Source organism: Lissotriton helveticus, chromosome 9 (assembly GCF_964261635.1).
Source record: "Lissotriton helveticus chromosome 9, aLisHel1.1, whole genome shotgun sequence".
NCBI lineage: Eukaryota > Metazoa > Chordata > Amphibia > Caudata > Salamandridae > Lissotriton > Lissotriton helveticus.
In genome coordinates, this window is record NC_136070.1 from 8,004,678 (window position 1) to 9,006,174 (window position 1,001,497).

At 47.8% G+C, this 1,001,497-nt stretch overlaps 2 protein-coding genes across 5 annotated transcripts; both read right to left on the minus strand.

The window, feature by feature from the left end:
* Nucleotides 1–27,423: 27,423 nt before the first annotated feature.
* On the minus strand, nucleotides 27,424–28,893 carry SSTR1 (somatostatin receptor 1). The gene has a single exon (XM_078661961.1). It carries the CDS (start codon nucleotides 28,522–28,524, stop codon nucleotides 27,424–27,426), a length of 1,101 nt encoding a protein of 366 aa, XP_078518087.1. The 5' UTR covers nucleotides 28,525–28,893.
* A 201,439-nt stretch (nucleotides 28,894–230,332) lies between these two features.
* LOC144782593 (phospholipase A2 inhibitor and Ly6/PLAUR domain-containing protein-like) lies at nucleotides 230,333–750,331 on the minus strand. 4 transcript variants are annotated; one of them, XR_013601161.1, is made up of 6 exons: nucleotides 750,022–750,331; nucleotides 602,562–602,706; nucleotides 452,401–452,520; nucleotides 450,552–450,707; nucleotides 273,468–273,620; nucleotides 230,333–230,467 (listed from the first exon to the last, which is right to left on the minus strand). XR_013601161.1 is itself a non-coding variant. In XM_078661962.1 (5 exons), the coding sequence occupies exons 1-5, from the start codon at nucleotides 490,440–490,442 to the stop codon at nucleotides 230,352–230,354; spliced, it is 597 nt and encodes a 198-aa protein (XP_078518088.1). In that variant the 5' UTR covers nucleotides 490,443–490,569; the 3' UTR covers nucleotides 230,333–230,351. The 4 variants fall into 4 exon arrangements, 1 of the variants encoding a protein (XP_078518088.1); XR_013601162.1 differs by lacking the exon at nucleotides 602,562–602,706 and having other exon boundaries at nucleotides 750,022–750,318; XM_078661962.1 differs by lacking the exons at nucleotides 602,562–602,706; nucleotides 750,022–750,331 and adding an exon at nucleotides 490,391–490,569.
* Between the last annotated feature and the right edge of the window lie 251,166 nt (nucleotides 750,332–1,001,497).

Genomic DNA, 1,001,497 nt, shown 5'->3' on the forward strand with positions numbered 1-1,001,497 from the left:
CGGAATGTAAGACATGCTGTGTGACAATAGATAATAAAGATACCTGAAAGAAGCAAACTGCGTTGAGTAATCCGTGGGGCCCATCAGGATACTACAAGGGCTCTCTCTCTTCAGCAGCTCTGGGCTCTCCCCCCTCAGCAGCACACGCCTCCCTCCCCTCAGCAGGAGAGGGCTTCTTCCCCTCAGCAGCAGAGTGCTCCCTGCCCTCAGCAGCAGAGGGCTCCCTCCCCTCAGCAGGAGAGGGCTCTCCCCCCTCAGCAGCACAAGCCTCCCTCCCCTCAGCAGGAGAGGGCTCCCTCCCCTCAGCAGCAGAGGGCTCCCTCTCCTCAGCAGCACCGTGCTCTCCCTCCTCTCAGCAACTGAGGGCTCTCTCTCCTCAGCAGCACCGTGCTCTCCCCCCTCAGCAGCACATGACTCTCTCCCCTCAGCAGCATGGGGCTCTCCCCCCCTCAGCATCACAGGACCCTCTCCCCTCAGCAGCACCGTGCTCTCCCCCTCAGCAGCACAAGCCTCCCTCCCCTCAGCAGCAAAGGGCTCCCTCCCCTCAGCAGCACCGTGCTCTCCCCCCTCAGCAGCACCGTGCTCTCCCCCTCAGCAGCTCAGGGCTCTCCCCCCTCAGCAGCATGGGGCTCTCCCCCCTTCAGCAGCTCAGGGCTCCCTCCCCTCAGCAGCACGTGACTCTCCCCCCTCAGCAGCACTAGGCCCTCTCCCCTCAGCAGCACGGGGCTCTCCCCCTCAGCAGCACAGGACTCTCTCCCCTCAGCAGCACTAGGCCCGCTCCCCTCAGCAGCACCGTGCTCTCCCCCTCAGCAGCACGGGGCTCTCTCCCCTCAGCAGCACGTGACTCCCCCCTCAGCAGCACAGGGCTCTCTCCCCTCAGCAGCACGGGGCTCTCCCCCCTCAGCAGCACTAGGCCCTCTCCCCTCAGCAGCACCGTGCTCTCCCCCTCAGCAGCTCAGGGCTCTCTCCCCTCAGCAACACGTGACTCCCCCCTCAGCAGCACAGGGCTCTCTCCCCTCAGCAGCACGGGGCTCTCTCCCCTCAGCAGCACAGGACTCTCTCCCCTCAGCAGCACGTGACTCTCCCCCCTCAGCAGCACGTGACTCTCCCCCCTCAGCAGCACGTGACTCTCTCCCCTCAGCAGCACGGGCACTCCCCCCTCAGCAGCACAGGGCTCTCTCCCCTCAACAGCACGGGCCCTCTCCCCTCAGCAGCACGGGGCTCTCCCCCCTCAGCAGCGCAGGGCTCTCTCCCCTCAGCAGCACAAGCCTCCCTCCCCTCAGCAGCACGGGGCTCTCTCCCCTCAGCAGCACGTGACTCTCTCCCCTCAGCAGCACGGGCACTCCCCCCTCAGCAGCACTAGGCCCTCTCCCCTCAGCAGCACCGTGCTCTCCCCCCTCAGCAGCACAGGACTTTCTCCCCTCAGCAGCACCGTGCTCTCTCCCCCTCAGCAGCTCAGGGCTCTCTCCCCTCAGCAGCTCAGGGCTCCCTCCCCTCAGCAGCACGTGACTCTCCCCCCTCAGCAGCACTAGGCCCTCTCCCCTCAGCAGCACCGTGCTCTCCCCCCTCAGCAGCACAGGACTTTCTCCCCTCAGCAGCACCGTGCTCTCTCCCCCTCAGCAGCACAGGGCTCTCTCCCCTCAACAGCACGTGACTCCCCCCTCAGCAGCACCGTGCTCTCCCCCTCAGCAGCACGGGGCTCTCTCCCCTCAGCAGCACGTGACTCCCCCCTCAGCAGCACAGGGCTCTCTCCCCTCAGCAGCACGGGGCTCTCCCCCCTCAGCAGCACTAGGCCCTCTCCCCCTCAGCAGCACCGTGCTCTCCCCCTCAGCAGCTCAGGGCTCTCTCCCCTCAGCAACACGTGACTCCCCCCTCAGCAGCACAGGGCTCTCTCCCCTCAGCAGCACGGGGCTCTCTCCCCTCAGCAGCACAGGACTCTCTCCCCTCAGCAGCACGTGACTCTCCCCCCTCAGCAGCACGTGACTCTCCCCCCCTCAGCAGCACGTGACTCTCTCCCCTCAGCAGCACGGGCACTCCCCCCTCAGCAGCACAGGGCTCTCTCCCCTCAACAGCACGGGCCCTCTCCCCTCAGCAGCACGGGGCTCTCCCCCCTCAGCAACGCAGGGCTCTCTCCCCTCAGCAGCACAAGCCTCCCTCCCCTCAGCAGCACGGGGCTCTCTCCCCTCAGCAGCACGTGACTCTCTCCCCTCAGCAGCACGGGCACTCCCCCCTCAGCAGCACTAGGCCCTCTCCCCTCAGCAGCACCGTGCTCTCCCCCCTCAGCAGCACAGGACTTTCTCCCCTCAGCAGCACCGTGCTCTCTCCCCCTCAGCAGCTCAGGGCTCTCTCCCCTCAGCAGCTCAGGGCTCCCTCCCCTCAGCAGCACGTGACTCTCCCCCCTCAGCAGCACTAGGCCCTCTCCCCTCAGCAGCACCGTGCTCTCCCCCCTCAGCAGCACAGGACTTTCTCCCCTCAGCAGCACCGTGCTCTCTCCCCCTCAGCAGCTCAGGGCTCTCTCCCCTCAGCAGCTCAGGGCTCCCTCCCCTCAGCAGCACGTGACTCTCCCCCCTCAGCAGCACTAGGCCCTCTCCCCTCAGCAGCACCGTGCTCTCCCCCCTCAGCAGCACAGGACTTTCTCCCCTCAGCAGCACCGTGCTCTCTCCCCCTCAGCAGCTCAGGGCTCTCTCCCCTCAGCAGCTCAGGGCTCTCTCCCCTCAGCAGCACAGGGCTCCCTCCCCTCAGCAGCAAAGGGCTCCCTCCCCTCAGCAGCACAGGGCTCCTCCCCCTCAGCAGCACGGGGCTCCCTCCCCTCAGCAGCACAGGACTCTCTCCCCTCAGCAGCACTAGGCCCTCTCCCCTCAGCAGACAGTCCCGGCGCTCTCTGACGCGGACACTCCGGTGTTTCTGGCACAGACTTTTATTTCACTTTCGTTGCATTTGTTGGTTTATTTTACATCGAACTGCATGGGGGGGGGGGGGGCACCAGCCCAGCAGCCACGTGCAGCCGTGGGGCAGGGGGCGGTGGGACTCACCCTTACACAGGTGGGGGCGGGGGGGGGCGGAGGTAGTGGTAGATGGGAGGGTTAGGGAGGGGGAGAAGTGAGAGGGGCGGAAGAGGGTGGAGGGAACACAAGTGGATACGGTGGGGGCAGAACTGGGAAGAAACAGGAGGGAAGGGGGGGTGAGAGCGGAAGGATGGAATGAGAGAGGAAAAGGGGGAGTGGGAGAGAAAACGAGGAAGGTGTAATCGGAAATAAGGAAAGGGGTGAGGAAAGGGTTAAGGAGGAGATACAAATGTGGAAGTGAGAGAGGAAAGGATGGAAGTGGAAAAGAAAATTAGGAAAATGGGAGAAAAAGGATAGAAGTGAGAGAGGAAAGGGGGAGAAAACAAAAGAGGAAGCAGGTAAATAGGAGAGGAAACGAGAATACTGGGAAAGCAAATGGAGGAAAATGGAAAAGGAAAGTGGTAGTGCGAAAGTCAATGAGAGAAGTGAGAGAGGAAAGGGGGAGTGAAGGGGCTGCTCTCAGGATCTGGTTAAGTGGTAGATTCAGAAGTCCACTATAGACATGTACATGGTGGGGGGGTACAGGGACACCCTCAGCTTTGCACAGGGACACCCCTAGGTATGGACACCCTCAGCCCTGCACAGGGACACCCTAGGTATGAGACACCCTCAGCTTTGCTCAGGGACACCCTGGGTATGAGACACCCTCAGCCCTGCACAGGGACACCCTAGGTATGAGACACCCTCATCCTGCACAGGGACACCCTAGGTGTGAGACACCCTCAGCTTTGCACAGGGACACCCTAGGTATGGGACACCCTCAGCCCTGCACAGGACACCCTAGGTGTGGGACACCCCCAGCCCTGCACAGGGACACCCTCAGCTTTGCACAGGGACACCCTAGGTATGGGACACCCTCAGCCCTGCACAGGGACACCCTAGGTATGGGACACCCTCAGCCCTGCACAGGGACACCCTAGGTATGGGACACCCTCAGCCCTGCACAGGGACACCCTAGGTATGAGACACCCTCAGCCCTGCACAGGGACACCCTAGGTATGGGACACCCTCAGCCCTGCACAGGGACACCCTAGGTGTGAGACACCCTCAGCCCTGCACAGAGACACCCTAGGTATGGGACACCCTCAGCCCTGCACAGGGACACCCTAGGTATGAGACACCCTCGGCCCTGCACAGGGACACCCTAGGTATGGGACACCCTCAGCCCTGCACAGGGACACCCTAGGTAGGAGACACCTTCAGCCCTGCACAGGGACACCCTAGGTATGGGACACCCTCAGCCCTGCACAGGGACACCCTAGGTATGGGACACCCTCAGCTTTGCACAGTGACACCCTAGGTATGGGACACCCTCAGCCCTGCACAGGGACACCCTAGGTATGGGACACCCTCAGCCCAGAACAGGGACACCCTAGGTATGGGACACCCTCAGCCCTGCACAGGGACACCCTAGGTATGAGACACCCTCAGCCCTGCACAGTGACACCCTAGGTATGAGACACCCTCAGCCCTGCACAGTGACACCCTAGGTATGGGACACCCTCAGCCCTGCACAGGGACACCCTAGGTAGGAGACACCTTCAGCCCTGCACAGGGACACCCTAGGTATGGGACACCCTCAGCCCTGCACAGGGACACCCTAGGTATGGGACACCCTCAGCCCTGCACAGGGACACCCTAGGTATGGGACACCTTCAGCCCTGCACAGGGACACCCTAGGTATGAGACACCCTCAGCCCTGCACAGGGACACCCTAGGTATGAGACACCCTCAGCCCTGCACAGTGACACCCTGGGTATGAGACACCCTCAGCCCTGCACAGGGACACCCTAGGTAGGAGACACCTTCAGCCCTGCACAGGGACACCCTAGGTATGAGACACCCTCAGCCCTGCACAGGGACACCCTCAGCCCTGCACAGGGACACCCTAGGTATGAGACACCCTCAGCCCTGCACAGGGACACCCTAGGTATGGGACACCCTCAGCCCTGCACAGGGACACCCTAGGTATGAGACACCCTCAGCCCTGCACAGTGACACCCTAGGTGTGGGACACCCTCAGCCCTGCACAGGGACACCCTAGGTATGAGACACCCTCAGCCCTGCACAGGGACACCCTAGGTATGGGACACCCTCAGCCCTGCACAGGGACACCCTAGGTATGAGACACCCTCAGCCCTGCACAGGGACACCCTAGGTATGAGACACCCTCAGCCCTGCACAGGGACACCCTAGGTATGGGACACCCTAGGTATGGGACACCCTCAGCCCTGCACAGGGACACCCTAGGTATGAGACACCCTCAGCCCTGCACAGGGACACCCTAGGTATGAGACACCCTCAGCCCTGCACAGGGACACCCTAGGTATGGGACACCCTAGGTATGAGACACCTTCAGCCCTGCACAGGGACACCCTAGGTATGAGACACCCTCAGCCCTGCACAGGGACACCCTAGGTATGGGACACCCTCAGCCCTGCACAGGGACACCCTAGGTATGAGACACCCTCAGCCCTGCACAGTGACACCCTAGGTATGAGACACCCTCAGCCCTGCACAGTGACACCCTAGGTGTGGGACACCCCCAGCCCTGCACAGGGACACCCTAGGTATGAGACACCCTCAGCCCTGCACAGGGACACCCTAGGTATGGGACACCCTCAGCCCTGCACAGGGACACTCTAGGTATGAGACACCCTCAGCCCTGCACAGTGACACCCTAGGTATGAGACACCCTCAGCCCTGCACAGTGACACCCTAGGTATGAGACACCCTCAGCCCTGCACAGTGACACCCTAGGTATGAGACACCCTCAGCCCTGCACAGTGACACCCTAGGTATGGGACACCCTCAGCCCTGCACAGGGACACCCTAGGTATGAGACACCCTCAGCCCTGCACAGTGACACCCTAGGTGTGAGACACCCTCACCTTTGCACAGGGACACCCTAGGTATGGGACACCCTCAGCCCTGCACAGGGACACCCTAGGTAGGAGACACCTTCAGCCCTGCATAGGGACACCCTAGGTATGAGACACCCTCAGCCCTGCACAGGGACACCCTAGGTATGAGACACCCTCAGCCCTGCACAGTGACACCCTAGGTATGAGACACCCTCAGCCCTGCACAGTGACACCCTAGGTATGGGACACCCTCAGCCCTGCACAGGGACACCCTAGGTATGAGACACCCTCAGCCCTGCACAGTGACACCCTAGGTGTGAGACACCCTCAGCTTTGCACAGGGACACCCTAGGTATGGGACACCCTCAGCCCTGCACAGGGACACCCTAGGTAGGAGACACCTTCAGCCCTGCATAGGGACACCCTAGGTATGAGACACCCTCAGCCCTGCACTGGGACACCCGGGGTATGAGACACCCTCAGCCCTGCACGGGGACACCCTAGGTATGAGACACCCTCAGCCCTGCACAGTGACACCCTAGGTATGAGACACCCTCAGCCCTGCACAGGGACACCCTAGGTATGAGACACCCTCAGCCCTGCACAGGGACACCCTAAGTATGCGACACCCTCAGCTTTGCACAGTGACACCCTAGGTGTGAGACACCCTCAGCTTTGCACAGGGACACCCTAGGTATGAGACACCCTCAGCCCTGCACAGGGACACCCTAGGTATGCGACACCCTCAGCTTTGCACAGGGACACCCTAGGCACGAGACACCCTCAGCCCTGCACAGGGACACCCTAGGTATGAGACACCCTCAGCCCTGCATAGGGACACCCTAGGTATGAGACTCCCTCAGCCCTGCATAGGGACACCCTCGGTATGAGACACCCTCAGCCCTGCACAGGGACACCCTAGGTATGAGACTCCCTAGGTATGGGACACCCTCAGCCCAGAACAGGGACACCCTCAGCCCTGCACAGGGACACCCTAGGTATGGGACACCCTAGGTATGGGACACCCTCAGCCCTGCACAGGGACACCCTAGGTATGAGACCCCCTCAGCCCTGCACAGGGACACCCTAGGTGTGGGACACCCTCAGCCCTGCACAGGGACACCCTAGGCATGAGACACCCTCAGCCCTGCACAGGGACACCCTAGGTGTGGGACACCCTCGGCCCTGCACAGGGACACCCTAGGTATGGGACACCCTAGGTATGGGACACCCTCAGCCCTGCACAGGGACACCCTAGGTATGAGACACCCTCAGCCCTGCACAGTAACACCCTAGGTGTGGGACACCCTCAGCCCTGCACAGGGACACCCTAGGCATGAGACACCCTCAGCCCTGCACAGGGACACCCTAGGTGTGGGACACCCTCGGCCCTGCACAGGGACACCCTAGGTGTGGGACACCCTCGGCCCTGCACAGGGACACCCTAAGTATGAGACACTCTCAGCCCTGCACAGGGACACCCTAGGTATGAGACACCCTCAGCCCTGCACAGGGACACCCTAGGTATGAGACACCCTCAGCCCTGCACAGGGACACCCTAAGTATGCGACACCCTCAGCTTTGCACAGTGACACCCTAGGTGTGAGACACCCTCAGCTTTGCACAGGGACACCCTAGGTATGAGACACCCTCAGCCCAGAACAGGGACACCCTCAGCCCTGCACAGGGACACCCTAGGTATGAGACACCCTCAGCCCTGCACAGGGACACCCTAGGTATGGGACACCCTCAGCCCTGCACAGGGACACCCTTGGTATGAGACACCCTCAGCCCTGCACAGTGACACCCTAGGTGTGAGACACCCTCAGCTTTGCACAGGGACACCCTAGGTATGGGACACCCTCAGCCCTGCACAGGGACACCCTAGGTAGGAGACACCTTCAGCCCTGCATAGGGACACCCTAGGTATGAGACACCCTCAGCCCTGCACTGGGACACCCGGGGTATGAGACACCCTCAGCCCTGCACGGGGACACCCTAGGTATGAGACACCCTCAGCCCTGCACAGTGACACCCTAGGTATGAGACACCCTCAGCCCTGCACAGGGACACCCTAGGTATGAGACACCCTCAGCCCTGCACAGGGACACCCTAAGTATGCGACACCCTCAGCTTTGCACAGTGACACCCTAGGTGTGAGACACCCTCAGCTTTGCACAGGGACACCCTAGGTATGAAACACCCTCAGCCCTGCACAAGGACACCCTAGGTATGAGACACCCTCAGCCCTGCACAGGGACACCCTAGGTATGAGACACCATCAGCCCTGCACAGGGACACCCTAGGTATGCGACACCCTCAGCTTTGCACAGGGACACCCTGGGCACGAGACACCCTCAGCCCTGCACAGGGACACCCTAGGTATGAGACTCCCTCAGCCCTGCATAGGGACACCCTCGGTATGAGACACCCTCAGCCCTGCACAAGGACACCCTAGGTATGAGACTCCCTAGGTATGGGACACCCTCAGCCCAGAACAGGGACACCCTCAGCCCTGCACAGGGACACCCTAGGTATGGGACACCCTAGGTATGGGACACCCTCAGCCCTGCACAGGGACACCCTAGGTATGAGACACCCTCAGCCCTGCACAAGGACACCCTAGGTATGAGACTCCCTAGGTATGGGACACCCTCAGCCCAGAACAGGGACACCCTCAGCCCTGCACAGGGACACCCTAGGTATGGGACACCCTAGGTATGGGACACGCTCAGCCCTGCACAGGGACACCCTAGGTATGAGACCCCCTCAGCCCTGCACAGGGGCACCCTAGGTATGAGACACCCTCAGCCCTGCACAGTGACACCCTAGGTGTGGGACACCCTCAGCCCTGCACAGGGACACCCTAGGCATGAGACACCCTCAGCCCTGCACATGGACACCCTAGGTGTGGGACACCCTCGGCCCTGCACAGGGACACCCTAGGTATGAGACACCCTCAGCCCTGCACAGGGACACCCTAGGTGTGGGACACCCTCGGCCCTGCACAGGGACACCCTAAGTATGAGACACTCTCAGCCCTGCACAGGGACACCCTAGGTATGTGACACCCTCAGCCCTGCACAGGGACACCCTAGGTATGAGACACCCTCAGCCCTGCACAGGGACACCCTAAGTATGCGACACCCTCAGCTTTGCACAGGGACACCCTAGGTATGAGACACCCTCAGCCCAGAACAGGGACACCCTCAGCCCTGCACAGGGACACCCTAGGTATGAGACACCCTCAGCCCTGCACAGGGACACCCTAGGTGTGGGACACCCTCAGCCCTGCACAGGGACACCCGAGGTATGAGACACCCTCAGCCCTGCACAAGGACACCCTAGGTATGAGACACCCTCAGCCCTGCACAGGGACAACCTAGGTATGAGACACCCTCAGCCCTGCACAGGGACATCCTAGGTATGCGACACCCTCAGCTTTGCACAGGGACACCCTAGGCACGAGACACCCTCAGCCCTGCACAGGGACACCCTAGGTATGAGACACCCTCAGCCCAGAACAGGGACACCCTCAGCCCTGCACAGGGACACCCTAGGTATGGGACACCCTAGGTATGGGACACCCTCAGCCCTGCACAGGGACACCCTAGGTATGAGACCCCCTCAGCCCTGCACAGGGACACCCTAGGTATGAGACACCCTCAGCCCTGCACAGTGACACCCTAGGTGTGGGACACCCTCAGCCCTGCACAGGGACACCCTAGGTATGAGACACCCTCAGCCCTGCACAGGGACACCCTAGGCATGAGACACCCTCAGCCCTGCACAGGGACACCCTAGGTGTGGGACACCCTCGGCCCTGCACAGGGACACCCTAAGTATGAGACACTCTCAGCCCTGCACAGGGACACCCTAGGTATGAGACACCCTCAGCCCTGCACAGGGACACCCTAGGTATGAGACACCCTCAGCCCTGCACAAGGACACCCTAGGTATGAGACACCCTCAGCCCTGCACAGTGACACCCTAGGTATGAGACACCCTCAGCCCTGCACAGTGACACCCTAGGTGTGGGACACCCTCAGCCCTGCACAGGGACACCCTAGGTATGAGACACCCTCAGCCCTGCACAGGGACACCCTAGGTATGGGACACCCTCAGCCCTGCACAGGGACACTCTAGGTATGAGACACCCTCAGCCCTGCACAGTGACACCCTAGGTATGAGACACCCTCAGCCCTGCACAGTGACACCCTAGGTATGAGACACCCTCAGCCCTGCACAGTGACACCCTAGGTATGAGACACCCTCAGCCCTGCACAGTGACACCCTAGGTATGGGACACCCTCAGCCCTGCACAGGGACACCCTAGGTATGAGACACCCTCAGCCCTGCACAGTGACACCCTAGGTGTGAGACACCCTCAGCTTTGCACAGGGACACCCTAGGTATGGGACACCCTCAGCCCTGCACAGGGACACCCTAGGTAGGAGACACCTTCAGCCCTGCATAGGGACACCCTAGGTATGAGACACCCTCAGCCCTGCACAGGGACACCCTAGGTATGAGACACCCTCAGCCCTGCACAGTGACACCCTAGGTATGAGACACCCTCAGCCCTGCACAGTGACACCCTAGGTATGGGACACCCTCAGCCCTGCACAGGGACACCCTAGGTATGAGACACCCTCAGCCCTGCACAGTGACACCCTAGGTGTGAGACACCCTCAGCTTTGCACAGGGACACCCTAGGTATGGGACACCCTCAGCCCTGCACAGGGACACCCTAGGTAGGAGACACCTTCAGCCCTGCATAGGGACACCCTAGGTATGAGACACCCTCAGCCCTGCACGGGGACACCCGGGGTATGAGACACCCTCAGCCCTGCACGGGGACACCCTAGGTATGAGACACCCTCAGCCCTGCACAGTGACACCCTAGGTATGAGACACCCTCAGCCCTGCACAGGGACACCCTAGGTATGAGACACCCTCAGCCCTGCACAGGGACACCCTAAGTATGCGACACCCTCAGCTTTGCACAGTGACACCCTAGGTGTGAGACACCCTCAGCTTTGCACAGGGACACCCTAGGTATGAGACACCCTCAGCCCTGCACAGGGACACCCTAGGTATGCGACACCCTCAGCTTTGCACAGGGACACCCTAGGCACGAGACACCCTCAGCCCTGCACAGGGACACCCTAGGTATGAGACACCCTCAGCCCTGCATAGGGACACCCTAGGTATGAGACTCCCTCAGCCCTGCATAGGGACACCCTCGGTATGAGACACCCTCAGCCCTGCACAGGGACACCCTAGGTATGAGACTCCCTAGGTATGGGACACCCTCAGCCCAGAACAGGGACACCCTCAGCCCTGCACAGGGACACCCTAGGTATGGGACACCCTAGGTATGGGACACCCTCAGCCCTGCACAGGGACACCCTAGGTATGAGACCCCCTCAGCCCTGCACAGGGACACCCTAGGTGTGGGACACCCTCAGCCCTGCACAGGGACACCCTAGGCATGAGACACCCTCAGCCCTGCACAGGGACACCCTAGGTGTGGGACACCCTCGGCCCTGCACAGGGACACCCTAGGTATGGGACACCCTAGGTATGGGACACCCTCAGCCCTGCACAGGGACACCCTAGGTATGAGACACCCTCAGCCCTGCACAGTAACACCCTAGGTGTGGGACACCCTCAGCCCTGCACAGGGACACCCTAGGCATGAGACACCCTCAGCCCTGCACAGGGACACCCTAGGTGTGGGACACCCTCGGCCCTGCACAGGGACACCCTAGGTGTGGGACACCCTCGGCCCTGCACAGGGACACCCTAAGTATGAGACACTCTCAGCCCTGCACAGGGACACCCTAGGTATGAGACACCCTCAGCCCTGCACAGGGACACCCTAGGTATGAGACACCCTCAGCCCTGCACAGGGACACCCTAAGTATGCAACACCCTCAGCTTTGCACAGTGACACCCTAGGTGTGAGACACCCTCAGCTTTGCACAGGGACACCCTAGGTATGAGACACCCTCAGCCCAGAACAGGGACACCCTCAGCCCTGCACAGGGACACCCTAGGTATGAGACACCCTCAGCCCTGCACAGGGACACCCTAGGTATGGGACACCCTCAGCCCTGCACAGGGACACCCTTGGTATGAGACACCCTCAGCCCTGCACAGTGACACCCTAGGTGTGAGACACCCTCAGCTTTGCACAGGGACACCCTAGGTATGGGACACCCTCAGCCCTGCACAGGGACACCCTAGGTAGGAGACACCTTCAGCCCTGCATAGGGACACCCTAGGTATGAGACACCCTCAGCCCTGCACTGGGACACCCGGGGTATGAGACACCCTCAGCCCTGCACGGGGACACCCTAGGTATGAGACACCCTCAGCCCTGCACAGTGACACCCTAGGTATGAGACACCCTCAGCCCTGCACAGGGACACCCTAGGTATGAGACACCCTCAGCCCTGCACAGGGACACCCTAAGTATGCGACACCCTCAGCTTTGCACAGTGACACCCTAGGTGTGAGACACCCTCAGCTTTGCACAGGGACACCCTAGGTATGAAACACCCTCAGCCCTGCACAAGGACACCCTAGGTATGAGACACCCTCAGCCCTGCACAGGGACACCCTAGGTATGAGACACCATCAGCCCTGCACAGGGACACCCTAGGTATGCGACACCCTCAGCTTTGCACAGGGACACCCTGGGCACGAGACACCCTCAGCCCTGCACAGGGACACCCTAGGTATGAGACTCCCTCAGCCCTGCATAGGGACACCCTCGGTATGAGACACCCTCAGCCCTGCACAAGGACACCCTAGGTATGAGACTCCCTAGGTATGGGACACCCTCAGCCCAGAACAGGGACACCCTCAGCCCTGCACAGGGACACCCTAGGTATGGGACACCCTAGGTATGGGACACCCTCAGCCCTGCACAGGGACACCCTAGGTATGAGACACCCTCAGCCCTGCACAAGGACACCCTAGGTATGAGACTCCCTAGGTATGGGACACCCTCAGCCCAGAACAGGGACACCCTCAGCCCTGCACAGGGACACCCTAGGTATGGGACACCCTAGGTATGGGACACGCTCAGCCCTGCACAGGGACACCCTAGGTATGAGACCCCCTCAGCCCTGCACAGGGGCACCCTAGGTATAAGACACCCTCAGCCCTGCACAGTGACACCCTAGGTGTGGGACACCCTCAGCCCTGCACAGGGACACCCTAGGCATGAGACACCCTCAGCCCTGCACATGGACACCCTAGGTGTGGGACACCCTCGGCCCTGCACAGGGACACCCTAGGTATGAGACACCCTCAGCCCTGCACAGGGACACCCTAGGTGTGGGACACCCTCGGCCCTGCACAGGGACACCCTAAGTATGAGACACTCTCAGCCCTGCACAGGGACACCCTAGGTATGTGACACCCTCAGCCCTGCACAGGGACACCCTAGGTATGAGACACCCTCAGCCCTGCACAGGGACACCCTAAGTATGCGACACCCTCAGCTTTGCACAGGGACACCCTAGGTATGAGACACCCTCAGCCCAGAACAGGGACACCCTCAGCCCTGCACAGGGACACCCTAGGTATGAGACACCCTCAGCCCTGCACAGGGACACCCTAGGTGTGGGACACCCTCAGCCCTGCACAGGGACACCCGAGGTATGAGACACCCTCAGCCCTGCACAAGGACACCCTAGGTATGAGACACCCTCAGCCCTGCACAGGGACAACCTAGGTATGAGACACCCTCAGCCCTGCACAGGGACATCCTAGGTATGCGACACCCTCAGCTTTGCACAGGGACACCCTAGGCACGAGACACCCTCAGCTCTGCACAGGGACACCCTAGGTATGAGACACCCTCAGCCCAGAACAGGGACACCCTCAGCCCTGCACAGGGACACCCTAGGTATGGGACACCCTAGGTATGGGACACCCTCAGCCCTGCACAGGGACACCCTAGGTATGAGACCCCCTCAGCCCTGCACAGGGACACCCTAGGTATGAGACACCCTCAGCCCTGCACAGTGACACCCTAGGTGTGGGACACCCTCAGCCCTGCACAGGGACACCCTAGGTATGAGACACCCTCAGCCCTGCACAGGGACACCCTAGGCATGAGACACCCTCAGCCCTGCACAGGGACACCCTAGGTGTGGGACACCCTCGGCCCTGCACAGGGACACCCTAAGTATGAGACACTCTCAGCCCTGCACAGGGACACCCTAGGTATGAGACACCCTCAGCCCTGCACAGGGACACCCTAGGTATGAGACACCCTCAGCCCTGCACAAGGACACCCTAGGTATGAGACACCCTCAGCCCTGCACAGTGACACCCTAGGTATGAGACACCCTCAGCCCTGCACAGTGACACCCTAGGTGTGGGACACCCTCAGCCCTGCACAGGGACACCCTAGGTATGAGACACCCTCAGCCCTGCACAGGGACACCCTAAGTATGAGACACTCTCAGCCCTGCACAGGGACACCCTAGGTATGAGACACCCTCAGCCCTGCACAGGGACACCCTAGGTATGAGACACCCTCAGCCCTGCACAGTGACACCCTAGGTATGAGACACCCTCAGCCCTGCACAGTGACACCCTAGGTTTGAGACACCCTCAGCCCTGCACCGGGACACCCTAGGTATGGGACACCCTAGGCATGAGACACCCTCAGCCCTGCACAGGGACACCCTAAGTATGCGACACCCTCAGCTTTGCACAGTGACACCCTAGGTATGAGACACCCTCAGCTTTGCACAGGGACACCCTAGGTATGAGACACCCTCAGCCCAGAACAGGGACACCCTCAGCCCTGCACAGGGACACCCTAGGTATGAGACACCCTCAGCCCTGCACAGGGACACCCTAGGTATGAGACACCCTCAGCCCTGCACAGTGACACCCTAGGTATGAGACACCCTCAGCCCTGCACAGGGACACCCTAGGCATGAGACACCCTCAGCCCTGCACAGGGACACCCTAGGTATGGGACACCCTAGGCATGAGACACCCTCAGCCCTGCACAGGGACACCCTAAGTATGCGACACCCTCAGCTTTGCACAGTGACACCCTAGGTGTGAGACACCCTCAGCTTTGCACAGGGACACCCTAGGTATGAGGCACCCTCAGCCCAGAACAGGGACACCCTCAGCCCTGCACAGGGACACCCTAGGTATGAGACACCCTCAGTCCTGCACAGGGACACCCTAGGTATGAGACACCCTCAGCCCTGCACAGTGACACCCTAGGTATGAGACACCCTCAGCCCTGCACAGTGACACCCTAGGTAGGAGACACCCTCAGCCCTGCACAGGGACACCCTAGGCATGAGACACCCTCAGCTTTGCACAGGGACACCCTAGGCATGAGACACCCTCAGCCCTGCACAGGGACACCCTAGGCATGAGACACCCTCAGCCCTGCACAGGGACACCCTAGGTATGAGACACCCTCAGCCCTGCACAGGGACACCCTAGGCATGAGACACCCTCAGCCCTGCACAGGGACACCCTAGGTGTGGGACACCCTCGGCCCTGCACAGGGACACCCTAGGCATGAGACACCCTCAGCCCTGCACAGGGACACCCTAGGTGTGGGACACCCTCGGCCCTGCACAGGGACACCCTAGGTATGAGACACCCTCAGCCCTGCACAGGGACACCCTAGGCATGAGACACCCTCAGCCCTGCACAGGGACACCCTAGGTATGGGACACCCTCAGCCCTGCACAGGGACACCCTAGGTATGAGACACCCTCAGCCCTGCACAGGGACACCCTAGGTATGAGACACCCTCGGCCCTGCACAGGGACACCCTAGGTATGAGACACCCTCAGCCCTGCACAGGGACACCCTGGGTATGAGACACCCTCAGCCCTGCACAGGGACACCCTAGGTATGAGACACCCTCAGCCCTGCACAGGGACACCCTAGGTATGAGACACCCTCAGCCCTGCACAGGGACACCCTAGGTGTGGGACATCCTCAGCCCTGCACAGAGACACCCTAGGCATGAGACACCCTCAGCCCTGCACAGGGACACCCTAGGTGTGGGACACCCTCAGCCCTGCACAGGGACACCCTCGGTATGAGACACCCTCAGCCCAGAACAGGGACACCCTAGGTATGAGACACCCTCAGCCCTGCACAGTGACACCCTAGGTAGGAGACACCCTCAGCCCTGCACAGGGACACCCTAGGCATGAGACACCCTCAGCTTTGCACAGGGACACCCTAGGCACGAGACACCCTCAGCCCTGCACAGGGACACCCTAGGCATGAGACACCCTCAGCCCTGCACAGGGACACCCTAGGTGTGGGACACCCTCGGCCCTGCACAGGGACACCCTAGGCATGAGACACCCTCAGCCCTGCACAGGGACACCCTAGGTGTGGGACACCCTCGGCCCTGCACAGGGACACCCTAGGTATGAGACACCCTCAGCCCTGCACAGGGACACCCTAGGCATGAGACACCCTCAGCCCTGCACAGGGACACCCTAGGTATGGGACACCCTCAGCCCTGCACAGGGACACCCTAGGTATGAGACACCCTCAGCCCTGCACAGGGACACCCTAGGTATGAGACACCCTCAGCCCTGCACTGGGACACCCTAGGTATGAGACACCCTCAGCCCTGCACAGGGACACCCTGGGTATGAGACACCCTCAGCCCTGCACAGGGACACCCTAGGTATGAGACACCCTCAGCCCTGCACAGGGACACCCTAGGTATGAGACACCCTCAGCCCTGCACAGGGACACCCTAGGTGTGGGACATCCTCAGCCCTGCACAGAGACACCCTAGGCATGAGACACCCTCAGCCCTGCACAGGGACACCCTAGGTGTGGGACACCCTCAGCCCTGCACAGGGACACCCTCGGTATGAGACACCCTCAGCCCTGCACAGGGACACCCTAAGTATGCGACACCCTCAGCTTTGCACAGGGACACCCTAGGTATGGGACACCCTCAGCCCTGCACAGGGACACCCTAGGTATGAGACACCCTCAGCCCTGCACAGGGACACCCTAGGCATGAGACACCCTCAGCCCTGCACAGGGACACCCTAGGTATGGGACACCCTCAGCCCTGAACAGGGACACACTAGGTATGAGACACCCTCAGCCCTGCACAGGGACACCCTAGGTATGAGACACCCTCGGCCCTGCACAGGGACACCCTAAGTATGAGACACTCTCAGCCCTGCACAGGGACACCCTAGGTATGTGACACCCTCAGCCCTGCACAGGGACACCCTAGGTATGAGACACCCTCAGCCCTGCACAGGGACACCCTAAGTATGCGACACCCTCAGCTTTGCACAGGGACACCCTAGGTATGAGACACCCTCAGCCCAGAACAGGGACACCCTCAGCCCTGCACAGGGACACCCTAGGTATGAGACACCCTCAGCCCTGCACAGGGACACCCTAGGTGTGGGACACCCTCAGCCCTGCACAGGGACACCCTAGGTATGAGACACCCTCGGCCCTGCACAGGGACACCCTAGGTATGAGACACCCTCAGCCCTGCACAGGGACACCCTGGGTATGAGACACCCTCAGCCCTGCACAGGGACACCCTAGGTATGAGACACCCTCAGCCCTGCACAGGGACACCCTAGGTATGGGACACCCTCAGCCCTGCACAGGGACACCCTAGGTGTGAGACACCCTCAGCCCTGCACAGGGACACCCTAGGTATGAGACACCCTCGGCCCTGCACAGGGACACCCTAGGTATGAGACACCCTCAGCCCTGCACAGGGACACCCTAGGTATGAGACACCCTCAGCCCTGCACAGGGACACCCTAGGCATGAGACACCCTCAGCCCTGCACAGGGACACCCTAGGTATGGGACACCCTCAGCCCTGCACAGGGACACCCTAGGTATGAGACACCCTCAGCCCTGCACAGGGACACCCTAGGCATGAGACACCCTCAGCCCTGCACAGGGACACCCTAGGTATGGGACACCCTCAGCCCTGAACAGGGACACACTAGGTATGAGACACCCTCAGCCCTGCACAGGGACACCCTAGGTATGAGACACCCTCGGCCCTGCACAGGGACACCCTAGGTATGGGACACCCTCAGCCCTGCACAGGGACACCCTAGGTATGAGACACCCTCAGCCCTGCACAGGGACACCCTGGGTATGAGACACCCTCAGCCCTGCACAGGGACACCCTAGGTATGAGACACCCTCAGCCCTGCACAGGGACACCCTAGGTATGAGACACCCTCAGCCCTGCACAGGGACACCCTAGGTGTGGGACATCCTCAGCCCTGCACAGAGACACCCTAGGCATGAGACACCCTCAGCCCTGCACAGGGACACCCTAGGTGTGGGACACCCTCAGCCCTGCACAGGGACACCCTCGGTATGAGACACCCTCAGCCCTGCACAGGGACACCCTAGGTATGAGACACCCTCGGCCCTGCACAGGGACACCCTAGGTATGAGACACCCTCAGCCCTGCACAGGGACACCCTGGGTATGAGACACCCTCAGCCCTGCACAGGGACACCCTAGGTATGGGACACCCTCAGCCCTGCACAGGGACACCCTAGGTGTGAGACACCCTCAGCCCTGCACAGGGACACCCTAGGTATGAGACACCCTCGGCCCTGCACAGGGACACCCTAGGTATGAGACACCCTCAGCCCTGCACAGGGACACCCTAGGTATGGGACACGCTCCTCCGGACATGGAGCCAGCTTGGCACTGGGCCACCCTGGTGCATTCACGGGGGTGGTTCTTTGCCCTCCTGTTAAGCCCGGGGCAGGTGCAGTCGTGCACAAGGACAGTGAGGTACAGCAACAGCCTGTGGCAGGGGCAAATGAGGCACAGCTCCCCCAAAGGACTGCACCGTGGCAGCCTGGCACAGGGGCAGCCTGCTCTGGAATCCAATGCCCCCGCAGCATGGCACAGGGGCAGCTGAGAGTGACCTTCCCTCCTGCAGGCTGGCATAGAGCAGGATGAGGTGTGACCTCTGCTCAGGCAGTCTAGCACAGTGGCAGACGAGTGTGACCTGTCCTGTAGCCTGGCAAAGAGCGGGGGGGGGGGTGTACCCTCTGTGACTGCAGCCTGGCACACCTACAGCATGGCAAAGGGAGAGATTACAGTATAGACCCCCTGCAGCATGGCACATGAGTAGTTGGCGCGCGTCTGCTTGCTCTGCAGCATGGCAGACGGGCACGTTGGCACATAGGGGCATGGCACACACTCGCCTCTCTCTGTAGGCTCGACTGGAGACAGTCGGCGCGCGGCCCTGTGCCTCTGCAGCCTGGCACGAGACCAGCTGGGACACATCCTGGACAGGAGGAGGCAGGGTGGCAGGGCAGGGTGCAGGGGCCCCTCCCGCTGCTGGCACCATGCCAGCTGGGCTCGACTCACACGTGTATCCAGGCGGGATCTCTCTCTGGAGGGTAAAGGGACAGCTGAGACCCCGCCCCCCCCCCCCCCCCGCAGCTTGGCATGGGGGCAGGGAATGGAGTCCTTTCTAGGCGGGGCACCGGTGCAGCTGCCCCGGGCCCTCTCTGAAGTGGGCACTCACTGCTGGGCATGGAAGGAGGACTTCTTATGTAGCGGGCACGAACACAGCTGAGGGGCTCTGTCTGGACAAGGCACTCGGGGTGTTGGGGGCACTGAGAGAGTTTGAGGTCCTCTCTGGGGGGCACTTAGGACCAGCTGGGGGAGGAGCTGCCCAGGGAAGGGGAGGGGCACATGGAGAGGTGGGTGGGGACCTCTCTGGGGGCACACAGGGTTAACTAGGTAAAGACCTCTCTGGGGGCACACAGGGTTAACTAGGTAAAGACCTCACTGGGGGCACACGGGGTTAACTAGGTAAAGACCTCTCTGGGGGCACACAAGGTTAACTAGGTAAAGACCTCTCTGGGGGCACACAAGGTTAACTAGGTAAAGACCTCTCTGGGGGCACACAGGGTTAAGTAGGTAAAGACCTCTCTGGGGGCACACAGGGTTAACTAGGTAAATACCTCTCTGGGGGGCACACAGGGTTAACTAGGTAAAGACCTCTCTGGGGAGCACACAGGGTTAACTAGGTAAAGACCTCTCTGGGGGCACACAGGGTTAACTAGGTAAAAACCTCTCTGGGGGCACACAGGGTTAAGTAGGTATAGACCTCTCTGGGGGGCACACAGGGTTAAGTAGGTATAGACCTCTCTGGGGGCACACAGGGTTAAGTAGGTATAGACCTCTCTGGGGGCACACAGGGTTAAGTAGGTATAGACCTCTCTGGGGGGCACACAGGGTTAAGTAGGTAAAGACCTCTCTGGGGGCACACAAGGTTAACTAGGTAAAGACCTCTCTGGGGGCACACAGGGTTAAGTAGGTATAGACCTCTCTGGGGGGCACACAGGGTTAAGTAGGTATAGACCTCTCTGGGGGGCACACAGGGTTAACTGGGTAAAGACCTCTCTGGGGGGCACACGGGGTTAAGTAGGTATAGACCTCTCTGGGGGCACACAGGGTTAAGTAGGTATAGACCTCTCTGGGGGGCACACAGGGTTAACTGGGTAAAGACCTCTCTGGGGGGCACACGGGGTTAACTAGGTAAAGACCTCTCTGGGGGCACACAAGGTTAACTGGGTAAAGACCTCTCTGGGGGCACACAGGGTTAACTGGGTAAAGACCTCTCTGGGGGCACACAGGGTTAAGTAGGTATAGACCTCTCTGGGGGGCACACAGGGTTAACTGGGTAAAGACCTCTCTGGGGGGCACACGGGGTTAACTAGGTAAAGACCTCTCTGGGGGCACACAAGGTTAACTAGGTAAAGACCTCTCTGGGGGCACACAGGGTTAAGTAGGTATAGACCTCTCTGGGGGGCACACAGGGTTAACTGGGTAAAGACCTCTCTGGGGGGCAAACAGGGTTAACTAGGTAAAGACCTCTCTGGGGGCACATAGGGTTAACTGGAGAAAGTCCTCTCTGGGGGGCACACAGGGTTAACTGGGTAAAGACCTCTCTGGGGGCACACAGGGTTAACTAGGTAAAGACCTCTCGGGGGGGCACACAGGGTTAACTAGGTAAAGACCTCTATGGGGGCACACAGGATTAACTAGGTAAAGACCTCGCTGGGGGGCACACAGGGTTAACTGGGTAAAGACCTCTCTGGGGGCAAACAGGGTTAACTAGGTAAAGACCTCTCTGGGGGCACACAGGGTTAACTAGGTAAAGACCTCGCTGGGGGGCACACAGGGTTAACTAGGTAAAGACCTCTCTGGGGGCACACAGTGTTAACTAGGTAAAGACCTCTCTGGGGGGCACACAGGGTTAAGTAGGTATAGACCTCTCTGGGGGGCACACAGGGTTAACTGGGTAAAGACCTCTCTGGGGGCACACAGGGTTAAGTAGGTATAGACCTCTCTGGGGGGCACACAGGGTTAACTGGGTAAAGACCTCTCTGGGGGGCACACGGGGTTAACTAGGTAAAGACCTCTCTGGGGGCACACAAGGTTAACTAGGTAAAGACCTCTCTGGGGGCACACAGGGTTAAGTAGGTATAGACCTCTCTGGGGGGCACACAGGGTTAACTGGGTAAAGACCTCTCTGGGGGGCAAACAGGGTTAACTAGGTAAAGACCTCTCTGGGGGCACATAGGGTTAACTGGAGAAAGTCCTCTCTGGGGGGCACACAGGGTTAACTGGGTAAAGACCTCTCTGGGGGCACACAGGGTTAACTAGGTAAAGACCTCTCGGGGGGGCACACAGGGTTAACTAGGTAAAGACCTCTATGGGGGCACACAGGATTAACTAGGTAAAGACCTCGCTGGGGGGCACACAGGGTTAACTGGGTAAAGACCTCTCTGGGGGCAAACAGGGTTAACTAGGTAAAGACCTCTCTGGGGGCACACAGGGTTAACTAGGTAAAGACCTCGCTGGGGGCACACAGTGTTAACTAGGTAAAGACCTCTCTGGGGGGCACACAGGGTTAACTAGGTAAAGACCTCACTGGGGGCACACAGTGTTAACTAGGTAAAGACCTCTCTGGGGAGCACACAGGGTTACCTAGGTAAAGACCTCTCTGGGGGCACACAGGGTTAACTAGGTAAAGACCTCTCTGGGGGCACACAGGGTTAACTAGGTAAAGACCTCTCTGGGGGCACACAGGGTTAACTAGGTAAAGACCTCTCTGGGGGCACACAGGGTTAACTAGGTAAAAACCTCTCTGGGGGCACACAGGGTTAAGTAGGTATAGACCTCTCTGGGGGGCACACAGGGTTAAGTAGGTATAGACCTCTCTGGGGGGCACACGGGGTTAACTAGGTAAAGACCTCTCTGGGGGCACACAAGGTTAACTAGGTAAAGACCTCTCTGGGGGCACACAGGGTTAAGTAGGTATAGACCTCTCTGGGGGGCACACAGGGTTAAGTAGGTATAGACCTCTCTGGGGGGCACACGGGGTTAACTAGGTAAAGACCTCTCTGGGGGCACACAAGGTTAACTAGGTAAAGACCTCTCTGGGGGCACACAGGGTTAAGTAGGTATAGACCTCTCTGGGGGGCACACAGGGTTAACTGGGTAAAGACCTCTCTGGGGGGCAAACAGGGTTAACTAGGTAAAGACCTCTCTGGGGGCACATAGGGTTAACTGGAGAAAGTCCTCTCCGGGGGGCACACAGGGTTAACTGGGTAAAGACCTCTCTGGGGGCACACAGGGTTAACTAGGTAAAGACCTCTCTGGGGGGCACACAGGGTTAACTAGGTAAAGACCTCTATGGGGGCACACAGGATTAACTAGGTAAAGACCTCGCTGGGGGGCACACAGGGTTAACTGGGTAAAGACCTCTCTGGGGGCAAACAGGGTTAACTAGGTAAAGACCTCTCTGGGGGCACACAGGGTTAACTAGGTAAAGACCTCGCTGGGGGGCACACAGGGTTAACTAGGTAAAGACCTCTCTGGGGGCACATAGGGTTAACTGGAGAAAGTCCTCTCTGGGGGGCACACAGGGTTAACTGGGTAAAGACCTCTCTGGGGGCACACAGGGTTAACTAGGTAAAGACCTCTCGGGGGGGCACACAGGGTTAACTAGGTAAAGACCTCTATGGGGGCACACAGGATTAACTAGGTAAAGACCTCGCTGGGGGGCACACAGGGTTAACTGGGTAAAGACCTCTCTGGGGGCAAACAGGGTTAACTAGGTAAAGACCTCTCTGGGGGCACACAGGGTTAACTAGGTAAAGACCTCGCTGGGGGGCACACAGGGTTAACTAGGTAAAGACCTCTCTGGGGGCACACAGTGTTAACTAGGTAAAGACCTCTCTGGGGGGCACACAGGGTTAAGTAGGTATAGACCTCTCTGGGGGGCACACAGGGTTAACTGGGTAAAGACCTCTCTGGGGGCACACAGGGTTAAGTAGGTATAGACCTCTCTGGGGGGCACACAGGGTTAACTGGGTAAAGACCTCTCTGGGGGGCACACGGGGTTAACTAGGTAAAGACCTCTCTGGGGGCACACAAGGTTAACTAGGTAAAGACCTCTCTGGGGGCACACAGGGTTAAGTAGGTATAGACCTCTCTGGGGGGCACACAGGGTTAACTGGGTAAAGACCTCTCTGGGGGGCAAACAGGGTTAACTAGGTAAAGACCTCTCTGGGGGCACATAGGGTTAACTGGAGAAAGTCCTCTCTGGGGGGCACACAGGGTTAACTGGGTAAAGACCTCTCTGGGGGCACACAGGGTTAACTAGGTAAAGACCTCTCGGGGGGGCACACAGGGTTAACTAGGTAAAGACCTCTATGGGGGCACACAGGATTAACTAGGTAAAGACCTCGCTGGGGGGCACACAGGGTTAACTGGGTAAAGACCTCTCTGGGGGCAAACAGGGTTAACTAGGTAAAGACCTCTCTGGGGGCACACAGGGTTAACTAGGTAAAGACCTCGCTGGGGGGCACACAGGGTTAACTAGGTAAAGACCTCTCTGGGGGCACACAGTGTTAACTAGGTAAAGACCTCTCTGGGGGGCACACAGGGTTAACTAGGTAAAGACCTCACTGGGGGCACACAGTGTTAACTAGGTAAAGACCTCTCTGGGGGGCACACAGGGTTAACTAGGTAAAGACCTCTCTGGGGAGCACACAGGGTTACCTAGGTAAAGACCTCTCTGGGGGCACACAGGGTTAACTAGGTAAAGACCTCTCTGGGGGCACACAGGGTTAACTAGGTAAAGACCTCTCTGGGGGCACACAGGGTTAACTAGGTAAAGACCTCTCTGGGGGCACACAGGGTTAACTAGGTAAAAACCTCTCTGGGGGCACACAGGGTTAAGTAGGTATAGACCTCTCTGGGGGGCACACAGGGTTAAGTAGGTATAGACCTCTCTGGGGGGCACACGGGGTTAACTAGGTAAAGACCTCTCTGGGGGCACACAAGGTTAACTAGGTAAAGACCTCTCTGGGGGCACACAGGGTTAAGTAGGTATAGACCTCTCTGGGGGGCACACAGGGTTAACTGGGTAAAGACCTCTCTGGGGGGCAAACAGGGTTAACTAGGTAAAGACCTCTCTGGGGGCACATAGGGTTAACTGGAGAAAGTCCTCTCCGGGGGGCACACAGGGTTAACTGGGTAAAGACCTCTCTGGGGGCACACAGGGTTAACTAGGTAAAGACCTCTCTGGGGGGCACACAGGGTTAACTAGGTAAAGACCTCTATGGGGGCACACAGGATTAACTAGGTAAAGACCTCGCTGGGGGGCACACAGGGTTAACTGGGTAAAGACCTCTCTGGGGGCAAACAGGGTTAACTAGGTAAAGACCTCTCTGGGGGCACACAGGGTTAACTAGGTAAAGACCTCGCTGGGGGGCACACAGGGTTAACTAGGTAAAGACCTCTCTGGGGGCACACAGTGTTAACTAGGTAAAGACCTCTCTGGGGGGCACACAGGGTTAACTAGGTAAAGACCTCACTGGGGGCACACAGTGTTAACTAGGTAAAGACCTCTCTGGGGGGCACACAGGGTTAACTAGGTAAAGACCTCTCTGGGGAGCACACAGGGTTACCTAGGTAAAGACCTCTCTGGGGGCACACAGGGTTAACTAGGTAAAGACCTCGCTGGGGGGGCACACAGGGTTAACTAGGTAAAGACCTCTCTGGGGGCACACAGTGTTAACTAGGTAAAGACCTCTCTGGGGGGCACACAGGGTTAACTAGGTAAAGACCTCTCTGGGGGCACACAGGGTTAACTAGGTAAAGACCTCTCTGGGGAGCACACAGGGTTACCTAGGTAAAGACCTCTCTGGGGGCACACAGGGTTAACTAGGTAAAGACCTCTCTGGGGGCACACAGGGTTAACTAGGTAAAGACCTCTCTGGGAGCACACACGGTTAAGTAGGTATAGACCTCTCTGGGGGGCACACAGGGTTACCTAGGTAAAGACCTCTCTGGGGGCACACAGGGTTAACTAGGTAAAGACCTCTCTGGGGGCACACAGTGTTAACTAGGTAAAGACCTCTCTGGGGGGCACACAGGGTTAACTAGGTAAAGACCTCTCTGGGGAGCACACAGGGTTACCTAGGTAAAGACCTCTCTGGGGGCACACAGGGTTAACTAGGTAAAGACCTCTCTGGGGGGCACACAGGGTTAACTAGGTAAAGACCTCTCTGGGAGCACACACGGTTAACTAGGTAAAGACCTCTCTGGGAGCACCAGGATTAACTGGGGAAAGTCCTCTCTGGGGGGCACACAGGGTTAACTAGGTAAAGACCCCTCTGGGGGCACCAGGATTAACTGGGGAAAGTCCTCTCTGGGGGGCACACAGGGTTAACTGGGTAAAGACCTCTCTGGGGGCACACAGGGTTAACTAGGTAAAGACCTCTCTGGGGGGCACACAGGGTTAACTAGGTAACCCCTGGTAGGGTACGCCAGGTAGAGGACCTCTCTGGGGAAGGGGTGGGGGATAGCAGTGGGGAGCTCTCTGGAGTTGCAGAATTGTCATTAGCACGTCCACAGTACCTCTTTGGTGGACATCATAATACTGGCTTCTTGTGCCTCCAGGGTTCCCACCTCTGCACCTTGTGGGAGACAAGTACAGCTGAGGCAGGAGGAACAACAAGAAACAGAGAAGGAGAAGGTGCAGATACCTGACATCAAATGTCTGTGAAGGCCACGTGTACGGAAGGAGGCGTGTCCTCATCGAAGAGGCCTAACCTCATTGAGGCGGTCCAACTTCATGGAAGAGTCCCAGCCTCATAAAGGAGGTCCAACCTCCTCAAAGAGGTCCAGCCTCATTGAGGAGATGCAATTTTATGGAAGAGGTCCAGCCTCACTGAAGATGTCTAACCTCATTGACCTCACCGTGGAGGTCCATGCTCATCGAAGAGGTCCATGCCCATCGAAGAGGTCCATGCACATCGAAGAGGTCCATGCCCATCGAAGAGGTCCATGCCCATCGAAGAGGCCCAGCCTCACCGTGGAGGTCCATGCTCATCGAAGACGTCCATGCCCATCGAAGAGGTCCATGCCCATCGAAGAGGTCCATGCCTATCGAAGAGGCCCAGCCTCACCGTGGAGGTCCATGCACATCGAAAAGGTCCATAACCATCGAAGAGGTCCATGCCCATCGAAAGGGTCCATGCCCATCGAAGAGGCCCAGCCTCACCGTGGAGGTCCATGCTCATCGAAGAGGCCCAGCCTCACCGTGGAGGTCCATGCCCATCGAAGAGGCCCAGCCTCACCGTGGAGGTCCATGCCCATCGAAGAGGCCCAGCCTCACCATGGAGGTCCATGCCCATCGACAAGGTCCATGCCCATCGAAGAGGTCCATGCCCATCGAAGAGGCCCAGCCTCACCGTGGAGGTCCAGGCTCATCGAGGAGGCCCAGCCTCACCGTGGAGGTCCATGCCCATCGAAGAGGCCCAGCCTCACCATGGAGGTCCATGCCCATCGACAAGGTCCATGCCCATCGAAGAGGTCCATGCCCATCGAAGAGGCCCAGCCTCACCGTGGAGGTTCATGCTCATCGAAGACGTCCATGCTCATCGAAGAGGCCCAGCCTCATCTTTGAGACTTATCCTCATCAAAGACGATCCTACAAAGAGAGCCCAATCCTCATTGAGGACTTCAGTCTGCATCGTAGAGGCCCATCCTCCCTGAAGAAGCTTGTCCTCCGATAGGAGATCCTCCCTCTTCCACGTGGTCCGTTCTCATCAAAGTGCACAGTCCTTGTCGAAGTGGTCGACCCCATCGAACAGATCCGTATTACTCAAAGAGGACTGTTCTCCTTGAAGAGATCTGTCCTCATCGAAGAGGTTCTTCCTTATTGAGGAGGTCCATCTTCTCCCATAGGTCTCTTTTCAACGAGGAGTTGTAGGCTCATTGAAGGGACACTGTTCATCAAAAAAGCGAACCCTCATCAAAGAGCACAATCTTCTTTATCACATCCAAGACAGCGACTGAGGAAGGTGGTCCTTGCAGCTCCTCCGTTGCCCTCTCTCTGCCCTACCTGCATCAGAGGGTGGTGACTCTTGAGGTGCAGGTGCCGTTGCGGCACGCACTCCCAGACTCCAGCGTGTCAGGATGGAAGTCCTCCACGCTGTAGGCCCTGCTCTTCAGGGCAGTGGCGTAGTAGTCAATGGGTTCCTCCATGGCGTTCTCCATCCAACTGAGGCACAAGATCCGCTGGAAGGACCGCTTGAAGTTGTCCGAAAGGAAACCATAGAGGATGGGGTTAGCACAGCTGTTGGCGTAGCCCAGGATGACTGATAGTTGGCTTACGGTGGCATCCCCTGGCTCCACAAAGATGTTCACCAACTGGACCACGTAGAACGGCATCCAGCAGACCACGAAGACCATGACCACCGTCATGACCATGAGCGTGATCTTGCGCTCCGACCTCTTCCGCTGCTGCCACCCCGCCTTGAGCGCCACCACCCTGATCTTGAAGATGATGAGGACATAGCACATGCAGATGGCTACGACGGGGAAGAGGAAGCCCATCAGGAAGGTGTAGACCACAAAGACCACCAGCCACCGGTGCGATGGCTCTGGCATCAGCATGTTGCAGGCCACCGTGCCATCGCTGTTGACTGCGGTGCTGGAGAAGACAACAATGGGCATGATGATGACGAGGGACAGCAGCCAGACGCCGGTGTTGATGACCTTGGCTACAGTGGGCCGGCGGTATCGTGCGGCCTTGATGGGGTGCACCACAGCGATATAGCGGTCGACGCTGAGCACCGTCAGGCAGTAGACACTGGTGAACATGTTGATGGCGTCAACGCTGAGCACCAGGCGGCAGAGCAAGGCTCCGAAGGGCCAGTGGCGCAGGAGGGTGGAGGTGACCAGGAATGGCACGCTGAGCATGAGCAGCTCGTCGGCAATGGCCAGGTTGAGGATGTAGATGTTGGTGGCCGTCTTCATCTTGGCGTACCGCAGGATCACATAGATGACCATGGAGTTGCCGCAGAGGCCCACCAGACAGACCACAGAGTAGATGAAGGAGATGAGGATAGCGCCCCCTGGGGAGTCGCTCAGGGTACCATTCTGTGAGCCATTGCCCCATGGAGGGTCCATCGGGCGCGATGGAGCGGTGGTTTTGTTGGGGAGCATCGCTGGATGATGAGTTCTAGTTGTGAGAAGTTCAGGAAATCACTGGGAACACATCGCTACCATCAAATCCAAAGCGGCCACGACCCCGTGGAGGCCGGTCAAACCTTCGAGGGGCTGCTGAGGGGTGAGCACTCTGTGAGTGATCCACTCTCACCACGAGTCACAGGCAGGTGCTTACAGGCTGGTAGCTACAGCCAACAGCCACAGACAGGCATCTACAGGTGGTTACAGGCACGTGACTGCAGCAGGCAGCTTCATGTGGAAACCTCAGATGGTTGCAGGCTGGTGGCTGCAGGTGGACAAGGACTGTGTTCACAGGCAGGTAGCCGCAGGAAGACAGCGATGCACAGGTGTTAGCATTGGCACATATCTGGTTACAGACAGGTGGCTCCAGACCGACAGCAGCAGACAGGTGGGTTCAGCCTTGTGACTGCAGAAAGTCAGCTTCAAGGGGATAAAGGCAGGTGGCGGCTGGCATACAGTGGACGCCGCTTCTAGCCTCTACATCAAGGTGGTCACAGGTAGGTGGCGGCGGACGGACAGTTCAAGGCCTCTAGTGAGGTGGCTGCAGGCAGACAACTACAAGCGGTTACGAGTTGGTGACTGTGGCAGACAGCTTCACATAGAAACTGCAGGTGCTGCAGGCAGACAGCGCCAGGCGGTTACAGGCTGCAGGCAGACAGCGTCAGATGGTTACAGGCAGGTGGCTGCAGGCAGACAGCGTCAGGTGGTTACAGGCTGTAGGCAGACAGGTTCAGGTGGCTGCAGGCAGACAGCTTCAGGCGGTTACAGGCTGCAGGCAGACAGCTTCAGGCGGTTACAGGCTGCAGGCAGACAGCTTCAGGTGGTTACAGGCTGCAGGCAGACAGCCTCGGGTGGTTACAGGCTGCAGGCAGACAGCGTCAGGCAGTTACAGGCTGCAGGCAGACAGCGTCAGATGGTTACAGGCTGCAGGCAGACAGCTTCAGGTGGTTACAGGCTGCAGGCAGACACTTCAGGTGGTTACAGGCTGCAGGCAGACAGCTTCAGGTGGTTACAGGCAGGTACCTGCCGTCAGGCAGCTTTAGGCGGTTACAGGCTGCAGGCAGACAGGTTCAGGTGGCTGCAGGCAGACAGCTTCAGGCGGTTACAGGCTGCAGGCAGACAGCTTCAGGCGGTTACAGGCTGCAGGCAGACAGCTTTAGGTGGTTACAGGCTGCAGGCAGACAGCGGCAGGTGGTTACAGGCAGGTACCTGCCGTCAGGCAGCTTTAGGCGGTTACAGGCTGCAGGCAGACAGGTTCAGGTGGCTGCAGGCAGACAGCTTCAGGCGGTTACAGGCTGCAGGCAGACAGCTTCAGGCGGTTACAGGCTGCAGGCAGACAGCTTTAGGTGGTTACAGGCTGCAGGCAGACAGCTTCAGGTGGTTACAGGCTGCAGGCAGACAGCGGCAGGTGGTTACAGGCTGCAGGCAGACAGCTTCAGGTGGTTACAGGCTGCAGGCAGACACTTCAGGTGGTTACAGGCTGCAGGCAGACAGCTTCAGGTGGTTACAGGCTGCAGGCAGACAGCTTCAGGTGGTTACAGGCAGGTACCTGCCGTCAGGCAGCTTTAGGCGGTTACAGGCTGCAGGCAGACAGGTTCAGGTGGCTGCAGGCAGACAGCTTCAGGCGGTTACAGGCTGCAGGCAGACAGCTTCAGGCGGTTACAGGCTGCAGGCAGACAGCTTTAGGTGGTTACAGGCTGCAGGCAGACAGCTTCAGGTGGTTACAGGCTGCAGGCAGACAGCGGCAGGTGGTTACAGGCTGCAGGCAGACAGCTTCAGGTGGTTACAGGCTGCAGGCAGACACTTCAGGTGGTTACAGGCTGCAGGCAGACAGCTTCAGGTGGTTACAGGCAGGTACCTGCCGTCAGGCAGCTTTAGGCGGTTACAGGTTGCAGGCAGACAGCTTCAGGCGGTTACAGGTTGCAGGCAGACAGGTTCAGGCAGCTGCAGGCAGACACTTCAGGTGGTTACAGGCAGCTGGAGTCATGTAAAATGAAAAGCATCAGGACTCCCTCTGACTTCTCTCCGGGCTCTGGGGGTCGCTGAGGGACGCAGGAATCTCCCCCAGGGCAGCTGTCACTCAGCCTCCTCTCTCTGCTGCCTCTCCCTGGGCTCAGGGGGTGGGTGGTCGAGGGGTCTCGCTCTCTCCCCTTCCCCTCGCCGTCTCGCCTGGTGAGGAGGGGGTGGGGTAAGCAGGGGTCTCTCTTCCCTTCTTCTAGCCGCCTCTCCCTGGGCTCAGGGGGTCTCTCCTGCTCGCCTCTCTCCCGGCTCATCTGTGGTCCCAGGGAGGCTCCATCTCTGCGGACTCGGGAGGCTGGAGGGGCGGGGGCGGCGCCCCACCTCTGGAGGAGGAGGAGGGGGGGGGGAGGAGGAGGGAGGGCGAGGTGAGCTGGAGGGGGGGGGGCTGCAGGACGCATGGCCTCTCGGCTCTGTTTGCAGAATGATTCACAGCTGGCGACAGAGCCAGGGCTGGATCATCAGGGGGAGGGGGGGCTGGCATCACACCCTGCGTCACCCCCCGGTGGGCGCTGCATCACTCCAGCGCACACGTCATCACTCACTCCATCACCCACCCCAGTCCTCGCTGCATCACTCCAGCCTACACTGCATCACACACGTCATCACTTCCGTGGTCCTCACTGCACCACTTATTGGCACGGTGCCGCTCACTACATCCTTCACTGCACTGATTACCCCATCACTCGTTGCACCCCTCACTCTACCACTCATTCCTCAGAGTCAGTCAGTCAAAAACTCTTCATTTCGTCATGAGCCATAAAAGAAGCCAACAATAAAAAATACATCCACAAAATATTTAAAACCATTAAAATCCAGAAAGTTTCATTATTTACAAAAATAACAATAATAAATAATTTAAAACTCATTCCAGTTTAAAAAATTTCCTCAGGGTCATGCTATGTCGGCGAGAGCCGTAGCGCCTTGGCATCCCCCCCCCCCCCCCGCAGGCGCTTGCGTCATCAGCCCCCCTCGCACCCCCTTAAATATATCACTACCTGACCACAGCCCCGGGCTTCGCAGCGCTAGTTCAAGGAAGCTGCTGCTCTCAAGCAGGGACATGTCCAGATGTGTATCTGCCTCTGCAGGCTCTGCTCCGTAGAGCGCCTCGAGGGCGGGCCTTGAATGACAGGGCGCTACAAACTCTGCTTTTTTATAGTCATAGACTGTCCCGTTACCAGCTAAGCTCAGAGCCTCAGCATAGCCCCCCCCCCCCCTCCGCAGGCGCTTGCGTCATCACCCCCTTGAATATCTCACTAACAACATCTGTCCTCAAAATAGATGTGTTTGGCGCTCTTCGTCGAAGCGCCCTCTTCTGGGGGGTTCAGTTCAGTTTTGTTTTCGTTCTCTGCCCAACACTCCCAGACCATCACCTTATATTCAAACCTAAACGCGTGGCAAACGTCACAGGAGATAGCGGACGTTTTGGTCTCGCCTTCGCAGCGCGCATGCGCTGCAAGGCAGAAAGACCTTTTCCCGTCGCTTTGGCTTTTCAGCCAAGCACGTGCACGCGTTCCATTGCCATCAATGGCAACGCGTGCGCGAGCGCGCGCCACCATCTGGCAGCAATTATCGCTCCCGCAAGTGAATCGCGCCCACTCCCCTTCCTCTCCCTTCCCACTGCGCGAGGCGCGCGTGTTTGTGCTTGTTTCAAATAACGCTGGAAACATAGACTTACTCAGAGGTCTTGTTGATGACGTCTGGACAGAAAATCCTGTGCAACACACTGATTGATGGTTTCAAGATGGAACATGAACATTCGGGAAGTTAGAGCAAAATGAAAATTTGGGACCATTTACATACTACTGTATTTGTGTTGATTGGTTTATTTTCGACGTATTGAGATGTAGACATTACCTAGTAGGTCATTCTTATTTGTAGCAGCCCAGCCGTAGAATAAGTAACAATGGTCTACACAGGGCAAAGGCAGACAGTCGCCAACTTTCGTCAAAATTGATTTGATTGCACACACACGAGGTGCTGATCGACCCAGCCTAAGTGCTGTACCTGTTTAAAATGTTGAGGGCTGCCAGTGATCTGTAGCGTATACAATCGGGTTTGGCATGCGTGCTTTTTTAGTCATGGGAATACACCATGACAGTATTGCTTCTAGGAACAGTCAGCCAGCAGCACGTCACTGCACCCTCTTAGCCTCTTTTCAGCGGCTATAAAATTTACCTTTAGTAAGATGGCCGCTACTGCTGCTGGGAAGCCGCTGGCCCTCCCATTCTCCCGACTACCCCCGAGCTGAAACCTGCATCCCACATTAGCTAGAAGTCAACATGACCACTAACCAACCCCAGCACCAAGTATGTGCATTAAGCAGCACTAGTAGTTAACTAACAAAAGATGCCGGTGAGTAGTCCACATTATCAAAACATCATTGCAAGCAGAAGCATTGCCAGGCTCCCGTTGCTATCCCTTCCTAGCAACAGCCCACTGTTGACAGCACCAGCAACCTACCACATTTCCTCGTCAACAAACCATTAGCATTTGCGTGTTATGCATTTTTTGGGCATATTTGTTGTGCCAACCACCACTGTTGTGGTGTTACAGCACTTTCTCTCTGTGATGTTTCGTGCTGATGCGGGAAGGCTATTTTGGGATATAGATTGGAAGTGGTAGTACATATAGAAATGGAAGGGTGGCATAGGTGGAATGCAGAACATAGAACTATCAGATCATTGCTCTAGGGAGGTTGATAGGTGGAGACAGCACCAAGACCGCCCTCATCGCAGCCACCGACGACATCAGATCCCTGCTCGAGAATGGTGAAACAGCGGCCCTCATCCTCCTGGACCTATCTGCGGCGTTCAACACTGTCTGCCACCGCACTCTAGTACAGCGCCTCAGCAACATCGGTATCCAAGGGAAGGCTCTGGAGTGGATCATCTCGTTCCTCGCCGGAAGAACCCAGAGAGTCCGCCATCCCCCCGTTCAGATCCAAGGCAACCGAAGTCATCTGCGGCGTACCACAAGGATCCTCACTCAGCCCCACCCTCTTCAACGTCTACATGAGCCCCCTCGCAGCCATCGCACGCCAACACAACCTCAACATCATCTGCTATGCCGAAGACACCCAGCTGATCCTCTCCCTCACCAACGACCCCGCCACCGCCAGAGCCAGCCATCAGGAAGGGATGAAAGACGTCGCCGAGTGGATGAAGAACACCCGTCTGAAACTGAACTCAGAAAAGACGGAAGTCCTCATCCTGGGATCATCGCCCTCCACCTGGGACGACTCCTGGTGGCCGCCCGCCCTGGGCACCACCCCCAAGCCAATGGACCACGCACGTAACCTGGGCTTCATCCTGGACTCCTCCCTCTTGATGACCAGACAAGTCAACGCCGTATCATCATTATGCTTCAACACCCTGTGCATGCTCAGTAAGATCTTCCGATGGATCCCCACTGAAACCAGGAAGACAGTCACCCAGGCACTCGTCACCAGCCGACTGGACTACGGGAACAACCTCTACGCCGGAACCACTGCCAAACTACAGAAAAGACTCCAGCGCATACAGAACGCCTCCGCACGACTCATCCTGGACATCCCTCGCCACATCCACATCTCGACACACCTGAGAGACCTGCACTGGCTCCCCGTCAACAAGAGGATCACGTTCAGATTCCTCACCCACACACACAAGGCTCTCCACAACATGGGCCCGAAGTACCTCAACAGCCGCCTCACTTTAGAGGTGTGGCGCCGCGGCCAGGGCGACTGACGCTGGAATCTGGGGACCACGGTTCGATCCCCGGCTCCGGCGGCAGGTCAGCCCAGCACCATGTGACTCTGGGCAATAGCTTGCTTAATCTTCCCGACGGCCCCCCAGCGCCTAGAGACCCTTACGGGTGATTGTGCGCTTTACAAATGTGGACTTTACTTTACTTTACTTTACTTTCTACACACCCACCCGCCAGCTACGATCGGCCAGCCTCGCCCTCGTCGCCGTACCACGCATCCGCAGAGCCATCGCTGGAGGAAGATCCTTCTCCTACCTGGCGGCCAAGACATGGAACTCCCTCACCATCCACCTACGGCTGACCCAGGACCACCTCTCCTTCAGGAATCAATTCAAGACCTGGCTTTTCGAACAGTAACGCACCCCCCCAGCGCCTTGAGACCCTACTGGGTGTGTAGCGAGCTATACAAATTGCTGATTGATTGATTGATTGTTGAGGGGTAGCAGGCAATGTAATGCAGTGGCACAGCTAAGGGGCGCTGGGGTAGTCCGCCCTGGTCAGCTCTGGACAGCAAGACAGCAAGAACCTCTGAGTACCGCTGAAGGTAACGCCAGGGCCCCGGTACCCACGGCCTCCGTGCCGACTGAGCCTCTTGCAACACATGCCTTATCAGATAACACGCTAAACAGAACGGAAATAAAGGAGTCGGTGAGAATCCCACGACTCAGTAAAGATGAGCGAGCAGGAATCGATAGAATAGTCAAGACTCTAATCGACAGGAAAGAAACTGAAGAACACTTAACGGACATCTGTAACTCGTACACCGACAATTGCAAACGACATTTCGTCATGCGCTTTTGCCACCATATGCTCACAGCGTATGAAGAAAAATATAGCACAAAAGGGCCCAACCGGCTCGTAATTCTGTACAGAAAGGTAGACATAGGAGACGAGAGTGAATGTAATATAGCTGAACTATTCTCTCAAACGTTGGAAATCTTTTGTCACCTTATGGAACAAGGACAGACAGGCAAAGGAGCGGCATCAACCATAACAGAACCCCCGATATATAGAGTAGATAGCATGATGCCCATCAAGGATGTCCCCTATTGGGTCCCCCCTAGAGGACAAGGAACGCATGAAGATATAAATTGCCAAGACGCTAAAGGAAGGGTGGTCTATAATTGGGTAATTTAGCCCTGGGATAGACAGGACATTTTGACATTTCGAAAATCCCTGCCAGACTTACGAAAGAACCCTACTGCATTCTACACAGAGTTAGGCACAGCCCTAGGATCGACGATCATGACGCTAGCTGGCATCGACTTGTTCTTTGGGCTATGCCTGCCAGACGATGTTTGGAAACAAATTAGAAAGGTAGACCACTCAGATCTGTTCGGACATACCTAGGGACAACTAGACGGACTGGATAAGCAACGACACCCTGGACAGAAACCCTTAAAAGAGATATTAGAGGTCCCGGACAAAATAGTGCAGAAAGTGAAAACATTAGTCCCCGAGAAAAAGATAGACTGGTCTATTGTGACAGCTTACCGCCAAAAGCCGCAGGAAGATGTGTCAGAGTTCTTCTCTCGATTCGAGACAGTGTTCTCCGATTATAGTGGACAAGACATGTCCACTGCAACCGGACACCACTTGTTCATACAGAACTATGTCAAAGGTTTATTACCAGAAGTCTCACAGAAATTACAGACTAGTGAGAGTAGTTGGGCGGCTTCTAAACCAGCAGCCATCCACCAGATGGTCCAGTACTATGAACACCAGAAAAACGAGAACGAAAGGGCCAATGAAAAGAAAAATAAAGACTTAAAGGAAAGAGTCATGATCGCACAGCTACAAGGTGTAAATTCAGGAAGGGAACAGTACAAGGAATGATATCAACAAAGCACCCCTAGAACGCCACCACCTAGGAATAACGTGCCCGCCCCATACAACGGATGCCGAGACTTAGGGGAAGATCAGTGTGCATTTTGTAAAGGGTTTGGACACTGGAAATCCCAATGCCCGATCCTGGCAGAGATAAATAGAGACAAAGGCACGAGAGAAGTAGCGAATGGGCCTAGAGGTAGAGGACGAGGAAGAGGGCACACAAACGACATTAGCGAAGAAAGGCCAGGTAGGACGAATGCTTTTGGCCGTCCCCAACAGAACCAGTATCAGCAATCGGACTACGACAACACGTACGACTTTGCATAGGACAGCCAAGGGCAAGGGAGGAATCCAGTAGAGCTCTATGTTGATCAGCAAGGCCCTTATGTTACCGCAAAGGTCCTGGGCACAGAGTCGCCATTTTTGGTAGACACAGGAGCAACAAGTAGTGCACTATCCAAACAACTGATTCCAAGACCACCCTTGTCTGGCTCACATGTGACCTCAATAGGATTTGATGGTACGCCCTCCATTAACCCTTTGTCCAGACCCATCCCTTTTAATCTAGAAAACAACATCACTGACACAACATTCCTTCTCTCTTGCAACACCCCAGACTCTGTTATGGACCTCGACTTGCTGAAACACATCCGTGCAACTATCCGATGTTCGTCGGACACAGTGCGAGTCATTTTATATGACAATAACCCACAACAGACATAGTCCACCCCAACACATGTATCCCATTTCCGCAGCAGACGCATCCCTACTGGACACTCTGCCCCACACTTATGGGCTAGGGCTGACTCGGACGTAGGACAGATGATGATTGACCCAGTACATGTGACAATTCGACAGGATGCGATTTTGCCAAAGATACCGCAGTACAAAATATCGCCAGAGGGAGAGAGAGTGCTCACAGATATCATTCACTCACTTGTAGAGGCAGGGGTGGTGGAAGAGGTGGTGAGCAACATTTGTAACAGTCCTATTCTGCCGATCATAAAAAAGCAAGGAGAGGGAGACGGATAAGCCTACCGCTTTATCATTGATCTAAGGGAGGTGAACAAGATTGTAGTGCCCCAATACCCAGTCGTGTCTGACATCATCACCATTTTGACCCTTATCCCATCCAGTGCCTCCGTTTTTACTGTAATCGACCTCAAGAACGCATTCGTTTCCATACCCATTCATGAGGACAGCCGCTACCTTTTTGGATTTACACTCAGATCCCGCTCATTCAGATTTTGTAGAGCACCACAGGGGTACACAGAAAGTCCGAGCCTCTATAGCCAGGCACCAAAACGACAGCTGGACGACATACAATTGCCAGACGGGGTAGCACTGATACAATACGTAGACGACATCTTGCTAGCAGCAAACACCACTCCCATAGCTATTACCGCCACCCTTCAATTACTGCACTTTCTTGCTGAGAATGGTCACAAGGTCTCCCGCAAGAAACTACAATTCTGCCAACCCCAATTGACGTATTTAGGACACCTCTTGTCAAAGGAAGGAAGGACGCTCACACCAGATAGGATCCAGACCATTCTCAACACTCCTGTTCCCAAAATCCAGAAACAGGTCCACACACTGATTGGCCTCATCTCTTTCTGCCGACAATGGTTACCGAATTTTAGCCTCATTGTCAAACCCCTTCTCTCCCTCCTAGCCAAAGACACACCCTTTCCACTCCCATGGACACCTGAATGTCAGTATGCGTTCAAAGAATTACGAGATGCCCTTTGCTCAGCACCCGTTCTGGGAACACCGGACTACTCCAAACCACTTTCCCTCTACACGCACGAAAGGGAGGGATGCGCATTATCTGTTCAAACACAAGCAATTGGCCACAAGCAACGCCCCTGTGAATATTTCTCCGCCACCCTTGACCCGATAGCCAGAGCACTGCCCGCGTGCTTACGCGCCGTAGCAGCTGCAGCAGTTTCCATTCGACAGAGCAAGGGAATAGTGCTCTCCAACCCCATCACAGTGCTAGTACCACATGCAGTTGACACATTGCTCAATCAGACTAAGACACAACATTTGACGAGTGCCCGACTGACTGGATACGAACTGACCCTGTTAGCACCACACATTACGCTGAAATGATGTTCCACCCTCAATCCAGCCACATTGCTGCCTCTCCCTGAAAACAACCCCACTGTGACTTCACTGCACAACTGCATTACGCTCACTGATGAACAGACTAAGAGTAGAGTTGACCTCCGAGACACTGCCTTTCCAGAACCAGACGGAGAGCTATGGGTAGACGGCTCATGTCTCAAACTCCCTGATGGCACTACCTCTGCAGCATACGCCGTAACCACAGCCCAAACTGTTGTAGAAACTGCCCGCATCACCCAGCGATCTGCCCAAGCAGCCGAGCTCATTGCTCTCACTCGAGCATGCGTCCTAGCAGCTGGCACGACAGTCAACATATACGCCGATAGCCAATATGCCTTTGGGGTAGTTCATCATTTTGGACTCCTTTGGAGGGAAAGAGGGTTCCTGACGTCACACGGCACACCCATCCTACATGGAGATCTAGTCTCTGCATTGACGGAAGCAGTACTCCTCCCCAAGCAGCTAGCAGTGATAAAGTGCCAGGCTCATAAGAAGGTGACCGACCTTATTGGACAGGGAAACGCTCTAGCTGACATTACCGCTCGAACCACAGCACAAGACAGAACAACGACACGCATGTATGTGACCAGGTCACAAGTAGAACACTGAACTGACACTAGAACGACTATAAGAGACATACAAACGACAGGCACACAGAGTGAACTGACAGAATGGGCACGGGTGGGACTGAAAGATGAGTAAGGCTGCTGGAGAACAAAAGACGGTGACAAATGGGTGTTACCAAACACATATCTGATCCCCATACTGACCATGGCACACCTCTACCCGCACACATAGGATCTGCCCCCATGATCGAGCTAATCACGAGAGTATGGCACAACAGCAAGATTGCTGACTCCGCAAAACGTTTGGTACAACAATGCATGGTGTGCCTACATCGCAACCCAGGGAAGGGGACAGCAGTACCACGGGGAGGGTTTGGAGTCCCCGATCACCCCTTTGAAGTCCTCCAAATGGACTACATACAGTTAGAAAGGTGCCATGGTCTCATATACGTCCTAGCCATTGTGTGTGCATTTAGTAAATGGGTGGAAGCATACCCCACTCGAGACAATACCGCTGTGGCTACAGCTAAGGTGTTCTTGAAAGAATTCTTCCCTAGGTACGGCCTTTGTCGAATTTTATTGAGTGACAATGACCCCCATTTTGTAGCGGAAGTAATCCAAGGCATCCTAAAGGGCTTAGGGGTGAAGCAAAAATTCCACGCTGTCTTTCACCCCCAATCAGCAGGCCTAATAGAGCGGCACAATGCCACGTTAAAACTGAAACTTGCAAAAATAGTTGCCACCACTGGGTTAAAATGGCCCGATGCACTCCCACTGGCATTGCTATTTATGCGCTCCACCCCAACCAAGCCTAGATTGACACCCTACGAAGTGGTTTTTGGCCGGCCAATGAATGTTTGGGCAGCACCAAAACCATCCACCATTAATGATGTCCCTGACATACTAATGTCTGATTACCTGCATAAGCTTACCACTGAATTAACACTTATCCACCAACAGGTGCTGCATGCCATTCCGGATGTGTCCAGGGTCTAGGACATGGGTACTCACAAACTTTCTGTCGGGGGCCAAATTTACAGTGTGCTTTGTGGCCGAGGGCCGCACTGTTAGGGGTGGGGTTAGTGGGGGCGGGATCAGTGAGGGGCAGAGCTAAAGTAAAAAAAAACCTGTTTCAAAACATTAGACAATGCGACCATGCTGTATTTAAAAATCAGATGCAACTACAAAGAGCACATTTTGATAATACATTTTTATTTGAAGGCCTTTAGTGAAAGTAGAATAGCAAGTACAAAGGCAAATGGAAAGGGGAAAAGTATTTTGCAAGGCACAGAGTTTATGCACTAATTTTACACTTCATGTCTGCAATTAATTTCTTGTACTCTGGAACCTTCTCAGAGAGTGCAAGTCTCAGGAGGTGATCCAGATGTGCATCAGTCAGTTTGTTTCTCAGTTTATTTTTCAAAACACCCATTGTAGAAAAGGAACACTCGCATACATATGTGGACCCAAACATGGTAAGTATTCTTTGTGCCAATGTAAAAAGAAGAGGGAATTTTTCAGATGGCACACTTTTCCAGAAATCTTCTGGTTCCCTCCCCAAGAAAGAGGACTCAAGCACAGAGCTGTATTGCATGTCAATTAGTTCCATCTCAGCTTGTGCCCTTTTCAAACCAAGAAGTTCAACAGCTTCAAGATTCCTTGCACTAACCATCCATGGGTTTTCTATAAGCCTGAAAAGTGGGGTGAGAACTCTAAACTGAGAGAATCGCCTCTTAATGTCCCCAGACATTTCTTCCAGATACACACACAGATTAAGACTGAACAACATTTCCTGAGCTTTTTCAACCCTCTGCGTTAAAGCCTGCAACTTTGGAAAGTGTGTAAGATCACCATCGTTCAACTGCTCTCGGAACAGCTCGAGTTTACTTTCAAAGGAGTAGATGGCACTCATCGTTGAGGACACCAGTTTCTGTCTACCTTGAAGTGCCAGATTGAGAGAGTTTAAATGTGAGAAGATGTCACACAGAAAATGGAGCATGGTGAGCCACTGCAAGTCATATAATTCTGGGAAGGACTGCCCTCGACTAATTACAAATTGTTCAATTTCTGGAAGCAAAGTAATAAATCTTTCTAGCACTCTACCTTTGCTCAACCACCTAACTTCAGTATGCAACAACAGGTCTGCATGTTCACATTCGGCATCCCTCAGCAATAATTTAAAAAGTCTGTGGTTGAGTGCTTTTGCTCGAATAAAATTAACAATTCTCACAACTTGCTTCATAACATCATTTAGTTGTCCTTGTTTTATTTTCGTGCACAATGCTTCCTGATGTATTATGCAATGATAATCAATTAAAGTGGATGATTTAAGTTTTTTTCTTAACAGAGATACAAACCCCTTCTCATGTCCAATCATGGAGGGTGCCCCATCTGTAGTAATACTTACAAGATTGTTCAATGGCAGGTGATGAGATTCAAAGGAATTACACATGCTGGCCAACACTTTCCTCTCCTCTTGTGTGACCATGCAATGGCAAAAGGCAGAGAAGCTCTTCCTTTGGAATGATTTCTTGATCCAAATACCTCACCCAAATCATTAACTGAGCCACATCACCTACATCTGTGGACTCATCAACAGCAATGCTAAAGAAAGGGGACATCTTGACAGCATTGATGACCTGTGCGAGAACATTGTCACCCATTGACTCGATTCTACGCGCGCATGTGGAATCTGACAGTCGTAGTGCCCCTATTTCCTTCATGATGTTGGATTTATTAGGATAGTGTGCAAATAAAATGTCTGCTGCCGAGAGAAAACACTTCTTAACCAGCTCTGCGTCTGTAAATGGCTTTTTATGTTTTGCTAGCAAGTAGCAAATTTGGAAGGATGCCTCGGTTACAGCTTCAGATTCTTTCATCTGGCTCAGAAAGAGCTTTTGTTGGGAAAGAAGGGCTTGCTTTAGTGATGCCACCTTCGCAGAACGCGGTTTTGAGGACATTGGAAAGTTTTTTGTGAAGTCAGAATGTCGTGTTTTATAGTGCCGCTCCAGGTTATATCTTTTGAGCACATTAACCTTTTCTTTGCAAAGGAGACAAGTAGCTTTATCTTTTGGACATTCCACAAAAAGATATTCTTCTTCCAACGAAGTATGGAACACCCTGTGTTCACTCTGTATGGATCTGGGTCTTTTGCAAGACTTTGTTACCGGGCTGTATGCCATTTCTTTTGGATTTCTATGAACACTGCAGGGAAACAGGATTTGTGTTCACGACCGATGGCACGACCCCGTTTCACGACCGATGGCACGACCCCGTCTCACGACCGATGGCACAACCCCGTCTCACGACCGATGGCACGACCCCGTCTTAAATACAGAGCTCTTCACAAAGCAACGAGGTGACACTGGAGAGCTGCTATTTGGGGGGGGGAAAACATGTTTGAAAATAAAATTTGTGTTAAAAAATGTAAATGTCCACATTTAGTGTTTACTTCTCACTGCATATCTTGACAGTGCCCTATGTGCACATATTTAGATTCATTTGTGCATTCAAGTTTATAATTAGATATTGGCACTTCACAAATGAAACATCTTGATATCACATTTCTCATGTACAGCTATCCCCCTACTTGAGAGCATTAGTGAAATGAAGAAAGAAATAACATGAGACCACCCTTTCTTAATAAATTAAGTTTACATTTGTACAGTGCATCCACTACCTCAAATGCCTTTCCATATTACCCAGACAGGTGAAGTAGTAGCTAAGCAAAATATCCTGCCACTTGCAATAGTGAACAGAAGTCTAGAGGTCCTGACAGGTCACATATGGTAGAGAGGGCCCTGCGCTCTGGCAGTCGTTGGGGCAGAGAGTCCTGCACTCTGGCAGTCGCTAAGGAAGAGGCATTACTCCCTGCAAAATTCCTCTGCAGAAGTGAAACTGATAGAGCGCGCGAGGCCACCCGACCAATAGTTTTCGCCGTTTCCGGCTTCAGGGCCCATATACTTTCAAATCACCATATACATTAATCAGGTGACTTCACGAGCTCTACCAAGTTGATGTGTGTGTGTTCCCTGCTAATAATTTTCAGTGCACCCGACTTACCATCCACCGATGCGATATATGTATATATACATATATATATATGCGGGTACCTAATGACCACAATGAATCAGGGAGCTAGCTGTAAAAGAAAGGCAGCAAAATACAAACCCAACCAATAACATTCAAATACTGTTTAAATGACCACGGACAACTGGAAGTTTTAAAATGTTTATCTAAAGTTCATTATTTTCTTGCATGAGGTACAGTAAAATAAGGCAATCAATAACCAAGATAACGTAAATTATATAGGCATAAAGAAATAATGACAGGGTAATCATTCAAATGTAATATGGAATGCAGATGGAAAATACTATAAAATCTCAGAAATGTTTAAGCATGGACAGTTTATGCATGAATAACTATGGGAGGGCCTATAAAGAGTAACACGCTTCACTTAAGGTGAACGGGCCTTTGAACAATCTAGGCAATGAAGTTCTAGACCATATCAGAAAATTACAAACTGCAATGCAAAATATAATTTCTAACCAGTGAGAAGACATAGGAACAAACTTATGAAAATATGTAATTGACTTTCAATAGTTGCGGAAAGGCATGGAAAATATAACATATGCAATGATGAACTTTATTAAAGCAAAAGTTAGAAATTCAGAAGGTGCAAGATTTAAGAGTTTCAGAGCAATATTTACCTAGAAAGGTGTGGAAACCAAACCCTGGCCACGGGTCAGTTAAGGACAGGAAACCCTCAAGGAAGGATACCCCTCAAAGGACAGCAGGTGCAGAATGGACACCCAGGACAGAACAGGATACCCTCGGAATAGGAATCAGGACAGGACCCTCAGGACAGGACAGCAAACCCTCAGGACAGGACCCTCTTCAGGACAGGACCGGAACCCACAGTTCGGAAGCAACGCCTGCGCTCCACCCGCTCTGCAGCTATCGATCAAGACCCCGATTGGGTCAGCGAACTCCCAGCTAAGTGCTTTGCCAGCACTTTAAGGTTCAGTAGAACCTCAGTCTATGGTCAAATTCGGACAGAGTGCTTCGCAGCGCTCTGTATCTTCAGTCACCTATTGAGTGCGTTGGGTCAGTGACAGGTCAGCTAAACCAGACAAGTCGGACGGTTCACTAGGTGAACCCAGGGTAGATATACAGTTTGGGGACAGTGTACCACCCCCCAATGTTGCAAAGTGTCAGAATCCCTTAATTTCGATTGGTCCTAAGGTAGGATTTGGGTAACACACCAATCACGACATAGAGTTTCAAGCCTACATTTGCATAATAGGGTACCGCCTAACTAGATTGGGGTTCTCATGAGAACTGGTGCAGAAATACAATGGCAACTTTAACATTGTTGCTCTGTTGAGCACATATGATTGGTTCAGCCGAGTTTTCGGGTCGTTTCTCAGGAGCATCTTGCTCATCACTGCCAACTGGCTGTGTTCCATCAGTCAAGGTCTGCCATGCCTCGGCAAGTCGCGCAGGCGCAGAAGGACCTCCAAAATGGTTCTCGGTACAGACAAACCCCATTCCCCGCGGTACATAAAAAGTAAGCGAAAAACAAATTAATACATAGTAATGTCATTATGAAAACACATCACAGGATTTTGTACTTTTAACTCATCATCAAGAAATAAAACTATTGCGTTTAAATGTTAGCCACATTGATACAGTCACAAGAGCAGTGGCACGAGCAGTACCACATGATAAGCACAGCTATGAATTACGCATGCGCATAACTTTCCCTCCACTTCTGCAGACGCGTCAGGACACGTGAGTGTGGCTGACGCATGCGCAGTAACTAAATACAAGCGGCGGCCATTTTAGATGACTCGAGTAAATTATTTTAGTAAAACACATGTGCAAGCTTCACGATCCTTATCCAAACTAAACATAAATGTTAGTAGAACATACACTTGTTACCGTATTACACATAAACGAGGTTCTTGACTTCGGCAAGCCGCAAAATATGCGAAGCTTTGCTTCATCAATCCCCTCTTTGATGATATTTACTATCATCATAAAATATAATGGAACCAGATGCCAACTTTCTTTCACACTTTATAAAGTTCTATCTCTTCCAGCAACCGTTCTAACTTTTCTCTCTCAGTTTTAGTAGGGTGAGAAGTCTTCACCTTTTTGTATATCTGATCATTCACTTCCTCTAATTCAATCTCATCCACACTTCGTTTCACTCCTCTTGCATTTACCTCGTGCTTTTTGGTGCGCTTGCGGTATTTACAGCACAAGAAAATGGAAAGTATAATAAGACCTATAATACCAATTGGCATCAGAATTTTGAACAATAAGCTTTTACCTATGCTAGCAAGCCAATGACCTACATTTGAGAGACCATCTACCAGTCTCTTCCAGGCACTATCAACCTCGAGTGGTTTGAGTTCTTTTGCCAAATTAGTAATGTTTTTCACATATCTTTTGATCTGTACACTTTTATCCGGAATATAAGTGCAACAATGTTGCGCCTTCAACATCCGGCAGACTCCGCCCTCTTTCGCTAATAAGGTGTCAAGAGCAAGTCGATTCTGCAAAACCATTGATCTGATCGCAACCATTTCAGTATTGACCAGCAGAAATCCATGAGCTGTTTCAGTAGACAGCACATCCACTATAGTAGACAATTTGCAAATTCTGTGAGTGTTCAGAACCACTCCCACTCCAGGTATCAGTGCACTGAAAATACTACCCATAATTTCACCTATACTTTCTCTTTTACTACGCACTAAGCCATTAGTATCTTCATTGCTTCCAGCTTTCCCATTCACATGGTATATTTTCGGGAAGACAATACCAAAGTAGCAGCTTCCATACCAGTGATCCGGCAATTTGAAATAAGCCTTGTCCCCACAAATATAATAAATTCCAGGAAACACAGGCTCTGACCCATTTTTGAAACCCCAACCTCCAATTACCTTGTAATTATGTTCGCATTCACTGGAACCAATGAAAACATTATTATAATAGCTAGTCTTCTCGCGGTGAAGACATAGCTTGCCTTTCTTTTCAAAATCCAGCAACAGAGCAGGACCCGCTCCACCAGATGAGGTGCCCTCCATGTTCTCTGCCCACTTTGGCTTTTTCTGACTTTCGTCATTAGCCTTCTTTTGAATTTTAATTCTTCTTTTCTCTGCCATGTTCAGGAACATCTTTTCCTGCTCACGCAAAGAACAAGTCAAGTTATCTCTGTGTGCGTCTGCTATGTCAATGTTACCTATAGTCAGAAAGTAGTCTCCCATATATCTTATGGTGTCACTTTTGGTATGTACAGGATTCAAGTTCCCACGTATAGGAAGTTCAGAAAAGATCACGTCATTGTTAGAGTAATAGTACTGTAACGGTCCTCTTTTGTAAAATAAACTAGCTAAAATGCTACAGGAGATTCCATATGTCAATGGCAGGTGATGGTATGTCACGCCTTCAGCCACAGAAGTAGGTAGCTTCATGCAGACATAGCAATCTTCAATTTCCATAGTCTCTACATAGTGTATTAACAAGTTTGCGAAAACATTTAAGTGTGTCTTGTTCTTAACTCCATGATAATGTAGTCCTCCCTCATCTGATGCTTCTAAGTTCTGTTTTGTTTGTCTCAGTGCTCTTTCATGTCTTGCTACACTCTGTGTTGTTAGCTCCTCACTGTCAGTATTTACAACTTCAGTAGGGACAAGGTTAGTATCTTTACTTACAGCAAAGGGAATGAAAATTGTTAGTCCTATCCAGATGACTATCAGTACTACTACACTACATATACACACCTTGCAACACGTCTTAAAACGGCTGCAACTAGGTCTACCATTCACTGTTGAATCAGACATTTTGGCTCAGAAGGAGTTTCTCGACCCCTCTTTTTGGCTTTACACAACTAGCTTACTTTGTGCAAATTCACGGTGGTTCGTCTTCTTCTTCAGCTGAGTACTCAGGGACGGGCTCTCCGTCGCTCACGTCAGTTATATCAAGATCTTCAAGTTCTTCCAAAACCAGTGTCCATTCAGGAGACTTGCACTTTTTGTTTTGTCTTTTTATTCGTTCACTCCTTCTTTTGGAAGAGTCTTCTTCTTGCTCTGCTATCCGAGCACTTCTTCTTGCTTCTGCACGTTTTTCTTCCACTGTCTTTATCCTTAGTCTCAATCTTTTTACAAACCTAGGCTCAAGGTTGTTTCTTTTCTTTAGTCTCTTAGTCGGTACTTGGACTTCACTTTCTTCTCTTATTCTCTTGTTCTCTTTATCTTGTGGCAATTCTTCCCCACTTTCTTCTTCTACTTCCCCTATCTGGCTAGTTCCCGGGCTAGCATCAAAGTCTTCTGCCTGGTTGCTAATCTGGCCTTGTTCAGGAATAATTTGTTTTTGGCTTTCGATTGTCTCTGTTTCTGTTTCTGTTTCCTGAACCCGTTCTTCTAACCCTCTCTGATCCTGTTCAAGCACTTCGATCTCTTGATTTTCTTCTGCTCGAACTATCACTCTATTTCTAGTCTCTCCCTTATCTGCATCAGGTGTTAGCGGTGGTGTATCGAACACCTGTTCTGTCCCTGTCTGACCTTCTCCTTCCTCAGTTTTGATGTGAATCTCAAGCGGCTGAGGTTCTTCGCCTGTGCCTTGCTTTTCCTGACTAATCCACTCTCTACCTTCACAAAGTCGTTCTCTTGTTCTGATGGGATCTTCGGTCAGATCAATCATCGGTATCCATTCTTCTGGCCATATGCTTGGCAGCTCGTCTTCAGCTACTCCTGGCTCAGTTTCCTGGACCTCTTCAGCAGGCTGGATTCTTGGCAGTTCGTAGTCAACTACTCCTGGGCCAATGTCTGCTGTTCCTGCAACCTGACTGGTGCTGGGCTGCTCGTTGTCAGCTGCTTCTGGACTGGCTCCTGCAGGGTCCTCTGCTGGTTGCCCTTCTTCTGCAAATTCTTTGTCTGGTAATACCTTCTGGGTGTGTCCAGCGTGGATCCACTGGGGAACACCTGCGACCTTCACTGCAGTGGTTGTTACCAGGATTACTTGGCGTTTCTTTCCCCACCTTGGTGCCAGACAATTAGATCGAGTGTGCTTCTTTATTTTGACCCAGTCTCCTGGAACCAAGTTGTGGAGAGGAGTCGTTGGATTGAGGATGCCGTCGTCTCCAATCTGGCGAGAGATAGAACGCACTTGGTCACCCAATCTTCTGCAGTATTCAAGCACCAAATCATCAGTAATACTCAACAGTTTGCTTCCTGGCACCCATGCTTGTCTCATCACTCTTCCCATAATGATTTCATGGGGACTTAGGCCTGTCTTGCGGTCAGGAACACTTCTCAGTCCCATTAGGACCAGAGGCAGGGCCTTCACCCAGGTCATGCCAGTAGCATCTGTCAGCTTTGCTAGTCTGTTTTTGATAGTTCCATTTACTTGTTCCACTATTCCAGAAGCCTCTGGGTGGTATGCACAATGGAGTTTCTGCCTTATTCTAAAGGCCTTACAGAGTTCAGCCAGTATTTCATTCTGGAAATGTCCACCCTTATCTGATTCAATAATGTATGGTATTCCGAATCTAGGTATCAGTTCTTTTAGTAAACACTTCGCTACTGTCAGTGCGTCACTTTGGGGAGTAGGGTAAGCTTCTACCCATTTTGAAAATACGCAAACAATGACAAGGACATATCGCTTCCCTTCACAACGGGGCATGGTGATGAAATCAATCTGTATCCTTACAAAGGGACCCCCTGATCTCCCAATCTTGCTCAGTTCAACCATTGTCCTCTTGCCTGGGTTCATCTGTTGACATGACAGGCACCTCTGGCAGAGGGACTCTGCTACCTTCCTGAACTTCTTACTGTACCAAGTCTGTTGAAATACCAGAATCATGGCATCCCTACCAATGTGTGATCCTTCATGTATTAATCTTGCCATTGTGCCAAGCAAGTGTCGGGGTAACACAGGCATACCAGTTGGGCCCAAAATCACACCATCCACACGTCTCGGTCTACACCCATCCTCCTTCCATTTCTCTCTTTCTTGCCAAGGAGCCGATTCCTGCCACTCTCTCACTTCATCCCATGTAGGCACTTCTTCAAACACCTGAAGCTGGCAGCTGGTTCCTGGCCCCCCTCGTTTTGGATTTACAATATACCGATCTTTGGCACACCATTGGGCCACTCGATCAGCATAATCGTTTCCCAGTGATACTTTGTCCATGCTCTTTTTATGAGCAGCACATTTTACCACTGCCAGTTCTTTGGGCAACTGGATGGCCTCTAAAAGGTCATGAACAACCTTTGCATTCCGAATGGGAGTACCTGAGGAAGTCATGAATTCCCTCTGTAGCCACAATTGGCCAAAGTCATGCACAACTCCATAACAGTACTGACTGTCAGTATACACTGTTATGCGTAAGTCCTTCCCAATTTTGCAAGCTTTTATCATAGCAATCAATTCGGCTACTTGTGCAGACTTGATGTTATATAGGTAACCTGCTTCTTCAATTTTTGTAAAAGAGACTACTGCATAAGCAGCACTCAGGCCTCCTAGTTCATGTCTTAGACAGGAACCATCCACAAATAGTTCTTTATCATGTTCAGGCAACGGCGTTTCTTTTATGTCTGGGCGTGGTTTAGTACTGAACTCTGTCAGGTCAATGCAGTCATGTTCATCATCATCCCCACCTTCCATTTCCAAGGGGTCGGGGAGCAAAGTGGCAGGGTTCAGAATACCGCACCTAACAATGCTTACATTTGCTGCACCCACAAGAATCCTCTCGTATTTAGTCAGCCGACTAGGGGTGAGATACTGCGTTTTAGTTCTGGTCAATAGAATTACTACTCCATGCGAAACATACACAGTCACAGGATGTCCCATGACAATGGACTCACTTTGTTCTAAACTTGCACAGGTAGCAGCTACTGCTTTCAGACAGCCTGGTAACCCAGCAGCTACTGGGTCCAAAGTGGCAGAGAAATAGGCCACAGGCCTTCTGGTCGTGCCATGTTCTTGAGTCAGGACTGACAATGCGCAATTATCGCGAGTGTCACAGAATAAGGCAAATTCTTTGGAATAATCTGGCATTCCCAGCGCAGGGGCTGTACACAGACAGTTTTTCAGTCTTGTGAAAGCCATTAGGCTTTCATCGTCCCACTCTACAATATCTGGCATTCCTCTCGTGGTCATTTTTATCAAAGGCCTGGCTAAGGCTGCAAATCCCAGAATCCACTGCCTGCAGTACCCTAGTGCACCCAGGAACATTCTGACATCTTTTTGAGTACGGGGCAACTGCATCTTTTCAATTATTCTCACTCTTTCTGATGTAACTTTTCTGACACCCTTTTCTATCTGGTGTCCTAGATATTTCACTGATTTCGCACAGAACTGTAGTTTGTCAGGGGCCACTTTATGCCCTTTCTCACACAGATGATTTAGGAGGGCAATGGTGTCAATTACACAGTCCCTATGACTTTTAGACGCCAGTAGAAGGTCGTCTATGGACTGTACTAACACAGAGTTCCCAGGTAAGATCAAAGTCTCTAGACATTTTTTCAAGATCTGATTAAAGATAGAGGGGCTCTCTGTATACCCTTGAGGGACCCGGTTCCAACAATACACGTGACCCTCGAAGGCAAAAGAGAAAAGAAATTTGCTGTCTGGGTGCAGGGGTATCGAAAAGAATGCATGACATAAATCAATCACAGTGAACCATTCAGCATCCCAAGGAATCTGGTACAATATCACTGCAGGGTTCGGGACAATAGGGCAGCAAGGAACTACAATTTTGTTAACCTTTCTCAGGTCTTGCACTACCCTATACTTGCCACTAGGCTTTTTGATGCCCATAATCGGTGAGTTGCATGGGCTGCTCATCACTTCCTGTATGATGTCTCCTTCTAATAATTTTTGTATTTCCAGAGTGACACCTGCTTTCACTTCAGCATTCATTCGGTAGGGCCTAGTGTTAGGATATACTGCATTGTCCTTGATGGCTATCTGTATGGGGTCCACATCTTTCATCAACCCCACATCTTTTCCAGTGAAATCCCACACCTCTGGCTTTACTGCTTCCTGGAGTTCTTGGGGCAAGTCCTGCAGGGTCAATCTTTTAATTTCTGAGTCAGGTCTAAGTAACAATAGTTTATAAATGCCATCTTCATCTGGGGTCTGTATTTCAACACCCTTTGGTGTGCAAAAGATGGTACAGTTCATTTTGCACAGCAAATCACGACCCAGTAGATTCACTGGACTGGTGTCACAGACGACAAATCTATGCATCTGTTTAAAATTTCCAATTGAAATCTCCATTGGTTCGGTAACAGGAGTACTAATCAATTGATTAGATACACCCACTACTTGGATTTTTTCTCCCGAGAGGGGTAGGTTTGGAACGTCCACTGTTCTTACAGTAGAACGGGTAGCGCCAGTGTCCAACAGAAAGGTGACATCATTTCCGTCAACCTTTCCTTCAATATATGGTCCAGACTGGTCTACCGGCAAGGAAGCGCCAAGTACGCACTCCTCGTCCTCCCCTCTCAGGCCCCGTCAGTCCTGATCATTACAAAGGAAGGTATCATTTAGCAGATACTGCGAAGTTGCTGTATTTCTGTTCTCCCCGCTTTCCCAAACTTCTATCTCCTCACCCTCTGCCTGTCTTCCCCTGTATACCTGCTTGGGTGCTCGAGGCACCTGAACTGTTTTTACCTGGGGTTGAGTCTTTCTTGGTCTTTCTTTCTGCGTCTGTGGAGTTAAATCAGGAGTTTTTGCATTATCATCTAATAATTGGGGACACTCGTTCCGCCAGTGTCCAATTTCGCCGCACTGATGGCAGGGAAATTTCTTCATAGCCTCTTCCCTGCTAAATTTGGGCCGGGGCTTTCCTCCACCCCCTCCCCCAGGACTTTTGTTCTCAGCATTCTTAACCATGTTACTTAATTGTTTTTCCTGCTGTTCTGCGAGCTTCACCTGAGCCCACATCACCTTTTCCTTAAGGGCCTTTTTCTTCTCTGCCATCTCGTCCTCGCAGTACTTAGCGTACCGCAGGACCTCATCCATTTTCTTAGTATGCCAACAGATTTTATTATCTTTTATCCACTGACAAATTTCAGGTCTTAAACCATTTACAAACCTGTAAATAAAGTGCGTCATGTCCTTCAAATCGATGTTATCAATACCACTGTATGTTTTAAATACCTGCAATAACCTCTCATAGAAGGAGTGCACTGTCTCGTCCCTTTCCTGTGTTGTTCTATCTATTTTTGTCCAATCAGTTTCCTTTGCGGGCACCTTTTCTTTCAAATGCTGAATTACCTGCTCATATTTTCGCATGACATCCTTTGATGGCTCCCCTGTTTCCTTATTTCTTGGGTACTCCTCACTGGGCCAGTCTATGGCTATTTTACACTGGGTCCACAAATCTACCGGAACCACAATGTCGAAAAACCCATCCAGGTCTTTCCACAGACATTTCTGTACCTTCACGAACCTCTCCACCTGCCTGTACCAGTCAACTGGTTTCTCTCGTAATTTTGGAAAATCGTTCGTGAAGGACACAATATCCTGCCTAGACCAGGGGACATGCACATATTTCCCTCCTGGAACTTCGCGCATGGGGCATAACTGCTCAGGTTTTTCTACCTCCCTTAAAGCAAATTCAGGAGTCACTTGTCGGGAGCGAACCTCTTCCCTCTTTTTCGCCCACCTGCTTCTCCATCTTTCCACATCTCCCCATTTCTGCAGTACCCCCATTAATTCTTTAATCTGCAGCTTTTTTCCCGCCACATTCAGGTGCTCTATATCTTTGTCTGAGAAGTCTGCTCTGTACGGTTTCTGTAAGGGCTTGGATTTTGAGATATCTACCCCCATACTAACTGCTGTTTCGGTCAGTTTTTCGTGGAGCACTCTGGTGTTCCTTGTAAAGCTTTTACATATGAACGACAATTCTTCTTCAGAGTAAGTGTTCAATCGATCCAACCCCACATTCCCTGCCATTAATTCTTCTATTTCTACCCTCAGCTTGTAGAGGTCTAAAGGTTTCGTTTGCGGAGTCTGTTTCTCTAATTCACGACTCCAACTCTCAATTTCATCCGGAGTTACCAGAGAGACATTCCTAGTGCCTGTTGCTGTCTCTAATTTAATTTCTTTTGTATTAAAAGGGTTATATCTCTGCTGCATTCCCTTTCCGGTCGGTTTGTTTGGCAAGTCCAAGAACGCAACTTCAGACTCGCACTCACTGGACTGATCATCTATGATTATCGGTTCCTGTCTCGGGGGTGCCATGACTGGGGTCATAACTGGAGTAATCGGATTTCCCTGACCATTTCCGTATAACGGGACCACCGGTCCAATAGTTACTGGAATAGTCAATGCCTCAGGACTGGTATTTAACTGGGAGATTTTCTGAATTATTTCTGTCCTTTGTCTAGTTAGAGCCTCTTGCTCCTTTTCCACTAGTATCCTTCTTAAAGTTGTGTCATGTAATATCTGTGGGGTCAATGGAGGAGTAAAACTCGGGGCAGTAGGATGCGTTTCACTTGGTCCTCCACCATAATTTGGTTTCGGGAATAAAGTCCCAGTATTAAAGGACCTGCGCTCTTCCCCATATGGAGGTTGAACAAAAGGCAGTCCTGAATTCGATGGTTTCTCTTCGCTTTCATACAGGGGTCTGGGAAGGAACATTTTTGTACGTGAGTATTTTTCTTCCTGACTTACGGGCACTTTGGGATATATATCCCTTGTTTCCGTCGGTTCGGGTTTCTCAAAATAGGGTAACCCTTGACCACCCCCTCCCAGTCCTAGGGACCTGTCTTCTTCCTTGAGGAAGTGGCGTCGGGGAGCATCTCCTACACTGGAAGGACGGGTTCCCTCATTATAAGGTGGCGGACTTCTGGTACAAATGTCATCTATCAATTCATCATCTGATTCCCCCGGGGCCCCCCAATGCTTACACTTTTCAGTACTTTTCTCACTCGCTGCAGGGTTATGACATGCCGGCATCATGGGAAACAGACCCTCAACAATCATGCTCTGTCTCCACTGTTTCATCCTTTTGTCCCTGGACTCCTGTTTCTGCCTGGGGTACCACTTGGTCAAACCCTTGTCCATTCGGGGTCTTTCTCTTTCAAAAGCCTCAATCTCCCATTCCTCTAATGCCTCATACTGCGTTAGTCTCGGTCTGGGATGCAATTCGTTCATCCGAGTCCTTAAATTAAATAGGATCCTACCATTGAAAGTACCATCTAACGGAAAAGCCAATACTCCGTCATCTTTTGTGTACTTCACCCAATTCTCCAACCACACACAGGTATTGTACCCTCGGTCAAACATCATGAATGAGGCAGGAGTATTAGGTGGTGGGACAAGAACACCTTCTCTAGATTTAATCGGTTTGTCCGTTTTAAAATAATTTTTCACCTTACTTATAAGGGACAATTTTCTCTTTGTTCCGTACATAATATCGTATCTATTAGTCTTCCACTGATCCCTTTCAAACCCTAGGTGCCTTGGATCAGGTCGAGTTCCTGTAGTCTGCGAGTGCCACATACGACTTCTACGCTAAACTTTGTTTACAAACTACCTCCAATCAGAACGCGCTTCAGAAATTCGTGCAACCAATGGGTGCGCGACTCTAAATAATCTCGGCCAATGGGTGCGCGGCACTAAATAAGCTCCGCCAATGGGTGCGCGGCCCCTTCGTGAGACAGTTCCCACGCTCCGGTGCTCACCCCTCCTTTACAATTCCAGCTCCGCTACCCGCCCGCTGCTTCTACCAATCTCAGCGCGGCACAGAGTGACGTCAGAGACGCTTCGCGGCTGACCCCCTCCCTTCACAAGGTAACGGAAACTTTCTTTCTTTTAAAGTGCTCAGTGCTTGGTTATTTTACAACAAATACACATTCGCCACAGTGCTCAAGTGTCTAGACAGAGAAGGAATTGTTTTACTGCAAGTAAACTACTTCCATTTACTTTTCACTCGCTGCGGGCAGATCTCTTCCGCCTACCCTTCACTCTAGCATCGGTGAACCTGTTATTCCCCTAAACTCATCCACTTCTTTCCGGGATATATTCCGAGTTTAAGGTTTCTCAGCGGACCCCTCTGCTTTCACGCTAGCTCCGAAGAACCTGCTACTCTTCCGATGTGACCCTTACTAGGTTACGCCACTATGGGAATTTTGCCAATGAACCCCGTTACTGTCATTTATTCACACATGTATTCAGAAAACCCTAGTTAGTGCTTCCCGGTTCTCCTAACCTGCACCTAACTTTCCTCGAGCCTGTGACCTCAGGACAATGGATTCTATTCACCACTTGCCCTTTCAATTCCCCGGGGAGTTCGGACAACATGAAACGATACGGTTTACAAATGCATGTATTAGTACATATAACAATATAAGAACAAGAATAATAACAATGCAAAAATTCATGAGTTTCAACAGCGTATTCACAAGAGAATGATCAGGTCTCTTAGAACAGCCGCTCTTCTAGCAGCATCAATATACTAGCAGCTTCCGACTCAACTAGTCCAACTAATCCCTGCCTTACTCTCAACTAGTCCCTAACCATCCTCTAGCTACCAGAAAACTGATAGAGCGCGCGAGGCCACCCGACCAATAGTTTTCGCCGTTTCCGGCTTCAGGGCCCATATACTTTCAAATCACCATATACATTAATCAGGTGACTTCACGAGCTCTACCAAGTTGATGTGTGTGTGTTCCCTGCTAATAATTTTCAGTGCACCCGACTTACCATCCACCGATGCGATATATGTATATATACATATATATATATGCGGGTACCTAATGACCACAATGAATCAGGGAGCTAGCTGTAAAAGAAAGGCAGCAAAATACAAACCCAACCAATAACATTCAAATACTGTTTAAATGACCACGGACAACTGGAAGTTTTAAAATGTTTATCTAAAGTTCATTATTTTCTTGCATGAGGTACAGTAAAATAAGGCAATCAATAACCAAGATAACGTAAATTATATAGGCATAAAGAAATAATGACAGGGTAATCATTCAAATGTAATATGGAATGCCGATGGAAAATACTATAAAATCTCAGAAATGTTTAAGCATGGACAGTTTATGCATGAATAACTATGGGAGGGCCTATAAAGAGTAACACGCTTCACTTAAGGTGAATGGGCCTTTGAACAATCTAGGCAATGAAGTTCTAGACCATATCAGAAAATTACAAACTGCAATGCAAAATATAATTTCTAACCAGTGAGAAGACATAGGAACAAACTTATGAAAATATGTAATTGACTTTCAATAGTTGCGGAAAGGCATGGAAAATATAACATATGCAATGATGAACTTTATTAAAGCAAAAGTTAGAAATTCAGAAGGTGCAAGATTTAAGAGTTTCAGAGCAATATTTACCTAGAAAGGTGTGGAAACCAAACCCTGGCCACGGGTCAGTTAAGGACAGGAAACCCTCAAGGAAGGATACCCCTCAAAGGACAGCAGGTGCAGAATGGACACCCAGGACAGAACAGGATACCCTCGGAATAGGAATCAGGACAGGACCCTCAGGACAGGACAGCAAACCCTCAGGACAGGACCCTCTTCAGGACAGGACCGGAACCCACAGTTCGGAAGCAACGCCTGCGCTCCACCCGCTCTGCAGCTATCGATCAAGACCCCGATTGGGTCAGCGAACTCCCAGCTAAGTGCTTTGCCAGCACTTTAAGGTTCAGTAGAACCTTAGTCTATGGTCAAATTCGGACAGAGTGCTTCGCAGCGCTCTGTATCTTCAGTCACCTATTGAGTGCGTTGGGTCAGTGACAGGTCAGCTAAACCAGACAAGTCGGACGGTTCACTAGGTGAACCCAGGGTAGATATACAGTTTGGGGACAGTGTACCACCCCCCAATGTTGCAAAGTGTCAGAATCCCTTAATTTCGATTGGTCCTAAGGTAGGATTTGGGTAACACACCAATCACGACATAGAGTTTCAAGCCTACATTTGCATAATAGGGTACCGCCTAACTAGATTGGGGTTCTCATGAGAACTGGTGCAGAAATACAATGGCAACTTTAACATTGTTGCTCTGTTGAGCACATATGATTGGTTCAGCCGAGTTTTCGGGTCGTTTCTCAGGAGCATCTTGCTCATCACTGCCAACTGGCTGTGTTCCATCAGTCAAGGTCTGCCATGCCTCGGCAAGTCGCGCAGGCGCAGAAGGACCTCCAAAATGGTTCTCGGTACAGACAAACCCCATTCCCCGCGGTACATAAAAAGTAAGCGAAAAACAAATTAATACATAGTAATGTCATTATGAAAACACATCACAGGATTTTGTACTTTTAACTCATCATCAAGAAATAAAACTATTGCGTTTAAATGTTAGCCACATTGATACAGTCACAAGAGCAGTGGCACGAGCAGTACCACATGATAAGCACAGCTATGAATTACGCATGCGCATAACTTTCCCTCCACTTCTGCAGACGCGTCAGGACACGTGAGTGTGGCTGACGCATGCGCAGTAACTAAATACAAGCGGCGGCCATTTTAGATGACTCGAGTAAATTATTTTAGTAAAACACATGTGCAAGCTTCACGATCCTTATCCAAACTAAACATAAATGTTAGTAGAACATACACTTGTTACCGTATTACACATAAACGAGGTTCTTGACTTCGGCAAGCCGCAAAATATGCGAAGCTTTGCTTCATCAAAACTATGTGCCAGATTTACCACTTATTCATGCAGAGCAGTGCAGCAAAAGCGCTGCGTGAAAAGGAGAGGAGAAGAGTGCCATATTTAGAGAAATATGACACTCTTCTCCCTTTTCCCTAGCACTAGTGCTGAAATCACCAACTGTGCGCGAGAGACATATTTGCGCCATAGCACAGGGTGTCTCTGTGAGTCTACTGTAGGTTTTGTTCTTGGGTGAAACCCTTCCAGTACAAAAAACTATGCATAAGCTGAATTTAACTCTTTCCCCTCTTTGGTATTTAATTTGTCATTATATTCAGATATATCAGATACAACCAGTAACATTATACCTGCAACAAGTCAGGACTATTGGCTTTGCCAATGGTTGTTAGTTGCATAAGATAAATAACCAACAACTATGGCTTTGTTGTATATAAAAGTATTATATTGAAAATGCTTCAGTTCTGAAAAGATGACTGCGAAAGAACTAAACCCATTCTATTTGAAATTACATCAGAATCTTTGAGGAGTGATGCTGCTACTGAGATGGGTTTTTTTTTTACCCGGAGGGCGAAAATGGAGACCCCAATAGTTGTTAGTTGCATAAGATAAATAAGCAACAACTATGCCTTTGTTGTGTGTAATATATAAAATGGAAAATGCTTCAGTTCTGAAATGATGAAACTGTGAAAGAAGTTAAACAAGCCTGTTTGGAATTACGTCAAATACTTTGTGCTGCTGTTGAGTTGAAAAATGAATCGAGTGTATGGACATGTATGAAAGGCAGCATTTATTTGAATGACAGAAGCTATTGCCTAAATTTACTTAGCATCTAGCTTTCCAAATACCTGTGGAATGTGTGTATTCATAAATCTAGAAAGGAAAGAACCCAAGGCAAACAAAAAAAATGAATTTTGAATTGATTTATACCTTTATTGTTTGCAGTTACCCTGGTAATTATGATTTTAATTGGTGTTAGATTGCTCATGTTTTGTGTATGGCTTCACTATTTATCATCAACAGTATTGAAACACGGACCTTTAGAAAGGCATTGAAAAGCTTGCTTTTTAATCAGTAAACATCCCCTGCTGCCCTCAATTCCTCATGAGTGTTGTCTTTCATTTTTTCTTTCTTTTTGGCGAGTGCCTAGACAACTTTGGGTATTAGGAGCGCTTTAAAAATCCTTTATTCGTTTAACTTTCATTTCTGAGTGCAAGATATTATACAATATTCTATTTTTATTTATTTATAAAGTTTTATATAGCATGAACAAGATCCCGAAGAACATGCGATGCCAGAGTGCGGCTTTGTGACACAGATGATTGTCTCGTGGGCACGGGTGTAACACAGGCCCTTGTAGAGTGCATTTTAAAGCCCAATTTTCACATAAAGCCATGGGATCTAAAAGGGCTCTTGTTAAATATTTGATTCTTTTTATAGTGTGCCAAGAAAACGAAACCAGACACTTCTCAGGAGTTTAACCCATTTTTTCAATGTGCTATCATTGCCCACATATGCCAACAAGTATTGGCAAAGCCAATAGATTTTGCACTGTTGACATATTGGCTTTGTAAATACTTTTTTGTCAATTGGCAAAATCATAGCATTGGCAAAGAAAAAAGGCACGTTGATAAGGCCGCTGCTACTCACCCTACAATTCTGTATGTGTGTGCATGCATATTGACATATGCATGCATGTGTGTGTGTTTGTCACTATTCATCCCTGTGCCTATTGCTTTTCTTTTGTCTTTAAATATCCATCTAAGATGGCAGATGACGCTTAAACCGGCAAAAGTTCATTGTATATAATAAAATAATCTTAAATAAACGACTCTGGGGGGTGGAGGAGAAGGTGAGATGCAGGCGGAGTAAAGCAATGGGGGTTAGCCAAGAAGCAATGTAGCAAAGGAGGCGCACAAAAGGGATGTAGGCATTACAGAGCAGCCTGTCAGCAAAGGCAGCTTCCAGTCCTCACAAGTAAGCTCGGGGTAGGGGCGCCATGGAGGAGTTGGTTGAGGGAGGCGTGCGAAAAAGAAGCAAAAGGCAGGAGATGCTTTTGAGGCATTACAGTCAGTGTCGATGTCCCATGTCACCATACTCACCATGTCACAGTCAAGCATAGGACTGTGAAAACACGCACAAAAACAAAAGCTTCACGGAGGAATTTTCTCATCACTAGATCATGATAAAGGGCCCTCCCTTACAGAAGGATGGCTCCGTCTTTGCCCCAAGTTTAGTTTAGGACATTTATAAAGCGCCAGAGGGCGTGTCCCCGCGCTAAAGTGTGCACTGAAACTGGATTCTAAACCAGTGACCTGCTCGGCCACATGAATGGCACCACAGCTAAGCTCCGTTTATTGATGCTGGTCGGTTAAGTTTAGAAACACACGATTTTCAAACGTACTTTAAAAAAACTGCGCCATCTACAGTCGGTTGCACATAAATAAATATGCAAAACATGTATAAAACATTTTAGCCCCCTCGAAGATCCCGAAGAAGAACTTCACATTTATAACAAACCACGAAGGATATCTTTACATTTTGGGTTATTAATAAGGTCCAAAAATAGAACTAAAAAAAGGGGGGCCAGCAATAACATTGATGCCAATTGCATACACTTACTTGTTTCTGAGGCGAGGCGGCAATTATTTTCACGGGGCATTGAATCTCATCCCCTTCAGTTGGGCACACACTGCTGTTGTCGGCGCTGTGGTAAGTCCGACGTAGGTGGACGAGGACAAGGGCAGGTAGACAAAGGGAGCAAATTGAAAGTGCCATTCTTTTTAAACCCTCACCTGCCGCGATGCAATCCTATGACGTCACAGTGGCAGGTGAGGGCGGGGCCGTACTTTGAGTACCGTGTCCTCATCACCACCCGAACTGCTGGAAAGAAAAACTGGCTGCATGCCCACCACTGTCGATGGATTTCACCAACCCTGACAACCAGCGAGGAAGTGAACGTCCAAGAAGAGCTCCTGATCAAAGACCAACCAGCCTTGAACTGTTACCCACAAAAAGAGACACTCGAACTGGCAGAGTATCCCGACCCTACTGTACCATCCAAGAAAGGGTACAACCTGAGGTCGACAAGAGGAGGGTGTCTCGACATGCAGACCACTAACTAAGTCAAAAGTCTCAGATCGGTAGCCAACACTACAAAGGCTACCAGGAGATACGCTAGACAAAGTATGTGGGCCTGTGAGTCATCGAGCCACTTGAAGGTGATGGAAGATCCCGTACGACCGAAGAACCACCGCGACAATGCCAAGGCTGCCAAAGTTCACAGTATAAAGACAATTGCACTCATAGCAGTATCACACACAAGCTTCCTACTAATGGTAACAGTATGGATCATCGAAGAAAGTGCTCCCGCTCATCGAACATTTATGCCCACTGTGCAACCCACCACTGAAAAAGAACACTATCTGGTGTCGCTATGACCACGCCTCCGAGAACGACGCAGAGAGTTCTGGAATAACACTTTCGTCCAACTGCTGCACCAGCACAATCTTGTTGCAAATGCTACGAACTGTTGGGTCTGTGGATTGCTACCACATGCCACTGAACACTCCATTCCTTTCATTCCTTCACCTTTCTCTGTACATGGGTCGTGCCTTGCCTGGTTAATGCTGCTACAAGAAAGCTACAGAGACAATACCACTTCTGATGGAACCATAAAACAATTCTACAACGAGTTCTGGCTGAACAAAACTGGAAGAACAGCTGTTCCCTTTTGTTCCCTCACTTCAAATGCGACCTTCCAATGGACATTCCTGCAAAAGAACGAGTGGAAATGCAAGTGTTCAATAATCCAGCCAGACCCACCTTCTCCTTTCTAAAGAAAAGAATAGCTGCAACCACAACTGTGGCCCTATCTGTGGTGAACGTCTCAGGTCTTGTTTGCATTGAAGGCCATGGGACGAAAAATGTAGGCCACAGTACTTGTCGCATCACCAGGACTCTACATACCACGACCCCCCTTCATTTGTTGCATCACCAAACATGTACTTCATCTGTGGTACTAAAGCCTACACCTGGCTCCCAAAAGGCTGGGGGGGCACTTGCTACATTGCCTTTGTTCTGCCGCCAACCTACACTGCCCCTGCTGGGCATCACAGAGAAAAGCGATCCGGAGACCTCGACCAAGCAGACTCGGCTGCATCCCAGTTTCTGGATGCAGTTAAAGGCCTTGTTCCATTTTGGGGTCCGATGGCAAACAGCCGGGCCATTCGACATCTATCTCAGGCAGTCGAGATAGCTTTGAATGTGACAGCTGGCATCCTCACCAACAACACTGCCGAGCTTCAAGCGGTCCGGCTGATGACTATGCAAGATCGTCTTTGTTGGACTTGGCCCGCAGGGCAGGTTCACCCCTAAATTTTTTGCGTTATGTGTGACCCTGTGTCATTGATTTTTGGGTCTCTGCGCACTTTTCCCTGGGTCCCAGAGTGAAAGTGCGCGCGTGTAGTATGGCTGGCCTGCTCTCCCATAGGAATGCATGGGGAATGTGTGTGTCCATGTTAGTTCCTGATGCGTGGGGAGTGCAGGCTCGAGTTTAGTATGTGTGAACTCGTGAGAGTGAATGCTGCGAGATGGTGTATGCGGCATGCATGTGTCTAGAAGGGAAGTGCTACTTCTGGACATTGAGATATGTGTGCAGTGAGGGTGCTGAAGCGTGATTGGCTGGAGCTGGCTGGCATGCCAGGCTCCAGGAAATCTGGATGGGTCTGCCCGGTGGTGAGTGTGAGATTAGCATGAGTGATGTGTGGGAGGAGTGTACCTGTGTCCTGGATGGGCTGGGTTTTCCCCACACAATGCTGGCTCCACCCCCTGTGGTGTGTCTAACGACCCTAGCCTCCCCAGTGAAAGAAAGGGGTGGTTGGGCCATCAAGGGTACTCCCAAACCAGCTGCGACTGGTTTCTCCCCCACTCTGCACCTCCAAACAAAGGCTTTAGCTGTATAAAAATGGAGCTGTGTCCCCATGAAGTTGTTCTGCTTTTGGATCCTGCCAGAGGGGTCTGTTGCTGCTGCTGGGGCCAGAAGGACCGCCACTTGGGGTGTCTCCCTGCCTGGAGACCCAGTGTGCTGGCTCTGGCCCAGCCTTGCCCCCCTGCCTGCCTCCAGCCCCTGCTGGAGCTTGTGCTGTGCCTACAGCACTGAGAGCGCTGCTCTCTGCCCTTCAGCGCTGGGGAGCGCTGAAACCCCCTTGCCTAGCGCTTGAGAGCGCTTCAGTGGGCTCCTAGCGCTGTGAGCGCTGTAATTTATCCTGTGGCGCTTGGGAGCGCCTTCTCTTCATTGCTAGCGCTGCTAGCGCTTTGAGAGCCCAGCCGGTACCCACCCAGCATCTGCTGCTTTGGTGGTGCCCACCGTTTGATGTCCGAGTGCCCACCTCGGATTATTGCCCTTTTTGGAGTCCGGTGCCCACCCGGCATTGCCCCGTCCTGGGATATTAATTTATCACGAGGGAGCCCACTCCTCGGATAATGGGACCCCGCCTGCCTGTCTGAAGCGAGCCGCCGCGCTGCCCGCGGCGACCCGGAAGTGCTCGTGTGGCCGGCCAATCGCTGCGCGGCCCGAGGGAGGGTGACCCGGAAGTCCCGCCCCCGCAGCCGAGCAGCAAGAAGTGAAGCAGGCGGCCGTGTCCCCGAGGCTCTCCGAGTGGAGAGAGGAGCCCCGCGCTGCCAGCGAGGAGAGGAGCCGCCCCGCCAGCGAGACAGCCGGTGAGTGGGGCACACAGAAAGGGAGTGGCGCCGGGACACATTGTCGGTGTCCGCCCCCCCCCCTTCCCGGTAGCGCAAGCTCGTGCTAAGTTGCAGAGTGAAGCCACGAGGGCTTCAAGGGGGCCTGACCGACGTCTCGAGTCTCCCAGAGGGGGGGGACTCCAAACCAGGGCCCCACGTGTTCGAGGGTCCCCCGTGAGGGGCCCCACCGGCCCAGAAAGCCGCATCCTTGTTTGAGAGCCCCGAGGCTCTGAGGGTGACATTTGCTTCGCGAGCCCCGAGAGGCTCGAGGCCAGTTCTTCGTTCTGTGAGCCCAGAGAGGCTCGAGGCCAATCCTTTGTTTTGGAGCCCGGAGAGGCTCCGACCCGCCATCATTATTCTTTGAGCCCCGAGTGGCTCTCCAGTAGTTCTGGGGTCCCGCGAGAGGGGCCCCCCTGCCCACATTCGGGACGAGCCCAGTGAGGCTCAGGGCATTTCCTGTTCTTTCGAGCCCAGAGAGGCTCTTGCGCCCACAGTTGCTTTGCGAGCCCCGAGAGGCTCAGGGTGCCAGTTCGTTGTTCTAGAGCCCAGAGAGGCTCAGCAGTGCCACAGTGGTGGTTCTTGAGCCCACGAGGCTCCAACGTTGCCCTAACTTTCCCTGCACCAGTTGCCCAGCACTTTGTGGGCAACTGCCACGTTTAGGCCCCCTGACTTTGGGACACAGGGCGTCCTAGCCCTAGAGAGGCCAGTTGGCCTAGGGACAGTCACAGGTGGTGACTTCTGTGAGTTTGGCGCAATTGTACTTTTCCTGCGCCTCTGAATGTGTTTTTATGCGTCATGTGCCTTGTTCTTACACCTCTGAATGTATTGTTGACGCATCATGTGTTTTCCCTCCTTACACCTCTGAATGAATGTTATGCATTGCATCATGTGTTATGTTCTTACACCCCTACAGGTATGGTGATACTTAGGTGGTTGTTTTTCTCCTAGTGCAGGTGGTGCTAGCGAGGTCCTGTTACCAGTGATTACTGGTTGTGTGCTCTATTTTTATATTGTGTGCTACAGTGATTTTACTTTCTACAAGTGCTAACTTCTAAAAGTGCATACCCTTGACAGTGGTCCAGGTGGCCCTGTCCTGTACATAATCCCTTGTAAATCCTGCCCATGCATGTTGGCACAGTGTAACAATATGTGTGTCTTATCTAATGTATGTTTATTATAATACAAAGGCTATTTTTATATAACCTTGTGTGGAGTTTCCTTTGTGGTGGGCCCTGGGTGTTGTGGCTGGGGTGCCTGCGCAAATACTTAACTTACATCGCCTCCAAGTTTAGCCTTGCTGCTCGCGCCACGTTACCTAGAGGGTGAGCAGGGGTTATCTTGGCGTGTAACTCCCTTGCCCTGACTTGGGAGTGGTGGTCTCTCACTGACTTTGGCGAAAGCCCTGGCCAGCCAGGGATCCCATTTCCAACAGTCTTGTATTAGACGTAGTACTGGCGGACCGCGGAGGAGCATGCCGCATCATCAGTGCCAGCTGTTGCACCTTCGTTCCTGATAGTTCACCTTCCGTTTATAAGGCAATGGAACATTTGCACAGACTCTCATCAGAGATCCATCAAGAACAAGAGACTTGGACACTTGGAAGCTTGTTTTGGGGGATATTAAAAGAGTGGGGATGGAAAGTATTGATGATCCTCTTGATTCCAGTCTTTATAATATGTGCCTGCTGCCTGGGGATACACTGCATACCTCCTCTGTGTTCTCTATGTACGTACTCCTTATGCCCCAGAAATATAGACTCACACCCAGCCCGAATAAATGTAATACATGATAACGAGATACAGGACATTATGGGGATCGAAATAGACTAGCAAGATGTCTTGGGAATGTTCAAAGGGAGGACTGGTAAAAGTAGAATCGACAAACGTGAACACCACCGGCGCCATCTTGCTTAACAAGAGCCATCGGCCGCATGTAAATGGCATCCATTTTAGGTGCCATGGACATCTCACGCTTTGCGAGTCACCTACATGTCTCCCTGACTTCGCAATCATCCCCCGCGCGCTGGCAGCCCCCAAGCACACATGCTAGAGTCATAAAGCGTCTTCAGCGCGACCCTGCCCCGGAGCCACTTCCCGTGCCAAACCCACATGCCCTTTCATCCTCCCCGCAGCAGGCCCTTTTGATAACCCCCAACCGCACCTGGCCACTCGATCTGGTCCCAGGCTGTAAACCAAGCCTTGCGAACATACTTTATTGCCCCCACACTGCAGGACGTGTTGCACACACAGAGATGCATGATCTTGTCATCTACATAACTCTTAGATCTGACGGATCCCACGCATTTACAGTCCCCATTGGAATGTCCGGCTGTGTGCTACCGATCACCAATCAAGACTCGGGTGGGGGACTACCAACTGTTGGGACTCTGTGGGAACCTGCTGGGGGCGGGAATTCCAAGGATGTTTGACCACCATTAAACTTACTGTAAACTGTATATAATTTGGGACCGCGGAGGCGTTGTTAGAACACCTCCTGAAGACATTGACTTGTGTCAGGCCTGTTGTGTTCTCTACTGAAGCAATAAACCCGTTCTTGCTTTCCAGATTCCCAGCGCCTGTCTCTATTTGGTAAATATCGATATTGGGTTTAAAGGCATCATACGCCGAACAGTCTTGTTATTCGTTAAAAATTGGCTGTTTTCCCACAACCAGTCTAGTTGCAGCTGCTGTGTAACGACGTGCATGTTGGTTGTAATTTTTCATACTGTGAGGATCAGAGGATCTGGTAGTTACCAGTCTAGTTGTGCTGCTGCGTAAGGATGCACATGTTGGCGGCCATTTTCAAAACTGCAAGGATCGGAGGATCTGGATGTTGCTGGTCTAGTTGTTGCTGCTTCGTAACAACGCATAGGTCGGCAGCCAGTTTTCATACTGTGACTGCGCTGTGGGTTTAAGGCAAGAATTGTGGCATGGAGGTCTAGCTTGGACTGCTTTGTAACAGCGTGTACGTCGGCAGCCCTGTCTCATCCTGCGATGTGGCCTACAAGTGATTGAGGTTGCTTTGCCAGTAAATATAGTGTGGGGCATGTCAGCAGGTATATTGATAATCGCTCGGTGCAACAGTTGTTGGATGCTGTGACACCTGGTAAGTAGGTGTACATAGAGTTGTGAGTATGGCTTTTTATCAGCGATTGTCACACCACCTGCCAATTCAATTGCATAATGTTAGATTTGGGGGTCTCTAGTTGGCAGAGGTACCTTTGACCAAATAGGGTCCCTTGCGGCTAGTCAGGGGTAAGGGGCTACCCTCCTAAAATAACCCCTGCTCACCCCCTTGGTAGCTTGGCACGAGCAGGCAGGCTTATCTCAGAGGCAGCGCGTAAAGCATTTGTGAACACATACAGTAATACAGTGACAACACTATAGGTGGACACCACACAAGTTGTATTATAAAAATAGGTATTTTTATATAGACTTAACACAAGCCCAAATGGCAAAAATCCACAATTTTGTACTCAAGATATGCTTAAAAATAGGTTGTTTACTTAAAATCAGTCTCTAGCAACAGATAACTCCAATGTGAGATATCACGACGTCATGACAGGAGAACTCCCAAAATACGGTGCCGACCGCGAGGTGTGCGGCGTCGGGTCCAGAGTCAAACAGACCCCCAAAGAACAGTACCTTGGAAACGCGATGAAGACATTACAGACTAAAGCAAGCATTTGCAATGCAATAAGTCTCGCATTTATGCGAGTTTAAGCTATTGGCATTGTAAATGACAATGCCTTGTATTTATGTTTTAAAAAAGGAAAGAAAAAAAAGGCATTGTTATTTGCAATGTCAATAGCTCAAACTTGCGTAAATGCGAGACCTATTGCATTGCAAATGCTTGTTGTACAAAGTGGCTGCTGTGCTTTTGGCCCATTCTCTTTCTCTAAAATGTCTATTTTGTACCAGACGCAACATATTCAAAAGTGTGAATAAAAGCCACGGCTGGTGCGTTTTTTGCGTGGACTATTGAGGTTGAGTAAAATATGAGACACATGATTTTTACTCTAACATATCAAAAACACCGCATACACACACAGACTAAGCACATGCCTCCTGGGGGAAACAACCTTTACAACGCAACTTTTACAACGAACTACCATTACAACGAGATTTTTACAACGCAAAAACTATTACAACGCATGTTTTTACAACGCATGTTTTTACAACGCAGGTACCTTTACAACGCATACCATTACAACGTAAGTATTGGTAAGTATATAGTTTGTATAGTATTATAGTTTTTGGGTAAAGGGGTATTTTTAGGGTTCAGGGTCAGTTTTCAGTTTTTGGGTAAAGGGGTATTTTTAGGGTTCAGGGTCAGTTTTCAGTTTTTGGGTAAAGGGGTATTTTTAGGGTTCAGGGTCAGTTTTCAGTTTTTGGGTAAAGGGGTATTTTTAGGGTTCAGGGTCAGTTTTCAGTTTGTGGGTAGAGGGGTATTTTTAGGGTTCAGGGTCAGTTTTCAGTTTTTAGGTAAAGGGGTATTTTTAGGGTTCAGGGTCAGTTTTCAGTTTTTGGGTAAAGGGGTATTTTTAGGGTTCAGGGTCAGTTTTCAGTTTTTTGGTAAAGGGGTATTTTTAGGGTTCAGGGTCAGTTTTCAGTTTGTGGGTAAAGGGGTATTTTTAGGGTTCAGGGTCAGTTTTCAGTTTTTGGGTAAAGGGGTATTTTTAGGGTTCAGGGTCAGTTTTCAGTTTGTGGGTAAAGGGGTATTTTTAGGGTTCAGGGTCAGTTTTCAGTTTGTGGGTAAAGGGGTATTTTTAGGGTTCAGGGTCAGTTTTCAGTTTGTGGGTAAAGGGATATTTTTAGGGTTCAGGGTCAGTTTGGGGTTTTTGGGTAAAGGGGTACAGGATAAATTAAATTAATTAAATTAAATTAAATTAATTAAAATAAATTAAATTAATTATATTAAATTACATTAAATTACATTAAATTAATTAAATTAATTAAATTATTTATATTAAATTAAATTAAATTAATTAAATTAATTAAATTAATTATATTAAATTACATTAAATTACATTAAATTAATTAAATTAATTAAATTATTTATATTAAATTAAATTAAATTAATTAAAATAATTAAATTAAATTAATTAAATTAATTAAATTAAATTAAATTAATTAAATTAATTATAATAAATTACATTAAATTAATTAAATTAAATTAAAATTAATTAAAATTAATTAATTATATTAAATTACATTAAATTAAATTTAATTAATTAAATTAAATTATTTACATTAAATAAATTACATTAAATTAAATTACATAAATTAAAATAAATTAAATTAAATTAATTAAATTAATTAAATTAAATTAATTAAATTAATTAAATTAAATTAAATTAAATTAAATTTAATTAATTTACATTTAAAAAAATATTATATACTTACTAATATTTACGTTGTAATGGTATGCGTTGTAAAGGCACCTGCGTTGTAAATACCAGCGTTGTAATGGTACTTCGTTGTAATGGTTCCTGCGTTGTAAAAATTGCGTGGTAATGGTAGTCATTGTAAAAGTATGCGTTGTAACGTCATACATCCGCCTCCTGGGACTCTCCCTATAGGCCAGTCAGCCTCAGAACACAGCGCATGCGCAAGGCCCACATCTACCAATGATATAGGTTCAAATCTCATAGGGTAACAGAATAGTAAACACACTTTGCTCTACATCTTTTCCTGGTATGCTGTTTTTTGTAAACAGCAGGATGTTAAGTAGCACATCTACCTTTTTTTTTTTTTTTTTTTTTTTTACTTGTCTCTTGAATTTTTTCAGCTTAACATTCCCCTACCCCTCAGAAATCCTTCACAGAAGCCTGTTGTTCCCTAAAGCGGGGGTTCCCGGTTCACTGTAGGATTGCTTGGCTCTGCCCTGCTTCAAACACACACTGCTTATTGGCTCCAAACCCCATACGTGTGACCCATGCTGCTTTCCTTGTCAGCCCCTTGTGTGAGCTGAGAGAGATACGTGTGTTGTTTGCCGGAAAGGGCCTCATATCTCTAACAACGCAGAGGAAAGCGGGCTCCAAGTCTGAGCATCGTTTCTTGTTTCATTCTAACCCTCTCCCGGGCGATGCAAGGACACGTCTGCACGTGGGCTGCAAACACAGAGCCTGCTGCTCACTCTGTGGGGAGCTCTGGAGCGCGTGATATGTCTCCCTCACACACACGTCATGGGAACACGCCCACCTTGGAATTCAAAAGGTTGATCGGATACAATCCTCCCTTAGGTTGTGTTTGGTCGCCTTGGGTCCCTGGGCACACTTGTACCCCCGACACCAACAATACCGCACTACCTATACCCAGATGAAGCCTGCACCTTATACACGCACTACACACCACCTACACTCCATAACCCATAGATAAAAGACATTGTCATTTACAACGCCATTTACAACGCCAGTAGCTCTAACGTAAGCAAAAAGTAAGACCTATTGCATTTCCAATGCTTGCTTGAGTGGTGCTGTCAGTGATGCAGTGATTGATGGACTGAGTGATGCCCAAGCGGGACAGCAATGAATGTGGTGAGTGATAAAGTGAGAAGTGCAGTGTGTGGTGGGATGAGTGCGGAGAGACTCCGCTGCTCGGGCACAGTCTGCACAGGCTGTGGATCGGGGCCCGGGGACTCTTGATGCACTGAAGGATGGGCCCCATATTATGACCAGCCAAAGGGTTCAATGGAGGTTGGTAGCCTGGTTTTTGCTGTCCACAGCCACCTTTAGGCGGGTGCGATGGTGCTGGCTCCCAGTACCCCTGCTGCAGCCCGGGTCCTTGTCCATCGCCAGCGCTCTCCGTATAGTAGCTCAGAGTGCTGCTGCCTAAACAAACTCTCGCTCTTGCTGTCCCTGTCCTCGGCCTCCCGTCTCACACTAACCCTGGGCATAGTTTGCGTAGTAGCGCAAACGACACTCGCTCCACGAGTGTAGCATAGTCCTACACCCAGGGTTATCTCACACACACTCACCACCACCCTGTGAAGGGCCGCCAGAGGCTGCTGCCGCTTGCCGTACTCGGTGCAAGTCAAACTGCCCTTGCGAGTCCAGCTTCACAACCCACAACCGGGTTGTGGCCGACACAGCAGCTGCAGGAAGAGGGGCTTAAGCTCCGGTTGCTGCCCCATGGCCGAGTTGAGCGCAGCGGGCGCGATTTATCCGATGGAGCCCCTGGGGACCGTATGGGGGGCTGCGTGCAAAGCTCCGGGAACTGAGATTTCATCACGTTCACTCCGCCCAGGTCCCCAGGCTTCAGTGGTCAGGCCCTGGGTATTTTCACCCCTGGGCCTTTCCTCATCTGCTGCCCCGCCCACTCTGCCTACCCCTCCAGACCCTGAGGCCTGTCTGAGATCATCCAGCAGCAGTAACTTATGAGGCGTTTGGTGTTTGCTCTTTTGCCTGTCTTCAATCTCCTAGTAGTGCACAATGCCCTCAATTCTAAGAATGCGAGTCTGTCATACTGGGATACCAGTATCCTACTGACATCTGGCAGGGACCCACTGGTTCCTGGCCTTGAAGACATTACTAGTAAGGTGTGGGGTATGCACCTACCTACTCTAGTGTTGCCTACTAAACTCTCTTGAGCTGTGGTAAGGGTGTGCTAAGCCCTTGACACACAACTCTAAGTTCAGTAGAACTTACTGTAGTTTAAGCTTGTATTATATGTACCTTGAGTACTTTTAGTGGTTTTCAGTTAGTCAAACACTTGAGATTATCTGGTAAAACAAAGGCAAGCTGGAATCCCAACCACTGCACACCAATGTGAGAAGTTGGCCTGGCATATGCTGTCCACTATTCTAGTGGTACAAAAGGGGGTGGTGATGGACGGAGCATCTGAACCAATCAAACACTCACACCCAGTCAAAAGATCTGGGCTTGATCCATCACCGTTCTTTAGCCCACTCTACCACCCCAGTTCAGACATGGCCATATGCAAATCAGTCTGACCCTGTGCCTCATGGGATCAGTCCAGCCCGAACTGCCAAGCCATGCCTTCCCTGGACCGGAAACAAGCTTTCGAGGACCGGTTTCTGGCTTTACAGCCGTCTTCAGCCCGGCTTGCTTGAATCCAGTGGCAAAGTGAGCAAGGGACTCACGTCTGAGCATACCCTGCCACACTTATGGCGGCCAAAGCGGTACAAAATGGGTTGGTGATGGACGGAGCATCTGAACCAATCAAACACTCACACCCAGTCAAAAGATCTTGGCTTGGTCGATCACCGTTCTTTAGCCCACTCTGCCACCCTGTTGGACCCGGCCTCATGGCGTGGTCCTACCCCTCCCGCCTGGCGGGCCCAGTATGACATCATCCCGCCTCCGGACCTCCGGCAGCCCCTTCCGCCCGACTCTGCACGCCCCAACACCACAGACCCGGCTACCATCCCGGATCCCCATCATCGGCCTGGCCCCAGCGTAGGCCCATCATGACCTAAGCACGAGGCCGTGCCCGACTCCATCTTGGGCTCACCACGTCACGACCACGTGGCCTCGGCCCCAGCCTCGGCCCCAGCGAAGCCCAGACATCGAGGCACCAAAATCCACCCAGGTGGTCGAGTGGCCACTCGACAGATCCCGGAGGGAGAGGAGTTTCGATGGCCCTCCAGCCGTCCCCGGATGCCTGGTATCGATCGCCCTCCGGCCGCCCTGGGCGCTGGCTCCACCCCCCTGCTGGGTGTCTGGACACCTTCATCCCGGCCCCTCTGACCCCCAGGCGCGCGGGTCCGGACTTCAAAGACCGCCAGACCTATATCTGGGCCAGCCCTGGATCAGGTCTTCAGTTGTATCCTGGACTGGAAGCCCTGCTGACGCTGTCACGGCCGACACCAAGACGAACTCATCCTTCCTGTAACCTGACGACCATCTGAGAGCCTGCTGGCGCTGCCGCGGCCTACCTTGCGGAAACCATCTGAGAGCCTGCTGGCGCTGCCGCGGCCTACCCTGCTGAACCATCTGAGAGCCTGCTGGCGCTGCCGCGGCCTACCTTGCTGAACCATCTGAGAGCCTGCTGGCGCTGCCGCGGCCTACCTTGCTGAACCATCTAAGAGCCTGCTGGCGCTGCCGCGGCCTACCGTGCTGAACCACCTGAGAGCCTGCTGGCGCTGCCGCGGCCTACCGTGCTGAACCATCTGAGAGCCTGCTGGCGCTGCCGCGGCCTACCTTGCTGAACCATCTTGCTAGCCTGCTGGCGCCGCCGCGGCTCGAACCTCTCGGAACCCCCCAGCTCGAGGATTGAGAGCTGTGCGTAGGGTGTCCCTTCCTCCGCCCAGAGTAAGACTGTCCCGCTACCTTACCCACCTTATCCGAGACTTTACGGATCCCTCGATCCAGCTGTATATATTGCCAAGAACCTGCAACCGTTATTACTTATAAAAGCTTGAGAACTTCCCCCCCTTGTGTGGTGTCCGTCTGTAGTGTTGTGATTACTCTGCTGTACGATCCTAGGAGAGGACCCTCATTTAGGAGGCCTCTCGGTAACGCTCGGCTACTTCTCGACGGAGAGGTGGACCTAGGGGTGGTCAGTCAGACATCTTCTGCCTCCCCCGGGTCGCCTTTCTAACATTGGTGGCAAGCGCTGGGATCCGAGCCACGCAGATAGTACAGAGAGTGATTCACTCGCTACCCAGAAAAACCCACTGCGACCATGAGCACAGAATTCCAGAAGGAGAAAATGGAAGACTACAGTCACAAGGAGCTAAAGCAATTCTGCAAAGATTTAGGCATCGCTACCACTGGCTTAAGCACCAAAGAAGACTTCAAATCGGCCCTGCAGGCCTGGGTGGACGCCGGTGAGGCGCCACCTCCGAGGGAAGACAACCCGGGCCCGAACGGAGGCCCGGAGGCCCAGCCGAACCCAGCGGGAGAAAGGCCCGCAAACCCAAACACGGGCCTCTCCCATGAAGACGCCCGGGAACGGGAAAGAAACCGGCTCCACGAGTTGGAGCTTGCTCGACTCAGACAAGAAGGAGAGATCCAACTGGCAGAAAGGAAGCTAGCCCTCGAGCAGCTACGGCTAGAAGGAGACCTAGAAGAAAAGCAAAGACAAAGAGACCTCGAGGAGAAGAAACTCCTGCTCGAGCACGAGCACGTCCTCAAAGAAATGGAATTTAAAGCTAAGACAAACGAGACTGACCGCTCCGGGGGGAAGACCTCAACCCCCCCGGGGGACACCAAGGTGCACATACCCAAGGATGTCGTCAAAGAGTACTACAAGAACGACGACATCCAGCAGTGGTTCAAAGCTTACGAGGTCGCCATGGCCGCCCATCGAGTACCCCTCAAGGACTTGGGCGCCGGCCTATGGGGGAAGTTTATCAACGAAGGGAGAGACGCCCTGCTGGAGCTCCCTGACACCGAGAGGACCTCGTACGAGCACATGAAGGCCGCCCTCCTCACTCGCTATGGACTCACCCCCGAGATGTACCGGCAGCGATTCCGAGACTGTAAAAAAATCCCCGGTACCACGTGGGTGGAATACGTGAACTATTACAGTAGAGCCTTCGAGGGGTGAACTCGGGGCTGCCAGGTCACCATCTACCAGCAGTTGGTCGACCTCATTCTATGGGAGCATCTGTCCAATAACTGTTTCGTCGAACTCCGGCGACACATCCTCGACAGCAAATTGACAGGCCGGGGCCCCGCCCAAACGTTACGTGCCACAGATGCCAGCGACAGGGTCATTACGCGAATTACCCCCTCTGCCCGATGAACCAGCGACCCGGCACCACCAGGCCCCCAGCCCGCCAGATCGCGGCAGCTACCCTAGGCGAAGAAAGAAATGAGGAAGAAGATGACGACCACGAGCAGGCCGAGTGGGAGCCCGCCGCCATGACCTTAGCCTGCCTGGGTGCTCAAGACATGATCCCCCAAGGGCCGATCCCCGGCAACACCCAGAAGTACCGCCAGTGGGTCACCATCAATGGTCGCCGGACCGAAGCCCTCCGTGACACTGGGGCCAGCGTGACAGCGGTCCGCTGCCATCTGGTGACCCCGGAGCAGATCCTTCCCAGCGTCCTGTGCCCAGTCCGATCCGCAGATAACTCCGAAACTTTGTGTCGGATGGCCCGCATCCCCTTCGAGTGGGGGGGAGTGTCGGGCGTGCTGAAAGTAACTGTCCGCGACGATGCCCCCGTGGACTGCCTCCTTGGGAATGACCTGGAAAGTTCCCCATGGGCTGGCGTCGAGAGGAGAGAGCATCTGGGGATGCTAGGCCTTCCCGAGTGGGTCTGTGCGACCACCCGCTCCATGTCCGCCCGAGCCTCCGCCCCAGCGGGGGAAGCTCCAACGGAGGAGCCAGAATGGCCCGCACCTCCGCCATCCGTCGTCCCCGAGGACGCCGACACCGAGCCCGGCCCCCAAGGGCCCGACCAAGAAGATCTCACCGAACTCAACCACCTTCCAGAACTCGCTCAATGGCGCCAAGAAGGTGGCCCCACCCGCGAACAGTTCCGGCAGGAACAGAAAACCTGCCCCTCCCTCGAGGGGATGCGACAGCAAGCCGCTACGCAAGCCGCTGGAGACCCCGCGGGGTCCCACTGGGTCTACTGGGACAACGACCTCCTGTACAGTGAACAGAAGATTGCCGAGCTGGGGGCCGGCCGGGTGCTGGTTGTACCCCTCCGGTTCAGAGACTTCCTCCTGAACTTAGCACACGATGTGCCCCTCGCCGGGCACCTGGGGCAGGACAAAACTTACAGCCGCCTGGTGACCCATTTCTACTGGCCAAGAATGCGCACTGATATCCAGAACCACTGCAGGACCTGCCCGACCTGCCAAGCCAGCGGGAAGAGCGGGGGGAAATTCAAAGCCCCGCTCCAGCCGTTCCCTGTGGTAACCACCCCCTTCGAGCGAGTGGGAATAGACATCGTAGGGCCCCTGGAACCTCGCACCTCGCAGGGGCACCGCTTCATCCTCGTCCTGGTGGACCACGCCACCCGCTATCCTGAGGCCATCCCTCTCCGAACCATCACGGCCCCCGTGGTGGGCCGAGCCCTCATGAGCATCTTCTCCCGAGTCGGCTTCCCCCGAGAAGTCGTGAGTGATCGGGGGTCAACTTCATCTCGAAGCATATGCGGTCCCTGTGGCAACAGTGCGGGGTCGCATATAAGTTCACCACCCCGTACCATCCCCAAGGAAATGGACTAGTGGAACGATTTAACAGAACTCTGAAGGGGATGATCAAGGGCCTAGAAGAGCCGCTCCGGCGCAAATGGGATGTCCTGCTGCCCTGCCTCCTGTTCGCCTACCGCGAGGTACCCCAGAAATCCCTGGGGTTCAGCCCATTCGAACTCTTGTACGGACACCCGGTTCGAGGCCCTCTTAGCCTGGTCAAGGAAGGCTGGGAGACAGCAGCTCGAGATGCCCCACCGGATGTCTACCGGTACCTCCTGACACTCCGCAATCAGACCCGGAAGTTCAGGGAACTTGCCGAGGCCAACCTGGAGGCCAGCCAAGAGGACATGAAATGCTGGTATGACCAGAACGCCTCGTCCCTCGAGTTCGAGCCGGGCCAGCAAGTCTGGGTCATGTCCCCGGTTGAGCCGTGTGCCCTCCAGGACAAATGGACGGGGCCCTTCAAGGTGGTGGAGCGCAAGAGCCCCGTCACCTACCTGGTAGACATGGAAACCCCCAGGAACCCCCTCCGGGTTCTACACGCTAACCGGCTCAAGCGGCACTTTGCACGCACTGAACTAAGTCTGCTGCTGGCGACCGATGACGGAGCGGAAGACGACTCCGAGCCACTACCCGATCTCCTCAGCACCACCGAGAAAGACGGCTCCTTCGAAGGGGTCCGGCTCTCCTCTACCCTGACCCCAGAGCAGCAACAAGACTGCCGGAAGCTGCTGGGGCAGTTTGCGGATCTGTTCTCCCTCACGCCGGGTATCACCCGGTGGTGTGTCCACGATGTCGACACCGGAGACAGCCCCCCTGTGAAACAACGAGCTTTTCGAGTGCCCGACCGGGTTCGGGCCTGCATCCAGTCCGAGGTGGCCAAGATGTTGGCCCTGGGGGTAGTCGAGCCCTCCAACAGTCCCTGGGCCAGTCCCGTTGTCCTGGTCCCGAAAGCCGCCGCCCCCGGAACAGCGCCCGAACTCCGGTTCTGTGTTGATTACCGGGGACTGAATGCCGTCACCAAGACCGACGCACATCCCCTCCCCAGGGCGGATGAACTGATCGATCGCCTAGGGGCCGCCAGATACCTCAGCACCTTCGATCTCACGGCGGGGTATTGGCAGATCGGCCTCACCCCTGGTGCACAAGAGCGATCGGCCTTCTCGACGCCAGATGGCCACTACCACTTCAAAGTGATGCCCTTCGGCATGAAAAATGCGCCGGCCACCTTCCAGAGGCTAGTAAATCAGGTGCTGGCCGGACTAGAAGAATACAGCGCCACCTATCTCGATGACATTGCGGTCTTCAGCCGTCACTGGAAGGAGCACCTGTCCCACCTCTGGGAGGTCTTGACGGCCCTCCGGCGGGCCGGACTAACAATCAAAGCCAGCAAATGCCAGATAGGCCAAGGGTCCGTGACCTATCTAGGACACCAAGTAGGGAGCAGTCGAGTAGCTCCCCTCCAACCAAAGGTAGACGCCATTCGGGCCTGGGAGCCCCCGGTCACCCAGACCGCCGTCCGAGCCTTCCTGGGGCTCACCGGATACTATCGGCGGTTTATAAAAGACTACGGGAGCATTGTGGGGCCCCTCACCGAACTGACCTCAAAGAAATTACCCCCGAGGGTGCACTGGACCCCTGCATGCCAAACAGCCTTTGAGACTTTAAAGACTGCCATGTGCACCGCCCCTGTGCTCCAGACCCCCGACTACAGCAGAGAATTTGTAGTCCAAACAGACGCCTCGGAGCACGGCATCGGGGCGGTCCTGTCACAAGTTAACCCCGAAGGAATCGACCGGCCGGTGGCCTTCATCAGCCGCCGCCTCCTGGCAAGAGAACAACGGTGGAGCCCCATCGAGAGGGAGGCCTTTGCCGTGGTATGGGCCCTCAAGAAGCTCCGGCCCTACCTCTTCGGCACCCACTTCCGGGTCCAGACCGATCACCAGCCCCTGCGTTGGTTGATGCAGATGCGGGGAGAAAACCCGAAACTGCTGCGCTGGTCCATTTCTCTACAGGGGATGGATTTCACTGTGGAGCATCGCCCTGGCAACGACCACGCCAATGCCGACGGCCTGTCCAGATTCTTCCGCCTCGGCGAGGAGAATCCCCAAGAAAGTGGGTGACTCTCCCCTGCCTTCAGCTGGGGGGGACGCGTGTTGGACCCGGCCTCATGGCGTGGTCCTACCCCTCCCGCCTGGCGGGCCCAGGACGACATCAGCCCGCCTCCGGACCTCCGGCGGCCCCTTCCGCCCGACTCTGCACGCCCCAACACCACAGACCCGGCTACCATCCCGGATCCCCATCATCGGCCTGGCCCCAGCGTAGGCCCATCATGACCTAAGCACGAGGCCGTGCCCGACTCCATCTTGGGCTCACCACGTCACGACCACGTGGCCTCGGCCCCAGCCTCGGCCCCAGCGAAGCCCAGACATCGAGGCACCAAGATCCACCCAGGTGGTCGAGTGGCCACTCGACAGATCCCGGAGGGAGAGGAGTTTCGATGGCCCTCCAGCCGTCCCCAGACGCCTGGTATCGATCGCCCTCCGGCCGCCCTGGGCGCTGGCTCCACCCCCCTGCTGGGTGTCTGGACACCTTCATCCCGGCCCCTCTGACCCCCAGGCGCGCGGGTCCGGACTTCAAAGACCGCCAGACCTATATCTGGGCCAGCCCTGGATCAGGTCTTCAGTTGTATCCTGGACTGGAAGCCCTGCTGACGCTGTCACGGCCGACACCAAGACGAACTCATCCTTCCTGTAACCTGACGACCATCTGAGAGCCTGCTGGCGCTGCCGCGGCCTACCTTGCGGAAACCATCTGAGAGCCTGCTGGCGCTGCCGCGGCCTACCCTGCTGAACCATCTGAGAGCCTGCTGGCGCTGCCACGGCCTACCTTGCTGAACCATCTGAGAGCCTGCTGGCGCTGCCGCGGCCTACCTTGCTGAACCATCTAAGAGCCTGCTGGCGCTGCCGCGGCCTACCGTGCTGAACCACCTGAGAGCCTGCTGGCGCTGCCGCGGCCTACCGTGCTGAACCATCTGAGAGCCTGCTGGCGCTGCCGCGGCCTACCTTGCTGAACCATCTTGCTAGCCTGCTGGCGCCGCCGCGGCTCGAACCTCTCGGAACCCCCCAGCTCGAGGATTGAGAGCTGTGCGTAGGGTGTCCCTTCCTCCGCCCAGAGTAAGACTGTCCCGCTACCTTACCCCCCTTATCCAAGACTTTACGGATCCCTCGATCCAGCTGTATATATTGCCAAGAACCTGCAACCGTTATTACTTATAAAAGCTTGAGAACTTGACCTCCTGTGTGGTGTCCGTCTGTAGTGTTGTGATTACTCTGCTGTACGATCCTAGGAGAGGACCCTCATTTAGGAGGCCTCTCGGTAACGCTCGACTACTTCTCGACGGAGAGGTGGACCTAGGGGTGGTCAGTCAGACATCTTCTGCCTCCCCCGGGTCACCTTTCTAACACACCCCAGTTCAGACATGACCATATGCAAATCAGTCTGACCCTGTGCCTCATGGGAACAGTCCAGCCCGAACTGCCAAGCCATGCCTTCCCTGGACCGGAAACAAGCTTCCGAGGACCGGTTTCTGGCATTACAGCCGTCTTCAGCCTGGCTTGCTTGAATCCAGTGGCAAAGTGAGCAAGGGACTCACGTCTGAGCATATCCTGCCACACTTATGGCGGCCAAAGCGGTACAAAACGGGGTGGTGATGGACAGAGTATCTGAACCAATCAAACACTCACAACCAGTCAAAAGATCTGGGCTTGATCCATCACCGTTCTTTAGCCCACTCTGCCACCCCAGATCAGACACGACCATATGCAAATCAGTCTGACCCTGTGCCTCATGGGAACAGTCCAACCCGAACTGCCAAGCCATGCCTTTCCTGGACCAGAAACAAGCTTCCGAGGACCGGTTTCTGGCATTACAGCCGTCTTCAGCCCGGCTTGCTTGAATCCAGTGGCAAAGTAAGCAAGGGACTCACGTCTGAGCATACTCTGCCACACCTATGGCGACCAAAGCGGTACAAAAGGGGGTGGTGATGGACGGAGCATCTGAACCAACCAAACACTCACACCCAGTCAAAAGATCTGGGCTTGATCCATCACCGTTCTTTAGCCCACTCTGCCACCTCAGTTCAGACATGACCATATGCAAATCAGTCTGACCCTGTGCCTCATGGGAACAGTCCAGCCCGAACTGCCAAGCCATGCCTTCCCTGGAACGGAAACAAGCTTCCGAGGACCGGTTTCTGGCATTACAGCCATCTCCAGCCCGGCTTGCTTGAATCCAGTGGCAAAGTGAGCAAGGGACTCTCGTCTGAGCATACCCGGCCACACTTATGGTGGCCAAAGCGGTACAAAAGGGGGTGGTGATGGACAGAGCATCTGAACCAATCAAACACTCACACCCAGTCAAAAGATCTGGGCTTTATCCATCACTGTTCTTTAGCCCACTCCGCCACCCCAGTTCAGACATGACCATATGCAAATCAGTCTGGCCCTGTGCCTCATGGGGACAGTCCAGCCCGAACTGCCAAGCCATGCCTTCCCTGGACCGGAAACAAGCTTCCGAGGACCGGTTTCTGGCATTACAGCCGTCTTCAGCCCGGCTTGCTTGAATCCAGTGGCAAAGTGAGCAAGGGACTCACGTCTGAGCATACCCTGCCACACTTATGGCGGCCAAAGCGGTACAAAAGGGGGTGGTGATGGACGGAGCATCTGAACCAATCAAACACTCACACCCAGTCAAAAGATCTGGGCTTGATCCATCACCGTTCTTTAGCCCACTCTGCCACCCCAGTTCAGACATGACCATATGCAAATCAGTCTGACCCTGTGCCTCATGGGAACAGTCCAGCCAGAACTGCCAAGCCATGCCTTCCCTGGACCGGAAACAAGCTTCCGAGGACCGGTTTCTGGCATTACAGCCGTCTTCAGCCCGGCTTGCTTGAATCCAGTGGCAAAGTGAGCAAGGGACTCACGTCTGAGCATACCGTGCCACACTTATGGTGGTCAAAGCGGTACAAAAGGGGGTGGTGATGGACGGAGCATCTGAACCAATCAAACACTCACACCGAGTCAAAAGATCTGGGCTTGATCCATCACCGTTCTTTAGCCCACTCTGCCACCCCAGTTCAGACATGGCCATATGCAAATCAGTCTGACCCTGTGCCTCATGGGAACAGTCCAACCCGAACTGCCAAGCCATGCCTTCCCTGGACCGGAAACAAGCTTCCGAGGACCGGTTTCTGGCATTACAGCCGTCTTCAGCCCGGCTTGCTTGAATCCAGTGGCAAAGTGAGCCAGGGACTCACATCTGAGCATACCCTGCCACACTTATGGCGGCCAAAGCGGTACAAAAGGGGGTGGTGGGACGGAGCATCTGAACCAATCAAACACTCACACCCAGTCAAAAGATCTGGGCTTGATCCATCACCGTTCTTTAGCCCACTCTGCCACCCCAATTCAGACATGACCATATGCAAATTAGTCTGACCCTGTGCCTCATGGGAACAGTCCAGCCCGAACTGCCAAGCCATGCCTTCCCTGGACCGGAACCAAGCTTCCGAGGACCGGTTTCTGGCATTACAGCTGTCTTCAGCCCGGCTTGTTGAATCCAGTGGCAAAGTGAGCAAGGGACTCACGTCTGAGCATACCCTGCCACACTTATGGCGGCCAAAGTGGTACAAAAGGGGGTGGTGATGGACAGAGCATCTGAACCAATCAAACACTCACACCCAGTCAAAAGATCTGGGCTTGATCCATCACCGTTCTTTAGCCCACTGTTCCACCCCAGTTCAGACATGACCATATGCAAATCAGTCTGACCCTGTGCCTCATGGGAACAGTCCAGCCCGAACTGCCAAGCCATGTCTTCCCTGGACCGGACACAAGCTTCCGAGGACCGGTTTCTGGCATTACAGCCGTCTTCAGCCCGGCTTGCTTGAATCCAGTGGGAAAGTGAGCAAGGGACTCACGTCTGAGCATATCCTGCCACACTTATGGCGGCCAAAGCGGTACAAAAGGGGGTGGTGATGGACGGAGCATCTAAACCAATCAAACACTCACACCCAGTCAAAAGATCTGGGCTTGATCCATCACCGTTCTTTAGCCCACTCTGCCACCCCAGTTCAGACACGACCATATGCAAATCAGTCTGACCCTGTGCCTCATGGGAGCAGTCCAGCCCGAACTGCCAAGCCATGCCTTTCCTGGACTAGAATCAAGCGTCCGAGGACCGGTTTCTGGCATTACAGCCGTCTTCAGCCCGGCTTGCTTGAATCCAGTGGCAAAATAAGCAAGGGACTCACGTCTGAGCATACACTGCCACACTTATGGCGGCCAAAGCGGTACAAAAGGGGTGGTGATGGACAGAGCATCTGAACCAATCAAACACTCACACCCAGTCAAAAGATCTGGGCTTGATCCATCACCGTTCTTTAGTCCACTCCGCCACCCCAGTTCAGACATGACCATATGCAAATCAGTCTGGCCCTGTGCCTCATGGGGACAGTCCAGCCCGAACTGCCAAGCCATGCCTTCCCTGGACCGGAAACAAGCTTCCGAGGACCGGTTTCTGGCATTACAGCCGTCTTCAGCCCGGCTTGCTTGAATCCAGTGGCAAAGTGAGCAAGGGACTCACATCTGAGCATACCCTGCCACACTTATGGCGGCCAAAGCGGTACAAAAGGGGGTGGTGATGGACGGAGCATCTGAACCAATCAAACACTCACACCCAGTCAAAAGATCTGGGCTTGATCCATCACCGTTCTTTAGCCCACTCTGCCACCCCAGTTCAGACATGACCATATGCAAATCAGTCTGACCCTGTGCCTCATGGGAACAGTCCAGCCCGAACTGCCAAGCCATGCCTTCCCTGGACCGGAAACAAGCTTCCGAGGACCGGTTTCTGGCATTACAGCCGTCTTCAGCCCAGCTTGCTTGAATCCAGTGGCAAAGTGAGCAAGGGACTCACATCCGAGCATACTGTGCCACACTTATGGCGGTCAAAGCGGTACAAAAGGGGGTGGTGATGGACGGAGCATCTGAACCAATCAAACACTCACACCGAGTCAAAAGATCTGGGCTTGATCCATCACCGTTCTTTAGCCCACTCTGCCACCCCAGTTCAGACATGACCATATGCAAATCAGTCTGACCCTGTGCCTCATGGGAACAGTCCAGCCCGAACTGCCAAGCCATGCCTTCTCTGGACCGGACACAAGCTTCCGAGGACCGGTTTCTGGCATTACAGCCGTCTTCAGCCCGGCTTGCTTGAATCCAGTGGCAAAGTGAGCAAGGGACTCACGTCTGAGCATATCCTGCCACACTTATGGCGGCCAAAGCGGTACAAAAGGGGGTGGTGATGGACGGAGCATCTGAACCAATCAAACACTCACACCCAGTCAAAAGATCTGGGCTTGATCCATCACCGTTCTTTAGCCCACTCTGCCACACCAGTTCAGACACGACCATATGCAAATCAGTCTGACCCTGTGCCTCATGGGAGCAGTCCAGCCCGAACTGCCAAGCCATGCCTTTCCTGGACCAGAATCAAGCTTCCGAGGACCGGTTTCTGGCATTACAGCCGTCTTCAGCCCGGCTTGCTTGAATCCAGTGGCAAAGTAAGCAAGGGACTCACGTCTGAGCATACACTGCCACACTTATGGCGGCCAAAGCGGTACAAAAGGGGTGGTGATGGACAGAGCATCTGAACCAATCAAACACTCACACCCAGTCAAAAGATCTGGGCTTGATCCATCACCGTTCTTTAGCCCACTCCGCCACCCCAGTTCAGACATGACCATATGCAAATCAGTCTGGCCCTGTGCCTCATGGGGACAGTCCAGCCCGAACTGCCAAGCCATGCCTTCCCTGGACCGGAAACAAGCTTCCGAGGACCGGTTTCTGGCATTACAGCCGTCTTCAGCCCGGCTTGCTTGAATCCAGTGGCAAAGTGAGCAAGGGACTCACGTCTGAGCATACCCTGCCACACTTATGGCGGTCAAAGCGGTACAAAAGGGGGTGGTGATGGACGGAGCATCTGAACCAATCAAACACTCACACCGAGTCAAAAGATCTGGGCTTGATCCATCACCGTTCTTTAGCCCACTCTGCCACCCCAGTTCAGACATGACCATATGCAAATCAGTCTGACCCTGTGCCTCATGGGAACAGTCCAACCCGAACTGCCAAGCCATGCCTTCCCTGGACTGGAAACAAGCTTCCGAGGACCGGTTTCTGGCATTACAGCTGTCTTCAGCCCGGCTTGCTTGAATACAGTGGCAAAGTGAGCAAGGGACTCACGTCTGAGCATACCCTGCCACACTTATGGCGGCCAAAGTGGTACAAAAGGGGGTGGTGATGGACGGAGCATCTGAACCAATCAAACACCCACACCCAGTCAAAAGATCTGGGCTTGATCCATCACCGTTCTTTAGCCCACTCTGCCACCCCAGTTCAGACACGACCATATGCAAATCAGTCTGACCCTGTGCCTCATGGGAACAGTCCAGCCCGAACTGCCAAGCCATGCCTTTCCTGGAACGGAAACAAGCTTCCGAGGACCGGTTTCTGGCATTACAGCCATCTCCAGCCCGGCTTGCTTGAATCCAGTGGCAAAGTGAGCAAGGGACTCACGTCTGAGCCTACCCTGCCACACTTATGGCGGCCAAAGCGGTACAAAAGGGGGTGGTGATGGACGGAGCATCTGAACCAATCAAACACTCACACCCAGTCAAAAGATCTGGGCTTGATCCATCACCGTTCTTTAGCCCACTCCGCCACCCCAGTTCAGACATGACCATATGCAAATCAGTCTGACCCTGTGCCTCATGGGAACAGTCCAACCCGAACTGCCAAGCCATGCCTTCCCTGGACCGGAAACAAGCTTCCGAGGACCGGTTTCTGGCATTACAGCCGTCTTCAGCCCGGCTTGCTTGAATCCAGTGGCAAAGTGAGCAAGGGACTCACGTCTGAGCATACCCTGCCACACTTATGGCGGCCAAAGCGGTACAAAAGGGGGTGGTGATGGACGGAGCATCTGAACCAATCAAACACTCACACCCAGTCAAAAGATCTGGGCTTGATCCATCACCGTTCTTTAGCCCACTCTGCCACCCCAATTCAGACATGACCATATGCAAATCAGTCTGACCCTGTGCCTCATGGGAACAGTCCAGCCCGAACTGCCAAGCCATGCCTTCCCTGGACCGGAAACAAGCTTCCGAGGACCGGTTTCTGGCATTACAGCCGTCTTCAGCCCGGCTTGCTTGAATCCAGTGGCAAAGTGAGCAAGGGACTCACGTCTGAGCATACCCTGCCACACTTATGGCGGCCAAAGCGGTACAAAAGGGGGTGGTGATGGACGGAGCATCTGAACCAATCAAACACTCACACCCAGTCAAAAGATCTGGGCTTGATCCATCACCGTTCTTTAGCCCACTCTGCCACCCCAGTTCAGACACGACCATATGCAAATCAGTCTGACCCTGTGCCTCATGGGAACAGTCCAGCCCGAACTGCCAGGCCATGCCTTTCCTGGAACGGAAACAAGCTTCCGAGGACCGGTTTCTGGCATTACAGCCATCTCCAGCCCGGCTTGCTTGAATCCAGTGGCAAAGTGAGCAAGGGACTCACGTCTGAGCCTACCCTGCCACACTTATGGCGGCCAAAGCGGTACAAAAGGGGGTGGTGATGGACGGAGCATCTGAACCAATCAAACACTCACACCCAGTCAAAAGATCTGGGCTTGATCCATCACCGTTCTTTAGCCCACTCTGCACCCCATTCAGACATGACCATATGCAAATCAGTCTGACCCTGTGCCTCATGGGAACAGTCCAAACCGAACTGCCAAGCCATGCCTTCCCTGGACCGGAAACAAGCTTCCGAGGACCGGTTTCTGGCATTACAGCCGTCTTCAGCCCGGCTTGCTTGAATCCAGTGGCAAAGTGAGCAAGGGATTCATGTCTGAGCATACCCTGCCACACTTATGGCAGCCAAAGCGGTACAAAAGGGGGTGGTGATGGACGGAGCATCTGAACCAATCAAACACTCACACCCAGTCAAAAGATCTGGGCTTGATCCATCACCGTTCTTTAGCCCACTCTGCCACCCCAGTTCAGACATGACCATATGCAAATCAGTCTGACCCTGTGCCTCATGGGAACAGTCCAGCCCGAACTGCCAAGCCATGCCTTCCCTGGACCGGAAACAAGCTTCCGAGGACCGGTTCTGGCATTACAGCCGTCTTCAGCCCGGCTTGCTTGAATCCAGTGGCAAAGTGTGCAAGGGACTCACGTCTGAGCATACCCTGCCACACTTATGGCGGCCAAAGCGGTACAAAAGGGGGTGGTGATGGACGGAGCATCTGAACCAATCAAACACTCACACCCAGTCAAAAGATCTGGGCTTGATCCATCACCGTTCTTTAGCCCACTCTGCCACCCCAGTTCAGACATGACCATATGCAAATCAGTGTGACCCTGTGCCTCATGGGAACAGTCCAACCTGAACTGCCAAGCCATGCCTTCCCTGGACCGGAAACAAGCTTCCGAGGACCGGTTTCTGGCATTACAGCTGTCTTCAGCCCGGCTTGCTTGAATACAGTGGCAAAGTGAGCAAGGGACTCACGTCTGAGCATACCCTGCCACACTTATGGCGGCCAAAGTGGTAAAAAAGGGGGTGGTGATGGACGGAGCATCTGAACCAATCAAACACCCACACCCAGTCAAAAGATCTGGGCTTGATCCATCACCGTTCTTTAGCCCACTCTGCCACCCCAGTTCAGACACGACCATATGCAAATCAGTCTGACCCTGTGCCTCATGGGAACAGTCCAGCCCGAACTGCCAAGCCATGCCTTTCCTGGAACGGAAACAAGCTTCCGAGGACCGGTTTCTGGCATTACAGCCATCTCCAGCCCGGCTTGCTTGAATCCAGTGGCAAAGTGAGCAAGGGACTCACGTCTGAGCCTACCCTGCCACACTTATGGCGGCCAAAGCGGTACAAAAGGGGGTGGTGATGGACGGAGCATCTGAACCAATCAAACACTCACACCCAGTCAAAAGATCTGGGCTTGATCCATCACCGTTCTTTAGCCCACTCCGCCACCCCAGTTCAGACATGACCATATGCAAATCAGTCTGACCCTGTGCCTCATTGGAACAGTCCAACCCGAACTGCCAAGCCATGCCTTCCCTGGACCGGAAACAAGCTTCCGAGGACCGGTTTCTGGCATTACAGCCGTCTTCAGCCCGGCTTGCTTGAATCCAGTGGCAAAGTGAGCAAGGGACTCACGTCTGAGCATACCCTGCCACACTTATGGCGGCCAAAGCGGTACAAAAGGGGGTGGTGATGGACGGAGCATCTGAACCAATCAAACACTCACACCCAGTCAAAAGATCTGGGCTTGATCCATCACCGTTCTTTAGCCCACTCTGCCACCCCAATTCAGACATGACCATATGCAAATCAGTCTGACCCTGTGCCTCATGGGAACAGTCCAGCCCGAACTGCCAAGCCATGCCTTCCCTGGACCGGAAACAAGCTTCCGAGGACCGGTTTCTGGCATTACAGCCGTCTTCAGCCCGGCTTGCTTGAATCCAGTGGCAAAGTGAGCAAGGGACTCACGTCTGAGCATACCCTGCCACACTTATGGCGGCCAAAGCGGTACAAAAGGGGGTGGTGATGGACGGAGCATCTGAACCAATCAAACACTCACACCCAGTCAAAAGATCTGGGCTTGATCCATCACCGTTCTTTAGCCCACTCTGCCACCCCAGTTCAGACACGACCATATGCAAATCAGTCTGACCCTGTGCCTCATGGGAACAGTCCAGCCCGAACTGCCAGGCCATGCCTTTCCTGGAACGGAAACAAGCTTCCGAGGACCGGTTTCTGGCATTACAGCCATCTCCAGCCCGGCTTGCTTGAATCCAGTGGCAAAGTGAGCAAGGGACTCACGTCTGAGCCTACCCTGCCACACTTATGGCCGCCAAAGCGGTACAAAAGGGGGTGGTGATGGACGGAGCATCTGAACCAATCAAACACTCACACCCAGTCAAAAGATCTGGGCTTGATCCATCACCGTTCTTTAGCCCACTCTGCACCCCAATCAGACAAGACCATATGCAAATCAGTCTGACCCTGTGCCTCATGGGAACAGTCCAAACCGAACTGCCAAGCCATGCCTTCCCTGGACCGGAAACAAGCTTCCGAGGACCGGTTTCTGGCATTACAGCCGTCTTCAGCCCGGCTTGCTTGAATCCAGTGGCAAAGTGAGCAAGGGATTCATGTCTGAGCATACCCTGCCACACTTATGGCAGCCAAAGCGGTACAAAAGGGGGTGGTGATGGACGGAGCATCTGAACCAATCAAACACTCACACCCAGTCAAAAGATCTGGGCTTGATCCATCACCGTTCTTTAGCCCACTCTGCCACCCCAGTTCAGACATGACCATATGCAAATCAGTCTGACCCTGTGCCTCATGGGAACAGTCCAGCCCGAACTGCCAAGCCATGCCTTCCCTGGACCGGAAACAAGCTTCCGAGGACCGGTTCTGGCATTACAGCCGTCTTCAGCCCGGCTTGCTTGAATCCAGTGGCAAAGTGTGCAAGGGACTCACGTCTGAGCATACCCTGCCACACTTATGGCAGCCAAAGCGGTACAAAAGGGGGTGGTGATGGACGGAGCATCTGAACCAATCAAACACTCACACCCAGTCAAAAGATCTGGGCTTGATCCATCACCGTTCTTTAGCCCACTCTGCCACCCCAGTTCAGACATGACCATATGCAAATCAGCCTGACCCTGTGCCTCATGGGAACAGTCCAACCCGAACTGCCAAGCCATGCCTTCCCTGGACCGGAAACAAGCTTCCGAGGACCGGTTTCTGGCATTACAGCTGTCTTCAGCCCGGCTTGCTTGAATACAGTGGCAAAGTGAGCAAGGGACTCACGTCTGAGCATACCCTGCCACACTTATGGCGGCCAAAGTGGTAAAAAAGGGGGTGGTGATGGACGGAGCATCTGAACCAATCAAACACCCACACCCAGTCAAAAGATCTGGGCTTGATCCATCACCGTTCTTTAGCCCACTCTGCCACCCCAGTTCAGACACGACCATATGCAAATCAGTCTGACCCTGTGCCTCATGGGAACAGTCCAGCCCGAACTGCCAAGCCATGCCTTTCCTGGAACGGAAACAAGCTTCCGAGGACCGGTTTCTGGCATTACAGCCATCTCCAGCCCGGCTTGCTTGAATCCAGTGGCAAAGTGAGCAAGGGACTCACGTCTGAGCCTACCCTGCCACACTTATGGCGGCCAAAGCGGTACAAAAGGGGGTGGTGATGGACGGAGCATCTGAACCAATCAAACACTCACACCCAGTCAAAAGATCTGGGCTTGATCCATCACCGTTCTTTAGCCCACTCCGCCACCCCAGTTCAGACATGACCATATGCAAATCAGTCTGACCCTGTGCCTCATTGGAACAGTCCAACCCGAACTGCCAAGCCATGCCTTCCCTGGACCGGAAACAAGCTTCCGAGGACCGGTTTCTGGCATTACAGCCGTCTTCAGCCCGGCTTGCTTGAATCCAGTGGCAAAGTGAGCAAGGGACTCACGTCTGAGCATACCCTGCCACACTTATGGCGGCCAAAGCGGTACAAAAGGGGGTGGTGATGGACGGAGCATCTGAACCAATCAAACACTCACACCCAGTCAAAAGATCTGGGCTTGATCCATCACCGTTCTTTAGCCCACTCTGCCACCCCAATTCAGACATGACCATATGCAAATCAGTCTGACCCTGTGCCTCATGGGAACAGTCCAGCCCGAACTGCCAAGCCATGCCTTCCCTGGACCGGAAACAAGCTTCCGAGGACCGGTTTCTGGCATTACAGCCGTCTTCAGCCCGGCTTGCTTGAATCCAGTGGCAAAGTGAGCAAGGGACTCACGTCTGAGCATACCCTGCCACACTTATGGCGGCCAAAGCGGTACAAAAGGGGGTGGTGATGGACGGAGCATCTGAACCAATCAAACACTCACACCCAGTCAAAAGATCTGGGCTTGATCCATCACCGTTCTTTAGCCCACTCTGCCACCCCAGTTCAGACACGACCATATGCAAATCAGTCTGACCCTGTGCCTCATGGGAACAGTCCAGCCCGAACTGCCAGGCCATGCCTTTCCTGGAACGGAAACAAGCTTCCGAGGACCGGTTTCTGGCATTACAGCCATCTCCAGCCCGGCTTGCTTGAATCCAGTGGCAAAGTGAGCAAGGGACTCACGTCTGAGCCTACCCTGCCACACTTATGGCCGCCAAAGCGGTACAAAAGGGGGTGGTGATGGACGGAGCATCTGAACCAATCAAACACTCACACCCAGTCAAAAGATCTGGGCTTGATCCATCACCGTTCTTTAGCCCACTCTGCACCCCAATCAGACATGACCATATGCAAATCAGTCTGACCCTGTGCCTCATGGGAACAGTCCAAACCGAACTGCCAAGCCATGCCTTCCCTGGACCGGAAACAAGCTTCCGAGGACCGGTTTCTGGCATTACAGCCGTCTTCAGCCCGGCTTGCTTGAATCCAGTGGCAAAGTGAGCAAGGGATTCATGTCTGAGCATACCCTGCCACACTTATGGCAGCCAAAGCGGTACAAAAGGGGGTGGTGATGGACGGAGCATCTGAACCAATCAAACACTCACACCCAGTCAAAAGATCTGGGCTTGATCCATCACCGTTCTTTAGCCCACTCTGCCACCCCAGTTCAGACATGACCATATGCAAATCAGTCTGACCCTGTGCCTCATGGGAACAGTCCAGCCCGAACTGCCAAGCCATGCCTTCCCTGGACCGGAAACAAGCTTCCGAGGACCGGTTCTGGCATTACAGCCGTCTTCAGCCCGGCTTGCTTGAATCCAGTGGCAAAGTGTGCAAGGGACTCACGTCTGAGCATACCCTGCCACACTTATGGCGGCCAAAGCGGTACAAAAGGGGGTGGTGATGGACGGAGCATCTGAACCAATCAAACACTCACACCCAGTCAAAAGATCTGGGCTTGATCCATCACCGTTCTTTAGCCCACTCTGCCACCCCAGTTCAGACATGACCATATGCAAATCAGTATGACCCTGTTGTGGTATATAAATAAATAATACCGGATCTATTTTTGAATGAATAAATGAATAACAGATAGCTCAATAAATAAGAGTCAAGATTCGAGGTAGTAGGAGTTTTGCAGGTTTATTACAGCATAAAGGACAGGAACAGGACAACCTGCATAGGAATAGGATGGCAGGGCCCAGCAGCTGCTGGGGCTGGATCTGGGATGAGCGCGCTAGGAAGGAATAACTTTTTTAATAATAATACATGAGCATATATACATAACGCAAACACATAGCATTACATCGCAATAGGCGTAGCAGTGGGAGGAGCAATAGGCGTGACGCGTAGCAGTCGCGAAAGATAAGGGTGAAAAGAGGTGTAACAGGGCGTATACATAGACATGTGATGCAAACGTAACAGAATATGTCATGAATGGGGCGGAAACCATGGAGGGGGCTACCTGAGGAGCCGGGACCTCTAACCTGATGGTGCGCGCAAACTAGCAATGACGTGTTACTAGGAGAAGCTGGGGGCTTCGAACTCTGTGCTAGGAGCAGAGACTGAAGTCTGGAGAGTCAGGGCGACATGTACCTAAGCAGTATCTAGTATCTGGTGTTTAGAGAACATGTTGATATAAACTAGAAGTCAGGAGGGGAAAGGCTAACTTGATTCTAAGACTAGAGCATGCATTATTCTACATGTAGTGCGTGATGAAGAATATTAAATGACCATTAATACAGTATTTCTCTAACATGGAGACGTGAAGGCTAGACAATGACGGAAACTATTGATGCGATTCAGTAGCTTTAGGAATGCAGAGAAGGAGGGCTGGACTGATAACTGGAATCATAACATACTCTTGGCAGACTCAGAGGCAGAGCCAAGCTGAGCCGGGCACTGCGAGGCAGGAAGTAAGTGAAGGGTCGAGGATACAGGTGGGGGCTGTATCGCTCCTCAGCGAGGGCTCAGGAGACAGGAGCTGAAAACTGGTGTCCGGGCCCTTTTGAGGCCTAGAAACGGGGACTTTACAATGGAATAACGTGCACACTGAGAAACGTGGCAACGTGGCTTTACATAGGCCTGATATTCGTAGTATTCACGAGAACTGGAAACTGACATACTAAAGGTGGACACAACTATAATTGCGTCTTTAATCGAACATAGGGAATACACATGCATATTTAATCATGCACACATAACATATGATGGATGACTCGTAGGGACACAGAACATGGCAAAATTTACTTTTCCACATTCCCTCCTTGTCACTACGTTTCCATCAGGAAACATCAATATTCATGATACCATCTATCATTTCATACAGTATCATTTGCTCGTCACGAATTTTCTGGGAACGTGTTTTAGAACGGGGCTTGGGACTAGGAATACAAGAGGTAGCACAAATGCCGCAAATCGCAGGGCCACATTGTATACAGAGGCAGCAGCTAAATATGATCGCTACTGCAATACCTAGAAAGGACAAGACTTTCCATCCCCAAGCGGAAATTATATTCCAGAACCAACCGGACCATGTCCAGGTGCCTTTTATGGAGTCTGGTTATAGCTGAATAAACAGACGGCGCGTTATTTGGAATGAAAATGCAGCAACTAGATCCGATGACTCTACAGGCCCCGCCCCTATCGGCCAATATGACGTCAAGGACGAGACGATTCTGTAAAACGACAAATCTCATAGCAGATTGCTCTTCGGTTAAGTTACCTAGAGCAGAGGCAGTTTCATTGACTACTACTTCAAGGGTTCTTGTTAACCTACGGATTAGCTTACTATTCTGGATAGGTCCTATAAAGAAGAAGAAACCTCTATTGAAATCTGTGTACTGTTCTAGAGCAGTTTCAGTATAATCGACAATTGGGGACTCGATCTCCCTTCTATGTCTAATGTGTACTAGATGTGTGTTTCTATGATAGTCAGGTGGGGCTAGAAAAACTGGTGGCAGTAGGAAGGCAATGTAACAGGTTCCCTCCCAATCGAGGGGCAGACGAACATATGCAGTTTGACCACAAATAAAATAAGAATGACGTGAAGCTTTGAAAATAGATTTCCCACTGTCACTATACTTGACAATAGTAGTACAATCACTATGTCCTACATGTACGGAACCATTATTTCGGACACATAATTCGCCTTTAACTGGTAATACTGAAATAGCAGGTAAGTCTGGAGTGGAATCAGACTGAACATTCAGGACCATGAAATTCGAAGAATAGTTACCTAAATTATACACTTCATTTTCTAGATCTAACCCGGTTCTGTGGGGGAGACCTTGCTTGTCTGGAAAACATGTACTGTTAAGAAAAGACATATCTGTTGAGGATGACGTTAACGTGGACCATGCTCCACACGAACCATTATGTGAAAAAGGATAAGGAAAAAGTGGCAGAACTCCCTTCGGTGTCTGGAAAGGGGGGAGTCGACCACATACCCAACAATTAGTGGCATTGCTGGTCTGGTGTGAATAATGTAACATGCGGATGAAAGAATTATTTCGCATAGCGAGGCGGTAAGAGAGCTCATGAGGAGGTAGATCACTAAACGTATGCTCTACTGTAGCATTAGCAGACTTATTTACATGAAGAACTGGGAAATACAGGTAAAATGCGTAACTGGTGCAGGAAATCAAAATGCTGAGAAATAATATGAAACATAGAAAAACGATACATCGGATTGAGTTTTGACTAACTCTCTCACTATGGGGGTCTATTTTATACATGTCAGAAACAGTCTAACCGTTTCACCTAGGGGAGGACTTAGACAATCAAACTGGCTGACTTATTTTACTAGACCGGAGTTTCAACTTATACTCCTGTTGCGGAGTTTTCTCTAACAGGGGAGGGTTTGTAGCAATGTCTTTTGCGGGACAGTCCTTGAGAACAATATTTTGGCAATCCTTCAAATCCTGGGAAATGTTCTTTGAGACGGGTTTCAGTCCATAAAACTTCTTTATGTGCGAAAGGTGCACCCAGCCTTTGCGACCCTCCAACTTCACGGCTGTACGGGTGGCGAGGAGGACCTGTCGGGGCTCCTTCCAGCGAGGCTCCAGCGGACTTGAGCGGTCAAAATTGCAGACAAGAACCATGGATCCTGGAACGATTTCATGCGGTGCCACCTCGGTATTGTCTGGAAATGCGGCGGCAACCTGTGAACGACAAGAGTTGAGGGCAGACATCAAGGAAGCTAGGTAATCTGTCAGCATATTACTTGAAACATCGGTAATACTTCGGGGTCTAGGAGTACCCCACATGTTAGGGGGGCGGCCGAATACGACCTCATACGGGGACAGACCTGATCTGGAATGTGCGACCATGCGCATATAGAACAAAGCGACTGGCAGAGCTACTAGCCAGTCCACACCTTTCTCTTTACATACTTTGGCGATGCGGATTTTCAGAGTCTGGTTATGTCTCTCTACGAGACCGGCTGCTTCAGGATGGCGTACACAATGGAACTTCCACTGTTTGTTGAACCAAATGTTCTGGATACTGTCTAACATAGCTTTTTCTCCTAAATGTGCTGGACTATGTGCAGTATTAATAATGACTTGAACCATAGAGTCGGGGAGAAACCATGTGGCTCTACCCTTCGTTAACCATCCTTGATCTGTCTGGACCCCTCCTTGTTCGGACCATTTCTTGATTTCTTCAGGAGTAGCATGTAACTGGATATCTATGACATCTTGTGTAGGGTCCTTAACTGTCATGCATGTAGTCGGATCTGGAGTGTGTGTCTGTGTCGGATTAACTGGAATGTCTAGAGTCTGTGCTGTAAGCTTGGCTGTGCGATCTGCTAGATCGTTACCTTGAGAAATAATGTCAATAACTTTCGTATGTGCTTTGCATTTCATGATAGCGATAGATGTCGGTAAATGTATGGCATCTAACAGAGCTTGAATAAGGAGACCATGCTGAATCTTGGTTCTATGAGAAGTCATGAAACCTCTCTCTTGCCAGAGCACTCCGAAGTCGTGTACAACTCCAAATGCGTAGCGTGAATCTGTGTAAATATTAACTTTCAAGTTCTTGGCGTGTATACAGGCTTGTGTCAGAGCAACTAGCTCTGCTGCTTGAGCGGACAGGGTGTCAATACGGTGTGTCTCAATAACTTCAGTATCAGTAGTCACTGCATACGCGGCGACTAGTTCTCCTGTACTTGTCCTCATACATGAACCATCCACATAAAGTGTCAGGTCGGGGTCTGGTAACGGAATATCTGTCAGATCTTGTCTTGGCTTTGTCGTAATGTTAACTACTTCCACACAGTCGTGTGTGGCAGAATTCGAAGTAACTGATGGTAACAGTGTAGCAGGGTTCAGGATGTTGCAGCGTCTGATTTCTATGTGTGGCTGGAACAGTGTCAATTCATAACCTGTTAAACGTGCAATTGTCAAGTGCTGAGTTTGTGTTCGGTTTAAGAGAACTTCCACGGAATGTGGAACTTGTACTGTCAGGGAGTGTCCTAAGACTATGGAATCACTTTGTCTGATAGCTAGGGCTGTGGCTGCAACTGACTTGAGGCACGCAGGCAGAGCCTGGGCTACAGGATCTAATGTGCTCGAAAAATAAGCACATGGCTTGTATTGTCCTGCTTGATCTTGTGTTAGAACAGATAATGCTGTACCTTCGCGTTCAGTGACGAAAAGTGTAAAAGGCTTACTGTAGTTCGGTGTCGCTAGAACTGGAGCTTGACATAGGGCTTTCTTTAACTCATTGAAACTAAGTGTATGTTCAGATGTCCAAGGGAGTACAGTCGATACGGCTGCCTCCTGTGTCGTTAACTGTATCAGTGGCTTGGCTAGAAATGCATACTGAGGAATCCATTGTCGGCAGTAAGAAGTGAGGCCGATAAAGGCACGTACCTCCTTCTGGGTCTTGGGCTGAGGAAGACTCGCTATTAACTGGATACGGTCTGGTGTCAACTGCCTACCCCTCTTGGACAGTAAGTGTCCTAAGTAGACCACTTGCTGGACACAGAATTGAAGCTTAGAAGGGGACACCTTGTGCCCCATCTCGGCTAGGAAATACAAGACTGTAAGGGATGCTCGCTCGCAAGCACGTTCAGAACGGGCCGTGACCAGTAGATCATCGACATACTGGAGCAGGGCAGTGTCAGTTGGCATGTGAATGTTGTCTAGTTGTCTCTTAAGTGCTTGACTGTAAATGCTAGGACTTTCTGTGAAACCTTGAGGAGCTCGTGTGAACATATAGCTCCTTCCATTTAAACAAAATCCGAAAAGGAACTGGCTGTCTGGATGAATAGGGACACTGAAAAACGCGTTCTTGAGGTCGATTACAGTAAAGAACGTGGCTTCGGAATCAATGGCTGTCAATAGGGAAGAGATATCTGGAACGACTGGGTACTGAGGAATAATACATTTATTAAGTTCTCGTAGGTCAATCACTAACCAATATACTGGGGGTGCATTTGGATCAGTACGTTTCATGACTGGAATGATCGGAGAATTGCATACATTGGAGTCAGTTTCTACAACCACTCCTTGAGCCATGAGCTCGTCAATAATTTTGGATAAGGCTGCTACAGCCTCAGGTGGCAATCTGTACTGTCTGATTCGTGGTAACACCACACCTGGCTTGAGAGTCACACGATGGGGTGTGATTTGCATATAACCAACATCAGTTGGACCTTGCGCCCATAGATGCTGCGGAACATTGGACAATCTGGGATCAAAATCTCGTAATACATAGTGACCCTTAAAGTCACGTAGGAACAATCGTATTCCCTCTGGGGAACAGCATATAACTGCACCTAACTCTTTCAGTGTTTTAATGCCTAATAGGTTTTCTGGACATGACTTAGTAAGTAACAAATCAGTAGTACGGGACAACGGACCTACTTCTAGAGTAACTGGCTTTGATATTTCATTTACAATGGGTTTTCCTGAAAATCCAAGGGAAACATTTCTTGAGCCTGAGAGCGGAGCCCCTGGAACTTCGGCGTGACTTATAGTGGTCCTACTTGCCCCTGTATCAATCAAAAACTTTCTGTCTTTCCCTAATACTTGACTGTGAACATAGGGACCTTCTTGATCTACAGGTATCTCGATGAGAGGCAAGCCTACCTCCCTCTCTAGGCTGTTTCATGAATATGGGTGGTACTCTGGATACTCAGACTGTGCATACTGGTACATCTGCTGTGTAACGTGCTGTGTTGCAGCAATAGGCTGCGGAGCTGTAACTGTCTGTGGTGCATTCTGTGGCTGAGGAATCTGTGAAACTTGTTCTTGTCTAGGCGGACGTGGTCTTTCTTTAGTCTTACCAGTGGCTATGTTGTGTTTCAGAACTGCACACTCGTTTATAAAATGACCTGGCTGTTTACAATAATTGCAGTTCCCTTTAACGGGAGCTGCAGGATGACTGGCTTGATTTGGACCCCTCTTCTGACTGTCTTGAGGAACAGATTGTGCAACTAGTACTTTCATTTTCGTGTCTTTCATACGTTTTCTCTCGTGTTCTTGCTCTTCTCTAATTCTATTCTGGTGGTATTGGAGCATCTGTAACATCTGGGACGGGGTATTAGCTTGCCAGGTACTTTCGACTTTCAAAACTCGATTTTTAATTTGTGGACTTGAATTCTCGACTAATTTAGTAACAAAAAGGTGAGGGTATGACTCACTACTTGTCTTGAGGCCACTGTTGATGCTAAAACATTTCTCAAATCTGGAATAAAAATCACTAATGTCTTCGTCTTGTTTCTGTTTACAGGCTGAGATTGCATCCCAGTCTTCTTTTCTAGTTGTCAATAACCTAGGCAAAACTTGTATTAATAATTCTGGTAATTCTTTACATTTCGCTCCAAGACCGGTACCTGGTACTCGTGCCTTGTCTTCGGCTTCTAGAACTGCCCAATCGATCTTTTTCTCTCCCACCTCCCATTCTTTTTCCTTGAGCTTTTCATACACCCCTGCGGGCAACAGAACCTTTAACATTTTAATTATATCTGGATACGTGTATTCTCCCATACGGAGCATGTCTTTTAATTCTCTATGGAACCCTGCTGGATCTTTATCATGAATGGGAATTAATTTCTTCATCTCTAGGAGTTCCATCTTTGTAATCGGAGTGTAAACAAACACTCGTTCTAGTTCGCCACCCGTTCCTCTAACTGGGTGGACTTCTCGTAACGGATTCTGTCTCTCCATGTAAAATGGTTTACTTTCTGGGGGTGAGACATGAACAAAATGCGGGTTCAGAAACGTTCTATATTTGTGACGCTGTTCTAGAATGACACTAATTAAATCGGTACCTAAACCTTTCCATCTATACTGGAGTAACTCGTTCAGGACATCGTGTAACGGACCTGGATCAGAGTGCTGACCCTCATACAATGTAATGAGGTGCTGGATCATATACATACCCGCCAGTCGTTGCTCGGCTGGGGGCATTTTTAGAAACATTTGTGCCACTATTTCATCTGGAAAAGTGGTAGAATCAGTAGTCCATCGGACTGCTGATCGGGCTAGTTCTTGTTCATGCATAGTACTTAACTCGCTATAACCGATTCGTGATTTCAGAATGTGATCGGTAGCTTGAAACACTTGTTCTAGAGAACCTTGTTCTGGTGCTGGATGATGGAAAGTTGACTTGTGTTCTAGGCGTAAATGGCGATCTGGAAATCTAGATTTTCCTACATACGCTATTCTGTCGGGATTCTCGTCGTCTACCTCTTCAGTATCAGAGTTACCTTCTTTCTCGCTTACTTGTGCTGCTTTACGCTGTTCGTGTAACTTTATTATTTCTTTACGGATTTTCTTGTACATACTCTCCATAGCACCGACGGTCTTGTGCTTACCCTCGGCTATATTATCACTCCACCTTGTCAGGGTTTTCATTTCAGCCGGATCTTTAGACGGGTAATCTTGTTCTCTTATTAGACAATTGATCAGAAACTTTAATATCATGAGCTGGGTCTCAGCTTTCCTTTGAGACATGGCCTCGCCAATGCTTCCTGGATCATCCCCTGTACGGATGAAACGATATATTCTGTCTAGGTCTTCTTTCATATTCGGTAGGGTGACTAGATACTCGGCCACCTTTCTTACGCGGAATGAATATAAAACCATATTATCCTCGCCTGGGACTGGATCATAGCCGCATTCATTAAGGGCTTTTCTTATTTCTGCTACAGACTGATGTCTGGGCGTACGTTGTGACGCTTGTGTATGTAATTCGGCTGTCGTTAAACGCTTGTGTGGCGGCGGGGTTTGAGGAGTACCTCCTCCTGCGGCCCCTAAACTAGAATCATCGACTGATGCTCTTCGTCCTGGCAGAGTGGGAAATGGAAATGCAGGCTGGACTTGTATGGCGGGCTGGACCGGGGGTACCGTAACAGGTACTCCGGTGTCTGGAGGAGCGGGGAGTGCCTGATTTACAGGGACTGGCGGGGCGCGAACAGGATTTGCATATTCTGGGACTGTGTCGTCCAAATAGGACGAAATGAAAATATCAGCTGCGGTCTGTTTGTGACGTAGCTTGGTCGGAACTAATGGTGGCGGGAAATTACTGGATGCCTCTGGGGTCGCTTTTGGCAAGCCCTCGGCAAGAAGAGGATACATACCCTTAATAAGGGCATGCCTCTGTCTGTCTGACTGTTCGGTTTTAACTCGTTCACCAATCTCGATTAATTCCCTTTCTTGGGCTCGTTCCAAGGATTCTCTACTTAATTCTGACTTTCTGATTTCTTTTTCGGTTCTTTTATGAGCTTCTTTGCGCCATAACTCGATGGCATCTTTCTGTGACTGTCTGGCTTTCTTTTTCCATAATGCTTCTTCTACTCGCATGATGCACTCGGCATCCCATGTGCCTGATACAGGCCATCTATACTTTTCCTCTAACTGTTTGGTATACTCGACCCATAAGTCTAGATATAGTATGGCACTTATGCCATGTTTCTGATACATAAAATGACCTGGACTGTCCCTAGGCGGAACTGGAACTGCTGCTTCCAGCAGACCTTTTCTAGTTCTCAACTGACGCAGTTTTGAAAAGAGCGGCATGACTGAACTATAATCTGGACACAATACGATACACAATAAACACGATAACTACTTCACACTCATTCCACGACATCAAGATACATGAATAACATTCAGAATAACAGTTCGAACAGAATACTACCTGGAATACGGAAAACAGAATACATGACTTTTCTCGAGAACAGAACTGACTAGAACAGAAACTAGATGCACTGCTGAAACAGTACGAAACTTACCGGTCTCATACAGAGACACGTCAGGACCCGTATCCACCGGAGTGAACACTTCGTTTGTGGGACTGTGTACCACCAACCCACGGACCAGAGTCAATTAGATTGACCCTGTCTAGATACTACCCCAGTAACGGTACTCACCGGGCAGCAAGAACGGAAAGCCTCGGACTGGACTGGACTGCCTCGACGTCGGACGGACGAACTTCGGACTTCTGTTACAGGTGGGCCTCCGGATACCTCGAACCTTGGACTCTCGGCTTGGGCTCTGGTCGGGACTCGCCGCGTTCCTCCACCGTCTCGTCTGGATGCTGGACCGCCTCCTCCGTCTCCTCCGTGGGCCTGAGGGATACTTGAAGCAGAAATATCTGCACGTGCACGGTATGGTTCCGTCACGGCTGCAGAGGGTCAGGGGGTCGGCGTGGCTTCACCGACGCGTGGGGAAAGGGCAAGTTCCTGTTCGGGCGCCATTATGTGGTATATAAATAAATAATACCGGATCTATTTTTGAATGAATAAATGAATAACAGATAGCTCAATAAATAAGAGTCAAGATTCGAGGTAGTAGGAGTTTTGCAGGTTTATTACAGCATAAAGGACAGGAACAGGACAACCTGCATAGGAATAGGATGGCAGGGCCCAGCAGCTGCTGGGGCTGGATCTGGGATGAGCGCGCTAGGAAGGAATAACTTTTTTAATAATAATACATGAGCATATATACATAACGCAAACACATAGCATTACATCGCAATAGGCGTAGCAGTGGGAGGAGCAATAGGCGTGACGCGTAGCAGTCGCGAAAGATAAGGGTGAAAAGAGGTGTAACAGGGCGTATACATAGACATGTGATGCAAACGTAACAGAATATGTCATGAATGGGGCGGAAACCATGGAGGGGGCTACCTGAGGAGCCGGGACCTCTAACCTGATGGTGCGCGCAAACTAGCAATGACGTGTTACTAGGAGAAGCTGGGGGCTTCGAACTCTGTGCTAGGAGCAGAGACTGAAGTCTGGAGAGTCAGGGCGACATGTACCTAAGCAGTATCTAGTATCTGGTGTTTAGAGAACATGTTGATATAAACTAGAAGTCAGGAGGGGAAAGGCTAACTTGATTCTAAGACTAGAGCATGCATTATTCTACATGTAGTGCGTGATGAAGAATATTAAATGACCATTAATACAGTATTTCTCTAACATGGAGACGTGAAGGCTAGACAATGACGGAAACTATTGATGCGATTCAGTAGCTTTAGGAATGCAGAGAAGGAGGGCTGGACTGATAACTGGAATCATAACATACTCTTGGCAGACTCAGAGGCAGAGCCAAGCTGAGCCGGGCACTGCGAGGCAGGAAGTAAGTGAAGGGTCGAGGATACAGGTGGGGGCTGTATCGCTCCTCAGCGAGGGCTCAGGAGACAGGAGCTGAAAACTGGTGTCCGGGCCCTTTTGAGGCCTAGAAACGGGGACTTTACAATGGAATAACGTGCACACTGAGAAACGTGGCAACGTGGCTTTACATAGGCCTGATATTCGTAGTATTCACGAGAACTGGAAACTGACATACTAAAGGTGGACACAACTATAATTGCGTCTTTAATCGAACATAGGGAATACACATGCATATTTAATCATGCACACATAACATATGATGGATGACTCGTAGGGACACAGAACATGGCAAAATTTACTTTTCCACACTGTGCCTCATGGGAACAGTCCAACCCGAACTGCCAAGCCATGCCTTCCCTGGACCGGAAACAAGCTTCCGAGGACGGGTTTCTGGCATTACAGCCGTCTTCAGCCCGGCTTGCTTGAATCCAGTGGCAAAGTGAGAAAGGGACTCACGTCTGAGCATACCCTGCCACATTTATGGCGGCCAAAGCGGTACAAAAGGGGGTGGTGATGGACGGAGCATCTGAACCAATCAAACACTCACACCCAGTCAAAAGATCTGGGCTTGATCCATCACCGTTCTTTAGCCCACTCTGCCACCCCAGTTCAGATATGACCATATGCAAATCAGTCTGACCCTGTGCCTCATGCGAACAGTCCAGTCCGAACTGCCAAGCCATGCCTTCCCTGGACCGGAAAGAAGCTTCCAAGGACCAGTTTCTGGCATTACAGCCGTCTTCAGCCCGGCTCGCTTGAATCCAGTGGCAAAGTGACCAAGGGACTCACGTCTGAGCATACCCTGCCACACTTATGGCGGCCAAAGCGGTACAAAAGGGGGTGGTGATGGACGGAGCATCTGAACCAATGAAACACTCACACCCAGTCAAAAGATCTGGGCTTGATCCATCACCGTTCATTAGCCCACTCTGCCACCCCAGTTCAGACGTGACCATATGCAAATCAGTCTGACCCTGTGCCTCATGGGAACAGTCCAGCCCGAACTGCCAAGCCATGCCTTCCCTGGACCGGAAACAAGCTTCCGAGGACGGGTTTCTGGCATTACAGCCGTCTTTAGCCCGGCTTGCTTGAATCCAGTGGCAAAGTGAGCAAGGGACTCACGTCTGAGCATACCCTGCCACACTTATGGCGGCCAAAGCGGTACAAAAGGGGGTGGTGATGGACGGAGCATCTGAACCAATCAAACACTCACACCCAGTCAAAAGATCTGGGCTTGATCCATCACCGTTCTTTAGCCCACTCTGCCACCCCAGTTAAGATACGACCATATGCAAATCAGTCTGACCCTGTGCCTCATGGGAACAGTCCAGCCCGAACTGCCAAGCCATGCCTTTCCTGGACCGGAAACAAGCTTCCGATGACCAGTTTCTGGCATTACAGCCGTCTTCAGCCCGGCTTGCTTGAATCCAGTGGCAAAGTAAGCAAGGGACTCACGTCTGAGCATACCCTGCCACACTTATGGCGGCCAAAGCGGTACAAAAGGGGGTGGTTATGGACGGAGCATCTGAACCAATCAAACACTCACACCCAGTCAAAAGATATGGGCTTGATCCATCACCGTTCTTTAGCCCACTCTGCCACCCCAGTTCAGACACGACCATTTGCAAATCAGTCTGACCCTGTGCCTCATGGGAACAGTCCAGCCCGAACTGCCAAGCCATGCCTTTCCTGGACCGGAAACAAGCTTCCGATGACCAGTTTCTGGCATTACAGCCGTCTTCAGCCCGGCTTGCTTGAATCCAGTGGCAAAGTGAGCAAGGGACTCACATCTGAGCATACCCTGCCACACTTATGGCGGACAAAGCGGTACAAAAGGGGGTGGTGATGGACGAAGCATCTGAACCAATCAAACACTCACACCCAGTCTAAAGATCTGGGCTTTATCCATCACCGTTCTTTAGCCCACTCTGCCACCCCAGTTCAGACATGACGATATGCAAATCAGTCTGGCCCTGTGCCTCATGGGAACAGTCTATCCCGAACTGCCAAGCCAAGCCTTCCCTAGACCGGAAACAAGCTTCCGAGGACCGGTTTCTGGCATTACAGCCGTCTTTGGCCCGGCTTGCTTGAATCCAGTGGCAAAGTGAGCAAGGGACTCACGTCTGAGCATACCCTGCCACACTTATGGCGGCTGGAGGACCAAGTCGTCCTAGTCGCCTCCTGGCTGCTTGTATTCGGAGCGGGCAAGAATTCGACCAAAAGTAAATCTTTGGAGTTTATGCCCCCCAAGGTGGGGATGCATTTCATCAGTTTGAGAATGTTGCCTCTGTTTAGCACGTCCTGCTGCCCTTTCGATGTGTATTCCGGGTGGAAGGCAAGGATCTCAGTTAGATGCATTTTGCTACCGTTTGCCGTCCATTTTACGTTTGCAGCATGGGCGAGTGCTGCTACGCCCAGATCAGATGAGGTATTATACGCTACTGGATTTCTGCCGTCACCTGGCGGGTTGGAGCTGTGGATTGGTGCTTTGATTGGCGTTGGTTGCTTCAATGTTGTTTGCATCTTTTGTGGCCAGATTGTCTTTGACTGTTCAGATTGACTGTGGGCAGAGTGGATAGTTACAGTTGTCATAAGTGTAGTGCTAGTTTGATCGTCTTGTGATTGGCATGACATATGGCCTGTGGGTCTTTCCCTTACCCCCTCCTTGATGATCAGTGTGGTGGGTGTTTTTGTTGCCACTGAAGTTTGATGGACCTGGTTGGGGCACTCGGAGGGATTGACCGTTTGGTAAGAGGCTTCCCTGATAGGCGATGTTGAGGCTGCCAATTGGCGTTCGGTAACTAGCTCCTGCTTTGCGAAAGACACAATGGACTGTATGTGCTTGCTAGTACTGGTCGCAGTTGTTGTGTGTGTATCTAAGTGTCCAGGTAAGTTAGCAGCCGGTCGTGCTTGGGGCCCCTGATTTTCCTGATGCAAAGGGCTGCTAGTTGTGTTTTGCGGCTGGGTTAGGCTGATAGCTGCTGGGGTTTCCCCTTCAGAGGGGTTGCCCGTGTTTGAAGTCTCCATACGTTTCCTGGTATGGCCAGAGAATATAGGAAAGCGTTTTGTTGAGGTTGGCGACAGATTTTTCTTACAAACTTTTCTTTTTTGTTGTCGTCGTTGTTTGCACATTTCTTCCGGGCAAGATCCTCGTTTACGAGGGATTCGTGGCCGATTGAGTTTGTGTCATGTGGATTGCTGCTGATGTTACTTTCTGCAAAGTTATTGGAGCCCGTTTCTTTGAGGTATTTGCCTTTGTGCAGCGATTTTATGTCCGCTATTAGATCTGTTAGCATTGAATGCAGTGTTGCTAATTTGTCTACTGTCTGATTGCAGTTACAGCTTAAGTATGTTTTTGTTTGTGCTCTTTGTATCAGGGTGTTCAGGTTACCTAACTTTTCGTCAATCCCCGCAGTGAAGACTGCAAGTGTGTTGAGGAGATTAAGTTGGAGATCCATTTTGTCCGATTGATATTGCATAGCTTCCACAGCTAGCTGGATTGTATTTAGGAGGGAGGTCCAGGCTCCGGTGTTGTGGTCTTTTCCCTGCTCTCTGTCAGTTGCTCCGATGTTGTAATCTTTTTACTGCTCTCTCTCATTTGCCAATTCAAGATTCGCAATTGGGGCAGTGTTGGTGGTGTTGTCGTCAACCAAAGAGGAGTTGAGGGAAAGCAGGTTTTTATGGTCTCGTTTGTTGGTTGTTGACATGTCCTCTCGCCCCTGTGCGTTCGGGTAAGACGGTCTGACCCTGCTTTCAGCATCCCAGCTGGAGTTGTGTTGATTGGACTTGTGTTGGCTGGGTTCCGCGCTGAGTGCTGCGCTACACGAGAGACTTGTGCTGAGGCGTAATTGCCCGGTTCTGTGAGTGGTGAGGAGCCTATACCAGCCAGGTGGACTTTGGTGAAAATACTGTGGTTGGGGCTCCTGAAGTGTCCGCCCTGGTCTAGTTGAATATCCTTGGGAGTGGCCAGAGTCTGTTTCTTTTCCGTTGTTAGAGGCTGTGGTCCAGCCCCTACTTCGCCCGCACTCAAGCATCTGTCTAGGGGGTCCGGGTTTTTAGGTTTTTCTACTCCTAGCGCCTCTAAGGTGGATTTTGAGTTTGCAACGGTCTCCTCCGACGAGTGTTTTGGAGTACAGCTAGCCAAGTGGGCAGGTGTTAGCTGCTGTTTAGAGGTAGAGTCCGGGGACTTTCCTAACACAGGTGAGGACTCTAGAAGCTCAAATGGTGCGCTTGCACTTGTTGACCTATGGTTTGAAGTATCATTTTGATGAAAATCAGCCATGACCGTGAAAGTTCCCTGGGGCAGGATGCTTTTAGCGCATGTGGTAGTGTTGCGTGGTGGTGCACATTTGCCCGGCAGCGGTAAGGGTGACAACGGGGATTGCAATCCCTGGAGGTGCTTGTTGCTTGAAAAAATGGCTGAGCCTGCGTCCTTTAGGAACTCAAACTTAGTGTAAATTTTAGGCTGGTGAAGCTTTTTCCTATTGAGGGACTCGGTAGCAGGTGATGCTTGGAGCCAGTCCTTTGAATGCCCCTGTTTCGCTACGGTGCTGGCCAGGCCCAATGGTGGCTCAGTTAGGGAGAGAAGATTCTGCTCCATTCCGAGGGGTGTTGGGCCGTCGGTGGCTGTTTTCTTATTCTTATTCTCCTTTTTTGTCTTTGCTTTGTTGCTTGCTTTGCTACTTGAGGTTAGCTCCGGTGAGCCCCTGATCTTTCCAGACCTCATTTCGCTCTCTCAGTCTGCTCTCTGGGTCTCTCTGAGTCTCTCACCGCGACCCCTCCGCGCTTACTGAGCGATGGGGTGATGGGTGATGATGGGTGATAATAGCTGGAGCAGTTCATGAGTAGGGTAGAGTAGGGTGAGTCTGGTTGTAGGTTGTAGGTTGCGAAAAAGTCGCTGGAGGGGGGGCCTGGATCGCCTGCGAGCGGAGCGCGCCGGGGGGACCCCTGGTCAGTCGGACCTAGTCAGACTGCCCGTCAGCCGACCCCTGGGGCTCTTACTTCACAGCCGCCTCTATCGGCTGCCGCGCTCACAGCTTCCCCTCCCTCTGCAGGATCCTTCGATGCTGTATCAGAGTAGCGCTCAGTCAGTTGCTCAATCAGCTCAATCAGCTGCCTTTCCTTGCCTTAGTCCCGACCTTGCCTTGTCTTGCCTTGCCTTGCCTCTTTTCTGCCAGGCAATGGTTGAGTTTCTTAGCATCTGAGAGACTGAGGCAGATTTGGAAGGGGGGTGCCGGCCACTAAGCCCCACGACCCTGCTGCAACCCCCCACCCCACCGCAGCTTCAGCAGCCTCCGCTTTGGTACTCAACACTCGTGTCCCCCACGGCTCCGGTGCAGGTTTATTCCGGGTTGGGGTGTTTTGGAGAGAGTGGGTGAGGGTACAAGCGAGCAGGTACAGGCGCGGTACTGGCAGGCAGCTGGCGGGTCAGATCCTGTGTGTGGGGCCTCGATCCTTTCCCTGATCGAGGGTATAGGGGTATAGGGGTATAGGGGTATAAGGATATAGGGTGGGTGCAAACGCAAAAAAATGGGTAAGTACAGGTGGGCAAGTACAGGTGCAGGCAGGTGCAGGACCAGGTTACCTCTGCAGTGCCTCCATGCGAGACTGCTGGTGTAGGTGCGGGCACGAGACCTTGCCGCCTCTGATGTAGGTCCGGGAACAGGGAAGGTGCGCGACCTCCGCTGCGCTGCGCTGGTATGCCTCCGCCTCTGCGACCCTGCAGGCGCCTGTGTTGGTCCCGTACAGCGGCTGTGATAGCCCCGTGCGTCTTGCAGCTCCCGGCAGCCTTCTGGCGTCTGTACTGAATGGCGATCAGCCGTTACTGGCCGGCGTCTCAGTTAGCTCTCTGTCGCTCTCTGGTGGGAATAGGAATGCGTTGTGAAGGTAGTTTCTAAAAATGTGATGTACTGTCATGAGATGTAATGGAGTGCGTTGTAAAGGATGTTACGATGTAAAAACTGCGTTGTAAGGGCATGCATTGTAAATGTATGTGTTGTAACGTCATATATTCGGCTACAATAATACCCCTTCCACTACACTGCCTACGGCTGCGTCAGAAGGTAAGTATACGATTACCCTTCTCAGCTCCACCTACCTACACTCATCATGCGCGGCAGTGGTAGGTGGAAGTGGTGGTAGTCGCGATATCACGCACACAGAGGAGTGAGGGTTTGTTAAAGCCCCTGTGCATGGGGTAGCAGGTCTGGGGCATTCTTGCATTTTAACACAGATCCCCAAAGATGAAGGGCCCACTTGTGCACGAGCCTCCAGCCTTCCAAACCACAAGTGACGTAGAAAACCTGGAAGCGATCGGTAAGGCCTTGTGGTGTCTCCTCAAACCTAAGGTGGTGGAATGGTTTACTCGAAAGAACTCCGTGTCTCCTGGTAGTTGAGAGGCTTTCGAGGCTTTTCCCTTTGGCACCATTTATTGCATCCAAGTGTCCTGATGTCAGTTTACTTGGAATAAAGAGTGTGAGCATATAACACATCTGCCATTGCCTGTGCGACAATACGCCGCGGTTTTGTGGTTTTGGCTTCAACAGGTGAGCGCGTGGTGACTGTAAAGTAACAGCTCTCTTTCACATCACTACCATCAGATTGCATCAACGCGTCCCATGTAGGGACAGCATTACCCATAACAAGGTCTGTCGGGTAGAAAAGGCAGGAAAACCAAAATTCAATGTATCAAAATGACATCACAAGTTTTAGATGCTTTGCAACTCAGTGTCAGCATTATAATTCTTTGTGAGTGCAGGGAAAAGGGGTGGCACGAAGGTGACCCCCACATCCTTTGATTCAACAACAAATGTCCGATAGGACCGCAAGTACGTCCGCTGCTACAAAGCTCTGACCGGTGCCCACCGCACTGGTCACTCAGCAGTTGTCCACCACAGGCTCTCCACGCAGGACAGCGGCGGCCCTTCTGATCTCTCAAGGCAAATGCAACTGTAGAGAGAGGGTCTCTGGCCCTCGCAGGCCTCCGTCTCTGCCCTCACAGCTGCCCGTAACCATCTGCCAAAGGAGTCTTGACTCATGAATATTGATGAGGCGGGATGTCTGCAGATCCTTGTGATCAGCCAGGATCCAGCGCCTGATCGATGCATCCAGTGCAAAGAACGGGCAAAGATCCATCGCAGAGGCTGATCCCTGTGATGTGGCCTCACCACGTGCCACGGGACACAGTAAGAAACCATTCGAAGATGGCGACCGCAGACCTTAGTGCCAATATTGGCACACTCCCCAGTCCTCCCACAGTAATTAATGTAATAAATAGACACAACACATTTTAGGTGGAGAAAATTGCTGCAGGTTTATTTGCATAACAATATGCCAACATGGTGGGTTAACTTACGGGCGATCCCAGGGCAGGCCGCCCCTCGCCGCCTGCCCACCTGATGAGCCATAAAACACGGTGGCCCTTACGAACCGGTGTCCTCATTTTGGGGTAGGAGATAGCCCTCTCTCCGGTGGACCAAGGTCTAAGGTGGGGCGGAGCGTTGCAGGCAACCCCCGGTTGCTCAGGTCCACAACCGCCCGAAGGACTAAAGGGGCGCCGTCGCTCCTTGAGGATCCCACGCGAGGACCTCCCTGGGGATAATTGGCTCTCACACCCTTACTGTGCTCCTGTAGAGGGTACCCTTCTGTACCTTACAGCCTTTGGATCGCTCTGTAACTCCGCCTTCAACACAAAGCAAAAAGGTTTAGTTGAACCCCCCCTGCCCGTGCGCCGGGTATGCGGTGGGGCGGGAAAACAGCGTCAGGTCAGCCAGGCAGGAGGGGCATCGTCGTCCGGCAGCAGGAAAAGAGGGCGCTCAGAGGGCAGGAAAGGTATAAATACCTTTCCCCCTCCTCCTCTTCCTCCCGGATGTGACGCCACTGAGGGGGACCTGCCCGGGTGCCCCCAACACTACACTGCTGGTGAATGTGCCATCTTGTGGCACTATGGGTGGCCACCCTCTTAGGAGGGCCCCCTTCGGTGCCCGGGGCAGCCTGGCATAGTGCCAATATCGGCACACTCCCCAGCCCTCCCACAGCAATTCATGTAATAAATTGACACAACACATTTTAGGTGGAGAAAATTGCTGCAGGTTTATTTTCATAACAATATGCCAACATGGAAGGTTAACTTATGGGCGATCCCAGGGCAGGCATCCCCTCGCCGCCTGCCCACAAGATGAGCCATAAAACACGGTGTTGTCATTTTGGGGGAGGGGATAGCCCCTCCCTCCGGCAGACCATCAGTCCACCTCTTGCTCACGCCCCTCCCAGCTAAGGTGGGGCGGAGCATTGCAGGCAACCCCCGGTTACTCAGGTCCACAACTGCCCGAAGGACTAACGGGACGCCGTCGCTCCTCCAGGATCCCACTCGAGGACCTCTCTGGGGATAATTGGCTTTAGCACCCTTACTGTGCTCCTGTAGAGGGTACCCTTACGGTACCTTACAGCCTCTGGATCGCCCTTGGGTGTGGCCCCCGCCACCCCGAGGCCCCCCACCATATAGCCCTATTTACTTACACCCTGCTGTTGCCAAGGCCTCCACCAGATCCAGCAAAAATAAGTCCATAAGCACTTTGGACAGGTGTATCCCACCGGCATCGAAAGACCCTGTGCACTTAGCGTGTAGCAACCCATGCCGGATAAACCCAAAACCCCTTTGCTCAGTGAACATACGCATAGTGCTGTTCACCCTCCTGCGCGAGGTCTCCATGGCATCGCCAGACCGCCTAGGTGTAATTTCTGACCACCATAATTCACATGTCCCCAGCTTGTTGCTCAACTCACGCATGGTGTCCCTTATCTCATGAAGCAGGTCCCTTCTTCCCAGGGGATCAAGGTAATTTCCTCCTAAGTGTACTACTATAGCCTTATAGCCCGCCGTAGCGGGCTATACCGGCTATCAAAGGCCCGCTGAATCGTTAAAGGCCCAAGCCGAAGGCGAGGGGCTTTAACGAAACAGCGGGACTTTAATAGCCGTATAGCCTGCTACGAAGGGCTATAAGGCTATTAGAACATTCTGCCAACTAGAGGGCAGAATGTTCTAACAAATTAAACAAAGGGTTCTCGAAGCTCGAGGGGATTGAAATCCCCTCGAACTCCGAGAAGCCTTTGTAGAACATTGGAATGTTACTCTGCGGGCCTTTAACGGCCCGTGGAAGCAGGGAGCACTCCATTGTCTGCAATGGAGCTCCCAACATTCCAATGTTCTAATACTACATCGGGTGGAGAATCGCCCCCCAGTCTTTGTAGGACTTTCTTCTTCAAGCAATTCCAGCACATGTCTGGTGTCCCAAGCCAAATTATCCTCGTGGCTGTGAACCCGTGCCTCCATTTTCTGCTATCCGCCCACTGAGATACCCTCTGGACTCAAGAATGGCCCATCACCCAGTCCTTCTTTCCTGGCAAATGAAGATGTAGGAGTTTGAAACACGATTTATTAGACATCTCACAAAACCACATTTTTACAGTTCCACACAATAACACAAACAGATACACCGACATCCTATGTCGCGACCCTTGTTTACACAACTACATCTCTTCCCTGATCCGTGTTTGCTTGGAGTCCCTCATGATCGTATGTATTTTTTATAACAGTTGGACTCCCAACGCCCCACCTGTTTGATGCGTTCCTCCGGCAAGCCTGCCCGGAAAGTCGAGGTCGCTGCCCCTATTCTGAAAGAGCGGCTGCAGAAACGTTTGCCCTGGATCTTGTTGTCTGACAGCTCTAAACACACCTCCATTATGCGCTGCACCTGATACCTGGTCAAGGGTGTACTGTCTGCGGGCATTAGCAGGTAGCCTTCTGTCGCAGGCGCAGTGGCAGGTAAGACAAGACTAGGCGAACTGAACATTACTTGGCGATCTCTATTTTGTTCAGCACGATCACCCTCACTTCCCCGCCTGGTCCGTTCTAGATCCTCGTAGCCTTACGGTGAGGGCCTCACCTGCCAACACAGCATCCTGCATGTTCAACGCCACCCTAGATGTGTCCTGTTTTGACCTCGCTACCAGTTCCCCGGTTCTAAATGCCCCGAAAAAGGTCAGGCTAAAGGATGCCGAGAAGAGGGCCGCCTCAAAAGCAGAGTGGGGCGCCTTTTCTACCCAATCCAGCATCCCTAGTAGCATCTCGAAATCTATGGCTGACCTGTTGTCAGGTGTTTGTGGCTCACTCCTGGTCCAGCCTTTGAGCGCCACCCGAAAGACTTAGTGGGATCAACCTGCCCCCTTAATCTAGCATGGTGGCTGATCACTGACAAGTGTCTGACAATCCACGGTTGACTCTTCCCCTGGTCCTTGGCCCACAAAATGAAGTCCTGAGTCCTGCTCTCCAGGGATGGCCTCCCTTCTTCCCATGCGCCGGTTACTGTGCAGAACTTTTCCACACACGCCCTGTACCGCTTGATGGTCCTGGGTGCTAAGGCCAGTTTGCCCAGCCCCCTCAAGCGCCTTTCAGATTCAGTAGGGACCATAGGTGTGCTGGAAAAGGGGTCATCTCCTCCCTCGCTCTCGGCCACGTCTCCCGGAACCTGTGCCACTGAAAGCGAGAAAGAGCATCAGCAGCGGTGTTCTCCACCCCTTGGATATGTCGCGCCCTACACTCAATGTTGTTAACTAGGTCCACCCTCACCAGCTCCCTCAGAAGACACAAGACAAGCAGGCAGGACGCAGGAAAAGAGGGCGCTCAGAGGACAGGAAAGGTATAAGTGCCTTTCCCCCTCCTCCCGGATGTGACGCCACTGAGGGGGACCCGGCCGGGTCCCCCAACACTACACTGCTGGTGAATGTGCCATCTTGTGGCACTGAGGGTGGCCGCCCTCTTAGAAGGGCCCTCTTCGGTGCCCGGGGCAGCCTGGCATAGTGTCAATATCGGCACACTCCCCAGCCCTCCCACAGCCCGGGGCAGCCTGGCAGTCTCCTGAGCAGACCTGTCCTGACTCCACAGCTCTCTCCCTCCCTCCCCCACCCTCTCATGTCCAGCTGCGCTCCTGCGAGACCCCTCCTGGCTTCCAAGATGACTATTATGTCTTGGGCTCTAACCACACAACACACTCTAGTGGGGCACTGCACGTGACACGGCCCCTTTCATTAGCAGGGTCAACTGACCGGTAACCCCTGTGATTAGTGGGTGTTAGTGTGGGTGCACTGTCCATAGGTTCCAGGACCGGACTTGCACTGTCCATAGTTGCACTGTCCATAGGTTCCAGGACCGGACTTGCACTATCCATAGGTACCAGAACCGGACTAGCACTGTCCATAGGTTCCAGGACTGGACTTGCACTGTCCATAGGTTCTAGGACTGGACTTGCACTGTCCATAGGTTCCAGGACAGGACTTGCACTGTCCATAGGTTCCAGGACTGGACTTGCACTGTCCATAGATTTCAGGACTGGACTTGCACTGTCCATAGGTTCCAGGATAGGACTTGCACTGTCCATAGGTTCCAGGACTGGACTTGCACTGTCCATAGGTTCCAGGATAGGACTTGCACTGTCCATAGGTTCCAGGACAGGACTTGCACTATCCATAGGTTCCAGGACCGGACTTGCACTGTCCATAGGTTCCAGGACTGGACTTGCACTGTCCATAGGTTCCAGGACTGGACTTGCACTGTCCATAGGTTCCAGGACTGGACTTGCACTGTCCATAGGTTCCAGGACCGGACTTGCACTGTCCATAGGTTCCAGGACCGGACTTGCACTGTCCATAGGTTCCAGGACTGGACTTGCACTGTCCATAGGTTCCAGGACTGGACTTGCACTGTCCATAGGTTCCAGGACCGGACTTGCACTGTCCATAGGTTCCAGGACCGGACTTGCACTGTCCATAGGTTCCAGGACTGGACTTGCACTGTCCATAGGTTCCAGGACTGGACTTGCACTGTCCATAGGTTCCAGGACCGGACTTGCACTGTCCATAGGTTCCAGGACTGGACTTGCACTGTCCATAGGTTCCAGAACTGGACTTGCACTGTCCATAGGTTCCAGGACTGGACCTACACTGTCCATAGGTTCCAGGACTGGACTTACACTGCCCATAGGTTCCAGGACTGGCCTTGCACTATCCATAGGTTCCAGGACTGGCCTTGCACTGTCCATAGGTTCCAGGACTGGCCTTGCACTGTCCATAGGTTCCAGGACTGGCCTTGCACTGTCCATAGGTTCCAGGACTGGCCTTGCACTGTCCATAGGTTCCAGGACTGGACTTGCACTGTCCATAGGTTCCAGGACTGGACCTACACTGTCCATAGGTTCCAGGACTGGACTTACACTGCCCATAGGTTCCAGGACTGGCCTTGCACTATCCATAGGTTCAAGGACTGGCCTTGCACTGTCCATAGGTTCCAGGACTGGCCTTGCACTGTCCATAGGTTCCAGGACTGGCCTTGCACTGTCCATAGGTTCCAGGACAGGACTTGCACCAGCCGTCTGCTGCCACCGAGCCTTTGTATCCAGGTTAATCGTGGCAACAAGGGCAGTGCAAGTGAACCACCCACCCGTGGGTGAAGATGTCAGCCAGGGGAGACTTTCCTCAAAGCGTCGACGAGGACCCTTCACACAACTCCACCCAAGACCTGCACCAGACGGTACCCTCTGTGGTGCCCCGTGCCCTCTGTGGATGAACAGCAAGCCCACATTTATATTTGCATAAATGGATTCTTTCTGAGAAGGCAGAGTGGCTTCATGCTGCATCTTTGATGTCCCTTTACTGGGGGCAGTGACAGACTCTCGGCTGCCAGACACTTCTGCTTGTTACTGCTCGGGTCAGACAACCACCCCTCCGACCCCGCCACCTTCTGGTGTCTGTCACTTTTTCTGACCTTGTGGTGGCAAAAGGGGCTTCGCCTTGTTCTAAGCCCCCCTTTCACTCTACCCTTAGCGTGAAAGGGGAGGGCAATGGGTGCTGTGGTGGGTGGTCCACATAGAAATAGCAAAAGGCCATTGATTGTTTATGTGCAGGAAGGTGTCCCTTCCTGCACACAAACAATCAATAAATATTAACAAATTGCAACTTCTATGTGTGCTGCATTAGGCGGCACACACAGAAGTTTCAAAAGTTAATTTCAGATAGTTTATGTGCAGGAAGGCGCACCTTCCTGCACATAAACTATATTCCTCTACAGCACAGGCACCCTTGCACTATGGTACATGGGTGTCGGCATTGGCGCGAGGTAGCTTATATTAGTGGCAGTGCAGGGGGAAACGCAGGACGTGCACCATATCCTTGTGAATATGATGCAGCCTTGCATTTCAGAAGTGGCGGAGAACGGCGTTAAGACAAGGTGGCTAACGCCACGCTCTGCCACTTCCTAGTACATATGCCCCTCTGTTTGCATCGCGATATCAAGTGCACTATCTCCCTTTGGCGCCTCTGCCTCTGTTTGCTTTTCTCTTTATGACATTTTCTTTCTGTTTCTCCCTCGAGTTTCCTGGATTGATTTGCCTGTTGGTTCTTTAGACATCTCTTTATTTGCACTGTGTTTGTTTACTTCTGATAAAGTCTCACGTATCCTCGTTCAGTTCTTCGTGTTGCCCAGGCTTCAGCTGGTCTCCAGGCGCTGTACATATTTATAACTGTGTTTTGTCTCTCCAGTGACGCACCACTGGGTTTTCGCTGCCTTGTGGTTACCCCCACTGCCCCCTGTGGTAACCCTCACTACTCCCTGTGGTAACACCCACCGCCCTCTGTAGTAACCTTGGGTGGACTTTTCCTTCGTCTCTCCATCGTATTCTCCCCCTACCCTCTTACCCTTCTCCCTACCCTTCAATGCCTTATTTATCTCATCTTCTTATGCTTTTAAAATGTTTTCTTCTTTTAACCGAGACCTTGCTATTTGGCCGGTGGAGCTACTTGATAGCTAAAGAGGAGATGGGCCGTGCACTTCCCCCTAGGCCGTCACCTACCCAGCCGGACTTGGGGCAGACTTTCCTTTGTCTCGCTGTCTTATATCCCCCCACCCCCTCACCCTTCTACGCTCCATTTATCCAATCTCCTATGCTCTTCAAATGTTTTACTGATAACTTAAGTAACCTGTTAACTGATGTCATTTTGTAATTTTTGGAACCTCCTGTAAAGCGCTCTGATACCTTCGGGTCTAGCTAGCGCTATATAAAACTCATAAAATAAATCAATAACCCCCTCTGCCCCCTTTGGTTTATTGCCTCTAACGCACATTCTGACACCTTCCTTTTTATCACGGTCCAAGTGTGATAAAGGTTCAGAAACTAATACGGGGTGATTCACACGCTTTATTAATTATATTAACATAATTTTAACAATGTCTTTCAGCCATGATGTACGTCAGCGTCACAGCGCTTCTTTGCCTGACTTTCAGCCATGGTGAACAGCAGCCATACGGCTACATGACATGGCTAAAAGTCATTGACAAAGCCAAGTGCTCACGCATTGCACTTTCTAAAATCAGACTACTAATGCGGATTAGGCGATATGGGGTTTAAATTGGTCACCCTGCAGGGCAATTTTGCAAAATAATGTCTAATAGATATGCTCAACCCCCTACAGAGGTACCACCAACCTCCCCACAACCAAGTTAAATTAGAAAAAACAAGGAAGGAGCGTAATAATCACATGTGTGCAGAACCAATTTTTTTTTCCAGAGTTTTATATAGCGCGACCCGAACCGAATCAGGTATCAGAGCGCTTTACATAGCACCAGTTACGTTACATGAGGACAGACACACATTCATTTTTAGGCACGGGGAGATTAAGTGATTTGCCCAGAATCACAGGAGGTTTTGGCGTCGTTACCGAGACTCGAACCCAGATCCCCAGGTCCGAGGTCGAGCACCCTAGCCGTTAGGCCAACTCCTCTCATATATATGTAACAACAAATCACAATGATTGATATTCCATAGAGACGTCTTCTCAGTTTTTTCAATGATTTCTTTAATTCTTTTCTACAGATTTTCATAATTCACAGGGGTTCCGGGATTGGTAGGAATGATAGGTGACAGACCGATGGTCACTTACAGAAGAAGTCAGACTATCAGAGATCAAATATCTAGGAACTACATCCCAGCGGAGGCTATCGCCTATTAGCAAGGCAGGCGTAGCGATGGAAATATTTTCGCTAAGCGCGAATATCTCCAAAAGCTAACGCCTCCTCCGACCACTTCTTAGCCTGTATATCCAATGGAAGTTGGATATTCAGGTTAAGAACCTATTGGCGTAAATGCCTGTATATCGCTGGATTCCCAGCGATATTCACGCATTTCACCGCTATCGCCGGATATTTTATCGCTATAGGGATAAACGTTGCTAATAGCACGTTATCTCTGCGATAATATCCGGCGATGCTTGGCGATAAAAAAAAACTCGCAAAGGCCATTTAGCGATAAATATCGCTAGTTGTTGGTAATATGCCCCATAATTCCTTGCCACAGATCCATAAATATTGTTTTACTTACGAGAGTCCCACAGCGCGCGGAGTCCCGCCAGAGAAGCTTGCAGCAGCTTCGGTCATTGATGAAATGCCAGAGCACGTGCATCCTTCTTGAAACCTGAAGTTTGAAGAAACTTTACTCTGCTGTTCTTACTGAGCAGACAAATAATACAGTCAAAGTGCAACGATGAAGGAGTGAGGATAAAAACAGACTTGTAGGGAAGATTCCTCATGGCGGGGGGGGGGAGCTTGTGTGAAGAGGTTCATGGAGGTAACAAGTCCATTTATAGTTTCAGCTATTGGGGGCCAACACGCCCTCCTTTTACCTCCAGTAAGTCCCAAACAGTGGGATTGCTGAGAGGACTATTGAGGCCACGCCCCCTTTCTCCACCTCTCTGTAAACGCACCTCCTGGTGCACTGCTGGTTCTAAATGAAGTCCCCTTGGCTACTGATGGGCCTTGGGGGCCAACTACCCCTCCTGTTATCTCCAGTAAGTCACACAGAGTGGGATTGCAGAGAGGTTGTCGGAGGCCACACCCTCTTTCTCCACCACTCTGCAAACGCTCTACTGGTGGACTGCTGGTTGGGGGGCGAAGTCTCCTTGGATGTCGAGGGTCTTTGGGGGCCAGGAACCCTTTCTGTCACCTCCAGTAAATCCCACACAGCGGGATTGCTGAGAGCTGGGCAGTGGCCCCACCCCCTTCCTCCACTCTCCAAAATCAACTACAAGCTCAATAAGTCCCACTCTGAAAAACATAAGATCTCTGCAGCGAGACTGCGCAAGCGCTGCCAACGCAGGCTGAGACCTAACCATAGAAATTCACTGAACAAAAAAAAGGTTCCCGGGAGGTTATAGTTAGACTCACATTTCACTCAGACAAAACCAGTGAAATTCAGCAGTTACAATTAGTTGAGCTAACTATAACTCACGCCCCCACAATGACATCACAATGACCACTTATGACCTCACAAAATACATCACTCATGACATCTTCAGTGACATCACTGATGACATCACTGATGATATCATCCACGGAATCACTGGCGCACCCACTCACCCCAGCATAGAACCGTTCATACACCTACTCCCACACAACCATTCACAGACCGATGCCAGTACTTTCACACCCACTCACTGATTCATAGATTTACACACACAATCACTCACTGACCCGTACAGCTATTTATACACCCACTCACTCACTAATACAGCGACTGACATATCCATTCCTACACCCATACAGTCACTCACACACTGGGTCAGTTACCCATAGAAAAACTCACAATACCTAGTCACTCACCCATACAATCAATCACACAGCCACTTACTCATCCATACAGATACACAAGCACACCCACCCACTTACTCATACAGATACTAACACGTCCTCACTCACTTATACAGTACACACCCACCAACATAGCCATCTCACAATCACCCAGTCACCCATACAGTCTCTCAAATCCCCCATCATTCATCTATATTGCCTTTCACATATCCGATTACTCACCCATATACCACTGACACATTCACTCACTCACCCACACAGCTATATATACACTCACCCATACAGGCCCTCACACACACACTCACTAACCCATACAGCCCGCTGACTTACTCATCCATTCACGCAGTCACACATTCCTCGCCCACCCACACACACACTCAGCCAACCATACAGGTACTCAGACAATCAATCACTCACCCATGCAGCCATTCACATACCCACAGACACACCCATACAGCTACTAAGACACCAACGGACAGACTGATACAGAATCAATGGATCAATCAGGGTTCTTCTAGAGCACGGCTAATCACCCATTAGGATCTCAAGGTGCTGGGGGTCGGTCTGCAGTTCAGTCGAAGAGCCAGGCCTTGAGGTACTTCATGAATTGAGGCAGTGAAGGTGATTGCCTAAGATGCGTAGGAAGGGCGTTCCAGGTCTTGAGGTCCTTCCTGAATTGAGGCAGTGGCGGTGAGTGCCAGAGATGCAGAGGCAAGGCGTTCCAGGTCTTGAGGTCCTTCCTGAATTGAGGCAGTGGCGGTGAGTGCCTGAAGTGCAGAGGCAGGGCGTTCCAGGTCTTGAGGTCCTTCATTAATTGTGGTGGGTGTTTTGAAGGTGAGGCGTTAGTTAGGGTCTGCAGGTCTGGTGTTGTGGAGGGCTTTCTAGGAATGCATGAAGAGCTTGAAGGTGAATTTTCTGTTGATCAGGAGCCAGTGAAATTCCATCAGGTGACCTGAGAAGTGGCGGGGGATAGGGCATAAGTTTGTCTGCCCAACCTGATTGTCGCTGGAATGCCACTAAAAAGTGCAGAGTGCGTACACAAAGTCCAGTTAAAAGAAATTGTGTCTGTGCATTGGCGGTAAAGGTTAAATAAAATTGCTGTTGGGCAGGGAACAAGCGTAAGAGACTGAAGAGTTGGGTCTGAGGGTCAAATATTTATACTTGGTGCCAGCTTTGTATTTGGAGAAGGATCTGGAGGTTTCCACCCCAGCAGTGTTTTGACTTACCTGCCTCCCTGCCATGGCTCCAGATTGTCTGAGGGCACAAATGATTAGTGCCAAACCCTTTGACAGTGTGCTCGGGTAGAGTCTTTGTGATGTGCAAGTGTGGCAGGGGAGAACTCTGCACCTCTTTCAAGTCAGAGACGGCCCATCCTGCCAACACCTAGTCCTCCTTTGTCTCACTGTCTGGGAGTAATACACAAAGACCAAATGCCAGCCGCACCCAGTAATGTGACCCAGTGTAGGAAAGTTCCCCTTTTGGCATGGTTACCCCCTACTTTCTGCCTGGTAATATGCCTGGGTGGTGAACTCTGCTCTGTTCGCAGAGTTTGTGGCATTTTCCGCAATCCACAGAGCATGCCAAGTTGCAAAAAACTCAGCTCCTCAAAGCGGAAGGGAGTTTTTTCCTCGCTCGACCTCACCAACATTAAGTTGGCAAGCACAAGCGCTGAAAATCCAATGCTAGACCACCTTCAAGCAGGATTTGTCAACGCGGGCGGTCGCGGATGGTCAGGGCCGCTCGCGTTGAGAAACCGCCCGCTCGCGTTGAGGAAGCTGCTGCTTGAGTAGAAAATCTACTTGAGCGGCAGAAAGAAGCAGCGCCCTCTTGCCCTGCGTGTGGTGCCGTTTGCGCTGATTTTCCGGCACCGGACAAACACCAGCGCTAAAAATCAGCGTGAGCGGCATGACCTAACGCATTTTGCCGCTTTGCAGAACTCCACGCAGCTAAGTTATTTGGTCACTTCACAGAGTTCTGTATAACAGAACTCTGCAAACTCCATCCAGGCCCACCTGGTATCTGGTGCAACTTTGAAAGTGCGCTGGTTTCCAGCTTAGCAGGTCCCCAGTACCAGTGTTCTTTCCCTAAAACAGTACAATTGTTCCACAATTGGCCCCCCTCTAGGATTCCTGTAAGTTCTTGGTAAATGGTGACCCTAGTACCTAGGGCCTGGGAACTAAAGCGAGCCCCTAAGGGCTGCAGCATGAATTGTGCCACCCTATTGGACCCCTTACCTAAGTCATGTAAACTGCCATTGCAGGATGCCTGTCTTGGTGCAGAGAAAACTGAAGAGTCAAACATCCCTGTGTGCCGTGCCTGCCAGCACAACATGTGGCATAGGGAAGTCACCCCTACAGCAGGCCTTACAGCCCTAAAGCAGGGTGCGCTATAACCATCCTTGGGCATATATGCAAGAGTGAATGTGTCCCGGTGGTATCTAGGGTCACCCTTAGATATGGCGAGTGAACCGGGGGGCCATGATGGGTACATGGGCTGGACACTCATGATTACGAGTTCCCCAGCTACATGATGGATGCACTGTACTAAATACCTTGTCTTATTGAACCCAGAAGGATGCCAGAGGTGGATTTATTAATAAATGCACTCAGAGAGCACCGTAGAGAAGCCCCCTGAAAGCCTACTGACTACTAGTGTGTTCACTGACCGGTCTCGACCAGCCAACAACCATAGCCATGTTTCTGACCTCCTGAGGTGAGATCCTTCGCTCACGGAGGCCGGGAACAAAGCCTGGGCAGATGTGTTCACACCGCCTCCACGCAGGATGGGCATTCCAAGGCGGGAGGCTTCGAAGGCCCTGCCGCCTTTGTTATGTGAGCCAGGCCTCTCCAGATAGTGGAGGTGCCCACCCCCCTGGCCTGACCTTCCTTTTTGGCAGCAAGATAGGTGGGAAAAGTAGTAAGATTTGGAGGTGTGCCAAATTCAGCCAGCTCCGCCCCTAGGTTAGGCCAGTCGATGTGGACCCCACTTTCCAAATGCCTCCATCTTGTTTTGTTTGGAATGAGCATTCTAGGGTCAGGGTTATGCTCACTTCTCGGAGGAAGTGGTCATATAGAGGGTGTAGACACCCTACAGGTAGGCATCCCATTGGCTATTACCTGTCACTCCCCTTAATGCCCCTAAATTGAATATTTAGGGGGCAGCCCTGAACCCCAAGAAGTCAGACTCAGCAGATCAAGAGAAGCAGAAAGAAGGGTCACTTCCTGGCGAGAACTGCAGCAGACCCGTGGACCTTGGTGCGAAACCCTGTCCGTCCGCAGCCTTCTCTCGACAATCGAAACAGACCGACTTATGCAGCGAGCTGGAGAACTACCAAAGTCTACGGTAGCCTGCAAAGCACTACAACAATCACCAACAGTCTCCCTTCGAGGAGAGGAGCTGCTCCCCTGCAGTCCACAGGCACCAACAAGAAGAGTCTGGTCCACTGATGGGCTGCTCCCGGCTCGACTGATGCTGCAGACGACCAGGAGAAGGTACTCCTGCTCTGGAAGGTCAAATCTGTCTCCCCACCGACTGTGAAGACATCAGGACCTGCTGGAGCCATGCAGCATCAACCCCCGGGGGACCGGACGCCCTGCACCAGACACCAACAGTGAGAGTTCAGTCTGGATCCTCACTGCATCAGGACCGAGCAGCCATCGAGGGACATCAGCGTCAACCCCCGGGGGACCGGACTCCCTGCACCAAACACCAACAGTGAGAGTCCAGTCCGGATCCTCACTGCACCAGGACCGAGCAGCCATCGAGGGACATCAGCGTCACTCAGACCCACTTCAGGAGTGGCCGGGCTGCCTTCATTTCTCCTCTTCGAGCTGATTGTCCGTGGCCGCGAGGTGCATCTTTGTGCACCAGCCCCGCCGGCCTGACCATTCTGCAGCGGAGTGACCCGGCCTCGGTCCGGAAGCACTGACCGTGCCCCCTGCTCTGAGACTCCTTGAGACCCGAGCCCCCGCTTGGGGCATCTCAGACGTGTTGGCAGGTCCCCTGTGCCGCCTATGCGTGGGTGGCCCACCTTCATGGTAGCACGCCAGCCGCCAGCCTCGCCAGCCTCGCCAGCCTCACCAGCCTCACCAGCCTCACCAGCCTCTGCTCCCAGCAGAACCTGGTGGTTCCTGCAGAGCTGCTGGGGGCACTTTGGACCTCGGCCCGCTAGAACCCCGAACCCCGAAGGTGAACCCCTGAAACCAGCTGTACCCACCCTCATGCATCTTCGACTGTAGGACTGCCTGGGGCGTAAAGGTGCACAGGGTTGAACGTTTTACTTACCTGTGAATATTACTATCGAAAACGGTACTTACCCTGTGGCAAAATTCTTGGTTTTAAAACATCTTGAATAGAAGTTTAGAAACCTCTTTAGAAAGATGGGTCTTTATTGTAAAATACTTCAAATCCTTACAAAACAACATCAGCCTTACAGTGTTAAAAAGCAAATAAATAAATTCAAATATTACATTGTAAAACTGGACCTTTCAAACCCAGAGGGACACGGCCTGAGCACATACGGACGCGCTATGTGCCGGAGACCACAGTGCGCGACTGGGCCACGCTCTTTCGGGCCAAACTCGAAAAGTGTGTAATGTGCTACATTTTATGCAAGACTGTGAAACCCCACATCAGTTAACTTGGCATGCAGTGTGTGCCAAAAGTGGACTCAACTCAGCCGATACGCGAGATCGGGCCAGGCCTTATCGTGCTCACGTTCGGTGATTGCACAGAATGTCATAAAGCCGCCCTCCCAGGCGAGAGCTCTGCCGATATTGCAGTAACGTCAGCAGTACAGCATTAAAAATCAAATAAATAGATTCAAATCTTACATTGTAAAACTGGACGTTTAAACCCAGAGGGAATCAGCCTGAGCACATATGGTGTTGATGAGCGTGCACGGACGCATAGGGGCAGACTTACAGGGAACTGACGCATCTGCATAGATGCGTAACTGACGCATCTGCAAGGATGCGTAACTGACGCATCTGCATAGATGCGTAACTGACCCATCTGCATAGATGCGTAACTGACGCATCTGCAAGGATGCGTAACTGACGCATCTGCATAGATGCGTAACTGACCCATCTGCATAGATGCGTAACTGACCCATCTGCATAGATGCGTAACTGACGCATCTGCATAGATGCGTAACTGACGCATCTGCATAGATGCGTAACTCACGCATCTGCATAGATGCGTAACTGACCCATCTGCATAGATGCGTAACTGACCCATCTGCATAGATGCGTAACTGACGCATCTGCATAGATGCGTAACTGACGCATCTGCATAGATGCGTAACTGACGCATCTGCATAGATGCGTAACTGACCCATCTGCATAGATGCGTAACTGACGCATCTGCATAGATGCGTAACTGACCCATCTGCATAGATGCGTAACTGACGCATCTGCAAGGATGCGTAACTGACGCATCTGCATAGATGCGTAACTGACCCATCTGCATAGATGCGTAACTGACCCATCTGCATAGATGCGTAACTGACCCATCTGCATAGATGCGTAACTGACGCATCTGCATAGATGCGTAACTGACGCATCTGCATAGATGCGTAACTGACGCATCTGCATAGATGCGTAACTGACCCATCTGCATAGATGCGTAACTGACGCATCTGCATAGATGCGTAACTCACGCATCTGCATAGATGCGTAACTCACGCATCTGCAAGGATGCGTAACTGACGCATCTGCAAGGATGCGTAACTGACGCATCTGCATAGATGCGTAACTGACCCATCTGCATAGATGCGTAACTGACGCATCTGCATAGATGCGTAACTCACGCATCTGCATAGATGCGTAACTCACGCATCTGCAAGGATGCGTAACTGACCCATCTGCATAGATGCGTAACTGACGCATCTGCATAGATGCGTAACTGACCCATCTGCATAGATGCGTAACTGACGCATCTGCATAGATGCGTAACTGACCCATCTGCATAGATGCGTAACTGACGCATCTGCATAGATGCGTAACTCACGCATCTGCATAGATGCGTAACTGACGCATCTGCAAGGATGCGTAACTGACGCATCTGCAAGGATGCGTAACTGACGCATCTGCATAGATGCGTAACTGACGCATCTGCAAGGATGCGTAACTGACGCATCTGCAAGGATGCGTAACTGACGCATCTGCAAGGATGCGTAACTGACGCATCTGCATAGATGCGTAACTGACGCATCTGCAAGGATGCGTAACTGACGCATCTGCAAGGATGCGTAACTGACGCATCTGCAAGGATGCGTAACTGACGCATCTGCAAGGATGCGTAACTGACGCATCTGCATAGATGCGTAACTGACCCATCTGCATAGATGCGTAACTCACGCATCTGCAAGGATGCGTAACTGACGCATCTGCATAGATGCGTAACTGACCCATCTGCATAGATGCGTAACTGACCCATCTGCATAGATGCGTAACTGACCCATCTGCATAGATGCGTAACTGACGCATCTGCATAGATGCGTAACTGACGCATCTGCATAGATGCGTAACTGACGCATCTGCATAGATGCGTAACTGACCCATCTGCATAGATGCGTAACTGACGCATCTGCATAGATGCGTAACTGACCCATCTGCATAGATGCGTAACTGACGCATCTGCAAGGATGCGTAACTGACGCATCTGCATAGATGCGTAACTGACCCATCTGCATAGATGCGTAACTGACCCATCTGCATAGATGCGTAACTGACCCATCTGCATAGATGCGTAACTGACGCATCTGCATAGATGCGTAACTGACGCATCTGCATAGATGCGTAACTGACGCATCTGCATAGATGCGTAACTGACCCATCTGCATAGATGCGTAACTGACGCATCTGCATAGATGCGTAACTCACGCATCTGCATAGATGCGTAACTCACGCATCTGCAAGGATGCGTAACTGACGCATCTGCAAGGATGCGTAACTGACGCATCTGCATAGATGCGTAACTGACCCATCTGCATAGATGCGTAACTGACGCATCTGCATAGATGCGTAACTCACGCATCTGCATAGATGCGTAACTCACGCATCTGCAAGGATGCGTAACTGACCCATCTGCATAGATGCGTAACTGACGCATCTGCATAGATGCGTAACTGACCCATCTGCATAGATGCGTAACTGACGCATCTGCATAGATGCGTAACTGACCCATCTGCATAGATGCGTAACTGACGCATCTGCATAGATGCGTAACTCACGCATCTGCATAGATGCGTAACTCACGCATCTGCAAGGATGCGTAACTGACGCATCTGCATAGATGCGTAACTGACCCATCTGCATAGATGCGTAACTCACGCATCTGCAAGGATGCGTAACTGACCCATCTGCATAGATGCGTAACTGACCCATCTGCATAGATGCGTAACTGACCCATCTGCATAGATGCGTAACTGACGCATCTGCATAGATGCGTAACTCACGCATCTGCATAGATGCGTAACTCACGCATCTGCATAGATGCGTAACTGACGCATCTGCATAGATGCGTAACTGACGCATCTGCAAGGATGCGTAACTGACGCATCTGCAAGGATGCGTAACTGACGCATCTGCAAGGATGCGTAACTGACGCATCTGCAAGGATGCGTAACTGACGCATCTGCATAGATGCGTAACTGACCCATCTGCATAGATGCGTAACTCACGCATCTGCAAGGATGCGTAACTGACGCATCTGCATAGATGCGTAACTGACGCATCTGCAAGGATGCGTAACTGACGCATCTGCAAGGATGCGTAACTGACGCATCTGCAAGGATGCGTAACTGACGCATCTGCATAGATGCGTAACTGACGCATCTGCATAGATGCGTAACTGACGCATCTGCATAGATGCGTAACTCACGCATCTGCATAGATGCGTAACTGACGCATCTGCATAGATGCGTAACTCACGCATCTGCATAGATGCGTAACTGACGCATCTGCATAGATGCGTAACTGACGCATCTGCATAGATGCGTAACTGACGCATCTGCAAGGATGCGTAACTGACGCATCTGCAAGGATGCGTAACTGACGCATCTGCAAGGATGCGTAACTGACGCATCTGCATAGATGCGTAACTGACCCATCTGCATAGATGCGTAACTGACGCATCTGCATAGATGCGTAACTGACGCATCTGCATAGATGCGTAACTGACGCATCTGCATAGATGCGTAACTGACGCATCTGCAAGGATGCGTAACTGACGCATCTGCATAGATGCGTAACTGACGCATCTGCATAGATGCGTAACTGACCCATCTGCATAGATGCGTAACTGACCCATCTGCATAGATGCGTAACTGACGCATCTGCAAGGATGCGTAACTGACGCATCTGCATAGATGCGTAACTGACCCATCTGCATAGATGCGTAACTGACGCATCTGCATAGATGCGTAACTCACGCATCTGCATAGATGCGTAACTCACGCATCTGCATAGATGCGTAACTGACGCATCTGCAAGGATGCGTAACTGACGCATCTGCAAGGATGCGTAACTGACGCATCTGCATAGATGCGTAACTGACCCATCTGCATAGATGCGTAACTGACGCATCTGCATAGATGCGTAACTGACGCATCTGCATAGATGCGTAACTGACGCATCTGCATAGATGCGTAACTGACGCATCTGCAAGGATGCGTAACTGACGCATCTGCATAGATGCATCAGTTTCCTTTCGTCACATCCAAATGTCCTTGCGCCACCGTTGATGCTCTGTATTTACAATACAGTGCACCGTGGCGCAAGGAATTACAGATGCGTCAGAAATTCTGGCGCATCTGTTGGAGAAAAAGTGACGCATTGTTGGAGTTTGTCACAAAAGTGACGCAACTCCAGCAATGAGCCAGAAAACATAGATAGGTCCCATGTAAAATGCCCTGCCTCAATCCTTACGCCTGGTCTGAGCAGGCGTAGGGATTTTGACGCAGTGAAAACATAGAGAGACGCAGTGAAATCTTGTAAATTTCACTGCGCCAGTTCAATGTGGCTTTTTGCATGGTAACGCCTACCCAGCATAGATTATAACGAGGCAGGTATAATGTAGCGCAGGGCTTTACAAAGTGACCCATCTCCGTAGATGCGTCACGTTGTAAATGGGCCGCAACTTTTATGCCACTACTGCATCACGAAAGTGACGCAACGGCCGTGCAAAAGTGACGCTAGGGGCTTGTAAATCTGCCCCAAAGTGCGCAAGATTGGGCCATGCTCTATCGTGCCGATGCTCGAAGGGTGAGTAATGTGCTACATTTTGAGCATGGCTATAAACTGCACATAATTAACTGAGCGTGCATGAGGCCTCAGTGCACAAGATTGGGTTCAGCCGATACGTGAGATAGGGCCAGGCCTTATCATGCTCGTGTTCAGTGGGTGCACAGAATGTCATAAAGCAACCCTGTTGCATGCTGGCTCAGAAAGTGCCCAAACAACATAAGTGCCAATAAGATGAATCGTGTCCTCTGGTTAAAATTTTACAAGACAGAATTCAGATGCATGCAGTCATATCTGTAACCCGCCTTCACAGCAGGTTGCGGTGCGTTTGCGGGATGTTGAAGTGCTCAGTTCGCGAGAGTCACGCAGGAGCCTTCTAGCTTTACAATCTGTGCAAGTTCCATTGAGACAAAGGGGCATATTACCAACAACTAGCGATAATTCTTGTCTCTAACTTGTTTAGAGACAAAAATTATCGCCGCACATCGGCGATTTTTATCGCAGATAAACCTTGCTATTAGCAAGGTTTATCGCAAATGCGATAAAAAACGGCCGCAATGCATGAATATCGCTGAAAAGTCAGCGATATTCATGCATTATCGAGCAAATGCTCTTAGCCATGTTATCCACCTCCCATTGGATAACATGGTGAAGAACTGCTCAGGGCAGGTGTTAGCTTTTGGAGATATTCGCGCTTAGCGCGAATATCTCCAAAAGTTGGTAATAGGAGATAGCGATGTTAGCGACTGTTTCCAGTCGCTAACATCTTGGCACACCCACTTTGCATGTCATTAGTGATAAATATCACTGACATGCAAAGCGGGGCCCAAGATGGTCGCTATCTCCTATTAGCTGTCACTAACTGGTGTTAGCGACAGCTTGGTAATAGGGAGATAATTTTATCTCCGCTTTCTTGGCTTTTAAAGCCAAAAAAGCGGAGATAAACCCCTTGATAATATACCCCAAAGTTTTGTAGCTTTATATCAGGGCCTCTTTGCAAGTTCTTGTCCCATTTTGCAGAAAAATCATTCTGAGGTTCACTCGCCTCTGGTGTAGCAAGGCCGGACAGCAGCAGACTCTAGGCGCAGCGGGCTCAGTGTGATATCGGCCCAGGCTGCGCTCCTCTCTGCCTGCGGAGATGCTTTTCCAGTGACCCCTATACTCCTGTATTGGAAGGGTTAAACGCCTGGTCTGTAGTATGTTCTGTAGGGCTTGCCTTCCCAGTGCTGTTCTCAGGTATGGTTGGCACATGGTGTCTTCATGTGACTGAGCAAGACCCTCTGTGCCCGGGGTATTTCTAATTTGTTCCATGTCTTGCTCCATTGACGCACCCTTGCCTTGTACATTTATCAATCTTTTAAAACTCTTTGGGGTATATTAGTAAGGTCCTGCGATAATTATTGCTCAGCGCTTTTAGCGCGAGGATAACTATCGCAGGCTAACGCAGGATTCTATTGCAGATATAGCGTGCTATCATCAACGCTTATCTCCCAAGCGATAGAAATCCATTTGTTAGATGGAAAACAGTGTGATTACACTGCAACCAGCAAACCTTGCTGATAGGGCAGGGCGATCTTAGCCATGATATCCACCTCCCATTGGATTACATGGCTAAGCAGACATTAGAAAAGTAGCGTTAACTGTGGTTAGCACTACTTTTCTTAACGCTCTGCTTGTTTGCTTCCAGCTTGATAATTGGAGACATTTCGGTTAGCGGCATTTCTCCAGTTATTTTGGCACGGAACGCCCACTTTGCATCTCATTAGAGATGCAAAGCTGGGCGTTATTGTAAGGGGCGCTCAATCAGCAAAACACACCATAGCGGGTCTTTGCTGATAAGGCGATGAAATTATCTCTGCTTTTCAGACGAAAACGGCCGCTAAAGCTGCGATCATTTTATAGCGCCGCCTTGGTAATATGCCCCTTTATTGCTAGCGCTGGATCTAGTAATCTTTGTAAAGGCAGCTCAATGATTCCCTGCTGCTGCTCAGGTGCCTGCCCAGCTGCTCTTTGCGCCTCGTAGTATCACAGCACCGTCAGGGCGTCTCTCATTGATTCTGGTTCCGCGCTGGACACACAATACCAGTATTTGACCAGATCTTTCTACATTCAATGTCCGTGGATACCATATTGAATTCTGGCTGGATCAATGTGTGCCTAGTTGTGTCGGGCAGATTGAATATCTTTCTGGGAGCAGCTGTGTGATGACGCTCCAGAGCTTCAGGGAGCATGCCAGGAAAGCAGGGTGTCCATAACGTATCGTTGGTATCAATTCTGCCTTCAGTACTCGTCGGATTCCCTCTGCGGAGTGACTCTGAAGCTTGTGATGTGATTTACATAGTGCATATCTGGTCTTGGCCGCCATATCTGCAGTGCCTTAGCCTGCAGGCTTGGTTTGGCCGTGTCTGAGAATTGAAGTCCCACGGGATCATATTTGCTGGCAGTGCTTATCCTTAACCCCTTCACGGCTGATGACGAGCTTAGTTCGTCATGAACGTAACCTGCCGTGCGCTGATGACCAACTGAGCTCGTCATGTAACGCGGCTTTTTGCAAAACGCAGCGCGCAAACCGCTAGCGCGCATGCGGTTAAGGGGTCAAGTTGCCATTTCAACTGATGTTTCTACGGTTTGTGCCCAAATACCAGGACCTTCGTTTTCGTAGCGTTTGCCTGCTGAGAATTCTTTGCATTGTACAGATGTGATGTATCCAGAGCCCTCTTCACGCCGATTCTGGTTTGATCCAGTAGCACCAGGTCATCAGCATACTGCATAATCGGGAGTCTAAAGAGGCCTAATTTAGGCAGGAAGTTGTTTCCCTTCAGTTGTGCCTTGCTTCGTTCTGCAGTTTACAAATGGAACAGAGTGGGAGCAAGAACGCGTCCCTGTTTTAGCCCTTTGCTCGTGTAGATTTGTGCGGTTGCGTGGGTCTGCGTGAGCTTGGTTCACACCCATGTGCTGCGGCTAAGATGGTTTTCAGCCTTCCCAGATTGGCCTCAGTTTCTGCAACCCGGGAGAATCTACATTGGCTCCCCATACAATCCAGGATTGTCTTGTAGGGGCACATGCATCAATGGAAATTGCATTCGCAAATGGTGCGAATCGCAAAATTCGGCCATGTAAATGTAAATGTAGTTGAGCTTATATAGCGCACAGCTACCCGCAGTGGGTTTCCCGGCGCTTGCTTAGGGAACCCTTCCTGATATTCCCCTGTGAGATAGCAGGGTATCCACAAGGTGAAAGTCAGGCATCCCGCCGCGAGGGGCCGTTGTGGAGATTAAGCAAGCTGTTGCCCAGAGTCACAGAGTGTGAATCCGTGAGTCGAGGAGGCACCGGGGCGAGAATTATCGAGTCCGTGGAATTTTTAGCCCAAGACCCGCCAGGGCAGGGAATTGAACCCTGGTCCAGGACCGATCTCAGATTCCGGGTCTGCCGCCTCTAACCCCTGAGCCACACTTCTCCTCAATGCGATTCCCATTTTTGGGATGCATTAACATTTTTCTAATTTTCGCAATTTAAGAAATCGCAAAATTGTGATTTCTTAAATTGCGATTGTATTGAAGGAATCTCAAATTGAGATTCCCCTTGGGGCATGTGAGTGTGCAAAATGTACTTCTAAGCAGATTTCAGGGGTGCAACAGGGTGTCCTTTGGACACCCCCTGCACCCTTGAAATTGAATTCTTAATTTGCGAATTTCTAATGGTGAATTGTAAATTAAGAATTTCTTTCCATTCATTCCTATGGGCCTCTAGGCCCATAGGAATGGATGGGGAGGTATTCCTTAATTGCGTTTCTCAATTAGAGAATCGCAATTAAGGAATTTTAAGAAATCGCTATTTTTTTTAGCAATTTCTTGATGCATTGCAGTTTGCAATTCCTTAATTGCGATTCCTTATTTTTCGCAATTAAGGAATCGCAAAATGCAATATTGATGCATGTGCCCCTTAAAATCTGTGTCTATCTCATGGAGCTTTTCACGGTGCTGGCCCAAAGGGGATCAAGTCTCTTGTCCTCCGTTAGTCTCCTTGCAGATCTCTTCGTTCCTCCTATAAAAACTTTCTTGAGGTCCCCAGATTTGTAAAGGCGAAATGGGGAGGCAGAGCGTTTTCCTCTATAGCACCCAAATTGTGGAATTCGCTGCCTCCTGACCTTGCAAGGCAACCCTCACTCGCTCTGGTCCGTAGGGCCTTAAAGGCCTGGCTTTTCTCGGAAGCGTATATGTAAAGCCGACTGTGTCTGATGATGTGTTGGATGACCTGTTCTGGTGCCTTGATGCCCTTGGGCTAAGATGCGCGGTATGACTCCAGTCATTCATTCATTCATTCATTCATTCATTCATGTGCCAGTGTGCAGTGCTCTGATGGCTGTGAGGAGATTCCTCGGTATTCCCCACTTTGTAAGCTTAGACCAGAGAGTGTTGCAGTCAATGCCGTCAAAAGCCGCGCTGTACTCAACAACCGCCGTAAAGTGGGAGCGATGTCGCTTCTATGGTCTTTGCTGCCAAATAGGAAAGAACAATAACGCTGTCCTTAGTGGAAGAGTTTGGCCTGAACCCCGTCTGACATTGGGGTATCCCATCAATCCAAGCCTCCAGCTCATTCAGGAGCACGTTCACAAAAGCCTTGCCGTCAACATCCAGGCAGGCAACCAGCCTGTAGTTTTCGGGTCCGAAAACGTTTCCTTTTTATGTATGGGGTGCAAGATGGAACCTTTTCATGAGTCCGGAACAAGTGATGTAGTAATGCATCGGTTGAACAGGCTATGCACATAGGGAGCCCAGAATTCCCGAACTTCATTAAAGACACTGCCCGGAAGGCTTTGGGCCGGGGCGCCATCCTTCCGAATACCCTTCCGAATGGTTAGAGCTTCCCTTTCACTTGTGGTTGTTTGTGGCTCCTCCAGATCTTCAAGATGTTTCCCACTGCCTCCATATGGTAACCCCTGCTTTTGTCTGAGTCGACGTAGAGATTTGTTGCGTAAGCCACCCATTCATTTGACGGTGAGCATTCTCCTTAAGGGTTCTGCCTGTGAGACTGTTCACATAGTCCTGAAATGTCCTTGACTAGATGGGCGCTAGCTGGGAGTATATGTGTTTCCATTCCTCCTCTGTATGTTTTTGTGTCAGCAGCCAAGTGGTGTTCAGGTCTCGGCCTAGAGACGCGCGAAGCGCGTTCTCGGCAGGGAAGTATTGTAATCGTTTCAGTCTCCAAAGCCGACAAAAGGAGACAAGAGCTGGGCACGCGCCCAGCATTCTCAATGGGAGAGGTGCGACAAGTGCTGGCCACGCGCGGATTCAGTCACGCGCACGCTCACGGCGCCAGGGTCCCCGCCGCGCGCCGATCACTGCTCTCTTCCTGGCCGGCATCAAGAAATTTCGCAACGCAGTGAAGGCACTGAGAGGTAGGTGCTTGTTCAGAATGTTATGTCCTCTAATTGCATGGACTTGCTGGAGTGTTTGCAGTGTAAAGTACCGGAATGGCGGGAGCAAAGAATGATGTCAGATGTGCTTTGAAGGATTCTGCGAATGTACACAGAACATTCAGTACAGTCTGCTCTCTGAGCGTGCACGTTACTGATCGCCTATTCTTTATTGGACACCAGGGTGCGCCATGTGTTTTTTTAATTCAACCCACCAAGATAAACGTGTCTATTCTCTTCTAGAAAAGAGTGTTAACCGTGACCAGTGTAAAATTAATCAGTAGCCTTGCCTGCTTTCAGAGTAGTGAGTAGTGAGTGCAGAGTGGTGAGTAGTGAGTGGTGAGTAGTGAGTGGTGAGTGCAGAGTGGTGAGTGCAGAGTGGTGAGTGCAGAGTGGTGAGTGCAGAGTGGTGAGTGCAGAGTGGTGAGTAGTGAGTGCAGAGTAGTGAGTAGTGAGTGCAGAGTAGTGAGTGCAGAGTGGTGAGTGCAGAGTAGTGAGTAGTGAGTGCAGAGTAGTGAGTGCAGAGTAGTGAATGCAGAGTAGTGAGTAGTGAGTGCAGAGTAGTGAGTAGTGAGTGCAGAGTAGTGAGTGCAGAGTAGTGAGTGCAGAGTAGTGAGTAGTGAGTGCAGAGTAGTGAGTGCAGAGTAGTGAGTGCAGAGTAGTGAGTAGTGAGTGCAAAGTAGTGAGTGCAGAGTAGTTAGTGCAGAGTAGTGAGTGCAGAGTAGTGAGTGCAGAGTAGTGATTGCAGAGTAGTGAGTGCAGAGTAGTGAGAGCAGAGTAGTGAGTAGTGAGAGCAGAGTAGTGAGTGCAGAGTAGTGAGTGCAGAGTAGTGAGTAGTAGAGCAGAGTAGTGAGTGCAGAGTAGTGAGTGCAGAGTAGTGAGTGCAGAGTAGTGAGTGCAGAGTAGTAAGTGCAGAGTAGTGAGTAGTGAGTGCAGAGTAGTGAGTGCAGAGTAGTGAGTGCAGAGTAGTAAGTGCAGAGTAGTAAGTGCAGAGTAGTGAGTGCAGAGTAGTGAGTGCAGAGTAGTGAGTGCAGAGTAGTGAGTGCAGAGTAGTGAGTGCAGAGTAGTGAGTGCAGAGTAGTAAGTAGTGAGTGCAGAGTAGTGAGTGCAGAGTAGTGAGTGCAGAGTAGTGAGTAGTGAGTGCAGAGTAGTGAGTGCAGAGTAGTGAGTAGTGAGTGCAGAGTGTGAGTGCAGAGTGTGAGTGCAGAGTAGTGAGTGCAGAGTAGTGAGTAGTGAGTGCAAAGTAGTGAGTGCAGAGTAGTGAGTAGTGAGTGCAGAATAGTGAGTAGTGAGTGCAGAGTAGTGAGTAGTGAGTGCAGAGTAGTGAGTGCAGAGTAGTGAGTAGTGAGTGCAGAGTAGTGAGTAGTGAGTGTAGAGTAGTGAGTAGTGAGTGCAGAGTAGTGAGTGCAGAGTAGTGAGTAGTGAGTGCAGAGTAGTGAGTGCAGAGTAGTGAGTAGTGAGTGCAGAGTAGTGAGTGCAGAGTAGTGAGTAGTGAGTGCAGAGTAGTGAGTAGTGAGTGCAGAGTGTGAGTGCAGAGTGTGAGTGCAGAGTAGTGAGTGCAGAGTAGTGAGTAGTGAGTGCAAAGTAGTGAGTGCAGAGTAGTGAGTAGTGAGTGCAGAATAGTGAGTAGTGAGTGCAGAGTAGTGAGTAGTGAGTGCAGAGTAGTGAGTGCAGAGTAGTGAGTAGTGAGTGCAGAGTAGTGAGTAGTGAGTGTAGAGTAGTGAGTAGTGAGTGCAGAGTAGTGAGTGCAGAGTAGTGAGTAGTGAGTGCAGAGTAGTGAGTGCAGAGTAGTGAGTGCAGAGTAGTGAGTGCAGAGTAGTGAGTAGTGAGTGCAGAGTAGTGAGTAGTGAGTGCTGAGTAGTGAGTGCAAAGTAGTGAGTGCAGAGTAGTGAGTAGTGAGTGCAGAATAGTGAGTAGTGAGTGCAGAGTAGTGAGTAGTGAGTGCAGAGTAGTGAGTGCAGAGTAGTGAGTAGTGAGTGCAGAGTAGTGAGTAGTGAGTGTAGAGTAGTGAGTAGTGAGTGCAGAGTAGTGAGTGCAGAGTAGTGAGTAGTGAGTGCAGAGTAGTGAGTGCAGAGTAGTGAGTGCAGAGTAGTGAGTGCAGAGTAGTGAGTAGTGAGTGCAGAGTAGTGAGTAGTGAGTGCTGAGTAGTGAGTGCAGAGTAGTGAGTGCAGAGTAGTGAGTGCAGAGTAGTGAGTGCAGAGTAGTGAGTAGTGAGTGTAGAGTAGTGAGTAGTGAGTGCAGAGTAGTGAGTGCAGAGTAGTGAGTAGTGAGTGCAGAGTAGTGAGTGCAGAGTAGTGAGTGCAGAGTAGTGAGTAGTGAGTGCAGAGTAGTGAGTAGTGAGTGCTGAGTAGTGAGTAGTGAGTGCTGAGTAGTGAGTGCAGAGTGGTGAGTAGTGAGTGCAGAGTGGTGAGTAGTGAGTGCAGAGTGGTGAGTAGTGAGTGCAGAGTGGTGAGTAGTGAGTGCAGAGTGGTGAGTAGTGAGTGCAGAGTGGTGAGTGCAGAGTGGTGAGTGCAGAGTGGTGAGTGCAGAGTGGTGAGTGGTGAGTGTGTGAGCGTGCAGGGTGAACAATTCCAATCCAAACCACATAATTCCATTACACACCACATGCATACACTCCATAACACATGGCTAAAAGACATTGCCATTTACAATGCCATTAGCTCTAACTCAATTAAATCCGAGACCTATTGCATTTCCAATGCTTGTTGTGTGTGGTTTTCAGGCCTCTTTCAGGATGCTTTCCGATCGTGGGCTACTCTCTCTTCTGTGTAGGAGCTCAGCCCGGCTGCACCTCCTTTTGCTCTCTTTAAAAAAAAATTATCAAAATTCAAGGTGCGCCTTCTTCTTACTGGCATACTTTTGTGGCTGCGTTGCTTGTATGCAGACAAAGCTTCGAATAGATGTTCCATGGTTGCTGCCCATTTTTTTCTCAATTCCTGTAGCTTCTAAGGCTGGCTTCCACCGCGAGTATCTGGCCCGACATGCAGCGCCCCCTTTGAATCTTTTATGGATGGGCCAGCATTTGTGGGGAGTATTTGGCCAGCAGGAGTGGATTTCCCATGCGTCAAGGCGCTCACCTTAGCCAGAATTGGTATTAAGTGATGGTCACTTCCAGTGCTATGTTGGACTCTGTAGTTTACGCACCTCCGTAGGAGTTCCTTGCTTAGGAGATGCAGTCCAACGTGGAGATGTTTTTGAAAGTGGTCCTTCTTTTACCCTCTGCAGGCCCTGTTTGATCAACGGATCCCACTTAAAATTCGTTACTGCATGCTTCCAAGACCTTCCGTCCACGGTCCCCTTGGTTCGGCTCGAGGGGGGGGACACAGGTCTTGGCTGAGGACCCATCTGTTCTCCTCTTAATCTGACTTCCCACCCCTGTGCCCCCTGCTTTCAAAGTTTTCAGCGCCGGGACGCCCCGTTGGGGCAGCTGTGCGCTTTATAAAACACACAAAATAAAAAATAAAGTCTCCTCCCACGTGGCACTCATGCCCCGGATGCTCCTAGAGGAACTCTTTAATCAGGTTGGCGTCCATCAGGATGCTTGCTACTTCCACCTTCCTGTTCAGATTCACATTGAGGTTCACTACTATGTTTGTAGTTGGTGTTCCCTCTATTACTGCGCCATTTATGCTAAGGATCTGCACCTCACATGTGCAGCTGCACCATTCCTTGATGCGCACTTACAGATCTAGGGGCATATTATCAGGAAACAACGTTAAAATGATCGCCGCTTTAGCGACAGAAAACTGCAGCTAAAGCGGTGATAATGGGCTTGATAATATGTCCTTGTGAATTCCCATAGAAGCTCAGTTTCTATTGAAATTCTCAAGGGCATAATATCGAGCCCATTATCGCTGCTTTAGCAGCAGTTTTCTGCCGCTAAAGCGGCGATCATTTTAACGCAGTGCTTGAAAACATACCCCCTAGTTTTACAAACACGGACAGGCCACCCATTGCTCTTCCAAATAGATTGTTCTTACGGGCCAGTGTGTGGATTGCCTGACATCCAGCGATGGAGCTGGTGCTGTCAGCTGGCGCTTCCTGTAAGCAGAAGATGTCGCCGTTTGTAAGCAATCCATGGATTCGCGGTTGGCTCTCACAGGAATATATGATGATACAACGAATTCCGTTGCAAGGCATGCCTTTACCACGCATGCGTTACAACGGAATTCGTTTAGCACGCATAAACCTTTCACCGACTATTTGCGTGGTGACGTCATACGTCGTTAAGAGAAAACGGCATTTTTTTACCGATTTCTCTTAATCGACTCTGATGCCGACGTGACTTATGGTGAGTTGTTTTATTTGGGGGGGAGACCCCCCCAAGCCCTCCCCCCTTTTTTTTTTACTTTTACCACATATGCCTTTACTACAAACATCGTAGTAAAGGCATGCATGGTAAAGGCATTAGTTGTAACCACGCATGCGTTGTACTGCATGCGTGGTTAAAGATTTCGTGGAAACGGCTTCGTTGTAAAAGCCGTTTCCCCTCTCACAGAGCTGAGCCCCTCCACCTTCCAGCTTATTATCCTGACCCTGGACCGTCTTACCTTCTCCCTTGCCCCCCATGCGCTAGGAATCTGGCCTCCCCTGTGAGTGCAGGGCTGTGGGTACCCAGGACCCATCTGGTTGTTCCAGGCCAGTTTGAGTTACTCGTCCCTTCGTAAGTGTCTGTCTCTAAGGCCCTTTCTCGACTGGACTGTGCTCTTATTTTTCCAAGTCTGGGGAGTGACTGGTTTAGTGCCCTCCGTACGCGTTTCGGGGTTCGTCGTGGCCCGCTGTGTTGTAATCTCTGTGATAAGATACGGGGATAGGTTTCTGTTGCAGAGTGGTCTGTGTGTAGCCCCACTCCTGAAGCTGCTCTTTCCCTGCAATGCTGCCTTGAGCCTCTGCCCTGTTTGCCACTGCCTCAATGTAGACTCCCTTTGACCAATCCAAGGAAAGTTCCTGAACTGTTCTGATGTTAGGTGCGGCGATGAAGAGGCACGTCAGGGTACCCTCTTTAGAAGGAATAAGTTGTTCGACCAGATTAACATATCCCATGGCTCTCTCATTTCAAACTCAGGAGTAAACATCAAAGCAGATGATGCAGATGAGATGCCTCCGGGTTTTCTTCTTTTCCTCCATCGTCATTACGGCCTGGGTGGTCGACGTTCATAATTTTAACTTCAAGTCCATGTTTGATGCTTTCTGAGTGTAGTGTGACTTGTGTTATCCTGGCTGGCCTGGTAGTAATCTGTTCCATATCCCTGTCGTCAAGCGGTGCTCTCTCCCTTGCTGTGGTTGTTTCTTGAGTGTCTTTTGTACAAAAACAGAGTACCTTTTCCCGATTTTATACCTTATGTGTGGTGTGCCTATCCCCATTGGGGTGACCACCTATATGTAAAAAGATTGTGCAGTATTATTTAGGTTACCAAATTTACAACGTGAACTAGCAAACCCTTCGGTGTCATGGGGGACCATATATGAATCAAAGACTTCTTTAAAAATTGTCATACATTTATTGATAAAATTTTGTAAAAAGGATCATAGTACCACAAGACTGTTACATGAAAAAACAATTGCACGATATATATTCAATTAATACAAATAATATTGATAACACATTCACTAAAACAATTTCAAGTTTAAAAACTGCTTATAAAGCAATGTTTACCACAGACATATTTATACATAATAGTAGAACACAAATTATTAATAGGAACAAACTGTCGACGCGGCGTTTCGGTGCCTCTTTTATTCTTGCACCTTCTTCAGGACTCGTTCCCTGATTGGTCACATCTACAAAACATATATCATAATACATCTCATTAGGTCCCATCTTATAACATCGATTACACTTACTTTGTACATCATTAGTTGAACCCTAATATTTGGTAACCTATATATTGACTTGTGCACAACTTCACTCAAGACTTCCTTCAACTTTCTTCACTGTCTGTTATCATTTTTTATAGACAGATTAACTAATGGGCGGGATGATAGCACGGGAGTGTGTTTCCTTACATCAACACTAGTGTTTCTTGAGTGTCTACTGTTGGACTTTGGCCCTTAGGGCAGGTTCACCCCGAGACTTTTTGCTTGAAATGGTGACCTGGAGATGGTGATTTTTGGATTCTGCGCACTTTCACTGTGTCCCAGTGGAAAGTGCGTGCGCACTCTGAGTGCATGTGCTGAGCTAGGCCTGCCCGCCCATAGGAATGCATGGGGAATGTATGTGTCCCTGGTAGTTCCTGATGCGTGGGGTGTACATGCTTGAGTCTGGTATGGGTGAACTCGTGAGAGTGAATGCTGCGAGATGGTGTATGCAGCATGTATGTGTCTAGTAGCGAAGCGCCATTTCTAGACATGGCTGTACGTGTGCTGTGAGGGTGCTGGCGTGTGATTGGCTGGAGCTGGCTGGCATGCCAGACTCCAGGAAGTCTGGATGGGTCTGCCCGGTGGTGAGTGGGAGATTAGCATGAGTGATGTGTGGGAGGAGTGTACCTGTGTCCTGGATGGGCTGGGTTTTCCCCACACAATGCTGGCTCCGCCCCCCTGTGGTGTGTCTAATGACCCAAGCCCTGCCAGTGAATAGAGAGGGTGGTTGAGGTAAACAGAGTACTCAAGAACCAGCTGCGACTGGTTCCGCCCCCACTCTGCACCCTTGAACAAAGGAATGCACTGTATAAAAATGGGGCTGTGTCCCCACTGAATTTGTTCTCTTCCAGGATCCTGAGGGGGCTGTTGCTGCTGCTGGGCCAGAGGACCGCCACTTGGGGTGTCTCCCTGCCTGGAGACCCAGTGTGCTGGCTCTGGGCCCAGCCTTGCCCCCCCCTGCCTGCCCAAGGACTTTTGACTGGACTTGTGCTCTGTCCTTGCCCCTGGGAGCGCGTGATCCTGTACGTAGCGCCTGGAGCGCTGTGATTGCCCCTCCGGCGCTTGGGGGCGCTTGGCCTGCCAGATCGAGTGCCCACCTCGATTGGAGTATTTATTTGGGAAGGCCGGTGCCCCCCCTACCGGCATCAAATTGCCCCGTGTGGCGATTGGGCGGCGCGGGTGCCACCCCGCTCATTTCCGCTTCATTGTGCCCGTTGTTGTGGATTCACGAGGGAGCCCACTCCTCGGATCCTGGGAAGCCGCCTGCCTGCCTAGGAAGCGGGCCGCCGCGCTGCCCGCGGCGACCCGGAAGTAGTAAAGCGGCCCGGCCAATCGCAGCGCGGCCCAGGAAAGGCCGACCGGAAGTCCCGCCTCCTCCGACGAGCCGGGGAGAGAGAAGCTGCCGGCCGGGTCCCCGAGGCTCCCGTGTGAAGAGGAGAGCCCCGGGACCAGCGGGAGAGACCCGCCGTCGCTGGAGAGCCCAGCGCGAACCCGGTGAGTGCAGGTGCCTGCAGAGGAGGGGGGGAGCGTCGGGACACATTGCCGGTGTCCGCCCCGCCCCCTCTCTGTAGCGCGACCTCGCGCCTGTAGTCAGCAAGAGCCAGAGAGGCTCTGGGGGCATTTTCTATTGGCGAGCCTTGCGAGGCTCGATTGCCAGCCCCGCGTCCCGAGCCTAAGAGAGGCTCCAACGAAGGGGGCACATTGTTCTAGGCCCTGTGGGGGGCCCGGGCATTTATTTGTGTTGAGCCCGGAGAGGCTCAGAGGGGGCATCTTCTTCCCGAGCCAGGAGGCTCCTGGGGGCCATTTTGTTCCTTGAGCCCAGAGAGGCTCTGAGGGTGCCATTCCCTCGTGTTGGAGCCCAGAGAGGCCCCAGCCCTTTTGCGAGCCCCAGAGAGGCTCGAGTGCCCATTCTGTTGAAGAGCCTGAGAGAGGCTCAGGAGGGCCAGTTCGTGTTCTTGAGCCCAGAGAGGCTCCAACGTTGCCCTAACTTTCCCTACACCAGTTGCCCAGCACTTTGTGGGCAACTGCTACGTTTAGGCCCCCCCTGACATTGGACACAGGGCGTCCTAGCCCCAACAAGGCCAGAGGGCCTAGGGACAGTCACAGAGGGTGACTTACGTGAGTTTGGCGCAATTGTACTTTCTATGCACCTCTGAATGTATTGTTTATGCGTCATGTGCCTTTACACCTCTGAATGAATGTTATGCATTGCATCATGTGTTTTCCTCTTACACCCCTACAGGTATTGTAATACATAGGTGGTTGTTTTCTCCCTAGTACAGGTGGTGCTAGTGAGATCCTGGTTACCAGTAATTACTGGTTGTGCGCTCTATTGTTATATTGTGTGCTATTTTGTGCTAAAGTAATTTTACTTTCTGAAAGTGCGACTTCTGATTCCTGACAGTGGTCCAGGTGGCCCTGTCTTGTACATATCCCCTGTAAATTCTGCCCGTGCCCCTGGCACATTGTAAAGTGTGTGTTTTATCTAATATGTTTTGGTGTAATACAAAGGCTATTTTTATATAACCTTGTGTGGAGTTTCCTTTGTGGTGGGCCTTTGGTTGTTGTTGCTGGGGTGCGTGCGCAAATACTTAGCCTACATCGCCTCCAAGTTTAGCCTTGCTGCTCGCGCCACGTTACCTAGAGGGTGAGTAGGGGTTATCTTGGCGTGTAACTCCCTTGCCCTGACTTGGGTGTGGTGGTCTCTGACTGACTTTGGCGAAAGCCCTGGCCAGCCGGGGATCCCATTTCCAACATTGGCGGCAAGCGGCGGGATAAGGATTTGTGTTTGCGTTGTACCTTAGTAGTAACTGGCCATACCACAAAGCTCTGCATTTAGATGACCACATTTTTGGGGATTAGATTGTTTTTGAAATTCCATTGTTTCTTCTCCTGAAGAGTGTCATTTGATTGTGTTCAGTACATTTGTCCCCCGCCCTGCTTCCAGAGTTTGGTACCTGTGTCGCTTTTGGTCAGGTTGAGAAGTCAGGGGTGGTAGAAACTGCCTTACCGATCCGAGGGGAGGATGTGTGTGGATGAATGGTGTGTTTTCCTGGACGCATGAGTATGAGTTCTCTTTGATAAGGAGATTGTTGAAGTTTTGGAATTGTGTCCTCGTACTTCAGATTGTTCAGTCCCCTGTGTTGCACGTGTCTGTGATCATCTTGCCAAGATGGAGTCTGCTTTTAATGTCTGGGGTCTGTTTTTGCATGAACTGAGAGAGTTTTGCGAAGAGAGAGACATTGCAGTGAATGAGTCAGACACCCAGTCCCAACTTAGGGGTAACCTGATCCAATGGCAGAAGGATGACTGGGAGCGTGAGCACAGTGCGGAGAGGGCCCGGGTCTCACACCATGAGGGTGGTGGGTCAGAGGGGAGCCCTGAAGAGTCTGAGGAGGAAGAAGATGATAGCACAGGGACGCCAGCAGATAGTGAGGACCCCATAGATAGGGAGTCCCTTGCTGGGTCCAGTTTAGGAGGCAGCGCCTCATCCCTTTCCCTGTCCCCAGAGGAGCTGGAAGATAGGAGGAGAGAAAGGGAGCACCAGCTGGCTTTAGAGAAGCTCAGGTTGGAGCATGCCCAGGCTATGGCACAGCTGGGCATTAGAAGGCAACAGCTGGAGGTTAAGAAGCAACAGCTGGAGACCGAGAGGGTCTTAGCGCAGGACAGGATAGAGGAGGCTGAGAGGGCCGCCACCAGAGGCAAAGTAGCTCTGGAGGGTAGACTATCCCCTGCGCGCAGTGTTGAGTGTCTGGATCCCCCAGGGAGGGTTGGGTCCAGTGGTGGCAGCTATTTAAATCTCAGTCTAGAAAGTCCCAGTTCCCAGAGTATGGTTCCTGTTTCCCCAGAGGAGGAGAATAGGTTGAGGTTTAGGAACCTTAGGAAACCGTCTCATCAGTCTTGGGAAGACTTTGAGGATGACTGTTGTGAAGCCCTGTGTGATTGGGACCTATTGTTCGATATGTTTCTCAGAGAGCAGTTGCTCAGTTGTTGTTCACCAGGGTTGCACCAACACCTGTTAGGGTGTGGATTGTCTGAACCATGTGAGCTGGCAGAGGAAGCAGACCGCTGGGAAGGGACCAGAGGTTCTGTAGAGTCATTGGTGAGTGACTCCAAAAGTAGTGGGTCAGGGATCTTCCAGCCCAGCGTGGTGGAAGAGGCTCAGTGTAGCCCAGCTAGGTCCCTGGTTAGTGAGAAGGGTGTAGGGGCTGACTGCCTGGCTCAGTGGAGCAGGAGTCAGTGGGTGGCTGAGAGCCCCCAGAGGCCCGAAGCCCTGTCTCAGAACCTGGGTGGTTTCTTGAGGGAACACCAGGTTGGGGACCTAGGCTGTCCTGTTAGTCCACTTGAGGAGGATCTCCTAGTGAGTAGAGGACCTGGAGCGTCTGTAACCAGAGCTCCTGTGGTTCTAGAGTCTGGCAGTACCGCTCCGATAGGGAGGGTACAGGAGTCCAGAGTGAGGAGTGATTGGGGGAGTTCCCCAGTGGAAGGACCAGTGGGTCAGGGACTACCCAGTTGGGCTAGGTTCCCGTGTAGTGACCATGGTAACACCACTTCTGGTCTGGGGGATCGTCACGCACTGTCAGGTGGACAGAGGGCGGGAGATCTGCGCCAGACAGACAATCACGCAACAGATGTGACATTTGTTAGCCTCAGGGGGATGGAGTGTAAGTCCCCAGAAGTCCTGGAATGCCAGGCAATTGTTCCACCGAAGGTTCTAGACCAGAGGTTGGGAGGCCAGGTTCAGGATCAGCCTGACCTGAAGGGTAGGACGACTGTAACCAGTGTCCTGACCGGTTCTTCTTCCAGAGGAACTTCTCCAGGTGGGAGAGGGCAGACCTCTGGAAGGGGGTGCAGAGGGTGGGAGAGCCCACCTCTGACCCCGGTGCAACCTGAGTGGATAAGTCCTGGGTTGGAATGGCGTTCTAGGGGTACCCCTCGCAGAGGGAGGAGGAACCCTAGGAGAAGAGGTAGGGGGAGGAGAGCCTTCCCTGAGACTCCTGGTCCGCCTGAGGTTGTAGGCCCTAGGCTGGAGTACCAGTGGCAGTCTAGTCCTGTCTTGCGGACAGGAAGAGTGGAAAATGGCTCCTATGTGCCAGGGGTTACTACCCCCCGCTCTGCGAATTGGCATGGACCAGTGGCACCTGGGTGGCCCAGGGCCTGGTCCTGGCCGCGGACAACTTGGGAGTACCAGTGGGGTAGCCCAGTTGGTCCAGACAGTGTGTTTAGAGGGAATCCCATGGGTTCACCGTGGCGTAGAACAGGAGGGTGTCCCTGCAGTTGCGGGCCTGCGTCCGTGTTCTATCGCCCCAAGCAGGGAAGTCCATCACGGTGGTGATTGGTCTCCCCTGCGTTTTGGCTGGAAGGGGGTTATGTTGGACTTTGGCCCTTAGGGCAGGTTCACCCCGAGACTTTTTGCTTGAAATGGTGACCTGGAGATGGTGATTTTTGGATTCTGTGCACTTTCACTGTGTCCCAGTGGAAAGTGCGTGCGCACTCTGAGTGCATGTGCTGAGCTAGGCCTGCCCGCCCATAGGAATGCATGGGGAATGTATGTGTCCCTGGTAGTTCCTGATGCGTGGGGTGTACATGCTTGAGTCTGGTATGGGTGAACTCGTGAGAGTGAATGCTGCGAGATGGTGTATGCAGCATGTATGTGTCTAGTAGCGAAGCACCATTTCTAGACATGGCTGTACGTGTGCTGTGAGGGTGCTGGCGTGTGATTGGCTGGAGCTGGCTGGCATGCCAGGCTCCAGGAAGTCTGGATGGGTCTGCCCGGTGGTGAGTGGGAGATTAGCATGAGTGATGTGTGGGAGGAGTGTACCTGTGTCCTGGATGGGCTGGGTTTTCCCCACACAATGCTGGCTCCGCCCCCCTGTGGTGTGTCTAATGACCCAAGCCCTGCCAGTGAATAGAGAGGGTGGTTGAGGTAAACAGAGTACTCAAGAACCAGCTGCGACTGGTTCCGCCCCCACTCTGCACCCTTGAACAAAGGAATGCACTGTATAAAAATGGGGCTGTGTCCCCACTGAATTTGTTCTCTTCCAGGATCCTTAGGGGGCTGTTGCTGCTGCTGGGCCAGAGGACCGCCACTTGGGGTGTCTCCCTGCCTGGAGACCCAGTGTGCTGGCTCTGGGCCCAGCCTTGCCCCCCCTGCCTGCCCAAGGACTTTTGACTGGACTTGTGCTCTGTCCTTGCCCCTGGGAGCGCGTGATCCTGTTTGTAGCGCTAGGAGCGCGCTTTATGCCCTCTAGCGCTTGGAAGCGCTTTGTTTTCTGATTGTAGCGCCTGGAGCGCTGTGATTGCCCCTCCGGCGCTTGGGGGCGCTTGGCCTGCCAGATCGAGTGCCCACCTCGATTGGAGTATTTATTTGGGAAGGCCGGTGCCCACCCTACCGTCATCAAATTGCCCCGTGTGGCGATTGGGTGGCGCGGGTGCCACCCCGCTCATTTCCGCTTCATTGTGCCCGTTGTTGTGGATTCACGAGGGAGCCCACTCCTCGGATCCTGGGAAGCCGCCTGCCTGCCTAGGAAGCGGGCCGCCGCGCTGCCCGCGGCGACCCGGAAGTAGTAAAGCGGCCCGGCCAATCGCAGCGCGGCCCAGGAAAGGCCGACCGGAAGTCCCGCCTCCTCCGACGAGCCGGGGAGAGAGAAGCTGCCGGCCGGGTCCCCGAGGCTCCCGTGTGAAGAGGAGAGCCCCGGGACCAGCGGGAGAGACCCGCCGTCGCTGGAGAGCCCAGCGCGAACCCGGTGAGTGCAGGTGCCTGCAGAGGAGGGGGGGAGCGTCGGGACACATTGCCGGTGTCCGCCCCGCCCCCTCTCTGTAGCGCGACCTCGCGCCTGTAGTCAGCAAGAGCCAGAGAGGCTCTGGGGGCATTTTCTATTGGCGAGCCTTGCGAGGCTCGATTGCCAGCCCCGCGTCCCGAGCCTAAGAGAGGCTCCAACGAAGGGGGCACATTGTTCTAGGCCCTGTGGGGGGCCCGGGCATTTATTTGTGTTGAGCCCGGAGAGGCTCAGAGGGGGCATCTTCTTCCCGAGCCAGGAGGCTCCTGGGGGCCATTTTGTTCCTTGAGCCCAGAGAGGCTCTGAGGGTGCCATTCCCTCGTGTTGGAGCCCAGAGAGGCCCCAGCCCTTTTGCGAGCCCCAGAGAGGCTCGAGTGCCCATTCTGTTGAAGAGCCTGAGAGAGGCTCAGGAGGGCCAGTTCGTGTTCTTGAGCCCAGAGAGGCTCCAACGTTGCCCTAACTTTCCCTACACCAGTTGCCCAGCACTTTGTGGGCAACTGCTACGTTTAGGCCCCCCCTGACATTGGACACAGGGCGTCCTAGCCCCAACAAGGCCAGAGGGCCTAGGGACAGTCACAGAGGGTGACTTACGTGAGTTTGGCGCAATTGTACTTTCTATGCACCTCTGAATGTATTGTTTATGCGTCATGTGCCTTTACACCTCTGAATGAATGTTATGCATTGCATCATGTGTTTTCCTCTTACACCCCTACAGGTATTGTAATACATAGGTGGTTGTTTTCTCCCTAGTACAGGTGGTGCTAGTGAGATCCTGGTTACCAGTAATTACTGGTTGTGCGCTCTATTGTTATATTGTGTGCTATTTTGTGCTAAAGTAATTTTACTTTCTGAAAGTGCGACTTCTGATTCCTGACAGTGGTCCAGGTGGCCCTGTCTTGTACATATCCCCTGTAAATTCTGCCCGTGCCCCTGGCACATTGTAAAGTGTGTGTTTTATCTAATATGTTTTGGTGTAATACAAAGGCTATTTTTATATAACCTTGTGTGGAGTTTCCTTTGTGGTGGGCCTTTGGTTGTTGTTGCTGGGGTGCGTGCGCAAATACTTAGCCTACATCGCCTCCAAGTTTAGCCTTGCTGCTCGCGCCACGTTACCTAGAGGGTGAGTAGGGGTTATCTTGGCGTGTAACTCCCTTGCCCTGACTTGGGTGTGGTGGTCTCTGACTGACTTTGGCGAAAGCCCTGGCCAGCCGGGGATCCCATTTCCAACATCTACATTATATTTTCACAATGTACCTCCCTGGGTGCTGTTTGTTCCTTTGATGCTCCCTCGTGCAATTCTCTTGCCCAAGGCTGGTTGCCCAGCTGCTTATCTGGTTGCGTTCCCGCGGGCCTCTTTATTTCTGCGGGTGCTGCAGCTCCTCTGGCGGTCTCGTGTGGCACCTTCTTCTGTCCGGTTGGCTGTGATTTTTCTTGCCCATTGGGAGAGCTTTTGATGCTAGAATTCACCGCCTGTGAGTGAGATCTTTTCCAGGAGTTTGTGTGCAATGTGGGGCATTGTCTGAGCAAAGCTTTCCTTTTTAGGTCTCGCCTAGGCAGCGCGCATGCGCTGTCTCTCAGAGACATCAAGTAATCTGTATCCGGGGTGAAACTCCGCTTATTGCCGGGTAATTTCTCCTGCCACCTGCCATTAGTGAACTCTGGCATTGCTTTTCTTAGGGGGCTTATTATTGGCATACATAATCAGCACGGCACTCGTCATGAGCGCCGCACTGTTAGTGGTTGTTAATGGTTTTCAATGTTGCTCAGTTCACTCGCTGGCACTCTGCCGAAACAGTAAAGCTCTCGTGTGTCTGAAGTCACTGCTTTCCAGGAGTGTAGAGGCAGTCAAGGAGATGCTGTCCAGAAGGGGTGTCTTCAACTGTTGAACCAGGAAACTCAACTTCAAATCTCAGCTTACATATATTCCTGCAGTGTGTGATCCTGGGCTAATCACTTTATCTCGAGCGCCCTTCGGTTCCTCTTTTCTGCCAAAATTGCAAGACCTTGAAGTTCAGCAAACTGCCTGTGTCAAAGGATGTTTAAACAACTGGTTTCCTAGACAACTACTCAGCGTTTATTGTTCAGATTTTCTGTCTGCTTCTGCCATCTTCACAGTTCAGTCACTACTAAACCAGGGCCCCCTGGCATCCTCTGCATGCCAGCCAGCTCTGCCCTGTCCCTTCCACTAGATACAGGAAAGAGTTGGCAGTCGACCGCAAGCTGGCTCTATTGCACATACTGCCGCAGAGGTGCTAGGCTAGGAGCCATGGCGCTGGCGCTATGAAGCTACAGCAAAGAGATGTAATCCCCGTATGAGCTCCGCAACACGCTGCATTTTATAGCGAGAAGTCACCCCAAGAGAAGCCAAAAGCACATAAAGGTGCGCAGCATCCCTGCACCCCAAACAGGAGCATCCGAACACTGCCATTTTAATCACAACATTTTTTACGTTTCCACATGGTGGTGTAGAATGTCTATAGTGCTTCATGCTCTTGACGGGGCCTGCAGTTTCTAGCATCTCCCAGCAACCATTATTATTTCTGCTCTTTCAAACCTTCTGGGGAAACTGAGCAGCAGTTACGTTTGCTGTGTTAGCCCTTGGTAAGTGGAGTTTTTGTTGTTGTTTAATAAGGCTGTATTTGGAGGTAAACAATCCTTAGTGGCTCACAGATCGCACCTTACCGTGGGAACAATTCACTTAAAACTCTCAAGGCGGATCCGGGGTGCACAGACGTGTGATCTGGCGCACTAACTTTGACCATCCGCTGTGATTTGGTACAATAACCTTGACACAAACTGCCTGCAGAGTACTTTAGAGTCACACACAAATGTTTCCAAAGCTGCAACACCTTCAATACAAACTATTAAAAGCACCTTGAGATTCAAAGCGCCCTTGTGACATTTCTTTCAGCATTCTAGACTTATAACGAACTTCTTAATGAAAAGAAACTGCGAAGCATTTCTGAGACACTGCGCATTTCTCTCTTTATCATAGGCCAATTACAGAATTCTTTCCTTTCATAGAAACACCTCCCAAACAACCCACGGACGCAGTGTTTTTTATGCAAACTGTAGAAAGCACTTTAAAAGCAAAGTGTCTGCCGTGCAAAGTGCACATAAAGCACATTACAGGCAGAGGGAATACTGAATGAAACTGTATCTAAAGCTCTCTCAGGACTCGACGCCTTTCTCGCACGCATTCTCCGAGCCTTTTTCAGACAGCACCTTTCATATACATAGTATTTTAAGCACTTCAAAAGCTCAGCGCCTCACATATAGGTAGGATCTCTCTAAAGTACTTTGAAAACATAGCGGCTTTTGATGCAAACTGGGGGGCATATTTACAAGGACTTTATCTCCGCTTTTTAAGCTTAAAAGATAAAAATATCGCCCTATCACCAAGAGGCTGGTTACATGCATAATCGCATGTTAGCACCCTTTTGCACTACGCCTACCTTTGCATCTCTAATGAGATGCAAAGTGGGCGTTCCTGACATACACTACATGTCAGGACAGCAATAGCGCGGCTTCGCGGTATCAGCAAAGATGCCCCAGCATTTTAGCAGACGTTCGTTTTTTGAGAAAACTGCTGTTTTCTCCAAAAACTAACGTCTGCTAAATTCTTGACTTAGCCACCCCTAACATAGGGGGTGGATTATGCTGATATGACCCTGCGGGTCGTATCAGCAAGGTTATCGCCCTTTTGCAGTGAACATCGCAGGAAAACCAGCGATGTTCCCTGCAAAACGGCGATAACCGCGCTATCTCTGGAATTTTTATCGACCTGAAGTAACGCGTTGTTAATTACGCGCTACCAGGTCGATAAAAAACAGAGATAGCCTGCGATAATATAACTATCGCTAAGCACGGCCAGCGATAATTATCGCTGGCCGTTACTAATATGTTCCCACTTTACTAAAACAGTGAATAACACAAACTGCACAATGCACTTTATGGGGACTGTGCATGTAACACAATCTGGATCTAAAACACTTAACACACCGAACAGTTTTAAATAAAAAAACATTCTAAAACGCATTAAGGACACTGCGCCGTAGGTGCAAAATGGCTGCAGAGCCATTCACGGACACTACATAGTGCTTTGGAGAGAGTCTGTATATTAGGCACTATCAGCCAGGAACCTTTATAAAGCTGTCACCAAAGCACTTTACAGAGTCGGTGCTTTTCACACCAACTGTTCAGTGCACTTTAATAAAGCACCTTACATGCTGAAATATGTATCCATGGCCCTTTAAGGACACCTTGCATTTCATTTGTGCAGTGCCTGTTGTAAAGAGCACACTGATGCTGGAGGGTGTTGTATTTATTTATTTATTTATTTATGCATTTTTATACAGCGCAGACTTTACCCGAAGGCGTCAGAGGCTTCACAATAGGAACAGAACTGATACATGAGAACATTACAAGTGAGCAAAATACAAAAGCAAACGTTACATTAAATGAAGCAAAAATGACGGATGTATGACATTACAACGCATGCTTTTACCACGCATGCTTTTACATCGCAACTTTTACAACGCATGCCTTTACAACGCATAGTGTTAGGGGTGCTGGATAGTGAATAGTTTAATTTACTATTCCAACTCCAGTCCCCGTGGATAGTAGGGAAGGTGTTGGATGGTAAATTAAATCTATTCCCTATCCTAGAGCGCCCCCCAGCGCAATGCGTTGTAATGGTTTGCGTTGTAAAAGTTGCGATGTAAAAGCACTGTGTGGTAAAAGTTGCGTTGTAAAGGATGTTTCCCAAAAAGGACAATCGTGAGCCAACAAAATACAAGAGGTGGCAAACGGTGCATTGCAGGAGGAAAAAGTGACGTGTGCGGGTTACAAAAGCGTACAAAGTAAACATAGAGGTATAATACTGCAATATATGGAGGACACTCAAGCACAAGAACAAACGTTACGTAGGCACTGGTGGCACTTGTGCAGGTATCGAACAAACAAATGTAAGAGGTAGAAAACAGTGTGTTACAAGAGAAAGTGCCGGGTGCATGTTACACACGAGTCCCAAACACAGGTAGAAAGATAATACTGCACTAAATGGCCGACTCTCAAACCACAAGAACACACTGGGAAGGCACTTCCATAGTCATGTAAAGTAGATGTATCTATAATGGAAGGGCTTCCTTCCGATAGCAGAGAGGGCATGGATTACATTTGGAAGTGTCTTTGAAGGAGGAGAACTTTGAGGTCAGTTTTGAAGGTCTGGGAGGAGGCGGGGGTCCGGAGCTGAGGCGAGTTCCAGATTCTCACCGCGTTGCCTGAAAAGGATTGGGCCATTGTTCTCTCCTTCTTGAAAGTGGGAGGTTCAAGCAGTAGATTCTCTGCATTATGTGATGGTCTCGAGCCTCCAGAGAGTTTCAGTTTATTCGCCAGGTATCGAGGAGAGGAGGAGTGCAAGGCTTTGTGGGTGATGCAGGCAGTCTTGTAGATGGCTCTAGCCTCGATGGGAAGCCAGCGGAGGGTGGATAACATGGGACACGTTACACATGACACATGTACACCCGGTGCCTGCTGCAGAGAGCACACTGATGCTTGAGTGTGTTGCTCATTCGGGTCCCTGGTACTCCTAGGGTGTGGCGCAGTGGCCTTCTTGTTCTCCTCCTCCCAGGGCTCTGTCGGTGCTTTAAATAGATGAATAAACATGGTCCTTCCAGGCCTGTGCTCTTATCTGGTGCCCGGGGCAGCTGGGCAAACAGCGCCTAGATACGGCCGCCTCCGTAGCTGATGGGGGGGGGGGGGGTAGAGGGGGGGCCTCCTGCCCCAGGAATCATTAACCACCGCCTCCAGGCTCACAAAGGACCGGAAGGGGGCGCCTCAGCGCCTCCTGGGCTGCAGATAAGGGTTGTCCCAGGAGCTGGTTTATGGCCTCTCTGGGGGGGGGGGGAGAGCAGGAGGGGGGGTTCACGGTGTTTCCACCCCTCGCGCTGCTCTGCTAATCTGTGCTTCGGCAGCTCGGAAATGGAGATATTTTGGGCCATATTTATGATTTGCGTCACACTCTCGTGCGCAGCACACGCGCAGCACTCAAGCTTCACACAGATGTGCAGCACGGGCCACAGCAGCCAAGCTTCACACAGATGTGCAGCACACGCGCAGCACTCAAGCTTCACACAGATGTGCAGCACACGCAGCAGCACTCAAGCTTCACACGCACAGAGTAGGCTTCAGCCGGACTTTGTCAGAGGTTTAGGGGCAGATGTATCAACATTCCGTTTTGCGATTCCTAAAAAGCGATTTTTAAGGAATCGCTATTTAGAAATAGCAAAATGGAATGTATGAAAAAAATTGCTATTTTTTTGCGATTCCTTAATCTTCCTTATTTGCGAATTCGCAAATAAGGAATAATTTCCCATTCATTCCTATGGGCCAGGAGGCCCATAGGAATGATTGTGAAGTAATTCTCAAATTGTGAATTCGCAATTTGCTAAGCGCAATTTGAGAATTATTTCAAGGGTGCAGGGGTGTCTCAAAGACACCCTGCTGCACCCCTGAAATGTACATGTGTGTACATATGGCGCACATACATGCTCTATGGGCATGTGTGCGTCACATGCCACCATCAAAAATGCCAAATTGTGCATTTTTTAAAGACTTCGCAAATTACCATCAACTACAAGTTGGTGGTAATTTGCGAATTCTCAAACAAAAATCGCATTTCAAAAATGCTACATACATACAGGTAGATTCATCAAAGACCCGTTTTGCGAGTCTTTAATAGCGATTCATAAGGAATCGCTATTAAGGACTTGCAAAACGGGATTCATTTATGATTTGCTAAAAATATTGCGATTCCTACATGTTCCTTATTTGCGATTAGCAAATTGCTAATCGCAAATAATGAATGACTCCCCATTCATTCCTATGGGCCTAAGGCCCATAGGAATGCATGGGGAGTTATTCCTTATTTGCGATTAGCAATTTGCTAATCGCAAATAAGGATACGATTTCAAGGGTGCCAGGGGTGTCCAAGGGACACCCTGTAACACCCCTGAAATGCAACATTTCACAGGTGTTGCGCACACACGTGTCCAAAGGACATGTGTGTGTGTAACATGCAACAGAGAATAATGCACTAAAGTGCTTTTTTCTATTTTTTTCGCTATTTACCACGAAGTCTGACTTTGTGGTAAATAGCGGCCAAATATTGCGAATTCGCAATTTAAAATTGGTTAATGAATTGCATTTAAGGAATCTCAAATAGAGATTCCTTAAATGCAATCCCTCGCAAATGTGCGAATTCTTTATTATCGAATTTTGCATTTGGGGTGAAGAATCCCAAATGCAAAAATTGCACTCGCAAAAGGCAAGATTCTCAGAATCTGGCCCTTTGCGAGCGCAATTAAGCTTGATGAATCTGGCTGATTTCAGGGACTGCCCGTTATTTGGACCTCTTGTCCGTTGTCCGTGAGACATTCTTTCACGGACGCCTTTTGTCCGTATTTTTGGGGCTGGCAGCTGCACTCCTCTGAGGCTGCAGCCCCCCCCCCCCCCCCGACCTCGCCCAGTCTTTGTAGGGCCCATTGTCATTCTTATGTGACCCATTATCACCTAAAGAATGTCAATGGGCCAAAGGTGTAGGAAACACGGGGTGGGGGGGGGGAGTAGAGGGGGGGAAGAAGGGGGGCAGAGGGGGGGAGAGGGGGGGAGAGGGGGGGCAGATAGGTGTTCCATGGCCCTTCCTTTGATCTGTGACTCGCAGAATAATCACTGTGATGCTGCAGCTTGAGTGTGTGTGTGTGGGGGGGGTTGCAGAGGGGAAGAGGGTGCTGTAGTAGACAAAAGCGGCGACAGAAAGGGAAATTATGATAGTGGTAAATCAAACAAGCATTCGAAATGCAATAGGTCTTGCATTTACGCGATTTTGAGCTATTGGCATTGTAAATGCCGATGCGTTTTATTTATGCTTCAAAAACCAAAACATCAATAAGAGGCATTGTCATTTACAATGCAGATACTCAAACTCGCGTAAATGCGAGACCTGTAGCATTGCAAATGCTTGTATTTTTTTTTTATCCGAGCTCTGTGCAAAGTCTTGCAACATACCAGTGTATGCACAGAAAGTGTCACTGAGAGACATTTGTTACTGAAACCAATCGTGTTAGTGTCTCACGAGACTTTTCAGTTTCAATGCGGGGTGGGTGATTAGTTAGTAAGAAAACTGCAAAGTCCTGGCAAATTATTATTTATTACAAAATCCTACTTTTGCTGTAAAAAGTTTGCAATTTCACCCAGGTCTGGATCCAACCTGGATTGCGCATTAAGAACTTTGTGACTATCGCCCGTTTAGAAGTGGGGAAGGAACTGAAGGCTCGAGCCCGAGGCCTGGTTCTGGCTCGGCCCGAGGGTGTCTGGGGCCCTCGAGCCCAAAACAAGCTGAACTTTCATGTGGCGTCTGTCTTCCAGCCACCCTCTACCATCATGAGCTAAGGCTTCAAAACAAATGATAAACATATGGTTTTAACAAGGACTATTTAAAGAGAAGCCCAGGGCTGGTGCCCTGTGTTTGGAATTCAGGGAGCCACTCGGCAGATCTGTCTGTGCAGCACCCGCGACCTCTTCTGGAAGGGTGCATTCAATGAGCTCTGTCACTGGGGTGTCCAGCGTAGGTCCAGGAGTCCAGGACAAGCATACAGATCTGTCTGTGCAGCACCCGTGACCTCTTCTGGAAGGCTGCATTCAATGAGCTCTGCCACTGGGGTGTCCAGCGTAGGTCCAGGAGTCCAGGACAAGCATACAGATCTGTCTGTGCAGCACCCGTGACCTCTCCTGGAAGGCTGCATTCAATGAGCTCTGTCACTGGGGTGTCCAGCGTAGGTCCAGGAGTCCAGGACAAGCATACAGATCTGTCTGTGCAGCACCCGTGACCTCTTCTGGAAGGCTGCATTCAATGAGCTCTGTCACTGGGGTGTCCAGCGTAGGTCCAGGAGTCCAGGACAAGCATGCAGATCTGTCTGTGGAGCACCCGTGACCTCTTCTGGAAGGCTGCATTCAATGAGCTCTGCCACTGGGGTGTCCAGCGTAGGTCCAGGAGTCCAGGACAAGCATACAGATCTGTCTGTGCAGCACCCGTGACCTCTTCTGGAAGGCTGCATTCAATGAGCTCTGCCACTGGGGTGTCCAGCGTAGGTCCAGGAGTCCAGGACAAGCATACAGATCTGTCTGTGGAGCACCCGTGACCTCTTCTGGAAGGCTGCATTCAATGAGCTCTGTCACTGGGGTGTCCAGCGTAGGTCCAGGAGTCCAGGACAAGCATGCAGATCTGTCTGTGGAGCACCCGTGACCTCTTCTGGAAGGCTGCATTCAATGAGCTCTGTCACTGGGGTGTCCAGCGTAGGTCCAGGAGTGTCAGGCAGGGCTCAATTTGTAAACAAATAAGTGCCAGGGCCCTCGTTGGAAAGCAACTGCACCTTGCACCGCCCTTTCATCCTGCCAGTGCTGCCAATGACAAGAACAACACAATTTGTAACCATCACACCCCTAAAACTCACAGCTATTGAACATCCTGTGCTTTCTTAAATGTCAAGAAAAATGTTTTTTGTGTGTCTCCTTGAACCACTTTTGGTCACGTCCTCTGTCTAAAGTCAGGCGCCACCCATGGCACACAAGAGGAAACACTATCAGCAGTGACGCTCTTCAACCTTGAATGCTTATGCAAAGCACACTCTAGCGCCTAGAGGCGGCCCGGGTGTGTTCGTGCTCACGGAATGTCACTACCACTAGTGAGCACCAAGCTGAAAAGATACCCATGCCACATTCGACTTCATAAGCCAGTGTTTGCTTTTTTAGAAAACAGCAATTTCCACTTTGGATACCCAGATACACACACAGTGCAAATAAAGAAACTACAACTCCCACAAAACAAACAGTGTTGTTTGGTAGCGCCGAGTCCCCCGCGAAAAATATTCAATGTGTCTTTAGGGGAGCGGTCACATTCATCAGGACGGGTTTGACCTTAAAAAGGGGATGACCTCTGAAAAAATGCAATAATACAATTAATATCACAATTGATTCACTAGAGGATGTAAGCAGGAACCGTGACATGCTGGAAATCCTGGAAGAATTTTGCCGAAATGAGGTCCCTTCCTTGCACACGCCATCCTCGGGCGAGCCGAAGCATACTGGAGCGGCAAGGGTTAAATCGGCCGAATTGCAAGCAACGACGACTCCCTGACTGTTCTTTGGGTCGCTGGGTAGAGCAGTTGGGGCAGAGGGCCCCTTCAGTCTCTGCGACCCGGTGCCACTGCACCTGCTACACCATTGAAAGCCGCCCCCTGCTGGCGTGCAGTGCTGCGAGCCGGGACTATTTACCGCTGTCCTGAAGAGGGAGCTCGGATCCGCGCATGTGCGGCATGTTAACTAGACCGCTGTCCGTCATGGCCGCTGGGGATGGGGCGCTTAGAAGCAGGTGAGAAGCGGCTGCAGACGGAGCTGTCGCAGAGACGGGCGCGCCGCAGCAGCCGCTCAGGCTCCACCCGCGAGGTGCTCTCCTGCCGGTGCCAGGGCTGCCCACGCACAAAGTGGGTGCCCAGCGCTGTGCCACTGAGCACCATGGTGGGCTTGGCAGGGAAGCAGACATGAGCGGGGGGAGGGGGAAGAGAGCGAAGTGGAGCTTTCACACGTCTCATATTCAAGGGGTCGTGTCTGGTCACAACTCCCTCGCAAGGGAATCGCCGCACGTGCACGTGTTGCCATTGAAGGCAATGGAACGCGTGCACGTTTTTGCCAGGGCTGGGGAATTTCAGGAGACGGGCTGAGTCACCCAGTGGTGAATAGAGAGATCTGCATCTAGATGGGAGGGAGGAGTTGCACCTGAACCTTGAATAGGGCTGTGCCTGCCTTCCACAATGCTGGCTCCACCCCCTGGGGAGCGGCTGATGCCTCTGCCCTGCAAACTGAAAGAAGAGAAGGAGTCCTGTAAACAAAGTGCTCCAGGACGGTACTTGCCTTCACAATGCTGGCTCCACCTCCTGTGGGGGCGTCTGATGTACCTGCCCTACACTGTGAAAGGAAAGGAGAAGTCTGGTAAACAGAGTGCTTCAGAACTGGTTTGGATTGGGCAAAGGCCCCTCTCCCCTCAGAGAACAAAGGATTTTGGGGTATAAATATTGGGACCCTGATCCCAAGAAATTAGATCACATTTGGACTACAAGAAGAAACCTTTACTGAGGAGAGGAACCTGAAGAAACTGAGGAGAGACTATTCCCAAGCTGAAGTGCTGCTTGGGGGATTGGCCTGCAGTGGTAGCCTTACTGCCAAAGGAATGAGACAGGAACTTTGTAACTTTGCTTTCAACTTGTGAAGGATCTCCAAGGGCTTGGAAAAGAGCTTGCCCCCTCCTGAAGTCTCAGGGACAACAGACTTCAACCCCCAGCTCCCCAGAGTTCTTTTGGAAGCGCCTGCTGCTGTTTTTAGCCTCTGCGGAACTGCGTCTAGCAAGGAGCTGGAAGCGCCACTCAACGAGAAGAAGCGTGTCGCCGTCTCTGTGCCTGCCGTCGCAACTCCTGAGAAAGGAGGGTGTCGCCGCTGAAACTGTCGCACTGCACCGCATCGGAGAGAAGCCTGCTGCAACGAAGAGGAAGCGTGTCGCCGTCGCTGCTGCTGCCGTCGCAACTTTGAAGAAGGAGGGTGTCGCCACTGTGGTTACCGCACTGCACCGCATCAGGAGAAGAATCTCGCAACGAGGTCGGAGCGTGTCGCCGCGCTGTGCCTGCCGTCGCAACTCCGGAGAAGGAGGGTGTCGCCGCTGGAACTGTCGCATTGCACCGCATCGACCACGAGCACCCCGCATCCCCGAGAAGCGCGCCGCCGTCGGAGCTGCTGCTGTCGCATCTTGGATGTCGCCGCTGTAGTTGTCGCATCGAGCGGAAGCTTCACGCATCGTGGGAGAAGAGCGCATCCGCTGGAGCTGTTGCCATCGCATCATAAGGGTGTCGCCGCTGCAGTCCACGCATCGAACCGAGAGCTTCTCGCATCCCCGAGAAGCGTGCAGCATCTGGAAGATCTTCACGTCTTTATTTCTTTGTATCTGAACTTTGCCGCATTTCCCTCGCTGCGACATTGCTTGTCGTGGAAGCGCAACTCAACTTAAGGTACATTGACGCAGTGTCGCATCTGAGAACTGAACTGAACTAAGCTTAAATCTACCATCTTAAAGTAATCATAGTGTGTATTTTTGTCTTCTATTGTCTTGTGGTAACTCTATAAAGTCTACTTATTTTTGATATAAAACGTGTGTGGTGTCCATTTGTGGTGTTGTCACTGGGTTACTGTATGTGGTCACAACTGCTTAACTTACAACGTCTCTGAGATAAGCCTTGACTGCTCGCGCCACGCAACCTAGAGGGTGAGCAGGGGTTATTTTAGAAGTGTAATCCCCCTTATCCTGACCAGAGGAGAGGGTCCCTACTTGTCACAAGTACCTACCTGTGCCAACCAGAGATCCCCAAAGCTAACAGTTGGGTACGTCTGTGAAGGGTTTACGCCTGTGTTGGGTGCATCTGTGAAGGGTTTACACCTGTGTTGGGTGCATCTGTGAAGTTGGTCAGGGTAGGCTGTTCTAGAACCGTCCTGTTCTGCGTTGCATGGGGTTGTGGAGTGTTGGCACAGGCTGCTTTGATGCCACCGTCAGGACAGGCCTGGGAGTCCTATGCACCTATGCCACAGCTCCCCCCACCCCCGCCCCAATGGATGAGGGCTGTATAACAAGCATCTCTCTGCCTGTGCCCTGGGTGTGTAAAGAGAGGGGTCCCCTGACTGCTTCTCTTCATTGGATCAATACCTGAACCCAGTCCATTGACCGATCAATGGAACTCGAGAAGAAAAAAAATCAATCAGCCCTTTTCACTGCTCAATTAATCAGACCCAACACTGGTTAATAATGCAAACTAGAGTGGAAGAGAAATTAACGGTGAAGAGAAGCTGTGCAGCAGAGATGGAGGCGCTGGCTGGGGGGGGGGGGGCTGCAGCTGACACTGACAGGAGGGGGCTCACCTTTCCATCATTACTTCACAGGGCATGGTGTGTGTGGAGACACTGCACGTGGTGCTTATTGGGTACAGATTGAATGTATCCACCTGACCAGTATTCATACTATATATTACTCATAATTCATGCATCCACCTCTGAGTTAGGCCGTGACTGCTCCTGTCACATCCACTGAGAGGCCAGTTAGAGAATGATCAACTCTGCTCTCTGAAGGGAATGACAGCGAGCACCGCACGCTATGTGCCTAGCGCTCCGTTTCATGATATGTACCTAGCGCTCCGTTTCATGCTATATGCCGTGCGCTTCATTTCATGCTATGTGCCTAGCGCTCCGTTTCATGCTATGTACCTAGCGCTCCGTTTCATGCTATGTACTTAGCTCTCCCTTTCATGCTATGTGCCTAGCGCCCCCTTTCATGCTATGTGCCTATCTCACCGTTCCATGCTATGTGCCTAGCGCTCCATTTCATGGTAAGTACCTAGCGCTTCATTTCATGCTATGTAACTAGCACTCCGTTTCATGCTATGTTCTAGCGCTCCATTTTATGCTATGTACCTAGCGCTCCCTTTCATGCTATGTACCTAGCACTCCCTTTCATGCTATGAGCCTAGCGCTCCGTTCCATGCTATGTACCTAGCTCTCCGTTTCATGCTATGTACCTAGCGCTCCCTTTCATGCTATGTGCCTTGCGCTCCGTTTCATGCTATAAGCCTAGCGCTCCCTTTCATGCTATGTACCTAGCGCTCCATTTCATGCTATGTGCCTAGCTCTCCGTTTCAGGCTATGTGCCTAGCGCTCTGTTTAATGCTATATACCTAGCACTATCTTTCCTGCTATAAGCCTAGCGCTCCCTTTCATGCTATGTACCTAGCGCTCCATTTCATGCTATGTGCCTTGCGCTCTGTTTCATGCTATAAGCCTAGCGCTCCTTTTCATGCTATGTACCTAGCGCTCCATTTCATGCGATGTGCCTAGCGCTTCATTTCATGCTATGTGCCTAGCGCTCCATTTCAAGCTGTGTGCCTAGCTCTCCTTTTAATGCTATGTACCTAGTGATTCATGCTATGTATCTAGCGCTCTGTTTCATGCTATGTATCTAGCGCTTCGTTTCATGCTATGTCCCTAGCGCTCCGTTTCATGCTATGTACCTAGTGCTCCTTTTCATGCTATGTACCTAGCGCTCTGTTTCATGCTATGTACCTAGCGCTCCTTTCATGCTATGTACCTAGCACTCCATTTCATGCTATGTACCTAGTGCGCCATTTCATGCTATGTGCCTAGCGCTCTGTTTCATGCCATGTGCCTAGTGCTCCCTTTCATGCTATAAGCCTAGAGCTCCATTTCATGCCATGTGCCTAGCACTCCATATCATGCTATGTGCGTAGCAGTCCATTTCATGCCAATTGCCTAGCGCTCCATTTCATGCTATGTGCCTAGCACTCCGTTTCATGCTATGTGCCTAGCACTCTGTTTCATGCTATGTACCGAACGTTCCCTTTCATGCTGTATGCCTATCCATCCCTTTCATGCTATGTGCCTAGGTGTCCGCTTCATGCTATGTACCTAGCGCTCCGTTTCATGTTATGTGCCTAGCTCTCCTTTTCATGCTATGTGCCTAGCACTCCCTTTCATGCTATGTGCCTAGCACTCTGTTTCATGCTATGTACCAAATGCTCTGTTTCATGCTATGTGCCTAGGGCTCCCTTTCATGCTATGTGCCTAGCGCTCCCTTTCATGCTATGTGCCTAGCGATCCATTTTATGCTATGTACCTAGTGCTCCCTTTCATGCTATGTACATAGCACACCCTTTAATGCTGTGTGCTTAGCGCTCCCTTTCATGCTATGTACCTAGCACACCCTTTCATGCTATGTGCCTGGCGCTCCATTTCATGCTATGTGCCTAGCGCTCCGTTTCTTGCTATGTGCCTAGTGCTCTGTTTTATGCTATGTGCTTAGCGCTCCATTTCATGCTATGTGCCTAGCGCTCTGTTTCATGCTATGTGCCTAGCGCTCCATTTCTTGCTATGTGGTTAGCGCTCCCTTTCATGCTATGTACCTAGTACTCCGTATAATGCTATGTACCTAGCACACCCTTTCATGCTATGTGCCTAGCGCTCCCTTTCATGCTATGTACCTTGCGCTCCATTTCATACTATGTACCTAGCTCTCCCTTTCATGCTATGTACCTAGCACTCCCTTTCATGCTATGTGCCTAGCGCTCCCTTTTATGCTATGTACCTCACGCTCCCTTTCATGCTATGTACTTAGTGCTCCCTTTCATGCTATGTACCTAGCACTCCCTTTCATGCTATGTACCTAGCCCTCCCTTTCATGCTATGTACATAGCACACCCTTTAATGCTGCGTGCTTAGCGCTCCCTTTCATGCTATGTACCTAGCACACCCTTTCATGCTATGTGCCTGGCGCTCCATTTCATGCTATATGCCTAGCGCTCCGTTTCTTGCTATGTTTTATGCTATGTGCTTAGCGCTCCTTTCATGCTATGTGCCTAGCGCTCCCTTTCATGCTATGTGCCTAGCGCTCCCTTTCATGCTATGTGCCTAGCGATCCATTTTATGCTATGTACCTAGCGCTCCCATTCATGCTATGTACATAGCACACCCTTTAATGCTGTGTGCTTAGCGCTCCCTTTCATGCTATGTACCTAGCACACCCTTTCATGCTATGTGCCTGGCGCTCCATTTCATGCTATATGCCTAGCGCTCCGTTTCTTGCTATGTTTTATGCTATGTGCTTAGCGCTCCTTTCATGCTATGTGCCTAGCGCTCCCTTTCATGCTATGTGCCTAGCGCTCCCTTTCATGCTATGTGCCTAGCGATCCATTTTATGCTATGTACCTAGCGCTCCCATTCATGCTATGTACATAGCACACCCTTTAATGCTGTGTGCTTAGCGCTCCCTTTCATGCTATGTACCTAGCACACCCTTTCATGCTATGTGCCTGGCGCTCCATTTCATGCTATGTGCCTAGCGCTCCGTTTCTTGCTATGTGCCTAGTGCTCTGTTTTATGCTATGTGCTTAGCGCTCCATTTCATGCTATGTGCCTAGCGCTCTGTTTCATGCTATGTGCCTAGCGCTCCATTTCTTGCTATGTGCCTAGCGCTCCGTTTCATGCTATGTACCTAGCGCTCCATTTCATGCTATGTGCCTAGCTCTCCCTTTCATGCTATATGCCTATCTCACCGTTCCATGCTATGTGCCTAGCGCTCCATTTCATGGTAAGTACCTAGCGCTTCATTTCATGCTATGTAACTAGCACTCCGTTGCATGCTATGTTCTAGCGCTCCATTTTATGCTATGTACCTAGCGCTCCCTTTCATGCTATGTACCTAGCGCTCCCTTTCATGCTATGTGCCTAGCGCTCCGTTCCATGCTATGTACCTAGCTCTCCGTTTCATGCTATGTACCTAGTGCTCCCTTTCATGCTATGTGCCTTGCCCTCCGTTTCATGCTATAAGCCTAGCGCTCCCTTTCATGCTATGTACCTAGCGCTCCATTTCATGCTATGTGCCTAGCTCTCCGTTTCAGGCTATGTGCCTAGCGCTCCCTTTCTTGCTATGTGCCTAGCACTCTGTTTAATGCTATATACCTAGCACTATCTTTCCTGCTATAAGCCTAGCGCTCCCTTTCATGCTATGTACCTAGCGCTCCATTTCATGCTATGTGCCTTGCGCTGGGTTTCATGCTATAAGCCTAGCGCTCCCTTTCATGCTATGTACCTAGCGCTCCATTTCATGCGATGTGCCTAGCGCTTCATTTCATGCTATGTGCCTAGCGCTCCATTTCAAGCTGTGTGCCTAGCTCTCCTTTTAATGCTATGTACCTAGTGATTCATGCTATGTATCTAGCGCTCTATTTCATGCTATGTATCTAGCGCTACGTTTCATGCTATGTCCCTAGCGCTCCGTTTCATGCTATGTACCTGGTGCTCCTTTTCATGCTATGTACCTAGCGCTCTGTTTCATGCTATGTACCTAGCGCTCCTTTCATGCTATGTACCTAGCACTCCATTTCATGCTATGTACCTAGTGCGCCATTTCATGCTATGTGCCTAGCGCTCTGTTTCATGCCATGTGCCTAGTGCTCCCTTTCATGCTATAAGCCTAGAGCTCCATTTCATGCCATGTGCCTAGCACTCCATTTCATGCTATGTGCGTAGCAGTCCATTTCATGCCAATTGCCTAGCGCTCCATTTCATGGTATGTGCCCAGCACTCCGTTTCATGCTATGTGCCTAGCACTCTGTTTCATGCTATGTACCGAACGTTCCCTTTCATGCTGTATGCCTATCCATCCCTTTCATGCTATGTGCCTAGGGGTCCGCTTCATGCTATGTACCTAGCGCTCCGTTTCATGTTATGTGCCTAGCACTCCCTTTCATGCTATGTGCCTAGCACTCTGTTTCATGCTATGTACCAAATGCTCTGTTTCATGCTATGTGCCTAGCGCTCCCTTTCATGCTATGTGCCTAGCGCTCCCTTTCATGCTATGTGCCTAGCGATCCATTTTATGCTATGTACCTAGTGCTCCCTTTCATGCTATGTACATAGCACACCCTTTAATGCTGTGTGCTTAGCGCTCCCTTTCATGCTATGTACCTAGCACACCCTTTCATGCTATGTGCCTGGCGCTCCATTTCATGCTATGTGCCTAGCGCTCCATCTCTTGCTATGTGCCTAGTGCTCTGTTTTATGCTATGTGCTTAGCGCTCCATTTCATGCTATGTGCCTAGCGCTCTGTTTCATGCTATGTGCCTAGCGCTCCATTTCTTGCTATGTGCCTAGCGCTCTGTTTCATGCTATGTGGTTAGCGCTCCCTTTCATGCTATGTACCTAGTACTCCGTATAATGCTATGTACCTAGCACACCCTTTCATGCTATGTGCCTAGCGCTCCCTTTCATGCTATGTACCTTGCGCTCCATTTCATACTATGTACCTAGCTCTCCCTTTCATGCTATGTATCTAGCACTCCCTTTCATGCTATGTGCCTAGCACTCCCTTTCATGCTATGTGCCTAGCGCTCCCTTTTATGCTATGTACCTCACGCTCCCTTTCATGCTATGTACTTCATGCTCCCTTTCATGCTATGTACCTAGCACTCCCTTTCATGCTATGTACCTAGCCCTCCCTTTCATGCTATGTACATAGCACACCCTTTAATGCTGTGTGCTTAGCGCTCCCTTTCATGCTATGTACCTAGCACACCCTTTCATGCTATGTGCCTGGCGCTCCATTTCATGCTATATGCCTAGCGCTCCGTTTCTTGCTATGTGCCTAGTGCTCTGTTTTATGCTATGTGCTTAGCGCTCCATTTCATGCTATGTGCCTAGCGCTCCCTTTCATGCTATGTGCCTAGCGCTCCCTTTCATGCTATGTGCCTAGCAATCCATTTTATGCTATGTACCTAGCGCTCCCATTCATGCTATGTACATAGCACACCCTTTAATGCTGTGTGCTTAGCGCTCCCTTTCATGCTATGTACCTAGCACACCCTTTCATGCTATGTGCCTGGCGCTCCATTTCATGCTATGTGCCTAGCGCTCCGTTTTATGCTATGTGCTTAGCGCTCCATTTCATGCTATGTGCCTAGCGCTCTGTTTCATGCTATGTGCCTAGTGCTCCATTTCTTGCTATGTGCCTAGCGCTCTGTTTCATGCTATGTGCTTAGCGCTCCCTTTCATGCTATGTACCTAGTACTCCGTATAATGCTATGTACCCAGCACACCCTTTCATGCTATGTGCCTAGCGCTCCCTTTCATGCTATGTACCTTGCGCTCCATTTCATACTATGTACCTAGCTCTCCCTTTCATGCTATGTACCTAGCACTCCCTTTCATGCTATGTGCCTAGCGCTCCCTTTTATGCTATGTACCTCACGCTCCCTTTCATGCTATGTACTTAGTGCTCCCTTTCATGCCAAGTGCCTAGCTCTCCGTTTCATGCTATGTATCTAGCACTCCGTTTCATGCTATGTACCTACCGCTCCCTTTCATGCTAATTATCTAGCGCTCGGTTTCATGCTATGTGCCTAGCGCTCCCTCTCATGCTATGTGCCTAGCGCTCCATATCACGCTATGTGCCTACCGCTCCACTTCATGCTATGTGTCTAGCGCTCCTTTTCATGCCATGTGCCTAGCGCTCTGTTTCATGCTATGTGCCTAGTGCTCCCTTTCATGCTATGTGCCTAACGCTCGCTTTCTTGCTATGTGCCTAGCGCTCCGATTCTTGCTATGTACCTAGCGCTACGTTTCATGCTATGTGCCTAGCACTCCTTTTCATGCAATGTGCTTAGCACTCTGTTTCATGCTATGTACCTAGAACTCTCTTTCATGCTATGTACCTAGCACTCCGTTTCATGCTATGGACCTAGCGCTCTGTTTCATGCTATGTGCCTAGTGCCCATTTCATGCATTGTGCCTAGCGCTCTGTTTCATGGTACGTGCCTAGCGCTCCCTTTCATGCTATGTGCCTAGCGCTCCCTTTCATGCTATTTGCCTAGCGCTCCCTTTCATGCTAATTATCTAGCGCTCCGTTTCATGCTATGTGCCCAGCGCTCTGTTTCATGCTATGATCCCAGCACTCAGTTTCATGCTATGTGCCTAGCGCTCCGTTTCATGCTGTGTGCCTAACGCTCTGTTTCATGCTATGTGCCTAGCGTTCCGTTTCATGCTATGTGCCTAGTGCTCTGTTTCATGCAATGTGCCTAGCACTCCCTTTCATGCCAAGTGCCTAGCTCTCCGTTTCATGCTTTGTATCTAGCGCTCCGTTTCATGCTATGTACCTACCGCTCCCTTTCATGCTAATTATCTAGCGCTCCGTTTCATGCTATGTGCCTAGCGCTCCCTTTCATGCTGCGTGCCTAGCGCTCCATATCACGCTATGTGCCTACCGCTCCACTTCATGCTATGTGCCTAGCGCTCCTTTTCATGCCATGTGCCTAGCGCTCTGTTTCATGCTATGTGCCTAGCGCTCCATTTCATGCCATGTGGCTAGCGCTCCATTTCTTGCTCTGTACCTAGTGCTCCCTTTCATGCTATGTGCCTAACGCTCGCTTTCTTGCTATGTGCCTAGCGCTCCGATTCTTGCTATGTACCTAGCGCTACGTTTCATGCTATGTGCCTAGCACCCCGTTTCATGCAATGTGCCCAGCACTCTGTTTCATGCTATGTACCTAGAACTCTCTTTCATGCTATGTATCTAGCACTCCCTTTCATGCTATGTACCTAGCGCTCTGTTTCATGCTATGTGCCTAGTGCCCATTTCATGCATTGTGCCTAGCGCTCTGTTTCATGGTACGTGCCTAGCGCTCCATTTCATGCTATGTGCCTAGCGCTCACTTTCATGCTATGTGCCTAGCGCTCCCTTTTATGCTATGTGCCTAGCGCTCCCTTTCATGCTATGTACCTAACGCTCCATTTCATGTTATGTGCCTAGCGCTCTGTTCCATGCTATGTGTCTTGCGGTCCCTTTCATGCTATGTGCCTAGCGCTCAGTTTCATATTATGTGCCTAGCGCTCCCTTTCATGCTATATACCTAGCACACCCTTTCATGCTATGTGCCTAGCGCTCCCTTTCATGCTATGTACCTAGCACACCCTTTCATGCTATGTGCAGAGCGCTCAGTTTCATGCTATGTGCATAGCGCTCTGTTTCATGCTATGTGCACAGCGCTCCGTTTCATGCTATGTGCCCAGCGCTCCGTTTCATGCTATGAGCCCAGCACTCCGTTTCATGCTATGTGCCCAGCGCTCCGTTTCATGCTGTATGGCTAGCGCTCTGTTTCATGCTATGTGCCTAGCCCTCCGTTTCATGTAATGTGCCTAGCGCTCTGTTTCATGGTATGTGCCTAGCGCTCTGTTTCATGGTATGTGCCTAGCGCCCCCTTTCATGCTATGTGCCTGGCGCCCCCTTTCATGCTATGTGCCTAGCGCTCCCTTTTATGCTATGTACCTATCCTCCATTTCATGCTATGAGCCTAGCATTCTGTTCCATGCTATGTGCCTAGCACTCCCTTTCATGCCATATGCCTAGCGCTCCGTTTCATGCTATGTGCCTAGCGCTCAGTTTCATGCTATGTGCCTAGCGCTCCCTTTCATGCTATGTACCTAGTGCTCCCTTTCATGCTATGTACCTGGCACACCCTTTCATGCTATGTGCCTAGAACTCAGTTTCATGCTATGTGCCCAGCGGTCCGTTTCATGCTATGTGCCCAGCGCTCTGTTTCATGCTATGATCCCAGCACTCGGTTTCATGTTATGTGCCTAGCGCTCTGTTTCATGCTGTGTGCCTAGCGCTCTGTTTCATGCTGTGTGCCTAGCTTTCCGTTTCATGCTATGTGCCTAGTGCTCCGTTTCATGCCATTTGCCTAGCGCTCCATTTCATGCTGTGTGCCTAGCACTTCTTTTCATGCTATGTGCCTAGCACTCTGTTTCATGCCATGTGCTTAGCGCTCCTTTTCATGCTATATGCCTAGCGCTCCATTTCATGCTATGTGCCCAGCACTCCGTTTCATGCTATGTGCCTAGCGCTCCCTTTCATGCTATGTATCTAATGCTCTGTTTCATGCTATGTGCCTACAACTCTGTTTCATGCTATGTGCCTAGTGCTTCATGTCATGCTATGTGCCTAGGAATCCCTTTCATGCTATGTACCTACCGCTCCGTTTGATGCTGTCTGTCTAGCGCTCAGTTTCATGCTATGTACGTAGCACTCCGTTTCATGCTTTGTGCCTAGTTGTGGGCTAGAGGACAAGGGGCAAACTGTGAAGTCCTAACTTTAGGACTCCTAAATGCCTTCAGTGAATACAGAAAGTCTTAAAGTTAGGATTTCTCTCCGTTTAGGCGTAGTAAAGTTAGGAATCCTAACTTTAGGACTCCTAAATGATTCCTGTGAATACCGAAATGAGTAAGTGCCTTCTGTGAATACCAAAATGGTAGTAAGATTAGGATTTTGTCTTAAGTTAGTCCTGTGAATCTGGCCCTATAACGACCTAGTGGTGACTGTCAATGTGTAATATATATTGTTTATGATTTTTGGGAGGTGACCCACCAGCCACCCCTTTAAAAAAATAAAAATTAAACCTCACCTCCCTTTACCTCTACCTGCCCATCAACTTATCAACCCCTGTCTCCCCTTTACCTCTACCCACACAGTTACCCTAAGTTTGTTGTTAACCCTTGTGCCTCTACCCGTCCCTAAACCCTAAAATGAACATCAAACAATACATCCAGGTGACAGTTAAAGGTGCCTGTGACTAAACTTTGATCCTCACACAGATCACACAAAAACAGCAATGTGCTACAAACGTGAGGGTCTTACACTCAAGCCCACACAAACGTTTGAAATACTGTGTCAATATCTGGGAATGGCACGCACAGAAGCAAAGACTCACATTGAACTAGAACACAGAAGATGCATTTGGCAAAACAAGCACAGTTCCTTTAATTGAACAGTGCGGCCTGGAGCACAGTTACAGGTGCGGGGTCGAGAACTGTCTCAGTTTACAAGAGGTCTGCGGCCTCTTTTTATACAGTTCATCGTAGGTAATAAAGAATTTCCAATGATGCATGTGTGGTGAGGAATCTAAGCTGGTGCCTTTGGAGTTATAAATGTATTGTCTAGTAGAAAGTTAAGTACAGGTGGATCTCGACCTTGCGTGGACACACTTTGAGCCGTGGGTAACATGTCACATGTCGAGTGCTGAGGGGTCAGTGTCCGGATTGAACATCAACAAGCCTTGTCAAAGGCAACTCACGCGGGCAGAGGATACAAGTTACGGTGAGGACCTGCAAGGTCCAGGAGACTCTCCAAGCTAAGGGGAGTCAGAGCACATCTGGAGCAACCAGGGAAGCCCACAGGAAAATCAAAGTGACTCTCGCCAGGACCCAAAGGCCAACGGACCAAGGATCGCAAAGGGACCTTGAACGGAATCAGAAAGCACCAGCCCACAGAGCACTCATGGAGTGGAGGCCGGAGATCTTTGGTGGAAATGCTGCTTGGGGTCGGGACTACACGTAGCCCAAAGCACAGCTTCAAGGATTGCCAAAAGCATATGCTGCTTCAAAAGTACATCGTGCACAGGGGTTCCGGTTGCACGGTCCTAACAAGGGATACTGGTCTCAGTATTTCTGGGAGAGCAGATCGACCTCAGGGGCCCTTGGGAACCCACCTCCTGTGTTGCAGAAATCTTCGGAGTCCTCAGGAGCTCTGGAGATGCAAACCGGTCAGATGCGTTTAGGTGCGTGCTGCTGCAGGGGAGTAACTCCTTCACTCCAAGGGAGACTCTTATGTCATCCAGCGAAGTGTAGCCCGTCGAAGTACTTGGTTTCTGCTTGCAGAGTTTAGTCCAGGTAAAATCTAAAGTCCTGTAATCAGGTTTCCCACCTTATACCCAGGGAAGGCGTTGGACTAACTCTGAGGACCCTCCTAGGGTCCACTTCTGCAGACGTTCTTGGAAAAAGTTTAACGCGGCTCAGAGGAGAGCGGCGGGCTCGAGGCGGGGGCGGCCAGGCACAGGCTGCAAAAGGGGGGCGAGCGAGGCACACTTGAGGCGGGGCTCCAGCGGCACCTGGAGGTCAGACAAGTGTGGTATATAAATAAATAATACCGGATCTATTTTTGACTGGACATAGTAATAACAGACAGCTCAATAAAATAAGAGTCAAGATTCGAGGTAGTAGGAGTTTGCAGGTTTTAATACAGCATAAAGGACAGGAACAGGACAACCTGCACAGGAATGGGATGGCAGCGCTGCCGGGGGCAGGATCGGAATCGGGGATCGGCGTAAGGGAATAACATTTAATAACAGTGCACAAGCATATATACTAAAACAGTTGCATTACAATACATATGATAGGCGGAGCAGTGGGTGTGGTCAATAGCAGTCGCAAAAGATAAGGGTGAAAGTAGGTGTAACAGGAGGCGTATACATAGACATGTGATGTAAACGTAACAGAATATGTCATAAATGGGGCGGAAACATGGAGGGGGCTACCTAAGGAGCCGGGACCTCTAACCTAATGGTGCGCGCAAACTAACAATGACGTGTTACTAGGAGAAGCTGGGGGCTACGACTTCTGCACTAGGAGCAGAGACTGAAGTCTGGAGAGTCAGGGCGACATGTACCTAAACACTATCTAGTATCTAATGTTTAGAGGACATGTTGATAGAATCCAAAAGTTATCAGGGTAAAGGCTAACAGATTCTAAGACTGGTGCATGCATTATTCTACATGTAGTGCGTGTTGAATCATAATATTAAATGACCATTAATACAGTATTTCTCTTACATGGAGACGTAAAGGCTAGACAATGACGGAAACTATTGATGCGATTCAGTAGCTTAGGAATGCAGAGAAGGAGGGCTGGACTGATAACTAGAATCATAACATACTCTTGGCAGACTCATGGGCAGAGCCAGGCCGAGCCGGGCACTGCGAGGCAGGAAGTAAGTGAAGGGTCAGGAATACAGGTGGGGGCTGTATCGCTCCTCAGTGAGGGTTCAGGAGACAGGAGCTGAATCTGGTGTCCGGGCCCTTTTGAGGCCTAGAAACGGGGACTTTTCAATGAAATACCTTGCACACTGAGAAACGTGGCAACGTAACTTTACATAGGCCTAATACTCGTAGCTTTCACGAGAACTGGAAACTGGCATACTAGAGATGGACACAACTGTAATTGCGTCTTTAATCAAACATGGGGAATACATATGCATATTAATCATGCACACATAACATAAGATGGGGGACACGTAGGGACACAGAACATGGCAAAATTTACTTTTCCACATTCCCTCCTTGTCACTACGTTTCCATCAGGAAACATCAATATTCATGATACCATCTATCATTTCATACAGTATCATTTGCTCGTCTCGAATTTTCTTGGAAATGGATTTAGAACGAGACTTGGGACTAGGAATACAAGAGGTAGCACAAATGCCGCAAATCGCAGGGCCACATTGTATACAGAGGCAGCAACTGAATATGATCGCTGCTGCAATACCTAGAAATGACAATACTTTCCATCCCCAGGCAGAAATTATATTCCAGAACCAACCGGACCATGTCCAGGTGCCTGGATTTTGGTGTAACAGATGGGCAATTTTATGGAGTCTGGTTATAGCTGAATAAACAGACGGCGCGTTATTAGGAATGAAAATGCAGCAACTAGATCCGATGACTCTACATGCCCCGCCTCTATCGGCCAGTATGACGTCAAGGACGAGACGATTCTGGAGCACGACAATTCTCATAAAAGATTGCTCTTCAGTTAAGTTACCTAGAGCAGAGGTAGTCTCAATCACTACTGCTTCAAGGGTTCTGGTTAATCTACGTATCAGTTTACTATTCACGACAGTACCTAAGTAGGGAAAGACACCTTTATTGATATCTATGTATTGCTCTAGAGCAGTTTCAGTATAATCGACAATCGGGAGGTCTCTCTTGTGTCTAGTATGTACTAGGTGGGAGTTCCGATGATAGTCAGGTGGGGCTAGAAAAACTGGTGGCAGTAGGAAGGCAATGTAACAGGTTCCCTCCCAATCGAGGGGCAGACGAACATATGCGGTCTGACCACAAACAAAATAAGAATGACGTGAAGCTTTGAAAATAGATTTCCTACTGTCACTACACTTGATAATAGTAGTACAATCACTATGACCTACATGTACGGAACCATTCTTTCGGACACATAATTCACCTTTGACTGGTAATACTGATATAGAGGGTAAGTCTGGAGTAGAATCAGACTGAACATTCAGGACCATAAAATTCGAAGAATAATTACCCAAATTATAAACTTCATTTTCTAGATCTAACCCTGTTCTGTGGGGAAGACCTTGCTTGTCTGGAAAACATGTACTGTTTAGAAAGGACATATCTGTCAAGGATGACGTTAACGTGGACCATGCTCCACACGAACCATTATGTGAAAATGGATAAGGAAACAGTGGCAGAACTCCCTTCGGTGTCTGGAAAGGGGGGAGTCGACCACACACCCAACAATTAGTGGCATTGCTGGTCTGGTGTGAATAATGTAACATGCGGACAAAGGAATTATTACGCATAGCAAGACGATAAGAGAGTTCATGAGGAGGCAGATCACTAAACGTGTGCTCTACTGTAGCATCAGCAGACTTATTTACATGAGAAACTGGAAAACACAAATAACATGCATAACTTGTGCAGGTAATCATAAGGCTGAGATATAGCAGAAAACATAAAATAATAATGCAACTTTTAGAGTTCTCACTAACTCTCTCTCTGTGGGGGTCTATTTTATACATGTCAGAAACCGGTCTAACCGTTTCACCTAGGGGAGGACTTAGACAATCAAACTGGCTGACTTATTTTACTAGACCTTAATTTCTTCTTATACTCCTGCTGCGGAGTTTTCTCTAACAGGGAGGGTTTTAGATCAATGTCTTTTGCGGGACAGTCCTTGAGAATAGTACTTTGGCAGTCTTTAAAATCCTCGGAAATGTCCTTAGGAAGAATTTTAGGTCTGAGTCCGTGAAATCTCTTTACGTGCGACAGATGCACCCAGCCTTTTCTCCCTTCCAGCTTGACGGCAGTACGGGTGGTAAGAAGGACTAACTTCGGCTCCTTCCATCTAGGTTCCAGCGGACTTGAACGATCAAAGTTCCTTACAAGAACCAAACTTCCAGGAACGATTTCATGCGGTGCCACCTCGGTATTGTCTGGAAATGCGGCGGCAACCTGTGAACGACAAGAGTGTAGGGCAGACATCAAGGAAGCTAGGTAATCTGTCAGCATATTACTTGAAACATCTGTAATACTTCGAGGTCTAGGTGTACCCCACATATTAGGGGGGCGGCCGAAAACGACCTCGTACGGGGACAGACCTGATCTGGAATGTGCGACCATGCGCATATAGAATAGGGCGACTGGCAGAGCTACTAGCCAATCCACACCTTTCTCTTTACAGACTTTTGCAATTCGGATTTTCAGGGTCTGGTTATGTCTCTCTACTAGACCAGCTGCTTCAGGATGGCGTACACAATGGAACTTCCACTGGTACCCTAACAAAAGGGAAATGTGTTTCATGAGCTCAGATGAGAATGGTTGGCCGTTATCAGAATATACGACCCTAGGGAGTCCATAGCGGGGGAAGAATTCACGAACCAACTGCTTGGCAGTGGTCGCGGCTGTGTAATCTGGGACTGGATATGCTTCTGTCCATCTAGACAAAGCGCACACAACTACAAGGACATACTTGAAACCTCGACATCGCTCCATCTGAATATAATCCATCTGGAGGACTTCAAAAGGGTGGTCAGGAGGCTGGAATCCCCCTTGTTCCACCGGGACACTTTTACCTGGATTAAACTGGCAACATATCATACAGGTACGGACTTTCTGTTTGGCTGCAGCTCGTAAATGCTTGTTGAACCAAATGTTCTGGATACTGTCTAACATGGCTTTTTCTCCTAAATGTGCTGGACTATGTGCGGTATTGATAATGACTTGAACCATAGAGTCGGGGAGAAACCATGTGGCTTTTCCCTTCGTCACCCATCCCTGATCTGTCTGGACCCCTCCTTGTTCGGACCATTTCTTGATTTCATCGGGAGTAGCATGCAACTGGATATCTATGACATCTTGAGTGGGGTCCTTAACTGTCATACATGTAGTCGGATCTGGAGTATGTGCCTGTGTCGGATTAACTGAAATGTCTAGAGTCTGAGCTGTAAGCTTGGCTGTGCGATCTGCTAGATCATTACCTTGGGAAATAGTGTCGGTAACTTTCGTATGTGCTTTGCACTTCATGATAGCAATAGATGTCGGTAAATGTATGGCATCTAACAGAGCTTGAATAAGGAGACCATGCTGAATCTTGGTTCCATGAGAAGTCATGAAACCTCTCTCCTGCCAGAGCACTCCGAAGTCGTGTACAACTCCAAATGCGTAACGGGAATCTGTGTATATGTTAACTTTCTGGTTCTTGGCGTGTATGCAGGCTTGAGTCAGAGCAACTAGCTCTGCTGCTTGAGCGGACAGAGTGTCAATACGATGTGTTTCTATAACTTCAGTGTCAGTAGTCACTGCATACGCGGCTACTAGTTCTCCTGTACTTGTTCTCATACATGAACCATCCACATAAAGTGTCAGGTCGGGATCTGGTAATGGAATATCTGTCAGATCTTGTCTTGGCTTAGTCATAGTGTTAATTACTTCCACACAGTCGTGTGTGGCAGGATTCGAATTAACTGACGGTAACAGTGTAGCAGGATTTAGAACGTTGCAGCGTCTGATTTCTATGTGTGGCTGGAACAGTGTCAGTTCATAACCTGTTAAACGTGCAATTGTCAAGTGCTGAGTCTGTGTTCGGTTTAAAAGAACTTCCACGGAGTGTGGAACTTGTACTGTCAAGGAGTGACCTAATACTATGGAATCACTTTGTCTGATAGCTAGTGCTGTGGCTGCAACTGACTTGAGGCACGCAGGCAGAGCCTGGGCTACAGGATCTAATGTGCTAGAAAAATAAGCACAGGGCTTGTATTGTCCTGCTTGATCTTGTGTAAGAACAGATAATGCTGTACCTTCACGTTCAGTGATGAAAAGTGTAAAAGGCTTACTGTAATTCGGTGTTGCTAGAACAGGAGCTTGGCATAAGGCTTTCTTTAATTCATTAAAAGCAAGTGTATGTTCAGATGTCCAAGGGAGGACAGTCGATACGGCTGCCTCCTGTGTCGTTAACTGTATCAGTGGCTTAGCTAGAAATGCATACTGAGGAATCCATTGTCTGCAGTAAGAAGTAAGGCCGATAAAAGCACGTACCTCCTTCTGGGTCTTGGGCTGAGGAAGACTCGCTATTAGCTGTATACGGTCTGGTGTCAACTGCCTACCCCACTTGGACAGTAAGTGGCCTAAATAGATCACTTGCTGGACACAGAATTGAAGCTTTGAAGGGGACACCTTGTGCACCATCTCGGCTAGGAAATACAGAACTGTAAGTGATGCTCGCTCGCAGTCACGTTCAGAACGGGCTGTGATCAGTAGATCATCGACATACTGGAGTAGGGCAGTGTCAGCTGGCATGTGAATATTGTCTAGTTGTCTCTTAAGTGCTTGACTGTAAATACTTGGACTTTCTGTGAAACCTTGAGGAGCTCGTGTGAATTGGTAGCTCCTTCCATTTAAACAGAATCCGAAAAGAAACTGGCTGTCTGGATGAATGGGGACACTGAAAAATGCGTTCTTGAGGTCTATGACTGTGAAAAATGAGGCTTCAGAATCAATGGCTGTCAGTAGGGAAGAGATATCTGGGACAACTGGGTACTGGGGAATAATACATTTATTGAGTTCTCGAAGGTCAATCACTAATCGATATACTGGGGGTGCATTTGGATCAGTACGTTTCATGACTGGAATGATCGGAGAATTACATACATTGGAGTCAGTTTCTACAACCACTCCTTGAGCAATGAGCTCGTCAATAATTTTGGATAAGGCTGCTACAGCCTCAGGTGGCAATCTGTACTGTCTGATTCGTGGTAACACTACACCTGGCTTGAGAGTCACACGATGGGGTGTGATTTGCATATAACCTACATCAGTTGGACCTTGCGCCCATAGATGCTGCGGAACATTAGACAATCTCGGATCAAAATCTCGTAATACATAGTGACCCTTGAAGTCACGTAAAAACAAACGTATTCCCTCGGGGGAACAGCATATGACTGCACCTAATTCTTTCAGTGTCTTAATTCCTAACAAATTTTCTCGACATGACTTCGTAAGTAATAGATCAGTAGTGCGGGACAATGGACCTACTTCTAGAGCAACTGGCTTAGATATCTCGTTTACAATAGGCTTTCCTGAAAATCCAAGGGAAACATTTCTAGAGCCTGAGAGCGGAGCCCCTGGAACTTCGGCGTGACTTATGGTCGTCCTACTTGCCCCTGTATCAATCAGAAACTTTCTGTCTTTCCCTAGTACTTGACTATGAACATAGGGACCCTCTTGATCTACAGGAATCTCGATGAGAGGCAAGCCTACCTCCCTCTCTAGGCTGTTTCATGAATACTGTTGATACTCTGGATACTCTGCCTGAGCATACTGGTACATCTGCTGTGTAACATGCTGTGTTGCAGCAATAGGCTGCGGTGCTGGAACTGTCTGTTGTGCATTCTGTGGCTGAGAAGTCTGTGAAACTTGTTCTTGTCTAGGCGGACGTGGTCTTTCTTTAGTCTTACCGGTAGCTATATTGTGTTTCAGAACTGCACACTCGTTTATAAAATGACCTGGCTGTTTACAATAATTGCAGGTCCCTTTAACAGGAACTGCAGGATGACTGTCTTGATTCGTACCCCTCTTCTGACTGTCTTGAGGAACAGATTGTGCAACTAATACTTTCATTTTCGTGTCTTTCATACGTTTCCTTTTGTCAGGTCCGCTCCACAGGATCCGAGTGATGAATATAAAGCCCACCTCCAAACGTCACAAACACTCTGACTTTGTGTTAACAGAGGATTTGAGCCATTAGGTGAGGGGAAAAGTAAAATAACAAACAGGGAAGGGAAGGAAGGGGACAGCTGGGAAGGGAGGTACCTGAAACGACAGAACATACAAGGGTAAGGCCACCTGTCGTGCAACACCGTAACATCTAAGGTATTGATATGTAGTCTGAATACCTGTGAGGAAAAGGCAGGTCTTTCCTACTGGTTGTTTTGGCTGTTCTCTTTTTAGATATATAAACGTGAAACCTATAAGGAATACACATAGATTAGACACATTGCATTTCCCATACACTAACACGCTTATCACCCAAACAGAACCCTCTTCTATACCTTGAACACAGCCTATGCCTGTAGGATAAGGGATTCCGTGGAAGTTTCGCCACCATAAAAGAAAACCAAAGAAATGACAGAGCACTAGGCAGCTGTGTACACGTCTCAATCCAGGACACGGTAATGCGTGGGAAGCAAAAACCACTGCACTCCGCTCCCTCGAGAAAAGCACCCTCTGAACACCAGGCAGTTCCCAGATACCAATGAAGAAAGAGAGCAAAGTAAATAAGCAAGGGTGCTTGAGAAGAAAGCGGTAATGTTCCAATATGACACAACACAAAATCCTAGGAGAACTGCTCCTATGGCAACGCGCAGCTGCGACCGCTACAGCGCTCCTTGAGGACTGAGCATACTGATTGTCCCATAAACCAAAAGTAATCACACAAGCGCTTGCACTGGTTGCCTGAAGCTGCGACCGCCTCAGCGCACCGCCTCCTTCAGGAGTAGCACCCAGATCGAAAGTAAACACAAGATAGAAGACACGGCAACGTGTGGCTTCCTACCACTCCGCTCCGCTCCTCTGATTAGTCCAATAACAATTATACAACAAACGCAGCAGTTCCTTCACTGCGCGCTCCAAGAACAAACGGCAACGTGTGGATCCCCACAGCGCTCCGCTTAATGACGGAGAAGATACCGGCGAGGGGCCGCTCCTACCTGACACGCTGAATAAACACAGCAACCGTCCAGGACGAGCCCCTCCGCCAGCAGCAAGACGCGACCTCCTTCCTCCAAACCGGATGCCAGGAAACGGAATAACACGCAACAGGATGCGTGTCGCCCTGACTGATGTAGCCTCAGCTAGGGCTTCTGGGTAATGTAGTTCTTACCTCGTATTAAGTCTAATGAGGCATCCGTCTCGCGTTGCGCTACACTGCAGGCGCCCCGACGAGACCTGACAGTATGCCCTCCCTTCTAGCGCCTCCTAGGACCAGGGCGCAGAGGGAACCTCCTGTGGAAGGAACGGATAGCCACCGGAGCGTGGATGTTGGACTCAGGTTCCCAGGAATCGTCCTCCGCAGAATATCCCTTCCACGACACCAGGTACCAAAGCACCCCTCTCCTGTACTTGGAGTCCTTGATGCTCCGCACGACATACTCGAAACCCCCATCACACAAAACCGGAGGAGGCGCCCTGCGCCTTTCCGAGAACGCTGGCTTCAGCAGATTGCAGTGGAATACTGGGTGGATACGAAGCGAACCAGGCAGTTTCAGTCTGTACGCCACCGAGCTGAGCTTTTTTACCACCACATACGGCCCAATGTACTTAGGGTGAAATATGCTGCGGAGTTTGAACCTGATGTTCCTGGTCGACAGCCACACCCTGTCACCCACTGCGTACGTTGGGCCTTGTCTTCGGTGTTGGTCTTCGTATCTTTTGTATTCCTTCTTTGCCTTAATCAGATGGGATCTGATCTTCTTGTGCATTGTCTGGATCTTCTGCATCTGACTCAAAACCGAAGGTTGATCCGCTATACCACTAGGAAGGGTAAGTGGAAGGACCTTGGCATCGTACCCATACGTTGCACAGAACGGAGACACCCCCAAAGAACAATGCCAGGCGTTATTATAGGCTACCTCAGCCATCCATAATAACGAGACCCATGAGTCATGAGCGTCTGCAGCATAACACCGGAGATATTTTTTAAGGGTTTGGTTCAATCTCTCCGTTTGACCATCTGTTTGCGGATGGAAGCTGGTGGACAGAGAGGAACGAATACCCAGGGCCTGACACCAAAACCTCCAAAACCTGGCGATAAACTGCGGACCCCGGTCTGATACAATGACTTCGGGTATCCCATGTAGCCTGATGATGTTAGTCATCAGTAGCTGGGCTGTCTGTCCCGCTGTAGGCAAATTTACACAAGGGATGAAATGTCCTAGTTTGGAGAGGCTGTCTACCACCACTAGGATGGCGGTCATACCCTGATCCGGAGGTAGACCTGTTACAAAGTCTATGCTGATGTGTTGCCAAGGTCTGTTGGGGGTAGGAAGCGGACACAACAACCCTTTCTTTTTTCCAGTCTCTGTTTTTGCCATGGCGCAGACACTGCACGATCTTATCCAAGCAACGACATCTTTTTTGATCGTGTCCCACCAAAAGTACCTTTGTAATAACTGAACTGTCTTACACACCCCTTGGTGTCCCACCAAGTGGGAATCGTGACACCATCCAAAGGCAGTCTTTTTGAGCGCTTCGCTTGGGAGGAACAGCTTCGCGTTTTGGAAAGGGAGGCCTTTCTTAAGGGTGCGTCCGCTCCCCTGGGTAGCCCACACGACCCATTCCCCTGGGGTCTTTGCTCTCCCAACTTGATCCAAGAACGTATCAGCATGGATAACACACAACACCTTTCCAGGTTCTAGGTTGGGTTCCAGCCTTGCAGTCTCTGTTGACACCCCCCCTTGTTGTTGTCGTGATAGGGTATCGGCCTTTCTGTTGTCAGCCCCAGGACGAAAAGTGATCACAAAATCGTATTCCGAAAAATAGAGCATCCACCTCATTTGTCTCTGTGTGAGGTTGCGAGCAGTCTTCATATACTGCAGATTTCGGTGGTCGGAATACACAGTAACAGGAAACGCAGCCCCCCACAGGTGCTGACGCCATTCCTGAAACGCCTTTTTGATAGCTAGCAGTTCTTTCTCAGCAATAGTGTAATTCCTTTCTGCCATGCTAAGTTTTTTTGAAAGATATGCCACTGGATGTAATTGGCCCGTGAGGTGATTCCTTTGAGACAATATGGCCCCTACCGCTTCATCCGAAGCGTCGGCTTCAACGATGAAAGGATGTTCAGGTTTGGGGTGGGCCAAGATAGGAGCAGAAGTAAACGCGTCTTTCAGGGTCTGAAAGGCTCTGTCGGTGTCCTCTGACCATTGAAAAGGAACCCCTTTTCGTAACAACCTAGACAGCGGAGCAGCCACCTGAGAGAAATGTGCTATGAATCGGCGGTAGTAATTAGAGAACCCTAAGAAGCTCTGTACCTCCTTCATGCTCGTTGGTATTGGCCAATCCTGCACTGCCTTTACTTTCCTGTCGGACATCTGTAATCCAGCATGACTCAACACCACTCCCAAGAACTCCACTTCAATCACACTGAACTCGCACTTAGACAATTTACAGTATAACTTGTTCTCACCCAGTCTCTGCAAAACTTGGGACACATGGGCGTGATGTTGTATGGTGTTGTCCGAATAGATGAGGATATCGTCTATGTACACAACAGCACAGACATCCACGAATTCTTTCAAAACATCGTTTAGGAAATACTGAAATGCCGCCGGGGCGTTGCACAGCCCAAACGGCATTACAGTATACTCATAAAGGCCATAACTGGTTTTGAATGCGGTCTTCCACTCATCGCCTTCTCTTACTCGGACCAGGTGATAGGCACCTCTCAAATCAAGCCGTGTATATATCCGAGCATCCTTCACCTGATCCAGAAGTACGGTAATGAGGGGTAAGGGGTATCTGTTCCTGACGGTGTTTTTGTTTAATACCCTATAATCGACACACGCTCTTAACTCGCCATTCGCTTTTTTAATGAAAAACATGGGGGAGGCCGCCGGTGATCTAGAGGGACGGATAAACCCGATATCCACATAGTGGTCGAGATACGCTTTCAAGTGAGCGGTCTCAGGAACCGAGAGGGCATACACGCGACAAGAAGGCAGAGTAGCCCCATCCACTAAATCTATCCGGCAATCATAAGGCCGATGAGGAGGTAGTTGTTCTGCCATGCTTTCACTGAACACCTCCGCATAAGCCTTATACTGCGAAGGCAAAACCACCAGTTTCTCTGCAGCAGTGGCAACCACCAAAGGCAGATAGGACACTGCTGCGGTCGTAAAACATACGGGAACCAGATGCTCCCTGCATTCCTCGGATGCAAACCGGACCTCCTTGGACCTCCAATTGATAGTGGGATTGTGCAAGCTTAACCAGGGCATACCTAAAATGACCTCGTATTGGGGCGCCTCGATGATATTCAACGTTACCTCTTCCCTGTGAGCACCACCCGGGACATCGACTGACAACACCAAGGAGTCGGTTTGTTCGGTGATCTTTCCTGACTTCAGCGGCTTTCCGTCCACTGCCAATACATCCTCTGGGACGTCTCTTGGCACTCTCTCCAAGGCCAGTGCGGTTACCAACCCACTATCAATGAAGTTCCCCGTGGCTCCGGAATCTATCATGACCCTCACTTGGTGACTCTGACACTGACTCTCTAAGCACATGGGCAAGAGTATATGCGTTTCGGTTTCTAACAGTGACATGACCGTTAACGAAGGGATCTGATAGGGGGGAGTACTGACATCAAGGGAAGAGTCCGCCCTACCTCCTTTGTCCACTGCCCCCAATGCCGTGACTGCCAACCGTTTGCTGCGGATCCACACGCCACTAGTTTTGGGTTTGGTAGGGCAGTCCCTAACATAGTGGCCTTTTTTACCACAATAGAGGCAGAGGCCCAAGGCCCGCCTATGTTCCTTTTCTTCTTTGGATAACGGGGCCTTGACTGCCCCTATCTCCATGGGTTCCGTACCAGATTCTGGAGCCGTAATAGCTCTCCGGGGGCTAGCCTCAGACCCAAGAAACCCCCTATCCCATCTTCTCCGATCACTCCCTCTATCGCTCATTCTGCTGTCCAGACGTAGGGTCAAGTTTATCATGTCTGTGCAGGTGGTGGGCTGGGGATCTATTTGGGCAATAACATCCTTGAGGCCATCCCTCAACCCCTGATAGAATAGAGACATTCTTTTCTCTTCTGGCCAAGCGGTTTCTGCTATCAGCCGATTGAAGTCTGTCATATATGATATCAGGTCTCTCTTACCCTGTCTCAGTGTTAGCAACTCCCGATCTGCGCTGAAGGTTGTAGCCCGGCGATCGAACACTCGCTCGAATTCGGCCCTAAACGCCGACCAATTGTTCAACATAGGGTCATCGTTACGCACCAATGGTACAGCCCAATTAGCCGCATCCCCAATCAGATATGAAATGGCAAAAGCCACTCTGGAATGGTTGGTCGGAAAAGAGGCCGGTTTGCACGAAAAATGCATCATGATTTGAGTCAGGAATATTTGGGTCTTTGTCGGGTCCCCTGAATACCTCTCTGGGCTGGCAAGGGGTATTGGAGGAGGAACCGTAACCTGAATCTGTGAGGGAGAGGCATCAAAAGGGTTCCTACTCATTCTGTCCACCTTGTCCCTCAGGGCAGCGGCCTCAGTCTTGGAAGCAGCGAGTTCTTGCTGCACCAACACCAGCGCCTGAAGCACATCCTCTAAGGTAGCCATATAGTCCCCACTCGGATCGGGTGTAGCTATATTCGTGGGCGTGTTATTCTGTCAGGTCCGCTCCACAGGATCCGAGTGATGAATATAAAGCCCACCTCCAAACGTCACAAACACTCTGACTTTGTGTTAACAGAGGATTTGAGCCATTAGGTGAGGGGAAAAGTAAAATAACAAACAGGGAAGGGAAGGAAGGGGACAGCTGGGAAGGGAGGTACCTGAAACGACAGAACATACAAGGGTAAGGCCACCTGTCGTGCAACACCGTAACATCTAAGGTATTGATATGTAGTCTGAATACCTGTGAGGAAAAGGCAGGTCTTTCCTACTGGTTGTTTTGGCTGTTCTCTTTTTAGATATATAAACGTGAAACCTATAAGGAATACACATAGATTAGACACATTGCATTTCCCATACACTAACACGCTTATCACCCAAACAGAACCCTCTTCTATACCTTGAACACAGCCTATGCCTGTAGGATAAGGGATTCCGTGGAAGTTTCGCCACCATAAAAGAAAACCAAAGAAATGACAGAGCACTAGGCAGCTGTGTACACGTCTCAATCCAGGACACGGTAATGCGTGGGAAGCAAAAACCACTGCACTCCCCTCCCTCGAGAAAAGCACCCTCTGAACACCAGGCAGTTCCCAGATACCAATGAAGAAAGAGAGCAAAGTAAATAAGCAAGGGTGCTTGAGAAGAAAGCGGTAATGTTCCAATATGACACAACACAAAATCCTAGGAGAACTGCTCCTATGGCAACGCGCAGCTGCGACCGCTACAGCGCTCCTTGAGGACTGAGCATACTGATTGTCCCATAAACCAAAAGTAATCACACAAGCGCTTGCACTGGTTGCCTGAAGCTGCGACCGCCTCAGCGCACCGCCTCCTTCAGGAGTAGCACCCAGATCGAAAGTAAACACAAGATAGAAGACACGGCAACGTGTGGCTTCCTACCACTCCGCTCCGCTCCTCTGATTAGTCCAATAACAATTATACAACAAACGCAGCAGTTCCTTCACTGCGCGCTCCAAGAACAAACGGCAACGCGTGGATCCCCACAGCGCTCCGCTTAATGACGGAGACGATACCGGCGAGGGGCCGCTCCTACCTGACACGCTGAATAAACACAGCAACCGTCCAGGACGAGCCCCTCCGCCAGCAGCAAGACGCGACCTCCTTCCTCCAAACCGGATGCCAGGAAACGGAATAACACGCAACAGGATGCGTTTCGCCCTGACTGATGTAACCTCAGCTAGGGCTTCTGGGTAATGTAGTTCTTACCTCGTATTAAGTCTAATGAGGCATCCGTCTCGCGTTGCGCTACACTGCAGGCGCCCCGACGAGACCTGACACCTTTCATGATCTTGCTCTTCTCTGATTCTATTCTGGTGATACTGGAGCATCTGAAGCATTTGGGACGGAGTATTAGCTTGCCAAGTACTTTCGACTTTCAAAACTCGATTTTTAACTTGTGGACTTGAATTCTCGACTAATTTAGTAACAAAAAGATGAGGGTACGACTCACTACTTGTCTTGAGGCCACTGTTAATACTAAAGCATTTCTCAAATCTCGAATAAAAATCACTAGTATCTTCGTCTGGTTTCTGTTTACAGGCTGAGATTGCATCCCAGTCTTCCTTTTTAGTTGCTAATAATCTAGGCAAAACTTGTATTAATAATTCTGGTAATTCTTTACATTTCTCTCCAAGACCAGTACCTGGTACTCGTATCTTATCTTCAGCTTCTAGAACTGCCCAATCGATCTTTTTCTCTCCCACCTCCCATTCTTTTTCCTTGAGTTTTTCGTATATCCCTGCGGGCAACAGGACCTTTAACATTTTAATAATATCTGGATACGTGTATTCTCCCATACGGAGCATGTCCTTTAATTCTCGGTGGAACCCTGCTGGATCTTTGTCATGACAGGGAATTAATTTCTTCATCTCTAAGAGTTCCATCTTTGTAATCGGGGTGTAAACAAATACTCGTTGCATTTCACCATCTGCTGTCCTGACTGGGTGTACTTCTCGTAACGGATTCTGTCTATCTATGTAAAACGGTTTACTTTCTGGAGGTGAGACATGAACAAAATGCGGGTTCAGGAACGTTCTATATTTGTGACGCTGTTCTAGAATGACACTAATTAAATCGGTACCTAAACCTTTCCATCTATACTGGAGTAACTCATTCAATACATCGTGTAACGGACCTGGATCAGAATGTTGACCCTCATACAATGTAATGAGGTGCTGGATCATATACATACCCACCAGTCGTTGCTAGGCTGGGGGCAGTTTCAGAAACATTTGTGCCACTATTTCGTCTGGAAAAGTGGTAGAATCAGTAGTCCACCGGACTGCTGATCGGGCTAGTTCCTGTTCATGCATAGTACTTAACTCACTGTAACCAATTCGTGATTTCAGGATATGATCGGTAGCTTGAAACACTTGTTCTAGAGAACCTTGTTCCGGTGCTGGATGATGAAAGATTTTCTTGTGTTCCAGACGTGAATGTCGGTCTGGAAATCTAGATCTACCTACATACGCTATTCTGGCGGGATTCTCGTCCTCTACCTCTTCTGCAGGAGAGTCATTCTCTTTCTCGCTTACTAGTGCTGTTTTACGTTGTTCGTGTAACCTTATTATTTCTTTACGAATTTTCTTGTACATACTCTCTATACTACTGATGGTTCTGTGCTTACCCTCGGCTATATTATCACTCCACCTTGTCAGGATTCTCATTTCGGCCGGATCTTTGGACGGGTAATCTTGTTCCCTTATCAAACAATTAATCAGAAACTTTAATATCATGAGCTGGATCTCAGCTTTCCTTTGAGACATGGCTTCGCCAATACTTTCTGGATCATCCCCTGTACGGATGAAACGATATATTCTGTCTAGATCTTCTTTCATATCCGGTAGGGTGTCCAAATACCCGGTCACCCGTCTTACACGTATGGAATATATAACCGTACTATCATCACCTGTGACTGGATCATAGCGGCATTCAGTAAGAGCTCGTCGGATATCTGCAACGGACTTATATTTGGGCGTACGCTGTAACGCACGCTCATGTAACTCGACTAACGTTACACGTTGGTGTGGTGGCGGGGTACCAGGAGGACCTCCTCCTGCGGCCCCTAAACTAGAATCCTCGACTGATACTCTTCGTGCTGGCGCGGCGGGAAATTGTAATGTGGGCTGGACCGGGGGTACCGTAACAGGTACTCCGGTGACTGGAGGAGCAGGATTTACATTATTTACAGGAGCTGGCGGAACAGGATTTGCATATTCTGGGACTGTGTCGTCCAAATAGGACGAAATAAAAATATCAGCTGCGGTCGGTTTGTGACGTAGCTTGATCGGAACTAATGGTGGCGGGAAATTACTGGATGCCTCCGGGGTTGCTTTTGACAAGCCCTCGGCAAGAAGAGGATACATACCCTTAATGAGGGCATTCCTCTGTCTGTCTGACTGTTCGGTTTTAACTCGTTCACCTATCTCGATTAGTTCCCTTTCTTGGGCTCGTTCTAAGGATTCTCTACTTAATTCTGACTTTCTGATTTCTTTTTCGGTTCTTTTATGAGATTCTTTGCGCCATAACTCGATGGCATCTTTCTGTGACTGTCTGGCTTTCTTTTTCCATAATGCTTCTTCTACTCGCATGATGCACTCGGCATCCCACGTACCTGATACGGGCCATCTATACTTTTCTTCTAATTCCTTGGTGTACTCTACCCATAAATCTAGATACAATATGGCACTTATGCCATGCTTTTGATACATAAAGTGACCTGGACTGTCCCTAGGCGGGACAGGAACTGCTGCTTCTAACAGACCTTTTCTGGTTTTTAACTGACGTAATTTAGAAAACAAAGGCATGACTGAACTGTAATCTAGACACAATACAATACACAATGAACACGATAATTACACCACTTTCATACCACGACATTAAAATACATGAAGAACATTTAAAATAACAGTTCGAACAGAATACTACCTGGAATACTGAAAACAGAATACATGAATTTTCTCGAGAACAGAACGGACTAGAACAGAAATTAGATGCACTGCTGAAACAGTACGAAACTTACCGGTCTCATAAAGAGACACGTCAGGACCCGCATCCACCGGAGTGGACACTTCGTGTTGGGTCTGTGTACCACCAAAACCCACGGACCAGAGTCAATTAAATTGACCCTGTCTAGATACTACCCCAGCAACGGTACTCACCGGGCAGCAAGAACGGAAGGCCTCGGACTGGACTGGACTGCTACGACGCCGGACGGACGAACTTCGGACTTCAGTTACGGGTGGGCCTCCGGATACCTCGGACCTTGAACTCTCGGCTTGGGCTCTGGTCGGGACTCGCCGCGTTCCTCCACCGCCTCGTCTGGATGCTGGACCGCAACCTCCGTCTCCTCCGTGGGCCTGAGGGATACTTGAAGCAGAAATATCTGCACGTGCACGGTATGGTTCCGTCACGGCTGCAGAGGATCAGGGGGCATACGTGGCTTCACCGGCGCGTGGGGAAAGGGCAAGTCCCTGTTCGGGCGCCATTATGTGGTATATAAATAAATAATACCGGATCTATTTTTGACTGGACATAGTAATAACAGACAGCTCAATAAAATAAGAGTCAAGATTCGAGGTAGTAGGAGTTTGCAGGTTTTAATACAGCATAAAGGACAGGAACAGGACAACCTGCACAGGAATGGGATGGCAGCGCTGCCGGGGGCAGGATCGGAATCGGGGATCGGCGTAAGGGAATAACATTTAATAACAGTGCACAAGCATATATACTAAAACAGTTGCATTACAATACATATGATAGGCGGAGCAGTGGGTGTGGTCAATAGCAGTCGCGAAAGATAAGGGTGAAAGTAGGTGTAACAGGAGGCGTATACATAGACATGTGATGTAAACGTAACAGAATATGTCATAAATGGGGCGGAAACATGGAGGGGGCTACCTAAGGAGCCGGGACCTCTAACCTAATGGTGCGCGCAAACTAACAATGACGTGTTACTAGGAGAAGCTGGGGGCTACGACTTCTGCACTAGGAGCAGAGACTGAAGTCTGGAGAGTCAGGGCGACATGTAACTAAACACTATCTAGTATCTAATGTTTAGAGGACATGTTGATAGAATCCAAAAGTTATCAGGGTAAAGGCTAACAGATTCTAAGACTGGTGCATGCATTATTCTACATGTAGTGCGTGTTGAATCATAATATTAAATGACCATTAATACAGTATTTCTCTTACATGGAGACGTAAAGGCTAGACAATGACGGAAACTATTGATGCGATTCAGTAGCTTAGGAATGCAGAGAAGGAGGGCTGGACTGATAACTAGAATCATAACATACTCTTGGCAGACTCGTGGGCAGAGCCAGGCCGAGCCGGGCACTGCGAGGCAGGAAGTAAGTGAAGGGTCAGGAATACAGGTGGGGGCTGTATCGCTCCTCAGTGAGGGTTCAGGAGACAGGAGCTGAATCTGGTGTCCGGGCCCTTTTGAGGCCTAGAAACGGGGACTTTTCAATGAAATACCGTGCACACTGAGAAACGTGGCAACGTAACTTTACATAGGCCTAATACTCGTAGCTTTCACGAGAACTGGAAACTGGCATACTAGAGATGGACACAACTGTAATTGCGTCTTTAATCAAACATGGGGAATACATATGCATATTAATCATGCACACATAACATAAGATGGGGGACACGTAGGGACACAGAACATGGCAAAATTTACTTTTCCACACAAGTCCCGGCAACTTGGCAGGGAAGGCACAATAGAGATCACTGGTCCTGGGACTCTGTTCAGGGGGCGAGCTCAGTATCGAGCCCTTGGAGATAGTTTTAAGCACCAGATAGCAAATGTAGCACAGAACCAGTAACCACTGGTAAAAGGTAAGTACCACCTACGCAACCCTAACCACCTTAGGAAAATATCACACAGGGAACCATGAACTCACTAGCATAACTATACTAGGAAAAATAGCCACCTAAGCATAAAAATACATTTAGGGGTATAGGCCAGAAACTTTACACATGATGCATAAAAACACATTCAGAGGTGTCAGAACACAGGGTGCGCAAAACATACTACACACAGTACATTTCCTAACACCCAAAGCATTAGCGCATTAATCATAATTTCACATAAATCACATTGAGCGCAGAAATCACATGTAGCACATAACTCACATCCAAGTCCAGGTTGCGCCACTGCGCCCAAACCTAAACGTAGCAGCTGCCCACTACTTGCTGGGCAGCTGGGGACAATAGCAAGGGGCCTAAATGCTGCAGCTGGCACTAAGTGCTGCGCAGCTGGGGAAGGCCAAGTAGGGATGGAGGAGTGCGACTCACTCCTAAGTCCAAAGAACAAGTCCCTAGAAGGAAAACCTAAACGGAGCAGCTGCCCACTACTTCCTGGGCAGCTGGGGATCAAGAACTACGACTGGGGCTCTCACTAGCCCCTCAGGACAAAGACTGCGCCAAACTGAGCCCTCTGGCTCTGGAAATACATGTAGCGCACTTTTGGAGCCCTCTAGGCTCTGGAAGCACCTGTGCACCACGTTGGAGCCCTCTGCATCTGAAAACAAATATGCCCCTGGTTGGAGCCATCTAGGCTCAGGAAACACTACTGCCCAGCGTGGGAGCCCTCTGGCTCTGCAAGTAATGGTGGGGCCGGGGGAGCCATCTAGCTCCTTGAAACTACTGGGGCGTCGGAGCCATGGGCTCTAAACAAATGCCCCCGGGATCGTTGGAGTCCCCCCTCTGAGGACTCGGAAAACAAAGGTCCCCAAGTCAAGCTGGAGCCTCAGGGGCTCTGAAACAAAATGCCCCCAAACTGTAGCAGCACCACTATTTAGCCGCCCGGAGATCCCCCCAGCCCCTTCTCACTCACCAGGCTTCTTCCTCTGGTGGGGGCTCCTCCGGGCAGCGGCACTTCCCTGTGGGGCTTCCCGGGATCCCTGGGAGCCCTGCACTACCGTTGGCGGCCTCGCCCGCCACCTTCAATTCACCCGAGCCCCCTCTTGGGACCCGGGGCTTTGCGGTCCACCGGCAGGGCTCTCTCCAGCACACGGGAGCCCTGCTGGACCCGGCGACGCCATCTTGGCTGGTCCTCTCTCTCTCTCGGCGGCGGGCAGCCAATCGCGGTGCGGCGGTGGGGGGGACTTCCTGAAGCAAGCGGAAGTCCCTCCCCGCTCCAGGCGCCTGGCCGTCTGACTTCCTGTCTGCAGCCCGGCCGCGGCGGTAATCTTCTATCGGGGGCAAGAGGGGTAGGCTCCCTCGTAATAAAAAAGTAAATAGCAGGGTGAGTACCCACTTTGGGGCACTTCAAAACGGGGTGGGCACCCGTAATAATAATAAAATGCAAATAAAGATGCAGGGTGGGCACCTGCACACTCGGGGCACACAAAGGGCAGGAGCGCTTCCCTCTGAGGGAAAACAACAGCGCTCTGCCCAGGGATAAGAAGATAAAGCGCTCTCAAGACGCTGGGGCCACAGACAGCACCAGGCCCCTCAGGAATTACCCCCTTAAGCAACCAGGGCCCCAGCTACAAGGTCCTCCTAGGAGCAGATGGCAGGAGGGTCCAAAGGAAGTCCTCCAGCACCCAGGCAAGGCAGAGGGGTCCCAAAACAAAGTCCATCAGCAATCCAGGGGCTGGGCAGGGCCCAGGGAGGCAAGCCTTCCCCTGGGCCCCAGCAGCAGCACACCCCTGGTAGATTCAAGTAGGAAACAAGAACATTTTACAAGAGGTCACAGCCTCTTTTTATACACACAATTCCTTTGTCTAAAGGTGCAGGCAAGGGGCGAACCAGATATAACTGGTTCCTGAGCACTTTGTTTTGCTCAGCCCCTCTCTCTATTCACAGGATGGGTCAGGTACATCAGACACATCACAGGGGGTGGAGCCAGAATTGTGGGGGGAAAGCCCAGCCCTATTCAGGTCCCAGGTGCACTCCTCCCCAGCCATCAACATGCAGATCTCCCATTCACCACCGGGGCAGACCCATCCTGACTCCAGGAGCCTGGCACACCAGCCAGCCCCAGCCAATCACAAGCCAGCACATTCACTGCACAGACAGGCCAACTTCTAGAAGTGGCACTTCCACGCTAGACACAATAACGCTGCACACATCATCGCGCAGCATTTAATCACACGAGTCCGCACATACCAAACTCGCACCTGCACTCCCCACGCATCAGGAATTACCAGGTATACACACATTCCCCATGCATTCCTATGGGAGGGCAGGCCAATCTCACACATGCACTCAGAGAAAGCACGCACTTTACACTGCGCCACAGTGCTAAAGTGCGCAAAGACCAGAAATCTTTATAATTATGTAACACTAAAAGGCAAAAAGTTCAGGGGTGAACCTGCCAGAAGGGCCAAGTCCAACAAAAACCTATTGTCAGGCCTTCCTCTGCTCGAGCTTTGCTCAGCAGCAGGAGGGCAGACTCATGTCTGACGCTGACAGATGTTTTAAAAACTTGGAACGAAAATCCCTTTTTGAAGCAGTAGAATACGCCGTACTAAACAGCTGCACGAGTACCCAGCAAGTCCAGACAAACCATAGAAGACAAAAACAGATGATACGCCACTATACCCACAAGTAATACTAGTAGAAAATCTACAGCAATTGGATTCTGCAACAGAAGCTGATTCAACGATGTCCTACCCCAATTCTATCCCGCCCTGATGAAGACCTTTGTATAAAGTGAAGGTCCCACATCTATAAGGTCAAAACGTGTTGGCATCATTTAGAAGTCCAGAGCTAAAGAAGACACCAAGGGACGCTGTTTGATTTCGCTAGTAGAGCCGGATTGTTTGGACTCACATTGATAAGTTGTATATTAGTCTCTGACCCCTATTAGGACCTTAAATATAGAGAGTGCCTAGAACATGGTGGGACTCAGTTCTGGCACGAAAAAAGTAGGACACTAAGTCCTGCTCACCTTCAGGAGACTCCTCAAGACCTGGCTCTTTGAGCAGTGGCAGCACCCCGTACCCTCAGCGCCTTGAGACCCTCACGGGTGAGTAGTGCTCTTTACAAATTTTTGATTGATTGATTGATTGATCGATTGATTTGGGGAAAACATATAGACATAGGCGATTCCCATGATACAAGTGTAGTAACTCACAGTAATGTTTGAAGTAAATCAAAATACCATATGATGTATAGGAAAATCAAACTTAAAATTGTTTTTTCTGTGCATTAATGTTTCAATAATTTTTTTTTGTCCAGTAAATTCATGTATTATATATATGTGTTGTGTACAATTGTGATGCTCACTCCGAAATATTGATGCGATCTCTATGTACTTGGTGAAGGAACACCTAAATGTTAAAACTTTTTTTGATGAAAAAATAAGTATTTAGTATGAAGTCAATAAAAGGGACATCTGTTATTGAAAATTTAGTGTGATTTATGGTGTCAGAGGTAACGCACCTGTTGAAATATCAGGTCGAGAAAGCTGGTACCTGGGGTACCGGTGTTTCACATAAGTCCCACTAGGAGGGTGGTATCATGCCTCCCCCGCCAGTTACTGGCTCTGGGGAGACCTGGAGACCCCCCCGCTCTGAGGAGAGCTGGAGACCCCACCGCTCTGAGGAGACCCCCCCGCTCTGAGGAGAGCTGGAGACCCCCCCGCTCTGAGGAGAGCTGGAGACCCCATCGCTCTGAGGAGACCCCCCCCGCTCTGAGGAGAGCTGGAGACCCCCCCGCTCTGAGGAGAGCTGGAGACCCCCCCGCTCTGAGGAGAGCTGGAGACCCCACCGCTCTGAGGAGACCCCACCGCTCTGAGGAGACCCCCCCGCTCTGAGGAGACCCCCCCGCTCTGAGGAGAGCTGGCGACCCACCGCTCTGAGGAGACCCCCCCGCTCTGAGGAGACCCCACCGCTCTGAGGAGACCCCACCGCTCTGAGGAGACCCCCCCGCTCTGAGGAGACCCCCCCGCTCTGAGGAGACCCCACCGCTCTGAGGAGACCCCCCCGCTCCGAGGAGACCCCACCGCTCTGAGGAGACCCCCCCGCTCTGAGGAGAGCTGGCGACCCCACCGCTCTGAGGAGACCCCCCCGCTCTGAGGAGACCCCACCGCTCTGAGGAGACCCCCCCGCTCTGAGGAGACCCCCCCCGCTCTGAGGAGAGCTGGCGACCCACCGCTCTGAGGAGACCCCCCCGCTCTGAGGAGAGCTGGAGACCCCCCCGCTCTGAGGAGACCCCCCGCTCTGAGGAGAGCTGGAGACCCCCCCGCTCTGAGGAGACCCCCCCGCTCTGAGGAGACCTGGAGACCCCCCCGCTCTGAGGAGACCCCCGCGCTCTGAGGAGACCCCCCCCGCTCTGAGGAGACCCCCCCGCTCTGAGGAGACCCCCCCGCTCTGAGGAGACCCCACCGCTCTGAGGAGACCCCCCCGCTCTGAGGAGAGCTGGAGACCCCCCCGCTCTGAGGAGACCCCCCCGCTCTGAGGAGAGTTGGAGACCCCCCCGCTCTGAGGAGACCCCCCCGCTCTGAGGAGACCCCCGCTCTGAGGAGACCCCCCCGCTCTGAGGAGACCCCCCCGCTCTGAGGAGAGCTGGAGACCCCCCCGCTCTGAGGAGACCCCCCCGCTCTGAGGAGACCCCCCGCTCTGAGGAGACCCCCCCGCTCTGAGGAGACCCCCGCGCTCTGAGGAGACCCCCCCGCTCTGAGGAGACCCCCCGCTCTGAGGAGACCCCCCCGCTCTGAGGAGAGCTGGAGACCCCCCCGCTCTGAGGAGACCCCCCCGCTCTGAGGAGACCCCCCCGCTCTGAGGAGACCCCACCGCTCTGAGGAGACCTGGAGACCCCCCCGCTCTGAGGTGACCCCCCCGCTCTGAGGAGACCCCCCGCTCTGAGGGGACCCCCCCGCTCTGAGGAGACCCCCCGCTCTGAGGAGACCCCCCCGCTCTGTGGAGACCCCACCGCTCTGAGGAGACCTGGAGACCCCCCCGCTCTGAGGAGACCCCCCAGCTCTGAGGAGACCCCCCCGCTCTGAGGAGACCCCACCGCTCTGAGGAGACCCCCCCGCTCTGAGGAGAGCTGGAGACCCCCCGCTCTGAGGAGACTCCCCCGCTCTGAGGAGACTCCCCCGCTCTGAGGAGACCCCCCCGCTCTGAGGAGACCCCCCCCGCTCTGAGGAGAGCTGGAGACCCCCCGCTCTGAGGAGACCCCCCCGCTCTGAGGAGACCCCACCGCTCTGAGGAGACCCCACCGCTCTGAGGAGACCCCCCCCGCTCTGAGGAGACCCCCCCGCTCTGAGGAGACCCCCCCGCTCTGAGGAGACCCCACCGCTCTGAGGAGACCCCACCGCTCTGAGGAGAGCTGGAGACCCCCCCGCTCTGAGGAGACCCCCCCGCTCTGAGGAGACCCCACCGCTCTGAGGAGACCCCCCTGCTCTGAAGAGACCCCACCGCTCTGAGGAGAGCTGGAGACCCCCCTGCTCTGAGGAGACCCCCCCGCTCTGAGGAGACCCCCCCGCTCTGAGGAGACCCCCCCGTTCTGAGGAGACCCCACCGCTGCATTGTGGTTGCGTCACTTTTGTGGCAAGACACAACACGCTAGTCGATATTTACAAAGCCACACAAGGGGCGATTCATACCACCTTGCGTGACTTTGTAAAGAAATGTAATGCAACGTAGCGACTTGTGCTGGGTTGTGTTGCATTTCCTTTGTGAGGTGTCCCATGGGTGAAGCGTAGGCGCTCCTGTGCATCCACCCATTCATTTCACGCAATCCCCAATTTTTCAAAGTTTTGCAAACCTGGGATGGCCTGAAACCTCTTCGCCTCCCAAAGGACGGTGTGATTTCCTCTTTCCCTGAATGTTACATTCTGCAGCTCACATAGTAAGACGAGAGATAGTCTTTGTGAAGGACGGTATTCAATTCTCCTTGTGATGCGGGCACTCGTTCACCACAGTGGTGAGAGAGTGCCTGTGTTTGTGATAGACTGCCTGGAGTGCCCAGTGCAGGCCAGGAGCAGAAGTGCCTCCTATCTTGGTGAATATGCCCTCTGCCGTCCACGCAATGACCACAGCAAGTTGTCCAGTGTTGTGAGAAAGGTTAGTAAATGTGGCCCAGAGTGGTGAAGAATTCAGTTATAAAGTCTTCACTAGACTATGTTTGAGGACTAACAAGGCCTGCACTCATTGGCTACCAAACCTACAACTTAAGCAGTAACCTTTTGCCGAACCAGTGATCAGCAGCCTGTGTGGGATGTGAAGAGGGAAATGAAAGGCAGCCAGATGGCTCCTGATGGTCTGGTCTAGTTTAATTGTATAATCACCCTTCAGCCAAGAGCTAAGAATAGGGAGCAGATGTGGAATAAAGAGGTCTGGAGCAGACCCTCGGGACCAGCCTGGTCCAGCCGCATCCTCTTCTGTGTGTGCCCATGGCTGCATGCCAGCCTTGGGAAACGATGGTGCGTGATGCCCCGTGTGAGCGGAGGCGCATCGAAGCAGCTGGAGGGACATGGGGGAGCTTGGGTTCCACACCAGCACTTGGACCCAGCTGTGCCTGGCACTGGAGCGGGCACCTGGCAGCCCGTAAGAAGCCAGCACTGAGGAAGAACCAAGCAGGACTGAAGGTGGACAAAAAGTGTCTGCAGTCCCTTCTGCTCCATGAAGGACAGTATTCAATTCTCCTTGCGATGCGGGCACTCGTTCACCACAGCGGTGCAAGAGTGCCTGTGTTTGCGCGAGGCTGCCTGAAGTGCGCCAGTGCAGACAGAGAGCGGAAATACATCCTATCTATGTAAATATGGCTCATTCCTGCCCTCTGCCTTCGTACATCCTACGATTCGCCCCGTCCTGGAGGCCTCCTACCAGACATGCAGAGACTGGCTCATATACCCACCCCCTGACCTGTCCTGGAGGCCTCCAACCACACATGCAGAGACTGGCTCATATACCCGTCCCCTGACCTGTCCCGGAGGCCTCCTACCACACATGCAGAGACTGGCTCATATACCCGAGCCTCTGACCTGTCCCGGAGGCCTCCTACCACACATGCAGAGACTGGCTCATATACCCACCCCCTGACCTGTCCCAGAGGCGTCCTACCACACATGCAGAGACTGGCTCATATACCCTACCCCTCGCCCAATCCTGGAGGCTTCCTACCACACATGCAGAGACTGGCTCATATACCCGTCCCCTGACCTGTCCTGGAGGCCTCCTACCACACATGTAGAGACTGGCTCATATACCCACCCCTGACCTGTCCCGGAGGTCTCCTACCACACATGCAGAGACTGGCTCATATACCCACCCCCTGACCTGTCCCAGAGGCGTCCTACCACACATGCAGAGACTGGCTCATATACCCACCCCTTGACCTGTCCCAGAGGCGTCCTACCACACATGCAGAGACTGGCTCATATACCCTACCCCTCGCCCAATCCTGGAGGCTTCCTACCACACATGCAGAGACTGGCTCATATACCCACCCCCTGACCTGTCCCGGAGGCCTCCTACCACACATGCAGAGACTGGCTCATATACCCACCCCCTGACCTGTCCCGGAGGCCTCCTACCACACATGCAGAGACTGGCTCATATACCCGCCCCTGACCTGTCCCGGAGGTCTCCTACCACACATGTAGAGACTGGCTCATATACCCACCCCCTGACCTGTCCCAGAGGCGTCCTACCACACATGCAGAGACTGGCTCATATACCCACCCCTGACCTGTCCCAGAGGCGTCCTACCACACATGCAGAGACTGGCTCATATACCCACCCCCTGACCTGTCCCGGAGGCCTCCTACCACACATGCAGAGACTGGCTCATATACCCACCCCCTGACCTGTCCCGGAGGCCTCCTACCACACATGCAGAGACTGGCTCATATACCCACCCCCTGACCTGTCCCGGAGGCCTCCTACCACACATGCAGAGACTGGCTCATATACCCACCCCCTGACCTGTCCTGGAGGCCTCCTACCACACATGCAGAGACTGGCTCATATACCCACCCCTGACCTGTCCTGGAGGCCTCCTACCACACATGCAGAGACTGGCTCATATACCCAGCCCCTGACCTGTCCTGGAGGCCTCCAACCACACATGCAGAGACTGGCTCATATACCCACCCCCTGACCTGTCCCAGAGGCGTCCTACCACACATGCAGAGACTGGCTCATATACCCACCCCTGACCTGTCCCAGAGGCGTCCTACCACACATGCAGAGACTGGCTCATATACCCACCCCCTGACCTGTCCCAGAGGCGTCCTACCACACATGCAGAGACTGGCTCATATACCCACCCCTGACCTGTCCCAGAGGCGTCCTACCACACATACAGAGACTGGCTCATATACCCACCCCCTGACCTGTCCCGGAGGCCTCCTACCACACATGCAGAGACTGGCTCATATACCCACCCCCTGACCTGTCCTGGAGGCCTCCTACCACACATGCAGAGACTGGCTCATATACCCAGCCCCTGACCTGTCCTGGAGGCCTCCAACCACACATGCAGAGACTGGCTCATATACCCACCCCCTGACCTGTCCCAGAGGCGTCCTACCACACATGCAGAGACTGGCTCATATACCCACCCCTGACCTGTCCCAGAGGCGTCCTACCACACATGCAGAGACTGGCTCATATACCCACCCCTGACCATTCCCGGAGGCCTCCTACCACACATGCAGAGACTGGCTCATATACCCACCCCCTGACCTGTCCCTCAGGCCTCCTACCACACATGCAGAGACTGGCTCATATACCCACCCCTGACCTGTCTTGGAGGCCTCCAACCACACATGTAGAGACTGGCTCATATACCCACCCCTGACCTATCCTGGACGCCTCCAACCACACATGCAGAGACTGGCTCATATACCCACCCCATACCTGTCCCGGAGGCCTCCAACCACACATGCAGAGACTGGCTCATATACCCACCCCCGCCCCGTCCTGGAGGTCTCCTACCACACATGCAGAGACTGGCTCATGTACCCACCCCCGCCCCGTCCCGGAGGCCTCCTACCACACATGCAGAGACTGGCTCATATACCCACCCCTGACCTATCCTGGAGGCTTCCAACCACACATGCAGAGACTGGCTCATATACCCACCCCCGCCCCGTCCTGGAGGCCTCCTACCACACATGTAGAGACTGGCTCATATACCCGCCCCTGACCTGTCCCGGAGGCCTCCAACCACACATGCAGAGACTGGATCATATACCCGCCCCCTGACCTGTCCTGGAGGCCTCCTACCACACATGCAGAGACTGGATCATATACCCGCCCCCTGACCTGTCCCGGAGGCCTCCTACCACACATGTAGAGACTGGCTCATATACCCACCCCTGACCTGTCCTAGAGGCTTCCTACCACACATGCAGAGACTGGCTCATATACCCACCCCTGACCTGTCCCGGAGGCCTCCTACCACACATGCAGAGACTGGCTCATATACCCACCCCCTGCCCCGTCCTGGAGGCCTCCAACCACACGTGCAGAGACTGGCTCATATACCCACCCCTGACCTGTCCCGGAGGCCTCGTACCACACATGCAGAGACTGGCTCATATACCCACCCCCTGCCCCGTCCTGGAGGCCTCCAACCACACGTGCAGAGACTGGCTCATATACCCACCCCTGACCTGTGCTGGAGGCCTCCTACCACACATGCAGAGACTGGCTCATATACCCACCCCCTGACCTGTCCTGGAGGCCTCCTACCACACATGCAGAGACTGGCTCATATACCCACCCTGACCTGTCCTGGAGGCCTCCTACCACACATGCAGAGACTGGCTCATATACCCACCCCTGACCTGTCCGGGAGGCCTCCTATCACACATGCAGAGACTGGCTCATATACCCACCCCCCGCCCCGGAGGCCTCCAACCACACATGCAGAGACTAGCTCATATACCCGCCCCCTGACCTGTCCTGGAGGCTTCCTACCACACATGTAGAGACTGGCTCATATACCCACCCCCTGACCTGTCCTGGAGGCCTCCTACCACACATGCAGAGACTGGCTCATATACCCACCCCCCGCCCCGGAGGCCTCCAACCACACATGCAGAGACTAGCTCATATACCCGCCCCCTGACCTGTCCTGGAGGCTTCCTACCACACATGTAGAGACTGGCTCATATACCCTCCCCCGCCCCGGAGGCCTCCAACCACACATGCAGAGACTGGCTCATATACCCACCCCCCGCCCCGGAGGCCTCCAACCACACATGCAGAGACTGGCTCATATACCCGCCCCCTGACCTGTCCCGGAGGCTTCCTACCACACATGCAGAGACTGGCTCATATACCCACCCCTGACCTGTCCTGGAGGCCTCCTACCACACATGCAGAGACTGGCTCATATACCCACCCCCTGACCTGTCCTGGAGGCTTCCTACCACACATGCAGAGACTGGCTCATATACCCCCCCCTGACCTGTCCTGGAGGCTTCCTACCACACATGCAGAGACTGGCTCATATACCCACCCCTGACCTGTCCTGGAGGCCTCCTACCACACATGCAGAGACTGGCTCATATACCCACCCCCTGACCTGTCCCGGAGGCCTCCTACCACACATGCAGAGACTGGCTCATATACCCACCCCCTGACCTGTCCCGGAGGCCTCCTACCACACATGCAGAGACTGGCTCATATACCCGCCCCTGACCTGTCCCGGAGGTCTCCTACCACACATGTAGAGACTGGCTCATATACCCACCCCCTGACCTGTCCCAGAGGCGTCCTACCACACATGCAGAGACTGGCTCATATACCCACCCCTGACCTGTCCCAGAGGCGTCCTACCACACATGCAGAGACTGGCTCATATACCCACCCCCTGACCTGTCCCGGAGGCCTCCTACCACACATGCAGAGACTGGCTCATATACCCACCCCCTGACCTGTCCCGGAGGCCTCCTACCACACATGCAGAGACTGGCTCATATACCCACCCCCTGACCTGTCCCGGAGGCCTCCTACCACACATGCAGAGACTGGCTCATATACCCACCCCCTGACCTGTCCTGGAGGCCTCCTACCACACATGCAGAGACTGGCTCATATACCCACCCCTGACCTGTCCTGGAGGCCTCCTACCACACATGCAGAGACTGGCTCATATACCCAGCCCCTGACCTGTCCTGGAGGCCTCCAACCACACATGCAGAGACTGGCCCATATACCCACCCCCTGACCTGTCCCAGAGGCGTCCTACCACACATGCAGAGACTGGCTCATATACCCACCCCTGACCTGTCCCAGAGGCGTCCTACCACACATGCAGAGACTGGCTCATATACCCACCCCCTGACCTGTCCCAGAGGCGTCCTACCACACATGCAGAGACTGGCTCATATACCCACCCCTGACCTGTCCCAGAGGCGTCCTACCACACATACAGAGACTGGCTCATATACCCACCCCCTGACCTGTCCCGGAGGCCTCCTACCACACATGCAGAGACTGGCTCATATACCCACCCCCTGACCTGTCCTGGAGGCCTCCTACCACACATGCAGAGACTGGCTCATATACCCAGCCCCTGACCTGTCCTGGAGGCCTCCAACCACACATGCAGAGACTGGCTCATATACCCACCCCCTGACCTGTCCCAGAGGCGTCCTACCACACATGCAGAGACTGGCTCATTTATACCCACCCCTGACCTGTCCCAGAGGCGTCCTACCACACATGCAGAGACTGGCTCATATACCCACCCCTGACCATTCCCGGAGGCCTCCTACCACACATGCAGAGACTGGCTCATATACCCACCCCCTGACCTGTCCCTCAGGCCTCCTACCACACATGCAGAGACTGGCTCATATACCCACCCCTGACCTGTCTTGGAGGCCTCCAACCACACATGTAGAGACTGGCTCATATACCCACCCCTGACCTATCCTGGACGCCTCCAACCACACATGCAGAGACTGGCTCATATACCCACCCCATACCTGTCCCGGAGGCCTCCAACCACACATGCAGAGACTGGCTCATATACCCACCCCCGCCCCGTCCTGGAGGTCTCCTACCACACATGCAGAGACTGGCTCATGTACCCACCCCCGCCCCGTCCCGGAGGCCTCCTACCACACATGCAGAGACTGGCTCATATACCCACCCCTGACCTATCCTGGAGGCTTCCAACCACACATGCAGAGACTGGCTCATATACCCACCCCCGCCCCGTCCTGGAGGCCTCCTACCACACATGTAGAGACTGGCTCATATACCCGCCCCTGACCTGTCCCGGAGGCCTCCAACCACACATGCAGAGACTGGATCATATACCCGCCCCCTGACCTGTCCTGGAGGCCTCCTACCACACATGCAGAGACTGGATCATATACCCGCCCCCTGACCTGTCCCGGAGGCCTCCTACCACACATGTAGAGACTGGCTCATATACCCACCCCTGACCTGTCCTGGAGGCTTCCTACCACACATGCAGAGACTGGCTCATATACCCACCCCTGACCTGTCCCGGAGGCCTCCTACCACACATGCAGAGACTGGCTCATATACCCACCCCCTGCCCCGTCCTGGAGGCCTCCAACCACACGTGCAGAGACTGGCTCATATACCCACCCCTGACCTGTCCCGGAGGCCTCGTACCACACATGCAGAGACTGGCTCATATACCCACCCCCTGCCCCGTCCTGGAGGCCTCCAACCACACGTGCAGAGACTGGCTCATATACCCACCCCTGACCTGTGCTGGAGGCCTCCTACCACACATGCAGAGACTGGCTCATATACCCACCCCCTGACCTGTCCTGGAGGCCTCCTACCACACATGCAGAGACTGGCTCATATACCCACCCTGACCTGTCCTGGAGGCCTCCTACCACACATGCAGAGACTGGCTCATATACCCACCCCTGACCTGTCCGGGAGGCCTCCTATCACACATGCAGAGACTGGCTCATATACCCACCCCCCGCCCCGGAGGCCTCCAACCACACATGCAGAGACTAGCTCATATACCCGCCCCCTGACCTGTCCTGGAGGCTTCCTACCACACATGTAGAGACTGGCTCATATACCCACCCCCTGACCTGTCCTGGAGGCCTCCTACCACACATGCAGAGACTGGCTCATATACCCACCCCCCGCCCCGGAGGCCTCCAACCACACATGCAGAGACTAGCTCATATACCCGCCCCCTGACCTGTCCTGGAGGCTTCCTACCACACATGTAGAGACTGGCTCATATACCCTCCCCCGCCCCGGAGGCCTCCAACCACACATGCAGAGACTGGCTCATATACCCACCCCCCGCCCCGGAGGCCTCCAACCACACATGCAGAGACTGGCTCATATACCCGCCCCCTGACCTGTCCCGGAGGCTTCCTACCACACATGCAGAGACTGGCTCATATACCCACCCCTGACCTGTCCTGGAGGCCTCCTACCACACATGCAGAGACTGGCTCATATACCCACCCCCTGACCTGTCCTGGAGGCTTCCTACCACACATGCAGAGACTGGCTCATATACCCCCCCCTGACCTGTCCTGGAGGCTTCCTACCACACATGCAGAGACTGGCTCATATACCCACCCCTGATCTGTCCTGGAGGCCTCCTACCACACATGCAGAGACTGGCTCATATACCCTAACCCTCCCCCCCTCCTGGAGGCCTCCTACCACACATGCAGAGACTGGCTCATATACCCACCCCTGACCTGTCCTGGAGGCTTCCTACCACACATGTAGAGACTGGCTCATATACCCACCCCCTGACCTGTCCTGGAGGCCTCCTACCACACATGCAGAGACTGGCTCATATACCCCCCCCGTCCTGGACGCCTCCTACCACACATGCAGAGACTGGCTCATATACCCACCCCCTGACCTGTCCTGAGGCCTCCTACCACACATGCAGAGACTGGCTCATATACCCACCCTGACCTGTCCTGGAGGCCTCCTACCACACATGCAGAGACTGGCTCATATACCCACCCTGACCTGTCCTGGAGGCTTCCTACCACACATGCAGAGACTGGCTCATATACCCACCCCTGACCTGTCCTGGAGGCCTCCTACCACACATGCAGAGACTGGCTCATATACCCACCCCTGACCTCTCCCGGAGGCCTCCTACCACACATGCAGAGACTGGCTCATATACCCACCCCCTGACCTGTCCTGGAGGCCTCCTACCACACATGCAGAGACTGGCTCATATACCCACCCCCTGACCTGTCCTGGAGGCCTCCTACCACACATGCAGAGACTGGCTCATATACCCACCCCTGACCTGTCCTGGAGGCCTCCTACCACACATGCAGAGACTGGCTCATATACCCACCCCTGACCTGTCCCGGAGGCCTCCTACCACACATGCAGAGACTGACTCATATACCCCCCCGTCCTGGACGCCTCCTACCACACATGCAGAGACTGGCTCATATACCTACCCCCTGACCTGTCCCGGAGGCCTCCAACCACACATGCAGAGACTGGCTCATATACCCGCCCCTGACCTGTCCTGGAGGCCTCCTACCACACATGCAGAGACTGGCTCATATACCCACCCTGACCTGTCCTGGAGGCCTCCTACCACACATGCAGAGACTGGCTCATATACCCACCCTGACCTGTCCTGGAGGCCTCCTACCACACATGCAGAGACTGGCTCATATACCCACCCCCTGACCTGTCCTGGAGGCTTCCTACCACACATGTAGAGACTGGCTCATATACCCACCCCCCGCCCCGTCCCGGAGGCCTCCAACCACACATGCAGAGACTAGCTCATATACCCACCCCCGCCCCGTCCCGGAGGCCTCCTACCACACATGCAGAGACTGGCTCATATACCACCCCCCGCCCCGTCCCGGAGGCCTCCAACCACACATGCAGAGACTGGCTCATATACCCACCCCCGCCCCGTCCTGGAGGCCTCCAACCACACATGCAGAGACTGGCTCATATACCCACCCCTGACCTGTCCTGGAGGCTTCCTACCACACATGTAGAGACTGGCTCATATACCCACCCCCCGCCCCGTCCCGGAGGCCTCCAACCACACATGCAGAGACTGGCTCATATACCCACCCCTGACCTGTCCTGGAGGCCTCCTACCACACATGCAGAGACTGGCTCATATACCCGCCCCCTGACCTGTCATGGAGGCCTCCTACCACACATGTAGAGACTGGCTCATATACCCACCCCTGACCTGTCCTGGAGGCTTCCTACCACACATGTAGAGACTGGCTCATATACCCACCCCCTGACCTGTCCTGGAGGCCTCCTACCACACATGTAGAGACTGGCTCATATACCCACCCCCTGACCTGTCCTGGAGGCCTCCTACCACACATGCAGAGACTGGCTCATATACCCACCCCCTGACCTGTCCTGGAGGCCTCCTACCACACATGCAGAGACTGGCTCATATACCCCCCCCGTCCTGGACGCCTCCTACCACACATGTAGAGACTGGCTCATATACCCACCCCCTGACCTGTCCTGGAGGCTTCCTACCACACATGCAGAGACTGGCTCATATACCCACCCTGACCTGTCCTGGAGGCCTCCTACCACACATGCAGAGACTGGCTCATATACCCACCCTGACCTGTCCTGGAGGCCTCCTACCACACATGCAGAGACTGGCTCATATACCCACCCTGACCTGTCCTGGAGGCTTCCTACCACACATGCAGAGACTGGCTCATATACCCACCCCTGACCTGTCCTGGAGGCCTCCTACCACACATGCAGAGACTGGCTCATATACCCACCCCCGCCCCGTCCTGGAGGCCTCCAACCACACATGCAGAGACTGGCTCATATACCCGCCCCTGACCTGTCCTGGAGGCCTCCTACCACACATGCAGAGACTGGCTCATATACCCACCCCTGACCTGTCCTGGAGGCCTCCTACCACACATGCAGAGACTGGCTCATATACCCACCCCTGACCTGTCCCGGAGGCCTCCTACCACACATGCAGAGACTGACTCATATACCCCCCCGTCCTGGACGCCTCCTACCACACATGCAGAGACTGGCTCATATACCTACCCCCTGACCTGTCCCGGAGGCCTCCAACCACACATGCAGAGACTGGCTCATATACCCGCCCCTGACCTGTCCTGGAGGCCTCCTACCACACATGCAGAGACTGGCTCATATACCCACCCTGACCTGTCCTGGAGGCCTCCTACCACACATGCAGAGACTGGCTCATATACCCACCCTGACCTGTCCTGGAGGCCTCCTACCACACATGCAGAGACTGGCTCATATACCCACCCCCTGACCTGTCCCGGAGGCCTCCTACCACACATGCAGAGACTAGCTCATATACCCACCCCCGCCCCGTCCCGGAGGCTTCCTACCACACATGCAGAGACTGGCTCATATACCACCCCCCGCCCCGTCCCGGAGGCCTCCAACCACACATGCAGAGACTGGCTCATATACCCACCCCTGACCTGTCCTGGAGGCTTCCTACCACACATATAGAGACTGGCTCATATACCCACCCCCCGCCCCGTCCCGGAGGCCTCCAACTACACATGCAGAGACTAGCTCATATACCCGCCCCCTGACCTGTCCTGGAGGCTTCCTACCACACATGTAGAGACTGGCTCATATACCCACCCCGCCCCGTCCTGGAGGCCTCCAACCACACATGCAGAGACTGGCTCATATACCCGCCCCCTGACCTGTCATGGAGGCCTCCTACCACACATGCAGAGACTGGCTCATATACCCGAGCCTCTGACCTGTCCCGGAGGCCTCCTACCACACATGTAGAGACTGGCTCATATACCCACCCCCTGACCTGTCCTGGAGGCCTCCTACCACACATGTAGAGACTGGCTCATATACCCACCCCTGACCTGTCCTGGAGGCCTCCTACCACACATGCAGAGACTGGCTCATATACCCACCCCTGACCTGTCCTGGAGGCTTCCTACCACACATGCAGAGACAGGCTCATATACCCACCCCCTGACCTGTCCTGGAGGCTTCCTACCACACATGCAGAGACTGGCTCATATACCCACCCCCTGACCTATCCTGGAGGCCTCCTACCACACATGTAGAGACTGGCTCATATACCTACCCCTGACCTGTCCTGGAGGCCTCCTACCACACATGTAGAGACTGGCTCATATACCCACCCCCTGACCTGTCCTGGAGGCCTCCTACCACACATGTAGAGACTGGCTCATATACCTACCCCTGACCTGTCCTGGAGGCCTCCTACCACACATGTAGAGACTGGCTCATATACCCACCCCTGACCTGTCCTGGAGGCTTCCTACCACACATGCAGAGACTGGCTCGTATACCTACCCCTGACCTGTCCTGGAGGCCTCCTACCACACATGCAGAGACTGGCTCATATACCCCCCCTGTCCTGGACGCCTCCTACCACACATGCAGAGACTGGCTCATATACCCACCCCCTGACCTGTCCTGGAGGCCTCCTACCACACATGCAGAGACTGGCTCATATACCCACCCTGACCTGTCCTGGAGGCCTCCTACCACACATGCAGAGACTGGCTCATATACCCGCCCCCTGACCTGTCCTGGAGGCTTCCTACCACACATGTAGAGACTGGCTCATATACCCACCCCTGACCTGTCCCGGAGGCCTCCTACCACACATGCAGAGACTGGCTCATATACCCACCCTGACCTGTCCTGGAGGCCTCCTACCACACATGCAGAGACTGGCTCATATACCCACCCTGACCTGTCCTGGAGGCTTCCTACCACACATGCAGAGACTGGCTCATATACCCACCCCTGACCTGTCCTGGAGGCCTCCTACCACACATGCAGAGACTGGCTCATATACCCACCCCCGCCCCGTCCTGGAGGCCTCCAACCACACATGCAGAGACTGGCTCATATACCCGCCCCTGACCTGTCCTGGAGGCCCCCTACCATACATGCAGAGACTGGCTCATATACCCACCCCTGACCTGTCCTGGAGGCCTCCTACCACACATGCAGAGACTGGCTCATATACCCACCCCTGACCTGTCCCGGAGGCCTCCTACCACACATGCAGAGACTGACTCATATAACCCCCCCGTCCTGGACGCCTCCTACCATACATGCAGAGACTGGCTCATATACCTACCCCCTGACCTGTCCCGGAGGCCTCCAACCACACATGCAGAGACTGGCTCATATACCCGCCCCTGACCTGTCCTGGAGGCCTCCTACCACACATGCAGAGACTGGCTCATATACCCACCCCTGACCTGTCCTGAAGGTCTCCTACCACACATGCAGAGACTGGCTCATATACCCCCCCCCGTCCTGGACGCCTCCTACCACACATGCAGAGACTGGCTCATATACCCACCCCCTGACCTATCCTGGACGCCTCCAACCACACATGCAGAGACTGGCTCATATACCCACCCTGACCTGTCCTGGAGGCCTCCTACCACACATGCAGAGACTGGCTCATATACCCACCCTGACCTGTCCTGGAGGCCTCCTACCACACATGCAGAGACTGGCTCATATACCCACCCCCTGACCTGTCCTGGAGGCTTCCTACCACACATGTAGAGACTGGCTCATATACCCACCCCCCGCCCCGTCCCGGAGGCCTCCAACCACACATGCAGAGACTAGCTCATATACCCGCCCCCTGACCTGTCCTGGAGGCTTCCTACCACACATGTAGAGACTGGCTCATATACCCACCCCTGCCCCGTCCTGGAGGCCTCCAACCACACATGCAGAGACTGGCTCATATACCCACCCCTGACCTGTCCTGGAGGCCTCCTACCACACATGCAGAGACTGGCTCATATACCCGCCCCCTGACCTGTCATGGAGGCCTCCTACCACACATGTAGAGACTGGCTCATATACCCACCCCTGACCTGTCCTGGAGGCTTCCTACCACACATGTAGAGACTGGCTCATATACCCACCCCCTGACCTGTCCTGGAGGCTTCCTACCACTCATGCAGAGACAGGCTCATATACCCACCCCTGACCTGTCCCGGAGGCCTCCTACCACACATGCAGAGACTGGCTCATATACCCACCCTGACCTGTCCTGGAGGCCTCCTACCACACATGCAGAGACTGGCTCATATACCCACCCCTGACCTGTCCTGAGGCCTCCTACCACACATGCAGAGACTGGCTCATATACCCACCCCTGACCTGTCCTGGAGGCCTCCTACCACACATGCAGAGACTGGCTCATATACCCACCCCTGACCTGTCCTGGAGGCCTCCTACCACACATGCAGAGACTGGCTCATATACCCACCCTGACCTGTCCTGGAGGCTTCCTACCACACATGCAGAGACTGGCTCATATACCCACCCCTGACCTGTCCTGGAGGCCTCCTACCACACATGCAGAGACTGGCTCATATACCCACCCCCTGACCTGTCCTGGAGGCTTCCTACCACACATGTAGAGACTGGCTCATATACCCACCCCCCGCCCCGTCCCGGAGGCCTCCAACCACACATGCAGAGACTAGCTCATATACCCGCCCCCTGACCTGTCCTGGAGGCTTCCTACCACACATGTAGAGACTGGCTCATATACCCACCCCCGCCCCGTCCTGGAGGCCTCCAACCACACATGCAGAGACTGGCTCATATACCCACCCCTGACCTGTCCTGGAGGCCTCCTACCACACATGCAGAGACTGGCTCATATACCCGCCCCCTGACCTGTCATGGAGGCCTCCTACCACACATGTAGAGACTGGCTCATATACCCACCCCTGACCTGTCCTGGAGGCTTCCTACCACACATGTAGAGACTGGCTCATATACCCACCCCCTGACCTGTCCTGGAGGCTTCCTACCACTCATGCAGAGACAGGCTCATATACCCACCCCTGACCTGTCCCGGAGGCCTCCTACCACACATGCAGAGACTGGCTCATATACCCACCCTGACCTGTCCTGGAGGCCTCCTACCACACATGCAGAGACTGGCTCATATACCCACCCCTGACCTGTCCTGAGGCCTCCTACCACACATGCAGAGACTGGCTCATATACCCACCCCTGACCTGTCCTGGAGGCCTCCTACCACACATGCAGAGACTGGCTCATATACCCACCCCTGACCTGTCCTGGAGGCCTCCTACCACACATGCAGAGACTGGCTCATATACCCACCCTGACCTGTCCTGAGGCCTCCTACCACACATGCAGAGACTGGCTCATATACCCACCCCTGACCTGTCCTGGAGGCTTCCTACCACACATGCAGAGACTGGCTCATATACCCACCCCCTGACCTGTCCTGGAGGCCTCCTACCACACATGCAGAGACTGGCTCATATACCCACCCCTGACCTGTCCCGGAGGCCTCCTACCACACATGCAGAGACTGACTCATATACCCCCCCGTCCTGGACGCCTCCTACCACACCTGCAGAGACTGGCTCATATACCCACCCTGACCTGTCCTGGAGGCTTCCTACCACACATGCAGAGACTGGCTCATATACCCACCCCTGACCTGTCCTGGAGGCCTCCTACCACACATGCAGAGACTGGCTCATATACCCACCCCCTGACCTGTCCTGGAGGCCTCCTACCACACATGCAGAGACTGGCTCATATACCCACCCCTGACCTGTCCCGGAGGCCTCCTACCACACATGCAGAGACTGACTCATATACCCCCCCGTCCTGGACGCCTCCTACCACACCTGCAGAGACTGGCTCATATACCCACCCTGACCTGTCCTGGAGGCCTCCTACCACACATGCAGAGACTGGCTCATATACCCACCCCCTGACCTGTCCCGGAGGCCTCCTACCACACATGAAGAGACTGGCGCATATAATCACCCCCTGACCTGTCCCGGAGGCCTCCTACCACACATGCAGAGACTGGCTCATATACCCACCCCTGACCTGTCCCGGAGGCCTCCTACCACACATGCAGAGACTGGCTCATATACCCACCCCGCGCCACGTCCTGGAGGCCTCCTACCACACATGCAGAGACTGGCTCATATACCCACCCCCCGCCCCGTCCCGGAGGCCTCCAACCACACATGCAGAGACTAGCTCATATACCCGCCCCCTGCCCTGTCCCAGAGGCCTCCTACCACACATGCAGAGACTGGCTCATATACCCACCCCCTGACCTGTCCTGGAGGCTTCCTACCACACATGCAGAGACTGGCTCATATACCCACCCCTGACCTGTCCTGGAGGCTTCCTACCACACATGTAGAGACTGGCTCATATACCCACCCCTGACCTGTCATGGAGGCCTCCTACCACACATGCAGAGACTGGCTCATATACCCACCCCTGACCTGTCCTGGAGGCTTCCTACCACACATGCAGAGACTGGCTCATATACCCACCCCTGACCTGTCCTGGAGGCTTCCTACCACACATGCAGAGACTGGCTCATATACCCACCCTGACCTGTCCTGGAGGCCTCCTACCACACATGCAGAGACTAGCTCATATACCCGCCCCCTGACCTGTCCCAGAGGCCTCCTACCACACATGCAGAGACTGGCTCATATACCCACCCTGACCTGTCCTGGAGGCCTCCAACCACACATGCAGAGACTGGCTCATATACCCACCCCTGACCTGTCATGGAGGCCTCCTACCACACATGCAGAGACTGGCTCATATACCCACCCTGACCTGTCCTGGAGGCCTCCTACCACACATGCAGAGACTGGCTCATATACCCGCCCCTGACCTGTCCTGGAGGCCTCCTACCACACATGCAGAGACTGGCTCATATACCCACCCCTGACCTGTCCTGGACGCCTCCTACCACACATGCAGAGACTGGCTCATATACCCGCCCCTGACCTGTCCTGGAGGCCTCCTACCACACATGCAGAGACTGGCTCATATACCCACCCCTGACCTGTCTCAGAGGCGTCCTACCACACATGTAGAGACTGGCTCATATACCCACCCCTCGTCCAATCCTGGAGGCTTCCTACCACACATGCAGAGACTGGCTCATATACCCTAACCCTCCCCCCCTCCTGGAGGCTTCCTACCACACATGCAGAGACTGGCTCATATACCCACCCCCTGACCTGTCCTGGAGGCCTCCTACCACGCATGCAGAGACTGGCTCATATACCCACCCCTGACCTGTCCTGGAGGCCTCCTACCACACATGCAGAGACTGGCTCATATACCCACCCCCTGACCTGTCCTGGAGGCCTCCTACCACACATGCAGAGACAGGCTCATGTACCCACCCCTGACCTGTCCTGGAGGCCTCCTACCACACATGCAGAGACTGGCTCATATACCCACCCCTGACCTGTCCTGGAGGCCTCCTACCACACATGCAGAGACTGGCTCATATACCCACCCCCTGACCTGTCCTGGAGGCTTCCTACCACACATGCAGAGACTGGCTCATATACCCACCCCCTGACCTGTCCCGGAGGCCTCCTACCACACATGCAGAGACTGGCTCATATACCCACCCCCTGACCTGTCCCGGAGGCCTCCTACCACACATGCAGAGACTGGCTCATATACCCACCCCCTGACCTGTCCCGGAGGCCTCCAACCACACATGCAGAGACTGGCTCATATACCCACCCCCCGCCCCGTCCCGGAGGCCTCCAACCACACATGTAGAGACTGGCTCATATACCCGCCCCCTGACCTGTCCCGGAGGCCTCCAACCACACATGTAGAGACTGGCTCATATACCCACCCCCTGACCTGTCCTGGAGGCCTCCAACCACACATGCAGAGACTGGCTCATATACCTACCCCCTGACCTGTCCCGGAGGCCTCCTACCACACATGCAGAGACTGGCTCATATACCCACCCTGACCTGTCCTGGAGGCCTCCTACCACACATGCAGAGACTGGCTCATATACCCACCCCTGACCCGTCCCGGAGGCCTCCTACCACACATGCAGAGACTGGCTCATATACCCACCCCCCGCCCCGTCCCGGAGGCCTCCAACCACACATGTAGAGACTGGCTCATATACCCACCCCCTGACCTGTCCCGGAGGCCTCCAACCACACATGCAGAGACTGGCTCATATACCCACCCCTGACCTGTCCTGGAGGCTTCCGACCACACATGCAGAGACTGGCTCATATACCCACCCCTGACCTGTCCCGGAGGGTTCCTACCACACATGCAGAGACTGGCTCATATACCCAGCCCTGACCTGTCCTGGAGGCCTCCAACCACACATGCAGAGACTGGCTCATATACCCACCCCTGACCTGTCCTGGAGGCCTCCTACCACACATGCAGAGACTGGCTCATATACCCGCCCCCTGACCTGTCCCAGAGGCGTCCTACCACACATGTAGAGACTGGCTCATATACCCACCCCTCGTCCAATCCTGGAGGCTTCCTACCACACATGCAGAGACTGGCTCATATACCCTAACCCTCCCCCCCTCCTGGAGGCTTCCTACCGCACATGCAGAGACTGGCTCATATACCCACCCCTGACCTGTCCTGAGGCCTCCTACCACACATGCAGAGACTGGCTCATATACCCACCCCCTGACCTGTCCCGGAGGCCTCCTACCACACATGCAGAGACTGGCTCATATACCCACCCCCTGTCCGTCCCGGAGGCCTCCTACCACACATGCAGAGACTGGCTCATATACCCACCCCCTGACCTGTCCTGGAGGCCTCCTACCACACATGCAGAGACTGGCTCATATACCCACCCCCTGACCTGTCCCGGAGGCCTCCTACCACACATGCAGAGACTGGCTCATATACCCACCCCCTGACCTGTCCTGGAGGCCTCCTACCACACATGCAGAGACTGGCTCATATACCCACCCCTGACCCTTCCCGGAGGCCTCCAACCACACATGTAGAGACTGGCTCATATACCCACCCCTGACCTGTCCCGGAGGCCTCCTACCACACATGCAGAGACTGGCTCATATACCCACCCCCTGACCTGTCCCGGAGGCCTCCTACCACACATGCATAGACTGGCTCATATACCCACCCCCTGACCTGTCCTGGAGGCCTCCTACCACACATGCAGAGACTGGCTCATATACCGACCCCTGACCTGTCCCGGAGGCCTCCTACCACACATGCAGAGACTGGCTCATATACCCACCCCTGACCTGTCCTGGAGGCCTCCTACCACACATGCAGAGACTGGCTCATATACCCACCCCCTGACCTGTGCTGGAGGCCTCCTACCACACATGCAGAGACTGGCTCATATACCCACCCCATACCTGTCCTGGAGGCCTCCTACCACACATGCAGAGACTGGCTCATATACCCACCCCCTGACCTGTCCTGGAGGCTTCCTACCACACATGTAGAGACTGGCTCATATACCCACCCTGACCTGTCCTGGAGGCTTCCAACCACACATGCAGAGACTGGCTCATATACCCACCCTGACCTGTCCTGGAGGCTTCCTACCACACATGCAGAGACTGGCTCATATACCCACCCCTGACCTGTCCTGGAGGCCTCCTACCACACATGCAGAGACTGGCTCATATACCCACCCCGCCCCGTCCTGGAGGCCTCCAACCACACATGCAGAGACTGGCTCATGATTTTGGGATTACTCAATAGGTTGTTCTAACTGGAATTGGTATCTCCATTTTTTTGAAAATTTTAGCTTCTATTTTTGATCGTGTGTATCAAAGGTTATATTACAGTAAGAGGAGGTCTGCCACAAGGATGATGTCAACAGTGATGTCATCAGGGATGTCCTTTGATATGTCATCAGTGATGTCATGAATGATGTCACTGACCATGTCATGAGTGATGTAATATGTAACGTCATCAGCAGTGCATTGCGGGCGCGCAAGTTATAGTTAGCTGAGCTAACTATAACGGAGGAATTTCAAAGGTTTTGTATGAGAGAAATGTTCAGCTAACTATAACGTGTGTGAAACCTATGTTTTTTTCTATGAATTTGCATGGTTTTTTAAATGCTAATTCCTAACTATAACGTGTGTGAAACCTATGGTTTTTTCAGTGAATTTGAAAGGTTTTGAAAATGATAATTTATAAATGTATTTATTATTAGGTCTTTCTTTTTATACTAATTTCTTATATTTTTAATATTAATATTTATATTTATTTTATTTTTTAGACTTTATTCCATATTCTTATTATAAAATAATAACAAGACTAAATTACAAAGTAATGTTTGGATGAATTATTGCTTGACGTCGGTTGCAAGTATAGCACAGCTCCAGCAATTTTCTCACAATGCTGTATCAATCCTTACACCTGCTTCAAGCATGTGCAAGGTTTTGACGCAGCATAAGCTCAAAAGTCACTGAATAAAATGTTATACATTTCACTTAGTCACTTTTAGGAGGCCTTGCTGCATCCCCTTCTGCACAAGAAACCCTCTTCTGGTGCAGCGCTTTACAATGTAATACACCCTCCAGATGCGTCACATTGTTAATACCACACACCATGCCACATCTTTTGCACCCCCGCTGTGTCACAAAAGTGACGCAACGGCTGTGTAAAAGAGGCGCAAGGGGATTGTAAATCCACCCCTAACACATACAAATTCACCCAGGCACTTTCACCAGCAGCGCAAATTGAAACATAGACTTGTAACATATTTATGTACATATGATACATTCAAGTGCTTCGGACATACTACAGTATACTATAGATAAACACCTTATAGATTTATGCTGTAGCAGTTCCTTATAGTTCTGCACTTTCACATTCTCTATACACTAGTAACCAATCAATCAATCAATCATGCCATTTGTATAGCGCACTACTCACCCGGGAGGGTCTCAAGGATTTTGGGGGGAGGGGTATGCTACTGCTCGAACAGCCAGGTCTTGAGTTGTTTCCTGAAGGCGAGATGGTCCTGGGTCAGCCAAAGGTGGATGGGGAGGGAGTTCCAAGTCTTGGCAGCCAGGTAAGAGAAGGATCTTCCTCCGGCGGTGGCTCTTCGGATGCGTGGTACGGCTGCGAGGGCGAGGCTGGTGGACCGTAGCTGGCGGGTGGGCGTGTAGAAGGTCAGGCGGTCGTTGAGGCACTTGGGGCCCAGGTCGTGGAGAGACTTGTGTGCGTGGGTGAGGAGCCGGAACGTGATCCTCTTGTCGACGGGGAGCCAGTGCAGGTTCCTCAGGTGGCTGGAGATGTGGCTGCGTCGGGGGACATCCAGGATGAGTCGGGCGGAGGCGTTCTGGATGCGCTGGAGTCTTTTCTGTGAATTGGCTGTGGTTCCGGCGTAGAGGGCGTTTCCGTAGTCCAGTCGGCTGGTGACGAGTACCTGGGTGACAGTCTTCCTGGTCTCGGTCGGGATCCAGCGGAAGATCTTGCGAAGCATACGCAGGGTGTTGATGCACGATGAGGAGACGGCGTTGACTTGTCTGGTCATCGAGAGGGAGGGGTCCAGGATGAAGCCCAGGTTGCGTGCGTGGTCGGTTGGCTTGGGTGCGGTGCCCAGGGCTGGGGGCCACCAGGAGTCGTCCCAGGCGGAGGGCGAAGATCCCAGGATGAGGACTTCTGTCTTGTCCAATTTCAGTTTCAGTAACATATTCATTCATTCATTTATGAACTACACATTCATTCTGACAAACTTTTACACCCTAACATAGAAATATAGTTCCATCTTTGACCAGTGAAGGTAGTTCTAAAAAGAACTGTTTTTTTTGTTTTGTATTTTTTTTGTGTTTTCTCAACAAATTCCAAGCGGAACAAAAAAATGAAAAAAAGAACAACTAATGTCGAGGACAGCAATGATCCTGCATCCTGCGTTTCATCAAGTCTATAGACTGTTCACCATAACTCTAAAGTTTATCGCAATAAATGCATAGAATTTTAACTTTAGCAAAGTCAGAATCAATATGTGGGTGTGGACTGCTTGCTGAAAATCCTGCTGCCGCAGTTGATGTGCTTGGTGTAGCAGCAGGTGGGTTCTCGTGCAACCTCCGTCTTGCAGCTCGAGCAAAGGTCTTGGGGTGCAAGTTCTTCACGTGTCGCACCATATTTGCTGTGCCAAAGAAGTATTTTTTACATGGATCATCCCTTGAAAGAGTTGTTTCGCAAATTTTACCGGTTACTTTTGGAGCATTAACCTTTTTTTGACCTTCTGGAAAAGTGAAAAACTTCCAAATTAGAGCTTCTTTCCTCTTCTTTGGACGTTTTTCAGGAATGAAATCTCCCTCTGAAGAACTGCTGGAAGATGACTCCATTGCTCTTATTATTGTGATCTTCCTTCTATTTGAGAAGATTCTCAGAACAAATGCTTCTTCTTAGAAAGTCTAAGTCGAATAATTATAATGGGAAGGAACTTTCAACAGTCGCAATAGGAAAAGTTATGAACCAATCAAATCTCTACTTTTAAAGTCACATGGCTTTGCGTATGATGCACTTGCGCAGCTCTTTCAATACGAGTACGCATGATGTTCTACTGCGATTTGTGTAATTTGTTTTTAAAAGTAATATATGATTATTACAAGTATTAAAAAAATTCATAGTTATCCCAAATGTCTGACCTTAGTATGTATATTAAATACATACATGTTTTAAACCAAGTAGAAACATTGCCTCTTGCGCGTACAGAACGCCGTACATGACGTCACACCGAAGCTTTAATGCGACGCGTAACGTCAAAGCATATTCGTACCGTATGCGCGGGTACACGCTGAGTATGATAAGCAGTACAAACTATGGTGCGATCAAATTTCAGTGACAAATCAGAGCTCAGGGCGCGCTAAGGAGAATGATTAGAAGTGCTGACTCATTGCAGATCCGATTCTGGGCCAGCCTCTGCGTACATTATAACACCGCCCCATCTCTCTCTGTTAATTGTTAGTGCACACACTCATACTTGCACATGCGCGGTGCACCCACGCCCACACTACCCATATGCCACCACCAAGCATGCTTGCTATCATTTAGCCTGGAAACCAATACATTACCCAATGGCATGTCCCCCAGGGCCATCATTCTTGCAGACCGCGAAAACGCTACCACTGACGGCCCTGGGCTTGGTTTGGTCAGCCCCCACGGTTCCCATATGATGCGGGCAATGACGTGAGCACGCTCTCTTTTGCCTGCCTCTGCTGCGATGACAGACAGATTGTCGAAAACACCCCAGACTCAGCGAAACCACAGCCTTTCAAGACACAACAAAAGACGACAGAAACAAGGGTAAGAGAAGACGTCACAACATCAGCCTCCACTGTAAATTGTAAATGCATAATACTATTTTTTTATCCTTCATATGGCTTTCCTACCCCTCAATGGTTTTAAATTGTACTTACATAATTGAAATATAAGTCACGAGGACCTATACACCTCTAATCTTAATAATTGTGCATGCATAAATTTCTGTGTCATATTTCTGTACTACGCCACGTGCTTAGGCCTCTATTATTATTAATTGTGCGTCCATGATAGTATTTTTTTTCTGCGTCACAAGGCCGTCCCAGGCCTCTATTAACTTATTGATCTTCCTTTGTTTGCTGGAGCTGCAACAGTCTTAACTACGGAATATTAAGAACCCACATTAAAATTCACTTTTGATAGTAGTTACGCAACTCAGTTTACGATGACTAATCAAAATGTCCTTTTGTTTCCTTCACCAAACATCGTTCTGAAGCAACCACGTCCTATTGAGCAACAGCAATGGAATTCTCTGCAACTTATTGAATATACTTTGACGTATAGAAGCAGAGTTCAAGTCGAATGGTGAACTCCGGTGGCCGCACTCTTTATACAAGGTAAGCACAGCAGCCTAGATCTACAAAGCCTTCATAGTAATACATTAGAAATAAGTCGCCATAACGGGCGTCAGTAACGCAGTAGGCACTTCCATATAGACACGACTTGAACGCGGCACTATAACAACTGAAATATACCAGGTACACTGCACTCGTAAAACTGTAGTGTTAGCTTTATTTGTGAAACGAGAGAGGGCCATATTATCAAGCCTGGGCTACAAAATTATTGCCACTTTATCGGCAGGAAAGTGCCGCTAAAGTGGCGATAATGGGTTTGATAATATGCTCTATGGAATTCCAATCGAAGCTCATGTTAGATGTGAAGGACATCTAACATGAGCTTCTATTGGAATTCCATAGAGCATATTATCAAACCCATTATCGCCACTTTAGCGACACTTTCCTGCCGATAAAGTGGCGATAATTTTGTTGCCCAGGCTTGATACTATGGCCCAGAGTTTTAATGTTTTCTCTCTCTCTCACTCTCTGTGACATCATTTCTCTTTCTCTCTTAAACTTAGACACTGCTGTCTGCTTGGACGTGTAGAAGAATTGTTGAAATTAAGTTGTCAATCCAACTGGCTGAAGTGTTTGGCCGCAGGTTTTACGCAACGGTAAGCACAGAGGCCTAGATCTACAAATCCTTCATAGGAATGCATTAGAAATAATTTGGCATAACGGGCGTTAGCACTTCCATATAGACACCACTTGAATGTGGCACTATAACAAGTAGGATGAACAGGAACTTCCAGAAGGGGAAGATTCGGATCTAGAGATCGGCACCGTCGAGAACCACTCGGACTCCGATGACGAAGTCCCACCGGGGCAAACCGTGAGTACATTGCCCCCGACACCAATTACCCCGTTACAGAAGGCTCCGATCGAGGCCTTAGCCAAGATCCAAAACATTCAGCAGCCCCGCCGTCCGGCTCAGCTCCGAAAACAAAGATTAAGCCTTCAGACACCCCAGGTCTAAGTAACTTTATCCCAAAGAAGGTTCTAGAACCCAAAAAGGTCGTCGACCCGAAGGGCGTCGAACCGAAGAAGGCCGTACAGCCTAAGGGTGTCGACCCGAAGAAGGCCGTCGAGCCAAAAAGATCAGAACCAAAGAAGGCCGTCGACCCAAAGAAGGCCACCGAACCGAAGGGTGCCAACCCGAAGAAGGCCGTCGACCCAAAGAAGGCCGCTGCGCCGAAATTTGTCGAACCGAAGAAGGTCGCCGACACAGAGGGCGTCGTAACGAAGCCTGTGGCCCAGCCAAAGAAGGTTATGGAGCCAAACAAAGGCTCCGACCCAAGGACAAGTGCTCCTAAAAAAGCGGTCGATCCGAGAAAAATTGTCGACTCGACCAAAGACAGTCAACCTAAAAAACATGTCGAGCACAGAAAGCGCATCGCACCTAAAGATCCGGTCGATCCGCAATCATTTATCGACCCGGACAAAGAAGCCGAGCCGTGGAAGAGCAATAAGGCACCGAAAGTCGTCTAACCAAAAAAGGTTGTCGACCCGAAGGCAACGGTCGATCCAAAAAAGACTGAGCCAAAAAAGTCAAAGACACAGCCACGGACAGTGGAAGAAGAACTCTTCCATCCAGAGCCATCAGAGGATCAGGCAAAAATATATATAAACCCTGAGACTGGTAAAGTCACAATTCTACACAGGAAGAAGAGGCCATTGGACACAGACTCTCATTCCCCCATTCCTCTAAAGAAAAAGGACTTTGGGACTTCTCCCTCTACACCCTTCATTCCTTTCTATCCCACTATGTCTACTACGCCTTTTGCTCCTTACTCTCCTACCCACTCTGAGGACAATGAGGGCGACACAGTGGAAGATCCTCAATATGATTATAACTATCCAGAGGATCCTAACCCTCAAAATTAACCATCGGTAGAGCCCACTGATCCATATGACACGCATCCCATCCCTGACACCTCCTCATACCCAACAAAGCTGTCACCTACTGACGACACCATTGTCTTCAACCAGCTAATAGATAGGGCAGCGCTGTACCACAACGTAGACATGCACAATGAACCTATAGAAGAAGACTTTTTATTTGACACATTCCCTACTTCTGAGAAAAATGTCAACACACTTCCTATGTTGAAAGGGGTACTAAAACATGCGCCAGATATAGTAAAAGATACAGCCAGGGCACGTGTAATCAATCCCAGGATTGAAAAGAAATATAGAGCAGCCCCTATAGACCCTACTTATATCAGAGGTCAGTTGCCACTAGATTCACTAGTAGTGGCTAATGCACGCAAACGGGCCAACTCACAGACAACAGGAGAAGCACCACCTCCTGATAAGGAGTCCCAATACTAGAGGCCTCGGGTAAAAGGGTAGCATCACAGGCCTCCAATTCATGGAGAATTGCAAATACACAAGCTCTACTGGCTCGTTACGACAGAGCACACTATGACCAGCTTGAAAGTTTGATGCAACACCTGCCTGAGCCTTTCAAAGCCCAAGCTAACGACCTCATACAGTAGGGGAAATGTATTACAAACGCCTCCATTAAATGTGCGCTTGACGCCGCTGACACTGCAGCCAGGTCCATTAACACTAGCGTCTTATTATGAAGACATGCATGGCTACGCATTTCTGGCTTTAAGAACGAGGTGCAATTCACCATTCTTAACCAACCAGTCAATCAAGACTTCCTTTTCGGCCCTGCAGTCGACACCATTTTAGACAAAATGAAAAAGGATACAGAAACCGCAAAATCATTGGGTGCATTACAGTTTCAACAACACAGAGGTTCCTTTCGATGCTCCTCATACAGAGCAGCTACATGGGGCAATACCTCACAAACCTCATCTACATACAAAAGCAACACCCAAGGTTCCTTTAACAAGATCTCCAACAGAGGAAGTTATAGGGGCAACAATAATAAGGGAAGAGGACGTGGAGGCAATAACACCAGAGCCTCCAATGCCGCAAAACAGTGACTTCATCACACTACCTCCAGACCATCTAACATCGGTCGGAGGCAGGATCCAACAATTCCTACCTATCTGGAACGCAATTACCACAGACAGGTGGCTGAGACAAATTATCCGGTATGGTTATTGCCTAGAACTCACTTCTACTCCACCAAACATACCACCCAGACACCGCCCTATGTTCAAAGAACACATCACCCTGCCACAACAAGAGGTGAAATGCATGCTGGAAAAGGCCATAGAGCCAGTCCCTTTTCAACACCAAGGGACAGGAGTATACTCACTATACTTCCTCATTCCCAAGAAGGACAGTTCACTCAGACCAATATTGGACCCCAGACCCCTAAATCAATACATACTATCGGAGCACTTCCATATGATCACACTACTGCAGGTGCTCCCGTTGCTCCAGCAAGGAGACTTCCTAGCAACATTGGACCTCAAGGATGCATATTTTCACATACCCATCCATCCAGCTCACAGAAAATATCTCAGGTTCACAATAGAAGGTCAACACTAGCAATTCAAGGTTCTCCCCTTCGGGGTAACCATGGCTCCAAGAGTGTTTACAAAATGCTTAGCGACAGTAGCTGCACATCTCAGGAGGCAACACGTCCACGTGTTCCCATACCTAGACGATTGGCTAATACAAGCAAAATCGTACGACCAGTGTGCAAGAGACACATTTAAAACACTTCAGCTGCTACACAGCCTAGGTTTTTTGATAAACTACCCAAAATTACATCTACAACCATCCCACACACAACAATATCTGGGACAAGGGCATATCTAAACTCATCGAGGATAGCCAGCATGCAGATGCTCATTCGCAAATTTCTGCCACAACTCTCTTTGCCAGCTCGAGTCTTCATGCAGCTCATAGGCATGATGGCGTCCTGCATATTCATTGTACCCCATGCCCGACTTCAAATGCGTCCATTGCAAGAATGCCTAGCACGGCAGTGGAACCAAGCTCAAGGACAACTAAAAGACCTAGTGTTGGTAGACAGTCGCGCTTACAACTCTCTGCAGTGGTGGAACCCACAAAACCTTTCCAAGGGGCGACTGTTCCAAGACCAAGTTCCACAACTAGTACTAACAACGGACGCATCACTGACAGGTTGGGGAGCCCACCTACTTCAATACACAGTACAAGGGCTCTGGACAACCAAACAAAAGAAACTGCATATCAACCAACTAGAGTTGCTAGCAATATTCCTAGCTCTAAAAGCATTCCAAAAATACATGTACAGCAAGACTGTGTTGATCCGGATGGACAACATGACAGCCATGTACTATATCCAGAAACAGGGAGGAACACACTCCCCACAGCTGTCCCACTTGGCACAGAGCATATGGAAGTCGTCAATTCCAAAATACATCTTTCTCCTGGCAGAACACCTCCCAGGGAAAGACAATCAAATAGCGGATCTGCTCAGTAGACACAGCCAACAACTACACAAATGGGAGATTCACCCCCAAGTTCTCCAGCCATTCTTCGAACAGTGGGGTCACCCAGAGATAGACCTGTTTGCCACAAACAAAAAGTAAAAATGCCGATATTTTGCCACCAGGTTCCCACATCCGTTGTCACAGGGCAATGCGATATGGATGAACTGGTCAGGCAGATTTGCGTACGCTTTCCCCTCAGCACCACTGATTCCGCTGGTGGCACGCAAACTGCGGCAACAGTCACTCACACTGATTCTAGTTGCTCCCACATGGGCGAGACAGCCATGGTACACAACGATCCTGGAGCTTTCAGTAGTTCCTCGGCAAAGGCTGCACCTCGCACCCCATCTTCTAACTCAGAACCATGAAGAAATCAGACACCCAGATCCCAATCAGATGAACCTAGCCATCTGGCTCCTGAAATCTTAGAATTTGGATACCTTAACTTGCCTCCAGACTGCATGAACATCATTAAGGAGGCAAGACGACCAACTACTAGAGCATGCTATGCAGCTAAATGGAAGAGATTTATTATTTACTGCAATAATAACCAAATCAACCCATTAGATGCTTCCATTCAGAACATTATATGTTACCTACTGCATCTTCAAAGATGTAACCTAGCATACTCTTCCATACGACTACACCTTGCTGCTATAGCAGCATACCTTCAAAACAGGCAACACCTTTCACTGTTTAGAGTACCAGCAATCAAGGCTTTTATGGAAGGTCCTAAAAGGGTGATTCCTCCAAGGCACCCACCTTCCCCAGTCTGGAACCTAAATATAGTACTTACCAGACTTATGGGACCTCCTTTCGAACCTCTACACTCATGCGAATTGCAATTTCTAACATGGAAGGTGGCATTCTTGATTGCCATTACCTCACTCAGGCGAGTTAGTGAGCTACAAGGACTAACTATTCAATAACAATTCTTTAGGGAGAGGAGCTGGCCTAACGGCTAGGTCGCTCAACCTCGGACCTGGGGATCTGGGTTCGAGTCTCGGTAACGACGCCAAAAACCTCCTGTGATTCTGGGCAAATCACTTAATCTCCCCGTGCCTAAAATGAATGCTTGTCCTCATGTAACGTAACTGGTTCTATGTAAAGCGCTCTGATACCCGATTCAGTTCGGGTCTAGTTCGCGCTATATAAAACTCTGTAAAAAAAAACAAAAAAAAACCTTCATACAAATACATGCTAACAGGGTAGTTCTTAGAACAAACCCTAGGTTTATGCCAAAGGTCGTATCCACTTTCCATATTAATCAATCAATAGAACTGCCAGTGTTCTTCCAAAATCCACAGTCCGTAGCGGAAAGAGCCCTTCACACACTGGATGTAAAGAGAGCTCTACTTTATTATGTGGACAGAATAAAATCATTTAGAAAAACAAAGCAATTATTTGTTGCTTTTTCACCACAACATTAAGGGAATCCCATATCAAAGTCAGGAATAGCCAGATGGATAGTTAAATGCATTCAAATATGTTATCAAAAGGCTAAACACACTTTAAATGTACCCCCAAGAGCACACTCTACGCAAAAAATGGGGGCATCCATGGCTTTCCTAGGAAATATTCCTCTTGAAGACATATGTAGAGCAGCCACATGGACTACCATACACACTTTCACAAAACACTACTGTGTAGACGTGCAAGCAAAGCAGCAAGCTGCTGTAGGCTAGGCTGTCCTCAAAACTCTTTTCCAAACTGCTGCAGCTGGCACAGGTGACCAACGCTAGAGGAGATACTGCTATACAGTCTATGCACAAGATATGAATTCAGCAGCCCACATGCCTCGAACGGAAAATGCTACTTACCAGTATGCATCTGTTCTTGGCATGTAGGGCTGCTGACATTCATATCGCCCGCCCTCCTCCCCTGTGCCTGTTGCAGCTGCAGCATTATCTTTTGCATTGCCATCTCTTACTTTACTATCTCCATCTCTGCCACAATGGCGAAAAACAATCTGAAGACGGAGAAGATGCCCTTGCGCACTATGGTCCAGGGGAGGAGTCACCTATCTCGTGATACTTCGAAGACTCTTCCAGGACAACAAGGTGCAATAATCCGGACCCAACACTAGGCGGCGATCTATGCACAGATATGAATGTCAGCAGCCCTACATGCCAAGAACAGATGCATACTGGTAAGTAGCATATTCCTTATGAAAGGAGAGAGGGCCATATTATCAAACCTAGGCAACAAAATTATTGCCACTTTATCGGCAGCAAACTGCCGCTAAAGTGGCCATAATAGGTTTGATAATATGCTCTATTGAATTCCAATCGAAGCTCATGTTAGATGTGAAGGACATCTAACATGAGCTTCGATTGGAATTCCATAGAGCGTATTATCAAACCCATTATCGCCACTTTAGCGACACTTTCCTGCCGATAAAGTGGCGATAATGTTGTCGCCCAGGCTTGATATTATGGCCCAGAGTTTTAATGTTTTCTCTCTCTCTCACTCTTTGTGACATCATTTCTCTTTCTCTCTTAAACGTAGACACTGCTGTCTGCTGGGACGTGTAGAAGAATTGTTGAAGTGAAGTTGTGAAGTCTACTTCCTTATGTGTTTGGCCGCAAGGTTTATACATCGGTAAGCACAGAGGCCTAGATCTACAAATCCTTCATAGGAATGCATTAGAAATAATTTGACATAACGGGCGTCAGTAACGCAGTAGGCACTTCCATATAGACACCACTTGAACGCGGCACTATAACAAGTAAAATGTACCAGGTACACTGCACTCGTAAAACTGTAGTGTTAGCTTTATTTGTGAAACGAGAGAGGGCCATATTATCAAGCCTTGGTGACAAAATTATCGCCACTTTATCTGCAGCAAACAGCAGCTAAAGGGGCCATTATAGGTTTGATAATATACTCTATTGAATTCCAATCGGAGCTCATGTTAGATGTGAAGGACATCTGACATGAGCTTCGATTGGAATTCCATAGAGCATATTACAAAAACCCATTATCGCCACTTTAGCGACACTTTCCTGCCGATAAAGTGGCGATAATTTTGTCGCCCAGGCTTGATATTATGGCCCAGAGTGCGTAGTGTACAGCAGCTTCTCTGTAAAATCTATAACTACCTCCGAGCAGTGACAACAGATACATTGCAACAGTCTGACAAACAGATCCACAACCTTATTACGCCACTTTTGAGTCACTTTTAACATGAGTAAAGTGACGCAAGGAAAAAATCTCAACCACAGACCCTGCGACACAGTTTTAATGTTGTTTTCTCTCTCTTTCTCTCTCTCACTCTCTGTGACATCATTTCACTTTCTCTCTTAAACTTAGACACTGCTGTCTTGGACGTTTAGACGTGTAGAAGAATTGTTCAGAATAAGTTATGACACCAACTGCCTGAAATGTTTACCCGCAAGGTTTATACAACGGTAAGCACAGAGGCCTAGATCTACAAAGCCTTCATAGGAATGCATTAGAAATAAGTCGCCATAACGGGCGTCAGTAACGCAGTAGGCACTTCCATATAGACACCACTTGAACGCGGCACTATAACAGAACTGGAATGTACGAGTCACACTGCACATGTAAAACCGTAGAGTTACCAAAACTTGTAGGGGCATAGTATCAAGAACGGCGATAAAATTATCGCCGTTTCAGCGGCAAGAAACTGCCGCTTAAGCGGCGATAATGGGCTTGATAATATGCCCTTGTGAATTCCCATAGTAGCCAAGGTTAACACCAGAAACCTGGACTGCTTTAGGAATTCACAACAGCATATTATCAAGCCCATTATCGCCGCTTTAGCTGCAGTTTCCTGCCGCTGAAACGGCGATAATTTTATCGCCATTCTTGATAATATGCCCCGTAATGCTTCAGCTCATTTACTCTCATCTACATAATTCTAAAGTCTAATTTTCTTTTTTCTTTTGCAGATTACCAATCGGACACCTTTTGGAATCCATTTCACAATTTGTTTATAACATTGTTTAAGTTATTTTTCCAGTTCTAATATAGTTATAATTGAGTTTCGTTTATATTTGTTGTTTAATAAAAGTTAATTAAAAAAAACGACATACTTCTTTTATTTTGTGGGGGAGGGGTATGACGGCCCACAATAAAAATAATGTTGAAATACTATAGTAAGATATTCAAGACTAGGATTGAAAACTACTGAGTTCTAACTAACAGATATAATAAAAACAACAGTGAGAAACTACTAAAATGGCGGTGGACGGAGTACTTATTCAACGTTTGGCTCCTCGGCACTACCTTTCAAATAAATATATAAAAAATATGACTATTAATACTGTACAAAAGTACAGCAGCGGATGACACACAAACCGGGAAAAGAAAGCAACAGATTTACTAATTTATATAAAGAAAGGTTTGCTTGTTGAACTTGAAGAAAAAGAAAACGTGGGCTTCGAAGCGACGCTGAGCATGCGAAGAGAGTACAACTGCTACACCAAAAAAAAGGAAAGCTTTACAGACTATCATAGAAATGAAGGAGCATATTATCAACAAAAGGCGATACATTATCGCCACTTTTATCGACAGGAAACTGCAGATAAAGCAGCGATAATGTGCTTGATAATAGGTGGGTATATGAGCCAGTCTCTACATGTGTGGTAGGAGGCCTCCGGGACAGGTCAGGGGGTGGGTATATGAGCCAGTCTCTGCATGTGTGGTAGGAGGCCTCCAGGACAGGTCAGGGTGGGTATATGAGCCAGTCTCTGCATGTGTGGTAGGAAGCCTCCGGGACAGGTCAGGGGTGGGTATATGAGCCAGTCTCTGCATGTGTGGTAGGAGGCCTCCAGCACAGGTCAGGGGTGGGTATATGAGCCAGTCTCTGCATGTGTGGTAGGAGGCCTCCAGGACAGGTCAGGGGGTGGGTATATGAGCCAGTCTCTGCATGTGTGGTAGGAAGCCTCCGGGACAGGTCAGGGTGGGTATATGAGCCAGTCTCTGCATGTGTGGTAGGAGGCCTCCAGGACAGGTCAGGGTGGGTATATGAGCCAGTCTCTGCATGTGTGGTTGGAGGCCTCCGGGACAGGTCAGGGGGTGGGTATATGAGCCAGTCTCTGCATGTGTGGTAGGAAGCCTCCAGGACAGGTCAGGGGTGGGTATATGAGCCAGTCTCTGCATGTGTGGTAGGAGGCCTCCAGGACAGGTCAGGGTGGGTATATGAGCCAGTCTCTGCATGTGTGGTTGGAGGCCTCCAGGACAGGTCAGGGGGTGGGTATATGAGCCAGTCTCTGCATGTGTGGTTGGAGGCCTCCGGGACAGGTCAGGGGGTGGGTATATGAGCCAGTCTCTGCATGTGTGGTAGGAGGCCTCCGGGACAGGTCAGGGGGTGGGTATATGAGCCAGTCTCTGCATGTGAGGTAGGAAGCCTCCAGGAGGGGGGGAGGGTTAGGGTATATGAGCCAGTCTCTGCATGTGTGGTAGGAAGCCTCCAGGATTGGACGAGGGGTGGGTATATGAGCCAGTCTCTACATGTGTGGTAGGACGCCTCTGGGACAGGTCAGGGGCCGGGTATATGAGCCAGTCTCTGCATGTGTTGTTGGAGGCCTCCGGGACAGGTCAGGGGGTGGGTATATGAGCCAGTCTCTACATGTGTGGTTGGAGGCCTCCGGGACAGGTCAGGGGGCGGGTATATGAGCCAGTCTCTACATGTGTGGTTGGAGGCCTCCGGGACGGGTCAGGGGTGGGTATATGAGCCAGTCTCTGCATGTGTGGTAGGAGGCCTCCGGGACGGGTCAGGGGTGGGTATATGAGCCAGTCTCTGCATATGTGGTAGGAGGCCTCCGGTACGGGCAGGGGGTGGGTATATGAGCCAGTCTCTGCATGTGTGGTAGGAGGCCTCAGGACAGGTCAGGGGTGGGTATATGAGCCAGTCTCTGCATGTGTGGTAGGAGGCCTCCGGTACGGACAGGGGGTGGGTATATGAGCCAGTCTCTGCATGTGTGGTAGGAGGCCTCCGGGACAGGTCAGGGGGTGGGTATATGAGCCAGTCTCTGCATGTGTGGTAGGAGGCCTCAGGACAGGTCAGGGGTGGGTATATGAGCCAGTCTCTACATGTGTGGTAGGAAGCCTCCAGGATTGGACGAGGGGTGGGTATATGAGCCAGTCTCTACATGTGTGTTAGGACGCCTCTGGGACAGGTCAGGGGGCGGGTATATGAGCAAGTCTCTGCATGTGTGGTAGGAGGCCTCCAGGACAGGTCAGGGGTGGGTATATGAGCCAGTCTCTGCATGTGTGGTTGGAGGCCTCCAGGACAGGTCAGGGGTGGGTATATGAGCCAGTCTCTGCATGTGTGGTAGGAACCCTCCGGGACAGGTCAGGGGTGGGTATATGAGCCAGTCTCTGCATGTGTGGTAGGAACCCTCCGGGACAGGTCAGGGGTGGGTATATGAGCCAGTCTCTGCATGTGTGGTAGGAAGCCTCCAGGACAGGTCAGGGGGCGGGTATATGAGCCAGTCTCTGCATGTGTGGTTGGAGGCCTCCGGGACAGGTCAGGGGGTGGGTATATGAGCCAGTCTCTGCATGTGTGGTAGGAGGCCTCCGGGACAGGTCAGGGGTGGGTATATGAGCCAGTCTCTGCATGTGTGGTAGGAGGCCTCCGGGACAGGTCAGGGGTGGGTATATGAGCCAGTCTCTGCATGTGTGGTTGGAGGCCTCCGGGACAGGTCAGGGGGTGGGTATATGAGCCAGTCTCTACATGTGTGGTTGGAGGCCTCCGGGACAGGTCAGGGGGCGGGTATATGAGCCAGTCTCTACATGTGTGGTAGGAGGCCTCCGGGACAGGTCAGGGGTGGGTATATGAGCCAGTCTCTGCATGTGTGGTAGGAAGCCTCCAGGACAGGTCAGGGGGCGGGTATATGAGCCAGTCTCTGCATGTGTGGTTGGAGGCCTCCGGGACAGGTCAGGGGGTGGGTATATGAGCCAGTCTCTGCATGTGTGGTAGGAGGCCTCCGGGACAGGTCAGGGGTGGGTATATGAGCCAGTCTCTGCATGTGTGGTAGGAGGCCTCCGGGACAGGTCAGGGGTGGGTATATGAGCCAGTCTCTACATGTGTGGTTGGAGGCCTCCGGGACAGGTCAGGGGGCGGGTATATGAGCCAGTCTCTGCATGTGTGGTAGGAACCCTCCGGGACAGGTCAGGGGTGGGTATATGAGCCAGTCTCTGCATGTGTGGTAGGAAGCCTCCAGGACAGGTCAGGGGGCGGGTATATGAGCCAGTCTCTGCATGTGTGGTTGGAGGCCTCCGGGACAGGTCAGGGGGTGGGTATATGAGCCAGTCTCTGCATGTGTGGTAGGAGGCCTCCGGGACAGGTCAGGGGTGGGTATATGAGCCAGTCTCTGCATGTGTGGTAGGAGGCCTCCGGGACAGGTCAGGGGTGGGTATATGAGCCAGTCTCTGCATGTGTGGTTGGAGGCCTCCGGGACAGGTCAGGGGGTGGGTATATGAGCCAGTCTCTACATGTGTGGTTGGAGGCCTCCGGGACAGGTCAGGGGGCGGGTATATGAGCCAGTCTCTACATGTGTGGTAGGAGGCCTCCAGGACAGGTCAGGGGTGGGGTATATGAGCCAGTCTCTGCATGTGTGGTAGGAGGCCTCCAGGACAGGTCAGGGTGGGTATATGAGCCAGTCTCTGCATGTGTGGTAGGAGGCCTCCAGGACAGGTCAGGGGGCGGGTATATGAGCCAGTCTCTACATGTGTGGTTGGAGGCCTCCGAGACAGGTCAGGGGGCGGGTATATGAGCCAGTCTCTGCATGTGTGGTAGGAGGCCTCCGGGACAGGTCAGGGGGTGGGTATATGAGCCAGTCTCTACATGTGTGGTAGGAGGCCTCCGGGGCAGGTCAGGGGTGGGTATATGAGCCAGTCTCTACATGTGTGGTTGGAGGCCTCCGGGACGGGTCAGGGGTGGGTATATGAGCCAGTCTCTGCATGTGTGGTAGGAGGCCTCCGGGACGGGTCAGGGGTCGGTATATGAGCCAGTCTCTGCATGTGTGGTAGGAGGCGTCCAGGACGGGGGGGTATATGAGTCAGTCTCTGCATGTGTGGTAGGAGGCCTCAGGACAGGTCAGGGGTGGGTATATGAGCCAGTCTCTGCATGTGTGGTAGGAGGCCTCCGGGACGGACAGGGGGTGGGTATATGAGCCAGTCTCTGCATGTGTGGTAGGAGGCCTCAGGACAGGTCAGGGGTGGGTATATGAGGCAGTCTCTGCATGTGCGGTAGGAAGCCTCCAGGAGGGGGGGAGGGTTAGGGTATATGAGCCAGTCTCTGCATGTGTGGTAGGAAGCCTCCAGGATTGGACGAGGGGTGGGTATATGAGCCAGTCTCTACATGTGTGGTAGGACGCCTCTGGGACAGGTAAGGGGGCGGGTATATGAGCCAGTCTCTGCATGTGTGGTAGGAGGCCTCCAGGACAGGTCAGGGGTGGGTATATGAGCCAGTCTCTGCATGTGTGGTTGGAGGCCTCCAGGACAGGTCAGGGGTGGGTATATGAGCCAGTCTCTGCATGTGTGGTAGGAACCCTCCGGGACAGGTCAGGGGTGGGTATATGAGCCAGTCTCTGCATGTGTGGTAGGAAGCCTCCAGGAGGGGGGAGGGTTAGGGTATATGAGCCAGTCTCTGCATGTGTGGTAGGAAGCCTCCAGGAGGGGGGGAGGGTTAGGGTATATGAGTCAGTCTCTGCATGTGTGGTAGGAGGCCTCAGGACAGGTCAGGGGGTGGGTATATGAGCCAGTCTCTGCATGTGTGGTAGGAGGCCTCCAGGACAGGTCAGGGGTGGGTATATGAGCCAGTCTCTGCATGTGTGGTAGGAGGCCTCCGGGACAGGTCAGGGGGTGGGTATTTTTTTCAATGTGTACTTGTATCAGTGATTGTATAAGAGAGTAAGTATGTGTTAGTATATGTTTGAAAATGTAAGGTGCTCTATGTTTAACTGTATAGATTAGAAAATGGAGGTGTGATTGATTCTTTGCATGACTGACTAGGTGTGTGAGTAACTCCATGGATGAGCAACAGAGTGTAAATGTCTGTATAGGTGTATGAGTGCATATGATAGTGTTGTAAAGATGAGTGATTGTATGTATGAATGATTGTATGGATGAATGAGTGAATGTGTGTGTAGACGTAGGAATCAGTGAGTGCGTATGTAGTAACTAGTATTGGTGTGTCAATGGTTTCAAAAATTATACTCTGTATTTAACACTGGTTGTAACAGAGGTTATATTAAAATGTGAGGAGATGCATTGTATTGTCACATGAATGATATCATCAGTGATGTGGTCATTGATGTCAAATGAGATGTCATCAGTGATGTCATCAGTGATGTCATTTGAGATGTCATCAGTGATGTCATCAGTGATGTCACTGACCATGTCATGAATGATGTAATATGTGACATCATCAGCAGTGGATTGCGGATGCGCGATATATAGTTAGTGCAACTAACTATATATGGAATTTCAATGGTTTTGTGTGAGTAAAATAAGGTTTTGTAAACGCTAATTCCTAACTATATATGGTCTATAACCTATGGTTTTTTCAGTGAATTTTCAAGGTTTTGTAAATGCTAATTCCTAACTATATATGGTCTATAACCTATGGTTTTTTCAGTGAATATATATATATGTATGTATATATATATATATATATATATATATATATATATATATATATATATATATATAATAAATGCTCAAGGCTTCAATGTGCCTACAGGTGGAACCCAACATGCAGACAAAGCTGTCCCAATGGAAGTGGGATTGGCTCATAAACAGCATGGTGTCTGTACAACGTGCATCCATTTGGCGTCATTATTTGTAGCCAGGATGGTGATAAGGGATGTGGCTAGTTCAAATTGTGGTCCTGTTCATAAAACCTGACCCTCGGCATCAGATGGTTCCAGTGGCACAGTGAATTATCGATGATGCTGCCTCTGATTAACAAGGCTGAGAAAAGGATGGATTGTTGAATTCTAGGGCCATTTTAAAATTTATTGGCAGGAATACACTTTAAATCAAAACGATATCCTCTATATGTCGTCAGGCTGGCAACTCCGTAGTCGCAGGCAATCTTGGTAGCACACGCTTTCCAGCTGAATCCTGAAACACAAAGACAGCACACCTCAGTTTCCCATCCTCTAGTGTCCTTTGTACTTTTGTAAAACTGTAGAATTCTGCATAACAAGCATTGTTTGACTGGCTGAGATAGTATGTGAGTATGAAAAGCTGTATATCACATAAACCTGCATGTTTGATCATTGAACTGAGACTTTTTTTCTACACAAAGAAGGCCCCAAACAAGTCACTTATTTCTGTTAAGTTATGATACTCAGAACTTAATAAGAGAACATAGGGGTATATTATCAAGGGGTTTATCTCCGCTTTTTTGGCTTTAAAAGCCAAGAAAGCGGAGATAAAATTATCTCCCTATTACCAAGCTGTCGCTAACACCAGTTAGTGACAGCTAATAGGAGATAGCGACCATCTTGGGCCCTGCTTTGCATGTCAGTGATATTTATCACTAATGACATGCAAAGTGGGCGTGCCAAGATGTTAGCGACTGGAAACAGTCGCTAACATCGCTATCTCCTATTACCAACTTTTGGAGATATTCGCGCTAAGCGCGAATATCTCCAAAAGCTAACACCTGCCCTGAGCAGTTCTTCACCATGTTATCCAATGGGAGGTGGATAACATGGCTAAGAGCATTTGCTCGATAATGCATGAATATCGCTGACTTTTCAGCGATATTCATGCATTGCGGCCGTTTTTTATCGCATTTGCGATAAACCTTGGTAATACCAAGGTTTATCTGCGATAAAAATCGCCGATGTGCGGCGATAATTTTTGTCTCTAAACAAGTTAGAGACAAAAATTATCGCTAGTTGTTGGTAATATACCCCAAAATGTGCTATTGACTGCACTTGGTGGGAACCTCAGACCCAGATGGGTAGTTTTCTCAGGGCGAAAATAACACATTTCTAGAATGAACACTTTTGCAGCAATAAGTCACTTCAGTATTATATTATTTGTCCATTGTACTGCAGTCTACATTCTCAAAATCTTTAAGCTGACACATGTTTCGCTTGGTGTTTGGATTGATCAAATAAGCTTTCTGAGGGCTGAATTGGGCAATAAAACAAGAAACCAAAAGTTGAAACAAATAAAGAACCTCATTCCAAAGTTCATCTTATATGTTTTCAAAGTCCATCCTATATTTTTTCAGTTATGCAGTAAGTATATTAGTGGAATTAAGACATTATGTGCTTGACTAACAATACATTTTAAGAGCGTAAACTTCCACAGCAACAGCCAGCCAGGACACTGACAGGATTTCAGTGATATATATATTTTAGTGAAAGACTTCAGGTGCACGTAGAGGGGTAATAACTTGGTACATGTTTATCAAAGCATAATGTTTCATAGATGTGTTGTAATACCATTGCTGATGTGGCTGTTTAGGGTGGCAATTACTGAACCATTGTGCATTGTTTTGACTGTTACCCCCATTGTACATATGGGGGCTCAACACCTTTTTATATTTTTTACTTCACGGTAAGAAGAAGCAAATCTTGGGGAGACACACTTTGGCTTACCAGACAATCACAAATAATAGGAAGAGCGTCTCACACCAGTCTACAGATGACTACACGTTTGCCATCCCCCCATGCCACCGCTGTTCCTGCTGGCTACCCATAGCCATTGAAAATGGTGCGAGTGCAAGGCCTTGCTCTGATTGGGTGAATGCTTTGTCAATCTGATTCTTCAACAACATGATCTTTCAACGATTCTGATTGGGCATGCTTTCAACCAATTAGAAGATATTTCATACAGTTAAGCCCATTCTGATCTGGTTGCTAGTGGTTTTCTGTGTTTGGATGCAAAAGCATCTTCTGCCTTTCCCTAGCCTGCTCTTGGGCATATTTATTTGCAGTTTTATACATTGTGATCTTGGTTCACAAGGAGGGTTCTACAAGAGAACCAGACTATGTTACATACATATTTTGTTCTTGTAGGGAAGCATAATGTAGAGATCTGAAGTGGAGGTATCTAGTTGCGGAATAGGCTGAGGAAAGAGAAGCCAAGTAATTGTCAGTGGCGAGGCTGTAGATGGCCCAGAAACATAAGATCATCAATAAAACAACACTTGGGAGACAGTCAAGGAGAGGAAGATGGACAGAAATGCTAATTTTCCTGCTTAGCCCCAGAATAAGCACTCTGGTTACGTTGTAGTTATTAGAGGAGATAGCCGACAATCCTACAAAAGAGAATTGCAATAGTCTAACCTAGCAATGATAAGGGCCTGAAATAGATTTTTGTGGAGCAGCTCTGCAGGAATTGAGATATTTTTCCAATTAATTTACGCATGAAGAATCAGGTGGTAAGCTTCTCAATATGTGCCACAAAAGAGTTTGACATCAAAAATAATGCAGAGAATTATTAGACAACAACTTGCCTGAGGACAATAATTTGGAAGAACCTCAAAACAAATGAACATGCCCATAATCCCCCACCTATACTGTAGTGTAGTTCCTATATTCCCAATAGGCTCTGAGCTTTGGAATAACATAAACGATAGTTTAGACGTAGGACTGAGGTCATCTAGATCTCTACTGAATATGTTAGACTTAATTAGGTTTGCCAGCTAGCTCAGAGGTCACTAGAAACTTTCTCGAGTGAACAGGAAGCGGTTAACTTTCCTGAATAGACAAGAAGGGATTAGTTTCTGACAACCGCATAAACATGACAACTTTGCTCCCCCCAGAATAAGGAGTATATCTCCAGAGTCGCGGATAACAATAGACAGCTATTTCACTCGGTTACTCTATCCCCCACTCCAGGGATTTGAGCAAAAGGAACAGAGTTTACATCAATTAAGTATGTATTATTGAGTGGATAGTTGAGAGGTGATGCTGCATAGTCGCCTTTTAATGAGGCTTTTACTGCCAGCATGGTTTCTCCATCTATGTGTTTTTTAGAACGCTTTTTTGTAGCTATGGAAGCCGGTTGAACAGTTGCCGCTGTGGCTCTGTTAGCCAATGAATTCCCTGCAACGTGAACGCCATCACGTTGATGACTCAGTGTATGTATCACGTGAGTCTTTCGTAGTTCTTTCTGTAAAAGAACTACTTGTTCCCATAGCTTTTTATGCTTTATTGTGGCACCTGTCTCATCTTTATAACCGTTTTGAATCCAGGTCTGCATGGTGTTATTATAAGACCGGACGCAGTAATGTGAATCGCACACTATAAGTGTCGGGAATTCGCGATCAGCATTTTCAAGCGCCATCTTTAAAGATCTTATTTCAGCTCGCTGAGCTGTACAGTTTCTGAGTGATTCAGTTTTTGTTATTATCGGTCTGAATTTACCTAAGTGCCAGCGACCTTTAACAATCGCGCACACTGCATTGTAAGTTTGTCTTCCCACAACGTAGTGTTGTGCAAATCTGTCTGTGTAGATTACACAGATGTATTGTTCTAGAGGCAGAATTTCGATTGACTGAGGGTATTCATGTTCGTATTCCAGATCTTCTAGCTTTTTCATTTTTGGATCAAATGCGTGTTTCACGTCTGTTGCAGCAAGAGAATTTTCCCATTGTATCCATTTTGGATCTAAAGCTTTAGCATTCGGAATGCGTGATCTTGTTACTGCCTCAAGGGCTGATAATCTATCGCCCTCCGGGATCACAGAATAACTTCCTAGAAAATCTTGAGGAAGCACTCAGCAATCTCACTCTCAAGTTTGCCAATTTTACTATGCTGGGGGACTTAAATATCCATCTTGACGAGGCTGAGGACCCTAACGCACTATTGCTGAAGGACCTAGTCAGTGTCCTAGGACTCACAATACTGACAAATGAGCCCACACATAAAGCGGGTCATACCTTAGACTGTATCTGCACTAATACTAAATCCATGGAAGTGGACTCCCCTCGTATTCTGACCTGGACCGACCATTTGCTGGTCCCCTTTAACCTAATCATAAAAAGGAAAGGGATCAGAACGGACCATCAGAAAATTGAAATCCACACAAAGAAAGACTGGAATAAGATCCGGGACACCCCCAACCTGCACCAAATTGCCAAGGATAGTAAACCCCCCTTAACTGGAAATACGGAAATAGATTACACCAACTTCTGTGCATGGATCACTGGATTCTGCGGGACTGAGGATTCCAGTAAAGTGAGTAAAAAGCGGAATAAAAAGTCTGCCCCCTGGTTCTCCCTCCCTTTAAAGGAAATACAAAAAGAGGTCAGAACCCTGGAAAGAAAATGGCGTCGCACATATGGAAAAGAAGAACTAGCCATCTATAAAACATCTAGAAAACACTACCATGCAATGATTAAAAGTGCCAAAAAAACCTATTTTTTGAAGCCATAAACTCTTCAAATAACAAACAAAAAGAAATCTTCAAAACAGTAGATGACTTCATGAATCCTAGGATTCTTAGACAGGAGATCCCTCCTTCGCTTCCACTATGTAATTCAATCGCCAACTACTTCGAACAGAAAATATCTGACCTCACCAAGGATTTCCCAGACCCACCTTCACCCCCCCTCGCAGAAACCTTAACACCTCTCAATGGTAAGACCCAGTTTAACATATTCACCCATGTTGGTCTGGAAGAAACCCGTCAGGCTATTCTATCCAGCAAATCCGGTTCCCCATTTGATCCCTGCCCCCCTTTACTGTTACATGCTCTGGTGGACACAGTAAATCCGAGCATAAATGCTATCATGAATTCTTCCCTGGCTACCGCTGCCATTTCATCGGAATGGAAATTGGCCGCTGTTAAACCTCTGCAGAAGAAACCCCTAGCAGACCCCACCACACTTTCAAACCTCCGTCCTATTTCACTGCTCCCAATTCTCTTTAAACTCACGGAAGCAGCAGTGAACAAGCAGCTAACCAGATATTTGGAGGAAAATGATATCCTGCATCCTAACCATGCGGGTTTCAGGGCTAAACACTCCACGGAGTCAGCATTACTACATACGGTAGAAACCCTGAAGACAGCTATGGACCAAGGAAAAAAGGCTGTCCTGTCCTGGTACTGCTTGATCTATCGGCGGCCTTTGATACGGTCTCACACTCCGTATTAATTGGCCACCTAGCAGAATCAGGAATATCAGGAGTTCTTCTTGAATGGCTAAGAAACTTTCTTAGCCACAGGAAACAAGTTACGGTACTAGGGAAATACCACTCAGAGGAGAAAGCACTAAAAACAGGAGTACCTCAGGGCTCTAGCTTAAGCCCAGTACTATTTAACCTGTATATGACCCCCTGATAGAACTCATCACCTCGTTCCACATCAGCACTATATCTTACGCTGATGATACTCAGCTCATCCTTGTGTTAGATAGCAACACAACCAAGGCAGAGGAAAATCTGAGAGATTGTCTGGCTGCAACATTCCACAGGATGAGGAAACACCACCTTAAATGTAATTCGGGCAAGACCAAAATCCTACCATTCGGTCAACAAAACCTTTTTTTCCCCAAATCATGGTGGCCACAAGATGCAGAAGTCCCCCCTAACACCATTACTACGGCCCGCAACCTTGGGATTAGGTTTGACGAGGCCCTGTCATTTAGGCAACAAGCGGGTGCTGTGGCAGGGTCCTGCTTTAACATAATCAAAGGCCTCAGAAGATTCTTCGACCTTCTCCCGCTGACAGCGAGAAAGACCGTGGCGGTGGCTCTAATTACATCTCGCCTGGACTACTGTAATAGTCTTTATGCAGGCTCCAGCAAAGCAGTACTGAATAGACTGCAGATGGTCCAGAATGCCACCGCCCGGCTTGTGCTCAGATGGCCGAGGAAGTCGTCTGCATCAGCAGCTCTCAAGACCTTACACTGGCTGCCCATTCACAAAAGGATACTATTTAAAATCTTGGTAACCACCTTTAGAGCCTACTACCAGCTGGGCCCCACCTACCTGTCAAAAAGGTTTGGAAGATATGTGCCCTCGCGCTCACTCAGATCCTCCAACCTTAACTTGCTGGTCATTCCCAAATTTAGACTAGCTACGAAAGGAGGAAAAACCCTTGGAGTACTGGGCGCTAGGGCCTGGAATAAACTACCACTTCAACTACGCCAGATTCCGATAGAGAACCTTTTTAGAAAGGCCCTAAAAACATGGATTTTTAAACTTACTGACTCAGCATGTTTGGCCCTGATCTAAACCAATTCCCTAGAAACGCCATTCTGTCACACTGGCATACGACTAGTTCCCTGGCCATACACCTCCTAGGCACAAACGGTCAGTGCCAAGATGCTCCGTGGAGTGTAAGTTGCGCTTTACAAAAATAAAATTACATTACATTACATTACATACTGCTGTTAAAACAGATATGTTCTTCACTTTGGCTATGGCTCTTTCTTTTGCTACAACAGTTTGAACCGCAGTCAGAATTTTTTCAGTAGAACTGAATTTCATTTCAGCTTGGGTGTACAAGTGTGATTTATAAGCTATTGGTACCGTTTCTCCCTCATTAGAGGTCAGGTATGTGAATCCGCATCTTCCTGGGAAGACTCGGATTACAAGGTTGCGTTCGTTTGCGCTTGTTTGCAGTTTTGTTTTAGTTAACATGTCTGTTTGTAATAAACGTAAAATTTCTGTGTGTTTCTGAGTCCAATGAATTGGTTTGAAATCAGGTTTTATTAATTCATAGAGAGGTTTAACCCTCTCTGTATAATTTAGAATGTAAGTTCTTCCGAAATTCAGGAAACCTTGTATTGATTGTAAGTTCTTCAGCGTTTTTGGAGCTTGGAGTACTGTACATTTCTCTAAGAAGTTGTCTGCTAGGCTTTTGCCTTCACTTGATAATTCATATCCTAAAAACAGGACAGTTAGGTGGGCAATTCGTGACTTTTTAAAGTTGAATTTGTACCCTTCAGCTGTGAACCCAAGTATGATGGTGTTCACTCTTTTCAAGTGTGTCTCCAGGTCGTCGTCTGTAAGATAGATGTCATCGACATATGATAATGCCTCATCATCATACATTTGTAGTAACTCTGTTACCCTTGCTGAGAATAATCCTGGGCTATTCTTGAATCACTGTGGGAGACGACAAAATTGTTTTTGGGCCCCCATTGTTGAGAAAGTGGTCAAATACCTGCTTTCAGGTGCTATTTTTGATAAAAGAAACCATTTGAAATATCTAATGTCGTTTTATACTTTTTGTGCACGATGTTATTCATTAGTGCTGCACTGTGTGAGTTTTGTACTGCAAATGTTTTGCAACAAGAGTTTAGGTGTCTTTAGTCCAAAACTAGACAATATGAATTGTCTGGTTTTGAGACAAGAAACAAAGGATTTTTCATTTGTGAGGTGCATGTTTCAATCACCCCTGATATTCAAGTTGATCTAAGATCTCCCTGACATGTTTTTTTAGCTTCTTGCTTAATAGGATACTGCCTCTGTGCAGTAGGTTTATTTTTTAACTAAATTTTGTGGTGAGGAGAATCCTCATCCCATCCTACATGATTTTTATATAATGCAGGGGCTTGGGCCACTGCCCATTTTCTAGCAAAGGTGTATTTTTTATGATTTGGAATATGATTTGAGAAGGCAGGCATAATCATTTCTTCGCCATGTGGGCACTCCCTGACAAACTCTGGTGGCCAGTCTTTTTCTGCTAGAAGGATATCATAGCCTTTCGATAAGTTATCCCAAAAGAGACCTCTTATTTTCCTAGTTTTGTCCCCCTCTATACGCAATGTTATTTCGTATAATTTATGGGGCACGCTAACTCTGGTGTCTGCAGTTTCCACCTGAATGTATTCATTCGTGTCCACTGTCTCCAGAAGATTCATCAGGATCTTGCGAGCTATGGTCACTTCTGCTGCGCTGTCTATCATTGTCTGGACCCATTCTCCGTTTTTCAGTTGTGTCCTCAGAATCCTCGGCATGTTTTATTTTAATACTATTCATAAAGGGGGTGGTGATGGACAGAGTATCTGAATTAAGCAGAACACTCCTACCCAGTCAAAAGATCAGGGCTTGATCCATCACCGTTTTTTAGCTCACTGCACCATCCCAGCTCAGAACCTGGCTACATGCAAATTAGTCTGACCCTGGCCCAGTGCATCATGGGAACAGGGCAGACCAAACTACCAAGCCAATTCTTTACTGGAAAGGAAACAAGCTACCGGGGACCGGTTTCTGGCATTACAGCCGTCTTCGGCCCGGCTTGCTTGAATCCTGATGGTGCAGTGAGCAAGGGACTCACATCTGAGCATACCCTTCCACACTTGTGGTGGCCAAAACGATTCATAAAGGGGGTGGTGATGGACAGAGTATCTGAATTAAGCAGAACACTCCTACCCAGTCAAAAGATCAGGGCTTGATCCATCACCGTTTTTTAGCTCACTGCACCATCCCAGCTCAGAACCTGGCTACATGCAAATTAGTCTGACCCTGGCCCAGTGCATCATGGGAACAGGGCAGACCAAACTACCAAGCCAATTCTTTACTGGAAAGGAAACAAGCTACCGGGGACCGGTTTCTGGCATTACAGCCGTCTTCGGCCCGGCTTGCTTGAATCCTGATGGTGCAGTGAGCAAGGGACTCACATCTGAGCATACCCTTCCACACTTGTGGTGGCCAAAACGATTCATAAAGGGGGTGGTGATGGACAGAGTATCTGAATTAAGCAGAACACTCCTACCCAGTCAAAAGATCAGGGCTTGATCCATCACCGTTTTTTAGCTCACTGCACCATCCCAGCTCAGAACCTGGCTACATGCAAATTAGTCTGACCCTGGCCCAGTGCATCATGGGAACAGGGCAGACCAAACTACCAAGCCAATTCTTTACTGGAAAGGAAACAAGCTACCGGGGACCGGTTTCTGGCATTACAGCCGTCTTCGGCCCGGCTTGCTTGAATCCTGATGGTGCAGTGAGCAAGGGACTCACATCTGAGCATACCCTTCCACACTTGTGGTGGCCAAAACGATTCATAAAGGGGGTGGTGATGGACAGAGTATCTGAATTAAGCAGAACACTCCTACCCAGTCAAAAGATCAGGGCTTGATCCATCACCGTTTTTTAGCTCACTGCACCATCCCAGCTCAGAACCTGGCTACATGCAAATTAGTCTGACCCTGGCCCAGTGCATCATGGGAACAGGGCAGACCAAACTACCAAGCCAATTCTTTACTGGAAAGGAAACAAGCTACCGGGGACCGGTTTCTGGCATTACAGCCGTCTTCGGCCCGGCTTGCTTGAATCCTGATGGTGCAGTGAGCAAGGGACTCACATCTGAGCATACCCTTCCACACTTGCGGTGGCCAAAACGATTCATAAAGGGGGTGGTGATGGACAGAGTATCTGAATTAAGCAGAACACTCCTACCCAGTCAAAAGATCAGGGCTTGATCCATCACCGTTTTTTAGCTCACTGCACCATCCCAGCTCAGAACCTGGCTACATGCAAATTAGTCTGACCCTGGCCCAGTGCATCATGGGAACAGGGCAGACCAAACTACCAAGCCAATTCTTTACTGGAAAGGAAACAAGCTACCGGGGACCGGTTTCTGGCATTACAGCCGTCTTCGGCCCGGCTTGCTTGAATCCTGATGGTGCAGTGAGCAAGGGACTCACATCTGAGCATACCCTTCCACACTTGTGGTGGCCAAAACGATTCATAAAGGGGGTGGTGATGGACAGAGTATCTGAATTAAGCAGAACACTCCTACCCAGTCAAAAGATCAGGGCTTGATCCATCACCGTTTTTTAGCTCACTGCACCATCCCAGCTCAGAACCTGGCTACATGCAAATTAGTCTGACCCTGGCCCAGTGCATCATGGGAACAGGGCAGACCAAACTACCAAGCCAATTCTTTACTGGAAAGGAAACAAGCTACCGGGGACCAGTTTCTGGCATTACAGCCGTCTTCGGCCCGGCTTGCTTGAATCCTGATGGTGCAGTGAGCAAGGGACTCACATCTGAGCATACCCTTCCACACTTGTGGTGGCCAAAACGATTCATAAAGGGGGTGGGGGTGGTGATGGACAGAGTATCTGAATTAAGCAGAACACTCCTACCCAGTCAAAAGATCAGGGCTTGATCCATCACCGTTTTTTAGCTCACTGCACCATCCCAGCTCAGAACCTGGCTACATGCAAATTAGTCTGACCCTGGCCCAGTGCATCATGGGAACAGGGCAGACCAAACTACCAAGCCAATTCTTTACTGGAAAGGAAACAAGCTACCGGGGACCGGTTTCTGGCATTACAGCCGTCTTCGGCCCGGCTTGCTTGAATCCTGATGGTGCAGTGAGCAAGGGACTCACATCTGAGCATACCCTTCCACACTTGTGGTGGCCAAAACGATTCATAAAGGGGGTGGTGATGGACAGAGTATCTGAATTAAGCAGAACACTCCTACCCAGTCAAAAGATCAGGGCTTGATCCATCACCGTTTTTTAGCTCACTGCACCATCCCAGCTCAGAACCAGGCTACATGCAAATTAGTCTGACCCTGGCCCAGTGCATCATGGGAACAGGGCAGACCAAACTACCAAGCCAATTCTTTACTGGAAAGGAAACAAGCTACCGGGGACCGGTTTCTGGCATTACAGCCGTCTTCGGCCCGGCTTGCTTGAATCCTGATGGTGCAGTGAGCAAGGGACTCACATCTGAGCATACCCTTCCACACTTGTGGTGGCCAAAACGATTCATAAAGGGGGTGGTGATGGACAGAGTATCTGAATTAAGCAGAACACTCCTACCCAGTCAAAAGATCAGGGCTTGATCCATCACCGTTTTTTAGCTCACTGCACCATCCCAGCTCAGAACCTGGCTACATGCAAATTAGTCTGACCCTGGCCCAGTGCATCATGGGAACAGGGCAGACCAAACTACCAAGCCAATTCTTTACTGGAAAGGAAACAAGCTACCGGGGACCGGTTTCTGGCATTACAGCCGTCTTCGGCCCGGCTTGCTTGAATCCTGATGGTGCAGTGAGCAAGGGACTCACATCTGAGCATACCCTTCCACACTTGTGGTGGCCAAAACGATTCATAAAGGGGGTGGTGATGGACAGAGTATCTGAATTAAGCAGAACACTCCTACCCAGTCAAAAGATCAGGGCTTGATCCATCACCGTTTTTTAGCTCACTGCACCATCCCAGCTCAGAACCTGGCTACATGCAAATTAGTCTGACCCTGGCCCAGTGCATCATGGGAACAGGGCAGACCAAACTACCAAGCCAATTCTTTACTGGAAAGGAAACAAGCTACCGGGGACCGGTTTCTGGCATTACAGCCGTCTTCGGCCCGGCTTGCTTGAATCCTGATGGTGCAGTGAGCAAGGGACTCACATCTGAGCATACCCTTCCACACTTGTGGTGGCCAAAACGATTCATAAAGGGGGTGGTGATGGACAGAGTATCTGAATTAAGCAGAACACTCCTACCCAGTCAAAAGATCAGGGCTTGATCCATCACCGTTTTTTAGCTCACTGCACCATCCCAGCTCAGAACCTGGCTACATGCAAATTAGTCTGACCCTGGCCCAGTGCATCATGGGAACAGGGCAGACCAAACTACCAAGCCAATTCTTTACTGGAAAGGAAACAAGCTACCGGGGACCGGTTTCTGGCATTACAGCCGTCTTCGGCCCGGCTTGCTTGAATCCTGATGGTGCAGTGAGCAAGGGACTCACATCTGAGCATACCCTTCCACACTTGTGGTGGCCAAAACGATTCATAAAGGGGGTGGTGATGGACAGAGTATCTGAATTAAGCAGAACACTCCTACCCAGTCAAAAGATCAGGGCTTGATCCATCACCGTTTTTTAGCTCACTGCACCATCCCAGCTCAGAACCAGGCTACATGCAAATTAGTCTGACCCTGGCCCAGTGCATCATGGGAACAGGGCAGACCAAACTACCAAGCCAATTCTTTACTGGAAAGGAAACAAGCTACCGGGGACCGGTTTCTGGCATTACAGCCGTCTTCGGCCCGGCTTGCTTGAATCCTGATGGTGCAGTGAGCAAGGGACTCACATCTGAGCATACCCTTCCACACTTGTGGTGGCCAAAACGATTCATAAAGGGGGTGGTGATGGACAGAGTATCTGAATTAAGCAGAACACTCCTACCCAGTCAAAAGATCAGGGCTTGATCCATCACCGTTTTTTAGCTCACTGCACCATCCCAGCTCAGAACCTGGCTACATGCAAATTAGTCTGACCCTGGCCCAGTGCATCATGGGAACAGGGCAGACCAAACTACCAAGCCAATTCTTTACTGGAAAGGAAACAAGCTACCGGGGACCGGTTTCTGGCATTACAGCCGTCTTCGGCCCGGCTTGCTTGAATCCTGATGGTGCAGTGAGCAAGGGACTCACATCTGAGCATACCCTTCCACACTTGTGGTGGCCAAAACGATTCATAAAGGGGGTGGTGATGGACAGAGTATCTGAATTAAGCAGAACACTCCTACCCAGTCAAAAGATCAGGGCTTGATCCATCACCGTTTTTTAGCTCACTGCACCATCCCAGCTCAGAACCTGGCTACATGCAAATTAGTCTGACCCTGGCCCAGTGCATCATGGGAACAGAGCAGACCAAACTACCAAGCCAATTCTTTACTGGAAAGGAAACAAGCTACCGGGGACCGGTTTCTGGCATTACAGCCGTCTTCGGCCCGGCTTGCTTGAATCCTGATGGTGCAGTGAGCAAGGGACTCACATCTGAGCATACCCTTCCACACTTGTGGTGGCCAAAACGATTCATAAAGGGGGTGGTGATGGACAGAGTATCTGAATTAAGCAGAACACTCCTACCCAGTCAAAAGATCAGGGCTTGATCCATCACCGTTTTTTAGCTCACTGCACCATCCCAGCTCAGAACCTGGCTACATGCAAATTAGTCTGACCCTGGCCCAGTGCATCATGGGAACAGGGCAGACCAAACTACCAAGCCAATTCTTTACTGGAAAGGAAACAAGCTACCGGGCATCAGGATTCAAGCAAGCCGGGCCGAAGACGGCTGTAATGCCAGAAACCGGTCCCCGGAAGCTTGTTTCCTTCCCAGTGTAAGAATTGGCTTTTGTAGTTTGGTTTGCCCTGTTCCCATCATGCACTGGGACAGGAACAGACTAATTTGCATACAGCCAGGTTCTGAAACTGGGATGGTCCAATGAGCTAAAAAACGGTGTTGGATCTAGCCCTGATCTCTTGACTGGGTGAGAGTATTCTGCTTAATTCAGAGACTCTGTCCCTCACCACCCCTTGTTGTAAATAATTTTGTCCTCCCTAAGCGTGGAAGGGTATACTCAGACATGAGTCCCTTGCTCATTGCACCATCAGGATTCAAGCAAGCCGGGCCGAAGACGGCTGTAATGCCAGAAACCGGTCCCCGGAAGCTTGTTTCCTTCCCAGTGTAAGAATTGGCTTTTGTAGTTTGGTTTGCCCTGTTCCCATCATGCACTGGGACAGGAACAGACTAATTTGCATACAGCCAGTTCTGAAACTGGGATGGTGCAATGAGCTAAAAAACGGTGTTGGATCTAGCCCTGATCTCTTGACTGGGTGAGAGTATTCTGCTTAATTCAGAGACTCTGTCCCTCACCACCCCTTGTTGTAAATAATTTTGTCCACCCTAAGCGTGGAAGGGTATACTCAGACATGAGTCCCTTGCTCATTGCACCATCAGGATTCAAGCAAGCCGGGCCGAAGACGGCTGTAATGCCAGAAACCGGTCCCCGGAAGCTTGTTACCTTCCCAGTGTAAGAATTGGCTTTTGTAGTTTGGTTTGCCCTGTTCCCATCATGCACTGGGACAGGAACAGACTAATTTGCATACAGCCAGGTTCTGAAACTGGGATGGTGCAATGAGCTAAAAAACGGTGTTGGATCTAGCCCTGATCTCTTGACTGGGTGAGAGTATTCTGCTTAATTCAGAGACTCTGTCCCTCACCACCCCTTGTTGTAAATAATTTTGTCCACCCTAAGCGTGGAAGGGTATACTCAGACATGAGTTCCTTGCTCATTGCACCATCAGGATTCAAGCAAGCCGGGCCGAAGACGGCTGTAATGCCAGAAACCGGTCCCCGGAAGCTTGTTTCCTTCCCAGTGTAAGAATTGGCTTTTGTAGTTTGGTTTGCCCTGTTCCCATCATGCACTGGGACAGGAACAGACTAATTTGCATACAGCCAGGTTCTGAAACTGGGATGGTGCAATGAGCTAAAAAACGGTGTTGGATCTAGCCCTGATCTCTTGACTGGGTGAGAGTATTCTGCTTAATTCAGAGACTCTGTCCCTCACCACCCCTTGTTGTAAATAATTTTGTCCACCCTAAGCGTGGAAGGGTATACTCAGACATGAGTCCCTTGCTCATTGCACCATCAGGATTCAAGCAAGCCGGGCCGAAGACGGCTGTAATGCCAGAAACCGGTCCCCGGAAGCTTGTTTCCTTCCCAGTGTAAGAATTGGCTTTTGTAGTTTGGTTTGCCCTGTTCCCATCATGCACTGGGACAGGAACAGACTAATTTGCATACAGCCAGGTTCTGAAACTGGGATGGTGCAATGAGCTAAAAAACGGTGTTGGATCTAGCCCTGATCTCTTGACTGGGTGAGAGTATTCTGCTTAATTCAGAGACTCTGTCCCTCACCACCCCTTGTTGTAAATAATTTTGTCCACCCTAAGCGTGGAAGGGTATACTCAGACATGAGTCCCTTGCTCATTGCACCATCAGGATTCAAGCAAGCCGGGCCGAAGACGGCTGTAATGCCAGAAACCAGTCCCCGGAAGCTTGTTTCCTTCCCAGTGTAAGAATTGGCTTTTGTAGTTTGGTTTGCCCTGTTCCCATCATGCACTGGGACAGGAACAGACTAATTTGCATACAGCCAGGTTCTGAAACTGGGATGGTGCAATGAGCTAAAAAACAGTGTTGGATCTAGCCCTGATCTCTTGACTGGGTGAGAGTATTCTGCTTAATTAAGAGACTCTGTCCCTCACCACCCCTTGTTGTAAATAATTTTGTCCACCCTAAGCGTGGAAGGGTATACTCAGACATGAGTCCCTTGCTCATTGCACCATCAGGATTCAAGCAAGCCGGGCCGAAGACGGCTGTAATGCCAGAAACCGGTCCCTGGAAGCTTGTTTCCTTCCCAGTGTAAGAATTGGCTTTTGTAGTTTGGTTTGCCCTGTTCCCATCATGCACTGGGACAGGAACAGACTAATTTGCATACAGCCAGGTTCTGAAACTGGGATGGTGCAATGAGCTAAAAAACGGTGTTGGATCTAGCCCTGATCTCTTGACTGGGTGAGAGTATTCTGCTTAATTCAGAGACTCTGTCCCTCACCACCCCTTGTTGTAAATAATTTTGGCCACCCTAAGCGTGGAAGGGTATACTCAGACATGAGTCCCTTGCTCATTGCACCATCAGGATTCAAGCAAGCCGGGCCGAAGACGGCTGTAATGCCAGAAACCGGTCCCCGGAAGCTTGTTTCCTTCCCAGTGTAAGAATTGGCTTTTGTAGTTTGGTTTGCCCTGTTCCCATCATGCACTGGGACAGGAACAGACTAATTTGCATACAGCCAGGTTCTGAAACTGGGATGGTGCAATGAGCTAAAAAACGGTGTTGGATCTAGCCCTGATCTCTTGACTGGGTGAGAGTATTCTGCTTAATTCAGAGACTCTGTCCCTCACCACCCCTTGTTGTAAATTATTTTAATACTAGCTACCTTCTTTTTTGGGAATTGTAATTTTTTACTTTGATGAGCAGGTTCCTTGTCTTTGGACTTGACGTGCTCTTCTTTGTGTTCTGACCGTCCTCTTCTTTCCGATTTCTGTGAGGAAGTCTGAAAAGATCGAGAGGGACGCGTATCAATATCTTGATATCTGTCAGGTTTTCTCAGATTATCCCTATTTCTAAGGTTATATCTTTTTTCAGAGGGTTCCCTGTGGGGAGACTTTCCTCCTCGTTCTGGAGATCTATCTCTCCACTGAGGAGACCTTCCTCTGGACTGAAATTGTTTTTCTCTGGGAGTGGTTTGTTTATTACCCTCCCACCTCTTTTTTGGAGTATTGAGATTATTTTTATTAAAGGTTTTTTCAGGATTTTCAGTTATTTGGGGTTTTAGTGGTTTCCCACCCAAACTATCTCTACCTAGTTCTTCATAGGATTTTTCTATGATTCTGGCAAGTTCAAACGGTTGTTCTGCTATATCTGTCTCTTTCAATTTTTGGCGGCAGGTTGTACCATCAATTGTCAATTTAACTAATTCTCTATATGCTTTTGTTAATTCTTTTAGCTTAACTAAAAGTTCTTGGTCTGACATTTTTTCAATGTCGGAATGTGGTGTGTAGCTGGCTAGAACCAGCCATATGGCTCCTGGTCTACCTAGTGGACCTAGCCTGGTAATGTGATTTTGATGTTTTAGGGCGCCATTAAACCAGAGCATGTGCTCTTGGTATGTTAGTGGAATTTCAACGTCCTCGAAAGGGGCGTATTCCTCTGGAGATTCCTCTATTTTGTAATAGTGGAAATCGTGTGTTATTGGATTTGCTTCAGGAAAATGTATCCATGAATAGAATACCTATGTCTGCCGATATTCATGGGCCTCTACCACAAATATGACTGTACCACCTCTTGATGATACTCCATTTTCTATAAGTTTCCTAGTTATAGTTTTTCTTACATTTACCGGAATGATTATAGCATTCCGGTCTTCATTTTGGAGACTTGTGTCATCCGCTAGAAGTTGAGGTGCTATTCTAGCTCTCTCCCTTTCATCTTCACTTTCTCCCATTCTACTGATAGAAAGTTTTTCAGAGCAAGTTTCAAGGAAACAAAGATTAGGTGCACAATATTTTGGAACACTGTATCTTCAACGTTGACTAAAACCAAAAACTAATACATAGTATTCTCATCCTACTAAGTTCTGGCGGATATTAACCTTTCACCCACTCCAGACGTCTATTGGAATTTTTAACGGGAAAAAGGGGTCTGTGTGAAAAGCACGACTGAGTTACTCTAGTATCTAGCGTTAGATTATCGCCTTACCAAACGTTGGGTGCCATGTAGAGTAATTCCTATATTCCCAATAGGCTCTGCGCATTGGAATAACATAAACGATAGTTTAGACGTAGGAATGCGGTTATCTAGGTCTCTACTGAATATGTTAGACTTAATTAGGTTTGCTAGCTAGCTCAGAGGTCACTAGAAACTTTCTCGAGTGAACAGGAAGGGGTTAACTTTCCTGAATAGACAAGAATGGATTAGTTTCTGACAACCGCATAAACATGACAACTTTGCTCCCCCCAGAATAAGGAGTATATCTCCAGAGTCGCGGAAAACAATAGACAGCTATTTCACTCAGTCAATCGTGCATGCTTAGTTTCACCAGGAGTGCAGAGAAATAGAGAGACGGAAGTTTTCAATAAAAGTTGTTATTTATTGAGCAGTCCTCTTTCTCATGCAAGAGAAGTGAATTGCCACAATTGCAATACTTGTTATAAAGTAAAGTGCATACAGTAAAAGGAGTATTATAAAATAATACTGTAAAAGCATTGATATGGTTTCTGAGCCATATGATACTTAAATCGGATAAAATACATACAATGATAAAAGTTGACTAAACGTACTCAACTGGTGTTTCTAAAATACACCTACCCCGGTGTACCTGACCTAAGCCTAGTACGTGGGAAGGAGTAAGTGAGTTAAGATAGTTTTGCCAAGAATCTGTATCAAGAATTCTCTAAGGATCTAATCAGCTCCATACCTTGGTTATAGAACGAAGGAGGTCTTGTATCTCTTTCTCAGGCTCGATCTCCCAGCAACCCGCAAGGGTGACTGGAAACACTGGAGCTGGATTTCTCGGCAGGAGAAAAGAAAGCGTCTCTCTCAGTGCGTCAATGAGAGGGTCGACTTCCTTCGGCTCTCGCATCAGCTGGACGTCGGGCAAGTAGATAGCCGATCTTCTTTAAACCACCGTGTGTTTGCTTAAGGCAAGTGCTGGTATATTTATACCTGGAAGGTGCCGAGTTTGACGTAAGGTTGGACATAAGACGTCACTAAGAACTTACAGTTCTTTCAAGACTCCAGGAGTTCTCTGACAAATCAAAACAAAAGCAGGGGGAATTCCCGGGATGCTGGAGGCTTGGTTTGTTTAAAGAACGCGTTGTACTTTCTAGGAGTCTATGGGAGTAGCCTTGCCGTATTTGGACTGCATTGGCTATGACTAAATATGGATATGATTCTTATGCCTTTATAAAGATATTATTTGTTATAACCACATAAGGGCATAAATCGGGAAGATTTTATTAGGGTCCTAGATACGTTCACAACAATACAATATAGTCACATAGATCCTGGAGAGATACAAATACTGCACTGTTATTGAAGGCAGTGCATTCTTCACATTTTCAGATGATTTAGTGGAAACTTATTTATTTCAATTGGCTGCAAGTGCTGTAGTGTTAAACTAGACCAGGTATATTTTTTTATTCATTTATCACAAACGTTCACATCTTCATCATTCCCCTTCATTTAAATGTAAAACAGCATATTTGTTTGGACCCAAGTGACTTATTGTGAATGTGATACAGTGCTCCATCTATTAAGGTATCCCCAGTAATTGAGATAGACAAGTTTTTAAAAGACACACAATTGAGCGACGGAATGCAGAACAAATCAAAACATTCATCCCCAGTCAAGGGATTTGGGTTAAATAAATTATTCTTTTACCCACTACGCCACCCCAGTTTAGACCTGGTCATATGCAAACCAGTCTTGACCCTGTGCCTCATGGGAACAGTTCAGCCCAAACTGCCAAGCCAGGTCCTCTCTGGACCAGAAAAAAGTATCCAAGTACCGGTTTCGGGATTTCGCCCCTCATCAGCCAGGATAGCTTGAATCCATTGACACAGTGAGCCCTGAACCCACGTCTGAGCATACTTAGGGTGAGGAAGCAAAAGACACACAATTGATGGACCATCATTCATTTGCTCACCATGCCACCCCAGTTTAGACCTGGCCATGTGCAAATCTGTTTTTAAGCACAATTGACCTGAGTGCAATAGTAATTGTGGGGGGATACTTTAACCACAAATTTGAGCCAGTAGTGGGATTGACCTGCCCTTTGCAGAGATCCTCATAGTGCAGATCCATCACACATTGGTAAGCAAACTAAGATATACTTTGAGTGGGATCCCCAGGGAGATGGGGGGGGGTAATAGTTGTTAATAACTCAGCAAATCAGTGTCACAGTAATGACTGCCATAAAGCAAAGAGAGAGCTTATTATGGCAGATATCTCAAATGATGTCACAACACTAAGAGATAAAAGGTTCAAGTACAAAATATTATTAGTGCAAACCAAGAAAAAGTGGGACGACAGTGTCTGGACGGGATTCATTATTGCAGCCAAAACCAAAGATCACCCAGGCCTCTGGCGATGGATAGCCAAAGGTAACAAACTGGGATTCACAGACATCCATGACAGCTTCAACAGCACGACCACCCCGACAACCACTGAGACCTCCGCCCCCACAACCACCATCTGCACCAACCGCCTGCTCTCCTGGACCAACATCAACGACGACTACACCATCAAGATCATGAAAACCATCCACTCTGGCTCGCCGTCAGACCCATGAAACCCATGGTGGACCCCAAGGACCTCAAGAACTTCCGGCCCATCTCCCTGCTCCCATTCCCGGTGAAGGTCATTGAGCAGACCATCAACAAACAATTGACCTGCTACTTGGAGGAGAACAGCATCCTGGACCCTTCCCAGTCTGAGTTCCCCCGCAAACACAGCAACGAAACTGCCCTCATCGCCGCCATCGATGACATCAGGACCCTGCCAGACAATGGAGAAACAGCGGCCCTCATCCTCCTGGACCTGTCAGCCGCCTTCTACACGGTCTGCCACCGCACACTACGAATACGCCTCCACAACACCAGAATCCAAGAGAAGGCCCTGGACCACCTCCTTCCTCTCTGGCAGAAAACAGAGCGTCCGCCTCCCCCCTTTCTGCTCCGAAGCCACCGAGATCATCTGCAGCGTACCCCAGGGTTCATCCCTACCCTGTTTAACATCTACATGGCTCCTCTCGCTCACGTCGCCCGACTGCACGACCTCAACATCATCTCCTATGCCGATGACACCCAGCTAATCCTCTCCCTCACCAAAGACCCCACACTGCCAAACCCTACCTCCACGAAGAAATGAAGGCCGTCGCCGAATGGATGAGGAACAGCTGACTGAAGCTGAACTCAGACAAGACGTAGGTCCTCATCCTCGGTTCCACCCATTCGGCCTGGGATGACTCCTGGTGGCAGACGACACTGGGAACAGCTCCAACACCCACCAACCACGCACGCAACCTAAGGGTCATCCTGGACTCCACCCTCTCCATGACTAAGCAGGTCAACGCCATCTCGTCCTCCTGCTTCAACACCCTCTGCATGCTCCTCAGGATCAACAAGTGGATCCCCACCGAAACGAGAAGAACAATCACCCAGGCCCTCGTCAGCAGCAGGTTGGACTACGGAAACGCCCTCCACGCAGGAGCCTTTGCCAAACTCCTGAGACGGCTGCAACGCATCCAGAACGCGTCGGCACGCCTGATCCTTGACATCCTTCGCTGCAGCCACATCACACCCCACCTGAGAGACCTCCACTGGTTCCCCATCAACAAGAGGATAACATTCAAGCTCCTCACCCACGCACACAAAGCACTCCACAACACCGGATCAGCGTACCTCAAAAGGCAACTCAGCTTCTACACCCCCACCCGCCAGCTCCGCTCTGCCGGCCTCACCCTCGCCACAGTCCCCCGCATCCGAAGAGCGACCTCCGGCAGCAGATCTTTCTCCGACCTCACCGCCAAGACCTGGAACACCCTCCCCACCCACCTACGGCAGACCCAAGACCTACTGACTTTCAGAAGACTCCTCATGACCTGGCTTTTTGAGCAGTAGCAGCATTCCCCACCCCCAGCGCCTTGAGACCCTCACGGGTAAGTAGTGCGCGCTACAAATTATATGATTGATTGATTGATTGATTGATTGAAGACGCATGGGTCACCAGCCTTCATTAAGACCATTGCTGTTTTGGGTCCGATTGTGGACCACAATAGAACTAGCAAGTTACAAAGAAGGGCTTGAAGGGATTCTAAGGTCTGACAAAGGTACTAGCCTTCAGTGGGTCAAGCATACACACATGTGGTTTTGCAAATTTGGGTTGAAGCATTTCCGGGAAGCACCTACTTTATTGACAGCAGTCTCACAAAAAATATTGAAAATTGCTTTCTGGCAGTCATACAAAATAGTGTTTCCCATACCCCAGATATTGGTAGTTTAACGTCTCAGTCCCATCTTATAAAACCAACCCCGGATTTTGAGGAATATCTGGATGAAGTGCAGCCTCAGTTGGCAAAATCTTTGTACATGAAATTCCGCTATGGTGTTTTGCAAATCAATTCAAACACAGCGAAATGGGGTCGTAGAACTGGTGAGAATAATAATGAAGACTGCTGTGTACTATGCCAATCCAATGTACAAGAATATGATGTACACTTATTATTCTTCTACCCTGCCGGGTCTGGTGGCTCAGTGGACTCATGCGTCCATTACAGGGGCATGTGTTCGACCTCATGGTCACAGGTTCAAATCCCGGCGGGTCCACTCAGCCTTTCATCCATCTGAGGTTGATAAAATGAGTACCGTTGGGTAAAAATAAACATCGGTTATTCAGCGCCAAGACACCTAAGGGTAATCGTGTGCTTTACGAATACACCTGTTATGTCTGCCTATGCCAGGCCAAGGCAAAAATGGATTAAACCCATTTTCCGAAACTTGGGAACTAGATCTTGTTTTGAGGCGGAACGAGTGTTAAAAACTGACACTTCACTGAAAATAGTTTTAAGTGTCAGCAGATATCTGTTCGCTGTGGGTATACTAAGAGGAAAAAAGGGTTGAAATTTCAATGTTCTAAACTAAATGTGTAGTCCTACAATCTAATATGCACTTTTTTGCGCATTCACTTTAGAACTGTTCAGAGATTAGGCAGACCGTGTTGCTGTGTATGCTACGTCTTGCTCAAGTTCGTTCATAAGCACCTTTAAAGCATTCACACTTTTATTGCTGTTTAGTCTCTATGAGAGGAAGCTCTATTTATTTACATGCACCCTTCTAGTATTGTATTTTACCAACCCAACCTGGATTTTCGATTCTCTTCATGTTTTAATTACATTGGACTGTAAGCTTAGCATTTTTAATGTATTCTATTTGACATATCGATTGCCGGTATTTTATTTAAATGTAAATATTTTAGTATCCGCACTTGCTTATTTTAATTGTGTTTTATCAACAAATAACGTATGAACTGCCTATTATGTATCTTTTAGGTTTTTTAAAAAAAACGAAATAAAAATTATTGAATGATACAGTGCTCGTGACTTTTATACAGAATATGTCACATACATCAGCATTCGGGTCCAAAACTCTACTTACAAAACCTCAATACCTCACTTCCACCAAATCTATAAAAACTGCACAAAACTGCAGACACAATAGGCAACTTTCAAAAACTAAACACACAATAGGCAACCTTCAAAAACTGAACACACAATAGGCAACCTTCAAAAACTGTACACACTATAGGCAACCTTCAAAAACTGAACACACAATAGGCAACCTTCAAAAACTGCAGACACAATAGGCAACCTTCAAAAACTGTACACACAATAGGCAACCTTTAAAAACTGTACACACAATAGGCAACCTTCAAAAACTAAACACACAATAGGCAACCTTCAAAAACTGAACACACAATAGGCAACCTTCAAAAACTGAACACACAATAGGCAACCTTCAAAAACTGAACACACAGTAGGCAACCTTTAAAAACTGAACACACAAAAGGCAACCTTCAAAAACTGAACACACAATAGGCAACCTTCAAAAACTGAACACACAATAGGCAACCTTCAAAAACTGTACACACTATCGCAAATCTTCTTAGGTGAACTACTTCTATTACTTTCTGCAGTATATTTTCTGTTTTGCATCTCTATAAAACCACCACAATGAGACATAACTTATCTATACACCTATTAACCTTCCCGCCTACCCTCCGCCAGCCCGTACTACACTAGGAACTTGGCTGCTTCATCGGACACTATCCCAGTTCTCAATGTCTGCTCACCCTTCTTGAGCTCCATTGCACCCGTTAAGTCCACAACACACAGAGGGGCATATGCACAAGAAGATATCGCCACCAGAACAGCACTGTGAGCGATGTTGTGGTGGCGATATGACCTTCTCCATATTTACCAAGTGGCATGAAACCACTTTTTGTGGTTTAACGCCGCCTTGTAAATAAGGCCCCTTTACACGCATCGCTTAGCGTGAAAGGGGCGTGAAATGGGTGTATCTGTGGGCGTTCTACTGCAACATCCATTGCTTTTGAGGCTGCATTAGATTTACCAGGAGGTGTAAATCTGAGGCTGCGTCAAAAACTAACGCCATGAGGGACGGGCATTAAAATGGAGAAACGAGGAGAAATACTTTAAATTCCCCTCGTTTTTGCTTTTACTATGTGTGCTGCATTGTGCAGCACACATAGAAATAGCCTCCACATGTACATCAAAAATCATGAGCAAGAGAACACAATGCTTTGTCTGGCAACACTTCTTCGTATTCTCTGTGAGGTTGTAAAGTAAACACATATTATTGTTGAAGGTGTCACTTTATTTCAAGTTAGATACGACACCGGGTAGAGCGCTCCGGTCACCAGCTCAAAATCATGGACAGCTGCAACTGCCCTCATCAACTCAACTAACTGTCGGATGACCAAGTAAAAGCGCCATCTGACGTAATGTATGCAAATACAGAGTCGCGCGGCAGGGATGGGAACATGCAGGGGACATTTGCAAGAGGGAAGGGTACAAACGTCACACGCATGCAAATGCGGGGGTCGCGCGGCAGGGACGGGGACAAGAAAGGGACAAATGCAAAAGGGGAAAGTACCAACGTAACACATCTGCTTCCGTAGGAAAAGAAGGAAGAAAAAGAAAAACACATGTAACAGCTGTAACCCGCGATTCTTGTACTTCATGATTCTGTTCATAAAGCGACCATGTTGGCACTGGTAAATGGTTACTTTCCACGTTGTCATAATCTGCGTTTAGTCCAAAAACAGACGTCTAGTTCTCACCAATTCCAAATTCACCAGTGGTGTTGCTGTAAACGAGGTTCGTTTGTTCCGTGTAGGCCAATACTAAGTCCTGTCCATTCCCCAACGTGGATGAATGAACTTCACATGAGGATTGGTTGAGTCTGCTGATCCACTGAACTAGTGCTCACCCACAATTCCTATATGCATCTAGTCACTTCCTAAGTATACTTCATGATGTGGGCATTGTATGGGTTTGGGTGCCTTCTTATTCTCTTCCTCTAATTCCTCATAGTACCACCAGCCACAGCAATCCATTTCACTATTGTGCTCTAGTGTACAATTACTCGTACCCTTCTCCATCCAGGTGAGTGACAACAGCCTTAGGATCCTTTTTCTTGGGATATTTCCTGGACCATATTACGCAGAGTCTACGCCTACTCATACAACTGGTTTCCATCTCATCGTCATCATCAGCGTTAGGTCTAACGTCAGTTCTCTTGTGGTACTCTGTACCAGAGCCACTTGTAAATTTCTTTTCAACAGATACTACTCCTTCAGTACATGCCTCATCAAAGACCTGTCTTTCTTCCAATTTCGTAAAGTGAGTTCCGCTTGAGAATGTGGCTGAGTCTTCTGTGTCTCTGAACTCATATTCTCTCCAGCCTTCTATAAGCATCCTGTTCTTCCCTAATAGAACTTTGGGGTGTGGACATTGTACGTTTTTGTGTGCCTCCTTACTTTCCTTCTCTGACACTTCACTATATAACCAGTCAAAGTACTCTCCTTGCTTGTTACACTTTGACTCAACCAGACTCTGACCATCTATCCCTTCCAGGTCAATGTCATCAGCATATTTCTCTCTTGTCATAGGTTTGGACTCGACCAGTGCAGTAGAGCGCCTCGCGTTCCCATCTTTGAGGCGGGTAGACTTACAAAAGTCCTCCTCTACCCTCGTGGATTGTGTTACCACACATGTTCCCTTATAGACAAGTTCCCTTTTTTCCACAACATCTTCCTCACTGATCTTTTTTTTGAAACCTTTACTTATATTTTCCTCAACATCTTTTCCCAAGAATGTATTTTGATTTTTTTTTTTTTGTCAATTGCTGCTTCTTTTATCCATTCATTCCTCCAAGCAGCCCTTGTCCATCCAACATTGACCTTAGATGGTGGTGTTCTCCTACTTAACATCTCCAACCTGGTAATTTGTCTTCTGTTTTTAGTGCCAGCCTACTCATAGGTTCTGAACCGTTGGGATTTTGCGTTATTCTTAATTTTATTTGCTCTTCCCACCCCAGTACAGAGAACCCTTCTTCTGAAATATAAACTTTACTCCATGTACTTCTCTTCATGTAACTCAATTCCACCTCTCTACATCCAATTAAGTTAATGTTTTCACCAGTGTATGTTTCCAGGGACGTGTCTGCTTCTTCTACTTCATTCCCTAGTGTTACTGCTAATTTACTCTTCCATATACTTTTGCTTACCACTGTAAAAAGTGACCCTGAGTCAGCGATAATGTCAATTTCTACTCCACCTATATTGATGGTACACTCATGTTTAGTTTCGCTTTTGTTCACTTCCATTTTGTTATCTCCATCTCCTCTGTATATTTTGTTCCTTTGTGCATTGACATTCATTACTTGCTTATAATGTTCATCTAAAACATCCATGACATTCTCAAATACATTCCTGTCTGTTCCCTTATTGACTTTCTTTTCTATGATATAGTACACTTTTCGTCCACCGGCTCCTAAACTGTGTAACAATATTTCTACCTTTTCCTCTGGTTTTAATGGTTCTTTCTCCTCGTCAAATATGGATATATAATTGTAAAAATATTCCTTCCACTCTTCCCATTCTGCAATATTAGCACCATCTCCTTTCATAAATGGCTCCGGTGGCGGTAAATTATACATTATGTTTTTATCCATGTTAACTTTGCAATCAATTCCAACTTAGATATTAATTATTCAATAGTACAGTAACTTCTTTCTTTTATTGTTGTTTACTTAAAAGGATACAGTCTTAGTACTCTTCCAGTTGAATATGCTTATAAATTTTTTTTAGTGAGACACGCTATATGTGATGCAACATGTTCAGTTGTTCCTCCACACACAAATTCACTCAGCGCGAAGATGCAACGCGCATTGAAGTGCAGTTCGGATTATTAACTCGTAGTTCTAGTTCTGATAAATGACTTTTTTTTTCCAATAACACTACTGACGCCTAAGATTATATATTTCTTTCAATATTAACCATGTTTTAGATTCCTTCACAACATGGTGTCTTTCATACTCAAAATGGCCCCTTGGACGCTCTTACGTAATAACGTTTGCTCCTGAAAGAACGTTGAAGTTCTGAGGAGATAACGCATTACACGCTTAATGCGCTGCTTCAGGTCAGTTTCAAACGCGGTTTAAGGAAAATGATCTTGTTCCCTGCTCCGCTCACTACTCCTCATCCCGGCATCCAGAGCTTACTTCAAAACCTTGCGCAGATTCCCGTGTGCATAAACTCCGGGTCTTCTTATTAATTTCAAAATTTTTCTCTTAACACACGCGTTTAAATAGTTTCACTACGGGGTGACTTTTATACTCAAAATGGCCCATTGACGCCAGTATATAATCAAGTTCCTTGTTAAACTTAAGTTGAAGTTCTGAGGAGATAACGCATTACACGCTTAATGCGCTGCTTCAGATCAGTTTCAAACGCGGTGTCAGAGATTTAACTTCCTTCCCTGCTCCGCTCACATCTCCTCACCCAGCTTCAAAGGCTCACCTCATGAACTTGCGCAGATTCCAGTGTTCATCAACTTGGGTCTTACTTTTCTGTAATATTTCAATCTCACGAGAACGCCCAAAGTTCAATCAGAATTCACCGGTCCCATTTAATCCGTTCAAAGTCCAAGGTAAATTATATCAACTCACTCATATATCAGAATTGCCGGGATTCACGGAGGCTGCTCTTTTTCTTCAACTCAGTAATACTTAGTGTATATACACGCTTCACGATGCCGTCATACACTTTGTCTCGTCATTTAAAATATTCCTCACGTTGTGGGTTCTCCGGTGTGCCGTCCTCGTCGCCAAATTTGTAAAGTAAACACACATTATTGTTGAAGGTGTCACTTTATTTCAAGTTAGATACGCATACGACACACCGGTTAGAGCGCTCCGGTCACCAGCTCAAAATCATGGACAGCTGCAACTGCCCTCATCAACTCAACTAACTGTCAGGTGACCAAGTAAAAGCGCCATCTGACGTAATGTATGCAAATACAGGGTGGCGCGGCAGGGACGGAAACATGCAGGGGACATTTGCAAGAGGGAAGGGTACAAACGTCACACGCATGCAAATGCGGGGGTCGCGCGGCAGGGACGGGGACAAGAAAGGGACAAATGCAAAAGGGGAAAAGTACCAACGTAACAGAGGTCCTAAACCTAATCCCCAGGTTCCTGTAAATCCACTTCCTTCTGATGCTTTGATATGTTGAACAGAAAAATATGGCATGCTCAGCCGATTTGGCCGCCTGAGGGCAGAACAGGCAGAATTTGTCACAATGACTAGAGTGACAATTCCATTTGACTGGAAAAGAGCAAATAGGCAAGATCCCCTTGCAAATTTAACAAAGAAAGGCTTTACAAGGGGGTTCAATCTCATCTAAGAATGCTTCCAGATGGTAATCTACTTTGAACTCTAAAAAAGATTCAGTAGGAGACCCGGCCATAAGAGGGTATTGTGATGTACATAGATTCTGTCCATGTTGTTCTAACATGGAATCCTGGTTCTAAGTAATTCCTAGATTTGGCAGTTGATGTGGACCTAGTGATGGCTGAGGTTGTACAATAAAGACCTCTTGATTTACTATCTAATTTACTTCAGATGTTACCTTATTACACTGGCGACGATTGTGTTTCAAGCCTCGTCTTCGTTTGGTTGCAAGGGCGCTTGGGAAGAAACAAGCTCTATTAGGCAAAAAAAAGAGACTTGTGTTGCAAGTCTCGTTTTGAATTGGACGCAAAGGCGCTTGGGAAAAAAGAATCTCCATCGCCAACTGGGAAAAGTCAATTTGTTGTGCGGCGAACATTTTGGATAAAAAAAAAACGATTGTTTTGGTATCGATAACTGTAAGTAGTTGGAATTTGACTAAATTAACTCGGGCGCACTGGAGTAGACAACGGAGATGCTGAGGAAGAGACCATTTGAGAAGAAGATTAAATTCGTCGTGTCAATCTAAAGAGGTGTCACTTTGTAGAAAGAAATCTATTATACACTGTTGGTGCATGTGTGACAGGCACACCTTGTGCTTGTTCAGAAACTATATTTTAAAGAGGAGAAACTTCATCAAGGACAAGGAGTTGGTGCTTATGGTGATAAGCACACCTGAAGAGTTTTTCTTTATTTGTTTTATGAAATACGTTAATGTATAGTGTATTTCGGGTAATTTGAGAAATGTTTTCACAATATGTGCACTTTATTAGTGTATTATAGCCGTACTAGAAATATTTTTTTATCAAAAAAAGTGAGGTGCTGATAGAATTGTTTACTGTGGTGAAGTTTATTATATTGGTAAAGGTGTGTGAAAATGCAGAATGTAACTTCCCCACCGTTTTTTCTTAATGACCTAGGGGATCCACCTATTAGGTGGAAAAAATGGAAAAAAAGGTTTGAGAATTACGCAAGGGTCTGTGGCACAAATCTCAGTGCTGAAAGGAAACATGCACTCTTGATGCATTGTATTAGAGGAGAAGGGCAGGAAGTTTTGGAGAATTTTCCTACTTTAAGTCAGGCAGATCAGAGGGGACTTAATGAGTATGAAATATGTATAAAATAATTGGACTTACATTTTTTACCAAAAGTAAGCACAATTATGGAGAGATTATTTTTGACTGAGAGAGCAAGGAAAGGAAGAAACGGTTGTAACTGCCTTAAGGAAATTAGCTTCTAGCTGTAAGTTTGCGGAGTTAACCGAGGAGAGGATACATGATCAGTTTGTGCTTAGATGTATTAATGACAAAATAAGAGAAGAACTTTGGATGAAGGATGAGCCACCTTTGGATGAACCGATGATTATTGCTAAGTGGGTGGAACACATGGTTAAGTGTGTGGGTGAGTTCAGCAAAACAGGCAAAACTGGATGCAGTAATGAAAAGATAGAAGAAGTACAGGTTCAAGAAGTGAAGAATGTTGAAGAGAAAAAGAAGAAGGATTATGTTGATACAAAAAGTAGCATAAGTGATAGTTAAGCAAACAAAGCATTTGTGGGAAAAAATGGGAGTACTTTTCAAGGTAATTGCTACAGATGTGGGAGATTGGGACATGTGGCAAATGATAAAAACGTTCCTGTTTTGAAAGTGGTCTGCAATGTGTGTGGGAGGAAAGGTCATTTGGGAAAAAATTGTCGTCTAAGATTCAGAAGAGATTCTAGGGTTGAAACTAAAGAAGTTACATTTCAACTTAATGACGACAAAATAGAACATCCTTCAGACTGGGTTAGTGTAGGTGGAGTTAGAATTAAGATGAAGTTTGATTCGTGCTCACACTAGACATTTGTTTCAAAAAAGGATTATTTAAAATATTTCAAAGAGAAAGTTATACTTAAAAAATCAGATGTGAAACCAACTGGTTATGGGAAAAATCCAATCAAAATGTTAGTTTTTTTTTCGGAAAACATTGAATATAATGGGAGATATGTAGTTGGGAAAATTTATGTTGCAGAAAAAGGGAACAGCTTGATTAGCTGGTCGCATCAAGCAAATTTGGGTGTGGTGCTCAATCCGAATTCAAAACCATCTGTTCAGGTGCAATCTGTGGATGGTGATGGAGAGGAAGTGGTGAGAAACTTTAAAGAATTGTTTAGTGAAAAACTTGGATGTTTGAGAAGTTACAAACACAAAATCAAGTTGAAATCTGGTGCAACTCCAGTTGCAGCAAAAGTTAGGCGTGTGCCAATTTGCATGCAGGATGCGGTAAAGAAAGAAATTGATAGACTATTAAAAACTGGGGTGATTGAGGCTGTAGAGGCAACTGAATGGTTGGCCCCCATTGTCGTTGCGAGCAAACCCAATAACAAGATTAGTCTCTGTATGGACCTTCGGGCTTTGAATAAGGAGGTAATTGTTGATAAATTTCCTCTTCCAAACATTGAAGAGTTGGTTGCAACATTGGATGGAGCATGTTATTTTACAACGTTAGATATGGCTTTGGCCTATCATCAGGTTCCTTTGAGTTTAGAATCACAAGAGTTGACGGCTTTCATAACTCCCTTAGGTTCTTATAAATTCAAAAGGATGCCGTTTGGCCTAATTTCAGCGTCCTCGGTGTTTCAGCGGATTATGAATGACTTGTTTAAGGGTGTCAGTGGCGTGAAATGTTATCAAGACGATGTCTTAATTTGTGGCAGTACTAAGGAAGAACATGATGTTAGGTTGAAGTGTGTTGAAAGCAGGGTTATCTCTCAGACGTGATAAGTGTACGTTTGGAGTGACAGAATTGGATTATTTGGGTCATCATATTTCGGGTTTTGGTGTGAGACCTAAATATGATTTGGTTAGAACAATTGAGGAACTTAAGGAACCATGTTCAAAGGAGAAACTCTCGTCTTTTTTGGGCATGGCAGAATTTTACAATAAATGTATTAAGAACTTTACAGACAAGACTGAGAAATCAAGGAGTATGTTGTGTAGGAAAAGTGAGTTTGTTTGGACTGATGAATGCAATGCGGAATTTGTACAGATTAAAAAGGAACTCAAACATGCTCCGAATCTCCAGACATTTAGACCTGGTGATCCTAATTTCATTGTAACGGATGCAAGCTGTAAAGGGCTTGGAGCATTGTTGCTTCATGTTAGGAATGGTGGAGAAGATCTCATTGCTTGTGCCTCTAGGTGTTTGAAGGGTGCTGAATTAAACTATTCGGTGATAGAAAAGGAGGCGCTTGCCATTTTCTGGGCTGTAAATAAGTTTAGAAAATTTGTTTGGGTTTGTCCATTTGTTGTAAGGTCAGACCACAAACCTTTAAGAGAGATTTTGGGAAAAAAAAGGTCTTGATGCTGTTTCTGCAAGAATTAGGAGATGGGTAAATGCTCTTCAAGAATTTGATTTTAAGTTTGAATATATTCCTGGTAGTACTAATGTTTCTGCTGATTGTTTGTCACATTTGGTGAATTGTGTAGAAGATTTGGAAACAGATGAGAATGATGATGGTGGAATTGAGGAGAGTGAATACAGAGTTTGTGATATTACCTTGGCTGCCATAAAGGAAGATGAGTGGAAGGAGGAATTAGCTAAGGATAGTGAGCTGGTTGAAGTTATGAATTATGTATCTAAGAATTTAAATGGGAAGTTAGCTAAACCTTGGTCATTAATTTCTCATGAGTTGGCTGTGCTGAATGGGGTTCTAGCAAGAGGAACTAGATGAATTCCTCCAGTGAGTTTGAGAAATAACATTATCAATATGGCTCCTGTTGGTCATTTGATTTGATTTTGATTTGATTTGTGGTTTTATAAAGCGTGCATATGCCCTTCGGCGTCTTGGCACTGCAGAAGAAGACATGGTATCCTAAGGACCTAGTGAGAGCTGGTTTATCGGGGATTGAACAGCCATGTTTTTACTGATTTCCTAAATGACATCAGAGAGGTGCTATTCTTGATAGCGAGGGGGAGTCGATCCCAGTCTTTAGCAGCATGCAGTAGAAAGCTTCTGCCCCCCCCATCTAGTTTGTTTGAACCTAGGAACTTGTATCAGTTTTGCCTGGCTAGATCGTAGTTCTCTTGTGGGAACGTATGGCTTGAGGTGAGTTCTGAGGAACAAAGGTCCCGAACCCTGGAGCACCTTATATGTTAAGCGTAGTGATTTAAACCTAATTCGTTTTGCCAAGGGAAGCCAATGTAGAGTGTCAAGATGGTGCGATATGTGCTCTGTTCTCTGGATATTTAGGATTAGTCGTGCTGCTGCGTTCTGCAGGCGTTGTAATTTGGTCAGGTGTTGGGCCTGCATCCCGGCGTATAATGCATTCCCGTAATCGAGTCCTGACAAGGCTAAGGTGGTCACCACAGTTTTACGGGAATCCAAAGGGATGTATGGCACTAATTTCCTGATCATTTTTAGAATAAACCACATAGTGGATACTAATTTGCTGGTTTGGGCATCAAAAGTGAGTCTGTTATCTAACAAGATGCCTAGATTTTTAACTTTGGTTACCGGTGACGGACAGCCGCCCAGATCTGCAGGCCACAAGTCTGGTGACCAAATTCCTGCATTTGTTCCTAATAACATAACCTCGCTTTTGTCCCCGTTCAATTTTAAGCAATTTTGTTCCATCCACTGGCTGACCTGCTTCATGCAGTTTTTGAATTTGTCTGTGGTTTCTGAGCTATCATCTTTGATTGACACAGCAATTTGTGTGTCATCCGTGTATGACACGAGCAGGAATCCCAAAGCCCTGATGATTCCAGCTAGTGGTGATACATACAAGTTAAAAAGCGTTGGGCACAATGATGACCCCTGTGGAACCCCACAGGGTGAGTTGAAGGGTTTAGATTTGATCTCTCCCAGTTCCACTCTGAAGGTTCTATTGTCCAGAAATGATGCCAGCATTTGGGAATTTCAAAAACTAAGGAGCGCATCAGACAAGATTTTTGGTGGCCGGGTCTTGATTTGATGGTGGAGAGAGCAGTTCATGACTGTGTGGCTTGCCAATTGAGTGACAAGGTTCTCAAACCTAGGTGTCCACCTATGGTTTGCAGAAAATTACCGTTGTGTCCATGGGATGAAGTTGCAATAGATATTGTCAGTCCATTGATGGTGAGCAGAATACTCCTTATTTGTTTGTATTGATGGACTTATACTCTCGGTGGGTGGAAGTTAGTGCTGTGCGAGAAGTTACTTCTCGTTGTGTGATAACATTCCTAGATCTTATATTCAAAAGAGAAAGTTTCCCAAAGTCCTTGCTTTCGGATAATGGCCCACAATTTTGTTCAGTTGATTTGGAAAGTTACTTGTCTGCTTTTGGTGTTGTTCACAAAAAGATCTCGTTATATCACCCAGAATCTAATGGTTCTTTGGAAAGGTTTAACAAAACGGTGAACGAAGGAATCCAGTTAGCAAGAGGAAATTCCCTAGATTGGAAGGTAGAATTACAGAATAGAATTTCAGCTTATCGTTTCACTCCCCATTTCACAACTGGGAAAACGCCTTTTGAGCTGTTTAGGGGAAGGTCTTCCAACACTAGTTTGTGTCCTGGCTGGATGAATTTGGATAAAGGTTTAAAAGACAATAGCAATGGTCTATGGAGAAACAAAGAGTTGCAGTTACAGAGAAAAAGAAAAATTTACTATGATGTGAGGAAAAATGTCATGGTTCCCAATTTCAAAATTGGAGACATGGTAAAAATTAGAGTTCCTGTGGGTTGTAAGAAATGGTCTAAGTTCACAGATGTAAAGAAAATTGTAAAAATGTTCAAAAATGCTGTGAAAACAGATGATGGACGCATTTGGAACCTTAATCGGGTTGCACATTTACCTGTTTGTGATCCGTGCGATGTTCAGATGCCTTCTGTTTCTTCTGGGAAATGTGTTTCTAATTCTGATGCAAGGATTACTGTCTCCCGCAGGAGTAACAGAGTTACTAGAGCTCCCGTTTATCTTAACCTCTTCAGCACGGCGCAAATTCCTGCGCTGTGCTGAACGTTCTATTGGGCTTATGGACTCGTGACGGAACGGTTCCGTCATGAGCACAGGCCAACCGACGCTCATGATAGAACCGGTCCGTCATGAGCACTGAAGGGGTTAAGGATTTTGTATAACTATATGTTTCTAGTATTATTTACTGTTATAGGCATGTTCAAATGTATTATTCATATAGAAAGGGAGATGTGTGATGTACATAGATTCTGTCTATGTTGTTCTAACATGGAATCCTGGTTCTAAGTAATTCCTAGATTTGGCAGTTGATGTGGACCTAGTGATGGCTGAGGTTGTACAATAAAGACCTCTTGATTTACTATCTAATTTGCTTCAGATGTAACCTTATTACAGGTATAGAATTTGGTTGTCAGTATAACGCCAATACGTGACTTTTAGCTCAGATTTAAAATTAACCCAGCATCTGCAGGGGAAAACCAAAGATTATTGTTCCCAATCTGGCCCAGCCGATCTTTCGTTATCCAAAGCCAGGCACTCTTACAGGTCATCTATGGCCATATGAAATGTCACGAGCTCTGAGGTAACTCAAACTCTCAGCGAGCATAAAAGTCGTCTTAACCCAGCTGGGTCATTGATGCCTTCAAGGCCATAATCCAGATGTAGGCGACAAGCGGGTGCTAGCTAGTAAGCTACTTAGGTTCCTCATAAAAGCGATTTTCTATAATCTCTAAGGGCCTAGTGTCTTGGAAGCTCAAAAGCTCCCCACCGTACAGAGTGGCTCCTAGTGCCGGACTTTTGTAGATTTCAAGGGCTGTAGTCACCGGGTGAAATAAGGAGCCGCGGTGAGCCCTCAAAATACCCCCACAATGTATATTGAGCCCATACATCTGAATACGGGGTAACCAATCAAATCTATAGTGAGCGTAACCCCCAGATAACCTCTGAACTCTCTCGCCAGAGTACAGAGGTGTACAGCGATAGGCCGACTGGAGGTAAGACCTGCTTTTTTTAGTGCCTTAGAACTTGGTACTTTAGGTATTTTACATGGGCAAACATTTCATATATCTATTCTAGCTTTACAGTCTGATGTGACAACCATTGGTAGAACTTGACCGAAACGAAGATATAGATTATAAGAAGAGTGATGGAGCAAGGATTCACACGTAACGCAACTTGCTTGTATTCAGTCCTCTCGACGTAATGTTAATGTACTAATCAACATGTTTGTCCTATTAATATTGCATTACACGACATCAAAGTGAAGTTGCATATGTGCTTTTGCTAATGTTAATTCGCTTGCAATAATATGGCTGCTGCTACGTGGGATTTCTACTGCGCATGCATCTGTCACACTCACGTGACATGACGTATCTTTCGCTTGGAGGGAAACTTTTGCTTCTGTGCATTAGAACTAAGATGGCTGTTCTGTGTAGGCTTGGGAGGTGCTATTACTCCATCTTGAAAACCCACACTGCGCATGTCAAATTCCAGAAGGAGCTTAAGTCATTTGTCATTGAACCAATGACAAGCTACTGTCACTAGAAGATGCACCTGAGAACCTGACTTGCTGACCCCAAGCGGAAGACAAACTGTTAACATTGTATTTCTATAAGAACATCCATTGTCGGGTGGAATAAAAAATACGTGGGAAAATAAATTGATGGGCGGTAACGCAAACATTAATATTCATTCCAAAAAGTTTCATTTTGGTATGGTGTGATGACCTCTCCTCTCTTCTTGTCCAATCAAAATTGGGGATCCTTACACTTGCAACATTGGGGGATGGTACACTGACCTGAAAAATAATATAACTAGGGTAGGCTTAGTTAGTTATTTTTTCCGACTTGTCCGAATAGCTGACCTGTCACTGACTCAACGCACTCAATAGGGATCGAGTGCAGAGGTGATGGCGGACAGGGTCAGACTGGCTACCGGGCAGTTGTGTGTTCTGCCCTGCTGGGGGCTAATTTGGTTGATGGGGACCTGCGTGTGCAAAACGAAATTCGTTTTGCTTTTTTTATTTCACATCGCACGCAGGTCCCCATCAACGAAATAGGCCCCCACAACAGAGAAATTAGCCCCTAGCTCGGCAGCACACACAACTGCCCGGTAGCCAGTCCGGCCCTGCTGGCGGAGCACTCTGTCAGAAGGTTTGAAACCCAGATCGGTGTTTGAAAGCTGAAGTGCTGGCAAAGCACTTTGACGAACAAATCGATAACTCGTACCGGGTTCTGGCTGTTAGCTGCAGAGAGGGAGTAATGCAGGCGTTGCAACTTTAACTGCGGGTGCCGGTCTTAGCCTGTAGTGGTCCTGTCCTGATCCAATTTGGCTTTACCTGTCCTGATTCTGATCTGCACCTGCTTGCCTTTATGGTGCCTGCACTTTCGGGGTTCTGTCCTTTAAACTGACCCGTGGCCAGGGTTAGTTCTTCACACCATTCTAGGTAAATATTCAATGTGGGTATGTCATTGTTCTGATTCCATCTCTCTCCCCACCTTAATGCCAAATGCGTAAAGACTGCCTTATAAGATCTATACATATTTTTATTCTAATCGTTATCTTTCTAATTGAGAATTTTCTATTACTTAATGCTTGGATTAAGACATTTAAAGAATTTTAGATAAAGAGTTTAAACACTTCTCGTGTTTGTGTTTATTATATGAGTGCCAATGGTATTATTTTCCTATTATTCTAACACCCTTGATCCCTTAGGACTTTAGGTACCGACTACAAGGATTGGTAAGTCAATGGTATAGGTCCTAAATGAAATTCATAAATCACTGATTAGAGTACAAGTGCACAGATTACCTGGTTAGACTCACATACAAGTTTATGTTGTTTATGGGCCCAGGTGAGTATGGTAAGACGAGTCGGGTGACCTGCGCGTTCTATCAAGAGATTGAGTGAGTATCGGCCTTGTTGGGCTCGTATAACACTACTTAACCTGTCACCTGATTACAGAGAACACGTAGAGACACTACACACTGGTTTGTAATATCTAAGGCCTGACACAATGTGTCCCTATTCTAAGACACACTAAATACTAAGATAATACCCTTTGTATCCTGAGAACACACGATCCAGGTTGTGGGCCTTTCACAACTCCTTCACGTCTCTGCGATACTAAGTATATATTGGATATTAAACTTTGGATTATGATTTGTCATAGAATCTTGCCCTGAAGACGTCTGCTGCGACATCAACAGCTTGAGTCGAAACACATGTTGGCAAGGGGCTCGTATAACTAATCATGGAATAAAAAGAACTATTGAAAACACAATCTTAACTCATTACTGTGTGCCTGGAAAACAGTTCTGATGATTGCTGGTAGTCAGACCAGGGCGTCAGTCTAAACTATCCAGGTTAGAGAGAGGAAGAAATCTGTTGGAGGTCGAGACTAAAAACCCATCCCCAGCAGCAGCTCTGGAGGGCAAGGGCTTGGAACCCACCCTTTCCCTGGGTGACAAATGCTTATAAAACAAATGTGAGGGGGACAAGGTTAATGTTGTCTCTCACTAAACGGGCCCTAGCTCCACTTTTGGCCAACCACTGAGCCAGACCAGGGCTCCCACGATTGATAACACGATCTCCTCTAAATTCTTTAGGTGATGGGCCACCCAACCTTGGGTGATGGGCCCACCCTCCTTATCAATAGGATGTCATCCTATTCAGGGATTTTTGAAATCTGTATGATTGATCAACCAATGACATACCTTAGTTTTTTTGGTACTCATAAGATTCTTCACGGCATCCCTGGAGTGGGGGAACTCCAGTTAGAGTGTCCACATAGGGAGAGCAGGCAGGGGTCAGACAGGACTGAGGCTGAGGGGAGTCGCTTGAATCTGTGAGCTATGCCCTTCTCGATGTGCCCAATCCTAAAGTTTGAACCCATGAGCCATCTGCCTCTCTTGTTCCTGACTCTGGGGGGCACAAATCACTTGGAACTTGTGAGGACTGGTCAGAACCTACCCTATCCAGTAACCTTGAGGGGGACAGCTGAAGGAGTTATATTACCAACAGAGCTAGCCAACTGAGGCTACGCCGAAAACTGACAACCTGAGGCAACAATTAAAGAGGAAAGCAGCAGGCTAACAGTACGTTCATGGTAACAAATCTTATCCAAAGAGGGAGAAATACATGCATGCACAGAAGACAAACATCTGTCCAAGATAGATGCCACCCCAGTCGATAGGTGGGGGTACACCATCCTCAGCTGTAGGTCTAATTGAAGCCTGCCCAGACAGCAGCAAGGGGGGGGTCTACAGACTCCTTGTGATCACTACGACTGAAACTGCATTGTAATTTAGCAACTCCCCCATGCTTCGTTTTATGCTTCCTTTTGGAGCTAGGTTCACTGTCACTGATTTGCGTGACGTCCGGATTGCAGAAACATGGAGTGGGCAGGGCAGCAATCTGCTCTGTAGCCATATCCACCATTTATCCAGGGGGAATGATGGGACCTTTGGATGGACCTGCCGGGGAAGCTAGAGGACAACCAGAGGCAACTCCAAAATCCAGAGAGAGACACCTTTCGGTCAGTTCTATTTCCTTTAAAACAACATTGACAACACAAATCAAAAAAAAGACTCCAGAAGTAAGAACTCTCGGGCACATGCATCATTGGTTTTTGCATTCGCAAACGGTGCGAATCGGAAAAATCGGCCGTTTGCGAATGCAAAAACCATTTTTGGGATGCATCAAACTTTTGTGCACAATTCGCATTTTTTAGAATTTCCCAAAAATGCGAATGCAGTTACGGGCACATGCATCATTGGTTTTTGCATTCGCAAACGGTGCGAATCGGAAAAATCGGCCGTTTGCGAATGCAAAAACCATTTTTGGAATGCATCAAACTTTTTTGCACAATTCGCATTTTTTAGCATTTCTAAAAAATGCGAATGCATTTAAGGAATCGCATTTGTGCGATTCCTTAAATGCAATGCATCATTTTTAAAAAAATTGCGAATTTAGAAATTGGAAGTGCAAATTAACACGAGGTTGACCCTCGTGTTAATTTGCGAAAATTTGTAAAAAAGCAAAAAAATGCATTTTTTAAACTTGCATGTTACAGACACACATGTCCTTAGGACATGTGTGTGTGAAACATCCAATTAAAAATACATTTATGGGGTGCAGGGGGGGTCCTTTGGACCCCCCCCGGCACCCATGGTATGCATGAACATTATGCGAATCCTAACTTGCAAATTTGCAATTCCCATTAATTCCTATGGGCCTTTTGGCCCATAGGAATCAATGGGAAATGCGAATTAGCAAGTTAGAATTCGCATAATATTAGCGAATCGGTAAAAAATGCGAATTTTACCGAATCGCTAATATTATTAGAAAAAATTCATGCATCCCGTTTTGCGAATTCCAAATTGCGATTCGCTATTTTTCGCAATTTGGAATTCGCAAACGGCCGGGATGATGCATGTGGCCGTATGTCCCTTACAATTTTCTTTTTGCCCATTATTCTGTCCCCGCTATGCAAGGACCTCAAGAAAATGTGGCGTAGGAGTGAAATGAAAGTGCTAAGCGCACCGGAGCCGACAGCCACCTAGAGATGGCACAGCCAGGGCACTACACGACAACAACAGGAGGGTCAGCAAGCTACAAATGAAAGAAAATAGGCCTGGCCTCTACTTTCACTATGAGACTCCCCCCCACTCCCGGGGCCAACCTTGCACTGGAAATGTCTGGGGGAAGTAGTCCCACCTCAAACCAGTGCAGGGACAAAAAAGTTTACCAACCCCCACTAGCCCGTGTCTACATAGTCGTGGAAACTTTAAATGGAATTATAGCTAAGGATTTTCTGGTGGGGGATAGGTGGAACAGCGTAATCTGGAGGCCGCAGCAAACCCCCCTCCCCAGCGGCTTCCTTAAAACATATAGGGGCAGATTTACAAGCCCACTGCAACACATTTGCGCCGCCATTGTGTCAGTTTTGTGACGCTGAGGCAGCGTAAATCATGCACTACGTTGCGACTTATTTACAACGTGACGCATCTAGGCAGATGTGTCAGGTTGTAAAGCACTGCGCCACATGAAGCCTGCGTCAGGTTTGATGTGGGCGTTCTGTTGCAGGGTGGGCGTACCCTCGCAGGAAAGCCCCGTAAAACTGACGCAGTGAAATCTACAAGATTTCACTGAGTCAGTTTTACGGCGCCGCTGCATCAAACCCATACGCCTGCTTGAAGCCGGAGTAAGGAGTAGCGCACCACGTTAAGTATCGGTGGCCACTGTGGATTGCTTGAGTTGTGTCACGCTTGCTACGCGATTCCAGCAATGCGCCGTCCTTACGCCACAGATGCGTCTGTTCTGGCGCATTCCTACTGATTTGCAGAGATGCTCCAGACATTGTAAATATGCCCCATAATTCCCTGATAAGATAATGGGATTTGATAAATGGAAAAGCGTTCTTGCCCTCATGCGCACAAGAGCATGCAAACAAGGTTCCTTTCCCAAGGCCACTCGGGCAAGTAAACAATGAACGGGCCACAAAACACACAGGGCAGTGTACTCACAGTACCTGAATGAGTTCCAGATGGACCTGCGGACTCAGGCCGGTAGTGGGGCCAAGTTAAAAAAAAACAAGAGGGGGGTCCAGCCCAACATCCTACACGCTAGGTCGGGAGTGGATGGGCTCACCCTTGGCATGGGCTCTGCCCGGTCACAACCCATGCGTGTCCTGCGCCACAGGCTCAGGTGCAACACTTTGTAGGGCTGATGATCGGGCAGCCCAGCCCCTCTCTAATCATTGGCACTCTGACAGCGCAGGGATCTGTGGGAATGAAGGTCCCTTCCAGGAATGCAGAGATGCCCCCACACACAACAGCAGTAGTCCTCTTCTACTTTTACCTGTACTCCTAGGTATATATAGTTTCCTTCTGATACAACAGCATTTACCACCACCACAATGTTATCACTACCAAAGCCATGCACAGAAACCTAAATCTATGTAAAATGCATTCTCTTACCAGAGAGATTCGCTTTTGCACAGAGGTCCCCTTTTGCATAGACAAGGTTGCAATTAACTCATTTGGTATCAAGAGTCTGGGCAACTGCATTAGTAGGTTTGTGACCCTTCCATACCACTTACTCACCGCTAGAACACTATGCCCTCCGCCCTGAACACCCAAGGCTGGATCCAGAAAGATTGATGTATAATTATGTGGGACTTTCTATTGTAGTACCTCTAGCTTACTCATGAATTTCACAAGTGAAGCAGGATCACCCCCGGCATTCTCCTGGAATTAAGGAGCGCAGCAAGTGTAATCACATCGACATCTTTGCGAATCGGGCACCTCTACCTTCACACTATTTCCGAGCTGACTGGCTCTTCGTTAAGAAGAGTGCCCCCCCTCTACAAACTACTTGCAATAATCCTCAAAGCCTTTTATAGTAATCCCAAAATGTTCTTTCTGATGCAAATATATCTCTTCCTGCAACTTAATATTAGCTGATCATTGCTTGTTAACCGCGCATAGACTCCGCCCCTGCACCTCTAGGTAAAAGCACTGGAACACTCTTCCACTGGCCATTGGTCAGGAGTTTAAAGGTCATGTGCTTAACTGTTTATGCAGCCAGGCTTTAAATGTGCTGGGTCTCTCCAGCTCTCAGACCGGATAGTATTTTAGAACAGACTATGAAACGGGTCCCTATATTCATGCCCTTGACTTCCACGGGATTTCTGAACAATACATGTGATAAAGTTTTAGGGAGTCCATGTCAGTGATTCAGTTCTGGTTTATATTTCACATCTTGTCCTGAATATTGTACTCCATTAGTGTTAGCTATTTCCTAAGCCTTGCTCAGGTGTTTATGACAGCCGCCACTGAGAGCTCTGGACTTGACACTAAAAGCAGTGCGAGGGCCCGATTCACAGAACTAACTTAAGACAAATTCCTAAACTTACTACTTCTGGTATTCACAGACGGCATTTAGTGGTAGTAAAGTTAGGATTTTGTCTTAAGTTTGTCTTAAGTTTGTCTTAAGTCTGTCCTAAGTCTGTCTTAAGTCTGTCTTAAGTCTGTCTTAAGTTTGTCTTAAGTTTGCCTTCAGTCAAACTTAAGACAAAGTCCTAACTTTACTACTACTAAATGCCCTCTGTGAATACCAAAAGTAGTAAGTTTAGGATTTTGTCTTAAGTTAGTTCTGTGAATCGGCCCCTGAGTTTCTCACAATGCCTGGCAATGGGATGTTCGGAATACATGGTCAACCAATCCCTGGCTTTTCTCCACACAAACAACCCTTAAAAAAGCCAACAGTCGTGTCTAGTTTAGGTGGTCTTATGTTGTTGGGTTATTATATGGGATAAAATAACAGAAAGCTCAGAGAGAAACCAAAATACTGGTCGGGTGGCACACACACACAGAAATTGTTTGTGTTTAAGTCACGGCTATACCTGCAAAGGTCACGCCCCATTTAGAGATCCCCCACCTTTTAACTCATTCGAGCTCTGCATGCAGTTCTTCCTAAGAGTACAGCTATGCCAGTTGTGCCCATATACCTCAAGCAAGCAGTCATTTGCCCGTTACACTGACCTGTTAACATATTTCGGGTTTGCTGGAAGAGCTGCATTGGCTCCCGATACGGCAGCGTATCAATTTTAAGATATGCTGCACGGTCCACAAGTGCCTGTATGGGGCTAGCCCTAAATACTTATCACAATCTCTGGAGCTGTACCAACCTGGCCGGTCACTCCGCTCAAGTAACCAAGCCCTCTTAAAACCACCTGTAACAAAAAAATCCAGACAAGGAGACCGTGCATTTTCCTCGGTTGGTCCTGCCTTATGGAATAAACTCCCTATCGATGTCAGAATGACCACCAACCACCTGTACTTCAGAAAAGCACTAAAAACTCTCCTCTTCCAAGAAGCCTTCCGGCCCCTTTAACACCCTGTCTCGCATAACCTGTTGACTCTATGGCTGCCAAAGTGCGGAGATACCCTTACGGGATTGATTCCAGCGCGATATAAAAAATAAAATAAATAAATAAATACGGCACTCGCATATCTATGACCTTTTTGTTTTTTGTTCCACTCCACCTGTTTTCACTCCCATGTACTAAGTGTATTCTCTTTGTAATGTACAACACTGTTTTTCAAAATGTTAATTGCTGCTGCATATTTTATTTTATTTCATAAATAAATGCTTATTTTATCTCAGCATTCTTCTCTAGTGCTCTAAGGCACAGTGTATGAGCGCGCTGTACAATTATACAACATGATGCACAGCTTTTTACTGGGCCCTGTTAATAAGTAACAATATTAAATAATTGATAACGATGATGAACCATCCGTGAGGGTTACCTGGTTCAGGGCCGCCTGCTCTTCTAAAGGTGGCACACTGGTCCTCGTTGCCTTCACAGGGAATGTTCACAAAAGATTCGCATCCATTAGAGGACCTGTCGTTGAAGCAAATTGGACACTTGAATCCGTTTGCCGTCCCTCTTGCAGGATACTCTAAAGGAAAAAGGAAAATACATCTCAGGGGTTTTTCCGCTAGATTTGAGGAATAAAACAAATCACAAAGGTGATGATGTCCAATCCAACGTCAAAGAGATATGAGGACCTGTCCTTACAGAGCCACATCACTCCTGGTAAGACTGCCCCAGTTAGCCACCTCCACAAGGGAGCTACTCACTTCTCAAATCTCCAATATACAGGAGGCCCATTGTGTATTCCTGGACAAACATACAGTTTCCAGACAGGGGATAACCAGGTCCATCGGTACATCTCCTCTACTGGGGACATGCTGCACCAAAGGGCCTGCCAGTCTCACCTGCAATGCAAGCTGTCCCAGCATCTTTATATATGAATGTGTTAACATTTTCCTCAGAACCTCTGACCACGACACTGTGGCCCGTGGACTCCACAGAATAAACTTTGGAGCCAACCCCATTGACCTCATATAATGTAGGCCGTGAGGCCTTTTCAATCTCTACTGGGGTAGTGAAGCCAAGCCATCAAGGCTCATTCTTGGAGAAGTATTTATATAGCAAGATAAAGTAAATAACACTCACACTCGACAAACTCAAGATGGAAAAGGCTTTTATTTACAGGTGTGTTAAAGAGTAAATTAAACACAATACACAGAGAACCCTGGAAGGCCCCAACACCTTCTTGTGTTGAGGAACAACATAGAGCACTCATATAGTGTCCTGCACTTGGTTGCTATGATATTGGTGTTCCGAAGGGCAATGCTTGAGTTGAACCAGAGAACTTTGGGACTTGATACGAGTGACGCAATGTTACATTATTGCAACAATCTTATGATATTTCCGACTCTGTTCTAATGGCTCTGACCCGAGAGGACCAGTCTGCTGGTGAAGCTTCAGCTACTCAATTTTGAGTGAGAACACTCTTCAAAACCTATTAGGCTGTAACAGTTTTTTAGTTTGTAGCAACAGAGGGATGTGATAGTGGATCGATACTCACTGTGAAGTCCTCCATTGATTATGGATGGTGTTATCACACTCCCGGTCCCAACTGAAATCTTCTAGTTGTAAGGTACACCATCAGTCCCCATGAGAACAGGTCTTTAGGATGGAGACCCAGCACAAAGAAAAGTGGTATCATCTCTATAAGTTCGACCATCTAGACTTCGTCTTTGCGTCCTTGGATGTGGAGATTGATGGCTCTGGCTTGGGCTCGATTCATTGACATAAGACCAGCGTCCCAACGATGCAGAGGCTGTGCAGTGAGAGAGCCTGACCACTACAAAGGGGGGCATTGGAGGGGAAGGTTCTCCGCCCGAGAAAAGTTTGGGAAACAATAGTGCATCGTACAACACATTTTTCACTTTATATGTTCAATTGTTTTAGCTTTAAAGCATAGTAAACGATGAGCTTACTGTGCACCGGGATATGACCCCTGTGAAGATGCTTATTTATTGACACTGTACCTTTAATGTACCGAGAACCTTTACTGTTGTGGTTCTGGAATCTTACCTTAGTTGTATTCCCTTAGAGTCAGTGACTAGGCTGTCTCCTGTGGATGAGGTTTAATAAATACCTCTTGGCTTATTTTCCTGCTTTCTGTACATTATTTCATATAAAGGACACTACAATTTATGGCGACGATCGGGTGAACCCACATCATCTCTCACCTCAACACAGAGACTAAAAGAAGAGAATCTCCCCTTCTCCTCCAGCGGCAGTTTTAAAAAAAAAAAGGAAGCGAAGTCTTCCCAGCGGCGGGTACGATTAAGAAACGGTGAGGAGTAAGGTGGGAGGCTTCTTGAGGAGATTATTTTAATTAAAAGGAAAGACTGTCTTTGACTGGGAAGTCAAAACGAATGATTCTCGCGCTGAATAGGGCTCGTGCTTGAATTGCCTGCTCGCGCGTCCTGCTCGCGCTAATGAAACTGACATCACCACGAGCAATACACGCGCATGGATTGTTTGCTCGCGCTGTTCTGATAGTGCTAATGAAACTGACATCACACATCCTTTGTTTCTTTTGCTCGCGCCAATCACCCATCACGAGCAATACACGCGCATGAATTGTTTTACTCGCGCTGTTCTACTATTGTGATACAACAGCGCCCTCTGCTGCCCTATTTAAAGGAAACGCGAAACAATAGAATAAAAGACAGATCATTCCAATTTGACCATTATTGAAGGATTCTAATCTCCTTCAACTTAACAATTATTTAGCCTAGAGGGAAAAGAACACAATAAGAGAAAGAAAGATTCTGAAAATAAACTCTCTTTGTTGTGAACATTCTTCACAAGGGAAAAGGAGGAATTTAATATAATTAGAAATGCAAAATGTAACTCAACCCGCATTTTTTTTAAATACTCCAGGAGAACCGAATATAAAGTGGAAAAAATGGAAAAAGATTTTTGCCAACTACGCAAGGGTTTGTGGAACTAACCTAAGTGCTGAAAGGAAGATGGCCCTCCTTTTACATTGTTTAGGAGGAGAAGGACAAGATGTCCTAGAACATCTCCCTGATCTATCTGCTGGGGAACAACGCAATTTAAATGAATACGAAATTGCAATTGCACAATTGGATAAACACTATCTTCCAAGGATTAGTACCATCATGGAACGCTATCACTTCGGCTTGAGGGAACAGAAGAGAGATGAAACTGTAGAAGACTATGTTTCTTCATTAAGGAAATTAGCTTCCTCTTGCAATTTTGGCTTAACGCTCGATGAAAGGATTAGAGATCAATTTGTCCTCAGATGTTCCCATGATGAAATAAGAAAGGAACTTTGGTTAAAAGACGAACCGCCCCTTGAAGAAGTTTTAGCTATAGCTAAACAAGTGGAACACATGACAAAGTGTGTAGGTGAATTAAGAAAAGAAAAAGATAGAACAGATATGGTTGAAAAGAAAGAAGACACAAAAATTGAAGAAATAATTTGTCAAGTCAAGAAACAAGATAAGAATGAAACTCAGTCTACCTCAGGAAGGGATGATTTTTCTACAAATCCTGGTTTTCAAAACAATTTTCCAGGACAAAGTAATAGATTTACATGTTTTAGATGTGGCCAATTAGGACATTTGGCTAATTCTCAAATATGTCCTGCATTAAGAATTATATGTAATGTATGTGGCAAAAAGGGACACTATGGTAAATGTTGCAGATCAAAAATGTTTAGACATGACATGTCTAGGAAACGTTGGAATCAGTCCCAACCACAAGTCAGAACTGTTACTTTTGAGATAAAATGTGAAGAAGTAGATCATCCTGTTCATCCTGTAAAAGTAGGAAATGTAATGATAGAGTTTAAATTTGATTCATGTTCTCGCATCACCCTAATTGATGAGGGATTGTTTAATAAGCATTTTGCTGGAAAAGTAAGACTAATGAGATCAGATATTAGACCTCTTGGATACTCAGATAACCCAATTAAAATGGTTGGATGTTTCATGGCGGAAATTGAACTTGGGAGTAGGATTATTGTAGGAAAAATATATGTGGCAAAGAAGGGTGATATCTTGTTAGGTTGGGTACATCAAGGTCAACTTGGTATAACTTTAGATCCCAATGCAGATCCGCAAGTTCAAATTCATCAAGTAGAGATACAGGAAAGAAATGAGTCAGATAAGGAATTGGGAGAAGTTTTAGCTAGTAGATTTCCAAAAGTATTTAAGGAAAACTTAGGTTGTTTACAAGGTTATAAACATCACATTAGATTAAGAGAGAATGCTGTCCCTGTCATAGCGAAAGTTAGGAGAATACCATTAATGGAACAGGATAAGGTAAAAGAGGAAATAGACAAATTGTTAAAGAACGACGTCATTGAACAAGTTGAGGCTACTGAGTGGTTGGCTCCCGTTGTCATAGTTAAGAAACCTACAGGTGAGATTAGGCTCTGTGTAGATTTAAGAGCATTAAATAAGGAGGTAGTGGTGGACAAGTTTCCTCTCCCTAATATTGATGAAATGGTTAGCACTCTTGAAGGAGCCAGGTATTTCACCACACTTGATCTTGCCTCGGCCTATCATCAGGTGGTATTAGATGAACATTCCCAAGACCTAACTGCTTTTATCACCCCCATGGGTACTTTTAGGTATAAAAGAATGCCGTTTGGGCTGGTGTCGGCGGCTTCCGTCTTTCAAAGGATCATGGCAAGGATGTTAGAAGGAATGTCTGGTGTAAGATGTTACCAAGATGACTTACTTATTTATGGGAATAGTTCAAAAGAACATTTTGGTCGTGTCTGTGCAGTACTCAAACGTTTGGAAGATGCAGGTATGACACTTAAGAAAAGCAAATGTAAATTTGGTGTGAAGGAAGTAAATTACTTGGGTCATAGAATAACCGACATGGGCATCTTTCCAAAAAAAGAATTGGTTGACACTATTAACAAAATAAAAGATCCAGAGAATAAGGAAGAATTAATTTCCTTCCTTGGTATGGTAGAGTTCTATGGGAAGTTTATTCCTAATTTTGCGGACAAAACACAGTTTATGAGAAAGTTGACATCGAGGAATGTGGAATATGTGTGGTCAGAGGTATGCAAATCTGAATTTATAGGGATTAAATCTGAATTGAACAAGGCTCCCTCTCTACAGGCATTTATACCAGGTCTTCCCACAATTTTATTCACTGATGCAAGTGAAAAGGGACTTGGTGCTGTTTTAATACAAAAAAAGAAATGGGAGGGACAATTTGATTTGCTGTTCTTCAAGATGTCTAAGGGGCTCGGAACTAAATTATTCTGTTATAGAAAAAGAATCTCTTGCCATCTATTGGGCCCTGAGAAAGTTAAGAAACCTAATTTGGGGTACCAGGATTCTAGTTTATTCAGATCATAAACCTCTAAAAGAAATTTTTGATAAGAAGGGATTAGATTCAATCTCTTCAAGAATTAGAAAATGGATTGTTTCATTACAAGAGTTTAATTTCTCCGTTGAATATATCCCAGGTGTCGCGAACAAGTCTGCTGATTGTCTCTCGAGAATGGTTGGTCAAGGGAATTTTGATGAAGATGATGCTGTAGGTTGTTGTGATGAATCTATAAATGTATGTGAAATTACAGAAGGAGCGATTGAGAAAAAGGAGTGGAGAGATGAACTCGAAAAAGATGAAGATTTAAAAAGAGTTATGTTATCCTTGAGCAATAACTCTCGTTTAGAGAAACCCTGGACCTTGGTTTCCGATGAACTTTCTATTCACTCTGGTTTTTTAACTAGGGGAACAAAAATGGTTCCTCCACTGGGTATTAGAAAAAAACTTTTATCTCATGCTCACTCTGGACATCTTGGTATTGTGAAAACCAAAGAAATATTACGCATGCAATTTTGGTGGCCAGGGATGGACTTGGAGATAGAAAGATTAGTTAGGGATTGTCCAGAATGTTCTGCAAGTGATAAAATACTTAAAACTAGACAGATGCCAATGGTTAAGAGATCCCTCCCAAGACATCCTTGGGATGAGCTAGCCATAGATATAGTTGGTCCGTTGTCAGGTGTAAGCGATACACCTTACCTTTTAGTTCTTATGGATCTTTATTCCAGATGGATAGAGGTAAGCGCTGTAAGGGAAGTCACATCTGAAGAAGTAATAAAGTTTTTAGATGCCATTTTTAAAAAAGAAAGTTTCCCCAATAGTCTCCTGTCAGATAATGGTCCACAATTCTGTTCAAGGGTTTTTGAAGAGTTTATGGGAAAATCAGGTATTATACATAAGAGGTGTTCTTTATACCACCCAGAGACCAACGGTGCTGTTGAGAGAGTTAACAAGACCCTGAAAGAGGCTATACAGTTAGCAAGATCATCTGGCTTAAATTGGAAATCTGTCCTACAAGACAGAATAAATGCTTATCGCTATGCTCCCCACACAACCACTGGTAGATCCCCCTTTGTTTTGTTTAAAGGAAGGGCTCCCAACACCTATCTGTGTCCTGCTTGGATGGATCTTGATAAAGGCCTGGTTGATAATGGAATAGGTGAGTGGCGAAGGAGGGAGGAGAGGAAGCAAGATGAGAGAAAGATTTATTTTGATAAAAGAAAGTGTGTAAATGCTCAAAAAGTTCTAGTTGGTGACTTGGTTCGCATCAAAGCTCCTGTTGGTTGCAGAAATTGGTCCAAATTTTCAGATGTAAAAGCTGTTGTGAAAATATTTAGAAATGCCATTAAAACAGAGGATGGTAGAATTTGGAATAAAAGCAGAGTTGTTGTTGTCAAGTCAAGGATACCTATACCTGTTTCCTCTTATGATAGACAAGGTTCATATCATATGTTCTCCAATTCTGCCAATAACTCTAACCTACCCATGCTTCCCTCTAGAGGTCAAAGAATACGCAGACCACCCTCCTATTTGAGAGATTATGCATTATGACTTTTTTTATTTTCTTCTTTGCTTGAATTTTGTTTTATGTGTTTTACTCATTGTTCTTCTTTCTTCGTAGGGGGGAGATATGTGAAGATGCTTATTTATTGACACTGTACCTTTAATGTACCGAGAACCTTTACTGTTGTGGTTCTGGAATCTTACCTTAGTTGTATTCCCTTAGAGTCAGTTACTAGGCTGTCTCCTGTGGATGAGGTTTAATAAATACCTCTTGGCTTATTTTCCTGCTTTCTGTACATTATTTCATATAAAGGACACTACAACCCCAGTGCCTCTCATCTCTGCACAGCCTCTCCCTCACAAATATTTTGTTTTATAGCATCTCTCATACCAGTGTAGGGTGTTCGAGCACTTCACACACACACACACACACACACACACACACACACACACGCACACACATACAGAGACAATGTATCATACATGTCTAATCACAGTATACAAAATGTTACATAAGGCAAAGGGGACTATAAGATGTAGGATTCACATGCTACTGATACTTGTAGGCAGGTTTTACGAGTGCTTGGTCTGGAGAAGCACAAATCCAACATTCAGAACATAACACGGTGGTTAGGGTTGACTTTACTAATAAGAATTTATTTCTACCCATAAAAACTTTTTTAGCATCATCAGGATAAAGAAAGAATGGGAAAACATAACTTTCTAACCTATACCATGCAGCTTGCATGCAGCTCTTTGATGGCACAGCGTTGCTCATAGTGCTAGATTACCATTGCAACCTATGAACTGCACAGTCACAAAATAACCTCTGTGACAGTACCCAAATGAGCTATGCACAGAAAATATTGTTCTGTGAAAATGCATGGTACTTGTTCTTCCCAGCAGGCATATTAACCCTCTGCGCTACCAGCGATGAGTCAAAACTGGCACTAGACAAAACACTAAGTATGGGCGTAAAATCCGTTTCGCAGGCGAATTTGCGGATTTCTGACAATTTCGCGGTCTGCGAATCGCGCGAATTTGCCCAAAAATCCGCAAATTCGCAAGTTGCGAATTATTTTGCTTGGTCGCGCTTGAAAAATACAATATCGCGCGCGCGGCGTTGACTTACCGTGATTCGGAGTCCGCCGAGTTGTTGATCTTGCTGCGTGATCGCGCGTGAGTTTTTCGACCGCAATTACGTCATCGAGGTTTGCCATCTTGCACAGCGAGAGTTTGACAACGCGAGTACGTCATAAGGGCCCGCGACCACGCATCGCGGGAGTAAACAATGCCGAACACGTAGATGCGACGTGCAGCTGATATCCGGCGGGAGATTTGAACAGCTCGCTTTCCCGAAATTGCAAAAATTGCAATTCTGCACAAGAAATCCACCGCAGGCAGCATAAACCTTCTGAAAATTATGATTTTGATCAGAATACCTCCTCAGATTGAGATTTGGCTGGACTTTTTGGTGGAAGGAATCCATTTTTGGGGGGGTGGGAGGAAGGAAGTGCCCCAGAGTCTCCAACTTCCTGTTCCTGTCCAGCAGGCTCCTCCCAGTGCTTTTTCCATCTCCTGGTCACTTTTCATTTGGATCTGGAGCTGGGAGGATTACTTTTTGTGGCTGCTGCTGGATATTTGTATTTGAGGACTTTTTGGACTTCACTTTTGGATTTGAGATTTTACAAGTACGTTGGTGTTGTTTGTTTGGGGCATTGCAGTTGCTGCAACTACAATTTTTAAACTTTTTCACAACTTTAAAAAAATATATATTGTGGGTAGCCACAGTATCCAGTAGGCCCAGGGTTAGTCATGGATGCATGATACAACTGTTTCTGTGAGTTTTGTTGAACTTAAATCTCATTGTTGCCATTGAATTTTAGCTCACTATATGTGGATTTTTATTTTTTATTTTGGGGTGCCTGTAAAGCCACACTAGCCAGTAGGCCCAGTGGTAGTGAGTGGTGCATGGGCCAAGTCTTTCTGTGGGGTGTCTTGAATTTAAACATCATTGAGGGCATGGGTGGCATTGGATTGTGGTAATTTTTGTGTGTTTTACGACTTTTTGGGGTGGTGTTGGGGCCTGGCCATGTGGGTGGGGGCCATTTTGAGGCCTGGTCCAGGCAGGGCCTGGCCATGGAGCTGGGGGTCAAGGGCCCATTTTGAAGCCAGGCAGTGTGCTCAGGCCTGCGCCCAGGTTGCCTTGCTTTCATCCATTAGGCCCAGAGGTAGTGAGTGGTGCATGGGCCGAGTCTTTTTGTGGGGTGTCTTGAATTTAAACATCATTGAGGGCATGGATGGCATTGGATTGTGCTGATTTTTGTGTGTTTTTCGACTTTTTGGGGTGGTGTTGGGGCCTGGCCATGTGGGTGGGGACCATTTTGAGGCCTGGTCCAGGCAGAGCCGGCCATGTGGTGGGGGTCAAGGGGCCATTTTGAAGCCAGGCAGCGTGCTCAGGCCTGCACCCAGTTTGCTTTGCTTTCTTCCATTAGGCCCAGGGGTAGTGAGTGGTGCATGGACCAAGTCTTTCTGTGGGGTGTCTTGAATTTAAACATCATTGAGGGCATGGATGGCATTGGATTGTGGTGATTTTTGTGTGGTTTTCCACTTTTTGGGGTGGTGTTGGGGCCTGGCCATGTGGGTGGGGGCCATTTTGAGGCCTGGTCTAGGCAGAGCCTGGCCATGTGGTGGGGGTCAAGGGGCCATTTTGAAGCCAGGCAGTGTGCTCAGGCCTGCACCCAGTTTGCTTTGCTTTCTTCCATTAGGCCCAGGGGTAGTGAGTGGTGCATGGACCAAGTCTTTCTGTGGGGTGTCTTGAATTTAAACATCATTGAGGGCATGGATGATAGGTTACTTTTATTTGATTTGTACATAAAATCATAAAAGGGTGGAACTTACCACCATGCGATCAACATTTACATCTTTAAAACTGCACAAATAAACAACGAATCGATTAAGAAAAACAAAATAAAACTAGCAACATGAAATTACACAAACTTTACAAAGAATGTTCTAGGAGGAGACTAAAACTTAGGAAAGTGGTGTAAGTTAAGTCACGTTGCGCTTTTTTTTTAACTCAAATTTAAAAATATTTACCCTATACCAGGGAATAAGGAAGAAAGTGTCAATTGTGTAAAGTAAAAAAAAAAAAAAAAAAATAGGAGAGGGTCCATGACCGACTATGGCCAGGGCAATTACACTGAGTCCTCTTTAGTTGATGCCTTATTTTCCAGCTCTTGAGCGGCGTACTTCAGAAATGTTATAGTATTACAGGATAATTGGATCCAAGACCCGCTAAGGCATTTAATAACAGCCGCCCTGCAAGTTCTCACCTGAGCGTCTCTAAGGAGTGGTAACAAAAGAGTTTTCCTTAGTTCCTGGAGTGCCGGACATATACATATTAAATGCAGAAGTGACTCTACGCCATTGCCGCAAAGGCGACAGTCAGATGTTGGCCACGTCCGTAACCATTTAGGGGTGAGGTCTTTACTCGAAAAGCAGCCCAGCCTTAGCAAACTTAGTTTCCTTTTGTAATGGTCCCTGAAGCAGTCATGCAAATATGGGTGGGGTTTCAGGTAGATGTATAATGGCAGAACCATCCAGGTGTGACTTTTACCAACCACGGCCGCTTTGTCCAGTTGTAATGACACTTGTTTGATTGCTTTGTTAGTTATCTGTTTAAAAGCAGTATAAGTCATGGATAAAAGCCAGGATTCTTCCAGTCCTAACGCATGAAGTGCTTGCCTAAGGGACTTATATGTGGAATTAGGGCGGCCTGCCTGTTTTTCAACTTCTAACCAGCACAGGTGAATGGTCTTCTGCGTCCCTCATTCGCCAATAGTATTTGGCAAGGGCTCCTTGTCTTGCCGGAAACTGATTTGTAAGACCATATTCCAAACGTATCTGGGCTTGGGAAATGTGACGCGGAATTGAAAAAAGGTTTTTGAACAGACTGGATTGCGCAAGATTTAGGACTGTGGAGTCCCGAGTTGCCATTATCTCAGAGCCGTATGTAAGCGATGGTAGAAATTTAGCAGCTACAATCTTTAAAATATGGCCGGTGGAATTTCCGCATAGCTGTTTTTGGACGGTTTTAAAGGCAAATTGGAGTTGCTTGGCTTTCGATTTCCCCTGTTCCAAATGCTGTTTGTACCTTAACTTATGGTCCAGTAAAATGCCCAAGTATTTGTATTGGTCTACCTGAGTTAGTATGGTGGAATTTATCTTCTAAGCAAATTTATTTCTCTTCTTGCGTGGACCAGAGAAGCATAAGATGTTTGTTTTCTTAAGATTTATTGATAATTGTGCATTTGAGAGATATGTCGCAAGTTTGGAGATCATGCGTTGTAGACCAAGCGGAGTTTGTGACAAAAGCACAATATCGTCTGCATAGTGTAGACTCATGATGGGTGAATTACCCAATTTTAGTGGGTCTCCCTGGATGGAATGTAAATCACTTTCTAGGTCCGCGGTGTAGATGTTGAAGAGGCAGGGGGCCAATACACAGCCTTGCTTTAAGCCATTGAGCGTACAAAATTTCTTTGTCAGGCATCGTCCGTCTCCTTTTTTCACTTGGACCCATGTGTGTGAGTAAAGCTCTATGATTGCTCCCAGTAGCTTTGCCGGCGCGCCCCAGGCTTTCATTTTGATCCAAAGTTTGGCTCTGGGGACTTTGTCAAAGGCCGCTTTTAGGTCCAAAAAACAAGTGTACAGCGAGTTTGAATTGTCAATTGCCTTTTTAGCAAGGAGGGTTATCGCGGATAGGTTTGTGAGAGTACCCATTCCTGGGCGGAAGCCTGTTTGTGTCAGGGGGATTAGCCCTATACTGCTAACCCAAGCTTCCAATTCTACCAGTAGAATTGACGCGTAGATCTTAGCCTCCACATCTATTAAGGCTATTAGCCTATAGTTGTTAGGATCCGAACAAGACCCGGATTTGTGTATTGGGTGTAAAATGCTGCCCCTCCACGATTCGGGGATGTTCCCGGTCCTTAGACAGTGGGTGAATAAAGGGGATAGTTGGCTGGCCCAAAAAATAGGGTTTTTCCTGAATAACGCATTGGGAAGACCATTTGGTCCAGGTGCTCCGTCTGCTCTCGTTGCTTTTATGACGTTAGAAACCTGCGTAGATGTAATCAAATCGGTTTCTTCGGTATACTTTATAGTTAATGGTTCGCTGGTAGCTTTAGGATCAATGGGGTTTAGATCTGCTGTTGTTCTCAGACTTGATGGAGGAGTCTCTGGGGGAGACTCGGCTTTATTGTCTATGGCTATATTGTCCGTGGAGTTATATAGTAAATCTATGTGGCTATGCCAAAGCTGATCAGTCATGTCTGAGTTAAACTGCCTGTGTTTGCCATTAAGCAAGAAGTTTATTTTTGCCCAAAAGACTTTTGAATTCCGCAACTTACTTGCATGAAGTATGGTACACGCTAGTTTTTCCCTATATGCTCGCTTGGCTTGATTGGTCTCTCTTTTTTGCTCTTTTTTTAAGGCTTCCATTGTTTTCAAGGTTTGTTGTGAAAAATGAAGTTCCTTTTTACGTTCAGCCCTAAGAAATGCATTCATTTGCCTTTTTAATTGTCGTAATTTTGGGGTGAACCATTTCCCTCCACTGTTTCTTATGGTTTTGTGTCCTCTGTGGTTAGATTGAAATTTCTTGTTTATATTCACTACAAAGGACTCCCAGCTCTTTATTATATTGTTTGATGTATCAGATAGGGAAAGCAATGCGTAGCTTGACGCCATTAGGTTAGGGAGGATTTCTTCGTTCCAATTTAGCCGTTGTAGGTTAAAGATTTGGGTGTTCAAGGATAGGGGCAGTGCTTGATCGGACTTATTTAGATGGGTTGTCAAGGTGAAGTTCTGAGGGAAATGATCACTTTCTCCACGTTCCCGAATATGGAAGTCTCTGATATAAGGAAATAGGTCGGGTCAGCCAGGGTATAATCTATGGTTGATCCAGAATTCTTAGAGACCCTCGTTAGGGCGGCCGGTGTGTCTAGGTGGCCCCTTCCGTTTAAAGTGTACAAGTCATGGGTCCCTCTTGAGCAGTATTGCGGAATTAGCTCGATTTTGTTGCTTAACGTGTGCCGTTTTTTAGTTTTTGGTCGTTTGCTCTCTTCAATGATTGGAGGAGCCGTGCATGCCCGGTCGGCCTCTTGGTCTAGTGTATGCAGGCTGACTGGCTGTAGGCTGCTTGTAATTTCTTGTCCATTGAGGACTGGGGCTGATGGTGCTTGAATTTCTCCATCCTGCCTGTCTCGTGAGATTATTCCCTTGATCTTTATAGATTTATCTGTGTCGACTTGTCTTTTATTTCCTGATACTTGAATTGATAAGATGTTATCCTTTGATCTATCTCTTTGCTTAGATTTTGTATTAGTGGCTTGCTCTTGGGTTGGTGATTTGCAAGTTAGCTTTTCTCCGGGTGGATTAAAAATACTGAACACTATTTTTGTGTTCTGGGTTGAAGTTTTGCAATCTGTAAGTCCTTTTGAAATAGTGGTTTTCTTGTCAAGGGGGTAAGCTTTTGAAATAGGCCCTTGCTCTATAGTTGTTCTGATTTGAAGTGGAGCATCCTCTAACTGCTCCTTAGCTGCGATGTTATTCGGGTTGTTATTGATATTATTGGAAAGCGTTAGTGGTGCACGTCGGCTGAGTGATTTTGCTTTTCTAGCTTTCCTTAAGCGCTTCCTTTCTTTCTTAGTAAGCGTGTGTGCCTGTACAATGAGGTTGGAGCTGGGTGCAGCTTTTGATAATGGCACCTGACTTTGGTAGACTTCCTCTCCATGATCTGCTGGATTTTGTTCGTCTAAATTTACAGGCATCATGATGTCGTTAGAGATGTGGGAATCTAGTTGGGCTTGAGGTTCCGAGCTTGCTCTACCACTACTAACCTCAAGCGGGCTGCCTGAACCTTCTATAATAAGCTGTTGGCCTATTACTTGGCTTTTGGGTGTAATTGGTTCCGAAGGTGAATCCATTGAGGCTCCCTTGACGGCCCCCAATATCTACGTCATCAGGCTGGCTACTGTTGACAGTTTGTCTATTATATCAGAACAGTGACAAGTATAAAAGGTTGAGTCCTTATTTTGTTGCACCTTTGTAATCATATTGTTTAAGTCTTGTAAGTTTGATTAGATTCTCTGAACGTGGAAGGCCAGGAGATTAAGCAGGTCGACTTGCGTGTCCAATTTGTCCGCGTGATAGGACATGGCAGCACCTATGGTTTCCATTGTCTTTAATAATTGTGGCCAGATGGAGACCGTATGAGTGCTCTCTGATGTTTCCCCCTGAGTATAACTAAATATAGGTGGAGTGACAAGATGTTTACTGGGGTCTATTCGATAGTGATGCTCACGCGGTTGCAGACTTCTTGGCGATGGCCTTTTAACGATGCTTTCCTCCTTTCCAGGGCTTTGATCGTGTTGGGTTGTGAACTGGCGCGTGCTTCGTTCCAGTTCTGCAGTCTCACTTGTTGTTACATTTTCTACCTGTAACTTCGATGACTGAAGGGGGCACTCCTCAATTGTTATCAGAGTCATTTTCTCGATGGATTTTGGGCTTTGCCCTAGAAAAGCCAAATCATTACTTGTGTCTGGGGCCCAGTGGACTAAGGCACGTACCGGTGATGTGTGGATTATTTGTTGTGGCTTGGGAGATAGATTTCCACTAAACTGGTCCGAGCCTTTGACTAGTTGACAATTATTTGAGTCTTCTGATCCAAGAGGGCCAGATCCCCCGCTCCCAAGGTTCCTTCTTGTTCTTGTGTTTAGAGCATTGCGAGGTTCACTATGACACCTTGGGTGAGGCAACGTGACGCCTTTATTCGAGCCCTCCTTAAAGGCATTCAATTAAGTGCTATTGGATTTAGAGCTAAAGTCTTGTGATGGGGATTCCAGTCCGCTCCCAGTAGAAAGACTTTAAGAAAGTCTGTAATCAATGCCCGTTTGCTTGCTTTAGGGTGTGGAACTTGAGCTTTGTGGGCCGGTGATTGCGTTGCGTTGTGATCAGGTAGAACGTTGTTCTTTGCTGGGGGGTTACAAGCTGTGCTGACCTTTTGGAGCCCCTTAACTCCTTAGTCTGGGCTCCGCGAACCTAGTTCATTATGTAGATTTGTCGTGCCCAAAGGGGTTTTTGCCGGATCTGCCAAACTGATACCTTGCTCCGCCGAGGTTGAAATTTTGGGGCTTTTGCTGCTACCTACGGCGGACCCCTCCTCTGCCTTGTTGGTCGTGCACAGGGGGGTCCCCCTTGGCTTTTTTTGTCTTTCCCTGTGGTTTTTCCAATAGGGTTTCCTCGCCTCGTGGTTTCTCTGATCTCATGATCAGGGTGCTTCAAGTTCGGCAAAACAATTAAACCTTTAGTTGGCAAAAAAGCTTTCCGTCGATATACCGGAGCTAGCCTGTTTTTTACTTTGTGATACTTTGTGATGGGTAATGGGTAGATTACTAGTCAAATTGCTAATTGCAGTTCACAGGTTGAAAAGCTCCTGCTGACCCCTCACAGGGTAATTACTTTGAGGGCTTGAGTGCCTTGGTGGCTCTGGGCGGCTTATGTTGCAGAGCGGGGGGTGCAAGCGCCGATTGTCAGTTTAGACTCAGCTCTTCGGTTTTGGGAAGAGTGACAAGCGGAGCACACAGGGGGACTGCAGGCTGGGTAACCTAGTCACGCAGCCTCCCTCGGTCTGCTCCCTGGGTTCTTACTTTGCAGCCGCCCCTATCGGCTGCCGCGCTTGTGTCCACCCCTCCGGCCCCGTCTCTCACCTCACCTCGCCTCTCCGAGCGACGAACACCGGAACAACGGAGCGCATGGATGGCATTGGATTGGGGTGATTTGTGTGTGTTTTTCGACTTTTTGGGGTGTTGTTGGGGCCTGGCAATGTGGGTGGGGGCCATTTTGAGGCCTGGTCCAGGCAGGGCATGGCCATGTGGTGGGGGTCAAGGGGCCATTTTGAAGCCAGGCAGTGTGCTCAGGCCTGCACCCAGTTTGCTTTGCTTTCTTCCATTAGGCCCAGGGGTAGTGAGTGGTGCATGGACCACGTCTTTCTGTGGGGTGTCTTTAATTTAAACATCATTGAGGGCATGGGTGGCATTGGATTGTGGTGATGTTTGTGTGTTTTTTTACTTTTTGGGGTGTTGTTGGGGCCTGGCCATGTGGGTGGGGGCCATTTTGAGGCCTGGTCCAGGCAGGGACTGGCCATGTAGCTGGGGGTCAAGGGCCCATTTTGAAGCCAGGCAGCGCCCTCAGGCCTGCACCCAGGTTGCCTTGCTTTCATCCATTAGGCCCAGTGGTAGTGAGTGGTGCATGGGCCAAGTCTTTCTGTGGGGTGTCTTGAATTTAAACATCATTGAGGGCATGGATGGCATTGGATTGTGGTGTTTTTTGTGTGTTTTTCGATTTTTTGGGGTGTTTAACTGATGTTCCTCTGGCTTTCATTGCTTTTAGGTGCTCAAGAGAACCACCAGTGCCAGGAAGAAGTCCTGCAGGGGTGTGTGCAGCACAACATCACGTGACGTCACGTGTGGCCACAGACAAGACAACTCTGCAACTCGTGCAACTGCGGCCTGCTGTTCTGACATCTGAACAAGATGGCCCCAAAGAAAGGTGGCCGTAGCGCCTCAGCGAAAAAAGTTGCCAGTGCCACTGCCAGTAAGAAGGAGCAGAAGAAGCAAGTGGCACCACCTACCAAGGAGACTGGTGTGCCCACAGATGCCTTTTTTGGAGAGAAAAAAACTACGCCTGCAGCAGTAGCGGTGTCCGCCGGGGACCAAGCTGGAAGCAGCACCTCCGCTTCATTGGGCTCAGTGCCACCACGCCAAGTTAGGCCCAAGCCCATGAGTGCCGCAAAGGCAGCCACTTTGGTTTTTCAATCACCATCGACCAGTGATGTTGGCTCATCACAAGAAAGTACCATCCAATCAACGCCGGGTGTAACTCAGCTGACGAGTGTTCAACAACCACAGCGGCAACAACAACCACAGGTGCAACTAGTACACGCACAAGTTCATGGGCAAGGAGAGGCACAAGGAGAGGTGCAACTAGAGGTTCATGGAGCGGCACAACTGCCTACAACGCTTGTTCCTCCAGAAGTAGGGGCACATCAGGAAATTGAAATTGAAGCAGTGGTATAATGCGAGGAAGCCACTCCTCCTGATGCTGATCCATTGTCTTCCAGATCCCCATCAAGAAAAAGGTCAAGGAGGGCTACTACTACTACTACAAGTTCTTCTTCAAGCCCCCTTCATTCTGATGACCTTGATCCTGATTGGAACCCACAAATGAGGCACGCCATGAGCCGACACAGGTAGCTAAGCCTAAAAGGAAGGTTCCTGCAAGGCTTCCACTTATGGGTGATGGTGACGAACAAGAAGTGGTGTCTTCTGCTGCTGATGAACAGTCTGACGATGATGACCCAGTCATCACAGACATCACTCCAGCCCTAGCGGGCATGCAGCAGACAAACATTTTCACCCTAGCCCGAATGGCTGCTGAGCCGGATGTGAGCGGCGTGGCACTGGTACCAACACCAACTCAGTTAACTACAACACCAAAACGACCTACAGCTTCCATATTTTCTCGTCAGAAGGGCCGGCAGGGACCTCCATCCAGCTCGATCTCCATTACCTCAAGTAGTGGTGCTGTAAGTGAACAACAGAAACAAATTCAGCCACGCCCATCCTCCACTTCATCTGGCATTGAAAGTCAAAGTAACACCTCCAACACCAGCAGACATTACCAGTCCCCAGTTTGGGACTTCTTTACTGTTAGCCAAAAGGCGGAAAACATGGTCGTTTGTTCGATTTGTAAAGTATCAGTTAGTCGGGGTAAGCTTGGTACCAACTATGATACCGGAGGCCAGAGAGGTCATCTCAAAAAACACCACCCTATCCAGTGGTATGCGCACCTAAGTAAGATCCAGGAAGTCCAAAGTAGAACTGATCCAAATGTATCCATTGACATTGCATCTGATGCTGACGAGGGGCTGATTGTGCAGGGGGGGAGTCAAGAACTGACCTACATTTTTTCTGGTACACCCAGTACCCCTGTCAGCAGCACTGCAGTGGTAGCGCCCACACCCTCTACCCCTGCAACATGTATGAGGCACACTAAGAGTCTGGGACAGACACCAATGCAAAAAACTAAATCAATGAGCCTAACTGGTGTGAAGTCTGCATCATCATCATGATCACGTAAAAACGGTCCAGCCCACCATTAGCAGCATGTTTTGGTTGGATGCGCAATTTGAACGCAACCACCCAACGGTACATCTTTATAACGCAAAGCTGGCTAAAATGCTAGCGCTGGACCTTCTCCCTTTCTCTTTCGTGGAAGGGCTGGATTTTCTTGAATTTGTGGCAACAGTTTGCCCTAAATGGAAGGTTCCTAGCCGGTCCTATTTTGCCAGGGTTGCTGTTCCAGCTCTACATCAAGATGTGCTGGAGGTGATTGGCGCAGCTATTCTGAAGAGTTCTGTTCACACTATCCACATGACAACAGACATGTGGACCAGTTGCCAAGCCCTTAATTACATGTGCATCACTGCACACTGGGTCTCTTTTGCAGGGATTAATGAGAAGCTATCTAAAGGTGTTGACACGGACACAGTTTTTCAAGCTACTCGCAAACATGCAACAGTAGGCATGTTTGCCATGGAGAAATCTCACACTGCAAGTAACCTTTTGGAGGAGTTTCACAGGAAGGTCAATGATTGGCTGCATAGTTGGTTATGTTTCCACAGATAATGGCAGTAATATAGTTAGGGCCATGACTGATGGTGGATATTTCAGAGTGCCGTGCTTGGCGCACAGTATTAACATCGTGGTGCAAGAATTCTTGAAAAAAGAAGACACAGTCATCAAATTACTGACCATCTGCCAAAGAATCTGCACACATTTCAGCCATTATTTTAAGGCTCGGAAGCAGCTGAGGAGCATTCAACATGAACGTAAACTGCCAGTCAAAGGACTAATCCAGGAGGTGGCAACATGTTGGAACTCAACCTTTTACATGCTTGAGCGTCTGTCTGAGCAGTGGGGGGTAATCAATGAGTATGTCTATAAACTGGGTTCTACTCAAAAAGAAATGAGGCTAGAGTTGGAGGAATGGAAGCTAATTGCAAGCCTGACAGACATGCTTCGTCCTTTTGAGGTCTTCACGCGTGAAGTCAGCAGGGAGGACTGTTCTGTGGGCAAAGCTAACCCATTGTTGGTCATGCTAGAGCACCAACTGAAGGAGGTGTCTTCAACGTTCAGAGATCATGGTGAAAAGCGAGAAGCATATGATTTGGCGGAGAAGTTATTAAGGCGCCTACTTCACAATGAAAGGCTTCAAAACATACATACAGAACAACAATACATTTGTGCCACTATTCTGGATCCACGGTACAATAAGGCAGTGGCCAGCAAAGCATTCATTCCTTTTGATGAAGCAGATGTTTCAAAGTACAAACATTGGCTCGCTGTGTCAGCCACTCGGTTCGAAAAAGAGCGGCAGAAATTGCAAGGAGACAGCACAAGTACAACTGAATCAGCAGGCCATCCGGCGTCAAGTTCCACTTCTGAATCCGTGGCCGAAGTGAGTCACTTTCCTTCACAGCCGTTAACGACACCAGCAACCGTGTCATCATCATCCTCACCTGCACCAGGCCCAAAAAAAATATTGTTGGAAGCGGATTGGCTAACTCAGCATGGGTTTGCTCGGTCCACTGCTGCAAAGGCCACAGATTGTACGCAAAGTGGAGCAACCCTGGAGAACCTTGAGTCGGTGGTGCAGGCCTATCTGGATGACCCAACAGAGGTCTGTATTAATGAGAACCCATTGGTGTATTGGTATAGGAAAAGGTCTGGATGGCGACTGATCACCAACCTGGCTCTAAATTATTTGTCTTGCCCACTCGCAAGTGTGTCTTCTGAACGTGTTTTCAGTGCTGCTGGTGTCATTTTAACTTCAAAAAGGACCCGCCTCTTGCCCAAAAATGTGGAGAGGTTAACAATAATCAAGATGAATCAGCACTTCATACCACCCGATTACAAAATACTTGAATGCACGCAGGAAGAAGAGGACACCGACTTAGGTGACGCCGACGGAAGTTCTTCTCTGTCACCTGACCTACTCCCGTCTCAATTCAGACTTTGAGGACGAGCTCTACTTCCCTGACAACGAGGCCTGAAAATTACTTCCTTTTTTTTGTTCTTATTCACTTTTATTCCTGTGTGTCTTTGTTTGTTTTGCAACTTTTACCACAACAAAACTCTAATCACCTAATCACAACAAGTCCATCATCAGCACTGTCTTCATCTTATTTTCCTTATTGATTTGAAGGTGCTGTAGTCTGCATTCCTGATGTTCACAAGTTCACAACTCAATCATGCTCCTCTATCCTCCTCCTCCAGACTCCCCCTATCCATTTCCCTCAAGGCAGATGGATGGATTTTGGAGAATAAATAAACTTTGTCTTCGTAGACGAGTCCCCTCAAGTGGGACTGAAATTACTGACTGACTACATGCTTGCTGATTGTTGACAGACTTACTTCTGAAATTAACAGGAGAGGCTGCCCTGTGGGCCCTCACTTTCCAAAGAAGATACGGATAAAAAGTAGAACAGGTAATGAATAATGAGAAGATGGCATGCAGTGGACAGCAATGGCTGTCTGTCTCTGTTTAAACCAATTGCTGTTTGTTTTTTGTGTTTTTTGTGAACAGCGCAATTTGCCATGTTTTGAATATACCAGGTTTTTGGGGGTTTCTTTGGGGGTGTTCTAGATTTGCGGTGCTGGGTCTGGGGGTCCTGGAGCACTGCTGGGAAGGTCTAATTTTGATTGCAAGTGGTTTGAAGAAAATCCATGGTCATAGCTGCCAAGGTTTCAGATTGCCATGTGTGACATTTTTTAAATGTTAGTGAAATTATGAGTGACATTCCAACGACTATGAGTGACACTTTTCTGCGAGCACAAATCATGCAATGAAGACTAGGGAAACTTCTAAATATCAGAAATTACAGCCATTTGAGCAACAAGAAACTCCAAGAACAACTTGAAACTGCTCCGGAGCACCAGAAATGGAAGGACACTAACCCCAGTTGTAACCGACCACTCCCTCCTCTTACCCCCCTCCCCCAGTGCCAAGAAAGCGAAGATAAAAGTTAATTAGGGGCGCCCATGGTAAGGATGAGGAGACAGAGCAGCCCTGCGGCCGGGCCTACAGATTTACTGTGATTAACTCAGATCTGCACTTGCAGATAAACCAGGCTCACTTAGAAGGATGAATAAGACAGAGCTGCCCTGTCTGCAGATTTTAAACTATATTGATTGTATGTGACTGAAATATTTTATTCAGAGATGATCAGACTGCGCATGCCGCCGCGACGCCGATACAAGCACTAATGAGCTGTTTGAAGTAAATTCCGGACAGGGTGCCTCTGAGGAATGACGCTACCTAGCCCCCATACCCCGCCCGCCCTCCTCCCCCCCGCCGGGCCCCAGTGTGGACAGCAGAGAGAACCCTGCCCTGCCTGGTAAAACTGTCACATAGTGAGTCAGGAAGGATAACAGCGCGAACAGCACTGCCTGGAGATGCTAACTCTGAACATGAGAAGGGACAGGGAGGGGATCCCGGTACCCCCTCCCCCACCCTCCAGGTGTCCACGTGGTTCCTCTGATGAGCTCCATTTCCATCACCAGATCTTTTATTTAATTTCAGTTCCACAGATGCAAACCATCAACCATCAAATCATTTTTTTCAGATGACTCATCGTGTAGTATAAAACACTCACTAGACCAGTTCAGAGACTCGGGGACCGGCGGCACAGCGCTGCAGCACTGTGACTGCACTGCTGTATGATGCACTCTGCAGTCGCACTAGCAGTCTTCAACTTCTTCTCCCTCCAGACACTGCAGGCTGCTGACTCACTCGTCCCGCGCATGGCCGCAGTAATTTACGCCGCCCGTGATCACCGATGATGGCTCTTGCACAGCGGGCGGCCATGATGAGAGTCACTGTGTCGCCGGTGAGTGAAATTAATTCACTTTTTCACTGTGTCACTCACGAGTTGGGGTTTAATTAAAGGGCAGCGCTGCGCAGAAAGAAGAGTCAGCACTGTGCACTCGGCGAGGAGGATTCGACTGACTACGAATGAATCCCCCGGCGTTCTGCCTCACTTCCACTTCCTCTTCCTCAAACATGAGGGCACTGGGGGTCACATCCGGATTTAATAAACCCAGGCGCCCTGGCAGGCCACAGTGACTGACAGCCAGTAGCATCGTGGACAGAGAGGGCAGGACCTCTGTTACTTTGTAGCGCTCTCAGCCACTCCAGAGCTGAGCGCAGAAGAATCTTTAACTTTTTATTGAACTCAGCCCAGCAAGCAGCTGCTGGCAGCACGTCTCTCTGAGCACTAGAGCCGGTACACAGGTGCCGCTGGTAGCGCGGGCTGGCCAGTGGCAAAATGCGTGAAAATGCATTTCAGTGCAGTGATGTGGAACACCACACTAAAATGCGTGAGTGTGACACCTGTTTTGTGATACTTGGCAGTACTGCATGGTGGAAAAGGGGGTTTTTGGCCTAGCTGCAGAGCGCGTTTGGACAGAATTAAAGGAAGGCCGAAAATATTCTAAGTATGAGATTTTCCATTTTTGCTTTTTGCCTGTTTGGGGGGTGTTCTGCTTTTTTTGCTGGTGGGTTGGCGGGGCTTGGGGCATTGCTGGGAAGGTCTAATATCGGAATCAAGTGGTTTTGACAAAATCCATGGTGAAAAAGTTTTTCCGTTTTTGCTCACTTGCCTGTTTTTGGGGGGCTGTTTGGGGGGGTTCCTGGTGTTTGGGGGTGGGTTTTGGGGTCTGGGAGCACTGCTGGCACAGTTTAATTTTGATTACATTTGTTTTTAAGGAAATCCATGGTGGAAAAGCGGAGTTAGGGCCTAGCTGCAGAGCGCGCATGGAGTGTTTTTGGAATGAGGCCTAAATATTTCAAAGTGTGTGTATTTCCGGTTTTGCTTTTTGGCTGTTTGGGGGTGTTAAACTTGTTTTTGCCTGGGTTGACGGGTCTGGGGGCATTGCTGGGAAGGTCTTATACCGGATAAAAGTGTTTTGGAGAACATCCATGGTGAAAAGTTTTTCACTTTTCAGAGTTTTCGCTCACTGTTTTTGTATTTTTGCTTTTTGCCTGTTTGGGGGTCTTCGACTTTTTTGCGGGTGGGTTGGCGGGTCTTGGGGCATTGCTGGGAAGGTCTAATATCGGATTCAAGTGGTTTGAACTAAATCCATGGTGAAATTTGTTTCCGTTTTTGATCACTTGCCTGTTTTTGGGGGGCTGTTTGGGGGGGTTCCTGGTGTTTGGGGGTGGGTTTTGGAGTCTGGGAGCACTGCTGGCACAGTCTAATTTTGATTGCATTTGTTTTTCAGAAAATCCATGGTGGCAAAGGGGAGTTAGGGCCGAGCTGCAGAGCGCGCTTAGAGTGATTTTGGAATGAGGCCTAAATATTTCAAAGTGTGTGTATTTCCGGTTTTGCTTTTTGGCTGTTTGGGGGTGTTAAACTTGTTTTTGCCTGGGTTGACGGGTCTGGGGGCATTGCTGGGAAGGTCTTATACCGGATAAAAGTGTTTTGGAGAACATCCATGGTGAAAAGTTTTTCACTTTTCAGAGTTTTCGCTCACTTTCGTGTTTTCGGGGGCCTGCTTGGGGGGTGTTCCTGGTGTTTGGGGGGTGGGTTGGGGGGTCTTGGAGCAACGCGGGGTATGGATAGTTTTGATTGCAAGTGGTTTGAAGAAAATCCATGGTGGCAAAGGGGAGTTAGGGCCTAGCTGCAGAGCGTGCAAGGAGTGTTTTTGGAACTAGGCCTAAATATTTCTAAGTCCCCGTTTTTGTATTTTTGTTTTTTGCCTGTTTGGGTGTCTTCGCCTTTTTTGCGGGTGGGTTGGCGGGTCTTGGGGCATTGCTGGGAAGGTCTAATATCGGATTCAAGTGGTTTGGACTAAATCCATGGTGAATGTTTGTTTCCGTTTTTGCTCACTTGCCTTTTTTGGGGGGGCTGTTTGGGGGGGTTCCTGGTGTTTGGGGGTGGGTTTTGGGGTCTGGGAGCACTGCTGGCACAGTCTAATTTTGATTGCATTTGTTTTTCAGAAAATCCATGGTGGCAAAGGGGAGTTAGGGCCTAGCTGCAGAGCGCGCTTAGAGTGATTTTGGAATGAGGCCTAAATATTTCTAAGTCCCCGTTTTTGTATTTTTCCTTTTTGCCTGTTTGGGGGTCTTCGACTTTTTTGCGGGTGGGCTGGCGGGTCTTGGGGCATTGCTGGGAAGGTCTAATATCGGATTCAAGTGGTTTGGACTAAATCCATGGTGAAAAAGGGGGGTTAGGGCCTAGGGTTAGAGTTAGGGTTAGGGTTAGGGTTCTGAAATCGCTTTTTCCACTTTACACATAGCTTGAGGGGAAAGATCTGCAAATTTCGCCCACACTTATTTATCCTTGAAAAGGAGACTCAGAGTACGCACTTTCGAAATGATGCTTGTATGTTTTGTAATACTGTCGACTCTGAAACTAAAAGTGTTATTTTTGCACTACACAGCGTACCTTATATTTTTTTGTCCGTGGTGTTTGAATATCACTTCCTGTTTTCCCATCAACAATTACAGGCCGTCTTTTTCCCTGTGCAATGACAAAAAGGATGACCTCAGGCTTAGCGACCCGCAATTCAGCATCCGCCAGGCAGTCAGTGGACAAGGTGTCTTCTGGTCCCCAACATTGATCGGCGGAGCGTCAGATGGAATGGAGTAGTACCGCGAAAGAGGAATGGCTGGATGCATGCAACTTCCCAAATTCAACAGGACAACTACAACAACATACAGTTACAGTATCCATCTTCATTTTGACTTATCTTTTAAGTAATGTTATTGCTGTGAACTACTGTGAGTGTGACACTGTGCATTTGTTTGCTCTCTGCTTCAATTCATCCCTCCAGCCATTGTATACTTTTTTCTTTGCTATTTTTTAAACTAATTTAATGTACAAAGTGGTTCTTGTCTCTGAGAACAGATAGGCAAGTGAAATTACGTAATTACTGCAGCCCTGTACTGTCACATTGTTGTTTCTTCATAGTACATTGTAGAAAGTACTACTTACTTTACAAAAACCTATCCATTTAGAAACAACTTCATGCATGCAGTAGTGCATGCACTTCCTTTATGTCCCTTAAAAGATTTATGAATAGCTTCGTATCCAAAGATTTGTTTATCTTCATTTGTTGTTTGTCCATGCTGTGTTTTTTTTTCCTCTCTCCACAAAACTTTACCCACAAACCCCATTCCCATCCAAGTTTCAAAACCTAACCCTCTTCCCCCGGGCTGTGCGGTTTTCATTGAGGTGTGAGCAAATTACAACAATAATTCCACACACTTGCTGGGGAGGATAAGGTGCAAGCAACCTCCTCAACTCAATTTTAAGGCAGCTAGATGAATCCAAGGATATTGTAATTTTGGGTAAAAAAACCACAATGAGTATTTTAAAATAAATTCTGAATTTCATGCCCACCATCGATTGGATCCATCGTCAACATCATCCTCCTACATGTCAAGAAGACTTGTTGTGTTACGCTGCTGTGTCACTGTTCTTGTTATAGCCATAATCATCCATACAATTTGTTTTCCCCATACTTATCTTCAGCATTGCTTAGGCTACTGTTCCTTCTAATACTCCTCTCAGGCCACTCAATGTCTAATTTTTTTACTTTGTTTTTCATATGCTGCTACTGCTAGTGTGGTACCACTCCTACTACTAACACCACAACAACGGAATTTCGGTCCGGGATGGTGTGATCGCCATTTGCCATGCAGCCAGCGCTGTGCCTAGCTCTATTCTCAAACATGAATCACAGGTAAGATAAGCATTTTGGGGATGTAGAAAGATGGGCTAGGATGCAGAGGAGAGACTGATAGTAGTACAAGTAAAGTACTAGTAGGCCAATTGAATTCACTAACTCTGTTAGTGGCATTTTTTGACGTTTTAGATAATTCATGCTGGTAATTTTGAGGAAAACCAAACGTGCCGTAACTCTCGCCCACCACCCCACAAAAGAAGATCAAAGCGTACACTATGTTGAAGTATGTAAAATGAATAATGTATTTCCCCTAACAAAAATAAACTGGTCCCACCACTCCCTAACCCAAACAATTGTCCATTTGAAGTAGTCCAAAAATAAATAATCCCCAACTCCCGATTCCCACCCCCCCAACAGTCTTTAAAAAAGGGGCAAGGGACACAGTCACTTCCGGCGGTGTTTGGGCTGCCGGTCCTTGCGGAGGTCCCGGAGCTGCTTTTCAAGGTCGTCCACCTTGCGCTCTAGGTAGTCCACTATTAGGCTTAGGTGGCGCATGCGTGCCTTCCAGGCTCTGAGAGGCCATCTGCTGATGGTCTTGCAGCTGAGCGGCGGCGGGGGGCTGTCCGAGCCCGGCGGTGGGATGGAGGCTGCTGGCTGCTGGACACGGTGGCAGTGCTTTTGGAGGTTGGTGACGTTCCCTCCTCGTTCTCCCGAGCCCACAGCCGGCAATATTCCACTCGAATGGCCTCCATCTTCCGGGCCCTGGCCCTGACAGCCATCTCCCCTCTGGTGAGATTTTTGGGAGCATCTATATGAAGAAAGAAAGAAAAATAATGTAACCAATACTCTTTAACAATAACGCAAAATAATTCAACAGAAAGTTGTCTCACAGTAACACTAGCAATTTGCAAGCACAGTATAACATTTTGGCATGTATCTTTCCGCCGTCTTTGTAGGCATGTAACAGTGGGAGTTTCAGGAATTCCACTACTAGGCAGCACTATGGACTCAATACATAGTCAGAGAGTACAACAGTGTTCGTCTTTTTTTCTCTACTTTTGCGAAAGAAATTACTTGTACGTGAACTTGTGGTAGCCGGCATAATGCCAGCACAGTCAGCTTGCACCCAAGAAAAAGAGACACAAGCCATGATGACGCAGACTTGCATGCATTACTTTAAGCAGTATATGCAGGTGGGGATAGGGAAGCTCTTACTTTTGTGTAGGGGTGGCACTGGCCATACTCGGTTACATCAAGGGCTACTGCTCAATGTAATTTATATTTCGCACTGCCCCCCCCTGGGCCTTCAGTACTACAAAAGGAAAATGAAGATTATTATTTTCTGATCATGTCTCCAGCCGATCACATGATCTCTTTGCTTATGTGATGCATGACTTTAGGTGCTTTATTCTGATAGATTGAGTGAACAACAGCAATAGTCCACCCACGATTAACACAGCAGGAAGAAAATTATGAACATAGGGAGTGAGTGTGGTAACCATAATTGCCGGAGGAAGGAACTTGACTTGATATAATTGTCAACTATACAATACATACACAATATATACTGTGCTTGCAAAGTAAACTACTGTACTGTTACTGTAGGCAAGGGAGAGTTTCAGAACAATCACAACTTGTAGTATTTGGATTTCCTCTTCTTTGCTACTCTGGCATGGACATGCTGTTCGAACAAAGTAACACTCTTCATGCACTGAGCGTCTGCTCTACATACACCTCTACTATGTATGAGGAAGAAGATACAACCCAGGCTTCCAAAGTAAACATCTATCATTCTTGTTAATGTCTCAACTGTAACAACTTTACTTTTTCTCAACAACCAAATAACACCCTTTTCATTTTATTTGGTAAACCACCGTCTTCTTGACTTGCATTTGAGTTTCACCCAAATGATATATTGCAATGCACACCACACATGAATTTTCTGATTGACCAACACAGGCAGTCATTTTTTCTTTCTCCTCCAACCATCCTTGCTTCAAGCAGCCATGCATCTGATTCCTTCCTATCAGCCACCTCTCCCTGCATTCAAAAACACGTATCATTCTTTAGTCATAAATGTGACAACTCGCTAGTCCTTCCATTGACCCTAAGTTCTTTCCCTTTTCCTTCATCACATCCCTCAAGTTCATCTGATATGACTTGGCTTCACGATAAAAGTTTCCCAGCTGATTTGAAGTCAAATAGAGGGGGCCACTGCTTACTCGAGAACTACCACAGCTAATGCTATTGCTAAGTCAAGGGTGACTGTCTTCTCCGTGATTGGCTAAAAAAATGTTAATTCTAAATCAGTAACTGTTCTTAACAGTACAATGTACTTGTAGTAGTGTACTTTCTACTGTACAGTACTGTTGTGAATCTATCTAGGACCCTAATCAAGATATCCCCGATTCATGCCCTTATATGGTTATAACAAAACATATCCTTATAAAGGCACAGGAATCATGTCCATATCTAGTCATAGTCCGTGCAGTCCAAATACGCCAAGGCTACTCCCATAGACTCCTAGAAAGTACAACGCGTTCTTTAAACAAACCAAGCCTCCAGCAGCCCGGGAAATCCCCCTGCTTTTGTTTTGATTTGAACAAGAACTCCTGGAGTCCAGAAAGAACTGCTAGTTCTTAGTGACGTCTTATGTCCAAACTTACGTCAAACCCGGCACCTTCCAGGTATAAATATACCAACGTTGCCTTAAGCAAACACACGGTGGTTTGGAGCAGGGCGGCTATCTACTTGCCCGAAACCCAGCTGATGCGTGAACCGAAGGAAGCCGACCCTCCCATTTGACGCACTGAGAGAGACGCTGTCTTTTCTCCTGCCGAGAAAATCCAGCTCCGGTGTTTCCAGTCACCCTTGCGGGTTGCTAAGAGATCGAGTCCTGAGAGAGAGATACAAAACCTCCTACATTCTATTACCAAGGTACGGAGCTGACTAAATCCTTAAGAGAATTCTTGATTCAGATTCCTTGGCAAAAACCAACTTAACTAAAACTGCAACTTACTTACTCCTTCCCACGTATTAGGCTTAGGTCAGGTACACCGGGGTAGGCGTATCTTAGAAGCACCAGTTGAGTACGTTAGTCAATGTTTTTATGTATGTATATATTTTATCAGTTTTAAAGTATCATATGGCTAAGAAACCATATCAATGCTTTTACAGTATTATTTCATAATACTACTTTTACTGTACACACTTTACTTCATGATAAGTATTGCAATTGTGACAACTCATTTCTCTTGCATGAGAAAGAAGACTGCTCAATAAATTACACCTTTTATTGAAAACGCCCGTCTCTCTATTTCTCTGCACTCTGGTGAAACTAAGTACGCACGATTGACTGAGTGAAATAGCTGTCTATTGTTTTCACAGGACTCTAGGGATATACTCTTTATTCTGAGGGAGCAAAGTTGTCATGTTTATGCGGTTGTCAGAAACAAATCCCTTCTTGTCTAAATCAAGAGAGTTAACTCTTTCCTGAACATTCGAGAAAGTTTCTAGTGACCTCTGAACTAGCTGGCAAAACTAATTAAGTCTAATATAGTCAGTAGAAACCTAGATGACCTCAGTCCTACGTCTACACTGCGGTTTATATTATTCCAATGCGCAATATAGGAACTACACAACATGGCGCCCAACGTTTGGTAAGGCTATAATCTAACGCAAGACATTAGAGTAACTCATTCGTGCTTTTTCACACAGACCCCTTTTCCCGTAAAAACTCCAAAAGACGTCTGGAGTGGGTAAAAGGTTAATATCCGCCGGAAATTAGTAGGAAGAGATTCCTATGTATTAGTTTTTGGTTTAGTCAACGTTGAAGGATACAGTGTTCCAAAATATTGTGCACCTAATCTTTGTTTCCTTGAAACTTGCTCTGCAAAGCAACAAAACTTTCATTCAGTAAAATGACGGAAAGTGACGATGAAAGGGAGGAAGCTAGAATAACAGCTCAACTTCTAGTGGATGACACAACTCTCCAACAGAATGACCCAAATGTTACAATCATTCCGGTCAATGTAAGAAGAACTATAACTCTTAAACTTATAGCAAATGGACTATCACCAAGAGGTGGTACAGTCATATTCGTGGTAGAGGCCCATGAATATCGGCAGACAGAGGTATTCTATTCATGGATACACTTTCCAGCAGCAAACGCTGTAACACAAGACTTCCACTATTACAAAATAGAGGAACCTCCGGATGAATACACTCCTTTCGAGGAGGTTGAAATCCCACTAACTTACCAAGAGAACATGCTCTAGTTTAAAGGCGCCCTAAAACATCAAAATCACATCACCAGACTCGGTCCACTAGGTAGACCAGGAGCCACATGGCCGGTTCTAGCCAGCTACACACCAGAGCCAGACATTGAAAAAATGCCAAGCGAAGAACTTTTAGATAAACTAAAAGAATTAACAAAGGCATATAGAGAATTAGTTCAATTGGCAATGGACGATATAACATACCTGCAGAAATTGAAAGAAACAGATATAGCAGAACAACAATTTGAACTTGCCAGAATCATAGAAAAATCCTATGAAGAACTAGGTAGAGATAGTTTGGGAGGGAAACCAGTAAAACCCCAACTAACTGAAAATCCTGAAAAAACTATTATTATAAATAATCTGAATACTCCAAAAAAGAGTTGGGATGGTAATAAACAATCCACTCCCAGAGAAAAACGGTTCCAGTCCAGAGGAAGGTCTCCTCAACGGAGAGATAGATCCCCAGAACGAGGAAACAAGTCTCCCCAAAGGGAACCCTCTGAGAAAAGATACAACCTTAGAGATAGGGATAAATTAAGAAAACCTGATAGATATCAAGATATTGATACACGTCCCTTTTCAGACTTCCTCACAGAAATCAGAAAGAAGAGGACGGTCAGAACACAAGGAAGAGCACGTCAAGTCCAAAGACAAAGAACCTGCTCATCAAAGTAAAAAATTACAATTTCCAAAAAAGAAGATAGCCAGTATTAAAATAAAACATGCCGAGGATACTGAGGACACAACTGAAAAACGGAGAGTGGGCCCAGACAATGCTAGACAGCACAGCAGAAGTGACCATAGCTCGTAAGATCCTGATGAATCTTCTGGAGACAGTGGACACGAATGAATACATTCAGGTGGAAACTGCAGACACCAGAGTTAGCATACCCCATAAATTATACGAAATACCATTGCGTATAGAGAGGGGCAAAACTAGGAAAATAAAGGGTCTCTTTTGGGATAACCTTTCGAAAGGCTATGACATCCTGTTAGCAGAGAAAGACTGGCCACCAGAGTTTGTCAGGGAGTGCCATCATGGCGAAGAAATGATTATGCCTGCCTTCTCAAATCATATTCCAATTCATAAAAAATACAGATTTGCAAGAAAATGGGCAGTGGCCCAAGCACCTGCATTGTACAAAAATCATGTAGGATGAGATGAGAATTCTCCTCACCACAAAATCCAGTTAAAAAGTCAACCTACTGCACAAAGGCAGTATCCTGTTAAGCAAGAAGCTAAAAAACAAGTCAGGGAGATCTTAGATCAACTTGAATACCAGGGGGTGATTGAAACATGCATCTCACAAATGAACAATCCTTTGTTTCCTGCCTCCAAGTCAGATGATTCATATCGTCTAGTTTTGGACTACAGACACCTAAACTCCTACTGCAAGACATTTGCAGTACAAAACTTACACAGTGCAGGACTAATGAATAACATCGTGCGCAAAAAATATAAAACAACATTAGATATCTCTAATGGATTCTTTTGTCAAAACATTGCACCTGAAAGCAGGTATTTGACCGCTTTCTCAATAATGGGATTCATAAAGGGGGTGGTGATGGACAGAGTATCTGAATTAAGCAGAACACTCCTACCCAGTCACAAGATCAAGGCTTGATCCATCACCGTTTTTTAGCTCACTGCACCATCCCAGCTCAGAACCTGGCTACATGCAAATTAGTCCAGTGCATCATGGGAACAGGGCAGACCAAACTACCGAGCCAATTCTTTACCGGAAAGGAAACAAGCTTCCGGGGACCGGTTTCTGGCATTACAGCCGTCTTCGGCCCGGCTTGCTTCAATCCTGATGGTGCAGTGAGCAAGGGAATCACATCTGAGCATACCCTTCCACACTTGTGGTGGCCAAAACGATTCATAAAGGGGGTGGTGATGGACAGAGTATCTGAATTAAGCAGAACACTCCTACCCAGTCAAAAGATCAGGGCTTGATCCATCACCGTTTTTTTAGCTCACTGCACCATTCCAGCTCAGAACCTGGCTACATGCAAATTAGTCTGACCCTGGCCCAGTGCATCATGGGAACAGGGCAGACCAAACTACCAAGCCAATTCTTTACTGGAAAGGAAACAAGCTTCCGGGGACCGGTTTCTGGCATTACAGCCGTCTTCGGCCCGGCTTGGTTGAATCCTGATTGTGCAGTGAGCAAGGGACTCAAATCTGAGCATACCCTTCCACACTTGTGGTGGCCAAAACGATTCATAAAGGGGGTGGTGATGGACAGAGTATCTGAATTAAGCAGAACACTCCTACCCAGTCAAAAGATCAGGGCTTGATCCATCACCGTTTTTTAGCTCACTGCACCATCCCAGCTCAGAACCTGGCTACATGCAAATTAGTCTGACCCTGGCCCAGTGCATCATGGGAACAGGGCAGACCAAACTACGGAGCCAATTCTTTACCGGAAAGGAAACAAGCTTCCGGGGACCGGTTTCTGGCATTACAGCCGTCTTCGGCCCGGCTTGCTTGAATCCTGATGGTGCAGTGAGCAAGGGACTCACATCTGAGCATACCCTTCCACATTTGTGGTGGCCAAAACGATTCATAAAGGGGGTGGTGATGGACAGAGTATCTGAATTAAGCAGAACACTCCTACCCAGTCAAAAGATCAGGGCTTGATCCATCACCGTTTTTTTAGCTCACTGCACCATTCCAGCTCAGAACCTGGCTACATGCAAATTAGTCTGACCCTGGCCCAGTGCATCATGGGAACAGGGCAGACCAAACTACCAAGCCAATTCTTTACTGGAAAGGAAACAAGCTTCCGGGGACCGGTTTCTGGCATTACAGCCGTCTTCGGCCCGGCTTGGTTGAATCCTGATGGTGCAGTGAGCAAGGGACTCAAATCTGAGCATACCCTTCCACACTTGTGGTGGCCAAAACGATTCATAAAGGGGGTGGTGATGGACAGAGTATCTGAATTAAGCAGAACACTCCTACCCAGTCAAAAGATCAGGGCTTGATCCATCACCGTTTTTTAGCTCACTGCACCATCCCAGCTCAGAACCTGGCTACATGCAAATTAGTCTGACCCTGGCCCAGTGCATCATGGGAACAGGGCAGACCAAACTACCAAGCCAATTATTTACTGGAAAGGAAACAAGCTTCCGGGGACCGGTTTCTGGCATTACAGCCGTCTTCGGCCCGGCTTGCTTGAATCCTGATGGTGCAGTGAGCAAGGGAATCACATCTGAGCATACCCTTCCACACTTGTGGTGGCCAAAACGATTCATAAAGGGGTGGTGATGGACAGAGTATCTGAATTAAGCAGAACACTCCTACCCAGTCAAAAGATCAGGGCTTGATCCATCACCGTTTTTTCGCTCACTGCACCATCCCAGCTCAGAACCTGGCTACATGCAAATTAGTCTGACCCTGGCCCAGTGCATCATGGGAACAGGGCAGACCAAACTACCAAGCCAATTCTTTACTAGAAAGGAAACAAGCTTCCGGGGACCGGTTTCTGGCATTACAGCCGTCTTCGGCCCGGCTTGCTTGAATCCTGATGGTGCAGTGAGCAAGGGACTCACATCTGAGCATACCCTTCCACACTTGTGGTGGCCAAAACGATTCATAAAGGGGTTGGTGATGGACAGAGTATCTGAATTAAGCAGAACACTCCTACCCAGTCAAAAGATCAGGGCTTGATCCATCACCGTTTTTTAGCTCACTGCACCATCCCAGCTCAGAACCTGGCTACATGCAAATTAGTCTGACCCTGGCCCAGTGCATCATGGGAACAGGGCAGACCAAACTACCAAGCCAATTCTTTACTGGAAAGGAAACAAGCTTCCGGGGACCGGTTTCTGGCATTACAGCCGTCTTCGGCCCGGCTTGCTTGAATCCTGATGGTGCAGTGAGCAAGGGACTCACATCTGAGCATACCCTTCCACACTTGTGGTGGCCAAAACGATTCATAAAGGGGGTGGTGATGGACAGAGTATCTGAATTAAGCAGAACACTCCTACCCAGTCAAAAGATCAGGGCTTGATCCATCACCGTTTTTTAGCTCACTGCACCATCCCAGCTCAGAACCTGGCTACATGCAAATTAGTCTGACCCTGATCCAGTGCATCATGGGAACAGAGCAGACCAAATTTCCAAGCCAATTCTTTACTAGAAAGGAAACAAGCTTCCGGGGACCGGTTTCTGGCATTACAGCCGTCTTCGGCCCGGTTTGCTTGAATCCTGATGGTGCAGTGAGCAAGGGACTCACATCTGAGCATACCCTTCCACACTTGTGGTGGCCAAAATGATTCATAAAGGGGGTGGTGATGGACAGAGTATCTGAATTAAGCAGAACACTCCTACCCAGTCAAAAGATCAGGGCTTGATCTATCACCGTTTTTTAGCTCACTGCACCATTCCAGCTCAGAACCTGGCTACATGCAAATTAGTCTGACCCTGGCCCAGTGCATCATGGGAACAGGGCAGACCAAACTACCAAGCCAATTCTTTACTGGAAAGGAAACAAGCTTCCGGGGACCGGTTTCTGGCATTACAGCCGTCTTCGGCCCGGCTTGCTTGAATCCTGATGGTGCAGTGAGCAAGGGACTCACATCTGAGCATACCCTTCCACACTTGTGGTGGCCAAAACGATTCATAAAGGGGGTGGTGATGGACAGAGTATCTGAATTAAGCAGAACACTCCTACCCAGTCAAAAGATCAGGGCTTGATCCATCACCGTTTTTTAGCTCACTGCACCATCCCAGCTCAGAACCTGGCTACATGCAAATTAGTCTGACCCTGATCCAGTGCATCATGGGAACAGAGCAGACCAAACTACCAAGCCAATTCTTTACTGGAAAGGAAACAAGCTTCCGGGGACCGGTTTCTGGCATTACAGCCGTCTTCGGCCCGGTTTGCTTGAATCCTGATGGTGCAGTGAGCAAGGGACTCACATCTGAGCATACCCTTCCACACTTGTGGTGGCCAAAACGATTCATAAAGGGGGTGGTGATGGACAGAGTATCTGAATTAAGCAGAACACTCCTACCCAGTCAAAAGATCAGGGCTTGATCTATCACTGTTTTTTAGCTCACTGCACCATTCCAGCTCAGAACCTGGCTACATGCAAATTAGTCTGACCCTGGCCCAGTGCATCATGGGAACAGGGCAGACCAAAATACCAAGCCAATTCTTTACTGGAAAGGAAACAAGCTTCCGGGGACCGGTTTCTGGCATTACAGCCGTCTTCGGCCCGGCTTGCTTGAATCCTGATGGTGCAGTGAGCAAGGGACTCACATCTGAGCATACCCTTCCACACTTGTGGTGGCCAAAACGATTCATAAAGGGGGTGGTGATGGACAGAGTATCTGAATTAAGCAGAACACTCCTACCCAGTCAAAAGATCAGGGCTTGATCCATCACCGTTTTTTAGCTCACTGCACCATCCCAGCTCAGAACCTGGCTACATGCAAATTAGTCTGACCCTGGCCCAGTGCATCATGGGAACAGGGCAGACCAAACTACCAAGCCAATTCTTTACTGGAAAGGAAACAAGCTTCCGGGGACCGGTTTCTGGCAATACAGCCGTCTTCGGCCCGGCTTGCTTGAATCCTGATGGTGCAGTGAGCAAGGGACTCACATCTGAGCATACCCTTCCACACTTGTGGTGGCCAAAACGATTCATAAAGGGGGTGGTGATGGACACAGTATCTGAATTAAGCAGAACACTCCTACCCAGTCAAAAGATCAGGGCTTGATCCATCACCATTTTTTAGCTCACTGCACCATCCCAGCTCAGAACCTGGCTACATGCAAATTAGTCTGACCCTGGCCAAGTGCATCATGGGAACAGGGAAGACCAAACTACCAAGCCAATTCTTTACTGGAAAGGAAACAAGCTTCCGGGGACCGGTTTCTGGCATTACAGCCGTCTTTGGCCCGGCTTGCTTGAATCCTGATGGTGCAGTGAGCAAGGGACTCACATCTGAGCATACCCTTCCACACTTGTGGTGGCCAAAACGATTCATAAAGGGGGTGGTGATGGACAGAGTATCTGAATTAAGCAGAACACTCCTACCCAGTCAAAAGATCAGGGCTTGATCCATCACCATTTTTTATCTCACTGCACCATCCCAGCTCAGAACCTGGCTACATGCAAATTAGTCTGACCCTGGCCCAGTGCATCATGGGAACAGGGCAGACCAAACTACCAAGCCAATTCTTTACTGGAAAGGAAACAAGCTTCCGGGGACCGGTTTCTGGCATTACAGCCGTCTTCGGCCCGGCTTGCTTGAATCCTGATGGTGCAGTGAGCAAGGGACTCACATCTAAGCATACCCTTCCACACTTGTGGTGGCCAAAACGATTCATAAAGGGGGTGGTGATGGACAGAGTATCTGAATTAAGCAGAACACTCCTACCCAGTCAAAAGATCAGGGCTTGATCCATCACCGTTTTTTAGCTCACTGCACCATCCCAGCTCAGAACCTGGCTACATTCAAATTAGTCTGACCCTGGCCCAGTGCATCATGGGAACAGGGCAGACCAAACTACCAATCCAATTCTTTACTGGAAAGGAAACAAGCTTCCGGGGACCGGTTTCTGGCATTACAGCCGTCTTCGGCCCGGCTTGCTTGAATCCTGATGGTGCAGTGAGCAAGGGACTCACATCTGAGCATACCCTTCCACACTTGTGGTGGCCAAAACGATTCATAAAGGGGGTGGTGATGGACAGAGTATCTGAATTAAGCAGAACGCTCCTACCCAGTCAAAAGATCAGGGCTTGATCCATCACCGTTTTTTAGCTCAATGCACCATCCCAGCTCAGAATCTGGCTACATGCAAATTAGTCTGACTCTGGCCCAGTGCATCATGGGAACAGGGCAGACCAAACTACCAAGCCAATTCTTTACTGGAAAGGAAACAAGCTTCCGGGGACCGGTTTCTGGCATTACAGCCGTCTTCGGCCCGGTTTGCTTGAATCCTGATGGTGCAGTGAGCAAGGGACTCACATCTGAGCATACCCTTCCACACTTGTGGTGGCCAAAACGATTCATAAAGGGGGTGGTGATGGACAGAGTATCTGAATTAAGCAGAACACTCCTACCCAGTCAAAAGATCAGGGCTTGATCCATCACTGTTTTTTAGCTCACTGCACCATCCCAGCTCAGAACCTGGCTACATGCAAATTAGTCTGACCCTGGCCCAGTGCATCATGGGAACAGGGCAGACCAAACTACCAAGCCAATTCTTTACTGGAAAGGAAACAAGCTTCCGGGGACCGGTTTCTGGCATTACAGCCGTCTTCGGCCCGGCTTGCTTGAATCCTGATGGTGCAGTGAGCAAGGGACTCACATCTGAGCATACCCTTCCACACTTGTGGTGGCCAAAACGATTCATAAAGGGGGTAGTGATGGACAGAGTAGCTGAATTAAGCAGAACACTCCTACCCAGTCAAAAGATCAGGGCTTGATCCATCACCGTTTTTTAGCTCACTGCACCATCCCAGCTCAGAACCTGGCTACATGCTAATTAGTCTGACCCTGGCCCAGTGCATCATGGGAACAGGGCAGACCAAACTACCAAGCCAATTCTTTACTGGAAAGGAAACAAGCTTCTGGGGACCGGTTTCTGGCATTACAGCCATCTTCGGCCCGGCTTGCTTGAATCCTGATGGTGCAGTGAGCAAGGGACTCACATCTGAGCATACCCTTCCACACTTGTGGTGGCCAAAACGATTCATAAAGGGGGTGGTGATGGACAGAGTATCTGAATTAAGCAGAACACTCCTACCCAGTCAGAAGATCAGGGCTTGATCCATCACCGTTTTTTAGCTCACTGCACCATCCCAGCTCAGAACCTGGCTACATGCAAATTAGTCTGCCACTGGCCCAGTGCATCATGGGAACAGGGCAGACCAAACTACCAAGCCAATTCTTTACTGGAAAGGAAACAAGCTTCCGGGGACCGGTTTCTGGCATTACAGCCATCTTCGGCCCGGCTTGCTTGAATCCTGATGGTGCAGTGAGCAAGGGACTCACATCTGAGCATACCCTTCCACACTTGTGGTGGCCAAAACGATTCATAAAGGGGGTGGTGATGGACACAGTATCTGAATTAAGCAGAACACTCCTACCCAGTCAAAAGATCAGGGCTTGATCCATCACCATTTTTTAGCTCACTGCACCATCCCAGCTCAGAACCTGGCTACATGCAAATTAGTCTGACCCTGGCCAAGTGCATCATGGGAACAGGGAAGACCAAACTACCAAGCCAATTCTTTACTGGAAAGGAAACAAGCTTCCGGGGACCGGTTTCTGGCATTACAGCCGTCTTTGGCCCGGCTTGCTTGAATCCTGATGGTGCAGTGAGCAAGGGACTCACATCTGAGCATACCCTTCCACACTTGTGGTGGCCAAAACGATTCATAAAGGGGGTGGTGATGGACAGAGTATCTGAATTAAGCAGAACACTCCTACCCAGTCAAAAGATCAGGGCTTGATCCATCACCGTTTTTTATCTCACTGCACCATCCCAGCTCAGAACCTGGCTACATGCAAATTAGTCTGACCCTGGCCCAGTGCATCATGGGAACAGGGCAGACCAAACTACCAAGCCAATTCTTTACTGGAAAGGAAACAAGCTTCCGGGGACCGGTTTCTGGCATTACAGCCGTCTTCGGCCCGGCTTGCTTGAATCCCGATGGTGCAGTGAGCAAGGGACTCACATCTAAGCATACCCTTCCACACTTGTGGTGGCCAAAACGATTCATAAAGGGGGTGGTGATGGACAGAGTATCTGAATTAAGCAGAACACTCCTACCCAGTCAAAAGATCAGGGCTTGATCCATCACCGTTTTTTAGCTCACTGCACCATCCCAGCTCAGAACCTGGCTACATTCAAATTAGTCTGACCCTGGCCCAGTGCATCATGGGAACAGGGCAGACCAAACTACCAATTCAATTCTTTACTGGAAAGGAAACAAGCTTCCGGGGACCGGTTTCTGGCATTACAGCCGTCTTCGGCCCGGCTTGCTTGAATCCTGATGGTGCAGTGAGCAAGGGACTCACATCTGAGCATACCCTTCCACACTTGTGGTGGCCAAAACGATTCATAAAGGGGGTGGTGATGGACAGAGTATCTGAATTAAGCAGAACGCTCCTACCCAGTCAAAAGATCAGGGCTTGATCCATCACCGTTTTTTAGCTCAATGCACCATCCCAGCTCAGAATCTGGCTACATGCAAATTAGTCTGACTCTGGCCCAGTGCATCATGGGAACAGGGCAGACCAAACTACCAAGCCAATTCTTTACTGGAAAGGAAACAAGCTTCCGGGGACCGGTTTCTGGCATTACAGCCGTCTTCGGCCCGGTTTGCTTGAATCCTGATGGTGCAGTGAGCAAGGGACTCACATCTGAGCATACCCTTCCACACTTGTGGTGGCCAAAACGATTCATAAAGGGGGTGGTGATGGACAGAGTATCTGAATTAAGCAGAACACTCCTACCCAGTCAAAAGATCAGGGCTTGATCCATCACCGTTTTTTAGCTCACTGCACCATCCCAGCTCAGAACCTGGCTACATGCAAATTAGTCTCACCCTGGCCAAGTGCATCATGGGAACAGGGAAGACCAAACTACCAAGCCAATTCTTTACTGGAAAGGAAACAAGCTTCCCGGGACCGGATTCTGGCATTACAGCCGTCTTCGGCCCGGCTTGCTTGAATCCTGATGGTGCAGTGAGCAAGGGACTCACATCTGAGCATACCCTTCCACACTTGTGGTGGCCAAAACGATTCATAAAGGGGGTGGTGATGGACAGAGTATCTGAATTAAGCAGAACACTCCTACCCAGTCAAAAGATCAGGGCTTGATCCATCACCGTTTTTTAGCTCACTGCACCATCCCAGCTCAGAACCTGGCTACATGCAAATTAGTCTGACCCTGGCCCAGTGCATCATGGGAACAGGGCAGACCAAACTACCAAGCCAATTCTTTACTGGAAAGGAAACAAGCTTCCGGGGACCGGTTTCTGGCATTACAGCCGTCTTCGGCCCGGCTTGCTTGAATCCTGATGGTGCAGTGAGCAAGGGACTCACATCTGAGCATACCCTTCCACACTTGTGGTGGCCAAAACGATTCATAAAGGGGGTGGTGATGGACAGAGTATCTGAATTAAGCAGAACACTCTTACCCAGTCAAAAGATCAGGGCTTGATCCATCACCGTTTTTTAGCTCACTGCACCATCCCAGCTCAGAATCTGGCTACATGCAAATTAGTCTGACTCTGGCCCAGTGCATCATGGGAACAGGGCAGACCAAACTACCAAGCCAATTCTTTACTGGAAAGGAAACAAGCTTCCCGGGACCGGTTTCTGGCATTACAGCCGTCTTCGGCCCGGTTTGCTTGAATCCTGATGGTGCAGTGAGCAAGGGACTCACATCTGAGCATACCCTTCCACACTTGTGGTGGCCAAAACGATTCATAAAGGGGGTGGTGATGGACAGAGTATCTGAATTAAGCAGAACACTCCTACCCAGTCAAAAGATCAGGGCTTGATCCATCACCGTTTTTTAGCTCACTGCACCATCCCAGCTCAGAACCTGGCTACATGCAAATTAGTCTGACCCTGGCCCAGTGCATCATGGGAACAGGGCAGACCAAACTACCAAGCCAATTCTTTACTGGAAAGGAAACAAGCTTCCGGGGACCGGTTTCTGGCATTACAGCCGTCTTCGGCCCGGCTTGCTTGAATCCTGATGGTGCAGTGAGCAAGGGACTCACATCTGAGCATACCCTTCCACACTTGTGGTTGCCAAAACGATTCATAAAGGGGGTGGTGATGGACAGAGTAGCTGAATTAAGCAGAACACTCCTACCCAGTCAAAAGATCAGGGCTTGATCCATCACCGTTTTTTAGCTCACTGCACCATCCCAGCTCAGAACCTGGCTACATGCTAATTAGTCTGACCCTGGCCCAGTGCATCATGGGAACAGAGCAGACCAAACTACCAAGCCAATTCTTTACTGGAAAGGAAACAAGCTTCTGGGGACCGGTTTCTGGCATTACAGCCGTCTTCGGCCCGGCTTGCTTGAATCCTGATGGTGCAGTGAGCAAGGGACTCACATCTGAGCATACCCTTCCACACTTGTGGTGGCCAAAACGATTCATAAAGGGGGTGGTGATGGACAGAGTATCTGAATTAAGCAGAACACTCCTACCCAGTCAGAAGATCAGGGCTTGATCCATCACCGTTTTTTAGCTCACTGCACCATCCCAGCTCAGAACCTGGCTACATGCAAATTAGTCTGACACTGGCCCAGTGCATCATGGGAACAGGGCAGACCAAACTACCAAGCCAATTCTTTACTGGAAAGGAAACAAGCTTCCGGGGACCGGTTTCTGGCATTACAGCCATCTTCGGCCCGGCTTGCTTGAATCCTGATGGTGCAGTGAGCAAGGGACTCACATCTGAGCATACCCTTCCACACTTGTGGTGGCCAAAACGATTCATAAAGGGGGTGGTGATGGACAGAGTATCTGAACTAAGCAGAACACTCCTACCCAGTCAAAAGATCAGGGCTTGATCCATCACCGTTTTTTAGCTCACTGCACCATCCCAGCTCAGAACCTGGCTACATGCAAATTAGTCTGACCCTGGCCCAGTGCATCATGGGAACAGGGCAGACCAAACTACCAAGCCAATTCTTTACTGGAAAGGAAACAAGCTTCTGGGGACCGGTTTCTGGCATTACAGCCGTCTTCGGCCCGGCTTGCTTGAATCCTGATGGTGCAGTGAGCAAGGGACTCGCATCTGAGCATACCCTTCCACACTTGTGGTGGCCAAAACGATTCATTAAGGGGGTGGTGATGGACAGAGTATCTGAATTAAGCAGAACACTCCTACCCAGTCAAAAGATCAGGGCTTGATCCATCACCGTTTTTTAGCTCACTGCACCATCCCAGCTCAGAACCTGTCTACATGCAAATTAATCTGACCCTGGCCCAGTGCATCATGGGAACAGGGCAGACCAAACTACCAAGCCAATTCTTTACTGGAAAGGAAACAAGCTTCCGGGGACCGGTTTCTGGCATTACAGCCGTCTTCGCCCGGCTTGCTTGAATCCTGATGGTGCAGTGAGCAAGAGACTCACATCTGAGCATACCCTTCCACACTTGTGGTGGCCAAACCGATTCATAAAGGGGGTGGTGATGGACAGAGTATCTGAATTAAGCAGAACACTCCTACCCAGTCAAAAGATCAGGGCTTGATCCATTACCGTTTTTTAGCTCACTGCACCATCCCAGCTCAGAACCTGGCTACATGCAAATTAGTCTGACCCTGGCCCAGTGCATCATGGGAACAGGGCAGACCAAACTACCAAGCCAATTCTTTACTGGAAAGGAAACAAGCTTCCGGGGACTGGTTTCTGGCATTACAGCCGTCTTCGGCCCGGCTTGCTTGAATCCTGATGGTGCAGTGAGCAAGGGACTCACATCTGAGCATACCCTTCCACACTTGTGGTGGCCAAAACGATTCATAAAGGGGGTGGTGATGGACAGAGTATCTGAATTAAGCAGAACACTCCTACCCAGTCAAAAGATCAGGGCTTGATCCATCACCGTTTTTTAGCTCACTGCACCATCCCAGCTCAAACCTGGCTACATGCTAATTAGTCTGACCCTGGCCCAGTGCATCATGGGAACAGGGCAGACCAAACTACCAAGCCAATTCTTTACTGGAAAGGAAACAAGCTTCCGGGGACCGGTTTTTGGCATTACAGCCGTCTTCGGCCCGGCTTGCTTGAATCCTGATGGTGCAGTGAGCAAGGGACTCACATCTGAGCATACCCTTCCACACTTGTGGTGGCTAAAATGATTCATAAAGGGGGTGGTGATGGACAGAGTATCTGAATTAAGCAGAACACACCTACCCAGTCAAAAGATCAGGGCTTGATCCATCACCGTTTTTTAGCTCACTGCACCATCCCAGCTCAGAACCTGGCTACATGCAAATTAGTCTGACCCTGGCCCAGTGCATCATGGGAACAGGGCAGACCAAACTACCAAGCCAATTCTTTACTGGAAAGGAAACAAGCTTCCGGGGACCGGTTTCTGGCATTACAGCCGTCTTCGGCCCGGCTTGCTTGAATCCTGATGGTGCAGTGAGCAAGGGACTCACATCTGAGCATACCCTTCCACACTTGTGGTGGCCAAAACGATTCATAAAGGGGGTGGTGATGGACAGAGTATCTGAATTAAGCAGAACACTCCTACCCAGTCAAAAGATCAGGGCTTGATCCATCACCGTTTTTTAGCTCACTGCACCATCCCAGCTCAGAACCTGGCTACATGCAAATTAGTCTGACCCTGGCCCAGTGCATCATGGGAACAAGGCAGACCAAACTACCAAGCCAATTCTTTACTGGAAAGGAAACAAGCTTCCGGGGACCGGTTTCTGGCATTACAGCCGTCTTCGGCCCGGCTTGCTTGAATCCTGATGGTGCAGTGAGCAAGGGACTCACATCTGAGCATACCCTTCCACACTTGTGGTGGCCAAAACGATTCATAAAGGGGATGGTGATGGACAGAGTATCTGAATTAAGCAGAACACTCCTACCCAGTCAAAAGATCAGGCCTTGATCCATCACCGTTTTTTTAGCTCACTGCACCATCCCAGCTCAGAACCTGGCTACATGCAAATTAGTCTGACCCTGGCCCAGTGCATCATGGGAACAGGGCAGACCAAACTACCAAGCCAATTCTTTACTGGAAAGGAAACAAGCTTCCGGGGACCGGTTTCTGGCATTACAGCCGTCTTCGGCCCGGCTAGCTTGAATCCTGATGGTGCAGTGAGCAAGGGACTCACATCTGAGCATACCCTTCCACACTTGTGGTGGCCAAAACGATTCATAAAGGGGGTGGTGATGGACAGAGTATCTGAATTAAGCAGAACACTCCTACCCAGTCAAAAGATCAGGGCTTGATCCATCACCGTTTTTTAGCTCACTGCACCATCCCAGCTCAGAACCTGGCTACATGCAAATTAGTCTGACCCTGGCCCAGTGCATCATTGGAACAGGGCAGACCAAACTACCAAGCCAATTCTTTACTGGAAAGGAAACTAGCTTCCGGGGACCGGTTTCTGGCATTACAGCCGTCTTCGGCCCGGCTTGCTTGAAACCTGATGGTGCAGTGAGCAAGGGACTCACATCTGTGCATACCCTTCCACACTTGTGGTGGCCCAAACGATTCATAAAGGGGGTGGTGATGGACAGAGTATCTGAATTAATTGAATCGTTTTGGCCACTACAGGTGTGGCAGGGTATACTCAGACATGAGTCCCTTGCTCACTGCACCATTAGGATTCAAGCAAGCCGGGCCGACGACGGCTGCAATGCCAGAAACCGGTCCCCGGAAGCTTGTTTCCTTTCCAGTAAAGAATTGGCTTGGTAGATTGGTCTGCCCTGTTCCCATGATGCACTAGGGCAGGGTCAGACTAATTTGCATGTAGCCAGGTTCTGAGCTGGGATTGGTGCAGTGAACTAAAAAACGGTGATGGATCAAGCCCTGATCTTTTGACATGGGTAGGAGTGTTCTGCTTAATTCAGATACTCTGTCCATCACCACCCCTTTTATGAATCGTTTTGGCCACTACAGGTGTGGCAGGGTATACTCAGACATGAGTCCCTTGCTCACTGCACCATTAGGATTCAAGCAAGCCCGGCCGACGACGGCTACAATGCCAGAAACCGGTCCCCGGAATCTTGTTTCCTTTCCAGTAAAGAATTGGCTTGGTAGTTTGGTCTGCCCTGTTCCCATGATGCACTAGGCCAGGGTCAGACTAATTTGCATGTAGCCAGGTTCTGAGCTGGGATGGTGCAGTGAGCTAAAAAACGGTGATGGATCAAGCCTTGATCTTTTGACATGGGTAGGAGTGTTCTGCTTAATTCAGATACTCTGTCCATCACCACCCCCTTTTATGAATCGTTTTGGCCACTGCAGGTGTGGCAGGGTATACTCAGACATGAGTCCCTTGCTCACTGCACCATTAGGATTAAAGCAAGCCGGGCCGATGACGGCTGCAATGCCAGAAACCGGTCCCCGGAAGCTTGTTTCCTTTCCAGTAAAGAATTGGCTTGGTAGTTTGGTCTGGCCTGTGCCCATGATGCACTAGGCCAGGGTCAGACTAATTTGCATGTAGCCAGGTTCTGAGCTGGGATGGTGCAGTGAGCTTAAAAACGGTGATGGATCAAGCCCTGATCTTTTGACATGGGTAGGAGTGTTCTGCTTAATTCAGATACTCTGTCCATCACCACCCCCTTTTATGAATCGTTTTGGCCACTACAGGTGTGGCAGGGTATACTCAGACATGAGTCCCTTGCTCACTGCACCATTAGGATTCAAGCAAGCCGGGCCGACGACGGCTGCAATGCCAGAAACCGGTCCCCGGAAGCTTGTTTCCTTTCCAGTAAAGAATTGGCTTGGCAGTTTGGTCTGCCCTGTTCCCATGATGCACTAGGCCAGGGTCAGACAAATTTGCATGTAGCCAGGTTCTGAGCTGGGATGGTGCAGTGAGCTAAAAAACGGTGATGGATCAAGCCCTGATCTTTTGACATGGGTAGGAGTGTTCTGCTTAATTCAGATACTCTGTCCATCACCACCCCCTTTTATTAATCATTCTCAATAATGGGGTCACAAAAACATTTCTGTCGACTCCCACAGGGATTCAAGAACAGACCAGGATTATTCTCAGCAAGGGTAACAGAGTTACTACAAATATATGATGATGAGGCATTATCTTATGTCGATGACATCTATCTCACAGATAATGACCTGGAGACACACTTGAAAAGAGTGAACACCATAATACTTGGGTTCGCAGCTGAAGGGTACAAATTCAACTTTAAAAAGTCACGAATTGCTCACCTAACTGTCCTGTTTTTAGGATATGAATTATCAAGTGAAGGCAAAAGCCTAGCAGACAACTTCTTAGAGAAGTGTGCTGTACTCCAAGCACCAAAAACGCTGAAGAACTTACAATCAATACTAGGTTTCCTAAATTTTGGAAGAACATACATTCTAAATTATGCAGAGAGGGTTAAACCGCTCTATGAAGTAATAAAACCTGATTTCAAACCAATCAATTGGACTCAGAAACACACAGAAATTTTAAGATCATTACAAACAGACATGTTAACCAAAACAAAATTTCAAACACGCGAAAACGTACGCAACCTTGTAATCCGAGTCATCCCAGGAAGATGGGGATTCACGTACCTGACCTCTAATGAGGGGGAAACGGTACTAGTAGCTTACAAATCACACTTGTACACACAAGCTGAAGTGAAATTCAGTTCTACTGTAAGGATTCTAATAGCGGTTCAAACTGCTGTAGTAAAAGAAAGAGCCCTAGCCCAAGGCAAGAGGATATCGGTTTTAACAGCAGAATCAGCCCTTGAGGCATTAACAAGCCCACGCAATCTGAATGCTGTGGCACTAGATCCAAAATGGATACAATGGGAAAATTCTCTTGCTGCAGAAGACGTGAAGCACTATTTTGACCCGAAAATGAAAAAAACTATAAGATCTAGAATACGAACAAGAATATCCTCTGCCAATCGAAATTCTGCCTCTCGAAAAGTACACCAGTGTAATCTACATGGACAGATTTGCACAACACTACGATGTAGATATAAAATCCTATAACGCAGCGTGCGCGATTGTTGAAGGTCGCTGGCGCTTTGGTAAATTCAGACCGATAATCACCAAAACTCAATCACTCAGAAACTGTACAGCTCAGCGAGCTGAAATAAGATCTTTAAAGATGGCGCTTGAAAATGCCGATCGTGAATTCCCGACACAAATAGTGTGCGATTCGCATTTCTGCGTCAGGTCTTACATTAATGACGTGCAGACATGGATCAAAAATGGTTACAAAGATGACACAGGTGCCACAATAAAGCATAAAAAACTATGGGAACAAGTAGTTCTTTTGCAGAAAGAAATACAAAAGACTCACGTGATACATACACTGAGTCATCGACGTGATGGCGTTCACGTTGCAGGGAATTCATTGGCTGACAGAGCCATAGCGGCAGCGGTTCAACCGGCTTCCGTAGCCACAAAAAAGCGTTCTAAAAAACACATAGACGGAGAAACCATGCTGGCGGTAAAAGCCTCATTAAAAGGCGACTATGCAGCATTACCTCTCAACTATCCACTCAATAATACATACATAATTGATGCAAACTCCGTTCCTTTTGCTCAAATCCCTGGAGTGGGGGATAGAGTAATGCCAAACACGAACCGGAGGGCTTACTTGATTCAAGAAGCACACATGGGACAGGGTCTAAGGCACCAAGAGATCGTGAAATCTCTAAAAGAATTACAATCAGAATACTGGTGGCTGGGGATGAGCCTGCAAAATTACAAATTTGCAAAGGATTGTCCAGACTGCAACAGAGATCGCAGTTGTGAACCGGACCAGACTACTGCCAGGACTCCTTTATTAGAAAGCATCAGGCTATCTATACGTAGAAATCCAGCCGGAGAAATGCGTTCCCATAATTATTAAGACTAGATTAACTTAAGATGTAGACACCAGCGCTCGGCTGACGCCAGAACTGTTATAAAAGATTTGCGAGTCTTTATCGGCACATACGCAATTGGCATGCTACATTCTGACCAGGGTCCTGCGTTTAGCTCTCGGGCTTACAAGGAGGCCGTGGCCAGCATGGGCATTGCATTGCGGTACTCTTCTCCCTTCCATCCTGAGGGAAATGCGGTAGTGGAAAGAAAAAACCGTGACATAAAGCAATCTATAACGGCGAGGGTATTAGGTTCGGGTGATGGGTGGGGCAAACATCTAACAAGTGTCCAACAAAGTCTTAACAATCTGCCAAGAAATTCTCTAAAAGGTATCACTCCTTACGAACTATTGTTCAACACTAGAATGCACATTCAGGACTTAGATTGTCACACTTCAGTGGTAGAAGAAAAAGCCTTTGATATCAAAGACTGTTTGGCTGTTTTACAGGACTTGAATGAAACAAGAAGAAGTCTAAGTAACATAAAGTTAAAGCCAACAGCCACTGAAGATAAACCACCTGTCCCAGCAAGACCTGTCTGGATTCCAAAGATTGGGGATCTAGTCAGAGAAAAGATCGCGGTGAAGAAGGAATTTGGGCCTTCTTACAGAAAAGCAGTACCTGTCTTAGCTCTCAGCGGAACAAGATCAGTAGTACTAACGCCCCTTGCTGGTAAAAAGGAGAACAGAGTTGTATCCATCGACCTGGTAAAACCACAATCATGTGGCCAATAATAAGTAGTAGTCCCAGTGGACTCCCAAGAAATAGCAGAAGACCAAATCTTGCTACAATACAAGAGGTTCAAACTGAGAGACTAATCACATTTGATAAACCTGCAGTGAATAAAAAAGGACTATGCAACAAAGCCATGTAACTTGTGCCTCTTGAACCCCAAATTGCAACAGTTCGTCAAGAAACACCTGTCTACAACGATGTAGCCTCAGACTATGCTAATGAAACAAAGAAAAATCCAAAGGCAAATGAAAATCCGGAAGCAATTCCAACAATTGACAGAACTGCATCTGGCTACTTCATCAATTTCGATGACTTTCCTGAAGATCCAAGCGAGCATGAAGAAACGCCAGCAACAAAAACTTTCAAAGAAAAAATGACTGAACTTTTTCACCAACTAAAAGAAATATATCTAATTTCACCATGGATTGAATTTTGGATTGTGTTAGGTGTACTTTTCCTCCTGCTTTGGCTCATCATGGTTTTATGTTTGGGTAGATTATAGATGGAAAATATAGTACAATGGACACAGCAAGTCAGAACATCAACTTGGTCCTAAAGCCTCACAGATCCTCTCACATCGAGAAAAGAGAACTGTCATCAGTGAACATCACAGCCAATCCAATACCCGGTGGGGTAGCATGGGACAAAACGGATTATGAAATCTATGGCCCGAATGAGCTCTTGAAATATCCACACCAGTTAAAGGTTTCCTTAAGTGACTTTGTGACACCAACTACTTTCTCTGATGATTGGAACTTTGAAAATATTAATAATATGATGTAAGATTTAGTAATGTCAGCTAAATTCACAGAACATGATTATTTACAGGGTTCACCAAATTATGAAGAGTTATATTGTTATAATCATTTTGGTAATCACTATTTGCATACATCTGCTCGACCTAAAAATGTTTTTAATGATAACCAATGGGAGCATTGTCCAACTCCGCCAAAAGGCAGCTCGAAAACATTTTATGAGAAATTCCCGTACTTCTCAGGGTTTAACAACAGTGATCCAGAAATGTTTTATTTTAAAATGTTAAATAAGACAGGAATGAAAACAATGTTTACAAATACTAAATTCATTTATTCTAAACAATTTTATGACAAAATGTTTACATTTGGTTTTGAATTTTGGAAAAACAACATTGAAACAAAAACCATCTGGGGTTCAAAAGAATGGCAGGTACAAGGTCTAGAAGCATTATTTAGAGCCTGCATGATCCCAGAACATTTAATATTTCTGAATGACACAATTGAGCAAACAACCTGTCTTGGTTTAGCCAAGATAAAAGACTTAAACAAACCGTCTATTCCAAAACCCATACCTGATAGTAATAGCACTACAGATGTGAAGATAGACGTATCCCATATTTTATACCAAAACAGAACAAATCCTGATTGGAAAAAATGGTTGATCTGGCCCACAGACACAAATAACTGTCAAGATAGATTCCTGAACAAAACACAGGGGTTAAAACAGAACAGGCCAGACCCAAGATACTCCCAGAGACAACATCCAGGGATAGTTACAACATACAGTGTAGGGAAACTATGCCTTGAGTGGCTACAGAAATCCACACTGGCTGAAATTAAGCAACACTTAACTTTACTTAAAGACGGTGCTGACTTGCATGATTTCATACTGGGACCATGCAAACAGCGTCAAAAACGTTTCATATACGCCGGTATATACGCTGCTTACAACGAGGCTTGGAAAGTAACGCAAATTGAAACTGCTGAAAAAATACGAGAAATTGATCGTATAAATTTGGAAAAATCACTTTCTGTAGTGGACAATGGGTTAACGACTCTGTCCTCCAAAATATATTCACTAGACACCATTGTATCATCTGCTATTGATATAATAGAGCAGGACTTGCTAATGTTACAACATGGACAGTCCCAATTGCGTTATATTGTACAACTTGGCTGGACGTTGCAAAATCTGCGTTCAGGCTACGTGCCATGGCGTCTAATTAACATAACGTCATTATTCTCTATCTTTAACCTTACTGATAAACAAATCAGTTTGGCACAAAAAGGAGCAGACTATACGATTCTGAGCATTGAAAAACTTGAGAGATTACCATTGACAATGTCAGAGAGACCTGTCAATGAATGGATAATACACGGAACAATTACAATTCCGATAACAACTTTCCAGTTTAAGTATTGCCAAAAATATTTACCAGCAGGCCTGTATGAAAGGTTGGGTAAAGGATACATCAAATCAACATGGAATTTACCTTATACACACAAATGTTATAGTAAAGGAAAAAAAGAGGTATTCCTTAGTGGTAACAATTGTAAAAAATCACTTAGCGGTACACTTCTGTGTCAAGGTATTAACTTGCATGGAGCCTGCGAAGGTTCTTCAAATAACCTTTCATGTCACCTGCACGGCACTCCTGCAACACAGATAGAGCCATTTTTCAGACAGCTTTCCAACGGCAGTTATGTTCTAATAAGTGACCACAGCTGTTGTGGCATGGTGCCAGGAAAAGCCTATCTCGTGAGCGTTACTTCCATGGTCACTTGCTGTATGCAAGTATTGTATCCAAACAGCAATCCAGACATGGAGGCGGCAATATGGCCTTATTTTAATATCTCTTCTATTCGAATTGATACTTTAAGCAGAATGAAGTCTATTCTTTTACAGACAACTGTGCCTTTATCCTCGTCCAAAGAGACGTATGATCTGCAAGTTGCAAGGACAGCAGCAAAGACATTCCCTATTATGAACAAATTGAAATGTTAGGTCAAATCTTAAACATGTCTGATACCAGTGGCATCGCACATGTATTTAAGACAATTTTTTCGGGACTGTTAGCACCCTTTAAAACAGTTCTGGGTATTTTTCCGAATTTTGTCCATTCCTTTTTCGGTGGCCTGCCTCTTCTTTTGGGACTCGCAGCAGGAATTTTATTTTTGATCCTTCTGCTCCGATATGGCAAGCCAAGCCACAGACAAAACTCCAGCTACGATGGAAGAAAAAATCTTAGCAATACGCTACTGGGACCGAATCACTAGAGTCCTCGGATTAGCCCGGCTAAGAGATCTGAATACAACTTGGTTTCTTTCATTCAGACCAATCTGGCAAGATTGCATCTTACCTGTGCTTCGATGTCTGCTATGCGGAGAAGAATGTGTGTGGGACGTCTGTCTTACACTACCATCAGCAGTACCAATGGATATCGATACTTTGCTAGGTCCGGTAACGACTCATGCAACGTGTTGTCCCCAGCGACTACCTAATCTGATGACGGCATTCATTGAGACTTCACCATTAAGAGTAGGTGGCAGTGAAGTACGAGAGGAAAGCAGCACCAAACAGGTACGACCTTCTGTGAGCATTGCTGATCCAAACATCGATGATAGCAATCATTCTCACATATGCACAATTTCAGCATTTTCGAACTTGGTCGAACTTTCACCTGATGTTGTAGAACAATTTTTCGCAAGCCTGTCTGATATGATGTTCTCTCCTAACAACGAGAATAACTTTTAAAACAACGAGCACACAGCATTCCCTGAACTCTGAATTCGGCCTTCAGTTTTTATGAACAAAACTACTGAAAACATTTGGAACTATTTTTTTCCCCTGAAAGCGAAATTATTTTTTCCGTTTCCAAAATATTTACTTTTTCTGGCACATGGTACTCTGCTTAAAGTAGAACTATTCTTAGAGAACAGAGATTCTATTTTTACAGATAACAGAGACAATATTTTACCTCAGCCTCTAGCACATGAACAGTATTGTATAAACATGTGATGAAATGGTCTCGACCTTCTTTTTCTGTATTCAGAGCCATTTCAAATGTAATGTTCGCAATTCATTCAGCCAATATTTATATATGCATTCCCTGAATGATAACACTGCTTGAAAAACGTACAGTATAAATACTCATTTTTTCGTGTATATACCAAACACCATTTCAAATGCAATTTATGTATTTTGGGGTGGGTTGGAAAACAGATGCATCGTTAAATGTTTAGTATTGCTTAGTGTTTAAGTAATGATGGACATTAATACGTGGAGTGGGTGTTGTGACTCTATCTAGGACCCTAATCAAGATATCTCCGATTCATGCCCTTATATGGTTATAGCAAAACATATCCTTATAAAGGCATAGAAATCATGTCCATATCTAGTCATAGCCCATGCAGTCCAAATACGGCAAGGCTACTCCCATAGACTCCTAGAAAGTACAACGCGTTCTTTAAACAAACCAAGCCTCCAGCAGCTAGGGAAATCCCCCTGCTTTTGTTTTGATTTGAACAAGAACTCCTGGAGTCCAGAAAGAACTGTTAGTTCTTAGTGACGTCTTATGTCCAACCTTACGTCAAACCCGGCACCTTCCAGGTATAAATATACCAACGTTGCCTTAAGCAAACACACAGTGGTTTGGAGCAGAGCGGCTATCTACTTGCCCAAAGCCCAGCTGATGCGAGAGCCGAAGGAAGCCGACCCTCCCATTTGGCGCACTGAGAGAGACGCTGTCTTTTCTTCTGCCGAGAAAATCCAGCTCCGGTGTTTCCAGTCACCCTTGCGGGTTGCTGGGAGATCGAGTCCTGAGAGAGAGATACAAGACCTCCTACATTCTATTACCAAGGTACAGAGCTGACTAAATCCTTAAGAGAATTCTTGATTCAGATTCCTTGGCAAAAACCAACTTACCTTAAACTGCAACTTACTTACTCCTTCCCACGTATTAGACTTAGGTCAGGTACACCGGGGTAGGCGTATCTTAGAAGCACCAGTTGAGTACGTTAGTCAATGTTTTTATGTATGTATATATTTTATCCGTTTTAAAGAATCATATGGCTAAGAAACCATATCAATGCTTTTACAGTATTATTTCATAATTCTACTTTTACTGTACGCACTTTACTTCATGATAAGTATTGCAATTGTGGCAACTCATTTCTCTTGCATGAGAAAGAAGACTGCTCAATAAATAACACCTTTTATTGAAAACGTCCGTCTCTCTATTTCTCTGCACTCTGGTGAAACTAAGTACGCACGATTGACTGAGTGAAAGAGCTGTCTATTGTTTTCACACGACTCTAGAGATATACTCTTTATTCTGAGGGAGCAAAGTTGTCATGTTTATGCGGTTGTCAGAAACGAATCCCTTCTTGTCTAAATCAAGAGAGTTAACTCTTTCCTGAACATTCGAGAAAGTTTCTAGTGACCTCTGAGCTAGCTGGCAAAACTAATTAAGTCTAATATAGTCAGTAGAGACCTAGATGACTTCAGTCCTACGTCTACACTGCTGTTTATATTATTCCAATGCGCAGAGCCTATTGGGAATATAGGAACTACACTACAGTACATCATGCACTCCTTTGCGAGCCTACTCTGAAATGTCAATAAGTAAGGAGTATAATAATAACTTACCACCGTCCGCCGCTGCTGAGCCATCGCCCTCAGCTGCTCCTGGTGGCGCCGCCGCTTGAGTGGACCCCTCAGCGCTGCTGGCCCCGGCACATGTGGTGGCAAGTGCTGCATCAGATGTTGTGACGCCTAGAAAAAACATGTCATATTTTTAGATGCCATACACCACCCCCTACTTCGTCTCGTAATGGAAGAGAAAATGTTAAACAATTTTTAATTATTGGGAGTGAAAAGAAGTCACGGTTTTGGGGAGGGTGTTAACTTATATGCTTAGCCATAACAAGCAACTCTTTTTGGCACAACTGATGAATGCTTGCTCTTTAACGTGCAACATTTTTATAATTACAGACAGAACCAACTACTCCTCATCACCACCAGGAGGACTTGAAGTTCCAACAAGGTGAGGGCTCCCGAGTCCCGCACAGTTACTTCTGACTGAGGTATGTGGAAAGTCGAACTGCACCTATCATCAACAATGTCCTATTTCTCTTATCCATACTTCTGTATGTCCAGAATAGTCCCTGAAACACTAGCGGTATGGTATGTGCTAATATCAAATCAAAAAGACAACTACTAGCTTATTCTTGGTGGACATTGACATTTTGTTGTTGGAAATTGTCAAAGCACTAACATTAAGAAGACTGGAATAGACAGCAAGGGCAACCAAGAGGACTGCACTGAGTGCCCCTAGAGCTATTGCTGGATCAGAGTTTTGTTTAACACCGTTTGCCGACTAGGCAAGCTTAACTACCTACACAGACCGACTCAGATATAATAGTAAATAGTAGTAGCACAGAGAGTGATGGTAGAGAGGCAGGATAAGAATGTAGAAACAGTGTACAAGGAGATCAAAGACTATTTTGTAAAAAATAGAGTTAGGGAAGTATAATTATATTAACAACATAACTACTTACTGGGGCCAGCAGAAGAGCCTGAGTGGACCGTTCCTCCTGCCCACTCTGTTCCGCCGGAGTCTGGGGTGGTGCTGACCTCTTGCCCCTGGGAGGTGCTGATGATCATGAAATAAACACAAACATGGATGATTGTTTTTTGGAAATATTTGATTTCTTTGACCACAATCCTAAATTATCTCGGGGAAACAAATTAGCAAGAATTGCACTACATGTATAGACCTATCTGGTCTGGTCAACTAGGAGGATACTAGTACAGTATTGCTAGATTCGCAGACCGTCTACTTGGAAAGTTATGTAAATCACTAACTAAACCAACAACAAAAAGGTTCTACTACGACTGTCAGCACTCAGCAGCACGCGACGTGACAGACACAGTCTGTCATCATGATTGCAGAGCACTAAAAAATTTCCTACTACTACTAATAATAACAAGTCATAATATACTCAACCTGAACCTATCAATCCGTCACTATCTCTTCTCTAGCAGTACGCAGTTCTGTAAAGTACTACACTCATACATATTCAGGCCAAATGAGCACAAAGTTGCAAGCAAGTAAGCATAGTAGCAACTCCACTGAGCAGGCGAGCACCTGCAATCACAGAAGCTATTTAAACGTTAATTTACCTGCAATGTAATCGAATTGGCAGCATTCTTACTCTTAGGGAAAAACATATATTAGCAATATAAGACAGAGCAGAAGAAAACAAAGTAGTTATTAAATAGATACTCACCAAGGCCAGGGATCTCCACACCGAGCAGGTGGAGCAGGTCCTGCTCGCGGTCAAGGAGGTCCGACCACCGGTATGTCGCTTGCTGGTAGGTGCACCGGACCCCTGACTCCCTCCGCATGGCCCGGCACACCTTTTCCCACAGCTGGCGACGCTCCCGGAGGCCATACCCTGCCGCGATCCTGCCCCCTGCTGCCACGGTCTTGGGGAGGTGGGCCTGCACATAAAAGATCACTGCGGCCACCTCCACCGCGCTGAATGTCTCCCTGGCCATCACTTCCTCCCCTCGCAACCGCTCGCAAGGGAGCCGGGTACGGGGTGCGGGACGCTTCCCCTTCCCCTTCTCCTTCCTGGCTCCCTTTGCCATGGTCATGTACAGCAGAAAGGGAAAAAAAAGGAAAGAAAAGGGAAAAAGTTAAGAAAAAAAGTTTTAAAAAGTAGCTTAAAAGTAACGAAAAGTTGAAAAAAAGACAAAATATAGATCTAGAAAAAAAGATGGATAGATATAGTAGAAAAGATTTTTAAAAATCCAAAGAAACAAAGGATTGCACCGATGAAAGGAGGATTAGAAAGCATGCACAGAACCATAGCAATGAATGAAAAACAAGATGGTCGCGCCCATTGAGGACCGCATGGGTAAGTTCGCGCGATTTTCCCCCCGCGAGTACGCAGAAACACGCGTGAACTCGTAATAGCGCGCCACACACAACGCGACATTGCCAATAGCGCTCGGAAACGGAAATACTCCACGCGCACAAGATGGCCACGCCCATGTAGGACCGCACGGGCAACCTCGCGGTCGGTGCCCTGCAAGCGGTCTGCGAATAAGCAAAAAAACACGCGAACACGCAAAAAAAAAGAAATTCGCACGAATTCACGAATTCTGCGGATCGTGAATTCGCTTTTGTGCGATTTCACGGACTGCGAATTCGCAAATTTCGCCCATACTTACAAAACACCCATCTCTCTCCAGCAGGTACTTTAATCACTAGAGTCATCTCAACACTATTATTGTTGCCTGAAAACTGCTGAATACAAAAGAAACTTGCAGAGCTTTTAAAACCGGCCCCCACTAACAAAACCGCCCCCCACCCTTCCATATTCAAGGAAAAACAACTGATGCCCGAGAGGGCCTGTCCAGCCTTGCATCCTCCATATTCTCCATCCTGCTGGGCCTTGTGCAGGTCATCCCATTATTAGGACAACACCCTCAATTTATTTAAGGGGAATTCAGCTCTTTCTTTCATAGAGGAAGTCAGCTTCTCTACTCCTCACAGGTCACACCAGCTAAGCATATTCTAAGAGTACACATGTTGTCCCCAACCGGGGTAGGACAATAGCAACCCTCCAGAATTTTGTTTCAAATTAATGCACTTGTTTTGAGCTGGTGCAAAGATGTCCAAATGAGAGGCCCTCTAGAGATTGTTGCCCTCTTTAGTGGTTTAGTGGTCAGGACAAGAAGTCTGACACAATCAAGTGCTTCTTTATTTCAACAGGCCAGCCTCTTTTTAGTCAGGGTGAAGTATGTCTCAATATTGTGTCCGGCCTCCACAGGCTTCTCCGGTGACCATAGAACAACTGCCTCTTCTGTGCTATAGGTTCAGGGAATGATTTCTCACTGGAGGGTATTCCATATTCGCAACAATTATGAATCCACAGACTTTCCACTATTGGGTTTGAGCTGGTACATTCTGGATGAGTTTTCATAAATTCTACTTTGCCGGGACTTTCAACTTACAGCAATGGCTTACATTCTGGTCGGATCTCCTGCTAGGATTCCTCTTCCTCCACCATATATGAAGGCACCCAAGATAGGGCTTCTGTTGCCATGAGGCACAGGGCCAAGACTGATTTGCATATGGCCATGTCTGAACTGGGGTGGCGTGGTGAGCAAAATAACGAAGGATTAAACCCAGATCTGTGAATGGGGTGAATGTTTTGCCATTGTGCAACATTCCGTCCATCATCTTGTGTGTTTTCCTTCCTACCTCCGCACTCACATTTTTGTGAAACTTAAAAAAGGGAATTACTGTTTTCATTAATTTTTTATAAATCTTTTTATTAAGCAGACTAACAAAGGACCTGCAGTGGGTCCATTAGCACATACGTTTCATACACTTTCAAGGTTGTCTGTTTTACTGTTTTCATTCTTGACATTTTGGTCTTTTGCCACATGTTCTTGTCACCAAGGTTGCTTCTTCTGGCCTCCCTCTTCACAACTCAATTATTAGAATGTTCTGTAAATAATGTTATGCCACCGCTCTGTGAATCAATCATGACAAAGGTTTTCTGAGCAGACGTAGCAAAATTGATGTATGCACATCAAATTAAGCAATCCATGGAAGATTGGCAAGTTTCTTTTCCTTCACATACCGCACAAACTTTAAAAATTCAAATTTTCAATGCTCTTGCACATCGCACTTTGGAAAGGACCTGCTAGCACCCTGCACTTTACCTCGCTCCCTGGAGGACACCAGTACTTCACAGAGCCGGTCCCGAAACGCAGGGCACGCGCCGGACCAAAACCGGGCCAAGACCGGGTCAAGACGGGCCCGTATCAGCCCATCAGAGACCGGAATAGGCCGGGCTGGGCCACCCACCCTGAAAAGTACTGTATGGATTAATTGCCATTAATATTATTTCATATTATATTTATCTTATAAAATTGAGCGGAAAGGATTAAGATGGGCAAAAGGAAGGCGGGAGCTACTCCCTCGGTTTTCACAGGTGGGCAACATTCCCTGATGAGTGATCTGACAGGGGCTATGGGGGCAATCAAGGAACAAATTAACTCAGTTGAGGAGTCCTTGACGCAAGGCAGGGTGGGCACGGTGGCTATAACTAACCGCACAGTCCATCCACCTACTGTCCCCTCCAATGGTACACGGGAGGGAACGGGCATGTGCAAGAGTCTTCAGGGCATATATATGCTAGCAATATGGAATGTGACCCACAGCCACCATCTACACCTCCCAGAGACTCCGAGGCTCTGGAGGAATCTAAAATTCAACTCTTCCAACTAGTAAAAGTAAGAACGTTTTAACCATCACAAGCAAACAGGGTAAGACGGACGTAGACAAGAGGTCTGTGTCCTCTGCGGTATCTTCAACTTACCCGCTAATAGAGGGCCAGTCGGCCGAACTCTGTAAAATCATTAGGAAAATAGATGATTTGCATCATTATGTTGTCGACTCATTGACTAAATTAACATATAGGGCTCGATTCACAGAACTAACTTAAGACAAAATCCTAAACGTACTACTTTTGATATACACAGAAGTTAGGATTTTGTCTTAAGTTTGTCTTAAGACAGACTTAAGACAGACTTAAGACAGATTTAAAACAGATTTAAGTCAGATTTAAGTCAGATTTAAGTCAGTCTTAAGACAGACTTAAGTTAGGATTTTGTCTTAAGTCTGTCTTAAGTCTGTCTTACGTCTGTCTTAAGTCTGTCTTAGGTTTGTCTTAGGTTTGTCTTAAGTTTGCTTTAAGACAAACTTAAGACAAAATCCTAACTTCTGTGAATTCCAAAAGTAGTAAGTTTAGGATTTTGTCTTAAGTTAGTTCCGTGAATCGGCCCCAACGAGTGGGGGCTAGCGAAGGTGTTTTGAATGGCGATAACAGGGTTATGAATATCAACATTAACACAAAATATAACATCATGCCCTGCTCCACAGTAGTTTTACAATCACACAAGGATAACCCACTCTTCCAAACTACCCCACAGAAAACTTGGCTTTAGGCCCTATGGTTCATCGGGTTCCCCATGGTCCATAATAATAGGGAGAATTATAGAGCGCTTGGTTACGCGCACCGGCGTGTCCCCGCGCTGTGATAAGTGGGAGTGACAGAATCAGGCAGCCAATGTCAGTGCAAGTCTAGCGGATAAAGAGATAGGTTTTAAGTTTCCCCCTGAATCTGGATTCAGATGGCTCCCGGCGCAGCTCCGCTGGCAGTCCATTCCAGCTTCTGGCTGCCTGATATCGGAAGGACCTGCCCCCCATCCGAGCCTTTCTTACTTTGGGGACTTTCAGTAGCCCCGCACCGGTGGAGCGCAGGGCACGAGATGGTTCATAGCGAGAAAATCAGGTCCCGCAACGGTATCGGCGCCTTACCGTGTAGGATGCGGTGGTATGTGCACAGTGCCTTATACTCAATCCGACTTCTCACTGGGAGCCCATGGACTCCCTGGAGCGCTTCCCTTGAGGCCGACCTTCTGGGTAATCTCAAGACCAGATGGGTCGCGGCATTCTGCAGTACCTGGAGACGACTGATGTTCTTTCCCGTCGCCCCCAGATACAGCAGATTACCGTAGTCCAGTCGCGCCGTTACCAGTGCATGCACCAGCGTCCTACGGGCCACCGCAGGAAGCAAATCAAGGATCTTTCGTAGGCTTTTTAGGACACCGAAGCATACCCCCCACCACTCGGTTAATCTGGGGTCTGAATGTGAGGTCAGCATCAAGCCATACACCAAGATTTTTGGCTTCTTGACACGGTGTAGGTGTCACCCCCAGACAGGATGGCCACCATGCCGACGACCACACCGACGGGCCTCCCCCCACCACGAGCACCTCTGTCTTGCTGCCATTTAACTTTACGGTACAAAAGGGGGTGGTGACGGAGCATCCGAACCAATCAAACACTCACACCCAGTCAAAAGATCTGGGTTTAATCCATCACCGTTCTTTAGCCCACTCTGCCACCCCAGTTCAGACATGGCTATATGCAAATCAGTCTGACCCTGTGCCTCATGGGAACAGTCCAGCCCGAACTGCCAAGCCATGCCTTCTCTGGACCGGAAACAAGCTTCCGAAGACCGGTTTCTGGCATTACAGCAGCCTTCAGCCCGGCTTGCTTGAATCCAGTGGCAAAGTGAGCAAGGGATTCACGTCTGAGCATACCCTGCCACACTTATGGCGTCCAAAAGCGGTACAAAAGGGGGTGGTGATGGACGGAGCATCCGAACCAATCAAACACTCACACCCAGTCAAAAGATCTGGGTTTAATCCATCCCCTTTTGTATCGCTTTGTTCGCCCTAAGTGTGGCAGGGTATGCTCAGACGTGAGTCCCTTGCTCACTTGGCCACTGGATTCAAGATAGCCTGGCTGATGAGGATTATGAATCCGAAACCGGTCCCAGGATGCTTGTTTCCGGTCCAAGGAAGACATGGCTTGGCAGTTCGGGCTGGACTGTTCCCATGAGGCACAGGGTCAGATTGATTTGCATATGGCCATGTCTGAACTGGGGTGGCCGAGTGAGCTAAAGAATGGTGATGGATTAAACCCAGATCAGTTGACTGAGGGTGAGTGTTTGATTTGCTCAAATGCTCCGTCCATCATCCCCTTTTGTATCGCTTTGTTCGCCCTAAGTGTGGCAGGGTATGCTCAGACGTGAGTCCCTTGCTCACTTTGCCACTGGATTCAAGATAGCCTGGCTGATGAGGATTATGAATCCGAAACCGGTCCCAGGATGCTTGTTTCCGGTCCAGGGAAGACATGGCTTGGCAGTTCGGGCTGAACTATTCCCATGAGGCACAGGGTCAGACTGATTTGCATATGGCCATGTCTGAACTGGGGTGGCCGAGTGAGCTAAAGAATGGTGATGGATTAAACCCAGATCAGTTGACTGGGGGTGTGTGTTTGATTTGCTCAAATGCTCCGTCCATCATCCCCTTTTGTATCGCTTTGTTCACCCTAAGTGTGGCAGGGTATGCTCAGACGTGAGTCCCTTGCTCACTTGGCCACTGGATTCAAGATAGCCTGGCTGATGAGGATTATGAATCCGAAACCGGTCCCAGGATGCTTGTTTCCGGTCCAAGGAAGACATGGCTTGGCAGTTCGGGCTGGACTGTTCCCATGAGGCAAAGGGTCAGACTGATTTGCATATGGCCATGTCTGAACTGGGGTGGCCGAGTGAGCTAAAGAATGGTGATGGATTAAACCCAGATCAGTTGACTGGGGGTGAGTGTTTGATTTGCTCAAACGCTCCGTCCATCATCCCCTTTTGTATCGCCATTTAACTTTAGGCAGTTGGCAGACATCCAGGCTGCCAACTCCTGCATGCAAACTCTAAAGTTCTCTGCAGCAAGACGGGCGCACACGTTCATCTCTAGCTGATCCATTTTCTACTAGGTTGCCAACAAAGAATGAGGCTGAAAGATACTCAAAGGAAAAGGTCATGAAAGGCTACAAGGTTGGCGGGAATCCAGCACGGGCACCGAATCTACAGCGACCATGTGTAATACCTTTCTCCAACTACCCCCTCCAGTAACTCCCTCTACAATAATTGTGGCCAATGTCCCAGGTCCCCTTACATTAGTGTCTGAAACCTGGGAGGCCATGCCTAATAAAACTCTGTTTTGGTAGAGCAGAAAAACTGGTCTAACAGAAGCTCTCTTTACTAAACTTAAAATGGCCAGACGAGTCACTTGGGTAGGGAGAGACGGAAAACCCTACAGGGTGACTGTGTCGTGTTGACCTTTAGTGGTCTACACTTAGAACAGGCCATGTTATCAGGGCAGAGAATTGATACCTTGTGCATACTGGTATCAATGTCTTACCTTTAGGGGCTTTTTAGCAGCCACAAGCTGTTAATCAGTACATAACCCAGGCTGGGGGTGCACATGCAAACACCATGACTCACTAGAATGTTCCGGTTCGTGACTCTATATTATGCTTACAAGAGACATGGATTGTGAAGGAAAAACACATTAAATGGTTGTGGTAAATAAATAAATAATACCCTATTTTTGGATGAATGAATAAATAACAGATAGCTCAATAAATAAGAGTCAAGATTCGAGGTAGTAGGAGTTTCTGCAGGTTTATTACAGCATAAGGACAGGATCAGGACAACCTGCATAGGAACAGGATGACAGGGGAAAAGAGGCCCGGCAGCTGCCGGGGCTTGGTCTGGGATGAGCGCGCTAACATTCAATAACAAGACATTCATTTATATACATAACGCAAACACATAGCATTACATTGCAGTAGGCGTAGCAGTGGGTGGAGCAGAAGGCATGACGTGTAGCAGTCGCGAGAGATAACAGTAAAAAGAGGTGTAACTGGGAGTTTACTTAGACATGTGAAGTAAAACGTAACAGAATATGTCATGAATGGGCGGACACATAGGAGGGGGCTACCTAAGGAGCCGGGACCTCTAACCTAATGGTGCGCGAAAACTGGCAATGACGTGTTACTAGGAGAAGCTGGGGGCTACGAACTCTGTGCTAGGAGCAGAGACTAGAGTCTGGAGGGTCGGAGCGACATGTACCTAAACCCTATCTGATATCTAATGTTTAGGGAACATGTTGATATAAACTAGAAGTCATGAGGGGAGAGGCTAACTTGATTCTAAGACTGGACCATGCATTATTCTACATGAAATGCGTGATGAAGAATACTAAATGACCATTAAATACAGTATTTCTCTAACAGGGAGACGAGAAGGCTAGACAACGACGGAAACTATTGATGCAGTTCAGTAGCTTAGGAATGCAAAGGAGGAGGACTGAACTGATAGCTGGAACTATAACATACTTTTGGCAGACTTAGAGGCAGGGCCGGGCTGCACCGGGCAGTGCGAGGCAGGAAGTAAGTGAAAGGTCGAGGATACAGGTGGGGGCTGTATCGCTCCTCAGCGAGGCTTTCAGGAGACAGGAGCTGAATCCAGGGTCCGGGCCCTTTTGAGGCCTAGAAACGGGGACTTTATAATGGAATAACGTGCACACTGAGAAACGTGGCAACATTATTTTACATAGGCCTGATATTCGTAGTATTCACGAGGACTGGAAACTAACATATTAGAGGTGGACACAACTGTAATTGCGTCATTAATCAGAAATGGGGAATAACATATGCATATTGGTCATGCATACATAACATATGATGGATGGGGCGTAGGGACACAGAACATGGCAAAATTTACTTTTCCACATTCCCTCCTTGTCACTACGTTTCCATCAGGAAACATCAATATTCATGATACCGTCTATCATTTCATACAGTACCATTTGCTCGTCTCGAATTGTCTTGGAACGGGATTTAGAACGGGGCTTGGGACTAGGAATACAAGAGGTAGCACACATGCTGCAAATCGCAGGGCCATATTGTATACAGAGGCAGCAGCTAAATATGATCGCTACTGCAATACCTAGAAAGGACAGGACTTTCCATCCCCATGCGGAAATTACATTCCAGAACCAACCGGACCATGTCCAGGTGCCTGGATCTTGATGTAACAGATGGGCAATTTTATGGAGTCTGGTTATAGCTGAATAAACAGACGGCGCGTTATTTGGAATGAAAATGCAACAACTGGATCCGAGAATTCTACAGGCCCCGCCCCTATCGGCCAGTATGACGTCAAGGACGAGACGATTCTGTAAAACGACAATTCTCATAAAGGATTGTTCTTCAGTTAAGTTACCTAGAGCAGAGGCAGTCTCATCTACTACAGCTTCAAGGGTTCTTGTTAACCTACGAATTAACTTACTATTTACAACTGTACCTAAATAAGGGAAAACACCTTTATCTATATCAATGAATTGCTCTGCGGCGGTTTCAGTATAATCGACAATCGGGAGATTTCTCTTGTGTCTAGTGTGTACTAAGAAAGAATTCCTATGATAATCAGGTGGGGCTAGAAAAACAGGTGGCAGTAGGAAAGCAATGTAACAGGTTCCCTCCCAATCGAGGGGCAGACGGACATATGCAGTTTGACCACAAACAAAATAAGAATGACGTGAAGCTTTAAAAATAGATTTCCTACTGTCACTATACTGGATAACAGTAGTACATTCACTATGACCTATATGTACAGAACCATAACTACGGACACATAATTCGCCTTTGACTGGTAGTACTGAAATAGCGGGTGAGTCTGGAGTAGTATCAGACTGAACATTCAGAACCATGAAATTCGACGAATAATTTCCTAAATTATATACTTCATTTTCTAGATCTAAACCTGTTCTATGGGGGAAACCTTGCTTGTCTGGGAAACATGTACTGTTAAGAAAAGACATATCTGTTGAGGATGACGTTAGCGTGGACCATGCTCCACACGAACCATTGTGTGAAAATGGATAAGGAAACAGTGGCAGAACTCCCTTCGATGTCTGGAAAGGGGGGAGTCGACCACACACCCAACAATTAGTGGCATTGCTGGTCTGGTGTGAATAATGTAACATACGGATGAATGTGTTATTACGCATGGCGAGGCGGTATGAATATTCGTGAGGAGGCAGATCACTAAACGTGTGCTCTACTGTAGCATGAGCAGACATATTTACATGAGGAACTGGAAAACACAGATAGAAAGCATAGCTGGTGCAAGAAATCATTATGCTGAGAAATAATATGAAACTCAGAAAAACGATACATTGCAGTGAACTTCGACTGACTCTCTCACTATGGGGGTCTATTTTATACATGTCAGAAACAGTCTAACCGTTTCACCTAGGGGAGGACTTATACAATCAAACTGGCTGACTTATTAGACCTGAGCTTTAACTTATACTCCTGCTGCGGAGTTTTCTCTAACAAGGGAGGGGTTGTAATAAAGTCTGGTGCGGGACAGTCCTTTAAAACAATGTTCTGGCAATCCTTCGAATCCGGGGAAATGTTCTTGGCAATGTCTTTGAAGTCTGGCTTTGGTCCTTTGAAAAGTTTTACATGAGAGAGGTGGACCCACCCCTTCCTGCCTTCTAACTTGACGGCAGTTCGGGTGGTCAAGAGGACCTGACGTGGCTCCTTCCAACGTGGTTCCAGCGGACTTGATCTGTCAAAATTGCGGACCATCACCAAGGATCCTGGAACGATCTCGTGCGGTGCCACCTCTGTATTGTCTGGAAATGCGGCGGCAACCTGTGAACGACATGAGTTGAGGGCAGACATCAAGGAAGCTAGGTAATCTGTCAGCATATTACATGAAACATCGGTAATACTTCGGGGTCTAGGAGTACCCCACATGTTAGGGGGGCGGCCGAATACGACCTCATACGGGGACAGACCTGATCTGGAATGTGCGACCATACGCATGTAAAACAGAGCGACTGGCAAAGCTACTAACCAGTCCACACCCTTGTCTTTACAGACTTTTGCTATACGGATTTTCAGAGTCTGATTATGTCTCTCGACTAGTCCAGCTGCTTCTGGATGGCGTACACAATGGAACTTCCACTGGTACCCTAACAACAGGGAAACGTGTTTCATGAGTTCGGATGAGAATGGCTGACCGTTATCAGAATATACGACTCTAGGGAGTCCGTATCTAGGGAAGAATTCACGAACCAGCTGCTTGGCAGTGGTCGCGGCTGTGTAATCTGGGACTGGATATGCTTCTGTCCACCTGGACAAAGCGCATACAACTACAAGGACATACTTGAAACCTCGACATCGCTCCATCTGAATATAATCCATCTAGAGGACCTCAAAAGGGTGGTCAGGGGGCTGGAAACCACCTTGTTCCACCGGGACACTTCTACCTGGATTAAACTGGCAACATATCATACAGGTACGGACTTTCTGCTTGGCTGCAGCTCGTAAATGCTTGTTGAACCAAATGTTCTGGATACTGTCTAACATAGCTTTTTCTCCTAAATGTGCTGGACTATGTGCGGTATTGATAATAACTTGAACCATAGAATCGGGGAGAAACCATGTGGCTCTACCCTTCGTTAACCATCCTTGATCTGTCTGGACCCCTCCTTGTACAGACCATTTCTTGATTTCATCGGGAGTAGCATGTAACTGAATATCTATGACATCTTGTGTAGGGTCCTTAACTGTCATGCATGTAATCAGATCTGGAGTATGTGTCATGTTTACTGGAATGTCTGGTGTCTGTGCTGTAAGCTTGGCTGTGCGGTCTGCTAGATCATTACCTTGGGAAATAATGTCAGTAACTTTCGTATGTGCTTTGCACTTCATGATAGCAATAGATGTCGGTAAATGTATGGCATCTAACAGAGCTTGAATAAGGAGACCATGCTGAATCTTGGTTCCATGAGAAGTCATAAAACCTCTCTCCTGCCAGAGCACTCCGAAGTCGTGTACAACTCCGAATGCGTAACGTGAATCTGTGTAAACATTAACCTTCAGGTTCTTGGCGTGTATACAGGCTTGTGTCAGAGCAACTAGCTCTGCTGCTTGAGCGGACAGGGTATCAATACGGTGTGTTTCAATAACTTCAGTGTCAGTAGTCACTGCATATGCGGCGACTAGTTCTCCTGTACTAGTTCTCATACATGAACCATCCACATAAAGTGTCAGGTCAGGATCTGGTAACGGAATGTCTGTCAGGTCTTGTCTTGGCTTTGTCGTAACGTTAACTACTTCCACACAGTCATGTGTGTCTGGATTTGAATTAACTGATGGTAACAGTGTAGCAGGATTCAGGACATTGCAGCGTCTAATTTCTATGTGTGGCTGGAACAGTGTCAATTCATAACCTGTTAAACGTGCAATTGTCAAGTGCTGAGTTTGTGTTCGGTTTAAAAGAACTTCTACTGAATGTGGAACTTGTACTGTCAGGGAATGTCCTAAAACTATGGAATCACTTTGTCTGATAGCTAGTGCTGTGGCTGCAACTGACTTGAGGCACGCAGGCAACGCCTGGGCGACTGGATCTAATGTGCTTGAAAAATAAGCACAGGGCTTGTATTGACCTGCTTGATCTTGTGTGAGAACAGATAATGCTGTACCTTCGCGTTCTGTAACGAAAAGTGTAAAAGGCTTACTGTAGTTCGGTGTAGCTAGAACTGGAGCTTGGCATAGGGCTTTCTTTAACTCGTTGAAACTAAGTGTATGTTCAGATGTCCAAGGGAGGACAGTCGATACGGCTGCCTCCTGTGTCGTTAACTGTATCAGTGGCTTGGCTAGAAATGCATACTGGGGAATCCATTGTCTACAATAAGAAGTAAGGCCGATAAAAGCACGTACCTCCTTCTGGGTTCTGGGCTGGGGAAGATTCGCTATTAACTGGATACGGTCGGGTGTCAACTGCCTACCCCTCTTGGACAGCAAGTGTCCTAAGTATACCACTTGCTGGACACAGAATTGAAGCTTTGAAGGTGACACCTTGTGCCCCATCTCGGCTAGAAAATACAGAACTGTAAGTGATGCTCGCTCGCAAGCACGTTCAGAACGGGCTGTGATCAGTAGATCATCGACATACTGGAGCAGGGCAGTGTCAGTTGGCATGTGAATATTGTCTAGTTGTCTCTTGAGTGCTTGACTGTAAATACTAGGGCTTTCTGTGAAACCTTGAGGAGCGCGTGTAAACATATAGCTCCTTCCATTTAAACAAAATCCGAAAAGAAACTGGCTGTCTGGATGAATTGGAACACTAAAAAATGCATTCTTGAGGTCAATAACAGTGAAAAACATGGCTTCGGAATCAATGGCAGTTAACAGGGAAGAAATGTCTGGAACAACTGGATACTGAGGAATAATACATTTATTAAGCTCTCGTAAATCAATCACTAATCGATATACTGGGGGTGCATTTGGATCAGTACGTTTCATGACTGGAATGATCGGAGAATTGCATACATTGGAGTCAGTTTCTACAACTACTCCTTGAGCCATGAGCTCGTCAATAATTTTGGATAAGGCTGCTACAGCCTCAGGTGGCAATCTGTACTGTCTGATTCGGGGTAACACTACACCTGGTTTGAGAGTCACACGATAGGGTGTGATTTGCATGTAACCTACATCAGTTGGACCTTGCGCCCATAAATGCTGCGGAACATTAGACAATCTGGAATCAAAATCTCGTAATACATAGTGACCCTTAAAGTCACGTAGGAACAGACGTATTCCCTCTGGGGAACAGCAAATAACTGCACCTAACTCTTTCAGTGTCTTAATACCTAACAGATTTTCTGGACATGCCTTAGTAAGTAACAGATCAGTAGTACGGGACAATGGACCTACTTCTAGAGTAACTGGCTGAGATATTTCATTAACTATGGGTTTTCCTGAAAATCCAAGGGAAACATTTCTTGAGCCTGAGAGCGGAGCCCCTGGAACTTCGGCGTGACTAATTGTGGTCCTACTTGCCCCTGTATCGATCAGAAACTTTCTGTCTTTCCCTAATACTTGACTGTGTACATAGGGACCTTCTTGGTCTACAGGTATCTCGATGAGAGGCAAGCCTACCTCCCTCTCTAGGCTGTTTCATGAATATGACTGGTACTCTGGATACTCAGACTGTGCATACTGGTACATCTGCGATGTAACGTGCTGTGTTGCAGCAATAGGCTGCGGTACTGTAACTGTCTGTTGTGCATTCTGTGACTGAGGAATCTGTGAAACTTGTTCTTGTCTCGGCGGACGTGGTCTTTCTTTAGTCTTACCAGTAGCTATGTTGCGTTTCAGAACTGCACACTCGTTTATAAAATGACCTGGCTGTTTACAATAATTGCAGTTCCCTTTAACGGGAGCTGCAGGATGACTGGCTTGAATCGGACCCCTCTTCTGACTGTCTTGAGGAATAGATTGTGCAACTAGCACTTTCATTTTCGTGTCTTTCATACGTTTTCTTTCGTGTTCTTGCTCTTCTCTAATTCTATTCTGGTGATACTGGAGCATCTGGAGCATCTGGGACGGAGTATTTGCTTGCCAGGTGCTTTCGACTTTCAAAACTCGGTTTTTAATTTGTGGACTTGAATTCTCGACTAATTTGGTAACGAAAAGATGAGGGTATGACTCACTACTTGTCTTGAGACCACTATTAATACTGAAACATTTCTCAAATCTAGAATAAAAATCACTAATGTCTTCATCTTGTTTCTGTTTACAGGCTGAGATGGCATCCCAGTCTTCTTTTCTAGTTGTCAATAATCTGGGTAAAACTTGAATCAATAATTCTGGTAATTCTTTACATTTATCTCCAAGACCGGTACCTGGTACTCGTGCCTTGTCTTCAGCTTCTAGAGCTGTCCAATCGATCTTTTTCTCTCCCACCTCCCATTCTTTTTCCTTTAACTTTTCATACACCCCTGCGGGTAGCAGAACCTTTAACATTTTAATGACATCTGGGTACGTGTATTCTCCCATACGGAGCATGTCTTTTAATTCTCTATGGAATCCTGCTGGATCTTTGTCATGACAGGGAATTAGCTTTTTCATTTCGAGGAGTTCCATCTTTGAAATCGGAGTGTATACAAACACTCGTTGCATTTCGCCACCCGTCCCTTGGACTGGGTGGACTTCTCGTAACGGATTCTGTCTGTCTATGTAGAATGGTTTACTTTCTGGGGGTGAGACGTGAACAAAATGCGGGTTCAGGAACGTTCTATACTTGTGACGCTGTTCTAGAATAACACTAATTAAATCGGTACCTAGACCTCTCCATCTGTACTGGAGTAACTCGTTCAGGATATCGTGTAACGGGCCTGGATCAGAGTGTTGACCCTCATACTGAGTAATGAGGTGCTGGATCATATACATACCCACCAGTCGTTGCTCGGCTGGGGGCAGTTTCAGAAACATTTGTGCCACTATTTCGTCTGGAAAAGTGGTAGAATCAGTAATCCATCGGACTGCTGATCGGGCTAATTCTTGTTCATGCATGGTGCTTAACTCGCTATAACCGACTCGTGATTTCAGAATGTGATCGGTAGCTTGAAATACTTGTTCTAGAGAACAAGGCTCTCGTTCTGGTGCTGGATGATGAAAAATAGACTTGGGTTCTAGACGTAAATGGCGATCTGGAAATCTGGATTTCCCTACATACGCTATTCTGGCGGGATTCTCGTCTTCCTCTTCAGGATCAGAGATACTTTCTTTCTCACTTACTTGTGCTGCTTTACGCTGTTCGTGTAACCTTACTATTTCTTTACGAATTTTCTTGTACATACTTTCCATGGCACTAATGGTCTTGTGCTTACCCTCGGCTATATTATCACTCCACCTTGTCAGGATTCTCATTTCGGCGGGATCTTTAGACGGGTAATCTTGTTCTCTTATTAGACAATTGATCAGGAACTTTAATATCATGAGCTGAATCTCGGCTTTCCTTTGAGACATGATCTCGCCAATACTTTCTGGATCATCCCCTGTACGGATGAAACGATATATTCTGTCTAGATCTTCTTTCATATTTGGTAAGGTGACTAGATACTCGGTCACCCTTCTTACGCGTACGGAATATAAAACCATATTATATTCGCCTGGAACTGGATCATAAACACATTCGGCAAGGGCTTGTCTGATTTCTGTAACAGACTTATTACTTTTAGGAGTACGCTGTGATGCTTGAGCATGTAATTCGAGTGCTGATAAACGTTTGTGTGGCGGCGGGGTTTGAGGAGGACCTCCTCCTGCGGCCCCTAGACTAGAATCGTCGACTGACATTCTTCGTGCTTGCAGGGTCGGTAATTGTAACGTGGGCTGAACTTGTATGGCAGGCTGACCCGGGGGTACCGTAACAGGTACTCCGGTGTCTGGAGGAACGGGAAGTGCCTGATTTACAGGGACTAGCGGAGCGCGAACAGGATTTGCATATTCTGGAACTGTGTCGTCCAAATAGGACGAAATAAAAATATCAGCTGCGGTCGGTTTGTGACGTAGCTTGGTCGGAACTAATGGTGGCGGGAAATTACTGGGTGCCTCTGGGGTCGCTTTTGGCGAGCCTTCGGCAAGGAGAGGATACATACCCTTAATAAGGGCATGCCTCTGTCTGTCTGACTGTTCGGCTTTAACTTGTTCACCTATCTCGATTAATTCTCTTTCTTGGGTTCGTTCTTGGGATTCTCTACTTAACTCTGACTTTCTGACTTCCTTTTCCGTTCTTCTATGCGCTTCCTTACGCCATAACTCGATGGCATCTTTCTGTGACTGTCTGGCTTTCTTTTTCCATAATGCTTCTTCTACTCGCATGATACATTCGGCATCCCATGTACCCGATACGGGCCATCTATACTTTTCTTCTAACTGTTTGGTATACTCTACCCATAAATCTAGATACAATATGGCGCTTATGCCATGTTTCTGATACATAAAGTGACCTGGACTGTCCCTAGGCGGAACAGGAACTGCTGCTTCCAGCAGACCCTTTCTAGTTTTTAACTGACGTAACTTGGAAAAGAGCGGCATTCTAAACTTGAATCGGAACACAATACAATACACGAAAAACAATAACAATTGGGGAAACAATTCAGGCATACCACGACATTGGAAATACATTAAACAACATTATAAATAACAGTTCGAACAGAATACTACCTGAAAATACTGAAAACAGAACAGAATTCTCGAGAACGGAACAGACTAGAGTTACTGGATGCACTGCTATAACAGTACGGAACATACCGGTCCCATAAAGGAACACATCAAGACCCGTATCCACCTAGGTGAACACTTCGTTTGTGAGCTTGGGTACCACCAACCCACGGACCAGAGTCAATTTAGACTGACCCTGTCTAGACACTACCCCCGCAATGGTACTCACCGGGCAGCACGGAACGGAAGGCCTCGGACGGGACTGGACTACGACGACGAACTTCGGACTTCGGACTTCAGTTACGGGTGGACCTCCGGATACCTCGGACCTTGGACTCTCGGCTTGGGCTCTGGTCGGGACTCGCCGCGTTCCTCCACCGTCTCGTTCGGATGCTGGACCGCCTCCTCCATCTCCTCCGTGGGCCTGAGGGATACTTGAAGCAGAAATATCTGCCAGGTGCACGGTATGGTTCCGTCACGACTGCAGAGGGTCAGGGGGTCGGCGTGGCTTCACCGACGCGTGGGGAAAGGGCAAGTCCCTATTCGGGCGCCATTATGTGGTAAATAAATAAATAATACCCTATTTTTGGATGAATGAATAAATAACAGATAGCTCAATAAATAAGAGTCAAGATTCGAGGTAGTAGGAGTTTCTGCAGGTTTATTACAGCATAAGGACAGGATCAGGACAACCTGCATAGGAACAGGATGACAGGGGAAAAGAGGCCCGGCAGCTGCCGGGGCTTGGTCTGGGATGAGCGCGCTAACATTCAATAACAAGACATTCATTTATATACATAACGCAAACACATAGCATTACATTGCAGTAGGCGTAGCAGTGGGTGGAGCAGAAGGCATGACGTGTAGCAGTCGCGAGAGATAACAGTAAAAAGAGGTGTAACTGGGAGTTTACTTAGACATGTGAAGTAAAACGTAACAGAATATGTCATGAATGGGCGGACACATAGGAGGGGGCTACCTAAGGAGCCGGGACCTCTAACCTAATGGTGCGCGAAAACTGGCAATGACGTGTTACTAGGAGAAGCTGGGGGCTACGAACTCTGTGCTAGGAGCAGAGACTAGAGTCTGGAGGGTCGGAGCGACATGTACCTAAACCCTATCTGATATCTAATGTTTAGGGAACATGTTGATATAAACTAGAAGTCATGAGGGGAGAGGCTAACTTGATTCTAAGACTGGACCATGCATTATTCTACATGAAATGCGTGATGAAGAATACTAAATGACCATTAAATACAGTATTTCTCTAACAGGGAGACGAGAAGGCTAGACAACGACGGAAACTATTGATGCAGTTCAGTAGCTTAGGAATGCAAAGGAGGAGGACTGAACTGATAGCTGGAACTATAACATACTTTTGGCAGACTTAGAGGCAGGGCCGGGCTGCACCGGGCAGTGCGAGGCAGGAAGTAAGTGAAAGGTCGAGGATACAGGTGGGGGCTGTATCGCTCCTCAGCGAGGCTTTCAGGAGACAGGAGCTGAATCCAGGGTCCGGGCCCTTTTGAGGCCTAGAAACGGGGACTTTATAATGGAATAACGTGCACACTGAGAAACGTGGCAACATTATTTTACATAGGCCTGATATTCGTAGTATTCACGAGGACTGGAAACTAACATATTAGAGGTGGACACAACTGTAATTGCGTCATTAATCAGAAATGGGGAATAACATATGCATATTGGTCATGCATACATAACATATGATGGATGGGGCGTAGGGACACAGAACATGGCAAAATTTACTTTTCCACATGGTACCGAACCATCCACACTCCAGCAAGTATTACGGACCAGGAGAGAAACAAGGGTGGCCTATGTATTTATGTATTCAAAACTGTCGGGGTGAACAATTAAATCTTAAAATCAAGACGGTTTATTATCAAATTTTACTATTATATGTGGATAAAAAGTATTGTGTTGCATTGTTACATTTTTACAACAATATCCCTGAAGGGCAGATAATCAGTGTACTGATGAATTGACAGAAGGGCCTCAATAACTGCAGGATGACCTGTCCTGTGATATGTGTATTATTTGGGGAGGGGGTTTTAACCATTTCTTGTGCCAACATATTAGGCGGGGTATCTGTGGCCTAAGATAGCGATGATGAACAGGCACACTTTCTACACACAGAAAGTAACAACAAAAGGGAGGTAGAGTGGAGAGTTAGGATTCTTACTCCACGGGCACTGTTTATATAAACAAAAAGAATCCTACTCACAGTGGACCAGGGGGGAATGTCGACCACAGATGCGGGGACATTCAATGTTTTGTAAAATACCCCTCACACACCAACAGGCCCCTTGGTGTCATGCTTCATCATTGGGGCCTTCGCACCCCTCTAACGGGATGCGGCGTGCTGCGACCTACGACTACGTGGGAGCACTTATAGTATGGACTATGTGTGGTGCGCGTGGTGGATGTGGTAGGGTATTTTATAAACAATGTGAGTGGTGGGATGTGGTGAAGGTTAAAAAGTACCTGGCTCGTAGGTGTTAAAGAAAAAAAATGTATTCAACCTCGGGCTGGTACTAGTAAAAAGAAGTGCAGTTTGAGGTAATCAGCTGTCGTGATTATGGACAGTACCTCTGGTGTGCGTCGACATGTTTCGGAGCTGGTGCTCCTTCTTCAGGATGGGGGCACAACTTCCCCACCTTACTCACGTTTTTCTATTTTGGTGTGAAATAAACCAAAAAAGTGAAGGACTATTTACAGTGTTATTAAAGTAAACTAAGGCTACAGTGTGCCTACAGCGGTTATGGAACATGTAGTCGCATGACCTAGAAAAAACAAAACAAAATTAAAAATAAGTTTGGTTGCCCAGGCTGGGCTAGCTCTGACAGGTGCAGTCACCTGGAGCACCAAAGATTCAATGATCCCGTAAAAGGAAAAGGACACACAAGTCACACAACACACAAAACACATATTAAGTAAGAGAGGCACTAGGTCATACCTAATGTGTTAGGTTTTCTTGCTTCATGAGCATCAAGTGAACGTAGAGGGTATTGTTGTTGCTAAATTTGCAACCTGTATGAATAGAGATTAGATTTCAGTCTCTTGTACTCACTGTTTAAGGTAGTAGATGGTGTTTTGGTGTACCAAATACTCACAGACTCTGGGTAGAAATTTCTCCGGTTTCCCCCTACGCTGCTCCGCTGGTACTGACTCCCGGAGCTCTCCCTATCGTATTTATACACTCAGTGCTTAATTCGATTATGCCGTTTATTGGTCAATAGGCGGATGTATGACCTTATAAGGTATATCCGCCCGTTGGTCAGTGGCATGGTATCCCTTAATTGGTAAGTCCGGTTTCTGATTGTAAACAGCCGTCAGCTGCAAGGGAAAAGGACATGTGCGTGATGCTGTTACTGACGCGCGCATGCGCATCAAATGTGCCGCCTCCAGCATTAGATCTCGAAAGGAAAATGGCATGCGCGAGAGAGCGGCGCATTGGTACAGCGTCTTCGTTCTCTCACTTCGTCTTCGCTCTCCAGCTGCGCATGCGTTGTGGCTGCGTTGGAATGAGAAAGACGCATGCGCGAGAGAGCAGCGCATTGGTACAGTGTCTTCGCTCTCTCGCTGAGCATGCGCTGTAACACACCGTTGGGTGCAGCGCGAAGCCTCTGTATGAAACATTCAGTGTGATTAAAAAACATGAATTGATTATAAATAATGAATCCCTTAGGTAATGGGAGGCTCAGGGTGTTAGAGAAGGGCTTACAAATAAGCAAGATGGTACTGAGACACTAATATGAGGGAGGTTATCAGGACTTACGTAGATCAAGAGTCTTACACTACGTGTCAGTGAGAGGTTGGCAGCCGGCTTATGGGGACATGCCTATGGGAAAAATGTTAGTCAGGAGTTAAAAAAGGGGGATGCTAGGCACACATAATGTTTCAATGGGAAATGGACAACTGGTTCTTTAAATTTGGCAGCCGTCTCTCAGGGACATCCCTGTGGTGAATATGTTAGTCAGGAGTCCAAAAAGAGAAATGATAGGTACACATAATGTTTCAGTGAGAGTTTGACAGCTGGCTCCAGGGGACATCATCATTGAGACCATGGGTATTTGTACCCAAACGGAATACCCACCGTTGTTCTTTAAGAAACAGGTCTGAGTCAGATGGTATGTGTTCAATCACTGTCCATCGCAAATCATGCCTTTACAAACTGTAACACAAAAAATGTCATGTACATGATCACCTGCCCTTGTGGTTTGGAGTATATAGGAATGACGACAAGAGCGGTAAAAACACGAATAGGTGAGCACAAAAGCAATGTGCGCTGTAAAAAGTCCACCACCAAAATGGCATCCCACTACATGGAAAAACAACACTCAGTACCATCTTGCTTATTTGTAAGCCCTTCTCTAACACCCTGAGCCTCCCATTACCTAAGGGATTCCTTATTTATAATCAATTCATGTTTTTTAATCACACTGAATGTTTCATACAGAGGCTTCGCGCTGCACCCAACGGTGTGTTACAGCGCATGCTCAGCGAGAGAGCGAAGACACTGTACCAATGCGCTGCTCTCTCGCGCATGCGTCTTTCTCATTCCAACGCAGCCACAACGCATGCGCAGCTGGAGAGCGAAGACGCAGTGAGAGAACGAAGACACTGTACCAATGCGCCGCTCTCTCGCGCATGCCATTTTCCTTTCGAGATCTAATGCTGGAGGCGGCACATTTGATGCGCATGCGCGCGTCAGTAACAGCATCACGCACATGTCCTTTTCCCTTGCAGCTGACGGCTGTTTACAATCAGAAACCGGACTTACCAATTAAGGGATACCATGCCACTGACCAACGGGCGGATATACCTTATAAGGTCATAACATACATCCGCCTATTGACCAATAAACGGCATAATCGAATTAAGCACTGAGTGTATAAATACGATAGGGAGAGCTCCGGGAGTCAGTACCAGCGGAGCAGCGTAGTGGGAACACTGAGAAATTTCTACCCAGAGTCTGTGAGTATTTGGTACACCAAAACACCATCTACTACCTTAAACAGTGAGTACAAGAGACTGAAATCTAATCTCTATTCATACAGGTTGCAAATTTAGCAACAACAATACCCTCTACGTTCACTTGATGCTCATGAAGCAAGAAAACCTAACACATTAGGTATGACCTAGTGCCTCTCTTACTTAATATGTGTTTTGTGTGTTGTGTGACTTGTGTGTCCTTTTCCTTTTACGGGATCATTGAATCTTTGGTGCTCCAGGTGACTGCACCTGTCAGAGCTAGCCCAGCCTGGGCAACCAAACTTATTTTTAATTTTGTTTTGTTTTTTCTAGGTCATCCGACTGCATGTTCCATAACCGCTGTAGGCACACTGTAGCCTTAGTTTACTTTAATAACACTGTAAATAGTCCTTCACTTTTTTGGTTTATTTCACACCAAAATAGAAAAACGTGAGTAAGGTGGGGAAGTTGTGCCCCCGTCCTGAAGAAGGAGCACCAGCTCCGAAACATGTCGACGCACACCAGAGGTACTGTCCATAATCACGACAGCTGATTACCTCAAACTGCACTTCTTTTTACTAGTACCAGCCCGAGGTTGAATAAAAAAAAATTCTTTAACACCTACGAGCCAGGTACTTTTTAACCTTCACCACATCCCACCACTCACATTGTTTATAAAATACCCTACCATATCCACCACGCGCACCACACATAGTCCATACTATAAGTGCTCCCACGTAGTCATAGGTCGCAGCACGCCGCATCCCGTTAGAGGGGTGCGAAGGCCCCAATGATGAAGCACACTTTCTACACATACCGACGGGGTCAGTTTGATCTGGGCTATGCTAAAGATCTGAGTAAACCAACTGTGCCCCTTAGGCCTACTTTTAATGGTAGAGGTTGCAACACTATTATTGAATTTGTCCTAACCTCGAATAGACATTCTAGTAAGGGCTGCAACTTTGTAACTCTTTCTATTGCTATGAGTGACTTTGATTTGGGGAGTCCTGTTAGAGGCAAGAGGGATTCGAGAACCCAATATGATTTTAATATTGATCTAACTAGAATGAATGGATACTCTTTGAGCTGGTCCAAAGTAGATCCAAATACATTTATTGAGCAACGAGTATATATGTGTAAAGAGGATTTTGCAGTATGTCTCAGCAAGGTTGCCGGGAATGAAGCCGTCTTAAATGCTTTTAATAATATTACGGGGGAGATTAAGAATTTATTAACAGTGAAATTAAAACAGAGACACCAAAAGGTGCAGGGCTGGTTTAACCAAGAATGTACTAAGGCTCATTTGAATCTACAGAAGGCGCGTGACAAAAAGAATGAAATGAAATGAAATTGGGTTTTGTAAAGCGCATTACTACCCGGAGGCCTCGTAGCGCTGTGGAAGAGTTGGGTCAAGGGGTCTGCTGACTAACTTTAATGGTAGAGAAATGTTTTAAGTTCTTTCCGGAATTTTTGTAAATCGGGCTGGCTACGCAGTGTGGAATAGAAGTCGTTTGGAAATAAGACTGGCCAGGATTTTGTATAGGCGTGCTTTAAAAGCACGGAAGGAACAAATAAGGGTGGCTGCGTGGCAGGTTCTGCATGATGCGTGCCTTCGGAGAGACAATAATAGCTTTTGGAAAGCAGTTACTGCAGCCTTTTTAGCCTCAAGCGATATACCATCTGTAAAAATTGCGATAAGTGAGGATGAATGGGTTCAACATTTCACTGCGCTATATAAGATGATAAACAGGTCCAAATGGATTTAGACCCAGATTTCTCTGGTTAAGCCTCGAATGCACAAGGTACAACGTTTCCATTACCTACATGCTTCTCCGTAGAGGAGCTCATCGGTGCAATTAATGAGAGTGCAGCTGGCAAAGCTCCGGGCCGGATGGAGTCCCTGTGGATTTGTATAAATCCAATACTCCGGTTTGGGCTCCATTATTAACAAATGTCTTAGGTAGTTGTTGCCGTCACAGCTTTATTTCCTCATGGTTTGATGAAACAGTGATCCTGATTTTTAAAAAGGGGGATAGAAATGAACCTACATGTTACCGCCCAATCTCCCTGTTGGAGTCCCTCCTTAAAGTGGTAGGGCGGGTTATTTTAAATAAGCTGTTTTATTACGTATAGGTGCCCAAATATAGGCTTTACTAAAACATGCCCTTCTATAGGCACAACTCACGTTGCCCTTATTTAGGCATAGATTTCCCAGTCCTTATTTAGGCAAGAACCAGGCACTCCATGTATGGGCATGGTCTTTCACCTACATCCGTTCACCTTTAAGTAACAACAAGCTCTTAGAAACAGGCCCTTCTTCCTGGAAAACGTCCCCGGTACAGAACTATTGACTTCATTAAGACCTCATCCATATGCATGAACCCCTTTTACTTCCCCAGGGTTCATTCCTGACGTCTTTCTTTGCCAGACGTTACGTCCATACTAACCACATATTATGTTAATGCTGACTATGCATAACACCTTTGGGGTATAAATACACCACATTTTGCTCAGGCAAACTAGAGGAGACCTTTATTCTAGAGGTGCACGTGACTCTCGGCTGGACGCACTAACCAGAGACGCTGTCATCCCGTCTGCAGTGATTCCAGCGCGCAGTGTTCTAACTTTCTTTGCGGGTGTTAGAGTTTGAGACCAGAACAGAGATGCCACAACTCTCTCATTCTCAGGTATGGAGCTGACTAGAACTTAGAGGGACTCTTGGCATAACAAACTATAGCATAATATCCTATAGCTTACAGCACCTACTCCTTACCACGCACCTACACTCAGGGTTAGGTACATTTGGGTACAATTAGGTAGGAAAGCATTACTCGAGTACTCGTACTTTTACTCGTACTTTTAGCCATATGTTTTATGTATTCGAATGTATTCATTGAACAATGCCAGAGCAATGCTATTTCTTTATGTTGGAAATACTGTGCATCTTATATCTCGCATACTGTCTTACGATTGTAACAGGTCATATCTCTTACACCAGAAAGACACCTGTTCAATAAATACTTGTTAAAAAAAGGCCTGTCTGTTATGTCTGTGTAACTCTAGAAACATAAGCATGCACGACTGACTGAGCAAATCTTCATCTTATTGTTTCCACGATTCTGAGGGATCAGTGTGGTCATGTTATGTGGTTGCCAGAAACTACTCCCTTCTGGTCACCAAGATGTTTCTAGTGGTCCTGTGATCTAGCTGGTACACAGGAAGAAGGTTAGCATACTCGATAGGGGCTTATAGACTCAGTCCTACGCCAAACCTATAGCGTATGTGTAGTAATGCTTAGTTATTTTGATGTATTAGAGTTTGTGCTAGAACCTAGTTCTATAGAGACATCTAGAACCTTGATGTGAATGCAGCCCTGTTGCCGAGCATTGAGTAGTTGCTGTTGGCTTTCCTGTGGGTAGGACGCTGTATCACTAGTAACTTAATAAAGAAGATATTAATCTCTATCTCTGCATCTGGAGTGCTTCTTCACATTGGCGACGATCCCGGGATCCTGTTAACCCTCTGTTATCAACATTCAACTTTCTTCAGATCATCACTCAGCTATCTTCGTTCATTTGAAAAGGAACCCAAGTTTGTATCTTCATTTTCTACTTCACAGCGTCCGAACACGGAGTTGCTTCTACCCAGTTGCAAGTTCAGGTTCTGTTTTCTTTAGTATTTATTTTCAGGCTTTGAAAGATTTCGCCTCGTCTCTGCGGCCTGTTTCTGAATGTAAGACTTCTATCAATCAAACCGAGGCATTGACTCTTTGAGAGACTGCCTTCGTCGTTTTCTGCCTCTCTTCTGAGGAGTTTTCATCGGTGTCTCAAAGGCGTTGCCCCGTCTCTGTGCCCTGTTTGACATTTCCACAGATTTCACCGAGGCTTTCACGCTGAGGCATGGGAGCTGAAGAACACGTTATGAACTGAGACGTTTATTCTAAAGTAGACCTTTGTAGCAGTTTTCTTCCCTGCACTGAAGGTTTCATTTAAAGTGTCTCTTTTACATGTGAAGTACTTTTCTACCTTGAAAGCAACGCTCGAGCCTAGCGCTCGAGCCTCAGCCTTCACAGCGGTCGCATCTTTCAAATGTAACGCTCGAGCCTCAGCCTGAACAACAGTCATATCTTTCAAATGTAGCGCTCGAGCCTCAGCATGAACAGCGGTCGCATCTTTCAAATATAGCACTCGAGCCTCAGCATGAACAGCGGTCGCATCTTTCAAATGTAACGCTCGAGCCTCAGCCTGAACAACGGTCGCATCTTTCAAATGTAACGCTAGAGCCTCAGCCTGAACAACAGTCATATCTTTCAAATGTAGCGCTCGAGCCTCAGCATGAACAGCGGTCGCATCTTTCAAATATAGCACTCGAGCCTCAGCATGAACAGCGGTCGCATCTTTCAAATATAGCACTCGAGCCTCAGCCTTAACAGTGGTCGCATCTTTCAAATGTAGCGCTCGAGCCTCAGCCTGAACAGCGGTCGAATCTTTCAAATGTAGCGCTCGAGCCTCAGCCTGAACAACGGTTGCATCTTTCAAATGTAGCGCTCGAGCCTCAGCCTTAACAGCGGTCGCATCTTTCAAATGTAGCGCTCGAGCCTCAGCCTGAACAGCGGTCGCATCTTTCAAATGTAGCGCTCGAGCCTCAGCCTGAACAGCGGTCGCATCTTTCAAATGTAGCGCTCGAGCCTCAGCCTGAACAACGGTCGCATCTTTCAAATGTAACGCTAGAGCCTCAGCCTGAACAACAGTCATATCTTTCAAATGTAGCGCTCGAGCCTCAGCATGAACAGCGGTCGCATCTTTCAAATATAGCACTCGAGCCTCAGCATGAACAGCGGTCGCATCTTTCAAATATAGCACTCGAGCCTCAGCCTTAACAGTGGTCGCATCTTTCAAATGTAGCGCTCGAGCCTCAGCCTGAACAGCGGTCGAATCTTTCAAATGTAGCGCTCGAGCCTCAGCCTGAACAACGGTTGCATCTTTCAAATGTAGCGCTCGAGCCTCAGCCTTAACAGCGGTCGCATCTTTCAAATGTAGCGCTCGAGCCTCAGCCTGAACAGCGGTCGCATCTTTCAAATGTAGCGCTCGAGCCTCAGCCTGAACAGCGGTCGCATCTTTCAAATGTAGCGCTCGAGCCTCAGCCTGAACAACGGTCGCATCTTTCAAATGTAACGCGCGACTCTCACCTTTGAAGCTGCCCGCGCCTCGACTCCATCTCGTCTTTGTATTCTGCATTCCTGCGTCACAAGTCAGCTAGCTCCTCATTGGTTGATGATCATCACAACCTTTCTTCACTATGATTGGTCCGTCTGTTTTGTTTAGCTGTTGCCTAGATACCCGGCTTTGTCTAGATTCATTCTTTGTGCGCTGACGCGCACAGCTACTCATCTCAACAAGCTTACGAGCGTTGATGCGCACAGCCAATCATCTCAACAAGCTTACGCGCGTTGATGCGCACAGCCAATCATCTCAACAAGCTTACACGCGTTGATGCGCACAGCCAATCATCTCAACAAGCTTACGCGCGTTGATGCGCACAGCCAATCATCTCAACAAGCTTACGCGCGTTGATGCGCACAGCCAATCATCTCAACAAGCTTACGCGCGTTGATGCGCACAGGCAATCATCTCAACAAGCTTACGCGCGTTGATGCGCACAGCCTATATCTGGTTTCACTTTGCCCTTTTATGCGCTGATGCGCACAGCTAATCTACATTGTTATTGTTTATTCCTTTCATGCGCTGACGCGCACAGCTAAACTACGGGGCAATTTATTAACTCCTTCGATGCTCATGACGGAACGGTTCCGTCATGAGCATCGGTTGGCCTGTGCTCATGACGGAACCGTTCCATCATGAGCCCATTTGCTCATTAGAACCTTCAGCACAGCGCGAAAATTCGCGCCGCGCTGAAGGTGTTAACAGAAACAAGTGCGCTGATACGCATGGATATTAATCTCTATCAACTGCATCTGGAGTGCTTCTTCACAGTATGTTATCCAGAACATATTTAGGGAACAGGAACAACATAACAAAGCTGCAGATATGGGTAGACGATGGTAGTGTCCTTTCAAACATGCAGTATGGGTTTCGATCAGGTCTGTAGACCATTGAGCAGGGATTAAACCTAAGCATGATAATAAGTAAATATACACAGTCGAAGGAGGGAAGGTTTTTTTTGGCATTCGTAGACCTTAGCGCTGCGTTTGACTGTGTGAGACACAAAATGTTATGGATTATACTGGGGGACATGTGTGTCGATCACCCACTTATACTTTTTATGAGAGAACTGTACAGAGGGGCAAGGGTCCGGTTCGGGGAACATGGTGAATGCCCAGCTAAATTTCCGATTAGGCAGATAATTGCCGGGATCACCCGATTATTAACTGTCCAGTTCCAGTTTTACTTTACGCAGATGTTGCGGTTTTATTGGCACATATTCAATTAGGGCTACAAAGAAAAGTAACTAGCTTTGCTACTTTTATGCAACTTAGGGGTTTGAGTGTGAGCACTAGTAAAACCTATATGATGAAGTGTGGAAAGAAGAGCATCAAATGTTGCAACATTTTTTATCAAAAATAATAAAATTGATTGCAGATTCTCTTATTTGGGGATCAACTTTGACCATACGGGGACGTGGTCTGCTGCTGTCCAGGCAAGGAAAATTATGTTTTCAAGAGCCACAGGTGCTGTGACTAATCTTGCTAGAAAATTATTTTGCAGACCAGTCCCTGAACTACTACAAATATACAAGTCAAAGTGTCTATTGACAGCTTTGTACAGAGCAGGCATATGGGGGGTCACGGGCCTGCAGCCACTACAACTGATCGAGAATGCATTAATAAGATATCTGTTGGCTGAGCACATTGCTTCTTTCAGGGTGTCAAAAGCCTTTTGGCAGCTAACAGTCCAGTTTACTTTCTTGGGCATTTTATTGCGTGTGAGTTCTGTGAGGGGAATCACAATGGACCCATATCCCTTCACAAACTTCCTGTAGTATTAAGTCAAGCCAAGGAGTGCCCCGACTTGGGTCTGGGTGGTTGGAGCTGCCCATTCCATGATACTCTGGATCTTGGGCTGTAAGGGTTGAACCTTGGCCTCCACCAACAAGGTGGCCCAAGTACACCACAGTGCCCTGTCCTATCTGGCCTTTGGATGCCTTGATAGTCAGTCCTGCAGATTGCAGGGCTTGTAGAACCTTCCCAAGGTGGATCAGGTGATCCTGCCAGGTGGAGCTAAAGACAGCAATATCATCAGCATAAGCTGCACTAAAGGACTCCAATCCAGTCAGAACCTGGTTCACCAACCTTTGGAAGGTGGCAGGGGCATTCTTTAGCCCAAAAGGCATTACAGTGAACTGATAGTGCCCACCATGGCTCCTGGGGCCATGCCAATCTGCCAGTACCCTGCAGGTAAGTCAAAGGTACTGAGGAATTTGGCTGCCCCTAGTTTGTCTATCAACTCATCTGCCCTTGGAATGGGGTGAGTATCTGTCTTGGTGAGAGAGTTGAGTCCTCTATAGTCCACACAGAACCTCATCTCTCTTTCCAGCATGTTGATGAGGTTTGCGGACCAGAACCACCTGGCTAGCCCAGTGGTTCTGGTCCCCAAGCTCCTGCATCTTGCTGACTTCAGCTTTGATGCTTTCCTTGACTTGGTCTGATTGTTGATAGATTTTGTTTTTGACATGGTTACGGTCACCAGTGTCCACATCATGGGTACACCAGCTGGTCAGACCAGAGGTCAAGGAAAAGAGACTTGCAAACTGTTGCAAGACTTGCTTGCAGTCAGTCTGTGGTTGGGGAGAGAGGGTGTCTGAAAAAACTACTCCATCAACTGACCCATCTTTTGGGCTGGAAGAGAGGAGATCAGGGAGAGGTTCACTCTCTGCTTCCTGTTCCTCATCAGTCACCATCAGCATGGTGAGGTCAGCCCTGCCATGGCAGAGTTTAAGGTGGTTCACATGGATAACCCTTTTGGGTGTCCTGCTGGTGCCCAGGCCCACTAAGTAAGTGACCTCATTATTTTTCTCCAGGATAGGGTAAGGGCCACTCCATCTATCTCCGAGAGCCCTTGGTGCCACTGGCTCCAACACCCACACCTGTTGTCCAGGTTGAAAGTCAACCATGGCAGCTTTTTGATCACACCAGTGCTTCTGCAGCTCCTGGCTGTCCTCAAGATTCTTGGATGATTTGTTCATATACTCAGCCATTATGGACCTTAGGCCAAGCACATAGTCCACAATGTCTTGTTTGGGTTCTTGGAGAGGCCTCTTCCAACCATCTTTCAAAGGTTGGGAGACACAGGATGACCAAACAGAAGCTCAAAGGGTGAAAACTCCACTCCTTTCTGAGGCACTTACCTGTAAGCGAAAAGCAGGCATGGCAACAGGACATCCCATGTCCTTTTGAGTTTTTCAGGGAGTCCCATGATCATACCTTTCAATGTCTTGTTGAATCTTTCAACAAGACCATTGGTTTGTGGGTGGTATGGGTTGGTAAACTTGTACTGCACACCACATTCCTTCCACATGTGTTTCAGTTAAGCAGACATGTAGTTGGTACCTCTGTATGAAACCACCTCCTTAGGAAACCCTACCCCGGTGAAGACACCCAGGAGGGGCTTGGCTACTGCAGGAGCTGTAGTAACCCTAAGGGGAATTGCTTCAGGGTACCTAGTAGCATGATCCACTACTACTAGAATGAATTTGTTCCCTGAGGCTGTAGGGGGCTCAAGTGGACCCACAATGTCCACACCTACCCTTTCAAATGGTACCCCCACCACTGGCAGTGGTATCAGGGGGAGCTTTGGTTTGCCACCTGTCTTGCCACTGGCCTAACAGGTAACACATGAGCTCACAAACTCCTTCACCTTTTGGTTCATCTGGGGCCAGTAGAAGCGGCTAACTAGCCTTTCCCAAGTTTTGGTCTGCCCCAGATGTCCATCTAGGGGGATGTTATGAGCTAAAGTTAGGAGGAACTCCCTGTACCTCTGTGGCACTACCACCCTCCTGGTAGCTCCAGGATTGGGGTTTCTTGCCTCAGCATACAGTAATCCCTCTTCCCAATAAGCTCTGTGGGTACCACTGACATCTCCATGTGCTTCTGAAACAGCTTGCTGCCTCAGGCTCCCAAGAGTGAGGCAGTCTAGCTGACCATGGCACAGCTCTTCCCTAGCGGGTCCCCCTGGGCCCAGGAGTCCAACCTGGTAAGGCTCAAGCTCCATGGGCTCAGTTCCCTCTAGGGTTTCCAAGTCCTCTCCCTTTGGAGAGGGGTCCTGAGAGGCTTGCTGTGTAGAAGCCGGTTCCCCAGTCTTCTTGGTTGGTTGGGCCATACTTTCAGGCTCCAAACCTACTTGTTCACCCTTCTTTTTGCTCTGTGCTCTGGTTTGCACACACCAGTCTAGGGATACCCAACATGGCTGCATGGGTTACATGCTCAACCTCAGCCCAGGCTGAGGTTTCCAGGTCATTTCCAAGCAGACAATCAGCTGGCAATTGTGGAGAGACCTCTACCAGTTTCAGGCCAGTAACCTCCCCCCAACCTAATGTCACCATAGCCATAGGGTGTTGGGTGGTAATGCTGTCAGCATTGGTGACTGGATACGTTTTCCCAATCAAGTATTGCTCTGGGGAAACCAGCATTTCCTTCACCATAGTGATACTGGCACCTGTACCCCTCAGGGCTTCTACTCTAGTTCCATTAATGGAGGGGTATTGCAAATATGTTTTATAGTTGGGTGGCCAACCAGCTACAGTGGCAAGCTCCATTTCCCCCAAGGAGACTAGACTAGCTTGAGTATATTCCCAAATATTATTGTAGGGGCAGTTTTTGCCTACAGTTAAATGTCCCAACTTCTTACAGTTGTTACAATAGGCCAATTAGGACAATTAGGATCAACGTTTCTTCCCCTATAGGGCTGAGGCACATAGGGAGTAGTTTGGGACTCACCCACCTGTACAGGTTTTTGGGTCCCTTTGGAAGACTCAGACTTTTTATCTTGGGGGTTCTCACCACCTTTCCCCTGGGGAGGTTTTGTAACCACCTTCTTTTGGTAACCCCCAGTGGCTGTCCTTGTTACCCTAGTCTTGACCCAATGGTCTGCCTTCTTTCCCAATTCTTGGGGAGAAATTAGACCTAGGTCTACCAAATGCTGATGCAACTTTTCATTTGTGCAATTACTCAAAATGTGTTCCTTCATAAACAAATTATACAGTCCAGTAAAATCATGCACATTGTGTCCAGTTAACCAACCATCCAGTGTCTTTATTGAGTAGTTTACAAAATCAATCCAGGATTGGGTCCGGGTTTTGTGAGCCCCCCTGAACCTAATTCTGTACTCCTCAGTAGTGAGTCCAAATCCCTCAATCAGAGTCTTCTTCATGAGGTCATAGGGCCCTGCATCTGGCCCAGTGAGGGTCAAAAGCCTGTCTCTGCAGTTACCAGAGAACAGTTCCCACAGGAGTGCCCCCCAGAGAGGTTTATTTAGTCTTCTGATATCACAAGCCCTCTCAAAGGCTGTGAACCACTTGGTGATGTCATCACCTTCCTCGAATTTAGAGACAATGCCTTTGGGGATTTTAGGATCATAAGATTGCTCTTTATCTTTATTATTGGTATTGCTGCCACGAGAGATGGGGGCTAAGCCCATCTTTTTCCTTTCTTTTTCTAGAGCCAGGAGTCTGGACTCTAGATCTAATCTCTTGGCCAACTTGGCTAACAAGCTGTCCTCTTCACTGGGACTGGTCCCAATGTTTTCCCTGGGCCCTGGCCCACCTGTGTAGGTCATAGGGTCCGAGAGTGTGATTCTTGGAGTTAAGGGTACAGGGCCCCTACTCTCCCTAGAGATAATGGGCGGGGGGAAGTATCCTCCTCCTCCTCCAGCACCTCTTCTTCCGCTGACTGGTCATCACACTGTTCAGAAGGGTGGCCTTTAGCATACTCAGCCAAGAGCCCTACTTTGGTTGGATGCAGGCCCACTGGTATATTTTTAAATTTGCATAAGGACCTTACTTCTCTGAAGTTTAAGTGTAAGTAAGGTGTTAGGTCGAGCTCCTCCACCAGGTCCTGTGAAACATTGTCCTCACTAATAGTTGGGTTTCTTTGAGACATTCTAACCTGACAGTTCTAACCCTCTACCCTAACTATAGTGACTTTTATTTTTCAAAAATTCTAATGGGACTTAAGTAAGGCCCTACCAGACTTTTTGTTATTTTGGAAAAAAACAATTTCGGAATTCTAAAGGCAATTTATGAGTTCTGTTGTGTGATCAAATGGCAACCAAGTAGTCCAACAAATGCAAGTTTGTATCCCACCGCTGATCCACCAATGTGAGAAAGTGGCTCTATATATACTGGACCAGAATAAGGTACAGTGTGTATAGAGTCCACAAACCCCAGAGGTATAACAGAGGTTAAAGCCAGGTGTGACCTTACTCTCTAAAGTGGTAGCTTGGTCGAGCAGTAAGGCAGTACCAGAGGACAGTGTAAAGCATTTTTGTACACACTCAGTCAGCAAAAGGTTTCACACACTCAAGGACTGAACTCCAGGCCAATTGTTTGTATATCCAAAGATATAGTTGTTTTATTTTTAGAACCAACAGGTATCAAAATATACTGTTCTCAATATGAGAGGTCTCAGATGAGTACTTTGCAGAAAGGCAATAAACTTCGTAAACACAATAGGTTCAGGGCTTGCAGTAGGCAACACAATTCTACACACAATGTAGCATTGACATCAATGGGTTTTTCTATCTAAACACAGTTGATTACTTTGTAGATTACTTTGGTAGTTCCAGGACTGGATCCTAGGTTCAGTCCTGGGGTCTAAGCGGAAAACAATTTAGTAGAAACGTTTTAGTTATTGCAGTTATTTTTCAGGAATATAAAGCTATTTTAAAAGTACACACTTAGAAACTTTTCAACATAAATCTGGCAATGTTATCCAATGGGAGAAAATTGAGGTTGCAGGTAAAGTACGATCTCGTTACTTTTGTAATCCAGTACTGGGCTCTTAGGTCCAGCACTGGGGTCTCAACTTAAAACAGGTAAGTAATTACGTTTCAGTATTTTGTATGATTTTTAAAGAGCATTTCTAGTTTTCAATAGTAGACACTTAGAAGAAATTTCATAGAAAAGCAGACAATGGATTCCTATGGAGAAAATACAGGTTACTAGTAAGCCCGATGTAACGGGGTGGACTGCCCTTCCGATGGACAGGACTATGGTAACGATTGGTGGTCGGCTGTTCCCCTTTCACCTGCTTCTATCCCCTCTCAGCAGCAGTCCGCCCCTTATGTACTCGAAGACTGGCCATATGAACAGGAAGGATGGGAAGCAGCTAAAGAAAAGAACCCTGGCTCCTTTAATTGGGGCTTCCAAAATGACGAGACTCCTCCCCTTATGGACGTCCTCGCGAGAGGTGCCCAAAAAGAGGGAGGAACCAGGAAGTCGTCGGACGGCGTTTTCCCGGAGGTGGAGGATGGAGACGGTGAGCTGAGGAGTGAAGAGTACCCGAAGACTAGGGAGGAAGAAGACGAGGAGGACCGTGAACAGCAGACCAGAGACGTCCGCGACAAGCCAGGAGGCCAACAGTTCTGCGATTCGCCCCGCCATGCTCCCGCGGGAGGAGCATGGCTTAACAAGGTACGGGGCACAGTAGCGGGTTGGGTGGGAAGGTGCCACCAACCTACCGATTAATATCCCAGCTATATATACTTAGAATCATCTGTACAGTCTACGACCTTTCCTCGCCACGAGCACTGAAACACGTCCCACAAAGCTGTATATAGCTCTCTCACTGTGCACTTGGTGTCCCTCACTCCCGGCCCTTATAGTATTCAAACCGGACGCCCCCCTAACCCCCTTCTTTGTTTCTTCCTTTGGGGTGCCGGTTCCTGACGAAGTGCCTTTCCAGCTCGCCCTACCGGATACAATCTGGAGTCCCCACGGAACACCAAAACGGACCCAGCTGTGTTTGCCCGAGAAAGACTAACGAGCAGAAGAAGAAAAGCATATATAAAAATAAAGCCATCTTTGAAATCATTACTCAAAGCTTCTGACTCGGTGACTCCTCCCCCTGTCGCCCCGACCCGACCCCCACACCGATAAGGATTGCTTTTGCGGTTCAGTACTGGGCTACAAGGTACAGTACTGGCTTCTCACCTGATCACAGGGTAGTACTTCAGAATTCGGTTGGTTTTTATATGAATATTTTAATTTTTCAAAAGTAGACAGAAGATTTTTCGAGTCAAACCAGTCAATGTTATCCAATGGCAGGTAAGTGAGTTACGGGTTTCCAGGTGAGTACTCGGCTGGTGAAGTTAAGGTTCTGGGCATAAACTCAGAGTTCCCCCAGGGTCAGGTAGGTACAGTTGGTTCACCCTCAGCGGCACAGGGCGGCCAGGTGCAGACTTAGGGGCTCATTAGGATGGCGGACGGACTTGCGTCCGTCCGCCACCCTAGAGTAGGAGGGACCGTCCGCATGGGCTGCGGCGGTCCCTCCGTGCAAATTAGGATGTGACCGCCACCCTGGCGGTCACATCCTGGATATTTAACATTGCGGCGGGTGCAGCTTCAAGCTGCACCCGCCGCAATGTTAAAAAAGCATACATTGCATATGTATGCAGCAAGCAGCAGGCACCGCGCGGTGCCTGCCGCTTGCTGCATACATATGCAGGGGGGTACCATAGGTCCCCCCCATGTGCACCCCCCACCCCCCCTTCACCCAGGGGGCCCGCAACGGGCCCCCGCAGTGAAGCTCCGTATGCTTTTACACGGCGGAATATCCGCCGCGTAAAAGCATTTCTTTCTGTGCATCCTAATATGGTGGAAGGTGTCTGAGAGACACCGTCACCATATTACAGCTTTTCCGCCGCGGTTGTAAGCCAACCGCGGCGGAAAAGCTGCGGACGGAAACCAGGACCCACCAGCCATCCTAATGTGGCGGTGGGTCTTTGGTGGGTCCGCTGCGGTTTTTCCGCATCCTCCGGGCCGGCGGTGGATTCCGCCGGCCCAGAGGATGCGGAAAAACCGCCATCCTAATGAGCCCCATAGTTAGGCCCAATGTTATCCAATGAGGGGCAGGGGGCCTCCGGTTGGTGGCTGCTAGCTAGCAGGCCACGTGGCTGTGGGAGCTGGGCTCCTGGTCACTTTCTCAGGGCAAAGGGGGAAGTAGGATAGGACAAAGGTGGCAAGGCCAGCGGCACTCGGGCGGCTGGGTGCGGGGTGCTTTTGAGCCGTCGGGGGCTCAATGTTATTCAATGGGAAAGGTAAAAGATGAACAAAGGCTGCAGGCTCGGGGACGGAGACTCTTCAGGGGCGACCACCACTTCAAGAGGTAAGTTGGGATCTTGGAGCACAGGTAGGTACCCCCAGGGAAGGCGCAGGGAGTTGCAGGGCGCCGGGTGCAGGGGTGTCTTTGGGTGTCAAAAAAGCTTACCCTCAGCTGGTCGCGGTTGGGGGGGCCCCTGGTTCTGAGTCTGCAGGCGTCATCTGGTTCGTCGAGGAGGGTCTTTGGGCACTGGACTTCGGGTCCAAGTTGCCGGGGGACGTTCTCATGGTCTTGGATCACTTGGGCACGGGCCGGGCTCAGCGGGTGCAGAGTGGGCTGGTCCGGAGCTTCCTGGCTGGCACCAGGTGGGTTGTTGCAGCAGAGCCACTGCTGATGGGAGTCCCAATCTTCAAGAGGGTCAAGGCAGGCAGGTCCTCCGGGTGTCCCTAGGCTGCTGTCCGCTGGAGTCGCTGGGGTTTAGGCGGGAGCAGGTTCCAGGATCTACAGGCCGGTAGGGCTGGGGCCAAGTCAGTTGTTGTCATCCTGTTGTTAGCAACTGCATGGCGGGTCTTCTTCTTCTTGATCTTCTTTCTTCTTTTCTTACCGGGATCTGAGGAAGGAAGGTTCAGGGAGCCCCTAAATATTAAAATTAGGGGCATTACATGTAAGGCAAGGGCCGGGACCAATAGGTCACTGTCCTGGGGTGGGTACATCCCCTAGCTTGCTCCTCTCCTGTGGGAGGGGGGCAGGAGCCTAGCTGTGATTGGGCAGGGCTCCCCATCTTCAAGATAGCCGGAGCCCGGGGTCGTGCGTCACCTCGCCTCCCTCACCTGAAGGGCGGGGTTGGCACAGGCTGGCACACCCCCTTCCTGACGTAGTTTTTCCCGCCAGTCTTCCCGCCAGAGTGGGGGTCAGGACTGGTGGGGGCCAGATGCTGGGTACAGCAAATGGTCTGGGTAAGCTCACAGAGGTGGCAGGCCTTTGAAGCTTCCCCCTGCCCATCCTGGGGGAGGAGACCTCACCCAGGATGTGCACTGTTGCAGGCCCAGGAGAGCGGGGGGCTCTCCACCCAGGGGTCCAGCAACATGTCTGCTGTGTGGCAGCCTAGGCAGCCTCTCAGTCCAGACATGGACTCTAAGATGCCCTCTGTGGTGCATTTTTCATTAAATCCCACATTGGCATCAGTGTGGATTTAATGTGCTGAGAAGTTTGATACCAAACTTGTCAGTCTTCAGTGTAGCCATTATGGTGGTGTGGAGTTTGTAAGTCGACCTCCCAGCCCCATATACTCTTAATGGCATCACTGCACTTACAGTGCCCAGGAATGGCCCTGGGTACTGTAGGGGCACAGGGCTCTTGCACCTGTGCCCACACCACTGGCATAGGGCACCCAGCTAGATGGGTGACTGATGTATGCCAGGGCAGTGGGTTTGTGGGCAGGGCACACTGGGATGTGTGCCATGTCGACTCTTTGTTTAGTTCTGTACTTAGGCACTCAGCCTGCAGAGGCAGTGTGTGGGTGCCAGGGTACAGGGTCCCTAAGGGTGGCACAATTAGTGCTGCAGCCCTTAGGGGTCTTCTCTGGTCACCATGCTCTGGGTACCCAGGGTACTGTTAGATTTGGGGGTCTCTAGTTGGCACAGTTAGGTACTTGCGACAAATAGGAACCCTCTCCTTTAGTCAGGATAAGGGGGATTACACTCCTAGAATAACCCCTGATCACCCTCTAGGTTGCGTGGCGCGAGCAATCAAGGCTTATTTCAGAGGCGTTGTAAGTTAAGCAGTTGTGACCATATACAGTAACCCAGTGACAACAATACAAATGGACGCCACACAGGTTTTATATAAAAAATAAGTAGACTTTATATAGAGTTACCACAAGATCATAAACAACAAAAATACACACTATGATTACATTAAGATGGTAGATTTAAGCTTAGTTCAGTTCAGTTCTTAGATGCGACATTTTGCATTTATGTACCTTAAGTTGCGTTGCGCTTCCACGACAAGCAATGTCGCAGCGATGGAAATGCAGCAAAGTTCAGATACAAAGAAATAAAGACGTGAATATCTTCCAGATACGGCACGCTTCTCAGGGATGCGAGAAGTCCTCGGTTCGATGAGTGGACTGCAGCGGCGACACTCTTACGATGCGATGGCAACAGCACCAGCGGCGACGCTCTTCCCCACGATGCGTGAAGCTTCCGCTCAATGCAGCAACTATAGCGACGACATCCAAGATGCGACGGCAGCAGCTCCGACGGCGACGCGCTTCTCGGGGATGTGAGGTGCTCTTGGTCGATGCGGTGCAAAGCGACAGATCTAGCGGCGACACCCTCCTTCGGAGTTGCGACGGCAGGCACAGCGACGGCGACACTCTCCGACCTCATTGCGAGATTCTTCTCCTGATGCCGTGCAGTGCGACAACTACAGCGGCGACACCCTCCTTCGGAGTTGCGACGGTAGCAGCTGCAACGGCAACACGCTTTCTCTTCCTTGCGCCACGCTTCTCTCCAATGCGGTGCAGTGCGACAGTTCCAGCGGAGACAACCTCCTTCGGAGTTGTGACGGCAGGCACATCGACGGCGACACGCTTCTTCTCGTTGAGTCGCCTCTTCCAGCTCCTTGCGACACACAATTCCTCAGAAGGCCCAAAACAGCAGCAGGCACATCCACAAGAACTCTTGGGAGCTGGGGGGTGAAGTCTGTTGTCCCTGAGACTTCAGCAGGAGGCAAGCTCTTTTCCAATCCCTTGGAGATCCTTCACAAGTTGAAAGCAAAGTACATAAAGTTCCTTTCTCCTTCCTTTGGCAGTAAGGCTACCACCTCAGGCCAATTTCCCAAGCAGCACTACAGCTTGGGAATAGTCTCTCCTCAGTTTCTTCAGGTTCCTCTCCTCAGCAAAGGTTTCTTCTTGTAGTCCAAAGTGACCTAATTTCTTGGGATCAGGGACTCAATATTTATACCACAAAATCCTTTGTTCTCTGAGGGGAGAGGGGCCTTTGCCCAGTCCAAACCAGTTCTGAAGCACTCTGTTTACCAGACTTCTCCTTTCCTTTCACAGTGCAGGGCAGGCACATCAGACGCCCCACAGGAGGTGGTGCCAGAATTGTGGAAGGCAAGTACAGTCCTGGAGCACTTTGTTGACAGGACTCCTTCTCTTCATTCAGTGTGCAGGGCAGAGACATTGTCAAGAAGCGTACCTTGATTCCTTTGAATCCGTGGGAGCGAATGGCTTGAAGGAACTCTCTAGATGAGAATTTCCCAACTCCCCCACACCCCTAGACTCAGAGAACTCTAAGCCCAGGAATGTAAGGGAAAGGGGAAGTGGATAAAAAGAGAGAGACTGCCCACACAGGTTTCTTCTACTACTCTTCTACTGGTAGCTCGTAACCTGCAACAGTAAACACAACATTACTACAGTTCCCAAAATACTACTCAGGTTTCTCAACTCAAATCACCTCTTCCAAATATACCTTTTTAAGTGTGGACTTTAGCCCCTCTCTGTAAGTGTTTTATTCTTTTCTTTAGTTTTCAATTGGAGATTTTTAAGATGGATGCTGAATCAGGAATGTAGCGACTTCTACTCAGATAAGAAGATACTCCAACCAGCTGACGATTTTAAAGGTGGTATAATATTGTATCATTAATATGCATATCAAGGAATACCCTACTATACTTGAAGTCTTCTATGCTCAGGAAAGCTGACGCATCTTCTGCTGGACTAACGATGAGTTTGCGTCTGACTGTTCTGGATTATAACTATTTACAATTATACAGTCTTTACATTAGCCACTTTCAACATCCTAAATTCTGTGGCAAAATTCCGGAAATAAGCAACCCTGGAAAAGGTTCCAGAGTCTCAAGTATTCAAAGCAACTGGATACAGGAAATAGCGGTTTCTTGGAATGAAAGTCTTACCGCTAGCCAGAAGTTTTCAGCACCACAGAAATAGAGACTCATCCTACCAGTAGCTCGATAGGGAAGGAGACTTCGAGGCTGCACCGGAACTCTGAACCAAATTTGAACTGAAGAGATGCTCACACTGACGGGACTACTGGAAGTCGGCAAAAGAGCCAGAATACGGGGTTTGGTCACGGAGAATATTCCAGCAGGAATACTAACTCTGAACGGGGAAAACAGATAGGGCTGCAGCGGTTACTGAGAGACGCACTATCAGACGCGTCCAACCGCCAGGGAAATAACAGTTGAAGTGCGCCGCACGAAATACGCGAGCGCACGAAATGGCCGACAGAAACCAAAGGCTAGAACGCCAAGGTTTCCAAGCAGTGGAACAACCAGGAAGTGTCACAGAAACCCTTACTTGCATCTAAACTGCGCTACTCTCTGTCTCCAATTACAAGCAGAGAGCGAATGCGCAAAACCAGCACAGAACTTAAATGTAAGTTTTGGAACTGAGCTAACTGCTACCGATGGGGACCTGACAGACATCAGCCGCTCCCCAGGGGGTGGAGCCAGCATTGTGGAAGGCAGGCACAGCCATATTCAAGGTTCAGGTGCAACTCCTCCCTCCCATCTAGATGCAGATCTCTCTATTCACCACCGGGTGACTCAGCCTATCTCCTGGAATTCCCCAGCCCTGTCACTCACAAAACCAGACATAGGAATACACAACCTAGCAGAGGCAGGTTTGAATAGTTAGACAAGCAAATACCCACTTTATAAAAGTGGTATTTGCAAACACAGAATATTAAAATAACCTTTACTAACCTTTTCAGAGTTCCGGTGCAGCCTCGAAGTCTCCTTCCCTATCGAGCTACTGGTAGGATGAGTCTCTATTTCTGTGGTGCTGAAAACTTCTGGCTAGCGGTAAGACTTTCATTCCAAGAAACCGCTATTTCCTGTATCCAGTTGCTTTGAATACTTGAGACTCTGGAACCTTTTCCAGGGTTGCTTATTTCCGGAATTTTGCCACAGAATTTAGGATGTTGAAAGTGGCTAATGTAAAGACTGTATAATTGTAAATAGTTATAATCCAGAACAGTCAGACGCAAACTCATCGTTAGTCCACCAGAAGATGCGTCAGCTTTCCTGAGCATAGAAGACTTCAAGTATAGTAGGGTATTCCTTGATATGCATATTTACTAAAAGATGCATTCTATTATTTTGAGTTCAGGCATACTAAACTCGAATTTCTACCATTTTCTCTGAGACAGTTAGGATTATAAAATGTAATAATTCTAACAGCCCATTCTGGCCTCTGGAGAACAGGTAGCCTTGCAATAGTGAAAAACGAAAATGGCTGTAATTCACTATTAGGACATGTCACACACATCAGCATTTTCCTACCTTCTGCCCTGGGGCCCTGGGGCCTACCATAGGGGTAACTGATATGAAGAAAAGGGAAGGTTTAGGGACTGGGAAGTGGGTGCACTTGCCCAGTCAGCATGACAGTACCAGACTGCACGCAGGCTCTACAATGGCAGACCTTAGACACATTTTACATGGCTGCTTCTGTGGGTGGCACAACCAGTGCTGCAAGCCCACTAGCAGCATTTGGATTTACACGCCCTGGCACACTCAGTGCACTAGACTAGGGTCTGACAAGTAAATCAAATAGCGAAACATGGAACCACTGATTAAGAAATCACTTTACAATAGGGAGCACTTGCACTGTGGCACTGGATAGCAGTGGCACATCGCCCAAAGCATCTAACACCAGCAAAAACACACGAGGCAAGAGCAAAAATGGAAGGGAGACCCACGCCAATGGTGCCAGGTCTAACAGGTACCATTTACTAGGGGCTGACAGGTGACCAGAGATGCCAATTGGGTTTTAGTTTCAACACAGTTTTAGGGAAGGAACACAGGCCCTGGGTACCTGGTTGGCAGGAGCCCAGGGCACACTCAGTCAAAGCACATCAGCAATCAGAAAAAAGTGGGGGTATACCAAGGCAAGAAAGATGGCACTTTCTCACAAGAGGCCGGAGAGCATGGCTCCTATTTCAAGAAAGGTATTGAAAGCAGATTTTCTGGTCCATTTACAAAATCAGAGATGGTCTAAAGAGAGTGTAAAAACAACTGTTATGGACAATCAGCTGATTCTAACATGTTCTGGCATCCAACCATACTTAGTCCAAGTTCTGGGTAGCTTTGATCGAATTCTTTTGACCCATTTTCGTCTGGGGATTTTTCACAGACTCATTAGCTTCCCAGTTACTAATGATTGGACTAGAAACTTGGTGCTATGCCCATGTGATGATTCATCAAGCCAATTAACAATGCACATTGTCTTATTTTGTACATTTTATTAAAGTCCTAGGAAGAGGTTTATAATTCCCATTTTGAAAACTTTGGGCTTAAGACAATGTTGAATAACATTCCTGATGCTACAAACTCTGGATCATGAAATTTTCACGAAGTCTGTTGCTCCATTTTTTTAATATGTCATTAGGTTTGGGAAAATCTATGTGAAACTGGAACTTGGCTCATGCAGATATGTTGTATTTATCCAAAGTTTATGTAATGAAATGTTTACAAAGTCTGTTGCATTATTTTTAAAACAAAAAAAGTGCTATTAGATGTAGGACAACGATGTGTAACTGGAATCCTTGCTTTTAATCATGCAGATTGTTAGAAATTTGATCCCTGGCTGGCCAGGGCTTGCGCCAAAGTCAGTCAGAGACCACCACTTCCACGTCAGGGCAAGGGAGTGACACGCCAAGATAACCCCTGCTCACTTGGTAACGTAGCCCGAGCAGTAAGGCTAAACTTGGAGGCGATGTGAGTTAAGTGTTTGCGCATGCAACCCCAGCAACAACACCCAAGGCCCACCACAAAGGAAACTCCACACAAGGTTATATGTAAAAATAGCCTTTGTATTACACCAAAACACATTAGATGAAAACACACACTTTACAATGTGCCAACAGGCACGGGCAGAATTTACAGGGGATATGTACAAGACAGGGCCACCTGGAGCACTGTCAGGAATCAGCACTTTTAGAACTTAGTACTTCGAACATAGAATATAAAATCACTGTAGCACAAATTAGCACACAACCAGTAACTACTGGTAACCAGGTAAGCACCACCTACGCAACCCTAACCACCTTAGCACAGCGTGGGAGCCTCGGGGCTCTAATGAAACAAGGTGGGCTGTGAGCCTCTCTGGGCTCTAGAACAAAGAACTGGCACTCGAGCCTCTCTGGGCTCGTAAATACGAATGTGCGCGCTGGGCCTCTCTGGCCCTAAATACACAAGATGCGGGCGTGGAGCCTCGTGGGCTCGAAAACAGGAATGCCCCTGAGCCTCTCGGGGCTCGTTGCAGATGTGCCCCGCACGTCGGAGTCCCCCCCTCTGGGGACTCGGATAAGCACAAAGGTGAAAACTGCCCAGGAACCTCTCAGGGCTCAATTACAAATGTGCCCATGAAGTTGGAGTCCCACTCGGGGACTCGAGAAGAACCAACTGCCCCTGGAGCCTCAACAAGCTCTACACGCTGGAGGGGAGGGACGGGCACCGGCAATGTGCCCCGATGCCCTCCTCCCCGATACTGAACTTCGGGCCTCACTCACCGGGTCTCCGTGCAGCGGCGGCTTCACTGGGGCCGCGGGTGGGGCTCCTCTCCCTCGGGGGAGCCTCGCTAGGCTCCGCACGGCTGCTGCAGACTCCCTCTCGCCCCGAGGCTGCGGGGCGGGACTTCCGGCCGGGTCGCGCTACCATTGGCCGGCCGGCCAACCACTTCTGGGTCGTCGCAGGCAGAGCGGCGGTCCGGCGGTGGACACAGCAGCAAATGCCGGGTGGGCACCGACTTTCCTTGTAAATAAATAAATCGAGGTGGGCACTCGATCGGGCCACCGAAAATAGCGGCAAGGTCCCTGGCGAGGTGGGCACCTGTCAGGGGACTTTAAAATCGGCAAAACTGGTCCAATGCCGGGTGGGCACCGGCTTTTACTAATAAAGCGCTCTCAAGCGCCATGAACAAAATAAGGCTAGGGGTGAAAGAAAAGCGCTCTCAGCGCTAGTGGCAAGATAAAGCGCTCCCAAGCGCTAGGGCAAAGAACAACCGCTCCCAGGTGCTTAGAGAAGGAATCCAGGGCCCCCAGGCGCTAGAGGAGCCAACAGTCCAGCATAGTCTTTCAGGGGTCCAGGGGCTGCGGTAGTCCAGGGGCTGGGCAGGGCCCAGGGAGGCAACCCTTCCCCCGGTCCCCAGCAGCAGCATGCCCCTGGTAGGATTCAAGTTGGGAACCAGAACATTTTGTCAACAGACACAGCCCCTCTTTATACACTGAAATCCTTTGTCTAAAGGTGCAGGGTGGGGGAGAAACCAGTCGCAGCTGGTTTGTGAGCACTCTGGATGTGCTCAGCCCCTCACTCTATTCACTAGTGAGGCTAGGGTCATCAGTCGCACCACAGGGGGTGGAGCCAGCATTGTGTGGGAAAAGCCCAGCCCTATTCAGGACCCAGGTGCAGCCCCTCCCTCACATCAGCATGCTAATCTCTCCATTCACCACCGGGGCAGACCCACACAGACTCTTGGAGCCAGGCTCCCCAGCCAGCTTCAGCCAATCACCCGCCAGCATACTTACTGCACACGCACACCATTGTCTAGAAGTGGCACTTCCACACTAGACACATACACACCGCATACATCATCTCGCAGCATTCAATCACACAAGTCCGCACATACCAGACTCAAGCCTGCACACCCCACGCATCAGGAACTACCAGGGACACATACATTCCCCATGCATTCCTATGGGAGAGCAGGCCTTTCTCACCACACGCACTCAGAATTCGCACACACTTTCCACTGGGACACAGTGAAAGTGCGCAGAAACCAAAAATCACTACTACTGGGTCACCATTAATAGCAAAAAGTTTACGGGTGAACCTGCCAGAAGGGCCAAGTCCAACACAGATGTGATGTGTTTATTTAAGGTTTCTGTCTTCTGTTTGGTATGTACTTTATTGAACATGCGTATTATACTTGTGCTTTTATGATTTAATTTAAAATCGAATATAGCTATCTTTGATTTGAAAATTCCATTAATAAATGTTTTCCAACTCACATTCAGCATCTTCCCTGGACTTTTAAATTGTTTTAATACTGATTAGAACATTGGAATGTTTGGGCGCTCCATTGGAAACAATGGAGTGCTCTGGTCTTCTAACGGCTGGTAGACGCCCTGAGCATCAACATTTTAATGTTTAACAAAGGCCTCATGATGCCCAAGTGGATTTCAACCCCTTCGGTTCCGTGAGGCCTTTGTTTTACAAATTAGAATATTTGGCCCTCTAGGGGCAGAATGTTCTTAAAGCCTTCGGGCCTTCGTAGTGGTTTCTACTGGCCTTTAACACTGAAGCAGACCTTTAATGGCCATGTCGAGTCCGCTATGGCAGGCTTCAATTCTATGTTAATGTTTCACCAGGAGACCTGTATCCTGTTTGGGCAGAATCTGCGGGCCGAGCTTTGCTCCGCTCCTTTGCTTGGCCGGGCTTGGCTCCTCTGAGTCCCCCCCTGCGAAACCTCCATCCTGCTTCCTGCCTGGGGCTGAATTCCGGGCCGGGCTGTGCTCCGCCGCTTGCTTGGCCTGGCTTGGCTCTGCCACACCGGGACCACATCTCCCAGCAACCCTCATTGCTGCAAGGACGCCGCAAAGGCCATCTGTAAGCGCCAGGAGGCGCATAAAGGACCATTTGGGGCCGAGTCCCTTGTGAGACCTGTATCCTGTTTGGGCAGAACCTGCGGGCCGGGCTTTGTTCTGCTCCTTTGCTTGGGCGAGCTTGGCTCCGCTGAGTCCCCCCCTGCAAAACCTCCATCCTGCTTCCTGCCTGGGGGTGAATTCCGGGCCGGGCTTTGCTCCGCTCCTTTGCTTGGCCTGGCTTGGCTCCGGAACACCGGGACCACATCTCCCAGCAATCCTGATTGCGGCAAGGACGCCGCAAACACCATCCGTAAGCGCCAGGAGGCGCATAAAGGACCGTTTGGACCTTCGTCCCACGGGACGCGCGTGGGGGTAGCCCGGGACAAGGCGGGACCGTCTGTGGCCGTCCGGGGCCGGTAGAGGCTGGGCTGGGCCCCCTCCCTAACAACCTGGATACGGACCGCGATATGTAATCTGGACCACACAGTTGAAGTTAGTGACAAGGGAGGCACTTGACATTTGTATTAAGGGGCCCATTTGAGTTCGGTTTGGGGTTTTTTGGGTAGGGAATGTCGATGATTTGTTGTGCTTGAATAACAAGGGTGGTAGTGACTGGCCTTTACTGCGGGCATTGTGTTAGTACTGTGTGTTTACCCAAAAGTAACTGTTATAGGCCCACACTCCAACAGACCTTATAAACAATGGCCAGTACGGTTCAAACTAGGTCCGCTAGGCACACTCTGCGCACTTCACCTGACCTTTTTCAGGTCAATAAAACAAAACGTATTCCTCCCCCTATACTTGACAAAACAACTGCAATAGACAGAATGTTGCGCAAAGCTTTAGGAGAAGTGGCAAACGAAATTGAACGCTCAGAGAGACGTCTCTCATTAACGCCCCAAATCGACTTAACAGTCTCACAACAGGATTGTGACATAGAAGTCCCAGTAACTCCACCACACGCTCTGTCAGACCCTGAGGTAACTGACATCCCCTGTGTTCAGGGGGGGACCACAAACGAACACAAGACATTCACAAGGGGGGAGATGCCACATAAGGGAAAGAAAAAGAAAAACAGCAGTTAAAAAAAACAAGGCAGAAGAAGGGTAAATCTACTGAGGCTCTGCTTGAAAATTCCCGTACAGAGGTAAGAGCCAATGGAGGAGGCGAGTTATACACACAAGCTCCCCCTACGTGGGTAGCCCAAATTATAACTGACCTCCAGAATCACCTGGATCACCTCATTAATACTCAAACAAAATTAATTCTTAGTAGACTGGATAAGGTAGTAACTTTGGTTAAAACAAAGGGGTTGAGTAGTGGTATTACCCCGTCCCCTCCAAGCAACATCACAGTAGGGGAGTCTATCACCATAAGTCCGGCTACACTATTAGCAAGCAGCCCCTCAAAAGGACATACTACCACTGCCACACGCCCCCCATACCACCAGGCACACAGGGTTCACACCTAGGTCAGGCTCCCAAGGTTCATTCCACTACCACTGGTGAGGTTACTCCGGGGGTGTCAAAAATCATCCATCAAGCTATTGTTCATAGACAACCTTCACCAGTACCCCAGATTTGGCGCCAAGTAGAAAGACAGAGAGACCACCCCCCAGGGCACCCACTAACTCTATACCATGTATTAACGTACCCCCAGCCGCAGCCCCATATGTAATTATTCTAACAGGGGTCCCGGAGCTGAGGCCAGATCAGACAGAGGCCCATGACGAGCTTAAAAACAAAACCATGTCCTGGCTGAATAAACATAATAGTGACCATTTATAAAAAGGGGGACCACTACAACCCAGGCAATTACAGACCAATCAGTTTAATTGATATTTTACAGAAGATTTTTGCCAGACATATTTTAAATAGACTTTTAACTTGGATAGAGGAATCCGAAATCCTTTCTAAATACCAAGCAGGATTTAGGATTAAGACAAGTACTGTTGACCAGGTGTATAGATTCATGTGTATTTGCTGGAAATACATTCAGATAAAGAAGTGTAGTACATATGTTGCATTTGTGGATTTACGCTCGGCGTTTGATCTTGTTCCCCGTTACCTACTGTGGGAAACTTTGAGGAAAATGGGTGTCCCGGACGAATTGTTGGCCAACCTTATAAAGCTCCATACTGATAATTATGCCAAAGTAAGGTGGGGGAGAGATGGTGAACTCACCCGAGCCATACCAGTAAAAAGGGGGGTTAGACAAGGGTGTGTGTTGGCCCCAACCCTCTTCTCCCTATTTCTAAATGATATCCCCTCCTACCTAGCAGAATGTAATCATGATTCCCCTAAATTATGTAATGAAGTAGTCACAGCATTGTTATTTGCGGATGACACTATTTTAATATCCCAAACACCAAAAGGCTTGCAAAACTTGATAAATAAATTTTATAATTATTGCGACCTAAAGGGGTTAGAAATTAACTCATCCAAAACCAAGTATATGGCCATTAATCCCCCTAAATCTTTTAGGAAGAACTTGGCGCTAAACAACACTAAACTTGAGTATGTGGACTTTTTTGATTATCTTGGTATTAGGTTGGATAGTAGAATGTCTTGGATAAATCAATTAGAAAAAAGCAGGGTAACACTTAAGCAAAACTCCCTCCCCATTTTAAAAATTCATGGTGGGAGTACTTCAAAAGCTATAACCCCTGCGATTGAAGTTTTTAAAGCCAAAGCACAATCTGCCGCCCTGTATGGGGCCGAGATCTGGGGGCCTTATACTAAAAAAACATTCGATATAGAGGAAAATGTGTTCTTTAGACGTCTGCTAAGACTACCAGGAAGAACGCCCCTAGTACCAGTCTACCTTGATATTAATTTAAAATGCACAGACCATTTGTGCTGGTTGAGGCCATTGCTCTATTGGGTAAGGTTATGGTCTACCCCGGAACTCGCTGGTTATAGAGCAGGACTATTGGAAATTAGGGAGCTGGACTCTTTTAACTCGATCAAGTGGCTGAGACATGTATCCCATTGGCTCACAAAAATAGGCCTTTCACACTTCTGGAAAACACCAGCAATGTCAATCACTTCGTTAAATATTTGTAAAGAACAAGTAAAATCTGCCTACTGGAACTATGTGAATACCAATGTTTACGAACGCGCTACTGGCTCATTAACGCATAAGTTTTTGCAATTTAAGGACTACCCTACATTTGAACATTTTATGGATGAAATTGAGCCACCCTTGGCTAAAACTGTTTTCCTCCAATATAGATATGGGGTTTTACAGATCAATGCGAATACTTGTCGGTGGGGAGGAGCAAATAATGATCCTAATTGTAAATTGTGTGATTTAAAACAGAGAGAGGACGAGGCTCACATCCTCTTTTTTTGCCCATCATACAAATTGCAACGTAAGAAATGGATCATACCTCTTTGTAAAAACCTGGGCTCACGTTCGTATAACGAGGCAGAGCGATTACTTAGATCCTCAACCATTAGGTTGATAACATTTGGTGTGAGCAGGTATCTTCTTGGTGTCTGTTTAACTAGAAAGAGACTAGGAATGACAATATAGGATTTAAAGTGTTTTTATCGCTGGCATTTTTTAACTATTTATAATCGTATTAAATCGTTTTTTAATATTGGTCTTGTAAGATGGCTCGATTGTAGGTACTCTATTAGCAAATGAGTAAATGAAGTAGTTTAAAATTATAAACAAATTGGAATGATCCGGGACCTACTATTACTGCACTTTTGTATACTATGAATGTTTTGCTAATTGTAACAAATGTTTAATCATGTCGATGTTTGTATGTATTATATTGTGTGTTGGCTTTATGACAAAGTGTCGAATAAAAGCTTTAAAAAAAAAAAAAAAAAAAAAAAAAGAATAAACATAGGCCTCTAGTAGGTACTGAACAGGGGGAAATTTTGTTGGTACGCAGGGTGAACTGGGTGGGGATTAGATCCAAGGATACCGCCGGGGATTGTGTGGTGGTAAATTTTAGGAACCAGCGAGTATTTGATCAAATATTAAGGTGGGGTCCGACCACTAACTCGAATAACATTAGATCTTTGCCCTTAAGCTCCTTCTACCCTAGGGAAACTCATAATCCGGGGTTGGATCAGGTCGGCCAAAGTAGAAGGGAGTGGAATTTGGTTGGGTGTTGTCGCAGACCTCTATATGCTCCCCTTATGAACCAAGGAGCGACATACCTGCAGAACAGATTTGATTCCCTGCAGTGGCGGTTTTACCATTTGGGCGGCGGGGCGTTGCACCACTAATAATTATCGGGCAATTTATTCGAGCGGCGCGTTAATAAAAACGTTTATTAATTAACGCGCCGCTTGAATAAATTGCCCAATAATTATTAAAACTGCGGGCGGCGTCATGTCTTAACCCCTTCGGGGCTAATGACGAGCTGGGCTCGTCATGGCGCCTACCTGTCGTGCGCTGATGACAAGGCCAGCTCGTCATCAGCCCCACCCTCGGGGGAAGCGCTGGCGCTCCCCCCGAGGGTCTCCGATCCTGGTTGTTTTGCTGGGGGCGGCAGCGGAAAAGCTTCCGCTGCTGCCCCCGCCCCCCCATGGGAATCCCTGATGACGTCAGCGCGCACAGCGCGCGCTGACATCATCAGGGATTCCCAGCGCTCGGGAAGCCATTTGCTTCCTGAGCGCCGAGGAGTAAGGTAGGTTTCTCGAGGCTGGCGGGGGGGTTGGGGGCAGCGAAGAGGCATCAGGGGAGAGGAAAGAGATTTTCCTCTCCCCTGATGTCTCTTTGCAGGGCATTTCTGCCTCACGATCGCGCACAGCGTCGCGATTGTGCGGCGGAAATGCCCCCACTAGCACCAGGGATGTAATTTTAGATTATAGGACGCGACCCCTTGGGCAAGGGTCGCTTCCAGGCGGCCTCTGATAATGTTTTCGTTTTTCTGCCCCCCCTGGGGGCAAATGGCCCGTTTTTTCGGCCGTTTTGCCCCCAGGGGGGGGCAGAAATTCCCCACTAGCACCAGGGTTGTTTTTTGGAGCCAAGATGGCGGCCATATTTTTTGTTTACGTTTTTCTGTCCCCCCTGGGGGCAAATCGGCCCGTGTTTTTTTTGCCGTTTTGCCCCCAGGGGGGACAGAAAATGCCCACTAGCACCAGGGATTTTGTTTTTAGCTTTTAGAAAGCGACCCCTTGGACAAGGGTCGCTTCCAGGTGGCCTCACTCTTAACTTTTAGTTTTTCTGCCCCCCCAGGGGCAAATTGGCCTGTTTTTCGGCCGTTTTGGGGGGGTAGAAATTTCCCACTAGGACCAGGGATTTTTGTTGGGGCAATGTGTTTGTTTTGGGAAGCGACCCCTTGGGTAAGGGTCGCTTCCAGGTGGCCATGATAGTGTTTTTGTTTTTCTGTCCACCCTGGGGGCAAATCGGCCCGTTTTTTTGCCGTTTTGCCCCCAGGGGGGGGCAGAAAATGCACACTAGCACCAGGGAATTTAAACTTAGTTTTTTAGGAAGCGACCCCTTGGGCAAGGAGTAGTGCTTGGCTGGCGGTTTGTGTGGAGTGGCGCTTGGCTTCCAGTGTGCGTGGAGTGGTGTTTGGCTGGCGGTGTGTGTGGAGTGGCGCTTGGCTGGATGGTGTGCGTGCAGTGGTACTTGGCTGTCTGTGCACGGAGTGCTGCTTTGCTGGTGCCGTGTGTGGAGTGGTGCTTGGCTGGATGGTGTGCGTGGAGTGGTACTTGGTTGTCTGTGCACGGAGTGGTGTTTGGCTGGTGGTGTGTGTGGAGTGGTGTTTGGCTGGCGGTGTGTGTGGAGTGGTACTTGGCTGGATGGTGTGCGTGGAGCGGTGCTTAGCTGGCGGTGAGTGGCGCTAAGCTTACGGTGTGCGTGGAGTGGTGCTTGGCTGGCAGCGTGTGTGGAGTGTTACTTGGCTGTCGGTGTGCGCTGAGTGGTGTTTGGCTGGCGGTGTGCGTGGAGGGGTACTTGGCTATCTATGCACGGAGTGGTGCTTGGCTGGCGGTGTGTGTGGAGTGGCGCTTGGCTGGTGGTGTGTGTGGAGTGGTACTTGGCTGTCTGTGCACGGAGTGGTGCTTGGCTGGTGGTTTTGTGGAGTGGCACTTGGCTGGTGGTGTGCGTGGAGTGCTACTTTGCTGTCTGTGCACGGAGTGGTGCTTGGCTGGCGGTGTGCGTGGAGTGGCGCTTGGCTGGTGGTGTGCGTGGAGTGGTACTTGGTTGTCTGTGCACGGAGTGGTGTTTGGCTGGTGGTGTGTGTGGAGTGGTGTTTGGCTGGCGGTGTGTGTGGAGTGGTACTTGGGTGGATGGGGTGCGTGGAGCGGTGCTTGGCTGGCGGTGAGTGGCGCTTGGCTTGCGGTGTGCGTGGAGTGGTGCTTGGCTGGCGGTGTGTGTGGAGTGGTACTTGGCTTTCGGTGTGCGCTGAGTGGTGTTTGGCTGGCGGTGTGCGTGTGAAGGGGTACTTGGCTATCTATGCACGGAGTGGTGCTTGGCTGGCGGTGTGTGTGGAGTGGCGCTTGGCTGGTGGTGTGTGTGGAGTGGCGCTTGGCTGTCTGTGCACGGAGTGGTGCTTGGCTGGTGGTGTTTGTGGAGTGGCGCTTGGCTGGTGGTGTGCGTGGAGTGCTACTTTGCTGTCTGTGCACGGAGTGGTGCTTGGCTAGCGGCGTGTGTGGAGTGGCGCTTGGCTGGTGGTGTTCGTGGAGTGGTACTTTGCTGTCTGTGCACGGAGTGCTGCTTGGCTGGCGGTGTGTGTGGAGTGGCGCTTGGCTGGTGGTGTGTGTGGAGTGGTACTTTGCTGTCTGTGCACGGAGTGGTGTTTGGCTGGTGGTGTGTGTGGAGTGGTGTTTGGCTGGCGGTGTGTGCGGAGTGGTGTTTGGCTGGCGGTGAGTGGCGCTTGGCTTGCGGTGTGCGTGGAGTGGTGCTTGGCTGGATGGTGTGCATGGAGCGGTGCTTGGCTGGCAGTGAGTGGCGCTTGGCTTGCGGTGTGCGTGGAGTGGTGCTTGGCTGGATGGTGTGCGTGGAGCGGTGCTTGGCTGGCGGTGAGTGGCGCTTGGCTTGCGGTATACGTGGAGTGGTGCTTGGCTGGCGGTGTGTGTGGAGTGGTACTTGGCTGTCTATGCACGGAGTGGTGCTTGGCTGGCGGTGTGTGTGGAGTGGCGCTTAGCTGGTGGTGTGTGTGGAGTGGTACTTTGCTGTCTGTGCACGGAGTGGTGCTTGGCTGGCGGTGTGTGTGGAGTGGCGCTTGGCTGGTGGTGTGTGTGGAGTGGTACTTTGCTGTCTGTGCACGGAGTGGTGTTTGGCTGGTTGTGTGTGTGGAGTGGTGTTTGGCTGGCGGTGTGTGTGGAGTGGTACTTGGCTGGATGGTGTGCGTGGAGCAGTGCTTGGCTGGCGGTGAGTGGCGCTTGGCTTGCGGTGTGCGTGGAGTGGCGCTTACCTGGTGGTGTGTGTGGAGTGGTACTTTGCTGTCTGTGCACGGAGTGGTGCTTGGCTGGCGGTGTGTGTGGAGTGGCGCTTGGCTGGTGGTGTGTGTGGAGTGGTACTTTGCTGTCTGTGCACGGAGTGGTGTTTGGCTGGTTGTGTGTGTGGAGTGGTGTTTGGCTGGCGGTGTGTGTGGAGTGGTACTTGGCTGGATGGTGTGCATGGAGCAGTGCTTGGCTGGCGGTGAGTGGCGCTTGGCTTGCGGTGTGCGTGGAGTGGCGCTTGGCTTGCGGTGTGCGTGGAGTGGTGCTTGGCTGGCGGTGTGTGTGGAGTGGTACTTGGCTGTCGGTGTGCGCTGAGTGGTGTTTGGCTGGCGGTGTGCGTGGAGGGGTACTTGGCTATCTATGCACGGAGTGCTGCTTGGCTGGCGGTGTGTGTAGAGTGGTGCTTGGCTGGTGGTGTGTGTGGAGTGGTCATTTGCTGTCTGTGCACGGAGTGCTGCTTGGCTGGCGGTGTGTGTGGAGTGGCGCTTGGCTGGATGGTGTGCGTGGAGTGGTACTTGGCTGTCGGTGTGCGCTGAGTGGTGTTTGGCTGGCGGTGTGTGTGGAGTGGTACTTGGCTGTCGGTGTGCGCTGAGTGGTGTTTGGCTGGCGGTGTGCGTGGAGGGGTACTTGGCTATCTATGCAGGGAGTGCTTCTTGGCTGGCGGTGTGTGTGGAGTGGTGCTTGGCTGGTGGTGTGTGTGGAGTGGTCATTTGCTGTCTGTGCACGGAGTGCTGCTTGGCTGGCGGTGTGTGTGGAGTGGCGCTTGGCTGGTGGTGTGCGTGGAGTGCTACTTTGCTGTCTGTGCACGGAGTGGTGCTTGGCTGGCGGTGTGCGTGGAGTGGCGCTTGGCTGGTGGTGTGCGTGGAGTGGTACTTGGCTGTCTGTGCACGGAGTGGTGCTTGGCTGGCGATGTGTGTGGAGTGGCGCTTGGCTGGATGGTGTGCGTGGAGTGGTACTTGGCTGTCGGTGTGCGCTGAGTGGTGTTTGGCTGGCGGTGTGCATGGTCTGGTGCTTGTATGGTGGTGTGGGTGGACTGGCACTCGGCTGGCGGTGTGTGAGTAGTTACTTTCTGTTGGTCACTACACACACTGCTAGCTGAGTGACACTCTACGCAGTCCATCATTTTCTGTAGTTGCTGTGTCAGATATGTGGGCGTGTGAAAGTGATGGGCCCTTGAATGGCACTGGCGGCTGGCGGTGTGAATGTTTTGTATGTGTCACACGTACAAAAGGTGTATGAATGTCCTTACTGCCCCTGTGTGATGGGGGTACTGGTAGGAGCAAAAGACTGACTGGCACCAAAGGGGTCAGGCAGTTAAAAAATTAAAAAAATTAACCAGTGTCTTGATGTTAAACCTCATCTAATCCCAATTGGTCTAAGCCCTATTTGATGGCCCATCTGGCCGAATTTAAATTTGGGGGGCAAATTTGTGTGTTGTTGTTTTAATTGTTGTATTGTTTGTGAAATGTGGTAGTAATTTTTTTTTCTTCTCTATTTTTGTCTTGTTCCAGGCTTTTGCTCTTTGGATTGTTGTAGGTTGTGTGTCTGTTTGCAGCTTGTGTAGTTGCTTGTGCTTGGTAAGTGAATGTATTTTGTACTACTTTCCCTTGATGTTTGTCTTTTTGAAAAATGTTGTACTTCTAGCAGTTTGTGTGGCTCTGTGTGTTTTTTTTTTTTCAGCATTAGTGTTTGATGAGCACTTTGTTTTCTAATCTGTCATTTCTTTTTTTCTTTCTAGTGGGATATCATTTCTTTTTGCTGTGTCTCAAAAGAGTAGGTGCTGGTGAGTGTAGCTATATTTGGTAAGAGTGAAATTGTTTTGGATTGTATTTATCTTTTTGTGAAAGCCTTACCTTGTTTACTTCTTACTTTGCACAGTGTAGGTTGTTGTTCACTTGTGTGTGCAGTCTTCTTGCTTTGTGAGGATAATGGCTAGTCGCAGGATTACTGCTCAGCAGGTTCTTGGTTTGCTTTTTGAGTCTTCCTCTGACCATGGTTCAGAGACTGAGTCCGATTCGGACTCCCAGGTGGCGGCAGAAGATTCTGGCAGTGAGTTTTCTCTTCGCATGGAATCATCATCATCGGATGATGAATCTTCTTCTAGTGCTGATGAAGGGCCTATGGTAGAGGAGGACATTGAGGTGCTGGTAGTGGGCCAAGAGGCACCTGTGCTGCTGCCTAGGGCCGCAAGGTTTCCTTTCTTTTTACGTCGGCAAGAGGCATGTGGGCTGGAGCCTGCGCCTAAAAGGCTTCACATTGCTGTGGTGCGCAAAGAGGCATCTGGTGCTTTTCGTCTTCCTGCTGGTGTAGTGCAGGAAGAGCCCTCTGGGGATGCTATGTCTTCTGTTGGTGTTGTGCAGCCAGAAGTATTTGTGGCTGTTAGGCTTCCCATTGGTGTAGAGCGGCAAGAGGCATCTGGGCCTGCTTGGTTTCCCGGTGGTGTAGTGCAGCAAGAAGCATCTCAGGCTGCTGGGCTTTCTGTTGGTGTAGTGCAGGAAGAGCCCTCTGGGGATGCTATGTCTTCTGTTGGTGTTGTGCAGCCAGAAGTATCTGTGGCTGTTAGGCTTCCCGTTGGTGAACAGCAGCAAGAGGCTTCTGGGCTGCAGGCTGGGGTGGCTGCTCCCCCCGTTGATAGGGATGGCCTCTGGGTTCCCCCTGGCTTGGTGCAGCCGGCATTGCCAGAGTTCACTGGTGTTCCTGGGTGTAGAGTGAATACTGAGAATTTTCTGCCAATACATTTTTTTCAGTTGTTTTTTGGCGATGAGTTTTTGCAAGAGATTGTTGAGCAAACCAATTTGTATGCAGAACAATTTTTGAGGGCCCACAGTGCCAGCCTTAAGCCCTATTCTAGAGCAATCCGGTGGACTCCCACAAATGTTGAAGAGATGAAGAAGTTTTTGGGATTAACTTTTTTGATGGGCTTGCTAAGGAAGCCATCAATGACTTCACATTGGTCCACTAGTCCCTTGATGGCAACAGCTATATTTCCAGCAGTCATAAGTCGTGATCGGTATATGCTTCTTCTTCGGATGATGCATTTTGTTGATAATAGTTTAGCGTTGTCACGCGATCACCCTGATTGTGACCGTTTGTTTAAAATTCGGCCTGTCCTTGATCACTTTGTTGATCGTTTTTCTGACATCTTTGTCCCTGGTAAAGAAATTGCAGTGGATGAGTCTTTGGTGTTGTTCAAGGGCCGCTTGGTTTTTAGGCAATACATTCCTAGTAAGAGGGCACGCTATGGAATCAAACTGTATATGCTGTGTGACAGTGAGACTGGATATGTCTACAATTTCAGGGTGTACACTGGTAAGGAGTCCAGCATTAACCCTCCTGGTTGTCCTTCTACTTTTGGAGTGACTGAGAAAATTGTGTGGGAACTAGGTAGAGGATTATTTAACAAAGGCCATCATTTATATTTAGATAACTTCTACACTGGTGTGCGGTTGTTCAAGGAGTTGGCCAAAGTGGGCACTGTTGCTTGTGGCACAATGCGCAGTCACCGTAAAGGTTTCCCAAAGGAACTTGTTTGCAAAAGGCTTGTGCGGGGACAGAGTACAGAATTGCGATGTGGGGAGCTTCTAGCTGTGAAGTTTTCAGACAAGAGAGATGTGTACATGCTGACTACTATCCACGATGAAAGTACAGAACCTGTGCCTGTTTGGGGTCAGGGTGCTGAAGTGCGCCAACCTGTGTGCATTTTAGCTTACAATAAGTTCATGGGTGGTGTTGACAGAGTAGATCAGAGGTTGGAACCTTATGCTGCTCTTCGAAAGGCTTACGTTTGGTACAAGAAGTTGGCTATCCATCTGTTCCACTTGGCATCCTTTAATGCTTTTGTTGTGTACCAGAAGTCTTGTCCTGAGAAGAAGATGCCTTTTGTTAAGTTTCAGGAGTCTATAATAGGCAGCCTTGTACTTGTGGACAGGCAAGTGTTCCTAGATTTGGAGTGGTGGAGGAAGTGGCTAGATTGAAAGATCGCCACTTTCCTGAATCTATTCCTTCCACTACCGCAAGAGACTTTCCGACTAGAAGATGCAGAGTCTGTTGGCGAAGAGGCGTGCGGAGGGAGTCTCGTATATACTGTCCTGACTGTCCTTCTAAGCCTGCATTGTGTCTGTCAGCTTGTTTTAAATCGTACCACACGCAAAAGAAGTTTTGGGAGTTTTAATGAGCTGTCAAGTGAATTGCCTGGTCTGCATTCTGTAAAAAAAATTTAGTTTGTTTCAAGGATTGGCATTAGTGCAAAGTGTTTAGTTTAAGAATTTGTGTTAGCTGATTTGTGGGTATTTCCATTTGTTTAGTGTTATTTTCAAAAAAAGAATTCTAAATGTGTTTGTGGTGTGTGCCGGCTGGTGCTTGGCTGGCGGTGTGTGTGGAGTTGCACTTGGCTGGTGGTGTGCTTGGAGTGGTACTTGGCTGTCTGTGCACGGAGTGGTGCTTGGCTGGCGGTGTGTGTGGAGTGGCGCTTGGTTGGTGGTGTTCGTGGAGTGGTACTTGGCTGTCTGTGCATGGAGTGGTGTTTGGCTGGTGCTGTGTGTGGAGTGGTGCTTGGCTGGCGGGTGTGTGGAGTTGCGCTTGGCTGGTGGTGTTTGTGGAGTAGTACTTGGCTGTCTGTGCACGGAGTGGTGCTTGGCTGGCGGTGTGTGTGGAGTGGCGCTTGGCTGGTGGTGTTCGTGGAGTGGTACTTGGCTGTCTGTGCATGGACTGGTGTTTGGCTGGTGGTGTGTGTGGAGTGGTGTTTGGCTGGCGGTGTGTGTGGAGTGGTACTTGGCTGGATGGTGTGCGTGGAGCGGTGCTTAGCTGTCTGTGCACGGAGTGGTGCTTGGCTGGCGGTGTGTGTGGAGTGGCGCTTGGCTGGTGGTGTGTGTGGAGTGGTACTTGGCTGTCTGTGCACGGAGTTGTGCTTGACTGTCGGTGTGAGCTGAGTGGTGTTTGGCTGGTGGTGTGCATGGTCTGGTGCTTGGATGGTGGTGTGGGTGGACTGGCGCTCGGCTGGCGGTGTGTGAGTAGTTACTTTCTGTTGGTCACTACACACACTGCTAGTTGAGTGACACTCCACGCAGTCCATCATTTTGTGTAGTTGCAGTGTCAGAAATGTGGGCGTGTGAAAGTGATGGGCCCTTGAATGGCGCTGTTTGCTGGTGTGAGTGTTAAAATGTGATGGGTCCGCGGCTGGCGGTGTGAATGTTTTGAATGTGTCACACGTACGAAAGGTGTATGAATGGCCTGTAAAGAGGTTGGTGCCTTGACGTGGCTTTACAGCTCACGAGCTGTGAGTCAGTGGTTCAGTTAATCATACTTTCAATTATACGCAGTGTATTTCATTTTTTGTGAAATTACTTGCGAATTCAATTGTATGTACTGAATCATCACTCACCCTCGTGCCAAATCCAACCAGTATGTGTGTGTGCTTGCGGATTAGATGGCCGTGCAGTACATTTTTTTTTTCTCTTTCTGCAGTAGGGTGTACCTTGTCCCTTATTGTGAATGTTGTAATGTGTTGCTTTTCTTCCAGATGGTGTCAGTGGTCTGGTGTGTATCAGGTTTGAAAGGTGCGTGAATGGCCTGTAAAACGGTTGGTGCCTTGTCGTGGCTTTACAGCTCACGAGTTTCGAGTCACTGGTTCGGTTTTTATGCATTTATTTATTAACAGAGCATTTCATTTTTTGAAATATCATGTTAATAAAATTTTATGTACTGAACCATCACTCGCCCTCGTGCCAAATCCAACCTGTATGTGTGTGTCTTTGAGGAATAGATAGCCGTGCTTGATTCTTTGTCTTTTGAGTAACTCAGTTATGGTGTATATTATAGCTATAAATAACTTTCTAAATTTAGATATTATTGGTAATTCATGGTAGTATATGGTCATGTCTTTCTGGTGAATTCTATTGTTGTTTTTTGTCCACAATCTCTTGCAAACTTGAAATTGTCTGTCACAATTTTCATGCGATATTGTCCCCTGAATCGCACGTTCTACATCTGAAAACTTAATTCATTCAAAACAATTTGCTTTTGCAAGCGGGTTCCCATGAGTTTTTGGCCCGGGGCTAGGCGGGCATCTTTGGAAACTACCAAACCCAAACAGTTCTGAAAACTAGACACCCGGGGGAGTCCAGGGAGTTATGGCGTGCGTGGGTCCCCCAATGTTTTCCTACCCAGAAACCCCTGCAAACCTTAAATTTTGGTTAAAAAACCCACTTTTCCGTACTTTTTTGGGTGGGATCTCGCTGCCGGCACAAATGTCCTACCACCCAGCGATCCCCTTGTTCTCCCGAGTAAAATGATACCTCACTTGTGTGGGTGGGCGAAAGGCCTGTGACTAAGGTAGGGGGGCTTAATTTGTAAAACTTAAATACTACTTTTTTCAAAATTCATTTTTGGCCTGTTCTGCTTTGGGGCACCCACACAAGTGAGGTATCATTTTACTCGGGGGAACAAGGGAAACGCTGGGTGGTAGGACATTTTTGCCAGCACGGAGATCCCACGCAAAAAAGTTTGGAAAAGTGATATTTTTACCTAATTTTAAGGTTTGCAAGGAGTTCTGGGTAGGAAAACATTGGGGGACCCACGCATGCCATACCTCCCTGGACTCCCCCCGGTGTCTAGTTTTCAGAACTGTTTGGGTTTGTTAGTTTTCAAAGATGGCCACCGAGCCCCGGGCCAAAAACTCAGGTGACCCCACCCCCCAAAATCAAGGTTATTTTACCTTAGGGTATTTTAAATTCACCACCGTACGTTTTGGACCTTTTCCTGTTGCAGCCACTATGCCTACCCACGCAAGTGAGGTACCGTTTTTATCGGGAGACCTGGGGGAACGCTGGGTGGGAGGTAATTTGTGTGAGCCCAGTGATGCCACGCTTTCCCACACAAAAAAGTGTGAAAAAACTGATTTTTTTCAGCTAAAATTGAGGTTTGCAAGGGATTCTGGGTAAAGGAACGTTGGAGGATCCACGCAAGCCATACCTCCTTGGAAGCCCCCGGGTGTCTACTTTTCAGAAATGTGTGGGTTTGGTAGGTTTCCCTAGATGGCCGTCTAGCACGGGGCCAAAAACCAAGGTAACCCTTCTTGCAAAAGCTGGTGGACTTGATCCACCAGCTTTTGCAAGAGGGGTTACCTGGGTTTTTGGCCCCGTGCTAGATGGCCATCTAGGGAAACCTACCAAACCCACACATTTCTGAAAAGTAGACACCCGGGGGCTTCCAAGGAGGTATGGCTTGCGTGAATCCTCCAACGTTCCTTTACCCAGAATCCCTTGCAAACCTCAATTTTAGCTGGAAAAAAATCAGTTTTTTCACACTTTTTTGTGTGGGAAAGCGTGGCATCACTTGGCTCACACAAATTACCTCCCACCCAGCGTTCCCCCAGGTCTCCCGATAAAAATGGTACCTCACTTGCGTGGGTAGGCATAGTGGCTGCAACAGGAAAAGGCCCAATTCGTACAGTGGAGACCTAAAAATTACCTTTAGCAAAACTATCTTATTTTTTGAGGGGCTCACCTGAGCTTTTGGCCCGGGGCTTGGCGGGCATCTTCGGAAACTACCAAACCCAAACAGTTCTGAAATCTAGACACCCGGGGGAGTCCAGGGAGGTATGGCATGCGTGGGTCCCCCAATGTTTTCCTACCCAGAAACCCCTGCAAACCTTCAATTTTGGTTAAAAAACCCACTTTTCCTTACTTTTTTGGGTGGGATCTCGCTGCCGGCACATATGTCCTACCACCCAGCGATCCCCTTGTTCTCCCGAGTAAAATGATACCTCACTTGTGTGGGTGGGCCAAAGGCCTGTGACTAAGGTAGGGGGGTTTAATTTGTAAAACTTAAATACTACTTTTTTCAAAATTCATTTTTGGCCTGTTCTGCTTAGGGGCACCCACACAAGTGAGGTATCCTTTTACTCGGGGGAACAAGGGGAACGCTTGGTGGTAGGACATATTTGCCGGCACGGAGATCCCACGCAAAAAAGTTTGGAAAAGTGATATTTGTACCTAATTTTAAGGTTTGCAAGGAGTTCTGGGTAGGAAAACATTGGGGGACCCACGCATGCCATACGTCCCTGGACTCCCCCGGGTGTCTAGTTTTCAGAACCGTTTGGGTTTGTTAGTTTTCAAAGATGGCCACCGAGCCCCGGGCCAAAAACTTAGGTGCCCCATAAATCAAGGTTATTTTGCTTCAGGGTACTTTAAATTCACCACCGTACGTTTTGGACCTTTTCCTGTTGCAGCCACTATGTCTACCCACGCAAGTGAGGTACCGTTTTTATCAGGAGACCTGGGGGAACGCTGGGTGGGAGGTAATTTGTGTGAGCCCAGTGATGCCACGCTTTCCCGCACAAAAAATTGTGAAAAAACAGATTTTTCCAGCTAAAATTGAGGTTTGCAAGGGATTCTGGGTAAAGGAACGTTGGAGGATCCACGCAAGCCATGCCTCCTTGGAAGCCCCCGTGTGTCTACTTTTCAGAAATGTGTGGGTTTGGTAGGTTTCCCTAGATGGCCGTCTAGCACGGGGCCAAAAACCCAGGTAACCTCTCTTGCAAAAACTGGTGGATTTGACAATGGTGACAATGTCAAGTCCACCAGCTTTTGCAAGAGGGGTTACCTGGCTTTTTGGCCCCGTGCTAGACGGCCATCTAGGGAAACCTACCAAACCCACACATTTCTGAAAAGTAGACACCCGGGGGCTTCCAAGGAGGTATGGCTTGCGTGGATCCTCCAACATTCCTTTACCCAGAATCCCTTGCAAACCTCAATTTTAGCTGGAAAAATCAGTTTTTTCACACTTTTTTGTGTGGGAAAGCGTGGCATCACTGGGCTCACACAAATTACCTCCCACCCAGCGTTCCCCCAGGTCTCCCAATAAAAATGGTACCTCACTTGCGTGGGTAGGCATAGTGGCTGCAACAGGAAAAGGCCCAATTCGTACGGTGGAGACCTAAAAATTACCTTTAGCAAAACTATCTTATTTTTTGAGGGGGTCACCTGAGCTTTTGGCCCGGGGCTTGGCGGGCATCTTTGGAAACTACCAAACCCAAACAGTTCTGAAAACTAGACACCCGGGGGAGTCCAGGGAGTTATGGCGTGCGTGGGTCCCCCAATGTTTTCCTACCCAGAAACCCCTGCAAACCTTAAATTTTGGTTAAAAAACCCACTTTTCCGTACTTTTTTGGGTGGGATCTCGCTGCCGGCACAAATGTCCTACCACCCAGCGATCCCCTTGTTCTCTCGAGTAAAATGATACCTCACTTGTGTGGGTGGGCCAAAGGCCTGTGACTAAGGTAGGGGGGCTTAATTTGTAAAACTTAAATACTACTTTTTTCAAAATTCATTTTTGGCCTGTTCTGCTTTGGGGCACCCACACAAGTGAGGTATCCTTTTACTCGGGGGAACAAGGGGAACGCTGGGTGGTAGGACATTTTGGCCGGCACGGAGATCCCACACAAAAAAGTTTGGAAAAGTGATATTTTTACCTAATTTTAAGGTTAGCAAGGAGTTCTGGGTAGGAAAACATTGGGGGACCCACGCATGCCATACCTCCCTGGACTCCCCCGGGTGTCTAGTTTTCAGAACTGTTTGGGTTAGGTAGTTTCCAAAGATGGCCACCAAGCCCCGGGCCAAAAACTCAGGTGCCCCCCCCCAAATCAAGGTAGTTTTGCAATAGGGTAATGTAAATTCACCACCGTACGATTTGAACCGTTTCCTGTTGCAGCCACTATGTCTATCCACGCAAGTGAGGTACCATTTTTTTCAGGAGACCTGGGGGAACGCTGGGTGGGTGGAAATTTGTTGATCTACGCAGATTCCAGAACTTTCCACCACAGAAATGTGCGGAAAATGTGGTTTTTTTTGGTCAAATTCTTAGGTTTGCAAGGGATTCTGGGTAACAAAATCTGGGGGTAGGCAGACGAGTCACCCCATCCTGAATTTCCCTGGGTGTCTAGTTTTCACAAATGTATAGGTTTGCTAGGTTTCCCTAGGTGCTGGCAGAGCTACGGCGCAAAAACAAAAGGTAGTCTTTTTGTCCGAAAAGTGCAAGATTTCACTGGGAAATTGAGGTGCGACCATGTTGCGTTTTGCGCTGTTTCATGTCGCAGCCACTATGCCTACCCACGCAAGTGAGGTACCATTTATTTCGGGAGACCTGGGGGAACGCTGGGTGGGTGGAAATTTGTTGATCCACGCAGATTCCAGAACTTTCCACCACAGAAATGTGAGGAAAATGTGTTTTGTTTGTCAAATTTTTAGGTTTGCAAGGGATTCTGGGTAACAAAACCTGGGGGTAGGCAGACGAGTCACCCCATCCTGAATTCCCCTGGGTGTCTAGTTTTCAAAAATATATAGGTTTGCTAGGTTTCCCTAGGTGCTGGCAGAGCTAGGGCACAAAAACAAAAGGTAGTCTTTTTGTCCGAAAAGTGCAAGATTTCACTGGGAAATTGAGGTGCGACCATGTTGCGTTTTGCGCTGTTTCATGTCGCAGCCACTATGCCTACCCACACAAGTGAGGTACCATTTTTTTCGGGAGACCTGGGGGAACGCTGGGTGGGTGAAAATTTGTTGATCCACGCAGATTCCAGAACTTTCCACCACAGAAATGAGCGGTAAATGTGTTTTTTTTGTCAAATTCTTAGGTTTGCAAGGGATTCCGGGTAACAAAACCTGGGGGTAGGCAGATGAGTCACCCCATCCTGAATTCCCCTGGGTGTCTAGTTTTAAAAAATGTATAGGTTTGCTAGGTTTCCCTAGGTGCTGGCAGAGCTACGGCGCAAAAACAAAAGGTAGTCTTTTTGTCAAAAAAGTGCTAGATTTCACTGGGAAATTGAGGTGCGACCACGTTGCATTTTGCGCCGTTTCCTGTCGCAGGCACAAGGCCGACCCACACAAGTGAGGTACCATTTTTATTGGGAGACCTGGGGGAAAGCTGGGAGGGTGGAAATTTGTTGATCCACGCAGATTCCAGAACTTTCCACCACAGAAATGTGAGGAAAATGTGTTTTGTTTGTCAAATTTTTAGGTTTGCAAGGGATTCTGGGTAACAAACCCTGGGGGTAGGCAGACGAGTCACCCCATCCTGAATTCCCCTGGGTGTCTAGTTTTCAAAAATATATAGGTTTGCTAGGTTTCCCTAGATGCTGGCAGAGCTAGGGCACAAAAACAAAAGGTAGTCTTTTTGTCCGAAAAGTGCAAGATTTCACTGGGAAATTGAGGTGCGACCATGTTGCGTTTTGCGCTGTTTCATGTCGCAGCCACTATGCCTACCCACACAAGTGAGGTACCATTTTTTTCGGGAGACCTGGGGGAACGCTGGGTGGGTGAAAATTTGTTGATCCACGCAGATTCCAGAACTTTCCACCACAGAAATGAGCGGTAAATGTGTTTTTTTTGTCAAATTCTTAGGTTTGCAAGGGATTCCGGGTAACAAAACCTGGGGGTAGGCAGATGAGTCACCCCATCCTGAATTCCCCTGGTTGTCTAGTTTTCAAAAATTTATAGGTTTGCTAGGTTTCCCTAGGTGCTGGCAGAGCTACGGCGCAAAAACAAAAGGTAGTCTTTTTGTCCAAAAAGTGCTAGATTTCACTGGGAAATTGAGGTGCAACCATGTTGCGTTTTGCGCTGTTTCATGTCGCAGCCACTATGCCTACCCACACAAGTGAGGTACCAATTTTTTTTGGGAGACCTGGGGGAACGCTGGTTGGGTGGAAATTTGTTGATCCACGCAGATTCCAGAACTTTCCACCACAGAAATGTGAGGAAAATGTGTTTTGTTTGTCAAATGTTTAGGTTTGCAAGGGATTCTGGGTAACAAAACCTGGGGGTAGGCAGACGAGTCACCCCATCCTGAATTCCCCTGGGTGTCTAGTTTTCAAAAATATATAGGTTTGCTAGGTTTCCCTAGATGCTGGCAGAGCTAGGGCACAAAAACAAAAGGTAGTCTTTTTGTCCGAAAAGTGCAAGATTTCACTGGGAAATTGAGGTGCGACCATGTTGCGTTTTGCGCTGTTTCATGTCGCAGCCACTATGCCTACCCACACAAGTGAGGTACCATTTTTTTCGGGAGACCTGGGGGAACGCTGGGTGGGTGAAAATTTGTTGATCCACGCAGATTCCAGAACTTTCCACCACAGAAATGAGCGGTAAATGTGTTTTTTTTGTCAAATTCTTAGGTTTGCAAGGGATTCCGGGTAACAAAACCTGGGGGTAGGCAGATGAGTCACCCCATCCTGAATTCCCCTGGGTGTCTAGTTTTAAAAAATGTATAGGTTTGCTAGGTTTCCCTAGGTGCTGGCAGAGCTACGGCGCAAAAACAAAAGGTAGTCTTTTTGTCAAAAAAGTGCTAGATTTCACTGGGAAATTGAGGTGCGACCACGTTGCATTTTGTGCCGTTTCCTGTCGCAGGCACAAGGCCGACCCACACAAGTGAGGTACCATTTTTATTGGGAGACCTGGGGGAAAGCTTGGAGGGTGGAAATTTGTTGATCCACGCAGATTCCAGAACTTTCCACCACAGAAATGTGAGGAAAATGTGTTTTTTTTTGTCAAAATCTTAGCTTTGCAAGGGATTCTGGGTAACAAAACCTGGGGGTAGGCAGACGAGTCACCCCATCCTGAATTTCCCTGGGTGTCTAGTTTTCAAAAATGTATAGGTTTGCTAGGTTTCCCTAGGTGCTGGCAGAGCTACGGCGCAAAAACAAAAGGTAGTCTTTTTGTCCAAAAAGTGCTAGATTTCACTGGGAAATTGAGGTGCGACCATGTTGCGTTTTGCGCTGTTTCATGTCGCAGCCACTATGCCTACCCACGCAGGTGAGGTACCATTTTTTTCGGGAGACCTGGGGGAACGCTGGGTGGGTGGAAATTTGTTGATCCACGCAGATTCCAGAACTTTCCACCACAGAAATGTGCAGAAAATGTGTTTTTTTGGTCAAATTTTTAGGTTTGCAAGGGATTCTGGGTAACAAAACCTGGGGGTAGGCAGACGAGTCTCCCCATCCTGAATTCCCCTGGTTGTCTAGTTTTCAAAAATTTATAGGTTTGCTAGGTTTCCCTAGGTGCTGGCAGAGCTACGGCGCAAAAACAAAAGGTAGTCTTTTTGTCCAAAAGTGCTAGATTTCACTGGGAAATTGAGGTGCAACCATGTTGCGTTTTGCGCTGTTTCATGTCGCAGCCACTATGCCTACCCACACAAGTGAGGTACCAATTTTTTTTGGGAGACCTGGGGGAACGCTGGTTGGGTGGAAATTTGTTGATCCACGCAGATTCCAGAACTTTCCACCACAGAAATGTGAGGAAAATGTGTTTTGTTTGTCAAATGTTTAGGTTTGCAAGGGATTCTGGGTAACAAAACCTGGGGGTAGGCAGACGAGTCACCCCATCCTGAATTCCCCTGGGTGTCTAGTTTTCAAAAATGTATAGGTTTGCTAGGTTTCCCTAGGTGCTGGCAGAGCTACGGCGCAAAAACAAAAGGTAGTCTTTTTGTCCAAAAAGTGCTAGATTTCACTGGGAAATTGAGGTGCGACCATGTTGGGTTTTGCGCTGTTTCATGTCGCAGCCACTATGCCTACCCACGCAGGTGAGGTACCATTTTTTTCGGGAGACCTGGGGGAACGCTGGGTGGGTGAAAATTTGTTGATCCACGCAGATTCCAGAACTTTCCACCACAGAAATGAGCGGTAAATGTGTTTTTTTTGTCAAATTCTTAGGTTTGCAAGGGATTCCGGGTAACAAAACCTGGGGGTAGGCAGATGAGTCACCCCATCCTGAATTCCCCTGGGTGTCTAGTTTTAAAAAATGTATAGGTTTGCTAGGTTTCCCTAGGTGCTGGCAGAGCTACGGCGCAAAAACAAAAGGTAGTCTTTTTGTCAAAAAAGTGCTAGATTTCACTGGGAAATTGAGGTGCGACCACGTTGCATTTTGCACCGTTTCCTGTCGCAGGCACAAGGCCGACCCACACAAGTGAGGTACCATTTTTATTTGGAGACCTGGGGGAAAGCTGGGAGGGTGGAAATTTGTGGATCCACGCAGATTCCAGAACTTTCCACCACAGAAATGTGAGGAAAATGTGTTTTTTTTGTCAAAATCTTAGCTTTGCAAGGGATTCTGGGTAACAAAACCTGGGGGTAGGCAGACGAGTCACCCCATCCTGAATTTCCCTGGGTGTCTAGTTTTCAAAAATGTATAGGTTTGCTAGGTTTCCCTAGGTGCTGGCAGAGCTACGGCGCAAAAACAAAAGGTAGTCTTTTTGTCCAAAAAGTGCTAGATTTCACTGGGAAATTGAGGTGCGACCATGTTGCGTTTTGCGCTGTTTCATGTCGCAGCCACTATGCCTACCCACGCAGGTGAGGTACCATTTTTTTTCGGGAGACCTGGGGGAACGCTGGGTGGGTGGAAATTTGTTGATCCACGCAGATTCGAGAACTTTCCACCACAGAAATGTGCAGAAAATGTGTTTTTTTGGTCAAATTTTTAGGTTTGCAAGGGATTCTGGGTAACAAAACCTGGGGGTAGGCAGACGAGTCTCCCCATCCTGAATTCCCCTGGTTGTCTAGTTTTTAAAAATTTATAGGTTTGCTAGGTTTCCCTAGGTGCTGGCAGAGCTACGGCGCAAAAACAAAAGGTAGTCTTTTTGTCCAAAAAGTGCTAGATTTCACTGGGAAATTGAGGTGCAACCATGTTGCGTTTTGCGCTGTTTCATGTCGCAGCCACTATGCCTACCCACACAAGAGAGGTACCAATTTTTTTTGGGAGACCTGGGGGAACGCTGGTTGGGTGGAAATTTGTTGATCCACGCAGATTCCAGAACTTTTCACCACAGAAATGTGAGGAAAATGTGTTTTGTTTGTCAAATGTTTAGGTTTGCAAGGGATTCTGGGTAACAAAACCTGGGGGTAGGCAGACGAGTCACCCCATCCTGAATTCCCCTGGGTGTCTAGTTTTCAAAAATATATAGGTTTGCTAGGTTTCCCTAGGTGCTGGCAGAGCTAGGGCACAAAAACAAAAGGTAGTCTTTTTGTCCGAAAAGTGCAAGATTTCACTGGGAAATTGAGGTGCAACCATGTTGCGTTTTGCGCTGTTTCATGTCGCAGCCACTATGCCTACCCACACAAGTGAGGTACCATTTTTTTCGGGAGACCTGGGGGAACGCTGGGTGGGTGAAAATGTGTTGATCCACGCAGATTCCAGAACTTTCCACCACAGAAATGAGCGGTAAATGTGTTTTTTTTGTAAAATTCTTAGGTTTGCAAGGGATTCCGGGTAACAAAACCTGGGGGTAGGCAGATGAGTCACCCCATCCTGAATTCCCCTGGGTGTCTAGTTTTAAAAAATGTATAGGTTTGCTAGGTTTCCCTAGGTGCTGGCAGAGCTACGGCGCAAAAACAAAAGGTAGTCTTTTTGTCAAAAAAGTGCTAGATTTCACTGGGAAATTGAGGTGCGACCACGTTGCATTTTGCGCCGTTTCCTGTCGCAGGCACAAGGCCGACCCACACAAGTGAGGTACCATTTTTATTGGGAGACCTGGGGGAAAGCTGGGAGGGTGGAAAGTTGTTGATCCACGCAGATTCCAGAACTTTCCACCACAGAAATGTGAGGAAAATGTGTTTTGTTTGTCAAATTTTTAGGTTTGCAAGGGATTCTGGGTAACAAACCCTGGGGGTAGGCAGACGAGTCACCCCATCCTGAATTCCCCTGGGTGTCTAGTTTTCAAAAATATATAGGTTTGCTAGGTTTCCCTAGATGCTGGCAGAGCTAGGGCACAAAAACAAAAGGTAGTCTTTTTGTCCGAAAAGTGCAAGATTTCACTGGGAAATTGAGGTGCGACCATGTTGCGTTTTGCGCTGTTTCATGTCGCAGCCACTATGCCTACCCACACAAGTGAGGTACCATTTTTTTGGGGAGACCTGGGGGAACACTGGGTGGGTGAAAATTTGTTGATCCACGCAGATTCCAGAACTTTCCACCACAGAAATGAGCGGTAAATGTGTTTTTTTTGTCAAATTCTTAGGTTTGCAAGGGATTCCGGGTAACAAAACCTGGGGGTAGGCAGATGAGTCACCCCATCCTGAATTCCCCTGGGTGTCTAGTTTTAAAAAATGTATAGGTTTGCTAGGTTTCCCTAGGTGCTGGCAGAGCTACGGCGCAAAAACAAAAGGTAGTCTTTTTGTCAAAAAAGTGCTAGATTTCACTGGGACATTGAGGTGCGACCACGTTGCATTTTGCGCCGTTTCCTGTCGCAGGCACAAGGCCGACCCACACAAGTGAGGTACCATTTTTATTGGGAGACCTGGGGGAAAGCTGGGAGGGTGGAAATTTGTTGATCCACGCAGATTCCAGAACTTTCCACCACAGATATGTGAGGAAAATGTGTTTTTTTTGTCAAAATCTTAGCTTTGCAAGGGATTCTGGGTAACAAAACCTGGGGGTAGGCAGACGAGTCACCCCATCCTGAATTTCCCTGGGTGTCTAGTTTTCAAAAATGTATAGGTTTGCTAGGTTTCCCTAGGTGCTGGCAGAGCTACGGCGCAAAAACAAAAGGTAGTCTTTTTGTCCAAAAAGTGCTAGATTTCACTGGGAAATTGAGGTGCGACCATGTTGCGTTTTGCGCTGTTTCATGTCGCAGCCACTATGCCTACCCACGCAGGTGAGGTACCATTTTTTTCGGGAGACCTGGGGGAACGCTGGGTGGGTGGAAATTTGTTGATCCACGCAGATTCCAGAACTTTCCACCACAGAAATGTGAGGAAAATGTGTTTTTTTTTGTCAAAATCTTAGCTTTGCAAGGGATTCTGGGTAACAAAACCTGGTGGTAGGCAGTCGAGTCAACCCATCCTGAATTTCCCTGGGTGTCTACTTTTCAAAAATGTTTAGGTTTACTAGGTTTCCCTAGGTGCCGGCAGAGCTAGGGTGCAAAAACTACAGGTAGGCACTTTGCCAAAAAAGGGTCAATTTGTAACTGCAAAATTTAGGTGTGACCACGTTGCATTTTGCGCCATTTCCTGTCGCAGGCACAAGGCCGACCCACACAAGTGAGGTACCGTTTTTATCAGGAGACTTGGGGTAATTCAGATTTGTAAATCAACTGTTATTACCAATGGAGCTTTCATGCATTTCTCCCTTTCAATGAAAGACATTGTGTAAAAAAAAATCTTTTTGATAAATGACCAATAATTCTCATGCTAGTATGAGTATTCCCAATTTTGAAAATGTGCAATTATATACTGTTTCTGAACTCTATAATTTGTACCCAATTCAGAAATACATAGGTGTCATTCATACAGATTTTTCCATGTATACATTTTCCAAAACAAAGTGCTCTATACCCAGTAAATGAAAAAATACCATTGCAAGTTGCTGCTCAGTTTTTGGATCTGGGTTCGTCGGGTTCTTGGTGAAACTACAAGTCCTATATATCCCCACAACCAAGAATGTCTAACGGATGTAACGGTATATTGATTTTCAAGAGCTGTCAAAATTAGAAAAAGTTATAGGTGAAAACGTTGAGACAAAAGGCTGTTTTTTTCAACAAATTTTCAATTATTCCAATATTTAACTGTTAGTTTCTATAAAGAAACCTTCATGGATTTAGACAAATGACCCCTTTCTGAATTCAGAATTCTGTCTACTTTTTGAAAATGTACAGCTTTCCAGGATCCATTATTTCTTTCAAACTCATTTCTACCATTAACTGGAAGGAGGTGGAAAGCTCTAAAAATAGCAAAAATAGGCTATGTCCCAGAAAAATGCCAAAACTGTGTGAAAAATGTCGGTTCTCTGACAAAAGACTGTCATTCCCTAAAAGCTGAAAAAATGGAGATTTCAGCCCCACAAACCCTTTTTTGATAACATTTTCAGGGAAAAACTCAGAGGCTTTCATTTGCAGCCCGTTTCCCCCATTTTTCTTAAAAAAACAAAAATTTCACTATATTTTGGTTAATTTCTGGGACCCCTCCAAGGGAATCCACAAACCCTGGGCGCCTTTAGAATCCACATGATGTTGGAAGAAAAGGACGCAAATTTGGCGTGGATACCTTATGTGGTCAAAAAGGTACAAGGGCCTAAGCGCGCACTACCCCAAAACGCCAAAAAAAGCCTTAGCACAGGAGGGGAAAAGGCCTAGCAGCGAAGGGGTTTAATCACGTGACATACGTGACATGGCTGGGACAGAGTCTGTGCTGCTGCTGCTGCAGGTGCGCACTGCGCATGTGGTGTTTGCCCGGCTGCCTTTTTTAAGCTAAGAACCCAGTGGGCTTTGAAAAGCAAGCACCGCTGAGTACGGGGTTTGCCTAATGCCACAGACCCCAGTGGTCCCAAAATGAGTGGCGTTTTTTTTTATGCTCACTCCAATCCTGATGCTGCTCTCTTTAGAGAGCAGCTCTCCTCTGAAGAGAGGAGCGTCAGGATTGGCTCCTGCTGGGCCATTGTCGGGTTGTTGCAGTCTAGTCTGCACCGCGGGGGTGGGAGCATCCAACGTGGGGCAATGGCAATGCCCAATCACTGTAATGGCTTAGTGTTAAGCCATTCAGTGATTGGACAACATTCTGCACTCTGCAGTTGCTGGGAAAATCGGGCCGGCCCACGGCCAGTCACCCTTCCTCCTCCTCTCCAGCACAAGAGCACGTGCAGCACTGCAGTAGACTCGTGGTGGAGATCTTGGAACTTGGAGATTTCGAAGATCATCCCCCGACATCCAGTGAGTGACTGTGTGGTGGTGGTACCGTGCGTGTCAGTGCTGGGCAATTATTGACGACAAGACTGTTGTGATATTTCATTTGGTAGTCAGCATGGTGTAATACTAACAAAATATAGATGGTACTACTTAATGTGTGTGTGCTATAAAAAGGGCCACGGGAACTCTAACATTCTGCGGCTGCAGCATTTTCCACAGACATAATTATAGATTTGCTCCACTTGCCACAGTATTTTGGATGATTTTTAGATTTCAGCAAAGAAAATTGTTTAGAGCTCAAACGGATCAAAAGTTACTCAAAAAGAAAAACTACGCGAGTGTTACCGCGCAGTGGCATTGGCAGGCCTTGTATTGTGCATAGGCAGGTCCGAGTTGATCATTGCTGTATTTAACCGTCAAACTCAAATTATTGAGGTGAAACAGTGAAGTAATACTGCTTCAAAACAAACCCTATAATTTGCCTTTTCTTGCCTTATAATTCAGTTAACATTTGCCACATAATTTGGTCCTCCACTGATACATAATTCCAGTGGCCCAAACTATGAGTTACAGGCCCATCAACCCAAAAGAAAACTATTTCTGGATTGGTGGCAACCCCATTCATAGCAGGAAACCACGCAGGTCTATTCCCAGACACTACTTTTCAATGAAATATTTTCAAAATAATTTGTCCCGCTTCCTAATTTTAATACATTTCAACATTTGTCATGATATGGTTGGATTATTGTGATAGATTTCCATAATTTACAAATAACTTCTATGTGTTAAACATTTTAAATGTATTTCGTCCTCTTTTCTTTGCTGTTAAGGGGTTCTGTTTAGCATTGCTTGAATATTAATACAGGGATTTTACCAGGCTGACGGTCCTGGGAAAGGAGATTTGGGCAATGTAACGCTAGGGGGTCGACCTCAAATCTGGGGAACCGGGTTTGAGTCTCGGCAACCACGCTCAACAACATCCTGTGATTCTGGGCAAATCTCCCCGTGCCTAACATAAATGAACGTGTCCTTGTGAACACAACGGGTGCTCATGTAAAGCTCATGTAAAGCGCTCTTATACCTGATTTCTTGGGGTCAAGTTCGCGCTAAAACTAGAAAAATATATATATACATATTAATTCGATGCCTGTTTAGAACCACACTATAGACAAAGCCTACATTTAGAGCGTAAGCTATGTCAAAATTGATGCCTATTTATTATACTGTCCTATTGTGTCTAGTGTATTATGTGTTATTTTAAGACAGTTATATTTTTAGCAAGATTTCCTGATTGAAGCTGTATGTATTTTTGGCGATTTTATAATGCTAATGCATCCCCATAGAGAGCACGGCTATAACTTGGCATGCCTGACTCTTTGCACAAACAAGTTCCCAGGCACCTTTGACCTTTAATTCCGCATCACCATTGATGTTTTAAGTAACGTACAGACGTATGACGTGTTATTATTGTGATGACCCTTTGGCACCCTTCCTGGTTACTGCTGCTTTGATCTCTAGTGATAATGATATAACTGCGCATCCAGATGGCGGGAACCTGGGGCAGTCTGATTGTCTTTTCTGCACCACATGCCAGTGCCACCAATGCAACGTCTAAAACATCACAGACTACCCTGCTTACCCAGAAATGTCGCTCTCCTAAAAAAAAATCATACATTGACTATCAGTTTGAAAAATCTCTGCACCGAGGCTCTCACGAGGTAGAAACAGGCCATTAGTATGACCATTTCCTGCACCTACTGTCCTCTCAGTGCTGCACTAAGGACTAGGGAGACCATTTTCACTCACTGTCAGAGTGAGGGTCTCACACCCTGAAGACCAGTCTCACCAGCTGAGGTGAGTTTGTTTCACATCTCAAGAGCGCTGTGCAGTACTGGTGCTGTGTCACTCAGCATGTCTCATTTAAAGGTATGTCTTATTCCCCACCATCTGTTTGAGTACACTGTGTGTTGGGTGATCTTCGATGTGTGTTTCCGTATGGTGGACACCTTGTCTGGGGTACTAAGTGCTATATAAATGCAATGTTGTGTAATAAATATTCCAGTAAACCCACATTCTCAGCATGTGCACTTTCAGTGTGATGCATGTGGTTTAACATTACACACCCTCACACATTGAGGGCCTAATTATGAGTTTTGGAGGTCTTATTTCCCTGTTTCGCATAAGAGCACACACACAGCCTTTGGTATCACATATCCTTTCCTGATGCCTACGCACAATAATGCTGCTCTAAACTGTGCATCACTGCATGGCAGTTTCAATGATTCCTTAACTCCTGGGTTTTTCAAAGCCCAGAGTTGTTTGTTTCTTTCACTCAATCCAGGGCCATCCAGATCCTGTGTAGACTACAGGCGCGCACACTTATGAACCTGTAGGCCTTGAAACACAACAGTGAGGGCATCTGTGAGGTACCCAACAATGCATTGTGTTTCAAAGTCTGTTTAGAAGCTCTGTGGTTATGCTGAATAAGCAGCTACCTATGTTATATGACACCACTTTATTAATGTAATACCTGCACTTTCACAATTGCTTTATTAACCTTCCTGCCTTCTCAAATTTGCTTCAAAATGCACCATTTGTCCACTCTTTTTTCAAAATTTTCTCGGGGGGAAATCACCCCGAACCCTCCTTAGGGGGGTTCAGGCTCGCTCGCTACGCTCGCTCGCTACGGTGCAGTATGATTGTCATTTTACGTCCTACCACTTTCAAATGTCACCAGCCGCCACTGATCCCAAGATGTCGCTGGAAGAGTTAGACTCAGTTAGACACAATCCGACAGGAGAGATATGGTAGGGAAAAGAGCCCAGAACAAGATAAAGCACAAGCTACAATTATTGCCCAGACCGATTCACTACAGATAGTTGCTGAGATGATGGCTGGGACCCTAGAGGACCCACAAGACAGCCATGTTGCTGAAATAGAATTAAAGGGGCTGGATAGCATCCCGTCATGCCCCTGGCAACTGAAATTACATTCCCTACTTGAGCCCAAGGAAGCTCCGATGAGTGATAGGATAGTAAATAACACCCTTATCACACCCCCTGTAAGGATGACCAAAAAGCAGGAGGGGTTAAAGTTGCTATCCTGGAATATTGCAGGACTCGCAGCAAAATGTGATGACCAGGAATGGAAGCAGTATATCACCAGGTTTCATGTAATATGTTTGCAGGAAACCTGGGTGATTGATTGCAACCCTTTCTATCTGTCGGGGTTTAAATGTGTTTCAGTCCCTGCTCAGAAATCAGCATTGAGGAGAGCCATGGGGGGGCTGACCATATACGTGGACTTGCAGGTAGAAGGAGAGTGGACTAACCTGAATTGGCCATCACATAACATGCAAGCCCTGGGGTTACACTCAAAAGGGTTAAATATCACCCTGATCAATTGGTATAAAGCTGAGGGAGCCAATGGGAAAGGCCACACAATAAAAGAATTGGACACTCGCCTAAACACTGCGTCAGTAGTAGGGGGCGGTGGCGCCAGTTTTTGTTTTAGCTGGTGACTTTAATTGCCACCTTTGCCCGATCCTGAGACCAGTCAACAAGAATTGGTCCCGATGCACGGTGGAGGATGGTCCACACTTCCTGCACTCCCATGAGGGGATGGATCTGGATACGGTGTTGAAAAGTCATGATTTGGTCCATACCATTGATCTCGTGGAATTGGGAAGTGGAGGGGAGATCAACCCCACATTCAAGGCTAGAGGTTGTCGTTCCTATATTGATTACATTATGGTCTCCAGTATATTTAAAGTTTGGGTTAAAGGGGCAAATATCGAATGGATCATACATAGTGACCACAACCCCCTAGTGATGGAATTAAAAGGTCCGCCCACCAAATGTACCTCCCGAGGGGTAGGCAATATAGAGAGGGCAACGGACCAGGGGAGGCGACTTAGATGGTCCAAAGAAGATGGGGACACCTTTTATAAATCTTTAACGGTGAAAGGCGGAGACGCATTTAAGGTGTGTCTTGATCCTTCCATTGAGGGTGTCACGGTTGTAAATGCATTTGAGGATATGGCGCACCTCATTGATGGATTACTAAAGACCACCAAGAATGTGAGAACAAATACCACCCCCAGATGGTTCGACAAAGACTGCTCGCGGGCACATAAAGACCTGAAATTTAGCCTGAAATCCTTACCCCGGGATAAGTCATACATCGCCCAATGTAGGCTTGCTTATAAAAAGGCATTAAAAAGCAGGAAATATTGCCTCCAATTGCAAGCCTGGGAGGACCTAAGGGAGGCAGCAGACAGATGGGATCTGACAGAGTTCTGGAAAATCATAAATAAACCATGTTTTCAGGACGCAAATTCCCCAGAAATATGTAACACAATTCTCCCCGAACAATGGCATAACCATTTAAAAAATGTGTACAACCATACTGGCGAAAATAACGAGGATGTCAGGCTGGGCTCCCGGTGGGTTGTAAAAATTCAGTTTACCCTGAAAGAAGTAGTAGGGGCCATTTTAGGCTTATCCAAAAATAAAGCGCCAGGCCCAGATGGCATACCTCCTGACCTCTACCTAAGTCAGGTGGAGCTGTGGGCCCCCATCCTGACGAGGGTCTTAAACGCAGCGGCCGAAACTGGCCTGCCGCGCTCCTGGTCTTCAGCAGTGTTGGAACCTGGGATGTCAGGTTACCTAGGGTAGCCTGGCCTAGGGGTAAGGCATGCAATTCTAGAGGCACAGTGTGAAGGTTGCAAACCACCCAAGAGTAAATCCACGCAATAACACTTAAAAAGGACGCTACACCAATTGGTTAGGAAAATAAGTACCTGTTTATAAAAATAATATACTCTGTTCTCTTATACTTTAGAATTCACAGTTCAGTACTTTACAATCAATCAGGTGAAATAACAGTTGCTTACGTCTTGGGAGAGAAAACTACAACTCAGTATAAGCAAATGCAGGTGTCATGGAATTAATAACAATCTTTTTAGCAGTTTCAACTGGCATTAATAATCAACATCAATAGTATCTTTCCTTACAACGTTTCCAGCATCACTGGTTCTGTTTTTACCTCAATGCCTAAACCTTTACCTCCCTCTACTCTTATATCCACTCAACAGATACACATTTAAAGAGAGGTTTTCTTAGGTCTTTACATGAGCCTCCGCAGCTCCTAGAAGGAACTCTTCCACACCCACCTAGTTGCAGTAATTGGCGGTATAACAGTGAGCTTGGGCACTTGTACTGATATTAGTTTCCCTCAGAAGGGTAGGACCTTGGCTTATCTCCCACTTCGCTATTCTCTGAAGCGCTTTATCCTGGGAGTGCTCAGCTCTCCCCTTCACCCCCTTTCTCCTTACTGTCTCAGTGGCGGTACTGCCACAGTCCTCCGGCTTCTGGCTGACAACCGGCCACCGACGATTCTGCCAAGCTCCCCCGACCAGCTACTTAGCCTGGTGCTGGCGCGGGGAAAACAACACCAATAGCGCGGGTACTTGTCAGGCTTCCGCCCCTTCCCCACTGCTCAGCGCTGCTCCTCCGTGTTGGTGCTTCAGCAGGGAAAGAGGTACCTGAAGCGGAGAAGCGCCAAAGCCTGCTCCCTCGCCAATCGTCTCCCCGCCGGTCTGGGCGTCACTCGCTCAGCGGTTCCACTGCGCAAATGCGGGGGAGTAGTGTCACCGGCTGGGAGTCGGTTCCAATCATCTGACGCTGGAAGCGTCTCCTGCGGGGGCCTGCTCACTTCTTGGATCGCCTCACAATCACAGAGCAAGGCAGCGCGGGCGCGAGGGACTAGTGTTCCCGTTTGGCGCCGCGCTGTCACCGCTCCTTCGCTCACAGCCCTTCCCCTCACCTGGTTCCAGGAATAACGCTATTCAGAGCGGAACACTCACTACTCAGGGCCACAAAGGCTCCACAGCCACTTGCCTCTCCCTCAAAGCTTCGGGGAAATACAGAGCACAACTCCTGGCTGGAATCTGCTTCCTCCACAACGCTGGTAGGTGAAGCTCTGCCACAGGGGAATTAGGGAAGTCTCCCTGCAAGAGCGTTCCGCTAGGGATCAATGGGGCCAAGGCTTAGAGGGGGCTTCCACCGCAATTAGATTGATCTCCTCAGCAGAAGAAGGTGGTTGGGAGGGATTGGTCAGGGGTTGAAGGGGGAACGTCTCCCTGTAGTGGCTGTCTGTCACAAGGACAAACTAACTGCTCCCAGTGCGTCCTCCTCCTCTCACCACTGCTTCACTCCTCCACTCTCTGGTCAGCACAAAATGGCTTCCCAACCCCTGCCCTTTTATAGACAACCCCCACAGAGTCCAGTAGGGTCCAGAAGGTTCTGGAAGGCCTCAGGTTATCCTATGGGACAGTCTAAGATGTGGCAGTTGGAAACAGTTAGGGCCCTCCATTTTGTGAATTACAGCAGTTTCCTGACAGAACAGGCCTCTGGGCCTGAGGTGAAAAACTATGAGGGGAAAAAGAACACCTATCCCCATGGCCAACACCTAGAAAAAGTCAGTGGACAAAAATTATTAAGGGTATGAGGGGCAAAAAGGGGACAAAATAAATAATAAATTGGAGGGACTACGCAAAAAGCCAGACAGGTCTAACACGCGTCCCCCCCAGCTGAAAGTGGGGAGAACTACCCAACCCCTTGGGAGTCCTCATCACTAAGGCGGAAATACCTGGAGAGACCGTCTGCATTGGCGTGGTCCACTCCAGGCCGATGTTCCACCCTGAAGTCCATTCCCTGTAGGGAGATGGACCACCTCAACAGCTTGGGATTTTCCCCCTTCATTTGCATCAGCCAACGAAGGGGTCGGTGGTCAGTCTGAACCAGGAAGTGCGAGCCAAAGAGGTATGGCCGCAGCTTCTTCAGAGCCCACACCACCGCGAAAGCTTCCCTCTCAATTGCACTCCACTTCTGTTCCCGGGAAGCAGTCTCCTGGATAAGAAGACTACAGGCTGATCCAGGCCCCCTTCATTTAGTTGCGATAACACTGCCCCAATGCCATGTTCTGATGCATCTGTTTGGACAATGAACTCCTTGGAGAAGTCGGGAGCCTTCAGGACCGGTGCTGCACACATTGCCTGCTTCAACTTTTCGAAGGCTTGCTGACAAGCCCTCGTCCAAACTACCCGTCGAGGTTGTTTCTTTGAGGTGAGCTCTGTGAGGGGCGCTACAATAGTGCCATACCCCTTCACAAAGCGACGGTAGTAACCTGTGAGGCCCAGGAAAGCTCGGACCTCAGTCTGTGTCTTGGGTGGTTCCCAGGCCATGATTGCCTCAATCTTTGCCTGCAGGGGCTGCACTGACCCCCTACCCACCAAGTGTCCAAGGTACACAACCGACCCCTGCCCAATCTAGCATTTGCTGGCCTTGATTGTCAATCCAGCCTTTTTCAGGGCCTGGAGAACTGCTTGCAAATGTTGCAAATAGTCCTCCCAACTGCTGCTGAAGACAGCAATGTCATCCAGGTAGGCAGCAGAGAAACTCTCCATTCCAGAGAGGACCTGATTCACCAGCCGCTGAAATGTGGCAGGGGCATTTTTGAGCCCAAAGGGCATCACACAAAATTGGAAGTGTCCCTCAGGCGTGGAGAAGGCTGACCTTTCCCTTGCTCCATCTGTCAAGGAGATCTGCCAGTACCCTGAAGTGAGGTCAAAGGTACTTAGGTATTGGGCAGCTCCTAGCCGGTCAATTAACTCATCCGCCCTAGGGATCGGATGAGCATCAGTCTTTGTACCTGAGTTCAGTCCTCGGTAATCCACACAGAACCTCAGTTCTGGTGTGGCGCCTGGTGGGGCGGCTTTTGGCACTAGCACCACCGGACTGGACCAAGGGCTGTTGGAAGGTTCTATCACTCCTAGCTCTAGCATCTTGGCAACCTCTCCATGGATGCTAGCCTTCACCTTGTCTGACAGCCTGTAGGTCTTTGACTTCACTGGGGGGCTGTCTCCTGTGTCCACATCATGGGTACACAGGTGGGTTCTTCCCGGGACAAGGGAGAACAACGAAGAGTACTGCTCCAATACCTGGCGGCAATCCTCTCGTTGCTCAGGAGTTAGGGATGGGGAGAGAATCACTCCCTCCACCGACCCATCCTTCTCTTGGAATGAAAAGAGATCCGGGAGAGGCTCGCTTTCTGCTTCCTCGGCACCATCCGTCACCATCATCAGGATGACCTCTGGCCTCTCATGGTGGGGTTTGAGGCGATTGGCATGCAGCACCCGTAGGGGCTGTCGCGGGGTCTTAAGATCCACCAAGTAAGTGGCCTTACCCTTCTTTTCCAACACCTCAAATGGGCCTGTCCAACGATCTTGAAGGGCACTTAGCTCTCCAGGTTCCATCACCCATACTTTTTGGCCAGGCTCCAACTCCACCGGGTGAGCATTTTGGTCGTACCATTCCTTCATTACGGCCTGGCTGGCCTCCAAGTTATCAGAAGCCTGCTTCCACAACTTGGCCATCTGGCTCCTAAAGGCCAGCATGTAGCTCACCACATCCTGAGGAGGTTTCCTGGGAGACTTTTCCCATCCATCCTTCACCAGGCTGAGAGGTCCACGCACAGGGTGCCCGTACAACAATTCAAAAGGGCTGAAGCCCACTCCCTTCTGCGGCACCTCTCTGTAGGAAAACAGCAAGCAAGGCAGGAGGACGTCCCATTTCCTCCGTAGGCTCTCAGGCAGACTTCTTATCATGCCCTTCAGGGTCTTATTAAACCTCTCAACCAGTCCATTCGACTGGGGGTGATAAGGAGTGGTGAACCGGTAAGTCACTCCACACTCCTTCCACATCGCCCGCATGTAAGCTGACAGAAAGTTGGTCCCCCTGTCAGACACAACTTCCTTGGGGAATCCTACTCGGGTAAATATTCCCATCAGGGCCCTAGCCACCACAGGTGCTGTGACTGTCCTCAGAGGAATGGCCTCTGGGTACCGTGTGGCATGATCCACCAGGACCAGGATGAACCTGTGACCAGCTGTGGTTGGTGGATATAAAGGCCCTACAATGTCGATGCCCACCCTCTCAAAGGGTGTGCTAATGACTGGAAGTGGTTCCAGGGGAGCCTTCAGCTTCACCCCTGTTTTCGCACTGGCCTGGCAGGATACACATGTCCGACAGTAAGTGTTGGACGCCACTTTCATCTGAGGCCAGTAAAAGTGGAGGACAAGCCGTGCAAAGGTCTTGTCCTGGCCTAAGTGTCCTGCCAGTGGTATCGCATGAGCCAATTCCAGCAGAAAGGCTCGGAATTGTTGTGGGACTACCAAGGCCCTTGACGAACCAGGTAAGGGTACCTTGGGTTCACTGTAGAGGAGTCCATCCTCCCAGTAAATATGGTAGTGTCCCGTAACATCACCTGCTGCTTGGGCTTCAGCCTGTCGCCTCAGTCCCTCAAGGGTAGGGCACTCCCTCTGCCCCTTACAGAATTCCTCTCTGGTAGGACCTCCCTCCACATGCCACTCAGCAGGGATGGGTAAATCCTCCAGAGAGTCTACTTCCCCCTCCACGGACTCCTGGTCCACCACCGCAGGTGGCCGATCTGTCACATGGGGCGTGGAAGCCGGAGCAGGCTCTTCCTGTCTCCGGGTCTGTCCCTTTTTAGCAGCGGGTTGGGCCATTGTTCCAGGCTCCAACCCAGGCGAACTCCCTCTCCGGGCAGTCGCAGACCGTGTGCTCACACAGGCCCAGTCAGGTGTACCCAGCATCGCAGAATGCGTCCGGTATTCCACCTCTCTCAAAGTATTGTGCTCCATGTCATTCCCCAACAGACAATCGACTGGCACGGCAGGGCTTACGGCAACTCGAAGTGAACCTGCAACCCCTTCCCACTCAAAGGGAACCTCAGCCACTGGATAGTGGCCCATTCTGCCGTCAGCCATCGCGGCGGGGTGGAGTACATTGGGAACCACCTGCTCTGGAGACACCAGTTGACTTCTCACCATAGTCATACTGGCTCCTGTATCTCTCAGAGCCTCCCCTCTCTGGCCATTGATGGTGACCCACTGCCCATACTTTGTAGTATTTGGGGGCACCTGGATCTTTGGAACCATCTCCCGTTCTCCCAGGGACACTAAGGTGACACCCGCCCACTCACCCCCCTTATCTAAGGGCAACTCCTCCCCGAGCGCTACACTAGCTACTCCCGGTGACTTTCCTCCGGTGGGAGGGGGTGGTCTCTTTGGGCATCTGACATCTCCCTTATAATGTCCAACACCACCGCATTCAAAACAGTGGAGAACCCTTGGCTGCTGGCTTTGGCCAGGATTAGGGTTTCTGGGCGGGTTTGCCCTAGGGGTGAAACCTGCTCCCTTACCTTGGAAAGTATTTTGGGAACCTTTGGAGAACTCCTTCTTTTTATCTCCCCCTCCTTCTTCTGGGGGGCGCCCTGTCGGCTTTTTGAGAATCCCCTCCAGTCCCCTTTGAGGACACCCGGGTACTTGCCCAAGTGTCCGCCTCCTCTGCAAGCTTCCGGGGATTGGTCAGCTTGCTGTCCACCAGGTGTTGGCGCAACTCGGGAAAACATTTCTCGAGGAGGTGTTCTTTCAAAAATAGATTGTACAGCCCCTCATAATCCTTCACCTCGCTGCCCTTGACCCAACCCTCCAAAGCTTTCTTGGCGTAGTCTAAGAAGTCTACCCAATTCTGGGTACTCAGTTTGTGACTTCCCCTGAATTTCTGTCTGTATCTTTCAGGGGTAAGTCCAAACTTCTTCACCAGTGCCACCTTCATTGTAGGGTAGTGGGTTTGCTCATCCGGCTCCAGAGCCAACAAGGTGTCTCTGCCAGCAGGTGGCATGTATTTATACAGCCCACCCCCCCAGTGAGTTTCTAAGATCCCGTGAGCCCTTAGAGAAACTTCGTAGGCGGCCAGCCATTTGGCAATGTCATCGCCTGGGATGTAACTAGCGATGACATCTTTGGGTAAATAGGGTCTGGGTGCCCTGGTGTTCACTTTATTTTCGCTGCCACCATTATCTGGATTGGGAGACCTTTGTATTAAGGCTTGTAGGTCCATCTCTTTGATGGTTCGCTCATGGGCTAACCTCCTGTCCTCCCTTTCCATATCCATCCTAGCTAATTCCAACTTCATTCTCCTCTCCTCCCTCCTATCTTCTAGCTCGGAGTCAGTTAAACCCCTCTCTGAGACGCTGCTGCTCGCCCTCGAAGGTGTCCTGGGACCTGTCAGCAGATTCCCCCTTCCAGGTTGGTTCAACATTGCAATCTCAAGGACAGTGTCCCCGTCACTCTCTTCAGTATCTGGTTCTTCCCTTAAATGAGCTTCCACCCATGCCCTTATGCTTGTCAGCAACTCGCCTTTCTTGGCACCTTTGTTAAAGAATACCCCTTGTTGCTGACACCATTCTTTGAGTTGGTTCACAGTATGGGATTCTAGCTCTTTAAAATTCAATTCCATCTTTCACTATGGAATAAAATTAACACACAGGAGAAAACCAAGAAGTGACCTGAGGTTAACCTCCACCCACCACCAGAAATAAATTTGGAAAAAACAAAATTCAAATTAGGAGGGCCGCAAGGAGAAAACTCCTGGTGTAGGTCAGTGTATTGCGTTGAATTACTAATGAGTAGCTGCAACCAAGTCAGAATCCCACCGCTAGGCACCAATCTGTTGGAACCTGGGATGTCAGGTTACCTAGGGTAGCCTGGCCTAGGGGTAAGGCATGCAATTCTAGAGGCACAGCGTGAAGGTTGCAAACCACCCAAGAGTAAATCCACGCAATAACACTTAAAAAGGACGCTACACCAATTGGTTAGGAAAATAAGTACCTGTTAATAAAAATGATATACTCTGTTCTCTTATACTTTAGAATTCACAGTTCAGTACTTTACAATCAATCAGGTGAAATAACAGTTGCTTACGTCTTGGGAGAGAAAACTACAACTCAGTATAAGCAAATGCAGGTGTCATGGAATTAATAACAATCTTTTTAGCAGTTTCAACTGGCATTAATAATCAACATCAATAGTATCTTTCCTTACAACGTTTCCAGCATCACTGGTTCTGTTTTTACCTCAATGCCTAAACCTTTACCTCCCTCTACTCTTATATCCACTCAACAGATACACATTTAAAGAGAGGTTTTCTTAGGTCTTTACATGAGCCTCCGCAGCTCCTAGAAGGAACTCTTCCACACCCACCTAGTTGCAGTAATTGGCGGTATAACAGTGAGCTAGGGCACTTGTACTGATATTAGTTTCCCTCAGAAGGGTAGGACCTTGGCTTATCTCCCACTTCGCTATTCTCTGAAGCGCGTTATCCTGGGAGTGCTCAGCTCTCCCCTTCACCCCCTTTCTCCTTACTGTCTCAGTGGCGGTACTGCCACAGTCCTCCGGCTTCTGGCTGACAACCGGCCACTGACGATTCTGCCAAGCTCCCCCGACCAGCTACTTAGCCTGGTGCTGGCGCGGGGAAAACAACACCAATAGCGCGGGTACTTGTCAGGCTTCCGCCCCTTCCCCACTGCTCAGCGCTGCTCCTCCGTGTTGGCGCTTCAGCAGGGAAAGAGGTACCTGAAGCGGAGAAGCGCCAAAGCCTGCTCCCTCGCCGATCGTCTCCCCGCCGGTCTGGGCGTCACTCGCTCAGCGGTTCCACTGCGCAAATGCGGGGGAGTAGTGTCGCCGGCTGGGAGTCGGTTCCAATCACCTGACGCTGGAAGCGTCTCCTGCGGGGGCCTGCTCACTTCTTGGATCGCCTCACAATCACAGAGCAAGGCAGCGCGGGCGCGAGGGACTAGTGTTCCCGTTTGGCGCCGCGCTGTCACCGCTCCTTCGCTCACAGCCCTTCCCCTCACCTGGCTCCAGGAATAACGCTATTCAGAGCGGAACGCTCACTACTCAGGGCCACAAAGGCTCCGCAGCCACTTGCCTCTCCCTCAAAGCTTCGGGGAAATACAGAGCACAACTCCTGGCTGGAATCTGCTTCCTCCACAACGCTGGTAGGTGAAGCTCTGCCACAGGGGAATTAGGGAAGTCTCCCTGCAAGAGCGTTCCGCTAGGGATCAATGGGGCCAAGGCTTAGAGGGGGCTTCCACCGCAATTAGATTGATCTCCTCAGCAGAAGAAGGTGGTTGGGAGGGATTGGTCAGGGGTTGAAGGGGGAACGTCTCCCTGTAGTGGCTGTCTGTCACAAGGACAAACTAACTGCTCCCAGTGCGTCCTCCTCCTCTCACCACTGCTTCACTCCTCCACTCTCTGGTCAGCACAAAATGGCTTCCCAACCCCTGCCCTTTTATAGACAACCCCCACAGAGTCCAGTAGGGTCCAGAAGGTTCTGGAAGGCCTCAGGTTATCCTATGGGACAGTCTAAGATGTGGCAGTTGGAAACAGTTAGGGCCCTCCATTTTGTGAATTACAGCAGTTTCCTGACAGAACAGGCCTCTGGGCCTGAGGTGAAAAACTATGAGGGGAAAAAGAACACCTATCCCCATGGCCAACACCTAGAAAAAGTCAGTGGACAAAAATTATTAAGGGTATGAGGGGCAAAAAGGGGACAAAATAAATAATAAATTGGAGGGACTACGCAAAAAGCCAGACAGGTCTAACAAGCAGTAATATCGGATAAAGAACCTAGCTATGTTTTTTGAAAACACTATCATAGATGGATGTGAATTCCAGAATAAAGGGGGGGAAATTACCCTTTATTGTGAGTATCCTCACTCACCGGAGTTGCCTCACGGTGACATGCTTCATCATAGGAGCCCTCCCAACCCGCTGCGGGTTGAGGCGTGCTACGACTTGCGAGATACGTAGGAGCACTGTTAGTGAGGACTATGTGTGGTGTGAAGTGATAAGAGAGTGGAGTGGTGTGAATTAAAAATATCTTACTAGTGGGCAAAAAAAAGACTTTTATTAGTGCTCCTAGCAGATAGATTAAAAGGTGGGGTGGGTCTCTAGGTAAAACCGGTTGACTAATGGGACCGGAAACCTAGTAGATAGCCAACTAGTTTCGAGCTGTACCCCTCAGCTCTTCCTCAGGACATCACAAGGACCAGCCCTGTGATTTCCACTCCAAAAATGTGAAATATGCCTAACAATGAGCAAGAAATGCTATATATACATACGACTCTTCAGTACTACTGTGGTCAATCTGTTGAAAAAGGAGAAACAAAGATTATGATACAATGACTCGCCGTATGACTCCTCTTTGTGGATACTGAATGCGTAAATGACTAATCAAAAAGGTCGTGCTTCACTCGTTCAGACTTGTGAATATAACGATATCGTGTGACTGAAATAAAAAACACCATATATACATAGTTTTCCTAGGCGTGCCATGTTGCCTCTATTCTGAAGTACATGTGCAAAAGTAACCTTGTGCTGGCCCCTAAACGAGTAAGTGGTGACACACAAACATAAAATCACATGCAAACCACAAAGGACAAAACATTACACGTATGTTTATGTGGGCTTTAATAAGCCTCAAGCTCACTTTTAAGGCAAAGAGAGCTCCGTGTGGTCCATCTGTGGTGGAAAAAAAGTTTGTGTTACTTTCCGACGCTGTTCTTACCGGTGTCAAACGTGCGTGCTGTGTACTTTAAACACAGTCACTCTCATTTGCTTTGTTGTGCCTGGCGGGGGTAAAAAGGTCTTACTTGGTGCAGACGTACTCCCTGTAGATGAACGTACTCGGCGTCCCTCGCGACCGGTGAGTTCCGTGTCGGGCAGGGGCGCTGGGTAATATGCGAAAGAAGCCTAGCCGCTCTGCTTCGGTTTGGAAGCATAGAGCGGGAACTCTATTCAAGATGGCCGACCCACATTGGAACAGTGTGGGGGACATCTTGGAAAAGCGGATGAGGTAGGAATGGTTTAGGTAATACACACACAAACCACATAGACACAGGGCACGGTGAGACAATCGTGACAATCTGATGGTCATCCTGAATAAAGGAATAATTAACCAAGTCAAAAATGATATTATAATTAAAAGGAAAAGGATATTTAATAAAGTAAGGACGAAAAATATGTCCATATGTGAGAGGGAAATAAAAATGGAATGACAAAAAAGTATAAAGTCGACCAAAATGGGGAATGAGGAATTAAGGTCGACCATAAAGTCGGTCCAAGAAGGAAAATAATTATTTATTAAAAAAATTAAAAAAATTAGAGAAATGAAAAAATATAAAACAATGAAAAACGAAAGAATGAAGGGTTCACCAGTAGGTGAGAGTATTAAAAACTTTCTTCTTTCGCGGTATGGCAATATACTGAAGGAACTCGAATTGAGGGCACAATGGTTCAAAAAGAAACTAACAGAAAAAAACAGAAAAAGAAAAAGGCAGGATTATGGTCTGCGTACTTGACAGGCAAAGGTTCATGATTGTTTAGACAGTTGGCCACAAGGAACAGCATCATTTAATCCATTGTGGTCAGTTTTCAATTTGTACACCCAGCGTTGCTCTTTTTGTAACAGACGTTGTTCCAGGTTTTCATGGCCTCTGATGTGTTCAAGTATCACCCATTTCATGTCATTGGGTGTGTGATGTTTTTCAATGAAGTGAGAAGTCATCTTAGTTGTATTTTTCTTACATCTAATGTTACTTCTATGTTCCACTATCCGGGTGCTTGCCTTTCTAGTGGTCATGCCGATGTAATGAAGATTACAGATGCAAGTAATCATGTACACAACGCCTGAGGTATTGCAGTTCGTGAAATTACGAATTTCCCACGTCATCTTGTTATTGAATTCAATCTTTTTTGTGACTGAGGTCAAATGGCAGACGCTGCAGTCACTGCAAGGGTAATGTCCTGTGGGCACCGTATTGATTGTTCTCTGTTTGTTGATCTTGTTTTCCAGTTTAGGACGGGTGTGGACTAGGTAGTCTTTTAAAATTTTCCCCCTCTTATGACTGAACATTGGTGTAGGGATGTTCAGATTTCCGCAGTTTAAGGTACGCCAATGTTTTTTTATGATTTTGGTGGCTTTGTCAGAGGCAATATTGTATGTCGTAATACAGATAGGTCTTTTTTCACTTGTTGTGTCCTGGCTTACTTTGGGTTCCAGTAAGGCCTCTCTGTTATTATTAGCAGCTCTCTTTTTAGCTTTTTTGACCAGTTTTTTGGGGTACTGTCTGTTGATTAGTTTTTCGGCTAGGTCATCTGCTTTTTTTTTTTTTTTTTTTTTAAGAGTCCTCATCACGCAAAGTTATGAGTACTGGAGTGTTTTAGCAATTTTGGTCACCTGGTAAGATTCTTTTTGAATAACTGTTCCTTCTGTAGCCCTTACCCGACACTTAGATCATTTCTAATCCACGTGGGGGACTAGGTCATCTGCTTGTTGATAGTAGTCATCCTTATCTGTGCAGTTGCGCCTTAACCTTAAAAATTGTCCAAAAGGTAAGTTCTCTTTAATTTGTCTTGGGTGGAAGCTGTCAAAAATTAACAAACAGCTCCTTGCAGTGGGTTTAAAATGTGTGGTCGTCTTGAGACCCTCTCCTGTTGCCGAGATGTTAAGGTCTGGGAAAACGAGGTGGGACCTGCTCATAGTGTGTGTACATTTTAAAAAAGGGTCCTGTTGGTTCAGCCATTCAAGAAAATCCGTTGCTTCGGTTTCAGTTCCTTCCCAAATCACTAGGACATCATCGATGTACCTTTTCCATAGACTTAGATGTTGTCTATATGGGTTGTTGTCATTAATGATCTTTTGTTTCTCCAGTTGGTGTACGTACAGGCCCGCTACATTCGGCGCAAAAGTGCTGCCCATACTGGTTCCATGTGTCTGACGGAATAGGGTATCTTCAAATCTGAAAAAGTTTTCAGTGAGGGCAAGGCGGCAGCATTCCAGGATGACATGTCGTGGAGTCTGATACCTCCATGGTTCTTCAAAATGGGCGTCTTCCAAAATCTGTAACGTTTCTGTGTGGGGCAAGCTAGTATAAAGACTTTCCACGTCTAAACCGATGAGAATGTTTCTGGTTGGATCGAATGGAAGATCCTTGAGCAGAGAGAGAACTGATTTTGTGTCCTGGAGGTATGTATCCGTTTTTTGGATCAGGGGTCTGAGAAAAGCGTCTGCAAATTTTGACAGGGTTTCAAGGATTGAGTTTATTCCAGAAACAATGGGTCTACCCGGTGGTTTGGTTATGGATTTGTGGATTTTTGGTATTGTGTAGAAATAAGGTACCACGGGGTCGGTGTTCTCAAGGAAATCGGCTTCTTTTTTAGTCAACCAGTTGTTGGCTGTTGACTCTTCAACCACATAAGCAATCTCTTTTCTGAGACGGTTGGTTGGATCCTCAGTGATTCTCACGTAATTCCTTCTGTCAGCTAACAGGTTTTGGCATACTTCTCTGTAGGAGGCAGTGTTTTGTAACACTATTGCGCCTCCCTTGTCAGCCGGTATGACTGTAATTTCTTTCTTCATGGTCAGATTTTTCAATGCCTCACTCTCAATTTTGCTCAGGTTATGGTAAACCTTGATGGTTTTTGGGTCAATTTCGCCAATGTATTTCATAACAGCTTTCTCGAAAGCTAAGAGTTCCACTGGCAGGTTTGCACTGGGTGGTGTAAAGCTGGATTTTTTGTGTAGCCCTGTGTCACTGGTGCTTTCCGTAGTCTGCGGTTTATCTTTGAAAAAAACTTGCAACTTGATTTTCCTTATGAACTCGTTGAGTTCCCGAGCCAAGAGGAATTTGTCCATGTTTGGAGTAGGGACAAAACCCAAGCCCTTTTCTAGGACTCTCTGTTGGATTTCGGAAATAGGACAGTAAGATAGATTGACTACTAAGCTGGTGGTTTGCTGGTTGTGGCTTGGTCCACTAGACCCATGCTCCTGGTGTGACTCCTGGATACTTCCAGTGGTTGTGCCCATTGGACTTGTTGCCCCCGTCTTGATTTTGCCCTCTGCGGACCACTGCCAGCGGTCCATGCTGACGAACTTTCGGCGGCTGTAAGGACTGACCCGGAGCGAGGCCCACGCTAGAGACCGGGGTGGTGAGCTCCTCCTCCCCGCATAGCCGGAAATATAGCTCGCGGCTTTCTGGGCCCTGCGCCGATCCAGCGGTGAAGTTCGGAGACGACTGGCAGCTCCACGGGCCTGAGGTGGATGGTGCTGGGGGAGGCCCATATTGGAGCGGTACCAGAGCGATACCCACAACAGGGCGGAGTGAACGGGGGATGCGGTAAGTGCCGGCGGTGATCTGGGATGGCGAGGGGCGCCATCTTGGGTCCTCCGACCTCCGCCCCGAGTGAGACGACAGACCTGATTGAGATTAAGCTCCGCTGGCCGCGGCCTGCGAAGACCGTGCTGAACTCGCTGAGCTGTTGCTGCCATTACACGCAGTGGGTCAGAGCTCACTGACACCGAGACGCCCGCTCATCAGGACGACGGTGCATACTCTGTGGGAGCGGTGCACCACGCCGCCATTACAGGTGTCTGCCTCTGAACCCAGCGTGGAGACTCCCCTTCAAGCGCACCCTACCAGCCCCTGCGAATAACGCTGCCGCCCTACGGGAAACGCCGCCGCCCTGCCCAAAGCCATCAGGGGGCTGAGTGCGATAGGGAGGAGCGAGTGATAATACTGCCTGGGAGCAATAGGCCATTGAAGTCAGGAATCCCCTGCCCCCGCAGGCCGCCCGGGTGCGGTGGGAGACGGTGGCAGTGTCTCCATACCGCTAGCGCGCTGCCTGGTATCACGCACTTCCTGAGACCAACTTGGCAATATTGAGCTGCATTGCATATTTTAACCTTCATGTGTTTTTAAACTTACATGTGCACTTCTAGCATTTATCCCATTTAATACTTGTTTTAAAGTTTTACATCTCACCGGAGTGCTGGTCTCGATCATTCTTCCTGCCCGCCTCGTTCCGACTCGGTAATTCGTTACCGTTGTGCGGAGGGCGGACAGGTGAGGGCCAGGCACTTCCGGGAGCGGTTAGCGCTCTAGCGGTTTCTGGGGGCTATTTAGCCCCCGCCTCCTCGGAGGTGCGCAGCGGGTGCGCGCAGCCTCATACCAGCCGAAGACCAGCCAAAGAGCTGCCCCTCTGCGCTCGTCCGCGACAGGACGGGGCCAGGGGCTCTATTATGCCGTCCTATTCCAAATGCATCAGGTATGAAGCATCGGCTTTATTGAATTTTAGAAAATCTGTCATTCCCTGCCACTTAAGCGATAACTGGCCATGTCCAGAAGGACCCTTTTCTTGTCTAAACTGTCAATTTACCACCATTACTTCTCTAAAATTGAGCAAATCCCATATGCTGACTGATAATCTGCACTGCATTTTAATAAATGCCCGTTCGATGCCGAAGCACCAATTTGCTATCTGGGATCTGATTGATACTATAACCCCAGATATCTGTTACATCACCGAGACTTGGCTAAAACCTCACACTGTATCTGCCATTGCCCTAGGAGTGCCAAAAGGTTACAAACTTCATAACGCAGACCGCCCCGACAAAGTAGGTGGCGGTATTGCCATAGTCTATAAAGAAGACCTCAAATTAGATATTCTAGAAAGGAAATGTTGTGCACAACTGGAAATAATGATTTACAGAATCACTTTCCCTAATAGAAAGACCTGTAAGGGAGCTCTTCTTTACCGTCCACCTGTACCATGCCCCAGGTTCTCTCTTTCCCTTCTGGAAATACTTGGCCCACATATACGAGCTAAGGAAGACTTCCTACTCTTAGGGGATTTTAATGTTCACACTGATCAGCCTGAACTATCGGACACTAGGAGTCTAGCTGATGACTTAGCGACTATTGGCCTCACACAAAAAAATGAGGGCCCCACACATGAAGGTGGACATTGTATTGATTTGATACACACCAATTTTGATAACATATCCTGTAAAACACCGGTACAATTAGAGTGGACTGATCACTTTTTATTGGAATTTAATATATTCCAAATCAACAAAGGATCTTATAAGAAATCTCTACCCCCTGTTACACGCAGACAATGGCATAAGCTCACACTGGAGGCACTTCAAAATGCCTGGGAAAAACCTGACATTAAGGACATAGATGATGTGGAACATAGTTTAATAATATTCCAAAATTCACTTACCACTGCCATAGATAAAATTGCCCCCCTGAAAACATTCAAACAATTCCCCGTAGCCAGACAGGAGAAGTGGTACACAGAGGCTCTCAGAACGGAGAAACAAGAATGTAGGAGGATAGAAAAGAGGTGGAGAAAATGTAATTCGGAGGATAATAAGAAGGCCCATCGGGCAGCACAAGCTAATTATTATAAACATGTTAAAGCCGCCCGCAAAAATTGCATAACGCAACAACTCACACAAGCTGGTAATTCTCCTAAAGAATTATTTCGGATCCTTGAGACATTCGTCAAGCCAACTGCTAGTGTAGGCTTAGATGATTTCTCTCAAAGTCTGTGCGAGGAAGTCTCTCTATATTTCGAAAATAAAATTGACTCCATTTATGATAAGATCTTGGTGTCCCAAACAGAAAGAGGTACTTTGAATACACCTCTCCTCAATAAGAACACCAATTTCTCTCTGACCACCTTTCCTCCCATTAAAAGTGAAGAACTTGAAACACTAATGACCCATGTAAAATCCGGGTCTCCAGAAGATCTGATTCCTGCTAAAATCTTAGTCCCCCTGAGTCCCCTGCTGGGCCCCTACATTCAAGATGTAATAAATCAGTCCCTAAAGAAGGGAAACGTGCCCACTGTGTGGAAGAGAGCGGTGGTGAACCCCATTCGCGAGAATGCTGTTCTCCCCTGGTCGGAATTTCCCAACCTCCGACCCATCTCCCTCCTACCATACTTTGGTAAGCTTGCCGAGAAACACGTCAACGCACACCTGTCCAACTACATCGAGGCAGCAGGCGGCCTAGACCACTCTCAATCTGGTTTTAGGCCCAACCATAGCACAGAGTCAGCTCTCCTGTCAGTGACTGATACTATCAGGATGTCACTTGATGGGGGGAGCTCAGTGATTCTGGTGCTATTGGATTTGTCTGCTGCCTTCGACACGGTGTCGCATGACATCCTTCTCGGCCGGTTGAGGGAGGTGGGAATAAAAGGGGCTGCCATGGCATGGCTAGAAAGCTTTCTTGCGGACCGCCAACAAGGTGTCAAACTAGGCTCCTACAATTCCATCTGTAGGAAGCTTACCAAGGGTGTGCCACAGGGCTCTTGCTTGAGCCCTACGTTATTTAACGTATACGTGGCCCCCTTGGCAGACATCATAAGATCTTACGGGTTCACCCCAATCTCCTATGCTGATGACACCCAGCTGCTGTTTCCCTTCCAAACCCTTACACCAACGATTATAAAATCTTTCCAAAATGGTATGCGAGCCGTGGCAGATTGGATGGCCCACAACTTCCTCCAATGCAATGTGACTAGGACTGAAGTCATGTTGTTTGGAGGGGCCACCCTGCTATGGTCTCCCGACTGGTGGCCATCTGAGCTAGGACCTGTTCCGGTACCAAAGCAGACTGTAAAAAATCTGGGAGTGCGTCTAGATCAAGCATTGATCTTAAAAGACCACGTCAATCAAGTTACGGGAACTTGTTTCCGAGTGATAGGGTTGCTTCGACGCATATTCCTCTTCCTACCTGACATCCATAGGAAGACGCTGGTACAAGCATTGGTCATCGGTCGGATGGACTATTGCAATGGACTTCTTATTTCTGCCAACCAAGAACAGCTGGGTAGGCTGCAGGTGGTACAGAATACCGCAGCAAGACTCATTTTGAATGCTCTGCCCCGAACACCCTCATGCCCTCTCCTCTTTTTTCTTCAATGGCTCCCGGTGAAACAGCGCATTGACTTCAAAGTATGTTGTATAATGCACAAATGTATCTATGGATCCGGCCCTCAATATCTAAGAGACATATTTGTCCCCTACTTACCAGGACGTGTTCTACGCTCCAGCAGCACTATGCTGCTTCAGGTTCCTAGGGTGACGAGAGCAAGACAGGGAGGACGGGCCATCTCACTTAAAGGCCCGATGCTCTGGAATTCTCTGCCCCCATTGCTGAGGCACACCTCTAACCATCTGTCCTTTAGAAGGAAGCTAAAACATACCTTTTTTCCCAAGACTAATGTTCTCCCTTGCAATTGCAGTAGTCTTATGTCCTTGGTTGTTCCATGATACCGGTTCAGAAGCTACGCGCGGAGATACCCCTTCGGGGCTGATTCAGGCGCGAAATAAGCATATAAATAAATAAATAAATATAGCACTGCCGTACGCACCGGACTCAGACGGTGGGAAGCGGACAGGCGGTGAGAGGCGCACCGCTTTTGCCCTTACCGGATTCGGAGCATCGGGGTGCCGGGCGCCGGGCTGCGCTGCTGCCACGTGGGGTGCTGGGTGGTGATCCATACTGTTGGTACTGCTGACGGGTGCACTTATCTGGTGGACGTCATGGGGAGAAACGACGCTAGGCAGGAGAAAATATCGTTTGACAACGCCCGACCCACGAAGCCCAAGGACATACCGCCGACGGGGTCTGGTGCGGCCGGAGGCGAAGATAATCGGACAGACCGGGAGGAGGATCTTTGCACCCTGATGCTAGACGTGCGCACCAGCCTACGAAATATAGATTCGAAGCTGGACATGCTGACCACTCAGATGGACCAGGTTAAATCGCAAGTAGCAACTCACGAAACCAGACCTGATGGGCTAGAAAACAGGCACACTGAGTGCGTAGAATTTTAACGCGAAACGAGGGAACAACTCCTACACATGGACAAGCTGTTAATGGTAATCAAAGCAAAGAACGATGATTTGGAGGCGCATTCCCGAAGGAACAACCTCCGCATCACGGGGATTCCAGAAACAACCAACATAGGGAAGATGGAGGTATTTATCACAGACCTGCTCCGTGAACTCTTTAACCCAGACTTGTCCCCAGTGTTTGCGGTGGAGTGCGCACACTGAGCGCTAGGCCCGAAACCGCCAGTGGGTGGAACGCCGAGGCCCATTCTCGCTAAGATCCTCAATTACCAAGACAGAGACCTGATTCTAAAGCTGGCACGCGAGAAGGGCCAAATAACCCACAAAGAAAATAACATCTCCTTCTACCCAGATTTTACGCCTACGGTACAAGCGGCAAGACGGGAGTTCTTACCTGCAAAACAGCTGTTACTGCAAGCACAAGTGCCATACGCGCTCCTATACCCAGCCAAACTGAAGGTCACACACGAAGGGTCGGCTCATTTCTTTGTGGACGCAAAATCTGCCCTAAAGTTCGCTAAACATGTCTGTGGCACGAAAAGGAAAACCCCGAGCTCGCAGCATGGCACAGGAGTGGATCAGCTAAGTGATGATGATTGACTTTATTTGCTGTACATGTGAGTGTTGGATCCGGGGTTGGACGGGGAGGATTGGACAATTTGGATGAAGCTGGGAGAATACCTTTGTACTTCAATACTGCCTAGTTGCCATATGTTGTATGATATCCTTAAGCTGCAAGAACTTTGCTGGGGGACAAGATATAAGTATTTAAACCACTGGTGGGCGCCGGGGGGAGCCACGGTCGACGCCTACATGGACTCCATGGCCACCCTGTGTGAACAGGGTAGTATGTCTGGGGATCCTCGCCCTCCTGGGGTGCATCCCAATGTTCAGTTACTCACACGCTTTGCGTGTCTGTGGGGGGATTATCACACAACCTGATTGGGGCGTTGGAGTGGGTGGGGGAGAGGAGGGATAGTTGAGGGTTTGTTTAATTTGGTTTGGAATAGGTTGCTGAACTGTCGATTCTTATTCACACTGCACATACATGTGTCTGGCAGTCCAAGGGAGTATGTACGAGTGATGTTGTTACAAGCACCATGGGCGCGCCTAAGGAAGTAATTACCATTATCACATGGAACATTAGGGGAGTAAATGATGGCAGACATGCGCGGCTGATGCATGCTTACCTACAGAGACACAAGGTCGATATCTGCCTTTTGCAGGAAACACATTTACATTCACAGCCGTCGGTGAGGCTGAAACACAGCAGGTGGGGCATAATTCACTCCGCGATATATTCCAACTATGCCAGGGGAGTTGCCATATTGATTCAGAGGGGACTGGACTGGAAGGAGATATGCGTGCATACTGCCCGGGGGGAGATGCATCGTGGCTCAGGGCCAGCTGTGTGGCAGTTCAGTGGTGCTGGTTAATGACTATGGCCCGAATACAGACACACCTGACTTTTTCAGAGAGGTCTGGGCCCGAGTCTCAGCTGCGGGGTGTTCCATAGTCATCTGGGGGGGGGGGGGACTTCAATGAGGTTCTGAATGACTCACTTGATCGCAAGGGGATATCTAAACAACCCCACCCTCATGCAAACCTCGCACTCCGAGACATTATGGCCGAAGGGAACTTGATAGACGTCTGGAGAGTGCGCAATCCTACTGCCCGAGAAGGCACACGCATTTCCACACAACACGCAGCATGGTCTAGATTAGATTTTTGGTTAGTATCAACAGATGTTGCTGCGTGGGCCACGAGGGTGAGTCACCTTGCCAGGTCCTTATCAGATCACTCCCCGTGCCTTTTGGAGTTGTCTCCCCTGAGCACTGTCACGCGGGCATTTAGCTGGCGACTCCCCCCACACGCTCTACTGGATACCGCCTTTAAAGAGGAGATACGGGGTGACATTGCTGACTACTTCACTCTGAACTCGGGCTCAGTGTCCACGGAGTCGACCCTGTGGGAGGCATTTAAGGTGGTGATTCGAGGGCAGTGTATTGCAAGGCAAGCTGGCGTACTGAAGGCCATTAGGGGTACTCTGAGAAAATAAGGGACCTTGAAAAGGGATTCTGTACCGCCCCTAACCCGGCAACTGCATCTGCAATCAAAGAGAAACTATTGGAATTTGCAGAGGAGGTGCAACGTGAACTCAAATTCTTAGGTAAACACGCGGAGGCCAGAAGGTACGGGGAAGGGGACAGACCAAGTCGCACACTGGCAGGACTCATCAATAAAACGAAAGCTGCCCACTTTGTTCACATGATCTGAACTCCAGAAGGGGGTGTCGTGACAGGGCAGGAGCAGGTGCTGCGGGAGTTTAGAACCTTCTATGCCGGTCTCTACTCTACGACGCAACCGGATGTTCCTAAACATTTGAAAGCGTTTCTTGAATCCATTGCGCTAGTTTGGTTCAACGATGCCCACTGAATAAAGCCCCGGACCTGATGGCCTGATGACGGGTTTCTACCAGGCCTACTCGGAAGAGCTGGCGCCGAGGCTACATGCGGTTTACTTGGAATCCCTGGAAACTGGGATCCTACCGGCATCTATGCGGGAGGCCTTGATCATTACGCTACTCAAGCCGGACAAGGACGAACACTCACTTGACTCCTACAGGCCGCTCTCATTGATCAATGTAGATGTAAAAATATACGCGAAAATAGCGGCAGAACGTCTCCAACCCCTCCTTCCGATGGTGGCCCTGCCGGACCAATCAGGTTTTATACCTGGGCGCTCGACATCCCACAACCTAAGGACACTGTTCTCGGTGTTGCACTATCTCCATCCGTCAGTGCATGCTGCAGCAGTTTTCCTAGACGCCACGAACACTTTTGACTCCCTCGAGTGGCCCTATTTGTTCCGGATACTGGAGCGCATGGGCTTTAGTCCGTTATTTATAGCCCAGATCCGGCTTCTCTACACAGGCCCAACGGCGAGAGTGTGCGTAAACAGAATGATCTCTGAGCCATTCGTAGTGACTAGGGGCACGAGGCAAGGCTGCCCTCTGTCGCCTCTCCTATTCGCTATCGCAATGGAACCTCTTGCGGCGAGAATTAGGCAACATCACACTGCTAGGGGGATTGGGTTCAGTTCCCGTAGCCTGTTGATCTCTATCTACGCTGACGATGTCACCCTATATGTCTTGGACCCCTCAGCTAATTTGGACCCCCTGCTGAGAGAGTTTGTAAAATTCGGAGGCCTTTCGGGCATATCGATTAACTGGTCTAAATCTGTAATATTCCCATTGACAGATAGCACCCCTGTGGTGCGGTCTGAGTTCCCCTTGCGTTGGACTGCAGATGAGGTCAAGTACCTGGGGGTCTGGTTGAGCCGCAATCTCCAAGACATCTAGACGCTAAACTTTGGGCGAGCGATTGACTGGCTTGAATCTAAAGTAGCGATATGGTCTAAGTTACCACTGTCCATTGCTGGTAAAGTGGCCCTGTCCAAAATGGTAGTCCTGCCCAAATTCCTTTACTTGTTCACCAATATTCCTATACCGCTCACCGAGCAATTCTTTCGGTGTCTTAGATCCCACCTGCTCTCTCTGGTGTGGTCGGGCGGCCAGGTCCGGGTGTCTTGGGCCTTACTGACCTTGCCGCTGAGGCAGGGAGGACTGACGGCTCCAGATATGCACCTGTATGCCCTGTGTGCGCAGGCCCAATTTTTGCATTTCTGGTCATACCCCACTCCCTATCAACCACACGTGGCGGTCTAAGCGAACTCACTATCACCATTGACCCTGGCGGTCGTCCTTTACCAGCAAAGTCCTCGTCCAACGACTGATGTCGACTCGGCAAACACGCTGCGATGGGCGTGGCGCGAACTGCAAAAGCGAGCGCGGCTACCTTTATTATTCGCACCTGCCATACCACTGAAAAACAACCCTATGCTGACTTGTCTGGAGCACTGCAGGGGACAGCTGGTTCTGGGTGGCACCCAGATGTACACCTTCGCTGACCTATACCTGGATGGGAAGTTTAGGGACCCGCGGACTGCAGAAGAAGGGGCGACAATCTCGTTTGGCGAGATATTTGCATATCATCGGCTGAAAACGGCACGTAGATCCCTTTGGGAGGGGTTTCCCGAGGCCCCACCCACACTAAATGCACTACAGAACATCTTGGCTCGCGCCTCCTCAAAGACTCTGGTGACCAGATTATATAATGAAATGCAAGAGCAGGCCCCAATAGTGACACCTAGATCCCTGGTCCTATGGAATGAGGAAATAGACCCTCCCTTATCCGACGACCAATGGTCTTTCTGCTGCAAACAACTTCTGGAATTGTCCCCAAATTACAAGCTATGGCTAGTGCATTTTAAATTCCTACATCGCTATTATCGTACTCCGGTGAGTCTCCACAGAATGAACTTGCGGGATGACGCTAGATGTTGGAGATGTGGGAGTGATAACGCTACCTTCTTACGTATGGCCTGGAGCTGTCACAAACTCGCTGGTTATTGGCTGGAAATATTCGAGGCAGTGAACCAAATTGTTGGTAGACTAGATGACCCCTCTCCACATTTGGGCCTGTTGGGTATGGTAGTGGACACAGCACCTGGCAGTAGGAAATTGCATGCCTTGTTAATATTATATGCGAGGCGACAGATTGCTCTCAGATGGGGACGGAAGAGACTGCCAACGTTTAATGCTTGGCTGACAGCGGTCACGTACGGCCACACACAACTGGGCACCGATTGGGAGCTGATGCAGGCTGCATCCAGACCCCGAGACATCTGGGAACCCTTTATCCAATGGACTAGCGCTAGAGCGACGACCCCCGCTTCGGTTGTGGAAGCGACATCAAGAGACAATGGATCTATGCCTACACTGCATTAAAGTCCCGATTTACAGCACTAGAAGGACGCGTCTGGTCCCCCACTCCCCCCCCTCCATTCCCCTCCCCTTCTGTACATCCCCTCCCCCCCCACTTCCTCTCCCCCCCCCTCTCTCACCTAAGCATACATGACATTCAGGTAGAGGGTGTCTTTCTCTGCCGTCAATAGAGCTACTCCCCTTCAATATCAGGTTATCCCACTGCGGATGGCTTGAGGCATGATGTGCTATGTTCCAGGGCGTCTGCCAGACTATATATGCAAGTTGTATGGATGCTCTTGAGTAGGGCTCTCCAATGCTATATCCGCTTAAGAGGACAATTGTTATTGCGACCTATGTTGTTCCTGGTTAGAGTTATGTAACGTTATACATGTTCTTGCCTTCACGAGTCTGACACACCTACACCAGATCTCCTTCATCATGCTCATTGGGTGGTGTATCGTTTGGTGGGAACATCTCCTCCATGCTCAGCTCATTTGAAGGTATTGCTTCTCACTGGCATATATTTACAATTGCAATCATCTCACTGTATATGATTATGCAATGTTAACCTGTTTGTGACGAGGCCGGCCCGAAGTGGTTGTAGGCGACATGCTGTGTATACGTAAATAATTAATATGCCTCATTAACAGATTGAGGGCTGTTGCATCAATGGAGCTGACGGCCAAAGTTTTATTTGGTTGTAGGCGATGAGCTGTGTAAACTGCATTGAATGATAATAAAGGTTTTTTTTAAATTAAAAAAAAACAGACAATACCCCAAAAACCTGGTCAAAAAAGCTAAAAAGAGAGCAGCTAATAATAACAGAGAGGCCTTACTGGAACCCAAAGTAAGCAGGACACAACAAGTGAAAAAAGACTTATCTGTATTACGACATACAATATTGCCTCTGACAAAGTCACCAAAATCATAAAAAAACATTGGCGTACCTTGAACTGCGGAAATCTGAACATCCCTACACCACTGTTCAGTCATAAGAGGGGGAACAATTTAAAAGACTACCTAGTCCACACCCGTCCTAAACTGGAAAACAAGATCAACAAACAGAGAACAATCACTACGGTGCCCACAGGACATTACCCTTGCAGTGACTGCAGCGTCTGCCATTTGACCTCAGTCACAAAAAAGATTGAATTCAATAACAAGATGACGTGGGAAATTCGTAATTTCACGAACTGCAATACCTCAGACGTTGTGTACATGATTACTTGCATCTGTAATCTTCATTACATTGGCATGACCACTAGAAAGGTAAGCACCCGGATAGTGGAACATAGAAGTAACATTAGATGTAAGAAAAATACAACTAAGATGACTTCTCACTTCATTGAAAAACATCACACACCCAATGACATGAAATGGGTGATACTTGAACACATCAGAGGCCACAAAAACCTGGAACAACGTCTGTTACAAAAAGAGCAACGCTGGGTGTACAAATTGAAAACTGACCACAATGGATTAAATGATGCTATTCCTTGGGGCCAACTGTCTAAACAATAATGAACCTTTGCCTGTCAAGTACGCAGACCATAATCCTGCCTTTTTCTTTTTCTGTTTTTTTCTGTTAGTTTCTTTTTGAACCATTGTGCCCTCAATTCGAGTTCCTTCAGTATATTGCCATACCGCAAAAGAAAGGGGTTTTTAATACTCTCACCTACTGGTGAACCCTTCATTCTTTCGTTTTTCATCGTTTTATATTTTTTCATTTCTCAAATTTTTTTTATTTTTTTAATAAATAATTATTTCCCTTCTTGGACCGACTTTATGGTCGACCTTAATTCCTCATTCCCCATTTCGGTCGACTTTATACTTTTTTGTCATTCCAATTTTATTTCCCTCTCACATATGGACATATTTTTCATCCTTACTTTATTAAATGTCCTTTTCCTTTTAATTATAATATAATTTTTGACTTGGTTAATAATTCCTTTATTCAGGATGACCATCAGATTGTCACGATTGTCTCACCGTGCCCTGTGTCTATGTGGTTTGTGTGTGTATTACCTAAACCATTCCTACCTCATCCGCTTTTCCAAGATGGCCACCACACTGTTCCAATGTGGGTCGGCCATCTTGAACAGAGTTCCCGCTCTATGCTTCCAAACCGAAGCAGAGCTTTCGCATATTACCCAGCGCCCCCGCCCGACAAGGAACTCACCGGTCGCGAGGGACGCCGAGTAGGTTTATCGGCAGGGAGTACGTCCGCACCAAGTAAGACCTTTTTACCCCCGCCAGGCACAAACGAAGCAAATGGGAGTGACTGTGTTTAAAATACACAGCACGCCCGTTTGACCCCAGTAAGAACAGCGTCGGAAAGTAACACAAACTTTTTTTCCACCACAGATGGACCACACGGAGCTCTCTTTCCCTTAAAAGTGACCTTGAGGCTTATTAAAGCCCACATAAACGTACGTGTAATGTTTTGTCCTTTGTGATTTGCATGTGATTTTATGTTGGTGTGTCACCACTTACTCGTTTAGGGTCCAGCACAAGGTTACTTTTGCACACGTACTTCAGAATAGAGGCAACATGGCACGCCTAGGAAAACTATGTATATATGGTGTTTTTTATTTCAGTCACACGATATCGTTATATTCACAGGTCTGAACGAGTGAAGCACGACCTTTTTGATTAGTCATTTACGCATTCAGTATCCACAAAGAGGAGTCATACGGCGAGTCATTGTATCATAATCTTTGTTTCTCCTTTTTCAACAGATTGACCACAGTATTACTGAAGAGTCGTATGTATATATAGCATTTCTTGCTCATTGTTAGGCATATTTCACATTTTTGGAGTGGAAATCACAGGGCTGGTCCTTGTGATGTCCTGAGGAAGAGCTGAGGGGTACAGCTCCAAACTAGTTGGCTATCTACTAGGTTTCCGGTCCAATTAGTCAACCGGTTTTACCTAGAGACCAACCCCACCTTTTAATATATCTGCTAGGAGCACTAATAAAAGTCTTTTTTTGCCCACTAGTAAGATATTTTTAATTCACACCACTCCACTCTCTTATCACTTCACACCACACATAGTCCTCACTAACAGTGCTCCTACGTGTCTCGCAAGTCGTAGCACGCCTCAACCCGCAGCGGGTTGGGAGGGCCCCTATGATGAAGCATGTCACCGTGAGGCAACTCCGGTGAGTGAGGGGATCAAAATAAAGGGTAATTTCCCCCCCTTTATTCTGGAATTCACATCCATCTATGATAGTGTTTTCCAAAAACATAGCTAGGTTCTTTATTACAAGAACGGAGGCTACATTATGCAATGACTTTTAATTGCAGATCCAAGCCAGTCGCATCACAATATAAAGGTTCCAATAAGAACATTGAGAAGAAGTAATAGACAAAACATAGCAACCATCAGCCTCTTTTAAATGCGGCTCCAAGCAGATAAGTAGCAAACTTCTTCCTCTCTAATATGAAGTTTTGTCTTTAACTTTTGTTGGATGTTTATCTGGGGAGGTTTTAGTTAAGGCAGGTTAATCACCTAACATTACCTTGCCCTTCTTTAATTTTGATTTATTACTCTGTGACTTAAACCCACTTCTTACCACCCTATCCTCCCCGGATCTGCAATTTATGGAGATCCCCCCCTCCCTTATACCCCTTCTGCTCTATCATCGATGTTTTCACCTTTTCTTTGAGGATCTCGTGGTTCGATATTGTGCCGAGTGTTTACTTGCTTTATCTTGGGCTGCCCCGTGTTTGCGCCTCACCGCGATAAAAATTAAGTTATTTTGGTAACAGGGACGCGTTGCCACGCAGGCTATTTATGGCTGAAGACTCCTAAATGATGCCCGCTCGCGTATTAAGACCGCGCGCCTGCCGCTCCCCGCGGAAGGGCCCGCGGTAGGCCCGACATGCGTGGGTAGCCTGGGGCGCGGAGGCGCCCATCCGATACACGCCTCCACACTGGGGCACTGGGGCACTCACCTCAAACGGAGCGCCGCATGCCCAGCCGCTTACCGCCCCATTTCGGCGGGGCCTTCTCCCCTCCGGCAATTTCTTCCTTCATCGCCCGTCATGACGCACATTAGAGGAAAGTACCTCGGCGAGTCTCACGCTTCGTGAGTATCTCGCCTAGGGACTTTCCTCAATCGCCTACCAACTGACAGTTGATTATCAGCTGTTTGGAGGCACCTCGGCACCGCGACTTCGAGCATCAACGCAATTAGACAACTTAAGTACTAGGTCTCATAAAACAGAGGTTATAGAGGCCTCTATACCCTTACAACATTTTACATTAAAAAAAAAACTTCTTTATTTCCACGCCCAAAATAGCATTTTGCATAAAAAAATAAATAAACAAAAGGGGGGTTTATATTAAGGGGGCTTATTACACAAATTAAGATGGATAATGCTTCTGACTCAGACTCAGAGGGCAATAATGCTACAACTCCTACCTTTAATAAGGAGGATTTTCGATCCATGATCCAAAAAGAAATGAAGTCCTGCTTAAGGGAGACCTTCGCTCATCTTGCCCCCTATAAAAGACCCCTTCTTTCCCAAGAAGAAGTATCTGATACCTTTGTTGACCAAAGAGTGGGAGCGAAACTCACTAAAAAAAATAATAACATTTCTACTGGAATGCAAGTGAGCACGGGAGGCCCTAGCGCCTCTGGTATTGTTGGTGGTCCTAGCACCACAAAATCCTCGGGAGGTCCTTACACCTCAAACGATAGAGATGTCTTCTATGACTCACTTTCTTCGGGTGCCCCTTGCGGCCCAAATACCTTGGATGCCCTTAGCGGCTCACTATCCCAAAGTGCTCAATACTATCGGGATGTCTCCGACGATGACGATGATATGGATCCAGACGAATACGTCTTGGACTTGGATGATGGGGATGTTGGAAATTTTGACGAAGAGGACGAACCCCCCTCTACATCTAAAGATTCTATCCTAAACCCCTTGGGAGAAGAGATGTTCTCACCCTTAAACTTAAAGCATCCCCGTTCCACTCTATGGTCTCCACAGGAACACGTTTCTAAATTTATTAAAAAATTGATCAGTTTCCCTCTCGAAAGAGGGACAAGAAATATCCTAAGAGCTGAATGCTCTAGACCCTCTATTGACGAAAAGGCATGTTATGCCCCTAATATGGACCCTGAGTTAATTAAATACCTCTTTAGACTTGGGCGCGACCCCAGAAAGGGTCTTGAAAAAGCCTTTAAAGGATGCCAAGATCGCCTGCTGGATGTACTTGGCCCACTAAGCAGGATTCTTGACTCCGCCGAGGAGTGTTACCTCAAAGGCACCCAACTTGATACAGACCTTATAAGGGGTTGGAGTCAAAGAGCCCTCATTCTCCTTGGTAATGCCAATTCCAGCATTAACGCTGAGAGACGTAGACTAATCCTCTTTAAACTAGACCCTAAACTTACAGACATGGCCGACAAGGAGCCATCCTCAAACCCAAAAGGCCTGCTCTTTGGCGAAGAGCTTATAAGATCTCTAGGGAAATACGTCTCGACCTTTACTGCACTCGACAAGGCACAAAAGAATATTAAACGAGTGTTCAGTAATAATGTTTTCGGGAGGGCCGGAAGAAGGGGCCTTTCTTCCGGCCGATTCAACCAGAGGCCCTATCAGAGATCACGTCCTTATGGAAGAGGTGGACAACAAAATATTTATAACAACGGCTTCTACCGTGGAAGAGGAAACAGAGCCAGAGGTGCAAGATCACGAGCTTCCTTCGCGTCAAACCCTCCAAGTAAGTCCCAAGCTTTCACCTTTCCTCTCTATCCCTCTGAAGGTGGGGGGGAGACTCAGCCTTTTTTCAAAAAAATGGGAAGAAATAACTCAAGACCCCTGGGTCCTTTCCACAGTAACAGGCTTTATGATAGACTTCACTCAAACTCCTATTCAAACCTCTCTACCAAGAGATATTCCTATTTCATTAGAAAAAGAGAAAATAGTCGAGGAAGAGATCCACTCTATGCTGGAGAAAGGAGCAATAATAGAAGTCCCCTTAGATTCTTTAACCTTCGTAAGCTCTTTGTTCCTTGTAGAGAAAAAAGGAAAAGGTTGGAGACCAGTTATAAATTTGAAGGGTCTCAACAAATTTCTGGTCTACAGGCACTTCAAAATGGAAGGAATACATCTCCTAAGAGACCTCCTTCAAAGAGAAGACTGGTTAGTAAAACTAGACTTGAAGGATGCCTACTTCACTATCCCGATGGCGGAAATACATCAACCTTACCTACAATTTCTCTGGAAAAATCATCTTTATCAGTTCAAGGCTCTCCCCTTCGGACTTTCCTCCGCCCCTTGGTGCTTTACCAAGGTAATGAGAGCAGTAGCCTCTTTCCTAAGAGAACGAGGAATTCGACTTATCATTTACCTCGACGACATTTTGATATTGTCTCAAGATTTGCCTCAAATTCTTATAGACCTGGAAACGACTATGAATCTGTTAGAAAGTCTAGGCTTCATTGTCAACAAAGAGAAGTCTATTCTAACCCCCTCCAAATCTCTAGAGTTTTTGGGTTTCACACTAAACACTTCCAAGTGTCTTCTCCTTCTACCTCCTTCAAAAATCTCGAAGATCAAGAAAGAGATTCGTCATGTCCTAAGACAGGAGGACATCCCCTTAAGGGAACTGGCGAGACTTCTAGGTCTCCTTTCTTCCTCCATCCAAGCGATTTTCCCCGGCCCTCTGAATTACCGAGCTTTACAGAGGATAAAAGGAAGGGTGTTGAGATCCGGTCTCTGGTACGAAGACCGAATCACCTTAGATATAGAGGCCAAAGTATAACTGAACTGGTGGTTAGAGAACCTAGAAGCTTGGAATGGGAAAGCAATTTTCGGTTCAGAACCGGATTTTGTCCTAGAATCAGACGCTTCCCTTCATGGTTGGGGTGCTTGTTTCCTAGACCAGAACACGGGTGGTGTCTGGTCTCAGGAGGAGTCATCTCACCACATCAATTTCCTAGAACTTACTGCCGGCCTATACGCCCTTATGAGTTTCAAACACTCGATTCAAGGCAGATCGGTTGTTCTGAAAATGGACAATGTTTCAGCAGTGGCCTACGTCAATCGCTTGGGAGGTACCAAGTCTGCCGACCTTTCGAACTTAGCGAAGAAACTTTGGATGTTCTGTTTAGAACACAAAATTGCTCTCAGAGCAGAATATTACCCAGGGAAGTCGAACATTTCTGCCGACTGGAATTCCAGATTCCTTTTGGACTACAGCTATTGGAAATTGAACGTCGCTGTCTTCGACTCATTAAATTCCTATTGGGGTCCATTCGAGATAGACCTATTTGCGAGCCGTCTCACTTTTCAATTAGAACGTTACTTCAGCTGGATGCCGGATCCCGGCGCACAGGCAGTGAACGCTTTTCTCCAACCCTGGTCAGGGATCAATGCTTATGCCTTTCCCCCATTCGCAATGATCCAGAGAGTCCTGCAGAAGGTGAGGCAGGACAGATGCTCTCTAACACTAATACCTCCTTTCTGGCCATCACAGGCGTGGTTCCCTACTGTTCTCGAACTGACCTTCGAAATTCCATTTCTCATTCCTTCCCTGAAAGATCTCCTTACGGACGTAAACGGGGATCCTCACCTAATGACCCTATCAGGGAGTTTGAACCTTCTTGCCTGGAGAGTGTCAGGAGATCTAACGAAGTCTCAGGACTTTCGTCATCAGCTTCTACTCTCCTCAGAGAGTCATGGGCACCAGGAACTCACTACAGATACAACAATATCTGGAAATGCTGGTTTCGTTGGTGCTTGGAGAGGGACTTGGATCCCACTCAAGCACCTATTGTTGATATAGTGAATTTCCTCGCTGAACTCTTCGACAAAGGACTGAGTTATAGATCAATAAACTGTTATAGATCGGCGATCTCTGCTGGTCATGTCCTTGTTAATGGCAAGTCTATTGGTAAAAATGTTACCGTTTGTAGGGTAATGAAGAGCATTCGCATTAAAAGACCCCCGAGACCAAAATATGACTCTCTCTGGGATGTGAATTTAATTCTAGATCTTTTCACTTCCTGGCCGGAGAATTCCTTTTTGAACAGAAAATGTCTTTCTTTTAAACTCGCAACTCTTCTTTGCCTTATCTCATGCCGTAGAGTTTCAGATGTTAAAGCTCTAGAGATCTCTAATAGATCTTATAACTTATTTGGAGTTAAATTTGAAATCTATAGAAGAACAAAGACCATGTCTGATTCAATTTTTTATCCCCGTTTTGATCCTTCTCCAAAGCTTTGTGTTGTTGAATGTATGAAAGCTTATGATAGGACGATGTCTAACCTTCATCCTCTTAATGAGAATCAGCTTCTCATTTCCTTTGTTAAACCTCATAAGGCTGTCTCTTCCACCTCGATTGCCAGATGGGTTAAATCTGCCATGTCCCTAGCTGGTATTGATATTTCAAAATTTCAGGCTCATTCCGTTAGAGGTGCCATGGCAAGTAAGTCCCTTTGGTCCTGAGGTAAGTTGGAGGACATCCTTAAAGCTGCCGACTGGTCTAATGCTAATACCTTTGCTAGGCATTATTGTAAGCCTATTGATCACATGTCTAATGTAGGTTTACAAGGCTACCAACATGCATAATGTAGCCTCCGTTCTTGTAATGAAATTGCGATTCTCCTATTAACATGCCTAGAGAATCTAGATTTCATTAAAGACACGGAGGCTCACATTATCCCACCCATCCCTTTCCCTGTTTGGTTGTGGTTATATATCTTATATTCTGAGTATGACTTGAATATGATATGATGTATTTTATATTTACATTAGAATGTTATTTAAGTGTTATTTATCACTATTCAATTCTTTTCAGGATTTGTTTATGATTACTCCCTTTTTCCTAGGATACAATTTTCATTGTCTCCTTTCTTTCAGGTAATCCTTCCACTTAATACTTTGGATGTTTCATCACCAAGAGACCGTCCGGTTGACTTCTTCGTTTATCCTCCACTTCGAATTTTCTGAAAACTACTACATCTTCCTTCTTCGCCTGATTTAAAAGAGGCTGATGGTTGCTATGTTTTGTCTATTACTTCTTCTCAATGTTCTTATTGGAACCTTTATATTGTGATGCGACTGGCTTGGATCTGCAATTAAAAGTCATTGCATAATGTGAGCCTCCGTGTCTTTAATGAAATCTAGATTCTCTAGGCATGTTAATAGGAGAATCGCAATTCACATCCATCTATGATAGTGTTTTCCAAAAACATAGCTAGGTTCTTTATCCGATACTTCGGATTTTTTGGTATTAGCTCTGGAGGGCGAACCTAGTTCTCTATCCCTCTATCTCCCCCCCTTGGTTTTTTTCTTCAGCAGTAATAGTCCCAATTTTTAAAAAAGGGAATAGGGACAACGCCCAATGTTACCGCCCGATATCACTGATCAATGTCACGGCAAAAGTGTTGGGTCGAGTGGTCCTCAACCGCCTCATGGAATGGGCTGATACACATCAGATTATTACTGATATACAATATGGGTTCAGGGAGGGAAGGTCAACTATGGATCAATGTTTGAACCTCTATCTCCTGGTTGCCAAATATACCATAGCAAGCAACGAGGCAGTTTATTTGGGGTTCATGGATATCTCTGCCTCTTTCGATCATGTTAACAGAGAGAAGCTATGGGCCCTGTTGACGAGCCTAAGGGTTGACCCAGACTTAGTTAACATACTCAAAGCTTTGCACTGGAATACCTCTGCTTCAGTGCGTTTTAACTCAGAAGGAGGTACAACAACACCTTTTCCATGTAATAGTGGGGTCAGGCATGGCTGTATTTTAGCTCCTTTTCTGATCTCCCTCTACATTAACAATTTAGACAAGGAATTAGGTAAACTCGGAGTAGATTCCCCCCAAGTAGGTTCCTGCTCTGTCCCAGTCCTGCTTTACGCGGATGACGCGGTGCTGTTAGACCGCACCCCTAAGGGTCTCCAGAGGCTGATTGATGGGTTTGTCAGTTTTATGAATACACTAGACCTATCTGCAAATCTGGATAAATCCTGTGTTATGCTGACAGGGGCCAAACCTTGCAAGAAGTTCTCCTACAAGATAGGCACCCACAAACTAGGACAGGTTCAGTCCTTCTCTTACCTAGGCTTACTATTTGACGGGTTGTTAAGCTCCAAACTCCTAGTGGAAAAACACCGTTCAAAATTGGTGGCCTCAACTGGGGCAATAATTAATTATGGCCGTAGGCTGGGAAGGTGGTCGCCTGAACATGTCATGAACTTGTACAGATCAATCAGCAGCGCTAAAGTGGTTTATGGGTCAGAAGTATGGGGTTTTGCTAATATTCAACAGCTACAGGCAGAGGAAAATGAATATTTTAGAACAGTACTTAAAACCCCACAAAGCATCCCTGCCAAAATTATACATGAAGAGTTAGGAGGGGTATTTATTGAAGATCAAATAAAGGTCAGACCTCTCATAGCCTGGCTGAAGATCTGGATTAATCCAGAGGCAGATCTAAGCAGACAAATCATCACAGACTGCCTAAAAAGAGATAAAGGAATGAGTATCCCTTGGTTAAAATATGTAAAAGGTACATTCGAGGGTATTGGTTGTAAGAATCTCTTTACCAATCCGGAAGACATCACTGCTCATGATAAACTGAGAGTTAAAAAAAATTTGGGGGAACGGGCAGCCGCCTCTAGGGCTGCCACAGAAGAACGAAAACCCACAGTTGGTGCTTACAGACTATTGAAAACAGAGGAAGGAATGGAACCCTATCTTGCCCTCACACACAATGCACAGGACAGATTTTACATGACTCGTTTTAGGCTCAACCTTTTACACCATATACTGGCTGATCCTCCAGGATGTACTTTAATGGTTGAGCAGAAGGGTACCTGCGGCTGCGACAATAGGTCTCCGCAGGATACCTTTCACTTTGTATTGCTATGCTCATTTTATACGCTACCCAGGCGCAAGTTTTTAGTGGGAATTAAAAAAAAAAGCAAAGTTTAAACAAGCCAAGGTAGCATTACTGTTTTTGCAAAAGGCTAATGATCCCTATACTCTGTTCTGTATAATGAATTTTATTAAGATCTCTGTAAGAATAAGGAACTCAAGAGGGCGGTGCTGAATGTATTGTTCGCCAGTTGTTTATCCTTGGGCTAATGAATTGTATTTTAAGAATTTTTAACAGTTTTTATGAACTTTTGTGGTATTTTTTAAACGCCGAATAAAGAAAATATATTGCTATTGATATTGTTTCACCCAAATCCGAAAATGATAGAAACCTTCAGACGGTTCTACTTCACTCCATTAGAGCCTCATTGCCTGCTAAGGAAAGTGCTTAGTAAAGCAACTATATTTTCTCATCTACACTAAACGGAAACAGGTTCGGTGCCAGTTAAAAAATCCCCCCGTGAACTGGAGTTCTGGACTTTTTTGTTACGTCCAGAGGTGTCAGGGACAACACCCGAAGACCCCGGAGTTCAACCTGTCTTGGTACACAAACAAACAGAAACACGGGCTTCTCGATGGTGGCGTCAAAGACCAAAGGTTTATTACTGCAGGGACACAGAAGTCACAGAAACTACACATGGGCAGTGTCTAGGAGCCTGTTCGATTTGTACAAAGAGGATTGCTCCTTATATACTAAATATTGGGCTTCAGGCAAATTCTTTACATGTTACCACAGTTCTAAACATTCGTGTCTTAAACAATAAATATTTGGCGTTGCACAGGAATCGTCAACAGTATCTGATGTCAAAACATTACGAATGAGGGGTTCCCACTAGTCCATCATAATCCCATGTCAATTCTTTATTCAAGACCCGGACCGCCTCATCGTAAATTTCGTTACCTCCCCCTAATAAAGGCCCAGAAGGAAAGGAGCAGAGCCAGGTGTAGAAGAAAGAAAGACAGGATAAGAAATGTTTGTGGGTCGTAAATGGGCACGGTTACCAGCTTCGGCCGCCTAATCATGATCAGGCCAACGAACACAAGAACCAGTATAGCAGGACTGGCCTCAGGCTGGGGAGGCAGTTCTTGCCGAGTCATGCTGCTACAGCGTTGCTGGCCTAAGGTGCACGTGTCACTAGCAAGGTGAATTGCCGGTTAAAGCCTACGTGTCCTTTAATGGAAAGAGATCATTGCGTGTCCATTGACTATGTGAGGGCAAGGAATACAAAATGGCTTCCGTGTTCTAAAATGGATGCCACGGGTAGAACAGAAATGTGTTTGTAACTGGAGTGCTCTTGCTCGTAGCATAGCGAAAACACCAGGATGTACTAAATGGATCATTTGCGGTTCACTGATACCAAAATTATGTATTTACGACAATGTTATAAACACGAGTAAAATCGTCACGGAACCTCAGACCCTCCTTTTGCCCTTACATAGGCAATTACTTAGTCTATATCAGAGTCAGAGTCTAATTCTATGCTCATTAGGTCAGTGACATGTTGTTGTATCATCATCCTGTCTCGTGTCTTTTCTCCTAATGTAGGTGGTTTTCTGAAACAGGTTGCAGCACAGAGGCTACACAGAGCGGGACCACATTGGATAATAAGACAGCACGAGAACAGACATACTAGGATGACACCAATGACCGTCAGAACCTTCCATCCCCACTCTGATACCAGAGTCCAAAACCACTCCATGAAGGACCAGTTTCCCTTATCTACGTGTATAGAGTCGGAAATCTTATGTAGCTTAGAGATTGCTTCATAGACGGTTGGAGCATTATTTGGAATAAAGACACAGCAGCTCGATTGGATCATTCTGCATACCCCACCTCGATCTGCAAGTATTACGTCTAGAACCATACGGTTCTGCAACGTCATGAGACGATCCGCTTGAAGCTCAGCAGTTAAGTTACTAAGGGCACCAGCAGTTTCTGTAATAGTAGATTCAACTACTCGTGTTAGTTGACGTATACTTCTACTATTAGCCATAGGCCCCCAAAACGGAAGGAAACCTTTGAAGAAGTCTCCAGCTTCTTGACCAGCGGTATCTTCCTTGCTGAAGACACCTCTTGCTACTCTGGTTTTGTGATAATCTGAAGAAGCAGTGTATGTCGGAGGTAACAATCGAGCAATATAACATGAACCTGAAAAGTCAGCAGGCAGCCATGTATATGCTCTGTCCTGACAAATGAAGTAGGTACCCCTAGCAGTCAGAAAGGCAGGGGAGGAGTCAGACGGAAATACGTAAGTCTCAACGCACTCACTGCTCCCTAGCTGAGCTCTCGGATTTCTCCCATTTCCTTGCAAACAGACCTGACCTCGGTGAGGCACGACCCAAACTGAAGTGGAGCTTTTACGCTTGCTTTCTCCCAAACCAAGGCGGTACTCTGTAGAGTTCCAAGTCAAATACACCAGCAATTCATCTCTAGGATAAGATGGAGTATTATTGACGTCTTTAATCATATCAATAATTCCCTGGACTAAAGCTTTGTTGGCTGAGTTGTATTTAGTGGACCGTGGTGGACGCGGAGGATAGGTCTCAAGGGCATATGAAAAAATGGTCTGAAAAGCCTGAAATGATCCATTATAGCTGAAAGGCAAGACTAGATAGGGAATGCCTTTATCCATAGTGTGAGGTATCAAGCCACACACCCAGCAGTCTGTAGTATTAACTATCAGTTGGTGTTGATGCAAGAGCTGTACAAATGTATTGTTAATAAATTCTGAGCGTCGAGCTTGTTCGTGTTCAGGAAATGAGTGGAAAGAATGCATAGAAGAAACCGTAGAAATAGTAGGATCAAGGGAAGGTACTGTAGTTACTGGCATAAAAATCAAATGTACACCAAAGACGATTCCACCCACCAACGTTATTAAAACGATTAAAAATGTAACTGCACATTGCATTAGAAAGCATTTGCTGTGTAGTATTCTGTTCAGTCTATTTCGGCGAACATAAATTACATTTTCTCGTTGTAGCTCAGGAAGCTCCATCTTCTACGACCGTTCGCGACCACTGATGATGTGTACGTAGATGAAAATGCCTCTATCAGCCCTGGGAGTTCCCAGAACTAACAGAAAGATCGACCTTGTGTCGGACCCCCGCAGATTCAACTAGGCACACAGCCACGACCCTACGGCTACCCAGACGGCAAGGCAATTTTAAAACAAAAAGAAACAATACATAGTATTAGCAAACTTCCTGGCTGGAGGTAATGTATAGCAAATTCAAATCTGAAAATAGGCAGTTTCCTGCTTTATTTGTCCATATTGCGAGAACGTAAGTTGTATCTCAGTTTTGCAGGAGCTGTCTGATCTGGAAACAATGTATTTTCAGCTGACGTTGCAATGTTCACGTTCGCAGATGACAAATGTTCTTTTGGTACAGATGACAAATGTTCAGGGTTCAAAAGAGCAGTTTCGGGAGGAGAGTCAGAATTTGGTGAATCCGTGATCAGTTCTGCATCGCTGAAAGGTATGAACCTGGGGATTTGTTCCGTTTCAGAGGCACCGATTCCTTTCTTTACCCAGTTGTCGTAAGGAAGTGGCAGAGGCACACGTTTAGCATGAGTCGTATGGATCCAATTTCTTCTTCCGGCCACACGAATAGCAGTTCTCGTTGCTAGCAGGACTTGGAACAGGCCAATAAATCTGGGCTGAAGATTTTTCGTTCTTGCAAAATTTCGGATGACCACCTGATCACCCGGTTTCAGCTGATGGCCTGGACTCTCCGATGGCTTTGGCAATGCATCGAAAACCTGTTGGTGAATAAGACTCAATTTAGCAGTCAAGTCGAAAAGGTAATCAATTAACATTGGGTATTCCAGCTGCTTAAATTCTTTCGGTCTAGGTACCCCCCAAACATTTGCAGGACGACCGAAAACTATTTCGTAGGGACTAAGCCCTACTCTAGAATGTACGGTTGCTCTTGTTGATAGCAAAGCCAAAGGCAATGCGTCTGGCCAGGACAAACCCGTGGATGCTTGTATCTTAGCGAGTTTCAGTTTAAGGGTGCCATTGTAACCCTCGACTAAACCCGCGGACTGGGGATGATTCGCACTATGAAATTTCTGTCTAATCCCTAGGCCGGCACACACACTCTGCATAACTTTCCCTACGAACTCACTTCCGTTGTCTGACCATACAATCCGTGGCATTCCGTATCTGGGGAAGTATTCTTTAAGAAGAATTTTGGCAGTGGATAAGGCAGTATTGTCCTTCAGTGGGTATGCTTCGATCCATCTGGAGAAAGCACAAACTACCACTAGGACGTATTTCAGGTTATTACAACGATCCATGTGAATGAAGTCTAGCTGGATCACTTCAAAGGGGCAGGAAGGAGGAGCGAAGTGACCTGCAGGTGTGGGGATTCCCTTGCCAGGATTATGCATCAAGCATACCATACAATTCCTCACCACTCTCTCTGCACACCTACTAATCCCGTCATTCTTCCAGACCGGAGCCAACATCTTACAAATCCCTTTTGAACTGATGTGCGCTGTTCCATGTGCCATCGTCACTACTGCAAGCACATACGCATCAGGCAACATCCAACGTTGTTGTTCCGACAAGTCAATCCAACACCCACTCGAGTCCAATTTACCCGCGCTCTCTTTCCATGCAAGTTTTTCCTCCTCAGTCGCCTCTTTCTGAATTTCTTTCACGCTTTCCACTGTGTCTTCACACATTCCAGACTCAGAAATCCATCTTGCAGACGTTGCAACATACATTCTACTCATCATATTTCTGGCTGTCTGTTTTGCGATCTCATCAGCAAAAGCATTCCCACGACCAACATCATCCGTGATTGCTTTATGAGCACTGCATTTCACAATCGCAACTTCAGTCGGTAAGGTTAGAGATTCCAACAAGTCATTAACTAGCTGACCATGTTGAATCTTAGTCCCATGGGACGTAATGAAACCTCTCTCTTTCCACAAACGGCCAAAACTATGGGCCACGCCGAACGCGTACTGACTATCTGTGAACACGTTCACTCTCTTTCCCTTAGCTAAAACGCACGCTCTTGTTAGCGCGATCAATTCTGCAGCCTGGGCAGAATTCTGACTCACTCTTGCAGTCTCCACAATCGTACTCAAGGTCGTTACTGCATAAGCAGCAGTCACATCACCATTCTCCAATTTGAAGCAAGACCCGTCAACATACAACGTGCCATCTGGTTCTGACAACGGAGTGTCTTTTAGGTCGATTCGTCCTTTTGTTTCTTCCTCAGTTCTGAAACAACAGTCGTGTGGTTCGGGATCACTCGACTCTTCGCTAGTCGGCAACAATGTTGCTGGATTCAATATATTGCATCTTTTGATCTGAATATGACTAGCTAACAGTGTCAGTTCATAACCTGATAATCTAGCACTGGTAAGGTGTTGCGTCTTGGTTCGGTTCATGAGTGTATCCACAGCATGAGGAACCATGACTACTAGCATGTTGTTCATTACTAAACCAGCAGATTGTCGAATGGAAGCTGCAGCTGCGGCTGTAGCTCTCAAGCAACTAGGCAATGCTCTAGCTACTGGATCTAATGTTGATGAAAAATACGCACAAGGGCGTTGTTTATCACCAAATTTCTGCGTCAAAACACTCAATGCACAACCTTCTCTCTCGTGGACATAGAGCGTGACTGGCTTACTGTAGTCGGGTGTACCCAATACAGGTGCTGAACACAGTGCATTTCGTAACTCAGAAAAACTCTGTTGACATTCAGCAGACCATGGTACCGGACTCGGGACACCTTTCCCAGTCAAGGCTACCAATGGTTTTGCTAGAAGAGAAAAATTTGGGATCCATTGCCTACAATATGAGGTAATACCCAAAAAGGCACGTACTTCTCTCTGCGTGCTAGGAACGTTCATCTGTGTAATTGCTTTTATTCTCTCTGGGGTCAACTTCCTTCCCTCCTTTGACAAGAGATGACCTAGGTAGGTCACTTCTTGGCAGCAGTATTGCATTTTTGAAGGTGACACCTTGTGATTCAAATCTGACAATTGATGCAATAAAGAAATCGTAGCTGTTTTGCAAGTTTCCTTGTCATCGGCAGCCACTAGAAGGTCATCGACATACTGTACTAAAGCAGAGCCACGAGGAAGTACGAAGGAATCTAACTGGCTTTTTAATGCTTGACTGTAAATGGATGGGCTTTCACAATAACCTTGTGGAGCGCGTTTAAATCTAAAACTTCGTCCTCCTAGAGAGAAACCGAAGATATCTCTGCTTTCCTCGGCTATCGGAATGCTGAAAAAGGCATTTTTCAAGTCGACAACCGAAAACCATGCTGCTGTAGCAGGAATCAACGTTAACAATGCAGTAATGTCTGGAACCACAGGAAACTGTGGGATCACAATTTTATTAACCTCTCTAAGATCAATTACGAACCTATATACTGGAGGCTTTGTAGGGTCAGTTCGTTTCAAAATGGGCAGTACAGGACTATTACAGACATTACCTCTAGTCTCTTCTACAACATCTTTCTTGATCAGGTCTTGCACTATCAGTAGGAGCGCACGCTCACCTTCACTAGAGATTCTGTATTGTGGAATTCGTGGAAATTTGACATTTGCTTTCAAAGTTACTACATAGGGTGGAATTTCCAATAGACCTACATCATTAGGACCAGTCGCCCAAAGAGTATCAGGGAGTGAACGCAGCTCTGGTGGGAGCGCATCCATCGACAAGTACATCGGAGAGATTATTCTTTTACCCAACGTAAGCTGTACTCCTGCTGGAGAACAGTATAATGTCGCGTACAGGCGTTTTAACAAGTCTAAACCAAGCAGATTTTCGTTACAACCTGTCGTCAAAATTAGGGGTGCTTTCAATTGACGGGGTCCAACAGAAATAGACAAAGGACCAGAAACAGGGTTGTGAACAGGGGCGCCCGAAAAACCTACTGAAACGTTTGTTGAGCCAGACAAAGGTGCGCCAGGGAGTTTCGCATGTATGATAGAACTTTTTGCTGCACCAGTATCCAACAGAAACGGTTCGACTATACCTGATGTTGCTACTGCGACATAAGGCCCACTCTGATCTACTGGAACTGATACTACTCCCTCTCTTTGTCCATGGCTGTCCTAGTATTCACTTTGCTGACCTTCCTCACTAGCTTCATAATAGTCTTCAACATGATACTGTGGAGACCTATTCTGTTGGGCAGATTGTCCATTACGCTGGTCGAAATAATTAGAGGGGCGATCACTTGTCTGTGGAGGCATAGCACCTCGTCCTCGACCTCTAGAGTTTTGCATAGAACTACCACGACCTCTCTGAGCGGCCGCATCATTATTTTGCGCCCGAACTGGACAATCACTTTTGTAATGACCTTCCTTTTTGCAATAAGCACATTGATTCCATTGGTATTGTGGCCTTTGAAAATTATAATCCGTTCTTTGATATGACCCTTGCTGCATATTAGTTTGATTCGTGCGAGGCGGATAAGCTTGCTGTAAAAGTACTTTAGTTTTTAAATCTTTCGTCTTTTTATCTGATTTTTCCTTCTCTTCTTTATCCCTATTTTCGTAGTACTGAGCAGTCGCAAGTATTTGCGCAGTCGTAGAGACAGCCCACGCACTTTCAGAATTCTTTAATTTACCACTAAGTTCTGGCAACAGATTGTGCACAAATTTATCAACAAATAATCTCTGGCCTCCTTCTGTGCTCATATCCTGACCACTATGATCTACGAAAGTCTCTTCGAATCTTGTGAAAAAGTCGGAGACGCTTTCGTCTTTCTTTTGTTTGCACGCGGACAATTTATCCCAGTTAACGCGTAATGCAGGCATTAAGGTTTTCATTAAATCGATTATTCTACCAGGCAAGTTAGCAATTAAAGGTTCAGGTTTGGAACCACCTATTTGTTGACCATCCGCTGCAGTTATAGCTGCCCAGTCACCACCTAGGGCAACTGGATGATTCTCTTTACGAATTTTAGCCCAAATTGGTTGCGGTACTACGTTACCAAATAGCAGATCTATGTCAGCAAGATTCAATACACAAGCGTCAACTGTTTGATCCAACTCTTTGTAGTACCCTGCAGGATTTTTACGCGGATCTGGCAAGGCCTGTTTTACTGCTAACACTTCAGCTCGTTTCCATGGAATATGTATCCAGACTCTCTGGAATTGGGCCGGAGCGGCTGCAATACCAAGCGGTGCATTAGCTTGCACAGCTTCGCGCCAAATTGGTGGAACCTCTCTCATTGGATATTGACGATTTCGTTTCGTACTATGTTTCTCTAACTCTCTCGGTGAAAGAAGGGATGAGTCGGATCTATAACTTAAAATTAGTTCCATCGCTTCTTTTATATTTTGACCAACTATCATACCTGTAGCAAACTCTTTCTGAACATTAATTAATTCTCCTAAATTTGATTCAGGGTCATCCTCTTCCAATTCCTCACGTAGAAGGAAACACATTTCATCGAACACATATCGTTGTGTCGGTTCGTTCCATTGCATAAATGTATCTAATACATTTTGTACATTATATCTTCCAACTTTCGAAACCCATCTAAGGGCAGTGGAATCTAGTATTCCTCTTTCTTCAGTACTGGGAAGCTGACTACGTCTCTGCACAGAGTCAGAGGTAGGAGTCTTAATCAGAGTTTTATAGAAGGGAGATAGAATATTAGAGACAGAATCAGTGATTCTTCGTCGAACAGAAATCGGAGTCATAATACTTGCAGAGGCAGTGAATAGAGTAGTAGTTGGAATAGATAGATCAGGAACAGTAGGAGTAGCAGGCAAGATAGCTTGTGAAGTAGCAGGTGTGAGTGACACAGGCATAGGAAAAGAAGCCGGCAACCCTAGAAGAGGGGTTGTCGAAGGAACATTAATATTGACCACAGGAGGTACAGGAACTAGATTCAGGGGAGCGGGAACAGGGACACCAGGTTGTCCAGCAACCGGTAATTGAACATTCGGTATAGGTGGAGCCGTAGCACCTTGTGCATACGGTGGGGGTGATCGTAACAAGTAAGACAACAGGGGATCCTTTTCAGGATCCTCTACTGTCTTAGCCGTACTCGATGGCAAAGCAGGATAGCACTTGTCTATCGCTAAATTACGCTCTCTATCGGCCACCTCCATCGCTTTCTCAGACTCGTTGAGTTGCAGCTGCCTAGCAGACTGTTCTAAAGTCAACTCTTGCTCTTTCTGTTCTTTCTTCAACTTTTTAATTTCTCTCTGTTTAGATTCTTTTCGCCAATAACGGAAAGAATCAAACATTGCCGGCCGGGCTTTCTTCTTAAACAACCTTCTTTCTAGATTATCGAGAACTTCAGGTTCGAAACTACCATGTAGTGGCCAACTAAGGACACCGTCTTTCTCTGTGTAGCGGATCCATACCTCATTATAAGAGATAGGGCCCACACCAAATTTGCAATATAGATCATAAAGGGGAGTTCCAATCGGAGGAACCAAACACGAGTCCTCCAACCGGGAATCACTGTTGCAACTAAAACAAGACAACATACAATTTTTCCGACTTACCATTTTATAATCCGGAACACAAGACAAACAAGACACAAACAGAAAAGATGCGCACTCGAACCACGAACTTAGGCCTACCAGAACTGACAAATGTATCGATACCTGAACTGAACAGAATGATTATCGTAACCAGAATAACCAGTGATAACCTTACAGAACTGAACTGAATTGAGAACTAAAAGGATTATCCAAACAGGAGCAATCCTTACAAAATATTTAACTAGCAACCACTGAATACTTAACTGAGGCACTGAAGACGTCACCAAGGAGAAACCCGTCACGTTTCGCCGTACTGAGGACTGCACCTCGGGTCCAAGACAGGGCGACGGTCAAGGCAACGGAGCACTGCAGCCGTCTGAACGGGAACCCTCGTGGAAGAGGACGTCGGGGCCACTTTTGCGATATGCCGGGATCGATGAAGTGGGGCGCCTCCCTCTGAAATCTTCACACGAAGCTCCTCGAACTCTTCAGGCTTTTGGACCGGTACCGAATGACGTCGCCCCACGTTGGGCGCCAAATGGAGTTCTGGACTTTTTTGTTACGTCCAGAGGTGTCAGGGACAACACCCGAAGACCCCGGAGTTCAACCTGTCTTGGTACACAAACAAACAGAAACACGGGCTTCTCGATGGTGGCGTCAAAGACCAAAGGTTTATTACTGCAGGGACACAGAAGTCACAGAAACTACACATGGGCAGTGTCTAGGAGCCTGTTCGATTTGTACAAAGAGGATTGCTCCTTATATACTAAATATTGGGCTTCAGGCAAATTCTTTACATGTTACCACAGTTCTAAACATTCGTGTCTTAAACAATAAATATTTGGCGTTGCACAGGAATCGTCAACAGTATCTGATGTCAAAACATTACGAATGAGGGGTTCCCACTAGTCCATCATAATCCCATGTCAATTCTTTATTCAAGACCCGGACCGCCTCATCGTAAATTTCGTTACCTCCCCCTAATAAAGGCCCAGAAGGAAAGGAGCAGAGCCAGGTGTAGAAGATAGAAAGACAGGATAAGAAATGTTTGTGGGTCGTAAATGGGCACGGTTACCAGCTTCGGCCGCCTAATCATGATCAGGCCAACGAACACAAGAACCAGTATAGCAGGACTGGCCTCAGGCTGGGGAGGCAGTTCTTGCCGAGTCATGCTGCTACAGCGTTGCTGGCCTAAGGTGCACGTGTCACTAGCAAGGTGAATTGCCGGTTAAAGCCTACGTGTCCTTTAATGGAAAGAGATCATTGCGTGTCCATTGACTATGTGAGGGCAAGGAATACAAAATGGCTTCCGTGTTCTAAAATGGATGCCACGGGTAGAACAGAAATGTGTTTGTAACTGGAGTGCTCTTGCTCGTAGCATAGCGAAAACACCAGGATGTACTAAATGGATCATTTGCGGTTCACTGATACCAAAATTATGTATTTACGACAATGTTATAAACACGAGTAAAATCGTCACGGAACCTCAGAACTTATTGGACATGGAGGGGTACTAGTCTGAGATGCATCTCTCCCGGGAAGGAGCTACAGTGGCCGTTGGAAGCTCATACTGTTGCAACTCTAAGACATTAGCACGCTTCATCTCCTGTATCCTCCTCTTTCTGATTAATGTCTTCCTCTCTGTCCTTTCCATTCAGTTTTATCCCGTGTGGCTTTACTTGTTTTTCACTAGCAAGCTTTGCTTCTTTATTTGAAACTCTATATCCCACTCGCCCTCTTTGAACCTCCACCTTTTCCTTGATCTTCTAAAGTTTACAGCCCTATCTATGGGGGCAGCAATGCTGCAGGATTAGGTATGTACCCAGTGGCGGAAACCGGGACCCCAGGAATGGCAATGGTGGAGGGTCAGAATCTGAAAAGACTAAACCTACTGCTGTGTCTGTGCTTGTGATGAGGAGATTTTCACTATTAAATGTTTTGAAATTCATACTGATGTTGACATGTAATACACAAATGTACTAGGTGTACACTATTCACGTTTAGACTGACCACAGCTAATGTAGGCCTCATTTTGAAATGGTTAGTGCAGTGTCTGGCTGCCATCTTGTTCCATGCTGTGTATCTTTCTTTATTTCAGGAGAAACTGAACCAGCAATCTCAAATGGTGTTACTTTTGTTTTCTGTTCCTATGTGAAAAGTTGTGTTTACACAATCTGTTCAGAACACACCAACGAGCATGTGCAGAGTACTTCTTGGACCAAGCATATCTCATTATGTTTCAGATAACCATGGGGCATATTACCAAGGAACCTCGTTAAAATTATTGGTTTTATCGGCAGGAAACTGCTGATAAAACTGCGATAATGGGCTTGCTAATATGCGTTATAGAATTCCTATAGAATCCCAGGTTAGATGTCCTGCACATCTAACCTGGGATTCTATAGGAATTCTATAACGCATGTTAGCAAGCCCTTTATTGACGTTTTATCTGCTATTTCCTGCCGATAAAACGGCGATAATTTTAATGAGGTTCCTTGGTAATATGCCCCCATAAGTCCAAAGCAAGTTTAGAGTTGGATCATTCTGCAGTAGCCTGTGAAAATGATACATTTGTGTTATCTTCACGCACCTTAAAGCGATCGGCTCTTTGTGTGGGAATCATGGGTAGCAGAACCTTTCCCTGACTTAGCAAGGTAGGGTGGTGTCTTTATGGTAGAGCTGACCTTGCTTAATGTACCTTTGAGAATGGGTAATAGTGTGTGTTTGTGATCTTTGATTTGCTTTGAATATATGGACTGACACATTATTGTATTGATTAAAAACTAATTTGATGATTTGAGTTTAAAACTTTTCTACCCCTTTGATAAACCTTCATGGTTTTGAAACGTAACCACTCTCTGTCTTACTTGTGGAGCCAAATGTGTTCAACATTATTGACTTGTATCGATGTCGGATGCCAGCCTCAGTGGGAACTCAAGATTCATCGGAGAGTGCTTTCCAAACCTGAATTTGATCCTGGATCCTTCGTTGGTGGTGGGCGGATTGCTTTCCTTGGGCTTCCAAATAGCAGCCATCTGATATAAAAGTATGTGTTGCTAATGCTACTATGGTTTACAAATTGAGGTCCCCTTTAAACATTTTTAAACCTTTTTCATTTTCATGAGCCCGGTCACATGTTGGATGGCATTTCAGGCATGGTCCTTACCATAATTTTTGTGACGGTTACATCTGTCTGAGCTGCAGCAGTGTCGTATGATCTGCAGAAAAATGTTAGAACTCCTGATAATAATGGCTTTTTCACAGGTGGCCTGCATGGAGGGCTCCAAGCAATACTTGTCCGCAATTAAAAGGCGTTTGGAATCTACACGAAAAGAACACATTTTTATGGTTAAAAGAAAAGAGAATTGCAGCAACAAGCAGCCTGCTATCTAACACCTACACAAACACAGGCACTCTATCTCCGAATGACACTGTGGCACCCTGGGTCATTTTTAGACTGTTTTTAGAATCTCTTCATTGCTTTCTCTAGCCCTTCAGTACATTATAAACTTGTTTCTCTCAGTTCAATGTGTGTTGTTGAGACCAACAGCTACTCTTCTGAGTTCTAACAGCAGCAACATTTGCTTCTGGCATGGCAAGAAAGTTCTATAAATGTTCCAGAGGTTAAAATGATGTCATAATAAATAGAAGAGTGCACATCTGCTTGAGGTGCAATACAAACGACTGGCCATACAATGCAATCTAAATATTGAGCTAGTAGAGGGTGGGCGAGTGACCCACACTTCTCACCCCCATAAATCGAAACACATTTGTAACAAATTCAAGACCCTTTGCTGGTCTCCAGCTGCACTGTTCACCAACTTCTTCCAGCATTTTGTAAATGGTCTTTCTAACCTAATTTCCAAAATATCTTCTCAGCTGTGCTCTTTACACCAAGTTCAAATGCATTTAGCTTTAATTGCTGTTATCGGACCAGACCATCCATCCGTTTGACCTGACTGTCTCAGCAATGATCCAGTACTTTACCAAGATGGCGCCAAATTTGCATCTTCCTGAAATTCTACACCAAAGGAGTGGAAAATCTCCTAATTGTTATCCCTAAATTATGTGAAATGACAGAAAATTGTGGAAAATTGCACATAATGTACACAAAACGCACTTTGGGTTTTCTCGAGTGAACGCCAAACTCAGGTACTTTCTTCACATCCAAAAGTCGCCAACCAAAGGAATGGTTCATATTGGAAATTTCTCTTATGGCACATTTTCTGCCAGAATCAGACCCACACAAGACCTTTTATGCTCGAACAGCTTCAACTCCAGAAAATGTAATAAATGACACAATGGCGTTACCTCTGACATTTTGAAAAGTATGCATAATGGAAAAATAACTCAATTACACAAGCTTCCCATAAAACAAGCATGGTCTTACTTTTCACACGCTGTGCTGACCTGTGCCCTGAGCAAATAAGGAAAGTGCTCCATATTAGAATGAATGTGTTGCCCCCCGAGCAGCCGTGAGCCTGCGATGCCCTAGTGGCAGTGCAGTCAACTAAAATATAGATCGGCAACCCACCTACACTTGAAAGGGAGATCAGAGGTCCCCTTGCAGTCGTATGAGGTGAGTGACTGAACCCGCATTCAGGGTAATGTCTGAGGAAGTCCATTGGACCCTGTTTCTCCTCCTCGAGAGGGCTGCTGTTAGGAAGTGCACTACCTTTTTGTGGCGCACTTTCAGTACACCTCTTAAAGGCATATTTGTGTCTGTGCCCAAGTCAGTAATATGGCACCGGCGCAGAGGCAAAGTGATTCCCTCATTTACATGGAGCTACGCCCCCATGCAAATGTGGAAACGCCCTCTCATGATAGCATCGGAGCAACTTGTGTACCAGCACTATCTGTATTACAGAAGGGGACACACACGCGTCTGCGGCTCCTTCTGTATTACCATTGTGCCGGGGGGAGCTCGAAGCGGGCACACATGACGGTTGCGCCCCCTGGGCACAATGTATAAAACGGTTCTAGGTCGGCAATGAAGATACAATTCATCCATGTACCTTTTATTGTTTCCCGGATGGTACTGCTGCAGTGAGTGATTCCTGGGCGGCACAAGTGAAAAACGCCATAGCAAGCGACTTTGCCGTAGTTTTGGCAAACCTCGCAAACGAGGGAACTCCCTGAAAAGAAAAGAACGTTTATATTATTAGATTTTGTGTGTTGTTAGATTTTACATTATGCAAATATTTAGCTACTGGGCCCAGCATGTTTGTCAAAAACGTATATTTACGATATGTGTTGGCTCTGAGAACGTCTTCAAAGGTAAACCCTGGTTCTACGGTACATCTTATTGTAGAATATACGTTGGTATTCGATTACACCACACCTACATTTCTCTTTTTGAGACTATTGTCCAGTCTGGGGACTGTGTACATTGAATGATGCTGAGCCACAGGCTGGTGAATAATGTTCTATATTGTATGCAAGCACTGGCAATGCTAATAAGTCTGGCGTATAACTGAAAGTTCCTCTTCGGTCACTGATGTATTTTAGGAAACACACTAAGTCCTCATGAATGCACTCTGTCACTCATTCCTGGACTGATAGACCAATTCATTCATCCAATGGGTCATTCTTGTATTTAGACAATTATCCACCCACAATAAAACATACTGACAAATGCCCACATGCGCGAAAAATAAAAATAGCGCACATAGGAAAGTGAAAACATACCACCTCCTAAACTTGTGAGAAAATGCAAATATACTATTGAACATTGGCAGAGGCGGTCATCTTTCAATGGTAATGTACACAGTGTGCAACTGTTTTACATTTTAAACATAGATGCACCATGAAGTAACAATGTGTTGGCCACCTTGGAGCAGTAAAAGCAATGACACAATGTGCACAATACAATCTTAAAATGCTAAAGCCATATTAATCCTTGGTGGCCGGCATAACACTTCTAAATATGTTGACCATCTTGGAATTATGAAACAATGATATACTATAGACAATACCATTTCAAAATGGGCAACCATTTTGGAAATAGTGACAACAGCGGATGTAGCAAATAAAATTTTGGGGCAAGCGAGCCGCCGGTTGGAGTGTGGGTGAGCTGCAGGACACTCATGAAAAAGGATGAAAGAAATGAAAGCTGGCCTATGAAATAAAAACAAGGAAAACGAATTGATTGGTCCCCAACCCAGACAAAGAAGTGTCGTCATTTTCAGATGGATGTGCACATATGATCAGGGCCTATTGGAGTTAATAAATGTATTTCACAATAAGTAGGCCAGGCCTACTCCCTTTGTAATGTTAAATAATAAACATATCAGACCTGTGGCATTTGTCATAACGTTTCCCAATGAACCAATCGGGACCACAATCTTCATTATTGAGTTATTGTCATAACAAACGGAGGCCTCCTGTCTTGCACATGAGCCAGCCGCCACCATCAACAGTCGAAGAATAACAAATATGTACAAACTTACACTTAGCAAAGCGAGAGAAAACACCAGTGGAATCGGCCTAACAAGGATTATCACGATGCGAATCTTGAACCTCAAGTGTTTGTTCAAGGGGTACCCAAACTGCACCCCTTGATTACAATGTTAATCTGTGATATTCTTTGTAAGAAAATATCTGTCTACAGCCTTTAACTAAGTGTAGTGACTATCCACACTTAAAGGTCCGTTGGCATTAACTAACACTTTTCACAATAAATTAGCCAGGCTTACTGCCTTTGTCATAACTTTTCATATTAAGCATATCAGAGGCGGATTAATTGATTGCTGGCATGCTGGAAATGTTGTGCCGACACTGATCCTCCCACTCCATTCCACAATCACCTTCAGACTATGAGCACCCACATTCCACAATGACCTTCAGACTATGAGCACCCACATTCCACAATCACCTTAGGACTTTGAGCACCCACATTCCACAATTACCTTCAGACTATGACCACCCACATTCCACAATCACCTTCAGACTATGCGCACCCACATTCCACAATTACCTTTAAACTTTCAGCACCCAAATTCCACAATATTATTATTATTATATGAAACTTGTAGCGCGCTCGGCTTACCCGGGGGCATCCCGGCGCAAGACGCTGGGGGTCGCGTAACTAGTTATAACCATCATACTATGAGCACCCCGTTCGACAGTCACCTTCAGACTATGGGTACCCGCATTCCACAATCACCTTCAGACTCTGAGCACCCACATTCCACAATCACCTTCAGACTATGAGCACCCACATTCCACAATTACCTTTAAACTTTGAGCACCCACATCCCATAATCACCTTCAGACTATGAGCACCCACATTCCACAATCACCTTCAGACTTTGAGCACCCACATTCCACAATTACCTTTAAACTGTGAGCACCCACATTCCACAATCACCTTCATACTATGAGCACCCACTTTCCACCGTCACCTTCAGACTTTGAGCACCCCATTCTACAGTTACCTTCTGTTGGAAATGGGATCCCCGGCTGGCCAGGGCTTTCGCCAAAGTCAGTCAGAGACCACCACTCCCAAGTCAGGGCAAGGGAGTTACACGCCAAGATAACCCCTGCTCACCCTCTAGGTAACGTGGCGCGAGCAGCAAGGCTAAACTTGGAGGCGATGTAAGTTAAGTATTTGCGCACGCACCCCAGCAACAACACCCAGGGCCCACCACAAAGGAAACTCCACACAAGGTTATATAAAAAATAGCCTTTGTATTATAATAAACATACATTAGATAAGACACACATCTTGTTACACTGTGCCAGAGGCACGGGCAGAATTTACAAGGGATAATGTACAGGACAGGGCCACCTGGACCACTGTCAAGGGTATGCACTTTTAGAACTTAGCACTTGTAGAAAGAATACTTTGTAGAAACAATACTCAGCACATACATCATATAATGACTTTAGTATCAAAATAGCACATGTAGCACACAACCAGGAATCACTGGTAACAGGACCTCACTAGCACCACCTGCGCTAGGAGGACAACAACCACCTAAGTATTACAATACCTGTAGAGGTGTAAGAACATAACACATGATGCAATGCATAACATTCATTCAGAGGTGTAGAAAATGAACAATTGCGCCAAACTCCCATAAGTCACCACCTGTGACTGTCCCTAGGCCAACTGCCCTCTCTAGGGCTAGGACGCCCTGTGTCCAAAGTGTCAGGGGCCTAAACGTGGCAGTTGTCCACAAAGTGCTGGGCAACTGGTGCAAATGATGGGGCCAAAGTGGGAGCCTCTCTAGGCTCTGAACACTGGTGGGGCGAACACGATGTGGGAACCTCACAGGCTCTGCAGAAACAAAATGTCCCCCTGAGCCTCTCGGGGCTCTTAGAACAACAATGTAGGACTCAAGAGCCTTTCTGGGCTCTTCAAAACAACTTTGGCGCCTGGAGCCTCTCTCCGGGCCCTAAGAAATGAATGTGGCCCTCCATAGCCTCACTGGGCTCTAAACAAACACTGTGGGCTGCCACTGAGCCTCTCGGGGCTCGCAAAACAATTATGGCACCTTTAGCCTCTCGGGGCTCTAAGTAATGAAAATGCCCCAGAGCCTCTCTGGGCTCTAATCACTGCTGCAGGGTCGTTGGAGTCCCTCACGGGGGACTCAGAACCAAGGCGACTGCCCCACGAGCCTCTCTGGGCTTGAACACCACTGGGCCTCTCTCAGGCCCGTGTACTGCAGGGGAGGGGTGGGCACCGGCAATGTGCCCCGACACCCTCCTCCCTGCACTCGTTCTCCCAGCCCCACTCACCGGCTTGCCTTGCGTTCCCACTGGGTCCCTGCGGAGTCTCTCCTGGGCGGCGGCTCTGCACGAGAGCTCCCGCTCCTCGGGGCTCGCTGCAGACTCCTCCCCTCTCTCTCCTGGGCTCTCCCTCGCTTTGGGAGCCTGGGGGGGACAAGGAAAGACGCCGGTTTCTGCTCTCACCGGAGCGCGGGGTGGCCTCCCGTCCGCTTCCGGTTGCCTCTCTGTCCTGCCCCCGGCCTGCCTGACTTCCGGGTCGCGGCTGCGGGGGCGGGACCTCAGTCGGGCCGCGCTCCGATCGGCCGGCCGGCAGGAACACTTCCAGGTCGTCATGGGCAGCGCGGCGGCCCATCTCCGGCACTTCTAGGCGGGGGGGTGAGTTTACCGAGGAGTGAGCTCCCTCGAGGTAAACTCGAAATATAGCGGCAAGGTCCCTGGCAGGGTGGGCACCTGCCAGGGGGCAAAATAATCAAAAATAAGCGAGGTGGCCACTCGCTAGGCAGGTAAAGCGCTCCCTGCGCTAACTGCAAAATAAAGCGCTCTTAAGCGCTAGAAGGGGAGAGAAAAGCGCTCCCAGCGCTATCAATCAAATGCAGCGCCCCCAGGCGCTATAGGACAACAAAGTCCAGCAAAAGTCCTTGTAGGCAGGCAGGGGGGCAAGGCTGGGCCCAGAGCCAGCTCACTGGGTCTCCAGGCAGGGAGACACTCCAAGTGGCGGTCCTCTGGCCCAGCGACAGCAGCAGCAGCCCCCTCAGGATCCTGGAAGAGAACAACATCTGTGGGGACACAGCCCCATTTTTATACATCATTTCCTTTGTCTCAGGGTGCAGGGTGGGGGCAGAACCAGTTGCAGCTGGTCTTGGAGCACCCTTGATGGCCCAACCACCCCTTTCATTCACTGGGGAGGCTAGGGTCGTTAGACACACCACAGGGGGGCGGAGCCAGCATTGTGTGGGGAAAACCCTGCCCATCCAGGACACAGGTACACTCCTCCCACACATCACTCATGCTAATCTCACACTCACCACCGGGCAGACCCATCCAGACTTCCTGGAGCCTGGCATGCCAGCCAGCTCCAGCCAATCACGCTCCAGCACCCTCACTGCACACACACATCAATGTCCAGAAGTAGCACTTCCCTTCTAGACACATACAAGCTGCACATACCGTTGCGCAGCATTCACTCCCACGAGTTCACACATACCAAACTTGAGCCTGCACTCCCCACGCATCAGGAACTACCAGGGACTCACACATTCCCCATGCATTCCTATGGGAGGGCAGGCCAGCCATACTACACGCACGCACTTTACTCTGGGACACATGGAAAAAGTGCGCAGAGACCCAAAAATCACTAACACAGGGTCACAAATAAAAGCAAAAAGTTTAGGGGTGAACCTGCCCTAAGGGCCAAGTCCAACACCTTCAGACTATGAGCACCCATATTCCAGAATCACCTTCATACTATGAACATCCACATTTTACAGTCCCCTTCAGACTTTGAGCACCCCATTTTACAGTCACCTTCAGACTTTGAGCATCCACATTCCACAATTACCTTTAAACATTGAGCACCCACATTCCACAGTCACCTTTATACTATGAGCACCCACATTCCACAAACACCTTCAGACTTTCAGCATCCACATTCCACAAACACCTTCAGACTTTCAGCATCCACATTCCACAATTACCTTTAAACTTTGAGCACCCGCATTCCACAATCACCTTCATACTATGAGCACCCACATTCTACAATCACCTTTATACTATGAGCACCCACATTCCACAATCACCTTCAGACTTTGAGAACCCACATTCTACAATCACCTTCAGACTTTGAGCACCCACATTCCACAATCACCTTCAGACTTTGAGCACCCACATTCCAAAATCACCTTCAGACTTTGAGCACCCACATTCCACAATCACGTTCAGACTATGAGCACCCCATTCTACAGCTACCTTCAGACTATGGGTACCCACTTTATACAATCACCTTCATACTATGAACACCCACATTTTACAGTCACCTTCAGACTTTGAGCACCCACATTCCACATTCACCTTCAGACTTTGAGCACCCCATTTTACAGTCACCTTCAGACTTTGAGCACCCACATTCCACAATCACCTTCAGACTTTGAGCACCCACATTCCACAATTACCTTTAAACTTTGAGCACCCACATTCCACAATCACCTTCAGACTTTGAGCACCCACATTCCACAATGACCTTCAGACTTTAAGCACCCACGTTCCACAATCACCTTCAGACTTTGAGCACCCACATTCCACATTTACCTTTAAACTTTGAGCACCCACATTCCACAATCACTTTCATACTATGAGTACCCACATTCCACCGTCACCTTCAGACTTTGAGCACCCCATTCTACAGTTACCTTCAGATTATGGGTACCCACATTCTACAATCACCTTCATACTATGAACACCCACATTTTACAGTCACCTTCAGACTTTGAGCACCCCATTCGCCAGTTACCTTCTGATTATGAACACCCACATTGTACAGTCCCCCTCGGGCTTTGAATACCCACATTCCACAATCACCTTCAGACTTTGAGCACCCACATTCCACAATCACCTTCAGACTATGAGCACCCACATTCCACAATTACCTTTAAACTTTGAGCACCCACATTCCACAATGACCTTCAGACTTTAAGCACCCACGTTCCACAATCACTTTCATACTATGAGCACCCACATTCCACCGTCACCTTTAGACTTTGAGCACCCCATTCTACAGTTACCTTCAGATTATGAGTACCCACATCCCACAATCACCTTCAAACTATGAGCACCCACATTCCTCAATCACCTTCAGACTTTGAGCACCCACATTCCACAAACACCTTCAGACTTTGAGCACCCACAATCCACAATCACATTCAGACTATGAGCACCCAAATTCCACAATCACCTTCAGCCTTTGAGCACCCACATTCCACAATCACCTTCAGACTTTGAGATCCCACATTCCAAAATCACCTTCAGACTATGAGCACCAACATTCCACAATCACCTTCAAACTATGAGCACCCCATTTTACAGTCACCTTCAGACTTTGAGCACCCACATTCCACAATCACCTTCAGACTTTGAGCACCCACATTCAACAATCACCTTCAGACTTTGAGCACCCACATTCCACAATTACCTTTAAACTTTGAGCACCCACAATCCACAATCACCTTCAAACTATGAGCACCCCATTTTACAGTCACCTTCAGACTTTGAGCACCCACATTCCACAATCACCTTCAGACTTTGAAGACCCACATTCAACAATCACCTTCAGACGTTGAGCACCCACATTCCACAATCACCTTCAGACTTTGAGCACCCCATTTTACAGTCACCTTCAGACTTTGAGCTCCCACATTCCACAATCACCTTCAGACTTTGAGCACCCACATTCCACAATTACCTTTAAACTTTGAGCAACCACATTCTACAATCACCTTCATACTATGAGCACCCACATTCAACAATTACCTTTAAACTTTGAGCACCCGCATTCCACAATCACCTTCATACTATGAGCACCCATATTCTGCAATCACCTTCATACTATGAGCACCCACATTCCACAATCACCTTCAGACTATGAGCACCCACATTCAACAATTACCTTTAAACTTTGAGCACCCGCATTCCACAATCACCTTCATACTATGAGCACCCATATTCTGCAATCACCTTCATACTATGAGCACCCACATTCCACAATCACCTTCAGACTTTGAGAACCCACATTCTACAATCACCTTCAGACTTTGAGCACCCACATTCCACAATCACCTTCAGACTTTGAGCACCCACATTCCAAAATCACCTTCAGACTTTGAGCTCCCACATTCCACAATCACGTTCAGACTATGAGCACCCCATTCTACAGCTACCTTCAGACTATGGGTACCCACTTTATACAATCACCTTCATACTATGAACACCCACATTTTACAGTCACCTTCAGACTTTGAGCACCCACATTCCACAATCACCTTCAGACTTTGAGCACCCCATTTTACAGTCACCTTCAGACTTTGAGCACCCACATTCCACAATCACCTTCAGACTTTGAGCACCCACATTCCACAATTACCTTTAAACTTTGAGCACCCACACTCCACAATCACCTTCAGACTTTGAGCACCCACATTCCACAATTACCTTTAAACTTTGAGCACCCACATTCCACAATCACCTTCAGACTTTGAGCACCCACATTCAGTCAGTCAGTCAGTCAGTCAAAGGATTTATATAGCGCACTACATACCCGGAGGGTTTCAAGGCGCTTAGGAAGGGGAGGAGAATTACTTGTCAAAAATCCACGTTTTAAGTTGCTTTCTGAATGCTAGGTGGTTCTGGGTAAGGCGAAGGTAAGCGGGGAGAGAGTTCCATGTCTTAGCAGCCAGGTATGAAAAGGATCTGCCTCCCATGGTGGTCTTGTTGATGCGAGGTACAGTGGCGAGGGCTTGGCTGGAAGAACGTAGTTGGCGGGAGGGGGTGTAGAAGGACAGACGTGAGTTGAGGCATTCTGGACCGATGTCGTAGAGTGATTTGTGTGCGTGGGTAAGCAGTCGGAAAGTGATCCTCTTATTGACGGGTAGCCAGTGGAGGTCTTTAAGGTGACCAGAGATGTGATTGTTGCGTGGGATGTCTAATATGAGTCTGGCTGAGGCGTTTTGGATTCGTTGGAGTTTCTTCTGGAGTTTTGCGGTAGTACCTGCGTAGAGGGTGTTTCCGTAGTCCAGTCGGCTCGTGACCAGAGCGTGGGTGACTATTTTCCTTGTTTCGGAGGGGATCCAGCGAAATGTTTTTCTGAGCATGCGAAGAATGTTGAAGCAGGAAGAGGATACGGCGCTGACTTGTCTGTTCATTGAGAGTGAAGAATCCAGGATGACGCCTAGGTTCCGTGCGTGGTCTGTTGGGATGGGTGCTTTTCCGAGGGCTTCCGGCCACCAGGAGTCGTCCCATGCAGAGGGGGATGTACCTAAGATGAGGACTTCTGTTTTGTGGGAGTTCAGTTTCAGACGGCTTTGTTTCATCCATTCGGCAACTTCTTTCATTCCTTCGTGTAGGTTGGTTTTGGCGGTGCTGGGGTCATTGGTGAGGGAAAGGATCAGTTGAGTGTCATCCGCGTACGAGATGATGTTGAGGTTGTGTTGGCGAGCGATGGCCGCGAGGAGGCTCATGTATACGTTGAAGAGGGTGGGACTGAGTGAGGATCCTTGTGGTACGCCGCAGATGACTTCAGAGGCCTTGGATTTGAATGGTGGAAGGCGGACTCTCTGGGTTCTTCCGGTGAGGAACGAGGTGATCCATTCAAGTGCTTTTCCTTGGATTCCGATGTTATTGAGGCGTTGTAAAAGGGTGTTGTGGCAGACTGTGTCGAAGGCTGCAGAGAGGTCGAGGAGGATGAGGGCGACTGTGTCTCCATTGTCCAGTAGAGTTCGAATGTCGTCTGTTGCTGCGATGAGGGCGGTCTCAGTGCTGTGTTTTGCTCGGAAGCCAGATTGTGAGGGGTCGAGGGATTTGTTGGCTTCGAGGAAGGCGGCGAGCTGGTTGTTGACAGCTTTCTCGATGACTTTGGCCGGGAATGGAAGAAGCGAGATGGGGCGGTAATTTTTGAGTTCGGTGGGGTCCGCTGTGGGTTTTTTCAGAAGGGCGGTGAGTTCAGCGTGTTTCCAGTCTTCCGGGAAGATGGCGGAATTGAAGGAGCAGTTGATGACGTCTCGGAGGTGCGGTGCTATGACGGAGTCTGCTTTGTTGAAGATGTGGTGAGGACATGGGTCTGTGGGGGATCCTGAGTGGATGGAATTCATCAGGCGGATGGTGTCCTCAGTGGAGATTGGGTTCCAGTCGTTAAGGGTGTTCACGGGGGGAAGATGATCAGCAAATGGTAGGGTGGGTTGGTTACCGGGTTGGTTGTCAAAGCTGTTGTGGATGTCTGCAATCTTGTTGTGGAAAAATGAGGCTAGGGAGTCGCAGAGGGTTTGAGAGGGGGTGATGTCGTTGGAGTTGGCCGAGGGATTGGAAAATTCCTTGACGATGTTGAAAAGTTCCTTGCTGTTGTGAGCGTTGTTGTCAAGTCGATCCTTGAATGCTGTTTTCTTGGCTTTTCGGATTAGTTGGTGGTGAGTGCGGGTGGCGTTTTTGAAGGCGTCCTTGGTGCTGGTGGTTGGGTCTTTTTTCCAGGCCTTTTCAAGGGAGCGGCAGAGTTTCTTGGACTTCTTGAGATCGTCGTTGAACCATGAGGCCTTCTTGCTGCCAGGTTTGTTTTGACGTTTTTTCAGTGGAGCTAAGGTGTCAGCGGTGTTGGATAACCATAGGGTGAGGTTGGCGGCGGCTTCGTTAGCGTTAGAAGAGAAGGCTGGGGTGTTTTGAAGGAGCGATGCGGAGATTTGGTCCGTGGTGATTTTGCTCCAGTTCCTTTGTAGGGTAGGTTGGAGGTGGATGCTGGGTTTTGGTTTGTTGTAGGTGAAGTGAACGCAGCTGTGGTCAGTCCAGAGGAGGTTCGTAGTGTGGCTGAAGGAGACATGGTTGCTGGATGTGAAGATGGGGTCGAGTGTGTGACCTGCGATGTGGGTGGGGGAAGTGACTAGTTGTTTAAGTCCGAGGTTGGCGAGGTTGTCCACGAGGGTGGCGGTGTTGCGGTCGTTGATCTTTTCGAGGTGAAAGTTGAGGTCTCCCAGAAGGATGTAGTCTTTGGAGGGGAGCGCGTGTGGGGTGATGAAGTCCGTGATGTCTTCACTGAATTTTGCGCGGGGTCCTGGTGGCCTGTAGAGGAGGGTGCCTCTGAGAGTGGTTTTGGGGTCGATGTGGATCTGGAAGTGAAGGTGTTCGGAGTTGGCGAGGTTGGCGTCCGAGCTGGTTGATATGCGGATTGATTTCTTATGGACGATAGCGATTCCTCCTCCTGTGTGGCTGGTACGGTCTTTACGAGTGATCTTATAGTCTTCAGGGATGGCAATGGTGATGTCTGGTGCGGAGGAAGCATTCATCCATGTTTCCGTAAGGAAGGCGATGTCCGGAGAAATGGTGTCTAGTAGATTCCATAGGTCAATGGCGTGCCTGTGGACTGATCGGGTGTTGAGAAGGATGCATTGTAGGTGGTTGGGGTCGGGAATCTGTGGTGTGGTCGTAGCGGAGATGTTGTCGGTGCCGCTGAATTTGCAGGAGAAGCAGGAGAAAGGTCCATGGGTTTGTCCAGGGGCGGCTTGGACGCAGTTGGGAGCGCGACCGGGGTTAAGGGCTAGGAGGGTTGCGGCATCGTAGGTAATGCGGGGGGGCTGGGAGGGACGGGGGCCAGGGGGTGTGGCGCTGGGCGCGGTCCAGGCGCGGACGGGCGTAGACGGGCTTACCTTTGGCGCACCTTCGGCGCGAATTGGGCGCGGTCGCTGCGCGTGAACGCTGCGCGCGGGAACTACTGTCATATATCGATAGTGGAGGGGGAGGGGCGAGGGCGTCTCAGCTGGGAGGCGGGGCGGGCACACGAGGACGACGACCACAACAAACAAAATGGAGGCGGAGGGGGGGAACAGAGCGGAGCGCTGGAGGACAATGCGCAAATTACGATGAAACAGCAGAAATGATCACAACACAGCGTTAATGAGTCTAATGGTCACTGGGCACAAGCAGGCAAGGTAAAATGCAACTTTCCAGGCAATGAGCGGAGCGCTGGAGGCTAATGCGCAAATCACGTTAAACACAGCACAATCTTAAAAATACAGCGTGAAAGACTTTTAGCGGTAGCTAGGCACAGGCAGGCAGGTGAAATGCAGCTTTTAAGGCAGTGCAGCGCTACGATACCAGGTCTCAGCAGGGGCACTGGGAGCGACCACTCGGCTCGTGAGAGAGGAGCGAGTCACGGTGAGTATAGGGTTAGGAGCGCTACTTCTAGTCAGTGGGAGGGCGTCTCAGCTGGGAGGCGGGGCGGGCACATGAGGACGACGACCACAACAAACAAAATGGAGGCGGAGGGGGGGAACAGAACGGAGCGCTGGAGGACAATGCGCAAATTACGATGAAACAGCAGAAATGATCACAACACAGCGTTAATGAGTCTAATGGTCACTGGGCACAAGCAGGCAAGGTAAAATGCAACTTTCCAGGCAATGAGCGGAGCGCTGGAGGCTAATGCGCAAATCACGTTAAACACAGCACAATCTTAAAAATACAGCGTGAAAGACTTTTAGCGGTAGCTAGGCACAGGCAGGCAGGTGAAATGCAGCTTTTAAGGCAGTGCAGCGCTACGATACCAGGTCTCAGCAGGGGCACTGGGAGCGACCACTCGGCTCGTGAGAGAGGAGCGAGTCACAATTCCACAATTACCTTTTAACTTTGAGCACCCACATTCCACAATCACTTTCATACTATGAGCACCCACATTCCACCGTCACCTTCAGACTTTGAGCACCCCATTCTACAGTTACCTTCAGATTATGGGTACCCACATTCTACAATCACCTTCATACTATGAACACCCACATTTTACAGTCACCTTCAGACTTTGAGCACCCCATTCGCCAGTTACCTTCTGATTATGAACACCCACATTGTACAGTCCCCCTCGTGCTTTGAATACCCACATTCCACAATCACCTTCAGACTTTGAGCACCCACATTCCACAATCACCTTCAGACTATGAGCACCCACATTCCACAATTACCTTTAAACTTTGAGCACCCACATTCCACAATGACCTTCAGACTTTAAGCACCCACGTTCCACAATCACTTTCATACTATGAGCACCCACATTCCACCGTCACCTTTAGACTTTGAGCACCCCATTCTACAGTTACCTTCAGATTATGAGTACCCACATCCCACAATCACCTTCAAACTATGAGCACCCACATTCCTCAATCACCTTCAGACTTTGAGCACCCACATTCCACAATTACCTTTAAACTTTGAGCACCCTAATTCCACAATCACCTTCATACTATGAGCACCCACATTCCACAAACACCTTCAGACTTTGAGCACCCACAATCCACAATCACATTCAGACTATGAGCACCCACATTCCACAATCACCTTCAAACTATGAGCACCCCATTTTACAGTCACCTTCAGACTTTGAGCACCCACATTCCACAATCACCTTCAGACTTTGAGAACCCACATTCAACAATCACCTTCAGACTTTGAGCACCCACATTCCACAATTACCTTTAAACTTTGAGCACCCACAATCCACAATCACCTTCAAACTATGGGAGGGCAGGCCAGCCATACTACATGCACGCACTTTACTCTGGGACACAGGGAAAAAGTGCGCAGAGACCCAAATATCACTAACACAGGGTCACAAATAAAAGCAAAAAGTTTAGGGGTGAACCTGCCCTAAGGGCCAAGTCCAACACAACCCCCTTCCAGCCAAAACGCAGGGCAGACCAATCACCACCGTGATGGACTTCCCTGCTTGGGGCGATAAAACACGGACGCGGGCCCGCAACTGCAGGGACACCCTCCTGTTTTATGCCACGGTGAACCCCTAGGGTTCCTTCTAAAACTACTGTAGGGACTAACTGGGCTACCCCACTGGTACTCTCCAGCTGCCCTCGGCCAGGACCAGGCCCTTGGCCACCCAGGTGCCACTGGATCCTGCCTACTCACAAAGTGGGGGGTAGTAACCCCAGGCACATAATAGCCACTCGCCACCCTTCCTGTCTGCGAGACAGCGCTAGACTGCCACTGGTTCTCCAGCCTAGGGTCTACAACCTCAGGCGGACCAGGAGTCTCAGGGAAGGCTCTCCTCCCCTTACCTCTTCTTTTAGGGTTCCTCCTCCTGCGAGGGGTACACCTAGAACGCCATTCCAACCCAGGGTTTAACCCCTCAGGTTGCACCGCGGTCAGAGGTCGGCTCTCCCACCCTCTGTACCCCCTTCCAGAGGTCTGCCCTCTCCCAATTGGAGAAGTTCCTCTGGAAGAAGAACCGGTCAGGACACTGGTTACAGTCGTCCTACCCTTCAGGTCAGGCTGACCCTGAACCTGGCCATCCAACCTCCGGTCTAAAACCTTTGGTGGAACAATTGCCTGGCACTCCAGGACTTCTGGGGATTCACACACAATCCCCCTGAGGCTAACAAATGACAAATGACTGTCTGTCTGGCGCAGATCTCCCGTCCCTTGTCCACCTGACAGTGCGTGGAGATCCCCCAGACCAGAAGTGGCACCACCCGGGTCCTCCCAAGAAGATCTAGCCCAACTGGCTAGTCCCTGGTCCACTGGTGCATCCACTGGGAAACTCATCCCCCAATCACTCCTCACGCTGGACTCCTGTACCCTCCCTACCGGAGCGGTACTGCCAGACTCTAGAACCACAGGAGCTCTGGTTACAGACGCTCCAGGTCCTCTACTCACTGGGAGATCTTCCTCAAATGGACTAACAGGACAGCCTAGGTCCCCAACCTAGTGTTCCCTACAGAAACCATCCAAGTCCTGAGGCAGGGCTTCGGGCGTCTGGGGAACCTCGGTCTCCCCCTCACTCCTGCTCCACTGAGCCAGGCAGTGAGCCCCTCTACCCTCCTCGCTATCCTGGGACCTAGCTGGGCTACACTGAGCCTCTTCCACCACGCTGGGCTGGAAGATACCTGAACCACTACTGTTGGAGTCACTCACCAATGACTCTAGAGAACCTCTAGCACTCTCCCAGCGCTATGGTTCCTCAGCAAGCGTGTCTGGATCAGTCAACCCATAGTCCAACAGGTGTTGTCGCAACCCTGGCAAACAACTACTGAGCACCTGCTCTCTGAGAACCAGATCAAACAGTTTGACAAAATCAGATTCTGTGTGAACCGATGACCAATCAGACAGTGCATCTTGACATTCATCCACAAACTCTCCCCAAGACTGGTGAGACAGTTTCCTACTGCCCCTGAATCTCAACCTATACTCCTCTTCTGGGGAAACAGGTACCATGCTCGGGGAGCTGGGAGTGGGACTGTCTATACTAACATTTAAATAGCTGCCACCACTGGACTCAACCCTCCCTGGGGGATCCAGAAAATTATGACTGCGGTCAGGGGATAACCTACACTCTAGGGCTATCTTCTCCCTGGCCAAGGCCCTCTCAGCCTCTGCAATCCGCTCATTCACACCCAGCTGCGCCATCTCTCTGGCATGCTCTAACCTGAGCTTCTCCATGGCCAGCTGGTGCTCCCTCTCTTCTCTCCTATCCACCCACTCCTATTGGGAACAGGGAAAGGGATGGGGTGCTGCATCGGACACTGGACCCAGCAAGGGACTCCCTATCTAGGGGGTACTCGCTCTCTGCTGGCGCCCAGTCACTGTCAAACTCACTCTCCACTTCAGACTCTTCAGGGCTCCCCTCAGACCCACCACGCTCATGGTGTGCGGCCCGGGCCCTCTCCCTCTCACTGTGCTCACGTTCCCAGTCATCCTTCTGCCATAGGATCAGGTTATCCCTAAGCTTGGACTGGGTGTCTGACTCACTCACTGTGATGTCTCTTTCCTCACAAAACCGCACCAACTCATGCACACTGTACTTAAACAGGCCACAGAGGTTAAAAGGAGATTCCATCTTGACAGGATGCTCACAGACACGTGGAACACAAGGGACCTAGCAATCTGAAGTAAGAGTACACAATTCCAAGACTTCAACAATCTCCTTATCAAAGAGAACTCATACTCATGCGTCCAGGAAAACACACCATTCATCCACACACACCCTCTCCTCGGATCGGTAAGGCAGTTTCTACCACCCCTGACTTCTCAACCTGACCATAAGCGACACAGGTACCAAACTCTGGAAGCAGGGCACGGGACAAATGAACTGAACACAATTATCAAATGACACTCTTCAGGAGAAGCAATAATGGAACTTCACCAAAAACAATAATCCCCAAAATGTGGTTATCTAAAAATGTAGAGCTTTGAAGTGCGGCCAGCTGCTACTGTGGTACAACGCAAACACAAATCCTTATCCCACTCGCTGCCGCCAATGTTGGAAATGGGATCCCCGGCTGGCCAGGGCTTTCGCCAAAGTCAGTCAGAGACCACCACTCCCAAGTCAGGGCAAGGGAGTTACACGCCAAGATAACCCCTGCTCACCCTCTAGGTAACGTGGCGCGAGCAGCAAGGCTAAACTTGGAGGCAATGTAAGTTAAGTATTTGCGCACGCACCCCAGCAACAACACCCAGGGCCCACCACAAAGGAAACTCCACACAAGGTTATATAAAAAATAGCCTTTGTGTTATAATAAACATACATTAGATACGACACACATCTTGTTACACTGTGCCAGAGGCACGGGCAGAATTTACAAGGGATAATGTACAGGACAGGGCCACCTGGACCACTGTCAAGGGTATGCACTTTTAGAACTTAGCACTTGTAGAAAGAATACTTTGTAGAAACAATACTCAGCACATAAATCATATAATGACTTTAGTATCAAAATAGCACATGTAGCACACAACCAGGAATCACTGGTAACAGGACCTCACTAGCACCACCTGCGCTAGGAGGACAACAACCACCTAAGTATTACAATACCTGTAGAGGTGTAAGAACATAACATATGATGCAATGCATAACATTCATTCAGAGGTGTAGAAAATGAACAATTGCGCCAAACTCCCATAAGTCACCACCTGTGACTGTCCCTAGGCCAACTGGCCTCTCTAGGGCTAGGACGCCCTGTGTCCAAAGTGTCAGGGGCCTAAACGTGGCAGTTGCCCACAAAGTGCTGGGCAACTGGTGCAAATGATGGGGCCAACGTGGGAGCCTCTCTAGGCTCTGAACACTGGTGGGGCGAACACGATGTGGGAACCTCACAGGCTCTGCAGAAACAAAATGTCCCCCTGAGCCTCTCGGGGCTCTTAGAACAACAATGTGGGACTCAAGAGCCTTTCTGGGCTCTTCAAAACAACTTTGGCACCTGGAGCCTCTCTCCGGGCCCTAAGAAATGAATGTGGCCCTCCAGAGCCTCACTGGGCTCTAAATAAACACTGTGGGCTGCCACTGAGCCTCTCGGGGCTCGCAAAACAATTATGGCACCTTTAGCCTCTCGGGGCTCTAAGTAACGAAAATGCCCCAGAGCCTCTCTGGGCTCTAATCACTGCTGCAGGGTCGTTGGAGTCCCTTACGGGGGACTCAGAACCAAGGCGACTGCCCCACGAGCCTCTCTGGGCTTGAACACCACTGGGCCTCTCTCAGGCCCGTGTACTGCAGGGGAGGGGCGGGCACCGGCAATGTGCCCCGACGCCCTCCTCCCTGCACTTGTTCTCCCAGCCCCACTCACCGGCTCTCCTTGGGTTCGCGCTGGGTCCCTGCGGAGTCTCTCCTGGGCGGCGGCTCTGCACGAGAGCTCCCGCTCCTCGGGGCTCGCTGCAGACTTCTCCCCTCTCTCTCCTGGGCTCTCCCTCGCTTTGGGAGCCTGGGGGGGACAAGGAAAGACGCTGGCTTCTGCCCTCACCGGAGCGCGGGGTGGCCTCCCGTCCGCTTCCGGTTGCCTCTCTGTCCTGCCCCCGGCCTGCCTGACTTCCGGGTCGCGGCTGCGGGGGCGGGACCTCAGTCGGGCCGCGCTCCGATCGGCCGGCCGGCAGGAACACTTCCAGGTCGTCATGGGCAGCGCGGCGGCCCGTCTCCGGCACTTCTAGGCGGGGGGGTGAGTTTACCGAGGAGTGAGCTCCCTCGAGGTAAACTCGAAATATAGCGGCAAGGTCCCTGGCAGGGTGGGCACCTGCCAGGGGGCAAAATAATCAAAAATAAGCGAGGTGGCCACTCGCTAGGCAGGTAAAGCGCTCCCTGCGCTAACTGCAAAATAAAGCGCTCATAAGCGCTAGAAGGGGAGAGAAAAGCGCTCCCAGCGCTATCAATCAAATGCAGCGCCCCCAGGCGCTATAGGACAACAAAGTCCAGCAAAAGTCCTTGTAGGCAGGCAGGGGGGCAAGGCTGGGCCCAGAGCCAGCTCACTGGGTCTCCAGGCAGGGAGACACTCCAAGTGGCGGTCCTCTGGCCCAGCGACAGCAGCAGCAGCCCCCTCAGGATCCTGGAAGAGAACAACATCTGTGGGGACACAGCCCCATTTTTATACATCATTTGCTTTGTCTCAGGGTGCAGGGTGGGGGCAGAACCAGTTGCAGCTGGTCTTGGAGCACCCTTGATGGCCCAACCACCCCTTTCATTCACTGGGGAGGCTAGGGTCGTTAGACACACCACAGGGGGGCGGAGCCAGCATTGTGTGGGGAAAACCCTGCCCATCCAGGACACAGGTACACTCCTCCCACACATCACTCATGCTAATCTCACACTCACCACCGGGCAGACCCATCCAGACTTCCTGGAGCCTGGCATGCCAGCCAGCTCCAGCCAATCACGCTCCAGCACCCTCACTGCACACACACATCAATGTCCAGAAGTAGCACTTCCCTTCTAGACACATACAAGCTGCACATACCGTTGCGCAGCATTCACTCCCACGAGTTCACACATACCAAACTTGAGCCTGCACTCCCCACGCATCAGGAACTACCAGGGACTCACACATTCCCCATGCATTCCTATGGGAGGGCAGGCCAGCCATACTACACGCACGCACTTTACTCTGGGACACATGGAAAAAGTGCGCAGAGACCCAAAAATCACTAACACAGGGTCACAAATAAAAGCAAAAAGTTTAGGGGTGAACCTGCCCTAAGGGCCAAGTCCAACACCTTCAGACTATGAGCACCCATATTCCAGAATCACCTTCATACTATGAACATCCACATTTTACAGTCCCCTTCAGACTTTGAGCACCCCATTTTACAGTCACCTTCAGACTTTGAGCATCCACATTCCACAATTACCTTTAAACATTGAGCACCCACATTCCACAGTCACCTTTATACTATGAGCACCCACATTCCACAAACACCTTCAGACTTTCAGCATCCACATTCCACAATTACCTTTAAACTTTGAGCACCCGCATTCCACAATCACCTTCATACTATGAGCACCCACATTCTACAATCACCTTTATACTATGAGCACCCACATTCCACAATCACCTTCAGACTTTGAGAACCCACATTCTACAATCACCTTCAGACTTTGAGCACCCACATTCCACAATCACCTTCAGACTTTGAGCACCCACATTCCAAAATCACCTTCAGACTTTGAGCACCCACATTCCACAATCACGTTCAGACTATGAGCACCCCATTCTACAGCTACCTTCAGACTATGGGTACCCACTTTATACAATCACCTTCATACTATGAACACCCACATTTTACAGTCACCTTCAGACTTTGAGCACCCACATTCCACAATCACCTTCAGACTTTGAGCACCCCATTTTACAGTCACCTTCAGACTTTGAGCACCCACATTCCACAATCACCTTCAGACTTTGAGCACCCGCATTCCACAATTACCTTTAAACTTTGAGCACCCACATTCCACAATCACCTTCAGACTTTGAGCACCCACATTCCACAATGACCTTCAGACTTTAAGCACCCACGTTCCACAATCACCTTCAGACTTTGAGCACCCACATTCCACATTTACCTTTAAACTTTGAGCACCCACATTCCACAATCACTTTCATACTATGAGCACCCACATTCCACCGTCACCTTCAGACTTTGAGCACCCCATTCTACAGTTACCTTCAGATTATGGGTACCCACATTCTACAATCACCTTCATACTATGAACACCCACATTTTACAGTCACCTTCAGACTTTGAGCACCCCATTCACCAGTTACCTTCTGATTATGAACACCCACATTGTACAGTCCCCCTCGGGCTTTGAATACCCACATTCCACAATCACCTTCAGACTTTGAGCACCCACATTCCACAATCACCTTCAGACTATGAGCACCCACATTCCACAATTACCTTTAAACTTTGAGCACCCACATTCCACAATGACCTTCAGACTTTAAGCACCCACGTTCCACAATCACTTTCATACTATGAGCACCCACATTCCACCGTCACCTTTAGACTTTGAGCACCCCATTCTACAGTTACCTTCAGATTATGAGTACCCACATCCCACAATCACCTTCAAACTATGAGCACCCACATTCCTCAATCACCTTCAGACTTTGAGCACCCACATTCCACAAACACCTTCAGACTTTGAGCACCCACAATCCACAATCACATTCAGACTATGAGCACCCAAATTCCACAATCACCTTCAGCCTTTGAGCACCCACATTCCACAATCACCTTCAGACTTTGAGATCCCACATTCCAAAATAACCTTCAGACTATGAGCACCAACATTCCACAATCACCTTCAAACTATGAGCACCCCATTTTACAGTCACCTTCAGACTTTGAGCACCCACATTCCACAATCACCTTCAGACTTTGAGCACCCACATTCAACAATCACCTTCAGACTTTGAGCACCCACATTCCACAATTACCTTTAAACTTTGAGCACCCACAATCCACAATCACCTTCAAACTATGAACACCCCATTTTACAGTCACCTTCAGACTTTGAGCACCCACATTCCACAATCACCTTCAGACTTTGAAGACCCACATTCAACAATCACCTTCAGACGTTGAGCACCCACATTCCACAATCACCTTCAGACTTTGAGCACCCCATTTTACAGTCACCTTCAGACTTTGAGCTCCCACATTCCACAATCACCTTCAGACTTTGAGCACCCACATTCCACAATTACCTTTAAACTTTGAGCAACCACATTCCACAATCACCTTCATACTATGAGCACCCACATTCAACAATTACCTTTAAACTTTGAGCACCCGCATTCCACAATCACCTTCATACTATGAGCACCCATATTCTGCAATCACCTCATACTATGAGCACCCACATTCCACAATCACCTTCAGACTTTGAGAACCCACATTCTACAATCACCTTCAGACTTTGAGCACCCACATTCCACAATCACCTTCAGACTTTGAGCACCCACATTCCAAAATCACCTTCAGACTTTGAGCTCCCACATTCCACAATCACGTTCAGACTATGAGCACCCCATTCTACAGCTACCTTCAGACTATGGGTACCCACTTTATACAATCACCTTCATACTATGAACACCCACATTTTACAGTCACCTTCAGACTTTGAGCACCCACATTCCACAATCACCTTCAGACTTTGAGCACCCCATTTTACAGTCACCTTCAGACTTTGAGCACCCACATTCCACAATCACCTTCAGACTTTGAGCACCCACATTCCACAATTACCTTTAAACTTTGAGCACCCACACTCCACAATCACCTTCAGACTTTGAGCACCCACATTCCACAATTACCTTTAAACTTTGAGCACCCACATTCCACAATCACCTTCAGACTTTGAGCACCCACATTCCACAATTACCTTTTAACTTTGAGCACCCACATTCCACAATCACTTTCATACTATGAGCACCCACATTCCACCGTCACCTTCAGACTTTGAGCACCCCATTCTACAGTTACCTTCAGATTATGGGTACCCACATTCTACAATCACCTTCATACTATGAACACCCACATTTTACAGTCACCTTCAGACTTTGAGCACCCCATTCGCCAGTTACCTTCTGATTATGAACACCCACATTGTACAGTCCCCCTCGTGCTTTGAATACCCACATTCCACAATCACCTTCAGACTTTGAGCACCCACATTCCACAATCACCTTCAGACTATGAGCACCCACATTCCACAATTACCTTTAAACTTTGAGCACCCACATTCCACAATGACCTTCAGACTTTAAGCACCCACGTTCCACAATCACTTTCATACTATGAGCACCCACATTCCACCGTCACCTTTAGACTTTGAGCACCCCATTCTACAGTTACCTTCAGATTATGAGTACCCACATCCCACAATCACCTTCAAACTATGAGCACCCACATTCCTCAATCACCTTCAGACTTTGAGCACCCACATTCCACAATTACCTTTAAACTTTGAGCACCCTAATTCCACAATCACCTTCATACTATGAGCACCCACATTCCACAAACACCTTCAGACTTTGAGCACCCACAATCCACAATCACATTCAGACTATGAGCACCCACATTCCACAATCACCTTCAAACTATGAGCACCCCATTTTACAGTCACCTTCAGACTTTGAGCACCCACATTCCACAATCACCTTCAGACTTTGAGAACCCACATTCAACAATCACCTTCAGACTTTGAGCACCCACATTCCACAATTACCTTTAAACTTTGAGCACCCACAATCCACAATCACCTTCAAACTATGGGAGGGCAGGCCAGCCATACTACATGCACGCACTTTACTCTGGGACACAGGGAAAAAGTGCGCAGAGACCCAAATATCACTAACACAGGGTCACAAATAAAAGCAAAAAGTTTAGGGGTGAACCTGCCCTAAGGGCCAAGTCCAACACAACCCCCTTCCAGCCAAAACGCAGGGCAGACCAATCACCACCGTGATGGACTTCCCTGCTTGGGGCGATAAAACACGGACGCGGGCCCGCAACTGCAGGGACACCCTCCTGTTTTATGCCACGGTGAACCCCTAGGGTTCCTTCTAAAACTACTGTAGGGACTAACTGGGCTACCCCACTGGTACTCTCCAGCTGCCCTCGGCCAGGACCAGGCCCTTGGCCACCCAGGTGCCACTGGATCCTGCCTACTCACAAAGTGGGGGGTAGTAACCCCAGGCACATAATAGCCACTCTCCACCCTTCCTGTCTGCGAGACAGCGCTAGACTGCCACTGGTTCTCCAGCCTAGGGTCTACAACCTCAGGCGGACCAGGAGTCTCAGGGAAGGCTCTCCTCCCCTTACCTCTTCTTTTAGGGTTCCTCCTCCTGCGAGGGGTACACCTAGAACGCCATTCCAACCCAGGGTTTAACCCCTCAGGTTGCACCGCGGTCAGAGGTCGGCTCTCCCACCCTCTGCACCCCCTTCCAGAGGTCTGCCCTCTCCCAATTGGAGAAGTTCCTCTGGAAGAAGAACCGGTCAGGACACTGGTTACAGTCGTCCTACCCTTCAGGTCAGGCTGACCCTGAACCTGGCCATCCAACCTCCGGTCTAAAACCTTTGGTGGAACAATTGCCTGGCACTCCAGGACTTCTGGGGATTCACACACAATCCCCCTGAGGCTAACAAATGACAAATGACTGTCTGTCTGGCGCAGATCTCCCGTCCCTTGTCCACCTGACAGTGCGTGGAGATCCCCCAGACCAGAAGTGGCACCACCCGGGTCCCCCCAAGAAGATCTAGCCCAACTGGCTAGTCCCTGGTCCACTGGTGCATCCACTGGGAAACTCATCCCCCAATCACTCCTCACGCTGGACTCCTGTACCCTCCCTACCGGAGCGGTACTGCCAGACTCTAGAACCACAGGAGCTCTGGTTACAGACGCTCCAGGTCCTCTACTCACTGGGAGATCTTCCTCAAATGGACTAACAGGACAGCCTAGGTCCCCAACCTAGTGTTCCCTACAGAAACCATCCAAGTCCTGAGGCAGGGCTTCGGGCGTCTGGGGAACCTCGGTCTCCCCCTCACTCCTGCTCCACTGAGCCAGGCAGTGAGCCCCTCTACCCTCCTCGCTATCCTGGGACCTAGCTGGGCTACACTGAGCCTCTTCCACCACGCTGGGCTGGAAGATACCTGAACCACTACTGTTGGAGTCACTCACCAATGACTCTAGAGAACCTCTAGCACTCTCCCAGCGCTATGGTTCCTCAGCAAGCGTGTCTGGATCAGTCAACCCATAGTCCAACAGGTGTTGTCGCAACCCTGGCAAACAACTACTGAGCACCTGCTCTCTGAGAACCAGATCAAACAGTTTGACAAAATCAGATTCTGTGTGAACCGATGACCAATCAGACAGTGCATCTTGACATTCATCCACAAACTCTCCCCAAGACTGGTGAGACAGTTTCCTACTGCCCCTGAATCTCAACCTATACTCCTCTTCTGGGGAAACAGGTACCATGCTCGGGGAGCTGGGAGTGGGACTGTCTATACTAACATTTAAATAGCTGCCACCACTGGACTCAACCCTCCCTGGGGGATCCAGAAAATTATGACTGCGGTCAGGGGATAACCTACACTCTAGGGCTATCTTCTCCCTGGCCAAGGCCCTCTCAGCCTCTGCAATCCGCTCATTCACACCCAGCTGCGCCATCTCTCTGGCATGCTCTAACCTGAGCTTCTCCATGGCCAGCTGGTGCTCCCTCTCTTCTCTCCTATCCACCCACTCCTATTGGGAACAGGGAAAGGGATGGGGTGCTGCATCGGACACTGGACCCAGCAAGGGACTCCCTATCTAGGGGGTACTCGCTCTCTGCTGGCGCCCAGTCACTGTCAAACTCACTCTCCACTTCAGACTCTTCAGGGCTCCCCTCAGACCCACCACGCTCATGGTGTGCGGCCCGGGCCCTCTCCCTCTCACTGTGCTCACGTTCCCAGTCATCCTTCTGCCATAGGATCAGGTTATCCCTAAGCTTGGACTGGGTGTCTGACTCACTCACTGTGATGTCTCTTTCCTCACAAAACCGCACCAACTCATGCACACTGTACTTAAACAGGCCACAGAGGTTAAAAGGAGATTCCATCTTGACAGGATGCTCACAGACACGTGGAACACAAGGGACCTAGCAATCTGAAGTAAGAGTACACAATTCCAAGACTTCAACAATCTCCTTATCAAAGAGAACTCATACTCATGCGTCCAGGAAAACACACCATTCATCCACACACACCCTCTCCTCGGATCGGTAAGGCAGTTTCTACCACCCCTGACTTCTCAACCTGACCATAAGCGACACAGGTACCAAACTCTGGAAGCAGGGCACGGGACAAATGAACTGAACACAATTATCAAATGACACTCTTCAGGAGAAGCAATAATGGAACTTCACCAAAAACAATAATCCCCAAAATGTGGTTATCTAAAAATGTAGAGCTTTGAAGTGCGGCCAGCTGCTACTGTGGTACAACGCAAACACAAATCCTTATCCCACTCGCTGCCGCCAATGTTGGAAATGGGATCCCCGGCTGGCCAGGGCTTTCGCCAAAGTCAGTCAGAGACCACCACTCCCAAGTCAGGGCAAGGGAGTTACACGCCAAGATAACCCCTGCTCACCCTCTAGGTAACGTGGCGCGAGCAGCAAGGCTAAACTTGGAGGCAATGTAAGTTAAGTATTTGCGCACGCACCCCAGCAACAACACCCAGGGCCCACCACAAAGGAAACTCCACACAAGGTTATATAAAAAATAGCCTTTGTATTATAATAAACATACATTAGATACGACACACATCTTGTTACACTGTGCCAGAGGCACGGGCAGAATTTACAAGGGATAATGTACAGGACAGGGCCACCTGGACCACTGTCAAGGGTATGCACTTTTAGAACTTAGCACTTGTAGAAAGAATACTTTGTAGAAACAATACTCAGCACATAAATCATATAATGACTTTAGTATCAAAATAGCACATGTAGCACACAACCAGGAATCACTGGTAACAGGACCTCACTAGCACCACCTGCGCTAGGAGGACAACAACCACCTAAGTATTACAATACCTGTAGAGGTGTAAGAACATAACATATGATGCAATGCATAACATTCATTCAGAGGTGTAGAAAATGAACAATTGCGCCAAACTCCCATAAGTCACCACCTGTGACTGTCCCTAGACCAACTGGCCTCTCTAGGGCTAGGACGCCCTGTGTCCAAAGTGTCAGGGGCCTAAACGTGGCAGTTGCCCACAAAGTGCTGGGCAACTGGTGCAAATGATGGGGCCAACGTGGGAGCCTCTCTAGGCTCTGAACACTGGTGGGGCGAACACGATGTGGGAACCTCACAGGCTCTGCAGAAACAAAATGTCCCCCTGAGCCTCTCGGGGCTCTTAGAACAACAATGTGGGACTCAAGAGCCTTTCTGGGCTCTTCAAAACAACTTTGGCACCTGGAGCCTCTCTCCGGGCCCTAAGAAATGAATGTGGCCCTCCAGAGCCTCACTGGGCTCTAAATAAACACGGTGGGCTGCCACTGAGCCTCTCGGGGCTCGCAAAACAATTATGGCACCTTTAGCCTCTCGGGGCTCTAAGTAACGAAAATGCCCCAGAGCCTCTCTGGGCTCTAATCACTGCTGCAGGGTCGTTGGAGTCCCTCACGGGGGACTCAGAACCAAGGCGACTGCCCCACGAGCCTCTCTGGGCTTGAACACCACTGGGCCTCTCTCAGGCCCGTGTACTGCAGGGGAGGGGCGGGCACCGGCAATGTGCCCCGACGCCCTCCTCCCTGCACTTGTTCTCCCAGCCCCACTCACCGGCTCTCCTTGGGTTCGCGCTGGGTCCCTGCGGAGTCTCTCCTGGGCGGCGGCTCTGCACGAGAGCTCCCGCTCCTCGGGGCTCGCTGCAGACTTCTCCCCTCTCTCTCCTGGGCTCTCCCTCGCTTTGGGAGCCTGGGGGGGACAAGGAAAGACGCCGGCTTCTGCCCCCACCGGAGCGCGGGGTGGCCTCCCGTCTGCTTCCGGTTGCCTCTCTGTCCTGCCCCCGGCCTGCCTGACTTCCGGGTCGCGGCTGCGGGGGCGGGACCTCAGTCGGGCCGCGCTCCGATCGGCCGGCCGGCAGGAACACTTCCAGGTCGTCATGGGCAGCGCGGCGGCCCGTCTCCGGCACTTCTAGGCGGGGGGGTGAGTTTACCGAGGAGTGAGCTCCCTCGAGGTAAACTCGAAATATAGCGGCAAGGTCCCTGGCAGGGTGGGCACCTGCCAGGGGGCAAAATAATCAAAAATAAGCGAGGTGGCCACTCGCTAGGCAGGTAAAGCGCTCCCTGCGCTAACTGCAAAATAAAGCGCTCTTAAGCGCTAGAAGGGGAGAGAAAAGCGCTCCCAGCGCTATCAATCAAATGCAGCGCCCCCAGGCGCTATAGGACAACAAAGTCCAGCAAAGGTCCTTGTAGGCAGGCAGGGGGGCAAGGCTGGGCCCAGAGCCAGCTCACTGGGTCTCCAGGCAGGGAGACACTCCAAGTGGCGGTCCTCTGGCCCAGCGACAGCAGCAGCAGCCCCCTCAGGATCCTGGAAGAGAACAACATCTGTGGGGACACAGCCCCATTTTTATACATCATTTCCTTTGTCTCAGGGTGCAGGGTGGGGGCAGAACCAGTTGCAGCTGGTCTTGGAGCACCCTTGATGGCCCAACCACCCCTTTCATTCACTGGGGAGGCTAGGGTCGTTAGACACACCACAGGGGGGCGGAGCCAGCATTGTGTGGGGAAAACCCTGCCCATCCAGGACACAGGTACACTCCTCCCACACATCCCTCATGCTAATCTCACACTCACCACCGGGCAGACCCATCCAGACTTCCTGGAGCCTGGCATGCCAGCCAGCTCCAGCCAATCACGCTCCAGCACCCTCACTGCACACACACATCAATGTCCAGAAGTAGCACTTCCCTTCTAGACACATACAAGCTGCACATACCGTTGCGCAGCATTCACTCCCACGAGTTCACACATACCAAACTTGAGCCTGCACTCCCCACGCATCAGGAACTACCAGGGACTCACACATTCCCCATGCATTCCTATGGGAGGGCAGGCCAGCCATACTACACGCACGCACTTTACTCTGGGACACATGGAAAAAGTGCGCAGAGACCCAAAAATCACTAACACAGGGTCACAAATAAAAGCAAAAAGTTTAGGGGTGAACCTGCCCTAAGGGCCAAGTCCAACACCTTCAGACTATGAGCACCCATATTCCAGAATCACCTTCATACTATGAACATCCACATTTTACAGTTCCCTTCAGACTTTGAGCACCCCATTTTACAGTCACCTTCAGACTTTGAGCATCAACATTCCACAATTACCTTTAAACATTGAGCACCCACATTCCACAGTCACCTTTATACTATGAGCACCCACATTCCACAAACACCTTCAGACTTTCAGCATCCACATTCCACAATTACCTTTAAACTTTGAGCACCCGCATTCCACAATCACCTTCATACTATGAGCACCCACATTCCACAATCACCTTCAGACTTTGAGAACCCACATTCTACAATCACCTTCAGACTTTGAGCACCCACATTCCACAATCACCTTCAGACTTTGAGCACCCACATTCCAAAATCACCTTCAGACTTTGAGCACCCACATTCCACAATCACGTTCAGACTATGAGCACCCCATTCTACAGCTACCTTCAGACTATGGGTACCCACTTTATACAATCACCTTCATACTATGAACACCCACATTTTACAGTCACCTTCAGACTTTGAGCACCCACATTCCACAATCACCTTCAGACTTTGAGCACCCCATTTTACAGTCACCTTCAGACTTTGAGCACCCACATTCCACAATCACCTTCAGACTTTGAGCACCCACATTCCACAATTACCTTTAAACTTTGAGCACCCACATTCCACAATCACCTTCAGACTTTGAGCACCCACATTCCACAATGACCTTCAGACTTTAAGCACCCACGTTCCACAATCACCTTCAGACTTTGAGCACCCACATTCCACATTTACCTTTAAACTTTGAGCACCCACATTTCACAATCACTTTCATACTATGAGCACCCACATTCCACCGTCACCTTCAGACTTTGAGCACCCCATTCTACAGTTACCTTCAGATTATGGGTACCCACATTCTACAATCACCTTCATACTATGAACACCCACATTTTACAGTCACCTTCAGACTTTGAGCACCCCATTCGCCAGTTACCTTCTGATTATGAACACCCACATTGTACAGTCCCCCTCGGGCTTTGAATACCCACATTCCACAATCACCTTCAGACTTTGAGCACCCACATTCCACAATCACCTTCAGACTATGAGCACCCACATTCCACAATTACCTTTAAACTTTGAGCACCCACATTCCACAATGACCTTCAGACTTTAAGCACCCACGTTCCACAATCACTTTCATACTATGAGCACCCACATTCCACCGTCACCTTTAGACTTTGAGCACCCCATTCTACAGTTACCTTCAGATTATGAGTACCCACATCCCACAATCACCTTCAAACTATGAGCACCCACATTCCTCAATCACCTTCAGACTTTGAGCACCCACATTCCACAAACACCTTCAGACTTTGAGCACCCACAATCCACAATCACATTCAGACTATGAGCACCCAAATTCCACAATCACCTTCAGCCTTTGAGCACCCACATTCCACAATCACCTTCAGACTTTGAGATCCCACATTCCAAAATCACCTTCAGACTATGAGCACCAACATTCCACAATCACCTTCAAACTATGAGCACCCCATTTTACAGTCACCTTCAGACTTTGAGCACCCACATTCCACAATCACCTTCAGACTTTGAGCACCCACATTCAACAATCACCTTCAGACTTTGAGCACCCACATTCCACAATTACCTTTAAACTTTGAGCACCCACAATCCACAATCACCTTCAAACTATGAGCACCCCATTTTACAGTCACCTTCAGACTTTGAGCACCCACATTCCACAATCACCTTCAGACTTTGAAGACCCACATTCAACAATCACCTTCAGACGTTGAGCACCCACATTCCACAATCACCTTCAGACTTTGAGCACCCCATTTTACAGTCACCTTCAGACTTTGAGCTCCCACATTCCACAATCACCTTCAGACTTTGAGCACCCACATTCCACAATTACCTTTAAACTTTGAGCAACCACATTCCACAATCACCTTCATACTATGAGCACCCACATTCAACAATTACCTTTAAACTTTGAGCACCCGCATTCCACAATCACCTTCATACTATGAGCACCCATATTCTGCAATCACCTTCATACTATGAGCACCCACATTCCACAATCACCTTCAGACTTTGAGAACCCACATTCTACAATCACCTTCAGACTTTGAGCACCCACATTCCACAATCACCTTCAGACTTTGAGCACCCACATTCCAAAATCACCTTCAGACTTTGAGCTCCCACATTCCACAATCACGTTCAGACTATGAGCACCCCATTCTACAGCTACCTTCAGACTATGGGTACCCACTTTATACAATCACCTTCATACTATGAACACCCACATTTTACAGTCACCTTCAGACTTTGAGCACCCACATTCCACAATCACCTTCAGACTTTGAGCACCCCATTTTACAGTCACCTTCAGACTTTGAGCACCCACATTCCACAATCACCTTCAGACTTTGAGCACCCACATTCCACAATTACCTTTAAACTTTGAGCACCCACATTCCACAATCACGTTCAGACTTTGAGCACCCACATTCCACAATTACCTTTAAACTTTGAGCACCCACATTCCACAATCACCTTCAGACTTTGAGCACCCACATTCCACAATTACCTTTTAACTTTGAGCACCCACATTCCACAATCACTTTCATACTATGAGCACCCACATTCCACCGTCACCTTCAGACTTTGAGCACCCCATTCTACAGTTACCTTCAGATTATGGGTACCCACATTCTACAATCACCTTCATACTATGAACACCCACATTTTACAGTCACCTTCAGACTTTGAGCACCCCATTCGCCAGTTACCTTCTAATTATGAACACCCACATTGTACAGTCCCCCTCGTGCTTTGAATACCCACATTCCACAATCACCTTCAGACTTTGAGCACCCACATTCCACAATCACCTTCAGACTATGAGCACCCACATTCCACAATTACCTTTAAACTTTGAGCACCCACATTCCACAATGACCTTCAGACTTTAAGCACCCACGTTCCACAATCACTTTCATACTATGAGCACCCACATTCCACCGTCACCTTTAGACTTTGAGCACCCCATTCTACAGTTACCTTCAGATTATGAGTACCCACATCCCACAATCACCTTCAAACTATGAGCACCCACATTCCTCAATCACCTTCAGACTTTGAGCACCCACATTCCACAATTACCTTTAAACTTTGAGCACCCTAATTCCACAATCACCTTCATACTATGAGCACCCACATTCCACAAACACCTTCAGACTTTGAGCACCCACAATCCACAATCACATTCAGACTATGAGCACCCACATTCCACAATCACCTTCAAACTATGAGCACCCCATTTTACAGTCACCTTCAGACTTTGAGCACCCACATTCCACAATCACCTTCAGACTTTGAGAACCCACATTCAACAATCACCTTCAGACTTTGAGCACCCACATTCCACAATTACCTTTAAACTTTGAGCACCCACAATCCACAATCACCTTCAAACTATGAGCACCCCATTTTACAGTCACCTTCAGACTTTGAGCACCCACATTCCACAATCACCTTCAGACTTTGAAGACCCACATTCAACAATCACCTTCAGACGTTGAGCACCCACATTCCACATTCACCTTCAGACTTTGAGCACCCAATTTTACAGTCACCTTCAGACTTTGAGCTCCCACATTCCACAATCACCTTCAGACTTTGAGCACCCACATTCCACAATTACCTTTAAACTTTGAGCAACCACATTCCACAATCACCTTCATACTATGAGCACCCACATTCAACAATTACCTTTAAACTTTGAGCACCCGCATTCCACAATCACCTTCAGACTTTGAGCTCCCACATTCCACAATTACCTTTAAACTTTGAGCACCCACATTCCACAATCACCTTCAGACTTTGAGCACCCACATTCCACAATCACCTTCAGACTTTGAGCACCCCATTCACCAGTTACCTTCTGATTATGAACACCCACATTGTACAGTCCCCCTCGGGCTTTGAGCACCCACATTCCACAATCACCTTTAAACGTTGAGTACCCACATTCCACAATCACCTTCAGACTTTGAGCACCCACATTCCACAATCACCTTCAGACTATGGGCACCCACATTCCACAATCACCTTTAAACTTTGTGCACCCACATTCCACAATCACCTTCAGACTTTGAGCACCCACATTCCACAATCACCTTCAGACTATGAGCACCCACATTCCACAATTACCTTTAAACTTTGAGCACCCACATTCCACAATGACCTTCAGACTTTAAGCACCCACGTTCCACAATCACTTTCATACTATGAGCACCCACATTCCACCGTCACCTTCAGACTTTGAGCACCCCATTCTACAGTTACCTTCAGATTATGGGTACCCACATTCTACAATCACCTTCATACTATGAACACCCACATTTTACAGTCACCCTTTAGACTTTGAGCACCCACATCCCACAATCACCTTCAAACTATGAGCACCCACATTCCTCAATCACCTTCAGACTTTGAGCACCCACATTCCACAATTACCTTTAAACTTTGAGCACCCTAATTCCACAATCACCTTCATACTATGAGCACCCACATTCCACAAACACCTTCAGACTTTGAGCACCCACATTCCACAATCACATTCAGACTATGAGCACCCAAATTCCACAATCACCTTCAGACTTTGAGCACCCACATTCCACAATCACCTTCAGACTTTGAGATCCCACATTCCACAATCACCTTCAGACTATGAGCACCAACATTCCACAATCACCTTCAAACTATGAGCACCCCATTTTACAGTCACCTTCAGACTTTGAGCACCCACATTCCACAATCACCTTCAGACTTTGAGCACCCACATTCAACAATCACCTTCAGACTTTGAGCACCCACATTCCACAATTACCTTTAAACTTTGAGCACCCACAATCCACAATCACCTTCAAACTATGAGCACCCCATTTTACAGTCACCTTCAGACTTTGAGCACCCACATTCCACAATCACCTTCAGACTTTGAAGACCCACATTCCACAATCACCTTCAGACTTTGAGCACCCACATTCCACAATTACCTTTAAACTTTGAGCACCCACATTGCACAATCACCTTCATACTATGAGCACCCACATTCCACAAACACCTTCCGACTTTCAGCACCCACATTCCACAATCACCTTCAGACTATGAGCACCCACATTCCACAATCACCTTCAGACTTTGAGCACCCACATTCTACAGTCACCTTCATACTATGAGCACCCACATTCTACAGTCACCTTCATACTATGAGCACCCACATTCCACAATTACCTTTAAACTTTGAGCACCCACATTTCACAATCACCTTCAGACTTTGAGCACCCACATTCCACAATCACCTTCAGACTTTCAGCACCCACATTCTACAGTCACCTTCAAACTATGAGCACCCACATTCTACAGTCACCTTCATACTATGAGCACCCACATTCCACAATTATCTTTAAACTTTGAGCACCCACATTTCACAATCACCTTCAGACTATGAACACCCACATTTTACAGTCCCCTTCAGACTTTGAGCACCCACATTTCACAATCACCTTCCTACTTTGAGCACCCCATTCTACAGTCACCGCCAGACTATGGGTACCCGCGTTCCACAATCACCTTCAGACTTTGAGCACCTACATTCCACAATCACCTTCAGACTATGAGCACCCACATTCCAAAATTACCTTTAAACTTTGAGCACCCACATTCCACAATTACATTTAAACGTTGAGCACCCACATTCCACAATCACCTTCATACTATGAGTACCCACATTCCACAATCACCTTCAGACTTTGAGCACCCACATTCCACAATCACCTTCAGACTTGGAGCACCCACATTCCACAATCACCTTCAGACTATGAGCACCCACATTCCAAAATTACCTTTAAACTTTGAGCACCCACATTCCACAATGACCTTCAGACTATGAGCACCCACATTCCAAAATTACCTTTAAACTTTGAGCACCCACATTCCACAATTACATTTAAACTTATTTAAACTTTGAGCACCCACATTCCACAATCACCTTCATACTATGAGTACCCACATTCCACAATTACCTTTAAACTTTGTTCACCCACATTCCACAATCACCCTCAGACTTTGAGCACCCACATTCCACAATCACCTTCAGACTATGAGCATCCACATTCCACAATCACCTTCAGACTTTGAGCACCCACATTCTAAAATTACCTTTAAACTTTGAGCACCCACATTCCCCAATTACATTTAAACTTTGAGCACCCACATTCCACAATTACATTTAAACTTTGAGCACCCACATTCCACAATGACCTTCAGACTTTGAGCACCCACATTCCTCAATTACCTTTAAACTGAGCACCCACATTCCACCGTCACCTTCAGACTTTGAGCACCCCATTCTACAGTTACCTTCAGACAATGGGTACCCCCATTCTACAATCACCTTCATACTATGAACACCCACTTTTTCGAGTCACCTTCAGAATTTGAGCACCCACATTCCACAATCACCTTCATACTATGAGCACCCATATTCCACAAACACATTCAGACTTTGAGCACCCACATTCCACAATCACCTTCCGACTTTGAGCACCAACATTCCACAATCACCTTCAGACTATGAGCACCCACATTTCACAATCGCCTTCAGACTTTGAGCACCCACATTCCACTATCACCTTCAGACTTTGAGAACCCACATTCCACAATCACCTTCAGACTATGAGCACCCACATTCCACAATCACCTTCAGACTTTCAGCACCTACATTCCACAATCACGTTCAGACTATGAGCACCCACATTCCACAATCACCTTCAGACGTTGAGCACCCACATTCCACAATCACCTTCAGACTATGAGCACCCACATTCCACAATCACCTTCAGACTTTGAGCACACCCACATTCCACAATTACCTTTAAACTTTGAGCACCCACATTCCACAATCACCTTCAGACTTTGAGCACCCACATTCCACAATCACCTTCAGACTTTGAGCACCCACATTCCACAATCACCTTCAGACTATGAGCACCCACATTCCACAATCACCTTCAGACTTTGAGCACCCACATTCCACAATCACTGTCATACTATGAGCACCCACATTCCACTATCACCTTCAGACTATGACCACCCACATTCCACAATCACCTTCAGACTTTGAGCACCCACATTCCACAATCACCTTCAAACTATGAGCACCCTCATTCTACAGTCACCTTCAGACTTTGAGCACCCACATTCTACAGTCCCCTTTAGACAGACTATGAGCACCCACATTCCACAATCACCTTCAGACTTTGAGCACCCACATTCCACAATCACCTTTTTTTTTTTTTTTTTTTTTTTTTAAACCTTTATTATATCGTTCAACACAAAATACAGAAGTAGCCCTGCATCGACAGGGGCCGGTCACCACATGTATGCAGAACGTATCAGGAAATCCAATAACACAGCTCTTCAGCCGACAACCCATGGGTCCGGCAGCGGTAGAGGATAGACGATGTATTGAAAACATTTCGAGATCAAGGATATGCCTAAGGTTTCATTTTACATTGAACCCCCCCCCCCCAAAAAACAAGATAAAGAAGAAGATACAGGATATCCGGAGCTACACACTGGAGGTATACAAATGCGGGTAGGCGTTAAAAGGCAGTCATGGATCAAGATAGACCAACAATAAAAATGCAAGCGCCAGTATGTTCACCAAGGGAGAAGAACAAAGCTACCTATCTATCATCCACAATCACCTTTAAACTTTGAGCACCCACATTCCACAATCACCTTCATACTATGAGCACCCACATTCCACAATCACCTTCAGACTATGAGCACCCACATTCCACAATCACCTTCAGACTTTGAGCACCGACATTCCACAATCACCTTCAGACTTTGAGCACCCACATTCCACAATCACTGTCATACTATGAGCACCCACATTCCACTATCACCTTCAGACTATGACCACCCACATTCCACAATCACCTTCAGACTTTGAGCACCCACATTCCACAATCACCTTCAAACTATGAGCACCCTCATTCTACAGTCACCTTCAGACTTTGAGCACCCACATTCTACAGTCCCCTTTAGACAGACTATGAGCACCCACATTCCACAATCACCTTCAGACTTTGAGCACCCACATTCCACAATCACCTTTTTTTTTTTTTTTTTTAAACCTTTATTATATCGTTCAACACAAAATACAGAAGTAGCCCTGCATCGACAGGGGCCGGTCACCACATGTATGCAGAACGTATCAGGAAATCCAATAACACAGCTCTTCAGCCGACAACCCATGGGTCCGGCAGCGGTAGAGGATAGACGATGTATTGAAAACATTTCGAGATCAAGGATATGCCTAAGGTTTCATTTTACATTGAACCCCCCCCCCCAAAAAACAAGATAAAGAAGAAGATACAGGATATCCGGAGCTACACACTGGAGGTATACAAATGCGGGTAGGCGTTAAAAGGCAGTCATGGATCAAGATAGACCAACAATAAAAATGCAAGCGCCAGTATGTTCACCAAGGGAGAAGAACAAAGCTACCTATCTATCATCCACAATCACCTTTAAACTTTGAGCACCCACATTCCACAATCACCTTCATACTATGAGCACCCACATTCCACAATCACCTTCAGACTATGAGCACCCACATTCCACAATCACCTTCAGACTTTGAGCACCGACATTCCACAATCACCTTCATACTATTGGCACCCACATTCCTCAATCACCTTCAGACTTTGAGCACCGACATTCCACAATCACCTTCAGACTATGAGCACCCACATTCCACAATCACCTTCAGACTTTGAGCATCCACATTCCACAATCACCTTCAGACTATGAGCACCCACATTCCACAATCACCTTCAGACTATGAGCACCCACATTCCACAATCACCTTCATACTATTTGCACCCACATTCCACAATCACCTTTAAACTTTGAGCACCCACATTTCACAATCACCTTCATACTATGAGCACCCACATTCCACAATCACCTTCAGACTTTGAGCACCCACATTCCACAATCACCTTCAGACTTTGAGCACCCACATTCCACAATCACCTTCAGACTTTGAGCACCCACATTCCACAATTACCTTTAAACTTTGAGCACCCACATTCCACAATTACCTTTAAACTTTGAGCACCCACATTCCACAATCACCTTCAGACTTTGAGCACCCACATTCCACAATCACCTTCAGACTATGAGCACCCACATTCTACAATCCCCTTCAGACTACAGTGAAGGGCATTACCTCCTACTGTATGCCTTTGTTCTCCTTTTCAACTAAGTTTACTGAGTAAATTTCAGTCTGACAATCCAGGTCCAAGCTACATTACATCTCCTCTTTCAATCTGATTAACGGATGCTTAGATTTTATTCAATGTTTTTTTTATTTTCCGAAAATACCACTTGCATTTATTTTTTACCATTTTCTATGAATTTTTCAACCTTTTTTTTTTGTTTTGTTTGAGCAAGAAAATGAACACGTATTTTTAAACATTTATTTGTCCTGTCATGAACAATTGCACAAGACCAACTGCAAGGCTTTTGCTTTAATTAAGTAGACATTTACAGTGTATTATTTTTTGTTCATTTGTAGTTCTTTGTAAAGCACCCAAAGCCCGACAGCGTGATGCGAAATAGAGTAACACTGCAAAGGATGAACACCGACATAGGAAATGTGAAATGTTAATTATGTCTAAAGTGATAGAAACAACCTTTGGCTGACAACCTGAGTCATCTGCCTGACAACTGTATGCAATCGTCGCATGTTTTCCATTCAGTGAAACTGCATAGCTACTGGAAGGCCAGGAGCTAGCATTTAAAAGCCTAGTTTCTATGTTTGCCATTTTTATAGATGTATACAAACAGAGCACATCGTTTCTTTCTGTAAATAGGTAAAAAAAAATAGCAAACATGGAAAACGTTCAGTTAGTTCAGATGCATGATTATTGGAAATACTTGTGTTTTAAAAAACATCTTTGTAAAATGTTGGAAAGCAATCAGTTAGTTGGTATACAGTTTTTCTACTTTCCCTCTCATTCGCCTGTAGCCACACAGGAGCCATGCAGTCTACTGGAAGGAATACCTTGTACATGAAACTACTCCAGCCCCATTATTACCCTCTAATTGAATGTATTCCCTGTGCATTCTCATTGCCAAACATACACAGGGAGAGGGTCCCCTGCCCATTTCTTGAATGATGCTAGGATGAGGTGACATGTATCGCACTGGTCAGGTTGTTTAGCTCTCTGGTACATGCTGTTAGCATGCACTGTTTTGCCTTTTCTTGTTGTGTCAACCAGAGTTGTATTTTGGCAGTGGACTTTAAAGTTTCTCTTTTGGATCATGTGATCCTGAGTTCTATGAAGTGAATAAAAAATATTGAGAAGCTGCTGAGGTCTCACCTTTGGGGATCACAGAAGCAAGAAAGATGGCGGCGGTGAGGAAGCCCCGCATGGTGTTGGAGGACGGATGGAGCTGGTCAGTGCAGAAGAGCAGGGTCTGAGCAGTTCTTCAGGCCTTCTCCACATCTGATTGTCTGGCCATTGTATGTATTCAGTTGCAGTGAATAGAGGGGAGGTCCTGCCTGATCGCTGATGTGGCGGTCTCCCTGCTGGTCAGTGATTGGGTGCGACTCTCAGGTCTCTCAACCATCACTCCACCCAATGGATTATTGAAAGAACAGCCTGTCCTGAAGTAATGCACTTCTCTCTACCCACAGCTTCATTAGGTCATGTATTATGTACACTTGCACACCCTTTCTGAGATGAGAAATAGTTTTGGGCATCTCTCCTTTGGTCAGCTTCCAATGCAGTCTCTGAACAGCTCAGGTCTATCCAGCATTTATTAGACCGTAGAAGGTGAGACTTCTTTTGGTGCGATGAGTACTAAAAATGGCCGAAGCCAAGTCATAGTTGCCGTGTCTTGGGGGCCGTTCCAGTAACATGCTTGACTCCACCTTGAATTTTCAAGGAACTCAGCACTTCTTCTTCTCAAGGCAGCAACTGAAGTGATTGACGTCACACCTGATAGCTCAGGAAGATAAGTATGGTATTTGCACTGCGCAAACGAGGCACAGTGTCCTGTCCTTGCTGCTCTTGCTCGGATGGACTAATCTCGAACTGAGGGTTAGAGTCATCGGTTTGAAAATTTCGATCACATTTGTAGGAAATTGGGCTACTAGTCGACTGGGGTGAAACCCTATTCAAGGAGCAACACAATTCGTGTCAAGGTGAAAAACAAGCAAACCTCAAATTAACCTGTGCTTAGCCATCTGGTAGCTTGACACAAAAGCTGTCAGGCTTAATGTAGAGACAATGTGTAAAAATGTATGCAGCACTTCAATTAGTAATAAAGTGAAAACACAACACAAGACAAATCCCACACCAATTTAGAAACTTAGAGTAAAATGTAATAAATTATTTGTCACCAAAACAGCAAAAATGTACTCGTTAGAACGAGCGGTATGCAATTTTAAAGATTTAGGTAAGAATAGGGTTCAAAAGCACAAATCGCCAACTGTGGTTATCTGATTACACCGAACTGGGACAAACTCACAAGTTCAGATTGACCACGATGGAGCGCTGACCGGATACAAGGACCAGGGTAGGCCAGCCGAACAAAGTACCTTAAATCCAGGTTACAGAGTGCTGCGATGTCCAGCGTCGAGGATGCATTGCATATTAGTGGTTTAGGGCCGAGATGCCTGGTCCTTCGTCGAGAATGCATTGCACAACAGCCATTATAAGCAGCTGCAGAGCAGTGATATAAGGTCCTATGATGAGGATGTGCCACGCTGCAGCTGTTCCATGGAGTTGCGATGCAAAATCCTACATCAAGGATGCATTGCGCAGCAGCCTTTCCAATGAGAAGTGGGGTCCTGCGTTAAGGATGCAGCGTGCAGCAGCAATCCTGTGAGAAACCAGCGTTTTTTGCAGCCCCCCTCCCCCCTTACGTTTTTGGCCTCATTTTGACTACTGGATGCTGGTATTCTGACTTTGATTGCGCCCTGGGCTTTAATAACCAGACCCAGGGAGTGCTCTGATTAAAAGTACAGGACACACAATTGATGGACGGAATACAGAACAAATCATAACATCCACCCTTGGTCAAGAGATCTGGGTTTAATCCAACATGCTTTTGCTCACTAGGCCACCCCAGTTTAGACCTGGCCACATGCAAATCAGTATTGACCCTGTGCCTCATGGCAACAATCCAGACTGAACTGCCAAGCCAGGTCCTACCTGGACCGGAAAAAAGCATCTTAAGACTGGTTTCGGAGTTTCACCCCTCATCAGCCAGAATAGCTTGAATCCAGTGGCACAGTGAGCCTGGGGCCCAAGTCTGGGTATACCCGGCACACTTGTGGTGAGAAAGCAAAGGACACACAATTGATGGATGGAATGCAGAACAAATCAAAACATTCACCCTCAGTCAAGCGATCTGGGCTAAATCCATCATTCTTTTGCTCACCATGCCACCCCAGTTTAGACCTGGCCATATGCAAATCAGTCTTGACCCTGTGCCTCATGGGAACAGTCCAGCCCAAATTGCCAAGCCAGGTTCTCCCTGGACAGGAAGCAAGCATCCTAGGACCGGTTTCGGGGTTTCACCCCTCATCAGCCAGGATAGCTTGAATCCAGTGGCACAGTGAGCCTAGGACCCACGTCAGGGCATACCCGGCACACTTAGGGCAAGGAAGCAAAAGACACCCAATTGATGGACAGAATGCAGAACAAATCAAAACATTCAACCCCAGTCAAGAGATCTGGGTTGAATCCATCATTCTTTTGCTCACCATGCCACCCAGTTTACACCTGGCCATATGCAAATCAGTCTTAACCCTGTGTCTCATGGGAACACTCCAGCCCAAACATCCAAGTCAGGTCCTCTCTGGACCGGAAACATGCATCCTAGGACCGGTTTCGGGGTTTCACCCCTTATCAGCCAGGATAGCTTGAATCCAGGATGCTTGTTTCTGGTCCAGGGAGGACCTGGCATGGCAGTTTGGTTTGGACTGTTCCCATGAAGCACAGAGTCAAAAGTGATTTGCAAATGGATGGCTCCAAACTGGGGTGGCGTAGTGGGCAAAAGAATGATTGATTTAACCCAGATCTCTTGACTGGGGGAGAATGTTTGAATCATTCAGCATTCCGCCCCTCATTTGTTGTAGTTACACTTTTTGACCTAAGTGGGATAAGTATGCCCGAACCAGGGTCTCTTGCTCACTGTGCCACTGGATTCAAGCTAGCCTGGCTGATGAAGGGTAACATACCCTGAAACCGGTCCCAGGATGCTTGTTTCCGGTCCAGGGAGGACCTGTCTTGGCAGTTCGGTCTGGACTGTTCCCAGGAGGCACAGGGTCAAGACTGATTTGTATACGGCTGGGTTCAAACTGGGGTGGCATAGTGGGCAAAAGAACGATGGATTTAACCCAGATCTCTTGACTGGGGGAGAAAGTTTGAATCATTCGGCATTCCATCCATCATTTGTTGCAGTTACACTTTTTGCCCTAAGTGGGATGGGTATGCCCAGACGTGGGTTCCTTGCTCACTGTGCCACTGGATTCAAGCTAGCCTAGCTGATGAAGTGTAACATACCCCAAAACCAGTCAAAGGATGCTTGTTTCCGGTCCAGGGAGGACCTGGCTTGGCAGTTCGGTCTGGACTGTTCCCATGAGGCACAGGGTCAAGACTGATTTGCATATGGCTGAGTCTAAACTGGGGTGGCGTAGTGGGCAATAGAACGATGGATTTAACCCAGATCTCTTGAGTGGGAAAAATGTTTGAATCATTCAGCGTTTCGTCCATCATTTGTTGCAGTTACACTTTTTGGCCTAAGTGCGATGGGTATGCCCAGACGTGAGTCCCTTGCTCACTGTGTCACTGGATCCAAGTTAGCCTGGCTGATGAAGGGTGACATACCCCAAAACCGGTCCCAGGATGCTTGTTTCCGGTCCAGGGAGGACCTGGCTGGGCAGTTCGGTCTGGACTGTTCCCATGAGGCTCAGGGTCAAGACCGATTTGCATATGGATGGTGTTGGAAATGGGATCCCCGGCTGGCCAGGGCTTTCGCCAAAGTCAGTCAGAGACCACCACTCCCAAGTCAGGGCAAGGGAGTTACACGCCAAGATAACCCCTACTCACCCTCTAGGTAACGTGGCGCGAGCAGCAAGGCTAAACTTGGAGGCGATGTAGGCTAAGTATTTGCGCACGCACCCCAGCAACAACAACCAAAGGCCCACCACAAAGGAAACTCCACACAAGGTTATATAAAAATAGCCTTTGTATTACACCAAAACACATTAGATAAAACACACACTTTACAATGTGCCAGAGGCACGGGCAGAATTTACAAGGGGATATTTACAAGACAGGGCCACCTGGACCACTGTCAGGAATCAGAAGTAGCACTTTCAGAAATAGCACTTAGAAGGTAAAATATAAATGTACTTTAGCACAAAATAGCACACAACCAGTAACTACTGGTAACAGGACCTCACCAGCACCACCTGTACTAGGGAGAAAACAACCACCTATGTATCACAATACCTGTAGGGGTGTAAGAACAAAACACATGATGCAATGCATAACATTCATTCAGAGGTGTAAGGGAGGAAAACACATGATGCATCAACAATACATTCAGAGGTGCATAACAATAACAATGGCGCCAAACTCACAAGTCACCACCTGTGACTGTCCATAGGCAGGAACACCAGAACTGTCCCAATGTCAGGGGGCCTAAACGTGGCAGTTGGCCACAAAGTGCTGGGCAACTGGTGCAATGCTGGTGGGGACAACGTTGGAGCCTCTCAGGCTCTGGACAAAGCACTTGTGTCCCCCAAGAGCCTCGTGGCTCTAAACAAACCGAATGGCCCCCTGAGCCTCTCTAGGCTCGAAATCAATAATGGCCGCCGTTGGAGTCCCCCTCCTGGGGACTCGAAGCAAAATTGGGGCACCTAGAGCCTCTCTGGGGCTCTTAAAATAATAGTGGGCACTTTGGAGCCTCTCGGGCTCAACTAACAAATTATGCCCCCGGAGCCTCGGGGCTCGAACACACGATATGCCCCCTGAGCCTCTCGGGCTCACATACAGTAAATGCCCCCGCCTTTACGAGCCTCTCTGGGCTCTAAATCACAAAGCGCGAGGTCGCGCTACGGGGGAGGGGCAGACACCGACAATGTGTCCCGACGCCCCTCTCCCTTTCCAGGCACTCACCGGCTGTCTCGTGCGGCGGGCGGCTGCTCCACGAGAGCTCCCGCTCCTCGGGGCACTCTGGACACTTCTCCCTGGGCTCTCCCTCGCTTAGGCAGCCCGGGGGGGAAAGGGAAGACGCCGGCTTCTCTCTTCTGCTGCAGGAGCGCGGGGTAGACTCCCGTCCGCTTCCTGTTGTCCCGCAGCAGCTTGCCTGACTTCCGGGTCAGACCTCGGGGGCCGCCAATGGCAGCGCGGCCCTGGAGGTGTGGAGGCGGGACTTCCGGGTCGCACTTGGCAGCGGCCCGGCAACGTTTTCAAAACACTCCGGGCTGCGGCGGTGACCCTCTAATTTAAATATAAGACGAGGTGGGCTCTCGCTATCGGCGGCAATGTCCCTGGCAGGGTGGGCACCTGCCAGAGGACTTTAAAATCGGCACGGAGCGGGGCAAAACGCCGGGTGGGCTCCGGCTTCCACAAGTAAAGCGCTCCTAGCGCTGAAAGGCAATTTAGAGCGCTCCCTGCGCTAAATGCAAAATAAAGCGCTCTCAAGCGCTAGAAGGGGAAAGAAAAGCGCTCCCAGCGCTATCAATCTAATGCAGCACCCCCAGGCGCTATAGGACCACAAAGTCCAGCAAAAGTCCTTCCAGGGGGGCAAGGCTGGGCCCAGAGCCAGCACACTGGGTCTCCAGGCAGGGAGACACCCCAAGTGGCGGTCCTCTGGCCCAGCAGCAGCAGCAACAGCCCCCTCAGGATCCTAGAAGAGAACAACTTCTGTGGGGACACAGCCCCATTTTTATACAGTGTATTCCTTTGTTCAAGGGTGCAGAGTGGGGGCGGAACCAGTCGCAGCTGGTTCTTGAGTACTCTGTTTACCTCAACCACCCTCTCTATTCACTGGCAGGGCTTGGGTCATTAGACTCTCCACAGGGGGGCGGAGCCAGCATTGTGTGGGGAAAACCCAGCCCATCCAGGACACAGGTACACTCCTCCCACACATTACTCATGCAGATCTCCCACTCACCACCGGGCAGACCCATCCAGACTTCCTGGAGCCTGGCATGCCAGCCAGCTCCAGCCAATCACACGCCAGCACCCTCACAGCACACGTACAGCCATGTCTAGAAATGGCGCTTCTCTACTAGACACATACATGCTGCATACACCGTTGCGCAGCATTCACTCACACGAGTTCACACATACCAGACTCAAGCCTGTACACCCCACGCATCAGGAACTACCAGGGACACATACATTCCCCATGCATTCCTATGGGCGGGCAGGCCTAGCTCAGCACATGCACTCAGAGTGCGCACGCACTTTCCACTGGGACACAGTGAAAGTGCGCAGAATCCCAAAAATCACCATCTCCAGGTCACCATTTCAAGCAAAAAGTCTAGGGGTGAACCTGCCCTAAGGGCCCAAGTCCAACAGATGGGTCCAAACTGGGGTGGCGTAGTGGGCAAAAGAACAATGGATTTAACCCAGATCTCTTGACTGGGGGAGAATATTTGAATCATGCAGCATTATGCCCTTCATTTGTTGCAGTTTAATTTTGGGCATTTCCCTAAGTCTTGTGTGATCTACTATTTCATTTGTCATGTGTGGGAGGGGTTTGGAGGCTACTCCGTGGCGCCCCTTTTACCCCTACCTATGCTGCCTTATGGTGATTGAGGTCGAGCCAACTGCTTTCCCTGGATGGTGCCTGCAAGGGTTGGAGCATTTGTTAGTTGCTATGATTGATCTGGGGGTGAGCGCATCCTGTGCCCTACCTTCGACTGGAGCTGCAGTGGACATTTGGGATCCCTCTTCCCAGGCACCCCCCTTGCTCGGACCACACCCTGCTTACTCTAAGCACACTTGGGCCTGCTGTCCCTAGATGATGGCCAATATCTCTACTATTGTGTGCTGTAAAAGGTATTGCCGTAGTGACTGAACTTTGGAAAAGTCGGATACTTCATAACGCATAAGAGGAAGCTGGTTAAGCCAGTATGTGACTTGTAACCTCAAAACGCGGAATTTGGGTGTTTCTATCAAAAATTGCAAGAGTCTGCGGGGTGAAACAAAAACCGAGGACTGCCTTAGCAATTTCGGGATGCCTGGTCGCCCTGGTGAGCCCAACCCCCCACTGGAAGCTTGGGCTCTAAATCATGTCAATGCCTCACAGCTTACTGGCTTTTTGTGTGGGTGCTGTGGAGTTTCTCTGGGGTTCTATCGTCCTAGGCCCATGGGAATCCCGGTTGCCACCACTGAGGACAGCTTCGATTTAGAACTGAAAGGGGGGCTCCTTCGGGCAGAGGCTCTGGCTCATTGGAGGCTCTGTTGTGACTACATGCCTTACAGGAGACATTGGTCCCGGGCTGGATGCCTGAGAATGGGGACCTTTCAACTTGGTGATTGGAACCTGTCCCTATTGTCTCTGGACGCAGGGACTTGGGTGTTTGCTTTTTAAATAAATTCTCTGGGTGCCAATCTGTCCCCTTCTTCAGATTGCCCTCCCCTAGGGTGAGGCCAGCAAACTCTGTCCTCTGAGATCAGCAGCAGAGTGGGGCATTAGGTCCCGGAGTTGCCCCTGACATCGATCTCCGGTGAGGATACCCGGACAACAGAAAGTATATGGAGGCCCAAAGCTCCTGGACCCAAATAAAATATATGGAAACTTACTGCTGTACATTTTCGAAGCCTGCTAGGATTTTGTTTGTGGTATTGTTATTACTTGACTAGTCTGTTGTGAGTTTTGGTTCTGAGGGGTGAGGGGGCTACCTCCCCATACTGTTACCCCTCCCTCCTTGGCTGTGGTCGCGGTCCAAGGTGTGCTGAGTTCCCTGTCTGTGGTTATTGCTGCCATGTGTTTGCCCAACTACCTAATCCATGGTGCGGCGGATGGCAGACCTCCCGGAGTGTGTGTAGGGTGTATTGTGATTACCTGGGCTTGGTTTTCTGGATGGACATTGGTGGTGTTTTGTGGTGGCTGGCCTTGGCCCTCGATTTCATCTCCCAGGTGGCCCTGCATGTGGCAATAGTAGCAGTCCCTAGGGTCTGGTTGTTGCCAACCTCCCTGGTCTCTACCGCCATAGCTGGGTTATAACCTTCTGGGATCCTGCGGTGGAGTTCCGCTGGAAGACTGGTACCATTTGCACGGTCACAGCCAACGCTGCCCCCTCAAGAAAAGTCTGTTTTTATTTGTTTTGGACCAATTTAGCAGTGTCTCTCTGGGACTGCTCTTATTTGGAGATCATCCTGTGGGTCGCTGAGTAAGGAGTACGTGTGATTGCCAACACGTTCCGTACATGGCCTTCTTCCCTATGCGGTCAGTGGAGGCATTTTCTTGCGATATGAGTTTGCCCTCTGTATGTGCTCCACACTTTACTACCGCTACACGTTTAGATAAAGTAATCAACAGCTTAAAGGGGTCACCACATAATTCCAGACAGCCTTGTCTTTGCCACCTCCTGATGCTCGTGGGCACTGGCATAGGCTGAGTTCCAGTAACTTGTGATTTGCAGCATTTCCAACGGTGCGTGGGTTCTAGCTTTTACCGCCATTGTCCCGTGTGTCTTACCCCTGTTTCCTGATTTTTCACAGGGGGCCAAGCCGGCACGTGTGTAGCGCAGTCACGACTTTCTTCCCTCTCCAGTATTTTATTGGCAAAAAGGTTTTGCCCTTTTAATGGCCTCAAGTAGGAGACTGAAGTACCCACTGCCTAAGCAAGAAGCAAATATCCAAGAATGATTGCATGTTCTCCAAGACTGCCTCAGTGAAGGCAGTCTGGTTGGTAGGTGATGTCTCCGCTTGTCTACCTGTGATGTGGGGGTGTTTTAATGATGTGTCTTGGGAGAGGAGCTCCTAGGGAGGGGCAGGTCATAGTCCCATCGCCGGAGAACTGGATGTTCATTCTTTGTTTGACCATCAAATCTCATCCTAATAGATTGGCTGGGGACGAGGGAACATATAATAGATGTCCTCTGATGGGACTACCTCCTACATCCAGTTTTGGGGTTTCATGAAGGGTATCCTTCTCACCGTACCCGAAAACACTTGCATAACTGTAGTGTCTTTTGCTATTGGGGCCATCCCTTCCCTTAGGCATGACCTTGTCGCCCCTGGGTCTATTAGGAAGTTGCATGGAGTATTGTTTACGAGTAAAGTGACTATGGGTTCTTCTGGTTAAGTTTCTTTGCCTGTGTGGGGAAAATGACTTCCATGTATTTTTTATGGAGAATCTATGACAATTTTAGTAGTTTTGTGGACAAAATATGACTTAAATCTTTTTGGGACTCTTTGTATTGTTCTAATCATGGGGACAAACATATGTGGTGCACTCTTACAACTTTACGTGCTATGAGCTCAGCGCTATTCACAGATGCATCAAACAATCTAATCTGAACTTTTCAATAAACGCAAATGACACAATACATGAAGGGTTCCGTCATATGTGAAACAATGCAATATAAAGACAGTATCTGCTCGATATCATAATACAGTTGTCATGGAGATTAGCTTAACCTTTACACTGTGTTAAGTTAGCATGAGCTTATTAGAAGTTTAAACGCCATTTTCCTTTCTACTGCTTTGCACACGGCACACATTATTATAAATGTTTAGAGTCTAGCAGAATAGTTTGCTTCACACGAGAATAATATGTTTTCACATTGTATCTGCTTTGCTGGGTAAACTATATCTGAACAGTGAGTGCCAAGGACTTCAAGGTTATTTCAACACAGTGGTTGTTTTTCGGTCTGATCAGCGCACGTCTTAGACATAACACATATGCAACTGTGGCCAACTCTGGGTTTTGGCGCGTTTAATAATGCACCTCGCAGAGCATGCAAAACACACTTGAAGAACCTTTGCATGCAGAGCGCCGGTGTAGAAACTGATGTGATCCCTTTCTACTAGAACCAGAGGTATGGGGCCGCCCTTCTAAAAACCCACAGAGACCTTCTGTAGATATAATATACTAGCAAGGGAGGGTAAGAATTAGGTGCAATTTAGCCTTCTTCCCTTTAGCATTTTACCATGCTTTCACCCTTTGTATTTTATGGAATAGTAACTTTGCTGATAACTTTGTTGCTTATAATATGTCTGCTTGTATTTACTAAGATACTGCGCTTGAGAACACGGCATTAGAAATAAACATTTCAAACTTGCACGTGTCTTCATTTACTCCTCTTTTTGGACTGGTATGATAGTATAACGAAAGAGTGCTCATGTGTTCCAAGTCAAGTCAAGTCAAAAGATTTATATAGCGCGCTACATACCCAGAGGGTCTCAAGGAGCTTGTAGAAGGGTGGGGAGTTACTTGTCGAATATCCACGTTTTTAGTTGCTTTCTGAATGCTAGGTGGTTCTGAGTAAGGCGAAGGTGAGTGGGAAGTGAGTTCCAAGTTTTAGCTGCTAGGTAGGAGAAGGATCTACCTCCCATGGTGGTTTTGTTGATGCGAGGTACAGTGGCAAGGGCTTGGTTGGAGGATCGTAGCTGGCGGGAGGGGGTGTAGAAGGATAGTCGTGTGTTGAGGCTTTCGGGTCCGATTTCGTAGAGTGCTTTGTGTGCGTGGGTTAGGAGCCGGAAAGTGATTCTCTTATTGACGGGGAGCCAGTGGAGGTTTTTCAGGTGATCACAGATGTGTTCTTTACGCGGGATGTCTAATATGAGCCTGGCTGAGGCGTTCTGGATGCGTTGTAGTTTTTTCTGGAGTTTTGCGGTGGTGCCGGCGTAGAGGGTGTTTCCGTAGTCCAGTCGGCTCGTGACCAGAGCGTGGGTGACTGTTTTTCTAGTTTCGGTAGGGATCCAGCTAAATGTTTTTTTGAGCATGCGAAGAATGTTGAAGCAAGATGAAGAGACGGCGTTGACTTGTCTGTTCATCGAGAGTGAGGAGTCCAGGATGACGCCCAGGTTCCGTGCGTGGTCCGTCGGGATGGGTGCTTTTCCAAGGGCCTCTGGCCACCAAGAGTCGTCCCAGGCGGAGGGGGAGGTACCTAAGATGAGGACTTCTGTTTTGTCTGAGTTCAGTTTCAGGCGGCTGTGCTTCATCCATTCGGCTACTTCTTTCATTCCTTCGTGTAGGTTGGTTTTGGCCGTGTTAGGGTCTCTGGTGAGTGATAGGATCAGTTGAGTGTCGTCGGAGTAGGAGATGATGTTGAGGTTATGTTGGCGTGCGATGGCCGCGAGGGGGCTCATGTAAACGTTGAAGAGGGTGGGACTGAGTGAGGACCCTTGAGGTACGCCGCAGATGACTTCAGTGGCCTCTGACTTGAATGGTGGAAGGCGGACTCTCTGGGTTCTTCCGGAGAGGAACGAGGTGATCCATTCCAGTGCTTTTCCTTGGATTCCGATGTTTTTGAGGCGCTGTAGAAGGGTGCTATGGCAGACTGTGTCGAAGGCTGCGGAGAGGTCGAGGAGGATGAGGGCGACTGTGTCTCCATTGTCCAGTAGAGTTCGAATGTCGTCTGTTGCTGCGATGAGGGCGGTTTCGGTGCTGTGCTTGGCTCGGAAGCCGGATTGTGAGGAGTCGAGGGATTTGTTGTTTTCGAGGAATGCGGCGAGCTGGTTGTTGACAGCTTTCTCGATGACTTTGGCCGGGAATGGAAGGAGTGAGATAGGGCGATAGTTTTTGAGTTCGGTGGGGTCAGCTGTGGGTTTCTTCAGGAGGGCGCTGAGTTCGGCATGTTTCCAGCTTTCCGGGAAGGTTGCGGAGTTGAGGGAGCAGTTGATGACGTCTCGGAGGTGCGGTGCAATAATGGAGTCTGCTTTGTTAAAGATGTGGTGAGGGCAAGGGTCTGTGGGGGATCCTGAGTGGATAGAGTTCATCAGACGGATGGTGTCCTCAGTGGAGATTGGCTTCCAGTCATTGAGGATGTTCAGGGGGGTGGGGGTCCTGCAGGGGATTGGGTGGGTTGGTCTTCGGGTTGGTTGTCGAAGCTGTTGTTCCACATTCCACACTGTTGTAATGTTCCACATTACCACATTACCTGAGGTGTTCTAAGTCCATGTTCTGGGTTGTCTAATCATTGGGGGAATGGAAAAACCAACGAGACACTGATTGCTAGTCTGGTAGGGGATTTTGGATACTATGGTGAGTTCTGGTTCATCCTAATTCACTGAGGTTGCAAGTCTCTATGCACAGTTCTGTGTAAGAGCAGGATGCCTGCGACATGCGCCCAACCGTTGGTGGTCTTATTACATGACACTTGAGTAGTACTTCAATAGGTCCTTAACCCCGTCTCTATTGTTTCCAGAAAACAGTAGTGTTGGACAAACCTACCTATAGTGAAATAGGTCTTTTCAAGCTTGAATCTTTTCTAAACGGGTTCCTTTTGAATTGCTACCCAGTTGTGCTACATAGGTGGTTTTTTGTACATCTTTCTTCTAGTGTCGCTATGGCTGCCGTTCACATACCGCAGCATAGTCGCATTGCGGTGAGCAATCATTTGCAGACCTATAACGTCAGGATAGATGGCATGGCAGTTATTTTGGTAGTGAGTGCGGAGGTGGCTTTCCCATTTGAGATTTTCTACTCATGGGTGACCTTCCCGGCTGTGAACGAAGATACTGGTGTGTTCCACACATATACTCCTACAGCCATGCCTCAAGAATATGTTCCGTATAGGACACAGGAAGTTTCGATTAATGCTTGGCAGCACCGTGTTTGGTTTAATGGCACCCTACCCCACCCTTTACAAGCGGCAAGGTTAGGTCCTTTGTCCATTACAGGCGCTACTTGGCCTGTTTTGGCTGGAATTACACCGCATCCTCAAGCAGGAGCTTGTCCCCTTGCAGATATAAGATGACTACATACAGTCGCAATTTGTGTAATTAGGTCGTTAGTACAGTACATTACCCACAATCTCCCGGGCGGGGCCCCAGGTGTTGCGGCGCTTCCAGCCGCAGCGGGCGGAATAAAGCTCAGTCCCGTGATGGTGAACGCAGTAATGGGCAAGCGCCCAGAAGTTTGACCAGCTGGAAACAGTATTTCCTAACACGTCTCCTGTTGAAAAACACAGGATTCTGACAATTAGTTTGCCTAAGGACTTGATACCTGAAGCTGGTGACTGAGTCTTGGGGTAAGATTTTTGCGGCAGTGTATACGAGGTGCTTCGGCACTCAGTCAATGACTGTCCTTCTAACGGTCATTAAACGTGTTCAAGATGAACACGGACTTGAGGCAGCAGTTGAATTGGGAACGAGGCTATGCGTCAGTTTTGACGTAGTTTCTGATCTCGTACTTGCTAATGTCAAGGGAGATGCAGTAAGCTTTCAGGTGTCTAATGCTTTGCAGGCAGTTTCCGATGCCGATAAACCCCAACAGTTACAGAGAATTATTGTGGCGGCTTATAAGACCGTGGGCCGCAATAGTTTGGGTGTCAAGCCGTTCTCTACTAAAGAGAAGAAGCAACCCCAAGAGCCGAAGTCAGAAACTGACGAACAGCCCAAGGCTAAAAAGCAAAATTGGCAGAATAAAAAGAAACAGGGTAAACAACAGCAACAGAAACAGGAGTCACGTCGTGCATCACCAGTGCCTGCATCTACAGAAAGTATTTATGACTTGCGCGATCGCGCGACGATAAAATCACCGGATCGATTTCAGATTTCTGAACAACGCTCTCCTCGTTTTTTTCAGGAACCATCGGCCTCATTGACCGGTGGTGGAGGAGGTGGCAGAGGTAGGGGTGGCCAGCAGGGATGCGACCAGCCCCACCCGAAAGACGGTAAAGGCAAGCAGGACGATTTTACACCGAAAATGCCCCAGTTTCAGAAAAAGAAAGTTGCCGCTTTAACAGCGAGTTATGCCACAGATAGTGAGAATGCAGCTTCGTAATCAGACTTGGGCTCTGACCTTGCTGGACAGCGCGGCAGAGATTACCATAGTGCGAGAGGCCCTGCGTCCACTTGTGGTAAATAAATAAATAATACCCTATTTTTGAATACATAAACGAATAACAGATAGCTCAATAAAATAAGAGTCAAGATTCGAGGTAGTAGGAGTTATGCAGGTTTAATACAGCATAAGGACAGGAACAGGACAACCTGCACAGGAATAGGATGGCAAGCGCTTGCCTGGGGCAGAATCAGGATCGGCGGAAGGAAAAGGGATGACTTTTTTAATAACAGTGCATGAGCATATATACATAACGCAAACACATAGCATTACATTGCAGTAGGCGTAGCAGTGGGTGGAGCAATAGGCGTGACGCGTAGCAGTCGCGAAAGATAAGGGTAAAAGTGGGTGTAACAGGGCGTATACATAGACATGTGATGCAAACGTAACAGAATATGTCATGAATAGGGCGGAAACATTGGAGGGGGCTACCTAAGGAGCCGGGACCTCTAACCTGGTGGTGCGCGCAAACTGGCAATGACGTATCACTAGGAGAAGCTGGGGGCTATGAACTCTGTGCTAGGAGCAGAGACTGAAGTCTGGAGAGTCAGGGCGACATGTACCTAAGCAGTATCTAGTATCTGATGTTTAGAGAACATGTTGATATAAACTAGAAGTCAGGAGGGGAAAAGCTTAACAGACACTAAGACTGGACCATGCATTATTCTATATGTAGTGCGTGATGAAGAATATGGAATGACCATTAAATACAGTATTTCTCTAACGTGGAGAAGGAAAGGCTAGACAATGACGGAAACTATTGATGCAGTTCAGTAGCTTAGGAATGCAGAGAAGGAGGACTGAACTGATAACTGGAATCATAACATACTTTTGGCAGACTCAGAGGCAGAGCCAGCTGAACCGGGCACTGCAAGGCAGGATGTAAGTGAAGGGTCGAGGATACAGGTGGGGGCTGTATCGCTCCTCAGCGAGGCTGCAGGAGACAGGAGCTGAATCTGGTGTCCAGGCCCTTTTGAGGCCTAGAAACGGGGACTTTATAATGGAATAACGTGCACACTGAGAAACGTGGCAACGTAGCTTTGCATAGCCTGATATTCGTAGTATTTCACGAGAACTGGAAACTGGCATACTAGAGGTGGTCACAACTATAATTGCGTCTTGAATCGAACATGGGGAATGCATATGCATATTTAATCATGCACACATAACATATGATGGATGACACGTAGGGACACAGAACATGGCAAAATGTACTTTTCCACATTCCCTCCTTGTCACTACGTTTCCATCAGGAAACATCAATTTTCATGATACCATCTATCATTTCATACAGTATCATTTGCTCGTCTCGAATTATCCTGGAACGGGATTTAGAACGGGGCTTGGGACTAGGAATACAAGAGGTAGCACAAATGCCGCAAATCGCAGGGCCACATTGTATACAGAGGCAGCAGCTAAATATGATCGCTACTGCAATACCTAGAAAGGACAAGACTTTCCATCCCCATGCGGAAATTATATTCCAGAACCAACCGGACCATGTCCAGGTGCCTGGGTCTTGGTGTATCAGATGGGCAATCTTATGGAGTCTGGTTATAGCTGAATAAACAGACGGCGCGTTATTTGGAATGAAAATGCAGCAACTGGATCCGATGACTCTACAAGCCCCGCCCCTATCGGCCAGTATGACGTCAAGGACGAGACGATTCTGTAAAACGACAAATCTCATAGCAGATTGCTCTTCGGTTAAGTTACCTAGAGCAGAGGCAGTCTCATTTACTACAGCTTCGAGGGTTCTGGTTAACCTACGGATCAGTTTACTATTCTGGATAGGTCCTATAAAGAAGAAGAAACCTCTATTGAAATCTGTATACTGTTCTAGAGCAGTTTCAGTATAATCGACAATTGGGGACTCCCTTCTATGTCTAATGTGTACTAGACGTGTGTTTCTGTGATAATCAGATGGGGCTAGAAAAACAGGTGGCAGTAGGAAGGCAATGTAACAGGTTCCCTCCCAATCGAGGGGCAGACGAACATATGCGGTTTGACCACAAATAAAATAAGAATGACGTGAAGCTTTGAAAACAGATTTCCCACTGTCACTATATTTGACAATAGTAGTACATTCACTATGTCCTACATGTACAGAACCATAATTTCGGACACATAATTCGCCTTTGACTGGTAATACTGAAATAGCAGGTAAGTCTGGAGTAGTATCAGACTGAACATTCAAGACCATGAAATTCGAAGAATAATTACCTAAATTATACACTTCATTTTCTAGATCTAACCCTGTTCTGTGGGGAAGACCTTGTTTGTCTGGAAAACATGTACTGTTAAGAAAAGACATATCTGTTGAGGATGACGTTAACGTGGACCATGCTCCACACGAACCATTATGTGAAAATGGATAAGGAAAAAGTGGCAGAACTCCCTTCGGTGTCTGGAAAGGGGGGAGTCGACCACACACCCAACAATTAGTGGCATTGCTGGTCTGATGTGAGTAATGTAACATGCGGATAAAGGAATTATTTTGCATAGCGAGGCGGTAAGAGAGTTCATGAGGAGGCAGATCACTAAACGTGTGCTCTACTGTAGCATTAGCAGACTTATTTACATGAAGAACTGGGAAATACAAGTAAAATGCATAACTCGTGCAGGAAATCATAATGCTGAGAAATAATATGAAACTCAGAAAAACGATACATCGGATTGAGTTTTGACTAAACCTCTCACTATGGGGGTCTATTTTATACATGTCAGAAACAGTCTAACCGTTTCACCTAGGGGAGGACTTAGACAATCAAACTGACTGACTTATTTTACTAGACCGGAGTTTTAGCTTGTACTCCTGTTGCGGAGTTTTCTCTAACAGGGGAGGGGTTGTAGCAATGTCTTTTGCGGGACAGTCCTTGAGAACAATATTCTGGCAATCCTTCAAATCCTGGGAAATGTTCTTTAAGACGGGTTTCAGTCCATTAAATTGTTTTACATGAGAAAGGTGCACCCAGCCTTTGCGACCTTCCAACTTCACGGCTGTACGGGTGGTGAGGAGGACCTGTCGGGGCTCTTTCCAACGAGGCTCCAGCGGACTCGATCTGTCAAAATTCCTGACCATCACCATGGATCCTGGAACGATTTCGTGCGGTGCCACCTCGGTATTGTCTGGAAATGCGGCGGCAACCTGTGAACGACATGAGTTGAGGGCAGACATCAAGGAAGCTAGGTAATCTGTCAGCATATTACTTGAAACATCGGTAATACTTCGGGGTCTAGGAGTACCCCACATATTTGGGGGGCGGCCGAAAACGACCTCATACGGGGACAGACCTGATCTGGAATGTGCGACCATGCGCATATAAAACAAAGCAACTGGCAGAGCTACCAGCCAGTCCACACCTTTCTCTTTGCATACCTTTGCGATACGAATTTTTAGAGTCTGATTATGTCTCTCTACGAGACCGGCTGCTTCAGGATGGCGTACACAATGAAACTTCCACTGGTACCCTAATAACAGGGAAACGTGCTTCATGAGTTCAGATGAGAATGGCTGGCCGTTGTCAGAATATACGACTCTAGGGAGTCCATAACGAGGGAAGAACTCGCGAACCAACTGCTTGGCAGTGGTCGTGGCTGTGTAATCTGGGACTGGATATGCTTCTGTCCACCTGGACAAAGCGCATACAACTACAAGAACATACTTGAAACCTCGACATCGCTCCATCTGAATATAATCCATCTGGAGGACTTCAAAAGGGTGGTCAGGGGGCTGGAATCCACCTTGTTCCACCGGGACACTTTTACCTGGATTAAACTGGCAACATATCATACAGGTACGGACTTTCTGCTTGGCTGCAGCTCGTAAATGCTTGTTAAACCAAATGTTCTGGATACTATCTAACATAGCTTTTTCCCCTAGATGTGCTGGACTATGTGCGGTATTAATAATGACTTGAACCATAGAGTCGGGGAGAAACCATGTGGCTCTACCCTTCGTTAACCATCCTTGATCTGTCTGGACCCCTCCTTGTTCGGACCATTTCTTGATTTCTTCAGGAGTAGCATGTAACTGTATGTCTATGACATCTTGTGTAGGGTCCTTAACTGTCATACATGTAGTCGGATCTGGAGTATGTGTCTGATTAACTGGAATGTCTGGAGTCTGTGCTGTAAGCTTGGCTGTGCGATCTGCTAGATCGTTACCTTGGGAAATAATGTCAGTAACTTTCGTATGTGCTTTGCACTTCATGATAGCGATAGATGTCGGTAAATGTATGGCATCTAACAGAGCTTGAATAAAGAGACCATGCTGAATCTTGGTTCCATGAGAAGTCATGAAACCTCTCTCCTGCCAGAGCACTCCGAAGTCGTGTACGACTCCGAATGCGTAGCGTGAATCTGTGTAAACATTAACTTTCTGGTTCTTGGCATGTATACAGGCTTGTGTCAGAGCAACTAGCTCTGCTGCTTGAGCGGACAGAGTGTCGATGCGGTGTGTCTCTATTACTTCAGTGTCAGTAGTCACTGCATACGCGGCGACTAGTACTCCTGTACTAGTTCTCATACATGAACCATCCACATAAAGTGTCAGGTCGGGATCTGGTAACGGAATATCTGTCAGATCTTGTCTTGGCTTAGTCGTAATGTTAACTATTTCCACGCAATCATGCGTGGCAGAATTCGAATTAACTGATGGTAGCAGTGTAGCAGGATTCAGGATGTTGCAGCGTCTGATTTCTATGTGTGGCTGGAACAGTGTCAATTCATAACCTGTTAAACGTGCAATTGTCAAGTGCTGAGTTTGTGTTCGGTTTAAAAGAACTTCCACGGAATGTGGAACTTGTACTGTCAAGGAGTGTCCTAAGACTATGGAATCACTTTGTCTGATAGCTAGTGCTGTGGCTGCAACTGACTTGAGGCACGCAGGCAGAGCCTGGGCTACAGGATCTAATGTGCTCGAAAAATAAGCACAGGGCTTGTATTGTCCTGCCTGATCTTGTGTGAGAACAGATAATGCTGTACCTTCGCATTCAGTAACGAAAAGTGTAAAAGGCTTACTGTAGTTCGGTGTAGCTAGAACTGGAGCTTGGCATAGGGCTTTCTTTAACTCATTGAAACTAAATGTATGTTCAGATGTCCAAGGGAGGACAGTCGCTACGGCTGCCTCCTGTGTCGTTAACTGTATCAGTGGTTTGGCTAGAAATGCATACTGAGGAATCCATTGTCTGCAATAAGAAGTAAGGCCAATAAAAGCACGTACCTCCTTCTGGGTCTTGGGCTGAGGAAGACTCGCTATTAACTGGATACGGTCTGGTGTCAACTGTCTACCCCTCTTGGACAGTAAGTGTCCTAAGTAGACCACTTGCTGGACACAGAATTGAAGCTTAGAAGGGGACACCTTGTGCCCCATTTCGGCCAGAAAATACAAAACTGTAAGGGATGCTCGCTCGCAAGCACGTTCAGAACGGGCTGTGATCAGGAGATCATCGACATACTGGAGCAGGGCAGTGTCAGTTGGCATGTGAATGTTGTCTAGTTGTCTCTTAAGTGCCTGACTGTAAATGCTAGGACTCTCTGTAAAACCTTGAGGAGCTCGTGTGAACATATAGCTCCTTCCATTTAAACAAAATCCGAAAAGGAACTGGCTGTCTGGATGAATGGGAACACTGAAAAATGCATTCTTAAGGTCGATCACAGTAAAGACTGTAGCTTCGGAATCAATGGCTGTTAATAGGAAAGAGATATCTGGGACAACTGGGTACTGAGGAATAATACATTTATTAAGCTCTCGTAGGTCAATCACTAATCGATATACTGGGGGTGCATTTGGATCAGTACGTTTCATGACTGGAATGATCGGAGAATTACATACATTTGAGTCAGTTTCTACAACTACTCCTTGAACCATGAGCTCGTCAATAATTTTGGATAAGGCTGCTACAGCCTCTGGTGGCAATCTGTACTGTCTGATTCGTGGTAACACTACACCTGGCTTGAGAGTCACACGATAGGGTGTGATTTGCATGTAACCTACATCAGTTGGACCTTGCGCCCATAAGTGCTGTGGAACATTAGACAGTCTTGAATCAAAATCTCGTAATACATAGTGACCCTTAAAGTCACGTAGGAACAATCGTATTCCCTCTGGGGAACAGCATATAACTGCACCTAACTCTTTCAGTGTTTTAATGCCTAATAGATTTTCTGGACATGACTTAGTAAGTAACAGATCAGTAGTTCGGGACAATGGACCTACTTCTAGAGAAACTGGCTTTGAGATCTCATTTACGATAGGCTTTCCTGAAAATCCAAGGGAAACATTTCTTGAGCCTGAGAGCGGAGCCCCTGGAACTTCGGCGTGACTAATTGTGGTCCTACTTGCCCCTGTATCAATCAAAAACTTTCTGTCTTTCCCTAATACTTGACTGTGAACATAGGGACCTTCTTGATCTACAGGTATCTCGATGAGAGGCAAGCCTACCTCCCTCTCTAGGCTGTTTCATGAATACTGTTGGTACTCTGGATACTCAGACTGTGCATACTGGTACATCTGCGATGTAACATGCTGTGTTGCAGCAATAGGCTGCGGTGCTGGAACTGTCTGTTGTGCATTCTGTGACTGAGGAGTCTGTGAAACTCGTTCTTGTCTAGGCGGACGTGGTCTTTCTTTAGTTTTACCGGTAGCTATGTTGTGTTTCAGAACTGCACACTCATTTATAAAATGACCTGGCTGTTTACAATAATTGCAGTTCCCTTTAACGGGAGCTGCAGGATGACTGGCTTGATTCGGACCCCTCTTCTGACTGTCTTGAGGAACAGATTGTGCAACTAGTACTTTCATTTTCGTGTCTTTCATACGCTTTCTCTCGTGTTCTTGTTCTTCTCTGATTCTATTCTGGTGGTATTGGAGCATTTGCAACATCTGGGACGGGGTATTAGCTTGCCAGGTACTTTCGACTTTCAGAACTCGGTTTTTAATCGGTGGACTTGAATTCTCGACTAATTTAGTAACAAAAAGGTGAGGGTATGACTCACTACTTGTCTTGAGGCCACTGTTGATGCTAAAACATTTTTCAAATCTAGAATAAAAATCACTAATATCTTCGTCTTGTTTCTGTTTACAGGCTGAGATTGCATCCCAGTCTTCTTTTCTAGTTGTCAATAATCTGGGTAAAACTTGAATCAATAATTCTGGTAATTCTTTACATTTATCTCCAAGACCGGTACCTGGTACTCGTATCTTGTCTTCAGCTTCTAGAACTGCCCAATCGATCTTTTTCTCTCCCACCTCCCAATCTTTTTCCTTGAGCTTCTCATACACCCCTGCGGGCAACAGAACTTTTAACATTTTAATTATATCTGGATACGTGTATTCTCCCATACGGAGCATGTCTTTTAGTTCTCTATGGAACCCTGCCGGATCTTTGTCATGACAGGGAATTAATTTCTTCATCTCGAGGAGTTCCATCTTTGTAATCGGAGTGTAAACAAACACTCGTTCTAGTTCGCCACCCGTTCCTCTGACTGGGTGGACTTCTCGTAACGGATTCTGTCTTTCCATGTAAAATGGTTTACTTTCTGGGGGTGAGACATGAACAAAATGCGGGTTCAGAAACGTTCTATATTTGTGACGCTGTTCTAGAATGACACTAATTAAGTCGGTACCTAAACCTTTCCATCTATACTGGAGTAACTCGTTCAGGACATCATGTAACGGACCTGGATCAGAGTGTTGACCCTCATACAGAGTAATGAGGTGCTGGATCATATACATACCCACCAGTCGTTGTTCGGCTGGGGGCATTTTCAGAAACATTTGTGCCACTATTTCGTCTGGAAAAGTGGTAGAATCAGTAATCCATCGGACTGCTGATCGGGCTAGTTCTTGTTCATGCATAGTGCTTAACTCACTGTAACCGATTCGTGATTTCAGAATGTGATCGGTAGCTTGAAACACTTGTTCTAGTGAACCTTGTTCTGGTGCTGGAGAATGAAAAATAGACTTGTGTTCTAGGCGTAAATGGCGATCTGGAAATCTAGATTTTCCTACATACGCTATTCTGGCGGGATTCTCGTCGTCTATCTCTTCAGTATCAGAATTACTTTCTTTCTCGCTTACTTGTGCTGCTTTACGTTGTTCGTGTATCTTTATTATTTCTCTACGGATTTTCTTGTACATACTCTCCATAGCACCGACGGTCTTGTGCTTACCCTCGGCTATATTATCACTCCACCTTGTCAGGATTTTCATTTCGGCCGGATCTTTAGACGGGTAATCTTGTTCTCTTATTAGACAATTGATCAGAAACTTTAATATCATGAGCTGGATCTCGGCTTTCCTTTGAGACATGGCCTCGCTAATGCTTTCTGGATCATCCCCTGTACGGATGAAACGATATATTCTGTCTAGATCTTCTTTCATATTCGGTAAGGTGACTAGATACTCGGCCACCTTTCTTACGCGGAATGAATATAAAACCATATTATCCTCGCCTGGGACTGGATCATAGCCGCATTCGGCAAGGGATTTTCTTATTTCTGCTACAGTCTGATGTCTGGGCGTACGCTGTGACGCTTGTGCATGTAATTCGGCTGTCGTTAAACGCTTGTGTGGCGGCGGGGTTTGAGGAGTACCTCCCCCTGCGGCCCCTAAACTAGAGTCGTCTACTGAGGCTCTTCGTCCTGGCAGAGTGGGAAATGGAAATGCAGGCTGGACTTGTATGGCGGGCTGGACCGGGGGTACCGTAACAGGTACTCCGGTGTCTGGAGGAGCGGGAAGTGCCTGATTTACAGGGACTGGCGGAGCGCGAACAGGATTTGCATATTCTGGGACTGTGTCGTCCAAATAGGACGAAATAAAAATATCTGCTGCGGTCTGTTTGTGACGTAGCTTGGTCGGAACTAATGGTGGCGGGAAATTACTGGATGCCTCTGGGGTCGCTTTTGGCAAGCCCTCGGCAAAGAGAGGATACATACCCCTATTAAGGGCATGCCTCTGTCTGTCTGATTGTTCAGTTTTAACTCGTTCACCAATCTCGATTAATTCCCTTTCTTGGGCTCGTTCCAAGGATTCTCTACTTAATTCTGACTTTCTGATTTCTTTTTCAGTTCTTTTATGAGCTTCTTTACGCCATAACTCGATGGCATCTTTCTGTGATTGTCTGGCTTTCTTTTTCCATAATGCTTCTTCTACTCGCATGATGCACTCGGCATCCCATGTACCCGATACGGGCCATCTATACTTTTCTTCTAACTGTTTGGTATACTCTACCCATAAATCTAGATACAATATGGCGCTTATGCCATGCTTCTGATACATAAAGTGACCTGGACTGTCCCTCGGCGGGACAGGAACTGCTTCTTCTAACAGACCCTTTCTAGTTTTTAGCTGACGTAATCTCGAAAAGAGAGACATTGTAAACTTGAATCGGAACACAATACAATACACGAGGAACAATAACAATTGGGAGAACAATTCAGGCATACCACGACATTGGAAATACATTGAACAACATCATAACATAACAGTTCGGACAGAATATTACCTGGAATACTGAAAACAGAAACACAAGAATTTCTCGAGAACGGAACAGACTAGAGTTACTGGATGCACTGCTGAAACAGTACGGAACATACCGGTCCCATAAAGGGACGCATCAAGACCCGTATCCACCTAGGTGAACACTTCGTTTGTGAGTCTGTGTACCACCAACCCACGGACCAGAGTCAATTTAGATTGACCCTGTCTAGATACTACCCCAGTAATGGTACTCACCGGGCAGCAAGAACGGAAGGCCTCGGATCGGACTGAACTGCTACGACGACGGACGACGAACTTCGGACTTCAGTTACGGGTGGACCTCCGGATACCTCGGACCTTGGACTCTCGGCTTGGGCTCTGGTCGGGACTCGCCGCGTTCCTCCACCGTCTCGTTTGGATGCTGGACCGCCTCCTCCGTCTCCTCCGTGGGCCTGAGGGATACTTGAAGCAGAAATATCTGCATGTGCACGGTATGGTTCCGTCACGGCTGCAGAGGGTCAGGGGGTCGGCGTGGCTTCACCGACGCGTGGGGAAAGGGCAAGTCCCTATTCGGGCGCCATTATGTGGTAAATAAATAAATAATACCCTATTTTTTAATACATAAACGAATAACAGATAGCTCAATAAAATAAGAGTCAAGATTCGAGGTAGTAGGAGTTATGCAGGTTTAATACAGCATAAGGACAGGAACAGGACAACCTGCACAGGAATAGGATGGCAAGCGCTTGCCTGGGGCAGAATCAGGATCGGCGGAAGGAAAAGGGATGACTTTTTTAATAACAGTGCATGAGCATATATACATAACGCAAACACATAGCATTACATTGCAGTAGGCGTAGCAGTGGGTGGAGCAATAGGCGTGACGCGTAGCAGTCGCGAAAGATAAGGGTAAAAGTGGGTGTAACAGGGCGTATACATAGACATGTGATGCAAACGTAACAGAATATGTCATGAATAGGGCGGAAACATTGGAGGGGGCTACCTAAGGAGCCGGGACCTCTAACCTGGTGGTGCGCGCAAACTGGCAATGACGTATCACTAGGAGAAGCTGGGGGCTATGAACTCTGTGCTAGGAGCAGAGACTGAAGTCTGGAGAGTCAGGGCGACATGTACCTAAGCAGTATCTAGTATCTGATGTTTAGAGAACATGTTGATATAAACTAGAAGTCAGGAGGGGAAAAGCTTAACAGACACTAAGACTGGACCATGCATTATTCTATATGTAGTGCGTGATGAAGAATATGGAATGACCATTAAATACAGTATTTCTCTAACGTGGAGACGGAAAGGCTAGACAATGACGGAAACTATTGATGCAGTTCAGTAGCTTAGGAATGCAGAGAAGGAGGACTGAACTGATAGACCAGTCTCGAACCTTCCACTACTATCCAAAATCTTGGAAAGATGTGTGCTGGCGCAACTCTCCCAGCACCTAGAGAATACAAAGCTTCTAGACCCACATCAATCAGGGTTCAGAAAAGGCTGCAGTACTGAAACCGCAATACTTAACATCCTAGACGATCTTCACATGTCGCTCGACTCCAACCATTGCAGCCTTCTCATCCTCTTAGACCTATCGGCTGCATTTGACACAGTCGACCATGCCCTACTAATCAATGTCCTAAAGGAGAGAGCAGGCCTCGAAAAGACTGTCCTAAAATGGTTCTCCTCCTTTCTTAACAACCGCACACAAAGAATAAAAATTAAAACTTGCGAATCAGACATTCTTCCCATCAGCAGAGGAGTTCCTCAAGGGTCTGTTCTCTCTCCTCAACTCTTCAACATTTACATGGAGCCCCTCACCTTAATTCTAAGGAAAGCTAACATCCCCTTCCACCTTTATGCGGACGACACGCAACTCTATCTGGAAACCACATCGATCTCGGACATCCACAGACTGAACCACACACTTACTGAAGTTCAGCTCTGGCTCTCTTCCAACCACCTCAAACTCAATGAGGAAAAAACTGAAGTGCTCCTAATCTCTAACAAAGAAGGAAACCCCCAAATCCTTGATTGGCTCAAAGCCTTAAACGCTCTAAATGTGCCGCTTGTTCCATCGAACTCCATAAAATCCCTAGGGATCACCCTTGACCCCAAATTGGATATGAAAGAACACATCTCAAAAACCGCCAAAAGTGCCTTCCTGAACCTGAAATTGCTCTACAAACTAAAACCATTCCTCCCCACAAAAGACTTGAAACAGGCCACGCAGGCTCTGGTCCTCTCCAGAATTGACTACGGCATTGCCACTCTGACTGGAACAGCCAAATCTCACCTACGTCCTCTGACCTCCACCCTAAACGCAGCTGCAAGAATGATCACGGGAACAAAGAAATATGAACACATCACCCCAGCTCTAAAGGATCTGAAATGGCTCCCTATTGACCAACGAGCTAGCTTCCGCACAGCTTGCCTCACACACAAGGCCCTGCATACGGGCAAACCGGAATACCTGGCCAATAAGCTCAAAAGGGCCGGGCAGTCTAGAAACCTCAGAAGCTCCAACACGCTCCTACTCATTCCTCTGAAATCCCAGAAACTCTCAACATCGAGCAAATCCTTCGCGGGCAATGCTCCCAAAATATGGAACTCCATTCCACCACACATCAGAATGACCACATCCTTCCCGAAATTCAAGAAGCTACTCAAAGTCCTCTTCCTTGAGCGCTCCAGAACCAACTAGAACTAAACCTAGACTTTATTGTTTCATGTCCTCGCTCACCCCTGAGCTGATTGACTTGCCTACGAATCTCCACCTGGGTCACGCTTGGCTGCTATTGTATAGAGTGTACTCACTCCTGTGTGCATTGACCTGCTTTTTGTCCGCATTATCTGTCTAACCCATGTATATTTGCTGTGAAGCGCTCTGATACCCTCGGGTCCAGCCAGCGCTATACAAAACTTTAATAAATAAAATAAAAAAATAACTGGAATCATAACATACTTTTGGCAGACTCAGAGGCAGAGCCAGCTGAACCGGGCACTGCAAGGCAGGATGTAAGTGAAGGGTCGAGGATACAGGTGGGGGCTGTATCGCTCCTCAGCGAGGCTGCAGGAGACAGGAGCTGAATCTGGTGTCCAGGCCCTTTTGAGGCCTAGAAACGGGGACTTTATAATGGAATAACGTGCACACTGAGAAACGTGGCAACGTAGCTCTGCATAGGCCTGATATTCGTAGTATTTCACGAGAACTGGAAACTGGCATACTAGAGGTGGACACAACTATAATTGCGTCTTGAATCGAACATGGGGAATGCATATGCATATTTAATCATGCACACATAACATATGATGGATGACACGTAGGGACACAGAACATGGCAAAATTTACTTTTCCACACACTACTGAAGATGACAGCGACTGACCGATATGTTGTTGTGGAGACAGCTGATACCAGAGTAGCTCCCCCTGATAGACTTTATGAAATTGTCCTTTTAATTGAAGGTCACATACAACGTACCATAAAAGGGGTATTTTGGGAAAATCTTACAACTACCTATGACATTTTGTTAGCGGAGGCTGACTGGCCCAACCTTTTGTTCTCGCAGCTCCGAGAGGGGAGGAGGTGACCCTCCCTAGTTTCGAGCACACTGTCTCAAAGGAACAGGCGCTGCATTTTGAATAAGAGTGGGCTAAAGCCCTTGTGCCGGCTCTGTATCGTACTCAATGTGGTTGGGATACATTTTCTCCACACCACGAGATTCCCCTACGGTCTGAGCCACAGCCTCAACCTCAATATCCCATCCGACGTGAAGCTAAGGCTTCCGTTGCAGAAATCCTTGAGCAATTGGAATATCAAGGAGTGATTGAAACTTGTGTGTCATCGATGAATAACCTACTTTTTACTGTGACCAAGCCAGACGGTTCGTACCGTTTGGTATTGGATTACCGGCATTTAAACTCGCATTGCCGTACCTGTGCGGTACAGAATACCCACGGCTCTGCTTTAGTGGATGGTCTCGTGCGTGAACGGTTTAAACCACACTTGACATATCCAACTTTTTTTTGCCCACATTTTATAAGGATTTAGTTCTCAGTGGACCAGTTTTACATGCGGCGGTAAACACCGACAATTGAAACGATTACCTATGGGCTATAAGAATAGTCCAGGTGTTTTTTCCGCCCACATTGACGCTCTCTTGGAGAGAATTGACCCAGATGCGTGTTCGTATGGGGATGATATCTATCTCACAGACGACGAACTTAGGGCGCATCTGTGTCACGTTGACCGCACAATTAGTTGCTTTGCGGACTTCGGTTACAAACTTAACTTTGCGAAGTCTTACATTGCAGAGTAAACAGTGCTGTTCCTTTGCTATGAGCTCAACAATGAAGGTCGAGGATTAGCTCCTCACTTCTTGGAGAAATGCGCACAGCTGCGCGCTCCTACAATGCTGAAAAAATTACAGTCTTTGCTGGGATTTTTGAATTTCGGGCGTACCTATGTTCCTGAATATGCCCAGCGTATCAAGCCTTTGTATGCTTTGATACAACCTACTTTTACCAAATTGTGCTGGCTGCCTGAACATTCAGCCATTTTGCAATCTTTGCAGGCTGATTTACTAGAAGCTAAATTCTTACTGACTCGTGATAACCACGCCAACCTGGTGATAAGAATCATCCCGGGGGCGGTGGGTTTCACTTACCTTACTTTTAACGAAGGAGACACAGTCCCTATTGCCTACAAGTCACACTTGTACACTTCGGCAGAAATGCGGTTTTCCACTGTGGAAAAAGTTTTGACGGCAGTGCAAATGGTAATTCTTAAGGAACGTGCACTGTTGCAGGGAAAGAGCATGTTGGTTGTTACCCCATATCCTGCCCTTGAGGCAGTGACGAAGGCCAGTGTACCAAATTCTAAAGCTTTGCACCCACGGTGGATACAATGGGCTGCATCATTGACTTATCCGGACGTCACTTTTGTTTTTGATGCGTCCTTGAAGTCGCAAGAGTTTTTGCAGTATGAGTTTGTCATCCTGCGCCATTGACTATGCAGCCTTTGGAGGATTTCCATTGTATCATTTACACTGATGGTTCAGCAAAAGTTGCGCATGGGTCTAAACACGCGTACGTTTCGGCTTGCGCCATTGTGGAAGGTACCATGCTGCATGATGAATTCAAGTCCAATGTCGTACACACGCAGACTTTAGGGGACTGTACCGCACAATTGGTGGAGCTCCGTGCTCTGACGCTTACATTGGAGTACGCAGATCCTAGTGTGATGACTCTTATTGTGAGTGATTTTTACTACTGTGTCCAGTCTTAAAACGAAAACCTGTTCTTTTGGATTCAGAATGATTTTCGTGATTCCAAAGGTAGCACAATAAAACATAAAATGATCTTGGTCCTAGTGGCTGAGCTTAAAGAGCAGTTGCCACTCGTGTATGTAATTCACACTCTCGGTCTTCAGCGCGTAGGTGTTCACGCTCTCGGCAATTCTTTGGCAGATGAAGCGGCCAAATCAGCAGTAGCGACATATTTGGTTGCAGCAGTTACACGTTCCAAAAGTAAGATTGATGATGATATCTTGGCAGCCATTGTTGCAACTGAGAAGGGAAGTAAATATCCAAAAGGATTCCCTTCGAAGTATATATACCACTTAAGTCCTGATAAAGTTCCTTATGTGAAAATACCTTGCGTTGGTGAAAGGTTGATTCCCAATGCGGACCGCAGAGCCACGCTGATTACAGCTGCCCATGAAGGTGTTGTGTCTGCGCATGCGGGCGCTTCGGCTACTGTTTCTCAGTTACAACAAAGTTTCTGGTGGCGGGGACTGTACAAACAGACGCATGGTTATGTCCTTGAATGTGACATTTGCCAGCAGATTAAACCTTGGACTGCTGCGTGTCCGCCCCAGACACAGTTGTACATTTCTAATAAACGACTGGGTTGTGTTTACTTAGATCACAGCGGTCTTTTTTCATCTGTTACTCCGTATAAGTACATCTTAGTAGCAGTTCATTCATGCACATGCTCTGTGTGGGTGTGGACATACCGCAGCGCTGATTCGCGAACTGTCATAAGAGACTTGCATATCTTTGTAGGGATTTTTGCCTGTGGTAACTTCCATTCGGATCAGGGTCCTGCTTTTGCCTCTAAGGCGTATAAGGATGCCATGGCTTCGTTGGAGGTCCAAGTCAAGTTTTTGTCTCCATACAGACCAGAGGGTAATAGTGTTGTGGAATGAATGAACCGTGTTTTAAAGCAGTCTTTGACAGCTAGGGTTATAGGCACTGGCAGGAACTGGCTGGCCCACCTCAATAGCGTGCAGCGTGCCCTTAATATTATCCCTAGAAGGTCTCTGGGTGGGCGGACCCCAATACGAAATGCTCTTTGGTATCAAGATGTTTGTCCCGGACCTTGTCGGTCTAGACTCGGCGACTGTTGCTGCCTCCTTTGAAGTAGATGAACAATGCAATATTTTACAGGATCTACAAAAGACGAGAGACAGTCTTGCAAAGGAACATTTGCCTCCATATCTGAAGCACATTGACACTGAGTCTCACACTTCTAAGACCCTTTCAACAATTTCTGTTTTGGTAACATTGTTTAAAAAACATTTTTTGATTCCTCCTTGGATCTACATTTGGTTGGTGCTTTTTTCCATTTACCTTTTCATGTCAATTGGCTTTGTGGTATATTTTTTTCGACTCGTCAATGGACACTATGTCGAGGAGAGAACATGCATTCGACATATCAATGGAACATTGGCTCCCCATTCCTCATCCCACCGATTGAAGAGGGACTTGGCTTTTGTTAATATAACTGCATGGCCTGTCTTAGATGGGATTGTGTGGGATGCAGTTTGTTTTCAGATTCATGGGCCCACTGAAGTTATTAATGTCCCTAATGTGCTTAGAGTTTCTATGGGGGATGTAGTTAAATAAAATATACGTTCTGATGATTGGGATGTTCAGGCAGTAGAAGCTTTATTTTCTGATTTAAAATATTATGCTGCCTTTGATGCTGAAGATTTGTATTTAGAGTCTGCTAATTACGGTGATTTATATTGTTTCCAACACTTTGGCAATCACTACCTCCATAAAACTAATACAAGGAGGTACCCTGTTAATTATACACAATGGGAACATTGTTCAGCTCCTGTTCAAGGCAGTTATGTTACCTTTTTGAAAAGGTTCTGTAGGAAGGTGGCTACCTGACTATGGTTACCCCGAATTTTTTGCCTGTGTTTAGCTGGTTTTTTGACTTAGTTGACCTGGTTCCCTGCTAATCAGGGCCCCAGGCCATCTGCTCTCTCTGTAAAATGGATTCCATGTACCCTAGGTACATACCACAATTGGAAATGGACTCCTTGTCAGCCCCTGTATAATGCACTATAGGTGCCCAGGGCATAGGGGCCACCAAGGCCTACCAGGGGCTGCAGCATAACTTTTGCCACCCCTGGCTGGTTCTTAAATTGACAAAACTGGCTGATCACTCAGCTGGGGTAAGGTGGTGTAATCACCCCTTGCTTAGATATAGTATACCTATATCTAAACCTACATCTGGACACATATAAACCTGTGAGCCACTCCTATGGAAGGCCTCATCAATCCTGGAGGCAGAGTGCGTGGTTTTATGTGAGATGGAGCTCTAGCATGAGCTGAGCCTGTCTGCAGCTGTCGGGAACAACTCCCTAAGCTGTTTCAGGATAATGGCATACCATATACTCTTAAGTGCCTTATAATCCTCGCGGTTATATAGCAACTTTGGTTTGGCTTTTTCAAAACATGTCGTGTAAGGTGTCATACGATTTGGAATACTATCCCCTCGCCAGTTCTGGCGATGGGGATAGCATTCCACCCCTCTAGAGGGGTAGGACATGTTGCTTTTCTTAAATGCGGTTAATTTCTACAAAGACCTTAGATCCACAAAATGGATGCCTCTGCCACAGACAAGAGTCTGGACCCCTGCAGCTGACCGAAACTCAGCCAAATGGGGCCTGGACAAAGGGTTTCCTGTCACAGGAGGGTGTCACCGCCCTCCAGACAGGAGATAGTGGATTGTAGCAGGGAGGTTTGAAAGAAACCAGACACTGCTGGGGGCGCACAAGGCTGCCCCTTGCATAATCCGGCCAAACCGGTTCTGGGGCAGTCCAGCCCTCGTGCCAGGGCGGCCTGGATCAAAGGAAGGGGGTGTATCCACCCACTTCATGGGTCCCACCCATAGGGGGGGACCTAGCAGGTAATCACGCCCCCCAGATTCGAATAAGAGTGGGAGCAGTGCCAATGCACTTCAGATTTCCTGAAAGAAACACAAGAAACGAAACTCTGGACCCTTGGACCTCCTACTGAACGTGGAAGCTCGAAGAATCTCCCTTGTGGTCAAGGAGTGACCACCCTGCACCAGCAGGCACCATCCAGCCCTCGACGTCTACTTTGTTGCAGTTCCCGCCGGAACTCGAGCGACAGAGATCGACGAGATCAAGCTTGCCTGCCTTACAACAGCCCGATCCACAGTCCCTGCAGAGCTGAGACCCGTGGAGGCGACCGGAAGCGTGGGGCACGCCATCTTGAATTGACCACGAGACGCTGACCGTGCAGCCCACGAGTGACCCTCGAAGCTGTGCACCGGGGTTTGAGAAGCCCCCACCCTGAGCCACTCTTGCAACGAAGTTCAGCCCTCCACACTCGACGAGTGCTGCGTGGGGCCCTTCTGCTCCATTTGGCTCAACGCGTTGGCCCGGTCACTTGCCAGCTGGCTAGTGGACCCTGTGCCGACGAAACTACAAAGACGACTTGTGAATCTGGTTGCTCCAGATCCACACCAGCTCCCCTGAAAAGGAGCCCCCACTCTGACCTTCCTGGTTTGAGTGAGAAGCAATCTCCCGGTTCCGCGTGGATTGCTTTTGCCAAGTGTTGTTTGCTCCAATCTTGAAGCCGACAGCGCCGACGGCGAGAGCCTGCGTGGGACAGATCGTGACCTGCTCCTGGACGTCGCAGATGCCCCAGAGCCCATGTGACAGCGGAGAGAAGCTCCTCAACGACCACCTGATTGCGCCCGACATTGCCTGGTTCCGTCCTGGTTCCACCCTGGTCACTGCTGAGTGACCCAGACTCTGTCCCCTCTGCTTTCAGGTACCCTTCGACTTGAGTCCACCCTTGGACTCCACCGGACACTTCACTTTCAACCCGCCTGCAGCCCTTTCAGCTTCAAGCACCAAGAGCCTGCGTGTCAAAACCCGACGCCACTTCGACCCTGTGCACCCACTTCCTGTGGGTGAGGTAACTTTGCTCCGCCGGTGTTCCCACACTGGTACACATCTCTAGGGTCTGTGTCTTAAGTTTTGTTCCTCTAGGTTCAGCGGAAGTGTCCTTAAACTCTAACTTTACACTTTTTACGCACCATTGGTTAACATTGGTGCATGCGTGCGCTTTCCGCACTGCTCCCGAATCCCGAGGGCCGTTCCCGACTTCAGCATTGCTTGTCCCGACTGCTTCCAGCGATTCCCTAGGCCCTAGGCCTAACCACTGCTCGAGTGGCATCTCTTATACCACTTGTTTAGTATATGGTTTGAGTGGCCCCCTGCCCTCATCCATAATTGTGCAACTTGTATGTTTAAACAGTGCTTTTGATTTAACGCTTGTGCCCCTTTATTCATAAAGAATACTGGGGATTGTTTTTAGTAATAAATACATATATTTTTATAATATATACTTGTGTGGTGTCCTTTCATTTGATATTACAGGATTGTATGTGGTAAAACAGCTCGCTTAACACGACCTCTTAAGTTAAGCCTTTAGGCTGCTTAGTCCATGCTACCCCTAGGATAGCTTGTCTAATAAGGTTGACTTACAACCAGACACCATAAGGGATTGTTTGGTCTGATAATAGGTGGTTCCAGAATTGGAAACATCACCCATCAGGCCAACTTATCACATTGGTGAGCAGCGGTGCGGATTTGAGCTTGCTGTTGTTTTACCATTGCAATCTTTGTATCAAATTGAAAGATCACATCAAGTACCTCTACGTACATATAAATCAAAAGCTTAGCATATTAAGTTCTACTGAACTTAGTAGTTGTAGATTAAAGGGATTAGCACACCCTGACTACAACTCACTAGCAAGGTACAGTAGGAAAACACTTAGTGTAGGTAAGTGCACCACTTACACCTCACTAGCAGTCATGTCTGACACAGGAAAAGCCTCAGGGTCTGCTCCTGTGACAGTTGACCTTACCAAGGCAACTTCCAGCTATGACAAGTTAACCCGAAAAGACTTGGTTGCCTTGTGCATTTCAAGAGGGTTAAAAAGGGGCAGAAGTCCCACCTGCCAAATCCTGATAGACATCCTAGAACAGGATGACTTAGAGAGGGCGAAGGAAGCTTCCCTAGAGTCAGGAGATGGAGTGAACCCCCCTGTAACTGATCCCCCTCAGGAGGAAGGAGAAGAGGAAGAAGAAGAGGAGGAGGAGGACTCAGAAGTAGAGGACCCAGAAGATCAGGATCAGAGGGGTAGCCAGGTCCAAGTTGCCAGGCTTAACCAGGCCAACTTAGACCTACTGGGAAATGGAGAGGGCCAGCACCTCCCCAGATCCCACCATATCATTCTCCCAGGCAATAGAAGAGTGAGATCTCCCTCAGGGGACTCTCATATTTCTAGTGCCTCAAGGGAATCACAGAGAGGCATGACTGCTTCTCAAAAGCTAGAGCATAGGGCCAGAATGAGGGCTGTCAAACTCCAGATAGAGAGGGAGGAGGTAGCCTTGGCTCAAGCTAGACTTGCCTTGGCAAGAGAGCAAAAATTGTGTGGCTTAGATGCCACTGGTGGCAGCAATATTCCTAAAGAGAAACCCAGGTCCTATGATAGTAGAAACCTGACAAAGATTGTGCCCCCCTACAAGGAAGGGGATGACATCCACAAGTGGATAACTGCTCTTGAGAGAGCCTGCATGATACAGCAGGTTCCTGAGGAACAGTGGGCAGCAATCTTATGGTACTCCTTTTCAGAGAAAGGGAGAGATAAGCTCCTCACTGTCAGACATGAGGATGCAAACAATTACAAAGTCATGAAGAGTGTTCTGATAGATGGGTTTGGCTTAACCACTGAACAGTACAGGTTGAAGTTCAGAGACACCCAGAAGACACAGACTCAGGACTGGACTGATTTTGTTGATTGTGCAACTAAGGCTCTGGAGGGTTGGCTACATGGCAGCAAGGTACATGACTTTACAGGATTGTATAATTTGATTATGAGGGAGCAGATCCTAAGTAATTGTCAGAACCAGCTCTTACACCAGCACCTGATGGACTCTGATCTGACCTCTCCCCAAGAATTGGGAAAGAAGGCAGACAAATGGGTCAGAACCAGGATTAGGCCTAAGAATCAGGACAGTAACCAGAAGAAGGAGTCTACCAAGCCTCAAGATAAGGGTGGGGATAAAAATAAAGAAAAGACTTCCCCAGGGCCCCAAAACTCCAAGGATGGGGGTGGGTCCCAAGACACTTCTTCAACAGAGAAAAAACCTTATTGTTATGCCTGTAAACAGGTTGGGCATTACAAAACAGACAACTGTTGTCCCAAGAATAACAATAAAGAAAATATACCTCCAAAGCCAGCTCCAACACCTCCTGTTACTGTCAGCAGTAATCCCCCAGGAAGTGGGAGCACACCCAGGAATCTGGGTGGGTTTACTTTTGGAGCCCAGGAGGACCCTGGCCTATCCAGGTCCCCCTCCCCAAATGATCTTGTTTATGAGACTGGCAGGGGGTTTGCCAACTTCTCTGATTGCCCAAATACTTTGAGCAAGTATAGACAAGAACCCATCATCAATGGTTTGAAAGTTGAAGCTTTTAGAGACACAGGGGCTAGCATCACCATGGTGGCTGACTGTATAGTCCCCTCTAAACAACTTTTACCTGGTGCCACATACCAGGTGACAAACATTGATGGCATCAAAACAAATCATCCCATGGCAGTAGTAAGTCTCAGCTGGGGAGGTGTCATTGGCCCAAAGAGAGTGGCAGTGTCATCAAACTTGCCTGTGGACTGTCTACTTGGAAATGATTTGGAAATCTCAGCCTGGGCTGAGGTTGAACAGGAAATCCATTCTAGAATGGTAAATTCCAATGGAAAGGTTAGTGAGGCTGTAATGGCTACAGCCCCAATTCAAGATGTCCTTCCTGAAAAGGTTGGTAGGGCTGAGAAACTCTCTGCCCCATCTTTAGCAAAAGCTCTTCCTGAACAGAATAGCAAAGCTGTTATGATAACAGCAGAAACCCAAACTGAGTCTCCTCCTGAAAAGGTTGGTGGGGCTGTGATGGCCACAGCCCAAACTCAAACTGATATGTGTGTTGTGAAGCCTGAAATGATGGATAACTCCACACAAACTGAAAGCATGGAGGAGGAAGAGAAATCTCCCCCTCACCAGACTTTAGGACAGGATCAGCCTCCTCAGGGAACTGATCTTACCCCTGATGAAGGAACTGCCCCAGAGGTTGTTAGGCCTGGCCTGACAGAGCCTCTGATGGCGGTGGACCCTTCTCAGGTGGGACCCAGTCTGGAGCAGGTAGCCTGCCCCTCTCTACCTTGCCTTAGCCAGCCCAGGGCTGCAGAGGACAAGAAGGACAGTGAGACCCAGAGGGCCCCCTGTCAAATAAAGCACCCCCATCAACAGATTAGGGGCACCAAAACTAGTAGCCCTAGTGAGGTGAAAACTTTACAAACTCCTGAGGGAGCCCCCTTAAAAACAGTTAGGGACCTCCCACAGATGGATTCTGTTGGGCACAGCCAAACCTGGGACCCCAAGGGCCCAAACCTGAACTGTCCCTCCAGCAAGCCAAACAGAGGGACCCAGCCTCCAGCTTTAGGTAGCCAGAGGTTGACCCTGAGAGCACAGTGCAACTCAGTTAAAGAAAGAAAGGCACACATGGTGGAAGATAATTGGAGGAAGCTAAGCCCTAAATTAGTAGAGCCTCACTTCAATACTCCATATCCAAACCAGCCTTTAACTTTGCATAAACACACCCAAGGTAGTGATTACCTATGGTGGAGACCCTCTAATACCCCAAGGGTGAGGGACTGCTTAGTGGACCATGAGACAGGGGGTACCCATGCTAGTGCAGGTACTTCCTTATATGGCCACTCAGGCAATATAGGCTTACCTGGCCAAGGATAGCCTTATCTCCTTTCGTTTGGGGGGGGGGGTTATGTAGGAAGGTGGCTACCTGACTATGGTTACCCCGAATTTTTTGCCTGTGTTTAGCTGGTTTTTTGACTTAGTTGACCTGGTTCCCTGCTAATCAGGGCCCCAGGCCATCTGCTCTCTCTGTAAAATGGATTCCATGTACCCTAGGTACATACCACAATTGGAAATGGACTCCTTGTCAGCCCCTGTATAATGCACTATAGGTGCCCAGGGCATAGGGGCCACCAAGGCCTACCAGGGGCTGCAGCATAACTTTTGCCACCCCTGGCTGGTTCTTAAATTGACACAACTGGCTGATCACTCAGCTGGGGTAAGGTGGTGTAATCACCCCTTGCTTAGATATAGTATACCTATATCTAAACCTATATCTGGACACATATAAACCTGTGAGCCACTCCTATGGAAGGCCTCATCAATCCTGGAGGCAGAGTGCGTGGTTTTATGTGAGATGGAGCTCTAGCATGAGCTGAGCCCGTATGCAGCTGTCGGGAACAACTCCCTAAGCTGTTTCAGGATAATGCCATACCATATACTCTTAAGTGCCTTATAATCCTCGCGGTTATATAGCAACTTTGGTTTGGCTTTTTCAAAACATGTCGTGTAAGGTGTCGTACGATTTGGAATACTATCCCCTCACCAGTTCTGGCGACGGGGATAGCATTCCACCCCTCTAGAGGGGTAGGACATGTTGCTTTTCTTAAATGCGGTTAATTTCTACAAAGACCTTAGATCCACAAAATGGATGCCTCTGCCACAGACAAGAGTCTGGACCCCTGCAGCTGACCGAAACTCAGCCAAATGGGGCCTGGACAAAGGGTTTCCTGTCACAGGAGGGTGTCACCGCCCTCCAGACAGGGGATAGTGGATTGTAGCAGGGAGGTTTGAAAGAAACCAGACACTGCTGGGGGCGCACAAGGCTGCCCCTTGCATAATCCGGCCAAACCGGTTCTGGGGCAGTCCAGCCCTCGTGCCAGGGCGGCCTGGATCAAAGGAAGGGGGTGTATCCACCCACTTCATGGGTCCCACCCATAGGGGGGACCTAGCAGGTAATCACGCCCCCCTGATTCGAATAAGAGTGGGAGCAGTGCCAATGCACTTCAGATTTCCTGAAAGAAACACAAGAAACGAAACTCTGGACCCTTGGACCTCCTACTCAACGTGGAAGCCCGAAGAATCTCCCTTGTGGTCAAGGAGTGACCACCCTGCACCAGCAGGCACCATCCAGCCCTCGACGTCTACTTTGTTGCAGTTCCTGCCGGAACTCGAGCGACAGAGATCGACGAGATCAAGCTTGCCTGCCTTCCAACAGCCCGATCCACAGTCCCTGCAGAGCTGAGACCCGTGGAGGCGACCGCGAGCGTGGGGCACGCCATCTTGAATTGACCACGAGACGCTGACCGTGCAGCCCACGAGTGACCCTCGAAGCTGTGCACCGGGGTTTGAGAAGCCCCCACCCTGAGCCACTCTTGCAACGAAGTTCAGCCCTCCACACTCGACGAGTGCTGCGTGGGGCCCTTCTGCTCCATTTGGTTCAACGCGTTGGCCCGGTCACTTGCCAGCTGGCTAGTGGACCCTGTGCCGACGAAACTACAAAGACGACTTGTGAATCTGGTTGCTCCAGATCCACACCAGCTCCCCTGAAAAGGAGCCCCCACTCTGACCTTCCTGGTTTGAGTGAGAAGCAATCTCCCGGTTCCGCGTGGATTGCTTTTGCCAAGTGTTGTTTGCTCCAATCTTAAAGCCGACAGCGCCGACGGCGAGAGCCTGCGTGGGACAGATCGTGACCTGCTCCTGGACGTCGCAGATGCCCCAGAGCCCACGTGACAGCGGAGAGAAGCTCCTTGACGACCACCTGATTGCGCCCGACATTGCCTGGTTCCGTCCTGGTTCCACCCTGGTCACTGCTGAGTGACCCAGACTCTGTCCCCTCTGCTTTCAGGTACCCTTCGACTTGAGTCCACCCTTGGACTCCACCGGACACTTCACTTTCAACCCGCCTGCAGCCCTTTCAGCTTCAAGCACCAAGAGCCTGCGTGTCAAAACCCGACGCCACTTCGACCCTGTGCACCCACTTCCTGTGGGTGAGGTAACTTTGCTCCGCCGGTGTTCCCACACTGGTACACATCTCTAGGGTCTGTGTCTTAAGTTTTGTTCCTCTAGGTTCAGCGGAAGTGTCCTTAAACTCTAACTTTACACTTTTTACGCACCATTGGTTAACATTGGTGCATGCGTGCGCTTTCCGCACTGCTCCCGAATCCCGAGGGCCGTTCCCGACTTCAGCATTGCTTGTCCCGACTGCTCCCAGCGATTCCCTAGGCCCTAGGCCTAACCACTGCTCGAGTGGCATCTCTTATACCACTTGTTTAGTATATGGTTTGAGTGGCCCCCTGCCCTCATCCATAATTGTGCAACTTGTATGTTTAAACAGTGCTTTTGATTTAACGCTTGTGCCCCTTTATTCATAAAGAATACTGGGGATTGTTTTTAGTAATAAATACATATATTTTTATAATATATACTTGTGTGGTGTCCTTTCATTTGATATTACAGGATTGTATGTGGTAAAACAGCTCGCTTAACACGACCTCTTAAGTTAAGCCTTTAGGCTGCTTAGTCCATGCTACCCCTAGGATAGCTTTTCTAATAAGGTTGACTTACAACCAGACACCATAAGGGATTGTTTGGTCTGATAATAGGTGGTTCCAGAATTGGAAACATCACCTATCAGGCCAACTTCTCACAGGTTCACTTATTTTACTGATTTCAATCAGTCAAATCCCAGTTCTTTTTATTTTAAAATGACTGAAAAGTCCACATTCAAGGTTAGACTAACCGATACTAAATTACTGTATTCGAAGTCCATCCTAGACCAGTTAGCTGTTGGTGGTTACGAGTTCTGGAAGGATACAATTGACCTTAAATCAGTTTGGGGTTCTAAGAGTTGGCAAGTGCAAGGCACTGAGGCTTTGCACCGTGCATGCCTCATCCCAAACCATATGTTGTTTTTGAATTCTACAATTTCACATACAACTTGCTTTGGATTGGCTACTACTAAAAGATTGAATGCTCCTTCTTTTCCTGATTTAGAAGAATATTCCAGTTGGAATAATACCACTACATTTTTGATCAGAGAGTTACAAACTCTGTTAATAAATTCTTCTTTTAACATATCCAGTTTGGATCCCAAGGGCTGGTTGCTCTGGCACAAAAGTGCTGACTCATGCCAGCATCGGTTTCTGGGTTTGCTCAAGGCTTTACTCAGGTCAGGGTGGATCCTCGTTTTGAAAGTGGCCATTCTGTGACTACCTATTCTGCACTTTGGCGTCAGTTAAACTACATTTGTCTAAACTGACTGACGATGTTGATCTGAATGATTTTATCAAGGGCCCGCTAAAGGAAGATCTAAAAGATGGATATATGCTGTTTACAACAAATTCTGGAAAACGTCCCAGATCGAAGCGGCTACCCGCATTAGAGCTATAGATCAAGCTAATTTAGAAAAAGTGCTAGCTTGCAAGATGGCCGCCAGTAGAAGGCAAGATGGCCGCCAGTAGAAAGGCAAGATGGCCGCCAGTAGACCGTAGGGGTGAGTCGCACCCTTCTCCTCTCCTGGATGTTAACTTTCACTGACCAACCTGACCTAACTAAGCCGTAACCCCCTTTGGATGATCAATTGGTGGGTACAACCGGAGGGTGAGACATAGAACAGCTTGGAATGTTGGAGTCACCGGGTATATGGACAGACTTCATTAATATACCATATTTAGTCGGCGGGAGGCAAACAAAGCTGCCGAGTACAACGAGAGGTCTGACTCGAAGCGCTGCTTCATTGTTCACGGACACTGTAAGTTATCTTCGCTCCGGGTGGATTAAGCTGATCCAGGCCATGGCCCCTAAATTGCAGAGATCACCAAGACAACAAAGGCAGATCCAGGGAGGCCAAGATAAACGGGGGGAGACGACGACGGTACCTCTAGCGACCCTGGTGCCCTGATGTCCAGCTCGAGGATGAAAACCAAAGTGCAGCTGCGTAGGGAAGCAGCGAGGGAGTTACGGTCTCAAAAACTCAAAGAGAGAGAAATGGAGCAGGAGAGAAGGAAGACAGGTAATAGCAAAAAGGAACAGATGGACCCGTCAGGAAGAGATACGGCGCTCCGCCAAGCCACCATTATGGAGTCTTTCTCACCCCTCCTACCTTCAGCTCTAAATCCGTTACATTCCTTAGTAACAGCACGTGTGGAATCGACATCAGAGATATCGCCGGACTGCACACAGATTCGTCCTGACCCTCCGTGCATAGGCGCAGTACTTACAGAAGCAGCGGGATCTGGAGGCTTATCAAATGAATCTCGTCAGCTGGGCGGGATTGCAGGTGACGCGCAGCAGCCCACAGCGCAGCTTGGCGAGACGATCCTCGAGAAAAGGAGGATAACAGACGGAGCGGGCTTGGCACTCGAATCAGAGAGCTTGGATGCTATGCGGGGCACCGTCTGCCAAAAAACTGATTTACATACTCTGGGCACAACGCGAGAGATTTTCGAGGAAGGAAATAAAGAACTCCTCTCCCATATGCAGGTATGTGCGTCGGATATGAGTGAAAAGCTGGGGCTTGAGGCAATAAGTTCCCATGCAGTTATTGAAGTAGCAGAAGATGAGCTTGGTAGTAACGATATCAATATCAATATTGATACAAGGAGTGGGCCAATTGACTCTGAGATAACACAATTGACTAAAAAGAATAACGGTGGTGGGGGCGAAAACATGCCACGTTCGGCAGTCCAGGTACAACCGGACTGGGATCAGCCAGGAAATATAGTCACTGATATCAATCTCAGTGCTGCAATGTTATGTTATGTTATGTTAAAACCACACTTTTTGAGCGCACGGCTACCCAGAGAGGGTGTCCCGGCGCTTTAGCAAAGAGGCCTGAACATAACCAAGAAAACCCAGAAGCGGAACACTATAGATGCACCAATTGTGCAGAGAAAAGGACGGTCTTCAGTTCCTTCCTAAAGGCCAGAAGGTTATTGGCCTTGCGAAGTGAAAGAGGGAGCTCATTCCAAAAACGAGCTGCCGTGAACTGAAAAGATCGACCACCCATCCTCACTCGTTTGATCGCTGGCACCTCCACCTTAGCCAAATCCGCAGATCTCAGCTTCCTCCGAGGAACATAGAAAGCAATACGCTTCCTGAGGTAGGCTGGACCCGTAAGATGGAGGGCTTTAAACGCCAATGGTACCGCAATTGAGTAATGATGGGTCCGCCGACGGAGTGGCTAGTAAAGGCAGTGAACATGCTTTAATTCAGAATGTGAATTCTAGCCCAGGAAGTAGCACAGTGGAAGTGAGAATTCCTATGCAAACTATGCAAACTGTGGCGTCACCAAGTGAGGACTGTTTTTTCACTGGTAACGATGATAACGATGTAGAAGCAGATGATGCGGAGGAGGAGTCTGAGACAGACACAGACCTGGCTACCCCCGAAGGCTCTGATACAGACGCGGAGAGTTCCTCGCCCCCATCTGAGTCTCACAATGAGGACTCGAGTCAAGAGTCATCAGAAGTCGATCAGGAGACCGTGCGGAGAGGGCGAGGAAGGATAAGGAGGGCGGACAAGGTCAGATTTAAAGTTCGAGTGCGTAATACTGCTAAGAACCGTCGAAGTTCCCCTCAAATATCACCTGTTAAGAAACTAGATTGGGGCAACTCATCCTCCTTGCAGGTGTATCAAGATGAAGGTGGTATTCAACAACATCATAATCTGGAAGAAGATGCGAGGGGTGATAATCATAACTCTAATTCTAACACTAACTCGAACTCTACCTCTAAATCTAATTTTGAGGTACTATTTACTACCTTAAAGCAAATCCAGGGAGAGGAAAGGGCAGAAAGCCAAAGAGCAAAGCAAGCCAACAAAAAAATGCAGGACACATTTCAAAAAATGAATGAATTATATACAGAGGTGGTTACTAGAGTTACCGAGGTGGAGGAACGAACAGGAAAGTTGGAAGATGATGTGGTAAAGCTGCAGGAGACCAAACAGAAACAAGAACAGACTTCCTCTGATGTGCTTTGGAAGTTAGAAGACTTTGAAAATAGACAGAGGAGGAAAAACATAAGGCTGCTTGGGGTAGAGGAGGGGAAAGAAGGGGAAGATATACGGGCTTTTGTGGTCGAACTGTTGAAAGGGGCTTTTCCGGAAATGAATCGTTGGGATTGGGAAAGTGAGGTGCAACGAGCCCATAGGTTTCCTGTGACACAGAAAAGAGGTGACAAGTCTAGTAAACCACGTGCAATTTTGGTCTATGATGGCCATTTTTTGCTCCGGGAGGAGATAATGAGCAAGGCAAAACCACAATCAAGAAAATCGTATAAAGATATATCTTTTTTTGCAAGACCGGATTTTTGCCATACTACGGTTGAGAGGAGATGGCGTATGAGGCAGTTGATAACTCCATTCCAGAATATAGGTTGTGAGGCTTACTTAATGTTTCCTGCACGCCTCAAAGTAATACTTGATGGGCATGTAAAAGTCTTTTATTCTGAAATTGCTGCCCAGGAGTATCTCACTTCACTCAGAGAGAGTAGGGAGCAGAATAGACAAACGGTGGCAGTCAGGGAGCCGTTACGGAGGAAATAGTGAAATTAAAAGTTAAGCAGTCAAAATAATGGAAACATGATGTAAAAGATGTACCTAAAAGGGAACAACTCCAGTCTTAATAAGTCTTAACAGACTTAATAGGGTTTGTGGGGTAGAGATTAGGGGGAAAAATGGGGGGAAAAAAATGGGATTTAAGATGGTGAGATCAATTTGGGAGAGGGGATGGGATGCGAAGACCTAGAGGTCTCCGGCATTGGTCAATTTGATTACGAATAATGTTTTGACAGATGTATGGGGGAAAACCAAACCAGATAAAAAAGGATTTACATACTACTCAGCTCCAAACCAAGTTTGTGTTAGGTTAGATTATTTTTTTGTGTCAAATGTATCCCTTACTAAGTTAAAGATAGACAGACTGCCTCCAATTCTCAGTGACCATAACCCGTTAATTTTAACATTAAAAGCAACAGTAGGAATGAGAAAGGATAAAACCTGGACATTTGAAAGGGGTCTCTTACAGGATGACAATTATATGCAACACATGACTAAGTGGATGAAAGATTTTTTCGAATTCAATAGAGGAACTGCACCCCTAGGTATGGTATGGGACGCCTTCAAGGCATGTGTTCGTGGGGAGACCCTCAGCTTTAGTATATTTAAACGAAGACAGGAGCAAAATAAGACTAATGAATTAGCTAGGCTGGTCCTAGAAGCTGAAGAAGAGTTGTATCAAGCTGTATCTACAGGAACGGCAGTTGAACAAGCACTCATTAAGGTGATGAAAGCAAAAAATGATGCAGAAGAAGAAATTGCGACCAAGGCTGCTGAGAAATTTACAGTTAAAAGAGAGAGGTGTCATGAGTTTGGCGAGAAGGTGGGTCGTACATTAGCTATACGTACTAAACAAATAGCAGCATCAGGAGTGATAAGAGAGATTAGGGATGAAACGGGTGGAGTACATACGGATTCTGAAAAAATCAGAGAAGTTTTCAGGAGTTTTTATGAGGTGTTATATGATAATCAGCAACCTACTGATCCCAGGGAATTAATAGAGTATCTGCAGGGAATCCTAACGGAAAAACTTACTGAGGGGGAGGCTGAGAGATTGGAAGAGCCTTTGGGTGCAGCGGAGATTAGAACATCTATATTAAACCTTCCATCGGGGAAAGCTGCGGGGCCTGATCAGATATCTATGGAATTTTATAAAGTATTCTGGGATACACTGGGAGATGATTTGGTGCAAGTAATGCAGGCAGCTCAAAAAGGGGAGACTATACCAGGCTCATGGGGAGGTGCGGATATTGTGTTAATTTAAAAAAAAGGAAAACCTGCCACTGACCCCGGCTCGTATAGGCCGATTACATTAATGAACACAGATACCAAAATCTATTCTAAGGCTTTGGCAACAAGGTTCGCTAAAATAATAGGTAATCTTGTAAATAACAACCAACATGGATTTATCCCTGGGAGGGGCACAACACACCATACGTGTAAGGTTATTACTCTACTTGATGTCGCGGAGGTCACAGGAGACCCAATGGCGGTTATGCTGTTAGATGCCGAAAAGGCTTTTGATCGGGTCTCCTGGGACTATCTGTGGCATGTTTTAAAGAGGGCAGGGATTAAAGAGGGATATGTTAAAGCACTTCAAGCTCTATATGTTGATCCGGTAGCGTCGATAAGAATTAATGCAGGCTCCACTCAGCAATTTAGGATTAAACGGGGGACAAGACAGGGGTGCCCATGTTCCCCATTGCTATTTGCAATGTATATGGACCCATTAATCCGCAGGATAGAGATGTGTGACCAAACTGCACCTGTGCCTACACAGTTGGGGGAATGTAAGATTCTTGCATATGCCGATGATGTGGCGGTAATAACATCAAACCCCACAGAGGCTGTTGGACAGATTGAGATGGAGGCTCGGAGGTTTGGTCGTATCTCTGGATATGCTCTAAATACATCAAAGACGCAAATAATTAAAAACTCCCATGTATACTGTAATGACACTAGAGTTGTGCAAACAGGGGTATATCTTGGAGTGAATATTACCGCAGATCTTAATATACTAGTGGAAAAAAACATTGCCCCAATAATCACCAAAGTCGGTAAGGAATTGGATAGACTCGATAATCTACATCTTTCAATTGTTGGTCGTACAAATATAGTGAAAATGATGGTCTTACCAAAAATGTTGTACATATTCAGAGCTATCCCTTTAATTTTTGAAAATAAATGGTTTAAGGTCTGTGAACACATGATTAACCGATTTATTTGGGCTAAGGGGAAAACTAGGAGAGCACTCAGGTATATGGTACTTCCACGAGAACAGGGAGGATGGGCACTACCGGATATAAAATTATATTACTGGGCTTCAGCACTACAATATATGGGAGGTTTGATGGGAGGTGCAGAGGCGGAAGGACAGGATGAATCTGGTACGTTGGCTATCTATGGACTAGTTCTGGGATCGGAGGTAGAAAATGTATTGCTGAAGTACACAGATGCAAGTTATTTCAAAAGGACAAGATTCAAGACTCTCCTAGCAGCTTACAACATCTGGAAAGCTTTTTCTAAGAGATTTGGCATAGGGAAGTATAATGCTTATACAAGAATCAATGGAAACCCTACCCTCCCTGGTGAGATTTTTTCCGATGCAGTTTTTAAAGAATGGGGTAGGAGAGGAATCCGGAAATTGGGCGACATTTTAAACCCGCAAGGTATTATGCAGTTTTCGGAGTTACAGGAAATCTATGGTTTAGAGACTAGACACTTCTTTAAATATCTTCAAGTGAGAACTTTTATTAGTAAAAAAAAGGGCGGTGTAGCGGGATTTTTGAAGAACTCAATAATGGAGGTTATACAAGCTGGCATAAACTGTACGATTAAGAGGTTTTATTCAGAATTGTTAAAATCAAAGAAGGATGATTTGGAGAAATGGATGGATAAATGGGCAACCGGATTAGATATAGGTCGGGCTCAGTTTTCTTTATCATTGGATATGGATAAGAAACTATTGTGTACAGCCTCATTGCAGTCTCAACACTTTAAAACCTTGTATCATTTGTATTATACACCAGCTAAACTAGCCCAGTGGGGGGCGACAGTAGGTACTAGATATTTTCGATGTGATAATCCAGATGCTGATCTAGAGCATATTTTTGCATTATGTCCACACTTGGAGGAAACAAAGAAAACTATAAAGAATTTTGTAAATAATGCATTAGGATTAGATATAGAATTAACTCCATCAATAATACTATTAGGAGTTGAAGCAGAGGGGCAGATAAGAGATGGAAGTTTTATTTTTTTGGCCATGGCAGTTTGGCGATTATGTATAGCCACAGTATGGCTTGACCCTCTCCCTCCGACATTTCATCAATGGTTAGCCAAATTATTGTCAATATATAAGTTAGAAACTGCTATATATGCAAGGAAGGGGAGAAAGGGAAGATTGTTGGGGGTGCAAATTTGGGACCCGATTACACGATGGAAAGAAGGGAACGGTTGATGATAAATATGTTGTTGATGTTTCGTTATTATGTTACTTATCTTCTTTTCTCCTCTTCCATACATTTTACTTTCTTTTTTTTTTTTTTAACCTTCTCCTTCTTTGGTCTTAAGGAATGTTGTATTCTTCTCCTCTGCAATTAACCATAGCTCGAGTACTCCTCTTCATTGTTTAATAGTATGGTAATCAAGATTGTAAAAGAATAGAATGCTTTATTTATGTAATAGCCATTGTTATATAGGAACTATGTTTAAACTTACTGTCCCTGTGCTTTGTACCTGTTATAGGGGGGGGGGGAGGGGGAAAACTTAATAAAGAAAAAAAAAAGTGCTAGCTGTTGTAGATAATAGCATTAACACTGTAGTGTAGTTCCTATTATCCCAATAGGCTCTGCGCATTGGAATAATACCTTCAATAGTATAGGCCTAGACCAGACGTTAACTAGGTCTACTACTGTCGATATTAGACTTAAAGTTTTGGGTTTGCCAGCTAGCTCAGAGTTCACTAGAAACTTTCTCGAATGTTCAGGAAGGAATTAACTTCCCTGATTAGACAAGAAGGGATTTAGTTTCTGACAACCATAGAACATGACAACTTTGCTCTCCCCTAATCAAGAGTGTATCTCGAGAGTCGTGTGAACAAAAGGCAATTTATTTTACTCAGTCAGTACGTGCATTCTTAGTCTCATCAGAGTGTAGAGAAAAGGAAGAGACGGGCGTGTTCAATAAAAGATGTTATTTATTGATCAGTCTCTTTTCTCGTACAAGAGAAATGGATCGATATTATTGCAATACTTATAGTTAAGTAAAGTGCATACATTAAAAGCAGAAGTATAAAATAATACTGTAAAAACATTGATATGGTTTCTAAGCCATATGAAGGTTTAAAATGAATAAAATATATTACATAAACATATACATTTGACTAAACGTACTCAACTGGTGTTTCTAAATACGCCTACCCCGTGTACCTGACCTAAGCCTAATACGTGGGCGGGAATAGAAAGTTACAGTTTAAGTTAAGTTTGTTTTTGCCAAGTGACTGACTAAAGAATTCTCTGCGAGGGGTTATTCAGTTCTGTACCTGGAAGTTAGGATGAATGAGTGATGGTATCTCTCGTCTCGGGTCTCGATATTCCAGGCTGCCTGCGAGGGCTACCCGGAAACGCCGGAGCTGGATTTCTCGGCAGGAGAAATAGGCAGCTGCTCGATTTCAGCGCGTCAAGAAGGCGGGGCTGCGCCAGCGGGGTCTGCTCTGCTCTGGGCTTCGGCAAGTCTGGCTGCTCCGTCCTCGTCACCACCGCGTGTGTTTGCATAGGGCAATATCGGTAATATTTATACCTTTAAGGTGCCGAGATTGACGTAAGGATGGACATAGATACGTCAATAAGGATGTCATATGACCAGGTCGTTAGCACATTCTTTTGCTGAAGTTCTCGGTGAAATCAAAACAATGGCCGCAGGGTTTTTCCCAGGTCTGTCATAGGTTTGATTTGTTATGAGAACTCCGTATGCCTTATCAGGGGCTGGAGGAATATCGCTTGTCTAATTAGATGGCAAGCGTTATGACCTAATCAGATAACACGTTCCTGTGCCGTAGTGTGGCTTTATCAGATAACGGTTCCTGCATCATGGGGGTTTTCTGCCTCATGGGATGACTGCTAGTTAACTTGTTAGTTTGCTAACCAGAATAGGGTCAGGAATAGGGGGATCGATACAGAACCTATAGGAATACATCACAACACGCTCTCTTCCCGCATTTACGCGTTAGATAATATTGTGTCATCTGTTGTTGATATTGTGCAACATGAAGTGTCTGTTTTGTACCATGGTCAAAATCAATTGCGTTCCATTATGCAGTTTGCGTGGACCTTACAGACCTTAAAAGCTGGAAAAGTGCCAAGGCATTATATGAATACATCATCATTATTTGCCCCATTTAATTTGACTGACAAGCAACGTTTACTGTCAATGAAAGATGCATCCTTTTCTGTGTTACACATTGAGAGGTTAGAACCTTTACCCTTTTTCAGTGGCTGAGCCAATTCTGCAAAGTGGCTTATCCACGGGTTAATCACTCTCCCGTTTCCTCTGTTCAAGTTCGAGGGGTGTATGACATACAAGGAAGTTTATTTGAATGGTGAAGATTGCACTGCTGCGCCCGACCACTCATTGATTTGTAGACATGTCCAATTACATGGCTCTTGTAATCAGAATGAGCCTAATTTGGCCTGTATTTTGAAAGGTACACCTGTGCCTGCAATCGTGCCCACTTGTACATTACTGGCAAACAGAAGCTCAAGACCTGGCTGTTCGAGCAGTAGCGGACCCCCCACCCCTAGTTAGGGTAGGGAAGTCATCCTTCAAGACAACCCCTGCTCACCCCCTTTGGTAGCTTGGCACGAGCAGTCAGGCTTATCTCGGAGGTCATGTGTAAAGCATTTGCGCACGCACCCCCAGCAACAACATCCCAGGCCCCCCACAAAAGGAACTCCACACGAGATATATATGAAAAATATACTTTGTATTGAAAAACATACTTAGGGGTAAATACACAAGATACAATGTGCCAGGGGCACGGGCATGGTTTACAAGGGAATATATACAGGACAGGGCCAGGGGACCACTGCCAGGAATATGCACATGATGGAAATGGCATTTAAGACACATAACAACTGGGAGCTTCCTAGAACTAGTACTAGAACACATAACAACCAGGAGCTAGCATTAGAATACATGACAACCTGGAACTCAATAGAACTAGCAGTAGAACTCACTCTAACCAGAAGCCATATGCATGAGACATAGGATACTTAGGAGGGAAGGAAGGACAAGCACATAACATAACAGAACACCTTTGAAGGCGCACATAGGATACTCTCTCAGGGATGACATAGAACATCAAACAATAACTTCCAACAGGCCAGCGGCCTTTTCTGGGGCGAAGGCGCCCAAAGTCTCAATGTCAGGACAGGCTGCAGGGAGCCATAAACAAACCTACACGTGGCAGCTGCCCACGAAGTGCTGGGCAGCTGAAGGGCCAAGGATGGGCCAACATGATGGAGCCTCGCAGGCTTGGGACAGATAACCACCAGCGGAGCCTCCCAGGGCTCGAGAACGAGATGCTGGGCTGAGCCTCACAGGCTCGAAGGACAACGAAAACAAGATGGAGCCTCTCGGGGCTCTAGAGCAAACTGGGGCAAGCGGGGTCCCACTCGGGGGACCCGGCATCGCTGTGGCCCCACAGGCCATGACGGAGCCTCTCGGGGCTCTGGAGCAAAGCTGGGGGCAAGCGGGGTCCCACTCGGGGGACCCGGCATCACTGTGGGCCCCACGGGCCTCAGGGCATACCACGGGGCTTCACTCGAGGGGAGGGGCGGGCACCGACAACGTGCCCCGACGCCCCTCCTCTCTCTCGCGCACTGCAGCACTCACCGGACTGGATGCGCCGGTCTCCGCTGCTGCGCTGGCTTCTTCTCGCTCTCCGGGGCTCCCTCTCGCTCCTGGGGGCCCCGGGGGGGGGGGGGGAAGTGGCAGTCTTCTGGACAAGCAGGGGCGCGGAGTAGGCTCCCGCCGCCCCCTGCCTCGTCGTCTCTCTCCAGGCCGCCTCACAAGCTCCTCGGGCTGGTAGCCAATCACGGCGCGGCCCGGGGACACGTCAGCAGGGAAGTTGTGAGCAGTGACCTGGTGACCTCTTTTCAAACTATATTCGGTGTCTTTCCGGCATTTTTTCATTCTATTTTTTCCAGCCTGTTTGGTGGATTTCCCTTAATGCTAGCTCTGGCTGCAGGCGTGCTGTTAATATTTTGTTTATTTCAAAATGGATGCGCAACCTGTGTTGCAAGGAGAGCTGTCACGACTGTAGCTGCTCCGCAACCGAATGCTTGAGTACTATGGAGCGCTGCCTCTTGCTACCTTGAGTGTGGCTTATGGATTATCGTTTCGATTTCCCTATTTTACATTTTGTAGATCCTGTAAAACATGCGATTTCAACTGGGCACGGGATTTGTGTCTCTGCAATACGGTGTCTCCTGATGCGGATTATGATCAGCTTATGAGCCCTTTAGTTGTTCAGAACTGCTTTGTTCTGACGGAAGGATTATGGCCTTTGCAGCGATGCATGGAGTTCTGGGTCGTTGGAATGTTTTCGCAGCGATGCAAGATTTCTTGGCACAGAGCTTCATTGAAAACCCACCGAGTTGTCCTCTGATGGTGCTAGAGGTTCCGGTAATTGAGGAACATGTATGTTCATTCCCTTTATTAAATTGCATGTCTGAAATATTTTCGGATGAGAATAGTGACTTCCTGTTGGAGGCTGTTGCTGCATATTGTGCATATTCATTATTAGGATGAAATGTGTCTTCCATCTCTCTACTGTAAAGACACATCGGATTATTTTTTAAATATGTTTTTGGATTAATTTTTTCCGACCAGACCTATTGACTTCACTATGTCCAATGGCTGCATTTTTTGAACTTTTACTGAACTATGAGTTTTTGTTCTGTGAAACATTTTTTGGTTCCCCCTTGTGCAAATGTAACACTGGATCGGACTGATATTCCTAAATTTGCCCGTTATCTTATCTTATCGTATCTTATCTTATTCGTGCTCGGATCAAGGGAGGGTGTCATGGAGATTGGCTTTACCTTTACACTGTGCTGAGTTAGCATGAGCTTATTTGAAGTTTAAACAGCATTTTCCTTTCTGCTGCTTTGCACACGGCACACATTATTATAAATGTTTAGAGTCTAGCAGAATAGTTTGCTTCACACGAGAATAATATGTTTTCACATTGTATCTGCTTTGCTGGGTAAACTATGTCTGAACAGTGAGTGCCGAGGCCTTCAAGGTTATTTCAACACAGTGGTTGTTTTTCGGTCTGATCAGCGCACGTCTTAGACACAACACATATGCAACTGTGGCCAAGTCTGGGTTTTGGCGTGTTTAATAATGCACTGTGTAGAGCATGCAAAACACACTTGAAGAACCTTCACATGCAGAGCGCTGGTGTAGAAACTGACGTGTTCCCTTTCTACTAGAACCAGAGGTATGGGGCCGCCCTTCTAAACCCAAAGAGACCTTCTGTAGATCTAATATAATATACTAGCAAGGGAGGGTAAGAATTAGGTGCAATTTAGCCTTCTTCCCTTTAGCATTTTATCATGCTTTCACCCTTTGTATTTTATGGAATAGTAACTATGCTGATAACTTTGTTGCTTATAATATGTCTGCTTGTATTTACTAAGATACTGCGCTTGAGAACAGGGCATTAGAAATAAACATTTCAAACTTGCACGTGTCTTCATTTACTCCTCGTTTTGGACTGGTATGATAGTATAACGAAAGAGTGATCATGTGTTCCACGTTACATGAGGTGTTCTAAGTCCATGTTCTGGGTTGTCTAATCATTGGGGGAATGGAAGAACCAATGAGACCCTGACTGCTAGTCTGGTAGGGGATTTTGGATACCAAGGTGAGTTTTGGTTCATCCTAATTCACTGAGGTTGCAAGTCTCTATGCACAGTTCTGTGTAAGAGCAGGATCCCTACGACACACTTTTCAATGAATAACAGCACCCTCATGTTAAGTAGTCATAACACAGATAAAAAAACATCCAACATTAGGACAGTATCTGCATGATAACAATTATTTTCTTTTTTTAAATAAATGTTTATTAAGACAAAGCTCTACAGTAGGCGTGTGCTCATGACAGCCGGGAGCCGTTCAAACCTTGCCGCGCCTCCCACGCGCTTTTAATTCCCCACCTATGCGGGAAATTAATCAGTGAGCGGAGTTCGGACGGCTCCCGGCCGCCATGAGCACACGCCCACCGTGATTTATGATGATCAGGAGCCATCATGAGCACCACAGTGCCACGCCCACCCGCTAACCCCCACGCCGCGGCGAAGGGTTTAAGAAACCCATCATTTAGGCAATTATCGCTGGAATCAAAAACATCATAAACATTGTCACAGCCTAGAGAATTGCAAGTAGGAATTGTAGTAGTACATGTGGCAAACATGATATCAATTCTTATACTTTATACAGTTTGCAATAAATAGCAGCACCATAACCATATATGTACATTACACAACTCAACAAAAGCTGACAAAAAATTATTGCTTTATCAAATGTCTACTAGCCCGCCCCTAGCGCATGCTGTCCTCTGACTAAGGGAAGTTCTGTGCGGAACACGGTACTAAGTGAGCCTGATAGTCTGCCAATATCGGTTTCAGATGCAAAAAGAACAATCGATGGACAGAATGCAGAACAATGTCATACATTCACCCCAGTACAGAGATCTGGGCCTAAATCCATCGTTTTTTTGCTCACCGTGCCATTCCAGTTCGGACCCAGCCATATGCAAATCAGTCTGACCCTGTGCCTCATGGGAACAGTCCAGCTCGAACTGCCAAGCCAGGTCCTTCCTAGACTGGAAACAAGCATTCTGGGACCAGTTTCAGGGTTTCACCACTCATCTGCCCGGATAACTTGACTTCAGTGGCATGGAGAGCAGTTCTGCGTGGAACACGGTACTAAGTGAGCCTGATAGTCTGATAATATAGGTTTCGGGATAAAGGGAATGGTAATAGATGCGAAAAAGGAATAACTCAGGAACCACAGGCCCCTCTTGGCCACATACAAATAACACCTAGTTTCCCAGGTCAAAATCTGTTGCCCTAATGTCTGAATTGCACCATGTGTCACACCCAGAGGTCAATCGTATCACCTGTGTCATGCCCAGCGGTCCTAGCGACCAACACTTCTCACTCTTCTCAGAAACCAACGGTTTTAAGAAATCAGTAGCACTGAGAACCTTTTAGACTAAAACAAGATGAGATTGAGGGTAAACAGCCTTTAGTGCGCGGCTGCTAGTGTGCATACCATTACTTCGCAAGCGTTACTACGCTTGCGATGTTACAACGCGTACCATTAGTACAGAAGTTGTTACATCTCAAGCGTTGTTACAACGCATGTGTTGTAATGGTATGCGCTATCCACATCGTTGTTTGAAGGTGCTTCCGTTTCCAAAAACGATGTACAGATCTGACACCACTGGAAGCCACTGGAAGCCGGAGAAGAGAGGAACCACAGAGGAGAGAGAGGTAAGTGTAGTTTTTTTGGGTCATGCAGGTGTAATCTTTTAGGTTATAGGGTTGTGTTTGTGTAGAGTAGTGTATTTGAGTTTAGGGTAGTGTCGGGGGTCATGTAGGGTAGTGTTGGGGAGTAGTGATGTGGTGTATGTGCAGGGTAGGGTAGTGTTTTAGGGTTTAGGGTAGTGTCGGGGATCGTGCAGGGTAGTGTTTTAGTGTAGGGAATGGACTGGGGGTATGGGAAGAGTTGTGGTGGGGGTAGTGTTTGAGGGTTTAGGGTAGTGTTGTGGTGTTAGTGTAGTATAGGGTAGTGTTTTAACAAGGATAAGTCAATAACAGATTTTTCCAAGAATGTTTTCACAAAGCTTTTGTATGAGTATGTGGAAACTATGGATGTTAGTGATTGTGACGTGTACATGCAGTGACCTGCGTCTGTATCAGAAGGTGTGACATACCACCATCTTCCCTTATCTCGTATCGGGTAACTTGTAGTGTCATAGCTAGCCTAGTTTATAGAACAGGTAAATTAGAACAATATTACACTGACACAGGTGCTGTTTTTGCTAAAGTTCCCGTAGTCCCAAAATTGAACAAAGTAAAACCTGCTAAAGTTCTTGGAGAATTTTTCTTAGAAACAAAAGAGTTAACCTTAGAATATGCATTTAGACACAATCTCACTTGTAGGCTGAGGAAGGAAGAAAATATATTCTTGGATATGGTAGAAGAAAGAAGGGTTAAGTTTCAAAGAAAGGCAACAATAGAAAAGATAAAAATCCCCCCATGGGCGGTGGAAGAGGCAAGCCACGACAAGAGTGAGACTAATGCAGCAATGGCTTTAGATTTCCCCAGCAAACAAAGTTGTGTATTAGTAGAGATAACACTATGTATGAAAATTACTTCGTGGGTTCCAGTGAGTGCCAATATACATATAAAATCCTGGGTGGATAGGGATTCAAGGGTGGAAAAGATCCAGTATTTCCATGTATTTAATATATTTGTGGGAACCGAGCCTATTACAGTTTACCGGACAATTGGTATGGAACATGCTATCTAGACCTGGTCTTTCCAAAAATATTCCACATGGAAAGAGGGACGAATGGAATTCATGAAATAGGTAAACCACTAACACGTAGGAGAAGAGAAGGTTTCTCAGAAAAAGTAGGTGACATTTTTGGAGCATTGATACTAGCAGTGGGAGTATCTTTAAATGCATACCGAATTCGGACATTGTCTACAGTGATAGATCGTTTATCAACAAATACTGCTGGAGGGTTCTTAATGGTAAATACCGAAATGGTTGCCATGAGAGCTAATCGACTTGCCCTTGACATTCTTTTGGCAAAAGAGGGTCGAGTCTGTGGAATGTTGATGTACAACATTGTTGCACTTACATTCCAGACAAAAGTCAGAATGTACAAAGGTATATTAAGAACATTACTAATTTAAACAGAGAAATTGCCCCACTGGAGGTTGAAGGTGCCTGGGAGAAACATGGTAAAAGTTTTTCCTCTGTAAAGAAATGGTTCACAGAAATAGGTAGCCCTTTGATAGGGAAATGATTAATTCCAATGACTGCAATATTATTATTAATAATATTGTTGAGATTAGCATATGTTACGAATTAGGAATTTACCCGCCACCCGTAGTCCCGTAGTCCTGTCTTTGTGGCCATGCATACTCAGGTCACCTGGTCAGTGTCCTTTAAAAGGAAGCCGGCAGCGTGTTTACAGTGCTTAGTTTCTTTCCCTTGTCAAGACTCACCCGGAAGGACTTTTTTCCTGTGGGTGTCTGGATCATCGGATTCCAGCCTCTTTTTGCTCGTGGTGTCTGGGGTTCGGCTGAATTTTGGACATCGGGCAGCGATTTTGGATTTGCCCTGTTGTTGTCGAGGACCGTCGCAGGAATTCTTGTGCTGGTCTCGGAATTCTGTTTGCCAGTGAGAATCCTATTTTGGAATCCCTTATTTTCGAGACTGATACGCAGCTGCGTGTCAGTTGCTTGGATTAGTCTAATTTCCTGGATTTGTATATCCGCTCCATGTCGTTGAATGGCCTTTGGGTGGATATACGAACATTTCTTTTGGCAGCAATTTTTTTCCTTTCCCGTTTGTAGTGGCCACTATTCAGCTGTTTTCGGGTATTTTAGTTAATATTTCCCTATTCAGAAGTGGGGGGGGGGTTCTGTCTACGGATTTTTCCCCCCGAAATTTCACTTCTGTGTCCATGTGGAGAGAGTTATCCTGGAACATGGAATAATAGTGAATCCTTGAAGCCCTGAGAAAAGAACTACAATCCTGTAAGCCTGGACTGGTAAGGGATTGTCTTGTACTCATAAGACAGGGCTTGTGTGTGCATGTTCCTAGAGACATTGTTTATATATTGAAAGACTAAGGGCTGTTGTTTGTCTTCCTATCCAGGTGCAGTCTGTGGCCTATGCCAAATAGAATAGGACAGGCGGAGACAAGACGAGGGGTGCTTTCACAAAGAGATGTGGATACCAGGTTTATGCACCCGATTGCGTTCTTTTCTGAAACTTTATTACCAGCTGAATGCAATTATACGGTGGCAGAGAGGGAATTGCTGGGCATCAAGTTGTCCTTCGCGGAATGGAGACATCATTTATGAGGAGCCTGCCATTCTATTACAATATACACAGATCATAAGAACTTAGAATTTTTTCGCTCTGCCTGAGCTCTGATCCCGAGACAGATGCGTTGGGTGTTGTTTTTTAATGAATATGATTTCGTTATTACATACATTACATATAGACCTGCAGCCCAACAAGTGAAATCAGATGCTCTGTCATGCATACATGTTGATCAAGCAGAAACAGGAGAAGGAGATAAGACCCATGATAGAGAGTGAGAAGATTGTGGGAAGTGTTTCTGCAGAAGATTTCAAGTCATTAGTTAAGAGGAAAATGAAGGACGTAGGTCTTACTCCTTGGATGTCTACATCGCAATTTGTAGTTCAGAATGGGTTGTTGTTTTGTGAGGAACGTTTATTTATACCTACTGAATTAAGAGACATCGTTCTTCAATGGTGTCATTCATCCTCCTTGGTAGCACATCCCGGGATGACTAAAACCAAGTTTTGTTTGCGATGGCTTTGATGGGACATGTTGGCTCACGATGTCCAGGTTTTTGTTGCCTCTTGCCCTGTGTGTGCCTTTACCAGACCCTCACACACCAGCCCTTCTGGTCTTCTGCAACCGTTGCCAGTCCCTCCTGCCCCTTGGCATACCATAAGTATGGATTTTGTAACAGATCTCCCCATTATGTCTGGGTTTACGGCTAGTTGTGGTGGACTTGTTTACTAAAATGACGCATTTCATTCCGCAACCAAAGATTCCAACAGCAAGGGAGTTGGCCTCAGTTTTTATGGACTCGTTGGTAAAGTTGCATGGTTTGCCATCAGCTATAGTGACAGATAGGGGGGCTCAGTTTGTGTCCCATTTTTGGAATGAATTCTGTTCTTTGTTGCAAATGGAGGTGCGTCTGTCATCTGCATACTATCCACAGACAGATGGTCCGACGGAACGTACCAATCAAACCATGGAACAGTACCTTCGATGTCAGTTAACATCTTTGACATGTAATTGGGTTGAGGCTCTCCCTTTAGTGGAATTTGCCTATAATAACAGTATGCATTCTGCTCTGGGGATGATCCCTTTTTTCTGCTCGTTGGGATATCATCTTAAGGCGATTCCTATTAAACCCACTGGACATGTTCCAGCAGTAGATACACTTAGCAAGTCATTAATTCACATTTGGGATATAGCAAGAGAACATCTACAGAAAGCCAAGGATGTTATGAAGAAACAGGCGGATCAGCGTAGGGTTCCTGCTCCTTCTTATGCTGTAGGGAATAAGGTGTGGCTGGCCTCAAGGAATTTACGATTAAGTCAGTCCAGGAAGTTGCAGACTCGATATGCGGGTCCTTTTCCTATTGTTAAGGTGGTGAATCCTGTGGCTATGAAACTTGAGTTACCTGATGAGTATCGTGTACACCCTGTTTTTCACATGTCCCTTTTGAAGCCATACACCAGAACTTCTCTGAAGTTGCCTCCGCATCCCCCTTTAGTGGTAGATGGGCAAGAGGAGTTTGAGGTGAACGCTATTCTGGATTCCAGGAGAAGGAGGGGGAGGTTGTATTATTTAGTTGCTTGGAAGGGCTATCCCCAGAAGACAGTACTTGGGAGCCTGCGGGATGGTGTCCATGCTCCCCGGTTTGTGTGTTTGTTTCATGTATGTCACCCCCTATACCTCGCCCTGTGGGGAGGCCTTTGGGGGGGGGGGTAGAATAGGAGAGGCGGAGGCCAGACGAGGTGTTCTTTCTCAACCTACTCTTCCTCATTATCCCACCCTCTCCCGGTACTCTAGTGGCAAGTTCACTGTGTGGGTATTCCAGTGGTTGTCACTGGGGTGGTGGTAGTGGAATGGGGCTATCCTCGTTCCTGCAGTATTGGGCATAGTCTGGTGGTGTGCCTTGACACATGTATATCTATTAAACAGAGAAAAGGACAAAATAAATCAAAAAGTGTAAATAAGAAAAATAAGGAAAAAGAAATGAGAGAACAAGAAATGGGTGAAATGGAACAGAAGGAGTTTAAGGAGAACATGTATAAAAAGTCTAAAAAGCAAAATGAACGAAACACAGTTGTCTGAAATAATAAAATGCAAGCGGACAAGAAAAACATTTTCTGATAAATTAAACTCTCTGCTCTCCAGGTAAAACTTTTACATAGGAACATTACTTCCTCATCTTGGTATGTCTTTAATTTATCCATGGGAACAGTTCCCACAGTCAATTCCTCCATAATTATTTTTAATCTTGCCACATCCAAAGGTTGTTGTTTGGCATCTTTTCTCTACAGACTCCTCACCCATTCACTTAATTCTTCTGGCGTTGGACCTACAGGCGTTGCAGTTATATATATTTTATCTACAATTTTCTCTGGGGTTTCAGTTGCTGATTCTGTTGCCATAGAGTCCGATTTACGGGACTCTAATGTGCTGTCAAGTTTTTAGGTGGACTTAATCGTGATGGACCTGCACAGTTGCTCATTTCAATATTTCCTGAACTAATTCTCTCCCTGTCCTTTTGCGGACCAGCATTATAAGGAACCACTAAGGCATGTTTGCTGCTTTTCTGTTGCTCAAATACTGGTATCACTGGTCCTATAGTTACGGGCACAGTTACTACTTCCATATTTTTGGTCAATTCTCTAATTTTGTCAGTTAACATTTGTGTGGTTCTGGCTAATTCAATAGAATCTGCATTATCAGGTCTTTTTACGGGTGTGCTTTCTGAATGGGCAAATGGATTATTTTTCCCTAAACTTATCGGCATCGATACAGGACTTTGATTCAGCACAGTTTCATTTGGTGGTGCACTTGGTGTCACCATCGCAGAATCTTGCTGATATGGAGGTGGATTTTTATTAAAAATATCCTCCAGCACTTCATCCTTCGATTCACTCACTCCACATCCATATCCTGCAGGCGTTACATGGTTTCTCTTTTCCGTACACTTTTTACGAGTTGTATCTCCAGCACCTCTGAGAGGAAAGAGGCCATCAGTCATACTAGCTTCACGCCATCTTCTCATTCGATCTTCATGACTTTCTTGACCATAATGCCTTCCAAAAGCGTAACTATACTTCCTTCCAATACAGTACTTTTCTCTTTCATACATCTCATCTTCCCATTCTCCAAGAGCCTCAAATTGAGTAGGTCTTGGTTTTGGTTCCAACTTCATCATCTTGTCTCTCAAATTTCAAAGCACAGCTAAGCTAAATGAACCATTTTCCGGGAAAGCTAGCACTCCATCATCTTTAGCCGAGCTGTGTAGACACAGCATGGATGGAGAAAGTTAGAGCTGGGACTGTAGGTACTGCTCATTTAAGTCTAGTGCGGGGAAGCAGGTGAAGGAGGCAAGCTCACATTTTTACTGTTGCTTGCTGAACTGTCGTTCGCTCAGGAAGCATAGACTGGAGGTCTACGACCAGCTTTTAGATGGTCAGGTAGATGTGATGTTTCTCTCTGAAACTTGGCTGGATGAGGACTTGGCGCCAGAGATCCTAGAGGCACTAACCAGTGGCTATGCGATCACTAGGATAGACAGGGAGTCTGGCAGAGGGGGTGGAGTGGCAATCATATTTAAACACTACATCCAATGCTCCCTCGAGCCTATCACCATCGCTGATAGCGAGGCTGATCTCTTTACGATTAAAGTGGCTTTGAACTACATTGTGAAAGGGCTCCTGGTGTACAGACTGCGTGGACCCCCCACTCGTTTTTCTACTAGCTTGATAGATTGTCTCACTCAACCGGCACTACGGTATGATAAACCCTTAGTGCTTGGTGATTTCAATCTGTATTTCGACAATGCTAGGAGTGCGGTGGCGGGTGAGCTATGTCAGGAAATGGCCACTTTCCAACTCAGGTTAAAATCTAACTCCCCTACCCATCTGCTGGGCCATCTGATTGACCCCATTTTTGCGAATTGGGAGGATATAGTTGTTAACTCAGCTCTCCCTGTTGTATGGACAGACCATTTCCTGGTTCCTTTTGTTATGAGGCTGCCTGGGCCGAAGGTACGGGAGAAAGCTAAGGGGAGCATAGTATGCCGGAAGTGGGCTGGCTTCTTGCAGGAAAAGATCAATAGTGCCCTCTCTCAGGGGGGTGTACCAGGGGGTATAGATGCCGAAAGCGCATGCGCAAACTTGGACAGGCAGATTACGGAGGCCTTGGATAGCACCGCCCCCTGGACACAAAAAATATCGGGAAGAGCACAAACATCTGCTCCTTGGTATACCGCAGCCCTGAGAATGGCGAAAGCAGACTGTAAACACCTGGAAAGGCAGTGGAGGAAAGACTTTTCGGACCAGGGGAGTAGGGAGTATAAAGCTACGTTGGCGATCTATCATGGGCTCATTAGAAGGGCGAAGGCAGCTTACTATCGGGAAAGAATAGCGTCGGTGGGTAATTCGACAAGGGAACTGTTTAGGGTTTATAAGGAGATATCTTCCCTAGCTACGTCAGCTGCTCCTGCTTTGGGCTCAGAAAAGCTATGCAACTGCGTGGCAGATTTCTTCTCAGACAACATGGAGAAAATCTATTCCATCTTTCCTGACTCCGCCCAAGTAGGACACAAGACCCTGGAGGAGGCAGAATACGCTTGGGAGGGTGAAGGGCTGGATAGTTTCACCGTTCCCCCTCCAGAGCTGCTAAATAAAATTTGCATCAGTGTTAAGTCAAGTTCCCTTGTAGAGGTCTCATTTAGGACATGCACAGATAGTTCTCCTACCTGGCGGCCAAGACATGGAACTTCCTCCCCGCCCACCTACGTCTGACCCAGGAACACCTCACATTCAGGAAACACCTCAATACCTGGCTCTTCGAGCAGTAGCGGCACTCCCCCCCTTCCCCAGCGCCTTGAGACACCCCCGCCCAGCGCCTTGAGACCCTCACGGGTGAGTAGTGCGCTCTACAAGTGTATTGATTGAATGATTGATTGTTGCTGGAAGGAAGGAGTGGTCCTTCCGCTACCCAAGAAGCCGCATATAGGCCCAGACCAACTGTCAAGTACCTGTCCCAGAATCTCTAGCTTCCGCAGGAGCCGATGTCTGTTCCGCAATTCCCAAACTACGACACCAAGGGTATAGAAAACTCCGGTAACAAAGAGGTGGCAAGGGGATTGGGAGAGAAAGAGATATGCCACGTCTTCTTCTGGCTGGACGGTGCTGCAACTGTTCTGATGAGTTCTTTCTGTAAAAGAACAACTTTAGCAATCTCTGTGATATTCTCTAGTAACAATGCTCAAACCTAAACTGTGATTACCTGTCCTAGCTGAGTGGCTTTCTGTTCTCTTGTGGTTGGTGTTCTATCCTGCACTGCCCTTCAGATATATCTTCTGACTAGTAAATGACACAATACAGAAGCAAGGACAAATTAATTTCACTTCTTACTTTTACTATATGTCACTATTTCTTTACAATGTTACCCTTCATTACCTGGCAGTTGACTAAATGTTTATTGTCTTTTCTTTCCTAGAATACACACAGATGAAGGACGTCTCTGCAAGCTCCTGGAAGATCTATTTGGCAGCAAGCTCTCTCTCTCTCTCTCTCTCTCTCTATATATATATATATATATATATAATATATATATATATATATATATATATATATATATATATATATATATATATATATATATATATATATATATATATATATATATATATATATACTGCAGGTTGAAACGTTTTGCGGGGACTTGAGGGGTTCTGAAGTTTTTATTGACTGAATGAAGCTCACCCAGTTCTGCACATGGCCTAAACACAAGGATTTCGCCTTGGTTTCCCCACGTACCACCAGCCCAGGTATGGAGTATTCTGGGAGTTGCAGTGTTATTGGTCCTGCATTGCAATCAACGATCACATGGTTGGGGGAGGCGGGCACTCGGCAATTCAAGAGTGCAGCAGAGACTGTTAACAGCTTGGTGTTACGGACTTTCCATTGGGCAGTGGCGTCTGAGGAAGGCTCACGTCGAAATGCATCACGCCTTACCTGCTTACTAATAAAGAACCTCGCATCTAATCCCTGCTTGTGGCTCCTTCCTTTAGCATCGGTGGGATATATATATCTGACACTGACGAAGGCCAAGTGCTGAAACGCGTCTGTGGCGAGCTTGTAGTTAATAAACTACTGTGTGAGTAAGATATCCCCCGAGTGCTGTCATCTCTTTCCCGGGACCTTTGGGATTGTGAAGAAGCGATATATATATATATATATATATATATATATATATATATATATATATATATATATATATATATATATATATATATATATATATATATATATATATATATATATATATATATATATATATATATATATATATATATATATATATATATATATATATATATATATATATATATATATATATATATATATATATATATATATATATATATATATATATATATATATATATATATATATATATATATATATATATATATATATATATATATATATATATATATATATATATATATATATATATATATATATATATATATAAATATTACCTACTGGCGGTCGCCAGTAGGTATATATAGTTAGGATTTTTTCTCTATGGGATTTTTGAAAATTCTATGTCTAATAACTTTGGCGTTTGTGGACGGAATTGGCTGAAATTTTCAGGAAAATGGAACATTTTGTTTCTGAGCAGCCCTTGAAAATTTGGGGGGTGTTCGTCAAGGGGGGGCTGAGAAAAAAGGGGGGTCCCAAAACGTGTTTTTAACATTGAGTTTTCCATAGGGCGGTTGGCCTCACTTTTAGCCCGAACGGCTGAATGGATTTGCATGAAACTTGGCAAAATTGTAGGGACTGGTAGCCCGATGTGCCTTTTGTAGGTCTCAATATATGTGCTACAGTGGATTTTGAGAAATTAACGTTTAAAAAAAGATATATATCTGTAACAGCGGACCGGGCAGCGCTCCAGGACGCGTACTTTTCGCGCAACGGAGCTTTGTGAAGCGAAGCTGATTGGTTCTCCGGCGTCTGTCAACATTCCAAACAGTCCGTAGCGGCCGCCATCTTGTCTCTCGGTAGGATCGAGAGACAAGAGGAGGCGAAAGCGAAGGGGCAAATGACCATAAGGGGGAATAGTAGATCCTCGCTGACCCCCTAGGTTTGATGTGGAGGTTTTAAAAGGGCCCCGCGGGGCAAAAAAAAACAAAAAACATAATAATCGAACGGCTGAATGGATTTGCACGAAACTTGGTAAAATATTAGGGACTGGTAGCCCAATGTGCCTTTGCTAGGTCTCAATATATGTGCTCCAGTGGATTTTGAGAAATTAACGTTCAAAAAAAGATATATATCTGTAACAGCGCTCCGCTTCGCGTAACGGAGGTTTGCGACGCTGATTGGTCATTCTGTCACTGGGCTATAGTTGGGCTACATCTGGCTGATATTTGGGCTACATTTGTTTTTTTTCGTCTCTGGCGGCCATCTTTGGGCTACATTGGGCTACATTGGGCTTCATTGGGCTTCATTGGGCTACATTGGGCTACATTTGGGTTCCAACATATATATAGGCCAATGTAGCCCAATATATATTTTTCAAAGTTAATTTTCGTAAAAACCACTGGAGCATATATCTTGAGACATAGCAAAGGCACATCGGGCTACCAGTCCCTACAATTTTGCCAAGTTTCGTGCAAATCCATTCAGCCGTTCGAGCTAAAAGTGAGTCCAACCGTCCTATGGAAATGAAGGAAATGAATGGGTAATTTGTAATTAGCAAATAGCTCATCGCAAACTAGGAATGGTAAAGAATCGCTATTTATTCCTTAAAGTTCGCTATTTAGGAAATGCAAAAAACTTTGATGATACATATGGCGGTTCATCTCTAACAAGATAAGAAACATAGGGATAGCTTTATGATGACTGGCGCATCACCAGGGATGTGTTAGTCATTCTGTGCCGCTGTTCCGTCACCTATGGTGTGCTGCATTTACAATGCGGCGCATCATGGGGCAAAAACAGCACAGATGCGTGATGTATCTGTGCCGTAAAGGTGGCGCATTGCTGGAGTTGTATCGCAAGTGTGATGAAGCTCCAGCAAGGGTCGGGGGTGCCCCTGTCGCAGGGTTTCTGTTCTCACACAGAACTGTGGACAGAGGATTGGAACCTCGGCGAATTAGGGTGTCCCAAAACTCACCTTAGTAATCAAAAACCCCTTAGCAAGCTAGGTACAGTGTCACATTGGATATAACAAACTCTCAATGTTTAGACAATCCAGAATATGAACTTATAGTACCTCAGGATACGTGGAACTCATGAACAGTCGGTCGTTATATATTTCTTAGAAACCAGAACATGGAGTTAAGAAGAACACATGTGTATTTGAAATGTTTATTTACTAATGCCGTCTTCTCAGGCGTAGTATCTTAGATAATACAAGTACACATATTATCAGTAGCAAAATTACCAGCATAGTTACTAGTACATAAAAAGCGAATGGTGACAGTATGTTAACATGCTGTAAATGAATAAGAGTTAGCAACACTTATAAGCAGCCGCGGGCCGTGGAGGGAGTTACGGTGGGGCAGGGAGGCGGGGAGGGGGAGGGGCAGGGTGGAGAGGGCTCCACCCTGCTTCTCCCCCTCCCCGCCTCCCTGCCTCACCGTAACTCCCTCCACGGCCCGCGGCTGCTTATATCTCACCCTCCCTAATACACATATTATATTATTTGCTAAGAAGGTCTCTTTGTGTTGGTTTAGGGCGTGCCCATACTTTAGTGTCTTAGATTTGAAGGAATCACATCAGCATACACCAGCTCTCTCTTCATGTGAACCGCATCAAGTGTTGTGTATGTGTGTTCGGCAAAGCAATATAAAACCCGCCTCATGCCCAGAATTGGCAGAAGTTGCACTTATGTTATGAGTATGAAGTCGTGGAGATCAGACCTCATAACAATTCTGTATCGTGTTGTTGTTGAAACTTTAGCACTCGCTGTACAGATATAGTTTAACAAGCAAAGCAGATAGTAGAGCAATAACATATTATTCTCATGTAAACCACGATGAACTACTAGGTTGAAAGCTAAAGCAACAACTAAGTGTCGTGTGCAGAAGTTGCAAAAAAGGAAAAATGGCGTTTAAACCGGTAATGAGCCCATGCTAACTTAACACGGTGTAAAGATATCCAGGACGTAGATGACACCTCCCCATGATCCGGAAACGAACTGAATAAGATAATAGAAGTGCCATCTCATGAGAGCAGATTGCAAGTTTATATGTGGACGGTCCGCAAGGTAAAGCATTAAAAACTAGGAAAATTTAATGCTAAAGAAAAATAAAACAGCCAAGTACTTTATCGAGTCTTAAGCCAATAGGCAAGGTAAATAATAAAAACTTGACAAATAAGTCAATGAATTGTCAATGAAATGCTAGTACTCAGCATATCAAACATGAAAAAGGTCTATGACATAACTGTGTATGCAAAATAAGCTGCAACAGCCTCCAATAGGAAGTCACCGTCTTCATCCGAAAACAGTTCAGCCATCCAATTTAAAAGCGGAAAAGAACATACGTGCTCTCCCAGCACCGGATCCTCTATCACCATCAGAGGACAGCTCGGTGGGTTTTCAAGAAAGCTCTGTTCCAAGAAAGACTGTGTTGCCGCCAGTAAATTCCATGGACCAATTAGTCCATGCATCAATGCCACAGCCATAATCCTTTCGCCAGGACAAACCAACTCGTGAGTAATGATAGGAGTCATCAGCTGATTAAAGTCGACGTCAGGAGAAACCGGTCCGCAGAGACACAAATCAATGGCCCAATCGAAATCACAGGTCAGGCAGTGAAATACAGGCTGGACACAGGTGAAGTAGGAGAATCGAAAAGATAATCCATATGCCGTGCTTAATATCGCCAACGGCATTGTGCCATAATATTCTAGCATGCGATTGCGGAAAAGTGTCAGCAGCTGCAGGGCGGGAGGTTGCATAGGAGGGACATCCATATTTAAAAATGTAAAAAAGCACAAGAGCGTCCGCTGGTAATGCAAGTAAAAATGGCAATCCACGAAGCAGAGTAGAAAAAATACAATGAAAGAAAGTAGGGATGACTCGAAAGATTTTCTCAAATGAAGTCACGAGACCACTGGTAACAACTTTAAAAAAGTGCGCCAGGGCCTTTGTGGAGGATGCGTTAGAGATAGTCCGAACCATCTTGCTGAAATGGAAAGGCAAATCTGAATTGAAAAGGGTCTGCACCTCTGTACGGGTGTTCGCTATGTGAAGCACGAAAGTTTCACGGGCCGAACTCAAGGCCACCTCTCTCTGAGACAAAAGAGCTCTTATTCTTGCCATGCCGTTGAAATCTGCTCCCAAGGTTGGTATTTGTGGCGAGATTGAAAACTCCCTATGTTCATGTGTGGGAGGAAATAGAACATTTCTGCAGCAAATAACCCGTTCACTTACTGTTACGATAAAAGGAATACTTTTAATTAACCCAGATCAATCTTCATTATTGAGCATCAAATAACTACCATTTTCCAACAACTTGAACGTGGGGATGATAGCAGGAACTGGTGTGCCTTGCAACACGCAAGCCATATTTGGTCGGTGTTTGTTGCATGAACCGTGTAACTGTATGTGCCTACACATTAGTGAATGATCTGGCGTCTCAGTGCATTCCTCTCCATTCAGATAAACTTCTTGATCATCTTTGAAACATCTGTATGTGTATGGAAGCGACCAGACCTCATGAAGAAAAGCACTACCTAAAGGTTCATAACGACCTATTGGTATATATTTCATACAATTTGAAAACTTATATAAAGCAAAAGGCAGCGTTATTAAACCGTGGATAAGGCACGTTGGCAAAAAACCCGCAATCCTCTGCTGATGATGTCACTGAGCATGTCATGAATGATGTAATATGTGACATCATCAGCAGTGGATTACGGGTAATAGTATCTCTAGTTTACTCCCCTATAGCTGTCTTTCTTTTAACATAAGTGTCTGTTTCCTTCCCTTATACTTACTGTTTTTGGTTCGCTTCCGGTTCGCGTACCGGCGAGCGAACTGGGAAGCGAACTAAGAGAAATAGAGGTTGGCACAGTTCCAAATATTGTACCAATTTTTTAATAACGGGGAGGTAGTTCTGAAAAGAACTTTTTTTTTTATTGTTTTTGTTGTTTTAAATTTTTTTTATTATTTTTCGGAACATTTTTTTACTTTTTTTGAATTTTTCTGAACAGTTTTATATTTTTTTGGGTTTTTCTTGGAGGGGGCAATGAAAACGATTCATTGTAAAGGGCTCAACAGGAGCAACAAAACAAAAAAAAAGTATTTATTATTTTGGGCGTTTCGTACAAACTTGCATATGATAGTCAATAGCTCTGTTGATCAGAGTGATGCTTCTTTCTCCGTAGCAAATGAATCCATCGCAAAATACGCAGGTGTGTTTTACTTCACCAAATCTCATTTGTATATTTGGCACCATCTCCCTGCCCTCTGGTCCCGTTACTTCCGGTACAACAGATCTTCTGGCCATAATAGGGAGATTATCTAGGTCGTTCCGAAACTGTGCAGCACTGTAGTTGTTAGGATGCCACCTAGTCATATGGCGATGCATTGTGTAGTTTCCGAAACTGTATTTTTTCTCGGTTCCTCTGGACAGTCTATCTTGACATATAAGGCAAGTTACGTATCTTGCATTTACTTTTTTCTCACCTTTGGGAATTTAAAAAAATTGCCAAATGAAGTTTTCTTTCCGGTGAGACGTCCTGGGCTCCTCAGGCAAAAACTGCCTCTCTTCGTGCTCGTCGTCCTGTTCCTCTTCTTCCTCTTCTTGTTGAATTATAACTTGAGCAGGTGGTCCACTCTTCCTTGGATGTGGTGGAGGTGGTGGGGAAGCACCAGCTGAAGCTACTAAAGAAGCCATTGCTCAGTGATCACAAAGGGTCTTTCTCTCACAATGATGAAAGTCAGAGTGAGGAAAGAAGGAGGGATTTTCATCATTTGGGAAAAACAAGAGTTCTCAACCAATGAAAAGTGTTCATTTTAGATTATATGACCTAGTCTTACATCATTAGGAAACCAAAAGTGAAATGAACCAATGAAAAGTGTTATTACCAAGTCACATGACCTGCTGTGTTTACGTTAAGCGCTTTGCAGGGCCTCCCGGTTTGCTTCCAGAAACCTGCGCTTTGCGACTCGGTTCGCGTACCAGTTCGCTAACGTAGCACGTCATATGACGTATCACGCGACAACGTGAAACGTCATGCGGACGGGAGGCGTCACGATGTTGTTTTGTAACGCGGCAGTTGCGGTAAAGAAACGTTTACCGGCTCGCGGTCTATTTCGCGGCATCAAGGTCAGCTAACGGGAAGCTTCCCGATTCGCGAAGCGGGAACGAAGAAAAAAAAATATTTAAAAAAAAAATTATTCATAAACATATAAAATATATTTTTGGATTTAAAGAAGAATACATTTTACAGCTACAGATATTAGCTGTTAAAAAACCAATGAAATTCACTGAAAAAACCATAGGTTATAGACCATATATAGTTAGGAATTAGCATTTACAAAACCTTGAAAATTCACTGAAAAAACCATAGGTTATAGACCATATATAGTTAGGAATTAGCATTTACAAAACCTTATTTTACTCACACAAAACCATTGAAATTCCATATATAGTTAGTTGCACTAACTATATATCGCGCACCCGCAATCCACTGCTGATGATGTCACATATTACATCATTCATGACATGGTCAGTGACATCACTGATGACATCACTGATGACAACATCCAGTGATTATGTGTTTCTGTAAAGTTTAAATATGTTTTACATATTGAAGAATGAGTGGATGTATAAGTGTCTGAATGAAGGTTTTAGTAGGTGCGTGATTGACTGTATGAGTGAGTGATTAAATGCGTCTTACTGAATGCACGGGTTAGTGACTAAACTGTCTGAAAGTGTGCATCAGTATGTCTGTTGTTGTGCAAGCTGCTGCATGTGTTGATCAGTAGCTATATAAGTAGCTATATGGGTTATTGATTGGTTGCACAAGTATTTGTATGGGAGACTGAGTGTGTGTATGGCTGGCTGGGAGGTGTGTGACTCTGTGCAGATCAATGTGTACTTGTATCAGTGATTCTATAAGAGAGTAAGTATGTGTTAGTATATGTTTCAAAAATGTAAGGTGTTCTGTGTTTAACTGTATAGATGAGAAAATGGAAGTGTGATTGATTCTTTTCAGGACTGACTAGGTGTGTGAGTAACTCCATGGATGAGTGGCAGAGTGTGAGTGTCTGTATAGGTGTATGAGTGCATATGATAGTGTTGTAAAGATGAGTGATTGTATGTATGAATGATTGTATGAGTGAATGTGTGTGTAGACATAGGAATTAGTGAGTGCGTATGTAGTAACTAGTATTGGTGTGTCAATGGTTTCAAAAATTATACTCTCTATTTAACACTGGGTGAAACAGAGGTTATATTAGAGTGTGATGAGATGCATTGTATTATCACATGAATGATATCATCAGTGATGTGATCATTGATGTCAAGTGAGATGTCATCAGTGATGTCATTTGAGATGTCATCAGTGATGTCATCAGTGATGTCACTGACCATGTCATGAATGATGTAATATGTGACATCATCAGCAGTGGATTGCGGGTGCGCGATATATAGTTAGTGCAACTAACTATATATGGAATTTCAATGGTTTTGTGTGAGTAAAATAAGGTTTTGTAAATGCTAATTCCTAACTATATATGGTCTATAACCTATGGTTTTTTCAGTGAATTTTCAAGGTTTTGTAAATGCTAATTCCTAACTATATATGGTCTATAACCTATGGTTTTTTCAGTGAATATATATATATATATATATATATATTACCTACTGGCGGTCGCCAGTAGGTATATATAGTTAGGATTTTTTCTCTATGGGTTTTTTGAAAATTCTATGTCTAATAACTTTGGCGTTTGTGGACGGAATCGGCTGAAATTTTCAGGAAAATGGCACATTTTGTTTCTGAGCAGCCCTTGAAAATTTGGGGGGGGTTCGTCCAGTGGGGGCCGAGAAAAAAGGGGGGTCCCAAAACGTGTTTTTAACATTGAGTTTTCCATAGGGCGGTTGGCCTCACTTTTAGCCCGAACGGCTGAATGGATTTGCACGAAACTTGGCAAAATTGTAGGGACTGGTAGCCCGATGTGCCTTTTGTAGGTCTCAATATATGTGCTCCAGTGGATTTTGAGAAATTAACGTTTAAAAAAAGATATATATCTGTAACAGCGGACCGGTTAGCGCTCTGGTTCGCGGACTTTTCGCGCAACGGAGCTTTGTGAAGCGAAGCTGATTGGTTCTCCGGCGTCTGTCAACATTCCAAACAGTCCGTAGCGGCCGCCATCTTGTCTCTCGGTAGGATCGAGAGACAAGAGGAGGTCAAAACAAAGGGGGAAATAACTATAAGGGGGCATAGTAGATCCTCGCTGACCCCCTAGGTTTGATGTGGAGGTTTTAAAAGGGCCCCGCGGGGCAAAAAAAAAACAAAATAATAATAATCGAACGGCTGAATGGATTTGCACGAAACTTGGCAAAATATTAGGGACTGGTAGCCCGATGTGCCTTTGCTAGGTCTCAATATATGTGCTCCAGTGGATTTTGAGAAATTAACGTTGAAAAAAAGATATATATCTGTAACAGCGCTCCGCTTCGCGTACCTTTCGCGTTACGGAGCTTTGCGAAGCTGATTGGTTCTCCGGCGTCTGTCAACATTCCAAACAGTCCGTAGCGGCCGCCATCTTGTCCCTCGGTAGGATTGAGAGACAAGAGGAGGCCAAAGCGAAGGGGGAAATGACCATAAGGGGGCATAGTAGATCCTTCCTGACCTCTTAGGTTTGATGTACCATTTTGCCAAGTTTGGTGTAATTCCGTTCAGCCATTCAGGCTGTAGACGTATGTAAATGTCCTATGGAAAATTGCATGGGGAAAACACATTTGAAAGTGTTGAAATTTAGAACCAATTAAAATGTTACTTTGGTTTTGTATTTGTGTGTGATGAAAGTTAATTGGTTATGTATATATGTCAAATGAGAGGAAACCACAGCCATTTTGTGATACTACTGTCTGAGGTACATTTGTGAGGAATTTTTGGTGGTGAATTTCTGGTGTTTGATTTACACAGTACTAACACTTCTGCTACTTTTAAAAAGGTGAGTTGTTAATTTGTAAGGGGAACTATGTTGTACACTTGAAGATAATTTGAAAAATGTTTTCTGTTATTTATTTGCAGTCCTTCTGTTATACTAAATACTTGATGAAGTTAGTTTTATATTATGTATTACTAAAAACGATAAATGAAAGTGATTATTTTTTTCTGCAATTTACAGCAAGCAATTTCAAAATAAAATGGCTCACAATGAAGAGACCGTGGCAATTTCTTTTGAATTGTCCACTACATTGATTGAAATTGAGAGCACCAATAATGAAATATTATCACAAGGAGGACATGACTTGTATGATTCCATTAGATTGATTGAAATGGACAGCACCAAGAATGAAATATTGTCACAAGGAGATGACTTGAATGATTCCACTACATTGATTGAAATTGAGAGCACCAATAATGAAATATTGTCACAAGGAGGAGATGGCTTGTATGATTCCATTAGATTGATTGAAATGGACAGCACCAATAATGAAATATTGTCACAAGGAGGAGATGACTTGAATGATTCCACTACATTGATTGAAATTGAGAGCACCAATAATGAAATATTGTCACGAGGAGATGACTTGAATGATTCCACTACATTGATTGAAATGGACAGCACCAATAATGAAATATTGTCAGAAGGAGGAGATGACTTGAATGATTTTTTTGATCAATCTCTTGATGGCGAATTTATCGAGTGTTTGGAGACCATAGAGTTACAAGAATCATCATTGCAGACTTTTAATGAGGAGATTCCAGATGAGATGATTGAAGAGGAAATTACTGATGAGGACATGTTACTAGTTGTTTCAAATTTAGAAAATTCTGAAGAATAAATTTATATTTAGAAATCAAAAATTGTTTGAGACATTATTTATTTTTATTTTTAATTTATGAGGTTGTAGCGAAGTGATTGTAGTATAAAATGAGACTTATAGTATAGAGTGCAACATTTTTATGTTACATGGTAAGTTTACTCATATTTACTTCCCTTCTGCCACTATATTATCTCCAATGTGTATTTGACATGTCTTCTTCATCTCCGGCCTCCTTTCTCTCACTGTGTGTCTCCGATGCATCTTATCGCTGGTATTTTGTGTAATTACAGAAGAGAGTAAAATAAAATAGTTCGGAACGTGAAAAGGGGGCAAAGTAGAGTACTCCTCACCCCCTAGGCCTTTTTAGGCGGTCCCAAAAGGATCAGTTTCTGCTTTCCTGAGAGATTATGGTATGAGTTCCATATACCACAATAACTTGCATTACAACATGCAAGATATCTATCTCCTATTACCAACTTTTGGAGATATTCGCGCTAAGCGCGAATATCTCCAAAAAGTAACACCTGCCCTGAGCAGTTCTTAGCCATGTTATCCAATGGGAGGTGGATAACATGGCTAAGAGTATTAGCTCGGTAATGCATGAATATCGCTGAGTTTTTAGCGATATTCATGCATTGCGGCCGTTTATTATCGCATTTGCGATAAACCTTGATAATAGTAAGGTTTATCTTCGATAATTTCTGACGATGCTTAGTGGTAAAAAATTGGTTGGTAAGCATCGTTAGCGATAAATATCGCTTAACTTTGGTAATATGCCCCAACGTCTGTTAACGTTCGATTCGAAGGAAATGAGGAAGTGTTGAAAAACATTGTCTGCGCCATCTTGCCTTTTTTGAAATGCCACACTTTTGTCGTGCACGGCAGCCATTTTAGATGTCTTGACCAGACCCACTCTCTGCACGCTGTCGATTCGTAGCATGGCTCCTCACCCTCGTAAGCATCTCCCCCAGGCACTGGTCACCACCGCTCTCTGTCTTATGCATGGGCAATAAACCTTCCCCCATCTGCGCTGCTCTTCCCTGAGAATCACACTCTGTGCCCGCCCGACACCTCCCTTTCGCCCTATTCACTACCGCACCCTCTGACACTCCTCTTCCTCTGTGTCCGAATGTCCAGGCCGGTCCTAGGCTATCAGCTAGCCCTGCAGATGTAGTTTATGGCCCCAGCTGTAAAGAATCACCCCTCTTCAAAGGAGTTATAGTAGATCAAGGCCCACACCCGATGTGATCCGTCACAGCACACGCGTTCCTACTATCTGAAAACCATCCTGTATTGTGATTGGGGAGGGGACCGAGCCTGAAGCGGAAGATTCCAGGAATGACTCTTTGTACATCAAAGTTTTTACAATTATGTGTCACATTAAAAATATATAGCACTCCAACAAAGTAGTAGGAATATAAAACTTTAATAACATATAAATATATACAACAAAACAAAAACAGTAAAAACATTTAAACAACGAAGAGACCGTGGCAATTTCTTTTTAATTATCCAATAGATTTATTGAAATTGACAGCACCAATAATGAAATATTCTTGTCAGTAGCGGTCTGTTGTGCGAATAGTTCCAAGGCAGCAGAACGCGCTGAAATCTAGATGGCACGAAAGTGATGTCTAGTAAGTTGCCGCCCAGCAAAAAACGGCGTGGGGCGCCGCGGGGGTGAGTGAGTCCAGTAGGCACCACAGCTATTCTTACCGGCATTGCAGAATTACTGCTGGGGACAATGCCTGTGCTGTAGCAGGGTCACAGCAGAAACAAAAAGGATTCTGTTGAAGATGTTGTTGGTTTTCAATTTGAAAACAGTTCTGGTGTCAACTGCTATGCTAATGTAGTGGTTAATGTTTTGTTTTCTCTAGAAAATGTAAAAGAGGGGGAGGCAGTCCAAAGTTCCGTTAAAAGGGCAAAGGAAAGGATCGGTGGTTTGAACTATCAGTCAAAAAGGGGAGGGGGTGCAATAATTTTTCCTACCGGGTCACACTGTGCTTTCACCGGAAGTAAGGTCTGCAGGATTGTAGTAATTCAAAGTGAGGCTGGCGCCAGCATGGGAGCGCCGACGTCCCGCGGATACAGTTTCGTCACTCCACGGGCGATCATGGCAGTCATTCCCCATCGGGGGTCGGAGACTCCCGCGGCTCCTCTAGAATCTTCAAGGTCGTGGAGGACTACGGTGGTGGAGTCAACCAGTGACCGGGCCATTTCTTTATGTTGGGCCCGCTCTTGCCAGGTCGACCGCCATTTTGAGAGTTCGGCAGCTACCGGCGATCGCGGGGTCACATGAGCGGACGGGCTCCACCCTGCCGGGCGAGACGTTGCAGCATGGCCACAGTGGAAGAACCGTTATCTAGGTCGTTCCGAAACTGTGCAGCACTGTAGTTGTTAGGATGCCACCGCCTGGAGCGCTGAGGGTGCAGCTGGGAAGCCTCCACCTGGGGAGGCGGGAGAGGCCTGTTCGCACCGTCTCTCCCTCCCAGTGCACCCCACGGCGTCTCGCTTGAGATTTGTTATGGCCGGACCAGGCGATGAGGACGAGGGGGGGGTCGGAGGCATGTGCAAGACATCCCCCTCCAGTGTTGTCGCAGCCATTATAAAAGAAAGAAGTGTCCCGTCCGTCTTCGGGCCGGGCTTCCGGTGGATGTCGGCCGGACGCCCCTGGCTCTGGCCCCATGAACGGGTTTCTTGGTTTATCGGCTGCAGCCGGATCCCGTCGGCCTCGGCCCCCCGACCGTTGGTGGTCGGACCGGAAGAGCATGTGGCGGGACTACCTGCAACTCTCAAGGGCCACCGCGGCCGGACTGGGAGAGAGAGGGGAGGGTCGAGGAGACATTCCCCCCCCCTGCAACTGTTCAGCGTTGTAAAGGCAATCCCCTGGCCGGGTCCCGCTGGTCTCGGCCTCTCCTCCGGCTACACCCTACGTTAGGATCTCCTGGCCGAGGCGTGGCAGCAGGACCTGCCTTATATGGGCTGCTCCCGGCTGGGCGTAGCCGGAACCCTGCCCCACCTTGGAAGTTTCCAGAGTGGGGGTGGATGTTCTACTGACTTGCATTTTCCCTAGTCTATCGATTTTTTTGGCGTGGCAGGCGGTGGGACAGCGAGGGGTGATTTGGTTTCTCTTACTGTTTTTCTGGTCTCTCACCACTGGCATATTTTAACGTTTTCTTGTTTCTAGGACATTAATAGGTTTTATCATTACGTTATGTTATCGTTTCTTTGTTCGTTGTTTAATAAAAGTTCATGTTCATCAGTGGCCTACTGATTTTCGTTTTCCTATTTTTTTCTTTCCAGGTTGTTTCATGGTAAAGTTTCTGTTAACAGGATACAGTGATCACTTCGTTATTATTGCATATGTCCTTTTCACTAGGGGTGCTCTCTGGTCGGGCCAGATGACGTATCTCTAGTAAATGGTCCGGGTGAAAAAGGTGCATCAATCAGTGGGGAGTAGATAGGCATGACAGATTACAACGGGGGAGAACGGTCCGCATTACGTACCCTTTCACTACTTGCAAAGATTTTCCTACGTTTATTTGCAAACAGGGAATACCTCCAAAAAGAACTAATTCCCAAACAGTCAATGTTCGGACAATCAATCAATCAATGAGGAATGAAATAGGTACGACGTGTTAAAGGCTTGCGTTACCTACCCTTCACTATCTGCAAAGGGAGATAGAATATTCCTATTCTTCCTCGTTTGCAGGTAGAGAAGATCGTTAAGAGAATTAACTTCGAACAATTCAATGCTCGATTGAAACAATCAACAAGGGGTACTGTGAACACAAATGAACGCCGCTTATATACATACGCATTGCTATTTTCAACAGGTTGTTCCTAATGTTTCTATTTTAGCGAGGTCAAAAGAGATCCCATTAGTGGCCTACTGATTTTGCTCGATTCCTTTTGTTTTTTTACACGATTTTTCGCTATCTGCAAAGACTAAACAGAGTATTGCGACTCTGTGCTTGTTTGTAAATAGAGAATGAACCAAAGAGAACAATCAATCAAATGGAGAGAGAAGCAGGCACGACGGATTACAAAGGGGGAAAGGGCTGCGTTAACTACCCTTCACTATCTGCAAAGAGAGAGTACTCCTAATAGAAATGAGGGGTGGGGGGCAGCAATCAAAGCAGATCAGTGTGCATAAACACGAAAAAAAAAATTCTTACCACGTACTTGACATTCGACAGCTTATGATATTTGCTATTAAAAAACCATTGAAATTCACTGAAAAAACCATAGGTTATAGACCATATATAGTTAGGAATTAGCATTTACAAAACCTTGAAAATTCACTGAAAAAACCATAGGTTATAGACCATATATAGTTAGGAATTAGCATTTAAAAAACCTTATTTTACTCACACAAAACCATTGAAATTCCATATATAGTTAGTTGCACTAACTATATATTGCGCACCCGCAATCCACTGCTGATGATGTCACATATTACATCATTCATGACATGGTCAGTGACATCACTGATGACATCACTGATGACATCTCAAATGACATCACTGATGACATCTCACTTGACATCAATGATCACATCACTGATGATATCATTCATGTGACAATACAATGCATCTCCTCACATTTTAATATAACCTCTGTTTCACCCAGTGTTAAAAACAGAGTATAATTTTTGAAACCATTGACACACCAATACTAGTCACTACATACGTACTCACTGATTCCTACGTCTACACACACATTCACTCATTCACCCATACAATCATTCATACATACAATCACTCATGTTTACAACACAATCATATGCACTCATACACCTATACAGACACTCACACTCTGCCACTCATCCATGGAGTTACTCACACACCTAGTCAGTCCTGTAAAGAATCAATCACACTTCCATTTCTTGTCTATACAGTTAAACATAGAGCACCTTACGTTTTCAAACATATACTAACACATACTTACTTTCTTATAGAATCATTGATACAAGTACACATTGATCTGCACAGAGTCACACACCTCCCAGCCAGCCACACACATACTCAGTCTCCCATACAAATACTTGGGCAATCAATCAATAACCCATATAGTTACTCATATAGCTACTGACCAACACATGCAGCAGTTTACAGAACAACAGACATAATGATGCACAAATTAAGACAGTTTAGTCACTAACTCATGCACTCAGTGAGACACATTTAATCACTCACTCATACAGTCAGTCACGCACCTACTAAATCCTTCATCCAGACACTTCTACATCTACTCATTCTTCAATATGTAAAACATATTTAAACTTTTCAGAAACACACAGTCACTGGATGATGTCATCAGTGATGTCATTTGAGATGTCATCAGTGATGTCATCAGTGATGTCACTGACCATGTCATGAATGATGTAATATGTGACATCATCAGCAGTGGATTGCGGGTGCGCAATATATAGTTAGTGCAACTAACTATATATGGAATTTCAATGGTTTTGTGTGAGTAAAATAAGGTTTTTTAAATGCTAATTCCTAACTATATATGGTCTATAACCTATGGTTTTTTCAGTGAATATATATATATATATATATATATATATATATATATATATATATATATATATATATATCGTCCCAAAATGTGCCCAAAAGCATGAGGACGCACACAGCAGCAGCGTTTCATACGAACGTTTTTATTGATGGGAACCGGCAAGAGTGTCCTGAATTCTTTCATGCCGACCGGTTTTGGAGCCCCCTGCTCCTTAATCATGGGCGTGGCTTAGCTGGCGTCTGCAGGTGAGTGATTCCTAGTAGTTTACAGGGTTGCATGCTGATCGGTTTTAACCCCCTGGTGGGCTGCTCCAGTGCACAGATTCTCGCAAGGCATGCTAGACCCTGTAGTCAGTCTGGAAAAACATAATTATTTACCCTCTGGTGGGTACTGCAGAAATGTCAGTCTATTGCGCCAAATTATTTCCCTCTGGTGGGCTTCAGGGCAGCAAAAGCACGGTTCTGTTTTAAAAGGGCTGCTTCTCCACTTTGAGGCTTGCAAGATTCAAACCCCGTGGCCCTTTCCCAGCAATGTGGTCGGTGGTGCAATCCTCCACGGCTTGGACGGCCATGATTAATCGTCCCAAAATGTGCCCAAAAGCATGAGGACGCACACAGCAGCAGCGTTTTATACAAACGTTTTTATTGAGGGGAACCGGCAAGAGTGTCCTGAATTCTTTCATGCCCGACCGGTTTCGGAGCCCCCTGCTCCTTAATCATGGGCGTGGGTTAGCTGGCGTGTGCAGGTGAGTGATTCCTAGTAGTTTACAGGGTTGCATGCTGATCGGTTTTAACCCCCTGGTGGGCTGCTCCAGTGCACAGATTCTCGCAAGGCATGCTAGACCCTGTTGTCCGTCTGGAAAAACATAATTATTTACCCTCTGGTGGGTCCAGCAGAAATGTCAGTCTATTGCGCCAAATTATTTCCCTCTGGTGGGCTTCAGGGCAGCAAAAGCACGGTTCTGTTTTAAAAGGGCTGCTTCTTCACTTTGAGGCTTGCAAGATTCAAACCCCGTGGCCCTCTCCCAGCAATGTGGTCGGTGGTGCAATCCTCCACGGCTTGGACGGCCGTGATTAATCTATATATAAATATAAAACTACACCTACTTGTGGAATTCTTGTGGTTCTTTGCTGGCTCACCGTAGCAACACAATTGTAGTAAATACTCTCTAGTCTCTGTTATCAGTTCAACAATATTGCTCCATATCGCAGCTCAAAAATGTGGTCTCTGTGCTGGGAGCACAATTAAAACTGAATAGTTCATTGTCTTATGCGCCTTCAAATAATTCTCTGTCAAGCGTTAACAAACATAAATAGTCTGTGGGGGTTTCAGTCCAATCCTGACTGAACTAGACTTCCAGAAAAGTTCCTTCGGAAATACTTCTTTCTACTGGAAACTAAAATTTGCTTACCGCTGTCTCAGCCTGACTTCAAGGAAAAGTAGAATGTCAGCGGTACTCACGGATACGGAAAGAAAAGTTCAGAGAACGCAGCAAGAATCACTGCGACCGTTTTCGTTAATTTTCAGTTGAAGTGCGCAGTTTGCCGCGATTGAAACCGCGAGCACAGCTGCGCTTGGAGAAGAGGTTGAACACTAGACTGCCAACCTCGGAATCCTCTCTGGCGGCCTTCTTGAAGTTCCGCCGAAAGGAATTCATCTGTTTGAACAACAATAGCGAAGACCACCTGTTTGGAAGACTCTTACTAGATCGAAAATAACGCCTAAGATGTCCCTTGCAACCCACAGGAAGGAACTTGAGACATATTGGGGAATTAACCTGGCCGGACCTGACAGTACCCCCCACCAAAACTCTCCCCTCCATCTCCTTGGGTTTATTCGGATGTCTCTTGTGGAATTCCCTAATCAATCGAGGAGCCTGTAGATTACCCTTTTGCTCCCAAGTTCTCTCTTCTGGACCGTAACCTTTCCAATCCACCAGATAGAACAATTTTCCCTTCTTAATCTTTGAATCTACAATTCTCTTTACCTAAAACTCCTCCTCTGACTGAACTTGAATAGGCTTAGGAGGACCCTTCCTTCTGAAATTGGGTGGGCTCTTTATTAGTAGTGAAACATGAAACACAGAGTGAATTCTTAATCTCGGAGGAAGTCGAATTTGTACACTAACAGGATTTACCATTTTCTCTACTTGGAATGGACCAATGAATTTAGGCCGACATTTTCGTTTCCCCCTTGATCGCAGATTGTGAGTGGATAACCAAACTTCTTTACAGGCTCATAAATTGGCTGGTGCGTCTCTTTTTATCTGCCTGTTTCTTGTAAGAAATCTTAGCCTTGATAAGGTTGTCTGTGGCTTGCTGATATGCCTCTTGTAAATTTTGAACCACCTCCTCTACTGCTGGAACTTCACTCTCGGCCCACAAAGGTATTTGAATGTCTACCTGAATTCAAATAGAAAGGGGAGTAACCAGTAGAAGAATGTTCCGCATTATTATAGGCGAACTCAGCCGCCCAAATAATATTCAGCCATTCCCCCTCCATTAAGAACAAACGCAAATACTGCTCAAGTTCTTGATTAACTCTTTTCGTTTGCCCATCAGTCTCAGGATGGAAACTGGAAGACAAACGTGAGTCAATATCCATTCTTTTAAAAAAAGACCTCCAAAAGTGAGAAATAAACTGATGGCCCCGGTCAGAGATGACCACCTTTGGAATGCCATGGGCTCTGACTACGTGTTGTGTGAATAAGGATTCTAATTGAGTGGCATTTGGAATTGACTTCAAAGGAATGAAATGACTCATCTTGATAAAATGTTCCACCACCACACAAATTACAGAAAACAAAACCCAAAAATTCCACCTGACTGGAATTAAACACACACTTCTCCAATTTTACAAAAAGTTGATGATCCAATAACTTCTTCAGGATGGCCCGAGCATGCTGAATATGCTCTTTCAAATTTTCAGCAAAAATTAGAATGACGTCAATGTAAACTACCGCAAAGCGGTCCAAAAATTCCCTCAACACATCGTTTACAAAATGCTGGAAGGCAGCTGGGGCACTACTCGAACAATCCTAGTCTTGTTCGGAAAGCCGTCTTCAATTCATCTCCTTCAGCCATGCGATAAGCATGGGCTGAAAATTCGTTCCGCTCGCGGAATTTGCGGATTTTCCGCGATTTCACGATCCGCGAGTCTCGCGAAATCGCAGTAAAATCCGCGAATCAGCGGGGATGAATTTTCACCCAAGCACTTACAGGGTTACAGCAGCAGGTGCAAAAGTTGAAGCTAATTTTTTGTAACCTTTTACAAAAGGGTTACACAGAAATTAACTTCAACTTAGGCACCTGCTGCTGTAAGCCAGTAAGTGCTTCCTGGCACCTCGTTGCCTACTTGCGCGCTTGCGACGCAGCTCCAGCAATGCTCTGGGGGGCCCTATCTCCCTAATGCTGCATCAAGCCTTGCGCCTGCTTAAGGCAGGCGCAGGGTTTTGACGCAGCATTGGCCTAAAAGTGACTGAGTGAATTCTTGTAGATTTCACTCAGCCACTTTTAGGAGGCGTTCCTGCGCGGGAACGCCCTCCCCTGTGCCGGAACGCCTCCTGATGGCGGAGGGCTTTACAAAGTGACTCATCTCTCAGATGCGTCACGTTGTTAATACCCAGCACCATGGCGCATCTTTTGTGCTGCTACTGCTTCACAAAAGGTCTCGGTAGAGGGTGGCAGCGGTGAACCAGAGGGTGGCAGTGATGAACCAGAGGGTGACAGTGATGAACCAGAGGGTGGCAGGGGTGAACCAGAGGGTGACAGTGCTGAACCAGAGGGTGACAGTGCTGAACCGTAGGGTGGCAGGGGTGAACCAGATAGTGACAGGGGTGAACCAGAGGGTGGCAGTGGTGAACCAGAGGGTGGCATGGGTGAACCAGAGAGTGGCAGTGGTGAACCAGAGGGTGGCAGTGGTGAACCAGAGGGTGGCAGTGCTGAACCAGAGGGTGACAGTGGTTAACCAGAGGGTGGCAGTGGTGAGCCAGAGGTGCTGTGATGAACCAGAGGGTGGCAGTCGTGAAGCAGAGGGTGGCAGTGGTGAACCAGAGGGTGACAGTGCTGTACCAGAGGGTGGCAGGGGTGAACCAGAGGGTGCTGTGATGAACCAGAGGGTGGCAGGGGTGAACCAGAGGGTGGCAGGGGTGAACCAGAGGGTGGCAGTGGTGAACCAGAGGGTGGCAGTGCTGAACGAGAGAGTGGCAGTGCTGAACCAGAGGGTGGCAGTGGTGAACCAGAGGGTGGCAGGGGTGAACCAGAGGGTGGCAGTGGTGTACCAGAGGGTGGCAGTGATGAACCAGAGGGTGGCAGTGGTGAACCAGAGGGTGCTGTGCCCATACACGACGGCATGGGTAACTTCGCAATTCAAGCGGCCCGCGAACACGCAAAAAGCCCCGCAAACACGCAAAAAAGCCTGCGAATACGCAAAAAACAAAAATTTTGTGGATTGCGAATTCGATTTTGCGTGAATTCGCGGAACACAAATTCGCAAATTTAGCCCATACATGCGCACCAGATGATAAGCCCCTCTCAAATCCAGTTTTGTATAAACTTGAGCTCCCTTGACCTGATCTAACAATTCAGATATTAATGGGAACGGATTCCTATTTTTCTTGGTGACATAGTTTAAGGCTCGATAGTCAATGCAAGCCCTCAAACTTCCATCCTTCTTGGGAATAAAAAAAAGTGGAGAAGATACCGGCGACTGAAAAGGACGAATGAAGCCATTAGAGAGATACTGGTCCAGATACTCCTTGAGATGTTGATTTTCTCTTTCTGAAAGAGCGTAAATACGACTGCATGGCAGTGAAGCCCCAGGTTCCAGTTCTATTTCACAGTCGTAATCACGATGTGGAGGTAACTTATTGGCCTCTATTTCATCAAATGTGGCTACCAAATCCAAATATTCTCTGGGAATTTCTTGTGTTTCCATAACACAAATTGACTTGGCAAAACTAGCCAAGTATCGTGATGACGACACCGATGGAAGTTTGGAATTTAAATGACGACAATGAGCCTGACAATACTCAGAATCCATCACAATTGTTCTCTTGGCCGAGTCAATAGATGGATTATGTTCAGTAAGCCAAGGTAGGCATAACATTTGCTGAAATTGTGGTGCATCTATGAGGCTAAAACTCAATACACTTAAATGACTGCCTAGCCCCGTTAATCGGATTTCCTCTGTATCATGGACTATGGGCCCGGAGGACACATTTCTACCGTCCACTGCACGAACGGCTTCCGCTCTTAGTTTCCTGACAAATTTGATTCCTAAAGATTTAGAAAATCCTATGTCACAAAAATTGCCTGTGACTCCCGAGTCAATCATGACCGAAATGCCTGCCAACTTGGTTCCACTAAACTCAATTGCACTCGCCACAATCAAATGCGGAGCTGAAGATTGCAATGTATTGGCAATATGTTGAGAATCAGGAGTTGACTTTTCCTTCGCTTCCACCAGGGCAACCCCTTTTACAGGTGGAGCCTGTCTTATACTGGAGCATTGTTCTTCGGTTTCTTAGAGCATTCCTTCACAAAATTCCCCGAATCGCCACAATACATGCAAAGCTTGCCCATCCGCCTTCTCTCTCTCTCTTCCTTTGATAGAGGACCTTGAACAGACCCAATCTGCATTGGCTCCTCTTCAGAGATAGTTTCTTTGATCTTCAAGTTGTCAGGCCTGGATCGGTCGAAACGGGGGAACATATTTAATCTCTTTTCGACGCTCATTCTTCCTCTTACTTTGACGCTGATCAATCTGGAGAACTAAGTCGATTAACTCTGACACATCGGTTGGTCGCTTAGGTATCTGAGCCAGACCATCCTTTAGCTCATCCTTGAGACCTTGGTAAAAAATGGAAGCTCTTTTGGCCTCTGGCCAATTGGTCTCTACAATTAACTTATTAAATTGCGCCAAATATGCAACCAGCTCTCTGTTTCCCTGTTTTAAATCTAGCAGTTCATTGTCAGTGAATTGGGAAACAGATCTTGTATCAAAAATTCTGAAAAATTCTTTCTTAAAGGCAACAAAATCGTAGAAATAGCATCGTTGTTATTAACCAATGACATCGGCCACGCTGCTGCGTCACCACTCAGATAGGACAACATGAACGCCACCTTTGACTGATCCTCCTTAACCCCTTCCATGCTCATGACAAGGTCAGCTCGTCATGAGGCACACTGGAGCTGTGCTAATGACGAGCTGACCTTGTCATGAACAATGGGAAATCTGATATTCAGCACCCAGCGGGAATTGCCTTAGCACCAATGTGGTTAAATATAATAGACCTACATAGATAGTGTAAAGAACAATGAGTGATAAAAATCTGCGCCTTACGAGGATCCCCGCTAAACCTTTCAGGTGCTGCTAAAGGAATGGTGGGCGAGATAGCATGAATAACCTGAGTGGTTAGTTCTGCAGCAGAGGGAGCAGGTGCAAAAGACTGAGGCTACTCTCTGTAGCTTCCATAACTGTACTCACAGATATTTCATCTAACCTTTGTCTCAAAAACTGAGTTTCGAGACTAGACCTCCTAACTTCCTCCCTAAGGGATTTATTCTCTGACATAGCATCACTAAGTTGTGCCTGTATCCCTTCTAACACTGTGGCTAAAGTCCTTACATCAATTCCTTCAGCCATCTTGCCCAGGCGGAAGTATTTTGGAAATGGCACTTCAAACTGTCAAGTACCTGTCCCAGAATCTCTAGCTTCTGCAGGATCCGATGACTGTTCCGCAATTCCCAAACTCCGTTACCAAGGCTATAGACAACTCTGGCAACAAAGAGGGGGAAAGGGGATTGGGAGAGAAGGAGATACGCCACGTCTTCGTCTGGCTGGATGGTGCTGAAACTGTTCTGAAGAGTTCTTCCTGTAAAAGAACAACTTTAGCAATCTCTGTGATATACTCTAGTAACAATGCTCAAACCTAAACTGTGATTACCTGTCCTAGCTGAGTGGCTTTCTGTTATCTAGTGGTTGGTGTTCTTTCCTGCACTGCACTTCAGATATATCACCTGACTAGTGTTAGACCTGTCAGCCCTAGGGTGGTCTTTCCCTATTTTTTTAGCCCTTGCCTTTTTTTTCACCCTCTTTTTCGTTGGCCTTAGGTCTCTGGGCGCCTTACCATTGCTAATCAATGCTAAGGTGCAGGTGCTCTCTTCTTCCAACATGGCTGCCACAGGTCCCTGCTACTGCAGAGTGGTCTTTTTAGTGGCACCCTAGTTGCCAGGAGCTGGCTGGGACCCTAAACATTGTTGCAACACCAGGCCGCCTTTTCTCCCATAGCTAGAGCAGGGAAGCTCCTGGAACCTTCCAGAATAGGGGAGGGGTCTGCTTTTGCCGCCTTAGAGTGTGGTCACCTGACCTGGTCATATATAAGGAAAGGAGGGAAACTTTTGAGTCAGTTGGGGCATCATTGACCTGGGGGAACCTAAGCAGGAGACTTAGGCGGTAGGGCCTAGACAGGGACCTATACCACTGGGAGTGACAGGGTGTAGGTACTGACATCCAAGCTGAGTAAGGAACACTGGGCTAGCCCACTGATCTGGCCCGGCGGGAGGGGAACCGAGGGACCATCTGCAGTGACCTGCTGAGCCAATAGTCTCCAGCTCAACCCCCTCCAAGAATCTACTTCGGAAGGGCGCAGGAACCATCTAGCACCAAGAAACTACCTACCTGTGCTAACAAGGACTGCTGGGGATCAACCAGGCACTGGGATGTGCCATCTCTGCCCCCCTTGGTCTTAACCTGTGCCCTGCGCTATCCTGCCTCATCTCCCCTGCTAAACTACTTGGACTGCCTGCCCTGCCTAACCCCCTTTGTTGTCCTGCCTCGCCTGGACTGCTGGATAAGCGCTCTCATTGCCTAGCGCTAGCACCCTGAACTGCCTATCTGCTGGGACTGCCTCAGCCCCAATGTCTGTGTTGCCTATCCAGCGCTCCCCTGCTGTGCCCCCTGTTACGAGCTGCACTTCTCAGACCTGCTGTGACCCCCGCAGCTCTTCGGCCGCCAGCCTGCTTCTAAGCGCTCTGTGAGTGGATGCGCTAATTAGGGCCACTCACCGCCGCCACCCAGGGTGACCACGTGTGCCCGCTGTGAGCGCCAGGAGCGTCTTTCCACTCCCCACGCCGTTGCCGTCACCGCTGCAGCCGGGCGCCACTTCAGAGGAGTACCGCTGAGGGGTCCGGAACTCTGCCCTTATTGCTGCGCCATGAGCGCTTCCCCCCGGAGTGGGCTCCGCGGCTGCCGGTAACCTCGCAGCGGCCCCCGGTGCAGGGAGAGGGCCGCCGGAATCGGGAACAGGCCGCACTAGGCCCGACGAGGCCTGGAGCCTCTGCCTGCCTCACGTGACGGGGGCATTAGAAGAAAATCCACTCCCGCCGCGCTTGGGCACTACCGTAGTGCCCCCGCAGGCCGCACTGCCATTGGCGGCTGCGGGCGTGCCTTCACCGAGGCCTGCTGCAATTGGTCCCAGGGCCCCAGGAGCTGTCGGAGGGCCCGAGACCGGCCCCACAGAACCCCTGCTGATCCCGGGCACTGCCAGGAAGCCCGCACTACTAGAGAGAGGGGCTCCAAGGAGTGCGAGTCCCCGATCCGCCCACCGCACGCCGCAAGGGCCCCGAGGGGGCCGAAGAGTCAAGGTAAACCTCCAGGGAGGAGGGCGGAAGGCCCCGAGGAGGCCCTGAGTTCGCCCCTCCCCTGGGGAAGACTGTTGCTGGGCCCCGTTGGCCCTAGTTGGCCCCCTTTAAGTACTGGAACTGGGCCAGGGCCCCAAAAGACACCGTGGGGGCCTCAATTGATAAAAGTTAACCCCTGGATGGGGAATAGTTCCTTACAGGCTATTGCCAGGCCCTGATTAGGGAAAAGTTGTTCTTGCCCCAGGAACTGTGGTCATTCTTGCCTGATGAAATGTTTATTCTTGCTTCATGAAATGCTCATCCTTGCCTGATGAGCTGGTTATTTTTGCCTAAGGAAATCCTGTTTGAGAGAGCTAATGCTACCCAGGTTAAATGAAATGTTTATTCCTGCCTGACGAAATGTTTTACTCTTACCTAATGAGATGTTGCCTGATCTTTGATGAAATGTCGCATACTCCTGCCTAATGCAGTGTTTCCTGAGTGCCTTTAGCTACTCCATGAAATGTTTATTGCTGAGTAATGAAGCGTTTATTCCTCTAATGAAATGGTTATTGCGACATGCTACATTTATTAATGAACTGCTCCCTTTACTCCCCTGATGAAATGCTTTGATGATATATTGGTACCTTGAATATTGATTACCCTGATTCGGATTCTAGATAAAAGCTTATTGATTTTTACTCAAACTTACTGTTGTGGTGTCAGTCATTGTGTGCGTTTCCTGTCTCAGTGGATGTGTATGGTCACTTTACACCTAAGCTTTTGGGTGTCTGCCTGAAAAAAAACATAGGTTTCACACCAGTTATAGTTAGCTGAACATTTTACTCATACAAAACCATTGAAATTCCCACGTTATAGTTAGTTGGACTCACTATATCTTGCGCGCCCGCAATCCACTGCTGATGATGTCACATATTACATCATTCATTACATGGTCAGTGACATCACTGATGACATCACTGATGACATCATCCAGTGTCTGTGTGTTTCTGTATAGTTAAAATATGTTTAAATTATTGAAGAATGAGTGTATGTATGAGTGTCTGGATGAAGGATTTAGTAGGTGCGTGACTGACTGTATGAGTGAGTGATTAAATGTGTCTTACTGAATGCATGGGTTAGTGAGTAAACTTTCTGAATGTGTGCATCATGTCTGTTGTTGTGTAAGCTGCTGCATGTACTGATTAGTAGCTATATGACTGGCTATATGGGTTATTGATTGGTTGCCCAAGTATTTGTATGGGAGACTGAGTGTGTGTGGGAGTGGCTGGGAGGTGTGTGACTCTATGCATAGATGTGTGAGCAGTTGATTCACTTGGTGTATGGGTTCAAGAGTGCATGTGGAAACAGGTGTATGGGCAGTTGACTGTGTGCATGGGTGTGTTGGTGAGTGAATGGATATCTCAGTGCTACATGTCCAAGTAAGTACATATGTAAAACACAGTGCATGTGAGAGTTGGCATATATCAATGACTATTCATAAGAGCCTGTGATTGCGTAAGTGACTGTATGGATCAATGTGTACTTGTATCAGTGATTGTAAAAGAGAGTAAGTATGTGTTATTATATGTTTGAATAAGTAAGGTTATGTGTGTATAACTGTATAGATGAGGAAATGGGAGTGTGATTGATTCTTTGCATGACTGACTAGGTTTGTGAGTAACTCCATGGATGAGTGGCACTGTGTGAGTGTCTGTATAGGTGTATGAGTGCATATGATAGTGTTGTATTGATGAGTGACTGTATGTATGAGTGATTGTATGGGTGAATGAGTGAATGTATGTGTAGACTTAGGAATCAGTGTGTGTGTATGTAGTAACTGGTATTGGTGTGTCAATGGTTTCAGGAATGGTAGTCTGTATTCAACACTGGATGTATGAAAGATTAGATTAGAGTGTGAGGAGGTGCATTATATTATCAGTGATGTCATCAGTGATGTCATTTGAGATGTCATCAGTGATGTCATCAGTGATGTCACTGACCATGTAATGAATGATGTAATATGTGACATCATCAGCAGTGGATTGCGGGCGCCCGAGTTATAGTGAGTCCAACTAACTATAACGTGGGAATTTCAAAGGTTTTGTATGAGTAAAATGTTCAGCTAACTATAACTGGTGTGAAACCTATTGTTTTTTCAGTGAATTTCAAAGGTTTTTTAAATGCTAATTCCTAACTATAACGATTGTGAAACCTATGTTTTGTTCTGTGAATTTCAAAGGTTTTTTAGAAGCTAATTCCTTTGTATATCGAGTTTGTAACCTACGATTTTTAAAGTGAATTATAAATTTTTTTTAGTAGCTGTTTTTTATAACTATTAATTATTATTATTATTTTTTTTTTTTTATTAATTTTTCAATGTATTTTTCATGTAGGGTTTTTTTTTATCATTTGGTCTCGGAGCGCTCAGGGTGCGTGCACCGGTAAGCTCACCGGAGAGCGCAGCAAGAGCGCTATTCCCGCATGCGAGAAAAAAAAAGTTTGTGTTTAAAGTAAAAAATAATACAAGACATTTAGTGGCATACTTATAAAAGTAGTATTTTTGATTTTAAAAACCCGTATTTTAACTTTAAACGTATTTCCGAAAAGCTAGCAAAACGTCATTTGGGCGCGCCGCGTAAGCGCCCCCGGAAGCGCCTACGTTCGTGCCGCGTAAGCGCCCCCGGACGCGTTCCGGTGCACATAGCGTAAGCGCGTCAAGTCATGTGACCTTAAAATAACACTTTTCATTGGTTCTTTACAGTTTTTTTTACAACTAATGAAAACCCCACCCATTTCCTTCACTACCTCTTTCACTTTGGAGAGAGCAAGACCTGCTCCCTGTTTCTCTTCATTGCTTTTGAAAGAATGGCTGCAACACCACCTAGCAGCAGTGAGGAGCACTTCATCTGGAAATGTTTTAGTATACCACCAGGTGAGAAAAAGGTTAATGCTCCAAAGGTGGAGTGCAAAATTTGCCAAACTGTGCTTTCACAGGGTGACCCTACAAGAAAGTATAGTTTTGGCAACTCCACAATAATCAGGCATGTTCAAAGCAGGCACTCCCAGAACTATGCCCGGGAGAGTGTCAGGGACCTGGCACGTAATCCCCCAAGTGATGGCGCCTCAACATCCACCGGAGAAGCAACAACATCGGGGAGAGGAAGAGCAGTGGAATTGGAGCTGATATCAAACATTCAACCAATATTTTCTGACATCACCATCAAATGTAAGCAGTGTGATGAACTGCTTTGCTACGGAGAGCAGAGTATCAAGCTAATTGCACGCAAAAGACAAGACCATCGGTGCCCTCCCCAGCCCTAATTTTCCCCCTTTTATTTGGTCCTGTTGAGCAGTTTGGCATTCCCTATTTTTGTTTTTGTTGAGAAAAAAAAAACGTTCGGAAAAAGTAAAAAAATAAATAAAACCTAAAAAAGAAGAAAACATCAGTTCTTTTTAGAACTACCTCCAATTCTCGAAAAAAAGGGCTGTATTCTTTACAAATTCAAAAGGACTGAGTGAAGTGGAGTGCAGTGAGAGAGGAAAGGAAAATGAGTGAGGGAGCAAAGAAAGGGACGAGAGGGGAAGGGAAGTGTAGTAGGGGGATTGAAAGAAGGTGAGTGTGGGAGGTGAATGAGGGGAAGGGGAGTGACCATGGGGAATGAGGATAAGTGAAGAAAGCGGAGTAAGGGAATGGGGGTGAGGAAGGGTAAGAGAAGAGCAGTGAGGTTGAGGAAAGAGGGGTGATAGAGAGTGGATAAAGGCAAGTGAGCATGAGACAAGGGGAGTGCGGAAGTGAGGAGACAGAGGAAGTGAAGGAAAGAGTGAGAAAAGAGGACTGAGTGAGGGAGCAAAGAAAGATATGTGAGGGAGTGTGGCTGAGTTATAGGGAGTGAGTGTAACAGAAGAGGAGTGAGAGACTAAGAGGACGGAGAGAATGCCGGTAACAGAGAGAGAGTGACGGAAGGGGAGTGAGTAAGTAAAAGGACAGAGGGATTGAGAAAAGGAGTTTTTGAAGTGGAGTAAGGAGAGTAACAGAGGGTAAAAGAGTGAAGGAGTGAAGGAAGGGAAGAGACAGGAATGGAAGTAAAACAAGAGAGCTGAAAGAAAGTGAGTGTGGGAGTGTGGCTGAGTTTTAGGGAGTGAGCGTGATAGAAGAGAAGTGAGAGAATAAGAGGACGGCGAGAATGAGGGTAACAGAGAGAGAATGAGAGAAGGGGAGTGTAGAAGAGGACAGAGGGAGTAAGAGAAGGAGTTAGTGAAGTGGATTAAGGAGAGTAAGGGAAGGGAAAAGAGTGAATCAGCGAAGGAAGGGAAGAGAGAGGAAGGAAAGTAAAACAGGAGATCTGAAAGAAAGTGAGTGAGGGAGTGTGTCTCAGTTTTAGGGAGTGAGCGTGACAGAAGAGGAGTGAAAGACTAAGAGGACGCAGAGAATAAGTCTAACAGAGAGAGAATGAGGGAAGGGGGGTGTAGAACTAAGAGGACAGAGGGGGTAAGAGACGGAGTTAGTGAAGTGGAGTAAGGAGACTAAGGGAAGGAAAAAGAGTGAAAGAGTGAAGGAAGGGAAGAGAGAGGAAGGAAAGTAAAGGAGAAGGTCTGAAAGGTGAGTGTGGGAGTATGGCTGAGTTATAGGGAGTGACCGTGACAGAAGAGGAGTGAGAGAGTAAGGGAAGGGAAAAGAGTGAATCAGCGAAGGAAGGGAAGAGAGAGGAAGGAAAGTAAAACAGGAGATCTGAAAGAAAGTGAGTGAGGGAGTGTGTCTCAGTTTTAGGGAGTGAGCGTGACAGAAGAGGAGTGAAAGACTAAGAGGACACAGAGAATAAGTCTAACAGAGAGAGAATGAGAGAAGGGGAGTGTAGAAGTAAAAGGACAGAGGGAGTAAGAGAAGGAGTTAGTGAAGTGGAGTAAGGAGAGTAAGGGAAGGGAAAAGAGTGAAGGAGCGAAGGAAGGGAAGAGACAGGAAGGGAAGTAAAACAGGAGAGGTGAAAAAAAGTGAGTGTGGGAGTGTGGCTGAGTTATAGGGAGTGAGCGTGATAGAAGAGGAGTGAGAGAGTAAGGGGACGGAGAGAATGAGGCTAACAAAGAGAAAATGAGGGAAGGGGAGTGTAGAAGTAAGAAGACAGAGGGAGTAAGAGAAGGAGTTAGTGAAGTGGAGTAAGGAGAGTAAGGGAAGGGAAAAGAGTGAAGGAGCGAAGGAAGGGAAGAGACAGGAAGAAAAGTAAAGGAAAAGGTCTGAAAGAAGGTGAGTGTGGCAGAATGGCTGAGTTATAGGGAGTGAGCATGACAGAAGAGGAGTGAGAGACTAAGGGGACAGAGAGAATTAGGCTAACAGAGAGAGAATAAGGGAAGGGGAGTGTAGAACTAAGAGGACAGAGGGAGTAAGAGAAGAAGTTAGTGTAGTGGAGTAAGGAGAGTAAGGGAAGGAAAAAGAGTGAAGGAGAGAAGGAAGGGAAGAGAGAGGAAGGAAAGTAAAGGAGAAGGTCAGAAAGAAGGTGAGTGTGGGGGTAAGGCTGAGTTATAGGGAGTGACCGTGACAGAAGAGGAGTGAGAGAGTAAGGGGATGGAGAGAATTAGGCAAACAGAGAGAGAATGAGGGAAGGGGAGTGTAGAAGTAAAAGGACAGAGGGAGTAAGAGATGGAATTAGTGAAGTGGAGTAAGGAGAGTAAGGGAAGGGAAAAGAGTGAAGGAGCGAAGGAAGGGAAGAGAGAGGAAGGAAAGTAAAGGAGAAGGTCTGAAAGAAGGTGAGTGTGGGAGAGGAGTGAGGAAAAGGGGAGTAAACGTGGGGATTCAGAATAAGTGAGGGAAGCACAGTAAGAGAACAGGGGTGTGGGAGCATGAGAGAAGAGTAGTGAGGTTAAGGAAAAGAGTGTTGAGAAAGTAAATTTTGTACGTCAAACTTACCTTATAAATAATGTAAACTTAATTACATATTTTCTGTAATTTTAATATCTGTGAAAGAGAAAAAAAAGTAAGTAAGAATATTTTTAATATATATTTTACAATACAAGAGACAAAGTACTAGATTAAAAATCATAAAAAGTTAGTAAGAGATGAAGTAGGAGTGAAGGACTCAGAAAGAAAAACTAAGGAATGTTGAAGGTCAGAGAGAGTTAAAAAGAAATAGAGGGAGAGCAAATTACCAAAAGGATAATGACATGGATACATTCAGTGACAGAGAAGAAGAGCAGGAGAGAGAAATGAAGTGAAGGTGAGTAACATACTAAAAGAATGTGCATTAGGAAAACTAAAGGAAGAAAGGGGAGTGAGTGACAGGGAAGCAGGAGTGAATGACAGTGGATTCATGACAATGAGGGATGGAAGGTGAGTGAGGGTGAATGTAGGGTCATAAGACAGTGAGGGGGCAATGGGAGTGAAGGTAACAGAGAGGGAGTGAGGGAAGACAAGTGATAATATGAGAGAACAGAGGGAGTGAGAGAAAGAGTGAGTAAAGGGCAGTAAGGTGAGTAAGGGAAGGAGAATGACTGAGGGAGTAAAGGAAGGGAAGAAAGGGAAGAAAAGTGAAGCAAAGGGACTAGTAAAAGGTGAGTGAGTGAGGAGAGAAAGAGGAAGGGTAGTTAAGGATGATGAATGAGGATTATTGAGGGAACCGGAGTAAAGGAACAAGGGTGAGGGAGGGTGAGTGAAGGGCAGTGAGGTTGAGGAAAAAGGGAAGATAGAGAGAGTATAAAAGCAAGTGAGCATGAGACAAGGGAAGTGAAGGAGTGAGAACATAGAGGTAGTGAAGGAAAGAGTGGCAGAAAGGGACTGAGTGAGAGAGCAAAGAAAGGTAAGTAAGGGAGTGTGGATGAGTTATAGGGAGTGACCGTGATGGAAGAGGAGTGAGAGAGTGAGTGGACCGAGAGAGTGAGGGTTAGAGAGAGGGAGTGAGGGAAGGGGAGTGAGGTTATAAGAGGACAGAAGGAGTGGAAGAAGGAGTGAGTGAAGTGGAGTACGTTGAGTGAGAGAAGGGGAATTATTGAGGGAGCAAAGAAAGGAAAAAAGGGGAAGGGGAGTGAAGTAGATTGACTGACAGCTGGAAAGTGGTGGATAGAAGAGAGGGAAAGGGTAGTGAAAGAATAGAGAATGAGAATAAGTGAGGAAAGTGGAATAAGGGATGGGAGGTGAGGGAGAGTGAGAGAAGGCCAGTGAGAGTGAGTTAAGAGGAGTGATAGAGGGTGGAAAAAGGTGAGTGAGGATAAGACAAGGGGAGAATAATATATATTTGATAATACAAAATACAAAATAATTTGTACAATATGTTATATGGTTTATTTTTGCTGTTCTCAGAATATATTGAATTTCACTTAAAACAGTGACTTCAATACTACTCATCATATAACAGCGGGCAGAAAAAAAACACAATCAAAATGATTGTGTTTAAAAAACCCATACAACGTTACAATAAATAATGTAAAATTTAGAAAAAACATATCTTAACTCACTTTTGATCCACATACTTCTCCACGAGGCCAAATAGTATATGGAAAGTCCTTTTCTTTGGAAATTATTCAAGAGTATTCTTAATCTCTCATTTACCCGAGTTTCTGAAAGAAAAGCTCCAACAACTTTTACATTATGAAACATTAGTTTTATTTTCACCTCTAGCTTACTTTTTAATATTATTTTCTATAATACTCACAGCACACACTACGTAATATACTTATACTACCTCTATGAGAACTACATGTTTTTTATTATCTTGATCAGTCTCACTTGGAAAGTAATTTGAACATCAACCTAAGTTTTATTAACTGCTGCAATCTTCATAGGCCAATTACCTTCCCTAAAATTTCGGTTATAAGAATACTAGGTAAGAATTTTGTAAGTCAGACGGCAAACATTGTTTGAAAGTCAATTGAGTATCATTACAGTGTTTCCAGCCTTTTTGACATTTTAAATAAGCTGTGTAATGTCCTTATGTTGTTGAAGGACCATCATGGTAAATAATTGCTGCAGTTGCGAAAGGCTCTTTTCGAAATTGATAATTGAGAAGCCACAAAATTTTTAATTAAAGTTGTCAATTTAGTTCCATCAGGTCTACATCGTTGGAACATTAAAATTACATACGGTCCATATCTGGAGAAGTGAGGCTCAATGGTTAGAGCGGCAGACCCTGATGCAGAGGTCTAGCCCGGGACCAGGGTTCAATTCCCCGTCTCGGCGGGTCTTGGGCTCAATATTCCACGGACCTGATAATTCTCGCCTCGGTGCCTATTCCAATCATGGAGTCCCACTCTGCAACTCTGGGCAATAGCTTGCTTATTCTCCACAACGGCCCCCACAATGCTAAGGATGCCTGGCCTCCCCCTTGGGGGTGCCCAGGAGTGGACACCTCACAGGGAAAGCAAGGATGGGTTCCACAGCGGTATTCGTACAAGCGCCTTGAGACCCTTGCGGGTGAGTAGTGTGCTATACAAGTATCAATTTACATTTATCTTTGTATAAATAATGTTGATAGCATTGCAGATGTACATTGAGTACAGACCATGTTTTGATTTGCTTGTCTAACTAGATTATTAAATGACACTGATTTGCAGTCTGGTAAAGTTAAATATATAAATCTTTCAGTGTCTATTGTAGTACTACTTGAAAAGGAGCAATTGTCGCAGTCATGTTGCCATTTATAATAAAGGCCAAAAAGATTTTCTACATCTACTCCTTCATCTTGCAATACAACAAGCATATACATTAGAAATTCCTGGCAATCTTGATGAATAGTCTGTGAAAATTGATTTACACCAGAACATATGGCTAAAACATTTCGAATTTCAGAATCACTTTGTATTTTTGTTCTATCACTGCTACATTTCTCAAACACAGAATTCAACAAACAACAAAATCTTTGATCTCGATTTTCAGCAATCTGTTCTTGTACAGTTTGGAGAAAAAAAAACAACGTTAACCACTACATGTTGACACCAGAACTGTTTTCAAACTGAAATCCAACAATATCTTTAACTGAATACTTTTCCTTTCTGCTTACAATTACTGGTTCATCTACTTTTTTTCTGTTTGCTACAACTTCACCACAACTTTTCAAATTTCTTCTTTTTCGGCCTACCACACGCTTTTCAAATAGAGGATATTGAGGTAAATTTGGAGCATACTTTCTTCTTAACCTATTATATTCTTTTACACAATTTAGATCTGCATTAATCTTTGTCTCATCAAAAATCAATCAAGTACAATACAGATAAAGTTCTGACTCGAGATAAAGCAACATATGCCATACCCTCCTTGAACACAGAACTTCCAATATTTACCAAAGCACTATTCACACTTAAACCTTGAGATTTATGAATAGTCACCGCATATGCCAAAGAAACAGGAAACTGTTTTCGGTGGACATATAAATCTTTCACAAGCAAATATCGGGCAGAACAACGACTGATTTGTTGTACTTCTTCAATACCATCAAATTTAATTTTTATAAATTCAATTCCATCTTTATTTCTGTAATTCACAAAATCAACAACATCACCCATTTGTCCATTTACCAAACCTCTTTCCACATGTAAATTGCATCGTAAAATTATACGACAATTTAAAGATGCATACAGAGTCTTTTCCAAACCAGCAGTTTTAGATGTCTTCTCTAAAGAATCCAATTTTGATTTAAACTTTTCTGACAAAATAATAGTTGCTCCTTCATGTTCTATTTTATGAATAGCTTCCAGTTTCACAATCTCTTGATTTTTCAACTTTAACATTTTGTTGTTGAAGATTGAACATTCTTGCAGAGTTGGCATCAAGCATATGACCGATTTGTTTTCAGGAATTTTCTTAAAAATATTCTCTGGCAGAATGTTTTTTTTTTGGAAACAAATTTGAAATTAATCGTGCATGTAAAGCTGCTTTCCCATGCTCACTTACTTTTCCAATTCTTACATCTTGTAGAATCTTTTTATAGTCTTCATCCTTTGCCTGTCGCATATTTTGTAGCAGTTCTGCATATTTGAAATTTAACCATATGTTAACATTTCCAATGCTTTCTAGGCACTTCCTTGTATCTTCATGTGTAAGCATTTTAAACACTGGTTGTCCTTTCACTGGAGTTAGTTGCAGTATATCTCCAAAAACAATGATGTGTTTGCCTCCAAATAACACATCATGCTCTGTTTTAAGAATTCCTTGCATTCTTAAATGCACAAAAGCAAGCATTACATGTGATACCATGCTTACTTCATCAATGATAAGAAGTTTCATTTTCTTAAGGACTCTTGAAACTTCCCAACAAGCTTCTCCAGATAGCTTGTGGTATTGCAATTTATTATCATGCTCTACTGGCAGCATCAATAAGCGATGTAAAGTAATCCCTTTAATGTTGTGTGCTGCCAACCCAGTTGGAGCGGTAACAACACAAGACAGTGATGACTCAGTTCTTTTCTGCAGATACGTTGCAATTGCTTTAATCAGAAAACTTTTTCCAGTTCCTGCTTCTCCACTCACGTACAGTCGGACAGGTATAAATGATGTACATGAGCACTCTTTTTTCTCATGAGATAAACCATGCTCAATGTGTTCTGTGACTTCGTCATATATATGTCTCTGCTCAACGTTTAGTTCTTTTTCCAAATCTTCTAAGTTAACTACATCCTCTAGAATTTGTTCCATGGCTCTTTCAACTTCATCCATGGCAGTGGCAGCTTCATTTTGCATAATTGGTCCTCCTAGTGGATCCTGACTCAATGAAGCAGAACTCTGACTGTCTTGAGAACTATCTCTAGCAATCTCTGCTGCAATTGTAGCTTCTTGCTGTATTTCCTCGTTCAACATTTGCAGATAATTTGAAAAAACAGGACATTCTATGGTATCCTTGGTTGCATTGAACGAATCTTCATAAGTAAGAAAATCTCCAAGTAGTTCCTCTTCTGTACGCCAAGGCTTAAAGAGTTGCAAAAGAGCTAAGTAATAAAATTCCCTTTAGTCTGGAGATTCACAACTCAATTTTCGATGATTAATCAAATGGCATTTTCTTTGTTTTACCAGACAGCCTTCACATGCAATTACAGCATATACACCTTTATTGATGTCTTCTGTGACGTTCCTCTTAAAAGTATAGGTTTGCAGAACTTCATAGAGACAAACGTTCTCAAGATGACTACTTCTATTTGGATAGTATGTATCCAACATGTTTGTCTTCAAAATATCTGTACTGTCTGGTTCTTTCTCCGCCAAATACTCAATTTCTTGTACTGATTTCAAAACTCGGTTTCGTGTTGCAGCAAGACCTAGACTCACCCAAATTATGGTTCTAGATTTGGCATATAGACTTGCTGATGATAACCGATCAGAACATTCATATGCTCCAATTTCTCGATGCGACAACATCTTCAGACTGTAACTCTATAATTTCTTGCTTAGACTCTTTTCATGTGAAATTTCCTCGCACTATTCCTTCAGTTCCGTCTTTTCAGATTTTGTGATGTAAGATGTCACATATCAAGCCACAGCAATAGAGTTGTCAGCAACATATTGAATATCCATGTTAGCATTCCACATGGACAAAATGACTGGGTTGTAGTCATTTATGTATTTGGACTCCTCATTTCTTCTTAGGTTGTATGTATTTTTTGGTGATTTTCTTGTCACAGTATGTCGCAGAGAAGACATAAAATTGTTGACTCTTCCTTTCGATGTTACTGGACGAGGAAATGCAAAACGACATTTCTTGTAGAACTGGTCCTTGGATTTGTATTTTCGACGACAGTATTTCCCACAACGATGGGTTTGAAAGCGTAAAACTTGATGTCTTAAATTGTTTTCTTCTGTACTTTTCGGAACAGCACATGTAGAATACTGCTCAATGAAACTCATCACTTTCTCATCTGAATCTGTTCCAAATTTTGGTGCATCTTTAATCCATAGCAGCATATGTATGTGTGGAGCACCTCTTGCTTGATACTCCTTTCTCCAAAAGAAATCCAACACCTCTCCAAGTGGAGGATTTTTTTTGTTTGTAATAAAATACATCATAGCTTCAAACCTATGATTGAAATACCTGCATACATTAACTGGATCCAAAGAGCACAGTTATCCAGGTGTCTTGTATTCAATATTTTCCATATTTTTATTTGCCTCTCGTAGAAATTCAAGTAAGTCTTCCCAAGCATACTCAGCACAGCTAAGAGTGAGGAACCATGTAGGAGTTCCTAAGTTTCTTAGCATACATTTCAATTCCCCATGACGACGGTCCCAATACTCGTTAGTACCACGCTGACATGCCATGAGATTAATTATCTGAGATTCAATTAACTGTCTTGTAGTTTCACTTTATCCATAAAATCCTTTGCCGAAACATTTTGTAGATGTGCTCCACTTTTCAGTATATGGTTCACTGCATAAGAAAGTCCAGACAAGTCACTCTCAAACAGTAAATGGAACAAATATGGAATGCATTGACGAAACCTTGGATCTTCTGCATATAATCTTGAAGTCCGGTATTCAGATGCAGGAATTTGAACAGGTAGGTCGTCATATCGTCCACCTTCACCTGTTGGAAATAACTGTGGAAAACAACAAGCTTCCAAACTTTCTTCCCATACACTAATGGGACTTCCTTTTGCTTCTTTCATTTGAAACAAGTCAATAGCATTCCCCAATACTTCTTTGGAATGCAATGGATGAACATTATAATGTTCATAAATTTCTTCACTTCTAGAGACATCAACTTTTTCTATTTGCCCAGCGGAGAAATCACTGTCCTCTTCTACAGTTGTTTCCTCTTCTTCCACATACACATTTTTATAGTACTGATTATTTTTACTAGATACAATGTTGCCTTTTTGACTTTCCTAACATCCACTAATTCTTGTTAGATTTTCTTAGTCTTTGTCGGAACACCATTAACTAGAATAACCAGAGGTTCCTCCTCTACTTTTTCTACACCAATTATTTCAATATTTTTCTTAAAATCTAGAGGCAAATAAACAACTCTTCCCTTCAGTCCTCTCTGTAAATCTGAAGGAGGCAATTTCCCTGTCTTAGGCTCCATGCGCACAATAGCCTTAAAAAAGGATGCACACATTGAATCAGAATAGACTCATAGGTATCTAAATCCATCAATTCAGAAGGAATGTCTACCAACTCCAGATTATTATTGTGAGAAGTTGGCCTGATACATGATGCTCACTAGTTCTTGTGATCACCTTGTATCAGTCCAAACAACCCTTATGGTGATTGGTTGTAAGTCAACCTTATAGACCAGCTATCCTAATGGTAGCATGGACAAAGCAGTCTTAGGCTAAACTCTTTTGGCATGTGAAGCCAGCTGTTTTACCACAATATAACCCCCTGAATACCAGATGAAAGGACACCACACAGGTTGTTATGAAAATAAACAGTATATTTATTAATAACAAACACCTCTGAACTCTTTATGAGGTCAGAGGGCTAAGCACATGACAATCTCTTAGGAAAAATACGATAAGTTGCACAAAATTACAATGGTGCCCTAGAGGCACGACAAACCATATACTAAGTGGAATGTGAAAGTCAATAGAAGGAATGGAGCTGTCCAGAGGCTGTAGGATCGATGGGACCATGCTACACTAACACTAGGTAAGTAATAGGAGGCCCACGGAACGCGTGTGAAGAGTGTGAACTCACACGCGAGATGCGTAACAACGTCTATGGACAGTACAGTTCAAGTTAAAGGTAAGTACAGACAATCCTGACTAGTTAGGACAATAACAACTGTGGAACTGGACACTAGGACAGTTAAACTACCATTGAGCACCGAAATGCTCTTGTTACCTCACCCACGGGCTGCGGGTGCATAGGTGCCAAAGTGTGTCGGGTTCTCGCGTTGAAGTCAATGGAGCCTGAAAGAAAAGATGCTGCAGGCGACCAGGAGGAAGATGTCCGGTGCAATCCAAGGGTGGATTGGTGAAGAAGAGGACCTGAAAGCAGATGGGACAATGTTCAAAGTCACTAGCCAGTGACTGGAGTGGAACCAGGAAGGAACCAGATGTCGTCGTCGCGATCAGGTGAAGAGTGGACGCTTGACTCTGCAGCCACGTGGACCAGGAGGCATCTTCGATGACCAGGATGGAGGCACGAGCTGTCCCACGCAGGCTCTCGCTGTCGGCGGTAATGGATCCGGAATCGGCATCAACAGGCCTTGGCAAAGGCAACCCACACGGTGAGTGAAGAAAGCGTCTGGTGCGGACTAGGAGAGTCCGGGGTGCCCCTCTTTTGGAAGGGAGCAAGGGCCAGTCTGGAGCAACCAGACCAGCAGCAAAGATTCAAAGGTTCGTCGTCTAGGAGGCCACTAGCCAGCCGGCAAGTGACCAGACAACGCGTCGAGCAGCAAACAAGCAGAAGGGCCCCACGCAGATCTCGTGGATGCTGGAGGGCTGATCTTCAGTCCAGGGGCTGCTCGGGACTGGGGCTTCTCAGTCCCCAAAGCACTTGGTCGAGTTTACCTCGGGAGTCGTGCTGGAAGCGAAGTGCAGTTTCTTCCAAGATGGCCGGTCCCACGTGTCTCGTCGCACCCACGGGTCTCAGCTTCGCTGCAGATGTAGGTAGAGGTCGGAGAGGTCTGGGAATCTGGGTCTCGTCGGGCTCTGAAGTCTGGATCCTCGAGGGAAGACGACAAAGGGAAGCCGCTGAATGCTTGGTGGTGCCTGCAGTTGCAGGGTTGACACTCCTTGTCCACAAGGGAGATTTTCTTCAGTCTTCTGTGGAGCAGAACGTCGAAGTCCAGAGTTTCTTCTTGTAGAGTAGTTCAGGATTAATCTGATTTGGAATGGGACCAGCTCCTACCTTTATCCTGCTAAAGGGGGCTGCACTACTGACTAGGTCCCTCCCCTGGGTGGGACCAGGAAGGGGGGTGGTTACAAGCGCGGAGGTACCCCTTCGGGAGTGATTCCAGCGCTATATAAGCACATAATTAATTAATTAATTAATTTGTCCGTTTTCCCGCCAGAGCTGGGACTGGAGTGTCCCAGCAACTGGTTTGAACCAGTGTATGCACAGGGCACCTTGTGTGCCCCAGGCATGTGTCATTCCTTTCAAGCCTACCCTACCCAATACACAAAATCCTATCTGGGGTGGTGCTAGCATCTCCCAAGGCAGGAAACCCTTTGTCCAAGTCGCCCTCGCTGGAAGGACTCCCAGCAGCAGGAGGTCAGACTTGTGTCTGTGGTGGCAGCATCCATTTTGTGATGCCAAGGCTCGAGTTAACTTTAACCGGGGTTCACAGTTACATACATGTCGTGTCCCTCTAGAAGGGTGGATTGCTACCCCCGTCGCCAGAATTGGCAAGGGGGTAGTATTCCAATTCGTATGACACCTTACTCGACATGTTTTGATAATGTTATACCAGAGTTAGCATTTAACCGCGAGGTTGATAATGCACTTAAGAGTATATGGTATAGCGTTATCATGGAACAGCTATTAGGACTTAGTTCCGCAAGCTGCAAACGGGCTCAGCTCATGCCAGAGCACCATCTCACATAATTGCAAGCACTCTGCCTTCAGGATTGATAAGGCCTTCCATAGGAGTGACTGATTGGAATATATGAGTCCATTTTAGGTTTAGATATAGGTAACTATATCTAAAGCAAAGGGTGATTACACCACCTTGCCCCAGCTGTCGTGCAGCCAGTTATGTCAGTTTAGATGGCCAGCCAGGGGTGGCATAATACATGCTTCAGCCCCTGGTAGGCCCTGGGTACACCTATGCCCTGGATACCTAAGGTATACTGTACAGAGGCTGATAATGTGGCCCAGTACCAATTGGTAAATGCACCTAAGGCACATGGTTGTCAATTTTACAGAGAGAGCAGCTAGGCTGTGGGTCTGATTAGCAGGCCCACAGCCAGGGAAAGTCGTAAACCAGTGAAGCAAATAGCAAAAATCTGGGGTGACCATAGGATTGCAGACCCCACTCTCCTACATACCCCCCCCCCAAACTTAGGGACATTAAACTAACCTTGACCAGGTGAGTCTTCCTGTTCTAAGTGGAAATACCTGGAGAGACCATCTGCATTGCCATGGTCAGTCCCTGGTCTGTGCTCCACTGTAAAGTCCATCCCCTGTAGGGAAATGGACCACCTAAGAAGTTTGGGGTTTTCACCCTTCATCTGATTTAGCCATAAGAGGGGCTTATGGTCGGTCTGAATCTTGAAGTGAGTTCCAAACAAGTATGGCCTCAACTTCTTCAGGGCCCAAACCACAGCAAAGGCCTCCCTCTCAATAGCTGACCAACATTTCTCTCTAGGGTCAGCCTTCTGCTTATAAAAGAAATGGGCTGGTCATGACCATCAATATTCAGTTGAGAAAGAACAGCTCCCACACCCCACTCAGATGCATCTGTTTGGACAATGAAGGTTTTGGAGTAGTCAGGACTCTTGAGAATAGGTGCAGTACACATGGCCTGCTTTAGGTCATCAAATGCCTTCTGACAGCTAACTGTCCACTGAACTTTCTTTGGCATTTTCTTGCTTGTCAGGTCATTAAGTGGTGTCACAATGGACCCATAATTCTTGACAAACTTCCTGTAGTAACCAGACAGGCCCAAGAAAGCTCTGACCTGTGTCTGGGTGGTTGGAGGAGCCAAGTCCTTTATGGCCTGTATCTTGCTATCCAATGGTTGAACCTGGCCTCCACCCACAAGGTGGCCCAGGTACACAAACTGACTCTGCCCTATCTGGCACTTAGTAGCCTTGATAGTGAGGCCTGCCTTTTGCAGGGCCTCCAAAACTTTCCTCAGGTGGATCAGGTGATCCTCCCAGGTGGAGCTAAAGACAGCAATATCATCTAGATATGCTGCACAGAAGTCATCCAACCCAGTGAGAACTTGGTTCACCAACCTTTGAAAAGTGGCAGGTGCATTTTTCATACCAAAGGGCATCACCACAAATTGGTAATGACCTCCTGGGGTAGAAAATGCTGTTTTGGCCTTGGCATCCTCAGCTAACCTGATCTGCCAATAACCAGCTGTTAGGTCAAATGTACTTACCCCCTTCGATGCTCATGACGAGCTCAGCTCGTCATGGAGTTGCCATTCATTTCAATGGAAATTACATGGGAAGGATGGAAAAGGCCTTAGCATCCAAGTGGTTAAGAAAGTTGCAGAAGCCAACTTGTCTATCAGTTCATCTGCCCTAGGTATTGGATGATTAAGTTATGGTGAGTTGTGGCTCACCTAATCATGCACTGTTCACTTAGTGCTCTGACACTGATACACAATACTTTCTCATCCCTTTTAGAATTGCCCCTGATGAAGGCACCGCCTGCGTGCCGAAATGCATTGGGCCAATCATCAAACGCTTGAAAAATGAAATGTAGTAAATTACATGTATAACTTCAATGTACCATTGATTTATTTGTGTATATATATGGAAATTGTTATGAAGAATACAATAACAAACACCTAAAAAGTTGACAAATACTATTGAAAAAAGTTGAATAAATGTGAAAATACATGAGCAAACAAAGTATTACGTGGTGAAACATTTGAAATTATTTAAAGTGCGGAGCACTAAGTGAACAGTGCATGATTAGGTGAGTCACAACTCACCATAACTTAATGATTTAAGCACCCAGGAGTGACTTGTGATTAATCATAGCACCATTTGAAAAACTAGCAAAATTGGTAACACCCCATAAAAAACGGAGTGCTCTCCACAACCCAGATTACTACTAGGTATTGGATGGGCATCTGTCTTAGTGACAGCATTGAGACCCCTGTAGTCTACACAAAACCTCATCTCTCTCTTACCATCTTGGGTGTGAGGTTTAGGCACTAGAACTACAGGACTAGCCCAAGGGCTCTCCGAGGGTTCAATGACTCCCAATTCCAACATCTTTTGGACTTCTTTCTTAATGCAGTCCCTGACGTGGTCAGGTTGCCTGTAGATTTTACTCTTGACAGGCAGACTGTCACCAGTGTCCACCTCATGGGTGCACCAGTTTGTCTGACTGGGGGTCAGTGAAAACATTTACCTGAAGGATTGAAGAACCTGTTTACAATCCTCTTGTTGATGAGCAGAGAGGCTGTCAGAAAAGTCTACACCATCTACTGACCCATCATCAGGGTTCTGAGTGAGCAGGTCTGGGAGAGGGTCACTCTCTTCCTCCTGCCCCTCATCTGTGGCCATGAGCAAGCCCATGTCCTCCCTGTCGACAAATGCTTTGAGCCTGTTTACATGAAGCACCCTGTGGGGGCTCCTGGGAGTTCCCATGTCCACCAAGTAGGTGACCTCTCCCTTTTGCTCAATGATGGTATGGGGTCCAGACCATTTGTCTTGGAGAGCTGCTGGGGCCACTGGCTCCAACACCCACACCTTCTGTCCTGCATGATACACAGTTAGGACAGCCTTTTGGTCATGCCAAGCTTTTTGAAGTTCTTGGCTGGCCTCAAGGTTTTTAGATGCCTTCTCCATGTACTCTGCCATCCTGGAGCGGAGACCAAGTACATAGTCCACTATGTCAAGTTTAGGCTTTTTGAGAGGTAACTCCCATCCTTCCTTCACCAGACATAGGGGTCCTCTTACAGGATGCCCAAACAGAAGCTCAAAAGGGCTGTAACCAACCCCCTTCTGTGGGACCTCTCTGTAAGCAAACAGGAGGCAGGGTAAAAGGATGTCCCATCTTTGCCTAAGCTTTTCAGGTAACCCTTTTATCTTCCCTTTTAGGGTCTTGTTGAATCTCTCAACAAGCCCATTGCACTGTGGGTGATAGGGTGTGGTGAATTTATAATTGACACCACATTCCTTCCACATTGCAGTCAAGTATCCTGACATGAAGTTTGCATCTCTGTCAGAGACAACCTCCTTTGGAAACCCCACTCTGGAGAAAACTCCAAGCAGGGCCCTGGCCACAACAGGAGCTGTAGTGGTCCTAAGGGGAATAGCTTATGGATACCTGGTGGCATGATCCACTACCACCAGTATAAATCTGTGCCCAGATGCTGTTGGGGGGTCCATTGGACCAACAATGTCAATCCCCACTCTTTCAAAGGGAACCCCCACCACAGGTAGTGGTATAAGGGGGGCCTTTGTGGTGCCACCTGATTTGCCACTGGCTTGGCAGGTGACACATGAGCGACAAAACTCTTTAGTGTCTTCAGACATATGAGGCCAGTGAAAGTGTGGGGCAAGCCTGTCCCAAGTCTTGTTCTGGCCTAAGTGACCTGCAAGGGGAATCTCATGGGCTAAGGTGAGAAGGAAACCTCTAAGAGACAAGGGGATGACCAGCCTCCTGGTAGCACCAGGTTTGGGGTCTCTTGCCTCGGAGTATAGGAGTTCATCTTCCCAATATACCTTATGGGCACCTGTAGCATTCCCTGCAGCCTCAGCAGCAGCCTGCTGTCTGAGGGGTTCAAGATAGGAACAGTCTAATTGGGCCTGCCTCAAGTCTGCCCTGGAAGGTCCCTCTGTCCCAAGAAACTCAACCTGTTCAGGTTCAAGCTCTTCCAGGACAGTTCCTTCTGGGGTCTTGGGGTCAGCCTCCTGAGAGGGCTGATCCTCAACCTGAGGCAGGGGGGAAGGCTCAGCCTTACCCCTACTGCTCTTTCTCTTGGTTAGTGTCTGGTCCATTCTTCCAGGATAAAGCAATAGCTTAGCTGGGCATTTCTTGGCCTGTGACCTGGTCACATCAAGGACATGAGGAGAGACCTAGCATTTCTACATGAGTCCTGTACTCCACATCTGACCACAGTGAGGATTCCAAATCATTGCCCAAAAGACAATCTACTGGGAGGTCTGAACTAACTACAACCCTTTTGAGGCCAGTTACCCCTCCCCAGGAGAAATTAACAACTGCCATACTGTGATTGGTAGTGACATTGCTAGCATTGGTCACTAGGTAGTCTGAACCTAGCATGATCTGGTCAGGGTCCACAAATGTTGATGTCACCATAGTGACACTGGCACATGTGTCCCTGTAGGCCTGAGCCATCTTTCCATTTATCAAAGGCGTTTGTCTGTATTTGCCCAGAGTACTAGGACTTACAGTAGGGGTCATATCCATGTCCCCAGTACAAACAAGAACTGCCTGAGTAGGGATTCTAACTAAGTCAGAACCCACCTCAGTTCCCAAGGTTAACCCAACTATAGCCTTGGGAGGTACACCACCACTACTAACTGTACTAGGGGGTGCAGGTGTCTTAGGGACAGTAGTGGTAGGAGTTTGGCCTTTCTTGGTGCACTCACTAAACCAGTGAGTCTTACTTTTACAGTATTGGCACCATGGTTTCTTAGGACCATAATTCTTCTTCTTTTGGGAAGTTTGTTGTTAGGTTGTTGGGGCCCTGTTAAAGACTTCCGGTCATTTTGCTTATTCTCATTACCCTTCTGGTCTGCTTTCTTCTGGCCACCACCCTGGTTCTGGTTCTGCTGCTTGACCCTTGTCCTGACCCATCTGTCTGCCTTCTTTCCCAATTCTTGGGGAGAGGTCAGATCTGAGTCAATCAAGTGCTGATGCAACAACTGGTTCTGACAATTATTTAAGATTTGCTCTCTCATAATTAGATTATACAATCATGTGTAATCAGTACCTTTACTTCCCAGTAACCAGCCCTCCAGAGCCTTAGTGGCACAATCAACAAAGTCAGTCCAATCTTGAGCCTGAGTTTTCTGGGTGTCCCTGAACATCAACCTGTACTGTTCAGTGGTTAAGCCAAACCCATCAATCAGTGCAGTTTTCAAGACTTGGTAATCATTAGCATCCTCATCTCTAACAGTGAGTAGCTTGTCTCTACCCTTACCTTCAAAGGAGAGCCACAATATAGCTGCCCACTGACTCTGGGGTACCTGCTGTACTTTGCAGGCTCTCTCCAAAGCAGTTATCCACTTGTGGATATCATCTCCTGTCTTATAGGAGGGCACTATTTTACTCAGGTGTCTATTATCAAAACTCCTGTCTTTATCCTTAGGGATATTGCTGCCACCAGTGGGGACTACCCCACTCAACTGTTGCTCTCTAGCAAAGGCAAGCTTCTCTTTGGCAAGGGCAAGTTCTTCCCTCTGGATCCTCAGATTAGCCTGCTTCATCCTTGCTTCATGCTCTCTCCTCTGAGGGGAAGTCATTCTCCTCTGAGCATAGGCATGAGAGAGCACAGATCTATTGGAGTCCCTAGAATGAGATCTATCTCTCCTAGCTCCAAAGTTAGGCCTGCTTAGGGTCAGAACTGGGGTCCCCGAGATCCTTCCCTATGCATGTCTAAGTTAGCCCTGGTTAGTCTGCTGACTACCACAGGACGTTTGTCTGCCTCATCCCCAAAGGTGTCCCCTTCTTCCTCCTCCTCCTCTACATTCTCTGTTTCAGGGAGATCTGGATCACCAAGAGTACCTTCTAAGGGGGGCATGCTCCTATCTGGATTAGAGAGGTCTGTGTTAGCAGCCTTTCTTGCATCATATGTCTCTAAGAGACCTAACAGAAAAGGAGTGGTAGGGTTAGAACCCTGTTTCAATTTCCTGGAGGTACACAATTGTCTCATCTCCTGGAAACTGAGAGCTGCATATCTGGAAAGGACCTGTGGAGGGTCACTAACCACTAGGGGAGTCTCTGAAGTCTCTCCATGGGTAGACATGCTTCTAGTGAGGTGTAAGTGACACACCTACCTACACTATGGGTTTCTTTTCATACTGATCCCTTGCTAAGAGTTTTACTCAGGGTGTGCTAGGCCCTTTCTACTACAACAGCTGGTTCAGTAGAACTCAGAGTATTTCTAAGCTTGTTATATGTACCTATAGTTCCATATGTGATCTTTCAAATGATATTTCAAGATTATACGTGGTAAAAACAACAGCAAGCTCAAATCCCAGCGCTGCCACCAATGTGAGAAGTTGGCCTGATACATGATGCTCACTAGTTCTAGTGATCACCTTGTATCAGTCCAAACAACCCTTATGGTGATTGGTTGTAAGTCAACCTTATAGACCAGCTATCCTAATGGTAGCATGGACAAAGCAGTCTTAGGCTAAAATCTTTTGGCATGTGAAGCCAGCTGTTTTACCACAATATAACCCCCTGAATACCAGATGAAAGGACACCACACAGGTTGTTATGGAAATAAACAGTATATTTATTAATAACAAACCCCTCTGAACTCTTTATGAGGTCAGAGGGCTAAGCACATGACAATCTCTTAGGAAAAATACGATAAGTTGCACAAAAATACAACGGTGCCCTAGAGGCACCACAAACCATATACTAAGTATGTGGAATGTGAAAGTCAATAGAAGGAATGGAGCTGTCCAGAGGCTGTAGGATCGATGGGACCACGCTACACTAACACTTGGTATGTAATAGGAGGCCCACGGAACGCGTCTGCAGAGTGTGAACTCACACGCGAGATGCGTAACAACGTCTATGGACAGTACAGTTCAAGTTGAAGGTAAGTAAGGACAATCCTGACTAGTTAGGACAATAACGACTGTGGAACTTGACACTAGGACAGTTAAACTACCCTTGAGCACCGAAATGCTCTCGTTACCTCACCCACGGGCTGCGGGTGCATAGGTGCCAAAGTGTGTCGGGTTCTCGCGTTGAAGTCAATGGAGCCTGAAAGAAAAGATGCTGCAGGCGACCAGGAGGAAGATGTCCGGTGCAATCCAAGGGTGGATTGGTGAAGAAGAGGACCTGAAAGCAGAGGGGACAATGTTCAAAGTCACTAGCCAGTGACTGGAGTGGAACCAGGAAGGAACCAGATGTCGTCGTCGCGATCAGGTGAAGAGTGGACGCTTGACTCTGCAGCCACGTGGACCAGGAGGCGTCTTCGATGACCAGGATGGAGGCACGAGCTGTCCCACGCAGGCTCTCGCTGTCGGCGGTGTTGGATCCGGAATCGGCGTCAACAGGCCTTGGCAAAGGCAACCCACGCGGTGAGTGACGAAAGCGTCTGGTGCGGACTAGGAGAGTTCGGGGTGCCCCTCTTTTGGAAGAGAGCAAGGGCCAGTCTGGAGCAACCAGACCAGCAGCAAAGATTCAAAGGTTCGTCGTCTAGGAGGCCACTAGCCAGCCGGCAAGTGACCAGACAACGCGTCAAGCAGCAAACAAGCAGAAGGGCCCCTCCCAGATCTCGTGGATGCTGGAGGGCTGATCTTCGGTGCAGGGGCTGCTCGGGGCTGGGGCTTCTCAGTACCCAAAGCACTTGGTTGAGTTTACCTCGGGAGTCGTGCTGGAAGCGAAATGCAGTTTCTTCCAAGATGGCCGGTCCCACGTGTCTCGTCGCACCCACGGGTCTCAGCTTTGCTGCAGATGTAGGTAGAGGTCGGAGAGGTCTGGGAATCCGGGTCTCGTTGGGCTCTGAAGTCTGGATCCTCGAGGGAAGACAACAAAGGGAAGCCGCTGAACGCTTGGTGGTGCCTGCAGTTGCAGGGTGGACACTTCTTGTCCACAAGGGAGATTTTCTTCAGTCTTCTGTGGAGCAGAACGTCGAAGTCCAGAGTTTCTTCTTGTAGAGTAGTTCAGGATTAATCTGATTTGGAATGGGACCAGCTCCTACCTTTATCCTGCTAAAGGGGGCTGCACTACTGACTAGGTCCCTCCCCTGGGTGGGACCAGGAAGGGGGGTGGTTACACCCCTTATCCTTTGTCCGGTTTTCCGCCAGAGCTGGGACTGGAGTGTCCCAGCAACTGGTTTGAACCGGTGTATGCACAGGGCACCTTGTGTGCCCCAGGCATGTCTCATTCCTTTCAAGCCTACCCTACCCAATACACAAAATCCTGTCTGGGGTGGTGCTAGCACCTCCCAAGGCAGGAAACCCTTTGTCCAAGCCGCCCTCGCTGGAAGGACTCCCAGCAGCAGGAGGTCAGACTTGTGTCTGTGGTGGCAGCATCCATTTTGTGATGCCAAGGCTCAAGTTAACTTTAACCGGGGTTCACAGTTACATACATGTCGTGTCCCTCTAGAAGGGTGTAATGCTACCCCCGTCGCCAGAATTGGCGAGGGGGTAGTATTCCAATTCGTATGACACCTTACTCGACATGTTTTGATAATGTTATACCAGAGTTAGCATTTAACCGCGAGGTTGATCATGCACTTAAGAGTATATGGTATAGCGTTATCATGGAACAGCTATTAGGACTTGGTTCCGAAAGCTGCAAACGGGCTTAGCTCATGCCAGAGCACCATCTTACATAATTCCAAGCACTCTGCCTTCAGGATTGATAAGGCCTTCCATAGGAGTGACTAATAGGAATATATGTGTCCATTTTAGGTTTAAATATAGGTAACTATATCTAAAGCAAAGGGTGATTACACCGCCTTGCCCCAGCTGTCGTGCAGCCAGTTGTGTCTGTTTAGATGGCCAGCCAGGGGTGGCATAATACATGCTTCAGCTCCTGGTAGGCCCTGGGTACACCTATGCCCTGGATACCTAAGGTATACTGTACAGAGGCTGATAAGGTGGCCCAGTACCAATTGGTAAATGCACCTAAGGCACATGGTTGTCAATTTTAGAGAGGGAACAGCTTGGCTGTGGGTCTGATTAGCAGGCCCACAGCCAGGGAAAGTCGTAAACCATTGAAGCAAAAAGCAAAAATCTGGGGTGACCATAGGATTGCAGACCCCACTCTCCTACAATTATGAAAAGCTTGAGCAGGCATTCTGTTTTCATTTAATTTATTATAACAATATTTACAAATACGTTGATCAGAACCCAAATCAAAACAATTTTCTACCAACAAATAAGTTGAAAAATCCTTGCACTCATTATTATTTACCTTTTCGCTTTTTACATATAAATCAACTAATATAGTCTGATGCTTATAATGAGTTCGTCGACAACATACACACAAGTAAAATTAGGCCTTTCACTTGAATTGACCTTAAACTTGGTAATTTCATGTTCAAATTTTTCTGTACTTTAAATGTCTACATTCTCTTCTATATTACCTTCTATTACTTTATCTATTTCTGCACTGTCCCCTTTTTCACCAAAGTAACAAAACTCAATTTCTTCACAAATGTTTTTCACATCTAATTCAGTCCCATGCAAAAGAGCACTGTTTAACTGTTTTAGTTTAAGTGCTGGACTTTTTGCATAATACAGCCTTCTCACTAATTTCCTCACTTTATTATGATGCACTGCTAACATCCTAAAATGGTGAAAAACACTCTGACATACTTTTCTTGAAAGACAGTGAATGCCCTTGCAAACCTGTTTTTTCTCTCACTCTACAAGGATCCAACTCTTGCAAAATGTTCATTTTTTGTTTTAGACTTTTCTTAGTATATGTCCGTAAGAAACTGCGAAACGGATCAATTGAATCCTGTCGCACACTACAAATACAACTACAATTCCAAGTATACACTGGAGCCTTAGGACATCTCCCTAAAACTTCACCAGCTAACACCTCTTCTGTATTTCTAGGCACAATCTTTTCTTTTTCAACAGGACAACCGTCCTTCACCTCATATGCTCGACCACTGGTGTCAACTGCATGCACCAAATCATTATCCTGAAAGTAACGTTCTTCATTAAAAAATGGCTCACAACTTGAACTATGCTTCCATTCTCCAGAAAAACATCACAAAAATGAGTCTGGTTAATTACTCTCCTCCACTTACATTTTGATTTGAAAACATTGATTACTTTATCTAGTGTACGAATTCTATTCATTACTAATCCATATAACTTATTTTTCACTTTAAATGCTTCATCCACAATCTTATTTATGCATTTTTTTTGTAAAAAGCGGTCTTTTTGTATACCTCTTTACATTTTTAATACATTGTATACTATTCTGTTATAAAACATTCGTCTACGAATTTCAATAAATTGATTTCGCCTTCTATTCCTATGGACAATATCATCTCCTTCTACAGGTCTGTCATTTTTTGAGGGACACTATTTCTTCTTTATAATTAAAGGTGTTTTATTCTTCTTTTAAATAACATATCTTTTTTTTTTTACATTTCAATAACTTCCTGAGAAAATTCTTTGTTTGCTTACCAGGAGCATTATTTTTTTCAACTGAAGAATTTGTTTTGGATGAGTCTTGTATTTCTTTTTCCTTGGACCTTAATTATTTTTTGTAATTTTTTTGACGTCTTTCCTTAGATGGCATATTCTTTTTTTTTCTATAGATGATTATAATCTGTGGAAAAGAAAAAATTACATATTATAGACCACTACAAACATATTACATAGCAATAACAATAAGTAAACGATATAAACACTAGTTTACAACATAAGCCTGATTTACATTACATGTGCTGTGCTTTGTATCAAAAACGATTTTCTATGGAATATGTTTTCTGGTAAAATGTTTGGCTTTTAAATTTTGGACAAGGTTCACACTGAGTGTCTGTTTGAAATAAGAAATTACATTTCCACATTTTTCAATAATGTCACCTGTGCCTTCTAACAGTTTACCTCTCTTAGCTTAAAGGGTACTCTGTGCCTGTGTCTCATGTCACTTTGCACGTGCATAATCTCTCTTTTCCTGTGTGTCATTTCTCTCCTTGTGTGTGTGTCATGACATGTGTCTTATGTGCCTAAGATCACTCTGTGAGTCAAGCTTGATTTTAAATGGATCTGGGTGAATAATATGCTTAGTTGATGTCTTTAAAAATATGGAAGTACATGATTTTTAAAGACATGGTAGATTACATGTAACATTCTGGTCATGTGGCTAAGATCACACTGATGGGTGAATCAAGCTTAACTCACAGTGTGATCTTAGGCAACTACCTGGAGATCGTATTAGTCCAGGAAATTGCGCAACCCTGTTATCGTATACTCAGATCTTAGCAGGGGTGAAACTCGAGACAAATCTTATCCCAGTGAAGCAAATGGACACAATCATTACTCGGAAAGGACTAACCTGTCCGTCGATGCACCTGGCGTCCCTCTGTACTGACTGGGGGGGCGCCGGTGTTTACGTGTCAACCATCTTTATTGGTTACCAGATCTGCGTGATACCGCGTGACTACCGGCGCCCCCCCAGTCAGCACAGAGGGACGCCAAGTGCATCGACGGACAGGTTAGTCCTTTCCGAGTAATGATTGTGTCCATTTGCTTCACTGGGATAAGTTTTGTCTCGAGTTTCACCCCTGCTAAGATCTGAGTTAGAAACAATGATCCTCTGTAATATATGACATTGCCCCTGTATACGACTCGATATCAGGGTCACGTAACTTCCGGGCCTTACATGATACCCGAGCATGCTTCACCAGGGAAGATTCGTCTCAAGTTTTACTCCTGCGAAAGATCTGAGTTAGAAACAATGATTCTTTACAAATACTTGATATTGCCAGAGTACAATACTCGATAACAGGGTTGCGCAATTTCCTGGACTAACACGATCTCCAGGTAGTTGACAAATTCAATAATAAGTGATAAATAGCGACAGCTCATAAAAGATATACTGTAAAAGTGTATCTTTATCAGTCGGCTGGCAGGAACGTGCACCAATAACTATATCACTCCCTGATCGAGTCTGTTCTCAACATCTGATATGAGAATTTTACTGAGAGCCACACAGACCATAATTTGGTCTTTACCTTTGAAATGTCTATGTGAGTCCAGTTTTTGTTTTGTCTTGTTACTAGAGCGGTGCTCCACACACCTGAGCTGCAGCCAGGTGGGGTGACGACTTTTCCTCCTACCAATTAGGTAAGCAAGTGTGAACTGGGATAATGGAAATTTCACCATATTCACTTAAAAAGTACACTTGACTGGCATTTATAATTTGGACAAATTAATATTGTTCATTTGTGTGTAACGCTGATGTGTTGTTTGTGCTTGGTACTTTTTTATTTTAACAGGTTGGAGAAGAATAAGGAATATCCCTAAATCATTCAGGTATTCCTTTCCTTTTATTGCAGTAGCTGTATAGATCTAGGTCCTGATGAAAGCAGTGACGTACTTAAAGTCACCGATGCTGAAACATGTTGATCCTACTTGCAGGTGGATATTATGTTAAATCTGCCAGCTAATTCACATTTATATATTTTTAATATTGGGAGAGTTGAGAGAAACTATTAAAATTAATTGTTTTCTACTCAATCTCTACCGAATTTTAACATATCTCACATTTGTTTTTTCACATTTATGCACTGCAAAACAGTTACCCATATTCACTACAACATAACAATTTTGGTTCCAGCCATCACATAATTCATGTATCATCTATATAGAGTTTAATAGTCACAACAACATTGCGTGACTTACATATACAAAAGATACTTTCTCCTGGGTAAGGAGATCCCAGATGATGACTAGGGCGGAACCATTTGGGAACTGATGGGCACTTTTTCCCAATTGCGGGATTGTGTTGTTTAGTTGCACTTATTGCACTTTCGTCCAACCTAACCTTTTTTGTACCTTTCATTACACACATCGGTATTCCAATTTGACCCTCAGACATTCTTTCTGTTATTTGTGTATAGTATTGGGGCATATGTCTGACAGGGTCGTTAATTTAGCCTCTGGACCCTTTTTCTAAATGTTTGGTTTTTGGAATTTTAAGAAAGCACCAATCATTTCTTGTTTTTCAAGTGCACTGAATCTCAACCACTTTTTTTCATAATTCCTACTTTGAAACTGCCATTTCATTTCCACAAGTCTAAATGTCCTATGGAAAATTGCATGGGAAAAACACATTTGAAAGTATTGAAATTTAGAACCAATAAAAATATTACTTTCGTTTTGAATTTGTGTGTGATGAAGTATGATTGGTTATGTATATATCTTAAATGAGAGGATAACACGGCCATTTTGTGATACTCCTGTCTGAGGTACTTTTGAGAGGAATTTTGGGTGCTCAATTGCTGGACTTTGAATTACACAGTACTAACTCTTCTACTTTCAAAAAGGTGAGTTGTTAATTTGTAAGGGGAACTATGTTGTACACTTTAAGATAATTTGGAAAATGTTTTCTGTTAGTTATTTAGAGTCCTTCTGTTATAATTATGGATTAAGATAGGCTTCATCACATGCAGTGCTTTATATTTCTAGTTCCTGCCTGATACTATACACTGCCCAATTAATTTTAAAGAACTAAATACTTGATTAAGCTGCTTTTATTTTATGTATAACTAAAAACAATAAATGAAAGTGATTACTTTTTTCTGCAATTTACAGCAAGAAATTTGAAATTAAAATGAATCAGAATGAGGAGACCAAGGAAATTTCTTTTGAAATTTCAACTACATTTATTGAAATTGAAAATGTCACAGATATCGACAGCACCATTTTATCACAAGGAGGAGATGACATAAATAATTTTTGGGATGAATCTCTTGACAAATAATTAATTGAATGTTTGGATACAATAGAATTCCAACAATCATCATGGCACACTTATAATGAGGAGATTCCTGATCATATGATTGAAGAGGAAATTCCAGATGAGGACATGCTACAAGTTCTATTAAATTATGAAAATGCTGAACAATAAATTAATATTTACAAATTAAAAATTAGTTGACATATTATTCCTTTTTATTTCTAATTTATGAGGTAGTAGCGAAGTGATTGTATTGAAGTGAATTTTAGACTCTGCATTAAATCACCCACAAAACACAACAGCTCTTTTTAGAGCTACCCTACCTCTAATCAATCCAAATTCTTATTTTACACTATTTTCTTTCAATGTTTTTCCCTGTGGTACGCTCTGGGTGCGCGTACCGGTGAGCATACATGGAAACGCACACAGCGCTTACCCCGCGAAAATTTCAAAAAAAATAAAATATTATTTTTGCCCTTCAGGGTCCTTCTAGGCCCCCCTCAGAAAACCTAGGGGTTCAGGGGTGTGTACCCTGCCGTCTTTTAATCATTTCCCCCTTTTAATTTTCACCTCTTGTGTCTCGATTCTACTGAGACACAAGATGGCGGACTCTCCGGACTGTTTAGAATGTCAACAGCCAATCAGCTTTCCGCTCGCGCACTCCCGTAGCGCGCCGGGTGCGCTCCCCGGTACGCGTACCGGAGAGCACTCGGAGTGTGCCTATAGATATATATGTGTTTTTGAAGTTAATTTAAAAAAAAAACACTGGAGCAATTTTTACCAAATATAGCAAAGGCACATCTACGCACCAGTCCCTACAATTTTGCAAAGTTTGGCGTAATTCCGTTCAGCGGTTCGGGCTGTAGCCGTGTCAGAACGTCCTATGGAAATTAACATGGAGAAAACAGGTTTTGGGACCCCCCTTTTTTCTCAACAGCCACTTCACGAATCCCCCCGAAACTTTCAGGGAAGGAGCGGAGCGGAGCTGGCCAAAATTTTTGAAACATTACACGCAAATTCTTCAAACGGCGCCAGAGTTATTCCCAACAGAATGTTGCGGATTTCCTATGGTAGCTAGGTCCTAACTATAACTACCTACTGGCGACCACCAGTAGGTGTGTATATATAAGACAAGCTGACTACTAACAGGGAGGTGCCAGCTTGACGCTCGAAATTGCATCTATAAAGCAGGGCAGACACTCGCCAGCAAAGCGCATCGACCCACTTGGGTATTTGATTATTCACAAAAGTGAGGAATGAAAGCACGCCTATGAGGGAAATACAATAGGCAGCACTACGGTTCCCAGAAAGCCGTGAAAATAACCACGCCCACTGAGGCAGGTATGTGTATAAAGATGTGCGCCATGAACAGTGCTTTTAATTCTCTCAGAACTTACGCTGCTGATGAAGGGATGGACTCCTGAAACGCGTCCTGGCGTTTGAATTTCTGATGTGGTTTCCTATGTTTTGTGCCTGCCAGCAAGCTGCAATTAATAAGAAAAATAAAACGAGCTGAATTTACTTCCTGTGGCTTCAATTCAAATTTGGGTTCCTGTTCGAATTGGATTATTAACGGCCTGCCCGAGGTCGTGAATTGAAGCCCATCGCTGTTGCGGACCCGTTCAGACACCAGAAAGATGTTTGTGCTTTGGGAGGAAGACAAGCTGACTACTAATGGGGAGGGGCCAGCTTGACGCTCGAAATTGCATCTATAAAGCAGGGCAGACACATTCGCCAGCAAAGCGCATCGACCCACTTGGGTATTTGATTATTCACAAAAGTGAAGAATGAAAGCACGCCCATGAGGGAAATACAATAGGCAGCACTACGGTTCCCAGAAGTCCATGAAAATAACCACGCCCACTGAGGCAGGTATGTGTATAAAGATGTGCGCCATGAACAGTGCTTTTAATTCTCTCAGAACTTATGCTGCTGATGAAGGGATGGACTCCTGAAACGCGTCCTGGCGTTTGAATTTCTGATGTGGTTTCCTGTGTTTTGTGCCTGCCAGCAAGCTGCAATTAGTAAGAAAAATAAAAAGAGCTGAATTTACTTCCTGTGGCTTCAATTCAAATTTGGGTTCCTGTTCGAATTGGATATATATATATATATATATATATATACATATATATATATATATATATATATATATATATATATATATATATATATATATATATATATATATATATATATATATATATATATATATATATATTACCTACTGGCGGTCGCCAGTAGGTATATATAGTTAGGATTTTTTCCCTATGGGATTTTTGAAAATTCTATGTCTAATAACTTTGGCGTTTGTGGACGGAATTGGCTGAAATTTTCAGGAAAATTGAACATTTTGTTTCTGAGCAGCCCCTGGAAATTTGGGGGGAGTTCGTCCAGGGGGGGCCGAGAAAAAAGGGGGGTCCCAAAACGTGTTTTTAACATTGAGTTTTCCATAGGGCGGTTAGCCTCACTTTTAGCCCGAACGGCTGAATGGATTTGCACGAAACTTGGCAAAATTGTAGGGACTGGTAGCCCGATGTGCCTTTTGTAGGTCTCAATATATGTGCTGCAGTGGATTTTGAGAAATTAACGTTCAAAAAAAGATATATATCTGTAAGCGCGGACCAGGCAGCGCCCCGGTTCGCGGACCTTACGCGTATCGGAACTTCGTGTAGCGAAGCTGATTGGCTCTCCGGTGTCTGTCAACATTCTAAACAGTCCGGAGCGGCCGCCATCTTGTCTCTCGGTAGGATCGAGAGACAAGAGGAGGCCAAAACAAAGGGGGAAATAACCATAAGGGGGCATAGTAGATCCTCGCTGACCCCCTAGGTTTAATGTGGAGGTTTTAAAAGGGCCCCGCGGGGCAAAAAAAAAAAAAAAAAAAATTTTGTTTTTTTTCGTGTTTAGCGCCCGGTCCGCGTACCGCTGCGCTTCCGGGTACGCGAACGTAGCACGTAATATGACGTATTACGCGAGAACGCGAAACGTCATGCTGACGCGACGCGTCACGATGTTGTTTTCTAAAGCGAGAGGTGCGCAAAAGGAACGTTTACCGGTTCGCGGACCGGGTCGCGCCTCCGGATTGAGCTAACGGGAAGCTAACCGGTTCGCGTACCGGGAGCGAAACAAAAAAAATAATAAAAAAAAATTGTATTAAAAACATGTAAAAAATATTTTTCTATTTAAAGAATAATACATTGTAAAGGTTTTGATATTAGCTATTAAAAAACCAATGAAATTCACTGAAAAAACCATAGGTTATAGACCATATATAGTTAGGAATTAGCATTTACAAAACCTTGAAAATTCACTGAAAAAACCATAGGTTATAGACCATATATAGTTAGGGATTAGCATTTACAAAACCTTATTTTACTGATGACATCACTGATAAAATCATTCATGTGATAATACGATGAACCTCTTCAGACTCTAATATAACCTTAGATACACTCAGTGTAAACACAGACTCACAGATTGTCACTCATCCATGAAGTTACACACACACCTAGACAGTCATGCAAACAATCAATCACACCTCCATTTCCTTAACTATACAGTTAAACACACCTTACTTATTCAAACATATACTAAAACATATTTACTCACTTATACAATCCTGGATACAAGTTCACAATGATCCATACAGCCACTCACACATTCACTGGCTCTTATGCACAGTTATTTATATATGTCAACTCTCACATGTACTGTATTTTACATATGTACTTAATTTGACATGTAGCACTGAGATATCTATTCACTCACCAATACAGTCATGCACACAGTCAACCGCCCATACAGCTGTTTCCAACATGCACTTTTGAACCCATACATCTATGCACAGAGTCATACACTTCCCAGCCACCCACACACACACTCAGTCTCCCATACAAATGATTGGGCAACCAATCAATAACCCATATAGTTACTCATATAGCTACTGATCAACACATGCAGCAGTTTACAGAACAACAGACATAATGATGCACAAATTAAGACAGTTTAGTCACTAACCCATGCACTCAGTGAGACACATTTAATCACTCACTCATACATTCAGTCATGCACCTACTAAATCCTTCGTCCAGACACTTATACATCGACTCATTCATAAATATGTAAGACATATTTTAACTTTACAGAAAAATACAGTCACTGGATGTTGTCATCAGTGATGTCATCAGTGATGTCATTTGAGATGTCATCAGTGATGTCATCAGTGATGTCATTTGAGATGTCATCAGTGATGTCATCAGTGATGTCACTGACCATGTCATGAATGATGTAATATGTGACATCATCAGCAGTGGATTGCGGGTGCGTGATATATAGTTAGTACAACTAACTATATATGGAATTTCATTGGTTTTGTGTGAGTAAAATAAGGTTTTGTAAATGCTAATCCCTAACTATATATGGTCTATAACCTATGGTTTTTTCAGTGAATTTTCAAGGTTTTGTAAATGCTAATTCCTAACTATATATGGTCTATAACCTATGGTTTTTTCAGTGAATATATATATATATATATATATATATATATATATATATATATATATACTAATATTATAAAGAGAGAACTGGAAACCTTTGAGGCGGGTAGACTCAAGAACTACAGCACCAATCACAACACCCAATACACCATTGGAAAGGGTAGTTTCAGCAGATGGACATAGGCTATACATCTGGCCACCATATACATTACAAAGGTCAAAGAACATAGGGTGTAAAGTAGTTCCTTGTGGGCGTTGTCGTGAGCGTGTTAAATTCCAGTGGGCGTGATCGTGGGGCGTGGGGGCGTGGCGTGTGGCGTCTCATCAACCTTAAAGTTAGCCACCTTTACTCCAGTGGGCGTGTCGTGGGCTTGGTTGTGGGGCGTGGCGTCGCTTGACCGCAGCGAGGCGTTCGTTATTGATGTCGGCGTATCGTGGGCATCAATCATATATGGCCGTGGAAATGGGCACGTACTACAAACAAAAGCGCCTCAGCTTCATGTGCAACTTTAAAATTATGGCTGTATGCTAAAGTAAATGCCCGGTGGAGTAAATGGCCGTATCGTGGCCGTGCAAACCCACAATATTAATTTGCATACATAGGGGCGCGGCTACCGACAGCAAGAAAGCGCCAACATACCTTTGTCATGATTGGACGCGTCAACAATGTCAGAGGGAAGGAAGTAAACAAACAAAAAAAACAGGCGGCTTCCGGGGACACTTACCGAAATACTCTAAACGGCTCCGTCACACAGCTACACAAAGTCAGGCAGACTACAGAGAAAAAATGAGACATCGCTAACACTCAAACAAGCACTCGCAAACACACATTTAGGCAGGAGAAATCTTCACGCACGCACATTCGCACCGGTAAAACATTCCAAATCGGCACGCAAAGACAACGAAGGAAGTAAAGATAACGCACATTCACGCCACACTAATATGTGAAAGCATAAAGCACACACAAGGAAAGGAGTAAATAACCGGACAACGCGCAGGCACTCAAACCACTAAATAAATGATCACGCACACACAAACAAACAACTACATAGACGGACAACAAGCACAACGAAGAACATAAATAAAACGACAACGCACAGGCACTGGAAACACCCCTATCAAACACAAATTCAATCAAAATAATCAAACAGGCCCCAACAAACGCACATTCACGCCGCACATTTATTACAACTTAGGAAGCACACACAACAAAAGAAATACAAATACAGACAACTTACAAAGCAACCTATCATCTTCACACTTACCAACACTACATGCACTACCCCACAAACACATTCACAAAAAAAATAGTACATGAAGTGCCATCCCGACGTGAAGCTGCATAGATAGCGCTTCCCTTTCAAAACTTTGGGGCACACAATTTCAATATAAACGCTCAAACAGAATTTTCATACTGTACTGCAAGTTAAAGTTTACAATGGTAAAGCGGAAAACACAACTTGCAAGGACAACATATAAAACACAAGCACAAAAAAATAAGCGCAGTCTACGACCACATTGCAATGAAACCAAAAATGTTGTATACCGTGAAATCTTAAAATAAATTAAACTTTAACATTACAAACATTACACACATACATTTTCTACCCCGGACAACGTCGGGACGGGCTGCTAGTATATATATATAACACTACACCTACTTGTGGAATTCTTGTGATTCTTTGCTGGCTCACCGTAGCAACAAAATTGTAGTAAATACTCTCTAGTCTCTGTTATCAGTTCAACGACATTGCTCCATATCGCAGCTCAAAAATGTGGTCTCTGTGCTGGGAGCACAAGTAAAACTGAATAGTTCATTGTCTTATGCGCCTGCAAATAATTCTCTGTCAAGCGCTAACAAACATAAATAGTCTGTGGGGTTTTCAGTCCAATCCTGACTGAAATCGACTTCCATAAAAGTTCCTTCAGAAATACTTCTTTCTACTAGAAACTAAAATTGGGTTACCGCTGTCTCAGCCTGTCTTCAAGGAAAAGTAGCGGTCAGTGGCACTCACGGATACGGAAAGGAAAGTTCCGAGAACGCCGCAAGAATCACTGCGACCGCTTCTCGTTAATGTTCAGCTGAAGTGCGCAGTTTGCCGCGATTGAAACCGCGAGCACAGTTGCGCTTGGAGAAGAGGTTGAACACTAGACTGCCAACCTCGGAATCCTCTCTGGCGGCCATCTTGAAGTTCTGCCGAAAGGAATTCATCTGTTTGAACAACAATAGCGAAGACCACCTGTTTGGAAGCCTCTTACTAGATCGAAAATAACGCCTAAGAGGTCCCTTGCAACCCACAGGAAGGAACTTGAGACATATTGGGGAATTAACCTGGCCGGACCTGACACCAGCTGGACAATTTGCGTCCAATTGCTCTTCTGCCATTCTTTGCAAAGGTTGCTGAGAAAGTGATAAACATGCAGCTTACGGCGCATATTGGGAAATTCAATCTCCTGCACCCCACTCAGTCTGGATTTTGGGCCTGTCATTCGACGGAATCATCTGCCCTGCTTTTTGCTACGGAATCCATCAGGCAATATGTGGATGCGGGTCAGACTGCGGCCTTAATGCTGTTGGATTTAAGTGCCGCCTTTGACACTGTTGCCCACCACACTCTTGTGCAATGTCTGAGGAAAGGAGGTGTGTCTGGCAGTGCATTGAGTTGGATGAAATCATTTTTGTCAGAGCGCAGGTTTCAGGTGAGACAGGGCAACCAATATTCGAAAGTCATCAAACTGAGACAGGAGGTGCCGCAGGGATCGACCCTGAGCCCGACCCTGTTCAATCTTTATGTTGCTCCATTAGCGGAGATTGCTGATGGGTTTGGGATCAGGGTTGTGTCTTACACCGATGACACTCAACTGGTGGTCTCCCTGACACCGGCACAGGACTCCAATTTCGTGGCATGCTTTCAAGGTCTGGCCTCATGCATGGATAACAACTGCCTGAAATTGAATAGCAAAAAGACCGAGGTGCTTGTGGTGGGGAGAGCCCCGTCGGCGTGGTCATCGGCCTTGTGGCCCCAGAGTTTGGGGTCCACCCCTACGCCCTGCGCTCAGGCGAAGAACCTGGGGGTATGGCTGAACACAAAGCTCTCTTTTGAGTACCAAACCAGGCGGGTGGCAGGTGCCTGTTATGCAGTCCTGATGGGCATTCACAAAACCCTGGGCATGTTGCCTACCGCTGCCAGAAAGACCATGGTTCATGCCCTGGTAACATCGCGCCTGGATTATGGTAATATTCTTTACCTGGGTGCAACAACAAAATGTGTGCTTAGACTCCAGGGTGTACAGAACGCAGCTGCTCGTCTGGTTCTCATGCTTCTAGGAGGGCCTCCTCGAAAGCAGCGGTGGCTCTGCTCCACTGGCTGCCGATAAGAGAGAGAGTCTTGTTCAAGGCACTGTGCATCTGCCACTGTATTATTCAGGGGATGGCTCCTTCCTACCTGTCTGAGTTACTCACTCCTTATCTCCCAGCACGCCAACTGAGATAGCGGGTCTGGTGTGCGATCCTGCAATTGAGAGAGCAAAGATGGGTGGGTGCTCCTTCCGCTTTCTGGCTGCCACAGCAATGGAACAGACTTCCCTTGAGTCTCAGGAAACATTTGAAAATGCATCTCTTCCCCAGGGATAGTTAGGACTGGCGAGGTTAGGCTGTGGCAATCTGGGCAGGTGCACAGCACCGCGGGGACACACTGGCCGATTGTAACAATGCGCTTTATAAATGTGCCTATTATTATTATTAGTGTATTTAACCCAATTTTCCAACCAAATGCAGGTGTGATACCAATATTTCGTCACCATAAAAGATGCAGGCGTTTTCGGTGGGGGAAGTATCTGTCCTTCTCTAGTCACAATCGACTTTTATTTTCCCAAGCCATGACTGTTTCTCCTTCTCATGCGGATTGTAATACATCATTGTGTTGTTCCCGTAAAAATCTATATCAAATAACCTCTGTAATTCACCTTTCGCTGCTTTTACGTTTTCTGATCAATCTCAGCGCGACTCACACTAACGCACCTATCTGGAGCGTCTATGTCACTCCAGTAACTCTCCAATCCTCGAGAGTCTCACACTAATGCACCAATTACAGAAACTTTAGTCTTTCCCGCAACTGACCTATCCCAGCGTGGTCTTTCTGACATCAGCTCTAGCCACTGCTCCTGCTTCTGCTGACCCCTCCTTTACAAAATGTATTGGCAATTCTTTTTTTCAGTTTTCTTTAATCAAAATCTGTTAGTAACAACATAAACACATCTCCATTGTCTGTTTCGTTAAATCAAAGAGGTAGCTTTATTCAATTACACACGAATCCTGTCTTTCCAGTAGGCAGCGCTTACCTCTACCCAACCACAGAATGTTCTTGTTTTGTCGATAAAGTAGCACTTCCCTCTACCTTACCCTTCTACCAAGCAAGAGGCAAACCCGTTTCTCAGTGGAAAAGACACATGTGGAGACTATAATGCTCATGAGAATTAAGGATAGAGTTTCACAAGGAAACCTGATGCTACTTCCCTCAATACATTCATACAGATATTTCCCTACCATAACACAATTCCGTGTTATCGCGAATCCTGAAACCAGACAATGTTCAATTCCATGTGACTTCTATCGCCACACAAATCCACTTCCTACTTCCCGGAAACTTCAAAATTCCGACTACACATAACATAGACAATACTCAACAAATTGTATTAGTCCTCATAAATCCAATAATCACCAAACCAAAACAATAATAACCATCCTCTCCGCTACCAGGAAATCTGATTCAGTGCAAATGGGGCAATTTACAAATCTCCTTTTGTCACACACTCACTTCATAGATCAGTCATTCATACAGACAGCAGATGCAGCCCATAACACCAACACTCACCGCAATCACACAGCACTCTAGAATCTGTGCTTAGGAGAAGGGCTGCTGGACATGTGGATACCTTATTATCTATCAGGATTTTGTATCTACTCTCAATATATACACATTATTTACACTTTCAGAAATCCTGAATTTCGCATCAAGGCACTCCACTTTTCGGTCAATGGACCTACTAGTTGGATTGATTGTTGGTGTTATTGGATATATACCTGCTATTTCGCCAATCCAAGTCTTGGAAGCATTTTATATTTATAACATTTAAATCACAAACTCGGGTTTAAGTTAGATCAAATCCAAGTTTATCTAAATCTTAGCATAAATCATTAGGTCTTTAATTTATTTTATAATAAAAATCAGATTTATTCATGAAATGAGCATTAGAAAATAGAATTTAAGAGAAAACATGACTAGATTGCAAATCATTCAATTACCCATGAGCAGAAGATGATAACTCGGTTCGAATGGACACCCGCAATCACTGGAAAGGACTTCCCATAAGCTGACTGCCTGACCCTCAAGCAGGGGATCTCACCAACAGGACAAGTGAGTGGAAAATGCGCCAATAATCTAAAATAAAGTTCACTAAAATGACAAAGTCTGTTCAGCAATCCACAGCAAAATGCAGTCCGGCAGAGTGGAGCGAGGAAATGAAAAGGGTCAAACGCGGTATGACAAATGAGGGGCTGCTTATACCTTTCCCTGTCTTACTTCATACTAGAGTGGCAACTTGAGGGGCTGACCAATGTTCCGATTGGCTGGTTTAGAGGGTAGCGACAGTCCTTTTCCCTCTTCCCAGCTCAAACTGGTTTTACATGGTGACTTAGCACAAAGGTTCCAAAGAGCAATAGTTCATCCGATTCCCATGTAGGAACCAGAAAATGTATCTTTTCGATGAATACAGCTCCATTGACAGGTTCCATTCTTTGTTTTGCACAATTTCTCATATGCTCATCTTCGGCTCGGGGACAAGTCCACAGCAAAATCAACCTTGGTTGGGAATGCGATGTCAATGGTTCACCGACCACATGACCTCTGAGGTGATCTGGTCATGAGCGAAAACACCATGCGCTCAGCGTAGCATGTGGCTCTCCCAACGCCATCTTGGATTTGCATGGCTTAATAGGCCCAAATGTTAACAAGGTGAAAATCAATAAAATACAGAAATTTAAATATGGAAATGTAGTACTAATGTTTAACCCCATACTAAACCCAAGGCGTCTTAGTATTTTTTTTAGCAAAAAGCAACATTAAGGCCATAATACTCATCGTTTGACATCTTGGGCAACAATACAGTCACAAAGCAACACAGAACATGCAAATTTCATGTTATTTACTATTTTAACACACTCTAAGATTAGTTTGAGTACTTAATTAGCTTTATTATCTATGCCATGCAGTTTTGCCATTAGTCCCTTGTGTAAAGGGTGTTTACTTAGGTGCAAAAGGTTGAATTAGTATCAAGTACACATCAAACAGATTACTCAATTAGGGTTAGAGTGATTAGTTAGGTTAATTTTACGCAAATTAGAGTAGGTGTACAAAAGTTTTTGTCCTACCCGCTCCATCATAGGTAATACCTAAAATGGGTCTTTAGATGAATGGGTGGGAAGCATAAGGGCTTATTTTCTATGTTATAATTTCTGTTGTGTTTGCTCTCTATTAGTTCCATTCGGGCCTGCTAGGCCTTGCTTCCAAAATGGCTGCTGAGGTTGCGCACGGCGAATCCCGTGCATGGGCAGAATCGTTACCTCATCCTGACTAAGCAAACTGTGCCCGGAGGGAGCAAGGCCAAGGCCAGCCTGGCCTGAAAATTTAAACTGTGCCAAAAGTTCAAAATGCTATGCCTGGGAACTAAGGAGAGGAGATGTTTACCGTGGGCCTTGCAGTAAATGTTGCAAATACATTGAAAGACATTGGGTCACCTTTCGACATACATGATCAAACCGGTTTGAACTAGGAGGGCGATGGGGAAACTGTCACCTCATCCTAACTGACCAATCCCCGTGACTCCTGCCCCCAAAGATTGCATCTTTTGTGTGTAGTTAACCAAGGAATAGAGTATAATAGGGGTCCATTCTGATATTTTTGAGCGGACATTACATTCACCCTATCCTGATGCTGTGAGAGACTCTGCCGTTCATGGACTCTGAACTTTGACTGCGCCAGAACTTTGCTGGAACTGACCCTTTTGGATGTGCGGAAGAGATTATAGGGTTAGTCAGTCGGCTTTGGGAGTTCCATTCTGAAACCTGTGGTTCATCAGCCTTCCTGGTGGACCATTCTCATCATCGCCCTAGTCTAAAGGGTAATAATCGTTTTTCCCCTTTTCATTTTCTAAAACTTTCCTAAATTCCTTTTCCTTAAAAGACCTCGATTGTTCTATGAATATTTTAAAAAAATTGTTTAATAAAGCCTAATCTCATTTTGCAAAAATTCTTTAAGATAAATTAATGTTTTAACATTGAAATACGAGTCTGTGGTTCTTTAATATAAACTGTGATTATAAATGTATAAAAGCTTTAAATGTGGTTGAGCTGAACTTGATCACCATCAACTTACTCAACTAGTTGGTTCATCAACCAAATGGTGGAGTACCTTGATGCTAAAGGCAGTCAGGATCCAAATTATTGTATATAATGTATATAAAGTCTATATTGTGATTCTCTGACAGCTTTAATAAGGTACCCCGTCTAATCCAGCAGCTCACAGATCCAGGAGAACGAATGATTGTGTGTGTTTTCGGTGCTACAGGCCCCAGCGATATGAGTATGACTAAGAGTTAGTCTGTGGGAATGTTTCCTGAATTTGTGTTGTAGAAATTTTATTTTAGCCACGCTGGATCAATTACTTGGTAGCAGACTGATGGTTACTATTGATTAGTTTGGTGATTATTGATTATTGATTATTTTCATGTCTAACACTCTATGTTGAGTCTTGTATCACGTTTTGTATAGTCGGAATTTTGAAGCTTTCGGGAAGTAGGAAGTGGACAAGTGTGGCAAGAGAAGGTACCTACCTGGAATTGCACATTGTCTGATTTTAATTTGGTGATAACACAGGACTGTGTGTTATGTTAGGGACATTTCTGTGTGTCTGTGCTGAATGAAATAGCAACAGGTTCTCTTGTGAATCTTTGGCCTTAATTCCCAGGAACAGTATAGTCTCCACATGTGTTTTATCCCCAGAGAAATAGGTTTGCCTCTTGCGTGAGAGAAGGGTAAGGTAGAGGGAAGTGCTGCACTTATTGAACATATTCTTGTAAGTTTGAATACGCTATCCTTTTTGTCTAGAGAAACAGACAATGGAAGTGTATTTTACGTTGAATCTAAGCATTTTAGTGAAAAGAAAAAGGTTAAGAAATTATGTGCATATAAATTTTGTAAAGGAGAGATCGGCAGAAGCAGGAGTAGAACTGACGTCAAAACGACCGCGCTGCTATTGGCCAGTTGCGGAAGAGCAGAGGGCTTTCTGATTAGTGCGTTGGTGTGAGACGCACTGGAATAGGTCAGTGTAGGAGTAGTGTAGAGCTTTCTGATTGATGCGTTGGTTTGAGACACGCTGGGATAGGTCAGACACGCGAAGCATTGAGAAGTGTCAATTGGCGAAGGAATTGTGTGTTTTGATAACATAAAAGAGTAAAAATGTATTACGGTGAACCAGAGAAAACGTCATGGTTCGGGAAACTTAAAAATCTTTTCAAGAAAGACAAACCTATTGTGACTTGGAAAGGAAAGGTATTTCCTCCACCGAAACCACCAGCATCTTATATGATGGTGAAATATGGCTATTATACTTGTATATGGTTATACAATTGGGTGAAATATACTAAAGACAATGGCATTTTGGCTTTTCCAGAGAACAGATCGTTTAGCACAGCTGTGATTTGAAATTTGATAGGAAGAATGATGAAACTGGAACCGAGACCTAGTCCAACTCAATTTGAAGCGTTAGGTGAATGGGAAGATGAAATGTATGAAAGAGAGAGACAGAGAGGTGTAAAGAATTACAGTCATAGTTATGGTAGAGTATGGGTTTTAAATCATGAAGAACGAATGGGACGTTGGCGGCATGCTAATGTGACTGATGGAATGTTTCCTGCTAGAACAGTTGAGGAAATTACAGGGAAACATTCTACAGAGAAAAGAAAACACGCAGTGTCAGAAAGGTATGGGTATGGAGTGAGGGATACAGCTGATGAGTTGCTGGAAGACATTTTAAATAGGAGACCACCTCCACATCAACAGGATTCTGCGGTGGTGACACCAAATGCACCGCCAAAGGAAACTGTGATGAATCAAAGTCCAGAACAACTTTCAACAAATTCAGGGATAAACAATTCATTTAACAGATCAGAAACACTACAGTCTGCGAGGCTTGATAATGATAATACAGCTGAATTAGCCAGAACCACAACAGAATTAACTGACAAAATAAGAGAATTGATGAAGAACATGGAAGCTGTGACTGTGCCAGTAACAATAGGGCCAGGAATCCCAGTATTCGAGAACCTAAAGAGGGATGACCATTCCTTAACCATTCCATTTAATCCTGGTATGCAAAGGGCAAGAGAAGGGATAATTCCTGAAAATGAGATGAAGGATTTTGCTGATCCATATAGATTAGGTCCGCCTACAAATCTGACCATAAATCAGAGTCCAGTAAATCGGACTCATATGGTAGCAGAGTCAACAACTGTAACCCCAGAGAGAATTTTAGACAGAATGAGGTTAACTATGACCCCTGTGGGTCCGTCCCCAGATTAATTAAGTGATTGAGTAAAGAGTTTGCAGAATAAAGATGCCGAACCACAACCCTTGGATGTGGTGAAGTTAATAATAGACATGGAGGAACTGATTTTGGGGACTATTGGTACAGATCGACTAAACACCTATCAGGACGAAGAGCTCATGTTTATGTGTAAAAGAATAACATGGAGAGCCAAGAATTTACATGAGAAACTAGAGGAAGCAGCGAACAAATTAGGAGTAGGTTTTGCAAAGAACAAGAGATTGCAAAAGCCATAGAGAGTAGATTTTACTGAAAACGATATAGAGAATCTGAACACCTCATGAAGGTTAACCCAAGTGAAGGAACTAACTGTGTTACTGAGAAGATGGGGAGATGTGGACAGGTGGAGAAGTAGGTGGATAAGAAGGAAAGAAGGAACAGCTGATAAAGCAACACTGGCTTTTCCGGTAAGAGAACGGGAACCCTCAGTAGTAGAAGGCCCAATGAGGGAGATCACGGGAGGAGGATATGTACACGTCCCGTTGTCTAAACAGGATATACTGTCATTCACGAATGATTTTCCCCAGGTTGAGAGAAAAAAAGCCTGTGGAATGGTATTGACAGGTAGATAGATTTGTGAAGGTTTCGAAAGTATTGTGGGTAGATTTCGACGGATTATTCGAAATCGTTGTCCCTGCTTATTTGTGGACATATTGCAAAATCACTGTTGACTGTCCGGAGAAGGAGTACCCTAGAGATGACAAAACAGGAGCACCATGCCCAGATGTGATGAGAAAGTATGTACATGTGATTACGTTCCTGAAGAATACGTTTTCCCCGAAAGAAACAGATTGGGTAGAAATTGATAGAACACATGAGAAAAGCAAGGAGTCTGTGCATGCCTACTACTAAAGGTTGCTTTTAGTTTTTAAACAGTATAGCGGATATGAAAATATGAGTGAAAAGGACATAAGTCATTTTGTTTATAGATTTGTGTACGGTTTGAGACCTGAGATTAGCGAGATTATTAAGCAGCATATATTATGCTGGCAAGATAAGCCTGTCGATGATGTGCTGCGATAAGCAAAGTACTGCAGTGACGACATTGATGCCAGACAGCGTAATCCTAAAGAGAAGGCAATGTGGGCACAAATAAAGGTTCCAGAACAACAAGAAGCTCAGATGAATAATCAGTCCAGTGGAACAGGGCAAGCAAGGTCAAAGCACAATATTGGCAAATGGAAAGGTCAGATAAGCATAGAAGAAGCCAAAAAGAAATGGCCAGGTCATAATTGCGGAAAGTTAGGGCATTGGAAAACAGAGTGTAAATTGCCATCAAAGGTTAACCGTGAAAATCAACTGTTGAATCCACAGGTGCAGAATCAGGTGAGTTGCCAACAGCCGCAACAGCAGCAGGTAGTTACTCAACGGTGTTAGGTGCTGAAACCACCTCTCCCTCAGAGCGTAAATCCTCAGAGGTACAGTGCAGAGACAGGATTCTACGACGGAGAGCAGGTAACAAAATTGCCGCATGCAGCTGCTGTCTCACAGTACTGTTTACAACAAGGGGTGGTGATGGACAGAGTCTCTGAATTAAGCAGAGTACTCTCACCCAGTCAAGAGATCAGGGCTAGATCCAAAACCGTTTTTTAGCTCATTGCACCATCCCAGTTTCAGAACCTGGCTGTATGCAAATTAGTCTGTCCCTGGCCCAGTGCATCATGGGAACAGGGCAGACCAGACTACAAAAGCCAATTCTTACACTGGGAAGGAAACAAGCTTCCGGGGACCGGTTTCTGGCATTTCAGCCGTCTTCGGCCCGGCTTGCTTGAATCCTGATGGTGCAATGAGCAAGGGACTCACATCTGAGTATACCCTTCCACGCTTAGGGTGGACAAAATTATTTACAACAAGGGGTGGTGATGGAAAGAGTCTCTGAATTAAGCAGAGTACTCTCACCCAGTCAAGAGATCAGGGCTAGATCCAACACCGTTTTTTAGCTCATTGCACCATTCCAGTTTCAGAACCTGGCTGTATGCAAATTAGTCTGTCCCTGGCCCAGTGCATCATGGGAACAGGGCAGACCAGACTACAAAAGCCAATTCTTACACTGGGAAGGAAACAAGCTTCCGGGGACCGGTTTCTGGCATTTCAGCCGTCTTCGGCCCGGCTTGCTTGAATCCTGATGGTGCAATGAGCAAGGGACTCACGTCTGAGTATACCCTTCCACGCTTAGGGTGGACAAAATTATTTACAACAAGGGGTGGTGATGGACAGTCTCTGAATTAAGCAGAGTACTCTCACCCAGTCAAGAGATCAGGGCTAGATCCAACACCGTTTTTTAGCTCATTGCACCATCCCAGTTTCAGAACCTGGCTGTATGCAAATTAGTCTGTCCCTGGCCCAGTGCATCATGGGAACAGGGCAGACCAGACTACAAAAGCCAATTCTTACACTGGGAAGGAAACAAGCTTCCGGGGACCGGTTTCTGGCATTTCAGCCGTCTTCGGCCCGGCTTGCTTGAATCCTGATGGTGCAATGAGCAAGGGACTCACATCTGAGTATACCCTTCCACGCTTAGGGTGGACAAAATTATTTACAACAAGGGGTGGTGATGGACAGAGTCTCTGAATTAAGCAGAGTACTCTCACCCAGTCAAGATATCAGGGCTAGATCCAACACCGTTTTTGAGCTCATTGCACCATCCCAGTTTCAGAACCTGGCTGTATGCAAATTAGTCTGTCCCTGGCCCAGTGCATCATGGGAACAGGGCAGACCAGACTACAAAAGCCAATTCTTACACTGGGAAGGAAAAAAGCTTCCGGGGACCGGTTTCTGGCATTTCAGCCGTCTTCGGCCCGGCTTGCTTGAATCCTGATGGTGCAATGAGCAAGGGACTCACATCTGAGTATACCCTTCCACGCTTAGGGTGGACAAAATTATTTACAACAAGGGGTGGTGATGGACAGAGTCTCTGAATTAAGCAGAGTACTCTCACCCAGTCAAGATATCAGGGCTAGATCCAACACCGTTTTTTAGCTCATTGCACCATCCCAGTTTCAGAACCTGGCTGTATGCAAATTAGTCTGTCCCTGGCCCAGTGCATCATGGGAACAGGGCAGACCAGACTACAAAAGCCAATTCTTACACTGGGAAGGAAACAAGCTTCCGGGGACCGGTTTCTGGCATTTCAGCCATCTTCGGCCCGGCTTGCTTGAATCCTGATGGTGCAATGAGCAAGGGACTCACATCTGAGAATACCCTTCCACGCTTAGGGTGGACAAAATTATTTACAACAAGGGGTGGTGATGGACAGAGTCTCTGAATTAGGCAGAGTACTCTCACCCAGTCAAGAGATCAGGGCTAGATCCAACACCGTTTTTTAGCTCATTGCACCATCCCAGTTTCAGAACCTGGCTGTATGCAAATTAGTCTGTCCCTGGCCCAGTGCATCATGGGAACAGGGCAGACCAGACTACAAAAGCCAATTCTTACACTGGGAAGGAAACAAGCTTCCGGGGACCGGTTTCTGGCATTTCAGCCGTCTTCGGCCCGGCTTGCTTGAATCCTGATGGTGCAATGAGCAAGGGACTCACATCTGAGTATACCCTTCCATGCTTAGGGTGGACAAAATTATTTACAACAAGAGGTGGTGATGGACAGAGTCTCTGATTTAAGCAGAGTACTCTCACCCAGTCTAGAGATCAGGTCTCACAGTACTGGTTACGTCAAGGCAGAAATGAGCCGGATTAAAGTTATTGGCAGGGCCCAGGAAAGGAAGAAGAGTGCGTGCTTGGCGCAACTCTAGAGGTAGATCAGTCAGGCCCATTTGTGGATGGTAAGGTGAATGATGTGAATATTACATTCATTGTGGATACTGGTGCTATCCGTTCTACTGTTAGATCAATGGAAATTCCAAACCTTCCTCTCTCAGGTGAAACAATCCAAGTTGTAGGTGTTTCAAATAGACAAATTAAGGCTCCTCTTACGAAACCTGTAGAGGTAGAAATTGGTCCATTTAACACCATGGCTGCTATTGTTATTCCTCCCCTGTGCTGGGTCATAATAGAAATGGGTGCGGTCAGCACCCTAGAGGTATACCTCATGACGAGCTGAGCTTGTCATGAGCACCGAAGGGGTTAAAGACATGCATCGCTTTAAAGTGTGTGATTCTAGTCCTGTAAACCTACTAGGACGAGATCTACTTTGTGAAATGAATTGTACCATCTACTGTTCTCCCGATGGCATTGCATTCCAAATGCCAGATGAGGATGTCCTATATAAATTGACAATGGCTGAACTAGAATCAGTAGCAAATGACATGTTTCCTGTGTTTGATGCAGAGAAAATCCCATATGAACTAAAAGGAATGGTGAGGTCTGATGTATGGGATTTCACAGGAGACGACATTGATCTAATGAGAGACATCGATCCTGTAAAGATTGCTGTAAAAGAAGGAACACATTTCCCTAATAACACGCAGTATAAGCTGACATCAGAAATTATTGTAGAAATAACACCTGTGATTGATATGATGTTCGAACAAGGAATACTGAGAGAAATAATGAGCAGTCCATGTAACTCTTCTATAATGGGATTAAAGAAGCCTAGCGGAACCTATAGAATAGTGCAGGTTTTGCATAAGATGAACAAAATCGTTGTCCCTTGTTGTCCCATCGTGCCAAACCCTGCTGTAATTCTGCATCAAGTCCCTCATGATGCAGAATGGTACACGGTCATTGATTTATGCCATGCATTCTTTTCCATTCCATTACATCCTGAAAGCCAGCCATTATTTTCGTTCAGGTTTGGAGAGCGTATTCTGGCATGGTGCCAAATTCCACAAGGGTATTCTGAAAGCCCCTACCATTTTTAATCAGATTCTGAAAAGATTGTTAGAAAGTCTGAAAATGCCAGAAAAAACTGTTTTGGTTCAATATATCGATGAGCTACTGGTGGCATCGAAGACCAGAGAAGCATGTATTACCGACAAAATTCCTTTACTGAATCTTTTGGCAGAACGAGGACGTAAAGTGTCAGTACACAAAAAACTTTAAACATAGGGTCCTAGGGAAATATTTAAAGGCCAGGTAGTGTTCAATCCCCACTCTATCACTGAACAACAAACCAAGAACCTACCGATCTACCAAACAAGAGAAAATGGATGAGACCTCCAGAGGCCTAGGCCATAGAAGAAGGAGAGACAATAAGTGCAAGAAAATCCCATCAGCCCACTTGAGTGGCTACTCTTCGTCATCTGGGATTGATGGTAGGTTGCCCAATATGTGCAACCTGCCAAATGCAGTATCAAAACTTAGCTTGTTCTACACCACAGTGATCGGTGCAACCACTCGCTAGTCTTGATGTGAGGTGCTGATGGTTTGCAGTGCAAAAAAGTGAAAATTATACAGTGAAAAAGATACAATTGACTACTGGGATAACTTATGAAACTTTAATAAACATTATCACAGTGTCAATCTTAAAAATAGTATGCTTACAGTTTGAAAATATAACGGTCAAAATGCGATGGAAAAGAGTTCTACATGTTTCAGCCGCTAGGTTTTCGTCAGGACCAATCTAGCGCTACTGCAAAAATTGATAGTGCAATCAAACACAAAAGAAAAAACTGGTTTGGTATGATACAACCTACCAGTATCCAGTAGCTCCCATGAGGTAAGCCTACCTTGCAGGAACATACAAAATCATTCCTAAAGAAACAACAATAAATAACTGTCATATATATCGACAAAATCAAATCTCATCACTTCTTCCTTGATCCAGGCTATCCATGAATCTCATTGACCATACTCTATCATGTTACATACACTGGTATACATGTCCAGCCAACCACTTTTAAGTATACAGACAACTTTGAAAAAATAATAAACGTACTTACCCAACTCTATGTGGGAGTACTCCTCACCTCTCCTGGCGACTGCTCAGGGGATGAGGCCCCGCTCTAAAACTGGTAAATGTAACAGATCACACTAAAAAATAATTATCTCTGTGGATCATTTCCTAATAAAACTCTATTACATCTAGACACTTCCCAAGAAAAGACTTCAAACAGGAATATCCCTGTAAGTTATTTACACATAAAATACCTAATGCCAAAATACTCCTACGATGTAACGTTCATAATCTAAGTATACAGACCAGATCGATTGGCATATTAGTACACCCCTACAGGTCCGACTAATCAATCAATACTCATGAGAGAAATAGCCTAGTGAGCCATGAATCAGGCTTTGTAAAAATGCCATGTATATTATGCTGTCAAATATACTAAGTTCCTAAGAAGGGGGTGAAAGTAAGATAAAAATGTACCCCCTCTAAAATTGTTTCAAACTTGATGTACGATAATATGTAGATCAAGTAAAGGGGTAGACAGTATAGTTCAATAAAAACAATCCCCCAAAGAAACAAGCCGGTTGTGGCATTAAGATGTCAGTTATAAGCCTAAGTCAGAACGAGAGCAGATCTTAGGCAGTTGGCAGGTATGTACGAGGGAAAAGCCGATACAAGGTAGCGGCCGCAGGCTCTTCCGAATCTGATGATAGACGGTAGAGCAATGTGAAAAACTATGGTAAAGCAATGTGAAAAACAACTGGGGCTTGTACACCAAACAAGACCAGATGTCGCTTACCTATCCATTGGTACCTCGGGAGAAAACTGAGCTGAGTGGGAGGTAAAGGCGACATCTCTTAGGCGGTTACAAATAGTCCCAAAAAGTAGACTTCATTGAAAATGGAGGTGGAAAACGGAAGTAATCTCACCCGAACTCCACGTCAGGAAAGCGAAGGAGACGCCGAGAACAAGAATCACTGCGCATGCGTATGGTGCGCGATCTGTCTCAGGGTATCTTCTTCCCAATGTGTCATGGGATATGTAGTTCGCATCCCAACTGGAATCGCGAAAAAGTGTGTTTGGGCAATGTTTCAAAACTTAGATGTTCTGCCAAGTACTTGTGCCATTGAATTGCTAGTCGATAATGCAGACAATGTGTATTTCATCAGTATTCACTTGTCAGAAGATTTTTAATGACAAAACATATCTATAAGCAGATGTCAAAAATAGCTTACAGTCTATCTGCATAAATATGTATCTATATATACCACCCTACTAATTAATTTCTGATTCTGTATGAACTACAAGATTGGTCATCAGATAAATAAGGGGACAGGGGGGGAAGGTGGGGGGTGTTTCAAAGACCATGAGGGAAAGTTCAAGATATATAAGGAGGATAAACTTTACCTCCTCAATCATTCAGCTAATAAACAACCCAATAAAGTAGTAGCATTCAAAACACCCTATAAAAGAGGGTATGTTAAACCTTTTATGTCATATAGTTGTTTCATCACAATACTCTACAAGGGAGGGTGTATGAGACTAGATAGTGTATGTGTGTTGTTTTGTGCTACAGACATTGAACAATTACGTATTTGGTGCGTACAGTTATGCAGTCTTATGGCCATAACATCTCGTCACATGGTATAACTGGGAACCCGGCTAGCTGTACTTAATCAGATCCTGATCATAGGGTGATCCACGGGAAGGAATCATTCATACCAAGAATGTCGGATTTGATTCTAAATACCCATTTCTGTTCTTTGACAAACAGGAATCTTGAAACATCATTGACATGTGGTGGAACAAAAGGTTTTTCCAAGACAATCCACTTCAGATCTTCAGCTTTATGATTCATAGTCAAAAAGTGATTGGTAAGGCCAGTGGACTGTTTCTTGTACCGTATCGTACTCTTATGTTCACTGATCCTCTGTTTAATCCTGCGTGTTGTCATGCCTATATATCTTAATGCGGTACAAAAGGGGGTGGTGATGGACAGAGCATCAGAACCAATCAAACACTCACACCCAGTCAGCAGATCTGGGTTTAATTCATCACCGTTCTTTAGCCCACTCTGCCACCCCAGTTCAGACATGGCCATATGCAAATCAGTCTGACCCTGTGCCTCATGGGAACAGTCCAGCCCGAACTGCCAAACCATGCCTTTCCTGGACCGGAAACAAGCTTCCTAGGACCGGTTTCTGGCATTCCAGCCATCTTCAGCAAGGCTTGCTTGAATCCAGTGGCAAAGTGAGCTGAAGTACCGGGTTATTTAGAACCCAGCGGTGCCAGGGGACACTCCCGAAGACTTCGGATACTCCTGTCTCAGACTACAGAAACTCAGAAACTTCTTGGTGACGTCAAAGATCAAATTTATTGGCTGCAACCAGTAACAGGTATCCTAGAAGTACAACACGGTGTATGTTCTCAGGAGACTGCTCAACTTAAAAAAATCAGTCAACCCTTTTTATACCAAATATTGTGCTTCAGGCAAACATTCCTTATTTAGAGTTGACCATTCACATATTTTCACGACAAAGAAAAGGCAGATTCATGATGACAAGCCCATTTTTCAGTTTGTCCAGCCCACAACCAATTACCCGGCAAGGCCCAACACTTTTCATCAGATAGTCGGACGGACCCCTAATAAAAATGGGCACCTCCTCATCGTAAAGCAGGCCATAAAGAAAGTGACAGAGACAGGTGTGAGTAAGATTAGACATAGTTGTGTGCAAGACAGGGTTTATGGCATGTTGTGGCTTGATCCCTAATCTCGATCGGCCACTGGGAAAGGAACAGGCCGAGCAGGTTTGGCTTCGGGCAACGGAGTCAGCTTGCCCAGGTCACACAGGAGTCAGCCAACGCTGTACGTGTCCATGGACCCGGTCGGCCTTAGTCATCGGCCTATGTGAGGGCAACCACAAAATGGCTGCTGTACACAAAATGGAACCCGAGGGTTCAGAACGGAATCCCTGATTTCATGGCGATCTCGCCACTCAAACATGACGAAAATACTCGCACACCTTGCACTCGTCATTTTCGGTCTGATGATACCAAAATTGCCATGATACGACGATTTTATGACATGGGTGCAGAATTTCAGTACCACAGACCCTCCTTTTGCCCTTACATAGGCAATAACCTATACTCACGCTAATCTGAGTCTAGGTCTATATTCATAAAATCATTGAGATGTTGCTGTAGCATCATCCTATTACTTAGCTCGTCTCTCGATACAGGTTTCCTCACACATGATGTAGCACAGAGGCCACATATAGTAGGAGCACACTGTACGCACAGACAGAACAGGAAAAGAATTGCTAAAATCATCCCAATGACCTTCAGAATCTTCCATCCCCGGGTGGATATCAGTTCCCAGAACCATCCCATTAGCGACCAATCTCCTTTATCCACATGTATAGATTCAGAGATCTTATGTAGTTTGGAAATGGCCTGGGACACTGTCGGAGCGTTATCTGGGATGAAAACACAGCAACTTGATTGGATCACTTTACATACCCCACCTCGGTCTGCAAGTATGACATCTAACGGAACTCTATTTTGAAGAGTCATAAGACGATCCGACTGGAGCTCAGCAGTCAAGTTACTAAGGACACCGGCAGTTTCAACCATGGTGGACTCAACCACCCTCGTCAATTGCCTTATGTTCCTGCTGTTAACCATAGGTCCCCAAAACGACAGAAAACCCTTCAAGAAATCTCCCAATTCTTGTCCTGCAGTGTCTTCCTTACTGAAGACACCTCTAACTACCCTTGTCTTGTGGTAATCTGCCGCAGCTGTGTAGGTGGGAGGCAACAGGAACGAAACGAAACATGTGCCCGAGAAGTCAGGGGGCAACCATGTGTATGCTTTATCATAACAGATGAAATAGGTACCCTTAGCTGCTAGGAACGAAGGGGAAGTCTGGGATGCAAAGGCGTATGTCTCAGTGCAGATACTCTTCCATAACTGAGCTCTGGGATTCTTGCCATTACCCTGCAGACATAGGTGACCCTGATGGGGTACAATCCAAATCGGAGATGATCTTTTTGCTCGCTGGTTCTCACTCAGATTCGCTCCATATCCAGTCACGTTCCATCCAATATACGCTAGTGTCATCTTTCGGGATAGCCTCATAGGAAGCAGCTCCCTTTATCATGTCGACTATTCCCTTGACTAGAGCACTATTCTTTGGGTTGTCTTTCACGGAACGTAGGGGGTGGACTTCACGAGCATAGATGAACATCGTTCGGTATGCCCACACACAACCATTATAGTTGAATGGCAGGACCAGGTAAGGAATACCTTTATCAGTAGTATGAGGCATAAGACCACACACCCAACAGTTAGTCGTGTTCACTACTAATTGGTGTTGGTGCAGAAGCTGAACAAAGGAGTTATTGATAAACTCTAATCTTCTAATGGACTCATGCTCAGGTAGAGGGTGAAAAGAATGCGAGGAAAGAGTAGAAGGAGGTATGGGTTGTGTAGTGGGTGCAAATGTCACTCGAAAAGAGAATAAAACATATCCTATTAAAAACATCATTACACTAAACAACATGAAAATGCATAATATCAAAAAACTTTTTCTAGTCATCATTGTACACATTTTGGCTCTGAAATTCATCTCTTTGGCAGGTCTCTCCATCTCGAAAAACTCCATCCTCTAACCTTGGTGCTCGCGGAGGTAGGGTGTTCCGTGCTAAGGAATGCGCCTGTCAGTCCAGGGAACTCCCAAGGACCAACCAGAACCGTCGACCTTGTGTCTTCGGCTTGCACTCCAAAGACTTGATGCCGCGACCCTACAGCTGAACCCGGATGGTGTTTCGAAAAACAAAAATCAAAAAAGTTTCTCAAATGAGAGAGCTGTACTTTTCAAAAATAGCAAGGAAAAGGAACTTTATTCGTCCATAGTTCTCAGATTATAACGGCTTTTCCCTGATAATGTCTGATCACGAAACAATAGGTCAGGCTCAGTAGCGTCCAGTCGAACTGAAGATGGCACGGCTTCTTGCAGAGGATCGTCGCTTTCGCATTCAGAATTTGTCCCAATTAAATGTGCATCTCTAAAAGGCAGAAAACGAGGCACAGTCTCAGTCTCAGAGTCAGCAAAACCATCCCGGACCCACCGGTCGTACGGCAGAGGCAAAGGGACCCTCTTACAATGTACGCCGTGGATCCAGTTCTTCTTTCCTTGTACTCGTACTGCGGATCTTGTTGATAAAAGGACTAAGTAGGGGCCGATCCAACGGGGCTGATCGTTCTTTGTCCGCTGGAAATTCTTAATTAGGACCCACGATCCAGGATCGATGACGTGTCCTGGGTCTTCAGAAACCTGAGGCAAAGTATTGTGAACCTGTTGGTGTAAAACACGCAATTTAGCCGTCAAATCATATAAGTAATCAAGCAGTACAGGGTGTTCAATCTCGCTGAATTTCGTCAGCCTCGGCACTCCCCATATGTTGGCCGGGCGACCGAACACAATCTCATACGGACTAAGTCCCACTCGTGAATGCACAGTCATTCTTGTCGATAAAAGTGCTAATGGCAACGCATCAGGCCATTTAAGACCAGAGCTCGCTTTTATCTTGGCCAGTTTCAGTTTTAACGTGCCATTGTACCACTAGTCCAGCTGATTGGGGGTGATTTGCAGCATGAAATGTTTGGCGGATTCCTAGCCCTTCACATACTCTCTTCATCACTCGACCCACAAATTCACTCCCATTATCACTCCAGACCATTCTTGGCAAACCAAATCTAGGAAAAAATTCTTTGACAAGAGCTTTAGCTGTGGACAAGGCAGTATTATCTTTTAGGGGATATGCTTCTACCCATCTTGAGAAGGCACAAACAACAACGAGTACGTATTTCAAGTTATTGCACCTCTCCATGTGGATGAAATCTAGCTGCAAAACCTCGAGCGCAAAATGACCAGCTGGAGTTGGAGTTCCCCTACCAGGATTGTATTTCAGACAAACCATACAATTTTTAACCACATTCTCTGCACACTTACGAATTCCAGCATTTTGCCTTACTGGAGCCAACAACTTACAGATCCCTTTCACACTGATGTGAGCCATTCCATGCGCCATTGTAACCACTGCAAGCACATACGCATTGGGTAACAACCATCTCTGATGCTCTGACAACTCAACCCAACAACCATTCGCATCCAATTTACCCGTACTCTCTCTCCACACACTCAACTCTTTCTCTGCAGCTTCAGCTTGAATCGACTTCACACTCTCGATCGTATCCTCACACATTCCAACATCACCAATCCATCTTGCAGGGCCCACAACATACATTCGACTCATCACATCTCTTGCCGTTTCTTACGCAACTTCATCAGCAAACGCATTACCGCGCTTGTATTTCGGCTTTTGTATTATAATTGTTTGTGATAATTGTCTTCAATTTCGTAATACAATTGTTACCTCTTGACACTGTGTTACTTCCTTGTTCTAACACTTCCTTGAGCACCACTTTCCCTCCCTTTCCCCCTTTTCTCCCCCCTTGGGGCTTGCAATTATAAATTCATGTGATTTTGTACTGCCACTTGCAATCACATAGTATTGGTTAATAAATCACAATGCCAATCGTATAATTGTTATATATATTTTTACTTTATTGGTTTTCTTAAATAATATCAGTGTATGTAATTTACAATACACCCTCCTCATCTACGGGGACCCCCCTTATATATGTACTACATAGCGCCCAGGTCCCCGTGACTGCATGGGTTCAACCCCCCTTCTGTAACGTCCCATTGGCGGAAGACATCCATGACAGACTCTAACTCATATCTTGCAGGGTCAGTAACCCATTTATGCGCCAAATGATCCAATACTCCCTTCTCTCTAGAATCAGGCAGTTGGCTACGCAACTGTTTATGCTCTGAAACAGGTGTCGTGCTTAATGACCCAAAGAAAGGAGACAAAAGACTAGTAACAGTGTCCGTCATTCTCTGTCGAACAGAAGGAGAAGTCGACAGGACAGGAGATAAAGCGGATTGAGAAAAAGCTAATGTAGGAGCAGTAGCAGAGGAGGCAGCAAGAATAGGTGAAAAAGTCGTAGGAATTAAGGATGGAGCAGGTAGCAAAGTCGGCGGCCCTTGAGAAGGCTGCACCAGAGGAGTAGGAGCCAGCTAAAGAGGAGCTGGCGGCTGTGCAATAGCAAGGGGCAAAGCAACCAGAGGTTGCGCCACTAAAGGTTACGGAAGTGCTGTAGCACTCTGCGCATAAGGGGGTGGCAAACTCAACAAATGAGACATTAAAGGATCTTTCTCAAGTTCCTTTGCTACATCTTGCTGAAGAAGCTGCAAAAGTGGATAGCATTTATCAATCGCCAATTTACGTTGCCTGTGCAACTGCTCACTCGCTTGTTCTTCTTCATTATCTTTATACTGCGTAGCAGCTTGCATTATCGACATACCCTTTTCTCTTTTATTTTTCTTTGCTAATTTAATTTCTTTCTGTTTGGCTTCCTTTCGCCATAGGCGGAAAGAGTCAAACATCGCCGGCCGGGCTTTCTTCTTAAAGAGTCTGACCTCTAGATTATCTAGAATTTCTGTGTCAAAACCACCGTATCGGGGCCATTGAAGGACACCGTCCTTTTTTGTGTAACGAATCCATACTTCGTTATATGTGATTGGGCCCACACCATGTTTCACATAGAGCTCATATGTTGGAGTTCCAATTGGAGGAACCGGACACGAGTCCTTCAATCGGGAATCCCTATTATAACCACAACAAAACAAATTTCAAAGTCTGCTAAGACCAGGCATCTTCGCTCAGTAGTCTAGCTTCAAACTTCAAAGGATTATCGAATACGATAGTCTTGTGAATACACGAGTCCCTCTGCTTTGGTCCTTGCAAGTTCCAAATCAAAGATCCCAAGGGGATACCCAAAAACTAAGGACTGGGAGACGCTCCACTCATACTTAACTGAGGTATCGATGACGTCACCAGAAGACTCGTCTATCGTCTCGCTCTACAAATCATCAAAGGGTCCAAGACAGGGCGATAGTGTGGAAAAGTAAATTTTGCCATGTTGTATGTGCCTACGTGTTCCCCATGTTATGCTATATGTGCATGACCGATATGCATGTATTCCTTTCTGATCGATTAAAGACGCAATTACAGTTGTGTCCATCTCTAGTATGCCAGTTTCCAGTCTTCGTGAAAGCAACGAATATTAGGCCTATGTAAAGCTACGTTGCCACGTTTCACAGTGTGCACGTTAATTCATTGAATTGTCCCCGTTTCTAGGCCTCAAAAGGGCCCGGACTCAGATTCAGCTCCTGTTTCCTGAAACCCTCTCCGAGGAGCGATACAGCCCCCACCTGCATCCCTGACCCTTAGCTTACTTCTTGCCACGCAGTGCCCGGCTCGGCCTGGCTCTGCCTCCCAGTCTGCCAAGAGTATGTTATGTTTCTAGTTATCAGTCCAGCCCTCCTTCTCTGCATTCCTAAGCTACTGAATCGCATCAATAGTTTCCGTCATGGTCTAGCCTTTATGTCTCCATATAAGAGAAATACTGTATTAATGTTCATAGAATATTCCTTGCACGCACTACATGTAGAATTATGCATGCACCAGTCTTAATGTCTATTGGCCTTTGCCCTGATAACTTTTAGATTCTATCAACATGTACTCTAAACACCAGATACTAGATATGCCTGGGTACATGTCGCTCTGACACTCCAGACTTTAGTCTCCTCTTCTAGCGCAGAAGTCATAGCCCCCAGTTCTCCCTAGTAACACGTCATTGTCAGTTTGCGCGCACCACTAGGTTAGAGGTCCCAGCTGCTTAGGTAGCCCCCTCCATGTTTCCGCCCCGTTTATGACATATTCTGTTACGTTTACATCACATGTCTATGTATACGCCCTGTACACGCCTTCTTGTTACATCATCTTACCCTTATCTTTCGCGACTGCTACAAACCCCGCCTACTGCTACGCCTACTGTATTGAATGTAATGCAATTATTTTGATATATATATTGTGCACGAATATTAAAGTTTGCTAGCCAATTCCCAGATCCTGCCCGACAGCTGTCGGGCCCTTCCATCCTATTCCTGTACAGGCTGTCCTGTTCCTGTCCTTTATGTTTGATTAAAGCTTGTCAACTTCAGCTACCTCGAATCTTGACTCTTATTTATTGAGCTACCTGTTTATTGATTATAGTCAAAAATAGATCCGGTAATTAATTATTTATTTACCACATAATGGCGCCCGAATAGGGACTTGCCCTTTCCCCACGCGCCGGAGAAGCCACGCAGGCCCCCTGATCCTCTGCAGCCGTGACGGAACCATACCGTGCACGTGCAGATATTTCTGCTTCAAGTATCCCTCAGGCCCACGGAGGAGACGGAGGTTGCGGTCCAGCGTCCAGACGAGGCGGTGGAGGAACGCGGCGAGTCCCGACCAGAGCCCAAGCCGAGAGTCCAAGGTCCGAGGTATCCGGAGGCCCACCTGTAACTGAAGTCTGAAGTTCGTCCGTCCGTCGTCGTAGCAGTCCAGTCCAGTCCGAGGCCTTCCGTTCTTGCTGCCCGGTGAGTACCGTTGCTGGGGTAGTATCTAGACAGGGTCAAAGTAATTTGTCTCTGGTCCGTGGGTTTGGGTACACAGATCCAACACGAAGTGTTCACCTAGGTGGGCGCGGGTCCTGACGTGTCTCTTTATGGGACCGGTAAGTTTCGTACTGTTTTAGCAGTGCATCTAGTCATTCCAGTAAGTTCTGTTCTCGAGAAATTCATGTGTTCTGTTTTCAGTATACCAGGTAGTATTCTGTCCAAACTGTTATTTTAAATGTTATTTCATGTGTCTTCAATGTCGTGGTATGAGTGATTTGTTTTCTTAAAGTCATTATCGTGTTTATCGTGTATTGTATTGTGTCCAGACTCCAGCCTAAATTATGTCTTTGTTCACGAAGTTACGTCAGTTAAAAACCAGAAAAGGTCTGCTCGAAGAAGCAGTTCCTGTCCCGCCTAGGGACAGTCCAGGTCATTTTATGTATCAAAAGCACGGCATAAGTGCCATATTATATCTAGATTTATGGGTGGAATACACCAAAGAATTAGAGGAAAAGTATAGATGGCCCGTATCAGGTACGTGGGATGCCGAATGCATCATGCGAGTAGAAGAAGCATAATGGAAAAAGAAAGCCAGACAGTCCCAGAAAGATGCCATCGAGTTATGGCGCAAAGAATCTCATAGAAGAACAGAAAAAGAAATCAGAAAAACAGAATTAAGTAGGGAATCCTCAGAAAGAGCCCAAGAAAGGGAATTAATCGAAGTAGGTGAACGAGTTAAAGCTGAACAGTCAGACAGACAGAGAAATGCCCTTATTAAGGGTATGTATCCTCTTCTTGCCGAGGGCTTGCCGAAAGCAACCCCGGAAGCACCATGTAATTTCCCGCCGCCATTAGTTCCGATTAAGCTACGTCACAAACTGACCGCAGCTGATATTTTTCTCTCGTCCTATTTGGACGACACAGTCCCAGAATATGCAAATCCTGTTCCGCCAGCTCCAGCAAATAATGTAATTCCTGTTCCTCCAGCCAATAATGTAATTCCTGTTCCTCCAGCCATCGGGGCACCCGTTGCAGCACCTGTTACGGTACCCCCGGTCCAGCCTACAGTACATGTACCCGCTACATCAGTCACTCTGCCAGCACGTACAGTACCCACCGACGATTCTAGTCCAGGGGCCTCGGGGGGAAGTCCTCCTGGAACCCCGCCCCAACACAAACGTCTGACATTAATCGAGTTACATGCCCGAGCGTTACAGCGTTCGCCCAAACATCAGTCCGTTGCAGATATCAAACGAGCTCTTACAGAATGCCGTTATGATCCAGTCCCAGGCGATGATGGTATGGTCCTGTATTCATTGCGTGTAAGGCGGGTGACCGAATATTTGGACACCCTACCGAATATGAAAGAATATCTAGACAGAATATATCGTTTCATCCGTACAGGAGCAGATCCAGAAAGTATTGGCGATGCCATGACTCAAAGAAAGGTCGAGATTCAGCTCATGCTTTTAAAATTTCTAATTAATTGTTTAATAAGGGAACAAGATTATCCAGATAAAGATCCGATCGAAATGAGAGTTCTGACAAAGTGGAGTGATCATATAGCCGAGGGAAGACACAAGACACTCAGTAGTATAGAGAGTATGTACAAGAAAATTCGTAAGGAAATAATAAAGTTACACGAGAAACGAAAAGCAGCACAAGTAAGCGAGAAAGAAGACAACTCTTCTACGGAAGAGGTAGACGACGAGAATCCCACCAGAATAGCGTATGTAGGTAGAACTAGACTTCCCGACCGACATTCCCGCCTAGAACACAAGAAAGTTTTTCCTCTTCCAGCACCGGAACAAGGTTCTCTTGAGCAAGTATTTCAAGCTACCGATCACATTCTGAAATCACGAATCGGTTATAGTGAACTTAGTACCATGCATGAACAAGAACTAGCCCGATCAGCAGTCCGATGGGCTACTGATTCTACCACTTTTCCAGATGAAATAGTGGCACAAATATTTCTGAAACTGCCCCCAGCCGAGCAGCGACTGGTGGGTATGTATATGATCCAGCACCTCATTACACTGTATGAGGGACAACATTCTGATCCAGGTCCGTTACATGATGTTCTGAACGAGTTACTCCAGTATAGATGGAAAGGTTTAGGTACCGATTTAATTAGTGTCATTCTAGAACAGCGCCACAAATATAGAACGTTTCTGAATCCGCATTTTGTTCACGTCTCACCTCCAGAAAGTAAACCCTTTTACATAGATAGACAGCATCCGTTACGAGAAGTACACCCAGTTAGGACAGCGGGTGGTGAAATGCAAAGAGTATTTGTTTACACCCCTATCACAAAGATGGAACTCTTAGAGACGAAGAAATTAATTCCCTGTCACGACAAAGATCCAGCAGGGTTCCATCGAGAATTAAAAGACATGCTCCGTATGGGAGAATACACGTATCCAGATATCATTAAAATGTTAAAGGTCCTGTTGCCCGCAGGGGTATATGAAAAACTCAAGGAAAAAGAATGGGAGGTGGGAGAGAAAAAGATTGATTGGACAGCTCTAGAAGCTGAAGATAATATACGAGTACCAGGTACCGGTCTTGGGGACAAGTGTAAAGAATTGCCCGAGTTATTGATTCAGGTCTTGCCAAGGTTACTAGCCACGAAAAAGGAAGATTGGGATGCAATCTCAGCATGTAAACAGAAACAGGATGAAGACACTAGTGATTTTTATTCTAGATTTGAGAAATGTTTTATTATTAACAGTGGTCTGAAGACAGGTAGTGAGTCGTACCCTCATCTCTTTGTTACTAAACTAGTCGAGAATTCAAGTCCACAAGTTAAAAGTCGAGTATTGAAAGTCGAAAGTAGTTGGCAAGCTAATACTCCGTCCCAAATGCTCCAGATGCTCCAGTATCACCAGAACAGAATCAGGGAAGAGCAAGAACACGAAAGGAGACGTATGAAAGATACGAAAATGAAAGTATTAGTTGCACAATCTGTTCCACAAGACAGTCAGAAGAGGGGTCCGAATCAAGCCAGTCATCCTGCAGCTCCCGTTAAAGGGACTTGCAATTACTGTAAACAGCCAGGTCATTTTATAAACGAGTGTGCAGTTCTGAAACACAACATAGCTACTGGTAAAACTAAAGAAAGACCACGTCCGCCTAGACAAGAACAAGTTTCACAGACTTCTCAGCCACCACAGAATGCACAACAGACAGTTCCAGCACCGCAGCCTATCGCTGCAACACAGCATGTTACACAGCAGATGTACCAGTATGCCCAGACAGAGTATCCAGAGTATCAACAGTATTCATGAAACAGCCTAGAGAGGGAGGTAGGCTTGCCTCTCATCGAGATACCTGTAGATCAAGAGGGTCCCTATGTACACAGTCAAGTATTAGGGAAAGACAGAAAGTTTCTGATTGATACAGGGGCAAGTAGGACTACCATCAGTCATGACGAGGTTCCAGGGGCTCCGCTCTCAGGCTCTAGAAATGTTTCCCTTGGATTTTCAGGAAAGCCAATTGTTAACGAGATTTCAAAACCAGTTTCCCTAGAAGTTGGTCCATTGTCCCGAACTACTGATTTGTTACTTACGAAATCATGTCCAGAAAATTTGTTGGGCATTAAAACACTGAAGGAATTAGGTGCAGTAATTTGCTGTTCCCCAGAAGGAGTCCGATTGTTTTTGCGTGACTTTAAAGGTCACTATGTATTACGTGATTTTGATCCAAGGTTACTAAATGTCCCGCAGCATCTATGGGCGCAAGGTCCAACTGATGTAGGCTGTATGCACATCACACCCCATCGTGTGACTCTCAAGCAAGGTATAGTTTTGCCACGAATCAGACAGTACAGATTGCCACCTGAGGCGGTAGCAGCCTTATCCAAAATTATTGACGAGCTCATTGCTCAAGGAGTGGTTGTAGAAACTGACTCCAATGTATGTAATTCTCCTATCATTCCAGTCATGAAACGTACTGATCCAAATGCACCGCCAGTATATCGATTAGTGATTGATCTTCGAGAGCTTAATAAATGTATCATACCCCAGTACCCAGTAGTCCCAGATATTTCTTCCCTATTGACAGCCATTGATTCTGAAGCTTCATTTTTCACTGTCATCGACCTCAAGAATGCATTTTTCAGTGTTCCCATTCATCCAGACAGTCAGTACCTTTTTGGTTTTTGTTTAAATGGAAGGAGCTATAAATTCACACGAGCTCCTCAAGGTTTCACAGAAAGTCCTAGTATTTACAGTCAAGCACTTAAGAGACAACTAGACAATATTCACATGCCAACTGACACTGCCCTGCTCCAGTATGTCGATGATCTACTGATCACAGCCCGTTCTGAACGTGACTGCGAGCGCGCGTCACTTACAGTTCTGTATTTCCTGGCCGAGCAGGGGCACAAGGTGTCCCCTTCCAAATTACAATTCTGTGTCCAGCAAGTGATCTACTTAGGCCACTTACTGTCCAAGTGGGGTAGGCAGTTGACACCAGATCGTATCCAGTTAATAGCGAGTCTTCCACAGCCCAAGACACAGAAGGAGGTACGTGCTTTTATTGGCCTCACTTCTTATTGCAGACAATGGATTCCTCAGTATGCATTTCTAGCAAAGCCACTGATACAGTTAACGACACAGGAGGCAGCCGTATCGACTGTCCTCCCTTGGACCCAGGAACATACACTTAGTTTTAATGAATTAAAGAAAGCTTTATGCCAAGCACCTGTTCTAGCTACACCGAACTACAGTAAGCCTTTTACACTTTTTGTCACAGAACGTGATGGTACTGCATTATCTGTTCTCACACAAGATCAAGCAGGACAGTACAAGCCTTGTGCTTATTTTTCGAGCACATTAGATCCAGTAGCCCAGGCTTTGCCTGCGTGCCTCAAGTCAGTTGCAGCCACAGCTCTAGCAATCAGACAAAGTGATTCCATAGTATTAGGACACTCCTTGACAGTACAAGTTCCACACTCCGTGGAAGTTCTTTTAAACCGAACACAGACTCAGCACTTGACCATTGCACGTTTAACAGGTTATGAACTGACACTGTTCCAGCCACACATAGAAATCAGACGCTGCAATGTTTTAAATCCCGCTACACTGTTACCGTCAGTTACTTCGAATCCTGCCACACATGACTGTGTGGAAGTTGTTAACACTATGACAAAGCCCAGACAAGACTTGACAGACATTGCATTACCTAACCCCGACCTGACACTTTATGTGGATGGTTCATGTATGAGAACAAGTACAGGAGAACTAGTAGCCGCGTATGCAGTGACTACTGAAACTGAAGTTATAGAAACACATCGTATTGACACCCTGTCTGCTCAAGCAGCAGAGCTAGTTGCTCTGACCCAAACCTGCATACGTGCCAAGAACCTGAAAGTAAACATATATACAGATTCACGTTATGCATTCGGAGTCGTACATGACTTCGGAGTGCTCTGGCAGGAGAGAGGTTTCATGACTTCTCATGGAACCAAGATTCAGCATGGTCTCCTCATTCAAGCTCTGTTAGATGCAATACATTTACCGACAGCTATTGCTATCATGAAGTGCAAGGCACATACGAAAGTTACTGACATCATTTCCCAAGGTAACGATCTAGCAGATCGAACAGCCAAGCTTACAGCTCAGACACCAGACATTCCAGTTAACACAACACAGACACTCACTCCAGATCCGACTACTTGTATGACTGTCAAGGACCCTACACAAGATGTCATAGACATACAGTTACATGCTACTCCCGAAGAAATCAAGAAATGGTCCGAACAAGGAGGGGTCCAGACAGATCAGGGATGGGTGACGAAGGGAAAAGCCACATGGGTTCTCCCCGACTCTATGGTTCAAGTCATTATCAATACCGCACATAGTCCAGCACATCTAGGAGAAAAAGCCATGTTAGATAGTATACAGAACCTTTGGTTCAACAAGCACTTACGAGCTGCAGCCAAGCAGAAAGTCCGTACCTGTATGATATGTTGCCAGTTCAATCCAGGTAAAAGTGTCCCGGTGGAACAAGGTGGATTCCAACCCCCTGACCACCCTTTTGAAGTCCTCCAGATGGATTATATTCAGATGGAGCGATGTCGAGGTTTCAAGTATGTCCTCGTAGTTGTATGCGCTTTGTCCAGGTGGACAGAAGCATATCCAGTTCCAGATTATACAGCAGCGACCACTGCCAGGCAGTTGGTTCGTGAATTCTTTCCCCGCTATGGACTCCCTAGGGTCGTGTATTCTGATAACGGCCAGCCATTCTCATCAGAGTTAATGAAACATGTTTCCCTCTTGTTAGGGTACCAGTGGAAGTTCCATTGTGTGCGCCATCCTGAAGCAGCCGGTCTCGTAGAGAGACATAACCAGACCCTGAAAATCCGTATTGCCAAGACATGTAAAGAGAAAGGTGTAGACTGGCTAGTTGCCCTGCCAGTTGCTTTATTCTTCATGAGGATGGTTGCACATTCCAGATCAGGTCTGTCCCCTTATGAGGTCGTATTCGGCCGCCCCCCAAACATGTGGGGTACACCTAGACCCCGCAGTATTACAGATGTTTCCAGTAATATGCTGACAGATTACCTAGCTTCCTTGATGTCTGCCCTACACTCTTGTCGTTCACAGGTTGCCGCTGCATTTCCAGACAATACCGAAGTGAAACCGCATGAGGTCATTCCAGGCGACCTCGTCCTTGTAAGGAACTTTGATCGTTCAAGTCCGCTGGAGCCTCGTTGGAAAGAGCCGCGACTTGTCCTCCTGACCACCCGCACGGCCGTGAAGTTGGAAGGCCGCAAGGGGTGGGTCCATCTGTCCCATGTGAAGAAGTTCCATGGAGTTCGAGAAAAAACATTTTCAAAGAACTGTTCCATTTCTAAAGACTGCCTGAAACCAGACTTTGATCTGAATCCTGAACTGAAAGTTCCTCTGTTAGAGAAAACTCCGCAACAGGAGTATAAATTAAAACTTCGGTCTAGTAAAATAAGTCAGCCAGTTTAATTGTCTAAGTCCCTCTCGGGTGAAACGGTTAGACAGGTTTCTGACATGTATGAGATAGACCCCCATAGTGAGAGAGTTAGTCAAAACTCTATACGATGTATCATCATTCTAAGTTTTTTGCTATTTATGAGCCTTATGGTTACCTGCACAAGTTACGCTTTACATTTATGTTTTCCAATTTCACATGTAAACAAGTTTTCTAATGCTACAGTAGAGCACACATTTAGTGATCTGCCTCCTCACGAGTTATCCTATCGTCTTGCTATGCGTAATAATACATTTATAAGAATGTTACACTATTCACACCAGACCAGCAATGCCACTAATTGTTGGGTGTGTGGTCGACTCCCCCCTTACCAGACACCGAAGGGAGTTCTGCCACTCTTTCCTTATCCGTTTTCACATAATGGTTCGTGTGGAGCATGGTCCACGTTAACGACATCCTCCAATGATATGTCCCTTCTGAATAGAACATGTTTCCCAGACAAGCAAGGTCTCCCCCATAGAACAGGGTTAGATCTAGAAAATGAAGTATATGATCTAGGTAATTATTCTTCGAATTTTATGGTCCTGAATGTTCAGTCTGATACTACTCCAGACTTGCCTGCTATTTCAGTACTACCAGTCAAAGGCGAATTATGTGTCAGAAAGAATGGTTCCGCACATGTAGGACATAGTGATTGTACTACTACTGTCGAGTATAGTGACAGTGGGAAATCTATTTTCAAAACTTCACGTCATTCTTATTTTGTTTGTGGTCAGACCGCATATGTTCGTCTGCCCCTCGATTGGGATGGAACCTGTTACATTGCCTTCCTACTGCCACCAGTTTTCCTAGCCCCATCTGATTATCACAGAAACACACATCTAGTACACGTCAGGCATAGAAGGGAGATCGAGTCCCCAATTGTCGATCAAACTGAAACTACTCTAGAACAGTATACAGATTTCAATAAAGGTTTCTTCTTCTTTATAGGACCTATCCAGAATAGTAAGTTAATCCGTAGACTAACCAGAACCCTTGAAGCAGTAGTGAATGAGACTACTTCTGCTCTAGGTAACTTAACCGAAGAGCAATCTGCTATGAGATTTGTCGTGCTCCAAAATCGTCTCGTTCTTGACGTCATACTGGCCGATAGAGGAGGAGCATGTAGAGTCATCGGATCTAGTTGTTGCATTTTCATTCCTAATAACGCGCCGTCTGTTTATTCAGCTATAACCAGACTTCACAAAATTGCCCATCAGTTACACCAGAATCCAGGCACCTGGACATGGTCCGGTTGGCTCTGGAGTATTATATCTGCCTGGGGATGGAAAGTATTGTCATTCCTAGGTATTGCAGTAATGATCATATTCAGTTGCTGCCTCTGTATACAATGTGGCCCTGCGATTTGCGGCATTTGTGCTACCTCTTGTATTCCTAGTCCTAAGTCCCGTTCCAAGACAATTCGAGACGAGCAAATGATGCTATATGAAATGATAGATGGTATCATGAATATTGATGTTTCCTGATGGAAACGTAGGGCACAAGGAGGGAATGTGGAAAAGTAAATTTTGCCATTTTGTATGTGCCTACGTGTTCCCCATGTTATGTTATATGTGCATGACCGATATGCATGTATTCCTTTCTGATCGATTAAAGACGCAATTACAGTTGTGTCCATCTCTAGTATGCCAGTTTCCAGTCTTCGTGAAAGCAACGAATATTAGGCCTATGTAAAGCTACGTTGCCACGTTTCACAGTGTGCACGTTAATTCATTGAATTGTCCCCGTTTCTAGGCCTCAAAAGGGCCCGGACTCAGATTCAGCTCCTGTTTCCTGAAACCCTCTCCGAGGAGCGATACAGCCCCCACCTGCATCCCTGACCCTTAGCTTACTTCTTGCCACGCAGTGCCCGGCTCGGCCTGGCTCTGCCTCCCAGTCTGCCAAGAGTATGTTATGTTTCTAGTTATCAGTCCAGCCCTCCTTCTCTGCATTCCTAAGCTACTGAATCGCATCAATAGTTTCCGTCATGTTCTAGCCTTTATGTCTCCATATAAGAGAAATACTGTATTAATGTTCATAGAATATTCCTTGCACGCACTACATGTAGAATTATGCATGCACCAGTCTTAATGTCTATTAGCCTTTGCCCTGATAACTTTTAGATTCTATCAACATGTACTCTAAACACCAGATACTAGATATGCCTGGGTACATGTCGCTCTGACACTCCAGACTTTAGTCTCCTCTTCTAGCGCAGAAGTCATAGCCCCCAGTTCTCCCTAGTAACACGTCATTGTCAGTTTGCGCGCACCACTAGGTTAGAGGTCCCAGCTGCTTAGGTAGCCCCCTCCATGTTTCCGCCCCGTTTATGACATATTCTGTTACGTTTACATCACATGTCTATGTATACGCCCTGTACACGCCTTCTTGTTACATCATCTTACCCTTATCTTTCGCGACTGCTACAAACCCCGCCTACTGCTACGCCTACTGTATTGAATGTAATGCAATTATTTTGATATATATATTGTGCACGAATATTAAAGTTTGCTAGCCAATTCCCAGATCCTGCCCGACAGCTGTCGGGCCCTTCCATCCTATTCCTGTACAGGCTGTCCTGTTCCTGTCCTTTATGTTTGATTAAAGCCTGTCAACTTCAGCTACCTCGAATCTTGACTCTTATTTATTGAGCTACCTGTTTATTGATTATAGTCAAAAATAGATCCGGTAATTAATTATTTATTTACCACAATAGTCAGGGCAGCAGTCCTTCGTAGCCGTCGGAAAGCGGGGAACCTCGCAGCAAAGACTTTCGGACCACGATGACATACAGGGGTCGATGAAGTGGTTGGCCTTCCTCCAGAATTCTCACACGAAGCTCCTCACGAACCTCTGGCTTGGACCGGTACCGCTGAAATCGCCCCACATTGGGCGCCAAATGAAGTACCGGGTTATTTAGAACCCAGCGGTGCCAGGGGACACACCCGAAGACTTCAGATTCTCCTGTCTCAGACTACAGAAACTCAGAAACTTCTTGGTGACGTCAAAGATCAAATTTATTGGCTGCAACCAGTAACAGGTATCCTAGAAGTACAACACAGTGTATGTTCTCAGGAGACTGCTCAACCTTAAAAAACCAGTCAACCCTTTTTATACCAAATATTGTGCTTCAGGCAAACATTCCTTATTTACAGTTGATCATTCACATATTTTCACGACAAAGAAAAGGCAGAATCATGATGACAAGCCCATTTTTCAGTTTGTCCAGCCCACAACCAATTACCCGGCAAGGCCCAACACTTTTCATCAGATAATCGGACGGACCCTAATAAAAATGGGCACCTCCTCATCGTAAAGCAGGCCATAAAGAAAGGAACAGAGACAGGTGTGAGTAAGATTAGACATAGTTGTGTGCAAGACAGGGTTTATGGCATGTTGTGGCTTGATTCCTAATCTCGATCGGCCACTGGGAAAGGAACAGGCCGAGCAGGTTTGGCTTCGGGCAACGGAGTCAGCTTGCCCAGGTCACACAGGAGTCAGCCAACGGTGTACGTGTCCATGGACCCAGTCGGCCTATGTGAGGGCAACCACAAAATGGCTGCCGTACACAAAATGGAACCCGAGGGTTCAGAACGGAATCCCTGATTTCATGGTAATCTCGCCACTAAAACATGACGAAAATACTCGCAGACCTTGCACTCGCCATTTTCGGTCTGATGTTACCAAAATCGTCATGATACGACGATTTTATGATATGGGTGCAGAATTTCAGTACCACAGAGCAAGGGACTCACGTCTGAGCATTCCATGCCAACTTATGGCGAACAAAGAGGTACAAAAGGGGGTGGTGATGGGCGGAGCATCTGAGCCAATCAAACACTCACACCCAAGTGGAGATGTGTGGCTCACTGGTTAGAGCGGCAGACTCTGAAGCAGAGATCAGGCCCGGGACCAGGGTTCAAGTCCCGACGCGGCTGGGTCTTGGGCTCAATGTCCGCGGACTCGATAATTCTCGCCTCGGCACCTACTCTAATCATGGGTCCCACGCTGCAACTCTGGGCAATAGCTTGCTTAATCTCCACCACGGCCCCTACAACACTGGGATGCCTGGCTTCACCTTGGAGGTGCCCAGGAGGGGCATCTCACATGGAGAGCCAGGAAGAGTTCCACAGCGTTATACAGCGCCGGGACGCCCCATTGGGGCAGCTGTGCACTTTACAAAATACACTACATTTACATTTACATTTACAGTCAACAGATCTGGGTTTAATCCATTACCGTTCTTTAGCCCACTCTGCCACCCCAGTGGACATGTGATCATATAGAAGACCTTCTCAGAGTTACAGTTAGGGTGCTTTTTTAGAACCCAGGGTTTACCAGTGCCTATATCTACCAATTTCTGTAGTTTCAGTTTGTGGGCAGGCTGACCAGGAGCCACAAGCGTAGTGACCCTGAACAGGAGGTAGGCCCCAGAGTGTATTAGCTGGAATTACAGCTTGGGTCGTCGGTCTAGTATGGATCCGGCTATCTCTTAGACTCGTGCCCCTTTTAAACGAGAAAAGGGGGAGAGGGATAGTATCCGTCGCCAAATTCAGAATTTTCCAATGTTTCTGAACTGACCTTTGTACTTGATTCGAGAGTACACTAAAAGTGTTGACAAAGGTCAGTCTATCTAGTGGCTGTTCTACCACTGGTGGTTCGAGCAAAGCCTCGCGGTTATTGTTTGCAGCACTTTTCTTGGCTTGTCTCACTACACGTGGCGGGTAATTGTGATTCTTTAATTGAAGTGACAATGCTCCAGCACACACTTCAAAATCTTCCTTTTCTGAGCAATTCCTGCGTATCCGTAGTTAATAAGTGTCACCATCAAAACAAAAATTTTGTCAACAAGCAGTCCAGTACTTAGGTCATAAGATTGGGAAAGGAATGAGGAAAGTGTCAATAGAAAGAATCAGGATTATTAAAGGGATGAGAGCTACAGTGACACAAAGAGAGGTAAGAATGTTCCTTGGAATGGTTGGTTATTGTCGACAGTGGATAAGTGGATTTTCTTTGATTGCAAAACCTTTACAATGACTGATTAAAAGTGATGTGAAAGATCTGATTGTGTTGGATGAGGAAGAAACAAAGGCTTTCGAGGAACTGAGAGCGAGTTTGTGTGAGGCTCTGGTGTTGGGAATGCCTTATTATGAAAAATAATTTGAGCTGTATTGCAGTGAAAGGGATGGATGTGCACTTTCAGTGTTGGTGCAGAGACATGGAAGAATGAGGAGACCAATAACCTACTTTTTAGCAGTTTTGGACCCAGTAGCTGTAGCGTTGCCTGGATGTCTGAAAGCAGTAGCTGCTACTTGTGTGAGTCTGGAGCAGAGTGAAGGAATCATGATGGGATATCCTTTAAAGGTCTCTGTTCCCCATTCAGTCGTAATCCTTCTGACACGGACTGAAACCCAATTCATGACACATAGTCGGCTGACTAGGAATGAAAAGGTGGTTCTGGGTACTGACAATGTAACCATTGAAAGATACAAACTTAAATCCCTCCACATTACTGCCAGATGCGGTAAATGCGTCAGTCAAAGATGACATTGACCACAACTGTTTGAACCTGCTTGATTTTTGCACAAAGCCCCGTCCTGATATTAGATATGAACCTTTAAAAATGTCCGATTATGTGAAGTTTGTGGATGGATCATGCTTGAGGACAACAGAAGGAGTTTTGAATGCTGCTTATGCTGTGTATACAGTAGCAACTATAATGGAAGCATCTTGTTTGAAAGGAATACGTTCCGCCCAGGTTGCTGAGTTGATCGCCCTGATACGAGCTTGCAAGTTGGTAAAGAAATACCAAATCACTGTGATCACCGATAATCAGTATGGCTTCGGAATGGCCCATGATTTCGGTCAGCTCTGGTCCCAGAGGGGTTCCTGACTTTATCCGGGTCTCCCATAAGGAATGGTGAGTTTGTGAAGAAGCGGCTCGAGGCGATACAGCTGCCTAAACAGATCGCAGTGGTAAAGTGTGCAGCACACAAAGATGGAATGGATTATGTGTCAACAGGCAATAATTTTGGCAACGCATTAGCCCAATATTGTGCACGTAACATGATCTCAGTGAATCGGAGTAGGGAAAAAGAAAATGTTTTATGTCCATTGCTTTTTATTAACCCAGTTGAAATATGGGATGAGGTAAGGCAATTGAAAGTCTTTGCCAAAGATGCCTTATATGCCAACAAATAAATCTTGGAAGCAAAACAGTAGTGAGTCTGGGAACCATAGGACGGGAGAGAGGACCTTTTACCAGAATGCAGTTGTATTTCTTTGAGATGCCTCCAGGTAACCGATTGAGGCATGTCTTGGTGGTTGTCTGTCTGTTCTGTCGCTGGAGGTGAAGGCCTATCCCACAAGAAGGAATAATGGAGTTAACAGTGGCAAAACTCCTACTGAGACAGTTCATTCCTAGATACGGTTTCCCTGTAAAGATAGAGACGGATAGAGGATCACATTTCCAAAATGAAGTTATCCAACTGATATGTGAAGCACTAGGCAAAAACTACATTGTGCATACAGACCAGAAGCATCTGGAGTGGTCGAACAAGTAAATGGCACAAATAAAAATAGCCTACGGAAAGTGTGTCAAGCCACAGGACTCAAATGGCCAAATGCCTTACCCCTAGTGCCGATGAGTATAAGAAGCATACCTGACAGGAGAACTGGTTTAAGTCCTCACAAAATAATAATGGGATGAGCTATGAGACAAGATTACGTACCTATCAACAAACTGCTGCCTATAACTGATGATCTCATTCTGGACTATTGCAAAGGATTGGCTGATGTGGTGCATTCTCTGTTTCATCAGGTTGGACCGGATGCAAACACTTTTGAGAGAAAGCCAGCTCATGAACTGATCCCAGGGGATTGGATCTGCATAAAAGTCCACAGAAGAAGAAATTGTTTGGTACCACTGTGGAAAAGTAAATTTTGCCATGTTCTGTGTCCCTACGCTTCATCCATCATATGTTATGTGTGCATGACCAATATGCATATGTTATTCCCCATGCCTGATTAATGACGCAATTCCAGTTGTGTCCACCTCTAGTATGCTATTTTCCAGTCTTCGTGAATACTACGAATATTAGGCCTATGTAAAGTAATGTTGCCACGTTTCTCAGTGTGCACGTTATTCCATTATAAAGTCCCCGTTTCTAGGCCTCAAAAGGGCCCGGACCCTGGATTCAGCTCCTGTCTCCTGAAAGCCTCACTGAGGAGCGATACAGCCCCCACCTGTATCCTCGACCCTTCACTTACTTCCTGCCTCGCAGTGCCCGGTGCAGCTTGGCTCTGCCTCTGAGTCTGCCAAAAGTATGTTATAGTTCCAGTTATCAGTTCAGTCCTCCTCCTCTGCATTCCTAAGCTACTGAACTGCATCAATAGTTTCCGTCATTGTCTAGCCTTCTCGTCTCCACGTTAGAGAAATACTGTATTTAATGGTCATTTAGTATTCTTCATCACGCACTACATGTAGAATAATGCATGGTCCAGTCTTAGAATCAAGTTAGCTTTTCCCCTCATGACTTCTAGTTTATATCAACATGTTCCCTAAACATCAGATACCAGATAGGGTTTAGGTACATGTCGCTCCGACCCTTCAGACTCTAGTCTCTGCTCCTAGCACAGAGTTCATAGCCCCCAGCTTCTCCTAGTAACACGTCATTGCCAGTTTTCGCGCACCATTAGGTTAGAGGTCCCGGCTCCTTAGGTAGCCCCCTCCAAAGTTTCCGCCCATTCATGACATATTCTGTTACGTTTGCATCACATGTCTATGTATACTCCCAGTTACACCTCTTTTTACTGTTATCTCTCGCGACTGCTACGCGTCACGCCTTCTGCTCCACCCACTGCTACGCCTACTGCAATGTAATGCTATGTGTTTGCGCTATGTATATAAATCAATGTTTTGTTATTGAATGTTAGCGCGCTCATCCCAGACCCAGCCCCGGCAGCTGCCGGGCCTTATTGTCCTATTCCCATGCAGGTTGTCCTGATCCTGTCCTTGTGCTGTAATAAACCTGCAGAAACTCCTACTACCTCGAATCTTGACTCTTATTTTATTGAGCTATCTGTTATGCTATAAGTCTAGTCAAAAATAGGGTATTATTTATTTATTTACCACATAATGGCGCCCGAACAGGGACTTGCCCTTTCCCCACGCGTCGGTGAAGCCACGCCGACCCCCTGACCCTCTGCAGTCGTGACGGAACCATACCGTGCACTGGCAGATATTTCTGCTCCAAGTATCCCTCAGGCCCACGGAGGAGACGGAGGAGGCGGTCCAGCATCCAAACGAGACGGTGGAGGAACGCGGCGAGTCCCGACCAGAGCCCAAGCCGAGAGTCCAAGGTCCGAGGTATCCGGAGGCCCACCCATAACTGAAGTCCGAAGTCCGAAGTCCGTCGTAGTCCAGTCCCGTCCGAGGCCTTCCGTTCCGTGCTGCCCGGTGAGTACCATTGCTGGGGTAGTATCTAGACAGGACCAATCTAAATTGACTCCTGGTCCGTGGGTTGGTGGTGCCCAGACTCACAAACGAAGTGTTCACCTAGGTGGATACGGGTCTTGATGCGTCCCTTTATGGGACCGGTATGTTCCGTACTGTTACAGCAGTGCATCCAGTAACTCTAGTCTGTTCCGTTCTCGAGAAAATCTGTTCTATTTCTGTTCTCAGTATTCCAGGTAATATTCTGTTCGAACTGTTATTTATAATGTTCTTCATGTATTTTACTGTTGTGGTATGAGTGCGATGTGATTTCGTGTTTTTATTGTGTATTGTATTGTGTCCAGATTACAGTTCAGTCATGCCTATATTTTCCAAGTTACGTCAGTTAAAAACTAGAAAAGGTCTATTAGAGGAAGCGGTTCCTGTCCCGCCTAGGGACAGTCCAGGTCATTTTATGTATCAGAAACATGGCATAAGCGCCATAATGTATCTAGATTTATGGGTAGAGTATACCAAACAGTTAGAAGAAAAGTATAGATGGCCCGTATCGGGTACATGGGATGCCGAATGTATCATGCGAGTAGAAGAAGCATTATGGAAAAAGAAAGCCAGACAGTCACAGAAAGATGCCATCGAGTTATGGCGCAAGGAAGCTCATAAAAGAACGGAAAAGGAAGTCAGAAAGTCAGAGTTAAGTAGAGAATCCCAAGAACGAGCCCAAGAAAGAGAATTAATCGAGATAGGTGAACAAGTCAAAGCAGAACAGTCAGACAGACAGAGGCATGCCCTTATTAAGGGTATGTATCCTCTTCTTGCCGAAGGAGTGCCAAAAGCGACCCCAGAGGCATCCAGTAATTTCCCGCCACCATTAATTCCGACCAAGCTACGTCACAAACCGACCGCAGCTGATATTTTTATTTCGTCCTATTTGGACGACACAGTCCCCGAATATGCAAATCCTGTCCGCGCTCCGCCAGTCCCTGTAAACCAGGTAATTCATGCTTCTCCAGACACCGGAGTACCTGTTACGGTACCCCCGGTCCAGCCTACAGTTCCATTTCCCACTCTGCCAGGACGTAGAGCCTCAGTAGACGACTCTAGTCTAGGGGCCGCAGGAGGTTTTCCTCAAACCCCGCCGCCACACAAGCGTTTATCAGCACTCGAATTACATGCTCAAGCATCACAGCGTACTCCTAAAAGTAATAAGTCTGTTACAGAAATCAGACAAGCCCTTAACGAATGTGTCTATGACGCAGTCCCAGGCGAGTATAATATGGTTTTATATTCCGTACGTGTAAGGAGGGTGACCGAGTATCTAGTCACCTTACCGAATATGAAAGAAGATCTAGACAGAATATATCGTTTCATCCGTACAGGGGATGATCCAGAAAGTATTGGCGAGATTATGTCTCAAAGGAAAGCCGAGATTCAGCTCATGATATTAAAGTTCCTGATCAATTGTTTAATAAGAGAACAAGATTACCCGTCTAAAGATCCCGCCGAAATGAGAATCCTGACAAGGTGGAGTGATAATATAGCCGAGGGTAAGCACAAGACCGTCAGTGCCATGGAGAGTATGTACAAGAAAATTCGTAAAGAAATAATAAGGTTACACGACCAGCGTAAAGCAGCACAAGTAAGCGAGAAAGAAAGTATCTCTGATCCTGAAGAGGAAGAGAACGAGAATCCCGCCAGAATAGCGTATGTAGGAAAATCCAGATTTCCAGATCGCCATTTACGTCTAGAACCCAAGTCTATTTTTCAACATCTAGTACCAGAACAAGGTTCCCTAGAACAAGTATTTCAAGCTACCGATCACATTCTGAAATCACGAGTCGGTTACAGTGAACTAAGTACTATGCATGAACAAGAACTAGCCCGATCAGCAGTCCGATGGATTACTGATTCTACCACTTTTCCAGACGAAATAGTGGCACAAATGTTTCTGAAATTGCCCCCAGCCGAGCAACGACTGGTGGGTATGTATATGATCCAGCACCTCATTACTCAGTATGAGGGTCAACATTCTGATCCAGGCCCGTTGCACGATATCCTGAACGAGTTACTCCAGTATAGATGGAGAGGTCTAGGTACCGATTTAGTTAGTGTCATTCTAGAACAGCGTCACAAGTATAGAACGTTTTTGAACCCGCATTTTGTTCATGTCTCACCCCCAGAAAGTAAATCATTCTACATAGACAGACAGAATCCGTTACGAGAAGTCCACCCAGTCCAAGGGGCGGGTGGCGTAATGCAACGAGTGTTTGTATACACTCCAATATCAAAGATGGAACTTCTTGAAATGAAGAAATTAATTCCCTGTCATGACAAAGATCCAGCAGGGTTCCATAGAGAATTAAAAGACATGCTCCGTATGGGAGAATACACTTACCCAGATATCATTAAAATGTTAAAGGTCCTGTTACCCGCAGGGGTGTATGAAAAGTTAAAGGAAAAAGAATGGGAGGTGGGAGAGAAAAAGATCGATTGGGCAGCTCTAGAAGCTGAAGACAAGGCACGAGTACCAGGTACCGGTCTTGGAGATAAATGTAAAGATTTACCAGAATTATTGATTCAAGTTTTACCCAGATTATTGACAACTAGGAAAGAAGACTGGGATGCAATCTCAGCCTGTAAACAGAAGCAAGACGAGGATATTAGTGATTTTTATTCTAGATTTGAAAAATGTTTCAGTATCAACAGTGGTCTCAAGACAAGTAGTGAGTCATACCCTCATCTTTTCGTCACCAAATTAGTTGAGAATTCAAGTCCACAAATTAAAAACCGAGTTTTGAAAGTCGAAAGCACCTGGCAAGCAAATACTCCGTCCCAGATGCTCCAGATGCTCCAGTATCACCAGAATAGAATCAGGGAAGAGCAAGAACACAAAAGAAAACGTATGAAAGACACGAAAATGAAAGTGCTAGTTGCACAATCTGTTCCTCAAGACAGTCAGAAGAGGGGTCCGAATCAAGCCAGTCATCCTGCAGCTCCCGTTAAAGGGAACTGCAATTATTGTAAACAGCCAGGTCATTTTATAAACGAGTGTGCAGTTCTGAAACATAACATAGCTACTGGTAAGACTAAAGAAAGACCACGTCCGCCGAGACAAGAACAAGTTTCACAGATTCCTCAGCTACAGAATACACAACAGACAGTTTCCGCACCGCAGCCTATTGCTGCAACACAGCATGTTACATCGCAGATGTACCAGTATGCACAGTCTGAGTATCCAGAGTACCAGTCATATTCATGAAACAGCCTAGAGAGGGAGGTAGGCTTGCCTCTCATCGAGATACCTGTAGATCAAGAAGGTCCCTATGTTCACAGTCAAGTATTGGGGAAAGACAGAAAGTTTTTGATCGATACAGGGGCAAGTAGGACCACAATTAGTCATGCCGAAGTTCCAGGGGCTCCACTCTCAGGCTCAAGAAATGTTTCCCTTGGATTTTCAGGAAAGCCAATAGTTAATGAAATATCTAAGCCAGTTACTCTAGAAGTAGGTCCATTGTCCCGTACTACTGATCTATTACTTACTAAGTCATGTCCAGAAAATCTATTAGGTATTAAGACACTGAAAGAGTTAGGTACAGTTATTTGCTGTTCCCCAGAGGGAATACGTCTGTTCCTACGTGACTTTAAGGGTCACTATGTGTTACGAGATTTTGATTCAAGATTGTCTAATGTTCCACAGCATTTATGGGCGCAAGGTCCAACTGATGTAGGTTACATGCAAATCACACCCCATCGTGTGACTCTCAAACCAGGTGTAGTGTTACCCCGAATCAGACAGTACAGATTGCCACCTGAGGCTGTAGCAGCCTTATCCAAAATTATTGGCGAGCTCATGGCTCAAGGAGTAGTTGTAGAAACTGACTCCAATGTATGTAATTCTCCGATCATTCCAGTCATGAAACGTACTGATCCGAATGCACCCCCAGTATATCGATTAGTGATTGATTTACGAGAGCTTAATAAATGTATTATTCCTCAGTACCCAGTTGTCCCAGATATTTCTTCCCTGTTAACAGCCATTGATTCCGAAGCCATGTTTTTCACTGTCATAGACCTCAAGAATGCATTTTTTAGTGTTCCAATTCATCCAGACAGCCAGTTTCTTTTCGGATTCTGTTTAAATGGAAGGAGCTATATGTTTACACGCGCTCCTCAAGGTTTCACAGAAAGCCCTAGCATTTACAGTCAAGCACTCAAGAGACAACTAGACAACATTCACATGCCAACTGACACTGCCCTGCTCCAGTATGTCGATGATCTACTGATCACAGCCCGTTCTGAACGTGCTTGCGAGCGAGCATCCCTTACAGTTCTGTATTTTCTAGCTGAGATGGGGCACAAGGTGTCACCTTCGAAGCTTCAATTCTGTGTCCAGCAAGTGGTATACTTAGGACACTTGCTGTCCAAGAGGGGTAGGCAGTTGACACCCGACCGTATCCAGTTAATAGCGAGTCTTCCCCAGCCCAGAACCCAGAAGGAGGTACGTGCTTTTATCGGCCTTACTTCTTATTGTAGACAATGGATTCCCCAGTATGCATTTCTAGCCAAGCCACTGATACAGTTAACGACACAGGAGGCAGCCGTATCGACTGTCCTCCCTTGGACATCTGAACATACACTTAGTTTTAACGAGTTAAAGAAAGCTTTATGCCAAGCTCCAGTTCTAGCTACACCGAACTACAGTAAGCCTTTTACACTTTTCGTTACTGAACGGGAAGGTACAGCATTATCTGTTCTCACACAAGATCAAGCAGGTCAATACAAGCCCTGTGCTTATTTTTCGAGCACATTAGATCCAGTCGCCCAGGCGTTGCCTGCGTGCCTCAAGTCAGTTGCAGCCACAGCACTAGCTATCAGACAAAGTGATTCCATAGTTTTAGGACATTCCCTGACAGTACAAGTCCCACATTCAGTAGAAGTTCTTTTAAACCGAACACAAACTCAGCACTTGACAATTGCACGTTTAACAGGTTATGAATTGACACTGTTCCAGCCACACATAGAAATCAGACGCTGCAACGTTCTGAATCCTGCTACACTGTTACCATCAGTTAATTCAAATCTAGACCCACATGATTGTGTGGAAGTAGTTAACATTACGACGAAGCCAAGACAAGACCTGACAGACATTCCGTTACCAGATCCTGACCTGACACTTTATGTAGATGGTTCATGTATGAGAACTAGTACAGGAGAACTAGTCGCCGCGTATGCAGTGACTACCGACACTGAAGTTATCAAGACACACCGTATTGACACCCTGTCCGCTCAAGCAGCAGAGCTAGTCGCTCTGACACAAGCCTGTATACACGCCAAGAACCAGAAAGTTAATGTTTACACAGATTCACGTTACGCATTCGGAGTTGTACACGACTTCGGAGTGCTCTGGCAGGAGAGAGGTTTCATGACTTCTCATGGAACCAAGATTCAGCATGGTCTCCTTATTCAAGCCCTGTTAGATGCCATACATTTACCGACATCTATTGCTATTATGAAATGCAAAGCACATACGAAAGTTACAGACATTATTTCCTAGGGTAATGATTTAGCAGACCGCACAGCCAAGCTTACAGCACAGACTCCAGACATTCCAGTTAACATGACACATACTCCAGATCCGACTAAATGCATGACAGTTAAAGACCCTACTCAAGATGTCATAGATATCCAGTTACATGCTACCCCCGATGAAATCAAGAAATGGTCCGAACAAGGAGGGGTCCAGACAGATCAAGGATGGTTAACGAAGGGTAGAGCCACATGGTTTCTCCCCGATTCTATGGTTCAAGTCATTATCAATACCGCACATAGTCCAGCCCATTTAGGAGAAAAAGCTATGTTAGACAGTATCCAGAACATTTGGTTCAACAAGCATTTACGAGCTGCAGCCAAGCAGAAAGTCCGTACCTGTATGATATGTTGTCAGTTTAATCCAGGTAAAAGTGTCCCGGTGGAACAAGGTGGTTTCCAGCCCCCTGACCACCCTTTTGAGGTCCTCCAGATGGATTATATTCAGATGGAGCGATGTCGAGGTTTCAAGTATGTCCTTGTAGTAGTATGCGCTTTGTCCAGGTGGACAGAAGCATATCCAGTCCCAGATTACACAGCCGCGACCACTGCCAAGCAGTTGGTTCGTGAATTTTTCCCTAGATACGGACTCCCTAGAGTCGTATATTCTGATAACGGTCAGCCATTCTCCTCAGAGTTAATGAAGCACGTTTCCCTGTTGTTAGGGTACCAGTGGAAGTTTCATTGTGTACGCCATCCAGAAGCAGCTGGACTAGTCGAAAGGCATAATCAGACTCTGAAAATCCGCATTGCAAAAGTCTGTAAGGACAAAGGTGTGGACTGGTTAATAGCTCTGCCAGTCGCTTTATTTTATATGCGTATGGTCGCACATTCCAGATCAGGTCTGTCCCCGTATGAGGTCGTATTCGGCCGCCCCCCTAACATGTGGGGTACTCCTAGACCCCGAAGTATTACCGATGTTTCATGTAATATGCTGACAGATTACCTAGCTTCCTTGATGTCTGCCCTCAACTCATGTCGTTCACAGGTTGCCGCCGCATTTCCAGACAATACCGAGGTGGCACCGCACGAGATCGTTCCAGGTTCCCTTGTGATGATCAGAAATTTCGACAGATCAAGTCCGCTGGAACCACGTTGGAAGGAGCCACGTCAGGTCCTCTTGACCACCCGAACCGCCGTCAAGTTGGAAGGCAGGAAGGGGTGGGTCCACCTTTCTCATGTAAAACTTTTCAATCCATTGAAATCAGTCTCCAAAAACATTTCCAAGGATTTCCAGGATTCAAAGGACTGCCAGAACATTGTTTTAAAGGACTGTCCCGCACAAGACATTATTACAACCCCTCCCTTGTTAGAGAAAACTCCGCAACAGGAATATAAGTTGAAGCTCAGGTCTAGTAAAATAAGTCAGTCAGTTTGATTGTATAAGTCCTCCCCTAGGTGAAACGGTTAAATTGTTTCTGACATGTATAAAATAGACCCCCATAGTGAGAGAGTCAGTCGAAGTTCACTTCAATGTATCGTTTTTCTGAGTTTCATATTATTTCTCAGCATAATGATTTCCTGCACCAGCTACGCACTTTTCCTGTGTTTTCCAGTTCCTCATGCAAATATGTCTGCTAATGCTACAGTAGAGCACACGTTTAGTGATCTGCCTCCTCACGAATATTCTTACCGCCTCGCTATGCGTAACAACACATTTATCCGTATGTTACATTATTCACACCAGACCAACAATGCCACTAATTGTTGGGTGTGTGGTCGACTCCCCCCTTTCCAGACACCGAAGGGAGTTCTGCCACTTTTTCCTTATCCATTCTCACACAATGGTTCGTGTGGAGCATGGTCCACGTTAACGTCATCCTCAACAGATATGTCTTTTCTTAACAGTACATGTTTTCCAGACAAGCAAGGTCTCCCCCACAGAACAGGTTTAGATCTAGAAAACGAAGTATATAATTTAGGTAATTATTCGTCGAATTTCATGGTCCTGAATGTTCAGTCTGATACTACTCCAGACTTACCTGCTATTTCAGTACTACCAGTCAAAGGCGAATTATGTGTCCGTAGTTATGGTTCTGTACATATAGGTCATAGTGAATGTACTACTGTTATCCAGTATAGTGACAGTGGGAAATCTATTTTTAAAGCTTCACGTCATTCTTATTTTATTTGTGGTCAAACTGCATATGTCCGTCTGCCCCTCGATTGGGAGGGAACCTGTTACATTGCTTTCCTACTGCCACCTGTTTTCCTAGCCCCACCTGATTATCATAGGAATTCCTTCCTAGTACATACCAGACACAAGAGAAATCTCCCGATTGTCGATTATACTGAAACTGCTGCAGAGCAATTCATTGATATTGATAAAGGTGTGTTCCCTTATTTAGGCACAGTTGTAAACAGTAAGCTAATCCGTAGGTTAACAAGAACCCTTGAAGCAGTAGTAGATGAGACTGCCTCCGCTCTAGGTAACTTAACCGAAGAGCAATCTGCTATGAGATTTGTCGTTTTGCAAAATCGTCTCGTCCTTGACGTCATACTGGCCGATAGGGGCGGGGCCTGTAGAGTCCTCGGATCCAGTTGTTGCATTTTTATTCCAAATAACGCGCCGTCTGTTTATTCAGCTATAACCAGACTCCATAAAATTGCCCATCTGTTACACCAAGATCCAGGCACCTGGACATGGTCCGGTTGGTTCTGGAATGTAATTTCCGCATGGGGATGGAAAGTCCTGTCCTTTTTAGGTATTGCAGTAGCGATCATATTTAGCTGCTGCCTCTGTATACAATGTGGCCCTGCGATTTGCAGCATGTGTGCTACCTCTTGTATTCCTAGTCCCAAGCCCCGTTCTAAATCCCGTTCCAAGACAATTCGAGACGAGCAAATGGTACTGTATGAAATGATAGATGGTATCATGAAAATTGATGTTTCCTGATGGAAACGTAGTGACAAGGAGGGAATGTGGAAAAGTAAATTTTGCCATGTTCTGTGTCCCTACGCTTCATCCATCATATGTTATGTGTGCATGACCAATATGCATATGTTATTCCCCATGCCTGATTAATGACGCAATTCCAGTTGTGTCCACCTCTAGTATGCTATTTTCCAGTCTTCGTGAATACTACGAATATTAGGCCTATGTAAAGTAATGTTGCCACGTTTCTCAGTGTGCACGTTATTCCATTATAAAGTCCCCGTTTCTAGGCCTCAAAAGGGCCCGGACCCTGGATTCAGCTCCTGTCTCCTGAAAGCCTCGCTGAGGAGCGATACAGCCCCCACCTGTATCCTCGACCCTTCACTTACTTCCTGCCTCGCAGTGCCCGGTGCAGCTTGGCTCTGCCTCTGAGTCTGCCAAAAGTATGTTATAGTTCCAGTTATCAGTTCAGTCCTCCTCCTCTGCATTCCTAAGCTACTGAACTGCATCAATAGTTTCCGTCATTGTCTAGCCTTCTCGTCTCCACGTTAGAGAAATACTGTATTTAATGGTCATTTAGTATTCTTCATCACGCACTACATGTAGAATAATGCATGGTCCAGTCTTAGAATCAAGTTAGCTTTTCCCCTCATGACTTCTAGTTTATATCAACATGTTCCCTAAACATCAGATACCAGATAGGGTTTAGGTACATGTCGCTCCGACCCTTCAGACTCTAGTCTCTGCTCCTAGCACAGAGTTCATAGCCCCCAGCTTCTCCTAGTAACACGTCATTGCCAGTTTTCGCGCACCATTAGGTTAGAGGTCCCGGCTCCTTAGGTAGCCCCCTCCAAAGTTTCCGCCCATTCATGACATATTCTGTTACGTTTGCATCACATGTCTATGTATACTCCCAGTTACACCTCTTTTTACTGTTATCTCTCGCGACTGCTACGCGTCACGCCTTCTGCTCCACCCACTGCTACGCCTACTGCAATGTAATGCTATGTGTTTGCGCTATGTATATAAATCAATGTTTTGTTATTGAATGTTAGCGCGCTCATCCCAGACCCAGCCCCGGCAGCTGCCGGGCCTTATTGTCCTATTCCCATGCAGGTTGTCCTGATCCTGTCCTTGTGCTGTAATAAACCTGCAGAAACTCCTACTACCTCGAATCTTGACTCTTATTTTATTGAGCTATCTGTTATGCTATAAGTCTAGTCAAAAATAGGGTATTATTTATTTATTTACCACACCACGCTGGGACAAGGCACGTCAAGTGATTCTGGTAACCACCACAGCAGTAAAGTGTGCTGGTGTAATGTACTGGGTGCATGCCAGTTACACTATCAGAGTTACAAATCCTGAAGATCGACCCGTAAGTCGACATTTGGAAATATCAGATAACAGTTCGGCGTCTGAAGAAGAACAATCTGAAACCAACCGAGTTCCAGATTCTGAAGATCGATCTGTAAGTCGACGTCTGGAAATATCAGATATCAGCTCGGCATCTGAAACAGAACAACCTGAGACCGGCAGAGTTCCAGGTTCAGAAGATTGGCCAGTAAGTCGACGTCTGGAGATATCAGATACCAGTTGGACGTCTGAAGAAGAGCAACCTGAAACTAATGAAAGACTAACAAATGAGTCTGAGAGACAATTAACAGATAATGAAACAGGAGAAAAGGAACGGACAGACAGTGACAGGGAAAAATCAAGCACAATTTTAAGGGAAAATCCTCCAGAAGTTGTAGAAATAGGAGAAGAGAATTCAGATTCAGATAGAGAGGCAGAAGAAATTGCAGAAGAACCCCGAGGAGGATCAAACTCAAAATTACAAATGGAAGAAACACGAGTAGGGTCAGATTCAGATACAGAGATTGAGAAAATTGAGGAAAAACCCCAGAGGAAGTTCAGATTCAGACAGTGAATCAGGAATCATAACATTCAAAGTAAGAGGACCTGAAATTAAATCTGAAACAGAGGAGGAGCCTAGCTCGCGGACGTAATGGTCGCCCTTTAGCTCGGCTCCCGCAGCCCTCCATCCTGATCGCTTATCCTGACTTTTACTCTGTCCCGGGACGGCACATTTTTGGGGAATTGGAAACATAACGGCTTGTTTGTACTTACCATCTGACCCCGGGGTCTCGGCGTGCAGTGGCTCCGGAGTTGTGTCCTCCGACGGATCGGGGCCTCCGCGAGACTTGGACCGGGACCTGGCTGGTGGGATCCGACGGCTCTCTGCCCCGGCCGAGAGCTAGAACCAGTGTTGGGAGCCGATGTGCGAAGATCCCGGCGATCCTGACCCGGGCCTGCCCTGGTGGCCGCGCGGCCGACGTGGGTGAGAAGCCCCGGGACCTGATTCTGAGAAGGGGTCTCCCCCCGCCGCTGCTTTGTCCGGCAGCCCTGGTCCTCGGGGCCCGGACTCCGCTTGTTTGGGGCACCGGTGCTGGTGCTGGCGGAGACCCGTTTTGGGCGGATATCCTTTTGGCATCGAGGCCTCCCTTGCTGGGACCCCTGGCGCTTGTAAAGTCCTACATTTGAGAACTGTTATTTCCGGGGGTCCTCGTGGGCGGCGATTGGGCTGATTCACGAAATGGCGGCCGGCCCTCCGGAACGAGAGTCGCCCTGTGGCGGCGGGCCCGAGGTGCCTAATTGTGTGGGGATCGGATCTGGTGGGCGTGAGCCGACAGTCAGAGATATCCTGGAAGCCCTGAGATCCCTGCACGCTTCCCTGGCCCTGGGCGTCTCGATGGGTCCGCCACGATCCGCCGCCATTTTGGGCGGCCGTTTCTTCTTGTCGCCCTCTTGTTCCGATGACTTCATGGCCTCACCCCCCTTGATTGACCTGAGTGTCTCTACCACTGATCGAGGATCGTGTAGTGTGCTGGTGACTTTGGGGCCCCCTGCGTTTCAAGGTTCGGGCCCCGGGGACTTGGATGCTGTACTGCGACCCTGTTCGACATTGCTGCCTGAAACTATGGGTGGACTTCCTCCTGTGCCTGCTTCGATGACTTTGCCTGTGTCTATAATTGGGACCACCTCGCCCGCTCCAGTGGCGCAACTGAACTCCTGTTTTTCATGGCTCGTGCTTCGATTGTTGATGCATCGATACTTTCAGTTTGGACTACTGCTCACTTATGGATCTATCTACCCCCCACGTATCTATGCTAGTCACCATTCCACTCGATTATATGCTGATTTCGTATTTAGTATGTGGTTATACATTGCCATGTGGTGGGTGGGGCTTGTTGCTCGAAAGGGTTGGGGGTGAAATGTACGACTTCTGCTTGATTCCCGGTATATGATTTCGTTGCACAATTGTTTCTGATCGTAGGAAGGTTGGAGGTCCCCTTCTACTAATATTTTGTGGCGCGTGATGGGGTGTCGTCCTGGTCCGTTTTTGATTGTGCTTGTCGGGTTGGGCGGGGGGCTGCGGCCGACCGTTTGGATTATAGTTATTCTGCTCCTCCCTCCTGTCTCCTTTTCTCCGCTTTTGTTGCCTTTTTGTCTTGTGTTTCTTTCTTTCTTCTCGCTATATTTTGGGTTCTGGTTTAGGGCGACAGGCACGCTGTTTGAAGGGTAGGCCATAGCCTTCTACAGGGGTGCAGGGTGGGACGGGTGGGTTGGGTTCTATTTTTTGTTTGTCTTCTGGTTCTATGGCCCTTTTGTATCTCTTTTTCGTGAGGCCGCGCCTGTCCCGACCTCCTATGGTGTGTTTCGGGTGGGGGTATGGCGTTGTTATTCATCCTGCTATATTTCGGCTGTCTTTCTTCCCGATCGCCACGCCCCCACTTGGGCCGCTAATCCTTTTGTCTCCTGCCTCCCCTTCTCGGGGGTCTGTGTCGGCGTGTCTTCTGCCTTTCTTTTTCATATTTTCTTATTCCCTTTTTATTGTTTCGTTTTCTTCCCTCCATTTTCCTTTCCCTTCCTCTCCCCCCTCCCTGTTTAGTTCCCCCCCCCCTTTTTTTTTTTTTCCTTTCTGTGTCCCAGAAGGGTACTGTGACGGGCGGGGTTTGCTGCATTGTCTTTCCGATCCCTCTGTTCTGGCTTGGTAGTGTCTTGGGTGGCGGGCGTGTTACGAGGATAATGCTCAGGGGCTGACTGTGTCTCACGTATCCTGATTTCTTGACTGCATTGTGTTGTACCCCTGATATTTTGCCCCATGCCCCCTTCTTAATGTTGAGGTTGGTTACGGGATGTCGGATGCCTCCGTATTGCAAGTGAGCCTGTCACACGTCCTCTCCCCATATTATAAAATTAAGCCTTATTTACTCCTGTGTTTTAGCCCTTTAGTTTCTGTATCTCTTCTCCCCTATTGCGATTGTGCGGCCTCTGCTTGTACTAATTGATTATGTAATATTTGCCTGTTGACTCCTGATTGGTTTGTACATTGCGGCCGGCCGGCTTGGTTGTGGGCCTCGACCTGTCTTCTTTTGATGTCAATAAAGGTTTTAAAAAAAAATAAAATCTGAAACAGAATCCGAAGAAAGTGAAGGAGAGATAAAGAAAAAGTGGGACCAAGGAAAAGAACTTGGAGAACGGAACGAGGAGAAAGGGATGCTGAATTGAAAAGGCCACGAAAAGGAGACAATCGGCCTAAAGAATTTAAAGGACTGCAAAATAAGATAATACATTTGAATAAAGACAATGCAGAACAAATAAATGAAATATCAAGTTAAAGAGAACAAAGAAAAACTAATAAAGACCTATTGCAGAGACCCAAAAGAGTGAAAAGACCTAATCAAAAATACAAGTAATCTGAATGGGTATACATCCCATTGCCTGATATTGAAGAAGTAAATTGCAATCCTGAAAAGCCAAACGAGGACTGTGAAGAAGTAAATTGCAGTCACAAGGAGCAAAAAAAAGATTGTGAACAAGTGGGTGAGAGTGGATTACACTCATCTTTAAGAGGTCAGAAATAATCAGGCTAGACACATGAACTGATAACGACAAACTTGCCAGAGAAACCAAAAGTGTGTCAAAGTCATTGGTTAAGTCGACAATAAAAGAAGGGGTAAAAAGGCGAATGTCATTCTGAGGTGTGGGAGTTCATCTTTTGTACACACACTACATATTTTAGTCTCAAAATGGTAGACACAGAGAATAGAAAACTCAGATGTGAGTGTTTCCGTAGATGGTGTAAAATGTGTTTTGATTGTACAGGATTGCTAATGCTTATCTGGATCATTTTAGCAATAAACATTCCACTTAGGTTAATGGGAGAAGAGATATCTGGTACCACCAATACCACGAACACTGACAAGAAAACTAACAGAAGGGATGCTGCAACACTGATAGATAGAACTGAACTTCACATGGATAAGTCAATAACAGATTTTTCAAAGAATTTTTTTCACAAAGCTTTTGTATGAGTATGTGGAAACTATAGATGTTAGTGATTGCGACCTGCGTCTGTATCAGAAGGTGTGACATACCACCATCTTCCCTTATCCCGTAGGGGGTAACTTGTAGTATCATAGCTAGCCTATTTTATAGAACAGTTAAATTAGAATATTATTACACTAACATAGGTGCTGTTTTTGCTAAAGTTCCCGTAGTCCCCAAATTAAACAAAGTAAAACCTGCTAAAGTTCTTGGAGAATTTTTCTTAGAAACAAAAGAGTTAACCTTAGAATATGCATTTAGACACAAGCTCATTTGCAGGCTGAGGAAGGAAGAAAATATATTCTTGGATATGGTAGAAGAAAGAAGAGTTAAGTTTCAAAGAAAGGCAACAATAGAAAAGATAAAAATCCCCCCATGGGCGGTGGAAGAGGGAAGCTAATGCAGCAATGGCTTTAGATTAGCCCCAGCAAGGGAAGTTGTGTATTAGTAGAGATAACACTGTATGATAATAACTTTGTGGGTTCCAGCGAGTATCAAGATAGATATAAAATCCTGGGCGGATGGGGATTCAAGTGAGGAAAAGATCCAGTATTTCCAGGTGTTTACTATATCTGTGGGAACCAAGCCTGTTACATTTCCAAAAATATTCCACGTGGAAAGAGGGACAAATGGAATTCATCAAATAGGTAAACCACTAACACGGAGGAGAAGAGAAGGTTTCTCAGAAATAAAAGGTGACATTTTTGGAGCATTGATACCAGCAGTGGGAGTATCTTTGAAAGCATACCGAATTTGGAAATTGTCTACAGTAGTAGATTGTTTATCAACGAATACTGCTGGAGGGTTATTAATGGTAAATACCGAAATGGTTGCCATGAGAGCTATGGTAATGCAAAATCGACTTGCCCTTCACATTCGTTTGGCAAAAGATGGTGGAGTCTGTGAAATGTGGAAGGTACAGCATTGTTGCACTTACATTTCAGACAAAAATCAGAATATACAGAGGTAGTATTAAGAACATTACTGACTTGCACAGAGAAATTGCATCACTGGAGATTGAAGGTAACTGGAAGAAACATGGCAAATGTTTTTCCTCTGTAAAGAAATGGTTCACAGAAATATGTAGCTCTCTGATAGGGAAAATACTAATTCCAGTGACTGTAATAATATTATTAATAATGATGATGAGATTAGCATGTATATGTATTAAACGGAGAAAAGGACAAAAGAAATCGAAAAGAGAAAATAAGGAAAAAGATATGAGAGAACCAGAAATGGGTGAAATTGAACTTGAGGAGTTTAAGGAGAACATGTATAAAAAGTCTAAAAAGCAAAATGAACGAAATACAATTGTCTGAAATAACAAAATGCAAGCGGACAAGAAAAACATTTTCTGATAAATTAGTAGAACTAGACGCCCGTGAAGCCCTGGTTGCCCTCTAATTTGCCTGCCCTGTGCTAACAGTGTGGGGAGGGCTGCAACGATTCATCATTCACTGCGCTGTGCCGCTTGACTTGCCTGCCCTGTGCTAACAGTCCCGGGGGGACTGCAACGATTCAGCAACCACTGCGCTGTGCTGCCATTCTGCTGAGGGGGACTACACCTCCCACTGTCCCTCACCTGACACCTACCACCGCATCATAGTGGAAGTGCCAGGAGGCGCCATAAAAACACTTGTGGGATCCCAAGCCCTGGTTGCCAACTGATTTGTCTGCCCTGTGCTAACAATCCCAGGGGGGCTGCAACGATTCATTATTCACCGTGCTGTGCTGCTTGCCTTGCCTGCCCTGTGCTAACAGTCCCAGGGGGACTGCAATGATTCAGCAAACCCCGTGCTGTGCTGCCATTCTGCTGAGGGGGAATAAACCTCCCACTGTCCCTCACCTGACGCCTACCACCGCGACATAGCGGAAGCACCAAGATGCGCCATAAAAACACTTGTGGGCTCCCGCAGCGTGGGACGCGCGCGGGCGTGCCCGGCCCAAGGGCGGGCCCATCCGTGCCCGTCAAAGCCTGGATATGGCTGGGCCACCTCCCTGATATTTCGTCTAGTAGATCAGCTTGCCAGCTCTTCATTTCTGGTAAGAGAGTGTGGTTACTACAGATTAATGACTAAGGGAACATGTTTGAAACATTTTAAACCAAAAACATCTTTTAGTGAGAGACAATTTGTGGACTTCCTGTTACTCTACTGATCATCTTTGATTTTGTAGCAGGAATATAGGGCCCGATTCACAGAACTAACTTAAGACAAAATCCTAAACTTACTACTTTTGGTATTCACAGAAGTTAGGATTTTGTCTTAAGTTTGTCTTAAGACAGACTTAAGACAAAATCCTAACTTAAGTCTGTCTTAAGTCTGTCTTAAGTCAAATTTAGGACAAAATCCTAACTTCTGTAAATACCAAAAGTAGTAAGTTTAGTATTTTGTCTTTAGTTAGTTCTGTGAATCGGGCCCTCTGTTCCTACACAGAACTGTGCATAGAGACTTAGGACCTCAGTGAATTAGGGTGTGCCAAAACTCACCTTAGTACCCAAAATCCCCTACCAGACTAGCGTCAGTGACTCATTGGTTCTTCGTTCTATAGCAAAAACCCCAATGAATAGTCAACCCAGAACATGAAACTTAGGATACCTCAGGTGATGTGGAAAACAAGAACACTCTTTCGTTATACTCTCATATCAGTCCAAAACAGGGAGTAAATGAGACAAGAGCAAGTTTGAAATGTTTATTTCTAACGCCGTGATCTCAAGCGCAGCATCTTAGCAAATACAAGCAGACATATTATCAGAGTCAATACTGTCAGCATAGTTACTATTCCATAAAATACAAAGGGAGAAAGCATGTTACAATGCTAATGGAAACAGGTTGAATATACACCTATATTTCACCCTCCCTGGATAGTAGATTATTTTATAACTAATAGGTCTCATAGGCTTAGCTAGGCGGCCCCATACCTCTGGTACTTAGCAGAAGTGGATCACATTGAATTCTGCACAAATGCTCAGCACACAAATGTTCTCCAAGTGTGTTTCATCATGCATTCGCAGTGCATTATTAAACGCGCCAATATCAGAGGTGTCCACAGCTGCATGCGTGTTATGGCAAGAACGTGCGCTGATCATTTCGAACAACAGACATTGTGTCCAAGATAACCTTGACTGTCTAGGCACTCACTGTACAGACAAAACTAACGAGGCAGTTTAGAAATGCAGAAAAACAGCTTTCTTTCTAATGTGAAGCAAAATACTTAGCCTTCTCAAAAGAATAGCGCAAGTGCATGCCGTGTGCAAAGCAGAGCAGGAAAGTAAAATGGCATTTAAACTTCGTGATAAACCCATGCTAACTTAACACTGTGTGTATGTACCGGGCATCCCCATGACACCCTCCCTTGATCGGAGCATGTGGAAGAATGAGAGCAAACCATGAACGCAGAGTTCAAGTTCAAAATAGAATGAAGTTCAAATTTGCAAAAAATGGAAAAAACGGGAATCACTCTGAAATAAAAATTCAGTATGGGAACCGGAACAAATAAAACCTAAATGTTTTACAGACTCCAAAACCCAGGGGCAAGGACAAAATGTTGCTGTTCTACACATCATGTCAGTCCTGAAAGAGAGTGATCGAAGAATAAATTCTCACTCCAACAGTGTGTATGCACAGTATAAAGTGACGTAAACCAATCAAGGGTTCGGCTCATCTGCAGTAAGGCCAAGCCTTAGAATTATGAAACAACAACCGTATTCCAGTACTGCAAAACTATTTATCATACCATCAGACTGAAGAAAAGAATTAAACTACTTCTTCAGAAAAAACCACACACAGCGGAAACGCCAAGCTGAGAGAGACGGGTCACAGAATCGCGCTTCACAATTCTTCTTTTTTTTTTAAAAGTGATGAGAGATTTGGACCACGCTGGATAAAGCAATAGTCAAGGCTAGACCTAAGTCTGCACCAGCGGATAACCAAACTTTTCAGTATAAAGTGACAGCCTCCAACAAGAAGTCACTATTCTCATCCGAGAACATTTCAGCCATACAGTTCAGTAATGGGAATGAACATACATGTTCCTCAATGACCAGAGCCTCTAGGATCATAGGAGGATAACTCGGGTCTTCTTCAATGTAACTGCGTGCCAAGAAGTCATGCGCCGCTGCAAATACATTCCAACGTCCCAATATTCCATGCATTGCTGCAAAGGCGATAATCCCGCCCCCAGAACAGAACAATTCATGAGCAACTAAGGGGCTCATCAGCTGATCATAATCCGCGTTAGGAGACACTGTACTGCAGAGACACAAATCAGGGCCCAGTCGAATTTGCAGCTCAGGCAATGAAAGACAGGCTGGACGCATGTGAAAAAGGAAAATCGAAACGATAATCCATAAGCCGCACTCAACGTAGCAAGAGGCAGCGCTCCATAATAACTAAGCATTCGGTTGCGGAGCAGCAACAGCCGGGATATATTGTCGTTTGACACAGTACTTTTTCTAAATTCGCCTGATCTATAGCTCTCAATCTAGAAGCAGCCTCAATCTGAGACAGTTTTCAAATCTCATTGTAAGCAGCATATATACAACGTTTAGATATGCCCGAAGCAGGACCCTTAACAAAATCATTCAGATCAACATCGTCAGTTAGTTTAGATAAATGCAACTTAACCAACGCTAGTCGAGTGTTTGAGCCAACTCTGGCATAACTTGCCGACTGAATAGGTAGTGACTGAATGGTCACTTATAAAACATGGATCAACCCTAACATGAGTGTAGCCAACGGCCAAACCCAGAAAGCGATGTTGGCAGGAATCTGCACTTTTGTGCCACAACAACCAACCCTTAGGGTCTAGACTGGAAATGTTAAATGTAGAATTCAGCATCAGGGCCTGTAATTCTTTAATGGACAAACTGGTATTATTATCCAAGCCGGGGTATTCTTCTAATTCTGGAAAATAAGGAGCATTCATTTTTTTAGGAGTAGCCAATCCAAAGCATGTTATTTGAGAAATAGTTGAATTTAAAAACAGCATGTTTTGGGATGAGACATGCGCGATGCAAAGCCTCTGTGCCTTGCACCTGCCAACTTTTAGAACCCCAAACAGATTTAAGATCAATTATAGCCCCCAACAGCCAACTGGTCTAAAAAGGACTTGTAATACAATAATTTCGTGTAGGTAAGTCTAACTCTGGAAGAGGACTTTTCTGTCATTTTAAAATAAAATGAATTAACACTCGACTGATTGAAGTCAGTAAAGTACATGAATTTCTTTAAAAAAGAACTGGAGCTGCCTTCTAATGGCACGGGACAATGTTCCCATAGGGTGTAGTTAACTAGGTTCCTCCTGGTATTAGCCTTGTGCAAGTAGTGATTGCCAAAATGTTGGTAACAATAAAAATCACCATAATTTGCAGATCCAAATATAAATCTTCAGCATCAAAGGCAGCATAGTATTTCAAGTCAGAAAACAAAGCCTGTACGACTTGAACATCCCAATCATCAGAACGAAAGTTCTGTTTAATCACATCTGCCATAGAAACTCTTAGGACATTCGGTACATTGATAACCTCTGAAGGTCCATGTATCTGAAATTTTACAGCATCCCAAACAATCCCATCTAAGACGGGCCAAGCAGTAATATTTACGAAAGCCAAGTCTCTCTGGAACCGGTGGATGTGGGACGAAGAGTGGGGTGCCATAGTTCCATTAAGTGGCCGAATCACAGTTCTTTCTTCAACGTAGTGGCCATTCACAAGGCGGAAAAAGGTCACCACAAAACCAATGGAAATGAACAAAAAATAGAAAAAAGAATCAGCCAGATGTATATCCAAGGGGGAATCAAAAATAGTTTTTTAAACCAAGTCGCAAAAACAGAAACCTTTGAAGGAGACTTCGATGTGGAAGAATGAGTGTCTCATTGGCCAAACATGTCTGTAAATCGGGCATCGATAAGTCAGTGGGGTAAGTGTATTCAGTTTCATTAAGATGAGCATCGGGTTAGGAGTTCAATAAAAGACTAGAAATTGCAGGCATTTCCAAGACAACATCCACAGGCCTGTTCCTAGGAGCCGGAACCAGAACAGAATATCGCTATAGCGCCGGACAGGAGACCGCAGGTGTCATATTAAAAAGAATCGGCCACTCTGTGTAATTTGACATTGTCAATGGAAATGTACCTCTTTTCTTTACGACCTGGAAGTGGTGGTAAAATGACTGTCCTTGTGCCCTGCACACCAAGCACAGGAACCGGATCTCGATACGAGGGGCCAAAATTCTTTCTCATTCTTGATCTTCTCTCGGACCAGTTCTCCGACTTGGGGTAGCCAGCCAACTACCGGGATCTACAAAGCAGCATCAGATGTAGAGGGCAAGTGTTCCTTAGCAAGACTGCCTCTCGTCTTTTGTAGATCCTGTAAAACATGACAGCGTTCATCTACGTCAAAGGGTGCAGCAGCCGCCTGCCCGTCTAGACAGTCAAGGTCCGGGACGAACATTTTGATACCGAAGACCATTTTGTATGGGGTCCGCCCACCCAGAGACATTCTAGGGAGATGATTAAGAGCACATTGTACGCTATTGAGATGGGCTAGCCAGTTCCTGCCACCACCTATAACCCTGGCTGTCAAAGACTGCTTTAAATCACAGTTCATTCGCTCCACAACACTATTACCCTTAGGTCGGTATGGAGACAAAAACTTGACTTGGACCCCCAATGAACACATGGCATCCTTGTATGCCTTAGAGGCGAACGCTGGACCCTGGTCCGAATGGAAGGTGCCACAGGCAAAAATTCCCACAAAGACACGCAAGTCTCTTATGACAGTTCGCGGATCAGCGCTGCGGTGTGGCCATACCCAAACAAAGCATGTGCAAAAATCAACTGCTACTTAGATGTACTTATATGCAGTATCAGAAGAAAATGGACCGCAGTGATCTAAATAAAAGCACCCAAGGGGTTTATTAGATGTGTACAAATGAGTCTGTGGCGGACGCGTAGCAGTCGAAGGCTTGATCTGCTGACAAATGTCACAAAGAAGGACATAATCACGCGTCTGTTTGCACAGGCCCCGCCACCAGAACCGTTGTTGTAGCTGAGATACAGTAGCTGAAACGCCCGCATGCGCGGACGCAACACCTTCGTGGGCAGCTGTAATCTGTGTGTGCCTGTGGTCTGCGTTGGGAATCAGTCTTTCACCAACGTCTGGTATTTTCACATAAGGAACTTTATCAGGACTTAAGTGATAAGAATACTGCGAAGGAAATCCCGTAGGACATTTACTTCCCTTCTCAGTAGCGGCAATTGCTGCCAAGATGTCATCATCAATTTTAGTTTTGGAGCGTGTAACTGCTGCAACTAAATATGTTGATACTGCTGATTTAGCGGCCTCGTCGGCCAAACTATTTCCGACAGCGTGAACTCCCACACGCTGATGACCAAGAGTGTGAATTACAAACGCGAGTGGCAGTCGCTCTTTAAGCTCAGCCACTCGTCATTTTATGTTTTATTGTGCTACCTTTTGAGTCTCGATATTCATTTTGAGTCCAAAAGAACAGATTGTCATTGTAAGACTGGACACAGTAGTAAGAATCACTCACAATAAGAGTAGTCACACTAGGATCTGCATACTCCAATGCAAGCAGTAGAGCACGTAGCTCTGCCAATTGGGCGGTAGAGTCCCCTAATGTCGGTGTATGCACGACATCGGACTTGAATTCTCCATCCACCATGGTACCGACCACAATTGCGCAGGCTGAGATATATGCGTGCTTAGACCCATGCGCAACTTGCGCAGAACCATCAGTGTAAATGATACAATGGAATTCCTCCAATGGACGCATAGTCAAAGGAGCAGGATGAGCAAATTCATACTGTAAGTACTCCTGCGACTGCAAGGAGGCATGAAAAATAAACGTGACATCCAGAGACGTCATAGATGTGGCCCATTGAATCCACCGTGGGTGCAAAGCTTTAGAATTTGGTACACTGGCTTTCGTCACTGCTTCGAGGGCAGGATACGGGGTAACTACAAACATGCGTTTTCCCTGCAACTGTCAGGCCTGCCAAAACTCTTGCCAAAACCTTAACAAGACGAAAACATTCTTATGTGTAATTGGAAATCTGAACTAACCTTGGAACCGCCGCTGGAGTTCCCTAACTCGCGAGCGGAATTCTAAGATGACCACCGACTCGGAAGACGAGTTGGCGGTCTAGTTGTTGTCTGCTTGTAATTCCTGACAGCTGGTGAAGTGCGAGCGCTAACAGAAGTGCACACTTCACTAAAGCTTCTTGAGGAGATAGTCAAGTGTAACCTGGTTCCCCTTTTTTCTGCCCACAGCGTCGCGTTTTCCCTTTCTTGGGTCCCAATTCTTCAGTCGGAGTACCCGTAGCCCTAGTCCCTTCCTTATATTCCCTCAAAACAAGTTTTCAGGTAGAAAGACCAAGAGTGAAGAGAATTACCAGCGAGTCTTCTTCAAGTCTCTTGGAATGCGAAGGACATTGGTCAATCGCATTCATCGTTTGCAGTTTCCTGTGGAGGAATACGAAAGACACAGATAAGTGACTTGAGCCAGAGCAATATTAAGTACTGACATTGGAATTTGTTGAGAACGATAAAATCAATACTGAGAGACTACAGTTAAGGAATATCTTACTCACCTTATAGACAGATATTCACCAGCTTGCACCTATAGTAAAGAAAAAGAAAGTACGTAAGAGTGTGAAGTGAAAAATACTTAGAAAAGAAAGAAGAGAACAGCTAAAGAACTATCAGAGGTGAGAATAAGGAAAATGAGGGAAATATAGACAGTTATCGTAGAAAGAATATAGCTGACTGTTGTACTTACCTTGCAGATTTAGTTCTATGAGGCAATAAAAAAGAAAAGACAGAAGAGAAGCACAAGTTCTGGAGTGTTAGGTAAGGTACAGGAAAAAGGGAGTAGGAGATAAGAGAGAGCTAGGAGAGGAAATATTTTGATGTCTTATTTTTCTGTGCATTAGGATTCCTTAAGATTCGTCAGGCAGTAGATGAGCCTAGGTAGTCGAATACAAATATTCCGGAGCAGTCTCTTCTTGTTTGTTATTTTATCCAATTCCCCTTTCCCCCTTTGAGGTCCTAGAGAGTTGAGTTTAATATAACAAATTCTTGGTATCTTGGAGGTGGAGTTGGGAAAAAGGCATCGACCTGTGCAAGTCGTTGTAAGATTTTAATATAGTCTCTGACAGAGTGAAGTGCGCCACGTTTATTTATTGCACCCGAACAGGATGGCCGAAGGAATAAATATGCAGAATCTAGGGCCAGTTTTGGAAGCTATCCAAAAGGAACTAATAGCTGTTAGGGAGGAAAATCAAAATCTACAACTAGTGGTAGTTAAATCAAGAAAGGAAACAGCTGAATTAGCTCAAAGAATGTGGCAATCATTCAGTGCAAGTAGAGAGGTTTTAGGAACTCCGCCCGAGAGCTCGAACAGATTAACAACACAGGTTATCCACTCCTTGTCCCAAGTTATTCCACTGGACCCTCCTGAGCGATTTAGTGGGGACCCTCAGAAAGCACAAATCTTCCTCACACAATGTTCTCTCCACTTCATGTGCCGCCCTTCCATTTTCCCAGGTGCGCAGTCGCGGGTGGCGTTCGCTCTTTCATATTGGAGTGGTGACGCAGCAGCTTGGTTGATGCCCTTAGTCACTAGAGATGATCCAATCCTACAAAATTATGATGAATTTTAGAAGGAATTTCTCAGAATCTTTGATAGGAGGAGAATTTCGCAAGCTGTAGACAATGAAATACTGGAGTTGCGACAGGGCAGTCGAGATTTGGTTGCCTATTTAGCCCAATTCAATAAGTTGGTCGTGGAGACAGATTGGCCAGAAAGCAAGAGAGCAGCGGTCTTTTATCATGGGTTGCGAGATGAACTGAAGGATGTACTTGCACAGATACTTAACCGACCTACAGAGATATCAGCTTTGGTCGATTTGGTGCTAGATATAGACTTTCGTCAAGGAGAAAGAAAAGGTGAAAGAAGGAAGGACCAGAGACCTATTGTACCCAGATTTGATAGAGCCCGGTCAGATTATAATAGAACCGTTGAAAATCCAGCAAACCCAGAACCGATGCAAATCGGAACCGTAAGGGGTCCGTTGACTAAAGAAGAGAAAGAAAAGAGAAGAATTGGAAATTTATGTATGTACTGTGGCTCGAAGGGGCACTTCGCGAGGGGCTGTCTGAAAAAACCAAAAACCACGTTTAAACCGAAGGAAAACTCGCAGCACCACCTGTAGAGGGAGTTGAACCGGTGGATGCGAATCAAAACTCAACTCCAAGTGAGCACCAGTTGGCGAATACGCTTCAGTCCTCTTCCCCACATTTGGTGCTGTCAATGATGATCAAATTTCGACAAACGACACTTACGGACGTGTCGGTGATGGTGGACTCCGGAGCCACAGGAAATTTCTGTGACCTAAAGTTTGCAGCAAGAGTGGGTTTGAAGGCCATACAAAAACTTAAAAGGGAGCCAGTGCGAGCAGTAGACGCCAAAAATCTTTCGTCCGGACCGATTGTAAGTCATACTGTACCCGTACTGATGAAATCAGGTGACGGACATGAAGAGATCATTCAATTTAATCTAATCGATGCACCACAATTCCAGCTCATCTTAGGTTTGCCATGGTTAACAGAACACAACCCTACCATCGATTGGAGTGTTAGAAAAATTGCAATGGAGTCGAAATACTGTAAAGAAAATTGTTTGGGAAGAAAAGAAGAAGGCTATGAATCTAACCCCGCTCATTCGTTGTGCACGGGTGGTGCATCAGTATGTGTGATCAACTTGCAAGAAATACCTCAAGAATATCAAGATTATGAAGATGTCTTTAGTGAAAAAGAGGCTGAACAATTACTTCCGCATCGGACCTATGACTGTGCCATAGAATTAGAACCTGGGGCAAATTTACCATGCAGTAGAGTTTATGCTCTAACCGAGAAAGAACATCAACATTTAAAAGAATAGTTGGATAAGTATTTGGCGAATGGCTTCATCCGACCGTCCAAGTCTCCAGTATCTTCTCCCCTGTTTTTTGTGCCAAAAAAGGAGGGGGATTTAAAAATGTGTATAGACTATCGCGCCATCAACAATATTACCAGACAAAATCGTTATCCACTTCCCCTCATTTCAGTCCGATTAGAGCAGGTCAAGAATGCAAGAATCTATACCAAGTTGGATCTTCGGGGGGCTTATCATTTGATCAGAATGAAAGAAGGTGATGAGTGGAAGACGGCTTTTAGGACAAGGTTTGGGCTGTTTGAATACCAGGTCATGCCATATGGCCTGTGTAACGCCCCTGCAGCTCTTCAACATTTTATCAATGACATACTGAGCGAATTTGCAGACCAATGTGCCATTGTATACATTGATGACATCCTAATCTATTCTGACAATACACAAAAACACAATGAACAAGTAAGAGAAGTTTTGCAAAAACTACGAGAGAACCGACGGTTTGTAAAATTGGAGAAATGTGCGTTTGGTGTTTCTAAAGTAGAATTTTTGGGATTTGTCCTTTCTCCAACAGGCATGAACATGGATGAACGTAAGATTCAAGCAGTGATTGATTGGCAGTCTCCCACCAGTGTAAAAGAAGTGCAGAGTTCCATAGGTTTTGCAAACATTTACCCGAGATTCATAGAAGAGTTCTCCAATAAAATCCTGCCACTCACCAAGTTGTTGCGAAAAGGTGTTAAGTTTGAATGGACCCAAGAAGCTGAAGAGGCCTTTAAGTTGTTAAAGAAAAGTTTTACTTCGGCGCCGGTTCTGCTGCATGCTGATCCCTCTGAACCATTCTATGTAGAAACAGATGCTTCCGACCAAACTATAGGTGGAGTGATATCTCAACAACACAAAGAAACGGGGCAATTACACCCAGTCGCTTACAGATCAAGAAAACTAACATCTGCAGAACAGAATTATACAATTACAGAAAAAGAATTGTTAGCGATCAAAGACGCCTTCAAAGAGTGCCGACACTACTTAATGGGAACCAGACATCAAGTAACGGTTTTTACGGACCATAGAAACCTACAATTTTTTAAATCTGCCAAAACCCTAACGCCGAGACAGTTGAGATGGTCGCTGTATTTTGCAGAATATGATTTCCTAATCTCTTACCGACCTGGAGCTTAAAATGGAAAGGCGGATGCCCTGTCCAGGATTGGCACGGAGGAAAAGAGGTGTTTTGAAGAGAATCAAACCATCATACCAACTTCAAGAATCATCGGTGCATCTTTATTAGATACCTTTGGAGAACAAATCTTACGAGTCATGAGTTTTGAAGATGTCCAAAAATGGACTGAGGAAGAAGAAGGATGAGAAGTTCGCCATCAACTGCCCTATCATCAGGGAGCCTTGTACATACCAACTAAGGAATTACAGAATCAAGTTTTGCAAGAGTGTCACGATAGCCCCTTGGCTGGTCACAAGGAGAAACAAAGATCAAAGAATTGGTAAAGAGGCACTACTGGTGGCCGCATATGAACATTGATATTGAGAACTATGTGAAAACTTGCGAAGTCTGCGCACAGGGAAAATCAGAACGGCAAGCACAAAAAGGGTTGTTACAACCAATCCCCACCCCTCCCAGTCCTTGGCACACCATCACTATGGACCTCATAGTGGACTTACCTTTCAATCAGGGTTATAATACCATCTGGGTGGTGGTGGACGCATTTACCAAAATGGCACACTTCGTACCATTAAAGGGAGTACCAATATCTAAACAATTGGCAAGCCAGTTTAGTACACACATAGTCAGAGTTCATGGCATTCCCAAGGTTATCATTACAGATCGAGGCACATAGTTTTTATCCCATTTCTGGCAAGCTTTTCTGAATGGTTTAGGAATAGAAGCCAGATACTCTACTAGTTTTCACCCAGAGACAGACGGGCAAACTGAGAGGGTTAATCAAGAGTTAGAACAGTATCTGATGCTATTCCTACTAAATCAGGGAGGGGAGTGGTCGGATTACTTGTGGGCTACAGAATTTGCACACAACAATGCAAAGAATATTTCAACAGGTTACTCCCCGTTTTACTTAAATGATGGCGTCACCCAAACTTTACGGTAAAGAACCTCAAACTTACTGTTCCGGAAGTAAAGGACTTAGTTGTTCATTTAAAACAGGTTCAGCAAGATGCTTCCCAGAATTTAGAACAAGCCAAAAAGACTTATAAAACCGAAGCTGATAAAAGAAGAAGAGAAGGTCCAGATCTAAAAGAGGGAGATGAGGTTTGGTTAAATACTAGGAATTTGAGGCTGAAGGGTAACAGAAAGTTTCTACCAAGATTCATAGGGCCCTATCCAGTTGAAAAGCAAATAAACCCAGTTACCTATCGTCTGAAACTACCAGTCAAGATGAAGATTCATCCGGTCTTTCACATCTCTTTATTAAAAAAGGCTTCCCCAGAGTTACGAAAAGAGTCACCACCAAAACCCATTTTGTTAGAGTAAGGACTTGAGTTCGAAGTGAAGGGAATTCTGGATTCGAAGCATCAGAAGGGAAATCTGTACTACCTAGTGTATTGGAAGGGCTATGGCCCTGAGGAAAGATCTTGGGAAATGGCTTTGGATGTTCATGCTCCTCGCTTAGTGCGAACTTTTCACAAGAGGTTCCGACTAAACCAAGAGAGAATGAACCTCCTTTGTTGGGGGGTACTGTCAGGCCTGCCAAAACTCTTGCCAAAATTCTTGCCAAAACCTTAACAAGACGAAAACATTCTGTATGTGTAATTGGAAATCTGAACTCACCTTGGAACCGCCGCTGGAGTTCGCTAACTCGCGAGCGGAATTCTAAGATGGCCGCCGACTCGTAAGATGAGTTGGCGGTCTGGTGGTTGTCTGCTTGTAATTCCTGACAGCTGGTGAAGCGCGAGCGCTAACAGAAGTGCACACTTCACTAAAGCTTCTTGAGAAGATAGTCGAGTGTAACCTTGTTCCCCTTTTTCTGCCCACAGCGTCGCGTTTTCCCTTTCTTGAGTCCCAATTCTTCAGTCGGAGTACCCGTAGTGCCTAGTCCCTTCCCTATATTCCCTCAAAACAAGTTTTCAGGTAGAAAGACCAAGAGTGAAGAGAATTACCAGCGAGTCTTCTTCAAGTCTCTTGGAATGCGAAGGACATTGGTCAACCGCAGTCATCATTTGCAGTTTCCTGTGGAGGAATACGAAAGACACAGAAAAGTGACTTGAGCCAGAGCAATATTAAGTACTGACATTGGAGTTTGTTGAGAACGATAAAATCAATACTGAGAGACTACAGTTAAGGAATATCTTACTCACCTTATAGACAGATATTCACCAGCTTGCACCTATAGTAAAGAAAAAGAAAGTACGTAAGAGTGTGAAGTGAAACATACTTAGAAAAGAAAGAATAGAACAGCTAAAGAACTATCAGAGGTGAGAATAAGGAAAATGAGGGAAATATAGACAGTTATTGTAGAAAGAATATAGCTGACTGTTGTACTTACCTTGCAGATATAGTTCTATGAGGCAATAAAAAAGAAAAGACTGAAGAGAAGCACAAGTTCTGGAGTGTTAGGTAAGGTACAGGAAAAAGCAGTAGGAGATAAGAGAGAGCTAGGAGAGGAAATATTTTGATGTCTTATTTTTCTGTGCATTAGGATTCCTTAAGATTCGTCAGGCAGTAGACAAGCCTAGGAAGCCGAATAAGAATATTCCGGAGCAGTTTCTTCTTGTTTGTTATTTTATCCAATTCCCCTTTTCCCCTTTGAGGTCCTAGAGAGTTGAGTTTTATATAACGAACTCTTGGTATCTTAGAGGTGGAGTTGGGAAAAAGGCATCCACCTGTTCCTGTGCAAGTCGTGGTAAGATTTCACTATAGTCTCTGACAGCGACAGTACGCGTTCCTTCAGAATCGCCATCTGCACTGCTGTCAAATCTTTTTCCACAGTGGATAACCGCATTTCAGCCGAAGTGTACAAGTGTGACTTGTAAGCAATAGGTACTGTGTCACCTTCGTTAAAAGTAAGGTACGTGAAACCCACCTCCCCAGGGACGATTCTTATCACCAGGTTGGTGTGTTTATCACGAGTCTGCAAGAATTTAGATTCTAGAAAATCAGCCTGCAAAGATTGCAACCAGCACGATTTGGTAAAAGTTGGTTGTATCAAAGCATACAATGGCTTGATACGCTGGGCATATTCGGGTATGTAAGTACGCCCAAAATTAAAAAATCCCAGCAAAGATTGCAATTTTTTCAGAGTTGTCGGAGCGCGCAGTTATGCACATTTCTCCACGAAGTGAGGGGCCAATCCTCGACCTTCATTGTTGAGCTCGTAGCCCAGGACCCAACACAGTGTACTCTGCAATGTGAGACTTTGCAAAGTTATATTTGTAACGGAAGCCCGCAAAGCAACAAATTATGCGGTCAACACGGCACAGATGCGCCCAAAGTTCGTCGTCCGTGAGATAAATGTCATCCACATACGAACACGCATCTGGGTCGACTATCTCTAATAGAGAAACAATACAGCAGCAAACACTCCTGAACTATTCTTATAGCCCATAGCCAGGCGCTTAAATTGGCGTTTTTGCCACCACTGGTAATGCTCGTCCATTGGGAACTTACACCAGACAAGTTGTGGGCAAAAAAAACGTTAGAAATGTCAAGTGTGGTTTTAAATCTTTTTCGCACAAGACCATCCACTAAGGCAGAGCCGTGGGTATTCTGTACTGCACAGGTACGGCAATGCGAGTTCAAATGCCGGTAATCCAATACCAAACGGTACGAACCGTCAGGTTTGGTCAGAGTAAAAAGTGGGTTATTCATCGGAGACACACAAGTTTCAATTACTCTTTGATACTCCAATTGTTCAAGGATTTCTGCTACGGAAGCCTTAGCTTCACGTCGCATCGCATATTGGGGCTAAGGCTGCTGCATAGACCGTAAGGGAATCTCATGTTGGGGGGAGAATTTGTCCCAAACAGAGTGAGTACAGTTCAACGCCGGCGCAAGGGCCTTAGCCCACTCTTCTGCAAAATTCAGCGCATGCTCCTTTGCCACTGTGTGTGCGAAACTAGGGAGTATACCCTCCTCTCCTCACGGAGCAGTGAGGACAAAAGGTGGGGGCCAGTCAGCCTCAGCTAGCGAAATGTCATACGTAGTAGTCAAATTTTCCCAAAATACCCCTTTACTGGTATGTTGTATGTCACCTTCAATTAAAAGTTTAATCTCATAAAGCCTGTCAGGGGGAGCTACTCTAGTGTCAGCTGTCTCAACAACAACATACTGGTCAGTCGTTGTCACCTTCAATAGTGGACGGAGCGCCTATTGAACAATGGTAATCTCCACTGCGCTGTCTAGCAGCGTCAGTGCTCGCGTCAGATTCCGAAGCTACGTTCTCACTAACTGTGGCATATCGCGCAGTTAAAGCGGCGACTTTCTTTTTCTGGAACTGGGGTCTTTTCGGTGTAGAATCGTCCTGCTTGCCTTTTCCGTCTTTCGGGCAGGGCTGGTCACGACTCTGCTGGCCACCCTGACCTCTGCCGCCTCCTCATATCAGGTCACTTAATTGTAGTGCGGTCGCGCAAATCATATACGCGTTCAGTAGACGCAGGCCCTGGAGATGCAGGACGCGACTCCTGTTTCTGTTGCTGTATCCCCTGTTTTTTGTTCTTACCCCAATTCTGCTTTTGAGTTTTAGGCTGATCTGGATTATTGGATTTGGAAGCCTGCGTTTGTTTCTTCTCCTTAGTGGAGAACGGCTTGACACCCAAACTATTATGGCCCACGGTCTTTTAAGTCGCCGTAATAATTCTCGGTAACTGTCGGGGTTTGTCGCATCGGGAACAGCCTGTAAAGCATTAGACACCTGAAAGCTTACCGCATCTCCCTTAACATTAGCAAGGATGAGATCGGAAAGTACGTCAAACGTGCCGCAAAGCCTGAGGATGCGGTGTAAATCCAGCTAAAACAGGCCATGTAGCACCTGGAAAAGACAAAGGACTTAATCTAGTCATTGTCAAAGAGTGGGGAAGGGCGCCATTAAACCAAACACGATGCTGCCAACCATTAATTGGAACTTCCTGCGTCCTATACGGAACATATTCCGCTGGCACGGCTGTGTGAGTATAAGTGTGAAGCACACCAGAAGCTGCGTTCACAGCAGGAAAAGTCACCCACGAGTAAAAGATCTCAAAAGGGTAAGCAACTTCAGCACTCACAACCATGATAACTGCCTTGCCATCCAAGGTGATGTTTTAAGTTTGCAAAAGATTGCGAACCGCTATGCGATATCTCTACGTCATCCATTACAACACAGAAAGGAAGTGGTACAATGCAAAACTATGTAGCACAACTGGGTAGTAATTCAAAAGAAAACCGTTTGAAAATTATTCAAGGTTGAAAAGACCTATGTAACTATAGGTAGGTTTGTCCCGCACCACTGTTAACCGGAAACAATAGTGATGGGGTTAAGGACTGATACAAGCACTACTCAAGGGTCTTGTAAATACGACCAAACCACTTTGGGCGCCATATAGTAGGGATTCTGTTCCTACACAGAATAGTGCATAGAGACTTAGGACCTCAGTTAATTAGGGTGTGCCAAAACTCACCTTAGTACCCAAAATCCCCTACCAGACTAGCATCAGTGACTCATTGGTTCTTCGTTCTGTAGCAAAAACCCCAATGATTAGTCAACCCAGAACATGAAACTTAGAATACCTCAGGTGATGTGGAAAACAAGAACACTCTTTCGTTATACTCTCATATCTGTCCAAAACAGGGAGTAAATGAGACACGAGCAAGTTTGAAATGTTTATTTCTAACGCCGTGATCTCAAGCGCAGCATCTTAGCAAATACAAGCAGACATATTATCAGAATCAATACTGTCAGCATAGTTACCATTCCATAAAATACAAAGGGAGAAAGCATGTTACAATGCTAATGGAAACAGGTTGAATATACACCTATATTTCACCCTCCCTGGATAGTAGAATATTTGATAACTCATAGAAGGCCTCATAGGCTTAGCTAGGCGGCCCCATACCTCTGGTACTTAGCAGAAGTGGATCACATCGAATTCTGCACAAGCGCTCAGAACACGAATGTCCTCCAAGTGTGTTCGATCATGCATTCGCAGTGCATTATTAAACGTGCCAATATCCGAGGTGTCCACAGCTGCATGTGTGTTATGGCTAGAACGTGCGCTGATCATTTCGAACAACAGACACTGTGTCCAAGATAACCTTGACTGTCTAGGCGCTCACTGTACAGACAAAACTAGCGAGGCAGTTTAGAAATGCAGAAAAACAGCTTTCTTTCTCATGTGAAGCAAAATACTTAGCCTTCTCTAAACAATAGCGCAATTGCGTGTCGTGTGCAAAGCAGAACAGGAAAGTAAGATGGCGTTTAAACTTCGTGATAAACCCATGCTAACTTAACACTGTGTGTATGTACGGATCATCCCCATGACAATTTGTTTCCGTATTTTTTGATGGAATACTGATTCTAAGCTTTTTTTTTTACATGCTTTACTTGGTTTTATTAATGGGAAATAGTGCTTTACCCGTACTTGGTGCATAGAAATTTTTCTTTGCACACTATAGATATTACTTGCTTTTGAGAATGTATTCCGCCCACTTAGTATTCCCTTGATTCTTACAACGTTTTGCGGGTAATAATGGGGAAAAGGAAAGCAGCTGAAGTGTTAACAGGCAAGAAAAAGATTCCAAGGACCCAGAAACAACCAAAATCAGCAGCCGAGAACTGCACACTTGCTGCCATTGACAACCTTATTGAAGAGTTAGAGAATATGCTGTCTAATGGCAAAAAGTCTAACTCTAAGGGGGGGAATAAAATCTCATTGTACTATGGCAAAAAGGATAAAACCAATAGTGAAGAGCCTAATAGCCATATAGTTACTGTCCATCAAAGCCATGAAAAGGGTTTTTCACCTGTAATAGCTGTCTCTAAGCCAAAAACAGGAACTAACATGAGCAAAATAACCAGAGCTAGGAACAAAACAACAGATAACTTAGATAAAGATCTTGACAGCGACCCGCAAGAAGAGATTATATCTATTGAGTGCTCTAACAAATACTCAGTATTAGCAGAAAGCCAGAAACAATATTAGGGCCACAATTTGGGAGGTAGCAATCACCTAATAGAAGCTTGCCTAACCTACCCTTACCAAATGCCCATGTACAGACACATATTACCGACACACACAGATTGGTGTTAGATTTCTCTAGTAAAGTGAGTATTGCTGAGGAAGAGGTTAGAGCGATTAAAACCAAGTGGTGAACATATAAATAAATAAAAAGTGCCAACAGTCTGTGTCAAAGGGACTAAAATTTCCTATTTACAAATATATATATATATATACAAAGTGGCCATGTTCCAAAACGACATGCACCCACCCTTCTACCAGCACCGTGAAAAAGGAATGTATCAACAGAATATACTCACAACAAATCAAAGACGCTAATCCTTCAATGGTGGAACAACTGGCTCCAGGACAATGCACAAGGAGTTTCAAATGTGTTCCGGCTGATCTGCAGCAAGACACAACCACGAATAATAGTAAGGTCTGGCTTTAGGTTGAAAATTTAAGAACTACATTTTCTGTTGATACATTCCTTTTTCACGGTGCTGGTAGAAGGGTGGGTGCATGTCGTTTTGGGACATGGCCACTTTGTATATATATATATATATATTTGTAAATAGGACATTTTAGTCCCTTTGACACAGACTGTTGGCACTTTTTATTTATTTATATGTTCACCACTTGGTTTGGTGTGGGCAGACAATCAAAACTTTGGATTCAAGAGTATGTACAGAATGAGTTATGTTTCTGTTTACATTGTCTCACTATAGGTCCCTGGTGCAACCCATGTCCTGATGATGGTCTCGCTAAATTGTATTGTATGAGACCGAAACGTCGACGCAACAACACTTTTTTGTTAATAGCATCACCATTGATTGAGTCGCAATCGTGTATATATAATCTATGTAAATTACTGTAGATATGGAAGTGATGTAAATACTGTCCATACTGTTTGCAAAAGTGTCTTTTTGTACTGTACATTCAAAAAACTGGGTTAACAGTACACCATTACGTTGCCAAAAGTGGACTGAAATATGATGCATATACATATTCTTTTGATTTAAGATGAATATGACTAAATGAAAATAAAAACAAATGAAATACTATTTGTATGTTCTCTTGAAACAAATTGATGTTCACTACTGTGACAAGCCTCTAACTGAGAAGTCAAGTTAAAATAATTTTCCTAAGGAACATTGTTCTTTTGTTATTAATTATACCCAGTTCCTTGGGAATATTGGTTCGCCCTATTGACTGTTAATATATTAAGGTGTCTAAAGCGCCTGGCCCAGAAAACATCCCTGGAGACCTCTTTAGACACGCCCCTGAGGTATGGGCACCGTATATCAATTTATTATGTAATGCAATCAGCGGAGGACAGCCCATCCCTACATCATGGAAGTGCGCGGAGATCGTCCCTATATATAAAAAGGGTAGTAGGGACGGCCCCCGCCAATTATAGACCTATCAGCTTGATAGATATTACCCAAAAGGTCTATTCAAAGCAGATAATGGATAGGTTAAATGATTGGCTAGTCGAAAATGATATACTGTCCTCGTGTCAGGCAGATCTCAGAAAAAGAAAGAGCACCATAGATCAGGTGTTTGGGCTGTTAACCATTGCCTGGAAATATACCAGATTAAGACCTGGTAAACTGTATGTGGCCTTTATTGATTTAACACCTTGGGTGCTATGGCTTTTCCCCTCCTGTGCTGATGAATATAAAAATCCATTGTTCATGACAAGGTCAGCTCATCATAAGCACAGCTTCAGTGTACTGCATGACGATCTGACCTTGTCATTAGCATGGAAGGGGTTAAAGGCCGCTTTCGACTCAATCCCAAGAGATCTTTTGTGGGTAAATCTGCTCAAACAAGGGGTCCCAAAAAATATACTGGTTCGACTCATTAGACTACACGAAGATAACTTCGCAAAAGTGAGTTGGGCAAAGGTGGGGAGCTGACAGAAGAAATACCAGTGAGGAGAGGGGTGCGCCAGGGCTGTGTCCTGGCGCCTACCCTGTTTCTTCTCTATGTCAATGAGATGGTTGACTTCCTACTAAATAGAAATCATGGTTCCCCTAAGCTAGGTGGTACCCATGTATGTGCCATGACATTTGCAGATGATACCATCCTGCTTTCACAGACACCAAAGGGACTGCAAAACCTTTTGAACAACCTTGATGTCTACTGTACACAAAAAGGTTTGGAAATAAACCCTGCGAAAACAAAATACATGTCCATTAGGCCTCTCAAAAGTTTTAAGAAGAATATAATGTTGAATGGTGCAGTTTTGGAGAGGGTCCATACTTTTGTTTACTTGGGGTTAACTATAGATTCCAAACTTTCATGGTCCCCGCACATTAGAAAATCTGGAACTATTTTAACGCAAAATTCAGTACTCATCCTGAAAAAACTCCATGCTACTGGAACCAAGTCTATTACACCTGCATTGGAGGTGTATAAATCCAGGGTCTAAACTGCCGCTCTGTATGGCTCCGAGTTGTGGGGTGGGGAGCAACTCTCTGCCCTAATTGTGGGAGAAAATAGGGCAATAAGGGCAATGATTCCCCTCCCCCAAAATACACCTGTGATTTCTTATATGTATGATTTGGGGTTAAAACGCATTGAGCATAGGGCAGTTTAGATGACCCTGTCATATCGGATAAGGATATGGGTTACTGACGAACTTTCCACTTATAGGCAGGCATTGGGTGAATTGATTGCACTTGTCACCCATGTTACATTTCCCTGGTTGGCCAAATTCCGCAGGTGGTTATCAAATCTGGGCCTGAGCAAATTCTGGAACAACCCTAATAGGCTGACTCTCAAATCAAAAAGGGAAATTAAAAAAGTTTACTGGAATTTTATTGTGCACAAAGTTACCCTAAATTGTGGATCTGGTTCACTCACAACCGAATTTTTAATGTTTAAGCAAACACCCCGTTTTGAATCATTTTTAGACCAAATTGAACCCCAACTTGCAAAGATACTTTACCTGAAATTCAGGTATGGTATTCTCCGAGTCAAAACTTTTACAATCAAATGGGAAAAGTCACATAACGGGGGGAAGATAGCAAATGTAAAATGTGTCAGCTGGGTAAACAGGAGGATATAGCACACGTCCTATTTTTCTGCCTCACCTACTTTAATCTAGAAGGAAATGGATATAACTGTTGGGCAGGAAATTGGGTGTTAGGATGCACAATGATATGCTACGTATCCTAAAAACAGATAAAACCCAGCTTATTGTATTTGGAGATAGAAGATTTTTATTGGCTATCAATTTTATGAGATTGAAGAAAGGTTTGAAATTTTAACCAGGACTTTTATCAGATCACAAGCACATTAATTGTGTATTGTACTATCAATCTGCCGAATATTTCATTGTATTTAGCCTTTGGCACTTCATACCTAAATTCTTGGATGAAAGCAGATTTTTATCTTTTTTAATTGATTTTATGATTAATGTAAAAGGGGAATAAGTCCTTCTGTGACATTCTAATATGGCACTTATGCACTTTACCATCTTAACTGTGTACTTTATCCTGAATTTGATGAATACTGTTAGATGGGGGAGGCTGAGAACATTTCCCTTGGTTCCCTTGGGTATTTCTTTGGGGCCCTCTTTGGAACTCCTTCTGTTTTCCCCTGTCCCACCCCACCCCTCTGCTGGGGACCCTGCCCACCCTTGGCTGAGTCTCCCACTGGACCCTTGTAGACCCTGGTGCTGAACCAGCGGTCCGCCTCCTCAGCAAGCTTCCTAGGGTTAGTCAGCTTGCTATCAATCAGGTGCTGGTGTAGCTCAGGAAAACAATTATTAGACAAGTGCTCCCATGCAATTAAATCAAGGAGACCTTGGAAATCATTCACTTTGCTACCCTTCACCCAACCACCCAGTGCTCTGCAGAAAAAGGTTACATACTCGACATAGGTACCCCCAGGAATCTTAGTACAACCCCTAAACCTCTGTCTATACAATTCAGGAGTTAACCCAAACTGGTCATTAAGGCTTCTTTCATGTGGGAATAAGAATTGTAAACTTCAGAGGGTAAATCTAGCAGGGTGTCTGGCCCCTCACTAAGGAACCGCCCCCACAACCCCGCTCCCCAATCTCTCTCAAGGACCCGGTGGGAAGACATGGCTTCCTCATAGGCCTTGACCCACTGCTCTATGTCACCCCCCTTAAAGTGTTCCTTTACCACATCTTTAGGCATGTACACCCTTGACTCTACCTGTTCCGGCATGGGCTGCCACCAGAGGGGGTTGTTTCCAAACTTTTAGCTTTCAGCTCCAAATCCTTCAACCTCATGTCATGATCCATTTGGAGTTTTTTCTCTTCCATTGCAAATCTTTGTTTCTCCATGTCCCTCTGCCCATTGAGTTTTGCCATCTCCATTTCGTGTGCCCTGGTTGCTGCCCTGTCTGCCAACTCCTCTGGTGACATGACTCTGCAAAAATCAACAATTCCTTCTGGTGGTTCTACTTCCACCGCATTCTCTGGTGCCCTTGATTCCTTCCAGGCCCTCAGCGCCTTTAGGAAGTGGGGCTTCTTTTTACATCCAGATTGGGAAACTCTGAACTTATTGCAGAAGCCTCTCAACTGCTCCACTGCGTAGCCATCAAGTCCTTCGCAATCTACGTCATCCATTCCAGAAATTACAGAGGCTGCCCTTCCAGCACGGCGTGAACCAGGCATGATTTAAAAAAATTGGAGATCTCTCAGCAAAACTAACCAAATTAATAAATCTGTGACTGCGTTATAGTTCTGCTCTCACTATGTGGTGATCAATAATTTACTGTATATAAATCATAGATGCAAATTCGAAAATCCTCACCGCTGCCACCAATGTTAGATTTGGGGGTCTCTGGTTGGCACGGGTTAGGACTTGTGACAAGCAGGGACCCTCTCCTCTAGTTAGGATAAGGGGATCACCCTTCAGAATAACCCCTGCTCACCCACTAGGTAGTGTGGCGCAAGCAGACAAGGCTAATTCCAGGGCGTCAGTTAGTTAAGCATTTATGATCACATACAATAATAGACAGACCCACCACAAATGGACACCAGGCGTTGGCATGTAGAAAAATCTGTATACTTTACATATAAAAAAATATATATCTAGATGCAGGCTTAAATACAAGACCCGTATAACGTTAACTTGGGCCACAGTACTTTGGTATCAAGAGGTTTCTTTACAGTTCTTTAAAGAGGCTTCACTCGTAAGTTCAACTAACTTCTAAAACAGTTCAGGCAGCTTAAGTAGCTTTTAAACCTGTTCCAGTAGCGTTTCAAACAGTTCCACAATCGTTAAGAAAAATAGCGTTGTTTGATTTTACCAGCCTGTGCGACTCGTATGTGTCTTTAACCATGCAGGGAAAACAAACGTTGCTGACCCCGAGTCCGATGCGAACTCCTGCTGGAGTTCGCGTGGTACAGTACCTTGCTGGTGTTAATTCAACGTAGCGGACCCTGTGGTCTGAGTCGCCCAGCACATGGAAAGTGCGGGAGTCCGTGGTGTGCAGAGGCGGCTCCAAGGAAGGCGGGCTCGGGACGAGGTCTGCGGTGCTCTCGGGCAGTCTGGCTCATAGGGGGCACGAGGGGCGAGGCGACTGAGTGGGACTGCGGAGGAGGGGGGCAGACGATCCAGGGCGCAGGCGTTCGAGGAGCGAGGCATCTCGACGAGGCGTACTTCTACAGTACTCGCTGAAGGGGACTGTACTGCGGATGCAGGTGCGGGCGGTCCGATGTGCTTTTCAGGTACGCCCCGGACGGGTCTAAGCCACAAGGGGGGGGGGTCCGGTGCGAGTTTGCAAGTACGAGGCGGCACCTGGTGGCAGGTACGGATAGTATCGGCGGCTCTCTCTTGGTGCGGTGCTTCGCCTCGGAGGTACGGACCGTACCTTCCGTTCGGGTTGCCGCAAGACAATGCATGTAATCTCCTCAGCGGGCCGGAGCGGGTGGGAGGCGGCCGGTACGCTACAAGCGTGCGGGCGTTTCTCGCCTCCCAAATGGGGCTCCGGATCTTTCCAGCGGCTGGGGCGACCCAAAGGTGTGCGGCTCAGAGGAGGAGGGGGCAGGGTGCGGGCGGCCCAGCGAAGCGGACGCGGCTCAAGGGAGAGCGGCGTAGCTCGAGGCGGGGGCGGCCAGGCACGGGCTGCAAAGGGGGGCGAGGAGGCACACTTCAGGAGGGGTTCCAGTGGCACAAGGAGGTCAGACAAGTCCCAGCAACTTGGCAGGGAAGGCACAATAGAGTCCACTGGTCCAGGGACTCTGTTCAGGGGGCAAGCTCAGTATCAAGCCCTTGGAGATTGTTTTAGGAACAAAAGCTGCAAAGTCCTTTCTGGTCTTTTCCTCTCCTTTCTTCAGTAAGGCACCAACTGCAGGCCAGTCCCCCAGGTTAGGGACAGTCTTTCCTCCTTCAGCTTCTCCTGGTCCTTCTAGTCGGGCAGAGGTTCTTCGTGGTCAAATCAGGATCTAATGGTTAGGAGTAGGGCTCGTACTTTTATACACAGTTTCTTTTGTCTTTACAGGCCAGGGGGCCTGAGCCTGGTTCAGCCCAGTTTTGGAGCACTTTGTTGTTGAGCCACTGGCTGTTTCTTTCAGGGTGCAGGGCAGGGACATCAGACGCTCCGCAGGAGGTGGAGCCAGCATTGTGGTGGCAGAGCACAGCCCTATTCAGAGTCAAGGGGCACTCATCCCACCTATCCTGGGGATAATCCCTCTATTCACCACCTGGAAGCCCAGACTGTCCCCTGGAATCCCCCAGCCCTGTCACTCACAGAAACCAGACAGCAGATACACATCCTAGCAGAGGCGGGCTGAAATAGTCAGGCAAGCAATGCTAACTTTCTAAAAGTGCAAAAAACACAGTTGATGGACAGAATGTAGAACAATGTCATACATTCACCCCAGTACAAGGATCTGGGCCTAAATCCATCGTTTTTTTGCACTCCACATCACCCTGGGTTAGACACTGGCTATATGCAAATCAGCTCTGACCCTGTGCCTCATGGGAACAGTCCAGTCCAAACTACCAAGCCATGTCTTTCCCAGACCGGAATCAAGCATCCAAGGACCGGTTTCTGGCTATAAGCCTTCATTCAGCCTGGATAGCTTGACTCCAGTGATGTGGAGAGCCTGGGACTCACGTCTGAGCATCCCCAGCCCACTCGGGGTGAAAATTGCAAAAAACACAGTTGATGGACAGAATGTAGAACAATGTCATACATTCACCCCAGTACAAGGATCTGGGCCTAAATCCATAGTTTTTTTGCACTCCACATCACCCTGGGTTAGACACTGGCTATATGCAAATCAGCTCTGACCCTGTGCCTCATGGGAACAGTCCAGTCCGAACTACCAAGCCATGTCTTTCCCAGACCGGAATCAAGCATCCAAGGACCGGTTTCTGGCTATCAGCCTTCATTCAGCCTGGATAGCTTGACTCCAGTGATGTGGAGAGCCTGGGACTCACGTCTGAGCATCCCCAGCCCACTCGGGGTGAAAATTGCAAAAAACACAGTTGATGGACAGAATGTAGAACAATGTCATACATTCACCCCAGTACAAGGATCTGGGCCTAAATCCATCGTTTTTTTGCACTCCACATCACCCTGGGTTAGACACTGGCTATATGCAAATCAGCTCTGACCCTGTGCCTCATGGGAACAGTCCAGTCCGAACTATCAAGCCATGTCTTTCCCAGACCGGAATCAAGCATCCAAGGACCGGTTTCTGGCTATCAGCCTTCATTCAGCCTGGATAGCTTGACTCCAGTGATGTGGAGAGCCTGGGACTCACATCTGAGCATCCCCAGCCCACTCGGAGTGAAAATTGCAAAAAACACAGTTGATGGACAGAATGTAGAACAATGTCATACATTCACCCCAGTACAAGGATCTGGGCCTAAATCCATCATTTTTTTGCACTCCACATCACCCTGGGTTAGACACTGGCTATATGCAAATCAGCTCTGACCCTGTGCCTCATGGGAACAGTCCAGTCCGAACTACCAAGCCATGTCTTTCCCAGACCGGAATCAAACATCCAAGGACCGGTTTCTGGCTATCAGCCTGGATAGCTTGACTCCAGTGATGTGGCGAGTCTGGGACTCACGTCTGAGCATCCCCAGCCCACTCGGGGTGAAAATTGCAAAAAAGTAGCATTTGCAAACACAGGATATTAAAATAAACTTTACTAAAGGAAGTATTTTATTATTCTGAGTTCAGGCATACTAAACTTGACTTTCTGCCATGTCCCCTGAGCCTACTGGGATTATAGAGTGTAATAATTCCAGCAGCCCATTCTGGCCTATGAGAACAGGTAGCCTTACAATAGTGAAAAACGAAAATGGCTGTAATTCACACACATCAGGGCTTGTCCTACCTTATGCTTACAATGCACCCTGCCCTTGGGCCTACAATAGGGGTGACTCACATAAAGTAAAGGGAAGGTTTAGGGGCTGGCAAGTGGGGGCACTTGCCCAGCCAGCATGACAGTACCAGACTGCACGCAGGTTCTGCAATGGCAGACCTTAGACACAATTTACTAGGCCTCTTCTGTGGGTGGCACAACCAGTGCTGCAGGCACACCAGCAGCATTTGTATTTACAAGGCCTGGCACTCCTGGTTCACTTTACTGGGGGCTGACAGTAAATCAAATAAGCCAATCATGGAAACCAATTAAGGTATACACTTTTCATAGGGAGCACTTGCACTGTGGCACTGATTGGCAGTGGCACAGTGCCCTGAGCAGCTAACACTAGCAAAAAACATGAGGCACATCAGCAAAAAGTGGAAGGGAGACTCACGCCAAGGTGCCAGGTCTAACACAACTGCTAGTTTTGGGTCACAAAATCAGACTTAGAACAGTTCTGGAAAAATCAAAGCAATGGATTAAAGATCAGTGTAGTCCAAATTCAAAAAATTAAAAACTCAAAAGTTTTGTTCTAAAACGATACAGAGAATGTTTACAACAAAATTCACTTCACTGAAAGGTGTACTTTTAAACACAAATCCTCATCCACACCGCTGAACACCAAATGTTGGAAAGTTGGTTATTAGTAGTGGCAAATATGCATCTACCACCGGCAATAAGGCCACTAACAGTCTTGGGCTCAGAAAAGTATTCCCATGTTTTTGTTTATTGTTCAGAGTCTGCACTCTGGAACAAGTTAAGTCGAGCAAGCCTTGTCACCCACCCTGCATCCAGCCACAGCTCTGGTGTCCTCTTCAAAGGGGAATTCTACGTGCAAGCCTAACCTAACCTAGTCACAGTGAGACCTCTACTCTCCTCGTGTCTGAAGAGAGAGGGGGGGTGACGTCTTCCTGAAGAGAGCGGGGGGATTGCGCCTTTCTGAAGAGAGAGGGGGGATGATACCTTCCTGAAGAGAGAGGGGGGATGACAACTTCCTGAAGAGAGAGGGGGGATGACGCCTTCCTGAAAAGAGGGGAGGGGTGGCGCCTTACTGAAGAGAGAGGGGAGATGGCCCCTTCCTGAAGAGAGATGGGGGATGGCACCTTCCTGAAGAGAGAGGGCATGGCGCCTTCCTGAAGAGAGGGGGGGATGACGCCTACCTGAAGTGAGAGGGGGATGATACCTTCCTGAAGAGAGAGCGGAGATGGCGCCTTCCTGAAGAGAGAGGGGGGATGACGCCTTCCTGAAGAGAGGGGGGGTGGCGCCTTCCTGAAGCTTCCTGAAGAGAGAGGAGGGATGACGCCTTCCTGAAGAGAGGGGGGGTGGCGCCTTCCTGAAGAGAGAGGGGGGATGACGCCTTCCTGAAGAGAGATGGGGGGTGGTGGCGCCTTCCTGAAGAGAGAGCGGAGATGGCGCCTTCCTGAAGAGAGAGGGGATGACACCTTCCTGAAGAGAGAGCGGAGATGGCGCCTTCCTGAAGAGAGAGGGGATGACGCCTTCCTGAAGAGAGATGGGGGTGGAGGCGCCTTCCTGAAGAGAGGGTGGGGTGGCGCCTTCCTGAAGAGAGAGGAGGGATGACGCCTTCCTGAAGAGAGATGGGGGTGGAGGCGCCTTCCTGAAGAGAGGGGGGATGGCACCTTCCTGAAGAGAGAGGGGGAATGACGCCTTCCTGAAGAGGGAGAGGAGATGACGCCTTCCTGAAGAGAGGGGAGGGGTGGCGCCTTACTGAAGAGAGAGGGGAGATGACCCCTTCCTGGAGAGAGAGGGGAGATGACGCCTTCCTGAAGAGAGAGGGGGGTTGGTGCCTTTCTGGAGAGAGAGGGGGATGGCACCCCCTGGAGAGAGAGGGCATGGTGCCTTCCGATAGGTATCGCTGGGGATGCCTGTGAAGAGACCACACCTCCAGCTCTGTGCATCCTGCACTGACCTCACTCCGCTTTTTCTGCATGACCTTGATGGTCATTCACTAGCTCCTATTTGTCAATTTATTCTGACATCCATTTCACACACTACGATGGCTCTCGGCTATCATTCAGACACACGCCTGCTCGGCCTGCGGAGTTTCCCACCCTTAGGTCCTGTGCCCCTGCACCATGGGACTTTTAGAGGATTTGCAATGTGTGGAGACAAGGTAGGAAGACTAAGGAAACAAGCATTGGCAAAGCAAAGCGGTCTCGCCTATGCAAGAGCTATTGCCTGGCACCAATATTGTTTAGCAATGTTGTACACCAGAGTAGGTGCTGTTCAGCATGGCTAAACGTTAGTAAAGACAAGGAGAGTGACGTGGAGTGGAGGATCATCGAGTGGAGTGTTATGGAGTGGCATAAAGTGGGCAGAGAGGCATACAGGAGAGGTGAGTGGAGAGTTGTGAAGTGGAGTGTCTTAGAGTAGTGTAGGGTGTTGAGTGTCGTGGAGGGAGTAGAGTGTCGTAGAGTGGGAGGACATAGAGTTGAGGGGTGTGAAGTGGAGTGCAGTGTCAGAGCTGAGTAGAGCATCGTAGAGTGGAGTGGCATAGGGTGTCGTGGAGAGGTGTAGAGCAGAGTGGAGGGGCGTAGAGTGTGTTGCAAAGAGTGGAGTAGAGTGTTGTAGAGTAGTGTACAACGGAGTAGACTGTCATAGAGTGGAGTGGCATGGAGTGGAGTAGAGTGGAGTAGGGTGTCAATAGAATAGAGTGGAATAAAGTGGCATGGCGGAGTTGTATAGAGCGTCAGAGTGGATTAGTGTTGTAGAATGGCATAGAGTGGACTAGAGTGCTGTGGATTGGCATAGAGTGCAGTAGAGTGTCAGTGGAGCAGAGTTTAATGGAGTGGAATATTGTGGAGTGTCGTAGAGTAGAGTGGCTTAGAGTGAAGTGGCTTAAAGTACAGTCTTACAGAGAAGATTGACCTAGAGTCCAGTGGCATAGAGTGCATTGTTTTTGAGTAAAGTGGTTTAGAGTGCATTGGTATAGAGTGCAGTGAGGTAGAGTAGCATAGAGAGCAGTGGAATAGAGTACACTGGTGCTGAATAGATCGCAGTGGCAAAGAGTGCAATGGCAGAGAGTGGAGTAGAGTGGCGCAGAGTAAAGGGGCATAGAGTAGAGTGGTGTAGGGTAGAGTGCAGTGGTGTAGAGTGCAGTAGAGTGGCGTAGAGTGCAATCGTGCAGAGTAGAGAGTCAGAGTGCAGGGTCGTAGAGTGGTGTGGAGTACAGTGGTGCAGAATAGAATAGAGTGGTGTAGAGTGCAGTGATGTAGAGCACAATGGTGTAGAGTGACATAAAGTGCAGTGGAGCAAATTACTTGGCATAGGTACAGTGGCGTATGGTGCACTGGTTTGGAGTAAAGTGATGGAGAGTGAATTGACATAGAGTGCGGTGGTTTAGAGCAGAGTGGCGTGGCATGGCATGTCATATTATTTTATGTTAATATAACTTATTGAGCTCACGAATAGCCGGAGGTGTCCTGGCGCTAAAGAACTACAGTAAGCCCTAGAATCTCCTGCAGTAATTCAGGAATAGCTATGTCTTCAGACTCTTTTTAAATGAGGCTAAGGAACTTGTAGGCCTGATATACATAGGAAGCGTATTCCATAGCTTTGCAGTGCCATAGCCAATGCTTCGTCCATCCCAGCTGGAGGTACCAATCCTGGGAACAATCATAAGTTTGGTGCTAGTAGAGTGAAGCTGTCTACCTGGACGATACCAGAAAAATATATTTCTTCGGAACATAGGTCCCGTATTATTCAAGGCCTTAAAAGCCAGGCATAGCATCTTAAACTTAACTTGATTGCAACAGGACAGTTGAGTCTTTGAATTTTAGTCAAAATTGATGTACCCATTGCAGTTTTTTAATGTTGTTTTTGCATGTTCAGGTACAACACATACAATACTAAGTACAGTCACCACCGTCTTCCTAGAATCCATGGAGATATAAGGAAGGACCTTCCTCAATTTCGTGAGCAAGTAAAAAGTGGTGCAAACCGTTGCATTTGTTTGCTGGGCGAATGTTTATTTCATGTCAACTAAAATCCCAATATTTTTTTGCTTTTTCCACTGGTTTTGGCAACCCTCCCATCTCTGTAGGCCACCAGATGCCATCCCATCTGAGTTGGAGGTTGCCAAAAATCACTATTTCCGTTTTCTCTAAATTAAGTTTAAGACCATGCTTGCCCATCCAGCTGTTCATTTCCTGCATACAGTTTCTAAATGGAAGTACAGGGGAAGCTTGCTCTTTAAACACAGGTACAACAATCTGTGTGTCGTCGGCATACGATGTTAGGCTAAAGCCGAAATGCTGGATCAGCGGAGCTAGCTCAGACACGTAGGTATTAAACAAGCATTTGCAATGCAATTGGTCTCGCATTAGGAAAGTTTGAGGTATTGGTATTGTAAATGACAAATTTTTTATTTATGTGTTGGTTTTGAAAATAGCGAAATTAATAGCTTTGTCATTTACAATGCCAATAGTTTTAACTTTCGCAAACGTGACACCTATAGCATTTGTAATGCAATATGTGTTGTATTTACATAACTTAGATGTATTAATATTACAAATAACAATGGCTTTTATTCTTTTTAATAATTAATACTTAAATAAAAGTTATTGTAATTTATAATGGCAATAGCTTAAACTTTTGTAAATAACTTTTGGGAAGATTATGTTCAGTGTATTTTATTGTGATGAAAATCCAACAACAGAAGTGAAATATTAACATCTTTTTGTGACATTTGTAATACATCGTGAAACATTGAGAGAACATATTAGAACCAGTTGTTGTTGAATGGTTGCACAGAGTGATGCTGTGGCTTTCAGTGGTGCTGAGTGATGCTGTGGCCTTCAGTGGTGCTGAGTGATGCTGTGGCCTTCAGTGGTGCTGTGGCGTTGAGTGGTGCTGAGTGATGCTGTGGCTTTAAGTGATGCTGTGGCGTTGAGTGATGCTGTGGTGTTGAGTAATGCTGTGACGTTGAGTGATGCTGTGCGCTGAGTGGTGCTGTGGTGTTGAGTGGCACTGTGGCGTTGAGTGGCACTGTGGCGTTGAGTGGTGCTGTGGCGTTGTGGGGTGCTGTGGCGTTGTGGGGTGCTGTGGCGTTGTGGGGTGCTGTGGCGTTGTGGGGTGCTGTGGCATTCAGTGGTGCTGAGTGATTCTGTGTCGCTGAGTGGTGCTGTGGCGGTGAGTGGTGCTGTGGCATTGAGTGGTGCTGTGGCATTGAGTGGTGCTGTGGCATTGAGTGGTGCTGTGGCATTGTGTGGTGCTGTGGCGTTGAGTGGTGCTGTGGTGTTGAGTGGTGCTGAGTAATGCTGTGGCGTTGAGTGATGCTGTGGCATTGAGTGATGCTGTGGCGTTGAGGGGTGCTGTGGCGTTGAGGGGTGCTGTGGCATTGAGGGGTGCTGTGGCGTTGAGGGGTGCTGTGGCATTGAGGGGTGCTGTGGCATTGTGGGGTGCTGTGGCATTGTGGGGTGCTGTGGCGTTGAGTGGTGCTGTGGTGTTGAGTGGTGCTGTGGTGTTGAGTGGTGCTGTGGTGTTGAGTGGTGCTGTGGTGTTGAGTGGTGCTGTGGCGTTGAGTGGTGCTGAGTGATGCTGGGGCATTGAGTGATGCTGTGGCGTTGAGTAATGCTGTGGCGTTGAGTAATGCTGTGGCGTTGAGTAATGCTGTGCGCTGAGTGGTGCTGTGTCGTTGAGTGGTGTTGTGGCATTGAGTGGTGCTGTGGCGTTGAGGGGTGCTGAGTGATGCTGTGGCGTTGAGTGATGCTGTGGCGTTGAGTGGTGCTGTGGTGTTGCGTGGTGCTGGGGTGTTGAGTGGTGCTGTGGCGTTTAGTGGTGCTTTGGCATTGAGTGTGCTGAGTGATGCAGTGGCATTGAGTGATGCTGTGGCATTGAGTGATGCTGTGGCATTGAGTGATGCTGTGGCATTGAGTGATGCTGTGGCATTGAGGGATGCTGCGGCATTGAGGGATGCGGTGGCATTGAGGGATGCGGTGGCATAGAGTGGTGCTGTGTCATTCAGTGGTGCTGTGGCATTCAGTGGTGCTGTGGCATTCAGTGGTGCTGTGGCATTCAGTGGTGCTCAAGCATTCAGTGGCGCTGAGTGATTCTGTGGCGCTGAGTGATGCTGTTCCGTTGAGTGATGCTGTGGCGTTGAATGATGCTGTGGCGTTGAGGTGTTGTGTTGGAGGGTGGTGTTGGAGGGTGGAGTTGGAGGGTGGAGTAGGAGGGTGGAGTAGGAGGGTGGAGATGGAAGGATGATTTGGAGCACCAAACCAAGGAGCGAATAACAGCTGTGGCTTTTAACAGTTTTCTGCACAGCAGAACCTTCATTTGAAATTCAATATTTTCAATTAAAAATTCCGAATAAAGTCATAGACTAAAGCCATTTCTGCTGTGAAACATCCACATAACCCGAGCAGTATCTGGGGCCCGTGAGATTAGATGCAGTCACCCTCTAAGGAAGCAGCATTCCCGGTGTAGGGGCCTGAGGCAGGGGGCTCCCAGCTGACCCCTCACCTGAGTGCCCGTGCCTTCAAGGCAAGGTCATTTATGTTAAAGAGTCCACTGCTAAGCATGTGAGGGCGTTTCACCCCATACTTACAATCTTAACCAGCATTGGCAAATCCTACAGGTCTGGTTTGGATTTGTTATAACCCACAAATAAGTCTGACCTGGTATTTTGGTGACCGGTTCACTTTGCCAACGCTTTTTTGCAGAAGCATGGCAGCAGGATAAGTAGGGCCCAGTTAACACAGTGACCAGTTTAGCTATAGGGAAGACTTGATTGCAGGTGGCATTCATTTTATGGGACGTGCCAGCCTGTCCCGGGAGAGGGGAGAAGGGCAAGTCTAGGGCACATTCAAGTGGGAAAGGCGCTGGATTCCGGTAATATGCCTGGTCCGGCAAGAAACGAGCGTGGAAGATAAATGTAGAGGGCGTTGGAGGAAAACGGAGGAGCAAATGCGTCATGGAGAAAAGGAGGAGCAAATACAGCATGGAGAAAAAGAGGAGCAAACGAGGCATGGGGAAAAGAGGAGCAAATACGGTGCGGAGAAAAAGAGGAGCACGAGGGGTGGGACTGGGGTAGCGAGGGAAAGTTAGAGGGGGAGCGCAGAGAAGTAATGATGGAAAAAAGTTGGGTGGAGGGACCAGTAAACACAGTGACCAGTGTAGCTATAGGGAAGAGCTGGTGGCAGGTGGCATTTATGTTCTGGGACGTGCCATCCTGTCCCGGAAGAGGGGAGAAGAGCAAAGCGAGGCAGGTCCAGGGCACATTCAAGTGGGAAAGGCGCTCGATTCTGGGAATATGCCTAGTCCGGTAAGAAACAAGCGTGGAAGAGAAATGTAGAGGGCGTTTGAGGAAAACGGAGGAGCAAACGTGGCGTGGAGAAAAGGAGGAGCAACTACAGCATGGAGAAAAAGAGGAGCAAACGAGGCATGTGGAAAAAGAGGAGCAATCACGGCGCGGAGAAAAAGAGGAGCATGAGGGGTGGGACTGGGGCAGTCATGGAAGCTTAGCAGGGGGCGCGCTAAGAAGCAATGAGGGAAGGAAGTTGCGTGGAATTGGGCCGTAGAACAACGGGAGAGAAGGGAGCATTAGAAGAATGTCAAAGAGGGAGGTGTGAAACTGGGGAGAAGAAAGATTGGGTGAAAAGAGACGAAGATAAAATAGTGGGAAAGGCGCTGGATCCCGGGAATATGCCTAGTCCGGCAAGAAACAAGCGTGGATAGAAATGTACAGGGCGTTTGAGTAAAACGGAGGAGCAAACGTGGGGTGGAGAAAAGGAGGAGCAACTACAGCATGGAGAAAAAAAGGAGAAAACGAGGCATGTGGAAAAAGGGGAGCAAACACGGCGCAGAGAAAAAGAGGAGCACGAGGGGTGGGACTCGGGCAGTCATGGAAGCTTAGAGGGGCGCGCTGAGAAGAAATGAGGGAAGGAAGTTGTGTGGAAGTGGGCCGTAGAACAACGGGAGAGAAGGGAGCATTAGAAGAATGTCAAAGAGGGAGGTGTGAAACTGGGGAGAAGAAAGATTGGGTGAAAAAAGACGAAGAGAAAGTAGAATCGTGCAAGAAGAGAAACACCAAAAGTGAAGTGAAAAGAAGAGAAGAGAAAAAATTAAATATAGTGCTCTTGGTCCGGAAAGTGAAAGCGGACCGTGCGTGTAAGCTGACTGTGCATGTAACTTAAATAACAAGAGGTCGGGAACACCCGAAACATAAACAGAGAAACAATATGAATCCTCAATGCAGGGTGAGACTACAGTAAACATAGAAAGAGGATAGTAAGTGGAGAAACAAACAGAGTGCGAGAATAAAGAGAACAAGCTGCTTTTGAAGGACAGGCAGCGCTGGGAGGAGGGCTGATTCTGCGGAGCGCGTGAAGTGGCTGGTGTGAAATGTCATGCCTCTCGAATTACAAGCTCTGGCATTGCGCAGAGGGGGCGGGGGAGAGCATTCCTTTGAAGTTTGAAGCTCTCGGTTTTGCTGTGGCGGGTCTGATGCTATGATGCGAGGCACAAACAAATGGTGGTTTGTGACGTGGCTGGTGTGGCGGGGGGCGTGCATGCTTCTGATGCCTGGCTCGGGGAGCAAATGGCAAGCGCGTGCACGGGTACATGCACTCTGCGTAATCCGCCTGCCAAAGCCCCTTGGTCAGCTTTCGTGATCCAACTCTATATGTCTCGAGCTGCAATGCGCTTGTGCATTGGCAGGTCGAGACCTAAAAACGTGTCTCCTGCAGAGTTACAAAAAGCACACAAGATAATAATGAAAAAAGAGCACGAAAAAAGGCTAAATGGAATAAACAATGAAGCAAAGTACGCTTGAATACTGTATTCTAACTACCACATGCTAAAAAAAAAAGCAACAACAAATCCTGTAGTAAAAATTTTCTTTTCCAATTGAACACACACAATAGTTTATAAAACAAAAGACAAACTCGCATCCAAAAACCTGCTTATCACCACAACCCAAGTTTAGAACAGAATTCACAATATGTCACAATGAAAAAAAAAACGTACAAACAATAAGCACAGTAGGAATGTTGGTAAAATGAGCAGTATTTTAGACATCCACGGTAAGCTGCTGTGCCTATTGTAAAAGCAGTGCATACCTCCATAACAAACTTTTACAAAATATGGTGATACATTTGACACACACGTGACCTTTGCGCAGTGTGATCTAGAATGAGGCAAATAACTGCATAGGTGTGCAGCCTAAAGACATTGATGACACACTGACAGGCAATGACCTTACTATTTTTAGACGGGCGATTAAAACTTTTCTGTTTTCTTTACTTGGTTAGGTCTTTTTCCCTTCTGTCTGTGTTATGTTTTAGTACCTGTTCACGCGCCAGGACGCCCCTTCGCTGGGGCAGCTGTGCGCGTTATAAAAATTAATAACATAACATAACATAACAATGTGAGAAACTCGCACTGCCTTAGGCCTCATCTCCACAGCTCTCTATTGTACACCATCATGATCACATAGAAGGAACTACGTTATCAGTGTAAATTATCCCCTATACAACGGCTACATTTGAAACTACACAGTACTGAAACATGCCATGCAGAAAAAGCAAATCCGTTTACGAGGTGCACGGTGAAGTATGGGGAAAAATGAAACCAGACCAAATCACTGATTATTTGGGCGGCATGGAAGGGAGTAGGGCCCGGCTGACCTATCTTTGTATCTGGCAATGGCAGAAGTGCTTCTCTGAAAAGTGAGTGTGTGGGTTGGCGTTTAGGCTGTCTGTGGAATTGTTAGATGGCCTGCGAGGGGGGGGGGTGGTCTTGAGTGTCGATTTCCCTGATATTACAACAGATGTTCTCTGCAGAAAGCACAAAGGCATGTTGTCTCCCATGCCTTGCAAAACACATATACTTTTTATTAATGTATTGCAATTTTTTTACTGCCTGAACTTGGCCTAAGGGCATTAGAGCGCTGTACATTTGCACCGATTAGATTACAGAAGACAGGTGCATTTTTGGGGAGGATATACAGCGCGCTTTTACAAGTTCAAAACAGCCTGATTTTCAAATGGGGTAAACCTTTTCTATTTGAAATGGGACACTGTTAGGCATGGCAGGTAGAACATACCAGGGGTTAGCATAAAGTAGTTTAATGCTAGTGCCTGCATGCATTGGTCACCTATTGGTAACTGCTAACGGCACCACAAGCCACTCACTGTATGCTGAGCACTGTCGGATATAAAGTAAACGCAGCCGGCCTACTTTGGCTTGCTGTGTGCTGCTCCACCAGCCAATAATGATGTTACATTGTAATAAAGTACTTAGTTCTCGCGGCGCAATCAAAACCAGATAGTAAACTGACTGTGAACTTACCTTCATCTAAGACGTTACGCCAACGCGGCCCGAACCGACTCCACCCTGCTCCTGGCTGAAGAGAGTAAAGACTGTAGGCCAGGGAGCGTGTGCGGCGGGCGTGCTGCGTCACTGCTGAGTGGGGGCAGGGTCAAAATGATGTCCAGGGCCGTCATTGGTAGCGCTACCAGATTGACGGCCCTGGGATCCACATCATTAAATGCTTGCCGCCCGCGCACCGTGCACGGCACCACCACCACTAAGTTAGGTGGTGGGGTGCGTGCACTGTGACGGTGCACTTGTTCCACTAACTGCCTTACTGCCTGCGCGAGTGCGCACAGCGCTTTCCGCATTTCATGTCGGGCCGGGCCCACTGATCTGCAGTCTACTCTGCGGGGCCGACGGCGAGGCCCCCTGAGCGCGAGGCCCTGGGCAGCTGCCCATACCGCCCATGCCTAGGACCGGCCCTGGGACTGCCGCCGGCGAAGAAGGTAGAGCAAGATATAGAGGAGGAAGCAGTAAATGATCCAGGAGAAACAACAAAGATCGAGGCAGGAAAGGAAGATGTGGGTCATTCCATGCACAGGCGGCGGCGGGTAAGGGGGGGGGGGGCGTCGTGTGTATGTGTGCGTCTGTGTCTGTGTCTGTATGTGTGTGTGCGTGGGGGGGGCGACGGCGGTGTGTCTGTGTGTGTGTGTGTCTGTCTGTGTGTGTATGCGCGTGTGTGCGTGCCTTCGGCCAGACTGCGTAAGCGCGTCCACAGACCCCGATCGGCTCGTGCACCAGTCTGTCTCCCTTGGGAGGCAAAACAACAGCAATAGGTCTCGCTGGCGAGACCTAAAAAGGGATGGGCTAAGCAATGAGCCCTGTGGAACCCCACATGGCAGGACATAGGGTGTTAATTTATCAAGGCCTACTACTGGTCTCCCTACTGTGTTCCGAACGAAAACCGAATTGCGAGCAATCAAGTATGTCATTTTGTTGAATAAACTGAGCTAGTTGTTTATTCATGATTTTCTCCATTATCTTAGCTAGAAAAGGCAGCCTGGAGATAGGCCGATAACTACGAGGATCAGATGCACCCAGGCTAGGTTTTTTTTTATCAATGGCTGGATCAAAGCGTCTTTCCAACCTGCAGGAAAAATTCCTGAGGTGAACATGGTATTAAACATTTCCGTAAGAGTAGGACTGACCTCTGTAGTTATACCTCTTAATACTGCAGGGGGCGAGGGGCAAAAGGGGATCCAGGTTTGATTTCCTTAATGAGGGTTTCCACTTGCTCACTGGTAACCCGGGAAAAAAACTCAAAAGTATTTCTGAGGGGTCAGTGTTCGGGTTTTCCTCAGTAAGCTCCTGTGGCCTTTTTACAGGGCATGGAGGTGAGCTTCTCTATAACTCCAAACAATTCCAAACAATTCCTTTTTTGAATTCTTAGCCTTCTCAATTTGTCCAGTAAAATAACATCCTTTCTCTGCGATCAACATCGTCTCGTATTTGGCCAGCGCAGACTTATAGTTACTTTTTCAAGAATATCGTGTTGTGCTCTCCAGCGTCTTTCCAATCTACAACATTTTTGTTTTTCCTGTGGCAATGCCTCTGTAAACCAAGGGGCAGAGGGGGATTGCCGATGAAGTGACATTTTTCCAATAGACACTGTGGCCTTCAAAGCTTCTTTGAGACAGTCTGTGTATTTGCTCGCTGCCAGGTCTACATTTGTACTAAGCGTAGGTCTAGACATATCCAAACAGGTCTGGAGTAAAGTCTTGTCCATCTTATTACAGGCTTTATACGTGTTTGGGTGAGCTTTGTCCGCGGCCCCCTCTGATACTTTAGGGATAGAGTGATTAAAAAGGATTCTGGCGTGATATGTCCACGTAAGAGGCTAGATTATTGGCAAAGGTTCTTCACAGTGGGTTTGGGGGATGAGTAAAAAGGGTCTCTAAACCGTTCACAGTAGATTACAGCTAGCCCATCACCCCTCTTGATGGATCTATCTAGCCTGGTAGATAAAAATCCTAAGGGTACTGCTGTTACGAAATCCGGGTCTGGTGCAGCGTCGGCCCAGGTTTCAGTGAGGAATAGGATATACAAGTTATAGGAGGGTATAAGGTTTGCTATTTCATATTTGTGTTTGGCTAGATGTAGGAGAGTAGGGTCTGCTATCCTATGGTCACCCCAATTTTTGCTTTTTGCTTCACTGGTTTTCGACTTAATGCGGCTGTGGGCCTGCTAATCAGACCCACAGCCTGCTGTTCTCTCTCTAAATTCACATACATGTACTATAGGTACATCACCAATTTGGTACTGGACACCTTGTCAGCCCCTGTACCATGCACTATAGGTGCTCAGGGCATAGGTGCATCCAAGGCCTACCAGGGGCTGCAGCATATCTTTTGCCACCCCTGGCTGGTACTTAAATCTTCACAACTGGCTGATCACTCAGCTGGGGCAAGGTGGTGTATTCACCCCTAGCTTGGATATAGTATACCTATATCTAAACCTATATCTGGACACATATATACCTATCAGTCACTCCTATGGCAGGCCTTAACAATCCTGGAGGCAGAGTGCTTGGTTTTATGTGAGATGGTGCTCTAGCACGAGCTGAGCCTGTCTGCAGAGGTCGGAACCATTTCCTTACTGTCGTTCCAGGATATTGCCATACCATATACTCTTAAGTGCATTATAATCCTCGTGGTTATTGCTAACTTTGGTTTGGCTGTATCAAAACATGTCGTGTTTGGTGTCATACACTTTGGAATACTACCCCCTCGCCAGTTCTGGCGACAGAGGTAGCATTCCACCTTTCTAGAGGGAGAAGACATTTTACTTTACTTAAAACGCGGTTAATCCTAACCAGAGCCTCAGCATCACAAAATGGATGCTGCTGCCACAGACACAAGTCTGACCTCCTACTGCTGACCGAAACTTGGCAGAGGAGGCCTGGACAAAAGGTTTCCTGTCACAGGGAGGTGCTACACCTCCCCAGACAGGAGATAGTGGATTGGGGCAGGGTGGCTGAAAGAAACTAGACACTGCCTGGGGGACGCAAGGTGTCCCATGCAAAATCCAGTCAAACCGGTTCTGGGGCACTCCAGCCCCAGTCCTGGCACGAAACTGGACAAAGGGAAAGGGGTGTAACCACCCCCTTCCTGGGTCCCACCCATAGGAGGGACCTAGCAGGTAATCCAGCCCCCAGATTTGGAATAAAGGTGGGAGCAGTGCCAATGCACATCAGATTATCCTGACTGAAACTTATGAAACGAAACTCTGGACCCTTCGACATCCTACTCGACATAGAAGACGGAAGAATCTCCCTTTTGGTCAAGGAGTGACCACCCTGTGCAAACAGGTACCATCCAGCGCCTCACCGTTTGCTTTGTTGCAGTTCCCGCCGGAACTCGAGCGACAAAGATCAACAAGACCCAGCTTTCCTGCCTTCCAACAGCCCAATCCACAGTTCCAGCGAATCTGAGACCCATGGAGGTGACCTGAAGTGTGTGGCCGGCCATCTTGGAAAAACTACGAAGTGCTGACCGTGCAGCTCCCGAGGCTCCCTTGAAGCTGTGCATTGGGGTTTGAGAAGCCCCAGCCCCGAGCAGCTTTTGCACTGAAGCTCACTCCTCCACAATTATCGAGTGCTGCGTGGGGCCCTTTTGCATGTTTCTGCTCGACGTGTTGGTCCGGTCGCTTGCCCGTTGGCTAGTGGCCCTAGTACCGACGAACCAAATAATTTACACTGCTAGTCTGGTTGCTCCAGACTGGTCCTCGCTCCCCTGAAAAGGAGCACCCTCTCTGACCTTGCTGGTCCGAGTAAGAAGCGATCTTCGATTCCTGCGTGGGTTGCCCTTGCCAAGGCTTGTTAACTCCGATCCGGAAGCCGACACCGCCGACAGCGAGAGCCTTCGTGGGACAGCTCGTGATCCATTCCTGGACATGTTTGGTGCCCCAGAGTCCACGTGGCAGCGGAGACAAGCTTCACGACAACCACCTGATTGCACCCAACATCGCCTGGTTCCTTCCTGGTCACTGGCTAGTGACCCAGACTCTGTCCCCTCTGCTTTCAGGTTGTCTACATCTCCGATCACACCGGACTCTTCTCTTCTGGCCGCCTGCAGCATCTTCATCTCCAGGCTCCATAGATCTACACGACGAAACACGACACGCTTTTGCACCTGTGCACCCGCTTCCTGTGGGTGAGGTAACTCTTGAACGCCGGTGCTCCTGTAGTGGTTTACACCTCGAGGGTCTAAGTCTAAAGTTTTGTACTTCTGGTCCAGTCGGAAGACTCCTAAAACTGTAACTCAATAACTTTTACGCACCATTGACTTTGCATTGGTGCATGCGTGTGCTTTTAGCGCTGCACCCGAATGCCGCGGGCTACTCCCATCCTAACTGCTGTTAGTCCAGTGTAGTCCCAGCGATTCCCAAGGCCCTAGGCCTTACCACTGATCGAATAGTGATACTTATACCACTTTTTTGATATATGGTTTGAGTGGCCACCGGCCTCATCCATAAACGTGCAACTTTCATATGTTATATTGTGCATTTGTTTAAACGCTTGTGCTTCTATACTCATAAAGAGTACAGGGGATTATTCTGAGAATAAATACATATATTTTTATAATATATAACTTGTGTGGTGTCCTTTCATTTGATATTACAGGATTGCATATGGTAAAAAAGCTGGCTTCACATGCCCTCTTGAGTTTAGCCTGAAGGCTGCTTAGTCCATGCTACCACTAGGATAGCTTGTCTTTTTAAGGTTGACTTACAACCACTACCATAAGGGATTGTTTGAACTGATACAAGGTGCCCACAGAATTGTGGACATCATACATCAGGCCAACTTCTCACACTAGAGATCTAACGTTGGTAAGACCACAATAAACCTCAGCCTCAGCTGAAGTTTCTGGGCACTCTACTAAAGGCCTCACCTCAGACATTTGACCTCTCTTGACTGTCTGTTCAGCCGGGAGAGAAAAACCACACCCACAACTATGCCCTTTTTGCAGAAGATTGTTACCCACAGTAAATCAGCAGCAGTCGGTCTAGAGAATGTGTAGGCTAGGTCAGGCAGTTCTTTACCTGAATATGTAACAGGTTCTGACATAGTTAAACCAGAGTTTCTGGCCCTGGGCCTGGTCCAGGAGTGGACGGGCTAGCTTTTGGCGTACCAGCAGCGCGTGCCCATGTCACATGCCCACTTGGCGTGTCCATTTCAGCGTGCTTTAAGTATGTGGTGGCGGGAGAGAAACCAGACTGCTCACCACTGGAAACCGGAAACAGCCACGCGGTTCCGGAAACTACGGTCAAACGCTCAAACAGCACACATCCACGGCGGAACGGGCGGGAGCCACTCAAGCCAAGCAGAAGGCAGAAATGAGGTAAGGTGCCTCACATCTCATCATAGCAGAGAAGCCAAGGCTGACATAAAACCTGCTAAAGTGTTTAGAAAGTCTCAGGCAGGTGCACGCAGCAGAACACAAAGGTTAAAAACAGGTGTACATAAGGCAAACAGAACAAACTACTAAAATCAGTACATCACTAAAAACTGGTAAAACCTGAAAATGATAAAGGACGGGCAGCAGGGCCTACTTAAGTCATAGAGTGCAGTAGAGGGATGCAGGATAGAGTGCAGTGGTGTGATGCAGGGTAGAGTGCAGTGGGGTAATGCAGGGTAGAGTGCAGTGGGGTGATGCACGGTAGAGCGCAGTGGTGTCTGTGATGCAGGGTAGAGTGCAGTGGGGTGATGCAGGGTAGAGCGCAGTGGGGTGATACAGGGTAGAGAGCAGTGGCATAGAGAAGAGTGGCGTCAAGTAGAGTGCTGCAGCGCTGATTTCAGTGGCATTGAGTGGAGTGGCGTAGAGTGAAGTGGAGTGGAATAAAGTGCAGTGGCATAGAGTAGCTTGTTTCAGAACAGAGGGAAATGGCATAGAGGAGTGGTGCAGGTTAGAGTGGAGTGATATAGAGTAGTGGCACAGAGTGCAGTGTGGCAGAGTGGAGTTGTGTTGAGTGGTGTAGAGTGCAGTGTCGAGGAGTGTAGTGGTGCCTAGTAGAGTGGGGTAGAGTGCAAGAGAGTGGCATAGACTGCAGTGGGAGAGTATAGTGAAGTGGCATAGAGTGCAGTGGTATAGAGTAAAGTGCAGTGGTGCAGAGCAGATTGGAATGGCATGGGGTTCAGTGGTATAGAGTTCAGTGGCATAAAGTAAAGTGGCAGAGAGTGCAATGTTGCGGAGTATACTGTCGTAGAGTGCAGTAGTGTATAATAACGTGGCGTGGAGTGCAGTGGTGTAGAGTAGCATGGCGTACATGGCAGTGGTGCACAGTAGAACAGAGTGGCGTAGAGTGCTCTGGCATAGAGTTCAGTGGCATAAAGTAAAGTGGCAGAGCGTGCAGTGTTGCGGAGTATACTGTTGTAGAGTGCAGTGACGTATAATAAAGTGGCGTGCATTGGTGTAGAGTGCAGTGGTGTAGAGTAGCATGGCATACATGGCAGTGGTACACAGTAGAACAGAGTGACGTAGAGTGCAGTGGCATAGAGTTCAGTGGCATAAAGTAGAGTGGCAGCGAGTACAGTGTTGTGGAGTACAGTGTTGTGGAGTATACTGTTGTGGAGTATACTGTATACTGTATTCCGACTTCTCACCCACGCACACAAAGCCCTCCACGATCTGGGCCCCAGGTACCTCAACAGCCGGCTGACCTTCTACACTCCCACCCGCCAACTACGTTCGACCAACCATGCCCTCGCCGCCATTCCACGCATCCAGAGAGCCACCATGGGAGGAAGATCCTTCTCCTACCTGGCAGCCAAGACCTGGAATTCCCTCCCCATCCACCTCCGTCTTACCCAAGACCACCTCTCCTTCAGGAAGCAACTCAAGACCTGGCTGTTCGAGCAGTAGCCCCCCCCCCCGCGCCTTGAGACCCTCCGGGTGAGTCGCGCGCTATACAAATTTCTTGATTGATTGATTGATTGATTGGGTTGTATAGTAGAGTGGCATGGAGTGCATTGGTATAGAGTGCAGTGGTGCAGAGTAGCATGGCATAGAGAGCAGTGGTGCAAAGTAGAATAGAGCGGCATAGAATGCAGTGATGCACAGTAGAACAGAGTGGCTAGAGTGCAGTGGCATAGAGTATAGTGGCATAGAGTGATTTGGTGCACAGTACATTGGTTTTGAGTAAAGTGGTGTAGAGTGCGTTGGCACAGAGTGCAGTATTGCAGAGGAGGGTGGCATAGAGTGGCGCAGAGTGGCGTAGAATGCAGTGGTGAAGAGTGCAGTGGTGCATAATAGAGTAGCGTGGGGTAGTGTGCATTGGAATAGAATAGAGCAGAGTGGTATAGAGTAGAGAGGTGTACAGTGGACTAGTGCACAGAAGAGTGCAGTGACAAAGTGTGGAGTGGAGTGGTGCTGAGTAGAGTACAGTGGAGTGGGGTGGGGTAACGTTTAGTATGCACAGTATAGGAGTGCACTGTCACTACAGACACCTCTTCAATTGAAATGACCATTCCATTTGCACACGCATGCAGTTTCACTGCTAAACGTATACAGTGCACAAACAAAAATGTTTGGAGATGTCATCACTCAATGTATTGATGTGATCACCAGTGCAGTTCATTTACAGAAATTTACATTTTGTTATGTGCTAGAAAAAAATAACATCTGTACAACTTTCCTCAAGCAGACCCTCACTAGCGAGCATGATCATCACATACATCCTCTCACTTTGAAGTCAGAAAACGAAACATAAACACCAGGCTTCCTGGAAGATACAGCCTGTTATTTGACCTCTGTCTTACAGAAAGCGAGTTTGTGAAAGAATACAGTAAACATGTTTTGGACAACGGGAAAGACACAATTGTGCTGCCCAGCCTAAAGCAAATAAAGCCATCAAACAGAAGCCAGAAAATATGAGTTACAAAGCCAATGAGAAGCAACAGGGGGAATTTATTCCTAGGTCAACTTTCTGAATGTCCCCAAGACGTCTTTAGGAAACCAGACAGCCGCACTCTTGGGAAGGCTAAAAAGTGCAGTTTACTAACTCTGTTGGAGACACTGGGCCCGATTCACAGAACTAACTTAAGACAAAATCCTAAACTTACTACCATTTTGGTATTCACAGAAGGCACTTACTCATTTTGGTATTCACAGAAGGCACTTACTCCTAACTTTAGGACTCACAATGATGATAATCTTTATTTAGATATAACACAGATATCTTTAAAAGAAAATTGCAAAATTCACATTATATACAAACTGTTAAAATAAAAAGAAAACAAGGCGATCAATTAGACGACCGTAATAAAAATAGAGATCTTCCGCATCCTGGACCTCCTAATTCCATCACATAAAAAAAAATTAAAACTTAATGTACAAAACTATTCACCCCATTTTTGTTACACTGACAGTCAGTGGTATCGTACATGTGAAAGACAAACCAGTGTTCTTAGAAGTACCACTCGATGTGTTGGCCAGTCAAGTTAAAAAACATGATGTTCTTTTCGTTTCATCTTCCCTTTTTAGGTCTCGCCTCTCAATGCGCATGCGCATTGAGCGGAGCGAGACTATAGGGGCTTAAACAGACTTTAACTAACTGGCCATTTGATGCTGTGGCCGTGCGCTTTTAGGTCAATGCGCAAGCGCATTCACCTAAAATGCGCGTGCACAGCATCAAATCGCCAGCCATCTGTTCCCCAGTAGCTCTTCCCGCTCCGCCCCACAAGCTTCCCCCAGCGTGCGCTCTGCCTGAGCCGCAGTCCTCCCACACCTTTGAAGTGTAGCTTAGCTTCACTTCAAAGGCCCCTGCTGCTTCACACTATTCACTCTCCCTCATATCCGCTCTCCCCGCTCCGCCCCCTGCTGCAGCCGTGTCGCATTTCTCCTCCCCCCTCCACAGCAATGCCCTCCGTCTTGTTTTTTAGGTCTCGCCTCTCAATGCACATGCGCATTGAGCGGAGTGAGACTATAGTTGCTTAAACAGACTTTAACTGGCGATTTGATGCTGTGCCCGTGCGCTTTTAGGTCAATGCGCAAGCACATTGACCTAAAATGCACGTGCATAGCATAAAATCGCCAGCCACCTGTTCCCCAGCAGCTCTTCCCGCTCCGCCCCACAAGCTTCCCTCAGCGTGCGCTCTGCCTGAGCTTAGCTTCACTTCAAAGGCCCCTGCTGCTTCACACTATTCACTCTCCCTCATCGCCGCTCTCCCCGCTCCGCCCCCTGCTGCGGCCGTGTCGCATTTCTCCTCCCCCCTCCCAACAGCAATGCCCTCCGTCTTGTTTTTTTTTTTTTGCTTGTTGTGTATTTGGCTTTTGTTTACAACAGGAAGAGCGCCTTCGCCAGGAGCTCGCTTTAACCAGGCCCTCAAACGTTGCTGAGAGGAATTGTCCTGGTTGTAAACCACACCGCATAGACAGACAGCCCGGGTGCTTTACGTTGTCACGGATTCTAGTAGACTTCTTACAACTCTCAATACAAAGATTAGTTGTGACGTTTAAAGTGTGTAATCAGGTCGGTTTTCGCTGCAGCTGATGCCTAAAAACAACAGCAGAATCACTTGCTCTCGGGAAGCGCTTTCCCCCTACCCTTCTTGGTGTTTCGGAGTTCACACTATGGCAACGGTGACGCCATTCTGTTTATAGCGCTCTCTCCCTGTGAAAAACATCACTCCCTTCCTTCTCCTTATGTGAACTGCTGTTGCCAGCAGTGTTTTGAGTACACCCCTTGTCCGATCGCACAGCCTGATTCACGATGTCAGGAAAAAATAATTCGAAATTTGCTTCTACAGTATTATTGCTATCTTTGAACCGAATTTAACTCTCAATACAAAGATTAGTTGTGACGTTTAATGTGTGTAATCAGGCCGGTTTGCGCTGCAGCTGATGCCTAAAAACAACAGCAGAATCACTTGCTCTCGGGAAGCGCTTTCCCCCTACCCTTCTTGGTGTTTCGGAGTTCACACTATGGCAACGGTGACGCCATTCTGTTTATAGCGCTCTCTCCCTGTGAAAAACATCACTCCCTTCCTTCTCCTTATGTGAACTGCTGTCGCCAGCAGTGTTTTGAGTACACCCCTTGTCCGATCGCACAGCCTGATTCACGATGTCAGGAAAAAATAATTCGAAATTTGCTTCTACATTTTGTGGTAACACTCCTGAGGCGGAAAAGCCGGGAGATAGTCTGTTTTAAAAATTGTTGTGATTCTGTGTTTTTAACTGGTCACTTACCCCCTGACGCCTGTGGTAAGCGGAAAAGCGCTGCTGTCACCTGGCGCTGAAAGCTTCACTCGCGCCTCGCTCTGCTCGCAGGCCATGCCCCCTTCGGAAGCCACGCTCCCCGCCCTCACTACATAGGGACGCTGAACTACGAGCGCCGCCATTTGTGGTAACACTCCTGAGGCGGAAAGCCGGGAGATAGTCTGTTTTAAAAATTGTTGTGATTCTGTGTTTTTAACTGGTCACTTACCCCCTGACGCCTGTGGTAAGCGGAAAAGCGCTGCTGTCACCTGGCGCTGAAAGCTTCACTCGCGCCTCGCTCTGCTCGCAGACCACGCCCCCTCGGAGGCCACGCCCCCTTTGGAGGCCACGCCCCCTTCGGAGGCCACGCCCTTCCGCTTCATTCCCATAAATCATGTGCTTCCCTCGGAAGCGCAGCGGACAAGCGCAGCGGGCGCGCCGATTGCGCGCCGAAGGCGCGCCTAAGGAAAGCCCGTCTGCGCCCGTCCGCGACCGACCGGGACTAGGGGCACCTCATAATACCCAACCTATCCATTACTCTAGGGCCGATCTTATGGAGTGTAATACAAACAATGACCTCCTACTTCTACCAAAGGATACACTCCATCAGCTTTGTAAGCACGGTATCCTGAGCCAAGGCTGTCACCTTTCCACTCGTGCAGCATGTCTGGCCTCGCCCATTCTACCCTCCGATGAGCTCGCTATCTTGTATCTTAACACTCGCTCCCTTGTTAAGCACCAGATGGACATCTTTCTTTTACTAGACACGGAGAACCCAGACATCCTCCTTCTGGCAGAAACTTGGCTAACCCCTACTTCAGCACCCGATATTATAGCAGCACTGCCATCTGACTACTACATTATACAGGCAGACCGCGATACCGGGAAAGGAGGAGGTGGAGTCGCGGCGATTATCCACTCTAGTTTGAATGTTACCACTCTTACCTGTATGACCCTAGTCAACACAGATAACCTGGTATTAAAAATCGCTGCTCCCCACATGACTATAGCATGTGTTCTATTGTACAGACCACCCACTTCAATGCCACTGTTTCCTATGGCTTTTAGTGAGCAAGTTGCTAACCTGGCTTTGGATCACACCATGGTCATGTTAGTAGGTGATTTTAATTATTGGTATAAAGACCCAGCAGAGGGCTCTCAATCGGCGGAATTGACTGACCTCCTGTCTAACCTCAACTTCAAGCAATTGGTGCTTTCCCCTACCCACGACAAAGGACACATACTAGACCAAGTGTGGTCTAACACTACCTGTGTGTCCTCCCCGCTAACCTTGCCTTGCCTATGGTCAGATCATCTCATTCTTAGATTTAAGATCTGTGTTAAGCATATCAGAACCACTGTGCCAACCGCTGGCAAATTAGCCAGAAACTGGAACGTAATGGATAAGGCCGCTTTTTTACAGTCACTAGCCAATGATGCCCCTTCCTTGGATAATGACATAAATCTGTCTGTTTCCACTATAACCGACTGGTTACAAGCGGCAAGCAATCTTCATGCCCCTTACAAAAGAATTAGACTAGCACGGCGCACAGACGCCAACAGATGGTTCTCAGCCGACTTGAAAAGCAGGAAACTGGCCCTCTGGCATCTTGAACGTCTGTGGCGCCGCGATTATGATACTGAGGGAAAAATCAAATATACCAGGGCGAGGAAGGAATACATGAATGCCATCTCTGCAACGAAGACTGAGTATTTCTCTTCTCGTATCCTAGATTCAACAAACAAATCTAAGGATATTTTTTCTGTCTTTAATGAATTGACCAACTTGGAGAATGTCCGTCCTAAAGTAATCCCTACTCAGTGTATGTGTGACTCACTTAACACTTACTTTAGTGACAAAATTACAGATATAAAGTCCAGCATTGCCCAATCAAAGACCCCAATCACGACTGGCATGGCAATCAAGCCTGGTTCTGCCACTCTTACCAACTTTCAACCTATAACTCAGGGCCAGCTGTCGGAACTATTGATGAGAGTTAAATCCGGCTCCCCACTGGATGTTTGCCCCCCCCGCATCCTGAAAGAATGCTTCTCCACCTACCCTACCCCTGTACTCGCCCTCCTTAATGACTCCCTCTCGTCGGGCATAGTCCCGTCTGCTTTCAAAGAAGCCACAGTCATACCTTTATTTTAAAAAAACGGGGCTGACCCTGCATGTAAGGCAAATTACAGTCCCATCTCCTTGTTGCCTTACCTGGCAAAAATTCTAGAGGCACACGTGGCGAAAATCCTCTCTAACTTTTTGGAGGAGTCTTCCTGCTTTGACCCCCATCAGGCTGGATTTCGGCCTGCACACTCAACGGAGGCAGTGGTCACCGCGGTGTTGGACACACTCCGAGACTGTGCAGACAGGCGCTCTCCCCAGGCCCTGGTGCTCCTGGATCTGTTGGCCGCGTTCGACACGGTCGACCACAACATCTTGGTCGACCGTGTCGAGCAGGTCGGCATTCAGGGCACGGCGGCCTGCTGGTTGAGGTCCTTCTTGGAGGACCGCTCCCAGGCAGTGCGCCTGGGGGACCTAACTGGTGTTAAACAGCCTATCCCATGCGGAGTGCCACAGGGTTCTTCCTTGTCACCTCATCTTTTTAATATATACATGCTCCCCCTGATACAAACCTTGAGGGACAAACAGGTGAGAGTGTTTAATTATGCAGATGATCTGCAGTTACTCTTCACCGTTGACAACTCTGAAAAATCCGTCAGTCACTTCCAGTCAACCATGAGGTTCATTAAATCCTGGATGGATCAAAATCAACTGAAATTAAATCCGGGTAAAACCGAACTGGTACTGACTGGGGATAGTGCTAAGTACTGGGGTCCTCACTATTGGCCCTCAGATCTGGGTCAAGCTCCGTAACCATTACCATCAGCTAAAGCGCTTGGAGTCATTGTGGACAGTGACCTCTCACTAAAGGCACAAGTGGGCCAGGTGGTCTCCAAATGTTTTTACCAGCTGAAAAAAATCAGGAAGGTCCGGCGACTACTAACGCTTGAAGCTATTACCCAGGTTGTGATCGCCACTGTTCTGTCCCATCTGGACTATGCGAATGCCATCTATTTGGGTCTCCCAAGCTATCTACTCAAGCGTCTCCAGATGGTACAGAACTATGCTGCTAGGATAATCTTGAAGCAACCAAGGTGGCAGGCAGCGACCCCCCTTCTCATTAAATTGCACTGGCTCCCGATCATACAACGCTGTACCTTCAAAGCAGGTTGTATGATTTTTAAATCACTGCATGGCAGAAGCCCTAAATTCATCAATCAATTGATTACCAGATATGTTCCCTCCCGCAACCTTCGTTCACTCCACCTAGGCCTTCTTCAGACCCCCCCCCCTTTCAAACTTAAACACTCTGGCGGACGTAGGTTTGCAACACTTGCCCCCTGCTTATGGAACACCTTTCCACTGGAAATCCGGCTCTGCCAAGATCTTCTACCTTTTCGGAAAGCACTGAAGACCTGGCTTTTCAGACAGGCGTTTTAATCTTCTTCTCTCACCTTCGTTGTGTTACTGTCAAACTTAGCGCCAAGAAACTAATCAGTGTTAGTGCGCTCAATAAAATAACATAACATAACATAACATACAGTATTATTGCTATCTTTGAACCGAATTTCAGGCCAATTTCTATCTTTGAGCCGGATTTCAGGCCATGGGTAATTACACAGGCTGGCACTCTTGGCTCACGCGCACTACTCATAGGAGCTAATTCAGGAAGCCATTTTTACGAATACCTGAAATACTTCTACATGAGTACTACCTCTAACACTCAAAGAAATCTGGTGAACTGGCCCCTAAATGTTCAAGTCCCTATTAGTAAAAGTGCACAGATGACAAACATGTTTCTGTTTATAATCCTTGTATATTAATATTCCTTGTTTGCTTCTCCCATCCTAACGCTTCCAAAGCAACTGGGATTTTATTTACTGCCCTAACAAAATGTGTGTGCGCGCAATACGTTAACATTATTTGTAAATGTCTATAACGCAATCACATGCTTTTACATTAAAGTCAGTCCAATTGGTTTTGCTGACATTTGTCTCAAAAGAAATCAGTATTTCTCAACACTATGTTTTTTTCACAAAACCGTAGCTTTCATTTTGCTAAGCAATAGATATCCTTGTGTTCCTGGAATCCTCATATACTGCCTGTAACTAGTGTGCCAACCTCAGTTTGATAATAGTCAGGACTTTAGCAATAATTGGGCATTCATCCTAATGTTAGCAAAATGGTCACGTAAATACAAAACATGTTGCATTAGAAATGCTATAGGTGTCACATTTGCAAAAGTTATAACTATTGGCATTGTAAATGACAAAGCTATTAATTTAGCTATTTTAAAAAACAACACATATATAAAAAAAAACCATTTACAAGACCAATAGCTCCAACTTTTCTAATGCGAGACCTATTGCATTTCCAATGCTAGTTTTCTTTTGGGGATGTGGCGGAAACATATTAAATGATTTAAACAATAAAATAAGGGGAAAGCATTAGCAGGACCTCTTTTGCATAAAGTTACGATATGCTTGCTGAATAAAAATTATTAATCCTATGTTTAAATCTGTATTTTCGGGGTTCAGAGCTGCAATGATGGCTTGCCTACAGGTCCGAACACCCAGCCTGTTCCATTCAGCTTTGAGTTTGACCTGCGTTGGGAATTAAGGGCTGGGCAAAGGCAGACCACGTGCAACAGAGTTTCAGCTGTCTTGCCGCACCCTCTACAGGTTAGGTTTTCCACCGTACGTCGCCAGGGGGGCAGATCTTGCAAAAATCGCCAGTCACCCATTCTAATGGCCATCAAGCTGCGTTTTAAATACAGTGAGTATGTGCAAGAAAGGTAGGTGGCGGGGGCTAACCGCCTGTAAGAATTTACAAGAGCCCAAGCATGACTGCGTTTGGAAAAGAGGGCTTTGTCCGTAATGAGTGAACTCATTCTCACACATTTTTTAATACCGGTTTTGAATGCTGTCTGGCTGGTGTTAAGGGCCCATAAGTCACTCGCCGACATTTGATGAATAGAGTCCTTAAAAAGGTGACCAAACGCACCTCCTGGATTTTTCTGGGTGATTTCTAGCCAGACTAAGGATTCTAGTGTGCCTAAGTCCGCTTGTCTCAGTTTATGACAGAGGTTTAAGTATGTGCCGATGTTAGAGGCCTCATAATTTAATAAGCCCAGCTCTAATCTTATCTGGGCTGCAGATGCGGAATTTGGCAGATGGAGGACCTTTTTATTGATTTTAGTCGTGTGTTGATTTAAGACAGTGTTCAGTTTGCCCCTAAATATCTCTATGCCGTATGCAGTATGATAGGGTAGGGCCAATTTTTGCTCTCAGGACTTCTAAAAGGGGCGAGAGAGTTGGGCCAGAGAGATTTTTCATGAGCTTGGCTAGTGACACCCCAAGGGTCATAGCTTTAACTGCGATCTCATTGCGCTGTTTAATGAGATTACCCTTAGAGTCCAGGTGAACACCTAGATATTTGTACGAGTGACCTGTAACAAGGCTTGTGTTGTTATATGACCACCCACCATCGACATGCCGTTTCCTTCCAAAGGGGACAACTTGGATTTTCTTTAAATTAACCTCTAGTTGGTTCGTGATCGTGTAACTAAGTAGTTTGTCGAGGAGCCTTTGCAGCCCGACTCTTGTGAGGCTAAAAAGAACCAGGTTATCGGCATATAAAAGGTTACTTAGTGCCGTGCCTCCCACCTTTGGGGATGACTATTTGTTTCATCCAGTGTCATCGACAAATCCGCTATAAACAGGTTAAAAAGAAGGGGGGCCAGCACGCATCCCTGCTTCAAACCTATAGTTATGATTATTTTCCGCGAGAGATGCGTGCCGGACCCCAACTTCACCCGGACCCAGGTACAAGAGTGAAGTTGAATGATTGCCTCCAGTAGTTTATCAGGAATCCCCCATTTTCTTTTCCCATAAAAGCGCCCTTGGGACCCTGTCAAACGCTGCTTTGAAGTCGACAAAGCAGCAGAGCACTGACCTAGATGTTGAGAGTGCTTTGTCGACACTAGTTGACAATGCTAATAGGTTGGTCCTAGTGCCGGAGTTGGCAATAAAACCTGTTTGGTTCATCGGTATCAGTTTGTGTTCCTTTGCCCATAGCCTCAACTCCTCCAAGAGACCTGCATAATGCTTAGCCTCAATGTCCAAAAGAGCAATGAGTCTATAATTGTTGGGGGAGGCGCAGAATTCTGATTTATAGATTGGGTGGATTATTGCGCCCCGCCATGAGTCCGGGATTGTTGCAATTCTTAAAGCATAATTAAAAAGATTTGTTAGCGGCCCTGACCAGAGAGCTATGTCAGATTTAAACAGGCTCTGTGGCAAGCCATTTGGGCCCGGTGCTCCGTCTGATCTTGCTTTTGACACAGCTGAGGTAACCCTTTCTTGCGGCATCAGAAGATCCTCGCTGACAGTGTAAGCACTCAGTGGATATGCTCCGCATGTTACTAAAATTAGTCTCAATCTCTCTTGGGGGTTGCTTCCTGTAGCTCCTGTATTTTCTGGTGACCTAAAGTGGTCAGTGAGGAAAGTTGCCCAGTCTGATTCTTGGATGTTTGCCGATCCGAAGCTCGATGTGCTCGGGTTGGAGTGGGGCCCAGAATTTTCTTGAATTTCGGCTCTTGCTCTCCCACACTAATTTACACCAGAATTGATTTTCGTGCGTCTGTTTGTCTTTGGTAATCGCCAGCCTGAATGACTTTTGGGCTGCTTGATAAAGTTTTTAGGAGCTCACTATTCCCCGGAGATTCTGCAAGTAGCCGCAGGGCATTGTTTCTGGCTTTCTTAAGTGACTTTGACTGTTTTGAAAGTATGAACTGGCGAGGCGGGATTGTCCTTTGGGCATGCTGTTTTGCTGGGAAAAGATTGATCAGGTGTGAGCAAAGCATCGTCCATGCCGCAATCGGAGAGGCATCCTGATGGATTCCACCTCTTATAAGGTCCGTGCTTACATGTAGAATATTCCGACTAATATCCTCACTCCATCTGAGGCGCTTTAGATTTACAGTGTATGTTCCCCTGCAGGTTGGAGGTGCAGGTTTATGGTTCACTGGGTTTGTGTTGAGGGTTATGACCTGGGGCCGATGGTCGATTTCGGTTCGCGGGTGGATACCAAAACTGACAAGACAGTGGAGCAGGGCTGAGTTACAGATGTGTAATCCAAATAGGATTGTTTATTGCCATTTGTCCAGGACCAGTTTGGAGGGGTATCGCCCACCGACCTTCCATTCATTACCAGATAGCCTGCACTGTAAAATCGCATCACACAGAGTTCACCCAGACCACAGTGGGCTTGGTTGGGCGGTTTGGTTTGTATCGTGGCCTCAGTCAAAGAAAATAAGAAAGGCCCTTCAGTTTCTGCTGGTTTTCCTTGCAATAGGTTGGTATTGAAATCTCCCGTGACAATACAATCTGAATTGGGTTGTTCCGCGGCTAGGTCACTCATAATTTCCGTTAGACGTACCAGGTGATCGTTTTTTGTACGAGTGCTTGGATTGATGTACACGTTTAGGAGAAAAAGTGAACGTTGTTTCCGCCATGAATTGATTTTGACCCCAGGTAGCCAGTCTTGATCAAGATTTAGTCGTGTGATTGGGCCTTTTAAGTTGTTTGATATGTATATTGACAGGCCACCTTTAGAGTGACCATAACGGCTGTCCCTGAGTGCTGGTTTCCATAGTTCAATAAAGCCGGTGACAGGGCAGCCTTGTGTGGCCCATGTTTCCTGCAGGGCTATTACTGCATGCTCGCATATAAAGGAATAGGTGTCTGGATTCCTAATTTTCTGCTGAAGGCCGCTGATGTTCCAAGAACACATTAAAAAGGTAGGATCGGCTTGTGGATTAAGCACAGTTGCTGATGAGGCTACTTGAGGGCTTATCTTTGCCAGTGATTTGCGGTTTTGGTCCGCAAACTCTACTCCATGTGGTCATTCTGATCTTTTGGTTGACAGGATAGCTGGGAGCCAACCCCAGCCTTGACTTATGACGGCATTAGAGACCACTATTGGAGAGATTATATTCTGTTCTTCAGATCCTGACGCGTTTTTAAAAATTGAATACGGTCTAGTGTAGGGCACAGGTCTGAAAGTTCCTGCTTTTGTGGGTGGTGTTGGCTGGTTTAGTAATGCTGTGGGGTAGCCTGGGGTGGAATATGGGTAAACTCGGATGCCCCAATCCCGCAGAGTAGCCTTGTGATCCAAAAATTCTCCTGCCCAATATGCCGACTTGAATGACAGGTGGGAGGAATACAATAAAGTAAAGTAAAGTCCACATTTGTAAAGCGCACAATCACCCGTAAGGGTCTCTAGGCGCTGGGGGGCCGTCGGGAAGATTAAGCGAGCTATTGCCCAGAGTCACATGGTGCTGGGCTAACCTGCCGCCGGAGCCGGGGATCGAACCGTGGTCCCCAGATTCCAGCGTCAGTCGCCCTGGCCGCGGCGCCACACCAATAGATTCTATATCGTCCGATACCAGACCTGCAAACCCCGGGGTACCGTCCACTAGTTTTATTATATTCGATCTGTTAAGGATATCATGACGACCTTTTGATTTGTAATCAGGTGCTAGTAGAATATAGGAGTATTGCAAATCGCTTTTGATCTCTTTGCTACGTAAACTTGGAGCAGTCTTATTGGTTTTGTTGGGTAACGGGCCTGCATGCAGTTCCTGCTCCTGTTGTGGCGGATATTGGGGGGCCTTCCACAAAGACTGACTATTTTTAGGCAAGGTTGTTTTGTGATTATAAATTGTTTTTGTGAGGTTCGTTCTAGTTATTGGGATGTCCGACCGAGGTGAAGTTGAAACTAAGGTTGGTTTGGGTTTTACTGAATGCGCTGTGGACCCTAATAAGCTTGGTTTGTTAGTTTTGATCCTTGGCTTTTCTATGACAGTGCTGGGCTCTTCTATCGCTATTCCCGCAACTGGCTCAGTTGGATCTTGGTTACTGTCCGGGGTCAGTTGAATGACAGTTGCGGATGAGTCCCCTTTTGATTGGATGGCACTGGGGTTTACTAAGGGCGATGGTGCATCAGTCTCACTTAAGGCTTTTTTGTTCGTTGCCATTGCAAAGAGGGGGAAGAATTTCGGGGGGACAGCTGTTGCTTTTGCCCATATTTTGTTTCTTTGTTTGCGCTGACGTTTGCGCTCTCTCTTGCTATAAAGTGGTAAAGGAACTGACAGCACTTCCAAGTTAGAGGGTGCCAAGGCCACTGAACTGGCCAACGGCCCTGCCTCGATGTGGTCGGTGCAGATTGTGCGCCCGCTTGGAGACCGGACATTTTTGATCGTCGCTTCAGTCGGCTCCAAAACCGTTGGTACAGATTGAGGTTGGCCGGATTTTAACTGCTCGCTTGACTGATTTGGACGGGGGACAGATCCCCCACTCGACTGAGTGCCTTTTTTGTGGTAGTCCAGGGGTTAGCTGGATATTGGGTCAAATTTGAAGATTTTTGCGGTTGCGGACGGAGAGTTGTAAGTGAGTTGCCTCCCTTCAGTAACTTGACTTCATTTATAATGTTGGATAGAAAAGCTGGAAGCGAAGAAAGTGAGTCGATGATAGGGGAGCAGCAACAAACCGTCTGTATGAGCTTTGCAGAAGATTGCGCTCCTAGTATTAAGTTGTTCAGTTTGTCGTCGATCCCTGCTGTAAACAACGCTAAGGTGTTCAGAAGGTCAACCTGCGCATCCAGTTTGTCCGAGTGGTAATTTAAAGCGTTAACTGTTTGTTGGAAGGTTTGAAGAAGTTGAGGCCAAACGCCAGTTGCTATGGGCTCTTCTTGGTTAGACTTTGCGTTTGACATATGGTTAGGGGAATTTTCAGTGTTTTTGAAGAAAAACGACAAGTCCGCTAAAAGCTGGTCATTTGGGTCTGATTTTTTTGGGTGATTTTTGTGATGAAGTCGTTATTGCTGCTGGTGGTGAAAATGCGATATGCTGGAGACTTGACGCGTCCAAATGATCCTTGGGTGTAATTATGGTTTGAGATGAAAGAGAAGTATGTGAGTTATTGTTGCGAGAGTGAGTATTTTGCACGTGGATTTGTGGAAAAGTTAGTTGACGATGGGGGACCGTTGTAGACTCCTTTGGTGCAGTGAGATCTTGTCGTAACAATGTTGCTGGTGTTTCTAATTTCTGAGTTTGGTCTGTGAGGGGGCTAGAGTTATGGGAAGGACTCACCAGAAAGGATTGCATCAAACATGCTTCTTGCTTGTACGCAGCAGTAGGTGAAAAGTGCTGACCTGATTGCGGCTGTGGTTGGTGGTTAAATAAAAGGTTTTGTTGGAAGCTTATGACCCCCGACCGGGCTGCGGTCGGGTCGTTGAGTGCAGATCCAAAAATGTAAACTTCCAGGAGTTGAGCCAATTTTTTGATTTTCGTTGACAACTGTTGTGGAGATAGCGGTTGTGGAGGGAGCATACTTATTTCGGTTAGTTGGTCCGAGGCGCCAAGCCTGGTTGCCTCCAGGGGCTGAGAATGTGGGAGAGTGTTAGTCATAGTTGGGACTTTTTTGAAGAAGTCCAACAGGTTCGAGGGTTTTAGGGTATTTGACATATCCATACTCTTGCCATTATGACTGGGATTGCGATAACCGTTTAGCGTCGATTTTGCCGCATTCGTTGTGTCCTGGAAGGCCCGGGGACTCTTATGGCTACCCAGATGGAACTCCTCGTCGGGTGCCAACTGTTTTAATTTCCTTTGTTATGGTACCGCTGTGGTTTTTCTTACTTTCCCGGATCTCATGGCTTCTATTAATTGGAGTAATTGTTCGGGTGCCAGCTGGTACGGACGCCCTCTTCAGGGGCGACGCTGGGGTAGCTCTACCAGATCTGTAGGAAGTCTGGGAAGGATTACAATAGGCCTTGGAACTCTGATGGTTCCGATGATTCTAATGATTCAGATGTCTCTGGCTGGCTAATATTGTGCTGGTTTTATGTTCTGCGCTGTCTTGGGATTTTGGTTTATCTTCGCGGAGCTGCCAGGTCTGTTGATGGGTGGCATTTTCAGAGGCGCTTTTAGCACTTCGGTAACTTTGTGCCGGTGCTTTGTCGGTATCTTAAATGATGGCAGCCCCCACTCTTTTGCTTTCCCAACCCCAATCCTCCTGCTCGCGCCCGCCCGCTCGCCGCACCGCTCGAGCAAGAGACTGGGAGTCAAGATCTCACCTCCGTGTTACCCCCCTAAGGTGTGGTGCCCCCACCAGGTGGAGTCACGAGTACTGGGGTGGTGGGGTGGTGGGGTGAAATCGCCTCAACCAGTCAGCAGCCCGAGCAGGCAGTGAGGCCAGCGGTCGCTAAACGGATTCGGGGGGGGTGCAGGGGGAGCTCCCCAGAGCTGGGTAGAGCGGCCGGGTGCCCCATGCGGCCGACCAGTTAGGCAGTGGAAAGCAGCGGGGGAGAATGGACGAGCCTCTGGAACCGGAGCAAAGTAGAGCACCCTGCAAGGCTTATGAGGGCAAACGCTGGGAATACCGGGGGGTTTAGGCAAGCAGTATCATGCAACACCGTGCGACTCAGGGGGAGGTGGGAGGGGGCTGGGCAGGAGGGCAAGATCTTGCACGTTTTCACCCAGCCAGTCGAATGCGCCCTGCCCACTACCAACAGTGCAGAGACGGCCCCTTAAGCGGCCCCTCACGCCTCACCTCACCCTCGCACCCGTTTGCCGATTCACCGGTATGCCGCTGCTGCCGCCGCCGAGGTCCCGGTCCTGGTCCCAATGCCGACAATACTGACAATGCCCGAGGGAGGAAACCGGCTCTAATGCTCTTCCGGCACGGCTCCAAGCCTCCTGCTCCCTGCACAGCTCGGCTCAACCTTGCCGTGCGGCCTCCGTCCAACTCCGCCCGCCTCTCCAAACCACACCTCGCCTCACCTGTCGGCACGTCCAGACACACAGCGACTCTACCGTCAGTGGAGCCGGCCTTCTGTGAATATCTAAAGTCTTAAAGTTAGGATTTTTCTCAGTTTAGGAGTAGTAAAGTTAGGACTAATAAAAGATGCGAACAACATCCCATTTTTTGCTCGAATCCCTGGAGTGGGGGGACAGAGTAATACCAAACATGGAACGTAGGTTAGGACTAATCCTAGCAGCACGGACCTTTACAAAGGGACGTCCATTACTAATATATAATGGTTGCAGTGGATTCGTGCTCAAGATTCCTATGAGTGTGGCCTCAGCGCTCGGCTGACGCTCAAACTGTTATCAAAGATTTGCGAGTCTTTATCAGCACATATGCAATTGGCACATTACATTCAGACCAAGGCCCTACGTTTAGCTCTTGGACTTACAAGGAGGCAATGGGAAGTTTGGGTGCAGCATTGCGGTACTCATCTCCGTACCATCCTGACGGAAATTCGGTAGCAGAGAGAAAAAACTGAGACAGAAAGCAGTCTTTACCATCTAGAGTATTAGGCTCAGGAGATGGCTGCGTAAAACACGTCTATGGGGTCCAATGTGCTCTCAACAACTTGCCACGAAGTTCTCTAGGGGGGTCACTCCATATGAGTTCCTTTTTGGTGCCAGAATGTGGGTACCTGATCTTGATTGTGAAGGCACAGTGGTGGATAAAAAAGCCTTTGATATCAAAGATCGTTTGGCTGTTTTACAGGAACTAAATGAACTCGGAACAAAGCAAAGCAATGTTCGCCACTGGGGAAGAATCGGCAGTCCCGGCAAGGCCTGTCTGGGTCCCAAAAGTTGGGGATTTGGTCAGAGAGAAAATTGCGGATAAGAAGGAATTTGGACCTTCCTACAGAAAACCTGTAACCATCCTAGCTGTCCACGGAATAAGAACAGTACTTCTGCCGCCCCTTGCTGGAAAAAAGGAGAAAAGATTTGTGTCAATCAACCTCATCAAACCACACTATGTGGCCGAGACTCAACAGTAGGCCTCGTGGTCTCCGCCCTAGTAGCAGATGCCCTCCTCTTGCTACTATCCAAGAGGTTCAAATTGAAAGTCGCATAACATTCGAGGAGTCACCAGTGCGAAATGAAGGACCATGCAATAATGTAATGGAACTCATCCCTCTTGAAACTCAAGTAACAGTTCGACCAGATACACCAGTCTACATCAACGTAACCAGTAATCAACAAGTTCAACATGAACAAGAAAACACAGCGATTTCTACAAATCCTGATGCAATCCCAACAATTGATTGAACTACTTCTGGCTATTTCATGGACTTGAATGAATGAATGAATGAATGAATGAATGAATGAATGAATGAATGAAATTATTTATAGAGCGCGCGATGGCCGAACGGCTTCCTGGCGCTGAGAAGTCTAAGGGACAGAACAAGCGGCGCCAGGAAGGATTTAACAGGGGTAGGCCAAGGTAAACAAAAAAGTTTTAAGCGCTTTACGAAAGTGTGAAAAGATAGGAATAAAACGCAAAGAAAGAGGGAGGGAGTTCCAGAACCGGGGTGCAAGGACAGAAAATCTAGAACCGCCAGTGCGAGTTTTGCGGAAGCGGGGGACCGTGAGGAGGGCAGAAGAAGATGAGCGGAGAGTGCGGGCAGGGGTGTAGGAGGAAATGAGAGAGTTGATGAACGCCGGAGCCGAGCGATCAAGGGCCCGATAAACAAGGCACCCTAATTTAAACAAGGATCTCTGCGGGATTGGTAACCAGTGAAGGGATTTGAGGACAGGAGTGATGTGAGAAGTTTTGGGTAAGTGGAAGATGAGACGGGCAGCCTGATTTTTGATTGCTTGAAGACGGCGGGTTTCGTAGGCGGGAATGCCCACGAACAAGCTGTTACCATAATCAAGGCGGGAAGTGATGAGGGCAGAAATAATAATTTTAAGAGATTCAAGGGAGAAGAAACGAGAGATTTTTCGGATCAACCGAAGAGAAAGAAAGCAGGAAGATACGACAGCACTGACCTGGCCATGCATGGACAGGTCCTGGCTGACCTTGATGTCCAAGGTTTTGACAGAGGCGACCGGGGTGGGAGGGGGACCGAGGGAGGGGGGCCAAAAAGCAGAGGACCAAGGGCTGGATGAGCCGCCAGTCAGAACAAGCTCAGTCTTATCTGGGTTGAGCTTGAGGTGATTGGCGCTCATCCACCCAGAAATGAAGACCATGGTGGAACGAAAAAAGGATAGGGAGTGAGAGGCAGAAGAAAGGTCAAAGACAAGCTGGAGGTCATCTGCGTAATTGAACACCGAGACCCCCAGCTGAAGAAGAGAAGAGATAAGTGGGTGAATATAGAGATTGAAAAGAAGAGGGGAGAGGGAAGAGCCTTGGGGGACCCCACAGGGCACCGGGAGGGGAGGGGCAGAAAAACCGGGGAGGTGAACCGCTTGTGAACGTCCTGTTAGAAAGGACGTAATCCAGGAAAAGGCAGTGCCTCTGATGCCCGCTGCGCTGACACGGTCCAGAAGGATGTTATGATCGACCGTGTCAAACGCAGCGGACAGGTCGAGGAGAACCAAAGCTTGGGGAGAGTTAGTGTCAGCCTTTGCTTTCAGCTCGTCGAGAACGGCGAGCACCACAGATTCGGTCGAGTGACCTGAGCGAAAACCCGCTTGGTGAGAAGCAAGGCGTTGGTTCTGCTCAACATAGGTGGAGAGACAAGAGGTAACATAGGATTCCAGGATTTTAGCAAGGTAGGGAAGGAGAGAAATGGGCCTAAAGTTAGAGGGGAGGGAAGAATCAAGACCAGGTTTTTTAAGAATGGGGGAAACAATAGCAGATTTAAATGAGGAAGGAACCGATCCGGTGGAGAGGGAGGCATTAAGGAGGGAAAGAGGGGCAGCAGGACAAGAAGAGAGGAGAGTTTTAAGAATGCGAGCAGGGGCACAATCAGTAGGGGAACCGGACTTGATTTTTGTGAGCAGGACTAGAAAAGAGTCCAGAGAAAGGGGTGGGAAAAAGGAAAAGGAAGAATTAGACATAGGGGGGACAGAATGAAGTGGGGTAAAAGGAGTGGCAGAGATGTTAGATTTATTTTAATGATCTTCTCAATGAAGAAGTCGTTTAAAGAAGTACAGAGGGCCTGAGAAGGGGTGAAGTTAGGGCAGGCACGGTCAGAGGTAGCCAAATTGTTGACCAAGGAGAAGATCTCTTTAGGTTTGTTAGCCGAAAGGGTTACTTGTTCGGAAAAGTACTTGGACTTAGTCGCGAGAATAGCTTTCTTGTACTCTTTAAGAAGAGATTTGTATTTCCCCTTGAGGTCGGGCAGTAGCTGCGGCGCCAAAGGCGCTCAGAGCATCTGAGTTCCAATTTGAGGACCTTGAGCTCAGAGTTGAACCAACTGTGAGCCTCGTGTGGGCGAATGGACTTAACTAGCTTGAGAGGGGCTACTAGATCGCAGGCAGACGAAAGCCAGTTTCCAACTGCAACGGCCTGTGAATCAAGGGGAATACCATTGAGGTCAGGGGAAGAAGAAGCAAGAGAGTGAAAGAGGGAAGACAGGTCGGCATGATTCCAGCTGCGTGCAAAGACATTCTTGGGGCAGGGGTGTTTGTGAGGGGAACCAGTGTTAATAGTGAAGGAAATGAGAGAGTGATCGGACCAAGTACAAGGGAGGATGCTGGGGGGAGAAATTATATCCGAGGATGACCAGACTTGGTCCAGGGTGTGTCCAAGATTGTGAGTAGGGGTCATTACCTGAGACTTGAAATTAAGACATAAGAGAGTAGCCGTGAAGTCCTTGGACGCTAGATTCTCCCTGGGATCGCCTGGCCAGTAATTAAAGTCGCCCAGCAGGAGCACAGAGGAGTTGTTGACTACAAGGGTAGCAAGAAGCTCCTGCAGGGAGGCCACAAACGAGGGCATGCTCAGGGGGGGGCGATAAACAAGGACGACAGTAAGAGGTGCGGTAAGATTGGTGGAGCGGGCGACCAGAAAGTCCACCCCAGCTATAGAAGGTTGAGAGAGGAGCTGGAATTGAAGAGTGGATCGGGCAATCATAGCGACCCCCCCCCCGGTCTTGCCGTCGGGGCGGTCAGCCCGGAGGGCATAATAAGAGTCGGGGAGGATGGCCAGAATGTCGGGGAGAGAGGCTTCAGTGAACCAGGTTTCCGTCAAGAACAGAATGTCAGGGGAGTCAGTGGTAAGAAGGTTAAACAATTCCAGGCGATGCTTGCCTGCCGAGCGGGTGTTAAGGAGGTAGGCGGAGGCAGTGTGAGAGGGTAATGGGGTTGTGGTGGGGGGAGGTCTGGTGTCCAGAGGGGGCAAGGGAGGCGTAGGGCGCGGAAGGGAGACACGGTCTGAGTGAGGGACATAGATGCCTTGAGTAACAAGGTGCTGCATGAGAGAAGGGGGAAGGGGTACAACAGCAGTGCAGGAGAGGAGTTGTCCAGATGTATATGCCAGTGAGGAAGCAGGGGAAATGGCCCCTGGGCCCGTCCGGCCGTGGACGGGTGCAGACGGGCTTAACTCTGGCGCAACTCCGGCGCGTTTACGGCGCGCCCGCTGCGCTCGTCCGCTGCGCTGACGCATGGAGGCCATATAAATAGGCTATGACGAGGGAGGTGGGAGGAGTCAGCAGGGCGGGATAGGAGGGGTAATTTAAAATAAGATTACCGTCTAGCGCTCGTGTTCAGCGCGACGGGGAAGCGGTGGGTCTGCTAGCACTCAGCAGAGAAGGTGAGGATTTTAAAAAGCGTTTCCAGCGCGCAGCGCGCGAGCCCTCTGCCACAGGGCTGCTTGTCTGTGATAGGAGAAGAGTGGGCGGAGCCTAAATAGGCTATGACGAGGGAGGTGGGAGGAGTCAGCAGGGCGGGATAGGAGGGGTAATTTAAAATAAGATTACCGTCTAGCGCTCGTATTTAGCGCGACGGGGAAGCGGTGGGTCTGCTAGCACTCAGCAGAGAAGGTGAGGATTTTAAAAAGCGTTTCCAGCGCGCAGCGCGCGAGCCCTCTGCCACAGGGCTGCTTGTCTGTGCTAGGAGAAGAGTGGGCGGAGCCTAAATAGGCTATGACGAGGGAGGTGGGAGGAGTCAGCAGGGCGGGATAGGAGGGGTCATTTAAAATAAGATTACCGTCTAGCGCTCGTGTTCAGCGCGACGGGGAAGCGGTGGGTCTGCTAGCACTCAGCAGAGAAGGTGAGGATTTTAAAAAGCGTTTCCAGCGCGCAGCGCGCGAGCCCTCTGCCACAGGGCTGCTTGTCTGTGCTAGGAGAAGAGTGGGCGGAGCCTAAATAGGCTATGACGAGGGAGGTGGGAGGAGTCAGCAGGGCGGGATAGGAGGGTGTTGGACTTGGCCCGCAGGGCTGGTTCACCCCTGAACTTTTTGCTTTATGTGTGACCCTGTGTCAGTGATTTTTTGGGTCTCTGCGCACTTTCCCCTGGCTCCCAGAGTGAAAGTGCGTGCGTGTAGTATGGCTGGCCTGCCCTCCCATAGGAATGCATGGGGAATGTGTGTGTCCCTGGTAGTTCCTGATGCGTGGGGAGTGCAGGCTCGAGTTTAGTATGTCTGAACTCGTGAGAGTGAATGCTGCAAGATGGTGTCTGCGGCATGTATGTGTCTAGAAGGGAAGTGCTACTTCTGGACATTGATGTGCGTGTGCTGTGAGGGTGCTGGAGAGTGATTGGCTGGAGCTGGCTGGCATGCCAGGCTCCAGGAAGTCTGGATGGGTCTGCCCGGTGGTGAGTGGGAGATTAGCATGAGTGATGTGTGGGAGGAGTGTACCTGTGTCCTGGATGGGCTGGGTTTTCCCCACACAATGCTGGCTCCGCCCCCCTGTGGTGTGTCTAACGACCCTAGCCTCCCCAGTGAAAGAAATGGGTGGTTGGGCCATCAAGAGTGCTCCAGAGCCAGCTGAAACTGGTTTTCCCCCCACCCTGCACCTTGAAACAAAGGATTTGTTACTATAAGAAGGGGCTGTGTCCCCTTAGAAAATGTTCTACTTTTGGATCCTTGCCAGAGGGGGCTGTTGCTGCTGCTGGGGCCAAGAGGACCGCCACTTGGCTTGTCTCCCTGCCTGGAGACCCAGTGTGCTGGCTCTGGCCCTGCCCTGCCCCTCTGCCTGCCTCCAGTCCCTGCTGGAGCTTTTGCTTTTGCTTAGAGTGCCTGGAGGCGCTCTTATTTGATTTATAGCGCTTTCCTGGTGCCCCAGCGCTCAATAGCGCTTTGCTGATATCTCTAGCGCTAGGAGCGCTTTTCTTTAGCCCCTAAGCGCTGGGTGCGCTTTATTTCTATTATAGCGCTGTGGAGCGCTTTTGCCGCTTTTTGGCATTAGCGAGTGCCACCTCGCTTTACTTTTTATTTTGAGCGCCGGTGCCCACCCGGCATTGCCCCGTTATTGGATTTTGTAAATACCTCGAGGGAGCCCACTCCTCGGGTACTGGGAGCCCGCCTGCCTACCTGGAACGGGCCGCCGCGCTGCCCGCGACGACCCGGAAGTGCTGGAACCGTCAGCCAATCGCTGCGCGGCCCGGGAGAGGCGATCCGGAAGTCCCGCCCTCCGGAGCCGAGCAGCGAGGAAGGAAGCAGCCGGCTCTGTCCTCGAGGCTCCCAGAGTGAAAGGGAGCCCCGCGCCGAAGAAGAAGGAGACGCATCCAGCCCCAGAGACCCGGTGAGTGCGGGGGCGTTTACCTTTGTGTCCCGAGCGGCCCCAGTTGGCAGAGGGCCGCTCCCACGACGCCCGCATTCTTGTTGTCTGAGCCCACGAGAGGCTCGAGAGCGCCCCCATTGTTGTCTGAGCCCACGAGAGGCTCGAGGCGCCCTAGTTGTGGTACGAGGCCCACGGGGGCCCCGGGGGCACCGGTGTTGTTGAGCCCGGAGAGGCTCTGGAGACGGCGCATTTTTGTGTTGAGCCCTGAGAGGCTCAGAGGAGGCATCTTCTTTCCGAGCCAGGAGGCTCAAAGGGGCCAGTCATTTGTTAAGAGCCCAGAGAGGCTCCTTGGGGCAATCTGCGTATTTCGAGTCCCCAGGAGGGGGGCTCCAACGAAGGGGCATATTCGTTTTGAGAGCCAGAGAGGCTCTGGGGTGCCACAGTAATTTCTCTAGAGCCCAGCGAGGCTCCCACATTGGCCCCACCGTTGCTCTTGAGCCCTGAGAGGCTCCCCCGCCCAGATGTTGTTTCACGAGCCCTGAGAGGCTCAGGGGCATAATTGATGTTCAGAGCCCAGTGAGGCTCTTGAGAGACAGTCAGTTGGGCAGAGCCTGCGAGGCTCCAGCGTTGGCCCATTATTGATGATTCAGCTGCCCAGCACTTTGTGGGCAGCTGCCACGTTTAGGCCCTGACATTTGGACACAGAGACAGTCACAGGTGGTGACTTGTGAGTTGGCGCCATTGTTATTGTTCTACACCTCTGAATGTGTTTTTATGCGTCATGTGCCTTACACCTCTGAATGTATTGTTGATGCATCATGTGTTTTATTTCCCTACACCTCTGAATGTATTGATTATGCATCATGTGTTTTGCCTTTATACCCCTACAGGTAGTGTGACATGTAGGTGGTTGTTTTCTCCCTAGTACAGGTGGTGCTAGTGAGGTCCTGTTACCAGTGATTACTGGTTGTGTGCTCTATTTTTATATTTTGTGCTACACTGATTTTTCTTTCTACAAGTGCTAAGTTCTAAAAGTGCTGATACCCCTGACAGTGGTCCAAGTGGCCCTGTCCTGTGCAATATCCCTTGTAAATTCCGCCCGTGCCTGTTGGCACAGTGTAACAAGATGTGTGTTTTATCTGATGTATATTTATTATAATACAAAGGCTATTTTTACATAACCTTGTGTGGAGTTTCCTTTGTGGTGGGCCTTTGGTTGTTGTTGCTGGGGTGCGTGCGCAAATACTTAACCTACATCGCCTCCAAGTTTAGCCTTGCTGCTCGCGCCACGTTACCTAGAGGGTGAGTAGGGGTTATCTTGGCGTGTAACTCCCTTGCCCTGACTTGGGTGTGGTGGTCTCTGACTGACTTTGGCGAAAGCCCTGGCCAGCCGGGGATCCCATTTCCAACATTGGCGGCAAGCGGCGGGATAAGGATTTGTGTTTGCCTTGTACCACAGTAGCGGCTGGCCGCACCACAAAACTCTGCATTTTAGATGACCACATTTTAGGGGATTGTATTGTTTTTGAAATTCCATTGTTTCTTCTCCTGAAGAGTGTCATTTGATTGTGTTCAGTACATTTGTCCCCCGCCCTGCTTCCAGAGTTTGGTACCTGTGTCGCTTTTGGTCAGGTTGAGAAGTCAGGGGTGGTAGAAACTGCCTTACCGATCCGAGGGGAGGGTGTGTGTGGATGAATGGTGTGTTTTCCTGGACGCATGAGTGAGTTCTTTTTTAAGGAGAGTGTGGAAGTTTTGGAATTGTGTACTCCTACTTCAGATTGCAAGGTCCCTTGTGTTGCACGTGTCTGTGAGCATCCTGTCAAGATGGAATCGCCTTTTAACCTTTGTGGCCTGTTTAAGTACAGTGTGCATGAGTTGGTACGGTTATGTAAGGAGAGAGACATCCCAGTGAGTGAGTCAGACACCCAGTCCAAGCTTAGGGATAACATGATCCTGTGGCAGAAGAGTGACTGGGAGCGTGAGCACAGAGAGAGAGAGAGGGCCCGGGCCGCACACCAGGAGGGTGGTGGGCCTGAGGGGAGCCCTGAAGAGTCTGATGTGGAGAGTGAGTTTGACAGTGGGTGGGCGCCAGCAGAGAGCGAGTATCCCCTAGATAGGGAGTCCCTTGCTGGGTCCAGTGTCAGATGTAGCACCCCATCCCTTTCCCTGTCCCCAGAGGTGTGGTTGGATAGGAGAGAAGAGAGGGAGCACCAGCTGGCCATGGAAAAGCTCAGGTTAGAGCATGCCAGAGAGATGGCGCAGTTGGGTGTGAATGAGAGGATTGCAGAGGCTGAGAGGGCCTTTGCCAGAGAGAGAGTAGCTCGGGAGGGTAGATTATCCCCTGACCGCAGTCATAATGTTCTGGATCCCCCAGGGAGGGTTGAGTCCAGTGGTGGCAGCTATTTAGATTCCAGTATAGGAAATCCCAGTCCCAGCTCCCCCAGTCTGGTACCTGTTTCCCCAGAGGAGGAGTATAGGTTGAGATTCAGGGGCAGTATGAAACTGTCTCACCAGTCTTGGGGAGAGTTTGTGGATGAATGTCAAGATGCACTGTCTGATTGGTCATCGGTTCACACAGAAGGTGATTTTGTAAAACTGTTTGATCTGGTTCTCAGAGAGCAGGTGCTCAGTAGTTGTTTGCCAGGGTTGCGACAACACCTGTTGGACTATGGGTTGACTGATCCAGACACGCTTGCTGAGGAAGCAGAGCGCTGGGAAAGGGCCAGAGGTTCTGTAGAGTCATTGGTGAGTGACTCCGAAAGTAGTGGGTCAGGGATCTTCCAGCCCAGCGTGGTGGAAGAGGCTCAGTGTAGCCCAGCTAGGTCCCAGTATAGTGAGAAGGGTGTAGGGGCTGACTGCCTGGCTCAGTGGAGCAGGAGTCAGTGGGTGGCTGAGAGCCCACAGAGGCCCGAAGCCCTGTCTCAGAGCCTGGGTGGTTTCTTGAGGGAACACCAGGTTGGGGACCTAGGCTGTCCTGTTAGCCCATTTGAGGAGGATCTCCTAGTGAGTAGAGGACCTGGAGCGTCTGTAACCAGAGCTCCTGTGGTTCTAGAGGCTGGCAGTACCGCTCCGGTAGGGAGGGTACAGGAGTCCAGCGTGAGGAGTGATTGGGGGATGAGTTTCCCAGTGGATGCACCAGTGGACCAGAGACTAGCCAGTTGGGCTAGATCTTCTTGGAGGGACCCGGGTGGCACCACTTCTGGTCTGGGGGATCGTCCCGCACTGTCAGGTGGACAGAGGGCGGGAGATCTGCGCCAGACAGACAGTCACACAACAGATGTGTCAGTTGTTAACCTCAGGGGGATTGCGTGTGAATCCCCAGAAGTCCTGGAGTGCCAGGCAATTGTTCCACCAAAGGTTTTAGACCGGAGGTTGGATGGCCAGGTTCAGGATCAGCCTGATCTGAAGGGTAGGACGACTGTAATCAGTGTCCTGACCGGTTCTTCTTCCAGAGGAACTTCTCCAGTTGGGAGAGGGCAGACCTCTGGAAGGGGGTGCAGAGGGTGGGAGAGCCCACCTCTGACCCCGGTGCAACCTGAGGGGTTAAACCCTTGGTTGGAATGGCGTTCTAGGTGTCCCCCTCGCACGGGGAGGAGGAACCCTAAAAGAAGAGGTAAGGGGAGGAGAGCCTTCCCTGAGACTCCTGGTCCACCTGAGGTTGTAGACCCTAGGCTGGAGAACCAGTGGCAGTCTAGCCCTGTCTTGCAGACAGGAGGAGTGGAGAATGGCTACTATGTGCCAGGGGTTACTACCCCCCACTTCGTGAGTAGGCAGGAACCAGTGGCACCTGGGTGGCCTAGGGCCTGGTCCTGGCCGCAAACAGCTGAGGAGTACCAGTGGGGTAGCCCAGCTGGTCCTTACGGTAGCTTTAGAAGGAACCCTAGGGGTTCACCGTGGCATAGAACAGGAGGGTGTCCCGGCAGTGGCGGGCCTGCGTCCGTGTTCTATCGCCCCAAGCAGGGAAGTCCATCACGGTGGTGATTGTTCTCCCCTGCGTTTTGGCTGGAAGGGGGTTATGTTGGACTTGGCCCGCAGGGCTGGTTCACCCCTGAACTTTTTGCTTTATGTGTGACCCTGTGTCAGTGATTTTTTGGGTCTCTGCGCACTTTCCCCTGGCTCCCAGAGTGAAAGTGCGTGCGTGTAGTATGGCTGGCCTGCCCTCCCATAGGAATGCATGGGGAATGTGTGTGTCCCTGGTAGTTCCTGATGCGTGGGGAGTGCAGGCTCGAGTTTAGTATGTCTGAACTCGTGAGAGTGAATGCTGCAAGATGGTGTCTGCGGCATGTATGTGTCTAGAAGGGAAGTGCTACTTCTGGACATTGATGTGCGTGTGCTGTGAGGGTGCTGGAGAGTGATTGGCTGGAGCTGGCTGGCATGCCAGGCTCCAGGAAGTCTGGATGGGTCTGCCCGGTGGTGAGTGGGAGATTAGCATGAGTGATGTGTGGGAGGAGTGTACCTGTGTCCTGGATGGGCTGGGTTTTCCCCACACAATGCTGGCTCCGCCCCCCTGTGGTGTGTCTAACGACCCTAGCCTCCCCAGTGAAAGAAATGGGTGGTTGGGCCATCAAGAGTGCTCCAGAGCCAGCTGAAACTGGTTTTCCCCCCACCCTGCACCTTGAAACAAAGGATTTGTTACTATAAGAAGGGGCTGTGTCCCCTTAGAAAATGTTCTACTTTTGGATCCTTGCCAGAGGGGGCTGTTGCTGCTGCTGGGGCCAAGAGGACCGCCACTTGGCTTGTCTCCCTGCCTGGAGACCCAGTGTGCTGGCTCTGGCCCTGCCCTGCCCCTCTGCCTGCCTCCAGTCCCTGCTGGAGCTTTTGCTTTTGCGTAGAGTGCCTGGAGGCGCTCTTATTTGATTTATAGCGCTTTCCTGGTGCCCCAGCGCTCAATAGCGCTTTGCTGATATCTCTAGCGCTAGGAGCGCTTTTCTTTAGCCCCTAAGCGCTGGGTGCGCTTTATTTCTATTATAGCGCTGTGGAGCGCTTTTGCCGCTTTTTGGCATTAGCGAGTGCCACCTCGCTTTACTTTTTATTTTGAGCGCCGGTGCCCACCCGGCATTGCCCCGTTATTGGATTTTGTAAATACCTCGAGGGAGCCCACTCCTCGGGTACTGGGAGCCCGCCTGCCTACCTGGAACGGGCCGCCGCGCTGCCCGCGACGACCCGGAAGTGCTGGAACCGTCAGCCAATCGCTGCGCGGCCCGGGAGAGGCGATCCGGAAGTCCCGCCCCCCGGAGCCGAGCAGCGAGGAAGGAAGCAGCCGGCTCTGTCCTCGAGGCTCCCAGAGTGAAAGGGAGCCCCGCGCCGAAGAAGAAGGAGACGCATCCAGCCCCAGAGACCCGGTGAGTGCGGGGGCGTTTACCTTTGTGTCCCGAGCGGCCCCAGTTGGCAGAGGGCCGCTCCCACGACGCCCGCATTCTTGTTGTCTGAGCCCACGAGAGGCTCGAGAGCGCCCCCATTGTTGTCTGAGCCCACGAGAGGCTCGAGGCGCCCTAGTTGTGGTACGAGGCCCACGGGGGCCCCGGGGGCCCCGGGGGCACCGGTGTTGTTGAGCCCGGAGAGGCTCTGGAGACGGCGCATTTTTGTGTTGAGCCCTGAGAGGCTCAGAGGAGGCATCTTCTTTCCGAGCCAGGAGGCTCAAAGGGGCCAGTCATTTGTTAAGAGCCCAGAGAGGCTCCTTGGGGCAATCTGCGTATTTCGAGTCCCCAGGAGGGGGGCTCCAACGAAGGGGCATATTCGTTTTGAGAGCCAGAGAGGCTCTGGGGTGCCACAGTAATTTCTCTAGAGCCCAGCGAGGCTCCCACATTGGCCCCACCGTTGCTCTTGAGCCCTGAGAGGCTCCCCCGCCCAGATGTTGTTTCACGAGCCCTGAGAGGCTCAGGGGCATAATTGATGTTCAGAGCCCAGTGAGGCTCTTGAGAGACAGTCAGTTGGGCAGAGCCTGCGAGGCTCCAGCGTTGGCCCATTATTGATGATTCAGCTGCCCAGCACTTTGTGGGCAGCTGCCACGTTTAGGCCCTGACATTTGGACACAGAGACAGTCACAGGTGGTGACTTGTGAGTTGGCGCCATTGTTATTGTTCTACACCTCTGAATGTGTTTTTATGCGTCATGTGCCTTACACCTCTGAATGTATTGTTGATGCATCATGTGTTTTATTTCCCTACACCTCTGAATGTATTGATTATGCATCATGTGTTTTGCCTTTATACCCCTACAGGTAGTGTGACATGTAGGTGGTTGTTTTCTCCCTAGTACAGGTGGTGCTAGTGAGGTCCTGTTACCAGTGATTACTGGTTGTGTGCTCTATTTTTATATTGTGTGCTACACTGATTTTTCTTTCTACAAGTGCTAAGTTCTAAAAGTGCTGATACCCCTGACAGTGGTCCAAGTGGCCCTGTCCTGTGCAATATCCCTTGTAAATTCCGCCCGTGCCTGTTGGCACAGTGTAACAAGATGTGTGTTTTATCTGATGTATATTTATTATAATACAAAGGCTATTTTTACATAACCTTGTGTGGAGTTTCCTTTGTGGTGGGCCTTTGGTTGTTGTTGCTGGGGTGCGTGCGCAAATACTTAACCTACATCGCCTCCAAGTTTAGCCTTGCTGCTCGCGCCACGTTACCTAGAGGGTGAGTAGGGGTTATCTTGGCGTGTAACTCCCTTGCCCTGACTTGGGTGTGGTGGTCTCTGACTGACTTTGGCGAAAGCCCTGGCCAGCCGGGGATCCCATTTCCAACAGAGGGGTAATTTAAAATAAGATTACCGTCTAGCGCTCGTGTTCAGCGCGACGGGGAAGCGGTGGGTCTGCTAGCACTCAGCAGAGAAGGTGAGGATTTTAAAAAGCGTTTCCAGCGCGCAGCGCGCGAGCCCTCTGCCACAGGGCTGCTTGTCTGTGCTAGGAGAAGAGTGGGCGGAGCCTAAATAGGCTATGACGAGGGAGGTGGGAGGAGTCAGCAGGGCGGGATAGGAGGGGTAATTTAAAATAAGATTACCGTCTAGCGCTCGTATTCAGCGCGACGGGGAAGCGGTGGGTCTGCTAGCACTCAGCAGAGAAGGTGAGGATTTTAAAAAGCGTTTCCAGCGCGCAGCGCGCGAGCCCTCTGCCACAGGGCTGCTTGTCTGATACGTTTTCTGAGGATCCAAGTAAACCTGGAACGACGCCAGCTAAAAAATCAGACAAACAGCAAGCAAAATACTTTTTTCATTTTCTGAAAGAGTCTTAGCTGGTTTTACCATTGACTGAACTGTGGCTAATATCGGGAATATTTTTCTTTCTTTTCTGGCTAGATTTAGTTATAACTATTAGTATGCTAGCCTCGTGGGCTCTATGAATCAGCAACTGAGCCCTCAGGAGCTTCTTGGGCTCTAGAAATAAAATACCTCCTTTGAGCCTCGTGGGCTCGATGAAAATGCTGCCCACTGGGGTAGCGGCCTGCTGCCAACCGGGCCGCTCTACCTTCAGAAATGCCCCCAAACTGGTGGAGCCTCTCGGGCTCGAACAACAATGCCGCCACTTATGTTGGAGTCCCGCTCAGGGGACTCGAAATACCAAAATGCCCCATTGCCGGTAGAGCCTCGTGAGCTCTAAGACAAAAATGTGTTATGGCGGCCAGCTGCCCCACGGGCCGCCCAGAAATGCGGGAGAGGCTCGGGCCTCACTCACCGGCTGGTTGCTGCACAGGAGCTCCCGCTCCTCGGGGCTCCTGCGGTGTCAGCGTCTCTGCTGTGTGTGGGCTGACTTCTGCCGGTGATTCCCGGCACCGCTCACCATGCGCCAGGCGGGGCTCTCCCGTTCCTCAGGGGAGCCCTGCTCGAGCAGGCGCTGGCGTCCTCGTTTCTCTTCTTGCTCGCACCGGAGCGCGGGGTGGGCTCCCATCAGTTTCCGGTTTTCGGGTGTAGCACTTCCGAGTCGCGCTAGGCAGCGTCCCGGGGGAGGATGTATCACGACTCGGGCTGCGGCTGTGATTTTCTCACCCTCAATATGGGGTGGGCTCCCGTAAAATAAATAAATAAAACTGAGTGGGCACCTGTTAAAAGGCAGGAGACCCTGGCAGGGTGGGCACGCGTCTGGGGGTCAAAAATAAAGTATAAATACGCGGCAATTCTGCAGGGTGCGCACCTGCTCTGGAATGAAGAAAAACAAGCATTTACAATGCAATGGTCTCGGCATTATTAAAGGTAGAGCTATTGGCATTGCTCATTATTTTTTTTTTTTTATCATAAATAAATGGCATTGTCATTTACATTGCCAATAGCTTAATCGTTAAATAAATGGTACTGTCATTTACAATGCCAATATCTTAATAGCTCGCAAATGCATGACCTATTGCATTTACACCCACACAGAGCCACACATACAGAACCACCCACACACAGAGCCACCCACACAGAGCCACAGACACACACGCACAGCCACACACACAGCCCCACACTCACACAGAGCCTCACATACACACAGAGCCCCCAAACACACACAGAGCCCCCCCACACAGAGCCCCCCCCACACACAGCTCCACACACACAGAGCCCAACACACACACAGAGCCCAACACACACACAGAGCCCAACACACACACAGAGCCCCCCCACACACACACAGAGCCCCCGCCCACACACACACAGAGCTGCACACACACACACAGAGCCCCCCACACACAGAGCCCCCCCACACAGAGCCCCCCCCACACACACACAGAGCCCCACACACACAGAGCCCCACACACACACAGAGCCCCACACACACACAGAGCCCCACACACACACACACACAGAGCCCCCCCACACACAGAGCCCCACAAACACACAGAGCCCCACACACACACACAGCCCCACACACACACACAGAGCCCCACACACACACAGAGCCCCACACACAGAGCCCCCCCCACACACACAGAGCCCCACACACACAGAGCCCCACACACACACACACAGAGCCCCCCCACACACACACAGAGCCCCCCCACACACCCACACAGAGCCTCACCCACATACACAGAGCCCCCACACACATACACAGAGCCCCACACACACAGAGCCCCCCCCCACACACACAGAGCCCCCCCACACACACACAGAGCCCCCCACACACACAGAGCCCCACACACAGAACCCCCCCCCACACACAGAGCCCCCACACACACACAGAGCCCCACACACAGAGCCCCCCCACACACACAGAGCCCCACACACACACACAGAGCCCCACACACACTCACAGAGCCCCACACACACATACAGAGCCCCACACACACACCCAGAGCCCCACACACACACCCAGAGCCCCACACACACACCCAGAGCCCCACACACACACCAAGAGCCCCACACACACACCCAGAGCCCCACACACATACACCCAGAGCCCCACACACATACACACCCAGAGCCACACACACACACACACACCCAGAGCCCCACACACACACACAGGAGAGCAAGCACAGGGAGGGGGCAGGGAAGCAAGCACAGCGAGGGGGCAGGGAAGCAAGCACAGCGAGGGGACAGGGAAGCAAGCACAGCCAGGGGGCAGGGAAGCAAGCACAGCCAGGGGGCAGGGAAGCAAGCACAGCCAGGGGGCAGGGAAGCAAGCACAGCCAGGGGGCAGGGAAGCAAGCACAGTGTGGGTGCAGGGAAGCAAGCACAGCCAGGGGGTAGGGGAATCAGGGGGCAGGGGAGCAAGCACAGCCAGGGGGCAGGGGAGCAAGCACAGCCAGGGGGCAGGGGAGCAAGCACAGCCAGGGGGCAGGGGAACAAGCACAGCCAGGGGCAGGGGAACAAGCACAGCCAGGGGGCAGGGGAGCAAGCACAGCCAGGGAGCAGGGAAGCAAGCACAGCCAGGGGGCAGGGGAGCAAGCACAGCCAGGGGGCAGGGGAGCAAGCACAGCGAGGGGGCAGGAGAGCAAGCACAGCGAGGGGGCAGGGAAGCAAGCACAGCGAGGGGGCAGGGGAACCAGGGGGCAAGGGAGCAAGGGGAACCAGGGTACAGGAGCAGGGGAGCAAGCACAGCCAGGGGAGCAAGCACAGCCAGGGGGCAGGGGAGCAAGCACAGCCAGGGGGCAGGGAAGCAAGCACAGCCAGGGGGCAGGGGAGGAAGCACAGCCAGGGGGCAGGGGAGCAAGCACAACCAGGGGTCAGGGGGGCAAGCACAGCCAGGGGGCAGGGGAGCAAGCACAGCCAGGGGGCAGGGGAGCAAGCACAGCCAGGGGGCAGGAGAGCAAGCACAGCCAGGGGGCAGGAGAGCAAGCACAGCCAGGGAAGCAAGCACAGCCAGGGGGCAGGGGAGCAAGCACAGCCAGGGGGCAGGGAAGCAAGCACAGCCAGGGGGCAGGGAAGCAATAGCTGACAGTCTACTTCTATATGTGCCACAGCCAGTGGACTTTAATCTCCAGATCATACCCACAGTCTACCAGATTAAACCACTACGGCTCTACTAGTTTCCCTGGGGTGGAGGAGAGCAAATACCTGATTGGGTATATGATTAAAAAGTTTTAGAACAGATGTCTTCTTCATCTCCTTCCATTCGCAAAGCTTGTATCTTGCTTGTTCACAAAACTATACCAACAGATTATGACTGATGCTACGGGCCTCCTTGAGTGATGGTCTTTCCAGTAGACCCTAAAGTATATCCATTACCACAGTCACACCCTCTTTTGAGATGACGTTACCAATGAGACTAATATTAGCAGAGCCCTACCCCTATATATCATGTTCGAGAGAGGTCCCTGATTGTGGTGAATAATGATACGCTCCCTATCCTTCTGTTTACATCCTTCATTTCTATAATAGTAGACACAGTCTTACAAGCCATTCTTCACAATTTGGTTTGAGGCAAAACTTACAAGGGACGAGAGGATCCTCTCTCCCTGCTACCAGCAGCCTTAGCCCTTTTATATTTCCTTCTATTCTGAGAAGGCGAATGCGCTCTCTCTCTCTTTTTTTTTTTAACATCGCCCAATTCCAAACTCAGTATACTGAACCAACCATCCAAACAGTGGCAACTAACTATCCAGAAGTGAATGAGGTAGAAGAACTCTGCTTCTTTCTGAATGGAAAATGCTGCTATTGGTCAGACATGTAATGTGCATACTTTTCATGTTTGTGCCTCCACGACAGTACTTGAATCTCACTCCGCAGTGGTCAGCTTATTACAAGATGGCAAATTGCCTCCACAACGAGGAAGAGCGGGGGTGGTGGGTGGGTGGGGGACGGACGGACAGAAGCACAACGAGGAAGAGCGGGGGGGTGACGGACGGACACAAGCACAACGAGGGACAGGGTGGGCGATGGACACAAGCACAACGAAGAACAGGGTGGGCGTGGGGGACGACAGGCACGAGGAAGAGCGGGCGTGGTGGGTGAGTGGGGGACGGATGGACAGAAGCACAAAGAGGAAGAGCGGGGGGTGAAGGACGGACACAAGCACAACGAGGAACAGGGTGGGCGACGGACACAAGCACAACGAGGAACAGGGTGGGCGGGGCGGACAGAAGCACAACGAGGAAGAGCGGGGGGTGACGGATGGACACAAGCACAACGAGGAACAGGGTGGGCGACAGACACAAGCACAACGAGGAACAGGGCTGGGGGGGCACGAGAAAGAGCGGGGTGGGGAACGGACGGACACAAGGACTTGTGGTAGATTGAGCGTGAGATCTGAACGGGGTCTTCCTGCTCGTCCACTCATCGCCCCCACATCGTAGGCTACCAATCTGCAGGTCCGAAGGAAGAGGAGGGAGAGTGGTCCTCTAGGGACCAGTGCACTGCTCGCAGCCAGTTCAAAGAGGGGACTGGAGAGCCGAGGTCTGGGGCTCACGCTGCCGGCAGCACACGCCTGGCGTGGCCTCGGGACTGAGGGCACAGACAGAGTGCCCCCAGGGGCTGACCTCACGACCCTTGACAGCGGCAACCACATACTCTCACCGGGCACATCAAGCACATCAGGCGAAAGGACGGGACGTGCACTCACCTGGGACAGGACTTGGCGAATCCAACCCAGACCCCAACTCCTGAGCTGCCCCACTCTTCTGCCGAGAAGCGTCCGCTCCGTCTCGCCGAGTGAGGCGTGTGCCTGCCTCTGACTGAAGTGTGCCTCCCTTGCTCTCTGAGGGCTCCATGTGCCCCGGTACTTTGTGCTGGGACTGTGCACCCACCCCTTACCTTGGGCAGCTCTCGCAGCTGGTTGGCGTCCAGCAGCAGCTCCTCCAGGCTCCGGCAGTGCCGGTACAGCTCCTCGGGCACAGCCTGTACAGAGCAAATGGAAAAGGCAATGGACATGGCGAGGTGGTACTACGTATCCCAGTATGTAAACAAAGCTCTTATTGGAAGCCAGCCACCGCAAGGTGAGATGGGATATTTAGTCCAATTGGACAATAATAAAGACTAATTCAAGCGGATGTGGACTACATTTCCCTAAAGGCATAGCTCAACCTGCTCTCGAAGCAGTGCCGTCACGTAAATGTTTAAACAAGCATGATAAAAAAATCATCTTAAACATGTTACAAGTCATCCTTCTCTGTTGTTTGCTTTTTCTCCGCATTTTAACATTGCGCTTTGGCGCCACAAACCTGGACATGCCCCCCTACCTTATGGAGGGGTATACAATGAAGGTAATAGCGCATATGCGCAGCTGGAGAACCAGTCCGCGTTTGGATCACGCCTAGAACCCCAGGATATTATTGTTTCAAAATCGCAACGGAAAAAAACCCAAGAAAAACAGCAAAAACAAAATGGCGGCCACAACCCTGCAAATTTCGGATTCGGGCGTGTTTTGGCTTCTGAGTGACGGGTGACGTCACAGGGCGAAAGAACGCCAAAAACACGCACCTGAATCCGAAAGAGACAGGGATTGTTTCGAGTGACTCCCTTCTCCTCCAATGGCTGGCCTCCGTTTAGGAAGCCAGCCAATGGAGGAGAGGTGGAGTACAGAGGCGGGTTCAAGCCCCGTACTCAAAATCATTAATTTTCCGACCGGAAGCTGGCAAGCCAGCATTTCCGGTCCTCGACCTAAAAAGGAGGGGATCCCCACGCCGGGGAATCTCTCTTGAAAGGGATCGCCGCACCAGCAGCACAACGCGCTATTTTTGGAGGGGGAGGCCAGCACTCCCCTGGCGCTGGAAGGCCACAAGAGTCCCAAAGGTCCAGGGACAAAATCCAAAAAGGGAGGAAGAAGGCAGGGGGGCAAGGCTGGGCCCAGGGGCCAGCTCACAGGGTCCTCCAGGTAAGGAGGCAGTCGCCCAGCAGCGGCAGGCCCCCTCCAAGTTAGGATCAGGTAGAGAACATTTTGCAAGGGGTCACAGCCCCTTTTTATACACCTAAATCCATTGTCTAGGCTGCAGGGTTAAGGGAAAAACCAGACGCAGCTGGTTTTGGAGCACTGTTTTGCTCAGCCCCTCTCCCCATTCACTAGTCAGGCTAGGGTCATCAGTCGCACCACAGGGGGCGGAGCCAGCATTGTGTAGGGAAAGCCCAGCCCTATTCAGGTCCCAGGTGCACCCCTCCCTCGGGGAACAGCGTTTACAACGCAACTTTTACAACGCAGTACCTTTACGGCGCAACCATTACAACGCAAGTCATTACAGCGACTTGCGCTGGGGGGCGCTCTAGGATAGGGAATAGTTTTAATTTACTATCCAATACCTTCTCTACTATCCACGGGGACTGGAGTTGGAATAGTAAATTAAACTATTCACTATCCAGTGCCCCCTCAACGCAAGTCGTTGTAACAACTTGTGTTGTAAAAGTTGCGTCGGAAAGGCATGCGTTGTAAAAGCATGCGTTGTAACAACATACATCCCCCTCCCTCACATCAATATGCAGATCTCTCCACTCACCACCGGGGCAGACCCATGCTAACTCATGGAGCCAGGCACACCAGCCTGCTCCAGCCCATCACAAGCCAGACAGAGAATTCACCTTTATTACACAGACATGCCAACTTCTAGAAGTGGCACTTCCACAATAGACACATCAACGCCGCACACATCATCGCCACACATTTAATCACACGAGTCTGCACATACCAAACTCGCCTCTGCACTCCCCACGCATCAGGAACTACCAGGGACACCTACATTCCCCATGCATTCCTATGGGAGGGAAGGCCAACCTTACCACATGCACACACTTTACCCTGGGACACAGTGGTAAAGTGCGCAGAAGCCAAAAATCACTAACACCAGGTCACAATTAAAAGCAAAAAGTTCAGAGGTGAACCTGCCGGAAGGGCCAAGTCCAACACTTGTAAATAAATGGTAGATTCATTCATCAAGACTCCACAAGTAAAAATGTGAACTTAATTTTAAAACCTCACAAATCATCACACTGTGAAGAACGAGACTTGTCTGCAGTGAACATCACAGCAGTTCCCGTACCTGATAGTATGGGACACCGTTGATTTTGATATATTTGGTCCTACAGACAGAGCTTTTAAAAATTCCACACTTGTTTAAGATTTCATTAAGTGATATCATTACCTCCAGTACCTTTTCTCATGATTGGGACTTTGAAACTGCCAGTAAAATTAGGTCTGATTTAGAAAAATCTGCTACATTTTCATATAGTGAAAACTTGGAAGATTCATCAGATTATGAACAAATGTACAGTTATCAGCATTATGGTCATCATTTTTTGTACATATCTGAAATGCCTAGAAATGTGTTTATATATAATCAATGGGAACTTTGTCCAACACCACCAAAGGGCAGTTCAAAAACATTTACAAAGAAGTTTCCATATTTTTCAGGGTTCAATATATCTGATGCAGCTTCTTATTATAGGAATGCAAACAAAACAGCAAAGAAAAATATGTTAACTAACACTAAACATATCTATTCTGCAGCCTTTATTGCCCAGCTGTCTAGACAAGGGTTTGACTTTAAGGAAGGACACTATAGGCACTAAATCGGTCTGGGGTACTAGAGACTGGCAAGTACAGGGGATTGAAGCCTTATTTAGAGCTTGCCTCATCCCACAGCAGATAATGTTTTTGAATGACACCGTGCAAAACAAACATCTTGCCTTGGACTAGCCAAGATCAAAGACATGAACACACCTTGCGTACCAACACCTGCAAATACCGAGGGTAATAGTACATCACAGGGGCAGTTACCATAGATAACATACTACAGTACAATAGATCAGACACTAATTGGGAAAATGGTTAATCTGGCCCACAGACACTAACATCTGTGAATAAAGATTCCTGAACAAAACACAAGGGTTTACCATCCACAGGGCAGACCCACGTTACATCCAGAGACAACACCTGGGGGTAGTGACAACCTATAGTGTTGGGAAATTATGCCTTGATTGGCTACAGACATCCACACTAGACCAGGTGAAACAACACTTATCTGTGCTCAAAGAAGATGCAGACCTTAGGGATTTCTTGCTAAGTCCAAGAAAACCGCGTCAAAAAGGTTTCATATATGCCGGCATTTATGCTGCCTATAATGAAATGTGAAAAGTAACACAGGCAGAGGCCGCAGAGAGAATACGAGAATTAGACCGTATTAACTTAGAAAAATCTTTTGCTGTGGTCGACAATGGTTTAACAACTTTATCGTCCAGGATCTATTCACAGGGCAACATTGTATCCTCTGATATCGACAAACTAGAAGAGGATTTAGCCATGTTACTATACGGCCAGTCCCAATTACGTTCAGTAATGTTATTAGTCTGGACACTGCAATCATTGCGTGCAGGCTATGTGCCTTGGCGTTTTATCAACACGTCGTCTCTGTTCTCTGAATACAATCTCACAGATGAACAGATCAAAATGGCACAAATGGGAGCGAAGTATACAATGCTGCGCATTGAAAGATTGGAGAAATTACCATTCACAGTAGCAGAATCACCAGCTACAGAAATGCTTATTCATGGCCATATTAGTCTGCCATATTAGTCTGCTGGTCACAACTTTCCAATTTCAATATTTCTATGAACAAAAGCAGGCAGCCAAATATGAAAAGATAGGCAGGGAATACTTTACAAATTTAGATGTAGGAGTGGGAACCGTGAATTGTTTCTAAGCTATACAAACTGTGAAAATGCAATGAGCGGTTCACTTATATGTCAGGACATTTCTTTACACGGGGCTTGTAATGGTTCTGTGGCAAACTTGTCCTGCCATATGAAAGGCACCCTGGCTGCAGTGATTAATCCGACATTCAGCCTACTCTTGAATGGGAGTTACCTCATGTTGAATAATCATGGTTGCTGTGGGATGCTACCAGGCATCCCATATCTTGTGATGGTCAACGCCAGGGTTACTTGCTGTATGCAAGTATTGTTTCCCCAAAACACACACAGTCACAGAGGTGCCTTTTTGGCCTTCACTGAACGTTTCTGTCATACGTTTTGATACTCTTAGCAGAATGAAAGCCATGCTTTTACAACAGAGAGTGCCCTTAAGCTCCGCCCGAGGAACGTATGAACTACAAGTTGCAAGGACCTAGGCTGAGATACAGGCTCTGATACATACAAACTGCCCCATACATTTCCCAGAAATGATGGGTCTTATCTTTAACATGTCTAATACGAGCAGGATTGTACATGTATTTAAGGCCATAGGTTCAGGACTGTTAAACACCTTCCAGGCAATCCTCGGAATCATTCCACATTTTGTGCACTCCGTGTTTGGAGGTCTGCCCCTAATTCTTGCACTTGTTCCTGCTGCTACGCTACAGACGGCCCCTCAACCGGCATCTCTCCCAGCAACATGGAGAAAACTTTCCTGGAGCGGAAGTGCCGTGAGCGCATGGTGCACCTCCTAGGCGTGCTTAGCCTACGGGACCTTAATCAATCTTGGTTCCTGACATTCAGACCAGTCTGGCAAGACTGCATCTTACCTGTTCTACGATGCCTGTTTTGCAGAGAAGAATGCGTGCTGGACATCTGTCTGACACTTCCATTGGTCACCCCAAAGGACATTGATACTTTGCTGTCCCCAGCGGCTTCCAATACTCATGATGGCATTCCTTGAGTCTTCACAGGTGCCGTTTGTCCCTGCTGAGGTGCGAGATGGATCCACAGGCACACAGGTTACATCGAGCGTACAACTTGCTGAAGCACCTGATGCTGAAAGTAATGAATGCCATCTTTGTGCAATAGATCTACTGAACGAGGTGTTACAACTGTCCCCGGCAGCTGCAGAGATTGATATTATTTTCACACCCAGCCAGGACACTTAATCTTGAATTGTCTCGAAGTGTGCTGGGAAAAAGAATTCGGCTTCCATATTTTCAAAACAAACAAGCAGATTCCTAAAATGACACTTTTTCCTTTTTGAAAAGACATGGCATTCTCTCTGCTTGCAGTAGAACAATTCTTATGAAATGAACTGCATTGAACATTTCCTTAACGATTCTAGAACTTGCACCATTTAGAACATTTTCAGAATGGTTTTAGAATTATTTTTAAAGGTTTTTACATGAAAATGTTAATGGCAGTACTTATTTTAGTAGTTAGCACTTAGTAATATCATCCATCCGGAAGAGGAGTGTACTAATATAGGCTTTACAGAAACATGCCCTTCTATAGGCATAACTCACGTTGCCCATATTTAGGCATAGATTATTCAGTCCTTATTTAGGTATGAATCATGCAGTCCTTATAGAGGCATGATCTTTCACCCACATTAGTCCACACTCTCACATAACGAGTTCTTGGAAAATAAACCTGTTATACTTCTTCCTGCTGCTCAGCCTAGAATGTATGACGTGAGTGCCTGTTAGAATGTTGAGTGTGTGAGACTGTCGGATGGATGGAGGGCTGAGTGGCAGGAGGCTGCTCCTGATGGGGTTTCCCTTTCATCTTCTTAACTTACCATCTTATTTGAATAAAGGAACTACAAGGACTACGTCACTATTATTTACAACATTTTGGCGACATTTTGGAGAACCTATAGCGTGCAGAAAAGAGCCTATCTACAAGAGAACTAAGGAACCTACAAGGTGAAAATAATTTCAACTTAATGAAAAGAAAAATGAAGGTAACAGAACAGAAACCGAGGACTTAGAAGACAAGGTAAAATGCTACTGTTTTTACTCTATTTGGCACTACTAAACCCCAGCAGTGACCCCGTAATCGGTCGCCCTAAGAGTGCCAGAGTAAGCATACATGTTCCAGGTGAAGTCATATTTACTGGCGTTATGAATAGAGAAGTGTGCCATTCTCTGCTACCTGCTCGTGTTTGAACTGGAGCTGTGCTGAGGAGTGGAGCTGAGAATAGCAGAAAGAAGTGCGGTGTGGCTGAGAGGAGCTGAGAGGAGAGAGGCCTTTGATGGCGGGAGCATAGATCAGCTGATGTAATCTGAGGAGCCGCGGTGTCGAGGTGAGAGCCTGTGGCCAGCGCGTGTGCTTTCATCTACGTTTATCTGATCTACGATGAGGCGAGGGTTTCCCTGCTCTGATCGATTGTAGGTGAGGAGTTTTTGTATTTATTTTATTTTATTTAATGCATTTTTATAAAACGCGGACTTTACCCGAAGGTGTCAGAGCGCTGTACAATAGAACCAGTGACGCAACATGAGAGAACTGTTGCAGGAATAGAACAAACAAAAATAGCAGGCAATAGAATCGGAGCAACGCAGCCAAAAGGCAAACAATCTCAGGCACAGCATGAAGAGACTGTGCAAGCAAAAATAAGAATAAATATGACTAATTATACAATGACTAAGGAACTTCCTGGCGAACAATAGCAGGCCATAGAATCAAAACAACGCAGGCAAAAGGAACGTCATATCAAACACAGGATGTACAAACATAAATATGAATGTTTGTGACAAACTTACAATGAGTAAAGAACTTCCTGGTGGGGTCTGAGAGGGAGGGAATGAGTTCTGAAAGTGTCTAACTTCAGGTGCATTTTGGCGCCTCTTGTTTTTAAATTGAAATGTCAACTGTCACCTTCCTGCAACGGTCGCCGGCGCGAGCCCTGCCTTCGCCTCGCAGAGCGCTCTGCTGCCTCCGCGCTTTGCTGCACGCGCGTACCTGGAGCCACCCGGCGCGCTCCTGGTGTGCGTGCCGTCAGCGTGATGTCGTCTCCGTCGCGCGCTCGAGCCGGCCGGCGTCGGCTCTTTCCCCTCAGCCGTGTGTTTGGGATTCATGGAGACTTCTTTATTCTTCTCATTCGGAGTCGGCCTCTGAGGAGAGGCCCCGGCTGCTGAGGAGAGGCCCCGGCTGCTGAGGAGAGGCCCCGGCTGCTGAGGAGAGGCCCCGGCTGCTGAGGAGAGGCACCGGCTGCTGAGGAGAGGCCCCGGCTGCTGAGGAGAGGCCCCGGCTGCTGAGGAGAGGCCCCGGCTGCTGTCTCCGACGTCGTGTTTTGACTTTCACACTCCGTGGTTTTGGCTTGGAGTGATTCAACACCGCCATCTTGTGCCCATTTGGCGTCATTGCTCCTTGACAAGAAACACAAAGAGTCACCAGTCGAGGTCTCTGTGAAGTTTGACAGAATGAACAGGGCGAGGGAGACTTCTTCCAGGCCTGAAGGGGGCCCAGTGAAGAGCTGCTGCCTGGGGCCCCTCGTGTGGAGAGGCTGGTGGGGGTCCAGTGAAGAGCTGCTGGGGCCCCTCGTGTGGAGAGGCTGCTGAGGCCTGAAGGGGGCCCAGTGAAGAGCTGCTGGGGCCCCTCGTGTGGAGAGGCTGCTGAGGCCTGAAGGGGGCCCAGTGAAGAGCTGCTGGGGCCCCTCGTGTGGAGAGGCTGCTGAGGCCTGAAGGGGGCCCAGTGAAGAGCTGCTGGGGCCCCTCGTGTGGAGAGGCTGCTGAGGCCTGAAGGGGGCCCAGTGAAGAGCTGCTGGGGCCCCTCGTGTGGAGAGGCTGGTGGGGGTCCAGTGAAGAGCTGCTGGGGCCCCTCGTGTGGAGAGGCTGGTGAGGCCTGAAGGGGGCCCAGTGAAGAGCTTCTGGGGCCCCTCGTGTGGAGAGGCTGCTGAGGCCTGAAGGGGGCCCAGTGAAGAGCTGCTGGGGCCCCTCGTGTGGAGAGGCTGGTGGGGGTCCAGTGAAGAGCTGCTGGGGCCCCTCGTGTGGAGAGGCTGCTGAGGCCTGAAGGGGGCCCAGTGAAGAGCTGCTGGGGCCCCTCGTGTGGAGAGGCTGGTGGGGGTCCAGTGAAGAGCTGCTGGGGCCCCTCGTGTGGAGAGGCTGCTGAGACCTGAAGGGGCCCAGTGAAGAGCTGCTGGGGCCCCTCGTGTGGAGAGGCTGGTGGGGGTCCAGTGAAGAGCTGCTGGGGCCCCTCGTGTGGAGAGGCTGCTGAGACCTGAAGGGGCCCAGTGAAGAGCTGCTGGGGCCCCTCGTGTGGAGAGGCTGGTGGGGGTCCAGTGAAGAGCTGCTGGGGCCCCTCGTGTGGAGAGGCTGCTGAGACCTGAAGGGGCCCAGTGAAGAGCTGCTGGGGCCCCTCGTGTGGAGAGGCTGGTGAGGCCCTTACAGGCCTGAAGGGACCCAATGAAGAGCTGCTGCCTGGGGCCCCTCGTGTGGAGAGGCTGCTGAGGCCTGAAGGGGGCCCAGTGAAGAGCTGCTGGGGCCCCTCGTGTGGAGAGGCTGGTGGGGGTCCAGTGAAGAGCTGCTGGGGCCCCTCGTGTGGAGAGGCTGGTGAGGCCTGAAGGGACCCAAGGAAGAGCTGCTGCCTGGGGCCCCTCGTGTGGAGAGGCTGGTGAGGCCTGAAGGGGGCCCAATGAAGAGCTGCTGGCGCCCCTTGTGTGGAGAGGCTGGTGGGGGCCCAGTGAAGAGCTGCTGGGGCCCCTCGTGTGGAGAGGCTGGTGAGGCCTGAAGGGACCCAATGAAGAGCTGCTGGCGCCCCTCGTGTGGAGAGGCTGGTGAGGCCTGAAGGGGGCCCAGTGAAGAGCTGCTGGGGCCCCTCGTGTGGAGAGGCTGCTGAGGCCTGAAGGGGGCCCAGTGAAGAGCTGCTGGGGCCCCTCGTGTGGAGAGGCTGCTGAGGCCTGAAGGGGGCCCAGTGAAGAGCTGCTGGGGCCCCTCGTGTGGAGAGGCTGGTGGTGGCCCAGTGAAGAGCTGCTGGGGCCCCTCGTGTGGAGAGGCTGGTGGGGGTCCAGTGAAGAGCTGCTGGGGCCCCTCGTGTGTAGAGGCTGGTGGGGGCCCAATGAAGAGCTGCTGGGGCCCCTCGTGTGGAGAGGCTGGTGGGGGTCCAGTGAAGAGCTGCTGGGGCCCCTCGTGTGGAGAGGCTGCTGAGACCTGAAGGGGCCCAGTGAAGAGCTGCTGGGGCCCCTCGTGTGGAGAGGCTGGTGGGGGTCCAGTGAAGAGCTGCTGGGGCCCCTCGTGTGGAGAGGCTGCTGAGACCTGAAGGGGCCCAGTGAAGAGCTGCTGGGGCCCCTCGTGTGGAGAGGCTGGTGGGGGTCCAGTGAAGAGCTGCTGGGGCCCCTCGTGTGGAGAGGCTGCTGAGACCTGAAGGGGCCCAGTGAAGAGCTGCTGGGGCCCCTCGTGTGGAGAGGCTGGTGAGGCCCTTACAGGCCTGAAGGGACCCAATGAAGAGCTGCTGCCTGGGGCCCCTCGTGTGGAGAGGCTGCTGAGGCCTGAAGGGGGCCCAGTGAAGAGCTGCTGGGGCCCCTCGTGTGGAGAGGCTGGTGGGGGTCCAGTGAAGAGCTGCTGGGGCCCCTCGTGTGGAGAGGCTGGTGAGGCCTGAAGGGACCCAAGGAAGAGCTGCTGCCTGGGGCCCCTCGTGTGGAGAGGCTGGTGAGGCCTGAAGGGGGCCCAGTGAAGAGCTGCTGGGGCCCCTCGTGTGGAGAGGCTGGTGGGGGCCCAGTGAAGAGCTGCTGGGGCCCCTCGTGTGGAGAGGCTGGTGAGGCCTGAAGGGACCCAATGAAGAGCTGCTGGGGCCCCTCGTGTGGAGAGGCTGGTGAGGCCTGAAGGGGGCCCAGTGAAGAGCTGCTGGGGCCCCTCGTGTGGAGAGGCTGCTGAGGCCTGAAGGGGGCCCAGTGAAGAGCTGCTGGGGCCCCTTGTGTGGAGAGGCTGCTGAGGCCTGAAGGGGGCCCAGTGAAGAGCTGCTGGGGCCCCTCGTGTGGAGAGGCTGGTGGGGGTCCAGTGAAGAGCTGCTGGGGCCCCTCGTGTGGAGAGGCTGGTGGGGGTCCAATGAAGAGCTGCTGGGGCCCCTCGTGTGTAGAGGCTGGTGAGGCGTTTCCTGCTCTCGCCACATTCGAGGCTGCAGACACTCTTGTTCCTGATGGCTTTCATTTTCGGAAAAATGAGAAAATATTGTGGTTTTTTTCTTGTTTTTACAGCAGCATATGTTCTTTTGACTTATTGCTAGGGTTTGTCATCTGCTCAATAGTCTATTTGGGGCATTTCACTAATTGTGGTGTGTAAGGTATACAGCCATGTGTAGATTTGGGAGACATTATCTAGCATTAAGATGTAAGATGTTGTAGCATTACTTGTAGATTATGTTTAGGGCTCCCGGTTTTCCGTTTAAACGGAATTTTACATATAAATACAGACGGAAATCTATATTTCCTTTGTCTGTATTTATATGTAAAAATGGCAAAATACTAACAAACTATGCCGCGTGCAAACACAAAGGTACGTGCATTTCCCCAGTGTATGTGACCTCAGGGAACAGATAAATGGCGCCTTCTCAGTGTCCATACAAACAAAAGAGAGATTTAAAAAAACCTGAGAAAGCTGCTTCTGACAAAGTCTGTCCCGCTGCAGCCTTTAGCTCCTCTCCCCTCCGGTTTGAACAGGCAGCACCAGAGTACGGAATCGGATCCTCTGCCCTCCTTCCTCGTGTGGGTGGTGGGGGGTCTGGTGGTGTTCTTTTCACTTTGGGATGGGTGCTTAACAAACAAATGGTCTTGTAATACTCTGGTGCGGCTGTGGGCACGCCCGTGAAGCTGTCTCAGCCCGGCTGCCACACACCAATGAATTCAGCCATACCCCCCATTCTCGAACTAATCTCTATGATTGAAGGATAATTCTGCATTTGTGCACCCACATGGCTTCAGAGGATGCCTGCTGTATGCCTTTCCCGGGTTCCCGGCTGCTATTTATGCAATGCAAATGTATACAGTGTGAACTTTACCCGAAGATGTCAGAGCGCGTTACAAAAGGACCATTTCCCAAAGTGCTATTTAATGATTCATACAACGCTATCTGCGTTCTGTCTTGTTTGAAGCTGCATCTGTTTGATCACAAACTTGCATACTTTCCGCCTTTTGAAGTAGCCTTCCATATATAAAATGGCAGTTCACTTCCCCTTAAAACTGTGAATGTGGCTCATAATTGAGTTTTAATGCCTATTTGTAGTCCGTCCAGTGTACTTTAGCTGCTATACAGTACCAAACATAGTTCAGCACACGTGCGGAGATGTTGTACGCCATCTAGGTATTTTATTGTTATTTTAGGTTAGATTTGCATCTGCTCTGGCTCTCCGATGTCATAGGATTTACTGCCACCAGGACCTTTTGGTACCTTGCTATTGCCAATTTGTTTTACTTTGCCTACTCTGCCTTACCGTTCACTTTGTCAGCCCATGGAAAGAGCCCCTGGCACTGTAACCTAAGGAACAACTTCTTTTGCACTTCGAGAATGGGGAAGTAACTCCTAGTGGTCATCCTCCGTTATTAGTCGGAATATCGAACTACAACTTCGTCAGGATCAGCATAAAAGTCTGTGAAACAGTTAATGTGAAATCGAGCGGCAATGTTCTAGGCAACTTCCGAATCGTTGAAACCAAGCAGTGAGTATGTAAAAATTGTTCATCCTAATTTGTAATTTGTTTATTCTCTGGGCACAGGGTAGGAATTCTAACACCTGCACACTGCAATACTGGGATCTGTGGGTGTTCTTTAAGACTGCATCCTGGAGAAGAAGGGAGTTATTACGTAGAATGTAATTGCTTTTTGATGGACAGTCATGAGCTGTTTGTGTGCTACATATTTTATAAATCCTTGAATCTTTGTATTCCTTCATGAGTTGTGCAAGACATTTGTGCCCACTCCTAGTTTGTGTACAACGCACATCCTGAACTTGTGTACTTCAAAGTGCTCGAACGTGATGATGAGGAAAGGTGAAACACCTGTTGCGTAAGATCACATAATTTAGACGAGTCCACATTTTCTTGGTCACTGAAAACGCTCTAGATATCCTCAGATGGACACTGGAGGTGGTGGACATTGGTCAATAAAGGTACTTGCTGCTGCCTTTACCCGAAGAGTTTAGGTAACATCATTGTTCCTATGAGCTCAAGTGTGCAGTGGCGGGTATTGGACTCGGAATGTGCTCTCTGTTGTCTACTCTAGACAAGCTTCGGTAACACTGAGGGTTTTAGGTCGTGTTCACTGAAAGTGCACTTGCTACCTGCTCTAAATGAGTTCAGGTGGACACTGGCATTGGTCATTTAAATAAATGTAGAAAAATACTAGCTGTAGCGTAGTCTTTTGCTTGTGGCAAAAATAAATGTCGATAAATACAGAAAAAATGCCCAAAAAATAAATATGGATAAATACAGACAGAAATGGCAAAAAAAAAATACCATAAAACCGGGATCCCTAATTATGTTACATGAGATGACTGTTTAATTCTATGTCACCAATTAGTTCATGGTTGTATATGAGATGACTGTTTGGTTTTAAGTCACTCAATATTTTTGTTTTTATCTATAGTTGTGTATTCTACTGTTCATGAGATGACTGACAAGTTGTTTAAGTCACTCATTACGTGTATGGTGTATGAGAGTTGACCCATGTAAATCTTACCTTATCGGAGTGCCCCGGTTATGGAACATGGGGAATATCGTTCCCCATTACGTGTTTATTGTGGGAGCTAAGTGCCCCAATTACATAGTTAAGTGGTTTTAGGACCTTAGTGTCCGTGCTTGCTGATAGGTACATATGTATCCTATTACATGGAGTTTGCTCCATATTCGACATTTTTGTGGTTTTGGGACCTAAATGTCCCAATGTTGATCATAGGAACTTGTGTATCCTATTACATGGAGTTTGCGGGAGCTTAGTATCCATTTCTGGATCTGAATGACATGTGTGTCACCTAAGTGACGTGATTCTTGTCACATTCGTAAGTTTTGGACAATGTGTCTGTGATAGGTTGATCTTTCTCCGTCACGCCGTGAGTTGGGGCTCTTTTGCCTCCTACTGACATGGCCAGTCAGTTTGTTTGGTTTCTAGGGTTTTGTGTGTGGTGCGTTGGTGTGGTGGTGTGTTGGTTATTTTGTTTTAGGAGTAATGATTTGTTTAAAGAAGAGAGAAGGTGGTGTGAATGTTATTTGCTGGTTTGCGAGATTTGCCTGAGTCAATATTAATTGCTGATCTTACCTGATTTCATATTAATTTTGAAATTGCGTGATTTGACTTATTTTCTGCAATTTCATTCCTATACATTGTTCTTCAAATTAAAGAACGGAGATGTGTTATACTTATTACTGCTGCTCAGCCTAGAATGTATGATGTGAGTGCCTGTTAGTATGTTGAGTGTGTGAGACTGTCAGTTGGATGGAGGGTTGAGTGGCAGGAGGCTGCTCCTGGTGGGGTTTCCCTTTCATCTTCTTAACTTACCATCTAACTTGAATCAAGGAACTACAAGGACTACGCTACCATTATTTACAACAAAACCTTATAAACTTTGGGTTTTTCCCTGACACAGGTTTTGTTGGTCATCTTCCAGGAACTCATTAATTATGCATGAACCACTATTCTCACAAGGTTCATCTCTGACGTCTTCCTCTGTCCGACAATATGTCAGTGCTAACCATCCATAGCATCTTCTGGGTATAAATATACCACCCTTTGCCCAAGCAAACTAGAGGAGACCTCTATTCCAGAGGAGCCAGTGATTCCCGGCCTGACACACTGACCAGAGACGCTGTGATCCTGCATTCAGAGACTCCAGCTTGCAGTGGTCTGACATCCCTCGCGGTGTGTTGGAATTCAAGACCAGGAAAGAGATTCCACAACTCTCCCATTCTCAGGTATGGAGCTGACTAGAACCTAGGGAGACTCTTTGCATACCATACTATGGCATATAGCACCTAATTCCTACATTGCACCTACGCTCAGGTTAGGTACATTCGGGTACATTTAGTTAGGGACGCATTTTAAGAGTACGCACTCTTAGCAATGTGTTTTATGTATATGAATTGATCCATAAGTATTGCACAATGATAGAGCTATACTAATTCTTTATTCTTGGAATGCTGTGCATTTTATATCTCCTAAACTGTTGTCACAGCTCATATCTCTTACACGAAAAAAACAACTGTTCAATAAATACTTATTGAAACGCCTGTCTGTTATTTCTGTGTAACTCTGAGAACTTAAGCAGGCACGATTAACTGAGCGAAAAGTTATCTATTGTCTCCACGATTCTGAGGGATCAGTGTGGTCATGTTATGTGGTTGCCAGAAACTATTCCCTTCTTGTCTCCAAGAAGTTTCTAGTGGCCCTGTGAGCTAGCTGGTACACAGTAAACAGGTTAGCATACCCGATAGGGGTGTACAAACTCAGTCCTACTGTCGTAGCAAGCCTCAGCCAGACCCGCTAGTACAAGGGGTTCGCCCTTCTCTACACATAAGTCCTCAGACCAATAGGAAGAAATTGGCACAGAAACTGGAATAGAAAACGTAACATTTATTACACCTCATGAGGTGGTGCTACGTTTCAAACAGTACCCTTCGATATTGCAAGAAGTAGCACCACGAGCTAAGAAAGCACGGTTTATTTATACCCGCACAGGGGCTCAAAAGAAGGCGGTACAAACACAACAGCACAACTTATGTACATATAAGGTAATATCGAGAAGCCCAATCGATCAGTGGGAGGAGCTAACAGTCTAGGGGGCTGACAAACACATTCCTATCTGGAACTAATCACTAACAGATGTGGACCCTAACGAACATCAGCAAAGTGGGGGATGCTAAATATAGCTTGTTGCTGGGCAGATTCCAAGCGCCATGAACAGGAAGATAGGACAAAGCACATGGTCGACACAAGGCAGCATGTAGCAAACAAGATGGCTGCCGTGAATACAAAATGGAGTCCACTAAATGTCAAGATAACGGCTAGAATTAAGATGTCTTCTGCTAATGCTTAATCTAATCACTGTCAAATTACAACAGACGACCCTTCAGCATTAGCTAAAGACATTCGCTTTTCTGGGATAATCTAAATATTCATCCTGTATATTTATACGCATCATGTCAGCTACTTCCTTGTCTAGCATGTGTTGTGCTTTCATTTCCACAGCATCTTTCTTGGTTGATATGTAAGCAGTAATGCACATAGAACATAGCATTGGGTCACAATGGATACACATACAACAGGTGAAAATCACTGCAATTACAATACAGAGAACAGTCAGTAATTTCCAACCCCAGGCAGAAACTAGAGCCCAAAACCACCCAGCAAAAGACCAGGTGCCATTCTTAGTGTGAATGTCTGTGGCTATCTTATGAAGTTTTAAAATTGCATCATATACTGAGGGCGAATTATCAGGAATAAAAACACAACAACTACTACCGATAATTCTACACGCACCACCTCTATCGGCTAACATCACATCTAAAACCATTCTGTTCTGGAGTGCTACAATTCTGGCAACTTGTAGTTCTTCAGTGATATTTCCAAGTGCTATAGTAGTCTGATTAGTAACAGCTTCCACAACCCTAGTTAACCATCGCACTTTCCTGCTATTTAATGCAGCGCCCACAAAAAAAAACAGACCCAAATTAAAATCAACATATTGCTGTAGACTAGTATCTGTCTGGTCTACTTCATCAGAACTTATTGTCCTTTTGTTCCGATTTAATGAAATATTCTTGAACAGTTTAAAATCTCGGTGATATGATGCAGGTGCCAGGAAGACAGGAGGTAACAAAAAAGATACATAACATACACCTGACCACCCAACTGGTAGTCAATGATATCCATGACTGCCACATACTAGATATGTGTTATGCGAAGCTAAGAAAGAACTATTATTTATTCCATCTATATTTAAAACTGTAATACAATCACTGATTCCGACTGGGATTCGTCCAATACTTTGTACACATAAATCTGCTTTAGTCCTTGTAACAGTAATCACAGATTGTTCACTTGTGGCAAAGTCTCTTGTGTGGGTGAAAGCATATGGCGTATAAATATTGTCCGGTCGGTATTCTTCCCATTCCCATTTAGTTCCATTTGCTTGAGGATACCCATCTTTGTCCTGATAACACTCCTTATTCAAACGGAAACTAAGTCCACCTACAGTAGGTTTTCTAGTTGCAAACAAAAGAGTGTACCAGGCTCGACAAGAGCCATTATGCGAAAAAGGAAGTGGGATAAAAGGCGTTCCTCCTTTCTTTTGATGCGCTGGAAGCATCCCACATACCCAACAGTTAGTGGTGTTCGTGGCGTTATGGGTGTGGTGCAGCATCTGAACAAATGAGGTATTTAGATAAGATTGACGGTGTTTCTGCTCATGATACGGAAGAGTGAAATGCTGGTGTTCTTCTGGGACTGTAGTAGTAACTAAAAAAAACTCATGAGCAGGAGCCATCATTTCAACAGACCAGGTGATTACTGCTACAATTGTCAAAACGGCAAAAACACCTATGACACCTAAAACTTTCTTTCGTTTATTCATTTTAGCAACAAAATCAACTCTCTCTAAAAGCAAAAATAAAAATAATCGTTGGAGCTCTTCGGCCGTGGGTAGACGTTGGTTTCTTCACCGAAGATCAAGACGGGTGTTACTACACTGCGCATGGCTGATTTCCCCCCCCCCTTGTCATATCGGCACTCCGTTTCCACTACCCAGGGCGGTTGCTCAAACTGTCTCTCTCAAAACTGTAGATTCTTTCCTCGGTCTCAAGTTGTGTCGCGATGCTCCAGGGATCATCTGGTCCGGGAAGAACTCCGCAGATTCGTCAGGTGATACAGCATGGCCTTTCTCCGTAGTCAAGTTCTCTCGATGATCGGTCAGCACAGCAGGTTCCACCAAGGTTGACAAAACCTTTCGACAATGGGCACTATGCACCCAGTTGTTCTTGTTGGTGACTTGAACTGTTGTTCTTGTGGCAAGGAGCACCTGTTCTGGTCCACGCCACCTCAGCTCCAAACTGCTTGACCTCTCAAACGCCTTCACCATGACGAGATCGCCAGGTCGGAGTTCATGGCCTTCACCTGTAGATCTGTCGGTAAGTGCTTCTCGAACCTGTTGATGAATAGAAACCAAGCTATCAGTTAACTGTGCCAAATAGTCATTCATCAAGACACAAGGTACATCATACACAGAACTTGGTTTCGGAACTCCCCAAATGTTCATCGGTCTCCCAAATACAACCTCAAAAGAAGTAAGACCTGTTCTAGAGTGTGGTACTGATCTAATAGACAGCAAGGCCAGTGGCAACGCATCCGGCCAAGTCAAATGTGTAGAAGCTTGAATTTTCTGTATTTTCAGCTTCAGAATAGCATTATACCTTTCCACCAATCCTGCTGATTGTGGATGGAACACTGCATGGAACTTCTGTTTAATTCCTAATCCCTTCAGGACATATTTGATAACTTCCCCAACAAAATGAGGTCCGTTATCATTCCATAGGAGTCTGCAAACACCAAACCTCGGGAAGAATTCCTTCAATAACACCTTTGCAGTAGTGATAGCAGTATTGTCCTTCGTGGGGTACGCCTCAATCCATTTATTAAAGGCACAGACCACCACTAAGACATACTTCAAGTTGTTACAACGCTCAAGTTGGATATAATCCATTGGCAAGACTTCAAAAGGTGCAGTTAGTGTAGCAAAACCTCCAGCTGGAACTCGCGCCCCTTTTCCAGGATTATATTGTAAACAGATCAAACAAGACTGTACTACTCTCTTAGCTGTGCTACCAATTTCTGGATGTTCCTAAACTTACGTAAGCAATCTCGTTATTGCCGAAGCTCCAACATGTGCTAGCCCATGTGCCATCTGATCCATAGGTTGTTCAAAGGCTATAGGCAGCTTCCATCTATCCATCTGCTTATTCCGCCAACAACCTTCATCATCCAACTCTCCTTCTTCTGACCATTGTTCACGTTATTTTACAGAAGCAGATTTCTGTATCTCTCGTACTTCTTGCCTAGCATCATGCCAACGCTCAGCTTGTGACTTCACTACATACATGGAAGTAGTGCTTCGCGTCGCAGTTTCACGTGCCACGTGATTTGCAAAGGCATTACCTTGTCCAATCTTATCTGTCACTTTCTTGTGCGCACTACACTTCACAATAGCTACTTTCTTCGGGCATGTCAATGCAATCAAAAGATTATGCACAAAGTCTCCGTGCATTATTTGCATTCCATGAGATGTAAGAAAGCCTCTTTCCTTCCAGAGCAGACCAAAGTCATGCGCCACTCCGAAAGCATAGCGGCTATCTGTATAAATATTCACACATAAATCAGTACTAAGCTCACATGCTCGTGTCAAGGCTATCAATTCAGCTGCTTGAGCCGATTTCTGTGGTATGCGAGCTGTCTCCACTATTGTTTCAAGCGTGGTGATTGCATATGCGGCTGAGGTCGGACCATCTGGTAATGTCAAACAAGACCTGTAAACCCACAATTCACCATCCACATCTGGAAGGGGCGTATCCTGCAAATCAATGCAACCCTTTGTCTGTTCCTCAGTCAGGAATATACAATCGTGTTTCTTGCGACTGAGGCTGAGTCGCCGGATACGGCAACAAAGTAGCTGGGTTTAAAGTTGCACATCTCTTCAATGTAATGTGAGGAGCTAGCAATGTCAGTTCATATCCTGTCAGACGCGTGAGTTAAGTGCTGCGTCTTTGTTTGATTTAAAAGGGCATCAACCGCATGGGGTACCAACACTAACAGCTTATATGACAAAACTATTCCCTCACTCTGTCGTATTGACACAGCCGTTGCCGCAACTGAGCGAAAACACCCAGGTAATGCTCGGGCAACAGGATCAAGAACTGCTGAAAAATAAGCACAGGGACGTTGCTTATCACCATGGAACTGGACTAAAACTGACATTGCGCATCCATCTTTCTCATGCACATAAAGTGTAAAAGGCTTCGTGTAATCTGGTGTACTTAACACTGGTGCTGAACAAAGGGCTTGTCGTAACTGTCGAAAGGCAGTTTCACATTCATCTGTCCATGGAAGGGGTATTGGAGTGTCTTTTGTCAAAAGTGCTAACAAAGGCTTAACAATATGTGAAAACCCCAAAATCCATTGCCTGCAAAAAGAAGTAAGACCAAGAAATGCACGCACTTTTTTCTGTGTAGTAGGTACTGGAGTATCTAAAATTGCTTGTATACGATCTGATGTCAATGCACGTCCCTCCTTAGACAAAAGGTGACCTAAGTAGGTTACCTTTGGTCTACAATATTGCAATTTCTTTTGTGACACTTTATGATGATGTGAAGCAAGAAAAGAAAGCAAAGACAGAGTGCACGTTTCACATTGTTCTGGGGTATCGGCTGCCAACAAGATGTCATCGACATATTGTATGAGAGCCACACCTTCAGGCAAAACAAAAGAATCAAGTTGTCTTTTCAGTACTTGACTGTAAATACTCGGACTCTCGGTATAGCCTTGAGGAATTCTACGAAATCTACACGATCGATTATTCAAAGTGAAACCGAACAAATATCGGCAGTCAGGATGAATAGGGATCAAAAAGAAAGCGTTCTTCAAGTCTATAGCAGAGAACGTGGTTGCAGTCGGGGGAACCAAAGTAAGAAGTGTCATGTCAAAAACCACAGGGTACTGTGGTACAACAATCTTGTTTACCTCTCTCAGGTCTATGATAAACCTATGAACTCTAGTGTCAGTGTCCCTTTTCAAAATTGGAAGAATCGGGCTGTTGCAAACTTTAAATGGAACTTTCTCAACAACCCCAACTTGAATGAGATCATGTACAATTCGTAGGAGTGCTTCTTCACCCTCCTGTGAAATCTTATATTGAGGCAAACGTGATAACACAGCTCCCTCCTTGACACTAATATGTACCGGTGGGATAACCATTTGTCCCACATCAGTATCTGAGGTAGCCTACAAAGTTTTAGGAAGTGAAGCCAATGCAATATCCTCTTTAACAAGACAAGCTCTTTCAGTTACGGAATGATTATCATTCAAAATGACACACATTCCTTCAGGAGAACATCGTATTGTGGCTCTGAAATACTTGAGCATATCCAGACCCTCAATATTATCTGGTGTGTTTGGAGATAGCAAAAACGGACATGGAGCACTAAATTTATCAACATGGAATGCAAGTGGGTGTGACAATGGGCTAAGGGAAGGTGTTCCATCGAAACCTATCGAAGTAATAGTTATGCCAGACAGTGGAGCCCTTGGAACCAATTGTTTAGACAAAGCGCTACGACTACGAGTAGCTCCTATATCAACCAGAAACCGATCAGTAGAACCCAAAACATGTGCTGTAACATAGGGACCCATCTGATCTACTGGAACTTCAACTGATTCCTTACCCCATCCTAGGCAATCCTATGCATGAACAGAATCGTAAAGGTCAGGTTGAACATAATCGGACATTTGATACTGATTCCGTCTGTCAAAAGTATTAAACCCATCCTGTGTTCTTACATTAGTATCAAATCGAGCACGATCATTCGTAAATCCCCTAGGCCCTGAATAACCTGAAAGATTTCTCATTTGTCCCCGCCCTCGTGAATTCTGTTGGGCACGCAACACTGGGCAATCAGCCATCCAATGACCACATTTCTTACAATATGCACATTGATTAATAGACAGATTCGTACGAGTATAGGGGGATTAAAAGATCCACGTCCGCCTCTATCATAGCCTCTAGAGGGCGGACCATAGACTTGAGCTAACATAACTTTCGTTTTCAAATCTTTAGATTTCTTTTCTTCGTTACCTTTCGCTTCTAATTCCTGACGCTCATAATATTGAGCCATCGTTAAAACAGATGCTGGAGAAGATGTAATCCAAGAACTTTCCCTGGTTTTTAAACGGCTAGCTATCCCTGGTAACAGATTTGTAACATATTTGTCGACAAAAAGATGTCTGCCTGTATCATCCGTCAAAGACCGACCGCTAAAATCGTGAAAAGCTTCCTCAAAGCGCGTAAAGAAATCAGAAACTGATTTGTATACTTTTTGTTTACACAATGCTAAAACGGTCCAATCTATCTTTTTAGGGGGAATAACTGTTTTAAGCTTAGTTAATATAGCTGCGGGGAGATCTAATATTAACTTCTGTGGCTTTTTAGCGGACTCCCTTTCTACATCCAATTGTTCTAGATCCTTCCATTCCGCGCCAAAAATAGCACGATCATCAATTTTACGAACGGTCCTCCACATATCTGGTGGTAATATTAATCCGAAAAATAAATCAATATCGCACAAAGTCATGGTACAAGAATTTATAGCGCCTTCAACTTCCTCATAGAAAGCGGCTGGATTTTTACGCGGATCGGGTAATGCTGCTTTAAGCGCCATTACATCTGCCCTATTTCAAGGAGTATACACACAATTATAAATTAAATAACCTTTAGCATCAACAGAATTTTTATCATCACTGTCACCCGCTCCTTTAGGAGGAACATACAAGGGTGTGGCTTCCCGCTTAGGCCTCATATCGACTGTCATTGTCTTATCTGTTCCGAAGATAGAAGACTGCGACTCTCCGTCCTGAGATTTCTGCGCAGCTCCGTCTGCAAGCTTTTTCTTCTCCTTCAAGTGAACTGCTTCAGTTCGTAATTCAACCAACCGTCTAATCGTGTCAGCCACCTGAGAGAAAACAAAAAGACCATCACGCATGTTTTTACAATCAGCTGCTAAATCATCAGGTTCTAAATCTGGAGAGAATTTCCAAAATAATTCAACAACTTCTGAGGTAAACGTCTAAGCGAAATATTTCTGCTCTTTCTCCGACCACCCCTGTGTACTAGCTAAAAGAACGGAAGCAGAATCAGTGCTACGAAATGCTTTACGAGCAGCCTGTCTGATATCGGCCCCACGTTGAGTAGGCAGCATAGATCGAGTGTCCCGCGCTTTTCGTTGATCTGCATCAGAATCCTCATCGCCTTCGGACGGAGCGGCATACGGAGGTGGAGGTCGATCTAATAACAAAAAATCATCTTGTGGTTTATTGAGGACAGAATAGAGAGGTTGTCGGACAGGGTATTGGCCAGATACCTGCAATCTGTGTTCTTTCTCCTCTCTTTCTTTCAACTCTTTCACTTCTTTCTTTCTCAACTCCAATGCTTTCTCATTCACATTCTTCCGCTGCTCTTTCTCAATCAATGCTTGCTCACACTTCGCTCGTTTGCGCACTTCTTTCTCCCACATACGCACACATTCAAACATATCACGTTTAGACTTCCGCTCAAACATACATTGCTCCACATACTCATTCTTTCGTATATCAAATAACCCATGCATAGGCCAACGTAATTCAGGATTCTTCCTGGTATATCTGTGCCATAACATGCTGTACATTATGGAAGAAATACCAAATTTTATATACATGTCTCTATTAGGCGTCCCCTCTGGGGGAGCCGGTTGCGATTCTTCGAGTCTGATCCTGGTACCATTACAAAAGCAACACATCCTTTGAAGTGCGCCAAAAACAGGCATGACAAAAATAATGCAAAATATGCAGTATTATACACAAAGTAGCACTTAAAGTACCTTTAGTACTTTGCGCCGCTCAAATTTGACTCATTGAAGAAAAATCTCCACATTGCCTGCCTATATGAGTAGCAACACATATATTTACAAAATACCCAATACAAATTAGACTAGTCTTTTCCAAATACAAATATGCCACAGTAAATGTTCCCTAAAACTACCTTACCATACAAGGGCATCCAAAACCCGTAGTAGGTGCCGCAAAACGGCTCTTACCAATCACAGGGTGTCCAGATTCCAACTGCCAAGTTACAAATTCGATCATACGGCCACTACACAGCGAATCGACAGAAGAGATCTCAGTCGAAGACCGGCGCCACCTTGATAGTCAGATCAGAAAGAAGGGAGAAAACGCCTTGGGTGCCAAGACTCGGGTCTCCTTAGGCAGTGATCCTGTCCACGGCGAGATTCCAAACCTTCGTCACAACCAATCCTTCGGGCATCCAAAACGCCGATGAGCCCCACGTGTCGGGCGCCAATTTGTCGCAGCAAGCCTCAGCAAGACCCGCTAGTGCAAGGGGTTCGCCCTTCTCTGCACATAAGTCTCAGACCAATAGGAAGAAGTAGGAACAGAAACTGGAATAGAAAACATAACATTTATTACACCTCATGAGGTGGTGCTACGGTTCAAACAGTACCCTTCGTTTTTGCAACAAGTAGCACCACGAGCTAAGAAAGCACAGTTTATTTATACCCGCACAGGGGCTCAAAAGAAGGCGGTACAAACACAAGAGCACAACTTATGTACATATAAGGTAATATCGAGAAGCACAATCGATCAGTGGGAGGAGCTAACAGTCTTGGGGGCTGACAAACACATTCCTATCTGGAACTAATGACTAACAGATGTGGACCCTAACGGTCATCAGCAAAGTGGGGGATGCTAAATATAACTTGTTGCCGGGCAGATTCCAAGCGCCATGAACAGGAAGATAGGACAAAGCACATGGTCGACACGAGGCAGCATGTAGCAAACAAGATGGCTGCCGTGAATACAAAATGGAGTCCACTAAATGTCAAGATAACGGCTAGAATTAAGATGTCTTCTGCTAATGCTTAATCTAATCGCTGTCAAATAACAACACTACGCCAAACCTATAGTGTATGTTATCCAAACATTCAGAAGCTATTTATGGAAATAGGAACTACACGACATGGAGCCAACGTCCTGTCACGACTGCGACATGGCGCCACCAACCTTTGGTAAGGCACTTATTTAACAGTATATTCTGAGTAGTTCCGTCGTGCTTTTCTCAGAGACCCTTACTCACATACTCCAAAGATGCCTGGAGTGGGTAGGCATAAAACTCCGCCACAGCTGAGTTGGCTAAAATCCTATTTATTAGCCATGAATGCGACAAGACAATGAGCCTTATTTATGAGAAAGTCACCTTGCTGCGCTGCGTGACAGGGACAGGGCAGGAATGCACTGTATTTAAGTCAAAATGGCACATTCATGTCCTTTCTCTTGAGCTGGTGCCCTTTTAGCAGCCTAGCACAGGCACCCTTGCACCTTCCTGCGCTAAAACAATCCAGTGAGTCATATGGCTTTTTCTATGTGTTCTGAAGGTTGCAGCACACATAGAAAGAGGAAGTAACAAAGAGAAATAAAAATATTTTTCCTTGTTATGCCTATGTATGTATGTAAATGTATTGCGACTTATATAGCGCACATATCACCCGAAGGCATCAAGGCGCTTGCCTTGGGAACCCGTCCTGGCTTTTTCCCTGTGAGATAACCCCTACTGGGTATCCCCAGGGTGAAAGCCAGGCATCCCGCAGCGGGTGGGCCGCCGTAGTGGAGATTAAGCAACTATTGCCCAGAGTTGCAGCGTGGGACCCCATGATTAGAATAGGCACCGAAGCGAGAATTATCGAGTCCGTGGACATTTTGGGCTCAGGACCCTGCCGCGTCGGGAATTGAACCCTGGTCCCGGGCCAGACCTCTGCATCAGGGTCTGCCGCTCTAATCAGTGAGCCACACTCCTCCGAGAGGGTGGCTCTTTTTGGCCATTTCCAGGTTTACTAGATCTTGTAAGTATGACTATGCGTCACAATCCATGGACGCTGCGTGGGAACACCCACGCAACACCCATTGAATGCCTTCCCAATGCAGAGTAACGCAACACATTGATTTGCACTGCTTTGCGTTACTTCAGATGTTGTTAAGCCACTCAGACCACACAAAGTGGCTTTGCATGGCATTAAAAATCTGACTTAGAGGTTTGTGTCACACGTGTACCAGGTTGCGTGGTGCAAATATGATGCAAACCTCTCATAAATAAGCCCCTATTTGCTCTAAAAAATTTATTCTCTCAGGAGAGTATTATTTACATAGTGTGAACACAATAATTGATCCTTTGATAGTCTATGGTGGAAACTGCCTTAGGAGACTGTGCGGGAGAGAAGTCGCAGTCCTGTGAGCTGCAACTAGTTTCCTTAGTGCCCAACCCTCACCTTAAGATAGGACAACCATCAGGACACTGCTCCTGAATTTTTTCCAGTCATGCCAAGAACCACAAATCAGGGGATAGACTAACGAATTTCAGTGTGGTGGTCAGCATCACCGCACTGAAATGCATTGTCACGCATTTATAGCGCCTCCTCAGCTGTCAAGCCAAGCACTAGATGCTAATTAGCACCACTGACATGAAGCTGGTAACGAGTGGTTTACACTGCTTTCAGCATGCTTATGGGCTAGTTCAGCACGCAGGCCAGGATTTAGGGGCTACAGTGCAACAACTTCATCCGCGGCACTGCATTCTGATTCACTTCTGTTGCGTGACAACTCGAGTAAATCAGTGTCTGCATGATTTGCCCTGCCCCATGGTGTCTTCTGACAGGCACGGACTACACACACCCATAGGCATGCCCGACAGGCGCGCAACACCCATTGGAATCAAAGGGCTTTAGCCCCCCCCCCCCCCGTCGTGTGTGGCTGCCCGGGGTCAGTCAGCTCCCGGGCTCACAAACAGCCGCACCGAGCACTTCACAGGTCTTTAAAAGACCATGTGCATGTTAATGAGGCTTAGATGTTTTTTCACTCCTTTCATGAGCCCCTGCAGCCCCACTCTGCCTATCGCTTAAAGTTTCAGCACCCCCAAAAAAAATTCTTAGCCCCCCCCCCGCAATGTTGCTCTAGTTGCGCCTCTGATGCCCAGTCACCCGCGGCGTGAGCAGGCAGTGCAACAGTCAGTATAAATTTGGCAGCAGGCACCATGCGTTGTCATGCCATGTGGCTGTAATATGATGACAGCTGCGGCCCAACCGTCAGAGTGGTCGTACTTCATTTTCAGCAGGCAGCCTGCACGAGTCATCAAGTCCTGGACAGCGGCCACTGTCCACAGCCCGGGCTGTTCAGGGGGCAGTTGTCGTTGTGACTCCAGCTAGCTTTGAATCAGGCATACTGATGCTAAACCATGTCCACCCATACCAGGCATGCTGTTGAAGCGGCCTGATCACTGCAAGAGCTCGATCGTAGCTCGCGGAGTCTGAGGATGGCGACCATAACTCAGACTGGGAACCCTGAGGACAATAGACCTCCACCTTGCTGAATCTTTCCTAGCACTGTGGCGGTTAAATAAACAAAGCACACATATTATTTTCATTGGGATTGATCAGTCCCTCTGAATGTTAAAAATAGATATCTCACTCGGTTTCAAGAAAATATTTCTTCTGATTCAGTTTTATTTTTACCCTTATGCAAAATTAAATCTTTTACGCACTACCCAATAAAAATATTTGTTTCTACAAAGCATACATTGCAAAACCATATTTCCCTGTATTTTAGGTGGGGTCATGATTTTATTTGTTATTAATTTAAAATTAAGCTGTTTTTTAATCTTACAAGTAGTGTTTAAGTTTAAGAGGTTGTCTCTTCAGTGTTGATTGCTTTATTATTCCTTTATAATATTTGGCAAGTCTAATGCACATGTTAAGTTTTATAAAAAAAAAAACACCAAGCGCAATAGAAATTATTCAATAACCTTCGTTAAAGTTACAAGAAAGAAACAGCAGTATATGTTTGACTCTGCTGTGACAAGCAGGAATATTGGGGCATATTATCAACGGCCAGCGATAATTATCGCTGGCCGCGCTAAGCGTTAGAATTGTTATCGCTGGCTATCGCAGAAAATTATCGCCATGCTAGCGCTGTATTAACAGCGCATAGCGCAATGGCGATCATTATTCCAGCGATAGCGATGTTTTCCATGGAACATCGATGGTTTTCCAGCGATGTTCCATGGAAAACGGCGATAACCTTGCTGATACGACCCTGTGGTCGTATCAGCATAACCCCCCCCCCAAGTAAAGTGTAGGTGAGTCCGGATTTTTGCACATTTTAGTTTGGGGCAAAAACCATTTTTTTCACCCAAAACTGATGTCTGCAAAAATGCCTGGGCCTCTTTGTAAATATTGTGATGTGCACATCAGCGATAATTTACAAGGAGGGCTGCCTAGTGACGCCCGCTTTGCATCTTGGCGTGGGTGTCCCTTCCATTTTTGCTGTTGCCTCATGTATTTTTGCTGGTTTTAGTTGCTTTGGGCACTGTGCCACTGTTGTCCAGTGCCACAGTGGAAGTGCTCCCTATTGTATATTGATGTATGGATTAGTGATTCCATGGTTGGATGTTTGGTTTACTTGTCAGACCCTGGTACAGTGCACTGAGTGTGCCCAGGGTGTGTAATCCAAATGCTGCTGGTGGGCCTGCAGCACTGGTTGTGCCACCCACAGAAGCAGCCTTGTATAATGTGTCTAGGTCTGCCATTGCAGAGCCTGTGTGCAGTCTAGTACTGTCATGCTGACTGGGCAAGTGCACCCACTTGCCAGTCCCTAAACCTTCCATTTTCTTCATATCAGTCACCCCAATAGTAGGCCCAAGGGCAGGGTGCATTGTAAGTATAAGGTAGGACAAGCCCTGGTGTGTGTGGCATGTCCTAATAGTGAATTGCAGCCATTTTCGTTTTTTCACTATTGAAAGGCTACCTGTTCTCCATAGGCCAGAATGGGCTGTTAGAATTGTTACATTTTATAATCCTAACAAGCTCAGAGAACATGGTAAAAATTTGAATTTAGTATGCCTGAACTCAGAGTAATAAAATACATCTTTTTGTGAAGTTAGTTTTAATATTCTGTGTTTGCAAATACCACTTTTAGAAAGTAGGTATTTGCTTCTTTAACCATTCAAACCTGCCTCTGCTAGGATGTGTATTCCTATGTCTGGTTTCATGAAGTGACAGGGCTGGGGGATTCCAAGGGACAGGCTGAGTCACCCAGTGGTGAATAGAGAGATCTGCATCTAGATGGGAGGGAGGAGTTGCACCTGAACTCTGAATAGGGCTGTGCCTGCCTTCCACAATGCTGGCTCCACCCCCTGGGGAGCGGCGGATGTCTCTGCCCTGCACACTGAAAGAAAAGAAGGAGTCCTGTCAACAAAGTGCTCCAGGACTGTACTTGCCTTCCACAATGCTGGCTCCACCTCCTGTGGGGGCGTCTGATGTCTCTGCCCTGCACTGTGAAAAGAAAGGAGAAGTCTGGTAAACAAAGTGCTCAGGAACTGGTTTGGACTAGGCACAGGCCCCTCTCCACTCAGAGAACAAATGATTTTGGGGTATAAATATTGGGACCCTGATCCCATGAAATTAGATCATTTTTGGACTACAAGAAGAAACCTTTACTGAGGAGAGGAACCTGAAGAAACTGAGGAGAGACTATTCCCAAGCTGAAGTGCTGCTTGGGGGATTGGCCTGCAGTGGTTGCCTTACTGCAAAAGGAAGGAGAAAGGAACTTTGTGTACTTTGCTTTCAACTTGTGAAGGATTTCCAAGGGCTTTGGAAAAGAGCTTGCCCCCTGCTGAAGTCTCAGGGACAACAGACTTCACCCCCCAGATCACCAAAGTTCTTTTGGAAGTGCATGCTGCTGTTTTGGGCCTTCTGAGGGACTTCGTGTCACAAAGAGCTGGAAGCACGACTCAGCGAGAAGAAGCGTGTCGCCGTCGCTGTGCCTGCCGTCGCAACTCTGAAGGAGAGTGTCGCCGCTGGAACTGTCGCACTGCACCGCATTGGAGAGAAGCGTGCCGCAATGAAGAGGAAGCGTGTCGCTGCTGCTGCCATTGCAACTCCGAAGAAGGAGGGTGTCGCCGCTGGAGCTGTCACACTGCACCGCACCAGGAGAAGAATCTCGCAACGAGGTCGGAGTGTGTCGCCGTCGCTGTGCCTGCAGTCGCAACTCCGAAGGAGGGTGTCACCACTGGAACTGTAGCATTGCACCGCATCGACCAGGAGCACCTCGCATCCCCGAGAAGCGCGCCGCCGTCGGAGCTACTGCCGTTGCATTTTGGATGTCGCCGCTGTAGCTGTCGCATCAAGCGGAAGCTTCACGCATCATGGGAGAAGAGCGTCGCCGCTGGAGCTGCTACCATCGCATCTTAGATGTCGCCGCTGTAGTCCACGCATCGAACTGAGAACTTCTCGCATCCCCGAGAAGCGTGCAGCATCTGGAGGATCTTCACGTCTTTATTTCTTTGCACCTGAACTTTGCCGCATTTCCCATCGCTGCAACATTGCTTGTCGTGGAAGGGCAACACAGAGTGTTGCATCTAAGAACTGAACTGAACTAAGCTTAAATCTACCATCTTAAAGTAACCATAGTGTGTATTTTTGTCGTTTATGGTCTTGTGGTAACTCTATATAAAGTCTACTCATTTTTTTATATAAAACCTGTGTGGTGTCCATTTGTAGTGTTGTCAGTGGGTTACTGTATGTGGTCACAAATTCTTAACTTACAAGGCCTCTGAGTTAAAGCCTTGACTGCTCTCGCCACGCTACCTAGAGGGTGAGCAGGGATATATTTAGGAGTGTAATCCCCCTTATCCTGACTAGAGGAGAGGTTCCCTTTTTGTCACAAGTACCTACCTGTGCCAACCAGAGACCCCCAAATCTAACACATCTCATTAGAGATGCAAAGCGAGGCGTCGGGAAAACGGGTGCTAACATGCGATAATGCATGTTAGCACCAACTTGTAAATAGGGTAATCGTTTTATCTCCTCTTTTTGGCTTTTTGTTGATATGCCCCTTGGTGTGTTGTAGGAGAGCACTCATTGCCCCTTTGGATTACTACTGACGCTGTAATGCCAATTCTTAGATGAGGCGTCTGCCTCGGAGGATGGGCAGCTGCCTAACTCTTCAAAGCAACAGGCTTTAGGCAGTCAAGGCAGTGGACTTAAAGTTACATTCAAATGAGCCAAATTCCCCACAAAGTGGAGCTGAACAGTAACAAATGAACTTTCATCCAATAACATCCTTTGGAAGTGATTTATTGATATCATCTGAAATAAACACGTTTTGAGCTGCTCTGCCACCTTACCCCATTGGGGACTTCACAGCTTCACCTCATTTGACAGCACTGCAGAAGCAGTGTACTTGCAGTGTCACAGATGAAGCAGGACAGCAGTGCTCTCAGCTATGCAAAGCTGTCAGGGGTGTTCAGTGCTTTGGGCCCTCTCTCATCACTATAATGCACTGCAGACTCTATCCTATCACTAAAGTTTCCAGAAGTGAAAATACAGCTTTTCTGGATAGTAAAAGCTTTCAGAGGCAGTTAAGGGTCAGTGACATGCTGTACCCTGTGATGAGGCTACTCTTAGAAGCATCTCTCACCATGAAGGGCTCCAAGCTTCAAAGCTGCACATGTCAAGAACTACGGGGCTTATTAGCAAGAGCCATATCGCCGCTTTAGCAGCACTTTTTGCCGCTAAAGCTGCGATATTTTTATCGCCCTATCAGCAAGCTGTCACTAACAGCAGTTAGCGACAGCTTTTAGGCGATAGCGACCAGTTTGGGGCCCGCTTTGCATGTCAGCGATATTTATCGCTAATGACATGCAAAGTGGGCGTACCCAAACTGTTAGCGACTGAAAGCAGTCGCTAACACAGCTATCGCCTATTAGCAAGGCAGGCGAAGCGATAAAAAAAATCACGTTAAGCGAGATTATCGCTGTAATCCAACGACTGCTATAAACATGACCCACCTGTTTATCCAATGGGAGGTGGATTGTCAGGTTAGTCCCCATTGGCGTTAATGCGTGAATATGGCTGGATTTCCAGCGATATTCACGCATTTCGCCACTATCGTTGGATATTTTAGCACAATGGAGAAAAGCGTTGCTAAGAGCATGTTTTCTCCGCTAACACATCCAGCGATAGGCAGTCATAAAAAAAATGCAATAAGCGCATTTTGCAATAAATATCGCTATTCCTTGCTAATATGCCACTATGTTTTCCAGTTCCTTTTCCCTGAAAAAGTGTGTGAGCTCCTGTCGAGCTATAAGACTCTGACACACATTCCACCCAGCTGGGATCATATCTCAAAATTTACATTAAAGCAGAAACAATAATTGCAGTTCAGAAGCTCAGGAAATCCAGCAGCACAGTGATTTTATAACCAGAAGAGTCATATCTGAAATTAATATAACTAAATGGGCATAACTTTTTAGTTTTACATGCATAAGGGTGTCACTCAAAGCGTCACTCGTAGGGCAGAAATTAATATAACTAAATGGGCATAACTTTTTAGTTTTACATGCATAAGGGTGTCACTCAAAGCGTCACTCGTAGGGCACTGAAGTTTCCCACACGATCACAATACATCCTAATTTAGTTTACTAACTTAGAGCATGTCACCATGAGCCTAAGTTGAGTCTTTGAAAAAAATACAGTGGGGCACTAGGTTAGCACCCTTCCATTTCTGGTGCTTTACAGAAGTTGTAAGATCTTCTTAGAGATTCTTTTTTTTTTTTTTTTTTGTAAACCTTTATTTGTACAAAAAGGAAATACAAATCTGGGCCTACAACCAGACCGGCCGGCCACGATACAATAGAGCAATCCAAAAAATACAGAAGAAAAATATACAGATACAATCAGGATAATATGCAGTCAATACAGTTCGAAAAAGGAAGGGGGGGGAGAATCTGGACGGCCCACAAACAGGAAGAAGGAAGGTTAATTTTTATAATATTACAATAAGGAGTATAACAGGCTCGGATACAGTATAAATGAATCCAGGTTCCCAGAGCAAACTATTGGCCATAAGAAAACTAAAGGGGCAGCAATGCGGAAAATTATCACTACAGTCAACATCAATACGAAAGCAGATGCGGTTAATTCAAATCAACATACAAATAGACTCATAGTGTGCCCCTCTACCACCCAATAGCACAGCAGAGATAGGACGATGGAACCGGAACACTAACATCACTAAAGCCAACCCGTCATACTAACCCTAGGGAGAGAGAGAAAGAGAAGGGGAGGGGAAAGAAAAGAGGGAAAAAGAAAAATACAGACTGAAAGAGAAGAGCGCCGAGACAAGCATCCCGTAGTAAGGACACAGAAAGAGCAGGAGTATTAGCAACAAGGAAGGGATGGAAGTCGGCACTGAAATGCAGCATAGCCACAAAAGGAGGGAAGCAGCAATCCAGACCCCATCCCTATAATACCACGGGAGGCAGGGACAGCCGCGGCTCTCCTATAAAGGGATACAAAAGGGCCATAGAACGAAGGAAAATAAACCGGGAAAGAAAACCCATCCCACCCAGCACCCCTGCAGAAGGCTACGGCCTACCCCCCCAGCAGCGTGCCTGTCACCCTAATCCCGAACCCGAAATGTAGGAAACACGAAAGAGAAAAAGAATAAGGAGACAAAAAGAAGAATAAGAAGACAAAAAAGATGTGAGGGAGGAGTGAAGAAGTAAAAACAAAATGATCGGCCTCAGCCCTCCGCCCAACCAGTCAATCGTAATACGTGTAGACGAAAGCGATACAACTCGAGCATCATAAAACGTACAAGGGGGTCACCCACCGCACTATGCACACGGGAAAGCTCGCCATGGATATGTATACCAGCAGTCCACCGGAAGCAATGTATCTCACCCCAGGCATTCCTTAGCTATATGCAACTCCCACCATACGACAGCGAGAAGCGAACAATTCGGTGCAAGGCAATCACACGAACAAAAAATAGTCCGATGAAGACGTAGGCCAGGGAGGGCAATCCATAAGCAAAAGATCAAAAGTCCGGGTATACAGTGCAAGTGTCCCAACAATATTAACAGGGGCAGGAAAAGACAGGAGTTCAGTCTCGCCGCTCGGGAAAGCGGGGGTTCCCCTGCAGAGCAGAAACACGACCTCATCAAGGCAAATAGATGTAGCAAGCCATCATGTTTCTCGGACACTCGAGTAGGATCCGACCCCAGAACGACATCCGGGCCCCCAAACTCCAAACAGTGAAGCGCAGGAGGTGCAGAAGCCAATCGTTCGCATACCTGTCGACGGCCAGTGGCAGTAGTTCTCAGCGCGGCCGAGGGGGGTGAGGCAGAAGCATCACCGAGACGAGAGGGGACCGTGAGAGACCGGCCCTCTAAGATGGCGGCGGACCGCACCGATACCCCAGAGGCAATGGGGGTCAAGGCCGCATGCAAGGACCGCAGTGCTTCCAGAACGTCGCCGATTGTAGGCTCGCGCACACATGTCCAGGCCCCCGTGCAGTCCAGTAGTCCAGGTCCGCCGTCCGGAGGATATCCACGGTCTATCTCGATGGCTGCCATTTTGTGGATTCAGGCTCGTCACCACCTCCCACGACTCCCGGATCAGGGCCTCAGATGCGGACCTCCACAGAAACCAAGGGGGTCCCGCTATGGCAGCCTTGGTGCAGAAAGGAGAGCCGCCAAAGTCGGGTTGCAGCCTGCAATACCTTTGGCGTGGTCGAAGAGCAGATCCCGGGCGCGAGGCTCCAGGATGGACGGACGGAGCCGCGGCAGGGGGGCCCCCTTCACACGAGCAGCCCTCGGTGCACCGTGCCCCACACCAGCTCCACGGCCGCCAAGGCAAGTCCGGATCAGGACCACCGGGATGTTCGCACAACAGTCTCCCGCCAGCGGCTCACGCTCTCGGCCGGGGCCGACGCGTACAACAATGCCAGGCTGGGTCCAATAGGCGAGGCCCCGGCTTCATCACCGCGGAGGCCCTGGTTCCTCAGGGGGCACAACTTCGGAGTAGCGGCACGTAGGAGCCTCCAGGTCAGACGGTGAGTAAGAGCAACACGTTGCGTTTCAATCTCTGCTCGAGTGCATCGTCCCGGGGCAGGATATATGGCAGGATTTGCGAGTCAGGCCGGAAGGCTGACGGAGCCGAGCTACAGAGCGACCATTACGATCGCGAGCTTGGCTCCTCCCCCCTTCTTAGAGATTCTTGCTGCTCAAATGGGTGTAACTTCTGATATTTATATGTTTCACTCCTATACACTGCTTGGCTATGCTAAAAAAAAAAGTGTCACTCGTAGTCGTTGAAAGTCCCTCATAATTACACTGAAATTATGAAAATGTCAATCTTAAGCAATCTGAAACCTTGGCAGTCACGTGGGTCCCAAGAGGCACCACAGGCTTCCTGTTGATTTCTGGATGGTGGTCCTGAACATTGCGCAAAGAACTTTATCTGCTGTGTCCTACCTCGACCGTTTCACACCCAGGGTCCTCTCCACTATCTCAGGAGTCACAATCTGAAATGAATCATCTGCTCCAAAACAGACACCACCGGAGACTTCTGAGGAGTTTCAGGCTTCGTGTTGATCTGTGAGTCACAGTGCTGAGCCTCAGACAGAAGACTCAGGGTGTCACTTACAATCAGGCTGCTCCACTGTTGAGTCACTTTCTTTGATGCTACAGCGGCGAAGCACTTCATTCACACCTATGAGGTGCAGCAAAGCCGCTGTGCGTGCCATTGCATGGCCTCATAGATATGGAGTAAGACCCTGCATCGCACGTCGCTGCCTTGCCTGACTCTACATCAAGGACTCGTTCGACGGGCATTGATGTGGGTTTTCCCACACAGCACTCATGGATTCTGACGCTGCCCCAGATTTGCTTAATCACGAAAACCTGGGAGAGCACCAAAAACATACACCTCCCCAAATCAGGCGTAACAAGGAGAAATATATTTACTTCTCGTTTTTTTTGCTTTCCATGTGTGTTGCATTGTGCAGCACACATGAAAAGAGTAAAAAGCCTCTCGGTATGTTCTGTGTGGGAAGGTATCTTTTCCACCACAAAAAACAATCCTGCATGAAATGAAGGCACCCTTGCACCACGGTGAAAGGGTGCCAGGCAGCAAATGGTGTGCCACCGCAGGGGTAAAAGGACAGGAATGCACCTCACTTCATAAATACGGTGCATTTCTGCCCGTTCACATTGGCGCAGGAAAGCACAGCAAGAAGACCTGAGGTGCTGCCCTACGTCAATTCCTCATACATTAGTCCCTTAGTCTGCCCAAGAAATTCTCGCATACACTGGTGAGAAAAAGCTTTAAGTCTTTTTAGACCACAAATGCCATGGTTAGTGATCTAGACAGATGCATTATTTGTTGCACATACACCAACTTTATTTCATTGTCCCAACTCACCAAAATACTATTTCATGCTAATGTGAGCCTTGGGAAAGCTGATTGTGTACACACTAGCTCAGTGGCACAATGATTCTCATGCCATTCTCTCTATGACACATTCAGCTTGCTATACAACACTCTCAACCCAATGCCCATCGGATTCCTCTTGGAAGCTGCTTCTTAGCTTTTAGACACCATGGAAGCAGCAACTAAATGGTAACAGAATGCCTAGTGCTGCTGACACCTTCAGTCAACACTTAATCACACCCATTTCAGACTTTCAGAAAGGCGGAAGACCTGCTGGACCACTACCCCTTGGCTTCTGCAGGGATCAAGTTCTCCATTGAATAGCCAACCATGTGTGGGCTATAGCCTCCCCAGTGATTCTGCTCTGGAAACAGTTATAAGTCAGAATATAATTTTTAAAAGTATTGACTCAAAGAAAAAACATGAATTTACTCCTATAAACCCCATTGGGTGTACCTTGTCTTTATTTAACCCTGATGGAGCAATATATTTGTAAATGACATGTAAGATGAAATGAAATGAAATGAAAAAGGAATTAACTAAAGCGCACTGTGGCCAAGCGGCTTCCTGGCGCTGAGAACTAGTGCGTGACTCTACAGAGCATCCGAAAGGGCTAACGAGGGAAGGCCTGGGCAAAAAGAAACGTTTTCAGGGCTTTACGAAAAGAAAGGTAGGTGGGAATAGAACGAATGGAAAGAGGAAGACTGTTCCAGAACTGGGGGGCAAGAACCGAGAAACGGGTGCCCCCTGTTCTGGATTTACGGAAACGGGGGATATGGAGAAGGGAGAGAGATGAAGAGCGGAGAGTGCGAGCAGGAGTGTAGGGAGTGATCAAAGAAACAATAAGTGAGTATAGGCCCGAAAAGCTAAACAGGCCAGCTTAAAGAAAGATCTAAAGTGCACAGGGAGCCAATGAAGGGACTTGAGTACAGGCGTGATGTGGGAAGATTTGGGAAGGTGAAAAATAAGACGGGCTGCCTGATTTTGAATGGCCTGTAACCGTCGCATTTCGAAGGTGGGTATGCCCACGTAGAGGCCATTCCCATAGTCAAGGCGAGAGGTGATAAGGGCCATGACTATGGATTTAAGGGCATCCGTGGAGAAATACCGGGATACTTTCCGGATAAGACGGAGGGATAGGAAACAGGAGGAAACAACGGAACTAACTTGGGCATGCATGGTGAGGTCATTGCTGACCATGATGCCCAAAGTACGAACAGAGGAAACCGGTGAAGGGGGGGGACCGAAGGAAAGGGGCCAGTGAGTTGGGGACCAAGGATTAGAGGGGCCACCCGTGAGGACAAGCTCCGTCTTATCCGGGTTGAGCTTGAGGTGGTTAGTGCTCATCCATTCAGAGATAAAGACTAAAGTGGAGCTGAGAAAAAGAAGGGAATCCGAAGAGGTAGAGAGGTCAAAGACGAGCTGGAGGTCGTCCGCGTAGTTGTACACGGAGACCCCCAGCTCGCGGAGAGAAAGAATGAGAGGGTGAATGTAGCGATTGAAAAGAAGGGGGGAAAGCGAAGAGCCTTGGGGCACCCTGCACACGACTGGGCGGGGGGAGGCGGAAAAGCCTGAAAGATGAACGGCTTGTGACCTGCCTTGAAGGAAGGACGCTAGCCAGAGGAGTGCTGTTCCCCTGATGCCCGCTGCGCTGACACGGTCGAGAAGAATGGCATGGTCGACCGTGTCAAACGCAGCTGACAAATCAAGAAGCACCAGGGCTTGAGGGAGGTTGATGTCCGCCTTCCCCTTAAGTTCGTCCAGAACAGCAGTAATCACTGTCTCCGTTGAGTGGCCCGGACGGAAGCCTGCCTGATGGGAGGCCAAAAGGCACTTTTCCTCGATATACGAGGACAGGCAAGATGTTACGTGACTTTCCAATATCTTCCCCAAGTAAGGAAGGAGAGAGATGGGCCTGAAATTAGTGGGGAGGGAAGGGTCCAGACCAGGTTTTTTAATGATAGGAAGAACTATTGCGGTTTTAAAAGAAGCGGGTACAGAGCCGAGAGCCAAGGAAGTGTTAAGCAAAGTAAGAGGGGGAACAGGGACGCTAGTAAAGAGAGCTTTAAGAATTCGGGCCGGAGCACAGTCAGCCGGAGAACCGGACTTGACTTTAGAAAGCAGGTGAAGGAATCTGTCAGTGGAGATAGGAGGAAAGTGGTCCAGAGAGGAGGAGGGCAAAGGAAGAGGAGGGATGAGGCGAGGTTGACAGACTGCAGGGATATTGGCTTTAATATTGGCAATTTTGTCAATGAAGTAATCGTTAAGTGCAACACAGAGGGATTGAGTGGGGACAGGGCTAGAGCTAGTGCGGTCGGAGGTGGCAAGTTGCTGAACAAGGGAGAAAATTTTGCGAGATTTATTTGCTGAGAGGGCAACTCTCTCCGTGAAGTAATTTGTTTTGGCCAAAAGGATTGCCTTTTTGTAGCTATTGAGCAGGAGTTTGTATTTAGCGCGGAGTAGAGGGCAATAGTTTCGCCTCCAGTGTCGTTCCGAGCGCCTGAGATTAAGTTTAAGATCTTTGAGCTCACTCGTGAACCATCTATGTGCGTCATGTGGACGGATAGATTTAACTTTCTTAAGAGGGGCGACCTGATCACAAGATGAAGCGAGCCAGATGCTGATGGCATTAGTTTGAGATTCGAGGGAAAGGTCCGTTAAGTCAGGCGCTGAGGAGGACAGAGAAGACGAAAGAAGAATGAGATCCGTCTGATTCCAACTGCGGGCTAACACGTTCTTAGATAGGGGGGGTTTAGCAGAGGAGGCAGAAAAAATACTAAAGGATATAGTGAAATGAACAGACCAAATACACGGCGAAATAGATGGAGGGGAGACCTCGCGGCGCAATGACCAAATTTGGTCCAAAATGTGACCCTTGACGTGGGTGGGGGCTGTGATATGAGACGTGAAATTTAAGGACTGAAGGGTGGCAGAAAAATCTTTCGATGTGGAATTTTCCCTTGGATCGTCAGGCCAATAATTAAAATCTCCGAGTAGGATGACTGACGAATTATTGACCGCAAGGGTGGCCAGAAGATCCTGCAAAGAGGCTACAAATTGGGGCATGGGTAAGGGGGGCGGTACATAAGGACAAGAGCAAGAGGATCTGGAAGATTGAGGGACCGAGCCACAAGGTAATCCACATTGGGTATGGGTGGGTGGTCGAGAAGCTGGAATTTTAGGGTGGAACGAAGAATCATCGCCACACCACCCCCGGTCTTTGCGGCCGGGCGGTCGTCCGCTCGAAGAGCATAATAGGTGTCGGGAAGAATAGCCAGGAGGTCTGGAAGCGAATCAATGGTGAACCAGGTTTCGGTAAGGAATAGTTAATCAGGAGAATCCGAGCTTAAGAGGTTAAAAAGTTCAATTTGGTGCTTGACTGCCAAACGAGTGTTGAGCAGGCAAGCTGAGGCTGCAAGGGGGGAGGATGGGGTGAGGAAACTACTGGAGGGGCAGATGGGGAGGAAGTGAAGCTGTGAGAAGCGGAAGGTGGCCAGGGAAGGTGGGGCGCGAGAATACCTAGAGTGTCGAGGCGTTGCACCATTGGGGGGGGAAGCGGGCTAGGGACCATAAGTGCAGAGAGTTGAGCGGATGAATAGGCCGAGGGACGAACAGGGTCTGTGGCCCCTGGTCCCGGCCGGTCGCGGACGGGCGCAGACGGGCTTGCCTTAGGCGTGCCTTCGGCACGCAAACGGCGCACCCGCTGCGCCCGTCCGCTGCGCGGACGGGGGAAACACATGATTTGTAGTGGCGTTCAGGGCGTGGCCTGGTGGAGATACAATACTTATGTCAGTCAATATTCTGGTGATGAAGTTCTGGGGCCACGCCCTGGAAGCTTTCTCTGCAAAGTATGAAGCAGGCGTTCACTCAGAATCAGAAGTCTTCTTTCCCTGCACCTCAGCAGGGCAAACACTTCCAAACTTCAAACTGACTGTGTATTAGGACTGAAATGTTATCACCTCCCCACCTGAAAGAAACACAATGCTGCTTTCCAATCACACACAATGATCTAACAGTCTGTGTGTGTTACATCACAGTAAAGAAGGCCGTGGACCCACAACAGCATGTCTCATCCCTCTTGGGGCAAAGTCATTGTGCGAAACTGGATACATGAGGTGATATCTACTAGGGACTTAAAAATAAATTAAATATGAGGCCTAGTGGTATATCCATTCTGACATTTTTAGAGAGGAGGTCACAGGCACTTTGCGAGTGGTTAGCAGTAGTGAGGTGTGCACAGTCAAATGCCCAGCAAAAATGAATAAAGTGTTTCTTTTGCCTCACCTCTTTTGGACACGTAGCAGATCTCTTCAGGGCTATAGTTGTCCTGCGTCAAGCTCCAGCTCCTGCATTGTTAGCCCCGTGGTCTCCCCCTGCCGCCGTTTGCCTCGAGTCAGCTGCACGGCCACAGTACGGGAGGGGACCACCAGGTCCAGACACACCTGCGGCAGGAAGCCGCCGCCGCCCACCACTACGCGCCAGGAGGCGCTTCAAATTGAAGCCAAGCCCCGCGTCGCGGGAGCGCCCGGACGAAGCCCGGACAAAGGGCGGACAGTCTGAGACAGTCCGAGACTGACCGTGACCGTGACTGGACTGGGCTAGGATCCTTACCCGTTGTCGTCGTGGGTCTACTGTGGTATCCTCATCGTAAGATCTACTGCTGTTAACATCTTTGTGGATTGTTTGTGCTGCCTGTAAATTGTCAATTGCTAATATCTGTTTGCTCTTGAGTTTCTGGCGTAAGTGTGTAACCATCTTACTGTGTGAAATATGTCCAAACAAAAGTCTTCTTCCGTTTCTAAAACTATGGACAACTACCTAGTGCAGGTAGTGAGTAAAATCAACAGCACAAGAAGGATTTCATTGGGCTTAAGTTCTACACCCAATATTCCAACACAGAGCTCTTCGCCAGAATCTAATTTGGTAGAAGTCCCGATACAGGTTCACTGTAGTGATTCACCAGATATTGTGTTTCCCCCTGTTGACAACTTCGACCAAACCATTCCTACTGCCGTTAATCTAGACAATGACTCCTTAGACCAGTCTAACATGACTGTGGATAATTCCCCCTCCCCTGTGTCCATGCCAGTAACGAGAGCAGTTAGAGCATGTAGAAAGGGCCCGAACAAACATGGAGGGTTACGCTCTATAAGGAAAAGGATTGCCTCTCCACCTAAAACCATGGCCACAAACGAGACATTAGGGGAGCACGGGGGGAAGGTGATATTGGAGGATGATCAAATTAAAAAACTAGCGAGCATGATTGATTCTAAGATCAAATGCATTGTTAAACCGCTGGTAGCCAAAATTGACCAGTTAACAGCAGAGGTACTTAGGTTAGGGGGACTAATAAATAAGTCCGTGGAGGAGGTGGGTAATACACCAACTCCAGCCTTAAATAAACCTGAACCTATAGTGAATATCCCAGGGGCCGGGATAGAGGGTAGGGATAATGTGGCGTCAAATCCCCATCCGACCCAGCACCCAGTACCCAACGACGTCCAGGCAACAACCAACGAAGTTCCACCACTAAAAACCATTGGGATGGGCTTTGAGAAAGGCCCTGTTCAACTGATTGTAGAGGCCTCCCCCCTAGTCCTGGTCTTGGCTAATGTGCCTTCTATAAAGCCGGGCCAAGTGGAATCTACACCTTCCTTGATCAGTAAAGCATTTCACTGGCTATCCAACAACATGATGATATCCCCATGGGGTAAACAGCAGTTAGCTGATGAAATTACCATGGCAAGAAGGGTGGATTGGATAGGGAATGGTGTGAAAAAATGTAAAGGTGATTGTGTAGTTTTGCATTTTCAAAGCCCAGAAGTACTCCCTGATGTTTTGAGAAACGTATTTCCTCCACAACGCAGGAGTACAGACATCATCCCATTAACCTTAGATTTTTTCTACAATAGAGGTAACACAGGGAATTCGAGTATATTAAAGACGAAATGGAACCCGGTGTCAAACAAGTGGTGCTGGGGTCCCCAATCTAGTGAATGGGGAATTAGTCTTGAAAACAGATTTGGGGCACTGTCAGATTTGAACGAATGTGATTGACTTGAGATGGCTGACAACGTAGTGTCTAATGAACCAGTTGAGCCAAAGAATATAGTTATTCCTACAGAGACGGGGATTGGTCTCACAAACGTTTTCCTTAACCTCAGGGAAAAGGGTAGATGATGTAACTATTCTAAGTAATAGAAATGAGAATAAACACTCCGAGCCACAGTCTGTCCCCTCTATGTCAGTATTATGTTTTGCTCCTGGTCCAGTTGCATCTCCACATGAACCCTCAGGTTACCATCACACTAATATAGAACCAGAAACAGGGTTGGTGGATGTAACCCAAGGTATATCTAGATCCCAGGCTCCGCTAGGTCTAGTAGCAGATGAAGTTGTTGAGACAGGGTTGTCTTTTCTTTCCTGGAATATTGCTGGAATCACCAATAAGCTGTCATCTCCAGAATGGTGCAAATTTATAGACCAATTTGATATTCTACTGTTCCAGGAAACATGGTCAGTGATCCCAATACATCATCTTGGGTACCTTAATTTCCAAATCCCAGCTACAAAAAATCCTAAGGGTCGTCCCTCAGGGGGCCTGATAATTTGGGTAGGCCAAACATTATGCTGTAGAATCCAGCAAAGGAGTTCTCCGCTAGATGACATCTTGTCAGTTAACCTTACATGGGCTAATGGACAGGGGGTGGCCATATTTAACATCTATGCCAGGGGAGTAGCGGGTGGTCAAACATCAGAAGTAATCACCGCTCTTGACCTTGAGCTCGAAGCTCTCCCAACGCAGCTGTCTTTTATTGTTGGGGGTGATGTTAATACCACATTCGAACCGCTTGGCCTCGAAGACCAAACCCTAACAGAAGAGGAGGACAGCAAGTGGGGTGTCCCCCAGTTAGAACTACCCGTAGTTAGAAGGTGGTCAGCGGCGGCCATCCAACTGAAGGCCTTATGTCTAGCAAGAGGACTCAGAGCAGCAAACGGACGTACCCCTTCAGATCGACGGGGGAACAAAATGTTTGATAATGGTAGGTCCTCCAGTCGAATAGATTACTTCCTAGTGGATATTAGAGAATGGCATAGGCTGATTGACATGGCTGTTAAAAACCGAATGGAGAGTGACCATAGCCCTCTTTGTATGGTTTTTAAAGCAAATATGGGGTTAAGAGAACCAAATCAGGGGGGTGGTAAAATCACATTAGATATTGTAGTCGCGAATAATCAGCGCCATATAAAATGGTGTAGATTATTTGAGAACACAGAGAGGTTGGAGGAGCTCAAAAAAGTGGTGGTTGAAGAAGTGGGTAAGATAAATCCATATGTTACAAATCAAAATTTCCCTGAAATCATGCTTGATGCACATATGAATTTTTTTACCAAGCTCCAGGAGTTTTTTAAGAAGCCGACGAAACCAGAAAATGTCCACATTCAGCTGCCCAAAATAGGATGGTATGATAAGTCCTGTAGAGTGGCCCGCCAGAATCTCAGCACCGAACTTAGAAATAAGAACATTTTAGGTGTGAGAAAAGCGAGGGATATATATATAGGAAGGTACAAAAAGAGGCTAGGAAAAAGTGGGACGAGGCCCACTGGCGTGAATTTAAATCCGCCTGCGATACTAAGAACCAAAGCCAATTCTGGGCCTTGGTCAAGTGGGACCGAGGAGGGGTGGCACAACCCCCGCAAAATAATGTAGCAAAAAATCAATGGGTCGAGTTCTTCAAGCCACAATACGCTCGTGATTTAGCTGAAGGAGAGTATACCTTACCCCCTACAGTTTTTTTATCAACGCCAGTTATTCACCTTAAAAGATGTCAGTATAGCGCTAGACTGCGTGATAGGGGGCCGTGCACCAGGAATGGATGCCATACCTGCTAATGTGTTCTTAAGCGATCGTCCATCTTGGTATCAGCACTTTGAGTGGCTAGGTAATTCAGTGGCCAGGGGTGCACCAATACCGGCCTCATGGAAGGGTGCAGAAATAATTCCAGTTTTTAAGAAGGGAAATAAATCATTACCTAGTAATTATCGACCTATCAGTCTTATAGACTCTGCTCAAAAGTTAATAGGTCGATTAGTGCAAAACAAACTGCAAACTTGGATCGAAGAAAATGATATTTTATCCCCCTATCAAGCTGGGTTTTGTTCTTGCACAAGTTCAGTTGATCAGGTCTTCTTTTTCATAGCTCTCTACTGGAGGAACGTGATGCTAACCAATGGAACTCTCTACGCTGTTTTTGTAGATTTAAAATCAGCTTTTGATTTAGTTCCTCGTTCTAAGCTTTGGAGGGTGCTTGCCAAAGCTGGGATGGCCCCGGAACTACTGACACTACTCGTCCGCTTACATGAGAACAATTATGCTAGAATTAGGTGGGGGGCCCAAGGTGAGGTGACTGACACATTCCCTGTCGAACGTGGGGTTCGGCAGGGGTGTGTTTTGGCACCGACACTGTTTTCTATTTACATCAATGGCATTGTAGGACATCTAAGCCGTTCTCCCACCGACGCACCTGTTTTAGCAGGTGCACGCGTGCCTGTTCTCATGTTTGCGGACGACACGCTCATAGTTTCTCGCACACCGAGTGGGCTCCAGAAAGCAGTTAACGCCTTCGGTGAGTTCTGCCAAACACGTGGACTTGAGATAAATACATCCAAATCCAAGTTCATGTGTCTGAATCAGCGGAATACTTTTAAGGGATCAATTAATTTTAACGGTATTCCCTTAGAGCAGGTTGAGGCTTTCACGTATTTAGGTATAACCCTTCAATGTAACATGAGCTGGAAAAACCACATTGACATGGCTGTCTTAAAATTCCACCAACTGGCGGATGTAGTGGCCCATAAATATAAAGCCTCATTGACTAAACCTATCACCCCTGCCCTAGAAATGTATAATATGAAGGTGGTCAGTGCCTCTTTATACGGTTCAGAACTTTGGGGTTTCTCCAACTTGAAACAACTAACATTGGCGGAAAATAGGTTTTTTCGCCGTCTGATTGGGGTTCCCCAAAGTACTCCAACCGTAGCACTGGCATATGACCTTGGCAGGAAAAACATTGAGGACTTGGCACGGTTGCGACCCCTTTTATACTGGAGACGCATCATGACTACTCCTGAACTTGGGCACTATGCCACTGCCCTAAAGGACATCATTAGGGCAGATCGCTTCCATTCGATCCCGTGGCTAAAGGAAATAAGAGGGTTGCTTACTAAGCTGGAACTAGACCATCTGTGGAATTCTCCCAATGTTGAAAGCTTTCCACCAAAGGCTATACTAAAAAATATGTATTGGAAAATGGTATGGTCGTCTGCTTATAGCATTGGTTCTAACATAAATTTAACAGGACGGTTCTTGGATATTAAACCTGTACCATTTTGTGAGCCATATTGGGACATTATTGAAAGGCCATTTGATAGGAAATTGTATTTCCAATTTAGAATTGGGACGCTTCCCACAAAGGCGTTTACCCGCAAATGGTCAGTTACTCAGGACGATAAATGTCCCCTTTGTAAAGATTTGATAGAGAACATTGCTCATATACTGTTTGTTAGCCCCCTTTATGTTAGCACACGACGAAAATGGATAAAACCAGTGTGCCTAAATCTAGGTACACACAGGTGTATAGAGGCGCTAAGATTGCTGGAATCGGACTGTACACCTTCCCTGGCGACTGCTGTCGCAAATTTTTTAGGTTGGTCATGGAGCATACGCACCCGCACTTTACAACAGCTAGCCACCAATCGATGAATTAACTGACACCGTTTATTATAGATTAGTTTTAATCTTACAGGTTTTATTGAACCATTTTAATTAGCATGTATAATTTGTTTCTAAAACTGTAATATGACAGCACAATGTTTAATGAGTTTAACGATTTTAATATTGTTGTAGTATTTATTGTGTAGTGTAGGATGTAAAAATTGCTTTTATGACTTGCTGTCGAATAAAGCTTTGAAATTTGATTTGAATAACGCAAAAGAAGGCAAAAAATCTAGGGGAATACCACACAAAAGATGAACATTATAAACAGTCATGAAGGCTCAAAGATACGTAAGAAAGCTAGGTCCAATTTCCAAACCAAAAATGTTTTGCGCTGCCATCACCACAGTAGCCAGGGGCAAAATTATGAAAAGTATCAAGGTCAATTTAGTGACAGATTGGTTTGCCTAGGCCACTTTACCTGTGTTTACTTGTTACCACCCACAAAGCGAGATGTGGCAGAGCAGGATGTATATGGGAACACACAGGAAAGTCCCACAAATATAAATGCATTCTGTGTTGCACAAGTGTGGAAAATTGGGTCCCTTGACGCTGCTTTTCCTGTTCTGGTCCGGTCTCGGAGAACCACAACATTCACTGTCCTCTGCGCCCGTCGCCAGCTGCCAGCAATCAGAGGAGCGCCTGGAAGCGCTACAAGAGGGAGTGTGGTCTCCCGCAGCGTGGGTCCCTTGACGCTGCTTTTTCCGTACTGGTACGGTCCCGGAGGACCACAACATCCAGTGTCCTCTGCGCCCGTCACCAGCTGCCAGCAATCAGAGGAGCGCCTGGAGGCACTACAAGAGAAAGTGCGGTCTCCTCCCGCAACGCAGGACGCGCGCGCGGACGAAGCCTGTACAAAGGGAGGGCCGTCTGTGGCCGTCAGGGGCAGGAAGAGGCAGGGCTAGGCCTCCCCTCTGAGAACTGCTTCTGGTAAACACAGTGCTAGGTGGTCCTTTTGCCATCGACTCGTGGTCGGTGAGATAATGAGTGAAGACCGTGACTGTGAGTGACTGGACTGGGCCACAATCCCCAAGCTTCTTTTTTGGTTCGAACAGAGGGGTAGAGATGGGCTGTTTGGTATATAGATCAGTTTTGGGGTGGTTCTGATCTGCTAACCAGAGTGTGTTACGGTGTTTTTTTGCTGCTGCTTGGTAGTGATTACATCTTAGCTACTCCACTCGAATACACTAAACACAATTGGCTAGCACTGTGCAAACAAGGTCATCTAAATTGGGTCATATCACCTCCCAAAATCCTCGATCTGTGACCAAGCAAAACGGTACCCTCCCCTCTACATCTATACAGCCCACTACAATCGATAGAATGCTCCGAAAAGCTATAGGCGAGGTGTCTAGCGAAATTGAGCGTACCGAAAGACGCTTATCGCTTACTTCGCAAATTAAATTTACTCCCATGTCCCAAGACCCCGAGGCCCATGTTAATAATAATAATAATAATAATCCACATTTGTAAAGCGCGAACAATCACCCGCAAGGGTCTCTAGGCGCTGGGGGCCATCGGGAAGATTAAGCAAGCTATTGCCCAGAGTCACATGGTGCTGGGCTAATCTGGCGCAGGCAGTGGGGATCGAACCGTGATCCCCAGATTCCAACGTCAGTCACCCTGGCCGCGGCGCCACACCTCTCCCCCATGTTACCCCCAACAGTCCATACGATTTATCAGTGTCACCAATCGCGGAGATTCCCTGTACTCAGATGATGAATAAAGAAGACTTTGGAAAATCCAAAGCTGAAGGAAAGACACCATCTGTAAAGAAAAAGGGGGCTAGCCTTAGGAAATACAAGCGTAAGAAGGGTAAAAGTAATCCTGTCTCGACCAAAGCAACGTGTGTGGGAGTTGATGCAAATATGGAGTATGTGGCGAGACCACTAACACCCCCTATTTGTGTGTCCTAATTAATTACTAATCTGCAATCCCATTTCGAGCAGCTTATTAACTCACAGATGAAATTGATTGTGAGCCGGTTGGATAAAGTGGTTACTTTATTTTAAACAGCGGGGGGGGGGCATGGGTGGCGCAATGCCTACACCTGTAGCAGCTAATTCTAACAGTCTTGAGGCCATCCCTGTGAATTTGCCCCCAGCCCAACCTAGCAGACACCTAGCTGTTCAAGCAAGTTCTATAACAGGGTCAACATTGCCTTTTATATCCCCACATGTACAAACAAGTAGCAACCCCAACAGAAACCCTTCGAGTATTGATGAGGCAACTACTGATCCATTAACAATTATTCCGCCAGGTACAACCCACAAGCGGCCTACTCCAGAACTCCCGCTGCTGGGCCAGCCCAGGGGGCTGCTACCCAAGGTGAAAAACAACCATTTACCTTGCATTAATTTACCTCCTGAGGCTTCCCCTTATGTTGTCATATTAACGGGGGTACCAGAGTTGACGCCAGACCGTACAGAATCATTTGTCGAATTAAAGAATAAAATAACGTCCTGGCTGAACAGGAACAGACCGCTTTCAGGAAATGAACAGGGGGAAATCTTGTTTGTTCGAAGGGTGAGTTGGTTGGGGAATAGGCAAAAGGATATAATTGGTGACTGTTTGATAGTAAACTTTAGGGGCCACAGAGTAGTTGATCACATACTAAGATGGGGGTCCTTAAATCAGACGAGCAGCATCAGGCTTTTGGCCCTGGGCTTCTTTTGTCAGATGGGAAAACCGAGTTACGGTGGAGTTCCTGAACATCAAGGGAGAATTGTTAGCCCCAATGCTGGGATGGGGCTCAGCCATCCAACGTTAGCCGCTTTCCCTGGAAACCAAGGTACACTATGTCTGAGGAATAGATTTGACCCTCTGATGTCATTAGAGGAGCTTGATTGGCTGGGGAGCATCTGTGCTCCACACAAGAACCCTTTACGGGAAAAGGGATGTCTTCTTAATGCACCCCGGGCTATACTTCTTCCATCTTCACACTCCATATTGAATGTGGCTACTAGTCACGAGGATAGTACAAAATGGGGCTTTCAGTTGAGGTACCAGCAAGATTTCTCGAATCCACCAATTTCAAAGGAGGTTGTTTTCACAACAGAGAATTTTGGTATGAGTCCCTTTGACCCTATGCTAGTTTCTCCAGTTTTAGATAATTACACTGGGTTCCAGGGCAGGTCATTAGGGAGAGAAGATATATTGGGGCCCAAACGGACACCCCTGCCCTCCCAGCAGATAGCGAGCCTCTAAAACTCTTCCATGATTTCGTGGAATATTGCGGGCCTTTCATCAAGAATTGGCTCGGCTGACTTTGCAGAATTTGTAACGATGTACGATATTCTGCTCTTTCAAGAGACTTGGGCTACTATGCCCCTTTTCTTCCCGGGATATTTACATTTTTCAAAACAAGCGATACCTGGGGGAAGGGGCAGGCCATCAGGAGGTTTGACTGTTTGGATCAAGCAAGAGGGGGGGATGGACAGCCCAGGAAGTTATCCTCGAAAGTCCAGACATCTAGATTCTGAAGCTGAAAAAAAAGGGAATGCCGGACCTTCTTTTGATTAATGTAGAGGGGTCCCGGGAGGCAAAATCTCGCCAGCAATGACGGACCTAGAATGTTTTTTAGATACCCTAATTATTTTAACTAATGTCATCCTAGCAGGAGATTTTAGATGCACTTTTGAGCCCTTAGATGGGGAAGATATGGATTTAGGAAGTGAGGAGGATGCCAAGTGGGACCTTCCCCAGCTCTCAATCCCGCCTATAAAGAGATGGACTGACGCAGCCCTGCATCTTAAGGGTCTTTTCCTTGCTAAGGGCTTCAGGGCTGCAAATGGGAGAATTATATCAGACAGGATGGCTGGGAGCACTTTCAGCTCGGGCCCTAGAAGTAGTCGCATTGACTATTTTATTCTGAGTATGCCTCTTTGGCCATTGCTGATGGACATGGTGATTCTTCCGAGATGTGAAAGCGACCCTGATCCATTAGTTATGAGTATTAAATCCCTATCCCTGGTTACATCACTCCCCCAATGGTCCAGCAACACTAGTTCAGGCGAGCTAGCTCTCACTAATAATATGAGAAGAGTTCTGTGGCAATATGCTATTGAAAATGAAGAGGCAAGGGACCAAATCAAAGCTCTCATCAATGCCGCCCTTCTTTCTCCCCAAGCCTGTGACTCCCAGGAGTCCATTAATAACAGGATAGTTGGGATGCACAAAACATTGTTTGGAGACCTCAAATTGTATTTCACAAAACCACAGTTAGAGAGGAAGGGACCCCAATCCAGTAGAGCCTTCTGGTATAATGGCTCATGCAGGAAGTCATTCAAGACTTTGGCTACGGCCATTAAATCTTGTGATGGGCTTGCCACCAGACTAGCTCGTCGATCATATCGAGAGCAGCAAAAGATAGCCCGCAGTGCTTGGGAGGAGAAATATTGGTTGGATATACTGGAGGCTAGTAAGGATAGGGATATGATGAGATTTTGGCACACTCTCAAACTGGGAAGGGGCGACATCTCCAATACCCCTGAAAATAATGTCTTCCCTGAAGCTTGGGTTTCATATTTTGAAGCACAATTTAGGGGACCCCCCAGTGACCCCTTAGCTCCCACGGACTTAACTCAAGAACCTGGTGTCCTTTTTACTAAAAGCAGAGGTCTTAAGAATCTTGAAACTCATTCCTAGTGGAAAAGCGCCGGGTCCAGATTGTGTCCCGGCGGATCTATTTTTATCAGACCCCGAAACCTGGGCTTCATATATTTGGATGTATGTCAATAGAACGCGATCTTTTAAATCGCGGTACTTGACAACGCGGGCATTACAACGCAAGTCGTTACAACGACTTGCGTTGGAGGGCGCGGATTGTGGAATATTATAATTTTATATTCCAACACCAGTCCACGTAACAGTAGGGAAGGTGTTGGAATATAAAATTACAACATTCCTTGTCCAATAGCGCCATCCAGCGCAAGTCGTAGTAACGACTTGCGTTGTAATGGCATCGTTGTAAAGGCACTTAGGTGTAAACACCGCGTTGTAAACAATGTTTACCGATATATTTTATTCCTGGCTAATGCTGTGGCAAGTGGAGCGTCATTGCCAAGAACATGGGCAAGAGCGGAGACTATCCCTATATTCAAAAAGGAGGACCGCTCCCTCCCGAACAACTACAGGCCCATGAGCTTGATAGATAGTATTCAGAAAGTGGTAGCTAGACTGGTCCTGGGTAGACTCCAAAATTGTATTGTGGAAAAATAAATTTTAACATCTCTACAGGCCGGTTTTCGCTCCCACACTAGTACTTTCGATCAGGCCTCTCGATTTGTGGCTATTCACTGGAAGATAGTAACTCTGGGCGGGGGATCGTTATACGCTGCTTTTATCGATCTAAAGACAGCTTTCGATTTGGTTCCGCGTGCCAAACTATGGCAGGCTCTCCGCTCAATGGGGCTATCTCCAGCACTTTTGAATATTATTGTCAAGCTCCACCACGAAAACTATGCCCAAGTACGATGGGGGAAGCAGGGGAATGTGACGAGCAAGTTTAAGGTTGGAAAGGGAGTCAGGCAGGGGTGTGTCCTGGCCCCTACCGTTTTTTCTTTGATTATCAATGTGGTTACACACTACTTTGATAGACAACAAACAGACGCACCAAGAATTGCGGGTCTCCATACCCCCCTACTGATGTTCGCCGACGACTCTTTGTTGTTATCGCGAACACAAAAGGGGCTGCAGTACGCACTCAACTGTTTTGAGGCCTTTTGTCGTGACCAGGATCTAGTTATAAATGTGACAAAGACAAAATGTATGGTCTTTCACAAGACCAAAATAGTGAGGGGGAGGGTTAGCTTAGAACAGGCTCCCCTGGATCGAATTGATGCATTTATACCTAGGTTTAACTATAGATAAAAAGTTTTCCTGGAAACCTCATATTGATATAATGAACCTAAAGCACTCACAGTTAGTGGGCGTCCTGCTTAGAGAGCACAAGCAATCTAAATCTAAGCCCATTGCTCCAGCGCTGCAAATTTATAACAATAAGGTGGGGGCCTCGATCCTGTATGGTGCGAAGTTATGGTGCTTCAGTGACTTAACACCCCTTGCCGTAGCACAAAAGAACTTTCTTAGAGCTCTCTCAGGACTCCCTAAATCCACTCCACTGCTCCCTTTGTATTTGGACACGGGAAGCAGGAATATTCGAGATCAGGCTCGGTTTCACCCTATAGCCTATTGGCGCCGGCTGTGGATGACTCCCGAGTTGGCTCAGTACGTCCAGGCTTTGAGCGAAGTCAAGCCAATAAATACCTCTGACACAATCCAGTGGCTTAGGGAACTCAAGTCCACACTAATAGCAATGGGGATGAGGAACCTGTGGGACTCTCCGTCTTCAGTGGTCTCACCTCCAAGAAGCTATTAAAAGAAGCATATTGGTCTTATATCGATCAGCAGCGACTATCCCAGAGCAATAGTACCATAACAAATGGATTCTTGGAGTTCACGTTGTCTTTGTTTTTAGAGCCATATTGGGACATCATTAGGAGCACCCTCGAAAGAAAATTATACCACCAATTCAGGGTGGGGTCCCTACCACTAGGGTCCTTTATGCTTAGCTGGAAACGGGACTGCGATGGCCTATGTCCGTTTTGTCTAGACGTGAGGGAAACAACTGTGCATTTCTTTTTTGTTTGTCCATCCTACAGGCAACCACGTCTGAAATGGCTAGTCCCAACATGTAAAAACCTGGGTTTTAAGGTAGCCTCCACAGCTCTTAGGGTGCTCAGGACAGAAACGGAACATGCCATAGTAATAGCTGTGGCAACATTTCTGGGGTGGGCTTGGATGATAAGAGCCAGGAAGTTGAAACTATTACAGTAGAATTATTTTTTTTGCTCTCCTGTTTTTTACGTAAATTGTTTTTATAGTTTATAATGCTGGATTTTCTTTTTTATCTTTGAAAAATGCTGATATGTATTGTATTTTAATCTTGTTGTCTTTCATGATTTTTTTCTCCAAAAATCGAAATAAAGACTTGAACAATGGAACAATGGAAAATTGTTGTAGGGGACATTGGCCAGAGGTGGAACCGAACATCGGGATGATCAGCTACAGAGTTTGATCATCTGCACTTTTCAGAGTCCTCTCTCAGAGGGGAGTGAGCCTTTTTGGTGCCAGTCCTGGGAAGGAGTGCTCAAGTTTGAGATGATACTGGGAAGAAAGGGATGCAGATAGCTAGCCATGCAGCCTGCAGCATATTTCAAGGTTTAAACGTTCAGCCTTTGTATCCCTCTTTCAAATTCTCATTTGTCTCAGATACAATGTCAGTAGGAAGTTAAACCCCTTTGAAGTCAGGTTCATTGGTCAAACCTGCCCCGTGCACCCAGCGGCTCCCACTGAGACCTCTGGGACCAAGTACATCACAAATGTTTACAATACTAAAATAACGTATGCTTAGGTTTTGACTAATCATACACATGTTCACTATAATGCTCATGGTGGCTGTCTTCTTTATGGCTCTTCAAAGTTCACCACTCTGGGCTGTCTCCTTGCTCCAAAAATTCCATCTCCTCTTTTTCTGCCCGCTCTGTACTTTCAAACTCTTCCATCCACATCACTCAATCCATATATACGTACATATAATAAATGCTCAAGGCTTCAAGGTGCCTACAGGTGGAAACCAACATGCAGACAAAGCTGGCCCAATGGAAGTGGGATTGGCTGATAAACAGCATATTGTCTTTACAATGTACATCCATTTGACCCACGGCATCAGATGGTTCCAGTGGCCACAGTGATCTGATTAAGAAGGCTGAGAAAAGGATGGATTGTTGACTTCTAGGGCCATTTTAAACTTTATTGGCAGGAATACACCTTAAATCGAAACGAAATCCTTTATTTTTCGCCAGGCTGAGAACTCCGTAGTCGCAGGCATCCTTGTTAGCACACGATCTAATGCTGAATCCTGAAACACAAAGACAGCACATCTCAGTTTCCCATCCTCTAGTGTCCTTTGTACTTTGGCAAAACTGTAGAATTATGCATAACATGTATTGTTTGACTGCTGAGATAGTATGTGAGTATGAAAAGCTGTATATCACATAAACCTGCATGTTTGATGATTGAACTGAGACTTTTTTCCTACACAAAGAAGTCCCCAAACAAGTCACTTATTCCTGTTAAGTTATGATACTCAGAACTTAATAAGAGAACATAATGTGCTATTGACTGCACTTGGTGGGAACCTCAGACCCAGATGGGTAGTTTTCTCAGGTCGAAAATAACACATTTCTAGAATGAACACTTTTGCAGCAATAAGTCACTTCAGTATTATATTATTTGTTCATTTTACTGCAGTCTACCTTCTTAAAATCTTTAAGCTGACACATGTTTCGCTTGGTGTTTGGATTGATCAAATAAGCTTTCTGAAGGCTGAATTGGGCAATAAAACAATGAAATGAAATGAAATATGATTTATTCACGCGCTACTATGCCCACTGGGCGTCAAGGCGCCTAACTCAAAAAATTAGCTGCGGGCAGACAGAGACACGAGCTCACTAATAGGCTTTGGAAAAACACCAAGTTTTCAGAGCTTTCTTGAAAAGATCAAGTGAGGGCTGTAGTTTGATCTCCAAGGGAAGAGTGTTCCAAAGTTGAGGTGCAAGGATGGAAAAGGCCTTGTTCCCCCATCTTGCCATCTTAGCGCGTGGGACTACCAGTTGATTAAGCTCTAACGAGCGAAGACATCTGGTTGGAACATACCTAGAGAGCAAAGAACCCAAGGCATCAGTCGGGCCTGCCCTCAGGGCGCTATAAGTAAGACAGAGAAGTTTAAAAGAGACTCTGAAAGGGATAGGCAACCAATGAAGACTCTTCCTTGCCGAGGTCGCAGAGGACATCCACGGCAGGGCCAAAACGAAGCGCGCCGCGACATTTTGCACAACCTGCAGGCGTTGAAGAAGGCCCTTGTTGGCCCCGGCATAGAGTGAATTACAGTAATCCAGCCTTGAGCCAACAAGGGCGATCACAACCTGTTTTCGTGCCTGTGGGGAGAGATAGTACGCGATTCTTTTCAGAATCCTGATGACGCCCCAACAGGTGGCCACTGTCCTATTCACCTGCAGTTCCATGGAGAGCCGGGTGTCAAAAATGACGCCTAGGTTCCTAGCAGATTGTGTGGGTGTGGGGCAGATGCCTAAGGATGAAGGCCACCACTCACCTGACCACATTTCCTGGTCTTTGCCGAAGACCAGGACCTCCGTTTTGTCACCGTTCAACTTTAATGAGTTGAAAATCATCCAGTCTGCAACCAGTTGCATACAGGACTTAAAGTTGGACGCGGTGACATTCACGGAGTGAGTCAGGGACACCATAATCTGCGTGTCGTCGGCGTACGACACGACCTCCATCCCCTGAGATCTTACAAGTCTTGCAAGGGGGGCCACGTAGATATTGAACAGGGTCGGACTCAATGCCGACCCTTGTGGCACCCCACATTGCAACGACTTGACAGGGGAGAGGTGCTCCCCAAGCATCACTCGTTGCTCTCGCTGATGTAGAAAGGAGTTCAGGAGACTCAGGGCCGGTCCTGCTACCCCTGCCTCCCTTAACCTAGATGTTAAAGTACCGGGAGACAGGGTATCAAATGCTGCTGTAAGATCCAGCAGCACTAGCACGGTCGTCTGTCCAAGATCGACTTTCCGACGGATGTTATCTGCGACCTTCGTCAGTGCAGACTCAGTGCTATGTAGCTTTCTAAAGCCATGTTGGGACCCATCCAAAAATCCTGATACATCCAGGAAGTTGGAAAGATGACAATTCAGATGGGCCTCCAACATCTTAGCAGAGGCCGGCAAAAGAGATATAGGCCTAAAGTTCTTCAATAGACCAGGGTCAAGGGTGGGCTTTTTAATGAGTGGTTTTACAATGGCCCTCTTCCATGCCACCGGGAAGATACCTTGCTCCAGAGCTCCATTCATAATTTCCAACATTGGAGGAAGAATAATGTCCCTACAGTCCTTTAGTATTCTCAAAGGAACCGGGTCCAAGGGAGAAGCAGATTTCGTTTTGTCTAACAGGAGGTTAAGACCCTCCAATGAGAGCAGGGGAAATTGGTTCAAGACTTGGGGAGAAGTCGCATCCCAGGATTCCAGCTGTTTGACTCGGGAGAGGTCTTCTTCACTAAGAGTGTTCCTCTGTGATTGAAGAGCCACATAGATGTCATCAATTTTATTAAAGAAGAAATCTGAGATGTTATTACATAGCTCCTGTGAAGCAACCACAGGGTCAGGTACCTGGAGTGTACATAAGGAGTCAACGATCTTAAAAAGCTCTTTAGAGGACGTGAGGGAACAGGTTAAGTTGGTAAAATAATCCTGTTTCTCCTTAATGACCCTATTTTTGTAGACTCGTAACAGGTCCTTATAGACTTCTCGATCTCTGGGATCCCAAGACTTGCGCCAACATCGCTCCTTCCTTCTGCATTTTTGCCTAAGGAGTCTCAATTCTTCCGTGAACCATGGAGCTGTCGGCTTATGTCGTGCCACGTGTTTGAGTGAGGCGGGCGCTAACTCATCGACTGCTTTAGTAATAGAGTCAGCGAGTTCTAGAGCCGTCTCATCTACCATCCGCTGGGATGTGATATTCGTGCTACGAATAAAGGGGGCCAAGGCCTCATTCGTAAAATTCTTAAAGCTTCTTTTGAGGCATTTCTTGATAGTCCCTACCTTGACCTCAGAACGGGGCATGTCCAGGGACAATGGAATGGCTAAATGATCAGACCAGACTATCGGCAAAGGAACGCCGACAGTTAATCTTTGATCATTAGAAAATATCCCATCAAGGATGTGGCCAGCCTTGTGGGTTGGGTGCATCACTCTTTGGAAAAAGTCACAAGCTTCCAAGGAGTTGACTAGGGAGGATGTGTCCTTAGATGCCAAATCCTCTAGATGAAAGTTCGTGTCACCTAGGATGGTAAAGAGAGATCTACCAAAATATGGTTCCAAGATCCTGAAAAGCTCCGAGCAAAAGTTAGCTCTAGATCCTGGGTGTCTATATAGAAGAATTCCAGTGAAGGAGCTCGAGGGGGCATTCACAATACAAAAATATAAGGCCTCAAATGAGTCTGTCGGAGTCGATAGAGATTTTATGGTGCAGGAGAGTGTGGACTTAAAAAGAATGGCCAGTCCACCTCCTCTGCGTCGTACTCTATCCAGCCTCTGTAAGGCATAGCCTTCTGGAATGGCTAAAAGGAGGTCGTGGCCAGAAGTCTCAGAGGCCCAAGTCTCAGTAATAAAAACCCAGTCAGGTTGTCTAATGTTTACAAAATCATGAAAGTCAATGTTATGTTTAATCAGAGACCGCGCATTAATTAAAAAACCCTGCTTGGGTTGAAAAATGGGCAGGCCAGGGGGAGGGAGAGCTGGCTTCCTGGCAGCCTGTAAAGAGAAATTAAAAGACGTTTTACACGAAGGGCAAGACCTCGCCAGACGTAGGACCTCCGGAGGGAGCCGATGGTGGCAGAGGCTCACCGGGGGTCTAAGAGACGCCAAGTCACGAGACAGTACCTCGCTAACGGACAAAGCGGATAAGTCAGACGTCGCGGGATCCAGCCCGTCCTGCAGCCCGTCCTCAGCGCGGACGGGCGCAGACGGGCTGAACTCAGGCGTAACTCCGGCGTCAATCAGGCGTCCCCGCTGCGCGTAACCGCTGCGCGTCTGCATGACTCACTTATGTACACGCCTAGCGTCCTTCTGACGACTAGAGCGTGAAGCCTACCTTCTAGCGCCAAAAAGCGGCACCATATACATCCAAGATGGCGCTACCAGGAGGAATTACGCCGGGAAGCGGACCCGCCCAACAGCGGTGAGTATCCCAAAAGTTAGAGTGCAAGTGAGGGCCAGGCACTATTAAGAACAAGGGAAAAATGCTAAACCAAACAAAGAAATAAAAACGAGGTGAGTTTAAAAACGAGCAGCAGCTCTGGTCCTGAAGCGCACAGAGCGCATGCACAGGTCGATTATCAGCTAGCAAGGAGGAGCAGGCAATTTTCCTGACTTATGTACACGCCTAGCGTCCTTCTGACGACTAGAGCGTGAAGCCTACCTTCTAGCGCCAAAAAGCGGCACCATATACATCCAAGATGGCGCTACCAGGAGGAATTACGCCGGGAAGCGGACCCGCCCAACAGCGGTGAGTATCCCAAAAGTTAGAGTGCAAGTGAGGGCCAGGCACTATTAAGAACAAGGGAAAAATGCTAAACCAAACAAAGAAATAAAAACGAGAAACCTAAAGTTGAAACAAATAAAGAACCTCATTCCAAAGTTCATCTTATATGTTTTCAAAGTTCATCTTATATTTTTTAAGTTATGCAGTAAGTATATTAGTGGAATTAAGACATCATGTTCTTGACTAACAATACATTTTAGGAGCGTAACCTTCCACAGCAACAGCCAGCCAGGACACTGACAGGATATCAGTGATATATGTATTTTGTAATGTAATGTAAAAAATATGTATAAAGCGCAGCTTACACCCAGCGGTTTCTTGGCGCTAAAGCAAAAGGAAAACAGACAGTCCGTGGGGCGAGAAGCATTAGTTATAGGCGTTGCAAAACAAGTGGGTTTTAAGAAGGGACCTGAAATGTATATAGGGAGAGGCTAGTCTTAGACCTAACGGGAGAGCATTCCAGAAAGCCGGGGCAAGGACTGAGAACATTAGTCCTCCCAGTTTTTTGCGTTTAAAGGTCGGGGCCCGAAGTAATGCCAGATGGGAGGAACGGAGATTGCGGGAAGGAACATATGAGTGCAGTAGTGAAGAAATAAAAGAGGGGACTGTACCTGCAAGGGACTTAAAAATGATGCAGCCCAGTTTGAACTTACAGCGCTCAGAAACAGGGAGCCAGTGGAGGGATTTTAACAGAGGACGGACATGTTGGTGTCTGGGCTGATGGTGGATAAGCCGTGCAGCCTGGTTTTGTACAAGTTGTAACCTCTTCAGTTGGTATGCCGGTATACCAACGTAGAGGGAGTTGGCCCCAGTTGGCCCCAGTTGACCCCAGGACACCCCCGCGCCGCACGGCCACCAGCTGTAGCGTGTGCGTCCCCTCGCTACTGCTCTCAGCCTCGCTGAGCCCGCCCCGTCGACCCCGCCCCCCGCCGTCATAACTTGCATGTATTCTGATTAATTTGTGCTGCCTGTACCGTTTTACTTCTGTGCTCTGTGCCACTTATAATTTTATTTGTCCTGTCTTTGTGCCCTGTTTAGCGCCGCTTTCCGTGCCCCTGTGCCCCCCCACCCGCTTCCCGCTCCTCGCTTCCCGCCGCCTGCGTGCGGCCACGCTCCCTTCCGTTCTGTGCCCTCCCCGCTCCCACCTCCCAGCTGCTCCGCCCTCCCTCCCACTTGGCCATAAATGGCGACCGTGCAGCGCAGGTGAGTGTGACCTGACCCCAGGACACCCCCGCGCCGCACGGCCACCAGCTGTAGCTTGTGCGTCCCCTCGCTACTGCTCTCAGCCTCGCTGAGCCCGCCCCGTCGACCCCGCCCCCCGCCGTCATAACTTGCATGTATTCTGATTAATTTGTGCTGCCTGTACCGTTTTACTTCTGTGCTCTGTGCCACTTATAATTTTATTTGTCCTGTCTTTGTGCCCTGTTTAGCGCCGCTTTCCGTGCCCCTGTGCCCCCCACCCGCTTCCCGCTCCTCGCTTCCCGCCGCCTGCGTGCGGCCACGCCCCCTTTCGTTCTGTGCCCTCCCCGCTCCCACCTCCCAGCTGCTCCGCCCTCCCTCCCACTTGGCCATAAATGGCGACCGTGCAGCGCAGGTGAGTGTGACCTGACCCCAGGACACCCCCGCGCCGCACGGCCACCAGCTGTAGCGTGTGCGTCCCCTCGCTACTGCTCTCAGCCTCGCTGAGCCCGCCCCGTTGACCCCGCCCCCCGCCGTCATAACTTGCATGTATTCTGATTAATTTGTGCTGCCTGTACCGTTTTACTTCTGTGCTCTGTGCCACTTATAATTTTATTTGTCCTGTCTTTGTGCCCTGTTTAGCGCCGCTTTCCGTGCCCCTGTGCCCCCCCACCCGCTTCCCGCTCCTCGCTTCCCGCCGCCTGCGTGCGGCCACGCCCCCTTCCCTTCTGTGCCCTCCCCGCTCCCACCTCCCAGCTGCTCCGCCCTCCCTCCCACTTGGCCATAAATGGCGACCGTGCAGCGCAGGTGAGTGTGACCTGACCCCAGGACACCCCCGCGCCGCACGGCCACCAGCTGTAGCGTGTGCGTCCCCTCGCTACTGCTCTCAGCCTCGCTGAGCCCGCCCCGTCGACCCCGCCCCCCGCCATCATAACTTGCATGTATTCTGATTAATTTGTGCTGCCTGTACCGTTTTACTTCTGTGCTCTGTGCCACTTATAATTTTATTTGTCCTGTCTTTGTGCCCTGTTTAGCGCCGCTTTCCGTGCCCCTGTGCCCCCCCACCCGCTTCCCGCTCCTCGCTTCCCGCCGCCTGCGTGCGGCCACGCCCCCTTCCCTTCTGTGCCCTCCCCGCTCCCACCTCCCAGCTGCTCCGCCTTCCCTCCCACTTCGCCATAAATGGCGACCGTGCATACGTGCAGCGTTGACGCGCAGCGGGCGCGCCGATTGTGCGCCGAAGGCGCGCCAAAGGTAAGCCCGTCTGCGCCCGTCCGTGCCTGGACCGCGCCCAGTGCCAGGACTCATGGCCCCCACCGACGGAAGCCGACCCGACGGACCTACGACGCCGCCACCCTCAACGCACTAAACGCCGGCCGAACCCCTGGATGCTACCGAGCCACCCCGAGACGCACCCACGGACCCTTCACCTGCCAGTCCTGCAAGTTCTCCTGCATCCGGACCTGCACTGCACCAGCATCCACCAAGCCGAACACCAGCAGCAACCACCTGAAGTGCATCCTGCTCAACACCCGCTCCGTCCACAGACACGCCGTCCAACTTTGGAACCTCCTCGACACCACAGCTCCTGACGTTGCCTTCCTCACGGAAACCTGGATGAACGACTCCTCAGCGCCCGACATCGCCATCGCCATCCCAGAGGGCTACAAGATCATCAGGAGAGACCGCGACAATCAGACTGGAGGAGGCATCGCCATCATCCACAGGAACAGCATCCGCATCTCGACCAACACCGACGACACCCTGACAACCGCCGAACACCTGCACTTCCAGATCCACACCGACCCCAAGACCACCCTCAGGGGCACCCTGATCTACCGACCCCCGGGACCACGCACTCAATTCAGCGAAGACATCGCTGATTTCATCAGCCCGCACGCCCTCCCCTCCGCTGACTACATCCTCCTCGGGGACATCAACTTCCACCTGGAGAACAACAACGACCGCAACACCACCACCCTGCTTGACAACCTCGCCACCCTCGGACTCAAGCAGCTGGTGACCACCCCCACCCACCTCGCCGGACACACACTCGACGCCGTCTTCTCGTCCAGCAAAGACATCGCCTTCAACCACGCCACTGGACTCCACTGGACGGACCACAGCTGCATCCACTTTACCTTCAGAAGGACCACGGTCCACCACCACCAGCAATAGGCTGCACGAAGAAGCTGGAACAAGATCACAGCCGACCAACTCGCCGCATCCTTAAACCAGCACCCTACCGCCAGCTCAGCGAACCCCAGCCAAGCCGCCGACAACCTCACGAAATGGATCTGCACCTGCGCGGACGAACTCGCCCCTCTGAGGACCCCGCCCAGCAGACCCGGAAGCAAGAAGGCCCCGTGGTTCACCGACGAACTCATGAGCTCCAAGAAGAACTGCCGTGCCCTCGAGAAAGCCTGGAGAAAAGACCCTACACCGGACAGCATGACGACCCTCAAGCTCGCCACCCGAAAGCACCACCAACTGATCCACGCCACCAAGAAAACAGCATTCAAGGACCGGCTGGACAACAACGCACACAACAGCAAGGAACTCTTCAACATCGTGAGAGAGCTCTCCAACCCCAACGCCGGAACCAACGACATCACCCCATCGCAAGACCTCTGCAACTCCCTCGCCTCCTACTTCCACAACAAGATCGCTGACATACACAACAGCTTCAACACACAAACAACGCTCCCCACGACCACACCAACGCCCCCCACCACCACCCTCAACGCCTGGACACCGATCAACCTCGAAGGCACCATCAGGGGAGAAGTCCTCCACTCTGAGCGCCATCTTAGGTGAGGGAGAGACACTCGCCCTGCCAGGACTCACGCATTGGAGGAGGAGGTAATAACAGTAGGACCTCCTACCTCGCTCTGTCTGACTCTATTCAGTGCTAACGCTGCTCTAGCGCTGCGCGCTTAATGCTCCTCTTGCTGTAACCTTCCTGCTTGTAATTTTAAATTGTACTAAGCTTCGCTTGTATTTTACTGCGCCGAGCGCTACGCGCTTTTAACTATTAGGACCGCTTAGGGGGAATAAGGGAGCTCTCACCCGCACTATAACCATCTCATATCCACATTTTGTGGGACAGAAGGGACTCGGGGGCACTGCAGGACCATCGCGCCGGTTTCGAGCGCCATTTTGGAGTGGGGAGAAGTCCTCCACTCTGAGCGCCATCTTAGGTGAGGGAGAGACACTCGCCCTGCCAGGACCCACGCGACACCCTGCTGGCCATTTAAGATGGCCGCTAGACAGGTGCGCAGCGACGGTGCGCAGCGGGGGCGCCGTAGGGTCGCCGGAGGTGCGCCAGAGGTAAGCCCGTTTGCGCCCGTTCGCGCAACGGACGCGCTTAGGGCCGCTACCTCTGGCTCCTCCGGTCCAAACCGCTTGACCTACACTCGGTCTGAGCTAATTAGTCTCAGACCTGGTCAGGACCAGGTCAGCCTTCCAACTTCTAGGCCCATTTCCTGTGGCTTGCTTAATGTCAGATCCCTCTGCAAGCACCACACGGAAATAGCCTTCCTAATCGAGTCTGAACAGCTCGATGTCCTCTTCCTCACGGAAACGTGGACTCGGGAGGACTGTGAGGTCGAGCTGGGCTTAGCTTGCCCCTTAGGGTATAAAATCAGCCATTCTTTGCGCCCTCTTAATCGAGGAGGGGGAATTGGATACATCTATAGGGACTCGCTCACCCTCTCCCAGTTAAAGATTCGAGAGGTACCGGGATTCGAATTGATGGGTTTTACAGTTAAACAGCAGGAGTTGATCTGCTGCTCGGGTGTCCTTTGCTATCGTCCCCCGGGACCGGCACCTACCATATCCTTTCTCATTGATTTGATTTACGAACTTGCCAGCTCGCACTCCAGGCTATTGGTCCTTGGAGACTTTAATTTATGGGCAGGCAGTTCGCTGGACCATGCTTTTTTCTCTCTTAGCCAAGCTTGTATTGACATCAACTTAGAACAGCTGGTGAATGCCTCCACGCATCGGAAAGGCCATACTTTGGACTTGGTGTTCGCGGACCCTCAGTGGGCTGCATTAGTTGACATCAAGTGCCAGTTCTGGACGGATCATTCTCTGATTAGGTTTTTCCTCCGTAGGGAGGACTCTTCGTCGCGAAAGGCTGGAGTACCCCTAACCAAGCTAGAGAGACCTTGGTCCCGAATACTCAAAACCTCCCCACTGCCGAATATTTTAGGTGAGGATTTCAAGCTTGGCAACACCGTCGAAGAAAGTTATAATCTTTTCTGCCAATCCATATCGAGTACATTGGATAAGTTGGCACCCCTCCGGAAGTCCCGAGGAAGGGTGAACCGAGCCAGCCCTTGGTACACGAGCGAATTACGCCAGCTTAAACTCGACTGTAGACGCGCAGAACGGGTCTGGAGGAAACAGTACCTAGATTCTGATAAAATTGCATTTAGGTCGGCCATGCAAAAATATAAAGCTCAAATTAAGACGGCGAAAGCGACCTTTCTTGAATCTACTCTGAATCAGGCCCCAAACAAGGCACAGGCCCTCTTTAAAATAGTTAAGGACCTTGCCCACCCCACGTGTGTGGCTAGCGCAGTCCCTTCATCGCAAGCTCTTTGTGACTCACTTGCGGATGCTTTTGAGGAAAAAATCCGTAAAATCTTAACAGGTCTGCAGGATCCACGGTTTTCCACCACTGAGGAGGGAGCTCCGGAGGAGATGGCCAGTCGACCCCTGCAGAGGGGTACTCACCTCTGTCAGGAAGCTCCGGCCATGTCCTCTAGTCGACCCCGACCAGATGAGCAGCCCCCCAACTTGGGAGCTCCGGCGACGGAAGCCAGTCGACCCCAGCCGAGTAACTCTCCTTCTCCTTTTCTGGATCAGGCCCTCGGACTGGGAGCTCCGGCGAGTGTGGCCAGTCGACCCCAGTTGAGTAGCTCCTCCCTTCCTTCTTTAGACCCGGCTCGCTGTCTGGGAGCTCCGGCGACTGTGGCCAGTCGACCCCAGCCGAGCAGTCTTTTTTCTCCTCCTCTGGCTCCAACTCTCTGCTTGGGAGTTCCGGCGCTGGTGGCCAGTCGACCCCAGCAGAGTAATTCCTCTCCTCCTCCTTTGGATCTGGCTCTCAGCTTGGGAGCTCCGGCGAGTGAAGCCAGTCGACCCCAGCCGAGCAGTCTTTTTTCTCCTCCTCTGGCTCCAACTCTCTGCTTGGGAGTTCCGGCGCTGGTGGCCAGTCGACCCCAGCAGAGTAATTCCTCTCCTCCTCCTTTGGATCTGGCTCTCAGCTTGGGAGCTCCGGCGAGTGAAGCCAGTCGACCCCAGCTGAGCAGTTTTTCTCTTCCTCCTCTGGTTCCAACTCTCAGCTTGGGAGCTCCGGCGACTGAAGCCAGTCGACCCCAGCTGAGCTGCTTTCCCCTTCCCTCTCTGAAGGAGTTCGGAGACTTAGCTCTTATGGTTACTTCGGGTTCGCCTTTGGATCCTCTTCCTCCAAAACTCTGGAAGGTGTTTCAAGAGGATCTCTTCCAGCCCTTGCATTCCATCTGCTGCCAGTCATTTGAGACAGGCATTGTACCAAGTTGCTGGAAGAAGGCAGTGGTATCCCCACTTCTAAAAAAACCCACGCTCGACCCTGCATGCCTATCCAACTACCGGCCGATTTCCCTGCTCCCTTTTCCGGTGAAAATCATGGAAAAATTGGTTACCCGCACCCTGTCCGGCTTCGTTGAAGGGATCACCTGGTTGGATGAGATGCAATTTGGTTTTCGCCCTGCGCACGGGACGGAATCTGCGCTGGTGACCGTGCTAGACAATCTGCGGGCACGAGTCGACAGTGGTCGGGCAGCATTTTTGGTGCTGCTCGACATGTCGGCCGCGTTCGACACGGTCAGTCATCCCACCTTGATCTCTAGGCTGGAAGAATGCGGGGTTACAGACAGAGCTAGGGATTGGTTAATCTCCTATCTGGACTGCCGTCAGCAAAGGGTCTCGCTACCCCCCTTCAGCTCAGAGGAGCGGAGAGTGGGACAAGGTGTTCCCCAGGGCTCTGCCATCAGCCCAATACTTTTTAATATCTACCTCCGCCCTCTAGTCCAGATCATTAAATCCTTTGGTATCTCCGCATTCAACTATGCGGATGATACCCAGCTGGTCTTTTCTCTGGAGGGTCAGGATGCAGTCACATTGGAGACTTTCCACCGGTGCATGCAGGCGACAGCAGAATGGCTCCGTCTGAACTCATTACAGTTCAACGGTACCAAGACGGAGGTTTTACACTGCTCTACAGACCGAGTTCCTCGCGATCTGCCGGCCGATTTTTGGCCTCCGTCCTTCTCTGAGACGGTGTCAGCCGCACAATCTGCGCGCAACTTGGGCGTTATTTTTGGGCCCAACCTACAGCTAGATCTACATGTAAACAAGACCACCTCCACATGTATGATGCTTATCCGTATGCTGCGCAAGGTCTTACCCCTTCTCCCGGAGCAGGCCAGGCCAGAAGTAGTGCGTTGTACCATCCTAAGTCGACTTGACTACTGTAACGCACTGCTTCTGGAGGCCCCGGTAACACTTCTGGGCAAGCTGCAAAGGGTGCAGAACATCGCTGCCAAACTCGCCCTTTCTCGCCCTTATCATAGTTCTTCTACGGTAGCGCTGCGAGAACTCCATTGGCTGCCGGTTCATCTGCGGGTTCGCTATAAAGCAGCTTGTATTGTGTTCAGGGCTATTCATGGCCTGGGCCCTATTCCTCTGCGACGAATGTTTGCCTGGTATTGTCCACCTCGAGCCTTACGCTCCTCGGCGTCCAGGCTACTGATAGTTCCGCGCTTCCAGAGAGTGAGAATGGGTGGCCGCTCGTTCAGAGTAGCGGCGGCCAAACTTTGGAACTCTCTGCCAATATCCTTGAGAAGCATTGAAGATCTTCTGGCCTTCAGAAAGGCTCTGAAAACCCATCTTTTTCCCAGGATGGGTTGAGCCACTGTTTCCGCTGGATCATGGGTCAAAGCGCCAGGATGCCCTTGGTGGTGACAGGTTGCGCTATACAAGTATGCTACAATACAATCAGCACGATGAACTCCATCCACTCCGGATCTCCAACCGACCCCTGCCCTCACCACGTCTTCAACAAGGCCGACGCTGTCATCGCACCCCACCTGCGGGACATCATCAACACCTCCTTCGACACCGCCACCTTCCCTGAGAGCTGGAAGCACGCCGAACTGAGCGCTCTACTAAAGAAACCAACGGCGGACCCCACCGAACTCAAGAACTACCGCCCCATCTCGCTCCTCCCGTTTCCAGCCAAAGTCATCGAGAAGACCGTCAACAAGCAACTGGCAGCCTTCCTCGAGGTGACTGGTTCCCTCGACCCATCTCAGTCAGGCTTCCGGGCCAACCACAGCACCGAGACCGCCCTCATCGCCGCCACTAACGACATCCGAACCCTGCTGGACAACGGAGAAACAGCGGCCCTCATCCTCCTGGACCTCTCCGCGGCATTCGACACTGTCTGCCACCACACCCTAGTACAGCGCCTCGGCAACGTCGGAATCAAGGAGAAGGCACTGGAATGGATCATCTCCTTCCTCGCCGGAAGGACACAGAGAGTCCGCCTCCCCCGTTCAGATCAGAAGCCACGGAAGTCATCTGCGGCGTCCCTCAGGGCTCCTCGCTCAGCCCCACCCTCTTCAATGTCTACATGAGCCCCCTTGCGGCCATCGCACGCCAACACAACCTGAACATCATCTCCTACGCCGATGACACCCAGCTGATCCTCTCCCTGACCAACGACCCCGCCGCCGCCAGAGCCAACCTACACGAAGGGATGAAAGACGTGGCCGAGTGGATGACGACCAGCCGCCTGAAACTTAACACAGACAAGACGGAAGTCCTCATCCTGGGCTCCTCACCCTCCGCCTGGGACGACTCCTGGTGGCCCCCCGCCCTGGGCAACGCACCCAAACCGACAGACCACGCACGCAACCTGGGCTTCATCCTGGACTCCTCCCTCTCCATGACCAGACAAGTCAACGCCGTCTCCTCGTCCTGTTTCAACATCCTGCGCATGCTACGTAAGATCTTCCGGTGGATCCCCACCGAGACCAGGAAGACGGTCACCCAGGCCCTCGTCACCAGCCGTCTGGACTACGGCAACGCCCTCTACGCCGGAACCACCGCCAAGCTCCAGAAGAGACTCCAGCGTATCCAGAACGCCTCGGCGAGACTCATCCTCGACGTCCCCAGACGAAGCCACATCTCCAGACACCTGAGAGACCTGCACTGGCTCCCGATCAACAAAAGAATCACCTTCCGGCTCCTCACCCACGCACACAAAGCCCTACACAACCAAGGCCCGACTTACCTCAACAGCCGCCTCAACTTCTACGCTCCCAAACGCCATCTCCGCTCGACCAGTCGCGCCCTCGCCGCCGTCCCCCGCATTCGAAGAGCGACAACAGGAGGAAGGTCCTTCTCCCACCTGGCCGCCAAGACTTGGAACTCCCTCCCGACCGACCTACGCCTGACCCAAGACCACCTCTCCTTCAGGAAGAAGCTCAAGACCTGGCTGTTCGAGCAGTAGCGTACCCCCCCCCCAGCGCCTTGAGACCCTCCGGGTGAGTAGTGCGCGTTATAAATGCCTATGATTGATTGATTGATAGTCTATCCTAGAGATGACTAAAGCCAACAGGACCAGGGTGAGAGCCTTGGTGGTCAAGAAGCGGGCAATCTTTCGGATGTTTCTTAACTGGAAAAAACTGGAAGAGTCTACCGCGTTGATCTGGGGCTTCAGCGTGAGGTCATTACTGATAATGATCCCAAGGCTTTTTACTGAGTTGACAGGATTGGGGGGAAGACCCAACCTCGGGGACCAAAAGATGGATTTCCAAGGGTTGGCAGCCCCCCCGACAAGCACCAACTCTGTCTTGTCGGGGTTGAGTTTCAGGTGATTCATCCCCATCCAGTCACTGATGTGGCAGAGAGTGGATTGAAAGTTATCAAGGGATTGGTCCGAAGAGTTAATATCGAAGACCAGCTGAATGTCATCTGTGTAGTTAAACGCGGTGACACAGCTGCCTCGTAAGGACCGAATGAGGGGAGTCAGGTATAAATTAAAAAGAAGAGGGGATAAGGAGGAGCCCTGCGGGACGCCGCAGGTTAGCCCAACCTCGTGAGCAGAAAACTGAGAGAGCCGAACCGCCTGACGGCAGTTGCTCAAAAAGGAGCGAACCCAGTCAAGTGAAAGACATCAGGTGCACTTAGAGGGGTAATAATCACAAAAGAACAGGGATTAAGGCTGCTTTGCCCGCACCGGTACTGAAGTCCTTAAAATAAGTATTCACTGAATTGAAGGTGCGAATGGCCTGGGACACAATCTCCTAGGTCCCAATGGTTAAAAGACAAGAAACCTTGACCTTCAACAAAAACTATACAAGAATGACCCCGCACCCTTCAGAATGTTGTTACACTTCTCAATCCAATTCATAACATTGTTTGTCTCATTGATGATTCCAAAAAGGTTCTCCCAAGAATTTCACATGAAGTCTCTTCAATTTAAAATAAATTCTTTATTCTCAACGGTGTTTTAAAATGAATAGCCAACGCGTTTCGTCCGTTACCGGACTTCTTCAGGGCTTTTAAGGCATCCTTATAAAGATACATTCACAGTAATCTTCACATATTGATGAAGGTCAGATAATTTAAAAAACAACGAGCGTCAAAATCCCATAGTGTAAGGGGTTCAGAAGTGGAATTTCGCAAAGAAGAATAAAAGCCGCAACGAGTATCCGCGTCTAGTCCTGCATGTGGTCATCTGGTTCAGTTACTTGGAGCACTTAGAGGGGTAATAACTTGGTACATGGTTATCAAAGCATAATGTTTCATAGATGTGTTGTAATACCATTGCTGATGTGGCTGTTCAGGGTAGCAATTACTGAACCATTGTGCATTGTTCTGACTGTTACCCCCATTGTACATATGGGGGCTCAACAACTTTTTATATTTTTTACTTCACAGTAAGAAGTAGTAAATCTTGGGGAGACACACTTTGGCTTACCAGACAATCACAAATAATAGGAAGAGCGTCTCACACCAGTCTACAGATGACTACACGTTTGCCATCCCCCCATGCCACCGCTGTTCCTGCTGGCTACCCATAGCCATTGAAAATGGTGCGAGTGCAAGGCCTTGCTCTGATTGGGTGAATGCTTTGTCAATCTGATTCTTCAACAACATGATCTTTCAACGATTCTGATTGGGCATGCTTTCAACCAATTAGAAGATATTGCATACAGTTAAGACCATTCTGATCTGGCTGCTAGTGGTTTTCTGTGTTTGGATGCAAAAGCATCTTCTGCCTTTCCCCAGCCTGCTCTTGGGGCATATTTATTTGCAGTTTTATACATTGTGATCTTGGTTCACAAGGAGGGTTCTACAAGAGAACCAGACTATGTTACATACATATTTTGTTCTTGTAGGGAAGCATAATGTAGAGATCTGAAGTGGAGGTATCTAGTTGCGGAATAGGCTGAGGAAAGAGAAGCCAAGTAATTGTCAGTGGCGAAGCTGTACATGGCCCAGAAACATAAAATCATCAATAAAACAACACTTGGGAGACAGTCAAGGAGAGGACGATGGACAGAAATGCTAATTTTCCTGCTTAGCCCCAGAATAAGCACTCTGGTTACGTTGTAGTTATTAGAGGAGATAGCCGACAATCCTACTAAAAAGAATTGCAATAGTCTAACCTAGCAATGATAGGGGCCTGAAATAGATTTTTCTGGAGCAGCTCTGCAGGAATTGAGAAATGTTTCCAATTAATTCACGCATGAAGAATCAGGTGGTAAGCTTCTCTATATGTGCCACAAAAGAGTTTGACATCAAAAATAATGCAGAGAATTATTAGACAACAACTTACCTAAGGACAATAATTTGGAAGAACCTCAAAACAAATGAACATACCCATAATCCCCCACCTATACAATATAGTCAAATAGATCCTGGAAAAATACAAATACTGCGTCACAATTTCAGATGATTTAGTGGAAACGTATTTATTTCAATTGGCTGCAAGTGCTGTAGTGTTAAACTAGACCAGGTATATGTTTATATTCTATCACAAAAGTTCACATCTCCATTATTCTCCTTCATTTAAATGTAAAACAGCACATTTGTTTGGACCCAAGTAACTTATTGTAAATGTGATACAGTGCTTCATCTAGTAAGGCATCCCCCAGTAATTGAGCTGCTAGACAAGTTTTTAAAAGACACACAATTGATGGACGGAATGCAGAACAAATCAAAACATTCACCCCCAGTCAAGAGATTTGGGTTAAATACATCATTCTTTTACCCACTACGCCACCCCAGTTTAGAACTGGCCATATGCAAATCAGTCTTGACCCTGTGCCTCAATGGAACAGTCCAGCCCACACTGCCAAGCCAGGTCCTCCCTGGACCGGAAACAAGCATCCGAGGACTGGTTTTGGGGTTTCACCGCTCATCAGCCAGGATAGCTTGAATCCAGTGGCACATAGAGCCCGGGACCCCCCTCTGGGCATACCCCGCGCACTTAGTGCAAGGAAGCAAAAGACACACAATTGATGGACGAAATGCAGAACAAATCAAAACATTCACCCTCAGTCAAGAGATCTGGGTGAAAACCATCATTCTTTTGCTCACAATGCCGTCCCAGTTTAGACCTGGCCATATGCAAATCAATCTTGACCCTGTGCCTCATGGGAACAGTGCAGCCCAAACTGCCAAGCCAGGTCCTTCCTGCTCCAGAAACAAGCATCCTAGTACTCGTTTCGGGGTTTCACCCCTCATCAGCCAGGATAGCTTGAATCCAGTGGCGCAGTGAGCCCGGTACCCACCTTCTGCATGTTTCTACCATCTGCGCAGAATATGTAAAATCCGAAGGTTCCTCACCACAGAGGCTCTCATACTTGTCATCATGGCCCTTGTCAGCTCTCGTATCGACTATGCCAACTCCCTGTATGTAGGGATCCCTGCCTACCATCTTCATCGACTTCAGCTGGTGCAAAATCAGGCGGCCAGACTGGTCTTTCAACAGCCTAAGCACCAACATGTCTCGCCCCTGCTGAGGAGTTTGCATTGGCTCCCGGTAGCCTCTCGATGTATTTTCAAACTGGGATGCACTGTTTTCAAGTCACTCCTTGCCCTTGCCCCCGCCTTCACTTCCCTCAGTTTCAAGCGTCACATTCCCTCGAGGAATCTTTGGTCTTCTGCTCACAATCTTTTAATCGTTCCTAGGTTCAAACGGAAAAAGCACGGTGGTTCCTGTTTTTCTTTCCTTGCCCCCTCTACCTGGAACTCCCTTCCCCATACTATACGACTCTGTTCTGACTACACCTGCTTTCTCAAACTTTTAAAAACTCATCTTTTCCAGTTAGCCTACGAATAAACCCCACTGCCTTTCCGTTCTGCTTTGTCTATGAGCGCCATGAAACCATCTGGTGACCGTGCGCGGTAAAAAATCTCTTTAACATAACATAACATAACATAACACATTTAGGCATACCCGGAGCACTTAGGGCGAGGAAGCAAAAGATATACAATTGATGGACGCAATGCAGAACAAATCAAAACATTCATCCCCACTCAAGAGATCTGGGGTAAATCCATCATTCTTTTGCTCACCATGCCACCCCAGTTTAGACCTGACCACATACAAATCAGTCTTGACCCTGTGCCTCATGGGAACAGTCCAGCCCAAACTGCCAAGCCAGGTCCTCCCTGAACTGGAAAAGAGCATCTTAGGACCGGTTTCAGGGTTTCACCCCTCATCAGCCAGGATAGCTTGAATCCAGTGGCGCAGTGAGCCCGGGACCCACGTCTGGGCATACCCGGCGCACTTAGGGCGAGGAAGCAAAAGACACACAATTGATGGAACATCATTCTTTTGCTCACCATGCCACCCCAGTTTAGACCTGGCTATGTGCAAATCAGTGTTTAAGCACAATTGACCCAAGTGCAAGAGTAATTGTGAGGGGAGACTTTAACTGCAAATTTGAGCCAGTAGTTGGATTGACCTGCCCGTTGCAGAGATCCTCATAGTGCAGATCCATCTCACATTGGTAGGCAAACTAACAAATATTTTGAGTAGGATCACCAGGGAGATTGGGGGGGTAATAGTTGTTAATAACTCAGCTAATCAGTGTCACAATAATGACTGCCGTAAAGCAAGGAGAGAGCTTATTATGCCAGATCAAATGATGTCACGACACTAAGAGATAAAAAGTTCAAGTACAAAATATTATTAGTGCAAACCAAGAAAAACTGGGACGACAGTGTCTGGACGGAATTGATTATTGCAGCCAAAACCAAAGATCACGCAGGCCTCTGGCGATGGATAGCCAAAGGTAACAAACTGGGAAGAAGTAAGAAGGACCTTTTCTTAAACGCAGGGACTTGGGTCAACTATTTCTCAAAACTGGATTCTGGGACTAAAATGGACTCAATAAAGAACCAGCAAGGACATATAACAAACCCCACAATAATCACTCAGTTCTTTAGTCTAGAGGACACCTTAGCAGCAATTGATGCCGTAAAGTCTGGGAAAGACCCAGGCCCAGATAAACTACCAGGTGACCGGTTGAGGCACGACAAAGCTGTTTGGAGGCCATATGTCAATTTTCTCTTTTATGCAGTGGCGGAGGGCGCCTCAGTACCGGAGTCATGGAAAGGGGTTGAAATTATTACTAGTTTTAAAAAAGGTGACCCCCAAGACCCTGCAAATTATCGGCCTATACGTTTAAACAATACTTTACAAAAGATTTCTGCTAAGCAGATTTTATCAAAACAAAATGATTGGATTGCGGAGAATGATATTTTATCACAATACCAGGCAGGGTTTAGAGCTAGAACTAGTACAATTGACCAGGTCTTTAGATTCTTTTGTATGAGTCGGAAATATACGATTTTAAAAAAAGGCCACTTTTACATAGCTTTTATAGATAGGAATGCCGCCTTCGACCTCATCCCCAGAGATTTGCTCAGGAGTTCCTTAACCAAGGTGTCTCTGAGGATCTTCTTGTGCAAATAAGATTGCATGAAGATAATTATGCAAAAGTTAGAAGGGGTCCGAGGGGAGAGCTTACTGAGGCAGTTCCCGTAAAGAGGGGTGTAAGACAGGGCTGTGTACTGGTACCCACCCTATTTTCATTAAATGTAAATGTTGCCACAAAATACCTTCTGGGGTGTACACACGATTCACCAAAGTTAGGTGGGGTGCCAGTACCAACTCTTTTATTTGCATACAACACTATTTTTGTATCTCAAACCCCCAAAGGGCTTCAATGTTTATTGGACTCGTTTACCGTTTATTGTGATTTTAAGGGTCTACAAATTAATTCTAGCAAAACAAAATACATGGCAGTTAATCCACATAAATCATTCAAAAAGAACATAACTGTCAAAAAACAGAAGCTAGAATATGTGTCGAATTTGAATTACCTAGGTTTCCCACTCAACACTAAAACTACCTGGTGCCCACACTTGCAAAAACAGTAAGACCATCTTTTCCAATACTAAATGGCCCGCAAATAGTATTACCAAGGGAGTATCTCCTGCACTTAAAGTGTATAAACTTAGGGTACAATCGGCATCCCTTTATGGTTCAGAATTATGGGGGACCACCTGTAGGAATACTTTTGCGGGGGAAGAAAACACATTTTTAAGGAAGTTGCTACGTCTACCTGTGTGCACACCTGTTAGTCCTATTGTCATGGACTTGAACTTAAAACTGAAGACCTCCAGGCCTCTAAGCAAACCTGCCGAAAACTGGAGAAGAACTGGCTCCGTGAACCAACACCGGACAGCTACACAGCACACAAGAACGCCACCCACAGACACTATCACCTCATCAGATCTGCCAAAAGGGCCTCCTTCAAAGATCGCCTAGACAACAACGCACACATCAGCAAAGAGCTCTTCAACATTGTGAAGGAACTCTCCAACCCCAGCTCCAACACCATTGCTGATATCCCACCTTCGCAAGACCAGTGCGACTCGCTGGCCACCTTCTTCCACCGCAAGATCGCAGACATCCACGACAGCTTCAACTCCACAACTGCCCCGACAACCACTGAGACCTCCGCCCCCACGACCACCATCGCACCAACCGCCTTCTCTCCTGGAACACGATCAATGACGACGACACCATCAAGATCATGAACGCCATCCACTCCGTATCGCCGTCAGACCCATGCCCACACCACATCTTCAACAAAGCCAGCACAGCCATCGCACACCACCTCCGGAAAGTCATCAACATCTCCTTCGAGACAGCAACCTTCCCGGAGAACTGGAAGCACGCCGAGATCAACGCCTTACTCAAGAAACTCAAGGTGGACCCCAAGGACCTCAAGAACTTCCTGCCAATCTCCCTGCTTCCGTTCATGGTGAAAGTCATCGAGAAGACCGTCAACAAACATCTGACCCGTTATGTCGAGGAGCATCCTGGACCCTTCCCTTCTCATCAAGGACATCAGGACACTGCTAGACAACTGAAAAACCACGACCCTCATCCTCCTGGACCTATCAGCCACCTTCTACACGGTCTGCCACTGCACACTACAAATATGCCTCCACGACGCTGGGATTCAAGAGAAGGCCCTGGACTGGACCACCTCCTTCCTCTGCGGCAGAACACAGAGCGTACGCCTTCCCCCCTTCCTCTCCAAAGTCACAGAGATCATCAGCGGCGTACCCCAGGGCTCATACCTCAGTCCTACGCTGTTTAATATCTACATGGCTCCTCTCGCCCATGTCGCCCGACTGCACAACCTCAACATCATCTCCTATGCCGATGACACCCAGCTGATCCTCTCCCTCACCAAAAACCCACACACCGCCAAAACCAACCTCCACGAAGGAATGAAGGCCATCGCTAAATGGATGAGGAACAGCTGACTGAAGCTGAACTCAGACAAGATGGAGGTCCTCATCCTCGGTTCCACCCATTCGGCCTGAGACGACTCCTGGTGGCCGACCGCACTGGGAACAGCTCCAACACCCACGACCATGCATGCAACCCAGGGGTCATCCTCAACTCCACCCTCTCCATGACTAAGCAGATCAAGGCTGTCTCTTCCTCCTGCTTGAACACCCTCTGCATGCTCCGCAGGATCTACAAGTGGACCCCCTCTGAAATGAGAAGAACGGTCACCCAGGCCCCATTCAGCAGCAGGTTGGACTATGGAAACACCCTCTACGCAGGAGCCTCGGCCAAACTCCTGAGACGACTGCAACGCATCCAGAACGCCTCGGCATGCCTGATCCTCGACATCCTTCGCCGCAGCCACATCACACCACACCTGAGAGACCTGCACTGGCTCCCCGTCAACAAGAGTATAACCTTCAAGCTCCTCCCCCACGCACACAAGGCACTCCACAACCGGACCAGCGTACCTCAGCAGACGACTCAGCTTCTACACCCGCAACCGCTAGCTCTGCTCCGCCGGCCTCGCCCTCTCCACAGTCCCCCGCATCCAAAGAGTGACCTCCGGCAGCAAATATTTCTCCCACCTCGCTGCCAAGACCTGGAACACCCTCCCCACCCACCTATGGCAGACCCAAGACCTGCTGACCTTCAGAAAACTCCTCAAGACCTGGCTTTTCGAGCAGTAGCAGCATTCCCCACCCCAGCGCCTTGAGACCCTCACAGGTAAGTAGTACGCTTTACAAATGATATGATTGATTAAAAACGCATGGACCACCAGCCTTCATTAAGACCATTACTGTTTGGGTGCGATTGTGGACCACAATAGAAATAGCAAGTTACAAAGAAGGGCTTGAAGGGATTCTAAGGTCTGACAAAGGTACTAGCCTCCAGTGGGTCAAGCATGTACAACACGTGGTTTTGCAAAGTTGGGTTGAAGCATTTCCGGGAAGCACCTACTTTATTGACAGCACCCTCCCAAAAATATTGAAAATGCTTTCTGGAATTATATTATATTTATTTTATTAAAACACTTATAAAGCGCGAACGAAGGCCCTCGGGCATCTCGGCGCTGAGATTTCTGCAGTGTATAACCACCAAGGAGACTGAAGTATTATTGTTTAAAGAGCCAGGTCTTGAGCTGTTTGCGAAACATCCAGAGAGAGGTACTCTTTTTAATGGTCAGTGGGACAGTATTCCACAATTTCGGGGCGGCTACCAGGAATCTTCTGTCACCCCACGCTACCGATTTTGTGCGAGGTACCAGTAGTTCCTGTAAAGAAGATGAACGCAACGTTCTAGCAGGGTGGTAAGGGATGAGATTTTGGGTCAAGAAAGCAGGCCCTATATTGTGTAATGCTTTATATACCAGGCATAGGGACTTGAATTCGATCCTCTTTCTCACCGGCAGCCAATGCAGCTGTCTTATGGTGGTTGACACTGACTGGTATTTTGGAATGCGCCCAAGTAACCTAGCGGCAGCATTCTGAATGATCTGCATTTTTTGAAGCACCTTCTCTTGGGCGCCCAAGAACAAAGCGTTACAGTAGTCCAAGGTGGATAGAACCAGGTGCGTGACCAGGGTTTTACCAGCATTTTCAGGTAGGAATGGTAAGATTTTTTTTTATGATCCGTAATTTATGAAAAGCAGAGGAGGAGATCTGGTTTGCATGAGGTAGGAAATTCAGGCGATTGTCGAACACCACCCCCAAGTTCCTCACCTTATCGGTCGGTGCCGGGGGCTGGCCCATGGATAAAGGCCACCAGGGTGAGGGCCATTCCGGGGATAATTTGCCAAAAATGACAACTTCCGATTTGTCGGAATTTAATTTCAGGCAATTGGCAGCCATCCAGCTCCCAATTGCCTGCATGCCCTGATTGAAATTACTGGCAATCTTAGGCCCATCGTTTTTGACTGCTAGGACCAACTGCGTGTCATCTGCGTAGGAGGTAAGGCTCATCCCATGTGCCTTGATGACTCTGGCAAGGTCCGACACATAAATGTTAAATAAAGTCGGACTAAGGGATGAGCCTTGGGGAACTCCGCATGGCAGTGACAAAGAAGGTGATTTGAACGGTCCGATGGTAACCACCTGAGACCTCCCCACTAGAAATGAGGCGATGAGTCCTCTGGCGTTCCCTTGGATGCCCAAGCCACCGACACGGTCGACCAATGTGACATGGTCGACCGTGTCGAATGCTGCAGATAGGTCCAGCAGAATAAGAACTGCTGTGCCTCCTTCATCCCGGATAGATCTAATATCGTCCGCTGCTTTAACCAAGGCCGTCTCTGTTCCGTGGAATTGGCGAAAGCCAAACTGTGATTCGTCCAGTAACCTATTTTCCTCGACAAAGGAGGATAGTTGAAAATTCATAAATTTTTCAACTACTTTCGCTAGGAGAGGCAAACTAGCGATAGGACGATAACTTTTAGGATCATCCTTGTCTAGGTTGGGTTTTTTGAGGAGGGGTTTTACAAGTGTCCTTTTTAGAAACTCTGGGTAGATACCCGTGCTGAACACAGAATTGCAGATCGTGGTTATGGACGGAAGAACAGTTTCAATAATCGGGCGTAGGGTTTTCAGGGGACATGGGTCCGATGCAGAGCCTGATTTGATGGATGATATGATATTTCGTACCTGAGGAATATCTACTTCTATGAACTGCAAAAAGTTAGGGCCATTATGTGACGGGGAAAAAGTGTGGCGAGTGATTGCATTATTAGCGAAGACACTGTAAATGTCCTCAACTTTGGTAAAGAAAAAATTTGCAAGGTCATTACAAAGCGATTGGGAAGGGGGAGGGGTCAAATCAGAAGAAAACCCAGCTAACTGTTTGGTGGTTTCAAACAAAAGTTTACTGGAATTTTTAGCTAGTTCTATTTTTTCACAGTAATATTTTTTCTTTGCCTCACAGATTAAAATTTTGTATTTGGCCATTGCATCTTTATACTTAGTTTTGGCTTCATCAGTATAATCTTTCCGCCAGTGCCTCTCACAGTTCCTACACAGTTGCTTCTGGCTGCGCAGCTCAGCAGAGTACCATGGCGCTGACGGGGCAGTTCTGTTACGGGATCGTTGTTTGGTCTGAACCAGTTCCGAGGCTGCCGAGCTTACCCATTCATGGTATTGGGACATTGCGATGTTAGGATTAGTGGATAATAGCGGGGTAGTATCAGTGAGGTTTGCTTGTAACCTAGAGATGTCTATGTCGTCCCATGCCAAATAAGGTTGACGGGGGTTGGTACCCAATTTGCCATTGGGAGAGTCCTGTGCTGACAGTGAAGCCAGAATAAGATGGTGGTCAGTCCATGTCAGAGGAAGTATTTGGGTGACTTGTATACCCCCTGTATTAGTGAATATGCCATCCAGGGAGTGGCCCCCATCATGCGTGGGAGACATGACCAGAGGGTAAAGGCCGAAAGTGGTCATATCTGCTAAAAGAGTAGCCGTATCTGGATTTTCAGGCAAATCAAAATGAAAGTTAAAATCGCCTAAGATCGTGAGAGATTTTTCGAGGGCAAATACTTCCAATAGAGATCTAAAATCTGAAATGAATTCATTCCTGGGCCCCGGAGGGCGGTATAGAAGGATGCCTTTAAATGTATAAGTTGGGGACAGATTAATGGCAAATTCTAGGGCTTCACAGGAGGATCGGGTGATCATTTTAGTCCTGACAGAAAAAGTATCCCGTGCGATGATGGCTATGCCACCACCTTTTTTCTTCAGTTGTCTGTCCAGTCTGTGTATAACATACCCTCTAGGTAAAGCAATCACTACATCAGGACTGGACGCTTCGTCCATCCAGGTTTCGGTTATGAAAAGTAGGTCAATATTGTAGTCATTGAGCAGCTCATGGATGTCCTGACGATGTTTAACTGCTGAACGGACATTAGAGAGGGCAATATTGTACGCTTTCATATTACTTTTCATGTTGCCGAGGGGGATTTTATGGGCGGAAGGTATAGGTGTTTTACAGCCCCCGCAGCATGAGACCGCACTAGAAGGCAAGGAATAGGGGTTTGAGATTGTGCACGCCTGAAGGATCGGGGGACGTAGCTGTCGAAGCTGGAGGGAGGAGTAGTAACCTCCTGGTGGTAGTGGGGGAGAGCCAGGGGGGATGGCCCTAGGCCCGGGACGGGCGCAGACGGGCTTGCCTTTGGCGCGCCTTCGGCGCACCGCCGGCGCGACCGCTGCGCCCGCCCGCTGCGCGGTCGGGTAAGTCCCTTTCTTATATCCATGGTAAATGGGGCATGGGAGGAAGGAGGGGGCGTGGGGGGGTGGGAGGGGCGCCGAGCAATCCGGCCCGCCTTCCCAATCTAAAATGGCGCCTAAAGTGATGCTCAGGGGTTTCCAGCGCCTGGAAAAGCGGCTTGAAGGGATGTAAAGGGCCTCGGCGATGTAATCTCGTCTCGAGGTCGATTCAGGGATAAAAACGATCTATTTAAAATATTATACACAATTTTAAGAAAAAATATGATTCTTTACTAAATCACCTTTTAAAATATCCCAGCGTGCAAGGGAGCACAGAGTACCTCCGGCTTCCGCCTCAGAGGTGAAATCACAGCAAAATCACTGTTAGTAGCAATGCCTCACCCTTAAATATCCAAGGGGAGTGGGAGGGGCGCCGAGCAATCCGGCCCGCCTTCCCAATCTAAAATGGCGCCTAAAGTGATGCTCAGGGGTTCCCAGCGCCTGGAAAAGCGGCTTGAAGGGATGTAAAGGGCCTCGGCGATGTAATCTCGTCTCGAGGTCGATTCAGGGATAAAAACGATCTATTTAAAATATTATACACAATTTTAAGAAAAAAATATGATTCTTTACTAAATCACCTTTTAAAATATCCCAGCGTGCAAGGGAGCACAGAGTACCTCCGGCTTCCGCCTCAGAGGTGAAATCACAGCAAAATCATTCATACAAAATAATGTTTCTCATAGCCCAGATATTGGTAGTTTTAGCGTCTCTGTCCCTTCTTATCAAACCAACCCCAGCTTTTGAGGAATATCTGGATGCAGTGCAGGCTCAGTTGGCAAAATCTTTGTGTATGGTGTTTTGCAAATCAATTCAAACACAGCGAAATGGTGTCGTAGAACTGGTGAGAAAAATTATGAAGACTGCTGTGTACTATGCCAATCCAATGTACAAGAATATGAGGTATACTTATTATTCTTCTGCCCTGCATATGCCACGCAAGGCAAAAATGGAATAAACCCACTTGCCAAAACTTGGGAACTAGGTCTTGTTTTGAGGCGGATCGAATATTAAAAAACTGACACTTCACTGAAATTTCTTTTAGGGTCAGCAGATATTCGTTCGCTGTGGGTATACTAAGAGGAAAAAAAGGTTGAAATGTTTATGTTCTAAACTAAATGTGTAGTCCTAATATCTAATATGCACTTTTTTGCGCATGCACTTTAGAACTGTTCAGAGATTAGGCAGACCGTGTTGCTGTGTATGCTACGTCTTGCTCAAGTTCGTTCATAAGCACCTTTAAAGCATTCACACTTTTATTGCTGTTTAGTCTCTATGAGATGAAGCTATTTATTTACATTCACTCTTCTAGTATTGTATTTTACCAACCCAACCTGGATTTTCGATTCTCTTCATGTTTTAATAACATTGGACTGTAAGCTTAGCATTTTTAATGTATTCTATTTGACATATCGATTGGCGGAATTTTTTTTAAATGTAAACATTTTAGTATCCACACTTGCTTGAGGCGGCACCATTGGAATGTTTTCTATTTTAATTGTGTTTTAAAAACCAATATGTATGAACTGCTATTATGTATCTTTTATGTTTTTTTTTTAAACAAACGAAATAAAGATTAATGAATGATACAGTGTTCATGACTTTTCTACAGAATATGTCACATACAGAAGCATTTGGGTCCAAAACTCTACTTACAAAATCTCAATACCTCACTTCCACCAAATCTATAAAAACTGTTGAAAACTGCAGAGACAATAGGCTACCTTTAAAAACTGAACACACAATTGGCTTCCTTTAAAAACTGAACACACAATTGGCTTCCTTTAAAAACTGAACACACAATAGGCTACCTTTAAAAATTGAACACACAATTGGCTACATTTAAAAACTGAACACACAATAGGCTACCTTTAAAAACTGAACACACAATAGGCAACCTTTAAAAACTGAACACACAATAGGCAACCTTTAAAATCTGAACACACAATAGGCTACCTTTAAAAACTGAACACACAATAGGCAACCTTTAAAATCTGAACACACAATAGGCTACCTTTAAAAACTGAACACACAATAGGCAACCTTTAAAATCTGAACACACAATAGGCTACCTTTAAAAACTGAACACACAATAGGCAACCTTTAAAAACTGAACACACAATAGGCAACCTTCAAAAACTGAACACACAATAGGCAACCTTTAAAAACTGAACACACAATAGGCAACCTTTAAAATCTGAACACACAATAGGCAACCTTTAAAAACTGAACACACAATAGGCTACCTTTAAAAACTGAACTACCTTTAAAAACTGAACACACAATAGGCTACCTTTAAAAACTGAACACACAATTGGCTACCTTTAAAAACTGAACACACAATTTAAAAACTGAACACACAATAGGCTACCTTTAAAAACTGAACACACAATTGGCTACCTTTAAAAACTGAACACACAATTGGCTTCCTTTAAATATTGAACACACAATTGGCTACCTTTAAAAACTGAACACACAATAGGCTACCTTTAAAAACTGAACACACAATAGGCTACCTTTAAAAACTGAACACACAATAGGCAACCTTTAAAAACTGAACACACAATAGGCAACCTTTAAAATCTGAACACACAATAGGCTACCTTTAAAAACTGAACACACAATAGGCAACCTTTAAAATCTGAACACACAATAGGCTACCTTTAAAAACTGAACACACAATAGGCAACCTTTAAAAACTGAACACACAATAGGCAACCTTCAAAAACTGAACACACAATAGGCAACCTTTAAAAACTGAACACACAATAGGCAACTTTTAAAATCTGAACACACAATAGGCAACCTTTAAAAACTGAACACACAATAGGCTACCTTTAAAAACTGAACTACCTTTAAAAACTGAACACACAATAGGCTACCTTTAAAAACTGAACACACAATTGGCTACCTTTAAAAACTGAACACACAATTTAAAAACTGAACACACAATAGGCTACCTTTAAAAACTGAACACACAATTGGCTACCTTTAAAAACTGAACACACAATTGGCTTCCTTTAAATATTGAACACACAATTGGCTACCTTTAAAAACTGAACACACAATAGGCTACATTTAAAAACTGAACACACAATAGGCAACCTTTAAAATCTGAACACACAATAGGCTACCTTTAAAAACTGAACACACAATAGGCTACCTTTAAAAACTGAACACACAATAGGCAACCTTTAAAAACTGAACACACAATAGGCAACCTTCAAAAACTGAACACACAATAGGCAACCTTTAAAAACTGAACACACAATAGGCAACCTTTAAAAACTGAACACACAATTGGCTTCCTTTAAAAACTGAACACACAATAGGCTACCTTTAAAAATTGAACACACAATTGGCTACATTTAAAAACTGAACACACAATAGGCTACCTTTAAAAACTGAACACACAATAGGCAACCTTTAAAAACTGAACACACAATAGGCAACCTTTAAAAACTGAACACACAATAGGCAACCTTTAAAAACTGAACACACAATAGGCAACCTTTAAAATCTGAACACACAATAGGCAACCTTTAAAAACTGAACACACAATAGGCTACCTTTAAAAACTGAACTACCTTTAAAAACTGAACACACAATAGGCTACCTTTAAAAACTGAACACACAATTGGCTACCTTTAAAAACTGAACACACAATTTAAAAACTGAACACACAATAGGCTACCTTTAAAAACTGAACACACAATTGGCTACCTTTAAAAACTGAACACACAATTGGCTTCCTTTAAATATTGAACACACAATTGGCTACCTTTAAAAACTGAACACACAATAGGCTACATTTAAAAACTGAACACACAATAGGCAACCTTTAAAATCTGAACACACAATAGGCTACCTTTAAAAACTGAACACACAATAGGCTACCTTTAAAAACTGAACACACAATAGGCAACCTTTAAAAACTGAACACACAATAGGCAACCTTTAAAATCTGAACACACAATAGGCTACCTTTAAAAACTGAACTACCTTTAAAAACTGAACACACAATAGGCAACTTTTAAAAACTGTACTCACAATAGGCAACTGAACACACAATAGGCAACCTTCAAAAACTGAACACACAATAGGCAGCCTTTAAAAACTGTACACACAATAGGCAACCTTTCAAAACTGTACACACTATCACAAATCTTCTTAGGTGAACTACTTCCATTACTTTCTGCAGTATATTTACTGCTTTGCATCTCTATAAAACCACCACAATTAGACATAACTTATCTATACACCTATTAACCTTCCCGCCTACCCTCCGCCAGCCAGTACTACACTAGGAACTTGGCTGCTTCATCGGACATTATCCCAGTTCTCAATGTCTGCTCACCCTTCTTGAGCTCCATCGCACACGTTAAGTCCACAAAACACTGAGGGACATATTCACAAGAAGATATCACCACCAGAACATCACTTTGAGCGATGTTGTGGTGGCGATATGACCTTCTCCATATTTATAAAGTGGCATTAAGCCACTTTTTGTGACTTAACGCCGCCTTGTAAATAAGGCCCCTTTACACGCATCGCTTAGCGTGAAAGGGGCATGAAATGGGTGTATCTGTGGGCGTTCTACTGCAACATCCATTGCTTTTGGTGCTGCATTATGTTAGATTTGGGGGTCTCTGGTTGGCAAAGGTAGGCCTTTGTGACAAGCAGGGACCCTCTCCTCTAGTCAGGATAAGGGGATCACCCTCTAAAATAACCCCTGCTCACCCTCTCAGAAGCGTTTTACAGGTTAAGCATTTGTGAACACATACAGTAATTCAATGACAACACCACAAAAGGGATACCACACTAGGGTTTGTATAACAATAAGCATTCTTTATATAAAAGGCTTAGCACAAGATCCAAATAACTTTTTAAAATGAGGCCACAATACTATCTTAGGAAAAGCGTTCTTTGTTCCAAAATGCGTGTCTTGAACAGGCTGTGTGAGTCGTATTTCTTCAGTTCGACTCGTACGGTGATGAAATAACCAACAGAGCCTCACGCGCGCAGTGGACGCTTCTTGTCCGATGCGCTGCACACCAGGTGCGAGTCATACACAGTACCTTGAACAGTGCGTCCGACGCGGACAAAGCGCTGGCAGGAGTGAAGGCAAACCAGGGACGATGTTGGCGGCTCTCCGAGGTGAGTCCGGCTCGTTGCAGGCGTTTCAGAGCGAGGCGTCGGCACGGGACTCCGGGCGAGGTGCGGACGGTCCGGGTCTTTCTAGGTGTTCACTGCGCTAGGCGGCGTTCGAGCCGTACCTTCAGTAGCGGGGGCTGCTTTCCAGATGCGGACAGCACGGCACAAGCCGGCCGTTACATGGCATACGGGCCGGGCTCTGAAGTGCGCGGCGGTCTCGGGGATCAGGAGCGCAGTGCGAGGCGGCCGGTACGCTTCGAGCGTACTGGCCGTACTCTGTCTTGCGATGCGCTCCGATCCTGACTTCCAGCGGTGGGGGCGGCGAGGCGAGCAGTGCGGCTTCAAAGGGGGGAGGGTGAAGGAGAGTGCGGGCGGCCCTGGATGGACGGTGCGAGCACGGCTCGGAAAAGAGCAGAGTCACACGGTGCAGGCGGCCAGGCACAGGCTTCACAGCAGACGTGGGGGATGAGGCCCACTGAGATCGCAGCTCCAGTGGCAAAGGAGATCGTGCAGAGTCCAGCAGTTTGTTAGTGAAAGCAGGAGGAGTCCAATAGTCCTGGGAATCCGTTCAGGGGGCAATCTCACCCACAAGCCCTTGGAGATAGTTAAAGTACAAGCAGAATAAAGTGTCTTCAGTCTTTTCCTCTCCTTTCACAGCAAGGCAACCACTGCAGGCCAATCCCCCAGGTCAGGGACAGTTCTCCTCCTTGCAGCTTTCCCAGTTCCTTCTCGTCGGGCAGAGGTTCTTCTTGGTTCAAGCAGGATCTAGTTTCTTAGGAGCAGGGCTCCAATATTTATACTACACATTTTTTGTTCTCTCAGGCCTGGGGGCCTTTGCCTTGTTCAGTCCAGTTCTTGAGTACTTTGTTGTGGTGACTCTGGCTTGTTCTTTCAGTGTGCAGGGCAGAGACATCAGACGCTCCACAGGAGGTGGACCCAGCACTGTGGTGACAGAGCACAGCCCTATTCAGAGTCTAGGGGCACTCCTCCCACCCATCTTGGATGTAATCTTCCTATTCACCACCTGGCTGCCCCAGCCTGTCTCCTGGAATTCCCCAGCCCTGTCACTCACAGAAACCAGACAGCAGATACACATCAGAACAAAGGCGGGCTGAAAGGCAAGCAAATACCAGCGTTCTAAAAGTGGTATTTGTAAACACAGAATATTAAAATAAACTTTACTAAAATATGTATTTTATTATTCTGAGTTCAGGCATACTAAACTCGAATTTCTACCATGTTCCCTGAGTCTGTTAGGATCATAGGATGTAACAATTCTAACAGCCTATTCTGGCCTATGAGAACAGGTAGCCTTGCAATAGTGAAAAACGAAATTGGCTGTAACTCACTATTAGGACATGCCACACACACCAGGGCTTGTCCTACCTTATACTTACAATGCACCCTGCCCTTGGGCCTACCATAGGGGTGACTGATATGAAGTTAAGGGTAGGTTTAGGGACTGGCAAATAGGTGCACTTGCCCAGCCAGCATGACAGTACGAGACTGCACGCAGGTTCTGCAATGGCAGTATGTTATGGTATCAAGGAAGAGGAGTAACGGGCTATTACTGTTCTAGATAGAGCAGAAGGTCCAGTCACGACGTGCCCAAAACGGTATGTCTTTACAAAATTTATCGTGCTGTTCCTAATGAGAGAAAGGGGTCGGTACAGTCAGTGATGCAGATGTGTTATGGCAGGGTAGTCAAAAGATCACCCTGGGAATCCATTTTGTTGGATTTAATGCCCTCACACACCCTTTCAGGTGTCATGCTTCATTATCTGGGCCTGCTCCTCGTTGGGTCGGCGGTGCAATACCCAACGGGCAACACCTCAAAGAGGGGCTCTTTGGCGGAGATCTTTTTCCAACTGCCGTATAGATGAAGTGCGGGTATGGGGCCAGAACTGAGTGGTAGACGTGGGTGTAGTGGATTAAAAAAGGCTAGTGGTACCAGGAACTTTATTTGAGAGGGCCACTGCCTTAGTTAAAATAATGAACCTGGAAGAGAAAAATGGAAAATAATGTTTCCAACTCTTATCCAAGGATTATTGAAGTCCGGTCAACATGTTTCTCGCTGTAGTGAATTTATCTAGCGATTCTTCAGGACCAAAAATGACTAACTAGCGGGTATCTAATGGTGAAAGGAACTGTCTACACTACATTATCTAGAGTGTGGTGTGTGTATACTCATGTGGCTACCACACTCGTGGGTGCGGGGGGATAACAATATTATATTACCCTTCTTCAAGTTGTGATTGTCAGTACCTAACGTTAAAGACAATCAGACAACGACAGTGTCCAGCGGGTAAAGCTTCAGGGAGATCTTCCACCATGAGGTTGGTATTTCCTGAGCTTCGCTTATATCACCTACCCATCGCCGCTGGAACCGGGTGGGATATGGCAGACCATAGACACATTTTACCAGGCCGCTTCTGTGGGTGGCTCAACCAGTGCTGCAGGCCCACCAGCAGCATTTGTATTTACAAGCCCTGGCACTCCTGGTGCACTTTACTGGGGACTGACAGTAAACCAAATAAGCCAATCATGGAAACCAATCAACATATACACTTTCTACAGGGAGCACTGGCACTGTGTCACTGATTGGCAGTGGCACAGTGCTCTGAGCAGCTACCACCTGCAAAACACATGAGGCAACAAAAATGGAAGGGAGACACAGGCCAATGGTGCCAGGTCTAACACATTAGATTTACACGAAGGTGTAAATCTGAGGGTGCGCCAAAAACTAACGCCATGCAAGAGCGGGCATTAGAATGGAGAAACGAGGAGAAATACTTTTATTTCTCCTCGTTTTTGCTTTTTCTATGTGTGCTGCATTGTGCAGCACACATAGAAATAGCCTCCACGTGTACATCAAAAATCATGAGCAAGAGAACAGAATGCTTTTTCTGGCAACACTTCTTCAAATTCTCTATGAGGTCCTAAACCTAATCCCCAGGTTCCAGCAAATCCACTTCCTTCTGATGCTTTGGTATGTTGAACAGAAAAATATGACTTGCTCAGCCGATTTGGCCGCCTCAGGGCAGAACAGGCAGAATTTGTCACAGTGACTAGAGTGACAATTCAATTCAATTCAATTCAATTCATGAAGCTTTATTCGGTTCATAAAATACAATGACCATAAAAGCACATAAGCAAAATGCATAGAACAATACAATACAATTTTTTTTAAAAATGCATGGAACAAAAAACAATACAGATTAAAAGAAATAAATATTTAAAACAACATGCTATTTCTCATCTTGATCGATTTGGAGATAAAAGTGGCAATATAAAAACATTTATCCGGAGAATTCATATTATAAACTAACTTCATCACATCCTCCACATTTCCAACACCATATTTTACAAAAATCGGTTTCAAGTAGGCCACCCGGACATTCAGAAAGAGAGTACAAATTAACATAAAGTGCAAAGTGCTTTGCTTAGAATGCCCATCACATGGGCACGACCCAACAGGTTGCTTCTTAGTTTGAGGAAAGGCAACCAAAACATGAGCCGTACCAAATCTTAGTCTAGTTAGGACAAACCTGTGGGCAGATCTAGTTACCATACTCAGGTATAGCTGTGGTGAGTCGCCTTCCATGTATTTATTATAGAGACGGACTGTGGTGAGGCGGCTGTTTGCTTCCAGGCGTTTCTGTGCTCTGTACTGCAAAAATATGTTTTTCATGTCTACTTTTGAGATATTCCCTGCAGAACATGGTTCTGCTAGTACATTGAGCCCAAAAATGTTCCTGAAGCTGTCTAAAACATACTTAAGCCACGGTATTTTGGTATAATTGTCTAGATCAAGGCAATCCTTTATAACGCTTTGGTTAAAAGCAGTTTCAACTTTCCCCCAGATCGCACGCCAAACCCTCAGGGGTCTCAACGAGAAAAGGTCGCCTAAATAGGCAACATCCAGTTCTCTATGAATCAATTCATTTGGGGCTGAAGTAGGTAGACAAAGGAGTCTTTTGAAGAAGTTATTTTCTTCTCTTTGTACAATATCTACATTAGTATAACCCCATATCCCAGCACCATATAATGCAATTGAGACACTCCTGGCCTTGTAAATTGACAACATATCTCTAATCCGTCTGTCGCCGATTTTAGATGCGAACTTGAAAATACCGTGGGCACACTTTACCATTTTCAACCTGACCTTTGAAAGTTCTTCTAACCAGCTATTTTTGTGTGTAAAAGTGACACCCAGGTAACAGAAAGTTTCCACCTCCTGCACTTTCACCCCTTCAATAAAAAAGGCGTTTCTTTTGTTACATTTGGCCCCACAAGTCATGACTAGAGTTTTACTCTTATTGATCAACAGCTTCCTCTCGCTGATGAAATCGGAAAACTTGTCCATCAAACCTTGTAGACCTATAGGGGTCCTTGAGAGAAGCACAGCGTCATCTGCATAAAGCAGTACTGACACGCTTAATCCATTGACCCGTGGGGCATCAGCTTGGACTTTGTTCAAAACAGCAGCCATTGCATTAATAAAAAGGGTAAACAACAGGGGGGCAAGAACGCAACCCTGTCGAATACCACGTTTTACATTAAAATTAGGGGTGCACTCTCCGTTTGTCCCAGTGACAATTCAATTTGACTGGAAAAGAGCAAATAGGCAAGATCCCCTTGCAAACTTAACCCATTGGCTGCTGCCGTCGGCCAACGGTCGTCGCGAGCGCTACCGTGGTAGTGCTGCGCACGTCTGTTGGCCGACTCTGCCCCACCCATTTTTCGAACGTTCAGCACTGGAGCTGGACGTTCGACGCAGCCAACGGGTTAACATAGAAAGGCTTTACAAGGGGCTGTTCAATCTCATCTAAGAATGTTTCCAGATGGTAATCTACGTTGAACTCCAAAAAAGAAACAGTAAGAGACCCAGCCATAAGAGGGTATGGAATTTGGTTGTCCGTATAAGGCCTATAGGTGACTTTTAGCTCAGATTTAAAATTAACCCAGCATCTGCAGGGGAAAACCAAAGATTCTTGTTCCCAATCTGGCCCAGCCGATCTTTCGTTATCCGAAGCCAGGCACTCTTACAGGTCATCTATGGCCATATGAAATGTCACGAGCTCTGCGGTAACTCAAACTCTCATGCAGCATAAAAGCCGTCCTAACCCAGCTGGGTCATTGATGACTTCAAGGCCATAATCTAGATGTAGGGGACAAGCGGGTGCTAGCTAATAAGCTACTTAGGTTCCTCATAAAAACGATTTTCTATAATCTCTAAGGGCCTAGTGTCTTGGAAGCCCAAAAGCTCCCCACCATACAGAGTGGCTCCTAGTGCCGGACCTTTGTAGATTTCAAGGGCTGGAGTCACCGGGTGAAAAAAGGAGCCGCAGTGAGCCCTCAAAATACCCCCACAACGTATTTTGAACCCACGCATCTGAATACGGGGTAACCAATCAAATCTATAGAGAGCGTAACCCCCAGATAACATCTGTACTCGAGAGAGAGAGAGAGAGAGAGTACAGAGGTGTACATCGATAGGCCGGCTGGAGGTGAGACCTGCTTTTTTTGGTGCGTTAGAACCTGGTACTTTAGGTATTTTACATGGGCAACAATTTGATATATCTATTCTGGCTTTACAGTCTGCGGTGACAACCGTTAGTAGGACTTGACCGAAAGGAAAAGATATAGATTATAAGAAGAGACCGAGTGAGTATGGGCTTTGTTGGGCTCGTATAACACTACTTAACCCGTCACCTGATTAAAGAGAACACGTAGAGACACTACACACTGGTTTGTAATATCTAAGGCCTGACACAATGTGTCCCTATTCCAAGACACACTAAATACTAACATAATACCCTTTGTATCCTGAGAACACACAATCCAGGTTGTGGGCCTTTCACAACTCCTTCATGTCTCTGCGATACTAAGTATATATTGGATATTAAAGTTTGGATTATGATTTGTCATAGAATCTTGCCCTGAAGAAGTCTGCTGTGACATCAACAGCTTGAGACGAAACACGTGTTAGCAAAGGGCTTGTATAACTAATCAAGGAATAAAAAGAACTATTAAAACCACGATCTCAACACATTTCTGTGTGCCTGGAGAACAGTACTGATAATTGCTTGTAGTCAGACCAGGGCGTCAGTCTAAACTATCCAGGTTAGAGAGAGGGAGAAATCTGTTGGAGGTCGAGACTGAAAACCCATCCCCAGTAGCAGCCCTGGAGGGCAAGGGCTTGGAACCCACCCTTTCCCTGGGTGACAAATGCTTATGAGAAATTGCTAGGGGGACAAGGTTAATGTTGTCTCTCACTAAACGGGCCCTAGCTCCACTCTTGGCCAACCACTGAGCCAGACCAGGGTTCCCACAATTGATAACAACACAATCCCCTCTAATGTTTTTAGGTGATGGGCCCACCCAAACTTGGGTGATAGGCCCACCCTCCTTATCAATAGGATGTCATCCTATTCAGGGATTTTGAAATCCGTATGATTGATCAACCAATGACATACCTTATTCTTTTGGTACCCATAAGACTCTTCACGGCATCCCTGGAGTGGGGGAACTCCAGTTAGAGTGTCCACATAGGGACAGCAGGCAGGGGTCAGACAGGACTGAGGCTGAGGGGAGTCGCTTAAATCTGCGAGCTAGGCCCTTCTCGATGCGCCCAATCCTAAAGTTTGAACCCATGAGCCATCTGCCTCTCTTGTTCCTGACTCTGGGGGGCACAAATCACTTGGAACTTGTGAGGACTGGTCAGAACCTACTCTATCCAGTAACCTTGAGGGGGACAGCTGAAGGAGTTCTATTACCAACAGAGCTAGCCAACTGAGGCTAGGCCGAAAACTGACAACCTGAGGCAACAATTAAAGAGGAAATCAGCAGGCTAACAGTATGTTCATGGTAACAAATCTTATCCAAAAAGGGAGAAATACATGCATGCACAGAAGACAAACATCTGTCCAAGAGGCCACCTCAGTCGATTGGTGGGGGTACACCATCCTCAGCTGTAGGTCTAATTGAAGCCTGTCCAGACATCAGGAAGCAAAGGGGGGGTCTACAGACTCCTTGTGATCACTACGACTGAAACTGCATTGTAATTTAGCACCTCCCCCATGCTTTGTTTTATGCTTCCTTTTGGAGCTAGGTTCACTGTCACTGATTTGCGTGGCGTCCGGATTGGAGAAACATGGAGTGGGCAGGGCAGCAATCTGCTCTGTACCCATATCCACCATTTATCCAGGTGGAATGATGGGACCTTTGGATGGACCTGCCGGGGAAGCTAGAGGACAACCAGAGGCAACTCCAAAATCCAGAAAGAGACACCTTTCGGTCAGTTCTATTTCCTTTAAAACAACATTGACAACACAAATCAAAAAAAGACTCCAGAAGTAAGAACTCTGTCCCTTACAATTTTCTTTTTGCCCCTTATTCTTTCCCCGCTATGCAAGGACCTCAAGAAAATGTGGGGTAGGAGTGAAATGAAAGTGCTAAGCCCACCTAGAGATAGCACAGCCGGGGCACTACACAACAACAGGAGGGTCAGCAAGCTACAAATGAAAGAAAATAGGCCTGGCCTCTACTTTCACTATGAGACTCCCCCCACTCCTGGGTCCTACCTTGCAATGGAAATGTCTGGGGGAAGTAGTCCCACCCCAAACCGGTGCAGGGACAAAAAGTTTAGCAGGTATGTCCAACCCCCACTAGCCCGTGTCTACATAGTCGTGGAAACTTCAAATGGAATTATAGCTATGGAGTTTCTGGTGGGGGGATAGGTGGAGCAGCGTAATCTGGAGGCAGCAGCAAACCCCCCCTCCCCAGAGGCTTCCTTAAAAAAAAAATTCCTTGATAAAATAATGGGATTTGATAAATGGAAAAGAGTTCTTGCCCTCATGCGCACAAGAGCATGCAAACAGAGGGGCATATTATCAAGTACGGCGTTAAAATATTTGCTGCTTTAATGGCAGGAAACTGCAGCTAAAGCAGCGATAATGGGCTTCATCATACACCCTTGTGAATTCCCATTGAAGCTTAGGTTCACACCAGAACATGGGCTTCTATGGGAATTCACAAGGGCGGATTATCAAGCCCATTATTGCAGTTTTCTGCTGCTAAACCGGCGATAATTTTGATACCGTTTCTTGATAATATGCCCCAAGGTTCCTTTGCCAAGGCCACTAGGGCAAGTAAACAAAGAAGGGGACACACAACACACAAGGCAGTAGTCACAGTACCTGAATGATTTCCAGATGGTCCAGCGGGCTCAGGCCGGTAGTGGGGCCAAGTTAAAAAAAACAAGAGGAAGGCCCAGCCCAACCTCCTCTGCGCTCTGTCGGGCGTGGATGGGCTCACCCTTAGCATGGGGTCTGCCTGGTCACAACCCATGTGTGTCCTGTGCCACAGGCTCCGGTGCAACACTTTGTAGGGCTGATGATCGGGCAGCCCAGCCCCTCTCTAATCATTGGCACTCTGACAGCGCAGGGATCTCTGGGACTGAAGGTCCCTTCCAGGAATGCAGAGATGCCCCCACACACAACAGCAGTAGTCCTCTTCTACTATTACCTGTACTCCTAGGTATATATAGTTTCCTTCTGATACAACAGCATTTACCACCACCACAATGTTATCACTACCAAAGCCATGCACAGAATCCTCAATCTATGTAAAATGCATTCTCTTACCAGAGAGATTCGCTTCTGCACAGAGGTTCCCTTTTGCATAGACAAGGTTGCAATTAACTCATTTGGTATCAAGAGTCTGGGCAACTGCAATAGTAGATTTGTGACCCTTCCATACCACTTACTCACCGCTAGAACACTATGCCTTCTGCCCTGAACACCCAAGGCTGGATCCAGAAAGATTGGTGTATAATTATGTGGGACTTACTATTGTAGTACCTCTAGCTTACTCATAAATTTCACAAGTAAAGCAGGATAACCCCCGGCATTCTCCTGGAATTAAGGAGTGCAGCAAGTGTAATCACATCAACATATTTGCGAATCGGGCACCTCTACCTTCACACTATTGCCGAGCTGACTGGCTCTTCATTAAGAACAGTCTTCTCCCTCCACAAACTACTTGCAATAGTCCTCAAAGCCTTTTATAGTAATACCAAAATGTTCTTTCTGATGCCAAATATATCTCTTCCTGCAACTTAATATTAGCTGATCATTGCTTGTTAACCGCGCATAGACTCCGCCCCTGCACCTCTAGGTCAAAGCACTGGAACACTCTTCCACTGGCCATTGGTCAGGAGTTCAAAGGTCATGTGCTTAACTGTTTATGCAGCCAGGCTTGAAATGTGCTGTGTCCCTCCAGCTCTCAGACCCGATAGTATGTTAGAACAGACATTGAAACCGGTCCCTGTACTCATCCCCTTGACTTCCATGGGATTTCTGAACAATACATGTGATAAAGGTTTAGGTAGTCCATGTCAGTGATTCAGATCTGGTTTATGTTTCACACCTTGTCCTGAATCTTGTTCTCCATTAGTGTTAGCTATTTCCTAAGCCATGTTCAGGTGTTTATAACAGCCACGGCTGAGAGCTCTGGACATGAGACTAATACAGTGTGAGTTTCTCACAAGGCCTGGCAATGGGAGGTTCGGAATACATGGTCAACCAATCCCAGGCTCTTCTCCACACAAACAACCCTTAACAAAGCCAACAGTCTTGTCTTGTTTAGGTGTTCTTTTGTTGTTGGGTTATTATCTATACTAATATTATAAAGAGAGAACTGGAAACCTTTGAGGCGGGTAAACTCAAGAACTACAGCACCAATCACAACACCCAATACACCATTGGAAAGGGTAGTTTCAGCAGATGGACATAGGCTATACATCTGGCTACCATATACATTACAAAGGTCAAAGAAGATAGGGTGTAAAGTAGTTCCTTGTGGGCGTTGTCATGGGCGTGTTAAATTCCAGTGGGCGTGTCGTGGGCGTGATCGTGAGGCGTGGGGGCGTGGTGGGTGGTGTCTCATCAACCTCAAAGTTAGCCACCTTTACTCCAGTGGGCGTGTCGTGGGCATGGTTGTGGGGAGTGGCGTCGCTTGACCGCAGCGAGGCGTTCGTTATGGATGTCGGTGTATCGTGGCCGTCAATCATATTTGGCCGTGGAAATGGGCGCGTACTACAAACAAAAGCGCCTCAGCTTCATGTGCAACTTTAAAAATATGGCTGTATGCTAAAGTAAATGCCCGGTTGAGTAAATGGTCGTATCGTGGCCGTGCAAACCCACAATATTAATTTGCATACAAAGGGGCGCGGCTACCGACAGCAAGCACACGCCAACATACCTTTGTCATGATTGGACGCGTCAACAATGTCAGAGGGAAGAAAGTAAACAAAAACAAAACAGGGGATTTCGGGGACATTGACGAGCCGCATTGATGTTACACTTTAACTTGCTTTGGGCACTTACTGAAATACTCTAAACGGCTCACACAAGGAAAGGAGTAAATAACCGGACAACGCACAGGCACTCAAACCACTAAATAAACGATCACGCACACACAAACAAACAACTACATAGACGGACAACAAGCACAACGAAGAACATAAATAAAACGACAACGCACAGGCACTGGAAACACCCCTATCAAACGCAAATTCAATCAAAATAATCAAACAGGCCCCAACAAACGCACATTCATGCTGCACATTTATTACAACTTAGGAAGCACACACAACAAAAGAAATACAAATACAGACAACTTACAAAGCAACCTATCATCTTCACACTTACCAACACTATATGCACAACCCCACAAACACATTCACAAAAAAAATTGTACATGAAGTGCCATCCCGACGTGAAGCTGCATAAATAACACTTCCCTTTCAAAACTTTGGGACACACAATTTCAATGTAAACGCTCAAACAGAATTTTCATACTGTACTGCAAGTTAAAGTTTACAATGGTAAAGCGGAAAACACAACTTGCAAGGACAGCATATAAAATACGCGCACAAAAAATAAGCGCAGTCTACGACCATGTTCCAATGAAACCAAAAATGTTGTATACCGTGAAATCTTAAAATAAATTAAAATTTAACATTACAAACATTACACACATACATTTTATACCCCGGACAACGTTGGGACGGGCTGCTAGTAGGAGATAAAATAACAGAAAGCTCAGAGAGAAACCAAAATACTGGTTGGGTGGCACACACACACTGAAAAGTCACGGCTATACCTGCAAAGGTCACGCCCCATGCAGAGATCCCCCCCAGCTTTTATCTCATTTGAGCTCTGCATGCAGTTCTTCCTAAGAGTACAGCTATGTCAGTTGTGCCCATGTACCTCAAGCAAGCAGTCATTTGCCCGTTCCACTGACCTGTTAACATATTTCGGGTTCTACGGCACTCACATATCTATGACCTTGTTGATTTTTGTTCCACTCCACCTGTTTTCACTCCCATGTACTAAGTGTATTCTTTTTGTAATGTACAACACTGTTTTTCAAAATGTTAATTGCGGCTGCATTTAAATAAACGCATATTTTATTTAATAATAAAATGCTTATTTTATCTCAGCATTCTTCTCTAGTGCTCTAAGGCACAGTGTATGAGCACGCTGTACAATTATACAACATGATGCACAGCTTTTTACTGGGCCCTGTTAATTAGTCACCATATTAAATAATTGTTAACGATGATAAATCATCCATGAGGGTTACCTGGTTGGTGGCCGCCTGATCTCGTAAAGGTGACACACCGGTTCTCGTTGCCTGAACAGGGCATGCTCCCCGTGGATGCGCATCCATAAGAGGACCTGCCATTGAAGCAATCTGGACACTTGAATCCGTTTACCTTCCCTCTTTCATACCGCTCTAAAGGAACAAGGAAAATACATCTCAGGGGTTTTTCCACTACATTTGAGGAATAAAACACGTCACAAAGGTGATGTTGTTCAATCCAACGTCAAAGAGATATGAGGACCTGTCCTTTCAGAACCACATCACTCCTGGTAAGACTGACCCAGTTAGTCACCTCCACAAGGGAGCTACTCACTTCTCAAATCTCCAATATACAGGAGGCCCATTGTGCATTCCTGGACAAACATACACTTTCCAGACAGGGGATAACCAGGTCCATCGGTACATCTCCTCTACTGGGGACATGCTGCACCAAAGGGCCTGCCAGTCTCACCTGCAATGCAAGCTGTCCCAGCATCTTTATATATGAATGTATTAACATTTTCCCCAGAACCTCTGACCACGACACTGTGGCCCGTGGACTCCACAGAATAAACTTTGGAGCCAACCCCATTGACCTCATATAATGTAGACTGTGAGGCCTTTTCACTCTCTACTGGGGTAGTGAAGCCAAGCCATCAAGACTTATTCTTGGAGAAGTATTTATATAGCAAGATAAAGTAAATAAACTCGACAAACTCAAGATGGAAAAGGCTTTTATTTACAGGTGTGTTAAAGAGTAAATTAAACACAATACACAGAGAACTCTGGCAGGCCCCAACACCTTCTTGTGTTGAGGAACAACATAGAGCACTCATATAGTGTCCTGCACTTGGTTCTATGACATTGGTGTCCCAATGGGCTATGCTTGAGTTGAACCAGAGAACTTTGGGACTTGCTACAAGTGATGCAACGTTAAATTATTGCAACAATCTTATGGTATTTCTGACTCTGTTCTCATGGCTCTGACCCGAGAGGACTCGTCTGCTGGTGAAGCTTCAGCTACTCAATTTTTAGTGAGAACACTCTTCAAAACCTATTAAGGCTGTAACAGTTTTTTAGTTTGTAGCAACGGAGGGATGTGATAGTGGATCGATACTCACTGTGAAGTCCTCCATTGATTATGGATGATGTTATCACACTCCCGGTCCCAAATGAAATCTTCCAGTTGTAAGGTACACCACCAGTCTCCATGAGACCAGGTCTTTAGGATAGAGACCCAGCACAAAGAAAAGTGGTATCATCTCTATACGTTCCGCCATCTAGACTTCGTCTTTGCGTCCTTGGATGTGATTGATGGCTCTGGCTTGGGCTCGATTCATTGACGCATCCTTCCAGGGGTGGACTGGGAATCCAAAGCATCCCTGGCAAAATTTGTAAGACCAGCCCCCCAACGGTGGAGAGGCTATGCAGTGAGAGAGCCTAACCACTACAAAAGGGGGCGTTAGAGGGGAGGGTTCCCCACCCGAGAACATTTTGGGGAGAAACAGTGCATTGTACAACACATTTTTCACTTTATATGTTCAATTGTTTTAACTTTAAAGCATAGTAAACGATGAGCTTACTGTGCACCAGGATATGACCACCAGCACATAGTAAATGATGCATAGTAAACTATGAGCTTACTGTACACCAGGATATGACCACCAGCGCATAGTAAACGATGCATAGTAAACGGTGAGCTTACTGTACACCAGGATATGACCACCAGCGCATAGTAAACAATGCATAGTAAACGATGAGCGTACTGTGCACCAGAATATGACCACCAGCACATAGTAAACGATGCATAGTAAACGGTGAGCTAACTGTACACCAGGATATGACCACCAGTGCATAGTAAACAATGCATAGTAAACGATGAGTGTACTGTGCACCAGGATATGACCACCAGCACATAGTAAACGATGCATAGTAAACGATGAGCGTACTGTGCACCAGGATATGACCACCAGCCCATAGTAAACGATGCATAGTAAACGATGAGCGTACTGTGCACCAGGATATGACCACCAGCACATAGTAAATGATGCATAGTAAACGATGAGCGTACTGTGCACTAGGATATGACCACCAGCCCATAGTAAACGATGCATAGTAAACGGTGAGCTTACTGTACACCAGGATATGACCACCAGCGCATAGTAAACAATGCATAGTAAACGATGAGCGTACTGTGCACCAGAATATGACCACCAGCACATAGTAAACGATGCATAGTAAACGGTGAGCTAACTGTACACCAGGATATGACCACCAGTGCATAGTAAACAATGCATAGTAAACGATGAGCGTACTGTGCACCAGGATATGACCACCAGCACATAGTAAACGATGCATAGTAAACAATGAGCGTACTGTGCACCAGGATATGACCACCAGCCCATAGTAAACGATGCATAGTAAACGATGAGCGTACTGTGCACCAGGATATGACCACCAGCACATAGTAAATGATGCATAGTAAACGATGAGCGTACTGTGCACCAGGATATGACCACCAGCCCATAGTAAACGATGCATAGTAAACGATGAGTGTACTGTGCACCAGGATATGACCACCAGCGCCTCTCATCTCTGCACAGCCTCTCTCTCACCTATATTTTGTTTTATAGCACCTCTCATACCAGTGTAGGGTGTTGGAGCACTTCACACACACACACACACACACACATACAGAGACAATGTTTCATGCATGTGTAATCACAGTATACAAAATGTTACATAAGGCAAAGGGCACTATAAGATGTAGGATTCAAATGCTTCTGATACTTGTAGGCAGGTTTTACGAGTGCTTGGTCTGGAGAAGCACAAATCCAACATTCAAAACATAACATAGTGGTTAGGGTTGACTTTACTAATAAGAATTTATTTCTACCCATAAATACTTTTTTAGCATCATCAGGATAAAGAAAGCCTGGGAAAAACATAACTTTCTAACCTATACCATGCAGCTTGCATGCAGCTCTTTGATGGCACGGCATTGCTCATAGTGCTAGATTACCATTGCAACCTATGGCCTGCACAGTCACAAAATAATCTCTGTGACAGTACCCAAATGAGCTATGCACAGAAAATATTGCCCTGTGAAAATGCATGGTACTTGTTCTTCCCAGCAGGCATATTAAGCCTCTGCGCTACCTTTGATGAGTCAAAGCTGGCACTAGGCAAAACATAAACAAGAAGGGGGACCAGTTGGGCTGTTTAACGGGGTCAAGCGTACAAGCCCAGATAATGTAAAGTAAGAAGGGTACACTGTTCCCTAAGGGGATGGACAACCAGTGGGGAGGCCGAAGGAGGGGGATCCTCCTTGTCGAAATTAGAGTCTTCACACACCCAGCCCGCTAGCTGTCATGCTTCATCATATGGGCTCGCTCCTCGTCGGGTCGGCTGTGCAATACCCGACAGGCACCCATAAAGGGGCTCTTTAGCAGAGATCTTCTGTTCCTGCCGTATGGTGTGGTGGGTGTGAGGGCCTAGGTGAAAGTGTAGATGTGACGTGAGTGGGTGATATTAAAAAGGTTGATCATCCAAAAATCAGTTTAATGGGATGTTCATCCATCTTGTTAAAAACTAGAAAGGAGTGGCTGTTCGCTGGCTCAGTGGGCCAGCGGAGAATGCTCAACTCTCAAAGGTTGGGCGACATGTTTCACGCAATGTGTTCAAGAAAGATACTCTGCATTTCATCAGGACCTATATACAACAACTATCTACACATAGTGGTGGGTGGAGTTCCTACCTACCACCGTTCTTTAGTGCGAGCACGTGGTCCCGCCAGTTCTAGTGGTAGCCGGATTAGATGATAGCGTGCCTGGTCATCATCTCTATCTTAGGCCACAGATACCCTGCCTAATATGTTGGCACAAGAAATGGTTAAAATCCCCTCCCCAAATAATACACATATCACTGGACAGGTCATCTTGCAGTCTGTAAATTCATCAGTACACTGATTATCTGCCCTTTGGGGATAATGTTGTAAAAATGTAACAATGCAACACAATACTTTTTATCTACATATAATAGTAAAATCTGATAATCAACTGTCTCGATTTAAACCCCTTGGCTGCGGCGGTAATTCTGCCGCGGCGCTGGGGAGGAGGGGGGATGATGGAACCACTCCGTCACGAGCCATGGGCGCGCTGTGCTTGCGACGGATTGGTTCCGTCACGGCCCCGCCCGCTCAATAGAACGGCTGCACAGGTGCGTAATTCCAGCAGTGTGGGCGGGGTGGCCACGCTGTGATGGAGCCACTCCGTCACCAGCACAGCGTGTCCGTGGCTCGTGACGGAGTGGTTCCATCACGAGCGCGGAAGGGGTTAAGATTTAACTTGTTCACCCCGACAGTATTGGATACATAAATACATAGGCCACCCTTGTTTCTCTCGTGGTCCGTAATAGTTGCTGGAGTGTGGAAGGTTCGGTTTCATTTATTGTGTTTTTTCTTCACCATCCATGTCTCTTGTAAGCATAATATAGAGAACCTTCGACAAAAGTTAACCACTGGGGATCAGATACCTTTGAGGACAACCCTGCGACATTCCAGAAAAGTATTTTACAGCAGGACGCATAATTCCTCTTTTGGTGTAACCCCATCAATGTGGCTATTTGCTTCTTTAGTATGAGTATCCTGTCCCATTAAGCCTGGAGTTATTATTACAGCTCCCGGGGGGGCAACCCCCATCAGTATGCACAGAAAATATTGTTCTGTGAAAATGCATGGTACTTGTTCTTCCCAGCAGGCATATTAACCCTCTGCGCTACCTGCGATGAGTCAAAACTGGCACTAGACAAAACACCCATCTCTCTCCAGCAGGTACTTTAATCACTAGAGTCATCTCAACACTTTTATTGTTGCCTGAAAACTGCTGAATACACAAGAAACTTGCAGAGCTTTTAAAACCGGCCCCCACTAACAAAACCGCCCCCCACCCTTCCATCCTCGAGGGGAAACAACTGATGCCCGAGAGGGCCTGTCCAGCCTTGCATCCTCCATATTCTCTATCCTGCTGGGCCTTGTGCAGGTCATCCCATTATTAGGACACCCTCTATTTATTTAAGAGGAATTCAGCTCTTTCTTTCGTAGAGGAAGCCAGCTTCTCTACTCCTCACAGGTCACACCAGCCAAGCATATTCTAAGAGTACACATTTTGTCCCCAACCAGGGTAGGAAAATAGCAACCCTCCAGAATGTTGTTTCAAAGTAATGCACTTGTTTTGAGCTGGTGCAAAGATGTCCAAATGAGAGGTCCTCTAGAGATTGTAGCCCTCTTTAGTGGTTTAGTGGTGCTTTGCGAGAGCTTACACAGGTTGAGCTGCCTGGTTTTGGTCGTGAGCTGGATTTGGAATTAGGCGCCTTGATGCCCATTGGGCTAAGTCCGCGCATTATAAGATCCCTTTATTATTATTATTATTATTATTAGTGGTCAGGACAAGAAGTCTGACACAATCAAGTGCTTCTTTATTTCAATAGGCCAGCCTCTTTTTAGTCAGGGTGAAGTATGTCTCATTATTGTGTCCGGCCTCCACAGGCTTCTCCGGTGACCATAGAACAACTGGCTCTTCTGTGCTATAGGTTCAGGGAATGCTTTCTCACTGGAGGTATTCTATATTCGCAACAATTATGAATCCACAGTCTTTCCACTATTGGGCTTGAGCTGGTACATTCTGGATGAGTTTTCATAAATTCTACTTTGCCGGGACTTTCAACGTACAGCAATGACTTACATTCTGGTAGGATCTACTGCTAGCATTTATCTTCCCTCACCTTATATGAAGGCACCTGACAGGGCTCCTGTCATACCTAGACCCACCAAGGCACTTCCACATCACTTGGTGGGAGCACACTCCAAGTGGTTTCTTGTGGCAGCTTGTGCTATGGTTTCCACCACCTCCACTTTTAAGACCCTTGCCCGGCAGGCATTCCAAGCCTAAACCTTATTTTAGGGCAAGAGTAGCTGGCCTGGACTCACCATTCATCTTCAGCTAGACATTGCTGATAGCCTCATCAGTTGCAATGATTATGCGCCAAGGGATTGTGAGGAAATTCTTTGACTGGCCACTGTTTCTGAAAAAGACAGAGCTGGACAGGGACTGGGGTTGTTACAAGTAAGCCAATCTAATGCCCTTTACAAACACAGGCTCCTGGGATTCCTGGCTGTTGGTTGGGGTTTGGGGTTTGGGACCTGTCCTCCTATCCAAGCCATCCACAGCCAGCTCTATTACCTCAGAGAGGCTTCTAGAGCAACTCCAAAAAATCTGCTGGACTGGAATCTAATCAGGTGGGGGAATATTTGGGATATTACGCTTCAAGTGACCCTGTGCCCCACAGCAATGCCGCTTTTCCCTATTGAGCTGATGTGCCTCCTTCCTACCTCCGCACTCACATTTTTGTGAAACTTAAAAAAGGGAATTACTGTTTTCATTCTTTTTTTTTATAAATCTTTTTATTAAGTAGACAATGAAAGGACCTGCAGTGCGTCCATTAGCACATATGTTTCATACACTTTCAAGGTTGTCTGTCTTACTGTTTTCATTCTTGACATTTTGGCCTTTTGCCACATGTTCTTGCCACCAAGGTTGCTTCTTCTGGCCTTCCTCTTCACAACTCAATTATTAGAATGTTCACTAAATAATGTTATGCCACTGCTCTGTCAATCAATCATGACAAAGATTTTCTGAGCAGACGTAGCAAAATTGATGTATGAACATCAAATTCAGCAATCCATGGAAGATTGTCAGTTTCTTTCCCTTCACATACTGCCCAAACTTTACAAATTCAATTTTGCAATGCTCTTGCACATCACACTTTGGAACGGACCCTGCCTTCTGCTAGGCACCCTGCAATTTCCTTCGCTCCCTGGAGGACGCCAGAACTTCACATAGCCGGTCCCACAATGCAGGGCACGCGCTTGGCCAAGACCGGGCCAAGACGGGGCCAAGACAGGCCAAGACCGGACCAAGACGGGCCAAGACCGGGCCAAGACTGGCCAAGACCGGGCCAAGACTGGCCAAGACCAGGCCAAGACCGGGTCAAGACCGGGCCAAGACCGGGCCAAGATGGGCCAAGACCTGGCCAAGACGGGCCAAGACTGGCCAAGACCGGGCCAAGACTGGTCAAGACCAGGCCAAGACCGGGCCAAGACCAGGCCAAGAGGGGCCAAGACGGGCCAAGATCGGGCCAAGAGGGGCCGTCTCAGCCTATCAGAGACCGAAGTAGGCTGGGCTGGGCCACCCCCTGAAAAGTACTGTAAGAATTAATTCCCATTAATATGATTTCATATTATATTTATCTCATCAAATTGAGCGGGAAGGATTAAGATGGGCAAAAGGATAGCGGGGGCTCCTCCCTCCGTTATCACAGGTGGGCAACAATCCCTGATGAGTGATCTGACAAGGGGCTATGGGGGCAATCGAGGAACAAATGAACTCAGTTGAGGAGTCCTTGATGCAAGGCAGGGTGGGCACGGTGGCTTTAACTAACCGCACAGTCGATCCACCCAATGGCCCCTCCAATGGTACACGGGAGGGACCAGGAGCCCCAGCTCCCCAAAATGGATGCATGAGTTCTCAGGACATATGTATGTTAGGGATCGGGAATGGGATCCACAGCCTCCATCTAAACCTTCCAGAAACCCGAGGCTCTGGTGGGAACCCAAAATTAATCTCTTCCACCGAGTAAAGTAAGAAAGTTTTAACCAACACAAGCAAACAGGGTAAGACGGATGAAGACAGGAGGTCTGTGTCCTCTGTAGTATCTTCAACTAACACGCTAATAGTGGGCCAGTCGGCCGAACTCTGTAAAATGATTAGGAAGATAGATGATTTGCATCATTATGATGCCGACGCGTTGACTAAATTAACAGATAGGGCCCAATTCACAGAACTAACTTAAGACAAAATCCTAAACTTACTACTTTTGGTATTCATAGAAGTTAGGATTTTGTCTTAAATTTGTCTTAAGACACACTTAAGACGGACTTAAGACAAACTTAAGACAGACTTAAGTTAGGATTTTGTCTTACGTTTGTCTTAAGTCTGTTTTAAGTCTGTCTTAAGGTTGTCTTAAGTCTGTCTTAAGTCTGTCTTAAGCCTGTCTCAAGGTTGTCTTAAGTGTGTCTTAAGTCTGTCTTAAGTCTGTCTTAAGCTTGTCTTAAGTCTGTTTTAAGTCTGTCTTAAGTCTGTCTTAAGTCTGTCTTATATCTGTCTTAAGACTGTCTTAAGGCTGTCTTAAGTCTGTCTTAAGTCTGTCTTAAGTCTGTCTTAGGTCTGCTTTAAGTGTGTCTTAAGACAAACTTAAGACAAAATCCTAACTTCTGTGAATACCAAAAGTAGTAAGTTTAGGATTTTGTCTTAAGTTAGTTCTGTGAATCAGGCCCACCGAGTGGGGGGCTAGCGAAGTGTGGTGATCTGGGTTGATGACATAAGCTCCCATGTCATCTGGCACCGGAATGTGTATGTGTCTGCAGTTTGAACATTCCATGTTTCACAGTTTCTTGGGTCCCGCAATAGCTGTGTTCAATAAACCATACTTACTGAAGTAACCCAGTTTCCTGATTATTTACTTCATTACAATTGGCGAAGTTTTGAACACAGCAACGAACTCACGCATTTAAGGAAAGTCCTGCTTCTTCAAGCAACTATAAGAAAAGAAAACCCAATATTTTGAATTTGGGAAAGAAGATTCGTTTTCTTCAAAAGGATCAGGCTTGTATACCTTTTCTTTTGATATCTTACTACAAGGATTGTTTATTTAAAACCCTAAAAAAAAGAGGTGCAGTTTTTATTAAGTGACTATTCATTTGGGAACTGAAACAGAGTTATGTTATGTTATGTTATGTTATGTAACATTTTTAATGCGCACAGATGCTCCAGCGAAGGAGCGTCCTGGCGCAGGGAAAGGCAAACACAACACAACACTAAAACCAGCAATAAAAAGCAGAACACTTAAAACAGGGGAAGTTTTTAAAACAGGAAAGTTTTCAAAGCCCTACGGAAGGATATCAAATCATCCAAAAGGCGGATTTCCAAAGGGAGCGCATTCCAGAGGAGTGCCGCTTTCACTCGAAAGGAGCGTCCCCCCATCCGACTAAGTCTGAACCGGGGAACAACCACCAAGGATTGTCCCAGGGAACGGAGTGAGCGAGTTGGCACATAGGGAGAAATCAATTTATTAAGCAACACAGGTGCCGACTCTCGAAGAATTTTAAAAACCAGGGTGAGGGCCTTAAATTGAATTCGCTTAGTCATCGGAAGCCAGTGTAAGGACCGCAAAGTGTTGGAGGTAGGGCAGGTCCGGGGCAGGCCAACCACCGCCCTAGCCGCAGCGTTCTGGACTCGCTGTAAACGAAGTATCTCTGTTTGGTTCGCTCCTAAAAGGAGTGAACTAGCATAGTCCAGAGTGAAGAAATGAAAGACACTTCCTGCCTAGAATTGACAGCAAATTAATTATCTAGCAGTGAAGACTCATGAAACCCTCTGCTCTATAAACGAAACAAGACGATATTTTTGTAGAAATACTCCATCGTTATCAGAAATGGGTATTTAATGTTATAAGGTATACAAGAAATAGCCTGCAACGTTTGTCTGCTGTGTGCGTTAACCTTAACTACGGATTTTTGAAACATCAAGCTTCGTTATTTGTGCAACATTTAATGTGCAGCTTCATAACTAAAGAGTATGGAAGTACACATTTATATTTCTGAAGAAGCGGAAAGTTGTGATTAAAAGGTGTTTACATATTAAGTTGTTGCTGGGCTGTGGAAAGATTCAAGTGTTTTATTTGGGGGGGAAGTTTGTACTTAAAACTGACCATAAGCCGTTGGTCAGTATATTAAGTGGAATTGCTATAAAAGATCACACCCCAAGAATAGCTCGGTTGAGTTCGAAGTCGTTACAGTACAACTTCACCATTGAATACATACCTGGTGGTAGGAACATAAGGGCCGATTACTTATCACGCTCTCCAATTAATCACACTGAAAATCAAGAAAATGATGATGACTATGACGAAGACTGTTTGATTGCGAGTATTGACATTTGCCATGATACCACTTTCAGTGAGAAGGAGTGGTTTTCTGAATCTTTAAAAGACAGTGAATTGGAAAGTGTGAGGGGATATGTTATGTCAGGTTGGCCGAAAGAGAGGACACTTCCCCAAAACTTACAACCTTATTTCAAGGTGGCAGATGAGTCGTCTATCGAGGATAAGGGAATGTTAGTGCGTGGAGACAAATTTATCCCTCCTGTTTCTTTAAGAGATAGGATCATTGTGTACGGGCATGAGGGCCATTTAGGTCAGACCATAACCAAGAGGAAAATAAGAAGACAATTACTGGTGGCCTAAAATGGACTCTGAAATCATCGCCTGTGTCCGAAATTGCGTTGTTTGTGCAACAAGTGATAAAAGCTTAAAAACAGAGGCAACTCCATTGCAACCTGTCGATCTACCAAGTACTGTTTGGTCAAAATTGGCTTTAGATTTCATAGGTCCATTTGGTACTCTGCCTAGGAAAATGAAATTTGCAATTCTAGTGGTGGATTACTATAGCAAATGGTGGGAAGTGAAGTTTGTGGAGGAACCCAATACGCTTAGCGTAGTTACATTCTTGAAAAATCTATTTATTAGGGAAGGTTTTCCTAGAGAAATAGTTTCAGACAATGGAGTCCAATTTATATCTGAAGATATGCAGAGTTTTTTGGGAAACAATGCTATCAAACACAGATGTGTAGCACTTTATCACCCACAGGCCAATGGCTTGGTGGAGAAAATGAATCGCACATTGGTGGAATGCTTTCAAGGGGGAATCCAAAATAAATTTGATATTGCGAGAGCTGTTGAAGAAATATTGTGGTCCTACAGGGTTACTCCTAATGCTGTCTCTGGGGTTTCTCCATTTGAACTTTTAAGAGGACGTCCTCCTGCTTCAAGACTTTGTCCTGCTTGGTTGAGGGATTTTCAAAAGAAAAGTGAAAGAATGTTTAAAATTGATAGTGTTATAAGACCTAAAGTAGAAGAATATCAAAAGAAAATGAAAAAATGTTATGATGCTACACATAGGCTGAAACCTGGACAAGACAAATTCGAGGTGGGTGACTGGGTACGCATTAAGGATCCTAATCACGTTTTGAAAGGGATGTCTAAGTTCAAACCTCGAGTTAGGGTTGAGGTTGTGTCAAAAAATACGGTAAGAACCAGTCGAAATGAATGGTGGAACAATGGGAGAGTAGCCAAAGTGAATTTTACCTCTTTAGAAAATGGTGCTTCTTCTTCTCATAGCTTTAATGCTCCACCTAAGACATCTTTCCTTTCTGTTCCTCCTACTGTTGTTTCTTCTGATGTTCAAGCTAATGAAGAAAAGTCAAATTCTTATCCTTTATCTGTACGCAGAACTGGTCGGAGGAATATTGTCAAACCTATGAGGTTTCGAGACGGATGTATTATTTATTGTGTTGTTTACATGATTGGATGTGTTGCATTCTTTGTATTTTATTATTTACATGAGATGGTATCTTGCAATCTTCATTTTTATCAATTTCCCTTATCTTGTTCATTGTGTTTGTTTATTTTACTTTTATGTAAAGAAGAGAGATGTTGTGGTGATCTGGGTTGATGACATAAGCTCCCATGTCATCTGGATCTGGAATGTGTATTTGTCTGTGGTTTGAACATTCCATGTTTCCCAGTTTCTTGGGTCCTGCAACAGCTGTGTTCAATAAACCTACTTCCTGAAGTAACCCAGTTTCCTGATTATTTACATCCTTACACAAAGGTGTTTTGAATGGCGATAACAGGGTTATGAATAGCAACATTAACACAAAATCTAACATCATGCCCTGCTCCACAGTAGTTTTACAATCACACGAGGATAACCCACTCTTCCAAACTGCCCCACAAGAAATCTTGGCTTTAGGCCCTACGGTTCATCGGGTTCCCCATGGTCCATCTCTAGCTGCACCATCTTCTACTAGGTTGCCAGTATAGTATGAGGCTCAAGGATACTCAAAGGAAAAGGGCTTGAAAGGCTACAAGGTTGGCGGGTATCCGGCACAGCCACCGAATCCACGGCGACCATGTGTAATACCTTTCTCCAACTACCCCCTGCAGTAACTCCCTCTACAGTAATTGACGCTAATGTCCCAGGTCCACGTACATTAGTGTCTGAAGCCTGGGCGGCCTTGCCTAATAAAACTCTGTTTTGCTAGGGCAGAAAAACTGGTCTAACAGAAGCTCTCTTTGCTAAACTTAAAATGGCCGGATGGGTCCCTTGGGTAGAGAGAGACCGTAAAACCCTACAGGGCGACTGTGTCGTATGGACCTTTAGTGACCCACACTTAGTACAGGCCATGTTACCAAGGACAGGGAATTGATACCTTGTGCATACTGGTATCAATGTCTTACCTTTAGGGGCTTTTTAGCAGCCAAAAGCTGTTAATCAGTACATAACCCAGGCTGGGGGTCGACATGCAAACACCATGACTCACTAGAATGTTCGGGTTCGTGACTCTATATTATGCTTACAAGAGACATGGATGCTGAAGGAAAAACACATTAAAAGGTACCGAACCTTCCACACTCCAGCAAGTATTACGGACCAGGAGAGAAACAAGGGTGGCCTATGGATTTATGTATCCAATACTGTCGGGGTGAAGAAGTTAAATCTGAAAACCAAGACAGTTTATTATCAGATTTTACTATTATATGTGGATAAAAAGTATTGTGTTGCATTGTTAAATTCTTACAACAATATCCCTCAAGGGCAGATAATCAGTGGACTGATGAATTTACAGAAGGACCTCAACAAACTGCAGGATGACCTGTCCAGGGATATGTGTATTATTTGGGGAGGGGATTTTAACCAATTCCTGTGCAAACATATTAGGCAGGGTATCTGTGGCCTAAGATAGAGATGATGAACAGGCACACTTTTTACACATACCGACGGGGTCAGTTTGATCTGGGCTATGCTAAATATCTGTGTAAACCAACTGTTCCCCTTAGGCCTACTTTTAATGGTAGAGGTTGCAACACTATGATTTACTTCATCCTAACCTCAAATAGACATTCTAGTAAGGGCTGCAACTTTGTAACTCTTTCTATTGATTTAGACCCAGATTTCTCTGGTTAAGCCTCGAATGCACAAGGTTTCCATTAGCTACATGCTTCTCCGTAGAGGAGCTCATCGGTGCAATTAATGAGAGTGCAGCTGGCAAAGCTCCGGGCCGGATGGAGTCCCAGTGGATTTGTATAAATACAATACTCCGGTTTGGGCTCCGTATTAACAAATGTCTTAGGTAGTTGTTGCCGTCACGGCTTTATTTCCTCATGGTTTGATCCAATAGTGATCCCGATTTTTAAAAAGGGGGATAGAAATTAACCTAGATGTTACCGCCCAATCTCCCTGTTGGATTCCCTCTTTAAAGTGGTAGGGCGGGTTATTTTAAATAAGCTGTTGTATTCCGTATAGGTGCCCTAATATAGGCTTTACTAAATCATGCCCTTATACAGGCACAACTCCTGTTGACCTTATTTAGGCATAGATTTCCCAGTCCTTATTTAGGCAAGAACCAGGCCCTCCATGTATAGGCATGGTCTTTCACCTACATCCGTTCACCTTTAAGTAGCAACGAGCTCTTAGAAACAGGCCCTTCTTCCTGGAAAACTTCCCCGGTACAGAACTATTGATTTCATTAAGACCTCATTCATATGCATGAACCCCTTTTACTTCCCCAGTGTTCATTCCTGACGTCTTTCTTTGCCCGACATTACGTCCATAGTAGCTATTGCGCGCAGCGTTTACGCGCAGCGGGCGCGCCGAAGGTGTGCCAAAGGTAAGCCCGTCTACGCCCGTACGCGCCTGGACCACGCCCAGCGCCAGACCCCCTGGCCCCCGTACCACCCACCCCACCCGCATTACATACAACACCTCCACCCTCTTAGCCCTAAACCCCGGCCGTCACCCCAACTGCGCCCAAGCCGCTCCTGGACACACCCATGGACCCTTCACATGCAACTCCTGCAAGTATGACGGCACCAAGACCAACTCCTCATCCACCAACACCAAACAGAGATCTGACACCAACCACCTAAAATGCATCCTGCTCAACACCCGCTCGGTCCACAGACACGCCATCGACCTCTGGAATCTACTAGACACCATCTCTCCGGACATCGCCTTCCTTACAGAAACATGGATGAACGCCTCCTCAGCCCCAGACATCACCATTGCCATCCCGGAAGGCTACAAGATCATCCGAAAAGACCGCACCTACCAAACAGGAGGAGGCATCGCTATCGTCCATAAGAATTCCATCCGCATCTCAACCAGCTATGACGTCAACCTCGCTACCGCCGAACACCTCCACTTCCAGATCCACACCGACCCCAAGACCACACTCAGAGGCACCCTCCTCTACAGGCCACCAGGACCCCGTGCACAATTCAGTGAAGACATCACTGACTTCATCACCCCACACGCCCTCCCCTCCGAGGACTACATTCTATTGGGAGACCTCAATTTTCACCTGGAAAAGAGCAACGACAGCAACACCACCACCCTTCTGGACAATCTCGCCAACCTCGGACTCAAACAACTTGTCAATACCCCTACTCACTACACAGGTCACACACTAGACCCTATCTTCACCTCCAGCAAACATATCTCTTTCAGTCACACCACAGCTCTCCATTGGACGGACCACAGCTGCGTTCACTTTATCTACAAAAAGACCACAACCCACAACCATCCTCAAGCTACTCTGCGAAGAAACTGGAACAAAATCACCATCGACCAGATCTCCTCATCGCTTCTTCAATACCCCCCTACCCACTCTTCAAACCTCAACCAAGCAGCCATTAACCTCACTCAATGGCTAACCAACAGCGCCGACAACCTAGCACCTTTGAAAAAACATCAAATCAAACTAGGCAGCAAAAACGCCCCCTGGTTCAACGAGGATCTTAAGAAATCCAAGAAACTCTGTCGCTCCCTTGAGAAGGCCTGGAAAAAAGACCCAAACTCCAGCACCAGGGACGCCTTCAAAAACGCCACCCGCATACACCACCAACTGATCCGGACTGCCAAGAAAGCCGCATTCAAAGACCGACTAGACAACAACGCCCACAACAGCAAGGAATTATTCAACATCGTTGAAGAGTTTACCAACCCCACTGCCAACTCCAACGACATCACTCCCTCTCAAACCCTTTGCGACTCCCTAGCTTCGTTCTTCCATGACAAAATCGTAGAAATCCACAACAGCTTCGACAACCAACCCGGAGACCAACCCACCCAACCTTCTGCCGTACCTTCACCCCCCTTGAACATCCTCAATAACTGGAACCCAATCTCCACTTTGGACACCATCCGCCTGATGAACTCCACCCACTCAGGATCCCCCACAGACCCATGCCCTCACCACATCTTCAACAAAGCAGATTCCATCATAGCACCGCACCTCCGAGACATCATCAACTGCTCCCTCAACTCCGCCACCTTCCCGGAAAGCTGGAAACACGCCGAACTCAGCGCCCTTCTGAAAAATCCCACAGCTGACCCCACCGAACTCAAAAACTACCGCCCCATCTCGCCCCTTCCATTCCCGGCCAAAGTAATCTAGAAAGCCGTCAACAGCCAGCTCGCCGCCTTCCTCGAAACCAACAAATCCCTTGACTCCTCACAGTCCGGCTTCCGAGCCAAACACAGCACCGAGACCGCCCTCATCGCAGCAACAGACGACATTCGAACTCTACTGGACAATGGAGACACAGTCGCCCTCATCCTCCTCAACCTCTCCGCAGCCTTCGACACGGTCTGTCATAGCACCCTGTTACAACGCCTCAGAAACATCGGAATCCAAGGAAAAGCACTGGAATGGATCACCTCGTTCCTTGCCGGAAGAACTCAGAGAGTCCGCCTTCCACCATTCAAGTCAGAGGCCTCTGAAGTCATTTGCGGCGTGCCACAAGGATCTTCACTCAGCCCCACCCTCTTCAACGTATACATGAGCCCCCTCGCGGCCATCGCACGCCAACACAACCTCAACATCATCTCCTACGCTGATGACACTCAACTGATCCTCTCACTCACCAAAGACCCCAACACCGCCAAAACCAACCTACATGAAGGAATGAAAGAAGTGGCCGAGTGGATGAAGCACAGCCGCCTGAAACTGAATTCAGACAAAACAGAAGTCCTCATCTTAGGTACCTCCCCCTCCGCCTGGGATGACTCTTGGTGGCCAGAGGCCCTTGGAAAAGCACCCATCCCGACGGACCACGCACGGAACCTGGGCGTCATCCTGGACTCCTCACTCTCGATGACCAGACAAGTCAACGCCGTTTCATCATCTTGCTTCAACATTCTTCGCATGCTCAAAAAAACATTTCGCTGGATCCCCACCGAAACTAGAAAAATGGTCACCCACGCACTGGTTACAAGCCGCCTGGACAACGGAAACACCCTATATGCCGGTACCACCGCAAAACTTCAGAAAAAACTCCAACGCATCCAGAACGCATCAGCCAGACTCATACTAGACATCCCGCGTAAAGAACACATCTCTGGTCACCTGAAAGACCTCCACTGGCTCCCCGTCAATAAGAGGATAACATTCCGCCTCCTAACCCATGCACACAAAGCACTTTACGAACTTGGACCCGAATGCCTCAACACACGACTTTCCTTCTGCACCCCCTCCCGCCAGCTACGCTCTTCCAACCAAGCCCTTGCCGCTGTACCTCGCATCAACAAAACCACCATGGGAGGAAGATCCTTCTCCTACCTGGCGGTTAAAACCTGGAACTCACTTCCCATGCACCTTCGCCTCACTCAGAACCACCTAGCATTCAGAAAGCAACTTAAAACTTGGATATTTGACAAGTAATCCCCCACCCTTCTTCAAGCGCCTTGAGACCCTCCGGGTATGTAGCGCGCTATATAAATGATTTGACTTGACTTGATAGTAACCACATATTATGTTAATGCTGACTATGCATAACACCTTTGGGGTATAAATACACCACCTTTTGCTCAGGCAAAATAGAGGAGACCTCTGTTCCAGAGGTGCACGTGACTCCCAGACAGACAAATTGACCAGAGACGCTGTCATCCCGTTTGCAGTGATTCCAGCACGCAGTGTTCTAACTTCCTTCGTGGGTGTTAGAGTTCGAGATCAGAACAGAGATTCCACAACTCTCTCATTCTCAGGTATGGAGCTGACTAGAACTTAGAGGGACTCTTGGAATAACAAACTATAGCATAATATCCTATAGCTTACAGCACCTACTCCTTACCACGCACCTACACTCAGGGTTAGGTACATTTGGGTAGAATTAGGTAGGAAAGCATTACTGGAGTACTCTTACTTTTACTCGTACTTTTAGCCATATGTTTTATATATACCAATATATTCATTGAACAATGCTAGAGCAATGCTATTTCTTTATGCTGGAAATGCTGTGCATCTTATATCTCGCATACTGTCTTACGATTGTAACAGGTCATATCTCTTACACCAGAAAGACAACTGTTCAATAAATACTTATTGAAGCGCCCATCTGTTATTTCTGTGTAACTCTGAGAAACATAAGCATGCACGACTGACTGAGCAAAACATTATCTTATTGTTTCCTCGATTCTGAGGGATCAGGGTGGTCATGTTATGTCGTTGCCAGAAACTACTCCCTTCTTGTCGCCAACAAGTTTCTAGTGGCCCTGTGAACCACCTGGTACACAGTAACAAGGTTAGCATACTCGATAGGGGCTTATAGACTCAGTCCTACGCCAAACCTATAGTGTATGTTATCCAAATGCGCAGAACCTCTTTAGGGAAATAGGAACTACACAACAAAGCTGCAGATATGGGCAGACGATGCTAGTGTCCTTTCAAACATGCAATATGGGTTTCGATCAGGTCTGGGGACCATTGAGCAGGGATTAAACCTAAGCATGATAATAAGTAAATATACACAGGCGAAGGAGGGATGGCTTTTTTGGCATTCGTAGACCTTAGCGCTGCTTTTGACTGTGCGAGACACGAAATTGTATGGATTATACTGGAGGACATGGGTGTTGATCCCCCACTTATACATTTTATGAGAGATCTGTACAGACATGCAGGGGTGAGGGTCCAGTTCGGGAAACATGGTGAATGTCCAGCTAAATTTCCGATTAGAAAAGGAGCGAGACAAGGTTGCGTGCTTGCTCCTTTTCTTCTTGCTTTATATGTTAATGGCCTTGGTCAACATTTAACAGATCCTTGCCGGGATTAGCCGATATTAATAAGTGTCCAGTTCCAGTTTTACTTTACGCAGATGTTGCGGTTTTAATGGCACATACTCAATTAGGGCTACACAGAATAGTAACTAACTTTGCTACTTTTATGCAAGACATGGGTTTGAGAATGAACACTAGTAAAACCTATATAATGAAATGTGGACAGAAGAACATCAAATGTTGCAACATTTTCATCAAAAATAATAAAATTGATTGCACTAACAGATTCTCTTATTTGGGGATCAAGTTGACCATGCGGGGACGTGGTCTGCTGCTGTCCAGAAAAGGAAAATTATGTTTTCAAGAGCCACAGGTGCTGTGACTAATTTTGCTAGAAAATTAGGTCGCAGACCAGTCCCTGAACTACTACAAATATACAAGTCAAAGTGTCTATCGACAGCTTTGTATGGAGCAGGCATTTGGGGGTTCACGGATGAGTAGCCACTACAACTGATCGAGAATGCATTTACAAGATATCTGTTGGCTGTTCCAAGCTCAACTGCTAATTTTATTTACCATTCCGACCTTGGTATTGCATTCATTTTGAATTTGATTAGAATCGATCCGATCATGCTATGGAATAAGGTTTGGGTGACAAACGAGACCAGTTTTAATTGTGACATTATTAAGGATTGCCTAAAGCTTGATAAGGTTTCCTCTATTCCCTGGCTCTGTTATATTAAACACTTAGCGAGTGAAATCGGCCACCCCGAATATTATGAGAGGCTAGAGAGCATGGCTCCCATTTCAAGAAAGGTATTGAAAGGAGATTGTCTGGCCCATTTACAAAATCAGAGATGGTCTAAAGAGAGTGTAAAAACACCTGTTATGGACAATCAGCTGATGCTAACATGTTCTGGCATCCAGCCATACGTAGTCCAAGTTCTGGGTAGCTTTGATCGAATGCTTTTGACCCGTTTTCGTCTGGGGATTTTTCACAGACTCATTAGCTTCCCAGTTACTAATGATTGGACTAGAAACTTGGTGCTATGCCCAAGTGATGATTCATCAAGCCAATCAACAATGCACATTGTCTTATTTTGTAAATTTTATTCAAGTCCTAGGAAGAGGTTTATAATTCCCATTCTGAAAACTTTGGGCTTAAGACAATGTTGTATAGCATTCCTGATGCTACAAACTCTGGATAATGAAATGTTCATGAAGTCTGTTGCTCCATTTTTTTAAAATGTCATTAGGTTTAGGAACTCTATGTGAAACTGGAGCTTGGCTCATGCAGATATGATGTATTTATCCAAAGTTTATGTAATTAAATTTTACAAAGTCTGTTGCATTATTTTTAAAAACAAAAAGAGTGCTATTAGATGTAGGACAACGATGTGTAACTGGAACCCTGGCTTCTAATCATGTAGATGTGATGTGTTTATTTAAGGTTTCTGTCTTCTGTTTGTTATGTACTTTATTGAACATGCATATTATACTTGTGCTTTTATGATTTAACTTTAAATCAAATAAAGCTATCTTTGATTTTATTTGATTTGAAAATTCCATTAATAAATGTTTTCCAATTCACATTCAGCATCTTCCCTGGACTTTTAAATTGTTTTAATACTGATTAGAACATTGGAATGTTTGGGCACTCCATTGGAAACAAAGGAGTACTCTGGTCTTCTAACGGCTGGTAGACGCCCTGAGCATCAACATTTTAATGTTTAACAAGGGCCTCATGATGCCCAAGGGGATTTCAATCCCCTCGGTTCCGCGAGCCCTTTGTTTTACAAATTAGAATATTTGGCCCTCTTGGGGCAGAATGTTCTAACAGCCTTAGGGCCCTTCGTATTGGTTTCTAATGGCCTTGGGCTTGGGCCTTTAACACTGAAGCAGGCCTTTAATTGCCAAGTCGAGTCCGCAATGGCGGGCTCTAAGGCTATGTTGATGTTCCACCCAAATCCGAAAATGATAGAAACCTTCAGGTGGTTCTACTACGCTCCATTGAAGCCACTTTGCCTGCTAAGGAAAGTGCTTAGTAAAGCAACTATATTTTCTCATCTACACATAACGGGAACAGGTTCGGTGCCAGTTAAAAAATCCACCCATGAACTAATTGGACATGGAGGGGTACTAGCCTGAGATGCATCTCACCCGGGAAGGAGCTACAGTGGCCGTTGGAAGCTCATACCGACGCAATTCTAAGACATTAGCACGCTTCATCTCCTGTATCCTCCTCTTTCTGATTAAAGTCTTCCTCTCTGTCCCTTCCATTCTGTTTTATCCTGTGTGGCTTTACTTGTTTTTCACTAGCAAGCTTTGCTTCTTTATTTGAAACTCTATATCCCACAGCCCTCTTTGAACCTCCACCTTTTCCTTTATCTTCTAAAGTTTACAGCCCTATCTATGGGGGCAGCAATGCTGCAGGATAAGGTATGTACCCAGTGGCGGAAACCGGGGCCCCAGGAATGGCAATGGTGGAGGGTCAGAATCTGAAAAGACCAAACCTACTGCTGTGTCTGTGCTTGTGATGAGGATATTTTCACTATTAAATGTTTTGAAATTCATACTGATGTTGACATGTAATACACAAATGTACCAGGTGTGCACTTTTCAGGTTTAGACTGACCACAGCTAATGTAGACCTCATTTTGAAATGGTTAGTGCAGTGTCTGGCTGCCATCTTGTTCCATGCTGTGTATCTTTCTTTATTGCAGGAGAAAATGAACCAGCAATCTCAAATGGTGTTACTTTTGTTTTCTGTTCCTATGTGAAAAGTTGTGTTTACACAATCTGTTCAGAACACACCAACGAGCATGTGCAGAGTACTTCTTGGACCAAGCATGTCTCATTATGTTGCAGATAACCATAAGTCCAAAGCACGGTAGAGAAGGATCATTCTGCAGCAGCCTGTGAAAATAATACATTTGTGTTATCTTCACGCACCTTAAAGCGATCGGCCCTTTGTGTGGGAGTCATGGGTAGCAGAACCTTTCCCTGTCTTAGCAAGGTAGGGTGGTGTCTTTATGGTAGAGCTGACCTTGCTTAATGTACCTTTGAGAATGGGTAATAGTGTGTGTTTGTGATCTTTGATTTGCTTTGAATATATTGACTAACACATTATTGTATTGATTAAAAACTAATTTGATGATTTGAGTTTAAAACTTTTCTACCCCTTTGATAAACCTTTATGGTTTTGAAACTTAACCACTCTCTGTCTTACTTGTGGAGCCAAATGTGTTCAACATTATTGACTTGTATCGATGTCGGATGCCAGCCTCAGTGGGAACTAAAGATTCATCGGAGAGTGCTTTCCGAACCTGAATTTGATCCTGGATCCTTCGTTGATGGTGGGCGGATTGCTTTCCTTGGGCTTCCAAATAGCAGCCATCTGATATAAAAGTATGTGTTGCTAATGCTACTATGGTCTACAAATTGAGGCCCCCTTTAAACATTTTTACCCTTAAGCCTGTTGTTGCTGGCCATACTTGCTGCTGACTTGCACTGACCTGCTGCCCTTCTGACTTCCGTCGTGGGTGAGAGAGACCTCGCCGGACCCGCTACGCGGGTCCCGCAGCGCCGCACTTGGAGCCTGTGCCATTCTTGGGAGAGGAGCTGACTTCTTGGGCGTGAGGAGCTGCCGGCAGGGCTGCGAGCTTGGGAGCAGGGACTCGCCTTACCAGGAGTCCCTGCGAGCCCTATTCGCAACACCTGGGCTGCTCTCCCTGCTGGCCCCGCCCACCCGCCCACGGAGTGAAAAGCGGGAGAGGAACTTGCCTTCACGGGACCCTTAAGCCTGTTGTTGCTGGCCATACTTGCTGCTGACTTGCACTGACCTGCTGCCCTTCTGACTTCCGTCGTGGGTGAGAGAGACCTCGCCGGACCCGCTACGCGGGTCCCGCAGCGCCGCACTTGGAGCCTGTGCCATTCTTGGGAGAGGAGCTGACTTCTTGGGCGTGAGGAGCTGCCGGCAGGGCTGCGAGCTTGGGAGCAGGGACTCGCCTTACCAGGAGTCCCTGCGAGCCCTATTCGCAACACCTGGGCTGCTCTCCCTGCTGGCCCCGCCCACCCCGCCCATAAACTCTCCCCATCATCATAAAAGGAGCTATACGTGCCGCTGCGCGGGAGCGCGCGGGAGGGCGCCGGGAGAAGCCCGGGACAAGGGCGGGACCGTCTGTGGCCGTCCGGGGCCGCAGGAGGCCGGGCCGGGCTACCCCCTTAACTCCTGCTGGACCGTATTTGTTACAGTAAGTGTCATTGTGGTTGAGTTCGATATTGACTATGGCAACGTCCACATCGTTAAGTCCTCTTTCTAGTCAGATGATATCTAACCCAGTCGAGGATGCTCCATTAGCAATTGGCCCTCTAGATAAATTTTTTTTTAGTCGTTCAGTAGCAATTGACAAGGAGTTGTCTCTGGCTGAGAAGCGCGCGGAGCGCAGATTGTCTATAGAGTTGCTCAAGAATTCCGCTGACAAACTTCCTAATCTGACATACCCCACCCTGGTGACCCCCTTGTCATCATTGAATCTTCCTATTGCAGTTGAGTATTTTGAGGGCCAAACTCAAACAAGAAATAAGGATGTTGTAACAGATTTAAATATCTCTTGTGGGAGTGACATTCAAACTACTATGCTCCCTGACTCTGGTGCACAGGCAACATTGGCCCAATCTAAGCTGGGGTCTAAAAGGAAAAGATCAGCCCCAGCAAGGAGATGCAAAACGGCGGCGAAACCACCCCAGAAACATAGGAAGCTACATAAAATTATGAACACTGGAGAGGTTGTTATTAAAGAAACAGAGAGTGTAGAAAATGTTGTGTATACTGATCATGCCCTCTTAGATAGCCAGGATATCGAAGTCATCTCTGGTACTGGCTCTACTGTACATAACAATGATAATGTGTTCTCATTTGTAAATGTGCTCCCTGAGTTAGAAAAACTATTAAGATCCTTGCTTAACCCTATAGAGGATAGAATTACTAAGCTTTCAGAAAGGCTTAATCATTTTGAACAGTCTACACTAGACAATTTCTATTCTACAAAATCGCTGATTAAAGCGAATGTTGGGGTGGATGCAAGGATAAATCCCCAGGTTTCCAATAACCCTGTTAATCAGGATAAGGGAAGAAGGCCCCAAAATAACTCTCCCTTACCCCCAAAGCAGGGTAAATCTTTGGCTGCAGTAGTAACAAAACCCTTAGAAAAATCGGACAAATCTAAAGTCGGCTCTGTTCCAACTCAGCCGACTATAACACATCATATACAGTCCTCAACACAGCAGGTACTAAATTCCCCAATTACTATGAGTGTGGACAAAGCACTGCCAACTGCAGAAGCAACCGCTAGCATGCAAGTTGCCCCAAACACTCAGGTGGGAGGAAGTAGGGTTAATGCCCGCCCTGTGGTGGATAAGAATTTAGTACCAATTCAACAAAATAATAATCAACAGGCGTTGAGACTCTCCTCCCAATCAGTCCCCCAAGTTTCTATATCTATCCCGCCTCCCTTAGTAAAGCCTACTTACAGGAAACCCCCGATTAATCTCACTCCTGATTCCTTCCCCTATGTTGCAGTCCTTATAAATGTACCATCATTAGCGCCAGGGCAGAGGGAAACTTTCCAGACACTTAAGAATAAGACCATGCACTGGTTAAAGGACAATCGTCCCCTCCCTGGTGATATAGACGGGCTAATTATAGGGGTAAGGAGAATAGACTGGATGGGATACACAGCAAAAACTTTGGGTGGAGACTGTATAGTGGTCAATTTTCAAGACCCCAGGGTGGCGGGATGGATAACTAGGCAGGGATGGGGAATAAATAAGGGAGGTATTGGAATTGTAGACCTTACCTTTTTTTATCCCCGATCCAGTAGTGTAACAACTAGCCTGCTTAGTGAACCCCTAATACCCCCAACTGTACCTTGGCCAGTCAATTGCCCATTACCTCCATTACCTCCTTTAGTTGGTTACAATTATAACAAATACACAAACCACAACTCTTGTGTAGGATGGCAGGACCCCGGATGGGGATATTGACAAACCAGTACAGCTGGGGAGTGGGAGAGTCATAATGTGCCAATAATGGTTGGGGATGGTAAAGTTGATATTACAAGTGTAAATGAAATGTCTGATAACATGGCGGTAGGGAATTTGGTGGAAGAAAGTGCCTATAGTTTAGAAATTTTAAACCCAAATGTAAATGTACTACCGACAAAGAATGATAACATGATTGTAGATCGCATGGATGTAGGGGAAGGGCCGATCAATTCTATTGGAAGTTTAACGCCACTCCAAGTATCCATTAATACCAACAACTTTGATGGTTCTGTGGCTAGTATTGGTACCCTTTTATCCTGGAATATTGCAGGGCTGGGCAGTAAGATGGACTCCCAATCTTGGGTGAAATTATAAATGGATATGATATCTGCTGTTTCCAAGAAACCTGGGCTTGCGATTCTCTTTTTTGTTTTGGTTATTTAAACTACTGTATACCAGCCCAAAAAGGTGGAAGAGGGCGGCCAAAGGGAGGCCTTACTGTATGGGTAAAACAAGATTTGCATATTAATATTAAAATGTTGGATCTGGGTAGTTGTGATTTACAATTACTAAGAATCTCTACAGGAAAGGGTCCCCCAATAGATTTGTATAATGTCTATGTGAGAGGTAATAAAGAAATTAATACACCCACCATAGAGTTGTTATCCGCTGCCATAGAGGCTACGTCACAAGAAAGTATGTTGATAATAGCAGGCGATCTCAACAGGACTTTTGAGCCGTTGGATTGTACAAACGATCCATTAGGGAGCGAAGAGGATAACCTTTGGGGAGTACCCTCTCTATGTTTAAAACCTGTTAAGAGATGGACAAAAGAGATTTTAATATTAAATGGTATTTGTTTGGAATATGGCTTAAGAGCACTCAATGGGAGGACACAAGGGGACAAGGGTGGTGGGTACACTTATGATAATGGTATTCACAGGAGCAGAATCGACTATATATTGTGTAGTCTCCAGCTGTGGGAGGGAGTTGTTGATATGATTATTAGGCCTATGGTCGAAAGTGATCACAACCCCCTCTGCGTGACTCACAGGTGGTGGAATGCAGGGGCAGGAAACTCTTTCGTAACCAATGATGACATCCCGGTCATGAGTAATGATGAACGGAGGCTAAAATGGCCAAAAGTAGTGGCAAATGAGGTTACTATGATCTTCATTAATAGTGTGGTCGATAGTGCAATTTCTGCAATTGAAGCAACGGCCCCAGTGGTACCGGGAGATAGTGGTATCACGGAAATCCATAACGAGTTGTTCTCCCTCCTAAGACCGTGCTTCTTCACCAAAAACAAGAAAGCGAAGAAAGCCAAAGAGGTGGGAAGGTGGTTTGATAGTCAGTGTAGATTGGCACGACTTGAACTGGGACAAGCCATAAGGAGTAGGGACCGTGAAGTAGTAACAGAGCAAAGGAAACTGTACAAGAGGGCCATCTATTTAGCGAAAAAGAAATGGGATGAAGATCATTGGGCAGAATTGAAAGAGGCCTCAGGCAATAAAGACTCTAAAAGGTTCTGGGAAATTATTAAGTGGGGTAGAGGAGCTGGTCCCGGAAAGCCTGATAACAACGTGGCAGAAAATGCTTGGGTCGATTACTTTAGACCACAGTATGCTAATGTTAATCACCCAATGGGGGCGAGCAGTATAATACCGGCTTACGCAACTGACAATCTGTTCTCTCTTAGAGAGGCGGAAATTGCCATCAAGACTGTGAAGTGTGGGAGGGCCCCAGGCCCAGATGGGATTCCCTCTGACATTTTCAAATATGATGTGACAAGATGGGCGAGGTACACTTTCCTCGTAGCAAATGCCCTGGCAAAGGGGGAAGTGGTCCCAGACCTTTGGAAATGTGCAACTATTATCCCTATCCACAAGAAGGGCGACCGTTCGCTGCCTGCAAACTATAGGCCTATAAGCTTAATAGCTACCATGCAGAAGGTTGTGGGGAGGATGATAACAAACCAGCTTATGGACTGGGTTGATAACAACAACGGCCTTTCCCCATACCAAGCTGGATTTAGGCGAGCAACCAGTACCATCGACCAGGTCTTTCGGTTCACCATACTGCGGTGGAAGACTGTTGTATTGGGAAGGGGCTGCCTGTATGTCGCGTTTGTCGACCTACGGGCGGCATTCGACCTAGTCCCCCGATGCAAGTTATGGTCGGTTCTGCAAAAGATGGGGATTCCTGCAGATCTGCTTACATTAATCATGCGACTGCACGAGTCCAACTTTGCAAGAGTCCAGTGGGGTGGAAGTGGGGAAACAACTATGGACTTCCCAGTGGAAAGGGGCGTCCGGCAGGGCTGCTCCATGGCCCCCCTATTGTTCTCGTTATTTATCAACGGGATTGTAGAGAGAATGTTGGAGGCGAGCGTTGATGCCCCATCGTTAGCGGACACCAGGGTTCCCATCCTGATGTTCGCTGACGATACTCTCATTTTATCTAAGACCCCTATGGGGCTGCAGCGTGCACTGAACATTTTCGATGCTTTTTGCGTTGAGCATGGCCTAGAGGTGAACGTGGGAAAAACAAAATTAATGGCCTTTTCATCTGGCCGTAGGAATCACCCCAAAGTAACCTTGAATAACAGCAGGTTGGATACTGTTGCAGAATTCACTTATCTGGGGGTCCAGATTGCTGAGGGCACTGGTTGGGCACATCACGTGGACAAAGTGGTCCTAAGACATCAGCAGCTCTCAGGTGCCCTTAGGGGCGAGCACCGTAAATCCAAGACAAAACCTATAAAACCAGCACTTACGGTGTATGACGCAAAGGTCTTGGGTGCTACATTATACGGCGCAGAGCTATGGGCCTGGGAAAGTATTGCGGCATTACAGATTTCGGAGAATAAGTTCTTGCGAGGGATCACAGGACTTCCACAGAGCACCCCGTTAACTCCATTGTTTTTGGAACTGGGTAGGCGCTCGATCATTGATAGAGCCCGATTGCGTCCACTCCTCTACTGGAGGCGCCTCTGGACGACTCCAGAAATTAGACAATATGCGGAGGGCTTTCTGTGGATAATCCAGGAAGATACATTCCATAAGATAAAATGGCTGAAACATCTGCAGTCTATGCTAGTTAATCTAGGGTTTTCAAATCTTTGGAATAATCCTGAAGGAGAGATTTTCCCCAGTAAGGAAAACCTAAAAAAACAGTACTGGGATTGGGTGGGTGTTAAATTGTTGAAAGATACAAGGACTGACTCCATGTCTGGCCGGTTTCTGGAGTCAAAAATTTTACCCGCCTTAGAAAATTATTGGGACAACATCACGGTACCAATGGATAGGAAATTGGTTTTTCAGCTAAGGTCAGGATCTATCCCCCTGAAGAAAATGACAGCTGGCTGGAATAAATCGACCAATAATTTATGCCCTGCATGTGAATATTCCGAAGAGAGTATAGGCCACTTCCTATTCGTATGTCAAGCCTATAAGAAACCTAGGGCTAAATGGCTTACGCCGGTATGTAGGAACCTAGGGACACGCGATAGTACTGTGGCCTTAAGAATTCTATGTACAACTACTCAGGACTCGATAGTCATAGGGGTGGCTAAATATCTAGGTTGGGCCTGGGCAATTAGACGACGGGCTCTTGGGAGAATTGTGTAATTAGGGATCCCTTTTAAAAACGGATAATGTAATATATTTTATCATGGTTTTAGATGCATTATTGTATGGGCTGCACTATAAGTTTAATGTTTTTTTAACTGATATTATGTATTATTGTGTAATCGTTTTATATGTCATGTGCTTTTATGAAAATTGTTTCGAATAAAGCTTATACAACAACAACAACATTTTTAAACCTTTTTCATTTTCATGAGCCCGGTCACATGTTGGATGGCATTTCAGGCATGGTCCTTACCATGAGCTTCGTGATGGTTACATCTGTCTGAGCTGCAGCAGTATCGTATGATCTGCCACAAAATGGTAGAACCCCTGATCAGAACTTCTTTTCCACAGGTGGACCGCATGGAGGGCTCCAAACAATGCTTTTCCGCAATTAAAACGCTTTTGAAATCTACATGAAAAGAACACATTTTTATGGTTAAAAGAACAGGGAATTGCAGCAACAAGCAGCCTGCTATCTAACACCTACACAAACACAGGCACTCTATCTCCGAATGACACTGTGGCACCCTGGGTCATTTTTAGACTGTTTTTAGAATCTCTTCATTGCTTTCTCTAGCCCTTCAGTACATTATGAACTTGTTTCTCTCAGTTCAATGTGTGTTGTTGAGACCATCAGCTACTCTTCTGAGTTCTAACAGCAGCAACATTTGCTTCTGGCATGGCAAGAAAGTTCCATAAATGTTCCAGAGGTTAAAATGATGTCATAATAAATAGAAGAGTGCACATCTGCTTGAGGTGCAATACAAACGACTGGCCATACAATGCAATCTAAATATTGAGCTAGTAGAGGGTGGGTGAGTGACCCACACTTCTCACCCCCATAAATCGAAACACATTTGTAACAAATTGAAGACCCTTAGCTGGTCTCCCGCTGCACTGTTCACCAACTTCTTCGAGCATTTTGTAAATGGTCTTTCTAACCTAATTTCCAGAATATCTTCTCAGCTGTGCTCTTTACACCAAGTTCCAATGCATTTAGGTTTAATTGCTGTTATCACACCAGACCATCCATCCGTTTGACCTGACTGTCTCAGCAATGATCCAGTACTTTACCAAGATGGCGCCAAATTTGCATCTTCCAGAAATTCTACACCAAAGGAGTGGAAAATCTCATAATTGTTATCCCTAAACTATGTGAAACAACAGAAAATTGTGAAAAATTACACATAACGTACACCAAACGCACTTTGGATTATCTCGAGTGAACGCAAAACTCAGGTATAGTCTTCATATCCAAAAGTCGCCAACAAAAGGAATGGTTCATATTGGAAATTTCTCTGATTGCACGTTCACATCGCTAGGCACATCCCCGGAACCCACAGACCACGCACGCAACCTCGACTCCACCCTCTCCATGACCAGGCAAGTCAATGCCGTCTCCGCGTCCTGCTTCAACATCCTCCGAATGCTCCGCAAGATCTTCAAATTGACCCCCCCGACACGAGAAAAAACGTCACCCACGCCCTCATCACCAGCAGACTCGACTACGGGAACGCCCTCTACTCAAGAACAACAACCAATCTCCGGAGACGACTACAACGAATCCAGAACGCCTCGGCACGACTGATCCTCGACGTTCCCCGATGCAGCCACATCACACCCCACCTGAGAGGCCTGCACTGGCTCCCCGTCAACAAGAGGATCACCTTCAAACTCCTCATCCACGCACACAAAGCACTACACAACACCGGACCTACATACCTCAACAACCGTCTCAGCTTCCACACCCCCACTCGAAGCCTCCGCTCAGCCGACCTCGCCCTCGCCACAGTTCCTCAAATCCGAAAAGCCACCGCCGGCGGCAGATCCTTCTCCTACCTCACTGCCAAGACCCGGAACACTCTCCCTACCAGCCTACGACAGACTCAGGACCTGCTGACCTTCAGAAAACTTCTCACGACCTGGCTCTTCGATCAGTAGCAGCCCCCCGCCCTCACCGCCTTGAGACCCTCACGGGTATGTAGCGCGTTTTAGAAATGCAGTGATTGATTGATTGATTGATTGGATGGCGTTACCTCTAACATTTTGCAAAGTGTGCATAATTGAAAAATATCTAAATTACACAAGCTTTCCATAAAATGAGCATGGTCTTACTTTTCACACGCTGTGCTGACCTGCGCCCTGAGCAAATAAGAAAAGTGCTCCATAGTAGAATGAATGTACGGTCCCCCGAGCAGCCGTGAACCTGCGATGCCCTGGTGGCAGTGCATTCAATTGAAATATGGATCAGCTGCTTCATCACGTTTCACAGTGCGGGCGGCAACCCACCTACAATTTTAAGGGAGATTAGAGATCCCCTTGCAGTCATATGAGAAAGTGACTGAACCCGCATTCAGGGTAATGTCTGAGGAGGTCCATGGGACCCTGTTTCTCCTCCTCGAGTGGGCTGCTGTTAGGAAGCGCACTGAAAGTGCACTACCTTTTTGTGGCGCACTTTCAGTACACCTCTTAAGGGCATATTTGTGTCTGTGCCCAAGTCAGTAATATGGCACCGGCGCAGAGGCAAAGTGAATCCCTCATTTACATGGAGCTACGCCCCTATGCAAATGTGGAAACGCCCTCTCATGATAGCATGGAGCAACTTGTGTACCAGCACTATCTGTATTACAGAAGGGGACACACACGCATCTTCGGCTCCTTCTGTAATACCATTGTGCCGGGGGGAGCTCGAAGCGGGCACACATGACTGTTGCGCCCCCTTGGCACAATGTATAAAACGGTTCTAGGCCAGCAATGAAGATACAATTCATCCATGCATCCATGGACATGTACCTTTTCTTGTATCCCGGGTGCTACTGCTGCAGTGAGTGATTCCTAAGCGGCACATGTGAAAAGCGCCATAGCAATCGTTTGTTCCGTAGCTTTTGCAAACCTCGCAAACGATGGAACTCCCTGAAAAGAAAAGAACGTTTATATTATTAGATTTTGTGTGTTGTTAGATTTTACATTATGCAAATATTTAGGTACTGGGCCCAGCATGTTTGTCAAAAACATATATTTACGATATGTGTTGGCTCTGAGAACGTCTTCAAAGGTAAACCCTGGTTCTACGGTACATCTTATTGTAGAATATACGTTGGTATACGATTACACCACACCTACATTTCTCTTTTTGAGACTATTATCCAGTCTGGGGACTGTGTACATTAAATGATGCTGAGCCACAGGCTGGTGAATAATGTTCTATATTGTATGCAAGCACTGGCAATGCTAATAAGTCTTGCGTATAACTGAAAGTTCCTCTTCGGTCACTGATGTATTTCAGGAAACACACTAAGTCCTCATGAATGCACTCTGTCACTCATTCCTGGACTGATAGATCAATTCATCCATCCAATGGGTCATTCTTGTATTTAGACAATTATCCACCCACAATAAAACATACTGACAAATGCCCACATGCACGAAAAATAAAAAGAGCGCACATAGAAAAGTGAAAACATACCACCTCCTAAACTTGGTGAGAAAATGCAAATATACTATTGAACATTGGCAGAGGCGGTCATCTTTCAATGGTAATGTACACAGTGTGCACCTGTTTGACATTTTAAACATAGATGCACCATGAAATAACAATGTGTTGGCCACCTTGGAGCAGTAAAAGCAATGACACAATGTGCACAATACAATCTTAAAATGCTAAAGCCATATTAATCCTAGGTGGCCGGCATAACACTTCTAAATATGTTGACCATCTTGGAACTATAAAGCAATGATATACTAGATAATACCATTTCAAGATGGGCAACCATTTTGGAAATAGTGACAACAGCGGATGCAGAAAATGAAATTTTGGGGCAAGCGAGCAGCCGGCTGGAGTGTGGGTGAGCTGCAGGACACTCATGAAAAAGGTGCATTCTGGCAATGGGGGAATTAAAAGTGCGCACACCATTGCATCACATTTACCATGGCATCTCACACCACACATGGCCTATACATTTCTCTACCATAGGGAAGACATCCTCACATAGGGGGGTGAAAAGTGAAAAATTTCGGGAAAAGGACCAAGTCCACCTATTTCGGTATTCACATAAGTTAGGAGTCCTAACTTTAGGACTCCTAAATACCTTCTGTGAATACTGAAAGTCTTAAAGTTAGGATTTTTCTCAGTTTAGGAGTCCTAACTTTACTACTCCTAAACTGAGAAGAATCCTATCTTTAAGACTTTCGGTATTCACAGAAGGTATTTAGGAGTCCTAAAGTTATGTGAATACCGAAATGAGCAAGTGCCTTCTGTGAATACCAAAATGAGTAAGTGCCTTCTGTGAATACCAAAATGAGTAAGTGCCTTCTGTGAATACCAAAATGGTAGTAAGTTTAGGATTTTGTCTTAAGTTAGTTCTGTGAATCGGGCCCTACATGACTATCTATTCAGAGGCACAAAATGTATGGCTTAAGACTCACGGTCAACAGAAAAGTTGCTCCCTTCTGCAATCCCAGGAAGACACGTGCAAGGGCACCATCCAAACATCATTTAACCCCTTCAGCGCTAATGACAAGGGTAACTCGTCATGGACTTTCCATTGATTTCAATGGAAAGTCAATGGAGCTCATCGAGCACCCTTAGCAGCCAAGTGGTTAAAGAATTAGAGGGATAGAGACCGGTGCTACTTTAGGAGGAGAGGCTATCTCTCCCACTCTCTCATGATACTCAAAACTGCTCGGTGGTGTCAAACCTAACCCACCAGGTAGGGTCGAATTAGGTCAGGGAAAACACTGGTGGTGCGGAAAACTACTGGGCATAAGCAGAGGTGCACACATGCGGCTAAGAGTAACAGCGTTCCAGAAGGTCCACCGCTAATGTTACAGCAGGAGGAGCGGCCCTTATTTTCACCTGCTGAGGTGGAACAGTCCTATGGAGCTTAGCTTTAGTTCTTCAAAAAACCCAATGGATGCAATATTTTAATACAATAAAGAGGTTAAAGGACTGCAAGCTCCCCTTCAGCCACACACTACTCCCTCTTATGAATTACAATTTGAAGACAACCAGGGTGACTCAGTGCAGAAGATAAAATCAAAAAGCAAAAGAAAACCATCACTCCATATGGAAGATTGGACAGTAAGAAGTGTTAAATCAAAAGAAAAGTGACCAAATACATTGAAAGCACCCTCGAACCTCAGATGAACAACCCGGGAGGCTATCGAATGGATCCTCCAGTATTGATCAGGCAAATAAAAACTGAACTCTGATCACGCTTCCGATTGAAAAGAGAGCATATTGTTAAAGCCGAAGTACACCACGCTCCATTATTACCAGCAGCTATATCAGAGTACATAACGCTCCATTCAATGGATTGACAAGCAAACAGGATCCACCGGCAATCGCACCTTGGCCTCAGGAGCATACACTTAACTAACCTTATGAATGACTAACGGACTGGTGGGTATTAGTCAGGCAAATACACAATATGGAGGAAGCATTAGCTAGATCGAAGGGTGTTCAATCCATGCGCAAATTTGATTTGATCTGGGGATCATTGTTTTAAAAAGGCAAAATATAATACTTGAAATGTATGTATAAATGGGTTGCTCATTCTCTTTTCTACCTTGTACAAGGAAAATCCATGCAACTATATAATTGATTGCTTTCTGTCTTTTTTTCTTTTTCTTTAACGTAATGTAAAATGCTTGATTATTATGATTACGTTCGTGATTATGATTCGTACAAATTGGCTTTATACTTTACTTTTGTGTTGACAATAAAAAAATAAAAAATACCTATTATTTACTCTAGATGGTTGTTAGGCAGGCTGGCCTCTTCTGCCATTTCCTTTGCCTCTACCGTGGAAGCTAACCCCCAATTGCAAGAAATGAGTCTGGTCGAAACAGGTACATTACCATGTACTTTGGTCTCTTGGGATCCATCTCCGGATCTGGCTGAAACTAGTGTAATAGTAAACAACACTCAAAACTCCCCAATGCAGCAGCATCAAATAGATGAAACGCAGGGGACTTGGCAGGTTCTGCTAAATTCATTCCAAACAGCAGTCGGAGTTCTAACGTATCAGTCAAACAAAGCTGACCTATACAGGTCAATTTACTTAATACATTGTCAATTTATATCACTGCGCTTGATACCAGAATAGCGGCCTTAATTCATCTGATCCAATGAGCACAAGCAGATGTGGCTCAATCGTCAGTTGTCTGTACCTGGGGTCCATTGATTGACACATTTTCCACCCTTCCTGCATAACTTGATGCGGTACTAAACAAAATAAAACTCCACCTTAAGCTAGGAACGGCACAACCACAAAAAACAAACAAACTAGAAATTACCTGCAATGATAACCAGTTAATGATAGTACTGAATGACCCCCAACGTCAGAGTAGGTCGAGTCTATAGGCCTCTCCAAAGAGACCTCCTCATGTCATCGGAACAACTGATTCTTCGGCGGGGGCTAACTAGTAAGCGTCAAAAAAGCAATGCAAATGACAAAGAAAGTCCCACAAGAAGCAGCCCTCTCAAGGGAGCAAAGACAAACAGATGGATCAGATATATTCCATCTTCAGAAGAGCTTCCAAAAAGAAGGTGGCAGCTCTGGAATCATCAATGGAGGCCATAGCACCAGGAGCATGCTGGCGTTCTCCAACAATAGCAAGGTCCACCTTGTAAAACAACTAACATAAAAAAAGTGGGTGTGCCTTATCCTTCTAGCACAAAAGAAGTCACCAAGAGTATAGGAGATACAAGCAGAACCATGGGTTATCCAGAAAGAAACGGGTCCCAGGGACGCACAGCAGCAATTTGACAAGTGTGAACATGCGACCGCCTAAAAACACCAAATGGGTGGCACGCCAGATCTTAAGTCCAGATCAAAGAGTACTGCAGCTCTAAAAACCATCAGTGCAGGAATGTGTTATTCTGGTTGTAGAGTAAATCAGGTACCCCCAGACCTAGCAGGAATCATGGAGGTAAAAGAACCAAGCAACGGTGCCATCCTGCAGGTCCCAATAAAACTCCCATCCAATGATGATCACAGTCACTTGAAAGATGAGAGCGAGGTCCAGAAGGCAGTGAAGGTGCAAAACACCTGGACCTTGCAGAATAAAATAATTTTCACCCAATGTAAATGATCTTTATTTGCTGATTAATTAGAATCATTAAAAAAGACAGACCAGAACAACATTTTAAAAATCTGTAACGGATAAGGCACAATTTCAATTGATACAGTGTGCTTTTTTGTTTGAAAAAGGAAAATTCATTTAAAAAATGGTTAAAACTCCCAAGGGGCTGAGAATCCTCATAATTACTAGGAAGCAGAACTTTTTTTTCCAAGCAGAAAACTGTATGGCGGGAGCTTGAGATTGCACTCTATGCGCTGGGCTGTAACTCGCGTCCCCACACTGTGCCCCCGCTGCGCTTGTAACAGTCTATTAACTTGTAGTAGGAACTTTGTTACCCTGCAAGAGAGCTGGAGCGACTGACTGTTCAAGAGTGTCCTCATGGCGGGGTGGCAGGGTCTTATCCTAGCGGTTTCCGTCTCAGCTGGCTGACGGTGGGGCAAATGCACAAAAAATGTAACCCCATTGCCGCGGCGGCGATTTCGCGGCAGTGCGGCACTTCTGCAAAATGGGCGGGGCCGCATCAGCCGTTGGCAGACGGCAGCACTAGTGAGGTAGTGCTCCCGTTGGCCAACGGCCGACGGAAGCACGCAAGGGGTTAATACTGTCTCCTCGTAACTGCCGCATAAACAACATTAAGGGTCCAACCAGGTTTGTTTCCAGGCTGGAACCTGTTCTTTTGATGGAAAGACTCCCAGGTGGGTTAGAAGCAGGAAATGTTGGATTGATGTGGATATATGACTTATGAGGTAGGGTTGTGGGCCCCAATCTGCGTAGCTTTGCAGAAACATCCATCATGTTTTTTTCTAGCCACCTCCGCTTTGTTGAGTTTCTCATCTTGTAATTTGGCTTCTTTATTAACAATTTGTAGTGGCTTCTCCCATGTGCGATTCTCTGTTGTGGAATTCTCACCCCTCCTGGGTCCTTACGCGTGTGCATTCCATAACAGAGCCTTGAACTCGGTTTTTGATTGTAGAAGTCAGTTATTTTGAGTTGTCTCCTCTTTTGGCTGGTGAGCAGTCCCTGTCGCCGATAAAGCTGTTTTGCTGGCGCCTTCCTGTTTCCAGCGACTTCTTCACTACATTTATGGTGCGGACAAGCGGCAGTGGGCTTCTGAACCCATTAGGACCTTCGAGATTGGGATACCGCATTTCATCTATTTCACTTCAGAAGCTCTGAAACCTCACAACCCTCCTGTGGTTTATGCAACATTCCACCCTCCTATCGGCACAAGTTTGGTAACCTGTCAGGGGGCGGACATTTCACGGTACTGTCTCCGCGCTTGCCCCCTCAGCTAAGCAGCAGTTCAAGCAATGGCTTACTACAAGCCGGAAGCAGGCACATGGAACGCAACGTCGCGCCACCCAAGGTGCCATTTCTTGGTCAGGCGCCCGTCAGCCAGAAGTCAGGCCTAGGACGAGGGAGCATGTGATGTAATTACGCACGTTATGCTCGTAGCGTAGCCAGCGTCACACCCATTTTGTTTTGGCCATGTTCGACTGTGCCCGCCTCTGCAGATGAGGCGCAGCTTACGGCGGTGACATGCGCACCTTGCGGGTCACTCATTGGGGCCTTCTATCTCAGGGTGTTCATGGTCTGCGGGCAGCACAATGGTGACATGCGCACCTTGCGGGTCACTCATTGGGTCCTTCTATCTCAGGGTGTCCATGGTCTGCGGGCAGCACAATGGTGACATGCACACCTTGCGGGTCCGCCTGCGTTCCAGCCAGCTTGCCATCTGCTAATCCGCCTACAATTTCAGTGATGCGCACACCTTGCGCGTCAGTGGCGATTCCCCAGTGACGCATCATTTCCTCAAGCACAGTTCTTGTTATTTTGGTGACATGCACACCTCGCGTGTCAATCGCAGTTTATCTATGTTTGCACTTCAGTAAGCCAGCTTTACACACCTACCATGACACGCACACCTGGCGTGTCATACTTTCCACTTCCATGTGCTGCACCTTATTTTCAGCAACGTTGATACGCACACCCTATCCTGTGTAGCAAAGCCCTCTCCTGCTATATAGCCTTACTCCCTGTGTGCCGCTTATCACCTCATCATAGCAGCCTGGCTAATCCTGTTAACTCTAACCAATCAGGGGAGACCACAGGGAGGCTGAGTTTTGGATTACAGACAAGAAAATTGTATAACTTATTTCCGGTACATTTCAGGATAAATTCAACAATATCGTATTGTTGGATTTATCAATACCATTCTCCTAAGTCCCTGAATAATATGTTTCGGTAATACCTCGCTTTAGTTATGAGGTCATAAACTATTGAAATGTTAACGTATGTGGCTGGAGATCTACAATGGGGAAAATGTAATGTCAAATTTTACCAACACCAGGGCTTATAAAACATATTTTATACGGACCCTGCTTAAAGCTACATGATTCCCCATCCTTGGGATCCCAGGAGACTTTAGGGGTTTTGAATATTAAAAAATAATGTTTCAAGTTTTTATTTATTTTATTTAGTTATCTGCTGAGAACAACCAATTCAATACAAAACAATTGTTATAACTATACACATAATACATTCAATACAGATTTTAAAACGGTTTTAAAAATGTAAACAAGTTGTGACATACAAGTTCCTCTGGGGAGAGTTAAAGAGTGAGAGCAGACTCTGCACAGATGCGCTGTTATATCTAAATTGCATTGATTTTAAATAGCGCCGTCTAGCTTCAACCAGTATCGGGTTTGGGCATACCGTCAATACGTGCTTCATATCTTGCTCACCACCATTCCAGAGATCACAATTACTGGTAGCGTTTTCATTGTGAGTCCATTGAACAGTCAGTGAATTAAAAGGGAGTAACCCAAGCCGCAATAAAATTATACACCGCCGAATTCCATGCCTTAAGGAAAAACGAATATATAGTTGGGCCTGTTTGTATGTAAATGATTCTGCATAATGTTTATAAAAATAATGTAGATCCTAACTCCACAGTACTTCTAGCACATACATTGAATTTTGGCAAGCACGTTACTACAATGGGGGATGTGAAATTTATAATTTCTCTATCACCAGGGCATATAAAGCATCTTTTATAAAGGCCCTCCTTATAAGTAGGAACCCCTACCCCTGCGGTACCTAATATGTAAAATTATAGTAGTTTATCAGTTTGTAAATGCCCCTACCACCAAAGTCGAGTTTGGGCACAATATACATTTTAAAGCAGTCCTGTGACACACGGCTGCTTTTAAAATGACCTCAGGCTCTCTGGGGTGCACACATGCAGGTGCAGAAAGGGCGGCTGGTCTGTAAAGTGCCGGACGTAAAAAAGTGTTAATCCCCCTATTATGTAGTAGGGGCTAATAGGATATGTCAATCATAGGGGTACTCTAACACATAATGTATCCTAATCTGTGTGTGTTCACTGTTTTTTCACCATTGCACAGGACCTGGGCCTGGTTAAGATCTTGGTAGCAAATGCCTAAGAATTACACAAACACAGGGTTTAATTTTGATAAATGCTTTATTGGTTATTGCTTCCGCATAATGATTGCTCATATTGTAAAGATTCAATATAATGATTCATAATGCTTTGTTGATCACTATGACAATGATTCCTGCTAAAGGTATCTTAATGTGGTTTATTATGAAACAACATGATTAAACTCAATGTCAAGATAAACAACGGCGGACTCCAAGTTCTGCACCTCAAGCAAGTTCCAATGTATCTTGTCCCCGCGCAAGCTACCCCAGTGCCAGCCGTTGCGTGATGCCTCTGTGCTCCAGATCCAACATTAGTTTCAACTAATTCATGAGGATAGTTCAGTTCCAGTGTTTTGCGTGAGGCTCTCGGAGTGGCGACTATAGGAAGGCCTCCGCAGGTTTTTAGGCGGGCCATACTGTGCCTGCAATTACTCTGATGAATTCCAGTGCAATACACTGGAACCGAACTATCCTCACGATTTTCTGAACCATTGATACACACAAATTGAGGTCTAAGATTGTTAGGCGGGCCATACTGTGCCTGTTTATACTCTGAGGAATTCCCGCGCAATACAGTGGAATGGAACTATTTCCACGACTCTTTGAGCCATCGATACACACAAATGTTCACGTCTAAGCCCTGATGAAGTTCACCTTGAGGGAATGAAATGCATTAGCTGAGCTTTTGCGCATTATTGCTTTGAAGTTGAAATTAGAATAAAGAACATTGTTGATACATTACAGTCTACTGGACTTCATTGCCTTACGCACCCCTGTATTGTAGTTCCTATATTCCCAATAGGTTAAGCACATTGGAATAATATATCCTATAGATTTGACGTAGGACAGAGGTCAACTAGGTCTCTATTGAATATACTAAACTGTGTGAATGCCAGCTAATTCAGAGGTCACTAGAAACTTTCTCGAATACACAAGAAGGGATTAGTTTCTGACAACCGCATTATCATGACAACTTTGTTTCCCAAGGATAAGAATATATCTCTCAGAGTCGCGGAAACAATAGATAAGTATTTCACTCTGTCAATCGTGCATGCTTCGTTTCTACACAGTTGCAGAGAAATGGTGAGACGGGCGTTTTCAATGAAAAGGGTTTATTGAACAGTCTTCTTTCTCATACAAGAGAAGTAAACTGCTACAATCGGTGTGCAGACTGCAAAGTATAATGCGTACACCATAAACAGTAATATGAAATAATACTGTAAGAGCATTGTATGGTTTCTAAGCCATATAAAAATACATACATAAATAACATTGACTAAAATACTCAACTGGTGCTTCTAAAATACGCCTACCCCAATGTTCCTAACCTAAGTCTAGCACGAGGGAAGAAGTAAGTATTGTATAGCATAGGTTTTGTTTTTTGCCAAGAAACTACCAAGGATTTCTCTAGGGTCTAATCAGCTCCATACCTTAGAATGAAGGAGGTCTGGTGTCTCTGTCTTGGGACTCGATTTCCCAACACCCCCCAAGAGGAGCCAGAAACACTGAAGCTGGATTCTCGGCAGGAGAAAGGCAGCTTCTTGATCAGTGCGTCAGCTCGAGAGTCGGCTTTCTGCTGCACTTGCTCTAGAGATCGGCGTCGGGCAAGTAGGTCTTAGAAATGCTCTGAACCACCATATCTTGCTAGAGAAAGTGAAGGTATATTTATACTGTGAAGGTGTTTAGGAATGCCATAGTTTGACGTAAAGTCGGGCATATGAACGTCAGGAAAGAACCCCTAGGGAATAGTTGTACTTTGTAAAGTAACTGAGTTCTTGGACAAATCAATATTCAAGCAAGGGGAATTTCCCTAAGTCCTTAAGCTGGTTTTCTAAGAAATCATTGTGACGTTAGGTACGGGTGGAAGTAGCCGTGCCTGTATTTGGGTAGCATGGGCTATGAGTAAATAAGAGCTTGATTTCTATGCCTATTCAAGGGCAATGTGAATTGTACCTATATAAGGGCATGAATCTGGAAAATTCACTCGGTGCTTAAAACCCCACACAACGCCCACTCCACTTTCTTATATACGACTTTACTAAGTTCTAAACACATAAAAACATATCTAAACATGATGTGCTAAACCCATAATACATAAAAATGCATTGGTACTGGTTGTACACGAAAAGCATATGTGCTGTACGCATTTAAAGCAATGTTTCATTCAAAGCATATAGATGACATTTGAAAATGCTATCCAAATGAATCACGAAAATACATTTATGAAATGGCTCTTATTTACAGAAGAAAAAGTTGAGACCATTCCATGGCAGATTATATAAACTGCTTTAATGTGGACAAGGTCAAATATTGTCTCTTGGAAGTTTTCAAAGAATTCTAGTTCTTTATGGATAGTTCTACTTTAAGCAGATTACTTTGTGCCAAAAATGAAAAAATACAAATTTGGAAAAACAAAAGTTTGATCATAGAAAAAATAGAGTTCCAAAGTTAAAAACTTTGTTTTGAAAAAATGAAGGTCGTATTCAGAGTCTCTCAGAACACTGATGGCCAAATCAAAAGTCAGTGTTATGTTTTTGGGGAAAACATCAAATCTTCTAAGTCTGAAAAGAATTTGTCTACCATTGTAGGTGAAAGTTGTGTTACCTCGTTAAGAAGATTAACCACACATAGATGTGAAGCATCGCTGTCAACGATGGTCGCACTAGCAATGTTCGAATTGGGTCCCTGTGTGCCGCTTTCCTCTCGTACCTCACCATCAGCATTTTGCGTCTGTGATATCTCAATGAATGCCGTCATCCGAATTGGTAGCCGCTGGGGACAACACAGTGCATGGGCCGTTACTGGTTCAAGCAAAGTATCAACATCCGTTGGCATGACTGATGGGAGTGTGAGACATGTGTCTAACACGCATTCTTCTCCGCATAGCAGGCAGCGTAGAACAGGTAAGATGCAATCTTGCCAGATTGGTCTGAATGACATAAACCATGTGGTATTCAATTCTCTTAAAAGAGTTAAATTCAAAATTTGGACTATGCGCTCATGACACGTCATCGCCAGTAGAGTATTTTCCACGGTGATCTGGGTGTCTGCTGTGGATTGGCTTGCAATATCGAAGCAGTAGGAGCAAAAATACTATCCCTGCAGCAAGTCCCAAAATGAGAGGCAGTGTCAGAACCCCACAAGTGACAAAAGCCTGCATTGGCACCTTGACTTGGAGAAAACAGGGTATGAGATGGAAAACCTCGCTTGAGAATAATGGCTGGTCGAGACTGACTCGAACCAGACACCTCAAGATGGCCGCCACCTCTAGTTTCTAGGTGCGGTCTAGTCAATTGTCCACAGGTGCCGCAGCCTCAATGCTAATGTGAAGCTCGCGCTCCCCACCTAATGCGCACTTCACTGAGGCAATTTCCGAAGTCAGCAGCAAAGAATGAACGCTCGAGTTTTCAAGTAGAAATTAGGAGATATTTTGTCGAGTATTCGTCCGGTTTCTAGTTCCATAGTGTTTAAGGTTATTAGCGATAGTCCCCAGAGATAGCGCAAGAGAAAGTCACTCACCTGAGAAGTTCGTCAGAGGATTCACTTGAAGTCGGAGACACGGAGTCCAGCGCCACCTGTCAACGAAAAAGCAGATAACAGAGCTAAGTTAATTTTCATTTACTAAATAAAGCGAACTATGATTTGTGAAGGAAACGATATTTACTGAGCAAAGAATTAATAAACTCTTACCTGAAACGGAGGTAGTCTTTGACCTAGACGAATATGAAAATAAATAAGTTAGTTAAAGGCAAAGGTTCGAGAAGGAAGGAACGAGAGTAGAAATAGAGAGTACGTTCCAGAAGCGATAGATGTATATATGTGCAGGTTCCTGAAAAGATATAAAAGAAAACGATAAGAACATTAGTCAGTACCAAATTAGGGAAGTCTAAGGTTCACACATGGATGTACACACAGAAGAATTATTAAAGAAACTCCAGAACCATTAAGAAGTAAGTTTAAAGAAACATAAGAAAAGAAAATAATCTAGAGGAAGGCGACATAGTGCTAACAGAAGTTGTGTGTTTTCAGGTAATTACATGGTTTGGAGAATACGCAATATCTGAGGGAATACTCAGGAAAAACAGAGGAGAGGCACAGTTCCCTAAGCTTGGGGTAGGTAGTGATTCCAAGGGAAAGAAAGGTATAGGAAGAGAGTAGAGTAGGTTAACATTCTTCTCTTGTTATTGTATTATAGATTCTCTTCATGAAATTCTATCCACTGAAGTAAGGAGTGATAGACGAGTTGGAGAGGACAAGCTCAGGATCAGTCTCTTCTTGATTTATTATTTTATCCACTCCCCCTTTCCCCCTTTTGAGTGTTTTGGTGACCAAGTTTTATCTTTGGTCTCAGAGGCATTCTTGAGAGGGAGTTGGGAACAATCATTTCTGTTCCTGCGCAAGCTCTTGGTAAGGAAATAAGAATCCTGACAGGCAGTCCGCCAAACACAGAGTGCACGAAGTTTGGAAATATTCCTAGGACTGTTTCAAACAGTGCTAACATTCTCGAAAAAATCATCCTAAACTCATGTACAATACCCCTCGTATCAGACATGTTTAAGATACGACCTAACATTTCTGAGAAATATACAGGGCAGTTTGCAATTAATAGGGTGTGTATCTCTGCAGAAGTCCTTGCGACTTGCAGATCATTGGTCTCTTTGGCCGAGGTCAATGGCACAGTTTTCTGTAAAAGAATGGCTTTCATTCTGCTTAAAGTATCAATTTGTATAGAAGAGATGTTCAGTGAAGGCCATAAAGGCATTCACTGAACTGTCTTGGTTTTTGGAAACAATACTTGCATACAACAAGTGACCCTGGCTGCCACAGCTATGAGATAGGCTAAACCTGGCAACATGCCACAGCAGCTGTGATCATTCAACATAATGTAACTTCCATTAGAAAGTTGCCTAAAAATTGAATCAATCACTGGAGCTGGTGAGCCTTGCAGGTGGCAGGATAAATTGTTATAGGAACCATCGCAGGCCCAGTGTAAATTAATACCCTGACAAAGGAGAGAACCGCTTAGTGCGTTTTCACAATTTTTACCATCAAAAAACACTTCTTTCCCCCCACTCCAACATTTGTGTGTGTATGGTAATTCCCATGATATCTTGTTGTATTCTTTACCCAACCTTTCATATATGCTTGCTGGTATATATTTTAAGCAATACTGAAAATGGAAAATTGTAACAGGCAGAGTGATTGTACCCTGTATTATCCATTCAGTGGCTGGTTTTTCAGTGACTGTAAATGGCAATCTTTCCAGTTTTTCAATGCTCAGCGCCGTATACTCTGCTCCCCTCTGTGCCCGTTTGATCTGTTTATCAGTGAGATTGAATTCTGAAAACAGTGACGTGTTATTGCTTAAACGCCAAGGCACATAGCCTGAACAAAGGTTTTGTAACGTCCAGCCTAATAGCATTATAGAACGTAATTGCGACTGACCATGTTGCAAAATTACCAAGTCCTGTTCCATTATGTCTATGGCAGAGGATACTATGCTGTCCAAAGAATATATCCTGAACGACAGAGTCGTTAACCCATTGTCAACTACAGAGAGAGATTTCTCTAAGTTAATACAATCAATTTCTCGTTCTGCAGTCTCTGATTGCGTAATCTTTCATGCTTCATTATACAGAGTATAGATACCGGCGTATCTAAAACGTTTATGAAGTGGTTTAGTAGGTGCTTGTAAGAAGTCCCTCAGGTCAGCGCCATCTTGAAGTAAAGCTAAGTGTTGTTTTACTTCCTTTAGTGTAGACTTGTGTAGCCATTCAAGGTACAGTTTCCCTACATTGTATGTTACCATTCCTGGATGCTGTCTCTGAACATATCTTGGATCTGGCTTAGTGTATGTGAACCCCCGTGTTTTATTCAGGAATCTATCTTGACAGTTGTTTGTGTCTGTGAGCCAGATTAACCATTTTTTCCAATCTGGATCTGTTCTGTTGTGAAGCAAAATAGTATGTACGTCGTCCACCCCCTCTGAAATGCTACTGCTATCAGGTGTAGGTATAGGTATGGACGGTTTGTTTAACTCTTTGCTCTTGGTTAACCCAAGACAAGGTGTCTGTTGGACAGTGTCATTCAAAAACATTATTTCCTCTGGGATGATGCAGGCTCTAAATAAAGCTTCTAAACCTTGCACCAGCCAGTCTTTTGTGCCCCAGACTGTTTTTGTCTCAATGTTGTCTTTCCATAGGTAAAAACCTAACGAAGACAGCTGAGCATAAAAGGCTGCAGAATAAATTTGCTTGGTATTGTCAACATACTTTTCATTCCTGTCCTATGAACATTTTTGGAAAGTAAAATGATTCTGGATTTGAAACATTAAAACTTGAAAAGTATGGAAATTTGCCATAAAAAGCTTTTGAGCTACCCTTTGGTGGCGTAGGACAATGTTCCCATTGGTTATAAGTCAATACATTTCTAGGATTTGCAGATTTGTGCAAGAAATGATGACCATAGTGATTATAACAATACATTTGTTCATAATCTGATGAACCCTCTAAGTATTCATGATTTGTAAATTTTGCAGACATTTCTAAGTCTGACATCATATTATTAACAGTCTCGAAGTCCCAATCATCAGAAAAGGTACTAGATGAACAAAGTAATTCAAGGAAATCTTGAACTGGTGTGGAATCTTCAACAGCTCTGCTGGACCGAAAATGTCATATTCAGTTCTGTCCCAAGCTATACCACCAAGTATAGGAACGGCTGTGATGTTCACTGATGATAAGTCTCTTTGTTCATGATGAGATGATTTTTGCGGCTTCAGGAGTAAGTTGATGTTCTTACTTGCTGTGTCCTTTTTAACATATCTTCCATTTATCAGCATTCCCAAAGTTATTACAAGAGTCAACCAAAATATAAGAAAAGTACACCCAACACAATCCAAAGTTCAATCCATGGTGAAACCAGATAAGTCTTTTCCAGTCGACGGAAAAGATCTGTTGCTTGTTCTTTGAAAGTTCTTTTTACTGGCGTTGTTTAAGACTCGCTGGGATCCTCGGAAAACGTATCAAAGTTAATGAAATAGCCAGAGGCAGTTCTGTCAATTGTAGGGATTGCATCGGGATTCGTTGAAATGGCTGGAAACACTTGATCACTTGTTACATTTGTATAGTTAGATGCTATTTCATTGTAGACAGGCATTGACAAACTGTTAATTTGGGTCTCAAGAGGTACAAGTTCCCTTGCTTTATTGCATAGTCCTTCTTTTCGCACTGCCGATTCTTCATAGGTGATGAGTCTCTCAGTTTGAACCTCTTGGATAGTAGCCAGATTTGGGCGTCTGCTACATCTTTGGAGTCCACTTGGCCTACTGCTTATGATCCGCCACATGATGTGGTTTGACCAGGCCGATGGACACAAACCTGTTCTCCTTTTTACCAGCAAGGGGCTGCAGTAATACTGCTCTTGATCCATGGATGGCTAGGACAGGTACTGGTTGTCTGTAAAAAGACCCAAATTCCTTCTTGTCTGCGATCTTTTCTCTGACTAGATCCCCAATCTTTGGAATCCAGACAGGCCTTGCTGGCAGTGTTCCCTTTAGGCCGCGCGCGCGCGCACCTCCCCTGACATCAGCGCGCACCACCTAGCGTGGAGCGCGCACACAGGACGTCCCTAGAGAGTCGCGCCGCCCGCCACTTTTAAAAAGCGAGTAGCGCGATCATGAGGCACTTTTTTCCGTGTGGCGGCGGAGTGGGCGTGAGTTCAGGTAAGGAGGCGGGGGGGGCTGGTGGGGGCTGGTGGCGATTGTGGTGCTTGCGGCGCTTGCGGCGCTTACTGCTGTGTGAGGCGAGGCAGACTCTGGCCTTTTGTTTAAGCATTTCTGATAATCAGAGCCCCTTCACGGGCTCCGATTAACAGCAATACTTAAACAAAATGCCACAGTCTGCCTCGCGCTTTACTAACAAAAGCGTAGACACTTTCCAAACACAGCGTGTGCTAAAGTACATGCTGTGTTTGGAAAGTGTCTACGCTTTTGCTAGTAAAGCACCACACCACACCAGTGAGTTTACGTAGAACGAATTCTTTATATACAGTTGAGTATGCTGTCACAGGTTCTATACATCAAACGGGATGTTAGGTTCTTCTTGAAAAGGGGCCAAAGTAAGGAGGGGGAGGTGTGCGGGCGACTTCAGGCCGTCCTGTCTCTACTCACAGTTTTTAGTCTGGCCGGCCCGCTCTGGCCAAGGGGTTTGCACGCCTGGTGCGGGAGCTGGAAGTTTGTGTCTGGCGTACGGCTCTCAATCCTCGAGCCATGGGATCACGGGGGAGGGGCCAAGCAGAGGTACCTGGTATCCAACTCTCAATCCTCGAGTCGGGGGATACCTTCGGCAGTTTTGTAGAGCGAGTGCGTCTGGCTCTTCTGGCCTCTCCTCGTACGGGGTGTGTAGAGCGAGGGGCGGATCGGACCCGGGAGCGAAGCGTTCTTCCCAGCTCCCTCCGATTCGGTGCGAATGGTCTTCTGCCCCGTGCGGGCTTCGGGACGTTGTGATGGTCCCCGCTCCTTCAGTACGATGCAAGCAGCCTGCCGCCGGAGCGTACCTCGGAGCGCTTTACTTCCTCAGCTCTACGAGTATGGCGCGGACAGGTCCTCAGTCTGGAGCGTACCTCAGAGCGCTTTGATTCCTTAGCTCTGCGAGTACGGTGCGGACAGGTCCTCAGTCCGGAGCCTACCTCGGAGCGCTTTGATTCCTTAGCTCTGCGAGTACGGTGCGGACAGGTCCTCAATTCGGAGCGTACCTCGGAGCGCTTTACTTCCTCAGCTCTACGAGTACGGCACGGACAGGTCCTCAGTCCGGAGCGTACCTCGGGGCGCTTTGATTCCTTAGCTCTGCGTGTACGGTACGGACAGGTCCTCAGTCCGGAGCGTACCTCGGGGCGCTTTGATTCCTTAGCTCGGCGAGTACGGTGCAGACAGGTCCTCAGTCCGGAGCGTACCTCGGAGCGCTTTGATTCCTTAGCTCTGTGAGTACGGTGCGGAGGGCTGGAAGGCACGTAGAACTCAAACCGCGACTCCGTCAGCAGGGTTCGAGTAGAGGGGGCTGTTCACGAAGCCTCCTCACTGTGGCCCAGAGGCGCGACCACATCTGCAGGGCTCAGGCGTCATTGACCGGCGCGCGATGTCTTTCCTTTCGTGGGTTCGGCCGTGACCAGGTCAGCAGGGCCTTCCCTCTCTGATCCAACTGAAGTCCTTCCCAGGTCCTCCTGGTGATATCTGTCCTTTTTCCTTTCATTTCTCAGTCCCCCCAGATGGCTTTTTGGGTCCGGGGCTAACTGTCGGCGCCTCCAGCTATCTGGCCCTTGTCTCCCTTTGAAGTCCGGAGGTGGCTTTTTCCGCCGCCCGGCAGGGAGCGGGGTTGTCCCGGGCAGGGGTGTGAGCGAAACTCCTCCGCCCTCTTCCTCTGGGGAAAGGATCGTGGCCCACAGCTGGGCAGGGGAGTCTGGTTTCAGTAGTGTTGGGACTTTGTGGGAGGAAGGTGCTGGGGGACCCCTGGTCTATCTGGGACCTTCTGGGGTTAGGCTGCCTGCTACTGGGAGGGGATTGGGTGTTGCCCTGCTGATGGGGGGTTACTAGGGTGCGGGGATCAGTGGGATAGTTACTAGTTTGCGGGGATTAGGGGGTTCTGGTGGTGATGAGGCCCACGCCAAGAAGGACGGGTCTAACACACGCCCCCCCCCCAGCTGAAAGGTGGGGAGAACTATTCATCCCCTTGGGAGTTCTCCTCAATGAGGCGGAAAAATCTTGATAGACCGTCCGCATTAGCGTGGTCAGTTCCTGGCCGGTGTTTGACGGTGAAGTCCATCCCCTGGAGAGAAATGGACCACCGCAACAGTTTGGGATTCTCCCCCCTCATCTGCATTAGCCACTTTAGGAGCCGGTGGTCTGTTTGTACCCGGAAGTGAGTTCCGAACATGTAGGGCCTCAGTTTCTTCAGGGCCCATACCACTTCAAAGGCCTCCCGCTCGATCGTGCTCCACTTTCGCTCTCTGGGTAGTAATCTCCTACTGAGGAAGGCGACTGGTTGGTCTTGGCCCTCCTCGTTCAGTTGAGATAGTACTGCCGTGCTCGGAGGCGGGGGTCTGGACAACAAACTCCCGAGAGTAGTCAGGGGCCTGGAGTACTGGGGCAGTGCACACGGCGGTCTTCAAGGTTTCAAACGCCTTCTGGCAGGTGGGAGTACATTGTACCGTCCTAGGCTGTTTGTTAGAGGTTAATTCAGTTAGGGGCCCCACTATGCTGCCATACCCCTTGATGAATCTCCGGTAGTACCCGGTTAGGCCGAGGAAGGCCCTCACTCCGGTCTGGGTGGTCGGGGGTTCCCAAGCCAAGATGGCGTCAATTTTGGGTTGAAGGGTTGCTACCTGACCGCTCCCTACTTGATGCCCGAGGTAGGCCACTGTCCCTTGGCCAATCTGGCACTTACTGGCTTTGATGGTGAGGCCGGCCCGGCGTAGGGCTAGCAGCACCTCTCAGAGGTGTCGCAAGTGTCCCCCCCAGTCGGTGATGAACACTGCAATATCATCAAGTGAAGGACCCTCAAAGGGTTCCTTGGGTACTGGACATCTACCAGGTAGGTGACCTGGCTCTTGCGCTCTACTACCTTGAAGGGCCCGGTCCATTTGTCTTGGAGGGCGCAGGGCTCTACCGGGGCCATCACCCACACTTGCTGACCAGGCTGAAACTCGACCAGGGTAGCGCTCTGGTCATACCAGCGTTTCATTTCCTCCTGGCTAGCCTCGAGGTTGGCCTCTGCAAGTTCCCTGAACTTCCGAGTCTGATTCTTCAGGGCCAGGATGTACCGGAATACCTCCTGGGGAGGGTTTTGGGGGGCCGTCTCCCAACCCTCTTTGACTAGACTTAGTGGGCCTCAGACAGGGTGACCATAGAGTAGTTCAAAAGGGCTGAACCCCAGGGACTTTTGGGGGACTTCCCGGTACGCGAACAAGAGGCAGGGCAGGAGTCCCATATACGACTCAGGGGCTCTTCCAGCCCCATGATCATTCCTTTGAGGGTCCGGTTGAATTGCTCAACCAGACCATTGCATTGAGGGTGGTACGGGGTGGTGAATTTGTATGTCACCCCACACTCCTGCCACAGGGACTTCATGTATTTTGAAATGAAGTTGGTCCCCCGGTCGCTCACTACTTCCCGGGGGAATCCCACCTGGGAGAATATTCCCATCAGGGCCCGCCCCACCACAGGGGCAGTCACAGTCCGGAGGGGGGTGGCCTCAGGGTCCTGGGTGGCATGGTCCACCAGGACGAGGATGAATCTGTGGCCCATGGCGGTACGGGGGTACAGAAGTCCCACAGTATCGATTCCTACTCGCTCAAAGGGGGTACTGACCACCGGAAAGGGCTGGAGAGGTGCCTTGCACTTTCCCCCACTCTTCCCACTAGCCTGGCAGGTCTGGCAGGACTGGCAGTGGGTCGCTACATTCTGGCACATCCTGGGCCAATAGAAATGGGTGACTAACCGGTGGTAGGTCTTATCTTGTCCCAGGTGCCTTGCTAGAGGTACATCGTGGGCTAGGCCCAGCAGGAAGTCCCTGAAACGCAGTGGCACTACCAACACCCGGGCAGACCCTAGCTCAGCAGACTTGGGCTCACTGTATAGGAGACCATTCTCCCAGTAGATCCAGTGGGACCCGGACCGGTCTCCGGCCGCCTGGGCGGTGGCTGTTGCCGTACGGTCCCAGGAGAGTGGGGCAGGTGGTCTGTTCCTGGCAGAACTCATCCCGGGAAGGTCCGCCCTCCTGTTGCCAGTGGTCCAACCCCGGGAGGCCCCCCAGCTCTGCGATCCGCTTGCCGGTGGTGCTCTGGGCATCTCCCTCCGGGTCAGTTTCCCCCAGGGGGTCGGGACCGGAGGAGTCAGGCTGTCTGCTCTCCCCTTCTCCCCCCTCTATGGTGGGGCTCTGGGCCCTTCTCTCTGGCCCCACTCCCTCAGGAGCACTCATCCGGGTGGCCATGGCCCGAGTGGTGGCGCACACCCACTCGGGTAGACCCATCATCCTCAGATGGGTCTTTCGTTCTACCTGGGTGCACGGGGAGGACTCCAGGTCGTTGCCGAGTAGACAATTGACTGGCATGGAGGTGCAGACCGCTACCTGCAGGGTGCCGGATACCCCCTCCCATTCAATGGGAATTTGGGCCATTTCGCAGAGGCTTTCAGAGTTGTCGGCCGCAATGACGGGACAAAGGACGTGAGGGACAATCTGTTCCTTGGACACCAAGTGACAGCGAACAGATGTGACACTGGCCCCAGTTTCGCGGAGTGCCTCTACCCGATGTCCATTGACGGTCACCCACTGCGCGTATTTCGTAGTGTTGGGTGGTAGCGGGGTCTCGGGGACTATTCCTCCATCCCCGAGGGAAACCAGGGACATTGCTACGGGTTCCCACTCCCCGGGAGTTTCGAACTCTTCCTTGAGGGCGACTGCGGTCAGGTGACGGGGGGGTTGCCAGAGATGGTGGGCTTTTTGAAGAGGGGACACTGGGGGTCACTGGCATAGTGGCCGAGTTGTTGACATTTGTAATAGGCGGTGGAGATCCTTAACAAAACACAGAGAATGCTAAGGGTCTATAAAAGAACTACGCCCAACTTACTGAAAATCACTAAACACTCAATTGTAGTGTATGGAAGTAGTTGTTCTAAGGAGAGAAGGACAGCAGAGAGAGAGAGTGTAAACTTAAGTAAGAATACCCATCAGCCCACCTGCTGGCGGAAAATCGTCATCTGGGTTAAAGTTGGAAACTGGTATCCACTGGGCACCTCTTCAGATTTCTTTCGAGGAGTGCCAGTATTGGATCCACCAGTGAGATCAACAGTCAGCAGGTAAAATTAGTAGGTTGAAGGGAAGAGTTGCAGTGTTCAGGAAAAGGTGTAAATGTGAGAGATAAATGTGATATTGTTAAAAATGCCTGTTATGATGCCAAGAAACAACTTTATTGGGAGTGATCAACATAACGGCATGATTAAAAGCAGAGTGAAGATAGTATGAAAAAATTACTATCGATTATAGATAGTGATTGGTCAACATGTTTCAGCCTCACAAGGCTTTCGTCAGGACCTATAATATACACTACTGCAACAGTGAACAAAGAAAAAATGGAACTACCAGTAAGTTATTACTCAATGGTAGTCTCATATCATTCTGACAGGAACTCTCCTAAGAAAAGAAACAAAAGGGGAAAAAACACACACAACATAACAGATGTAAACCATTATGAAAACATCAGTGTATGTGTAGATCAACATACCACACTTTGGTAAAAGCAAACTCACCCATCATTGGTATGGGGAAGGCCTCACCTCGCCTTGCGCTCGCTCAGGTCAAAGAGGCCACACTCTAAACATGGGGAGGAAAAATAGGTTGCATTTGAAAATCTAACCATATATATATAGCAAGATTCCTTTGGTCATATTCGTTTATAAATATGAAAAACCAAATTGGTTATGTAGGCAATTGGTAATGGCAGTTTGAGACAGGAAAAGCACTGGTTGATAGTAAAATGAAGAGCCCCTAGTTTGTATATACTGGTGATGATTGGCACACTGATTTGTAAAAGCATTTCCAAACCTATATCTCTCTTAAAATGTGTGTAGCCATAGCCATGGAAAAGAGAGAAGAAGCTAGTCATCGGTCTTGAGCACGTGAATTAAATGCGCGTCTCGTCCAATAAAATCCCAAAATAACAGTAAAGGGATTCCACAGCTGTTGCTATTAAACTGAAGAGTGCAGAAGCTCCACGGAAACCAATGCTGAGAAAGGAATTCATGGCGATGAAAAAAAGGAGGGAGAAAATGCTGAGAATGCCGCCACCAACCTGTCCGTCGTTGCCTCGGTCTATCATCTGAGCCGAGGGGAAGGTGGCGGTTGTATCAGCCTAGTCCGTAAAAATAGACCACTCGCGTACCAGAAAGGGACCGCGTTATGAACCTCTAACGGGATATACTCGATAGTAATTGGTTCAATATTAGAGCCTGGGGACCGGAAATAGTCGAACGTGTCGGCCTCATCTGTAAAGACTCAGGCACTTGCGGACCAGATTGGGACCGCATTACAGAGCCCGGCCAAATTTGATTGGTTCAATTTAGGAACCGGAAACGGAAGGAAAAATTCAGCTACCGGTCTGTTCGAGAATGTAGTTTATGACCGTATTTACTCATGGACATATAATTTAGGCCAGAACGACTTTAGACAGTAATTGCTCTTTATAGCAGTCTAACCCTCAAGGATCTAACCGGATATACTCGAAGGTAATTGGTTCAATGTTAGAGCCTGGGGACCGCAAATAGTTGAACGTATCGGCCTCATTTGTAAAAAAGTCAGGCGCTTGCGGACCAGACTGGGACCGCATTGCAGAGCTTGGCCGGATTTGATTGGTTCAATTTAGGAACCGAAAAAGGAAGGAAAAATTCAGCTACCGGTCTGTTCCAGAATGTAGTTTATGACCGTATTTACTCATGGACATGTAGTTTAGGCCAGAACGACTTTAAACAATGATCGCTCTTTATTGGAGTCTGACCCACAAGGATATAAGTGTGGAACCGTACAACAAAGGGTGACACATAACTATCCCCACTGTAAGGCAGTTGGTTCATTCTAGAAACCGGAAGTCGTAGAGTGGAACATCCGATCTTCCAGGTTGGTAAAGAAGTATGGAAAAATATCCTTATAGCCGTGCAAGTTCTGACTGGTCAGAGGGTTTATCTTACGTGGAGAGAAATATTCAGCTCATGGGTTAAATTACACCACCGATTTGTAGCACCGCTACAAGCACTATTAAAGCATCAGTTTCCCTAAAACTGCGGACATGTTTAAATATGCATGTTCAGTTGATGCAGAGTTGCATTGCATCTGTAAGCAATGGGTGTCCAGGCAGATATAGAGAGACACAGTGAAGAGTCAATTTTGGTACCCACTGTAGGGTGTCTATTCGTGTTTATAGATCTATACATAGATATTCAACAAAAGACTGATTGATGTGAATGCATGGTATCAGAGCTGGATCCATGGTATATCATCGTTCAGCCCCACAGTGTCACACTTTAACTTGAAAATCCATTTCTGTTCTTTGACGAACAGATAATGAGAAATGTCTCTGACATGTAAAGGGATTAGCGGCTGTTCAAGCACTATCCATTCCATATCATCGGCAGAGTGTTTCATTGTAAGAAAGTGATTGGTCATGCGAGTGGCCTGCTTGTTTCGCCTGATGGTGCTTTTATGTTCCTGTATTCTTAGTTTGACATTCCTAGTCGTCATGCCTATATAGCGAAGGGCACAAGGGCAGGTGATTTGATAAATGACCCTTTCGCTATTGCAATTCGTATGTCGTCTCAATATCCACGGGCGTGATGTGCCAATATTCACTGTTAACACTTTTCTGGTTTGGGGGCAAACTGAGCAATTGCCAACTGGAGGGTGGCCTTGAACTGGTGGAAGATTCCACAATGTCACTGTGGATTCATTTGAGATCGACCGTGGTCGTGTATGCACCAGTTCGTCTTTTAAATTTGAACTCCTCTTAAAGGAGAAAAGTGGTAGTGGAATGTTATCACCCGCGGTGTTCAGTATTCGCCAGTTTTGTCGTATGATTTTCTGCACTGAAGATGAGACTGTACTAAAGGTAGTAACGAAAGTCAATCTCTCAAGAGGTGGTTTCTCCACAGGAATGGTTAGTAGAGCCTCTCAGTGATTATTAGAGGCCCTTTTACATGATTTTTTTAATCAGCGCACTGGGATATAGTCGTTGTTTCAACTTAGTTGATAAATCCAGGGCTTGTTCTTGAAAGTCAGATTTCTCGGAACAATTTCTTCGGACCCTCAGAAATTGTCCGAAAGGCAAGTTCTCTCTGAGGGAGCGTGGGTGGTGGCTATCGAACCGAAGCAAGGAATTTCTAGACATCGGCTTGCGATATAGACTGCTTGCTAAATGACCATCTTTAGGAATGATCAATAGATCCAAGAATGGAAGTTGTGTGTCACTATATTCCACTGTGAATCGAAGATATTGGTTCTGAATATTTAGCCAATTTTGAAAAGCAAGTACAGAAAGGGTATCTCCACGCCACACTACAAGGACATCATCGATGTACCTTTTCCACAACACCATTTGTTGGTAATATGGATTGTTGTGGTTAAGTACATGCTGGGTTTCAAAAAGATGGACATATAAATTTGCTCGGCTTGGAGCAAATGTACTGCCCATCGAAGTCCCCGATATCTGGAGATACAGCGAGTCCTCAAATTGAAAAAAGTTCTCGGTCATTGCGAGCCTTGTCAATTCCATGATAAAGTGGATCGGTGTAATACTTTCATGAGTAGTTGTTTCTAAGAGTCCTCTCACGGCCTGCAAGGTTTCTTCCTGCGGTATGGAAGTATATAAAGACTCTACGTCGAAACTGACAAGGATGTCAGTCTCTTTATTGAACTCCACTTCAGGTAAAAGGCGGAGAATGTCTTTAGTATCTTGGAGGTAGGTGGGCATGGTCTTCACCAGTGGTCTTAGGAAGACATCAACAAAAGTTGACAGGGGTTCAAGAAGTGACCCAATGCCAGAGATGATGGGTCGTCCTGGGGGAGGTCTTTCCGTCTTGTGGATTTTGGGCAGTGCGTAAAAATATGGAGTGACTGGATGTAGCGTAACCAAAAATTTAGCTTCTTGAGATGTTATCCAGCCCTCCGCGCTTGCCTCCTTCACGAGATTCTTGATTTCAGTCAGTAACCTAGTGGTGGGATCAATGGTCAACCGGGTGTAAGAGTTGGTGTCACCTAGTTGTCTTAGACATTCGGCTCGATACATGGTGGTGTCCTGAATAACTATCGCACCACCTTTATCGGCCGGTTTGATGGTAATGTTTGGGTCTTTAGACAAGGTGTCTAGTGCTAGTCTCTCTGCTTTAGAAAGATTTTGAAAACTTTTAGATTTAAACAAGTTCAAAGAGTCAATCTCATGGACCACCGCTTTTTCAAAGGCTCCCACCTTAGATGGTACCTGTTGAAAGAGGGGGACAAAGGTTGACTTTGTCTTGAGGCCTGTATTCATTTCTATATCATGTTGGTCCTTTTCCTTTCTGCTGTCGGCAAAGAAAAAATGAAGCCGAACCTTTCGAAAGAATTTTTCAACCTCACTCCGAAGTTGAAAAGCATCCCCACTGTTAGTTGGTACAAACCCGAGACCTTTATTTAACACCTGATGTTCAATGGGAGTCAGAGTGCGTGAGCTTAGATTGACTACCAGGTCTTCGTTACTTCCTGGGGTGATAGTTATTGGCCTCGCTTGTTGCGAGTGTTTGGAAGGTCTTGTTCACCTGCCCATTGTACTTGGGGTTGACCCCTCCGTCTGCCCCTGTTCCAGCCGCGGCCCTGTCCTACAAAAACCTGGCTGTCATAAAATTGGGTCTGCAGATGATAATGGGACATGGGAGGTAGAAATTGTGTATATCCCCATGGTGCCGATGGCCACCAAGGGCCCTGTTGGTACATATTGCCTTGCCCGGTACGCCTGCGATTGGGGCGGTTATACCGGCCTCTTCCTCTCCATTGAGATGTACCGCTATTGTCTGAATCACTAGAATCAGGTTCAGAGGAAGAAGTTGAATAATTTGACCCATAGCCTTTTCCTTGTTTGGTATTATCTGGAGGTGTGTAGTTTTCACCAGTGTACGGATAAATTGTCCCATGAGAGAACTTTGCCAGATCTTTTTTAAATTTTTCAATCTTGGCGAAGAAGTGTGCTCCCACTGGGCTTTTAGTGACCAATGTCCCCAGATTATTTCTCACGGATAAAGCATTTCTAAAGGATTGGTCGCTGATCGCATGGCGATGCACTCGCGACTGGCTGATCCTTATAATCACGACCGCCAAAAGGGTGGCTGATGCCATCCTTGTGGAAATACAAATTTTGGAAGGAAAAATAAAAACCACATTCACGACCAAACAATTCCAGAAACAACTGGACGAAACAAACAAAGCAAATAAAGAATATAAGGACCCCATCTTCTAGGCATGGGTTGGTATTACGAGTTGGGAGGTGTTTAGCGCATCGGATGATTATTGAATGTGTTAAATACCTCAACCTTTGTTAAATTTTCGGCAGGTCAAACCTGCCAAAATGTAACGGGCTAAAAGCATACAATATTTACTGTATCGTCAGGGGCAACAATGGCTCAGAGCCAGCAGCAAAAAAATAAAACAATATTTCATTATCGTTTTATTTTTAGCCGCTGGCTCAGCCATCGTGTGCAGGGAGGGGCGGGGCATCGGAGGGTGGAGGAGGAGTGCTATCTGCACTTCCTAAGTGCGCTTATGTGTTTGGCCGGCCGTCTCAACCCGACAAAAAAACACAAATGCTCACTTAGGTTTCTCTAAACTGGCTGTATTGAACAGCTGAGATAGAGAAACCCCAAAGACTCCCTGACCTGAGCGGAGTGTCTTTCCAGCCCGCTCAGGCCAACCTCTGCGCTGCACATAGTCACAGTGTCTGCTGGGACAAGGAAGTCCCAGCACTGAAACGCGACACGGCCAGCAGAAAATAAGTTTAACTTTTTTTAAAAAAAATTAACAACTATTATTATAGTCCCCCACACCCCCTCCCACCTTCTCCCCCAGCACCCAATGCGGCACCTCCTGCATACCGGCGCCCCCTGCACCCCACCACTTTTTTGTATGTGGTGGCCGCCACTGTGTATCATGTGATTTTGGTGAGTTATACACCAAAATCCGTAAGTTATTTCCGACCCCATGTAGTAATAAGTGCCCTATGATATTAGTATTTATCAGGTGTGATAAATAGCACCTAAATTCGTAATTAACCCTTAGTGGTGATGAGAACGAGTGCAAACCTTTTCAAAGAGCCCACCCACATTCCACCGTCACCTTCTGACTATAGGCACCCACATTCTACCGTCACCTTCAGACAATGAGCACCCACATTCCACCGTCACCTTCTGACTATGAGCACCCACATTCTACAGTCACCTTCAGACTATGAGCACCCACATTCTACAGTCACCTTCAGACTATGAGCACCCACATTCTACAGTCCCCTTCACACTATGGGCACCCACATTCCACCGTCACCTTCAGATTATGGGAACCCACATTCTACAGTCACCTTAAGTCCATGAGAACCCACATTCTACAGTCACCTGCAGACTATGAGAACCCACATTCCATCGTCACCTTTAGCCTATGAGCACCCATATTCTACAATCACCTTCAGACTATGAGCACCCACATTCCATCGTCATCTTTAGACTATGAGCACCCACATGCTACAGTCACCTTCAGACTTTGAGCACCCACATTCCACCGTCACTTTCAGACTATGAGCACCCACATTCTACAGTCACCATACGACATTGAGCACCCACATTCTACAATCACCTTATGACTATGAGCACCCACATTCTACAGTCCCCTTCTGACTATGAGCACCCACATTCCACCGTCACCATCGGACTATGAGCACCCACATTCTACAGTCACCTGCAGACTATGAGCGCCCACATTCTACAGTCACCTTCAGACTATGAGCACCCACATTCCACTGTCACCATCGGACTATGAGTACCCACATTCCACCGTCACCTTCAGACTATGAGCACCCACATGCTACAGTCACCTTCAGACTATGAGCACCCACATTCTACAGTCACCTTCAGACTATGTGCACCCACATTCTACAGTCACCTTCATACTATGTGCACCCACATTCTACAGTCACCTTCAGACTATGAGCACCCACATTCTACAGTCACCTTCAGACTATGAGCACCCACATTCTACAATCACCTTCGGACAATGAGCACCCACATTCCACCGTCACCTTCAGACTATGAGCACCCACATTCTACAGTCACCTTCAGACTATGAGCACCCACATTCTACAGTCACCTTCAGACTATGAGCACCCACATTCCACTGTCACCATCGGACTATGAGTACCCACATTCTACAGTCCCCTTCAGACTTTGAGCACCCACATTCTACAATCACCTTCGGACAATGAGCACCCACATTCCACCGTCACCTTCAGACTAAAAGCACCCACATTCCATTGTCACCTTCAGACATTGAGCACCCACATTCTACAGTCACCTTCAGACTTTGGGCACCCACATTTAACAGTCACCTTCAGACTATGAGCACCCACATTCGACTGTCACCTTCAGACTATGAGCACCCACATTCCACCGTCACCTTCAGACTATGAGCACCCACATTCTACAGTCACCTTCAGACTATGAGCATCCACATTCTACAATCACCTTCAGACTTTGGGCACCCACATTCTACAGTCACCTTCAGACTATGAGCACCCACATTCTACAATCACCTTTAGACTTTGGGCACCAACATTCTACAGTCACCTTCAGACTATGAGCACCCACTTTCTACAGTCACCTTCAGACTATGAGCACCCACATTCTACAATCACCTTCAGACTATGAGCGCCCACATTCTACAGTCACCTTCAGACTATGAGCACCCACATTCTACAGTCACCTTCAGACTATGAGCACCCACATTCTACAATCACCTTCAGACTATGAGCACCCACATTCTACAGTCACCTTCAGACTATGAGCACCCACATTCCACCGTCACCTGCAGACTATGAGCACCCACTTTCTACAGTCACCTTCAGACTATGAGCACCCACATTCTACAATCACCTTCAGACTATGAGTGCCCACATTCTACAGTCACCTTCAGACTATGAGCACCCACATTCTACAGTCACCTTCAGACTATGAGCACCCACATTCCACAGTCACCTGCAGACTATGAGCACCCACATTTCACAGTCACCTTCAGTCTATGAGCACCCACATTCCATCATCACCTTTAGACTATGAGCACCCACATTCCTTCGTCACCTTCAGTCTATGAGCTCCCACATTCCATCGTCACCTTTAGACTATGAGTGCCCACATTCTACAGTCACCTTCAGACTATGAGAAACCACATTCCACAATCACCTTCAGACTTTGTGCACCCACATTCGACTGTCACCTTCAGACTATGAGCACCCACATTCCACCATTACCTTCAGACTTTGAGCACCCACATTCCACAGTCACCTGCACACTATGAGCACCCATATTCTACAGTCACCTTCAGACTATGAGCACCCACATTCCATCGTCACCTTCAGACTATGAGCAACCACATTCCATTGTCACCTTTGGACTATGAGCACCCACATGCTACAGTCACCTTCAGACTTTGAGCACCCACATTCCACCGTCACCTTCAGACTATGAGTGCCCACATTCTACAGTCCCCTTCAGACTACGAGCACCCACATACTACAGTCATCTTTAGACTATGAGCACCCACATTCCACAGTCACCATACGACATTGAGCACCCACATTCTACAATCACCTTATGACTATGAGCACCCACATTCTACAGTCACCTTCAGACTATGAGCACCCAGATTCCATCGTCACCTTCAGACTATGAGCAACCACATTCCATCGTCACCTTCAGACTATGAGTACCCACATTCCACAGTCACCTTTAGACTTTGTGCACCCACATTCGACCGTCACCTTCAGACATTGAGCACCCACATTCTACAGTCACCTTCAGACATTGAGCACCCACATTCTACAGTCACCTTCAGACTTTGGGCACCCACATTCAACAGTCACCTTCAGACTATGAGAACCCACATTCCACAGTCACCTTCAGACTATGAGCACCCACATTCGACTGTCACCTTCAGACTATGAGCACCCACATTCTACAGTCACCTTCAGACTATGAGCACCCACATTCTACAGTCACCTTCAGACTATGAGCACCCACATTCTACAATCACCTTCAGACTTTGGGCACCCACATTCTACAGTCACCTTCAGACTATGAGCACCCACATTCTACAGTCACCTTCAGACTATGAGCACCCACATTCTACAATCACCTTCAGACTATGAGCACCCACATTCCATCGTCACCTTTAGACTATGAGCACCCACATTCCATTGTCACCTTTGGACTATGAGCACCCACATTCCATTGTCACCTTCAGACATTGAGCACCCACATTCTACAGTCACCTTCAGACTTTGGGCACCCACATTCAACAGTCACCTTCAGACTATGAGAACCCACATTCCACAGTCACCTTCAGACTATGAGCACCCACATTCGACTGTCACCTTCAGACTATGAGCACCCACATTCTACAGTCACCTTCAGACATTGAGCACCCACATTCTACAGTCACCTTCAGACTATGAGCACCCACATTCTACAATCACCTTTAGACTTTGGGCACCGACTTTCTACAGTCACCTTCAGACATTGAGCACCCACATTCTACAGTCACCTTTAGACTTTGTGCACCCACATTCTACAGTCACCTTCAGACTATGAGCACCCACATTCTACAGTCACCTTCAGACATTGAGCACCCACATTCTACAGTCACCTTCAGACTATGAGCACCCACATTCTACAGTCACCTTCAGACATTGAGCACCCACATTCTACAGTCACCTTCAGACTATGAGCACCCACATTCTACAATCACCTTTAGACTTTGGGCACCGACTTTCTACAGTCACCTTCAGACATTGAGCACCCACATTCCACAGTCACCTTTAGACTTTGTGCACCCACATTCGACCGTCACCTTCAGACATTGAGCACCCACATTCTACAGTCACCTTCAGACATTGAGCACCCACATTCTACAGTCACCTTCAGACTTTGGGCACCCACATTCAACAGTCACCTTCAGACTATGAGAACCCACATTCCACAGTCACCTTCAGACTATGAGCACCCACATTCGACTGTCACCTTCAGACTATGAGCACCCACATTCTACAGTCACCTTCAGACTATGAGCACCCACATTCTACAGTCACCTTCAGACTATGAGCACCCACATTCTACAATCACCTTCAGACTTTGGGCACCCACATTCTACAGTCACCTTCAGACTATGAGCACCCACATTCTACAGTCACCTTCAGACTATGAGCACCCACATTCTACAATCACCTTCAGACTATGAGCACCCACATTCCATTGTCACCTTTGGACTATGAGCACCCACATTCCATTGTCACCTTCAGACATTGAGCACCCACATTCTACAGTCACCTTCAGACTTTGGGCACCCACATTCAACAGTCACCTTCAGACTATGAGAACCCACATTCCACAGTCACCTTCAGACTATGAGCACCCACATTCGACTGTCACCTTCAGACTATGAGCACCCACATTCTACAGTCACCTTCAGACATTGAGCACCCACATTCTACAGTCACCTTCAGACTATGAGCACCCACATTCTACAATCACCTTCAGACTATGAGAACCCACATTCCACAATCACCTTCAGACTATGAGCACCCACTTTCTACAATCACCTTCAGACTATGAGTGCCCACATTCTACAGTCACCTTCAGACTATGAGCACCCACATTCTACAGTCACCTTCAGACTATGAGCACCCACTTTCTACAATCACCTTCAGACTATGAGTGCCCACATTCCACCGTCACCTGCAGACTATGAGCACCCACATTCTACAGTCACCTTCAGACTATGAGCACCCACATTCCACCGTCACCTGCAGACTATGAGCACCCACATTCTACAGTCACCTTCAGACTATGAGCACCCACATTCCACAGTCACCTGCAGACTATGAGCACCCACATTCTACAGTCACCTTCAGACTATGAGCACCCACATTCCATCATCACCTTTAGACTATGAGCACCCACATTCCTTCGTCACCTTCAGACTATGAGCACCCACATTCCACAGTCACCTGCAGACTATGAGCACCCACATTCCATCATCACCTTTAGACTATGAGCACCCACATTCCTTCGTCACCTTCAGACTATGAGCACCCACATTCCATCGTCACCTTTAGACTATGAGCACCCACATTCCATCGTCACATTTAGACTATGAGCACCCATATTCTACAATCACCTTCGGACTATTAACACCCACATTCCACCATCACCTTCAGACTTTGAGCACCGACATTCCACAGGGACCTGCAGACAATGAGCACCCACATTCTACAATCACCTTCGGACTATGAACACCCACATTCCACCATCACCTTCAGACTTTGAGCACCGACATTCCACAGGGACCTGCAGACAATGAGCACCCACATTCTACAATCACCTTCGGACTATGAACACCCACATTCCACCATCACCTTCAGACTTTGAGCACCGACATTCCACAGGGACCTGCAGACAATGAGCACCCACATTCTACAGTCCCCTTCAGACTATGAGCACCCACATTCCACCGTCACCTTCAGACTATGAGAACCCACATTCCACAATCACCTTCAGACTTTGTGCACCCACATACTACAGTCACCTTCAGACATTGAGCACCCACATTCTACAGTCACCTTCAGACTTTGGGCACCCACATTCTACAGTCACCTTCAGACTATGAGCACCCACATTCTACAGTCACCTTCAGACTATGAGCGCCCACAATCTACAGTCCCCGTCAGACTTTGAGCACCCACATTCTACAGTCACCTTCAGACTAGGAGCACCCACATTCCACCATCACCTTCAGACTTTGAGCACCGACATTCCACAGGGACCTGCAGACAATGAGCTCCCACATTCTACAGTCACCTTCAGACTATGAGCACCCACATTCCATCGTCACCTTTAGACTATGAGCACCCACATGCTGCAGTCACCTTCAGTCTATGAGCACCCACATTCTACAGTCCCCTTCTGACTTTAAGCACCAACATTCTACAGTCACCTTCAGTCTATGAGCACCCACATGCTACAGTCACCTTCAGACTTTGAGCACCCACATTCCACCGTCACATTCAGACTACGAGCACCCACATTCTACAGTCACCTTCAGTCTATGAGCACCCACATTCTACAGTCCCCTTCTGACTTTGAGCACCCACATTCTACAGTCACCTTCAGATTATGAGCACCCACATTCTACAGTCACCTTCAGACTGTGAGCACTCACATTCTACAGTCACCTTCAGACATTGAGCACCCACATTCGACAGTCACCTTGAGACTATGAGCACCCACATTCCATCGTCACCTTCGGTCTATGAGCACCCACATTCTACAGTCACCTTCAGACTATGAGCACCCACATTCCACAATCACCTTCGGACTATGAGCACCCACATTCGACTGTCACCTTCAGACTATGAGCACCCACATTCTACAGTCACCTTCAGACTATGAGCACCCACATTCTACAGTCACCTTCAGACTATGAGCACCCACATTCTACAATCACCTTCAGACTTTGGGCACCCACATTCTACAGTCACCTTCAGACTATGAGCACCCACATTCTACAGTCACCTTCAGACTATGAGCACCCACATTCTACAATCACCTTCAGACTATGAGCACCCACATTCCATTGTCACCTTTGGACTATGAGCACCCACATTCCATTGTCACCTTCAGACATTGAGCACCCACATTCTACAGTCACCTTCAGACTTTGGGCACCCACATTCAACAGTCACCTTCAGACTATGAGAACCCACATTCCACAGTCACCTTCAGACTATGAGCACCCACATTCGACTGTCACCTTCAGACTATGAGCACCCACATTCTACAGTCACCTTCAGACATTGAGCAACCACATTCTACAGTCACCTTCAGACTATGAGCACCCACATTCTACAATCACCTTCAGACTATGAGAACCCACATTCCACAATCACCTTCAGACTATGAGCACCCACTTTCTACAATCACCTTCAGACTATGAGTGCCCACATTCTACAGTCACCTTCAGACTATGAGCACCCACATTCTACAGTCACCTTCAGACTATGAGCACCCACTTTCTACAATCACCTTCAGACTATGAGTGCCCACATTCCACCGTCACCTGCAGACTATGAGCACCCACATTCTACAGTCACCTTCAGACTATGAGCACCCACATTCCACCGTCACCTGCAGACTATGAGCACCCACATTCTACAGTCACCTTCAGACTATGAGCACCCACATTCCACAGTCACCTGCAGACTATGAGCACCCACATTCTACAGTCACCTTCAGACTATGAGCACCCACATTCCATCATCACCTTTAGACTATGAGCACCCACATTCCTTCGTCACCTTCAGACTATGAGCACCCACATTCCACAGTCACCTGCAGACTATGAGCACCCACATTCCATCATCACCTTTAGACTATGAGCACCCACATTCCTTCGTCACCTTCAGACTATGAGCACCCACATTCCATCGTCACCTTTAGACTATGAGCACCCACATTCCATCGTCACATTTAGACTATGAGCACCCATATTCTACAATCACCTTCGGACTATGAACACCCACATTCCACCATCACCTTCAGACTTTGAGCACCGACATTCCACAGGGACCTGCAGACAATGAGCACCCACATTCTACAATCACCTTCGGACTATGAACACCCACATTCCACCATCACCTTCAGACTTTGAGCACCGACATTCCACAGGGACCTGCAGACAATGAGCACCCACATTCTACAATCACCTTCGGACTATGAACACCCACATTCCACCATCACCTTCAGACTTTGAGCACCGACATTCCACAGGGACCTGCAGACAATGAGCACCCACATTCTACAGTCCCCTTCAGACTATGAGCACCCACATTCCACCGTCACCTTCAGACTATGAGAACCCACATTCCACAATCACCTTCAGACTTTGTGCACCCACATACTACAGTCACCTTCAGACATTGAGCACCCACATTCTACAGTCACCTTCAGACTTTGGGCACCCACATTCTACAGTCACCTTCAGACTATGAGCACCCACATTCTACAGTCACCTTCAGACTATGAGCGCCCACAATCTACAGTCCCCGTCAGACTTTGAGCACCCACATTCTACAGTCACCTTCAGACTAGGAGCACCCACATTCCACCATCACCTTCAGACTTTGAGCACCGACATTCCACAGGGACCTGCAGACAATGAGCTCCCACATTCTACAGTCACCTTCAGACTATGAGCACCCACATTCCATCGTCACCTTTAGACTATGAGCACCCACATGCTGCAGTCACCTTCAGTCTATGAGCACCCACATTCTACAGTCCCCTTCTGACTTTAAGCACCAACATTCTACAGTCACCTTCAGTCTATGAGCACCCACATGCTACAGTCACCTTCAGACTTTGAGCACCCACATTCCACCGTCACATTCAGACTACGAGCACCCACATTCTACAGTCACCTTCAGTCTATGAGCACCCACATTCTACAGTCCCCTTCTGACTTTGAGCACCCACATTCTACAGTCACCTTCAGATTATGAGCACCCACATTCTACAGTCACCTTCAGACTGTGAGCACTCACATTCTACAGTCACCTTCAGACATTGAGCACCCACATTCGACAGTCACCTTGAGACTATGAGCACCCACATTCCATCGTCACCTTCGGTCTATGAGCACCCACATTCTACAGTCACCTTCAGACTATGAGCACCCACATTCCACAATCACCTTCGGACTATGAGCACCCACATTCTACAATCACCTTCGGACTATGAGCACCCACAATGCATGGTCACCTTCGGACTATGAGCACCCACATTCTACAATCACCTTCGGACTATGAGCACGCACATTCTACAGTCCCCTTCAGACTATGAGCACCCACATTCCACCGTCACCTTCGGACTATGAGCACCCACATTCTACAGTCCCCTTCAGACTATGAGCACCCACATTCCACAGTCACCTTCAGACTATGGGAACCCACATTCTACAGTCATCTGCAGACTATGAGCAGCCACATTCTACAGTCCCCTTCAGACTATGAGCAGCCACATTCTACAGTCCACTTCAGACTATGAGCACCCACATTTCACCGTCACCTTCAGACTATGAGGCACCCACATTCCACCGTCACCTTGAGACTATGTGCACCCACATTCCACCGTCAACTTCAGACATTGACCACCCACATTCCACCGACACCTTCAGACCATTCTAATCCACATTCTACAGTCAACTTCAGACTAAGAGCACCCACATTCCATCATCACCTTCAGACTATGAGCACCCACATTCTACAGTCACCTTCAGACATTGAGCACCGACATTCTACAGTCACCTTCAGACTATGAGCACCCACATTCCACAATTACCTTCATCCATTGAGCACCTAGATTCTACAGTCACCTTCAGACTATGAGCATGCACATTCTACAGTCACCTTCAGACATTGAGCACCCACATTCTACAGTCACCTGCAGACTATGAGCACCAAAATTTTACAGTCACCTTCATACTTTGAGCACCCACATTCTACAGTCCCGATCAGACTATGAGCACCCACATTCCACCGTCACCTTCGGACTATGAGCACCCACATTCTACAATCACCTTCGGACTATTAGCACGCACATTCCACCGTCACCTTCAGACTATGGGCACCCACATTCTACAGTCACTTTCAAACTTTGAGCACCCACATTCTACAGTCCCCTTCAGACTATGAGCACTCACATTCCACCGTCACCTTCAGACTATGGGCACCCACATTCTACAGTCACCTGCAGACTATGAGCAACCACATTCTAGAGTCACCTTCAGACTTTCAGCACCCACATTCTAAAGTCCCCTTCAGACTATGAGCAACCACATTCTACAGTCCCCTTCTGACTTTAAGCACCAACATTCTACAGTCACCTTCAGTCTATGAGCACCCACATGCTACAGTCACCTTCAGACTTTGAGCACCCACATTCCACCGTCACATTCAGACTATGAGCACCCACATTCTACAGTCACCTTCAGTCTATGAGCACCCACATTCTACAGTCCCCTTCTGACTTTGAGCACCCACATTCTACAGTCACCTTCAGATTATGAGCACCCACATTCTACAGTCACCTTCAGACTGTGAGCACTCACATTCTACAGTCACCTTCAGACATTGAGCACCCACATTCGACAGTCACCTTCAGACTATGAGCACCCACATTCCATCGTCACATTCGGTCTATGAGCACCCACATTCTACAGTCACCTTCAGACTATGAGTACCCACATTCCACAATCACCTTCGGACTATGAGCACCCACATTCTACAATCACCTTCGGACTATGAGCACCCACAATGCATGGTCACCTTCGGACTATGAGCACCCACATTCTACAATCACCTTCGGACTATGAGCACGCACATTCTACAGTCCCCTTCAGACTATGAGCACCCACATTCCACCGTCACCTTCGGACTATGAGCACCCACATTCTACAGTCCCCTTCAGACTATGAGCACCCACATTCCACAGTCACCTTCAGACTATGGGAACCCACATTCTACAGTCATCTGCAGACTATGAGCAGCCACATTCTACAGTCCCCTTCAGACTATGAGCAGCCACATTCTACAGTCCCCTTCAGACTATGAGCACCCACATTTCACCGTCACCTTCAGACTATGAGGCACCCACATTCCACCGTCACCTTGAGACTATGTGCACCCACATTCCACCGTCAACTTCAGACATTGACCACCCACATTCCACCGACACCTTCAGACCATTCGAATCCACATTCTACAGTCAACTTCAGACTAAGAGCACCCACATTCCATCATCACCTTCAGACTATGAGCACCCACATTCTACAGTCACCTTCAGACATTGAGCACCGACATTCTACAGTCCCCTTCAGACTATGAGCACGCCATCCAAGCCCCTACTGGAGGAACTGCATTGGCTTCCTATACGGCAGCGAATTAGTTTTTAAATTTGTTGCACGGTACACAAAAGCCTATATGGAGATAGCCCCAAATATCTCGCACCATAACTAGAGCTGTATCAACCTTGTCGGTCACTTCGCTCCTGCAATCAAGCCCTCTTGAAACCACCAGTCACAAAAAAAGCCAGACAGGGAGACCGAGCATTCTCCTCTATTGGCCCCGCTCTATGGAACAAACTTCCCATTGAGCTGAGACTGACTACTAATCATATGTCTTTCAGAAAGTCTCTAAAAACTTTACTCTTCCGTGAGGCATTTCAACCGTAATAACCCTCACCATATCTACTAACTGTGACATTCTGGCCCTGACGAGCAAAGCGCGGAGATACCCTTACGGGATTGATTCCTGCGCGATATAAGAATTTAAATAAATAAAAAATAAATAAATAAACATTCCACCTTCACCTTCAGACTATGGGCACCCACATTCTACAGTCACCTGCAGACTATGAGCAACCACATTCTAGAGTCACCTTCAGACTTTCAGCACCCACATTCTACAGTCACCTTCAGACTATGAGCACCCACATTCCAGAATCACCTTCAGACTTTGAGCACCCACATTCTACCGTCACCTTCAGACTATGAGCACCCACATTCCACAATCACCTTCAGAGATTGAGCACCCACATTCCATTGTCACCTTCAGACTATGAGCACCCACATTCCACAATCACCTTCAGACATTGAGCACCCACATTCCATCATCACCTTCAGACTATGAGCACCCACATTCCATCGTCACCTTCAGACTATGAGCACCCACATTCCACAATCACCTTCAGACATTGAGCACCCACATTCCATCGTCACCTTCAGTCTATGAGCACCCACATTCCACAATCACCTTCAGACATTGAGCACCCACATTCCATCGTCACCTTCAGACTAGGAGCACTCACATTCCACCGTCCCCTTCATCTATGAGCTCCCACATTCTACAGTCACCTTCAGACTATGAGCACCCATATTCTACAGTCACCTTCAGACTATGAGCACCCACATTCCACAATCACCTTCAGACATTGAGCACCCATATTCCATCCTCACCTTCAGACTATGAGTACCCACATTCTACAGTCACCTTCAGACTATGAGCACCCACATTCCATCGTCACCATCAGACTATGAGCACCAACATTCTACAGTCACCTTCACACTATGAGCACCCACATTCCATTGTCACCTTCAGACTATGAGCACCCACATTCTACAGTCACCTTCAGACATTGAGCACACACATTCCACCGTCACCTTCAGACTATGAGCACCCACATTCCATAGTCTCCTTCAGAATATGAGCACCCACACTCTACAGTCACCTTCAGACTATGAGCACCCACATTCCTCCGTCACCTTCAGAATATGAGAACCCACATTCTACAGTCACCTTCAGACATTGAGCACCCACATTGCATCGTCACCTTCAGACTGTGAGCACCCACATTCCACCGTCCCCTTCATACTATGAGCATTCACATTCTACAGTCACCTTCAGACTATCAGCACCCACATTCTACCGTCACCTTCAGACTATGAGCACCCACATTCCACATTCACCTTCAGACATTGAGCACACACATTCCATCGTCACCTTCAGACTATGAGCACCCACATTGTACAGTCACCTTCAGACTATGAGCACCCACATTCTACAGTCACCTTCAGACTATGAGCACCCACATTCCACAATCACCTTCAGATTATGAGCACCCACATTTCACAGTCACCTTCAGACTACAGGCACCCACATTCTACAGTCACCTTCAGACTATGAGCACCCACATTCCACAGTCACCTTCAGACTATGAGCACCCACATTCTACAGTCACCTTCAGACTAAGAACACCCACATTCCACAGTCACCTTCAAACTATAAGCACCCACATTCCATAGTCACCTTCAGACTATAAGCACCCACATTCCACCATAAAAAAAACAAATTCTCCCAATTTAGGTGACCTATTGCGCTTTGGGATTCGCGCTAACAACATTCACGTGCTCTTCCTTGTTTCTTGCAGGCCCACTATTCAGCAATACTGATAGGACTGTACACTATAGGAATTAATATATACCACATAGGTATAGATTATCTTCACCTGTATATACACTTTGCACATACTGTGAATCAACATTAGGGAGTGACAGAGGGATCAGACCCCATCCTGACGAAGAGGCGTTCTGCCGCGAAACAAAGCTCATTGTCAAGCCTATCAGTCTCCGCTACACCTTTTTTAACGACATCAGCTTATGACTAATAAATAGTTTTTTGCTTTCACAAAACCAGGTATCATTTTAGATTTACTTTTCCAAAAACCCCTGACCCTACCTAAACTTACTCCAACTCACATAGCACTCACAATTATTTAAGGTGCTCCAGCGTAGTCGCTAGTCGTAGCACGCCCCGTCCCGCAGCGGAACTGGAAGACCCCGATGATGAAGCATGACACCAAGGGCCCTTTTGGTGTGTGAGGGGTATTTTAACAAATACTGTGTATGCCAACAATATCTGGACTCACAGTTAACTACTTGAGGTTGGACCTTTATGATTATCTCACCCACATTCTACAGTCACCTTCAGACATTAAGCACACACATTCCACCGTCACCTTCAGTCTATGAGCATTAAGCATGGGCGTAAAATCCGCTCCGCTCGCGGATTTTTCGGATTTTCGGCAAATTCGCAATCCGCGAACGCTCGCGAATTTGTCGAAAATCCGTGAATCCGCTCGCGGCGGATTTTTTGCTTGGTTGCGGCGCGCGGCGTGGTGCACGGCGTTCACTTTCCGTCATTTTAGCGTTTGCCGAGTTGTTTTTCTTTGCGAGTGACGCGCCATTTTAGATCTTGCTGCGTGTTCCCGCGGGAGTTTGTCGCCCGCGAATACGTACTCGCGGCTTGCCACCTTGCACAGCACACCTCGCGAGAGTTCGCAATTGCGAACACGTAGTTGCGGCGGAAAGGAACAATCTCGCACTTGCGAAATAGAGATTTTGCAATTTCGCACAAGAAAATCACCAGCAAACAGGATAAACCTTCAGAAAATTATGATTTTTATCAGAATCACTCCTCAGGTTGACATTTGCATGGCCTTTTTTTTGCAAGGAGTCCATTTTGGGGGGGGGGAGGAAGGAAGTGCCCCACAGTCTCCAACTTCCTGTTCCTGTCCAGCAGGCTCCTCCCAGTGCTTTGTCCATCTCCTGGTCACTTTCATTTGGATCTGGAGCTGGAAGGATTACTTTTTGTGGGTGCTGCTGGATATTTGGATTTGAGGCCTTTTTGACTGTCTTTGGATCACTTTTGGATTAGAAATCAACTTTCACAAGTAAGTTTGTTTGGGGCATTACAGTTGCTGCAAGTACAATTTTGGAACTTTTTCAGAAAATTAAATAAATTATATTGTGGGTAGCCACAGTATCCAGTAGGACCAGGGTTGGTTATGGGTGCATGATACAACTGTTTTGTTGAATTTAAACACCATTGAGGCCATGGATGGGCTGGGATTGTGCAGATTTTATTGTTTTTTGTCGTTTTTTTGGGCCTGCTGGTGTGGCCCTTTGCCCAGGGGTGGTGAGTGTTGCATGGGCCTAGTCTTTCTGTGGGGTGTCTTCTTGAATTTAAACATAATTGAGGCCATGGATGGGCTGGGATTGTGCTTATTTTATTGTTTTTTGTCGTTTTTGGGGGGCTGCTGGTGTGGCCTTTTGCTTGCCCAGGGGTGGTGGTGGTGCATGGACTGAGTGTGCCTGTGGTGTGGTCTCACTCTCTTTGATGTAAACATCATGGATGGCATTGGATTGTGGTGATTTCTGGCTGTTTTTCTGTTTTTTGGGGGTGTACTGTTGATGTGGACTGGCCATGTGGGTGGTGGTGGTGGCCATCTTGAGTGCTGGCTGGTACAGGCAACATGTGCTTGGGGTTTTAAGGGGGCCATTTTGAGGAGAGGCAGTGTCTGAGGCCTGCACTTATTTTGCCTACTTTTCATCCCTTATGCCCAGGGGTAGTGAGTGTTGCATGGGCCTAGTGTTTCTGAGGGGTGTCTTCTTTAATTTAAACACCATTGAGGCCATGGATGGGCTGGGATTGTGCAGATTTTATTGTTTTTTGTCGTTTTTTTGGGCCTGCTGGTGTGGCCCTTTGCCCAGGGGTGGTGAGTGTTGCATGGGCCTAGTCTTTCTGTGGGGTGTCTTCTTGAATTTAAACGTAATTGAGGCCATGGATGGGCTGGGATTGTGCTTATTTTATTGTTTTTTGTCGTTTTTGGGGGGCTGCTGGTGTGGCCTTTTGCTTGCTCAGGGGTGGTGGTGGTGCATGGACTGAGTGTGCCTGTGGTGTGGTCTCACTCTCTTTGATGTAAACATCATGGATGGCATTGGATTGTGGTGATTTCTGGCTGTTTTTCTGTTTTTTGGGGGTGTACTGTTGATGTGGACTGGCCATGTGGGTGGTGGTGGTGGCCATCTTGAGTGCTGGCTGGTACAGGCAACATGTGCTTGGGGTGTAAGGGGGGCATTTTGAGGAGAGGCAGTGTCTGAGGCCTGCACTTATTTTGCCTACTTTTCATCCCTTATGCCCAGGGGTAGTGAGTGTTGCATGGGCCTAGTGTTTCTGAGGGGTGTCTTCTTTAATTTAAACACCATTGAGGCCATGGATGGGCTGGGATTGTGCTTATTTTATTGTTTTTTGTCGTTTTTGGGGGGCTGCTGGTGTGGCCTTTTGCTTGCCCAGGGGTGGTGGTGGTGCATGGACTGAGTGTGCCTGTGGTGTGGTCTCACTCTCTTTGATGTAAACATCATGGATGGCATTGGATTGTGGTGATTTCTGGCTGTTTTTCTGTTTTTTGGGGGTGTACTGTTGATGTGGACTGGCCATGTGGGTGGTGGTGGTGGCCATCTTGAGTGCTGGCTGGTACAGGCAACATGTGCTTGGGGTTTTAAGGGGGCCATTTTGAGGAGAGGCAGTGTCTGAGGCCTGCACTTATTTTGCCTACTTTTCATCCCTTATGCCCAGGGGTAGTGAGTGTTGCATGGGCCTAGTGTTTCTGAGGGGTGTCTTCTTTAATTTAAACACCATTGAGGCCATGGATGGGCTGGGATTGTGCAGATTTTATTGTTTTTTGTTGTTTTTTTGGGCCTGCTGGTGTGGCCCTTTGCCCAGGGGTGGTGAGTGTTGCATGGGCCTAGTCTTTCTGTGGGGTGTCTTCAATGTAAACATCATGGATGGCATGGGATTGTGCTCATTTTTCTGTGTTTTGTCGATTTTTTGGGGTGTATAACTGAACTGATGTTCCTCTGTCTTCCATTGCTTTTAGGTGCACAAGAAGACTCAATAGAACCACCAGTGCCAGGAAGAAGTCCTGCAGCGGTGTGTGCAGCATAACGTCACGCGACGTCACGTCTGGACACAGAACCCTCTGCAACTCGTGCAACTGCTGCCTGCTGACCTGCTCTGAAGAAGATGGCCCCAAAAAAAGTAACCCGTGGCTCCTCTAGCAAGAAAGGTGCCAGTAAGGAGCAGAAGAAGCAAGTTACCAAGGACACTGGTGTGCCGCCCGCCCCTTTTTTTGGGAGTAAAAAAAAAAGTATGCCTGCAGCAGCTGCAGCGGGATCTGCTGGGGACCAAGCTGGCAGCAGCACCCCCGCTCCATTGGGCTCAGTGCCACCACCACCACCACGCCAACTTAAGTCCAAGCCCTTGAGTGCTGCAGAGGCAGCCAGTATACTTCTTCAATCACCATCGACCAGTGATGTTGGCTCAGTCATCGCAAGAAAGCATCAGCAATGTCCCTCAATCAACACAGGTTGTTGTAGCTCATCTGACGAGTGTTGAACAACCACAGCCGCAACAACAATCACATGTGCAAGTACAAGCCCAAGTACATGTGGAAGGAGAGGCAGCGCAAGGAGATGCGCAAGCAGAGGTGCATGGAGGGTCACAACAAGTGCCCACAATAGTTGTTCCTCCCGAAGTAGGGGCACATCAGGAAATCGACAATCAAGGCGAGGTATCATTTGAGGAAGCCACTCCTCCTGATGATCCTTCATTGTCTTCCACACCCCTAGCAAGGAAGAGATCAAGGGTGGTGTCTACATCCTCTTCAAGCACACCTCCTTCTGATGATACGGATCAAACTTGGGAACAAACAAAGGTAGTTAAGCGTAAAAGGAAGCTCGTCCAAAGTCTCACAGTTATGGAGTGTGATGAGTCTCAACAAGAAGTGGCGGATACTGCTGCTGATGAAGACTCTGCCAACGACGACCCAGTCATCATAAAGGTCACTGCAGCCACAGCGGGCATGCAGCAAACAGACATTTTGACCCTAGCCCGAAGAGCTGCTGAGCGTGATGATGATGTTGTCGATGAGGAGGCAGTGGAAACACCACAATCATTGGAGTTAAGTAGTACACCAACTCGTCCCGCTTCCATATTTCTTTCTGGCAAGAAGAGACCTCCGTCAACCTCAACCTTAATTAGTGGCGGTGAAAGTGCAAAACGTACAAAAGTTGGGCAATCCACATCCTCCACTTCATCTGGCATTAGCTTCATGACCACCACCACCAGTATCGCCGCCTCCTCCATGTCCCACAGACACTTCAAGTCCCCAGTTTGGGACTTCTTTACTGTTTGTCCAAAAAATCCAAAGTTTGCCATTTGTACCATTTGTAAGCAAGCTGTTAGTCGTGGTAAGGCAGGTACCAACTATGGTACCGGAGGCCAGAGAGGTCATCTTAGGAGACAGCACACTGTCAAATGGTTTGCGCACCTAGATGCGATCAAGAAAGGCCAAATTCAAGGAAACGTTGATGTTTCATCTGATGATGACGAGCAGGAAGAAGACGTGTCAAACACTTCCCTTACACCCAGTACCCCTGTCAGCAGCACACCCAATGTGAGGCACACTAAGAGTGTTGGAGCGAGTGAGACACCAACGCACAAAAGTTCACCAGCGAGCAAAATTGGGTCAACGAAGTCATTATCAGCCCGTAAATGCTTGGTCCAGGGCAACATTAGAACAATGCTTACTTCAGACGTGCCATATGAACGCAACCACCCACTGACGCGTCTGTATAACACTAAGCTGGCTAAAATGCTAGCTGTGGACCTTCTACCTTTTTCTTTTGTAGAAGCGGTAGGTTTTCTTGAATTAGTGGCAACGCTCTGCCCTAAATGGAAGGTTCCGAGCCGGTTCTATTTTGCCAGAGTTGCGGTTCCAGCACTACATGAAGATGTGCTGCAGGCGATTGGGGCAGCTTTGCAGAAGAGTGCTGTTCACACAATACATCTGACAACAGACATGTGGACCAGTGGCCCAGGCGATGATTACATGTGCATCACTGCACACTGGGTCTCTTTTTCAGGTGTTAAAGCAAAGCTAAACGCAGGTGTTGACCCGGACCAAGTTTTCAAAGCTGCTCGGAAACATGCAACACTAGCCATGTTTGGCTTGGAGAAAAGTCACACAGCAGAAAACCTTTTGGAAGAGTTTAACAAAAAGGTCTTGACAATGCTATCCCCCCTAAAACGCAAGATTGGTTATGTTTCCACGGATAATGGCGCCAATGTAGTTAAGGCCATGTTCATTGGTGACCATGTTAGAGTGCCGTGTTTGGCGCACTGTATCAACCTGGTAGTTCAAAAATTCTTGAGTGATAAACAGAGTCCAGCGTTCGAGGTAATGGCCACCTGCCGCAAAATGTGCAACCATTTCAGCCATTCTTTTAAGGCCCGGAAGCATCTGCGGAGACTGCTACTTCAACGTAGAATGCCAGTGAAAGCACTCATCCAGGAGGTGGCAACACGTTGGAACTCAACCTTCTACATGCTTGAGCGTCTGTATGAGCAGTATACGGTACTCGATCACTATTTCTTCACAGAGGCTACATCTCAGAAGGAGGACCTGCGGATGAGTGCGGCGCAATGGGACATAGTTAAAAGCCTGACAGACATGCTTCGTCCTTTTGAGTTCTTCACGCGTGCAGTCAGCCAGGAGGACTGTAATTTGGGAAAAGCTATCCCATTGTTGTGCATGCTGGAGCACCAACTGATGGCGGTGTCTTCTGAGTTTGAAAAAGATGAAAAAAAAAAAACCATTTCATTTTGTCTGAGAAATTATTACATCGCCTACGTGGTGATGAACGTCTTCAAAACATCAACTCAGATCAGCATTACATTTGTGCTACTATTCTGGATCCACGCTACAAAAAGGCGCTGGCAGACGAAGCATTCTTTCCTTTCGCTGATGCAGATGTTCAAAAGTACAAACATTGGTTAGCCTGGTCAGCCAAGAGGTTTGAAAAAGATTGGCAGGTTATTGAAGGAGAAGCCAGTACATCAGCATCAGCATCAGCAGGCCATCCGCAGTCACAAGAATCCACTTCTGCACCTGTGGCTGGGGCACAAGTGACCTCTCAGCCGTTAAAGACACCGGCAACTGGATCATCTGCACCACACACAATGACAACACTAACAGTGGCTGCGGAGGAGGATTGGCTAAGTTTGATGGGGTATGGTTCTCGAAAAAATGTCACAGGCACAGCAAAAAGTAAGCAAAGTGGAGGAACAGTTGATGACCTTGAGTCGATGGTGCAGGACTATCTGAATGACTCAACAGAGGTCTTCCTTAATGATGAGCCATTGCAGTATTGGCATGGCAAAAAACAATTGTGGCCACAGCTCTTCAACCTGGCTATAAACTATTTGTCTTGCCCACTCGCAAGTGTGTCTTCTGAACGTGTTTTCAGTGCTGCTGGTGGCATTGTAACTCCCAAACGGAGCCGCCTCTCGCCCAAAAATGTGGAGCGGCTGACAATGATCAAGATGAATCAGCACCTCATACCACCAGATTACAAAGTACGAGAAAGCACGCCGCATGAAGACGAGGAGGACAGCAACGTAGATGAGGGGATTTTTTCTCTGTTCGGTGCCACTGACCTCATCCAGCCTGAATTCGCAGAGTATGATGACGAAATCTTGTTCTTATTCCCTGACACCGAGCCCTGAAAATGAGACAATCAATCAAGAACTTTCTTTTTCGTCCTTATTCACTTTTATTCCTGTGTGCTTTGTGTCTCTCTTTCTTTGTTTTGCACAGTTAATTTAATTCAAACTTTAATCACCTAATCCCAAAAACAAGACCATCATCAGAACTGTCTTCACTTGTTTGCTTATGGATTTGAAGGTGCCGCAGTTTACATTCCTCAGGTTCACAAGTTCTGAAGAACATGCTCCTCTATCCTCCTCCTCCAGACTGCGATTTCCCTCCAAGCAGAGTGCTGGATTACGCCCAATGAAGAAAGACTCAGCACTTGTGGGGGTGTTGTACTTCTTTGCGGGTGAGTTGACGGATTTGGGCCCATTGCTGTGAAGCTCTAATAATGGACAAAAGTGTTTTGGACCAAATATGAGGTGGAAATTTCTTGCCGTTTTTGCTGACTTGCTTGCCTTTGAGGTGCTCTTTGGCGGGGTTCCGGGGGTTTGTGGGTAATTTTTGGTGTCTGTCGAAGCACTGCTGCGACAGTCTAATCTTGATTGCATTTGCTTTTCAGGAAATCCGTGGTGGAAAACAGGAGTTATGATGATTGATGATGATGACCTAGCTGAACAGCGCCGCATTTGGAACGAAGGCCGAGAGATATTGTAAGTATGAGATTTAGCTTTTTCGCTGTTTGGGGGTGTTGTCGGGTGGTTTTTTGCGGGTGGGTTGGCGGGTCTTGCCTGGGGCATTCCTGGGAAGGTCTAATACCGGATAGAAGTGTTTTGGACAAAATCCATAAGGAACAGCCTTTTTTTTGCTATTTCTTCTGACATCTTGCTCAATTTAGCGTTTTGGGGGGCTTCCTGCTGTTCGTGGGTGGGTTGCGTCCGGGGTCTCTGTCGAAGCACTGCTGCGACAGTCTAATCTTGATTGCATTTGCTTTTCAGGAAATCCGTGGTGGAAAACAGGAGTTATGATGATTGATGATGATGACCTAGCTGAACAGCGCCGCATTTGGAACGAAGGCAGAGAGATATTGTAAGTATGAGATGTAGCTTTTTCGCTGTTTGGGGGTGTTGTCGGGTGGTTTTTTGCGGGTGGGTTGGCGGGTCTTGCCTGGGGCATTCCTGGGAAGGTCTAATACCGGATAGAAGTGTTTTGGACAAAATCCATAAGGAACAGCCTTTTTTTTGCTATTTCTTCTGACATCTTGCTCAATGTAGCGTTTTGGGGGGCTTCCTGCTGTTCGTGGGTGGGTTGCGGCCGGGGTCTCTGTCGAAGCACTGCTGCGACAGTCTAATCTTGATTGCATTTGCTTTTCAGGAAATCCGTGGTGGAAAACAGGAGTTATGATGATTGATGATGATGATGACCTAGCTGCACAGCGCCGCGTTTGGACCGAAGGCCGAGAGACATTGTAAGTATGAGATTTAGCTTTTTCGCTGTTTGGGGGTGTTGTGTCGGGTGTTTTTTTGCGGGTGGGTTGGCGGGTCTTGCCTGGGGCATTCCTGGGAAGGTCTAATACCGGCTAGAAGTTTGTTGGACAAAATCCATAAGGAAACACCAGTTTTGGCACTTTTTGTAAGTTAGGGTTCGTTAGGGTTAGCCCTAGCAGCAGGATTGCATGTGTTTCGGGGGGTTCTATTGCAACGCGGTTCTGTTGTTGTAGAGCACTGTTGGAGCGATGCTGGCTATGGATACTTTTGCTTGCTTGCAAGTGGTTTGAATACACAATCCACGGTCTGTATTTGGGCCTACTGTTACTTTCAAAGTACGTTTTGTAACCATTTTTCTGCTAGGCATCGTTTTTGGAGATATGATTGGGGTTCTTCTACATTTTTGCGACTGGCTTTAGTAAGGGTCTTGGTGGGAGCATTGCTGGGAAGGTCAAATTTTGTTCTAAAACACAGTAGTACACCTACCTTGAGGGGAAAGATCCGCTATAATATTTTGGCCATACTTATTGATCCTTAAAAAGGTGACTCAGACAGAGCACGCAATTTCAAAAATATTGTACTGTCTATTAGGGAAATCAAAGTGTCACTTTTTGAACCACACAGCGTACATACCTTTTATTTATTTATCAGTGGTATTGTAATAGCACTTCCTGTTTTCCGTTCAATAATTACAGGCCGGGTTTCAGTCAACATCCGCCAGGCAGGCAGTGGACAGGGTGTCTTCTGTCAGTGGTCACCACATTGATGGACGAAGCGTCAGCTGGAATGGAGGAGTGCCGCCAATAAGAGGAATTGTTTGCTGCATGCTTATTACTTACCAAATTCAACAGGACAACTCCAACAACATACGCAATACAGATACAGTATCCATTGTTGTCTTTTATTCTATGAGTGTGACTGCATGTGCTTACCTTTAGTTTGTAACCAAAGATTGTCTGTATCTTCAATTATTGTTTGTCCATGCTCTGCTTTTTTTTTCTTCTCTCAACAAAACCTACCCAAAAAGAAACCCCCATTCCCATCCATTTTACAAACCCTAACCCTCTTCCCCCGGGCTGTGTTGTTTTGCTTGATGTCTGACTAAAATGACATCAATAATTCCACACACTTGCTGGGGAGGATAAGGTCATAGCAGCAACAGGCTGGTGAAGGAATACGAGGATATCTTCTAGACTTACTCAGCTTCAGTACTATATCTTCTAGTAGTAGTAGCCAATGTCAAATAAATTCAACGCAAGTCCTAGTTATACTTGCAAGCAAATACTTTACCATTTGTTAGGCTACATTATGGCACTGTTCTAGTGTACTGTCACCTGCTATTTTCTCGATCGTACCGTAACCGTTGTAATGCTACAGTAAGGAGGACAAACAAGGTTTCGTTTTCTTTTTTTCCATAGGCATGCAACTGCCACTGTGTCACACCACTAGTACCACCGCAATGAGGAAATGTCACCCGCCCAGGATTGACAACGTTAATCCCCATTTCACCTGGAGCCAGCCCTGGGCCTAGCCCTAATTTCTAACACAAATTACAGGTAAGATAAGCGTTTGGTGGGAGGTAGTATAATGGAGTATTATTTCGGAGTAGACAAGAGATTGACGGTTGTACTACTAAAGTCCTACGACTGTTCAGGAAAACAAAGTTACTGTTACACCCCCGCCCCCCACCCACCAGACTGAAAAGCAGTAAAAAACAGGTATGGTCAGATAAAGTTGAAAAATATATTTATTTAGCCCTAACAAAATAATCTCCCTCACCCACCCTAACCCCAACGATTGTCTCTGAAACGTCCCAAAACGATCCCAACTCCCAAATCCCACCCCCCAAAAGTCTATAAAAAAAGGGCAAGGGACACTCCACTACTGGAGGGTGCTGGTGCTGGTGCATGATGCGGCATGGGCATCATACTCCTTGCGGAGGGTGGCAAGCTCGGAGCGGAGGCCCTTAACCAAGTTCTTATACCTCAGGACCTCCTGCTCCAGGTTGGACATGGGGACTCGTAGGCGGCGTTGGCGTTCCTTGCAGCTCCTGTGGGGGGCAGCTGGTATTTCGGTTGCTTGGCGGTGGCGGTCGTCTTTCTTAGCCCGGCTCGGTCCCGCTGGCTTAGTCACGGAGGAGGATGCAGTGGTCACAGTCGAGGATGTTGCCCCGCTCGACTGCGTGTCCTCCTCCTCCTCCAGGGCCACCAGCCGCCGATATTCGGCGACTGTGGCCTCCAGCCTCCGTTGCCGGGCCAATCTAGCCTGCTCCCTCCTTGTTGTTGATTTGGAAGGAGCAACTATATGAAGAAAGAAAGACATAGTCTGTAACCAATGCTCCTTATTAATAACACAAAGTGATTGAGCCGAAAGTTGGGTCACAGAGTACAAGTAGCAAATTGAAAGCACAGTACATAACTATTGAGGACAGTATCTATGTAACCTCCCACTTCTGCATCCTTGCTCTAACAGTAGTGGTAGTTTAATGAACTAATTCTACGACCACTATGGACTTCCATTACAGTCGACTATGACAGTACACCAGTCTTATTCTTCTTCTTCTCTCTTGTTTAGGGAAATGGGTACGTTATCTTATGCAAGCCGGCAGAATGACATGGACACAGCACAGTGAACTTGCACCCGAGAAAAAAAGTTGCACACCATGATGAGTGAGACAGACTTGCGTTACTGTACCGGTCCAGTACATGCAGGTGGTGAAGCTATTACTTTTCTATTACGGGTGGCACTGAGAATACTCTGTTACAAGGGCTACTGCTTAATTAATTTACCTTTCACCCTACAGTGCAAATGAGTACTAGAAAAGGAAACTGAAGAAGCTAACTAATTTGATTATCTATCACTTCACATGGGACGTATTTAATGACAGATGAGATGACTTTAGGTGCTTTGCTTAATATTGAGTGAACAGTGATACACCCACACATGAATGACGTACTACAAGTAAACTAAAGTTATTAAGAGAGGTACGGAGTGTCCACCGTAATAACCAGATATATGCTGTGAATGCAAACGCAATACAAAGTACTGCTACTATTCATGGTAGTATTGGACACATTTACAATTTCTTTTCCTTGCCTTCCCTGCACTGGAACGGACGTGCGGGTGCGGTGGTACATGCTCTTCAAGGTAACACTTACTTCACCTGGCGACCATCTACTCTCTCTAGATACACATGTGCTATCTAAGAGTCAGAGAATACCATGCTCCAGGCATCCATTCAGTCAAAGTATACGCACACATACAGTTTCTGTTTCACCCACCCAGGCTGCTGTCCTTCCACCCATCCTTGCTTCATCATTGACCCAGCCATGCACCATACCATATTCTTTCCTTCCCAGCCACCTCGGGGGCCAAGCAAACACATATCGTTCTTCTTTGCCAGCCATCATACAAGTTCGCGTCCCACTTACTTACACCCTTCTTTCGCTTTTCGTTCATCCCATCCATCACGTTCGTCTAAGAACTTATTGGGATTCTTCTCACCAAAAACTTCACAGCTAAGTCGAAGTACATTTCGAGGAGGCTACTACCTGGTTGATTTGTAATTGTAATACACCCGTGCAGAAAGCACACTATGCAGTCTTCAATCTCAATAAGTAAGGAATATATAGCTTACCTGTTTCCGCCACCACCGTTTGATCCCCCACAGGAACGTCCGCCAGCTCTTCTACCGCCGCCTCCTCCCCAGAGGCCTCCGAGTCCTGGTCCAAAACAGCCACCTCCGCGCTGGCCCCGTCACCAGATGTTACACCTACAAAGTACATTTAAGAATGTTAGAATACACCACTCACTACTATATAATATTTGGTCTAGGAGAAATGTTAAAAAAACAGAATACAATGTAATAATTTGTGACTGTCTACTCCATAGTAAAAATGTCCCATTTTCCAGGGAAGGCTGTTGTCTTGCTGCACTTTTATGCACAACTGATGAATGCTTGCTTTTGATTTTTAACACGCACCACTTTTTCTCCTAACAGACAGAAGCTTGACTCCTGAGTCCTAAGAACACGACCAGGATCAAGTTCAAACCAGGTGAGAGTTCGGCTCGACCACAAGAAATGTGTCCAATTAATCGTCAGCACTAACCACTTTTCCGTTTACAGTTAAATAGTTTTATGACAAAGTAGATTTTAATAAATGTGTTTACTTTTAATAAAGCTTTTAAACTTAACTAGACTCTGTGGTTTTTGTTCCTCTAGACTAGAGTGGATGAGCTAAAGGTTTTGGAATTTTTGCAAGCATGAGTGCCTCTGACACTTCTTGACTGTGCTGTGACTCCGTACTACTCTCTTGTCCTGCGTACGATAATCTAGAGATCATTGGGGATCTATAATCGGTGACTTCGGAAGCTGAATGACTCTGCCACACTATCTAGTCAGTAAGGAGACAGTGCATAGAGGTATTGCTGAATATAATGGGAGTCCAATGGAATTGCCAAATGTCCAATCTTAGTTAGCTACACAGACAGACTAATAAGAATAGTCTAGTAATACCACAGGGAGTCATATTCGAGGCAGGATAAGAATTTATATCCAGTCTACAAGAAGATCAAAGACGATTTAGAAAAAATCGAATGAGGAACGCTAGGAAAAAATAGGTACTGTTTATTAAAATGTAAACTTACTGGGGCCAGCAAAGGAGCCCTCGCCTGCCCGATCCTGGCCTGCATCCTCAGCACGCTCCTCCTGTGTCCTCTTGCCCTTGGGGGGAGCTGATGTACAACATGAAAGAAAGAAAAACCAGAAAACATGGATGAGATTTTTCAACCAAATCAAACATTTCAAAAGAACAATAACAACATATTTTGGAAAAATAGCAAATAGATAGACAACTATTCCACGGGATCTATCTCATGTGGTATACTACGTTATTCGTATTGCCTGATTTGCGGAACGTTGACTTAGAAAGTTCCTATGTAACTCAATAAACAGACTACTAAAGAGGTTTGCCTAGGCCTGGCACTGCAGGCAGCAGTGCGCAACACGTGACAGACAAAGTCCATCCTGCTTGCAGATCAGTGAATACTCAAACTATCAATCCACCCGCCACCACCGCCACTATTTCTTCCTATAGCCAAGTGTGTAAAGGAAGGACTGGACTTCAGTCTGTTGGGGCTGATTTAGAAGTCCCTTGCGGAAGTTGCGGCTCATTTTCCTCCATTGTTGCGTGCCTTTTCTGACGCAGCGGCAGAACAAAAGACTCGCCATGGTGTTGGTGCGGCGTATATATTAAAAAAAAAACACATATGGGCATATGGGCGATGCATCACGTTGTAAAGCCCTGCGCCATCAGGGGGCGTTCCGGCGCAAGGGAGGGCGTACCTGCGCAGGAACGAATCCTAAAAGTGGCTGAGGGAAATCTACAAGATGTCAATCAGTCACTTTTAGGACAATGATGCATGACTCAAACCCTGCGCGCTTGAAGCCGACGTACGGCTTGATGCAGCATTGGGGAGATAGGGTACCCCAGAGCATTGCTGGAGCTGCGCCATCGTTGGCACGCAACTCCAGCAATGCGCTGCCTTTACGGCACAGATGCGTAAGGCTTCTGTGACGTTTTGGGCCAATGGGTGGTGGTGGCATGGCACACAATTACTGCCGCATCCCTGCTACTTTGCAGGGATGCGCCGGTAATTGAAAATATGACCCTTACTGTCTAGCATTACGCAGTTCTTTTCTTTACAGTACACTCATACATAATTTCTCAGGCCAATGAAATGCTTCTGAACACAACATATAAAACAAAGAAGCATAGTAGCAAGCAAGGCTACTGAGAAGGAGAGCAGTGCACCTGAAATGCATAGAAGATTTTGAAATATAATTTACCTCAATGTAATCGGCAGCATTATTGCTCTTGGTAAAGAACAAAGATTTGCAAATAACAGAGCAGGATAAAACAGAGTAGTAAATGTACTACTACTACTACTCACCAAGCCCGGGGACCTCTACGCCGAGCGCGTCCAGCAAGTCCCGCTCCCGGTCCATGACATCGGTCCAGCGGTGGGTGGCCTGGTTATATGTGCGCCGGACCCCAGAGATCTTGTACATGGCCCGGCACACCTTCTCCCACCGCTTGCGACGCTCCCGGATGCCATAGCCGGTCGCGATCTTGCCGCCTCCCAGGATCGTCTTGGGGAGGCGGCGCTGGACGTGGAAGATCAGTGCCGCCACTTCCTCCGCGCTGAAGATCTCCCTCGGGACCACTTGCTCCCCCCTTAAACGCCCGCACGGGAGCCGGGCACGGGGTGCGGGACCCTTCCCCTTCTCAGGGTGCTTCCCGGCTCCCTTTACCATGGTCTGGGCAGAAATAAACTTAAATGATAAAGAAGAAATAGAATAGTGAAGAAGAAAAGAAAAGAGTTTAAAAAAGTAGTTTAAAAGTAACTAAAAGCTGCAGAAAACACAAAAATATAGAGGTAGAAAAATAGAGGGATAGATAATAAGTAAAATTAGATCAAAAAAACTTCAAACAAGCAAAGGATGGCAGAGATTGAGAGAGGATAGAGAAAGCATGCCCAGAACCATAGCAATGAATGAGAAACAAGATGGCCGCGCCCGTTCACGACCGCGTGGGTAAGTTCGCGCAAGATTTTCCTTGCGAGTACGCGCAAAATTGTACTAGCGAGCAGCACACTTTGCGAGATTACACATAGCGGGCGGAAACGGAATTACGTCACGCCAACAAGATGGCCGCGCCCGTGTACGACCGATAGGGTAACTTGGCAAACGTATAGCTAGAAGCGCCTCGCGAACACGCGCAAGATCACGCGAACATACACGTCGCAACAAAAACAATTTTGTATTCGCACGTATTCGCGGCTTCCGAAATCGATCTCGCACGGATTCGCGCCCCAAAAAACGCGCGAAATTGCAGAAAAAACGATTTTAGCTAAACTGAAAGCAATGAGCAGGTGCAAAAGTTCAAACTTAACATTAGTAACATTCAAGGTAGTGCTTCCTGATGGGCCCCTCCAGAGTTTGCAACTATTCTATGACCCTGCTATGACCCAAACAGCAGGCTCATAGAATAGCTACAAAAAAATTTCACTGCAACAAAAAGCAAATTACAGATAAGGAAGGAAGCAGGTGCCAGCCAGACTGGAACTTTCAAAATTACTGACACATTAATGAAACACAAATTAATTGATGGCAGTTGAAGAAGGGCAGGTGTGCTTGCTTTTTTCAACCACCATAATCTACAGTGATAAATAAACCTAATAGGTGCCAGTGAGGATGTACCAGAGGGTGGCATGGGTGTCCCAGAGGGTGGCAGTGGTGAAACAGAGGGTGCTGTGAACCTGTGATGATAAACCAGACGTAGAAACAACATAGTCGCGGCCGTTGCGAGCCGAAAAGTAAGTTCGCAATTGCGAACTTGTCCCAAAATCGGCGCGAACACGCGCCAACACAAAAAACGGAAAAATCCGTAAATCCGCTAGAGTTCGCGGATCTTCGCGGATTGCGAATCCGTAAATCCGCAAGTTCGCGTACGCGAGATCCGCTAGATCCGCCCACATTCCACAGTCACATTCAGACTGTGAGCACCCACATTCTACAGTCACCTTCAGACTATGAGCACCCACATTCCACAATCACCTTCAGATTATGAGCACCCACATTTCACAGTCACCTTCAGACTATGAGCACCCACATTCTACAGTCACCTTCAGACTATGAGCACCCACTTTCCACAGTCACCTTCAGACTATGAGCACCCACATTCTACAGTCACCTTCAGACTAAGAACACCTACATTCCACAGTCACCTTCATACTATGAGCACCCACATTCCATAGTCACCTTCAGACTATGAGCACCCACATTCCACCGTCACCTTCAGAATATGAGCACCCACATTCTACAGTCACCTTCAGACTTTGGACACCCACATTCTACAGTCACCTTCAGACTTTGAGCACCCACATTCCACAATCACCTTCAGACTATGTGCACCCACATTCTACAGTCACCTTCAGACTTTGAGCACCCAAATTCTACAGTCACCTTCAGACTATGAGCACCCACATTCCACAATTACCTTCATACATTGAGCACCTAGATTCTACAGTCACCTTCAGACTATGAGCATGCACATTCTACAGTCACCTTCAGACATTGAGCACCCAGATTCTACAGTCACCTTCAGACATTGAGCACCCACATTCTACAGTCACCTGCAGACTATGAGCACCGACATTCTACAGTCACCTTCAGACTTTGAGCACCCACATTCTACAGTCCCGATCAGACTATGAGCACCCACATTCCACCGTCACGTTCGGACTATGAGCACCCACATTCTACAATCACCTTCGGACTATTAGCACGCACATTCCACCGTCACCTTCAGACTTTGGGCACCCACATTCTACAGTCACCTGCAGACTATGAGCACCCACATTCTACAGTCACTTTCAAATTTTGAGCACCAACCTTCTACAGTCCCCTTCAGACTATGAGCACTCACATTCCACTGTCACCTTCAGACTATGGGCACCCACATTCTACAGTCACCTGCAGACTATGAGAAACCACATTCTAGAGTCACCTTCAGACTTTCAGCACCCACGTTCTACAGTCCCCTTCAGACTATGAGCACCCACATTCCACAGTCACCTTCAGACTTTGAGCACCCACATTCCACAATCACCTTCAGACTTTGAGCACCCACATTCTACCGTCACCTTCAGATTATGAGCACCCACATTCCACAATCACCTTCAGAGATTGAGCACCCACATTCCATCGTCACCTTCAGACTATGAGCACCCACATTCCATCGTCACCTTCAGACTAGCAGCACTCACATTCCACCGTCCCCTTCATCTATGAGCTCCCACATTCTACAGTCACCTTCAGACTATGAGCACCCATATTCTACAGTCACCTTCAGACTATGAGCACCCACATTCCACAATCACCTTCAGACATTGAGCACCCACATTACATCCTCACCTTCAGACTATGAGTACCCACATTCTACAGTCACCTTCAGACTATGAGCACCCACATTCCATCGTCACCTTGAGACTATGTGCACCCACATTCCACCGTCAGCTTCAGACATTGACCACCCACATTTCATCGTCACCTTCAGACTATGAGCACCCACATTCTACAGTCACCTTCAGACATTGAGCACCGACATTCTACAGTCACCTTCAGACTATGAGCACCCACATTCCACAATTACCTTCATACATTGAGCACCTAGATTCTACAGTCACCTTCAGACTATGAGCATGCACATTCTACAGTCACCTTCAGACATTGAGCACCCAGATTCTACAGTCACCTTCAGACTATGAGTACCCACATTCCACAATCACCTTCAGACTATGAGCACCCACATTTCACAGTCACCTTCAGACTATGAGCACCCACATTCTACAGTCACCTTCAAACTATGAGCACCCACATTCCACAGTCACCTTCAGACTATGAGCACCCACATTCCACAGTCACCTTCAGACTATGAGCACCCACATTCCACAGTCACCTTCAGACTATGAGCACCCACATTCCATAGTCACCTTCAGACTATGAGCACCCACATTCCACCGTCACCTTCAGAATATGAGCACCCACATTCTACAGTCACCTTCAGACTTTGGGCACCCACATTCCACAGTCACCTTCAGACTTTGAGCATCCGCATTCTACAATCACCTTCAGACTTTGAGCACCCACATTCCACAATCACCTTCAGACTATGCGCACCCACATTCTACAGTCCCCTTCAGACTTTGAGCACCCACATTTTACAATCACCTTCAGACTTTGAGCACCCACATTCCACAATCACCTTCAGACTATGAGCACCCACTTTCTACAGTCACCTTCAGACTTTGAGCACCCACATTCTACAGTCCCCTTCAGACTTTGAGCACCCACATTCCACAATCACCTTCAGACTATGAGCACCCACTTTCTACAGTCACCTTCAGACTTTGAGCACCCACATTCTACAGTCACCTTCAGACTTTGAGCACCCACATTCCACCATCACCTTCAGACTTTGAGCACCCACATTCTTCAATCACCTTGAGGCTATGAGCACCCGCATTCTACAATCACCTTCAGACTTTGAGCACCCACATTCCACAATCACCTTCGGACTATGCGCACCCACATTCTACAGTCCCCTTCAGACTTTGAGCACCCACATTCCACCATCACCTTCAGACTTTGAGCATCCTTATTCTACAATCACTTTCAGGCTATAGGCACCTACATTCCACTGTCACCTTCAGACTATGAGCACCCACATTCCCCCATCACCTTCAGACTATGAGCACCCACATTCTACAGTCACCTCCAGACTTTGAGCACCCACATTCTACTGTCCACTTCAGACGACAGTGAAGGGCATTACCTCTTACTGTATGCCTTTGGTCTCCTTTTCAACTAAGTTTGCTTTGTAAATTTCAGTCTGACAATCCAGGTTCAAGCTACATTATATGTCCTCTTTCAATCTGATTAGCAGATGCTTATACTCCCCATTCAGTGTTTTTTTTTTATTTTCTGAAAATGCCACTTGCATTTATTTTTCACCATTTTCTATGAATTTTTCAACTTTTATTTTTTGTTCTGAGCAAGAAAAAGAACACGTACTTTTAAACATTTATTTGTCCTGTCATGAACAATTGCACAAGACCAACTGCCAGGGTTTTGCTTTAATTAAGTAGACATTTACAATGTATTATTTATTGTTCATTTGTAGTTCTTTGTTAGGCACATATAGTTGGGCACGGATGAACACCTGACATAGGAAATGTGAAATGTTAATTATGTCTAAAGTGATAGAAACAACCTTTCACTGCCTGACAAGTGTATGTAATTGCCGCATGTTTTCCATTCAGTGAAACTGCATAGCAACTGGAAGGCCTAGGAGCTAGCATTTAAAAGCCTAGTTTCTATGTTTAGCATTTTATAGATGTATACAAACAGAGCAAATCATTTCTTTCTGTAAATAGGTAAAAAAAAATAGCAAACATGGAAAACATTCAGTTCGTTCAGATGCATGATTATTGGAAATACCTGTCTTTTAAAAAACAGTTTTTGGAAAATGTTGGAAAGTAATCAGTTAGTTAATATACAGTTTTTCTACTTTACCTCTCATTCGCCTGGACCCACACAGAAGCCATGCAGTCTACTGGAAGAAATACCTTGCACATGAAACTACTCTAACCCCTTTGTTACCCACTAATTGAATGTATTCCCTGTGCAATCTCATTGTCAAACATACACAGGGAGAGGATCCCCTGCCCATTTCTTGAATGTTGCTAGGATGAGGTGCCATGTACATCACTGGTCGGGTTGTTTAGCACTCTGGTACATGTTGTTGGCATGGACTGTTTTTCCTTTTCTTGTTGTGTCAATCAGAGTTGTTTTCTGGCATTAGACTTTTCAAGTTTCTGTTTTGGATCATGTGAGCCTGAGTTCTACGAAGTGAACAAAAAATAATGAGCAGCTGCTGAGGTCTCACCTTTGGGGATCACGAAAGCGAGAAAGATGGCGGCGGTAAGTAAGACCTGCATGGTGTTGGAGGACGGATGGAGCTGGGCAGTGCAGAAGATCAGGTCTGAGCACTTCTTCAGGCCTTCTCCACATCTGATTGTCTGGCCATTGTATGTATTCAGTTGCAGTGAATAGATGGGAGGTCCTGCCTGAGCGCTGATGTGGCGGTCTACCAGCTGGTCAGTGATTGGGTGCCACTCTTAGGTCTCTCAACCATCAATCCAATGGATTATTGAAAGAACAGGCTGTCCTGAATTAATGCACTTCTCTCTACCAACCGCTTCATTAGGTCATGTATTACGTACACTGACACACCCTTTCTGAGATGAGAAATAGTTTTGGGCATCTTTCCTTTGGGCAGCTTCCAATGCAGTCTCTGGACAGCTCAGGCAGGCCCCTCAGTCTATCCAGCATTTATTAGACCGCAGAAGATGACACTGCTTTTGGTGAGATGAGTACTAACAAGCATTTATAATGCAACGGTCTTCCCTTTGCAAAAGTTAGAGCTATTGGCATTGTAAATGACAAATTTTTTATTTATGTGTTGGTTTTGTAAACAGATAAATAAATGGCATTGTCATTTACAATGCCAATAGCTTAATCTCTTGCTAATGTGAGACCTATTACATTTGCACCCACCCACCCTGCCACCCACACACACACACACACACACACAGAGCCACACACACACACAGTCACACATACACACATGGATGTGGTGGTAGTGGATCTGGTGGAGGTGGTGGTGGTAGTGGTGGATGGGGAGGATGTGGCGGATGGAGTAGATGGGGTGGTGGTGGAAGTGGATAGGGTGGTGGTGGTGGATGTGGTGATGGATGTGGATGTTGGGGTGGTGGTGGTGGATGTGGAGGTGGTGGTGGAGGATGTGGTGGTAGAGGATGTGGTGGTGGAGGATGTGCTGGTGGAGGATGTGGTGGTGGTGTTGGATGTGGTGTTGGTAGGTATGGTGATGGATGGGGTGAATGTAGTGGTGGATGGGGTGAGTGTGGTGGTGGTGGATGCGGTGATGGTGGATGTGGTGATGGTGGATTTGGTGATGGTGGATGAGGTGGTGGCGGATGTGGTGGGTGTGGTGGGTGGTGGATGTTGTGGTGGTGGTGGATGATGAGGGGGTGGTGGATGATGAGGTTGTGGTGGATGATGAGGCGGTATTGGATGAGGTGGTGTTGGATGAGGTGGATGTGGCGGTGGTGGATGTGATGGTGGTGGATTTGGCGGTGGGTGTGGATGTGGTGGTGGGTGTGGATGTGGTGGATGTGGTGGTGGTGGATGTGGTAGTGGTGGATGTGGTGGTGGTGAATGTGGTGCTGTTGGATGTGGTGGTGGTGGATGTGGTGGTGGTGGATGTGGTGGTGGTGGTGGATGTGGTGGTGGATGATGTGGTGGTGAAGCATTTGGTGGTGGATGTGGTTGATGTGGTGCTGGTGGATGTGGTGGTGGTCGATTTGGTGGTGTATGGGGTGGTGGTGGATGTGGTGGTGGTGGATGTGGTGGTGGAGGTGGTGGTGGTGGATATGGTGGTGCTGGATGTGGTGGTGGTGGTGGATGTGGTGGTGGTGTTGGATGAGGTGGTAGATGTAGTGGATGTGGTGGTGGGTGTGGAGGTGGTGGTGGTGGATGTGGTGGTGGTTGTGGATATGGTGGATGAGGTGGTGGTGGATGAGGTGGTGGTGGATGTGGTGGTGTGGGGGATGTGGTGCTGTGGGGGATGTGGTGGTGGATGTGGTGGTGGATGTAGTGGTGGATGTGGTGGTGGATGTGGTGGTGGATGTGGTGGCAGATGTGGTGGCAGATGTTGTGGTGATGGATGTAATGGTGGTGGATGTGGTGGATGTGGTGGTGGTGGATTTGGTGGTGGTTGTGGATGTGGTAGATGTGGTGGTGGTGGATGTGGTGGTGGATGTGGTGGTGGATGTGGTGGTGGTGGATGTGGTGATGTTGGATGCGGTGGTGGTGGATGTGGTGGTGGTGGTGGATGTGGTGGTGGTGGATGTGGTGGTGGATGTGGTGGTGGATGTAGTGGTGGTGGATGTGGTGGTGGATGTGGTGGCAGATGTGGTGGTGGATGTGGTGGGGGTGGATGTGATGGTGGTAGATGTGGTGGTGGTGGGTTTGGTGGTGGTGGGTGTGGTGGTGGTGGGTGTGGTGGATGTGGTGGTGGTGGATGTTGTGGTGGTAGATGAGGTGATGGTGGATGTGGTGGTGGTGGGTGTGGTGGTGATGGTGGATATGGTGGTGGTGGATGTGGTGGTGGTGGGGGATGTGGTGGTGGTGGATGTGGTGGTGGATGTAGTGGTGGATGTGGTGGTGGATGTGGTGGTGGATGTGGTGGTGGATGTGGTGGAGGATGTGGTGGCGGATGTGATGGTGGATGTGGTGGGGGTGGTTGTGATGGTGGTGGATGTGGTGGTTGTGGTGGTGGTGGGTGTGTTGGAAGTGGTGGTGGTAAATGTGGTGGTGGTAGATGAGGTGGTGGTGGATGTGGTGGTGGATGTGGTGGTAGTGGATGTGGTGGTGGTGGATGTGGTGGTGGTGGTGGATGTGGTGGTGGATGTGGTGGTGGTGGGGGATGTGGTGGTGGTGGATGTGGTGGTGGATGTAGTAGTGGTTGCGGTGGTGGATGTGGTGGCGGATGTGGTGGCGGATGTGGTGGTGGATGTGGTGGGGGTGGACGTGATGGTGGTGGATGTGGTGGTGGTGGATGTGGTGGTGGTGGGTGTGGTGGATGTGGTGGTGGTGGATGTGGTGGTGGTAGATGATGTGGTGGTGGATGTGGTGGTGGATGTGGTGGTGGTGGGTGTGGTGGTGGTGTTCGATGTGGTGGTGGTGGTGGATGTGGTGGTGGTGGTGTTGAATGAGGTGGTGGATGTGGATGTGGTGGGTGTGGTGGATGTGGTGGTGGTGGATGTGGTGGTGGTAAATGATGTGGTGGTGGACGTGGTAGTGGATGTGGTGGGTGTGGTGGTGGTGTTGGATGTGGTGGTGGTGGTGGATGTGGTGGTGGCGGTGTTCGATGAGGTGGTGCATGTGGATGTGGTGGTGTGGATGTGGTGGTGGTTGTGGGTGTGGTCTTTGTGGATGTTGTGGATGAGGGGGTGGTGGAAGTGGTGGTGGTTGTGGATGTGGTGGTGGTGGATGTGCTGGTGGTGGATGTGGAGATGGATGTGGTGGTTGATGTGGTGCTGGTGGATGTGGTGGTGGTCGATTTGGTGGTGTATGGGGTGGTGGTGGATGTGGTGGTGGTGGATGTGGTGGTGGAGGTGGTGGTGGTGGATATGGTGGTGCTGGATGTGGTGGTGGTGGTGGATGTGGTGGTTGTGTTGGATGAGGTGGTAGATGTAGTGGATGTGGTGGTGGGTGTGGAGGTGGTGGTGGTGGATGTGGTGGTGGTTGTGGATATGGTGGATGAGGTGGTGGTGGATGAGGTGGTGGTGGATGTGGTGGTGTGGGGGATGTGGTGCTGTGGGGGATGTGGTGGTGGATGTGGTGGTGGATGTAGTGGTGGATGTGGTGGTGGATGTGGTGGTGGATGTGGTGGCAGATGTGGTGGCAGATGTTGTGGTGATGGATGTAATGGTGGTGGATGTGGTGGATGTGGTGGTGGTGGATTTGGTGGTGGTTGTGGATGTGGTAGATGTGGTGGTGGTGGATGTGGTGGTGGATGTGGTGGTGGATGTGGTGGTGGTGGATGTGGTGATGTTGGATGCGGTGGTGGTGGATGTGGTGGTGGTGGTGGATGTGGTGGTGGTGGATGTGGTGGTGGATGTGGTGGTGGATGTAGTGGTGGTGGATGTGGTGGTGGATGTGGTGGCAGATGTGGTGGTGGATGTGGTGGGGTGGATGTGATGGTGGTAGATGTGGTGGTGGTGGGTTTGGTGGTGGTGGGTGTGGTGGTGGTGGGTGTGGTGGATGTGGTGGTGGTGGATGTTGTGGTGGTAGATGAGGTGATGGTGGATGTGGTGGTGGTGGGTGTGGTGGTGATGGTGGATATGGTGGTGGTGGATGTGGTGGTGGTGGGGGATGTGGTGGTGGTGGATGTGGTGGTGGATGTAGTGGTGGATGTGGTGGTGGATGTGGTGGTGGATGTGGTGGTGGATGTGGTGGAGGATGTGGTGGCGGATGTGATGGTGGATGTGGTGGGGGTGGTTGTGATGGTGGTGGATGTGGTGGTTGTGGTGGTGGTGGGTGTGTTGGAAGTGGTGGTGGTAAATGTGGTGGTGGTAGATGAGGTGGTGGTGGATGTGGTGGTGGATGTGGTGGTAGTGGATGTGGTGGTGGTGGATGTGGTGGTGGTGGTGGATGTGGTGGTGGATGTGGTGGTGGTGGGGGATGTGGTGGTGGTGGATGTGGTGGTGGATGTAGTAGTGGTTGCGGTGGTGGATGTGGTGGCGGATGTGGTGGCGGATGTGGTGGCGGATGTGGTGGGGGTGGACGTGATGGTGGTGGATGTGGTGGTGGTGGATGTGGTGGTGGTGGGTGTGGTGGATGTGGTGGTGGTGGATGTGGTGGTGGTAGATGATGTGGTGGTGGATGTGGTGGTGGATGTGGTGGTGGTGGGTGTGGTGGTGGTGTTCGATGTGGTGGTGGTGGTGGATGTGGTGGTGGTGGTGTTGAATGAGGTGGTGGATGTGGATGTGGTGGGTGTGGTGGATGTGGTGGTGGTGGATGTGGTGGTGGTAAATGATGTGGTGGTGGACGTGGTAGTGGATGTGGTGGGTGTGGTGGTGGTGTTGGATGTGGTGGTGGTGGTGGATGTGGTGGTGGCGGTGTTCGATGAGGTGGTGCATGTGGATGTGGTGGTGTGGATGTGGTGGTGGTTGTGGATGTGGTCTTTGTGGATGTTGTGGATGAGGGGGTGGTGGAAGTGGTGGTGGTTGTGGATGTGGTGGTGGTGGATGTGCTGGTGGTGGATGTGGAGATGGATGTGGTGGTGGATGTGGTGGCGGTGGATGTGGTAGTGGTGGATGTGGTGGTGGTGGATGTGGTGGTGGATGTAGTGGTGGATGTGGTGGTGGTGGATGTGGTGGTGGTGGTTGTGGTGTTGGATGTGGTGGTGGTGGATGTGGTGGTGGATGTGGTGGTGGTGAATGTGGTGGTAGTGGATATGGTGGTGGTGGTGGATGTGGTGGTAGATGTGGTGGTGGTGGGTGTGGTGGTGGTGGTGGATGTGATAGTGGTGGTAGTGGATGTGGTGGTCGATGTGGTGGTGGTGGTGGATGAGGTGGTGGATGTGGTGGTGGTGTTGGATGAGGTGATGGATGTGGTGGATGTGGTGGTGGGTGTGGATGTGGTAGCTGAGGTGGTGGTGGATGTTGTGGTAGATGTGGTGGTGGTGGATGTGGTGGTGGTGGATGTGGTGGTGGTGGATGGGGTGGTGGTGGGTGTGGTGGTGGTGGTGGATGTGATGGTGGTGGATAAGGTGGTGGTGGATGTAGTGGTAGTGGTGGATGTGGTGGTGGTGGATGTGGAGGTGGTGGATGTGATGGTGGTGGATGTGGTGGTGGTGGATGTTGTGGTGGTGGATGAGGTGGTGGTGGATGTGGTGGTGGATGTGGTGGTGGTGGGTGTGGTGGTGGTAATGGGTCTGGTGGTGGTGGATGTGGTGCTTGTGGATGTGGTGGTGGTGTTGGATGAGGTGGTGGATGTGGTGGTGGATGTGGTGGATGTGGTGGATGGGGTAGATGGGGTGGTGGTGGTGGATGTGGATGGGGTGGTGGTGGTGGATGTGGTGGTGTATGTGGTGGTGGTGGTGGTGGATGTGGTGGATGGGGTGAATGTGGTGGTGGTGGATGTGGTGGTGGATGGGGTGAATGTGTTGGTGGTGGATGTGGTGATGGTGGATGAGGTGGTGGTGGATGTGGTGGGTGTGATGGTGGTGGATGAGGTGGTGGTGGATGAGTCAGAGGTTGTGGTGGTGGTGGTGGATGTGGTGATGGATGTGGTGGTGGTGGATGTGGTGGTGGTGGATGATGAGTTGGTGGTGAATGATGAGGTAGTGGTGGGTGATGGGGTGGTGTTGGATGAGGTGGTGTTGGATGAGGTGCATGTGGTGGTGGTGGATTTGGTGGTGGGTGTGGATGTAGTGGTGGGTGCGGATGTGGTGGATGTGGTGGTGGTGGATGTGGTGGTGGTGGATGTGGTGGTGTTGGATGTGGTGTTGGTGGATGTGGAGGTGGTGGTGGATGTGGTGGTGGTGGATGTGGTGGTGAAGGATGTGGCGGTGGAGCATGTGGCGGTGGATGTGGTGGATGTGTTGGTGGTGAATGTGGTGGTGGTGGTGGATGTGGTGGTAGATGTGGTGGTGGTGGATGTGGTGGTGGTGGATGGAGTGGTGGTGTATGTGGTGGTGGTGGATGTGGTGGTGGAGGTGGTGGATGTGGTGGTGCTGGATGTGGTGGTGGTGGATGTGGTAGTGGTTTTGGATGAGGTGGTGGATGTGGTGGATGTGGTGGATGTGGTGGCGAATGTGGTGGTGGTGAATGTGGTGGTGGATGTGGTGGTAGTGGATATGGTGGTGGTGGTGGGATGTGGTGGTAGATGTGGTGGTGGTGGGTGTGGTGGTGGTGGTGGATGTGGTAGTGGTGGTGGTGGATGTGGTGGTGGTGGTCGATGTGGTGGTGGTGGATGAGGTGGTGGATGTGGTGGTGGTGTTGGATGAGGTGATGGATGTGGTGGATGTGGTGGTGGGTGTGGATGTGGTGGCTGAGGTGCTGGTGGATGTTGTGGTAGATGTGGTGGTGGTAGATGTGGTGGTGGTGGATGTGGTGGTGATGGATGGGGTGGTGGTGGATGTGGTGGTGGTGGTGGATGTGATGGTGGTGGATAAGGTGGTGGTGGATGTAGTGGTAGTGGTGGATGTGGTGGTGGTGGATGTGGAGGTGGTGGATGTGATGGTGGTGGATGTGGTGGTGGTGGATGTTGTGGTGGTGGATGAGGTGGTGGTAGATGTGGTGGTGGATGTGGTGGTGGTTGGTGTGGTGGTGGTAATGGGTCTGGTGGTGGTGGATGTGGTGGTTGTGGATGTGGTGGTGGTGTTGGATGAGGTGGTGGATGTGATGGTGGATGTGGTGGATGTGGTGGATGGGGTAGATGGGGTGGTGGTGGTGGATGTGAATGGGGTGGTGGTGGTGGATGTGGTGGTGTATGTGGTGGTGGTAGTGGATGTGGTGGATGGGGTGAATATGGTGGTGGTGGATGGGGTGAATGTGTTGATCGTGGATGTGGTGGATGTGGTGATGGTGGATGTTGTGATGGTGGATGAGGTGGTGGTGGATGTGGTGGGTGTGATTGTGGTGGATGAGGTGGTGGTGGATGAGTCAGAGGATGTGGTGGTGGTGGTGGATGTGGTGGTGGTGGTGATGGATGTGGTGGTGGTGGATGTGGTGCTGGTGGATGATGAGTTGGTGGTGGATGATGAGGTAGTGGTGGGTGATGAGGTGGTGTTGGATGAGGTGGTGTTGGATGAGGTGCATGTGGTGGTGGTGGATTTGGTGGTGGGTGTGGATGTAGTGGTGGGTGTGGATGTGGTGGATGTGGTGGTGGTGGATGTGGTGGTGTTGGATGTGGTGTTGGTGGATGTGGATGTGGTGGTGGTGGATGTGGTGGTGGAGGATGTGGCGGTGGAGCATGTGGTGGTGGATGTGGTGGATGTGTTGGTGGTGAATGTGGTGGTGGATGTGGTGGTGGTGGATGTGGTGGTCGATGTGGTGGTGGTGGATGTGGTGGTGGTGGATGGAGTGGTGGTGTATGTGGTGGTGGTGGATGTGGTGGTGGAGGTGGTGGATGTGGTGGTGCTGGATGTGGTGGTGGTGGATGGGGTAGTGGTTTTGGATGAGGTGGTGGATGTGGTGGCGAATGTGTTGGATGTGGTGGTGGGTGTGGATGTGGTGGTAGTGGATGTGGTGGTGGTTGTGGACGTGGTGGATGAGGTGGTGGTGGATGAGGTGGTGGTGGATGTGGTGGTGGTGGGGGATGTGGTGGTGGATGTAGTGGTGGATGTGGTGGTGGTGGATGTGGTGGTGGATGTGTTGGGAGATGTGGTGGTGGTGGTGGCGGTGGTGGCGGTGGTGGATGTGGCAGTGGTGGTGGTGGATATGGTGGTGGTGGATGTGGTGGTGGTGGTGGTGGATGTGGAGGTGGTGGATGTGATGGTGGTGGATGTGGTGGTGGTGGATGAGGTGGTGGTGGATGAGGTGGTGGTGGGTGTGGTGGTGGTAATGGTTGTGGTGGTGTGGATGTGGTGGTTGTGGATGTGGTGGTGGTGTTGGATGAGGTGGTTGATGTGGTGGTGGATGTGGTGGATGGGGTAGATGGGGTGGTGGTGGTGGATGTGGATGGGGTGGTGGTGGTGGATGTGGTGGTGGATGTGGTGGTGGTGGTGGTGGATGTGGTGGTGGTGGTGGTGGATGTGGAGGTGGTGGTGGAGGATGTGGTGGTGATGGTGGAGGATGTGGTGGTGGTGGTGGATGTGGTGTTGGTGGGTGTGGTGGTGGATGGGGTGAATGTGGTGGTGGTGGATATGGTGGTGGATGGGGTGATTGTGTTGGTGGTGGATGTGGTGGATGTGGTGGTGTATGTGGTGGTGGTGGTGGTGGATGTGGTGGATGGGGTGAATGTGGTGGTGGTGGATGTGGTGGTGGATGGGGTGAATGTGTTGGTGGTGGATGTGGTGATGGTGGATGAGGTGGTGGTGGATGTGGTGGGTGTGATGGTGGTGGATGAGGTGGTGGTGGATGAGTCAGAGGTTGTGGTGGTGGTGGTGGATGTGGTGGTGGTGGATGATGAGTTGGTGGTGGATGATGAGGTAGTGGTGGGTGATGGGGTGGTGTTGGATGAGGTGGTGTTGGATGAGGTGCATGTGGTGGTGGTGGATTTGGTGGTGGGTATGGATGTAGTGGTGGGTGTGGATGTGGTGGATGTGGTGGTGGTGGATGTGGTGGTGGTGGATGTGGTGGTGTTGGATGTGGTGTTGGTGGATGTGGAGGTGGTGGTGGATGTGGTGGTGGTGGATGTGGTGGTGGAGGATGTGGCGGTGGAGCATGTGGCGGTGGATGTGTTGGTGGTGAATGTGGTGGTGGTGGTGGATGTGGTGGTGGTGGATATGGTGGTGGATGTGGTGGTGGTGGATGTGGTGGTGGTGGATGGAGTGGTGGTGTATGTGGTGGTGGTGGATGTGGTGGTGGAGGTGGTGGATGTGGTGGTGCTGGATGTGGTGGTGGTGGATGTGGGAGTGGTTTTGGATGAGGTGGTGGATGTGGTGGATGTGGTGGCGAATGTGGTGGTGGTGAATGTGGTGGTGGATGTGGTGGTAGTGGATATGGTGGTGGTGGTGGATGTGGTGGTAGATGTGGTGGTGGTGGGTGTGGTGGTGGTGGTGGATGTGGTAGTGGTGGTGGTGGATGTGGTGGTGGTGGTCGATGTGGTGGTGGTGGTGGATGAGGTGGTGGATGTGGTGGTGGTGTTGGATGAGGTGATGGATGTGGTGGATGTGGTGGTGGGTGTGGATGTGGTGGCTGAGGTGGTGGTGGATGTTGTGGTAGATGTGGTGGTGGTGGATGTGGGGGTGGTGGATGTGGTGGTGGTGGATGGGGTGGTGGTGGATGTGGTGGTGGTGGTGGATGTGATGGTGGTGGATAAGGTGGTGGTGGATGTAGTGGTAGTGGTGGATGTGGTGGTGGTGGATGTGGAGGTGGTGGATGTGATGGTGGTGGATGTGGTGGTGGTGGATGTTGTGGTGGTGGATGAGGTGGTGGTAGATGTGGTGGTGGATGTGGTGGTGGTGGGTGTGGTGGTGGTAATGGGTCTGGTGGTGGTGGATGTGGTGGTTGTGGATGTGGTGGTGGTGTTGGATGAGGTGGTGGATGTGATGGTGGATGTGGTGGATGTGGTGGATGGGGTAGATGGGGTGGTGGTGGTGGATGTGAATGGGGTGGTGGTGGTGGATGTGGTGGTGTATGTGGTGGTGGTAGTGGATGTGGTGGATGGGGTGAATATGGTGGTGGTGGATGGGGTGAATGTGTTGATGGTGGATGTGGTGGATGTGGTGATGGTGGATGTTGTGATGGTGGATGAGGTGGTGGTGGATGTGGTGGGTGTGATTGTGGTGGATGAGGTGGTGGTGGATGAGTCAGAGGATGTGGTGGTGGTGGTGGATGTGGTGGTGGTGGTGATGGATGTGGTGGTGGTGGATGTGGTGCTGGTGGATGATGAGTTGGTGGTGGATGATGAGGTAGTGGTGGGTGATGAGGTGGTGTTGGATGAGGTGGTGTTGGATGAGGTGCATGTGGTGGTGGTGGATTTGGTGGTGGGTGTGGATGTAGTGGTGGGTGTGGATGTGGTGGATGTGGTGGTGGTGGATGTGGTGGTGTTGGATGTGGTGTTGGTGGATGTGGATGTGGTGGTGGTGGATGTGGTGGTGGAGGATGTGGCGGTGGAGCATGTGGCGGTGGATGTGGTGGATGTGTTGGTGGTGAATGTGGTGGTGGATGTGGTGGTGGTGGATGTGGTGGTCGATGTGGTGGTGGTGGATGTGGTGGTGGTGGATGGAGTGGTGGTGTATGTGGTGGTGGTGGATGTGGTGGTGGAGGTGGTGGATGTGGTGGTGCTGGATGTGGTGGTGGTGGATGTGGTAGTGGTTTTGGATGAGGTGGTGGATGTGGTGGCGAATGTGTTGGATGTGGTGGTGGGTGTGGATGTGGTGGTGGTGGATGTGGTGGTGGTTGTGGACGTGGTGGATGAGGTGGTGGTGGATGAGGTGGTGGTGGATGTGGTGGTGGTGGGGGATGTGGTGGTGGATGTAGTGGTGGATGTGGTGGTGGTGGATGTGGTGGTGGATGTGGTGGTAGATTTGGTGGTGGTGGTGGCGGTGGTGGCGGTGGTGGATGTGGCAGTGGTGGTGGTGGATATGGTGGTGGTGGTGGATGTGGTGGTGGTGGTGGTGGATGTGGAGGTGGTGGATGTGATGGTGGTGGATGTGGTGGTGGTGGATGAGGTGGTGGTGGATGAGGTGGTGGTGGGTGTGGTGGTGATAATGGTTGTGGTGGTGTGGATGTGGTGGTTGTGGATGTGGTGGTGGTGTTGGATGAGGTGGTTGATGTGGTGGTGGATGTGGTGGATGGGGTAAATGGGGTGTGTTGGACTTGGCCCGCAGGGCAGGTTCGCCCCTAAACTTTTTGCCTTATGTGTGACCCTGTGTCAGTGATTTTGGGTCTCTGCGCACTTTTCCCCTGTGTCCCAGAGTGAAAGTGCGTGCGTGTAGTATGGCTGGCCTGCCCTCCCATAGGAATGCATGGGGAATGTGTGTGCCCTGGTAGTTCCTGATGTGTGGGGAGTGCAGGCTCGAGTTTAGTATGTATGAACTCGTGAGAGTGAATGCTGCGCAATGGTATGTGCGGCTTGTATGTGTCTAGAAGGGAAGTGTTACTTCTGGACATTGAGATATGTGTGCATGTGCTGTGAGGGTGCTGGAGCGTGATTGGCTGGAGCTGGCTGGCATGCCAGGCTCCAGGAAGTCTGGATGGGTCTGCCCGGTGGTGAGTGGGAGATTAGCATGAGTGATGTGTGGGAGGAGTGTACCTGTGTCCTGGATGGGCTGGGTTTTCCCCACACAATGCTGGCTCCGCCCCCCTGTGGTGTGTCTAATGACCCAAGCCCTGCCAGTGAATAGAGAGGGTGGTTGAGGTAAACAGAGTACTCAAGAACCAGCTGCGACTGGTTCCGCCCCCACTCTACACCCTTGAACAAAGGAATGCACTGTATAAAAATGGGGCTGTGTCCCCACTGAAGTTGTTCTGCTTTTGGATCCTGCCAGAGGGGGCTGTTGCTGCTGCTGGGGCCAGGAGGACCGCCACTTGGACTGTCTCCCTGCCTGGAGACCCAGTGTGCTGGCGCTGGCCCAGCCTTGCCCCCCCTGCCTGCCTCCAGCCCTGCTGGAGCCCTGTCCTGTCCTCCAGTGCTGGGGAGCACTGAGGACTTCGTTGCCTGCAGCCTGAGAGCGCTGCTCTCTGCCCTTCAGCGCTAGGAGCGCTGAGATCGCCTGCCTAGCGCTTGAAAACGCTGGATTTTGCCCGAGCGCCGTGAGCGCTGTATTTTGCCCGCCCTGTGTGGTGGTTTGACGGCGCGGGTGCCACCCCGCTCATTGCCGTGTTGTTGTGCCCGGTTTTGATTGATCTACGAGGGAGCCCACTCCTCGGATCATCTGGGAGCCCGCCTGCCTGCCTAAAGCGAGCCGCCGCGCTGCCCGCGGCGACCCGGAAGTGAAGGGATTGCCGGCCAATCACAGCGCGGCCCAGGAAAGGCCGACCGGAAGTCCCGCCTCCCCCGCCGAGCCGCGAGAGAGCCTGCCGAGGCTCCCCGAGAGGAAAGGAGAGCCCCGGGACCAGCGGGAGAGACCCGCCGCCGCTGGAAAGCCCAGCGCTAGACCGGTGAGTGCCTGCCTGCAGAGGAGGGGGGGGAGCGTCGGGACACATGGCCGGTGTCCGCCCCGCCCCCTCTCTGTAGCGCGACCTCGCGCCTGGGTGTTTGGAGCCTGAGGGCTCAGGGGGCATTTCCTTATTTCACGAGCCCTGAGAGGCTCTGAGCGCCCCACGTTCACGTCGAGTCCCCAGAGGGGGGACTCCCAAAGAGAAGCGCCCGTGTGTTTTGAGCCTGAGGGCTCAGGGAGCATCTCCACGTTTTGGAGCCACGAGGTGCCCCGGGGGCACCAGTTGATTTAGAGCCCAGCGTGGCTCTTGGCAAACTTGATCCCTTTGGGTCCCCAGAGCGAGGGACCCCCCAGCCCAGCGAGGCTGCACCTGTTCATTGCTGGAGCCCTGAGAGGCTCAGCAGCCCCCCCCTTTCTGGTGAGAGAGCCTAAGAGAGGCTCACCAGTGCCACAGTGGTGGTTCTTTGAGCCCAGAGAGGCTCCAACGTTGCCCTAACTTTCCCTGCACCAGTTGCCCAGCACTTTGTGGGCAACTGCTACGTTTAGGACCCTGACACTTGGGACACAGGGCGTCCTAGCCCCAACAAGGCCAGAGGGCCTAGGGACAGTCACAGGTGGTGACTTACGTGAGTTTGGCGCAATTGTACTTTCTTTACACCTCTGAATGAATGTTATGCATTGCATCATGTGTTTTCCTCTTACACCCCTACAGGTATTGTAATACATAGGTGGTTGTTTTCTCCCTAGTACAGGTGGTGCTAGTGAGGTCCTGTTACCAGTGATTACTGGTTGTGTGCTCTATTTTTATATTGTGTGCTACACTGATTTTTCTTTCTACAAGTGCTAAGTTCTAAAAGTGCTGATACCCCTGACAGTGGTCCAAGTGGCCCTGTCCTGTGCAATATCCCTTGTAAATTCCGCCCGTGCCTGTTGGCACAGTGTAACAAGATGTGTGTTTTATCTGAGGTATATTTATTATAATACAAAGGCTATTTTTACATAACCTTGTGTGGAGTTTCCTTTGTGGTGGGCCTTTGGTTGTTGTTGCTGGGGTGCGTGCGCAAATGCTTAGCCTACATCGCCTCCAAGTTTAGCCTTGCTGCTCGCGCCACGTTACCTAGAGGGTGAGTAGGGGTTATCTTGGCGTGTAACTCCCTTGCCCTGACTTGGGTGTGGTGGTCTCTGACTGACTTTGGCGAAAGCCCTGGCCAGCCAGGGATCCCATTTCCAACATTGGCGGCAAGCGGTGGGATAAGGATTTGTGTTTGCGTTGTACCACAGTAGCAGCTGGCCGCACTTCAAAGCTCTACATTTGTTAGATAACCACATTTTGGGGATTATTGTTTTTGGTGAAATTCCATTGTTTCTTCTCCTGAAGAGTGTAATTTTATAATTGTGTTCAGTACATTTGTCCCCCGCCCTGCTTCCAGAGTTTGGTACCTGTGTCGCTTTTGGTCAGGTTGAGAAGTCAGGGGTGGTAGAAACTGCCTTACCGATCCGAGGGGAGGGTGTGTGTGGATGAATGGTGTGTTTTCCTGGACGCATGAGTGAGTTCTTTTTTAAGGAGAGTGTGGAAGTTTTGGAATTGTGTACTCCTACTTCAGATTGCTAGATCCCTTGTGTTGCACGTGTCTGTGAGCATCCTGTCAAGATGGAATCTCCTTTTAACCTTTGTGGCCTGTTTAAGTACAGTGTGCATGAGTTGGTACGGTTATGTAAGGAGAGAGACATCCCAGTGAGTGAGTCAGACACCCAGTCCAAGCTAAGGGATAACATGATCCTGTGGCAGAAGAGTGACTGGGAGCGTGAGCACAGTGAGAGGGAGAGGGCCCGGGCCGCACACCATGAGGGTGGTGGGTCTGAGGGGAGCCCTGAAGAGTCTGATGTGGAGAGTGAGTGTGACAGTGGATGGGCGCCAGCAGAGAGTGAGTACCCCCTAGATAGGGAGTCCCTTGCTGGGTCCAGTGTCAGATGTAGCACCCCATCCCTTTCCCTGTCCCCAGAGGAGTGGGTGGATAGGAGAGAAGAGAGGGAGCACCAGCTGGCCATGGAGAAGCTCCGGTTAGAGTATGCCAGAGAGATGGCGCAGCTGGGTGTGAATGAGCGGACTGCAGAGGCTGAGAGGGCCTTGGCCAGGGAGAAGATAGCCCTAGAGTGTAGGTTATCCCCTGAGCGCAGTCTTAATTTTCTGGATCCCCCAGGGAGGGTTGGGTCCAGTGGTGGCAGCTATTTAAATTCCAGTGTAGGAAGTCCCAGTCCACGTCCCCCACATAGGATACCTTGTTCCCAAGATGAGGAGTACAGGTTGAAATTCAGGGGCAGTAGGAAACTGCCTCACCAGTCTTGGGCGGATTTTTCAGATGTATGTGATGAGGCACTGGCTGAGTGGCTGATGAGTATCAAGGAAGAGAACTATGATGAACTATTCAGGCTGATTGTCAGAGAGCAGATGCTCAGTAGTTGTTGTCCTGAGTTGCGCCAACACCTGTTGGCAGGTGAATTTTCTGATCTAAGACTATTTACAGAAGAAGCAGACCGCTGGGAGAGTGCCAGAGGTTCTGTAGAGTCATTAGAGAGCGAGTCCAACAGTAGTGGTACAGGGAGCTTCCAGCCCAGCGTGGTGGAAGAGGCTCAGTGTAGCCCAGCTAGGTCCCAGTATAGTGAGAAGGGTGGAGGGGCTGACTACCTGGCTCCGTGGAGCAGGAGTCAGTGGGTGGCTGAGAGCCCCCCGAGGCCTGAAGCCCTGTCTCAGAACTTGGGTGGTTTCTTGAGGGAACACCAGGTTAGGGACCTAGGCTGTCCTGTTAGTACACTTGAGGAGGGTCTCCTAGTGTCTAGGGAACCGGGAGCGTCTGTAACTAGAGCTCCAGGGGTTCCAGTGTCCGGCAGTGCTACCCCAGGAGGGAGTGCACAGAAGTCCGAAGTGAGGAGTGATTGGGGGATGAGTTTCCCAGTGGGTGCACCAGTGGACCAGAGACTAGCCAGTTGGGCTAGATCTTCTTGGGGGGACCCGGGTGGCGCCACTTCTGGTCTGGGGGATCTTTGTGCACTGTCAGGTGGACAGGAGGCAGGAGATCTGCGCCAGACAGACAGTCACACGACACATGGGTCATGTGTCAGCCTCAGGGGGATTGCGTGTGAGTCCCCAGAAGTCCTGGAGTGCCAGGCAATTGTTCCACCGAAGGTTTTAGACCAGAGGTTGGAAGGCCAGGTTCAGGATCAGCCTGACCTGAAGGGTAGGACGACTGTAACCAGTGTCCTGACCGGTTCTTCTTCCAGAGGAACTTCTCCAGGTGGGAGAGGGCAGACCTCTGGAAGGGGGTGCAGAGGGTGGGAGAGCCCACCTCTGACCCCGGTGCAACCTGAGTGGATAAGTCCTGGGTTGGAATGGCGTTCTAGGGGTACCCCTCGCAGAGGGAGGAGGAACCCTAGAAGAAGAGGTAAGGGGAGGAGAGCCTTCCCTGAGACTCCTGGTCCGCCTGAGGTTGTAGGCCTTAGGCTGGAGAACCAGTGGCAGTCTAGTCCTGTCTTGCGGACAGGAAGAGTGGAGAATGGCTCCTGTGTGCCAGGGGTTACTACCCCCCGCTCTGCGAATTGGCATGGACCAGTGGCACCTGGGTGGCCCAGGGCCTGGTCCTGGCCGCGGACAACTTGGGAGTACCAGTGGGGTAGCCCAGTTGGTCCAGACAGTGTGTTTAGAGGGAATCCCATGGGTTCACCGTGGCGTGGAACAGGAGGGTGTCCCTGCAGTTGTGGGCCCGCGTCCGTGTTCTATCGCCCCAAGCAGGGAAGTCCATCACGGTGGTGATTGTTCTCCCCTGCGTTTTGGCTGGAAGGGGGTTGTGTTGGACTTGGCCCGCAGGGCAGGTTCGCCCCTAAACTTTTTGCCTTATGTGTGACCCTGTGTCAGTGATTTTGGGTCTCTGCGCACTTTTCCCCTGTGTCCCAGAGTGAAAGTGCGTGCGTGTAGTATGGCTGGCCTGCCCTCCCATAGGAATGCATGGGGAATGTGTGTGCCCTGGTAGTTCCTGATGTGTGGGGAGTGCAGGCTCGAGTTTAGTATGTATGAACTCGTGAGAGTGAATGCTGCGCAATGGTATGTGCGGCTTGTATGTGTCTAGAAGGGAAGTGTTACTTCTGGACATTGAGATATGTGTGCATGTGCTGTGAGGGTGCTGGAGCGTGATTGGCTGGAGCTGGCTGGCATGCCAGGCTCCAGGAAGTCTGGATGGGTCTGCCCGGTGGTGAGTGGGAGATTAGCATGAGTGATGTGTGGGAGGAGTGTACCTGTGTCCTGGATGGGCTGGGTTTTCCCCACACAATGCTGGCTCCGCCCCCCTGTGGTGTGTCTAATGACCCAAGCCCTGCCAGTGAATAGAGAGGGTGGTTGAGGTAAACAGAGTACTCAAGAACCAGCTGCGACTGGTTCCGCCCCCACTCTACACCCTTGAACAAAGGAATGCACTGTATAAAAATGGGGCTGTGTCCCCACTGAAGTTGTTCTGCTTTTGGATCCTGCCAGAGGGGGCTGTTGCTGCTGCTGGGGCCAGGAGGACCGCCACTTGGACTGTCTCCCTGCCTGGAGACCCAGTGTGCTGGCGCTGGCCCAGCCTTGCCCCCCCTGCCTGCCTCCAGCCCTGCTGGAGCCCTGTCCTGTCCTCCAGTGCTGGGGAGCACTGAGGACTTCGTTGCCTGCAGCCTGAGAGCGCTGCTCTCTGCCCTTCAGCGCTAGGAGCGCTGAGATCGCCTGCCTAGCGCTTGAAAACGCTGGATTTTGCCCGAGCGCCGTGAGCGCTGTATTTTGCCCGCCCTGTGTGGTGGTTTGACGGCGCGGGTGCCACCCCGCTCATTGCCGTGTTGTTGTGCCCGGTTTTGATTGATCTACGAGGGAGCCCACTCCTCGGATCATCTGGGAGCCCGCCTGCCTGCCTAAAGCGAGCCGCCGCGCTGCCCGCGGCGACCCGGAAGTGAAGGGATTGCCGGCCAATCACAGCGCGGCCCAGGAAAGGCCGACCGGAAGTCCCGCCTCCCCCGCCGAGCCGCGAGAGAGCCTGCCGAGGCTCCCCGAGAGGAAAGGAGAGCCCCGGGACCAGCGGGAGAGACCCGCCGCCGCTGGAAAGCCCAGCGCTAGACCGGTGAGTGCCTGCCTGCAGAGGAGGGGGGGGAGCGTCGGGACACATGGCCGGTGTCCGCCCCGCCCCCTCTCTGTAGCGCGACCTCGCGCCTGGGTGTTTGGAGCCTGAGGGCTCAGGGGGCATTTCCTTATTTCACGAGCCCTGAGAGGCTCTGAGCGCCCCACGTTCACGTCGAGTCCCCAGAGGGGGGACTCCCAAAGAGAAGCGCCCGTGTGTTTTGAGCCTGAGGGCTCAGGGAGCATCTCCACGTTTTGGAGCCACGAGGTGCCCCGGGGGCACCAGTTGATTTAGAGCCCAGCGTGGCTCTTGGCAAACTTGATCCCTTTGGGTCCCCAGAGCGAGGGACCCCCCAGCCCAGCGAGGCTGCACCTGTTCATTGCTGGAGCCCTGAGAGGCTCAGCAGCCCCCCCCTTTCTGGTGAGAGAGCCTAAGAGAGGCTCACCAGTGCCACAGTGGTGGTTCTTTGAGCCCAGAGAGGCTCCAACGTTGCCCTAACTTTCCCTGCACCAGTTGCCCAGCACTTTGTGGGCAACTGCTACGTTTAGGACCCTGACACTTGGGACACAGGGCGTCCTAGCCCCAACAAGGCCAGAGGGCCTAGGGACAGTCACAGGTGGTGACTTACGTGAGTTTGGCGCAATTGTACTTTCTTTACACCTCTGAATGAATGTTATGCATTGCATCATGTGTTTTCCTCTTACACCCCTACAGGTATTGTAATACATAGGTGGTTGTTTTCTCCCTAGTACAGGTGGTGCTAGTGAGGTCCTGTTACCAGTGATTACTGGTTGTGTGCTCTATTTTTATATTGTGTGCTACACTGATTTTTCTTTCTACAAGTGCTAAGTTCTAAAAGTGCTGATACCCCTGACAGTGGTCCAAGTGGCCCTGTCCTGTGCAATATCCCTTGTAAATTCCGCCCGTGCCTGTTGGCACAGTGTAACAAGATGTGTGTTTTATCTGAGGTATATTTATTATAATACAAAGGCTATTTTTACATAACCTTGTGTGGAGTTTCCTTTGTGGTGGGCCTTTGGTTGTTGTTGCTGGGGTGCGTGCGCAAATGCTTAGCCTACATCGCCTCCAAGTTTAGCCTTGCTGCTCGCGCCACGTTACCTAGAGGGTGAGTAGGGGTTATCTTGGCGTGTAACTCCCTTGCCCTGACTTGGGTGTGGTGGTCTCTGACTGACTTTGGCGAAAGCCCTGGCCAGCCAGGGATCCCATTTCCAACAGGGTGGTGGTGGTGGATGTGGATGGGGTGGTGGTGGTGGATGTGGTGGTGGATGTGGTGGTGGTGGTGGTGGATGTGGTGGTGGTGGTGGTGGATGTGGAGGTGGTGGTGGAGGATGTGGTGGTGGTGGTGGAGGATGTGGTGGTGGTGGTGGATGTGGTGTTGGTGGGTGTGGTGGTGGATGGGGTGAATGTGGTGGTGGTGGATATGGTGGTGGATGGGGTGATTGTGTTGGTGGTGGATGTGGTGGATGTGGTGATGGTGGATTGTAGTGTAGTTCCTATTATCCTAATAGGCTCAGCGTATTGGAATAATATCTTCAACAGTATAGACGTAGGACAGAGGTTAACTAGGTCTTCTACTGACGATATTAGACTTAAGTTTTGTGTGCCAGCTAGCTCAGAGTTCACTAGAAACTTTCTCGAATAGGCGAGGAGGAGTTTAACCTCCCTGGATAGACAAGAAGGGATTTAGTTTCTGACAACCATAGAACATGACAACTTTTCTCTCCCTAATCAAGAGTATATCTCCAGAGTCGTGTGAAAACAAAAGACAACTATTTTACTCAGTCAGTACGTGCATACTTAGTTCCACCAGATTGCAGAGAAAGAAGAGATGGGCGTGTTCAATAAAAGGTGTTATTTATTGATCAGTCTCTTTTTCTCATACAAGAGAAATGAATCGCTACAGTAGCAATACTTAAGGTTAAGTAAAGTGCATACAGTAAAAGCAGGATTATAAAATAATACTGTAAAAGCATTGATATGGTTTCTTAGCCATATGATACTTTAAAATGGATAAAAGATAAACATACATATATACATTGACTAATCGTACTCAACTGGTGCTTCTAACTACGCCTACCCCGGTGTACCTGACCTAAGCCTAATACGTGGGAGGGAGTAAGTAAGTAGCAGTTTAAGTTAAGTTTGTTTTGCCAAGAATCTGACTCAAGAATTCTCTGTAAAGGGTTAGTCAGTTCAGTACCTGGGATTTAGAAGGCAGGAGGGCTGGTATCTCTCTCTCAGGACTCGGTATCCCAGTTACCCGCGAAGGTAAGCCGGAAACGCCAGAGGCTGGATTTCTCGGCAGGAGAAAAGACAGCGTCTCTCTCAGCGCGTCAAAAGGGAGGGGCAGCGCCCGTGGGCTTCCTGCATCAGCTGGGCTCTCCGGCAAGTAGCGTTGCTCCAAGCTCATCACCACCGTGTCTTTGCTTAGGGCAGCGTTGGTATATTTATACCTGAAAGGTGCCGTGTTTGACGTAAGGATGGACATAATACGTCAGTAAGGATGTCGTAAGACTGGTCGTTCTTGCATTCTTTACAGGAGTTTTTGAACGAAATCAAAACAATAGCTACGGGGGATTTCCCAGGTCTGCTGGCGGTTTGGTTTGTTTTGAGAACTCGGTGTGCTTTCTAGGGGGCTGGAGGAATAGGGCTTGCTTAATGTGACAGCATGCGCTATGACTTAATCTGAAAACGGGATTCTGTGCCGTTGTATGGATATTAGTGAATTATTAACCGGACAAGGGTCAGAAATAGGAGTATCGATATAGGTACCTAGATAAACACACTACACCCACTCCACGCTTTTATGTCCATATTTACTAACTAAGCAATAGTAAACATAGCTAATAGTGCATGTGTATACCGAACCACCCCAAAATACATTTTTTGCATTTGAAAAAATGGCATATGCGAAATACACGAAAATGAGTATAGGTACTGTATGCATTCAAGCAGTATAATCATTCAAAAAGGAGATGCACATTTTATATCAGCATGAATGATTTGCGAAATTACACATGAAATGGCTCTAAATACAGAAAAAAGGTGCGAGACCATCTCATCACATATACATACAATTACTTGTACACAAGCTAGAGGTTGAGGTAACGTATTGTCCCTAGAGTTCCTAAAAATAGAAGCTCCGTTCTCTAAGAATAGTTCTACTGTAAGCAGAAGACAAGTGCTTAAAAAAAAGTAAATATTTTGGATTTTTGGGAGAAAAGTTTTCGCTTTTCAGGGCAGAGGAGAGAAAAAATAGTTCACAGTAGCTTTGTTTTACCAAAGCTGAAGGCCAAATTCAGAGTTCAGGGAACGCTGTGTGTTCGTTTGTTTAAAGTTATTCTCTCTGGTCGGGTGAAAACATCATTTCAGACAGACTCTCGAAAAAACAGTCTCCGCTTCTGGTGAAAGTTCGACCAAGTTGGAAAATGTCGCTATCATGCAGTCATGTGCATGTTCGCTTTCAGTGATGTTTAGATCAGTACTGCTTACAGAAGGTCGTACCTGGTTGATGCTGCTCTCATCCTGTACTTCACTACCCTTCAATCGTAGTGGTGAAGTCTCCACGAATGCCGTCATCAGGATAGGTAGCCGCTGGGGACAGCACAATGCATGAGCCTTTACTGGACCCAACAAAGTATCTGCATCCAATGGTACTTCTGATTGTAGTGTAAGACAGGTGTCCAACACGCATTCTTCGCCGCATAGCATGCATCTTAATACAGGTAAGACACAATTCTGCCATATGGGTCTGAACGAAAGAAACCAGGTCATATTTAGATCTCTTAGCCGGGCTAATCCAAGGACTTTAGGTATGCGGTCCCGGTAGCGTATAGCTAGGATCGTTTCTTCCATTGTTGCTGGAGTCTTGTCTGTGACATGGCTTGCCATAACAAAGCAAGAGTAGCAAAAATAGGATGCCTGCTACGAGTCCCAACAGGAGAGGAAGTCCGCCAAAGATGGAATGTACGAAATTTGGAAAAATACCCAGGACTGCTTTGAATGGGGTTAACAGTCCCGAAAAAATGGTCTTAAATACACTCGCGATACCATTTGTATCAGAAATATTTAAGATTTCGTTTAGCCTTTCTGCGAAGTGTAGGGGGCAATTTGTTGATAACAAGGCATGTATCTCACCCGTTGTCCTTGCAACTTGGAGATCATACGTTTCTTTTGATGACGTCAAATGGGTTGGCGTCTGTAGGAGCATAGTCTTCATTCTGCTTAAAGTATCAATTCGAATAGAAGAGATATTCACACTGGGCCAAATTTTTCCCTCCCTGTCTGGAGTGACATTCAGAAACAATACTCGTTCACAGCAAATGACCATGGAAGTTACGCTTACTAGATAAGGTTTTCCTGGCAGCAAGCCACAACATCTGTGATCTACAATTAGAATGTAACTCCCGTTAGAAAGTCTTCTAAAGAATGGTTCTATTCGTGCTGCAGGTGTGCCGAGCTGGTGGCATGAAAGGTTATTTGAAGTCCCCTCGCAGGCCCCATGTAAACTTATGCCCTGACACAGAAGTATACCACTTAGTGATTTTTCACAATTATTACCACTAAGAAATACACTTTGTCCCTTATTACTGTAACATGTGTGTGTATAAGGTAAGTTCCATGTTGACTTAATGTATCCTTTACCCAACCTTTCAAACTGGCCTGCCTGTATATATTTTTGACAGTATCGAAACTGGAAAGTTGTTATCGGAATAGTTATTATCCCATGTATTATCCATTCAATGACAGGTCGCTCTGACATTGTCAATGGTAATCTCTCAAGTTTTTCAATGCTCAGAATTGTATACTCTGCACCCTTTTGTGCCAAGCTGATTTGTGTATCAGTAAGGTTAAAGATAGTGAATAGTGACGTTGTGTTGATTAAACGCCAAGGCACATAGCCTGAACGCAGATTTTGTAACGTCCAGCCAAGCTGTACAATAGAACGCAATTGAGACTGACCGTGTTGTAACATCAGTAAGTCTTGTTCAATTATATCGATTGCAGATGATACAATACTGTCCAGTGAATATATTCTGGAAGACAGAGTCATTAACCCATTGTCCACAACAGAAAGCGATTTTTCCAAATTAACACAGTCAATTTCCCGTATTTTCTCTGCTGTTTCAATTTGAGTTACTTTCCAAGCTTCATTGTAAGCTGCATATATAGAGGCCGTTATGAAACGTTTTTGAAGCTGTTTGCGTGGTCCCATAATGAAATCACGCAAGTCAGCACCTTCTTTAAATAAAGTCAAGTGTTGCTTAATTTCTGCCAGTGTGGATGTTTGTAGCCATTCGAGGCAGAGTTTCCCTACACTGTAAGTAGTTACAATCCCTGGATGTTGTCTCTGGGAGTTTCTAGGGTCTGGCCTGGTCAATGTGAACCCCTGTTTTTTGTTCAGGAATCTATCTTGACAGTTATTTGTGTCTGTGGGCCAGATCAACCATTTCTTCCAATCAGGATGTGTTCTGTTTTGGTTTAAAATATGGGATACGTCTATCTCAACATCTGTAGTGCTATTACTGTCGGGTGTTGGTTTTGGAATAGACGGTTTGTTTAAGTCTTTAATTTTGGCTAGGCCAAGACAGGTTGTCTGTTGAATTGTATCATTCAGAAATATAATTTGTTCTGGGATCATGCAGGCTCTAAATAATGATTCTAAACCTTGCACTTGCCAATCTTTTGTACCCCAGATTGTCTTCGTTTCAATATTTTTGTTCCAGAAATCAAAACCGAATGTTTTCATTTTTTCAAAAATTGTCTCTGAATAGATCAATTTTGTGTTTGTAAGCATGGTTTTCATTCCTATCTTATTGAACAATTTGAAATAGAATGTTTCTGCATCACTTGTGTTAAACCCTGAGAAATAAGAACATTTTTCATAAAATGTTTTTGAACTACCTTTTGGTGGAGTACCACAATGTTCCCATTGGTTATAATTTAAAACATTTCTAGGTTGAGCAGATTTATGCAGATAATGGTTACCATAGTGGTTATAACAATACATCTGGTCATAATTAGATGAACCTTGTAAATAATCCTGTCCTGTAAATTTAGCTGACATCACTAGATCTGACATCATATCATTAATACTTTCAAAGTCCCAATCATCAGCGAATGTGCTCGGTTTTACAAAGTCACTCAATTAAATCTTGAATTGATGAGGATACTTCAGGAGCTCAACCGGACCATAGATTTCGTAATCAGTTTTGTCCCATGCTACCCCACCGGGTATAGGATTGGCTGTGAAGTTTACTGAAGAGAGTTCTCTTTTCTCGATGTGTGAAGACTTGTGTGGTTTCAGGATCAAGTTGATATTCTGACTTGCTGTGTCCATTGTAACATATTTTCCCTCAATGAAATGTCCCAAGCATAGTACCATGATGAGCCAAAGTATGAGGATGAATACTCCTAGTGCCACCCAAAGTTCAATCCATGGAGAAATCAGATAGGTTTCTTTAAGTTGATGAAAGAGTTCCTTTGTTTTGATTTTAAAGGTTTTTGTTGTTGGTTCTTCCTCAGGTTCACTTGGATCCTCAGAAAAATCATTGAAGTTGATGAAGTAGCCAGATGCTGTTCTGTCAGTTGTTTCAATTGCTTCTGGATTCTTGTTTGCCTTTTGAATTTTCTTTGTTTCATTAGCATAGTCTGTGGTTACATCATTGTAGACTGGTGTTTCTTGATGTAAGATTTTGATTTGGGTTTCAAGAGGTTTAAGTTCCATGGCTTTGTTGCATAGTCCTTGTTGATTCACTGTAGGTTTATCAATTGTGATTAGTCTCTCAGTTTGAACCTCTGTATTTGTAGCAAACTTTGGTGTTATACTACTTCTTGGGAGTCCACTTGGCCTACTACTTGTTATCGGCCACATGATTGTGGTTTAACCAGGTCGATGGATACAACTCGGTTCTCCTTTTTACCAGCAAGGGGCGGTAATACTACTGATCTTGTCCCGTTGACAGACAAGACAGGTACTGCTTTTCTGTAAGAAGGCCCAAATTCCTTCTTTACCGCGATCTTTTCTCTGACCAGATCCCCGATTTTTGGAATCCAGACAGACCTTGCTGGGACAGGTGGTTGCTCTTCAGTGGCTGTTGGCTGTTGCTTCAACTTTATGTTGCTCAGGTATTTTCTTTTTTCGTTTAAGTCCTGTAAAATAGCCAAACGATCTTTGATATCAAAGCATTTTTCTTTAACCACTGAAGTTTGACTGTCGAGGTCCAGGATTAACATTCTAGTCCCAAACAATAGTTCGTATGGACTGAGACCCCTCAGAGAATTTCTTGGCAGATTGTTAAGACTACGTTGGACACTTATTAAATGTTTGACCCTCCCAGCTCCCGAACCTAATACCTTTGCCGTTATAGATTGCTCTATGCCTTGGTTTTTTCTTTACACCATCCCGTTTCCCTCAGGAAGGAAGTGATAAGAGTCCCGCAATGCAATGCCCATGCTGGCCATATACCCCCCATAAGCTCGAGAGCTAAAAGCAGGACAATGGTCAGAATGTAGCACGCCCCATGCGTATATGCCATTATAGACTCGCAAATCTTTTTATAACAGTTCAGACGTCAGCCGAGAGCTGGTGTCTACACTTTAAGTGATGATAGTCTCTATATGTTAATTTGACGCATTAATCATACTGGGTTTTATATATTTATTGTTTAATCCCGTCTTGAGCGAACCGCCATGGTAAAACACCGTCTCGGTCGCCACTGCGATCTCTGTTGCAGTTTGGACAGTTTTTTGCAAATATGTGATGTTGCAGGCTCATTCCTGGCCACCAGTATGTGGATTGCAATTCTTCTAGAGAATCTTTAAGCTTGAGGTGTCTAAGACCCTCACCTATATGTGCGTCTGCTATTAACAAGCCTCTCCTGTTCGTGTTTGGAATTACTCTATCCCCCACTCCAGGGATTCGAGCAAAAGGAACGGTGTTTGCATCGATTATGTATGTATAATTGAGTGGATAGTTGATGGGTAGCGCTGAGCAGTCGCCTTTTGATGACGTTTTCACCGCCAGCATTGTTTCCCCGTCAATGTATTTTCCTGAACGCTTTTTTGAAGCTACGGGAGCCGATTTAGTTGCTTCCGCTGTGGCTGTCTCAGCCAATAAATTCCCTGCAGCGTGAACGCCATCACGCTGATGACTCAATGAATGTATCACGTGAGTCTTTGGTAGTTCTTTCTGCAAAAGAACTACTTGTTCCCAAAGCGATTTTTGCTTTATTGTTGCACCTGTGTCATCTTTGTACCCGTTTTCAACCCATTTCTGCAAGTCGTTATTGTATGATTTGACGCAGTAATATGAACCGCACATTATTAGTGTCGGGAATTCGCGATCCGCATTATCTAGCGCCATTTTTAACGCTATTATTTCAGTTTGTTGTTCTGAATTATTTTCCACTGAGTGTGTTTTTGTAAACAGAGGTTTCAGTTTACCTTCGCGCCACACGTCTTTTGTAATTTCACATGTGGCGTTATAAGCTTGCTCTCCCCAAACTGAGGGCTGAGCATGTCCGTCTGTATATATTACACAGGCGTACTGTCGTATGGGCAGAATGTCGCTAGGCGATGGATATTCTCTTTCATATTCTAGATCTTTTAATTTTTTCATTTCCGGGTCAAAATAGTATTTCACTCTGTCTGTAGCAAGAGAATCTTCCCATTGTATCCATTTTGGATTTAGTGCCATTGTAGGTAAATTATATGGGCTTGTTAATGCCTCAAAGGCTGATTCTGCTGTTCTGACTGTAATCCGTCTGCCGTCAGCTTGGTATCTTTCTCTTGCTACAGCTGTTTGAACCGCATGAACAATGTTTTCCTTAATGCTGAATGTTTTTTCAGCTTCTGTGTACAAATGTGATTTGTAAGCTATTGGTACCGTTTCTCCCTCATTAGAGGTTAGGTATGTGAATCTGCATCTTCCTGGGATGACCCGAATCACAAGGTTGCGTGTGTTATCGCGTGTTTGCAGTTTTGTTTTAACTAACATGTCTGTTTGTAAAGATCTCAAAATTTCTGTGTGTTTTTGAGTCCAATTGATTCTTTTAAAATCTGGTCTTATTAAGTCATAGAGAGGTTTAACCCTCTCCGCGTAATTTAGAATGTAAGTTCTTCCGAAATTCAGGAAACCTAGAATTGACTGTAAGTTTTTCAGCGTTCTTGCAGCTTGGATTACAGCACATTTCTCCAGGAAATTGTCTGCCAGGCTTTTGCCTTCACTTGATAATTCATATCCTAAGAACAGGACAGTTAGATGGGCAATTCTTGACTTTTTGAAGTTGAATTTGTAACCCTCTGCTGCGAACCCAAGTATTATGGTGTTCACCCTTTTCAAGTGAGTATCCAAGTCATCATCTGTTAGATAGATGTCATCGACATAAGATAATGCCTCGTCATCATACATTTGTAGTAACTCTGTTACTCTCGCTGAGAATAATCCTGGGCTGTTCTTGAACCCCTGGGGCAAACAACAGAAATTTTTCTGCGAGCTATTTATTGAGAAAGCGGTCAAATATCTGCTTTCAGGTGCTATATTTTGACAAAAGAATCCATTAGAGATGTCTAATGTTGTTTTGTATTTTTTGCGCACTATGCTATTCATTAGTGCTGCACTGTGTGAGTTTTGTACTGCAAAGGTTTTGCAGCATGAGTTAAGGTGTCTGTAGTCCAAAACTAGACGATATGAATCATCTGGTTTGGAGACAGGAAACAAAGGGTTGTTCATTTGTGAGGTGCATGTTTCAATCACCCCCTGGTATTCAAGTTGATCTAAGATCTCCCTGACCTGTTTTTTAGCTTCTTGCCTAATTGGGTACTGCCTTTGTGCAGTTGGTTGAGATTTTAACTGGATTTTGTGAGGAGGTGAGTCCTCATCCCATCCTACGTGGTTTTTATATAATGCAGGAGCTTGGGCTACAGCCCACTTTCTTGCAAGTGTATATTTTCTATGTATTGGAATGTGATTTGAGAAGGCAGGCATAATCATTTCTTCGCCATGAGGGCACTCCCTGACAAGCTCTGGTGGCCAGTCTTTTTCAGCTAAAAGGATGTCATAGCCTTTGGAGAGGTTATCCCAAAATAGACCCCTTATTTTTCTAGTCTTATCTCCCTCTATACGTAAAGTTATTTCATATATTTTATGAGGTTTGCTAACTCTGGTATCTGCAGTTTCCACCTGAATGTACTCATTCGTGTCCACTGTCTCCAGATGATTCATCAGGATCTTGCGAGCTATGCTCACTTCTGCTGCGCTGTCTAGCATTGTCTGAGCCCACTCTCCGTTTTTAAGCTGTGTCCTCAGGATCCTCGGGATGTTTGATTACTTTAATACTGGCTACCTTCTTCTTTGGAAATTGTAACTTTTTATTTTGATGAGCAGGTTCCTTGTCTTTGGACTTGACGTGCTCTTCCCTGTGTTCTGACCGTCCTCTTCTTTCAGATTTCTGCGACGAAGTCTGAAAAGATCGAGATGGACGTGTATCAATAGCTTGATATCTATCAGGTTTCTTCAAATTATCCCTATTTCTAAGGTTGTATTTTTTCTCAGAGGGCTCCCTCTGGGGAGACTTGTGTCCTTGGTCTGGAGATCTTTCTCTCCGCCGAGGAGACCTTCCTCTGGACTGGAATTTCTTCTCTTTGGGAGTGGATTGTTTATTTCCATCCCAGCTCTTTTTTGGAGTGTTTAGATTATTTTTAATAAATACCTTTTCAGGATTTTCAGTTAGTTGGGGTTTCACTGGTTTTCCACCCAAACTATCTCTTCCTAGTTCTTCATAGGATTTTTCTATGATTCTGGCAAGTTCAAAAGGTTGTTCTGCTATATCTGTTTCTTTCAATATTTGGCGGATCGCCACAGTTGCTGCTTCCCCCTTTATGTTGGCTAGTAATATTGCCGAGACCTGCTTGAAGTCTTTCAGTAATTTCATACCCAGAGTTAAAGCAGGTTCTGGACCGTATTCCAGTAAGTGCATACTTAGTTCCACCAGATTGCAGAGAAAGAAGAGATGGGCGTGTTCAATAAAAGGTGTTATTTATTGATCAGTCTCTTTTTCTCATACAAGAGAAATGAATCGCTACAGTAGCAATACTTAAGGTTAAGTAAAGTGCATACAGTAAAAGCAGGATTATAAAATAATACTGTAAAAGCATTGATATGGTTTCTTAGCCATATGATACTTTAAAATGGATAAAAGATAAACATACATATATACATTGACTAATCGTACTCAACTGGTGCTTCTAACTACGCCTACCCCGGTGTACCTGACCTAAGCCTAATACGTGGGAGGGAGTAAGTAAGTAGCAGTTTAAGTTAAGTTTGTTTTGCCAAGAATCTGACTCAAGAATTCTCTGTAAAGGGTTAGTCAGTTCAGTACCTGGGATTTAGAAGGCAGGAGGGCTGGTATCTCTCTCTCAGGACTCGGTATCCCAGTTACCCGCGAAGGTAAGCCGGAAACGCCAGAGGCTGGATTTCTCGGCAGGAGAAAAGACAGCGTCTCTCTCAGCGCGTCATAAGGGAGGGGCAGCGTCCGTGGGCTTCCTGCATCAGCTGGGCTCTCCGGCAAGTAGCGTTGCTCCAAGCTCATCACCACCGTGTCTTTGCTTAGGGCAGCGTTGGTATATTTATACCTGAAAGGTGCCGTGTTTGACGTAAGGATGGACATAATACGTCAGTAAGGATGTCATAAGACTGGTCGTTCTTGCATTCTTTACAGGAGTTTTTGAACGAAATCAAAACAATAGCTACGGGGGATTTCCCAGGTCTGCTGGCGGTTTGGTTTGTTTTGAGAACTCGGTGTGCTTTCTAGGGGGCTGGAGGAATAGGGCTTGCTTAATGTGACAGCATGCGCTATGACTTAATCTGAAAACGGGATTCTGTGCCGTTGTATGGATATTAGTGAATTATTAACCGGACAAGGGTCAGAAATAGGAGTATCGATATAGGTACCTAGATAAACACACTACACCCACTCCACGCTTTTATGTCCATATTTACTAACTAAGCAATAGTAAACATAACTAATAGTGCATGTGTATACCGAACCACCCCAAAATACATTTTTTGCATTTGAAAAAATGGCATATGCGAAATACACGAAAATGAGTATAGGTACTGTATGCATTCAAGCAGTATAATCATTCAAAAAGGAGATGCACATTTTATATCAGCATGAATGATTTGCGAAATTACACATGAAATGGCTCTAAATACAGAAAAAAGGTGCGAGACCATCTCATCACATATACATACAATTACTTGTACACAAGCTAGAGGTTGAGGTAACGTATTGTCCCTAGAGTTCCTAAAAATAGAAGCTCCGTTCTCTAAGAATAGTTCTACTGTAAGCAGAAGACAAGTGCTTAAAAAAAAGTAAATATTTTGGATTTTTGGGAGAAAAGTTTTCGCTTTTCAGGGCAGAGGAGAGAAAAAATAGTTCACAGTAGCTTTGTTTTACCAAAGCTGAAGGCCAAATTCAGAGTTCAGGGAACGCTGTGTGTTCGTTTGTTTAAAGTTATTCTCTCTGGTCGGGTGAAAACATCATTTCAGACAGACTCTCGAAAAAACAGTCTCCGCTTCTGGTGAAAGTTCGACCAAGTTGGAAAATGTCGCTATCATGCAGTCATGTGCATGTTCGCTTTCAGTGATGTTTAGATCAGTACTGCTTACAGAAGGTCGTACCTGGTTGATGCTGCTCTCATCCTGTACTTCACTACCCTTCAATCGTAGTGGTGAAGTCTCCACGAATGCCGTCATCAGGATAGGTAGCCGCTGGGGACAGCACAATGCATGAGCCTTTACTGGACCCAACAAAGTATCTGCATCCAATGGTACTTCTGATTGTAGTGTAAGACAGGTGTCCAACACGCATTCTTCGCCGCATAGCATGCATCTTAATACAGGTAAGACACAATTCTGCCATATGGGTCTGAACGAAAGAAACCAGGTCATATTTAGATCTCTTAGCCGGGCTAATCCAAGGACTTTAGTTATGCGGTCCCGGTAGCGTATAGCTAGGATTGTTTCTTCCATTGTTGCTGGAGTCTTGTCTGTGACATGGCTTGCCATAACGAAGCAAGAGTAGCAAAAATAGGATGCCTGCTACGAGTCCCAACAGGAGAAGAAGTCCGCCAAAGATGGAATGTACGAAATTTGGAAAAATACCCAGGACGGCTTTGAATGGGGTTAACAGTCCCGAAAAAACGGTCTTAAATACACTCGCGATACCATTTGTATCAGAAATATTTAAGATTTCGTTTAGCCTTTCTGCGAAGTGTAGGGGGCAATTTGTTGATAACAAGGCATGTATCTCACCCGTTGTCCTTGCAACTTGGAGATCATACGTTTCTTTTGATGACGTCAAATGGGTTGGCGTCTGTAGGAGCATAGTCTTCATTCTGCTATAAGTATCAATTCGAATAGAAGAGATATTCACACTGGGCCAAATTTTTCCCTCCCTGTCTGGAGTGTCATTCGGAAACAATACTCGTTCACAGCAAATGACCATGGAAGTCACGCTTACTAGATAAGGTTTTCCTGGCAGCAAGCCACAACATCTGTGATCTACAATTAGAATGTAACTCCCGTTAGAAAGTCTTCTAAAGAATGGTTCTATTCGTGCTGCAGGTGTGCCAAGCTGGTGGCATGAAAGGTTATTTGAAGTCCCCTCGCAGGCCCCATGTAAACTTATGCCCTGACACAGAAGTATACCACTTAGTGATTTTTCACAATTATTACCACTAAGAAACACACTTTGTCCCTTATTACTGTAACATGTGTGTATAAGGTAAGTTCCATGTTGACTTAATGTATCCTTTACCCAACCTTTCAAACTGGCCTGCCTGTATATATTTTTGACAGTATCGAAACTGGAAAGTTGTTATCGGAATATTTATTATCCCATGTATTATCCATTCAATGACAGGTCGCTCTGACATTGTCAATGGTAATCTCTCAAGTTTTTCAATGCTCAGAATTGTATACTCTGCACCCTTTTGTGCCAAGCTGATTTGTGTATCAGTAAGGTTAAAGATAGTGAATAGTGACGTTGTGTTGATTAAACGCCAAGGCACATAGCCTGAACGCAGATTTTGTAACGTCCAGCCAAGCTGTACAATAGAACGCAATTGAGACTGACCGTGTAGTAACATCAGTAAGTCTTGTTCAATTATATCGATTGCAGATGATACAATACTGTCCAGTGAATATATTCTGGAAGACAGAGTCATTAACCCATTGTCCACAACAGAAAGCGATTTTTCCAAATTAACACGGTCAATTTCCCGTATTTTCTCTGCTGTTTCAATTTGAGTTACTTTCCAAGCTTCATTGTAAGCTGCATATATAGAGGCCGTTATGAAACGTTTTTGACGCTGTTTGCGTGGTCCCATAATGAAATCACGCAAGTCAGCACCTTCTTTAAGTAAAGTCAAGTGTTGCTTAATTTCTGCCAGTGTGGATGTTTGTAGCCATTCGAGGCAGAGTTTCCCTACACTGTAAGTAGTTACAATCCCTGGATGTTGTCTCTGGGAGTTTCTAGGGTCTGGCCTGGTCAATGTGAACCCCTGTTTTTTGTTCAGGAATCTATCTTGACAGTTATTTGTGTCTGTGGGCCAGATCAACCATTTCTTCCAATCAGGATGTGTTCTGTTTTGGTTTAAAATATGGGATACGTCTATCTCAACATCTGTAGTGCTATTACTGTCGGGTGTTGGTTTTGGAATAGACGGTTTGTTTAAGTCTTTAATTTTGGCTAGGCCAAGACAGGTTTTCTGTTGAATTGTATCATTCAGAAATATAATTTGTTCTGGGATCATGCAGGCTCTAAATAATGATTCTAAACCTTGCACTTGCCAATCTTTTGTACCCCAGATTGTCTTCGTTTCAATATTTTTGTTCCAGAAATCAAAACCGAATGTTTTCATTTTTTCAAAAATTGTCTCTGAATAGATCAATTTTGTGTTTGTAAGCATGGTTTTCATTCCTATCTTATTGAACAATTTGAAATAGAATATTTCTGCATCACTTGTGTTAAACCCTGAGAAATAAGAACATTTTTCATAAAATGTTTTTGAACTACCTTTTGGTGGAGTACCACAATGTTCCCATTGGTTATAATTTAAAACATTTCTAGGTTGAGCAGATTTATGCAGATAATGGTTACCATAGTGGTTATAACAATACATCTGGTCATAATTAGATGAACCTTGTAAATAATCCTGTCCTGTAAATTTAGCTGACATCACTAGATCTGACATCATATCATTAATACTTTCAAAGTCCCAATCATCAGCGAATGTGCTCGGTTTTACAAAGTCACTCAATTAAACTTGAATTGATGAGGATACTTCAGGAGCTCAACCGGACCATAGATTTTGTAATCAGTTTTGTCCCATGCTACCCCAACGGGTATAGGATTGGCTGTGAAGTTTACTGAAGAGAGTTCTCTTTTCTCGATGTGTGAAGACTTGTGTGGTTTCAGGACCAAGTTGATATTCTGACTTGCTGTGTCCATTGTAACATATTTTCCCTCAATGAAATGTCCCAAGCATAGTACCATGATGAGCCAAAGTATGAGGATGAATACTCCTAGTGCCACCCAAAGTTCAATCCATGGAGAAATCAGATAGGTTTCTTTAAGTTGATGAAAGAGTTCCTTTGTTTTGATTTTAAAGGTTTTTGTTGTTGGTTCTTCCTCAGGTTCACTTGGATCCTCAGAAAAATCATTGAAGTTGATGAAGTAGCCAGATGCTGTTCTGTCAGTTGTTTCAATTGCTTCTGGATTCTTGTTTGCCTTTTGAATTTTCTAGCATAGTCTGTGGTTACATCATTGTAGACTGGTGTTTCTTGATGTAAGATTTTGATTTGGGTTTCAAGAGGTTTAAGTTCCATGGCTTTGTTGCATAGTCCTTGTTGATTCACTGTAGGTTTATCAATTGTGATTAGTCTCTCAGTTTGAACCTCTGTATTTGTAGCAAACTTTGGTGTTATACTACTTCTTGGGAGTCCACTTGGCCTACTACTTGTTATCGGCCACATGATTGTGGTTTAACCAGGTCGATGGATACAACTCGGTTCTCCTTTTTACCAGCAAGGGGCGGTAATACTACTGATCTTGTCCCGTTGACAGACAAGACAGGTACTGCTTTTCTGTAAGAAGGCCCAAATTCCTTCTTTACCGCGATCTTTTCTCTGACCAGATCCCCGATTTTTGGAATCCAGACAGACCTTGCTGGGACAGGTGGTTGCTCTTCAGTGGCTGTTGGCTGTTGCTTCAACTTTATGTTGCTCAGGTATTTTCTTTTTTCGTTTAAGTCCTGTAAAATAGCCAAACGATCTTTGATATCAAAGCATTTTTCTTTAACCACTGAAGTTTGACTGTCGAGGTCCAGGATTAACATTCTAGTCCCAAACAATAGTTCGTATGGACTGAGACCCCTCAGAGAATTTCTTGGCAGATTGTTAAGACTACGTTGGACACTTATTAAATGTTTGACCCTCCCAGCTCCCGAACCTAATACCTTTGCCGTTATAGATTGCTCTATGCCTTGGTTTTTTCTTTACACCATCCCGTTTCCCTCAGGAAGGAAGTGATAAGAGTCCCGCAATGCAATGCCCATGCTGGCCATATACCCCCCATAAGCTCGAGAGCTAAAAGCAGGACAATGGTCAGAATGTAGCACGCCCCATGCGTATATGCCATTATAGACTCGCAAATCTTTTTATAACAGTTCAGACGTCAGCCGAGAGCTGGGGTCTACACTTTAAGTGATGATAGTCTCTATATGTTAATTTGACGCATTAATCATACTGGGTTTTATATATTTATTGTTTAATCCCGTCTTGAGCGAACCGCCATGGTAAAACACCGTCTCGGTCGCCACTGCGATCTCTGTTGCAGTTTGGACAGTTTTTTGCAAATATGTGATGTTGCAGGCTCATTCCTGGCCACCAGTATGTGGATTGCAATTCTTCTAGAGAATCTTTAAGCTTGAGGTGTCTAAGACCCTCACCTATATGTGCGTCTGCTATTAACAAGCCTCTCCTGTTCGTGTTTGGAATTACTCTATCCCCCACTCCAGGGATTCGAGCAAAAGGAACGGAGTTTGCATCGATTATGTATGTATAATTGAGTGGATAGTTGATGGGTAGCGCTGAGCAGTCGCCTTTTGATGATGTTTTCACCACCAGCATTGTTTCCCCGTCAATGTATTTTCCTGAACGCTTTTTTGAAGCTACGGGAGCCGATTTAGTTGCTTCCGCTGTGGCTGTCTCAGCCAATATATTCCCTGCAGCGTGAACGCCATCACGCTGATGACTCAATGAATGTATCACGTGAGTCTTTGGTAGTTCTTTCTGCAAAAGAACTACTTGTTCCCAAAGCGATTTTTGCTTTATTGTTGCACCTGTGTCATCTTTGTACCCGTTTTCAACCCATTTCTGCAAGTCGTTATTGTATGATTTGACGCAGTAATATGAACCGCACATTATTAGTGTCGGGAATTCGCGATCCGCATTATCTAGCGCCATTTTTAACGCTATTATTTCAGTTTGTTGTTCTGAATTATTTTCCACTGAGTGTGTTTTTGTAAACAGAGGTTTCAGTTTACCTTCGCGCCACACGTCTTTTGTAATTTCACATGTGGCGTTATAAGCTTGCTCTCCCCAAACTGAGGGCTGAGCATGTCCGTCTGTATATATTACACAGGCGTACTGTCGTATGGGCAGAATGTCGCTAGGCGATGGATATTCTCTTTCATATTCTAGATCTTTTAATTTTTTCATTTCCGGGTCAAAATAGTATTTCACTCTGTCTGTAGCAAGAGAATCTTCCCATTGTATCCATTTTGGATTTAGTGCCATTGTAGGTAAATTACATGGGCTTGTTAATGCCTCAAAGGCTGATTCTGCTGTTCTGACTGTAATCCGTCTGCCGTCAGCTTGGTATCTTTCTCTTGCTACAGCTGTTTGAACCGCATGAACAATGTTTTCCTTAATGCTGAATGTTTTTTCAGCTTCTGTGTACAAATGTGATTTGTAAGCTTTTGGTACCGTTTCTCCCTCATTAGAGGTTAGGTATGTGAATCTGCATCTTCCTGGGATGACCCGAATCACAAGGTTTCGTGTGTTATCGCGTGTTTGCAGTTTTGTTTTAACTAACATGTCTGTTTGTAAAGATCTCAAAATTTCTGTGTGTTTTTGAGTCCAATTGATTCTTTTAAAATCTGGTCTTATTAAGTCATAGAGAGGTTTAACCCTCTCCGCGTAATTTAGAATGTAAGTTCTTCCGAAATTCAGGAAACCTAGAATTGACTGTAAGTTTTTCAGCGTTCTTGGAGCTTGGATTACAGCACATTTCTCCAGGAAATTGTCTGCCAGGCTTTTGCCTTCACTTGATAATTCATATCCTAAGAACAGGACAGTTAGATGGGCAATTCTTGACTTTTTGAAGTTGAATTTGTAACCCTCTGCTGCGAACCCAAGTATTATGGTGTTCACCCTTTTCAAGTGAGTATCCAAGTCATCATCTGTTAGATAGATGTCATCGACATAAGATAATGCCTCGTCATCATACATTTGTAGTAACTCTGTTACTCTCGCTGAGAATAATCCTGGGCTGTTCTTGAACCCCTGGGGCAAACAACAGAAATTTTTCTGCGAGCTATTTATTGAGAAAGCGGTCAAATATCTGCTTTCAGGTGCTATATTTTGACAAAAGAATCCATTAGAGATGTCTAATGTTGTTTTGTATTTTTTGCGCACTATGCTATTCATTAGTGCTGCACTGTGTGAGTTTTGTACTGCAAAGGTTTTGCAGCATGAGTTAAGGTGTCTGTAGTCCAAAACTAGACGATATGAATCATCTGGTTTGGAGACAGGAAACAAAGGGTTGTTCATTTGTGAGGTGCATGTTTCAATCACCCCCTGGTATTCAAGTTGATCTAAGATCTCCCTGACCTGTTTTTTAGCTTCTTGCCTAATTGGGTACTGCCTTTGTGCAGTTGGTTGAGATTTTAACTGGATTTTGTGAGGAGGTGAGTCCTCATCCCATCCTACGTGGTTTTTATATAATGCAGGAGCCTGGGCTACAGCCCACTTTCTTGCAAGTGTATATTTTCTATGTATTGGAATGTGATTTGAGAAGGCAGGCATAATCATTTCTTCGCCATGAGGGCCCTCCCTGACAAGCTCTGGTGGCCAGTCTTTTTCAGCTAAAAGGATGTCATAGCCTTTGGAGAGGTTATCCCAAAATAGACCCCTTATTTTTCTAGTCTTATCTCCCTCTATACGTAAAGTTATTTCATATATTTTATGAGGTTTGCTAACTCTGGTATCTGCAGTTTCCACCTGAATGTACTCATTCGTGTCCACTGTCTCCAGATGATTCATCAGGATCTTGCGAGCTATGCTCACTTCTGCTGCGCTGTCTAGCATTGTCTGAGCCCACTCTCCATTTTTAAGCTGTGTCCTCAGGATCCTCGGCATGTTTGATTACTTTAATACTGGCTACCTTCTTCTTTGGAAATTGTAACTTTTTATTTTGATGAGCAGGTTCCTTGTCTTTGGACTTGACGTGCTCTTCCCTGTGTTCTGACCGTCCTCTTCTTTCAGATTTCTGCGACGAAGTCTGAAAAGATGGAGATGGACGTGTATCAATAGCTTGATATCTATCAGGTTTCTTCAAATTATCCCTATTTCTAAGGTTGTATTTTTTCTCAGAGGGCTCCCTCTGGGGAGACTTGTGTCCTTGGTCTGGAGATCTTTCTCTCCGCCGAGGAGACCTTCCTCTGGACTGGAATTTCTTCTCTTTGGGAGTGGATTGTTTATTTCCATCCCAGCTCTTTTTTGGAGTGTTTAGATTATTTTTAATAAATACCTTTTCAGGATTTTCAGTTAGTTGGGGTTTCACTGGTTTTCCACCCAAACTATCTCTTCCTAGTTCTTCATAGGATTTTTCTATGATTCTGGCAAGTTCAAAAGGTTGTTCTGCTATATCTGTTTCTTTCAATATTTGGCGGATCGCCACAGTTGCTGCTTCCCCCTTTATGTTGGCTAGTAATATTGCCGAGACCTGCTTGAAGTCTTTCAGTAATTTCATACCCAGAGTTAAAGCAGGTTCTGGACCGTATTCATTTTGAATCTGTTTTAGCACCTCTGGTATTACTGCCATGGACGGAACACCATGTGTTTTTGTGTAAATGGAAGCAAAGACTGTACCCCAAGTGTCACAATCCTCCACATGTGGAGCGATCCCCATTGGAAGACAGATAGTCAGAATTCTGTGTTTCTCAGTAGGGGTAGTGTCCGGAAACACTGCCTCTATCTGAGTGATTTTTTGTGCTAACCAGAATGGAATTTGTTCCCTTTTAATGGGTACTTTACCTAGACAGGACTGTATGTTCTGTGGTGTGATTTTATTTGTGTTACCCTGATGAGGGGTCAGCTGTGGAATTTTAATAGCTGTTTGGACTGTTGAAGTCCACATTACATATTGGACTAATTGTCTGTGTATTTTAATCAGTTGTTTTAACTGTACTAAAAGTTCTGGTATTGACATTTTTTTCAATGTCTGGATGTGGTGTGTAGCTGGCTAGAACCGGCCACGTTGCTCCTGGTCTACCTAGTGGACCGAGCCTGGTGATGTGATCATTATGTTTTAGGGCGCCTTTAAACCAGAGCAGGTGCTCTTGGTATTTGAGTGGGATTTCCACCTCCTCGAAAGGGGTGTACTCATCCGGTGGTTCCTCTATTTTGTAATAGTGGAACTCCTTTGTTACAGCGTTTGCTGCCGGAAAGTTTATCCATGAATAGAATACCTCTGTCTGCCGATATTCATGTGCATCAATTACGAATATGACTGTACCACCTCTTGATGTCAGTCCATTTTCTATAAGTTTTAAAGTTATAGTTTTTCTTATGCTGACCGGGATGAGTATTGCATCCGGGTCTTGCTGTAGGAGACTTGTGTCATCCGCTAGGAGTTGAGCTGCTAATCTAGCTGTCTCCCTATCTCCTTCACCGTCTGACATTTTACTGACAGGAAGGTTTTTTGTTGCAGATCAGGTTTCCACGGAAACAAAGATTAGGTGCACAATGTTTTGGAACAGTGTATCCTTCAACGTTGAATAAACCAAAAACTATACATAGGAGTCTCCTCCTACTAAGTTCGGCGGATTTAACCTTTGACCCACTCCAGACGTCTTTGGAGTTTTTTATGGGAGAAAGGGTCTGTGTGGAAAAGCACGACTGAGTTACTCTAATGCCTTGCGTTAGTTTTATCGCCTTACCAAACCGTTGGGCGCCATGTAGTGTAGTTCCTATTATCCCAATAGGCTCTGCGCATTGGAATAATATCTTCAATAGTATAGACGTAGGACAGAGGTTAACTAGGTCTTCTACTGACGATATTAGACTTACGTTTTGTGTGCCAGCTAGCTCTGAGTTCACTAGAAACTTTCTCGAATAGGCGAGGAGGAGTTTAACCTCCCTGGATAGACAAGCAGGGATTTAGTTTCTGACAACCATAGAACATGACAACTTTGCTCTCCCTAATCAAGAGTATATCTCCAGAGTCGTGTGAAAACAAAAGACAACTATTTTACTCAGTCAGTACGTGCATACTTAGTTCCACCAGATTGCAGAGAAAGAAGAGATGGGCGTGTTCAATAAAAGGTGTTATTTATTGATCAGTCTCTTTTTCTCATACAAGAGAAATGAATCGCTACAGTAGCAATACTTAAGGTTAAGTAAAGTGCATACAGTAAAAGCAGGATTATAAAATAATAGTGTAAAAGCATTGATATGGTTTCTTAGCCATATGATACTTTAAAATGGATAAAAGATATACATACATATATACATTGACTCATCGTACTCAACTGGTGCTTCTAACTACGCCTACCCCGGTGTACCTGACCTAAGCCTAATACGTGGGAGGGAGTAAGTAAGTAGCAGTTTAAGTTAAGTTTGTTTTGCCAAGAATATGACTCAAGAATTCTCTGTAAAGGGTTAGTCAGTTCAGTACCTGGGATTTAGAAGGCAGGAGGGCTGGTATCTCTCTCTCAGGACTCGGTATCCCAGTTACCCGCGAAGGTAAGCCTGAAATGCCGGGGGCTGGATTTCTCGGCAGGAGAAAAGACAGCGTCTCTCTCAGCGCGTCAAAAGGGAGGGGCAGCATCAGCTGGGCTCTCCGGCAAATAGCGCTGCTCCAAGCTCATCACCACCGCGTCTTTGCTTAGGGCAGCGTTGGTATATTTATACCTGAAAGGTGCCGTGTTTGACGTAAGGATGGACATAATACATCAATCAATCAATCAATCAAAGCATTTATATAGCGCACTACTCACCCGGAGGGTCTCAAGGCGCTGGGGGGAGGGGTCCGCTACTGCTCGAACAGCCAGGTCTTGAGCTGCTTCCTGAAGGCGAGGTGGTCTTGGGTCAGGCGGAGGTGGGTCGGAAGGGAGTTCCAAGTCTTGGCGGTCAGGTAGGAGAAGGACCTTCCTCCTGTGGTGGCTCTTCAGATGCGGGGGACGGCAGCGAGTGCATGGCTGGTCGATCGAAGCTGGCGTTTGGGAGCGTAGAAGTTGAGGCGGCTGTTGAGGTATCCTGGGCCCTTGTTGTGTAGGGCTTTGTGTGCGTGGGTGAGGAGCCGGAAGGTGACTCTCTTGTTGACCGGGAGCCAGTGCAGGTCTCTCAGGTGTTCGGAGATGTGGCTGCGGTGGGGGATGTCAAGGATGAGTCGTGCTGAGGTGTTCTGGATCCGCTGGAGTCTCTTCTGGAGTTTGGCGGTGGTTCCGGCGTAGAGGGAGTTGCCGTAGTCCAGACGGCTGGTGACGAGGGCCTGGGTGACCGTCTTCCTGGTCTCGGAGGGGATCCATCGGAAGATCTTGCGTAGCATGCGTAGGATGTTGAAGCATGACGAGGAGACGGCGTTGACTTGTCTGGTCATGGAGAGGGAGGAGTCCAGGATGAAGCCCAGGTTGCGTGCGTGGTCTGTTGGTTTGGGTGCGGTGCCCAGGGCGGGGGGCCACCAGGAGTCGTCCCAGGCAGAGGGTGAGGATCCTAGGATGAGGACTTCTGTCTTGTGTCCGAGTTCAGTTTCAGGCGGCTGTTCGACATCCATTTGGCTACGTCTGTCATCCCTTTGTGCAGGTTGGCTCTGGCGGTGGTGGGGTCGTTGGTGAGGGAGAGGATCAGCTGGGTGTCGTCGGCGTAGGAGATGATGTTGAGGTTGTGCTGGCGTGCGATGGCTGCGAGGGGGCTCATGTAGACGTTGAAGAGTGTTGGGCTGAGCGAGGAGCCTTGAGGAACGCCGCAGATGACTTCGGTGGCCTCTGATCTGAATGGGGGGAGGCGGACTCTCTGTGTCCTTCCGGCGAGGAAGGAGATGATCCACTTCAGTGCCTTCTCCTGGATTCCGACGTTGCTGAGGTGCTGTACTAGGGTACCGTGGCAGACAGTGTCGAAGGCCGCGGAGAGGTCTAGGAGGATGAGGGCCGCTGTTTCTCCGTTGTCGAGCAGGGCTCGGATGTCATCGATAGCTGCGATCAGGGCGGTCTCGGTGCTGTGGTTGGCCTGGAAGCCAGACTGCGAGAGGTCGAGGGAACCGTTCGTCTCGAGGAAGGCGGCCAGTTGCTTGTTGACGGTCTTCTCGATGACTTTTGCCGGAAACGGGAGCAGCGAGATGGGGCGGTAGTTCTTGAGGTCGGCGGGGTCGGCTGATGGTTTCTTGAGTAGAGCGCTGAGTTCGGCGTGCTTCCAGCTCTCCGGGAAGGTGGCGATGTCGAAGGAGGTGTTGATGATGTCCCGCAGGTGGGGTGCGATGACAGCGTCGGCCTTGTTTAAGACGTGGTGAGGGCAGGGGTCTGTCGGAGATCCGGAGTGGATGGAGTTCATCGTGCGGATGGTGTCTTCGGTGCTGATCGGGGTCCAGGCGCGGAGGGTGGTGGTGGGGGGCGGTGGTTCGGTCGTGGCGTGCGTTGGTTGAGTGCTGAAGCTGTTGTGGATGTCCGCGATCTTGTTGTGGAAGTAGGAGGCGAGGGAGTTGCAGAGGTCTTGCGAAGGGGTGATGTCGTTGTTGCCGGCGTTGGGGTTGGAGAGCTCTTTCACGATGTTGAAGAGTTCCTTGCTGTTGTGTGCGTTGTTGTCCAGTCGTTCCTTGAATGCGGTTTTCTTGGTGGCGTGGATCAGTTGGTGGTGTTTTCGGGTGGCGAGCTTGAGGGCAGTCATGTTGTCCGGTGTTGGGTCTCTGTGCCAGGTTTTCTCGAGTGCTCTGCAGTTCTTCTTGGAGCTCTTGAGTTCGTCGTTAAACCATGGGGCTTTCTTGCTGCCGGGTCTGCTCGGCGGGGTCTTCAGAGGGGCGAGGTCGTCTACGCAGTCGCTGATCCATTTCGTGAGGTTGGTGGCCGCTTGGCTGGGGTTCGTTGTGCTGGTGGGAGGGTTCTTGCTCAGGGAAGTAGCGAGCTGGTCTGCAGTGATCTTGTTCCAGCTTCTGCGGGGAACCTGTTGCTGGTGATGGTGGAGCGTGGTCCTTCTGAAGCTGAAGTGGACGCAGCTGTGGTCCGTCCAGTGGAGTCTCATGGCGTGGCTGAAGGCGATGTCCTTGCTGGAGGAGAAGACTGGGTCAAGCGTGTGTCCGGCGTAGTGGGTGGGGGTTTTCACCAGTTGCTTGAGTCCGAGGTTGGCGAGGTTGTCCAGCAGGGTGGTGGTGTTGCGGTCGTTGTTGTTTTCCAGGTGGAAGTTGAGGTCCCCGAGGAGGATGTAGTCAGCGCAGAGGAGGGCGTGCGGGCTGATGAAGTCGGCGATGTCCTCGCTGAATTGTGTGCGTGGTCCCGGGGGTCTGTAGATGAGGGTGCCTCTGAGGGTGGTCTTGGGGTTGATGTGGATCTGGAAGTGCAGGTGTTCGGTGGGTGCGAGGGTGTCGTCCGCGTTGGTCGTGATGCGGATGGTGTTCCTGTGGATGATGGCGATGCCTCCTCCTGTCTGGTACATCAGTAAGGATGTCATAAGAACTGGTCGTTCTTGCATTCTTTACAGGAGTTCTTGAACGAAATCAAAACAATAGCTACGGGGGATTTCCCAGGTCTGCTGGAGGTTTGTTTTGTTTTGAGAACTCGGTGTGCTTTCTAGGGGGCTGGAGGAATAGGGCTTGCTTAATGTGACAGCATGCGCTATGACTTAATCTGAAAACGGGATTCTGTGCCGTTGTATGGATATTAGTGAATTATTAACCGGACAAGGGTCAGAAATAGGAGTATCGATATAGGTACCTAGATAAACACACTACAGGATGAGGTGGTGGTGGATGTGGTGGGTGTGATGGTGGTGGATGAGGTGGTGGTGGATGAGTCAGAGGATGTGGTGGTGGTGGTGAATGTGGTGGTGGTGGTGATGGATGTGGTGGTGGTGGATGTGGTGGTGGTGGATGATGAGTTGGTGGTGGATGATAAGGGAGCGGTGGGTGATGAGGTGGTGTTGGATGAGGTGGTGTTGGATGAGGTGCATGTGGTGGTGGTGGATTTGGTGGTGGGTGTGGATGTGATGGTGGGTGTGGATGTGGTGGTGGTGGATGTGGTGGTGTTGGATGTGGTGGTGGTGGATCTGGTGGTTGTGGTGGATGTGGTGGATGTGGTGGTGGAGGATGTGGCGGTGGAGCATGTGGCGGTGGATGTGGTGGTGGTGGATGTGTTGGTGGTGAATGTGGTGGTGGTGGTGGATGTGGTGGATGTGGTGGTGGATGTGGTGGTGGTGGATGGGGTGATGGTGTATGTGGTGGTGGTGGATGTGGTGGTGGAGGTGGTGGTGGTGGATGTGGTGGTGCTGGATGTGGTGGTGGTGGATGTGGTAGAAGTTTTGGAAGAGGTGGTGGATGTGGTGGCGAATGTGGTGGATGTGGTGTTGGCTGTGGATGTGGTGGTGGTGGATGTGGTGGTGGTTGTGGATGTGGTGGATGAGGTGGTGGTGGATGAGGTGGTGGTGGATGTAGTTGTGGATGTGGTGGTGGTGGATGTGGTGGTGGTGGTGGTGGATGTGGTGGTAGATGTGGTGGTGGTGGTGGGTGTGGTGGCGGTGGTGGATGTGGTAGTGGTGGATATGGTGGTGGATGTGGTGGTGGATGTGGTTGTGGGTATGGATGTGGTGGTGGTGGGTGTGGTGGTGGTGGTGGATGTGGTGGTGGTGGATGTGGTGGTGGTGGGGGATGTGGTGGTGGTGGATGTGGTGGTGGATGTGGTGGTGGATGTAGTGGTGGATGTGGTGGTGGATGTGGTGGTGGAGGTGGTGGCGGATGTGGTGGCGGATGTGGTGGCGGATGTGGTGGGGGTGGATGTGATGGTGGTGGATGTGGTGGTGGTGGATGTGGTGGTGGGGGGTGTGGTGGATGTGGTGGTGGTGGATGTGGTGGTGGTAGATGATGTAGTGGTGGGATGTGGTGGTGGTGGGTGTGGTGGTGGTGTTGGATGTGGTGGTGGTGGTGGATGTGGTGGTGTTGGATGAGGTGGTGGATGTGGATGTGGTGGGTGTGGTGGATGTGGTGGTGGTGGATGTGGTGGTGGTAGATGATGTGGTGGTAGATGATGTGGTGGTGGATGTGGTGGTGGATGTGGTGGTGGTGGGTGTGGTGGTGGTGTTGGATGTGGTGGTGGTGGATGAGGTGGTGCATGTGGATGTGGTGGTGTGGATGTGGTGGTGTGGATGTGGTGGTGGTGGATGTGGTGGTTGTTGTGGATGTGGCCTTTGTGAATGTTGTGGATGAGGGGGTGGTGGAAGTGGTGGTGGTTGCGGTGGTTGTGGATGTGGTGGTGGTGGATGTGCTGGTGGTGGATGTGGAGATGGATGTGGTGGTGGATGTGGTGGCGGTGGATGTGGTAGTGGTGGATGTGGTGGTGGTGGATGTGGTGGTGGATGTAGTGGTGGATGTGATGGTGGTGGTGGTGGATGTAGTGGTGGTGGATGTGGTGGTGGTGGATGTGGTGGTGGTTGTTGTGGTGTTGGATGTGGTGGTGGTGGATGTGGGGTTGGATTTGGTGGTGGTGAATGTGGTGGTGGATGTGGTGGTAGTGGATATGGCAGTGGTAATGGATGTGGTGGTAGATGTGGTGGAGGTGGGTGTGGTGGTGGTGGTGGATGTCGTAGTGGTGGTGGTGGATGTGGTGGTGGTGGTCGATGTGGTGGTGGTGGTGGATGAGGTGGTGGATGTGGTGGTGGTGTTGGATGAGGTGATGGATGTGGTGGATGTGGTGGTGGGTGTGGATGTGGTGGCTGAGGTGGTGGTGGATGTTGTGGTGGTGGTGGTGGATGTGGTGGTGGTGGATGGGGTGGTGGTGGATGTGGTGGTGGTGGAGGATGTGATGGTGGTGGATGTGATGGTGGTGGATGTGATGGTGGTGGATGTGGTGGTGGTGGATGTAGTGGTAGTGGTGGATGTGGTGGTGGTGGTGGTGGTGGATGTGGAGGTGGTGGCTGTGGTGGTGGTGGATGTGATGGTGGTGGATGTGGTGGTGGTGGATGAGGTGGTGGTGGATGAGGTGGTGGTGGATGTGGTGGTGGATGTGGTGGTGGTGGGGGTGGTGGAGGTATTGGGTGTGGTGGTGGTGGATGTGGTGGTTGTGGTGGTGGTGTTGGATGAGGTGGTGGATGTGGTGGTGGATGTGGTGGATGGGGTAGATGGGTGGTGGTGGTGAATGAGGATGGGGTGGTGGTGGAGGATGTGGTGGTGTATGTGGTGGTGGTGGTGGTGGATATGGAGGTGGTGGTGGATGATGTGGTGGTGATGGTGGTGGAAGATGTGGTGGAGGTGGTGGATGTGGTGGATGTGGTGTTGGTGGGTGTGGTGGTGGATGGGGTGAATGTTGTGGTGGTGGATGGGGTAAATGTGTTGGTGGTGGATGTGGTGGATGTGGTAATGGTGGATGTGGTGATGGTGGATGAGGTGGTGGTGGATGTGGTGGGTGTGATGGTGGTGGATGAGGTGGTGGTGGATGAATTGGAGGATGTGGTGGTGGTGGTGGATGTGGTGGTGGTGGTGATGGATGTGGGGGTGGTGGATGTGGTGGTGGTGGATGATGAGTTAGCGGTGGATGATAAGGTAGTGGTGGGTGATGAGGTGGTGTTGGATGAGCTGGTGTTGGATGAGGTGCATGTGGTGGTGGGTGTGGATGTGGTGGTGGGTGTGGATGTGGTGGATGTGGTGGTGGTGGATGTGGTGGTGGTGGATGTGGTGGTGTTGGATGTGGTGGTGGTGGATGTGGTGGTGGTGGATGTGGTGGTGGTGGTGGATGTGGTGGTGGTGGAGGATGTGGCGGTGGAGCATGTGGCGGTGGATGTGGTGGTGGTGGATGTGTTGGTGGTGAATGTGGTGGTGGATGTGGTGGTGGATGTGGTGGTGGTGGATGTGGTGGTGGTGGATGGGGTGGTGGTGGAAGTGGTGGTGGTGGTGGATGTGGTGGTGGAGCTGGTGGTGGTGGATGTGGTGGGGCTGGATGTGGTGGTGCTGAATGTGGTAGTGGTGGATGTGGTGGTGGTGGGGGATGTGGTGGTGGATGTAGTGGTGGATGTGGTGATGGTGGATGTGGTGGTAGATGTGGTGGTGGTGGTGGGTGTGTTGGCGTTGGTGGATGTGATAGTGGTGGTGGTGGATATGGTGGTGGATGTGGTGGTGGTGGATGTGATGGTGGTGGATGTGGTGGTGGTGGATGAGGTGGTGGTGGATTAGGTGGTGGTGGATGTGGTGGTGGATGTGGTGGTGGTGGGTGTGGTGGTGGTAATGGGTGTGGTGGTGGTGGATGTGGTGGTTGTGGATGAGCTGGTGTTGGATGAGGTGCATGTGGTGGTGGTGGTGGATGTGGTGGGTGTGATGGTGGTGGATGAGGTGGTGGTGGATGAGTCAGAGGATGTGGTGATGGTGTTGGATGAGGTGGTGGATGTGGTGGTGGATGTGGTGGATGGGGTGGATGGGGTGGTGGATGTGGATGGGGTGGTGGTGGTGGATGAGGTGGTGTATGTGGTGGTGGTGGTGGATGTGGAGGTGGTGGTGGAGGATGTGGTCATGGTGGGTGTGGTGGTGGATGGGGTGAATGTGGTGGTGGTGGATGGGGTGAATGTGTTGGTGGTGGATGTGGTGATGGTGGATGTGGTGATGGTGGATGTGGTGATGGTGGATGAGGTGGTGGTGGATGTGGTCGGTGTGATGGTGGTGGATGAGGTGGTGGTGGATGAGTCGGAGGATGTGGTGGTGGATGTGGTGGTGGTGGATGTGGTGGTGGTGGATGATGAGTTGGTGGTGGATGATGAGGTAGTGGTGGGCGATGAGGTGGTGTTGGATGAGGTGGTGTTGGATGAGGTGCATGTGGTGGTGGTGGATTTGGTGGTGGGTGTGAATGTGGTGGCGGATGTGGATGTGGTGGTGTTGGATGTGGTGGTGTTGGATGTGGTGGTGGTGGATGTGGTGGTGGTGGATGTGGTGGTGGAGGATGTGGCGGTGGAGCATGTGGCGGTGGATGTGGTGGTGGTGGATGTGTTGGTGGTGAATGTGGTGGTGGTGGTGGATGTAGTGGTGGTGGATGTGGTGGTGGATGTGGTGGTGGATGTGGTGGTGGTGGATGAGGTGGTGGTGGATGGGGTGGTGGTGTATGTGGTGGTGGATGTGGTGGTGGAGGTGGTGGTGGTGGGTGTGGTGGTGCTGGATGTGGTGGTGGTGGATGTGGTAGTGGTTTTGGATGAGGTGGTGGATGTGGTGGCGAATGTGGTGGATGTGGTGGTGGGTGTGGATGTGGTGGTGTTGGATGTGGTGGTGGTTATGGATGTGGTCGATGAGGTGGTGGTGGATGAGGTGGTGGTGGTGGTGGGGGGGGATGTGGTGGTGGATGTAGAGGTGGATGTGGTGGTGGATGTGGTGGTGGTGGATGTGGTGGTGGTGGTGGATGTGGTGGTAGATGTGGTGGTGGTGGTGGGTGTGGTGGGCAATGTGGTAGTGGTGGTGGTGGATATGGTGGTGGTGGTGGATGTGGTAGTGGTGGTTGATGTGGTGGTGGTGGATGAGGTGGTGGATGTGGTGGATGTGGTGGTGGGTGTGGATGTGGTGGATGAGGTGGTGGTGGATGTTGTGGTGGATGTGGTGGTGGTGGATGGGGTGGTGGTTGATGTGGTGGTGGCGGATGTGGTGGTGGTGGATATGATGGTGGTGGACGTGATGGTGGTGGATGTGGTGGATGTAGTGGTAGTGGTGGATGTGGTGTTGGTGGATGTGGTGGTGGTGGAAGCGATGGTGGTAGATGTGGTGGTGGTGGATGAGGTAGTGGTGGATGAGGTGGTGGTGGATGTGGTGGTGGTGGGTGTGTTGGTGGATGGGGTGAATGTGGTGGTGGTGGATGGGGTGAATGTGTTGGTGGTGGAAGTGGTGGATGTGGTGATGGTGGATGTGGTGATGGTGGATGAGGTGGTGGTGGATGTGGTGGGTGTGATGGTGGTGGATGAGGTGGTGGTGGATGAGTCAGAGGATGTGGTGGTGGTGGTGGATGTGGTAGTGGTGGATGTGATGGTGGTGGATGATGAGTTGGTGGTGGATGATGAGGTAGTGGTGGGTGATGAGGTAGCGTTGGATGATATGGTGTTGGATGAGGTGGATGTGGTGGTGGTGGATGTGGTGGTGGTGGATGTGGTGGTAGTGGATTTGGTGGTGGGTGTGGATGTGGTGATGGGTGTGGATGTGGTGGATGTGGTGGTTTTGGATCTGGTGTTGGTGTATGTGGTTGTGGATATGGTGGTGGTGGATGTGGAGATGGATGTGGTGCTGGATGTGGTGGTAGTGGATGTGGTGGTGGTGGTGGATGTGCTGGTGGTAGTGGATGTGCTGGCGGTGGATGTGGTGGTGGAGGATGTGGTGGTAGAGCATATGGTGGTGGATGTGGTGGTGGTGGTGGATGTGGTGGTTGATGTGGTGGTGGATCTTTTGTGGTGGTGGATGTGGTGGTGAATGGGGTGGTGGTGGATGTGGTGGTGGTGGATGAGGTGGTTGTGGATGTGGTGGTGGATGTGGTGGTGGTGGATGTGGTGGTGGTGGTGGATATGGTGATGGTGGTGGATATGGTGATGGTGTTGGATGAGGTGGTGAATGTGGTGGATGTGGTGGCAGATGTAGTGGATGTGGTGTTGGGTGTGGATGTGGTAGTGGTTGTCGATGTGGTGGATGAGTTGGTGGTGGATGAGGTGGTGGTGGATGTGGTGGTGGGGTGGATGTGGTGGTGGTGGATGTGGATGTAGTGGTGGATGTGGTGGTGGATGTGGTGGTGGATGTGGTGGTGGATGTGGTGGGGGTGGATGTGATGGTAGTGGATGTGGTGGTGGTGGATGTGGTGGGGGTTGATGTGGTGGATGTGGTGGTGGTGGATGTGGTAGTGGTGGATGTGGTGTTGAATGTGGTGGTGGTGGGTGTGGTGGTGGTGTTGGATGTGGTGGTGGTGGATGTGGTGGTGTTGGATGAGGTGGTGGATGTAGTGGTGCATGTGGATGTGGTGGTGTGGATGTGGTGGTGGTGGATGTGGTGGTGATTGTGGATATGGTGTTTGTGGTTGTGATGGATGAGGTGGTGGTGGAAGTGGAGGTGGATGTGGTGGTTGTGGATATGGTGGTGGTGGATGTGGAGATGGATGTGGTGGTGGATGTGGTGGTGGTGGATGTGGATGTGGTGGTGGTGGATGTGGTGGTGGGTGTGGTGGTGGATGTGGTGGTGGTGGTGGATGAGGTGGTGGTGGTGGATGTGGTGGTGGTGGATGTGGTGGTAGTGGATGTGGTTTTAGTGGATGTGGTGGTGGATGTAGTGGTGGTGGTGGATGTGGTGGTGGAGGATCTGGTGGATGTGGTAATGGTGGGTGTGGAGGTGGTGGGAGTGGTGGTGGTGGATATGGTGTTGGATGTGGTGGTTGTGGATGTGGTGGTGGATGCAGTGGTGGTGGATGTGGTAGTGGTGGTGGTGGATGTGGAGGTAGATGTGGTGGTGGTGGGTGTGGTGGTGGATGTGGTAGTGGTGGTGGTGGTGGTGGTGGTGGATGTGGTGGATGTGGTGGTGGGTGTGGATGTGGTGGATGAGGTGGTGGTGGATGTTGTGGTGGATATGGTGGTGGTGGATGGGGTGGTGGTGGATGTGGTGATGGTGGATGTGATGGTGGTAGAGTTGGTGGTGGTGGATGAGGTGGTGGTGGATGTGGTGGTGGATGTGGTGGTGGTGGGTGTGGTGGTGGTGATGGATGTGGTGGTGGTGGATGTGGTGGTTGTGGATGTGGTGGTGGTGGATGTGGTGGTGGGTGTGGTGGTGGATGTGGTGGTGGTGGTGGATGAGGTGGTGGTGGTGGATGTGGTGGTGGTGGATGTGGTGGTAGTGGATGTGGTGGTAGTGGATGTGGTGGTGGATGTAGTGGTGGTGGATGTGGTGGTGGAGGATGTGGTGGATGTGGTAATGGTGGGTGTGGAGGTGGTGGGAGTGGTGGTGGTGGATGTGGTGTTGGATGTGGTGTTGGATGTGGTGGTGGTGGATGTGGGTGGTGGTGGATGTGGTGGTGGATGCAGTGGTGGTGGATGTGGTGGTGGTGGTGGATGTGGTGGTAGATGTGGTGTTTGTGTTTGTGATGGAGAGGTGGTGGTGGAAGTGGAGGTGGTTGTGTATGTGGTGGTGGTGGATGTGGTGGTGGTGGATGTGGAGATGGATGTGGTGGTGGATGTGGTGGTGGTGGATGTGGTGGTGGTGGATGTGGTGGTGGTGGATGTGGTGGTGGTGGATGTGGTGGTGGGTCTGGTGGTGGATGTGGTGGTGGTGGTGGATGAGGTGGTGGTGGATGTGGTGGTGGTGGATGTGGTGGTAGTGGATGTGGTGGTAGTGGATGTGGTGGTGGATGTAGTGGTGGTGGTGGATGTGGTGGTGGAGGATGTGGTGGATGTGGTAATGGTGGGTGTGGAGGTGGTGGGAGTGGTGGTGGTGGATGTGGTGTTGGATGTGGTGGTTGTGGATGTGGTGGTGGTGGATTTGGGGGTGGATGCAGTGGTGGTGGATGTGGTGGTGGTGGTAGTGGATGTGGTGGTCGATGTGGTGGTGGTGGTGGGTGTGGTGGTGGTGGTGGATGTGGTAGTGGTGGTGGTGGATGTGGTGGTGGATGTGGTGGTGGATGTGGTGGTGGTGGTGGATGAGGTGGTGGATGTGGTGGATGTGGTGGTGGGTGTGGATGTGGTGGATGAGGTGGTGGTGGATGTTGTGGTGGATATGGTGGTGGTGGATGGGTTGGTGATGGATGTGGTGGTGGTGGATGTGGTGGTGGATGTGGTGGTGGTGGGTGTGGTGGTGGTGATGGATGGGGTGGTGGTAGATGTGGTGGTGGTGGATGTGGTGGATGAGGTGGTGTTGGATGTGGTGGTGGATGAGGTGGTGGTGGTGGATGTGGTGGTAGTGGTAGTGGATGTGGTGGTGGATGTAGTGGTGGTGGATGTGGTGGTGGTGGATGTGATGGTGGTAGATGTGGTGGTGGTGGATGATGTGGTGGTGGATGAGGTGGTGGTGGATGTGGAGGTGGATGTTGTGGTAGATGTGGTGGTGGTGGGTGTGGTGGTGCTAATGGATGTGGTGATGGTTGATGTGGTGGTTGTGGATGTGGTGGTGTGGATGTGGTGGTGGTTGATGTGGTCGTGATTGTGGATATGGTGTTTGTGGATGTGGTGGATGAGGTGGTGGTGGAAGTGGTGGTGGATGTGGTGATTGTGGATGTGGTGGTGGTGGATGTGGTAGTGGTGGATGTGGAGATGTATGTGGTGGTGGATGTGGTGGTGGTGGATGTGGTGGTGGTGGATATGGTGGTGGGTTTGGTGGTGGATGTAGTGGTGGTGGATGTGGTGGTGGTGGATGTGATGGTGGTAGATGTGGTGGTGATTGTGGATGTGGTGTTTGTGGATGTGGTGGATGAGGTGGTGGTGGAAGTGGTGGTGGATGTGGTGATTGTGGATGTGGTGGTGGTAGATGTGGTAGTGGTGGATGTGGAGATGGATGTGGTGGTGGATGTGGTGGTGGTGGATGTGGTGGTGGTGGATGTGGTGGTGGTGGATGTGGTGGTGGGTGTGGTGGTGGATGTGGTGGTGGTGGTGGATGAGGTGGTGGTGGTGGATGTGGTGGTGGTGAATTTGGTGGTAGTGGATGTGGTGGTAGTGGATGTGGTGGTGGATGTAGTGGTGGTGGTGGATGTGGTGGTTGAGGATGTGGTCGATTTGGTAATGGTGGGTGTGGAGGTGGTGGGTGAGGTGGTGGTGGATGTGGTGTTAGATGTGGTGGTGGTGGATGTGGTGGTGGATGTAGTGGTGGTGGATGTGGTGGTGGATGTGGTGGTAGATGTGGTGGTGGTGGGTGTGATGCGGTGGTGGATGTGGTGGTGATGGATGTGATGGTGGAGGTGGTGGTGGATGTGATGGTGGTGGATGTGGTGGTGGATGTGGTGGTGGTGGAGGAGGTGGTGGATTTGGTGGTGGTGGATGTGATGGTGGTGGATGTGATGGTGGTGGAGGAGGTGGTGGTGGACGTGGTGGACTTGAATGTGGTGGTGGATGTGGTGGTGGTGGATTTTGGTGGTGGTGGATGTGGTGGTAGATGTGATGGTGGTGGATGTGGTGGTGGTAGTTGTGATGGTGGTAGATGTGGTGGTGGTGGATGATGTGGTTGTGGATGAGGTGGTTGTGGATGTGGTGGTTGATGTTGTGGTGGATGTGGTGGTGGTGGGTGTGGTGGTGGTAATGGATGTGGTGGTGGTTGATGTGGTGGTTGTGGATGTGGTGGTGTGGATGTGGTGGTGGTTGATGTGGTGGTGATTGTGGATGTGGTGTTTGTGGATGTGGTGGATGAGGTGGTGGTGGAAGTGGTGGTGGATGTGGTGATTGTGAATGTGGTGGTGGTGGATGTGGTAGTGGTGGATGTGGAGATGGATGTGGTGGTGGATGTGGTGGTGGTAGATGTGGTGGTGGTGGATGTGGTGGTGGGTGTGGTGGTGGTGGTGGTGGATGAGGTGGTGGTGGTGGATGTGGTGGTGGTGAATTTGGTGGTAGTGGATGTGGTGGTAGTGGATGTGGTGGTGGATGTAGTGGTGGTGGTGGATGTGGTGGTGGAGGATGTGGTCGATTTGGTAATGGTGGGTGTGGAGGTGGTGGGTGAGGTGGTGGTGGATGTGGTGTTAGATGTGGTGGTGGTGGATGTGGTGGTGGATGTAGTGGTGGTGGATGTGGTGGTGGATGTGGTGGTAGATGTGGTGGTGGTGGGTGTGATGCGGTGGTGGATGTGGTAGTGGTGGATGTGGTGGTGGTGGTGGTGGATATGGTGGTCGATGTTGTGGTGGTGGTGGATGAGGTGGTGGATGTGGTGGATGTGGTGGTGGGTGTGGATGTGGTGGATGAGGTGGCGGTGGATGTAGTGGTGGATATGGTGGTGGTGGATGTGGTGGTGGTGTATGTGGTGGTTTTGGATATGATGGTGGTGGATGTGATGGTGGTGGATGTGGTGGTGGTGGATGTGATGGTGGTAGAGTTGGTGGTGGTGGATGAGGTGGTGGTGGATGAGGTGGTGGTGGATGTGGTGGTGGATGTGGTGGTGGTGGGTGTGGTGGTGGTGATGGATGGGGTGGTGGTAGATGTGGTGGTTGTGGATGTGGTGGTGGTGTTGGATGAGGTGGTGGATGTGGTAGTGGATGTGGTGGTGGGTGTGGATGTGGGGGATGTGGTGGTGATTTGGTGATGTTTGTGGATGTGGTGATTGTGGATGTGGTGGATGAGGTGGTGTTGGATGTGTTGGTGGATGAGGTGGTGGTGGTGGATGTGGTGGTGGTGGATGTGGTGGTAGTGGATGTGGTGGTGGATGTAGTGGTGGTGGATGTGGTGGTGGTGGATGTGATGGTGGTAGATGTGGTGGTGGTGGATGATGTGGTGGTGGATGAGGTGGTGGTGGATGTGGAGGTGGATGTTGTGGTAGATGTGGTGGTGGTGGGTGTGGTGGTGCTAATGGATGTGGTGATGGTTGATGTGGTGGTTGTGGATGTGGTGGTGTGGATGTGGTGGTGGTTGATGTGGTGGTGATTGTGGATATGGTGTTTGTGGATGTGGTGGATGAGGTGGTGGTGGAAGTGGTGATTGTGGATATGGTGGATGTGGTAGTGGTGGATGTGGAGATGTATGTGGTGGTGGATGTGGTGGTGGTGGATGTGGTGGTGGTGGATGTGGTGGTGGGTTTGGTGGTGGATGTAGTGGTGGTGGATGTGGTGGTGGTGGATGTGATGGTGGTAGATGTGGTGGTGGTGGATGATGTGGTGGTGGATGAGGTGGTGGTGGATGTGGAGGTGGATGTTGTGGTGGATGTGGTGGTGGTGGGTGTGGTGGTGGTAATGGATGTGGTGGTGGTTGATGTGGTGGTGTGGATGTGGTGGTGGTTGATGTGGTGGTGATTGTGGATGTGGTGTTTGTGGATGTGGTGGATGAGGTGGTGGTGGAAGTGGTGGTGGATGTGGTGATTGTGGATGTGGAGGTGGTGGATGTGGTAGTGGTGGATGTGGAGATGGATGTGGTGGTGGATGTGGTGGTGGTGGATGTGGTGGTGGTGGATGTGGTGGTGGGTGTGGTGGTGGATGTGGTGGTGGTGGTGGATGAGGTGGTGGTGGTGGATGTGGTGGTGGTGAATTTGGTGGTAGTGGATGTGGTGGTAGTGGATGTGGTGGTGGATGTAGTGGTGGTGGTGGATGTGGTGGTGGAGGATGTGGTCGATTTGGTAATGGTGGGTGTGGGGGTGGTGGGTGAGGTGGTGGTGGATGTGGTGTTAGATGTGGTGGTGGTGGATGTGGTGGTGGATGTAGTGGTGGTGGATGTGGTGGTAGATGTGGTGGTGGTGGGTGTGATGTGGTGGTGGATGTGGTAGTGGTGGATGTGGTGGTGGTGGTGGTGGATGTGGTCGTCGATGTGGTGGTGGTGGTGGATGAGGTGGTGGATGTGGTGGATGTCGTGGTGGGTGTGGATGTGGTGGATGAGGTGGCGGTGGATGTTGTGGTGGATGTGGTGGTGGTGGATGTGGTGGTGGTGTATGTGGTGGTTTTGGATATGATGGTGGTGGATGTGATGGTGGTGGATCTGGTGGTAGTGGATGTGATGGTGGTAGAGTTGGTGGTGGTGGATGAGGTGGTGGTGGATGTGGTGGTGGATGTGGTGGTGGTGGGTGTGGTGGTGGTGATGGATGTGGTGGTGGTAGATGTGGTGGTTGTGGATGTGGTGGTGGTGTTGGATGAGGTGGTGGATGTGGTAGTGGATGTGGTGGTGGGTGTGGATGTGGGGGATGTGGTGGTGATTTGGTGGTGTTTGTGGATGTGGTGGTAGTGGATGTGGTGGTGGATGTAGTGGTGGTGGTGGATGTGGTGGTGGAGGATGTGGTGGATGTGGTGTTGGATGTGGTGGTGGTGGATGTGGTGGTGGTGGATGTGGTGGTGGTGGATGTGGTGGTGGATGCAGTGGTGGTGGATGTGGTGGTGGATGTGGTGGTAGATGTGGTGGTGATTGTGGATGTGGTGTTTGTGTTTGTGATGGATGAGGTGGTGGTGGAAGTGGAGGTGGTTGTGGATGTGGTGGTGGTGGATGTGGAGATGGATGTGGTGGTGGATGTGGTGGTGGTGGAAATGGTGGTGGTGGATGTGGTGGTGGTGGATGTGGTGGTGGGTCTGGTGGTGGATGTGGTGGTGGTGGTGGATGAGGTGTGGTGGATGTGGTGGTGGTGGATTTGGTGGTAGTGGATGTGGTGGTAGTGGATGTGGTGAAGGATGTAGTGGTGGTGGTGGATGTGGTGGTGGAGGATGTGGTGGATGTGTTAATGGTGGGTGTGGAGGTGGTGGGAGTGGTGGTGGTGGATGTGGTGTTGGATGTGGTGGTTGTGGATGTGGTGGTGGTGGATGTGGTGGTGGATGCAGTGGTGGTGGATGTTGTGGTGGTGGTGGTGGATGTGGTGGTGGTGGATGTGGTAGTGGTGGGTGTGGTGGTGGTGGTGGATGAGGTGGTGGATGTGGTGGATATGGTGGTGGGTGTGGATGTGGTGGCTGAGGTGGTGGTGGTAGTTGTGGTGGATATGGTGGTGGTGGATGGGGTAGTGGTGGATGTGGTGGTGGTGTATGTGGTGGTGTTGGATGTGATGGTGGTAGATGTGATGGTGGTGGATGAGGTGGTGGTGGATGAGGTGTGGTGGATGTGGTGGTGGATGTGGTGATGGATGTGGTGGTGGTGGGTGTGGTGGTGGTGATGGATGTGGTGGTGGTGGATGTGGTGGTTGTGGATGTGGTGGTGGTGTTGGATGAGGTGGTGGATGTGGTAGTGGATGTGGTGGATGTGGTGGTGGGTGTGGATGTGGAGGATGTGGTGGTGATGTAGTGGTGTTTGTGGATGTGGTGATTGTGGATGTGGTGGATGAGGTGGTGGTGGATGTGGTGGTGGATGAGGTGGTGTTGGATATGGTGGTGGTGGATGTGGTGGTGGATGTGGTGGTGGATGTGGTGGTGGTTGATGTGATGATGGTGGATGTGGTGGTGGTGGATATGATGGTGGAGGTGGTGGTGGATGTGATGGTGGTGGATGTGGTGGTGGATGTGGTGGTGGTGGAGGAGGTGGTGGATTTGGTGGTGGTGGATGTGATGGTGATGGATGTGATGGTGATGGAGGAGGTGGTGGTAGACGTGGTGGACTTGGATGTGGTGGTGGATATGGTGGTGGTGGATGTGGTGGTGGTGTATGTGGTGGTGTGGATGTGGTGGTGGTTGATGTGGTGGTGATTGTGGATGTGGTGTTTGTGGATGTGGTGGATGAGGTGGTGGTGGAAGTGGTGGTGGATGTGGTGATTGTGGATGTGGTGGTGGTGGATGTGGTAGTGGTGGATGTGGAGATGGATGTGGTGGTGGATGTGGTGGTGGTGGATGTGGTGGTGGTGGATGTGGTGGTGGGTGTGGTGGTGGATGTGGTGGTGGTGGATGTGGTGGTGGTGAATTTGGTGGTAGTGGATGTGGTGGTAGTGGATGTGGTAGTGGATGTAGTAGTGGTGGTGGATGTGGTGGTGGAGGATGTGGTCGATGTGGTAATGGTGGGTGTGGAGGTGGTGGGTGAGGTGGTGGTGGATGTGGTGTTAGATGTGGTGGTGGATGTGGTGGTGGATGTAGTGGTGGTGGATGTGGTGGTGGATGTGGTGGTAGATGTTGTGGTGGTGGGTGTGATGCGGTGGTGGATGTGGTAGTGGTGGATGTGGTGGTGGTGGATGTGGTGGTCGATGTGGTCGTGGATGAGGTGGTGGATGTGGTGGATGTGGTGGTGGGTGTGGATGTGGTGGATGAGGTGGCGGTGGATGTTGTGGTGGATGTGGTGGTGGTGGATGTGGTGGTGGTTGATGTGGTGGTGGTGGATGTGGTGGTTTTGGATATGATGGTGGTGGATGTGATGGTGGTGGATGTGGTGGTGGTGGATGTGTTGGTGGTAGAGTTGGTGGTGGTGGATGAGGTGGTGGTGGATGAGGTGGTGGTGGATGTGGTGGTGGTGGGTGTGGTGGTGGTGATGGATGTGGTGGTTGTGGATGTGGTGGTGGTGTTGGATGAGGTGGTGGATGTGGTAGTAGGTGTGGTGGTGGGTGTGGATATGGGGGATGTGGTGGTGATTTGGTGGTGTTTGTGGATGTGGTGAATGTGGATGTGGTGGATGAGGTGGTGTTGGATGTGGTGGTGGATGAGGTGGTGGTGGATATTGTGGTGGTGGATGTGGTGGTGGTGGTGGATATGGTGGTGGATGTGGTGGTGGATGTGGTGGTGGTTGATGTGATGGTTGTGGATGTGGTGGTGGTGGATGATGTGGTGGTGGATGAGGTGGTGGTGGATGTGGAGGTGGATGTTGTGGTGGATGTGGTGGTGGTGGGTGTGGTGGTGCTAATGGATGTGGTGATGGTTGATGTGGTGGTTGTGGATGTGGTGGTGTGGATGTGGTGGTGGTGATTGTGGATGTGGTGTTTGTGGATGTGGTGGATGAGGTGGTGGTGGAAGTGGTGGTGGATGTGGTGATTGTGGATGTGGTGGTGGTGGATGTGGTAGTGGTGGATGTGGAGATGGATGTGGTGGTGGATGTGGTGGTGGTGGATGTGGTGGTGGTGGATGTGGTGGTGGGTTTGGTGGTGGATGTAGTGGTGATGGATGTGGTGGTGGTGGATGTGGTGGTGGTGGATGTGGTGGTGGGTGTGGTGGTGGATGTGGTGGTGGTGGTGGATGAGGTGGTGGTGGTGGATGTGGTGGTGGTGAATTTGGTGGTAGTGGATGTGGTGGTAGTGGATGTGGTGGTGGATGTAGTGGTGGTGGTGTATGTGGTGGTGGAGGATGTGGTCAATTTGGTAATGATGGGTGTAGGGGTGGTGGGTGAGGTGGTGGTGGATGTGGTGTTAGATGTGGTGGTGGTGGATGTGGTGGTGGATGTAGTGGTGGTGGATGTGGTGGTGGATGTGGTGGTAGATGTGGTGGTGGTGGGTGTGATGCGGTGGTGGATGTGGTAGTGGTGGATGTGGTGGTGGTGGTGGTGGATATGGTGGTCGATGTGGTGGTGGTGGTGGATGAGGTGGTGGATGTGGTAGATATGGTGGTGGGTGTGGATGTGGTGGATGAGGTGGCGGTGGATGTTGTGGTGGATGTGGTGGTGGTGGATGTGGTGGTGGTGTATGTGGTGGTTTTGGATATGATGGTGGTGGATGTGATGGTGGTGGATCTGGTGGTGGTGGATGTGATGGTGGTAGAGTTGGTGGTGGTGGATGAGGTGGTGGTGGATGAGGTGGTGGTGGATGTGGTGGTGGATGTGGTGGTGGTGGGTGTGGTGGTGGTGATGGATGTGGTGGTGGTAGATGTGGTGGTTGTGGATGTGGTGGTGGTGTTGGATGAGGTGGTGGATGTGGTAGTGGATGTGGTGGTGGGTGTGGATGTGGGGGATGTGGTGGTGATTTGGTGGTGTTTGTGGATGTGGTGATTGTGGATGTGGTGGATGAGGTGGTGTTGGATGTGGTGGTGGATGAGGTGATGGTGGTGGATGTAGTGGTGGTGGATGTGGTGGTAGTGGATGTGGTGGTGGATGTAGTAGTGGTGGTGGATGTGGTGGTGGAGGATGTGGTGGATGTGGTGGATATGGTGGTGGGTGTGGATGTGGAGGATGTGGTGGTGATGTGGTGGTGTTTGTGGATGTGGTGATTGTGGATGTGGTGGATGAGGTGGTGTTGGATGTGGTGGTGGATGAGGTGGTGGTGGATGTGGTAGTGGATGTGGTGGTGGATGTGGTGGTGGATGTGGTGGTGGTTGATGTGATGGTGGTGGATGTGGTGTTGAAGGATGTGGTGGTGGAGCATGTGTTGGTGGATGTGGTGGTGGTGAATGTGGTGGTGGATGTGGTGGTGGTGGATGGGGTGGTGGTGGATGTGGTGGTGGTGGATGGGGTGGTGGTGGATGTGGTGGTGGTTTTGTATGAGGTGGTGGATGTGGTAGCGAATGTGGTGGATGTGGTGGTGGGTGTGGATGTGGTGGTGGTGGATGTGGTGGTGGTTGTGGATGTGGTGGATGAGGTGGTGGTGGATGAGGTTATGGTGGATGTGGTGGTGGTGGGGGATGTGGATGTAGTGGTGGATGTGGTGGTGGATGTGGTGGTGGATGTGGTGGCAGATGTGGTGGCGGATGTGGTGGTGGTGGATGTGATGGTAGTGGATGTGGTGGTGGTGGATTTGGTGGTGGGTGTGTATGTGGTAGTTGTGGTGGTGGTGGATGTGGTGGTGGATGTGGTGGTGGTGGTGGATGTGGTGGTTCTGGATGGGGTGGTGGTGGATGTGGTGGTGGTTTTGTATGAGGTGGTGGATGTGGTGGATGTGGTAGCGAATGTGGTGGATGTGGTGGTGGGTGTGGATGTGGTGGTGGTGGATGTGGTGGTGGTTGTGGATGTGTTGGATGAGGTGGTGGTGAATGAGGTGGTGGTGGATGTGGTGGTGGTGGGGGATGTGGATGTAGTGGTGGATGTGGTGGTGGATGTGGTGGTGGATGTGGTGGCAGATGTGGTGGCGGATGTGGTGGTGGTGGATGTGATGGTAGTGGATGTGGTGGTGGTGGATGTGGTGGTGGGTGTGTATGTGGTAGTTGTGGTGGTGGTGGATGTGGTGGTGGATGTGGTGGTGGATGTGGTGGAGGTGGATGTGGTGGATGTGGTGGTGTTGGATGTGGTGGTGGTGGATGTGGTGGTAGTGGATGTGGTGGTGGTGGTGGATGTGCTGGTGGTAGTGGATGTGCTGGCGGTGGATGTGGTGGTGGAGGATGTGGTGGTAGAGCATATGGTGGTGGATGTGGTGGTGGTGGTGGATGTGGTGGTTGATGTGGTGGTGGATCTTTTGTGGTGGTGGATGTGGTGGTGAATGGGGTGGTGGTGGATGTGGTGGTGGTGGATGAGGTGGTTGTGGATGTGGTGGTGGTGGTGGATGTGGTGGTGGTGGATGTGGTGGTGGTGGTGGATATGGTGATGGTGGTGGATATGGTGATGGTGTTGGATGAGGTGGTGAATGTGGTGGATGTGGTGGCGGATGTAGTGGATGTGGTGTTGGGTGTGGATGTGGTAGTGGTTGTCGATGTGGTGGATGAGTTGGTGGTGGATGAGGTGGTGGTGGATGTGGTGGTGGGGTGGATGTGGTGGTGGTGGATGTGGTGGTGGATTTAGTGGTGGATGTGGTGGTGGATGTGGTGGTGGATGTGGTGGTGGATGTGGTGGGGGTGGATGTGATGGTAGTGGATGTGGTGGTGGTGGATGTGGTAGTGGTGGATGTGGTGTTGAATGTGGTGGTGGTGGGTGTGGTGGTAGTGTTGGATGTGGTGGTGGTGGATGTGGTGGTGGTGGTGTTGGATGAGGTGGTGGATGTAGTGGTGCATGTGGATGTGGTGGTGTGGATGTGGTGGTGGTGGATGTGGTGGTGATTGTGGATGTGGTGTTTGTGGTTGTGATGGATGAGGTGGTGGTGGAAGTGGAGGTGGATGTGGTGGTTGTGGATGTGGTGGATGTGGAGATGGATGTGGTGGTGGATGTGGTGGTGGTGGATGTGGTGGTGGTGGATGTGGTGGTGGTGGATGTGGTGGTGGGTGTGGTGGTTGATGTGGTGGTGGTGGTGGATGAGGTGGTGGTGGTGGATGTGGTGGTGGTGGATGTGGTGGTAGTGGATGTGGTGGTAGTGGATGTGGTGGTGGATGTAGTGGTGGTGGTGGATGTGGTGGTGGAGGATGTGGTGGATGTGGTAATGGTGGGTGTGGAGGTGGTGGGAGTGGTGGTGTTGGATGTGGTGGTTGTGGATGTGGTGGTGGATGCAGTGGTGGTGGATGTGGTAGTGGTGGTGGTGGATGTGGAGGTAGATGTGGTGGTGGTGGGTGTGGTGGTGGATGTGGTAGTGGTGGTGGTGGATGTGGTGGTGGATGTGGTGGTGGTGGTGGATGTGGTGGTGGTGGTGGATGAGGTGGTGGATGTGGTGGATGTGGTGGTGGGTGTGGATGTGGTGGATGAGGTGGTGGTGGATGTTGTGGTGGATATGGTGGTGGTGGATGGGGTGGTGGTGGATGTGGTGGTGGTGGATGTGATGGTGGTAGAGTTGGTGGTGGTGGATGAGGTGGTGGTGGATGTGGTGGTGGATGTGGTGGTGGTGGGTGTGGTGGTGGTGATGGATGTGGTGGTGGTGGATGTGGTGGTTGTGGATGTGGTGGTGGTGGATGTGGTGGTGGGTGTGGTGGTGGATGTGGTGGTGGTGGTGGATGAGGTGGTGGTGGTGGATGTGGTGGTGGTGGATGTGGTGGTAGTGGATGTGGTGGTAGTGGATGTGGTGGTGGATGTAGTGGTGGTGGATGTGGTGGTGGAGGATGTGGTGGATGTGGTAATGGTGGGTGTGGAGGTGGTGGGAGTGGTGGTGGTGGATGTGGTGTTGGATGTGGTGGTGGTGGATGTGGGTGGTGGTGGATGTGGTGGTGGATGCAGTGGTGGTGGATGTGGTGGTGGTGGTGGATGTGATGGTAGATGTGGTGGTGATTGTGGATGTGGTGTTTGTGTTTGTGATGGAGAGGTGGTGGTGGAAGTGGAGGTGGTTCGGGATGTGGTGGTGGTGGATGTGGTGGTGGTGGATGTGGAGATGGATGTGGTGGTGGATGTGGTGGTGGTGGATGTGGTGGTGGTGGATGTGGTGGTGGTGGATGTGGTGGTGGGTCTGGTGGTGGATGTGGTGGTGGTGGTGGTGGATGAGGTGGTGGTGGATGTGGTGGTGGTGGATGTGGTGGTAGTGGATGTGGTGGTAGTGGATGTGGTGGTGGATGTAGTGGTGGTGGTGGATGTGGTGGTGGAGGATGTGGTGGATGTGGTAATGGTGGGTGTGGAGGTGGTGGGAGTGGTGGTGGTGGATGTGGTGTTGGATGTGGTGGTTGTGGATGTGGTGGATGTGGTGGTGGATGCAGTGGTGGTGGATGTGGTGGTGGTGGTAGTGGATGTGGTGGTCGATGTGGTGGTGGTGGGTGTGGTGGTGGTGGTGGATGTGGTAGTGGTGGTGGTGGATGTGGTGGTAGATGTGGTGGTGGTGGTGGATGTGGTGGTGGTGGTGGATGAGGTGGTGGATGTGGTGGATGTGGTGGTGGGTGTGGATGTGGTGGATGAGGTGGTGGTGGATGTTGTGGTGGATATGGTGGTGGTGGATGGGGTGGTGATGGATGTGGTGGTGGTATATGTGGTGGTGGTGGATATGATGGTGGTGGATGTGATGGTGGTGGGTGTGGTGGTGTTGGATGTGATGGTGGTAGATGTGGTGGTGGTGGATGAGGTGGTGGTGGATCAGGTGGTGGTGGATGTGGTGGTGGATGTGGTGATGGATGTGGTGGTGGTGGGTGTGGTGGTGGTGATGGATGTGGTGGTGGTGGATGTGGTGGTTGTGGATGTGGTGGTGGTGTTGGATGAGGTGGTGGATGTGTAGGGGATGTGGTGGATGTGGTGGTGGGTGTGGATGTGGAGGATGTGGTGGTGATGTGGTGGTGTTTGTGGATGTGGTGATTGTGGATGTGGTGGATGTGGTGGTGGATGAGGTGGTGGTGGATATGGTGATGGTGGATGTGGTGGTGGATGTGGTGGTGGTTGATGTGATGGTGGTGGATGTGGTGGTGATGGATGTGATGGTGGAGGTGGTGGTGGATGTGATGGTGGTGGATGTGGTGGTGGATGTGGTGGTGGTGGAGGAGGTGGTAGATTTGGTGGTGGTGGATGTGATGGTGGTGGATGTGATGGTGGTGGAGGAGGTGGTGGTGGATGTGGTGGACTTGGATGTGGTGGTGGATGTGGTGGTGGTGGATTTTGGTGGTGGTGTATGTGGTGGTGGATGTGATGGTGGTGGATGTGGTGGTGGTAGTTGTGATGGTGGTAGATGTGGTGGTGGTGGATGATGTGGTTGTGGATGAGGTGGTTGTGGATGTGGTGGTGGATGTTGTGGTGGATGTGGTGGTGGTGGGTGTGGTGGTGGTAATGGATGTGGTGGTGGTTGATGTGGTGGTTGTGGATGTGGTGGTGTGGATGTGGTGGTGGTTGATGTGGTGGTGATTGTGGATGTGGTGTTTGTGGATGTGGTGGATGAGGTGGTGGTGGAAGTGGTGGTGGATGTGGTGATTGTGGATGTGGTGGTGGTGGATGTGGTAGTGGTGGATGTGGAGATGGATGTGGTGGTGGATGTGGTGGTGGTGGATGTGGTGGTGGTGGATGTGGTGGTGGTGGATGTGGTGGTGGGTGTGGTGGTGGATGTGGTGGTGGTGGTGGATGAGGTGGTGGTGGTGGATGTGGTGGTGGTGAATTTGGTGGTAGTGGATGTGGTGGTAGTGGATGTGGTGGTGGATGTAGTGGTGGTGGTGGATGTGGTGGTGGAGGATGTGGTCGATTTGGTAATGGTGGGTGTGGAGGTGGTGGGTGAGGTGGTGGTGGATGTGGTGTTAGATGTGGTGGTGGTGGATGTGGTGGTGGATGTAGTGGTGGTGGATGTGGTGGTGGATGTGGTGGTAGATGTGGTGGTGGTGGGTGTGATGCGGTGGTGGATGTGGTAGTGGTGGATGTGGTGGTGGTGGTGGTGGATATGGTGGTCGATGTTGTGGTGGTGGTGGATGAGGTGGTGGATGTGGTGGTGGGTGTGGATGTGGTGGATGAGGTGGCGGTGGATGTAGTGGTGGATGTGGTGGTGGTGGATGTGGTGGTGGTGTATGTGGTGGTTTTGGATATGATGGTGATGGTGGTGGATGTGGTGGTGGTGGATGTGATGGTGGTAGAGTTGGTGGTGGTGGATGAGGTGGTGGTGGATGAGGTGGTGGTGGATGTGGTGGTGGTAGGTGTGGTGGTGGTGATGGATGGGGTGGTGGTAGATGTGGTGGTTGTGGATGTGGTGGTGGTGTTGGATGAGGTGGTGGATGTGGTAGTGGATGTGGTGGTGGGTGTGGATGTGGGGGATGTGGTGGTGATTTGGTGGTGTTTGTGGATGTGGTGATTGTGGATGTGGTGGATGAGGTGGTGTTGGATGTGGTGGTGGATGAGGTGGTGGTGGTGGATGTGGTGGTAGTGGTAGTGGATGTGGTGGTGGATGTAGTGGTGGTGGATGTGGTGGTGGTGGATGTGATGGTGGTAGATGTGGTGGTGGTGGATGATGTGGTGGTGGATGAGGTGGTGGTGGATGTGGAGGTGGATGTTGTGGTAGATGTGGTGGTGGTGGGTGTGGTGGTGCTAATGGATGTGGTGATGGTTGATGTGGTGGTTGTGGATGTGGTGGTGTGGATGTGGTGGTGGTTGATGTGGTGGTGATTGTGGATATGGTGTTTGTGGATGTGGTGGATGAGGTGGTGGTGGAAGTGGTGGTGGATGTGGTGATTGTGGATGTGGTGGTGGTGGATGTGGTAGTGGTGGATGTGGAGATGTATGTGGTGGTGGATGTGGTGGTGGTGGATGTGGTGGTGGTGGATGTGGTGGTGGGTTTGGTGGTGGATGTAGTGGTGGTGGATGTGGTGGTGGTGGATGTGATGGTGGTAGATGTGGTGGTGATTGTGGATGTGGTGTTTGTGGATGTGGTGGATGAGGTGGTGGTGGAAGTGGTGGTGGATGTGGTGATTGTGGATGTGGTGGTGGTAGATGTGGTAGTGGTGGATGTGGAGATGGATGTGGTGGTGGATGTGGTGGTGGTGGATGTGGTGGTGGTGGATGTGGTGGTGGGTGTGGTGGTGGATGTGGTGGTGGTGGTGGATGAGGTGGTGGTGGTGGATGTGGTGGTGGTGAATTTGGTGGTAGTGGATGTGGTGGTAGTGGATGTGGTGGTGGATGTAGTGGTGGTGGTGGATGTGGTTGTTGAGGATGTGGTCAATTTGGTAATGGTGGGTGTGGAGGTGGTGGGTGAGGTGGTGGTGGATGTGGTGTTAGATGTGGTGGTGGTGGATGTGGTGGTGGATGTAGTGGTGGTGGATGTGGTGGTGGATGTGGTGGTAGATGTGGTGGTGGTGGGTGTGATGCGGTGGTGGATGTGGTGGTGATGGATGTGATGGTGGAGGTGGTGGTGGATGTGATGGTGGTGGATGTGGTGGTGGATGTGGTGGTGGTGGAGGAGGTGGTGGATTTGGTGGTGGTGGATGTGATGGTGGTGGATGTGATGGTGGTGGAGGTGGTGGTGGACGTGGTGGACTTGGATGTGGTGGTGGATGTGGTGGTGGTGGATTTTGGTGGTGGTGGATGTGGTGGTGGATGTGATGGTGGTGGATGTGGTGGTGGTAGTTGTGATGGTGGTAGATGTGGTGGTGGTGGATGATGTGGTTGTGGATGAGGTGGTTGTGGATGTGGTGGTGGATGTTGTGGTGGATGTGGTGGTGGTGGGTGTGGTGGTGGTAATGGATGTGGTGGTGGTTGATGTGGTGGTTGTGGATGTGGTGGTGTGGATGTGGTGGTGGTTGATGTGGTGGTGATTGTGGATGTGGTGTTTGTGGATGTGGTGGATGAGGTGGTGGTGGAAGTGGTGGTGGATGTGGTGATTGTGGATGTGGTGGTGGTGGATGTGGTAGTGGTGGATGTGGAGATGGATGTGGTGGTGGATGTGGTGGTGGTGGATGTGGTGGTGGTGGATGTGGTGGTGGGTGTGGTGGTGGATGTGGTGGTGGTGGTGGATGAGGTGGTGGTGGTGGATGTGGTGGTGGTGAATTTGGTGGTAGTGGATGTGGTGGTAGTGGATGTGGTGGTGGATGTAGTGGTGGTGGTGGATGTGGTGGTGGAGGATGTGGTCGATTTGGTAATGGTGGGTGTGGAGGTGGTGGGTGAGGTGGTGGTGGATGTGGTGTTAGATGTGGTGGTGGTGGATGTGGTGGTGGATGTAGTGGTGGTGGATGTGGTGGTGGATGTGGTGGTAGATGTGGTGGTGGTGGTGGTGGATATGGTGGTCGATGTTGTGGTGGTGGTGGATGAGGTGGTGGTGGAAGTGGAGGTGGATGCGGTGGTTGTGGATGTGGTGGTGGTGGATGTGGAGATGGATGTGGTGGTGGATGTGGTGGTGGTGGATGTGGTGGTGGTGGATGTGGTGGTGGTGGATGTGGTGGTGGGTGTGGTGGTGGATGTGGTGGTGGTGGTGGATGAGGTGGTGGTGGTGGATGTGGTGGTGGTGGATGTGGTGGTAGTGGATGTGGTGGTAGTGGATGTGGTGGTGGATGTAGTGGTGGTGGTGGATGTGGTGGTGGAGGATGTGGTGGATGTGGTAATGGTGGGTGTGGAGGTGGTGGGAGTGGTGGTGTTGGATGTGGTGGTTGTGGATGTGGTGGTGGATGCAGTGGTGGTGGATGTGGTAGTGGTGGTGGTGGATGTGGAGGTAGATGTGGTGGTGGTGGGTGTGGTGGTGGATGTGGTAGTGGTGGTGGTGGATGTGGTGGTGGATGTGGTGGTGGTGGTGGATGTGGTGGTGGTGGTGGATGAGGTGGTGGATGTGGTGGATGTGGTGGTGGGTGTGGATGTGGTGGATGAGGTGGTGGTGGATGTGGTGGTGGATGTGGTGGTGGTTGGTGTGGTGGTGGTGATGGATGTGGTGGTGGTGGATGTGGTGGTTGTGGATGTGGTGGTGGTGGATGTGGTGGTGGGTGTGGTGGTGGATGTGGTGGTGGTGGTGGATGAGGTGGTGGTGGTGGATGTGGTGGTGGTGGATGTGGTGGTAGTGGATGTGGTGGTAGTGGATGTGGTGGTGGATGTAGTGGTGGTGGATGTGGTGGTGGAGGATGTGGTGGATGTGGTAATGGTGGGTGTGGAGGTGGTGGGAGTGGTGGTGGTGGATGTGGTGTTGGATGTGGTGTTGGATGTGGTGGTGGTGGATGTGGGTGGTGGTGGATGTGGTGGTGGATGCAGTGGTGGTGGATGTGGTGGTGGTGGTGGATGTGGTGGTAGATGTGGTGGTGATTGTGGATGTGGTGTTTGTGTTTGTGATGGAGAGGTGGTGGTGGAAGTGGAGGTGGTTGTGGATGTGGTGGTGGTGGATGTGGTGGTGGTGGATGTGGAGATGGATGTGGTGGTGGATGTGGTGGTGGTGGATGTGGTGGTGGTGGATGTGGTGGTGGGTCTGGTGGTGGATGTGGTGGTGGTGGTGGTGGATGAGGTGGTGGTGGATGTGGTGGTGGTGGATGTGGTGGTAGTGGATGTGGTGGTAGTGGATGTGGTGGTGGATGTAGTGGTGGTGGTGGATGTGGTGGTGGAGGTTGTGGTGGATGTGGTAATGGTGGGTGTGGAGGTGGTGGGAGTGGTGGTGGTGGATGTGGTGTTGGATGTGGTGGTTGTGGATGTGGTGGATGTGGTGGTGGATGCAGTGGTGGTGGATGTGGTGGTGGTGGTAGTGGATGTGGTGGTCGATGTGGTGGTGGTGGGTGTGGTGGTGGTGGTGGATGTGGTAGTGGTGGTGGTGGATGTGGTGGTAGATGTGGTGGTGGTGGTGGATGTGGTGGTGGTGGTGGATGAGGTGGTGGATGTGGTGGATGTGGTGGTGGGTGTGGATGTGGTGGATGAGGTGGTGGTGGATGTTGTGGTGGATATGGTGGTGGTGGATGGGGTGGTGATGGATCTGGTGGTGGTATATGTGGTGGTGGTGGATATGATGGTGGTGGATGTGATGGTGGTGGGTGTGATGGTGGTGGGTGTGGTGGTGTTGGATGTGATGGTGGTAGATGTGGTGGTGGTGGATGAGGTGGTGGTGGATGAGGTGGTGGTGGATGTGGTGGTGGATGTGGTGATGGATGTGGTGGTGGTGGGTGTGGTGGTGGTGATGGATGTGGTGGTGGTGGATGTGGTGGTTGTGGATGTGGTGGTGGTGTTGGATGAGGTGGTGGATGTGTAGGGGATGTGGTGGATGTGGTGGTGGGTGTGGATGTGGAGGATGTGGTGGTGATGTGGTGGTGTTTGTGGATGTGGTGATTGTGGATGTGGTGGATGTGGTGGTGGATGAGGTGGTGGTGGATATGGTGGTGGTGGATGTGGTGGTGGATGAGGTGGTGGTTGATGTGATGGTGGTGGATGTGGTGGTGATGGATGTGATGGTGGAGGTGGTGGTGGATGTGATGGTGGTGGATGTGGTGGTGGATGTGGTGGTGGTGGAGGAGGTGGTAGATTTGGTGGTGGTGGATGTGATGGTGGTGGATGTGATGGTGGTGGAGGAGGTGGTGGTGGATGTGGTGGACTTGGATGTGGTGGTGGATGTGGTGGTGGTGGATTTTGGTGGTGGTGTATGTGGTGGTGGATGTGATGGTGGTGGATGTGGTGGACTTGGATGTGGTGGTGGATGTGGTGGTGGTGGATTTTGGTGGTGGTGTATGTGGTGGTGGATGTGATGGTGGTGGATGTGGTGGTGGTAGTTGTGATGGTGGTAGATGTGGTGGTGGTGGATGATGTGGTTGTGGATGAGGTGGTTGTGGATGTGGTGGTGGATGTTGTGGTGGATGTGGTGGTGGTGGTGTGGTGGTGGTAATGGATGTGGTGGTGGTTGATGTGGTGGTTGTGGATGTGGTGGTGTGGATGTGGTGGTGGTTGATGTGGTGGTGATTGTGGATGTGGTGTTTGTGGATGTGGTGGATGAGGTGGTGGTGGAAGTGGTGGTGGATGTGGTGATTGTGGATGTGGTGGTGGTGGATGTGGTAGTGGTGGATGTGGAGATGGATGTGGTGGTGGATGTGGTGGTGGTGGATGTGGTGGTGGTGGATGTGGTGGTGGTGGATGTGGTGGTGGGTGTGGTGGTGGATGTGGTGGTGGTGGTGGATGAGGTGGTGGTGGTGGATGTGGTGGTGGTGAATTTGGTGGTAGTGGATGTGGTGGTAGTGGATGTGGTGGTGGATGTAGTGGTGGTGGTGGATGTGGTGGTGGAGGATGTGGTCGATTTGGTAATGGTGGGTGTGGAGGTGGTGGTTGAGGTGGTGGTGGATGTGGTGTTAGATGTGGTGGTGGTGGATGTGGTGGTGGATGTAGTGGTGGTGGATGTGGTGGTGGATGTGGTGGTAGATGTGGTGGTGGTGGGTGTGATGCGGTGGTGGATGTGGTAGTGGTGGATGTGGTGGTGGTGGTGGTGGATATGGTGGTCGATGTTGTGGTGGTGGTGGATGAGGTGGTGGATGTGGTGGATGTGGTGGTGGGTGTGGATGTGGTGGATGAGGTGGCGGTGGATGTAGTGGTGGATGTGGTGGTGGTGGATGTGGTGGTGGTGTATGTGGTGGTTTTGGATATGATGGTGGTGGATGTGATGGTGTTGGATGTGGTGGTGGTGGATGTGATGGTGGTAGAGTTGGTGGTGGTGGATGAGGTGGTGGTGGATGAGGTGGTGGTGGATGTGGTGGTGGATGTGGTGGTGGTGGGTGTGGTGGTGGTGATGGATGGGGTGGTGGTAGATGTGGTGGTTGTGGATGTGGTGGTGGTGTTGGATGAGGTGGTGGATGTGGTAGTAGATGTGGTGGTGGGTGTGGATGTGGGGGATGTGGTGGTGATTTGGTGGTGTTTGTGGATGTGGTAATTGTGGATGTGGTGGATGAGGTGGTGTTGGATGTGGTGGTGGATGAGGTGGTGGTGGTGGATGTGGTGGTAGTGGTAGTGGATGTGGTGGTGGATGTAGTGGTGGTGGATGTGGTGGTGGTGGATGTGATGGTGGTAGATGTGGTGGTGGTGGATGATGTGGTGGTGGATGAGGTGGTGGTGGATGTGGAGGTGGATGTTGTGGTAGATGTGGTGGTGGTGGGTGTGGTGGTGCTAATGGATGTGGTGATGGTTGATGTGGTGGTTGTGGATGTGGTGGTGTGGATGTGGTGGTGGTTGATGTGGTGGTGATTGTGGATATGGTGTTTGTGGATGTGGTGGATGAGGTGGTGGTGGAAGTGGTGGTGGATGTGGTGATTGTGGATGTGGTGGTGGTGGATGTGGTAGTGGTGGATGTGGAGATGTATGTGGTGGTGGATGTGGTGGTGGTGGATGTGGTGGTGGTGGATATGGTGGTGGGTTTGGTGGTGGATGTAGTGGTGGTGGATGTGGTGGTGGTGGATGTGATGGTGGTAGATGTGGTGGTGATTGTGGATGTGGTGTTTGTGGATGTGGTGGATGAGGTGGTGGTGGAAGTGGTGGTGGATGTGGTGATTGTGGATGTGGTGGTGGTAGATGTGGTAGTGGTGGATGTGGAGATGGATGTGGTGGTGGATGTGGTGGTGGTGGATGTGGTGGTGGTGGATGTGGTGGTGGGTGTGGTGGTGGATGTGGTGGTGGTGGTGGATGAGGTGGTGGTGGTGGATGTGGTGGTGGTGAATTTGGTGGTAGTGGATGTGGTGGTAGTGGATGTGGTGGTGGATGTAGTGGTGGTGGTGGATGTGGTGGTTGAGGATGTGGTCGATTTGGTAATGGTGGGTGTGGAGGTGGTGGGTGAGGTGGTGGTGGATGTGGTGTTAGATGTGGTGGTGGTGGATGTGGTGGTGGATGTAGTGGTGGTGGATGTGGTGGTGGATGTGGTGGTAGATGTGGTGGTGGTGGGTGTGATGCGGTGGTGGATGTGGTGGTGATGGATGTGATGGTGGAGGTGGTGGTGGATGTGATGGTGGTGGATGTGGTGGTGGATGTGGTGGTGGTGGAGGAGGTGGTGGATTTGGTGGTGGTGGATGTGATGGTGGTGGATGTGATGGTGGTGGAGGAGGTGGTGGTGGACGTGGTGGACTTGAATGTGGTGGTGGATGTGGTGGTGGTGGATTTTGGTGGTGGTGGATGTGGTGGTAGATGTGATGGTGGTGGATGTGGTGGTGGTAGTTGTGATGGTGGTAGATGTGGTGGTGGTGGATGATGTGGTTGTGGATGAGGTGGTTGTGGATGTGGTGGTGGATGTTGTGGTGGATGTGGTGGTGGTGGGTGTGGTGGTGGTAATGGATGTGGTGGTGGTTGATGTGGTGGTTGTGGATGTGGTGGTGTGGATGTGGTGGTGGTTGATGTGGTGGTGATTGTGGATGTGGTGTTTGTGGATGTGGTGGATGAGGTGGTGGTGGAAGTGGTGGTGGATGTGGTGATTGTGGATGTGGTGGTGGTGGATGTGGTAGTGGTGGATGTGGAGATGGATGTGGTGGTGGATGTGGTGGTGGTAGATGTGGTGGTGGTGGATGTGGTGGTGGGTGTGGTGGTGGATGTGGTGGTGGTGGTGGATGAGGTGGTGGTGGTGGATGTGGTGGTGGTGAATTTGGTGGTAGTGGATGTGGTGGTAGTGGATGTGGTGGTGGATGTAGTGGTGGTGGTGGATGTGGTGGTGGAGGATGTGGTCGATTTGGTAATGGTGGGTGTGGAGGTGGTGGGTGAGGTGGTGGTGGATGTGGTGTTAGATGTGGTGGTGGTGGATGTGGTGGTGGATGTAGTGGTGGTGGATGTGGTGGTGGATGTGGTGGTAGATGTGGTGGTGGTGGGTGTGATGCGGTGGTGGATGTGGTAGTGGTGGATGTGGTGGTGGTGGTGGTGGATATGGTGGTCGATGTTGTGGTGGTGGTGGATGAGGTGGTGGATGTGGTGGATGTGGTGGTGGGTGTGGATGTGGTGGATGAGGTGGCGGTGGATGTAGTGGTGGATGTGGTGGTGGTGGATGTGGTGGTGGTGGTGGATGAGGTGGTGGTGGTGGATGTGGTGGTGGTGAATTTGGTGGTAGTGGATGTGGTGGTAGTGGATGTGGTGGTGGATGTAGTGGTGGTGGTGGATGTGGTTGTTGAGGATGTGGTCAATTTGGTAATGGTGGGTGTGGAGGTGGTGGGTGAGGTGGTGGTGGATGTGGTGTTAGATGTGGTGGTGGTGGATGTGGTGGTGGATGTAGTGGTGGTGGATGTGGTGGTGGATGTGGTGGTAGATGTGGTGGTGGGTGTGGTGGTGGATGTGGTGGTGGTGGTGGATGAGTTGGTGGTTGTGGATGTGGTGGTGGTGAATTTGGTGGTAGTGGATGTGGTGGTAGTGGATGTGGTGGTGGATGTAGTGGTGGTGGTGGATGTGGTGGTGGAGGATGTGGTCGATTTGGTAATGGTGGGTGTGGAGGTGGTGGGTGAGGTGGTGGTGGATGTGGTGTTAGATGTGGTGGTGGTGGATGTGGTGGTGGATGTAGTGGTGGTGGATGTGGTGGTGGATGTGGTGGTAGATGTGGTGGTGGTGGGTGTGATGCGGTGGTGGATGTGGTAGTGGTGGATGTGGTGGTGGTGGTGGTGGATATGGTGGTCGATGTTGTGGTGGTGGTGGATGAGGTGGTGGTGGAAGTGGAGGTGGATGTGGTGGTTGTGGATGTGGTGGTGGTGGATGTGGAGATGGATGTGGTGGTGGATGTGGTGGTGGTGGATGTGGTGGTGGTGGATGTGGTGGTGGTGGATGTGGTGGTGGGTGTGGTGGTGGATGTGGTGGTGGTGGTGGATGAGGTGGTGGTGGTGGATGTGGTGGTGGTGGATGTGGTGGTAGTGGATGTGGTGGTAGTGGATGTGGTGGTGGATTTAGTGGTGGTGGTGGATGTGGTGGTGGAGGATGTGGTGGATGTGGTAATGGTGGGTGTGGAGGTGGTGGGAGTGGTGGTGTTGGATGTGGTGGTTGTGGATGTGGTGGTGGATGCAGTGGTGGTGGATGTGGTAGTGGTGGTGGTGGATGTGGAGGTAGATGTGGTGGTGGTGGGTGTGGTGGTGG

Bases quoted from the DNA above. Each gene is read 5' to 3' on its own strand.
- SSTR1 (XM_078661961.1), bottom strand. From the start codon at position 28,524: ATGCTCCCCAACAAAACCACCGCTCCATCGCGCCCGATGGACCCTCCA.
- LOC144782593 (XM_078661962.1), bottom strand. From the start codon at position 490,442: ATGCGGGGCTTCCTCACCGCCGCCATCTTTCTTGCTTCTGTGATCCCC. The intron at 452,521-490,390 runs GTGAGACCTCAG...TTTTCTTTTCAG, and splicing joins TGCTTCTGTGATCCCCAAAG to GGAGTTCCCTCGTTTGCGAG. The intron at 230,468-273,467 runs GTAACCCTCACG...TTTGTGTTTCAG, and splicing joins AGCAGGCGGCCCTGAACCAG to GATTCAGCTGGAAAGCGTGT.